Raw genomic sequence first — 1,153,433 nt, 5'->3', positions numbered from 1 at the left:
GAGGAATTCAAAAATACTTTAATAATTCACCAATAATCAGAGGAGTGTCCAATTGCCTTCGGGTTTTGTGGGTGGTAGGCACCCCTGTCTGTCTACCACCCACCCTGCTTTTGTGCCCCTAGGTGCTCCACAATAGGGGATATGGACTGGTTCGGGTCCCATTATACTCTATGAGAAAAATAATTAAAAATATTTCAAATATTCATAAAAAAATCATAGGGGTGTCTTATTGCTTTGGGGTTTGTGTGGTTGTTGGCACCCATGGGTGCTCCACAATAAGGGATAATGTGCTGGTTTGAGTCCCATTATACCCTATGAGAAAAAAATAGAAATAATTTTCAAAAATTCATAAAAAATCGTACGAGTGTCCAATTGCTTTGGGGTTTGGGTGACAGGTACCCCTGGGTACCAGCTACCATCCTACCAGTTTTTGGGTGTCTGAACCAGTTCAAATCGAACCACCCCCTGATTTGGTTCGAATTCGAACCTGCAGCTCGAACCTGATGGCTGGTTTGGTTCGAATCCGAACCTCCGAACCACCCCGGTTCGAATTTGAACCAGTTCGGATTCGAACCGGTTCGCACATCCCTATCCTTATTCCTTACCCCCAGCCAGAATAATGCCTACGTAAATATAACTATATCGTTTTTACACTTTTTAAAATGAAATCATTCTTACTTAATTAATCAAATCAAATCATCTTCATTATGGTCCAATACCAGCATAAGATAGAACAGTAGAGCATGATTCAAACTAATATGATAATAAAAACAAATTATGGAACCATAAAACTAAATCACTATAAAATTACTACTCTAATAATATAAAGTTATAAAGCTGCTATCCTTAGAGGGAATCTATGAAATTATTAAACAGCTGTACTTTTAAAATTACAGTATGAGCATATAAAATGTAATAAAAACAAATTATGGAGCCATAAAAGTATATTACTATAAAATCACTACTCTAATAGTACAGAGCTAAATAATGATACTATAAAGCTGCTATCCTTAGAGGGTATCTATGAGATTATTAAACAGCTGTATTTTAAAAATGTGAACATATAAAATGTGAAATATAAAGGATGCAAAAAGCAGTGGCTTAAGCAGGGTAGATAAAATAAGGTGTCTAAAAAAGATAAAATAGTCAGTGGGCTAAAACTATGCAGGGGTGATACAAGGGCGTGGCCTGGCAGTCACGACCCAATGGATGCTACTCGCTGCCACACAGAACGTGGCAGTGTTATTCGTGAAGGCCGAGTCTTCATCCAAAAGCAGCATCCGGGAACAGACATGTTCTGGGTGGCCAGGGTATTTGCGAAGTCGTGGAAATATAAGCTTGGCTCAAAAGTCTCTGTAAAAGGGGCTAAAGAGGAGGACATGTTCTGAGGTTTCTACCTCCCCAGTGTCACAGGGACAAAGTCTCTCTGCAATTCGGATTCTTTCTGTATTTGCCTTCCAGGCCACATAATGGTGCAGCAGGGAAATGGCTTAATTAGCAAGCCAGAGGTTGTCGGTTCGAAACCCCGCTGGTACCTATATCAGGCAGCAGTGATACAGAAAGCTTCTGAAAGGCATCATCTCATACTGCGCGGGAGGAGGCAATGGTAAACCCCTCCTTTATTATACCAAAAGAAAACCACAGGGCTCTGTGGTCGCCAGGAGTCGGTACCGACTCAACGGCACACCTTACTTTACTTTACTTTACTTTATGGAGGAGGGAAGGACATGACAACGGGACAGGGTATAGGCCCTTCTGTGGCTTGGGATTTCTAGCTGTGACAGGTACATGGCAGAGGAGGCAGAGTATCTGATCCTTTCCAAGGACAGGAAGGATGGAACCCTGCCTAGGTCAGCCTGGGTGCTTTCCAGATTAACCGCTCAACAGCAGCAAAATGCTTCCATTCAGGCAAATCGCATTCAAAACGTAAATAGCAAAGTGCCCAGCAGGGGGAGCAGTCTCTCGAAAACTAACAACATTATAGCACCAGATCACAGCAATTAAATCTGAAGCAAGGCATTGGAAATCTGAACGGCACCCTGCTGTCAGTGTAGGGACTGCAGTGTCACAACACAGGAAGTGTGGAAGCACACTTCAGAGATCCTCTGTAACCCCATTGCAGGGTCTAATCTGGAAAGCACCCTGGCGCTCAATGTCCATTATCCTCTTTGTAATGTCTGTTTTCGCCTGCTAACTTGGCAAAGAGGCACCTTTTAACATGGTGACTCTCTTTTATTTAGCAGAGGGAGAGTAACTGGCCCTATCCACCCCCAGCACAGTACCTCCAGTGACTGTTGCTAGTGTCTATCTTGTTTTTCTTTTTAGATTGTGAGCCCTTTGGGGACAGGGATCCATCTTATGTATTTATTATTTCTCTGTGTAAACCACCCTGAGCCATTTTTGAAAGGGCGGTATAGAAGTCGAATGAATGAATGAATGAATGGTCAAGGCCCATAGCAAGTGGGTGGGGGGTTAAGGCCAGTAGCAACAATTTAGTCCACAGGGCCCTTTTCCAGGAAGATTGGAAATTGTCCTGTAGGGTCAGAGGGGCCAAGTCCCAAGGGTTGAGGGATCATTTAAACCAGAGATTAAGAATGGAGAATTACATTCTGGCCTCAACCTTTATCATGCCCTTTCCCAAGCGTAATGTGGCATTTGAGGCGAGGCACTGAGAGGATCGTTCTTAGAAATGTGGACTGCACCAGCTCCAAGGGGGAACTTAGTTAATCATTTACAAGTGAAAGGAGGGGGGGAATTCCAAGGAGGGGAATACATTTGCCCTCTGTTACCCCTCGCTCCCATCTCCTCTGCATTCCCACCCTCCTTTCCTGGTTTCCCCCATTGTCAAACTGGATTGCCAGCTCCTAGTAGCAGCCTAGGAGGTGGAGCAGGGGTGGAGCAGGGGGGCGGGGTGGAGCAGAGGGGTGGGAAATGAGCCTCATTTGGACTCACCTTGCCCGCTGCTTCCACCCACCTGCCTCTTTCCCTCTCACCTCTATCTGCTGCAGCTTTAACCCCTGGTGCCCAGTCTGCACATTCACCTGGCTCAGGAACCGGGTAAATATGCAGCTCACACACCTGGGGTAAAGTTGCAATGGGCAAGGCAAGAGGGGAGGCAGCAGCTGGGCAAGGCAAGTAGCAGATGAGGTGAGCCCCCATCTCTGCCTCGGCTAGCTGCTACGGCCAGCCCCTCAGAGGAAGGGCTTGGGATGTTTGCTTAATGTTACTCTGGAAAGTGCCATGTACTGCATGGAGTGCATGGATTGCACATGGCGTTGCAATCCAGAGAGTCCCTTGCATGAACAGCAGGCACTTCTGCTTGTGCAAGGTGCCTCCACAATTTCCACCAATTCCCATGCCCACAGCTGGCCCCTGTGTCACTCCAGATGGTCCCCCAGTCAGCAGGAGTGGCTTTGCAAGGGGATGCAACAGGAGGGAGGAGGTGAGAAGGCCCCGTTGCACAAGTGGAACACTGCTTGTATTTCTCTGGATCCAGCCCAGTAACTGCAGATGGGAGCCCTCACCCAAACCGGGTCTGCATTCTCTGAGATTATACTTAGGGGATGGGGTTGAAGCTCAGCGGTAGAGCATCAGCTTTGCATGCTTTGCAAGTTCGATTCCCAGTTGCATCTCCAGGGCACTTTCCAGATTAGCCACTCAACAACAGCAAAATGCTTCCGTTCAGGCAAATTGCATTCAAAATGTAAATAGCAAAGTGCCCAGCAGGGGGAGCAGTGTCGTGAAAACTAACAACCCAGAAAAACAGAAACTTTTTTACGCTGGATATACGACATTATAGCACTATATCGCAGCGATTAAATTCGAAACAAGGCATTGGAAATATGAATAGCACCCTGCTGTCAGTGTAGGGCCTTTGGTGTCACAACACAGGGAGTGCGGAAGCACACTCCAGAAATACATCGTAACCCCATTGCTGGGTCTAATCTGGAAAGCACCCAGGTAGGGCTGGGGAAAGCACATTTCTGGAACCCTGGAGAGCCACTGCCAGTCAGGGACAGTACTGAGCTAGACAGACCAATGATCTGACTCAGTAAACAGCAGCTTCCTATGTTTCGCTGGTCTTTGGAGACAAAAGCAACCAAAATATTTGTTTATTTTTTTCCCAATGCAGATTTTAGTTAGCATTGTACGACACCTTGTTTGTCTAAAAATGCTGGGAAATGACGCCATTTCTGTTCTACAGTGACTGGATCTTCAAATCCCATTAAATATTCACTCCTAGTACATAACAGTGGAAAAGAAACCTGAAGAGATTCTACAAAACAGTGCCTGCTTTTGTATATTCAAGCTAATAACCTCCTGAGCAAAATAGAATCATTTGTTTAAATTTCAGCTCTAGTTAAACTAGGGTTAAGCTTCCACATAGAAATCACATCACATAAAACAAAACTTCCAGCATGGAAATTGCTTTCATACAGGAAATTGTCTCACTCCCCATTCTCACATGCAATGTTTGGGCCTTTTTCGTTTAGAAAGAAGACAGGGGCGGGGCAAGAGACATGATAGAAGTGTATAAAATTATGCATGGTGTGGATAAAGTTGATAGAAAGAGGATTTTCTCCCTCTCTCATAATATTAGAACTCAGGGTAGTCAATCAAAGTTGAATGCTGGGGGATTCGGGACAGACAAAAGGAAGTACTTCTTTACACAGGGTGTAGTTAAACTATGGAATTCACTGCCACCACTATTCCTTGAAGAGGATGACCTCTAAACAGTGGTGCGTCAACTGGTAACCTCCAGGCTTGACTATTGCAATGTGCTCTATTTGGGGCTGCCTTTGTACACAGTTCGGAAACTTCAGTTAGTTCAAAATGCGGCAGCCAGATTGTTTGGCCTGGCCTTCCAGGGTTTTTAAACTGTTGTAAACTGTTTTAAATTGTTTTCCATGTTTACCCTGGTTTTCCAGGGTTTTTAGATGTTTGAATGTTTAATTGGTTTTATTCTATTTTTATAGTTTTGATTTTAATTGTAAACTGGTTTTAATCATTTTTGTTCTGTTGTAAACTGCCCTGAGCCATTTTGGAAGGGCAGTATATAAATCAAATCAAATCAAATAAATACATAAATCGCCTTCAGGAGAGGACAATCTTTTTTTCTAGAATGTCGGGTGGGATACATACATAAACCACTGAATAAAATGGTATTCATCTTGAAATAACACCATTAACAATCTTCAGAAGATCCAAAGTTGTAGTTAATTCAGCGTCAGAGTAGATGTACACAGAGTTAGAGAGCTTGGAGGGGAGATTTCTTTTTCTACCCAGATGCAGCAGAAGTGCACCGTTAAAGAGAGCACTGCTAATTAATATTGTCTGGAGACCTGGAGTTAAAGTTCTAAATAAAGTAGTTTGTTCAGGAAATCCATCAGGGAGATAGATTAAGGCCTACATGCCTTGCTGCTAGCTACATACAGGAAGAAGGGAAGGGAGAAGAAGGATCTCTCTCTCTCTCTCTCTCTCTCTCTCTCTCTCTCTCTCTCTCTCTCTCCAGGGCGTTTTCTGGATTACAAGATTTGTGCTAGTTAAAGTGTTGCAAAGTGCGACGGTATTAGGCAGTGGCTGCAAACCGCAAGCACAGCATTTTTCAATTCATCATGACAGGGTTGTGGCTGTTCAAATTGCCCACCACTGCACTGATATTCCATCTGAATTGCATTCACTGCCCCCTCCTCCTCCATTTTGGGCAAATGGGGTCGCAGAGGGGGATGAAGTGACAAGCTTTGGTTTTTTGCTTGTTTGTTTTTCTCTAGGTGGTTTTGCCCAAAGCCACCACTAGGGGGAGGACCATGGTGCAAACTACAATTCCTTGAATTCCTCTTGTGCAAGAACCCAAGCCACAAAAAAATTACGGAAAGGGGCTTTAGAGATGAACAAATCCTTGAACTGCAGTATGAGCCCTCCACAGCACATGGCATTGAGAACAGTTTGCAGGCTTGTTGGTAAATGATTCAGTTCACTGGGCTTCCTTGAAGTAAATTTGGGGGGGGGGGGAGTCCATTGCTGTGCAGTAAAAAAATGAGATTGCACAGAAATAAATGATTCAGTTCAGTGGGCTTCCTTTTAAATAAGTGACCATTCTCCCTCCCTGCCCTAGACTGCTCTGTTGCCTTGTATTAAATAAATGGAATTGCACAGAATTAAATTATTTAGTTCAATGGGGAAGCACAGCTCCTTCTGTTCTGTTTGTTCTGCTTGCGGAACGGATATGGAGCGGAAATATATATATATTTAAAACATATGCCCTTACATATCAACAGATCTTTGATCTGCTGAATGATCCAGCCAATCCACAGCACACAAAAAAGGAGGAAACATGAACGTGTCCGAAAAATACATCTGAAAAAACAAAAGCAAATGTGATTGAAATCAAAAGCCAAAATCAGATGAGAATCGGGATGCACCTTTGCACAAAAACCTGGGCAGGGAAAAATTTAAAAAATTATTTCTCATGCACAGGACGGAAAGGGGCTGTAAAAATCAACAAATCGTTGCACTGTGACTTGAATTGTCCACACCACACTGCAACGCATAAACTACGGGGCATGCCTCCTACTATGGAAAAATACAGCTACTTTCCTGCAGCACATATACAACGTTATAGGGCTACAACACGTCAATAAAACCGGAAACAAAGCATCAGAAATATGAACGGCACCTTGCTGACAGCGCAGCGACCACAATGTCAAAACACAGGCAATACAGAGGGGCACTTAGCGGACGCGTTGCGAAACTGTTGCAGCGTGTAATTCAGAAAACGCCCAGCTGGGAGAATGAAACCTGAGACTATAAGTCTAACAAAGAGGAAGTAGAGCAGGGAAAGCATGATCAGAGAGGAAATGCCCTTACTGGATACACACTTCTAGTTCAACCCTTACTATGTTATTTTTATGTATTTTATATGTGCATGCATTCATATTCTGTTCTGTTTTTCCTAAATAAACATTTTTGTTTACGATCACATGTTTTGCCTTTTATTATTCTAAAGCCTCTTGCCAAGCAATGGGGCTTAGATAATTTTGTGTTAAGGGAGAGGAGGGAGTATAGACTTCATACCAGCTTGAGGGATGTTGTGGGACCTGGTTCAAACCAGCATCATCCCCAGCACACGATCATGTCGGGGCTGCAGCAAGGACACTTCCACTCGGACATCCTTAGAGGATGTGCCAGCACCTCCTTGGCATGCCCTTTACAAGCGTGTAAGGGGTGATCGTACAAAACGCCCCTCTACATGTGCTGCAAAACCCTAAGCCAGTGGTTCCCAACCAGGGTTCCTCCAGATGTTGCTGAACTACAACTCCCATCATCCCCAGCTACAATTTATTGTGGCTGAGAATGCTGGGATTAGTAGTTCAGCAACATCTGGAGGCACCCTGGTCGGGAACCACTGCCCTAAACAAACAGAAATATGGGTGTTTATGGAGGGTACAAAAATTACATTATCCCCTTTCTGAACAGAGGCGGTTTCTTTGACTGAGCCATTGGTCCATCCAGCTCAGTACTGTCTTCACTGATCGGCAGCAGCAATAAAGGGTTTTGAAGAGAGGCCCTTCCCAGCCAGACTTGGAGATGCTGCCAGGGATTTAACCTGTCACTTTTTGCATGCCAAACAGATGCTCTACCCCTGAGCCACAGCCCTAAATATGGTGGCTTACTTATGGTGTTGTGCCCCACCAGTCTAAGACTAAGGCGCTGGATATCAGTGATATGCTTCTGATTTTTTTAAACTGATTAATGTCCCGTCTACTTGATGAGCATTCATTCCACTCATTTAGAGACTCTCATTTAGAGACTTCCTAAATGAGATGGTTCGTTGCGGCAGGATCAGTTGGCTCACGCACTTTATTTAATCTGGGCTGCCTCCCCACATTTCAGGTGTGCTGCCCCTTTCCCTGGCTTGCCTCTCTTGCTCTTTCCAGTGGGGAAAGCCACCCGCATTGGTGGCCTTGGCAGAAAAAGGGGGAGGATGTCCCCTGCTAACCGAGTAAAGAAACACTTTTTAAAAGTGGTGTTTCTCTTTATTTAGCAGGGGGAGAGCAACTGGCCCTATCCATCCCCAACACAGCATCCCTTCAGTGGCTGTTGCTGGTGTCTATCTTATGTTTATTTTATTTTTTTAGATTGTGAACTCTTTGGGGACGGGGGCCATGTTATGCTATTTTATTTATGTATTTATATCTATGTAAAGCGCTTTGGAAACTTTGGTTGAAAAGTGGTTTAAAAATATTCATCGTATTGTATTCAGAAGAAAGAGAGAATACTGCAGGGCTAGAAGCGGGGGAGGAGAGGAAGCAAACCCACCCACCCCACCCAAAGAAGATCATCACCCTGTTCTCAGCAGGAGAAAGGGGAAATCGGGGTGGGGAGAAAGAGAGCACAGGCTGGAGGTATGCCATTCACATTTCCCATGCATTTTTGCCCTACAATGTTGTAAATGTGCTGCAGGAAAGTAGTTGTATTTTTCTGTTGTAGGGAGCCTTTCTCCATATTTTATGTGTTGTAGCATGTGGCAGTAGAGGTGTGCACGGAACCGCGGAGCTGCGGTCCGGCACTGGAGTGGGGGTTCCTTTAAGGGAAGGGGGAGGGTTTACTTACTCCTCCCACTGCTTCCCCCCCTCCTGTGCACGTATTTCTGCCAGTAATTCCGTCAGCAGGATACCTCCCTGCCGCCCCCTCCCATGCTTGGCTGCAAAAGGCTTCAAGAAGCCTTTTGCGCATGCGCATGTCGCGCGCTTCACCTCTCCGCGACATGTGCATGCGTGTGTGGCTGCGCGCATGCACACATCACGGAGACGTGAAGCAAGCGTGTGACGTGCACATGCACAAAAGCCTTTTGCAGCCAAGCGGGGGAAGGGGCGGCAGGGAGGTATCCTTCCGCCCCAATTACTGATTGAAATACATGCACAGGAGGGGGGAAGCAGTGGGAGGGGTAAGTAAACCCTCCCCTGCCCTTAAAGGAACCCCCACCCCAATTCACCCGAACCGCCCATGTCCGGACCGGTCCGGAGGCCTGTAGAATGGCCTCCGGAGTGGTCCAGGCACATCACTATGTGGCAGTATGGACAGTTCTTCACACACACACACACACACACACACCGCTGCCCCTGCCTGCTTCCTCTGCCCACTCGCCGTGGGGAGAGAAGCAGGCAGGGAGAAATCTCGGCTTTCCTCTCCTTTCCTCCCAAGGAAACAATATGCAATATGGAGGGGCGCTTAGCAGATAGGTTGCGAGTACGTTGCAGCGTGTGATCTGGAAAACGCCCTGGAGCCACAAGAACGATCAATGAGGGAAGAAGAGGAGTTTTAAAAAGAGAGTTTGGAGGGGTAATAATAGTACGTGCCGGGGGGGGGAGTTACCCCTCTCTTTCCCCTGGGCTTCAGCCCCCACTGCCTCCACTCAGCCCAGCAACTGAGTTGGTGCTGAGCACAAGGCCAAGGGCCCCTTGTAACAAAAGAGGCAGTCCCCAATGCAACTGCCTTTCCCTCCCCATTTGCATGCAATTGGAAAGAGCAAGCACAGGGAGTGGGGAAAGAAATGGGGAGAAGGCGCTCCACTCTGTGCCTCCCCCTTTCCATTATAAGCACATAGAGGAGGAGGATTAAATATGATGGAGGAAGCTGCCATATACTGAGTCAGACCATTGGTCCATCTAGCTCAGTACTGTCTACCCTGACTGGCAGCAGCTTCTCCAAGGTTGCAGGCAGGAGTCTCTCTCAACCCTGTCTGGAGATGCTGCCAGGGAGGGAACCTGGAACCTTCTGCTCTTCCCAGGGTGAACCCCATCCCGTTCAGGTAATATCTTACAGTGCTCACACATGTAGTCTCCCATTTGAATGGAAACTAGGGTGGACCCTGCTTAGCAAAAGGGGACAATTCATGCTTGCTTCCACAAGACCAGCTCTTCTCCCAGGTTGTGGCAGGGAGCATTTGCTGGACAGAGAATTGTAATTCCAGCCCAGATCACACCTGACGCCACTGCCCTTTGCTTCGTCCAAACAAGGTTGTTGGTGCGAAGCACAGGAGGTGGTCAGGCAGGCACACAGCCCAAGACACCCAGCCAGACATTGTGGGGAAGGGTGCCCCTGATGTCCAGTAATGCCAATGTCTGAGCTGATGTCGCATCACAGAATGTTAGGAGAGGAGAGCTGGTCTTGTGCTAGCAAGCATGACTTGCCCCCTTAGCTAAGCAGGGTCTGCCCTGGTTGCATATGAATGGGAGACTTGGTGTGTGAGCACTGTAAGATATTCCCCCTCTTAGGGGATTGAGCCGCTCTGGGAAGGGCAGAAGGTTTCAAATTCCCTCCCTAGCTGCTCCAAGACAGGGCTGAGAGAGATTCCTGCCTGCAGCCTTGGAGAAGCCGCTGCCAGTCTGTGAAGACAATACTAAGCTAGATAGACCAATGGTCTGACTCAGTATATGGCAGCTTCCCATGTTCCTAATGTTCAGTTGCTCTGGGGACTGGGAAGTCAGAGAGGCAGGCAGGGAGTGGACGTCAGGATGGCCTGAGGATTGTGAGCCAAAGGGTGAATTTCTCTTTCCTATTCGATAGATGCAAATTTCTTTTAAATCCCAAAGCCTGAGAACCAATGAGGAAGAGCACTGTTGGGTCTAGAGAGGGCTACACCACTTTGGCCCTCCTGCAGATTTTAGGACTACAACAACCATAGTCCCTTTGTATTGACCACTGTGGCGTGGGTTGATGGGTATTGTAGTCCAAAGACAGCCAGAGGGCCAACGTTGTGCAGCCCTGGTTCCAGGGCTGTACAACTTTGGCCTTCACACTGATTTTGGACTACAAACTCCCATCCACCCACCCCACACAGTGGCCCATCGTCAGGGGTGATGAGGGCTCTAATGCAACCCTCACCTAGATCCTGAAAAAGAAATTCCGTCACTTGTGGCCTCAGCTGTCCCTGCAATGTTGCAGGCTGTCAGCAAAAAGGGGAGCGAAAGCACCAAAGAGCAAGTAGCTAGGACGGATTTCCCAGCATGATAGTCAATTATTTGCTACTAGTCAGAGAAATTGTCTTTGAAGAAGGCATGCATTGCCACCTGCTGGGCATTAACAGAATTGCAAAGCCTCAAGGTTGTAGAGGGAAACTTGTGAAAGCTTGGGGTCCAAACCGTTACAATGGAGCAACACGAACAACTTCCTCCTTTCCCTTTTTACAACATTAGCACCTGCTCAGCTCTGGCAGTTTCCTCATTGTACCAGTGACATGGGAAAGAGGACTTGCTGGGAGAGCAGGTTAATCGCAGTCCTAATTCGTGGCAGCCCACCCCTGAAAGCTGATGGAGGAAAAGACATAATTTTATTACATTGCATTGCATTGGAGGGTGGGCCTGCCTGACCAATGGTTGCCTGTCATAAAAGCAATGAACAAGCGATTCAAACAAAATGATATAACCCAGGGGTCAGGGCAGTCCTTTCATGAGGCCAGTTGAAGTGGTCACCCCAGGTGTACAAGTCAGTATAAGCTGACTTATACTGAATCAGGTCATTGGTCCATCTCACCCAGCATGGTTCACATTGGCGAGCAGTCGTTCTCCGGGGTTTCAGTCAGGCGTCTTTCCCAGCCCTACCTGGAGATGCTGCCAGGGACGTCCTTGCCAGACGTTCAAGACGAGAAGATGAGGCTTCTGGCGGCCTTCTGTCCTCCCTGCCCTGCCCCACCACACTACTGTCAATGCTCGTAAACATTGGTCTTGAAGGGGGGCTGGCCGCCACCAGGGACATTGTGCAAGGTGGCATTTGCACCTCACCTGAGGCACCACAATGTCTTAGGCCACCTGAACGGGGATGACCAACATAAGAACATAAAAACATAAGAACAGCCCTGCTGGATCAGGCCCAAGGCCCACCTAGTCCAGCATCCTGTTTCGCACAGTGCCCCACCAGACACCGCTGGAAGCCACAGACAGGAGTTGAGGGCGTGCCCTCTCTCCTGCCATTTACTCCCCCGCAACTGGTACTCAGAGGCACCCTGCCTTTGAGGCTGGAGGTGGCCCACAGCTCTCTGACTAGTAGCCATTGATAGACCTCTCCTCCATGAAGTCATCCAAACCCCTCTTAAACCTGAAGGTCTCCACCAGTTTGTTGGACTACAACTCCCACCATGCCCAGCCCTAACAAGGGAAGGTGGGCTGGTGGGGGTGGGAAGGTGCCCGGTACCGACAGCTCATATACAGCAGCTGTCTTGTGGAGCGCTGGTCTTGTGGTAGCAAGCATGACTTGCCCCCTTAGTTAAGCAGGGTCTGCCCTGGCTGCATATGAATGGGAGATGATGATGATGATGATGATGATGATGATGATGATGATGATGATGATGAATTCAATTTCTATACCGCCCTTCCAAAAATGGTTCAGGGTGGTTTACAAAGAGAAATAAAACAAATAAGATGGCTCCCTGTCCCCAACAGACTCACATTCTAAAAAGAAACATAGGACACATACCAGCAACAGTCACTGGAGGTACTGTGCTGGGGGTGGATAGGGCCAGTTACTCTCCCCCTGCTAAATAGAGAGAATCACCATAGTAAAAGGTGCCTCTTTGCCCAGTTAGCAGGGGTTGGAAGTGGACTAGAAGTGTGACCACTGTAAGATAGTCCCCTCAGGGGATGGAGCCACTCTGGAAAGAGCATCTAGGTTCCAAATTCCCTCCCTGGCAGCATCTCCAAGATAGGGCTGAGATGAGAGACTCCTGCCTGCAACCTTGGAGAAGCTGCTGCCAGTCTGAGAAGACAATACTGAGTTAGATGGACCTATGGTCTGACTCAGTATATGGTGGCTTCCTATGTTCCTATGTTCCTATCTGCCCTTACTATAGCTACATGCCTGCTTAGGGGGCAGTGAAAGCGGGAGGGACAAGGAGGACCCACCAGTGTCCACCTTGGTGCAAACAGAAAAAAGCAGGCTGAGTGAGCTGCAGATGCCCAAGAATAACGCCTGCAAGCAGTTCTTGTGCAAGCCCCCTGAACCTTCTGCAAAAGACCCTCCACCTGGAAATACCCCTTTGTCCCTTCCAGGCTCAGAGGGGACAACCCGCTTGGTAATCCTTCTTTCCTCTCTGTAAGAAATTGCAATTGTCCGTTAACTGACCATAGGACCACATTTTCAGTTTGCCTCCCACAAGCTTTCGACAGATCACCGTGTCACAATCCCCAGAGCCTGATCAACGCAGAAGGTGCCTCCCCCTCCCCCTCCCCCTCACTTGCCACCACGAGATCTTGCTGTTTTCACAGCCCGGCTTCTTCGGCACCATGAAGCTCTGTTGTCTTCTCTTTTCGGCCCTTTTGATTCTCGCGGCTTTGATTCTTCCAGGTAAGGGGTGGAATGGAAGCTGGCAACAGCGAACAAGCCTGAATCCAGATTCTCAAGCTGCTTTTCTTTAGGAGAAAGACATTGCCCTCCCTTACTGGTGGGCACAGCAAGCTTGTGAAATCAGGAATGTGTCTTGTCTTCTGGAGTGCCTTCTCCCTGAGATGGAGATCTCCTGGGGAGGCTTGGCTCTGCCTTCCTTTTTTCACTCTGATATGAATTGAGAGGCTGTGCAAAGCCGGGTGGAGGGGTGTTCAGTTGTGGGTCCAGGACTTTGGAACTCCCTGCCAAAGGATGTCTAATATGAAACCCACCCAGCCCTTTAGATGGTACTTATCACCAGTTGGCAACATGTTTTGCTCTCCAAGGCCTACCTAACTGGGTTTGCTCATGCCCGGAGACCTTTGCTGGACCTATGCTGTATTGTTGTCTTCACACACTTGTTTTTAAGAGGATTCTGTTTTTACATTGCTTGGAGCAGTCCCGTTAAGTGGGAAATGTGGCTAGCATCAGAGCTGAAGGAACCTTCACAAGGCATCCTCCAGTGGGCCCCCTGCTACCTCAACTGGCCCCACCGCCTTTTTCTCAATGGTCGGTGTAGGGGCAGCCCAAGGCAAGGCACCAAATGCTGCCTCACCCCACATCCCTCGCGGGGTGGGGCGGGACCCAGCCTCCTTTCTAAAACCACCCTTGCAAGCTGTGAAAGTGGCACAGGGTACGGGGAGGCGAGGTGGCCTGCAGCCTCCTCATGTCTCCGTGTGCTTCTTGCAAGCTTGGCAGGGAACATGAGAAGAAGCACTCCTTGTAAGCTTGCAAGGGTCAGGTCGGTCCCAAAGAGTTGCTCGGATGCCAGCATCAGGGGGCATCTTCCTGCCCTGCTGGCAACCCAGGAACCCCCTGCCTGAGGCACCTGTCCCGTCTTGCCTCATGAAAACGCCGCCCGAGGGTGGCAGATGCAAGCCTCTATTTCTCTCCCAGGTCTGTCGCCACACTGGCCAACAAGGCAAGGGCATTGTTGAGTACTCAAAAGATCCGGGGCCCAAGCTTATAGCCCCCTTTTGATCATTAAAATCAATCATGCCCCCAATCATAATTATGTCTGATTCCTCCCCAAAGGAAAACTGGAGGAGAGAAGTGCTGTGTTGGAGGCTAAAGTGTCTTCTGCCCAGCACAGCACCTTTCAGGAGGAGGCAGAGATGTGGAGTGACCATTGCAGCTGGAGCAGCAGCTGAGGGGACCACCCACCCACCCTACCCCATTTGAGAAAGAGGTGGCTGATAAGATTCAGGGTTCTGAGCCATTCCTTGGTGACTTGAGCTCCTGGGGCCACCCCATAAGGACAACCCTGCATGAAGGTTGAGGGAGAGACCCATCCTGCTGGTGGCCGCCAGTTGCTGACTGGGTCCGATCCTTCCCTGGGGGCCAGGACAGGCATCAGTAGTGCCCCCCCTCAAGATACTTCTGGCAGTTGCCCACATTTGCAATATGCTGATGGCAGGACACTTTCCAGATTGTCCACGACAGCTGTGGTAAAATGAGTCAGTTTGGCAGGATCGAATTGAAAATGATCCCTAGAATCTACAACAGAAACTACAGCTACATTTTTGCAATGTACATATAACATTATAGCACTAAATCGCAGCGATAACTTTAAAAAAAAACAACATTTATATCCTGCTGTTCCTCCAAGGATGCTTATTTTTATCCTCACAACCCCATGAAACTCACTGGGTGACTCTGGGCCAGTCATGTATCTCTCAGCCTGACCTACTTCACAGGGTTGTTGTGAGGAGAAACTTAAGTATGGAGTACACCGCTCTGGGCTCCTTAGAGGAAGAGCGGGATATAAAATGTTTTTTTTAAATAAAAAAAAGTTCCCAGGGCTGTGAGGAAAGGAGGATGTCTAGAACAGCCAGGTAAGTCTTGTATATCTGTTTGTGGGGCTCAAGTGGTATCTTCTAGCATGCAAAATAGGCAAGCATAGACACAAGAGAAGCGCTCAGGAAATAGTTGTGATGTGCTTTTCTCGCGCGCAGGGTCTGCCAAGGGTCCAAATTCTGATCTCAGTTGTCAGCATCGCAAGGGGATGTGTTTCCCAAGACGTTGTCCTGATCCCTGGTTCTCCATTGGAAAATGTAATAGTCCTTTTCACCACTGCTGTAAAAGGTGAGGGAGAGTTTCATAAAAATTAACCAAAATACGTATTGTTCTTCTTTTCATATATTCACCGGTGCTTGGGAAACTTTCATAGGCAGAGCATGGGCAGTGTCCCATCAGCTCAAATTAGAATGGATGCTACATCAGGGGTTCTCAAATTTGGGTCCTCTGATGATGTTGGACCACAAAACCCATCATCTCCAGCCACAATGGCCAGATGTTGATGGACTACAATTCCCATCATCCTCAGTCAAAGGCCATTGTGGCTGGGGATGATGGGAGCTGTAGTCCAACAACAGCTGGGGACCCAGATTTGAGAACCCCTGTGCTACATAAACTTTTGGGGAGGCCAAAGAGAAATGTAAGAAAACTGGCATTTGCTAGTGAATGTCATAACCCAAGGAATGTCTCCAGTCCATTTCAGTCCTTGCTCGGCCTGATGGTTGATCTCCAATTGGCAATCGACAGAGGGAGTGTGACTCTGCTAATCCTTTTGGATCTCTTGGCGACTTTCGATACCATTGACCATGGTATCCTGCTGGGTCACTTGAGGGAGGTGGGATTGGGTGCCAGTGTTTTACAATGGTTCCGCTCCTACCTCTCTGACAGATTCCAGATGGTGTCGCTTGGAGACTATCACTCTGAAAAGCGAGAGCTGAAGTGTGGGGTTCCACAAGGCTCCATACTGTCTCCAACACTTTTTAACATCTAAATGAAACCGCTGGGAGAGATCGTCAGGAAGTTTGGTCTGGGATGCTATCAATATGCTGATGACACCCAGATCTATTTCTCCATACCAACTTCATCAGGAAATGGCATGACCCCCCTAAGTGCCTGCCTGGTGGCGAAATTGGTCTGGATGAGGGATAACAGACTGAAGTTAAATCCAAGCAAGACGGAGGTACTGTATGTAGGGGGTCGGGTTTCAAGAGATGGCTTAGATCTTCCTGTTCTGGATGGGGTTACACTCCCCCTAAAAGATCAGGTTTGTAGTCTAGGAGTGCTCCTGGATCCCAAACTCTCCCTGGTCTCTCAGGTTGAGGCTGTGGCCAGGAGTGCTTTTTATCAGCTTCGGCTGATACGCTCGATACGTCCATTCTTGGAGATTAGTGACCTTAAAATGGGGGTACATGTGCTGGTAACCTCTAGGCTTGACTACTGTAATGCACTCTACATGGGACTGCCTTTGCACATAATTCGGACACTACAATTGGTACAGAATGCGGCAGCCAGACTGGTCTCTGAGTTTACCAGAAGGGACCATATAACACCAATTCTAAAAGAACTGCACTGGCTGCCAATAGGTTTCCGAACGATATACAAAGTGCTAGTTATTACCTATAAGGCCCTTAACAGCTTAGGTCCAGGGTATTTAAGAGAGCGCCTTCTCTGTCGTGAACCCTGTCACCTATTAAGATAATCTGGAGAGGTCAGTAGGGGTGTGCACGGAACCGCAGAGCTGCGGTCCGGCACTGTGGGGTGGGTTCCTTTAAGGGCGGGGAGGGTTTACTTACCCCCCCGCCACTTGCCCCCGTCCAGTGCGCGTATTTAATGTAATAATTGGGGCAGCAGGATACTTCCCTGCTGCCCCTTGTCCCTCTGCAATGCCGCCAGCTTTGACTCACAGTTTTGAAAATAAATTACTGCTGCCCAGTGCCAATAATGAAGTTGAAGAAGAAGCCGGCCTCCAATTCGGCGCCTCTCCGCCCAGCAGCTCCCCCAGGAGCCGCCGCCGCCTCCCAGCAGCCACTGAGAGCGGCTCTGCCATGGAGGACGCGCCGCGGCAACCCTCACTTCCGGCTACCATGCGACTTTCCCCCACATACAGAGTGGCTGCATTCTGCCACTCTGTATGCGGGGGAAGTCGCATGGAAGCCGGAAGTGATGCAACCCTCACTTCCGGCTTCCATGCGACTTCCCCCACATACAGAGTGGCAGAATGCAGCCACTCTGTATGTGGGGGAAAGTCGCATGGTAGCCGGAAGTGAGGGTTGCCGCGGCGCCGCGGCGCGTCCTCCATGGCAGAGCCGCTCTCAGTGGCTGCTGGGAGGCGGTGGCGGCTCCTGGGGGAGCCGCCGGGCGGAGAGGCGCCGAAGTGGAGGCCGGCTTCTTCTTCAACTTCATTATTGGCACTGGGCAGCAGTAATTTATTTTCAAAACTGTGAGTCAAAGCTGGCGGCATTGCAGAGGGACAAGGGGCAGCAGGGAAGTATCCTGCTGCCCCAATTATTACATTAAATACGCGCGCTGGACAGGGGCAAGTGGCGGGGGGGTAAGTAAACCCTCCCCGCCCTTAAAGAAACCCCCCCACCCGGACCCAGACCAGCCAGATCCGAACCGGTCTGGAAAGTCCGGAGGCCTTTACAATGGCTTCCAGACCAGTTCGGACACACCCCTAGAGGTCAGGCTATGGGTGCCGCAAACTCATTTGGTGGCAACTTGGGACAGGGCCTTTTCTGTGGCTGCTCCAGGGCTTTGGAACACACTCCCAGCTGAAATAAGAGCATCTCCTTCTCTGTTTGCTTTTAGGAGGACCCTGAAGACGCACCTGTTTTCCCAGGCCTTCAACTGAGATTGTATTTTATAATTCTAATGTATTTTTAATGTGTTTTTATCTATAATTTTATCCTTTTTATGAATTTTAAATGTGTTGTATTGTATGTTTTAATTCTGTAAACCGCCTAGAGATTTTTATACCAGGCAATATATAAATTCAATAAATAATAATAATAATAATATAACAACAAGAACAATATTGATAACAAAATTCTGACATCCCAGGTCCTTGGGAAGGACTCAATGTCTGGATAAAACAAACCAGTCAATAACACCTACCTGACTGTGTAAACAAGAAATAATTTCCCAGCATCATTGTCTTTTCTATCTTTGGCCATGAAAAGACATTTGCTATCCCATAGCTGTAATTCTTAAAAATAAACCTAAGCATTTCTGACACTTTCTGGCAGGCTTCCTGTCATGGCTCCTAGGAGAGCCAGAGTGTGGGGCGGGGAATTCACTGGGGTGAATCCTTGACCGTAAGGCATTCACAATAGGCTGCCACCATCCACTTTATTTTGATGTGGGGAAACCCACTCTCCATAGAAGATTTCTTGGAAGGACGGGGTAAAGTAGCAAAACCCCTCCCTCCCTAGAAGGGCTGAGCAGTCCTAGGCCTCCAAAAAGCGTGTGACTAAGGCAGACCCAAAATGAAGAGTAGCACACTTCACCAACAAGGATCTATTAACACATTTAGAAGAAAAGGGTGTGCAATTAGAACAATTGTCTTTTCACAGAGCAGATTATAGGAGAAAGAAGTTTTCACTAACCAGACAACTCAAATTTCAAGCAATACAATAAAGGAAAGTAACTTCCCTTATGCGTCTAACTGAACTGGTCCCTATCTTATTGCTCACAGGCAGGGGGCCTCCTGCTGTCTCCAGCCGCCAGGCTGTGGCCTCCCAATTCCCCAACAGCTTCTCAGCCAGCTGCTTCCTCTGGGTACTCTTGAGACAGAACAAACAGTACAAAGCTTTCTCTTCTGCGGGTGGCTGTGAGTGTAGTTCCTGCCCAGTCCTCTGGATTGGTCCTTCTGTTTTGTTTTCCTGGGCTTTTTCCCTTATTGGGAAAGGCTCAGCCTCCCAGCAGTTGCTCTAAGCGACACCTAGTCCTCCTGCAAATCTTTCCCATCACTACACTTTCAAAACTGTGAAGAACTAGAAGTAGAATGTCAAAGTTCACCAAGAGTTTCTTGCCCTTACCTTTTCCACACATCACTTTCTGGAGCAGATATAAACTGCATGTGCACCCAGAAGTACATTGGCATGTGCATCTGAGCATGGATGCCATCGGTCCACAGTGCCTTGCTTGCAGTGGGACATGCATTCTCATGTGCGTTCAAAGGCATATGTCTGTCTACATCAAGTGCTCTTCACTGCACAGCTCTTGGGCCACTGGTGGCCCGCACAGACCCCCCCCCCGGCAGCCCCTGACTAGGCTCTCCTCCCTTGCCCCACTGATAGGGTGCAATCCCTCCCAGCTGAAGGGTCACACACACTTCCCCGCATCTTCTGCTGCATCTTCTGAGTGGTGGCAGGAGGTGGGAAAGACAGGGAGGTGTCTGGCGAGTACCTTCAGCGTGTGCCTTCCCCCCTCGCCACTGGGGCACACACCACTGGGGGGGGGCACTGGGGCAAGCACAGGCCTGTGGCAAAAGACACCGAGGGTGCACCAGCACCAGGAAGATGGATGTGCACTGGCGGCCGGGAAGCATGAGCCAGTAGCCCCTGCCACATAACCAGTGAGGATCACTGACTTAGCTACTTGTTCTGACTTAGCTACTCACTAACTTATTTAAGTGTGACTTGAGCTGGAGCACTGCCCAGTGTCCTGACTAATGAAGAATCAGTGCAAAAGGAGAAGCGCCAATGCTTCTGAAAAGTTCAACTCGCTCAGGTCCACTGCTGCCTCCGCCGGGCGCTTTCCAGACTAGACCCTGCAATGGGGTCAGGACACATCTCGGGAGTGTGCTTCCACACTTCCTGCGTCCTGACACCGCAGTCCCGATGCGGACAGCAGGGTGCCCTCCACATTTCCAAGGCCTCATTTCGAATTGAATGGCTGCAGAATGGAGCTACGGCGTCATACATCCGGCATGGGAACGTCGCTGTTTTTGTCGAGTGGTTAGTTGCTGCGAGACTGCTCCCCCTGCTGTTTCCGTTCCAAATGCAACTCGCCCAAATGGAACCATTTTGCTGCTAATGAGCAGCTAGTCTGGAAAGCGCCCAGTGGGGGCAAATTGCAACGGCCTCCCCTCCTCAGGAAGCCCTCTGTGCCACCCAAAAAATTGTCCCTGAGGGTCATGCAGCCCCAGTGGCTGTTGGTGAGGGCGACGCTGGTGGGGGGCGGAAGAGAAAGAACGGCAGAAGCCAGGTAGGAATTCCTTCCAGTAAGTAGCAACATACCATTGATGAGGGCGGGGGCAGCAAGAAGTACCTTTAAAAAGTGATTACTAGTAGTACCACCGGCACCTGCAAGCTGCCACAAGCAGTGGTGCCCTGCCCGGCATCCCGCACGACCGCAGTATGGCTCTGGCACAAATTTATTTATTATTTTATTTTATTTTATTTTATTTTTACATTTATATCCTGCTCTTCCTCCATGGAGCCCAGAGCGATGTACTACATACTTATGTTTCTCTTTCACAACAACCCTGTGAAGTAGGCTAGGCTGTGAGAGAAGTGACTGGCCCAGAGTCACCCAGCAAGTCTCATGGCTAAATGGGGATTTGAACTCGGGTCTCCCCGGTCCTAGTCCAGCACTCTAACCACTACACCACTCTGACTCTCCACTACACCACACTGACTCTTTGACCTCCACACTTGCACAGACACCAGGTAAGTGCTGGCCAGAGCCATGGCAGTCACCACACAGAATGCCAGGTGGGGCACCACTGCCTGAGGCAGCTTGAAGATCCCAGCGGTACGGCCGGTGATCACACCTGGCCTCTGCTCTTCTTCCTTCCTTCAGGGAAGGTAATCTTCACTACTCTTTGCATTCACCGCTGCTAGGGAAGATTGAATGAACCTAAAACAGCCAAGGCAGGAAACTAACAGTCTGGCCAACAGTTACTGCTTCTCTCTAGCAAGTAGGGATGTGCACGGAACCGCGGAGGCGCGGTCTGGCACCGGCGGGGGTCTCCCTTTAAGGGGGGTTTGCACTGACCCCTCCTGCCGCTTTCCCCCCGCTGGAGCTCCATTTTTGTGAAAAGGTTTAGGGGCGGCAGCGTTCCTCCCTGCCGCCCCTGCCCTCATTCTTGTCAGGAAATACCAGAAGTAATGAGCATGCGTACACCCACTGCCACGCAGTCACACGCTGCGTGCACACATCACGCATGCAGCGTACTCACACATCGTGTGGCGGGCGCGGTGGGCACACGTGCGCTCATTACTTCCAGTATTTCCTGAGAAGAATGCGGGCAGGGGTGGCAGCGAGGAACGCTGCCGCCCCAAAACCTTTTCACAAAAATGGAGCGCTGGCGGGGGGGGGGAAGCGGCAGGAGGGTTCAGTGCAACCCCCCCGCCCTTAAAGGGAGACACACACATCCTGCCACCACTGGACTGCCGGACCAGCCCAATTCCAAACCGGTTCAGAGGTCTCTATAATGGCCTCCGGACCAGTCTGTGCACATCCCTACTAGCAAGGAGCTGCCCCTGCTGAGGATGAGGTTGAAAAACGACGAATATTTACATACCGCTTTTCAACGAACGTCCCCAAAGCGGTTTACAAAGAGATAAATACATAAATAAAATGGCTCCCCGTCCCCAAAGGGCTCACAGCCTGGGACAAAAACATGATAGACACCAGCAACAGCCACTGGAAGGCTGTTGTGCTGGGGATGGAGAGGGCCAGTTGTTCTTTGCTCAGTTAGCAGGGGACTAGCTACAATTCATGTATTTATCATACCCAAAAATATGATAAATAAATAAATACACCGCCTAGAGATCTACATACCAGGGAGTATAGAAACATGATTGATTGATTGATTAATTAATTAATTAATTAATTAATTAATAATAGATTATGTTGCATTTTTAGGTAAGATGAAAAGGAGAATACTTGAAGGTTCTCTAGCAGCTGCTAAGAGGGAACCTATAGGATTCCAAAGAGGTAGAGCAATAATTCCATACCATAATTCTTTTGGAGTATAATGTGTGAATCAGCTTTAGAGATAGAGCCATGATTACTGTATTCTTTTTCTCTAACTTCATGTCTTCTTTCTTAATCTGTAAATGATTAGGGTGTCATAAAATGTCTTTCTTCTTCTTCTTCTTCTTCCTCTTCTTCTTCCTCTTCTTCTTCGACAGATGTTATCTGGTTGAATGAGAGCCCTGTTCACTGTCTGGAAACTCAGAAGTAGCTCCTTCACACCACCATCCACAACTCCTGGATTCTGCTTCAATGTCTGCCTCAGTACACTTTACTGGACACAATCTTGTCCCCTAAACTGAAGAGAGCCTGCTCAACAGGAACGTAGGAAGCTGCCATCTGCTGAGTCAGACCGTTGGTCCATCTAGCTCAGTACTGTCTATTCTGGATGGCAGCAGCTTCTCCAAGGTTTCAGGCAGGAGTCTCTCCCTGCATTCCAAGATGGGGCATTCCCAGACGGGGCTTTTCGCTCGCTTCTCCACCAGAATGGAGGGTGTGCATTCACACATTGGCCAAATTCATGCTGAAATCTGTGTGAGATATCAGGGAGCACTTCACACACAATTCGGGTTTTTCATTTCACTTTAGAGCCTAGCCCGACTTATGTCCACGGTTTTAAAAAAAATCACTTTTTGTATCATGATTGGGGTGCAAATTTAAACTCGTAGTAAACCCACAGTAAACCTGTTGTCTGGGAAAGCTTCTGGAGATGACAGTCTCCTTCAACTAAAATTGGGGCTCTTTAGTTGAGAAAAAAGATGACTAAGGGGAGACACAAAAGAGGTTTATAAAATTATGCATGGTGTGAACAGACCATGGGGGTGGGGGAGTTTTTCTCCCTCTCTCACAACACTAGAACCAGGGGTCATCCCATGAAACTGACTGCCAGGAAATTAAGACAAAAAATTAATAAATGTATTAAATGTATATACTGCTTTTCCAGTGGGTGCTCAAAGCAGTGTACAACACAGAAATAAACAAAAGCAGAGTAGTAAAACAATTAAAACTGCATTAAAATGAAACAAAATGCACACTAGAAGCCAAAACAAGAAGGATCACAATTGGCAAGCAAATGCCGATCTGAACAAGGAGTGAAGGACCCATTTGAACTTCCAGGGGGAGGGAGTTCCAGAGGCCCCTGGGGAGGAGAGCTGGCCTTGTGGTACACAGCATGAATTGTCCCCTTTGCTAGGCATGGTCTGCCCTGGTTTGCATTTTGATAGGAGTGTACATGTGAGTGCTGTAAGATATTCTCCTGAAGGTTTGCATGCAGAAGGTCCCAGGTTCAAATCCTAGCATCCCCAGATAGGGCTGGAAGAGTCTCCTGCCTGCAACTGGAGAGAGCCGCTGCCAGTCAGTGTACTGAGCTAGATGGGCCAATGGTCTGACTTGGTATAAGGCAGCTTCCTATGTTCCTATGACTGCCTCAGAGAGAAAAAGAGGTGAAGCGGCAAGGCCCCCTCCACTGGCTTACCTGGAGGATTTCCGCACAGTTTGCGCTGTTATCATTGTTACCATAATATTCGCGCTGTTACCGCTTTCACACACTGGCTAGACTTACCCTGAAGTCCATTTGAGATCTTTGGAAGCTCCCCACACACAAATCGGGCTCGGTCTTCCGAATTCTAGCTTGTCCTGATGTCTTTCCCGGTTTTTAAAATCCTGGTTTTAAGCGAGTTTTTCTGAAAATGCCAGAACAAATAGGGAGAGGCACTGACATAGAGGCTCTGCACATGATTAGTGTGAAGAGCCCCTAGGGGGTTTGCGGGGAGAGCGGGCTTAGCCCGCTCTCCCCACAGATGAGCAGTCTGCTCTGGGTGGTCGCAGCAGCCGCCCACATGACTGCCGGCTCCATCACGGAGCCAGCCAGGGCTGGGGAGTTTGGGAGCCGCGTGGCCCCCGGAAGCTCCAGCATGCCCTGCGCAAGCTTTTCAGCCTCCCGGTCAGGGGTCTCCTCGTGAATAGCCACAGCACGGAGCCGCACCACGGCTACTCACTGTTTTTAAAAATGGGTCTAAGGAGAGGGTTACTTTGGTGGGTTAACCACCTGGAGGCCACCGGGCTCGCCTGCGAGCCTAGTGGTTCTCACAATCAGGAGAAATCGGGCTAGGCTCCCCTTGCCTGATTTCTCCTGATTGTGGGAATAGCCTTGTAGAGTCATTAACATGCTAAGAGGGAAACACTCTTTAGGGGTGCAAATAGAGCAGCCTTGCCCAGATGTAAAGAGTGGGGAAACTAGTTTTCAGGAAGCAAACTCTTTGGACGTTCTAGTTACAAAACCTCTGGGTATGCTCAAGTTCTTGAAAATATTCGTCTGCTTGCTTAAGGTTTTTGCTGGATAAAAAAGAGGGTTCACCAACAAACTGTCATAAAGCACACCGCGCATGTGTTGGGGAAAAGGGAAGGAATCTGTCAGTGTATACAAATGCTCCCAGACTAGGACATGAGGTTTTGAAGGCAACATTGTGTTCCTCCCCATGGAGCTCCCAAACGCTCTCTCTCTCTCGGTCTCGCTCTCTCGCTCTCCATTAGAAGGAAAACACGGAGGCATGCAATGTGAACCTGCACAAAAAGAAAACCCGAGAGCAGAGGGGTGGGGCTGCTTCCCTCAATGCTGCGAGTGTAATTCCAAATGGCTTTGCTCAACATTTACCCCGAGAGCTGGAAACTATGTGTGAAGAAGTTCCTGGAGGCCTGAGCTACACTGCTATTTGGCCCCTCCCCTCTTAAGCCATCTCCATCAACAGCCAGACCACCAGATGGCTTCAGAGGGAGGGGTGAGATAGCAAGGGCCTCTCCATTGGCCTGCCTGGGCCAAATTGCCATTGGGCTCCTCCTCTCTCAGAACCATCTCCTCTTCCTCCTCCTCCTCCTCCTCCTCTTCCTCCTACTATACTGCAGTGACCCTTTCACCTGCTTAGGCTCTAACTTCATAGAATAACTGAATTTGCTAATATTCTGCTTCCCTCCCTAGTTTCTTTTTTTTTTTTTTAATCGTATGATGTAGATTGTAAGCCATTATTTTAAACAATAAACCACCTTTTGGCAGAAAGGCAGGAAACAAATGCAGTAAATAAATAATTGGGGGGGAAACTATAGGAAATTGGAGCACCCATCCCTTGATGTCCCAAAGGTATGGGGGAATGCTTTCCCCCACGGGTTTTCTTGGTTAGCCTGGTGCCCCTAGAATTACGCTGTCCTGGGCAGCAACCTGAACTCTCTATGGGGTTAGACCAGACCAACCACCATGCTCCTGAAATCTCTGTGCTTCTACTACTACTGGAATATTTATATACCACTTTTTATTATAAAAAGTTATCAAAGCAGTTTACATAGGAAAAATAAATAATAAGTAAATATGATGGTTTCCTGTCCCAAAAGGCTCACAGTCTCAAGAGAAACACAGGTGAGACACCAGCAAACAGCCCCTGGCAAAGATGCTGAGCTGGGGGGGGGATAGGGCCAATCGCTCCCCCCCCTGCTAAACAGAAGAGAGTCTTCACTTTGAAAGGTGCCTCTTTGCTCAGTTAGGAGAGGACTATTCACTGCAGTCAGTAAGGATGGGACACATGCATGCCGTCACCAGCAGCAGACCTGAGTATGCCTTTGCAATGCGCATCAAAGAAGAGGATACCCATGCATGTCTTTGGAAATCCTAATTAATTTTCATTGTTTAGGAACAGCCCAAAATGCAAGGATCAGCTGTCTAATATGCGACAATAGACCATATCCTCTGGCCAGAGTCAGTCTGCACACCTAAGTACTTACTCACACATTCCATGGCCTGGGAGAGCTTTGCTGATGACTAAGTGTGTTTAGAAACCTGCTGTCAAGCCTTGGATGGGCTTCAGAGGTTACAAGAAGCCTTGCCAGATTTGCAAATCTTCCAGATTTGCCTGTTACAGTTTCAAAGGGAAACTCCTGGAAGAAGCAAAACAATAATGGATAACGATATGTTATTTCTGAACTGGCATTCAGAATTAAACAACTTTTAGAGCCCTTCTTGATATACAAGTTCCTTGTTCTGATGGGGACCAGCATGGAGAGCTGGTCTTGACATAACAAGCATGACTTGTCTCCTTAACTAAGCAGGGTCCACCCTGGTTGCATTTGAATGGGAGACTACATATATGAACACTGTGAGAGATTTCCCTTAGGGGATGGAGCTGCTCTGGGAAAAGCAGAAGGTTTCAATTTCCCTCCCTGGCTTCTCCAAGATAGGACAAGGTTGTTGTTGTTTTTTAATAGGATAAGATTTTTTTATTGAACCAACAAACTACCAAAGCATACAGTTCGTTGCCAAAGCACAATTATATACAAAGTGGTTGTTTGTACATCAAATATCTACAAAGATTTACACACAAGGATTTGGAAACCAACAGGATTATAAAGTATATGCAGGCAGTACAGTAACCCGGGGATGGGGGATTTCAAGGCACATCAGGTAATGGGTGGGTGGGTGGGTTTACGTACAACGTCCATTTCCATAATTTGTCCCATTGCTGTTTAGAAGAGATACTCTTGTCTTTTTGCACATAACCATACAAACTTTTCCAGAAGAGATTTACTGTCTCATCTGCGTGAACCTCTTGGTCGCGTCTTCCCTCCCTATTCCTATGCAGGAGCATTGCATAAATGACATACAGGTTTACTAACCTGATTATGAGAAGGGGAACGTTCCAATTCCCTAGTATGAGGGCACCCATTCCGTCCCGTTTCCTTGAAGGTTTCTTTCTGGGACCTTGAAAGGAGGTTCTATCGCTCAAACCCGAGGTTAGTTCTTCCCAAGTCTGTTTTTCCAAATCAGGCCACTCTAACAACTTGCTTACTCCCTGCCACACTCTTTATAGGGCTGAGAGAGACTCCTGCCTGCAACCTTGGAGAAGCTGCTGCCAGTCTGTGAAGACAATACTAAACTAGATGGACCAAAGGTCTGACTCAGTATATTGCAGCTTCCTATGACAGCTCTGTTTCCTGATCTAGTGGTGTGGAAATACAGCTTTGCACATAACGCCATCAAAGATACTAGCAGTTTTTACTCATCCATCTGCAACAGACATATGACTACTATTACTAATTGGATTGTAAACCACCCTGCCGTTTTTCATACAGGGCTTTTAAAGCCCTTTAGCTCACATCTCCTCCAGAATGGAGGGTGTGTGTTCACATATCAGGCATATTTACCCAGAAGTCCCTGCAAACTATCGAGGAGCACTTCAGACACAATTCCGGTTTTTCACTGCACCTTAGAGTGTAGATCCATGGTTAAAAAAATAATAATTCACTTTTTGCATCAATTTTGGGGGACAACTTCAAGTTCGCAGTAAAGTCTTGCAGTAAACCCATAGTAAAGCCATAGTGAGAGCCAGCGTGGTGTAGTGGTTAGAGTGCTGGACTAGGACCGGGGAGACCCGAGTTCAAATCCCCATTCAGCCATGATACTAGTTGGGTGACTCTGGGCCAGTCACTTCTCTCTCAGCCTGCCCTACTTCACAGGGTTGTTGTGAGGAGAAACTCAAGTATGTAGTACACCGCTCTGGGCTCCTTGGAGGAAGAGCGGGATATAAATGTAAAAATAAAAATAAATTAAAAAATAAATAAAGCCTGCTGTGTGAAGAACGCCCCTAAGATTATATATAGGGTGGTATATAAATGCAACAAAGACAGACAGACAGACAAGACAGACAGACATACTATTGCTCCTTGGTGTAGAGTAAGTGAATACTACTGTTGTTGCTGCTGCTACTACTGCTACTTATATACCACTTTTCAAAACAAAGGTTCTCAAAAACGTTTGCACAGAAAAAGAATACAAAGATAGTTCCTTGTTCCCAGAGGGTTCACAATCTAAAAAGAAACACAAACACAAAGTAGACACCAGCAACAGCCACTGGAGGGAGGCTGTACTGGGCACTGAACAGAGCCGGTTGCTCTCCGAGTAGTAGTCATTTGTGACCTTAAAAAACAAAAAGCAAGAGGCGAAGCTGATAAGGTGCAATGATTACCTTATTTACCCAAATAGAAGATTACTTTGAATTTTAGAAGACCTCCTTTAAAAATACAGGCTATATCTCTATTTACCCAAAAGGCTCTGACTTTAAGATGCCCCCTCCCCCATTTATAACATCAAAGAATGGGGGGGGGGGTTAGCCTTAGATTCAGGTTAATCCAGTATCTACACGAGAGATTTTCAGCTGCAAATTATGGATTCTTGAGCTGAGTCAGGGCAGTAGAATAGTACACCTCTTAAAACAAGGTTTATGAAATTACACAGGGTGTAGAGTAAGTGAACAAGAAAAAAGTTTTGTCTCCTCTCCACAGTATTAGTCCTCAGGGGCATCCAGTTAAACTGATTGGCAGGAGATTTAGGATAGGGGGAAAAGATCCCTGTTTCACACAATGCACAATCAACTTTCTTCTCTCTTTTTTTCCCTACAGAAGTGTCCAAGGTCCTTGACATTTTCTTGTGCCAGGGAAAGCAGCCTGGGGCTCTCTGTGAACAGACCTCAAACAACCTGTTTTCATAGCAACACAAACTTTGCAACATTTCTTTTTCCACTTCTAGAAGTGGGGTGGAGGAATGAATCTGAAGGCTTTGTCTGTCCAGATATAATGTACAGCATACTGCTGCCATCTGCTGGGTTGAATGGGAATAACACCATCATCCCATCTATATATATAATACACTAAGGTCCTACGTAGTAAGCCCCGCCCACACAGTGCTTTACCAATCGGAGGAAACAGAACAGAAGCACCCTGGTGATTTGGCAGTGCAGATTCCATATGCAGATAGGGAGGAGGAGCAAGTGAGTGGGTGAGTGGCAGGCAGAGGCGTATCTAGGAAAAATAGCGCCTAGGGCAAGTACTGAAATTGCGCCCCCTGTCCAAACATCTGACACCCATCTTTCAGATAACTAAACTTTTAATGTTTCAAAAACTATTTAGCAGTGGACGTAGCCAGACCAAAAAATGCTGGGAAACTATGAATTTCAGTATGCTGGGGCTCATGAAATACCCAAATACTATGTCGAAGTGTACTTGGAAAACTAAACAGAAGTGCCTGTCTAATTCTCTACTATGAATTGTAGCATCACTATTACATAATTTTTTTTAAAAAAATGGAGAACTTGACTTTTCCCAGATACTCTGAAAATAATTAAAGGATATGCAGAGTAAACTGTGTCACTGCTTGGAATATATTCTAGTATTTGAGAAAAACAATTAAAATGAGAGAAAGAGAGCAAAAAACTCCCAGTGGGCCTTAATACTAAGGATTTCACACTGATTCAAAGACAAACTCACCATTAATAGCCATATTATTAAGATATCACATTTAACTCACTTATCACAAGAAGCAAAGTAAGAGCAAATGAATACAATCCTAGCTCATAAGCTTCAGCTCAGTATTCACAAGCCCTGATTCTCTGTACTTAGTGCCAAACTAAGTATGTCTACAGTTATATATATATATATATATATATATATATATATATATATATATATATATATATAAAAAACCTGTAGCCCCTTTGGGGGGGCTTCCTAAAGGCCATGTGTGGGGAGTCTGCAAAGGTTTCCCCTCCCCCCGCTGGCCTCTAGGGCCTTGCAGGGACCATTTGAGCATGTGTGGTGGCCGTTTTTAAACTTTAAAAAAAAAATGGCCGCTGAAAACAAAATGGTCACCGCACATGCTCAAATGGCCTCTGCAAGGCCTGGCATGGCCTAGGGCCTCACAGAGGCCATTTGAGCATGCAAGGTGGCCATTTTGTTTTTGGCAGCCATTTTTTTACATTTTTAAATTTTTAAGAATGGCGCCCCCTTCAAGTCGTGCCTGGGGCACGTGCCCTGCCTGCCCCACCCTAGATACGCCCCTGGTGGCAGGGAAGGGGTAAGCGAGTGAGCAAGTGAGCAGGGGGGTGAGCGAGTGAGTGGGGAGAGGGCAAGTGAGTGAGCGAGTGGCAAGGAGAGGGTGAGTGAGTGAGCAAGCAGCAGGGAGGAGGTGAATAAGTGCTCAAGCGGGGAGGGTGCAAGCGGGTGAGAGGGGAGAGAGAGCAAGCATGTGAGCGGGGAGGGGCAAGCTGAGTGGGGAGGGGGAGACCGAGTGAGCGAGCGACAGTAAGGAGGCAAGTGAGCAAGCAAGCAGCAGGGAGGGTGCGAGCAGATGGTGGGGAGATGACAAGTTGGCATCAGGGCATCAGGAATGGGTGAGTGAGTGAGCAGCGGGAAGGGGGCAAATGAGTAAGCAAGCAGTGGGGAGGGGTGAGTGAGCAAGGCGAGTGGTGGGGAGGGGGCGAGCAATTGAGCAAACGGGTGAGCGGTGGGGAGGGGGTAAGTGAACGAGTGAGTGGCGGGGAGGGGGCTGACCTGCTGGTCTGGTCTGTTTGACCGAACTAGTTCGGTGGTTCAGGTGGCTAATATTTGTAAAGAGGAATCCGATGAGGATTCTCCTTTACAAGTACTGGAGTGGAAGACCCTGGCAATGGTAAGAGGTGGCCAAGCAAGGGCTGCGAGAGAAGCAGAAAGCTTCTTACCTGGACGGTATGGCGGCCAGCACCGCTGCTCACCGCCGCTCACCCTCCCTAGTGCGGCCCCGAGAGCATGCTCTGCCTTCTTTAGGAAGCCGCCCATGCGGCAGCAGAGCACTTCCAGACTCTCTGCGGATGCCCAGAGGCCATTTGCATGGCATCCACAAATGCACGGATACTGGAATCGCTCCACCATGTGGGCGGCTTCCTAAAGAAGGCAGAGCACATACTTAGGGCTGCACCAGCGGGGAGAGCTTTGGCAAACAGCAGGACCGGCAGCTACACACACCACCCCGTTCATTGTCAAACTGGTTCACTCCAACTGGGGCTGGTTCTCTGTTGGATCACGGATCGAATCGCCCTCGGTTGGGTCTATGATCGAACCCCTGAACCAGCCCAGTTCGAGGTGAACCAGTTCAGCAATGAACCATTTGTGCACACCCCTAGCTCCCACAGTGGTGATGACACCCACAGGACTCTGCACTGTATGCCAGCCACCATCCAGTTAAAAGGATCTCTGGTATTATAACTGGGAATATCCACTGACCAAGTGCTTGGAGAACCACTTTGGGCCTGGAGGGGGCAGTATGGAGTAACATGGACAAATGGTTTCAGACAGTATAGGGCATCTACGTATCTTCCCTTTCCTCCCAGCAGCGAGGATTAGCATCGTAGTCTCTCCCCCCACCCTCACCATTGCATGGAAACCACATGGGGCAAGAAAAATAGGGAAGGTTCTGCTCCCCAGAGCTGGATGCCATGTGCTAGTGCCAATGTTGGCTTAGTATCCCAAGACACAAATCTTTCTGCACGCAGCCTTCCTGCAGCTATGAGTGAGGATTTGGCACATTTGCCTAGCAAAGCGATGGTGCCAGACAGCCTTGGGAGACAGAGCAAGTTGAGAAGACCTACTTAACAATAACCCCTGCTAACTGGGCAAAAAGGCATCTTTCAGCGTGGTGATTCTCTTTATATTAAGCAGGAGGAGAGCAGCTGACCCTATCCAACCCCAACACAGCATCCCTTTGGTGGCTGTTGTTAGGACCATAGGAAGCTTCCTTCTACCGACTCAGGTCACTGGTCCATTTAGCTCAGTATTGTCTACCCAGATTGGCAGTGGCTTCTCCAAGGTTGCAGGCAGGAGTCTCTCTCAATCCTATCTTGGAGATGCCAGGGAGGGAACTTGGAACCTTCTGTATGCAAGTATGCAGATGCTCTTCCCAGAGCAGCCCCATCCCCTAAGAGGAATATCTTACAGTGTTCACACATAGTCTCCTGTTCAAATGCAACCAGGGCTGACCCTCCTTGGCAAAGGGCACAATTCATGCTTGCTACCACAAGACCAGTCCTTTTCCTCCAAACCTCCTTGTTAATGACTGCTATGTATTTCTTTTTAGACTGTGGGCCCTGTGGGAACAGGTAACTGTCTTCTCATTATTTTTCTATGTAAACTGCTTTGAGAACTTTTTGGTTGAAAAGCAGAATAGAAATAGTCAGTGTCACAGAAAGTGGACTGAGTTCAAACACTTGAGAAACACTCTGACTTGAGCAGAAATTGACAGCCCGCCCACCCACTGATCTCCTCTCGTGCATGGCCGGGACGGCTGAGCAGGCCTGCCTGTGGCCAGCCCACAGCCACCTGCCTCTACGGTGGCTAAAGCAATGGACCTGGTCTGGGCCAGGCCAGGCCTGGAGGAGGATAGCCATCCGAGTCGCTTCCCTTCACCTGTGCAGTGCAACTCACATGTGATGTCACATGCTCACAATGCTCATGAGCCGCACTGCACAGGCACGGGGAAGCGACTCAGGAGGCCCGCCTGCTCCAGGCCCTAGGTGCACCTCTGCATAGGCATCTGTCAGGGATGCTGCAGCAGTTTTCTGCACTGAGCAAGAGGCTGGACTAGAAGACCAGGCCCCTTCCAACTCTCACCTTCAAGGATGCTGCTCAAACCATCATTCAGATCTCTGTCGCCTTCCATAGCACAAGGTAGCCCTTCTAAAAATAAAAATTACAAAAAAGGTTTCCAGCTTTCCCTGAGCAAGTTCTGGTGTTTAAAAAAAATAGTGCATTCAGCTAATTTAGGCAGGACTGTCCATGCAAAATGTGGTATCTGCAGGTCAGTGGGAAGAATCTTATTCAGAATTTATTTGAAAAAATACCGCACCGCCCCCCCCCCAAAAAAAAACATGGTTTCCAGTTTTCCCTGAGCATGTTCTGGTGCAAAAAAAAAATAGTGCATTGCAGCTTGTCTCGTGGCAGTGGGGGCAAAAAAAGTCTCTAGGTCCAGGCTCCAAAATTACCTAAGTGCACCTCTAGACACACTTCACTTTGTTTACAAAAGAGCAGCTGGGGAGAGGCATGATCTGAATCAAGAGAGCAGTGTGAAAGGTGGAAGCTTTAACCTTTTGCCCTTCAGCGTGGTCCCAATCCAGATCAGGCTGCTCTCAAATGTGCCACTGGGAGGTTCCACTGCAGCAAAATAGGGCTGGGATGCTTGCGTGCCTTATCTGTGGCTTATTAATTGATGTCATTTGGATTATTGGTCTACCTTATTATATATCTGACCTTTTCAAAGGAGTCCAGGAGTGAATTGAATCCCTAATGTGGAGTTTTTATATTTCTTTCCAATTATTATGTTGATATAACAGTTTCAATTGGTTGTAATAACATACCTCTTCTATAATCATGCCCGACATATCTTTGTTGGTTGCTGGACATGCAAATGGGTCTGAGATGAAGATGGGAATTGGTGCAGAGCCTGCTGATGTAACAGTGGTATTGATGGCTATATAAAGCAGAGGAAAACAATAATATTCCCTGTGGAGGTGCAAGGAGGAAAGGGCATTTTGCGAGGGTTTTCTCCTTGTGAAAGTATTCAGGTTCCTTAAGCAAAGTCTGTTATATTCCTCTCGGTTTTGCAGTGATAACTCTTCTACCCACACTGGCAAAGTCCTTCAGGAGGAAAATGTGTAAAGGCAGACTCGTAGATATGCTGGAGCGGGCAACCAACAAACCTCATACTAAAGGAGCAAAGACCACCGATGACTGATAAACCTGAAAGGAGAAAAGATCAAGAATGGATGTGAGTGTGCACAAATGAGCAATAACCAGCATGGCTACTCCAAGATATTTCTACAATTTGGTGGACATTTTGCTAGCATCTGCATGTTCCACATTCATTGGCACACGGCTGTCCGGCGTCTCCTTCTGAGCCACTTTGTCAACCTACAGTCCACTCCCACGTGCTTGGATCTAGGAAACAGAGCTCCAGGACAGAGTGTCATATAGCCTCCAGACAGCTGAGACCTTCTGCTGTCTCTTCAGAAGTTAATTGCTGCCACCCACTCTGATTTGCAGATCAGAACTCAACCTCAGAATACCTGCCCACATCAAAAGAAAGGATGCCGAACACACAATCTTATACCCTTTGCATGTTCAGGCTCCCAGGCTGGGTTGTTGGCATCTACAGATAAATGGTTTTACTTTTAAGGCCGGTCTGCACAACTTGTAACTCATCAGACCAGGCGTGGAGCCTGACCGCCAGTGGCCTGTGTCCAGCCGTGCTGGTGGCCCTGCCGACCCCGACCCCTGTGTCTGACGTCAGACGCGGGGGGCGTGGTCTGGCTCCCGAACGGAGCCTTGAGGCTCCATTCGGGAGTTTGTGTTCAACTCCCAAAGGGGCCGCGTGGCCCCTTCGGGAGTTAAACTAAGGCTGGTGCTGCTTCTCTTTCCTTCAAGGTCCCTTCAGAAGCTAAACTAGCACCCCTGCATCTGATGTCAGATGCGGGGGGCGTGTCAGGGCCGTGAAGTGCAGCCCCTGATTGGGCGTGGCCCAGGTTCTTTGAATCCGTTGGCCCAATGGTGGCTCCGCCCCTGCATCAGACTGAACGTCGTCCTCCAGTCACCTCTGAGGTTCAGTGAACCTCCTGATTGCCAGAGACTGCAAAAGTGAGGGACCTTCAAGCACTTAGCAGGCCACAATCCACTGGATAGTGAACAAAATTGTCCTTGGCTGATGTCACCAGTTGTTCAACAAGATAGACCCCAGCAACAGCCACTGGAGGGACAGTCGTTTTCAAATTTTCCAATGTTATAACAAATCCATACAACAAGAGGTGGAGGCTTTTATCTTTTGTTGTATGGATTTGTTATATAACATCGAAAAATTTGAAAACAACTGTCAATTTTTAAAGGTGATGAGGGTGTTTTTCAGTAGTGGTGCCACCACTACTGGGTGGCAGCAACCCCTCCAGGACAATAAGAGGCACCTTTTTAAAGTGGTGCTTTTCTTTATGTAGCGGGGGAGAGCACCTGGCCCTATCCAGCCCCAGCACAACATCCTTCCAGTGGCTCTTGCTGGTGTCTATCTTATGTTTCTTTTTTAGTCTGTGAGCCCTTTGGGGACAGGGAGCCATCTTATTTATTTATATATATATATGTCAACCGCTTTGGGAACTTTTTTTGAAAAGAGGTGAATAAATAAGGTTGTCGTCGTAGTGGTTCATCCTGACAAGCTCAGGTTGCTCCTCTCTCTCTTCCCGCTGTGCCTGAGAGACATGCTGCCTCTAGGCTGGCCACTCATCAGGTATTGCTGCACAGCTAACTTCTCGCACACTTCCTGCCCCAACCCGAAAGCCACACTGCCTGCACACTGGCTATTCATCAGGCAGTGCTGTGCAGTTAAATGCGCAGCTGTACTTGATGAATGGCCGGCCTGCAGGCAGTGTGGCCTGCCTCTTGGGTGGGATGGAAAGAAAGAGAGAGAGAGGAGCATCCCGAGCTGTCTCCTTTGGACCACCACCACCACCCCCAGCTCTTTAGGACAAGCCACTACTGGGTTTTCAAAATCAAAAATGTTGTATTTGGTGCTGTTCTCTGTTGGTTTTGTTGTGTTTTGCGTTGTTTCGACTATCTCATTTTGTGATTAAGTCTGCAAGCTAGCATAAGCTGCTTTCTGGTACAAACTGTAGGAAAAGAGAAGATTTTTTTTAAAAGGAGGAGGAGGAGGAGGAGGAGGAGGGATGGAAACTGCCCAATGCCCATTTTGCATAGTTTGTTCAATGTACCCCTAAATGTGTAAATATGTGCTTTTTAATGCATTGGTTTACGTTGTGTTATTTATAGCCTGCTTTTCAACCAAGATTGCCTCCCAAACAGGCTTAGAATTAAAAACCTACATTAAGGTACTATATTGTTGAGCATCCTCCACAATTCCTGGAGTGCTAGGAAGTTCGGGGCAGGGGCAGTGCTACCCAGATTCTGGCTTCCTTTGGAGCAGAGATCATTGTATCTCTGCAATATTTGGCTCCTTTATGAATATACTAGTTTGATCATGAAATGGAGACAAATAGCTGTGCACTCCCACAAGCAACGATAGCTTGCATCGGGGCTTTTCAAACTTGGGTCTCCAGGAAGATATTCACACATGCCTTCATGCCCTGGGGTATCTGAAGAGCAAATCTGTTTCACAGCAGATCTGCAGGATGTTTAATTTGGGGGTTTAAAGGGGCAGTTCGCATAGGCTTGGCTACTCTCTGCAATCCCTGGCAATCTTTTTTCTGTGTGTTCCCACTGGCTTAGTCCGGGTTTTTCCTCCAACCAATCAAAAATCACATCAGAGAGGAGGAGAGAGTAACTTAGTTTGACTGCTATGGAGCAGGAGCGGAAGAAGTTGCAGGTTTCACTGCTGGTGCTGCAAGATATTCCCCTTAGGGGAAGATGGAGCCACTCTGGGAAGAGCAGAAGGTTTCAAGTTCCCTCCCTGGCAGCATCTCCAAGATAGGGCTGAGAGAGACTCCTGCCTGCAACCTCGGAGAAGCTGCGGCCAGTCTGTGAAGACAATACTGAGCTAGATAGAAGAAGATCTGTGATTGTCTTGATTCTGTGACAATCACAGAAGAAGATCTGTGACATCTGAATACCAGTTGCAGGGCATGCCCTCAACTCCTGCCTGTAGGCTGCCTGTGATATATGGTGGGTCTCTGTGTGAAACAGGATGCTGGACTAGATGGGCTTGGGCCTGATCCAGCAGGGCTGTTCTTATGTTCTTATGTTAAGATAGGACAGGCTCAGTTTTCCTCCTACTTAACTTTAAACCTGGGCAGCAGATCTGGGCTACCCAAGTTCAGAGCTGCTGGACTGGGAGGCTGCCGAGTTCTCCAGACGGCCACGGATCCCTGTGTTAATCTTATGCTACCCAGCAATCTGTGGTTGTGAGAACAGCCTCAGTGTGTGAAATAGACCTGGAACCCCAAACACTTCTGCTCTTGAGAAAAAACGGCATTATTGAGCTAGATGTTCTGTGGTCCAACTCAGAACTAGGCAGTTCCTTACATCTCCATTCAGCCACCTTTGGGCAAAAGGAAACAATATTATGTCATTTTGCACCAACGTCTGAAAATACCATCCTGTGAGCCTCCAGCAAAAGCAACAGATTCAGTTACAAGAGCTGATTTTTGTCATTTATAAACCGAGGCTAAGTACAAATGGAATCCAAAATGGCAGTGCTCCAAAGATCACAGTAGGTTCTAATTATATGTATGACTAGTGGGTTTTGGAAAGAGGGAAAGAGAAGAGAAGCATATGATAATCTGAGTGTCCAGCCCACCTGCCCACCACCCTGGCTTACCGTGGATGAGGGAGAGAAAGCAGGAGCATGTGAGGGCCAGGAGGGAAGCCGGACAAGAGGTCGGGTGAGGTAGGCAGCATCCCCAAGATGAGTGGAGACAGAGCGGGTGCCCAAACTTCAGGAGAGGGATCTTGGGGTTGTGGTGGACAGCTCGTTGGAAGTGTCGACTCAATGTGTGGCAGCTGTGAAGAAGGCCAATTCCATGCCAAGGATCATTAGGAAGCAGATTGGAAATAAAACTGCTAATATTATCATGCCCTTATACAAAACTATGGTGTGGTCACACCTGGAGTACTGCACACAATTCTGGTCACCACATCTAAAAATGGACATTGTAGAACTGGAAAATGTGCAGAAGAGGGCAACCAAGATGATCAGGGGCCTAGGGCACCTTTCTTATGAGGCAAGGCTACAACAGCTGGGGCTATTTAGTTTAGAAAAAAGATGACTGCGGGGAGACATGATAGAGGTCTATAAAATCATGCATGGTGTGGAGAAATTCTTCTCCCTCTCACATAACACTAGAACCAGGGGTCTTCCCATGAAATTGATTGCCAGGAAATTTAGGGACAACGAATGGAAGTACTTTTTCACACAACACACTCCAACTTGTGGAATTCCAACTTGTGGAATTCTCTGCCACGAGATGTGGTGACAGCCAACAACCTGGATGGCTTTAATAGGAGTTTGGATAACTACCTGGAGTAGAGGTATATCAACAGCTACCAGACGGAGGGCTATAGGCCACCTCCAGCCTCAAAGGCAGGATGCCTCTGAGTACCAGTTGCAGGGGAGTAACAGCAGGAGAGAGGGCATGCCCTCAACTCCTGCCTATAGGCTTCCAGAGGCATCTGGTGGGCTACTGCGTGAAACAGGATGCTGGACTAGATGGGCTTCCTTGGGCCTAATCCAGCAGGGCTCTTCTTATGTTCTTATGACCCGGCCATGGGAGCAGGGATTGCCAGGGGAGAGGAGCCAGGAGCAATGGAGGGAAACGAGCAGGGAAAGGGATGGTGTGGGGGCATTAATAAAGGCTATGGGGGCAGAAATGGGAAGGAAGGGCCTGGAATGTGTGGCTAGTGAAGCAGTCTTAAAAGAAGCCAGCCCATGATGAGGGGCAGAAGTGGAGAAGAGTGGGCTGTAGTCTCCCAGTGAGGGGCCAGTCCCTGAATAAAAATTGCTAAAGAAAGAGGACACGGGTGCTGCTAACACCTCCCCCTTTCCTCTGAGGCTTGACTGGGCGTTGCAGCTGACCCCCGATGAAGGGTACAGAGTAGGTCCTGTCAGACACTGTGTAATCAATAAATCATGCTCTAGTTGTCACTAATCTGCACACCAAGACATTCCATGAGTCCGGTTGCAGGCTACACTACAGAATATCTGCACAGCACGCCTCTGGTGTGTATGTGTGGCCTCTGGGAAGAAGGCGATAAAGATGACTCACACATCATGCACGATATGCCGAGAGTGCCCCAGCTCTCTGAAGAAAACATATATTTAGCTTTGGGGTTTTCTCTCTCTGCTTGGCAGCTTGGTGGAAGGTTTCACGTTAACTTTTTTGTTTCACTTTGCTTTTGTTTGTTTTAAATGGCATGCCAAATTTTGGCTTGGTAAGAGCCAATGGCCACCCTGATCCTCTAATGGAAGGATGCACAACTTTGGTGGGGAAAGGAGGGAAGGAAAACCCAAAGGTGCTGAACAAGTTGGTGATAACTTTATTCTGTAAGGCCTGATGCATTTCGAGCATGGTGCAGGATGTAATTTCCAGTAAGAGAATAAGAATATATTTGCCTCTGAAGAAGAGCACATGCTCGAAACATGTCAGGTCTTACAGAATAAGGTTATCATCAACTTATTCAGCACTTTGTGTTTTTCTTCCTTCCTTCCTTTCTTCCTGGTTTTATTGTGCTGTGTCATTCCCTCCCCTCTTTTTCCCTTCTGCACAACTTTGGGCCTCCTGCAGATGTTGACCTACAACTCCCATCATCCCTGACTACTGGCCACTGTAGCTGGAGATTATGGGAGCTGCAATTCAAAAACAGCTAGAGAGCCAAAGTTGGGTAGGCCTGCTCTAAGGCATGCGTTTGCAAACTTCAGCTCCCCAAATATTATTGGGCTAAAACTTCCATCATCCCCAGTTACCATCACCAGTCTTTAGCCACAGATGCTGTGGACGATAGGAGTTGTAGTCCAACAACATCTGTGGATCCAGGGTTGAGAGCCCCTGCTTTAAGGAATGTCCATCCCCCCCCCCTTTTTTTTTTTCAGAATGTGCCTTAGAATGTTTTGCAAATAGCTGGTGCTGTAAACTCCACTTCAACCAGCACCTTGCCCTTTATACACTTCGCTTTCGGCTTTCTTTGTGTTGGCATTTCTTGAAAGAGGTACCAAGCATGGACCAGCACCTCGGGTTGGAGCTGAAAGTCCATCCTCACAAGGAAACATGTGCAAGCAAATTCCGGTGTCGTCTTCTCCCTACAAGAGCTCTTCAAGCTGCCTGAAAATCTGTTCCCAAGAGTCAGGTAGGGATGTGCCCGAATCGTTTCGGCGACTCATTGCAGAGGTGCCAAAACGATTCAAGCTGCCACAGCTGAATCATTTCAGTGAGGGGCAAGTGGTAGTTTTAAAAGGAGGCAAGCAGGTCTTACCTGGTCCTCCGCTGCTGCCCCACCACAGCGCTGGCGGTTCTAAAAAGCCACACCGCACAGCTGCAGTGCTGCTCCCAGCCGTCAGTGTGCAGTGTCAGCACACACATGGCCGCTAGGCATGTGGGGCAGCCAGGTGCATGCTGACGCCACTCGCAGGCTGCTGAGAGCAGCACCACGGCCGCGCGACTATTAATGGAACTGCTCCTGGGGAATTGGCAAGTACCCCGGCTACATTTTAGGGTTCTGGGGGAGAATTGGCGAGCTTGAATGGAGCAGCCCAACTTCCAAATAAATTTGTGCAAAGTTTCGGTCTTGGAAAGAACTGAACAGAGAGAGAGTTCAGAAATAGAATAAGGTTTATTTGAGGGGTTTTAGGGGTACAGGAAGAGAAATAATGGTTAATGAGCAATGATATTTACTAACAAACAAGCAAAACTAAGAGATTAAAAGGACTATGTTACAGCTCACAAGGAGGCAATTTGGCTTGAGTTAAGTTCACTCAAGGCTGGTTAGAGAGAAACGGTCTTGGAGAGAACAATTTTTGGATTTTAGAAGAAGCAAGGAGAAAGATGTGAACAGTTTGAGAGCAGGGTTAGCGACTAGGGATGTGCATGGAACCAGTCCTTGCACTCCCAGGAGGGCTTCCTACCACTGCCCCGCTGCTTTCCCCCCACCGACACTCTCCTAAACAGCATGGGCGCAGAGCTACAGTGTTCCTGCTTGCAGCCCCATTCAACGTCACCACATCCATGACCGACACATGTATGCATGTGCGCCGTGTGCATGAATGTTGGCCATGAGTGTGGTGATGCTGAACGGGGCTGCAAGCAGGAATGCTGCAGCCCTGTGCCCACATTGGTTAGGAGTGTGCCGGCGGGGGAAGCAGCAGGGCAAGGATGGGCATGTAGGAAGCACCTTCCCTGTCCCTTAAAGTGACCCTCCTCCACCCTCCAAACTGGCTCAAACACTGGACCTTCAAACCAGTTTGGCGCTCTAGAAAAGGAGCACCGGATCGGTTCTGTGTGCAACCCTATTAGCTACTACCTCACTTCACCTGGTGGGGTGCTGTAAACCCTTGTAGCTTGGTCATTACTGAGGGACTTTTCTCCGCCAAAGAAGGCAGGAAGGCAGAAACAGGAACCCAGGGACCAGGCAGAGGTCTGGGAGCCAGGAAAAATCCAAAATAGTCCAGAATCTCACAGCCAAGAATACTGCGCAGACTGGGTCAGGGAAAAGGGCCGGTCTGTTAAGCAACATGTGGGACAGGAGCAAGAGTCAAGGCAAGGCAAGATGGAGGTGTCAATGCCAAGATGTAGTGAAAAGCGGCTGGTGGATCCGAGGAAGAAACACCCGGTGAATCTGGGGTAGAGATACACCAATTGATTGTTTCTTGGTCACTTATAGCGAAAATCTTGCCCAAAGGAATGATGCTGATCACACCTTGAAAAGGTGGACAAAAGGGATGAAGCCCAGGACATGACATTGTTCTTTTCAAATGTGCTGAGTGTGCTTCTTTTCAGTATACAGCCATCACTTGCAAACCAGTTTTACCAACTGCGGTTTTGAGTATATGCAAATGGGAAATTGTGACAGGTCTTGCCAACTGCAACCTGAGTATCCATGGTTGGTGAGGTTTTTTAGTGATCGAGAGGGTTCAGCTATTTTGTGGGGGGGTTCAGAGGTTTGATCTGCCCATTCCTCTTGGTGACCCTTGCTGTCCCTTTCCAATTTAAAATGCCTTTGAGTGGTTTTGGGGGGTTCAAAAAATTTCCAGAGGTTTGACTGCTCATTCTTCTTGGTGGCTCTTGGCAATATTACAAGATTTTTTGTGATTCTTTTTAGCAATTTGTTTGTATTTTTTCCTTTATTTTTAGGTCTTTTTGCAGGCAGGGATTCTTCAGGCAGGGATTTTTCTCAGTCCGACCTGGAGATGCTCCAAGGAAATGAACCTGGGACCTTCCGCAAGCTAAGCCCCACCCCTGGGCTATGGCCCCACGTGGTTCAACCATGACTATACTCATTAGAAGAGGAGATGACCTGCTACCTTCTTCTCACTCCTTCCCAAGGAGACGATATCTTGACCTGATCTACTGGGCCAATATAGGAAGAATACTTGGTCAGTTCTTGAATGAATCGTGTTTGATGCAATCACATCTACTCTGGCATTCCCCACCTGAAAGCAATCAAGGAGATGAGCATAGGGAGGTCCCAAAATTATACCTGAAGTCCCGAAACTAAACTTGACATGGGAGTTACACGTCAGGTCACATGCCCTATGAGTTAGCTCATGCGAACCAAAATGGAGATCTCACATTCCTATGGGATCTGAACAGCAAGATGTGGAAACTACCCAAACTCGGTATAAGGATGCTCCTGGGAGCCCCAAACAGGCTCTCTTGGTAACATGGTGCAGCTTTTTAGAACCGTGGGGCAGAGCCTTTTAGAACCGACAGCACCATGATCAGGCAGTGGGGGTGGCGGAGGGTCAAGTAAGACCTGCATGCCTCTTTTTAAAGCTACCACTCTCCCCACCCCCACCCCGCCCACAGCGGCTGCGCAAAACGCTTTCTGTGCATCCCTAGGGTCCAGTGACCCACAGAAATGAGGTGTGTGGAGCTGCAGAGGAGGGGGAATTTCCCCAAACTAGGTCCAAGCCCCTTCCATGAGGTCCCCCTAAGACATAAACATAAGAACAGTCCTGCTGGATCAGGCCCAAGGCCCATCTAGTCCAGCAACCTGTTTCCCACAGTGGCCCATCAGATGCCTCTGGGGAGCCCACAGCAGTGTTCCCTCTAACAGGCATTCCCGGAGGTTGTTGACTACAACTCCCATAACCCCCAAGCAAAGCCATTGCAGCTGGTGATTCTGGGAGTTGCAGTCAAAAACATCTGGGAACTGGTCCACAAGCAAGATATGAGGCCATGCCCTCTCTCCTGCTGTTGTTCCCATGCAACTGGTATTGAGAGGCATCTTGTCTCCAGCCTCCCACCACCCCTTGCAGCTCCCCACACTTCATCCCACCCCATTCCTGTTGGTCTGCTGACCCTCAGGAATGGCTTTTGAAGGGAGCTCAGAGGGCCATTGTGAGGAGGAGAAGTCTGCTTGTGAAAGCTTCCTTGCACTTATCCAGGATCCAGCCCACTGCTATAAGGTGCAAGGCAGATCTTGAACTGGACCCCTTAACACTCAGTCATAGGGACACAGGAAGCTGCCCTCTACTGAGTCAGACCATCTGCTTATCTAGCACAGTATTGTCTGCACTGGCTGACAGCGGCTCTACAGGGCTTCAGGCAGGGATTTTTCTCAGTCCGACCTGGAGATGCTCCCAGGGAATGAACCTGGGACCTTCCGCAAGCTAAGCCCCACCCCTGGACTATGGCCCCACCCCCAACTTTAAGAATCTTACCCTCAACTCTTGGCTTCGACTGTAAGTCTGGCAGACTGAGCTCTGAAGCTCAAGGGCGCCATCTAGGCTGCAGTACCAGCCTGAAGCCCATCAGGCCTTAAAAAGCCCTACCTTCAGAGTCGCCTCCTCAACAACTAATCTCTGGTCTGAGGCCAGTGTCTAAGCTCCTGCTCCGTTCAGCTGTTTGCTGCCTGAGACCTGGAACTCTGCCTGACTTTGACTACACACCTGCTTCTGGCCTTCCTGATTCTCTCATGGTTATGATTTCTTCTTTTTTCCTCTTTCTTTTTCCCTGCCTCAATCAGAAGGACACCCCCGCCCCATGGGAGCATGTTCCAGAGCCCTGGGACAACCCTTGTAAGGGGGCAATTTTTATGAAGTTTTATTTTATTTTAACTTTTGTAAACTGCCTTGGGTTGTTTCATGAAAGGCAGCATAAAAATTGCACAATCGATCAATCAAATAACTTTTCCTTGTGGCACTTCATCTCTGGCTTGAGGCAATTGTGCCTGCACAGATTGATGTCACTCCTCCTGTTCAGCAGCTGTAGTGTAGGACAAAGATTCTCAACCTTGGGCTGCCATTGATGTCATTGATCCAACTCCCATCATCCTCAGCCACAATGGCCAATGGCTGTAAATGATGGGAGTTGTAGTATGAAAACATTTGGGGACCCAAGGTTGAGAATCCCTGGTGTAGCATCATAACCAATGGGAAATCCTGAACGTTTAATGATTATAGGGCACTTACCAATAAGACAAGCATTGTTACTCGTGAACATCCCACCTTCTTGATGCAGCCCCACACTCCGGCTTGAAAAACTCTACCCTATACAAAACATTTATTGACTACATCAGGGTGAGTAGAGCAGTGTCCCTCTTCACACAGAGACTTGTATTAAAGATACCTGCAGAAATAAATAGAGGCTCTAAGTCATTCTTTCAAATTGCGTGTTATGAAAGCTGATACAGGGAATAGTGATACGACCCAAACTCCCCTTGGAGATCTCAAAAGTAAATTTAGTCACAGAGAGTAACAGTTGGTGCCAACAGATCTCCAGAGCATGAGGATGTAAAAGATATTGTCAGTTGGCGACTGACCTGTATCTCCTTCGGTCATACTCAAGCTGGTCGATCAGATTTCTATGCCTATGGTAGAAAAAGGCCTCTCGATTAATGTAACTAATGGGCCTAGTTTGAGGAAATGACCAGACCCAAGGCTGGCCCCATATTGGTAGGGTAGGGGTGGAGAAAAATGGACCCATTGTGCTCAGATCAGGGGTTCCCAACATCCCCAGATGTTGTTGGACTGCAATGATCTTCTACCATTGTTGTTGGGGATGATGGAAGCTCTAGTCCAGGGGTGGGGAACCTTGGCCCTTCAGCTGTTTTTGAACTACAATTCCCACCATCCCCAGCCACAATAATGGGGATGATGGGAGTTGTAATTCAACAACAGCTGGAGGGCCAAGGTTCCCCACCCCTGCTCTAGTCCAACAACATATGAGCAACCCCTGCTCTAGATCAATGCCATTATGCAGGGGGGAAGTAGGGTATTATTACAGCATCATCAGTGAGCATTGCAATGCACCTACAGAACTGCATAAATCAAAATACAGTACCCTGTCCTAAGGAGCTTTCCATCAAATGTGAGGAGACAGCAAAGTGACAACAGATGAATGCATTTAGAGTATTGTCTATATCAAGGCTGCACAATTTCGGTCCTCCTGCTGTCTTTGGACTACATCTCCCATCACCCCAGTCACACTGCCCAACAGCCAGCTGTGATGGGAGTTGTAGTCTAACGTCTGCAGAAAAGCCAAATTGTGCAGCTCTACTCTACATGCACTGCCTATAATTATCACTAGATACAATATTTAATGCATTTATTTAGACTAGAATACACAGAATGATTTGGGTGCTGATAAGTCACACACAGAGAGACAAACACAGTCAACACATTTTGAAACTTCTTTCAGAAATCATAACAAGTAGAAACGTGTATTTACAGAATGGAACACAAGGGCCTCATTCGCATGTAATGCGGAACTGCAGTTGAATGGGCCAGAGGTTCCACAGGCATTATGTCCGAATGTGGGGGAATACAGTTTGGCACAGTGACAAAATGAGGGTTCAGATTTGGAACTCCAATCTGAACCCTCGAATTGTAGTAAGCTTCGTTGCTGCAACCTGAGGTTGGTCGCAGCCTACATGTCATCCAAATTCAGAACCGTAGGCTGTGTCCCCTGGAACCGGAGTTGAGGGAGGAAGCTCCTCCCTCAGCTCCGGCGTGATTGGCTGTGTGGGCTGTCCTCCATGGAAGCAGGAAGCCCACACAGCCAGTTCCCCCTCCTCTCTGCAGTTTTAAGGACTGCAGAGAGGATGTTCTCCCCGTCATTCAAATGTGGACAAGAGAGTAAGGGGGGAGCAGAACCACAAGTTCTGTGTTACATGTGAATGTGGCCAAAGATTCTTAGGATGGCAACTTATGAATTCAGTATATATCATAAGCTGGATGATGATAAGTCTTGCACATACAGAATCATGCAGATACAGTCAACACAATTTTAAACTCCTTTCAGAAACCATGAGGTCCAGAAACTTGCCTTATAAGAATGGGGCACCAAGATTCTTAGCAGGGCAACTTCTGCATCTTACCTCCATAAGAGAGCACATGTTTTGCATGCACATAGTCTGAGGTTCAATTCCTGGCCCCCTCCAGTTAAAAAGGATCTCAGTAGCAAGGTTGGGAAAGATCCCTGCCAAGAGCCTTGGAGAGCCACTGCCTGTCTAAGTAGACTGTAAGGGGTTAGATGGACCAATAATCTGATCCACTAGAAGGCACCTTCATAAATCTTCATATTAGATTTATAGTTTTAATATTTTTAATATTGGGTTTTTAATGTTTTCAATGTTTTCAATGATTTTAATTGTAAACCACCCAGAGACGCACGTTTTGGGCAGCCTAGAAATATTTTTTAAAATAAATAAATAAATAAATGTGTCAAATCCTAGATGTGATAACTGTGGCCAACTGAAAAACATGAAGCATCCACTCTGTCTTTCATACAACTAGAATTTTTAGATTATAGATTCCGTTTTTTAGATTGTGAGCCCTTTGGGAACAAGGAGCCATTTATATCAATCTATCTATCTATCAATCGATCTATCTCTACATAAACCACTTTGGGAACTTTTCTTGAAAAGCAATATATAAATATTAATCGTATTTGCAGATTAGTTCTAATACTGAATGATCAGGGGAAGTGTGTAAGAAAAGTGGGCTCTCCCCAAGCCATGCATCCATAATAGCTTGTGCCCAAGCAGCGGGTTTGTGATAAAATGACCAATTTACTGCAACTATGCAAAAATTATCCATGAAAAACATCTATGGGTTGATCCACATTATCATTTCCAGCTCCTGAGTCAACAGAGGCCCTGCAGTTGAGCCCCTGTCTTGGCCATCTTAATGAAGCTGAAGGTTTTTCAAACTCTACAATCCCCCAGCAACACATGCATTAAATTATGATACAATTCTGTGCATCTGAACTACATGCTTCTTTTCTGAATTAGTTCAGCCCTTAATTAAAAAGAAAAAAGGGAGGAAAATCTCAGCACTCAAGCCAATAGCAAAAGAGGCATCCCTTTCATGAGGCAAGGTGAGGCAGCTGCTTCAGGTGGCCGATTCTTGAAGCACCAGCAGTTCAAAACACCCTGCGGTTGCCATTGGAGCAGCTGCTCAAGACCAAAGTGAACCTTGGAGCACCTCTTCTTAAACTCCAAGGAGTTTCCACGGAGCACCTCTTCTCAAACTCCTTGCAAGATGTACAAGAAGAGCAGAGGAGGCTGCTGAAAACCTTCCCTCCTCCCTGCCCCGCCCCGGTACCACTAACAAAGCTGGCAAGGTCTGTTTTGAAAGGGGACTAGACTCCACCAGCATTGTTGGGCAATGCAGCGTTTCGCATCTTGCCTCAGGCACCACGGCACCTTGGGACACCCCTAAATCACAAGTCTCAAACTGGTGATCAGATCATAAGAACATAAGAACAGCCCTGCTGGATCAGGCTCAAGGCCCATCTAGTCCAGCATGCTATTTCGCACAGTGGCCCACCAGATGCCTGGTGATTCCATGATCAGACTGGTGATTCCATGATCAGATGGAATGTCGGGTGAGGACTTCGCTTGGGTGCCACCATCCAACTCTGGCTAAAGCAGGGAACTGCAGAAAGACCAGCCACACCAGCTACAGAAGCCTCTGTCCACCAAGAGGCCAAAGCAGGTCAGGTATACTATAAACATTTCAAATACTATAAACATTCCTGGGTCAGGTTTGCTTATGGATCAAAGCAGCTGGGGGACTATCACTCCCAGACTGCTCTGGCCAACTACACAGGAGCTGAGTCTTACAAGAAGGCTTGAATTCAAAAGGAGAGATCCCACTTCCATGCCCCTGTTGCTCTCCAGAATTCTCTGCCCTTTTATCGCCCCACCTTAAGAGCAATGCCAAAGATTTGCTGCTTAAGCCTTCCAAGCATATGGCCAAGGTCACGTCAAAGAGCAGTGAAATCTGAGCCAAAGATTCATTTGTTAGCTTCGCTGAGCAAGGTGTCCAGCAAAGCTTGTGGTTTCATAGCAGTGGCTTCAAGTTGCACTCTGAAATATTAGTGTCACACAATACGCACATGGCAGGCCTCCATAACCAATCTGCAAAGCCTGCATCTCTCCAGAGACATATGTTTCCTTAGAAATTAGTAACAGTTGCACTTGATATTCTGTCTCTTTCCTCCATGTATCTCCTACAGGGTGAGTGAGTGATCTTTTGGCCCACAAAGCGTTTTCATGGTTAAAATCACAAGAATTTGATTTGTAGTTTGAGGGGGAGACAGAATTAGCTAAATTTCCTTCTGGATCTTGTGGTGGCAAAGAAAACTGGGGAATATGTGATACCCCTGTGTTCCAAAGACTCAGGAAATTGTCGTGGGGAAGAGATTTCGATTATCCAGAATATAACAGAGCAAGCATGCGTGAGAAGAACCAAATCCATTGAGAGTATCTTGAGACAGACATTTAAGGTCCAAATACTTGTAAAGGCTTATTAAGGAAGTGACATGCTTGGATAGAATGTCTGTGCCCCTGGGCTTTATGTCTTCATAGTGCGGGAGCAGAACAAGGGTGGCGGGAAGAGTAAAAATGCAACAAGCAAGTAGGAAGAGGCAGGGAAGAGTATCAGTCTACCAATCAGAAACCAGAGCAGAGAGTGGGGAAACAAAGAGGAAGACCCTTGCTTACTATCTCTATTCCCAATGCCCTAGTGGCCAACAGGATAGATGGTTTAAAGAGCTGATTTTCCTGGAGCTGTCTCTCCAACAGAAATCGTAAAGCCATTTAAATTTCCCAGCCCTTGTGATTTCTAAACCTGTCTTGTAATTTTGAAGGGCCACAAATTGAGAACAAGAAATAAAAGGGTAGGTCAATTCACACAATAATAAAATGAGTGGAAAGCTGGTCTTGTGGTAGCAAGCATTACTTGTCCCCTATGTTAAGCAGGGTCCACCCTGGTTGCATATGAATGGGAGATTAGAAGTGTGAGCACTGCAAGATAGTCCCCTTAGGGGATGGAGCCGCTCTGGGAAGAGCACCTAGGTTCCAAGTTCCTTCCTTGGCTTCTCCAATATGACAAGATTTTTTATAGGACAAGATTTTTTTATTGAACCAACAAACTACCAAAGCATACAGTACGTTGTCAAAGCACAATTATATACATAGTGGTTGTTTGTACATGATATATCTACAAAGATTTACACACAAGGGTTTGGAAACCCACAAAGTTATAAAGTATATGCAGGCAGTATTGTAACTCAGGGATGGGGGATTAAAAGGCACATCAGGTAATCGGGGGGAGGGGTTACGTACAACGTCCATTTCCACAATTTGTCCCATTGCTGTTTAGAAGAGATACTCTTGTCTTTTTGCACATAACCATACAAACACTTCCAGAAGAGATTTACTGTCTCATCTGCGTGAACCTCTTGGTCGCGTCTTCCCTCCCTATTCCTCTGCAGGAGCATTGCATAAATGACATACAGGTTTACTAACCTGATTACGAGAAGGGGAACGTTCCAGTTCCCTAGTATGAGGGCACCCGTTCTGTCCCGTTTCCTTGAAGGTTTCTTTCTGGGACCTTGAAAGGAGGTTCTATCGCTCAAACCCGAGGTTAGTTCTTCCCAAGTCTGTTTTTCCAAATCAGGCCACTCTAACAGCTTGGTTACTCCCTGCCACACTCTTTTGGCTACCACACACTCTTTTAAGAAATGTGAGTGGGTTTCCCTGAATGTTTTGCCTAGCTGCCACCTTGTTTCCCATAAATGGAAAGGGACTTTTTTCTCCTTAAAGAGAGCGATAGGGTGATCGGGTTGCAACAAGTACTGTGAAGTGTGGTGTTTGTAGCGTTTACCTTCTAAATCAGGTTTTTAAAAACCCACTTCTAGAATCTCTCCATAAATTGTTTTCCTTAGCTGCTTAACTGAGGAGAATCCTTTAAATAGATCTGGTTCAACCTTCCATTTTTTAAGTGGGCTGAGAGAGATTCCTGCCTGCAATGTTGGAGAAGCTGCTGCCAGTCTGTGAAGACAATACTGAGCTAGATAGACCAATGGTCTGACTCAGTATACGGTGGCTTCCTATGTTCCTAAGGTTTGAATATGAAGATTTCACATGCACACACACAACACACACACACCACTAGGGCTGCCAACATTTCATTGCCAGAATGAGGGACACAAGTTCCAGGATGAGGGAGACAAGTTTGGGGCTGGGGGTCTGGGAGGTGTATGCAGTGGTAATCAAGACCCTGAGTATCATTTATGTATATATAATTGAATCATATGCTATTGAATAAATGAGGGACAAATGCTGTCCCTATAGGGACCAACATTTCATCCCTGAAATGAGGGACATCCTGCATAATGAGGGACAGTTGGCAACCCTACACCCCACACACAGGGGGCCCATGTTCACCCCTCTCCCCAGTGGACCCTTGGAGTGTGGGAGATAATGAAGAGAATAGGAATTTTTGAAATTCTTCAAAATGGAGCTGGAGGGGCCCTCAGGAGCTGAGAACAGTGTACATGGTTATTTTTATACTCACAACAACCCTGTGAGGTAGGTTAGGCTGAGAGATACATGACTGGCTCAGAGTCACCCAGAGAATTTCATGGTTGAATGGGGATTTGAACTTGGGTCTTCCTGGTCCTAGTCCAGCACTCTAACCACTACGCTCAGAATTCATTAATTGGGCATTGCTAAAAAGATGTTGTTATCACCAGTTACTGCTTTTATGAATTATCACGGTGCTTTCCCTAAGTTTGTCACAAGAGGGGAACCCTGCCAATTTAACTCCCTTGTTTTCAATGTTGTTTTTTTTTTAATTTATCCAGCGATGAGGGGGAGCAAAGGAAAGAAAGATGCCCTGCAATCCTACAAGGCTGATATATAAGGTTGCCAATTCTGACTAAAGGAATAAGTCAGACCACCCCCCATACACTTCCCCCATATTTTTCACAATATCAAGCCATTAAAATCTCCCAGATTGTTTTCAAGAATATTTCCATCAGGGCCTTTAGCTTGGAATGGAGGGTTTGTTCGATCGGATGCGCGCCGGTGTCCATGCGAGATATTGGGGAGCACTCCGCACATGAGCCAGGTCTTTTTAATTGCATGTTTTTGCCTAGCCCGATTTATGTCTGGAATTTTAAAAAAAAATCCACCTGGAGAATTGATGCTGATTCCTGGAGATCCCAACCCTACACACACCTGCCTACTGAGGATGGCATGCTGTGCAGCTGATAGACTGTAGCCCATAAAAGCTTGTGCTGCAATCAGTGTGCTAGTCTTTAGATTCCACAAAGCTCTTTTGTTGTTGTTGCTGCTGTGATAAACTTAGCAGATCCACCCCTCTGCAACTGATTGTTTGGGTTCGCAAATGATGGTGCTACTTCGATGCAGCTTGTTTATATCCACCTAGAGTGCCAGTCATTGCAAAGACTGGTGACGTAAAGATAATCTCCACCTGACAGTCAGAACAATTTGTTTACAGCAGCTCTCTGTCTAATAACAGGCTTGTGGGCAGCATGCCTCTTCACCCAGATCTTTTCTTAGCAATGACTAGAATGCCTCATTGAATAACAAAATATTTGAAAGCAGGGAGCCAGCCCAGAGGGGATGGTAACTCCTGTGAACAAAAAACAACAAGGAATCTTGCAGATCCTTAAAGGCAAACGGATTTAGTGTGCCATTTGTTTGCTTGGAGCATTCTTTTACTTCTTTTTAAAGGGCCACCATGCCATGGCAGTTTGCAAAGACAGGTCCCTGCCCCAAAGGGCTTGCAATTTGCGTGGCGGGATGGACATAAGAAAGACAACAGTGGAAGGACAAAGAAATGGGGGCAGGGATGAAGAATATGAGGTTATTTTGGTTATATGTTCTTAAGCTTAGTGACAGTAGGGCTGGGGTTGTCAAAGTTGGGTCCCCAGATGTTGTAGTCCAACAACATCTGGGCACCCCTGAAGTAGAGGCTGGGGGCTGTGCCAAAGGCTTAATGGAAAGCCCTGCTGGATCAGGCCCAAGGAGGCCTATCTAGTCCAGCATCCTGTTCCACACAGTGGCCCACCGGATGCCTCTGAGAAGCCCACACAGGCAAGAGGTGAGGGCATGCCCTCTCTCTTGCTGTCGTTCCCCTGCCACTGGTAATTAAGAGGCATCTTGCCTTTGAGGCATCTAGCCTTAAGGAGGAATCTGATGGAAGGAAGAGAGGGGACACCATGGAGGTCTTCTGGGAGGAAGTTCCAAATCACCTGACAAAGTGGGCTCTGGTTCATGAAAGCCACGCTGCACCTATTAACTTTTATGACTGTTGTTTTGCTGCAAAAGGTTGACACGGCTCCTTTTCTGGATTCCTGCCAACTAGGAATGGACATAAATGCCACCTTGGGTGGCAGCCTAGCAGTGCCCGTGTTGCCCTATCATAGAGCTGCTCAGCTTTAATTGCTCTAAGACCCATGTAGCATCTCTATACAAAGTGTTCCACCATCCCTATCTTTCGCTCATTAGCAACTCTGCAAAACCAGCTAGGCTAAAGGCCGCTTTGCACACGCTAGTCTATGTGGGTGAGAGAGATTATGTGACCAGCGACGGCGGAGTAATTCACTCCTTGATGATTCTTCCACTTCAAAAGCTGCTGTGTGGAACAGATGGGACGAAGCTAAAGGAAGAGAGTAGGGCTTTAAAAAAGAGGCAGGCCATGATCCAGAAAGCTAAGCACTATTCCATGCATATTAACCTGGAAGCAAAGCCCTAATCAGATGTTTGAAATGAAATTGCTGCACAGGGTTTCAGCACCAAAAGCAGGTCCAGACGTCCCACTCTGGTGTGTCACTCACCCCCTCCACTGCACCACTCACAGATACCGCAGTGTTTGCTGAAGAGGCAGATGCCATAACCATGACGGCAGGAGGTGCTTCCCTGACTGGCGGTCACAGCACTATCAGTACCATCATAAGCCACCCTGAGTCGTTTTTAAATAGAAAAGGGGGGTATAAACATTCATAATAAATAAAGTCATGCATAAATAAACTTAAGGAAGTGATGGAGTTGAAGGAAGTATTCGTTATAAGCCTATCAAGGCATCTGGACTTTAAAATAACTGTTTTTATTCAATGAATTTGTGCTTGACGTTATACACGTAATCCATTGATAACTGCCCTGATGTACAAGGAACAGTTCTAATGCATCTGTTCTCTTGACAAATCACTCTCACGGTTTTTGCCTTTGAGGGCTGCCTTGTTAGTGTGAGTTGCTGGATTTGGCATGCTTCAAGATTCTGTCGCATACCCCAGATCTACAGAAGTGGAATCTGCTGTGCTATGGGATGGGTGTGGCTTGCCTCAATTGTACAGACATGTAAACTGCCCTGAGCCATTTTTGGAAGGCGGTATTAAAATAAAATAAAATAAAATAAAATAAAATAAAATAAAATAAAATAAAATAAAATAAAATAAAATAAAAATGGCACCACAAAGAGCTCATTCCACCATTTCATATGCTGATGAGGTTTTTTTTATGAACCGGTGTCCACTGATTGCTTTTCTAGAACATACCCAAATTAACAAACACCATTCTGACTTAAATAAGTGGAGGACATTGCTATTACTGATTTATTTATGATTAACATTTATATAGCACCATTCAACTGGGGAGCACAGGATGGCACCAAATAAATGAATGCCGCAGAGAAGAAACTTCAACAACATGTAATGCGGCAGTGACCCTTGATGTAAGAGCTGATTACAACCATGTCCCTTTTTTCAGTTAGGAGGGTATATATACATCAATGCTTGGGTGCCTTAAGAAAGCTGTAGGCATGGCTAGAGGCTGTGGAAATTGCTGAATCACCATGCATTTCATCTCTTTAGAGAGGAGAGCTGGTCTTATGGTAGCAAGCAGGACTTGTCTCCTTAGCTAAGCAGGGTCCACCCTGGTTGCATATGAATGGGGGACTTGATGTGTGAGCACTAAAAGATAGGGGATGGAGCAGCTCTAGGAAGAGCAGAAGGTTCCAAGTTCCCTCTCTGGCATCTCCAAGATAGGGCTGAGAGAGATTCCTTCCTACAACCTTGGCGAAGCCGCTGCCAATCTGTGTAAGACAATACTGAGCTAGATGGACCAATGGTCTGACTCTGTTCATGGCAGCTTCTTATGTTCCTATGTAAATGTGAAAATCAATAAAATATGGAACCATTAAGGCAGTGTTCATCATTGTAAGGTCCGGGGGCCAGTGATTGCCCCCATAAACCCTAAGTGCAGCCCCCTTTGGGCCTATGGGGAACTTTGGCTGAATACTCTGCACAGTCCCCCTGGCACTAGGGATGTGCACGAACCAGTTTGCAGGCCATGTTGGAGGCCTGCGAACTGGTTCACTGGTCCGGCAGTCTGACGGACCGTCGCCAGAGTGTGTGTGTTGCTTTAAGGGTGAGGGGGTTGTACTTACCCCTCCCACTGCTTTCCCCCCTCCGGCGCTCCAGTTTTCAGCAAAATCTTCGGGGTGGAAGCAGTCTTCCCTGCCGCCCCTGCCCCCTTGTTGTTTGCCAAATGTGGAAGTAACATGTGCGCATGTGCCCGCCGCTGCTGCCGCCCCGATGATTTTGCTGAAAACTGGAGCGCCTGAAAAGGGGCGGGAGGGGTAAGTACAACCCTGCCCCCCCCCCGCCCTTAAAGCAACACACACACGCGGTGCTGGAATGCGCCTCCGTGGTCCGTGCACATCACTACGTGGCACCATGTGAGACGAACATTCTCACAATGCAGTGCTGAGCTTCGCTCGGTGTAGGAGGGCGGGGAGCCTCCTTTCGGGAAACTGAGCCCTCTTGATCCCCTGTATCGTATTGGAAGGCATGCAGTCAGTGGCGGATTAAGCTTTTTGCCACCCATAGGCAAAAAGGCTTTTGCCGCCCTTTTACCTTAAACAAAAAAAAGTTTGCCTTTTTTTTAAAAGGTAAAAGGGGAGTCTTTCTCCTTGCCCACTCCACCCTTGCTGCAGTCAACGCTGCCCACAGAGGGGGGCAAAATATGAGGAGGGGCAAAATATGCTGCTTCTCAAATTTTGCCACCATAGGCAAATGCCTACTCTGCCTCTCCATTAATCCAACACTGCATGCAGTGCTGGGAAGCGTGGCCCTTCCAGTGCTTTCCCAGAGAGCTCTTGAGAGTGGGCTCCATCTCATGTAAGGGCCCCCTCACCACTGAGGAAAGCGCAGTCCTGTGCAGCGTTTAGCATGGTGCGGGGAAACAGCTCTCACACTGAAGGTTTTTTGCCCACGTGGGCCCCACTAGTGAAGATCATTGAGTTGACATTGCCACACTCCACCATGGAAAAAGTCCTGTGCAAATCTAGAAAAATGTCAATTTCCTTGCCAGGTAGATAAATGTATAACCAGGAACGTGCCCCATGACCCGCTGGGCTGTGTGTATGTGTTTGTGTGTGTGCAGGACTGGCCTTAGAGACCCAGCCCTGGCAAGGTGTGAAATCTGGGGCAAATCAGCTGGTGTGGGCCCTCCTTCCAGTTTATTTTAATAGGGATTAAAAGAGTGGGGCCCAGGGCAGTTGCCCTGCCCTAAGAACAGCCGTGTGTCTGTGTGTGTGTCTGTGTGTAGGGGTGTGACTATAATTGAGTGAATGGGTTCAAAGAACCTGGGCCCATCAGCTCCTGAGGGCCCCCTCCAGCTCCATTCTGAAGAATTTCAAAAATTCCTATTCTCTTCATTATATAAAAAATATATTTAAAAAAAAAAAAATCTTGTCCTATCTTGGAGAAGCCAGGGAGGGAACTTGGAACCTTCTGCTCTTCCCAGAGCAGCTCCATCCCCTAAGGGGAAGATCTTACAGTGCTTACACTTCTAATCTCCCATTCATATGCAACCAGGGTGGATGCTGCTTAGCTAAGGGGACAAGTCATGCTTGCTACCACAAGACCAGCTTTCCTCTCTTGAAACCTTGTCATGCTCTGCTCACCATCTCTTTCCTTCACCACACACCAGGTTTAAGATTTCGCAGCTTCTTGAAGAGAGCAATTTTGCATACAGAAGTATGTTTCACTCTGCTCCAGTCTGTTTGGTTCCTGCTTCTCCCCTCCTCCTGTAAATTTCCACTCTTCGGCCTTCACAGCATTGTTTGCTGGCAAAACCTGCTGTGACCTTTCTGGGCAGGGCAACATTCTGTCATTGTTTAGTGTTTATTTGCATTCCACCACGGCACCCGTCCACATTCCAGGGAGGGGAGCTCTAAACTGCAAAAGAGCAGAGCACTTCAGCAGAAAGAAGTGACGTCGGCTACCACCTGCAGTTGCCCCTAGCCTTTCCCAGAGGCAAGCTGGGGGGCACTCGTGTGTACTTCTGACACCCTTACCCACACCAGCCCCATAGCCAGAGATTTTGATGGGAAGTGGGGAGTTGCTGCAGAATGGCCAAAACATAAACACAGCAGCCAAATGAGCTGCCGTTATTTTATTGCATGACATATTCATAACATACCATTGCACCGTATAAAGTTTAGAAATAAGAGCCTGGTGCTTGTCAGTTATCACAAGGCCTTTATCTTTGCAAAGCTGAGATTAATTGTAGGTGGTGTGCTAGGCACAGAGTCAACTGAAGCCAAATTGGATAGTATTATCTAGTGGTTGGGAGGCTTTTTAATTCCACCCCGCATCAGGTAGAATCCCACCTTCTTGGAGTATCAGATAGTTTTCCTCCCAATACTTCTGCTGGTGATTAAATGTGGCATTATCCAAAATACATAAAAATTGTAAGTAGTCATGTTCGTCCAATAGGGGCGGGGGGAGGGGAATCTAAAAGCCACAATCTGGCAAACTTTAGAGTTCTCCAGAACGCTTCATCAGGCTAGATGACTTCGCAAGACTGAGCACCAATCAACTGAAGTCTGCAGACTCTTCCTGCACGTCATTGTAGCCACTCACATGATATGTTCAACACTCATATAACTTGTGTACAGGTACATAGGTACAGATCTCTATGCAGGTAAAGTTATTTAATTTAATTCAATTTGTGTATTTATTTTTACATCTATATCCTGCTCTTCCTCCCAGGATCCCAGAGCAGTGTACATGTCTCCTCACAACAGCCCTGTGTCACAGTGTCTCCTCACAACAACCCTGTGAGGTAGGTTAGGATGAGAGATAAGGCACTGGGCCCAGAGTCACACAGTGAGTTTCATGGCTGAAAGGGAATTTGAATGTGGATCTCCTTGTCCAGCACTCTAACCATTACACCACACTGGCTCTCTTATTTGCAGTTATGTTGACCACAGGTATAGCTTCCTGTCTGTACCATGCATACATTCATTCATTCATTCATTTATTAAATTTATACCACGCCTAAACTTACGTCTCTAGGCAGCTAACAACAATTAAAACACATCAGAGGTTAATACAGTTAAACAGAACACATATAAAAGTTAAAACAATACAATAATTTAAAAACCATAAAATTAACAAACAGTATTTCTTAATTAAAAACCTGAGAAGGCCTGGGTTAAAAAAAAAGCGTTTTCAAATGTTTTTTAAAGGGGGGGCTTGAGGGGCTTGTACCCCAGGTCACTTTTAAAATGAACATAGGCACAAAAATTCACACAAAAAGCACATACCTATCTAGAGACATCTGAACACAGGTTAAAACATCATGTTAGAATAGGGCTCTTAAAACCTCTATAAACAGCAGACTTTTGAGCTATTGTGCCATGCCCAGCTCTTCCTTCTCCCCACTTTTTTCTTTCTTTGCTAAACATCCGGCCTGATGAAGCATTCTAGAGCAGGGATTCTCAGCGTTGGGTCCCCAGATGTAATTGGACTTCAAATCCCATAATCCCCAGACCCAGTGGCCTTTGGTTGGGGATTATGGGAGTTGAAGTCCAATAACATCTGGAGACCCCACTTTAAGAATCCCTGTTCTAGAGAACTCAAGAGCTTGCTGCCCAGTGTTGGAGATGCAATTCCATAGGCTTCAACCCTTTACACCATAATTTCTATAAAGGTCATTCTTACGACCTTTTATCCCAGGGTGGGGGGGCACAGGAGCATTCTTACCTTCCCCCACCTGACCAGCTGTTGACTCCCTCTCACTGTGCCACGCAGCCACACAATCACCGCTACAGCGAGCAGCGTGGCTAGAGAGAGGCCAGGGAAAGGATGCCTGGCCTCCAGAAAGCCCACAATGCACAGTGCTGCTCACACGGTGCATTGAAGTCATTCTAGAGGGGTGGGGCACTCCTTCCCCCTGTCTCTATGGTAGGACAGGCTGCCGGCAGCCTGAATGGGTCTGCAGGCAATCCATGCTGCCATATGATCAGGGAGTGGGCTAGGAGGCTGCCATGTCCCAGAATTATTTATTATTATTTTTATTTATTCATTCATTCATTCATTCGATTTCCATACCGCCCTTCCAAAAATGGCTCAGGGCGGTTTACACAGAGAAATAATAAATAAATAAGATGGTTCCCTGTCCCCAAAGGGCTCACATTCTTTAAAAAAAACCACAAGATAGACACCAGCAACAGTCACTGGAGGTACTGTGCGGGAGGGTGGGGGTGGATAGGGCCAGTTACTCTCCCCCTGCTGAATAAAGAGAATCACCACAGTAAAAAGTGCCTCTTTGCCCACTTAGCAGGGGTTCCTGCTAATATAACCTCTAAGCATGAACAGAGGGCATTTATTTTACAGCCAAGCAATTATAAGAGCCACATTTAGAGGATCAGCAAGAAGAGCTTCTTGGGGAGTTTAGGGATAAGACCAACAAGAAAGTGAGGCAATGCAAAGACATAACTTTCCCCCCTTGCAAAAATCCTAGCATGCTCAATTACAGTATTTCAGTCTCCTCCCCTGCCGCCTTCTAGAAACCATGCAATTCTAATTAAAGAGTGGGTACTCACACATGCAGATCCCTCGGTCACAGAAGACATCCAAATATGTCTGTCCCTGAAATGCGGAAGGGGGCAGGAACCAAAGGCTGTTAATTAACAAGTATGCTGTTCAGACTTTGCCAAGGCACTTTGCATAGCTGAAGATGCTCAGTCCCACTTTTTTTGCTCTTTGAAATTTAATACCACTCACAAACTTGGAGACAACAGCCAGCACATTTCCAAGAGCTCTATTCAAGCTTAGCCCCGAGCCAAAGAGCATCACCCAATGACTGTGTTCTTGACAGGCATCACATTTCTGTAAGGATCACAGCCATGATTAGATGAAGCTTCTGGGCTAAGGGAGAATCGAGAGTTCAGCTACGCAGCCTGAACTTCTGGTAAAAATCTGCCACTGGCCATGATTCTCTGTAGGTACTATATGTATAGGGTTAGAGTTGCCATGTCCCCTGGAATTTAGAGTAGCCCCCGGATTTTGGCTCCTCTACTCGGCTGCTAAATTCCACCCAGCTTTACAAGGATTTCAAATGCGCTGCCCAGATTGCCTGGATTGCCGGGATTTTACTCTGGATCCGATCACATGGGAGGGCAGAGCAGGAGGGGAAAGTATACAAATCTATCAAATAAAGAAATAAATAAAATGCAAATTAGCTGCCACATAATTTGCATATTTATTTATTTATTTGACATATTTTTATACCACACAAAACGTGCGTCTCTGGGCAGTTTACAACAACAGAAAGTAAAACATTAGTTAAAACAAAAACAAAAAGTTTAAAGCATTACAATTTAAAAATTTGTAAACAATATTTTAAAACAGCATTAAAAACATTAAAACAATATTAATTAAAAGCCTAGGTGAACAGATGCGTCTTTAAAGACTTTGTAAAAGCTGTCACTGATGGAGAGGCTCTTATTTCACTAGGGAGCACATTCCAAAGCCTTGGGGCAGCAGTGGAGAAGGCCCGTCCCTGAGTGGCCACCAGACCAGCCGGTGCCAAATGCAGACAGACCTCTCTAGATTATCTCAGTGGGCGGTGGGGTTCATGACGAAGAAAATTAGGCCACCTGGATTTGGGAAGCTTGAATATGGCAACCCTATATAGGGTGCACATAGTTTGTTGTGACTGCCCTCATTTAATCTTTACAACAACAACCCTGTGAAGCAGGCTAGGCTGAGAGATTGTGGAAAGAATCTAAGTCATGCTAACCCCTGCTAACTGGGCATAGAGACACTTTTTAAAATACTGGTTCTCATATTTCACAGGGGGAATGCAACTGACCCTAGCCAATCCCAGCACAGTGTCCCTCCAAGTGTGTGAGTGTGAGTGTGAGTGTGTGAGTGTGTGAGAGTGTGTGTGTGTGTGTGTGTGTGTGTGTGTGTGTGTGTGTGTCCCTAAAGGACTGTGAGCCCTTTAGGGACAGGGGACCATTTCCTCATATCTATTCTTATGTAAACCACTTTGGGAACTTTTTTGGCTGAAAAGCAGTGTATACATATTTAAGATAAGTCCTATTCCGACATCACATTGTATGTGTGCATTCAGGTGTCTGTACACATGTACGTATTTTTGTGTGAATAACTATGTTCATTTTACAAGTGAGTCTGGCTACAGGCTCCTGAACTGCAGGGCCATGATGGGAAGGTTACTGCTGTACATGCCTTGAACATTGTGTGTGAATAACTGTACGTGGGTATACATTTGTACATATGTACACTGTACACAGAATGTACATGCATGGAACAGAATGTCTGAAATGAGGCTTTAGACATGACTAACTTAGTCTGATTCCTGCCCAATAACTGGCCTGAGATCATCCAGTGAACTGTGGATGAATGGGGTCTTGAACCTGGGTCTCCTTAGCTCTGGTCCAAAACTCTAATCTTATTCCCACAATGCATCTGGTTATCCTTATTATGGAATGGTTGCAACTCAAACATGTTCACCACCACCATTTACTATCTGGATAGGCACTTATGAGACCAAGGCCAAAGCCTGGCTGGAAGTCATGACCACTGACCAAGAAGGTTTTCGGACATTATAAGCAAGTTCTACAGTAGCCCATCCCACCTTTTCCAGCTTGTGGCACTTGTTTATAATGTCAGAAGGACATCTGTGCGGGGAGATTTCTCAGGTTCTTCCTAGAGAGAAGGGGCACTTAGGAACTCTCTCCCAGGTGAAAGGTAAGGTTGCAAATTCGGCAAATCATGGGCATTCGCAGGATGTTTTCCAGGAAGGGAAGAGGAGCTGGCAAAGCCAGCAATCCAATAACCCCCGCCCAGCCATGGGAATATGCCCCATTGAATTCAACAGGAGCTGGCTCAATCGGAGGGGGGAGCTGTCCTTTCTTGCCTCCCTCCGGACACCAGTGATGTTGGCAAAAACAGTCTATAATATTTCCTCTCCCACCCACACTGACAATGCAAAGCAGTTCAGGAAGAGAAGGCGGGACAGACAGACAGACATCAGGAACATTATTATAGAAGAGAATAATTTGACCTGTCCCAGAGAACCTGGGCCATTTATCTCAGAAGAACTTCATGGAGGAGAGGTCTATCAACAGCTACTAGTCGGAGGGCTATAGGCCACCTTCAGCCCCAAAGGCAGGATGCCTCTGAGTACCTGTTGCCGGGGAGTCACAGCAGGAGAGAGGGCATGCCCTCAACTCCTGCCTGTAGGCTGCCTGTGATATATGGTGGGTCTCTGTGTGAAACAGGATGCTGGACTAGATGGGCCTTGGGCCTGATCCAGCAGGGCTGTTGTTATGTTCTTAGAAGTCGCATTAGGTCTAATGAGACTTGGCACTGAATGCAACATTCCTTCTTGAACCTTTTTGTTTATAGCAACTGTGGGGGCCCCAATCTTGACTGGGACCGCAGCATGGGGTTAACTCTTTCCGTCCTCCATACTCCACATTTCCCATGAAAATTGCCCTGCCCTAAGCTGCTGTTTGCCCCAGGAGGGGAGCTGCTATTTACGCCCAGAGCAAATTTTGGACTGGGAGAAATAATCGCTTTGTGGTGATTGTCCTTACAGATCTCCCAGTGATACAATCCCTGTCTGGAGCAGGGTCCCCATGGCTGATATTTCTTAAAAGATGGGGAAAGATGGGTCCCCCAGTTCAACAGTATTGGCCTACACCTATCATTGTCCCCAACCACAATGAACTTTGATGTAGTCCAGCAATCAAGGTTCAGAAGTTGAACCCTGGGCCATTGTTGCTTGGGATCATGGCAGTTGTAGTCCAAGAACATTTGGGGACCCAAAGTTGAGAACTGCAACATTAAGCATTTAACATCCAGGCTAACTTGAACTTCAGTGTCCCCACTGGTAAGGGCCAGTGCTTTCTGTAGAGACTTTTCTCCCTAAAGCAAGATCTCTTGGACCCTGAATGGGTAAACAAGTAAACACACACAGAGTATAGACAGCAATCATTTTTGCTAATGGCTTCATTATCATCATCATAGCAGCAGGGTTAGGCCAATGTAGGGAAGTAGCTGTGTTTTAGGAAGAACAAAGGGCCGGGGACAAATCACTCCAGGACCATAATTGCTACCATGGCAACCACATGGCTTGTAAATAATTGGGTCTGAATGAATGAAAATGGCTCTTTTCTGGGGACACAAAGCTTGATTAATATGTGTAAGCCTTTTCCTGTGATCAAAGGACATGCAGGTGCCAAAGACAGAGGAGAAAGGAGGCATTTGCTTCCAGTTTACCCTGCCCGATCTCATGGGCTCCAGGCGTGTGTACATGATTATTAAAAACAAGTAGAAAATATAATAGAAATATTAAATTTTATTTATTTATTATAAAATGTATAGGCCACCTTTTTACACAAAAAGGGCATCCAAGGCAATGTACAACAATATTAAAAAGAAAATACACCACCTACAGATGTACATATCCGGCAGTATATAAATATGACAAATAAATAAAAATCCATTATTAAAAATAAATAAAATCCATCATAGGCCTACAGCAGGGATTTCACACAGCGGCCCTCCTGCAGATTTTTTAAATATTTATTTTTACATTTTATATCCCGCTCTTCCTCCAAGGAGCCCAGAGCGGTGTACTACATACTTAGGTTTCTCCTCACAACAACCCTGTGAAGTAGGTTAGGCTGAGAGATAAGTGACTGGCCCAGAGTCACCCAACTAGTATCATGGCTGAACGGGGATTTGAACTCGGGTCTCCCCAGTCCTAGTCCAGCACTCTAACCACTACACCACGCTGGCACCCTACAATAGGTAGGATTGTTGTAGGATGGTGGCCTATAATGCCCATCATCCCTGGCTACAGTTGTTGTGACTTGGGATGATGGGAGTTGTAATCCATCAATAGCTGGAGAGTTGCAGTTTGAGACACCTGGCCTACAGCACGATCTAGTACATGTTAACTCAGAATAAGTCCCATTGTCTTTAGTGGATCTTACCCCCTAAGACATTTGTTTAGGTTAGGATTACAAGCGTTAAGTAAGATGTGTCTAAGGTCTTGCCTGGAAATGCCGGCTCCATCAGTATGACTACATGTGAGCCGTGTAAGATATTCCCCTTAAGCAGGGCTGCTCAACTTCTGCCCTCCTGCAGATGTTGGCCTACAATTCCCATAATCGCTGGCTATTGAATACTGTAGCTGGGGAGTATGGGAGTTGTAGTCCAAAAACTGCTGTGGGGGGGCTAAATTGAGCCAGCCTTCCTCTTAGGGGATGGGGTCATAGCTCATCTATGACCCCTGCATGAAGAGCATCTGCATGCAGGTCCCAGGTTCCCTCCCTGGTCTTGTGGTAGCAAGCATGACTTGTCCCCTTAGCTAAACAGAGTCCACCCTTGTTGTATATGAAAGAGAGACTAGAAGTGTGAACACTGTAAGATATTCCCTTCAGGGGATGGAGCAGCTCTGGGAAGAGTGTCTAGTTCCCAAGTTCCCTCCTTGGCTTCTCCAAGATAGGGCTGAGAGAGATTCCAATCCTGCCTGCAACCTTAGAGAAGCCACTGCCAGTCAGTGAAGACAATACTGAGCTAGATGGATCTATGGTCTGACTCACTATATTGCAGCTTCCTATGTTCCTTCCCTGGCAGCATCTCCAAGATAGGGCTGAGACAGATTCCTGCCTGCAATTTTGGAGAAGCCGCTGCCAGTCTGTGTAGACAATACTGAGCAAGATTGACCAATGGCCTGACTCAGTAGAAGGCAGCTTCCTAGGTGTGTGTGAATCCTGAAGACAGGGGTCTCTCAGCCTTGGATACCAAGATGCCATTGGAAAATAATCCCCATTATCCCCAGCCACAATGGGCTTAGAGGATGATGGGAGCTGTAGCCCTACAACATCTGGGGACCCAAGACCAAGAACCCCGGCTATTTTAATGCGCCACCAAGCTTTCCTCAAACTTATATCTCTTTTGTTAGTTGAACTATGCTTTATACCAGTTCGTCTCGTCGCTTCCGCCGAAGGAGCTAGGGAAATGTAGTTTGAGAACGGCGCTAATGATACGTCTGAGAACCCTGGCCCCTAGTAACAGAACTACAACTCCCAGGTTTCCTTGGGAAGACGGAATGACTGTGAAACCTGTTTAAGCCGGTAACATAAATTCACCCGAATGCGTTACTTGTTATAACTGAAGCTGCACGTCCTAAATTAGCCAGTAGATGGCGTAGACTCTTTAGTTCAGTCTCCCAGGCACATTCTTAGCAACCGCTATCTCCAAGATAAAAATGTTGCTACACATCCCGCCTCTGTTTCCGCTAATGAGACTCACTCCTAAAACACACAAAGGGGCTGAACAGCCGCCTCTTTCCATTGGATACGCAAATCCGAACAGAAGTTTGTGCAAATCTGTGAAACCCAACCCGGCATGCTAGGAGTTTAAACACTAAAAGCAGAACTTGGAAAATTAAAGATTCACAATATATATTTTTTCTGACGTCTTCCTTCAATTCCTTAACCCTTAAAGAAGAGATCGTCATCAAGTGCCAGCTACACCCTGTTATGTTTAGACAGCTAATTTGATGTCGTGGAAAGTGCATCAGGACTCAAGACATAGGTGGGAAATCTGGTTTTAAATCTCAAGGCTTCCTGAGGCCAAAAAGGGCTGACTAGTCCAGCGCGGTGTAGTGGTTAGAGTGCTGGACTAGGACCGGGGAGACCCGAGTTCAAATCCCCATTCAGCCATAAGGCTTGCTGGGTGACTCTGGGCCAGTCTCTTCTCTCTCAGCCTAACCTACTTCACAGGGTTGATGTGAGGAGAAACCTAAGTATGTAGTACACTGCTTTGGGCTTCTTGGAGGAAGAGTGGAATATAAAATGTAATAATAATAATAATAATAGTCCAGGGTCCTGTTTTCCAGTTGCTAGCCAGATCTCAAAAGCCTATAAGGGCAATAATGCTCTCCTGCTGTGGCTCCCCAACACTTGGTATTCAAAGGTATACTGTCTCTCAACATGGAGGTTACACATGGCCATCCTGATTAATAGCTGGCATTGACCTACCCCCACCCCCTCTGACCCACTGCAGGCATTTGTATAATCTCCTTTTAAAGACTTCTAAACTAGTGGCCATCACCACACCTTGTAGGAGTAAATACCATCAATTAACTATGAATTCTGCAGAGGAAGAGTTTCTTTGGTCCATCCTGAATCTCCTGCCAGTCAGCTGAATAACCCTGAGTTCCTAGAACCACTGATTAAGCGATTAGTCAACTAACTGATGGAACTGGGTTCAGAAAAGTGCTTCCAATCTGATCAAAGGATTGGAACTCCTGTCCTACCAGGGAATGCTAAAGGCCCCCCCTTTAAAAAGTTAGTGTTTTAAAAAGATGACTTAAAAGGGTGTTTTAAAAGATGACTTAAAAGGGTGTTTTAAAAAGATGACTTAAAGGGGAGACATGATAGAGATTCATATAATTTTAGGAATTCTGAGAGAGAGAGGAAACCCAACCCACTTTCTCCATACAATGCTCAATTTTATGAATCTCTATCATGTAGAATAGGAGTTCCAGTCCTTTGATCAGATTGGAAGCACTTTTCTGCATCCAGTTTGATCAATTAGTTGACTAGTCGCTTAGTCAGGGGTTCCCAACCAGGGTTCCTCCAGATGTTGCTGATGGGAGCTGTAGTTCAGCAATATCTGGAGGAACCCTGGTTGGGAACCCCAGGCTTAGATCAAGGGTCCCCAATCTTGGATCCCCAGATGTTGGGGAAATACAGCTCCCGCCATCCCCAACCCCAACCCCATTGTGGCTGACATGATGGAAGTTGTAGTCCATCTTCTGGGAAGGCAAGATTAGGAACCCCTGGCTCAGATTATGCACTTCAACATATTTTGATAGATTTCAAACAGCCCATGATGAATTGGGTAGAAGAGGGTTTAAAAAAAAGAAAGAAAAGAACATGAATTGTTTTGAATACAAGTACTTACAAAAACCGTAGGCTATGGGAGGAAGCCGAGGTGACAGTCTCTCTTTCACAGGGGCATCAGGCACACTGAAGAACCAAGCCCTTGTTCTGCTTTGCTTTGCCCAGCCTTTCCCGTTTTCTGCTCTTCCCCTTGGGCTCAGCATCTTTCCACGACAGCCCAGCCCAAAGAGGATCAAGGATGGTCAGCTGGGGCTGCCAGAAGATCCAGGGCATCTTTCTCTTCCTAGGCCTAAATCTATTCAAGCTACTTTGGGTACAGCAATTATCCCATTACGTGGACTAGATGAAACTGAAAACTATACAACTGCTCTGTTTCAAACAGAAAATACTTATTTCTGTTCATTTACCTGAATTCAAGACTCAGTTTTCCCCAGGTTTGTTGATATTAGAAATCAGGAAGTTGTCTTAAATTCAGAGTCCTGTTCATTTAGGGTTGCCATGTCCCCCGGAATTTAAGGTAGCCCCCGGATTGTGGCTCCTCCATCCAGCTGCTACATTCCACCCGGATTTACACGGATTTCAAATACGCTTGCCCGGATTTTACTCTAGATCCGATCACATGGGAGGGCAGAGAAGGAGGGGAAAGTGTACCAACTTGTCAAATAAATAAATAAATAACATGCAAATTAGTTGCTGCATAATTTGCATAATATTATATTATATTTAGTATGCAAATTAGGCCTCCCGGATTTGAGAAGCTTGAATATGGCAGCCCTACGTTCATTTTAAGTATATGCAGGTATATTTAACCTCAACTTTTTAAGGGGATCATCTTAAATTCAGAGTCAGGTAAATATGGGTAGTAACACAAAATGCTGTTCTGACTTGCAAGACTTTTGCTTTAATGGACAGTGTGTGTGTAGACTTCGATCAGCACTTTTGCAGCTGTGATAAGGGCTATGCTGGCCAACAGGGTAGCCATTCTGCTCTGGATACAGATCTTGTCAAGCAGCCCTGACCAATGAATATCACTGCAGTGAACGGCACTCCCTGCTCTCTTGGCTCTGTTTTCTTCATTGCAGTTGTAATTGCCATGTACTACTACTGCAAAAGGCATCAGAACAAGAAGAAAAGATTTGTCACAAGTGAGAACTACAAAGAAGTTGATACAGAAGCTGAAAAACACCACAAGCTGCTTAATGTTAAAGGGATTCCTGGAATATCATGTATAAAATACCTTATTTTATTAATAATATGTTGTAAACCAAAGAATTCTAAAATGATGGAGATCAAAGTGTCTCTACAGGTCAAAAACTGTAATCTTCTCACCACTTCTGAACTGTGAAGCAATTTATTTTGTAAACTGCCCAGAGAGAGAGAGAGAGAGAGAGAGAGCTGTCTATATATATACTGCCTATATTAAAACTGACTGACTCTCTCTCTCTCTCTCTCTCTCTCTCTCTCTCTCTCTCTCTCTCTATATATATATATATATATACTATTGTAAACTGCCCCTCGCTATAGATAGATAGATAGAGGGGGGGCAGGGTAAATATTTCTAATAAACAACTAAAATAATAGGTATCCTCTTAGAAGAGCTTCTCTCTCACTCAGGAGAGAATATCTCCTCTGAAAGGAAGCCTGCTCCTCTGAAAGGGATGCCTGCATACTTAGAAGCTGGAGCAATTTTTAAATTTGTTTTATTTGTATGGACATTTTGCAGGTTAAACCAATTACTACTGGTGCAATTAGCCTCCTGTCCTGTATTGAGCAGAGGGTTTGAGTCAATAGAAGACCTCCAAAGTGCCTTCCAACTCCAGAATTCCAGGATTTTGTTGTTCATCCCATAACAGTCATGCGTCAGAGTCCTGAGACACACCCCTCCACTTCTCACCAAGATGCTATCTTCATTCTCGCATTTGGTCTACACTCTCCTGCTCCTTTGTAGTCTGTAGATACCAGGGAGGTAGGGAGGACATCCTAAATCACTGCCTGGAAGCTGTTCTGGGTTGGAAGGGGGCAAACCCACTGAAACTCAATCCAGATAAGGCAGAAGTGCTTTGGGTTGGTAAAACCAATAACCCAAGAGATAGGAAATCTGGTCTTGGGTGTGGTCATACTGCCTCTGAAAGACAACAGTTTGCAGCTTAGGAGTACTCCTGGACCCCAAGCTTCGCCTTGGGGACACAAGTGATTTGCAGTGATTTGCAAGAGTCCCTTTTCTCAGCTATGATTGGTTCACCAGTCTTGACCCTACTTGGAAATGTCAGATCTGACTGCAGTCACCCATGCACTGGTCACATCCAGATTGGATTACTGCAGTACATTCTATGTAAGGTTGCCCTTGAAGACTATTTGGAAGCTCCAGCTGGTCCAAAACACTGATGCAAGGAACCTTGTAGGTGCTAATCACTTTAATAATATTATACGCATCCTGCATCTGCTCCACTGATTACCATTTTGCTTCTGGGCTAGAGTCAAGGTGCTAGATATGACCTTTAAAGCCCCACACCACTTGCAACCAGGATATCTGTTGGACTACATTCACTCATATGAATCTACCCTTCATTCCGCATCTTGGACCCTGTTCACACAGCATCGACACTGATTGAGATTTGGTTGGCAGGAACTAGAGACAGGGCATTTTCGGTTGTGGCCCCTCAGCTTTAGAATGCCCTCCCAGAAGAGCTTCATTGTACTATCTCTCTCAGGGTCTTCAAAAAGCATTTGAAGACACAACCTTTTAGAGAGGTGTTTTTGGTGTTTTTATCTGAAGTCCATGCCTGGTGTATTTTTAAATTCTCAGACTTTTGTTATCAGTCTTAATTGGGCCCTGTTTCTTGCTAACTTTTTAACGTATTACCTTGTTTTATCTATTTTATTATTTCATTGTTTTACTGTGTGTGTGTGTGTGTGTGTGTGTGTGTGTGTGTGTGTGTGCAGCTCCTCATTCTTTTTACTTATTTTAAATCCCTCTCTATCTCATGGACTCAAAGCAGATCACAGCAGTGCTTCTAAAATGTGAGACTCTGAAGGAACTGATATCCTCCTTTGAGAACCCCAGCTTACCGCATTCTTTCTTAATGTTAGCAGTGGCATAATGCTGCAGGGACAGGCAAGGTTGCAGTCTCAAGACTTTTTCCTCTCCAGGGTCTCAGCAGGGATGCAAAGCCCTTTGCTTTCTAAATGGAAACAATATGTTTTTTTTTCCTGTTCCAACAGAGTGTTACATAATTTAATATCAGACTACAATTGATTTTGTTACCATTCTTCCCATCTTCTGTTACAAGGAGAATCCTCCACCCTTTCTGATTGACAAGCCGGACTGCTCTTCTGGGTGAATAACTACATGAAATTTAAATGCTGTAGGATCAGGAAACTATCATTGACTTCTTGTAACAGAACTCTTCAAATTATTGCATCTATCTAAGTGGGGGGGGGGTGGCCATTGGGGTGGGGGTGGCTATGGGGTATGGCTGTCAGAGAGAGCGTAGCTATGGAGGCTATCACGGAGAGTGCCTGCACTTCTGAATTTGTGACTGCACCGCTGAATGTTAGTAGTCCTGTCCTCAAGGGGATCGCAACATTTTTTTTTTAAAAAAAAGCTCAATCCCAAGTGTAGTGGTGGTAGGGTATGGGTCTCTAGTGCTCTACCACAGGGATGGAATCCAAGGTGGGCCCAGGTAGACCCAGCCAACCTCATTATTTTTAAGGTTGGGCACAGCCTGCTGAGTTATTTTGACTGGGGGTGTGCATGGACCAGTTGCTGCGGTTTGGTCCGAATCCGAACCAAATTCTGACCGAACCGTGGGTCCCCAAACAGATTCAGTCAAACCCAACACCTGAGCCGGCTGGGTCAGTGAACCAGCTTGAACTGGTTTGAAGTGGTTTGCAATTGAACCACTCAAACTGGCCCAGTTCACAGCAGACTGGTTCACAGTTGAACCAATCCATGCACACCCCTGACTTTATTGCACTTTTTTGCTGGCTGAAGCTTAACCCCCTAAAATGAGCACCACTCTATAGCAGTGGTTCTCTACCTTGCGTCCCCAACTGTTGTATGGACTGCACACTGCTATCCCAGTTCCTGACTGAATATCCAGGATCCCTTTAGAAAATGACACAGTCTGTGAGGATGTGCAGCTCAGCTGCGTTAAATTGTTATTTGCCCATTCAGTGACACGGCTTGTAGCATGAAACTGTACAGGCAAAAAATGGAAACCTTTCCAAATATGCGCAAGGGTGTGTAATTTCTCTTCTGGTCCGACGACTTTTAATCAGAAGCCAAACAAGTCAGGAAAAAAAGATGTACATTTCCTATGAGCTGACAAATTACAACAGCTGCTAAAAATGCCCCAAGGGCCTAAGATAAGACACTCAGTAGTTACATCTCCATAACAGTCCTGCCGAGGCCAGTTCCAGTATTTGCAAGCTGCAGGCAACAGGGCCTCCCTCACTACCAGCTCTGCATAGGCAGCACCGCAGAACTTTCCTGGGTGGGGATTCCTCCTTGCATCGAAGGAGCAAGGTTGCCTTTGAAGATCCTCCTCTTCAGAGAGGCTGGTTGTAATCTGTTGTCTGCATCTGCTGGGTTTTAAACTTGGTTTTCAGTTTTTATTTATGTATTTTAATTTATTGTTAAATTTATATACTGCTTTTCATTCAAACAATCCCAAGGTGGTTTACAGCAAAATTTAAAAACAAGATTGTAAAGAAGACACAATTAAAATATTAAGCTAAAAATATAAAACAAATCTGATTAAAATTTTTAAACAAAAGCATAAAAGCAATACAGAGTACAAAGAGCAGCAGCAGAGACAATCAAATAAAAGCTTGGGCAAAAAGCCAAGATTTTACACTCTTTTCTAAAAGCTGTGATGGAGACCGAGGAGCAAATAGCCAGCAGGAGGGCATTCCAGAGTCTGGGGGCAGCAACAGAGAAGGCCCTGTCCCGTGTGCATGACAACCGAGCCTCCCTCATTGTCGGCACCCGGAGCAGAGCCCCCTCAGATGACCTCATCAAGCAGGCAGCTACCCTTAGGAGCAGGCGGTCCCTCAGGTATCCCGGGCCCAAACCGTTAAGGGCTTTAAAGGTCAAAACCAGCACCTTGAATTGGACCTGGAAGCCCGATTGTGTTTGCACCTGCTGGATTTAAAATTGGGTTTAAATTGGGTTTGAGCTCTTAGCCAGTTCTTATCCCAACTTTATATTGCTCTGGTGTTTATAAATAAAAATAATAAAGGAGAATGGGCAGTATCGTTTACGACAGGGATTCTCAAAACTTGGCCATTGTGGCTGGGAGTGATGGGAGTTATAGTCTACAACATCTGAGGACCCAAATTTGAGAACCCCTGGTTTAAAAGACCAGGAGACTCTAGAGGAGGAGCAAAGTAGAAAGAGCAAAAATAATGGCCCAGAGATATAAAGGTGAATAAGGGCAGAAAATCAGGGTGAGGAAAGAAGTCGAGAAAATCTTGACTGACAGGACCTACCCAGACTCCAACCTGGAGGAGACCCTCACTCTGTTTCTTAGACGAGGAGGAGAGGAGCACACCTCAGCCAAGACCACCACCTCCAACAAAACCAAGGAACTCAACAGACCCATAGCAAACAGAGCTTCTTGCCCCTCCTGCAATCACTCCCTCAGCTCAGGGCTCAGGAAATCCACTAGTCTACATGTGAAGAATGATGCCTGACTAGTGTAAAAAGTACTGACAAGTAATGTAACACAGCTGTGTGTTCTCCCAATTTTTGGTTGTGTGGGTGCCAACAACTTGGTAGTAGAAGGGAGAAATGATTGTGTGGAATCAAGGTAGGAGGGTAAGGCAGGCTTTGCTCCTACCTTGGTCTAATGCTGGGTATGAAATCTGGGTCGGACAGTGCTGTCCTACCTAGATTTTCCTCCTACCTTACTTCCACACATTCCCTTCTCCTACCTAGTTGTTTGCACCCACACAACCGAAAATTGGTAGCACACACAGCTCCCAAACCTGAGGCACTTGTCCTACCCAGTTGTTGGTTGTGAGAATGACCTGAACATATGTAAAGTGCTTTGAATGTAGCAGAAAGTAGTACCATTGCTAATGCAGAGCTGAGATTTGAAGTGTGTGATTGTGAGTTCATGGGGGAGGTGGGGTTGTAACTGGGGACTTCCCAGCTCATGCAGCCAGTCATGCTGGCTAAATGAAACCTCCATGTTCAGAGACAGTATGCCACTGACTCACAGTTGCTATTTCCTTTATGCTCTGCCAGCAGGCTTTCTGGAGGCATGTGGCTGCCCACTATGGGAAGCAGAATGCTGGATAAAATAGACCTTTGGCCAGATCCAGCAGGGCATATGGAGGTATTTCAAAGATTATGAGCCATGACATGGAACCTCCACATGTCAGGGCAGTCTACCACAGAATACCAAGTTGCCATGAAACAACAGTGGGGGGAAATTGTTGCCTTCAGATGGTATGTGCGGGCTTCCCAAAGACCACTGGGCTGGCCACTGTGAGAAGCAGATTGTTGGATTTTGGTCAGATTCAGCGGGGCTTTTAGTCATCACACTTCAGCACATCAGCTCTCATAAGCTAAGAATGATAGTTCATTAGAAGAGTTTCTGTCTTGCATGTAGAAGGTCCCATGTCCAATCTCTGGCATTTCCAGGTAGGACTTGGAAAAAACCCTTGTCTGAAATCCTGGAGAGCTATTGCTAGCCACTGTAGACCAGGAGTGGGCAGACAAAGCTTTTAGGGCCTCTTCCCCCCCCCCTTTTTCTTTTTTCTTTTTTGGCCAGAGCCCTGGGAGCTACCAACACAAATGGGGCCCGTTGTAAAATGACAGCTTGTATTTTGAGTCTGAGCCACCTAACAGCACAGTGGGGAAGTAACTTGCCTAGGGAGCAAGAGGTTGCCGGTTCGAATCCCCGCTGGTATGTTTCCTAGACTATGGGAAGGGCATAGTTTCCCAGACTATGGAAAACACCACATGGCTCTGTGGTCGCCCGGAGTTGATTCGAGGGCACAAGTTTACCCTTACTTTCAGTCCTAGTAGAATTTTGCTTCAGGACAGGTGAGGAGCAAGGCAGTCTGCTTTGAAGGGAGTGGGGAATGGAGAGAAATGAATGGGAGAAAACAGAAAAGCAGCCCTGAACACTGAAAGAGGGGAGAACCATGCCCTCCCTCAGCCAGCCAATCAGATTTGCCATACTGGCTGGAAGAGAAGAGAGGGAGAGGCTAAGTAGCTCCAGGAGTGCTACTTCAGATAAGCCTGGGAACTACCAGCAACTCCAAAGCTAGCTAAAGCCCACCTCTGGTGTAGATGAGACTGAGCTAGATGGACCAGTAGTCTGGCTTTGTATAAGGCAGCTGGTAATCCTAAATCATGACTATTTTCCCATTAGAATAAGGAGCAATTTTGGGCTGGAGGAGGAGAACAGGAGGACCTGGCCCAGTTGCCCACCTTAATGATGCCCTCTGGCATGTAGCACTCAAGATTTAAGCAGGCCTTATCAAAAACAAGCTCTGAGCCTGACCTTGAAGAGGAGTGAGACGGTGGAGGCCTTTTTGACTTTAAGGGGCTGTTCTTATCACAGCCAGAAGAGACACCAATTTGTTCTCCAGCTGATCAAGTTTGTGTACTGAAAAGAAAGCCACATCAGAGAATTTGGACAGAACCCTTGGGAGGTGGCAATCCAAAGAGATGAATGGCAATGCCCAGCCCTGTGTTGCTATTTGCTCAAGTCACCTCTGGGCTGTTGAACTTGGTGCTGCTGTTATGCAATTACTGTTAGGTATTGCTAATAGTATTGTTTTCATGTGCTTCATGGTGGTTGTTGTTTGTAAGCTTCATTGGACACATTTGCTGGAAAAGTGGAGTAAAAGCATATACATACATACATACATACATACATACATACATAAAAATGGACACTAGCAGTAAACTGAATGCATATGTTCAAGACCACAGGAGACAGGAGGATGTCATATTTTTGGGATCTAGCATTCAACTTCCCAGGCCTGCTCAACTTAGGCCCCCCAGCTGTTTTTGAACTACAACTCCCATAATCCCCAGCCACAGTGGCCAGTAGCCAGGGGTTATGGGAACTGTAGGCCAACATCTGCAGGAGGGCCAAAGCTGAGCAGCCACAATAAGTATTTGTTGCCCTAGTACCACAGGCCAAAGGCTCCAACCATGTTGGATCCCTAGGATTTCAACTCCATCATCCCCAGTCACAATGACCTGGCCATTGGGGTTGGGGATGCATCTGGGAACTCAAGTTTGAGATCCCCTGTCATAGATCATAGAATGGATCGTATAATTTGAGAATTGTATGGAACCTTGAAAATCTTCTATTCCAACCACCTGCTTGGAGCAGGAATCTACTACAGCCTTCCTGACAAATGTCCGTCCAGCTTCTGCTTGAAAACCTCCAGCAAAGAAGTGCTAGATGCTTTTCTCCAGGTTGGAAATATGCTGGAGCTACCTATGTGAAGACAGAAAAAGCATTGATGCTTTTGAACTTTGGTGCTGGAGAAGACTTTTGAGGATACCATGGACAGCCAGGAAAACAAACAAATGGATCATAGAACAAATAAATCTAGAATTTTCACTTGAGGCACAAATGACAAGGCTAACATACTAACATACTTCAGACCCAGCTCCCTTGAGAAGTCTATAATGCTGGGGAAAGTTGAAGGAAAGAGTAGAAGAGGATGATCAGCAGCATGGTGGATGGACTCAATTACAACAGCAATGAATGCACCACTGAGAGACCTTAAAGGCCAAGTTGAAGACAGATCATCCTGGAGAAAATCTATCTATGTGGTTGCTAAGAGTAGACACCGACTTGATGGCACTTAATCAACCAATCAACCAACCAACCAACCAACCTGTGACAATGATGAAGCAGACTTCTGTTTACACTGCCCACAAAATGAGCACATGTCACCACCAGGTCTGCTGGAATACATGGGATATATTTCATGAAGGGCATACCACATCCAAATATCTTCACAGTTTTCCTGTGCTTTCACTTATTATTCAGACATGCTCTACTGTTTGTTATCCAAAGCACACATACACATAAGATATGCTTTGTATAATGCCATTCTCTTTAATTTTATTTATTTATTTATTTATTTATTTATTTATTTATATTTGATTTCTATACCACCCTTCCAAAAATTTCTATACCACCCTTCCAAAAATGGCTCAGAAAGGTTTACAAAACAATTAAAATCAATTAAAAGTTAAAAACACAGACTATAAAACACCATAAAACAATTAACCATTAAAACAACATTAAAACAACTAAAACATGGCTAATACTATCTGGCAGGGAGGTTGTTGTAGAAGGCCTAGTAGAGGTCATAAATGCTTCTCTGAGGGAGGCTAGGATGCCTCCTTGCCTTAAGGAGGCAATTATTAGACCACTTCTGAAGCAGCCTACCTTGGATTCCACAGAGTTGAGCAACTATAGGACTGTCTCCAACCTTCTGTTGCTTGGCAAGGTAATTGAGAGGGTGGTGGCCTCCCAACTCCAGGCAGTCTTGGATGAAACTGATTATCTAGTCCAGTTTCAGACCAGCTTTCAAGTGGGCTATGGGGTGGAGACTGCCTTGGTCAGCCTGATGGATGATCTCCAACTGGGAATTGACAGAGGAAGTGTGACTCTGTTGGTCCTTTTGTACCTTTCAGCGGCTTTCAATACTATTGACCATAGTATCCTTCTGGAGGGTCTGAGGGGGTTGGGGGTGGGAGGCACTGCTTTGCAGTGGTTCCGCACTTACCTCTTGGGCAGATTCCAGATGGTGTCTCTCGGGGACTGTTCTTCAAAAACTGAACTTTGGTATGGTGTCCCACAAGGCTCCGTATTGTCTCCGATGTTGTTTAACATCTACATGAAACCGCTGGGGGAGATCATCAAGAGATTTCGTGCAGGGTGTTATCAATATGCTGATGACACCCAAATCTATTTCTCCTTGTCAACATCATCAGGAGAAGGCATAACCTCCCTAAATGCCTACCTGGAGGCAGTGATGGGCTGGATGAAAGGTAACAGGCTGAGGCTGAATCCAGATAAGACAGAGATCGGGGCAGCAACTGAGAAGGCCAGTCCCCAAGTAGCCACCAGACGGGCCAGTGGCATCTGCAGACGGACCTCTCCTGATGATCTCAATAGGCGGTGGGGTTCATGACGAAGAAGACATTGTCTTAAATACCCAGGGCCCAAGCCATTTAGGACTTTATAGGTTATAACCAGCACCTTGTATTTTGCCCAGAAACTTATCAGCAGCCAGCGTAACTCTTTCAGTACAGGAGTAATATGGTCTCTCCGAGATGACCCAGAGACCAACCTGGCTGCTGCATTCTGGACTAACTGTTGCATAAGAATACTGCACACCTAGAGCCAATGTGGGTCGCACAGAAGCAGGCATTAAGTACCTCTGGAGGTCCTGGTCTTATCTGAAGCAGCTCTCCCCGCATTTGGACTTGCTTCTTCCTCCCTCCCTTTTCAGCCAGTCTGATTGCCTGGAAGAGTAGGGGCATGGTTGTGCCATTTTTAACCTCTCTGGGTGCTCACCGTGTCTTTTATTTTCTCTCTCCTGAATTTCTTCCACATTCTTATCCCAAACAGCACCCTTTCTCGCTCCCTTCCTGACGGGCAACAAAATCCATCTGGAATTTATTAGTTTGTCTGTTGAAATCCCTTATTCTGCTGAAGTTGTTTTACAAGCTGCTTTTTTGTCACGGGATCCCCCACCCAAAGCCACTGTTTTGTGTCTGGCTCTGCCTCCCCAAGCCAATATTTCATGTTGGCTGTTCCCAAGGCTCAGGGTGTGGGGATGTAGCTCCTGTAAACCCACATAAAGCACCCTGATGTTGGAGGAGAAAGGGCCCAAGTATGATTTCTTATTTCCTCCTGTTGCTCAGTGCTTAACAAGTAACTTAAGCAAATGACAGAGCTCTCCTTCAGATACCTCACACTCTAAATCTAGATATGAGAAGGGGATCAACGGGAGGCAAGGATAATAATTTGGTCATTAATGTTGGGTTGATTGCTTGAAGACCTTTTGATCCATTGAAAACTTGAGAAACCCCAAATGGGACCATTTCCCCCTAAATTTGGTTAAAATTGTATTTGGATGGTGCCATCTTAGGAGACATTCCTCTCTCGCACAAAAGGGGATGTCTCTTCTAAGATGACATCACTTGTGACACTCTAAATAGGGATGTGCACAAACTAAAGTTCATGCATTGATTTGGCACCGAACCGGTGCGGCGCCACAGGGAGGGAAGTGGGAGAATAATAATTTTTTTTAAGAAGAGCAGGTCCTTACCTGGTCTCTGCCACTGCCTGCAGCTTCCTGCTGTGGTGGCGCTTTCCCCAAGTACTTGCACACGGCACCAGCATGCACATGGTGTCCGTGCATGGGCATCTGCCGTGTATGTGCTGGCACCATGCATGGGTATTTGCGGAAAGTGCCACTGCAGCAGGAAGCTTCATGCAGCAGCAGAGAGCAGGTAAGGACCTGTGCGCTCTCTCTCTTTTTTAGATCCCACTCCCCTCCCCACAGCGCTGAACCAGTGCCAAACCACATCCCTAACTCTAAAAATAAGGAAATAAGGTTTTCTCCCCGCCTTCAGAAATGGTTATTTTAAATATAGTTATATACAGATAATTGGTTAAACATCATACTAGTCAACTAAGATTTCTGTAATTGGGTGAAAAGCCTAGTTAGTAATGGGCAAAGAATACCAAGCAACTGCAGTTAAATAGACTTAGGCTTAGTTGGAATTGGAATTAGTTAAATAGACTTAGGCTTAGTTGGAATTAGTTGGCATCAGGACTAGGGCATTAGCCCAGGTTTCACAGAGAACGTTGATTTTAGGAGGGATCTGAAGGAAATAAGAGAGGTGGCATTGTGTAGATGTGGGGGAGGGCATTTTGGGCATTGGGGCAGCAAAGAAGAATGGTTGGCATTCTAGAGAGGAGAAGACTTTGAGCTGGTTTGGAAGGTACTTCCCCCCCTTAGCTGGCCCATGCAATTTAATGCGGGATGTGCCAAGAACACATCTGTCTGTCCTGACATCCTCCCAGCTTGGGAATGTGATTCATCCAAGTTGCTGCTCTACATGCAGGCCAAATATTAGTTTAAACTCGTATTTAAACTATTTGAGTCCTATTCAGAGCAACTGTTGAATGAGCTGCCTCCACACAATAAAGGAACATGACAAGACAGCCAGAAAAACATACGTGTGGACACCCTCTCTGTGCGCCTCCCTTCTTAACCATGTGGGCTAGTCAGAGGAGGAGTATTCATTGAATCGCCCAATGCGATGGCAGAGGGAGAAAGAGTGGAAGGAACAAAGTGCAGAGCAGGATTAATACAGGAAATAAGGCCAAAGAGACGACAGGAATCATTCTCTTTCAAGTGTCCATGGTTTTTATTTTTTGTAATTTGATTAGTGTTTTTAATTTTTTTTGTTCAGTGTTTTGCTTTATATCATTATTTTTAGTGTTGTAAGCCACCCTGAGACTATATGAAAGTGCAAGATAGAAATATTTTAAATAATACTATGGACAGAAGTCTTATGTAAGGGGTTTTGTAAGGGGATAAAGGGCCAATGGAAGAAACTGAGGAGTAATATCACATGATCCATCTTAGCAATGGGCAAGTTAATTATTCTGGAAGAACTAGGTAGAGGTGAAGGGATTGAGATGTGATAAGAGAACATGAGAAAGCAGATCACGACAGTAAACAAAATGGGAAATTGTATAAAGAGAAACCACCAGTGGGGCAAGATTAAAATGCAGATTCCTACTAATTGGTTATCAATTGCATTAAATGATCCATTTCGTGAGACACATGGGTTTGTTGCTCTGTAATTCAGGAATGCTAGTGGGTGGGGTGGGAGTCATCGTTCTGTGGTTGTCAACACATGACTTGAAAAAAACCATTTAGGGGACAATTCAGTGACATTAAACCATTACAAAGTATTAGTTTACTGCCCAACGTATGAGTTCTGAACACTAAAAGGACAGAGTTTTGTATATGGAAAAAGAGAATGCTTTCTCCAAGTAACACATTCATTGCTATTATGATGGCTGTGTGTGGAACATGGTTTTTTTGCAGGTCTTTGGTACCTATTGCTCTGTAACTTTATTAGCTACACACAACACAAATCTTCCACTGCATACCTATTGAGTAAAGTGTGTTGTGTTGACTCCTGGTAACCACAAACCATATGGTTTTCTTTGGTAAAATACAGCAGAGGTTTGCTATTGCCATCTCCCGCGCAGTATGAGATGCCACTGTTCAGCATCTTCCTTTATTGCTGCTGCCTGATATAGGTGTTTCCCATAGGCTGGAAGAATAACCACCATTTATTAGAGAATACACACCTGTCTTGGGGAACGCATCTAGCAAGTGTTCTGGTTTTTAGTTTTCAAGTACAGAGAATAATGAAAATGCAGACCAGGTATAGGGGATATGTATAAGAGAAATGAAATCAAAGACAGAGGGACAAAAGGTATTACAGGGATTATAGGAGAAAGCAATATATCAAGCTTCAAAAAAATTGTTCTAGTAAGAATTAATCTATCTACCTTCCTTTCACTATAATCTTGATAATTACCATCCTCACAAGTTAGCTCACTTCACACATCCACCATCTTGAATTGGGGTGGATGATATCATTACAAACTATGCTGTTGAGGAGTCCCTTTGTGCCACTCACTACAACTGTACGGAATTTGGTTAGAAAGTCCACAAGTTAGCCCACTTGCACCTCAAAGTTTACATGTCCACCAGCCTGAATTGGGGTGGATGACATCATCACAAATCATGCTGTTGAGGTGTCCCTATAACTATACCCAATTTGGTTCATATTGGTCAAGGTGTTGCAAAGTTGATGGGTGTGGGACACATGGACAGCCGCACACACACAAAGAATGCTGGGTGATCTCATAAGCCAGCGTGGTGTAGTGGTTAGAGTGCTGGACTAGGACCGGGGAGACCCGAGTTCAAATCCCCATTCAGCTATGAAACTAGCTGGGTGACTCTGGGCCAGTCACTTCTCTCTCAGCCTAACCTACTTCACAGGATTGTTGTGAAAGAGAAACTCAAGTATGTAGTACAGCACTCTGGGCTCCTTGGAGGAAGAGCAGGATATAAATGTAAAATAAAATAATAATAATAATAATAATCTTACTTTGCTTTTTTTTCTTTTTTGAAAGTAAGCCTTTTAGTTTACTAGGCTAAAAAGTAATCTAGGAGGAAACAGGGTTGATAAAAAATCAATTTTAAAAAAATGGATTTAAAAAAAAATTAAAATCAAAATTTTTAGTTGATGGGGTGCTTTTAGTTGTGTTTGAGGCACAAGTGGTCTAACTTGTGAACCGCCTAACCAATTTGAACCAAATCAGCTGTAGGGACACCTCAATGGAATAGTTTGTAATTATGTCATCCACCCCGATCCAAGATGGCAGACATGTGAATGTTTGAGGTACAAGAGGGCTAACTTGTAGACTACAGAACAGATCTGAACCAAGTTTAGCACAATTGTGATGACACATAGGCACATTTCAATGGCATGGCTTGCAAGGTCATAGATGGTGGATGGGTAACCATTTGAGGTACAATTGGGCTAACCTGTGAACTGCCTAAACAATTTGAAGCAAATTTACTACAGGTGTAGGGACAGCTCAAGGCGTAGTTTGTAATGACGTCATCCCCCCAATTCAAGATGGCAGACACGTGAACATTTGAGGTACGTGTGTGAACAGATTTGGACCAAATTTGGTAGAGTTGTAGGGACATATAGGGTCACCTCAAACACATAGTTTGTGATATGTCACCCATCCCAGTTCAAGACGGTGGATGCATTACCATTTGAGGCATAAGTGGACTAACTTGTGAACTGCCTAACCAATTTGGACCAAATCTAGTCCAGTTGCAGGCATGTGAAAGGAAAGTAGGCAAATTAGTTCTACTGGAACAATTTGTTTTAAATAGATTTTTTAAAAAAATCATAAAGAACCTAGTCAAAGATATCATCATGAATATTAATCATAATTATATTCTATGAACATGTTAACAGCAGTATATGGGGATGAGAGATAACAGACCTTATTAGTCCTGTTATGGAGGTTGTGTACATGCAGCACACACCCGCACAGACGAGCGTGCGCACACACAGACCGCAGTGCAAAGACAAAGGTCAATGAATGAAGGATTGCAGAGGGTGGAATATTAGATCTGAGCAAGGAGGAGAAGGATATAAATGCATGGGATGAGGAAGGGAACAAAGTGAACCCAAAAGTGAACAGGACATATTCATGCAGTGCTGAAGAAACTTCTCCCAAGTGTATCCTCCATTGTAGAAAGGAAACATCTACCATGGCAGCAGGTAGTAAAACAGACATGATTTGGGAATATTTTAATTATGTTCCTGTACCTGTGGGTAAGAAATGAAACAGCATTATGAAATATGTAATAGCAGACAAAATACCCTGCAAGGACAATTTGCCTACCATTACTAATATTCTTCTGCAATCTGCAGTCACAGGGCAATTTTTAATGGCCTTTCTCCTGTACCGTAAACAGAAGCTTCATATACATAAATTGTTTCCCTCCCTCTCCACCATTTCCCTCCCATGCCAAGAGAAACTTCAGGGTCAAAAGCATTATGCCTCAGTGGCAGGAGCATGCATACATACATGTCTGTTGATGCCCCGATTGTGGGCTTCCTAGAAGCATCTAGCTGGCTACAATTCAAATAAGAACAGCCCTGCTGGATCAGGCCCAAGGCCCATCTAGTCCAGCATCCTGTTTTGCACAATGGCCCACCACAGGCCCACCACCAATGCTGGACTAAACAGACTTTTGATGTGAACCAACAGGGCTTTTATGTTCATTAGTTAAATTTCTCCATGTGAGGCTGCTACATGTATGTATGTATATAAGTATGTATGTTTGTTTGTAGGGGTCACAGCCTTAGTCAGGTGTGTTAATAGCTGATTGGCTGATGTGGAAAGAATTTCCAAGGATAGGAAGTTTGAAAAACACCACTACTTTGTATCCAAGGAAAGTGACATTACTAAGCCATTGCAAATACTGCTTTCAGGTGTTTGGCCCTACCACTCAAGTGCTGTGAAGCAGCATTCATTTATTTTCTGGATAGGCATGGCTGGTATAGGTATAAGGACACATGGCCCACTACTGTGCTGAAGCAATGATGCACGACTGTTGGCAAGCTTCTTGGAGAATAGGGTGAGACACTGAATACTGTGAACCCTGCTATCAGAGCCCTCTCAATGGGATGTGTTAGGAATTGAACAACTAGCTTCAGCTATGCACAATATCCAGATATAGCTCTCTGGTCTCCCTTGGCAACAATCAGCACAAAGCTTGAAGCAGCAACCCATGGTCCTGCAAGAAAGCTCCGACCGCACACCAGGACAACAGACCTTCCTAGAAAGTCTAGGCACAGCAGGTTCACACCTGTGTACAAGGTGGTTTGAATGATCTGCAGTTATCCTTGTAACAGGGTGAGATGATGGCACTTATAACTACCAACATGACCATTGGTTTAATTAACAGCTCAAGAGGAAATCCCAGATAGAAGCACTAATGGAAAAAAACCAGACTATCTATATTTTTATATATATTCTAAGGGCATAACTAGATGACACACTTAGAGCCACTAGTTTAACTTGTCATAGCTTCCCCCAAGGGAATGCTAGGAACTGAAATTTGGCAAGGATGCTATGAATTTGCTAGAAGAGATCTCTAGCAAAGGGATCAAAGGACAATTCCCAGGCTTTCCTGGGGAGGGGAATCACTGTTTAACTAGTTTAAAAGTCTATAGTGTAGAGCGCAGTCATTTGCCTGGTAATATAGCATTCCTTGCAAGTCCTGCAATAACATCTATTCATTAGTTACATTTGTATCTTACACTTCCTCCAAGGAGTTCAGAGCAGTATTTTATTCTCACTACAATCCCATAAAGCAGATTAGGATTAGAGACAGTGACTTGCAACTAGTAACCAATTAAAGACTGAAGCCCTGGTTATTGTGAGCACACACAAGCTTTAGTTCTGTTCATGGGTTGGGGTTGACACACACAGGGAACACACCGCTCCAATTGCTTATCTGTTTATTGAGATTCTATTAAAAAATTTTTCCAGCATTACAAGTCAACTGCAGACAGCACACTTGATGCTCTATCACAAGATCATGGTATTACATTTACATTCCAGCTCGTACATTAGATCAACGGTATAGAAACATCAGAAGGAATATTGGGAGTTGCATTGTATTGCAAGTGACAAACTCTCCTTTCTACCCTTTAAACGGCCATAGAATGTTCAGTTTTCTGAAAAATACTCTGCATTATTACAAGAGCTCATTACCAAACAGTTGTATGTATGTATATCACACACATACTAATCAGAAATACTAGTAATGTAAAGCTACGAGAAGTGTATAATAATGAGTAGTTTTTCAATATCATTTGTTTGATTTAAACAAAAAATGAACAAGCCTTCAGATGCATATAACTGCCTTGACTACCTCAGAAAACGCTTTGCCTGTTGAATAAAATATACCTTGTTACATCTAGATTCAAGAGAATTACTATTATTAGGTCAAGTATTTCAACATGGATGGATAAGAGGTCATGACTAAACTCAGGCGTTCCCAACCTTTGGCCCTCAGATGTTGTTGAACTACAACTTCCACTGAGGCTAGGGATGATGGGAGTTGTAGTCCAACTATATCTGGGGTCCCAAGATTGGAGCCCCTGATCTATCTTATAGATTTTAATATATAAAATAATATACTACAGCTGTGCTGGCACTATGGGAGGGGTGATTTTCACTGATCTCCTCCTTCCTCTAAAATCCACAGTGCTTCCTGGAAATAGGCCACACAACCCACAGGATATATATATATATATATATGAGGCACAACAAGCTTCAGAGGGAAAGGGAGGTTGGCAAAAGTCACCCCTTCCCCATAGCACTAGAGTAGTGTTGACCTAGATGTCAGCCATTATTAACATAATTATCAAGTATTTCAACAAGAACTCACCCAAAATACAAGTCTATCTTATCATGGCCGACATGATGCACAGCAGTACCTCAGTTTAAAGGTGACTGCAGGGAGCCTATTGTGTAGGCAAGTGAGTGCAGGATGATTCTCTTCTCTCCCATCAAAAGCCCTCTCCACTTGCATAAAAATATATCCTGAGGGTGGCATGACCCTCAGGAACATATTTATGCAAGTGGAATAGGCTTCTGGAGGGAGAGGAAAAGCAAAAATCTCTCCCTCTTCCCACTCTATGCTTGCTCAGCTGCAGGCCACTGCTTCAGGGATGGCTTGAAGCTGCTGCAAACCCCAATCCTTCCTGAGCCAATGTACTGCTGCACATCCGCAGCCCACATTTCTATCTAACTCTTTCTGTGAGGAGCTTAGGATGCTGCACACAGGTTTACCCCCTGCAAAGCAGATGCTCTACAAATGAGCTACATACTGCATGACATGCATATACGAACAGGAGGTTAGGTTGCAGTAAAAAATGCAGGCCATGTTAGATATTTCTAGAGAAACTCTGATTCAGAAACCAATGTCTTAACTCATTTTAGCAGCTTTTCATACTTCCAAAGTCTACACATCCATAAATGGAGAACAGTAGTACTTCACTTTCTTAAATGAGGGCTGGAAGCTGATTATCCGTGAAATAAATCCAAAGAAGGGCTTAACTGCATATAAAATTGGCCCCTCTTTAAGGAGCAACAACTCCTTACAACAAGAAGATTTGGGACTCTTAAAAAGCCCGCTTCCATGGAGGCTATGCAGATGCACTAGCTGCCTCTTTCCTATGTCAATCTGATGTCTAACAATCTCAGGCAAGCAACACTGATTATGGTCAGTTAAAAGCTACACCTGACCCCACACAATACTTGAGGGCTTCAATGTATGTCCTTTTTGATATCTGTTTGGTGCACTACTCTTCTAGAGAATACCACTATTCCCCATTTTGCTTAAATCAAACACATAAGCAGTAAGCTTTTATTAGTTCCAGTATCTTTTATTTGTTTCTTCTTTCAAGATTCTCAAAAGCCATCCTTGCTGTGTTTTAGCAAAAATATAATTGGATTCACCATTAGTCAGACAATTAACTAGTATATATAATAATCAGTAGACAGCACTTGAAGCATGTCTGCTCCCAGTAGGATTCTGCCTACTCTTCGAGATCTGGTGGGAAGATCTTCTCTAAATAATAATAATAAACTTTGTTAGCTGCCCCATAACGAATTGTTCTCTGAGTGGCTTACGACACAACATTAAGACATAAGATAAGATAAACACACACAACACATTAGATCATAATAGTGGGGGGAGGAAGGGGGAGAAAATACAATACAAAACAATTTAAGAGACATTTTTTAAAAATCAGTTAAAATCAGTTCAAAAATTTAAAATTTAAAAAGCCCAAATAAACAAAGAGGTCTTCACCTGGCATCTAAAAACAACGTGATGAAGCCAGGTGAACCTCACTAGGGAGGCTATTCCATAAACAGGGTGCAACCTCTATGTTCTTACTTCATCAGAAGTACAGCTGGTGGTCACATGAGACAAGGTGTACTTGGCTGTGAGACCCAGTCTTTGGAATTCTCTCCATCAAAAGAGTGTGCTTTTTTACAAAGGCTTTCAGTTTGTACTCCCTGACTGGGACTACTTCTGTTGCTTATTTTATGATACTATAATTTCATACTGTTATAAGCCCTTTTGCAGCTCTGAAAAGCAGCCTTGAGTAGGCACTTTAAAAATAAGACTCTTTAAAAACAATTGTGCAGGGGTTTTAACTCTTTGCCTACACATCAACTCCATGCACATATACCTATCCACTATTAGATGTTGAGGGCAAAACATACTGGTTTAAATACCTGTAGGTCTTCCCCTTTGTGGCTAATGGCAGCTATTGGGGGCACAATTTAAGACAGGGAGTATGTCAAGCCCTGAAGAGCTAACCCCCTGCCATATGCACACAGCTGGGGAGAAAACCTGGGGAATGCCTATCTTGGAACTCCTGTATAATATTTAGTTTGGCCCTCAAACAAGATCAACCTTCAAGGCTCCATCCTAACCCCAATGCTTTTTAACATCTACATGAAACCACTGGGTGAGGTCATCAGGGGATTTGGAGCAGGGTGTTATCAATATGCTGATGACACCCAGATCTATTTCTCCATGTCATCAGGAAATGATGGCCCTATCCAACCCCAGCACAGTACCTTCAGTGACTGTTGCTGATGCCTATCTTGTGGTGTTTTTTTTAAGAATGTGAGCTCTTTGGGGACAGGGAGCCATCTTATTTATTTATTATTTCTCTGTGTAAACTGCTCTGAGCCCTTTTTGGAAGGGCGGTATAGAAATCGAATAAATAAATAAATAAATAAATAAATAAATAAATAAATAAATGGCATAGTTCCCCTAAATGCCTGGCTTCTGGCAATAATAAGATGCATGAGGGATAATAAATTGAAGCTGAATTCAAACAAGATGTAGGTACTCTTGGTGAGGGGTCATCAAGGGATGCGATAGAACTTGCTGGATGGGGTTGCACTCCCTCCAAAAGGAAGAGGTATGTAGTTTGGGAGTGTTTCTGGACCCAGACTTCACCCTGGTGTCTCAGGTGCAGGCTATGTCCAGGAGCACGGTCTATCAGCTTAGGTTGATACGACAGCCACGTCGCTTCCTTGTAGATAATGATCTCAGAACTGTGGTGCACTCACTGGTAGCCTCTTGGCTTAACTACTGCAATGTGCTGTACGTAGGGCTACCTTTGCATGCCATTCAGAAAATTCAGTTAGTTCAAAATGCAGCAGCCAGATTGGTCTCTGGGGTTTCTTGGAGATACCCTATTATGCCGGTCATGGTGGCTAGAATTGGTAAAAGAGTGAGATTTGCAGGCATGCTGATGGTAGCTGTGAGGTTTATTGATCTGTTGCAGTTATTTGTTCAAAAGCTCACCTCAAGACATTTTACTCGTGTGCATCCCTCCCCGCAGTGGCTGTGTCCTTTCAGGATGTAAACTTCTGTAATATACACAACTATGTCTGATATTAAAGTTGCACTCTTAGTATACTGATGTAGAATTGCAAAAGGTGCACTGGCTGCCAATACGTGCAGCAAAACAGCTGCACTGGCTGCCAGTATGTTCCCATGGAAAATACAAAGTGCTGTCATTACCTTTAAAGTCTTAAATGGCCTAGGACCAGGTTACCTGGTAGAGCACCATCTTCAAATGATCCCCACTGCACTTTAAGGTCATCAGAAGAGGTCTGTCTCTGGCTGCAGCCAGCTTGCTTGGCAGCGACTCTGGACTGGGCCTTCTCTGTAGCTGCTCCTGGACTCTGGAATGCACACCCTATGGATATTAGAGGCTTAAGAGTTTTAGAAGTCTTTTAAAAAGCCCTTAAAAACATATCTTTTTAGCCTGGCCTTTAGTGAGTACTGAAATGATTTTAAACTGGTTTAGTTTTGTTTTAATGACTTATGTGCTTGTTTTTAAATGTTTTTATATTTGTGACTCTCCTAGTCTCATCTGGGTGAGGCAGTATAAAAATATAATAAATAATGATGATATTACTAACTTAGTAAAACCACCATGCCATATACTCACAGTTGCTCGCACAGCACTGCAGTTAGTACAGGCCTTAGGAATCTCGGGGGGGAAATCTTGAAGTTTGCTTGTTTTTGAGAAGTCAATGTCTCAGCCTAACCTACTGCACACAAAATTGTTGTTAAGCACCATGAAGTAGCCCCATGTACTCGGCTCTGAATCTCTTGGAAGACAAACAGTATTAAACACAATACTTTTAATACGTTTCCTTCTCTGGAGTAGGGGAAACAGTGCACTCGGGATGCTACTGTAATGTGTCTTTTACTTTTAGTACCACTAATATGGTATGCCTCTCAATCACAGGATCCCACTGGGTGTGCATGTATTATACGTTTCTATAGAGATGCACTGCATGCACACAAAAACCTAATACAGAAACTCAGTCTTCCCCAACCCATCCACAGGCTAGGCATTTTAATAGTGAACAAAAAAGACAGCCAACAGCACAGCAATACAAAGGATTGCTCAAGGCAGCAATGTTTTACCCCACCCTTTTAGCAATTCTTCTAGCCACCATGACAGGTTGGCTCAAAAGTGCTAAGAGCAGCTAGTCTAGCAATAAATACAAGTATTGGCCAGCATTTCCGTCTTCCAAAGCACCCTTTATGTTCCCATTCTCTTTTTTTCACAGTAGTTTAGTCAGATTTCAACACAAGAGGCAGCTTTCTGGGTCAGATCAAAGGACCCCAGCATCCTCCTCCTCATAGGGGCCAACCAGTTGCCAGGTGTTCTGATCATAAAAAGTTCAAGACTTTGAACTTAGAGCTTCGCCATGCTCCCTCCGTGTTTTTTAAAAAAAATCTTAAAATACATCTTTTTAAGGAGGCTTTTAAAAGCTCCATTATTATTTTGTTATATCTGGTAGGTTCTTTAGCTTTTTATAATTTTCAGTTTTAATTTGAACCTAATAATTATGGTTTTTAATCTGACTTTTTTAAAAAAAAGTTAATTCTATTACTTTTCTTGTATCTGTGTCTATCTTATTGTTGTGAGCCACCCTGAGCAGTAGTGTACTGGAGGAACGGGGTATAAATGTTTTAAATAAGAATAAGACGACACATCACCACCATAATTAACAGCCACAGAACATTTGCAAATGAAATATAGGGGGCTGCCTTATACCATCAGACCACCATTGTAATTGTATTTTAATTACTTATTGGTGGCAACTTTTCCAAGTTTACAGACAGGAGTCTCTCCCAACCCTTCCTCGAGATGCCAGGGAGGGATGGAAACCTGGAACCTCCTGCATGCAAGGCAGATGCTCGACCACTGAGCTAAGGCCCCACCCCAGAAGGGGATACATTAGACCTCCTACCCAGGCACTGATCACACCAAGGCCTGCTTAGTTTCAGCAAGTGGCTGCATCATGCGCCCTTAGCCCTTAAACACTGAAATTTATCTCTTGTCATTGGGATGACAACCACCATGGCGAGATAAGCCTTTAGGACTAAAACTACATCCCAACCATTGTAGCCTTTGGCTTCTAAAGGGAAAACAGGGCTCTCTCGGCGCCCTAGAAGCATCCATTCCCAAGCCCAGAAAGCCTCCCACAACCTTTCCCCTCTTCCAAGGACACCCCGACCTCTCCCCGCCACCGCACGCCCAGCCCCACTTCACCCCAGCCGCCTCCCCGTCTACACCACCAAGCAGGCACGCCGTACTACACTCTCTCTCCGCGTCCCACAGTCATGACCTCATCCCGTCAACGCGCGCGAGGCGTGCCGTCAACGGTCCCTTTCTCCCCAGGCTGCGCGTGACGTCATTTAAAGCGACCGCCCAATCAATGAGCAGTGGTAAGTAAAGCAGCAGCCCGCGAGAATGCAATTTGAAGGCTTGAACACAAGGAGGGGAGGGAGCGGCGGCAGTAGCGGGAGGAAAAGGCGGGCGGGAGGAAAGGCGAGATTGACAGCTCATCTCGTCCACTCAGGCAGCGTCTCCTCGTCCTTTCCACCTACTCCACTCCACACTCTCTTCCCTCCACCCTCCCTTCTCCATTCCTGTCCCAATCAAACCTCTGCGGGAGATGCAAACCAAAAAGAGAGGGGCGTGGCTTCCAGGGAAAAGTGGTGGGTAACACCTTGCGCGCGCTCGGGGAAAGAAAGCGAGAGCCCAAGACGGGCGTCCGGAACAGCCAATAAGAGGCGGAGGCCTATTTCCTATGCGTGCGTGTGTGGGGTTGTGGATTTTTTTTTTTTAAACACCCTCCCTCCTCCCCGCCCTCCGTCACCGCTTCGGAGCCAATAGGGAGGCCGGGCGGCTTGGGGCGGAGGCTTTCCCCCCGCCCCTCCCGCGCGCTGCGAGGCGCCAGGGGCTGAAAACTAAACCGAGATGGAATCTCCCAGTCTGAACCGGTTTGAGCCGGTTCCGAGTCTGTGGCACTAGAGGAGGCGGCGGTGGTGGAGGAGAAGGAGAAGGAGGGGGGAGAAAAAAAGGAGCGGAAGGAGAAGCACCAGCCGCGAAAGAGAGCGGGCGAGAGAGGGATAGTGGAGGAAAAGAGGGGACGCGAGGAGAAGAAGAAGGCGCCCGGGGTCCGAGCGCGGGCAGCTGCGGGCGGGCGCGTGTGTGTCTCTGTGCGCGCCTGTGTGAGGAGGGGAAGCCGAGCGGGGCTCCTCAAGCGCAGGAGTGGAGTGAGGGCCAGGGGGGCGGGCATGGAGGCGAACTGAGCGGGGCGCAGAGGGGAGGCGGCCCAGCCCCTGGCTGTGTGACTGGAGGGGGCCCGAGTCCCTCCGGGGCGGCGGCGGCAGCAGCAGCACCACCCACCCACCCCCTCGTCAAGGTCGGGCCCTCTGTTCTGGGGCGGGTCTGTCCGACTTAATAGCAGCTCCCCCCACACTAGCCCAGCCCAGCCACCGCACTGCTCCCGGTTTGGGGTGTGCGTGTGGACGGTCGCGCGCGTGTGCGCCTAGGCCCCTCAGCCCAGACAGGTAGCGGGGCTCTCGCCTCCCTCAGCCCCGGCGGGAGGAGAGGCCGCGTGGAGACTCCTTAGGGTCGCTTCTTAATAGCTCCCTAGAGAGAGATTGAGAGCCTCGTGAGAGGTGTGGGTGGGGGTCTCCCGAGCGCCCCTGGGCACCTGAGCCTGAAGGAGAGGAAAGGGCGGGAGAGAGGGGAAGGGGAGGGGGCCTTGGTGGGAGGAGGACCAGGACCCCTTGCCAGAGCTGCCTGGGGTCGCTCGCGACTCTCGTTTTCTGGAGGGAGGATTTAGGGTGCGTGCATGTGTGTTTGAATGGGCGGCAGAGCCCTGCGCCTCTATGTGGGTGTGTGAGCAACTTCGCAGAGTTCAAGAGGCGGAAAGTGACTTCTAGCGTGTTCTCCCTCTTCCTTTCTTTTTGGAGCTCAACCCATTCCACCCAGAACCCCCCGTTCCTCCCCCCCCCTTTCTGCAATCCTGCTTTTAGTAGTAAGTGAGGTCTGTGTTTGTGGGGGGGAAGGGGCGGGTGGGGTTTGATGCAACAGACTCCTGGGTCGCGTGTGCAAATAGAAAGGAAAAGATACCTCTCTCTTTTGTTTGTGGGTTTGGGGGGAGTTGAGAAGGAAGGCTGGACAGGTCTCTGCACCCCACTGCTCCTCCTCGTGCTTCTTGGCTTTGCTTGGATATCTTTTTTTTTTTTTTTGTATTGTTGCTCTCCGCTCCCTCTCTAGAAGAAGTAGCTGTGATACTTAATTAGGTAAGTTTGCGTCTTCATTAATGGAAACTTGTGAATGGGACGGTGGTGATGGATGGAGTGGTGGGGTGGGAGGAAGTTAGGGGTTGGGGGAGACTCCCAAGGAATGACTGACGCTTGGGGTGTGGGTGGGAAGGGATATTCTTCAATGAGACAATATCTAGACAGGTGAAAAGTGTTTTGAGTTGCAAAAGTCTAAAGCCTTTGAGGTGATGCGAGATCTTATATAAGATCTATAAACGATGTTTAGACGAGCTCGTTGTTTCCTAAGGAAACTATTAATGAGGTTGGGGGCGGGGGGGGAGAGAGGGATGTGAGTACAAAGTCCGGGGCCTTTGCATAGAGATGATCCGGTTGCGCTTGGAGCCTCATAGATATGGGAGGGGGGAAAGAGAGGAAGGGAAAGGGGTGTGTATCCAAAAGGCTACAGGGCTTGGAAGGAGAGCCCTTTACTAGAAGGAGGAGACGGCTATGGAGTTGCCCGAGCTAAACGATGTGCCGCACGAGGAAGCCCGAAAGAGAGGCCTTAAACGCATCAGATGGGAAAAGAGAGCCCAGCAGGTTGTAGCAAGCAAAGGCCATCCTTGGAGCATGGCGGGGAGGATGGAGCGGAGCAGCCAGCAGAGTGGGGTTGGGAAACTGGATCTGGGTGGCCAAACGTAAACGGGCGCGGGGAGGCCTGGCGGGAGATCATAGGAAGGGCCTCCCTTCATAGGCAGAGGAAGGATAGGGCAGGAGGCTGGTGCGCAGGGAGGGAAAACGAGGAGCATAATTCGTGAATTATTAGGAGTGGAAGTTTCCAGAAATATTTTCGTGTGTGTCTCTGTGCTGTGCAGCAGTATTGAAACGTCCGCCTGGATCACGTGGGGGGCCCTGTATAGAAAGCAGGAATAGCGGAGGGAGGGGCTGCAGTGGCCCCGCTGCTCTCGGGGAGGAACGGCTGCAAAAATCCCTTCCACAGCTTCGCCTGGCCAGGGCTAGTGGCTGTGTTAGATATTTAGGGGGTAAAAGCAAGCCGCCGCCCCCCCCTTCCGCAGATCGTCGCGCACTTGTGTGTGTCAATAGTAGCGTGAATGCTGCATGTTCTGCAGTGTGTTTGCTGCTTGGCGAAGGGCGGCAGCCAAGGCCTTTCCCGTGGGTGTGTGTGTGTGTAGCTGTCTTCCTCGAATGTGCTCCATGTGCGTCTGTGTTGCATCTGTTTACGTTAATATCTCTTGCTAGTTTCAGTGGAACTTCTGTAACTCGTTCACGTTTGTCCATGATGGGAAGGTTATGCTTTTATGTCGAGGAAACGTTTTCGAAGGTCTCATAGGTGTAGTGAAGGGGGGAGGGGCTGGCTGCTGTCCTACGTTCTGTATTTCTGCAGTCTATTTGTATATATCTGACCAGTTTTTCTGAGGAGATGTTCACATAAACGACCGATTGTGGGCATGGGGCGAACTTTAGGGACCTGCTGATAATATAAATCAAATAGTCAAGTTAGGTTTGAGTTAGTGGGGGTAAAGTTACTAGGGGAGTTGAGGAACTGAGTGTGTAAAGGGATAGACACTGTAGCTCTCAACAGTTATGTTGTAAACTTGATGGCATTGGGCAAGTTTCATAGGTGCACAAGGTAAAATTTGCCACAGGAAATCTGACTTTATTGGCAGCACGTGCTCTGAGTGGCACTCCTTGTTCAGATGACTCGATGTGGTTCACATGCAGCATAACATTTTCCTCAGATTGTTTTTAATCCCATATTCGTGGAACCAAGTATATTCTATATGCTGTGTTAAGGTTGAAGCATTTCATTGTCTAGGCAGGGTCCATACTAAGCTGGAAACGGTGAAGTCCCTTTGAAATTAATGGGACTTCAGATAGTCATGGCTAATGTGTCTCATTTATTTCAGTGGTGCTTAGTCATGCCTAACTTTGTATCCTGCCCTTTTCCTTTCCCGTTTCATTAGCACTCACAAGTTAACATGTTGGCACTTAAACGTTTGAGCCATGGGGCGGGGGGGGGGGGGTGCGTGTGTGTACACAAAGTTTGATGCACACTTATATCCTTCATATTTCAGTACTTCAGATCAGGAGCAGGTAGGTAATCTTGAGGAGATCAGGAATAGCAAAGCACTCTTCCTTTCTGCATTGACGAAGCTTATAACACGCTCACATGGAGAAAAATGTGCAGCTGAGTGGCTTGATGCACTTGTGAATGTTTATAGTTAGAGGTGGATTTTCATTCAAGATTGTTAATGAAAGTTGCACAATGGTTAGATTTCAAAGATTTTGTGTGTAACTGTTTAGCTAGAAACAGATGCAGATATAAAGGGGTGTGGCCAAATAAAGAAGTGGTCTTGATACTTGGATCCCTTGGATTAAAGACTTCTTATCCATGTCCCTCAGAAAGATTTGAGGAAAGGATTGTTCTTCTAAATATCAAAGAGAAGCCTGACGGTTGTTCCAGATAATAGCATAATGGGAATGATCACTTCTGATGGTGGGAAAATCACAGCAACATGGGGAAATAATATCTACTGTGCTTAACCTACTAAACTATAGTATAGTTTTCATCTTCTTGCGGGAGGAAGGTATACTTTTTATTACAATGAAACTTACTACAGTCACAGACAAATCTTATGCACATTTACTCAGACTTGTAAGCATACTCCCAAATAAATGTTCATGAGATTGCAGCCTTGGTTTGACACTTACACTAGTTCAGTGTTCCATCTTCAGCATTTATTTAAAATATTATGGTGTGTTAAAGTTCTATTCTTTAGACTGAAAATGAGAGGAGCCTGCAATAGCACAGGAGAAACCATTGGATGGCAGTATTGACAAGGCTGTTTTGGGGGAGTGGGGTGATGTGTTCTGGTCAAGTCACTTGTTGAGTATAAAAGATTGTGTGTGTTTTTGTTAGGGTTTTTTTAGCTAGACTGTATTAACATTCATGCTTAACTACTTGTATAATTCATGTCACAGATGGTGCTAAATAATTTGTATGCATAACTTAAACGTATATCATGGAGTCAGTGATAAGTATATGGCTTATGTGAGAGAGTTCTCTTCCCGACTCGAAAAAGTAAAAATCTGCATGTTCTGCATGTGTGGACAAGGGGGTCAGTTCCTGCTATGTACTGCATTTAATTTTAAAAAAATGATTCTAGCACTTAACTTGGTTCTTCTGATCAGTACTCCTGTTGGTCACAGTACTTGGTTATATGTTAGCTGGTGGAGGAGGGAGAGCAGAGATCAGACACAGTCATAGTGAGTTTTAAATATGTACATGGCTTTGTATATATCCTTAGTTGAGCTTTTGGTATGGTGAGCACATGTTGTGACCCATTAATAATACTGGCTTAAGCATTAGCACCTTTTACTTGTTTTAGTGACAAAATTGAAGTCAACCAAGCATATGTTTATTCACTTGTAGTAATTAGAGAATTTATTAAGACAATTATTTACAGAACAGTTATATAATTTAAGAAAGTTTTAAAATCAATGTTTTATACTAAGTAAGCAATGAGAGCTCAAATGGTCCTATAGCCAGTTAGAGCAAACTCTGGACTTCTAAGATTTAAATGCTGTTGAATTATCTGACTTGATTTCTCTTTTAAACTTGCAGTAATCTATGCCAGCAATTATGACAATGTTAGCAGACCATGCAGCACGACAGCTGCTGGATTTCAACCAGAAATTGGATATAAATCTGTTGGATAACGTAGTGAACTGCCTGTATCATGGAGAAGGAGCCCAGGTAGAGTATATATTTGGAAATCAGAAACCTGCATTTTGATTTTGCACAGGCCTTATCTATAGAGGAAGAGACAGCTTGTTCTCTTGGAAGACTTCATATGCTGGTACAACTTAACTTGCAATCAAGCAGGCTGGAAAAAATACTTAAAATAGTGGTTTCTGGTCTGTTGCATATTCCAGTAGCAAGTAGGGATGTGAACGGAACCTTTATGGGCCTCTGAACCAGTTTGAAGAACCGGTGGTTCTGCCAGTTTGGTGGAGGGTGTCTAACTTTAAGAGTGGGGGAGGGTGCACTTAACCCTCCCACTGCTCCCCCCCCCACCAGCATCCATTTTTTGCCACCCTGTTGCTCCCGTTGTCTGGATATGACCGGAAGTCTCCAGCGCAAGCGAGCACGACCTGCACCAGAGACTTCTGGTCACATCCGGACAATGAGGGTGGCAGGGAGGTACGCTGCCACCCCGATGGGCTTTGCAAAAAATGGATTCCAGTGAGGGAAAAGTGGCGGGAGGGGTAAGTGCACCCTCCCCCGCTCTTAGTTAGACACCCGCTACCTTTGATCCTCTTCCGTGCACATTTATTTTATTTATTGTTGAACTTATATACCACCTTTCATTAAAAACAATCACAAGGCGGTACTACATCCCTAGTAGCAAGGTGATGGAACAATAATCTTTGATAGGACAGCTTGCCTGAATGTTCTTCTGGCCTCATCCTTTAGGAAAAAAGTGTTAGCAAATATGACTGGTTGCCATTGGAGTTTCTGTGTTTAGCACTGATTTTCCACACAGAATCTTAATTTGAAGGCAGTTGGCCTGCTCAGGTTTCTGGTGACAGATCCTTTACTTGAATATGGCTGTCTCTGAAAGTATGCATATGGTTTGGCATTTTTAATAGTGATGTTTTGTTTTAAGTTTTGATTGCTTTTGTTTAGTTGCTAGCCACTGGAATCAGCCTGGACACCTATTAGCCTGAATGTTCTAACTCTTTGCAGTAAACCTCTTAAAGTGGTGATTCTCTTATATTTAGCAGGGGGAGACCAACTCTCTGTGTCCAGCCCCAGCACAATATCCCTCTGTGGTGGTTGCTGGTGTGTCTCCCTTGGGTTTCTTTTTAGATTGTGAGCTCTTTTGTGACAAGGAATCCTCTTATTCCTCTTTCAATGAAAACCGCTTCAAGAACTTTTGTTGAAAAGCATTATATAAATGTTGTAGTAGCAGCATTCTGTCTTACCACACCTCTTGACATATAAATCAGAGTAGTTCGTGTTCTCAGCATTGTGGATTGGATATATCACCCATAGCAAGCACATCTGTGAGCTAAACTGGAAACTAGTATCAAGCTAGCCATACCTCAACCTCTCCCTTGATCGCAGTCTCTTGCTTAAGGTACCCTTACTGTCATACTTCCCATGCCTTTCTTAATTTACAGTCAGGTTAGGTAGAGAGGAGGGAGAAAGCTGAGCAGAATGGCCTGGATTCAAGAGTCCCATAGGCTACCACAAGCCTTGATGAATTTTCTTTGGCTCTAGAAGCCTACGCAAATATTTAGGAACCAGACAATGGACACTTGAACAGACTACTGAACTTAGTGATGGACATTATGGAGTGGGAGGGCAAATGGACTGCTTTATCCTCTTTACAAGCAACGTACTTAGAACAGCTACAGAGCTGCCTGGGATGAATAAAGATTTTATTAAATACCTCTACTTCTAAATATCTTGATTTAGATCCTATGGTTAAATTTCTAGGTGCCATGACTCCCTGCTGCCTAGGATTTGTCAGTCCCAAGGCTATTGGTGGGGCTGCTTACTCTGTAGAGGCCATCCATCAAGATAGTTTGACCTTTCTGTACAGTATATTGGTTGCAGCTCTAGAAAGCTGACTTTTTAAGCGAACCAGAATTTGAAAAGAACATAATTGAGGGTTCTGTTTTAAATAGGCAGATACTTAATGCTTGATGGCTTTGTAGCTGCTATCTATGCTTGTGGATGTTATGTACTATAGAAGCGTTTCCCTCAATCAAATTTGCTTTCCTTATTCAGGCTTTTGCCATGGGAAGCAAGAAGGGATGAGTCAAACCCTGGAAATGTAGACTAGACACAGTTATACCATGCAAAGTTGCCCAATAGCTTAGGATTTGGAGCAGCAAAAGTTGTTTCCATTGTATACTTGGGATGATTCCCCTTTTAAGATGATTTAGGTAGCTGGTGCTCTGCAGTACCTCACCTCCCCAACACTCTCCCATGCCTTGCATCTCATCTGACAGCAATCTGTTTCAGCGGGGTGGCGTGCATAGTTGCATTATCCCATGCAAGTTGGTGATCATATTTCTTGATTTGAACATCTGAGTCTCAGTGCAACTTTAAGGTCCTCTTCTCTCTCTGCTCTTCCTACCAGCTGCAGTCTGAAAAGTTTGTATAAATGTGTGCATTTTTTCCAAGTGTTATTACTTGTATGTTGCAGGTTTCTATGTTGAAAACTTCAGATGAGCTCAGGGTGCATTACTTTTGTGGATAGAATTGGTGTTGTGTACTTTGTTTTCTGTCAAACATAAATTTGCTTTCCCCAGATCTCTTTCCTATTTATTCATGATAAAGACATACATCTACCTAAATTTTACCCACCGTAAAATGTGTAGTCAGCTTCAGTAGAAGCCACTAAACCAGTAATTCCCAAACTGTGCAAGGACACAGTAGTTTCATATGAGAGAACTGCTGTTGTGCAGTGAGAGAAATAAATGAAATAATTAAAGTTTCTTGTAAGGCCAGACTAACCATCTGCAGAGCAAGCTACCCACTGCCTGTCATTGTCATCTGGTGCCCTGACTGTGCCACCTTCTGGTCAGCCACTGTGGTAGTTCTACTGTATATCTTATTGGATGTGACTGGATTAATCCATTCCTAAAATGGCAGAATTATCTGCTCTGAGGAGGCTGGCTGTAGAGCCACTGCTTGAGTTGCTGCTCCAGGCACACCTCCTTCCAGCTGGGAAGCACACTTAGGTCAGTGACAAGCATGTCTTCGGTTTTTTCAGTCCATAAACAAGGTATGCCTCAGCTCTTGGTAGTTTGAGAACCATGTGAACTTTATATTTGTATTTCATTTTATAGCAAAGGATGGCACAGGAGGTCTTGACTCACTTAAAGGAACACCCTGATGCATGGACAAGAGTTGATACTATTTTGGAATTCTCTCAGAATATGAACACCAAAGTAAGCACATGATGTCTAATTGATTTTTGTCTTTCTCCCACTCAGACTTTGAGGAAGGTGTCTCAATTTTTAGATTTAGCATTTGCATATTTTTGTTTGTTTCTTAAAACCTTTCTAGTCTGTCCCAATACTAGCACACAATGTTTTCATGAAGTTGTCAGTTACCTTTTTTTCTTGTAAAAGACTTGGAAAAATTCTAAGGCACGTGGGTTTTGTGTAAGATTTCTGGTTAGAATATGAACAGATTTGAGTGTTATAAAATCCTATGGCCATATCATGTCTCTAGTGTGTTGGCTTTCATTTAAATTAATGAGAGTCATATACACGCAACAAAAAGCAAAAGAAAATCCCTATTTTATTTTTTTTTAGAAAAGACTAGTATTCTGCATACCTTAAAGCAGGCTAGGCACCTCAAACACTTTCTTCAATTGGATAAACCTATGCTTTGCTTGCAGCACCATAATCCAGTCATACCACCATGGTAGTGACTGGCTAAAGGAGACACTCCTCAGCCTTCTACAGTTGTGTTTTTTGTTCTAGAGTTTTTAAAGGTTTTAATACAAATTGCCAAACATGTGAAAGTGGTAGTCATACAGTTGAAGAAACTTGTGCGTGGCCACGGTCTTCAAACACACACACATTTTGACATACTTTGTATGTAGATGGAATACAGCCATGTTCAGATGCATTCCTTCAGAATTTGGATGATGGTTATGAAAGTCTTAACTTTTTTTTTAAAAAGGCTTTGTAAATTTTAGGACAAAGTTAAGAACTTCCTCAAAGTACTAAATTTAAGTAACCATGTTTGCCTGTTTGCTTGCCTGGTAAACTTTGCTTTTTATACTCACAGACATTACTAATGTTTAAGTTGATTTATCAACAGTATTTTTTAAAACTCAAATTTGTCTTGTGAAAAATGAGATGATTAGAGGAACAGAAAGAAAGCAACAGGTAAAGAATTCTTCAATTTACATAAATTGCAAATGATTTGGTGCTAAATTTATGCACTATGACATTTGGCTTTTATGCAGTCATTTTTTTTCTTAAAGCTGTTAACACTACCTGATATTAATCATAATGTTCCATTATGTTGATTGCTTGTAATAGGAAGAAAAGGGGTGTCTTCCTGTGCAACTGACACAGCTAGGCTTTGACGGCAGGCCTCCACAAGGTCTACCCTTTTGATTCCCTTTAACTGAATTCTGTTCATCAATTGCTTTTTTTCCTTGTTTTGGTTTCTTGGGTGGTGGGAGGGTTTGGATTTTGTACATAGATTAAGTGTCCCATAAAAATTTCTGCCACAGGGATCATTGTATGCAATTTTACATTCATTTGCTGTTTCTGTCCCATTGTAACCTGGTTCTTTTTGGGAACTGGAACAATGTAAAATAGAGATTAACATACATATCTGGAGGGAGGAGATTCCACATGGAACCTTGGATCACTTGTGTTCACAGATTCGTGACCATAGGCCCAATAACTTCTTTATAAGCTTAGGAGTCTCTGATCTTTTGAAAGCTTTTATTAACAAAAACAGTATTTGTTAGAAAAATACTGATCTGTATACTAAGTTGTTACTGGCATACCAATAAGCAGAGAAAGTGAGCTTGTAACATTGTCACTTGGATTATTTTCATTTCTTCCAACATTGGGCCGCCTTTGCATTTTACAAGCATGTGTGTGGTGGGTGTGCATCAAACTCATGCAGTTCCCCCTTTGGATGCTACATGGAATCATAGAAGATAGGAGAGTCATGGGTGCATCACTTATCACTATTTCCTTGTGACTTGTAAAGTGGTCCTTAATGTTTGTATGATTAACAGCAGTGTGTTAGAGGAGCCATAGCCCAGTGTTCTACATGCATATCCATCAGCACATGTTTTGCATGTATAATATCCCAGGTTCAGTCTCTGGCATCACCAGATAAAAGGATTTTGGGTAACAGGGCTGGAAAGGACTCTTTGAGAATTCAGAGAGCCTTTGCCAGCCAGAATAGAGAGTATTGGGCTTGATGGACCAATGGTCTGACTTAGTATAAGGCAGGTTCGTGTTTTCAATGTGATTATTCTTAATCTGTTGCTTTATTAAGTCAGAATGAAATAACAAGATGCTACACCAGGAAGCTGAGCCAGGGAAAATACAACCATGCAATGTTGTCTGTGCATGTTTGCAGGCAAGCCAGAATTAACTTATTCAACATCTCCTGCCATCTCTTCTCCTATTCAGTGTCTGTCTCTATACCAGTCAGAAGGGAGGAATGGATCTCTGCCATCCAGGGTCTTGTAGGGTGGTAGTGAGGTAGCTGTAGTAACTTTTTCCAGTCCTCGGAGTACAAGAGTGTCTTGGTGGCATTTTGTCTCTGAAAAAATACTCCTTGGTCCTGAAATCCTGAGATGGTTGCTCTTAGTCTCTCCTTCAGTGACACAAATGAGAGCTTACCTAGTTTCTAGCATCAGAGTAAGGTGAAGCTTACATGGAGACAAGGGTCTTCCCTGTCCCAGACTTTTGTATCACTCATTGACCAGAGTATTACAGGTAAAATATTGTCACTACTATCAAGTTGCACAGGTGTGGCACGCACACAGTACTTTGTTGAACAACTTGGAAACCTATTCAGAGCTGCTTCACTAATGCTAGTATTGTTCAGTAGAAATATTTGTTCACTTGAGTTTTAGGCCACAAAGCAAAGAAGTTATTTGCGGAGAGAACCTTGCATGTTGCTGAAGCCTTGTTTGCAGTTTCTCTGGCACCAGTATCCACTGCTAAAGAAGCAAACTGCTGTTTAATTTTAAGCATAGCTCTTCACTTTGGCAGTGATAACTTCTGCCCCAGGAAACAAAACTCTGTCTACCCTTCACCTATAGTTTCCTTTGATTGCAGTTTCAGACTTAAATGTTGCACCATTTGCTATGTTAGGGGTTAAGTACCTAGTCTGTAAGCATTACAACTTTTCCCTGAATTTAGTCCTTTTATTCAATCTTTTGTGAAATTATTTGGGGGGGGGGAATCAATGCTAAATCTTGAGAGAAATTGGGAAGAAAGTATGAGGCAAGCACATGAAAATGAGCAGCAAAAAAAACCCCTATTGAATACAATGTAGTTTGGGACAGTCTACATTGTGCTGCTTATTCAAATGAGGTTTACATGATCCCTTTGGCTGAAATTCTAATTACTTTTGTATAGCCACTAACAGTCTTGAAGAAGAACTTTTGTTCTCAGCCAAATTTTGAGCAGCCAGAAACACGGATTTGCCTTTCAGCTATTGCCTCCTGTCTTCTTGCTACCAATCTCTTATTGAAGGGAATACTGCACCTCTGACCCATTTTCCTCCTCCTCCTACAGTGTCATTTTTAACTATGGCCATACTTGGATACAGTGTGTCATAGTGGTCATATTGACCATTTTTATGTTGAGATAAAAGGAATAAAATGGGTTGAAGAGTGTTTCCTCATTTCCTACCAATGTATCACTTTGAACCATGTCTTGGCAGGCTTACCTGGAAGGTAAAAAGTTTTCAGAGTGTATATGGAGATGGTAAACTTCTGACTGAGCACAAAAGTTAATCTTGGAAACAGTAGATATAGCTGCTATAGGGGAGAGATTTTTGTAACTGAAATTTCTGTGAGTTGTCTTGCTGTTCCTTAAGTAACACACCAGTGAAGTGTTAGGCGATACATCCTTCAGAAAGTGTCAGTGGATGTAATGTTAAGCCCCATCTTAACAACTCAAAAGAAATGGCAGGAAGCCTGTGCATATCCAAGCTGCTAAACTTGGTTGTGTACTTGAACTTAAGAGCAGTCATTTAGGCTTTGCATTTTTATTTGGCTGCTTTCCCCCTCCCCTGCAGATAACCCATTTGGCTTTCCAAAACGCCTTTTGTTTCCTCTCCTGGTGTGATCATGATCAAACAGCAGGACTTTAGATTAGCAGAGGGCAACATGAGGAAAATGCATGGGAAAAATCTCAGTAAATGGGTGAATAGCCTTGTTTTAACCAATTTAATCTTAGATGTTAAGTGTGAATGATATCAGCTCGAATGAGAATCCTGAAAGCTGCTGTTATAATCATACAGCATACTCACATATTTCACTTCTCCAATTTTCAGTATTATGGTCTGCAGATCTTGGAAAACGTGATAAAAACAAGATGGAAGATTCTTCCGAGAAACCAATGTGAAGGTAGAGATTTATTTCCGATATGGCTTTGCAGTAACGTTGTTTAAGTTCACTGATGCTAGTATGCTGTGTTCTTCAATATTGCACTGATGATGTCTTTTTAGCCACCTCCCCCCCCCAATGGACTAGGTGTTGATTTTATTAAAATGTGATACCAAACTTGTCTAAATTTAATGCCAGAGGTGTGGGTTTTCCAGACATTTTTTAATTGAAAAGTTTTCTGAGAAATTTCCCATGAAAACCTTTCCCTCATTTGCATAACATTAATTTTTCCTCAAATTTTTCCTAATGCCATAAATAGACTGTGGTCAGATTTGGCATGTTTGATGTATATAATGATACAGTTAGAAAAAACTTCTAATATATTAAAATGTTTTCCATAGAAAAATACAGTGTGGGGAAAACTTCTAACCCACATCTTTGCGTTGGGATGAAGTGCTATGAAACTTAACTTCCAAACATTGGTGTTTTGCATATTGGGCTTTAAATGATTGTGTCTCCATAGAGTTATGTAAGACTATCTGTCAACATCTAAACCACCACCACCTCACCCATGCACTGGTTGGTTGGTTGGTGTGCAGCTAGGTCAGTAGACAAGCTCCAGATCTACATAATTTGAATGAATAATTCCTTAATTTCTGTCTTCCACTTCCCACGAATTGTGAGCAAAACATTTTTATCACAGCAGCATACATTTAGACAACTTTGTAAGACCAACAAGAATTTGCATTCTTGTTGGTCTTATAAAGGGGAAACTAAGACTATGTTTTGGAAAAATAAATTGACATGTAAAAACAAACCTTAATCAAAAGGAAGTGTTTTGGCAACACTTTAGAAACCTAAGCTAGGAGTTACTTCTGAGCCATGCAAATCTGCTGCCACAAGGAGCATGTTTCCTTAGACCAGTGTGTCCCATTGTTCCCCCTTACACACAAAGGAGGATGGAAATACTGGAGAGTTGCAGGAAGCTACATAGTTTTGGGGTGGAGAAGCACTCTTCTATGAGAACACTGATAGGCATGTACAGGTGGAAAAAAGAATTTATATTTGCAGGGTGATGCTTAGCTCTTTGACACCAGGTGGATATGGATGATGGTGCTAAATGAGCCTCACTTAAGATTCATTCTAATAGATTCTTGCTCAGTACCAAACATAGCTTGTCTTGTACACTCTGTAAATATTTGGCACTTTAATTTGCTGGTTTGCTTAACTGATTTCATTGTGTGGAACCTGGGGTTTGCAGAAATGTTAGCACTGAAGTAGGATACTAGCTGATAGGATGAAACAGTCGTGTGGTGTCGCTACACATAAATGTTTGGTTTTAATGATCTACTAAGCAGAAGACATTCAGTTGCATAGAGTAGAATTTGAAAAGGCAGTTTTCAGTGTGACTGGAAATGACAGGAGCTGTAGTACATCATCATCTGGGGCCCAAGTTTAGGAACAACCAAGTAGAGGAAGGGGTAAGTGATAGAGCCATTCTTTTACTCCATAGCAGGCTGTCTTATTCTGTTTCTGTGCAAAACCTGAACATTTTCACACTCAAAGCATTACATGTCAACAATTAATAAGAAAGCATTAATAATTTTATTTGTTAGCTGCCGCCACATGACAACTTGTAAATATTTGTCTTTGCAACAGCCTTATATAAAGAGATCATAATTTTTTGCTTTTATGGGAATATAAGAAATGAGTAGCCATCACTCACTGATAGAGCACATTCTTTGCACACAAAAGATCCCAAGTTTCACCCCCAGCATCACCAGGTAGGTAAGTAGCAGGTGCTGGGAATGCCTGGGACCCTAGAATGGTGTTGCCAAGCACTTGATAGACCAGTGGTGTGTCTTGATTTAAAAAGGTCCTCAACACATTTTCTTTGACTTTAGGAACCAGACTGCCTTTTGTTCTGTGGAGGGTGTGGAATCACCGTTTGCCCCCAGTAATGCTCTCCATTGCATGGGGAAATGGGCTAGCTGATTGCCCCAGCAATGTCCTTTGCTTCACGGGAGGTGCTGATTCCCCACCTTGCTTGCTCACTCCTGGTCACATCTGTCTAGCTCAGCTAGGTGATGAACTGAGGCAACCAGAGGAGGGAGGAAACAAGCAAGGCCAGAGTGGGTTGCTCCCTTGTCCTGGTTGCATCAATCCATTACCTGCCTGAGCCAGAGCAATGTGACCAGGAGGAAGGGGAACAATTCATCCCACCACCTTGCTTGCTCATTCCTCTTCCTAGTAGCATCTGCCCATAGCCTGGCTCAGGCACCATGACAAGCTAGTGCCTAGGAATTATCAAGCCCTCGCATAAAACCATTTCAGATGTTCTCATATGAATAGTGTGTTACCTGATGAGTCCATAATTGGGAAGGTCTTTGAACCTGAGACCAGCTGCAGCATACAGTGTACTAATAAATTGACTATGCATGTGTTCATGCTGAGAGGAGTTAAACTATCCTTAACTGGTGTAAAACCAAAAGGAAGCCCTTTTTGTTACTTCTACCCAGATTGTAGTAGTTCTGCAGCCCTTTGGTTCTTTTTACCTGCATCCATTATTTACTAGCTCAAGATTCCGGGAAGCTGAGAAGATTAAAGTGGCAAAGTAGGCCTCTTTTTTGGCTTCACCAGTTAACACAGACTTACTCTGCCACTTGTTTCTTGAATAATTAAATGTTGGTCTAATTTGTCTTAATTCACCCCTTGGTTTCAAAATCAGAGGGGATTTTACAGTTCCTTATGGTCTGCTGCCAGGGGTCCCAGCTTCAGTTTTTGTGAAGTTGTGCAAGTCCCATATATGCTTATTCCTATCACTTAAAATATCTCTGTGGAGATGAAGAATACAGTACATGAAACTTGCTGCTTGTATAGAGTCTTTCTTTTTAAAGGCACAGGTGGGGACAGGTCTTGTATACTGTGGAATTTTCCCCTTTTTTTCTAGGCGTGACAAACGTGACAAATTCAGTGTGGTTTCTTACTTTCAAATACTGAAAATTGCTCATTTCATATGTTGTTTTTTACAATACCAGAACCGTTGGAGGTATGAAAAGTATTATCTTAAGAACGCTTAAGTATTGCTTTGGGGAGCAATAATCTTCAAATACTTTTCTTTACTTTTTATATCTTGTTCAACCTCTTAAACACTCAGTTTCCACTGTTAGGGAGAATTTGCTCACCAAATGTCTACTGTGATACTGGCTAGGTTGTACTTGCAAATAGTGAGGCTTTTATATTTTAGGCTTCAGCACCTCATAAAATTCACAGTTAAAACCTGCATATTAAGCTACTTAGTTCCAGTCTTATCACGTCAGGAAATGTTTTAGGCATGGATTTTAGCAGTTCCTCTTGGAGGATATGGTGTTGGGAAGCTGTGGTAGCTGTCTCCTATCTGTAGGTTCATTAACTTTACATGGCTCATGGAGCACAAGAAGAAGTTACTTGCCATATATAGAAAGATGGGTACAATAGGACCCAAGCAATTTATAATGTATAGTAGGGATGTGCACGAACCGGTCTGGAGGCCATGTAAGAGGCCTCCGGACCAGTCCGGCACCAAGGGGGGTCTCCCTTTAAGGGCGGGGGGGTAGAACTTACCCCTCCTGCCGCTCTTCCCCCTCCGGCGCTGTAGCATTAAGCAAAGCTTTTGGGGCGGCAGCGTTCCTCGCTGCCGCCCCTGCCCCTCTTGTTGTTTGTAAAGCCGTCGTAAGGCCTGTCGCCGCTGCATGCGCATATGCGTGCTGCTCTTACAACGGCTTTACAAACAACGACGGGGGCAGGAGCGGAAGCGAGGAACGCTGCCGCCCCAAAAACTTCGCTTAACGCTACAGCGCCGGAGGGGGAAGAGCGGTGGGAGGGGTAAGTTCTACCCCCCCCCCTCGGTGCCAGTCCGGACCATGCAAATCACTAATGTATAGGACTAAACCATCACCTTCTAATGGCAAGGTTGATGATGGCTGCATTAGTTTAGAACCCAGCTGCAAACAAAACTTGACATATTAAACTATTAGTGTTTTTTTCTAGTTGAGAAGGTGTACAGTGCAGATGCTTAACACCCTTTTATTCTGTAGTACACATCTTCAAGGTTCAGAGGTGCAGACCTTTGTTTATAACCAGCTTATTCCAAATGGTGAGACTGAAACGTGATTAGCAGCACATCTTTAGTGTAAATGCTTCTGAACATAGTTGACTACACAGAGCAGCAGCATGTTGTATGTAGCAGATTTGTGGTAACAGCAAATGGAGAGAAGAGCATGCTGTTGCTCTGACATAGAGCCAGCATGGTGTAGTGGTTAGAATGCTGGACTAGGACCGGGGAGACCCGAGTTCAAATCCCCATTCAGCCATGATACTAGTTGGGTGACTCTGGGCCAGTCACTTCTCTCTCAGCCTAACCTACTTCACAGGGTTGTTGTGAGGAGAAACTCAAGTATGTAGTACACCGCTCTGGGCTCCTTGGAGGAAGAGCGGGATATAAATGTAAAATAATAATATAAATGTAAATGTAATAATAATAATACTCTGCACATGCTGTGACTGAGCAGGCACAGCTGAAGTGACATTCATAGGAGATCCCCACACCTGCCTCCAGCAGCCCAAATCGGTTTTCTCAGTTGTGTTGTGCTAGTGTGGAAGTGACTTGGACTGCACTGAAGCTCTTGGATTCCTTTGGTGCAGAGTGGCTGTTTGTCTGGGAGGCAGGATCTGAAAGAGAACTTCACAAATGTAGTTATTCCTGGGGAACAAAGAGCATAGGATTGGGACAGTAGTTTTTATGAATCTGGCATTGGTTTGTGCCATTCACTGAAGCATTTGTACACAAGGGCTAAACTGAGAGGTTATAGGTAATGGAGGACAGGATCAGAAATTGAGCAGTGTGAAGTTCTTCATATCTGAAGCATTCTTTCACACTACAGCTGTTCAGCACAGGCTTAGCATTGACACTGAGGTAAGACTAGAGAGGGATTAAGTGAGAACAACATGATTAATGGTGAGTAAGAGGCAAAGAATAACCGGAAGAGCTATAGTTATCTGTCAAGAAAGTGTTAGAAAAATGAAGTTGTAGTAACCCAAGAAACACTTTGCAAAACAAGCGGGATATAGAAGAGGAAAGACGTAGCTTGATGGGATAATGAAGGAACTCCAGGAGGTTCTTCAATGGTAACACTACCGTATTAAAGGCTTGGTTTACAATAGTTCCTTAACTATGTGAATGAGTACACACCAGAAACTCATGCTAGTAAGAGTTAGTTAGTTGTTTATTTACGATCTTAGATCAAACAGCAATAGAAACAGTAAAGAGAGGGAAAACGGAAACAAAAACTAAAATGTTACCACATACATAAAATCAAGAACCTTTGGCAGTAGCTGATTGCTGTGCTCTAGCCTTTCTTAATTTGATCAAAATATAACAGAATTTGGCAACCGCCAAGGATATTGTTGGGTCCCTATCTTCTAATAAACATGTAAGAATCGTCTCCTCCAAGTGGCTTTTGAGACCTTTCAGGTACTGGGATAAAAATAAATCTCTTTCAGCGATATAAAGCGGGCAGTGTAACAGTGAATGCTTCAATGCTTCGGGAGCAGATTCGCAAGGCATAGTCTCTCCTCAGGGTTTTCTCTCAAATTTTCCTGATAACATCACTGAGGGTAGGGCATTCAGGTGAGCTCTTGTAAATGCCCAGCGAAGTTTTGGTGAATAGGTGGTGTAAAAATAAGAGGCTATGGCCCAATCTTTCTTAGCGCTTAGCAGTTGTGGAGGCCTATTTATACTAGTAAGAGTTAAATATTTGCATCAGCTTGGAAATATATCACACTGCCGCATAGGGGTCTGGGGTAGGATTCTTCAGTCTTATCTAACAGAGGATTCTTCAATGACTCCTTATCGGACTTCCTTGTGATCTAATAGTGTGTTTTAACGGTAGGTGTGATGTGGAAATGCATGAATTGGTCTGTACTTGTATGTTCAGTGGGGAGAGTTGTGAGGCTTTCTAGCTTTGAATGGGACATACATGAGAGACTGGGAGCAAAGGGTGGGAATTAGTCTTGGGGAAACTACTAGCTCTATTAGGGATATGCAAAAACACTTGTGCACTTCCTAGCGTGGCACAGGGGGTGCCTGTAAGTGAGCAGGTAAGGCACTCCTTACCTGTTCATGCCCTCCCCACCGCTTCTCTCCCCCCCCCCCCCCGTTGGTGCTCGGTTTTGAGAGAGATGGTCCTTCCTGCAGCCCTGATAGGCACTGGCGCACACTGGCCGTTTGCGTGGTCAGCATACTGTACTATGCAAATAGCCGGGGCTTGTGTGCCCCCGGCCATGTGCTTGCCCATGCCAATCTGGGCTGCAGGAAGGAATTCTGCAGCCCCATGCATCTCTTTCAAAATCGAGTGCTGGCGGCGGCTGGCGGGGGGAGCTGCAGGGAGTGGGCAAACAGGTAAGGAGCGCCTTACTTGTTAAAGGCATACCCACCGACCCCAGTCGAGCCGGCTTGGTGTTCCAGAAAGGGAGTGCCGAAGCTGTTCATGCACATCCTTAAGCAGAGTACAAACGCCTGGTCTCTTGCACTCTGACTCTCAACCCCGAAAAGATGCTTTACTAAAGAGAGAGAGAGAGCCAATGGGAAATGTTTAATTTTAAAATTTACACCTCTGGTTTAGAACATAAGAACAGCCCTGCTGGATCAGGCTCAAGGCCCATCTAGTCCAGCATCCTGTTTCGCACAGTGGCCCACCAGATGCCGCTGGAAGCCACAGACAGGAGTTGAGGGCGTGCCCTCTCTCCTGCCATTACTCCCCTGCAACTGGTACTCAGAGGCACCCTGCCCTTGAGGCTGGAGGTGGCCCACAGCCCTCTGACTAGTAGCCATTGATAGACCTCTCCTCCATGAAGTCATCCAAACCCCTCTTAAAGCCATCCAGGTTGTTGGCCGTCACCACATCCTGTGGCAGAGAGTTCCACAAGTGGATCACGCGTTATGTGAAAAAGTACTTCCGTTTGTTGGTCCTAGATTTCCCGGCAATCAATTTCATGGGATGACCCCTGGTTCTAGTGTTATAGGAGAGGGAGAAGAATTTCTCTCTCTCCACTTTCTCCACGCCATGCATGATTTTATAGACCTCTATCATGTCTCCCCACAGTTGTCTTTTTTCTAAACTAAAAAGCCCCAGGTGTTGTAGTCTTGCCTCGTAAGAAAGGTGCTCTAGGCCCCTGATCATCTTGGTTGCCCTCTTCTGTACCTTCTCCAGTTCAACAATGTCCTTTTTAAGATGTGGTGACCAGAATTGTACACAGTACTCCAAGTGTGGTCGCACCATAGTTTTGTATAAGGGCATTATAATGTTAGCCGTTTTATTTTCAATCCCCTTCTTAATGATCCCTAGCATGGAATTGGCCTTTTTCACAGCTGCCGTACATTGAGTAAACACTTTCAATGAGCTGTCCACCACAATCCCAAGATCCGTCTCCTGGTCAGTCATCAACAGCTCAGATCCCATCAGTGTTATACTTGAAGTTGGGGTTTTTCGTCCCAATGTGCATCACCTTACACTTACCAACATTGAACCGCATTTGCCACTTAGTCGCCCACTCCCCCAGGTTGTAGAGATCCTTTTGGAGCTTCTCACAATCCGTTTTGGATTTCACTACCTGAAAGAGTTTGGTATGATCAGCAAATTTGGCCACATCGCTGCTTACCCCTGCTTCTAGATAATTTATGAATAAATTAAAAAGCACTGGTCCCAGTACAGATCCCTGGGGGACCCCACTTCTTACTTCCCTCCATTGTGAAAACTCTCCATTTATACCTACCCTCTGTTTTCTGTCTTTCAACCAGTTAGCAATCCACACATGTACTTGTCCCTTTATCCCATGACAGCTAAGTTTCCTCAGGAGTCCTTGATGAGGAACTTTGTCAAAAGCTTTTTGGAAGTCCAGGTAGACTATGTCAACTGGATCACCTTTATCCACATACTTGTTGACACTCTCAAAGAAGTCCAAATGGTTGGTGAGGCAAGCTTTACCTTTTCGGAAGCCATGCTGGCTCACTCCCAGCAGGGCTTGTTCTTCTAGGTGCTTTACAATTTTATCCTTGAGGATGCTTTCCATCAATTTGCCTGGAACGGACGTTAGGCTAACCGGCCTGTAATTTCCCGGATTGCCCCTGGATCCCTTTTTGAAAATCGGTGTTACATTTGCTACTCTCCAGTCCTCTGGTACAGAGCCTGATTTCAGGGATAAGTTAAATATTTTAGCAAGGAGGTCGGCATTTTCACATTTGAGTTCTTTGAGGACTCTTGGATGGATGCCATCCGGCCCTGGTGATTTGTTAGCTTTCAGTTTTTCCAGACAGTTTAGAACATCATCCCTTGTCACTTCTATCTGACTCAGCTCTCTAGCCTCCATCCCTAAAAAGCCTGGTTCAGGAACAGGTATATGCTCAGTATCCTCTGCCATGAAGACAGACGCAAAGAACTCATTCAGTTTCTCTGCAACCTCCATATCCTCCTTAATAATCCCTTTCACTCCCTCATTGTTAATGGCCCAACCGCCTCCCTGGCAGGTTTCCTGCTTCTGATGTACTTAAAGAAGTTTTTGTTATTCCCCTTGATACTTTTGGCTAAATGTTCCTCAAACTCTCTTTTTGCCTCCCTTATTGTCACCTTGCATTTCTTTTGCCAGAGTTTGTGTTCCTTTCTTTTCTCTTCGTTTGGACAGGCCTTCCAATTTTGGAAGGAAGTCTTCTTCCCTTTTATGGCTTCCTTGACGGTACCAGTTAGCCATGCTGGCATCTTCCTGGACTTAGTGGTACCTTTCCTCCTTTTGGGTATACAATCTAACTGGACTTCTAGTATTGTGGTTTTGAGTAAACGCCATGCACTCTGGAGCGAAGTGACTCTCCTGATTTCCCCCCTCAGCTTTCTTTTCACCATACTCCTCATTTTGGAGAAGTTTCCTCGTTTGAAATTTAAAATGTCTGTGTTTGACATCCTTGGTGATTCTCTCCCCGCATGTATGCTGAATTTGATGGCACTGTGGTCACTGTTCCCTAAAGGGTCGATGACACTGACATCACGCACCAGGTCCTGGGTGTCACTCAGAATTAGATCCAAGGTCTCCTTCTCTCTGGTCGGTTCCATGACCAACTGTTCTAAGGCACAGTCAGTCTAAGGCACAGTTTCAAACTTCATATGAGACCAAAAGAAATTTAGTGCAGTAAGCATGAAGGAGCTCAAGAGTGTTAGTGGTGTCAGTTGTTTTTTAATCTTCCACATTCAGCCTTCCCATCCAGGCTTCTTGTATCTGTTGTAAACTAGTCCCTTCTGCTTTGGTAATGTTCAAGAATATCACAGCATTTGTTGCTTGAGGTATTTTAGCTGCTGCATACAAAAAGCATCTGCTCAGTTCACCTCATAGACTTTGTTCATTATACTTTTGTTCTATCTAGGAAACGTCTGCCAGACAGGGCACTATTTCATTCTTAATATGATAATCTGTCACTTTGCTGTGCAAATCAAATGGAGTGCATTGAAAAAAAGTAATTAGACTTTATTGCAAGTTTGTGATAAGAATTAGCCATATAAAATTACTAAAATTATATAGTTTTTTAAATTATTTTTATTTAACATATGAGAATCTACTTATATGTAGGCTAAAGACATACTTAGCTTCTACAGTAGTAGCTCATATCTAAATAACAGATTTTTAGTTCATAAAAATTAAGTTTTTAGTTGGTGTTGACTACTTCAGCAGGTACTGTCATGTATCTCCTTTTTAGATAGGTGAAAACAAAAATGAGATGTATTTTTAAGCAACATTAACATTTTTATAAGCTAGCTTCATCAGCCTTTATTAAACTGAACTTCTGGTGAATTTTTGAACATTAAGTTCCTGACCTCATTAGACTAGAAACATTTCACATTTTTGCCAGTTTGATAACTGTTCTCAGAAGTAGTTGTGCAAATAGTAAGAACATCAGTACAATATATATTTTACGGCACCTTAAAGCAATAATCTTATTTTCATGCATGTGTCTTATAAGAAATCAAAATAAATTATTTAAAGTGGTATCCACTTAACTTGTCAAGCAAGCCAGACCCTGATCTGCTGCTGCTGTAGGCAGTCCATCCTGACTGCCCATGTTGTTTATGATCAGGGCTTTGCACGTTTCCGATTCTCTAATTTTTTTTGTATATTGGTTGGTGGTTGATTTATCTGTCTTATATTTTTATACCACTTGATATGTACGTCTCGAGGCAGGGTACAAAATTTAAAATATTTAAAAGTCAACTTGGATTAGAATACACAACACAATAAAAACAATAGCATAAAAACAGTTATTAAAACAAATTATTAAAATTATATTCTAATTAAAAGCCAGTTAAACCATTCAAGGTCCAAATTTGGTAACAAAGCAAAACTCATCCGAAAGATCTCTACTTCAGTTTCTAACCATTAAGATTGCAAAAATGCTTGAAAGGTAGGAGAGTGCGCGTGTGTGTGTGCGTGCGCATGCGCTCACATTAAAACTGGAGACACATTTCTCTGACATGCTTTAGATATAAACGTTTTTGAGTGCAGGAACTACCAAGTCTCTATATGAAATCCTGTGTGAGCATGCCTTCTCCAAGGACAAGTCAGCACTAGGAGTGATTGACTCGATCACATCAAATGTAGATACTGACAGAATTACCCACTCCTAATAGAGGCTGATGGGAAGGAGGCATGACCAAAGCTGTGAATTATTTAGATCATCTCTGTGGGTAGGTACATTGGGCTCATGGAAGTCTTTATTTCATGCAATGCACAGGTTGGGGATTATTGCTATACAAGCTTGCAACTTGTGTGGCTACATATGACAAGTAGCAGATACCATAGTATGGGGAACTGCTGCCAGTACTTAAGGTGTGAATGCAGAGTTCACATCCCTTCTGTTTTGAGGAGTGCAAAGATTGTGCTAATAATTCCAGTGCTTGTCTCTACATCTGTTATAGTTGGGCTTGCTTCTGCCCCCAGATCTTCCTTCTCTAACAGCAATCTCCCCTTAGCTGGGTAGACAAAGATTTTTATTGGAACAAGAAAGGAAGGAAGGGGAGCAATGGAAAGCCAGGGCAGAGGAGTAACTTCAGACAGTTCTAGATTTTTAGCCTACTTTCCAGTAGGCTTATGAGATCACCTTGCATTCCATCCGTTGTGTCCATTTACCTCCCCACTTAAACTTTGCAGTGCCTGGACCAATATGAACCAAATTGGGTACAGTTGTAGGCAGTGTTATCTCTAATTATTTTCATCTGTGTGCAGAATGAATTTTGTTCTGGGTGGCAGTATCAAGGCAGTGTGTGCACACATGCATTCTCTCTCTCTCTCTCTCTCTCTCTCTCTCTCTCTCTCTCTCTCTCTCTCTCTCTCTCACACACACACACACACACACACACACACACACACACACACACACACACACACACACACACCACCCCATAGAGGGAACACTGGTTGTAGGGACACCTCAATGACATTGTTTGTGATGATGCCATCCACCCTGATTCAAAATGGTGGACACATAACCTTTTGAGGTGCAAGTGGGCTAACCTGTGAACTGCCAAGTTGGTTTGAACCAAATTTGCTACAGGTGTACATACATACATGCTACATAGGGATGACTCAAGGGTATAGTTTGTAATGATGTCATCCACCCTGATTCAAGATGGTGGACGTGTGAACATTTGAAATGCAAATGGGAACTGATTTGGATCAAACCCGGTACAGTTGTAGGGATACATAGGGATGGGTCTGGGGTTTAGTTTGCAATGTCATCCATCCCAATTCAAGATGGCAGATGTGTGAACATCTGAAGTGCAAGTGGGCTACCTTGTGAACTGCCTAACTGATATGAGCCAAATTTAGTCCGGTTGTAGGGATAATGAAAGGAAAGTAGGCAGGTTAGTTCTCACTAGAACATTATTTTTTGGTGGCAAGGTTGTATGAAATGCTCCCTTGTTTCTGCTGTCTGCTTTGGGCATTAGGTCAGTAGACTTTGGCAGGAAAGGGAACCCTGTGCAATGCTTATGATGGAGTTATGTGTAAGATTTTTTATTTTATTTTATTTTATTCTGATTTTATGGGAGGAGACCTGGTCTTGTTGTAGCAAGCATGAATTGTCCCGTTTGCTAAGGTTCTGCCCTGGTTTGTATTTGAATGGGAGATTACATGTGAGCACTGTAAGATATTCCCTTTAGGGCATGGGGATGCTCTGGGAAGAGCATGTGCATGCTGCCATGCAGAAGGTCCCATATTCCCTCCCTGGCATTTCCAAGATAGGACTGAGAGAGACTCGTGCCTGTAACCTTGGAGGAGCCGATGCCAGTCTGTGTACTGACCCAGATGAACCAATGGTTTGACTCAGTATAAGGCAGCTTCTTATGTTCCTATTTGTAGTTACTTAGGTTCCATAATATTTGAGTGGATTGATTTTCACAGAATTTTAGAGTTGGAAGGGACCTTAGGGATCTTTTAGTCCAGGCCCTATTCAGTGCAGGATGTGCGAGTTCCAGTCTTTTAAACAAGCGTCTCCCTTCCTTCGCAAACTTTCAGCTCTGGTAGCCCATAGAGATTGTGTGTTCGTGCACAAATTTAAATACTACAGTTACAAGACAAGCCATTCCAGTCACCAGCTTATATCCAAACTTTTACTCATAAGTAAGTACTCCCATTGAAATGAACTCCCATGTGAAGTAAACTTGTCCCATTAATTTCAGTAAGACTGCTTAAAAGCAGTGCAGCTGCAGCATGGGTAGGCAAGAGAGCTCTGGGTATCCTCTGGGAAACCTTCAAGTACCCCCAGCTGGGAACCTCTGTGTTGAAGCATTTATGACAGATCACCATCCTCCTGTCTGTTTAAAATCTCCAGGGAAGGAAAGGCTACCACTGCTCGAGGCAGGCTATTCTACTGTCACAGAACTCTTACACCAGCTACTTGTGATTTAAAACTCCCAGAAGAAAACAATGATATAATTAACCAATTTAAGTCAAAGTGGGAATAGTATCCCAATACCCCTTACTAGAAACTGTTAAACATAGCCAAGCAATGAACTAGATTTTAAGTTTCACAAACTGTTTTGGGGCTCAGTGGGATGGGACAGGAAAGAGGGCATGGTAAAAGCAGCAACTGCACTGTGTTAATTTTAAAGTGATTCAGAATGCTCTTTGCAAACTAATTAGATTGGTTTTTGTGTTGTGCAAAGGACCTTGGCTTTTGTACTGGGACAAAGAAGTAAAAGCCAGTTATTCAAATCTTTAGTCAGAATTCACAGGCCACTTGGAAAGTAAATGGCAGAACTAAAGAAAAATGCAATGGTTCCTTATAAATCAGCAAAGCTGGAGGTAAACCTCATATGATATTGTAACTAGTGAAACAGTCAAAGCCAAATTTAGTGTTATCCAGTGATGTGGGTTTTCTGGGAAACCTTTTAATTGAAAATTCTAAAATCAGTTGGGTTAGCACGTTTGAATAATATGTACCTTTTAGTTCCCTTCTCAAATTTTCATCCCCAGTATCTGAGAAAAATCAATGAGTTTGTTTGGAACTCTGCCAATTCATCATTTACGAAATAATACAATTTTTGAAATGGAAAATTTCCTATCGTATCACTTCATATCACAGGGCTTGACAAATCCCAAGTGCCAGGGAGCTGTGGTGCCTAGTCTAGAATAGTCAAAGGTAGATTGATTTGATCTTTGTCCCAAGCAGCCTTGGTTTCAGGAATCTTGTCAGATGTCCCATTCTCTTGATCCTAGATCCCCCCCAAAAAAACTTGTCAGGGCCTCCCATATGTTATAATGGCTATAATATAGATAATAGGGTTATGATAGGCAATTGCAATGTTACCTAGTAGTTGGCAAATATTTCTGTCCCCCTACCCCAACAGTTCTGTAAAGCTTTTGTTGTTGGTAAGTAAAATTCCCATTTTGATAGTTTAGATTTTTTTCTAATGAATCCACATGGATGCTTATATTTTGCTACTTTTTGATTGTCAAATTTCAGTTTTGGTTTTAGAAAGTAAACAGAAATGCATACTTAATTACGTGACATAATTGAAGCATTAGTTTAACAATCAAAGGATTTCTTCGTTAACTAGTACTTTAAAGTAGCTTACATAGCAAGAGGAATGAGAAAGTGATTCTCTGTTCCAAAGGGGCTTGCAATCTAAAAAGAAACTCAAGGGAGATGCTTAGCAACAGCCACTGGGAGGGATGCTGTGTTGAGGCAGTTGCTCTCCCCCTGCTAAATACAAGGAGGCCACTTTTTAAAAGATGACATTCTGCCTAGATAGCAGGGATAGTAGAAAGTTTGCTCCTAATTTGTCACCCTGCATTTAGCCTAGTAATTAGAAACTAGTTGTGTATGCCAAGCAATACAAATCATATTGCTTTCTAAAACACAAATTTTTGTTTGTGCCTCTTGCACATGCTAGGACTGAGCAAGAACCCCATCCCCTGAGCTAGATCAAATACTTGTAAAGTAGAAATGTTTAAAAAATGCCACCCTGTCCCCTACATGAGTTCCTGTCTTGTATATATGTTATGCCTTCCTGTTCGTTGGCACAAAACAAATGTTTTCATCTTACAGATTAGGATTCCAAACATTTCATAACTTAGGTGTTAGTGTCATAAATATACTATGCTCATGTAAACCCCTAGAAGCTTGCTGTACCAAGTAGACAAGCAAATGATTTGGACTTCTGCCAAAGGGGAATTTGTACAAAGGAAGTACAGAAACTCAGCCTATAGCTACACCTTATTGAACTAATCAGTTTTCCCTTCAGGTTGTAACAGCAGAAGTTAGTCAATTGAAGATTGGCTTGTCAGCTCCTGAAACATCCTAAAGAGTTAGAGTTCAAAATGTTCTCAGAAAGCATCTAATCTGTATGCCTCACCTCTTGTTTTATGGGCCAGAAGTTGTAACATAACAAGTGGCTTGCTGAGATTTTAATTTTTAAAAATTGACTTTCTCAACTGCATAAGATGTATTTTCACTACAGAATTAATCAGACAGAAATAAGGTGATAAGAATTCTGACTCGTACTACTTTAGATTGTAGGGGGGTGGGTGCCATATATTTTTAGAATGGTGTCTCATGGGAGAGGCTTCTGGCATGTACTACACACACACATTGGGGCAAGTGCCTCTTTTTAATGGGGAAAGGCAGGATATACTTCTTAAACAACTACTTTTGCATTTTGCTGCATACAGAAAACTTCTTATGTGAGGAAGCATTCAAAAGTTGCAGCCTAAAATATTACAATCCAGATGCCCCCTCCCACTTCATTGTGCATATGATGTGGATTGGCTGTGAAACTGGTTTAGCAGTTCTAGGAACTTGGGAACTATCACTTGATGAGAAGGGCAGGGATTTTAAGAATCTCTGATAAAGTGTTTCTGAATGATACTAATTATCTTCATCCATTTATATCTGGATTCAGGCCCAGTCGTGGGACTGAAATGATCTTGGTTGCTCTGGTAGATTACCCCGTGCTGGGTATGCGGGGTGAGTAGTGTAAGCCTGCTGATTCTCTAGGTCCTCCTGACTGACTTTTCTTGATACTGTGAACCATGTAGTCTTTCCATCAGTTTCTGGCAGGCTTAGGGATTGGTTGCAGTGCTTCTGCTGCTGTTTGTGGGGTAGGTAATAGGGATGTGCACGAAGATCTTTGGTGCTGACGGGGGGTGGGGTAGCACTTTAAGAGCAGGGGAGGGTGTACTCACCCCTCCCGCTGCATTTCCCCCGCAGGCACGCTGTCATTTTGAAGCCCCTCGGGGCGGCAGCGTTCCTCCCTGCCGCCCTGTTTCCCCCGTTGGCCGGAAGTCGTGAGCGCGCGTGTGCCTGTCGTGCGTGCGCGCCCTTCTGCTATGTGCGCATGTGCACTCACGACTTCTGGCCAACGGGGGGAACGGGGTGGCAGGGAGGACCACTGCCGCCCCGAGGTGCTTCAAAATGACAGTGCGCCGGCGGGGGAAATGCGGCGGGAGGGGTGAGTACACCCTCGCCTGCTCTTAAATTACTACCCCCGTCGGCGTTTCGGAGGCCTTCATAATGGCCTCTGAAACGTTTCGGGCACAAGCCTAGTAGGTAATAGAAGTTAATCTGGGAACTGCTGCTCAGTCCATGGGATTTATTGGGTACTGAAAGGTCTGATCTTGTTGCTTGTGATGCTTAATTGTGTTTAACACAAATTGTTTAAGTGTTCAATTTGTTTAATTAATTCAAATTAATTATCTATGTAAACCACTTTTGGAAACTTTGTTGATAAGCGGTATATAAATATTTATTGTGAGAGAATTTATTGAGAGACTTGCTTCTTAACAGAATCAGGTGAGGTGGTGAACGCTTTAGAATGACTTGAAGTTAGTGAGGAAATGAGAGTAGGTGAATGAACTGAAGCTGAATTTGGGCAAAGTGAGCATTGGTTTGAGAGTTGGTGGATCCCTTGCTTTGGATGGGGTTGTACCCCCCCCCCCGGCGTATGTGCACAGTTCAGGATTGCTTTGGGAACTCAGGATTGCTCCTGGAAACCAACCCAGCAACTGTCACATTGGTTTGCCAGCTGCAATAGATCCTGGGAGGTGATGGCCTAACTACCATACTCCTGGAAACTCTTCATGGAGGACATACTCCTCCATGTGTGCTATTACCATACTGGTAACCTCCAGGCTTGATTGCTAGTAACACACTTAAGCGGGGGCTGGCTTTTGTACTGTTCAGAAACAAACAGGTCAAAATGCAACAGTCTGTTTATAACAGGAGTGAGTTGGGGAGCATATAACATCTGTGCCAAGAGAGCTGCATAGGATTTTGAGCACAATTCTGAGTCCTAATGCTAAACTGAACCTTTGAAGCCTTAAGGGGGTTGTCATGATGATGACCCCGTCCTCTGTCTCCCTACACCGCCACCATCTTTCTCAGTACCTTGAGATATGAGAGGACCTTGCTCCATATTTTGAGAGGCTACAACAAAAAGCAGGGTCTTCTGTGTAGCAATACCCTCACTGTGGAGGATTGTCAATCCAGTTCCATTTCTATCAGCCAGATTATTAATTTGTTTTATTTAAAATATTTCTATACTGCCCTAAACCTGCATTTCTGGGCAGATTACAATTTGTTGTGGAGGTGAGACAAGTTGGTATTGGTGTGTGCAATGCCATGTATGTTAGCTGTCCTAAGACAGCTATGGAGCTATCTTTGCAAAGGCATTAAGAGAAAGGGATGTGCAGGAAATGGATTTTACATTCTGTTTCCAGGTCACAATGAAACACAAATGGCCGCAATATTGCGTCAAAACAACCGGTTGGACCGGTTGTCTCGACTGAACAAACTCGAAATGTTTCGCATGTTTTGGCCATAGGGAACAGTGGGGAAACTCGAAACACTCAATTGTTTCCCACAGGTAGTTCCTAGGGATACCAAAGTGGGTTGGGTGGAAGGGCACAACCCAGCCCTCAAAAACATTGGTCAAGTGGGTCACTTTAACAAACTTTTAACCTTTCCCCAAATACCCCATAGGACCCTCAATTCAAGGAGATCAGACACCCAAGTTCTGCCTGTGAAAAGAAAAACCACACAATCAAACCTTCCTTACCTCTCTTCTGATGTATCCTCTTCTTCAAGAGAGGCAGGCACAGTATAAGGGCTCTCTTTGCCTCCCAGTCACTTTAAATACATTTTGAAAAACCAATTGGCAAGGCAAACAGGCCTCGAAAATGGTGCTCAGAACATCAAAACATTTCGATTGAAATGGGGTGGTTCTGCTACGAGCTTGAAACAGGCCCTTTAATGAAAGGAAGTTCAATTTCAAGCACAAAACTCTCGAAGCAGCTTATTTAAGTTGAAACATTTTGCTGTTGAAACATTTTGCACATCCCTATTGAGAGGACATAGACAAAGCTGCAGAAATCAACTTGTGTACTCGTCTGAGATGAATGAAATATGATGCCTGCCATGTGAAAAAATTGTGTCCTCAAATGAGTGCCTCCTCTGCTGCTGCTTTCCTCCAGGGAGGAGTGCAGTGGCACCCCCTGTGAATTTGTATCAAGAGTTGACCCCCACACCCACCCAGTGTTCACCCTAAGGTGTGCATGTGCTCTCACACATTTTTTTTATGCCTGCTCAATCAATTTTAGATCCCTCTCAGGTTGAATCGGAAAAGCCCCACTCTGAACTCACATGTGTGCACACTACCTTGATACTGCTGCCCAGAACAAAACTCATTTGCACATAGATGAAAACGGAGATAACACTGCACCCACACACAGGGTGGGCATCCTGTTGCTGGCACCACCTCCTGGAATTGCTCCTCACAAGCAGTCCTGTCCGCTCTCCCTCTCAGTCCCAACTCGCAAATTCCAGCGAGAGCGATTGGCCAGTGGTGAGTCAGTGACTTGGTTCAGCCAGCACTGCATGCAGCTGCACGCTGCATTCCTCTCATTGACTCTTATCAGCGGCCAGGAGGGGAGTGAGTGTGTGTGGGGGTGGGGGGAGATATGAAGCTGTGTGCAGTACTGACTGAGCAATGTCACTGACTCACCACCAGCCACTGGCTCTCACTGCAACTTTCAATTTGGAGCTAGGAGGGAGTGTGGGGCTGCTTGTGAGGAGCAATCCCAGCTCCTGACTTTCTCGTCTCCTCTACCAGTACAACGCCCACCATGCAGCATACCCTGCATGCACACTGTACGCACATGATGCTTCCCACTGACCTGCGGCTGTGCTCTCCCTGGCTTCTTGGTTCTTCTCCCCTGAAGCTACAGGAGAAGGGTGGCAGCAGCAGAAAAGGCATGCAGTTAGCACTGCCGCCTCAGAATCAGAACACATTTTTCATCATCATCCAGGGATAGGTGGTGACTAGCTGGGGCAGATTGAAAAGGTAGTGTGTGTCATTCTCTCTCTCTCTTTCTTTCTGAAAGCAAGGAATTTCATTATAAAATGTAGCGGCTTTTTCTAGTTTGGAAATTATTCTCTTCAAATCCACATGCTAAGAGGGTGTTTTGTTTTGTTTTTAAATGGTCAGGGTCCTTGTCACTATTTAATAGCACTTTGCCAATGTTTTAACAAAACAGTAGTTATTGGAATAACAATATATTAAGGTGAAGGATTTTCAGGGTGTGCATTACTAAACGCATTGTAGGTTAGTTATAAAATATTTGTTGATACGATATTCATTTCTGCAGGCAGCCATTGTAATATTGCACTGACTGGCAAATGCATGTTATAAGAAGTTTTGAGAAACAGAATAATTATGCTTGTGTATACAAATATGGCAAAAAAACAACAATCAAATAAATACATAAAATGTCTCCCTGTCCTCAAAGGGCTCACAATCTAAAAAAGAAACATAAGATAGAGACCCATAATGACTGGAGGGATGCTGTGCGTGGTGGTAGATAGAGCTAGTTGCTTTCCCCTTCTAAATAAAGAGAATCACCACTTTGAAAAGGTGCCTCTTTGTTCATTTAGCAAGAGAACTTATGTATGATCATCATTGAGTGCATTTATACAATGTGGCTGTCTGGTGTAGCTTCTTCCCGCTAGCACGTGTACCACCATAGCTCAAGCAGTGATCTGACTAGTGTAATTTTTATCTGGCTGGTGAACTGAGCCAACCTTTCTTCACCCCTGAACATAGATTCCACTTGTCTTCCCATTTGGCAGCTCAAAGCAGCTTACATGTAAAAGGAAACAGAAATGCACTAACAATTAGGCAGTTTATTGCTGTTGACTGACCATAATAATTAGGCCACCTATCAAACAACCAGAACCGGCACCAGAAAAAAACATCCTATCCAAATGGCACCTAAAAATAAGGGCGGGGCCTTCAGTTAGAGACTTCCAAAGTATTAGAGTATCACCCAAATTTTAATTCATTGGGAGGGGTGGGGGAGGAAGCAATGCTATTTAAATTGGTTTAAAATGGTATTGGTTCTCGTACCCCTTTACTAGGAAGCTCTTTTGAATCTGAATTGTCCTTTTATAGCTATTTGGTAGACCATTCCATGTCCCAATCTCCTATGGACTCTCCCTTGCTCTGGAATGAGGAGGGAGCCTGAATGAGTCCCTGCCCAATAGGGCTGCATCGTGTTTCCATGGCCGATGTGCTCCTCACTTACATTCCTAGCAACAGGCTCTCTGGGAGGAAGAAGCAAGCCCCACTGCTGTAATGACTGAGCATGGGCAATGTGTATTTTCATCCTGTGATGGGAAATACTGGATGGCATCCAGAGAAACTTTAGCACAAGGCAGAGTTACCACAAGCTGTTTCCTCCTTCCTACCCTCTTCTCAACAGCCTCCAGAATCACTTGAAAAGCCATTCCCAAGGGTCAAGAGCCTTGACAACTGTCTGGGATATGATGCGGGGGGAAGGAAAAGCCTCAGAAACCATCCAGTCTCTACCTGGTTTCCGAAGTTACCTTCCTCTCCTGTTGCCACCTATGCTACTTCCTAGACAGTTGCCAAGGGTCCCTTGATAATTGGGAATGGCTTTTTTGGTGACTTCGTGGGCTAGTGGGAAGTAGTTTGTGCTAGCTCTACCCTGGATGCCACCCATTGCCATCCAGACTGTTGCCTAAATCTGTGGATGTCTGAAAAGTAGAGAAAGTGAGCAAGAACCATGGTAAGTAGTTTTCTTTTAATGCTCTGGAATTGTTGAAGAGCTGGAAAGAGGAAGTATCTGTGCACGAAAGAGGGGTGGGGGGAGAACAATGTCAGAAGTAGCTTGGGCAGCAGAGGCTTGTGGCATTCCACATTATGATGGGAGGTTGCCTTTGTGCCCCAGAGGGGCATCTTTACGTCATTGTGCCCCAGAGGGGCATCTTGTCTTAGTTTGGACTAGTAGTGCACATGCAAAAAAAAATAGAGAGGGAGAGACTGATCTTTGCTTTCCTAAACTGTGGCAGGTACAGCATGTCCAGTGGACTTCCAAAGATTATCAAGAAAACTAGTGAGTGAAGCCCCTCACTTACACCAGCACCCCAGTCCTGTTATGCTGCCTCATTGTGGTGGTGATGGTGGTGTGTTCCTGGGAGGGATGAATGAAGTACACTGGGAGGTATACTCCCAGTAGGGTCACCCAAAGCGCAAAGGTCATCCCAGCTGCCCAGCTAAAGCAAGCAGGCACCTAGATTGGGCAGCAGCGATATAGGAAGGTGCTGGAGGCAGATGATCACTTCAGTGATGACGAAGGCATCATTTCATACTGCGTGGGAGAAGGCAATGGTAAACTATGCCTATATTTTACCAAGAAAACTATATGGATAGACAAAATGGAATGATTGCCGATGTAGTGCCAGATGATGGACCCTTCAGGTCAGATGGTACTCAACATGCTAAATAAACATACGTATTTATTTATTGTTTCTCTTTGTAACACGCCCTGATCTATTTTTGGAAGGGCGGTGTAGAAATCAAAAATAATAATAATAATAATAATGCTACTGAGGAAGAGCTAAGGCTCTCTGAGTACTGATGGTGTTTGGCGTGGTTAGACTAAAGCCTTTTGGATGTCTAGCAGCTGATGTTGCCGTGCGGGAAAAGAAAATCCGAAACTGCAAAGACAGAATTACAGTGGGAACGTGGAATGTAAGAAGCATGAATATGGGAAAGCTTGACATAGTGAAAGATGAAATGAATCTACTACAGATTGACATCTTGGACATCAGTGAATTAAAATGGATTGGAATGGGACACTTTCAGTCAGAAAATCATACCGTTTACTACTCAGGACATTTTTTTAAAAAGAAGGAACTGTATTGCTTTCATAGTCAGGAAGGATATAGCAGTATTTGGGTACAATGTGGTCAGTGACTGATTAATATCAATTTGATTTCGTGAACAACCCTTTTAACAAGACAGTTCTTCAAGTCTATATGCCCCAACGACTGATGTAGAAGAGGAAGTTGATTAATTTTATGCTCAAGTCCAGTCTGAAATTGACAGAACATGCAAGCAAGATGTGATGCTGGTGGTTGGAGACTGGAATGCCAAAGTTGGAAAAGGTAAAGAGGAAAACACAGTTGGCTTATATGGCCTAGGAAACAGAAACAAAGCAGGAGAACGACTTATTAGTTTCTTGCAAACCAATGATCTCTTCATTGCTAACACATTCTTCAAACAACCAAAGTGGTGCCTATATACATGGACATCACCAGATGGAGTACACAGAAATCACATTGATTACATTATTGGTGCAAGGAGGTGGAAGAGCTGTTATAACAGCAAAGACATGGCCGGGGGCCGACTGTGGAACAGATAACGAACTGCTCATGTGCAAGTTCCAAGTCAAGCTAAAGCGGAAAAACAAAGCTATCCAGCTTCCACAATATCTTGAGAATGTGCCCACCATTTTCAAGGAGAACAAGTTCTGAACCTCATTGATAGGGAACCAGAGGAACTGTGGAATGAAATCAAAGAAGTTGTTAAGGACAAATGTGAAAAGAGACTGCCAAAGACCAAGAAACAGAAGAAAGCAAAATGGATGGCAGAACAGACGGTGGAAATTGCCAAGAGAAGAGAAACCAAAATCAAGAAAGATGAAGGCCCCAGGAAGGAACTTAATAGGGAATGTCAGAAAGCTGTTAAGAGACAGAGAGCAGCACTACAATGACATCTGTAAAGACCTTGAGGATGGAAACAGACACGCTAAAACAAGGCATGTTTTCCAAAAGATCTCTGAACTCAGAGGGAGGTTCCAACCTTGAATTGGTATGTTAAAGGATGCCAAAGGACAGATAGTAACTGATTTAGAGAAGATCAAACAGAGATGGAAGGAGTATACTGAAAATCTGTACAGCACGGACATCAACATCCAAGATACTCTAGAAGATATTCCCTACTTGCAAGAACCTCTAGTACAGGAAGATGAAGTTAGATCAGCACTCCAGTCATTACCAATTCGGAAGGCTACAGGAATTGATAGAATAGGTACAGAAATATGGCAGGCAACAGAAGGAGAATCAGTCAAGGCTCTAACCAAACTATGCCAGCAAATTTGGAGAAAAACATAGTGGCAAGCAGATTGGAAGAAGTCAGTCTACATACCCATACCAAAGAAAGGAGACATAGCAGACTGCACAAACACTTGCACAATATCCTTAATTTCACATGCTAGCAAAATAATGCTCAGGATCTTCCAAAGCAGATTGAAGCCCTATGTGGAAAGGGAAATCTGGATGTTCAAGCTGGTTTCAGAAAAGGCCAGGGAACAAGACATCATTGCTGATGCTTGCTGGATGATTGAGAAAGCCAAAGAATCCCCAAAGATGTCAATATGTGCTTCATTGACTACAGAAAAGCCTTCAAATTTGCCAACCATGTCAATTTGTGGAATATCCTTAGGAAAATGGGCGTCCCAGAACACCTCCTTGTTCTCATGAGAAACCTATACATAGAACAGGAAGCCACAGTCCAGATGAAACATGGTGAAACAGTCTGGTTCCAGATCGGCAAAGGAGTAAGACAAGGCTGTATACTTTCTCCTCCTTATATGCTAAACATATACTAAGAGAAGCTGGATTGGAAGAAGATGAATGTGGTATTAAAGTTGGAGGGAGAAACATCAATAACCTGCGCTATGCTGATGACACCACTCTGATGGCTGAGAATGTGGATGATCTGCAAACTCTAGTAATGAAAGTCGAGGAGCACAGTGGAAAAGTGTGACTACAACTAAATGTAAAGACTAAACTAATGATAACGGGTAAAGCAACCAGCCTCAGAATTGACAATGAAGACACTGAAGTGGTGGAGAGCTTCTGCCTTTTAGGATCAACCATCAACAGTAAAGGATCCAGCAGTCAGGAAATACGCCACTGACTAGCACTTGTTAGAATTGCAATGATGAAGGCCTTGGAAAGGATATTTAGATGCCGTGATGTGTCTACACCTACAAAGATTAGAATCGTTCGGACAATGGTTTTCCCTGTGACACTCTATGGATGTGAAAGCTGGACTTTGAAGAAGCAAGAAAGAAAAAGCATTGACACTTTTGAACTTTGGTGCTTTAGAAGACTTTTGAGGATACCATGGACAGCCTAGAAAACAAACAAATGGATCATAGAACAAATCAATCCAGAATTTTCACTCGAGACACGAATGACCAGGCTCAAGCTATCATACTTCGGAGACATTTTGTGAAAACACAGCTCCCTTGAGAAGTCCATAATGCTGGGAAACGTTGAAAGAAAGAGAAGATGACGATGACCGGCAGCAAGGTGGATGTACTCAATCACGACAGCAATGAATGTACCACTGAGAGACCTTAAAAGCCAAGCTGAAGACAGATCATCCTGGAGAGAATCTATCTATGTGGTCGCTAAGAGTTGACATCGACTTGATGGCACTTAATCAATCAATCAAGTGAGGCTCGCTGTTGACTAGGCAGTCATTCTACATAGATTACATTTATAGGAAAATTTAAGCAATTAAATATTGTAATTGAATATTTATTAATGTGTTTGCAAAAGGAAAGTAAAAGAACCTTCTAAATTGGTAAGATTTACACTGCCTAGAGATATGCATATCAGGCAGTATTAAAATATGATAAATAAATACATTTCAAATTCAAACATTCATTTTATTAAATAGTTACCATATATGGTAAATTTGAATCTGATCTGATTTGAATCTCTTAGCATGATCTCATTTTGGAATTTTTGATCGGATTGAGTGTTAAAAATCTGAGATCAATAAGTTAAAATATGGTGACTATATTCAGAATTTTTTCTAAAAAATAAAAATATTTAAGCCTTTCCACCAGTAATTCCAATTTTAAAAAGTTCATTCAGCTAACCTCAGTAGCAGGTTTGTTCATGCAAAATTTGGTATTTGTAGGTAACCAGGAAGATTGATATTTAGAACTCCTAAAAATAAAACAAAAAGTTCATCGTGCATATTCTGGTGTAAAATGTAGCGCATTCAACTAATTTCAGTAGCAGGATTGTGTATGTATCTTGGTGTCTGTTCAGGAAGTATGTCTTTATTTCACACAAACCAACAATTCATTCAAAATACATAATAAATCATAGTAATGAAGCAACGTATGCTGGGTGGGACAAGAAAAAATTAAGATGGTGAATTTGGATAAGTTCAGGAGAGATTATATGACTTGGATTACATTTTAAAAGCCAGTGCCTTGTACAAGTGGTAAGATGTTTTTTGTTTTACACACACTGTGTGTCTTCTCCATTTCAGATAGTCCGTAGTGAATGTGTATAAAACGGGGTTCTCATTATGCTTTTGCTATGATATCATTTGTATGACTGGCAATTTGGAAATGTGTTTGTAATCTGCAACACCATTTAATAAACTAGGTTTGGGTTAGGAGAGTTTGTAGAAGTGAAAGACTTCTGATTTGAGGGATGCAGGAAACAACCTTACTGAACAAGAGAGCCATATGTATCTGACCCTGATTGATCAGGTGTAAACGACTGACTGGGTGAAAATAGGAGATGTAGGGGTAATAAATGGGAGTACAGTGTAGAAAATGAAGTTTCTCCCACAGTGTAGTCCATCATTTCTATAATGCATTAAGGTCCCCTGCTTCCTACAGAAGACAGAAAGGGATGAGGTAGCTGGACTGGCCTCCTTATCCAGTGGGACGTGGGAGAAGAAGGTGATTGCAAAATGGGGAGTATAGAGGTACAGTGAAGGAAATAATGCAAATTAAAGGTTCCTGGAGGGTGGGTATGAAGAGAGAAACCATAGGGTGTGGCAAAGTACACACTTTAATTGGAGGAACAAATGGGACAGTGGGAATTGTAGTGTAAAGAGTCCTAGGGGATATAGAGAGGACATAAAGAAGGGAGATTTGGTCACACAATAACATGGATTGGAAAGAGGCACTAGTAAGCATTATATGATATATGCATTCTTTGATCACTGCGGTCATTGTATACGTGCCTGGGTTTGATTAGAGGTAGGTGTGGATATGAATGTTAGCTTGTGCCCTTTTTGTTTGGGGGGAGAACGTGAGCAACACCCACCCCTTTCCCTTTTCAGTGTTATACAATAATATTTCCGTTATCAATTACAAGCCATGTGACAAGCTAATATCACTTTTGTAGGTTTTTAAATTTTCTTATTTGCACATCTGTTAGTGTACACTTTTTCACAACTGCTATTGCACATAATAGTAAATGCAGCCATTTTCAGTTTTAATGTGGAGATCAGGATATAGCACCTTAAATAATTGAAAATCCACTTTTCCATTTGCATGCCAAGCACTTCCTAAACATAAGTGCATGTGAATTGTAGACCCTTATAATGTGTTCCACAACTGAGAGCTTTCATATTTCCTAATGAAGGTAAAGAAAACCTTTGGTCATGTAGCCATGGAGAATCCCATTTTCTGAGGTTCACTGGTTTAAGTTCTCTAGTAATGTATAAGGACTAATATTCGTCTAGTTAAGAACATAACAACCCTGCTGGATCAGGCCCAGGGCCCATCTAGTCCAGCATCTTGTTTCCCACAGTGCCCTGGAAAGATCCCTCTGGGAAGCCCACAGGCAAGAGCTAAGGGCATGCCTTCCTGCTGTTGTTCCCCTGCAACTGGTATTTAGAAGGATCTTGCCTCTGAGGCTGGAGGTGGCCTTAAGCCCTCAGACTAGTAGCCATTGATAGACTTGTCCTTAAATCATTTCTAACCTTGCCACATCCTGTTTTATCTGTGCTTTGTCTTAATAGGTAATGAATCTTTGATATTTTGTAGGTATCAAAAAGTATGTTGTTGGCTTAATTATCAAGACTTCGTCTGATCCATCATGTGTTGAAGTAAGTAAGATTTCTTCAGGAGACTTGAAAGTGGGTTCATTGCTGATGAAGTAAAAGACAGGCCTTAACACACCTGTGTCTATTTTTTTCTTTTTCAGAAAGAGAAAGTATACATTGGGAAGCTAAATATGATTCTTGTTCAGGTAAGCTACATCTCTGGCCACAAACTACTGGCATTGCAAGTGTTACAATTGTGTTAAAGCTATGTTTGTAAGACACGGGTGCTGTTGCTTTTCAGATCCTAAAGCAAGAATGGCCAAAACATTGGCCAACATTCATCAGTGACATCGTTGGGGCCAGCAGGACAAGTGAAAGCCTTTGCCAGAACAACATGGTCATCTTAAAACTGCTCAGTGAAGAGGTTTTTGACTTTTCCAGTGGGCAGATAACTCAAGTGAAAGCCAAACACTTAAAAGACAGGCAAGCATTTTCTTCATACACTATACACAACCAGGATATTCCATTTTCCAGTTTTGGTCAGTTGTCTTTTTCATGTATTTGCAGGCATCTCTATATGGCAACTGCCCTCTTAAAAAAAAAATAGTGAACAGTTTATTTTTATCACACGCTGGTGATATACAAATACTCAAAGTTCTGTGCTTTTAAAAAGTGGTGGGCGGGAGGGGGGAGACATTTGAAAAAGCAACAGACATTTGTATACTACTCCTTTTGCTTGTATTAATATATGATCTGGTGGTTGTTGGTTTAGCCCAGTTTTCAGATCACTAGAGCAGTGTCAAAGTTTTAGCATGGCATATTTCATTATTTAACACATTTCTATACCAGCTAAAATTCACAGCTCTGGGCACTTTACAATTAAAACAATTTAAAATTTAAGACATGTTAAAGGTGCTAAACTATTGAAACTATCATTCATTCATTCATTCATTCATTCATTCATTTTTCAATTTCCATGCCGCCCTACCAAAAATGGCTCAGGGCGGTTTATACAGAGAAATAACAAACAAATAAGATGGATTCCTGTCCCCAAAGGGCTCACAATCTAAAAAGAAACACCAAATAGACACCAGCATCAGTCACTGGAGGTACTGTGCCGGGGGTAAATAGGGCCGGTTACTCTCCCCTGCAAAATAAAGAGAATCACCACGTTAAAAGATGCATTACTGACTTTTATATTATGCATAATAATAAGTTTTGATTTCTCTTTGTTTTTAGCATGTGCAATGAATTCTCTCAGATATTTCAGCTGTGTCAATTTGTGATGGTAAGTCTAATTTGCAATATCACTTTCTTTTTAAAAGTGTGTTTATAAAAGCCAGGCTTCTTAATTAAAGGTTTTTAAAACCAATAGGAAAACTCGCAGAATGCTCCTCTTGTTCACGCGACTCTGGAAACCTTGCTTAGATTCCTCAACTGGATTCCACTGGGCTACATTTTTGAGACCAAGCTAATCAGCACACTAATATACAAAGTAAGTATTTGCTTTTTAAGAGGGAAAGATCATAGCTGTAGTTAATGAGTGAGGATTTTAAAATTGCAGCTAATGTTTGTGTGTGTTTTTCTTTGATAGTTTTTAAATGTCCCCATGTTCCGAAACGTCTCTCTGAAGTGCCTCACAGAAATTGCCGGTGTCAGTGTAAGCCAGTATGAGGAACAGTTTGTCACACTCTTTACCTTGACTATGATGCAGTTGAAACAGGTAACTTTGAATTGGTGTGTTATAGAATCTTGTAATTCACTCTCTAAATTGATAGCTCTTTTCAGTTCCTCTTCATCAGTTTTGCTCCCACTAAGTGTGAGGGAAGTAAGAAATGGGGTGGGTCCCCCAGGGATCTGTATTGGGATCAGTGTTCTTTCACTTATTCATAAATGACTTAGAAGTTAGGGTAAGCAGTGGAGTGACCAGATTTGCAGGTGTCACTATTTAGGGAAGTGAAATGCAACACAGATTGAGAGGAGCTCCATACTGGATCTCTTCAAACTGGGTGAGTGAGCGACAAAATGGCAAAAGAGGTTCAATGTAAGCAAGTATGAAGTGATGCATATTGGGGCAAAAAAACCCCACCCCAACTTCACATAGACTGATGGGGTCTGAGCTGTCAGTGACTGACTAGGAGAACGATCTTGGGGTCAGAGTGGACAGCTTGTTGACTTGGTGTGCAGCACCTGTGAAAGGCAAATTCTATGCTAGGGATCATTAGGTATTCAAAATAAAACTGCTAATATTATGATGCCCTTATACAAATCTATGGTGCAGCACATTTGGAGTACTGCATGCAGATCTGGTACCTTAAGGAGGACATTGTAGAACTGGAAAAGGTGCAGAAGAGGGCAAACAAGATGATCAGGAGCCTGGAGCACCTTCCTTATGAGGCAAGGCTACAGCATCTGGGGCTTTTTAGTTTTGAAAAAGAGTTAACTACGGGAAGACAGGATAGATGTCTGTAAAATTATGCATGAAGTAGAGAGAATGTACAGAGAAACGTGCCTTCCTCCCTCACAAGACTAAAACCAGGGGTCATCCTATGAAACTGAAGGCCAGGAAATTTAGGACTGAAAAGAGGAAGTACTTTTTCATAGTTTGAATGGCTTTAAAAGGGGCTTAGACAAATTCATGGAGGACAAGTCTATCAATGGCTACAAGTCAGACTGGTGGCTATAGGCTACCTCCAACCTCAGAGGCAAGATACCTCTAAATACCAGTGGCAGAGAGCAATAACAAGAGAGAGGGCATGCCCTCGTCTCTTGCCTGTGGGGTGAGCCAGACACACACAGCTGCAGAGGCGGAGTGGGGGGAATCATCTCTATGCATGTGCAGTAGCATTTTCCTTGTGTGATATAGTTTGGAAGTGGGCCATTATTTTATGAGTAAGCTTTTTTGGGAGTCCTCTGAAAAATCGGTTGAAGAGGTAGGAGCATGGAAAGCAGAGGCAACTATCATGAAATGACTTTTCCCCATGCGGTTTTGGTTCATAATGGCAAATATGCAAAACTGTCTACAAGATACTGTTGGTATTAACAAAACACTCTGTTCTGGATCTTAATTGGGTCCCATTATTTTAGATGCTTCCTTTGAACACCAATATTCGGCTTGCATACTCCAATGGAAAAGATGATGAGCAGAACTTCATTCAGAATCTCAGCTTGTTTCTCTGTACTTTTCTAAAAGAACATGGACAACTTATAGAAAAACGCTTAAATTTGAGGGAGACGTTAATGGAAGTAAGTCTCACTTGGTTTTGTTTCATCTGCATCAGATGTTGCATGTAAGGATGTGCACGGAACCGGTTCAGCGCTCCTTTTCTGGAGCGCATAACTGGTTCAAAATGTCAGCATTCATGTCCGCTATTTGCATGTCAGCACTGAATGAGGCTGCAAGGAGGAATGCTGCAGCCTCACGCCCATGCTTTTTGAGAGCGCTGGCGGGGGGGGGGGAACTGCGGGGCAGGGATGGAAAGGTAAGAGGCACCCTCCCTGTCCCTTAAAGTAAATCCCACCCAGCCTCCTGGGAGTGCACAGAACCAGCTCCATACACATCCCTAGATGCATTTCTGGGACAAGTCTCAAAATTCCCTGTTTATGCCACAAATAATAAAACTATTATCCCTGATGTTATATTGAATCATTGTTTTAAGATGATCACATTGAGTAACTTCTTAATGGCCATAATTGTTGAGTGACTTTGTGGCATTGATGAAATAGTACTACTTGGGTATGTGTTCATATAGCCCACAGATAAAAAGTTGTTTGTGGTGGTGGGCGTGCATTGAGCATAATTTGGCCATGTATGTATAAAGCAGCCCTGAGAGATCTTTCTGATAAACCCTGGGGTTTCAAATAATAGGAGTATCAGAAACTCCAGGGCTGCTCATGTGCTTGTTTTCATGGGTTTCTGGATCAGTTTCCTGCATATCAAAGGCTTTACTGAAAAGTAAGAACTTGCTGAGTCAGCCATCAGGGCAGACTAGCAGACCTGGTAAATCTACATCTTAATTACTAGCTCATCTCTCAGCTTAATGATTGGCCCAGTCTCAGTCTTTGCCTGGCAAATGCAAAGTTGCTTAATTTGCATAATAGCAAATGCTTTAAATAAGTTGAAATGTGTCACTTATCAAATAAGTACGGAGTTCTCCAACACTTTTGTACTAGAAACGTGCCTTTTTGGACTAGAAACGTGCCTGAGATAGCAAAACTTCAAAACAGTCAAATATGCCCATTCTGTGCACCTGCTCTTCTCCCTATTTGTTGATGTCATTATTTTGTGTTTACAGCATATTAGTTATGGTTAGTTCTGAGTATTCAAGTTGTGTTTGAGAGAGAATCATTTTTTTAAAGCATTGTAGAAGAACTTCAGCAAAATCTGAACAAACTATAAAGCTTTTTGGATGGATTCTGAATGGTAGCTTCAAATATTTCAGTAATTAAGCTTCTGTGTAAATTTACTCTAGGCTCTTCATTACATGCTGCTGGTGTCTGAAGTTGAAGAAACTGAAATATTTAAGATTTGTCTGGAGTACTGGAATCATCTGGCTGCTGAACTATATAGAGAGAGCCCATTTTCAACATCTGCTTCCCCTTTACTTTCGGGGACTCAGCATTTTGATGTTCCTCCCAGGAGACAACTTTATCTGCCTGTCTTATCTAAGGTAATGGAAACGTTTCCGCTTGCTCTGAATTCCTGTTAAATTTGTACTTAAATTAAAAAAAAAAACTCTGGATATCTAGTGGCTTGGTGGATTCAGCGAGGGATATCATGTTGATCCTTAATACTTGGAACCCAAAAAATTCCATAATTAATCATAGGATTGATCATCAGCATTTTGGAAAGCACCTAGATCTTCTTGGTACATAGCAGTTTTTTCTCATGTCCTTGCTTGAATTCCCCACAATTCAAAAAGGGAATTGTCAATGAATGAGGCTTGAGCTTTTTTCTGTGTTGGTATTTGTTCATGGCATGATACAAAGGTTTCTCATTGTCTTTGCTTTGAGAACATTTTGATGAAAAGCCATATATACGTATTAATGAAGATGATAAATCAATGACTTCCAAGTGTTGCATTCTTTTTGTGATAAGTCGTGATTCACGTGTATGCATATTTGTCTCATGGCAAGGGCACTTGGCCATTTAAGCAAAGATTTAAGGAGACTTAGAAATAGTCCTACCAATAAATACTCTGGGTCTGATCCAGTGGTAACTAACATAAATGGAATGGCAATCCTGTAATCCAAGGTCTCTTCCTCCCATTTGCTAGTTACACCATTCCTCCATCCTGCTACAGCCACCACTGCCCTATCACACACTGTTCTAGAGGGTCTCCCTGACCCTCAAACTAGCTTTTCAAGGAGTACAGTGGTCGACAATGAAAGGGTTAGAAAACCCTGTTGTGCAAGCACAGATCTGGATCGTGATCTGTTGCACTCATAAGAATGGGTTCTGCGCCTGCGTGGGAACATTTGGGCAGAATTGACTAGCTCCTCAAAGCACTAAGCCCCACTCATGTACATGGTGCACATGCTCAGTTTGGGCGGGCTAGCATTTTCTCCTCAGTTCCTTTCCGACTGCCATTATGTTGACACATTGGACTGTGAGTTCATCCAGTGAGGCTGGAATGTGTTTCTGTGGAAAGAAACAATATCCGCTTAGATTTTAATGTGTTACGACTCAGACTGTACCAAACTCTTCTTATTCTTAGTGTTTTGAGCTTTTTTCTGAACAGACAGATGGTTTATTCGGTTACGACCTCAGAACGGACTTTACTTCACACTACTTGAGTATTTCCCCTCATTTCTTAACCTCATCATGCATAAGAAACAGACATTTAAACACCGTCTCCGCTGTAACTCTAAACTCCCCTCAGCAGATGACCACAACCTTTGTCTTTGTTTGGGGGAAGAACACAAAGCTTCCATGTATAAAATTTGCTTAACCTTTTCTCACCAAATGAGAAAGAACAGAGCCCTTCAACTTAGAGCTGCCCTCTGTGATGCTCCTCCTTGACACTCCGATGCCGAGATCTCCAATCGACACTCCCATGTCCTCGACTTCGCGTGCGGCATTGAAGTCGACGTTAAACACAGCATCAAAGTTGGGGACTGCCACCGAGCAGTCTAAATCCTCGACTCGAACTTCCACGGCTGCCTTGGGCACATTCAAGGCACCAAAGCTGCCTTCTAGCCCTTCACATTGGAAGTGGCATAAGTCTCTGTATCAGGTCTCTGATGCCAAGGAAGCACTACCACCCAAGAAACATTCGAAGATGAGTGCATGGTCTGCCGCCAAGGACGAGACTCTTGGGCCCTGAACTACACCTTCACCGATCACGCCCCAATCAGCCCCGACAAAGCCTCTGTCTTTTCCTGCAACCCCAGAAGTTGTAAGCCTCAATCCTGCATCACCTCCAACTCAACCCCGGACTTCAATATCCATCCCAGTGTCGAGGCCCATGCCAACCATGACATCATCTGCTCTGTGTCAAACGTTCTCTCTCACTGGCTGTTACACCTCTACAATCACCATCTCCGGCCTCTTTCCCAACACCACAAGTTCTACATCCTTCACCAGTTCTTGTCCATTGATGTCGACGATGACGACATGGAAGCCAGTTTGGGACCCGGTGACACCCAGCGCCTCCTAAACTTGCTGGATTCCAGCAAGAGTACACAGTCTACCTCAACATCTTATGGCTTTTTAAGCCACGATCTCGACGCAAAGGAGGAGGGAATGGCCCTCTCGATACCAAAAACACCTTGCTCTTCTTCTCCTTCTGCTTTTCAGCCTATTCCTTCTGTGGCGGGCCAAATTTTGACACCGCAGCCCTCTAGTCCACACCCCTGGAAAGGCATGAGAAGCTATATTGCTGCACAGGGATTGGTGCGTAAAGGTGGTTGGGGAGATGCAACTCAGGTGCACCTACGGTCCCCTAGGCTTCCATCAGACTATCAAGAGTACAAGCTTTGGAAGGCTCGATGTCAACTGTTGATGTCGATTACCCCCATGTCTACTCAGCTGGTGTCCCCCCCCCCCGGACCTGCCTGCTCTGGCCACAATGTCAGTCTCGACATAGATCCATGTCACTCCAGTGCCGCTCCAGATCCTTCTATGGCTTCAGTATCAACACAGATTACTCCTCCGATTTTAGAGGAGTAAAGGATACCAAAGCATCCTATCCTACTCACTTTCATCTGCACTCAAACCATGAAAGTGCCTCGACCCACACCTCAAAAAAGTCAACCAACTCAAACTGTTGTCCATGACACAACTACATCTACCACTCGGACGGTGTCTAAAAAGAAAGTCCCTGTTCCTTCTGGACCACATACCGTGATAATTGCGGAGGGCTAGGACTCTGATAGCACTTATCCAAATGAAGAGATGTGTTCTTATCATCACCGGATCTCTGAAATGGCTTCGACGCTCAGATTAGAACTAAAAAAGCGGACTTGAGATGTGGAAGATCCTGTCTAGAAGTTTTTCAGTTCCACAGCTCTACCCAGCCAGTACACCTTTCCCATGCTGCCAGTTATATCCAAGGTGAATAAGTGCATGGCCGATACTACAAACTTCTGCTCCAACCTCCAAGCACAGGAGAATTTATATAGAATCCAGGAAGAGGAAAATGACTTTCTGTTGAAACATTCCCCCCACCCCCACCCCATTCAGTTGTGGTGAATTGCACATCCTCCAAATCTGGCAAGTGACACACCACTCCAGGGGACAAAGAAGGTCACAAGTTGGACATTTTGGGACGTAGAATCTATTCCACTTTGTTCTTGGCAGTCAAAATTGCTACTGTAGCTTGTTGAACTGTATACTGGTTCCATACAATTTTTGAATCTCAATGTCAGTCCTCCAGGAACTGAGGAGAGAATGCTAGCCCGCCCAAACTGAGTATGTGCACCACATGCACGGGGTGTAGCACTTCGAGGAGCTAGTCAATTCTGCCTGAATAGTCCCACGAAGGCAGAGAACCCACTCTTATAACTGCAACAGAGCACTTCCAGATCAAAGGTTACAGGTAAGCAACCTGTTTTTCTGTATCTAAGCTATGGTGTGTGCATTTTTAATAACTTAGGTGCGATTGTTGATGGTCAGTCGCATGGCAAAGCCAGAAGAAGTACTTGTTGTGGAAAATGACCAGGGGGAAGTTGTCCGAGAATTCATGAAAGATACAGATTCTATCAACTTGTACAAGAACATGAGGGAAACGCTAGGTAAGTAATTCTATGCTATTATCTGTGACCGTCATCTTCCATTCTATACTCTACACTTCAGTATGTGATACTGCCTCTTAATTTACTAGTGTGAATCCCCCACTTAAGGAGCAGTAACAAATTTCAGAGGGATAGCCATGTGAGCCTGAAGCAGCAGAAACAATAACGTTCTATGGCACTTAATAGACTTCTTGTTTTTAAGTAGAGTTGGCATTATGAACCGCTAAGAACATCTAATGTTCCTTTTCAACAGTGACTAATTAATTATTTGTTCCAGTTTACCTTACCCATCTGGATTATGCAGATACTGAACGAATAATGACGGAGAAACTTCACAATCAAGTGAATGGTACCGAATGGTCATGGAAAAATCTAAACACTCTCTGTTGGGCTATAGGCTCAATCAGTGGAGCGATGCACGAAGAAGACGAGAAGAGGTTTCTTGTAACAGTAATAAAGGTATGATGGCAGAGAAGAGTACGAGCTTTTCTGGAAAATGGATAAAAATTTCCAGAAGGAAGTGCAGTACAGAAGTCCTTACAGATGAGCAGCCATGTCAGATTATGAGCTTATCTGTCCAGACTTGTTTCAGAAAAGGCCAAGGATTTCATTTTAATCAAATGCAACAGTTTGCTTCTCTTCTGTGATGCTTATGATGAATTTGAATTTTTCTTCTTATAAACTACCACAGTTTGCGTTTTGGGCAGTATACAAATGTGATGAATGAATGAATAAATCTGTACATTTCAAATAGAGATACAATATTGGCACTTGGAATAGTTGTTGAAATGTTTTATGAAATCAAACTTAATGGAAATATTTAGTGAAATGAGTAATGGGGGTATTGTAGAGGTTTTAACATTTTAAATAGTCTAGAGAATGAATAGATGGCTTTTCTCAAATAACCAAACTGCCATTAATGAAACTAGTTATATTCTGAGTTCTCTGAGTTCTTATATTCTAAGTTCTCTTAAGCTACAATGCCACATACATTTGATGCTTCATTAATAGTAAGAGGTTCAGTTTAAACAAGGGTTTAAACTGAACCTCAGTTTCAGTTTCAGAGGAGGAGAGCTGGTCTTGTGGTAGCAAGCATGACTTGTCCCCTTAAGCTAAGCAGGGTCTGCCCTGGTTACATATGAAAGGGAGACTAGAAGTGTGAGCACTGTAAGATATTCCCTTCAGGGGATGGAGCCGCTCTGGGAAGAGCAGAAGGTTTCAAGTTCCCTCCCTGGCTCCTCCAAGATAGGGTTAAGAGAGATTCCTGCCTTCAACCTTGGAGAAGCTGCTGCCAGTCTGTGAAGACAATACTGAGCTACAGGTGAAACTCGAAAAATTAGAATATCATGCAAAAGTTCATTAATTTCAGTAATGCAAATTAAAAGGTGAAACTGATATATGAGATAGACGCATTACATGCAAAGCGAGATAAGTCAAGCCTTAATTTGTTATAATTGTGATGATCATGGCGTACAGCTCATGAGAACCCCAAATCCACAATCCCAGAAAATTAGAGTATTGTGAAAAGGTTCAACAGTCTAGGCTCCAGGTGTCCCATTCCAATCAGCTAATCAATCCATAACACCTGCAAAGGGTTCCTGAGCCTTTAAATGGTCTCTCAGTCTGGTTCATTAGGAATCACAATCATGGGAAAGACTGCTGACTTGACAGTTGTGCAGAAAACCATCATTGACACCCTCCATAAGGAGGGAAAGCCTCAAAAGGTAATTGCAAAAGAAGTTGGATGTTCCCAAAGTGCTGTATCAAAGCACATTAATAGAAAGTTATGTGGAAGGGAAAAGTGTGGAAGAAAAAGGTGCACAAGCAGCAGGGATGACCGCAGCCTGGAGAGGATTGTCAGGAAAAGGCCATTCAAAAGTGTTGGGGACTTTCACAAGGAGTGGACTGAGGCTGGAGTTAGTGCGTCAAGAGCCACCACACACAGACGGATCCTGGACATGGGCTTCAAATGTCGTATTCCTCTTGTCAAGCCACTCCTGAACAACAAACAATGTCAGAAGCGTCTTACCTGGGCTCAATAAAAAAAGAACTGGTCTGTTGCGCAGTGGTCCAAAGTCCTCTTTTCTGATGAGAGCAACTTTTGCATCTCATTTGGAAACCAAGGACCCAGAGTCTGGAGGAAGAATGGAGAGGCACACAATGCAAGATGCTTGAAGTCCAGTGTGAAGTTTCCACAGTCTGTGTTGATTTGGGGAGCCATGTCATCTGCTGGTGTTGGTCCACTGTGCTTCATTAAGTCCAGGGTCAATGCAGCCGTCTATCAGGAGATTTTGGAGCACTTCATGCTTCCTTCCGCAGACAAGCTGTATGGGGATGCTGACTTCATTTTCCAGCAGGACTTGGCACCTGCCCACACTGCCAAAAGTACCAAAACCTGGTTCAGTGACCACGGGATTACTGTGCTTGATTGGCTAGCAAACTCGCCTGACCTGAACCCCATAGAGAATCTATGGGGCATTGCCAAAGAGAAGGATGAGAGACATGATACCAAACAATGCAGAAGAGCTGAAGGCCGCTATTGAAGCATCCTGGTCTTCCATAATACCTCAGCAGTGCCACAGGCTGATAGCATCCATGCCACGCCGCATTGAGGCAGTAATTGCTGCAAAAGGGGCCCAAACCAAGTACTGAATACATATGCATGCTTATACTTTTCAGAGGTCCGATATTGTTCTATTTACAATCCTTGTTTTATTGGTTTCATGTAATATTCTAATTTTCTGGGATTGTGGATTTGGGGTTCTCATGAGCTGTACGCCATGATCATCACAATTATAACAAATTAAGGCTTGACTTATCTCGCTTTGCATGTAATGCATCTATCTCATATATCAGTTTCACCTTTTAATTTGCATTACTGAAATTAATGAACTTTTGCACGATATTCTAATTTTTCGAGTTTCACCTGTAGATGGACCAATGGTCTGACTCAGTATATGGCAGCTTCCTATGTTCCTAAGGGTTGTTCCATTCTGCAGTGTATATAATTCATTGCCACAGGCTCTGGCAGTGGCCACTAGCTTATATGTCATTAGAACAGGATTAGGTATCTTTTTATCTCACCCTTTAAAAAAATTTAGCTTGTAAAGCAGTGTCTTAAATGAGGATAAGTCTCAGTGACTGCTAACCCTTTTTAATTATGTGTGTGTGTGTGTGTGTGTGTGTGTATATATAAAAATACTGAATTTCCAACAATGCAACTAAATGTGTGTGTGTTCCCCCCACTCTCTTTCCTGTGTAGGACCTTTTGGGACTTTGTGAGCAAAAGCGAGGCAAAGATAACAAAGCAATTATCGCATCCAATATCATGTATATAGTAGGGCAGTATCCAAGGTTTTTGAGAGCCCACTGGAAATTTCTGAAGACTGTTGTCAACAAGCTATTTGAATTTATGCATGGTAAATTATATTGCATATAAGATATAACTGCATATAACACACATGTCTTGTTGTGCCCTAAATGTTGAAAAAATTGCTTGATACTTAAATACTTTATGTATTGGACTTTAAGAAATGTGGGTGGAGGGATGTCTGTGTGTTTATGTAAGCTAAGATTCAAAGAAGCATCTCCATTCCCAATTTAATTGCCTTATGTCAGGATCTTATCTAGGATTGGTGAGAACCCTTTTTAAAGTATTGCTTAGATTTAGAAAAGGGAAATAAGCATATCCTTTTTTTCTGCATGGTGTTAAGATTGATATGTAGAGGGAAGGGAAAATGTTGAACTACTTGGTCCTGTTCTCTCTCTCTCCCCTCCTCCCCCGCAAAAAAACCCAACCAACAACTGGGATATGGCAGTATGTGAATAGAATTTAGTTCTTTTGGTTGCAACTATGTGTTTGCTCTCTTTAGAAACCCATGATGGCGTCCAAGATATGGCTTGTGACACTTTCATAAAAATAGCGCAGAAATGCCGCCGACACTTCGTTCAGGTCCAAGTGGGAGAGGTCATGCCATTCATTGATGAGATCTTGAACAATATTAATACAATCATTTGTGATCTTCAACCACAGCAGGTGTGTGACATTCAAAAATTATCTGCTGGTGTAGGTTGTTGCCCATTGTGGAATATCCCCACCCACTTGCTCCAGAAGGCAGGACAATGTAAAAGAAGGAGATCTTCGGAAGGACCCTGATGGGGTGGTGATTATGAAGCAGTGGCACACTGCAACTCTGCTACTCTGTTGCTTTCCAGTCTCCTCTGTCTAAAATAGGCTTGCAGACTTCAAATCTGGCCAGTTAAATGGATTTCAAATAATTTACCACACATCAATGTAGGCAGTTCTTTTGAGTTTGTGAGTTCCAAAGGGGGAACTTGGCTCTTTGTCAATCCATTAAGTTGTGTAATGCCTGAGCTAAGTAGATTTTAATCTTTTAGATGTAAAATAGTTTATATTTGATAGTGCGGGAATATCAAATATCAAATTATAAAGCAAATAGCCCGAAATAATCTGAATTTTGAAATAGACTTATAGCCTAGCACATTTATTTTATTTATCATATTTTTATAGCACCTGATATGTACGTCTCTAGGTGGTGTACAAAATTTAAAATATTCAAAGTCAACACAGATTAAAATACATGACACAATCCTCTATAATAAAGAGCTAAAGTGTGCGCCCATGTCCCTGCCCGTGTCTTTCTTGGCCATTCTGGGCATGCGCAGAGCGCATGCCCAGAACGTCCAAGAAAGATACGGCCGCAGGAACACGGACAGCCATGTTGGCTCCTGGTCTGGGAGCAGGAGAAGCAGGGACCGGGAAGGGCAGATGCGGCAGCGGCGGGACCAGCCTGGCCGCCGCCGAAGCCGGGTGTGGGGGAGGAGATGGTGGGGGAAGCTGGCCGAGGAGGTGGCGGAGGAGCTGCGGCCTTGGCCAGAGCACACGCTACGCCCAAGCGGCCGCGGCAGGGAGACTGGGCCTGCTGGCGGCGGTGGCCGCCGCGGGAAGGCCGGAGGCGGCAGCCGTGGAACTGGACCGGTTGCGGGGAGGCTAGGGAGGCCTGAGGTGGGAGGCCTGCGGTGGCGGGGGGCCTGGCCCGGCCGGGGAGGCCACCGACGGCCCGGCCGAAGGAGGCGATGGGCCCAGGCGGGAGGAGGCGGCGGTTGAGGGCGGCGACTAGCGCCCGTTAATTTAACGGGCTGAAAAATACTTGTATAGCATAAAACAGTTATTAAAACAAATTATTAAAGTTAATTCTAATTAAAAGCCTGAGAGAACAGGACAGTCTTGAGGGTCTTCCTGAAAACAAACAGAGAAGGAGATGCTCTTATTTCAGTAGGGAACATATTCCAAAGCCCTAGGTACAGCCACAGAGAGAGCTGGGTCATGACCAAACAAGCTGGTGGCAACTGTAACCAGATATCTCCAGTAACAGGCAGCAGGGTTTATGGCAAAGGAGGCATTCTCTTAAATAGCCTGGACCCAAGCTTGATAGGTAATAACAAGTACTTTGTATTTCACCCAGAAACATATTGGCAGCTAGTGCAGTTGTTTTAAAATTGATGTTATGTGGTCCCTTCATGTTGTCCCAGAGATCAATCTAGCTGCCACATTTTATAACAATTGTAGTTTCCTGACTACGTACAAAGGCAGCCCCATGTGTAGAGCGCATTACAGTAGTCAAGCCTGGAGGTTACCAGCATACGTACCACTTGTTTTAAGGCCATTCACCTCTATAAATGGATGTAGCTGGCATATCAGCCAAAGCAGATGATAAAGCGCTCCTGGCCACTGCCCCAACCTGAGAAACGAGGGAGAGCTTTGGGTCCAGGAGCACTCCCAAGCTATGTACCTGATCTTTCAGGAGGAGTATAATCCCATCCAGAACAGGCAGATCTAAACCATCTCTCTGGTCTTGCCCCCCCCCCCATAGTTGGTACCTCCATCTTATTTGGATTCAACTTCAGTTTCTTATCCCTCATCCAGCCCATTACTGTCTCCAGGCAGGCATTTAGGGAAGATATGCCATTTAGTACAAATGATTCTGAATTTTTAGGTCTTTCAACTGATATATGGTATGTTTGTCATTTTAACTAGGTGCATACTTTCTACGAAGCAGTTGGATACATGATTGGGGCACAAACTGACCAGACGGTACAGGAGCATTTAATAGAGAAATACATGTTGCTCCCTAATCAAGTATGGGACAGCATAATTCAACAGGCCACAAAAGTAAGGATACACTGAGGGCATTTCTTGCAAGCATTATCACAGTGTAAAAAACAAGTTCTACTGAAGTATTGCTTTAACTATGTGGTTTGCCATGTGGCTTGCTTCTATAAAACCTTGACTAGCTGCTAGTCTTTTTGTGGCTTCTGAGTGGTCCCACATCTAACATGCATTGACTGCAGCACAGAAACATCTAAGTAGCTGTGAACAATCAAGCAGCTTTGGTCTCACTCCAGCAAATTTTGACACTGTGCAGAAGCTGAAAAGCAGGCTCAAGTGCCTGCCATCACTTAGTGAGAGAACCTACTCAAGGAGGTCTCAGAACCCTCTTTATTCTTTGTCTCTGGGATCTAACTAGTAAATTTTACTTGCATATGTTCTGTTTTACACAAGGCACATGTGTGTTCTCAAATTGCTATCTAGGCTGCCGCTATCCCTGAAATTGTGTGAGATTCTCAAGTTTTTGGATGTACTTCTGTGTGTGCAACAATTATGTAGCTTTTTTACTTGTGTTGAAATGACATTGGCAATGTTAATTACTAGTACTAGTAGCTGAAATTCTGCTCACTTGCTAGATACTCAGACTTGATTCACTTCTATTTAACAGAATGTTGATATCCTAAAGGATTCTGAAACAGTTAAGCAGTTGGGCAGCATCCTCAAAACGAATGTGAGGGCGTGTAAAGCTGTTGGGCATCCTTTTGTGATTCAGCTGGGAAGAATCTATTTAGATATGCTGAATGTGTATAAGTGCCTAAGTGAAAACATTTCTGCAGCTATTCAAGCAAATGGTAAGAATTGCTGTCTTAATATTGCAGGTATTTACTTAAATCCATCCACCCCCACCCACCCAATACATTCTTTAGTTAGGATTATTTCTCACTTCTGAGATCTTCTAATACACATGTTTAACCACTTCCTACTTTGTACTGAATTGGAGGAGCAGTAAAATAACATTTCCAGTTTGAGTAGCCTGGCTTATTGGGTGGTACAAGTTCCATGCATAGGAACACAGGAAGATGCCATATACCTAGTCAGACCATTGGTCCATCTAGCTCAGTATTGTCTATACAGACTGGCAGTGGCTTCTTCAAGGTTGCAGGCAAGGAATCTCTTTCAGCCCTATCTTGGAGAAGCCAGAGAAGGAACTTGGAACTTTCTGCTCAGAGCGGCTCCATCCCCTAAGGGGAATATTTTATGGTGCTCACATTTCTAGTCTCCCATTCAAATGTAGCCAGGACAGACCCTGCTTAGCTAAGGGGACAAGTCATGCTTGCTACTCCAAGACCAGCTCTCCTCTCCTATTATTATTAGCTTTGCTTTTAAAAACAAAGTGCAACAAGTTCTAGTGCAATATTAAAAGATGGGAAGATTGTAGCTATTACATGCTTAATCCGTGATAGGTGAGATCTGTCCTATCTTGAACATATTAAGCTGCCTTTACACTGAATTGGTCTGTGGTCTCAGGTCACAAGTATCCTGTTTAAAAAGTTAATCTGGATCAGCGAGCCCTGCAATGCTAATTGCGGGAATGTAGAATTTCAGGTCAATCATGGTCAATCTGCTCTGGTTAAACAATATTTAACCAGGATTAATTAACATGGATTCAATCCTAGTTAGTTATCTTGGTTAACCAGAGCTCACTGATCTCTTTGGTGATGTGGTATCCTTCACAATGTGGTTTATGTGCCTGTGCAGTAGCCCCTGCAGAAGGATTTTCAATATCCCTGACGCGCTCCGTAGGTCCACCCTTCGTGCACCAAGAGCGCTCAATATCTTCAGCAGAGCACCCTTTTGCTCTGTTACTTCTCTATTGCCGTTGCATGCGCTTCTTTCAGGATTCACTCCTCAGTCATGCTTGGGTTCCTGAAAATATAATATTCACAGTTTGAATTCTTGGATCTCGATAGTGAGGCCTCGACAGTCATAAAAGTGGGTTCTGTACCTGCTCAGGACTGCTTCGGGTAGTATTGACTAGCTCCTCACAACGCCTTTTAACATGCAGTACTTATCTTGGCAGTTAGGTGTCCGTTGCTCAGATTCTGAATGGCAGTTCGATAGCCTATAAACGTGAAAGTGCTTCATAGGATCAGGTGTCATATGTATAGCTTGCACTCTGTAGCGGGGTTGGACAGGCGGTTTTTATGACTGTCGAGGCATCACTACCAGATCACCTGTTACAGGTAAACAACCTGTTTATCTGGATAGTGAGGCCTCGACAGTCATAAAAATGAGTGAATCACGAGCTACCCATAAGGATGTGAGCATAGCAAGCTATTGAAGCACCCTTTTAAGAACGGCCCTGCTACAGAGCAAAGGTCTAGTACGTAATGCTTCACAAAGGTCTGATCCGAGGCCCAAGTGGCCGCCATACAAATATCCTTGAACCTGATTCACTACCAGATCACCTGTTACAGGTAAGCAACCTGTGTTTTTCCCCCTTTTTTGTTTTCAACTACTGTTCACTTTATCTCTACTGCTTGCCTTACTATTTGGATTCGTTTTCTTGGTGTTTGTACTGATGGACGCTTAAACATTCAAGAGGTGTTCTTCATGCTGCGGGATGCTTCCCTTATCTGACATACACTATCTCTGCCTGCTTTGCCTTGGAGAGGACCATATTGTCCCAACCTACTAGGTTTGCTTCTTTTTTGAGGCAAGCCAGAAGAATTATGTTTAAGGGCTGCTTTGTATGAACAAGCATTACACCCTCCAACCCCGATGCCACAGTCCCATTATCCTCTGCATCAATACTGTCCAATCATCAACAACTAAAGTGTGTCAGTATTGACAACTTCCCCAGTGAAGACCTAGAAAGAAACTTTTTTAAAGCCTCACGAGGTCTCCATGGATGAGCTGCCTAGAGAACAACTTGTTACGGGGTGGCTAACAAATTTTATTATTATCCAAGGATGGGCACCATAAACACTACAAGAAGCATAAACACTGTGATGACGACTCTCCATCCCATGCTAAAAGTTGGAAATTTCCATCAATGTCTGCCCTGACACAGTCAACTTCAGTGTCGAAGTCCCTCCATAGACCATTACTGACGGTCCCAAAAGAAGCATCCAACACTGGTTCAGCCACTTCCTTCGGTTTTGACATTGATGCTGCACAAGGCTCAAACCCCATTGCCTTCTGTGGTTCAGATTCTGCCTCCTTCCCAATCTCGGTCCTCTTTTTCCTCTCCTGAGATCATAGAGACCAGTTCTACTGGGGAACCAGTACTACTAGGGAACCCGGTGTCACATTCTCCCTCAGACGAGGATTGTATCCAAGCATCATGGGTTGTCACCACCTACTGCTCCGAGACAGGGCCAATCAGAACAGAGCTTGCTAGTAGAAGGGAGAGACAACCCCCTCGCCTCCTCAGTCGTTTGCCCTGTCTTGCTCCAAGCAGGTGCTCTTTGCTTCGCTTCTGTTCTCCTGTTCGTTCTCTTCTGTCTTCCCTCTGGGAATTGGGGTTGAGTCAGGATCCTAGTGAACAGTCCGTTCTAGCGCTCCGCCCATGATCAGCTCTGCTCTTTCGTGGCGGATATCGGGGGCTATGGAAGCCCAAGTATCGCGCCGTGAGAGGGAGGCTTCTCCCTCCCTCTCAGAGGACTCAGTGGCACCCGCGGCGTGCTGTGCTGAGTGGGATGCGGCTACCTCCCCCGCTCCCATATCTCAGCCCCCCAAGGACAAGAAGACAAAGAAGCTCTCAAAAGAGCAAAAAGGAGCGGCGCATGCAGCCAAGCACATCGCGCCGCAAGCGGCTGCGATTTCCCAGCCGGAGCTCGTTCACCATGCCGAGGGGGAAGCTGGCGGGGGAGGCCTCTCTCCGACGCCGCTGCAGGGCGCGGTGTCTTCCCACGAGGACCTGTTGGCGCTCGGTACCTCCCAGGTAGGATCGCTGGGGTCCTCCTTACAGGGCGAGCCAACTGCCAAACGCCCCTGCCCTTCTCCTGCTGCTCGGGAGCGGGCGCATTCCGGGGGGGCCGAGGAGGAGATTCCGGCCAGTTTCGCCGCTCTCCTCAGGCGCGTGGTGGCAGAAGAATTCGGGCGGTTAGTGCCCGATTCGGCGCGACAGATTCCCGCCATTGTCACTCCGGCCGCCATTTTGGACCCCCAGGGAGCAGGAAAACCCTCCGCTTCGCAACCGCGTTTTCCCGCCCTAGACACTCCGGCCGCCATTTTAAGCCCTCAGGAGGCGGGGGAACCTGCCGAGCTACTACAGCGGCCGCCCTCTTCCAGGCCCCCGAGAGCACCCTTGGGGCCACCTCATTTGTCCCCCTGTGCCCCAAGTCGCCCCCCGGTCCAAGGGTCTGGCGTTGCAGCGCCTTTCCTGCTCCCGGAGGAAGATAGGGAGCGCACGGACGACTCGGATTCTGGCAGAGAGGAGGGGGAACTCTATGGGACAAAGGGGAAACCTTGCCACCGTCCCAGGCCCACTATAGACTTTCTAATCAGGCGGATTTTCCGGTCCTTCTTCACAAAGCGCGTAAGTCGCTGCATCTGGAGGGGGTCGTGCCTACCCCCCAGGTTTCTTCAGAGGGGGATCCGGCTGTTCTGCCCTCATTGGCAACACCAGAAGTGGCGGTACCCTGCCCTCAACTGTTCATGGATGTTATTCAGGGCGAGTGGGACCGGCCTTTAGAGAGCAAGGGTCCTCCGCCCGGGGTGAAGTGCCTTTACTCTATCTCCAAGGCTGCTATGGATAAACTCCAGGTCCCGCCTGTGGACAAGGAGGTTGCTTCGCTGGTGACTGGGGCGGTCCTCCCGAGGGATGGGGACAAGGTTCTGCGCAATGTGGAGGATAAGAAGTGTGATGCTGCGTTGCGCAGGTCCCATGAGGCCTCTGCTCTCGCTGTAAGAGCCTCGGTTGCCTCCTCTATTTTTGCCCGGGCTTCTGTCCTTTGGGTGAGGGACCTTCTGCTCCTAGTCCCGCCCGAACTCGTGGCACTTAGGCAGGGGCTTAATAAGTTGGGAAAGGCTTCCGCCTTTATTGCTGATAGCACTCTGATTACAGTTCAGCTGTCTGCCCAGGCCATGGCTTCTGACGTTACTGTCAGGAGACACTTATGGTTAAAAAATGGAAGGTAGATCAGAAATCGAGAACCAACTTAGCCAACTCTTCTTTCAAGGGGGGTAAGCTATTTGGTGAGGCGCTAGAGCCGGTTCTGATAGAGACTAAGGACAGGAAGAAAGCTATGCCTTCCTCAGTACAGTGCTAGGACCGCAGATCTTTCACTAACGCCTCTTCTTCTAACAGTTTTGGGAACAGGGGTTTCGGACTAATTTTCGTCCCCGTCAGGGCAAGCAGGACAAAACATTGTGGACCAGAAGCCAGGGTTTTGCCCGAGACCGTTCCCAACAGAAGTTTCAGCAGTCAGGTCAGTACTCCAAGTCGGGATTCAAGCGTGCTGCCCCACAATGACTCGGACGCGGGGCAGCAAGTGGGAGGCCGGCTGGTTTCCTTCGCCCAGCAGTGGGCCAGGACGTGTACAGACGTCTGGGTCCTCCGCACCGTCTCTCTGGGGTACAGCCTGGAGTTTCTCTCGCATCCTCCTAATCGGTTCCTGTCCTCCCCTCAGTCCAACAATCCACGCAAGCACTCTCTTATGGTCAGCGCCATCCAACACCTGATCAACATCAAGGCTATCGAGCAGGTTCCTCCAGGGAAAGAGGGATATTCTGAGTGGAGGGCCATCCTGGACTTGAAGTTTGTAAACCAGTTTCTCAAGGGAAGACGGTTCAGGATGGAAACTCTCCGTTCGATTCTGATGGCTCTTCAGGAAGGGGATTTCCTGACCTCTATAGATCTCAAGGAGGCCTATCTCCACGTCCCCATCCATCCCCTGGACAGGAGATTCCTGCGATTCGCCTATGTGGGAGTGCACTATCAATACCGGGCCCTCCCCTTTGGTCTCTTGACTGCGCTGCGGGTGTTCACCAAGATCATGATGGCACTTGTGGCGCACTTGAGGACCAAGGGGGTACATCTTTACCCCTACCTGGACGACCTTTTGATAAGGTTGCCATCTTGGGAAAAGGTGCAGTCGGATGTCAGGGAGACCCTGGTGGTCTTGGCGGCCCATGGTTTCCTGGTAAATCTCAAAAAGAGCTCCCTGGTTCCTCAGACCAGGATTCAGCACTTGGGGGCGATCATCAATTCAGCTCAGGGGTCGGTTCACTTGACCAACGACCGCAGGCGAAAGCTTCAGTCTGCTTGTCGCGGTCTGCTGGGCCGCTCTCAATCAAGCGTCCTTTTCCTGTCTCAGCTACAGGGTCTGATGGTCTCTACGATCGGGATCGTGCCTTGGGCACGGTTTCATTCTCGCCCCTTACAATGGCTTCTTCTCCCTCTCCAGGAACTGGTCGCCAACAGGTCAAGACTCAAGGTGACCCTGTCCTTTCAGGCACGCCTATCTCTCCGGTGGTGGACATCTCGGGCTCTCTACGAGGGGGTGAGCTTCCTACCAGTGGACCGGGTCGTGGTCACCACCGACGCCTGCCTCACGGGTTGGGGAGGTCATTGCAGGCGCCATATGGTCCAGGGTCAATGGTCGGAGGCAGAGCAGCGTCAGTCCATAAATCTGCTGGAACTACGGGCCATTCATCTGGCCCTCGCGCGGTTTCTACCCGAGATTCGCGGTCGACATGTCCTGGTTCGCACCCACAACGCCACCGCCAAGGCACACCTCAACCGTCAAGGGGGGACGAAGTCTTGGGTGTTGATGCACGAGGCAGAGCTTCTCCTGAACTGGGTGGAAAGGAATAAGCGCTCTCTGGAGGCCGACCACGTCAGCGGAGTGGACAACGCTCTGGCAGACTGGTTGAGCCAGTCGCAATTGGATTGGGGAAATGGATTCTGGACGAACAGGTCTTCAGGAACATTGTTCGCAAGTTCGGGGTTCCCCTGATCGATCTCTTTGCAACTCCAGCCAACACCAGGGTACCCAGACTTTTCTCCAGGTATCCCTCCCCGGGGGCGGAGGGAGTAGATGCTCTGCTGTCTCCCTGGCCTCGGGGGCTTCTGTATGCCTTCCCTCCTTTTGCTGTGCTGTCCCGTGCGGTGAGGAGAATCAGACACCAGAAGGTGGAGGTCATCCTCGTGGCCCCTCGGTGGCCACGATGGCCGTGGTTTTCGGACCTGGTGGCTCTTTCAATAGAGCCTCCTCTTCCCTTGGGGAGTCAGCCCCATCTCCTGCACCAGGAACCTGTCCTTCATCCCGACCCAGAGTGGATCCATCTTCACGCCTGGAGATTGAGCGGGGCTCCTTAGTGCTTTGTGGCTATTCCCCGGCAGTTCAAAATACCATCATGGCTTCCAGGCGTCCTTCCACAGCCCGGGTTTATCAGTCAATGTGACAGGCGTTTTTGCAGTGGTGCCAAGGGGGTGGCTCGGATCCTATGGCAGCTTCGGTGGTACAGGTCTTGGGATTTCTGCAAAAAGGGTTAGACAAGGGTCTTCGTCCCAATACTCTACGCCGCCAAATGTTTGCTATATCGTCCGTCCTGCAGGTTCCGGGGTTTCCTTCCGTGGCTGGGCATCCCCACACACAACGTTTTCTGAAAGGGGCAGCTGTATTAAAACCTCCTCCTGTCCACCGTTTTCCCACTTGGGACCTCAACCTGGTGCTCAGGGTCATGACCAAGGCTCCTTTTGAGCCACTCCGCACTGTTTCCTTGCGTCTCCTTACCCTGAAGGTATTTTTCTTGGTAGCCATCACATCAGCCCATCGTGTCTCCGACCTGGGTGCTCTGTCAGTCCGGAAAGAATTGTGTTTGGTCTTTCCTGACCATGTTGTGCTTCGTACTGATCCGACTTACCTTCCTAAGGTGAATTCAGTATTCCATAGGGCGCAGGAACTGATGCTTCCTTCTCTTTGTCCCAGTCCTTCTTCTCCTCGGGAGCGGGACTGGCACAAATTGGATGTCCGTCGGGCTATTCGCATCTACTTGAGGCAGACTAAATCCTTTAGGGTTTCTGAGTCCTTTTTTGTTTCTTTTCGTGCCTGCTCGCTGGGTAGGAAAGTTTCCAATTTCTCCTTATCTCGCTGGATCTGTCAGTCCATTCAACTGGCGTACGCTACGGCTGGGGAAGATGCGCCTGAGGGCATTACTGCTCACTCTACTCGGAGCGCAGCTTCCTCTGCGGCACTGTCCACCTTAGCACCCTTAGCGGACATTTGTAGGGCTGCCACCTGGGCTTCCCTCTCTACCTTTGTCAAACATTACAAGATACATGATTGGGCAGCTGCAGACGCGTCTTTTGGCCGACGCGTGTTACAGATGGTGGTTCCGTCTTAGGATCAGATCTTCTGTTTTTTGCCCTCCCGCAATGGGTAAAAGCTGGGGTATGTCCCATGATGCTCGGATACAATCCTCGTCTGAGAGAGAATGAATCGTTGGCACTTACCTGAATGGCCATTCTCCTCAGACGTATGGATTGTATCCGACCCACCCGATTGTGTATCTGATCCTATTCCCCTCTTTTTATCCGTCTTCCACTGTACCCCGTATCTCTGTGGGGTGGTGTTTTCCTACTCTGTGGGGTGTTTCTTCCAAAGGGGTTATTGAGAGTTAGGTTTATTGATGCATGTGCTGTTTTTTCCCCTTTTCTTCTCGTGGGGAGGGGAATTGTTCTTGCTGTGTGTGCACTGTCTGCTGTTCTGGTTCTGCAGTGTCTCTGTTCTAGACTTTTATGGAGCATCGAAGCGCTATATTATCGACTGAGGAGGCGAGGGGGTTGTCTCTCCCTTCTACTAGCAAGCTCTGTTCTGATTGGCCCTGTCTCGGAGCAGTAGGTGGTGACAACCCATGATGCTCAGATACAATCCATACGTCTGAGGAGAATGACCATTCAGGTAAGTGCCAATGATTCATTCTCACATCTTTATCAACATAGACTCAACTTTGATGTCTACCATACCAGTTGCTCCCTAGTCTATGGAGAAAACCTAGAAACCAGCAATTTCACCACCGTTGCCAACCAAGCCTGTGACTGAATTAGGAAGGTAACAACTTGCTTCCCTCAATTGTGTCTGCGTCACCTGTTTTTGGCATCAATTTTCCTTCCACACAATTGAAGGAATTCCCTATCCTGCAGGACATTGTCTCTATCCTGGAGTCTCTACATACAACTTTTGGAATGACCTTTAAGGGTTTTTCTTTTTATGGACTCATTGTCGAGGATGGTTTGGGTTCTGGTGTGCTTCCTGTCCCGAAAACACCATTGGCCTCACCAGTGAGAGTGACACCTGCTTGTTTTCCATCATATTTTCCAAATCACCCTTGGAAAGAAAGGTACTCTCTCACTTCCTTCATACTCCTCGCATAGGACTATTGGAGCTCACCAGATCCTCTTGATCCAGGCTAAATCAGAAGGATGGGAAGACTCAAAGACCCTTTCCATATGCCTTTGCCTTTACTACCTTATGACTATGAAGAGTTCAAACTATGCAAACTCAGGAAGATGAAATCTGCTTTCCATTTACAATCCCAACTCCTGTCTAAAGAATACTATTCCCCATTCAAGAGATGATTAGACCCTCCTCCTCTTTCACAACCTCCTGCAGACCAACGGAGAGAGACTACCCATCCTTCTCCAGAGTTCTCTTCTGCCACACTTCAGGAAAAATCCCATGTGCCTGAAAGAGAAAAATAAGATGAATATATGCCCACGTGATTCAGATGATTATTCTACCCTCACAGAAAATCCATTGCCTGATTAAAATGTTCCCAACAACCCTCCTAATTGTCCCACAAATAGATAAAATCCTATATATTCATATGGCTGAAATGGCCAAAGTCCTTGCTCTGGATCTGAAATCTCCCGTTCCTGAAGTTAAAGACCCTGTCTGTAATTTCATGTTGTCTTCTATCACCTTTCATCCTGCAGCCCTCCCTAGGCTGCCAGTATTTGTGAACTCAGCAAGGTCAGCATGGGATGCACCATCTACCTCTACTTTGATCTCTATACACTTGGAAAATTTCTACAGGTTGCAAGAAGAAGATTGCACATTTCTTTTCAAACATCCTGTGCCTAATTCCTTAGTAGTAGATTGTGCTATGGGAACTAGCTCGGGGGGGTGGGGATGGGCACTCTGCCCCTGTTGAAAAGGTGGGCAAAAAAATTAGATTCTGTGGGTCAGAAGGTTTACTACTCTTTTCTGTCCATAAAAATAGCCAATTGCATGGCCAAATACCATTATTCAATTTGGGAAAATTTCAGAGAGGACATCAAGGACACTCCAGAAACAATCAAATCTAAATTTTTAAGAAAGTCCTTTCCAAACCCATGGATATTACTCACCAACACCTGTACTGCTAAATGCCTCACAGAGACTGAATCTTGCACCTTAGCAAGTGCTGTTTCTTTATGCAGGCATGCCTGGCTCCACTCTTCCTCTCTCCAGGTGGATATGAGAGACAAAATAGAAAATATCCCTTTTGACGGGGAAGGCTTATTCAGTTCACAGACAGACAAAACAATAGAGACGATAAACAAATTAAATTACAGCAAAAACCTTTACATAGACTTCCACTTCACAATCTCAGTTCCACAGGTGCAAAAATTACAATAAGCCAAAATTTCAGTTCAGCAAACCGGATTGCAGGGACTATAGAAAGCCCTTCCATTTTGCCCAGAGATGGTCCTGTATGCCAAAGCAACAGCAGAAATCTAAACATCTAGACCAATCCAAAGAAAGCCTTTGACCGCTTGGATCTTTTACCTACCTTTGGGATTTCTGCTACCATCAGACTTGTCCCTTTTACTTAAGTTCAGCATTGCATTACATCCGATGTCGGGGTCTTCACCCGATATGCAATAGAGTTTACTACCACCACCACCCCATTCACGGGGGTAAAATACACCCACACAGCTCCTACCTTACTAGCAGAAGTGCAAGATATGTTGGGAAAGGGAGCAATAGAACCTGTCTCTCTGAAAGACCAATGGAGGGGGTTCTAGTCAAGATGCATCCAAGTCTCAAAAAGAGATGGCGGTCTCCACCCTATACTGGGCTTGTGTTCCCTCAACTATATCCACCTAAGGAAATTTCAGATGATCACCTTGCAGGGGTGGTCTTCCTTTCCTGGAAGAAGAGGAGGAAGGAAAGGCTTGCTCTACTCTAGATATGAAAGATTTCTGTTTTCATATAGGAATTAATCCAAAACATAGAAAATACCTTTAATCTTGGGAGATCAAGCCTACCAATGCACAGTTCTCCCATTTTGGTCTCCCCACAGCAGCTCAAGTCTTTATGAAATGCATGAATGCTACTATTGCCCATTTAAGAACCCAAGGTATTTTGGCATTTCCATAACTGGACAACTGGTTGATGAACCAACAAGGACTTGCTAAGCAATCACAAAAAGTCTATCCTTTCACTTCTAGAAAACCTAGGCATCTAGGTAAACTGGAAAAAGTCCAACCTCAGAAGTCAGTACTCTACATAGGCACCATTCTGGACACCCAGATGAAACAGGCCTTCCTTCCAGAGGAAAGAAGAATCTCAATTGTATTCATAATATTTTTATTCAGAACCAACACAAAGCAAAAGGCACAGACAATCCAAAAATGCTTAGGTTTGATGGCATCTTGTACAGCCACCCATAAGATACTCCATACTCCTGAATGAGACTGCTCCAAATATGGTTTCTGTGGGTGTTCAAATTGAACATAGGCAATATCTGTGGCTTCTGATTTCTCAAACAGTCCTAGACTCACTCCTCTGGTGGACTCTTCCAGAGAACCTAGGAATGGGCATTCCCTTTTAACATCCTTCTCAGATACTGAAACAGACACCTCTCTCCAAGAATGGGATGCCCATTGTGCTGGACGTTACACACAGGTCCTGTGGAACCATCATTAGTCGGCTCTACATATAAACTTCTTGGAGCTCCTGGCTCTGCATATAAAGGGCACCAACACGGTCCTTATGAGCAGAAAGATTTCTCCCATCAGCACAATTGGGAAATCAATCAAGATATATCTCTTCCTTCGTTAGAACTCCCCAAATGGACCTCTTTTCATCTGCAACCAACTAAATGTCCATTTCTCCTCAAGAGAAGGTGTGGGGAAGGGATCTCTGGGGGGATGTCTTCCAGATTCCCTGGAGAAAAAACCACATTCTCCCTCTTTCCTCTCTTCCTTTTTACTGTCTTGGGTTCTCAGCAAAGTCCCTAACACAAAACACGGCGCATTATACTTAACCTATGGTGGCCGAGGCAACCTTGGTTCCCTCTCTTCCCAACTACTAGCCCCACCTCCTTCAACGCATAGACCTTCTGTACCAGAAGGATGGTGAAGTCCTCCGTTACAGTCTTCGAACCTTGAATTTGACTGCGTGGAATTTGAATTTCTAGATATAATATCCTTTTGCACAAGAGGAAGGCTTCCATTAGTCCATATGTCTCTCTGCATGCCATGCAGGCTGGGATGCTAAGTCACTATTCTCTCACCTGGACTGCAAGAGATTTCTCAAGGGAATCAACAACCTCTTCCCACCCATTAGGAAACCAGTTTAACCTTGGAGCTTCTCTCATGCTTTCTACGCTAACAGAGGCCCCTTTTGAACCTCTATCTTCAATACCCATTAAGTATGTCAATCAGAAAGGCAATCAGCCTTTCTGATTGCTATCCCCACTTATACCTAAGGTAGTTCCTGAGTACCATGACAGCCAGGACATTACTCATCCTGTCTTTTTCCTTAACCCTACGACTCCTTTGGAATGCTCTCTCCACTCCTTAGGTCTGTAGAGCACTTCTTTTCTATATGGACAGAACTAAAGACTTTAGAAAGACTCTTAGATTCTTTGTTGCCTTCAGGGGGAAAAGGAAAGGCCAACCAATCTCTAGGCAGAGACTTACTGTCTTTTTCAGCTTATTTTCACTTGTTACAAGAAACAAGGTGTACAATCTCCAAATATGGTTGAAGCTCACTCTACCAGAGCTGTGGCTACCTCTGCTGCTCATTTATCAGGAACAGATGTTACTGACATCTACTGTCCTCCAACTTGCTTTCGTTAGACATTATAGGTTTTTAAAGAAACATCCTTCAGGGCGTGCACCCCCTTTCTTTGGGGAGCTTGTTAATCACCTATGTTATGACGGATACTGGATCACCACAAAGATAAAAGGGTTACTTACCTGTAACAGGAGATCTTTTGGTGATCCAGTATCATTCACAACACTGGCCCGACCTTCTTGCTTATTGGATGATTCTGCTCACTGCATTTACCTTATCATTCAACTGAAGACATTCCATCTTCACAGCGGTCAATCAGGAACTGAGCGAAAGGGTGCTCTGCCTCTGAAGATACCAAGCATGTTTGGTATATGAGGGCGGAGCTACAGAGCGCCTTGGGGAGCTTGAAAATCCTTCTGTGGGGGCTACTTGTGCAGGCACATAACCCGTAAGCAACCTCTTTATCCTGATTAACTTTTTAACCAGGATCCTTGTGATTGTGAGACTCAGCCCCAGTGTTGTCTACCCTGACTGGCAGTAGCTCTCCAGGGTCATGGGCAGGGGGCTTTCCCATCAACTGATCTAATCGAAGCTGGAGATGCTGGGGGTTGGATTTTGTGTATGCAAAGCCCTGAACCACACAGCTGCGCCACATCGACAAACTTACTACTGGGCATAAAATTATGGCTTTTGTGTAACTTCACGCTAGGGAGTATTGTGGCTTAAAAGTGAGTGTTAATTAGGAGACCATAACTTAAAGTTCAGTACAGCTGCCTGATCCTGTAAAAATGGTTAAGGGATCAGAGGCATTGTGTCTGCAGGATTCCTAAGTGAACTAAAGGCAAAGAACTATACACTTCCCGCCCCGCCTCCGGATTTCACACTTAACTTGCCTAGTAATCCTGCATCAGTTGGACTTTCAGTAATGTATTATATAAACTGATTTTACAAAGTCTGTCTGAAACCTTAAACTTCCAGGTGAAATGGTTACAAAGCAACCACTGATTAGAAGTATGAGAACAGTAAAAAGGGAAACTTTAAAGCTAATTTCTGGATGGGTGAGCCGATCCAATGATCCTCAGATGGTAAGTGGATTCCTAAAGTGCTATAATTTCATTGAATTTCAAAGGTTCAGGTAAATATTGTGGTTGGATCTGTGTCAACACTACTGTATGTGTTCTTTTCAGGTAGCTGAAAATTTTGTTCCACCTTTGCTGGATGCTGTTCTTATTGATTACCAGAGGAATGTTCCAGCTGCCCGGGAGCCTGAAGTGCTTAGTACAATGGCTATCATAGTAAATAAGCTGGGTGGACACATTACTGCTGAAATACCTCAGATTTTTGATGCTGTCTTTGAATGCACGTTAAATATGATCAATAAGGTAATTTAACACTGAAGAAATGGCCTCTGTACTACTTGCAATAATCAAAGTTCTGTAGAGCAAACCAGAACTTCTCAAGATTGTTCCCCTCTGATCCTAACATTATCTTGTCTATTTAAAATCATAATTCCTGTGTTACAGAGGTGGATACTTCACCCAAGATTTGGATTCTCTCTGCTAATGAAGCCATTAAGCTGTATTCTTTAATATTAGCATGGCTTAATCATGATTAATTTACTTAACTGGAGGTTTTACCTAGATATTTTTAAAGGGTGGATTTAACTAAATTGGTGGTTTAGATAGAAGCTGATGTGACAGAGTTGAGTCCTGGTTTGAAGTATAAAATATGAGATGTTATGTACTGTATTGTTCAACTTTTTTTCTTCTTCTGTTTTTTAAGTCTGGTGGTGGTAGAATGTACTTGTATTCCAGAATTATATGCATAGTGTTAAAATAAATGTTGAAATCCAAAAAATTGTGTGCTTGTAGGGGGAAATATAATTGTGTGTTTCTACTCTCCCTCCTCTGTTAGGACTTTGAAGAGTATCCTGAACACAGAACAAACTTTTTCTTACTACTACAAGCAGTAAACTCTCATTGCTTCCCAGCATTCCTGGCCATTCCACCTGCACAGTTCAAACTAGTACTGGATTCTATCATTTGGGCTTTCAAGCACACGATGAGAAATGTTGCAGATACAGGTGAATGAGCTTTATAGAGTTGGTTAAAATTCCATGTGTTTGAGCAAGCCTGCTAGTAGCTGGCTTTGGCCATCTGTCTTTATCCAAAACATGTTAGTGTACAGATTCATATTTACAACTGAGTAGTCTCTGTTGTTTTTTAGTTTATCAGGATTTCATGTCTTCTGTGTATCTAACCAATTTCAGTGCTTGATTTAAGCTTCCCTCCAGAATTTCTGAGAAGTGCTTTGGGAAGCCTGAGAACTTAACAGTTAAGCCACTTTAGCCTTCTTATATGGATTCACTTGGAGTGTTCTCTCTACCAGTCACAGTCCTGTGACTGTGTTTCCTTAGACATAAAAAACAAAGACAGTAACCTGTTTTGCTATTATCAACAACAAATAATATTTATATACCACTTTTCAACAAAAGTCTCCAAAGCAGTTTAGAGAAATAATAAGTAAATAAATAAGATGACTCTCTGTCCCCAAAGGGCTCACAACCTAAAACAGACACCAGCTACAGTCACTGGAGGTAGATAGAGCCAGTTATTCTCCCCCTGCTAAATAAAGAGAATCACCACATTTAAAAGGTGCCTCTTTGCCCAGTTAGCAGGGGATGCTGCCATGCAGAATATTTTTTTTGTTTTGTTTAGCTTTTGTGCTTGTACAAGTTAAATTTGGTTTTGGCCTCACTTTTTTAATGCTCTGTTCCAGGCCTTCAGATCCTTTATACTCTCTTACAAAACGTTGCACAAGAAGAAGCTGCTGCTCAGAGTTTTTATCAGACTTATTTCTGTGATATTCTTCAGCACATTTTCTCTGTTGTAACAGACACGTCTCACACTGCTGGTAAGAATTGCAGGGTTTGGGAGGAAAGGGACAACAAAGCCTTTGCTATAATCAGTTGAGAGAAGTGCCTGTACAAGTTCTAAATATTTTCTTCTTCTTTGTATATCTTGACTAGGTTTGACAATGCATGCATCCATTCTTGCATACATGTTCAACTTGGTAGAAGAAGGAAAAATAAGTACTCCTCTGAACCCTGGAAATCCAATGAACAACCAAATGTTTATTCAGGAGTATGTTGCTAATCTCCTTAAATCTGCGTTTCCTCATCTGCAAGAGTAAGTGTGTGTTAAAACCTTGGAAGTTTAAATAAAGTTTGTGTTAAGTGCTAGTGCTACTAATTAGCTCTTGTGTTTTTATATCTTAGTGCACAGGTTAAACTGTTTGTAACAGGACTTTTCAGTTTAAATCAGGATATTCCTGCTTTCAAGGAACACCTTAGGGACTTCCTGGTACAGATAAAGGTATGTCTTGAATTTCTTCTCTAAATCTTGCTCTCAGTACTATGGGACTGGAATAGGCTAAACTGTTTTTTTGCTTTCCCCAAATTCAATTTTTATTAATTGTAACAATAGTATCCATAACAAACATAATAGACAAAAATGAACTTCCCGCGCACCTCTCTTCATGAAACATCAACTGTAAGATTTACCCTTGCTATAATAATAATACAAAACACAAATTTAAACCCTTAAAAAGACAATTAGTCTACCCAACCTGCATTTTTTCCCTAAATTTCAAATCCTGCTGTAAGATCCATAGTAGGAAAATGATTCTTTAAGTACAACAAAAATGGTTTCCAATCTTCTTTAAAGCATTCTAAGTTTTGGTCTCTTATCAGTGTTGTAAGTTTTGCCATCTCCGCATATTCCAAAATTTTTATCAACCAATCTTCTTTTGAAGCCAGTTCATTACTTTTCCATTTCTGTGCATATATTGTTCTGGCCGCCGTGGAAGCATACATGAAGAATGTTAAGTTATTTGTAGAGATTACTCCTCGTGTTATTCCCAGCAGGAAGGATTCTGGCTTCTTAGGAAATGTCATTTTAAATATTTTCTTTAACTCATTATATATCATATCCCAATAGGCCTTAGCCTTCCCACAGGTCCACCACATGTGAAAAAAGTACCTTCAGAATGCCCACACTTCCAACATTTGTTTGAAACATTTTTATACATTAATGCCAATTTTTTTGGTGTCAAATACCATCTATACATCATTTTATAATAGTTTTCTTTTAGAGCATAACAAGCAGTGAATTTTAAATAGTTTTTCCATAACTTTTCCCAGGCTGCCATTTCTATATTACGTCCCACATCTTGAGCCCACTTTATAATGGTCGTTTTAACCACTGCCTCTCTTGTCTCCTCCAGAAGTAGCAGTTTATACATTTTAGAAACTAATTTTTCATCGTCTCGACATAATTCCTTCTCAAAATTTGAAATTTGATCCTCAAATCCAACTTTAAAGTCTTTCTTATAAATCTCAGGAATAGGCTAAACTGTTTACTGTTAAAATCTATGCCATAATCATCAATCTGTCATGCTCCATTCACTGATATTGCCCAGGTAGTAGCTAAGCTTGTATTTTCCAAAAGCAAAACTGTTTACTTCCTATACTTTTATTGGTGCTGTAAAATTTGCCATACTGGCAAAAGTACCAACTTCTAGACTTCTGAACTGCATCTGGTTCCTAGTTGGAAAATGCAGGAAGACTTCCAGGGGAGCGAGGAAGTGCTTGCAATGAATTAATAAAATGCATGATCAAAAACACAAAAATGAAACCAGTATACAAATATAGAACCATTCTGAGGCTTAATCCAGACAAAACAGAGGTGCTGGTGGCTAGTAGGAGAGCGGATCAGAGAGAGGGGTTGACTTGTTCTGTAAAGGGTGCATGGTCTGGCCCTGCGTATGGATAACCATATGGCTGGCATGGCCAGGGAACACCTTTGCACAGCTTCAGTTGGTGAACCAGCTGCTAGCCTTATTCAGGAAAGATGTGGCCACTGTCACCCCTGCCTTGGTCATGTCTCAGTTGTATTACTGCAACATGCTCTATATGGGGCTGCCCTTGAAAAGCATTTGAAAGCTGCAGTTGGTGCAGAACAAGATGGCCAGGATGTTGCTGGGGCCAGCCCACAGCTGACCTTTTACTCAATTTCTGTAGGTGCTATTCAATGCCTTTTAAAAACCCTCTAGCTCCCAGATGTTCCCAATGGAAGCTGTTTGCCTTATGAGATATTGTAGGAGGGCCCTGTGTTATATGTCCTGATGCCTGCTGAAGTGCATTGTGGTGCATGCAGGACCAAATCTATTTTGTGGTTGCTCCCAGAGTGCAGAATTTTACCCAAGAGGGGAGTCCTATGGCTCATTTGCTCCAGGTTTTTTTGTAGACTTGTAAAGATGGTCATTTTTATTAATGCCTTTGAGAGGTGAGGATTGAGGTCTGTTTTCTGACTGCCAGAAAAGGTTGGCTACTATTTATTTGCACAGTGCTTTGTCTAATTTGTTTTTATGGTAGCTTGGATTATAATGCACCATCTTGGGGCCCTCAAAGTTTGTTCAGTTTTTATGCCACCTTTCATAAAGCATCCCAAAGCAGTTTACAAAAGTTAACATGCAACAAAATCCCATTAAAATCATTTAATACCTTAAAATCAGTTAAACAATTTTTTTTAAAAACCCTCTCTCACTCACACTCCATCTCTCCCCCCTACCCCACATACATACATACATACATTCTCATTCTCCCCCCCCCCCACCATAAAAAGACAACAGAAGTGGGCGAGTTGAGAGGCCTGGCAACCCCTATAGGGTAAAAGCCTGAATAAATAAAAAGGTCTTTAGTTTTTAAAATGAAAGGACGGTTTATACATTTAAAAATAAAAAACAGTATAAAACAAATTGTAGTTAAGTGGTCTGATAAAATCATACTTCAAAGACCTGATGAAAAACAAGTGTTCAACTATTACTTTAAAATGGCAAAACAAGGGAGCTTGAGATATCTCTTTGGGAAGTGAGTTCCACAGATAGGTCACTGCCACTAAGAAGGCTCTATCTCTGGTCCCTACCCCAAAGTATATCACTTAGAAGAAGAGCAGAGAGCAGGGACTGTGGCGACAATCCAAGAGTGTGGCAAGCAGTCCTGAAGGCAATCTGAACCTGACCCAAGTTAACTTGTGAAAAAAGTGTTAGCTTTATAGAGTAGCATAAGGAAACGGGCCCTTGCCTCAAGGAGCTCTTATTCCAACCTTTGGCACAGGAAGAGGAAGTCAAACACATTGAAGCAGTTATGTGAAGATTTTGGTAGGGATGAGGATTAAGGGGCTTAGTCTGAGGCTTTGTGGAAAAGCTTGGATTTTGAGGCAAGGTTTGAAGGTTGGAGAAGAGAGCTAGCACAATTGTAGGCTTCCTTTTCTGATGGATGCCCCTTTGCCCTCTGGTGCTTAAAACAAGGGAGAATGGATGTAGTCCTCTCTAAGGGAGCAGGAAACCTGAAGGTGATAGTTGGGAGAGCAAAGGTCAAGGGTAGGACTGTAAAAAAGAATGGGGCTTTCCCTGACTGAGACCATTACTTCCTAAAGTGTGAAAATGCCATTCTGTATGAAACATGCAAATGCCATATATATTCCTTAATGCAAGTTCTTAAGGAATTAATGTGGAACTAAATTTCTGATAGGGTTCTGGAATTTTATAAGCTAATACACTTCATGTGTGTGGCAGGCTTATCTTTGTGTGGATTATAATGGCTTTTTCTAAATTGCTTTATTTCTGCAGGAATTTGCTGGTGAAGACACATCTGACTTATTCTTGGAAGAAAGAGAAACAGCTCTTCGGCAGGCTCAGGAGGAGAAACACAAACTTCAGATGTCTGTCCCTGGCATCCTTAATCCACATGAAATTCCTGAGGAAATGTGTGATTAAAAGTAACCAGTTATACTGTTTTCTCTCTGTACAGCTGCTCTGTGGTAGAAGAAAACAGGACTTGGATATTTGTTGACCAAAATGATGCCAATCTGTAAATTTAAGATGTCACCTAGTGGCCCTTTTTTCTTATGTGTTTTTGTATAAGAAATTTTCTGTGAAATATCCTTCCATTGTTTAAGCTTTTTGTTTTGGTCATCTTTATTTAGATTTGCATGAAGTTGAAAATTAAGGCATTTTAAAAATAAAACACTTCATGCCCATTTTGTGGCTAAGGGTAAAAGAGGCAAAACATATAACTTGTAAAGTCTATTGCAAAATTATACATTTTTTTCCAGTTAGAACACAGATCTTCTTTTTTTTTTAAATTAGGGATCACTTTCTCTCTAGCCTGCCCTGCAGTCTAGAAGAAAAGGGTAATGAGTAAATCCATCAGATTAATTAAGGAGTGGAGGAATGAGTGCTGTGTCATCTAACATGAGCAGCTTTTGGGCTGAGTGGCAAGGCTGGGCTACTGGTATTTGCAAGTCATATGACAAGTTTGCAGCAAGATCATGTGCATATCATCCCATTGTAAAGCAACTTGGAAAAAAGAGTATGGGAACAGAAGTACAGTTAGTTATTTTTACACAGTTATTTTGTTTTTGTGTGTGTGCTGTCGCTTTGTCGACAACAGCTTTTTGTTTTCCTCAATGAGGAGTGTTGCTCATTTGTGAGCCTTCATTAACTCGAAGTGAAATGGTTAAAATATTTATCCTGTTAGAATAGGCTGCATCTTTTTAACAAAGCTCATTAAAGAAGAACTCTGGCTTTTGAGACGACTTCTACTAATTTACATTGTTTACCATGCTGTAGTGCTTTAAGAACACTACTTAAAAAGCAAAATAAACTTGGTTTACATTTATTTTCCTTTCCTTGGCTTTATTCTTTTATTGGATTAAATTGCTCTGGTTGCCTTTTTACATTCAAGTAGAATTTAGAGTAGGAGAAGAAAAATCGCATAAGGACATGCAATGCAAGATGGGCATCTGGCACATATATTTCCATAATTGCTGTGAAACTTCTGCAGCCAGCTTTGGCTGCAGTAGTTACTCCGCAAATTGATTCTTTAAATTGAGGTTTCAACATGTATCCTTAAATAGCCTGCCCTGCATTGTATGTATATTCTTTCAACAGAGTGCCTGTGACTCTTCTCAAGCAGTGTATAATATGACCCAAAACAAAACAAAAAACTTGGCAGTATCAATGTTTCTTTTGCTCTAACATCCAGAATTTTCTCTTCTGTAATACAAACGCCAGCCTGTTTGTCTTGGTTTTCCTGGGGCAGTTGGCATCTGTCTTGCCTACACTCCTAGGAGACTGTCACACTGATTTTTTTTAAAAAAACACCATTCATGTGCTGTTAAAGAAAATGAGGGTAGATGATTAGTGTTAACCTTTTTATATAAAATTTGAATATAATAATTAAATAATTGTATCGTGCATTTGTTATCCATCCAGCGTTTTAGTTGGAAGTTCTTCATGAAGTACCTGTCTTAACAGAATAACAGATTCAAATTTGAGTAATTTTAACACATCTTGCTATAAATCACTAATACTAGATTAATACAAAAGTGATCTGGATAGTAATCCAACGACATTCATAACTAGTAGGTTCTGCGCCTGCGCAGACTGCTTCGAGGATAAGCTAAATTAGTAGGGTGAAAACCAAAGAACGAATGTTGGCGTTAATGTGAGAATGTGCACACACAAACAGATATTACATATTCCCCAGTCAAATGTGTTTGGTTCCCAAGTGAGGGTGGACGTTTTGAGAATTTCAGTTCCTGACAAGTGAATGTGTAGCTAGTGATAGAAAAACATATGAAGCCCCTTGCCTTGGCTGTCGAGTTGTACACATTTCTCAGTGATGTCTGATGCATGTGTACAGCAGCTGGTGTCCCTCCACACAAAGGCATCCAGACACAAGGTACGTCCCTAAGAGAACATTTACAAAAGTGTAGCTGACTAGTAAGACTTTTTTATTATTTTGAAAATACCCTTTTTTTAAAAGGAACAAGCATTTTCAAATTACATCATATATACAGGAACAAATTGAAGATTCTCGGGCATTTCACTTTATTATCCACTGTCATCTGTATTTGCCAGTTAATATACACATAAAGGAAGCAAGGATAACAGTAACAATAATGCTCTTATCATGCATTTTACTAATTGTCTTAATTTATGACTTGTCAATCCCTAGTAGGTTATGCGAGTTATCCTACTCCCACCCCCCACCCCGCAACCTTGAGTTAGTTTGGATCAGGGTTCCTCCCTATAAGTTTTCACCATGCAAAGTCTTTGGGATTTTTTTCAAATCCCAAGGAAAAGAAAACTTTGAGCAAACATGTATCCTTTCATATATTCTTGAAGCCAGTTCTGACTGCATCCTGGTTTTTCTCTTTCTGGCAGGAAATTTATCTGAGGTTAGTGGAACCTCAAGCTATGCTTGAAGAGGTGTTTTTTTTTTCCCCTCCACCCCCACCCCCAATTTGAAGTCATTAAGACTCTACGATTGCTTTCAATAGCAACCAAGTGGTCTAATGTATTACTACTTTGTGTAGTTCAGGAGGAACAAGGATGGCTTCCTGCCTTTTAGGTTTAGCCCAGTCTTCAGCAAGGAGCATCAATCCCCAGGTTGCTATTGAAAGCAACCTTGGAGTCTTAACAACTTCATTATGGGGGAAGGGGGAGTGGAAAAAGTCTCTTCAAGCATAGCTTAGGGTTCACCTCTCCCAAGCTATTTTCAAATTAGGGAATACAGGAAGATTAAGTAGTTCCCCTTGTACATTCAGGATACTTCAGGACAGCATTTGGTGTCTACAGAACAGTGGTGGGCAGGGGTTCCCAACAGGGTACCAGTATCCACTAGGGGTACTAGTGATATTCCAGATGATGGACAACTTCCATCATCCCCAGCCACAATAGTTCAGTTGGAGTTCAGCAACTGGAGTACCACTGGTTGGGAAACCCCTCCATTAGTCTAATTTGTCTGCTTTTATGCAAACATTTTCTACACTGTCACAAAATATTTGAGAAGTGGTTTCTCTAAAAGTTTCCTCTATTATATGTAAGAGACTGCCTAGCTTGCTTAATGAAACACTACCCTATAGAGGGTTTTGTGAAAAGCCAATCCGAGTTCTCCTCTCCAATGCTAATTTAAATTAGGGGTCGCAGGAGCATCTGATGTTCACGTTTCCAGGGTTAGTGAGGCTGAGGACTGAGCAAGTCCCCTTGTGCATCCTGAATACTTAAGGATGGTTAAATGTTCATGAGTGACGATTAAGCATTCCCCATGGCTGTTCCAGGCTCTAAATCAAGGGCTGCCTTTGCCCCGATGTAATTAAAGATAGGCTTGTGTAGACTTCTGAGCCAAACAGGCTATACATTACTGAATAGGTTTGGACTGTTTGCCTCCCATGCAGACATATAGTCTAATGAACTCGGCAATATAAAAGTAGTAAACAAAGTAGGTGAATTTTTTAAAATTTATGCATACTGCAAAATCATACTAGAAACTCTTCCACATGTCTAAAAAAGCCCCAGAAATACTACATTGGAAGCAGAACACACAACAGAGACAATATTTCATAATCATAGATTGCATTTTTAGGCTGCCTTTCTCTTGACCCCAAGGTGGCATACAAAGAATTAAAAGATCAGTCCATTTTTTAAAGAAGTAAAATGAAAATAAAATTACTAAATTTAACGTTAAGCTAAAACAGATTCATATGTGTGCATATGCAGCAGAATCATCTTATTGAATCAGGCCAGCTTCTTTAGAGTACCAAAGGAACTGAATTAAATTCCAAATGAAAGTTCAGTAACTGGACTTCATTCTCCCTAGTCCTAGTCCAACACACTAACCACTGCTCCATGCTGGCTTCTCTACATTTCCTCCCATAATTCAAGTACCGGACATAATGTGGTTGTCCATAAAGAAGAGCCAATCAGGACACAAAAGAACACTAATAAACTGGAATGGGTTTAGAGAGGAGGGTGACAAGGCTAGTGAGGGGTTTGGAAGCTGAGTCCTTTGAGGAACAGTTGGAGCTAGATATGTTTATCCTGGAGAAGAGGGAGACTAAGGGAATATATAACTAAAAATAGCTTGAAGGGCCGTCTCCTGGAAAAAGGAGTGGATTTACTTTTGCTCCTGAGGGCAGGACTAGAACCAATGGGTTGAAATGGCAAGGTCTGACATGAACTTCCAAAATGTAAGAGCTCTACCACAGAAGAACCCAGTGATTCCACAGGCAGCTGTAAGCTGTCCTTCACTGGAGTATTTAAAACAGAGGCCAGACGACTATCTGTTATAGAAGCTGTAGCAGATTCCTTTACTGAGCATGAACATAAGAACAGCCCTGCTGGATCAGGCCCAAGGCTCATCTAGTCCAACATCCTGTTTTACACAGTGGCCCACCAGATGCCGCTGGAAGCCTACAGACAGGAGCTGAGGGCATGCCCTCTCCTGCAACTGGTACTCAGAGTTATCCTGCTTTTGAGACTAGAGGTGGCCTATAGTCCTCCAACTAGTAGCCGTTGATAGACCTCTACTCCATGAAGTTATCCAAACCCCTCTTAAAGCCTTCCAGGTTGTTGGCTGTCTTGGAGTTAAGTCGAGAAGACCTGCAAATTCTCTTCCAGCTCTAGCATTCTATTAAACCAGAATAGTGGCCTATCATAGAAACATAAGAAGCTGCTGTATACTGAGTCAGACCATTGGTCTCTCTAGCTCAGTATTGTCTACACAGACTGGCAGTGGCTTCTCCGAGGATGCAGGCAGGAATCTCTCTCAGCCCTATCTTGGAGATGCTGCCAGGGAGGGAACTTGTAACCTAGATGCTCTTCCCAAAGCGGCTCCATCCCCTGTGGGGAAGATCTCACAGTCCTCACACTTCTAGTCTCCCTTTCATATACAACCAGGGCGGACCCTGCTTAGCTAGGGGGATAGGTCATGCTTGCTACCACAAGACCAGCTCTCCTAAGGACAGGCAGTTCTCGTAATAATTAATCTGCCTACTTTCCATGCAGCCACCATCCTGGATTGGGGTGCATGATGTCATCACAAACCACACTGTCCAGGTGACCCTATGTGGCACAACATCTGCACCAAATTCGAGTGCAAATCAGTGCAGGCATTGTGAAGTTATTTATTATTTATTCAATTTCTATACCACCCTTCCAAAAATGGTTCAGGGCTGTTTACACATACATACAATGGATACCTGTCCTCATAAGGACACTTTTCATGCTGAAAGTAGCCTAAAAACATCATCTTTCACTACATTTCACCACTATCAGGTGCTTATTGGGAAGTGTTCAGACTAGTGTTTGCTAAATGCTGTTATGCTAAAAACTGATCACAAGGAAGTTGCACAAAGAAAGCAATCTCTGTTCCAGACTTGTTCCTACACTAATAGAAGATATTTCACTAGTCTAGACTAGCAGAACATGGGGCATTAGCTAATGGTTGCACAAAACTTTGCACAACACACTGCCAGACACTGCACATCACATTTCACTACGTTTCACACAATATATGTCCCAGAAATTGTTATCTGCTACTGGTTGTGCAACATTGTGGAGCACTTCAAAATGTTCAGGATTGTGTATATGCTCACATAATGCTAGTGAGACACTAGTCTGGATGCAGCCCAACAATCCATAGAATTCTAGAATGTAAATGAGGCACTTTCTTATGCTCCCCGTGTTTGATTGACTATTCTGACAGTGCTTTCATCCAGATTATCTGGGGGAAAAGGCTGGTCATAGGAGAGTGTTCTGGATCAAGTCCTTTTCTTAGCTTTTAATTGGTGCTAAATTGGCTCCACTCCAATCCTCCAGAAAGGAGGCTAAGTGATAAAGTACAGATTTGTGTTAATAGTTCAACCATTTAACAGCTGAGTTCTTTTAAGAACTCTCAGATGAATACCATCTGGTTCCGGTTATCTTTTAGTTTATCAATTCGTTCTAAAAGTTCATCCTTTGTCTTGTCAGTACAATTCTTTGGCTGAATTACAGGATGGAGTTGGGGTGAGAGACTGTAAATATGTTTCCTTCAACCTGAAAGCAGATCATACCACACAGCAGAAAAATTCCAAAAAGGCAAAGCTATTTGGTGCAGGAAAATTAATCATAAGAAACTTGGTTTTTAACATTTCTCAAATCCATCTATGTTTTTGCTCCGGGGGAAATATGCAAAAGTTATACACTAGATTGTCTTATAAAAAGATGGTCAGAGAGAACCAACCAGAGTATTGGAAATTTTGGAAAATTTAAAAGCCCCACCCCCTTTTTTTAAGGGCTGCGCAATCAGATTTGTCATGCTACATAGTGTTGCTTTCTTGTGCTTTTTTCCTGTAGATAGCCTTCAAAAATAGTTTGCAGTGAAAACTGATGAAATAATACATTCCATTGCTCTTGTTTCTGTTTTGCTTTGGGGTGCCTTGATTGATGCCTGCTTTTGAAATACTTGTTACTATTTATTTATTTGAAATATTTATATCCACCCCTCCAGCACACTGCTGCTTGGAGTGGCTTACAATAAAACCATATAACAGAATATCAAGGGTAAAAGACAATAAAACACCATAAACACAAGATAAAACACACTAAAAGGCAGCATGACAAAATAGTTAATAGATAAGATAAAGTAAGATAAAAACAGCAGTCAGGACTAAAATTGATTAAAACTAGAAACCTGGTTACAGCCAGTTTTTAAAAGCTTATTTAAAGAAGGGTTTTAAGTTATTTTAAAAACCAGTGAAAGAGGGAGACCGTTGAAGATTTTCTGCTACCGAAAAAGTTCCTGGTCCTGCCAAGCAAATCTCTGTCAATGATGGGGTGGGGGGCAGCGGCAAGAGAAGTGTTCAAGCTGACAATCTTGAATATTAGGAGGACCCTCACAGTGGCCGCCCCTCTTCTTTGGAACACTCTCATAAGAACAGCCCTGCTGGATCAGGCCCAAGGCCCATCTAGTCCAGCATCCTGTTTCGCACAGTGGCCCACCAGATGCCACTGGAAGCCACAGGCAGGAGTTGAGGGCATGCCCTCTCTCCTGCTGTTACTCCCCTGCAACTGGTACTAAGAGGCATCCTGCCTTTGAGGCTAGAGGTGGCCCACAGCCCTCCGATTAGTAGCCATTGATAGGCCTCTCCTCCATGAAGTCATCCAAACCCCTCTTAAAGCCATCCAGGTTGTTGGCTGTCACCACATCTTGCGGCAGAGAGTTCCACAAGTGGATCATGCATTGTGTGAAAAAGTACTTCCATTTGTTGGTCCTAGACCTCCTAGCAATCAATTTCATGGAGTGACCCCTGGTTCTAGTGTTGTGTGAGAGGGAAAAGAATTTCTCTCTCCACTTTCTCTACCCCATGCATGATTTTATAGACCTCTATCATGTCACCCTGCAGACGTCTTTTTTCTAAACTAAAAAGCCCCAGGTGTTGTAGCCTTGCCTCATAAGGAAGGTAATTATTGTACTTTAATTTCTGTAAACTGCCTTAGGTTGAGTTGTATGAAAGGTGACTCATTGAAGGGGAAAAATGTTTGCATGCTCAGAGATGCTCCTGTTTGTTGTTGCTTCACATGTTTCAGGGGCATTCAGGCATTTAAAAGAAAGACTAGGAATCCCTTTGGAAGTATTCCGCTATCTGTATATATGCTAACATTGTATTAGCTTTCTAATTGTTGACTAATGATTTGTCAATAGCCCTATGATTTCTATATTTGGATATGTAAAAGGCAGAGGCATTAGCAAGGGGTGGTGGATATAATCTGATATGAGACAAATGCAAATCAAATGTTAACATTTCTCAAAAAGCAATTCTGGGCATAACCAGTCTTATTATTAAGCCCTAGATGTTGAAAAGCACATTTGAACTAAATGCAACAGAATGAAGTGGTACAATGGACCTCACCATTTGGCTGAAGAGCAGGACCAAGAATGTCTGGGACTTTGACTTCCCATGGAGCACTCTGTAGAAGTACAGTTCCTATCCTTTGTCATGCAGTCTATGTAGCCATTCAGCTACATTCTTAATCCTTTTTTCACAATAGGTGAAGAACCAGTCCTGTCCAGACACAGCTTTAGTCAAGCAAGTCAAAGCCCATTAAGGAAAAGGAATCTTAAATTTGGGTTAAAGAAGAAAAGGGGTCCTGTCAAGCTAAGGTAAAGTAAAGATCTGGATAGTGATTCCTTGCGACATACATAATAATGAGTTCTGCGCCTGCGCAGACCTGCTCCGGGTAGTAGTCATTTGCTCCTCGAGATGCCTTTAACTGCCTCTGCATGAGCCTGCAGTTCCTATTTTGGCGGTTAGGCGTCCCACTCTTCAGTTTCTGTCTGACCGCCTAGGCGTTCAGACGCTTCGGAAAGTCTAAGCTCCTCAGCAAAATATATTCTTGATTTACATGTTTTGAACTTCGGACTGACTGACCATTCTTTTGGAACTCCTTTAAAGTAAAGCATATAACTGGGAAAAGAAAAAAAAAGGACGGATAATCGGCAACGGACAAACGGAACGGTAATCATCACGCCAAGCGTTTTCTTGCCCTGTACTCCCCTACCCCATCCCCATCAGCGAGGGGGTCAGTGCCTAGTACCACCTTGGTTGGAGGTGCAAGATCTAAGAGCGGCACCCGAGAAAAGACCACTTTTAAGAAGTGTCAGGGCTGCGGGAACAAACTCCCGTCAACTGACGGTCATCAGCTCTGTCTCCTTTGCCTTGGAGAGGGGTATTCTACCGCGATGTGCAACATCTGTGCAGGCTTCTCAAAACAAACTTTAAAAAATAGGTGGGCGCGTCTGAAGGTCGCCCTCATGGAAGGTGCGTTGTGCCCTCCCTCGGGAGTCTCTGCCTACTCCGGGAGCTGCTCAACCCTTGCAGTCTAAGCTCCCAGAAAAGAGGAAATTCAAGCAGCCGGTGAGCCGCGCTTCTAGCCCTCGACACCAAAAGGGCTCGGCGTCAGGTGACGCACCGCTAGCTAAGCGGAAGAAGCATCATCACCAGGCAAGTGCTGTAGACACAACGCCTTCCCCATCGGGATTGCAAGAGACTCACCTCCGACATCGAGCGGTTTCACTTTCTCCAGCCCTGACGCCACAAATGTCTCCAGCACTATCGAGCTCAATACCAATCAACCAGACAAAGATGAAAGTAAGCTGTTCTGGAAAGCACATTTCGAAGTCTTAGGATCAAACAGCCAAAATAAAGAAACATGCCTCGACATCAAAGAAGCACGCCTCGATATCGAGCCATCCTTCGACATCGAGAAAGCATGATACCCACTCTTCGACATCGAAAGAGCATGCCTCGGTGTCGAGTCAACGAGATGAGGATGTCATTACACTTGAAGTTGAAGTAATTCCTCAGCAAGGCAACAGTGTTTTTAACACAGACCCAGCTTTCGATACCAAGGAAGTTGGTTATGATACACAGCCAACATACAATGCTGCAGTAGATGATCCTATAGTAGTCTATCTTCTATGCTTAGAGGAAACCACCCCTTCCACTTCAACTTTCCGGGGGTTCCTCCACCCTGGTCTGGATCATGATGACCCTGATTATGAGATCGAGGACTCAGTTGCAGAGGAAGGATGTCTGCCAAATATTCCCAAGACACCAGAAACTATAGGCTTACCACCCCGCAATGGATAGGATTCAGCCTCCGTTACACTGTCACATGAGGAGTATTCCTTGTTTAAACAGTGGCAGATTCATAGACACCAGTGCAGTGATGCTGTGACTCAGGTCACTCCACTAAGAAATCAGCCAAAACAACTTTCCCGTGAGTCACAGACTCTACACCACCCTGCAAGGACAGTGGCAGTGCAGGCAGCCATGCACACTGTAGCAAGAAATGTGTCTGTCCAGGCGGGCAGCTCACCTCACCCGGCTCCACCGGGAACTAAGTCTACTCTGCAAGACTCTGCAACTTCAGGGAACTCGAGTTCTGCTGTTCATCCTTTCATTGCATCCCCAAATGCCTCAGACTCATCTGATGAGGAAAGCTATGAATCAGATTCCTCAAGAGGAGTTTCGGAACCATCCTTACAGAATTTGCCAGACTTACCGCTGGAGGTCCCTCCTCCCTTGTCAGTCTCACCGAATAAACAGTTGAAAACGTACCTTCAGCAATTAATGGAAATGGCAGAACTTCTTGGACTGGAGTTATGTCCAAAATCCACAGACATAGATGACCCTGTCTACAACTTCATGAAGAAGACCCCGGGACTACAACCAGTGTATCTCCCCATGCTGCCTGTCATCACAAATGCAGCCCAATCGGCATAGGACGTATTACAAACTTCTACCCCAACATCCAAGAAATTAGAGACTTTGTATAGAATCCAGGAAGGTGACAATGTCTATCTCCATAAACATCCGGCCCCAGTTTCCCTGGTAATAGACTGCGCCTCCACGGCAAAAATGGGGAGACGCCATACCACACCAGTAGACAAAGAGGGGTGGAATTTAGACGTTCTAGGGAGGCGCACATATCCAACAGCTTGTCTCTCTATTAAAATTACTAATTATGTGGCATGTTTGGCCAAGTATACACACTGCTTATGGGAGAAACTCTATGATGAGCATGCTGCGCTCTCGCCTGAAGAGTTCAAACAAAGATTTGAACCCACCTTCTTACAGACCACTACAACTACTCACCAGCAATTGGCCAATGCAAAACACCTGGCGGAGTCTGAATCAAGGGCACTAACTTCAGCAATTATGTTGTGTAGACATGCCTGGCTCCGCTCGATGTCCTTACAACAAGAAATGCGTGACCGTATTGAGTCCTTGGCCTTTGACGGCAAGGGCCTTTTTGCAGAATCCACTGATTATACAATGGAGCAGTGGAGGAAATCGAAGTCGACGGCAAGAACCTTCATGGCCCAGATGCAGAGGTACAATTCAAACAGGTACCAGCCTCCTCATAAGTGTCAAAACTATTTTCAACGCAATGATCGCAGAGATTACCGCAAGCCCTGGAATCGCTACAATAAGAGACCCTATATGGGAAAGAACAGGGCTGACAATCAAGTAAAGAATAAATCTGGCCAGCAGAATAAACAACACCTGTGATACGCACTTAAAAACATCACCCACTTGGGAGTAACACACAGCCTACCACCCCAGACCCTACCATCGGTCTCCACTGGGCCCAACATCGCCTTGTGTGTAGCCAGTAATTCCATCCAACTGGCAAGTCATGCCTTAGCACGGCGCAATATAACATCAGACCGTTGGGTGTTACGCATAGTGCAAACAGGTTATGCTATTGAATTCAATACTATGCCAGACTTCTCAGGTAATCAATATACCCCTGAGACTGAAACCCTCAGAGAGGAAGTCAAATCCTTGTTAGAGAAACGGGCTATATCTCCTTTGCCTTGGTCATCGTGCCTTTCTGGATTCTATTCCAGGTATTTCCAAATTCCCAAGCGGGATGGCGGAATTCGGCCAATTATGGACCTCAGGGATTTGAACCAGTATGTGGAAGTGAGGAAATTCCGTATGGTAACGTTGCAAGCGATCCTCCTTCTGCTTCATGAAGAGGGTTGGATTGCAACATTGGATTTAAAGGATGCCTATTTCCATATTGGCATACAGGCAAGTCACAGGAAATATTTGAGATTTACCCTAGGCACGCAAGTTTTTGAATACAATGTTTTGCCATTTGGGCTAGTGACAGCCCCTAGAGTATTTACTAAGTGCATGGTGGTGATCATTGCTCATCTTAGACTACAAGGAATTTCTATTTTTCCCTCTCTAGACGATTGGCTCGTGACAGCGAGGGAAAAGGAGGACCTAGAGTCGCACATTGTGACGATAATGTTGCTTCTGGAGCAACTGGGGGTAAGGGTCAACTGGAAGAAGTCGCACCTAACTCCCGCCAAGCATAGGTGCATTTTTGGGCATGTCCATTCAAAGGGCGTTCCTACCCGAGGACAGATACCTGCGAATTTGTGAATGGGTGCGACAATTTCAGCTAGCTCCACAACAGAAGGCCAGACACGTTCAAGTGCTACTAGGCCTAATGGCATCCTGCACCACAACTGTGAGATATGCGAAACTACAGATGCGAATACTACAGGAATGGTTCCTGCAATCGTTCCGCCCAAATGCAGACGCACAAGGCAAATTGCTTCAGATACTGGAACGGGTCCTGGCTTCTCTACGATGGTGGATGAAGCCCACAAACTTGTTGACTGGAATGCCTTTCCAGATGGAGGTGCCAACCTTAACGTTGACCACAGATGCCTCACAACACGGCTGGGGTGCCCACTTAGGCAGCCAAGAAAGGAGCAGGCGCTGGAATTAGCGAGAGAAGCGCTTCCATATACATTTCCTGGAACTTCTAGCTGCATTCAAGGCACTACAGACATTCCGTCAGAGGGTTTGCAACAGCATGATCCCGTTGCAGATGGACAATACTACAGCCATTGCATACATAAACAATCAGGGCGGCACAGTATCCATTTCTCTGTATCGGCTGAGCTTACAAGTGTGGAACTGGTGCATTGCCAGAGGGATACATCTACAGGCAATTCATATAAAAGGCAAGGAAAACGTACTGGCAGATGCATTGAGCAGGGCAGGGTCCCTGTATCAACACGGATGGCAACTACACCCACAATTGACGTCCGAGTTGTTCCAGACATGGACAACCCTGGCAGTGGACCTTTTTGCGACAGCCGGGGGGCGGAATGCAGAGTATTGTTCAAGGATGGGACTGGGAGAAGCCTCCAAGGGAGATGCCTTCCAGTACCGCTGGACTCACAATGTCTTCTATTTGTTCCTACCTTATCCACTTCTAAACAGGGTAGAGACCAAGTTGTTACAAGAAGGGACCAAGGCCCCGTGGTGGCCCAGGCAGCCGTGGTTCCCGAGACTACTGAGTCTAGCAGACAGCAATTACAGGAGGTTGCCACGGAGGGCGGACCAAATCTTCCAAGACGAAGGGATGCTCCTTCATCCAAACCTTGCCACCCTCAAACTGACAGCATGGAGAGTAGGCTTCTAAGACACATCCTACTGAACAACAGAAAGGAATCTACACGAAGAAATTACGTGGCTAAGTGGAAAAGATTTGCAAATTTTGCTAAAGCCAGGGGCTTCAAACCAAGGGATGCCACGTTGAGAGAGGTTCTGTTATACCTCACATTCCTGACATCCCAAGGCTTAGCCAATGTTTCTATCAAGGTACACATGGCCGCCATTTCATCCAGCCACCAGGGATGGGATGGTAAGACAGTGTTTACCCATCCGCGAGTTAAAGACTTCATGAAAGGCATAAATAATTTATACCCACCTGTTTGACCGGTAGTGGAGAAATGGAGTCTGTCCATGGTGCTTTCTGCTTTGACACAGGAGTCCTTTGAGCCCCTGTCCATTACAACGTTGAAACTACTGATGTTGAAAACCCTTTTTCTGGTTGCCATCACCTCAGCGAAGCAGGTGAGTGAACTCCTTGCTCTTTGTATAGATGCACCTTACACGAAGATTCATCCAGAGAAAGTGGTGATGCGCCTGGATCCTGAATTCTGGCCTAAGATTGTGATGGATTTTCATGTCAACTGCGACATTGTCTTACCTACATTTTTCAGAAACCCATCTACGCCTCTTGAGAGAGCAGTGCACTCCTTGGATGTCAGAAGAGCAATCTTCTATTATTTAGAGAAGACAAAACCATTTCAGAAGTCTAATCATTTGTTCCTAACGTTCAAGGGACGGAACAAGGGACAACAGCCGTCGTGCCAGCATATTTCTGCCTGGTTGGTGGAGTTGATTAAATCTGCGTATGAATACCAGGGGAAGACTGCCCCGCGGTCCGTGAAGGCGCATTCAACGAGGGCTTATTCTACTTCAGCAGCGCATCTGGCAGGCTTGAGGATGACAGATATTTGCTCTGCAGCATCATGGGCTACGGACCACACGTTTGTAAAACATTATGCTTTAGACCTGCGGTCTGCAGCGGAGAACAAATTTGGCAGAGAAGTTTTGAAACGGGTGTTACAGTAGTATGCAGCACCCACCACCAGTGGAGCTAGCTCGTTAAACACCCATGATTATGTATGTCGCAAGGAATCACTATCCAGATAAACAGGTTGCTTACCTGTAACAAATGATCTGGTAGTGATTCCGCAACATTCATAATACCCGCCCGTCCGGCCCCGCTGCAAACTGCATACTATTAGACATACAGGAGTCAGAACATTAGCTGTTACATGCTACGTTGGTCAGCCAGAAACTGAAGAGTGGGACGCCTAACCGCCAAAATAGGAACTGCAGGCTCATGCAGAGGTGATTAAAGGCGTCTCGAGGAGCTAACGACTACTACCCGGAGCAGGTCTGCGCAGGCGCAGAACCCATGATTATGAATGTAGCAGAATCACTACCAGATAATCTGTTACAGGTAAGCAACCTGTTTTTGTGCCGTCACGTCGGTGTCAACTCCGGGCAACCACAGAGCCATGTGGTTTTCTTTGGTAGAATGCAGATGGGGTTCACCATTGCCATCCCCTGCGCAGTATGAGATTATGCCTTTCAGCATCTTCCTATACTGCTGCTGCCTGACGTAGGTGTTTCCTATATCTGGTAAACAGCAGCAGGGATTCAAACCAGCAACCTCTTGCTCCCTAGGCAAATTACTTCCCCACTGCGCCATTAGATAGCTTTTGGCAAGCTAAGGCTAATCCTAAATAAATGCAAGGCTATCTAAATAAATGCAGGAGAAAGAGAGAGGAGGAGAGGAGAAGGGAAAGGGGGAAAGGTTCGTTACCAAGGAGCAGGGAACCAGTGAATGGCCAGTTCATTGTTCTCCCTATGAGCCAGATAATGGGGTTCAGAGACGATGGGATGTGCAAAGATGGGGTGCAAGGATTCTGTAGCGTTGGAGAGAGTGAAGATGCATCTTCTGGAGCTGCCCTCTGAGGATCAGGTCAGAACTCTCAGGTCTTATACTTTTCTCAGCCTTTAATGGTCTTGCGGGTAGGAGGTCAGCCCTCACATCCGTCAAGGACATAATTATGCCTACTCCAATGCCATCCTTACAGATCCTGGTCTCAAATAATTCCTTTCTCACTTTATCATCAAAATTGGTTCCTCATTATAGTCCTTATCTCTTGTGCCCCATGCCTTGGTACAGGATGTTCATAGGGGTTGTTGTCATTTTCTCCCCAGCTAGGGTCTTCTGCCTTGATTGATGAGCACTAATTGCCAAACAATCATTGCTTTCCTTCCTGGCCCTTTGGTCAGCAAGCCTTTATTGGTCCCTTCAAAGTGGGAATTAAGGAGGTAAGGGGAAAGGTCACAACTGAGCTAAATTTCCATATATAATACATATATGCTAGGTACCTAGGACATGATAACTACCTTAAGTGGCACAGTGGGGAAATGCTCAACTAACAAGCAGAAGGTTGCTGGTTTGAATCCCCCCTGGTACTATATCGGGCAGCAGCAATATAGGAAGATGCTGAAAGGTATCATCTCGTACTCTGTGTAAACCGCCCTGAGCCATTTTTGGAAGGGCGGTATAGAAACTGAATTATTATTATTATTTTACACAGTCAGACAGGTATTATTGACTGGTTTGTTTTATCCAGACATCGAGTCCTTCCCAAGGACCTGGGATGCCAGAATTTTATTGTCAGTGTTGTTGCTGTTATAGATATCGTCGCAGAATATAGGCTGTTCCCTGTAAAGCTGCTTTTTGTAATTGGCTGATGGTGATTTCTGTGGCCCCGATGGTGTTGAGGTGCTCTTCAAGGTCTTTTGGAACTGCACCCAGGGCGCCAATGACCACTGGGATTATTTGGGTCTTTTTCTGCCACAGCCTTTCCATTTCAATCTGTAGATCTTTGTATTTGGTGATTTTTTCTATTTCTTTTTCTTCTATTCTGCTATCCCCTGGTATTGCTATGTCGATTATTTTCACTTGTTTTTCTTTCTTCTCGACTGCAGTGATATCTGGTCTATTGTGTGGCAGATGTTTGTCTGTTTGTAGTCGGAAGTCCCATAATATTTTTACATCTTCATTTTCTTCAACTTTTTCAATTTTATGGTCCCACCAATTTTTGGCTACAGGTAGCTTGTATTTTTTGCAGATGTTCCAGTGTATCATCCCTGCTACCTTGTCATGCCTTTGTTTGTAGTCAGTCTGTGCGATCTTTTTACAACAGCTGATTAGGTGGTTCTCGGTTTCATCTGCTTCTTTACAAAGGCGGCACTTGCTGTTTGTGGTGGATTTTTCAACTTTTGCTCTTATTGCATTTGTTCTTAGTGCCTGTTCTTGTGCAGCCAGTATTAAACCCTCTGTTTCTTTCTTCAAGCTGCCATTCTTAAGCCATTGCCAGGTCTTGGTGATGTCTGATTTTCCACTTATATTGTGCAAATATTGGCCATGCAGGGGCTTATTTCTCCATTTTTGTGCTCAGTTCTTGACTTGTTCTTTCTTGTAGGCCTGCTTTGTTTCATTGGTGTTGAATAGTTTCTCATTATTGACCATTTTAAGTGCATCTTCTTCACTGTCCTTTATATATTCTTCAAGGCCTCTTTTCTCCTCCTCTACTGTTTGATGGACTTGCAGCATTCCTCTTCCACCAGAGTTGCGAGGGAGGTATAGCCTATCGACATCACTGCGGGGGTGCAGAGCATGATTGATGGTCATGATTTTCCTGGTCTTACGATCTAGCGTCTCTAGCTCTGCCTGGGTCCAGTCTATTATTCCTGCAGTGTATCTGATAACAGGTATAGCCCAGGTGTTTATGGCTTGTATGGTGTTCCCGCCATTGAGTTTGGACTTGAGGATTTTTCTAACTCTCCTGATGTATTCACTTCCTATTTTTCTTTTAACTTCAGTGTGTGCAATGTTATCAGCCTGGAGAATGCCCAAGTATTTGTAATATTCTTTCTCTTCCAGGTTCTTGATCTTGCTTCCATTGGGCAGCTCTATTCCCTCTGTTTTAATAATAATAATAATAATAATAATAATAATAATAATAATAATAATAATAAATAAATAAATAAATAATAAATAATACTGTGCGGGAGGTGGCAATGGTCAACCCCTTCTGTATTCTACCAAAGAAAACCACAGGGCTCTGTGAGCGTCAGGAGTCAAAATCGACTTGATGGCACACTTTACCTTACCTAGGACATGATACAGTGGTGTGTGTACACACACGTATCTAATCTAATCTAATTCTGGGACTCCACTAATCTAATGTTCATACCGCAGCTGCAATTTGCAAGGCCGCTCATGAATCTTCCAAGAAGCCCAATGTCCAGTATCCTTGGTTTGGCTTCCTCTCCCACCGCTGCTGACACAAACAATCCTGTGTTCACGCTTAAGACAAATAGATGAAGGTTACAATAACATAAATAATTGAGCCAGAGCTGAAGCAGCAATATGCCATGAGGGCTGGCACACAGTGCAACAGTAAGGACAAGGGCCATGAGGACTGGGTGTTTGTAACAGCATGATAACTGAGCTACTGGATGCTATTGGCTTTAGAGTTAACATTTACGGTTTGTCTAGAACTGGGCTATGTAGACTCTTAACTGTGCTATGCCAGATAGTCTTAAGCCAGACAGTTCTAGGATTTGTGGAAACTACGTATGTCTGTTTAGTAACTCTAGATTAGTCTTGAACTGATCCTTCGAGAAGATAGTCTACTTGAAGGAGCAGTGTGTTTCTAAAGATGGATTAGAGCATCTCTCTACTGAGGGTGGATGCCAGGGAAACACATGAGTCGTTCCCTCCAGTCCAGCACACTAGGTCTGGAGTCTGAGAGAGCTCCAGAAATTAAGCCCCTTGAGACAGAACCCATAGAGCCTGCCCCCTACCCAAAGTGACACCCTAGGAACCTGGGCACCCAGAAGAGCCAGCTCCTCTTTGATATCTGAACATCAGTGCTAGCAACAGAGGAGGCAAGATCAGTGGGGGAGGAGGAAGAGTGCCAAACCCCAAGCCGGAGGGCTGCCCGTTTAAGAATGCAACTCTCCAGGAAGGGTGGCAGAGCCCAGCAGGGGTAAACTGAGCTCAGAGATATCTAAGAGCTTAGTCCAGTGTTCCCTTGAAGTTTTTTCATTCGTGTGCAGAATTAGTTTTGCTCTAGGCGGCAGTATCAAGGCAGTGCGCACGCATGTGCATTCAACATTGAGTCTTCGTGATTCACCCTGAGCAAGATCTAAAATTAACTGAGCGAACTTAAAAAACAAACGAACAACTTGTGTGTGCATGCACATGTGCGCACCTGAAAAGAACCCACACATTAGACTGACAGCTGAGCACAGGTGTTGCCTCAGCCACGAATGGCTCTATTCTCCCCATCTCAGCCCCTCCCTGTTTCTGCAATATGGAGGTTCTAATGCTGACTTTCCTGACAGGGTTACTGAGATAAAGGGTTATTCTTAGCCATAATAGCTAAAATTGAGCCCTGTGTTCCGAATTTGTAAAGGAAATGCACCATGAAGCCAGAGAAGATATTTGGGGTCTGGCCAAGCCTCGACTGCTTGGGTGAATCTCAAAAGGAACAGAAACAAAACACTCACACCCAAACCCAACATCCCTCTTCTGACTACTTTCACCAATAAGCTAGGAAAACAACAACTGAAGCTTCACCTTACCTAGCAGCTAATTAGCAGAGATAGTTGGAAGGGGGGTCTGGGACCAGAGAGAAGTATGAAACCATTATATAGCAGCCTGTGAAAGAGTGCAAACTGTCCCCCTCAAGTAATTATTTGTGTATTCAGGCCTTTTAGAAAGAAATGCCTCACTGCTTTTGGCAGGTTCAGAAGCACAATGCAAGAGAAAGGAGTGTAAAGATCCATTTCAAAAATTAAAAATGAAGGGTGGGCGGGGAGGGGGGATACAGGAGCATTCACAGATGTCATAAATGTATTTCCCCACTGAAAGGTTTTGTACTGTTGCCCCATCATATTGCCCGAAAGAGAGCCCATTTCTTATGAAAGCAGGTTCAAGTCTAAAATATTGTTTTTGTGTGTCTCCAACACAAACGTTTCCCCACCCCACCTCCCAAGTTATATTTCTGAAGGGCCCATTCTAGGTTTTTCACCATCCTATTTTTCTTTCTTTTTTGGTCACTTGGTGCAGTTTGTTTGTTTGTGGACTGGAAAATTAAGTTACCTTATTTGGGATATAAATTTCAGTGAACAGAGGCCTTTAAAAAATAGGGGTCTTTCTGGAATGGGGGGTGTGTGTTTCCTCCTCCCCATGCCCCACTCCACTGTTGCTTGCCTTTCCTCTCTGCTCTGCCAGGATTCCCTTTCCCAGCCAAGCTGCCATGAGCAAGGAAGGGAGGCCACCCGGCTCTAGCCTCCTGCTTCCCTCCTCCTGGGGCTGGCCCGCTCTGCCCTATGTTGCCTTTGTCCAGTGCCGGGCCAAGCCAAGCCTCTCTGAGAAGGGAAGGAGACGTGAAGGCAGGAGCAGCAGCGACCCCTGCCCAGGTCAGGCTCCAGCCCCACGTCGGCGGAAGTACACAGGAGCCTGCAGAAGGCTGCAAGAGATGGAGTGAGGCAGGGCCGCACTGGGATGTGAGCAGGGAGCCTTGCTTCTGAGCATGTGCAGAGCACTTCCTTGCTCCACTCGCAGCTCACCTGTCCTCATCTGTGCCACTAAGGACATGGCTGGCCCTGCCCTGCCGCTGCGTGTGTCCCAAAACCAGGGCGAGAGGCCGAAACTGCGCGGTTGCTACAATTAACGGAGTGGAGGGCTAGACTGTTGTGTGCAGGCGGCACGCAGGTCTACACCTTAGAGGGAACAGTGGCTCAATCTATCTCTAGTTCAACATGTTCCATGGATCTGTCTGTGGTGCTATCCTGACCAATGCTACCTTGCCTTATTAGCCACCAGACCTCGTGGGCTCTGTGCCATTAGTCAGGAGCAGATGGTTAACAACCCAGTGGGCCAGTTTGGACAATCCTTCCCCTTGAACCAGACCACATCCAAGCATTGTCACCCCGTCTTTCTGCCCCTTCCAACCTGTTTCCCAAGCTACAAGGTGCATAATGTGTGCCAAGCAGCTATTCCCAGCCCTCCAGCCCTTACCATCACCTGCCTGCCCGCCTCCTTGCCTTATCTTCACTGGCAGTGGCACAAGCTTTTATTGTCCTCTTCCTCTGCTCCTGTCTCTTGTTCTCACTTTGAAAAGGAACAAAGGTGTATTGAGGCCAGTAGAGCGCTGCCCTGGAGCATCTCTGCAGAGACACTCCAGGCCAGCCATTGACTGTCTCCAATACACTTTCTTGCAGTGAGCAGGAGGGGCAGAAGTGGACAAGCATTTACAGTGTCACCTCCCTTCTGGGCCCGCTGCTGTCTCTGGGCCAAGTATGAGAGGTGGTTGTCTCTCTCTCTTGGCAGCCCTGCAAATAAGTGTCCTTGGGGAGGGAACTGCAGAACTGAGGGACTGTGACTGAGAAGCAGGGGCCGACCCATCCACTAGGCAAACCTAGGCAATCGCCTTGGGCACCAGTTCTTTGAGGGTGCATAAAGAGTGCCAGAATAGAGTCCTGCCAGTTATTCTTTCTCTCCCTCTTGAATTGCACCCCTGCAGTACTGCACAGTGGTGTAAGAATATATGTAATACTGCACCCTGCACCCCAAAATACACCATATTTTCTGCTCATTGCCTCTCAACCTCCCAATGAATAGCTAGTCTCATAAGCTGCACTCCCTCTCTTGAATATGGATTGCCTGCTTCAGCATTAATTTCCAAAAAGAAATGGCCTCAGAGTGGATTTCCAGATTAACAGCAGCATCTTTTCATTTCTGAAGTGTTCCCATAATAGACTGGGAACTCTCTCCCACTGTATCTTCAAACCAGTGCAGGCTAGTCATTTGCTGGTCATCCACATGGGCTGGCCATCCAACCTCATGCATGAGCAGCCTGCGTGGCTCAAGTTAAAGCGGGGACTCTCTGTACTTGTTGGCTGGGTGGGCGCGGAATGGAAAACACCAAAATCAAACCTCGCCACGGGTGCCAAAAAATACTGGCGCTTCTGAGAAGGCCCTCTTGCTGTCCTCCTTCCTTTGAACTTCAGACAGAGGAGGGACTTGGTCTTGTGGTAGCAAGCATGACTTGTCCCCTTAGCTATGCAGGGTCTGCCCTAGTTGCATATGAATGGGAGACGATGTGTGCGCACTGCAAGATATTCCCCTTAGGGGATGGAGCCGCTCTGGGAAGAGCAGAAGGTTCCAAGTTCCCTCCCTGGCAGCATCTCCAAGATAGGGCTGAGAGAGATTCCTGCCTGCAACCTTGGATAAGCCGCTGCCAGTCTGTGAAGATAATACTGCACAAGATGGACCAATGGTCTGACTTGATATATGGCAACTTCCTATGTTCCTATGAGCAGACCTCGCTTCTCTGCAGCAGATCGGAGTATCTGGTCAGGCTCACAGGGCAGTAGGCAGCCCTGCCAATAGCTGGATATTGTCTCTCTCTGAAGTCCTGGAGAGCCACTGTTAGGCAGTGTACTATTAAGCTAGATGGACTAATGCTCTGATTCCGTATAAAGCAGGTTTCTGTGTCCATATGTACAGGCCTTCCTGAGTCTCTAGGCCTGGGGTCAAATTGTCTTCAGAAATGGGCGTAGCTAGGGGAGAGGGGGCTGTGTTTGCTCTTCTCCCCAGGAGCTCCATGGGGGGGTGGAGCTGGGGGGCCGGGTTCTTTGAACCCATCCGCTCAATTATAATGACACCTCCGTCTTCAGACTTCTTCTTTCTCCTTGGCCCATGCTTTTCTCCATTCTATGCCTCCTCCACACATCCTTTCCTCCAAGGGTCTGTTTTTTCCAGTCTACTACCTACTCTGTTTCTCTTCCGACAGTCACATTTCCTCACTCCTCAGTCGCATTGTGCTCAGCTTCTTGGCTCTTAGCATGCTTGCTTGCCTTGCACCACAGCAAAACCAAATCTCCTTCAAGCAAGTGTTCTGTGACTAGCTGTGCCCCTAATAGGCAGGAAGCCACACAGGATCAAATAATGTAATTTATGTAAGAGGAAGGCTAGGCATGACAAGGCATGTGATCAGTTAGTTGTGATTATAGTGTTTCAATGACCACAAGTTGCTTGTATGCTTGATGGTGTAACTTTCTGATATAAGAGACATGAGTTTTAGGGGGCATAGAAGTGTGTTAAATTAAATGAATGAATAAATAAATAGATAAAGTTTAAAATTCTTTCTGGAAACCATGTGCTGGTAACAATGAACCATCTTTTTAAACTTTTAAATTGTGGGGCCTGGTTTTTAGCCTTTCGTATCTAAACCAGGACCAGTACTAGTAAAAATGGATTTGTTACTTTTAATTTATCATATGCCTGAATTTATCTTCTCTTCCTCCTAAATAAGCCTTGCTTTGTTTAAGGATGCCCTTCTTTCGCCTTGGGCTATTCTGAAGCTATTACCTCTTGTCACTTGGACACAGCGTCCTTGAACTACAAAGAAATATCATCAGTTTCACTTCTGCTTATTATAAATCACAGCTACTCATTAGTGTCTAGGTTTAAATAAAGAGATTGGCTGATGACAGCTGCCTTCAGTTGAGACTCAATAAAAGAGTCTTCTTTGTGACTGTTAACAGCCAACCAACATTGGTTCTCTTAATGCGGGGGTGCTTAACCTTTTTGCACCTATGGATCCTCCAAATCTCGTTCTCACTCCTCTCACCCCATCCTGGCTGCCTCATCTCTCTTGCTGCGTGCAGCCACCACTGCCCTTGTCTATGGGCTGGTTGTTTGCCAGGTTGGGAAACTGGGCAAATGTGTGTGTGCAGAAGCTCAACTGCTGCAGCCAGGTGCAAGAGGGAAAGTGAGGTTGCCAGGAGGGGGCAAGAGGAGTGAGGATATGCCTCACCTGAGGCTTGTTTACTACCACTCTGATCTGCTGATACTGGCTGCCTCTGTCTTCAGGTAAGATCCATGGACCTCCACGGCAACAAATATTTGTATACTGCTTTTCAGCAAAAGTTCCAAAAGTAATTTACATAGAGAAATAAAAATAAAGATGGATCCCTGTCCCCAAAGGGCTCGCAATCTTAAAAAACAACAACAACAACAAAAACCCAGCCCACCGTAAGATGTACACCAGCAACATGTTGGAGGGGTGCTGTGCTGGGGCTGGATAGGGCCAGGTGCTGTCCCCTGTTCAATAAAGAGAATTACCACTTTGAAAAGGTGCCTCTTTGCTCAGTTAGAACCTCCACCGCATTTATAACATATGTTTTCATAAGGCTTTCGTCAAAGAGAAAAAAATAAAGTATTTGGGATAGCTATTTTCAAACATTGTTTCTGACTCACTAGGAAGCAAATTATATTCAGAGCAGCCAAGAGGATGGCTCCAGCACAGACTACCTGGGCCTGCCCCTTGGACCCCTGGAGTCCATGGACCTCAGGTTAAGAACTCCTGTCTTCATGGTTTACATATACTAATCCCCCAAAGTTTTATCTAGTACTGTAACACATGAAGGCAAATATTCCAGAATAGTTCAGCTATATACTCTTCCTCGGATACAGAAGCATAAATAAGAGGATAATGGAGAAAATGTAGATGGCTTTCATGTCTGAAAACTGGCTGTCTTGACATTAATGGAAAGAAAAAATATTCTGAAAGAAAAATGACGGAAAGTTCTTTAGAGCATTTTCTTCTGTCTTCCCATTAACTGCTTGATTTGTTTGATTGCCAAAGAACGAGAAGAAGTTTACACACAACTGTGGACATCAATTTATGTTAACTCACTGAATGTAAGTTCAGGAAAATTAAGAATAAAAATGCACTTAACCACTTAAATCAACGGTCCATCTAGTGTTGAGCTCTGTCTCTAACTGAAGCTGGTTTGGGGTGCTTTCATGTGCATACAGATGGAATACAAATTGAGAGTTAAAAACAGATTCACAGCACTATGAGTCTCTTTTTACTGCAGCATATCTGCAAACATTTTAATGGCTTATCAATCAACCAATTAATGAATGAGTCTATCCACTGTTATTAGTCATTACAGCTGAATTAAATCTCCAAGGCTGAGTGGGGTCCAAAGAGCTAATTTAGGTATGCCTAATGGGATTTCCAGGTCTAATATTAGTGATTCAATTTAAAGCCCTATACGGTTTACATCTGGGATACCGGAAGGATCACCTGTTTCCCCATTTACCCACCCATATGTTAAGACCATCTTTCAAGCCCCTTTTCTGAGTGACTGCAATTGAGACAATGACAGAGATGCTTTTGGTGGCGGCACCCTAGTTACAGAATGCCTGTCCTGGAGAGATTTGCCTGTCTCCAGCTTTGTAAGCTTTTTAGTGCTTAGTGAAAACCTCTCTATTTTCCCAGGCCTTTTAGCTCTGAATTTAGCCCTTCTGAATGTTGTTGTGCTGCTTTTAATTACATTTTGAATTATTTTAGTTTACCTTATTTAGTTTACCTTATTTTATTGATTGGGTTTTTAATGTTGTATGCATTAGCTGTCCTGGAAAAAGCTCACTTTGAAAGGTAGAATATGATTTTTTTGTAGATAATGTTTTTGATTGCAAAGAAATGTAGGAAGTAAGGAAGTACTTATTCACACAATGCATAATTATCCTATAGAATTCTCTGACACAAGATGTGGTGACTGTCAACAGCCTAGATGGCTTTAAGAAGGGCTTGGAAGATAAATTCGTGGAGGACAGGTCTATCAATGGCTACTATAGGGCACCTCCAGCCTCAGAGGTATGATTCCTCTCAATACCAGTTGCAGGGGAGCAACAGCAGGAGAGAGGGCAAGCCCTCATCTCTTGTCTGTGGGCTCCCCAGAGGCATCTCGTGGGCCACTGTGTGAAACAGGATGCTGGACTAGATGGGCCCTGGGCCTGATTCAGCAGGCTGTTCTTATGCTGCTGGACAATGAACTTTTGATACAAGAAGCTGGGAAGAAACAATGAGGGGTGGCTATCTTCTTCTTGCATTGCTTGTGCGTTGTTAGAGGGATGAGGTTGACAGCGCACTGAGACTGAACCTTGCTTGACTAGACAGATCTTGAAGGGCTGCTATATGGAAAAGAGGACAGGTCTCCTGTACCTTTAAGACATGCACAGAAGAGGGAAATTCAGCAGGTGTCCAACACTTGCCATCAGGGTTGCATCCAGATCTGTGGGGCTCCTCGGCAAGCATGTGACTTCCAAGGGGCTCCTTCCATAGGGGGGCAGTCTTTATTTATTTGATTTATTTATTGTTAAATTTATATACCGCCTTTCATTAAAACAATCCCAAGGCGGTTTACAGCAAAATTTAAAAACAAGAGTTTTAAAAAGACACATTTAAAATATTAAGCTAAAAATATAAAACAAATCTGATTTAAAAATTTAAACAAAAGCATAAAAGCAATACAGAGTACAAAGAGCAGCAGCAGAGACAATCAAATAAAAGCCTGGGTAAAAAGCCACAATTTAACATGCTTTCTAAAAGCTGTGATGGCGACCGAGGAGCGAATAGCTACTGGGAGAGCATTCCAGAGTCTGGGGGCAGCAACAGAGAAGGCCCTGTCCCACATGCACGACAACTGAGCCTCTCTCATTGTCGGCACCTGCAGCAGAGCCCCCCCAGATGACCTCGTCAAGCGGGAGGGTTGTAGGCTGTGGTGACAGCTGTTCTCCCTCCCACCTTCCCCATTCAAGGTGGAGTGGTTCCTCCTCCTCTCCTCCAAGCCTGAGGGAGTGCCAAAGTCTCTTGCGCCACCTTTGCCTCCTCATCTGCAAATGGTAATGTCCCCCAGAGGAGAGGATCCCATTTGCGGGATTTGGATGATCTGGGGACAATCCAATTTGTGGATGGGGAGGCAGGTGGAAAAAGGCAGCAGTATTGCCTCCTCTTGGGGTCTCAAAGATTGGCTGTGAGCCCTTGGACTGCCCGTGCCCAGCTTGGCTAACCCAGGCTACTGGTCCTGCTTATTATGTCAATTGTGTTGTGTTAATTTACCCCACCAGAATGCTAAATGTTCAAAATAAGTACTGTACACTTCATCACTCTACACCATTTACAGTGCAGACTAACAATACCAAGACAAACAAGGAACTAGAAGATACCTTTGCACAAAGTAGCTGTTTGTACCTACTTACCAAGATGAAGTAAGACTCTTGAGTTTAACCATGCTCAGGCACAGGCTGAGGTGACACATGCACGGCAGGGATATACTGCATTTTGTTGTGGGACCATACTTGTTTCTTATATTAATGGTCAGTCTGTTCAACCATTGACTCCTTTTAGAAAGTTCATTTTTGAAAAATCTCCTTGGATACTTTCTATTTAATTTGTATAGTACATGTGGTCATGAAGCTGCTGATATTGACTAGCTGAACTGCTGAGAAAATTTCAACTCATTAACATCTCAGCTGGGTCAAAATGGGTTTGTGAACAAAAAAAGCATCATAGTGCTTTAGAAGCAGGAGGGGCTAGCTAGATGCTATAAGGGAGAAAAACTGGCCCCAGTGGGTAATGAGGGGTTGCAGGTGTTTCCCTCAAAATAATTTCTGGCATCCCACTTGCTCCCCCAGCTTTCAGCCTCAGAATATGACGGTGTTCTACAGACTCATTGCTATCCTTTTGCTCCCCCAAACCCATTTTTCTGAAGATCCCCTGGGGAAAGGAGTTCTAGGGAGTCCAGCCAAGTAGACAATGGAATGAGAGCGGTGGGGTGGGAGATGTTTCCAAGAGTGGGGGGGAATTCAGTTGGTGGAGCACATGCTTTGCATTGCATTGCATTGCATTGCACATAAAAGTCTCGGGTTCTGCCTCAGGCATTTCCAGGGAAAAGGTTATCAGGCAGTAGATCAAGGAGAGACTCCAGCCTGAGATTTTGCAAAGCTGTTACCAGCTGAAGTAGACAGTATTAGGCCAGATTGACCTAGGGCGGCCAACTCTCCCCACCCCCACCCCACCCCGCTGAAGATTGATGCCTGTTCCTTGAGACTCCAGGCCAGTCTTGGAGAGCTGGCTACCCTACATGGGTCAGTGTACAATACTTTATTTGTACTGAACCACTATAAGGCAGCTACATGTGTTCACTAACCATGACCACTGGAGTTAAAGGAGAATAGGGTTGCCATATTCAAGCTTCCCAAATCCGAGTGGCCTAAATTACATATTATGCAAATTATGCAACTAATTTGCATTTTATTTATTTATTTGACAGATTTGTATACTTCCCCTCCTTCTCTACCCTCCCATATGACATAGGGACATAGGGAGCTGCCATATACTGAGTCAGACCATTGGTCTATCAAGCTTAGTATTGTCCTGGCAGCGGCTTCTCCAAGGTTGCAGGCAGGACTCTCTCTCAGCCCTATCTTGGAGAAGCCAGAGAGGGAACTTGGAACCTGCAAATACTCTTCCCAGAGTGGCTCCATCCCCTAAGGGGAATATCTTACAGTGCTCACACTTCTAGTCTCCCATTCATATGCAGCCAGGGGAGACCCTGCTTAGCTAAGGGAACAAGTCATGCTTGCTACCACAAGAACACAATGGAGAGTTTTCACAATGGAGGGAAGTAAGAAGTGGGGTCCCCCAGGGATCTGTACTGGGACCGGTGCTTTTTAATTGATTCATAAATGATCTAGAAGCAGGGATAAGCAGCGAGGTGGCCAGATTTGCTGATCATACCAAACTCTTTCAGGTAGTGAAATCCAAAACGGATTGTGAGAAGCTCCAAAAGGATCTCTACAACCTGGGGGAGTGGGCGACTAAGTGGCAAATGCGGTTCAATGTTGGTAAGTGTAAGGTGATGCACATTGGGACGAAAAACCCCAACTTCAAGTATAACACTGATGGGATCTGAGCTGTTGATGACTGACCAGGAGACGGATCTTGGGATTGTGGTGGACAGCTCATTGAAAGTGTTTACTCAATGTATGGCAGCTGTGAAAAAGGCCAATTCCATGCTAGGGATCATTAGGAAGGGGATTGAAAATAAAATGGCTAATATTATAATGCCCTTATACAAAACTATGGTGCGACCACACTTGGAGTACTGTGTACAATTCTGGAAACCACATCTAAAAAAGGACATTGTTAGAACTGGAAAAGGTGCAGAAGAGGACAACCAAGATGATCAGGGGCCTAGAGCACCTTTCTTATGAGGCAAGACTACAATACCTGGGGATTTTTAGTTTAGAAAAAAGATGACTGCGGGGAGACATGATAGAGGTCTATAAAATCATGCATGGTGTGGAGAAAGTAGACAAAGAGAAATTCTTCTCCCTCTCCTATAACACTAGAACCAGGGGTCATCCCATTAAATTGATTGCCGGGAAATCTAGGACCAACAAACGGAAGTACTTTTTCACACAACGCATAATCCACTTGTGGAATTCTCTGCCACAAGATGTGGTGACAGCCAACAACCTGGATGGCTTTAAAAAGGGTTTGGATAACTTCATGGAGTAGAGTTCTATCTAGTCGGAGGACTGTGGGCCACCTCCAGCCTCAAAGGCAGGTTGCCTCTGAGTACCAATTGCAGGAGAGTAACAGCAGGAGAGAGGCATGCCCTCACCTCTTGCCTATGGGTTTCCCATAGGTATCTGGTGGGCCACTGTGCGAAACAGGATGCTGGACTAGATGGGCCTTGGGCCTGATCCAGCAGGACTGTTCTTATGTAAGGCCAGCTCTCCTCTCTGGAGTAAAATCGGATCCAGAGTAAAATCCAGGCAATGCATTTTAAATCCATGCAAATCCGGGTGGAATTTAGCAGCTGGGTGCAGGAGCCAAAATCTGGGGGCTACCCTAAATTCTGGGGGACATGGCAGCCCGAAAGGAGAATCAGAAAGAAAAAGTACACTTGAGGCAAAACCACATATTGGGCTTACTCAGAGGGGCCTGGTCAATATGGGCAGGAATCCCGCAGGGGCAGGTGAGTTGATCTAGGTCAGGTGTAGCAGACAGATTTTAGGCTTCCTCCCCCCACCCGCCCAGCAAGAGAGCCTTGGGAACACAAAACAGCAGTTTGGGGAGGCTCAGTCAGTCACAAAATGGCAGCTTGGGGAGGTGAAGCCAGCCACAGAAAGGCAGTTTAGACAAACACTTTCCTATGACAGAAAAAGAAACCCTCCCCAGCTACCTCAGATAAGCCCAGGAGCTCCCCAGCCACATAATACCCTCCCTTGACCTGACTGCCTGAGGTAACAGGTTTTCCATTCTTAAAATTAGAAAGCTGCGGTCCATTTAAAGGAAACAAATTGGTGCATATTTGGCATGAATATATGTGCATATATGGCATGAGTAAACACTTGTAAATAAAAACACACATATTTCAAAGCTGGTCTTGTGGTAGCAAGCATTACTTGTCTCTTTAGCTAAGCAGGATCTGCCCTGGTTGCATATGAAAGGGAGACTAGAAGTGTGAGCACTGCAAGATATTCCCCTCAGGGAATGGAGCCGCTCTGGGAAGAGCATCTAGGTTTCAAGTTCCCTCCCTGGCTTCTCCAAGATAGGACAAGATTTTATAGGACAAGATTTTTTTATTGAACCAACAAACTACCAAAGCATACAGTATGTTGCCAAAGCACAATTATATACAAAGTGGTTGTTTGTACATGATATCTCTAGAAAGATTTACACACAAGGATTTGGAAACCCACAAGGTTATGAAGTATATGCAGGTAGTACTGTAATGCGGGGGTGGGGGATTTCAAGGCACATCAGGTAATCGGGGGGGGGGGGTTACGTTCAACGTCTATTTCCATAATTTGTCCCATTGCTGTTTAGAAGAGATACTCTTGTCTTTTTGCACATAACCATACAAACTTTTCCAGAAGAGATTTACTGTCTCATCTGCGTGAACCTCTTGGTCGCGTCTTCCCTCCCTATTCCTCTGCAGGAGCATTGCATAAATGACATACAGGTTTATTAACCTGATTATGAGAAGGGGAACGTTCCAATTCCCTAGTATGAGGGCACCCGTTCCGTCCCGTTTCCTTGAAGGTTTCTTTCTGGGACCTCGAAAGGAGGTTCTATCGCTCAAACCCGAGGTTAGTTCTTCCCAAGTCTGTTTTTCCAAATCAGGCCACTCTAACAGCTTGGTTACTCCCTGCCACACTCTTTTGGCTACCACACACTCTTTTAAGAAATTTGAGTGGGTTTCCCTGAATGTTTTGCCTAGCTCACTAGCTTTCTGTTTGCAGGTGATTTTAGGACACTCTTGCTGGTTCTCTGGGAGCCATGGCTTAGCCACATTAAGTGGTAGTATTTGATGGTATAAGTGCCACCTTGTTTCCCATAAATGGAAAGGGACTTTTTTCTTTTTAAAGAGAGCGATCGGGTGATCGGATTGCAACAAGTACTGTGAAGTGCGGTGTTTGTAGCGTTTAAGTTCTAAATCAGGTTTTAAGAAACCCACTTCTAGGATCTCTCCATAAATTGTTTTCCTTAGCTGCTAGCCTGCTTAACTGAGGAGGATCCTTTAAATAGATCCGGTTCAACCTTCCATTTTTTAAAGTGTGAATAACAAATCTCTCAAGTAGTCCGCGTGTTCTCTTTTTAATAGTGTGATATTACCATTGAAAGATCCTTTCCCCCACCATGCTATGCCCCATGCTGACTTGCACCAACGCAGAGCTGAGAGAGATTCCTGCCTGCAACCTTGGAGAAGCCGCTGCCAGCCAGTCTGTGAAGACAATACTGAGCTAGATAGACCAATGGTCCGACTCAGTATATGGCAGCTTGCTAGGTTCCTAATATCCTGATTCTGCAAATAGAAAACCTGGATTCAGCAGTTAGTGTACACTATGCAAATGACACACATTTTAGGAGAGAGGAGATCTTGTGGTAGCAAGCATGACTTGTCCCCTTTATTAAGCTGGGTCTGCCCTGGTTGCATATGAATGGATGTGTGAGCACTGTCAGATATTCCCCTCAGGGGATGGAGCCCTTCTGGGAAGAGCATCTAGGTTCCAGATTCCCTCCCTGGCAGCATTTCCAAGTTAGGACAAGATATTTGTTTTTAATAGGACAAGATTTTTTAATTGAACCAACAAACTACCAAAGCATACAGGCTGAGAGAGATTCCTGCCTGCAACCTTGGAGAAGCCGCTGCCAGTCTGTGCAGACAATTCTGAGCTAGATCGACCAAGGGTCTTACTCAGTATATAGCAGCTTCCTATGCAAGCAAATATATTGCTTTATAGGACAGGGATATATAACAAATGCATCGAAGTCTTGAAGGGAGCCACAAGGTCAATTCAAATAAACAAACAAACAAAGATATTCCAAAGCTGAACTACTGAGGGGGAGGCCAAGCGGGGGGAGCGGTCGGGGCAGGCCTAGTAGTGCGGCTGCAGCAGTCGAAGGCCTGACTGGGTGGCTGCTGCTGCTGCTCCTCCTTTAAGAGGGGCAGAGAAGGGGAACTTTTGCCCGAGGTGCCCTGCCCTCTACTGCGGCATTGTGACCCGATAATCCTAAGGCACAAGGAGCGAGTGCGCGTGTGCGGGCTTGGCTGGGGGCGGCGGCACTCACCCCCGCCCCCCGATCGGCTGAATTCACGGCAGCCAGCCTTTCTTCTGGTTACGTCAGTAAACCGCATTTATTCGTGTGTGCGCTTTCTGTACCACTTTTAAAAAAATGTTTTGTTTTGGTTAAAGGCAAGGCGACAAAACGCTTGGCAACTGTACTCCTCAGGCGGAGGCGGAAGAGCACCGTCTCGCTCGCCGCCGCCCACTCCACACCCCCGGCGTCACGCTACACTGACTGAGGAGACTGGGACATCGACGTCGGCGGAGCGCTTCCCGCCTTGCGCGAGGCGGAAGCGCCGCCATTTTGTGCCCCCGACTCCCTCCCCCCACTCGCACCTTGGTCCCGCTCTGCCCGCCCCGCCCCCTCCGGGAGGGACTCCTCCTCCTGCTCCTCCTTTGCCTTCGTCTCCTTCCGCCTAGCACGGAAATACCCGAGTCAGGCCCGATTGCTGTGACTATCTCTCTCCCGCTCTGAACGGAGGGCGCGCACACACACACACACACACACACCCCTTCTCCTCCTCCCCCTCCCCCCCAGTCGCGCGCATCATCCCCCCTCCAGTTTCTTCCTCCTTCCTCTCCATCCCCTCTCGGCCTCCTTCCCTCGTGCAATCCCCTCCTCCGTCCCCCTCAGCAAAATGGCGGCGCGTGGAGGCCTTGGGAGCCAGTGAGTGAGTGACTCGCGTCCGCCGGCGCCGCCGCCTCCTCCTCCTCCACCCCCCCCTTTTCTGGGCTACTTCAGTCGCCGCCAGGCTCGTTCGCATTGGGCGGTCAGCCCCCTTCTCGTCCTCCCTCTCCACCCCCCCTCCCCACTTGCGCTCGCCTCTCTCCCCAGCGCCCCCTCCTCCCCTCCCCCATCTTCTCTCACAGGCGCTCTAACACCGCCCCTCCCCCACCCCCCTGCCCGGCCCCTCCCCCTGCCCGTCAATCCGTCAGCAGCGACCGAGAGCGGATCAATCAATGGTCGGGAGGAGGCGGAGGCGGCGGCTGCTGCTGTTGAATGAACAATGTGTGAGAGCTGCGCCGAGCTGCTGGAGGTGTTAAACGAGAGTAAGTCGGAGGCCTCGATGGTGGAGGAGTGGGGGGGGTGATGGTGGTCAGGAGCTCGTCCATTAACTCTCCTATCATCTCTCTCTATTTCTCCCCCCCACCCCGCTTGCAGGAGCTCCCCCGTACTGCGCGGGCGGGGAAGCGAAAGGCGGCGGGGCTCGGGCGAAAGGAGGGGTTGCTCGCACCGTCGTCTCCTCCTCGTCTCTCCCCACTTGGCTCGGTGTGGAGAGGGAAGTGGGATGGAGGTGGCGGTGGATAATGTCTGAAAACGTTAGGCCCGAGTCTAGATGGAGGCGGCCATCCTCGACGGCTTGCGCGGGGTGGAAGGCCCCGTGGAGATCCCCGGGACTTGCTCGTGAGCAGACGGGCGTAGGATGGATGGGGCTGCTCGGCTGCCTTTGGGGAGTCGTGGTGGAGGAGAGGAATAATATGCGTGTCTCTCTCCTTAATATGCATGTCTGCCTGCTCTTCCTACCTCCCCGCAGCCACTCATTTCTGGGGATATTGACATTAAGGGACCCCCATCCCCTCGCGCGCCTGAGGATCCAGGTGGAAATGGGCCGAAGGGCAGCTTTAGTTATGTCTCCCCCCACTCTGTGTGTCCCGTTTAATTGCATCCGCCCACTCAGCAACCGCAGACCAAGGCCTAGTTGCTCGGGCTTACTATTATTCTGATTATTACTATTACTACTACTGCTTGGGATGAGCTTGCAAGTGTGAGAGCACGGCCTAGGCTACTGCTTGGCTGTGTGTGGATATGTTCAGAGCAAGGAAAGAGTAAAGCTGTAGTTGCAACAGTCTCTGCTTTTCTCCCGCCTCTCTCGCGGCAGTAGGATCTGAAGTGGGGGATGGGACGGGATAGGAAGGTCTTGAAACTGAAGTCACTCCTGGTTTCTGGATTCTGGGCTGGGGTTATAGTGGAGAGGAGGAGAGAGAGAGAGAGAGGGCAGTAGCTTATTTCCTGTTCGGAATTCTTGCTTTTTGCTGATAAAATACAAGGATAATGTAATGTGTTGAAAAATTCCCTCTTTCTGAAATGATCTCTTCCCCTTCTCTACACAGCCACACAAATTGCTTTTATTTTAGCTTTGTTTCAGCATTCAAGCATACCTCGCCTTTTGTCCCCTTGGTTGTGATGTTATTTGAAAATAGAGAGCACTATTCCCCCCCCCCCCGTTTAGTAAATAATTATTTTAAGCAGTCATCTTGAATCAGAATGTGTTTGATGTAATCCCATGCACACTTTCTTTGGAAGAAGGTCCCATTCTGCTGAGTGAGACTTGATTCTATGCAAACATACTTAGAGTTCGTGTTTCAAGTTTTAAATATATTTTAAAGGGCTGTTAAAGTTACCTCTATCATGTATTTTGGGAGAAGAGTGTTCTGGATATCATCACAATTGTGAATTTCTGAAAGAATATTATTTTAAATGATGCCTATTAGGCCAGAACTGTAGAGAAAGGAACAACTGAAGCAAAACTTAAAGTTAGAAAGCTATTAACATTTGGGCAATCTGCTTTACTCCTGGGTTTGTTCATTTACTTGGAATGCACCTTGTTGAAGAGTTACAGTTCTGTCAGTTGTATCCTGTAGTCTTATTTTGCATATTTAATATGTCTATTTCTGATTCATGATGCAAATCACAATAGTGATTTTGCTTGCTGAAGAGTATGTCTCCTTGAGGTCATCAGATTTATTTTGCATTTCTATATTGCCTTTTGTTGCTAGACTCCAAGGCAGTGTATAAATGTTACATATATAACAAAAGTAGTGGCTAGTCAAATAGTGACTAACTACTGTTGTGCTTTTTGTGTGTTTATGTAATAAAAACACCATACAAATCACAATAGTTGTTACTCTCTTCCAGTGTTCTCTTTAATTTTTTTCATCTGTGTGCGGAATGAGTTTAGTTCTGGGTGGAAGTATCAAGGCAGTGTGTGAGCACATCCATTCAGAGTAGGACCTTCCTGATTAAACCTGAGCGGGATCTAAAATCAACTGAGCACACATCAAAAAACGTGTGAGTGTGCACACAGGTGCATGCCTTAGAAGGAGCACTGCTGTCCTCCTTTACAGTAATGTTCCTAAAATAGGAGGGAGATGGAAGAAGTCCTTTGGGGTTGCTGGTCTCTGCCACTGCTCTCCTTCAGTGACTCCTGAAAGTGTTTGTAGCATTATAGCATATGATTTCCCAGTTGAAAGCTTGGATGTAATCAGATTTATAGGCTGATTATATTTGTTTGTTTGATGGATATGACTGTAATCTTGAGGGGAGAGGAAAACCCCTAACGAAAATGCCCCTTAGAGTTGCATTTCATCTAAAACAAATGTAGATGGGTAAGAATTCCACAGATGGTAATGCCTACCATCTTAGTTTAAATGGTTATTTTGAAAAAAACACAGGCCTACATCCTCAGGGAAACATTTTCAGGAGACTGCAAGGGAAAGGGGAATGTAAAAAATCATCTGACCATGCACCTGGAAGTGTTCCCCACATGCAGTTCCTAGTTCAATATTAGTCTCCAGTAAATAGCTGAAGAGCTCATAACTTTTTGGAAATTTGATACTGAGCAGTATTAAAAATGCAGTAGGAACAGCCTAACGTAATATTTGGAGAGTTTTGTAGTCAAATGTTTTTAAGGCAGATAACTATCAGATTAACCTGTTTTAAAGAAAATTAGATGTAATTGCAGTACTTCAACTGGGGGGGGGGGAAGTTGGCTGGAATTTATATATTTTACTCCTGGCCTTATATTTTGTATGTGCATAAACTTCAACTGAACCAGTGTGGTGTAGTGGTTAGAGTGCTGGACTAGGACCGAGGAGACCCGAGTTCAAATTCCCATTCAGCCATGAGGCTTGCTGGGTGACTCTGGGCCAGTCACTTCTCTCTCAGCCTAACCTACTTCACAGGGTTGTTGTGAGGAGAAACCTAAGTATGTAGTATGTAGAAACTTAAGTATGTAGTACTCTGGGCTCCTTGGAGGAAGAGCGGGATATAAATGTTAAAAAATAAAACAAACAAAAACGCAAACAAATGCCCTGAGCCATTTAAACTGCCCTGAGCCATTTTGGAAAGGCGGTATACAAATCAAATCAAATCAAAATAAATAAAAACAAAAACTGCAGTTTATCTGAAATGATTCTATTGGTAAGAAGCATGGACAGATTCTTGATGTGAACTTCAGAACTATATGTATGTTTCTTCCTTGTGTCCTTACTCAGGAAGCCATCTTGTACCAAGTCAAATCTTTGATCCATCTAGCTCAGTATTGTCTGCACTGACTGGGTTCTCCGAGGTTTTAGACATAACAAGGGGTCTTTTTGAGGCCTACCTGGAGCTACCAGGGATTGATTCTGGGACCCTCTCTATGCCAAGCAGATGCTCTAGCATGGAGCTATGGCTCCATCCCCAAAGTCTGATGCTTTGTCTGTTGAGCTGTCTGGTTCTTTGGTGCACTCATTGCATGGTCCTGTGAGCTAATTGTTCTTGCAAATACTTATAATTAGTGGGGAATAACCATTTACCTGGTGGAGTTTTTTTTTAATTGATCCTTATGTCATAGAACCCCTAGTAACAATTTACTTTTGTTTGCGCTTCTGTGAAGACCTCCAAGCTGACCATTTTGGAATAGTCACCATTTGAAATGACAGGTTTTTCTTTTCTTTGACTTAAGTTGTGGCATATCAGGAATTCCTAGAAGTGGCACAGAGGATAAAGGCAGTCTCCTATATCTCTAAAACATGTGATTGCAAATGCAGTGAAGCACATTAAAGATAGTTTCAGGGGATGAAAAATGCCCATCTGCTCTTCCTTCACCTATGAAACTATGTGACCCAGTTGGGGAAGGGTATGCCAATTACAAGGGTTTTGTTTTTTTTAACCCCAGTTGAGTGGTATGGATTGCATGTTGCAGGGTGGTTTTTTTTAACAAGAGGATTCCCTGGCTTGAATTTTGTAACTTTGTTTTAATAAAACAAATAATTTAAAAAGATTTCATAATTTGACTCTTATAAGTGATTGTTGCTGGTGTCTATCTTATGCTGCTTTTTAGAGTGTGAGCCCCTTGGAGACAGGGGTCCATCTTATATATTTGTTGTTTCTCTTTGTAAACCAGCATGAGCCATCTTTGGAAGGGCGGTGTAGAAATTAAATAAATAAATAAAACATTTTTAAAAAATCTTAAGAGGATTTTAAGAGGATTTTTTTTTTAAAAAAAAAAACAAGAGCTTCCCTGGCTTGCATTTTGTAATTTTATTTGTTTTCAATAAACTCTTAAATGATCTAATAATTTGAATATTACTGCTGGAAATATCAAGGCCTTGTCTATTTAAAACACACACACACACAACCCCATGAAAGCTAGTAAAGAATGAGGTAATGATCAAAACTTGTGTGTCGGAGACTGCCAGCAGTCCTCTGTCCTGCCTGTTGAGCAGTTGAGATTGCCTCTTCATTATACAAAATCTACTGGAGCTGTTCCCTGAGAGAGATCCAGGAATGAAATTAAAGTTCCATTGTGTCACTGAACATTATTAAAGAGTGTTCGTGTATACAAAACAGAGCACACAAAATAGTGTGTATTATAGTTTGACACACAGCTATTTTTGTGTGTGGGATAGCAAATGAGCAACATATGTTTTGGATGCCATATTGCACGCAATGATCCAAATAAAGAATGTCATAATAATGAAAGGTATAGGGCAAAAGCTGGAGGTGAGGGGATTGCATATAAAAGGGATCTTGCATCCCAAAGAGTGGTGACTTTCTTATCTTCAAAATCTTTCCCCAAATCTTCTACTCTTGCTGCTGCATGCTAGCTGGGGAATAGTTTCTGGTCTCACTAAGGCAGGGGTTTTCAACCTTCTTTTTAACAGGTATATTCTTTCTGTCTCAAAGCTTGAGTTCAGGTAACTCAGGTACGCCAAATATGTACTCTTATATAGATACTTGTGTACTCACTCAAATGCTACAGTTATGAGTGGCTCTCAGTGGGAGTAGTAATTTGTAACTTGATCTTTATTTTGAGCCATTAGCAAGCATGCATAAATTGTGATACCCACAGGTAATTCTTGCTAATGTTAGTGACAAGAAAATACAAGCCAAATCAGTCTGCCCTGGAATTGGGCAAGCCAAAAGAAACACTAACTGTGCACTGTGACTTCCTCCTCATGCACTTTGGAGCCTTGTAACTAGGGCTCCAGACTGCCAAAATGTAGGATAATAAACTGACAACATGCAACTAGTGGGAAATAAACTGACAACATGCAAGCAGCTAAGAACTGTGACCACATACTTTAAGTAAATCTTACCAAAGTTGTTGGGAAACAAATGATGATATTCAAGAAACCAAGAATGGAGATACCCACAGGTAAATCTTGCCAGTGTTGGTGCTAAGAAAATTACAAGTGAAATTAATTTGCTCTGGAATCAGGCAAACAAAAGGAAACACTAGCTATACACTGACTTCCTTTTGCACTCTGGAGCCTTGTGGGCAGCCTTTTGCTGTGGAGTCTTCCACAGCATTCCCCTGGTGTGGGACATACCCTTGCTACCTTCTCCTTGTGCTTGGATGGCTAGGTGCTCAGGCTCAGCCCGCACCCCCTCAGCCTGACGGGCTCAGCAGCAATGGAGGAAATGTTGCCTGATGAGCATGATAGCATTTATCTTGCTGCTGAACCTGTCAGTCAGGCTGAGGTGGGCGGACCTTCTAACTAGCCAGTCTTGAGAAGAGAAGGGAGGGATGCTGCCTGACACGCCACTGCTCTCCTTCTGGAGAGGGCTTAACTTGCTTGCTAGAGAAGTCCTCTGATTGGGAGCCAGTGGTATGGCATGCTAGTGAGTCAAGGAGGCGGGAGGGCTTCACATACCTCCTATGAGGTACCACCTGGTTGAAAATGCCTGCATGAAGGGAATGGGAGAGTCTTATGAGAAGAGAAGATGGGCGAGGGTCACCAGGACAGTGTGGTCCATTTTCCTACTGTGTGGTGAAAATCTCTTCCTGTTTGCATCAAGAAATGTGTATTGTACTTCCATGACTTTCCATTACCAGTGCTTTGAGGAATCAGGGTTCAGGACAAAAATAAATCAAAGCCACGCAACAGAAAACAGTTCTAGATTCTGGTGCTTTTTTGCGGGGGGGGGGGGGAGGGGGCTGTCTTCACAGAAATTGAAGGCAAACAGTATTGGATGCGTCTGCAGAAGTTATTTTGGGGTGGTGTGCCTTGTATACCATTTACAGGTTGGGTATCCCATATCCTGACACCCAAAATCCAGAATGCTCTAAAATCCAGACACCATGCCTTTTAAAAACAACAACAACAAAAACGCCTCAGCTCACTTTAAAAATGCCTTCCTCGAGGCAAAGGCCATCCCAATGCCTCCCTTAGGCCCAGCCTGGGTGGGCCGGCCATCCCATCGCTGCCGACGTCCACTCATCCCTGCCACCTCCGTCGTCACTGGCACCTGCCACTTCCACCTCACTGACACCTCACCTCATGCCTCCTCCGCTCTCCCACCTCCTCTTCGCCACCGCCATTTTATTTTTTTTGCTGGTGGAACTCTCGCGAGAGTTCCGACTCAGTGTTATGGACTATGCTGGAAAATTCCAAAATCTGGAACCTATCTGGTCTGAAGCAGTCCGGATAAGCGATTCTCGGCCTGTACACAGTTTTAACTTAAAAGTTTTACATTCAGCCATGCATAGCAATCGGATGTATTGTGTTCAGGGGAGCAATGTGGGGGTATCTTAGTATTCTTCACAGTTCTGTCTCCTGCAGTAAGTAATGTCTGCTGTGGACAGAAGCATTTCACAAAAAAGAAGAGCAAGGCCCTTTTCCTGAAAAACGTGTAGGAGCTAGCATTATTTATATATGTTGGGTGCTGCGCCCTATTGCAGAGTAAATCACCTGTGTCCCTCACAGAATACCCACAGTCACCTCACAGTCAGTACATCCTGACAATATATTATTGTTACACTGTAAAGCACCACACAAAAAAGGACAGGTCCCTCCTCTGAGGAGTTTACAATATGACTTAGTTCAGATTTTGCTATATGAATTAACTCCTTTTCTTTAAAGAGGACATCTTGCTTGCTTTTACCTTCCTTGGGATAAACAGTGGAGCAGTTAAGGGCTTTAAGGTGCATTTATTAAATTGAAGCAGTTTATATCGACATGGGCATGAGCAGCTAGTTTGAGTGCTATTCAGGAATAATTCGTAGAATACAGATGGACTTATCTTAAGTAATCTCATGGACTACAGTCCTGCTGCGCCTGTGATGAAAGTTAAGCATGTGATAAGTACTTGTTCTTAATATTATCCTAGTCACCATCCCTCCAGTGGGTTCTGCATAACTAAGCTGCCAATGTAGAACTCTTGCAGAATCAAGTTATTCTGTAGAATTACTTTCATTTTTAGGATGTCGATTCAATGTTTCTGTGGGAGCATTCTCTTGAGACAGACCCATGTCTGAAGAGCTGAGAAAATGTGAGCACTGGATTATTATATGTTGCCTCTTTCTTGCAGAACTGTGTCTCGGTATTCCATGTACGTGTGCTTTTTTTTGAAATGGGTGTGTGTGCTGCATTTCTGACATGTCAGAAACTAGGGATTTAAGTAGTACATTGTTGGCAGGGCTGTGCAAGTTGGGAGAGGATGTCAGACAATGTGCCCCCACTATGAGAAGGCAGCAGAACACAGGGAAATTGCCCTTTGCATATGGTGGTGGTGATAAGGGATGTGCGGTGCTGGCATGTGCATGGCTGCTACGCATGTGTGCCAATGGCTTGTTCAGGCTGATGGGTGGGGGGAGCACTGCTGCTGCACGCGAACTAATGGGAGGTCGCCACCACAGCAGGAAGCTGTGTGGAGTGGTGGTGGAGCTCTCCTCACTTTGAAATGTGCTGCTCACCCCACCCTGCACTTGACCTGCAGAACTGGTTTGGCTTCGAACCAGTGCATGAACCCAGGTTTGCACACATCCCTAGTGGTGATGGCTCTTTAATTGCTGAGCCAACTCTGGGGAGAAGACTCTTGGGTTGAATAATGGGAGCCAGCGTGGTGTAGTGGTTAAGAGTGCTGGACTAGAACTGAGTAGACCTGAGTTCAAATCCCGATTCAGCTGTGATTCTTGCTGGGTGACATAAACAAACTACATTACCCAGCCATCACATTGCTTGCTCTCAACTACCCCATGTGCTTTCCCAGGCTGCCTTGTGTCGCTCTCCGCCCAACCCTGGACACTCTTGAGATACTCTTAGTCACCCAGCTGCACCCACATGAGTGCTGACTAGACAATTAAAGAGCCCCACCACCACTACACTACAAGGGGCCATTCCCCCATGTTCTGCTGCCACCTTGTCTTGGAAGCCGGGATTTCTGACACTTTCTCGCAACTTTACTGATTTGCACATTCCTAATTGTTGGGTTCAGTTAATAGCTGCTTGCACACTGTTGTAAAATACTCCACCATTGACTTGCTTAGAAAGTCTTTGGATGCTTTTTTAAAAATCTAAGAGTGTTTCTGTAGTACAGCTGTAGCCATTTCATTCATTTTGGACATATGAGTGTGTTGTCATTTATGAATGATGCCCACATGTGTTAATTCTGTATTATGCAGGCAGAAATTTTGATTTACTTACATGGCTGCATTCCATAAATAAATGGGAACACTTGGGAATCAGTGCTCAAGTACTAAATGTAACGTGTGAATCAGTTCTTTAACTTAGAAGTAATTACAGTAGGGCTTAGTAGGACAAGCTTGTAAATAGTCATTGACCTGGTTACTTGTGGTGAGTAAAGCTGTCATCTGCTGCACAACTACTTGGTATAATTCCCATTGAACTCAGTAGGACTTTTGAGGAAACATGCTTAGGAATAAACAGTACAAGTCACCTCCAGGTGATCAACTGGGAAGGACATAAGAGTCCTGCTGGATCAGAACAAAGGCCTGTTGTATTCAGTTTTCTGTTTTCCACAGTGGCCAATCAGATGCCTCTAGGAAGCCCATAAGCAGAAGATTAATATACTCCTCTCCCATTGTTGTCCTATTGCAGCTGGCCTTCAGAGGCATACTGCCTCTGAACCTAGAGGTAGCATGAACTTTATAAACGTTATGGGATTTTTGTCATATACAGTGAACATAGGGAGGCCTGTCACATTTTTATGGGTACTAACTTATTTGGACCATTGATGTTAGGCCTGCCCACTTCAGTACAAGCATAGAAAGTTATAGGATGTGTCCCAAAGAGTACATTCACAAGACTGCATATTTGCTGTGGATCATCAGGCACTATCATTGCTTCCAGAGCCATTAATGTTGTTTAATATTTCACCTGAGTAGTAAATATGGAAAAATAACTTCTTTATAATCTTGGGGCACAAAGTGTTTTAAAGAGTAAGTTACTGTTGTAACACCAGTATGTGTCTGAAAATAATGGGGAGTTTACTGACACCTTAAAGATAAATTGATTTATTGTAGCTTTTCTAGACTAAAGCCCACTTTGTCAAATGCATGAAGGTGTTATCCTCCATACATTAATTTTATTTATTAGAATCAATCTTTTAGGTCCAATTGGCTCTGTAGGGTGGCTAACCAATACAAAAAAACAGCTATTAAAACATAATACATTAATCAAAACAACCAAACCTAATTAAACAGCAGTAAACAAAGCAAAACAAGAAATATATTTAGAAGAATAAACAATCGGGAACAAAACCTTGGAAGACTCAAGAAGATCTATGAAATGATATAGAAATTGAATTAATAATAAATAATAATAAACACAGCTTCAGCCTGGTGTCAAATTGCCAGCAAAGAAGATACGTGTGCAGTGTTCGCTCTAAGGTGTGCTCATGTGTGCATGCACAAAAGTTTTTGTCTGTTCAGTTAATTTTAGATCCTGCTCAGGTTGAATCAGGAAGGCCCTATTTTGAATGCACATGTGCACACTGCCTTCATACTGCTGCTCAGAAAAAAACCCTCATTCCATGCACAGATGAGAAAAATTAGAGGAAACACAGGTATAGAGATATATGTACATGCAGATGGAGGGGAAATGTAAACAGTGAGGCCAAAATGCTGTCAAACAGAGGGTAAGAATTGGTGGGTCATATTATTGTTCACAGCCCAAACTTATAACACAGGTTTGTTAATGGCAATCTTCCAATGGCAATCTTCTTCCAATCGCTATTGGTGAAGTGTCACCTTCCAGGTGATCAGCCCTGGGCAACGGTAGGAGTTCTCAGAGGGCCAGTGGGAGCAGGGACACTATGGTGCAGGGGAGTAGTGGGATTGGGCCCCAATTTACTCTGTTATGGCCGTTCAGAGGGTCAAAGGTGAGAGGAAGTCACTGGGACTTAGTGCCTGCTCTAACAGCTATCCTGCCACACTCCATTTATTCAAGCACAGATGCTAGGAATCTTGTGGCTCCTTTCTCTTTCTAGACTTTGTGCATGAGAAATCTAAAATGGCCACCAATGAACACCCACTTTCTCTTCAGTCCTATATGGAAACTGTGGTAAGGTAACCAGACAAGCTTGGAATGCAGGCTCCATCCAGAACCCAAAAGCTGTCCCAGATGGATTCCTAATGTTACTTTCCTTGTCTTGTCTGGAAAGGCAAGCCAGTGAGCTTGTTTCCCCACAGTAAATGTAGTGGAAGTTGAGGAGAATGTCAGCAGCAGGGCACCTTCAGTGACAAGCAGTAGTAGAGAGCGGTGGTCTCACCTAGCCTTAATATATGTGAGATAATGTGTATGTCTTCAGCTTTCTGATTTTCTCAGTCTGTATTTCTCTGTGTTTGTCCCTAACTGGCTTTTGGGGTTGGTTGTGCTAAAGCGCTCTGCCATGTATTCACTTGGGCAAGTGATCTGTCCATCTCATCTGCAAAATTGATAAGTATTTTGTATGTGCTTGATTCCTTGATGCATATGTTGATTTCCAGGCTTGGCTTGCTTGCATCAGTTATTTGTTCTGTGTCTGAGTGGGGAGGTCCCTAGTTTTGCTTGGCTTTTGTCACCAAGTCAAAATGGTGGTCTCCCAAGTTAATTGGGAATGGGTGAAGTAGCGGGTGGGGGCCTCACTTGGCTGCTGCTTGGTCCCAATGTCCACAGCACTGCTTGAGCAATGGACAAACCGACCCTCCTCCCCAAATGTGCCCCCTGTTCCTGAGCAGGTGCAAGAGGAACTTGCTTTGCAAACCAAGCAACGGCCATATCATTGTTCTTCTCCGCCTCCCCTCCCCCCCCCCCACCGGGCCACCCTTACTCATGTTTCCCACTTGTGTTTTTGAGCAAGAATGGGAGGCAAAGGAAAAGTCCAGCCATTTCTTGGCAGAGATTCTCTGGAGCACTGTGGCCAAGCAGCTCTCCTTGCCTCCTTTTCCTAAAGTGGCAACTAAGGCAATCAACATTCTACAGGATAAGAGCAAGAAAGTAAGGATGAACTCACATTTAAATAAACAAAATTTAAACAAGGGTTTTTAAAATTTTTCTTATTGGCCACTTTTAACTACCAGTGGCAAATACAGTTGCTTTTAAAACCGAAGACAGATAAATAGATTTGTAAAGTACATTTCTTTCCTTCCATATTTTTGCCATGTGTGTTGTATCTAAAGTGCCACATAATAATGCACAGTGCGCACACTGTCTTGATACTGCTACCCAGAACAAAACTCATTCCGCTCACTGATGAAAAAAATTAGAGGAAACACTGATATAAAATCATGCATTGTGGGGAGAGACATAAGTTTTTCTCCCCGTCTCATCAAGCTAGAACCAGGGGGGGTCATCCAGTGAAACTGATTGCCCAGAAATTTAGGACCAACAAAAGGAAGTACTTTTCACACAATACATAATTAACTTGTGGAATTCTCTGCCACAGGATGTGGTGACTGCCAGCAGCCTGGATGGCTTTGAGAGAGGTTTAGATAAATTTATGTATATCAACAGCTACTAGTCTGAGGGTTATAGGCCACCTTCAGCCTCAGAGGCAAGATGCCTCTGAGTACCAGTTGCAGGGGAGTAACAGCAGGAGGGAGGGCATGCCCTCAGCTCTTGCCTGTGGGCTGCCCAGAGGCATCTGGTGGGCCACTGTGTGAAACAGGGTGCTGGACTAGACAGGCCTTGGGTCTGATCCAGCAGGGCTGTTCTTATGTTCTGATAGCTGTGGACCTTAGATGAACAGTGCTTTCTCTTGGCTCTGCTGCATGGTATCCTGAAATTGCTCAGGCCTCTGCAAGTTTATCTATTTACCCCTGCAGTTAGAAGGGAAGTATTATAAGTACTTAGAAGTATTACAGAAATTGGGGTTTTCTTTGGTTTTGCCCACAGATTACTAACATAGGTATATTGCAGGCTACTAAACTCTTGTAGGCTAGTGTTGTTTGCAAGGCTGGTAAAATAAAATAAAATACTGACATGTTTGCAATAGCAGCCACTGATGTAAGTACTAATTTCTTGCTATGCTAGTTTACCTAAAGAGACAATTATTCACTATAGTGGACAGTCCAGGAAAGAGAGCTCTAATCTCAGCTGAGTCTGAATTCAGTAGAATCAAATTTGCTAATCAGTTCAGGCTTAGCAAAAGCAGCATAATATGTCTCTTCTGGAATTTTAGTGGAGTGGGGTGCGTGGGGAGAGGAGAGGAAGGATGCCTGAAATAGTGTGGGGAAAATTTAATGTGTGTTTAAAACTGGCTATAAAGACGATTGTGTTAATAGTAAGAAAAACAAGGCACTGTAGATTCACTTTCATCCATGTATGGAATCATAGAAACAAAGCTGAATACAATATCACTATACAATATCACACTGAAAACAATATCACTGAATATCACATTAGTAACAGAAAAATGAATCTAAAAGAGCTAATGAATATAATTGCCTTGCTTGGTCCATAATAGATTATCTCCTGGATTTGGTGTCTATACACCAATGCCAGGAGCCTCTGAGCCAAGATGTGCAAGCTGGAGTTCTTGGTTGTTAATGAAAACATAGATATAGTGGGCATAATGGAAACCTGGTGGAATGGTGAGAACCAGTGGGACACTGTTATTCCTGGATATAAACCTACAGAAAGGATAGGGAGGGGTGGAGTAGCACTGTATACTAAAAGGGATAGAATCCAACAAGCTAAAAAACCTAGGAGGATCGGAGTCCTCCACAGAATCATTATGGGTGACATTATGAGGACTGAAAGGAAATGTGCTACAAGGAATGTGCTATTACATTCCAGATGAAAATGCTGAGAGTGACCTCACTCAGGTTGGAGAAGCAAATCAGAGAGGCGTCAGAGAGAGACAGAGCTGTAATAATGGGCAACTTCAATTATCCTCACATAGACTAATGGACAAATAATTACCCTCACATAGACTAATGGGCAAATAACGGGCAAATTAACATGTGAGTATTGACAGAGGCCAAATCTCTATACATGCTAAATGATTGTGCCTTAGAACAGTTGGTTGTGGAACCAACCAAAGAGGAGGAGACTTGGTCTTAATCCTGAGTGGTGCCTGGGACCTGGGGTGGGATGTCAGAGTTGTAAAACCATTGGAACAGTGACGATAGTGTGATCCAATTCAGCGTATATGCGAGTGGAACATTGCCAAGGAAGTCCAACACAGATGTATTGGACTTCAGAAGAGGAAACATCTAAACAATTGGACTGGTAAGCTGAAACGGAAAGTCAGGAGGATCAAATCACTCCAGAAAGCATGGAACGTATTCAAAACCACGATAATAGAAGCTCAGTGGGAATGTATACCAAGAAGGAGAGAAGGTATTACCAAGTTCAAGATGTCACCAGTGTGGATAACAAGTAGAGTCAGGGAAATGACTAGTGAAATTCAAAACAAATTGTGAGGGCTTGAAAAGGATCTCTCCAAACTGGTTGAGAGGGTAACAAAATGGCAAATGCAGTTCAGTGTTAGCAAGTGTAAAGTGATGCATATTGGGGCAACCCCCCACAACTTCACATATACACTGATGGGGTCTGAGCTGTCGGTGACTGACCAGGAAAGAGATCTTGGGGTCATGGTGGACAGTTCATTGAAAATGTTGACTCAGTGCATGACAGCTGCGAAAAAGGCAAATTTGATGCTAGTTGCTGCTGCAGGGTCACGTTGCTGCTGGACTCGGTGAGCTCCTCCTGTGCCCTTGGCAAGGTGCCAAGGAAGCCCTCCGTGAACCACTGGGTGGAATGCTGAGGAGAAACTGCCGGCTCACTTGGCCCTGCCAGGGACACCACATTGCTGAACCGGGAAGCAGCGGCGATGCTGTTGTGAGTGGTGGACTTCGCACTAGCTGTAGGCACTCCAGCACCCTCCTCCTGGTTGCGCCCCAGCCACTGCCTCCTCGGCTTGCCTAACCTCTGCAACCTAGCCACCTAGGCAGTTTGTCAGGTGTGACTGCCTTGCCCTTTGTCTTTGGTTCACATAGGCAAGACAAAACATGCCCTGCTGATGCACACAAGGGGGTCCTTAGCCAATCCACCATCTCCTCAGCTGACCTGGCAAGGCAATTGCTTCCCCAGTGGTTAAGATGGACTGGAGCTTACCCATCATCCTTTTGAGGAAAAGAGTGGTGGGCAAAGCCTGGGTCAACTTTGCTGGCTATACACACAAGCTGTTCATGGCAACAAAGAACAGGCCAAGTGCCAGACAACTTTGGAAATGAGTGCCCATTCCTGGTTGAATGGGTCGCACACTTCCAAAGCCCATCTCCTTGCCAGGCTGTGGGTGGCTGGCTCTTGCTTCTGCAGATGCCGGAGCAAGAAAAGAGTGGAGTTACACTGGTTCGGAACATCCTGAAGGATTAGGTGTTCGAGGGATCAGGTAGGCCAAGCTCAAGCTGCCTCTCCTTGAACATAAAGGTAAAGTGTGCCATGAAGTCGATTTTGACTCCTGGCACCCACAGAGCCCTGTGGTTTTCTTTGATAGAATACAGGAGGGGTTTACCATTGTCTCCTCCTGTGCAGTATGAAAGCATCTTCCTATATCACTTGAGCATACACTTACCTTTTTTGCTCTGGTGGAAGAAACCTGATACTTTGTGGCACTTCTCCACAAGAGCAGCTGTGGCAGCAGCAGGATGGTAGCCAGTGTCTTCTGCAAGGATGTCTTGCCTGATTGCAGGCCCTGAAGGGCCAAGCGTATCCTGCACAACCAGGTTCAGAGTATGTATCACACAATGGATGAACACAAACTGACCCTGATTGGCTGTCCTAGTTATGTTGGTAGCATTGTTGATGACCATGAATTTTTGGTGAAGGTTTGGCTGCCCAGACAGGCACTCCTTCACCTGGTGACTTATGGCTACCAACAGCTCAGTGTCCAGGACTTCCCTATGAAGAACAGCCCATCTGTGCTTTGGTGCACAGGAGGGTCTGGCCATGTCATCAGCAGCAGATGTCACCTTGCTCTCCTGCCCCCACCAGTCTGCCATAAGGGACAGGAAAGCAGCATACCTCACATGGGGGCTGGTCCACAGGTTAGCAGTGAAGTGCACACTGGTGTCAGGTGCTGTTGCGTGCAGCATCTCAGACACTGCCTCTCTGCGTGACCGGTACAGGGAGGGCACCACCTGCTTGCTAAAGGTGGCATGTGAGTGGATCTTGTAGTAAGGGACAACCAGTCAGAGCAGCAGGTGGAAGCTGGTGTTCTCCACCACCTAAAATGGCTGGTCATCCAAAGCAACAATCTTGGCAATAGTCCAGGTGATTAGAAGAAGCTCTGAGTGACCAGACCACTTCTCTACTGACTGTATCCACTGTGCAGGCAACTTCCCCTGCATGGGAGCAGGAGCAGCTGCCTTGCTGCTACTCAAGGGCACACCATGCTCCTGCTGGCAGCAGTAGTCCTGGATCCCCAGGTAATGCCGTTGGAGGTGCTGCAACATCCCTGTCATTATAAAGTGCTCAGGGTCCTCCCCCCCCCCAAACTGTGTCCTGTAGTGGATGCAGGCAGCATAGTGTGGGTCACCATGGCGAAGCTCAAAGTGCTCCTAACACCAGGCTGCTATCGGTCCTGGACCATTTTGGTGGTAGTGCTACTACTGTTGCTGCTGGTTTCTTCTGGGAACCAACACCACCACCCTTGGTCCGAGCCTGAGAAGGTCCAGGAAGCAGCAATCTATCCTCCTCCTCCTCCTCCTCAGTCTCAGACTGGGGGCGGGGAGCAGGGTTGCATTGCCCGTGGGGATTGGGGAGGATGGAGAGAGTTATCTGTTCAGGCTAGGAGCCAACAACACCTTCTCCGCTGGCACAGGAAGAACTTCTTCCCTGATAGGGGAGGACCTTTCCCCTAAATTTATCTCAGCTGCTGCAGGCAGCTGCACTGCAGACTAGGCCCCTCTGGATAGGTGAGCCGGCACATTACCACAGCAGTGAGGACAACTTGGGGAGTAGGCCCCTCTCACTGTCATCCACGACAACCAGCACCATAACCCCTCCCTCTGCCTGGTAATATGAGTACAACAAATATTTATATACTGCTTTTCAACAAAAGTTCCCAAAGTGGTTAACATGGATATAAACAAACAAATAAGATGGCTCCCTGTCTCTAAAGGGCTCACAATCTAAAAAAGAAACATAAGATAGACACCAGCAACAGCCACTGGAGGGATGCTGTCCTGGGGTAAGACCAGTTGCTCCCCCTCTGCTAAATAAAGAGAATCATCAATTTTAAAAAGTGCCTTTTTGCTCAGTTAGCAGGGGGCTAATCTGCTCCTGGCTCTGGCTTACACACTCAGACATTTTGAAGCCATAACTCTGATGGGTGGGGGGAGAAGCGCCTTTTAAAGCAGGTATTTAAAAGGGGTACCAGGTTGGGGGTGGTCTCTTTATGCTGTGTGTGAGACACACACTGTTATCTATAGAACTGTAGTACACATACAGAAGCTAGAAAAATTAACACACATACCCATAAAGAAGCAGGCTTTATTAGCGGGTGGCTTTTTGTGTGTATGGAGTGGAGTGACTTTGAGCAACAGTGGGGTAGGTTTAAGGGAAGGCAAAGGGTAGGGGATTACTTTGGCCTCTCTAACCCAAACTTACCCCTCCTGTCCTACAGTACTGTTAGTACCTAATCCCTCCCTTCCCCATACTAGGCCCTATCTAAAGAACTCTGAGTTCTATAACCTGACCAAAGCAGTGGGGAGGGGAGGGCGTCTTCTGATGTCTTTTTTGTCTAGGGGCTTCTGGCGTCTTCAGTTGGCGTCTCCCCAGGTGTTGCTTCTGGAGGCATTCTTAGGCTGAGCAGACAGCAGGACTCAACAGTTAGGGGTACAGCAGGTGGGCACCAGTCAGGCACTCACACACGCACCCAAAAAATCAAAACAAAACAAAAACCCCAAAAAGGGGAACTGAGAGAGCCTGGTGGGTACCAGACAACAGCACACCAGCCTACAAAGTCAACACACAAACAGGCACATGGGAGCCACAAAGGTACAACTTGGGGCAGCAAAAGAAGAAAAATTAAAAATCAGCACAGTACCCCAGTTGTTAAAGCCACTGGAGGCTGTGGCTACAAGCAAGAAGAAGAAATCCAAATAAGAAAAAAAATTCAAACCAGCAGCACCCACTTAAAGCCACTGGAGCGGCTTCCTTACTATTGTAAAGCCGCTGGCTGCTACTTACTAAATAAATAAATAAGCAAGCAAGCAATGGATTAAGGAAAGAAGAAAACAGATAAGCCACAAACCAAACAACAACAACCCAGATATGACTTCTAGATATCATCACCAAAGCTGAGCTGCTACAGTCTCTTTGCAGTCTGCAAAATGACTCTCTGTCTTCAAGCAGTCCCTTAAATACATTTTGAAAATCCCTCCTCTGGTTTTCCCTCCCTCCTGGCTCCCCCCAGTCAGTTGCCCATGACAACACTTGATTTGTTTTATTTGATTGATTGATTGATTTCTAGATTTCTATACCACCCTTCTAAAAATAGCTCAGGGCGGTTTACATAGAGAAATAACAAATAAGATGGATCCCTGTCCCCAAAGGGCTCACAATCTAAAAATAAACATAAGATAGACACCAGCAACAGTCACTGGAGGGTACTTTGCTGCAGGTGGATAGGGCCAGTTACTCTCCCCCTGCTAAATAAAGAGAATCACCACATTAAAAGGTGCCTCTTTGCCAGGTTAGCAGGGGCAAGTTAGTATGATAAGCTAACCAAGAAGCAATGGCATCTCAAGCCATTTGGAAGCCAGTGCCAGAAAACTAATCAGTAAGGGGAAATCAAAGAGATAAAATGGTGCTCGAATCACCTAAATCGATTTGCGCTCAAATCAGGGTTAGAATGACTGGATTCGGGTGACTTGAGCTCAAATTGATTAGACTCAAATTGATTTGCATATCTCTGTTAGGCAGTCTGTGGCACTGAGTGGGCTTTTCATGCCTTTTAGTTGATGTACACTGGGTGGGTGGGGGAATGACTGTGAAATTGTGGTTCTGCTGGTCTTAGACCTGCTGGTGGTATATGGTAGGGCTGTGCACAGAACTGCGGCAGGGCAGTTCGAAGGCAGCGGGGGGTCTCCCTTTAAGAGCTGGGAAGGGTGCACTTACTCCTTCTGCTGCTTTCCCCCTGCTGGCGTCCATGTTCATTAATGCCCATTGGGGTAGCAGCGTACCTTCCTGCCGTCCTATCATCCTTGTCTTCTGGATATGACCTGAAGGCCGGCACATGCGTGCATAACATATGCACACCTGTGCTGGCACATGCAGGCGCATCAGTGACTTCTGGTCATATCCATAGAAGGGTGGTTGGAAGACGGCTGTGGGGGTAAGGAGTTCTTATCTGGCTTCTACACTCCACTCTCCTCTGCGTGGGGAAGGGTCTGGCCAAGGCTTTTTCTTTGCTCTTGTCCTCCTTGCTGTAGCCTGTTTGCTACCTGGGGCTGAACTCACTCTAATTGTGTTCAGATATACTCTGCACCTGGCCAAACTGCCTGATTGGTGTGGGTATGAGACACACCCATTGGGCTTCTGAGATCTTGGCCTTTATTAGAGTGGGCTGCAGCCAGAGGCACAGCTGCTGGCGCAGGCCGCTTGCAGGCTGTTGCCGAAGCCGGCCGCCAAAGGGGGCCGCCCTTTGGAGGCGGCCTTTGGTGGTGGTACTGAGTGCTGGGGCTGACATACTAACTTGAACGGCTAGAGAAGATTCTTGCTTACTTCACTGTTGGTGAGATTGGGTTGAAGTAGTTATGTGTTTGGGTTCATCTAGAGATGGGGAGACAGGGGGCGCGTTGGTTGAATCTGGGGCAGCTATTCTGGTGGTGGTGGGGGGATAGAAGAAGAAACATTGGCAGGTCAGCAGGCTGTTCCGGGGAAGGATAGTCAGAAATTTAATAGCTGTCTTCCCTTCCGGCTGTCCTGCCAGCTCTATGACCTTAGGGAGCACTGCCAACAACCCACATAGCCTTACCTTGCTCCTCTGCAATGCCAGGTCGATCCAAAATAAACCCAAGCTCATCCATGATTTGATTATGGATGAAGGGGCTGACCTGGTGTGTATCACCGAGGCTTGGTTGGGGGAGGCTGGAGGCCCAGATGGTCCCAGTTTCTTCCTCCTGAGTATTCTGTAGTGGAGCAGGTGAGGGGATGTGGGCGGGAAGGTGGAGTGGCTGTTGTCTATAACATCTCCCTTACCAGGGTTCCTGTCAAGGTATCTGACCATATTGAATGTGTGTACCTAAGTTTGGGGACCAGGGATAGATTGGGACTTCTATTGGTGTACTGATCGCCCCGCTGCCCAACAGAATCCCTTACTGAGCTCATGGACTTGGTTGCAGAATCTGTGCTGGAGTCTCCCAGACTTTTGGTGCTGGGGGACTTCACTGTTCATTTAGGAACCAGTTTGTCCGGGGCAGCTCAGGAGTACATAGCAGCCATGACAGCTATGGGCCTATCCCAAGTGGTTTCCAGACTGACGCACATTGCAGGTCACGCACTTGATTTGGTCTTTTACTCTGATCAGGGTGGTGTTCGGTGGGTGGGGACTCCTGTGATTTCCCCATTGTCATGGACGGAGCACCATCTGGTTAAGGTTAGGCTTACAACCACTTTCCATCTCTTCAGGGGCGAGGGGCATATTAGAATGGTGCACCCGAAGAGGTTATTGGATCCAATAGGATTCCAAGAAGCCTTGGGGGGATTTAATGCTGGCTCTGCTGGTGATCCTGTTGATGCCATGGTGCAAAATTGGAATAACATGCTCACCAGGGCAGTAGACACGATTGCTCCTAAGTGTTCCCTCCAACCCGCTTCAGAACAGGCCCCTTGGTATACGGAAGATCTACGGGGCAGAAGCAGCAAGGTAGGTGACTGGAGCGCAAAGTGGAGAAAGTCTCGACTCGAATCCGACAGATTACAACATGGAGCACATTTAAAGATCTATGCTCAGGCAATACATGCGGCAAAGAAGTGGTTCTTTTCTGCCTGTATTGCCTCTGCGAGTTCACATCCAGCGGAGTTGTTCAGGGTTGTGAGGGGGCTAGTATGTGCCCCCCTTCCTTGAACCAGAATTTGGAGCCATCAGTTACCCGCTGTGATGTGTTTAAAGAGTTTTTTACAGATAAAATCTCTCGGATTCGGGCCGACCTAGATGGAGACTCCACAATTAATTCAATGTCTGAACTGGAGGTGTCCGGCAACTCCTCTTATGTGGTTCGACTGGATTGGCTTCAGTTTGTGACTCCTGAGGACGTGGATAAGCTGCTCGAAACGGTGAGGCCTACCACTTGTTCTCTTGACCTTTGTCCAACATGGCTTGTTCTGTCTAGCAGGGAAGCTATTGTAGGAGGCCTGGTAGAAATCATAAATGCTTCTCTGAGGGAGGGCAGGATGCCTCCTTGTCTTAAGGAGGCAATTATTAGACCTCTTCTAAAGCAGCCTGCATTTGATCCTTCAGAGTTGAGCAAATATAGGCCTGTTTCCAACCTTCCATGGCTGGGAAATGTAATTGAGAGGGTGGTGGCCTCTCGGCTCCAAGCAGTCTTGGAGGAAACTGATTATCTAGACTCATTTCATACTGGTTTGGGGCGGGCTTTGGGGTGGGGACTGCCTTGGTCGGCCTGATGGATAATCTACAATTGGGAATTGACAGAGGAAGTGTGACTCTGTTGGTCCTTTTGGATCTCTTGGCGGCTTTCAGTACTATTGACCATAGTATCCTTCTGGAATGTCTGAGGGGGTGGGGAGCACTGTTTTACAGTGGTTCCGCTCCTACCTCTCAGACAGATTCCAGATGGTGTCGATTGGAGACTGTTGCTCTTCAAAATCTGACCTTAAGTATGGTGTCCCTCAAGGCTCCATACTTTCTCCAGTGCTCTTTAACATCTACATGAAACGGCTGGGAGAGATCATCCGGAGATTTAGAGCAGGATGTTATCAGTATGCTGATGACACCCAGATCTACTTCTCCATGTCAACTTCTTCAGGAGATGGCATAACTTCCCTAAATGCTTGCCTGGAAGCAGTAATGGGCTGGATGAGGGAAAATAAACTGAAAGTGAATCCAGATAAGATGGAGGTACTTATTGTGTGGGGTCAGAACTCTAGAGATGATTTTGATCTACCTGTCCTAGATGGGATCACACTTCCCCAAAAGAAACAGGTTTGCAGTCTGGGAGTACTTCTGGATCCACACCTCTCCCTGGTTTCTCAGGTTGAGGCGGTGGCCGGGGTGCTTTCTACCAGCTTTGGCTGATACGCCAGCTGCGTCCGTTTCTTTAGACGAACGACCTCAAAACAGTGGTGCATATGTTGGTAACCTCCAGACTTGACTTCTGCAATGTGCTCTATGTAGGGCTGCCTTTGTACATAGTCCGGAAGCTTCAGTTGGAACAGAACGTGCCGGCCAGGTTGGTCTCTGGGTCATCTCGGAGAGACCACATCACTCCTTTATTGATAGAGTTACACTGGCTTCCAATAGGTTTCCGGGCAAAATACAAAGTGCTTGTCATAACTTATAAAGCCCTAAATGGCTTAGGCCCTGGGTATCTAAGCGAACGTCTCACCTATGTCACCACAGTGTTCTGTACACTTGACATTTGTAAGAAGCCTTTAAAGACAGCCCTGTGTAAAGCACATTACAGTAGTAAACCTATTCCAAGTGTCTTGAGGGTATTAATTTCTCATGAGGATCATTCATAAAACAATTTTCTCCCTACTCACTTGTTGATTGATCGATCATATTTATACCTCCTGATATTAGGGGTGTGCAATTCGATTTGCCATTAAATTGATTTGGGTTGAATTGGTGGTGATTTGCAAATTTGACCCCCTAATTGAATCATACTCAAAATGATTCAATTCGGGGTCAATTCAGGGTTGAGGAGAATCACCCCAAATTGGTTTGGGTGATTCGAATGCTATTTTGAGGCCCATTTTGCTGGAAAAGCATGCCTCAAAACCTCAAATCGAATCACAGATTTTGATTGGTGCACAGCACTACTTGATATGTGTGTCTCTACTGGTGTACACAATTTAACAAATATAAAACAGAGTAAAAACAATTAAAATAATTTCACAGAATAAAAAAAGCTAAAACAATATCATAGGATCAAAATGATTAAACAGTTTAAAGTTTAATTTCAGTTAAAAGTCTGAGAACAGGTGTGTCTTGAGGGCCTTCCTAAAAGCAATCAGAGATGGAGATGCTCTTACATTGACAGGGAGCATATTTTGTTGACAGGGAGCATATGACGACTCAGGATCTGGGGCAGCCACAGAGGCCTGGTCTCGAGTCGCCACTAAAAGAGCTGATGGCAACCGTAACTGGACCTCCCCAGATGATCTTAAATAGGCGGTAGGGTTCATGACAAAGAAGATGGTCTGTTAAATGCCCTGGACTTAAGCCATTGAGGGCTTTATAGGTAATAACCAGCACATTGTATTTCACTCGGAAACATAACTCACGTGCATGAATTTAACTTTCCAAGTACGAAATTTGTCCCAATTCAAAATTGCTCAATTGGTTAGATTCTTTGTTAAATGCCTTTGCTGTCAACAATATATTTGAGAGTTGTAAAAAACGATTACTCATTTTGTTAGAAAAAAGGTCAACAGGTTTTTGAAAATCTTGAAAGTTATACTTAAAAAAAATAAAATAAATCCTGACTTACAATAACCTGCACTTTGTTGATGACACCACTCTGATAGCTGAAAATGTAGATGATCTGCAAGCTCTAGTAATGAAAGTCATGGAGCACCGTGAAAAAGTGGGACTACAACTAAATGTAAAGAAGAATAAACTAATGACAGCGGGTAGAGCAACCAGCCTCACAATTGATAATGAAGACATTGAAGTGGTGGATAGGGTTGCAATGAAGGCTTTGGGAAGGATATTTAGATGCCGTGACGTGTCTATACTTACTAAGATTAGAATAGTTTGGACAGTGGTTTTTCCCATGATACTCTATGGATGTGAAAGCTGGACTTTGAAGAAGCAAGATAGAAAAAAGTATTGACGCTTTTGAACTTTGGTGCTGAAAAAGACTTTTGAGGATACCATGGACAGCCAGGAAAACAAACCAATGGATCATAGAACAAATCAATCCAGAATTTTCACTCGAGGCACAAATGGCTCAAAATATCATACTTTGGACATATGCGAAGATCCAGCTCTCTTGAGAGTCCATAATGCTGGGAAAAGTTGAAGGAAAGAGAAGAAGAGGATGACCAGCAGCAAGGTGGATGGACTCAATTACAACAGCAATGAATGCACCACTAAGAGACCTTAAAGGTCAAGTTAAAGACAGATCATTCTGGAGAGAATTTGTGGTTGCTAAGAGTTGACACTGACTTGATAGTGCTTAATTAGTAAAGCCTAAATATTTTTTATGGCTTATCCCTGAGGCTTTTAGAATGGGCAATGTTCACCTTTTTAAAAAACTTTTAGTTTCAAACATTCTTCATAACGTTGATAATTGATTTATTCTTCTTTTTTTTACAGTATCTGACATTGAAGGTGGTGATGGATTGCAGCTCAGAAAGGAACATGCGCTCAAAGTTTTTGCTTATATCAATTCTTGGACTCAAAGGTTAGTCCAAGCTCAGTTTTTGTGGTCACAATCTGATGTGTGTGGGGGTGGGTGTGTTGGTGCATACATGAACTGTATGGTGAAATATTTGTAGTAAATCTGAAAAATATGTCATAGTCTGAATATTATTATTCCTTTCCCAGTCAACTGTATTTGATATTTAAGACAATATGGTAGAACAGTCCAGAACAAAAGCAGTTCGAGCTAGAGGAGTATCTCATTATGCTTTGCCATAAAATATATCTTGTATATGACATGGAAAGCGGCAAAGTAAGTCTATCTAGGATTTTTATCTGTATTTTAAAATCTTCATTCTTGGCTCCTATTAATTTGAAAAAAAAGCTTTTGCTAGAATTGTCAAAGGGAAAACCATCTTATTGCAGCTAGGAAGGTTTCTGTTTTGAATAAAGAAACCTTGTTATTTGTGATGACTGCACACAGTGTGCAAGGTCTGAACAGAAAAGCAGCATTGTAGTGGAAAAGTCTACCAAATGTTTTGAGAAGACTGCTGCAAATTGCAACACTTTAAATTGAAGGTGTTTCTGAAAATGGACAGTGGTTGGTGAGAAAACCCTTTCGTTCTGACAAAACAGTGACCGTGAGTTTCTGCAAGACTCTACTTGTTATAGGAGAAGCAGATGTTTCTATTCACTAATGTCTAATAAATCTTCTGGAATGTCAGATTTTCTGTGTTAAGCAGGGCTCACTTTGCTAGCAAACTCTTTCATGACACATGCTGCACAGTTGGCTGGGTAAGCTCCTTTTGGTTGAGGAGCAACAGCAGCAATGTTATCACTCATGAGCATTTTAGTAGAAATAGAATATTCCTTGTAATTAATCACCATTGGTAGTAGCGCTCACGGAGATTCTGTGTAGGGCTTCAACTTCCCTTTGAATTTATTTAGATTCTTGCTATTTGATGCATTTTAAATAGAAAATCTATCCACATATGTTTTTTGGTTGGGTATAATTAGCTACAGTGGCAACTAGAAATTTAATTCTGCTGACTGACTGTCCTCTGGATACCCAACGTGAAGTGGTCCTATATGTGTGATACATAGAAAGCATGAAATGGAAGGGGTTTTGCTTAGGTGCAAGAGGTGAATTCCCACTTGCTACTTGAGTCCTCTGGCATGAGTATGCAGAGGAGGAGTAAAATCGGTCTCTCACTACATGGCATTTATTAAAATATTTATATCCCACATTTTTGTCACAGTTGGTACTCTTGGCATCCAGTAATCATAAGGCTCCAGTAAAACATTATCAATGAAACAGAAACAAACCAAATAGCAAACCATAGCTAGTCATGTGCACGGACCGGTTCGGAGGCCATTCTAAAGGCCTCCAGACCAGTCCAGACACGGGGTGGTTTTGTTTCGGGTGGGGGGGTTCCAATAAAAACGGGGGGCTTTACTCACCCCTTCCTTCAAAGTCACCGTATTTTAAAAAAATTTTTTTTTAATTAAGGTGACTTTGAAGGAAGGGGTGAGTAAAGCCCCCCCTGCTTTAATTGGAACCCCCCACCCCAGTGCCGGACCGGTTCCATGCACACCCCTAACCATAGCACCCTTAAATCAGCAACCAACATTCAGTCAAATCAAAGGACGCCACATATCTATGCAATATTGTTTAGACCTGGTGCCTAAAAGTACAAAGGGGTGAGGTTAGCAGGGCTTTACAGGCCAAAGATTTCCAGAATGCCACCAGGGAGAGGGCCTTGTCCCACTTGTGTTGCACTTCAGATGGTGGTGGCATGCAGAGCCAGGCCTCCTCTGACAATTGCAGTGTGCAGGCAAGTTCTAATGGTGGAAGTGGTATTTTAGATATTTGGATCCCAAACCATTTAGAGCTTTAAGGATCAAAAACAGCTCCTTGAATTGGGCCCAGAAACAAGCCAGGAGTTAGAGTTGGTAAAATATTAGCACTATATGGATCGAGTAAACAGGCTCCCATCTATAGTATGGTGACCTGACCTTCCAAAGTCCAATGCCAAGTGAGAGACCTCCCCAGGACCTCTCTTGAGTGTAAGGGAACTTGGCAGGAGGGATGAGGTCAGTGGTGACTGAAAAGATTGGCTGCCTACTAAGCCGAGCCAGAATTTGTTGACCTCTAGTAGTGTGTGTTAACTACTTATAAAAGCACAGATCATTGTATAGTGTTACAAATATCAAGGGCACAAGTATCACAGTATTGTATAAACTCTATATACTGCTCTGCCTGTTGCATAACCATCTGATTCCATAAGGAATCTGTATCCCTGTATAGCGAAGCTGTTCGAAGCCCCGCCAATGCCTTGTTGAGCATCAGTGTGTGGGGTGAGGGCAGGGCTATTTTTTCCAATTCCCCTTCCTATTTGTCATCCAGAAATATGTCCCTGAGGATCATGCAGCATCCCTCAGCAAAACTGCAAATCATCAATAATGGCTCCGGCCTCACCCCTGTGTATGCACCTTTATGGCAGTGGATGGCTGCACAACATGTGGGGCACTTTTCTTTCTTATGAGATCATATACAAGACTGAATCTAAAAGTGTGTAGAATTATTATGTAATCAACCCCAGATTATCTACTTGAATTAGCGTTTAATCTATTTCTCAAGTATTTCAGGAATTTTCATCTTGATTTACTATTTTAAATACCTTTTTAAAAAATACAGGCAATGTCTTTGCTGCTTCAAGGAGTATAAGCATCTGGAGATCTTCAACCAAGTTGTGTGCGCGCTTATAAATCTAGTTATTGCCCAAGTTCAAACTCTTCGAGACCAGCTGTGTAAACATTGCACTATTAACATAGACTCAGCATGGCAAGGTGAGAATAATCCATCTGATGAGCCACTGAATGTAGAAAGAGAATCTCACGGAGCAGAAGAAAATGGAGAACGGCACAAATCTTTAGAGAAGAAGTTAGACTCTGGAAGAACTTGTATCCTGACAGAAGAGGAATCTGCAAAGGGCACTGATGCCTATAGTATATGGAGCACTGAGGAGAAGGAAAAACTTCTGCTTTGCGTAGCGAAAATCTTTCAGATCCAGTTTCCTCTGTATACTGCTTACAAGCATAACACACACCCAACAATAGAGGTACATGTTATCCTACTTGACAAATAATGTGTTATTCTTTCTCATTCCCCCCCCCCCTTTTTTTTTTGGTCTTTGGAGGAACCAAAGCAAAAATAAGCTTTGAATCTTGAATTTATGAAATCTGGCAATAATTGCTCATGTTAAGTAACCTTCATACTATGTATATTTCCCTGTCTGTGATTGCCTCTTTTGTGGTATCCCCATACCAGATAATTTGCAACATGGTCCACATTGGAACATAAATGAGCTAAAAGGCTGAAATGGGCTTACATTTGTTTAGGCACAGTAACTTTTATTTTAATGTGGTAGATATCTGGATGTAGCTGAAGAATGTTCACAACCCAGTTTCATGAAGCGTGAGCAAGCAGGTGAAATTCAAGAGCTGTTATATGTGTTACTGTGGCCACAGTGACCAGTGGAGTTTTTTCTCTCTCTAGGCTGTATCATGAAGTAAAACTCACTATGTGTGGCCATCATGCAGTGAGCTTCCCTGTCTATGAAACACATCATTGACACTCACTGTTGGGGTGAGGAAACCCACTATATGATGGCTCTGATTCTTGCAGTGAGTTGTGTTTCATGATACAAACAGGATGCAGGAAACTCCAGAGGGGTGCTGATCCTCATGGTGAAACTAACATTTAGGCCAGTTCTCAACTCTCATTGTTGAAGTATAGTGGATGTGAATGTTTGTAAATGTGCATTTTTATCATAGAAATAAATTTGTGGTATTCTGTCTAAAGAGTAATATAACTTGAGCAGGAAGTCATTTAGAAATTCCAGTACTGGATTCCTTCCAGCTCCTTGAGATGGGCGTTGAAATCACTGGGCATAAGATCTAGAAACTTGGTTTTCTCTAAAGTAAAATGGAGGAATGTGTACGGCAATGGAAAGGTATCCTGTCCCTTTCTTTGCAGTTGCTCTCTCCAGTCAGGCACCTCTTAGCTGAGAGCTGCTTAATTATTTTTTTTTTAAAAATCCTTGATTGGGAATACAGTATTTGCATGGAAGTATTACATCTGTATCCCACTCTTTCTCCGAGGAGCTCAAAGCAACTTACATGGAAGCTTTCTGTCTTCACAACAGCCTTTTGAGGCAGGCTTGGCAAGAGATGCTGACTGGCCCAAGGGTGCTCAATTAATCTCATGAATGGGCAAGGATTTGAATTTGTGTCTCCTGGTTAAATGTAGACAGTCTGACTACCCTTTGTTGACAATATTGGGGCTAAATTTGAGTTACTCAGTTGGACCACCCCATTATTTTATTTTTATTTTTATTTTATCTTATCTTATTTAAACCATGTAGACTGATTAAGAACTATGCTCAAGAAACCAGTTTCTTGAAGTTTCTGTCCTTACACAGTGTTGCTACACAATTTCAAATAGGGACATTTATCCTCCTTCAGGATGGTTAAATGTTTAGTACCATGAAGCTGTGCCAAGTTATGCACCACCTGTTAACAGTACAGATTCATCTGAGCCACTGTGGGTCAAATACGCAGTGCTTTACTGCAGGTCAATGACCCACAATAGACTTTTAAGGCATACTATCTTACTTTAATGTAAGTACTTCTTGGCAGATGCTGATAGGGATCCAAACACACACAGCTTGACTTTAGTACTGTCAGGGGCCCAGGTCCAACTGCTGGCAAGGGCCAGACTTCTACAGCTTGGGAGGTGGCAAGTATCCAAAGCAGAGGAGGCAGGCATACAGCGTAGATGGGGGTGGGGGAAGAGCAAGCAAGTGCCTAGTTGTTTCTTTCAGTGATGAGTATTTCAGAGGGGATGGGTGAAGTCATTTTGGGAGTTTATAGCAGGTTGGGGGCTGGGATTGGCTATCCATGTCCATTCAACTCCCTGGACCAGGAGGTAGTGGTACTGGAAGTAGATAGTTGATTGACCTACAAGTCTTTTGGCTTTAAGCCCCATGGTGGTTGACAATTACTAGCAATGATAGAGTAGTTAAATGCCAAGTTCAGATCAGAACTGTTTGCCAGTAGTGTGGACAGATAATTTAATGAAGCCCAAATCATCATCTGGTTCATTAGACTCCCTCTAGCTTGTGACGTCTTGCTAATCTGTGGAAGAAAGCCTTCCTGAAATCTGGAATCATTTCTTCAAGGAGATACCTAGTGTCTGTTTTGCTGCCTCACTTAAAGATGTTTTATAGCCATGTCCTATGGATTGTCTTAAACCACAATACAGGCAGCAACATGTGCTGTTTGCAGCCTAAACATAATCTTGTTAGAAAACAGCAGAGCAAAATTTTTATGACTTTTTATCTTGTTTCCTCAGGGAAACTCAAGGCAATGTACATGGTTTGCCTCCCTCCTGCCCCCCACACAATAGGGATTTGAACCCTGGTCCTAGCCTAAACACTCTAACTGCTCCTCCACATTGACTCAGAAACGAGCTTTACTGTACCCCTCTTGCCAGGCAACCTCCCTTACCCCTTAACGTCTGCATGTTCTGAGTATGCATTTGGCCCAGAAAGTCATATAGGATGCTATTCAGTGAGGTCTGCAGGTGATCCCACCCACCAGAGTAATAAATTTGCTCTTGTGTAACACTGATGCCAAGGGTGGTCGCGAATCATAGTTCCAGTTTGCAATGAGATTGTTTGGTCTTCTTACACTGGCAACTATTTCGCTGAATCTAGTTCTCATTGAATTCACCTGCTACATAGGGTTACTATCAAAATATTATTTCCTTGGACATCAAAAAGAATAACTGGTTTGATGTAGAAAGTAATTGTCGGGCAGCTGAGCTGTGGGCAGTGGGCACTATTGGGCACAAGTCCAAAACCGGCTCTGGGAGATTTAGGAGCTCACCAGGAGTAAAGCCGGGCAGGTAGTTGACAGCCAGGAGGGTCAGACAGAAGCCAGATGTCAGGACACACCAAGGGTCAAAAAAGAGTAGTTTCTAGGAGTCAGCAACATGCTAAGGTTCAAAGCTAAGTGGTTACCAGTAGCCAGAGGGTCAGACAGGAGCCAGAAATCAAGAGCAAACGGAGGGTCAAGTAAGGTAAGTAGTTAGGAGCCAGAGGATCAGTCAGGTAATTGGGAGTCTAACACCAAGCCAAGGGTCATTCCAATCAGACAGGAGAGATTCTGAGGCAACTGCACCAGATCAGGAGAATCTTGATAAATCAGGCTTAATAAATAAGAGGCCCAGCCAGGAAGCCTCTTATACTTCCTGCTGCAGGGAAAGGCCAGTGAATGATCTCCCAGGGCAGGACTTGTCTAGGGCTTCAGTGGCCTAGTGATCTGCTGCAATGTAGCAGGTTGCCACAGGGCCCTTGGGGCAGACAGTGCATGATAGTAATAAATTAATATAGTATGTTTTTTATTACTAGATTAATAACTTCAACATGCAAGCCTGTGCTGTTTTCGGACTGCAAAATTCAGTAGCTTTAGAACAAACACTTACATTGTTGGAGGCTTATGAAAGTTGTCTTGAATTCCATTAGATGTGTACATTTTAAAAACAATCTTACATATTGGTTACATTCATACCCTGAAATAATGGTATTTTGTTTCATACAGGATATTTCTGCACAAGAGAGCAATATATTAGGGGCATTCTGTGATATGAATGTAAGTCTACTTTCTTTAAACTTAAGAAACATGTAGGTTTTCTAACTTCTGGCTTGTTAACTTTAAGCCTGAACCCTTCCAGTGGTTTGGGGTGGTCTAGAACAAAATTATGAATTAAAAAGCCTATTAAAACAAACATTAATGTATCAGTAATTTAATTTTTATCCTGCCTTTCCTTTGCTCTGTTCTTGGGATCTCCCTACCAATTAACACTGGCCACCAAAAATGAGCCCAGTTGGAAATCTTTTAAAGTAGTTTTGAAAGAGTTTGGAGCATTCATCTCCAGAAGATGATACATGTAGCAGACACCTCGGTACTAATTCCTGCTATTTGGATGATGTACAAATGGAATTACTTTGTTACTGTCCCTCAATTCTGGACATTTCAACAGGATTTAGTAGTATCCTTTATGGTATTATAGATGGTGGATTCTAGGGATGTGCACGGAACTGCGGATCTGTGGTCCGGCACTGGGGTAGGGGTTCCTTTAAGGGCAGGGGGAGGGTGTACTTACTCCTCCCGCTGCTTTCCCCCCTGCCGGCGCACGGTTTTTTGGTAAGCATTTGGGGCAGCAGGATACCTCCCTGCCATCCCTTCCCCCTCTCGGCAGCAAAAGGCTTCAGAAAGCATTTCTGAAAAAAATTTCAAAAAATTTCCCCAAAAATCGTGCGCCGGCGGGGGGAAAGCGGTGGGAGGAGTAAGTACACGCTCCCCCCACCCTTAAAGGAATCCCCACCCCAGCATTTGAACCGCCGAACCGCCCCGAGATCAGACTGGTCCATGCACATCACTAGTGGATTCCCATACTTTCCAATTCTGTGCTGTGGCATTAAACCAAAATTGTGTGTTCTCCCCCATTAAGCAGGCACAGTGTGGTGCAGAAAAATCTCATATTGATATTACAGACCTGCACACTTGTGACCATCAAGTCAAATGCAGCCCACCAGCCATACACTGTGACCTGCAAGGCATGCAACAACTTTGTTTTTGAGGGGTCAGGCACGTGATAAAAACAGGATGTTAACTGAGGCTCCTATGAATCCTCTACAAACCCATACTGTACAGGATTGGGAATGTGTTTGTCCATGCTATCCACATGCCCCATCTCTGTGGCCATCTGGCTTTCTCTGTGCTAATTGCTGTGTGCTAGGATGTCAGACATCCTAAGCATGGACGCCAGAGGGGCTGTGGATGGGCAAGCATAATCTATCTTTTCCATAATGCTTAGCCTCCATACACATCCATGGAGGATTGTGGAGTGCATTCAGCTTCTGTAGGCTGAAAAGCAGAGTTCTTAAACATAACTTTGAAAAAAGGAATGGGTTATATCCTAATATATGATCACTGGATGGAAGGTGCTTGTACTTTGTTTGGGGGAATTTCCCCTTTCAGTGCTCCATCCCACCTTGTTTCTAAAGATCTCCTGACTCTCAGTAGCTTTGGAGGATGGGCTTCTGTGGAGAAGATGGGGCAGAGAGCTTTGTTTGCACCATTACACAAGCATTATGTATGATGCAGCCTCATGCATTTGCACATATAGACTGCTGAACATGTGATGACCCTGTATGAGAGCCTGATAACCTAAAGGGATGTGGGTTGCAGAGAGTTAGTTGTATATTGGATCTGAAATGAAACCTGTGAGCACTCTGCACATAAAGGCACCCATGGATAAACTTTGAATTGTGCCTGAAACTCATAAGGAGGTCAAGAGAGACAGTGAAGCTTGCTGCAGTCTGAAATTTCAGCATAGTCACTATCCTAACTACATTTTGAAGTTGTGAAATTACAGCCACTTTGGGATACAAATCTGGTTGTGTCCCTCTTTCTCAAAACTGAACAGAAAGGAGGTATTGTAATATAACAAGGTCTGTATGCATAGTTATAAAAAAACCCCTGTATTCTTATTTTCCTAGGATGTAGAAGTACCATTGCACTTGCTTCGCTATGTTTGCTTATTTTGTGGGAAAAATGGTCTTTCCCTCATGAAGGACTGTTTTGAATATGGAACCCCTGAAACGTTGCCATTTCTCATAGCACATGCATTTATCACTGTGGTCTCCAATGTAAGTATAGTTCCAAATTTCTTTCACATGAATGCAATAAATGGAGCCTGAAACTTGTCTTATGGCAAGCGGCTTATTGTGTGAATTTAGTGGGTAGATTGTTAAGACAGGAAATTGCATGTCAGTCCCAATAGCCATAGATTCAAGGTGTGGCTTTTGGTAAATCTCTAATTCTCACTTCTAATAGTACTGATGTCACTTTGAAGTTATGAAATCACTGCCATTTTAATCAGTGAATCGTCTGCATGTATATTGTCTCCTCACAACTCTGAATTAAAACTCCAGATGCAAAGAAACATAACTTACTATTTGCAATATTGTCTTTGTTCCAGTTTCCATCACTTTTTAAAAAAACAACCTTCTAAATTCTTGCTTTCATTATATGTATCTTCTTAGGTGCAAAATTTGTTTGGCACAGGATCCCATTTTCTCTCAGATGTTTCCAGAATGATCAGGAGCTTTTAAAAAATGCACCCAAATTGCACTTTCCTTCCAAGATAGGCTATTAAAATTGCAGGCTGGTGACAGTTGTCCTTTATAAACTGAACTGAAAATATTTGCTCTAAGTTAACATCAAGCAATTTTGTTGCCCTTTAAAAAGTGAGCCAAATTCTTCAAGTCCCTGTGCTCCAAAGTAATGTGCAATAAACAGCACCACAGTAACTTATTTCTTTCCTACCAAGCTCTGTAATTTAAGATACATCCTTATGCAACACATGCAATGGATTTACAAGTACAAATGAGTTTCAGGTATTTGGAAATGGAAAACCACTGGGTAAAAGTGAAGTAATTTCACAATGTTGTATTTTGGCTTAACTTTAAAACAATCACCAAGTTACAAATTTCAGCACAGCATATAAAGAAAACCTAATATTTCATCATGCAATCTATTTATTATTCATTATTTATTTATTGAATTTATATGCCGCCTAGTATAAAAATGTCTAGGTGGTGTACAGAATTAAAACATACAATACAACACATTTAAAATTTCCAAAAAGATAAAAATTATAGATTAAAAACATACTAAAAACACATTAAAATTTAAAAATCAAAACTCAGTTGAAGGCCTGGGAAAACAAGTACGTCTTCAGGGTCCTCCTAAAAGCAAACAGAGAAAGACATGCTCTTATTTCAGCAAGGAGCATGTTCCAAAGCTCTGGGGCAGCCACAGAAAAGGCCTGATCCCGAGTTGCCACCAAATGAGTTTGTGGCACCCGTAGTTGGAGCTCTCCAGATGATCTTAATAGGCGACAGGGTTCGTGACAGAGAAGGCGCTCTCTTAAATACCCTGGACCTAAGCCGTTATGGGCCTTATAGGTAACAACTAGCACTTTGTATCTCAATCGGAAGCCTATCGGCAACCAGTGCAGTTCCTTTAGAATCGATGTTATTCCATCTAGTACGTCCGTCATTGATCCCACCATTCTGTTACCACTTGTCACAGCCTAGTCTCAAACAACCCCGTGATCTTAAAGTAAACTGTAGCCACCAAGTAGCATTTTAGGCTTTCTCTGGCTGAGTCTACCAAAACCAGCCTTCCAAATTTGTTTGTATTAAAAATTAAGTAGTGTGGTAAAGACTTTAGGTGTGAGGTGGAGAAAACAGACAGAAGTTGCAGATTTTTAAATACAAGAAATTCTACTTTGAAAACATTTAAAACAATTGTTCTTTTGGAAAAATTTTAGTACCAAAACAGTAACTAAATGAACATAAGGAAGAAATTAAAATGTGATTAAAATACACCCAAACTGTTCTGTCTACCACTAGGCCCTAACTTCAGAGTCCTTAAAATCACCTCAGCTTCTCCAGCAAACCCGGCTTGTCCTTTGTTTAGCCTTAGGTCCTGCTCTCACTTCATAGTTCTGGGGTTTCAGACCCAGACTGCTGGTGAATGATTCAGCTCTCCAGAGAGACTGACTCTCTCCTAGTGATTTTTCAGCCCTTAATCTTAGCAGTTCTTTTCAGTCCTTCTTCCCCACTCGAGTTCTGCAACGCTTTCCAGCTCTGATGTCCACTTTGATCTTCACTCGGACTCCTGACTACAACTTGAATTGCATTCTTAATGTTTTCTGTCTGCAGAAATACTAGTCAGAATGCTATTTTAAGGCTACTAGTTTCTCTTTATCTATCTATCTATCTATCTATCTATCTATCTATCTATCTATCTATCTATCTATCAGATTTGTACACCGCCCCAAACTTTTGTCTCTGGGCGATTAACAAATAGGATAAAATAAGCTTAAAACATATACAAAAACATACACAAAAACTTAAAACAATTTAACAGTTATTCCCCTGGAATGTATGAAAATTATTGCAGAGGCAAATGGCTACAGGGTACTGTAGAATGTTCTGACCTCTCTAAAATGTTCTAACTTTTCTGTCTCTTCTGAAGAATGCTAATTAAATCTTGAATTTTTGGCACTGATTCTGTTTCTAGTTTGTACTAGCACATATTCTCATGCTGCTGGGCACAAAGCTTATTCTTTTTACAGGTTCATTGTGTCGTGTTTTTTGTTGTTGTTGTTTAAATGCCTATTTCATTTTTGATAGTCATAGAGCAGTGTATGTGAAATGTCCCTGGAAATGGTCTTCTTACATAGTTGGGATAGAAGCCCAGACATATACAGTGGGTATAGGAAAGAATCACCCCCTTTGATAGACCTTAAATTCTGGTTCCCTTACATCCTGAAATGAAAACACAAAGAAAATTCCCTTCACCAGCTGTACTTATCCAATGCAACCTATAACATCCAACTGAAAAACATCACAATTACAGTCCAGAAAAAGTGTCAGAAATAAAAAAACAAGAATTACTGAGATTGAAAAAGGATCACCCCCCCAATGTCAATATTTTGTTGAACCACCTTTTGCTTTAATAACAGCCTTGAGTCTGTTGGGATACTTCTCTATCAACCTTGCACATCTAGACGGAGCAATATTTGCCCACTCCTCCATACAGAACTGTTCAAGTTCGGTCACATTGGATGGTAGGTGTTGGTGGACTGCTATCCTCCCTGGATCCGGTCGGCCCTCCAAACTGGATGGAAGAGCAAGGAGGAAACTGGTAAGAGAGGTTACCAAGAGGCCAATGGCCACTCTGAAGGAGTTAAAGGACTTAATGGCAAAGAGTAGTTGTTCTGTGCATGTGACAACAATTTCACGAGCGCTCCACAGATGTGGCTTGTTCGGGAGGGTTGCAAGGAGAAAGCCACTTCTCAAGAAAGGCCACATTAAAGCTCGTTTGAGCTTTGCCAGAAGGCACCTTGAAGATTCTGATGCCAAATGGAAAAAGGTCTTATGGTCAGATGAGACCAAGATTGAACTATTTGGCCTCAACACCAAACAGTACACCTGGCGTAAATCCAACGCAGCTCACCATCCACAACACACCATACCTACAGTGAAGCATGGAGGTGGCAGCATCCTGTTGTGGGGGTGTTTCTCTGCCTCAGGGACTGGGGCTCTCGTTAGGGTAGAAGGAAAAATGGATGGGGCAAAATACCGTCAGATTCTGGAAGAAAACCTGCTACCCTCTGCCAGACAGTTGAGGATGGGCAGAAGATTCACCTTTCAACATGACAACGATCCGAAGCACACAGCAAAGTTGACCACACAGTGGCTGAAGGAGAAAAAAGTGAACGTCCTCATGTGGCCCAGTCAGAGCCCAGACCTAAATCCCATAGAAAATCTGTGGAGAGATTTGAAGATAGCAGTCCACCAACACCTACCATCCAATGTGACCGAACTTGAACAGTTCTGTATGGAGGAGTGGGCAAATATTGCTCCGTCTAGATGTGCAAGGTTGATAGAGAAGTATCACAACAGACTCAAGGCTGTTATTAAAGCAAAAGGTGGTTCAACAAAATATTGACATTGGGGGGGTGATCCTTTTTCAATCTCAGTAATTCTTGTTTTTTGTTTCTGACACTTTTTCTGGACTGTAATTGTTATGTTTTTCAGTTGGATGTTATAGGTTGCATTGGATAAGTACAGCTGGTGAAGGGAATTTTCTTTGTGTTTTCATTTCAGGATGTAAGGGAACCAGAATTTAAGGTCTATCAAAGGGGGTGATTCTTTCCTATACCCACTGTATTTAAATATATAAAATCCTTTGATTTAAAAAGGGATTCAGGCAAGAGCCACTTTAATGTATACTTTAAAAAGGAAAAAGAAAGAAAGAAATGTGATGTAGGGATGAGCACTGAATTGCTTTGGTGCACATCCAAGGGCAGCTAGGGGTTCCCTTAAGGGGAGGCAGGCAGGCCGGCCCTACCTGCCCGTCCTCCAAGCCCCTACTGGCCTGTCATGGTGCTGTTGAAGCAGAAATACTGTGCAAGTGGCTGCTTGTACCGCGTGCCCCTTTCAAGTGCCGCGGCGATGGGATGCCTCCATTGTTTGAAAAATCTCTTTTACTCATTTCTTTACCCCAGAAGAAGCAGCAGAAACCAATGTAGCCTGATAGGTAGGAGACTCCTCCAACCTCCCAGGAGCCAGGTCAACCCCTTGGCCAGGAACTGGCTTGGGTGAGACCACGTGTGCAGGGGGCTGCAGGCTCATCTCCCCTGCAGATTTCGGCTGGCTTGATGCTCACCTTTCTTCCTACCCCAGTCTTTCCTGCCACACATGTACTTAGACAGGAAGAGAAAACTAGCCTGGAAAGCAGACTGGAAGGATTGGCCCAATCCCAAAATATGAATGTACATATGACCATATGAATGTGCAAAAGCTCTTGTGGAATGTACAAACGCTCTTTGAAGAAATATACTTTCTGCCTTTTTAGTGACAAGGTTCTGTGTGTCTTAACCAAATTGCTGGTGTGACATTTCTATTTATGCTGTTATTTATTTATTTGCTGTATAGATCAGAATATGGCTGCACATCCCTGCTGTTATGCAACATATTATACCATTTAGGACTTACGTTATCAGGTATGTTTTGTAGATGCTTCCCATTCTTGGGTTTTCTTTGAATATTGCTGAACAGTATTAATCTAAAGCAGAGATTTCCAACCTTTTAAAACAAATGTACCCATTCTATTGCAAATATTTAGCTCAGGTACCCGAGAGAGAGGTAGAGGGGTGTGTGTGTGTGTGTTAGTGTGTTACACACGCTCTCCCTCAGATCCAGTACTGGAGACTGACTACTTCAGTCACTGACTTACATCCAGACTAAATCACTAGTGAGTACTCCCATTGAAATGAATTGGACAAGTAAACTTTCATCATCATCACCAACATCAAATAAACTTGTCCCATTAATTTCAGTGGCAGTATTTCGTGCTAATTTTGTGAAATCTATTAGGCAGTTTGAGAGGAGGGGTATGCTGAACTTAAGCACATAGCCAGCCAATCAGGAGCAGAGGAGGAGGGTCTTCACCTTCCCTCCTGCCCTTCTGCAGTGGACATGTAGCCGAGGATGTATCAACTTCAAGCCAGTGATCCTTAGATGGGGAATAAATAATGTGTTTGCAGCATGGGGAGGCAACCAATGACATTTAGGTTAAGTTACTGGTTTGGCAGTTTATCTTTTAATCTTGTGTTTTGCTTATACTATAGTGCCGTGTGTGTGTGTGTGTGTGAGAGAGAAAAACAAATGTGTATTTTCAAATTCCCCTTTTTGCCTTCCACGCTGGCACTGTATAAATAACAACACTTCTTTGACTTGGTCTCTGTGCTTTACATGAATGGGCTTTGCGCCTGCGCAGAGACCACATCGGAGCTTCCAAGCTAGAGAACTGCTTTTTTGGCGGTAACCCCGCCCCCTCGGTATATAGGCGGCTATGCGAGCTTCCCTCTCTAGTCTTTCTTCGTCCGCGATCGAAGACACATCATTGAGCTCTTCCTTGCTAGACGCTTCGCAAGTACTGCATTCTCCTTCCCTCTTTTCTCCTTATTTTAGTTCAGTACTTCCCTTCTTTAGCGTTTTTATTTCACCCCTACCTCCCCCCCCCCGATAATTCTTAGTTTCGTTTTCCACCTCGTCGTTGCTTTTGGGCCCAGCGTCCTATGGATCCTTCGCCTCTGCTTCTCTCCGTTTACCTTCTTTGGCCTATGGCAAAGACTACAAAATTTAAGCAGTGTGGTCGCTGCAAATGCAAGATCCCTTCGACTGACAGCCACAAGCTCTGCCTTTTTTGCCTTGAAGAGTCCCATAAAGTTGGCTCTTGCCTATACTGTGCTGCCTTTATCAAACAGGCGCCCAAGAATTGGGCCTCTCGACTTCGTTCTTGTCTTTGGGTACAGTCGTTCCAACCTATGGGCTCGGACAAACTGTCCACCATGCAGGTTTTGTCCAATACCTCTCCTGTAGCCCGGGGCATATAGCCCATTTCTTCTCCTCCGGGAGTCTCGGCAACTACCCCCGAGGTGAATGTGCCTGTCGATCCCGCAGCTCGGGCTTTGATGTCGATAACGAGAAGTTCGGTGGCAGTGTCTATTTCGACGGCGGTGTTGATTGAACCACGTTCTATCCAACCGTCCAAAAAGAAAAAGAGAAAGAAGGACCATCACGCTCCTTCTGAACCTCCAACTAAAAAGCAGAAGTTGACGCACGATACCGAATGTCGATCCCAAACCCTACACACTGAAACTGTCCTAGATACCGAGGTCGCTTATGGCTCCAGCCCACACGATCCTGTGAAAGAGTCCGACCACGACTCTCAGCCTGAGGAGCTCCCTCCCGAACAACCATGCCGCTGGGCCAACTGGGATTTGGAAGCTGCTCTGGATGAGGGCTATGCCAGATAAGTTGAGGAAGAGGCTGATTACTTCTAAACTCATCAAGACGTTCGCCAATGCCATCGGACCTCAACGGCTGCAGAGCCTCCCCTTCGACGTTGTGCCTCCCCTTGCTCTTCTATACTGGCCTACTCGGCCTCAGTTTCGCTCCCAAACCCGCCTTTGGGATCGGCAACTTTGCCTCCTTCTCCCCCTCCCCAGACCACATCTCTTCTACCTGCATGGGTTCCACCCAGAAACTTGCCGGTGCAGGCAGCCACGGCTACTATGGCCCCCGACTCCAGGCCAACACCTCAGCTCCAGATTCTACCCCTTCAACCTCCAGTATCGACTGACTCGTTGGACTTGTCTTCGGACGAAGAGGGCCCGGAATCCTCCCTGTCCGATTGGATATCTTTGGGCTCTTCGCCCCCCTCTTTATTTCTGGACCCGAGGCCCAGTTCTCCATCGGAGGACTTCCATATTTATACAGACTTTGTCTCATGTATGGTAGCTTCCTGTGGAGTCCAACTTGCCCAGGGAGACAAATCTGAACCTGAACCTGTCTTTCAATTAATTGAGGAGGGCGCCCGCCCATCGGTATCGTTACCGTTGAACCCGTCCATTCTTAAAGTAGCCAAGACTTGTTGGATCAAGCCGTCCTCCCTCCCACAAACATCTAAATGGCTTGACTCCTTTTACAAAGTTCATGCATCCATGGAACAGGATGATTCCTTTTTGAAGCAACATCCTTCTACAGATTCGATTGTGCTCGAATCTTCCCTTTCTAATTTCAGGGGCTATTCCTCTTCCACCCCACCCGACAAGGAGGGAAAGAAACTGGACAGGTTTGGAAGACGTTTATACTCAATTGCTTCTTTATTGACTAGAATCACAAATTATCAGGCATACTATGCCAAGTATCAATCCTTTCTTTGGGACCTAGTTGCTCCATTCGAGAGGGGCCGCCAAAGTAATGGCAATTTCTGTTGCCCTCCGTCGCCATGCCTGGCTCAGATCTTCCGGTCTCACCCCCAATGCCAGATCCAGAGTTGAGGATTTACCCTTCGATGGCTCCTCCCTATTCGGAGAGAAAACAGATGATACTCTTCAGAAAGTACAGAAACTGCTTCTGCCTCGGGTTCTGCACTCCCTTCTGTGGTGGACGGACACGACCAACCTCACCGTTGGTTCCCCCTTCCACCCTCCCCATCCAGCCCTTCTACTCACCATGGATGCATCTTTGGACAGTTGGGGTGCTCATGCCAACAACTACAACATCCACGGCATCTGGACCCCGGCCGAAGCCTTCCATCATATCAATTATCTCAAACTCTTAGCGATATTCAAAGCTTTGAAAGCCTTCCTTCCCCTGATACAAGGCTCTCATGTCCTCGTTCAGACAGACAATACTACTGCCAAAGCTTACCTGAACAGACAGGGCAGCACCTCTTCCACCCCCCTCCTGTTCCTGTCCATGGACCTATGGCTTTGGTGCATTCACCACGATATCACGTCCTGGGCGGTCCACATACAAGGCCAAGACAATGTCACGGCGGACAGACTAAGCAGGACTCAAACATCTCACAAATGGCAACTACATCCCCCCACGCTCTGCTCCCTCTTCCACCGTTGGCTCCTCTAAGAAATAGACCCCTTCACGTCAGAGGCGGCGCAATGTCACCAGTATTGTTCTAGGTCTGGGATCGGACCCAATTCCCTGGGAGATGCATTTGCCCTACCTTGGACGAACTGCTTCTTCTATGCCTTCCCTCCAATCCCTCTGCTTCCTCGAGTCCTTCAGAAGATCTCCCAGGACCACCTATATCACATCCTCATCGCCCCGTGGTGGCCCAGGTGGCCCTGGTTTCCCCAAATTCTTCGTCTATCCAACCACCAGTACCACTGCCTCCCAAACATCCCTCACCTCCTCTCCATGCAGAACGGTCGCTTTCTCCATCCAGACCTACAGCGTCTCCACCTCACATCCTGGCACATAGTCCCGCCCTCCCGGCAGACCTGCTACGAATAGTCCAGGCCTTGCGCAAACCATCCACGGTCTCCTCTTACTCCCACAAGTGGACCCGCTTTCAAACCTATCTAAAAGACAGAGAAATTCCCCTACACTCTGTTTCTGTGGAACATATTTGTGCCTACTTACTATCCCTCAAGCAGGCCGGTAAAATCCCGTCCTTGCGGGTCCACCTGGCAGCCATAGTGGCTAACTCCCCCACCTCCACACCCTCGTGGTTCCAACACCCTACTGTCAAGCGCTTCCTTAAAGGGCTTACTCATCTTTATCCAGACCCGCCAGTCATGGCCCCAGCTTGAGACCTGACTTTGGTTCTCTCTTCGCTCATGAACGCTCCCTTCAAACCCATGGCTACGATTTCTCTCGATCTCCTTTCCTGTATGGTAGCCTTCCTCACGGCTATCACCTCGGCCAGACGGGTCAGTGAACTCAGGGGTCTTAGAGTTGACCCTCCTTATCTCACCTTCCAGAAGGAAAAGGCCGTCCTGCTACCTGACATTGCCTTTCTTCCGAAGGTAGTCACATTGTTTCACCGTTCCCAACCAATCTCCTTACCGGCATTTCTCGCCGAGCCGGCAACTGTAGCCGAATGACGCCTCCACACTCTAGACGTCCGAATGGCGCTCGCCTTCTATGTTGACTGCACCTCTACCCTTCGAACCTCCAATCTCTCTTTGTGCTCCACTCTGGCCCTAACAGGGGCAAACAGGCCTCTGCACAGACCATATCCAGATGGGTGGTCCGAACCTTCTACCTGGCATACCAGATCGCCAAGAAGCCTCTTCCACTCTCTCTTAAAGCAAATTCAACGAGAGCGGTTGCGCTGTCTACTGCCTTTGACAGATCTATTCCCCTAGATGTCATCTGCCAGGTGGCTATGTGGGCGTCAAAGCACTCCTTCATACACCATTACGTCCTGGATGTCCCAGCCAGAAAAGACACAGCGTTTGGCAGGGCTGTGCTACAATGTATCTTCACCTGATCCCGCCTCCAGGTGAGCATGGCACGGGTGCCGCTTGCTATGTGCCCATTCGTGTAAAGCACAGAGACCATGTCGAAGAACGACAGGTTGCTTACCTGTAACTTGGGTTCTTCTAGTGGTCACCTGTGCTCTTACACGCCCACCCATCCTCCCCCTTCTCATGTTTCTTCTAGTCTCTTTCAGATTGCGGACTCAGAAGACTGGAGAGGGAAGCCCACGCAGCCGCCTATATACCGAGAGGGCGGGGTTACTGCCAAAAAAGCAGTTCTCTAGCTTGGAAGCTCCGATGTGGTCTCTGCGCAGGCGCAAAGCCCATTCGTGTAAGAGCACAGATGACCACTAGAAGAACCCAAGTTACAGGTAAGCAACTTGTCGTTCCAGGCTATATGTTTTGTATTAACAGTGAGTAGCATCCACAGTTGTCAGCAGGGGGAGAAGAAGTGGCCCTATTCATCCCCAGCACAGTATCCCTTCAGTGGTTGTTGTAGGTGTCTATCTTATGGATCTGGATAGTGAGGCCTCGACAGTCATAAAAACTGGTTCTGCATCTGCGCAGGACTGCTTTGGGTAATACTGATTAGCTCCTCGTGACGCCTTTTAACTGCCTCTGCACACACCGTGTAGTACCTATACTGGCAGTTAGGTGTCCGTTGCTCAGTTTCTTCCTGACCGCCGACGCGTTCAAACCTCGGAAACTTTGTTGGTCCTCGGAAAGTAATTTGTTGTTTTGCTCAGACAATACGACCTTAGGACAGCCCACGACTGTTCTTCACTTACCCCTAAATGGAAAAGAATATATTTATTTTTTTGGACAAACGGATTGACCACGGATCGGCAACAACGAATGGCAAGTCTAACGTTTCCAACTTTGTCCCTTATTTGTCTACAAGGCTTGCCTCTGGACTGTGTTTCTGACTTCCCCTTATCACGATAGGGACAAGTGGTAATATATAAAGGAGAAAGCCAAGCAACTGCTGATTCTTTTGCCCATGAGTGCGTCTATGAAGGAGAAAACCACCTTTAAGTGGTGTATCCACTGCAGGGCTAAACTCCTGTAAATAGACGGACATCAGCTTTGTTTCCTCTGCCTTGGAGAGGAACACTGCACGACTACTTGCCCTATATGTAAGACCTTTTCTAGTCACACTCTGAAAAATAGGGCGGCGCGACTGAAAGTTTCCTTATTGGAGTGCGCGCTCTGCCCCTCTACCTCGTCTTTCCCGCTGAGGGCTTCTCACACGCAGTCTAAACCCTTGGTGTCTGGGTCCGCTCTTCTTCCTTCCTCGAGCACAGCTCGTAGTACTATGGGGACCTCCCTTAAGGCTTTGAAGTCGAGCCTGTTTAAAGAGCCCTCGCTGCTGAAGAACGGCAGCCCTGAGTACTGGTGCTCCTCGCTATCGGCATGCACAGCAGCGAAGAGGCATATGGCAGCTCTGGCTTCAGAGCATACTCCGTTTCTGTCGGGACTGCAAGCAGAGCTGATGAGGTGCAGGGCAAAGTCATTGTCACCTGCCCCAACCTCACGGCAATCGCCTTCCACCCCGAGCTTGATGCCGAGTAGAGGAGCGCCTACTCGACATTGGAAGCATGCTGGCAAAGCGGGAGACCTGGACTCATCGAAGTCAAAAGGAAAAGGCGCTACTTCATCACGGAAGCCAACGTCGACAGCCGTTGCTCAAATCAACATTGGCTCAGAAACCAACCTTGACGTCGACAGCTATTGCTCTGCCGACATCGAGAATCTCTCCAAACCTTAATAATGGTCCATCTTCAGCAAGTGTGGGGGACATAGCTTCTCATGTTGAACAGGAAATCTTGGATTTAGAAATTCAGGTTGAGGTGGCACCAACAGATGGAGAGATGGGGTGGACTCTGACCTCCTGCAACTCCTCCCACCTCTACTTTCCAGGGGTTTACTTCCCAGGGTTTGGATGATGGTGACGATGATGTTAGTCTTCCTCCACCGAAGACACCTTTCACACATGCTCAGAAGACACCAATAGGTTTATGTCCATTGGGAGGGTGGGGTGATGCTAGCATCACTCCATCTCCTGAAGAATTTCTGTTATTAAGGGAGTGGCAGTTAGAGAGGCTAAGGAGACCCCAGCTCCCAGACCGCTCTGTTGCTGTTACGACCCAGACTACACCGTGCATCCTACCTTGTACTTCAATTTTAGTTCAGACTACCACTCCTTTAACGGATGTGCTGAGAGGCATAAATACTGCAGTTCAGACCTTAGATCCTTATCCAAGCAAGCCACCTGTGAAAGATTCCTCAGTGCCGGCCACCATCCCACTGGCTTGCCCTATTAGAACTGTATCTGTTCAGACCTCTTTACCACCACTGCCAGCACCTGCCACCCAGATGTTGTGTGTCAGCCGTAAGGAGCCGTTGCCTTTGGAACCAACAGACTTACCGGATGATGTGCCTTCATCCTCTGAAGAAGAGGAGTAGCCCTCTGACTCCTCGAGGGATGACCCCAAGGACGACTCGGACAACCAGCTTCCACAAGACCCCAGTCAAGATGTTGTGACTCTTCCTTCTGATTCACCTACGGAAGAAATGAGTTCTTACAATCAGCAAATAGCAGAGATGGCAGAAGTGCTAGGTCTCGATCTCACTCAAAAGACAACGGAATTGGATGACCCTGTATATAATTTCTTAAAGAAGTCATCTGGTTCACAACCAGTTTATCTACCAATGCTCCCAGTGATTACAAAGGCAGCTAAGTCTGCATGGGCGATCTTGCAGACTTCAACGTCCTCCTCAAAGCGCCTTGAGTCTCTATACAGAATAAAGGAGCAAGACAATGAATAACTGATTAAGCACCCAGTGCCTAATTCACTGCTTATTGACTGTGCTTCTTTGGCAAAATCAGGTAGGAGGCATACTACACTGGCAGACAAGGAGGGCAGGAAGCTTGATGTTTTTGCTAGAAAGGCTTGCCTATCCATTAAAATCTCAAACTACATCGCTTGCCTTGCAAAGTATACGTTATTATTATTATTATTATTATTATTATTATTATTACATTTATATCCCACTCTTCCTCCAAGGAGCCTAGAGCGGTGTACTACATACTTGAGTTACTCTTTCACAACAACCCTGTGAAGTAGGTTAGGCTGAGAGAGAAGAAGTGACTGGCCCAGAGTCACCTAGCTAGTTTTATGGCTGAATGGGGATTTGAACTCGGGTCTCCCCGGTCCTAGTCCAGCACTCTAATCACTACACCACGCTGGCTCTCTTATGGGAAGGTCTCCATGAACAGAGAACCTCTTTAACATCAGAAGAATTTCAAAAGTGTTTTGATACTGTTTTCCTGAAGACCACAGTGACTACGCACCAGCAGTTGGCCAATGCCAAACACTTGGCAGAGTCCGAGTCATGCACTCTCACAACTGTGGTGATGTTGCAACGCCACGCATGGCTGCGATCGACTGCTTTGATGCAGGATATGCGTGATCACATAGAATCATTGCACTTTCATGGAAAAGGATTGTTTGCAGAGCAAACGGATGATACTATGGAGCACTTAAAGAAATCTAAAATGACGACCAAGACGTTCGCAGCTCAATGTTCTGGTAACAATAGGTTTCAGCCATATCAGCGGAGACTAGGCTTCTACAGGAGGAATGAGCGCAAGGAGTATAAGAGACCCTTTAATCGCTACAATCGTAGAAATTACATGCAGAGAACCAAGCCAGAACAGCAGGGATGCAATAAAGCTGCACAGCAACCAAAGCAACATCTTTGATTGTTCCCTGAACCCACAATTACAAAGAGGGCATTCCTCCTGCAAGACAGATTCATTCGCATAAGGGAGATGGTATTACACTTGTATGCCAATCCACAACAACAGGCCAGGTCAATCCAGGTTCTAATGGGCCTGATGGCCTCTTGTACTTCAACTGTTCACTACGCAAAGCTTCTCATGAGGAAACTGCAGATGTGGTACCTGAGTGTATTTTGCCCCAGGATCTGTCCCTTCAAATTCCTCACGGAATGCTGAACTCCTTGTTGTGGTGGACAAGAGACACAAACATTCAAATAGGGGTTCCATTTCAGACCCCGATACCCACTTACACGTTGACCACGGATGCTTCCATACTCAGATGGGGAGCTCATCTAGGGGACCACAGGGCACAAGGCCGGTGGAACCAGTGAGAGACGAAACATCATATTAATTTCCTAGAGCTTCTGGCAGCATACAGAGCACTGCAAACCTTTCAGGACATCATTCAGGAGGGGGTGCTACAACTACAGATGGACAATACCACCACAATCGCTTACATAAACAATCAAAGGGAATGGTGTCAAAATCATTGTGCCATCTAGGGCTCCAGGTGTGGAACTGGTGCATTGCAAGGCATGTAAACCTGGTAGCAATACACATAAGAGGACAGGACAATGTCCTAGCGGACACATTAAGCAAATCTCCCATCCTTCAGCAACACGAATGGGAGCTCAACTCCCAGTTATTGAAGGAGCTATTCCTTGCCTGGGGGACTCCGACTGTCGACCTGTTTGTGACATCAACAAACAAGAAATGCAGCCAGTACTGTTCCAGAATGGGGGAGGGCCACCTATTCAAGGGGGATGCCTTCCAATACTCTTGGACGCAAAGTATGTTTTACTTGTACCCTCCATATCCCCTATTAAACAGGGTCATAGCCAAGCTTCTGCAGGACAGCACCAGAGCGATTCATGTCACCCCTTGGTGGCCCAGACAGCCGTGGTTCCCCCAACCTTTATGTCTATCAAACCACACATACAAGAGGTTACCTCAGCGAGAGGACCTGATATCTCAACAAGAAGGCCAAATACTCCATCCCAACCTGTCTGTCTTCAATCTGACAGCGTGGAGAGTGGGTTACTGAGGAAGATATTAAGGAACAGCAGGAGGCTATCAACTAGGAGGAATTATCTCTCCAAATTTAAGAGGTTCTCATCATATGCCGCTGAGCACCAATTTGTGCCAAAGGAGGCCTCCTTGAAGGAGGTTTTGCTATATCTAACCTCCTTGAAATCCGGCGGGTTGGCCAGTGCATCAATAAGAGTCCATTTGGCAGCCATCTCCGCTCGCCGCAGTGGCTGGGATCACAAGACTGTCTTTACTCATCCAAGGTGCAAAGAATTTTTGAAAGGCCTGAATAACCTTTACACCCCCAGTGCAAAGGCCATCTGACAAATGGAGCCTCTCTTTGGTTCTCTCAACTTTGATGGAAAAGCCTTTTGAACCTATGGCCACCGCTTCATTGAATTGGCAATTATGTCTGAGAAACACGTGAGCAAATTACTTGCTTTTCGTATAGATGAGCCTTATACTTGGTTCTTCCCAGACAGAGTAGTTACGCATTTGGACCCAGAATTCCGGCCAAAGATAGTTACTGGTTTTCACAATGCAGACATTGTTTTACCTACCTTTTCCAGAAATCCACCCACGCTGCTGGAGACTTATTTACATATGCTAGACGTGCGGAGGGTAATCCTTTTCTACCTACAGAGAACAAGAGAGATGAGAAAGATAAAAAGTCTTTTCATTGCCTTGAATGGGAAGAACTGAGGCCTTCAGCCATCCTGCCAAAAGCTGTCTTTTTGGTTGGTGGAACTCATTAAGATGGCCTATGATATTCAGGGAGTCATTCCGCCATCTACTATTAGAGCCCATTCAACAAGGGCGCATGCTACCTTGGCAGCTCATCTTTCAGGAATAAAATTCAAAGATATGTATTGCGGTCACCTGGGCCTCAGACCAAACCTTTGTAAAACATGCACTAGACCTTCACTCTGTAGAGGTGGCACAATTTGACAGGGCTGTTCCTAAGAGGGTGCTTCAATAGCTTGCAACGCCCACCGCTGTTTGGGTAGCTCGTGATTCACCCATTTTTATGACTGTCGAGGCCTCACTATCCAGATAAACAGGTTGCTTACCTGTAACAGGTGATCTGGTAGTGATGCCTCAACAGTCATAAAACCCGCCCAGCTGGCCTCGCTACAGAGTGCAAGCGAATGAGATAGTACAATTACACAAGAGACCAAAACCTAATAGATCCTATGGAGGACATTAATGTTTAATGCTGTCGGCCGGCCATTCAGAAACTGAGCAACTGATGCCTAACTGCCAGTATAAGTACTGCACGGTGCGTGCAGAGGCAGTTAAAAGGTGTCATGAGGAATTAATCAGTATTACCCGAAGCAGTCCTGCGCAGGTGCAGAACCCATTTTTATGAATGCCAAGGCATCACTACCAGATCACCTGTTACAGGTAAGCAACCTGTTTTCCTTTTTAGATTGCAAGCCCTTTGGGGACAGGGAGCCATTTTATTTATTTATATCTGTGTAAACTGCTTTGGGAACTTTTGTTGAAAAGTGGCATATAAATATTCATCATATTCTTAATAATCTGGAACAGGACTCCTTGATCTGCAATAAAGGCAACTGTTGAGGCTACCCCAACAGAAGGCCTTTAAAAAGCAGTGTTAAATAATATAATGAATCAAGTTCTTCTCTGTTAGGAAATCATGCACAACCAGTGAATCCTGTATGTTACCATTTTATATTTTTTTAAGTGTTCATATTTTTCAGCAGGAGATCATTATGGCAAGTATTGATAAACTGTGCTAGGGAGTAGTATTTATAGACACACACATTGAGATAAAATGGCTGTTCATTTCTCAATCACAATAAAAACCAGAAAGTAATCTCCTGGCTCCAAAAGATTCAGATGACTTATCACCTATTGCAAAGCCATGTTGCAGGAAAAAAAGTAGTAGCAAATAAAACAGAAAGGTCCTCCATTTTGTTGTGCTGCCTGGAAGCTGTACAAACCATAGCAATCTCATCTCTTCACTTTTGATGGGTTTATAACACCCTGCCCAAAGACATAATGTAGGAGGCTTATCTGGAACATGAGATTTTACTCATACAGGGGCAAGTCTCCTGTAACTACAGTTCTGCTGTGAAGAGTATATAGCATTAGCAATGATTATGATGATCTATCAGAATTAAACTGGATTTACTTGATGTTACATGTGAAATCTCTTTGTGTGTGTGTGTGTGTGTGTGTGTGTGTATCTTTATCTATATCTTTTGTTATAGGTATTTATGTAAACTGTCGGACCAGGAGTTGAGACAGAGCGCAGCACGTAACATGGCAGACTTAATGTGGAGCACAGTTAAAGAGCCTTTGGACACTGCCTTGTGTTTCGATAAAGAAAGTCTTGATCTTGCATTTAAATATTTTATGTCACCGACTTTAACCATGAGGTTGGCTGGACTCAGTCAAATAACAGTAAGAATTTTTTTCTGAATTAAAATATTCGTGCAAAATTATTCTTTCTCTTTTCTTAAAAGTTATGAACTATAGCCAAATTATGGTATACCAGCATACCCTTATTAGCAACTGAAAACAATAGTATTGGCAGGGGCACCGTCTATGACAGAGTTGCACAACTTCAGCCCCGTGGCTGTGTTTGGATTACAACTTCCTTCTTCCCCAACCACAGTGGCCAATAGGTATGATGGCAGTTGTAGTCCCAACATCTTCAGGAGGGCCAAAGTTGTGGACCCAACTTGCTTGGTTGTGCACCACAACAAAGATCTCCTAAATACACTTTGAATAAGTCTATCTGCATATGTTCCTGAGTAACTCTTAATTATTTAAGAGGGTTTGCGCAGTAGATGTTTTGGGAAGATTTTTCTTTGTTTATAATTCATGAAGCTAAACTAAATTGTGAAGAATCTGGATATGGTTTCATGTTGCCAACATAAGAGAACTACAGGCATCCTTGTCTGTTTATATTTCAAGAGTCCCATGGTTTTTAACTTGAGTAGCAGTGTTGTGTTCAAGTTCTTTGGTAATGCTCACAGAGGGTTGCCATGTGCCAGGTGTCCCACAAGTGGTAAAGGCAGCAGTGGCTTTTGGCATACTTGGGCAGAAGCAGGAAGGCACAGCTATAGTACAGAATCAGGCCTGTAAAGCTGTGGGCCTCTTCTGCACTGCTTCATGACTCAGTAGTTCAAGAGGACAATTACTCGAAGGTGCATAGACTACCGTGCCATAGGACGACACTATCACAAAACAGTGGGCTTTACATATGGGCACACTACCAAAAAGGTTGGCCACCATTGACATAACTGTATTTACAGTTCAACAACTTCTTTTTACTTCCCTAGAACAACTTCCTGGTATTTTCTTGCTCAAAGATCCCAGCTGGTTATTCGCTTCCATCTATGCTCCTTAGCTGGTGTTGGTTTGTTTGAGGAAGCTAAATCCAAGGAGGATTTTGCTTGGTTTGCTTACTGTATTCTTGGCATGTTACTTGGAATGTTTCAGTACCATTGACAGAAAAAAGATGGTGGTATATCCCTCTGCCCCTTCATCCGTTCCCCTCAATTGGTGGTGTACGCACATCCAGAGTGTTGAAAGCAGGAGAGAAAGAATTCCTTTGGACATGCAGTAGTTGATAGTTGGAGGCGTTGGTTTTGGATATGCTCTTATTTCCAGGCTGATCATCTAGGTGCTACAAATTTGATTGACACCTAAGAATTTGAAATATTTGGATCTGGATAGTGGTTCCATCATCCATAAATAGTGGGTTCTGCGCCTGCGCAGATCAGCTTCGGGTAGAATTCGTTAGCTCCTCGCGACGCCATCAACCGTCTGTTGCACGTGACTGTAGTAGGCTCTAGTGGCGGTTGGGCGTGTCTGCAATCAGTTTCTTTCTGACCACCATTGCGATTAGTACTCGGAGATAGTTGCTCCTCAAAGAAAGTTTGTTTTTGTTTATTTGGACCTCTGAAACATTGGAAACGGACTTTGACTACTGTCTGGATATTCCTGCAGACTTGGCATTATTTGAGATTAAATCGGCTTGAAACTTGCATACGGACACGGCTTTCTTCACGGACCATATATCCTTACTTGGACAATTGGCTTCTGATGGCCAGGACAAAGGAACAATTGCTGGAGCATGTAGACATGGTGACGAACCTGCTGGAGAACCTGGGGGGTGCAGATCAATTGGGAGAAATCTTTTCTCCAAAAGCGAAGTGCCTGCAGTACATCGGTGCACAGTTAGATATGTCAGCCCAGAAGGCATTCCTCTCGGTGGATTGGTTTTCCCGTCTGCGTGCCCTGATTTACCGTTGTCAAGAGAATCCCATATAGAAGGCAAAGATGGTACAGGTACTGTTGGGGCTGATGGTGTCCTGCACCACCACAGTCTTATAAGCGAGGCTACGGATGTGCAAGCTATGGCTCTGGTTTCTAAGGGCCTACAAGCCAAGATCCGAACCTCAGTCCAAGCGTGTTACTCTTCCAAGGAAGGTCTTGGATTCGCTGTGTTGGTGGACGCAAGAGTCAAATATGCTCAATGGCATTCGGTTCCGGGAACGGGAGCTGGCGTTGACAGTGACATCCGATGCCTCCATGCACAGCTGGGGGGCCCACTTGCTGCACCACAGAGTTCAGGGAGTGTGGACTCCAAAGGAGAGACTTCTGCATATCAGCTTCCTCGAGCTGCTGGCTGCGTTCAGAGCCCTGGTCACCTTTCAGAGGAAGCTTGTAGGGAAAACTGTCTAGTTACAGATGGACAATACGACAGCCATTGGTTATGTAAACAAGCAGGACAGGACAGTGTCCAGATCTCTATGCGTCTCAGTCTGCGGTTATGGAATTGGTGCATCCCACTCGGGATTTAACCCGTTGCCATTCACATCAAAGGCAGCATGAACTGTCTGGCAGACTCACTGAGCAGAGACCTGGTGTTGGAGCAGCACGGATGGGAATTGCATCCGGAAGTGCTGGCACAGTTGTTCAGGACTTGGGGCAGACCAGGTGTGGACCTATTGGCGACTTTTGAGAACAGCAAGTGCACACAGTATTGCTCCTGGATGGGAGTCGGACCATGGAACAAGGGCAATGCCTTTCAGTATCGCTGGAGCCAGGAGCTGTTTTATGCCTATCCACCCACGCCCTTACTGCCCAGGGTGGTGGCCAAATTCCTACACAACCAGACAAAAGCGATTGAGCCATGGTGGCCAAGGCAGCTGTGGTACACACAGCTGCTCAGACTATCAAGAGGGAATAACAGGAGGCTCCCTTAGTGGACAAATCTAGTCACTCAAGATCAAGGCAGGGTGGTACACCCAAACCTGTCTGTAATGAATCTCACAGCGTGGAGGATAGGCTTCTGAGGAAGATCCTCCTTAAATACCCGTAAGCAGTCCATGAGGCGAATCTACAGGGCAAAATGGCGTAGGTTCGCTGCACATGCTGCCTCCAGAGGCTATGACCCGAGGGAGGCAAGTCTGAAAGCTGTCCTCTACCTGAGGACTACCTGAAACAGAGTGGCCTGGCAAACGTGTCTATTAAGGTTCATATGGCGGCGATATCGGCGCACCACGATGGGTGGGCTGGCAAGACAGTCTTAACCCATCCATGTTGCGAAGACTTTTTGAGAGGCATCAGTAATCTGTATTCTCCAGTGCGACAGCCGGCCGAGAAGTGGAGCCTCTCCTTAGTTCTTTCAGCATCATACTGCCATGTCGGCCATCAAGAAACTGATTGCAGAGACGCCCAACCGCTACTAGAGGCTACTACAGTCACGTGCAACAGGCGGTTGACGGCGTCGCGAGGAGCTAACGAATTCTACCTGAAGCTGATCTGCGCAGGCGCAGAACCCACTATTTATGGATGATGGAACCACTACCAGATCATCTGTTACAGGTAAGCAACCTGTTTTTCCCCAGGTTATTTGTATGAAAGGATACCAGCAATAGTATAATTTACATTAGGAACTTAGGAAACTGCCTTATACTAAGCCAGACCATTGGCCCATCTAGCTTAATATTGTCTACAGACTGGCAGTGGCTCATCAAAGGTAGTAGGCAGGTGTCTTTCTGAGCCCTGTCTTGCAGATGTCGGGGAGGGAACTTGGAAATTTCCTGCTCTTCCCAGAGCAGCCCCATCCCTTAAGGGGAGTATCTTACAGTGCTCACATGTGGTCTTCTATTCAAATGCAAACTAGGGTGGACCCTGCTTAGCAAAGGGGACAATTCTTGCTTGCTACCACAAGACTAGCTCTCCACACTGCTTCTAGTGAGGTCAGCTCTGTGTGCATGTTTATATGTCACCTCTGTCTTAAAAACACCATAGGACCTTGCAATACAATGAAATCAGTTGGTTCACAGAATGCCAGTCTTGCTCTATAGAATTATTCCATCTGAATAATCAGGTCAAACCACAACAGTTCAAAGAATGCAATTCTGACGTTAAATATGGAATATATGAAGGGTGGCGTGGTCCTTGTCAAGGGAAAGGCCAAAGGGCAACTGATATCGAGACCGATATTGAGAAAAAGACTCGCCCAATGGTTAGTGCAACTGACTGTGATAGCATATAAACAACAGGGGAAGGATCCCCTGTGTACCATTCGGGCTCATTCCACAAGGGCTTATGCGTCATCTGCAGCTCATCTATCAGGAATATCAATGTTTGATATCTGTAAAGCTGCAACATGGTAATCTCAGCAGCCATTCATAAAGCATTATGCCATTACATAGGAACATAGGAAGCTGCCATATATATACTGAGCCAGACCATTGGTCTATCTAGCTCAGTATTGTCTTCACAGACTGGCAGTGGTTTTTCCTAGGTTGCAGGCAGGACTCGCCTTCAGCCCTATCTTGGAGGTGCTAGAAAGAACTTGAAAGTTTCTACTCTTCCCAGAGCAGCTCCATCCCCTGAGGGGAATATCTTACAGTGCTCACACTTCTAGTCTCCCATTCATATGCAACTAGGGCAGACCCTGCTTAGCTAAGGGAACAGGTCATGCTTGCTACCACAAGACCAGCTCTCCTCTTTTATTGACCTGCAATTGGTAAAAGAAGCAGACTTTGGGAGGAGTGTGCTAAAGCAGGTGCTGCCATAGCTTCAGGGGCTACTGTGCCCACCACCAGATGGGAAGCTGGCTAACCATCCATTCATTATGAATGCAGTGGATCACGATCCAAATAAACAGGTTGCTCACTCATAACTGATGATATGGTAGTGATCTATTGTATTCATAAGACCCACCCAAACCTCCCTGCAGCAGTAGCTTAAAGCAAACATACTTAACTTACAAGGGCACTATAAGATCGTCAACTGATGGCAGTCTGCAAGAAACTGAGTAAGAGGATGCCCCAACTGCCAAAAATAACGGAGGCACAGAGAACATGCAGGGCAGATGGGGCGTCAAGAGGAGCTAGTCAATCTATCCGTGAGGTTCCTGCAAAGGGAAAAAACCCATTAATTAGGAATACTACGGATCACTACCAGATCATCAGTTACAGATGAGCAGCCTGTTTTTTCTTTGAAATGTTTAGCACCTAAACAGTAACCAAATGAACATAAGGAAGAAATAAAATGTGCTCAAAATGCATCCAAACTGACCTAGGCCCTAACTCAGAGTTCTCTACATTCACCTCAGCTTTTCCAGCAAACCTGGCTTGTCTCTTGTTTAGCCTCAGGTCCTACTCTCCTTCATAGTTCTCGGGTTTCAGCCCCAGACTGTTTCCTGAGTGATTTAGCTCTCCTGAGAGTTTCTGCTCTCTGTCAGTGATTTCTTCCAACACTAAACCTTTCCTACTACTCTGCTGAAAGCAGCCTCCTTATATACTCTAAACTTCCCTCCCATTTTTTTTCAAACCATCCAATCAATATAACTTAAGTTCCCTCCATTTTTCAAAATGAATAAAATTAAACCTCCACTTCCCTCCAAAATCAAACAAGTACCTTTCATCACCCTGAAAAATGAAACTATAGTGCAGGAGCTGTGAACATTTGACCCCTGCACAGCTTTCTTAATACAGTGAAAAGCAAGACAATTTACAACATAAAATCTTGTTTACAAAAGCAAGAGATTTAGACCTTGTTCCTTCACAGTCCAATAATTTTAATATTTCTGAAGCTCCTACCACAAGTAGGAGGTAGAAAGCAGTTCCAGTTAGTTATAAAGATTGCTGTTTGAAGGCAGCTGGTTCTGCTTATAGATTCCTCCTAACTGGATACATTGCGAAACCTACTAGGCCCGTTTCAAACAAATTAATTTCTAACAAACTAAGACTTAAAACAAAACATGACCACTGTGTAATTTGCAGTTTGCTGTTCGCCAATATGACTGCAACAGAAGGTTTTGTAAATAATTACATTACGATGTCGGTTTTCTATTACAATGGGCCAGTTAGTGCAGCTTCAAAACACAGTTATTAATAACCCTTTGGATACATCAGCAAATTACCTATTTGTGTTAAATTGTGTTACCTAGACCCATTTCAGACTGGCTTTATAGCTGACTATGGGTTTGAGACAGCCTTGGTCAGCCTGATGGATGACCTTTACTGGGGAATCGACAGAGGGAGTATGACTCTGCTGGTTCTTCTGGATCTCTGGGTGACGTTTGATACCATCGACCATGGTATCCTTCTGGATTGCCCGGGAGTTGTTGGGGAAATCATCTCTGTCAACCACTGCACACTAGTTAATCTTCAGGGAGGATTCAACAGTTTGTCTATGACCTAAGTAATAAATAGAACTAACTGTGACTCCCATTAAGAGAAACAGCCTTGATAGAAAGTTGCAGTTATGCAGGCTATGTGGAACTTCCAAGTTCAGAGATGGAAACTGATCCAGTCTAATACTGAAAGAGGTTAAGTTCATATGAAAATTCTCAGTGTTCTCCCTCCCTCCCTCCCTCCCTCTCTCTCTCTCTCTCTCTCTCTCTCTCTCTCTCTCCCCCCCACACACACACACCTGTTTGGACATCTTGCAGAAGTGTGGTTAAATCTTTCACATGTGATGTCCCTGAGCATGCAGTTTTGCCTCCCTCAGGAGCGTGCAGTTCTGCCTCCCCTACTTTGGAAGAATTCTCCTTCCAATTGATGTTTGGAACGAACCAAGATGGGTTGGTTTGGACATTGTGACTGATTTGGTCACAATGATAAACTGAGATCTGAACTTAAAGTTTGAGGTCATTTTCAGATCTTGGTTTATTTCAAGAAACATGATTAGAAAAAACAAAGATTAGTTGATTTAGACATTGGTGTGCTGCTAACATTGGCGGGGGTGGGGGGCACTTAAATGTTCATGTCTTGACCAGGTTGTCATGAGCATCTCAGGAGTTCATAGCAGTTATGACAACTATGGGCCTATCCCAAGTGGTCTCTGGACACACTCGATATGGTCTTTTACTCTGAAGAGGGTGGTGTGTCATGGATGGACCACAGTCTGGTTAAGGTAGGACTTGCAACTACAACCTACATCTGCAAGGGTGAAGGACCTATTAGGTTGGTCCGGCCAAGAAGGTTAATGGATCCAGTAGGATTCTAAGAAGCCTTGGAAGGGTTTAGAGTTGGCTCTGCGAGTGATTCTGCCGATTCTCTGGTGCAGACATGGAATACACTAGAGTAGAAGACCCAATAGCTCCTAAGCATCCTCTCTGACCTGCTTCAAAATTAGCCTCATGGTATTCGGAAGAACTATGGTTGCTGAAGCGGCGGAGTAGATGATTAGAGCACATGTAGAGGAAGACTATGCATGAACCCAGAGAGAACATTTGAAGATGTATGCTCTGGCAGTGTGGCTGTCAAGAAAGTGGTTGTTTTCTGCCCACATTGCTTCCTCAAATTCATGTCCAGTGGAGTTGACTGGGGTTGTGAGGGGGCTAGTATGTACTCCCTCCCCCTTGAATTTGAACTTGGAACCATCAGTAACTCGCTGTGACATTTTATGCAGGTAAAATCTCTCATATTCAGGCCGAACTGGATTCCACAGCGTCTGTAGCCGCTCATGGGCTGTGGAATGCACTCCCTGCAGAAATCCATAATTTGAGTTCATTATTGGCCTTCAGGAGAGCCCTTAAAACCTATCTGTTTGGCCTGGCCTTCCAGGGTTTTTAAACTATAAGGATTTGGCCTGGTTTTCCAGGGTTTTAAAAACACAATTTTAAATGTTTTAATTGTTTTATAGTTTCTGATTTTAACTGTTAATTGATTTTAGTTGTTTTTGTTTTAATGTAAGCCGCCCTGAGCCTCTTTTGGAAGGGCGGCATAGAAATCAATCAATCAATCAAATAAATAAATTTTAAATTAAATTAAACCATCTCTTTCACCCTATAATATGTGGTGTTGGGAATGAGATATTGATTTGATTGTCAGTTTTAAAGATGTTTGCTAAAACCAATATTTGTGTTTATAAAGCAGTGTTTTTAAAATTTTATTCGTTTTTCTCATTATAGAATCAACTTCACACCTTCAATGATGTCTGCAATAATGAATCATTGGTTTCAGACACAGAAACGTAAGTAGGTTTGTTCCTCTGAGTACTTCTGTTTAAATGCAGTGTCTTTTGATCACACATTGGACATAACACTAAAATGGGGCCAACATAGATAGGCCCAGTTGATTCCTCCATGCCATTTTGGGGTTCAAAGACGTTTTCCAGTGTTACATCCCTCTTGCGGGTGTTAGGAGGGACTAGGAAAGCAGGTGTTCTCCTGTTGCCCCAGTGTGGTTAGACTCTAATCAACACAGTAAGATGTTTGTGTGAAAAGGGCTTGTGAAATTCTCATGTTTGGCATTGCCCACAACTTAAATCTGCATTCTGGAAAAGTCAAGGGGTCATATGCTGACTAGCCAGTCATGACTAAGCACTTTTGAAATTAATGGGACAAGTTAGGAATATCTTAAATTCTTGTTGATTTCCATGGTACTTAGTCTTGACTAGCAGTCAGTATGTGTTCCAAGCTATTTCAGCTGTCAACCTTGAGTCATAATTTTGTTTTTTATTAAATAAGCACAAATGATCTTTTGGAAGCTAAGATGAGACCACTTGGCTAATGGTTACTTCTGAACAACATTCACTTCACATTATTACAGTGATATGCATTAAATCCACTGCGATTACTATCCTTTCTGCTATGTAGAATGTCAAACTACTAGATAAAAGACAATTAGAGTTTAAAATAGTAGCACTACTTCTAAGTTTAACTCATGTTGCTATTCTTGGCTCAGGGCAAGCAGACTTCTCCCATGACATTTAGTAAAATATTTTTAGTATCCCTAGAGTTTTGCCCTGAGAACAGGGATGAACAAATTTCATGCTTGTTCCATCTGCTTTGTTCTATACTAGATTGAGTTGCAAAATGGTGGCTTGGGACCAGTGTTTTCTAATTTTTTTTTCATCTGTGTGTGGAATGAGGTTTGTTCTGGGCAGTAGTATCAAGTCAGTGTGCGCGCACATGCATTCAGAGAGGGGCCTTCCTGATTCAACCTGAACGGGATCTAATAACTGAGCAGACATCAAAAATTGTGTGTGTGTGTGCATGCACACACACACCCCTTAGAGGGAACAGTGCTTGGGACAGGCTGTTACTAAATCATGGCTGAGGGGGCAGAGCCAGTTATTTATCTGCTGTACCCCATGAGCCATACATAAGAGTGCTTTGCATGTCCAAGAACAAAGGCAGAGATTCTAACAGACCTAAACATGCAGGAGAAGATGTAGTCAAAGACATCCAGTTAACAATTCCATTTTACAATTGAGCACTATTCCCTCTTGCAAGGATTCCCAGATGTTGTTCACTACAGCTCCCAGCATCACCAGCTGCAATGGACTTCGGCTGGGGATTATAGGAGTTGTAGTCAACAACAACTAGGAATCCCTGTTAGAGGGAACACTTCAGGTGAGGTAGGCTGAAGTGTGAATCTCCAGACTAACTTAATCAGTAGAAGTTCCATTGAAACTAAGTAATCCTGCAGAGTAACTCATGAGTAATACTACTGTGAAATATAGTCTGGATATTGGCCAATAACACTAACTACCTATTAGCTTCTCTCTAGGCAGCTAACACAAATTTTAAATAAAACTTTTAAATAACCAAACCATATTATTTTTTTACTTTTACTTTCATAATGCAATTTTAGGTTTTTTGTTGGGAGGGAGGCAAAGTTACTACATTGGCAGGAGGAATAGCAAAACACCAAGCAAAGGCTGACTTTTAAATATGCTATAATTACATTTGTAAAAGGTTCTAGGCATTTTAAGAACTTTTGTAGCTACTCTTGTTTCAAAATAACTAAAAATATCAGGCACTCCCGAGGAAAAATAACATGTGGCCTGAAACACAACTGTCTTGGCGCTTGTTTACCTACAGAATCACCTCTCCCATTCAGTTACATCCCATCCTGTTAGATCACTTCAGATAGCCCTTTTGTCGGTCCCTGATTTTCAAGAGGTTCGGAGTTGTAGGACCTGCAAAAGGGCTTTTTCGGTTGCTGCCCCACCTCTTTGGAATTCTCTTCCTATTATTATTATTATTATTATTATTATTATTATTATTATTATATCCCGCTTTTCCTCCAAGGAGCCCAGAGCGGTGTACTACATACTTGCGTTTTCTCCTCACAACAACCCTGTGAAGTAGGTTAGGCTGAGAGAGACATGACTGGCCCAGAGTCACCCAGCTAGTATCATGGCTGAATGGGGATTTGAACTCAGGTCTCCCCGGTCCTAGTCCCACACTCTAACCACTACACTTTAAATCCTTACTGAAGACCTTTCTTTTACACCAGGCATTTGCCCTGTAGTTAACTTTATTTCCTTTCCATTACCTATTTTAGTTTGCAATTTTTAATGTAATTTTTGATTGTAATTTTTAATGTTAACTTATTTACATGTTATTGTAACCACCCGGAGTCTTTGGAGTGGGCGGTATATTAAATGCTTCTAATAAATAAATAAATAAACTGTCCAACTGTCCTTTCTCTGTGGCTGCCCTCCGGCTTTGCAATATGCTCCCTGTCCGAATAAGAGCATCTCTATCTCTGATTGCCTTTTAAGACACGCCTGTTTTCTCAAGCTTTTCATTCAGATTTAATTAAAGTTTTAAACTGCTTAAAATTTAAAATTTTTAATGGCTTAATAGTCTTTATTCTGTTAACTTTTTATTTATTTTTTTGTTTTATAGTTGTGCTTGGATTCTGTACACCGCCTAGAGATACACATATCAAGGCAATATATAAATATGATAAATAGATGTTACGGGCAGTGTTTTCATTTGAACAGCAGAGTTGTGTTGGTTAATATGGTGCCGTTGCTCTCTCAAGTACCACTGGTAGTGCCGACTGCCCCCTTCCTTTGCCAGAATGAATGAGGGCAAAGCTTCCCCCCCACCCCCGCTGCCCCCCACACTCTTCTGCACATGCTCCAGTTATGTGCCTGTTGGCTGCAAACACTGGCTGTATGTGAGCTGCCACCACTGCTGTCAAATACACCAAGGTTGCAAGGGTGCAGGAAGTTGTTGGGCCCTATTGTTTTCCGTGCTTTAAAAAAATTGTAATAAGATTACGGGAGTGCATATAACATGATTGAGGATAGTAATAATATATGTGAGTATAACTGGAAAAGAAAGGAAAAAGAAAGATCCCTTAAACATAATAAGATACAGTACAACCAATGAAGGAGAAAAAGAAAACGGGGGTGGGGGGGGGCAACTAAACACCTTCTTCTAAGGATTGGTTTTCCCTCTAATTTTTTTTCATCATGGAGTGGAATGGGTTTTGTCCTAGGCGGTGATATGAAGGCAGTATGGAACATAGGAAGCTGCCATATACTGAGTCAGACCATTGGTCTATCTAGCTCAGTATTGTCTTCACACACTGGCAGTGGCTTCTCCAAGGTTGCAGGCAGGAATCTCTCTCAGCCCTATCTTGGAGAAGCCAGGGAGGGAACTTGAAACCTTCTGCTCTTCCTAGAGCGGCTCCATCTCCTGAGGGGAATATTTTACAGTGCTTACACTTCTAGTCTCCCATTCAAATGCAACTAGGCGGATGCTGCTTAGCTAAGGGGACAAGTCATGCTTGCTACCACAATATCAGCTCTCCTCTCCATGTGCATATGTGTATTGTTATGTGCCACTACATACACACACACCCCATAAATATGGAAGGAAGGAAAGTATATTTTACATTTCTATTCTAGTTATAAAATTTGATTTTTACTTGATTTCACTTCAGAATTAAGTATAATAAAAACATTTTAGCTGCCGTAGAACCCGACTTTGAAAGGGTTCAATTATGAGAATCACTTATTTTAAAATATTGCAATATCAGAACCATTTAATAATATTCCTAATTTGTTTTAATATTGTATTTAATAATATTTTTAAAGGATATGCAGCTTTAGACCTGGTCAGTTACTTAGTATGGGCGAGTACCACAGCAACCACCACTGCAATTGCTTTGTTAGAACAGGATATATGTTTTATATGCACACATTTACATACAGACACACACATATTGATTTCACAAAGTCAGTTGTTAATAAACATTGCTTCATTCCTTCCACAACACACAAAAATCTTTTGTATCTTTGGTATGAGGTCAGTTGCATGCAACAGTATATACTTCTTGAACTGATAAGATAATTAAGCACCAAATGTATGGTTCTTCAACTTTTTTCAATGTGTAAATTTGAAAGAAAGTTATGGAAGGGAAATAAAAATGACGTAATTTTCTCCTCTGTTCTTTTGAAGATGGAATGGTTATATACACACAAACACACACGCTCACATGCACCACCACCACCCTGCCCCCATGGACAAGAAACAGATTTTGGGCTAATTTTTCCTATTAGATGCTTTAAAGGTTAGAATGCACTAAATATATTGTCCTCTGAGACAATGTAATCTAAGCTGAAAGGATGAACAGCCCTTCAAAAACAATGTCTTATTTCACTGCTTGTTTCAATTGAGGAAATTGAAGTAGTCTTTGTCTCTTCTATAACACTTTTTATTTAAAAGGAATCTTCAAAAGCCTCTGAAAAATCAACATATATTCTGTAATGCACACATACTTTATACAGATGTGCAAATATAAAACCTTTTTGATATTTAATATTTAAAGAGGGGACCTTTCTCTCCACTGCTGCCACGTGTAGCTTATTGGAAATGGTGAGAGGCACCTTTCTCCCTGCCGCTGCCACATTAGCCTATTGGAATCATGCATCATGATCATGGTGCACACGTGCCTGTTGTCATTTCCATTAGGGGTCTTGCTGCAGCCAGAGTGGGATAATCGGTTCTCTTGCATGCACAAGAGCTGTGTTTTTCTGGTCTGGCTGCAGCAAGAGCGAACGCAGCAGGGGAAAGGCTTATTCTCGAAGCCTATCCCACTGAGCTATGAGCTCTTTCCCCTGATGTGCATGACAGTGCATGACATGGGGAGTGACTGGTAATACTCAGTGGGTGTAACTCTGTGGCCTAAACAAAGCCCTGGTGGTGGGCAGCCCCTTCTCCCACTCCAAGCCTTGCTGCCATCTGTCCATCTCCCCCCCCCCCGATTTGGCCCTTCTCCCCTGCCCTCCCGCCTCCATCTTTTTGAAATGCAAGGCTGGGTGCAGAGATGAGAGAAGCGTCAACAAGAGAGGAGCTGCTACCTGCCACCCTTGGCCCTCCCTCTTCGGTCCTGGGGCAGCTGCCAATCAGGGTGGGGAGATCTGCTGGGGGTGGGGAAGGGATGGCAGGGGAGCTAATTTCCCTCTGTCTCCGGCTGCCAGGGGAGTGAGGAGCTGGAGGAAGTGGAGGAGCGAAGTGCAGAACAGGGAGAGGAGGAGACTACGTGGTTGCTAAAAACAACTGAAGAGGGCTGCAGTTTTGTGCGTGCCCCCACACGTCTTAGAGGGAACAAAGCTACTATATATATCTTATGTTTCAAAGCATAAACAATTCATTAAAATTAAATGAAAAAACTGAAAATTCATCTTCCTCAGACCAAACTGGACATGGATTGGTCCAAGCTTGAGGCTTCAAACCAGACCAGTTTGAGTTTGTACTGTCTTGATTTTGAGCCAGCTTGCACACCCCCACAAGGAACAAATGTCAAAGTTATCCAGAGTTGTAGTTCAGGAGTAAACTTGTCCTTTCATTGTTGTATTATAATCCTTTTGGAGACCTCCCAAGCATGAGGAATCCACAATTCTTGATGTAATGTTAGATTCCATATACTTGGGATATACCCTAACAAAACATGAACATTCTTGACAGGCAATGCAATGTCATGTTAACAACCTTATGGATTTCAAACCAAAATGACGCAATAACTGGACAGGAGCAAACCATATGTGTAAGTGTACCCTCATACATATTACACCTCCACCATCTAGATGTCTGCAGCTATCCCTTGTTAAAAATTCTCTGACGTGTCCAATAAACATGGAATAAACGTTTCTGCTCTATTAGCCTTGTTTTGAGACCCCAAAGATGCATGTTTCACTGCCTTCAAAGCACCATTGATTTAATATGATAGGGTATTCAAGATCATCGTTCCAAAGATCATGGATATAACTGATATCAATCTTTTTTATATCTAAGCTTCTGATAGAGCAAGGTTACAGGCTTAGGTGCATCCAATAGATGTTCTAGATCTAATAATAGAAATGGAGTTTCAGAAACTGCAGTCGCATTAGGACCAAATAGCTGTAATAGCAAATGCTTTAGCTGAATAAACTGCCAGCTAGCATTTAAAGATAAATCAAATTCGGTTCTCAAAGTATCAAAAGATTTACAGACAGCTTCAGAAGAGATCAGTAGTGTAATGACATTGCAGGAGGCCTAATTAGCCCAATAAAAAGATTTATGAGCAATCTTCAAACAGGGCTTCTCCCACAATGTAAGCTTTTATGCTGGAAAGGATCAAAACCATATCTAGAACCCAAAATTCTCCATATGTGCCTTCTGGCTTTAATGACCTAGATTCATGAACAAATGATGAACTGAGCACTTGTCAATATTTCAATGGGGTCAGATAATATCTTTTGAGCATGATCGAAACCTTGGACTCAGTGTTCTACCCCACTGAAGATAGAATAAATGCCTAAGGATAAGCCTGAAAATGCGGAAAGTTAAATCCTCTTTCTTCAATAGGTTGTTAAAGTTTATGAAGTGTAAATCTGGGTGGGTGTCCTTGCCATAAGAAGTCATTGACTAATTTACAGACTTGCTTTAAATTTTATGAAGGTACGGGAAAGATCTATATCGGGTAGCAGTGATATATGAAGCTGCTGAAAGGCATCATCTCATACTGCGTGGGAGATGGCAATGGTAAACCCCCTCCTGTATTCTACTAAAGACAACCACAGGGCTCTGTGGTCTCCAGGAGTTGACACCAACTCGATGGCACACTTTCGTTTAAAATGATTGGAACACATTCGAAAATATATATGAGCCTTCGCATTAGATTCATCTTAACCATATGTATTTTGCCCAAGATACTCAATAGAATCGTAGCCCACGGATCTAAGTCATTTTTCATTTGAACCAAAAATTTGGAAAAATGTGAATTTATTCACTGAGAAAGCTATCTAGAAATTTCTATGCCAAAATAGTTAAGACACTCTGGACACCATGTTATACCCCAAACCCTACAATCAGGAAAATCTGTAGAACCTAAAGGCACGAAATCCGATTTAACCCAATTTATGGAGTAACTGGATACATTACCAAATTTTTGAACTAAATAAATAAGATTAGGAACTGAGACCTCTGGTTTCTCAAAACTTAATCTGCATATAAAATCAACATGTGCTCAGTCCCACTCAGTGTAATACCCTTTATATTATGAGAGTCTCTAATAGTACAAGCCAGTGGTTTTAACACCATATTGGGGTGGGAGGGGGGAAGAGAGGAGATAGAGAACACCCCTGTTGTGTGCCCTGTTCTAGCCTATTTGAAGGGGACAATAGCCCATTGGTCGTGATTTGTGAATAAGCAGCCACGTACAGCATCTATCTATCTATCTATCTATCTATCTATCTATCTATCTATCTAATTAATTTCTGTAGAGGGGATGCATGGGGATGTAGCAAGCTCCGCCCCCGCTGCAGCCGTGACCAATGGCAGGCTCAGAGGGGGTGACACGTGCAAGGGTTGGAGGGAGGAGTATGCGGCAGGAGCCAGTTGGGGCAGCAGGTGAAGCCCCGCCGCCCTGAGGAGGAGGAGGAGGAGAGGACGGTGGGTGGCGGTAGGAAGATGGTTGGTGGGCCAAGCCCTGCCGCCCTGAGGAGGACAACAGCGAGGCGGAGGGAGAAGAAGGAGGAGGGTGAGACGAGGACGGGTGGCAGGAGGAGGACAGGAGGATGGCGAAGCAATGGTGGGACAGCCTGGCCCTAGGGACCCCCCCCCCCGCCGGGTGAGATGGCGGCAGCATAGTCAGGGGACAGCTGGGCCCAATAAGAGGCGCAAATGCTCTGCGCTCGGGCTCACTAATAGTAATAAAAGCTTGTTTTATTTTCTTTTTCTTGTGTTTCCTTTTGTGAACCGCCTAGAGCCCTTGGAGTCAGGTGGTATATAAATAAAATAAATAACCCAAGTCAAAAAAAACTTGGTGGAAATCCAAAACAAAACATGTTTCAAGAACCTCAAATGGACCATGTCAAATGCCGCCTTCTCATCTAAAGAAATTATAGAGGCTGGGCCTTGTTTCTCTGAGGGAAAGGCTTGTACATCAGTCAGCAATCTAATATTATCTGATCCTTGTTGACCAGATATAAACCCGGTCTGAACTGGATGAATAATGTTAGGGAGCACAGTCTGCACCCTACTTGCCAACATAGCTGTTAATATATTAGTGTCTGCATTTAACAAAGAGAGAGGTCTCTAATTAGTACATATACCAGGATCTTAACTGGGCTTAAGGAGAACAGTGTTATAATACAATACATGCGGCAAAGAAGCGGTTCTTTTCTGCCCGTATTGCCTCTGCGAGTTCACGTCCAGCGGAGATGTTCAGGGTTGTGAGGGGACTAATATCGCCTCCCCCCCCCACCAGAATTTGGTCATCAGTTACCCGCTGCAACGTGTTTAAATAATTTTTCGCAGATAAAATATCTCGGATTCGGGCCAACTTTGATGGAGACTCCACAATTAATTTAATGTCTGAACTGGAGGTCAACAACTCCTCTTAAATGATTTGACTGGATCGGTTTCAGTTTGTGACTCCTAAGGATGTGAACAAGCTGTTTGGAGCGATGAGGCCTACCACTTGTTCTCTTGACTCTTGTCCAACAGGGCTGGTTCTATCTAGTAGGGAGGCTGTTGTAGGCGGCCTGGTGGAAATAATAAATGCCTCTCTGAGGGAGGGCAGGATGCCTCCTTGTCTTAAGGAGGCAATTATTAGACCTCTTTTAAAGAAACCTGCATTAGATCCCTCAGAGTTGAGCAATTATAGGTCTGTTTCCAAACTCCCATGGCTGGGCAAGGTAATTGAGAGGGTGGTGGCCTCTCAACTCCAGGCATTCTTGGAGGAAACTGATTATCTAGACCCATTTCAAACTGGCTTTTGTGCAGGCTATGGGGTGGGGACTGGCTTGGTCAGCCTGATGGATGATCTCCAATTGGGAATTGACAGAGGAAGTGTGACTCTGTTGGTCCTTTTGAATCTCTCGGCAGCTTTCGATACTGTCGACCGTACTTCGCAGTGTTTCTCAACCTTTTTGGAGTCAAGGACCACTACATTCTTCGTGCAGAGTTTCAAGGACTGCTACATTCTTCATACGCAGTTTCCTGAACCAGCAGTTAGTAAAGGATTTCAAGTTTAAGTTTACCTATCTGCCTGCCTATCTATCTATCTGCCTATCTATTCCCATCTGTCTAACAGACTACTATAATGCCCCAAACTTGCATCTCTGGGCAGTTTACAATTAAAATAATATAAGCATTAAAATCATTAAATTTGGAATCTTTTGCAAACATGGACTATTAGGGGTTCTCAACCTTGGGTCCCCAGATGCTGGTGGACTTCAACTCCCATAACCCCCATAACATAGTTGGACTTCAATTCCCATAACTCCATAATGGCATTTGGCCATTATGGCTGGGGATTATAGGAGCTGAAGTCCACCAACATCTGGGGACCCAAGGTTGAGAACCCCTGAATTTAAAAGCCTGGGTGAACAAATATGTCTCCAGTATGTCTTCAGTATGTGTGGGGTGGGTGTGGAAGTGCTTGTGATTACTCAATGGAGAAGGGATGTTGGGCCATTAGAAAAATTCAAAAGCTACATGGGGCCAATGAAAAAACACAAGCAAGCTTTTGAATTCCCCAAAACTCTTCATCAGGCTGGATGTCAAGCAAAGCAAAAAGGAAGTGAGGAGAGGAGAATTGGGCAAGTTGTCAGTAGAGCCCAAAGTCTACAGTTTAACCCTTTCTTGATGGAGGTTGAGTTTTAGCAGAAGTTGTGTAGTTGCAGGGCCGGATCCAGATGACGTTAGTCAGGACCACCCACTGAAATTAATTGAGTCATTTCTCATTTGTGTCAATGTTGCTTGGTCATGATCACCTGGCTTGATCTGGACCCTGCTCTTAGATGTGCACTTTGTGCGGCGGACCTAATGAAACCTGCGCAGCTTCTCCAAAACTCCTTAAAAACGGTTACGTGGCAGGTGCTGGGAATGGTTTTTTGTTTTTAATGGTGAAAGAAAATGCGAAGAAGAGCAGTGGGGACCTGGCATTAAAGGGAAGGGGGCGATTCTGAGATGGTGAGGGCATGGGGTGTTGTAGTGGTGGATGCCTCGTCTTCCTCGCTGGGGAGGCGAGGCACTCTTCAGGATGGGCAAGGCAATGGTCAACCGGACCATGCTCAGAAGTTCACCTGGGTCCAAGAGCTGCCGCCACTGTGCTTGCACACCAGAGTGTAGCAGGTGTTCCCCCATCCTCTCTCACAGCACGTGCTTCTGTGCCCCCCTCCCAACTCCCCTGCGTGCACCAATCACACCAGCCTGCCTTTGGGGCTATGCAGCTCACGTGGTCCCACATGCTGCCCACGCATTGCTGTGAGGTGAGCCAAGGCAGCCCTCCTCCCTCCACCACTTAGCCCTCACCGCGGCATGATCACGGCCAGAGATGGTTCCCCCTGCCCTGCGAGGTCATAAAGGGGACTGCCGTCTTCCACCGGTGGTGCAGACCAGGGGGCTATAGGGGGCGGAGGGACCACAACATCCCACCAGTGCAAGAGGGAAACAGCGTTCCCTCTCAAGTTGCCTTGGCTGCAACAGGCAGCTGGTTTTAAATTGATTGGAATCGGACATGAACAGCGCTGGGCATCAAATCCCCAGGATCACTTCATTCCAGTGCTATTCATCCAATGACCCTTTTGCATGAATGCACAAAATGGTATCTTGCCTCTACCCCACACCATGCCTCCTCCCTCCTCTACTTAGTCCTCCTTGGTATGCGTGCTTGTTCCCTCTCCCCCGAGGAAGGTCCACCTACACTCCCTTTCTTCAAAGTCCAAGCCAAGGCAGCCCTCCTCTCTTCCTCTGTCACTTAGCCCTCACCATGGCATGATCCCAGCCAGAGGTTCCACCCCCTGGCAACGTCACAAAGGGGACCGCTGTCTGCCACCGGCAGTGCAGACCGGGGGGTTACAGGGGGCTGAGGGACAACAATGTCCCACCGATGCAAGAGGGAAACAGTGTTTCCTCTCAAGGTGCCTCGGCCGCAACAGGCAGCTGGGTTTCAATCAGTCAACCTTTGGCTGCAAACAATGAGCATGGAGAACCAGCAGCCCTTCAAGTGGCGCCCACTGCCATCCCTTTTCCTCAATGCCCCTCTGCCACATACAGTTTGAAGCTGTAAAGATAGGGAATAAGATAGCTGTAGGAAGATCTCAGCAGCACGTGGAGGCAAAGCGCAAGCAGGGTGCTGCGCCTCCGTGATACTCCTCCACTTCCTCTTCCGTGCCATGTGCAAAATTGAGGAAGTGAGTGCCTTGATTGCAGTTGTTGGCGGGGGGGGGGGGGGTTGACTCCCAGTCACGGACCGGCACTCAACTCTTCATGGACTGGCAGCGGTTCAGGGACCGCTGATTGAGAAACTGTGGACCATAGTATCCTTCTGGAATGTCTGAGGATGTTGGGGATGAGAGGTACTGTTTTACAGTGGTTCTGCTCCTACCTCTCAGACAGATTCCAGATGGTGTCGATTGGAGATTGTTGCTCTTCAAAATCTGAGCTTAAGTATGGTGTCCCTCAAGACTCCATACTATCTCCAATGTTCTTTAACATCTACATGAAACCTCTGGGAGCGATCATCAGGGGATTTGGAGCTGGGTGTTACCAGTACACTGATGACACCCAGATGTATTTCTCCATGTCAACTTCTTCAATAGTGGGCATATTCTCCCTAAATGCCTGCCTGGAATCAGTAATGGTCTGGATGAGGGAGAATAAACTGAAGCTGAATCCAGATAAGATGGAGGTACTTATTATGCGGGGTCAGAACTCTAGAGACTATTTTGATCTCCCTGTTCTAGATGGGGTCACAATTCCCCAAAAGAAACAGGTTTGCAGTCTGGGAGTACTTCTGGGTTCATACCTCTCTCTGATGCAAAAATATTATGGGACTTTTGACTACAAACAGACAAACATCTGCCACACAATACACCAGATATAACTGTAGTCGAGAAGAAATAAAGACAAGTCAAAGTAATCGACATAGCAATACTAGGTGATAGCAGAAAAGAAGAAAAAGAAATAGGAAAAAATCACAAAATACAAAGATCTACAAGTTGAAATGGAAAGGCTGTGGCAGAAGAAGACCAAAATAATCCCAGTAGTAATTGGTGCTCTAGGTGCAATTCCAAAACACTTTGAAGAGCACCTCAACACCATAGGGGCCACAGAAATCACCACCAGCCAATTACAAAAAGCAACTTTACTGGGAACAGCCTATATTTTGCAATGATATCTATAACAATAACAACAATATTGATAATAAAATTCATCTATCCCAGGTCCTTGGGAAGGACTCAATGTCTGGATAAAACAAACCAGTCAATAAAACTTGTCTGACTGTGTAAACAAGAAGAAATAATAATATTTGATAGATGTACTACTATAGAGCTTAGAATAAAACTCACACTACTGATTTATAAATTCAGGATCTGTGTGGACATTGCCTTGAGTATCACAGATATAAGTTATAATGTAATGCTGTTTAATCTGCTTCAATCTAGAAGCCAAGAGTTTACTAGGATCTACACACACACACACACACACACACACACACACACCCCGAATACAGGAGAACCATATCATCCACGGACTCGCCATCCATGGTTTTGCTTATGTGCAGTTGGGTAATGGACACCCGACCTCGACATTCTAAAAAAAATCTAGGGAAAGGGGTTAATTCCGTGGGTTGTGGAGTGGCTGGAAATGACCTCAGAGGTCATTTCCAGCCGCCATTTTGACTGTGGGAACCATTTTCTGGCTTGTGTGTGTGGGTGTATTTTTTTTAAAAAAATAAACCCATGCTATTTTAAGCCAAATTTGAGCGGATTTTGCACTTGTGTGGGGCATCCTTGGACTCCTTATGGCCAATGGAGCATGGTAGGGCACCTTATTTGGCCCCTTTTTGTGTTTAGAGGGCAATTTTGGTTTGACAGGGAACCTAACCCCCGTGTTCCCATAGACTAAAGTATTCATTATTCATGGTTTCGTTACCTGCAGTGATCTGTGGGAACAGAATCCCCGCTGATAATGAGTTTCTTTTGTATCTTTGCTTAGTACAATTAAACAAAAAATTCAGTTTCTAACGAGTATAACTTACTGTGTTGATATTTAGCTGCAAGTAAGCTTCTGTATGACTAAAGAGAAGGGTGTAATGCAGTATAAGGTTAATAAATCCTTAACTTGCTTCTTGAGAAAAACCATCTGAGCCATTTGTTTCCTTTTTAAATATGAAGAATAAACCATGGTCCGGGTCCGCATAAATGATTTAAAAGTATCCCGAACCAGGGATAATGGTGTAACAGAACCCCTGTTAAAACGAAAAAATTCCTTCATCTCCTGTCGCATTTGTCTAGGAAATTGCAGATAATTCAACAAGGATATATTCATATGCCACCTAAATGAAGTACTGGAACAACCTTCCAAACGAACAGCCAAGTTAACTGGCATGATCTGAGATTGCTATAGCATCAATGTTGCATGCCTGAACTCGAGATACTAAAGAACAAGTTGCCAAAAAATAATCCAACCTAAAACAGTTTTTATAAACGGTAGAAAGAAAAGTATATTCTCTTTGAGGGGTATTAAGAAGATGCCATATATCTACTAAATTAAAACCTAACACCAGTGATCCCTGTAAGTCGTGCGCATGTGTGTATGCTTTCTAGTTTTTTTAATGTCCACTCAGTTAATTTTAGATCCCACTCAGGTTGAATCAGGAAGGCGCCACTCTGCATTCACATGCACACGCATTGCCTTGATATGGCCGCCCAGAACAAAACTTATTCCACACAGAGAAAAATTAGAAGAAACACTGCGTAACAAATAGGCCTTAAAGTGTAGTATGGGTTTGAGAGTGTAGCCTGGGGCGGGGAGTATTACAGTCAAGAAGGGGATCTAGAGTTTGATTCAAATCACCTCCAATAATAAAGTGATCAAATGTCAAAGTATGTAAATGTTCAAAACAGCTGTGTATTAATTCTGGGGAATTGTGAATGGACCATACAAATTCATTAACAGCAAACATGGACCACCCATACTAGTAATAAGTATAAGAAAGAACTTTCATCATCTATTATTTCTTGTTCAACAATTTATTTAGAAGATTTGTGAATTAAACTAGCCACATCCCTCACCTTCTTAGAATTCCCATTTATATAGATGTCGCCCACCCATGTCCATTGCAAAAGCAATGGCATTTATCAACTTCCAAAATATGGGTTTCTTGTTTTGTTTTTAAAAAAGCAACCCCAATAGCCATTTTCCCCAACTTAGCCAACATCTGGTGGAGCTTCAAAGGCTGATATAGACCCTTGACATTCCAAGTAACTGTTGGAACCACCATACTCAGTTAATAAAAACATCACAGCAAAAAGCCAAAACAGCAGAAAAAAGCCTGAACTGGCTCATAGAAAATGATAAATATGTGCAAGATAAAGAAGTAAATGAATATAGCTTAAATAGAGTGCTAATACTCCAGTAAATAATTATTAATAGGCAAAACATAACATAATACCAACACCAGTTAACCCAATAATTGAAAAGGAAAATATCGTAACAAAGCAGATGATGATTTAAAAAACCAATACAAAGAAAAAAACCCATCTGCACTCCCAAGTCTAGCATTTGAGAGTCTTGGCTCTCAGCGTACTCCAGTTGACCCTCTGCATGAAGCAGTTACGATCAGGATGAAAACATGCAAAACAGGACTTAATATAAAGAATTTGAAGTGTGTTACACAGAGATACCAATTACAACTAAAAATAAGAGCCCACTGGCAGAGATGTTCAAATGTGAATAGGAGAAGATAGTCAAAACAATTACTCTGCTGCTGCAGGATTCAGTGTAGCTATGTACTTCTCAACAGCAAGAGAACCGTGGAAGGATCTCAATTTATTCTCTTAATAAATGCAAAACACTGCTGGGAAGTGTTGAACCTAGAGGAAAGAGTTGTGGTATACAAGGACAAGGCAGTGGAGTAGAATCAGGAATATTAATGGTTTATTGAAATAGATATTATTTATAGAGGCAAGTTCAGTCTGCTTTCAGTGCTCTTGCTGCTGACTGGCTGTTAGCCTTGTCTCTACTCCAGGACTGGAATAAAAGTATCTAAAGCACCATTCAAAAACTGGCCTTTTAAATATATATACAATAAATGGATAAGTCTTGTTGGTGGCAGGTGAAGGAGGAATAGATAAACTCTTTGGGTTTCCAAATCATACTCTTCTGGAAGGGAAAATGTTTTGCAAAGGAACTCCTTTAATGAAGTTAATAGTCAGTCTTTCCCAAATGTTCTGGGACCTCCAAAATACACACGTTCAAACAGCGAGATTTTAATTCCAGGGTTCACACTCTTGCTTGAAGGCTCTTATTGACCGGAATCAACAGACGAACGTTTATCTCCTAATTGAGAGTTTTTGCCTTCCAACACCCCCAGTCTAGCAGTGGTAATATCAACAGAGGCTTGAAGTGAAGTAATCAAAACTGTAATGTTTTTAAAGTTGGATTTTAAATCAGCAGATATAGTTTTAAGAAATGTCTGAAATTTGCACATTTGCATTTGAAAAGTAACTTTATTTGCAAATATCTGCAGAACAGTCGTCCCTTGTTTAGGGGAATCGGCACAATATAGACCCATGAATCTACTTATATATTGCTTCCTCTCCTTTCTTTAGGTCCATTGCAAAAGAGCTTGCAGATTGGCTGATCAACAACAATGTAGTAGAGCATATTTTTGGACCAAATTTACACATTGAGGTCAGTTGAAAATCAAAGTAGGATTTTTATGTTCTTTATTGTGAAGTTGGTATGATATGTTAATTCTGTGTTAATATTTTCCAGATTATTAAACAGTGCCAAGTGATTCTTAATTTTCTTGCTGCTGAAGGCCGACTTAGTACACAGCACATAGATTGCATTTGGACTGCAGCACAGGTATGTTCACTTTTGAGATGGACCAAAATATCCAAAACCTTGTGTCTTTAATTCATTTTAAACACCTGTTTACAGTATTGGTGGTCTTCCACTTATTTAAACACTTGCATGAGTACTCCTTTGGTGATGAGAAAATGACTCTGTGCTAATTATGTATATAACATTCACAAACTTTTAAAGTCTAAATTACAATGGGTTGTACTAAGAATTGTGTGAGTGGAAGGAGGCTCGTGTAAGTGAACTTCTCTGCCCCTTCTTCCTTACAGCAACCACTTGTAGTCTCTGGAAAACCTCTTCTTATAGTTGGGGGGAGCCCTCTAGAAAGAAGGAAGGGAGGAATTGTTGAAAATGCGGTGGAGGCACCTTCCAAGAGCAGCGCTCTGCTCATAAAATGTGCTCGACTCAACTTCTGGCAATCCTGCCATCCTCTGCATCCCATTGCATTCTGTCCATGAGGGTTCCCTGACATTCAGGAACAGCTTTTTAGGAGGCTGCCATGGTGAAGAAGAGCCTGGGAAGTTCCCTTGTGTGAGCTTCCTTCCACTTACACAACTCTGAATCCTGTCCAACATAGAGAAGTGCATCCACCCCCTAAAAAACAACAACCCTTCATCACAAGTCTTGGCATTCAGAACTGCATGCCTCTGCATGCATGCTACAGTGTTTCCTTATGCACAGTGGGCCAGCAACCCCCCCCCCCCCAATTTATACCTTAGCTCTTTTTATTGTATTACAGACTGCTGCCAAAGATAAATCACCCAGAAGGGGTGATTTAAAGCTGGTCGTACACAGAAGGTTGTCGTGTTGACCTTTTCAGTGGTCAATACATACTGCCTATAGTTCTGCACCTAGGAAGCAAAATTATGCAAAGGCAGACCTGTTGTAGGCTTAATAGGTTTGCACCCATAAAAACTCCAATCATTTTAAAACTAGATTCTTTTGGGATGCCAGTCTGAAAGTGATGCCAGGCTTTTCTTGCTTCAGAAAAAAATGTGGAATACATATTAGCCTACCAGGTGCTGCAGAATGAACCACAGGAATCTGGTCTATTTTAAATTCAATTATAGAACCTAAAATAACTAGTCTTTAAAAAATAAAACTTTTTTATTTTTATATGATTTAAAAAAAACAAAACTGTGAATGTTTAAGTGCAAAAGGGCCTTACAGTGGGCCCAGAATATTCCTCAAAAATTCCCTATTTGCCCGACTTAGTTTTTTGTGCCTGTTTGCTACCCTTCTGTGCAGCTGTTTTGGCACAGTCATTTAAAAATCTACATCACCATTATCTGACTGAGATTTTTCTAGCCAATCAGTGGTTATGTTACTAGCATGCTGATGTCACAGTACTACATAGCCAATCAGAACTGGGTATGTGATAACATCTCAAAGTCAGTTCAGAGTGAAGACAGAAAATTACTTTCTGTTCAAATTGGTATTGGGTACAGAGGAAATGATGTAATACTTCTAGCCCTGTTTGTGGCTCTGCCTGTGCTCAAGTTGTCAAAGGTGGTGGTGAGTTTGTGTTGTGAAAGTGCCCCTCCAGCTCAGTTTTGATTACAGTATTTATTTCTGTAGCATGTATCTGTGTATTGCAAACGTCTTGTAAATCTTATTTTTCATAACTCTATAATATAGATTAGGTTGAGAGATGGCGACTTGTCTCATGCCACACTCAACAATTGAAACTGTTTCTCAATAAATTAAATAGTAGTACTCAGGTCTTTCCTGCCTTCCCCTGGTTTTTTCTAATATGTATGCTAGCTTGCACATCCAAAAGAGGCAAGTGCCACTCTGGTTTCAAACAAAGCAATTCTTCTTTTTTTTTTAAAATCCTTTTGCTTGATTTTCTCTTGATGCATTTTATCTCTTTGTTTTTCTTATTGTAGTTGAAGCATTGTAGTCGCTACATACACGACTTGTTTCCTTCACTGATCAAGAATTTGGATCCCGTCCCACTTAGACATCTTCTTAATTTAGTCTCTACCCTCCATCCAAGTGCACATACAGAACAGGTAAAAACAAAAGAATTTAAATCGGTCTCTTTTTAATGGTGCTATTCACTGGGCAGTTTTTCTGCACAATTCCTAGTTAAACAAAAAGGTGTTGCATGTGATTGCTACAATGGTAATATGAATCCTTAAGTGTTTAATTTCATTTAAATACCTAATTGAATTGAATTGAATTCATTGAATTGGGCTTACATTCTTTTCCCTGCCTTTTGTGACAGAAGAGTAAACTTTGATCTGTTTATGTACTTAGTTTTCCTATTTCACTGCAGAAGGCATCATTTTTATATAAAACTAATTTATCTTGTTTGAGATTTATTGTCATGTGTTGAATAACAGAAGTAACAAGTTCTGTTTTGTTTTGCAATCTGCTCTGTTCACAGACTTTATATTTGGCATCCATGCTCATTAAAGCATTGTGGAATAATGCCCTTGCTGCAAAGGCTCAGCTATCCAAACAGAGCTCATTTGCATCTTTACTCAGTACAAACCTACCAATGGGAAATAAGAAAGGTGAGTTTGTATTTCCTTTGTGGGTTTCATAAATAGTCATGAAGTAGACTTTAAGTTTAGGATTGGTTTTATAGGTTTGTTAATTGTACTGATCTTTTGGGAGTAATTGTTTAGGATATTTTTGTGAGCTGTGTTTTGATTCTTGCAGATTTCTTATGGTGTTTTCAGCTAAAAGACTCACATACAGTTTATAAATTGAGATTGCTCCTGTTTTCTCATGGATTTTTTTTAAAAATGTCTTTATGGTGATTAGGTAGAATGGCTCCACATGGGCCTTTTGGATGCAAAGAAATGCAGTTAATAAATATAAAATGATTTTGATATCTACTATTTCAAAAGTTGTTCTTAAATAATCTGAAAGTGTAACAGTAAGAACATATGTGTCTGGATTGTGATCCGTTGTAATCTTAAGGAAGTGGGTTCTGCGCCTGTGCAGGGACTTCGCAAGCTGACTAAGTAGCTCCTCGTGACGCCCCACTCCGCCGGCATGTGCTTTGCTGTGTTTGTTATTAGTGGCAGTTGGGGCATCTATTCTCCAGTTTTGTTTGACCACCTTAGCATTCATACCTCGTGGCTCCTCGGATAAACAGAAACATTGGATAGTTACAAACGACAACTACTTTATCAATTTATGGACTGTTAAATGGACTTTGGCTTGGTTTACAGATTTGACTTGTTTGCTAGATTTACGAACTTATTTTGCCAGTTTTACATTTGGAACGGTTTATTAGACTTGATCTCGGTGAACGATTTTAACTAAAGAATAAAAATGGACTTGTCTACCTCCGAAGATGGAGGTAAAAAAGACCTTCAAACGCTGCGTTAAATGTCGCACCAAGCTTCTCTCTACTGATTACCATGATGCTTGTTTGATGTGCCTTGGAGAAGAGCACAATACGGCGGCATGCAGAGTTTGCTGCTCATTTCCTAAACAGACCAGAATGAACAGGGCATTGTGTCTGAGAGCGGCGTTATACAATGAGGCACTCTGCCTGCCAACGCTGAAGCCGAGTCAAAATTTGATGGTGTTTTAGGTGGAGGAAGGGGTTCATCGTCCTCCTGTTCCACGTCCAGTCCTGCGCACAAGAAGCCTTGAAAAGTCGATCCTGATGGAGAGCTAGATGCCTTGTTGGAGCTGCTTGATTCGACATCTAGCTCTCCCATCAGGATCGACTTTTCAAGGCTTCTTGAGCGCAGGACTGGATGTGGAACAGGAGGACGGTGAACCCCTTCCTCCACCTAAAACACCATCAATTTCACCACTTAGGGTGCTGCAGGAGTATCTTACCCCGTGCACTGATCCCTATCACTGTGACGGCGCCATCTAGCCAATACCTTGTTGGCCAAGGCTTGTGCTTACCCACAGCCCAGCCTGTTCATTCCTGTGGCTTCTGTCACTCACTTCCGGAAGATTATGGAGACTATCTGTGCTGGAAAGCTCAGCAAGTGCTTGCGGCTCCACAGGTACCGTTAGCGCAACCTGCAATGGCACAACAGGAGCCCGCTTTCCAATTTGCTGTAGCCGCATGCCAATTGGAGCCTCCTTCTCAAGCTCCCAGTGCACTTGCTGGATTGCAAACCACGACATCGTGTCATACATGTCCATTGCAGTCATGGCAACTTGAGCCTACACTGCAACAAATAGCAGTGGATCAAAAAAAAAAAAAAAAAACCGGGAAGAGGAAGAAAAAGTCAAGCCCCCCAACAACTGAGCAAGTGCCATCATCTCCTGACCAAGAGACCTACTCTTCAGAGTCTGAGCAGTCTGACTCGGACATTGCTAGTCACCGGTCAGACCTGCCTTCCAATGTTCCTCCACGCCTTTCGACATCCCCAACTGAGGAATTGAAGGCATACCATGCTCACATTAAGGAATAGCTGAAGCACTGGGGATAAATTTGAACATGCCCGACACTGAGGGTGCAGGCCCAGTTTACAATATGATGGCAAAGGCCAAATCATTGCACCCAATAGCTTTGCCTATGATTCCAGCCATCACCAAGGCTGCCAGTACAGCGTGGGAAGTCTTCCAAACCTCTTCCCCCACATCTAAGTGTCTGGAAAACTTATACAGAGTTCAGGAAGAAGGAAACACCTACCTGTTACACCATCCAGTGCCTAATTTGATGGTCATAGATTACGCCTCTACAGCACACGGATCGACGCCTGCAGATGAGGAGGGCAGAAAGATGGATGTGATGGGGAGAAAAATCTGAAGCACTTCTAGTTTGGCTGTTTGGATTGCTAATTATGCAGCATGCGTGGCCCACTATAATCACCTACTTTGGGACACTTTACTGCAAGATTTGACTTCTGTGGCGCTGGAGGAATTTCAGTGTACATTTAATGAGATTTATGAGAGAACAACATCCATCACAAGGCAGTAGCTTAGTGTCTTTAAGCATTTAGCAGAAACAGAATCACGAATGATGGTTACAGCCATCAGTTTGCGTTGCCATGCTTGGCTTCAATCAACATCTCTACAGCAAGACATGGAGTGTGTGGAAAACCTTGCCTTTGACGGAAGGGGCTCTTTTATGATGAGACAGATTTAACAATGGAGACTTTAAAGAAGTCAAAATTTATGGCTAGAACCTTCATGGCGTCCTCATCTGCGTCAAGAGGTGCCTCTAGGGGATGTCCGTACTCTCGACAGAGGTCCTGTAAATATCGGGACAAGAAAGATTTCAGGAAGCAGTACAGACCCTACCAACAGTCTAAGGGATTCAACCAGAAAAATAAGGGTCAGAATGCCCGCCAGAATAAGGACCACTCAGAACAGTCTTTTTGATGGCTTAGCAAGCCCACTGCACACTCAACCAATTGCCAAGGCCTCGGACATTGGCCTTGTAACTACCAACACTGCCAGGGCCCGAACATCGGTCCTGTAGTTAGTTACCAACACGTCCATCAGATTGTCAAGCCATGCCCATGCATGGCATAATATAACATCAGATCACTGGGTTTAATGAATCATAGAGACAGGATATGTGATAGTTCAAAGCTCTACCGCCATTCTCTGGCATGAAGTTTACCAGGGCCACAGCAGTATTTCAAGAAGAAGTGAAGATGTTGTTGGAAAAACAGGCAATTGACCCGGTGCAGTGGGCAAAGAGAATATCTGGGTTCTATTCCCGCTGCTTCCAAATCCCAAAGCAGGATGGAGGAATCAGGGCAATCATGGATTTGCGGGGCCTCGATTGTTTTATCTGGGCCAGGAAATTCAGAATGACAATGTTGCAGCCCAAAACTTATGTCTCTGGGTGGTTTACAACAGAATAAAAACAAAGTAAAACATTCGTTAAGACAAAAAGGGGAGGGGGGAGGACACAGACATTACAACAATTTAAAATTTTTAAAATAATATTTTAAAACAGCATTAACACCATTAAAACAACATTAATTAAAAGCCTGGGTGAAGAGATGTGTTTTAAAAGACTTTTTAAAAGCTGTCAAAGATGGGGAGGCTCTTATTTCACTAGGGAGCGCATTCCAAAGCCTCGGGGCAGCAGCGGAGAAGGCCCGTCCCTGAGTGGCCACCAGACGAGCCGGTGGCAGCTGCAGACGGACCTCTCCAGCAGTTGTCGAGAGGCGGCTTCCAGAGATTCCTTCTTATTCTAGATCTGCTCCAAAGAGAGGGGGAAACGGTTTTATACCCTGATGTACGAACGTTGCGAATGATGGTGTAGAAAATTGGGTTTTGAAAAATATATTGCTGAACAATAGGAGTTTGTTCATTAGGCAAAATTATAGCAGCAAGTGAAAATGCTTTGCAACTTATTCTTGTAGCAATGGGTTTTGCCCACTACGCACTGCTGTGAAGCAAGTATTGCTGTATTTGACTGCCTTAAAGTTAAATGGGTCAGCTAATGTGTCTATAAAGGTTCATTTGGCAGCTGTTTTCTCCAAGCAAAAGATTCATGAAGGGACTAAACAATCTGTGTCTGCCAGTGAGAAAACCTATGGAACAGTGGAGTTTGTCCTTAGTGCTCTCAGCACTAACTGAACATCCCTTTGAACCGCTGGCCACAGTGCCCATCCGTTTGCTCACTCTCAAGGCGGTACTCCTGATTGCAATCACCACGGCTAAGCTCTCCGGATGGATAGGCCGTATGCTCAATTCTACCCGCATAAGGTGGTTTTGAGATTGGACTCACACTTCTGGCCACAAAGGTGATATCTGATTTTCATCTAAATCAAGAAATTAACTTGCCTACCTTCTTTCAAGAACCACAGTTGGCCTTGGAAAGGGCACTTCATTCTTTGGATGTCCGTAGAGCCCTCCTGTATTACCTACAAAGGACTCGGGCATTAAGGAAGATGAAGAAGCTGTTTGTAGGGTACAGAAGGAGAAATAAAGGTCACCCTAGATCACACCAACCCCTAGCACATTGGCTGGTGGAGTTGATCGTGTTGGCATACAGATATCAGAAAGTTGTTCCGCCAAAGACTGTCCATGCACATTCTACCAGAGCGTATGCAACATTGGCAGCCCATCTATCCATCATACAGATATCGGATATCTGCACAGTGACTGCATGGTCTTCCCAGCAGCCTTTCATTAAACACTATGCTATAGACTTGCGCATGGCAAAGGAAGCGAGTTTTGGAAGAAGTATACTGAAGAGAGTGTTGCCATGGGCTGTGGGTCTACTGCACACACCTCCGAGAGGACAAAGCTGGCTAATCGCCCATTTCCTTATGATTACAATGGATTACAATCCAGATAAACAGGTTGCTTGCCATGTTGGAGGCCTGTGAACTGGTTTGCTGGTCCAGTGGTCCGACGAACTGTCAATGGGTGTGTGTGTTGCTTTTAGGGCGTGGGGTTGTACTCACCCCTCCCACCGCTTTTCCCCCTCTGGCGCTGTAGTTTTGAGTAAAATCTTCAGGGCGGCAGCGGTCCTCCCTGCCGCCCCTGCCCCCTTGTTGGTGCCTAAATGCGGAAGTAACACGCATGCATGCGCCTGCCACTGCGCACGTCACGCACGTCACTGTGACGTGCACGCACGTGTGTGTTACTTCTGCATTTGGGCACCAACAAGGGGGCAGGGGTGGCAGGGAGGACTGCTGCTGCCCCAAAGATTTTGCTGAAAACTACAGCACCAGAGGGGGGAAGCGGCAGGAGGGGTGAGTACAACCCCCACCCCCACCACCCCTGTGTCAACCACGCCTCCGCGGTCCGTGCACATCACTAGCACATCACTTGACCTGGAAGTGATCTGTTGTATTCATAAGACCCTCCCGTGCCATCCCCATGGCAGTAGACTTCAATGAGGCAGAGGTTGGTACACGAGAGATACTAGACAGATTGTCGATCACAGCGGTCTGCAGGAAACTGGAGAATAGAAACCTCAACCGCCACTAATAACGAACACAGCGAAGCACGTGCCTGCAGAGTGGGGTGTTGCGTGGAGCTGCTTAGTCAGCCTGCGAGGTCCCTGCACAGGCGCAGAACCCATTTCCTTATGAATACAACGGATCACTTCCAGATCAAGAGTTACAGGTAAGCATCCTGTTTTATTGAACTGCTTCTTGACCACTGCTTTGCTGTCTTGCTATTGCTTATATATTGCCTGATATACTTAGAATATTTTTCTCTTTTTGCCCTTTCTCTTCAGAGGAAGAAGAACTTCGAAGAGCAGCTCCATCACCATGTAAGTTGTTGAGGAAAGGCACTGTGGCATGAATGGCAGCCTTGATCATGATCTTATTTATCTATTTATTGTTGCATTTATATACCGCCTTTTGTTAAAAGACAACCCCAAGGTGGTTTACAAAAGTTAAAACATACAATAAAAAGACAATAAAAATATTAAGCTAAAAAATATAAAAACAAACCAAATTTAAAATCTATAAAATACAAGCATAAAAACAATATAACAGGTAAAAACACACAGAATCAGCAGTAAAAACGATTATGTAAAAGCCTGGATAAAAAGCCAAGTTTTAACAAGCTTTCTAAAAGCTGTGATGGAGTCCAAGGAGCAAATGGCCACTGGGAGAGCATTCCAAAGTCTGGGGGCAGCAACAGAGAAGGCCCTGTCCCGAGTGCACGACAGCCGGGCCTCTCTCATCGTTGGCACCCGGAGCAGGGCCCCCTCAGATGTCCTCGTCAAGCAGGCTGCAACCCTTGGGAGCAGGCGGTCCCTCAAATACCCCGGGCCCAAACCATTAAGGGCTTTAAAGGTCAAAACCAGCACCTTGAATTGGACCCGGAAACGAACCGGCAGCCAGTACAACTCTTTCAGAATGGGGGTGATGTGCTCCCAATGGGCAGCTAAAACCCTAGCTGCTGCGTTTTGCACTAGCTGCAGTTTCTGGATATTCTTCAAGGGCAGCCCCACGTAGAGCGCGTTACAGTAATCCAACCGCGACGTGACTAAGGCATGGGTAACCTGCCTTATTACCTTAGAGGTAATAAGTCTCTAAGTCAAGAATATCGCCTTCTGCTCACAAATTTTCTTAATCAGAGGCTGAAAGAAGACTTTGTGGCAGTTTGCGAGTTTAATTACACCCACACACACTACTTTAGTCAAGCACAATATATTTCGTTCTGTCTTTCCCCATCTCAAGAGCTGAAAGTAGCTTGCAGCTGTGATGTGGAGGGGTTACTGGATTTGGAGCAAGCTCCTGCCAAGTTGGGGTTTTGGGGGAGGTATTGGGAATGGGTCAGGGTTGCATGTGAAAAGGCAAATCAGGTTTGTGGTAGGGAGCAGCAGCAGACTCCCCTTGTGCCTAAGCGCAGAAAGCAGTAGCGTATCTGGCTGTTGACAGAAGTAAAAAATCGGCTGTGGTGGAGATTGTGTGTTCAACCATGTACATTGATACTACCTTGAAAATTGGGAATGGCCACCATCCAGACTAATGACATGCTGGAGGGAAATGTTTCATCGCTGTGTGTGTGTGCTTAGAATCTTGGTGACCCCCCTCCCCCCAGCTGCCTGTGTCACACAACCCCCAGCTGCAGGGGAAAGGAGGGTAGAATCACTGGTTCCCCCCCCCCCCGCCCCCTGCGCTTATGTGATGGAAGATGCTCTTCCACTTGCTCTTTGTTCATATGGATGTCAACCGTTGATTTAATTTTGCATTTCTCTTGAGTAACATGAAAATGTCTTGAAATAGGGTCACCTGCAGCAAGTCCTCAAAGCAGTGACAACAGTGATACTCATCAGAGTGGAGGGAGTGACATTGAAATGGAAGAGCAGTTGATGAGCAGAAATAAACATGTTCAGCAGCGACTTTCAGATACAGAGGTAAAGTGGGTGTAGGTGGTTTTTTGTGATTTTAACACAGTAACTTTAAAAGGCAATTCCAAACAGGTGAACTATATGCTTCCTTCACTAGGGAACTATGGATGTGCACGGTCCGGACTGTTCCGGACCGGCACCGAGGGGGGGTGTCCCTTTAAGGGCGGGGGGGGGGGGTTTAGAACTTATCCCTCCCGCCACTCTTCCCCCTCCGGCGCTGTCGTTTTTAGTGAAGTTTTTGGGGCCGCCCCTGGCCCCGTCGTCGCCTGCAAGTCTTTATAAGAGCTGTACGCGTGCGCAGCAGCGCGCGCGCCTGTTGCCGCTGTGCGCGCGCGCGCCGCCTACGTCACACACGCGCGCCGCTGCGCACGCATGCGTACAGCTCTTATAAAGACTTGCAGGCGATGACGGGGCCAGGGGCGGCAGCGAAGAACGCTGCCGCCCCAAAAACTTCACTAAAAACGACAGCGCCAGAGGGGGAAGAGCGGCAGGAGGGGTAAGTTCTACCCCCCCACCCTTAAAGGGACACCCCCCCTCGGTGCCGGACTGCTGGACCGGTCCGGTCCAGTCCGACTCGAAACCAGTCCGGAGGCCTCCAACATGGCCTCCGGACTGGTACGGGACCCACACACTCAAAAAAAAAAATCAGCACCAGAGGGGGGAAAGCGGCGGGAGGGGTAAGTTCTACCCCCCCCGCCCTTGAAGGGAGACCCCCCCCTCGGTGCCGGTCCGGACTGTGCACATCCCTATAGGGAACAAAGGTCCTGTCGATGAGGGGTTGTATTTTCTTGTGCTTTGAACTGTGCCTTATGATGCCATTGTCTGATCTGCTCTGATGTCGCAGTTGATCTGTACAGTCATTGCTGTTACAGCCACTTAGGTGCTCTTGTTTTGCAAAAGGGAAGGTCTTCTTGCTGAACATTCCAGGTAGCCACAAAGGAGTCTAGCATTTGAATTTCATGGGCAACGCTCATAAAATATAAATGAATCAACAAGTATTGCTTGAACCACCTTATGAAAGTGGTTCAGTTGAGTGGTCTCAGAACCTTTTGCTGAAAACAGACACATAGTACTTACTGTTTACAAGGTCTGGAGTAAGAGGGCAAACCATTGTTTTTCAGTTGCGATATGCTTTGCAGAGAAAGATTAAACCAGGACTACATCCTGTATTACAATAACAACAAAATCTACCATCAGGAAAGCCCAGTTGTGTAAACGACTATTCATTTGCTTCCAAAATCAAGAATTGGTCTGCAAGGATTGAGAGAATGGAATGAACAAGAGGAAGATTGCAAATAGATGGGCTAATAGAGTTGTGTTTGAGGGATGGTTAATATAGGCAAAAGCTGTTGGTAGGCCACTGAAGTCCCCTTGCTGTTGAAGGTCTTGCTGTGAGCTTTCCTGTGGCTTTGAAAATTTCTTAAGACATTGCCAGCCTTTTGTGAAGTTTATATGGAAGAAAGTTTTGATTCTTAGAATGCCAAATTCTACACCTTCCAAATAGTGCAACAGTCCCCATTAATGCATAGGCCTCTACAGTTGTGGGGCCTTTTGCACTTGTGCACCATTAGGGTCTGCTTCAAATGTACACATTAACAGCAGTTAACACTAACCTGAATTAAAATTACTAAATCCAATTTGCGTTGCAGACGTACAGCTAGCCGCCATTAGCCTAACTGGAGTAGAGGGAGAGGGGAGCCCCTCCCTGCTGCTCAGCCTCTCAGTCCGATCCCAGCCAGCTCTGCGGCCAGACTGTGGGCAAGCCATCACCATGTCAGCTGTAATTGGCTACGATCTCTAGTGGGTTGTGCCGAGCGAGACGGTGCATTTTCGGAGTGCCCCACCCACCCTTGGTAGGGGGAGTGCATTGAAAGCCCTTCAAATGTCCCGTGATGCCAGCACCACTTCTGCCAGCCATGGCACCACCGGCCCCCTGCCAAGTGGCCCCACACCCGATGGAATCGTTCTATCTTTGCGAGGTGGGAGGGGAGAATCCACATTCGTCAGAATGTACATGTACATGTACATGGAGCAGGGCAAAGGATGCTGGGGCATCTGTCCCACCATGGCCAGGGGAGACCATGGGAGAGCACTCCAGTCAGGCCCATCACTAAGCCACTGCAAGCAGCTTGCTGCCCAGTGGGCTAACAATCTCACGAGAGGGCCAGTCTATTGGGGATATGCCTGAGCCTATTAAGGCTTTGTCCCCACCTGCGGACTGCGAGCTCATGATCTGAGCTGGCCACTTAACTAACCACCAGGGAATTCAAGGGGGCCCTGCTCTAGTGGGGCCACCAACTATCCCTATTGAAAAATAGAAGAAAAATAAAACTTCCCTCTCCCCTAATCCCCATGCTAACTTGGCAAAGAGGCACCTTTTAACGTGGTGATTCTCTTTATTTAGCAGGGGGAGAGTAACTGGCCCTATCCACCCCAGCACAGTACTTCCAGTGACTGTTGCTGGTGTCTATCTTATGTTTCTTTTAGATTGTGAGCCCTTTGGGGACAGGGACAGGGATCCATCCATCTTATTTATTTATTATTTCTCTGTATAAACCACCCTGAGCCATTTTTGGAAGGGCGGTATAGAAATCGAATTAATGAGCACCTCAACACCATAGGGGCCACAGAAATCACCATCAGCCAATTACAAAAAGCAGCTTTACTGGGAACAGCCTATATTCTGTGACGATATCTATAACAGCAACAACACTGACAATAAAACTCAGCCATCCTAGGTCCTTAGGAAGGACTCGATGTCTGGATAAAACAAACCAGTCAATAACACCTGTCTGACTGTGTAAATAAATAATAATAATATAATCCCTCTTCAGCATTGCGTGCACCCCGGAGGACATCTCCACACCCCATGTTCCATAGCCTGGCTGGGCACACGGCTGTGGGGTGGGCCAATGGGACACCATACTCACTCATGTTTAAAAGTCTCTGGGTCTGGTCCGTCAGATGAGCGGGTGTGGGGAATTGTGGGAGAGACCACTTTCCTCTTCTTCCCTGACCCCGGGGCAGCTGGGTGGACTGGGTCCGCTGGCAATGGTGTACTTGTGCACAGGTGCAGATGGCTGGGCTGATTTCCCTCACACCTCAGCTTCCATCTATCTATTTTTGTTGAACAGAAATTCCAGCCCCTGCATTCTATATCACAAACTCTTTTTTAGACTTGTTTGCACATTTGTTTGGGTATGAGTACCATTGAACTCAGACTTCCTTCTAAGTAAGCATGGCGCTAAAACAGTTGGCCATGTGCTGGTGGGAGGTTGAGAAACATAAATTTGATCCTCTTCCCTTGAGCATGCAGGACTAGTCATATAGTTCCTTGGGTCCCAGTCTAAATTAATAAATACAGGGTGACTGACGTGTACACAGTCCTAGTTCGGAGAACGCAACAAGTGCATATCTGTCTCGGTTTGTTGAGATCTCATAAATCCCATTTCCCTGCTTGGATGTCACAGGACACTGGTTTTAAAAACTAAGAAGCATTGCACTTTGCTGGGTATACATTGGGATGAACTCATTGGCTTGTTCACAGTCCAGTGAAGTATGATTTGCTGGATTGTGTGAACCCAACCAAAAATATGTCCATTTTAATGAACTAACAAATCATTAGTAAAACAACATATTAAGGTATACGTTAGTAAATATATACATTAATTTTACTGACATTTAGAAGCAACGATTAAGTCCCAAAATGCATGCCCTTTTCCAAGATACTTCCTTGAAGAAATGTTAGAACAACATATGATCTGATTTGTAAGAGACTTGATTGTGTGTCCTTAAACAAAATTGTAGGAATCTATGCAGGGAAGTTCTGATGAGACAGCAAACAGTGGTGAGGATGGCAGCAGTGGGCCAGGGAGCAGCAGTGGCCACAGCGAGGGATCCAGCAACGAGGCCAACTCCAGCCACGCAAGTCAGTCTGCAGGGAGCCCAGGTAGTGAGGTACAGTCGGAAGACATCGCGGATATTGAAGCTCTCAAGGAAGAGGAGGAAGAAGATGACGACGACAGAGGTCATAATTCCCAGAAAAATGGTCGGAACACAGAGTTACGAAGCAGAAAAATGGAATCTCAGTCGGGTATTTGCTTGGGAGATTCGCAGGGAACAGCAGAGAGGAGCGGTGTTAGCAATGGAACTGGAAAGGACCATGTTTTTAATACGGACTCTGTGCCACCAGTGGATAATAGAATTAGAATGTTAGACCCCTGTTCACACACAGAGGACACAGAACATGATATGGCGGGGGAAATGAGTACAGCTCATATATCACAAGGCTCTCAAGATTCCTGTATAACGCATACAGGGGACTTCCTTGGGGAAGCAATTGGGAACGAATTATTTAATTGTCGACAGTTCATTGGTCCACAGCATCACCACCACCATCATCACCACCATCACCACCACCACCACCACCACCATCATGAAGGGTAAGTTATTTGTGGGATCATATATTCTGCTGAAAACAAAATCTGTGCCAAGGCAACCCAAGTTCCATGCCTAGGAAGGCTAGGTTCTGCAACATGGATATTAATAATGCCAAATAATCACAGCTTATAAGGCACAGTATTGCTTATTGAATAAGTCATTCTGCTTTTCCAGGTCATTAGGGAGGTGCTAAACGATAAATGAAATCTGAGATACTTAGGATACTATTTTTTTCTGTGCCAGATACATTATACACTTGAGCACCAACATTAGAAGCTGCACAGCCAGGCCCAGCATGGAATGTGGTACCCTCAGGATACCATTGAGGTTTCAGAGCCATGGGTCAGGGGACTGCTGCTGATGCCATTCCTTCCTGGAATTCCTCTCGGTTCTAGCACATCCAGAAATGTACCTAAGTAAATTTGGCGCCATAAAGGCCTTTGCCCCATGTCCCCCGCTCCGCCCCCTCCCCCGGCTGCAAGTTAAGCATCACCTCCCTACACACACACACACACACACACACACACACACAATTTTTAATACATGGATTATTGAGGACACAAACAGCAACTGAACTCACATGAATGTAAGAGTATAAAATAGGTAAATTTATGCAAATATGCTTTAGCAGAAACATTTCAACACGCAACTCAACATATCCTCACCCCACATATTTCTTTCCCCATACCTTCCTCTGTCTCTAAAGCAGAGGTCATGCTTGGCTGCTCAGTGCTAGAGGGCTGGGGGTCAGGGGCAAGTTAAAGCTTTTTCCCAAACTTTTTTCAACCTCTACTTTGAGGCTGGGATGGTAGCACAGACTGGGGGGTGGAGGGGGATGGGCACACACACACGCATAGAGAGCCCCTAAATGGGCTGAAAACAGCCCAACCTGTCATTTTGGACAGCAGGCTGGCTCGGGAAGGAGCTCTTGCCTCCCCCTCCCCCTAACCCTAACCCCTTGAGTACCCGCACCCTGCCAGCTGCCCCTGTCTCCATTAGCATCCCCGCCACACAGTGACGGGAAAAAAATTAACCAGCCAGGCAGTGAGCGTGGGACAGCAGTGGGGCTCTGGGGAGGCCCTCCAGAACATTTGGAGCCCCCCCCCACCTGCGAGACAGGAGGCCAAAGACCAGATCCCCAAGGTCTGTGGCAAAGAGCACCTGTGACAGTGACCACACCACTGGGACAAATTAAAAAGGATTTGGGGGCCACCAGGGGATGTGGAGGTGCTGGACTTTGTCCTGGAAGTCCAGAGGTAAGATTGCCTCTGAGCACATCGTTCTCATTCCCCTACATTGCCCTGATTTAGCATTGCTCCAGGGACATTGTGAAGAAGTTCAGATGGTGTACCTTAGCCCACAGCACACTTCCATCAGGATCAGAAGTGGCATGCCCCGCAAACTATCAGGTGCTGGGGCAGTTTCCCTTTTCCCCTCTGCTTGTGGGCTTCCCAAGTACACCTGGTTGTCTCCTGCATGAGGTAGGATGCTGGAGTAGATGGGCCTTCGCGTGATTCATCATGGCTTCTGTTACGATCCGATCTGTGAGGTAGGGTGACCTTGCTGTGCATTTCACTAGCTTCTAAGGTGCATTGGCACAGGTATGGGAGAGTGCCTTTTCTGTTGCAGCACCCAGGCTGTGTTACCTGTGTTACCTGGGAGATCTGCCTGGATCCCTCTCCCTGATGATTTACCACAGGCATCTGAAGAATCTTCTGCTCCAGCATGTGTTTGATTTTATTTTATCCGGCTCCCTGTATTCATGTGGTTGGATTTTTATCTGAATTTCCTGCTCATGTTTTCGCATGTTACAATTCATTGTTGTGGTTTTTTAATGTTGATTTTTATTCTTTTGATGTTTTGTGATAACCACCTTTGAGCATTTCTGATTGAAATTGAAGTAATGTTTAAATGTATCTTAGCTTGTGTTTGCCCATATCTTGCAGACACATGGTTGATGATATGTTAAGTGCTGACGATGTCAGCTGTAGCAGTTCCCAAGTCAGTGCAAAATCAGAGAAAAATATGGCGGATTTCGATGGGGAAGAATCTGGGTGCGAAGAAGAACTGGTACAGATTAATTCACATGCTGAACTAACATCTCACCTACAGCAACACCTTCCAAATCTTGCTTCCATTTATCATGAACATCTCAGCCAAGGTGAGAGCTAGAAAACAAAACAGAACCAAGTAATAACATGTCTGCTACAGAGAGAAATGCATAAATATCAGTGACTTTACTAGTTAGCTGAATCATGATCTAATGAGTGAGGAGTGGGAGCCCCGATGGGCGATCCTAGTTCTGGTTAAGGAAGAACTTGTTCTTATTACCCTTTGCCTTCCATAGCCATTGGAGGAACCTATTTCTATGTGTTGAGTCACAATTGTGGTTCTAGGCTTGCCACCATTTTTGTTAGCCCTGCTCCTGTGCCTTTAATGGCAGCCTGATACCCATATCAGGAAGAGCTTCACTTGCTCAGTTACTGTGTGTTTAGGCTGCTATTCAAAACACAGTACTGGAGCCAGTAAAATACTTGGCAACCCAATAGGGTTTCAGAAAATTCATGCTTACAGTAAAATGGTTTCAGAGGGGAAAACATTGGCTTAAAAGAGAGAGAACACACAGGCAAGAAGTGATCTTTCCTTTATCTTTGCTCTCTCTTAAATTCTATAGGATTTGAATAATGGAAAACACATCAGAACTGCAGTTTCTGTAGGGGGCCAGACTGTCCTTTTTATAGAGGCAGACTATAAATCATTGGGCCTGCAGGAGTTGTTGGCTGATGGTTGCTCGACTACCTGTGGCATAATGCACCTAGGCGTATAATACAGTGTAGGAGCTATATTATAGCCTCCAGTCAGCAATTGCTCATGGAAGCTCCCTGCTCACATCTGAATTGACTTCAAGCTGCTTATGTAATACTACTGGCTGTCTTCTGCACCCACAATTATACCATTCTAGGCAGAAGTGCCATTTCTAGAGCCTTTTAGAAAAGGCTGACCACAGTCCATGAGTCACAGCTTAAGGGTTATACATCCTAAGAAGAAGCTTGCACTGGAAAATAAATATAGTGTGGGAGTGTTAGAAGTGAGTATAGCTGTTATCCTTGCCTGGAAAAGAATGTTGCTAGTTTGGTGGGGCAGAGACAGCAACTAAAGTCTGGATTAGATCGGGCTGTAAGCCTCCAAAAGTCAGTCAGATGTTTCACTGTGCCTGGGTTTGAAGTTCCTTTGTATGTATGCATTATGTTAGTGTTATCTTTTAGAGGGTAGTAGATCATCTCCTCTGGCTGAGGCCCACTGAAAAGGTCTTATTGACAACTTGACCTTTGGGGGCAGCACTGTGCTGCTTCTCTCCATTAACTGCAGACCCGTGCTTGGATCCCATGTAGTAGCTTCATGGAAAGAAGCTTCGTTCATGCAAGAGGGCAGGGTGATTTTTGTGCGTCCCCCGTCCTGTGCTGCCCTCTGTGTGCCCCCAAGAAATAATGTCCTTGAAGCTTGAGGAACTCTCGGAAGCAGATGTGTGGGGGCGGGGGCGGACTTGGGTGGCAAAAATCTTCCCCCCACTTGAGTGAATAGAATTTCTTCATGAAAGTACTAGTTGGGATCCAACCTGTATATGTGAATATTATCTATTTAGTTATTTAACATATTTTATACCACCCAAAACGTGTAATTCTGGGCGATTTACAGTGAATAGTTCGCAGACCTGTGTTTATGATGGAAGATTCATCTACACATGCTTATATTCCAGTGGGTATAGATCAGGCCTGCTCAACCTGCTGGGGATAATGGGGATTGTTGTCCAATAGCATCTGGGTACTCAAGGTTGAGACCCCTGCCTTCAGGATTTAACACACACCTAGGAAGCTGCCTTCTACTGATTCAGGCCATTGGTCCATCTAGCTCTGTATTGCCTACACAGACTGGCAGTGGCTCTTCAAGGTTTCCAGGCAGGAATCTCTCCCAGCCCTACCTGGAGATGCCAGGGAGGGAACCTGGGACCTGCATGCAAATGCTCTTCCACTGAGGTATGGCCCCATCCCCTAAGAGCAAGGCCTGCTCAACACCCCCCCCCCCAGTTGTTTTTGGACTATGATTCCCATAGTCCCCAGCCACAGTGGCCAATAGTCAGGGATTATGGGAATTGTAGGCCAACATCTGCAGGAGGGCCAAAGCTGAGCAGCCCTGTTATAGATGATAAACTATGGACTGAACTGTAGCCAGTGTGACCCTGCCCAGTGAACTTTTGAGTACTCAAGAGTCTCCAGAGTGCACACAGAGCTTTGCTTCTCAAATTTACGTTAATGGAAGATGCCAGCTTGAAGCATACACATGAAGGCACACATAGAACTGTCCCCTCAGTTGAATTGAAAAGAGAGGGAACACGTGCTCTCTCTTCCTCTCTGTTCTTTTGTGCTCACCACAGCAAACACAGACCTTTGGATCAGGGTAATAGTCTTTAATTATATTATACAACTTTTTCACAATGGGCATCTGCTTTGCTTCACTTCTGAACCAGTTTTATACCCTAATTGGATAACTGTTTCCTACCCACACATTTTCACACGCAAATGCAGAAATAAAGTACTTTAGCATATATTTTTATTGTTAGATTTTTTCAAATGCAAAATTGAGTTTGAATGTTTGTCTGTTAGTATACTGTCTTGTTGAACATATTTGCTTAAAAAAATAGTTGGTACATCAGAAATCAGTCAAAAACTATCGCGATGCCAAGAAAGAGGGTGGAAATGTCTTGTGTTTTCACACTGAAGTAGTTGGTTATAAATAGTGAAAAGGTTTGTTCTAAAGTGGTAAAGAAACAATTTGACCTTCTTTTAGTAAACGTATTGAGTCTGCACGTGTTTGTATTTGGGTCATTTCCTCCCATATGGTTTTCATGAGTCAGTTGTTTTCAATCTGTAGGGCTGTGTCTTTTTAACAATTATTAATAGTTGTTCATGGACAAAGTCGATTCAAATCAGGATACGCATTCTATATTTTTAATAACACCTGTCTTTTGCTCAGGGCCCGCAGTTCATAAGCACCAGTACAACAGCAACGCAGTGACAGATATTAACTTGGATAATGTTTGCAAGAAGGGAAATACACTTTTGTGGGATCTGGTCCAGGATGAAGATGCAGTAAGTTAAATATAAATATCACACAAGACTATTTGCCAGAAGAAATGCAATAATAATTGTCAATAACTTTTTCTTACTTATTCTAGATCCATCTCTCTGAAGGTTTGATAAATGAAGCAGAGAAGCTTCTGTGTTCATTAGTATGTTGGTTTACCGATAGACAGATTCGAATGAGGTTCATCGAAGGCTGTCTAGAAAATTTAGCCAATAACAGGTAAATGAACCTGCAATCCGGTTTTGATCAGATAGTTTGTATTAAATCCTTTATAAAAAGCTAGATTTTTTCTGAAATCATGTGCATTATTTCTAACAAGCCGACCCCGCACAGAGCATCTGTGCGCTCTTTGGGGCCGGCTACCTCTCTCCCCCACACCTGCCGGTGCTGTTGCTGCTCCTTGCTGGTCTCTGCGGCCGGCCTCCTCTCCCACACCCTCTTGTCCAGGCCCACTGCTAGCAGAGGCCCGCGGCTCTGCCCGGGCCCACCGCCAGCAGAAGCCCGTGGCTCCGCCCGAAATTGATGTGGTTCATTGTTGATGCGGCTCCGCCCGGGCCCACCGCCAGCAGAGGCCCGCGGCTCCACCCGGAGTTGATGTGGTTCATTGTTGATGCGGCTCTGCCCGTTCAGTTTATGCGGCTCCGCCCGGGCCCACCGGCGGCAGAGGTCCGCGGCTCTGCCCGGGCCCACTGCTGCCGCCCACGGCTCCGCCCGGGCCCGCCACCGCCGCCTCAGCTCCGCAGCCACCATGGCCGCCCACTGCCTGGCCCGTCGCCGCTGTTCTCCTGGGTGCGCCTTACCCAATCAGGTGCCCCCGCAGCCCAGCCAATCAGCTGGGCTGCCGGGACGCACGTTCGAAAGGCACACCCAGGAGAATTAAATATATAGATACAATCAATCAATCAATCATGTTTATTTGCAGTCATAGACCAAAATTTAAGGCATACATAATAATACACATATAATATAATAATAATATATTCAAAGATCCAGTATTATCTCATCCTGATCAGCAGTTTCCAGTTTCTAATACAGAGCACTTAAACTAGGGATGTGCACAAAATGGATTTTGCGTTTTGTTTCAAGCTTGAAAATAAATGCAGATGGCTGGAACCTTTTGAGTTTCTTCTGTCGAAACAGCTGGCTTTGACAGAACAAACTCAAAATGTTTTGTGTGTTCTGGCCATAGGGAACAATGGGGAAACTTGAAACACTCCATTGTTCCCCATGGGTAGCTCCTAGGGGACACCAGAGTGTGTTGAGTAGTAGCACCCGATACTACTAAAGGAATGCTATAGGAATGCAAGTAATACAATTAGAACAGTATATGTTTTTATGTCTTTCACTCTTCTAAGATAATCGACGACAGGTTATTATATTCAAAATGTATCATTTAATCCAGCATAGACCTTCATGATCCGTGTTCCCTCCAATTTTTACCATTAGTGAGCAGAAAGAGTTTTGTTCTGGGTGGCAGTATCAAGGCAGTGTGTGCACATAACACACACACACACACAGAATGAATGTGCAGTGCACAATTTTTTGTATCACCCCCAGACCGCAACCTGGGAAGCATTGCCCCGTTTCCCCCTCTGCCTGGCCGGGCCACCACTGCCACCTCTTTCCTCTCTGGCCAGGCACAGCGGGCTTTGCCCCCATTTTTACCTCTGGAAAGCCGGGAATGGGCTGCAGAGAGCAGAGCCCATAAAGTCACTTAGGAGGGGAGATGGAAGCAGCTTGCCGCCACTGTTTCCCATCCGCCACACTGCACAGTGGGCTTTTTGAGGTAAAATGGGGCGGGGGGGGGAGAGCCTGCTGAGCCTGGCCAGGGAGTGGGAGAAATGGGGTGCTGGGCAGATGCAGGGGGGTTCTGCAGTGGGCCCAGCAGAGACTTCTGCATGGGGACCTGGGGTTTAGTGTGCAGGGGCCTGGGGCAAACCATTGTTTTTTTATATTTTTCATTCTCTCTTCAGAGATATATCAAACTTGTTTAAAACCTATCATTTTACACTTGGTTCACACTATCATATTTTGTTATATTGTGTGATAAAGCATCCTATAAGAGTGAAATACATTGTAACAGTGAAAAAAACATATGCTGTTCTAATTGTATTACTTGCATTCCTTTGGCAGTATTGGGTTGTTCCAGTTTTTGCACTGTATTTCACAATACTGCCACCCTACCAGGTTGGTTCTAGTAGGTAGCACTCATCAAGCCCTACAACCCAGCCCACTTTAGTGTCCCTAGGTGCTACCCATGGGGAACAATGGCATGTTACACGTTTCCTCATTGTTCCCTATGGCCGGAACAGTTTCATATTGCAATGCATTTTGAAAGGCTGCCTTGAAAAACACTGCAGAAGCACAAAGTAAAAGGGAATCTATCACTCCCAACACAGCACACATTTTAAAAAGTCCAAAAATGGCTAAAAAAGATAACTGACCCAGAAGCCACTGCCGGCCACAGTGCCTGCACTGCAGTATCATAGGCACAAGTTGCTCTCTCACAGACAATTATGACTCCTTGCATTCCTAGCATTGCAACAGCTGCCACAGCAGCACCCTTACTTAGCAGCAAGCATGGCCATGAGCTCAACTAGAGCAACTTCAGCCACATTTTGGCTGAGTACACCTTGCAGTACAGACCACAGTAGTGAGTGAAGCACAAGTTAATCTCAAGGCCAGACGGAGCTCATCACAGCAATCACCAAGAAATATTTCACACACAGCTGCCACTGTCCATTTCTCACCTCAGCACTATCTCACAAACAAAACAAATCACAATTCAAAGGAAGGCAGGCACCCAAGTTCTACCTTTGTCAATCTAAGATCCATCAAAACCATATAGTTATAGCAGCTAGGGATGTGCACAGAACCGGGTGGGGGACATTCAAGGGTTGGGGGAGGATGTCTTTAAGGGCAGGGGAGGGTGCACTTACCCTCGCTCTGCTTCTCTCCCCCCCCCCCCCGCTAGCGCTCGGTTTTTTTGAAAGTCTGTCATGGCAGCAGTGTACTTCCCTGCCACCCCATTGTCCCCTTGACCAGAAGTACCCAGACGTGTGTGCTTGCAAGTGCCTGTGCGCTTCGGGTGCGTGCACGGCGCACTCGCACGCGTGTACGGCCAGGTACTTCTGGTCAAGGGGACAAAAGGGCGGCAGGGAGGTTTGCTGCTGCCCCAACGGACTTTCAAAAAACCGAGTGCCGGCGGGGGGAAAGCGAAGGGAGGGGTAAGTGCATCTTCCCCCGCTCTTAAAGACAACCCCCTGGCCTTGGAACCGCCGGTCGTTCGAACCAGTTTAGAGGCGCTTAAAGGGCCTTGAAACTCGTTCTGTGCAGATCCCTAATAGCAGCCATAGCGCAGCATATTATAGTTGGTGCTGAGAAAAGAGAACCACAAAATCAAACCTTCCTTGCTTCCATGCCGTCTTCCACAGAGAGACAGAAGGACAGAGCACTCGATACTCTTTCCTGGTGCAGACAGTACTGAGCTAGATGGACCAATGGTTGGTCGGTCTCTGTCTCTCTCTCTCTCTCTCTCTCTCTCTCTCTCTCTCTCTCTCACACACACACACACACACACACACACACACACACACACACACACCCTTCCCTCCCTCCAGACTCTTACCATGAGAAGAATTCTTTTTTCTCATCTTCTCTGGCAATCACTGCCAAGTCCAGCCAGACCTGGCGATGCATTGCCCAAAACTGGATTGGCACCATCTCTTGGCCTGCCACTAGGTCCTGCAGTTACTGCAGGGCACGGCTTGGTGGGCTGCTCCTGTACCCCTGGCAAAGTGTCAAGGAAGCCCTCCATGAATCACCGGGTAGATCTCGGAGGCGGAAGTGCCGGCTCCCCTGGCCCTACCAGAAACACCAAGCTGCTGGACTGGGAAGTGGTGGTGGTGCTACTGCTGGGGTGGACTACACACTAGCAGTAGGCACTCCAGCATCTGCCTCCTCGTTGTGCCGCGGGCTCCTTTCCTTGGCTCACATAACCTCTGCAACCAGGATAGCCCTCTATCTGGTTAGGGGTGACAGCTTTGCCCTTCATCCTTGGGTCACATAGGCAGGACAAAGCATGCACTGTTGATGCACCCAAGGGTGTTCTCAGCCAATCCACCACTCAAGTCCTTGGCTGACCTGCCCAAGGCGATTGCTTCTCTAATGGTCATCATGGATTTAAGCTCACCCATCCTCTTCTCGAGGAGAAGAGCGATGGGCAAAGCCTGGCTCAGTGTTGCTATCTCAGCACACAAACTGTTAGTGGCAACAAAGAATGGCTCGAGTGTCCAGACAACCTTGGAAATTAGTGCCCATTTCTGGTTGGATAGGTCGCACACTTCTAAGCCACGCCTGCTTGCCAGGCCGTGGATGACCAGCTCTTGTTCCTGTAGGTGCCAGAGCAAGAGAATGGTGGAGTTCCATCGGGTCAGAACATCCTGACGATTCAGATGTTCAAGTCGACAGCTCAAGTTGCCTCTCCTTGAGCATCCACCTACCCTTTTTGCTCTGGTGGAAATAAGCTGCAATTCTGTGGTGCCTGCCCACAAGAGCAGCCATGTTAGCAGCAGCCTGGTGCTCTAGCAGGGATGTCTTGCCTGGCTTAGCCCCAGAATGGCCAAATGTATCCCTCATAACCAAGTTCAGAGTGTGCTACACAACTGATGGATACAAAATTAAGCTGCTTGGCTGCCTTCACTAATTCACTGCATTGTCGTTCACCACGAACCCTTGGCAAAGGTTTGGTTGTCCAGACAGCTATCCCCCCCACCTGGTGATCCTCGGCCACCAGCTCCTATGCCATGTGGTTAGTGTCCAGCACCTTCACATGCATTGGAGCTCACCTTTGCTTTGCCTCATGGGAGGAGCTGGCCAGACCACCAACAGATGTCCCCTCACTCTCCTGTCCCCACCAATGCATCATGAGGGATTGGAAAACAGCATTAAGCCCACTGCTGCTAGTCCAGATATGAGCTGTGAAGTGCACGCTGGTGTTTGGCGCTGCTGCGTACAGCAGCTCCAACATGGCTTCCCTGCATGCCTGGTACAGGAAGAGCACCACCCGCCTGCTGAAGGTGGTACGTGAGGGGAAATTATAGTCGGGCAAGCAGTAGGAGCAGCTGGCAGAAGCCAGCCTTCTCCATCACCTGGAATGGCTGGATCTGGTTCGTGATCCATTGAATCCATTAGAATGGGTTTTGCGCATGCGCGGAAGCCTCTTGGTGTCGAGTTCTACAGCTCCTCTTCGGTGCCTGCGCCCCACCCCACGTGACCACGTGGCTATTTAAGGCGGGAGGAAGAGCAGGCACTTCAGTTCCTTTGCGACCGCCGTGGAAATCGGTTCCCGGTTTCTGCGGCTCCTCGTTTAGTTCCTCATTTCTTCAATGTTCTACTACTTCGTGCTTGATTGGACTGCTATACTGTGACTGACCCGGACTGCTTAACGATTCTGCTCTGAAGTAACCGCGAATTTGTAAGTAGCGGACTTTATTCTGGCTATGGATTCCCCTAAGGGGAAAAAGACCTTTAAACTGTGAGAAGTGCAAGGCAAAATTGCCCTCACAAGATGCGCACAATCTGTGTTTACTCTGTTTGGGTGAGGCGCATGTTCCCTCCTCCTGTAGTATTTGCCACTCCTTCTCCGAACAAACCCGGAGAAATCGAGAACTCCGTTTGACGGCTGCTATTTATGAAGATGTTTTGGCAGCGCCTTCTTCTACTCCAAAAAAAGTCGCCTCAGGCGCATAGCTCGGGGGCCTTGGCATCAACCCAGTCTAAAACCCCGTTGCTCATCAAAAAAACCCATAAATCCTCAAAAAGGTCGGGTTCCAAAATGGCGGTGGCTGGAGAGCCCGCCAAAAAGACGCTGAAACAGTCGACATCAGACTCAACTCCGTCGCCGAGGGCTGTCCAAGATGTGATCTTCGTGTCAGTATCGAAACCCTCAACACCGACAGCCCCATCGGCATCGACACTGGCGCCGCACGATAAGCCTACGCCGGTCATGGCATCGACATCGACACCGACTGAAACTTCGATACCGAAGCCGCTCTCGACACCGAGAGGCTCCTCGATACCGATGGCTGGGACAGCTGCATCGACTGCTGCCTCGATACCGATGGCTGGAACTGCTACATCGACGTCTGCCTCAATACCGATAGCTGGGACAGCTGCATCGACATCTGCCTCGATACCGATAGAACCGTCGATATCGAAGGTTGCGGCCTCGTTTTCTCCTCCACTCCCAGCACTGCCGCTTCCAAGTCTTCGAGACCTACAGCCAGCACTGACTCCGATAAGGTCCCCGTCGACATCGGGAGAAGGAGTCCAACCCTCGGCATTGTTCTACTCCAACAAATACCACCTCGGTAACTCCTCGATTTCGAGCGCCCATGACTTTCGTGGTTGAGGATGCTGATCTCTCCAATAATGGCGACACGGCCTTGGGCACCCAATCGCTTTTGACAATGCTGGATTCTGCAGCGAACACCCCATCTACTTTTCAAGTTCTTCCTCGGCCAGATGACGGCACTCCACACTTACTATCTGCGTCACAATTAGCCACGACAGCCCCCTGGCACACCTGTGGGTTCTCACACGCATTCTCCCCATCCAAGGAAACGGCTTTACCTGGAGCATGGTCACCTGGAATGGTGTATGATTACGAAGAGGATTGTATTTGGAGACGAGCCATGTCTGCTCCTGCGATCCCTCAATCTACCACCAATCTGCCGATACGAACACTCCATAGAGGGGATACCTCTCCTCTACAACCGAGAATGTTGTCTAGTATATCCACGCAGACTCTGCTGTCTACATCTGCAGAATCGACGCAAACCACACAACAACTTGCTACGGTGGCAGTCCAGATGGATGCCCCATCGGCACCCCTCCCTCCATCACCAAGAGGTGCTCCTTCCCAACATTCCCCCTCGGAGCTAGCATCCGATGACAGTCATCATGGCTCTTCCGATTTTGAGTCTGACACAGAGACGGTCGAAGCTGATCCCTCACCTGATGTGGCCACGCCTGCCCACATCTCACCAACAGAGGAGTTAAAGGTGTACCACTCGCATATTAAACAGATGGCTGCAACCTTGGGTTTAGACTTATCCTCACGAGTGAAAACCATTGATGACCCGGTCTACAACTTTATGGCAAGGTCGCAGCCAGCGCAACCAGTGGCCCTGACTTTGCTACCCATCATTTCTAATGCCGCGCAATGCGCCTGGCAGGTTCCACACACGTCCACACCAACTTCTAAAAGGCTGGAGGGCCTATACAGAGTGCAAGAACAAGGTAATGCCTACCTATTTAAGCACCCTGTGCCAAATTCATTAGTCATTGACTGTGCCACAACATCTAGATCTAGCCGCTGACATACCACACCTGCGGACAAGGAAGGTAGGAAGTTGGACCTCATGAGGGCCTACCATTTGATGGGAAGGGCCTATTCTCAGAAGAGACGGATTCTACTATGGAGAAGATGAAGAAATCAAAATTCACGGCGAAAACATTCACCTCTTCTGCATTGACCGCATGCCCTAATAAACAAAGAAACTACTTCCGCCCCCGCGCATCATCGAACCGGGTCTATTAGCCAAAAACAACATCAGATTGGTGAGTCATGCACAAGCATGGCGCCACATAACATCAGATCAATGGGTATTAAAGATTGTCACTTCAGGCTATGCGATAGAGTTCAAGAAACGACCTGTGTTCAGGGGACTTCACTTCACCAAGGTGTCACCTGCTTTACTTCAAGAAGTGAAGGAACTTCTACTCAAAAAGGTGATAGTTCCAGTGTGATGGGCAAGATGTCGAGAAGGATTTTACTCCCGATATTTCCAAATCCCGAAGAAAGATGACGGGATGAGACCGATCATGGACCTCAGGCATCTGAACAAATTTATCCAAGTGAAAAAGTATCGAATGACAACGCTACAGGACATCCTACCACTGCTTCATCAGGAGCGCTGGCTTGTAACGTTAGACTTAAAAGATGCCTATTTTCATATAGGGATTCGGCCAACCCACCGAAAGTTCCTGAGGTTCACAGTAGGAGCAGCGGTGTATCAATACCAAGTTCTCCCATTCAGACTGTGCACGGCCCCGCGTGTATTCACCAAATGCATGACAGTAGTAGTGGCTCACTTACGGACAAAGGGCCTCAAGCTGTTTCCATTCTTAGACAATTGGCTCCTGACATCCAGAGACAAAGAAGAATTACTTTTGCAGATTCAGTATATGATAAGCCTCTTTCACAATCTGGGGATACAAATCAACTGGAAGAAGTCTCACCTGACCCCAGTATCCACAATTTCGTATGTTGGAGCAATACTAGATGCAAATGCAGGGAGGGCGTTCTTGCCACAAGATCGCTACCAGACCATTACCTAAATGGTTCAATAATTTCAAGCCAATCCAATACAATCAGCCCATCAGATACAGCGGTTACTAGGCCTGATGGCCTCCTGCAAATCCACAGTGCAATACACTCGATTGAAAATGCGAAAACTGCAACTGTGGTTCCTGTCCTCTTTTTACCTATGCAAAGACGTACCGATGATGCAACTCCGTCTACCTCTACCAATCCTGCGGTCCCTCTCGCGGTGGATGAAGGACTTCAATTTACTCAGAGGGATGCCGTTTCAGATACAAACCCCGTCGGTGTGGGTCACAACAGATGCTTCCTTGCAAGGTTGGGGAGGACATTGCAATTCCACCATAGCACAGGGTCTGTGGACCCGACCTCAGCGCCAGTTCCACAAAAACTTCTTGGAACTGTTGGCAGCATTCCAAGCCATGAAAGCCTTCCTCCCGATGCCGAGAGGCAGAGTGGTGCAACTACAGATGGACACCACAACCACCATTGCCTACTTGAACAGGCAAGGAGGGACAATCTCCAGGTCACTATGTGCCCTGAGCATTCAAATCTGGCACTGGTGTATCAAAAACAGCATCACCCCAATTGCCATCCACATCAGGGGCAAGGACAACATACTAGCGGATGGCCTCAGTCGTTCGTTCTCAATGGAAACCCGGCACGAATGGGAGCTGAACGACGCATACCTATACAAGATATTCCTTCTCTGGGGTCACCCGGATCTCGACTTGTTTGCTACAGCGCAAAACACAAAATATAGACTGTACTGCTCTACAGCAGGCCACGACCCACGATCCATGGGAGATACCTTTCCGATGGATTGGTCTACGCACTGGATTTACATGTTCCCGCCGCTAGTCAGCAGGGTGGTGGCTCGTCTTCTAATAGGTCCAGAAAAATGCATCCTGATAACACCTTGGTGGCCGCGCCAAGCGTGGTTTCCACATCTACTCAAACTTGCTACGACTTATCAGAGACTTCCGAACCGCCCAGACCTCCTGATTCAAGAAGACGGGCGCCTTCTACATCCGGAAGTGCTCACTCTACAACTAACAGCTTGGAAGATCGACTGTTGAAGCGTATCATGCTGAATCAGCGTAAACTATCTACAAGAAAGAACTATGCTAGCAAATGGGGAAAAATTTGCCCCCTACGCTTCTCGCCATGCTTTCCGCCCTAAGGAGGCCTCAATCAGTGCAGTCCTGCTCTACTTGACTTCCTTGAAGTCAGTGAAACTGTCGAATGTGTCCATCAGAGTACACCCAGCAGCACTTTCTTCTCGACACTCAGGATGGGATGGAAAGACAGTGTTCTCCCACCCCTCCTGTAAGAGCTTCTTGAAAGGCCTCACTAATCTGTACCCTCCTGTCAAAAAGCCTCTTGAACAACGGAGCATATCATTGGTCCTCTCTGCATTAACAGAGCCACCCTTCGAACCCATGCATTCCACAAATTTAAAACTGGCATCACTTAAGACGGCTTTCTTGGTGGCCATCACCAGAAGGGTGAGCGAGCTCACAGCCCTTCGCATGGATGTTCCTTATGCCCGATTCTATCCGGATAAAGTTTTCCTCCGGCCGGATCTCACCTTTCTACCAAAGATTGTATTGAACTTCTACATCAACCAAGACATAGTGCTTCTGACCTTCTTTAGATCGCCAACCACCCCGTTCGAACAAGCTCTGCACTTCTTGGATGTTCGAAGGGCTCTTCTCTTTTATCTCTCAAAAATGAAGCCGTTCCGCTCATCAGAGAAACCCTTTGTCGCCTATAAGGGAGCGAACAAAGGACGAGCATTGTCCAGACAGAGACTGTCCCACTGAATTGTCGAAACCGTCCGTCTGGCATACTCGATACAGAAGGTTCAACCACCGGGCTCCATCAAAGCGCATTCCACTAGAGCTTATGGTGCCTCTGCTGCTCACCTGTCTGGCATATCATTTCAGGACATTTGTAGAGCAGCAACGTGGTCTTCTGAACAACCTTTTATAAAGCACTAGGCCATAGACTTGCGGTCTGCTGCGGAGGCGAATTTTGGGAGAGCTGTTCTCAAAAGGGTGCTACAATAACTCTACTGCTTCCTCCTCCTTTTGGAGCTAACTAAACACCCATTCTAATGGATTCAATGGATCACGAACCAGATAAACAGGTTGCTTACCTGTAACTGATGATCTGGTAGTGATCCATTGACATCCATTAGACCCTCCCGAACCTCCCCTCCGCAGTAGCACTTACCTGGCTGTAGTAGAACTTACCTGCTTACTTCACTGCTTTGGCGGTCTCCAAGGAACTGAGGTGCCTGCTCTTCCTCCCGCCTTAAATAGCCACGTGGTCATGTGGGGCGGGGTGCAGGCGCCGAAGAGGAGCTGTAGCTCAACACCGAGAGGCTTCCGCGCACGCGCAGAACCCATTATAATGGATGTCAACGGATCACTACCAGATCATCAGTTACAGGTAAGCAACCTGTTTTTGTCCAAAGCGATCATCTTGGCAAAGCCTTGGTGTTGAGATGAGGCCCTGGCTGACCAGACAGACCACTTGCCCACTGACTACACCCATCATGCAGGCAGTTTCCTCTACTTGTGAGCGGGAGCAGGTGCCTTGCTACTAGTCGAGGGCACGCCTATTGATACCAGCAGGAGCAGGGCCCCCGGGTGATGTTGTTTTAGATGCTTCAGCATAGCCAATGTCCCAAGATGCTCAGGGTCCTGCCCCCTGCTGACCTGTGTCCTGCAGCGGGTGCAGACAGCATGGGTTGGGGCACCATGGCAGAGCTCAAGTGGTCCCACAGCATATTGCCATCAAATGCGGTCTGGCCTCGTTTCCGTGCTGGTGGTACTACTAGGGCTGCTGGTTCCTTCTAGGGGGCCCCTGTCGCCCTCAGTCCGGGGCTGAGAAGGTCCAGGAACTGGAATTACTTCCTTCTGCTCCTCATGCTCAGACGGGTGGGTGGGTGGGTTGCACTGCTAAGAGGGTTTGGGGAGGATGGTGAGACTGTGTCAGCTGGGCTAGCAGCCAACACAATCTCATCCATTCCAACAGGAACAGCTTCTTCCCTGACGGGGAGGACTTCCTCCCTAATTCTAGTGCAGCCGGCACTGGTGGTTGTGCTGCAGGATCACCCTCCTCTCGAAAGGAGACCCTGCGAGCAATGGGGACAACTCGGTGAGTAGGCCCCTCTTGCGGTCACACACCAAAACCAACATCACCTCTTCCTCTGCCTGCCAGTCTGCTTCTGGCTCTGCCTCACACCCTTCTGGACATCTTGAATTTTTAAAAATCCATGCCCTAATTCTGATTGGGGATGGGCAAGGCGGGGGGGGGAATAACCACATTTAAGATTGGTATTTTAAAAAAAGGGGTGTGGGTTCGGATGTGGTCTATATATGCTGTGTATGCCATACACAGTGCTATTTATAGTACTGTAGTGCACAGTGTGCACACAAGCTAGAAAAATCAAATCTCCCCCAAATAAAGAAGCAGGCTTTTGGCAGGGGATGGGGGAAATTTTTTGGAGGAGAGCGAGCAGCAATGGGGAAAGTCGGAGGGGAGGGAAAGGGGATTACTGTGGCCTGTGTCCTAATCCACCCTTCCTGTCCTACAGTTCTACCAGTACCTATTTAATCCCTTCCCCAAACTCAGCCCTATTAAAAGAAGTTGAATTCTAACCTGGGCAGGAGTCTTACCTTCGTTCCTCTGTTTTCTGCTGGAGTCTGGCAGGGTACTGCCTTTGGAGGCACTTGGGCCAAGCAGACACTGGGATTCAACAGCTGGGGGAAGGGCAGGTGGGTGTCAGGCAGGCACCAACCCATCCAAAAAAACCACAAAAAGAAAAAGCTGAGGGCCGGGGCAGAGAAAGCCTGGCGGGCTGGGCACTAGACAGAAGTCACATAAGCTTCAAAGCAAAACGGCCTACAAAAACAAAAAATGAACTCCAGTCTAGGCACACAATAGAAGCAAAAGTGCAGCTTGGGACTGCAAACAGAAAAAAGAAAGGGGGGGGTCAGTAGCACAGCACCCCAGTTATTAAAGCCACTGGGGGCTGGCTACAAGAAGAAGAAAACCACAGAAGGAAGAAAATGCACAGCAGTACCCAATTCAAGCCACTGGGGATGCTGGTATAATTAAAAAAAAAATAGGGAAGGGGGAAGCAGTTGCTTGGCAATGCAAAAAGGAAAATATATATAGAGAGAGATAAGCCAACAGGCACACTTTGTCTCTCCACTCAACTGGGGCCAGGCAGGCCCCAGGCCGCCGCCACCAGTCTCAGTCTGTGCTGAAATCTCTCTGATCCTTCTTCCTCTCCTGAGAGGCACACTATAAGAGTTCTTTGGTCTCCCAATCCCATACATACATTTTGAAAATCCCGTCTTTGACTGCCTCCTCCCTCCCCCCAGCCAATGGGGGCACAGTTGCCCATGACAACACTTGATTTGTATGATAAGCCAACCAAGAAACAAGAAGATCTCAAGCCATTCCGAAGCCAGTGCAATCAGCAAGGAAAAATGGCCTTCCAAAATGGCGACCGGAACATCAGAAGGTTCTGAACGAAACAGGGTTGTTCTGTTTCGAGCTCGAAACAGCCCCTTTATTTGAAGGGTGTCCTGTTTTGAGCTCAAAATACTCAAAACAGCATGTTTCAAGTCAGAACATTCAATCCAGAAAACAGTCTATGTGTTCTTTACTTAAGAGGGCTCTGCAACTGGCAGCTTGGGCACAAAATTGGCTTCCAAAGGATGCTGTTTGGTCCACGTTTGCCTCTAGTGCTTGCCAGCAGACAGGGTGGTAGAACAGTAAAAGAGGAAGATGAGGTGCTGAGGGGAAGTGCACAAGGTTGGAGTGTGGCGCTGAGTCCTGCCTGTCATTCCCATGAATTCTAGGGGGTGCACTGATTTCATGCAGGGCATTGGCATCATCAGGGCCAAAAGCAGTGAGCAAGAAAGTCACACGTCATCTTTGTCACAACCAGCTGTCCTGTGTAAATTGAGAATATACTCCTGTGTAATAGCACAGAGGACTCTGAGGTGTGTTCTCTCTTAGTCCCTCAACAGAAACCCTGCAAGTGTATGCTGATCTACTTTTTTCACAGACAATCTGATGTATGCAAGTATGTTTAAAAAAATTATATAATATGGACTGGCACGGAGGCCAGGTTTCTGATCACAGGGCCTGCTTTTAAATTGCTGCAATTACAGAGACAGTGGCTCGTCCAACTGAGTAGTTGTGTACTTGAGTATGCAACCACATAAAAAGCAAAGGGCCACCACTTTATTCATGAATAATGTAAAACAACATACATTTTGAAACTGGTGTTAAAAAGTCATTTTCTCCAAATGTGCCTCCATGACAAACATTTTCTGTTGGTGGAGGAGGGCATCCAGAGTGGCTTATATCCATATGGAGGGCAGGCCCATGTAAGCGAGGTAGATTTTAAGAGCCCCATGGGAGGATATTTCTCCCGGTTCTTCTGTCTTGCTGCTCTAGAGCCACTCACCTTCTCCAGCATTTTTGGGTCAGATTTTTTGTCTTCTGTCGCCTCCTCCCATGTCTGTAGTTTTGAGATGTTGATTTACATCCCATCATTTCTTCTTTCTTTCCTTAGATCAGTTGTAGTTTCCCTTCGTCTTCTTCCAAAATTATTTGGTACCTTTCAACAATTTGGAAGCAGTTACGACACACATTGGATAACAATGTAAGTACAATGCACCCCATTACAGCAAAAGATGATGGATTAGTGTCCTGATATTATTTCCTCCCCATCACAGTTTGCATGTCTAAAACTGCCTTAAACTGAGTCAGATCACTGATCTATCAAGTGCAGCATTGTTTACACTGACTGGCAGTGGCTCTTTAGGGTTAGATATTTCCCAGCTTGTGCCTGTAGCTGTCAGGAATTGAAACTGGGATTAGTGCATGCAGACCATATGCTCACCCAGTGAGCTACACCAGTGTTTCTCAAACTTTTTGGAGTCAAGGACCGCTAAATTCTTCGTGCAGAGTTTCAAGGACCGCTACATTCTTCATGCGCAGTTTCCCGGACCAGCAGTTAGTAAAGGGGTTTCAAGTCTGTCTATCTATCTCTCTATCAGACTTCTATACTGCCCCAAACATGCATCTCTGGGCAGTTTAGAATGAAAATAATATAAGCATTAAAATAATTAAATTTGGAATCTTTTGCAAACATGGAATATTAGGGGTTCTTAACCTTGGGTCTCTCAGTTAAACTCCCATAACTCCCAACAACAATGGCATTTGGCCATTATGGCTGGGGATTATGGGAGTAGAAGTCCACCAATGTCTGGGTACCCAAGGTTGAGAACCCCTGAATCTAAAAGCCTGGGTGAACAAATTTGTCTCCAGTATGTCTTCAGTATGTGCGGGGTGGGGGTGGAGGTGCTTCTGATTACTCAGTGGAGAGGGTATGTTGGGCCATTAGAAAAATTCAAAAGCTACATGGGGCCAATGAAAACAACATACAAGCAAGCCCCACTGATGCAAGAGGGAAACAGCGTTCCCTCTCAAGGTGCCTTGACCACAACAGGCAGCTGGGTTTCAATCAACCAACCTTTGGCTGCAAATAATGAGCATGCAAGAACCAGCAGCCCTTCAAGTGGCACCCACTGCCATACTTTTTCCTCCATGCCCCCGCACCGCATACAGTTTGAAGCTGTAAAGATAGGGAATAAGATAGCTGTAGGAAGATCTCAGCAGCACATGGAGGCAAGGCACAAGAAGGGTCCCATGCCTCCGTGATACTCTTCCTCTTCCGTGCCATGTGCAAAATTGAGGAAGTGAGTGCCTTGATTTCAGTTTGGGGGGGGGGGTTGACTCCCAGTCAGGGACCGGCACTCAAGCCTTCGGGGACCGGCAGCGGTCCAGGGACCGGTGGTTGAGAAACACTGAGCTACACCACCTCCCTGAAGGATGTTTCTGTTTGGTCTGTTCAAATATAGAATGTAGATAATTTATGTAAACTCCATTCTATCTTGAAATTTCTGGGCACCTCATATTTTAACACTGCCTTCCCCTTAGCTAGCCTTTTTAGCCCCCTGACAGTTTAAAAAGATAAGAAGAAAAGCAAATTTTCAGTCATTTACCCCATTCCTTCTTGACCGACTTGCTGCTGCCCTTAATGACCTATACTTCCCACATTCCCCAAATTCATCCTAGCAATTGGATGACATCCAGTTGGGAATTGACAGAAGGAGTGCGACTCTGTTGGTCCTCTTGGATCTCTTGGCAGCCTTCGATACTATTCACCATAGTATTCTTTTGGAACGTCTGATCGGCTTTGCGGTGGGAGGCTCCATATTGGTGCTTGGAACCAACAATTACTCATTGTGAGGGAGTGTGACTCGGTTGGTTCTCTTGGAGGCCTTGGATACTATTGACCATAGTATCCTCCTGGAACGTCTGAGGGGGTTTTGGGGTGGGAGGCACTGCTTTGCAGTGGTTCCACTCCTACCTCGCAGGCAGATTCCAGATGGTGTCTCTTGGAGACTGTTGTTCCTCAAAATCTGAAGTTTTGTATGGTATCCCTCAGGGCTCCATACTGTCTCCAATGTTGTTTAACATTTACATGAAGCAGCTGGGAGTGATCATCAGGAGATTTGATGCGGGATGTTAGCAAAATGCTGATGACACCCAAATTTATATCTCCATGTCAACATCATCAGAAGGCATAACCTCCCTAAATGACTGCATGGAGGCAGTAATGGGCTGGATGAGGGATAACAAACTAAGACTTAATCCAAATAAGACAGAGGTACTTCTTGTGCAGGGTTTGAACTCGAGAGACGATTTTGATCTGTTGGTTCTGGATGGGGTCACACTCCCCCAGAAGGAACATGTATGCAGTCTGGGGATGCTTCTGGATTCAAACCTCTCCCTGGTGTCCCAGGTTGAGGCAGTGGCCAGAGGTGCTTTTTATCAGCTTTGGGTGATACGCCAGCTGTGTCTGTTTCTCGAGATGAACTACCTCAAAACAGTGGTACATACGCTGGTAACCTGCAATGCCTTCTATGTGGGGCTGCCTTTGTACATAGTCTGGAAACTGCAGTTGGTTCAGAATGTGGCAACCAGGTTGATCTCTGGGTCATCTAGAAGAGACCATATTACTCCTGTGTAGAAAGAACTACATTGGCTACTGATACATTTTCGGGCAAAATTCAAAGTGCTGGTTTTACCTATAAAGCCCTGAACAGTGTAGGCCCTGGGTATTTTAGAGAATGTAATCTTCACCATGAGCCCCACTGCCTGTTAAGATCATCTGGAGAGGTTCGTCTGCGGTTGCCACCAACTCGTTTGGTGGCTACCTGGGAATGGGCCTTCTCCGTTGCTGCCCCTAAACTTTGGGATGTGCTCCCTGTTGATATAGCCTCCCCATCTCTGGTAACTTTTACAAAGGCACTTAATTTATACATTTTTTTTAAAATGATTTTAAAAAATGATTTTAATAGTTTAACTGATTTAACGTTTATATGTTTTTAACTGTAAACTGCCCAGAAGCGCAGGTTGTGGGCGGTATAGAAATATGCTAAATAAATAAAATTTAACAAATAAATCTTAGCAGGTGTTACAACAAAACTGAGATCATATAATTGGTCATGTCTTGTTCCTCTTTCCACTGACGTCCTGAGCAGTAGCAAGTGGAAGAACTTCCCTGCAAGGAAGTTAGTTACAAACACTGGCTTTCTGAGCAGCCTATGAGCTGTGAAATGTTTTAAGAAGTCGTGGAATGTCCTACAGCTAATTGGAAAAAAAGTTTTGTTTGCATGGTAGTTAATACATGATGTTTTGTGAAATACATGCTGTTAATGTGAAATTATATATCTCTTTCAAATTGAAACAGGTGGGCTGAAAAAGAACTTAACATGATGAAGCTCTTCTTTGATAATTTGGTACACTACATTCAGGCTGTCAGGGAAGGACGGCATAAACATGCATTGTAAGTATGGTATTGTAGGGAGCCTTCTTATTCATGGTTTGATGCTTTTAACAGCTCTGGTAGTTAATCTCATCCTTCTTAAAATTTGCTTTTGAATGTCAAAATTGACAGAGTTGAGTTTCTGACTTATTGGTGCTCATCCACTTCCTAGTGTCTCTGTTGCACTTGTAAGTGGGAAAGGATGGCAAAAGATAAGTTGCAAAATAGACTCATTTTGAACTGAGATGGGATTTGGCCATCTGGAGTACATAAAGGTAATGTTTTAAGTTCTGTAAGATTACTTCTACCTCTTATTCCTAGCCCCATCCCCACAACAGCGCATCTGTCTTCAGCAGCAAACATGTGGCTTATTTAAATAATCCCTGCATGTTGAGCTTTCTAAAACAATGAGCACTGACTGCTGAGCTAAAATACAGGAATGCTTTTGTGGGTGTGTGTTGTAGGGGGGCAAAGCAAGGAGGTAATCTGGGAAAATACGGGCAAAAGGTGATCCCCAGTCTCATCTATGAGCTCTGTGTCCACCCCAAGGACACCCCATCCAATAAGGATGTATAAGATACTTTCAACAATGTTAAAATTAAATTAAAAGAAAATGTTTGTTTCCATCAACGTCTACAAAGTTAAGTTTGTATCATTGAGAAGAGTTCTTAATAGTAACAGACATACAGTAACAAGGGAATCAAAGAAAACATTGTATCTTATTTTGATTCATGTGATGAATAAAAAATAGTTGAAGTTAGATTTTGGTTTATTGCTTGAGGGTTTTAAACCCTGCTATGCTTGTAAAAAGCATGCAACTAATTTGAAATCAAATGGGACTCCACTGTAGGGTTTTTTTAAAAAAAAAAACAGAACATCCAATGAGAGATATCTGGCAATGACTGCAATTTATTGTAAACTCTGGAAATTGTATTAATTGTTCATAGTGTAGGGATGCTGCTATATTGGTTGAACACTTTTAGCTGTGTTACGCTGAGCAGGAGTCGGTATTGTCTACTGACTGGTAGTGGCTCCCAGGGTTTGGTGGGATCTTTTCCAGTACTACCTGAAGGTATCAGGAATTGAACTTAATAATAATAACAACAACAACAACAACAACAACAACTGCATTGGCTGTTCCATAACAATTGTTCTTTAAGTGGCTTACAAACAAAACCAATGGAATAAAGTATAAGATTAAAAGCATATTTAAAAACGAAAAAGCTACAATAAAATATTAGAACTTTTACAAAAGGATTTAAGCCTGGGTGAACAAGGAGGTCTTTAGTTGGTGTCAAAGAGACCAAAGTGATAGTGTCAAGTGAGCTTCACTGGGGAGGCTATTGCATAAATGGGGTACCACTGCCAAAAAGGCACTCTCCTTAGTAGCTAACCGACTCACCTCATTTAGCAGGGCTTAGGACTTTCTGCATGCAAAGTAGGTGCTCAACCACTACTGTGCTTTTCTTGGGTCTGTAATTGCGATCAGTGCTAATTATTGAGGTCTGGATGCACTCTTCCCTTCAACACGAAACCTTCTGGGAGTATGAACAAAAATACTGAATGGATAATACCTTCTTAATTGTTGAATCAACATAATTTCCTTTTGGGTTCAGCTATAAACCTAAATGTGCAAGAAGGTTAAGCAATGGTGAAAAATTGTTGACTTGGAATAACTGAGAATATACTGAAATAACCTATTTGTAGGTACAGCCACAGCGCAGAAGTTCAAGTGCGCCTTCAGTTTCTGACATGTGTCTTTTCAACTCTGGGATCACCAGATCACTTCAGTAAGTTTTTTGTATATCAGCTTTAAAAAAAATTTGGTTTGGTGAAGTTCTGCAATAGTCACGGTAGAAATATCAGCCATTTAAACGAACAGGAAAACAAATGTGGGAAGAATAGGGGTGAAATAAACTGTGCTCCCTATGGAATAATCTGTTTCAGTATTTTAGTATTCTTTCTCTTTGCAAAGAAATACTAAAATAATGCTGCTATATTCAGATAATTAAGGGGAGCAGAAGGTTTATTGTAACTTCTCATGTTTGGGTTGCCAAACTGTGTTAAAGAATTGTAGTTATCTAGCGTGCTGATCGTCTTAGGGCTCTTCAGAGGGCCCTGATTGAGGCTGGGCTGTGAGTCAATGTCTTTTTGTGTGGATATGTCTTAGGTGGAAGAGGTTTACTGCCTTTCACCAAGGCATTTCTTGTACTCTTAGAAGTACAATATAGTTTGAGCCAGCACAAAAAAAGAGGAAACCAATGTGTGGAGAAGCCTTATTCATGTAAAATACTCCAAAGTGGTTCAGGCATGCAGAAAGAGCACATTATTATACAGCTGGTTCTGGACAGTGTCCTTTCACATTGCAACTGGTCCATTGTGTGCTTGAATGCTTCCTTTGTAACAGAATTCCTATGTAACAGCATCCCTACAACATCTCCCCCTCTCTCTAGCAGAGGTTGTAACATGGTCTCTTTGACATGCTAGCTTTCCATATCCAAGGTGTTTTTATGGAGCTGGGATTAAAACATGGAGTGTTCAAAAAATGCAATTCACATTTGATTCCTTGTTGTAGCTAATCTTTGCCTACTTCAAGTGATGGTATTATTGTTAGAATTACTCCTAGTTATAATGGCTGCTGCTGGCAATCACAGAAAGCACGCTATATCTTCATAAAATAAGCAGAGAATTCTGTTGTCGCTAGACACTTTGTTACGATAATGCAGTAACCTTGATGAAGGTCTTCCTGGTTTGTTTGGTTGTTTTGATAGCTCTACATATTTGAGGTGATCCATGTTCCCTCACAAAATGGATTCTGTGCATGCACAGTAAGCCCTGTGGAAGAATTCCATAGCTCCTTTAGGTGCTTCCATTATAGGAGAAGATTAGAGCGCCTTCCCCTCAGTCCTTCTCAACCGCTGTGGCGTTCACTTTGTGAAGGATTTGCTCCATTTGTTCTCGGTTCCTGTGAGAAGGAAATTGGTAGATTATTCTGGCTTTTTTGACAACAGACTGTTTCAGGTATCTCTTCCAGATTTCATTTTGGTTGTTGTGCTAATGGATACTAAAAAGACTTTCAAGAAGTGTACTTCTTGTAGTGGGGTCTCTCCCTTCCCTGGACAAACATGATGAATGTCTGATTTGTTTGGGGGAATATCAAAATGTTTGGAGCAGCAAAATTTGTTTATCTTTAAACAAACGAGAAAAAGTAGAGAAGTCCATCTCAGAGCATCTTTATATGAATGCGTGCTAAGACCACCAATTCCAATGCTGAGGTCGGATGCTAAAGCCAACTTGGGCATCTTCGATTTCGGTCAATTCAACCCTCAGGATCAAGGTCTACATCAGAGTGCTCTCCAAGATCTAACTTTCAAGTGCATTGGTCTTCAAGAAGCCTGAAGCCATCAGCAAACATCTACATCACAAGAAAAGAAAGCACCAAAGAGATGATTCTCCAAGCCGCTTGAGTTTGAAGCATCACTGAACTTTGGTGACAACACACACACCGTTAAGTGCATTGATGCCATTGACATCATCCTTGAGGCAGTCTCCACAAACCGTCAACCTCGAGAAGGGCAAGAGAAGTTTTGGAAATATCTGAAAGCTATATCATTGGCATTGACACTGAGCTTGACGCTGGTTCTGACATCATCGACCACCCTTACTACATCTACTTCGTTGGCAGTACCAGTGTCGTCATTGGGTCCGCATCCAATATCAGACACCATACTGAACCTGACTTTGGAGAACAGAACTCAATAAGTGACCCTACAGAAAACTCTGTTTGGCTCCTCTAGGACTTCTCCAATACTAGTGGAACTTTCACCTGATGCCTCTCCAACTAATTCAGACCGTGACAACAGGTCTGATTGCAGTAAGGGGCATCACCCGTCAAAAGAAGCTTCCCCAAAGCTACCTTCTCCAGACAAATCCACTCCAAGGAATTTAGAATCCTTTATGGACTCTATTCTCTCCACCCCATCTGGTTTCATCTTTAGGGGATTTTCAATCCATGGGCCGGATAGAGAGAGAGAGAGAGTCAGAGACACTGCCGATCTAGAAGACTTGTTCAGTGTCCCTGGAAAGGGTGGCATCCTTGTCCTTTCCATCACATATGCCAGCATATCACTGCAGGGAAAGGTTCCATCATTCAGCTCTGCATTATTCCACCATGATGTGCCCTGTGGGCTATTGGAGCTCCCAGGGCACATTAGACCCCGAGGGGTTCCAGACATTTCAGAGATCCATACTACCTATGATTTTGATGAGTACGGGTTGTGTAAGTGAAGAAAACTAAGGGGCGATCTTAAAAAAAAAAAAAAAAAAAAAACCATTCCCAAGGTACCCAACTCCACCTGTCAATCCCTACTAGAGTCACATTTTTAAAAGACGACCAGTCCCTTTTCAATCTCCTTAGAAGGGAATTCCAAAGGGAACAGACCAAACTCACCATGCTAGTCCCGATGTAGAAATTGTTCATCACTCTCTGGCTCCTTTGAATAAATCATACTCAGAAGGGGAATTGGTCCAAACAGAAAACCCTTCTGACCCTTCCCCTGATGAAAATAGGCCTAACCAACACTCCGATTCACCAGTGGAGGAAACAGAATCTTGCAGGATTCAAGTTGCAGAGATGGCAAAGGTTTTAGGTTTGGAAATCAAGACTCCCACTCAGGATGTCAAAGACCCAAGGGTGTAGCGAGCCCCCCGGGGTCCAGGGGACATAATCTTGGCAGGGGGCCTCTTCTATGGCGTGCAAAGCACAAGCGCGCCCCAAGCCCCACCTCTGCATCTGACGTCAGATGCAAGGGGTGAGGCAACCAAAATCTCCCTGCTGCTCCTATGCTATTTGGCACCTCTGATGCCGCTACTGCCTCTGCCCCTGCCCCTGCCCCACCACCGCTTCTTATCTTACCTTGGCCTCCGTTTGGTGGGGGGTGAGTCAAGCGGGGCAGGCCACCTCCCACCGGCCCCTGTGGCAGCAGGCGCTGTGGTTGGGACTCTCCGGCCAGCCTGTGCACCTCTCCAGCTGAACTGTGCACCTGCATAGTTCGACTATGGATGCTACATGCCTGTGGCATCATGGGCATGCCACTTCCATAGTTGAACTGCGCTGGCTGGCCAGAGAGGCCCGAAAACCACAGCGCCCACCGCCACGTGCTGTGTGTGTGTGTATGTGGCCTGCCCTGCTTGGCTCACCCCCACCCCCCAGAGACCAAGATAAGATAAGATAAGCAGTGGTGGGGCGGTCTGCTTGGGGGGCCCCTGTACCTCGGGGCCCAGAGACATTTGTCCCTGCTTTTCCAATGGACTCTACGCCCATGACCCAGTCTATGATTTCATTGCCACTTCCTCTTCTGCCTAACCAGCATCTTTGCCCATGCTGCCAGTTTTAGCTAATTCAGCAAAGACAGCATGGGAAACACTATGAGCATCTACATTAACCTCTAAATGACTCGAAAACCTATACAGAATCCAGGAAGATTTGTGCCCCTTCCTTGTCAAACATCCGCCGCCAAACTCATTGGTAGTAGATTGTGCCATCAGCAGCAAAACAGGCAAGATGCACTCTGCCCCAGTAGATAAAGAGGCCAGAAAACTAGACACCATAGGCTAAAATTTTTATTCTGCATCATGCTTGTCTATTAAAATATCCAAACATATGGCTTATACAGGTGAAACTCGAAAAATTAGAATATCGTGCAAATATATATGAGATAGACGCATTACATGCAAAGCGAGATAAGTCAAGCCTTAATTTGTTATAATTGTGATGATCATGGCGTACAGCTCATGAGAACCCCAAATCCACAATCCCAGAAAATTAGAATATTGTGAAAAGGTTCAAGAGTCTAGGCTCCAGGTGTCCCACTCCAATCAGCTAATCAGTCCATAACACCTGCAAAGGGTTCCTGAGCCTTTAAATGGTCTCTCAGTCTGGTTCATTAGGAATCACAATCATGGGAAAGACTGCTGACTTGACAGTTGTGCAGAAAACCATCATTGACACCCTCCATAAGGAGGGAAAGCCTCAAAAGGTAATTGCAAAGAAGTTGGATGTTCCCAAAGTGCTGTATCAAAGCACATCAATAGAAATGTGGAAGAAAAAGGTGCACAAGCAGCAGGGATGACCGCAGCCTGGAGAGGATTGTCAGGAAAAGGCCATTCAAAAGTGTTGGGGACTTTCACAAGGAGTGGACTGAGGCTGGAGTTAGTGCATCAAGAGCCACCACACACAGACGGATCCTGGACATGGGCTTCAAATGTCGTATTCCTCTTGTCAAGCCGCTCCTGAACAATAAACAATGTCAGAAGCGTCTTACCTGGGCTCAAGAAAAAAAGAACTGGTCTGTTGCTCAATGGTCCAAAGTCCTCTTTTCTGATGAGAGCAACTTTTGCATCTCATTTGGAAACCAAGGACCCAGAGTCTGGAGGAAAAATGGAGAGGCACACAATGCAAGATGCTTGAAGTCCAGTGTGAAGTTTCCACAGTCTGTGTTGATTTGGGGAGTCATGTCATCTGCTGGTGTTGGTCCACTGTGCTTCATTAAGTCCAGGGTCAACGCAGCCGTCTATCAGGAGATTTTGGAGCACTTCATGCTTCCTTCCGCAGACGAGCTGTATGGGGATGCTGACTTCATTTTCCAGCAGGACTTGGCACCTGCCCACACTGCCAAAAGTACCAAAACCTGGTTCAATGACCATGGGATTACTGTGCTTGATTGGCCAGCAAACTCGCCTGACCTGAACCCCATAGAGAATCTATGGGGCATTGCCAAGAGAATGATGAGAGACATGAGACCAAACAATGCAGAAGAGCTGAAGGCCGCTATTGAAGCATCCTGGTCTTCCATAACACCTCAGCAGTGCCACAGGCTGATAGCATCCATGCCACGCCGCATTGAGGCAGTAATTGCTGCAAAAGGGGCCCAAACCAAGTACTGAATACATATGCATGCTTATACTTTTCAGAGGTCCGATATTGTTCTATTTACAATCCTTGTTTTATTGGTTTCATGTAATAATCTAATTTTCTGGGATTGTGGATTTGGGGTTCTCATGAGCTGTACACCATGATCATCACAATTATAACAAATTAAGGCTTGACTTATCTCGCTTTGCATGTAATGCGTCTCTCATATATCATTTTCACCTTTTAATTTGCATTACTGAAATTAATGAACTTTTGCACGATATTCTAATTTTTCGAGTTTCACCTGTATGTCTAAGTACCACTAATCTGTTTGGAACACTTTTAAAGACAACCTAAAGGATGTACCTGAAGGATTCTGGGACAAATTCAAATCTGTTCCCGCCAGATCTGTTGACATCACAAGGCAGCACTTAAGCTGCCAAATACCTGACAGAGACTGAGTCTCGTATTATAGCAGGGGCAACACCTATATCGGGCAGCAGCACTATAGGGAGATGCTGAAAGGCATCATCTCATACTATGTGGGAGATGACAATGATAAACCCCTCCTTTATTCTACCAAAGAAAACCACATGGCTCTGTGGTTGCCAGCACAACTTTACCTTTACTGTCCTTTAGAAGTCATGCATTAGGAATGTGCAAAAAAAGGATTTTGAAAAAAGGAAACATTTAATCAAAACTGGCCGAACCACAGTTGATTCAACAAAACAAACTCAAAATGTTTCAAGTGTTTAGGCCATAGGGAACAATGGGGAAACTCGAAACACACCATTGTTTTCCATGGATAGCTCCTAGGGGCACCAAAGTGGGTTGATTGTTAGGGCATGATGGGTGCTACCTACCACTCAACCCACAAAAGAAATAGACAAGTGGGTGGTTTTTAATTTTTAACCTTCCCTCAAACCCCCATAGGATCCTATGAGGGTTTTGGGGAAAGGTTTTCTCGAGTGGGTCACATCTTCCATCTCAACTTCCAAGTGCTGAACCTAACAGTTTGGAGGCTCAACTATTAGATGACATCCTCCTAAACAAAAGGAAAGAATAAACAAGACACAATATAAATGCAAATGGAAGAGATTATCATGCCATGCAACTCATAAGGGATTTGATCCCTACAAAATCTCTTTATCAGTCAAGGTCTACTATATCTGACAAATCTAAAAAGTTCAGGTCTTTCTAATGTCTCTATGAAAGTTCATATGGCTGCACTCTCAGTGAATCATCCTAGATGGGATACTCTCTATCCTCTCACCCTGACTCAGAGGTTCCTGAAGGGAATCAGTAACCTTTTCCTCCCGTAAAGGGAACCTATAGAACCTTGGAGCCTCTTTTTAGTTTTATCCACACTCACGGAGTCTCCACGTGAACCCCTAGACTCTTCTCTTAATTTGCTATAATTAAAAACTGTTCTTGGTTGCTGTAATATCAGCAAGGTGCATCAGTGAACTAACAGCTCTCAGAATTGACTCCCCTTTCACACAGTTCTTTCCAGACAGGATTGTCCTAATATCAGATCCAGCATTCAAACCCAAAGTGTTCTCGGACTTTCACTTGAACCAAGACATAGTCTTACCTTGCTTTTTCATGAATCCTTCTTCATGAATCCATCCATACCTTTACAAAAGTCTATGCACTCATTAGATGTCAGAAGATCCATGTTGTACTATATGGAAAAGACTAAAATTTTCAGACCTTCTCACAAGCTCTTTGTTTCCTTTGGGGGAAAGAATAAGGGACATTCTTTCAATTGACAATCACACAGGCTGGTAGAGCTGATTTTTATGTGCTATAATAAACAAGATGTCCAGTCTCCTTCCAGAGGCAGGGCACACTCAGTTAGAGTAGTGTCTACATCAGCAGACCATATGTCAGGCATAAGTATGATAGACATTTGCAAAGCAGCTACGTGGTCGTCAGACCTTCCATTTGTAAGACATTAAGCTATGGATATTCACTTGGGTGGAGGCCAACTTGGTCGGGCAGTTCTTTAAAAGGTGCTGTAGCTACATTCTAGCACCCGTCACCATTCAGGTGAGATTGCCAATCACCCATTTTGTGAAGGGACATGGATCACCTTAAAGATAAACAGGTTGCTTACCTGTAGCAGGTGATCTTTTTGGTGATCCATGTTCAGTCACAATACCCTCCCGACCTTCCCTGCTGCTAGGATACCTCCACAATAATAATTGTTGACCTGTCTTCATCCATCCAAGTTTCTTCATTCATTGCAGTTAGCCAATCAGGAACATTGCATTTGGCCAATCAGTGCACATTTTTGTGGAGCCGAAGAGTGCCTCAGGGAGCTATGGAATTCTTCTGTAGGGGTTACTGTGCAGGCACAGAACCCATTTTGAGTGTGCACATGGATCACTAAAAATATCACTTGTTGCAGGTAAACAACCAGTCCTTTCTATTTGAAAGTTACGTCAAATGCTGTTTTAATCTCTAGGATTGAGTCTGGAACAAGTGGACATACTATGGCACTGTCTGGTAGAAGATTCTGAATGCTATGATGATGCACTACACTGGTTTTTAAATCAAGTACGAAGCAAAGACCAGCATGCCATGGGAATGGAAACCTACAAGCATCTTTTTTTAGAGAAGGTAGAAGGAAATCTGCCAGTTATACATAATGATTAGTTTTTCTGTTTGAAAACAAGCTTGAATTTTTTCCTCTTTAAACTACATCATTTTCTTTTATATAGATGCCTCAGTTAAAGCCTGAAACGATCAGTATGACTGGATTAAATTTATTTCAGCATTTATGTAATTTGGCTCGACTGGCTACCAGTGCATATGATGGTGGTTCAAATTCTGAGGTAAGCAAGTTATAATTTCCCTTGTAAGTTTTAAATTACTCTTCAGATATTTAAGAAATAGGCTTTAGAATATTGTACAATCTTAACTCATTGATTATTGATTGATTGATTGTTGCATTTATATACCTCCTTTCATTAAAAACAATCTCAAGGTGGGTTACAAAAGTTAAAAATCATACAATAAAATGACAATAAAAATATTAAGCTAAAAATATAAAAACAAACCAAATTTAAAATCTATAAAATACAAGCATAAAATCTATACACGGATAAAAACACATAGAAGCAGCAATAAATACAATCATGTAAAAGCCTGGATAAAAAGCCAAGATTTAACAAGCTTTCTAAAAACTTTGATGGAGTCCAAGGAGTGAATGGCCACTGGGAGAGCATTCCAAAGTCTGGGGGCAACAACAGAGAAGGCCCTATCCCGAGTGCATGATAGCCGAGCCTCCCTCATTGTTGGCACCCGGAGCAGAGCCCCCTCAGATGACCTCGTCAAGCGGGCAGCAACCCTTGGGAGCAGGCGGTCCCTCGAAGTACCCTGGGCCCAAATCGTTAAGGCCTTTAAAGGTCAAAACCAGCACCTTGAATTGGACCCGGAAACGAACTGGCAGCCATTGCAACTCTTTCAAAATGGGTGTGATGTGCTCCCATTGGGCAGCTCCAGATTAAACCCTAGCTGCCGTGTTTTGCACTAGCTGCAGTTTCCGGATATTCTTCAAGGGCAGCCCCACGTAGAGCGCGTTACAGTAATCCAGCTGTGACGTGACTAAGGCATGGGTAACTGTGGCCAGATCTGCCTTTTCGAGAAAGGGACGCAGCTAGCGCACTAGCCAAAACCGTGTAAAGGCACCCCTGGCCACCGCCTCCACCTGAGCTTCCAAAAGCAGAGCTGGGTCCAGTAGTACCCCCAAGCTGCGTTAACTGAGCAATGTTAACTGAGCAACGTTGCTTAAATCGGGTTTTCAAACTTGCGTCCCCAGATGATGTTGGACTGCAACTCCAATTATCTCCAGCCACAATGACTGAAGGAGTTGTAGTTTGACAGCATCTGGGGACTCAAATATGAGCACCCCTATCTTAAGTGATACTGTGTAGCCTTAGGTCCTTACATAAAGCCTGCTATTTTACAACTACTAATGCAAATACAACCTATTGGTTAGGGAATTATGACCATCAAAGATTCTGGTGTTGTGAATTGTAGAGGGAAGCAGGGACACTGATGTTTCTCCTTTAAAGGGGAAGCCATTTGTGAACCTTTCTTTGGCATGGAGCTAGATGAAGCTATATCCAGCCTTATGCCTCTGATATTTGAGATGTGGTATGGGGTGGTAAAAAATTGCTCTTGATGATTGTACAGAATGAGGTAGAACTTAAGTTAGAGGAAACGTAAATAAATCAACTGAGCTGCTTCAGAAAACTGGATTTTCTTCTACTCAATCTCATAAATTGGAATTGGGGATTCTGAAGCAGGAGATATGGAGCAGCCTTGGGAAACTGAATTACAACAAAGCCAAGAATGAGAATAGGTTCCTGCTGTGGGGGGTGGTTAGGCTGGCACAGTGTTTGAAGAGACATAATGAGTTAATAGTCATGGCAACAGACTGGCTTTGAATCAAAGGCTTGAACCTTGCCAGAATTTTGATTTTTTTCAGCTGAGGGAATAAGTGGGATTATGGTGAGATTTGAAACATCGCACCTATAGTGCTTATGAGTGCTCGTGTGGTCTCAGCGGCTAGTGTGTGTTCTCTAGATCTGGAAAGCCTCTTTTAAATCCCACATTGGTTCTAGTTGCACAACAAAAGGTTGGCCTTCCTTTTAAGGGGTAAATTTAGTAGTGTGTTGAATTTTCCCAATTTCTGCTTTTTCTCCCTGTCATCATCCTATTTTGGTTTGTCTTTGCAAACTGATCAGGAAGGGAATAAAAAGCCTGCATTATTGAATGTAATGTTTTAGTCACTAGACCTAGTAGGTAGGTAGGTAGGGTGTATGTGTGTGTGTGTAAATCAGTGATATTAATTGATATTGTAAAAGTAGTAGTAGTAGTAGTAATAATAATAATTTTAAAATGTTGATAGCCATCCCATAACAGATAGTTCTCTGGGCGATTCACAACAGTAAAAATATCCGATTAAAATAACGTAACGCAAAACAAATTACAATAGAAAATACAAAATTGTGAAAGGCACACAAAAGTGGGGGGAGCATGAAAGGGAGAGAGCAAGGTGATTTTTTCTGGCATTTGTCTGTCTTTATTATCCCCATCCACCCACAGACACATACAATGTTACTGTCAGTAGCTGCAGTCAGTAAGATTACATAACAAACGACTAATTTCTCATTTCGTTTTGCAGTTGTGTGGTATGGACCAGTTCTGGGGCATTGCTTTAAGAGCGCAATCTGGAGATGTGAGCCGTGCAGCTATCCAGTATATCAACTCCTATTATATTAATGGTATGCATCAGTTTGACATACCAATTCTGTGCCAAGTTGAAGGGAAATATTGAATGCCTTTGTTCTTTTTCTTATGGGAACAAAATAAATTTCATTATGTTTGTGGCCATAATGAATGCACAATAGTTACAGTTCATAGTGCTGTCAGACATTTACTTCTAAATGTTCTTTCAGGTAAAACGGGTCTAGAGAAAGAACAAGAGTTTATTAGTAAGTGCATGGAGAGTCTAATGATCGCGTCAAGTAATCTTGAGCAAGATTCACACTCAAGCCTCACCATTATTGAACGAGGGCTCCTGATGCTTAAGACTCATTTAGAAGCTTTTCGGAGAAGGTAAGTTGTGTCTTAGTTCAGGGTGTGATAACGCTTGTTACCTTTTTCATACCATTTCAGTTAGTAGCAGACTTTGAATTGTTTGACATAAGCCCCATCCTTAACAGGAAATTGCTTAGAAGTGAAATATTACTTAGTTTGAAGTGTGGAAAAAGAAAAAAATGCTGCTTCATTTATTAGGATGAAAATCTGTCTTGTGAAGTTAAAAGGCAGAGTAGGTCAAGACCCAGAATAGGGGTGTGAACGGAACCGCGGAGCTGCGGTCCGGCACTGGGGTGGGGGGTTCCATTAAGGGCGGGGGGGGTTTACTTACCCCTCCCGCCGCTTTCCAGCTTTGGCGCCGTATTTTCTGTAGCAATGGGGCGGCAGGATAGCTCCCTGCCGCCCCTTTCCCCACTTGACTGCGTGCCTCCTGTAGCAATGGGGCGGCAGGATAGCTCCCTGCCACCCCTTTCCCTGCTTGACTGCAAAAGGCGTGTATGCAGAAAGATTGGTATTTGTGTGCGCGTGCGCAAAAGGCTTCTTAAAGCCTTTTGCAGTCAAGCGGGGAAAGGGGCGGCAGGGAGCTAGCCTGCCGCCCCATTGCTACAGAAAATACGGCGCCAAAGCTGGAAAGCGGTGGGAGGGGTAAGTAGACCCTCCTCCTCCCTTAATGGAACCCCCACCCCAATCCATCTGAACCCGAACCCCCCGGACCGGTCTGGGGGCCTGTAGGATGGCCTCTGGACCGGTCCGGGCACATCACTAACCCAGAAAACCCACCTCTGAAGGGTATCTTAGGCACATGCTAATTTCACCCCATGGAATTCACTTGGTTTTCTTTTGACTGAATGAAATGAATAAGTTTGATTAGTCAGCTGACTATGTGAAAGCCTTTTTAAAACCCATGAAAACAAAATGGCATAATGTATATAAAATAATAAAACCCACAAAAAAGCATAAAATATAAATTTAAGAGCAAAATGTTAAAACTGTTCTTTTAGTATTTAGTAAAATTCTCAATTATAATATCCTCAGATTTGGTTCTCTTTTGAATAGTTGACCCTATGCCACATCTCAGACTGTTTTTGAGATGTCGTTTAAATTCATAGATGGTTTGAATGTTGCTTAGCTGGATGAGAGGCCCTTCCCCCATCTGCTCTAGCATTGCTCCCAGGATAGGAGTCTTCCCTAGCACCTGATGAAGCAGCAAGAGAGCCCGGACCTGAGGAAGTAGTTTTTACTGTCATCATCCACCTGGGCTTTATTTGCCTGAAAGTATCTGAACTACCAGTTGATTTATTGCATTTAAAATGATGCTGTTATCTTTAGCTGCCTTGTACTTCTTTTAACAGGAAAAGGGTGGGATAAAAATCAGTTTTAAAAGATTCAGTAAGCTGCTTTGGGAGTGATTATGTCAGAAAGGTGCATGAAAATAAATTGGCCTTAGAACTAATTTTATGTGGTTTGGATCCTGGCCAAAATCTAGAGAAGCACAAGATAAAAACAATTTAGAAATCCAGGGAATCGCCTTCCCTCTATTCATTATCAGCTTCAGCCCAGCCTCAAAAGCCAACCTGAAAAAGAAAGTCTGAAAACACTTCTGAAAGTCACACAGGCAGTTTAGTTTATATAAGCCACAAACTGTCAGTGGTTTTTCTTTGTATATGTTAATATTGCTTCACCCTCAGGTTTGCATATCATTTGAGACAATGGCAAATTGAAGGCACCGGCATCAGCAGCCATTTGAAAGCACTGAGCGACAAACAGTCATTGCCTCTTAGGATAGTTTGTCAGCCAGCTGGACTTCCTGACAAGGTACATTCCGGTAATTTGTTTTCCAAATGAGCGTTATTTATGTCCTGTGTCCTTTGGTTATTCTCAGCTAAACTCAAGTGTTATGTTTCAGATGACAATAGAGATGTATCCTAGTGATCAGGTAGCAGATCTAAGAGCTGAGGTTACACATTGGTATGAGAATTTGCAGAAAGAACAGCTAAACCAGCAAGCTCAGCTACAAGAGTTTGGCCAAAGCAGTCGGAAAGGAGACTTCCCAGGTAGGTTTTTAAGCATGTGTCATAATTTTACATTGGACCTTTCTTATTAGCCCACCCATTTGAGGTTTTTTTTTTTGTTTTTTTTTTAAATTTTAATGTCTACTGAGAGAGAAATTCACTTCATGGCAAGGTTCTGTTCTAGCAGGCTTTCAATTTCAATTCAGACTGCTTCAATTTTAATAACTTTAAACAGTCTCAGGAATTTTCAGACTTGCATCAAGCATACAGTAAAATTCTACTGATGCCAACCATTATTGTCCTGATATATGGACTCCTTAATTCCCAAATTACTTCAAGCTGCTCATATAAGCAGTGCAGATAACCTTGGTTTTTTGTTTTTGCCAGAATGTAATCGTCGCTAACAAAAGATTATTTTTTTAGTGATCATTTTCTCCAAAAGCCTTTTCAAATCCTTTCCCTGTAATTAAGTACGTTAGTAAGGCAATCTTGGAGGAAACAGATTATCTAGACCCATTTCAGACTGGCTTTTTGAGTGGGCTGTGGTTTTGAGACTGCCTTGGTTGGCCTGATGGGGTGATCTTCAGTTGGGTATTGACAGAGGGAGTGTGACTCTGATTATCGTTTTGGATTTCTTGGTGGCTTTAGGTACTATCGGCCATAGTATCCCTCTGGGTTGCCTGAGGGAGGTGGAATTGGGTGGCACTGTTTTACAGTGGTTCCATTCCTACCTCTCTGACAGATTCCAGATGGTGCCGTTCGGAGACTTTTGCTCTGCAAAGCGGGAGTTAATGTATGAAGTTCCACAAGGCCCCATAATGTCTCCAATGGTTTTTAATATCATAAAGAAACCTCTGGGGTAGATCATCAGGAGATCTGGTGCAAGGTGTTATCAATTTGTTGATGACACCCGAATCTATTTCTCCATACCAACTTCATCAGGTAATGGCATAACTTCCCTAAATGCCTGTCTGGAATCAGTAATGGGCTGGATGAGAAACTGAAATTGAATCCATATAAGATGGAGGTACTGACTGTGGGGGTCAGAACTCGAGAAATGGTTTAGATCTGGTGGCGCAGTGGTAAAAACTGCCGCCCTGTAACCAGAAGGTTACAAGTTCGATCCTGACCAGGGGCTCAAGGTTGACTCAGCCTTCCATCCTTCCGAGGTCAGTAAAATGAGTACCCAGAATGTTGGGGGCAATATGCTAAAATCATTGTAAACCGCTTAGAGAGCTCCGGCTATAGAGCGGTACATAAATGTAAGTGCTATTGCTATTGCTATTGCTATCTTTGTGGAGATCCGGTATAATTCACAATGTGAGCTTTGCGCCTGCGCATTAGTTCCCACAGAAGGATTCACAAGCTCCTCAAAGCGCACTGAGGCTCCACCCTTCATGCGTGAAGTGTGCTCGGTATTTGTGGCGGCGGAGCACTTTCTTGCTCAGTTCCTTCTTGACCACAAGGCCCGAGTACTTTCCTCGGGATTCGCTCCTCGGCTGTGCTTGGTTCCTGAAAGAAAAAACTTTAACAGTTTGCTCTTAAAGGTTTTTTTCTGACTTTGAATAGTTTTTTACTACTCCTTGTCTCACAGATTGGACTTGTTTGTCCTATTTTCAGTCTTAATGGATTCTTAAAACAAACAAACAAACCATTTAAGCAGTGTTCCTCCTGCTGTGGGACCCTTCCCTTCTCCGACAAACAGAACCCCTGCCTGCTTTGCTTTGGAGAAGATCATAATGTTCACACCTGCAAAATTTGCTTATTGTTTTCTAAGCAAACTAGAAGAAACAGAGAATTGGATTTAAGGGCTGCCTTATATGAACAGGGTCTACATTCTCTGATCCTGATGCCATGGTCCCAGCTCCCACCGATGTTGTTGACTTTGACATTGTTGAAACCGAATTGGACTCCGATGTCTTCCCTGTTAAATACTGTGCAAGGTGCTTTTAAGAAACCTTGGGATGTCCCAAAAAATAGCTGTCATAAGCACCAGAAGAAGCACAAGCACCAGGAGGACAATTCCTCGCCCCAACATAAGCACCGCAAGGCTTTGTCAACACCTACTTCACTGTCCTCAACCTTGGCAGTCTCTCATAAGTCTACACTTCCAACAGCCTCGACATCGACCCATGCTTTGCCCTCAACATCGATTCATCCGTCAACATTGACTCATTCACTGTGTTTGACTTCAACTGATCTACATCGATGCCAGCAACACCGGTCTTAGTTTGGACAATGACTCTTTCTGTGGTTCAGGTTGTTCACTCTCACTTGTTCTTCTCCAGAAATAATCAAAACAGCTTCTTCCGGTCCTCCTTCGACCACACTAGTACCAATCTTGATGGCAGTATTGGTCCAGGCATTGGCCTCAATGCCAACCCTACTACCCAGCTTTTTTGGAATCCCACTTTCATCAACTTCAATTGTGGCACAGATGTTGAGTGAGTCTGCATCACCTAAAGACCAGCTTGCCCCTTCGTCAGTCTTCATGTCGCCCGCCTTTGGGACCCATTTTCTTTTGACACCTTCAGTATAGAAAGATTTCCCTCTGCTATAAGACATTGATTCCATCCTTGGATCCCTGATGACGACACCATCTGAATAAACTTTTAAGGGCTTTTCCTTACATACTCAATGTTGATGAAAGGGCTGCATCCAGCATTCCGCCTATTCCTAAGATGCCTTCTGCCTCGCCAGTGAGAGCAACACCAGCATGCTCTCTCTCTCTTATCTTCACTTGCTACGAGAAACAAGAAATGAATTTGCCTACCACTATTATGGCTTACTCTTCCAGAGCCATGGCCACGGCAGCTCACCTGTCCCTCATTAATTTATCTGATGTTCGTAAAGTCGCTACTTGGACCACCGACTTGCCCTTTGTGAAGCATTACGCCTTAAACATCTGTTCTGTGGCTGAGGCTAGTTTTGGACGAGCGGTACTAAAGAAAGTCCTCTAGCTTAAAATCCTTAAGCCCTCTTCCTCTTAAGGGAGCTTGTTAAAACCCCTGTTGTGAAGGATATCAGATCATCACCAAGTAAATTGGTTGCTTACCTGTAACATTTGCTCTTTTGGTGACCTGGTATCATTAACACCCGCCCAGCCTCCCCACCTTACGGATGTACTTACCATACTACCATACTTAACCTGCTTCATGTCTGGTGAACTCAAGTCTGCACAGCAGCTGTTCAGGAACTGAGCAAGAAAACACTCCTACGCCAAAAACACTGAGCACGCTCCACACTTGAAGGGGCAGAGCTTCAGAGTGCTTTGATGAGCTTGTGAATGCTTCTGCGGGGACTATTGCGCAGGCACAAAGCCTATGTCAGTTATACTGGATCACCAAAATATCAAAGGTTACAGGTAAGAAACATGTTTATCTGCCTGTTCTAGATGGGGTTATACTCCCCCAGAAAGAACAACTACACAACTTGGGAGTGCTCCTGGATCCAGAACTCTCTCTGGTCTCTCAGGTTGAGGCAACAACCAGGGTTTTTTTTTAATCAGGTTTGGCTATGGCAGCTATGTCCTGGAGGAAAATGACCTTAAAACTGTGGTACATATGCTGGTAATTTCCAGGCTTGATTACTGTAATGCACTCTATGTGGGGCTGCCTTTGTATATAGTAGTCCAGAAACTACAGTTGGTTCAGAATGTGGCAGCCAGACTGATCTCCGGGATAAAATGAAAATATAACACTAATCTTGAAAGAATTGCACTGGCTGCCAGTATATTACCAAGCAAATTACAAAGTGCTGGTTATTACCTATAAAGCCCTGAATGGCTTGGGTCCAGGGTGTTAAGAGAGTGCCTCCTTTGTCATGAACCTCCCGTACATTAAGATCATCTGGGAAAGTCTGGTTATAGTTACCACTGGTGGCTACACAGGACCTGGCCTTTTCTGAGCCTGCCTTGGGGCTCTGGAATGCCCTCCTGTTAAAATCAGTGTTTCTCCATCTCTGGCTGTTCTTTAAAATACCCTCAAATACTCTCACCTGTTTTCTCAGGCATTTAATTTACTTTAATTGGTTTTATAGCATAAAATTGTGTTAATCGTTAACCGCTTTAAAGGGTTTCGTGTCTTGGTGGTTTTTGGTGGAGAGGGAGAGTGCTCCTGGCTCCCCAGTGCAGCCAACTCTGACTCCAAGGGTAGTGTCTACGCCTTCCCCTTCTAAAGAGAACTGGCCCCTCCTCACTGGGCGCCACACCCATACCAGCCTCACAAGGCCCAGGACTCCACCTAAATCCTGCGCTTGTGTCTCACAAGACTTGTGAGGACAGTCGGGGGATGGGGTAAGGAAGCCCTGGCCAGTGATGAGGGCCAGTTCTCAGAGGAAGACCTTCCTCATGCCGGCCCTCCCTCTGGCAGTCGCTCACTCTGTGGAGATGTCACATTTGTGCCAGTCCCCGCTGCAGGGAGAGCGGCCAGCACTCAAGGAGCACACAAGTCGCAGCAGCTCCGGTCACATTCGTGCTGACCCCTGCTGCGGGGGGAGAGGTCAGTGCTCAAAGAGTGCATGAGCTGTGACAGGCCCAGCCGGCAATCAGGCTTCTTGGCTTCTGCTGGAGAGAAAGGCCGGTGTTACTTTTCTTCTCTCCCCTTCTTTGCCACTTTGGAACTTAATCCCCAGATTTCCAGTGAATTAACATCCTGTTATTCGCAGTTTCGTTATCCACTGTGGTAGGCAAGAACCAAACCTCCGCCGATAATGAGGTCCACCTGTAATAATAGTTAATCATAGAATCCAACATGAATGAAAAATGCTATGGGTTGATCTCTGTAGTGATAGCAAAAAAACTCTACTGTGTTTGAAAAACAAAGCCAGACAATGAAGCTTGTGCTCTGTTTAGGTGGTCTCATGGGGCCTGTGAGAATGATCTCTTCCGGGCATGAACTGACAACAGACTATGATGAGAAAACTCTTCATGAATTGGGCTTTAAAGATATGCAGGTATTGACAAACATACACAAGAAATAAGTTTACACTGTTTACATGATGGTGATTTGTGTACATGATATTGTATGGAGTTCCATAAGCAAAAACCAGACAGGTTTCAGTCCTTAAGGAGCTTGCAATCTAAAAGCAGACAGTGGGAAAGGCAAGAGAGGCAGCGGGTCACTAGCTCTTTCATTGACAAGTTTCATCTACAGGCAGTCCTGAGCTAGGTTCGACCAATGATCTGACTTGGTATAAGGCAGCTTCCAGGATTTCTTATATAGGGCCATGGTTCAGTAACAGAGCACCTGGTTTGCATGCAGAAGGTCCCAGGTTCTTCCTGGTATCTCCATGTAGGGCAATGAAAAAACTTCTGACTGCTAACTCTGAAGAGCTGCTGACAGTTCAGACATACTTGAGCCACATGGCCTAATGGTTGGACTCGGTTTGTGGCAGTTTCATATCTTCACATTACATTAGATACTTGCTATTAAATTTAAGACTACAGTGTTGGTGGGCCAGATTCCACTCCTCCTTTCCTGATGGCACTATTTTGCTTTTGTTTGTTTGCTTTAATAATTAATGTCTCTGGTTGTCCACTGTGCCATGTCCATATGGTCTCACAAGATCTTGTGTTGTAATATGGCCTGATCTCTACCATGACATAATTCACCCATCCCCATCAAACATTTTTTCCGGGGGACTAATTTGTGTCTTCCCTCCTCATGCACCCCTATCTTCCTTCTGGCTATTGGAGCAAGCTTGGGATGGCCTTTGCTGTGTTTGAGATTGCTTCATGTACAAGATAGAGCCAGGAACACCAAAATGGCAATACTAATATGCGCTTGCCCAGAAATGTTTGCAGAAATCTCAGTTGAAGATAGAAAATACACCACAAAAATTGATTTGAAAGACTGGCTTATAGATATGCTAAGTTATGATATTGACTTAAATCAGGTCTGCACAGCCGAAGGCCTGGGGGTCAGATCCAGCCTGTAGTAACTTGTTTGCTGACCCACAGGTAGAAATATCTTGCAGCAATAGCACCTCAGGAAGGCAGAAAGTCTCTCTTTGTCAGTTCCCTCTTCTTTAAGCAGGCCATCACCATCCTGTGTCCTCTCTGTAATTGCCTTACAGCACAATCCTATACATGTTTACTTGGTAAACAGTGAGGCTTACTACTAAGTAAACATGCCTAGGATTGCAACCTGAAAGCAAAAGAGAATTAGGGATAGGAGAGAACTTGACATTTGTTTGGGACTGGAATGAACTCCTGTGGTGCCACTGTAGCAGACCCTGTTTTCTGGCCACTACCCTTAGTTAAAATTGTGGGTCCCTTGGCAAGGGGAAAAGATCCACAGGTAACTAATAATTGCTTTCATTAATATTTTTAATCCTTAACTTTTATCTTGGCCCCTGCATACCATGTTGTGGTTGGTTCCGGCTCACTGGGGTATTTGAGTTGTGCACTCCTGACTTAAATGAACTCCAATTCTCTTTTCTTGTTTCAAGATGGTGTTTGTATCCTTGGGTGCTCCAAGGAGAGAGCGAAAGGGTGAAGGTGTTCAGCTTCCAGCATCCTGCCTGCCACCTCCTCAGAAGGACAATATTCCAATGCTCTTACTTCTGCAAGAGCCTCACCTGACCACTCTCTTTGATTTGCTAGAGATGCTTGCCTCTTTTAAACCACCTCCAGCAGAAGTGGCTATGGAAGATAGTGAGGTAACTTTTAATCTGGCTCTTAGGTAGGAAAGTGAACTGTTGAGCTATTTGTGATTATTTGTTTTTACATTTATATCCTACTTTTTCTCCCAGAGTGATGTACGTGGTTATGTTTGTTCTCACAACAACCCTCTGAGGTAGGTTAGGCTGAGAGATAAGTGACTGGCCCAGAGTCACCTAGTGAGTTTAATGGCTGAATGGGGATTTGAACTCGAGTCTCCTGTCATAAGAGAATCAGATGCATTGTAAGACATGGGTGACTCATTAATACCATCAAAGGAGTGAATCATGCTTCTGTGGGATATTTCAGTTGTCTCTTCAGCTTTGTTTCTCAAATTCCTGTGAAATTTATATTGTGCTGCACTGCTTGTTAATTTGCCATAGAATCCCTAAAATAGTTTGGTTTATTGACTTATCCTGAGATATTTTGTGTGCCTTTGTGACTTTTCAGAGTGCAAAATGTGAAGAGCTCCACCTTCATGCAGAGAATCTGTCAAGGCGAGTCTGGGAGTTGTTAATGCTTCTGCCAACATGCCCCAATATGCTTCAGGCATTTCAAAATATTTCAGATGAACAGGTGAGTGAAGAGTAATTCCTTAAATATTTGCAGCTGTAAACACAGAAGGTTAGTACTCTCTTAAGGTGTCTTCACTCATCCTGTTTGAAACCTTTTAGAGAGGTTTGAAGGAGAAGTAACTTTATTTACAATCAGTGATCCAGATACACAAAAGCCAAAACGCGGAACACCCCTCGATAGCATTATGAAATACCTTGAATAAAATAGATCAGATTAAATATAATGATACCTCTTGCCTACAAGATTGAGTTACATCTCACCAACGGTTCTTTGTCTAATTTTAATGGCTGCTTAGCAAAAATTAGCTACTGTTCAGGTAGTCTCTACACAATTATCTGAGAGGAGAAACCATGTATAGTAAGAGTCATCCCTACCCTGGCCTATTTAGAAGAAAAGGTGTAATCAAGCCGGCATGTGAGTCTTTATAAAAGGAGCAGTATAAAATCATGTGCTGTATTGTCTCACCACAAGGACAGATACTATTTGCATGAGGCATTTTATTATACCTGCCAAAAAGTACTGCTGAGGGGATTCTAGACAGGTTCACAACCTGACACTATGATTTTGGTGTTGAGTGTTCAAATGCTGGATTTCTGGGGTGAAACTTGCCCATTGTGCTTCATGTTGTAATCCAGCAAAATTGTATTTGTGTATAGGATAACATCTGGAGGAGGGACTTCAAAGAAATCTCTTCCTATGTCTATTGTTCTCTCCCATTGATCTGTTGGATTGCAGCCATAGTGGACAGGCATAGTTCACTTTGAATATCATTTGAATAGTTTAAAAAATGTTTTCATAATAAACCAAACATTTGCAAAGTCCTAAACTAAATTATTAGTCATTCTCTCTTAGCTCAGTGTGTTGATGTTGCTTATCTTCTCAGTGGTTGTATAATTTTCATTTTTAAAGGGTAATGATGGATTCAATTGGAAAGATCTTTTGAGAATAAAAAGTGCTCATAAACTTTTGTATGCTCTTGAAATAATTGAAGCTCTTGGAAAGCCCAACAGAAGAATAAGGCGGGAATCCACGGTAATAACATCCTATGTTTCAGAATTTCATTTTTATGCCTCCAATTAGGTGCCTTTTAAAATGTTTCTGTCTTTTGTCATATCTATCTATCTATCTATCTATCTATCTATCTATCTATCTATCTATATCTATCTATCTTAAATGTACCTGCCGCTAATCCCATGTTTGGCAGCTCCCGCAAGAGTTCGCAAGCAGCTGACGGATAGGGACGGGTGAGTGGGGGGATAAACTGCTGGCAAGGAGAACAGCCGAACCGTGGCCATTGGTCAGGGAGGGTGAGAAGAAAGCCGAGAAGAGAACTAGAGGTGCCGATGCTCTGCGCCCTGCTCAGCTAGTTATGCTTATTTTTTCTATGCAAACTGCTTTGAGATCTTTTTGTTGTTGTTGAAAAGTAGTATATAAACAAACAAATAAAATATTGTTTTTGTATTTTATCTTTTAGGGAAGCTACAGTGATCTTTATCCAGATTCTGATGATTCAAGTGAAGATCAAATAGAAAATAGTAAAAACACGTGGAGCTGCAAGGTTTGATATTGCTATAATAAAATACCGTCCTGGTACTATTATTCCACTGAAGGCAGTATGTCATGAGCATCAGTGAAGCTTTAAGTTTTTATGGCAGGAGAATCCAGTATATCTGGATCAATACCTTGCTTTTTGAACTCGGCTTGCACTGCTGAACTGGTGTCCACTACCACCAACCCCAAGCCATTTTGTGAGAGATCCAGCCTATGAGCTGCTACAAGTTAAAAAAAAGAAAAAAAGAATGAGACAGTTGTGAGATAGCAGAGTTCTTGGGCTGCTCTGCTTCAGCTGTAAGTAAGGGGTTGCATCTTTTTAATGTATGTTAAAGAACAAATGAAACCCACACACTCTGCATGTAGAAAAATAGTTCACCAGGGAGAACACTGTAGCATAGCGCTTTCCCTGATGTGCTAGTTAACTACATGCAAGGAAATTTGCAGGGCAGGAGGCAGTTTTCAGAAATATGGTACAGATCCCTGCACAGCTGCAGACTGATGTGGTCTGCAGTCATCTCTGGTGCATGACTCTAAAGCAGGGGTGACTAACAAAGTCTCATTAATTTCAAAAGACGTAGTCTGCAACCCACAACTTTATTTTTATATGTGTGTGTGTGTGTGTGTGTGTGTGTGTGTGTGTATGTGTATGTATATACACACACACACACACTCACTGCATTTTACTTACTGTACCATTTATCATTTGCTTATAGTTTGTTGCTTCTGGAGGGCTTCAGCAGCTTTTGGAAATCTTCGACTCTGGGATTTTAGAGCCTAAAGAGCAGGAATCTTGGACGGTGGTAAGTGACACTTCATTCCCATTGCTCTCCTTAAGTTTATAGCTTATCTAATTCTTATTCATAAGATGACTACAGTAGGCAGGATTGCGGACCGGTTGGTGGTCATGATGAAGAACCATTGAAATAAATAGACAAGTTTGTCATAACTAAGTCCCCTTAACTTGAGTGGGATTGAGTCATGACTAACTTTGCCTACATCCTGCCCTATGAAATAAGCATGCCCATGGTTAGAAACGTTTCTTTCAGTAAGCTATTTCTGCGTAGGGAGCATGATTTTGGAACACCCCCCCCATTCAGTTTTTGTAGTGTGTCCATGGAAAGGGGTGTAAGCACAGAGCTGCTTCTCTCTCTGGATCGGGATCCGTCAAGATCCATAAGTATGGGTTCTACGCCTGCGCAGGAATTGTGCAGTAACAATGCTGCAGCTTGTCAAGGCGTTCCAGCTCTGCCTCCAGGCATACAGTGTGCTATTTAAAGGTGGACTGGATGCTATGCTCCTCAGTTCTTTTCCAGCTGCTGTTGCGTTTGGACCTCAGTCTGTCGCTCCTCTTAATCTTTAATGTTTTTCTTCTCTTTTGAGTTCATCTTTTTTTTTTAAAAATGGACTGATATTTTGGTTTTGACCCATTTCTGGCTGACGGACAACGAATGGTGATCTTTGACTTATTTCTGACTTACGGACTCCAATTGGCGTTTTTGACCCCGGAACGGACTTGGCTTACATGAATGCCTACTGTTATGGCTGAGGAAAAAAGGAGCTTTAAGAGTCATGAGGGCTGCAAAGCTAAACTCCCCCCTAAAGATCTCTATGAGTTGTGTCTTATTTGCTTGAGAGAAGAGCACATGTTGACTTGCAAGATATGTCTGCCTTTTTCAAAGCAGACACGCAAGAATCGGGCTCTTCAGCTGCTGGCTGCCATTTATGATGATGTCTTAAGCCCATCAACTCCAGGTGAGTCACGCCTATCGTTCTCAAAAACTCCTCCGAAAGCTTCCTCGATGTCAAAGACTCAAAAACCATCGGCATTGACTTTGACAGAGACTCCCTTGGCGTCGAAGGCTTCAAAACTGCCAACACCGACTTCTCAATCTCTGGGCTCGACATAGAAGCCCTCAACATCAAAGCCTTTGAAGTCTGCGACCAGTCTGCTACTGATCCCTCAACACCAAAGTCAAAGAAACCTAAAATGATTGATTTGACGAGGGAATGGACACTGTCTCTGTCAGACCTGCAACGATTTTCAAAATCAATGCCTAAGTCTAAGACCCCCCTCGACGTCGACTCTTCTAAACCTTCAATGCCGAGGAAGTTACCAGCATCGATGAACATACTTGAAACCAACCACCCTTCAACACCGATGCAATCGACATAGAGCTAGCTCGCTGTCCCTGGCGCCAGCGCCTATCGCCTCGTCAGCACCATCGACACTGACTATTGCCAACATGAGGCCTCATCAACGCCTGTGGTCCCCACTCTGTGCTTTCCACTCTTGACGTTGACTCTGCACAAGACAAGACAAGTGACTTGTATTGATGACAAGGCAAGTCACACCGAGCTGTCAAATGCCAGTACCAAGGTTCAGTATCGATGAAGCGGAGAACGAAGTGGATAGGGAGGCTGGCTTGGATCTTTCAACTGCGCACACTTTGTTGTCTCTTCTGGACTTCTCTTCCAGGACCCCTTCGACTTCGAAGTTTGAAGGATTTCTCCTCTCAAGTGCTGACAGGGCTCGCCAAAGTTCTACCAGCACAGGCCTCCTTATCTGCAGTCCACCTGGAAGGCTCAACTACCTGGCGCCCTTGTGGCTTTTGCCATGCTTCAGCAGCTGGTACCGCCCTTACTATGGCATCAATGGGGACCTGCTCCCTTGGCGCTCCATATGATTTTCAGAGTGAACAGCTGTGGAGGTCCCTCACGCTGAAATCTTACCCTGGCTAGGGAGGTTCCAAATAAAACCATCACATTTCCCTCCAAATCAACACAGACCCTTCCACCAACTGGAGTATCCCAGGCATCGCAGACCAGCTCCCCAACACGCAGGGAGGTAGGCACCCAAATAAGAACACAAACGCCACTACCTTTGAAGGCTACTCCAGAAACTCAGACACATGCTCCCTCATCTCCAGTGGGGTCTCCATCAGACCACCATGGATCCTCAGATTTTGAATCTGATCCTGAGAATGCTGATAGCTTAGTAGATCCTCCAGCTGATGTACCTCCCTCAACCTATGTTTCTCTGAATGAAGAAATCAACATATGAGAGCTATGGCAGAAGCTTTAGGATTGGATTTGAAGTCTGGACTTTCTACAATAGATGATCCTGTCTATAATTTTATGATTAAGTCTCAAACCACTCAACCTGTAGCGCTTCCAGTGCTACCTGTGATGTCTATCTAATATGGATGTGCATGGACCGCGGAGGCACGTTCCAACGCCGGGTGTGTGTGTCGCTTTAAGGGCGAGTGGGTTGTACTTACCCTTCCCGCTGCTTTCCCCCCTCCAGCGTTCCATTTTAAAGTAAAATCTTCGGGACAGCAGCAGTCCTCCCTGCCGCCTTGTTCCCTGCCAAACATGGAAGTAACGTCCGCACATGCATGTGCTGCTCAAACGCACGTGCCACTGATGCCACACACACTGCGCGGCGCGTGCATGAGCAGCGCATGCATGTGCGGACGTTACTTCCATGTTTGGCAGGGAACAAGGCGGCAGGGAGGACTGCTGCTGTCCCGAAGATTTTACTTTAATATGGAGCGCCGGAGGGGGGAAAGCGGCGGGAGGGGTAAGTGCAAACACACACACCCCAGCCCGCCCTTAAAGCAACACACACACCCCGGTGTCAGAACGCCGGACCAGCTAATACGCGAACCGGTTCGCAGGCCTCCAACATGGCTTGTGGACCGGTTCGTGCACATCCCTAATGTCCGGGGCAGCTAAGTGTGCTTGGGAAGTGCTACATACATTTACTCCTACTTCTAAAAGACTGGAGAGTTTGTATTGTATCCAAGAAAAGAACAACACCTACCTTTAAAAATATCCGATGCCAAACTCCCTAGTGATCGATTGCGCCTCCTCTTCAAAGACTGGGAGATAGCACACAACCCCATCTGAAAGGGAAGGGAGGAAGTTAGACCTTTTAGGGAGGAAAATTTACTCAACTTTGTGCTTGTCCATTAAGATTGCTAATTACTCAGCATGCACAGCCAAGTACAATAATAGCTTATGGGAATCTCTGCAAGGAGATTTGGATAATTTGTCTCCTGAGGATTTCAAAAAGAAATTCCAACAAACCCTGAAAAAGTCAGCTAGATTAACCAGACATCAGCTGAGCACAGCAAAACATCTCGCTGAGTCAGAGTCTCACTCCTTAACTGCAGCTGTCACTCTACGGAGACATGCGTGGTTACGCTCCATGAAACTTCAAAGTGATACGAAGGGGAAAAATGAAGGCTTGGCCTTTGATGGCAAAGGCCTTTTCCGTGAGAGAACTGACTCCACCATGGAGCAACTTAAAAAGTCGAAATTTACTGCAAAGACTTTTACATCTATGCCATCAACATCTACTTATGGTTCAAAATATCGGCCTTACTCCAAGAAACAGAGAACAGGTTACAGACATCAAGATCTACGGGACTATAGAAAGCAATATATTCCGTATCACAGGCATCCATACCAGGGGAAGGGCAAGATTACTCATCCCAACATGCCAAGCAGGCGGATGCCCAGAAGCATCATTGAGGTACAAGATTGCCCACTGACACCCCAGAACTCCCTTTCATTCCCACCACCAGGGGCATTAACATCTTGGCAAGTGAGCACTTCCACCAGGCTCACAATTCCATCTCTCCTGTCAGCACATTTCACCATCAAAATGGCACGCCATGCCCCTGCATGGCACCGCATAACATTGGACTGCTGGGTCCTAAAGATAATATCTTCTGGATATGTCTTAAAATTCAAAATGACCCCACGCTTTATGGGAATGTTCACACCACCACCCCTGTCATTACAGATAGAGGTGAAGGAGTTATTGGAGAAGGGTGCGATCACCCCTGTGCAGTGAGCGCACAGACGGGAAGGTTTTTAATCCCACTATTTTCAGATTCTGAAACGGGACGGAGGAATATGCCCTGTCATGGACTTGCGCCAGTTAAACAAGTTTGTTCGCGTCAAGAAATTTCACGTGATAATGTTTCAGGAGTTCCTACCGCTTCTGTATCAAGAGAACTGGCTTGAAACGCTGGATTTGAAAGATGCCTATTTCCATATTGGCATAAGGGAACAACACAGGAAATACCTATGCTTTACCATAGATGAACAAGTTTACCAATACAATGTCTTACCTTTCAGACTTTCCACCACCCCAAGGGTATTTACCAAATGTATTGCCACTATGATCTCCCATTTAAGGATGCAGGGAAATGCAATCTACCTCTATGATTGGCTCCTGACGTCCAGAGACAGAAACGAGTTACTTTCTCAGATACAATATGTTTTAACTCTCCTCCAAGACTTGGGGATCTAAGTCAATTAGAAAAAGTCTCACCTAGAACCGAAGTGTGTCATCAATCACATCAGAGTCATGTTGAACACAGAAACCAGAAGGGCATACTTACCCAAAGAAAGTTATGAGTGCATCAGAGACTTGATCCTAATGTTCCAGCATTGTCCTTCACAGACTGCTCAGCAAATCCAATGACACTTGGGCCTCATGGCGCCCTGCAACACAGTGATACACCATGATAGATACTTTATTTATTTACGGCCAATGGCCAAAACAACAACACAAACAATGCACATTATTCCAGCATTCATTAACTTAATCATTAACTTTAGCATCAATCAATGAACTATGAATTCTAATTGGTGATACAGCATGCATGGTTGAAAATGAGGAAACTGTTTCTTACAGTTTTCCTCCCAAGCTGAGACAGCCAGCACAAACATCTAGAGATATCATCACAGATACTACGCTCATGGTCCTGGTGGTCAAACGACCAGAACCTCCTGGAGGAAGTCCCTTTCCAGACTGTATCACCATCAGTCTGGTTGACAACAGATGCATCCCTGCTGGGTTGGGTTGCCAACTGCGAGAGCCATCGAATACAGGGCAAGTAGACCCCTCAACAAGCTCAATTGCACACCAACTTCCTAGAGTTGCTGGCCATCTTCCAGGCAATGAAGACTTTTCTACCACTACTACAAGGCAATGTTGTACAAGTTCAATTGGACAATACCGCAACCCTGGCTTATATCAACCGCCAGTGGGTGAACAGTGTCACAAACCCTCTGTGCTCTCATTGTCCAACTGTGGCACTGGTGCATCAGGCACCAAGTGTTTCCAATAGCCATCCAGATAAAGGGGTTGGGCAATGTCCTAGTGAACTATCTAAGTCGTGTGTTTGCACAGCAACAGCAACACGAATGGGAGCTCAAGAAGACCTTTGGATGAACCCGATCATAGACTTGTTCGCAACTTCGGAGAACACGAAGTGCAACCGCTTTTGCTAGAGAGCGGGTCATGACCCTCAGTCTCTAGGGGATGCTTTCCGGTTGGACTAGACTCTAGAGATACCATACATGTTTCCATCATGTCCCTTGATAAGACGAGTGATGGCACCTCTCGTGCATCCTTGTAACTCAATGGTGGCCAAGGCAACCATAGTTTCCACAGCTACTCAAACTGTCGGGGAACCACTACCATCAACTGCCTCAAGAGCTAGATCTCCTGTCTCAGGACTCCGGTCACATCTTCCACCCAGATGTACTCACACTCCGTCTGACCGCATGGAAAATTGTCTTTTGAAAAACATCTTACTTATCCAAAGAAAACCCTCCAATAGACACAACTGGAAGTGGCTGTGTATGCCAGGGCACATGGTTTTTTACCTAAAAAAGCGACGATAAAGGGCATACTCCTCTATCTGATTACATTAAAGATACAAGATTCAGCTAATGTGTCCCTTGAGGTCCACTTGGCTGCACTTTCTTCCAGACACCTGGGGTGTGATGGCAAAACTCTTTTCTCACACCCAGAGAGTAAAGCTTTCCTGAAAGGACTTATGAATGTGTACTCTCCTATTCGTATGCCAGTAGAACCATGGAGCATTTCATTGGTGCTCTCCGCATTAACTCAGGGCCTGTTTGAACCTATGGCGTCTTCTGCCATTGAACTCGTGTCTTTAAAGACAGTTTTCCTGCTCACTATTACCACCTCAAGGCATGTGAGTCAGCTTACGGCCTTAAGAATTTATTCCCCTTACACCAGGTTCTACCCAGTTAAGGTGCTGATGCGTATGGACCCTGAGTTTTTGTCCAAAGTAGTGTCTAACTTCCACCTCAACCAGGACATTGTACTCCCTACGTTCTTCAGGGACCCATCTACACCGTTGGAACATGCTGTGCACTCTCTAGATGTACGCAGGGCACTGTTGTTCTGCCTAGCACAGACCAAAGACTTTAGGACAACTAAGCACCTTTTTGTGGCCTACAAGGGTCCTGCCAAGGGCATTTGTATATCCAGACAAAGAATGTCCAGGTGGTTCATCGAACTCATCTTGCTGACCTACAAGTTGCAGAACATAACACCACCAGAAGCAATCAAAGCCCACTCTACTTGTGCCTAAGCTTAATCGGCTGCACACCTATTGGGGATAACTTTCACGGACATCTGTAAAGTAGCAATATGGTCCACGGAGTTACCTTTTGTTAAGCATTATGCCATAGATGTGCGCTCGGCTGCTGAGGAGAGCTTCAGGAGAAAGGTTTTGAAATGGGTGTTACAATAGCTACTACTGCACACTCCTCCTTGGGAAGCTAGCTAAACACCCATACTTCTGGATCTCGACAGATCTTGATCCAGGTAATCAGGTTGCTCAACTGTAACTGTTGATCTGGTAGAGATACGTCGACATCCATAAGACCCTCTCGTTCACCCCTCTGCAGTAGTGCCCTGCTATGTGCATACCAGTGTGCAAGCCATTCCACTTCTATGTTGCTGAACTCACCTGCTTATCCAGATAATCATCCTTTACAATGGTCATCCAAGAACTGAGGAACATGGTGCCCAGCCCACCTTTGAATAGCACGCTGTAGGCGTAGAGATGGGGCTTGGACACCTCAACAAGCTGCGGCATTGCTACTGCATGGTTCCTGCACAGAACCCATACTTATGGACGTCAACGGATCTCTACCAGATCAACAGTTACAGGTGAGCAACCTGAATAAGTGAACAAGGAAGCGAATAGCGTTGTAAATACATGTGTATTGCAACAACATCATCATCATCATCATCATCATCATTATTAATTTGATTTCTATACCGCCCTTCCAAAAATGGCTCAGGGCGGTTTACACAGAGACATAACAAACAAATGAGATGGAACCCTGTCCCCAAAGGGCTCACATTCTAAAAAGAAACATAAGATAGACACCAGCAACAGTCACTGGAAGTGCACATGTATGGGGCTCGGGTATGAACATTTCTGTAGTATTGCTTTTAAAGCATTTTGTGGTTGTAGAAACTGCAAAAGTAAATGAAATTAAAACGGCTTGTTGTGAATGCTTTTTTCCTTTTTCCTTTTCTTTGCAGTGGCTACTAGACTGTCTTGCATGCTTGCTGAAGTTGATATGCCAGTTTGCAGTAGATCCATCAGATCTAGATCTGGCTTATCATGATGTCTTTGCCTGGTCTGGAGTAGCAGAGAGCCACAGGAAACGAACTTGGCCAGGGAAGTCCCGGAAGACTGCAGGAGACCATGCAAAAGGCCTTCACATACCGCGCCTGACAGAGGTGAGAAACGAATAGTAAAACTTCAGAATGGTGACTTTGAAAGCAAGTCATCTCCTTTTAACTTGACCTTTTGTCTTGTCCGACAAATGTTGTTTGACTAGTTCTCTTGGATTCTCAGCTGCCTGACTTCTGCTCAGTTGACTCGCTTTATGAAAATGCAAAGGTGCATTTGTGTACACAGCCACACAGACAAACTCAGTTTATGCAGAGGACTCTAAGTCAAAGCAGTAAGAATATTTGACAGGACTTTAGTACAGGCTTATAGTGTTATATACAAAACTCATAGAAGTCAGCTTTTCAGGATACATGTTAAAATTATACACATGAGCTAGCAGGAAGCAATCAGCTCTGGGAAAAGTGTTTACCAAATACAAATAAGAAGCATAGTCTTTGAGGAAGAACATTAAATCATGCTAGGCATATGTTCTAGTGCTGCTGATGGTTTCTTTTCTTGGAGGACTCTTACACTGCATCTTAAGGCAGTTAAGTTTAGACACATCCTTCATAAATATTTGCCAGTGCTTAATAATCATATTAATGGCAGGTTTAGGAGATTTTACAGGAACTATCTGTTTTCTCAACCATTTCAGCACATCTAGATTGCACAGTGATTTGCCTGGAAGCACTAGGATGGCCAAGTAAACTGATCCGTAAAGAAAATATTGATTTCCACTTCTTAAGTCTTTTGACAGGCTGCTGTTATTTATTTACTTGGAGGTGTTTACTTGTTTTTCTCAAAATATCTTACAATTAATAGTAGAAATTGAAACTTTTGATGTGAACTGATACTTTGAAACTTCATATTTTTCGGTTGTTGCTCCATTTATCCTTTAAGTGTTTTTTTTCTTTCTGTGACTCAACTAGTTTTGAATCATACTTAGGTCATTCATGTCAGATCCCAGGCTTTTAATATCAAGTACAATCTGAATATATGAAAGGAGGATCTAAATCCATATCAGCAGTATTTTTTGGTTGTTTATTTAAAGTATTTCTACCGAACCCTTCCAGTACACTACTGATTGGGGCAGCTCACAACATAATAATCAAGATACAATGTAAAATAAGACTAATAAAGTTAACCAAATTTAAGTTAAACAAGTTAAAAGACGAAGCTAAAACCACATTTAAAATTACATTTTTTAAAAAAAGTTTTGAATTAAAAGTTCTTTAAAAATCTAAAAGCTAAGAATGGTAAAAACTAAAGAACCTATCAGATATAAACAGAGATGAAACCTTAAAAAGCCTCTTTTAAAAGATGCATTTTAAATTGTTTTTAAAAAACACTGAGGGAGGGAGCATGGCAAAGCTCTTTAGGGTGGGTGTTCTAAAGCTGAGGGGCCATAACCAAAAAGGCCCTGTCTCTAGTCCCCAGCACAATTGGCACAATACCACACAAAGTATCCAATAAGATTGAAATCCTGTTCTTAAGGATATTTAGGCACACATTTTATTTTATTTTATTTTAACTAAATAAAAGGTTTTTATCCTGCCTTGCAATGCAGGCTTCCAAAAAAGCTAATGAGAAGTTCAAAATCATTAATGAATGCACACAGACATGCTCTCTCTCTTAACCCAGTAAGCAGTAAAGCCCCAACGGCAGGATTAAAATCTACCATTCCTTAAATGTTTGGGAGAATGTCTGCTTACCCCAGCTTTGTTAGTAAGTCGCCTTAAGCAATTTCCCTCCCACCAGATGTGCTCACCCGTTCCATGCTTTATGTGTGTGTCTTCTTATTTTTAGAAAATGTCTTTACTACTGTGTTGGCTTCAGGCAGTACTTGAAAGTGCCAAGAATGCTGCCAATTGCCATTTTTTAAGTCTAGAACAGGCCCGCTCAACTTTGCCTCCCCCCCCAGCTGTTTTTGGACTACAACTCCCATAATCACCAGCCACATTGGCCAATAGCCTGGAATTATGATTGTTGTGGGCCAACATCTGCAGGAGGGCTGAAGTTGAGCAGGCCTGGTCTAGGGTGACTAAGTCTACAATGACTTTGTTTGTTTGTTTGATTTTATTTTTATACTGCCTTTCCAAAGTGGCTCAGGGCGGTTTACATTTAAAACAAAACCATTAAAAACAATAACAGTTAAAACAAAATATAAACAATATAAAACATCAATTGACAGTTAAAACATCATAAAAAACAATTAAACAACCAGAACAATTAAAAAACTCTGGAAACCAGGTTATAGCATTAAAACAATTACAACTAATTTAAAACCCTGGAAGGCCAGGCCAAACAGATAGGCTTTAAGGGCACTCCTGAAGGTCAATAAAGAATTCAGATTGCGGATTTCTGTCGGGAGTGCATTCCACAGCCCAGGAGCAGCTACAGAGAAGGCCCGCCTCTGAGTTACCACCAAACGAACTGGTGGTAACTGGAGACGGACCTCCTCAGATGACCTTAACGTGCGGTGGTCATCATGTAGAAGACTTGATCATTATAGACTTAAAAGCAGCAGTCACCTTTTTAAATAAAGTCTAGAATGAAGCAAGCTCATTATATCCTTTAAAAAGGTGATCAGCAATACCTGCCTGCTGTGGTTGTTCTTCTCAGTGCTTCCAGATGCTGTTTGTTTGCTTCCATTGCTACAGCGAAAAAAATGTTTTAAACCGCCCGTCCCCCACAGTACCACATCTCTCACCAAAATTCTTGCTCACCTGTGACAACTGGGTGTGGTTAAAGAACAGAGCATTGGTTCACTTACCTTGAAGGCTTCTTCTGGCTGCTGGAGTCAAGGACATTTATATGGGTTATCCTCCTCACTTGCTCCTAGGCAGGACTATGGTAATTAGCTAAAAAGAACAGAATTCTACTAGAGCCTGAGGAGGATAGCCCCACCCCAGTTCTTTCAGGCCAAGATAGAGAAAGGTACTACTAAAAACATGCTCTGTTGTAACCCAAAATACATACACATAACAATAGTAAGGAATTTTGCAAACTATATGCCAACCATGCAATAACAAGGAAGAAAGGACAGGGTCCATATAATAATTTGTGTCCTACAACTTCTGTCTGAAAAGGAGAGTTCAAGATTTTTTTCTCCCAGGGGTAGCCAAGTGCGCTCAGCTGGATAGCCTGAAATGTCCTTGACTCCAGCAGCCAGAAGAAGCCTTCACGGTAAGTGAACCAGTGCTTCATTCTCAGCTGCTGCGGTCAATGACATCTCTATGGGACATACCACAGCATCGTACATCACCTTGGGAGGGAGCCCTCTTGACTACTCCTGGGGAAACATCTGCTGTAGCACCCGTCTACCAAATGCCGCCTGTGCTGAAGCATGTGTGCCCATTTTATAGTGTTTAGTGAAGGTCAAGGGATTCTTACACGTTGCTGCTTTACAAATTTCATGGACTGGAGCATTCGTTGAGAATGTAGCAGATGTAGCTGCTGCTTTTGTGGAGTATGTGACTATACGAATAGGTGGGTGAAGATGCTGTGTCTCATATGCCAGCGCGATCCAAGCTCTGCTCCATCTGGCAGTGGTAGATGAGGTTACTGCCTTACCCATAGATTCAGGGTAGGAATGAAACAAATAAGGTATCTGTGGTGCGGAAAGAGGCGGACCACTTTTTATATTTCTTGAGGTGTCTAACATCCAACTTTTGCCATGCCCTTTCCAATGAATGTTTGGGATGAGGACAAAAGGAAGGAAGAAACACATCCTGAGATTGATGAAAGGATGATGACACTTTTGGCTGGACAAAAGGATCTGGTATCAGATGAACGGCCTCATGCGAAAATATGCAGTGTGACTTGTGGATGGATAATGCCTGAAGTTCTGATATCCTTTTTTCAGATGTAATGGCTATCAGGAAGGCTAATTTGAAAGACAGAATCTTTATTGGAATAGAATGTAGTGGTTCGAAATGGGGAGACTGCAGAGCCTTTAACACTGTATTGAGGTTCCAAGAGGGAAAGTGATGCATGGTAGGTTGTGAGAGAAGTGTTGCCCCTTGGAGAAACCTTTTGAGGTGGGGATGAGAATGTACAGACTTTGCTGAGAAGCCCGAGATTAGACCTACTAGAGATGCCGCTTGTCTCTTACGTGTATTTGGTTTCAGCCCCTTCTCAAGTCCCTCCTGAAGAGACTGCAGAAGGTCAAGTCCTCCCCATGAGGTATAGAATGGTGGGCTGACGACCTTAGAAATGCCCACCATGTACATTGATAGATACTATTTGTTGATGGACTCCTGGAGGCTAGAAAGGTATGTAGTACCTTATCAGAATACCCGTTGTTTTAATTATTGCTTCTTAGTCTCCATGCGGCAAGCCGCAACCAGCCTGGGCTGGGGTGTTGGACTGGACCCTGGAGGAGTAAATACTCTTGTTACAGGTAGGAACTATGATTCTGAAGTTGACAATTCTGCGAACCATGGCCTTCTAGTCTAGAATGGTGCTACCAGCATCATTTGAGCTTTTAGAAGACGATCTCGCCTCAGAACTCTTGCAAGCAGTGGAGTAGGAGGAAAAGTGTAAATCTCACCCCTAGGCCACTGGGCTGATAGCGCATCTGTATCCTCGGTCTCCCTGCAGGGGAGCCTGGAGAGGAATCTCGCAAGTTGGGTGTTTTGAGGTGTCACAAATAGGTCCATTACTTGAACTTCCCATCTTTGAATTATTTGTTGGAACACCTTCTGATTGAGGGACCATTCACCTCGCATCAGATCCTCCCGACTGAGCCAGTCTGCCAGTTGGTTCAGGTCCCCCTTTATGTGGTGTGCTGATATGGATGCAAGATGAACTTCTTCCCAACTCATCAACAACACTACTTCCGTGTGTAGAGATTGTGACCATGTTTTCTCTTGTCTGTTGACATGTGCCTTTGCACTTTGCATGTGTTGTCGGTTTTTATCAGCACATGACAACTCTGTAGAGTTTGCTGGAAAGCTCTCAGAGCTAGGCGGATGGCCCTGAGCTCTAGCCAATTTATGCAGTGGCCTCCTTCTTGTACTGTTCCCTTACCTTGTGCAGACAACTGCTGGCAGTGAGTACCCCAGCCCCTGGTGCTGGCATCTAGCATCACTATCACTTTTGGTGGATCCAGAAACTGCTTTCTTTTCAATAGATTTTGTGGCAGTAACCACCATTGAAGAGACTGACGGACCTGGCAAGGAAGATGCAGCAGTGTGCATCTTCTTGTGGTGATAGCTCCCTGGTGATGTAGAAGAAACCACTGGAGATATCTCAGGCAGAACCTTGTCCATGGAACTGCCTCCAAGGTCGCTACCATGGCAGGGATCCCAAGATCCTTGCTAATGTGAGCAACAGAACTGTAAGAGTCGATGGGGCCGCCATGATCCGAGACCTGCCTCGAGGGAGAAATAGGCAATCCTGAACTGTATTGATCACCACTCCCAAGTGTTGTACTCTGTGAGGGGGAACCATTTGACTCTTGGTCATGTTCACCAGGAACCCGCATTCCTTTAACATCTGAAGGGTCTTCTGAAGATTGTTCTCTGCTGTTCCCCTTGAAGGGGATTGGATTAGAAGATTGTCAAAGTATGTGAAAATCCTGATCCCCCACTGATCCTGATCCACCACTGAAAATCCTGATCCACCACTGAAGGCAAAGATATGCCATCAGTGGTGCCAACACTTTGGTAAATACCTGAGGGGCTGAGGACAGTCTGAATGGCAGTGCTGCATACTGGTAATGCCTTCCCGCATACTTGAACCTGAGGAGATAACGACTGTTGTGATGGATTGGTACACATAGGTACGCCTCTTTCAGATCTATTGATGAACAGAAAGTCCAGGTGGTACAGAGCCTCTGCCACTGAACACAGTGATTTCATCCTGAATTTGTTGCGCCTGACAAACCTGTTGAAGAACTTTAAATCCAGAACTGCCCTTTTTGACCCGTCCTTTTTGGTGACGGCGAACAAGATAGAATAGATGCCCTTTCATCCCGATAGGTCAGAACTGGCTCTACTGTTCCTGTTTCCAGAAGATGTTGAATGACCTTTTGGAGCTCTATGTGATTGGAAGAAGAGGGAGAGCATGGAGTTGGGAGAAACCTGTTGGGGTTGGGCATTCAATTCTATCTTGTACCCTATCTGCACCGTGTTGAGAACCCACTTGTCCATTGTGGAGGCCTCCCACACATGGAAGTATGCTGACAGGCGGCCTTCCAACTTGGAAAGACCCGAATCAGAGCTCCGGTTTTGCTTGCTAACTGGCAAAGAGGCACCTTTTAAATGTGATGATTCTCTTTATTTAGCAGGAGGAGAGTAACTGGCCCTATCCACCCCTAGCACAGGGAGCCATCTTATTTATTAATTATTTATCCATGTAAACCGCTTTGGAAACCTTTGTTGATAAGCACTATATAAATATTTGTTGTTGTTGTTGTTCGTGGCAGTTCCAGGAACCACACTGCACTTTGAAGTCCCTGTCTCTGCCACTGAAGGGGCCCCTAAACAAAGGCTGAAAAGGCTGCTTAAAAATGGCCTATCACGTTTACGTGGTGCTGATGGGATTGTTTTTCTTTTGTCCTTAAACTCTGCTAAAATGTCCGTGAGGGCAGCATCGCCAAAAAGCTTAATGCTGTCATAAGGGACTACAGTCAGATTGGTTTTTGATATAGAGTCCACCTGCCAGTTTTTAAGCCAGATGTGTCTCCTGCCAGTGACAGCAGCTGCAGATGCTCTAGATGAAAACCTGATAGAGTCCAGGGTGGCATCTGCCACAAAGGCCTGCGCCTTCTGGATTTTTACTAACTGTTGCCTCAGCCCCAGTGGATCAGAAAGTGGGTCACTAAGCAAATTCTCCACCTACAATAAGGATGCCTTGGCAACCATAGAGGCTGCCGCAGAAGAATAGGTTGCCAAAGAAGAATTAGCATGTATCCTCCTAAATGTAAATTCTGCCTGTTTGTCTGAGGGATCTTTTGAGGAGTGGGATGTCTCACCATCCCTGGGTACTAATGAACCTGAAATGAGCTGAGCAACAGGTGCATCAGTGAGAGGTGTTTTAAATAAATCCCATGTTTCCTGTTGAAATGAATAATAACAGTTTGCTATTGCCACAGGCTTCCTATTTGTTGCTGAAGGAGCCATTCCTGTTTCACAGCTTCTATAAACAGTTCAGGCATTGGTAACAACATGTCTCTAGGCTTTGGCTTCAGAAACACTAGGTCCCCCTTTGATGCCAGTGATGATTCAGGCGTTAATTTGGGTTGTAACCCGAGACTGGCTATGGTTCTTGTCATAAGTGGGTTAAAATCCTCAGCCACAAATAGGTAGTTCCACAGTATGGCTCCTCTCCAGCAGACCATTCCCCCTCCTCTTTGTCAGGTTTATGATCTGGGTCCCAGTTTCCCCCATCTGGTGCCATATCGGGGTCAGTCTCCAGATCAATTATAGGCTCTGCAGCAATTGGGTGCCTATCAGTAAAAGTAGGCCTGGGGTTCTCAGTATGAGGATACCCAAAATCTGGACCTGAAAGATCGGGTGAATGTTCTTCTGTACGCTTGTGTTTTGAACCCGTGGCTTGTTTATCTTTATTTGAATGTGGTTCCCTGGTTTGCGTTCTCTTTTTCTTAACTTTTTTGAGAGATGGGGTACTTATTTCAGATGATGTAGAGTCCTCAGATGAAGAGGAGACTCGCCTACGCTTTTTTGGTTTTTTAATCTTTTTCCTTTTTTTACTTAAACTTTGAGGCTTGATTTGTTGAATTGTATCAATTACTGCATTTTTAAACCAAGCCTGCCACTCAGGTGGGACTGCCCTTGGGAGACTAGGACCTGGCTCTGAGGGGACCCATAGTGGGGAGGTGCTCTCGACAAGGGGTGGTCTCACTGGTAGTCCTGGGTATACTCGGTCTCGGATATGGTCTTTGTTGCCCCCTGATATTGCTGCTGGACCCGCCTTGTGTGTACTGGCCCTCTGAGAAGCCTTTCCGTTGTTGGCGCCATTTTGTTTCTCCTGCACTGTGCCCGATGTGCCAGCTGTTGCTGCTGAGTCCCTTTCTGTTTCCCATGCCTTCATCTCTGCTCCTGTCGGTGGGGGCTGGGTGAGGGAGCTTGCTGCCAACCATTTCAGCCAGGCAATGAGAAGAGACAATGATCCTGGAGCCTCTCGGCCCAGAGTTTTGCAGCCCAAAGGTGGGAAATTTGCAGCATCCTTGTCAGGTGTCTGACCAGGCAGCGACATCATGGCCAGTAATACCGCTCTCGGTGGGGACAACCCTTTGGCTCTAGTCGCCATGGGAAAAACGCTTTGCCTTTCCCCCTTCGGGACCAAAATCCCCCGAGTCCTCCCTGCATGTTCCATAGAAGAGGGAGTAAGGCTAGAGAAGAGGGGCTCAGAAAAGGGGGCTGAAAATCCGAAAGAGGGTTTATTTGTTCCTAATTAGTAAGTGATGAGATATGAGGCAGTAAAGGCTGAAAGGAGGGGGAAATTAAGGAATAAGAATTAAGAGAAATATTAATAATTAATAAAGCTTGAAATCAAGGAGAGAGGTATAAGCCTGCCTTGAGCTATGCAGGACTGAAACTACGGGGGCGGGGCTATCCTCCTCAGGCTCTAATAGGCTTCTGTTCTTTTTAGCTAATTACCATAGTCCTGCCTAGGAGCACGTGAGGAGGATAACCCCTAGAGATGTCCTTGACCCCAGCAGCTGAGAAAAGACTGGTTTCCCTGTTTGCCAGTGCCACTGGAATGAAAACTCTTCTCCACTTGTAAAAACATTTGGGCAATGCAGTGAGTTATCCTAGCAGGGTGTGAGAACCACATCCTTCGTAGATTTTAACATGGTGAGGGTGATATGTGAATAATATCCATGTATGTATAGCTGAGGTTCAGGTTGTCTTACTGTTGCTCCTTCTCTGTGATCAGTAAACTCTTTTTCTCATTTGTTTCAAAGCTTAACGAAATATATATAGCCTCGGTAGCAGTTGCATTAACTGTTTTCTTTTGACTCCAATTTTTTTAAAGGTATTTCTTGTACTTGTCCAGGGAACCAGTTTGATTCAGCGACTTATGTGTGTTGCTTATACATATGACAACTTGGCGCCTAGGTACAATAACCTTTTTTTAATATCTTTGGTAAGATTTATAGTATATATATTTGCATTAAAGCATCATACCGAACTTGATGATATTTCCAGTTTCAGAAAAGCATAAATTATCAAAAAGCGTACAGAAGCAGTTCTTTAGCATTGTAGATTTCCCTGTAAGCCATTTGAATTCTGCAGATTGCAGACTTGGGCCACAAGCCAACCCTCAATCACAGAGTGTGCAGTGGTGCAAGGTATCCCTTCTATGGACCCAGTACCCAAATGAGGAGCCAGAGAAGACCCAGCCAAGCCCAGAGAGCGCAGGCTGGCCTTTCTACTTCCCTGTGTCGCTTCAGGCACAAGCCATAGTGTGCCTGCAGCTGTAGTCTTACTAATCCTGCTTCTCCAAACAGGAATAGGTTGCACACAAGGAAATAGTGGTGTGTATTGGGCCAGGAATAAGCCAGAGATGAGGGTGACTCTGTGCATCCTCTGTGCCCAGGAGGCTACGTCAAGGCCAACCCCAGCAGCTTTGTTTGTTTGCCCCATGTTGCCATGCATAATATGATCTTTCCACCTTGCCCTCTGTATGTCCCTTTCCTCCACCCCATTTAGCTGACTGCAAGAATTGTTATGAGAGGTGTACAAATGCTCTAGATATGAACAGGATTGCTTGCTTGCTCTACACATATTTGGTTGCATAAAGTTGCTTTAAATATTGTTAGGAAATGAGCACAAAAACCTTGTTTGAATAACTTGATGATGTGTTGAGAATGAATGAATGATATTTTGAGCACTAAATAAAAACCATCAATCTTTATTGTTTGGTTTTCCAAGAGTATTTGTGAGATGTTGCACCAAAATCTAATTGGCTTGGTTTTTCCCCCCATAACAGGGTTTTGAAAGCTCAAGCTGACCATAGGTCAAGACATGAAGGTCAGTGACCATTACAATTTTCCCCCTTGATTCATATCTTATGATGTAGGGAAGCAACAGCAGGAGAGGGGACATGTCTTCATCTCATGCCTGTGGGCTTCCCAGAGGTATCTGGGAAAGGAAACAGGATGCTGGATTAGATAGGTCTTGGTCCTGATCAAGCAGGACTGTTCTTTTGATGTGTCATGTTGACATGCATAATGGAATTTAGAGCAAAAATTCACATTGAAGTGGGAGATGTACTGTAAACCTTCCTGGCAGTAGAGAGCATTTATTCTAGTTTAGTGATGACGCTGTTTTGCAGATTCTTTCATATTTCAGATAGGAGCATGTTAAAAAATTAAAGTGGCTTGTTTTGGCAGAAAGGTTTATTTGTTGCTTCTGATGAAGTCTATACTGGGATTATCCAAATGGATTGAGTAGTGCTGCCATGCTAAGACCTTTTTATTCGGCCAAATTTGACTGGATTAGTGTTTGAGAGTAATGTTGTTAGTGTTTGAGCATTCCTCAAGGCAAACTGAGTGCCACTTTCTTTATTGGGAGGAGTGAGAAAGTCTTTAACTTCACAAAGGGAGCTCACGGAATAGAGCGTTAAACACCATTCAGAAACTTTGCTTCCATACCTTGTTGCCACCATTTGAACCAAGATACAAACAAAGAGATCTTACAGTGTTCCAGTTTACCATGATGCAGAAGAGTGTACATATAGCTGAGAAAGCTGTTCCTGAATCCCTGGTGCAGATTGGCATAAACCAAATTAGGGTTTCCTGCTTGGTTTTAGTTTTGGTTTGAAACTGCATGCTTTTAAAAAGCAATTCAACTTTTCTGTTAGAGATTTGTATATGCATCTGTTCTGATTCCTTTGTGACCATGAAGCTGGTAGGAAGACCTTAAATTCTGAGAGGTTATAAGCTAAATCTTGAATAATTCAGCAGCAGTTTACTGTGATGAGGACTGTGCATCTTCCCACAAGCAGAGAAGTTGGTATCTAATGTAAAATATATCATCTTGAGATTTGGTTTTGTTTTTAATACAGAGGAATTAACTCTTCCAGAGGAAACGTTTGGTGACTCTTCACTATAGTGATAGGAAGATTAAAGAACGAGTGTATGGCAGAGATTTCCAGTGAAGGGCTTGATTTCCCTACGTAGCTTATGCTGCTATATCCCCTTGCCATTGTTAGCCATCTGACCAAAAACTCCATGTATCCTCATTTCATTTCTCTTTATTCTTCTGTTCTGTAGCATAGTTCTTTGAAATCTTGGGAGCAGAATAGCATGCATACACACCTCATAGAGGGAGCAGTAATAGAATTTTTTTCTGGAGAGTGTGCACCAAGTGAAGGAGGCTCTGTCCCATGAATGTGCTTGCCACAATAAATTAGTCTATAAAGTGCCACAAAACTCTTTGAGTTTGCTTCAAGAGTCAGTAAAGCCATTCTTCTAGACTGAACTTATTGTAGTCTGTTGAATAAAAAACAATCTAGATTTCAGATACAGGAAAACCTTGATATTCACGGGGGTTGCGTTCCCCACTGGAACGGTAGATATGGAAACTGTGAATATTGAGTCATTGGAACTATGGGATTGTGGATGTTAAGTGCCCAGAGGTTGGGAAAATAATCAAAAAACAGCCAAATTTTGGGAGTAAATGTGGGAGGAAGCTGCCTACCGTGCTTCACTGGTCCCCTTTAGTTGGGCTGTGCCCCCAAATGGCTAAAAATCTGCGGGTGTGTTTGGTGGTTTTTTTAATGGAGCCATTTTGAGGCTCGTGAACACAAAATGGCAGCTGGAAATTACTTCCGAGGTCATTTCCGGCCACCCCTGACCCGCAAATATGCAAAATTAACCCCTTGTTTGCCGATTACCCCCCCCCCCCAACGTATACCAAGGTCGGGTGTCAATTACCCAACTGTGGATATGCGAATCCACAGATCTCGTAGTTCTCCTTTATTAAACCATAAGAACTGAGTAATGAAGCACCTTTTTAAAGTGGTGATTTTCTTATATTTAGCAGACAGAAAACAACTCAGTTCAACACCAGTGGGAGTTGCTAGTTTCTTCTTTGTGTTCTCCTTTAGATGGTGTCCCCCTTTGAGGGGGACAGGGAACATTTATTTATTTATCTATATAAACTGCTTTGAACACTTTTAAGTAGTAAATAAATATTTGTAATACTAGATATTTGAAACAGGATACATTATTTTGATTTTTCCTTATATTGTGACTAGTTCCTGAAAGAAAACAAATGGTATGGTGGGTAGGTGAAATATAAAGGCTGTCTTTGTTCTTTCCCTTAGTTACACACTATTCAATGTGGCTTTTAGTGAGCTGGGCTCACTGCTGCTCTTTAGTGAAATCCAACTTAGCGGATAGTGATAATTTACAAGACTGGCTAAAGAAGCTCACCCTTCTCATTCCTGAGGTAAGTTGGTAGAGAAAATATGTTCTACTACTATTAATGTATTCTTTTACCAAATTTAAGCACTCCATTTCGTTCACAGGGCTTAGCTTTCCATGACTCAGTTTTTTATCCTTAAGCCTGTTAAATGTCCCTCTGTGTTATACAAGAGAACCTCTCTGTCTGAGGATTCACCATCTGCTGATTCATATATCCGCAGTTGGGTAATAGATACCCAACTTGGACATACGTAGGGGGGGAAGGGTGTTTGTGTTAAATTTGCATATCCGTGGGAGTGGCCGGAAATGACCTTGGACGTCATTTCTGGCCGCCATGGAGAAGATCCATTTTGTGGCTCATTTGTTAAAAAAAACACCCCACAATTTGTTTTTGTTTTTTGTTTTTTTTCCTTTCAGAATTTGGGGGGCACCACAGAACTGTAGAAGGCCTGCAGGGCATTGCAAGGTGCTTTATTTGGCCAGTTTATGCAGTTTGGGGCCATTTTAAAGTGCTATTTTCAGACTTTGGGAACCTAACCTCTGCAATCCCATAGACTGCAATGCTTCATTATCTATGGTTTCATTACCATAATCTGTGGGAACAGAACACTCGTGGATAATGAGGTCCACCTGTACACTATTATTTACTGTATTTTATATGCAAAATAGGAATTTTGTCCAGCCTTTGAGATTAAAAGTTGCGGGGGCTGAAGCGGTTGGGTAGGCAACTAGAGTGCAAGTGGAGGAAAACTCTGTTCGAATGTGACAGGATACAGCATGTGACCCATTTGAAGAGTTATGCGGTCGCAGTGCGTGCATTGCGGCTACAGGTTCACACTCAGCAGAACTATCCTGGGTTGTGAGGAGTTTGATTTCTGCTCCTTCTACTTCAGATCAGTCCCTGGGGTCGTTCTGCTGTGATGCCTTTAATGGGTTTTTTGCAAACAAGATCTCCTGTATTTGGGCCAACTTGGACTCCACTGTTTTTGCAGGATCTATGGAGGAGGTGTCCAGCAATCCCTCTTGCAGTATTAGATTGGATCAGTTTCAATCTGTGACTCCTGAGGATGTGGACAAGCTGCTTGGGGCAGTGAGGCCTACCACCTGTTCTCTGGATCCTTGCCCGACTTGGCTGCGTCTGTCTAGCAGGGAGATTGTTGGAGATGGCCTAGTTAATATCATAAATGCATCACTGAGGGAGGGTAGGGTGTCCCCTTGTTTGAAGGAGGCATTGATTAGACCACTCCTAAAGAAGCCTTCTCTGGATTCCTTAGGGATGGATAGTTATCTGTATCCAATCTCCCTTGGTTGGGCAAGGTGATTGAGAGGGTGGTGGCCAACCACCTCCAGGCAGTCTTGGAGGAAACTGATTATCTAGATCCATTTCAAACTGGCTTTAGGGCTGGCTATGGGGTTGAAACAGCTTTGGTCGGCCTGATGGATGACCTTTACCAGGGAATCGACAGAGGGAGTGTGACTCTGCTGGTTCTTCTGGATCTCTCGGCGGCGTTCGATACCGTCGACCATGGTATCCTTCTGGATCGCCTGGGGGAGTTGGGAATAGGGGGCACTGCTTTGCAGTGGTTCCACTCCTATCTCTCTGGTAGATTCCAGATGGTGGAGCTTGGTGACAATTGCTCCTCAAAACGGGAGCTGCTATATGGAGTCCCCCAGGGCTCCATTCTGTCACCAATGCTTTTTAATATCTACATGAAACTGCTGGGTGAGGTCATCAGGAGATTTGGTGCTGGGTGTTATCTGTATGCTGATGACACCCACATCTACTTCTCCTTTTCATCTTCAGGAAATGGCACTCATTCTCTAAATGCCTCTGCCTACAGGCAGTAATGGGCTGGATGTGGGAGAACAAATTGAAGCCGAATCCAAGCAAGATGGAGGTGCCATTTTGGGGGCTGAGAATATGAGGGATGAGTTAGATCTCCCTGTGCTGGATGGGGATACACTCCCCCAAAAGTAGCAGGTGCGCAGCTTGGGAGTATTCCTGGGCCCAGGCCTCACCCTGGTATCTCAGGTGGAGGCCATGGCCAGGAGTGCTTTCTGTCAGCTCCGGCTGATTCGACAGCTGCGCCCATTCCTTGGAGAGGATGACCTCAAAACGGTGGTGCATCAGCTGGTAACCTCCTGGCTTGACTACTGCAATGCGCTCTATGTGGGGCTGCCTTTGTATGTAGTCCAGAAACTTCAGTTAGTTCAGAATGCAGCAGCCAGGTTGGTCTCTGGGACAACCCGGAGAGACCATATTATGCCTGTTTTGAAACAGCTACACTGGCTGCCGATATGTTGCTTGGCAAAATACAAAGTGCTGGTTATTACCTTTAAAGCCCTGAATGACAGGTCCGGGTTATCTAAGAGAGTGCCTTCTTTTACATGATCCCCACCGCATGTTAAGATCATCTGAGGAGGTCTGTCTCCAGTTGCCACCGGTTTGTCTGGTGGCAACGCAGAGGCGGGCCTTCTCTGTAGCTGCTCCTGGGTGGTGGAATGCACTCCTGGCAGAAATTCGTAATTTGAGATCATTGCCATCCTTCAGGAGAGCCCTTAAAACCTAACTATTTGGGCTGGCCTTCCAGGGTTTTAAATGATTAAGTGTTTTAAATTGTTGCCCTGATTTTCAGGGCTTTTAGCTGTTTTATTGGTTTTATTGTGTTTTAATAGTTTGATTTTAATTGTTAATTTGTTTTAATTGTTTTTATCATGCTGTGAACCGCCCTGAGCCATTTTAGAAGGGCAGGTTGATTTCTAGTATACATTACTGTTGTTGGATTTGATTGATTGATTGATTGATTGATTGATTGATTGATTGCTTTGTTATACTGCCCCATACAAAAATGTCCCTGGGCAGTTCGCAATCTAAAAACCATTAAAACTTAGACACAAGTAAAACAATTTAAAAATACAAATAAAGTTAAGTATCTGTACCCTTTTTTTCCAACTAAAAGGTCCTCAAGGTGGCTGTAATTCTCCCCCTCAAAGCATCTTCAGAAATATTTCTCCTGAAACATGTAAAGAGAATATATTGTCCCAAAGGTTTAAGGGTGCTAGTAGCCTACTGTGCTGAAAGCAGTTCATAAATATGCTAGAGGGAACTACAGTAGGAAACTGCATTTCATTTAAATATGTTCCATTTTACTTTTCCCCTCCCTAACTTCAGACTGCTGTCCGTCATGAGTCCTGCAATGGTCTTTATAAATTATCACTGTCTGGTTTAGATGGGGGAGATTCAATAAACAGATCTTTCCTGCTGCTGGCTGCCTCAACATTGCTAAAGTTTCTTCCTGATGCCCAGGCATTAAAGCCTATCAAGGTAAACATCAAGTTTCTCATTTCATTTGTGTTAGTTATATTGCATAGGAAAATAAAAAACTGTCTCTTCCAATAAAATTGTTATAGACCCACCCTTTTCAGTTTCCCTAAAGAAGGGCAAGATCTGGATAGTGGTTCCAACATTCATAAGTAGTGGGTTCTGTGCCTGCGCAGATCAGCTTCCAGAAGAATTTGTTAGCTCCTTGCGACGCCAACTGCCCACTGCACGTGACTGCAGTACCCTTTAGTGGCAGTTAGGCGTCTCCATATTCAGTTTCTTTCTGACCACCATAGTGATCAGTACTCGGAGACTGTTTGCTCTTCGTGGAAAGTTTGTTATTAGTTTAAAGGCTTTTTGGACTTCTGCATACGGACTTTGATCTTCCTTACGGATTTCCCTTGGTTTTGGCATTGAATTTGATACGGTTTTGAACTTCTGGAACAGACTTGACTACGCTTTTTCTTCATCCGACGGCTTTGACCACGATCTCGGACCTCCCCCTACGACCTAGGAACGGAACGGCTACCAGTTTCTAAAATGAGCAGCAAAGCGAGTAAATCCGGCACAACTACTTTTAAACATTGTACCGATTGCCGTGGAAAGATCTCCTCAACAGATGGCCATACCCTCTGTTTGTTTTGCCTAGGGGAAGCACATGATACGAAATCTTGCTTGGTCTGTGTTACTTTCAATAAACAGACTCTTAAAAATCAGGCAGCACGTCTTAAAGTCTATTTGTTGGAAGATGCATTGCTGCCTAGTGCTGCTCAGAAGGCTACGACGCCGGGTCCTGCGCCAATAGCGCAGTCTAAAGATCCGGGGAAGTCAAGGAAAATCTCGGCCTCTGAAACCGCGGCATCTGCCGCTTCGGCATCGAGGGCCACGGAGTCGAGTGCTTCGGCATCGGACCCCTCATCGACGTTTAAACGGCCAGAGGATCAGCAGTCTGGCCTAAAGAGAAAGCACAAGGATGCTGCTTCTGTGCACGGTTCTACCCATAAGAAGCATAAAAATCGTGACCAAGTTGTGGAGCTTACTCCTTCGCGCCTGCAGGATTATGCGATCCCTCGACGTAGAGCGGCTTCCTTGTCTCCGGCTCTGACGCTCTATCAGTCACCGCTGACTCCTGGGCTTCGAACACAAAGCATTCGACATTGTGAACAGTCGACGTCGAAGGAGTCCAAGTTAGAGTCTGAAAACTGCACTTTGAATTCAGAGGCACGACGTCGGGACAAGTCTACGCTAACTATACCTGTGGCTCACCCATCAACGTCGATGGCTTCGACGTAGATGGCTGCGTCAGAGTCTACAGTCGCAGTGATTTTGGACACGGAGCTTGACGCCGACCCCGACATCGAACTCGAGCTTGACATCGAGGAAGAGACGACGTCGGTGGACCCTATCCTGGCGGAGGAGATTATGCCGGTGCCATCCCCAATGACCCAGGGGCGAGCAAGGAACGGGATGCTAGCTGCCTAACCTGCATGCTGCACTCTGAAGAAAGTATGCCCTCAGCTTGGACGTTTGCAGGTTTTCACGAGGCTGATTACCTCCCCGGGCAAATTCCCAAGACACCTTCTCTGTCGGCTAAAGGGATGCCGGTCACAGAACTCTTGCCCAGTAGTGGCTGGGGTGACACAGTGAGGGTACTGGGCGGAGACTACGCCTTATTTTGGGAATGCCTGCATGAACGAGAACAAACCCCTAGGGTTAGTAAGGAGATGGCCGTGCAAATGGCTTTAATGCCAGTGCAGCGCACAGAGATGGCCGTTCAGGCATCAGTGCCTTTACCACGTCAGCGTTCCGTTTTCCTACAAGCTAATGTGCCACAGGTTCTACCGCTTCCCACATCCACTCTACACTAGGTGGCAACTCAGATGACGCATACTCATGTACCAGTGTATGTGACCTCGACTGCTGTTGGTAACTTACCTGTTTCATCTGATGACTATGGTGATGATGATACAGAGGATGATTACAACTCTGATTCAACTCCTGATCCAGATGACCCGGAGGCACCTGCTCTCCCGGATCCAGATTCTTATGTTGCAACAGTTCCTTCGACATCGCCCAATGAGGAGATGAAGGGCTATCATCAGCAAGTAGCTGAGATGGCTCAGGTCTTAGGCCTATCCCTGAAAGAGAAGACCACTGACTTAGAGGACCCTGTCTATAACATGATGAGGGCGGCTTCATGATTGAAGCCAGTGTACTTACCTATGCTGCCTCATATCACCAGGGCGGCAAAATCGGCTTGGGAAGTGCTCCAGACTTCGGCACCCACCTCAAAGCGTTTAGAGGCGCTCTATCGTGTCCAAGAGGAAGAGAATGCTTATTTGGTGCATCACCCTGCTCCAAATTCATTAGTAGTTGATTGTGCAATGACATCTAAAGGCGGCAAATGTCACACCACACCTCCGGACAAGGAGGGCTGTAAATTGGATGTCCTGGGAAGGTGCACATATTCGACAGCGTGCTTGTCTATCAAAATTGTCAACTATGTGGCTTGTCAAGCAAGATATACGCATTCCCTATGGGAGGCGTTGTTCGATCAGCGTGCTAAACTGGAACCAGGAGAGCTTATGAAAAGATTTGATGCTGTGTTCGCAGAGTCTGCTGCAGCTACCCGTCAGCAATTGGCTAATGCAAAGCACTTAGCTGAGTCAGAATCCCGGACATTGACATCGTCCATTATTCTAAGGAGGCATGCCTGGCTGCGAGCTACAGGTCTACAGCAGGATATGAGAGATCGTATTGAGACTCTTCTATTTGATGGTGCGTGCTTGTTTTCAGACAAGACCAATGAAAATATGGCGCAATGGAAGAAATCGCAGAACACCGCACGATCATTCACCAACCCACGATATACTAACAGAAACAGCCCATATAATCAGTACAATCAATATCAGAGGCGGCAGGGCAATTACCGACAGTCCAATAAGCGAGACTTCAGGCGAGCTTACCAGCGCTTTGGAAACAGCAACAAATGCCCTTATCCTAAAAACAGGGCCAATCAGTCCGGCCAAAATAAGAGAACACCACAATCAAAGCAGCAGCTTTGATCCAAAGGCGAGCCCACTGCCAACATGCGACTTGCCTCTTCAAAGCAACCTGACCAACATCACAGCAATGAACACCATCTCCTTGGACTATGCCAGAATTACCATCAAACTGGCAAGCCATGCCTAAGCATGGCACCATATAAGATCAGACCTTTGGGTTTTGTGCATAGTAACGATGGGCTATGCGCTAGAGTTCAAGGATTACCCTCCATTTCTGGGCATGAAGTACACTCCGGAAACCTCTGTCTTGAGGGAGGAGGTGGGAAAGCTTTTGTTGAAGGGGGCGATATCACCAGTCCAGTGGGCTCTCAGCCAGTCGGGATTTTATTCCCGTTACTTCCAAATCCCCAAACGCGATGGGGGCATAAGACCAATCATGAATCTCTGGGGCCTAAATCAATACATCGAAGTACATAAATTCAGGATGACAACGTTGCAAGCCATCCTTCCTCTCTTCCACGGGAACAATTGGATTGCAATGCTCGACTTGAAAGATGCTTACTTTCATATAGGCATTCAGGAGAACCATCGCAAGTTTCTCCACTTCACCATGGGGAACAAAATTTATCAATACAACGTGCTACCCTTCGGCCTGGTCACCACGCCACGGGTATTTACGAAGTGTGTTGCGGTGATAATAGCATTATCTCAGAACAAAGGGACTGTCCATTTATCCGTATTTGGACGACTGGCTGTTGATGGCCAGTACATGAGAACAACTGCTGGAGTATGTACACATGGTGACAACCCTGTTGGACGATCTGGGCGTGAACATCAATTGGGGAAAATCCTTTCTACAGCCAGCAAAACGCCTTCATTATATCGGGGCGCTGTTGGACATGACGGCCCAAAGGGCTTTTCTACCAAGAGAATGGTTTTCACACCTACAGGCGCTCATCCTCTTGTGTCAGAGGAATCCGGTGCAGAAAGCAAGGACTATACAGGTGATTCTCGGTCTGATGACATTCTGCACCACCACAGTTTTGTATGCAAAACTACACGTGCGCAAGCTACAGCTCTGGTTTCTGAGAGCTTACAGGCCAAGGCTAGAGCCACAATCCGAGCAAGTGACGCTTCCGGGAAAAGTGCTAGACTCACTGACGTGGTGGACAAAGGAATCAAACATGCTCAACGGCGTACAGTTCCAGTCACTGAGGCCATCCACCACGGTGATGTCAGATGCTTCGCTGCAGGGCTGGGGTGCCCACATACTACACCACAAGGTACAGGGACAATGGACACCAAAAGAGAAGCTTCTGCATATCAACTTTCTAGAACTACTGGCTGCGTACAAGGCCTTGATTGCCTTCCAAGAGAAGCTTGTGGGGCAAACCGTCCAACTGCAGATGGACAATACAACAGCCATTGTGTATGTCAACAAGCAGGGCGGGACGGTGTCCAGGTCACTGTGCAGCCTCAGTCTACAGTTGTGGAATTGGTGCATTCCACGCGGGATTTATCCCATTGCCATTCATATCAAGGGCGCCATGAACGTTTTGGCAGACTCTTTGAGCAGGGAACTTGTGCTGGACCAGTACGAGTGGGAATTGAATCTGGTGATATTGGAATAGTTATTCCAGGCTTGGGGCAGACCAAAGGTGGATCTATTCATGACGTACAGGAACAGCAAATGCGACCACTATTGCTCCAGAATGGGAATCGGCCCAGATACAAAAGGGGATGTGTTTCAGTATCAGTGGAGCCAACAACTGTTTTATGCCTATCCTCCAACCCCACTGCTGCCCAGGGTGGTGGCCAAACTTCTACAAGACAAGATTTGGGCAATAGTGATTGCCCCATGGTGGCCAAGGCAGCCATGGTACATGCAGCTACTCAGACTGTCCCAGGGCAGGTACAGAAGGCTGCCACAATAGACAGATCTGATAACTCAAGACCAAGGGGAAGTGGTGCACTCCAGCTTGCCCGTGCTGAGCCTCACGGCGTGGAGGATCGGCTACTAAGGAGGATTCTCTTGAACACCCGTAAGCTGTCAACAAGGCACAGCTACCAAGCAAAGTGGTGCAGGTTTACGGCACATGCTGCCTCTAGGGGCTATGACCCCAAAGAAGCAAGCCTGGAGGCCGTTCTTCTATACCTAACAACTCTAAAGCAGAGCAGCCTGGCGAATGTCTCGATTAAAGTGCATATGGCAGCTATATCAGCAAACCGTGATGGGTGGGATGGAAAGATGGTCTTCACCCATCCGAGGTGTAAAGATTTCTTGAGAGGCATCAGTAATTTGTACCCACCAGTTTGCCCGCTGGCTGAAAAGTGGAGTCTCTCCTTGGTGCTCTCGTCACTGATGGAACCACCCTTTGAACCATTGGCAACTGCGTCGATGAAAATCTTAACCCTAAAGACACTCTTTTTAGTGGCCATCACCTCGGCCAGGCGAGTAAGTTCACTGCGTGCGCTCCGCATAGATGAGCCTTATACAAGGATTTATCCGGAACAGGTCATCATGCGCTTGGATCCCGAATTCCGTCCAAATATTGTTACCGGGTTTCACTTTAATACTGAAATTGTGTTGCCTACCTTTTTCAGGGTACCTTCATCCACACTCGTGCGGGCGATGCATTCATTGGATGTTCGCTGAGCCCTTCTCTTCTATTTGAAGGCTACAAAAGATATTCGTAAGACACCTCCGTTATTTGTTGGCCTGCAGGGCAAGTGTAAAGGGTATTCCCTACTCGGCAGAAATTGTCTTTCTGGTTAGTAGAACTGATTAAGATGGCGTATGACCAACAAGGGGTCAGCCCACCGACTGCAATCCAGGCACACTCCACTAGGGCTTACGCCACATCTGCAGCACATCTGTCAGGCATTCGTTTCACGGATATCTGCACTGCGGCCACATGGTCGTCTCACCAGACATTTGTTAAACACTACACCATAGATCTGCGCACTGCTAAGGCTGCAGAATTTGGACGGGCGGTCCTCAAAAGGGTGTTACAGTGACTTGCAGTGCTTACACGCCTCCAACTGGTTAGCTCATAATTCTGATGATCTTTTAGTGGTTCCATACATTCATAAAACCCGCCCATCCATCCCCGCTGAAGGAATAGCAAGCCACTGTACACATTCCACTGTGCCGTCAAGACCTGTCTGCTATGTCAGCCATCAAGAAACTGAATACGGAGATGCTTAACCGCCAGTAGAGGGTACTGCAGTCACGTGCAGTGGGCAGTTGGCGTTGCGAGGAGCTAACGAATTCTTCTCAAAGCTGATCTGCACAGGCACAGAACCCACTACTTATGAATGTATGGAACCACTACCAGATCATCTGTTACAGGTAAACAACCTGGTTTTTTTGCTTGAAGAAAGCTTTTATCTGACCGCTTCAATGAGCCCCATTTGTTTGTACATCTTGATTAGACCAGGAATTAAAGGCTATTTGACTTGTATAGCTTTCTATTTTGTATCACTGACTCACAATCTTAGGGGCCAATGATATAGACATCCAGCCCACCTAACCCACCCCCCAATTGTGTTCTGCCTCTGAAAGATCTACCCTGGTCTGCCTGCCTTCATTGTGCTGCTACCACTGTTTGTCTTGCCTACGTACCAGTAGCCAAGCTTGTAGAGTCACAGGCAGCCTTACAGCCAGTTTCCCTGTGTTATCCTGTCCTCTTCCCCATGCTTATGTGCTCCAAATGTGTTCCTATCATCCTAATGGGTTCCTGATGCTTACCTCTCCTGATGCATCATCAGGCAACTGCCTTGGGGTATATAGCAAAGTTTGTGGCATTGGAACATAAACATTGATACCTCCTTTGGATTACTTAGGACAAGATGGTTTCTCATTCATTCTTTGGCATTGAGAAGTCACATATTGATCAGTAGTTTCAATGTTGTTTTGTTTTGCCTATTCATAATATGCATGGTTTATTAGCATGTTTATGGATTGGAAGTGCAGCAAGGGGGAAACCAAAACTCAAATATTTCTTTTCTCAGATAGAGGATTATGAAGAAGAACCCATCTTACAGCCTGGCTGTAAGGAATATTTCTGGTTGCTGTGCAAACTAATAGATAACATACATGTAAAAGATGCTAGTCAGGTAAGTACAACTGATCTTGCAATAAAAGCTCCCCACTCCCCTTGGTGTAGGACATTAGTATAAGCCTTTTGATATCTGGTTAGAATGAGAATAGGCCATCTCTTTGGCACCAAGGAATATATGATGAGTCAGCTAACCATGGCTGTTTTGACACATTTGATCTTACTTAATACAAGCAGTGTGCTGCTTTTATGAACATAATGTATTCCAAACCACAAATGATGGACCATGCTTTTAGTAATGTCAGTGTTGTGAATAAACCCAAGAATGTGACTAACCTGCAAAAATGTTTACTGACTCTCTTGCCAAACATATCTTGCTAAGTTATTTGTGGTAATCATTAGTAGTAGCTTGAAACTGAAGGGACAACCAGTTCTTTATTTACAAAAGTTTCCCTATAGTTGCCTGGAGGTAACTTTTCCTCAAGCATGTGGCCATTTATAAGATTCCCATCTCTGCAAACCTGAATCCACCCTTGAAGAATCCTGTGGATTAACAAGTCACAAAAATTGTAAAATACTGTTGCAATAATACAGTTTCCTGTCTTGCAAACATCACTCATTAATTCATTTAAATGGAGACAGCATATTCCCCATGGAGGTCCCCCCAGAAGGGGCAATGAGGCAATCCCCTGGCCTAACTGGGGAAAAACCGGAGCTTCTCAGTTCCATTCATATTGGTAAAACGTAGAATCTAAACTGAATTAGATGGAAAAATCATGCTGGGAAATGGATTTCAGCACAGCCTGAAATGTTCAGCCCATTGCTATGACACTGAGTTGCTGTTTTATTTCAGCTGTGGTGGGAAGTGGGGTGAGAGAAGCAGGAGGGCAGATAAGTCTTTAAGCGTCTTTGCTAAAAGGTTCTGGAATTTAAAGGGGAGGTGAGTCCTGTCATAGATTTTGTTTCTAGACAGAGATTGGAGAGATTATGTAGGGAGTTTAAAGGGAGTAGACAGTTTAGGGGAGGTTTTGTGCCAGTACTAATAAGACATGTTTTCACCCTAGAGTGACCTTGTTTCATAGTTGGTCTGAGCTAACATCTCTTTGAGTGGTAGCCGTTTGAGCAGGAAGTCAAAGAAACAAACTATGTGCATTCAGATATAACAGAAGTATGATTTGGCTAAAACCTAGCCAACTGCTTGTAGGGCAGGGTGGTGGTGGTCTCCAGTGGCTCCTTTCCCCGCTGTCCTCCCCTGAGTCTCACTGGGCTGTTTCAGCCCTCTGTGTTCAGAGGTCAAAGAAAATGACCGCTGTGTGCATGCAGAGGGCTGAAACAGGGTGACTTGCGGGGAGGCTGGTGGGCGGATGGGGAGCCATCAGAGACCCACTTCAGCACCCCTAAGGCTACCGCAGCCCTTGGTGGCAGTAAGTGATTACTGTTTAAACTCAATTTTGTCCCCACCCTCAACATGGCCCCAACTGGCTCGGCTGGTTTGGCTTGACCTTGAACCAGGGTCGAGCCTTTGAGCCAAATCGGTTCAAGCTTGAGCCAGCTTGCACACTTCTATCTGCTTGATGTCTGAACCACTGTGTTATTGTGTTATACAGCTCTAGTGCAGCTAAGCACTGTGTAACTGTTTTGCGTTTACATTTACATTTTGTTTTTAACTTAGACAACATTGCTTGATTTAGATGCCTTAGCCAGACATTTGGCCGATTGCATTAGAAGGTAAGGCTTTATTGTGCAAATTGAGTTTAAACCATCTATTTTACATATTTTCAGCATGAGGAAATATACTTAATTGGCTGATACTCTGTTTATGTTTTATAGCAGAGAAATCCTTGACCATCAAGATGGCAACATAGAAGATGATGGCCTTACAGGCCTCTTGCGTCTGGCCACCAGTGTTGTTAAACACAAACCACCTTTTAAATTTTCCCGAGAAGGGCAGGTAAGAGCTGATCACCTGAAAAATAGCAATAGCAATAGCAATAGCACTTACATTTATATACCGCTCTATAGCCGGAGCTCTCTAAGCGGTTTACAATGATTTAGCATATTGCCCCCAACATTCTGGGTACTCATTTTACCAACCTTGGAAGGATGGAAGGCTGAGTCAACCTTGAGCCCCTGGTCAGGATCGAACTTGTAACCTTCTGGTTACAGGGCAGCAGTTTTACCACTGCGCCACCAGGGGCTTGCTCCCCACCATGCACATGTATTTCCTCATGGAATGAATACCAAAACTGACCCTGTATAAACTTCAGACATTTAGGTGCAATCCAGAAAAATTTAGACTTCCCTAATAGAAACTGTTCCCTCAGCTCCATGAATTTCCATAGAACTTTGGCATGCAGGATTCTTTCTGTGTAATACCCCATGTCATTGATGTTGGTATGAATGGTTATACTTCCTTGTTTTATAGGAGTTCCTGAGAGATATCTTCAACCTTCTGTTCTTGCTGCCAAGCCTAAAAGACCGGCAGCAACCAAAGTGCAAGTCCCATTCTTCAAGGGCGGCTGCTTATGACTTGTTGGTAGAAATGGTGAAGGGCTCTGTTGAGAACTACCGGCTGCTCCACAACTGGGTCATGGCACAACACATGCAGTGTAAGAATATATTTGTTGGTTTTTCAGCTGCTTCTCAGTTTAACTTGCCAACTTTGGAGATTAGCATTCTTGGAAGTTCACTGATGTTGCAGTGTCCTTTTGCCTAACTCCTTGGAAGGAACCCATCCTTCTTTGTGTCGTCTTAACAAGTTGTGACTGATGCTCTAAGTATTTCAAAAGAGTGTAGCATTTAGATCTGGGTCAAGATCCGTCGAGACCCATAAGAGTGGGTTACTGCGCCTGCGCAGGAACCACACCATAGCTATGCCGAAGCTTGTTGAGGTGTCCTGACCATGCCCCCATGCTCCCTGTGTGCTGTTTAAGGGCAGGCAGGATGCACATTCCTCAGTTCTTCTCCGACCGCCGTTGCATTTGAACCTCGGTTTCTGCTAGTCGGGAAGTTCCTCATATCATTATTCAGTTGTTTCGTGAATTTGTTTGTTCTTTCAGACTGTTTTTCTTGGATTTCTGACTTGGACTGGCTGATGGACATTGTTCATTCTCTGACCCGGACCGGCTGACATGTTTTTCCCCTCGTGTTTTGACCTTGGATCAGCTTACGGACTACTCTAACAGAACTCCTTTCAAGTTTTTCTGAACTCGTGCTGGTGGCTGAGGAAAAGAAATCCTTTAAGAAGTGCGAGAGCTGTAGAGCAAAACTCCCCTCTAAGGATTTGCACAACCAGTGTCTTATCTGGGCGAACAACACAACGTCACTACATGTAAAATCTGCCTGTCTTTTTCCAAGCAAACTCGGAAAAACAGAGCACTCCACCTTCGCGCGGCAATCTATGACAACAGGCTGAGCCCTTCAACACCGGACATACCCATCCCTTCGACATCGAAAGCTAAGACGCCTCCAAGGTCGTCCTTGGCTCCACCACCGACACCGTCTTCCTTTAAGCCGAAGTTGCAAACCTCATCAAAACGAGTCTCGACATCGACCACGAACTTAACTTCGACGTCAAGCACGTCACCTGCTAAGAAATCCCATTCGACATAGACGCCGAAGGGTGACTCGACCTTGACCTGTCAGTAGAAAGTTTGCTCGACAGCGACTTCTTCATCGAAACCCCCGCGACAAGACACTATGGAGACGTCGTCGGCATCGACATCTTCTAAGTGTCACAGTTGCGAACACCAAGGAGCCACAAGTGAGAAACGTCAGAAGTGCATCGATCTGACTGTAGCCCGCACTCTTTCCCCATCGGACATTTTAGTGGTCTTCCCGATCCCGAGAGCTGTGTGCACGACTTTTACAGCTCCGTCGGATATCGACCCATCGGCTCTGATGCGACTGGCATCTACTGTGCCTTCGACGTCGCTTCCATCGGTACCGAGAGCCCATTCGCTCTCGCTGGCACAGACGCCTATCTCGTCTTCTCCTCCTTCGACACCGAGAGTAACCGTCTGTTCCATCTCTACCCTACATACCCCGGTGATCTCGACCTCTCGACAGTTTTCTCCTTGATATCGGCCACCACCGCCACCTCCGTCTTTTGACATCGATGTGGGAGACGATGTCGGTGCTTCCATGGCACTCGCTGCACAGGACACTAACACTCTTCTCACACTGTTGGATTCGAGCTCAAATACTCCTTCGTCGACGTTCCTGGATTTTCTTCCATCGGAGGTGGAACCCCAGGCGTCCACATCATTATTCGCCCGCCCATCTCCAGCATTGTCGGCTGACCATCTAAGGAGTCCTCTTTCCTGGCATACATGTGGCTTCTCCCACGCTACGCCAACTCAGCCTGTAGACGTTTTTTCGCCATCTGGATCATTTGTTGCTGAACCCAGTAGGACATGGAGGCCTGTTTCTCAACTTCCTCCTCCTGCATCGTTACTTTTCCGTCCACGTCCTGCAAATGTTACTGTTGCGACCCAAACAGTTACCACCACCCTGGCTCACCAGGCATCCCAGACCAGGCCCTCATTGTCACGTACAGTGGCCACCCAAACGGAAGCCCCAGGCGGACTTGGCACTACAGCAGAAACTCTATACTACAGTTCCACCTTCACCGTCGGCCTCGCGCTCTGACCACTACGGCTCATCCGATTTTGAGTCAGACTGGGAGGATGAGGAGAGATCATTGTAGAACTGCCAACTGATATAGCTCATACCACCTACGTATCGCCCAACGAAGAGCTCAAGGCCTACCACAAACACGTGCACGCAATGGCTGTTGCTCTAGGTTTAGCTCTACGTTCAGAACTAGCAACTATAGACGATCTAGTCTATAATTTTATGCTAAAGACCCAATCAACGGCTCCTGTCGCACTACCAATGCTTCCAGTTATTACACATACTGCCAAATGTGACTGGGAAGTGCTCCACACTTCCATGCCAACATCTGGGTCCTGAAAATCATATCTATGGGTTATGCCATCAATTCAAGACAATACCACGGTTCATGGGGATGAGGATCACCCCTTCTACAGAGACCCTGCAGGAAGAGGTGAGGGAGTTATTGGAGAAAGGGGTTATAACCCCGGTGTCGTGGGCGGACAGGCGGAAGGGCTTCTACTCCCACTAATTTCAGATTCCCAAGCGGGATGGGGGCAGTCACCCCATCATGGACCTCCGCCATTTGAACAAGTTTGTAAGTGTCAAGAAATTTTGTATGATGGTGTTGCAACACATTCTTCCACTTCTACAAGGGGAGAGGTGGCTTGCGATGCTGGATCTGAAAGACACTTATTTCCACATCAGTATCAGACCTTAACACTGAAAGTATCTACGGTTCATGGTCAGAGACAAAGCATTCCAGTACAATGTACCGTATTTTATGCACGATGAGACACACTTTTCCCCTCAAAAAATATCCACCAAAATTCAGGTGCGTCTTATACTCGTAACTGCGTCTTATACTCGTAAGCCTGCCCAACAGGTTCGGGGGGGGGGGGCTATCCCCCGGCAAAGCCTGTACCGATGCTAAAGGACGGGGTTGGGGGTGACCCTCTATTAACCCCGTGCCGCCTGGGGACTGCCGCTCCAGCTCACCCTCTGCTGCTTGGGCCGTGGACTCCTCCTCCTCCCCGATCGTGCAAGTTTTACATCACCACCAGCAACACCATCGTTATCAGCTCTCCCTCCCGTTTTACTTTCTGCAAACATGTTCAGCTGCCTTTCTGCAAACATGTTCAGCTGAAGAAAGTGCAAAGAAGTAGGAGAGCCGAAGTGGTGGCCGCTCCCTCCTCTGTCTGGAAGTTCATATGACCCCTGCCTGCCCACCCCAAGTATGTGCATTCTGGTGAGGAGAAGGAAAGCTCGAAAACGAAAGAGGGGTTTTTTTTGGAATAGGGTCAGAAGTGAGGTTGAAGAGAAAACATGGAGTGGAGTAGGAGCAATTAAAAGAGGACTTATCTGAGGCAAGAAGAAAGGAGAACAAACTGAAGCAAGGCTGAGAGTCCTTTCCTGGAGCTAGCAGGACTTTTCGGTACAGTTTTGATAACAGTTTAATATGTTAAAACTCTGAAAAACTGGATTAAAATTAAGGTGCGTCTTATAGTCCATAGCGTCTTATAGTCCATAACATACTTCGGCTTGGCCATCGCCCCAAGGTTTTTTACCAAGTGCGTGGCTCTCAGGATGCTGGGGTCACTATTAAACTCTACTTGGATGACTGGCTCCTGGCCTCAAAGTGCAGAAAAGAGTTAGTTTCACACATCCACTGAGTGTTGGACCAACTGGAAAACCTGGGTGTCCAGGTCAGTTGGAAAAAATCACACTTAGACCCGGTCTCAGTGATCAATTACATAGCAGCAGTTTTAGACGCGGAACGCCAAAGGGCATTCTTACCGGAAGAACGGTTCATCCGTATTCGAGATCTGGTGAGCCTCTGCCAGCAGTCTCCAATTCAGACAGCCCTTACGATTCAACGCCTGTTAGGCCTCATGGCCTCATGCAATGCGGTCATACGCTTTGCACGGTTGAAGCCAGCGTGGTGTAGTGGCTAGAGTGCTGGACTAGGACCGGGGAGGCCCGAGTTCAAATCCCCATTCAGCCATGAAACTAGCTGGGTGACTCTGGGTTAGTCTCTCAGACTAACCTACTTCACAGGGTTGTTGTGAGGAGAAACTTAATTATGTAGCACACTGCTCTGGGCTCCTTGGAGGAAGAATGAGATATAAAATGTAAAAAATAAATAAATAATAAATAAACCCTGGAGAGTACCTACCAGTCAGCGTAGAAAATACAGAGCCTAGCCAATATTTCAATTAAAGTGCACCTAGCTGCCCTTTCCTCTCGCCACCCGGGCTCTGATTGGATGACTCTTTTCTCATTTACTTTCCCCCCGGAAAGTAAAGCTTTTCTAAAGGGGTTGTCTAATGTCTATCCCCCAATAAGACCTCCGTTGGAACCCTGGAGTCTGTCGTTAGTTCTCTCCACGCTTACTGAGGCTCCATTTGAACCCATGGCCACAGCATCATTGCAACTGGTATCCTGGAAGACTGCTTTCCTAATTGCCATCACTACTGCCCACCGTGTGAGTGAACTGTTGGCATTGAGGTTCGACTCCCCCTATACCAGATTCTTCCAAGATAAGGTCCTTATGCGCATGGACCCATTTTTTAGACCCAAGATCATGTCTGATTTCCATTTAAACCAAGACATTGTCCTCCCATCCTTCTTCAGGAAACCAACATTGGCCCTGGAAAGGGCTCCCTTGATGTTCTTCAGGGCACTCCTATTCTTCCTGACACGAACAAAGGCCTTTCACTCCACAGAGTGGTTATTCGTGGTGTATGCTGGCTCCTCAAAGGGCACCTGCGTCTCACGTCAACGCCTGTCCAGATGGTTGGTGGAACTCATAGAGCTTACATACAAGCTACAGAACAAGACTCCACTGGAAGCAATTAAGGCCCATTCCACCAGGCTCACGCTTCCTCGGCTGCACACCTTTCCGGAGTGACCTTCAAAGACATCTGCAAGGCAGCAACTTGGTCCTCCGAGACCCCTTTTGTAAATCATTATGCCATAGACATCCGCTCTGCTGCAGAGGCTACCTTTGGGCGGAGCGTACTAAAGAGGATTCTGCCCCTATTACTACTGCACCCTCCTCCATGGGGAGCTTGCCAAACACCCACTCTTATGGGTCTCAACGGATCTCGACCCAGATAAACAGGTTGCTCACCTGTAACTGATGATCTAGTAGAGATCCATCGATATCCATAAGACCCTCCCTTCCTATCCCTCTGCAGTAGTGTTGTGTTCTATATGTATACTACAGGTGTGCAGCCCTGCTCTCTTTGATGGTATACTGTTTTTCCTTTGTGGTGAAGAAGAAGAAGAAGAAGAAGAAAGGAAAACTCATGAACTTACCTGGGTGATCGTCCTCATGGCGGTCGTCCAAGAACTGAGGAACATGCGTCCTGCCCGCCCTTAAATAGGACACAGGGAGTGTGGGGGCGTGGTCAGGACACCTCGACAAGCTTCGGCATAGCTACCACATGGTCCCTGTGCAGGCGCAGTATGGATATCGACGGATGGATATTGACGGATATGGATATCTTATCTTATGGATATCGACGGATCTCTACCAGATAATCAGTTACAGGTGAGCAACCTGTTTATGGTTTACTTTGTTCTTATTTATTGCTCCATCATGAGATGTGTTTGCTGCTGCCATTTTCTTGTCATGCCATGAGGGAAATACAGAAGTTCCTTGGTGGTGGTCTTTTCATATCCAGTGACGGTATTTGTTCAACATAGACTTCTAGGAGAAGATTGGAGCTACCCGTGGAGCTGTCTTCACTCTTTCTCTTGAGCTTCAGGAAACAAGGAGGGATCATCCCTCATGTGCTACCTTCAAAGCCCAGCTCCACATTTCTTGTTTAAAGAGGGGAGCTGGGTGCAAAGGATGTTCCCTGCTTGGTACCTAGAAGGTGGGTGGAAGACTGTTCCATAGGTAGGTTTCAGAACATACCCTCAGAGAGAATGGGAACATACTTAGAATAATCTCCAGGCAACTAACTCATTAAAATAAGTGATTATTTGCAATTCTGTCTTTCTGAAATTTTTCTTTTTCATAATTTTTTTTAGCTTCCCATGCACCTTACAAATGGGATTATTGGCCACATGATGATGTCAGAGCTGAGTGCAGGTTTGTGGGTCTGACCAACCTTGGAGCAACTTGTTACTTGGCTTCAACTATTCAGCAACTTTACATGATACCAGAAGCTAGGCAAGCCATCTTTACTGCAAAGGTATGAAATCCTTGTTTTGATTTTGAGCAAGATTTTAAAAGTGTGGTGTAATTTCCTCAAAAGCGCACCACCCCACCCACCTACCCCCGCCTGCCCAAAGGCCATTTGAGTGTAGTCAGTGCTATCGTCTTGAGCTACACAGTTTGTAGTAGAGCATATGATTTGCATGCATTCTCTGGCAGATTTTTCGAAGCAGGGTTAGGAAATACCTATTCTTCGACCTGGTCTCTGTCTTTTACACCAATGGGCTATGTGCATGTGCAGAGACCTCGTTGGAACCTAACAAGCTCAACTCTCCTGATTTAGGTGGGAAACCCACTCCAGCTGCTATATGCAGCTGCACCACTCCATATCCCCTCAGTCTTTGTAGTCTGCGCTTCAATAGGCATCATGGAATCTTTGGTTCTGCAATGAATAGATTTGGATAGTGATCTCACGACAGTCAAAAATAATGGGTTCTGCGCCTGCGCAGACCAACGGGTAAAATTCGTTAGCTCCTCGAGACGCCCCCAACTGCCTCTTGCATGTGCCCTGCAGTATCTTATAGCAGTGGTTAGGCGTCCTTCTTTGTTTCTTTCTGACCACTTTAGTGATCACATCTTCGGATTACTAAAGCTCCTCAGAAATAAGCAATTAAACTAAAAAACAATTTCAACAGCTAGAAAACGGAACTGTAACATAAGGATTCCCCCCAACATTTGGAAAGTATTGAAAAATTACTCGGAACTTTGACTACGGAACGCTAAACGGGATATGAGACTCTTAATGATTTTAAAGTGTTTGGATTATACTGTAGTTTTTTCTAAAGTCTAGTAACTGATAAGCAAAGTGTCGTCTTTACTAGAATGACCCAGATGGAAAGCTCCTCTATATAAGTATATGTTAACTGTTGTGGACCTAGTGAGTCACAATGGTGTCCATGGACCTACAGATAGCATTAATTATTTCAAAACATTTTCAATTTTTCCATTAATTTATTCTTCCCCCTACTTCCTTTAAAATATTTACTTCTTTGCTATAACTTACATATATGGTATATTCAGATAAGATCGTACCTCCCTCTTCTAGCCTTTTCCAGTGTTGCGTGGGAGGTAGCTACTCCCATTTCTGATTGTGTCTTGTTCTGAGGAGCAAGGCTTCTAAGGAACTCATTGGTTGATCATTGCTATTGGGCATTCAGTGTGAAAATGTTCTCTGCCGTTGTGGGGAAAAAGAATACTGGATTTACCATGATTGCTTCTATCTCCAAAGTGAATGGAGGGCATCTTGCCTACCTGTGGGTTTTTTCTTCATCAGTGGGAATTGTAGGAGGTCATTTATAACTCCCAGGTTCTTTTGGAAGAATAAGTGAATCCTATTCAATAGGGATCCCTGCTCTCCTAGTTCCTCCCCCCGCCCTTTTGACAAGCCCTCCTTAAGGCTCACTAAATACTTTTTTTGCTGGGAATGTTACTGGTTCGGTCACTACTTGTTGGGAGTACTTTACTCTCTTTTGCAGTTGTATCAAGTTCAAAACTGAGAATGACTGCCTCCCAGAGAATACTGAGAACATTTGTAATTTGCATGGCCTTGTCCTTGTGAAGCAACTGGGAGGTACAACCAATTTGAGGATACCCTTGGGCCACTGTAGGAAAAGAAGTCATTATGATAATCACAGTGCTCTGTTTTCACATAATTCACAAGCTCTATAAAACTAAATTATTCTCCCTTTCATTTTTGTTTCTACTCCTCTATTTTTCCCCTTTAAGTATTCAGAGGATATGAAGCACAAGACCACCCTCTTAGAACTTCAGAAAATGTTTACACATTTAATGGTGAGTTTGGTAAATCTCTTGAGAAAATAAGTGGTTATAACAGCTGTTTTCTACGTGTGGATCCTTAATGGCAATATAGTAGTCAAGATGTTCTGTGGTGAAGTGTTAGTAGATCATAAGATCAGGTGTTGGGTTTTGGGTGTCTGTGCAAAGGAAAATGTTACCACTTTTGTCCAGTGCTGGGAGTTCATCACCTTGCCCACTATTTGGGGCAGAAGTACCCATTAGCATTGCTTTGTTGATGCTAGGTAAGAGCTAGTTGAGTAATTCAAAATTGGGAAAGGGAAGAAGTTTTGTTGTCCCTGTAGCCTCAGCAAGTTGGTGCTGGTGAATTCATTGTCGCAAAGTTATGGTGGGATGGGAAGTGCTATAAAAAGTCTAGTATGAATCGATAGAAAGATGTCCAGTTCTTCTGAAGCTGATGAGCAGCACAGCTTATTAATTCACATAGCTTAGAGGCAAAACCTTCTTTATCAAGGTTTTGTAAATATAGGTTGTACAAGTCTCCAAAGGATCCTTTGTAAAAAATCAGTGCTGATGAAAAGCACTGACCAAAAGAACCCCTTCTTGTTTTCCAAATATTTTGGTTTTCAACATCTATGCTTGATAAAACGAAACTATTTCTGTATCCAGTAAATACCACCAGAAATAATTCTACATGTTTGCATTAATAAATAATTAAGTATAATTATATTAAGAGTTAATTGCTTCCTTTATCTGGTTCTGTCTGTCTTGTCTGCCTCTCTGCTTACACAAAGGAAAGTGAATGCAAAGCATACAATCCAAGGCCATTCTGCAAAACCTACACAATGGATAAACAGCCGCTTAATACTGGGGAACAAAAAGACATGACTGAATTCTTTACAGATCTAATAACAAAAATTGAAGAAATGTCTCCAGAATTGGTAAGCTTTTAGGCACTGTGTTAAAAAACAAAACAAAAAAAACAGGCTTTGGATCTCCACCCCCCCCTTACATTGACTGAAATAACTTCATTCATCCACAGAAGAATACGGTGAAAAGTTTGTTTGGAGGTGTTATCACAAACAATGTTGTTTCTTTGGTGAGTTGACACTTTTTTTTCCTGTCCATTTCCCCTCCTTAAATTTAGCTTGTTGCTTGGAAGACAGTGGGATTGCAATCACTGACACTTGTTAACTTTTTTGGTTTTGCCATTGTCATTTTAGGATTGTGAGCATGTCAGCCAGACCGCTGAAGAGTTCTATACAGTGCGATGCCAGGTAGCAGACATGAAGAATATTTATGTAAGTAATACCATACCAGCAGTCCTTGTAGACATCTGCTGAGTCTATGCAGTTAGATGTGCCACCAGAGAAGAATGGAAAGCAAACTAGAAAAATGCTACAAATGTGGTGGATGTGATTTATTACTTGATAATTGGCATCTCCTCATTGCAGAAAGTCAGAACAGTCACCAGAAATGCTTGTGCTTTATATCTGTAGCCCCAAAGTTATGAAATCACCTCTTAAGCAATGTATCCGGCATTTTCCTCCTGGCTCTTAGTAAGAAATTGTGAAGTCTACTTATTCTGCAAGACTTTTGGTTGACAACTGGGTGGAGAAATTATAGCACTTTAATTTCATCAGTTACATTGTTGACAGGAGCACATGACATCTAGGCAAAACCATTGGCTCCCAATGCATTTCCGGTCTCAGTTCGAGGTTCTGGTTTTAGCCTTTAAAGCCCTCTACCCGTAGGAACCTACCAGGGTTCCTATGGGGAGCTACAAGGGAGAGATCCTTTTTGGTGGTTGTATCCCATTTATGGAATTTCTCCCCCAGTGAGGTTTTCCTGGCTTCATCACCAGGTAAAGACCTTTTTGCTCACTCAGGCCTTTTAAATTTTGATTTTTAACTTATCTTTAAAGAGTTTTTAAATTGCTTTGTATTGTATTTTCTCCCCCCACAAACACACACACCTCTTTTTGGTCTGTAATGGTTTAATGTGTTGTGTGTTTTTATTTCTTGTTTTAATGTTGTGTTGTGAGCCGTCCAGAGAACAGTTTGTTATGGGGCAGCTAACAAAAATTGTGGTTGTGGTGGTGATTATTATGATTATTATTAGTAGTATGCTAGGGTTGTGCATTGGCTGGTTTTTGCTGTTTGGTTCAAATTTGGACAGAATTTGAACCTAATCTACCATCTAGTCCAGTTCAGTTGAACCAGCATGATCTGGTCCCACAGACTATGCTTGTGAAGGGGAATCCAGTGAGAATTCCCCTTTACAAGCAAAGGGGAATCTTGCCTTTAAAAGACTGCTAAAGGTGGTGGTGGGAGGTCAAAATAGCACTTTTAAAAGTAGGTGCTTACTGATCCTCAGGCAGCGGCACAGTTCCATGCTTCCGCAGAGGCCAGAACTGTGCTACCTCTGTCACTGGAGGATTGGTCAGCACCTGCTTCTAATGGTGCCCTCTCACCAGTCACCCTTAGAAGTTTTTTTAAGTCAGGGTTCTCTTTTGCTTGTAAACGAAAATCCTCACCAGATTCCCCTTTACAAGCATAGATTGCTGAATCAGTCTGCAATGTACTGGGCTCGGGTTCACAGTCAAACCGGCTCGATTCATTGCGGACTAGATTGTCCATTCCACTACTGCACACTTTATTCTTTGGGGAAGCCCTGTTACTTTTTGTGCCACCTTCTGAAATGCACCTGACAGGTATGTGGAACAAGACTTTCTCCATGATGGTGCCCAGGCTGTGGAGTGCTTTGCTTCAAGAGAGCCAGACAGATCCCTTCTTATTACTGGTGTAACTGTGAGTGAGTGGCTGTGTTCCAAGTACACCCCTTTGAAAAGAGGGGCTGCTGAGGGCAGGGGGCATATCTAGGGTAGGGCAGGCAGGGTACTTGCCCTGGGTGCCATTTAAAAAAATTTTAAAAAACGGCCACTGAAAACAAAAGGGCCACCGCACATGCTGAAATGGCCTCTGTGAGGCCCTAGGCCATGTCAGGCCTCACAGAGGCCATTTGAGCATACAGGGTGGCCATTTTGTTTTCAGTGGCCATTTTTTTTGGAAAAAAAATATTTTTAAAAATGGCCACTGCACATGCTCAAATGGTCCCTGCGAGGCCCTAGAGGCCAGCGTGAGTAACCTTTGCAGACCCCCATGGCCTTTAGGAAGCCCCCCGAAGGGGCTGGAATCAGGGCTTCTGAATCCTGAGCTGAAGCTTATGAGCTAGGATTGTATTCATTTGCTCTTACTTTGCTTCTTGTGATAAGTGAGTTAAATGTGATGTCTTAATAATACGGCTATTAATGGTGAGTTTGACTTTGAATCAGTGTGAAATCCTTAGTATTAAGGCGTACTGGGAGTTTCTTGCTCTCTTTCTCTCATTTTAACTGTCTTTCTGAAAGACTAGAATATATTCCAAGCAGTGACTCAGTTTACTCTGCATATCCTTTAATTATTTTCATAGTATCTGGGAAAAGTCAAATTCTCCATATATTTTTAAAACGTATGTAATAGTGACGCTACAATGCATAGTAGAGAATTAGGCAGGCACTTCTGTTTAGTTTTCCAAGTACACCTCTACATAGTATTTGGGTATTTCACGAGCCCCAGCATACTGAGATTTGTAGTTTTCCAGCATTTTTTGGTCTGGCTACGTCCACTGCTAAATAGTTTTTGAAATATTAAAAGATTAACGAGCTTGACTTGTATTTTTCAGCTGATATTACGGTAAAGTTATCTGAAAGATGGGTGTCAGATGCTTGGACAGGGGGCGCAATTTCAGTGCTTGCCCTAGGCGCTATTTTCCCTAGATACGCCTCTGGCTGAAGGCCCCTCTTCTTTCCTGGTCACTGATGTCAGCCCTCATTAGCATTGGCAAAGCCAACGAGGGAGAGTAGGCAGATAGCTACCCCAGCCCCTGTGCACTGGCTCTTTACAGTGCTAGTGGTGGGTGTGTGGGGCAGCAAGCAGCTGGCTGACTGGCAGTGAGGGAGCAACATAGCCAAAATGGCAAGCTGGGTTTTTAAAAAAGAGGAGTGAGTGGTGGTGTCCAATGTTCACCCATGGAATACAAACTTCTTAAGACCTTGCTACTAGGGATGTGCAAACACGGTTTGACGTAGAATCAATTCAGTTCAACAGTCTGGGTTTGACCTGAACCACCTGTTCAGTCCGACCATGGACTGAACCCTGCCCTGGGTCATAACCCAGACTATGCAGAGGCCCATTGCACGTGCGTGGCAGCCTCCAAAATGGCCACCACGATGGGGAAAGGCCCGAAAAGGGCTGAAGAGCACCCGAACTGGGTGATATTTGGCATGAGGAAGACTGACGGGGAAGTGGGGACCTCCACGGACTCCCCCCCCCCACCTCGGAGAAGCCCCCTCAGAGGGGGTAAGTTTTAAAAAAGGACTCTTGAACCCCACTGAACCGAACTGTGGGGGTGGGGTTTGATGGGGGGTGAAACCAAACTAGCCTGGTCCTGTTTAGGTCTGGATCAGATTCAGACCGAACCGGGCCAGCTGGTTTTGTGCACACCCCTACTTGCTACGTCACTGCTTCTTATAGAGGGCTAGTGTAGCATAGTGACTGAGTTATAAATTGGGCCCTGCCATGTTCTAATCTCTTTTGCCAGGCAAGCTGCTGCCACCCAGCCCACCATCTGCAGCATGGGGATGATATTACTTTAGGGTTGTTGTAATAATTCCATCAAGGTAATACATGCAAAGAGCTTTGCACACTCAAAAAGTGCCATACAAATATTAAGTATTATATTCATTCAGAGACCAATTTAAAACTTGTTTGCTTGGAGGCACTTTCAATAATGTATTCCTGATTTTTGGTTCTTATGATGGTTGCATGTGCTTAATATCTATTTAAATATTTTTTCTTGTTTTTTTATTATTGATGTTTAAAAATTGTTTTTATCAAAATTGTTAGTCATCTTGGGATCTGAACAGCAAGACAGAAAGGTCTTTATTATTATTATTTATTGTTTACCACATTTGTATACCTCCCAAACCGCAAGTCTCTGGTCTGTTTACAACAAAACAATAAAAACAGATAAAAAGATTAAAACATTACAACAATTAAAATGTAAAAGGTTAAAATTATTAAAAACACAATTAAAACAATATCTAAATAAAAGCCTGGGTGAACAAATGCGTCTTGACTGCCCTTTTAAAAGTTGTAAGAGATGGGGAGGCTCTTATTTCAGCAGGAAGTGTGTTCCAAAGCCTTGGGGCAGCAATGGGGACGGCCTGTCCCCGAATAGACAAGCTGGTGGCAACTGTAGACAAACCTCTCCAGATGATCTCAATGTGGCGGGGGGGGGTTCATAGCGAAGAAGGCTTTCTCTTAACTACCCCGGGCCCAAGCTGTTTAGGGCTTTATAGGTTATAACTAACACCCTGTATTTTGCCTGGAAACTTATCAGCAACCGGTGTAGATCTTTTAAGATGGGAGTGATATGGTCTCTCCGAGGTGACCCAGAGACCAACCTCACTGCCACATTCTGGACCAACTGCAGTTTCTGGACTACATACAAAGGCAGCCCCACATAGAGTGCATTGCAGTAATCAATCAAGTCTTTATAAATTGACCAAAACTATAATTACCAGCTATTTTTGTGGTATGAGGTGTTTTTAATGTGTATTAAATTGCTTGCTTGTTTTTTAAATTCAGTGTGTGTTCTGTTTTGCTGTATGCAACCTTAAATGCATGGAGAAGTGGGATAAACATGTTTTAAAACAGTTAATCCTGTTGATTAAAATGTTGCGCATGAATCTCTTGCTAGGATTCCCATCTTTATTATGCCGCACTTAGGTACTGAGAGATTTGAACTGGAGATCTTGGGGCAAGGCCCAGTAATAAATATTGTAGTGATGATGCTGAAAATAATGTCTTTTCAAACATAATCATTTAACAATGTTTATCCCCCTTGTTTTAAACATGTATATATTTACTGTAATAAAATAAGACGTGTATGGTAGCTTGTTTAAGCAATCCTTTCCCCCCATGTATTGCATATAGGAATCTCTTGATGAAGTTACTATTAAAGATACCCTAGAAGGCGACAACATGTATACGTGTTCTCACTGTGGGAAGAAAGTCCGAGCAGAAAAACGGTATTGAAGGCAAATGGTTGTAGGAGTGTTTTGTTTTGTTTTTTAAAGAAAAGAGGCCTGCTAAATAGTTTAAACAGTAACAAAAACATGTTGCAGACCAAATCTACGATGGAAGGAAACGGAGTGGGGGTTGGGGAGAAAGAGAATCGATGTGTTTAACTAATGTTATGTAAGGTTAACCCAGTATTTTGTATTGCTGCCCTGTCTATTGGTTAGGAACATAGGAAGCTGTCTTATACCAAGCCTTATACAGACCATTGATTCCTATAGCTCAGTATTGTCTACACCAGTGGCAGCAGCTGCCATCTGGGGCTGGGGGGCAAGGATGATAGTTGCAAAAACTACACATTGAATCTCATGAGTAAGCCTATTGAAAAGATGCTGAGTGGTTTGATCCACTCAAATCTAGTAGAAGCCAGCACCCCTCCCAAAAGAGAAAAGCAGATAGCCCATGGCTGGTAAAAGATAACTAAGTGTCCAGCCAGCCAGGGGAGAATAGACGCAGCTGATCGGCTGGGAGGCAGGGAACTTCCTCTTTCATCCTCTGGCTGCTGCATCTTCCTCCCCCGCTCTGGTACTGGAGGGAATAACCTGTTAATTAAGGCTATTCCCTCACCTCTTTGCTTTGGGCATCCTGCATCACCGCCTCCCCAGATTAGACATAAAATGGCTAAAGAGATAGGTGCGTGTTTTGCCCTTTTGTCTCTGATCTGGGGAGGCGGTGATGCTTATGCTCCATCCTGAGCTACAGCCCCATTCAGGATTGCTAGGGATGCAGTACCCATTTGGCACCCTGGTGCATATAACACTGCAGTGTTATATGCACTAGTGTTATATGCACCAGCCTATCCAGTAATAGGGATAGGCTACTCAAAGATCTCGTTATGTGCTCCACAGATAGGATTATAGGTGTCCTCTTAGAGCTGATTTTTAAACACAATATATCAGTAGGTAGAGAGTGTGGATGGGTCCTTATTCCACTGGATGATGGAGAGGATTTTTTTCATCCTCCTTGTTCAGCAAAATGAGACACTTGATGGATAATGCTGCTCAGAGAATGAATTTTCCCTGCTCTGAAATTTATGTCCTATACAACTGGCATGTATCCCAGGAGCAGGGTCCTATCAGGCAGGCAAGGTGGAGGAGGACTCGAGTGCCAGGTTGATATACAGTAGGTGTAAAGCTGGAGCCAGAAGGCAGCAGTTGCTAATGAGGACACTGCAGTGTTATATGCACCAGGGTGCCAAATGGGTACTGCATTTCCAGCAATGTGGCATGGCCCTCATCTTTTTCTTAATTGTGGAGCTTTTTGAGAATTTAACTGTTGCTAAAAATTTCCTTCATAAATATAGCTGTGAAAATTCAATGGGTATTAGCAGTTTCAAACCAGATATAGATGCCAGGATCGAAACCATTTATGCTGTAAATAACTTTTAAACATTAGCAATCATCATTAATGAGGGGATTCTAAATGGAAATATCAAATTGTTTTGTCTGTAGAGCATGTTTTAAGAAATTGCCTCGCATCTTAAGTTTCAATACTATGAGATACACTTTTAACATGGTCACTATGATGAAGGAGAAGGTCAACACCCACTTCTCATTTCCTTTACGTCTGGACATGACACCGTACACTGAAGATTTCCTCATGGGAAAGAATGACAGGAAAGAAGGTATTCTATTGTAATTTATCTCCAGAGTTTTCTGCTAATTTAATAGTTTGAATTTTGATCCATCCTGATACATTTTAAATCTTAATGTGTGTTTTTATCTACTGTGATTTTTCTCTTTTTATGAATTTTAAATGTTTTAATATTATGTTTTAATTTGTACACGGCCTAGAGATTTCTATACTAGGTGGTATAGAAATGCAGTAAATAAATAAATAATAAAATATTTCGTAATCTTTTTGGTTAACACAATTTCTACCTTTCTGAATGTTTGAGTGTTCTATTGTAAAGTCTTGGGAAACATTGATTTGTTTGTGTTGCCAACTCTTTGTTACTGTTAATACAGCTTTAGATTTGGACATAATACACTAGAAATATACATCTTTGAGGTGATCCATGTTCTGTCACAAAATGGGTTCTGCGCCTGCACAGAAACACCCACGGAAGAATTTCATAGTTAAATTAAGTGCTCTTTAGCTCTGCCGAATTGCACGTGTGGTGCGACCGTTATTTCCAGCAGGAAAGTGCCTTCTCCTCAATTCCTTCTTGACCACTGCAGCATTCACCTTGTGAAGGATTTGCTCTGCCTGTTTCTTGGTTACTGAGAGAAAACGTTTTTTATTGTTGTTCTGACTTTGAGCAACAGGCTCTTTCTCATTTCTCCTTTGGATTTCATCTCAATTTTTTGTCTTTAATCGGTGATTTTACTGGCTTTCGGGCTACGGATTGTTTTAGGTTTCTCTTTCACGTTTCATTTTGGTTACTGTTTTAATGGACTCTAAAAAAATTTCAAAAAGAGTGCTAATTGTAGGAGGAACACTACCTTCCTCTGACAGGCATGACGAACACTTAATTTGCCTGAGTGAACATCACAATGTGAGATCCAGCAAAATTTGTTTGTCTTTTTCCTAAGCAAACTCAAAGAAGCAGGGAACTCTGTCTTAAGGGCAGCGTCATTGATGTTGGACAATCGGTGACCCTTGGGGTCGAGGTCGAGTGCTCACCAAGATCGATACCACAGGTGCCTCACTCTGGAAAAGACCAAGGGGAGCCGACATTTAAGAAGTGCAAGGCAATGCCAACATCACAAGAAGAGAAAACACCAAAAAGAAGACTCTCCAAAGCCCCTTGAAACACTGCCAGATGTCGATGTGGACAGATCAACCATCGGGATTGTCTCCTTCAGAGAAAATTTCAACATCGACCTCGAAGCAGTCCGCACATACACCATCGCCACCCACTGTCCAGGACGGGCATCAGAGTTTTCAAAAAATCTCTGGATGCTGCAAGGTCCTCTACATCGGACTCAGTACCAATGTTGACTTTGATACCAACGACATCCCTAGAACTATAATTGCTACACCGACATCTCAGTTGACTCTACGATTGACATTGATAGTCACTATGCCGACACTGACAACGTCAATGGCCATGGCAGAGGAAACCCTTAAAGGGATGAGCATTTCCAAAGTGCCTCCTGTATTGATAGACTTTTCTTCAGATGTCTCTCCAGTTCATTCGGACTGTGACGAAGGCTCTGACTTGAGTAGAGAATGACATTTCTCTATGGAGACAGCCCCGTTTGTACCTGACAAATCCACTTCAGATTTGGAATCTCTAATGGGGTTCACACTTACCACTCCATCAGGCTCTACTTTTACTGGATTATCTATGAATGGGCTGGATGGAGTCCTTAAGACTCCCTCAACTTCTCCTGTGAGGGTAATGCCTCTATGTTCTTCCTCCTACCCCCGGATGGGAAAGTACTACCCTTCCACTCTACAGTACTTATCCATGACTTGCCCTATGGACTATTGGAGCTCTCCAGAAGCTTTAGACCCAGGCTACATAAGAAGTCTTAGAAGCTACAGGGACCCTTTTTAAAATTTACCATCACCTGGGCTTTTATATGATTTTGATGATTACAGAATGTGGAAGACTAGAAAACTAAGGTGATCTAGAGAGGATTTCTACCCCTAAAGAACAAAGACATTGCACCAGACCTACTGCGGATTCTCCTTTCAAAAGATCTCCAGATTCTAATATACTGCCTGAAAAGGAAAAGCAGAAGGATGCTGGTCATATTCAGCTGACCATGCCTGATTTGGAGATTGTTCATCACTCTCTGCCAGTAGAGAAATCACCTGAAAAAGAGAGAGAACATTCTGATAATGAAAATGACTCTTCCTTTTCGTCTTTCTTCAGTTCAAACAGAAAATCCCTTGGATCCCTCTCTTGACGATAATGTTCCCAACTGAAGAAACAAAGACCCTACAGGACACAGGTGGCTGATATGGCAAAAGTGTTAGGTCTAGAATTAAAAATACCAACACAGGAGGTCAAAGATCCTGTTTATGATTTTATAGCCAGTTTCTCTTCATCACAACCAGCATCTTTGCCTATGCTGCCAGTTCAAATTCAAATTCAGCAAAATCATCCTGGAACACATCATCAGTCTCAACCTCTGCATCAAAAAGGCTAGAGAGCCTATACAGAATCTAGGAAGATTCATGCTCTTTCCTCTTTAAATTATCTGCTGCCAAATTTATTGATGGTAGATTGTGCTGTCAGCATCAAGTCAGGCAAAAACCCCTCAGCCCCCGTGGATAAAGAAAGCAGGAAGCTGGATGCCATGGGACAAAAATTATATTCCACTTCTTGTTTGTCTATAAAAATAGTTAACTACATGGCCTGCATGGCTAAGTATCACTACTCTGTTTGGGACAGTTTGAAGGGTAACCTTAAGTATTTGCCAGAAGAGTTTCGTGACAAATTCAAGGCAGCACTTGAGTACAGCCAAGCACCTGACAGGGATAGAGTCTTATACCCTCACAGGTGCTGTGTCCTTAAGAAGGCATGTATGGCTTCAGTTGGCTACCCTTCAATCCGACATGAAGGATAAGTAAGATAGAGAACCTACCATTTGAGGGAGAGGGTCTCTTCAGCATGCAAACTGATAACATGATGGAAAAACTGGTTCCACTACACAGCAAGGACTTTCACTTCCACCCCACCCCTACAGTCCTACTCATATAAGTTCAAAACATATGGTAGGAAAAGATTCCAATCTAAACAGTCTGACAGAAGCTGTTGCCAGTCTGTGTAGACAATACTGAGCAAGATAGACCAATGGTCCAACTCAGTATATGGTAGCTTCCTATGTTCCTAAGAGATTATAAGTCTTTCAGGTACAACTTGAAAAAGCCACATAACGCAAAGCAAGTACAACCAAGGTCAAAGGTGCAAGATCAGTCAAAACAGAATCTTTAACGCCTCAGACCATGAAGTGTCTCGAGTGTTCTACCTTTCTCACACTTGGCATCTCATAACATCGGATGCATGGGTGTTGAGCATTATAACAGGCTATGCCATAGAATTTTATTTATTTACGCGCCTCCGGGTGGCGGGGTGGCAGGCGGCTTCTTTAAGTGTAAACGGAGCCAGTGCTCCGTGCTGCCCAGCAGCCCCTGCGGCGGGGAATCGCCTCTGCCACTCACCTGGCTCCTACGGAGGTGAGCCCCCGCCAGCGGCCAGGTGAGTGGTGGAGGCAATTCCCCGCCGCAGGGGCTGCTGGGGGGCTTGGAGCACTGGCTCAGTTTACACTTAAAGAAGCCCCTTCCCCAGAGGCGCGTTCATGGCCCGTGCCTGACCACCTGATATATACATCTCTAGGTGGTGTACATAATACAGATTACTATATAAAAACAAAAACAAACAAAACACTTTCATAGAATAAAAAATTCATAAAGTGAAAATAATTTCACATAATAAAAACAAACAGTTTTAAATTAATTTTAATTAAAAGCCTGAGAACAAGTGTGTCAAGGGTAAGAGATGGAGAAGCTCTTATTTTGACAGGAGTGCATTCTGTACAAAATGTGTGAGCGCAATAATAGCGCACCTAAGGATACAAGGCACATTCATATTTCCTTACTGGATGACTGGTTAGTGACCTCAGAGTCCAAAGATACCCTGGTCTCCCATGTGCAATACCTCATGGACCTCCTAGTAAAACTAGGAATCAAAGTGAACTGGGAAAAGTCAGTCCTAGAACCACAAAAACGAATATAGTTCATGGGAGCGGATTTGGACTCAGAGTCTAAAAGAGCCTACCTTTCAGAGGACAGGAGGCTGCTGATTGCGCATCTGATCTCAACCTTCATAATCAACCCAAAGCAAAGAGTGTATGCCATTCAAAGGCTGTTAGGTTTGATGGCATCTTGCACAGCGACTGTAACTCACGCAAGGCTCAGAATGCATCAGCTGAATACATACACTGAAATCCTTTCTACTGCTAATTTAAAAAATCAAGTAGTACAGATTCCATCAGACAATAAAACAGTGATTGCTAATCTCAAGTGCCAAGGGGAGACAGTCTTTCAATCTCTGTAATTTAGCACTACAGCTATGGGAGTGGAGCATACACCATGGTGAGCACCCAATAGCCTTGCACATCAAGGGAGTGGACAACACCTTAGCGGACGCCCTCAGCAGAGACCTGAACTTCTCCCGACACCACAAATGGGAGATAAATCCAGGGATTCTCCACAGCATCTTTCAGACTGGGGAACTCCACAAATAGACTTGTTTGCAACACGCAACAACAAAATGCAACGTCTGCTTCTCCAGGGCAGGCTTAAGGAAGGACTCAATGAGAGATGTCTTCCAAATGCCATGGGGAAAGGACCTGTACTGCCTATTTCCTCCCTTTCCCCTGCTTGCCAAAATCATGAGCAAGATCTTACAAGAGGGAAAACAATGCATTCTACTCACCCTCTGGTGGCCGTGGTTTCCCATCCAGCCCCGCCTGTCTCAGATTCAACACCTTCATCTTCTGCACTGCCAAAACCTTCTGTTGCTGAGATCAGGCCACATCTTGCACGATGACGGCAAAGAATATTTATATACCACTTTTCAACAAAAGTTCCCAAAGTGGTTTACATATATATAAATAACACAACCTCCAAGTACTGAACCTAACTGCCTGGAGGCTGAACTTTTAGATGACATCCTCCTAAATTAGAGGAAAGACTCAACAAGAAGAAACTATAAGTGCAAATGGAAGTAGTTCACACATGTGCTGCTGCTGCTGCTACTAAAGGTTTTGATCCCTACAAGGCTTCCATACGTCAAATCCTTTAATACTTGAGTCTAAAGAACTCAGGGCTATCCAATGCCTCCATTAAGGTTCATATGACCACACTCTGCAAGACATCCTAGGTGGCATGCACATACCGTATTCTCCCACCCTGACTCAAAAAGATTCCTTAAGGGGATCAATATGTTGTTTCCATCAGTCAGAGAGCCTTTGAACCTTGGAGTCTCTGGTTAATCCTATCCACACTTATGGAAGGCTCCATACAAACCACTAGCCTTCTCCTCCCTTAAGTTTATATCTTTAAAGACTGCTTTCTTGATTGCCATTACATTGGCAATGAGAGTCAGTGAACTAACAGCTCCTAGAGCTGACTCCCCTTGTACTAAGTTATTTCCCAACAAAATCATTCTGAGGATAGATCCATCTTTCAGACCCCAAATAGTCTCTGAATTCCATTTAAACCAAGACATAATCTTAACTCCCTTCTTCATGAACCCTTCTACTCTGGTGAAGTCAATGCACTCTTTGAATGTCAGAAGGACTCTGCTTTATTATATGGACAGAACAAAGGTATTCAGAAAGTATTTATTTCCTCTAAGGGAGAGTCATTCACACTGGCTGATAGAACGGATCTTCATTTGTTACAATAAACAAGTTGTCAAGCGATCTCCAAGAGTCAGGGCACATTCAACTAGAGCTATGTCCGCTTCAGCAGCCCACATGTTGGGCATAAGCCTGATAGACATTTGTAAAGCAGCTACGTGGCCCTCCAATCTTCCCTTTGTAAAGCATTATGCTGTGGACATCCGCTCAGAGGCAGCGGCCAACTTTGGTCTGACTGTTCTAAAAAGGGTGTTCTAACTATATCCTAGCACCCCACCACCGCTCAGGTGAGCTTGCTAATCACCCATTTTGTGAGGGAACATGGATCACCTCAAAGATAAACCGATTACTTACCTGTAACGGGTGATCTTTCTGGTGATCCATGTTCACACACAACATCTGCCCGGCCTTCCCTGCTGCTAGGATACATCCACAGTAATAATGGCTTACCTGACTTTATCCATCTACATTCTTCACAGCGGCTGATCAGGAAGTGAGGAGAAGGTGCTCTCCTGCCAAAAGTAACAGTTGTACCACCCACACGATTTGGTAGAGTCGAAGCGCTATGGAATTCTTCCGCTGGGGTTACTGCGCAGGTGCAGAACCCATTTTGTGAGTTAACATGAATAATCAGAAAGATCACGTGTTACAGGTAAGCAACCCGATTTTCTCATTTATTTGTCAAGTATGGGTGTGCATGGAACTGAAATGCGTGGTTCGGTTCGGGTTCGAACTGAACTCTAGCTGAGCCACCCTGTTCGATGGCCCTGCTTGTAAAGTGAAATCTGGTAAGGATTTCTCTTTACAAGTGAAGAAGCGGGGGTGGGCGGGGGGGATCTCTATCTAAAAATGGGTGGGGAGACCGAGAGGGCACCTTATCAGCTCCCCGGCAGTGGTGGCTGCTCTCAGCTCCATCGGCGCGCCCCCCTTTCCACAGGCTGTTACGCAGCCTGATTCCGGTCTCTGCACATGTGCAATGGCATGGTTATGTAAATGGTCTCCATCACATAAATGGTCTCCGCATGTGTGCTACAGGGTGGGGAGAGCATTGGTGGGACCAAGAGGGGCTGCTGCCATCAGAGCCAATATGGTGCTCTCTTGCCAGCCTCTCAACCCATTTTTAGATAAGAAATTCCCCCTGCCCCCCTTTGCTTGTCGAACCAGTTCGATACAAACTGGGCCCAGTTCAGTTCGAACTCTGACTGGCTCCCTCTTTTTGGGTTTTCCTCTTTTGGGCGGCCAGTTCAAACTCGAACCGGTTCACACACCTGTAGTGTCAAATCCCTGGCATCTTCTCTTTATCTTCAACTGCTGCCTTCTTTCCCCACTGGAAGCCTCTGGGTGCTTTATGTCACATATAAGGGAGGGGCTGATTTGACCTGGTTGGTGTCTTTGTGCCATTCCTAAAGCTAAATGTCCTGACACTGATGCATTTCTTCTCTACCCTTTTGCCCACCAGTTTTGTTGATTAGTAGTACCTCATTTGTTTTAGAGCTTAAAGGAATGAGTTGCTAATTTCTTTTCTTTAATTTGTTCAAGGTTTCAAGGATGATGGAAACAGTTCTAAGGAAACTAAGTGTTTTGAATACGATTTGATAGGTGTCACAGTCCATACAGGAACAGCAGATGGGGGGCACTACTACAGTTTTATCAGAGATATTGTCAACCCTTATGCTTACAAAAACAACAAGTGGTGAGTAGTAACTGTTGTAATATTTCTCTAGTTTTGCACAACGGGTGCAACTTTTTATCTTAAAAACCCTAGAAATTAGTAGTGTGCTTGGTTCGGTTCGGGGGCCATAGGGAAAGCCACCGGACCAGTCCGGAATGCCGGCGGTTCAGATGGGCGGGGGGTGTCACTTTAAGGGAGGGTGGTAGTACTCCCCCCCCCCGCCGCTGCTCTTCCCCCTCCGGCGCTGGTGCATTTAAGAATCTTCTTGGGGCGGCAGAGTTCCTCCCTGCCACCCCTGCCCCTGTCGTTGTCCATCAAGGTTACAAGTTCGATCCTGACCAGGGGCTCAAGGTTGACTCAGCCTTCCATCCTTCCGAGGTCGGTAAAATGAGTACCCAGAATGTTGGGGGCAATATGCTAAATCATTGTAAACCGCTTAGAGAGCTCCGGCTATAAAGCGGTATATAAATGTAAGTGCTATTGCTATTGCTAACTTGTGAACTCCACACATGTTCTCTCATCCACTGCCTAACAAATTGAAATCTCTCCTCCTGACCCCACTGCCTCTTCCGTGTGTTGAGACCTTTCAACTCTGCTTGTCTTGCTGTCTCTGCACATGAAACAAGTAGCAGTTATGAGAGTGCTACCTTCAAGGTCCTGGACTTCAACATCCTAACTAGCAACCTAAATTTGGCTTCTAGGACAGTTCAGCCTCTCTAGATGACACATGATGTCTGCATTCTTTGCATCAGGGTGGGGAAGTCACCATGTGGTCTACATGTTCATCAAAAACTTCAGGAAAGTAATTTATAAACTGAGCAGAAGTTATGGTAACTAGCAAGGACTTTAAGAGCCTCATGAGTGGATTCTTCCCAGTTTCCTGTCCTACACTCTCTTGAGACAAGCACTTATGTGCAGCTTGCTTCACCACCTCCTCTCTCCTGGATAAGGAGATAACCCTTTAAAGAAAGTGAGGGGGTAGGCGAAGAGAGCCAATTCAAGTGGATTTGGAATACCTTCACCCTGGGCTAAAAGAGGCAACGTGCCCTGTTACCTGGAGAAAAGAAGTAATCCTCCTCCTCCTTTAGCTGCAGGATGTGAATGTGGCCACCAGAGGGCGTCAGACATCTGCTTCTCTTTGGCAGCTATGAACTCCTAGACCAGATACAGTGCCCAGGAAGGAAAGATATTTTCAGATAAACCACTTAACGCCGCAGTGGAGGCTGTCAGAAAATCGCAATGTGCGATTGTGCAGCTGTCTCTCTGGTTCCCCTTGTCTAGCCACAAAAAGAGAGGCGCAGGGGAAGGAGACAAAGAGTAAAAATGCTCACTTGCTGACATAAATGGAGCAAAGTTATCGGCAACCTGTTGGAGCGAGACAGGACAAAAAAACGAAGTCAAGTGGGGGTTGCTCCTTCCTCCTGCTCATGTTTTAACGATCTGTGATTGGCCCTTTCTGGAGCAGGAGGTTGAGACAACCCATGATGCTGGCGGATACAACCCATACTTCTGAGGAGAATGACCTTTCAGATAAGTGCCAGCGATTCATTCTCCCTTCACTCTCCTGTGGACCAAAGATGTGATGGAAACAAATGTTGCCACCCTATGAGCATGGTAGAGTTCCCAGCTGGGGAAAACACCTGGAAGAAAAATAGTTCCCTCAGAGATGCTGCCCCTATGCTTTCAGCACATTCGCAGGTCTCTGCTTCAGCACTGTTCATTCTCTGCTGCCTGGAGCTGAGGACATCTCTGATTGGGTTATCCTTCCCACGTGCTCCCAGGCAGGCCTAACTGAAACATATTAAAAGTCTTTAGGATCCCGGGACAGATAACCACACCAAGTTCTTTTAGTCCTGCTGTGCTTCTAGGCAGATCTCCATAGCTTCTCTTTGAACACTCTTCTTAATTCTTCTCTTACAATTATTGTTTTCTTGTTTGCTGTTTGTCAGGGGCGTAGCTAGGGGAGAGGGGGCCCGTGGTCATCCGCCTCTCTGGCAGCCCCCCAGAGTGAAGGAGATATTGAAGAAAATAGGGAGGGATGGAGCTGGGGGCCCGTGTTCTTTGAACCCTTTTGCTCAATTATAGCTACATCCTTGCTATTCGTTTATTGTCCGTTTTTTGTACTTCGCTTCAGCACTGTCCAGTTTTCTCCTTCCATTGGACCACATATTCAGTCTCGACTCCTGTGCTGCCCATGGTGACACACTCACCTTCTCTACCACAGAGGACTTCTGAAGGATGTTTGCTTCAAGTCACCATTGCTCTTACCCCTCTCCTACTCAGACCCCAGAGGAGCGGCCCTTGGCAGCCTTTTGCCTAACCCTTCTTTGTTTCCAGCAGTTCAGAAATGCTTTAGTTAACCTGTATAAACTTCTGCAACTCTGCAGATCACAAACTTGTTTGTTTACCAGGTTCCCAGCAGTGAAAGTAGGAGGAATTAATGCCCTGGCAGCCGCAGGCCCCTTCTTCACCTTTCTCCTGCCCTCCTTAATCCTGAGGATCCTGGAAGGGTCCCCAAGAAAGTTGCTTGATCTTTATGACCTCATACTATCCACCCCAGCTCTGACATTTCTGGCTGGTTTGCTTGGCATCCAGCCCTTCTTGGAACCTCCCACATCACCTGATCTTCTGAGGCTCTTAAAAACTTTGCTAGTGACCATAAACCTTTCCTCTAGTGCAAGGAGATCATCCATTCAGGATGCTCCACCCACCAAAAAATAACCTTCAAATTAAGTACCAGTATTCCTTTTTGTAGCATTTAGCTAGCATGTAAAAAGTACCATGCCACTTTATATAATAGGAATGTACTTGCTTTGCTCATGTAGTTTTTACCTTCTAATATCACAGCAAGGTCAAGGACTATGCCTTGTTCCATCCAAAATATATATCCAGTGAAGTGGGGGCAGTGGCACGTTTAGGTACAGACCACGGGGTGGGGGTCCATGGCCTTATGCCTCCTGGGGGACCTCCAAATGCTCAGGGAAGGGGCCTCCCCAGAGCCCCAATGCCCCACCCCTATTTCCTCTTCGCCGCTGTTGCTCACCTACTCCACTCCACTCACCCACCCAGCCCGGTGGTGGGCGCAGGCAGGACTCCTCGGGCATGCAGACCAGTCTCTTCTATTTGCACGCATGCACAGTAGGAGTTATAGAGTCTCGCATCCCGTTATGCGACACTCCATAACTCCTATTGCACACATGTGCAGACAGAGGAGGCCCGCTTGCACTGCTGCGGGGGGGTGTGAGAGGGGAATACAGCAGGCGAGTGGGGAAATAGCAGCAGGGGCTGGGCAGCAACAGCAACAGCAATTAGAGGTATGAATAAATTAATTGGGGGGGGGCGCCTCCGAAGCCCTTCAGCCTCAGGTAAGGTAAAGTGTGCCGTCAAGTTGATTTCAATTTCTGGCGCCCACAGAGCCCTGTGGTTTTCTTTGGTAGAATACAGAAGGGGTTTACCATTGCCTCCTCCTGCACAGTGTCAGATGATGCCTTTCAGCATCTTCCTATATCAGTGCTGCCCGATATAGTACCAGCGGGGATTTGAACTGGCAACCTTCTGCTTGTTAGTCAAGCATTTCCTGCTGTGCCACTTAAGGTGACATATTCAGCCTCAGGTATGGGCAGCAAAAATACCCAGGTGCACCCCTGGGTGGGGGTGGAGTGGGTGGGAATTGACCTAATGTAGGATCAGCCCTAGTAGAGGCAAGTGATCCTTGAAGGTAATTTTTTTATTCTTTCTAGGTACCTTTTCAATGATGCTGAAGTGAAACCATTTGATTCTGCTCAGTTGGCCTCGGAATGTTTTGGTGGAGAAATGATGGTGAGTTGTCCTCTATTTATAACCCTATTAGGAAGTGGCTTACTTTGTCATAGAACTTTTCTTTACTGTTTTTAAAATGATGCTAAATGGAGGTGGTGTTCGCTTTTTAAAATATACATTATTCTTCTCCATATAGCCGAATCCATCCGCTTCAGTTTATGAGTAAGGAGTAGGAAATATATGGAAGTTGGATGTGGTTGTAAGCACTAAATTACTGGTCTTGCCCCATGGTAGGTCTTGGTTTGCAAGCTGGTCAAGATTTCTGAAGCCCTTCCCCTTTTCCGTGGACAATAGAAATAGGGATGCTAGTTCACAGTTGCAAAAGACCCACCCTGGTCTAGACTGGCCAGTTTTTTGCCTTGACCTTTGGCTGTAATAAGCACATGCAATTATGCTTATCTGTCTCGTTGTTCCATTTACTTTTATTGGGGTCCATATTATTACGTGCCATGGCCCATTCAGCAAGGAGTCCACTGTCAGTCTCTGAAAGGCCTTGGTTTTGCTGCTCCTCCCCTTTTTGGCGCCACTGCATGTTCATCTGCCCTCTCTGACTGAGGAGCAGTTACAGGAGCAAGGAAAGGGAACAACTAATCTCCCCCTCTGGGATACCGTGTCAACTGGGCCTAGATCAAGCCTGCACAACATAAGGCCCGGGTGCCAGATCTCGCCCACAGGGACACTTATACTGGCCCACAGGGACAAAAATCCTGGAGCAACAGTAGAAGCCATGAAGAGCACTTGGCTTGACCTGTGACAAGCAGCAGCAGCAGCTCAATGCATTTGTCCACTTGAGACCAGATGTTCCTCACCCCCCCTGCTGGTCCTGCTCCTGTACCACAGCCCATTAACACCATCCCTCATCCCCCCTTCCCCACATGGTCATTTCTGGCCCACCTGGACATTTGAGTTGTGTGCTCCTGGCCTAGATGAAGAGGGCATGTGAATGGATAGCAGTGAGGAAGACTGTACTGAATTTTCACACCACATTGACCAAAGTGATTGTAGATGCAACTGGAAAATCAAGCACAACATTGCACAAAAGAGTTAGTTCTGTGTCAACAAGTAGGCATAAAATAGCTCCTTGCCCATCTGTTATGTTTGCAAAATGTAATAATGGTATATACTGAGTCTGTGTTTTTAAAAAATCTCTTTGACAGACAAAGACCTATGATTCTGTCACTGATAAATTCATGGATTTTTCCTTTGAAAAGGTACCTAGTTTTTTGCTTGAATTTACAAAATAAATACATTTCAATTTGTTTTTCTCTCCTCCTCTGTTTTGAAAAAAATAACATGACTTTTTTTTTTGCTCCTGTTAGACACATAGTGCATACATGCTCTTTTACAAACGGATGGAGCCAGAAGAGGAAAATGGCCGAGACTACAAATTTGATGTTTCTTCTGAGTTGCTTGAGGTATGAGTGGGTGCATGTGAGCACAGCACAGTGTTATGATGATGATTCTTGTTTATCTTCACCAAAACAAATGTCTATTTGCCAGCTTCAGAACTTAATGCAATGAGGTATTACTTCAGGTTGCTTCCCATTGCAACTGTCATGATGTGCAGAGTGAACCAGCCAGATAGTGAAGCCCACCACGTGTGTGATGAAGCACCCTTTTTCCTTTCATGTGTGGGGCTGCAAAACAGAAGCAAGTCAGATTGGTGGCCACAGCACATTGCTGACTGATAGTTTGCATGTGACCCAGGGACCTTAAGTAAGGCATACTGTGCTATAAAAATTAGCATTTCAGATAGAAAATTGTTGGATCTTTATTCAGTAGATTCCTAAAGGCAGATATTTAAAGTTTGGATGATTGGTAGAATGATGTTTGGACATAGGGTAATGCAAGTGACATTTTTGTAATAGAGAGAGATCAAAAAGGTTAGCATATGCAGAAAAAACAAGTCACTACTATTGGTTTATACAAATCTGGCAACATTAGCCAAGTAGTGGATAATTTGGGGCTGAATAAAAAGTTAGGCAGGGGACATAGCTCGTGCTTTACATATAGAAGGTCTCATGTTCCGTCTCTGTCAACTTCAGTTAAAAAGATCTCTGGTAGCAGGGCTGAGAGAGAATGTCAGTTATGTATTTATTGTTATATGAAAAGTGGTATATAAATCTATCTCAAGGTATTTATAGAAGTTAAAGAATAAAAATTAATAAAATCACTTTGAAATATTAAAACCAATTCATAAATACATATAAACATATCTGCATCAGTTTAAGACAGCTTGATATGTTCTCCCAAGCTGCTGCTATCTGGACACTGGGGTGATCTACTCTAGGAGGCAGGTCCTTTTCAGAAGAGAGAATTGTCTGTTGGCTGGACTTTCTTCCTGGGTTTAAAATTTGGTATGGCAGGGGTTCTCAAACTTGGGTCCCCCGCAGTTGCTGGACTACAACTCTCATCATTCCCAGCTAAAGGCCATTGTGGTTGTGGATGATGGGAGTTGTAGTCAAAGAAAAGCTGGGGACCCAAATTTGAGAGCCTCTGTGAGTATGGGGTTTCTGAAATAAACACTGTGGTCTGTTCAACTAGTAGTGAGACCAGCAGTGTGCAAGTTGTATTCTAGGGGGAAAGGGCAGATCAAATCAAGAGCTTAAGAAATATTTACCATTTGTTCCAAATCAAAATTCACAGCTGTTGTCCTGGTCTTTCTGTAGTGAACACAGGTTGGCATCCCTGGTTCTCCCCCCACCCGCCACTTTCAACCTTACAACAGCCCTTGGAAGTAGGTTAGGCTGAGAGTAAGTTTCTGGCCCAAGGTCACCCCTTGAGCTTCATGGCTGAGCATGAGACCCAGGAGCTGAACCTACATCTCTTAAGTGGGACTTATCCCACCATCAACTTAGCCATATAAATCAGCTGACATTGAACCAGGATGTAAAATTTAAATTGAAAGGAGATGTAGCATTCTTATTTAAGTTAGTGGCTCTACTTTGACTTTAAAATCATGTATATAACTCTGAAAGAGTAAACAGTTGAGTTGTTACTTAATGCTCGCTTTTTTTTCCCCTTTAGTGGATCTGGCACGATAACATGCAGTTTCTTCAAGACAAGAATATTTTTGAACACACCTATTTTGGGTAAGCTTTGTTTTATTTTAAGTGTGTTTGGTATTTTTAAACAGCTTTATCCAGATTTTGAAATCTATTTTAAATAACTACTGATGTACATCTGACCCTAGGTTCATGTGGCAGTTGTGTAGTAGTATCCCCAGCACATTACCGGATCCAAAAGCAGTCTCTTTGATGACAGCCAAGGTAGAATTTCTTGTCAGCACTGTTCTCCCCCACCCCCACCCCACCAAGCTTAATATCTTTAAATGTTTGTGACTATCAATTTTCTGTCTTACAGTTAAGCACATCTTTTGTTTTGGAGACATTTATCCATTCAAAAGAAAAGGTACGTTGATAGTCTGAATAAAACATATGTGGCACATTTATTGGCATCCACTACAACTATTGCTGTTTCAAATACTGCACTTCAATATTTATATACTGCTTTTCAACAAAAGTTCCCAAAGTGGTTTACATAGATATACATTAATTGATTAAATAAATGGCTGCCTGTCCCCAAAGGGCTTACAATCTAAATCTGTACCACACTTCAACAAAAGCTTTTGAAACGGTTTACATAGAATAAGTAAATAAGATGGTTCTCTGTCCCAAAAGAGCTCTCAGTCTAAAATGGAACGGAAGGAAGACACACCAGCAACTACTGTTGGAGACATGCTGTGCTGGGGTTGGCAGTTCCTGACTGCCAATAAATATAAGCGAGTCACCACTGTAAAAGGTGCCTCTTGTTCAATTAGCAGGGATTATAATATCACTTAAAGTAAATGGCTAACCCTAACGGCATAGTGTTCAATCACGATATTTCAGTTCACAGTCTGCTTTAGGATCCAAATGTATGGCTTTTTGTAGAACTCTGGGTTGGCATGGACCAGTTTGTTAAGTGCAGTTTCACTGCTCCAAGACAGAGCCACTCTGACATCAAACTTGCTACAAATTAATCTGAATACAAAATTAGGCTGTTGTCTTCCATAAGGAGAGGAGTGAACCAGATACAATGTTCAGTGCTGTGCCAGATAGTCCCAAATGACTCCAGCATGTGAAGCCAGCCAATGTAGGTAAAGCAAAAATAGTTCTCAATCCCTAACTATTTTTAGATAGAGGTAGAAGGGTACAGCTCTTTGTATACTCAGTATTTCATCATAGATTATCTCTGTTTTATTGTAACTCAGCTGTTAACAGTTACTTTAAGTAGCTGCGTAGTAGCAATCTTATGTTTCTATTTGTGCTTTCCACTCTCTCTCTCTAGCCCACAATGCTTCAGTGGATTGAACTGTTAACCAAGCAGTTTAACAACAGTCAGGCTGCTTGTGAGGTAAGGTGGAAATTGAAGCACATAAACTGTGCAGAGCCCTCCTCTGCCAACAAAGCCTCATAAAATGTGAATGTATGGGTTTAGTAGGCAGGGTAGGGGAAGAGGGAACCCTTTGTTTGAACTATTGTTCTCCATGAAGCAACAGCTCGTGGTATATTTGCACTGTGAATGTTCTGTGTTTGTGCAGCAGGGAAGTCACTGGAATAGTCAAGCCCCCACTGGATGGGGGCTAATCAGCCATGTGGGGAAAGAGAAGAGGGGCACTAGGATGCAGGGATAGGCAAAGGGAATGCTGGGAAAGCGGATGGAAGGAGAGAAGAATGGAAGAAGGAATTGTAAGGAAACTGGAAGGGACTGGAGACAAGGGGGGTGGAGAAGCAGCAGACAGAGAACCTGGAATGGTGGGGTGCCTTATCCAGGCACAAAGGAAAGAGGGAAAGAAAAGAAACTAGCATAACCCAAGAGAACAGCAGGGTGCCACACAAAACCAAAAACTGTTCCCTGTCATTCTGCCTGTCATCTTTGACAGGCCTTCATCTGGTTATTGATACTGTTGCATCGATATCCTTCTCATTTCCTTTGGTTAATTTGGTTGCACATTCAGTGCCCTGAACTAAGACAAGAATTTGTTTATATTGGGATTTCTCAGATCAAAATAATACAGGTCCAGAGAGAGCAGCAAAGGGAGGGCATCCCATGCAGCTGCCTTTTAAACACATCAATTATTCAGATTTTGTGCCTCATTCATTATTGCAAATAGCATTTCTTTAGAATACAGGGGAGACTTTTTTTTTTGTCTGAAAAAAATATATTAAGAAATGATTCATTTGTTGCAGAGTGGCAAGTTTATTCCACAGCTCAAACAAACCTGCCATTCCTGGGTCTGATGGGGACACCCCACCTGACCATCAGGGAAGACATTGCTTGACTCATCCTTTCTCTGCTATAAAACTTGAAGATAATTACTTTCCCCCCAACTCTTCCCCTGAAGGGCAAATGATTGCTAGATTACTCCTGGGCTTTCACACAATGTCTCTTAAATTATTGGTAAAATAAACCACACCTTTTCTTGATGGAGAGCAGAGCAGAAAAGACTCTTTCAGCTATCAGAGTGCAAGTCAGAGCATGAACACTGTGTATTTTTCGTAGTGGTTTCTAGATCGTATGGCTGATGATGACTGGTGGCCCATGCAGATTCTGATAAAATGCCCCAATCAGATTGTGAGACAGGTAAGAGATATTGCCACATGTACTTTTCGTACTGTTTGGTAGTTGGCATTTCAGCATGTGACAGCTGTTCCTCCATGTGTTGGTTTGAATTTTTAAATAGTTGGATTGAATTTTAGCCGTTCAAACTCATACCTAGTGGTTGTGGTACCCTATGTCTACTTGCACGAAAGAGCCACCCTTGCAACTGAGATGTTCTTCACAATCTTCCTAAATCATTGCCTTCCAGAAGCAGCTTCACAGTTTTGGGAGTGGCTGCTGAGGAAGACTAGGAGTCCAGGTGCACGTGTGGAGCCCTATATAGCAAACTGTGCCTGAAAGAGCATCCAGAGAGTTACTTTAGGTGCACCCAGTTGCTTCAGCATCCTCAGGCTGGTGTTGGGTAGTGAGAGAGGTTTCAAGGGCCAGCTCCCTAGAGATATAAAATTTCCAGAAATCTTGAAGTGGGAGGGAAAACACATTTTGGGGGAAATTGGAATATAGTATTTATTTTTGTATCCTATTTAAACATACTTTGCTATTTTAAAGATACAGAACAAACTATGTACAGCATTGCTAGCACATAAGATGCTTCCTGTGAAGGGCAAAGGCCAAAATGCACCTGGGATCTGAGAGCTATATAGACTTCTACATTGCACAGGAATGGAATTGTAAATAATATTCTTGGTTGTACATAAAACATCTTCCTATTGCATAGTTGTTAGACAGAACTTTGAAAAAGCAATGAGCTTTTTCTAATAAGTTATGATATTTTAAAACCATGCCTTGTAAGGCATTTAATGCATCATTCTAAAAGAATAAAATATTTAATGTTTTTCAATTCTCCAAATATTTCCCATTTTTCCAGCTCTGGTTTTGGGCAAAGTAGAGGGGAAACTCTCTCTTTCCCCAGATATTTCTGGGTGTTCAATCCAGACCTTCAAATATCTGCAGCTCCTCCGTGTTATTTCTCAAGCTGTTCTTAAGATTCTGTTCAGTTGCAACTGTGGCTTGCAGAGCATAGGCGGCTGCTGTTGGAGAGATCAGTCTAGCCTGCCTTGAGCACCAAGAAGCTGTTGCATATAGTTTGGATCTTGTGAGCCAGCATATTTTCCAGATGGAAAATGGAAATGTTTTTGTAATGACATCTTATCGGATCCTCCTCCACAATACAAAGTTTAATAGTAAAGCCCTTTTTATTGGTCTTAGCCCCATAGAGCTGTTTTACATATTGTTTGCTAGATTTCTACCTGCTAGATACCACATGTAGAAACAAAATATACTGACTGACATCCTGACCAACAAAGCACTGGTGTAGTGGGAGAAGTGCATTGAGGATAGGGCTATAGCTCAGTGGCAGAGCATCTGCTTCGTGTTCAGAAGGCTCAGTCTGGACTCATAAAAAATATTCTCCAATGCATTTAATAGAATGGGTAGAATAATTCTCTGAAATCTTCTCTTCCATTCTAAATACTGTAGGAGAATATTCTTTTACAAGTCTAGTTCAATCCCTGGTTTCTCCAGGTAGAACTGGAAAACACCCTTCTCTGAAACCCTGGTGAGCTGCTGCCTATTAGAGTAGACAATACTGCGCTAGGTGGACCTGAAGTCTGACTTGGGGTAAGGTATTTTTATGTGTCCCTAGCCCCAGAGTTTTTGAACCGTTCCAGACTAATGCTGCACCAGTGCTAATGGGAAGTCCAAAAATCTCCTCTTCCCCTGGAAGCCCTCTGTGTCACCCAGAAATATGTTCCTGAGGCCTGCGTGACCCTCAGAGACATATTTTCAGGTGCCACAGAGCATTTCCTGGGGCTGTGTCAAAATTTGCCCCCACCACTGAGCCAGTAGTAGAGCTGAGTTAATTCTCAGAAGCATCAGATCTGGAAGTGATCCATTGTCATGAGAAATATATTACTGCGCCTGTGCAGGGACCTTCTGGATAGATTAATTAGCTCCTCTCTGGCGCCCCTCCCTGCCATGCACATGCTCAGTGCCTTCTTTTTCCGGCAGTCAGGCACCATTTTCATTCAGTTTCAACTCAACAGACTCAAACTATGGAGACTTTAAAGAAGTCAAAGTTTACAGCAAAGAGTTTTTCATCTGCTGCGACAACAGAGCAAAACGCTTCCCGCTACCAGAACTTCAGTAGGCAACATTCTGGTATCAAGACCATAAAGAACAAAGAAAACAGTATAAACTGTACACAAGAAGGGCTTTGAGGGGGGGAAACAGAAACCAGAGACCCCATCCTGAGAAGGAAACCTCCAAGCCGTCCCTTTGATTCTCCAGATTATCCATCACACATTCCCTCATCGCCTGCCAGAATTTTGAACACCGATGTACTGGCTGTCAGTGGCATGCCTGTAATACCTCCCTTGACACTTCATGTCATCAGGCTAGCCAGTCATGCTCCAGCATGGCACCAGATAACATCAGACCACTGGGTCTTAAGAATTATCAGTTCTGGTTACACAATTGAGTTCGAAACTTTGCCAAGCTTCGAAGGCATGAAAATCACTCCCCCAACTTCTGCCTTATGGGAAGAGATACAAATGTTGTTGGAGAAGGGAGCAATAGTGCCACTGTGGTGGACGGACCGGCTGAAGGGACTCTACTCCTGTTATTTCCTCATTCCAAAACAGGATGGTGGGATCAGGGTGATCATGGATCTCCATGGCCTCAGTCAGTACATCGATACACACAAGTTCCGTATTACAATGCTGCAAGGGATCCTTCTACTCCTTGCCAGGGAGGAATGACTTGCTATGTTAGATATTAAAGACGCGTGACCACTGGAAGTACTTACGGTTCACCATAGGAAGCACAGTGTTCCAATACAGAATCCTGCCCTTCGGTTTGTCTGTGGCACCAAGGGTGTTTACCAAGTGTATGACAGCAGTTATAGCTTACCTGCGCACACAGAGAATTGTCATGTTTCCATACAACTGGCTCCTGGTACATCAGGACAGATCAGAATTGGAGTCCCAAATCCAGTATGTCCTGCGACTATTGGAAGACTTGGAAATCCAGGTCAGTTGGGACAAGTTGAAACTGCAACCAGCAAGATCAATAGATCACATTGGAGCAGTGCAAGACACGTTGTCAAAACGGGCATATCTACCACAAGAATGTTCTCCACATCTGTTCCCTAGTGGAAGTGTTTGAGATCCAGCCTCTGCAACGGGCCAAACAAATTCAAAGATTACTTGGCCTCATGGCCTCTTGCAAGATGACTGTCTTACATACACGCTTACATATGCAGCAACTACAACTGTGGTTTCTGAGGTCATTCCTCCCAAATATCAACAGTCAGCAAATGCTGCTGGAAGTTCCCCAACCTGTTCTAAAGTTCTTATGATGGTGGAAGGTGCGACAGAATTTACTTCAAGGCATGCCTTTCGAACCTCCAATTCCGACAAGGTGGGTAACAACAGATGCCTCCTTGACAGGATGGGGAGCTCAACGTGGGCTTGTGGACAGCACAGGAATGGAAGATGCATATCAGCTTCCTAGAACTGATGGCGGCATTTTTGGCTCTAAAGTCGTTTGCGCCCCGATACAAGATTCCACAGTACAGCTTCAGATAGACAATGCTACTGCGATTGCCTATGTCAATAGCCAGGGAGACACAGTTTCGAGGTCTCTATGTATGCTAAGCGCACAACTTTGGAATTGGTGCATTTCCCAAAATGTATTCCTGATAACAATCCACATCAAAGGTGTGGAGAACATCGTAGCATACAACTTGAGCAGGACATTCGAGAACCAACAGCATCACAAATAGGAGCTCAAGCAAGCATGCCTGGATCATCTGACCGCCATGTGGGACATTCCTCAGGTGGATGTTTGTGACGGAAGGGAACAGGAAATTTCTGCGAATTCTGTTCCAGACTGGGCATTGGGTGAGTGTCTCTAGGGGATGCGTTTCGGTACACTTGGAACAAGGGCCTACTGTAAGTGTTTTGCCACTGCCCCTATCAACAGGGTCATGGGCAAATTCATACAAGACGATGCAAGAGCTATCTTAGTGACGCCATGGTGGCCACACCAACAGTGGTTTGCATTGCTTCTCAGTTGGACAGGGAACAATTATTTCCATCTTCCAAACACTGCAGCTGATGGCATGGAAGTTTGGCTATTAAAGAAGATCTTTCTAAACTGTCACAGAACTTATACACAAACAAATTACTCCAGTGAATGGAAATGTTTCACCGTATGTGCATGGAACCCCGGCGGAGAGGCTTGAAGGTGGCGGGGGTCTATCTTTAAGAGCGGGGGAGAGTGCACTTATCTATCCCGCCACTTTCCCCCCGCCGGCATCCGTGTGTTTCAAAGCCCATCGGGGCAGCAGCATACTTCCCTGATGCCCTTGTCTTCCGGATATGTCGCCGATATGCGCAGGCAGGTCAGCAACTTCCAGTCATATCTGGAAGTCGAGGGCAACAGGAAGGTACGCTGTCACCCCAATGGGCTTTGAAACACATGGACGTCGGTGAGGAAAAAGCGGCAGGAGGGGTAAATGCACCTTCCCCCGCTCTTAGAGATAGACCCCTGCGGCCTTCAAGTCTCCCCGCTGCGGTTCCATGCACATCCCTATTCACTGCTTATGCCAAGGACCATGGTTTTGAGCAGCTCAGAGCTTCCACTGATCAAGTCCTGCGATGCCTTACCAGTCTAAAGGAATCAGGTCACGCAAATGTATCCTTACAAGTACATCTTGCTGCTATTTCAGCTAGGCATGAGGGCTGGAAGAACAAGACTGTCTTTTCTTACCCTCGTTGTAAAAAGATCCTGTGGGGTATCAATAGCCTATACCCTCCTATACACCACCCAGCTGAACAATGGAGCCCATCTCTAGTACTAGCTTCACTAATGGAACCTCCCTTTGAACTACTTCATGAGTCAAGCTTGCGGTTTTTGACACTGAAAACTGACTTTCTCATTGCTATAACTACTGCCCGTCAAGTTAGTGAAATGGCTGCTTTAAGAGCAGATGCACCACATATACACAGTTATTCCCCAACAAAGTGGTAATGCGTACAGACTCCTACCTAAAGTGGTAAGTGGTTTTCACTTGAATCAAAATATCATACTTACATCTTTCTTTCAAGAGCCTGAGACTCGCTTGGAACGGTCTTTACATTCATTGGACGTCAGGCACTGCCTCCTCCATTATCTGAAAAAGACAAGACTTCCAATGTACAAAGCTGGTCTTTGTACTATTCAAAGGCAAAAATAAAGGCATGCCAATATCGAGACAGAAACTATCTCACTGTTTAGTTGAGCTGATTTTCCTAACATATAAGTTACAAAACTGGTAACCTCCAAAGGTGGCAAGGACACATTCCACAAGAGCATACGCTACTTCAGCTGCTCACTTATCTGGACTCCAATTTGCAGACTTTTCTGCAGCTGCCACTTGGGCTACACATATGCCCTTTATAAAGTACTAGTGTTTTCAGGCCCGTTGTGATAACGGGCGCTAGTAGAGGAGAGTTCCCCCCCCGCCCCACTTCCTCTGGCCTTCCCCCCCCCCCCACGCCCTCCCAGCTGGCCGAGACTTCCTTACCCGAAGCAGCCCGCGACAGTCGGACGATCTAAAATCATTTTTTGCGAAGAAGAGAGGAGCTCCCGAACAGAGCTCCTCTCTGTGCTAAGCCAATGCCCAAACTGCTGCTATGGACGCAAAGGACGCAATAGGCGTCCTTTGCGTCCATAGCAGCAGTTTTGGCATTGGCTTAGCACAGAGAGGAGCTCTGTTCGGGAGCTCCTCTCTTCTTCGCAAAAAATGATTTTAGATCGCCCGACTGTCGCGGGCTGCTTCGGGTAAGGAAGTCTCGGCCAGCTGGGAGGGCGGTTGGCGGCCATGGCGGTGGCCGCGGAGGCATTCTTCTGGGCCATTTTGGCCCTTAATCATTTGGGGGGGGGAGCGGGAAAGGAGTATTTGGGCAGCTGGGAGGGCAGGAGAGCGGGCGGTGGCGGCGGCCGGGCGGACTCTGGGGGCGCCGCTGCCGGTCCGGTCCGCCCCCGCCTCACATTCCCGGCCGGTCTCCCCGGCCGGGCAAGGGCCCCAAGGACTCGCAGCCACCTGGCTGCGGCGGCGGTGCCAGGCCTTGGCGGCGGCTCCGCCGCCACATCGGCCGGCTTCCCCCGCCGTGCTGCCTCGGCCAGTCTCCCCCTTCCCTGCATTCCCGGCTTCTTCGGGGCGGCCGCTTCTGGCCGCCCAAGATGGCCACCGGGTGCCGGCCATCGTGTCTCTCTTGCCTTGTTCTGCGCATGCGCTCCGCGCATGCGCAGAACAGGCCAGGGAGGCACGGACACACGCTTGGTGTCCGTCCACGGACGGACACCAAGCGTTTTATTAGAGAGGATTATGCCATAGACTTGTGCATGGCTGCAGAAGCCAAATTTGGAAGAGAGGTACTGAAGAGAGTTCTGGAGTAGTGGGTGGAACGGCTACACCCTCTGCCATGTTGGGGAGAGGGGAAGCTGTTTAGTTACACATTTCTCATGATGACAACAGATCACTTCCAGAATAACAGGTTGCTTACCTGTAACTTATGATCTGGAGGTGATCTGCTGTCAGTGATGAGACCCACCCGTACCTCCCTACTGCAGCATTGTGAATTGGCAGATGACTTACCTGAACAGACATTTGATTAGTCACTTCAGAGAACATCTGAGCATCAGGTGCTCTGCATGAAACTGAATCAAAATGGTGCCCGACTGCCGGAAAATGAAGGCACTGAGCACATGCTTAGCAGGGAGAGGTGCCAGAGAGGAGCTAATTGATCCTTCCAGAAGGCCCCTCCCTACTCAGGCACATTAATGCATTTTTCATGACTGTCAACGGATCACCTCCAGATCATAAGTTACAGGTAAGCAACCTGTTTTTCTTCTTCTTTTAGACTGGTGCTTCACCAGTAAGGATTTCAGCTAGCAACTTTAATCATTTCTGAGCTTTTGAACCAAGTAATCCTAAATCCAATGTGCTTTGAAAATTCCATCAAAACATTCATCTGTGCAACCCAAAACAAGGTCATTCTTCATCTCATTGTTTTATAGATGTTCCAACGCTTGTGTATTCATGTGATTCAGCGATTGAGACCGGTCCATGCACATCTTTATCTGCAGCCAGGGATAGAAGACTGGTAAAATATCTGTCTCTGATATGATTTCTTAAACTTGTTTGAGCTGCTTGAGATTTGTTTCTTAATGTTAAATTATTTTTTAGACAAATCTGTTTTGAGCTTTCTGTTCCAAGCTCTTTCTTTTGTTCTTTTTAATACTCCTCTGTGGCCAGAAGACTGCTTTAAAGTGGAATAGGTTCTAAATAATGTTTCTGTGTTCTACATGTTAAATGGCACACCTATTTGTGATCAAATTGTTGTTCAACTAGGCTATATAAATATGTAAAATCCATTGTTAAACCTCATAATGTAACTTCAAGGAGGATTTACTTCCCATGCAGCCTTATTCCAGCTATGTTTACTTGGAAGGAAGTCCCATTGAGTTGAATAGGATTTGCTTCCAAGTAACTGTGCATGGGAGTGAAGCTTTAGCAGTTGCACACAGTATGTTATGAATATGCACCATGCAGAAACATGGGATCTTTGAACATCCCTTTAGATGAGTCTGATAACATTTGTCTGCAATGACCTTACTGTACACCGAATGATGCAAATTGAAATGTACTTTCAGTTCGGATGACATGGATGGCCCTGTGGAAGATATTGGTAGTCGCTCGTGTGTAACTCGCTTTGTGAAGACTCTGTTGTCAATTATGGAACATGGTGTTAAACCTCACAGTAAACATCTCACAGAGTACTTTGCCTTTCTTTATGAATTTGCCAAAATGGGAGAAGAGGAGGTGAGTACTGCTTTGATTGTTCCAAGATTTGTGGGGATTCAGCTTGTATTTGGGAGCAGTGCAGGTGGGTGGTATGACTCTCACAATCCACTCTTCATCGCTTTCCAGAGCCAGTTCTTACTTTCGCTGCAAGCCATATCAACCATGGTCCATTTCTACATGGGAACTAAAGGACCTGAAAATGTAAGTGTATTAGCCCTGTGTAGAAAAGTAGAATTTCCCCCCATTTCAGATCAAGTAATGCTTCATCTCCTCCTCCAAATAATTTCAATTGAAACATTTTCAAACTGTGTTCAGGAGAATTCTGGGTCTGCATGGAAAGATTATCAGGGTTTCCTCAACAAAATCAGTAATAGTGAGCAGACTTCCTGGAAGGACAACTCGGCTATCACTACCGATCTTTCCCTGCAGTATTCAGCCAAAGCTTCAATGTACAAAAGTGTACTTTCTGTTCACTTGGGGAGATGGATGAGGCCCAGGAGGCCTGGCCAGCACCTCAAGAGACTCTAACGTGTACACCCTAACATACTCTCCAGAATCCTCCAAAATCAGAGGTTCCTTGGCAGACAAACTGATTTGGGAAGCTAGATAAACATTCCTTTAAACATCAGTCTGGCATGTATGCAAAGTGCAGCACCATCTTCAGCTTTAGATGTTCAGGTTTCCTTTCATGATCATTGTGGTGCATTTCTGATGCACTTGATTGATTAGGAAAACACTTGATGTTTAAACTTGGTTCTTTCAGAATGTTCAAAGTGTTTTGCATAGATTGTCTCAGCCATATTTTCCCCATAGGTCAATATTATCTCCATATTGCTGATGAGAAACCATATGTGAGAGTGTGGCTGGTCTAAATGGCCACTAAGTGTGTACAGTTTAGTTCTGTGTGTCTTTATCATATTGTGTTACACTTTTACATTTATGTTGAGCTTTTTGGCCTAGCAAGGGCCTGTAGCAGCTTATAGAAGTCGTCCTGGAGACTTTGGCAGGAAGGGTCTGAATTGAGACTTATATGCATGTTTGGGTTTTTTTCCTGCCTGTCATCCAGCCACAAGTTGAAGTATTGTCAGAAGAAGAAGGGGAGGAGGAGGAGGAAGAGGAAGACATCCTTTCTTTAGCAGAAGAAAAATACAGGCCTGCTGCACTTGAAAAGATGATTGCTCTAATAGCTCTTCTGGTTGAACAGTCTCGCTCAGAGAGGTAAGTGTTGCCCACACACTGTGAAATTGCTTCTCATCTTGGTTTATGCTCAAGTTACTGGAATACATATAACAATGTAATCATACCCTGAGTGGATACTTACTTCCCTGTTCCTTGACTGGTGCTCCACATGAAATCAGGTGGGTTGGCTGATATGTGGGGTAGCTCTAGCAAGCTATGTCAGGATAGTGGAGAGGCTTCCATTTGTCAGGTGAGGTGAGGGTCTGCGCCTCCTCAGTTCCAGTAAAACTGCTGGTTGACGTTATCCTGCTAAGGATTCTCTTTGCCTGTTAGGTGAAAATAGAATGAAAACAGCCAGTTAGGTGAAAATGGCACAGGCAAAGAGAAACCTGAGAAACACATAAACCATAGGGTTGTGGCCTATGAGGTGAAATCCCTCCTGAGAGGCTTTGCCATTACAAACCTCCATTAGAAGCCTCTGGGCTCTTCTAGCTGCATGCTCACCCCTTCCCCTACTTGGAGGTGAGGAATAGGGATGTGCATGGAACCACTGACTGCCAGTTTGAAGGTGGGAATAGCTTTAAAGACTGGGGAGGGTGCTCTTACACACACACACACACCCTGCCGTGGTTCCTCCACCAGCTCTGTGCTTTAAAATGGTCCCTTGGGGTGGCAACATACCTCCTTGCCGCCCTGGTGCGTGGCGGACCGGAAGTGCCTGGTGTGCACATCATGCTGCATGCACCAGGCATTTCCAGTTACTTGTAAACTGTAAAAAGCGGCATATAAATATTTATAGTACTGGGAGAACCATGCCCTTTGTACCCATTACAGTTTTGTTGTTTTTTTCCTTTTGGCAGCTGAAAATATGTTGCTTCCCCTATGAGGTGAGCAGGTAGATGGGTTGATGTCCCATGATGCATTGCAAGGTCCACAGCAGAATACTAGGGACTTGCACCTCTGGTAACTGTGCATCTCTGACCTGGAGCAGACTGAATGGTTCTCGTGAATGGGACCAGACTTTATCTTAATTTGATAAATAAATTCACATATTCCTCTCTTGCTCTTTGGGCTTGTTGATACCTTCTAGGGGCCAGCACATGGGGCTGCTGATTAAGGGGCCATTCATCTGGCAGCACTCTGGGCTGAGGGAAAACAGAAGCCATCTGCCAGATGCCCATATGTGTGACTCTGATACCAGTCAAGAAAAGGAAACAGTTGCTTACCTGTAACTTTTTGCCATTTGAGAGTAGCCCACACACAGTTGTTTCTGCTCACCTCCCCGTTTAGAGTCAGCACATGCTTTTACACTTGTTGCCTGCTGCTCGGGTCCTGAACTGAAAAGGTATAGGTCCTCCTTGTTGCTTATGTGGCTCTATCTGCTGTCTAGTGGAAGTAGGAACATCTCCACAATGTTTGACCTGGTTTGCTAGAACCTCCTGCCATTTGTCACCTTAACTGATAACCTATGTGTATAACTTTAGCATTGCTCACTCTCTGAGAGGCAGAGTTAAAGGAAAGCCGCTTCTATTCTTCTAATCTAGTTGATTGCTGAAATGAAAAGGTCAGTTCTCTGTTGATGGAGGAGGAGAGCCCAGTGAGGATCACTGCTCCCTTTTGGTCTTAGATCAGGGCCATGCAGTGGACCGTGAACCAAAGTTAGAGGAAAGCAACTCTGTTTTTTAAGTTGTTTTGCTGAAATGAATTGGTCCATTTTTGTGTGTGTTTTAGGCACTTGACTTTATCCCAGAACGATATGGCTGCATTAACAGGAGGCAAGGTAATACATCTGTGTGGAAATATAAAGCTGACTGTTGTAAAACCATGTCTTTCTAAAATGTTTGTGTTAGTAACACCTTCGGACTTGTTTCAGGGTTTTCCTTTCTTGTTTCAACATATCCGTGATGGAATCAACATCAGGCAGACCTGCAATCTCATTTTCAGCCTCTGTCGGTACAATAACAGACTTGCTGAACATGTAAGTATCGGCAGCTGTCAATTCTGTTCATTCTAGGAGTTTAACTGGAAAAATTACACCGGAGTTGTATATGCTCACTGACTCCTCAAATTAAGTTTTTCTTTTTCTCTTTTAGATTGTATCCATGCTGTTCACATCTATTGCCAAGTTGACTCCTGAGGTGTGTGAGAGTATAGTATCTATCAAAAATGTGTGTGTTGATCTTTTTCAAAATTAAGAGGTGTTATACTTGCAGAAGGTGATGATTCCACATTGAAAAATGACCACAGCTTTTTCTCCAGTCCCATTTTGTGAGGCTCTGTGTCCTTCCCTGTAAGAACACAAGCAGAGCCTGGCTGGGTTGAGCCTAAAGGGCTATCTGATCCAGCACTTTGTTTCTCACAGTGGCCAGCCACTGTGGCTACTTTTGAGTAGCCCACAAGTAGGGCATGAAGGCAGTAGCTCTCCCTGACTCTTGCCTCTCCTGAAGCTGGCATTCAGCAGCATCCTTCCTCTGAACGTGCACGTTCCATACCACCTTTGGTATGGTAGGAGAGCTGGTCTTGTGGTAGCAAGCAGGACTTGTCCCCTTAGCTAAGCAGGGTCCGCCCTGGTTGCATATGAATGGGAGACTTGATGTGTAAGCACTGTAAGATATTCCCCTTAAGGGATGGGGCCGCTCTGGGATGAGCATCTAAGTTCCAAGTTCCCTCCCTGGCAGCACCTCCAAGATAGGGTTGAGAGAGATTCCTGCCTGCACCCTTGGAGAAGCTGCTGCCAGTCTGTGTAGACAATACTGAGCTAGATGGATCAGTGGTCTGACTCAGTATATGGCAGCTTCCTGTGTTCCTATGCCCGTTGGTAGATTTCTCCATGAATCCCTTTTAAGGCCATGTCAACTAGTGACCATCAGTACATCCTCTGGTCGTAAATTCTATAAATTGATTATGCATTGTATGAAGAAGTACTTTCCCCTAAACGTGCCTGAAACTCCTGTCTATCAGTTTCATGGGATGATTCCAATACTATGAAGTAGGGGGAGAGAGAGAGAGAGTCTTTATCCACATCATTCATAATTTGCATTGGAGGATGAAATGTGTCTAGGCCACCCACTACCAAAAGAGGCCAGCCTCCATTGATGAGGAATGAAGGGCAATTCCTCTCTTCCATCCAAATCTTTGTGGTATGCAGGTGTTCTCCCCCCCCCCCGCCCATTCCTAAAGATGGGCATTATGCTAGTTATAAATAATTAGCTGCATTGATTATCCTTCTACAGTATGCAGGGACAGAACACTGTTCTTCAACCAAAGAAGTTCAAGCTTGACAGGCTTGTGAGATCAGGATTTGGCAAAGTACCACTGCAGTTCTTGAATACTCCCGCTGCCCCTGCTTGCCAAACTCTCAAGGTGTCTTTGTACTAGCTGCAGAACATGAAGGCTGTAAATCTTTCAACTATTAAGCATACATAAATGGTTCATGGGTTAAAATCAATTATATATTTACAAGCTGGTCTTCAAGGAATGTTTGTGATTTCAATACATGATTTATAGTCACTGACTAAATATACAGTTGGGGTGGGGGTTTTTCCCCTTGCACTGCAGGCAGCCAATCCTTTTTTCAAGTTGCTGACCATGCTGATGGAATTTGCTGGTGGCCCTCCAGGAATGCCACCCTTCGCTTCTTACATCTTACAGAGGATATGGGAGGTAAAGTATGAAGGGCTTATAAATACAGATTTGAACCTCGTCTGCCATTTTATCTCTCCACTAAGTTCTGTGGAGATAATAGCCTTTAAGGATCTGTCTAATGTTGCCGACTTTAATAGGCTTACTTAAGCCTCCCTCACCCCTCAAGGTACCCTGGAAATACCCCACAGGTTTTTAGTTAGGCCAGGGAGAAGCTTGGCTGTAGCTGCTTGTCATTTTAAGGGCTGACTTCAGAGTTAAGCACTAGAGAGCTAGTAATGCACTGCTATCCATTGCTGAAGATGGAAATCTTCTGATCCCCTAACAAAGAGTGTGCTGCTCCTGCCATTTTTCCCCTCCCAGAATATTTGGGAGGCATGACAGCTTGCATCGGGGGGGGGGGTGAAATCCGCAGTTATTTCAGAAATGCAGTTGGCTTCTGTCCTGATTATAAGGGCTGTCCCTGGAGTTAGTCACTAGAGATCTTAGAATAAAGTTTGCTTCCCAGCAGAGAAGTTTTGATATGAAGAATTGCTTTCCCTTCAGGCATTATTCATCCCTCTTTGTTGACCCTCCATCTGTAGTATACTTAATGATTGGAGATGGCATCAAAGTGAGGAGGGTTAGGCCCATCTTCATAATATATAGACTGTCACCTGATGGTCTCTTTGTCTAATGCAGGGTTGCACAACTTTGGCCCTCCAGCTAGTTTTGCACTACAACTCCCATCATCCCCAGCCACCATGGCCAATAATCAAGGATGATGGTAGTTGTAGTCCAACATTTGCAGAAGGGCTGAAGTTTTGCAACACTGGTCTATTGGGTCATTGACTTGATATGTGGAAGGGCAGTATCCACCCAGTGGCTAAACTGTCCACCCCACAAAAGAGAAGAAAGAAAACCTAATCCTTTGACCCCCTTCAGTGGGAAGTGACATTTCTGTTCATTTTGCCTAGGTGATAGAGTACAACCCTTCTCAGTGCCTGGATTGGCTAGCAGTGCAGACACCTCGAAATAAGCTAGCTCACAGCTGGGTGTTGCAGAACATGGAGAACTGGGTTGAACGCTTCCTTTTGGCTCACAACTACCCTCGTGTGAGAACTTGTAAGTTAAGTGGGGAGGAATCTTCCTTTTTTATTTCTAATGTATTTATAACTAACACACACACACACCCTTGTTTTGTTCTGTAAAATGGCAGAAGTAAAAATGTAGAATTTGGTTAGCTTCTCACATTTCAAACTTGGGTGTTGGAATTGGAAAACAGATAACTGAATATTCGTGAATATCCACTTCAGCATTGCATGGAACTATTTCATCATATGGATGCAGGATCCTCAGCACCTCATTGAAAATCGTCTGCAGAATTGCTGTGTAATTTTAAACTATCTGGCTGGATTTCTTTTTTCTTCTTTCCAGTCTGAGCATGGTGATGAGTATGAGGTTATGAAAATCAATCTCATAAGTAGAATGAAAGCGGCTGTTTCTGTTTTAAAGGTGAATACAGTATATGCAACTGTGCTCATCCATGTGTTTGCCCTTTGCAGCTGCAGCCTACCTTCTGGTCTCTCTTATTCCAAGCAATTCATTCCGGCAGATGTTCCGATCCACCCGCTCGCTGCACATCCCCACCCGAGATCTCCCTCTCAGTCCGGATACTACAGTTGTCCTTCACCAGGTCTACAATGTACTCCTTGGGCTGCTTTCGCGAGCGAAGCTCTATGTTGATGCTGCAGTTCATGGGACTACAAAGCTGGTTCCCTACTTCAGTTTTATGACTTACTGTTTGATTTCCAAAACTGAAAAACTGATGTTTTCTACCTATTTTATGGACCTGTGGAACCTTTTCCAGCCTAAGCTTTCTGAACCTGCCATAGCCACCAACCACAACAAGCAGGCTCTGCTCTCTTTCTGGTACAACGTCTGTGTTGACTGCCCTGAAAATGTGCGCCTTATTGTGCAGAACCCCGTGGTGACCAAGAACATTGCCTTCAATTACATCTTAGCGGACCATGATGACCAGGATGTGGTGCTCTTTAACCGCGGGATGCTGCCTGCCTACTATGGTATTCTGCGGTTGTGCTGTGAGCAGTCCCCTGCATTCACCAGGCAGCTGGCTTCTCATCAGAACATCCAGTGGGCCTTTAAAAACCTCACACCACATGCCAGCCAGTACCCTGGGGTAAGTTCAGTCACAGAGAAGGGAGAATCTGGAAATCGGTGTTCTTGCAAAAGGCCCTTGATCTCATAACAGAGGAGACACCTAAAATCCTGGGCTGGCCAGGATTTGGTGGACCATCTTGAGGGAAAGATGGAAGATGATGGGACACGGACACACACACACCATTGACTGCAAGGAAGTCCAGTTATTTCTGCATTGACAACTGGAGATCAGTTGTTGTTCAGAAGGATGGATTTGGTTCTTAGGCTTCCAGATGTTGATCCTGAACTTAGAGAAAGGAGAAAACAACCTCATGATTGCCAGGGCAGTTTTGATTTAAAATTCAAATAGTTTAAATCACAAAGGCAAATTTAAGTCTCTGCTTTAAATCAAAAGATTCCATTTATTATTTATATACTGCTTAAATAAAAGTGCATTCTAACTGGTTTGTTGATTGGTAGAATCATATTTATAATTCAAGGACTGTCTCTGAGCCAGTTGCAAATATCAGCTGGCTACTTTGCATAAAACAGAAGTAAAAGTCACCTGGGTGATGATAAGTGACTTGCTGCCGATTCCTGGCCCCAACTTCAAGCCATAATATAAGGAAGTGAACTAACTACCCTGCTGTATGATGACTGACAGAACATTTCCCCCAGCTTTCTTGATGTTCACAAAAGTGTCATAAACACATTAATAGATTATATGTTTGCAAGATTTTAATTTTTTAAAAGAAACTTGCCATAGATGAAATTTAATACAAATCAGATTTATTTATTTTTTAAATCAGATTTTTATCTACCTTCCCATTATGGTTATTTTAAGACTAGGTTTTGATGATCTGCCCCATACCTCACCATTTTATTTGAATTCTTTTTTCTTTCTTGGTTTAAAGGTATTTGGTAATTAGCTTGTTTGCATTTACTAAAATCAATCAACTGTAATAATAAAAATGATCATTAACAGATAAAGGGCAAATTAATTACTGGTGAACACCACATATAATATCATATTGGGGTGTGTGCGTGTGTTTATCTTTTCATCCATTTTCATGATTTGTTTTGTTTTTTTAGACTTCTTAATTGCAATGCTGAGCAGGGAAGTAGAACAATGGATACTTAGTGAAAAGGGACAAAGGCATAGGACTCTCACTGGAAAGGGAGTGTGTGTGTTTGTTCAGATGCCATTATGGAGTGAATGCCTTGGGATGTGTAAGCTTCCTGGTTTCATGAAGTGCTCCCTTAAAATATTCATATGCAATAGTGAGCAGGACTTGAGAGTTTGTTCATGAAGATGTTTGCTTTAGTCTGATCTTGTTCTGTTTGTTTAGGCAGTGGAAGAGCTGTTTAACCTCATGCAACTGTTTGTAGCTCAGAGGCCAGATATGAGAGAAGAAGAACTGGAAGATATTAAGCAGTTTAAGAAAACTACCATAAACTGTTATCTCCGCTGCTTAGATGGACGGTCATGCTGGACTACTTTAATAAGGTATACTGTCAAAAATTCAGTCAGATCAGGGGTGGAGTGGATACCTCACGTCTTTCACTTCTAGGAGTAGGTGAAACTCCCCATCAAAAGGAGGCGGGAGGAGTGCTAATGAGTTCTATTGTTCACTCCAAATGTTGTCAAAATGAAATGGCCCCTTCAGTTTCATAACCTGTGAATTGGGTCATGAAATCCAAGAATGGGGAGCATTTTAGTCCTGCCTTTATATTTATATGGAAAGATTATTTTGGCTGCTAGTCATAGAACTTGAAATTTCAGGAAATGTTTCTGTTTCTTTGCTTTGCTTTCTTCTGCCTTGAAGATCAAGCTTGGGGAACAAGGCACATGTCAAGGCCAGCCTTAGGGGTGGGTGAGCTGGATGGTCACCCAGGATACCTACCTGAAGGGGGCACCAAACTGAGCTTAATGACTTCCTGTTTGAGTGTACCATTTGCAGTGAGCTAGGGACACGGTGAGGGGGAACTAGCCATGGGGAGTACTGAAGGTTCTTCTTGTCAAGAGTGGTATTTATCCTAGGGCTGGTCCTGTTCAGCATACAGTTCAGCTTCCAGTACCAGATCAACCCTCATGCCTGCTTTCAAAATGGAAGAGTGGGTAGTGAAAAATGTGTTGGAACCCAATACCTCTTTGAAGACTGAGGCCTTGGTGTGTGCATTGGAGACTCAGTTCTACTTTAAGTGTTGTTGTTTTTTACTGTGTTTTGTTGCTTTTAGTGCCTTCCGAATATTGTTAGAAACTGACGAGGACCGACTTCTTGTTGTGTTTAACAGAGGGTTAATCCTCATGACTGAGGTAAGAACAACATTGACATTTCCTTGCCAATGAATTATCACAGTTCACAGTGAATGGGGACAGAGTATTTATATAGACCCATATCCTGTATCACTTTTTTCTCTCAATATTTGGCAGTCCTTCAACACTTTGCACATGATGTACCACGAAGCCACAGCCTGCCATGTAACTGGAGACCTAGTGGAGCTTCTGTCCATATTCCTGTCGGTTCTCAAGTCCACCCGGCCATATCTGCAGAGAAAAGGTTTGGTTATGAGACAGAGCTTTTACTGGGTGTGTTTTGGGGGGCAGGGGGAGAACACACAATTAAGTAGCAGTATTTTTTTAAAAAAAAAATCTTCTTGTGCTGTGTGCCAGTGTGGTTCATCTGCTGGAGCTAAACACATGGACATTGGGTAGAGAGGACCATTGACTTGGATTCAAATTTCAAGTCCGCTGTCAAATCACTGGGCTGTCTTAGGCACTACGTTATGTCAGTATCTGATGTGGATCTGGATCTGGATCTGGATCTGGATTCATAATAGTGGATTCTCTGTCTTGGCTAAAATGCAGACTAGAAACCTATTGGTCAGTAGGGACTGTGTGACTTTCTGTTTGTTCCAAACTCGACTGAAGATTGATTTTATAGAACCTGAATTTTTCTCTGCCTTGCCTAAGGCCTGCTTAATTAAAGGGTTGGATGCAAACTGTGTTAAACTGTGATCTTCTGTACTTGCAGATGTGAAACAAGCACTGATCCAGTGGCAGGAGAGAATAGAATTTGCCCACAAGCTTTTAACTTTGCTGAATTCCTACAGTCCTCCAGAACTTAGAAACGCTTGTATAGGTAAGGTATATTCAGGTTACTGCAGTCCAAACATTAATGCCAAAAATTCAGTGTTCATGTGCAGCCTTCTACAAATATGGCTCCAATGAAGATTACACACTTGTCCCCTCCACCACAATCACTTCAAGGACCAAGGGGTGTGTGTGTCAGCAGACTCTGTCTCCCAGCACCACTAAAACAATCATGGGTAACAGGTGAAGGGGGGAGGGTGTTGGGTGAAGCTTTGAGGTTTTCCCAGCTGTAAAATCTGTGTCTGTCACTCTCAATAATCAAAAATAGCTGTAGTGGTTACTACGCTGTCAGTAGGTGCATAGTGAACTGAATAAAATCTGTGCTAAGAGCACAATCCAGAGATGTCCCCTTCCCTCCTATCTGCAGCTGTCACAGCCCCTCAAACACCAGTCCAGAGAGTCTTGGAGGGTTTGCCCCAAGTAGTCTCTGACACTGTGTCAGAAGTAGAAATCAGGCACATTTTGGCATTCACAGCCTACAGGCCAGGCTGTGTATGTGCTGCAATTCTCTGCTGCTGGATGAGGATATATCATGTGGGTTATCCTTCCCATATGCTCCAGAGGGCAGGCTTATGTTGTTTAGCCAAAGGCTTTATAAGCTGGGGAAGGGTAATCCCTTCCTAGTTCTTCCAGTCCTGTGGTCTTGCTCCAGAGCCAGACTCTAACGCTCTAGCCAAGCCTATCACTCATCTGCACTTTCTCCTCTTAATCCTTTTTACTGCATCATTTGTTGATCCTTACCTCTTGACTTCTTTAGCCATCACGTTCTTCTTTTCCTTCTTTTACTCTTCCACCCCCTCACCCCACAAAAAACCTTCCGTTCCGTTCCCGCCCCCTTCTCTCTCCTCATTTCCCCCTTTTCTCTGATGATGGAGCAATCTTCAAGACTAAGGCACATATTTGTGCCCAAAGGCATGAAGAGGAACCCACTCTTCCCTCTCTTGGTTAAGACAGCATTTACCCACTCCCAGGCTGCTAGCCTGCTGACCTTCAGGTGCTCTCCAGTGCCGCTGGAGGGTGGAGGAGGTGGAGAAGGCCCCAGCCCCCTGGAAGGCACTTCAGGGGTGAAGAAATGAAAGCACAACCTTCCTCTGACACGCAACACACCTAGTTTGCCAGCATTGTCCACCCACAATCTAGCAGAGCCTCAAGATGACACAGAGGCCCCACCCGTGCAGCCGCCCAAGTAACCACAGAAGCACCAGACCCCATCCCCAACCGGGTTGGGGCCTACAAGGACTCCATGGAAGCTTTCCCAAAGACCAAGAGAGCCACCGGAGGGGAGGGGTGGGAGCACTCCAAGCAAGTCCATCCTAATCCTGAGTGAAATGCCTGGGCCAAACATCCCCAGAAGCCATGGAGATGAGGAAGATAAGTGTGGGCCTTCTCAGGCCAGTCTTGACTGTGAAAACACCGGGGCAGCCACAGCCTAGAGCACTAGAACTGGTGAGATCAGGGCCTTCTTGCCCTCCCAGACCAACCTCCTCCCCCAGGCCCCATACCTGCCTTACCGACAGAAATGCCTGTAAGCTGGCCAGTTTGGTTTCAAAATGTGCTTGATACATCAACGCACCAAGTCTTAAAAAAAAAAAAGAGAGAGAGAGAGAGGGAGAGAGAAATAGGGACCCCTTTTTCTTCCTCTTCTGCCTCCTCATCAGAGCCTTCTCCTAAGAAATCAAAGAAAAGATATAGACACAAAAAGTCACAAAAGTCAGAGGTTCAAAAAACCTAGAAAAGCAAAGATCAGAGGGATCAGGGCTCTCCATCTCATTATTCTGCTGCCTCTGCATATGGTTTGTCAGACCACCCCACCCCACCCCAGAGGACCTGACCGTAATCCATCCAACCTGGGACCTATTGATAACTGAGAGCCCATTGAAGTCCCAGACAACCCTGACTTAAACACTGATTCAAAAGAAGAGGCTGAATATTCAGATGACCAGAATTTAGAGTCCTTCTCTAATTGCAGGAGGTTATCTATCCCTGAGGATTTTCCCCACCTTTTCCACAAGGCATTAAACACCCTAGGCCAGAGCTGCTCAGCTTTGGCCCGCCTAGAGATGTTGACTTACAACTCCCATAATCCCTGGCTATTGGTCACTGTGGCTGAGAATTATGGGGGCTTCGTCCAAAAACAGCTGGCTAGGGGGCAAAGTTGAGCAGGCCTGCCCTAGGCCTACAACAATAATCACAACAAGAGTAACCTACTCCCTCCAGGGAAACCTTGGTCTTTCCAGCACCAAGGCCACAGGACTTGCTCTTCCCATTTCAACACTTGTTTGCACATACGGTTAGACAAGAGTGGCAAGTGCCAGCAGCACACAGGGAACCCATTCAGATAGATAATAAGCTTTATGGTCTTGGGACCTACACCCCTTAAGCGTTCAACACACAGCACCTTTTGTATCCCTCCTCTTGCAAACATGAACTTCTGCATTTTCTTCAGATTCAGTGTGCCTCATACCCAATCCGTCCATCCTTCCTAAAGTTCCATTGGTCTTTCATCACCCTCAGGATGTCATATACCATCCTTTTGTCCACAACCAGTTCATGCCTTGGAAAAGCAGCAGCATAATCTAGACGTCCGCCACTGCCTGACGGTGTACCTGGATCACACTGCATCGTTCAGATCAACGGATACTGTTTTTATCTTCTCCCAGCTACCGTGGGCCAGAAGGTTTCAGCACCTACCATCTCTAGATGGATCAAAGCATGCATAGCATTAGCTTATGAAGAGCAGACTCTAAGACCTCTTTTCAAGGTCATGGCGCATTCTGCGAGGTCTGCCACTAACTTCTGCTGCTTTTTCCACTAATGCCCCTCTGGGAGAAATCTGCAAAGCAGCTACGTGGAAGTCTCAGTCAACCTTCACTAGACACTACAAATGTGATCTGCATCAGTCCTCTAGGCAGCCTTTAGCAGACAAGTGCTCCAACAAGTTCTTCCACCCCAGTAGATGCTGATGCTTCCACCCGGGGTTACTAGCTCTGGTATGTCCCATGTGAGATGTCCTCATCCAGCAGCAGAGAAAGGAGCATTGGTCACTCACCATGAAGGCTGCTTCTTGCTGCTGGATTTGGACATCTCAACCCACCTGTCCGGGCCTCTGTGTCTACTGGTTCTGCGTCCTTTTTCCCCTATACCTTTCAATTCTGTCTATCTCTGTACCTACACTTGGCTGATCAGAACTGGGGAGGTGTTACTCTTCCCAGGCTTATGAAGCCTTAGGCTGATCAACAAAAGCCCCAAGTCCTGCCCTTTGGAGTATGTGGGAAGGATAACCCACGTGAGATGTACTGTACTCAAATCCAGCAGCAAGAAGAAACCTTCATGGTGAGTGACCCATGCTCCTTTTCGTGAGAGTGCAGAACGTTGTATGGAGTGCAAAATATATCTTTGCTAGAATCTCCACATTCAGGGTTTTTTGTCCCGTCCCGCTCAAGATGTATGCCTAGCCCTTTTGACTACAAAAATACACATGAATATGGGCTAGGTACTGCTTGCTGAAATCTCAGAATCTAGCAGAGTTGCTTAATAAGACTTCCATGTCCTGCATGCCTCCTTATCCCTCCCTATGACAAGCAAAACTAGAATATGTTATACAAAATAATGGAAAAGGCACAATAAACTGTGTAAAAATGAGAGAAATCGTGCCAACTTGTGCTAAAATTATGCAAATTGAACAACTTGTTCAGAATGCATGCTTATATTCTAGCATGCAGTAATTACAGATCCTTTGTACTGAGTCAAGCCATTGGCCCATCTACCTCAAGGCTGCACAATTTCAGCCCTCCAGCTGTTTTTGGACTACAACTCTCATCATCCCCAAGCCACAGTGGCCAGCATTCAGGGATAATGGGAGTTGTGGTCCAACATCTACAGGAGGGCCAAAATTGTGCAGCCCTGATCTTGGTCCATTGTTGCCTACTTTGACTGGCAGCATCTCTCCAGGGTACCTTGCTCAGGCAGAGACAGTTGTCCAGGCTTGCTACCTGAGATCTTTGAACTGAAGATGCCAGGGATTGACCCTGGGACCTTCTTCATGCTTAGCAGGGGTTCTACCACTATGCCATGGCCCTGTCTTTACAAAAGCCAATGTTTCCTTTGCAGATGTCCTCAAGGAGCTGGTACTTTTAAGCCCTCACGATTTTCTGCACACTCTGGTTCCATTTCTGCAGCACAACCATTGCACGTACCACCACAGCAACATCCCAAGTATGTATTTGGGAATGGTTAAGAAAAATACAGCTATATATTTTGCTCTGTGTGTTTGTCTTGATTTTGTAAGCTTCCCTGGAAGTGCTGATGGGTGGGATACCAATTGTTGCAGCATGGCCACAGAAAGTGGAGGTAGTAAGATGAACAGAGCACACCTGGTTTGCTTTTGTCTGGGAAGAAATGAAAACGAGAGGCTGTCAATTTTGTGTAGACATCTTAGCCAGCAGTGCAGTGCCTGTTCTTCCCGAAGGTGAAACAAGACCTCCAGACCACTCAAGACCCCCCAAACCACTCAAAGAAACAGCCATGAAGCAGAAAAACACTTAAATTTCAAGCTTTTGGGGCACATTAATTTGCAGATTTCTCTTAATCAGAGCCATTCCCCTGCACTCCTTCCAGTGGCCCCTGGGCTGCTTTACAGGCTGCTCAGGGAGGCTAAAGCCATCATGCCTCTACGGTCTCCCTCCCTTTCTCCATGGGCCACAGAGGATGAGCCAAAAGCTGGGGGCTGCATTTTTCGGCAGTACCAGGGCTTGGGCACCAAGCTCTTTGTGTCAGCTCTTTGTGTCAGAGTTGCTTGAGCAGGCCAGGGGCACCATTTCTCCACTGCCTCCCCTGCTGTGGCTATTCCTGCCTTGTCCATCTATCATCTTGAGGGCACTCCGGGGCTTGCCACTTGTTCTCTGCAGTCCGCCATTTCCAGAGCTCGGCATGTTGGAGATCATGCCTCGGTGCGAGGACTTGGAAACATCCTTTCCCAGTTGTGAACAGCCCCCCACCCCACCTTCCAGTTGTGGCTGTTTCGGGAGATTCTTCTTGGAGGACTGCACTCCAACACTCTCCATCACCAAGTCTCAGTTCTGCCATCTGTTAGTTCTAAACTGGGTCTCAGGGTTCTGGGATCCCATCCTCATCTTTGCCATCTTGTCAGGGATTTTGCTTCTGTGTCCGCCCACAGATTCCCAGTGTGGGGCTTGCATAAAGTTCTCCATTTGAACCACTCAGGTCTGTATTTCTGTACCTCCTTTCCTTTAAGGTGACTGCCAGACTATTTCAGAGCATAGCTTTATCCATTGCAACCATCTCTGTATCTTTCCAAAGGATGCTGTCGCTCATTGTCCAGACCCTTCTTTTGCCCCAAAGTCAAATTCTTTTCCCCCCCACTGGTCTCAGGAAATTATTCTTCTGCCCTTGTATTTGCCATGCTAAAGAGCAAGAATGGCACAAGACAGGCTTGATGCTCAAAGTGCATTTACATACAGAACTGCCTCCTTCAGAAGGACTAGTAGCTTGTTTGTCTCCTTCCTTCTTGTTGCCTTTCTTGGCCACGGAGTACTGCAATATGTTCTCCCATTTTGGTATAAGTGTGTCTCAATATAACACCCTTAGTGGGCATATCAAAACACACTGTGGATACTCTCCATCATCAACAGAGAAAGTAACATGGGCATCTCCCTGTGGGCAATAACTGGGAAGACCCTGTCCCACATGTACTACACTTGAGCCTCTATCAATGTCTGCACACAGAACAGAGTTTGGATGATCTTGTCAGGCAGAAGCATTCAGGAGTAGGCAGTTCTTCTGGATTTCAGAAGAAGTTGCCCTTGGGGACAGGTAGATTGACGGGTGTGGAGGTCTTAGAGTAGAACTAGACGGTTGGCAGCAAATGTGAGATTCCCAATCCCAAGACTGCCTCTGATGCACAAAATGGCCTTGGAAAGGTCATGGCCAAGAAGGGGTTTCTTTACTGGAAATTCTGTGTTTGCCTCTGAATGTCTAGTGCCAGCTTCAGGTAGGGATGCCATAACCTAAAGATGTTAAAAGTTTGTAATGGCTGGACTTGTAGAGAGCCTTGAATGTCCTTTTCCCAGGACATGGTCTGAAGACACATGACCAAGCCACCTAGACCAACCCTGAATAGGTCTCGCTCTGGTCAGGGCCTGGATGGGAGACTGCTTGGGCACTCCATGGAAGCCACTTTGAGTTTTGAGATTAAAGAAAGCCAGAATAGAAATACATTTAAAAAATAAAATAGAGTTATGATTTACTTTAGGGATAAACCATGAAGGAATTTTCCTGGCACTGGTCTTTAGGCATGATATATTTTCTCTTTTTATTGGACCAACAAAAACAAAATATAAAACGTTAGGACTAAAACACCAATTATTTGATATTGTTACAAATTAGATCAATAGTTGTCATAGCTCTTAATGGAGAAATAGAAATACATTTCACATTTGCCTCCTTTAAATACCAAACTCCGTGCTTTCCATTGCAGTGTCTCTTGGCCCTTACTTCCCATGCCGTGAAAATCTGAAATTGATAGGAGGCAAAAGTAACATTCGCCCACCTCGCCCCGAGCTCAATATGTGCCTCTTGCCCACAATGGTCGAAGCCAGCAAGGTATGTCTCTCAGAAAACGGGGAATGCATTTTGCCTCTCGGGGGGGATTTCTGTTGATGTTGACATGTGAATCACTCAGCTGTGCTTTTTGCTGAACACTGTGCTTAGTTCACCATTGATGCTTAGGGCTTGATGCATGGAGCACAATCCTACCAGTGAGTTCTTGTTTGTAAGAGAAAAACCTCTTCAAGAGGGATCCCATTTGGGGGTGAAGGATTGACAGGGGGTACTTAAACTCTCTCCATGGCACTGCTTCTGTGCTTCAAATTGGAGTGTGTATTTACACATGTGTGCACATGTACACACATGTTCAGCCAAGGGATGCCAAATGTATGGGATCCAGAGGGGAGAAAGCAGCAGGGAATGTGGAGTAAGCGAAATAAAAAAGGAGATAAGAAAAGGGTTAAGCACACACTCTGTTTACTGCTGTGCTTCAAGTAGCTAACCTTCTAAAGCTGCATTTCTTCCTTTCTTTTGAAAAGTCATCAGGATTTTGTTACATGCATTTGCTTTTAATGTTTGTTTTGGACCTAAATAAAGATTCAGTAGCCATTTGTGTTGCCTGTGTTTGTGCTAATGGGCAGTCTTATGCATTGCAGGAGAAATAATTTCTTTGTGAGCATAATAGTGGTGTTTCCCCATTTGATTTATTGGGGTTTCTTTGTAAACAAAGTTGCCTTAAATCTTCAGGGCAAAGATGAAGTTTACGATCGTATGCTGCTAGATTACTTCTTTTCGTATCATCAGTTCATCCATCTGCTGTGTCGAGTTGCCATCAACTGCGAGAAGTTCACAGAAACTTTAGTAAAGATGAGTAAGTGTGATGTCTTTGAGCTCTACCTAAAGCATCTTGGCACCATAGAATGTCCTCAGGAGTTTATTAAAAAGAAATAACTTTAAATAAAGCTTCATGCTTTTATTTCCTTTTCAAATGAGCCTTAGCGTATTAATTTTGCTGAGTTTGTCTCTTCTCCCACAGTGGAGGAAGGTATCCTCAAATGGATTGTACCTTCTGCTCATTCTAGGGAAACAGGGCTGTGCAAATTCCAAACTTTCTCAGTGTTGAGTTCCGATCTTCAGAACCTAAACAAAGCCTGGGTGCATCAGGAGAGGGGAAGGAAGTAGCTGTCTCTTCAGACTCAAGGAGGATGACGTTTAAAGGCCCACTGAAGACAAATGTGTGCCACTTCTCAACAAATATGAGTTTGGAAGCAGGTGGACACACATGCCACTAGCAGCCGCCAGGTTTTAAAAAGTGTTTTCTGGAAAGCTAAGCTTGTTTCTAGCTGATCTCCTTTACAGTAACAAGTGAAACTTGTTCCTGAATTTCCACCTGTCCTTCCAAACAGCAACAGGCTATTTTTAAAAAACAATATTTTACATTTGTATCCCATCCTTCCTCCAAGCAGCTCAGAGGTTAGGCTGAGTGTTAAGTGACTGGCCCAGAGTCAGCCAGTGAGTTCCATGGCTGAATGGGGATTTGAACTTGAGTCTCCCTGGTCCCAATCCAACACTAACTGCTACACTACGCTACATGCAGTGGTAAATTCATGTATGTAATTATCTATGTTGCCAACTGAGTAAACTGATAACAGCACAGAAGCAAAGCTCTGGTCACACCGAGTCTGCAGTCTTATGCACACATGGGAGTATGCCCCATTGAAAGTAATAGGACTTCTGAGTAAACAAGCATAGGCTTGTGCTGCAAGTTATATATGCAATAATAATTGATGCCTCCACATGATTCCTGTGGGATGCCTGGAACAGTGTCACTTTAGATTAAGCTTTTTATGTATTTGTTGGGAGAAATTTTCATTTTTCTTTTTCTAACATTTTAGGTGTCCTTGTCGCATATGAAGGTTTGCCTCTTCATCTAGCTTTGTTTCCCAAACTTTGGACTGAGCTCTGCCAAACTCAGGTAAAATAAAGTCTATCTGGAAAAGGAAACTTTCTCGCTCAGAGAAGCAGGGCATCCTCAGATGAGTTATGCCTTCCACTCGCTCCAGCAAGAGAAGGCTGCATGCTGATCCCCACCCAGATGCCTCAGTACCACTGGTTGCTAATTATACTTCTGGCTCTCTGGAGAAACATTATGCTGGTGCAGTGGGTTGTTGAGGATTTGCTACAGCTTTTGTGGTGTAGCTGTTCCTTCTACTGGGAGAGCTTCAAAAACCCAGTTGGAAGGAATGAGGGTTTCCTAACAGCATTGATTAGTAAGTGGCAGTCATTAGCTTCAGCAGTGACACAGATCTGATACCAGTTCCCTTTATTGCCTCTCTTGTTTCAGTCTGCTATGTCAAAGAACTGCATCAAGCTTCTGTGTGAAGATCCTGTGTTTGCAGAATACATTAAATGTATTCTGATGGATGAAAGGACCTTTCTCAACAACAACAACGTGCACACCTTCTTAATGCATTTCCTTCTCAAGGTAGGGGAAGTCACTGAGAATCTTGGCTTGAGGTCCAGATCCAGAGATTGATTGGGCTCCCACCCTATCCCTTTGGGACATACCAGCAGCTGGTGACTATGTTGTGGTACAAGGAGCCTTCCTAGAGGAGGAATGTGGTGGTGGGATGTGGCGTTCTGGCTATGGAGGTCCAACTGCAAGTTCTTGGGTCGGTTCCATTTTGGTAGATATTTGCACAGTTAATCTGCTTGAAGTAGCAAGCTGAAGCTAAGGGGTTTGTTGAGTTGGGAGTGGGAAGGAGGGCAGTAGCTCTGTCCTCTCCATGTTTTTGCCTCCGGCGGGGGGAGGGGGTGAAGAAAGCAGAGGTCTGCTAATGGATAGAGGGCTTCTGTGTGTACTCTCCTGGTGTATCTGTTTGTCTAGTGGGAGACTGTGCATGCATGCATCCCTGTGTAAGAGAACATGGTTGGGGTGTGTGTGTGAGAGCGAGAGAGAGCGCACTGCTTTGAGTGCAGTTTTTAAAATAAGATGTGTAACTGACATACATCGGGTATCGGGATTCGTGGTTTTGCTTGCCTTTACTACAGAAAGACATTTCAGCTGCCTAGAAAGTTACTCTTAATCGGTTGTATCTCCAAATCTTTAAATTTAGATTCAAATGTGCACCTTTTTATTTTTTACAGGTGCAAGGGCAGGTTTTTTCTGAAGCAAATTGTGCCGGAGTAATCAATAATTTGGTAACTAATCTGATCAACCAGTATCAGAGCCTAGAATCGGATTTTGCCAACCAGCGAGTTGAAATTTTCAAAGCAAGCTCCACTTTAAATGGGGTAAGTTTTTGACCCTCCCCTGCCATTAAGTGACAAAAACAGTGTTTCTCTTTATGCTGCACTGTCAGCAGATATATCCAAGTAGTGAAAAGTGAGATATTAAAAACTGCATTTGATACTTTCTCCAGCTGTGCCATGTCCTTTTTGAGATGAACAGCCAGAATTTCACACGATATTCCCAGGAAGAGCAGAACAGATTCACACAGCATGTTTCAGTTGCTGTTTTAATTTCAGTCTTGTCAGTTGTTCCATTTCACTCCTGCATCGTTGAAATGTTCCACCGCTCCACCACCACCCTGTAGAGGCTCCCCAAAAAGCTCTCCCCCTGCCCCGGTCCTACATGTGGTGAGTGTTGCACATAAAAGCTCCCCATGCCATTTCAGTCTAAGACTGCTGGAACCTCCCTGTTGAAGGGGGTGGGCATGAGAAACCAAAACCTCCACACAATTTGGGAGCCTATGTGAAAGGGAGCTTTTAATAGGAAGTACCGTATTTTTCAGACCATAAGACGCACTTCCCCCCCCCCCAAAAAAAGTGGGGGGGAAATGAGGGTGCGTCTTATAGTCCGAATGCTGTCCAGTAGGGGTGTGCACGGAACCACAAACTGCGGTCCGGCACTGGGTGGGGGGGTACCTTTAAGAGCGGCGGGAGGGTTTACTTACCCCTCCCGCCGCTCTCTCGCTTGCCGCCGTAATTATTTGATTACGATAATTGGGGCAACAGGACACCAGCTGCCCCGCCCGCCCAGATTAGGGGCTGAATCGGCCCAAGCTACTGCCGCCACCCACCGCCCACCCGCCCTCCCAGCTGCCCGAGTCCTCACCACCTTCTTCGGCCCGCGTCAGTCGGGCCGATCAGGGACCCGCAATTGGAGAAGGAGAGAGGAGCTCACAAACAGAGCTCCTCTCTCTGCAAAGCCTCGGCCCGAACTGGCGCTTTGGGCTCAAAGGATGCCTGGGAGTTCCGACTTCGGAACTCCCAGGCGTCCTTTGCGCCCAAAGCGCCAGTTCAGGCCGAGGCTTTGCAGAGAGAGGAGCTCTGTTTGCGAGCTCCTCTCTCCTTCTCCAATTGCGGGTCCCTGATCGGCCCGACTGACGCGGGCCGAAGAAGGTGGTGAGGACTTGGGCAGCTGGGAGGGTGGGCGGGCGGCCGCAGCAGTAGCTTGGGCCGATTCGGCCCCTAATCCGGGGGGATTATTTTAGTATACCGGTACTATTTGGTTCAGAATAATTTTTTCTTGTTTTCCTGCTCTAAAAACTGGGTGCGCCTTATGGTCAGGTGCGTCTTATGGTCTGAAAAATACGGTATGTTCCACATCCCTGGGACAACTATAGAGAAGGCTTGCTTCTAAGTTGCCACCAGGCGAATGGGTGGCACCCTTAATGAACTTCCTTTCTTAATAATGCAAAAATGTTGCTAATCATAGTTAGGCTCACAGCTCTGGCTCATGTCACCAGCATTTCCAGGGCCCTTGTGTGTGTCTCATGGTTGAAGCTACTGTGCTCACTAAAGACAGTTGCCCTATGTTCTACAGCCATACGGCAATGGGAAAAGGGCTGCCCCCTTGCAAGGAAGCTGCGTAGTAGCTGTGCAGCATGCTCAACCCTCAGGGACATATTTCTGGAAGACAGAAGAACTTTTGGAGAGAGGGCAGAGAAGCATAAATGGCTTTCCTTTCCTCCTCTGCATGTGCTTGGCTGCGGAATAACCCTTCCCCACATTTACTCTGCAGCCGTCTCACAACCCTTCTTCCATCCTCCTCCTATGGCTGCAGAACACATGGCCTAGTGTCCCAGTGAGCCAGATGCCTGTCTGAAACTACAGAAACATTCTCCATAGTGTAAAATTGATTCCGGAGTCTTTTCTGCTGGGATAGGGGCATCTGAGGTCCTTTTCAGGTACAACTATGTACTCGTACGCACAAGAGCACTATGGATTATGAACTGAAGCTCCAGTCATTAGCTTTACCTGGATTTTTGTTGCAGGACCTTCGAGCCCTCACTCTGCTGCTTTCTGTGCACACTCCAAAACAGCTGAATGCTGCCCTGATTCCAACGTTGCAAGAACTGCTCAATAAATGTAGGACTTGTCAACAGCAGAAAAACTCTCTGCAGGAGCAAGAAGCCAAAGAAAGAAAAACTAAAGGTTTGTTTAGTCCATACTTGGAATCGTCCTTGATTTCTGCCTCTTACTCAAGTCCTGTCTCTCTCTAGGTGCTGACTAGTTCTTCTTAATTGAATCAGACTGAGCTCGTGCACTCTCATTTTATCTTTCTCTTGCTTATTTCCTGCCATCTTGCCCTGTTTTCTTATTGGTATTCCTCCAATCCCAATCCAGAATACTTCTAATCTTTTTTTTTTAGGTCATCCTAGTTCATCCTAGTTGCCCCTGCTAATTTGGCAAAGAGGCACCTTTTTACGTGGTGATTCTCTTTATTTAGCAGGGGGAGAGTAACTGGCCCTATCCACCCCCAGCACAGTACATCCAGTGACTGTTGTTGGTGTCTCTCTTATGTTTCTTTTTAGATTGTGAGCCCATTGGGGACAGGGAGCCATCTTATTTATTTATTACTTCTCTGTGTAAACTGCCCTGAGCCATTTTTGGAAGGGCAGTATAGAAATCAAATAAATAATAGTAATAATAATCTCTAGCATGAAATAAAAGCAAATGCTTCATTCTTGATATAGATCAGTGATTCCCAAACTGATTGCCACAAGAGGGCTGCATCTAAAGTAAGCCCCATGTTGGATGTATCCGATAGGGATGTGCACGGAACCGGCTCCCTTCAAGCTGCTGGTGGAGCAGGGGCGGCTTTAAGGACAGGGGAAGGTGCATTCCCCCCCCCACACACACACACGCTTCTCCCTCCAGCGCGCTGTGCATAAATAGTTCAGTGAGGCTGCAGCATACTTCCTTGCTGCCTCGTTGTTTCAGTGACCGGAAGTGCCGTGTGGGCGGGCAGACAGGTCCGCGTACACAGCACTTCCGGTCACTGAAACCATGGGGTGGCAAGGAGGTATGCCGCCGCTGGACTATTTATGCACAGAGTGCCTGAGGGGGAAGCGCGCAGGGGTGGGGGGAGTGCACCCTCCCCCATCCTTAACGCCACCACCATGTTCGAACGTGGGGGTTCCGAACCCGTTCAGCATTTGAAGAATAGAATGCTGAACAGATTCGTGCAGATCCTTAGTCCACCACTCTCTAGACCAGTTGAGCACTGATTTCTACCTGTTCCCACCAATTACGGACAGAGATGTAAGGACACATTGGCTTACAGGTATCACCATTGCCCACCCAGAAGCATCACCATGGCTTGGAAAACTTGGTCTTATCCTTAAGCTCTGATTGACTGGGTAAAATAGTCTGATGCTGGGACGCAGTTTTAACTGGGCTATCCTGTACTTGCAAGGGAAACCACTGCTCTTTCTTTATATGTTATGATATATATACCCTGCTTTTCACCCACTAGCCACCTAATGGTGCAGTGGGGAAGTAACTTGCCTAGGGAGCAAGAGGTTGCTGGTTCAAATCCCTGCCGGTATGTTTCCCAGACTATGGGAAACACCTATATTGGGCAGCAGTGATATAGGAAGATGCTGAAAGGCATCATCTCATACTGCGTGAGAGGAGGCAATGGGAAACCCCTCCTGTATTCTACCAAAGACAACCACATGGTTCTGTGGTCGCCAGGAGTCGACATAGACTTGACGGCACTTTACTTTTCACCCAAGATTGAGAAGGTGTATTTACAATAAAAGTGGATTACAGACTCCTCAATCGACCTACGATAATGGTGGCTTGAAAAGGTGGGTTACCATAGAAAAGCATCTTTTTACATCTACAAAAAGGTATTAGAGATCTACAGATGTGTGTGTGGCAAACTTCTTCTGGCCTCTGGCAGTTGATAAGGTCTGGGTTCCAGGCTCAGAGGGAGGCTCTGGTGGGAATAGCCTAGAACCCAGACCTTATCAACTGCCAGAGGCCAGAAGAAATTTGCCACACACACATCTGTGGCTCTCTAATGGAAGAAGATGCTGCTAAAGATGTAATCCCACAAAAGCTTCTGTTCCATTGAGGTCTGGAAGCTGCTTGAGAAAATCTGTGAATCTTGTACAAATCAATGTTGCCTCCATTTTTAATCCACACAGTAACAATTCCCCTCCCCCCCAGTTATCCAGAGTTTTGGAAAGTACTGATATAGTGCTTTCTATAGGAACCTGCCCAGACTCACAAGTTTTGCGTGGTACAGAAATATGCTAAGTAATTAAATAAATAAAATAGAGCAAATTGGATCTGTATGTTTCAAAGCGCCCTGTTTTGACTTTGCAGATGATGAAGGAGCTACTCCTGTTAAAAGAAGACGGGTTAGCAGTGATGAGGAGCATGCAGTGGACAGTTGCATCAGTGATCTGAAAGCAGAGCCCAGGGAAGCCTTGACTCCAGCAAGCACCTCCGATAATGAGACAAGAGACTCCTCCATCATTGACCCAGGCACTGAGCAGGACCTGCCCTCTCCTGAAAACAGCTCCATTAAGGAGTACCGGATGGAAGTTCCGTCTTCATTCTCTGAAGACATTATGCTAGCCACCCGGTCACAGCATGGGGAGGATCAGCCAGGCAGTGGTAGATTTGAAGAATGTAAAGAGCTGAGGGAGCCACCCGGCTCCAAGGATTCCAACATTGAGGAGGACGCAGAGTTCCCCTCCACTTCTATTTCTGCCGTTCTTTCTGACCTCACAGATTTGAAAAGCTGTGAAGGTCAAGCCTCGCAGGACCCCGAATCTGGCTTACCGCTCAGTTGTAGCCATTCCAGAGGACTCTTGAGTCACATGCAGCAGCAGCAGCAAGACATTTTAGACATCCTCTGCAGGACCATTGAGTCAGCAATTCACATGGTCACAAGGATATCTGGCAAAGGAAACCAAGCTGCTTCTTGACAATGGAGGAGCATGTCTGCTTTTAAAGTCGTTTTTTTCCCCTTCAGAAACAATGCTGTTTGTATAAGTTTTGCTTATTTCTGTTTTGTGCTTCAGTTTGTCCAGTGCTTTCTGCTTGAATGGCAAGATTAAATTTATATGCTTAATTCTTGGTCAGGCAGAACTCCAGATTTAAAAAGATCTAGCATCTACCGTACACTTTCTTAAAGGGCAATCAGATAATGAATATGTTTTATGTAATTTAAAGTTCACTGTAGTGGCTTTCATTTAATATGGCTGTCTGGGAGAACAGGGTCTCCTCGCCCTGTATGGTGTAATTTAAACTTATGGCATTTTTACTGTGTATAATATGGTGTCCTCTGTGCCAGTTTTGTACCTTACAATAGAGGCAGATTGCCTCCAATCTCTGTGGTTCTTATTATCAAAATTAAGTTTACTTGTATACTAAACAACCACAAGAAATTTGATTCTGTAAAGAATCCTCTTTAGCTGTGGCCTGACAGTATATAATATATATATATATATGGTGCTTTATTTAACAGAATACCTGTGGAGGAAATAAAGCACACTTGATGTAAAATTAATTGTTTTATTTTTATTGACATGACCGATTGCTATTCTGTGCACTTCATTAAACTGATTGTGACGACTTTTCATTCGTTTTTATGTATGTTGCCTCAGTGGTCCAGTTTCTTGCCAGAAATGCAAGCAGAAAGAGATGCATGCATATTTCATGGTCACGCTGTTATCTGACACTTCTGCTGTGGTGGGAGCTTACCCATTCTTGTGAATAATGTACAAAGTTGTTTAGCACTTTTTAAAAGCTCTACCACATATTGCAAATTCCTAGTGAAGCTGTCTTCTTGCCGAAATTCTAGTCCTTTTTAAGTCTCACTTGGGTGAACTATAAGGATTTGCTTTCAGCCAGACCGGAAAGCAGCACATGTGGAAATGAGAGTGCATGGGTGAGAGTGTGCGATAAGAACATAACATAAGAACAGCCCTACAGTGTTCCCTCTAACAGGGATTCTCAGATGTTGTTGACTACAACTTGCATAATCCCCAAGCAAAAGCCATTGCAGCTAGAGATTCTGGGAGTTGTAGTTAGTGGCTATCACCATATCCCATGGCAAAGAATTCTATAGATTAATTATGCACTGTGTGGAAAAAGTACTTCTTGTTGGTCCTAAATTTCCCGACGTTCAGTTTCATGGGATGACCCTTGGTTCTAGTGTTGTGAGAGAGGGAGAAACATTTCTCTGTCCATTCTCTTCACACCATGGATAATTGTATAGATCTCTATCATCTCTCCTCTTAGTCGCCTGCTTTCCAAAGTTAAGAGCCCCAGATACTATAGCCTAGCCTCACAAGGAAGGTGCTCCAGGCCCCTGACCATCTTGGTTGCCCTCTACTGCACGTTTCCCAGGTCTACAATATCCTGCTTAAGATTCAGTGACCAAAACTGTATGCAGTACAGTTGTGGCAACATAGATTTGTATAAGGGCTTTATAATATTAGCATTTTTGTTTTCAGTCCCTTTCCTAATGATCCCTAGCATGGGATTGGCATTTTTCACAGCTGCCATGCACTGAGTAGATACTTTAATGAGCTGTCCACCACAACTCCAAGATCCCTCTCTTGATCAGTCACCAACAGCTCAGATCCCATCAACGTATACTTGAAGTTGGGGGTTTTCATCCCAATGTGCATCACTTTACACTTGCCAACATTGAAGCGCATTTGCCATTTTGTCACCCACTCCCCCTGTTTGGAGATATCCTTTTGGAGCTCCTCACAATCTGTTTTGGATTTCACCACCTGAAAGAATTTGGTATCATCTGCAAATCTGGCCACCTCGCTGCTTACCCCTGCTTCTAGATTATTTATGAATAAATTAAAAAGCACCGGTCCCAGTACAGATCCCTGGGGGGACCCCACTTCTTTCTTCCCTCCATTGTGAAAATTCTCCATTTATCCCTACCCTCTGTTTCCTGTCCTTCAGCCAGTTAGCAATCCACATACGTACTTCTCCCCTTATCCCATGACTGCTAAGTTTTCTCAGTAGTCTTTGATGAGGAACTTTGTCAAAAGCTTTTTAGAAGTCCACGTATATTATGTCAACTGGATCACCTTTATCCACATACTTGTTGACACTCTCAAAGAACTCCAAAAGTTTTGTGAGGTAAGATTTACCTTTGCATAAGCCTTGCTGGTTCTATCCCAGTAGGGCCTGTTCTATGTGCTTTACAATTTTATCCTTGAGGATGCTTTCCATCAATTTGCCTGGAACAGACGTTAAGCTAACCGGCCTGTAATTTCCCAGATCGCTCCTGGATTCCTTTTTGAAAATTGGTGTTACATTTGCTGCTTTGCAATCCTCCGTACAGAGCCTTATTGCAGGGATACGTTATATATTTTAGCAAGGTGGTCAGCAATTTCACATTTGAGTTCTTTGAGGACTCTTGGATGGATGCCATCCGGCCCTGGCGATTTGCTAGTTTTCAGTTTTTCCAGACAGTTCAGAACATCATCTCTTGTCACTGCTATCTGACTCAGTTCTTTAGCCTCCATCCCTGAAAAGCCTGGCTCAGGAACAAGTACATTCTCAGTATCCTCTGCCGTGAAGACAGACGCAAAGAACTCATTTAGCTTCTCTGCAATCTCCATATCCTTAATAATCCCTTTCACTCCCTCATTATCCAAAGGTCCAATTGCCTACCTGGCAGGTTTCCTGCTTCTGATGTATTTAAAGAAGTTTTTGTTATTCCCCTTGATACTTTTACCTAAATGTTCCTGTTCTCATTTGGGCAGGCCTTCCAATTTTGGAAGGAAGTCTTATTCCCTTTTATGACTTCCTTGACATTACCTATTATCCATGCTGGCATCCTCCTGGATTTAGTGGTACCTTTCCTCCTTTTGGATATACAGTCTAACTGGGATTCTGGTATTGTGGTTTTGAGTAAACCATGCATTCTGGAGTGAAGTGACTCTCCTAAATTTCCTTTTCAGCTTTTTTTTCACCATACTCCTCATTTTGGAGAAGTTTCCTCTTCTGAAATTCAAAGTGTCTGTATTAGACTTCCTTGATGATTCTCTCCCCACATGTATGCTGAATTTGATCACACTATGGTCACTGTTCCCTAAAGGGTCGATGACACTGACATCACGTACCAGGTCCTGGGTGCCACTCAGGATTAAGTCCAAGGTCACCTTCTCTCTGGTTGGTTCCAAGTCCAACTGTTCTAGGGCACCGTCATTCAACCCAATCTATTTGTGGATAATTGAAGTCACCCATAATTACTGCCCTGCCTCTCTTTGATGCGTCCCTGATTTCCTGCTGCAACTCCCAGTCACTGTCAGCGTTTTGATCTGGTGGGTGATAGCACATCCCCAGTAGCACATTTCCTTTCAGGCCTTGTATTGTCACCCACAGGGTTTCTGTGGAGGACTCCAGTCCACTTACGTTTTCCACCTTGTTAGATTCTATCCCTTCTTTAACATACTGTGCTACTCCACCTCCAAGGCGTCCCTCCTTGTCCTTTCTATAGAGTTTATATCCAGGGATAACAGTGTCCCACTGGTTCTCACTGTTCCACCATGTTTCTGTTATGCCCACTATATCTATTTCTGTGTTAGCAACTAAACACTCCAGCTCACCCATCTTGGCTCGGAGGCTTCTGGCATTGACATATAAGCACCTATAGGCTGAATCTTTTTTCTGGTGTATGTCATCTGTCTTTTGACTCTTTGACCAGCCAACACAGCCTTCTGTCTGTTCTTTATGTGGTTCTGCTCTGTCCCCCTTATGCACCCTCACACTTTAAGGGATGGCATTTGCCGAACCGGATACTGTCCAGCTCTTGTTGGCTATTCCCCAGGCATCATTTTAAAAGCTGCTCTGCAACCTTTTTTATTTTAAGTGCCAGCAGTCTGGTTCCATCTTGGTTCAAGTGCAGCCCATCCCTTTTGTACAGGCCTTGCTTGCCCCAAAATGTATCCCAGTGCCTAACAAATCTAAACTCCTCCCTGCACCAACATCTCATCCATGCATTGAAACCCCTCAGCTCTGCCTGTCTCACTGTACCTGCGTGTGGAACAGGTAGCATTTTTGAGAATGCTACCTTGGGGGTCCTGGGCTTCAAAATGCTACCTATCAGCCTAAATTTGGCTTCCAGGACCTCCTGCCATTTCCCCACATTGTTGGTGCTGACGTGCACCACGACAGCTGTTTCCTCTCCAGCACTGCCTAAGAGCCTATCTAGGCACTGCGTGATGTCCGCAAACTTTGCACCAAGCAGGCAAGTCACCGTGCAGTGTCACAAACCCACCTCTCTATACCTCTAATGATTGAATTGCCCACTACAAGGAGGTCCCCACCCGCCAGAGGAGTATCCCCTGTGTGAGAAGATATGGGCTAATCATCCACAGAAGGGGTCCCTTCTAAAAGAGCATTTCTCTCTTCCTCAGACCGATGTCCTCCTTCCTTGAGACCTCCATTCTCCCTGACAGCAGCGAAGCTATCAGCCCTGGAGTGGGATGCCTCTACCACGTCCCTGAAGGTCTTGTCCGCATGCTCTCTGTTTCTCTGAGCTTTTCCAGATCCACCACCTTGGTCTCGAGGGAACAAACTTGTTCCCTGAGAGCCAGAAGCTCTTTGCACCGAGCACACACCCATGACTTCTGCCCATGGAGCAAATAGTCATACATGTGGCACTCTGTGCAATACACTGGGAAGTGCTCCCTCTCCTGCTGGCTTTCTAGCTTCATGGTGGTTTTCTTGGCTGTTTACAGTATTTAGAAATAGTTTATTTGAAGGATAGGACTCAGCTGTTATGGTCAGCTATTTAACTGTCCAAACAGCCTTTCTCAGGAATATGAGGGGGGATTTGTACTTACCTTCTCTTCTCCACCGGGCTCCTTGTGATCACAGAAGCTTGTTCCAGGCTCCCCCGCTAAACTCCTGAAAAACTCCAACATTCTGTTTGCTAGACCTGTTGGCTATGCTCTGTTCACTGTGCTCTCGGGCCTTCACCTCCTATGTAGAGAGTAGGCTTCCAACTGAGACACAGGATGTGGGTCAAAGGAATGTGGGGCCTCCCCCAGCCCTAGCTGATTCCACCCACTCGAGGCAGGGACAAACTAAAACAGAGAAATTTGCTAGCCCTGGCAAATAACACACACAGAGACTATGCTAGCCTTGGCAAATACACACACAGACTAGGACTTATCCCTTAAAGAGAAACCAGCCCCTCAAAATCTCCACTCCTCCTGTTAGTTAGTTTAAAGTGGGGGAAGGCTAGATGTTGTTGATTAGAAAAGCTTGCTCACCCCCTGAAGCTGCTCCTGGTCTTTCCAGAGTAGGCTTCCAACTGTGCATAGAGTTCCTGGGTCTCCTTTTCAATTCTCTACATGTGAGACTTTATCTACCTGATCGCAGGATTCAGGCTATCCTCTTGCTAGCCACCACAGTGGCTGCCCAATGATGCCACATAGCTCGAGTCATTCAGCAGCTTTTGGGCTACATGGCCTCCACCACTCACATACTCCCTCATGCTTTCCTCCTTTCCAGACAGCTGCAACATTGGTTCCTACACAACTGTCACCCTCAATTCGACCCACAGAGCTGCTGGTTGCATGTGCCTCGTCACGTACGCCTCTCCCTCCTCTGGTGGCAAGAGCCACACAACCTCTGCCATGAAACTCCGTTTCACACTCCACCTCCTCGGTTTGTTCTAACTACAGAGGCGTCAGAAACCGGCTGGGCAACTCACATGGATGGCCTCAACTTACAAGGCCTCTGGTCTCTATACAAAGCCACCCATTACATCAGTTACCTAGAACTCTGAGCTATCTTCAAGGCCCTTCAAGGTTTCCTTCCACTTCTCATTCACTCTACAGTCACTATTCAGACAGACAACACCACCGCAAAGTCCTACCTCAACAGACAAGGTGGTACGACTTTGACATCCCTTCTCTATCTCACCATGGATCTCTTGCACTGGTGCATTTCCCACTTGATCACACCCAAAGCGATTCATATCTGTGGCATCGCCAACACTCAAGCAGACGACCTCAGCAGAACAGGAGTCACCTCCCATGAGTGACAACTGCACCGCCAAATTCTCAAGACTCTCTTTCACCGCTGGTTCCACTCAGATATAGACCACTTTGCCACTAAATGCTCAATCCCACCGTTACTGCTCCAGGGCAGGCCTCGGCCTTTGGTCCCTAGGAGATGCATTCACAATCTCTTTGGCATGACTCTCAGCGTACATATTCCTTCCCATTCCTCTGATACCCAGAATCCTGCTAAAGACCCTGCAATACCAGCCAGAGTGCATTCTCATCACCCCATGGTGGCCCAGGAGACCATGGTTCCCTTGCCTCCTAAACCTCTCCTTTCACAAGTACCACCACTTTCCTCCACTGTTCCACCTTTTTTTATTTCAAAATTTTATTAACTTTTAACAATAACAGTCATAATAAACACAATTACAAATTGACTTCCCGCACACCTCTTTTCGTGATAACAACTATAAATTTTACCCTTATAATATTAATAAAAAGCACAAATTTAAACCTTCCACCACCATTAATCTACCCAACCTGCATTTCAGATTTCAAATCCAGCTGTAAGATCCATAGTAGGAATTCTTTAAATACAACAAAAATAATTTCCAATCTTCTTTAAAACATTCTAAGTTTTAGTCTCTTATCAGTGTTATAAATTTTGCCATCTCCACACTTTCCCTCACCTTCTTTCACAGCAGTCCGGCTAACTTCTACATCCGGATGTCCTCTGCCTCACAGAGTGGTAGATCAAACCGCCTTTCCATCAAAATTCCAACATGTCATAATGGCTTCACGTAAATCCACTACGATAAAGTCCTATCAACATAAATGGCTACACTTTCTTCCCTTCCTTACAGCTAAGGGACTATTCCCCAGAATCTTACTTGACTACACATCTGTTCCTACCTCCTCTCCCTAAAAGAAGCGGGTTTCAAGCTATTCTCCCTGAGAGTTAATCTAGCTGCCATCGTCGCCCACTCTCCTCCCACTTCTCCACTTTGGTTACGAGACCCTACCATTAAACTCTTCTTAAAGGGCCTCTTTCACCTTTACTCTGATGCCCCAATTGTAGCTCCTTCATAGGACCCTTTCCCTCATACTCACCTGCTTGATGGGGGCCCTGTTCAAACCCATGGCCTCCTCATCCAATAATCTCTCCTGCAAAGTGGCCTTAGTGGCGATCACTACTACACGAAGAGCCAGTGAACTCAGAGCTCTTCGAGTTGATTCCCCCTACTTGATTTTCCATAAAGACAAGGTAGTCCTTCGTACCAACATCTCCTTTTTACCCAAGGTGGTCTCTTCTTTTCATTGTTCCCAACCTCTGACTCTACTTGTTTTCTTCCCGAACCCTTCGGACGATGCTCAAAGCCGCCTACATACACTTGAAGTCCGGAGAGCTCTAGCATACTACATTGATAGGACGTCTGGCTGGCTCTCCTCTCCATCGTTGTTCCTCTGCCACTTGGGCCACAAACTATTTCTTGTAGGGTTACTTGGGCTATTTTGTTGTGCTACCAACTTGCAAATAAGCAACTACCTCCTTCTCTAAAAGCTCACTCCACTAGGGCCATGGCAGCCTCTGCTGCATTTGACAAAGTCATTCCACTGGATGTTACCTGCCAAGCTGCTACATGGGTGTCACCTCACTCCTTTATGTAGCACTATGACTTGGACATCCGTTCTCGCCGGGATGCCGCCTTTGGCACTGCAGTTTTGCAATCATTCTTTGCATGACGTCCCACCTCCAGGTAAGGTTTGCACAGGGTTTGCAGCTTGCTATGCGCCCAGTCGTGTTGAGCACAGAGAACACGTTGAAGAGCAGCAGGTTGCTTACCTGTAACTTTCGTTCTTCTAGTGGTCATCTGTGCTCTTACACGCCTGCCCACTCTCTCCTCTTAAATCTCTTAGGTCGATGGACTCGGTCACTGAGGAGGACTACTGGGACACATGCGTACTACATCAAAGGGGGCAGGGCTACCGCCCATTTCAGAGAGGTCTTTCAGCTTGGAGAAACTCCGATGAGGTCTCTGCGTAGGTGCAAAGCCAAATCATGTAAGAGCACAAATAACCACCAGAAGAACTGAAGTTACAGGTAAGCAACTTCTTGTTATTTCGCTTTGTCCTTTGATTGCCTCAGTGAGGGTAAAGGAATGCCATGGTGTTTGATGCCTTTTGGTCTTGGGGGGATGTGTGAAGTTGGTGCATACACTGAATATCCTTCTTACTGATGTTGTCAGAGTATTCAACAGGGCATTCTTTGGAGGATTTTCCTGTTAAGAGCACAGTCGTAAATTTCAGAGTGGCGCTAGGAACACCATTTGGATTCCTTTTAGATTTGGTAATGTGATACAGAAATCAGAAGAAGGAGACCGTAGAATCAATATAAGTTGGGCTTGTTCATTCAAATTACAAATGAGAGAAGTTAAAATGATATTCTTAGCATTGGTTGCCAAAGATGTCATTAGACAATGACTATTCTAAAATGACTTCTGCAAAAAAAAATTTCACAGCATATGCTAATATTCTGGAAGTTAGAGCACATCTTAATTAATTAATTAATTAATTAATTGAAGAGCACATTTTATAGTGGTGATATTTAGCAGGGGGAGAGCAACTGTTCCTATCCGGTCCCAGCACAGCATCCCTCCAGTGGCTGTTGATGGTATCTACATTACCTTTTTAGCTTGTGAACTCTTTTGAGACAGGGAGCCATCTCCTCCACCACCACCCCCGTGTAAATCACTGAGAACTTTTTTGTTACTTTTATTACTACAGATATTTTGTATAAATATTTGTTGTGGTAATAGTAGTAAATTAAATGTGTGGCCCATTCTTCAATACATATATTTCCTGGGCAGCCTACAAATATTACAGCACAACTATAACATCAAAATTCAAACCCCAAAACTGACAAAATATCAACACCAATATTGCTGATTATTCCTGGCCACCAAAAACCAGTTTGAATAAATCAGATATTTATGCTGTTTCTGGAAGATGCAGAGGTTCAGGTTTTGGTGAGTCTCCAGGGAATGAGAATTCCAAAGTTTCCAAAGCCACCAAAAACTCTCAGCACAGCCTTGCAATTCTGACTTGGTGGTGATGATGCACTTAAGAGTGTGTTCCTAGTTGGTCTTATGTTGTGCCCACTCTGTTTAGATCATCACCAGCACCTTGAGCTGAGCTTGGAAGGCAATAGAGAATCATAGGCTGTATTATTTCTAAAGTGAGAGATACTTTGGCTCAAGCTCGGCCGGGAAGCATCTCCCCGTTTCCCCCTCTCACTGGCTGGGCCTCCTCATCCATCCCTCCCTCCCTCCCACCTGGCCAGGCACAGCAGGCTTTGCACTCTTTTTTACCTCTGAAAGTCTGCTGTGCAGTGCAGCAGGATGGGGGGCAGCGGTGAGCACCTTCCACCTCCACCTCCTCCAGTTGACATAGTATACCTGGACTTCCAAAAAGCTTTTAACAAAGTTCTTCATCAAAGACTACTGAGGAAATTTAGCATTCATGGGATAAGGGGACAAACAGATACCAAACTCTTTTGGGTAGTGAAATCCAAAACAGATTGTGAGGAGCTCCAAAAGGATCTCTCTAAACTAGGTTAGTGGTGTTGGATATTCTCTGTGGTGAGAGAATTCCTTTCTCATTATAGCAGAGTGCACAGAGGCACGACACAGCGGTTTGGTTTAGTTAAGTATGCGTGTATCCTGAGAGTAAAGTAACTTGGAGCCAATTCATAGTTTCAAATCAATATAAAAGGCATTTATTAAGGAACTCCACTCTAGATAGGAAAGTGAGGAGTTAGGATCTCTAATCTATCTATCTATCTGGATGCAGATGGATTCTGCATCCTCTCTGCACATATGGTGCAGGGAGAGAAACTTGCCATGTTGCAAGGTAGACGGCCAGGTAAGAAGAGAGAGAGAAGGAAGGAAGTTGAATCCCCTAAGATTAGCAATCTACATTTCAAAGGGATAGCATCAGAGCAGTGGAGAAGGGATGACAAATGTCTTGACCCTCTAGCCCTCTGACTTACTAGTCTGTCCTCCACTGTCTGAGGCAAAGAGACAGCGCAAAGTCCTTTAACTTCCAACACCCCCTCTCTATGTCTCGTGACTCAGCTCACAAGATTCATTTTCTCTCTCAGCTTTTCAAAGCAGGGTCTCGGTAGTGGCTTAGTGAGTATGTCTGCAAGCATTTCATTTGTCGGGCAGTAGATCAGCTTGATTAGTCCATCTTTCTGCAGACTTCTCACTACATGGTACTTCATATCAATATGTTTGGTACTCCTCTTTACATCTTCTTGTTTGGAGAGTTGAATTCAGCTTTGGTTGTCTTCATACACTGGTATGGGCTGTGGTACCTCTGTACCTAGGTCCTTCAGTAGTTGACACAGCCATTGTATCTCGTGACAGCCCTGTGCAGCTGATACATATTCCGCTTCAGTGGTTGATGATGCTACTATGTCTTGCTTTCTGCTTGACCAGCTTATCGCTCCATCTCCATAGAAAATTATGTAACCACTGGTGGATTTCCTATCTGTTATATCTCCACCCCAGTCTGCATCTACATATGCTTCTAGTTTTGGTTGACTGTTAGCTTCCAAATTGAGCTTAAAGTGTGCAGTACCCTTTAGGTACCTAACAAGTCTTTTAATTGCATTCCAGTCCTTGACTGTTGGTGATGCAGTCTTTCTGCAAAGTAAGCCAACTGCTGTACTAATATCTGGCCTAGTGAGTGTACTAATGTATAAAAGCTTACCCAATGCTTCACGATATCTATGACTGTCAGATAGTAGCTCAGTTTGATCTTCTTGCTTTATGTAGTTCACTTCCATTGGAGTTGGTGTAGGATTTGCATTTTCCAGTCTGAGCAAGTTTATCAAGTCTTTGATTTTCTGTTCTTGGTTGATCAGGAAACTTCCATCTTTCTCTCTTTGTACTTGAATGCCCAAGTAGTGTGCAATGTTGCCAAGTTGCTTGACTTCCACTTCTCTGTTCAGATGATGCATTATTTCCTTGCTGTCATCTGGATTTTCATAGGCAAGAATCAAATCATCAACATACGCCAAAATGTAAGTCCACTTGCCATCTATGCATCTCGTGTATAGACAGGGATCCGCGTTGCTTCTTTTGAAGTTTGCTTGAAGCAGCATATCATTCAGTTTTATGTTCCATGCTCTGGCAGCATGCAAGAATGCAGTTTTCATGTCTAGGTGTTCAACATACATTCCTTTGCTAGCAGTAATACTTAACAGAGTCTTTACTGTGGTATGCTTAACCACTGGTGCAAAGGTTTCATCATAATCTTCTGATTGTGGTAGCTGCGATATTTCCTCCCATGATGAAGGTTCTGGTTGTTCCGCCGTTCTTGCGAGGTAGGACAGCCTCGGAGCTGGAACACCTCTGTTTGAGCACGTTGATCGCCTCGCCTCACCCTCTGTGGTCTCTTCCATTACCTCAGGTGCGTCTGGTGGATCGCTGGGGGTCTCTGTGTCGAGTGTGGTTGGTTCTGGATCTGCTGTCTCCTCCTCCTCAATTCCTCTGAGATCAGGAAGCATAATCCAGTCATCAGGGTGCTTGGTCTGGTTGCTTGCTTCGGTATAGGCCCCCTCTGAAGGTGTAGCTCTTTCATTCTCATCAAAACACACCGCTCTGCTTATGGTTATCCTGTTGGTGTCAGGATCCAGAATTCTGTAGCCTTTGGACTGTGCTGAGTAGCCTACAAAAATCCCTTTTGTGGCCCTAGCCCCTAACTTAGTCCTTTTTTCCTTTGGGATGTATGAGTAAGCCGTGCTTCCAAAGACACGCAGGTGCGTCATTGACGGCTTATGACCATGCCAAAGTTCATATGGTGGTGTTCCTATAGGCTTTGTGTGCATTCTGTTTTGTATGTATGTAGCAGTCATGATGCCTTCTCCCCAGAATTTCTGTGGGAGGTGTGCGTCAGCAAGCATGCATCTTACCATGTCCAGTAGAGTTCTGTTCTTTGACACTTCATTCTGTGATGCGTTGGAAGCTGCTGTGGTTTGATGCACGATTCCATGTTCTCTCAGGAACTGCTGTGTGGCGTTGGACATATACTCTCCTCCATTGTCTGTGCGTAGGATCTTTGGCTTCCAGCCAAATTTGTTGCTTGCCATCGCCACATATCCTCGTAATTTCTCCAGCATCTCTGATTTTTCCTTTAGTAGAAATACACACGTGTATCGTGAGAAATCATCTGTTATTGTTAGAAAATATTTTTGATTACCTATGGTTGCTGGTAGTGGTCCAGATATATCGCTGTGGATCAGGCCCAAGGGTTTTTCCATCTTCCTTTCACTCTGCTTTGGAAATGGCCTGTTTACTGCTTTGAACTCGAGACAAGAAACACAGTTAGTTACAATGTCACATGGTACAAAATCAATGCCATTAGCTAATCCCTTTTCCTTCATGTTCTGGATTGATTCAAAACTCCTGTGTCCTAGCCTTCTATGCCACAGTTGCAAGCAGTTTTCATGCAGGCATGACTTGGCAAGGTTCACTTCATTAGGCTTGTATGCCTCAGGTTGTGGTCTTTCTCTGTCTGTAGAGTGCTCTTCCACACAATAAAGGCCTTGGGATTCAGAGCCTACAAGGCAAACTTCTCCATTCTGGGTAACAACACATTGTCCATTTTTAATATACAGTTCACAGCCTTGCTTTTCTAGCTTGGAAATTGAAATCAAGGAGCTTGAGAAGTCAGGGATATACAAAACATCTCTAAGAAAAAATGGTTTAACAGATCCATCCAGCAATTTGCAATACAAAACTCCTTCGCCTTTCTTCTTGGCTTTAATTGTAGTATTATTGCCCAAATAAACAGTCTCTTCAGGAATATCAAACAGTTCAGTATAGAAACTTAGATTTTTAGAGATATGCACAGACGACCCAGAATCCAAAATGAACTTTTAATCACCTTGTATTAGATTAACATTATAATTTCTGTTTAAATATCTTCCTGTATTAAAATGATCCACATTTCTTTCAGTAGAATCAGTCCTTCTTGTCTGATTAGAGTCCTTTGTTTGATTCTTGGGACAGTTCGCCACCCTGTGGCCAAATTCGTTACATAGAAAACATCTAAAGGCTTTATTCCCAGTTCGCCTCATTTCAGCACTGGCAGTCATGTGACCTTTCTCTCTGGGTTGAGTTTCTTTGGCGGCAAAGTAATCAGATCTCTTTCTATGTAAATGTGAGGGGCCCATGCGGTTTCCTCTTGCAGCATTCCCTCCCCATCTCGGGTTACGTCTGGAATGATCAATTGTTGCTTTAAGAGCAAAGTTACTTGGCAATTCGCTTTCATAGCGTGAATTCAAAATTCTCCTTCTGCTTGTTTCAGAACACAATGTTTCCACAGCCTTTTCAAAGCTTAGATTGGTGTGGGTTTCCAGTTGGCCGATTATACTGCTATAGCTGGGGGGGCATGCTTAGGAACAGAGATTCCAGCTTCTGACTCTCTGTAAACTCCTCCCCTGCCTCTCTAAATTGAAAAAAGAAATCTTTCAAAAATCCTACAAAAATAGAAGAACAGTCCCCCTCTTTATATTGGAGATCTTGCATTTTCTTTCTAAAATTAAAGGTGTATGCCCACACTTTTTTCATATGCAAGGAATCTAGCTTGCTTAGCGTTTCCTTTGAGGTTCCAAGATTACATATAGCAAAAAGAAGATTTTTACTCACAGAAGCTGTAATCAAAGCTTGCGATTTTGCATCTTTGATAAGCCAATTTTGCCTGGCAGTCTTTTCATCATTTGTGGATCCTTCTGGCGGGGGGTCCTCTTCAGTAACGTTATGTAGTCCTTCTGCTTTCAGTGCAATCCTCAGTATTGTTTTCCATTCCAAATAGTTGTCTGCATCCAGGATAGTCAGCCTGAATTTTCCTTCTAGGTATGTAGCCATCCTCACCGGCTCCAAAAGGCAGTTGCTGTAGATTAGCAATTCAAAGTGTCCACGCTAGATCTCAATGGATCTCCTGGAACAAACCTAACTCTCTAGTTGCAGCACACACAGCTCAAAATACTGGGCTCCCATAACCTGTTGGATATTCTCTGTGGTGAGAGAATTCCTTTCTCATTATAGCAGAGTGCACAGAGGCACGACATAGCAGTTTAGTTTAGTTAAGTATGCGTGTATCCTGAGAGTAAAGTAACTTGGAGCCAATTCATAGTTTCAAATCAATATAAAAGGCATTTATTAAGGAACTCCACTCTAGATAGGAAAGTGAGGAGTTAGGATCTCTAATCTATCTATCTATCTGGATGCAGATGGATTCTGCATCCTCTCTGCACATATGGTGCAGGGAGAGAAACTTGCCATGTTGCAAGGTAGACGGCCAGGTAAGAAGAGAGAGAGAAGGAAGGAAGTTGAATCCCCTAAGATTAGCAATCTACATTTCAAAGGGATAGCATCAGAGCAGTGGAGAAGGGATGACAAATGTCTTGACCCTCTAGCCCTCTGACTTACTAGTCTGTCCTCCACTGTCTGAGGCAAAGAGACAGCGCAAAGTCCTTTAATTTCCAACAAGTGGATGACAAAGTGGCAAATGTGGTTCAATGTTGGCAAGTGTAAAGAGATGCACAGTAGGATGAAAAACCCCAACTTCAAGAATACGCTGATGAGATCTGAGCTGTCGGTGACTGACCAGGAGAGGGATCTTGGGATCGTGGTGGACAGCTCGTTGAAAGTGTTGACTCAATGTGCGGCAGCTGTGAAAAATGCCAATACCATGCTAGGGATCATTAGGAAGGAGATTGAAAATAAAACTGCTGATATTATAATGCCCTTATACAAAACTATGGTGCAGCTACACCTGGAGTACTTCGTACAATTCTGGTCACCACATTAAAAAAAAAAAAGGACATTGTAGAACTGGAAAAGGTGCAAAAGAGGGCAACCAAGATGATCAGGGACCTAGAGCGCTTTTCTTATGAGGCAAGGCTACAACACGTGGGGCTTTTTAGTTTAGAAAAAAGACGTCTGTGGGGAGACATGATAGAAGTCTATAAAATCATGCATGGAGTGGAGAAAGTGGATAGAGAGAAATTCTTCTCCCACTCTTATAACATAGAATGAGGGGTCATCCCATGAAATTGATTGCCGGGAAATCTAGGACCAACAAATGGAAGTACTTTTTCACACAATGCATAATCAACTTGTGGAATTCTCTGCCACAAGATGTGGTGACAGCCAACAACCTGGATGGCTTTAAGAGGGCTTTGGATAACTTTATGGAGGAGAGGTCTATCAACGGCAACTAGTGTGAGGGCTATAGGCCACCTTCAGCCTCAAAGGCAGGATGCCTCTGAGTACCAGTTGCAGGGGAGTAACAGCAGGAGAGTGGGCATGTTCTCAACTCCTGCCTGTAGGCTTCCAGCGGCATCTGGTGGGCCACTGTGCAAAACAGGATGCTGGACTAGATGGGCTTCCTTGGGCCTGATGTTCTTATGTTAAGTGACTGCACGGGCTCTGTGGTCTTCACCCCATTCCGGCTTTCCTCCACATGCAGAGCCCGTGCAATCACGTGAGAGGAGGGGAGGTGGAAGGAGCTCCCCCCTCATCCTGCTGCACTGCACAGCGGTGGGCCGCTGTGCCCAGCTGCAGGGGGAAGGGTGGAGGTGGCCTGGCCACGGAGAGGGGGAAACAGGCAGTTGGGTGGCAGGGATGGGCGCAGCAGAGACTGTGCGCCCATCAGAAACTGCTGCGTGGGGGCCTGGGTGTTTGTGTGCGCGCACGTGTGCACCTTAGAGGGAACAGTGCTCCTGACTTTCCTTTCAGCTTCCTTTTAACCAGTCCCCTAATTTTTGAGATGTTTCCTCTTCTGAAGTCCAACGTATCTGTGTTTGACTTCCTTGATGATTCTCTACTCGCATATATGCTGAATTGGATCACACTATGGTCACTGTTCCGCAATGGTTCTGCAATTCTGACATCTTGCACTAGGTCCTGGGCACCACTCAGGATTAAGTCCAAGTCATCTCTGTGGTTGGTTCTGCGACAAACTGTAAGGCACCAGTCATTTAGCATGTCTAGAAATGTGGTTTCTCTTTCATTACCTGAATGTGAATTTGCCCAGTCTTTGTGGAGGGTAGTTCAAGTCACCCATTATTTCTGCGCTGTCTCGCTTTGACACCTCTCTTATTTGCTTCTCCAACTCCAGGTTGCTCTCAGTGTTTTGATCTGGAGGGCGATAGCACGTCCCTAGTAACACATTTCTGTTTAGTCCTCGCATGGTTACCTATAATGATTCTATGGAGAATGTCCACCTAGGTTTTCTAGCTTGTTGGAATCTAGACCTTGTTTAATATACAGGGCTATTCCTGTCCCTTCTGTAGAGTTTATATCCAAGAATAACAGTGTCGCATTGGTTCTCATCATTCCCAAAGGTTTCTGTTATGCCCCCTGTACAGGCGCGGGCCGTGAACACGCCTCCGGGGGGGAGGGCGGCTTCTTTAAGTGTAAATGGAGCCGGTGCTCTGTACCGCACAGCAGCCCCCGTGGCGGGGAATCGCCTCTGCCACTCACCTGGCCGCTGGTGGGGGCTCGCTTCCATGAGAGCCAGGTAAGCAGTGGAGGTGATTCCCTGCCACGGGGGCTGCTGGGCAGCACGGAGCACCAGCTCCATTTACACTTAAAGAAGCCGCCTGCTGCCCACCGCCTGCCGGGAGGCGCGTTCATGGCCCCTACCTGCCACTATATATATGTCTTCATTAGTAACCAAGTACTCCAGCTCACCCATCTTCACTCGGAGGCTTCTGGCATTGGTATATAGACACATATATGTCGAATCTCTTACCTGGTGTTGGCGTGTGCTATCTCCCTTACTATCATTTGACCAACTGTCATGTGTTCCCTTCTGCCCAAATCCTGGCTCTACTATGTCCCCTTCCGGTTTATCTGAAAAGTGTGCACCCTTACACCTTGGGGGATTTTGCTGGCCAAACCAGATACCACCCAGTTCCTGTCAGCAATAACCCAGGCATTTTAAAAGCTGCTCTGTGACCTTTTTCATTTTACGTCCCAGCAGTCTAGTTCCATTGTGGTTCAAGTGGAGCCCATCCCTTTTGTACAGGCTTTGCTTGCCCCACAATGTATCCCAGTGCTGAACAAATCTAACCCCCCCCCTACTCCCAGCACTACCATCTCATCCACGCATTGAGACACCTCAGCTCTGCCTGTCTTGCTGGCCCTGCATGTGGAACAGGTAGCACTTCAGAGAACACTACCCTGGGGGGGTCCTGGATTTCAGTATGCTACCTTGCAGCCTAAATTTGGCTTCCAGGACTTCCCGCCTGCATTTCCCCACATTGTTGGTGCCAACGTGCACCACAACAGCTGACTCCTCCCTAGCACTGCCTACCTAGATGCAGCGTGACATCCGCAACCTTTGCATCAGGCAGGTATGTCACTATGCTGTATACCCGTGGGTCACAGATCCATCTCGCTATGCCCCTAATGACTGAGTCACCCACTACTAGGAGGCCCCCACCTCCTGGAGGAGTATCCTCTGTGAGAGAGGATATGGGCACATCATCCAAGGAAGAGGTCTCTGCTAAGGGAGTGTTTCCCTCTTCCTCAGATCAATGTCCTCCCCAACCCCCTGCCCCAGACATTTATTCTCCATAACAGCAGAAGTGCCATTATCCTGGGAAAAGGATGCCTCTATCACATCCCTGAGGGTCTCATCTGCATAACTCTTTGCCTCCCTGAGCTTCAGCCACCTTGGCTTCAAGGGAACGAACTTGTTCTCTGAGAGGCAGGCGCTCTTTTCACCAAATACACACCCAGGACTTCTGCTCCTCAGGCAGATAGTCATACATGTAACAGTCGGTGCAATACACTGGGAATCCCCCCCTCCCCCTCTGGCATTCTACATCCATGACTGGTTTGATTGGCTATTTAGAATATATAGGGCTTGTTCACTTGAAGCTACATATTGGGTACATATTGTCAGCTAATTAAAAGTTTTGAGATTTGTCCTCCAAGAAAATTACAGGAGTAGGGTATTACTCACCTTATCCTCATGTTGTATGTGTGATGAAGTGGGGCCGCTTGTGCACTTGCTTACTGATTTCCCTGCTAGATCCCTGCAAAACTCATTAGATATCTGTTTGCAAACTCCTGTTTGCAAACTTCCTCTGGTCTGAGCCTTGTCTTCAAGATCTGCTGGCAATCTGACTCACCGCAGGAATGTGACCCCTCCCACAAGCTGTGTCACTCACCTGGAATTTACCCCCCACTCAGACTAACTGCTGTTCTGTCAAACACACACACTTCCAGTTCTTGAGAGCTGTTCTTCCTTGTTTATACATGCACAAAGGAGGAAATGTTAAGAACCAAAGAAGTGAATTTCATAGCTCCTTGTTCCTGAATCTAGAAGCTGTGCCTGTATAGCCTCAAGTTGCATGCCATCTGAGCCTTCCCCATATGGTTTTACATTCAAGTATGAACAGACTGATTTTATTTAGAGCTATAAGGGCCGGCTTGTCCTCTGGGCATTCATAAATAAGGGGACAGAATGACTGAATATGGCCTTTATTTCAACTATTGAGAGCTTTCTTGTGGGGACCACAATTTGTGAGTTATGAGAACACCAAGTTAGTCATGTAAGTAAGACAGCTCAGAAGCTCCAGCCTCAATATTTAACTTTTCTTTGGCATTGTTTTTGAATTATTGAGCTGATTGTTACTGTCAAACAATAACAGTTAATATATTTCTGCTAATGCCACCCCCCAACCCCAAATCATTTAAATATGTCCCCACACTTATTTTGAAAAGTGTTGCATTCAGCTACTGTATGAGGCAGGAGTGTTCATGGTATTGGAGAAGTATGATGTTTAGAATTTCTTCAAAAAATTGTAAATTACCCTGGAATATACTTGGGGAAAGTATATTCCAGGGTAAAATGCAGTGCATTCAGCTAACTTCAGTGGCAGGATTGTGTATGCAAAATTTGGTATCTGTATGTTATTAGGAAGTATGACTTTATTTTGCACACATTCTTCAATATAATAAATTAGCAGCACTATAGGCAGGTATCCTGCCTGGATCATTGATATTTTACAGAACTGTGTTGCTTGCTCATCCACAGGCAACATGTAATGTAAGCAACTAACTACTACAAAAGGTGTGTGTGTGTGGTCGTGGGGAGCTAGAGGTCTAGAGATCTGAAGTAAGCAACAAAACAAAACAAAAACTGAAAATCATACAAAGATCCATAAATGAGTTTCACCTATCAACCAAATGCTAATCCCCCAAAGTACCTATGGACTTACAATCCATACAACTGCACCAACCCCGTGCTTGAGAGATGTATTTAGTTAGATACTTCTATCCCATTTTTTGGCCCTCAGAAGCAACCCCCACCCCCAATGTCATTCTATAAAAAAATACACATACTGTACTTGTATTATTTATACAAGCATTTATTTAGGTGAGACAAGTCAAAGTGAAGTTAATAAAGAATGAAAACAGGATGGCATGTGGAAAGACCTTGTGAATGACATTAACTAGGGGCTTCCTGCTACAGGAGATCTGTACATATATTAAATGCTACGATGGAGTTTGGCATAGATAGCACTTTCATTATTGTGATGAGTTAGTTTCATTTTTACATACAAAGACCAATCCCAGGATGCTATAAATTTGACAAAAACTTGACATGTTTTACACAGTGTGGTTTTGGATTATCTAAATGCTCACTACAAAACCTTTTTGCATGACCACAGAAAATTATTCACAGCTTCTCAATGTGATGTTACAAAAGATTTTAATGCCAGTGTTGTGGCTGATGCATCACTATACCACATTTTCTTCCACAGTTTAGGGTTGTGGGGCCTGCTTGTGTTACACCACAATGCAAGTGGATTGTGAAAAAAACCCAAACCTTTATTACTTCACAGCTCAGACACTTTTACAGGCTTGTTGCGCTCTGTCTAGGCCAACACCAGAACTATTCTGAGGGGTTCCCCTCCCTTTCCCCAGCGTTTCCTTTTCAAAGTGACAGTACCATATTAACAATTAATATCAACAAAGCCTTAACCAAACTGGATTGCATTTCTTTCTCCCCCCGCCCCTTTTTCTTACATTTATATGCCACTCTTCCTCCAGGGAGCCCAGAGCAGTGTACATGGTTATAGTTAGCCTCACAATAACCCTGTGTGGTAGGTTAGTCCAAGAGATAAATGACTGGCCCAGAGTCACCCAATGAGTTTCAAGCCTGAATGGAGATTTGAACTTGGGTCTCCTCGGTCCTGGTCCAACACTCTAACCACACCACACTGGCTCTCTTGAATTGAAAGGAATTTCAATTCCTTTCACACTCTTCCCCCCACCCACCCCCCAAAACACCAAACCCCACATTTTACATTGGTAAGTATCTTCCAGGATAAATTGCTGGAACCGGACAATAATGTGGCAAGTAACTTTGCAGATAACAAGGAACAGCAATCTGTGTTACAGTTGAAGGAAGGCGCTGTTAGGAGGGCATTTCTAACTGGTCATAGCTCAATACAATTGGGGCCTGTTCCTCTCTTACTGGACAACCTGCCACATTTGGGTGACATCCAGCAGACTCCATCTCCTCCCCACACTCAGGTGCAGGAGAGGATTCCAACCTTTCTACACCTTCTTCAGGTAAATCTCTAGGCTGCTCTATGTGTTGTAAAGGTCAGGGGTGACAGGAGTAAGCTCTAGTTCAACAGGAGAGAAAAGATTTGTGCATTTGGGTCTAGAGTGCCATCCACCATGTATCCTGTATTTGGTAGAGGAGTATAATATAGATAGTCTTCATCATCTGAAGAGTTGGAGTCAGTGTCCGACTCACTAGAGCTGGGATACACAGAATGCTTGTGGTGGTTTGATTTCTTGTGTAACTAATGTATGGGTGACTGAAACTTGCTCCTGTGGTAAAAAGTGGCAGGGATGTCATAGATTACAATGAAGGACCCTAATGTCCCTATTGCCATTTTCCTCTTGCACTGCATGTACTGGGCCATCACCTCTCCTCTGGACTGGAGCACGGCATGTATTTTGTCTTCACAATAATCTCATTTCAGCAGGGCCACCTCTTTCAGAAAGATTCCCTGGTCATTACAATGTTTCCCCCAGAGAGCAGATGTTTGGGAATATTGTGATGCCATTTTGTATGCTTCTTTCATGGATCATCACCGTGCTGCCATCACATGTCACAGCCCAGTCTTGATTAGCCCCATGATTTTTAAGTTTAACCACTGCCACCAAGTAGACTTTTAGCCTTTCTCTGATTGAGTCTACTAAAAAACAGCCTTCCAACATCTGTTGCATTAAAAATTAAGTAGTATGGTAAAGGCTTTAGGAATGGGGTGGAGAAAACAGACAAAAGCTACAGATGTTTAAAATATAAACAATAAATTTTACTTTGAAAACAGTTCAATTTAAAAAACAGTTCCTTTGGAAGATTTAGTACCAAAACAGCAACTAAATGAACACAAGGAAGAAATTGATATGTGATTAAAATGCACCCAAACTGAACTAACACTAGGCCCTAACTTCAGAGTCCTTACAATCACCTCAGCTTCACCAGCAAACCTGGCTTGTCTCTTGTTTAGCCTTAGGCCCTGCTCTCACTTTACAGTTCTGGGTTTCAATCCCAGACCTCAGGTTAGTGATTCAACTCTCCAGAGAAATAAACTCTCTCCTAGTGATTCTTCAGCTCTTGCTGTCAGCAACTGTTTTCAGTTCTTCTTTCACACTCCAGCTCTGCAACTCTTTCCAGCTCTGATTTTCACTTGATTTCACTCTAACTCTGACTCTTCAGTTCTCCAACTTGAGCTGCACTCTACAATTCTGCTGAAGGCAGCCTCCTTATATTCTCTAACTTCCCTCCAGTATTTCCAACCATCCAATCCACACAAGTTCTCTCCATTTTAAAAAACATACCCAAATAAAATCAAACTTCCACTTCCCTGAAAAATTTAATGGTCAAACTCTTCTCCCTCCCAAACCAAACTGTAAAATAGAAGCCATGAACTTTTGACTTAAACACAGTGAATAGACAATTGTAACATAGAAGTTATTCACACACACAGCAGAAACCAGGCTAAGGGACCCATGGCTACCCCACCTATGTAGGCTCCCTGTTAAACAAGATTAGGAGAGCAAGCACTCTCCTAACCCCATTTTACTGGTTGTGTGTCTGCTGCAGCCATGGCGGGCACACTCGGGGGCAGAGGGGAGCTCCCAGTAATGCACTGCACCCTCATGCGGTGCATTACTGAGGCTCTAAGGAGTGGGCCATCATACGGCAGTGCTTCCCTGCACCCGAAACTTGGAGCTGCCGGGCGAGGCATGGGAAAGCCGCAGGCAATCCACCCGCCCAAGGAAGGGTGAGAGATGGTCTGCGGGGAGGGTCGGGAAAACCTGCTCTCTCCGCAGACCGCATAGAAGCATGAGAAGAGTGCCGAAGTATTCTATTAAAAAAAGAGGTTTAGGCCTCATTCCTTCACAACTTCATCTGTTGTTTTTGTCTGTCTATATAAATTTTGTGGTCGTCTTATGCTTGGCGAAACCCCAAATTCAGTGTCGATTGGTAAGTGTGATGATCTCCCAAACAAGAAATAAAAGGGAGAGAATCCAGTGGCTTCATGCTGTGTACAATTGTAGGCAGGGACCACTTGTTAAGGGAGTTTTTCCAATTGGCCTTTTGTTTCTCTGGCAAAGTGTGTAACAGAGCCAGCAGGGTACAATTCATTCTCTCTACTTGACCATTACCTTGGGGATGATATGGTATAGTATGGGAGGAGCTGATGTTGCTATAATGCTGAAGTCTTTTGAAAACTTGGCTGCTTCAATCTGGCAGGGAGACTGTAGAAGGTGGCCTAGTTAATATCATAAATGCATTACTGAGGGAGGGTCTGGTGCCTCCTTGTTTGAAGGAGGCAATGATGAGACCACATCTTAAGAAGCCTTCCCTGGACCCCTTAACAATGGATAGTTATAAGCCAGTCTCTAATTTCTCTTAGTAGGGCAAGGTGATTGAAAGGGTGGTGGCCAACCAGCTCCAGGTGGTTTTGGAGGAAGCTGATTACCTAGACCCATTTCAAACTGGCTTTGGAGCTGGCTATGGGGCTGAGACAGTCTTGGTTGGCCAGATGGCTGACCTCTACTGGGGAATCAACAGAGGGAGTGTGACTCTGCTGTTTCTTCTGGATCTCTTGGCAGTATTCAATACCATAAACCATGGTATCCTGGCTCACCTGGAGGATTTGGGGATAGGAGGTACTGTTTTGCAGTGGTTCCACTCCTATCTCTCAGGTAGATTCCAGATGGTGGAGCTTAGTGACATCATTAGTTTTGGTGCTGGGTGTTATCAGTATGCTGATAACACCCAAATCTACTTCTCCTTTTCATCTTCATCATCAGGACATGGCCTTCATTTCCTAAATGCCTACCAACAGGCAGTAATGGGCTGAATGAGGGATAATGAAACTGAATCCAAGCAAGATGGAGGTGCTCATTGTGGGGCTCGGAATTTGAGGGATGAGTTAGAGCTTCCTGTGCTGGATGTGGTTGCACTCCCCCAGAAGGAACAGGTGCGCAGCTTGTGAGTATTCCTGGACCCAGGCCTCACCTTGATATCTCAGGTGGAGGCTATGGCCAGGAGTGCTTTCTATTAGCTTTGGCCAATTCAACAGCTGGGTCAATTCCTTGAAGAAGATGATCTCAAAACAGTGGTGCATCAGCTGGTAACTTCTAGGCTTGACTGTCGCAATGAGTTCTACATGGGGCTGCCTTTGTACGTAGTTTAGGTCTGTGTTACCTTAGAGAGCGCCTTCTTCTGCATGATCCCCACCACACGTTAAGGTCATCCGAGGAGGTCCGTCTCCAGTTACCACTGGTATATCAGGTTGCAACTCAAAGGCAGGCCTTCTCTGTAGCTGCTCCTGGGCTGTGGAATGCACTCCCTGCAGAAATCCGTGATCTGAATTCATTATTGGCCTTCAGGAGAGCCCTTAAGACCTATCTGTTTGTGCGCCAAAGCCTTATGCTGTAGGATGTAACATTTCAGGATCTGCTCTCTGGGCTGCTTGGAGTTCATCCCATGAGATGGGATGCAACATACAGTCTACGCCTTCCTCAAACTCATCCACAACTACTGGATTGCAGGTCACAGCCGTCACCCAAGATATAGTGCACTCTTCCTTCCTATCTGCGACTTGCAAAATGGCATCCACAATAGCAGTAGTTGTTTCTTGTTAACTGCCCATACCAATAGGCATCCTAGATATCATCAGCATCCACATTTGATTTTCCGGTGCAATACTTTGTGCTGAAATTAAAATCAGTCAGTTATTCTATTCATTGATGAGTTGTGGCATTGTCTTGCAAAAGGAAAAATATATGTTAATTAGTTATCACTATACACCGAGAAAGAGGGGACATAATGTAGTCTTGGAACTTGTCTGTGACTGCCCACTTCAGGGCCATACGCACTAGTTTCCCTGAGTGCATATGATATCCCCTGCTTGGCTTGGCACTCATCCAGTGAGTACCAAGCCTTCTGCCCTAGGAGAAGGTGGTCTGGAACAAAACAAAGGTAACATGAGCTCTTGTGCTCTGTCAAATAGAGAATTCACCTTGAGGGTGACAGTAGGATCAGGTCATAAGAACAGCCCTGCTGGATCAGGCCCAAGGAAGCCCATCTAGTCCTGCATCCTGTTTCACACAGTGGCCCACCAGATGCTGCTGGAAGCCTACAGGCAGGAGCTGAGCGCATGCCCTACAACTGGCAAAAGGGGGAAAAAACTGGTCGTAGAGGAACATCATCAGGATAAAGCAGGCACAGGTCCTTGCATATAGACAGTGCCCCCAGCAAAGACACCCTTCGCGTGGATGTGATTGAAATTAAAAAGGCAACCTTGTAATTTAGGAATCTAAGGGAAATTAAATGAATAGGCTCAAGAGGTTACTTGGACAGAGGCTGTAAGACCAGATTGAGGTCCCAGGTGGGAAACCTATGCACTGTGGGTGGGTTGAGATTTGAAGCTCCCCTCAATAAATCTTTAAAGTAGGTGTAAGAAGCAAGGATGGGATCATGGGGTCACCCTAACCCTTGCCATGCTAGTAGTGAGGAAATGGCAGCTACCTGGTATTTCAGAGTATTTGGACAAATGCCAATGTGGGGCTACGAGGATAACTTCCACATGAAGAGCACGGATCTTGCGAATCACCAGAGGTAAGATGGCTATTGGAGGGAAGGCGTAAATCAGACCTGCTGGCCATGGTGTTGTGAGAGCATCTGCTCCCTCATAGTGGTAATGTGACAGAAACAGAGGCAACTTGGCATTTGTTAGGGAGGCGAAGATATCCATGACTGGCTTTCTGAACTGTAGAGTTAATGGATTGAATCCCTAAGCACTGAGTGCCCACTCGTCTTGGCTGACCGGAGTTCTGCTCAACCAGTCTGCTATGGTGTGTAATTCTCCCTTTATGTGGTCTGCTCTTACTTTAAGGCCTATACTCTCTCTCTCTCTCTCTCTTTACTCTCTTCCTTGTCATCAATGTGCCAGTGGCACCTGCTGTAGCAGATATTGGCAAATACTACCTCAGAGATCCCAGTGGAGTCTCATCCCACCCCAGACTCTCCTCTAGGGGTTCCTGTTATGGACCAGGATCCTGAGGAAGATGGGGAATAGCCAGATGATCAAACCAACAATTATTTTGCCAATTCTCAGAGGCTATTTATCTCCAAGGACTTCTCTTACTTGCTGAGCAAAGCTATTTCCACCTTAGGGCTACAGCTGCTCCCCTATCAGGAGGACACCCACCACCCCAACAGGCATTAGTATTTTCAAAAGTAAAGCCAAAAGACAATAATTTCCCCTTTCCAGAGCTAATTGTCAATAGGTTAAACAGGAAACCCTGTCCAGTCACTAACAAATTTTATTTGGTATCTCCTGAGACTATGGAATTACTCAAAGTACCACCCACTGATGCCCCCATGGTGGCACTCCTGTCAGGTGCCGTGCTTTCTAAGGATAACAATAATTCTTTTAGGGATGCATCTGATTAAAAAAATAGAATCAGCGCTAAGGAATATGAATCTGCATAATTATCTATATGCTCTTCATCAGCAGCTTCAGCTATGGCTTGAGCATCCCTATTACGGGTAGATGAGTTGTTACAAAATCCACCCACTGAACCCGTTCACCTGAGACTGCTAAAATTTGGAAAGCACCAGCTTCTGTGGATAATGCTATTTTAGTTTCTCTGCCCACTTCACAGTGTCCACTGTGGTCACGAGGCACAGCTTATGGTTAAAGCACTGGCAAGTAGATTCCATTTCTAGGTCTAACCTAACTTCAGTTCCCTTACAGACTCATACCTGCTAAAGCACATATCAGCAGGCAGGGCAGAATGTGCTCTGGAACCCTCCACAGGGAAGCATGCAAGATACTATCTTGAGCAGAGCACAACCGCACCTGCAGGCCTTGTAGGTAGAACACCTGACAGGACGGGTCAGTGTAGTGAACGAATGGTTCAGCAGGACATCAGTGCAAGATGCAGAATGGTAACTGCGCCCTCAAGTCTTTCATCAGGTGATGAGATTTGGGAAGCCCCACGTGGACCTGTTTGTAACACAAAAGAATGCTCCAACAAAGAGATTCTTCGCAAGACACCCTTGTCCAACAGCAATAGGCACGGAGTGCCCATTGGCCAGAGGGCCTCCTATATGTCCGCGGCTATCCCTTCTGCACAGGTTGAAGAAGATTGTCAGAGGGTGCAGAACTAATTGTTGTTGCACCTCATTCAGTGAGGCACCCTTAGTTCCCAGAGCTTCTCAGTCCATCCAACCACAGTGGTGGCTGTCTATCAGGAAAGACATTTTGCCTCAGGGACCCATTTTTCATCCTCAGCCAGGTCTGTTGTCTATCTGTTGGCTGAGTGACAAGACCTGGAATTGATGGGGTACCCTAAGGTGGTCCTAAGTACTCTCCTGTCCTCACATAAATCTTCCACCAACAGGGCCTACAGCAGCTTGTGGAAAGCATTCCTGTCTTGGCAAGAGAGCAGGGGCTTTCCAATTCTGATTTTAATGTCAAGGAAGTTGACATTTCAAGTTGTTTTTAGTTGCCATCACATTGGCTAGAAGGGTCTTTGAGGTGAGAGCCCTTTCAGTGGACACACAGCTGGGCATTTTCCACAAGGATAAAATGCTGCTCTATCCTGATCCTTCCTTTGGCTAAAACAAACTATTCCATAGATCCCAGGAACATTCCCTTCCATCATTCTACCCAAACTCTATGCATCCTCAGGAGCACCGGTGACACACCTTCAGTGTGCAGAGGTCCCTCCATTTTTATTTGGTCAGAACCAAATTCATTTGAAAGCCAAAATATCTATGTGGAGAGTTCTTTGGGAAAGGTGTCTTCAGCCACAATCTCTAGGTGGCTTACGGGGTGCATCTTCATGGCCTATAAAGCAACCTCCAGCTAGGGTTACAGCTCACTCTCTAAGGGAGGCTAACCACCTTTATCAATTCACCTGGATAAGTTCTCAAATGGTCATGTCATCACTCTCTTCAAGTGAGCTCTTGGTATTCCTTTAGGGATCTGCACAAATCAATTGGCACATCCATTTGGCAGCCCACCAAATCATTTTGGGAGAGTGGGGAACAGTTCCTTTTAATCATGAGTAAAGCAGGTCCTTACCTGCTCCTCCACTGCCCCACCACTTCTCTGAGCATGGTGCAGCATCACTCAGAAGTATGCACATGGCCACAGGGCTTCACCAAGCAGCCTGCGTGTGGCAACCATGTAAATCCCGCCATGCATGGACTTCAGAGCAGTGCTGTGCCGTGCCTGGAAAGGCAGCAGAACAGGTGAGGATCTGCTTTATTCATGCTTAAAAGGTACCACACTCGACCCTGCTGAAACATTTGTGCACATCTCTTCATTTCTTCAAGAGAGTTTGGACAAGGGATTCCAGCCAACCTTTAACACACCAGGCTTCTTGTTTAACTTTATTGTCTACTGATGTTCCAGAGGTTCTGGTCTCCAGGCATCCTCTACGACATAGATTTCTTAAGTAAGACTCATTCCAGATCCATCATTTGTACCAAAGGTAAATTCGGTTTTCCGGAAGTGGCCAGAAACAGAGATTGAGCATGCGCGACAAATGGGTGCAAGTGCAATTGCTACTTCCGGCCACTTCTAGTTGATGAGGGCAACGGGGCAGCAGGGAGGAATGCTGCCGCCCCAAGGGGCTTGAAAATAACAGAGCGCCGGCAGGAGAAATGCGGCAGGAGTAACCCTCCCCTGCCCTTAAAGTACCACCCCCGCCAGCACCAACCCCCACCCCCCACCTGAAATGTTGTCGAGGCCTTTATAATGGCCTCCAAAACGTTTCAGGCTCAAGCCTAATAGGAAGAAAGGTAGTTTACATAAGCCCAGTCTGACTGGAGCAAGTGGGAGTAACAACCCCAAAGTGGATAGAAAGAACTCTTCGTGGTAGGTCCAGTGTTCTTACTTATGAACGTATGAAGTTGCCTTATACAGAAGTCAGACCACTAGTGCATCTACCCCAGTACTGTCTGTGCTGGCTGGCAGTTCTCAAAGACTCAGGTAGAGATCTTCTTGTAGGCCTGCAATAGAGGTCTATTTAAAATGGGGATTCCATCTGGGATCATACACATCTAGGGATGTACTCTACCATTGACGTATGGCCCATTTCCAATTTCACAGGACTCATCTTCTACCTGGTTTCAAAGGGTCCGCAGGAGGCTAGCATGACAGCGATAAAGTCAACTTTGAATATTCTTTCTCCATAGTGGATGGAAGGTATTCTGCCCCCATTGGTTTACATTGTATTCCTCTTGGATAGCAACTATAGGAGGTAGATTTTTTACTTCCAGATTCATTTATTTCTTTGCATTTCAGTTTCCTCTCCTCCTTGAGTTCTCCATACCTTTCTGTTCTGTATGGCCTTCCAGCATCACTATAAAACAGTGATATAAACATATGGAGCTTTGTTAGACCTGCAACTGTGGAGTGGCTAACACCTACAGGATTCTTGCAAGCTGGCAATGTGCATGCTTATCTCCATGGAGCAAGTGGGAGGTACAACCTGTTGAAGAAGGGGTTCACTATATAGAGAGAGTATCTCTCTTTTTGTCTAGTAACAACCCAAACGTTCCAACTGGCTCAGAGTTCATAACTCCAATTAAAAATGTGTATTATTTTACCTACAAAACACCATAGGCATTTATCTTCCATCACATGGAGAACACTTAAAGGAAGCAGGTGTCCGAATAGGAAAAGATAAAACAAAACTTCCCAGTACAATGCATGTACTGCATGTTTTAATTGGTTTTATATTGTGAACTGCCCAGAGCCTTTTTCTGTATGGGGTGGTATATAAATTTAAATAAATACATATATACATACATACCAGGAATGGTTGGGGGGAAGATGTGAGGGCAGAGCAGTTATATGACAAAAGGAGAAGAAAAACATATTCCAACTAGCACCTGTCTACAAAAACTTGTCATAAGAGAAACCCTATTGGGGAATAATTTTGAAAAAAAATTGTCAGGTAAAAAGTGATAACACAGTATGTTTTATGTTTATAACAATCAGTTGTATGCACTTTTATTTAGGAAGTAAACAATAAACTTGACACTATAAATTGGGCTTTTTTCCTTGGTGATTGCAATTGCCAGTTTAAAATCACCCTGATTTAAATCAATCCACCTGTGGTTTCTTGTACTCAAGGTTAATCAAGACAGATTCAAAAGCAGACTGATAGCCAAAGACCTCCATGCACAAAATGCCTCTGCAAAAATGATCTTTGTATTTTCTCACCAAGAACCCGTGGGTTATTCATTTTTTCCAAATATAAGTCCCCACACTCCCACTTTAAGAGGTACGGGCTTTCTAGCAAGTCATGCACAGAAACTGTTTCTGGACTGTCAAGCACTTTCTGGGCGGGAGGTGGGGGTGGTGCTGGATAATTTTTTAGAGGATCCCTGGATCACACAGTCAAGAGGAGGCAGCTGAAATGCTCTCTTGCCCTTCTTTCCTCCACAGGAAGCATCAGCCGTCTCACCAGTTTTCATCTTGGCAAACAGCAAGGGAGTAGAGTTTACAATTGCCAGCAGAGGAATGCACAGGGGAGCAGCTGTGTGAGGACTTTCTAATTGACTTGTGGCAAGGAAGCTATTGAACTGCGGGTTCTAGGCAGGTGCAGGTTCCAGCCTTGGGTGAGGACGACGCGCGAAAATACGGTTGACGACCACATGCGTGGACACACTCCAGCAAGATTCACAGTAGCAGAGGAGCCTGCTCACCCAAAATTGCAGATAATCAAAATGACCAAAAGGATTATTCTGTATAGAAACAGAATCTGATAGAAAAATGGAAACAAAAACGAAAAACATGCTCAGGATGCAACTGTATGTCCAATAAACATCACTAACACTTGGCCGGCATTCAATGTATGGCCCAGAGCTGGGGCCACAGCAGACAAGCAAAGCCTCCAGGTCCCCCCTCCCCACCCACATCCTGACAGAGGCATAGTCAAATCTATCTCTGACTTTAAATGTGCTTAAGATAAATCACAGAGTGCCTTTTCCATGATACTGTTTCAGGAACTGAAACCCATAAAACCTGCCCGCAATGGACTTACATTTGGTCCTGCACCAAAGGGTACCGTAGGAGGTGATTGTAGAGACAAGAGCAGGTCGTATCATTCATTACTTGTATGTACTAGAGGATTCTCTCATGTTAAATTGGTCCCTCAAAAAAAGCAGCAGCATCTCTTCCTTTAGCACTGATGGCAGCAAAGCATGAGCTTAGGAAGAGCTTTAATGTGTCCACGGCCCTCCCCTCCCCCACTAGCACTGACATCTTTGTACTACATCCAGCTTTCTGCCCAAAGCAGCCTGCATTACAGGCAAATACTGCAGAAGGTGGCGCAAAGTGGTGATGAAGTGGCATATTCCAACTGAAATGCTCTCTCAGGATGAGAACGAGACCAGAGTGGGTGGGGTCAGGTTGGGTATACATGAGATGCAAAGGCATCAGCCTCCACAGAGTTCCCCCTACAGCCAAATCAGCACAAGCAAGATTTGCGTGAGCTATTCTAGTACAATGCAAGACTTAATTAGAACTATGCACTCAACAGATGAGGCAGATTTTTAAAAGCCAACGGTTGGTTCAGTCCCAAAGTTCAGAAACAAATGAGTATGAAACTCACCACAGTTTGTTAGCACCACTCCTTCCACCCCTCAGCAAACTGAGGGTTTTAAAAGTTATTTTGCAGGTTTATAAATGCACCATTGCTTAGGAAAAAGTGCACTTTGTTTAATATAAGAAATGGTGTATTTACAACTTGAACATACAAGGAAATCATCCTCCACACACACTCTACATGGCATACAGTAATAAATAAGTCACTTAAAAGGTTCAGGAAGAGGCACCCCCGGGTTCTGGCATCCACTGCAGTCCCCAGAGGCAGGAAAGTGCTTTGGCTTCTGTTCAGGAGTTGTCTTGTTTCTACGTGGGACGACCAAGGGCAAAGCGACTTTTCGCCCTAGATTTAGAGAAATATATAAAAAGGACATTCACAGCTATCTTTGTCGACATGTTAATTGCCAGTAGTGGCCAATTACAGCGGTATAGCTGCAAATTCAGAAGTGCAGCTGCTCTCCATCCATGACAGCCCCATAGCCACACCCATCCCACTTGGATAGATGCAATAGGGTTTTTTTTGGGGGGGGGAATAACAAGAAGTCAAGGATATGCAATCGTATACCGACTTACCTAGAGGTAACCCCCACTGAATAATATTGATATTATTCCAATGGGTCCACTCTAAACATCCAGATCAGTGGATGGAAGATTAAGGGACTACTATTTTATGTTAATTATTGGGTTAAAAAAAATTATAGACATAGCTTTAACTACAATGGTTCAAAAGCCAACGAATCTGAGCTTTGGAAAACAGGTCCCTGCTGAGACCCGGTTGGGGGCAGGGCAGGGGGAGAGGTACAGGGACTGAGATCTTGCCCATTCCTGCAGCAATACATTACTGTTCACAGTAGTGATGTGCACGGACTGGTCCGGAGGCCATTCTACAGGCCTCCAGACCGGTCCGGACATGGGCAGTTTGGGGTTCGGGCAGACTGGGGTGGGGGTTCCTTTAAGGGCAGGGGGAGGGTGTACTTACCCCTCCCACCGCTTTCCCCCCTCCAGCGCATGTATTTTAGCCAGCAATTGGGGCGGCAGGATACCTCCCTGCCACCCCTTCCCCCGCTCGGCAGCAAAAGGATTCAGGGAGCCTTTTGTGCATGTGTGGCACGTCTCTGCAACGCACATGCAGAAGGCTTCCTGAAGCCTTTCGCAGCCAAGCGGGGGAAGGGGCGGCAGGGACTACAATACATGCGCCGGAGGGGGAAAACGGTGGGTGGGGTAAGTACACTCTCCCCCCACCCGAGTGCCGGACCGCAGCTCCACGGCTCAATGCACACCTCTAGTTCACAGAACAGTCCATTTGATTGTTTCAGTGGCTGCATGGAGCAGCTTTATATTGGTGGGACACACACACACACGTATTTGCACATAACCTGTGCAAATTTAAAGCAGCAGGTTTTGTAAGAGGAAGAGCACAAGCTACCATCGATACTCTAATGCTGACGATGGGTGACAGAAATTATAAAATTCCAGAAGGAGAGCTGCATTAGTCCATTGCAGCATATAGAACCCACAAGTTGAGCCCTAAATCAGGGCAGAACTTGGGGAAGAGATACATATAGTTTTTATTGTGCTTAATTGTTTTTAATCGTGCTGTAAACTGCCCTGAGCCATTTTGGAAGGGCAGTATACAAATCAAATCAATCAATAACATGAAAAATGCTATTCACTGTTTTGGGACATGTCAAGACATACAGTAATTATAGGGGAAACTGTTTACCCTTTCCCAGGAGGACTGGAGAGAAGTTTTGATAAGGGCACTGTTAAGACTTCTCTCCCTTGCTCTCTCTTCCCCTGCTATCTGTATATTTAGTTCTCTTAAACATACCCGTCACTAATCCCATACGTGGCAGCTCTCACGAGAGTTTGGAGAGCCACCGGATAGTGACAGGGATGGGTGGGGGGAAGAAAATGGCAGCAGCCAGCCGGTGGGTCCAGGAGTTAATGGCAGCGGAGAAGGCAGGGGCGGCCACGGGCGGGCGGAGAAGGCACGGGTGGCTGTGGCCGGAAGGAGGGCGGCCGGACGAGAAGTGGCCGGAAGGAAAGCCCAGTTGGGGGGAAGAAGCAGCGGGCTGGCTGGCTGGCCAGAAAGCCACAGGCGGTGAGGAGAAAAGACAGCGTTGGGTGGGTCGGTGGGCCGGCCGCACAGATGATCTGCATCCAGCCCAGCTAGTTCAGTAATAGTTTACCTTATACTTTTTTCTGGGATGTTCTGGCGAGTGTTGACTTGCGCAGTTGCCCTGATCTGAGCTTCAAGCCTCGCATAAATTCCAGCAGCAGACTGCAAGCCAAAAGGAGTCAAATCAGGAAACAAAACACGTAACAGAAGGCAAGTGGGAGATACAGTCTTGCTGAGCAAGGTGAGGTGCAGAACAATAATCTGGATAACGGCTGACATACAGGCAGCCACGTCTCATCTCTCAGTTTCTATGGACTTGCTTTAGCGTTTCTATTTTACATCTGCAAATCTGGGACTGAGAAGAATTTAAGATCCTCATGGACCATAAGTAACACATGCTTGGCACCAAGAGTAATGTTTGGGGAGGACTGGAAGATTGAGGGGGCAGCACAGCTATTTAGAAGGCCACACAACCACCAAGTCAACAAGCTGTTACCCAAGAAGGCAGAGGAGGTTACGCTCCTCCTCTCAATCTGCATATGGAATCCCTACTGCCCAATCACAACGGTGCTTCTGCTCTGTTACCTCCAACTGGTTACCCATTATGTGGATGGAGCTTGTCATGTACACCCTTAGCCTTTTATATATACTAGCCAACCCCGCACAGAGGATCTGTGTGCTCTTTGGGGCCGGCGGTTACGTCTCCCCCCCCTCCACTTCTGCCCCAGTCTTTGCTTCCGGACCCAGCCACCTCTCCTCCTTCTGCCCCCTCTTTCTTCCCCCTCCTGGGCCTTGCCTCCGTGGCTGGGCCCGCCACCTCTGGCCTCCATGGCTGGGCTGCCACCGCAGCAACCAATGCTCCTGGGTGCGCCCCAACCAATCAGGTGCCTCCGCTGCCCAGCCAATCAGCTGGGCACCGGGTCGCACATTCCAAGGCACACCCAGGAAAATTAATATAATAGATACTAGCTGATCAGGTGCAGAGCATCTGAGCCCCTAGTTCTCCGTCTCTCCTCCCCATCTTCATCCCCTCCCCCTTCAGCCCCAGTCCGTGCTCCCTCTTCCAGTCCACTTTCCTTCCCTGCCAGCCTAGCGAGCACTTTTCTTCCTTGCCTGCCATCGACAGTGGTTTCCTTCGCTGGCCAGCCTGGCCGATGCTTTCCCTGCCCACTTGCCGCCATTTTTTTGCCCCGTACACGTGGCTATCTGGCAGCTGCAGCTGTTTGCAAACTCTCCCGAGAGCTGTCACACATGGGATTAGCCATGAGAAATAAATATAAAGGAGGATACTAGCTGGACCTGCACAGGGAATTAGTGCACTAAGACTTTGTTGTTCTCGGGGATGGCAGCAGAGGTAGTGAAACCTCCTTCCAGGCCCCATTTGGAACCTCACCTTGAGCCACCTCATGATGGCGGAGAGGATGGGCGGTAATGGGGTGCTGGTGGCGAAGATGGCAGCAAAAGCTCTTTTCGTGGGCTCGCCTGCCACCCAAATGACAGGTCGGGCCATTTCCAGCCCATTTCGAGACTCTCGAAAATGCAGGCCTACAGAAGCAGCTTTCGAAGCTCCCTCCACCACCAGTGCCACGCCCTGTCGTCGCCATCTCTGCCACTATTCCCACTTCGGATGAAGAGTGTACATGTAAGCCCCACCCCCACATTTACATTGGTCGTGGCTGCGGCGGGGCTTGCCACATATGACCTTAATGTATTATATAGATAATGCCAACTTTACAAACTAGGCTCTAGTCTGAATCCACTTTGCCTTGGTCTTTCAGCTCAATATTAAGCTGAAGAGGAATGTGCCCAGGCAGAGGTTCAACAAGTGCAGCTTCCTCAATCACTTGCTACATATGCCTCCAATGAATTTCTGGCCGATGCATCTCTATGAAACACAGCAGTGACCCAGGCAGAGATAGTGATGCAACAGGCAACCTCCTTGGAAGGTTTGTGTCAGGAGAGATTTGAATGATTGAATCCATTCAGAAGATAGACGTGTCACAATCACCCACCTTAAGAGGAACTTATTGGAAGGGTCTCAAGGCTAGAGCAGTGAACTGGGATTCATGCAGGGATGCAGAAGGCAGCATCCTCCTGGTCTGGGCCTTACAGTATCCTATAATTTTGATAGCCATGCTCTCTCGAATGAGGTTAGTCTGCTACACTACAGTTTGGCAGTAACCGAACTAGTCTACAGCTCAGAACAGTACAAGATACCACTGAGTCATGGAAACACTGCAGGGGGCTAATTGCTTCCCTTCCCTGATCCCATCGAGTCATCAACTAGCAGGAACACAGCAACAAAGCTCACTTCTTTGCTTTCTTTTGATTTTGCCCGGTCCAGTTCTCCAAGTCTCATTTTTATTAAGTGTCCAGTTATCTCAGCCATCCTCCGCTGATCTGCAAGAAACACCAAACAGCAGCATTCAGAAGAGGCCATTCTTATAGCAAGCTGGTACCCCTCGTTGCACAACAGGCAGAGAAACAAACTGCTTCTGCCCTACACTTCTGTTAAAAAAATAAAACACTACAGATTATGGCCACATTCATTCTTATGGCATACAGACACACATAGGGCAGATCCATTGACATCCATAAGTATGGGATTATATGCCTGTGCAGGAACCAGCAATGCCGCAGTTTGTTGAGGCATCCAAGCCCCACCCTCCATGCCTACAGCGTGCTATTTAAAGGCGGGCTGGGCACCATGTTCCTCAGTTCTTGGATGACCGCAGTGACGGATGATCATCCGGATAAGCAGGTGAGTATCAATGGAGAAAAGAGGGCATGCGCACAAGTACACACATAGCAGAGCACTACTGCAGAGGGGTGGTCCGGGAGGGTCTTATGGAGGTCGATGGATCTCTTCCAGATCATAAGTTACAGGTGAGCAACCTGTTTATCTGGATTGAGAACCATAGAGATCCATAAGTATGGGTGTTTAGCAAGCTCTCCCTGGAGGAGGGTGCAGTAGTGATTACTGCAACACCCATTTACGAACGCTTCTCCCAAAGCTTACCTCAGCAGCAGAGCACACATCTATGGTGTAATGCTTTATAAAGGGCAACTCTGTGGACCATGTAGCTGCCTTGCAGATGTCCATGAAAGCAACCCCTGAAAGGTGTGAAGCCGATGAAGTATAGGTCCAAGTGGAGTGGGCCTTGATTGCCTCTGGTGGATTCTTGTTTTGCAACTTGTAGGTGAGCAAGATGAGCTCGACCACCCAGTTCGATAGTCCTTGCCTGGATATGCAGGAGCCCCTGGCAGAGCCTTTGTAGGCTATGAACGAACGATTAGAGGATCTGAAGTCCTTTGTTCGAGCTAGGTAGAATAGTAGTGCTCTACGCACATGCGGAGAGTGCATAGTACGTTCTAGAGGGGTGGAGGGATCCCTGAAGAATGTTGGCAGCATGATGTCCTGATTCAGGTGGAAGGTGGACACTATCTTTGGCAGAAAATTGGGGTCCAAACGCATCAGTACCTTGTCTGGATAAATTCTTGTATAGGGAGAATCTATCCTTAAGGCCGTTAGCTCACTTACACGCCTCATGAGTAAGAAGGCTGTCTTTAAGGCCTCAAGTCTGATGGATCAGTAGCCATTGGTTCAAATGGAGCTTGAGTTAATGAAGAGAGCACTAATGAGATGATCCAGGATTCTACTGGGGAACGAATAGGAGGAAACACGTTTGTAAGCCTCTTTAGGAAGGCTTTACTTTCCAGGTGATGGAAGAGAGTCTTACAATCACACTCGGAGTGCTTTGATGAGAGTGCGGCTCAGTGGACTTTCAGGGACACATTAGCCAAACGTCGTGTCTTCAATATAGTTAGATAGAAGAGAACATCTCAGACAGTTGCATGTTTTGGTAGAAATCCATGTTCCCTGGCATAGGTCTTGAATCGGAGCCATTTCCCCAAGTAATTATGCCTAGCAGAGGCTTTCCTATGGTTAAGCAAGATATGCTTCAGAACCAGATTCGCCATGTGGTCTGACAGAATGTAAGCACGTTCGGGTGGAGGATGTGTCCATCATCCTGGGACAGGAGATCTGCACTTGAGGCAGACAATGATAATGATTCTCCGACAGTCTGAGTAGCTGCAGAAACCATGGTTGCCTGGCCACCATGGGTTCACCAGGATGCAAGACGTTGGAGTGTTAGGAGACAAGCCACCACTCGACTTATTAGGGGTCGTGGAGGAAACATGAAAAGTGTTTCTTGAGACCAATCCAGCTGGAAAGCGTCCCTTAGTGACTGCTGGTCGTGTCCCGCCCTTGAGCAGAAGCGGGCATACTTTGTGTTTATCAAAGTCGCAAACAGGTCTATGAACGAGTCTATCCAGTGGTCAAAGAGGGGAACAATGTATTCTGTCTTGAGCTCCCATTCGTATTGTTGGTGTTGCACAAACAAGTGGCTGAGATAGTCCACTAGGACATTTCTCAGGCCCTTGATATGGATGGCCATTGGGAACATTTGATGTCAGATGCACCAGTGCCATAGTTGTACACTGAGGGCACACAAGGTTCAAGATACAGTCCCCCCTTGATGATTGATGTATGCCTGGGCCGTTGTATTGTCCAATTGTACTCTGTATTACCTTTATGCTTTTGTTTTAAATTTTTAATCAGATTTTTAAAATATTTTTCACTTAATATTTTAATTGTGTCTTTCTTACCGTCTTGTGTTTAAATTTTGCTGTAAACCGCCTTGGGATTGTTTTAATGAAAGGCGATATATAAATTTAACAATCAATCAATCAATAGTACTTGGACGACTTTGCCTTGTTTCAGTGGCAAGAAGGCCTGTAGTGCCTGGAAGACAGCTAGTAACTCCAGGAAGTTTTTTAGGCAATTGAGCTTGGTGTGGAGTTCGGGGGAGGTCTTATGGATGTTGATGGATCTCTTCCAGATAATCAGTTACAGGTGAGCAACCTGTTTATCTGGATCGAGATCCGTCGAGATCCATAAGAATGGGTGTCTAGCCAGCTCCCCCAAAGGAGGAGGGTACAGTAGTGGCTATTGTAACACCCTTTTAAGAACACTTCTCCCGAAGTTAGTCTCTGCAGCAGAGCATACATCCAGTGTGTAATGCTTCACAAAGGTTATCTCCGTGGACCATGTAGCTGCTTTGCAAATGTTCTTGAAAGATATCCCTGAAAGGTGTGCGGCCAAGGAAGCATAGGCACGGGTTGAATGGGCCTTGATAGCTTCAGGGGGCGTTTTGCCCTGTAAGTGATAGGTAAATTTGATGAGATCGACCAGCCATGAGGATAATCTCTGCCTGGTGATGTTGGTGCCTTTCTTTGAGCCCTTATAAGCCATGAAAAAGCGAGAAGATGTGCAAAAGTCTTTGGTTCTGTTCAGGTAGTATAGTAACGCCCTGCGAATGTCTAGTGAGTGCATAGATTGCTCCAATGCGGTTGAAAGGTTGCTGAAGAACGTGGGGAGGACTACAGTGGGTATAGGAAAGAATCACCCTCTTGGATAGACCTTAAATTCTGGTTCCCTTACATCCTGAAATGAAAACACAAAGAAAATTCCCTTCACCAGCTGTACTTATCCAATGCAACCTATAACATCCAACTGAAAAACATCACAAAATGCGTATGCTACTGCTCGAGGGCGGGACACGATCCTCAGTCCCTGGGGGATGGTGGACTGCTATCCTCCTTGGATCCGGTCGGCCCTCCAAACTGGATAGAAGAGCAAGGAGGAAATTGGTAAGAGAGGTTACCAAGAGGCCAATGGCCACTCTGAAGGAGTTAAAGGACTTCATGGCAAAGAGTGGTTGTTCTGTGCATGTGACAACAATTTCACGAGCGCTCCACAGATGTGGCTTGTTCGGGAGGGTCGCAAGGAGAAAGCCACTTCTCAAGAAAGGCCACATTAAAGCTCATTTGAGCTTTGCCAGAAGGCACCTTGAAGGTTCTGATGCCAAATGGAAAAAGGTCTTATGGTCAGATGAGACCAAGATTGAACTATTTGGCCTCAACACCAAACAGTACACCTGGCGTAAATCCAACGCAGCTCACCATCCACAACACACCATACCTACAGTGAAGCATGGAGGTGGCAGCATCCTGTTGTGGGGGTGTTTCTCTGCCTCAGGGACTGGGGCTCTCGTTAGGGTAGAAGGAAAAATGGATGGGGCAAAATACCGTCAGATTCTGGAAGAAAACCTGCTACCCTCTGCCAGACAGTTGAGGATGGGCAGAAGATTCACCTTTCAACATGAAAACGATCCGAAGCACACAGCAAAATTGACCACACAGTGGCTGAAGGAGAAAAAAGTGAACGTCCTCATGTGGCCCAGTCAGAGCCCAGACCTAAATCCCATAGAAAATCTGTGGGGAGATTTGAAGATAGCAGTCCACCAACACCTACCATCCAATGTGACCGAACTTGAACAGTTCTGTATGGAGGAATGGGCAAACATTGCTCCGTCTAGATGTGGAAGGTTGATAGAGAAGTATCCCAACAGACTCAAGGCTGTTATTAAAGCAAAAGGTGGTTCAAACAGAATATTGACATGGGGGGGGGGTGATCCTTTTTCAATCTCAGTAATTCTTGTTTTTTGTTTCTGACACTTTTTCTGGACTGTAATTGTGATGTTTTTCAGTTGGATGTTATAGGTTGCATTGGATAAGTACAGCTGGTGAAGGGAATTTTCTTTGTGTTTTCATTTCAGGATGTAAGGGAACCAGAATTTAAGGTCTATCAAAGGGGGTGATTCTTTACTATACCCACTTATATCCTGGTTCAGATGGAAGTCCGAAACAACTTTGTGTAAGAAGTCGTGGTCCAGATGCATCAAGACCTTTTCTGGAAAGAATCTAGTGAAGGGCAGATCCACTCTCAGCGCAGTCAGTTCACCAATCCGCTGCACTGTTGTTATGGCAACCAAGAATGCAGTCTTCAAGGAAACGAGCTTCAGGGGTGCAGAGGTCATGGGCTCGAAAGGAGCCTGAGTTAGCGATGAGAGAACCAGGGAAATGCTCCAAGGTTGGACTGGAGCTTGAATGGGTGGATCTATATTAGAGAGCTCCTTTAGGAAGGCCTTACTTTGTGGATGTGAGAACAAGGTCTTCCCTTCCAAGCCAGGATGTTCAGAGGAAAGTGCTGCCAGGTGGACTTTCAAGGAGACGTTCGCCAGGCCTTGAGACTTCAAGGTGGTCAGATAAAGAACATCCCATATAGAACTGCGCATGGGGAGGAAACCATATGATCTTGCATAAATCTTGAATCTGCACCATTTGCTAGAGTACTTGCGTCTGGTGGAAGATTTGCACTAATTGAGCAGGATACAGTCTAACATCCGATTAGCCAGGCGGTGAGACAGAGAATCTGCACGTCTGGGTTGAAGACTACTCCGCTGTCTTGGGATAGGAGGTCCAGTACTTGAGGGAGATGAAGAAAACGACTCCATGATAGTTTGAGTACTTGAGGAAACCATGGCTGGCGGGGTCACCAAGGTGTTATCAGAATCCCTGAAGTAGGTGAGGCCAGTAGCTGGGCAAACACCTGTTTGATTATCGGATGTGAAGGGAACATGTAAGGTATCTCCCGGGACCAATCCAGTTGGAAAGCATCCCCCAGGGACTGAGGATCGTGTCCCGCCCTCGAGCAGTAGCATACGCATTTCGTATTCAAGGCAGACACAAAGACGTCTCTGGTCGGCTGAGCCCAGCGGTCGAAGAGGGGAGCTATACAGTTCTCTTTGAGGGACCATTCGTGATGACGTTCCAGCAAAAATGCGTGACTGAGATCGTCGGCCAGGACGTTGTCCAATGGTTGATGTGTATTGCCATGGGTGTGACTTGATGCCAGATACACCAGTGCTACAGTTGAACACCTAGGGCACACAAGCTTCGAGACACAGTCCCCCCCTTGGCGATTGATGTATGCTAGGGCTGTTGTATTGGCGAGTTGCACTTGTACCTCTTGGTTCTGGACAAGGGGTAGAAAAGCTTGCAGTGCTTGGAAGGCTGCCAGTAATTCTAGAAAATTGATATGAAGCTGGGACTGTGTCTGAGACCACTTCCCTTGCGTTCAATGACCTCTGCAGTGAGCACCCCAACCGAGAAGGGATGCGTCGGTTGTCAGCCAAACTACAGGAGATGGAGCCTTGAAGGGAACCCCACTCAGAAGGTTTCTCAGGGTTGACCACCAGGTAAGCAATCTCAGGATTTGTAGAGGCAGCTCTAAGCATTTCCCTTGGTCATCCCGGTTGGGATGGTAGATGGAGAGGAACCACAGCTGAAGTTTTTGCATCTTCAGGCGAGTGTAAGGAACCACTGCTGCGCATGATGCCATCAGACCAAGAAGCCGTTGTATGAGTCGTGCTGGTTGCCTGGATTGTTGTTGGAAGAGATGGACTAGATTCTGGATGCAGTCGAACCTGTCCCTTGGCAAGTATGCTTTTTGCGCTATCATGTCCAAGACCGCACCAATGAAGGTGATCCTTTGGTGTGGCTCCAGGTGCGACTTCTTCCAGTTTACTTTGATTCCAAGTTCCTGGAGAAGTGATAATACACACTGAATTCGCGAAAGTAACTCTTTTTTGCTGCTGGCTGCCAGTCGTCCAAATACGAGTAAACCCCCCGGGTCCTGAGATGTGCAATCACTGGGGCCATACATTTGGTGAAGACCCGGGGGGAGGTGCACAGTCCGAATGGCAATACTGTGTATTGGTACACTTGATCTCCCACAGTGAATCAGATGTTTTCTGTGGTGTTCTCCGATGCTGATGTGAAAGCAGGCGTCTTTCAGATCCAGAGTTGCAAGCCATTGTTCACCTTGGAGCAGCGGAAGTATCTCTTGCAACTCCATCATTCAAAATTGCCTTACTTTGATCAGCTTGTTTAGGTGACAGAGATCCATGATGGGACAGACCCCCCATCCTTTTTTGGAATTTGAAAGTAGCGGAAGTAGAATCCCTCCCGCCTGCTCATCCACGGAACCTGGATGACTGCACCCTTCTCCAATAACTCACGTACCTCTTCCTGTAAGGTTTCTGAGGGTGGAGTAATCCTCAAATAACGAGGAGCGGTCTTGAACTCTATAGCGTAACCCGACGAAATGATTTTCAAGACCCAGTGGTCTGATGTTATGTGGTGCCATGCAGGGGCATGGCTTGCCAGCTTGATGTTGTTGCTTGGCGGTGGTGGTGGTAAGGCCCCTGAATCTCAAAGACGCTTTTGGGATTCAGGTTGCTTAGATCTCTGAGACTGAGAGGACTTGTTTTTGCATTGATAGGGACGCTTAATGTAAGAGGAGTATGGTCTCCTGAAGTCTCGACGGTCTTGTTGGCAGAACGAAGTCCGATATTTTCCCAAGACAGACCAATACTTTGGATTGTAGGTTGAAGTGGAAGCTTGAGCTGTAAATGTCTTGGCAGTAATTTTTGACTTTTTAAGCTGTTCCATAGTTGAGTCTGTGGATTCACAGAAAAGTCCGGTGCCATCAAATGCCAGTCCTTCGATTTTCTCTTTCATGTCCACCTGGAGGCTGATAGAACGCAACCAGGCATGCCTGCGGAGTGTAACAGCTGCAGTCAAGGAGCGAGACTCTGATTCTGCGAGGTGTTTAGCAATGCTCAGCTGTTGTCGCATTAATTCTGCCGACCTCTCAAGAGTCTGTTGGTACTTTTTCTTGAACTCTTCTGGGGATAAAGAGTCAAGCTCATTCTGCAGGGTTTCCCAAATGCTGTGGCAATATTTTGCTGTACGGGCGGCATAGTTTGCAACCTTGATGGACAGGCATGAAGTAGAATAAATCTTCCTGCCCAGTAAGTCTAGTTTGCGGCCTTCCTTCTCAGGAAGTGTTGAGTAACACTTTCCCGTCTTTGAGGAGGCTACACAATCTACCACAAGGGAATTAGGTGCAGGGTGTTTTAAAAGATAAGTGTTATCTTTTTCTTGTGTACGGTACAAGCTCTCCAACCTCTTGCTCATCGGTGTCGAGGTGTGTAGTACTTCCCATTGTGCGCATTTGGCTGCCCTAGTAATGACCGGAAGCATGGGTAAGGCCACAGGTTGGGTAGACTGTGTCTGTAACATGAAGTTGTACACCGGATCATCAATTGTAGACAAGTGTGATCGAATGCCCAGGCCAAGAGCCTCTGCCATGGCACAAATGTGCTTGTGATCAGATTTCATCTCCTTATTAGGAGATATGTATGTTGCAGGAGGTACATCCACTGGTGGGTCTACAAGGGAATCTCTATCTTCTGGATCCGACTCGAAGTCAGAGGATTCATAATGCTCCGATTTGGATGCCACCGGCAAAGAGAGCAGAACCGTTTGCATTTCTGTGGTGACGTTCCGTGGGGAGAGTGGAGAGCACGTTTGTGTGCCCATGGAGCACACTTGTGGTACTATGGTTTGGGTACATTGCTGATCCGTTTGTATCCGTGGGGTATGAGATGCTTTAGTCACGTAGGGTGGAATCCTCAAAGGTCACTGAGGCAGTGTCGAGACTGTCAGTGTTGAGGGTAGAGGGGTATATGGCCTCCATGCCCTTGTTGATTCATCAGAATATGCGACACCTGGGGAACAGGTCTCCATTCCACTAGTTCCAGGATCCGTGGCTGGAGTCTGATGCATGAAGCCACAAGTGTGCCAAGTCGAGGAGTCATGTAGGTGGAGAGCTGATAAGGTGTTCCCCGATGGAACCACTGTAGCGTGTGCCTCAACAGTTGATGGTGGAAAACCTTTAAAGGTAGATGTCGATGGGGTGCTCAAGGTAGAGTCCAGCATCGAGAGTAACGTCTGTGTGGTCGAAGGATCTAATGCAGCCGTCGCGTTGGTTTGAGTCTCATCGTCATTGACGGTTGGTAATGGGGTCGGACAACTAGGCGACACCCTTGTCGAAATTGAAACCATAGGAGTATGAAGAGTCGACACCGGCTGTGTAGTACTTCTGGGTCTCGGTGACGTTGGAGCCGAAGAAGAGACCAGCATCCTTGCAGGAGACAGGGATCTGGCTCTCGATGTCGAAGACAACGGTGCCGGAGGTGGATGTTGGGCCGTTGTAGACACCGAAGTCCTGCGCGCCGGCTCCAATATTGGGGAGCGGCATAGAGCCGAGGGCGAATGTGAGGCTGACAGTGGAGATGGGGTACGTGTTAGATCGATTGTCTTCTGGCGTTTTGATGGAGGTGGAGACACAGGTGATGAGGCACAGTGCTTAGATTGTTTCGAAGAAGGTGAAGACGCAGGAGAAACGGCACGGTGCTTGGAAAACTTTGATGTCGAGAGACTGTTTGGATGTCAAGGCTGAGTGTGTAAGCTTCGACGGTCTATGAGCGGATTTTGACGCTGAAGTTGGTGTTGCAGAAATAGTGTGCGCTGTCGATGCTGAAGCGGAGCGGTGTGATGCTGGGTGGGCCGGCGTCGACACTGGGGCCGATTTGGTGGACTTCGAACGATGGGGCGTTGATATCGAGAGAGGTGCTGATGCCGACTTCGCAGGCAATTTTGACCTCAAAGCCAACGAATGCGGCTCGGCCGGTGTCGAAGGACTTAAGACGTTGTCATAAATGGCAGCCCTCAGACGAAGCGCTCTATTCTTGTGCGTTTGCTTCGAAAATGACAAACATATCCGACAGGTTGAGACATTGTGCTCTTCTCCCAGACATAGTAAGCACAAGTCATGTAAGTCCTTTGAGGGGAGCTTGGCTTTACAGCCGTCACACCTTTTAAAGGACTTTTTTCCTCAGTCATGATGGGGCGCGCAATCGGGTGGTCAGGGGCGTTCAGAGTCAGAAAAGCCAGTCAAGTTTGTCAGCCAACAACGTGGTCAATTTACCGAATCATAGATCGTCAGCCAGTCCAAGGTCATACATGGAATAATTAAAGTTGTGTTTTTTTAATTATTATTTAAGAAACAGATGAACTCACAGAGGAACTTAACTGACAGGAGGCGGCAGACCAAAGTCTAAACGCTATGGCGGTCGGAAAGAACTGAGGAAGATGGCGCCCAGCCTGCCCTTAAATAGCATGGAATCAGTCCTGTCACAAGCAACTGAGCCTCTTGCCCATCTACACAGCCATGGAATACAGCTTTATCTCTCTCAATTACATCACACAGGTCAGGCAATCTATCTACAGCATCTTACCTTCTTCTCTTTGAGTATCTTGGTTGAACCTCAGTGATCTGGAAGCATCCCACTTATTCTGCTGCATGCTCACACTAAATAAGCAGAGAAGCCACAAGAAACATGCAGAAAAAAATGGTCATTTATTTTTGTGAAACGTCACTGCACTTATCTTGTATACAATTTAAGTAAGTTTTACATAGATTTGTCAGATTGTTTGTCTTGCAATTCAATACTATTTGTGTTGTATATTGAGTTCCAGTGCATTGACCTTTTGTACCGACTATCCTAATGACCACTAGGGGCATTGGGAATAGAGGTAGTTAGTGGGGTCTACTTACCTGTCTCTGCTTGCCTTTACTCTATGACCCCTGCCTTGACTTCTCAGGTACTTCCTGTTGTGAGTCTTCTTCCTTTCCTCCTAGAGAGAAGATGGCCTTTCCAGCCCTAGAGATTGAGCTTGAGATTTTCTACAAGCAAAACATGTGCTCCCCTACTAAGCTACAGCCCTTCCGCAAAGAACAGATATGCTTATCAGGATTTATAAAATAGTAAAGGAAAGGAAAGATTGTCCCGTCAAGTCAGTGTCGACTCCAGGTGACCACAGAGCCATGTGGTTTTCTTGGTAGAATACAGGAGTGGTTTACCATTGCCTTCTCCCGTGCAGTATGAGATGATGCCTTTCAGCACCTTCCTATATTGCTGCTGCCCGATATAGGAGTTTCCCATATTTCGGGAAACACACCAGTGGGGATTCGAACCAACAGCCTCCTGCTCTGTAGGCAGGTTGCTTCCCTGCAGCGCCATTAGGTGGCATTTATAAAATAGTACCACAGAAAGTTTTCTCCCCTATATCTGTCATTATCGCCAAAACAGACCCCGAATTGTTTCCTCTCCACATTCTATCTGTGCAGTCCAAATTCTATCCAAATTCTCCACATTCTATCCAATCCAAACAAGGACCTGTAGCCAGTTGTTCTTAAATTGTTACTTTATCGTTCTGTATCCTTTATTTCAAAAGTATCTGAAAGTATTTAAAATCGAGAGACACATTTCTGACTGAAGAAGCATTCAAAACGTTGCATAAGCACTGCAAATCAGTTATCTATTTTAGCATTCCAATAATTGTGTCATTACTCAGGTTATTTTACATTGTTCAGCTATTTGTCTGCTTCAGCATTCTGATTATTGTGTTATCACCCACTGGGTTACTTTACATTTTATGTATATATTCTCTCACAACTGATATTACAGCCAGCCCTTGCCAACCACGGTTTTACCAACTGCGGTTTTGAGTATATGTGAATGGGAAATTGTGACAGGTCTTGCCAACTGCAACTCGAATATCTGCAGCTGGCTAGGTTTTTTAGTTATTTGGGGGGGGGGGTTCTGCAATTTTGTAGGGTTCAGAGGTTCAATCTGTTCATTTTTTTTGGTGACCCTTGCTGACCCTTGCCAATTTAAAATGTCTTTGAGTGATTTTGGGGGGTTCAAAAATTTTCCAGAGGTTTGGTCTGCTCATTCTTCTTGGTGACTCTTGGAGATACTACAGGAATTTCTAGCAATTTTTCCCCTTTTTTCTCCTTTGTTTTAGGTCTTTTGGGGGTCATGATTCCCCTAACTTCATTTCCCATAGACTTTAATGCCTCGCCAATCACAAATTTGCCAACAGTGAGGTTTTGCCAGAACTGAACCCTAGTGCTCCACAACAGCCAGAATCTTCTAAGAATGTTTAAGACTTCCTTGTTTAGGGCAAGAGGGGAAAGTAGAGAAGTGATCTTAATCTGTTGGAACTGGATAGTGGTTTTCATTATGATGTACTTAAAAACTTTAAGAGTTCTTTTTATGCCATTAACTTTATAACGTTTCTCTGAAAAAAACATTTTATTGTAATAAACTTGATAAACATGCACTGTATGTATTGAATGATTTTCAGTTCAGTAGTTCTGGGAGGATAAGGGAAGAAGGGAGAATAACTACAATCAATAAATAAATGAAATCAATATGAACACACTAGCCACTAGTTATACCAGAAACAAACAAGGGAAACTAATCAACATCATGTTACATGAAAAAGTCTAGAAAAGCTTTCAAGAGGCTTTCAAATTTGTCTATTTCACATTTCTAAAAGAACATATTTTCAATGGCTGCCAAATCAAAAACTCAACACTTGTGTCTTAACCAATGTTAAAAATTGGCTCCCGAGGGATAGGACAGAATCTAAATTAATACATCTTAAGAAGCAGCCCTGAGGTTTCAGGTGTGGTGCAATTGTTTGAAAGAATGACCTATTACAGTGTGGAGTCCAACTTCTTGACCTGGGTGCTTCTCAGATTACAAAAATAGTGGTAAAATACTTCGGCTTGGCAGTATTATATTGAAAATGATCCCCAGAACCTCAAACTTCTACAATGGAAAAATACAGCTACGTTTTTGCGACATACATGCAACGTTGTAGCACTATAACACAAAGATAAAATCCGAAAATGTATCAGAAATGTGAATAGCACCTTCAGCTAAGGGACTGTGGTGTCACAACAAAGAAAGTACGGAAGCACACTTAGCAGATCTGTAGTGATAGTGTTGTAGGGTTTAATCTGGAAAGTGCCCTGGCACCCAGCCGAAACCCAATCACTTAAAAACAAGATCACACAGGAAAAAATCCAGCGCCTGGAGATTCTAGATATGAATATTAAATTTGTGCATTTCCAAAGTCAAAATCTGAAATTATCTTTAAACATTTTGTGGTTGAGATTCAGATTTTTGATTATGGCACTCAATGCATTAATGCATACATCCTTCTACTAAAATCTGAATGTTCTCTAAAATTAGACTATCCATTCTAAGTTCTGAAATAAGAATTTGCATTCCACTTATAGTTTTTGCAAGTCTGAAAACTCTGTTAACCACCGAAGAACAGCTGGATGAGGCCATGTAGTCCAGCATCCCATTTCTAACTAAGGCCAACTACATGCCTCCAGAAACCTCATGTACACAAAAGCAACAACTCTTCCCAGCATTCAGTGTTCAGAGGTGCCTTACCTCTGAACAAGGAGGTTCGACTTTATTACAGTTATATCCCATCCTTCTTCCATCACAAGGCTAAAGGAGGCTTACTTGGGATGCCCAGGTGGTCCCCCATCCAGATACTAACCAGACCTAGACCTGTTTAGCTTCAACAAGGTGGTGTATTATGTGCCCTCAAACCATACCCTAGGAATTTTGCTATCATGGTTAACTAGTAGACATGAAATCATTAAGGCCACTCAAGACGTTCTAAATTCACTTTGCTCTCATCCTCGTATTTCCACAAATATTTAGAAAGAGAAAATACTCACACAAAAGGAGATGAATCTCGAGAGTTCGACTGTGAAAAGAAATGACACAGAATGGGGCAAAAATGGTTTTGTTTTGTTTAAGTCTTCAATTAAGTCTACTTGCTCACAACTTGCAGCCTGCAAGACCACATAGGGTTCTTTGTGATGTAAGATGCTTCCAGAGCCAAATGCTCCCCCATCCCTGATGAAGGTGCATTGACTAACAGAAGCTCACTTTGCTTTCTTTAGCTTTTGCCTGGTCCAGTTCTTCCAGAGAACACAAAACAAAACAAGACTGTGCAGCAGTCACACAGCCAGATTTGGTATCTTATACAATAAAAATTAATGTTAGGGAAGATAAAGGCTATAATCCCATGCATACTTACTGAGAGTAAGTCCCCTGGCACCAGATTGGAAAAACAGGTTGCTTACCTGTAACAGATGATCTGGAGGTGATCCGTTGTATTCATAAAGAATGGGTTCTGCGCCTGCGCAGGGACCTCGCGGACCGACTGACTAGCTCCTCGCGACGCCTCCAACCGCCCTGCACGTGATCGTGTCCATACTTTAATAGGCGGTTGGGGCGTGTCTTCCTCAGTTTCTGCAGACCGCCAGACACCGTCGTGCATACTGATGATCCTTCTTGAAACTTCAATTTCACCGCCTTGATGTTGCGGGGAGGCTGGGTGGGTATTATGAATACAACGGATCACCTCCAGATCATCTGTTACAGGTAAGCAACCTGTTTATCTGGATCGTGATCCGTTGCATTAATAAAGAATGGGTGATTAGCCAGCTTCCCGCTTTGGCGGCGGGTCATCAAGGCAGCACCCTCTTCAGGATACTCCGACCAAACTCTGCATCTTTCGCTTGCCGTATGTCCAAAGCATAATGCTTCACAAAAGGATGACATGAGGCCCATGTGGCTGCCCTACAGATCTCCGGCAGTGGCACACCTGCCAAATTTGCTGCTGATGCTGCATAAGCCCTCGTCGAATGCGCTTTAATAGAACTTGGGGGTGTCACACCCTGAGCATTATATGCCAGCCGCACGGCACGTACAATCCACTGCGCGAGCCGCTGACGCGTCACTGATAAGCCTTTAGGCTTGCCACGGTAAAGTACAAACAACTTGTTCGTTCTCCTTATGGACCTAGTGGCGTGCAGATAATACAGCAAGGAACGTCTTACATCTAGCGTATGCATCTTGATTTCCAACTGCGTCTGTGGGCTTTGGAAGAACACGGGAAGCACGATATCCTCATTGATATGAAACTCCGACACTATTTTGGGCCTGAACCTAGGATCCAGGCGCATCACTACTTTCCCTGGGTAAATTTGGGTGTAGGGCCGATCAGCCCGTATCGCAGCCAATTCGCCCACCCTACGTGCTGACGTCATTGCTATTAAGAATACAGTCTTTAAAGTCAGCATGCCCAAGGGCTGCACCCATTGCTCGTTTTCTCCAAAGAAAGAAATTATTGCTCGTTTCTCCAGCAGTACCTGCACTTCGTCCTGAAGTGCCAGTGTTGACCTGGTGTATTTCACACCCTGGAAAGGTGGCAAATTCTTGAACTCTATTGCATAGCCATAAGTTATAATTTTCAGCACCCACTGATCTGATGTTATGTTGTGCCACGCATTGGCGTGGCGTGCCAATTTGATGGATACATTGGCTAACGCGAGGCTGTTCTCGGGAGCCTCGGGTACTCTGGCTAATGCGAGGCTGGTGTTGGAGGCCTTTGGTATTGTAGTTGGTGTCGATGTGCGGTGTTGCAGTGGATGGACCTTCACTTCAAAGAGACTGCTTTGATTGGTCTTTAGCAGCCCTCTGGCCTTTAGGTTTCTGATAATAGGGCCTATTCCTTTGATAAGGCTTGTTTTGTCTCCTGTAGTCTCTTCGATCCTGTTTATTAGAATACCTATTTCACGAATGCCCTCGTCGAATGCGCTTTAATAGAACTTGGGGGTGTCACACCCTGAGCATTATATGCCAGCCGCACGGCACGTACAATCCACTGCGCGAGCCGCTGACGCGTCACTGATAAGCCTTTAGGCTTGCCACGGTAAAGTACAAACAACTTGTTCGTTCTCCTTATGGACCTAGTGGCGTGCAGATAATACAGCAAGGAACGTCTTACATCTAGTGTATGCATCTTGATTTCCAACTGCGTCTGTGGGCTTTGGAAGAACACGGGAAGCACGATATCCTCATTGATATGAAACTCCGACACTATTTTGGGCCTGAACCTAGGATCCAGGCGCATCACTACTTTCCCTGGGTAAATTTGGGTGTAGGGCCGATCAGCCCGTATCGCAGCCAATTCGCCCACCCTACGTGCTGACGTCATTGCTATTAAGAATACAGTCTTTAAAGTCAGCATGCCCAAGGGCGCAGCCCCCAAAGGTTCAAACGGTGCTTCCGTCAATGCATTCAAAACTAAAGTTAAGTTCCATTGCTGAACGGGACGCCGAACAGGTGGGTACATGTTATTAACCCCTTTTAGGAATTTCTTAATCTTGGGGTGTGAAAACACAGTCTTTCCATCCCAGCCACCATGCCCGGCAGATATAGCCGCCAGGTGCACCCGAAGTGACGAGTTTGCCAAGCCGGACATTTTCAAGGTCGTCATATACAGCAACACCTGCATGATAGTCGCCCGTTTAGGGAAGAATCCTTTCCTTCCCGCATAGCTGCGAAATCTCTTCCATTTACTATTGTAATTACGCCGAGTTGAAAGCCTCCTACTATTAAGTAGGATCCTTTTCATTAACCTATCAGCCACGCTGTCAGCTTCAGCGTGTGTAGTTGTGGGTGTAAGATCATCCCCCTTTCTCGACTTAGCAAGTCCGGGTAAACGGGAAATTGGTGATACCGGCCCTTCGACAGCTTCAGCAGAAGAGCGAACCACGGTTGTCTGGGCCACCATGGAGCCACCAGAACCCCCTGCGTCTCGTCTCTGAGAATTTGCGCTAATACCCTGGGGACCAGCGGTTGTGAGGGGAACAGGTAATATAGGCCCTCCCTCCAGAGAAGCTGGAACGCATCTCCCAGTGAGTGTTTGCCATGTCCTGCACGAGAGCAATAACTCTGACATTTTTTGTTCGCAGCAGTGGCAAACAAATCTATTTGAGGCGTACCCCACTTCTTGAACAGCGGCCGAAGGTAACACTCGCTCAATTCCCATTCGTGCTGCTGGTTCAGCTGAAACGATCTGCTCAGCATGTCCGCCTGAACATTGTCCTCCCCTTTGATGTGCAACGCCATAGGGCGTATGGAGTTCGCAATACACCAGGTCCACAGACGCTGGCTCAAATGACACAGGGTTCGGGACACCGTTCCACCTTGTTTGTTGAGGTAAGCTATGGCGGTTGTGTTGTCTAGGTTCACTTGTACAACCCTTCCCTGCAACTGGGGGCGGAAAGCCTTCAACGCCAAAAACACCGCTAAAAGCTCCAGATAATTTATGTGCTTCAGTTTTTGCTGTGGAGTCCACCGACCCTGTACTTGACAATGACCACAATGTGCTCCCCAACCCCATAGGGAGGCGTCCGTTGTCACCCAAAGGGATGGTGTCCAGGGTCGGAACTCCCTTCCTGAGAGTAGATTGTCTCGTTGAATCCACCACCGTAGTGACCTCAGGACACTGACAGGGATGAGTAACATCTTTTTCTGGTTGTCCACATTCGGACGGAATTTGCGGAGGTACCACAACTGAAGGTCGCGCATATTTAGACGGGTGTAAGCTACAGTAGAGTTGCAGGATGCCATTAGCCCCAGAAGCCTCTGGACGGCCTCCGCTGGTTGACGTGGCAACTTCTCGAACAGAAGCACTAAATCCCTTATCTGTTCGTACCGTGACTCCGGCAGAAAAGCCCGCTTCTTCGCCAAATCCAGTATCAAGCCTATAAAGTTCACTTGCCTTTGGGGGTCTAATTTGGATTTCTTCCAATTCACATTGATTCCCAACTGTTGAAGCAGTTGCAAGACCAATCGTGTCTGAGAAAGTAACCCTTCTCTGTCTGCGCTCACCATAAGCCAGTCGTCGAGGTAAGGGTACAGCCTTAGGCCCTCTGTTCTTAAGAACGCTACGACTGTTGCCATCACCTTTGTGAACACACGCGGGGCTGTTGAGAGCCCGAATGGCAAAACTGTGTACTGGTACGCTGTATCGCCTACTGTGAAACGAAGGAACCTTCTGTGATTCTCGCGAATCCCTATGTGAAAATAGGCATCCTTCAAATCCAAGGTGATTGCCCATTCTTCTTTTAGTAAGAGATGCAGAATGCCCTGTAAAGTGACCATTCTGAACTTCCTCGTCTCTATATAACAGTTCAGCTCTCTTAAATCCATTATTGCCCTTATTCCCCCATCCTTCTTGGGGATCTGAAAATATCTGGAGTAAAACCCCCTCAGTCTGTCCATCCACGGCACACGCATTATTGCTCGTTTCTCCAGCAGTACCTGCACTTCGTCCTGAAGTGCCAGTGTTGACCTGGTGTATTTCACACCCTGGAAAGGTGGCAAATTCTTGAACTCTATTGCATAGCCATAAGTTATAATTTTCAGCACCCACTGATCTGATGTTATGTTGTGCCACGCATTGGCGTGGCGTGCCAATTTGATGGATACATTGGCTAACGCGAGGCTGTTCTCGGGAGCCTCGGGTACTCTGGCTAATGCGAGGCTGGTGTTGGAGGCCTTTGGTATTGTAGTTGGTGTCGATGTGCGGTGTTGCAGTGGATGGACCTTCACTTCAAAGAGACTGCTTTGATTGGTCTTTAGCAGCCCTCTTGGCCTTTAGGTTTCTGATAATAGGGCCTATTCCTTTGATAAGGCTTGTTTTGTCTCCTGTAGTCTCTTCGATCCTGTTTATTAGAATACCTATTTTGCTGTCTTCCGTAGGGGCGACTACGAGACTGCTGACTAGCTGAAGAAGTGGATGTCATGAACGTTTTTGCCGTGACCTTCATCTTTTTCCAGGATTCCATGGTGTCATCCGTAGAGTCTGCAAATAGCCCTTTCCCATCAAAGGGCAAATACTCAATTTTATCTTTCATTTCTGGCTGTAAGTTAGTAGACCTCAGCCACGCGTGACGCCGCAAAGTAATAGCTGTTGCCATTGCCTGCGATTCCGTCTCCGCTAAATGCTTGTACGTGCTCAGCAACTGCCTGGTCACCACCGTAGACTTTTCATAGGTCTGTGCTAGAGCCTTTTGTAAATCATCTGCCGACAACGTGGACGAGTCCTGGAAAAAAGTGTCCCACAGATGGTGGGCATATCGTGTCATACATGCAGCATAATTAGCTATTTTCACTGCTAAACTGGATGTAGAATAAACTCTACGTCCCAGGACATCAAGCTTTCTCCCCTCTTTATCAGCAGGGGTAGTATGGCGTTGTGCACCCTTTGACGATGCACACTCCACCACTAAAGAGTTCGGGTCTGGGTGCCTCACCAGGTAAGTGTTATCAACTTCTTGCACCCTATACAAACTCTCCAACTTTCTCGAAGTGGGCGTTGAAGTCCTCAAAACAGTCCATGCCGACTGTGCCGCCTTCGTAATTGCCGGAATCATTGGTAGCGACACAGGGTGAGTGACCTTAGCTTTTGCCATCATATTATACACAGGATCTTTCAGATCTAAGACTGGTAGCTGAATTTCCAGGCCCAAAGCTTCCGCCATCTCACGTAGTTGCGCATGGTACGCTTTCAGTTCCTCTGAGGGAGAGATCGAGGTACCCGGCGCAACCTCCTCTGGAGGGTCAGGCTCTCTGGGCTCGTGCATGGTGCTTGCCTCAGTGTCTGACAAATATGATGTGTCTGAGTCGCTGTTCCTACTGCTTCCAGTCTCATGTGATGAAACACACTGCGTAGCAGGGACAAGGTTAGAAGGTGCCCCTTGCAACGACACCTGGGGACGTATGGATTCTGAGCGGTGTGGCAAGGACGGGTTATTTTGCAGCAACCTGGCCTCCAATGGGCACTGCCGCTGTGGCAGTGGATCTTCACGAAGCGACTGCTGCGCCTTCCAAATTTTGTATTCCGCATAATCTGGTGGAAAAAACACTTCGGGGTTGTGGCGGAAACCACAAGCATGTGTGATGCGGCCCACAGGAAGAGACGTGGCCGTTGATGCATCTGCCGTTCGTGCCCGAATAGGTATCGGCTTCGGCAGATTATGATGTTCCACCAAAGGAGTCATGAGCTGTCGAATGGGACTCGTGGCTGCTGAAATGAGTCGAGTAGTCTCTGGAGTATGCACGGAGGGTCGCCCTGGAGACGCAGACGGAGTCTTAGGCACTGCTGTCCCACTCAGCTGGTCGTAGGTAAACCCGTGAAAGGTCGACCCGGAAGGCGTGCCTTCACTAGAATCCAATAAGGCCAACAATGGAGTCCGAGTTTTCTGCACAACAGTTTGTTCCTGCATGACTCCCTCACCAAAGTCCATATAGTCCTCCGAATGATAAGTCACCCTGGGGGACGCCGGAGAGTGAATTGGGGTTCTTGCAGGAGTTAAGTCCGCCACCAGCCGGTGTCGGTCTCCAGTCTGGAAAACACTCGGTGTTGAAGCAGTACATTGTTCTGGAACCTGAACTCCCGCAATCTGTGTAGACGAGGCTTGGAACTCCGACACCTTCGGTATCGAGTCGAACCCCGTCGACGCCGACAGCAGCGGGTCTATCGATGTCGATGGCGAAGTCGACGCCGGTAATGCCCGATCTCTAGATTCTCTTCGATGTCGAGCTTTCGATGCCGACGCGTGCTCGTGCCTTGACGTCGATCTCGACGCCGACCTCGATGTCGATGGCGAACCTTCCGATGACGGGGAACTTTGTTGCACCCATGGAGACGGAGTCACCTTTAAAGTAGTATCCCAATCTTCCGCCTCGGTCTGTAAACCCGTCGGCGAAGGAGTCCTACTACGGGCTCGTGTCTTTTTGGATCTCTTCCTCGGTGGCGAGGAAGCGCCCTCTTCGTCTGTGGAGGAATATCGCGCCTTTTTGTGTTTGCGCCTCTTCTTCTCCACACTCCCGGGCCTTTTAAACTCCTGTTCCATAGTGGCTTTAGACTGCGATGAGGCAGAGTCCACAACAGGAGGAATCGAAGTCGACGGTATCGTAACGCTCGTTACCGACATCGATGTCGAGGGCCCCGAGCCCGGCCTCGGCGTCGGGGGTCTAAGTGCGTCCTCGTACAGTGCCGCCCGCAAACGCAATGCCCGATTTTTCAAAGTTTGTTTAGAGAAAGAGCAACAAATCTTGCAGTTCATCGGGTTATGTTGCTCACCAAGACAAAGCAGGCAGGCATCATGTGTATCCGTTGATGGTAATTTTGCTCTGCAGTTAGTGCAGCGCTTGAAAGTTGTTTTAACCGCCGCTTTCGACGCCATAGCACTCAGCGTCTCACGGCCAATAATAATGTTCCAATTTACAAAATTCTTAAGGGATATCCAAAAAACGTAGTCCAAAACAGTCCAAAGGTCAAAGCCAAACGTAGTTCCGAATCCGTTCCAGTCGTTGTACCGTGAAAAACTATTAATATACCGAGGAGCAATCGATCTGAGGTTTAGACGCAATGGCGGTCTAAAAGAAACTGAGGAAGACACGCCCCAACTGCCTATTAAAGTATGGACACGATCACGTGCAGGGCGGTTGGAGGCGTCGCGAGGAGCTAGTCAGTCGGTCCGCGAGGTCCCTGCGCAGGCGCAGAACCCATTCTTTATGAATGCAATGGATCACGATCCAGATCATTGGTTCACTCACCGTGAAGGCTTCTTCTTGCTGCTGCATCCAAGGATGTCTCAGGGTTATGCTTCTCCATGTGGCTCGAAGGCAGGACTATGCAAATTAAGTTGAAGCCTTTAAGAGCCAGGTTAGCATACTCACCCAGTTCTTTTAGGCCAAGAGGTGAAGACTACCTCAAAGATAAATACTGATCAGTAAACATAGAACAAGCAGAACCATAAACCATGACAAAAAACAAACCCCAGAGTGTTAGGAACTGGCAGACAGTCTAAAAAAAATAACTCCCAAATATTCCCTAGATAAAAGGAGGTGTGGGTGCTGAAGGAAAGATCAAGACGTCCTTGGACGCAGCAGCAAGAAGAAAGCCTGCACAGTGAGTGAACCAATGCTCCATTCTCTGCTGCTGCAATCCGAGGACATCTCAGTGTGGGGACATGCCACAGCCTTCACCCCCAACTAGAAAGGGCCCTTGCCTACTCTGGAGGAAGCACCAGCTGGAGAACCCACCTCCCGAAAGCCGCTTGGGCGGAGGTGAAGGATTCCAATTCATACTGTCTGGTGAACATAGAAGGAGGCCTCCAGGCAGTTGCTCTACAAATATCCCAGGCAGGAGCGTTAGTAGAAAAAACAGCTGAGGTAGCTGCGGCCCTGGTAGAACAAGAACACACTTTAGTGGGAGTTCTAAGGTACAGGGATTGATACACCAGGGCTGTGCAAGCCCTTAACCACAAAGCTATGGTGGCAGAGGAAACGGCCTGACCCATATGAATATGTTTATTATGTTTTATGTATGTCTTTAGACATCTAAAGACGGCCAAACTGTGCCAGGCCTACTCCGTCAGGTGTACTGGCTTTTAGCAAAGCCAGGGCAAAAGCACATCTTGGGACATATGAAAGGGGAGGCCACCTTTGGGCGAGGGAAGAAAAAAAAAAAAAAAAGGAGGCCGAATTAGCCCAACAGAGACCTCAGAAAAAATGCACAAGTTCTTATGCACTGACAGGGCGCAGAGCTCTGACACCCTGAGGGCTGAAGTGACAGCGATGAGGAAGGCAAGCTTTAAAGAGGAGGCATAGTGGAATGGACTTCACTGGTTCGAAAGGGGAACCCTGGGGAGCCTGAAGGGCAGTATGTCACTGCCAGTTAGAGAGACAGTGCCCACTGGGGAGAGAGCAGAGTTGCCCCTCTGAGGAAACCCTAAGTGAGGGTGCTGTTGCAGAGAGCGTTTGGAAACTCCTGAGATGAGTCCCATCAAGGAGGCAGCCTGGCACTTTAACATGTTTGCAGAGGGACCCCAGTTCACCCTAGAGGAAGGTGTCTCATGGTAGCCGATCTCTTGGGGACTGCATGCTTGGTAGACCATCTTAGGAAGACCCTCCAGGTATGTTGGTAAATCCTACTTGTTGAAGGATGTCTGGAGACTAACACTGTGCTGAGCACCTTGGATGAATAGCCGCGCCATTTTAGGAGGTGCCGTTCAGTTTCCAGGCAGCTAGCTTTGACCAGCCTGGATCTGGATGACACACTGAGCCCTGCTGAATAAGATCCTCCATGACCAGTAGCATCAGGTGTTCTGCTGTGGCCAGGTTAGTGGTTCTGACAAATCATGGCCTTTTTGGCCAAAATGGAGCCACAAGGATAACTTGTGCCTTGAGTTTTACTCTCCGAAGGACCCGGGAAAGGAGCGAGGTCGGCAGGAAGACGTACAGGAGAGCCTCCGGCCAGTGAGCTGAGAATGCATCCACCGCCTCTGCCTGAGGCCAGGGGAACCTGGAGAAAAAACGCAGTACCTTCACATTGGCTGAAGTCACAAAGAGGTCCACAGACAGCCGGCCGAAGTGTGTCATGATAAGGTGTAAGGTTTTCAGGTTCATCTCTCATTCCCCTGGGAGAAGTTCCTTCCAACTGAACCAGTCTGCCACCACGTTCAAGTTTTCCCAGTACATGGTGGGCTGTAATGGATGTCACATGCAGCTAGGCCCCCTGGAATAGAAGGACTACTCCCACCTGCAGGGATCCCAACCTGCTCCCCATTGGCAATTCATGTGTGCCTTTGCTGTGGTGTTGTCTGTGCGTATCAATGCATGTTGATGGACTGGAATGCCCAGAGCTCCAGACAGCTGATATTGTGCTTTTTGTCTTGACCACTTTCCTTGAGTCGACTTGCTGAGGCAGTGGGCGCTCCACCCATACTTGCTGGCGTCTGTGGCAAAGATGATCCTGGGCAGGATGCCTCTGAGTACAAGTTGCAGGGGAGTAACAGCAGGAGAGAGAGCATGCCCTCAACTCCTGCCTGTGGCTTCCAGTGGCATCTGGCGGGCCACTGTGTGAAACAGGATGCTGGACTAGATGGGGCTTGGGCCTGATCCAGCAGGGCTGTTCTTATGTTCTTATCTTCTAAGCCTCTGAACCTTCTGGTTCTTGCCCGTCAGACCACTACCCTTCTTCTCTGTCTGGGTGTTCAGGGTCTGGCAGACCAAAGCGGTCCCCTGGGCCCTCTGGGGAATCATCCATTGGGATGGGCTCCTCATCCAAGGGGATAATAGGTCCCGGGGTAGATGGAGACTTAGCTAGAGGGTTCTGAGGGGTGGGAGTCCCAGAAGCCATGTGCTCCACAAGGCTTGGGGAAGTGGGCAGAGGTGGTGGTGCCGCTCCTGCTGCTGTGGCTCAGGCTGCCCCAGTGGCAGGGAGTGGAAGTGAGGCTGCTGCCTGGTCCACTCCCCCACCAGCTCAGAATCCTCCCTTCTGCAGGCGTTTCCCCAAACTCACGGCTGGATGGCAGGAAGTTGGGGGTTTTGCACTCTCTGAAGCCATGGGGGCTCTCTAGGCAGTGGCAGTAATGAGGCTTCCTGGGCGGGTTACTGGTTTTATTTATTTATTTAACATACAGGTGAAACTCAGAAAATTAGAATATCGTGCAAAAGTCCATTAATTTCAGTAATGCAAATTAAAAGGTGAAACTGATATATGAGACAGACGCATTACATGCAAAGCGAGATAAGTCAAGCCTTAATTTGTTATAATTGTGATGATCATGGCGTACAGTTCATGAAAACCCCAAATCCACAATCCCAGAAAATTAGAATATTACATGGAACCAAGAAGACAAGGATTGTAGAATAGAACAATATCGGACCTCTGAAAAGTATACAGTGTACTGTGCTTGATTGGCCAGCAAACTCACCTGAAATTAATGGACTTTTGCACAATATTCTAATTTTCCGAGTTTCACCTGTATTTCTATACTGCCCAAAACGCAAGTCTCTGGGCGGTTGCCTGAATGGCCCTTGGAAGGCCTTGCTTGCATTTTCCCTTTGGGACCCTAATGTGAACTTTTGTATTTAGCTTGGTCCATGCAGTGAAGGGAAAGAAAGAGGAGAAACAGCAGTGGGGAGAGATGGGGGGAGGGGATCAAAATCGAAAGTAAAACTAAACCTCTCCCCCCTTTTTTCCTTTGTTTCTTTTTTAAAAAAATAGAAGATATAGTTTTAGAAAATCTTTGAGCAAAGAAACAAAGCTAACAGTCAAGAAGAATAAATGGAAACAGATGAGAGAGAAACAAGAGAGCAATCGGAGAAAAAATGGGAGAGAACTGCCTGGGGCTAAACACAGGACTAAAAGAACTGAGTGGGGCCATGCTCCCCCCTCCCCAGCTCTTAAAGGCTTTAATTTAATTTGCATAGTCCTGCCTTTGAGCCACGTGGAGAAGCATAACTCGCATTGAGATGTCTTTGGATTGTAGCAGCAAAGGAGAACTTACTTCCATGTAAACATGCATAGGAACAGACTAAGTGCATGCTGTACTCAGCAAAGTAACAAAGACCCAAATCAACTTTCATATGTGCGCAAAGAAAAAGGACTACAAACCTCAGTAGGCTAATTTACGTAAGTTTAATTAAATATTTCGGATTTACCTTCTCCAATATCTTTTCCTTCTTTTGAATACTGGGTGAAGAAATTTGTTTCTTTGGATGTTTGACAAATTTCTTTGGCCTCTCTTTTCTTCCTGCTAATGAAAAAGGACTTGGTATATATGTAAAACCACCAATGTAAAATAGAAAGTTATCAAACTAAAAAACAACAACAGTCTCTATAAATTTCTGTCAAAGCACAAACTGGCAATCTACAATTTCTCTGGTGAACGAGAGCATCCAGAATAGGTTATTGTCTCCTATTCAGTCTAGAGGCAGTTTGACCAGGCTGATTTGACAAAGCTCTCTTATCTTTAGCTTACTTTCCAGGAGGCTTACAAGATCACCTGGCATTCCATGTGTCTGACCCTCCCAATCAACTTCACAAACGCTTGGACCAATATGAAGCAAATCAGATACAACTGTAGGGACATCTCAGTGGCGTAGTTTGTGATGATTTCATCAACCCTCATCCAAGATGGCGGATGCAGGCATTTTTGAGGCATTAAGTGGGCTAACTTGTGAGCCGCCTAACCGATTTGAACCAAATTTGCTACAGCTGTAGGGACACATAGGGATGTCCCAATGGCATAGTTTGTGATGATGTCATCTACAACAATCTAAGATAGCAGATGCGCAAATGTTTGAGGTGCACATGGGCCAGCTTGTGGACTGTCTAACCAATTTGAACCAAATTAGGTACAGTTGTGGTGAGAGATACATAGTGACACCTCAATGGTGTAGTTTGTAATGTTGTCACCCACCCCGATCCAAGATGGTCGAACGTGAACATTTGAGGTGCAAGAGGTCTAACTTGTGGACCACCTAACCAATTTGAACCAAATTTAGTCCAGTTGTAGTAACTTCAAAGGAAAGCAGGCAGATTAGATTAGTTCATACTAGAACAATTAATTTTTAAAAATCACTGCCACAGGGGACCAATTCAGATTAGAACCACAGATCTGGGATACACATTCTGCCCAACCGCTGCATGTTTGCACATGAGAAATTCCTCTCCCTACAAGCTGCCATTTGCACCCATGTTTTTCATACAAGGGAAAAATAGGGTGCAGGGACTCCCCCGCCCGTCCTTATACCCTGTTCCCAATCTGGATTGGGTCCAATTTAAAAAGAGAAATTCATTTCATTTAAGAGATTTAACCCCTCCCTTCCTCAAAAAAATGAGGATAAAATGATGGTGACTAACGAAACTATTACAATCAGTTAAAAAACATTTCACACCTTATCTAGTTTGACGGGTACACTAGTCATAAGCATGTGATGTCACGGATAAGGCAGGATATACCTGGTTTCTTGTACACTTCTTCTTCATCGCCTACTTCATCCTCTGTGACCTCAGACCCAGTAGTATACTCGTCGTCTTCTGAGAGCAATAACTGTTGTTTCTAACATTGTCAAGAAAAAGGTATTAAATAAATAATGCAAGAGAAGGAATCCACTTTTCTCTTTTTCACAATTTTCCCTAGTAAATGCTGTAAGACTTGGCAGAGAGCAGAACTAAACAATCTCCCCCTTTTCAAAGCCTTCAATTTTTGAAAGAACTGCACTGGCTGCTGATATGTTTCCAGGTGAAATAGAAAGTGCTGATTATTACCTATAAAACTCTTAAAGTCTTGGCTCCAGGGTATTTACAAGAGAGCCTCCTTTGTCATAAACACTGCCGACTGTTACAATCTTCTGGAGAGTTCCAGTTACTACCAGCTCATTTGGTGGTGACCCAGGACCGGGCTTTCTCTGTGACTGCCCCAAGGCTTTTGAATATGCTTCCTGCTGAAATAACAGCATCTCCTTCTCTGTTTGTTTTCAGGAAGATCCTCAAGACTCTCCTGTTTTTGTAAGCTTTTAATTAAAATTTCAATAATTTTAATTTGTTTTAATAACTGTTTTATACTATTGTTTTTATTGTGTCTTGTGTATTTTTTGATGTGCTGACTTTTAAATGTTTTAAATTTTGAACACCACCTAGAAATGTACATATTAGGTGGTATAAAAATATGATAAACAAATATAACCAACAAATAAATTGTTTTTACTAAAGAGCCTTTGCCCCTCCATTGGTTGCTTAAGACAGGAAGGAACAGTTGTTCCCAAACTCAGTTCTACAAAGATGTTTTTATCTCTGAACATAAACTTTGTCTAATCTCCTATTAAAGTCATGACATCTTGTGGAAGTAAATTCTTCAAGTTAAATCAGACCTTGACCAATTTTGTGTGGATTTAGGAGCAGACAATGGACACAGGACAAAAATTATCAGACTTAGTGACAGACATTGCGTGGGGGAGGGTAAATGGGTTTGCTCTTACATCACATTTCAATTTTCAAAAATGGATCCGGGGGGATCCGGGAACCTACAGGGCAGGTAGATTAACGTCTGGGCTGGATAAATTGATGGAAAGCACACTTAAGGACAAAATGGTTAAACATATAGGGGAAAAAGGCCTTGCTGAAGGAGAGCCAGCACAGCTTCTGCAAGTGCAAATCTTGCCTCACTAGCCTTTTGGAATTCCTTGAGAGAGTGTCAACAGGCATGTGGATAAAGGCAGGTGATCCGGTTGATATAGTATACTTGGATTCCCAAAAAGCTTTTTGACAAAGTTCCCCACCAAAGGCTCTTGAGTAAACATAGCTGTCATGGGATAAGGGAACAGAGTCATGTGTGGATTGGTAACTGGTTGAAGGACAGGAAATGGAGATCAGGAGTAAACGGACAATTTTCACAATGGAGAAAAGAGATTAGGTCCCCTGGGGATCTGTACTGGGACCAGTGCTCTTCAACCTGTTCATAAATGAGCTAGAAGTTGGGGTAAGCAGTGAAGTGGCCAGATTTACAGATGACACTAAACTATTTAGAATAGTGAAATCAAAAACAGACTGTGAGCTGCTCAATGGGCAACTGAGCGACAAAATGGCAAATGTGGTTCAGTGTAAGCAAGTGTAAAGTGATGCATTTGGGGGTAAAAAGCCCCCAAATTTAACATATGCACTGCTGGGGTCAGTGACTGATTATATATATATATCTTGGGGCTGTGGTAGACAGCTCGTTAGACAGCAGGCAAATTGCATGCTAGGGATCATTACAGTAGGAAGGGGGACTGAAAAATGCTAATATTATAATGCCCTTCTACAAATCTATGGGGTGGCCACATTTGGAATACTGTGTACAGTTCTGGTCACCACATCTTAACAAGGATATTGTAGAACTGGAAATGGTGCAGAAGAGGGCAACCAAGATGATCAGGGGCCTGGAGCACCTTCCTTATGAAGCAGGGTTTCTGGGGCTTTACTGTTTGGAAAAGAGGCAATTACGGTGAGACATGATAGAGGGGTATAAAATTATGTATGGAGTAGAGAGAGTAGAAAGAAATTTTTCTCCCTCTCTCACAGCACTAGAACCAGGGGTCATCCATTGAACTGAAGGCTCGGAAATTTAGGACTGACACACAGTGCATAATTAATCTATGGAATTCTCTACCACGGGACGTGGGGATGGTCACTAACTTTGATGGCTTTAAAAGGGCTTGGACAGGTCTATCAACAGCTACTAGTCTGACGGCTATAGGCCACCTCCAGCCTCAGAGCCAAGTTGCCTCTAAATTCCATTGCAGGGGAGCAACAGCAAGTGAGAGGGCACACCCTAGATGAGCAAGAGAGAGGGCATACCCTCACTTCTTGCCTGTGGGCTTCTCAGAGGCACCTGGTGGGCCACTGTGAGAAACAGGATACTGGACTAGATAGGCCTGATCTAGCAGGGCTGTTCTTATATTCACCTTGACCTAAAAGAAGTGAAAATGTATCTCTGCCTGCTTGTCCTGGCTGGTGTGTGTCATGCCAATCAAGAAGCGCTGCAGGGATTGTGGGCAGTACATGTGGGGCCATCCTACTTCTGTGCCATGATGCAGCTGAGAAGATTTGAAGACCCAGTTTGGCTTGAGCCCAGGGAGATTTGAGCTGAACCGGGTATTCCAGTTTTGTGCACACCCCTACAGCCTGGGAGTGGGATGCCTCTGTCACATCCCCAAGGGTCTCATCCTCATACCTCTCTGCCTCCCTGAGCCTCTCCAGGTCAGTCACCCTGGCTTCAAGGGAACAAACGTGTTCCCTAAGAGCCAGGAGCTCTTTGCACTCACTGCACACCCACAACTTCTGCCCCTCCAGCAGAAAGTTCTACATGCAACATTTCACGCAATGTCCTGGGAAACAAATGTATTGCATCCAGGCCAGATGCACCCCCTCTTCTGCTTGCATTCTACCTTCATAACAGGTTTTATTGGCTATTTAGAATATATAGAGCTTGTCTACTTGAAAGCTAGGTGTTAGCAGTTGTCAACTAATTAAAGGTTTTAAGCTCTGTCTTACAAGAAAATTGCAAAAGTAGGATAGTACTCACCTTCTCCTCATGCCAAGTGTCTCCTTTGTGATGAAGGGAGACTGCTTGTGTGCCTCCCTACACTATTAATGCCATGCAAAACGCCTTTGATATCTGTTAGCAAACTCCTGTTCACAAAGCTCCGGGTAGCAAAGCTCCCGTTCTGAACCTTGTCTTCTCAACAGCTGCTTCCAAACTGAGCCACCTCAGGAATGTGGCCCCTTCCACAAGCTGTGTGACTCACTTGCAGCTAATCTCCACCCACTGTCATTCTAGGCACAACTGAAACTGACCTATCAAGAACAAACCCCTAGCCAGCAAAGAAATTAAACCCTAGAAAAAAGACTAACAAACAAATCCTAACAAACTTAGCTTGTTCTTTCCCACTTCTTGATTTATTTATTTAATTTATTTGCTTGGTTGCTTTCTTCTTTAAGGGAAAAAAACAAAAACAAATTTGCGGCCTCCCATGATCTGAGCCTTGTCTTTTCAAGAGCTGCTTCCAAAAAGAGGTGCTTCCATCAGAACATAGGAAGCTGCAGTCTACTGAGTCAGACTGTAGATCCAACCTCTCTCAGATTGCAGGGGAGGGAGTTGATTCACTCACTGCCTCATCCTGCTGGACTAAGCCGCTCTTGGCCTGGCCTCTCATGGGAGGGTGCAGACCCCACCTCAGTATTGTGAAGTGGGCAACAGACTGGTTGTAGACCACCTTTGCCATTTCTGTTTGTCATGTAACCTTTTGAGGCTATTCACACGATTGCAGAAAATTGGGCTAGCCTCTTCCGGGGCTGCGCGGCCCCTGAACTCACCAGCCCCGCTGGCTCCGTCACGGAGCCGGCAATTGTGTGGGCGGCCGATCTGGCCGCCCAAGGCTCCCGCCCTGATCGTGAGGCCCGGCTCATTATCTTGGTACATTCAATGGCAGGTGAGAGAGGTTCAAGCACACTGTTCAGTGCAACACATCCCACCATCCTCTCTCCAATGGAACCAAGCACCAACAACCTCCTATTTTGGTGTGTATTTCAGAAAGGAGTACACACCAGTAGGAGAAATGGGGAAATACCAGAGATGTACTGCAGATGGTTGAACCACTGATGCCAGACTTACTGAAGATGACATGTTGTGGTTGCTGCTGTTGTGATCTTTTTGGCTTTGTTCTGAAGGCTAAAATCCCTGCTTCTGTGAAGCCAGATACTTCCAAACGCTTTACTTGTTCCAAACGCCAGGTCTGACATGGGGCGCAGGGGGAGCTGGTTTTATCTGCCCTAACTTGGGAGCTCAGAACTATGCAGTGCCTCTGACTAGTTTTGAGACGCTATCATCATCTGGGGAAACAAAACTGAAGCTTCCAAAGAGAAACTGGGTGTTTTCCCCCATCCCAAATGGCTTAGCATGGGATAGCAGTCACTCTACCACAAGAAGCCCATTCATTTTGTCGTAGTTTTCTACCCTATGTCATACGTTTTATTAACAACATAGATATCATAACTGGTGAGGGGGCCATACTTGTGGATATCTCATGTAGCAGAGTGCAGATTAGAGTTTGACAACAGAAGCATAGCTGGGAGTGCAGTAGTTTGCTTGTTTACACGCCTTTACACATCTGGGGATGGAAATCTACCCTAAAATCCAGATGAGGGTTAAATATCCAGAATGTTGGGGGCAATATGCTAAAATCATTGTAAACCGCTTAGAGAGCTCTGGCTATAGAGCGGTATATAAATGTAAGTGCTATTGCTATTGCTATAATTCCCAACACTGCAGGGCAACTTCTCACTTTAGCAACACACAATCTTGATGTTTCAATGAGCTGTCCACTATATCCCCAAGATAGCTACTTCCCTCCACTGTGAGAAATGTTTGCTTATTCCTACCCTTTGCTTCCTGTTCTTTGATCAGTTACTGATTCATAAGCGGGCCTCTTATCCCATGATTATTAATCCCAACCCCTTGTTCATGCCTGTGGCTCAAGGTACTCATCGGTCCCATAGTCAAGGAGATAGTAGAAAACAGCAGCACATGAGCCAGTACATAAGGAACTGCAGGATGTCACACAAGCCTATCATACTACTTTCTTGCTTTCTTCTGAAAAACTCAGAGTGGCTTAGATGTGGTTCCCACAGGGCTCCCTTCAAGGCAGAGTGCAGGGCCAGGTCTAGACTGGCTTCAGCAGCACATCATCGGCTTTCAGACTTTTTACAGGACCCTTTCTTAGTGCCTCTACATTGCGCTAAGCATTGGGATCCCAGTGCACCTGATCTCACAAGCTGTTGTGCCCACAAGCTGACTAAAGAACCAAGTCAGAGTTAGTGCGAACAAACCAACAATGCATACATGCAATACACACACACCCATCCCCACTACAGGAATAGAAATAATTGGTGCAAACATACCAGCTGGAGAGTCCAATTTTTCAGAGAAAGGAACTGGGGGGGAAAGCAAAGACACACACACCCCAAATGGGCAAAAGTGAGTATTAATTAATGCTAGCACATTTCCAGGCAGTATCAACTATTAGACACATTTATTTATGGAAAGGTAAACCCCCCACTCAAACCTCTGGATTTAGAACAGCCGTTTTTCAGGTTGCAAAGCAAATCCACTATCACTGCAATGACCCAGAGCAATAAAAGGTGGTGCAAAGAATTTGGGGTAAATGAAGAATGCCAACATATTCAATTACTTCTTAAAACAGAAGTTGCTTTATACAGAGTCTAATAGTACTAGTAATCATTTGTTCATCTAGCTCAGTATTGTCTACACAAGGGTTTCCCAACCTGTGGTACTCCAAACATTGCTGAATTACAAGTCCCATCATTCCCAGCCACAATAAATTGTAGCTGGGATGATGCGAGTTGTAGTTCAGCAACATCTGGAGTACCACAGGTTGGGAAACCCTGGTCTACACTGACTGGCAGTGGCTGTCCAGATATCTCCCGGCCCTATCCAGAGATGCCAGGGATTGAACCTAGGACCTCCTGCACGCAAAGCAGATGGTCTTCCATTGAGCTACAGTCCTTCCGCAAAGCTGCCAGATCATTCCACACACGATTATGTAATTGTTTCCCAAGATGTATAAGGCAATCATGTTCAAAAGTGACATCCTACCACCTTGTAACCTATTGATATGTCAAGATTCCAAGCGCGGCTGGGAAGAGACACACCAGGTTCATTCACTTATAGTATATAACTATTGTTTGGTGTTACATCAACAAGCTTTGTGCTCACACATACTGCTTTAATGAATTACTTTCACAGAAACCATAGTCTGCCATGGCATCCAAACCAGCAAGTCATGGTTTGGCATTACATGTGAACTGGCCCATTCAAGCAAGCAAATCCAAATTTCAAAAATGCTTTCTCTGTGGGAGAGAGTTTCAAAGTGATTCTTGCAGAGGAGCAAAGGGGGCAGAGGCTAACATTATGGCAGAACAGAAAACAGAAGAAAATGGGTTTAAGAATGAGCTCCATGTGGCTTTCCCATTAAGAGATTTAGTGGTAGCTGCTTCGACCTTGTTTCAGCTGGCAGCCAGTATGGAGCTTCTGGAAATGTTCTAAAGCAATAATTGTTGTGATAGGATATTCTAGCATCCATGTTTTGTTTGGAAGTTTCCACAGCTAGAATACTATATTCTTGCACTTGACAAAAAATTACTTTCAAAACAGAGGTCACCGGGTCACTGTCGTGAACTTTTATCGGATCTCACATATTCATATGTACTTGTATTTTCTTCATGTGGATTTGTTATATTTGTACTTCTATTGCCTTTAGTCATTTGTGTGTGTTACTATCATTGCATCAATTGCTTGTACCTCATTCATGGTACATGAAAAGGTGATGTGTGTTCATAGTAGGGATCTTTTTTGTTGTGGTTTGTAAATTTTTTAGCTGAGATCTCTATGTGCATTGTGTTTGTTGTTTCCCATTAAGAGGCTTCTCACTAAACACAATTCCAAAAAGTGTTTTAACTGAAGAACACATTAGATCTGATGAATTGGTTCCAAGCAATATTAATCTGCAAATCTGAAACCCAATCTAGGTCTTTAGGTCATAACTACTCAGAAAATACAAATGGAAGGGAAAAGAAATTACTCACAGCATTAAGTTCCCCTGTTTTGGGGCCCCATGGTGTATTTGGCTCCAGCAGCACATCACATTCGACACCCTCTTCGTCACAAAGCCCAATTCCAGAATCACTTGAAAGAATAAATGTTTAGGAACGTTATGAATTATAAAGTTACGAACAACAGATGCACCTAAACACCACACAACAAATTTTCTAGCTGTAATTTATTTTTAGTCAGAGAAATCTTAGCACATATTTATTTTTCTTACCTGTTTGGATCTTTAGAAAAAGGCACAACAATGATATTCCTGTGTTGAATCAAATCATTCAGTATTTTAGCAGTCTGGTATGGCACAACATCTCCACCTTCTCCTCCAGCAGGCACGCCGATCACATGATCCCTCACTTTACAGCCCTCCATTAGCAAAAGAGAGACAGACAGACAGCTTGTTTAGGGCAGACACAGTTGCTAACCATGGTTAGCACAAACAATGATACACACACCCACTACAAACCATGATTCCACATGCTAATTTTTAGTCCATCTTAGTTTGGATATATGGGGTTTAAGCCTATTTATGCTAAAGCTTCTGCAGAGGGCTAGAGTACAGTTTGTCTGCCCACTGCATCTGCATACTGTTTTAATGAATCCAGAAGATGCCAAGAAAGATACAATTGGCAGTATGTTGTACACACAGTATTCTTCTGAAATAGTTACCAGCAATGTTTGAATCTGCCTGTATGTGATGGAGGCCTCTTGGCTCCTACAGATCCCATCCCCACAAGTAAGGGGCTCACCAACTGATATAGGATAATTCCTGTCCTTTGGAGAATTAGAGAAGATCAGCTCTAGGAGCACTGGATGCCTCAACACCACTAGCATCAGTGACAGATGGTAGTGCTGAGGCTGTATCTGCTCTGCCAAGGCTGGAAAGTACAATGTTGCCATGTCCCGATACCTTAAAATGCTAGCAAAGCATAAATATGTAGCAACTCTGCATGCAAGCTGGCATAGCTGTTCCCTTCCGGGCACTGCTGACCTGCATCACAGCTGACATCTGGCTAGTTACAACTGGAAATATCTTGGACTAGGTGGTTCTTTGCACTGATCCAGCAGGGTGGTTCTTATGGACAAGGAAATCTAGAGACCCGCCACTTTCTTTGACAGGCTGCACACAAGGATATAATACCACTCCAGTGAGCAACAAAGCTCTAGAGAGAGAGAGTAACACTTTTCCTTGATTCAGCTGTGCTCTTGTGCAATGCAATGCTCAGAGCCTTCTCCCAGATACGTACTTTTGGAAGAGGAGCAGGATCAAATCTAAGAACCTTTTGGTTACAGCAGGGATATACTCCAGTGCCAGTGGAACCAAGAGCGCTTGCCACACCTGGGTAGATGACTAGCTGAGAGTGGTATTGGCAATGTGAGAATTCAGTACATAGGAAAGTCTGTAAGAGAGACAGGGCAACAAAGCACACCACCATTACTCTCAAGGTCTTGGTTAAAAGATGTACAGAATGCCTTATAGCTAGCAACTGGAAACCATGTTGTGTAAGTCAACCTCAGTAGCTCTTATGCCTTGAAAGGATCCAATACCAATGAAATTGTAATCTTTGGTGATCTCTCTTTTGTTCGCTACCCTACCAGGAATGTTCAAAAGTTTAGTTTTACCAAATTTTACAAATGCTATTTTATAATGTTTAGTACAGAGAGAAAAGAAGTTGGGAGATGATCTCAAAATACTCACTTGATTACATCTCGAACATGTCAGCCAATTGATAGTTCCCCAGAGGCGCCAGTATACATCTCGCCAAGATTTCAGCTCTTCAAATAAACTCAGTAAGTACTCATGGACATCCCAAGATTTATCTCTGTACACAAAGAAGAGCTAAGGTTGTCAAGTTAAGTTCAGGTCTTAGTTTCTCATAGTGTTGAATCTGAGATTTCTGCTAATTTCTGGTTTCCCACATCACACTCCATAGGTGTATACACCCCTCAGGGATCTCAGATCCCGTTAAACTAACATCACATGGATAATGTGATACCTGGCTGCCGATAGGTTTCCGAACAAAATACAAAGTGCTAGTTATTACCTATAAGCCCCTTAACAGCTTAGGTCCAGGGTATTTAAGAGGGTGCCTTCTCTGTCGTGAACCCTGTCACCTATTAAGATCATCTGGAGAGGTCCGACTACGGGTGACGCAAACTTGTTTGGTGGCAACTCGGGACCGGGCCTTTTCTGTGGCTGCCCCAGGGCTTTGGAAAGCACTCCCTTCTGAAATAAGAGCATCTCCTTCTCTGTTTGCTTTTAGGAGGACCCTGAAGACACACCTGTTTTCCTAGGCCTTCAACTGAGATTGTATTTTAAAAATTTAATGTGTTTTTAACGTGTTTTTATCTATAATTTTTATCTTTTTATGACTTTTAAGTGTGTTATATTGTATGTTTTTAATTCTGTAAACCGCCTAGAGATTTTTATACTAGGCGGTATATAAATTCAATAAATAAATAATAAATAAAATAGATAATGAGGACACACCAAAAACGTTAAGTTGTGACAAAGAGTTAAAACTAGGGCTGCAAGGTTTAATAACTTAACCAAGAGATTTAAAAACCATTTAGCTCTACTGGAAAGGTGCCCCCAATTAACTGGACAACAGTGTTTCTGGTTTTTTAAAAATTAAATTAAGTTTCAGACAAGAAATGCCGTCCTAGAAGAGGCATTCCCTCCTAGGCAAAAAAGGGAAACACCTTCTAGTATGACACCTGCTGTCTGGCATACATACATACATCTAAAAGCAAAGTGAGTACAGTTTTTTCCTTTTGTTTTTTCTCTCATTCACACATTTATATAGATTTAATCAATTAAATAATTGGATTTAGATTTACTGAATCAGGAGATAGTCCTGGCTAAATAGGATACATTAAGGGATATCACTAAAACACTTTGACATACATGTTGTAAGACAGGGTGAGCAATTACAAATAAAATATGATGGGCTACACTGGCATGACCTGGTTAAACTGAATCAAACTCTAAAGAAATGCTGGAATACTGCATATATGAATTGCTGATGATGCTTAGAAAGATTTATGGTGGCTGCTCTATGCCAGCGTTAAGACACTGCTTCTCTTTTTGGCTTTTAAAATAATTTTTAGTAGTACTGTATTTAGGTTGCCTTAAAGAGACCAGGATTAAAAACACTAGGGGACTGAGGGCTTTAAGATCAGTTATGTTCCAAGCTGCTTTAAAATCGACATTTTACACATGCTTTTTAATTTTTTCTACAAACCCCAAGCCCTCAGAGTCTTGTTATAGAATGAAATAAATGAAAATTCTAACCTTTTGTTGTCAGAAATCTATAACAACAGATCAGTAGTCATGTTTTATAAGTCAAGCTCTTCAGGACACTATCATCAGTTCCTTTGCAGATAGATCCTGCATTTCAATGATTTTAGAGGTGGTGTTCTTTAAAAATGAGTTTTGCTGTAAACTGCCATGAATTCATATATGATGAATGGCAGCATATAAATATTTTAAATAAATAAAGTTATATATTTTAAAAAGCCATACTCATTTAGCAAATTTAGTCTTCCAAGAATTGGAAGAACACAGAACTCAAAACATTTTATAATTAACAATTCAGCTCCAGCACGTATTAAAAAAGAATCTATAAACACATTGCATAAAAATGTTACAACATGATTTATGAGGCACCTTATGTGGACATAGATAATATTTCCATGTTGGTCTACATTGACTTTTCCTGGAATACATGGGATTCTTCTTTCAGTGTCCTTAATTAAAAGCTTCTTACATAAACAACACCTATTCAAAAATAGGAAGTTATAGCATGAGATTAGCATTATAAATCTGCAGTGAAAGGGGGGTACATATACCAAAGTAAGATAAAGGAAGGAGACAGTTCTATACCTGTACAAGGTTGCGGCATTTCCCTGAGAGTCTGGGTTTTGGTACTCTGGATCAAACAATCTTTCTATTTTCTTGCAGAAGAGTTTACTGTCAGATGCAAGCACACAGCGATTATAAAAAGGGGGCTAAAACAAGTCACCCATAATCACAATTTTATCTGCAGAAACTGAAGTACTTCTCTTTATATGCTTCAGGAAGAGATTTTGTTGGTTTTTAGAAATATTTTGTTTGTCCTGTTATAAGGTTTGCTTTTTCAGTTACATGGTTCTTACTGTTTATTAATGAAATGGGCCATACAGTCCCATTAAAGCCAGAGGCTTGCAAAGAGGCCATGGGCTCTGGTTAGGATCTGAAGAGCAATGCCGAGAGGTCATTCACACAATCAAAAACTGCGCTGAGAGGTCTGAAATTCGCACAATCAAAAACTGTGTTTTATCCAGGTTTGAGAGCTCTGTGTGCTCTCAATTTTTGGTTGTGTGGAAGCAAGGCAGGAGGAGAACCTAGGTAGAAGTGACTGAAGCTATGCGCACGTGCAGGAAAAACCAGGCTATGAAGTCCAGTCCGGTTTTGCCTGTGCACTGCTAGGATCAGGCCCAATCCTGGTGGCACCTCAGTGGCAAACCCGCCTAAGCAGCCACCCTCCAAAACAAGGTTAGGAGAGCGAGCGTCTACCTAGTCCCCTTTCTGTGATCAGACTGCAGAGATCCCAGGCAGCTTAGGGGAGAGGAAGGGGGAATCTCCATAATACACTGTGCACTCATGTGGTGCATTATTGGAGTTCTGGGGGGCAGGGCAACATACCCTGGCCCTCCGAGCTACCGGCAGCAGCTGGCAGTCGTCTGGGTGGGTGATCCGCCCACTGAAGAGGACAGTCTTGACCATCTGTGGTGAGGTAAGCTCTTTAGGGCTTCCTTCCTGCTAACCCTCTTGCCCTTTCTGACTGCTCGTGAGTTTTAGCAGTGTGTTTTAAGTATGTTTTGTGTGTTTTAAGTGTGTTTTGTTTTCATGTCATTTTAAATTTGTTGTGCACCGCCCAGAGCCTTTGGATGGGATGGTCTATAAATAAATAAAGGGCTCATTGTGTGGAAGCAAGGTAGGAGGAAAAGCTACCCAGGTTTTCCTCCTACCTTGCTTCCACACAACCAAAAATTGGGAGCACAAACAGCTTCCAAACCTGGATAGAACACAGTTTTTGATTGTGTGAATCTCAGACCTCTCAGCGTTGCTCCAGATCCTAACCAGAGCCCATGGCCTCTTTGCAAGTCTGTGGTTTTTATGGGACAGTATGCCCCATTTCATTAACAAACAATAAGAACCATGTAACTGAAAAAGCATACCTTATAACTGAGTCTGCCAAAAGGCCTGGATGCATCCGATGAAATGTTTTACCTTAAAATTAAAAAAAATTCAAACACACCCAACAGACTTCTGCACCAAATCACCAGCTCCTTTTGAGAGTCCCTTCAGTTTCAGAAGTGGCTTGCTACAGGGCCTGCTGTTCATGCAACTCAAACCAAAAAAGGCCAAGAGAAAGAGCATATACTTTGCTTGAAGAAGGGCTCAGGTTCAATCTATGGCATCTCTGGATAACAGGATCTCCGGTAGCAGGACATCTGCCCCAGACCTCAGAGAGCTGTTGCCAGTCACAGTAGATAGCACCAGGCTAGGTACACCGAGTCAGTCCAAGGCAACGCCATTATGTTCACATGATGAACCCTCCTTGGGTGCACAAGAGGGAGCTGCACGGTTGCTTGGGTATGTTATGTAGGACGGATTCACACAAACTTCCAGCAAGTAAGGAAAGCAGGGAAATGTCGGCAAAAAAAAAAAAACAGAAACCAGGAGTATGTGCTCCCAGCGGGTGTGATGTCTAAACCCACCCATGTTTGGCTCCCATGCCAAATTCCCGAGATCAGGGCTACGCAACCACAGCCCTCCAGCTGTTTTTGGACTACAGCTCCCAGCATCCCCAACTAGAGTGGCCAATAGTCAGGGATGATGGGAGTTGTAGGTCAACATCTGCAAGAGGGCCAAATTTGAGAAGCCCTATCAGAGATACATACAATATTCTCCCGAAATCCTCTGTCAAAGTTCACACAACGTATAAGTGGGCGGAGGATCTCAGGAGAATGATGGGTGAATCTGACATGCAAATCAGACTTGGGTGGATTCAGGCATTAAGCCTACTGGAAGCACACTCTCCTGGTTCCCAGTGTTTTCCCACCTTCTTTACTTTCAGAGGCTGTATGAATCCACCCAGAGACACTTTCACAAATCAGGGCAGTTTCAAGGTAATTCAAAATCCACATTTGAATTACCCCTTAATCAGGTTTAGCTCTAATCTGAAGGACCTCATGGAAAGGCAAAAGGATACATATCAGCATTGTTATACTAACAGGTGACAGAATAAAAGAAGTACCTCTTAAATTTATCTCTCTTGTCCTTCACCTCTTCCACTTCACTGTGTGTGAAGAGATCTGTTATACGCGTTAGAAGATTAGCATTGATGCAGTTCATATTGCATGGTGTGGCAACAATAGCACTCATATTCTTGTGGCAATAATGAATACACTTTTCCACCTTGGGAAATGAAAAAAATAATATGGGTGTATATCACTGAGCAGACTTTTTTACTGACATTTAGAATTTTATTTTAAAAGGTTCAGTTCAGGTTGATCTAAAGTTTACAATGCAACGGTCTAAAAAGTAAACTAGTCCCTCATACATGTGGTGTTAAGACACAGACCATACACAAATACTTATTACATAACTAATGAATAGTGGTGGCTGAATAGTTAGTTTGCCACACATTACGAGATAAAATTCCATAAAATTTCATTCACAGATCCAACATCTGTGGTTTTGTGTATCTGCGGTCAGGTAATTGACACCCAAACTTTGAATACACGGGGGGGGGGGGGAGTTCACAAAGGGTTAATTTCACGTATCCCCAGGTTCGAGGTGGCAGGAAATGGCCTCCAGAGTCATTTGCAGCTGCTGTTTTGTGAAAAGGAGCCATTTTGTGGCTTGTTTGGTAATTTGTTTTTTTTAAAAAAACATGTGATTCTCCACACAAAAACCCACCAAAAAAACCCACCACCAGATTTGGGACTTCGGGGATGGGGGCATTGCTGGACACCTGAAGAGCACGGTTGGGCACTTTTGGGGCAGTTTTTTGGGCCCTTTCCCACCATTTTTGGAGCTCTAGAACCCTATGACGCACACACTCCTGTCCCATTGACTCAATGACTCTGTATCCTTGGTTCCAGAGGAGAACAGAACCCCCACAGATACCGTGGTTTGCCTGAACCTTTGAAGTTAAATGGCCAAATTTCACGACGCTTGATAGAGAAGGTTACATCCATTGCATATTTTGCCACTTGCTTGGAAAGAGTAACAACTACTTCCTGGCAAGAATCTGCCAAACCCACTACTTCAAAAGCACGGTTGGACATAGATGATGTGATATTAATCAAACCAACTTGAATGCTGAATCAATGGATTTTATCCAAGCTGAATCTAGTTAGACAGTGTCCAAAGTAAACCACATGAAAATTACAGGCCCTATTTGAAGAATGTTTTGAGCAGAAAATTTATTTGCTACCATTCTTCAGAAGTGAATTCATGGCAGCTTCCAACAAAATTTGTTAAACAGTGTAAAGCAGTATAAAACAGAGTTTGAAGCTAGACACCACATCCAGTTATTGTGCAGGTTATTCAGTTCAAATTTGATGAGTATGTTTATACATTTGTAAACATGCACATTCTGAACACATGGCAAGACAGGGGGAGAATAGCAAGCATGACTTGTCCCCTTAGCTAAGCAGGGTCTGCCCTGGTTGCATATGAATAGGAGACTTGAGGTGTGAACACTTCCCCTCAGGGGATGGAGCCGCTCTGGGAAGAGCAGAAGGTTCCAAGTTCTCTCCCTGGCATCTCCAAGATAGGGCTGAGAGAGATTCCTGCCTGTGAGGGATGTGCATGGAACCAGCTTGCCCGGTTCAGTGTGAGGCTGGACCAGCCTCAAACACAACCGGATCAGTTTGGTCTAGCACCCCACTTAAACCCTCCCCCGGTATGGCTCGGGGGGCGGGGTTCGTGAGCTTGAAATTGTAAAAAATATTTTAAAATACCTTTACTCCCCTTGGGGGAGTTCCTGGAGGCAGCAGGGTGGTGGTCCGCAGAGGTCCTCCCTCCCCCCGCCGGCCTTCCTCATGCCCCCCTCGGCAGGTTCGGCCACTCTTCAGCCTCCACCCAGCGGCCATTATGACCTGGGCCACGCAGAGGCCAAGTGCCAGGTGCGCAGGCTCCATAATGGCTGCCGGGCGAAGGCCAAAAACCAGCCGAACCTGTTTGCACACCCCTACTGCCCGCAACCTTGGAGAAGCTGCTGCCAGTCTGTGTAGACAATAGTGAGCTAGATAGCCCAATGGTCTGACTCAGTATATGGCAGCTTCCTATGTTGCTGCACTGTGTGAGTGAGACACACAGTCTTTCCAGGGCACGTGGGCAAAGAGTACAGAACTAATTGTCTAGTTGCCTGTGCTGAGCAAAAGTCATAGCCAGGTGACCAGGAAAGGAAGACTGGCACACTTGTAACTTTTTAAAGTCCACAAATGATTAACATGGGCATGTGCAGGCAGAAGGGCTGCTAAAGGTACGTGTGAATTTGCAACTCTAGTGGACTTTTTTGCTTGTCGGGGGAAAGGCTGTATTTGAATGACCATGGGCACATCATATTGACAGCTGTGTGCTCTCATTCCAGAATGATATGTCTCTCCTATGGCTCAGAAGAACCACACATTGTTTTTATACTCACTAAGGTATCCATCTTCAAGAATTCAGAGGAAATGAGAATTGAAATGACATTGCCTGGTTCTAAAGAGAAAAGCAAGAGAACAAGGTAAAAGTAATTACTCTATTAAAATTACTCTTGCATGGTTTGTAAAAGGAAACACTACAAGAGGTTCTTTGCATCACAAAATCCCCAAAATCAGAAATGAGAGGGAAGGAGAGAAATAGATAGGCTTTGGGAATTTAGTGTGGTCCTTTTGTAGAAGAAATATTTAATGGCATATTGAGTGCATGTTATTCTGCCAGTATAAGCAGATCTTTTCATTTTGCCACATTTGGTTCTAGAAGCTATCTGATCCCTTGGTCCATTTCCACCCACTAACATGCTTAGCCAGGCAAAAGTATTAAAGATTATTTTATTAAATAATAAGAGTATTAAAAAGATTTTTTTTTAAATCAAGCCATATTAGATTAGATTAATGATTATCCTATTAGCCATAGATTAGTAGGAAAATATTTTTCTTAATGTTGAATTGAAAAATCCAAGCTTGTGAATCCACAAACTGCAAATAGATTTCATATAGGTTTAGAATTAATTGTGAGTTTTGAAAGAGCAAAAGTGCTTTCATCAGAGTTTCTTTTTTAGAAGGTTGGAAGTAGAAAGAAAAGGTTTTCAAACCAGGGCAGGGACTCATTCTGTTATACTTGGTAAACTGCCCTGAAGAATGATGCAACTGTAAATAAAAGAATAGTGGCAGCAGCCACAAGAGGGGCATGTGGGTAAACCCTCTCCATGCCCACTGCTCATCTCCCCCAAAATTTCTCCCAGCCAAGTTCCCTTCTGTTGGATCAGAACACAGCTCAGGAAAATAACATCAGATGGTATTAGATGCTGTAGGGGTGGCATTATCTGTAGAGATAGTAAGTTGCTGGCAAGAAACCAGTTTAGCACCCACCAGCACACACACCCCTTTTGTTCTAAGATTCAGACTCTGCTCCCTGCTTTATACTCAACATCTTTTCATATTGTTTCTCTTTTTAGATAGTTCTCTGTTCAAGGAGTTCACAGTCTTCTCATTTCTTATTTAAACACTCTGCTCATTTAAAATAAAGCTTTCAGAATCCATAAGAACAGCCTTGCTGGATCTTGCCCAAAACCTATCTAATTCACCACCCTATTTCTCCCAGTGGCCTACCAGTTGCTTCTGGGGAGCCCAGAGAACCAGGAGATGAAGGTGTGCCTTCTCTCCTGATGTTGCTTCCCTGCAACTGGTATTCAGAGGCATTCTGTCTCTGAGCCTGGGGGTAGTCTAATCTCAGTCCCAAGGTTTTTAGGCTATGACAAACATTTTTCCTTTAAGCATACTCATTTCCTTAAGCCTTTTTGTGTGTGCATCTTGAGTTCTTTATAACATTTGCTGCTCTCCTTTGAATTCTCTCCAGTTTGTATGTTATAGCAGATTCAAGGGGCTTCTACCTTTTTTGTAGTGGGCTGGTGCAGACATAAAAACTGCCCAATTGCCCAGCCAGACAGGAGATCAGAAGCACCTTGTGAACTCATACACTCTTTCTCCTCTCTCTACCATGCTGAACTCCCCATTTCTTTACCTTTTCCCAGCTAACCATGGTTGGCACAAACCAGAATTTGCAGCCATGGTTAGAATCCAGTTTACAAACTCTGGTCTGTAGCTCATCATGGTTCACTCTTGAAAAGCGAGAAACTATTAATATGCGAGAAGGAGTGTGCAACCCTGCAGGGAGCTCCCACTCTCCTAACCATGGTTAGGAAACCAAGCATTGTTATGCCTGCACCAAGATCAGTGGCTAAAGAAACATATTCATTACCTTTCCAACCTTAGATTCTCCAGCTATTAAGATTGGGCTTTTTATTACCTAAAGCAGAACCTAGCAGGGAAGTTACCTTTCAAAACCATTTTGCATACAGACTTTTGGTCTGAAGCAGAGGTCAGGCTTTTCAGAAAGTGAATCTGTAGCAAAAATGAATAGATTTTCTTTTACCTAAGGTAGGTATTTCATGCACCTCATACTCCTGAGTGTTCCTTTTAACATATCTTATCAACCAGTTAAAGATGTGAACGTCACAGTGAACTGAAATGTCCACCTCTTCCCAGCGCTGGGCATCCACTGACAGATATTCAGCAAAGTACTTCATTTCAGAAATCAATAGATCTCGTGGGCAAACAAAATCTTCTTTCAGATTTTTTGCTTCATCACACACATGGATCACCATGTTTGGCCTTGGTTTGAAAAGGGGAAAAAAACCACAGGGAGGAATGTTATTATAGCTTGTCATTAGAAATCAACAGGAATGTTAGAATGATTTATGAAGATATAACACCCCTAATTTTCAAGTTTAGGTGCAATTCTTATGCAAAAGTAAAAAGGACACATACCAAGTGTTACATGGATTCTTTAAAGCTGTAACTAAGATTGTAATTGCATGCAAGGTGAAAAATAGTTTAGAAGAAATTTAACACACAAGAAAACACAGGTTAAATTTAAGAGTAGAGTGGCGGAGGGGAGAGCTTGCTAGGTTATGTTACAAAGCCTGGCTCAAACTCAGCTCAGAGTATTAGTCAGGACTCTATATACAATGATCCGGCAAAAGCACAGAAAGGGTGCAGAATATGGAGCTGGGAAACAATTCACCCTCAAGAGAATCTGATGCAAATAACCATCTCCCAGCTGTTTCTTTCTTTAATGAAAAGCAGCTGTAGGGTGTCAAGAATTTGAGCAGAGGGACAGCAGGGAGCAGAGCTACACAAATCCTTCCCCTCTGGCCATTTCTCTGCTCAAAATCCCATCTTCCAGATGCCTTTCTATCCACTGTGGGTAGAAAACCAGGGATGGGGGGGGGGGGAATTGAGCATCATGGGTGTAAGAGTTGAACAGCTCTCTACTGATGGCTTACACTCAACACAGGACCTCCTGTGACTGTTTTTCATTTTTAAAAGGTTTTATGCACAACTCTGGCCCACCTGCTGATGTTAGGACTACAACTCCCATCATCTCGAACTATTGGCCATTGTGGCTGGAGATTATAGGAGTTGTAGTCCAGCAACAACTGGAGGGACAAAGCTGTGCAGTTTTGATTTACTGCAACATCTACTTTGCCCCCAAGTTTTATTTATTAATAGTAATAAAATGTCTAGTTCTTAAGGCTTGAAAATGCTTGTCTGGGGAATGCCTGCTGAAATCCCCATAGCAAGGAGGTTTGCTAAATAGTATATTTACCCAAATAGAAGACTACTATGAATTTAAGACAACCCCCTTAAAAAAAATACAGGTTATATCTGCATTTACCAAAAGGAAGAGAACTCTGAATTTAAGACGACCCCTTGATTTCTAACATTAAAATTTTTTTAACACACACAAAAAACAAAACACAACACACACAACTTTGGAAGGATGGATTCTAGAGCCTTGCCTAGCTTCTTGCCACCCCTGTTGATTAGCAAATATCAGAATAAGTTATGCTAAAGAGTGGGGGCAGGGGAAGAGAATAAATTAAACACCACAGAATTATGTAAATTATGCTTAATTTGCACATATTGGATAGGTCACAGGAATTTTTTCTTGGCTTAAGTACAGAACAATTTTTTTAGTGTTTAATGGTGTGTGTGTCTCTTAAACCAATGCACACACACACTCCATTATATGTACAATAAGTCTGAAGTATTTTAGGTACTACACAATCTCATTTTCACTGCTTTCAATCAAACCCTGAACTGTTCTCTGTAATAAATGATGAAAAGAACCTCATCCACATCAGGAGGAATAAAGTTATCTCTGTCTTCTGGATTTATATCCCATATTGGAGGAAACGGGTCTAGTGAAGAAAAGATGCCAGAGGCTCATGACCCAGGAGACGTCAATCCCTACTACCCCTCTTACTACCTGGCACAGTACAGTGCAAAGAAAAGCTACCCTGTTCTTCATTAACCTTAATGAGGGACCCACACCCATTGCTACTCATACACAGAGTTCCTGTGCAAGCATACTACTCTGGGATTTTTCCAGCCCCCCAAAACTTAAGAAACATTACTATATATCTAATATATTTAGAAGGCCTACATAAGTCACACAGGTGTAGACACACCCCAACCTCCCCTTACAGTAATCCCACCAAATGCATAGAGGTGTGCCCCTGAGTTTAGTGCAAAGTATGTACAAACAGATCTCACAGACCCAGGGTTAACTAGCTTTCCCAAAAGCAAACAACCATCTTCCTACCCTTGAGTTTCATCAGCATTTTCTCCACCTTTATGTGCAGGGCATTTCTCACTTTCTGAGGAGCAATTCCTTGAGGAAGCTACACTTGGCCTTCCTTAAATACAAGCGGGGAGAAAAAGCATTAGGACATCATGTTGAGATGGGTCTTCTCATGCGAGTCTGGTCAGTGGTGGTCTGATGCCTAGAAGTAAGGGAGATGCTTGAAACTGTCCACCTAGCTGCTAGATGGAAACTTTCCCCATTCTCCTTCGAAAGGGTCCTAAAACCAACCCAAAGGTCCTAAAATTAACCCATTAACTGACCAAGTCCTTTCAGGCACAAGTGGTTTGTCTACACACACAAACTAGGTGGAATTAGAACAGTCATAGGCAACATCTTACTAGCTTTGCATTCAAAAATATTCCCTCTCTTACACCAGCTTCTTTATTGGGGGTGGGGTGGGGTGGGGAGAACAATCCTTTACATTTTTCAAAGCTGGCAAGCCCCCTGCTTGATGGCTATGATGTCCACACAAGCAATGTATGTCAAATAACTGTGTGAAATGTGTGCCTCAAGTATTGTTTCCCAACTGCAATGGCACACTAAAGTACCAAATGGGAAGGACAGAAGGTTCCTGTGTTGTGGACATGCCCTTCCATGATTTACTGGGGGAACGGGGTGGAAACAACTAAAAAATGCTCATCTGAACAGCCTTTCCTGTTACAAATGTACTTTCCTGCTCCCAGTAAGAAATGCTAGACCGTTTTAGTAGAGTTTGGTAGAGACAAACACCAAAAAACAGAGTCTAAACAAAATAGTTGGGGAAGAAACCCTAAACAAGTTTTCAGCACTATCTCCTCCTCTGTATTGTGTGTGTTACAGATTAGGATTTTAAATGTCTAACATTTAAGACAAGCCCTAACCAGAGGCCTGCACCCAAGCTTTTCAATGGAAAATCCCCATGCACACAAGCCTCCTGCCCAGATCAGCAGACTGTCGGAGAAGCTTTCTTCTTCTCATCATTCATTCAACGCAACCCGGATGCATACCCTGAATATCATCCCACTGACCCCTTTTCCTATACTGTCTCTCTGTCCCTTACATTACCTGCATCTCTCTCGCCAGTCATTTCTGTCTCTCATTTTGTCCAGTTCAGCTCTTCTTTTCCCCACCTCCCTCCAGGCTGATGCACTTTTGATGATGAAGCCACAAACAGCACACACAATCCCATGTAACATTTCCAGCACTTAATGTGCAATGCTTGTTGGCTCAGAAGCAGCAGCATGCGCAGTGCTTAGCAACTGGAATTGTCTGCTCCAGGGGGCAGTAGCATGCCCTGCTCTCATACAGAAGTCTTTCCAAGTCCTGCTTAAGAACCTTTAATGGGGATCTTCTCCTTGCAAATCACATGCTCTTACCACTAAGCTATGGCTCCCAAAATTACTAAAGACTTCTGTGGTACCTTGGATATTAAGCTGGTTTATCAGATGGTTCCTTATCTATGCTTTATCACTGGAACTTGAGGTTTTGTAGACAGGTTTCATAAGTTATGAGAGCTTAGACTAAAACAAACCAGTTCGTGTTGCTTTGTTTTCTCCCTCTCATACATACACACACACCCCTATATCTATCCTACCTATATCAAGCAACTGCTAGGTTTGTGCACAGATATCAGTGTGCTTCTTTTAAAAGCCCAGCTCTTAAAAACAGCGGTGCCTTTAAAGTTTGGTAACTCAGTGATTCAAAGGCACTGCTGTTTTTAAGAGCTGGGCTACCAAGCTTTCAAGAGTGGCTTGTGCAGTTCTAATCAAATTTACAAGGGAACCTTAATTAATGTTACAAAAATAATTTTTTTTTTAAATGAACCCCCCATCACATAACATAGTTTTCTGATTATAAAAGGCTTTCTCTCCCCTTTTGTAATAGCCTCAGTCCATCATATATATTGAAATATAGCTTTTAGGGAGGGAAAGGGGGGCATTTTACAAGCAACGTCTGCTTCACAGAGTGGTTTCTTTCTCCACTCCTCCATGTGCTCCTGCCCTCTCCTCTCCCCAAGCCAATAGGCTCAAATCAGCTCGGAATGACAGGACAATCATCCCAGTCAGTCCTGCCTCCCCATCTCAATGTACAATGTACTGTAGGATACAAATGCAAACAGTTCCTATCCCTGCCAGCAAAAAAAGCTGTTTCCCATTTCTCAATAAGGCAAGATATAGAATTTGTACTAACTAGCAGAAGTTCTCCTTGTCCAGGCAACTCAGGAGCAAGGAAAGGGGGAAGAGAAACAAATCCAGGTTTGTTGACATACAAGTGGAAACAATGATTTTCCTCCATTTTCTTTTAAATGTTAGCGCTGTATACGATATATGAGGGTGTCTTGTAAATGGAAAATTATGGTATTGGTCTTTGAACTCTGAACTGGCCAGTGACAAACTAGAGCTATCTCAATTTACAGACCAATATTTATGGTGAATGCTTGTGTTTTAGCATTATTAGCAAAAGTTGCCGCAAATGTTTCAAATGAGAAAAAAGAGCTATATTTACTGCTCCAAATGTAGCAGAACTACCATCTGAAAGCCTACCATTTACAGAAATGGCATCTTGTTCACTGGGAGGCTCTTCTAACTCTCCCTGGGCTTCAAGGAGCGACGATTTAATATAAGTAGCTAGTGTTTCCAAACGGCTTCCACCACTGGCCATTAGCAGATTGTACTGGTTATCAACTGGAGAATTTCCACTGTTTTTCAGTTCGTCAAACCTTTTTGCACACTGCCAAAAAATAAGAAAGAGGAAGTGTTCTGAGTTACTGTTTTTGCCACTAAAAACAAGAAGGAAAGAAATCCTAGGTAAGTCTAGAACACAGATGTTAGTGCACGGGAATCTGAAATATTACTTTCGTGGTTCTGTAGTGTGTGCACAAAGTTGAAATATTTTTCCAGCTTCGCCTGAATGTTTGAAAGGTTATTTTGCTTACTTGAAACAGGGCAAAACCAGACATCACTTTACTCATGTAACTGACCTTCATTTTTGGTAAAAATATTTATATTTACCGCTTTTCCACAAAAGATTCTCAAAGCAATGTATATACTATAGCCTCCTTGCTATTTTTTCTTGTCAACAACATGCATGGAGGTGGGCATCTGGATCAGGACTGCAGCAGTGGGGCTTAACTGGTGGCAAACAGAAACTTCCCCACCTCAGGAGACAGTACTCATCGGGGGGGGGGGGGGGCAGCCCAAATCAGGACTACAGCAGGTATAGGTTTGAAATTTAGTATAAATCGCAGGTTGGTTAGATTAATTATGTTTGTAAGGGTTTGAACTTATGTTTTGAATTATTATCATAGCAAGGGTAAATTTTATAGTTGTTGATTCACGAAGAAATGTGAGCGGGAAGTCCATCTTCTATGTGTGTATTTTTAATGAATGATAATATTGCTATTGTTAAAATCAATAAAAATTGAATTTGCAAAAAAAAAAAAAAAAAAAGGACTGCAGCAGGTATGGGGGTAGCGGGGTGGAAGAGGAGGATTAAAGTCCCTGTAATCCCCACTGCAGTTCCAGTCCAGGCTGGGCTACCCATAGCTTGCTATTTCCAAGGAAAGCTTGTTTTAAAGCAAGCATATGAGGGCAAATGACCAGCTTAAAGTCATGTCTAGCCTGACCATAGCTCTGCCCATAGCACAAGCGATATAAGGAATTGCCATCAGACCACTGACCCAATTAGCCGAGTAATAAATTCTGAATAGCAGTTGGGGTGAAGCATATGAAGGCAGTCATGTCATGAACCCTGAGTCAAACACCAAGGAGTCCCAGGATAAAGGGGGTAATGAGCCCTGAGCTGGACACCAGGGGATCTCAAGTGAAGTGGTTGTGTCCCTCGAGCTTGACTGACCAAGAGGACTCACAAGACGAGGCAAGCTTCGAGGGGTCTTCATCCCACCAATGGAAATGCCAGCACCTGCTGACCCTATCAACACCCCCCCTTGCCTCTGAGTCCTCTGAGTAAGAACCTGAAGAACCCTAATCCCCACCAGCACTTAAGAAATAGGGCACAGCCCCTTTAAGACATTCCAGGCTCGGGTGGGGCTGCAGTGCTGGCTCCATATTTAAGGCCTCAGTTTGCCTCCACCATTTGCAGAAGCATCTTCATTGTGAACACATGTTACCTTGATTCTGCTCCTGCCCCTTTGCTTGTTTTGACTCCGACTTACCTGCCCCTGCCAGACTGATCTCTGGCTCCTGAACTCCTGCTTGTTTCACTTTGCCTTGCCTGCTCCCACAGTGTGTGTCCTGCCACACCTGACCTGCCCAGGTATGACAAGTTGCTTCAAGTGGCAGGTTTGAGAGGCATTTGTAGGGGCAGCAGACTACAAACCTGCCCTGCCTCCACAGCAGCACACTCAGCCGCACCATCACCTGCCCCACCAGCATCCCTTGGTGTAGGTACAGCAACTGGCCAGCCAGTAACATCCTCTACTGGAGCTGGTGGGAGTGGCAGATGCAAGGAGGCAGCAAGCAAGGCTGAGGTGGGCAGCAAGCAAGTCCCCCCCAACATACAGTACACATAAGGAGGAGGCAACTCGACCCTGACTTGCTTGGCTCCTCCTAGTCGTAACCCAATGCAGTGGTGATCACCTGCTCACTACCCCATCCATCATCGCCTGCTCCAACAGCAGCAACTGGCTCACCTGCCTGTCCATCTGTGACTGCTGCTGCCTCCCCAGCACCACACTTGTCCAGCTTAGTCTCCTACCAGAACAGGAGGCAAAGCCAGACATGTGCAGTGCTGGAGACAGTGGCAGCAATGCACAGACAGACCAGCAAGTCAGCACCTAATGGATGGGTGAGTGAGCCGGCTGCAGTTGCACTGGAAGGTTGGGGCACTTCCTCCTTGCAAGCATGTGTGTGTGTGTGGCTGTTGCAGATTGCTGCCACCTCCTCACATCCATCCATTGCCTGATTCACCCATTGTCTGGACACAAGGAGGGAGGAGGCAAAGAGGGTGGGGTTGGGAAGCAGAGCACATCCCAGGAGTGTTGGAGATGAACTTCCAGTGCATCGACCTTTTGCACCAACTGTCCTAATGACCACTAGGGGCATTGGGAGTAGAGAGAGTTGGCAAGGGTCTCCCTATCTGTCCCTACTCTATGACCCCTGAACTGACTCTGCAGCACTTCCTGTGCTGAGTCACAATCCTTCCTTTCCTCCTAGAGAGCAGATGGAAACATCTCTCTCTTTCTCCTTACCTATCCATTATGTAGTCTTTTAGATTAGATATAGGTCTTTCCTATCCAAGTCTATTTAACCAATAAATACTTAGTGTTTAGTCATACAAGGATCTCCATGTGTTTTCTCTAAATAGCGGCAATATCCAAACCATCCTCAGCTACCTACTCTGTAACTGGAGTGTGTGCTCATTCCTTAGTGCTCTGCTGTTTTACCTATTGTGGGTAAAAATCAATGACCTCTAACAGGGAGAGGAGAGGAGGCAGTGGGTTCTAGTCCAGGGGATGGGGTTGGCAAGGCAGGCAGAGTGCATCCTGTGAGGTGGTGACAGCAACAGCCTTTGGCCCAGGGAGCAGGGCTGATGACAGAGTACTCTGCATCTCACCTCAGACATATGTTCACTTCAGCCACCATTGCTGGCAGCAGTTCTCTCAGAGAGAGCATTTCCCCAACCCTATAACCAACCCCTATATAGCAAGTTATTTTAACAGGAGATGCCTGGGGCCAAACCTGGGACCTCCTGTGTGCAAAGGATGAATTCTATGTCTGGACTATTGCTCTATCCCACATCAATTTGAGATGCTGTGTTTAGGCAACACATTGCAAGTCATTTGCACTAATGCTACTGGGCTGATGGCAAGGGGTTGGAGCCTTGTAATCACCCCACTGATTACGAGGGGCAGTGTGCCTTGTAAGGCACACATGGAGCCAATGTATAACTACATCTTAGTTATGCCTTGGGATTTTCTTAATGAAAGGCGGGGTATAAACTTAAAAATAAAAAAAATAAAAATAAAAATGCTAAGTTAGAAAAATACCAAATTAGTGGTTCTGAGATCAGGATAGCACTATCCCCTGTGGGTACTTGAGCACCTGATAAAGAAAACTCCTTCGAATACTGGAAAGAATGACTGGAACTATCTGGAAACATACAGAGACACTAGCTGTGCCATCAGCCACAAAACAAGGATAAAGAAAGATTTTGCTTCAAAGATTTTACAAGGTATGAATGTCTCTCTCCTTTCTTCACATTTGTAACAAAGAGGCAGGTAGAGTAACAACAGATAAGTTAAGATCCAGATCTACAGTGCCAGCTGGTTAAACTGGGACCTCATCAGATGTGCAAGCAGATTATGACAGTGATCTCAATACATTCAGATGTCACCAAATTAGGTGTTCACCTGCAGCGAGAGAACAGCAAGAGCAGCAAAACGAATCCAACCAAAGCCTTCCTCCAGTATCGCTAGACAGACACATGAGTAGGGAAGGAGGTTTTCTCTTTTCAAAGGAGAAAAGGAGGTTTTCTCTTTTCAAAACATGGCTTGTCCAAAAATTCTAACACTAGAACACCATGACATCCCAGCATTCTATAAAAGCGTGTGTTCTAGAAAGGGCTGGGGAAACTAAGTGATGTCACAATGGGAAATTGGCTCCACCTCTTTGCCAGCCTAGCCTCCTCCCTTTAGAAATCATGACACAAATCTGGAAAGTGTGGGAAGTCCATGCTACAGAACGATCAGTACAAGATCATCTTCACACAGAAGTCTTACATTGGCTTTGTTTTAAAATTAGTGCTTAACATGAATGGAGATCCACACAAGCTTAGTTGTACATTCAGTTCTACTCATGCACCGACAGCAGTCATGGAGAACACAAGATATACCAGAAATTCAAAAGTGCTGCACATAAAAATGCCTTTTGAAAGAAGAATGTGTTGGTAACAGATGTTCTCTTAGCTGTGCAAGTTGTATTTGGCTTATGCCAGAGGTTTTGAGTTTACGTGGTCTTGATCTCATGGTACATAACATAATTAAGCCGTTCAGTACAAGTCTGGATGAGGGGAAAAGCTTTTGGGATGCATGTCTGATATCTTAACAATATCAAAGATTAATCTCTGCTAACTGAGCAATGAGGTACTTTTTGGTTCTCTTTGGGGGAGAAGCAACTGGCCCAATTTATCCCCCGAGCAAAGAATCTCACCAGTGGTTGTTGCTGGTTTCTACCTTGTGTTTCTTTTATTTTGTGAACCATTAATTTTTCTATGTAAACTGCTTTGAGAACTTTTGTCGATAAGTGTGTGTGTGTGTGTGTGTGTGTGTACATACACACATATATACACACACAAATATATAAAGCATACACATACACGTAGTAGTACAAGATCCTTTTTTCTGCTTTAAAATTATGTTGAGAGACAAACATACTATCCAATTAGAACTTATCACAAACATGTAATTCAAGCAATGGATTTTAAGGCACAATGTCAGAAATTTGAACTAACTAGTCAGCAAAATCTCCTGACTCTATACAGCTTCTCAGATGCGTTAGAGCTTATAAATAAAGGAAGCTACAATGGTTGCCATTCTGTCTTACAAGTCTCTAAAGAAGTTCGGCAATATAATAGCCAATGGAGGTAATGAGAATACCTTTCTTGAATGCTATTCCACCTCATCATCTTAATAAAGCATAATTTATTTGGATGAGGCATTATTTAGTCATCAGGTTTTTCCAAAGCCGAAGAAAAAACCCTTACCTCTTTGGATGAGTAACCTGGAACTAGCCTTGCCACACTGTCCCAGTTGATAGGCTGAGGTACCCCGATTAAAGAGCAGAGGATCATGTCCAAGACCGTTTGATTATTGTCATAAGGGAAGTTATTGTTTTCCAAATATCCACGGCTCATCTTTTGGCACTAGAAAAAGAAATAAAAAGATTAAAGCATGTGCTTTCAAAACATTGGCTTTCCTTGCAGCAACTCTCACTAATTCACATCGTTGCATGCTTCCTCAAGCAGGAGACAATTCCAAAGGCAACACTCCATTTCTTTTAAATGAGAGTACACTGTAGACTTCTGAGGTGTGTAATATTTGCTCTCTTTACAAGTATGCTAGCAGACATACTGGAGGAAAATGCACACCAAAAAGTAAAGATCACAGCAGCTAAACAACTGCATCCCAAAGATGTTCAGCCAGCTCACAGCTCTCTTGCTTCTCTGTCTAATTCTCTCTAAAGTAAATTCAAACTTTCAGGTGCCTGTTTCTCTCGCATGCAGATTATAGCTCAGACGCAACCCCTTCAAGTATATAGGAAGAAATTGTTTATTTATATATCATATTTCTATTCTACCTGATATGTACTTCTCTAGGCAGTGTACAAAATTTAACACTATATTTAAAAATCAGCACAGATTAAAATACAACACCATTAAAACAATAGCCTAAAAACAGAAATAAAAACAGTAACATAAAACAATTATTAAAACAAATTCATCTCCTGGCTTCAGGGGATGGTTAATTCCTCTCTTCAGGAGGGGTTTGTTCCATCAGCCCTTAAAGAGGTAGTGGTCTACCCTCTTCTGAAGCCGTCTCTCGATCCTGATAATCTGGATAACTATCGCCCAATCTCCAATCTTTCTTTTCTCAGTAAGATTTTGGAGAAGGTGGTTTGTGCTCAGTTGATGAGGGTCCTGGAGGAGACTGATTTCCTGGATCCTTGCCCATCAGGTTTTAGGCTGCAGCACAGCACTGAAACTGTATTGGTCACCATGTTGGATGACCTGTATCGTAATCTTGATGTGGGAAGAGTACCTTCTTGGTTCTCCTTGATCTCTCAGCAGCCTTTGATACCATTGACCATGCTATCCTTCTGGAGCGCTTAAGTCGGCTGAGCATTGGGGGCACTGTTCTTCAGTGGTTCCGGTCCTATCCCACTGGCCGATTCCAGTCGGTGTTGATTGGGGGTGAGTGTTCTGTGCTCTGGCCCCTTTCTTGTGGGGTTCCATAGGGCTTGGTCCTTGCTCCCATTCTCTTTAACATCTACATGAAGTCGCTGGGCTTGGTCATCCATCGCTTTGGGGTACGTTTTCATCAATATCCTGATGATACTCAGCTTTATTTCTCTACACCTGGCCAAACAGGAGATGCCGTTCATGCACTGGCTCAGTGCCTAGAAGCTGTTAGGACCTGGATGGGCCAAAACAAACTCAGGCTTAATTCCTCCAAGACTGAGTTGCTCTTGCTCAGTTTGCGATCTGGCCAATTGTCGTGTGTGAGTTTATCTCGATGGGATTGCATTTCCCTTGAGAGAGAAGGTTCGTGATCTGGGGGTCCTTATGGACTCGTGGCTCCTGCGTGAACAGCAGGTGGAGATCGTGGCCAAGGGTGCCTTTGCCCAGATTTGGCTGGTTCACCAGTTACGGCCTTTTCTCAACTGGCAGGCCCTGACAACAGTAACTCATGACTTTGTTCCCTCTTGTTTGGATTACTGTAATGCATTCTACCTTTGAAAACGATTCAGAAGCTTCAAATAGTCCAGAATGAAGCGGCCCGCCTCCTCATGGGTAGCTGTAGATTTGATAGTGTTACACCTCTTTTATGCTCACTGCACTGGTTGCCTGTTCACTTTCAGATCCAATTCAAAGTGCTAGTTCTCTCCTACACAACCCTTATGGGCTTAGCACCTGTATATCTCCAGGATCGCCTCTCTCGGCTAGTTATATCCTATCCTGTGAGGTCTTCTCAGCTGGCCCTCCTAGTGTCCTAGGCCCTAGTGTAGTGCGTGGTGCCTGGGCCTGTAGGAGGGCCTTCTTTGGCCACCCCTCTTCTCTGGAACACTCTTCCCCCACCCCAGGTCCGTTCAGCCCCCTCCCTAACTACTTTTAAAGCCCTTCCTAACACCTACCTGTTGCGCCAGGTACTGCCTAGAGTCTTTGGAGGAGGTGGTATATAACAAAATTTTAATAAATAAATAAAGTTAATTCTAATTAAGAGCCTGTGAGAACAGGTGAGTCTTGAGGGTCTTCCTGAAAACAAACAGAGAAAGAAGGAGATGCTCTTATTTCAGCAGGGAGAATATTCCAAAGCCCTGGGGCAGCCACAGAGAAGGCCCAGTCCTGGATTGCCACCAAATGAGCCAGTGGCAACAGTAACCAGACCTCTCCGGAAGATTGTAACAGTTGGCAGGGTTCATGATAAAGAAGGCACTCTCTTAAGTACCCTGTACCCAAGCTATTAAAGGTTTTATCGGTAACAACCAGCACTTTGTATTTCACCTGGAAACATGTCGGCAGCCAGTGCAGTTCTTTTAGAATCAGTGTTATATGGTTCCTTCAGGTTGTCCCAGAGATCAATCTGGCTGCCTCATTCTGTACCAATTGTAGTTTCCGGACTATTTACAACGGCAGCCCCATGTAGAGCGCATTACAGTAGTCAAGCCTGGAAGTTACTGGCATATGTTTTAAGGTCATTTACCTCCAGAAATGGACATAGCCGACATATCAGCCGAAGCTGATAAAAAAGGTTCCTGGCCACTGCCTCAAGCTGAGAAATCAGGGAGAGCTTTGGGTCCAGGAGCACTCCCAGCTACGTACCTGATCTTTCAGGATGTGTGTAACCCCATCCAGAATAGGCAGATCTAAACTATCTCTAAACATATAAACAACAATCTCTCCGGTCTCAAACCCCGCCCCCCCAGTCAGCACCTCCATCTAATTTGGATTCAACTTATTTATTTAGCATATTTTTATGCCACCCAAAACTTACATATCTGGGTGGTTTACAACAAAATAAGAACAGGAAAAGTAAAACATTAGTTAAAACGAAAACAAAATGCTTAAAACATTACAACAATTAAAACATTTAAAAATAATATTTTAAAAGAACATTAAAACTATTAAAACAATATTAATTAAAAGCCTAGATGAACAGATTAAAGACTTTTTAAAAGCTGTCAGAGATGGGGAGGCTCTTATTTCAGTAGGGAGCGCATTCCAAAGCAGCAGCAGCGGAGAAGGCCCGTCCCTGAGCAGCCACCAGATGAGCCGGTGGCAACTGCAGATGGACCTCTCCTGGATGATTCAATGGGTGGTGGAAGATTCTCTTAATCTTCTTAAAGTTCTCTTAAATACCCAGGGCCCAAGCCAATTAGGGCCTTATAGGTTATAACCAACACCTTGTATTTTGCCCAGAAACATATCGGCAGCCTTCAATACGGGAGTAATATGGTCTCTCTGAGATGACCCAGAGACCAACCTGGCTGCCGCATTCTGTACCAACTGTAGTTTCCGGACTACATTTCAGGTGTTTTAAAAAAACACCTGAAAACCCATCTTTTCACCCAAGCATTCCCAGCTTTTAAAAATTCTGTTTTTAATTTTATGGCTGTTTTTAAATTGTTGCGCTGTTTTAGCTTAGCCGCCACAGAAAAATCGCTCTGGCTTCACGAAAGCTCCAGACACATTGGGTGCCCCACCACACTGTTATTTTGCTTATTCCCACAACTGAGCTGGCATGGGCAAGGTGAACATTAGAAGGAAGACCCCACACAGTCAGAGCTTCTATAAGTTATTACCCAACACCACAGAAAAGGGGTTTGTGGGGTGATATTTCATACCACCCCGGTAATCTATAAACTGGGTCTAAGTTGATTAATTACCTACACACAGACAAAAATCATGGTATGAACGATGACTGAGGAGCAAGGGAACAGGTCAGATAGCTAACTACATTCAGAAAAACATTCTGAAAAAACACAAGCATAAGGAGGTTATTTTTGAAGATAGAGTTGAACCAAATTATTCAGTGAAAGTTTGATTTTATATTCAATATCCATGACAATCTAAATCAGAGGTGGAGAAAATTGCTGTTCAAGAGGAAATGCTATGGGTTGCTATTTATAGTCTTTTCTTTCTTGAATAATGAATCACAGCCGAAAGCAACTATGTGATACAATACCAGAAAGGGAGTGAGGAATCTAGACAGCTAACCTTAATCCCAGTTCCAGGATTTTATTTTATCCCACAATAAGATGACAGTATTCAGTGTCAAACCATCATTGGTCAACATGCTGTGCAGCTTAATGCAGGCAGTTCAGAACCGCTCATGGCACTGTGGGCATCTAGAACACTGCTGCACAACAGGGCTGTTCCACGACTACTTAGCCTTACGCAATTGCATGTCATGATGCTACTGCGTCGGGACTAATGAAAGTAGCATTGCAATGTAAAACTGCACCAGGATAAGTGGTAGTAGAAGAGCCCTGTTAGCAACACCACGGGTGTGTGTTTTAGATTACCACAGTGGTGTGGGCAGTTCTGAACCTCCTACATTAAGTTGTGCAGCATATTGGTCATCGACGTCATACACCTGGTAAGCTAAAGCAAGCAAACAAAGAGAACTAGATTTTATTATGTTCTGCCCAGCTAACTACAAGGAGACAGGTCATCCTGAAGGCAGCTAGCTATTTAGCTGCCACTACTTTTATGTTCTCATTCAGCACATGACCCAAGTTTGACAGCAAGCTTTATGAGAAATATCCCTCTTGGAGCATGCCCATTGCTTAGGTGCTTTTGTCACATACAGCATATATGTCAGAACTATGGAAGCCTTGGGAGCAGCACAGAGAGTCAAGTCACTTCTTGTGGGATGTACCAAGCTTCAGAATAATTTATGGAAAAATCACAAGCTGGCAATAAAAATTTGCTTTTGCTAATTTTACTTATGGAATGGATTATTTAATTTACAAAATCAACCAACATTTTACATATAATTCAGGGAACTCGTCCAAATGTTCCACCTGTATGCACTGGTCAGCACATATGTACAACATATTTCCCCTCTCTCCCCACCAAGCTAACTGATAATTGATCAGCAGATTCAGTCTCTCATTAGGAAGAAGACCAAGACCATTTGTAGATGAAAGATCAGAAGATTAATTCACAAACGAATTCCTCTGGCATAATTTAATAATAATAAGTTTATATATTTCTTTCCCTTTATGGGAGCCCTGCAAGGTGAGAGGATCCCTCTAGCCCACTCTTCATTACATGCAGCAAAACAGAAGGGGAGGAAGGCATGGTGAGCCTCATCCTTGCACAGAGTTCCCAGGAAAACAGGAAGCAGTGCAGCTTCCTCCTTTCTAAGGAACCCATGGGAAGAAAGATTATGTCTGCAGTGTGGAGCGCACCATTAACTCACCCTAGATATGTAGACAGGCAGTGAAGTGTAAGGGAATTTGCATGCACACATCCACTCTTAATAACACCAGGTGCCCCAAAAGGATTAGAGTGGCCAGTACAGTTTCTACTCTTTCAGTAGGAGAACTGGACCCTACCTTTCTGCATTCTACCCCACCAAAAAAAGAAAAATAAATTTTCATGGAGGAGAACAGGTCCAAACCTCTCAATGAGCAAGCAGAAGTTGTTCTGCTTCCTTCCTAGGCACCATGAGGAGGAGAGTGACTTCCCATCAACTTGTCCCCCACAATTGTTGCCTGAAGTTTATACTGCACTCTACCTCACAATAGGCCAGGCTACTATAGAAAATAAGAAAGGCAGCCATTCACACAATCAAGAATTGCAGAAGCCAGCATGGAAGTTGTGTGTGCTCCCAATATTTAACTGTGTGTGAGCAAACAATTAGGTAGGAGAAGGGGTGAGTAACTAATATTTTAAATTAAAATAAAATGATTTTAATTGTTAATTGATTTAATTTTTTAAATGATTTTAATTGTAAACCCAGAGACGCAAGTTTTGGGCAGTATAAAAATATTTTAAATAAATAATAAATAATAAAATAAACAAATAACTATGTGTGAGGCAGGAGCCAGGTAGGACAGCTTTTCCTCCTACCTTGGTAAAATTCTGGGTATGAAAGTTGGTTTGGACATTGCTGTCCTACCCAGCCCCAGCCTCACACACAATCACTCCCCGCCTCCTCCTACCTAGCTGTTTGCTCACACACAAGGGGAAAACTGGGAGCACACAAAGCTCCCAAACCTGGTAGGACACTTGTCTTACCTAGTTTTCAATTGTGTGAATTGTCTTAAGATACCTTACCCTGTGATTTCCCTATTATTGCACCTCATAGTTTCCTTACTATTTATTACCAAAATGTGAACAAGCCACCACAGACCAATGCTGCTTAAATACATCAGAGCAAATTATCATAGTTTTAATCCAAATCCAACACTACAGCTGTCCTCAAACCAGAAAGCATCTAGAAAGCAAACTAGAGCGTATCCCTACAGAGGTGTCAGGTGCTTCAACATACAGAGATGTTTCCAGACGAGCATCAAGCTTTTCTCTATCAGCAACATGCTTTGTAAAATGCAGCCCAGATGAAGAGAGTCCAGATTTAGCTTTTATGCATATTCACTTTTTTAGCCTACTTTCCTTAAGAAAAGTAAGCTTATGAGAGCACTCAGCTCTGTGTCTATGTCTCTGTGTGCCCCCCATCAACATATAGATCCAGACATTGCCTGGACGGACACCTACAACCAAATTTGCTACAGGTGTAGGGATACATAAGGACACGTAAATGGAGTAGTCTGTAATGAGGTCATCCACCCAAATTCAAGACAGCAGACGCGTAAACTTTTGAGGCACAAGTGGGCTAACTTGTAGACTACCTAACCAATCTGAACCAAATTTGGTACAGCTGTAGTGAGTGACACATAGGGAAGCCTCAACTGCATAGTTTGTTATGTCATCCACCCCAATTCAAGATAGTGGGTGTGTGAATGTTTAAGGCTGAAGTGGGCTAACTTGTGAAGATGATAATTATCAATTAAGATTATAGTGATATAAAAGTAGACAGATTAGTTCTTATTCATAACAAGTTGTTCTGGTAAGAAGGCAAAAAAAAAAAAAAGGCAGATGAAGACACATAGCTCTGTTCACTCAAATTCATCTTTATAACTATGATTTGAAAATGGCAATCAATGCTGATTTATATTTGTCCAAGAGATCTCAATCCTCTTTTGCAACATGTATTGCAGTTATTCAGCAACTCTGTACCATATATAGGAAGTTAGCTTATATATTTTCATCCTTTCAGAGGCACAACTTTGTTTTCTGGAGTTGTGAAGCACATCACTTTAAAGAGGCTGCCACCTCCCCGATCCCCTCCTAAACACAGATACAGAATTATCTTAATTGAGTTTCAAGATGACGCCCCCTCTCAAATGATACATATGTTGCCAAGCGTCTCTTCCTTTCTTCAGCTTGAGAGCTGAATTAATGTTTCTCATATTTCTCCAAAGAAGAGTAGATCCTGCAAGATTATTTTTCTTTTTAGAGAGCCAAAGGCAAAAGATGGACACATTTCCCATTGAGCAAAGGGACTAAAGAAACAAATTAGAATGCAGGTTATCCATTCTGAAGCTAACCCATGGTTTGCTTAACCATGGCTTATAAAGTATAGAGGCTATTTACACACGTATGCAAAATTGGGCTAAGGGAGCCCAGCCCAGTTTTGCACACACGCACAAACTGCCAGGATCTTGCCCAATCCTGGTGGTACCATGGTGGCAAGCCTTCTTAAGCAACCTCCCCTCAAAACGCTCTCCTAATCCTGTTTTGTTGTGTTTTTTTAAAAAATTGTCTGGCAACCAGCCACAGCTGCCAGACTGTGGGGAGCCCAGGGCGGGGAGGGAGGATCCCCATGATGCACTGTGCACACATGCAGTGCATGTTGGTATTTCTGGGGGCCAGGACGACCCTGACCCTGGCCCTGGCTGCTGCCTGGGCGCATGAGGAGTGCGCCCAGCACAGGAGATACTGTTGCTTGAGGCAAAGGTAAGCCACTGGGGGGTCACCCCCTTGGGGGGGATAATGAGGGCGAGAACAAGGCTGTTTGCCTCAGGAGCCCTCATGGTGTGTGAAGGTGGGTGGGTATTTTAATTTGGCTTCTGTTTGAAATCCTGGGTGAGTTGAGTTTTAATGTGTCTGGGGCTCTCTGGAGTTGGGGAAACAGGGGGTGTATCCACTGAATATGGGGCAGCTATTCCAGTGGTGGTGGGGAAAAGAAGTAGTAACGTTGACAGGCCAGCAGGCCGTTGCAGGGGAAGGGAAATCAGAAACTTAATTGCTGGTTTCTCTTCTGGCTGTCCTGCCAGCTCTTTGACCTTGGGAAGCAATGCCAACCATCCACAGAGCCTCGTCTTGCTCCTTTGTAATGCCAGGTCAGCCCAGAATAAACCTGAAATCATACACGATCTGATTCTGGGTGAAGGGGCCGATCTGGTATGTATTACAGAGACTTGGTTGGGGGAGGCTGGTGACTCAGTCTGGTCCCAGTTTCTCCCTCCAGGGTACTCTCTCTTGCCAGGATCCCTGCTGAAGTGTCTGACCATACTGAATGTGTGTACCTAAGTTTGGGGATAGACTGGGACTTCTGTTGGTGTACTGATTGCCCTGCTGCCCAACGGAGTCCTTAACTGAGCTGATGCATTTGGTCTTGGGCTTGTTGTTGGAGTCTCCCAGGCTTGTGGTGCTGGAGGACTTCAATGTTCACTTTGGGACCAATTTGTCCGGGGTGGCTCAGGAGTTCATAGCGGCCATGACAACTATGGGCCTATCCCAAGTGCTCTCGGGACCAAGGAATATTGCTGGTTACATACTTGATCTGGTCTTTCACTCTGAACAGGGTGGTGTTCAGTGGGTGGGGACTCCAGTGATTTCCCCATCTGTCATGGATGGACCACTATCTGGTTAAGGTTGGACTCATGACCACATCCCACCTCCACAGAGGCGGGGGGCCCATTAGGATGGTCGGCTGGAGAAGGTTATTGGATCCAACAGGATTCCAAGAAGCCTTGGCGGGATTTAGTGGTGGCTCTGCTGGTGACCCTGTTGACACTCTGCTGGAGAACTGGAATAATCAACTCACCAGGGCAGTGGACACGATTGCTCCTAAGTGTCCTCTCTGACCCACTTTGAAACTGGCCCCTTAGTTTACAGAAGAACTACAGGGGCTGAAGTGATGAGGTAGATGACTAGAGTGCAAGTGGAGAAAGACTCGAGTCGAAGCCGTCAGATTACTACAGAGAGCACATCTGAAGATCTAAGCTCAGGCGATATGTGTGGCAAAGAAGCGATTATTTTCCTCCCGTATCACGTCCACAAGGTCACATCCGGCGGAGTTGTGAAGGGGCTAATGTGTGCCCCTTCCACCTTGAATCAGTACTTGGAACCAACAATTACTCGCTGTGGCATTTTTAATGAGTTTTTTGTGGACAAAATCTCTTGTATTCGGGCCGACTTAGATTCAAACTCCACAACTGTTACAGAGTCTGATGCCAAGGTGTCTAGCAGCTCCTCTTATGTGATGACCCTGGATCAATTTCGGTTTGTGACTCCTGAGGATGTGGACAAGTTGCTAAGAATGGTACAGTCTACCACCTGTCCTCTTGACCCTTGCCCAACATGGTTTATACTATCTGGCAGGGAGGCTGTTGTAGAGGACCTAGTAGAGATTATAAATGCTTCTCTGGGGGAGAATGCCTCCTTGTCTTAAGGAGGCAATCATTAGACTGCTTCTGAAGAAGCCTGCCTTGGATCCCTCAGGGTTAAGCAACTACAGGCCTGTCTCCAACTTTCAATGCATGGGCAAGGGAACTGAGGTGGTGGCCTCCCAGCTCCAGAGGGTCTTGGTGGAAACTTATTATCTAGACCCATTTCAAACTGGCTTCCAGGCAGGCTATGGAGTAGAGACTGCCTTAATCAGCCTGATGGATGGTCTCCAATTGGGAACTGACAGAGGGAGTGTGACTCTGTTGGCCCTTTTAAATCTCTTGGCGGCTTTCGATACTATTGACCTGTCCTTCTGGAACGTCTGAGGGGATTGGGGATGGGAGGCACTGCTTTGCAGTGGTTCTGCTCCTCCCTCACAGGCAGATTCCAGATGGTGTCTCTTGGGAGACTGTTAAGAGATCATCAGGGGATTTGGTTCAGGGTGTTAGCAATATACTGATGACACCCGAATGTATTTCTCCATGTCAAACTCATCGGGAGAAGGCATAACTTCCTTAAATGCCTGCCTGGAGGCAGTAATGGGATGGATGAGAGATAACCAACAAGTCTGAATCCAGATAAGATGGAGGTACTTATTGTGTGGGGTCGGAACTTGGGAGATGATTTTGATCTGCTGGTTCTGGATGGGGTCACGCTCCCCCAGAAGAAACAGGTACACAGTCTGGACGTGCTTCTGGATCCAAACCTCTCCCTGGTGTTCCAGATTGAGGCGGTGGCCAGATGTGCTTTTTATCAGCTTCAGCTGATACGCCAGCTGCATCCGTTTCTTGAGATGAACGACCTCAAAACAGTGGTACATATGATTTTAATGTTTAAATGATTTTAATTGTTTAATTGATTTAGTTTGGATTTTGTTAATTGATTTTAATTGTTTTTAGTTTGATGTAAACCGCTCTGAGCTATTTTGGAAGGGCGGTAATAAACAAACAAATAAATAAATAAATAACCTGCCTTCCCCGCAGCCCACTCTGGAGCCCTTCTCACCGGTCATGAGAAAAGGCTCATAGTGTATTTAATTGTGGACACGTCCCGAAGCCACGAGCTTTCTTCTGCTCAAATCTGTCACTGAGCTGTTACTTTAACATGATTTGTTTGAATCACAGCTTTGCAGCTTATGTGAACTTGGAGCTGTACTTTGATCCATATGCTGGCTTGTGTCTTGTAAGCCACAGTTAAAGCACAGTTCTGGGTTTGGACAACATACAGAGTTATGGTCTAAAACCACAGTGTTGATGGATGCAAGCAAGCAAAGAAGGTAAAGGGATAGGGGGAGAAATGAGCATGGTGGTTCAGGTCATATTCATGACTGAATCAACCATGGTTTGTTTGGTCATCTGAACCCACCCTGTGTTTATCATTCCAAAAGCATGGAGAAAGGGGTTAAAAGTTCAGCTGAACAGTGACAAAATCAATCAATCATACTGTACACTACAGTGTGCCTGAAGCCATATTGTGGATGGCTATGCTTGTATGTGCTGCTAATTCCCAGATCCCAGAATAAAAAGCCAAATAAAATGCAGATATGGTACAATGGAAAGGCACATGAATGAGTTTGCATTTATTTTGACCTGGCTCCTCTTACATGCAGCATTAATATACGTTTACTCCTTAGCTTCTCTTGAAAACAGGTTATCCAGACCATTCATAGAAATATGATTCACCTAAGTGTCTAGTTAAGCCCCAGGACTTGTATATAAACTGCAATCCTAAGAATGAACAATTCAGATCAGAGGGGCTTACTCCCAATAAATATGTTTGATGAATTAATCTTATTGATTTCATTGAATTTTGAATACTGTGACGTAGCTGGGTTATTAATTGGGACATAATTCTAAGGCTTATTCCTTTGTTCCAAAGCCTTTAATGATCTAAAAAGCCAAAAGTAAATGAGGCATATGGGTGTGGTCTTCCAAGGTATATTTAAAAAAGGCTTTTTCAAAGTTTGACAGACACCTGTTAATGGATGCATTAACAATTCAGGCAAGGTCCTATTTCACAAAACGCCCCTATGAATAATGAATAGAATGTAAACTTCTGTTTTTTCCAAATGCCTTCCTAATAGACATTGACCTCAATTTGAAATACAAAATCATAGAAATAAACACCAACCTCAGTTCAAGGTACAGGATCTTATTATCTTCTCTTTCTATATATTTCTCTTAGGCATATCCATCGCTAATCCCATGTGTGGCAGCTCTCGTGAGAGTTTGGGCAGCTGCCAGATAGTGACAGCATGGGTGGGAGGGAAGAAAAAGGCGGTGGCAGCCAGTCGGCAGGGGGGGAAAGCAGCGGCTGTGGCTGGCCAGCTGGGAAGAAAATGGTGGCGGCGGAGGCAGGCAGGCGAAGTAGTGGCCAGAAGGGGAAGCACCTGGGGGGAAACAGCAGTGAAGGCTGGTTGGGGGGCAAGCGGAGGTGGAAGACAGTGATGGCTGGGGGTGGGGGCGGGGTCTGCAGTGGCAAACTAGAGGCACAGATGCTCTGTGCCCGAATCAGCTAGTTATTATTATTGCTGTTGCTGCTGCTGCTTTATTTGTTAGCCACCCCATAAATTGTTCTCTGGGCAGCACTTATAGAGCTCTACAATAAAACTTGTAAGGGCCCAACCTGGGCTGAAAGGCAAGCTAGATGTTTGTTTGTTTAAGATGCATTATCCTCCAAGCCAAAATCATTACATAATAATGCATTAATGGGTAGGGGAACTCCCACCCAAGCACACAGCATCATTGGGTAACACAAGAATTAAAGCAAGAAGCATCACCTTTTAAAGGTTAACTCCTACACAGTTGACTTTAGCTGAAGATGTACTTGGTTTAAGCCTATAGCTGCATAGCATTGTTGCTATGCTTCAACACCAATATGCTTTAATCTATTTTAGGAAAGTAAATTATATGTTGGCACATATTTTTTAAAAAGAAAATTATGACAAAATGCTCCACAAAGGAATACAAAGAGGACAATCAGTATCACCTACATTTAAAATAGCAAGAGGAAGTGCTACTATAACTACAGTTCAGGGACAGACTACCAAACCATACCATAGTCTGGGCATGACATCTGAACCAAAACCAGCTGACAAGTCATTATCTGAAGTGGGCACTCAACTAGGATCTGAAAATGATGGGAGCTTTGGAGGGAATGCAGGACAGCTACATGTCCAATTGTCCCAAAATGAGTGGTTTCAATAAAAGAACTAGGGACTATAAGATACTTGTTCTCAAATTATTCTTTAGAATGCCATATAACTTACTTATTGAAACTGTTTTGCCATCAAGGAGCTAGAACTGCTCTGAAAGCAATGACTGGCTACAGAAAGAGAAGCAAGAATCTCAGATCAACCCTGCACAGAAAAAAAAGAAACAGAAAAAGACAGACAGAAAAAAACCCTACCCATAAATAGTGAAAACTCCTGGACTTTCACAGGGAAAATAATATTTTGTCACTACATCACAGAAGAAGACCCTTCTGAATACTGAATTAATGAAACATTATGCAGGGATTTAAGGTCACTTGTCTCTATACAGGTCCACAGTCAGTAAGGTTTTGTTAAATGTGGGGGGGGGGAATATACACACACACGTTAACATCTATTGAAACCAAGGAAAATTACATAGCTGAACAAAAGATACTGCTCAAAACAGAAGCTGGGACTGACTATTATTCAATAAATGTTTCTACCCACCATCATTTCACTGCAGACACTGCTCTGGTCACCTGCAGCTCTTACAACTGCAATATCTCTCTGGCTGAAAGCAGTGCCTTTGATATGCACCAACGGCCCTTGAGATCTCACATCCTTTATGTATTTCTGATCTGCTCAAAACCCTTGTTGCATAAATGGATGGGAAGGTTGGAAAGCAAGAAAGCAGAAAGAAGCAGCAATCTGCACTAATTACCTGAAGTAGGACCCAACAGAATCAGGGTGCTGCCAGACGAACGGATGACTGGCCTCTGAATGCAAAACGCAGCGAAAGGGTTTCTTGACTCTCAGCAAGAATGCACAGAGGAAGGCAAGGCCCACACAGATGTATCCTGGGGGGAGACAAAGAGCCAAAGAGTGTCAATTTGATTGCACAGATTCAGTCACCAGCCACTCCACCCAGTTCTAGGTTCTGCTCCCTAGAATGCAAAAGAAGAATAGGCAGGTTTGCATCCTAGATGCAATAGGCAGGACACCCCTCCGCTTATCATAGCCCATCTGTGTCTCTTTCTTTTCCAGTGTCTCTCACAATCCATCCATTCATCCATCCCACCTCTGTCTGCTGGATGAAAAGAAAACACAATAGATTTTCAAGCTCATTCTGTGAACTGCTGCCTCACAAAGTTAGGAGCTTTCCCCCCTCTTTTGCAAGCCCCCATTCACATAAAACACATTCCTCTCCTCTGATTTCAAAGGGCTTTCCCTTATTCTATTTTAAGAGGCATCCCCAGCTGCAGGGCACCACAAACCTACATGAAGAGACCAGCAAGCTCTCTTTTATTCCAGGCTATATCCACCTCACCAAGGAGACAGATATAACAGAAGCACCACACCACTCCCTTCACTTTCAGAACTTTTGACCCTCGGGCTGCGTGCAATGAGTTCAACTCCTCAATTCTTCCTGTACTATTTGTGATAATAGTTTAAAAAAATTAGTTACAATGCACTCTTATTAATAACAATAATAATTTGTTTTACCCATAATCTTTCTACAGAAGAAGTGTAGTCAGGCCAACATACAACTATCTATCTATCTATCTATATGCACAAATCCACAATAAAACAAACAAACAAACAATTTTTTTAAAAAAAACCAACACCCTAAAAGGAGTGAAAGCGTTAAATATTGGGTGGCGTTGTGTGTTTTTTTGGTGGTGGTCTTTTTAATTTGCCCAGGCAAATTAAAACCAGAACAAGAGTAGCAATAAAAATTCAAATTAACACCATCCCTTGGGAAAGCGGGTGACCTACCCCGTGCCTCAGCCCCAGTGGGAGAGGGGGATGGGGGCTTGCCCTCCTTCCTTCCCCGCAGGTTCAGGCCCCCACCCACCTGCCCCTCTCTCTCTCTCTCTCTCTCGCGCTCACGCGCGCTCCCTCTCTTCAGCAGCCCAGCCAGCTTCTCACTACCGCCCTTTTCTCATACACAGAGGAGGACCAAAGGAGGGAGGGGAAAGCGCCCAGTCACTCACCCCCCGCAGGGCCAATGAGCGCGCGGCTCAGCGACAGGCACCGCCTCCCCTCGGTCCACACGAACCAATCGCGCGCGGGCGGGTGGTCTGGCGCGCGCACCGGGGGTACAGCGCGGCGGCCGCGCGCCCTTCTTTCGGCTTGTCGCAGTGCAGCGGCCGCCCCGGCCCGCCCCCCGCGTCTGGTCGCCTAGCAACGACCGGCGTTGGGCCTGCTTGCTGCTGCCGCTAGCGAAGGCCTCAGGCAAGGTGCCTCTCTGGGATGGAAGGAGGGAGTGGGCGGGAAAGAGAGGGAGGGGCTGGTCTGGAACGCATGACAGCGCTCCCCCCACCCGGCCCGGACCCTCACACAACCCAGTGCCTTTTGATCGTGACGTCACTCAACCCGACTACTACGTGTGTCGGTGCGTGACATCACACACCCCCAGCCTAGCCACCATTCTTGGACGTCATCATGTTTTTAAAGCTTGTAATTCTGACTGTTTCTTTACAGTCAGTATGACTGTAAACAACATAAACGTAAACAAACGGAATGAAGCTTAAGGACAAAATGTAGTAAGACCTCTGGGTGTGACGTCATCAGTCCCGCCCCACTCCATCAGGGAGCTATCATCCCTCCTCCCGCCTCCCTCAGCTATGTATTTGCCGGAGGTCCTATCAGGGCCCGACCTCCCCTATTTGCAGCTGCAGTTCTTCTAATCCAGCTTCCACAATGTCTTTCCCACTGGGACATTTGCCTAAGTTGGACCATTTTCAACAAAAGGTAGAAATCCCTTGTCTGGTCTCCAGAGGCCCATGGAGGTGCCAGGGCATCTATCCCACCGAGGAACTGTTCCTCCTAATTCATAGAGGAAAGATTTCCCAGTTCCCCTCATAGACTCCTGAAGACTGGTTGCAGCTACATGCACAAATGTCGTTTTTGTGGGGTTTTTAATGCAAAACTCTGCTAGCAAAATGCCCATCGCTATTGAGATCGGTGGGGGGGGGGTGTTGCACAGAAGAACAAAAGAAGGGTTAGACTTGATGGGTCAGACCAAAGGTGCCTCTAGTGCAGCATCTTGTTTCCCACAGTGGTGCACCTGATGCCTTCAGGAAGCCCACAAGTAGAACATGAAGGCATCAGCCCACACTTACTGTTTACGTATTGCAGGAAGCCTGGGGAGGGGGCAGCAGGGATGATGTGTGTCTTCATGCGTTCTGTGCACAGTAACACATTCCTCCACCTCCACCACCCTTGTGAGGTCCCCATCAGTGAAGGCAGGCAACCCAGTCCTGGGGTAGAGAGCAGATTTTAACCTCACAGCAGCAACCCCAAGCTAGGTGGCCAGATCTGGCTTTAAAAAAGCCAAATTCTGGCTTATGGCCCATTTGACCCACGAGTATACCCCTTAGGTTCTGGCAACTCTGAGTCCCCATGTAGTATACTTTTCCTGGAATAGATTAGATGAAGATTAATCCTATTTGCCCTTGGGGACAGAATTAGGACAGAGGCTTACCCTGCGCTCTGTTCCTAGCGACCCAGCCAGCCACTGAAAATCAAGCCTGCTCCTTTCTGCACAGCCCTTTTCTTGGTTTTGTTCCTTGATCACACTAGAGTGTAACAGAATGTTGGAAATTGACTTTTACATATATAGGGATAAATCTACTTGAATGCAAGAACAACAACAAAAATGCCCCACACAAAGTCCCATGCACTGAAAATTAATGGATGTGCCTTTAAAGTGCCTGAACCATTCAGACATTGTGGCCTGACACTCATGGTTGCCAAGCCGAAGCTTCCGTCTTGCACTGTCAGTGTGGCAACTGGAAATCAAGGAACAAATTCAACTGTAAAAGTCAGGAATGGTCCTATAATAGATGAAAAAGCATGTGTCAACAAATCTATTCAGGTAAGAGATTACCCTTCCCTGTTTAGAACATATCGGGGGTGGGTTTTTTTAGCAAAATATGGGTGGATTCAGATGTACACTAAGATGCATGTGGACAACACAACAGTACATTTTTGGAATGCTGACTGTTCATTTGAATTTTTGATGACATATCACAGAGTCAGATTTCAGTTGTACTGTATTATAATGACTGCTAAACAGAAAAGCAACTTCAGATATAATCAGCTGAACAGCAAAGCCCAAAAAGTGAAGTCTATTCTCAGTGAGGCTATTCTCACGATCAGCCTAGCCCACTTTTGGCCGATCATGTGCTGCAACGGGAGCCATGTGGCTCCCAGCAGCAAACCTCCCAAAGTACCCCACCCTTTAGACGAGGTTAATGGAGCGAGTGCTTAACCTCATCTATTTGATCGTGTGCTGATCGTGTGCTGCACACGAGACCCTTGCCAGGAGGTGAGGCTACAAGAAGCCTCCCGGGCTTGGGGGTCTCTCCAGGATGCCCCGCACACTCACGCGGAGCATCCTGGAACTTCCGGGGGCCACACGACCCCCGATCCCCACAGCCCCCACCGGCTCTGTGATGGAGCCGGCAGTCATGTGGGTGGCTGATCCGGCAGTCAGGGCTGCCTTCTGATCATCTGTGGGGAGAGCTCTTCTCACTGGTCGTGAGAAGAGCTTCTGTGTATGTGTTCATGCCATACACATGTGTTCAAGAGGAATGACTTTGCTTGCTTTTCTTAGCTGTCTTTCAGAATGGAGTTTTGCATTTATGAAATGGAAGCCAGTATGGGCTAGGGTTGCCATGACTTCCGGAATTCCAGATATCACCTGGATTTTAAGCATCTCACCCGGATTGCTTATCCCAGCCGGATTTGCCTGGATTTCAGCTTTCATTTATTTCTTGTTTACACAGTCAGACAGGTATTATTGACTGGTTTGTTTTATCCAGACATCGAGTCCTTCGCAAGGACCTGGGATGCCAGAATTTTATTGTCAAATGGTTATAGATATCGTCGCAGAATATAGTCTGTTCCCAATAAAGCTGCTTTTTGTAATTGGCTGATGGTGATTTCTGTGGCCCCTATGGTGTTGAGGTGCTCTTCAAGGTCTTTTGGAACTGCACCCAGGGCGCCAATTACCACTGGGATTATTTTGGTCTTCTTCTGCCACAGCCTTTCAATTTCAATTTGTAGATCTTTGTATTTGGTGATTTTTTTCTATTTCTTTTTCTTCTATTCTGCTATCCCCTGGTATTGCTATGTCGATTATTTTGACTTGTTTTTCTTTCTTCTCAACTGCAGTGATATCTGGTGTATTGTGAGGCAGATGTTTGTCTGTTTGTAGTCGGAAGTACCATAATATTTTTACATCTTCATTTTCTTCAACTTTTTCAATTTTATGGTCCCACCAATTCTTGGCTACAGGTAGCTTATATTTTTTGCAGATGTTCCAGTGTATCATTCCTGCTACCTTGTCATGCCTTTGTTTGTAGTCAGTCTGTGCGATCTTCTTACAACAGCTGATCAGGTGGTCCACTGTTTCATCTGCTTCTTTACAAAGGCGGCACTTGCTGTTTGTGGTGGATTTTTCGACTTTTGCTCTTATTGCATTTGTTCTTAGTGCCTGTTCTTGTGCAGCCAGTATTAAACCCTCTGTTTCTTTCTTCAAGTTGCCATTCTTAAGCCATTGCCAGGTCTTGGTGATGTCTGATTTTCCACTTATATTGTGTAAATATTGACCATGCAGGGGCTTATTTCTCAATTTTTCTGCTCAGTTCTTGACTTGTTCTTTCTTGTAGGCCTGCTTTGTTTCATTGGTGTTGAATAGTTTCGCGTTCTTGACCATTTGAAGTGCATCTTCTTCACTGTCCCTTATATATTCTTCAAGGCCTCTTTTCTCCTCCTCTACTGTTTGATGGACTTGCAGCATTCCTCTTCCACCGGAGCTGCAAGGGAGGTAGAGCCGATCTACATCACTGCGGGGGTGCAGAGCATGATTGATGGTCATGATTTTCCTGGTCTTACGATCTAGTGTCTCTAGCTCTGCCTGGGTCCAGTCTATTATTCCTGCAGTGTATCTAATAACAGGTATAGCCCAGGTGTTTATGGCTTGTATGATGTTCCCGCCATTGAGTTTGGACTTGAGGATTTTTCTGACTCTCCTGATGTATTTACTTCCAATTTTTCTTTTAACTTCAGTGTGTGCGATGTTATCAGCCTGGAGAACGCCCAAGTATTTGTAATGTTCTTTCTCTTCCAGGTTCTTGATCTTGCTTCCATTGGGCAGTTCTATTCCTTCTGTTTTTCTTATTTTCCCTCTGTTCATTATTAATGCAGCACACTTGTCTAGTCCAAACTCCATTGCTCTATCACTACTGAATATACGGACAGTGCTTAGCAGTGATTCGATTTCTGACTATTAGATCGTCAACTTCAGATCGTCAATGTACAGCAGATGGTTGATTTTTCTTGATGTTTTAGATCAGGGATTCTCAAACTTGGGTCCTCAGGTGTTATTGGACTTCAACTCCCATAATCCCCAGCCTCAGTGGCCTTCGGTTGTGGATTATGGGAGTTGAAGTCCAATAACACCTGAGGACCCAAGTTTGAGAATCACTGTTTTAGATGTTTGGTATCCGAGGACTGTTTTGTTGAGTATTTGTGAAAGTGGGGTCATGGCGATTACAAACAACAGAGGGGATAGTGAGTCCCCTTGGAAAATGCCTCTTCTAATGCTAACCTGTCCCAAGTGTCTCGCCATTGATTGTTAACTGTGTACTCCACATGCTCATTGCTTTTTTTAAATAAATATCTGAATGTTTTTGCTGACACCAGTTGTTTCTAAACATTTTAGTATCCTTGTGTGAGGCAATGAATCGAAGGCTTTCTTGTAGTCAATCCATGCAACACTTAGATTTGTTTTTCTTCTCTTGCAGTTTTCTAAAATCATTTTGTCAATCAGCAGCTGGTCTTTTGTGCCTCTGGTGTTCGGGCAATTTCCTTTCTGTTCAACTGGAAGCTGTTTGTTAGTTAATAAGTGTTGCATGACTTCATCTGCTATTATTCCAGTATTATTATTAATAATAATAATAATAATTATAATTATTATTATTATTAAGCTAAGCTCTAGCCCTTGTAGAAGCAGAGTTATGGAGCAAAATGTGTATTCTGCCCAACCACTGGACTTGAATTAAGAGAGCAAGAGCACAGGTGGCTAGCTGGGAGGGTTTCACTTTCACAAGTACAGTAATCCCCTGAGGAATGTTGCATTGTTTGTTACCCAAAACTTACATTCGTTAAGACAAAATGGGAGAGGGGGGGAAACACACACATTCCAACAGTTTAAAAATTTCAAAGTAATATTTTAAAACAGCATTAAAACCATTAAAACAACATTAATTAAAAGCCTGGGTGAAGAAATGTGTTTTTAAAGACTTTTTAAAAGCTGTCAGAGATGGGAGGCTCTTATTTCTCTAGGGAGGGTATTCCAAAGCCTCGGGGCAGCAGCGGAGAAGGCCCATCCCTGAATGGCCACCAGATGAGCCGGTGGCAGCTTCAGACAGACCTCTCCAGCAGATCTCAGTGGGCGGTGGGGTTCATGCCGAAGAAGGCATTCCCTTAAATACCCAGGGCCCAAACTGTTTAGAGAGAGTCTTCATGGTCCCGATCAGCTGCAGCAGCACCATTGTTACTGAGGCCAAAAAAAGTTCATCTGTAGTGAGCTCAATGCCTATTCAGGAAGTATCACCGTCCTTCTCTCTGAATTAGCCTCATTTGCCTTCAGTGGCATTATGCAGCCAGATATGTTTGGATATATGAGAACTTACTTGTTCATAGTGGGGGAAATGACATTATTATTTTTTTAAGGGTGCTGCAATTAGGGATGTGCATGGAACTGGTTCGGAGGTCTTTTATGGGCTTCCGAACCAGTTCGAACGGCGGGTGGTTCTGCTGGTTCAGCGGTGGAGGGGAGGCAGCTTTAAGGGCGGAGGAGGATGCACTTAACCCACCCGCTGCGTTTCCCCCGCCGGCGTTCGGTTTCTTAAACATCCATTGGGGTGGCAGCGTACCTCCCTGCTGCCCCTGCGCTACATTTTCCAGAAGTGCTCAGAAGTAGCAGATGCGCATGTGCGCACATTGCACAAGCACGCCCCTGCCGGTTCTGTGCACATCTCTAGCTGCAATAGCAGCAAAGATATTCATTCTGGAGTGTTGCCTCATTGCCACTTCTGAGCACTACAGTGCTTCCTGAATGTCAATATTTGGGATGAACACTTCTGCCCCCTTTTGAGCCCCTAATCCCTCCTATTTTGTAACCTGCTAATAGGACTGCAGAGTCAGGGATCGATTTTTGGCTTGGTTTTACTTCCAGATTGCCAAGGCACACCCCATTTTCTGGGAAGGTTATCCTAGGAATATGAAGAAAACAGCATAGTCGCTGTGTGTTTGTAAGAGCCAGTTATAAAATAATTCTATGGCATGTTCTTTTGAATGTCAAGTTAGCATATCCATATAACCACTAGGGGGCAGGATAGAGAAGCTAAATAAAAAATCTCCAGCTTCCCTGCTGGGTTAAGTACCAGGAGAGATGGAACAGATCCTTGTTCAGATTGTCTCACTGGTTGCCCAGCTACATTCCAGACTGCTAACATTCCCCTGCTAGCTGAGCAAAGAGGCACCTTTTTAAAAGAGGCATTCTCTTTACTGAGCAGGAGGAGAGCAACTGACCTTATCCATCCCCAACACAGCATCCCTCCAGTGGCTGCTGCTGGTGTCTATCTTATGTTTCTTTTTTAGATTTTGAGCCCTTTGAGGACAGGGAGCCATTTATTTATTTATTTATTTATTTATTTATATCTACGTAAACTGCTTTGGGAACTTTTGTTGAAAAGAGATATATAAATATTTGTCGTATTTGTATTCATAATGACTGGGGAAACTGAAACTTTGGCTGTAGCAGGCAAGATTGAGTTTTGCCCATAACACATGGATCAAATAGATTTCTGTATCTAATATAGTACATTTCAAGATGCATACAGAAGGCTTATAAGGAAAAGTATATTTTGGAATATTTAGTATTTCAAAATGCTTGGGCAGGGGCATTCTGCAAGACGCTCAAGGAAGTGGTTTAAGCTGCTTAATAATATATAATGGGGAGACATCTGGTTCCATTTGCCATCTGTTTTTTTCTTTCACTTTTTCCAGTGCATTGTTTTGGCTTTGGGTTTTTCATATGAGCTGCAGGCAATCCGAATGTTGAAAGAAACAAGCATAGTGGATTTTGAAGGTGGGGGTGGGGTGTCCTTGAAGTTTCTGTAGATATTATTTTTGTTTTATACAAGTCACTCACATAATCCAGCAAAAACATGTGGATTCCTACCAAGGAATGCAGAGAAACAAGAGCTTTGAGTTTGTGTAGTAATAAATTATACTATCTTGATTCCTACTACCATGTGTAGTAGATTAGTACTTGTCAAACTGTGTTGCAGGCCATCCTGTTGTTGCCGGATAGTAGCTTATTAGGAGTTCTTTGGTGGGAAGATTATCTATCTATCTATCTATCTATCTATCTATCTATCATATTTTTATACCGCCTGATATAGACATCTCTAGGCGGTGTGCAAATTTAAAAAATACAAAAAACTTATATAAATACAAATATAAAATGCAGTATTAAACAGTTAAAACAAATAAAACAAAATCACAGATAAAAACACATTAAATAATTTTAATTTTTTCAGTTAAAAGCCTGAGAGAACAGGTACATCCTGAGAGTTCTCTTGAAAGCAGACAGAGAATGGGATGCTCTTAATTCAACAGGGAACATATTCCAAAGCCCTGGGGCAGCCACAGAGAAGGCCTGGTCCCAAGTCACAATATATATATATATGTGTGTGTTTAGGTAAATCCCTGGCTAATATATTTTTTAAAGCATGTTGCTAGGGTAGCTTATGTTCTTGAGGCACTGCTATGCTAAGATCAGCTGCATCAATCAGCTTTTGTGGTTAATTTAAATGTTCTTTATCAGTTTTGCGCTCTAAAAAAATTTCACTGCAGCCATCCCATGGACAGCGCAACACAACCCTATTATTTTAAAAAGTTTCTTCCCAGGTTCCCTGACATGATCAAAATATGTCATATGCAAGGGTATTATTTCCTTTAAATATTTTAGTTACATCAATATTTGTTTTAAATAATTAATATTTAATACATATTTAAATATGTCTTTACTTTATATAAATATTTTACATGCTAGAGCACTCCCTCAGTTGGATGTGCTGCTGCAGTCTCATATTTTGTAGAGTATTAATATGCACTTTTGAAACACCCTCCTCCAACCAGATTCTGTAATTTTTTCTGAATGTGATTAATGGTATATCTATGAGACCCATGCACACACTGCAGCTTGGACAGTAGCATACACACCTCTCAGGTTTTAGGGCTGGTTGGGGGCAGGGAAGGGCTTGGGTTACAATGTTGCAGAATAGATCACATGCAATTGTAACAGGACAACAAATCTGGATGAGACACAAAAGGCAGGTGTGCAAGAGTTGTAGCCATCAGGCTAGTTAGGAGAAAGGAAGGGGCCTGTATATTTGCTTGTGTTACTTTGGAAAGTGTCGTATACATTGATAGTGCAATTGAAGTAATGATAGGGCAGTGCAAAGTAGCCCCACTTCAGTTCAGGGGCTTCCTCAGCACTTTGGGAATGAGGATTAAATTCAGGGCTTTGAGAAGCTTCCCACTGCGTTTTGTCCCAGTTCAGAGCAGCTGCTGTGATTCAGGGGTATGGCTTTACCATCCCCCCAACCCCTGATGGTACTTCCCAGACTGGGTAGAACGAAGGAGACAGGCTAGAAGAAGTTCATCTTGCTTCTACTAGCAAGCGAATGGCTTGAGATTTAAAATGATTTTCTGCAGGGTTTCCCATGGAGTCCAAGGAATGGCGCAAGCACTCCTGAAAATTGTAGGCTTTTCCAAGGCTTTGCTCTTAGCAGTAGTTCTATTTAAAACAAAAAACACTACCATTTCCAGGAGCACCTTTGCCATTCTCTGGATTACAGGAGAAATTTTGCTGTTTTACTCTGCCAAAATAACCCTGGTGCCATCTGGAAAACTATGTTGTGATTGTTTTGTAGACTGTACCACTTCAGACTGCAAGTGTGGGGGAATCAGATTTTTTAATCCCCCTTTTGCAAAAAATCTCTCTACAAGAAGAAAACTAACAGAAATGTATGAGCTGAAGTAAAACCTTCCTTGATATGCTAGGCATTGGGTGTTTTTTTAAACTAGCAGATTTCCCCCCCTGTTGAATTCTGAAATGGTGCAGTCCACTCCGCCACTTCAGGATATTACTTCTTGTAGATCAGGCCTAAGAAAAGATATAACGTGAGAGGATGGTTATAGTACAGTCACATTTATTTGGAGGTCAATATATTGGCTGAGAACAAAAAATAGAGGGGGAAATTGGTGTCTCATCACAAAGTAGTGCCAAACTGCTCTTGGGGCTCCTTTTACAACTTTACTTGCAGAATATTTGCATAGTTTTGTTCACTGTAATTAGATGGACCAAGTAAGCCTCCTGAGGCTGTTTTTATGTTCACTTCTTCCATGTTTGTACTGACCAGATCCTATTGATCACCTTTATAACCAAACAGGTATCTGAAGAGAACAATTTTCTGGAAAACATTAAAATCCTGCAAAAGGAAAATCTACAGCTCAAAGGTACACTGGAAGAAAAGGATTCAACAATATCAAGATTAATGAAAATAATTGAAGACCAGGTATTGCAAATTCAGATTTACTAATCTGTAGCGGAATTAATGATTAAACTAGCTGGCCTGGGTGCAGAGCATCTGCACCTCTAGTTCTCCCCCCTTCCTTCCCCCCTTCCCCTCGGCTCTCCCCCCTTTCTCAGCCCCCCCCGGCTGCCACCGCCACTTTCTCTCCTGCCGCTGCTGCCATTTTCAAGCCCCCTCCCGCCGCCACCATTTTCACCTCTCCCTGCCACCACCACTTCCCCCCCGCCACCATTTTCTTTCCCCCCTCTGCCTGCACGCCTGTCTGCCGCCACTTTCCTCTGTCCTTCTCAGCAGCTCGCTCACGAACTCTTGCTAGAGCTGCCACACATGGGATTAGTGACGGGTACATCTTAGAGAATTACATATATATAGATAGATGTTACACTTTAGGCCTGAGAATATACGTCAATTCACATAAGATCAAGGAGCATATCATAGATCAACAAACCCTAGTTTGTCTCCAGGTGTACAGTGAGGGAACTGAAGCCAGTCTTGTCTTTCTGATAAGGAGATAGGGCTGTAGCTCAGCGTTAGAACATCTGCTTTGCATTTAGCAGGTTCCAGGTTCAGTCCCTGGCATCACCAAGTAAGGCTGGGAAAGACTCTTGCCTGAAGCTTTGGAGAGTTGCTGCCAGTCAGTGTAGACAGTCCTGAACTAGGTGGACCAATAGTGTGACTTGGTATAAAGCAACCTCCTCAGTACCCATAAGTATACCTAGCCTTTTACTTATGTACTAGCTTAACCCGCACAGAGCATCTGATTGCTAGTCTCCAGACTCCCCATTCAACCTCTCTTCCCCTCCCTTGTTTCTTTCTGCGCAGCCCCATTGGAGCCTGCCTACCTGTCTGGCTCCCTCCCTCACAGCCACGTGCTCCTGCTGCCTCTTATATTTAGGAACATAGGAAACTGCCTTATACCCAGTCAGACCATTGATCCATCCAGCTCAGTACTGTCTACACCAGGGTTGCACAACTCAAATGCCCTGCTGGGCCGGAACCATCCACAACTTGATGTGCAGGGCCTGAGGTCAAATTTTTAGTACATTATGACATTAAAATGAAATATTATTAGTTACTTGTGGCTCTATTTCCCCTGTCAATGGACCCATAGTTTTAACCAAGGATAGTGGCCAGAAAATAGGTCCTGTCCCTGCTCAATCAGTGGGGCCCCTAGAGTGCATGCCAGCCCCAAACAAATGCCAAGTCCTCTCCACTTCCTAAATTGCTGTTGCTTTCAGGCTGCAATGTTTACATGGAAGTAAGCCTCACTGGGTACACCATGGAGCATATTACTGAGAAAGCATGCACAGGATGGTGCTATAAGGTAGTTTCCGGCTCCTGTGTTGCTCCACGATACCTGGGGGCCACTAAAATAGTCCCTGCGGGCTGAATCCAGCCCCCGGGCCTTATGTTGTGCAGGTCTGGTCTACACAGACTGGCAGCAGCTTCTCCAAGGTTGCAGGCAGGAATCTCCCTCAGCTCTATCTTGGAAATGCCAGGGAGGGAACTTGGAACTTTTTGCAGGCAAGCATGCAGATGCTCTACCCAGAGCAGCCCTATCCCCTGAGGGGAATATCTTATAGTGCTCACATGTGGTCTCCCATTCAGATCCAAAACAGGGCTGGCCCTGCTTAGCAAAGGGGACAATTCAGGCTTGCAGCCACAAGGGGCCCCAGCCCTTTACCTACACAGAGCAGGACAGGCTGCGGCCTTAGCTTGCTTGTCTGCAGGGATAGAGGGAGCCAGCACTTGGCCTTGGAGCTGAAGAAGGGAGATAAGGTGGTAGCAGGAGGAAGCGTCCCCCTTGGCTTGGGGGGGGACCCCATACCCCACCCTAGGACCCCCTCAGCTACCCCTCCACATGCACCCCCAATCCCACTCTCTCCACCCCTCAAAGTACTAACTTCCCTAACCGTTCCCTCCCCCCATAAACAAAGGGAGGTGCCTCCTTCCCCCACTGCTGCCTCTCCCTTCTCCAGTTCCAAGGCTCGCCCACTCTCAGCCACCCACTTGCCTTTCACTCATTCACTTGCCTACTCTGACACCCACTCTCAGCCACCCCCCACCTCCAGGCCCTGCCCCCAGCCCACCTCTGCTGGTTTCCATGGGCGGATGGTTTGCTTGTGAACCAGGAGATTCCCCACTCACAGCAATTTGCCTCTCTCTTTCCCAACCACTGGCCTCCGTCACCCGGACAAGTCTCCTTGTGAGAACGACGGCCAAGCTGGGGCTTCCCATTTGGCCTGCATGGACGGCCCTCAGTGCGCGCTCCAGCCCTGGCTCAGCTGTCTTCCTCATGAGGAGACTCGGCGGGGCGATGGAGGCCAGCAGTTGGAGCCAACCTAGACTGCTGCTGTGTGATGCCGCTGCTCAATATCTCTGTTCCCTCCACTGCTGCCTTCCTGCTCCTCCTTGGCAGCAGCTGCCCCTCCGTCCACTACTCAGCCCTCCACCGTGCCTTCCCTTGTCAGAACTCTCATGAGATGTGCCACGTACCACGAGATGTGCATCGTACGCCCTTAGCATTATATGTGTGTGTGTGTATATATATATGTGTGTGTGTGTGTGTATATATATATATATATATATATATATATATATATATATATATATATATATATATAATGCATATGTACCCCACCTTTAAATATACAATTTCCCCTCCTGTTGGTCCCATTCATACTTACATTTGTAGGTTTTTTATTTTACTAGCCCAGTCCTAAGCATATTTAATAGGTATTCCCATTGAGCTCAGTGGGATTTGCTTGTAGGTAAACATGCATTAGCCACCTTAAGTGGTGCAGTGGGGAAATGCTTGACTAACAAGCAGAAGGTTGCCGGTATGAATCCCCGCTGCTACTATATTGGGCAGCAGCTATATAGGAAGATGCTGAAAGGCACCATTTCGTACTGTGCGGGACATGGCAATGGTAAATCCTTCCTGTATTCTACCAAAGAAAACCACAGGGCTCTGTGGGCACCAGGAGTCGAAATTGACTTGACGGCACACTTTACCTAAACATGCATTGGCCTGGGCAGCAAATGTTTTCCTAAAATTTTTATTTATATATATTTTGGAGTCAGGGTGGATTTGATTTAAATCAAACTGATTTAATTCACGATTTAAATCACGATTTAAATCACTAGTCAGTAAGGCTTGATTTAAATCATAGTTTTCTACATAAAGACTAATTCTTGCTGGTATAACTTTAATATGCAAGTAGATGAAGATTTTTAGAATAACAACTTTTCATATTAGTTTTTTTATCCCCAGTTTAATAGGTTAATCATTCATATTTGGACAACTTTTCTGTTGTACTTAGGAAGGAGAAAAATAATCATTACCTTAATAATAACAATTTAAATAGATTTATTTAACTGAAACAATAACATTACAGCATATGTTATTTGCTTAAACAAACATCCATGTTTGTTAACTAATTTGGCTAAACAAAATATATATATTTTAAGAAACTTAGACTGTCAGCCCAGCCTACACATGAAAAACTTAAATACTGTCCTCTGTAGCTCACTCGTCATCTTCATCTTCTTCTTTGTTCATAATCTGGAAAAGAAAAACAAGCTTTCCTGCTTTATCGGGTCCCAAACGATTTCTCAATTTAGAATGAATGAGTCCAAAGGAAGATAATATTCTTTCAACGCCTGCAGAAGAAGCTACTGCTGTTAAAAGTGAAATCATTACTTGAACAGTCTCTAAATCCAAGTGCTTAAGTGACTTCCACCAGTTCACTGGTGTGACTTTCTTTAAAATATCTTCAGCAAACATATATTTCTTGAATGGTTCCCCCTCAGCTTTGAAGTTTATTATAGTTGGCATTACAGATGGATGATTGCTGGATACCCATGTCATAGCTAACTCCTCTTCCTCAGCACTTAAGTTTTGACCCTGGTACTGGATATTGACAATATTTGCCAAAAAATGAGCTGGAGACAGTACTTGTCCCATTCGTTTTTTTAATGCTTGTAATTTAATTCTGTCCATGTGTAGTTCTGTTTTTAAGTGTTCACTCAGTTCCTTCCAAATTTCAACAGCATCAGCAATAAAACAGCTATTTTTCTGTATTTTGTTTAAAGATTCAGAGATGGGTTTCAGGATGCTCAGCATATGTTCAACATTTCTCTTAAGCCCAATGTTGAGGATTTTGGCCGTGACAGTGCCATCTATTTTATCTCGATTTTGTTCACAAACTGTCATCAGAATAGGCCAGTTCTTGATATACTGCTCAAAATAGTCCACCACAGAGTTCCATCTAACATCTTGTGGGAGCGTTAGCTTGGTTCCACCCATCCTTTTCAGAGCTGCTGCAGCAAAGTGATTGTTACGGAAGTATTTAGCAATTTCAACAACATTAGTCTTTATTTCTGGAACACTTAAGTCTTTGGCTAAGAGGTGCAGCAAATGAGCACTGCAACCATATGTTATTAGCTTTGTATTCCCTTCCTGCTCTTCTAAATTTCTTCTCATCTTGGATACATTTGCAGCATTGTCTGTGACCAAACTGCGTACTAGACATTTGAATTTTTGTTCACATGTTATTATAGCTTTTACTGTCACTTCTTGTAAGTATTCTGCTGTGTGTGCATTTCCTGACGTATCAATTGTTTGTGCAAGGAAGACTTTCCCTTCTTCTGTTGTTATACAAGCACATACAATAGGATCATTGTGGACATTACTCCACCCATCAATACTTAGGTTAACAATTCTACCCTCCAGAGCTGTTGCACATTGCTCCATTTCTCTGTCATACACTTTATCCAGCAGTTTCCCTGCAACATCTGCTCTGCTGGGTGGACTGTATCCTGGTCTCAGTGACTGAACCATATTAATGAAATGTGGGTTCTCAGTCAGACGGAAAGAAGAGTTCATTGCATAAACAAACTGGGCAATTTTTTCATCAATTAACTCTTTTTCTAATCTGCTAGTTTTTATCACAAACTTATCTATGGTGGTTCCAGGAGGGAAGGATTTTTTCTTTCTTTTAGGTGATAGTGATATGTGGCTGTGGGTGTCTGATGATGATGCTAATGAAGCACTATCCTGGATGGATAACTCTGAAACTGTAGAACAGGAGGATGGTGATCTTGAAGGTGGATAGTTTCCAGAATCCATGAATTCCCCTAAACAAAAAAGTCAATGCTGTTATTTTATTGTTTATACAATTTCTGCTTATTGTACACAGCACTGCCCCAAAAGGAATATTTGCTTTTCTTCATAACTGTACCAAATGACAGTAACATGCAGTAATAATAAGAGATATAATTTTGCTGAAACATGACAGTTCAAGGCAGTCTTTAGAAATATTATATGATTCAATAAAAATGTTTACCAACCTGAAGATCCTGCCTGTTCAAATGTGTTTCTTTGGTCATCTTCATCACAGCACTTCTCATGATGTTGCCTCATTCGGGCCACCAGGCCTTGCATTTCTTTGTTGCAGTGTTTGCATTTTGCACGCATGCCTGCCTTACCGATAGGTAAAGGAACTTCATTAAAATATTGCCAAACTGGGTCTCTTTTACGGCCTGCTGCCATTATAGGTTTTTTCCTCCAAGGAAAGAATGTGATAAACCTCAGGTCATACACACAAAAAGCTCCAAAGACTTGTCTGTCTGTGGCTATGCAGTATTGTGCTCAGAAAGTTTCACTTTCATTTTGTACTGCTTGTCTGCTTGCCCCTCCCTCCTCACACTTAGTTTCACTTTCTTCTTGTGCAGATCTATTCCACTCCAAACAATCAGAAAAATATTGTTTCTATTCTATTTCACTGAACTTCTTGAAACTTAGCAATGAAGGGGTTGATTCTGTATTCATAGGTTTGTAGAACAATAGGATTAAGGTCTTTTTCTCAACTCTGTTCATGTCATAACATTTTTGCTGTGAAGAAGAGGCATGTGATCTCTGCTGAGTCAAATTCAGTTTTGAGAACTGCAAAAGTAAACCAAGCATCTGTGATAATATCTTGTAGGCAGAGAAACTGCCCAATAATCTTACAAAAACCTCTGGAAGAGCATGACATTGTGAATGGATTAATGGAATTTATTTACCAAAAAAATTAAACATATACAGCCTTATTCTACATAATTAAAAAACTAATCTTTATTTCATGATGGAATAACCTTTGGATGGTAATATATTTTCCTCAAAAAGCATTTTATTTAAAAAAAATCTGATTTAAATCAAAAAAATCCGATTTAAATCAAAAAAATTGATTTTTTTGATTTTTTTTTTTAAATCATTGATTTTTATCCACCCTGTTTGGAGTCCTTGTTTGACAAATTTAAAACTGTTGGCAATTAAACTTGGAGGAAGAGCCTAAGTGGTGTTAATTTTTGCCAGCAGGGTTCTCTTCCAGGTATATTGGTAACCATCCTCCATCATTAAGGGGGCTAAGCCCATTGGGAAGAAGGATAGCCAAAAATTGAATATAGTCAACCATACTCTGGCCTCCAGTTTCACCAGACCTGCCTCCAATTGTAAACCAGCATTGGAGACACAGCAGGGAATCTGAAATACTGCTCTTAGGAATTTGGACTGGACGAGCTCCAGAGGGGCGATGTTGGGGAAGGGGCCCAGCTGGGCTCCGTAGAAAAGTTGCACCAGCAACTTTGCTTCAAATAATTTGAGGGCTGCAGGTATGTAGTGGCCACCTTTTGTCAGAAATAATTTTAAGATAGTGACAGCGATCCTCTGGGCATTTTGGGCAACATAGTTGCCATGTGCCTTCCTGGTGTTGGATGCATAAAAGACCATTCCCTCCCAGACCTACTCGACTGTGTTCCTGTTTATATGCCAGGAGTATGTCTTTGGTCTCCTGGCAAAGACCATGCTTTTGATTTTATGGTAGTTTATTTCCAGATGGTCCTCTTTACAATATCGAGCAAGGGTCCGTAGTGCTCTTCTAAGTCATATAGGGGTCCTAGATAGGGGTCCATCTTCTTTTCTGAAGATGGGAACAATAACTGCTATCCCCCATTCTCTAGGGATATGACCGTGCTTGTCAATAAATATAAACAGTGAGGCCAGAATGGGAGCCCACCATGCTCAGTTATTTTTTATTTATCATGGGGGGATTAGACCATCTCCAGTAGCCCTCCCTGGTCTTAGTTGGGAGATGAGATCCTTGACCTCTGTGGGTGTGACTGATAGCAAGGGAGGCAGGCCCTCTCTGTTGCATTGAGGGCATCCATGGTCCCCTACTTCATCTCTGTACACTTCACTAAAGTGTCTTTCCCAGACTTCTGGTGGAATGCAGCTGTCCAAGTGTGTCAGGCTGTTGCTGAGATGATCTGCACTGATGCGGCAAAATAGGGCTGTCATTGGTTCTGACTGCTTGGATGAGATGTGACCAGGTGTCTTTCATGGCATCTCTTTTCTTGTGTTTGAGAAGTTGTTTGTATTGCCTCTTCTGCTTAAGGAGGGCCTGCGCAGATGAAGGTCCTACACTAGCTTTGTGGGCATTGTCATTGGCAATGAGCTTCTTTCTTTCTTTCTTTCTTTCTTTCTTTCTTTCTTTCTTTCTTTCTTTCTTTCTTTCTTTTGGTGCTTCAACACATTCAGAGCCAAACCATGGTTTGGAGCTGCACAGGTGCTATTTGAGGTGAGGAGTGTTTACGTGAGTTAGGTGCTTTTATAATTCCTGCTCTAGGTAGCTATATTTCTCTAGGATTGAGTTGGAATGGTTCTGCTGAGAGCAGAGAAAGGCAGATGTGTTGGAACTGTTTTGAGGTGAGTTCTGTTATTGCTTTGTCCATTTGCGGGGGGCATGGCACTTGAAGGGGCAGGCTCTTTCCGCTGGTAGAATTTGTGGTTGGTATAGAGCCTTGGCATAGGGTTTCAGAACAAAGGGTTTTAGGCATAGGGAAACTGCGGTCACTGTCAAGTTGGGGGATGACCTCAAAGCAGTCTGCAGATTGAAACAGGTTTCCAGAGACTATTATGTAATTGATGAGACTCATTTTGTTCCCAGCTCAGAAGGTAAATTCAGCAGGGTGGTCATTTTCAAGGGAGCCATTTAGGATGTAGAGGTTAAGTCTATTGACCATTTGGGCCAGGCAGAGTCCTGCATAGTTTGGCTTCCTGACCTTCAAGTGAAGGGGTCCAGGTGAGGCGAGTAGCACTGATAGCATGCATATAGAGTATCATCATCAGGGCCTAGTCTAGCATTAAGATTGCCGCCTACTACTGTATACGCATTGGGTAAGGTAGAGAGAAGGTCAGTTAGGTAGTTTTCCAGATCAGACCACAGTTTCCTGACCTAGGATTCCCACCTTGGCAGAGGTAGGTAGATGTTTATTACTAGCAAGATACAGTGTCTGGTGGTTTGTTACAGCCATGGTGTGCAGCTTAAATGAGGGGAGTCTTACTGATATTGTGTGCAGGGCAATAGAGAACAAATGAGACTTATTTGTGAGTTAGCAATAAGCATGCATAAGGCTGGACTATAAGCAATTAATATCATTGCTCTGAAATTAAGATCTGTGCTCTGGAAGTGTGGGTGGCAAAAAGGTGGTTCTTTTCTGCCTGCATTGCTTCCACAAATTCACATCCAGGGGAGCTGTTTAGGGTTGCAAGGAGACTAATATGTGCTCCCTCCCCCTTGAATTTGAACTTAGAACCATCAGTCATTCGCTGTGACATCTTCAGTGACAGATAAAATTTCTCATATTCGGGCCAAACTGGATCCTACAGTTATTGCAGAGTCTACTGTGGAGGTGCCCAGCAACTCCTCTTATAGGATTAAATTGGATCACTTTCAGTTTGTAACTCCAACTGCTTTGGACTGTGCATCCTACAACCTGTTCTCTTGACCCTTTCCCAAATTGGCTTATTTCATCTGGAAATCATATTATCAAAGATGGTCTGGTAACTATTATAAATGCTTCTCTAAGGGAGGGCCGAGGATTATTATTAGATCTTATTTGAAGACACCTGCATTGGATCACTCAGAGTTAGCTAATTACAGACCCGCTTGCAATCTTCCATGGTTGGGCAAGATGATTAAGCGGTTGGTGGCCTGTCAGCTCCAGCAGTTTGGGATTATTCAAATTATCTACAACCATTTCAAACCGGCTTTTGAGTGGGCTATGGAGTTGAGACTGCCTTGGTCAGCCTGATGGATGATCTCCACTTGGCTATCGACAGAGGGAGTGTGACTCTGCTGATTCTTTTGGATCTCTCAGTGGTTTTCGATACCATCAACCATGATATCCTTCTGGGTCACCTGAGGGAGGTGGGATTGGGTCGCACTGTTTTACAGTGGCTCTGTTCCTATCTCTGTGCTAGATTCCAGATGGTGTCACTTGGAGACTGCTCTGCAAAGCAAGAATTAAAGTATGGAGTTCCACGATGCTCCATACTATCTCCAGTGCTCTTTAACATCAACAGAAAAAGGTTGGGAGTGATCATCAGGAGATTTGATTCTGGGTGTTATCAATATTCTGACAACACCCAAATCGATTTCTCTATATCAACCTCATCAGGAAATGGCATAATGGACAGGATGACGGATAACAAACTGAGGTTGAATTTAGATAAGATGGAGATACTGACTGTGGGGGACCTGAGATAATGTTTAGATCTCCTGTTCTGGATTAGGTTACACTTCCCCAGAAAGTTCAGGTAGGTATCATGGGAATGCTCCTAGATCCAAAACTCTCTCTGGATTATCAGGTTGAGGCAGTGGCCAGGAGGGCTTTTTATTTGGCTGATATATCAGCTACACCCAACACATCAGCTATGCCCATTTCTGGAAGTAGATGACCTGAAAACAGTGGTAAATGTGCTGGTAACCTCCAGGCTTAACTACTGCAATGCACTCTATGTGGGGCTGCCTTGTACGTAGTCTGGAAATTACAATTGGTACAGAATGCGGCAGCCAGACTGGTCTCAGGGACAACCCGAAGGGACGATATTACACAGATTTTAAAAGAACTGCACTGGCTGCCAATATGTTTCCGACCAAAATAGAAAGTGCTGGTTATTTCCTATTAAGCCCTCAATGGCTTGGGTCCAGGGTACTCAAGAGAGCACCTTTATCATAAAACCTGTCACCTTTTAAGGAGCTCCGATTATGGTTGCCACCGGCTCATTTGGTTGTGACTTGGGACCAGGCCTTCTCTGTGGCTGCCCCAGGGTTTTGGAATATGCTCCCTATCAAAATAAAAGCATCTCCATCTCTGTTTGCTCTTAGGAAGACCCTCAAGACACACCTGTTTTCTCAAGATTTTAACTGAAATTAATTTTAAACGGTTAATTGTTTTTATCCCATGAAATTGTTTTAACTTTTTATTATATAAAATTGTTTTATTTTTTACTCTGTTTTATATTTGTTGTGTTTTAAATTGTGTACACTGTATCAGGCAGTATATAAATGTGATAGATACATAAATAAATAAATATCATTGCTCTGAAAACTCTATTATTGACAGGCTACTGAATATAACACAGCAGTTGAATTAGAAAAGGAACACTGGAATAAGACTGAAAGGCAGTTGGAGGAATCTAAGCATTTAGTTAGAGAGAAGATGCAGCTGCTTGATGAAACGAGAACACACTATACAAAAATTATTCAAGAACAAGCAACACAGGTTTGTCAAAAAGAAAAACAGGAACAAGTTGTTAACTCATCTCTCTTGCCATACTTATGTTTGTTATTTATTGTTCCATTTTTCATAAGGTATCTCAAGGCGGTTTACAAAAGATAAAATAAAATATTCCATAAAAGTTACATTTAAAACCTTATAATGTCTTATAATTTACATTTTAACCCATATGAGTCCTCAAGGACCCATACTTACAATGCAATCTATATATATAATTCTCCTGGGTGTGCCAGGGAAAAATGCGTCCCGGCAGCCCAGCTGATTGGCTGGGCTGCGGGGGCGCCTGATTGGCTGGCGCACCCAGGAGTGCCCACGGAACTCTGCCCGCTGGCAGCTGCGGCCAGGACACTCGGCCCGCTGGCGGCGGCGGCGGAGGCACTCGGCCCGCTGGTGGCCATGGTGGGGGCACTCGGCCCGCTGGCGGGGGCACTCGGCCCGCTGGCGGCGGCGGCCACACTTGGCCCCGCTGGAGATGGGGGGTGGAGAGAGAGAGGTAGCTGGCCACAAAGAGCGCACAGATGCTCTGTGCGGGGTCGGCTTGTTATATTTGAAATACAAATATTTTCCTAACCTACCCCTCGATAATTAGTAATTACAATACAGTTTTGCTTGTTTCCTTGTATAGCACGCAGAGCTGGTGTTTGAGATGAAAAAGCAGATTGAGGCAGAAATAAGGTGCAGAGAAGAAAAGATTGCCAAACTTAAGCAATACATTTCTTGTACCTTTCAAGAAAAGTCCAGGTATGATGTATGTAAAATGTTCAAATGTCTGTTGCAGGCACGGAGGGAGGTCAGCGGCGGCCCAGGTACAGCTTGCCATTGTGGCCCCCCCAGCCACACCCCGTACGTCATGTCAGTGTCTGACATCAGATGCATGTGGTGTGGTTTGCTCACAAATGGGGTTAGGGCATTCGCAGCGCTGGCCGGATTTTACTCACAAATGTGGGGCGCAGCCCCATTTGTGAGCAAACCACGCCTGACATCTGACGTTGGGGGTGTAGCTGGGGCACAGCTCCTGAAGTGCGGCGGCCTGTTATTTGGACCAGTTTGCACTATGGTGACTCTGCCAGTGGTCTGTTGATACCCTGAAAATATTATCTTCCCAATTGGTACAGGTGAAACTCGGAAAATTAGAATATCATGCAAAAGTCCATTAATTTCAGTAATGCAAATTAAAAGGTGAAACTGATATATGAGACAGACGCATTACATGCAAAGCGAGATAAGTCAAGCCTTACTTGGTTATAATTGTGATGATCATGGCGTACAGCTCATGAAAACCCCAAATCCGCAATCTCAGAAAATTAGAATATTACATGGAACCAATAAGACAAGGATTGTAGAATAGAACAATATCGGACCTCTGAAAAGTATACAGTGTACTGTGCTTGATTGGCCAGCAAACTCGCCTGACCTGACCCCATAGAGAATCTATGGGGCATTGCCAAGAGAAGGATGAGAGACATGAGACCAAACAATGCAGAATTGCTGAAGGCCGCTAATGAAGCATCCTGGTCTTCCATAATACCTCATCAGTGCCACAGGCTGATAGCATCCATTCCATGCCGCATTGAGGCAGTAATTGCTGCAAAAGGGGCCCAAACCAAGTACTGAATACATATGCATGCTTATACTTTTCAGAGGTCCGATATTGTTCTATTCTTCAATCCTTGTCTTCTTGGTTCCATGTAATATTCTAATTTTCTGAGATTGTGGATTTGGGGTTTTCATGAGCTGTACGCCATGATCATCACAATTATAACAAACTAGTATTTTTAAGCCCATTAAAATAACGGGCGCTAGTAGGGTTAATGGTGCTGTTGCCGCCGGCTCCGCTACCCTCCCGGTCGCCCTTCCTCTGAAGTTTGGCATCCTTAGCCCGGGCCAAATTGGCCCACGGAGCCGCCACCGCTGCCTTCCCGCCTGCCCTCCCATGAGGAGAGTCCTTCGCCCCGGCCGTGTCCGTCGGGTGAAGAACGGCTTAATTTAAGAGGGAGAGTGGAGCTCGCAAGCAGAGCTCCTCTCTCTTGCAAAGCCTCTGCCCGTACTGGTGGTTTGGGAGCAAAGGACGCCTATTACGTCCTTTTCCTCCATAGTGTCAGTCCGGGCAGAGCCGTTGCAAAGAGAGGAGCTCTGCGTGCGAGCTCCTCTTTCTCTCTTGAATTAAGTAGCTTTAGCCCGACGGACATGGCGGGGGTAAGGAGGACTCGGGAGGGAGGGAGGGAGGGCGGGCGGGCAGCCGGCCATCGGCAGTGCTTGGGTGGAAATGGCTGCCCGTGGGGCCATGAAAGGAGGACTGGGGACTCAGGAGTCGGGAAGGAGGGCGGGCGGGCGGCCAGCAGCAGTATTTGGGTTGAAATGGCCGCCCGTGGGGCCTTGAAAAGAGGACCGGGGATTGGGCCGAAATGGCCGCCGGTGGGTCCAGGACAGTGGTGGCGGGCGGGCGGGCAGCAATTGGCCCGTAATGGCCGCCCGTGGGGCCGTGGCGAGAGGTCGGGTGTTTGTTGGCTAATGGCCGCCCGTGGCTTTGGGACACTGGTGTCTGCGGTCCTGTCTCCCTTGGGCTGTTCTGGGCCTGCGCTTCGCGCAGGCCCAGAACAACCCAGAGAGGCAGGGACGCAGATCCCCAACGTTCCAAGGCCACGGCCACTCACTTAGCCTTTTATTATATAGGATTAAGGCTTGACTTATCTTGCTTTGCATGTAATGCGTCTGTCTCATATCAGTTTCACCTTTTAATTTGCATTACTGAAATTAATGGACTTTTGCATGATATTCTAATTTTCCGAGTTTCACCTGTACATCATGTGATTCTGATCTGGTATATGCCACTCCAGTGGAACTATTCCTGTAGCCAAGGCTGCAATCTCTGCTGTTGAAATCTCATTGAAGTCAGTGGGATTTAAGGAGCTTAACTCTGTGCAGGATTACAGGCTAAGTTTTCTGCCCAGTGAGATTCACTTACAGTCTAGGAAGCAAAATTCTCAACACAACTCTACCTATGGAAACTCAGAGAGAGGATTGCCTCAAGTGAAAGACCATAGGTACGGAGTTTCCTGACAAGTTCTTCCACCAGCTCGATTAGTGCCTATCCAATAATAACAAGGGAAGGAGACCTGAGAGCAGTAAGTTGATTCTTGCCCAGTTTATTAGTATTAGATGCCAGGCTCTAGCCTCTATCAAGATAACACCCAGTTCCAATCTCAGAGTGGCATTAGAATTGGTTCTCCTTTTGAAATGGGGTCTGCTTGCTGGCTTCTGCCTTCTCTCTGAAAGAGAAGGTGAGGGCATCCCATTCAGACTTCACTATTCTGATCTTGGGGCACATTGCCCACACTTTGTTCATGCTGAGCGACCAGCTGAGCTAAATAAGCTAAATTATTGCCAAGTCATATTTACTTAAAACATTAGTTAAGATTCATTGCCTTGCCTGACTGAGCTTTTGCATTCTCTACCCCAGTATACCTGCAATAAAACTGTTGTACTGTATTTCGGACTCCTTATCTTTTCCAAGACACTAAACTTGCTCAAATTTGATACTGGAACCAAGCTGCCCCATCTTAGCCAAACTAATTCCCCCACTCTAAGCCAGAAAACATAATCAAGGTGTCTAGCCAGCATCTCGGGGGCAGTTCTGGTAAGACTCTTTCATAATACTAGGACCAGGGCTTATCCCATGAAACTGATGGCCAAGATATTTAGGACCAACAAAAGGAAGTACTTTTTCACACAATGCATAATTTACCTATGGAATTCTCCACCACAAGATGTTGTGACAGCCATCAGCTTGGATGGCTTTAAGAAGGGCTTAGATAAATTCATGGAGAACAGGTCTATCAATGGCTATTAGTTTGAAAGCTATAGGCCACCTCCAGCCTAAGAGGCAAGATGCCTCTAAGTACCAGTTAAGGGGAGTAGCAGCAGGAGAGAAGGCATACCCTCAGCCCTTACCTGTGGGCTTCCCATCTGGTGGGCCACTGTGTGAAACAGGATGCTGGACTAGACGGGCCTTGAACCTGATCCAGCAGGGCTGTTCTTATATTGTAATTTGATATTACACCCAGATTCATAGATAACCACTATGTAGGGTCAATTTGCACAACTCTTGTGGGGAGGGACTCATTTTCAAACCAGGTTGACGTTTTCTGTCTGCTGCCTTTGCATTTGGACCTGGTGATTAGCTGTGCTAGTGGGCTTGCCCTTGCCCACATGGCTGGTGCACCCTCAATAGCTGGTGTAACCCTTTTTACATAGCCCGTCAGAAAAAAATATATCTTTAGACAGACTGCTAAGGGCCCTTTCAGATGATCAGGGGTATGTTGCAACAAATGTGTGTTGTTATTTATTTGTTTGGGTGGGGGAGAGAGTGAATCCAGGTGTTAATCCTGAAAATATGCCTTCTGGTGTGGAAATATCTCATTTTCCCACTTTGAGAAGCTTAGAGCAAGCATCAGTGTAATTTAGCATTTATTATTATGGTGAGCAAAACTGTGTAGAGTAATTTAACTGAATGAGGTTTGCCAAATCATGATAGAGTTCCAGTGTGGGCTGAGGATGCTGAACCAGTTACTTATCTTTGCTGTAAGGGAGCTGCCTCTTGGAATTTCTTTCTCCCTTGCAGTGAACACCGACTACAAATAGATGAACTAAGGAGAGAAATAAACAAATTATCCGAGAAAACACGCATTCTTAAAACAAAACTTGGAAAAGAAATAAAGTCAAAAACGGTGAGAGAAGTGGAAAGTGCTTAGTGGCACACTACAATACTGTTGGGCCTGTTTCTCAGCGAAGTGGTAGAGCTGTGTCAGGGCTATACCACTTCAAGCAGGGACTCACATGATTGAATATTCCTCCAAGCAACCAAGTTTCCTATACTAGCATGCAAGGGAAAGAGGATTTAAGCCTCTGTTCTTCTACACACACAAGTTTTTTGATGTCTAGTTTTCTATATGCAGGGTGGTGACGATGAGTTGGTTGGGTCTGAGGTTTGACAGTCTGCCCAATTCCAACATCAGCAAGCCAGTCACCTTAACCTCTTGGAATGTACACAGGTGGGGCTCGAAACTACTGGATTGTGACTTCTTGAATTTCATTTCTACAGCTGACATTATATTAATACAGGAGATTTGGTCGACTGCAGAGATTAAATCATCAAATTATCAAAACCGGCAATCACGAGCCAGAAAGGTGGTAGACCATTAGGGGGCCTTGGAATTTTTATCTCCTCTCATCTAAATGGACAGGTCTTAAAACTACCCTTCCATGCTAACTGGGTTATGGCTGTATTGATTTCCTTTTTTAAAACAAAGCTTCTTTGTATCAATTTATATTTACCCACTCAACGCTGTAATTCCCAAATTAAGACACAATGGAAAGAGGTAGAGATGTATATCTCCCAGTTAATTGGTACGTATCCTGAAGATTCTTTAATTGTTGCTGGAGCCTGTAATGTGAGAATGGGACACGATGACATTGCATTGTATGGAAGGTTTTCCTTGTGGCCACCTTCAGTTGATGTGGATTATGACCCCTCTAACCCTATATTCTTAGATACGACTAGTAATTTTGCAGGATTGTGCTTGGCTCAAATGGCCAACAATCTAGACTTACTAATTCTGAATGGAGTGGCCCCAGGAGATTGCCCAGGTCAATTTACATTCCACTTGGGAACTAAATCATCCACAGTTGATTTTGTACTAGTCTCGAGACCTATTTAGATTGATAAATAATTTTAACATTAGGATTAGACCAGAAAGTGATCACCATCCCCTAATAAGTTATATGCAAGGTCCCGTCCCCCCTGCCTATTTGTATGAAGGTGTTTTTTTCTTTTTTCTTTTTGTATGAAGGTGTACCACTTGCAGTGGTATAGCCCAAACACATCATTATCAATTCAGTAAAAACTTGGCCCATCGTTACATATGAAGCTCATAAAGTCAGGGTACAGGTTTATAACTATATCTCTACAGTGATCCATGTATTCTTTGGCCAGGATTCAAAGAACTTGTGTGCGCACACATATGTGCACGCTTTAGAGGGAACACTGCTGCACACACAGATTAAGTTTGAAAGAGATACTGGGTCACAAGCCAAAACTTCCTTATAGGGTTGTTATGAGAGTAAAATAGCCCTTCCTATATGCCACTGTGTCTTAGAAGCAGAACCGGATAGAGATGTGTGGGGTTTTTCTCTCCAGCTCTAAATGTATTCAAACATTCCTTTGATGTTTGTGTTATCTCCTGTACGATTTTAATTGAGGTCATTGACATGTCTGAATAAATATAGCAAGAGGAAGCCTTTGCGCGTTGCCAAGGTCAGCCCAGAACAACTGTACCAGCAAATGGAGGACTTGCCTGGGCAGGCCTTGCAGCATGCTGTAAAACACAGGACTGTTTCCTGCAGTTCCGTATTTGCTCATCTGAATGTGTGCCCCCTCCCGTTTTGGAGATAGTAAAGCAGGAAGGCTTTATATGCCTCTGCCTGGGAATCCAGAGGATGTTGGGTAGGAAAGAAATATACATGAATTACAAATGGAGTACACCAGTGAAAGTGGTGAAAGTTGTATTCCTTCAAAAATCTCTCAGAGAAAAGGTCTACAGAACCAAGTCAGGCATTTTCTTAAGTTGGAAACTATTATGTGGCAAATGCAAAATTAAACTGCAGAATGCAATTTAGTTTTACATTTGCCATGCAGCAATTTCCAGATTAAGTAAACGCCTGTCTGTAGACTGTCACAGGAGACTTAATAGCATTAGTCATGAGAGGCAAGGGCAGGCTGGCTTCTGGAAAAACTGGTGCTGTTTCATCTAGAGAGAGGGCAGTGCTATTACAGGTGAACATGGCCTACACAGAGCCTTTTGTAGATTTAAATGCTCCAGACTCTTCATGCACTCCCTTGTTTCCCCTCCATGATGGAATTTAGAAGGGAAAACTTGAAAGTTTTGCCAGAGAATGTAAACAAAACAGATGTTATGTGTTTGCCAAGGTGTGTGGGGATGGGAGCAGAGTAGGCCCAATATCCATCCACACACACACACACCCCACCCACTAGCCGTTTCAGATTTTCTTCATGCTGAATTTCCCTTAGATAGTAGAAGTTGTTATTTTTGAATTGTCTCTGTAACAAGTATCTAGAGAGAGAGAATGAAATCTCACTATATCTTCTCTCTCACACTATCCCCACAACAGGGAGCAGGCAATGAGTTAAGAGTTATGGGATGCCCTGTACTGTTTGCAGTCAAGGCCCAGCACTGCGATGTGCATGGTCCTGCAGCTGGCTCCCCTTGTGATAGACTTAGCTCCAGGTCCCAGTTTGCAAGTGGGGGATCATTACTCATGAGTACTCACACCAAATGCACATTCATCTTACAAACGTACTCTCCTTCTCTCCTCCCTGCCCTTAATTTGCTTCTTCTCTCTCTTTTTTTCAAGGAATGTGAATACTGCAAACATCGGCAGTTACAACTGGAAGATCTTTGAGGGACTGAAAATTACACTTCAGATACTTTATTTTGTACAAAAACTTTAAACATAACTTTGGCATGTGGAAGGTGAAGCCAATTGTCACATTTCAGGTTGCTCTGAAGCTTACAGAAAGTAAAACACTGAAAATTATGCTCACAAGATAGTGGTTCAGTAATCAGATGACAACTTAAACTAATCAAGGGATTTGCATCATATCATGGAAGGCTTCAACAGTACATTAAGACAGGTGTTCCCAGCCCCAAATCCTAAGAAAATACATTGCATATTGGTGTCTTAATGGAGGCGATTTCCAGCTTCATGTCCCCAGACATTGGCCTCCTACAAAACCATTGTGGCTGGGGATGATGAGAGTTGGAGTCCAACATCATCTGGGGACCCAAGGCTGGGACCTGCCTGCATTAAGACAGTTGCCACCCATACAGTTGTTCAAGGCATGTAGCTTCTTTCAGAAATAAATCGTTTCCTTGGGGGTAGCTTGGGATTTAGACTTCAGTTTCAGATTTGTTCCCTCAAGTTGCTTTAACAACTTTAAAGTGAGGAACAGCCTGAACAATAAATGGCCTTTGTACTCTTCGGCTCCAAACTCACTAAAACCTTTGTACACATAGTACCTTGCTATTTCTCAGTATAGCTACACCCCAGTGCCTTGCAAGCAAGTACACATTTCCTTATTTGCTCAAGAAGCATTCAGGTACGATTAAACACAACCCAGCGGGGAAATGCTTGACTAACAAGCAGAAGGTTGCTGGTTCGAATCCCCACTGGTACTATATCGGGAAGCAGTGATATAGGAAGATGCTGAAAGGCATCATCTCATACTGCATGGGAGGAGGCAATGGTAAACCCATCCTACCAAAGAAAACCACAGGGCTCTGTGGGCTCCAGGAGTCAAAATCAACTTGACAGCACACTTGTAGGCCAAATAAATTTTGTTCCTAACAGTATGCATAAAATTTCAGAGGACCAAAAAAAGAAAAAGAAAACACTCTTCAAGCTGCTAGCAAGAGGAAAACACCAACCCAACCAAGGTGGGAGAGTACACGTGTCCTTGTGTTAGTGTACCAAGGACAATATGTGCCTGTATGTGCAGAGTATTGCCAGAAGTTTCTCAAAGCTTCCTGGTAATTGTCAACATGCTTATTTTATTTTAAAAATGTCATTATCATGACAGACTCAACTGTCTGAGCTCTATGGGCCTTGAAAGTGTGTGGACACAACCCATTGTACAGGTTTAAATTGCCATCTCATCATCTGTCAACAGTTAGAAGCTGTTACTCAGCTAATAAAAATGCATAGAGCAATCCTTAACCTCCTCTCAGCCAAACTGCAAGTTCTTATAAAAAGGTATTGCTCCCCAAAGTGATAGCAAGGATTCTTTTAACTTTATCTTTCAACAGCTGAACACACAGATGGAGCAATTTCCATTTGCTCACACACAAATGGAGCAAACCTCACTGATTTTTTCGACACTTCACGTCCCTGGCTGTTTCAACCATTACCACACTCAAAAGGTTGCAAGTTTACTTTTATAACATCTCTCTTATTAGCTGTCTAGTCTCCCAAGCATTTTTTTGCATCGGACACACTGCAGTCAAATTAAATAGTTAAAAAAAATATGAATAGGATTTCAGTTGTAAGTGACAAAAAGTAAATCTGACCATTTTCTGCATTCTGGCTTCTGATGAATTCTCCTATGCTCTAAAAAGAAGCTGACATGTCCCATAACATAACGCAGGTGTTGCAGACTCCACCCACACTGCTGTGGGGCTTTGACACACATGGTGACTGCTGGGCAAGATGGCTATTCCAGTACAGTTTACCCTTGTATGATCACAGGTCATATGCTACTTGCATCCAACAGTGCAGGACATCAGCCATCCAGCATTTTTGGCATCCTGATCCTAAAAACAGAATATTCTAGTAGTAGGGGGGGAAATATCAATGAGACTTAATCAATGGAGAGGAGAGCTGGTCTTGTGGTAGCAAGCATGACTTGTCCCCTTAGCTAAGCAGCATCTGCCCTGGTTGCATATGAATGGGAGACTAGAAGTGTGAGCATTGTAAGATATTCCCCTCAGGGGATGGTGCTGCTCTGGGAAGAGCAGAAGGTTTCAAGTTCCCTCCCTGGCTTCTCCAGGATAGGGCTGAGAGAGACTCCTGCCTGCAACCTTGGAGAAGCCACTGCCAGTCTGTGAAGACAATATTGAGCTAGATAGACCAATGGTCTGCAATGCAATATACTACTGCAGCTTCCTATGTTCCTATGTAATGTTTTCATGATACCTTTATACTTTTACTTTGCAAGAATCCAGAGCTAGATGTTGTGTGTGTACCCCCCCCACACACACATTTAAAAATACAAATTAAGGTGGTGATTTGTACTCTTACACCACTATATTGGGTCTAGTAAAAGACATCTTCTTTGTGCCTGTAACAGATTACAGCCTTTGTCTCAGAGCATGTCACATGAGGGGGGGAAATTATCCACGGTGAGCTGCCTGGCTGGGCTTCTCATAAAACTAATGTGTTTCTGGTAGAATTAAAATGCTGCCGCCGCCACCACCCCTCTTATCGACAGAGCTTGACCCTCCCTTGGCTTGGGCTGGAATCTGAGGGAAAACTCTCTTTATTTTGCTATAGGAGTACAAAAACCTTTCATGCGTAGGCCTACATATGATAAGAAAACTGATAGCTGCCGAGCGCTTGAGGATGCTTTTGCAACAGAGAAATCCTTTCTGCCCTCCCTTTTTCTTGAGTTAAAAACCGACTCTGAGAGGCTTGTAAAAAGAAAAGAACAAAAAAGGTTTTATTCAGTTACTACGTACTGCTTCTGTCTGAGGCTCTTAGGTTTTAAATACACTGAAAAATACTTAGTAGGTTACAAAAATAGGTTGTCTTAGGCTTCAGTTTCAGTTTGCACTTAGGCACGCTTAAAAGTTTACAGAGTCTTTTGCAGTGCCTTAGGTGGGTTGAGTGTAGGCTAGTGTATCTTATTTTAATTACACTGTAGGTAAACAATAGAACAGTATCAGGAATATGCAAAGCACACACACAAAGAAATATAAGTTTCTAACACAAAATCTAACCAACTGTTCCCTATGTTGAATCCCCTTTTCCTTGAAAACTCACCCAACACCTGATGAGAATCAAGCTTCCTGCAATCCTGTCTTTCAAGGATCTGTAGTTATTTCCCAAGAGAAACCTCCATGCTGGCTTTGACCAGAGAGAGCATAAACTCCATGTCCCTCACTAAGCCATTCCGCACGCGCTTCTCCAGCACAGACCACCCTTCTTGTTCCCAGAATTCCCAGCAACCGCTCTCTAGATCCCACCCACCTGGTGTACGGATTGGCTGCCCTGGAGTTCACCAGCCTGTCAGTCGAGACAAGCGTTCATGCCCTGTTCACTCTTTAGAGTTAATAGGGAGTTAACTCTACAGTGCCCTGTATCACTACAGTGCCCTTTATTTCTGGAGATGCCAAAATGATTGTCAGCTACAGTAATTAATATCGTCTAATGCACAACTGGATAGTTGTCTGGATGATTTCTCACTTACAGTATTTTAACAGCAAGGAGAATTACATGTAAAATAATTTTAAAACCCTGTGGAAGCTAACCTTGTGCTAATTGCTCATCTCTGAAACTCAATGCTCCATACTTGTAAAATATGAACATTATTTAGTTATCTTTGACTGAGTCTTTTTGCAGCACTGCTAGCCAGTTTTGAAGTTTTGGTGTCAGAATCCCTGATCTTTAGCAATTCAGGTTTGGACTTGTATATGTGGGTTATCTCAGGGTTAAGGGGGCATTACTCCCCCACTTATCCCCTGCTCAAGGTGTACAATAGATCATTGATTTTGTTCTCTAAGGCAATGTTTTGTTCTTGGCCCGAGTGGGGATCTCAGGATATTAGGAGGAAAATAATAATTAAATCCCACACGCGTGGCATCTACCTTCCTCAGGTGTAATATAAAACCACCCAGAAAAGCAAGTTTTAGGTGGTATAGAAATATTTTAATTAATTAATTAATTAAATATAATGTAAAGAGATAGCTGAGACACAGGGCTGTTAGTATTGGATCTAGGTACTGCACGATTGCATTTCCTTTCAAGTTGACCCTCATATTGATATTATAAAACTGAATGTTTCCAAAAGAAAAGAGTGGTGTATTCTTTTCAGTGGAATTTGATTGATTTATACAGGTTAATCCAACTACATGACAAAATCTTTCGATAGTTTGTTAAATACAGCCAAGCAACAGCAAAGAAAGATTAGACTGCAAACTCAAGTGTACTTCCTAGGAAGCAAGACTCATCAAATTCATCAGGACTCACTTCAAAGTATCTATTTTGCTAGACTAGATAGATGGGCCTGATCCAGCAGGGCTGTTCTTATGTTGTTAAAGTCAGTCAACAGATTTTATTTTTTTAATAAGCAACCACTTTTTAACCCACTGATAATGATCTATAATTAAACAAAATAAACTAACATTTAGTCATATGAACTGAAAACAGTTGAAGCCCATTAAAAATCTGGGAAGTGTTTCCACCCCACACCCCCAGCCAGTTTGAATTTTCAATAGACAGACACCTGGTAAAATGAAAGATTTGTTTTATTTAAATCTCAAGCATTAATACAGAAAAAGAAGCCTACTCTAAATTCCCTAGTGTATTTCAGTCACACCCATTTCCCTTCTCTGTGTGTGGCAGAGATCACTCTATCCAAAAGTACCTAGTAAAGATCAGTACCTAGTAAAATGGTCAGTGTCTGATGTGCATGCTTGTTCAAGACCGGCCCACCTTCTCTCTAAGGCTGGCTTTCCATTCTCTTCCTTCGCAGCTGCTATCATCTCACTGAAAAAAAATTCACATTTTTCACCAGAAGCCACTGCACTGCTCCATTTTTAAACAGAGAGAGGCAAAAGGATATTCCAAACTTTTGGACCTCAGCACATTAGTCAGTTATACTACTAGTCAGCCTAGCTGGTTTTGCAAAATGCCTGCCAGCAAAGCTATTAGATTGTGCAAACTGCTACTATAAACTGTTCACTACATTGCAATATGAATGCAAATGAACCTCTTACAGTGAAAAGAATGCGAACTGGCTGTAGGGATGTGCACAGAACCAGCGGTTCCACTGGTTTGAAGGTGGCAGGGGTCTCCCTTTAAGAGCGGGGGAGGGTGCACTGACCACCCCGCCGCTTTCCCTCCACTGGCATCCGTGTTTCTTAATGCTCATCGGGGCGGCAGCGTACCTCCCTACCACCCCGTTGCCCTCATCTTCCAGATATGACTGGAAGTCGCTGATATGCCTGCGAGACCCCTGCCACCTTCGAGCCTCCTTGCTGCGGCTCCATGCACAACCCTAACTGGCTGGCGGCAACATAGGGGAAAAGGTGCTCTGCAAAAGCATTTTTATTTAGGATGAAGGAAACTCAAGTCACCCATGCATATGTCAGATTTAGTTTCCAATCTTGGAAACACGTGCATTTTATGATGGGCTATAGAGAGGATGGACATAAAAAGTTGCAATGCAAGCTCAAAATATTTTTAGTATTTTTCTTTGCTGTAACACACTGAAAAGCTCAGAGTTTGTAGATTAATTAATCTAATCTAATAAATTATACCCTATCAACTAATTAAAGTGAATTAGTTGATCACTCATCAAGTCTTCTCAGAATAAACCTGGATTTTTACTGAACCATTCGGAATAGTATGGCCTCTGCCTTAATGCACAGGTAAACAGGATGTTATAAAACAAGGGTTTCATTTTCATTTGTATACTAATCTGTCCCATTTTTAGAAGCAAATGTCAAATTTAGCATTCTAAACACAGCAAATATCACAAGATCATTATGCAGAATATTAAGTGATATAGTAGGCAGTTCATGTTTTCAATTTTAAGGGACCATCAGTAACGATTTACATATGATCTTTGTTAACCACTCAGGCTCAAATGAGATGAAAGTATGGCTTACCTAAGTTTCAAAACGCAGATCTGCTACCATCATGTCTAGTTTGAGCCTCAGTGAGATATTTTTGACAGGTCTAACTGCAGACTGAAGGACACAAATTTTATAAGCTGAGATGGAAGAATACGTGCCCTCTGTCCAGACAAAAGAACTTCATGATATAAGCCCAGCACAAAGAAGCAGTTCTCAACGCTTGTAAGAAATTTATTTTGTTCTTGGCAAAACACACCTCAAACTACATTTAAGTGAGTTTGTTGCCCCCTTAATTGTTATATGATATGTCCCTCATAAAACTACTAACTAGTTGAAGTGTTAATATTCCCCTTAAAGGTGTTCTTGTTGATAGCCTGTTTCTGTGAACCAAAGACTCTCTATCTGCCTCACAAAAAACTGGGTTTAAGGAAAAACCTCAATGAACATTGCAGACTCTCTGAAAACATTCTTCTCATTTTCTCTCTCCATATCGCCACATTGATACTATATTCAACAGACTTTTCAGTCACCAAGGAGGATTTCAAACAGAGAGCTGTCTTAGGAACCTAGAAGCACCACTCTGTCAGCTGATGAGGACAAGATGCTAACCTGATCAAACCAGAGATCATAAAATGGACACTAGCTTGCAGAACACAACCATCTAATGTTAAATGAACCAAGCACAGCACTGAGACCAATAACGTCCCCAGCTATGCCACTACCAGGTATGAATGGCAAGTTACCCAGATACAGTCAACAACTGTTCTGCTACATCACTATTGAATGCCTACCCTACAATATTACTGGTGAGCACAATCCCATTACTTTGATAAATCTTCAAACACATCAAAGGTCCTTTGAATCTCCACCGAGCACACTAGGGCTGGAGGTGACAGGAACTTTATTTGTTTCCACAAAAACTGACTCAAAAGCAGCTTCCTGCTCCTCCAGTGTGTCAGCGGCTGTGGCTCCTTGAACAGACGTTGCACTGGGAAATGTTGGCTGATGCTCTGTAACCTTCTCCAGCTCGGTGGTTCTCTTCCCTTTCCTTTTGCCCAGTATTCTGACATAATTAGCTGGTACAAGTCCTGTTGTCTGACCATCACGGCTAGCCAAAAGCCATCCACGTATTTTGGGCTGTTGTTCTGATAAAGAAAGAAAGAAAAACTTGTAGTCATAAGGAGAATTTGCACATCCTGACACTCAGTTTTGATGATATTAGGATAACTCAACAATGACTGTTTATATCAGATTTTGTGTGGACCTTTCAAGCTTTTTTGAACTGTGGGAAAAACCAATCTGAAGAATACCTGAGATGTAATGATTAAGTCAACAGTTAAAATGGCTAAAAGGTCAATATTTAAATAAAACAGTAGGTATGCCCACAGTCAAATATTAGGAATGGGAAGCGTTTAAAGAGAACTGGCAGATTTCATCAACAGAAAACAATGAAGCAATGTCCATCACACTCCCTTCAATCATAAGTATTTTGCAGAATATGTTTCTGGGCTTATTCAGATATACATAGGTTCAGATCTTACACATCACACTGACCCTGAGATTTTTATTTTTTTAAATCCTCTCCAATTTGTGTTTTGAGCAAATTCTAGAGTCACGAGTTAAAGCAACATAAGTGGACAGTTCAGTCTTGAGTACTTAGACTAAACACTTTCAGATGCTTAAAATGTCTTCTAACAAGTCTGGCCACTGGCCCAAGAAATAAAGGGTGCTTTCCCCCAGCCCTGCTACTTGAGATGCTGGGAACTGAATTTGGACTCTTCAGCATAGAAGGTATGTGCTGCAGCACTTGGATAAAATGTCCACACACACACAGCGGAACTGTATGCTGAAAATGACCTTGGATACTACAGAGAAGGTCACAAAAATGGAAAGTAGCCCAAAAGTAACAGTAAGGCAATATTTGTATTAGGTTCAGCCTAGAGCCTTTGGAGTCAGGCGGTATATAAATAAAATAAAATAACAAAACCAAAACAAAACAAAGATAGCTGATTTGGATGATACTGCCTGCCCTTCAAATACCACAATGAGGTTTGCATGTACACATGTCCTGCCCCCACCCCACAGCTGCATAACTTCATTGTGGGGTGGACCATCTGAACTGCCCCTCACACATTTAATACCACATTAAAGTTGCATTTAAATTGCACAGTGAGAGGCAGTTTGTATATGCCCAACCCCATGATCCCACAGAGCAGAATGGCATGCTGGGAGGGGGCTGACACACACATGCTTATGCCCTTCATTGCTGGGATCATCCCTAGTGAGGACCAGTGCTAATCTAGCTCCTCCCCTCCAAGAGCTATGCCCACCTGCAACCAGCCAGCCACTCTCCATCAGAGATGTTGATGGAAGTTTTAACGTATTTATTGCTTTTTATTAATACTGTTAACACTCTTTGGGAACCCAGATTGAAAAGCAGGTAACAATTTAAAAATAAATAAATAAATCACACAGTGGGCAGGGCTAGCTCTGAACGAGCCCTTAAATGATATTGTGCCAAGAGATTGTGCAATAATGCTGAAGTCTCTGGCAATGATTTTCTGAGAAGACCTAATGTCCAAGAGGGGAAGGATGAAGGATCTTTGGCTGTCATTGGCTCAACTGCTCAGATCCTAGAGAAAGGCAAAGGCCTAGTTCAGGTGCCATATTCCCAATTCAACAAATCACAGTTTGCTGAATTGAGAATTTTCCCTCCCTTGAGAATGTTCCCTCATTCCCTCCGTGTGCCTGGCTGAAGTCCTGATTTGTTAGCTCAGTTTGCTGCGATGCTTGAACCGGGAAACTAGAGTTTGAGTGGTCCCTATGAATCAGGATTGCAAACCGAGATCAAACCATTTGTAGAGAGGACTCAAGGATAGTTTCTCAGTTTGGGCATTATGCTGCAGCAAACTGGTTTAATGAACCAAGAAATGCTCTATGAAGCCAGAAACCTTCAAGCTAATTACTAATTCAATCATTCCCACCTAGTAAAGGTAGGTGGAAGGAGGAGGATCTGGAGTAATTTTAAGAAATTGAGAGGAGAAATCAGACAGGAAGGAAAACTGGGCAAAAAGGAGAACCCCATGTGGCCAAGAATGACAGGAGTGAGGAAAGCTGAGGTTCACATATCGACCTGAAATAGCTAGCCAAAATTTTGGCTCAGGCAGCTGAGAATAGTTTTGCACAAATTTTACAAAAAAGGGCAGAGATTAATGCAGATACCGCTGTAGAGCCACAAGAACAAGGGTACTTCCTTTGCTGTTAAAACAAACACAAACTGTTTGCAGGCACTTCCACTTTCTCTTCAGCCCCAGCATCACTTGCCAAGAACAACAACAAGAAGTGGCTCTGCACTCCAGAGGCCCAACTACCTGCCTCCAAAGCTCTCTCAAAGTATCCCTAATTCAGCTAAGCCACATCCATATTTATTTCAAAGGACTGCACTAACGTTTGTGGATTCTTCCTTATCAACTAAAACCTTTTTACCTTTTGGTGCTAGTTTTAGCATGTCACCAGTGCGAAAAGAAATTTCTTCTTCCGAAACAGCACTGAAGTCATATTCTGCTCTTCCAACAACGTGATCATCCTCTCCACTTGCCCAATTGCTGGAAGCTGTTCCAGAGAACAAGGGTGAAATAAGTCAACATAGTCCAGCTAGACAAGTACAATGCCAATGACCCCCTGCTAACTGAGCAAAGAGGCACCTTTTTAAAGGCGGAAAGCAACTGGCCCTATCCATCCCCAGCACAGCATCCCTCCAGTGGCTGTTGCTGGTGTCTATCTTATGTTGTTTTTTTTAGATTGTGAGCCTTCTGCAGACATGGAGCCACTTTATTTATATCTATTGTAAACCACTTTGGGAACGTTGGTTGAAAAGTGGTATATAAATATTCATAACGCCTTATATTCAGAAAACCAACATCTGAGAGGCAGCATAATGCAATGGCACGAGGATGAGTCTCAAAACACCACTCTAAACAGCTTTGCAAATAAGCCCCAAGCAACAATGCTTTACTAGCAAAATTGTGCATTCATACTGAATGCCATTTAATATGTTAGGGGTGGGGGGAAATTCCAACATTTGTAAGCATTCCTACATTTGAAAACCATTATTACTTGATAGAGGTAATTAGGCAAGTGACTGAACTCCTCAGCAGAAGGATATGATGTAAACATAACATGTTTTACTTGGTGACCAACATATATTCAGCCTGCAATAGTTTAATGCTTTACAGCCTCAAAATATTTTGATAGTATTACACGTCTAGCCCAGTGATCCCTTTAAGGCATGTGAGAAGGCCGGTGAGAGAAGGAGGCGATCAGCAGTTCATCCCAGCCTGGAGATAAGAAAACAGGGAAGGAAATGATGGTGGTGTGAAGGCTACCCAAACACTGCACACAGATAATGCTCATATCTTGATCTCTTTAGACCTTTCAGACAATCAGTCTGTGTAGTCTAGGCATGCAGGTCAAGCATCCTGTTTCTGAGCTCAGAGACAGCCTATGAGGGCGTGTAATGCTCGCCTTGAATAAAAGGTGAGCATTACATGCCCCAAATTCTTCTCTGGCTGAGATATATTTTTATGCTTGTGTTTTAACTTTTTTTTAAAAAAAAATCAGATTGATTTTATACTTTTTAGCTAAATATTTTAATATGTCTTTTTTATAATCGTGTTTTTAAATTTTATTGTGAGCCGTCTTGGGATTTTCTTAATGAAAGGCGGGGTATAAATTTAACAATAAAATAAAATAAATGTGCATGTGTGTGCACTCACAGGTTTTTTAAATGTCCGTTCAGTTAATTTTAGATCCCGCTCAGGTTGACGCACGAAGGCCCCGCTCTCAGTGCAGATGCACACACACTACCTTGACACTGCTGCCCAGAACAAAACTCATTCCACATGCAGATGGAAAAAATTGGCGGGAACACTGGTCTAGCTCATTGCACAAAGGTGCTTCAGTAAATCAGATTTTTAAAAAAACTTCTTTTTCAAATCATCCATGTACCACAAATGAATGGGTTCAGGTAGGCCATGAAAAGTGTTTGTGGGCTACTAATTTTTGTAGAGTTATTTGCTAATAGCTATTGTGGGCTTGTCTGAACAAATAGAGAGGTCATAACACATTGCTAGCACTAGAAGGTGAGTTTGAGTAAGCTTTCATCATACAACCCACTCTGCTAAGACATTAAAGTGCATCTTCCTTTCAGCAAGTGTTGGGCATTCAAGCAGTAAGTAGTTTCCTTGGGAAAGTTCTTCTGGCTGAATATTCCAGGGAGAAATTGGGATGAGAAGAAAATCCAGTCTTAAGAAGATTTCTGTGTAACTTGAAAGTGTGCGCATTGCACCGGACATTACCTGTCCCAAATAAAAATGTCTGTACTTTGTAAGGCCAACATGCTGCAAAGACCCACCTACCTCTGGAGTCTCCATTTATATGTGAACGGAATAATTAGCAGAGCAATTGATCCTGCTAACTGGAAAAAGAGGCACCTTTTAAAGAGGGATCTCTCTTATATTAGCAGGGGGAGAGCAACCGTCCTACTCAATTTCCAGCACAGCATCCCACCCACTGGCTGTTCCTGGGTCGCCCTTGTGTTTCTTTTTAGATTGTGAGCCCTTTTGGAATAGGGAACTATCTTCTAATTCCGTTTGCTATGTAAGCTGCTTTGTGAACTTCTTTTTCTGTTGAAAAGTAAAAACATTTTCAAAAACAGCAAGTACCTAAAATGTTAATAAAGCTGTGAAGTTAGACAGCAGTTAACATAGGATGAGCTGATGCTTTGCTCCTTGTTATATTTCACTACATGTTTGCAGGAAGATGAAAAAAAGATGTTTGAGTAGTAAAGATAAAATAAAATAAAAAAGTTAACTTTCCAAAGGTATTAAAACCATTGTACCAAGAAGGAATTAAATGCTTATACCAAGTTTAGGTTACCTTCATAGCCCAAAACACTACATTGATTAAAGCTCAACTTTGCACTATTTGTTCCAATTACCCCAGAGCTCAGGAGCAGAAAACAGGAAGTGTTTTTAATGCTGCTTCCATTACCTGTTTCATCCTCAGTATAGGTAGATAGCAGCTTCCATATGAGGTAGGGTCCCCCCATAACAACAGCAAAAAACAAGAAAATGGGCCAGGATTTTGCAGAGCTGGCTGCTCTGTCCTCAGGACCAACGCGAGCCACAGTTCCTTCACTTTCTGCCCACAAATCCTCGTTCTCCGAGCTCTTCCTCAGACCCAGCAACCTCTGCAGCCTCCTGTAGAGGAACCGGATAGTTCTGACTAAGGCAAAAGCAGAAAACACCTTGGTGAAGTGTATTTTAAGTCGGGAGAAGTGGTTGGCTACGTCCAAGACAGCCCGGAAACTGTTGTAGACTGCCGAAAAGGTAGCATCCATCATCATGCTGACCGAGGCAAATGCGTGCACAATGCTTTCGATGGACTGGAAAGCACCCCGGCTGCTCTCTTCAGCCTGCTGAACAAACCTGCTGGGAGGAATGTCGTCCATCCGAAACCGGTTATAGCCCAAGCCGCTGTAGCCATAACTGTAGGGGCTGTAGCTTCCATAAAAAGAATTTCCATATGTGCCGTAGCCCGGAGAAAAAGAGCTGCTGTACGAAGGTCGGAAAGTACTCAGGGCGGTGCTCCCAGTCTGCTGTGATGGCCTTGGCAAAATAGGAGGGGGCACTCGGGTGAGGGTGGGTTGCCCGGGCCTAGTCAGCTGGCTGACCCCAACTTCAGCAGATCTAAAGAGTCAGAAGTTCACTGTTAGCACACAGGATAATGTTATGCTCTACAACAGTGGTTATTACCATGGGGTCCGCCAGATGTGGCTGAACTACAACTCCCAGCATCCCCAGCCACAATAAACTGGCAGTCCCCACATTAAGAACTACCATTCTAGAATAACTCCTCATCTTAGACTTCTCCAAGACATCTCATATGCTTATGATCATGTGTGTTCCTCTGGAACTTGCTCCTGTTACCAGCTGATAGTACTAAAATGCTGGACTCCAGAAATCTATAAATAATATCTTCCTCTACAATAAATACTCTTGAGCAGCTCTTCTGTTCTGGCTTTCGATAACATAAAACGTTACATCCCAATAATATGTCCCCAATTCAGTGCTTGTCTGCAGAGGCAAGTGCTGAATGTGGGGAGAGGTCTTCCTGTGACTGAGAATCCTATGATGTCTGGGGGATGAGTAGGGGCATGAGTAGGGAGTGTACTGGTGTGGGGAGACAGCTATCTGGCACACTCCCAATCCCCCCACATTCAGTGAATGCAGAGATAACATCGGCGGAGGGCTAGACTCCCACATTAATCTCAAGCAGCAAAAATATGCATGGATTTAGAAAATAAGAATTCTGCTCCCTACAGGTGCAGTCCACCTCCCCTGCCCCAAAAGGGTGAGAGTGACTCCAGCTTACATTATTCACATCTGTATGTCTTTCAGCACTCAGTTTCCAAGAGTCTACTATTACTAGCAATGCTTTTCTGTTGGCTCCCCGGAGCCCCCTCATTTGTGTTTGAGTCTCTAGGCTTGGAGATCTCACTCTTGATATGCTCAGGAGCCTCACAGCATTGGGGAAATAAAGTACCTAGAGAGCAGGAGGCTGTTGGTCCAAATCGCCGCTGGTGTGTTTCCAATAATATGGGAAACTCCTACATCAGGCAGCAGCGCGATAGGAAGGTGCCGAAAGGCATCATCTCATACTGCGCAGGAGATGGCAATGGTAAACTTCTCCTGTATTCTGCCATAGAAAACCACATGGCTCTGTGGTCGCCAGGAGTCAACACCAACTCAATGGCACAATTTTACTTACTGTACTCAACTTTTTGAGTAGAGTTTCCTCAAAGCTGCTCCCAACATTCATAGAATACAATTTAAAAATTAGAAGAAAAATCAGAAGGCTTGGGATCGGACCTTCTCTGTTGTCGTCACTAGGTTGAGGAACACCCCCCCCCCCATGGATATAAGAGGACTGTCTTCTTTGGAGGCATTCAGGAGAGCCTTAAAGTCCCATCTTTTTAGCTTTTTAATGATATTTAGTTTTAATTGTAATTTTAATCTCCTTTTAATTGTTTTTGGTTGTGATTTTAATCTGCTTTTAATTGGGGTTTTTTGTTATATATTTTTGATTTGAGTGTAAACTGCCCTGAGCTGTTTTTGGAAGGATGGTATATAAATCGAATAAAGAAATGCCTCCCTCCCTCTCCAGGATCTCATGCAGGGCAGCTTGCCTTACACGGGGGCTGTAAAGGAGAAGTCAGCCCAGCTTCTAAGCAGGGCAAGCAAGAAACAGACCTCCCTTGAGGCTTGTTCCCAGCACCTACTATTTGGTGCCTCTGAACATGGAGGATACATCCAGCTATCACGGCTAACAGCCATTGAGGGGCCTCTTGGAGCATGGAATATTATGGCCTGTAGTACTTTAATACCACCTAAACCAGTGGCCGTCACATCATCCTCTGGCATGCCAATACAATGAAGGGTCATATAAATCAACACACGTGAAAACAGCCATAAAATGTGATACACATAAAATGTGATACTGAAGCAAGGGCTGGCCACAACTTCCTTGTGTGTACACACCAGATGTATGCACAGTGTAATAAGGATGTGCACGAACCTGTTCGCAGGCCCTTTTACGGGCCTCCAAACAGGTTTGAACACTGGCCAGCTCGAAGGTTCAACGGCAGGGGTGTGTGTGTGCCTTTAAGGGCATGAGAAGATGCACTCTCCCCCCCCCCCGTTTCCCCTGCCAGCACTCGATTTCCTAAAGGTCCGTAGGGGCAGCAGCGTACCTCCCTGCCACCCCCTTTACCTGAAGTACTCAGTGCACATGTGCGCACCTTGGGTGCATGCACGTGACATGCGCTGGCACGTTGAGTACTTCCGGTTACATCCGATAAAGGGGGCAATGGGGCAGCAGGGAGGTACGCTTCAGCCCCGACAGACTTTTAGGAAATTGAGCGCCAACAGAGGAAATGCGGCAGGGGCGGGGGAAATGCGGCGGTGGGGGAGTGCATCCACCCCCGCTCTTAAAGTTGTTATCCCCTCCCCACCAGTGGTCGAATGGCTCCTGCCAGTTCCATATACATCCCTACAGTGCAATACAGATCTGCGCAAATGTCAGCTATGATTATTTACATGCAAATTCCCTCCTATGTAGACATTCCTTCTACATAAGAATGCTGTCCAGGGCAAAGTCATCAAAGAGTCTAAAGGAACCAGAGTTCATTCAGAGCTAAAGATTAATGAATTAGTGATGTATCTTTGGACCTCAAATTGAATAAAATTGTGCATTTTCCAAATATGAAGCACTAAGCTTTTGCACGAATGTTGTTTTAATTATGGCAAGTGGATTCCAGTCGGTGGATACTTTTGTCACAATAAACCAGTTAAGCTTTAAAGTGCAGAGAGAGAGAGAGAGAGAGAGAGAGAGAGTTTTCCCCCACCCCCAAACTTGGGAGCAAGTTCCATTGGACTCTGTAGGATTTATTTGCATGTATATCTACATAGACACAGACTATTGACTGATTTTATGTAATATGGAAACCTTGAGTAAAGGCTAGAGTTGCAGATTCAGCTCAAAGGTCAATTGTGCAACAGCCTCCATTTCTGCTCATACAGTGTACATAGCATATGCCTGAAACCAAACACAAAACCAGGTTGGAACTCCTGGACAGTACCGAAGAGTTCAAAGAAAGCCTGGAGCAGCCAGCTAAACTGCACCTGGGTACAAGGCTGTGTCCATATTATAGACTCATTCAATTGCACTTTGGACAAAACATTGGGAACAGTGTAATCTTGAAAACAAATCCAAAAAAGAAACTTGGCTCACCAAAATTCTGGCCAGCCTATTTAGTTGCCAGGCAAAACCAGGGATGGGATGGCAGCCATTTACAAGTCTAGAATAATGATCTACTTCTTAGACTTGTTGTGAGGATAAAACGAGTAAAAATCATAGAGCATTCCATACCACTAATAAAGAGTCAGCAGTTCTGACAGTAAGCCTAGGGTTTGTTTCAGGTGTCTAGAAGGCTAGCAACTCAGTAGGTGTTTGGCAACCAGCTACTTGCTCCTGGGTAGCTGCATGTCTGGAGGGTAAATAGTAAAAGCTTACAGGAATCCACCTACAACTCATGTTTATGTGGTTCTTCTGACAAAGTAATGCTATTATATCAAAAAATACTTTTACAGCTTGATCCTATACACTGTTACTCTGAAGCTAACTCTGACAGAATTCAGTGATGCTTATTTCCACATTAAATGTGGATAGGAATGCAGGAATACAGATATGTTATGCAACCTTAACTATCCATGGAACACAGGTATGGAGTAAGGATAACCAGCTTCACCACACCTATTTTGATGGGAAACAGGGAGAGGAGGAGGAGGAGGAGGAAGAAAACCTAAGACTAGTGATAACTGCAACAATATGCAAGCAACAACTTGTTTCAGTGAGGAAATTCCTAGCAGAAAAACAATCCTGCAGTTTGCAATGAGCCTGAAGCCTATTACTAGTTCCCAGTTCCTTATTCCATATAGAGCTGCATAAGAACCTAACAAGGCACTGAATACAACATCTTTTAGCCAGAGCTTGTTCATACAGCTCCTTGTCAAACAAGAAACCGGGAAATAATAACTAACTTCTGTCTCTTCAAGCTGCAATGCATACAGGGCCATCAGAGCAAAATCTGAAACAAAAAGACCTCGGCCTCCCATTTAAAAATAACAGAGAGTGGGCGGGGGACATCCTATCCAGATAACTCACAAGAGGGGACGGAATATTGCACAAAACACCTTCTTTCAGCTGCTGTTCCAATTAGGAAACACACCAAATGCAATCCTATGTTTTAGATTTGGGCAAATTTTTGCGTTTCAAAAGAGTCGACATTTCCCAATACTGCATCACACACGTGCACACACATTAACAGACCGAGTAGTGTGAAGAGAGTACAAACCAGTGGGGAAACAGCAACTGAGTGGGGGGCTCCCCCACCATATTTTATTGTTAATTTGTAGTTTATAACGCTCCCCAAACCAAGCTCTCTGTGAGGACAAATCTCAAAGATGCACTGCACACCCAGTGAGTGCCAGCCAAAGGGGTGTCAGGAAAGCACTGAGGAGCCCCGAGTTTGAAAACTCCTACTCAGCCACCAAAACTGTTCCACTGGATCATACCAAAGGTCCATCTAGTCGAGCACCCCCTTTTCCCACTGCACTCAACCAGATGCTTCTGAGATGCCTAGAAGCAGGACATTTAGGCAAGTAGCTCTCTCTTGCTACTGCTTCCCAACAATTGGTATCCAGAGGCATACTGGTTCTGAATCTTGAGGTAGTCAAGAAGACGCTCATGGGGTGATCTTGGGGCAGTCATTCTCTCTTGGCCTAACCTACCTTAGAGGGCTGTGGTGAGGATAAAGAGGGGTATATGCAATGCAAACATCTGAGAGGTCTCCCTGCTGCATTTTCCTGTGATTTTGTTATAAAATTACTTTCAGATTTGTTCTTATTTAAATACAGTTTGCCTCCCCCAACTCGATGTTGGTGGCAAATATGGTCTCCCACAAGCAGAGATACTAACAGCGCCAATTTAAGAGATTGCCACCTTGTGAAAGGTTTCTGCTCCTCTCCCCAGTAACCTATGCATCCAACCTTTCAAGAGAAAAGAAATAAAAATAATCTGTCACCCCACAATCTGAACAATGGAAAGGAGACTTCCCTTAGCCTCTACCGTTAAAATAACTGAGATGTTTGAGGAAAGTTGTTGAGAGAGCTTCACCATCTCTACAGTAAAGTGCGCCGTCAAGACGATTTTGACTCCTGGCGCCCTCAGAGCCCTGAGGTTTTCTTTGGTAGAACACAGGAGGGGTTTACCATTGCCTCCTCCTACGCAGTATGAGATGATGCCTTTCAGCATCATCCTATATCACTGCTGCCCGATACAGTACCAGCGGGGATTTGAACCAGCAACCGTCTGCTTGTTAGTCAAGCATTTCCCCACTGCACCACTTAAGGTGACCATCTCTAGCAGACCTTAAAAGAGCTCTCAAGACACACTTGTTTAACCAAGCCCTTGATCAACCGTAAAGGTAAAGTTGAGCCATGGAGTTGGTGTCGACTCCTGGTTACCACAGAGCCCTGTGGTTCTCTTTGGTAGAATACTAGAGGGGTTTACCATTGCCATCTCCCGTGAAGTATGAGAGGACGCCTTTCAGCATCTTTCCTATATCGTTGCATATAGGTGTTTCTCATAGTCTACAAAACATACCAGCGGGGATTCAAACCGACAACCTCTGGCTTGCTAGACAAGTCATTTACTGTTAATGTTGTTGTTATATTGTGAGCCTTTTGGGACAGAGAGCCACTTTATTTATTTGTTTGATTGTTTCTATCTATGTAAACCACTTGGGGAACTTCTGTTGAAAAGCGGTATATAAATACTCGTTATATTTGTATATTATTATTTTTCTAACTGGTTTTAATGGTTTCTGTAAACTGCCAGGAGACATTTGTTTTTGGTGCACAGAAATGTAATACATACATACATGATTTGGGGGCCGAAGGTGTGTGTGTGTGTGGGGGGGACACAGTCTCCCTTTAGGAGGAGGAGGAGTATCCCCCATTGAGAGATGAGAAAGGAGGGCTAAGGGGCATATTCCTCTCCCTCTCCCCATACGGGGAAAGCAGCTTCTCCTTGCAAGCGTAGGGAAAGGGCCCGGGGGGCAGCGGGGCTCATCCGGGGAGTTAGTGGAGACGCAGCTCTCCCCTCCCCCCTCCCCCCCCCCGTGACAGCAGAACGTGGGGCACGAGAAGGGAAGGCCCGGGGGGCGGGGAAGCTTTTCCCGAGCTCTCCAGGGCTCAACTCCGGCCCTTCTTTCCCCACAAAGTCATTCAGCCGGGGGGGGGGGACAAGGAGAAGAGTCTCCCTGAGCATGGGCAGAGTGCCTCGCCGTGCCACTGCCCCACATCACCCTCCCCCTTTCTGGGGCGGGAGGCTTGAGCCCCCCAGCACCTGTTTCCAGCCATGCAGGTGGAATGGGCAGAGGCTTCTCCGTCCCTGCCCCTCCGCCGTCCCCGCTTTCCCCACCGAGCCCCACTCACAGGCGCCGGTTCTCCCAGGGCTTGGGGGGCGGCGGTTGGTTCGCCGCCATCATTGCGCCGCCGCCACCGGCGCTGCCTCCGCCTCCTCTCCGGGCGAGCGCCGAGCTATCGACCCTGCGCCACGAGCGCCCCTGCTGTCGCCGCCTCCTTTGCCGTCGATCGACTCTCTCGGGCTGCGACTGGTCCAGTCCACCTGCTCCCTCCAAAGAGATAGAGGCACATAAGCGGGGCACGAGCGACAACACACGCGCAGTTCTGGAGCGGCGCCCAAAGTATTGTGCGAGTGCGACTATGAAACCTAACCGATTTTTAGTGGGCTCTCGCCGTCCACAAGGGAAAACAAACAAATATACATATAGTCCCCTTGAAATTAAAGGTACACAGATTAGGCTTGACTAATTTATGTCCCGTTAATTCCCATAGTTAGTCATGACTAACTCAGGCGCTTAAGAGCGGCGGGCCGAATGGCCACGAAATGCAAGAGACTGGGGATAGAGGTCTTCTTTGGGTGCAACAAGGCCCTTTGTCTTTTCCATCCACACGTGACACAACTGTTTCCACCTGCCAAGGGTGGCTTCTACTCTCGTTCCAGAAGCCTGGTTCTCTTTAGGTTTGTTACAAGAAACTTAGTACAGAGACAGACAGTAATTCTTTACGGACCCATTAAACTGTTTAGCACGGGAGGAGTCTGTCCTTCTCCAACCCCAGCACAGCGCCCCTTCAGTGGCTGTTGCTGGTGTCTTCTGTTTCTTTTTCGATTGTGAGCACGGCGAGGCGGTGCCGGAGCCATGGCCGAGGCCTGGCGGCGCCCCCGAAGCCAGGCGGCTGGGAGACCTGGCGGCCCTTGCCCGGCCGGGGAGACCGGCCGCGTCCTGGAGACTGACGGCGGCGGGAGGGGAAATGGCGGCAGGGGGCCCGGAGCGCACAACTCCACCAGCGCCCGTTATTTAACGGGCTTAAAAACACTAGTATATATATATAAAACAAGCAGGAGGCTCGAGGCCTTTTCCCTTGGCCTGTGCTGCTTGCCAACATTCATGACCCTTCTCTTTAAAAAGATAGTTCTCTCCCTCTTTCTCCTTTGTGTGGCTATGAATGGCAATACATTGTTAAGGATCACTGGTACCCCAAAGCGCTCACAATCGAAAAAGAAACAGAAGACACCAGCAACAGCCACTGAAGCCATATATATATGGCACCCCTATCTATCTATCTATCTATCTATCTCTCTATCTCTGTTATATATGGGTTCATATATATATATATATATGAAGCCATATATAACAGATATACACACACACATATACACTTACTTACAATAGGGGTGCCCGGCAGGGCCGGACTGGGGGCACTGAGAAGGCAGTGGAATGTATGGGCACCAGGTTTTGAGCAGAATGGGTACTTGAGGGTGGGAGTATTTGCTGCTGCTGAGTGCGGTGGGGCGCGCAATATGCCTGGCCCCTGTTGGGCAAGATTGGTGGCACTGCATAGGCACAGGGCACTGCCCTGTTGCTATGCGGTGCGACCAGTCTTGCCCAACACGTGGAGGATTCTAGGGGGACTGCAAACGAGAGCCGGAAGTATAGTTTCAAATCCTTGGAAATGACTGTCCCTTAGACTCCATGGGAGACGGTGGCTGGAGACGGAACGCTTATTCTCGGGAGGCTGTTTCTTACCGGAAGGGATGGGATGGCGGAAGAGGACGTCACTGACACGGGCTCTGGGTCCTACCGCAAATTGGTTCCCCCATAGACCTGACTTCATATTGGCAAGTAAAACAAGTAGGTGGGGTGAACGATGATCAGGGGCAGGGCACTTTGTGGTGGGAATGGGTTTGTGTGGAGCACTCCATCCTGGCTTTGAGGGCTCCTCAAAAAGGGAAGGAGAGAGAGGGAGGGTTGCAGTGCAATCCAGGGTGCGCTTACTTAGAGGTAGGTCCCCCTCGCTTCCGTGGGATTGCGGCATTAATCCACCAAGCGGTTCAGTAGGTTTAGGGGAAAGTTCTGGAGCACTGTGTCAAAACGGGACACGTGGCGTTATTGGGTATTTTTCCGGGCTGCCATCCCATCCTCCCTTACTTGACAATAACTTCCCTTTAACCCAGGGGGCTTACTTTTAAGTAAACATGCATAGAAATATACTGCCAGTGCAGGATCCCTACACAATTTGCGTAGCCTTTATTTTTTGCGTTTGCTGGGCATTGTATTCTGGACAGGATCCAGACTTAGTCATGATGCTAAGTCACATCGAAAGTAATGGGACTTGCCTAATTTATGCCCCATTGATTTCAATGAAATTAGCCATGACTAGCTTAGTCTGGATTGTGCCCTCTTTGATTCAGTCTCCATTCTGTTTGACAGTGTGGTACAGGGATCTGTAATATTCATAAGTATGCCTTATAAACCTTTAAGATCAGTTAGCATCTTAGTTAGTTAGTTGGAGATAGTTAGTTACTATCCCAATATTGCCGGTGATGGGGAGCATTGAGGCTGAGAGGTCAAGGTGGACCTAAGGTCACCTAGTGAGTTCATGACAAAAGCAAGATCTGAGCCAGAGACACAACTTGCAAATCAGTTTCCTAGATTTTATTCTGTACCAACTCTGGGCTGTAGGGCAGACTGAAAATCTCTATGCTTCAGTTGTCCCTATTGAACCAAGTCAGTCCCTGGCTGTCTCCTTCTCTGAACTGGCAAAACGTTGTCCTCATTTGGCCTTCTCAAATTAAGTCCGGGAGTTCTTTCTTAAACAATGTTATTAATGTGTGTTTTGGTTCTTCAGGTGCCACCTAGAAGTTAAATCTCTTGCCTTACCATGCTTTGGTAACCTCCCTTTTAGATTACTGCAATGTGTTTTACATGGGGCTGCCTTTGAAAACTATCCAGAAACTGCAGTTGATGCAAAATAGAGCTGCAAGATTATTGATTCGGGCTGGGTGTTTTTCAGCTGCACTAACTCCCAGTCTGTTTCTGGGCCCAATTTAAAGTGCTGGTTTTAACCTTAGAAAGCCTAAATGACTTGGAACCAGGCTGCCTGAGAAGCTATTTTTCCCAGTTGTCCCGACCCAGACCTTGGTGTTTTTGACACAGGGCTTTTAGCTCACATCTCCTCCGGAATGGAGGCTGTGTGTTCACATATCGGGCAGAATTACCCCATGGGCTAGTCCCTGTGAACTCCCTGTGAGCTATTGGGAGGCACTTCACAGACGATTCAGATTTTTCATTGCGCATTAGAGTGCAGCCTGATTTATATCCAGGGTTTAAAAAGTCCACTTTTTGCATCTCTTTTTTGGAGGCAACTTCTCTGCTTATAGTAAAGCCTTTCAGTAAACTCACAGTAAAGCCTGCTGTGTGAAAAATGGCCTTGAGATCTTTTTCAGAGGCCTTGCTCCAAATGACCTAGTCAAAGGAGGTGAGGTGGATGACTACTAAGGAGAGGGCTTTTTTGGTGGTGGCACCCTGATTATGGAATAGCCTCCCCATTGAGGCTTGTTGGGCATTGTCACTTTGTTCTTTTATACACCCGGTGAAGACCTTCCTGTTCACTCAGGCTTCTTAAAATATGTCTTTTAAAAGGCTTTTGTATTATATTTTGTATGCTATCTTTTTTGTTTTGTTTTATGTGTTTTAATTGTATTTTTATTCTATTGTTGTTGTATTGTAAGTCACCCAGATAACAATTTGTTATGCGATGGCTAACAGAGTTTTTGTTATTATTATTGGCTTGCAGATGATGAGCAAATACAGCTTGACTTTAGCACTGAGGTGCCCAACTTTGCCCTCCAGCTCTTGTTGGACTACAGCTCCCAGCCACAATGGCCAATAGTCAGGGATGATGGGAGTTGTAGTCCAACATAGCTACAGGGCAAAGCTGGGCACACCTGCTCTAATGCATATGCATGCAAAAGCACACACATGGACACACAATATCAGTGTGCCGCTTCTCCCCCATCCTATGCTCCCTTGCATCTGATTGTAAATGTTGCTAAATGTGGTTAAATCACAGATATTCTCTGTTGGGTATCTAGGGGGCTGGAAAAGGCCCCTGCGTGAAACCCTGAAAAAGCTGCTGCCAGTCAGCGTAGACAATATGGAGCTAGATGGAGCACTGGGCTGACTCAGTAGTAGCTGGTTTCATGTGCTCAGATCAAGGGAGGATTTTATTGCACAGCTTTATACCCTTTGAAATACAGACTTTGCCCTGAAGGGGTATTTTGTGAGATGGGGAGAAATTGGGAAGAGCTGTTATAGCTCTTGCAGCCTCTTTGAATAATGTTGAGCAGAACATACCAGTAAGGATATGCATGAACCGGTTCGGCGCTCCTTTTCTGGAGCACCAAACTGGTTCAGAATGGAGGCGGGAGGGTCCTTTAAGGGGCAGGGAGGGTGCTTTCCTCCTGCCGGCACTCTCCCCAAAAGTGTTGGCACATGCGCAACGGCCATTTCCGGTACGATGCTGACCAGGGCTGCAGGGCGGTACACTGCAGCCCCGCACCAATGCTTTCGGGGAGAGCACCGGCGGGGGAAAGCAGCGGGGCAGGTAAGGGCACCCTCCCTGCCCCTTAAAGGACCCCCCTCCTTGGAGTGTACAAACCAGTTCATGCACATCCCTACATATCAGTGCCATGGACCCTATCTAGAGTTCTCATACTTCTCTACTAGGTAGCCTAAAGAGTGGTAGATTAGAGGCGACAGGAATTGTAGGTGTAGAATAAAGGAGAACCACATGGCAACAGAGGATGGTCCAGCAAGGCCTTTGCCAAAGAACTGGAGGAGCTGGAAGGAAGAGACAGAAATGGCTTCTGCAATGGATTCAGTGATTTATCATAGTGAATCCTTCGAAGTTTGGAACTACGGTGCCATTTAGGTCATGAAAGCCAAGGGATGATGAAAAAGATGGGAAGGCTTGTGACAGGTTTGTGTCACAAGCTTGAATGGAGCTGGATATTAGCTGGCAGATACTTAGAATGTGGAGAATATGAAGGAAACCTTCCTGGTACCAAAATAAATTCCATTCTTGAAGTGGTTCAGACTGGAAGTGGATAGTTGCCCCTGGGCCAGATGTATTTATTAAAAACCTAATATTTAGCCAGGCCTTGATCAAATCTTCTTTGGATCTAGGAACCCGTCAAGGTACAGTTGTGGAGCTACAGGACTTAGTGATGGACATTTTGTGGGGGGAGTGGGGAGGGCAAATGGGCTTCTCTTTATCTTCTTCACAAGCAACATCCGTAGGACAGAGGCAGGGTTGCCTGGGACAAATTAACTCTACCTCTGAATATCCTAGTCTGGGCACCACAGTTAAATTTCTAGATGCCACGGCACCTGGGACTTATCAAGTCCTACTGTATATTTAGCATTTGTTTAGTGCTTTTGAGTCTTCAAAACATCCCACATGCATTATCTTGTTGCAATCCTTATAACAAGCTTTTCAAGGTAAACAGTTGTTGTTATCCCCATATTGTAGCCGTGGAACTAAGGCTGAGAAAAAGCAGCTTGCCTAAGGCCAACTCATCTGTTTATAGTTACTGATGTAGCCTGATAGCCACTATGTTACACCAAGTCTTCCCACCCTTCCTCTAAGAAGCTCAAAGCAACATACATAATTCTTACAATCCCTACTTTATCCTCACAACTACCCTGTGAGGTAGGTCAGACTGAGAGACCCAGGGTCACCTAGTGAGCTCCATGGCTGAGTGGGAATTTGAACTGGGTTTCCCCAGTCTTGGTCCGATATTCTCAGCACTACTCCACAGTGGATTTGTTCCTTAGGCTTCCAGTAGTCCATCACTGTATTTACAATCTTTGAACTGAGCTTACAATCTTTCCTTGTGCTGAAATTACTCTGTGCATGCAGTGATATTTGATGTTCTTTTCTTCATGTTTTCCAGCTTTTACGGTGTCCCTTTGAATGTGCATTTTGCTTATTTTGGGAATCGCTTTGTTTTAAACTATAGGCTTCTTCAGTATGATTGCATTGGCAGAAAAAGACAGGCCTGTTGCTCAGATGCTGCTGGATTTTGGAGCATGCCCACGATGTGTTTTCCGACTCTGCCATGTAGGGTTGCAGGCGTCATACAAGCGTCCCCACAAGGTTTGATTACACTAAAGAACATGGTGGTGATGGGTTTGTTTTAATCCATTTTCAGAGCTCTCTTGTTTTCAAAACAGTGGAATATTCAGCAGGATCTTGAGGAAAGGAGACCAGAGATTGCAGGGCTGAAAAAGTTCTTAGCATTGGAGGGGAGAGATGAGGAGCCAGGCATATCACTATGGGCCAGAAATCTGAATGGGGTGGGGGTGATAAAAGTGTAGGAACATAGGGTGGTAAGAGTACATAACATCGCAGATTGCCTCTGATTAGATTACTTTCCCCATTCCACTATTTAGATCAGGGATTCTCAACGTTAAGTCCCCAGATGTTATTGGACTTCAACTCCCATAATCCCCAACCAAAGGCCACTGGGGCTGGGGATTATGGGAGTTGAAGTCCAATAACATCTGGGGACCCAACGTTGAGAATCCCTGATTTAGATTAACAGGAAGCTGTGTCCCAATGATATCCATAGTCCTATGGATGTTTACTAAGAGGCCCCTTTCAAAGTGGTGATTCTCTTATATTTAAGGGGGCTGGAGGGGAGAGCAACTGGCCGCATCCAACCCCAGCTCAGCATCCCTCCAGTGGCTGTCGCTGGTGTCTTTCTTATGTTTCTTCTTAGACTGTGAGACTTTTGGGAACAGGGAACCTTATTATTATTATTATTATTATTATTATTAGACAGCTTTGAGAATTTTTTGTTGAAAAGTTGTTTATAAACAGTAGTAGTATTTTATATACTGTAGTAATAGTAGTAGGTTTTACCTAGTTTAGGGGTTCCCAACCTGTGGTCTTCTAGATATCGCTGAACTACAACTCCCATCCTCCCTAGCCACAATAAATTGGACCACAGGTTGGGAACCCCTGACTTAGTTCAGTAAGACAGAGACGCAAGTTTTGGGCAGTATGGAATAACTAAATACATCTTGGAGGCCTTTCCTCCCTTCTAAATGTTCAGCAGACCCACTTTGCTTTCAAAAGGGGATGTATCTCCTGACATCATTCCCTTTGGATTTACAGAGGATTTGCAGGGTCTGTTGCTCTCAGTTTGGGATTCTGTAAGGCCGTTCCTGCTGGCTTGAGGCTCTCATCATAGGCTCAGGCAACTTGGAAGCAAGCCTATGCGTACAGAGTTTGACTCCGCTTACTTTATTAATTAGGAATTGCTTAATGAATTACTCGAGTTCCTGGAGAGCAATAAAGATGAGGACCAATTGTCTTGTGAAACAGCAAAACCGCCATGTAAGAGAATCAAACTGGAGAGCAACAAAGAAGAGTCTGAAGAGCAGGCCCCAAATGGAAGCCATCAGCCGACCGAAGTGGGAGATGATGGGATTCTTGCTGCAGATAACTCAAGGCCAGCCGTGTGCAGTGTTTGCCTGGGAATTCTCCAGGAGCTCTGTGAGATGGATTTTGTCAAAGCAGTAAGTGTCAGCCAGCCGGTAATCTCGCTTGCCAATGCGGTTCTGTGCTCTGTGTTCCCTTCCCTGCTTTGCATCCTTGCTCTCTTCTGGCTCCGTCAGGGAGGAGAAGGGCTCTTGGCCTCTTCCCGCTTTGGGTCTTGCCCTCCTGGCCGGACTCCCTTTCCCAAGGAGCACCACCCATCATCACACAGTCCTCTCCTGTCACCTCCTTTGCACTGCCTTGCTTGGCATTAAAGATCTCAGCTCATGTTCTTAGAGTCTAACGAGGTTTCTTGCGTTGGCATTTGCTTCTCCCGCCCCGCCCCCTCCTGCAGTCCCTCCAGCCAACCTGCCAGCACCTGGCAAGATTCAGCCATTTGCATGCCCCTCTGAGCCCAACTTGCTGCCTCTGGGTTGGGGCAGGGGGCGTGATCTGCTATATCCTGCTCATATATGTGAAGCTGCCACATACTCAGCCAGACCATTGGTTTCTCTGGCCTGGCACTATGTCTTCTGGCTGGGAGCAGCTCTCCAGGGTCTTCGGTTGTGGTCTTTCCCAGCTCTGCTTTCTGAGATCATTTCAGCTGGAGCTGTAATTGAACTTGGGAGCTTCAGCATTCAAGGCATGTGCTCCTGTCACTGAGTTGTGGGCTTCCCAATATAGCACTTTCAACTCTCCCTTGCTGAAAATCTAGGCCAGCGGTTCTCAACCTGTGGTCCTCCAGATGTTGCTGAACTACAATTCCCATAATCCCCAGCCACAATAAATTATAGTTGAGAATGATGGGAGTTGTAGTTCAGCAACACTTGGACGACCACTGGTTGGGACCCCCTAATTTAGGTTAGTGAGCTACCAGGGACTGTGCTCAGTCTCCCAAATCCTTTTCCGGTGTAGGAAGAAAGAGGGGTGTACAACATCAGGCCTTGCAATTGGCAGTCAGTTTGAAGCTCCTGGATTAGCCGGGTCAAGTCTAAATACCAGGAGCCTGTCCTTTGCCTGGTCAACAGAGCAGTACCTTCTCTATGCCTCACCCCAGCTCAAGGCACTGACCTCAGGAGATCTGGGTTGGGCAGTGTATATTCTAGGGCTGGGATGTGGTTATGGCTGCCCATGTCTGACTCTGATCCAACCACCTTAGCTGGAAATCAGCTCCGGACTTCTCCCCATCACTATGTATCTGCCTACGTATGTTCTAATCCTTTGGGGCTGAAACTATGTGGCATGCAGAAACCGGCACTTCATATATAGATCCCTGTTTTTCAGGTGTGCCACAAGATTAATTCTTCGGAATACCAGTTCTCCAGCTTTGTGTTCTCCGTGTCTTTCCCGCCACAGCTCTCTGTCAGAGAGGTGAGTGTTTGCTGGTGCTTTTATTTGTGCCTCAGGTGTGGAATATGATGAGGGACAAAGAAGAAGTCATTCTCCCATGCATACTATGCATTCACATGTTAGGATACATGCTTTGCCAGGGCAAATTTCCTGTTATGTAACATCTTGAGACAAGCAGTGGGTGGGCAGGGCGTGGGTGGCCAGTGGAGCAGAGGAGGGGGTGAGTTCTCAGCTGTGTATATATTTTTGTATTGGACATAAAGTTTGGGTTTGATTTGGGGGTGATAGGGAAAATTTGGCTGTATCAGAAGATCTGATCTAATGACCCCCACACACACACACTTTTTTTAGGCTGGGGATTCTCAAATGTTGTTCCCCAGATGTTGTTGGACTTTGACCATTGTAGCTGGAGATAACATAAGAACAGCCCTGCTGGATTAGGCCCAAGACACATCTAGTCCAGCATCCTGTTTCACACAGTGGCCCACCAGATGCCTCTGGGGAGCCCACAGGCAAGAGCTGAGGGCATGCCCTCTCTCCTCTTGTTTCTCCCCTGCAACTGGTATTGAGAGCCATTGTGCCTCTGAGGCTGGAGATGGACATCAATGCCCATCATGACCTGTGGGCCAACAACCTCTGGGGGCCCACATCTGAGAACCCCTGCCGAAACCAGTTACAGAATAGAAGGCCTTTGTTTCATTTGCCACTTTCTCTCCCCTTTCCCTCACTTTTCTTTTCTTCCTGGGACTGGCCGACTGCCTGAAGCATGCTGCATGGCTGCTGGTGAAAAAGGAACTGGGGTGAGTACTTTCCAGAGGGATTGTTTCCAGTCTGTCTGCATGCTGGATTGCAAATGAAAATGACGCTTCCTATTTCTCGTCTTTGATTCTTTGCGGAGTGAGGGAGCAAAGAGCAGCTACAGTTTGCCCTCTGCCTCCATCCGTTCCCTCCAGGAGCTCTGTTAATGCCTCTGTTAATGATTGCCTGACTCTCCTCTTTGGCGCCCTTGCTCTTTTTTACCGCCACACTTCACAGTGTTTCCAGCCTAAGGCCCTTTAGGGCTACTGAGGCAGCGCTCTTCCGCAAACAGCTGGAAGCAAAATTAACCTGGTTGCTGAACATGGCACCTAGTACATCCAGGATAAGGGGGAAGAATGATGCAGAAAGATTAAGAGTGGGGAAAACATTCCCCAAAGGTGCTGAATGAATATTAATCAGTTTATTTATTTATTATTTTATTTTATTTTTTATTTAACATATTTGTATACCACCCAAAATGCAAGTCTCTGAGTGGTTTACAGCAAAATAATAAAAACAACTTAAAAAGGTTAAAACATTACAACAATTTAAAAGGTTAAAAGGTTTTGTTGTAAACTGCCCAGAGACTTGCATGTTGGGTGGCATACAAATGTGTTAAATAAATAAATAAATAAATAAATAAATAAATAAAAGAGTGCCGGACTAGGACCGGGGAGACCCGAGTTCAAATCCTCATTCAGCCATGATACTAGCTGGGTGACTCTGGGCCAGTCACTTCTCTCTCAGCCTAACCTACTTCACAGGGTTGTTGTGAGGAGAAACTCAAGTATGCAGTACACCGCTCTGGGCTCCTTGGAGGAAGAGAGGGATATAAATGTAATAATAATAATAATAATAATTAATAAAACTATTTTAAAAAACCAGACAATCAAAACCGCATCTAATCAAAAGGCTGGGTGAACAAATGCGTCTATGACTGCCTTTATAGAAGTTGTCAGTGATGGAGAGGCTCTTGTTTCAGCAGGAAGTGTGTTCCAAAGCCTCAGGGCAGCAATGGAGAAGGCCCATCCCCGAGTAGCCACCAGACAAACCGGTGGCAACTGCAGACAAACCTCTCCTGATGTTCACAATGGGCGGTGGGGTTCATAGCGAAGAAGGTGTTCTCTTTAGTCAATCATTGCCTGATACATTTCGAGCTTAAGAGTGCTCTTTCTCAGAGGCAGTTGAATCTTGCCGTATTCTACATTCTAGGGCCCGGGAGCCAATAATGGTCCCATCAGCCCTAAGTGCGGTCCCCTGACTAGTTGTTTATTGGGCCTGTGTGAAGCATTAGCTGAAGCCAGGTCTGGATTACTGCATTCTGAGGCCCTAAGCTATGTCCAGTTTAAAAGACCCCACAGCATTAAAAATGGGTCAAAAGTCCCACCCCAGTGCATCACCCACCCCCTCACACACATCTGTGTGTGATTTCAATATAATTTACAGCTATTTCTGCCGAGATTTGTGAACTCAATATAATAAATAATTGTGTGGCTGTATAAGTATATTTTTGTCTTTTCAGAACAATAATGCCTATTTTAGAGTCTTTTTTCTTTATTTTTCAACCAATTATGTCAAACTTGAAAATTAGTCATTATTCTGGTATTCGGGAGTCCCTCATAGCGGTTGGCCGCTGTTCGCTGGACTGGAAGCTAATGGCAGCGGCGAGGAGAGGCAGGCAAGGCGGCGGCGGCTGCATCGGGGAGGCGGCAGCTGCGGGGAGGCGGCCCAGCTGTGGTGGGGCGGCGGCAGCGAGGAGGTAGTGGCGGCCCTGGCCGCCAGGGTGAGGAGGCGGCTGGGCTGCCAGGAAGAGGAGGCAGCGGAAAGAGAGGAGGGGCCAGGCTGGCTTGAAAGCCGGCCAGAACCCGAAGCGTGGTGGGGAGAAGCGGGCCAGGCGGGCGTCAGAGACGCCTGGGGGAAGAGGGCACAGATGCTCTGTGCCAGGTCTGCTAGTCTCATATTAATCCAGCAATTTTGGGATTTCCCCCCTCTTTTTTTTAATATTGCCCCTAGTACATTCCCCACAACAGTAGCACAAAGCCAGTCCTCACAGATAAGATCCAAAGATATGTTTACTCAGAAATGAGCCCTGCTCCGCAGAGGACCTACTCCTCCCAGCTACCAGTCGTTTAATTAGTCATTTCTGCCTTGCCTCTTTCTTTTAAAGTGCTACTGGCCTTTTATTTAGTTATTTCATTCATTCCAGCCGCAAATTTGATTAGTCTTTTTTTTTCCTTTGCCAATGGATCCGTAAATGACTTGATTCATTTTTTTTTTACCCAGAGCAATTGCCCATTCATTTTTAAAAATGTTTATTATTATTGCAATTGTCTCAGAATAAGACGATATAGTGGCGATGATACACACATTCTCCCTTACTCCAGACAAGATATTAAGACCGCTTTAATGCACTAGTAAAACAATTAAAAACAAAGATCTTTCCAAATTTGAGCAAACATGCTTCAGTGTTAAAACATCATTCTCAAATCTCAAACAGCTGGAAACTCTTGAGCTTAAAGCGGTCTTAATATCTTGTTTACTGCAATTGTGATAATCCAAAATAAAATAAAAGAAAGAAAGAAAGAAAGAATGAATGAGTTTACTCTGGACTCAAAACAGTAGTCAGGTGAAGTCTTTTAGCCACTCTAGACAGGCTAGTGCTGAAACTGTTTTTTGGGGGGCAGGGGGCGGATTACCACAAATCAGATATGAAAAAAGTTGAGGACAACACAGAAAACACTGAAATACAACAGTTTGGCTGTGACACATGATCTTCATTCTAGACCAGTGTTTCTCAAACTTTTTGGAGTCAAGGACTGCTAAATTCTTCGTGCAGAGTTTCAAGGACCGCTACATTCTTCATGCGCAGTTTCCCGGACCAGCAGTTAGTAAAGGGGTTTCAAGTCTGTCTATCTATCTCTCTATCAGACTTCTATACTGCCCCAAACATGCATCTCTGGGCAGTTTAGAATGAAAATAATATAAGCATTAAAATAATTAAATTTGGAATCTTTTGCAAACATGGAATATTAGGGGTTCTTAACCTTGGGTCTCTCAGTTAAACTCCCATAACCCCCAACAACAATGGCATTTGGCCATTATGGCTGGGGATTATGGGAGTAGAAGTCCACCAATGTCTGGGTACCCAAGGTTGAGAACCCCTTAATCTAAAAGCCTGGGTGAACAAATTTGTCTCCAGTATGTCTTCAGTATGTGCGGGGTGGGGGTGGAGGTGCTTCTGATTACTCAGTGGAGAGGGTATGTTGGGCCATTAGAAAAATTCAAAAGCTACATGGGGCCAATGAAAACAACATACAAGCAAGCCCCACTGATGCAAGAGGGAAACAGCGTTCCCTCTCAAGGTGCCTTGACCACAACAGGCAGCTGGGTTTCAATCAACCAACCTTTGGCTGCAAATAATGAGCATGCAAGAACCAGCAGCCCTTCAAGTGGCGCCCACTGCCATACTTTTTCCTCCATGCCCCCGCACCGCATACAGTTTGAAGCTGTAAAGATAGGGAATAAGATAGCTGTAGGAAGATCTCAGCAGCACATGGAGGCAAGGCACAAGAAGGGTCCCATGCCTCCGTGATACTCTTCCTCTTCCGTGCCATGTGCAAAATTGAGGAAGTGAGTGCCTTGATTTCAGTTTGGGGGGGGTTGACTCCCAGTCAGGGACCGGCACTCAAGCCTTCGGGGACCGGCAGCGGTCCAGGGACCGGTGGTTGAGAAACACTGTTCTAGACAAATTCCTCCTCTCTCTTTCCTACCACTAGGTGGCAGACTGTAGTAAGATCTAGGCCAGGTGCTAACACAAATGGAGAAGATGATGATTAGGGCAAATACATGAAACTAAGAAAAGACTGGAGTGAGACAGCCCCAAACTTCTGGTAGTCAACTGAACACCTCCTTTAGGATAGTAGGGTTGGGATGCAGATGGGGGAGTCACTCTATCCCAGCACACCTTATTTTCCTGCCATTTTGGTTGCCACTCACATGCACATACAGAAAGTCTGAAGCAGAAAGTGCTGATTCAACTGCATTTAGACTGGGAACGCTTGGGGCAGAAAGCCACTCCTTGGTGGAGGAGGAGGAGGAGGAGAGCTGTGTGGCTGGAATTATAGGCAAGGCTGCTATGGAGAGCAGTACTGGCTGCAGTCTTTAACCAGACTCTTCTCTTTATTCATTTAAAATACTTGTATCCTGTCTTTTCACAAACACACAAGGAGGCTTATGGCAAGAATATAGAACAAAAACCAATAAAATGTTCAAAAATGAACAAACTAAAACAGATCGGAGGAGACAGCAGTCAGCATCTAGTAAAATGGCTAAATCCACTAAGATTTGTACGAATTAAAAGCCGCCTTGAAAAGATGTGTTTTCCTTATATTGTATCCCCTGTGATGCATCCCCAACGCCCCCACTCACTCCTTTTAAATGTGCATCCAGGTACAAAACATGCAGTTCCCACCACCACCACCACCCGGCAAAGTGCAGAACATTTGTACAGTTCGAAAATTCAAGTTGTGTAAAAGCTGTATTATGTTCGACGATGTAAAATGTGACTGATAAGAATGAGAAAAGTCAAATGAGGAGTCCAAACTCCCCTAAAACCCAGCCCCCAATCAAGCGCCCCCATTTCTCTTCCCCCTGCCAAAGACGCTTCCCACAGACTCCTCCGCTGCTCCCCACAGAGTCTTCACCCATGAATCTAACGCTCTTCGGCAATTGTGCTGTCAGATTCCCAGTTCTGAGGATTTCTTCCCACTCTGTGCAGGCTTCTAAATGTCACGGAAAGTCGCTGTAGGCAGCAAGGGAGGTGCGCACAGCCAGCGAAAATGCCCAGGTGTATTTTCCAGTAGTGCAGGCTACACATGTGAATCACACTCCCCTACCATTGTGCAGCCTTTAATCCTCCCGCCTTTTTTTGAAGCCCTGCCTTCTCCCTCTGCACACCTCCCACCACTTTTCAACAGCCCCAAAGCTTCTTGTCGTCTGCGGAGGACTGCAAGGGGCAGCATCTCTTTATCAGCAACTTATGCAGAGAGGCGTCAGGGATAGTTGGGAGGGCACAAGAGGAGAAGCAACATCGCAGTGCCCGTCTGCAAGCGAGAGAGGCCCGTGACGCGTCTGAGCTCCAAGTCCTAGTTTTCTTCAGCAGAGGTTTTTAAATGGCACCATCCTGTCCCCCTCACGCCGCACCGCCTGCGCATGTCGTTGGTTTGAGAGCTGCAGAGCTGGGGCAGCATTCGTGGTGCCACAGAGGCTGGTCTGCCATGCGGCTTGCTGGGGAAACAGCAGGGGCTGTCCGGGCTGTTGTGGCAGCCGTTGCAACAGATCAAGCTGTTTTCTTTTAATGTTTAAAGCAAGGGTGGTCAATCTGAGGCTCTCCAGCTGTTGTGGGACTACAACTCCCAACAGTACATTGTGGCTGGAGGTGATGGGAGTTGTAGTCCAACAGCAGCTGGGGAGCCTCCGGTCGGCCACCCTCTCCTCGAAAAAGGCTTTTGCCAGTTCTGCCGTATCATAGCCAACCGCCTTTTGCGGGGGTGTGTGTGTGTGTTCCTTCCATTCTGGAAGAATTTGAATTTTTGTACAAATGTTCTGCACTTTGGGGTGGGTGGGAACATGTTTTGTGCCTGGGGTTTCTTCCATTCGCATTCTTCCGGACAGTAGCGGCCTCACTTTCACATTTGTTTATAAGCTGAGCAGATGTTGCTTTCCGTATTCTTGTCCTTGCTTGTCTTTTGGCTGTTAGTACAACAGTTGTTATCTTGTGATTAGTCTGGTGGCTATAGGCCACCTCCAGCCTCGGAGGCAAGATGCTGCTAAATACAGTTGCAAGAGAGCAACAGCAAGAGTAAGTGCACACCCTTACAAACTGTGCTCAGACCGTGGTTCTAACTGCGGTTTGTGCACATCTCTACTGAGCATGGTGAAAGTTTTAGTCACCTTTCCCTCTCAGAAGCAGAAGGGGTTGTGACTGTCTCTTGAGGGATTATTCTTCAGGCAGAGAACTTTCTCACTTTTTTGTTCAAGCCCTTCTCCCCTATGCCTTGCCACTGAGTTCCATTAGCTCCACCCACCTGGTTGTCTGTTAACTGCCTTCTGAGGCCATGAACATTCCATTCCATGGAGTTACATTGGGACAGTTTGAGGTTTTCTTTGCCCCTTAGGCCTTTTTTCCCCTTCAGGTGTTTGTGAAACTGACATATCTGCAGTTCACCCTGAGTCTGTTCTTTTAGAAATAGGTAGAATATTGGCTTTAGAAGGCATCTCAGGTTTTTTCCTCTCTACTTGATTTATGAGGTTGAGTCTTTTGCCTTTGTTTGTGTGTTTCTAATTTAGGAAACAGGGCCTTCTAGTGGACAAAGATGACATCGTTCAGCTGAAAGAAGCCTACAAATGGATCATCCATCCCCTGTTTCTGGAGGAGTTAGGAGTCCCTGCTGATGGGAAGGTGTTGTATAAAGAAGCACGTTAAATCATTCTTGCCGACAGAGGCCTAGTTCACTCTCAGGCATTCGGCCTTTGTTGGCTCAAACTGTGGGCAGGAGCTCATGCAACTGAAACCGCTTGCAAATTTATAATAATAACAAATCCCCGCATATAGAAAATTACCATGGGAAGGCGTTGCCAGATTTGACTTTTTAAAAGCCAAATTCTGGGTTACGGTCCCTATTTCACACAAGTATATCCCTCAGGTTCTGGCAGAGTTTTATTTGTTTTAAACTTTAGAAGAACGGCCCATTCTGTGATCAACTGCCTGTGGTCGGAAGCAATCCAGTCCAGACGGTGGTTTTCTCACCTCATGGAGAACTAGAGCGGCGCTGCTCAGCTGTGGTGGGGGGAATGAGGAAATGTTGCCCCTCATCTGGGTTGGCAGGAGGAAGTGATAAACGGCACTGGTCAGCCAAAGGCAGACACCATTGCTGCAGACATTGTGGCGCCTCAATGTTGGCTTCAACTGGGTTGCTCAAAAGGACTTTCTTTCTTTTTCTTGCTTGCTTGCTTGCTTGCTTGCTTGCTTGCTTGCTTTTTCCTCTCCCCCTGCACCCACCACCCAAGCTGTGCAAATGTTGTCTGCAGCCCAGAAGCAGCAACAGAGCCAGTGCTTAGAACTCACATCAGCATGTGATGCGAGTTACTTTTTCACACAACGCATAATCCACTTGTGGAATTCTCTGCCACGCGATGTGGTGACAGCCAACAACCCAGATGGCTTTAAGAGGGGTTTGGATCACTTCATGGAGGAGAGGTCTATCAACGGCTACTAGTCAGAGGGCTATAGGCCACCTCCAGCCTCAAAGGCAGGATGCCTCCCCTGAGTACCAGTTGCAGGGGAGTAACAGCAGGAGAGAGGGCATGTTCTCAACTCCTGTCTGTGGCTTCCAGCAGCATCTGGTGGGCCACTGCGAAACAGGATGCTGGACTAGATGGGCTTCCTTGGGCCTGATCCAGTAGGGCTGTTCTTATGTTCACGTGCAACAGTTTGGCTCCTTACCCTGGCAACAGGACAGGGCTTCTTCACCTTGGGTCCCCAGATGTTCTTGGATTACAACTCCTATCATCCACATACACCATTTCCAAAGACTGGGGATGATGGGAGTTGTAGTCCAAGGACATCTGGGGAACCCAAGGTGGAGAAGCCCTGTATTAGGACCTGGCCCCACCACCGGTGCTAATGGAGGAGCAGCCATCAGCACAGTGTTTCCATCAGTGCTCCGGCTCAGAGACACACTTCTCTCTTACTACGGCCCATATTCCAGGACTCGGGATCATTTTATACATGCAGCAGAATTGTGCTGAGGGACTTTCACTGGAGTCCTTGGACAATACCATTTTAGGCTGCAACAGGGGTGAATGATGTCTGAGTGCTTCCCCCTGAAATGACTTCCCTGCAGGCAGGAAAACAATAGCCCTCTGCAGACGTTCTCCCTGGTAGTGGCGCTCACACTCCCGCCGCCGAAAGCAGGGAGGAAGTCCCACCCCAGCGCTGTCACTCACCCCCCCTCCAGCTGGCCGCTTGTGGTTATGGCTCCATTTGTGTGAAGGGGCAGTGCCGTAACCGTGATGTCTGGTGCTTTTGTGAGCAGTTGCTCGGCCAGTCCAGGCTCCGGCTCATGGAAGCGCTGGCCCTCATGGTTACGGCACTTCCCCCTTCACACAAAGGGAGCTGGAGCCATGTGCAGCTGGGTGGAGGGGGTGAGTGACCGGGCTGGGGCAGGGATTCCTCCCTACTTTCAGCGGCGTAAGCATGAGCTCCACTGCTGGGGATACCGTCTAAAGAGGGCTGATGTATTGAGGAGAACTGTTCTGATCTAGACTTCTAAGAACAGACCTGATGGATCAGGCCCAAGAAGGCCCATCTAGTCCAGCATCTTGTTTCGCACAGTGGCCCACCAGATGCTGCTAGAAGCCTACAGCAGGAGTTGAGGGCATGCCTGCTAAACTAGCATGTTCTCCCTGACATGCTAGTTTTCGATCCACAGGGTTGTTTGTGGGGCATTTCAAGCTGAAACCCTCCCCACCTGCGCATTCAGCTTGAAGTGATATAGGCCAGGAAAAGCTTGAAAATGAATTCCAGGTCTGGGCTTGGGCCAGTCTTCCCTCTAACAGGGGTTCCCAGATGCTGTTGACTACTACTCCCATAACTCCCAAGCAAAAGCTGTTGCAGCTGGGGATTGATTGATTGATTGATTGATTGATTGATTGATTTTTGTGTAACACATGTCCATACCTCCCAAAGCTTGGTATTCTGGGAGTTGTAGCCAACCCCTGCTAACTGGGCAAAGAGGCACCTTTTAACGTGGTGATTCTCTTTACTGAGCAGCGGGGGAGTAGCTGGCCCTATCCACCCCCAGCACAGCACCCTCCAGTGACTGTTGCTGGTGTCTCTCTTATGTTTCTTCTTAGACTGTGAGCCCTTTGGGGACAGGGTTCCATCTTATTTATTTATTATTTCTCTGTGTAAACCGCCCTGAGCCGTTTTCGAAAGGACAGTATAGAAATTGAATAAATAATAACAACAACAGCAACATCTGGGAATCCCTGTTAGAGGGGACATTGGCTTGGATGTGAATCCCAGGAACAAACAATTATTTGGCTCTTGGAGGGAGTATGGCATGGCTCTGTGCCTTCTGCCTAGCCTGAGATGCCCCCTTTTTGCTGCAGTGGTGCGGACAGTGGCAGCAAAAGCAAGTCAGGGAAATGGAAGATGTTGAATTTCTCATGACTTGTTTAAAAGAGTAACGCTTTTCTCTCTCTCTGCACCTCAGAGCCTCTTTGAAGTGAGTGTGGTCTTTGCACATCCCCAAACAGATGAGGACTGCCGTTTTTTGTAAGTTGAGATCTAGTGGTTCATATTTTCAGACTCTTCCACATAGGAAGCTGCCATATACTGAGTCAGACCATAGGTCCATCTAGCTCAGTATTGTCTACCCAGACTGGCAGGGGCATCTCCAAGGTTGCAGGCAGGAATCTCTCTCAGCCCTATCTTGGAGATGCTGCCAGGGAGGGAACTTGGAACCTTCTGCATACAAGAATGCAGGTGGTCTTCCCATAGCGGCTCATCCCCTAAGGGGAATATCTTATAGTGCCCCCACACATAGTCTCCCATTCAAATTCAAACCAGGGTGGGCCCTACTTAGCAAAGGGGACTATCCATGCTTGCTACCACAAGACCAGCTCAGCTCCCCTAAGCATAAATAGAGGCGAAAGTGTGGAATATTCCTGTAGAGATGGTTCAGGGCAATGCACCTCATTTCTGCATGCTTCTTACCTGTAGGGTACATTCCTCACTTTCTTCCTACATGTCAGATCGAGATTAGCAAAGTAATGTAAGCTATGCCAGAATTTTCCTTTGCTCTTATTCCTAGGGTAAAACTATTCTCTTATATTAGCAGGAAGAGAGCAACCAACCCCAACACAATATCTCTCCAGTGATTGTTGTTGATGTTTATCTTATGTTTCTCTTTTAGACTGTGAAAACTGTGAACCCTTTGGGGACAGGGAAAATCCTATTTATTTATTCTTTTTTTTCTATGTAAACTGCTTTGGAAACGTTGTAGAAAAGCAGTATATAAGTAGTAGTAGCAGCCTTTTCCTTGCCCTTTTCATTTGAATAGCACACTTGCATAGCTTTTCAAACAAGCAGATCCGGTTTGATTAATGCCCATGTTTTGCATTTAGAGCCACTGCCTGTCCAAGTTGCTTCAAACCAGCAAAGAACAAGCAAGTAAGTAGTTTCAGTAAGTGACTTTCTCCAACTTTTCCTTCCTTTTTGAATTCACATTGACAATGGAATGTAAATGTTAAAAGCAAAAATGAAATGAAAACCAACATTTTGGCCTAGGCTTTTTACTGGCCAGGTATTTCAAAACTGGCTACTAGATTTATTTATTGGCTCATGTTCAACACAACGAAATGCAGGCAATTCAGCACCACCCATGCTGCTGCATTGTCTACAACACTGTCTGTGCTATTGCGGAACTGGGCTGTTCTGCTGTGACTTAAAATTGCGGAATCAGGTTGCATGATGCGCCTCCATTGGAAATAATGGAGGTTGCACAATTTTAACTATGCAACTTTTAATTTTAAAAGTTGTGCAACAACTTTAACTGCCATTGCACAATTTTAAGTCACAGTGGAACAGCCTTGTTTACAACAGCATGGCTGGTGGTTTAGACCCACGCAACAGTACGGACAGTTCTGAACCGCCTGTGTTTTGCTATGCTGTATGAAAGCCCCCGATTGATTGATTGATTGATTGATTGATTAAGTGCCATCAAGTCGATGATGACTCTTAGCGACCACATAGATAGATTCTCCCCAGGATGATCTGTCTTCAACTTGGCCTTTAAGGTCTCTCATGGTGCATTCATTGCTGTCGTGATCGAGTCCATCCACCTTGCTGCTGGTTGTCCTCTTCTTCTCTTCCCTTCAACTTTCTTCAGCACTATGGACTTCTCAAGGGAGCTCGGTCTTCGCATAATGTGTCCAAAGTTTGAGCCTGGTCATTTGTGCCTCGAGTGAAAATTCTGGATTGATTTGTTCTAGGTTCCATTTGTTTGTTTTCCTGGCTGTCCATGGTATCCTCAAAAGTTTTCTCCAGCACCAAAGTTCCAAAGCATCCATGCTTTTTCTATCTTGCTTCTTCATAGTCCAGCTTTTGCATCCATAGATTGTCACGGGGAAAACCATGGTCCTAACTGTTCTAATCTTTGTAGGTGTAGACACATCACGGCATCTAAATATCCTTTCCAAGGCCTTCATTGCTACCCTACCAAGTGCTAGTCTGCGTCATAGTCTGAGCCCCCAATACAGCTGTCAAATTGCCTTCCTTATAAAAAAGCCGATTAAAACAGCAATAATATAAAATAAACAAAGGCAGCCTCAGACAAAGGCACCTCTACCACCTACTCAACTGAATTAAATGTGGCGGGGGTGTGTGTGTGGGAAACCATTAATGCCCAGCAGTATGTAATGCTTTATCTTGCTTGCAGTCTGTCTTCACCAGAATGGCCGTCATTAAGGCTTTGGAGATGATCAATGAGGAAGATTTCCAGAAGTAAGTTAGCACTGAACCTATTCTAGCTTTGGAAATTTCCATAAAAAACCAAGGCGTGTAGTGAAATACCAGAAGTGGAAGCTTCATATAAGATCTGTAAAAATAAGTAGAGGAGGGGATGGAATCTTCAAATGGTGCCGCCTTTGGTTTCAGGGATGGGCCTGATGGTCGCCATGCGTTTCAGCTGTGTACATAGGTTGCTTAGGAAGTTGTCTTATATGAGTCAGACTATTAGTCCATCTATCTCAATACTACACTGTGCTCTCCTAGGATAGGGCAGGGGGTCTCAAACTTGGGTCCCAGATGTTGGACTACAGCTCCCATCAACCCTAGCCACAATGTCTTGTCCTGCAAAAAAATTGTCTAGCATCTCATTTTGCTGCATCATGTAGCATAATGAATATTGAAGCTGCATTCAAGTGTCTTTTTGTTTGTATTCAATCACTTTATTTCACTTTGTCTGTAAGGGAGCCCCTCCCATTTTTAATGAGTTTCTCGCTCTCTCTTTGTCTTCTCCGATACAGAAACTTTCTATGCCCTCCAGCTTCTCCCAAGACTCCTTGCACAGCTGTTGACATCCAGTGTACCAACGGGGCAGTCTTTGTGGCTGGTAAAAAATAATTTTAAATTTTTTTTTTCCTGTAGTCTCCCCCCTCCCCACCAGTGTTCTCTCTAACAGGGATTCCCAGATGTTGTTGACTACAACTCCCAGAATCCCCAAGCAAAAGCCATTGCAGCTGGGGATTCTGGGAGCTGTAGTCAACAACATCTAGGAATCCCTGTTAGAGGGAACACTGCTCCACCCATCTCTGCTTTAAATATACCAGTGGATTCCCCTGTCTACCTCTGTTCCATTTATGGTCCTCCTTCCCGGTTAGATAGGGTGTAGCTTTCTCTAGGTCCTTCCTCTGGCTGACATGGAAATTGTGATGAGGCAGAGGCATAATCTGTAGCGTAGCACTGCAAAGGGTATTGCATGCAGTCCTAGGAAACTAGGGTCCAAATTCTTGGTCAAGAACTTCTTGGTCAAGTGTTGGGTGGTCAGGTTCAGCCTCAGGACCTGTTTGTGTGGTCACTTCCTGCATGGAAGCTACAGGAGCTGCAGCTTGAAAATCCCACTGACATCCCAATAAACTACTGCCTGAAGCCTAAACCAAGCCTCATTAAATGGCTTTTCCCCCCAGACAGCCCTGTTTCTGTTCTAAATGTGTTACTTGGAAAGGGGATAAAGAGAAGCCCATTTACCCTCCTCACATAATATCTGACTAAGCCTGGTAATTTTATTACATGCCCATTGTCTGGCTCCTAAATCCAAAGAAAAAATTTCAAGGCCTGCCTTGACCATCTATTATCTGTCCCTCACTAGCTCATATTCATCCAAAAGTTCATATTCATCCAAAAGTTAAGATGCTTTACATTTTCACTCGTGCTCTAAAAAGTGTGGAAATGGCAAGTTAAGGTACCTGTCTTAACTTCTGTGCCAACTTTGTAAAGTCTCATACATCATGCTTATACTTCAAAGTGGCCCTGTTTAGGGAACTGGTTGTCCTCACCAAATAACAAATGTCTCCTGAGGAGGATTTTGGTATTTAACTCCTGATTAAATGTGGTGGGCAACTTTGAGGTGGATTCTGACGTATGCTTTAGAATTGTGATGATTAACCATGCCGTGCCCTTGACTGTCCCTACTTGGAGTGAAAGCATTTTTTGGTCACTTTTGCTGCTTTCTGGGTTCACTCGTACCCTTGTTTGTTTTCAGGGAGATATAACAAATACTCAAGAACGTTACCTCAGACTCCCTGGATTATAGATGGAGAGAGGAAGATGGAATCTTCAGTGGAAGAATTGATCTCGGAACACCTCGTCACTCTCTTCAAAGCAGACAGTGAGTGTTTGGGTGGACCGACATGCCTGTGTGTCTGGCTTGCCTGCATGCATGCAAATCCATGTGATCTCAGCTAGGGCTGTGCATAAATCCTTGTGCTTATATGAAAGGCCAGTGTCCACTTCTCTCTGCTCGGAAAGCCAGAAGGTTCTAGTTTGCATGCTGGAAAAGGACACCAGACTGCTGAAACTGTCAAGCCCACCAGATCTTGTAGGCTGACACCCAGGCGAACACTGCACTAGTGCAGCAAGCAAAGATGCACCCATTCCAGAAGGTCATGCACCTGAGTGGATGCTCACAGTTGAGCAGTCCCTTGTGGTCTTGTTCCATTGATGCAAGTATTGTGCCTGAGCATCTAGGGTGGTGGGTGGCTTTGCATCCTTCCTTGCTAAATATATGGACTGAGGAAGAGGTTTCACAGCAGGAGGCAGGCCATGAGCCACACCAGCACGCCCTCTTGCGCCCAATCCATGCTAGTCTGGAATGGAATCTCACAACTTAGCGGAACTTGCCAGCACAACATCCTTGCACTCATGCAACGTAACACAAGTGCAGTGTTCATTTGGATGTCTGTCAGCTGTTGTCTGTGTCATTGCAATGTACTTCAAATGAACGATACTGTTAGCTAAAAAGAAATTATTCAAGCTGTTCTTGCAGATACAGTTGTTAAAGGCTTCCTTTGAGTTTTGCACAGATCAGATTGTGCCAGGTCCAAAAGGACCTGCCCTTCAAGCTTTCGGATAGGTACCTCTTCTCCCGCATGAGGCTGTCTGAGGCTTTTCTCTGTGTCTCCCACTGTCCGAACCTTGGTGAGCAGGTCTGAGAGAGAGGAGTCCTGTTCAGGCATGATCTTGTACATTTGTCCAGGTGTCTGTACGCCTATACTTTTTTGTGAATGACTGTACGTTTGTTTGTTCACTTTAAAAGTGAACCTGGGCACAGACGTCCTCAAAGGCAGGATGCAGATAGGCCGGATGTAGATAGGCCAGGGACAGGCATTATGTAGCCGGTGAGTTAATAGTGGCTCCTGGGTTGGGCTTGCATCTCCTTTCCTTTCCTGCCAGTACTGCCAATCCGATTGGCTGGCTGAGTGAGGAGCATGGCTGCACTATGTTTAATACAGTATATCTCTCTTTGAGTGATCAAGGTTGCTTTTGCTTTCGCTCCCATTACTTTCTCTCCCCACAAAGCAACCTCTCTTGCTCCCCTTCTGTCCTGCCACAAAATTCTCCAGGAATGCAGGGGGATTGCTGTTAAAATCCCTTATTCTGACAATGGACATTTTTGTCCAGGCTGCCATTTTGTGACTGTTGCTGCCTCCCGAAGCTGCTATTTTGTGCTGATAACATCTAAGGCTCTGGTGCCCCCCGGAAAAAAAGTAGCTTTCAGAAGCTTTAAATCTGCCACCTCGGAGACAGGAAGTACCCCACTATATGTGTTAAACATAAAGTATGAATGACTGTACATGTATATGCAGACTATATTCAGCTTGTACCTGCATTGGGCATAATGTGTGAATAGGGCTAGGGCCCTTTCAGCGGTGGTGCCTGGTTTGTGCAGTAGCCTCCCACAGAAAACACGCTTTGCCCCCTCACTCACAAGGGCAGTGAAGACTATTGTTTTCATGAGCTTTTAAGCAGCAATTTCCTTAGGTCTGTCCTGCTGTGCATTTTATCTGCTGTGATCTTGTAATTGTATTGTTTGATCATGCATCAAGGCATCTTTACCATGCATCAAAATGCAGAAAGGCAAGATATAAATAACAGCAACATCCAAACTGATGACTCCTGGCCATTAAATCTCATTGAGGAAATATCAGTTGATCACCCCAATAATTAGCAATAACACAGATAATTAGCAATAACAAAGTCTTTGGGTTCCGGTGGGTGAGTATGGTTGCAAAGCTGAAACTTAAAACTCAGCGGATTATCTATCCTGTCTGTATATCATAAAAGGAAGAACAGCTGTTCTAAATCCGATTAAAACCAGAAATTGGGATGGGAAAATCACCTGCCTGCACAGGGTTCCTACCTCAAGCACAGACCTCATTGCCTGCAGCATTTCTATGCCGGTGCAGCTTCTGTCCAGACCTCTGTGAGGATGCTGCACTCACAGAGGCCAGAGTGTGACCTTAGAGAGGAGATCTGGTCTTGTGGTAGCAAGCATGACGTGTCCCCTTAGCTAAACAGGGTCTGCCTTGGTTGCTTATGAATGGGAGATTAGAAGTGTGAGCACTGTAAGATATTCCCCTCGGGATGGAGCTGCTCTGGGAAAAGCATCTAGGTTCCCAGTTCCCTCCCTCGCTTCTCCAAGATAGGACTGAGAGAGATTCCTGCCTGTAACCTCTGAGAAGCCGCTGCCAGTCTGTGAAGACAATACTGAGTGAGATGGACCAATGGTCTGACTCAGTAGATGGCAGCTTCCTGTGTTCCTATGTAAGAGGACTTTTACATGCACATGGCCAGAGATTGTGTGGAAATGTTACCGGTGTTAATAAGTTATGTCCGACAGGTAAGATGTTTCCTTCCTGTTTTTAAGGTTTTAACTTTTCATCCTCTGGAAGAGAAGACGTGGATGTGAGAACGTTAGGCAAGGGTAAGCTCGGCTCACCCTCTGTGGAATAGCTTCAGTATTAGGGCAAAGCTGCCCCTTAGAGGCACCCAAGCAAATGATGGCATCTGTGGGTGGAGCAGTGCAGGGTCAGCATCTTGCATGAAATGTAAGGGATTGTACATGAGCCCGCTGGTGTAGTCGGTACCATCTTGGGTGATGGATGCTCAGTTTGAGTTTTGCCAAGATCTGCACCCCTAGAGATGGAGAATAGGCGACAGCATTGCAAGCCTTTCAATGGGTTCTCATGCTTTTGTTGTCTGGACCATCAGGCCTGCAGCCATCAAAGGTCCCATATTGTTTTTAAAGCTTTTAAAAGTTTTGAAAACACAGAAAAACTGCTATGGAATTCAAAGGAATGGAAATGAAAATTGACAGGAATGTCCTCCAAAGATTACTCCATGCAGAGTACAACAATTGGTTCATTGTTGTCCTAACCCTGACCCTGACCCTTTCCTCTGTGCAAAAATGATTGCAATTTTACCCTAATTGTTTGGGGGCTAGGGATGAAGAAGTGAGAACACAGAGAAAGCTGTAAGTGCAACAATGCTATTACCTATTTTCCATCTCTAAGAAGGTAGATGTTGCCAAAAAATCACTAGGAGCATTCATCCCCTGAGATGGTACCAGTGGCCAAAATTTCTGGGCCTGGCTCATGGTACAAATGGGAAATTCCTCTATGAATGCTGTCATAAAAACGTGAGCAGAACTGTGTTGGATCAGATTAAAGCCCAGCATCCTGTTTCTCACAGTGGCCAACAAGATGCTTCTGGGAATCCCACAAGCAGGTCATGGCTTTGCCCTGCTGTTGCCCCTCCAGCAGCTCAAATTCAGCGGTATGCTGCCTCTGAACATGGAGGATCCACTTAGTTTTCATAACAAACAATAGCCCTCCATGACTTGGTCTAAAACCCTTTCAACATTCGATGAAACTATGGAAGCCAGCGACCATCACTGCACCTTAAGGCAGCAAATTCCATGCATTAGTTTGTGTCCTGTGAAGAAGTACTTATCCCTGGGTTTGACATGGGAAGAGTTTTAGCCCACACTGCTGGAATTATACCTTCGCTCAGGCTAGGAGGGAGCTGTTAGGAGAAGAGCTGGTCTTGTGGTAGCAAGCATGACTTGTCCCCTTAGCTAAGCAGGGTCCACCCTGGTTGCATATGAATGGGAGACTTGGTGTGTGAGCACTGGAAGATCTTCCCCTTAGGGGATGGAGCTGCTCTGGGAAGGTTTCAAGTTCCCTCCCTGGCTTCTCCAAGATAGGGAGATAGGGCTGAGAGAGATTCCTGCCTGCAACCTTGGAGAAACCGCTCACAGTCTGTGAAGACAATACTAAGCTGGATGGACCAATGGTTTGACTTGGTATATGGCAGCTTCCTAAGTTCCTATATGCCAGTGTCCAATGGGTTCTCATTCAAAGCCCCTTTGCTCCACTTGGCTGACATATTTAAAGTGTTGGCTTAGTTATATAGGTGGTGTGTTTCCCACAATTTCTCTCCCGCGCCCACCACCTAAATCTGAATCCTTCTGCCTAGTTTGCAATCATGTGACCCTTTTTCTTTCCCCCCCAATGGCTGCTCCGTCCTTGGCAGGAAGACCCTTTGCCATTGAGCTGGTGAATCCTCGGAGGGTCCATTTGACTGCAGCAGAAATGAAGGAGCTTCAGCAGGTAAATTGCTTGCAGTTTGTGAAGAACCACACCCTGGATTTTTGGCCTGTAGAGCATCTGCTTGGCATGCAGAAGGGGCCACATTCAGTCCTTGGCAGTTTCACTCCATGACAGACCTCAGACATCAAGACTGACCCCTGGCAGCGGGCTCGTCTTTGCCGAAATCCTCGGAGAGCCACTTAATGAAGGTTTAGGTAGAGTCTCCTTGGCTACCAGTGAGTCTACGGCAGGGTTTCTTAACCTTCGGCCCCCAGATGTTGTTGGACTACAATTCCCAGAATCATCAGCTGCAATGGCTTTTGCTTGGGGGGATTATGGGAGTTGTAGTCCAACAACAGCTGGGGCCCAAGGTTAAGAAACCCTGGTCTACTTCACAGAACCATTGGAAGGAAGGAGTTGGAAGGAAGCTTTGAGGTGTTCTCATCCAGCCCACAGCTCAGTGCAGGAGACACCTACAACATCCCTGCCAGTTGGCGCTCTGGCCTCTGTGTAAAAATCTCCAGGGAAGGGGAGCCCGCCACTGCCCTGCGCAGACTGTTCTACTATCTAACACTGCTCTCGCAGTCAGGAAAATCTTCCTAAAGTCTTGCCTGAATCTGCTTCCTTTTAATTTCAACCCGTTGGCTCTACTCCTGCCATCAGAAGCAACAGAGAACGTCTCCACTCGCTCTTCTGTGTGACAGCCCTTCAGATATTTGGTGGAGTTTCTCATCTCTCCCCTTAGTCTTCTCCAGGCTAAACATACTCAGTTCCTTCAGCCATTCCTCCCATGACTTGGTTTCCAGACCCTGCACCATCTTCGTTGCCCACTGAACCCGTTCCAGTTTATCAACATTTTCTTAAAATGTAGGTTCAAAAATTGGACCCAATACAGGCAAACCTCAGTATCTGCAGGGGTTCTGTTCTTTGTGTGTGTGCTGAAACCATTGCCTCAGCAGATGCTGAGGCAATGACTCTATGGGATGGGGAGGGGTTAGGTTTCTGGAAGCTGGAAAGGAGGCAAAAACATGGGGGGAAAGTCCCCTATCATACTGTGTGGGTGTCCAGCTGTCCAGGAATGCGCCCCAGGCCCAAATTCCCCATTTAATATGAAATGAGCCACAAAATGGCTCCTCATGATAAAATGGCGGGCAGAAATGACATCCTATTTGGAATACCCAGTATTCTAAGGTTTGACCAGTGCAGAAGGCAGCCTTTGTTGGTTCACAAGAATCAACATTAACACAGTTCCAAAGTGTATCATCATTGTATGAGATTGTGAGCCTTCTGTGGACATGAGCAATTTGGTGTGTATGTGTATGTGTGTGTGTGTGTGTGTGTGTGTGTGTGTGTGTACGCACCAGTGTAAACCACCACACACACACCCCTGTGTAAACTACTTTCAGAATTTTTATTGGAAAATGGTCTATAAATATTTGTCATATTCGTATTTATATGAATTACTGTTCGTTAAAAGTTTCAGTAGCTGCTTTGAAGGTCCTTCTTAAAGCCAAAGATGCGGGATATAAATCGGCTCATAAAGAAATATATAACCTTATGTAGTTGGGCTGCTCCCGACCCTTCCCTCCTTCCAGAAAAATTAAGAGAAAGATTTGGGAGCCATCGTGGTGTATTGGTTAGAGAGTTTGACTAGGAGTGGGGAGAACCAGGTTCAGTCTCCCCCCCCCCCCCGCAACCATGAAGCTCCTTAACTAACCTTGGGTCAGTCACCACTTCTAAGGCTAACCTACCTCACAGGGTTGATGTGAACCAGAGGGACCAGTGGTCTGACTCAGTAGAAGGCAGCTCCATATAAAGATAAAATAGACAGTTGGTGGTGGGAGAAATGTAGACCACCATGAGCTCCCTGGGGTGGAATAAAAATTAAAATAGTGCCTTATCGATCACTGCTCAAGGAAACTTATTAGCCTTGTTTAGTAAAATGTCACTGTGCATGCTGACAGCCTTGCAAGTGGGTCAGAAGTTCCACCTGTCACTCATCCTCCCCCCCGCTGCCACCTTTTATGCTTACCGTGGCATGCTTCTGAAGAGGCGAATGTCATAAGCATGATCATACCTGATTGGTCAGGAGGGTGGGCCTGGGATGGGCCTGAATAGGACTGTTGTCTCTTAGCCATCTGTAAAAACCTGGAATTCTATAACTCAGGCAGGATTGTTAATCTTTTTTTCTTTTCTTTTTTTCCATATTGATAGACAATCAATAGCTCATCAGACAAAGTCCAAGTTCGTGATTTACAGCTTGTCACCAGGTCAGTGCCGAGATTCTCCGGTAATGAGAATGTTTTAAAACAGGGAACGCACAACCATTCTCATTCTGTGCTTGTGTTACCAAGGTTTACTTAACTGCACTATCTCCTTTTTGGAGAAGGTTAGGATGTAGAGCTACAATCTCGTGATTCCCAGTCAGTTGAATATGACTGGCCAATGAAGGAAGCAAGGTTGTGTTCAAAATCTCCCAGTCTTTCAGCATCCTTTAAAGGAGGCAGATTCACGCTGCTTGTTCCCAGAGATGCTATTTTAGAATCCCATCATCTGGGTGACCCACCTGGCTCAAGGTTGTGAGAAGGACTAAAATACATTGGGATTGCAGGAATTATTTTGGAAATTGGCCAGCCCCAAAGCAGCTCACACCAAAAAGAAAGAAAGAAAGAAGATATGGGTCTTCGCCCTCAGGCTTACAAACTAAAAAAAAAGAAAAAGAAAAGATGCCTCTGAGTACCAGCTGCAGGGGAGCAACGGCAGGAGAGGGGGCATGGCTTCATCTCCTGGCTGTGGGCTTCCCAGAGGCATCTGGTGGGGCCACTGTGGGAAATGAGATGCTGGACTAAATAAGTCTTTGGCCTGATTCAGCAAAGCAATTCTTGTGTTGTAAAAAAAGATAAAAACCACAAGGGGAGAGGAGTAGTATCCTGTTCTGAGTGAAACTGGGCTCTCCACCAAAGAATGTTTTGTTAGAGCATCACAGCTCTAAGGTCCCAATAAATAAAAATAAAAATAAATAAATAAGTGCAGGGGAGTCAGTACCTCTGCTAAGAGTCAAGAAGGACCACAGGAGCTGGGTATTGCAACCCTAAGAGAATGTTGCTCCAGCAGCTTCCTGAAGCAGACTGCTGGGTCTTATGGCTGCTGCCCATTCCCTCTGCCTCTTCCCTAGGGGAGGCTCTGTGTCTTAAAGGGGTCTTGCTTGATTTCTTAGAGTCTGGCTCCAGCAACGTGGGGCAGAACTTCTTCTAAGACTGGTGGGTCATCAGGGGCCTTGTCCAAGTTGGAGGGGCTTGTCCAAGGGGCCTTGTCCAAGTTGGAGGGCCAAGTTGGAGGGCCTTGTCCAAGTGGGTCATCAGGGGCCTTGTCCAAGTTGGAGAACAGAGGCAGGGCTGTGCCTTGGGTTGTGGTGAATGTGCTCACTTGGGTTCTCCTTGTGTGGGGAGGAGTCATCTGGGGGCTGGGTCCTAGGTTCTTCCTATTCTCTCTTGTCCCTGGAAGTCCACCTTCTCCCCCAATGGGATGGGGATCCTTTATTGCAACTGGTGATGGCGAGAGTTGTAGTCCAACATCAACTGGAGAACCTCACATTGGCCAACCTTACTGCACACAGCGTGGACATGGCACTTTAGAACGAAAGGACAGATCCCTGCCTCGAGGGGTTCACAATTCTAGGTGTTGGCAGAAGGGAGACAAGAGAGGAAGGAGATGGAGACAGAAGTCAACAGGGGAAGAGTATGTGGTTATTTCTGTTGGACATACTTAGGCTTAGGTACAGTAAGGAATGGGGACTGAGGGGTTGTGCCAGACTCATCACAGAAAAGGTGAGTTTTCAGGAATGACTTGGTAGATGTGAGAGAGGCATCATCATAATGGATTCCTCCCCACCCACCCATTTTCTTTTCAGGGAGGCTATTAGGCACATGAAGGAGGGAGAGGAAGAGAAGACCAAGACCTACAGTGCCTTAATATGGACGGAAAAAGCGATACAGTGTGAAGACATCACCTTTCTAGACAACATGAAGGTTGTGTGCCTAGGGTGGTATTTCCCATCTGTCTACCAGGTTTAGTGTGTCCAGGGTGTGTTGCAAGTTTTGTCTTGTTCATTCTGCATCAGCTTTGAGAAGGAAGTCTTTAACATTCTCTCTCTCTCTCTCTCTCTCTCTCTTTTTAAAATGGGATCAGCTGAGGCAAGATAAATGGCCTTTACTACAATGAGTGTGTTCTCATCAGGATCCACCTGTGTCCAGAACCTGATTCTGATGAGATTTCTGAGAGGGAGGAGGACCCTACCACATTCCGTAGAACTGATTGTGGCCCTGGGAAATCAACACTCCCTGAGGGATAGCCAGAGGTTGCCTTCCACAGTTGACATATCATAGGGACAAGAAGCTGCCTCATACCAAGTCAGACCCTTGGTCCATCTAGTTCAGTATAGTCTATACTGACTGGTCGCAGGTTCTCCAAAGTTGCAGGCAGGAGTCTCTCTCAGCCCTATCTGGAGATGCCAAGGATTGAACCTGGGACCTTCTGCAAGCAAGCAGTTGCTCTACCACTGAGCTATGGTTGCATCCCTTAAGAGGAATTTCTTAGAGCTGACAGTGCTCTCATGCAGTCATCCATTCAAATGCAGACCCTGCTTATCAAAGGGGACAATTCATGCTCATTACTAGGGTATGGGCTTGGCTCCCCTTTCACTTGAGGAGACCGAGATATTAAGAGACCAAATACCCTCATTTGGATCCCACACCCAGGATCTGAACTGCACCACCCCTAGCATCATTGTCCTTGGGATTGCAGAAGCAGTGATAGACCCGCACAGAAGCCCAAAACTGGCAACGCACCCATTTGGCTGCCTGAGACCTCCACTCCACCAGGAGGCGCCGTCTTTGGTTCACGGTCCAGCTAAATGTCCTGCAAATGTTGCAGCAGCCTGCTCCTACTTTGGTCTGATCCAGCAAGGTTTTTCTTACGTTCTTACCATTCTGACCAAAAAAGGACCAGACAGTTGCTCTCTAGGAGCAAGTAAAACATATGTACTTAATGAACCAGCTCCCCAGTAGCTTCTAAGGATGTGCACAAAACCGCGGAGCTGTGGTCCAGCACGGGGGTGGGGGTTCCTTTAAGGGCGGGGGGAGGGTGTACCTACTCCTCCCTCCCCTTTCCCCCCGCCGGTGCACGTTTTTTAGGAAGCGTTTGGGGCGGCAGGATACCTCCTTGCCGCCCCTTCCCCCTCTCGGCTGCAAAAGACTTCAGAAAGCCTTTTGCACATGACACGGAGGCGAGGCGCGCACACTCACAAAAGGCATTCTGAAGCCTTTTGCAGCCGAGGGGGGAAGGGGCGGCAGGGAGCTTTCCTGCCACTCTGAATGCTTCCTAAAAAATGCACGCCGGCAGGGGAAAAGCGGCGGGAGGGTACACCCTCCCCCCGCCCTTAAAGGACCCCACACACACAACGTCGAACCACGAACCGCCCCATGTTCAGACCAGTCTGGAGGCCTATAGAATGGCCTCCGGACCGGTTCGTGCACATCACTAGTAGCTTCTGAAGCCCATAACGGAAGATGTTGTGACTTAGTTTGAGAATCTAGGGTCTAGGGTCGGAGGCCCTAGTTTTATACCTGCTGCTTCTTCTGAAAGAGGTCCATGTAGTCCTGGCTTTGGCTGCTTGCCTCAGCATATGCAGAGAGTCCCAACTGGAATACTGGCTTGTAAACACAGGCTTTTTCTTCTTTCGATTTGGCATATTTTTTTAATCTATCTATCTATCTGTCTTATTTATATACCGCCCCAAATACAAGTCTGGTCAGCACCCAAGTGTCCGGGCTTTGTGGGGGAATTATCTCTTAAGGGGGTCAGTTTCACCGGTTTTAATTTGGGCAAAATGCATATGAACTCAGAGGTGAGGGCAGGAAACTTGCTGTTCAAAAAGGGTCTTCATCTTTGAACCAAAGTCACATGTTGAGTCCAGCTCTACTGTTTGGCAGGGTGGGGCGGCCCATCTTGAGCAACTGATGTTGGGCTGCCATTTTGAAGGCAGCAAATGGACAGTTGCCAAGTTTGGTTTTCCTACTGTAGAGCTGAGCGGGGACTCGGCGAGTTGCCGTATGGATCTCCTGCCTCAAGCGCCAAGAGACCTTGGGCTCTCTCTTCACATGTGCATCTATCTTTCCTTGCATACCCTGGTATACTGAATGTTCTTTTCTTCCTTTTTGAATCCTTGGGTAGGAATTGAAGCTCAACCAGAAAACCCCTCTGCGGGTTCTTCATCGCCGACCTCTAGCGGTTAGAGTTCGCATCATCCACAGCATGCAGTCAGAGTACATAGATGAGCACCATTTTCGTCTCCACCTGAAGACTCAGGCAGGGACGTATCCTTCTTGCTGAGGTTAAATGCTCCAAGGGGGTATTGTTACTCTAGTATTACTATTGGTGACTTTGTTGTGTCTTCTCTTCTCTCCCCCCCAACCCACACACACTTTGAGGCGGGTCTCACGATCAGCGAGACCCGCTTTTGCTGGGTTTGTGGAGAGAGCTGGCTAAGTCTGCTCTCCCCACAGACGAGCAGGGCAGCAGCCCTGGGCGGCCGGATTGGCTGCCCACACAACTGCCAGCTCCGTGACGGAGCTGGCAGGGGCTGGGGATTTCGGGGGCTACTCAGCCTCTGGAAGCTCCAGTATGCCCTGCGCAAGCATGCAGGGCATATTGAAGAGACCCCCGAGCCGGGAGGCTGCTTTTGAGCCTCCCGCTCGGGGGTCTCCTCATGAGTAGCCGCGGCACAAAGCTGCACCACGGCTACTCACGATTTTTTAAACTGGGTTTGCTTCCACTAGCCCGATTTTCTCCCATCTTGTGAATAGCCTCTTTCTCTCTCTCTTGGTTTTTGTACTTCTTCCAAGGAGCTCAGAGTGAAGAACACAGGGTTATCCCATTTTTATCTTCACAACTAGCCTGTGAGGAAGAGAACTACTAGCTTGTCCAAAAACACCCAGTGGGGCTTTTAAAACTTGGGACCAACCCCAATATTATTCAGCACATGATCTCTTGTGCTCTCTGCTGCTTTACAGAAAAAGTGAGCATAGACCACGGCTGCACAATTTTGGCCCTCCAGCTGTTTTTGGACTACAACTCCCATCATACCCAGCCACAGTAGTCAGTAGTCAGGGATTATGGGAGTTGTAGTCCAGCATCTGCTGAAGGGCTGGAGTTGTGCAGCCCTGACATAGACCAATGATCTAACTCAGTATATTTAGCCTAATGCAGTGGCCAAACTCCCATCAGCCCAAAATAAATTTGGGTCAGCGGTTTCAAGCGGCACTGGAGAGCAGTGGAGGGAAAGAGTTCTGACCTGCTGTCATTACTGCACATGCGCAATTCCTTTTGGGGGTGCATGCAAATTCTCAGAATGCTGCTTGGGAGCTTTAATACAGAGATGGAGGAAAGCATTAGCATTTGTCCAATTCCCTTTCAGTGCCATCTAAGCTACTGACCATCACTACATCCTATGACAGTGAATGCCATCAATTATGTTTCATGTGAAGAATTTTCTTTATCCTGAATTTACTGCCTATCAGTTTTATTGGATGAACCCAAGTCCTAGTATTCTGGAAAAAAGAGGAAACGTCTCTCTATCCACTTTCTCTGCATTATGCTGAATCCTTGAGTCAGAACTAAGAAGTTGGGGTCTTATTGAGTATCTATTTTAAAATGGGTGAGTTGTGTAGCAGCACAGCAGCTGTCTTCAAGGATTTAGTCTGAGGACTGTTGACTGCACAAAAGTAATTTCTACACAAAATTAGTATCCCACCCTGAGTTCCTTCGAGGAAGCATGGGCTTCCTCAAGAGAGAGCCAGCGTGGTGTAGTGGTTAGAGTGCTGGACTAGGACCGGGGAGACCTGAGTTCAAATCCCCATTCAGCCATAATACTAGCTGGGTGACTCTGGGCCAGTCACTTCTCTCTCAGCCTAGCCTACTTCACAGGGTTGTTGTGAAAGAGAAACTTAAGTATGTAGTACATCGCTCTGGGCTCCATGGAGGAAGAGCGGGATATAAATGTAATAATAATAATAATAATAATGGGCTAAAAAGTCAATAGAACAGATTAGGGGATCCCAACTGGTGGTACTCCAGATGTTTGTTCATTCATTCTTTAAAAAAAAATATGTTCTGCTCTTCCTCCAAGGAGCCCAGAGCAGTGTGCTATATAATTAAGTTTCTCCTCACAACAACCCTGTGAAGTAGGTTAGGCTGAGAGAGAAGTGACTGGCCCAGAGTCACCCAGCAAGTCTCATGGCTGAATGGGGATTTGAGCTCCCCGGTCCTAGTCCAGCACTCTAGCCACTACACCACGCTGGCTCCCTACATCTGATTATGTTGTTGCTAAACTTACAACTCCCATTTTCCCCAGCTGCATTTCATTGTGGCTGGGGATGATGGGAGTTGTAGTTCATCACTGGTTGGGAACCCATGCAATAGATGGTTAAATCAATACATGCATTTGGTTGATTTTTGCAATGTATATATGTGGCAGAATTTGGGGTTTTTGGGACCAGGATTTTGCTTGCTTTGGTGCAGGAATCTTTATTTATTTTAAAGCATAGGGTACACATAACCCTGGATTGGCCCCCTCCCCACCGACCTGTGAGGAGACTGCTGCACTAACCCATGGTTAAAGAATCCACACCCATTTCTAAAGCCACCTGAACTTTTGTCACAACACTCTTTTTTGTCTCCGCCCTCCCTGCTCATGGTGCTTCCTGGGTGCCTCTCTGCATGTGCATGTTTCCACATCTTCCATCAACAGACAATCCTTCACATTTCCTTAATGAATATCTAGTTACATCAAAGAATTTGTCCATGGAGACTTTGGGAGAACCAAGCCCAATATTGGCTCCCTGTTCGGGACAACTGCCGACATCTTGGAGCTGGATGTAGAAGTGAGTACTTCCTAGGAAGCTGCCTTATAGTGAACCAGACCATGGTTCCACTTAGCTCAGTATTGTCTATACCAGGGTTTCTTAACCTTGGGCCCCCAGATGTTGTTGGACTACAACTCCCAGAAAGGCCATGTCTGGGGATTCTGGGAGTTATAGTCCAACCACATCTGGGGGCCCAAGGTTAAGAAACCCTGGTCTGCACTGACTGTCAGTGGCCTCTCCAAAGTTTCAAGCAGGAGTTTTTCCCAGCCCTACTTGGAGATGCTGCTGGAGAGTGAACCTGGGACCTTCTTCATGAAAAGCAGATGCTCTGCCACTAAGCTACATCCCCATCCCCAAAGGTGGCATATTTGGTGTCCCATCCAGGTACTGACCACATCAAGACCTAGCATCAAGACCACATCAAGACCTAGCAAGGTGGCTGAATCATGTGCCCTGAACATAAGAACAGCCCTGCTGGACCAGGCTGAAGGCCTCTCTAGTCCAGCATCCTGCTTCACACAGTGGCCCACCAGATGCCTCTAAGAAGCCCACAGGCAAGAGCTGAGGGCATGCTCTCTCTCTTGCTGTTGCTCCCCTGCAACTGGGATTTAGAGGGATCTTGCCTCTGGGACTGGAGGTGGCCTATTCCCCTCAGACTAGTAGTCATTGATAGACCTGTCCTCCGTGAATTTGTCCAAGCCTCTTCTAATGCCATCCAAGCTAGTGGCCATCACCACATCCCATGGCAGAGAATTCCATAGATTAAAGATGTGCTATGTGAAAAAGTACTTTTTGTTGGTCCTAAATTTCCTGACCTTTAGTTTCAAGGGATGACCCCCTGGTTCTAGTGTTGTGAGAAAGGGAGAAAAAATTATTTCTGTCTGCTCTCTACTCCCTGCATAATTGTATACACCTTGATCATGTCTCCCCGTAATCACCTCTTTTCAAACTAAAGTGCCCCTTCTCCCTCTCACAGAACACTAGAACCAGGGGTCATCCCATGAAAGTGATTGCCAGGAAATCTAGGACCAACAAACGGAAGTACTTTTTCACACAACGCATAATCAACTTGTGGAATTCTCTGCCACAAGATGTGGCAACATCTTGCCAACAACCTGGCCAACAGGTTGTTGGCAAGGCAACCTGGATGGCTTTAAGAGGGGTTTGTATAACTTCATGGAGGAGAGGTCTATCAACGGCTACTAGTCGGAGGGCTATAGGCCACCTCCAGCTTCAAGGCAGGATGCCTCTGAGTACTAGTTGCAGAGGAGTAACAGCAGGAGAGGGGGCATGCCCTCAACTCCTGCCTGTAGATTTCCAGTGGCATCTGGCGGGCCACTGTGTGAAACAGGATGCTGGACTAGATGGGCCTTGGGCCTGATCCAGCAGGGCTGTTCTTATGTTCTCCTGGGAAGGAGAAGCCCGCCCAGTTCTACATCTGCTGCAGAGGCAGCCTTGTTTCTTTTTTCTCCAAAAACCTTCACTTTACTCTCTACTCAGCGTGTGAATTCTTGCTTTTCCTTAATCCTCACTTACTATATATATAAAAATATAATTTCTCCAATTTACTCTATCCCTTCTAGTCTGCTATTCCGTCTTGCCCTATTCCCTGGAGCCATCCGTTAATGATGCAGCAAGGTCCCAGAGTTCAGAATGTTCTCATTCCTAAAGGAAGGAAAAAAGATCCTAATTTTCCTCCATTGAGATCCCCTCGCAGCACGCTGAGCATCATGAGGTCCTTGACGTTGCCTGCCAGTTCAGCCAATCCCACTCTGGTGGACGTAGGGGAGGGGCTATTGGAACTCCCACCATCAGGTGTGAGTCTTGCAGAGCCCAGGGAAGTATGGGGTTCAGTCCCCATCCCCAACTGCCCTGGGAGCCTAGAGAACCGAGCACAGCCTGCAGGAAGGGCCACGGCAATGGGAGGCCTTTCGCATTTGGTGCCGCCGCAGTCAGTCCCTTCCAGGCCTCCTAGGCCGTCCTCTGCATCATCAGCCCTGGCCAGCTTGCTAAATTGTGGCCACAGGCTCTGAGAAGGTGCAAGGAATGGAGCACCACCAGGAAACTAGGGCCCCAGCAGCCCGGAGAAGGGAGGTTGGGCGGGCCAAGCCACATAGGCCTTAACAGCTGGTCAAAAAAATGGCTAAAAAATGGAGCTTGATGATCCAGTGACGTGGGCTGGGGCCCCAAAGGCCTTCTGCAAACAACTCTGCACTGGACAGTAACTCCCACCAGGATTTCGCCAGAGCAGTGAGACCAGAGCCAAGTGCCCCCCCCAGATGCTGTTGATTTAACTGGGAAGAGCACGCAAATGGAGGAGGAGAGAATCTTCATCTTCTTCCTCATCTCCAACTAGCCAGCCCTCTAGAAAGTTAAAAAGAAGAAAAGCAGGGGCAATAAGCAGTCAGTCAAATCCTCCAGGAATGGGCCACACCCTCCACATCCCTCTGAAGTTACAAATTATGATTCACCTGACCCACATGCTCCTCATGGGCCAGTGCCATAGGCCCCTGATGCGGATGAATCAGTCCCTCTCCCAGAGAACCCTCACTCCCTAATCCCAGGGGATCCTGTCATTCCTGGGGACCAGGATCCCGACCAGGATTTTGCAGAGGAGAAGGAATGATCTTACTGATTCCTTTTCCGCGTCACAGCGATTGTTCATCCCTGATGACCTTGCTCCCCTCCTACATAAGGCAATTCACACCCTTGGTTTCCAACTGGCATCTTGCCAGGAGGACCAACCCAGTTCAAAATGAGCTCTTGGTTTTCCTACAAATAAGACCAAGGAAAAGAATTTTCCCTTCCCGGAATTTTTCAGTGACACCATTAAACAGGAATGGGCTTCACCTGCTTCTAACAGGAAGCCTAGTACCATGGCTTATAAATTTTACAGTTTCTCTCAAGAAAACTGCTGCCCCCACCGATGGGTCCATAGTAGCCCTTCTATCGGGTGCAATACTCCTCAAAGACGGAGAGCTTTCTCAGGAATCCTTCTGATAACAAGACTGAGGAGTCCTTCAGAAGGGCTTACAAGGTTTCTCTGCTTGCCGTTCGCATATCTACAGCCACATCTGTTATTACCAGGGCTTCCCTGTTATGGGTGGACGATCTGATCCAGAACCCACCTGATGACCCCCATACGCCTAAAACAAACGTTGCTAAAGATCCAAAAGGCTCAGGCCTTCATGACTGATGCTACCCTGGACTTTGCCCACTTTGCAGCTAGATCCACGGCTTCCGCAGTTGTGGCCAGGCTCAGTTTGTGGCTCAAGCATTAGCAGCTAGACGCCACTTCTTGTTCTAATCTAGCTTCTGTTGCATATGTAGGCTTCAAGCTGTTTGATGATGAAGCACTGAAATATATATTCATAAAGACTAAGGATAAGAGGCCCTAACTACAACCTATAGGGATTTCCATAGACAGAATAAAAGAGCTTTCCAATCCTTTCACCTTTTCAGAGCTCCCTTCAGACCAAGGGAAAAAGACAACAGAGCACAGTGGCCCTTTTGGAATAGGTTTAGGTCCAATAACAAGCCCTCTGGGTGACGATGGGCCTTCACAGCCCAGTCGAAAACAACCAGACAACAATCCTGACTCACCATCCCTCATGGTGGTGGGCTGCTTAACAGTCATTTTCATGCTTGGGAACTCTCCACCAGCAGCAGATGAGTCCTTCTGGCCATTCAGCATGGTTACAGAATAGAATATACCACCCACCCTCGAAACAGGTTCTTGCCAATCCCTCGTTCACATTCTCATGCCAAACATCTAGGCCTTCTGCAATCCATACAACATTTGGAAGAGATCGGGGTGGTAGCACCTGTTTCTCTTCATCAACAGGGCAAAGGGGTTTATTCTAGTGTATTTACTATGCCAAAGAAAGGCAGATCCCTCAGAGCAGTTGTAGATCTAGAATTCCTCAACAAATTTGTCAGGCACAGGAAACTCAAGATGGAGACTCTGAGGTCAATTGAGGAATCACTTCACCACATAGATCACCTCGCCTCCACAGATTTGATGGAGGCATATTTACATGTACCAATTCACTCAGACAGATAGCCATTCCTCCACTTGAAGTATGCGGGCAGGCACTATCGGTACAAGTCTATGCCTTTCAGCCTGGTCTCAGCACCCAGAGTCTTCACAGAGATAATGGTGCTGCTGATAGTACACCCCAGGCTACAGGGTGTCCAGATCTTTGCGTATTTAGATTATCTGCTCTTCAGATCACCAGACCTGTGACCTCAGCCAACTTGGACCTAAGCCTGACACTCCAAGTTTGATGCCTTATTTGTGTCATCTACCTATCTCCATGAGTCAAAAGGTCTCCATATCCACTACAGCTAAGTGAATCAAGGCATGCATTTCACTGGCTTAAAGTTCCAAACTCCTCTGCATATCTCTGCTCATTCCACCAGGGCAGCTGCAATGATGGCAGCATTTCAACCAATGCTCCTCTTTCAAAGATTTGTAAAGCGGCAACATGGTCATCTCCATCAACCTTTACAAGGCATAATAAGATGGATGTACATCGCTCAGTAGTAGAGGCTGCATTCAGAAGAGGTCACTGTATTTTAAGAAGGATAATGTAGAATTGGAAAAGGTGCAAAAGAGGGCAACCAAGATGATCAGGAGGCTGGAGCACCTTCTTTATGAGGCTAGGCTACAGCATCTGGGGCTCTTTACCATGGAAAAGAGGCAACTAAGGGGAGACATGATCAAGGTCTATAAAATTATGCATGGAGTGGATAGGGCATACAGAGAGAAAGTTTTCTCCCTCTCTCACAACACTAGAACCAGAGGTCACCCCATTAAACTGAAGGTTGGGAAATTTAGGACCGACAAGAGGAAGTACTTTTTCACACTGCAGATAATTAACCTATGGAATTCCTTGCCATGGGATGTGGTGATGGCCACCACCTTGGATGGCTTTAAAAGGGGCTCCCCAGAGGCATCTGGTGAGCTACTGTGTGAAACAGGATGCTGGACTAGATGGGCCTTGTGCCTGATCCAGCAGGGCTGTTCTTATGTTCTTAAGAGTTTTACAGCAGGTACTTCCAAGGTGGCCGGTTCGAATCCCTGCTGGTATGTTTCCCAGACTGTGGGAAACACGTATATTGGGAAGCAGCGATATAGGAAAAGATGATGAAAGGCATCATCTCATACTACACGAGAGATGGCAATGGTAACCTCCGCCTGCAATTTACCGAAGACAACCACAGGGCTCCGTGGTCACCAGGAGTCAACACCGACTCAACAGCACTACTTTACTTTACTCCTGCAACAGTAGGTCCGGGCGCAATCCCACCAAGGATTATCTGATGTGGTGTGTCTCACAAAATGTCCGAGCATTAGGGTGAAGGCTTCTTTTTGAGGAAACCGCAGCCTACCCGTCTGGGCTGCTTGGGTCTACTGCAGGGATAACCCTCTCGTTAAAATAAAATAAAAAAAGAGGAGGAGTTAAACAGTTAAGTTTTCTCTCCGCATTCTGTTTTCCCCCAAGTTACTGTTAGCTTCTTTGTTCTCTTGACATGGCTATTCAGAACTGGGTGGGCTTCTCCTTCCCAGGGTCTTAAAGATCTCTTAGCTATTTTGCATAGTCCTGCCTCTGGAGCAATGTGGGAGACTTCACGGTAAGTAACCAATGCTCCTTTCCCCCTTTTTATTATATTGTTTTCTTTCTTTCTTTCTTTCTTTCTTTCTTTCTTTCTTTCTTTCTTTCTTTCTTTCTTTCTTTCTTTCTTTCTACGCCATTCTGGAAACATGTGGGCTGAATGCACAGTGTAAATGTGTTCAGTAGCTGAGTTTCCCAACAACATTTAGGCACTCAGGTTTGAGAACCTCTGAAATAAGTTGTTTTCTGGATATACATGCCAGTATACTAAAAAGAAAAAACCCAGCTTATTCCTTGTGGTGGTGGCCCCTGACTGTGAGGGCATTGCAGCGGAATTGGACAAATCCAAGAAAGATAATAGCCTGTGTATGGAACCTCCATGTTCAGAGGCAGCATGGTGCTGGGAAGCAGCATGGTAGAGAGCTGTTGCCTTCATGCCCCACTTGTGAGCTTTGACCAATCACCTTGATGAGCACCAAGGTGAGCACCTTGGGCCAATCAGAATGTTGGCTATAAAGGACCTTTTGATCTTATTAGGCAGGGCTCTTCTTTATGTTCCCAATTTAATTTTTTATTCCCTCTCTTTCTGTAGTCTGTGGATGTTGATTGGCCTCCAGCTCTGGACAATTAATGTACAAGATGAAGATGGCGAAGAGTGATGGTCTCTCCAGTGACTGATTAGAGCACAGTAGTCTCTATTTTGTAAGCTGTCCAGCGTCACTTTTATTGTTAAACTTTGTAGATCATGTTGATCTGTCGAAGCTGTTTTTTGTTTTTGTTTTAAATTGGCTTTTAAAATTCAGGAAGAGTACCTGGTACTCCTGACTGACTTGCAGACATAAAGTAAATGCAGACCTGCCTGGTACAGATACCACACTGGAGACAGGATAATTCCTCAAGAGACAATTATTTTGATTTTCCATGTAGAGACTTGGAAAGGGCTAGATCTGGGTACCAGATAGCTCAGGTGCAGATTTTAATCCCTACTTTCCTGGGGATTATGCTTTCCTGAGAGATCCTTGGCTCCTTGTACCCGAAAAAGGAGAAATGGCTTCTCCTCTGTCCTAGCAAAAGCCGTTTTGTTTTGTTTTGTTAATCCAGATACCTTGGTGCTTGCACCGTTTGGATAAACAGTTGTAAACGTTTTTTTAAAAAATAATCTGCATCATCACCTTCTGTTGCTGTGCGACTAACACTGCAGGAAGTGGAAGGAAGGGCCCCAAAACACATTGTACATCAAAAGCCAGGACTAACACACACGGTGGTGTGGCACAGTTGGAGGCTCTGTGGCCGAGACCAGCAACAGCTGTGCAGTCCAGAGCCTGGTGCTTAATGCAGTTTGCATCACTGGCTTGCCTCGACATGCAGCCACCACTCAACAGACTTTCTGATGTTTACCAAATCGGGCATGGCCTTAAATAAGCACCTCTGCCATTACATTGACAGTAGAGGAAAGCTGTGTTTGCTGGAAGCAGGAGGTTCTTCGGTCAAGCTGTGCCTCTGCTTGCCTTACCTTTTGGGGGAGGAACCCGCAATGCAAAGACACCAAACCGTTTGCAGTTTTTCAGGCAGTGATGAGATTTGGTGGTGATATGTTATGGAGCAAGAAAAAGAAGAAGATGGGAATCATGTGAAATGCAAAGGACGTTGCAGTGTGAGTCTTGACTTTGCACAAAAAGCCTCCAGAATTTTGTTTTTTAATAAAGAAAATAAACTTATCCTTTTTATATATTAAATATATATATATCTTACTATTCATTCATTCATTCATTTATTCATTCATTTATTTTCTCAAATTTGTACACTGCCCCAAACTTTTGTCTCTCTTTCGTCACTATTTTAATAGTGTCTCACGTTTATACAGTGTTCCTTTGGCAGTGAACTACATAATATGGCTTTTAATCAAGACTGTATGTGTTGGGCATGGGGTGGGGTGTGGGAATTAACTAGTCAGAGGGATGGGAAAGGTGTCCTGCCCTCATTCTAGACCAGAGCTGCATAGCCTTGGCCCTCCAGCTGTTGTTGGAACAGCCAACAGGGATGATGGGAGTTGTAGTCCAGCAACGGCTGGAAGGCCAAGGCTGTGCAGTGCTGCTGTAGGCACTGCTGGAGCAAGGAAGTGGCATTCATCAGCTCCCAATGCTGCTGGGCACACCATCGCCGAAGGCCATCAACCCACTGGATGCTTCATTCCCTTCTGCACACACTCTGCCCCTGAAATGCAGGAATAGAAAAGCTGGGGGAGGCATTTCAGCTCCCTCCTGAAATAAATAATTGCCCAGAAAATGTTCCAGGTTTGATGACACCTGCAGATGCTTCCCTAACTACTGAAAACTTCTGAGTCAGAATGAAATCAAGACCTATTTTTTCCCATTCTTTTGATGGTCAGCCTTGTCTGGCATGACTCATTTTTTCTGCCTTGAAACTGCTGTTTCATAAGCATCGATGCAGTATCATTTTCTGCCCAAAATTTGAGTAATAAATCAGGAAACCAGCTGTGGATCTTAAGGTGACATCTGAAACTGCTTCTCCTTTGAATGGGAGCTGTTTCACCTCGTGAGAGTACACTGAGAACCATCTTTCCAGCACCTAAATGACACACCAGCCTACATTTGTCTTCTGCCTTAAATAGTTCTTTCCACTGAAAAGAACATTCACTTTTAAAATGAACACATGTATGGTCATTCACCCCCACTCCCCACAAACATGGACAGGTATACATTCCCCTGTATTCACATACAACATAACGTCTGAATAGGATACTTGTTGCCCATATGAAGATCGCTTACATGTTGAATATACCACGTGAATCAACATGTGGAGTGGCTGTTGTGACCACTGAAAATTTGCATAATGTACACCGTTGCAGAATTCAGCCTTTCCTGGTGCAGAGTCTGGATTTCCTTGGCATAAAATGTTGAATATGTGAAGCTGCCTTATATTGAGTCAACCACTGGATCATCTACCCCAGTATTGGTGCTGCTGATCAGCTTCCCAGGAACCATAGGAACCTAGGAAGGGACCTTATTCTGAGTCAGGCCATTGGTCCCTCTAGCTCAGCATTGTCTACACCAGGCCTGCTCAACTTAGCCTCTAACTCCCATAATCCCCAACCACAGTAGCCAATAGCCAGGGATTATGGGTTGTGTAGGCCAACATCTGCAGGAGGGCTGAAGTTGAGCAGCCCTGGTCTACACTGACAGTGGCCCTCCAAGGCTTCAGGCAGGAGCCTCTCCCAGCCCTACCTGGAGAGGCCAGGGATTGAACCTGGGACCTTTTGCATGCAAAGCAGATGCTCTACCACTGAGCTATGCCCTATCCCTAACGGTGCAGGCCTTTTCCCTTCAAGCCAAGTTGCTTGTACCTCTGTTTCCTCTAAGGAGGGACTGTAAGAAACTGTCTTATACTGAGTCGGACCATTGATCTCTCTAGCTCAGTATTGCCTGGCATTGATGGACTCTCCAAGGTTTCAGGCAGGAATCTTTTGCAGCCCTGCCTGGAGAGGCCAGGGATTGAACCTGGGACCTTCTGCATGCAAAGCAGAAGCAATACCACTGAGCTACAGGACTTGAGCAAGGGCCTACTCCCCAAGATCCATTTGGCTCGGGATGGATGCCAGGAATTGAACCTGGGAGCTTCGGCAGGCAAAGCAGGTGACTTGCCACTGAATCATAGGGCCCTCCTAAATTCAAAAATGTCTTAGCATACTGTCTGCTTCTATGCTAAATTTGCCTCTGTACACCTGCCTAACTGGCCAAAGCAGTATAACCATCAGGGTGTAGTGCAGGGGGGCTGGGGATGCACAGGGACAGAGCGCCGGTACTTCTTGGCTTCTCTGGATGTTGCGGTGGGCATGGCCGTGGGGGGCTGTCCTGGAGAGCGCCTTCTGCACTTCTGAATTGGCAACGCCATCACTGAGAACCACTTCTGTTGATGCAGAGGAATGGACTTCCACTCTGTGTGCCACATCCACACAGCTCAAAGTGTCTTGGAGGGACTGTGAGAGAGGCAAGCTTGTGGAATGCCTGCCATGAGAATTCCCTCCACGTCAGTGCAGCCTTTGGGGCAGAAACTTGGCCTGGCACAACACTAGTGGCAGCATGCTGCTCAGCTCTTCTCATGTGAATGGCATGAAGCCTTTATTTGCATTCCTGAAGACAAAACCATCTCTCGTTTGTTTTGCCTGGTTGTGTCCACCATATGCTGCTCCCAGGAGCTTGCAATTGTGGTTTTGAGTAAGAATGAAATCCTTGGAGCTAAAATGGTTAGCACTGTTGGTGGCCTTCTCATGTAAACTTCTGGGCCTCTCTCCTACAGCACGCTAGTAGCTCAGCGGCTACTAGAAGCGACATCATCCTGTAGGTTCTTCCTCATTGCCTCAGGCATGTTTGGGAGCTGGAATTGTATGGCCAGCACAATCACACAGCTTGCTTACACCTGAACTTCGCCAAGGATGGAGGGAGGGAGGGAGGGTGGGGATACTTCAGCTTGTCCAAAATGTCATAGCTAGGTTGCTATGGGGAGCCCTAGGAATTGTGACTCCTTGTTCTGGGCACAATTAAAAGTACTGATGGTTACCTTTAAAGCCCTTAATGATGTGGACTTGGGTAATATAAGACCTTCTCCTGTATGAACTTGCCCAAACCTTCACATCTCCAGCCAGATCACTTTCTTTTCTGAAATATGACTGGTAGTGACTCAGGACACACCCTTTTCAGGAATGGCCCCTAAGTTATGGAATGCCCTCCCCACTGGAGCTCCAGCATTAAATTAAATTAAATTAAATTAAATTAAATTCAAGAATTTAAAGGGGTTTCCAAAAATATTTGATTTATTTACAAATTTTTAATAAAATCAGAATAAAAATGGCATACATTTTGAACATTAAGAGCAAGTTAATAAACATGAGAACTTTTAAACTTTATCAGACTGAAAAATAATCTCTCTTGACATGAGACGAGTTGCCAGGAATTCTTCATTCTGGTGCTTTTCATTGCAAAACCAAAAAGGAATTGTCTTTCACTTGCTACATAGTTCAGATTCTCCAAGGATATGGAGGGCGTCAGCAGAAATTTGGTTTACTTATGTTGATTGTATTGCAAAAAGCACCCATCTGACCTCCAGAGACAAATGTCTCTGGATATCTGCTGGAGCCCCACAATTGGTAATGGAGGCATCCTGGTCGAGCCATATCACGCTGCTCATCATGCCTCTCAACCCATCCCCAACACCCCATTTACTGCAAGTTTTGTACATCTGCATCCAGCCACCCATGGCCTCACAGCACTCATTCTCTACTTCCAGAAATGCTGGGGTCATAAGTGCTTTTGGCCCAGGTTTGTCACAGGGCTGGAGCCTGCTCCCAGCAGCAATACAGGCACACCAGGTGTCTTCTTCCAGGACCATCCAGGGTCCTTCTGTTACCACCCCTGCATTTAATCTCAAGTACTTTGTTTTCTTAACCAACTGGCAACCCTTTTGTACTTGGGCAAGTCTATCCAAACACACACACACACACACAGAGACATACAAACCATCAAAGATCAGGAGCCTCTTTTGTTCTTAAGTTACATGGCTGGCACAAAATGCATGCCCAACTGCGTAAGGGTGCTGTTGCACAAACGCCAAAATTGCATGAACACCATTGGAAATAATGGCCATACCAACACACAATTGTGTCCACACAATTCCAGCCTTTGCACAATAGTGCTTCTGCTGTGCAACGTGGCAGCCCATGAAAGAAGGGACTCAGTACAGGCCCAATGGCCACTCACGTCTACTTTAAAGTGGAACACAGCGAAAAATACAAATGAACACTTTCAAAATACAAACACACATCTGTGTTGCGTAAGCTTACCTGAGAACAAGCTACATGAGACTCAAAGCTTATTTTTTAGCCCTATCTCAATGCCATCATGTTGGCACTGAATCCCTGCAAGCTTCAGAAGCACCACTGCAAAGCAGAGGAGAGGATGCAACGCATGGCACAGAGGAGCCATACCTACACTCCTTCATCACCACAAGGGTGGCGGGGGTGACGTTTCCCACAATGTGAGGGAAACCAGCAGAAAAGCAAGTTTTTCATAACTGCTACACTAATTTTATTTGTTATAAATACACCTCTCTATATTTGTTACAAGAGTCTTCTCCTCAATGTGAGAATTCTGCAAATTAATATTTAAAAGTTATTTCAACACTTTTAAAAGGTGTACCTTGCTTTTTAAATTTAAAAAAACCCACAATGACACAGTCATTATCAATATCTAAATGTAGATTTGCCTAAATGCAAACAAGATAATATACAAATGCAAAGTATCAGTGGTTAAGTCAAGCTTAGAGAGAAGGGGGAGAGAACCTTCACTCCCATCTGTCTTCTGCTGCCTGCCTGCCTGCTGCCCGCTTGATGCCTGCCTGCCTGCCTGCTTGCTTGCTGCCTGTCTCGGGGTGATTTGTGGGACTGTGGCTGCTGCTCCTCCTCTGCAGGGAGTTAGGAACACAGGAAGCTGCCATATACTGAGTCCGACCATTGGTCCATCTAGGTCAATATTGCCTTCAGACTGGCAGCGGCTTCTCCAAGGTTGCAGGCAGGAATCTCTCTCAGCCCTATCTTGAACAGGGGCCCAGGGTGAGCCAGCAGTTCCTGTGTACCGCCTGCCTAGACTAGGCAACTCTGGACCTATATAGGAATGCTGCCTGTGGCCTCAGCTTGCCAGAAACCCTACAGGAGAGGAAGAGAACATCTGCTTCCCAGATGGCCCAGAGTGAGGTCCTGCGTTGCCATCTGCCTGCTGCTATATAGGAGCGCCGCCTGTGGTGGTGGGATCGCCACTGACAGGATCGCCACCAAAAGGGCAATGCCAAAGCCCGAGAAGGTTATTGGATCCAATAAGATTCCAAGAAGCTTTGGAAGGATTTAGCATTGGCTCTGCCAGTGATCTTGTTGAAACTCTGGTCGAGAATTGGAACAGCACACACACCAGGGCAGCAGACATGATCACTCCTAAGTGTCCTCTCTGACCTGCTTCAAAACTGGCCCCTTGGTATATGGAAGAACTACGGGGGCTGAAGTGGCAACATACACGACTGGAGCACAAGTGGAGAAAGACTCGACTTGCGTGTGACAGATTTGAACATAAAACACGTTTGAAGATCTATGCTCAGGCAGTATGTGTGGCAAAGAAGCTATACTTTTCTGCCTGTATTGCATCTGTAAGCTTACATCCTGAGAGGGTGTAATTGTTCAGGGCTGTGAGAGGGCTAGTATGTGCCCCTCCTCCCTTGAATCAGAATCTCGAACCATCAATTACCCACTGTGACATTTTAAATGAGTTCATCATGGATAAAATATCTTGTATTCTGGCCGACTAAGACTCAGACCCGACAATGACTGCAAGTGTCTGAAGCGGAGGTGTCCAGCAACTCCTCTTATGTGGTTAGGCTGGATCAGTTTCAGTTTGTGACTCCCGAAAGATGTGGACAAGCTGCTTGGGATGGTGTGGCCAATCACCTGTTCCCTTGACTCTTGTCCAGAATGACTTATACTATCGGGCAGGGGAGTTGTTGTAGAAGGTCTGGTAGAGATTATAAATGCTTCTCTGAGGGAGGGCAGGATGCCTGGTTGTCTTAAGGAGGCAATCATTAGACCTCTTCTGAAGAAGTCTGCATTGGATCCTTCAGAGTTAAGCAACTATAGGCCTGTCTCCAACTTTCCATGGTTGAGCAAGGTGGGCTATGGGGTGGAGACTGCCTCGGTCAGCCTAATGGATGATCTCCAGTTAGGAACTGACAGTGGGAGTGTAACTCTGTTGGTCCTTTTGGATCTCTCGGCAGCTTTCGATACCATTGACCATAGTATCCTTCTAGCGTGTTGGGCGCGGGTGGGGGGGAGGGAAGCTCCACTCCTATCTCTCAGGCAGATTCTAGATGGTGTCCCTTGGAGACTATTGCTCTTCAAAATCTGAACTTTTATATGGTGTCCCTCAGGGCTCCATATTGTCTCTGATGCTTTTAAAACAGCTACATGAAACTGCTGGGAGAGATCATCAGGAGATTTGGTGCAGGGCGTTATCAGTATGCTGATGACACCCAAATCTATTTCTCCATGTCAACACCATCAGGAGAAGCCATAACCTCTCTAAATACCTGCCTAGATGCAATGATGGGCTGGACGAGGTATAACAAACTGAGACTGAATTTTAAAAAAAGACTGAAGTACTTATTGTGTGGGGGTCAGAAACTGAGATGATTTTGATCTGCTGGTTCTGGACGGTGTTACACTTCCCAAGAAGGAACAGGTACACAGTCTGGGGCTGCTTTTGGATCCAAACCTCTCCCTGGATGCCAGCAAGGCTAACAAGTAGAGTCAGGAAACAGATAAAAGGGAAGAAGACTACCTTCAGAATATATAAGTCCTGCTCAAATGAAGAGAACAGAAAGGAACATAAGCTCTGACAAAAGAAATGCAAGGAGACAATAAGGGATGCAAAAAGAGAGTTTGAGGAGAATATAATTTTAGAAGTGTCAAGGGGGATAACAAAAATGTCTTTAAATATATCAGCAGCATAAACCTGCCAGGGAGGCGGTCGGACCCTTAGATGATGAGAGAGTGACTTTTAGACTGATTAGAAACCATCGTTTCCATGTCACAATGAGTAATCGTTCCATTTGATTCTGCACTAGTCAGACCTCATCTGGAGTACTGTGGCCAGTTCAGGGGCCCTCACTTTAAAGGAAGATGCAGACATATTGGAATGGGTTCAGAGGAGGGGAATGAACACAGTAACGAGGTCTAGAAAACAAGTTCTATGAGAAAGGGTAGAAGGAACAGGGTATGTTTAACCTAAAGAAGTCTCAACTAAGGAAAGCCATGATAGCTGTCTTCAAATATCTGGAGATGGCTATCACACAGAAGAGAGCTTTCTGTGTGAGAAACAACAAGACTTGTTCTCTGCTGTTCCAGAGGGCAAGACCAGTTCTAATTGGGAAAAGAACATTAGGAGAAATTTCTAAGTGCTTGAGAGTGGTTTGACCAAGGAACCAAATACCTAGCAGGGTGGAGGTTTTCAGGCAGAGGCTGGACAGCTGTCTTTTGGGGATGCTAGAGCTCTGGATTTCCTGCATCAAGCAGGGGAGGGGACGAGACAGTCTAATAAGCCCCACTCCAATGCTATGATTCAGGATCAGAGGCAGAGGCGGAAGAATGACCAATATAGGAACTGTCCTCTCAATATTCACAACCTGGGTTTTGCTCCATGAAGCATGAACGAAAGCAGCTTCTGTTCACAGAAGGAGAGTTCCATTCACAGAAGTGGACACTCTTCCAGATCATGTGGCAAAAACTGTGGATTCCATCCTTTGGAATCCAATTAAAGATGTATTCAGCTAAGCAAATTAGATATAATCAACTAATTGATTAAGTCTACACCAGTGGCTCCCAACCTGTGGTCCTCCAGATGTCGCTGAACTACAAATCCCATCATCCCCAACACAAATTATAACTGGAGATGATGGGAGTTATAGTTCAGCAACATCTGGCCGGCAACAGATTGGAAACCCCTGATCTACACTATTTGCAAATGAACAAAACACTACCACAAGAGAAAAAAATATTTTACAAGTTTTAGATGCTGCATGCACATATCACAGGAGTCAGTGGCCTGGATCACACAATTTAGTTGAATCTAGGTTTAATGTGGGTTACCAACATTAGAATGATTGTGTGAACCTATGCCAAAGTGGTTTATGGCCTGAGATGAATCTGAAATTCCCACCTTGGTGTGAGTTCACACAATCATACTAATGCTGGTAACCAACATTAACCCAATATTCAAATAATGGTGTGAACCAAATATCACTGTTTTGGAAGAGGCATCCCCTCCTGTGTAGGAGAGGAGGAGAAATGTTTCTTCTGTCTGCAATCCACAATGTCTGTAAATTCTTGTGTTAAAAAAACCCACCTAGCAATTAAAAATAAATCTGGTGCCCAATGAATGAGGGCTTTAGTTGATTAATTTCAATTAATCTGATCAGTTAATCAAATGAAGCTGCAGTCCTATACCCATTTACCATGGAATAAGTCTCACTGAACTCAGTAGGATTTACTTCTAAGCAGGCATGCACAGGACTGCACTGTGTATACTGCAATCCTACTAAAATTATAATATTAATAGGAGTCTTTGCATGGTAAAAGCACATTACTCTGTCCTGAAAAGGGATAGGACTCCAGAGTGTTTCAGGGTATGATACCCTGCATGAGAATAATCACATGAAAGCATTTTCACAAAAACCACTTTATCCTGTAATTACAGACGGAGAAAAAGAAACCACCTTGTAGTGATTCTTCCGCCTCAACGCTGTCAATCACATGTATTGTTGTCTCAATCACATGTATTGTTTCAAGCACTGTTTTATTGGCCTGAAGTGCTTTGAAATACCAGAATGTCATTTCTCCAAGGCCTTGGGCCAGGGGTTCTCAAACTTGGGTCCCCAGATGTTGCTGGAAGGCTATTGTGGCTGTGGATGATGAGAGCTGAGATGGGGCCCCTCTGGGAAGAGCGGAAGGTTCCAAGTCCCCTCCCTGGCTTCTCCAAGATAGGGCTGAGAGAGATTCCTGCCTGCAACCTTGGAGAAGCCACTGCCAGTCTGTGTAGACAATACTGAGCTTCCTCTGTCCCAAGTTTGAGAATCCCTGCCTTAGGCCATCCTAGATGCAGGGGAAAGTTTGCAGAAAGTATTATTGCAGTCTAGGATCTAAACAGCTGCATGTTGGAAGCATCATCACTCAACAGGCATATCCGCAGTGGAAACAGAGTACTGAAAACACACCACAGGTGGCAGGTTCAATACAGAGCCAAGCCCAGTACTACCTACTCTGAGTAGCATCTATTTCTCCAATGGCTCAGGATGAAGGCTTTTCCTCAGACTGGAGACTGGGAGATATAACCTGGAATCTCCTTACTGCAAAAGACTAGTTCTATCACAGAGATATAGCCTCATAGGTCCAAGATGTATTGAATTTGTGCGCTGGCAGAGATGCAGGCCTCATTGAAGGGGAAAGAACATAAAGAGTCCATCAGTAGTTTTAGCCAGCATCTCTAGTGGTAATATGCAAGTGCTGAGAAGTTTGAAAGTGTTGCTTCGATGTGGATTCCAAGCTGTCTTTGGCCCATGAAATAGACAAAAGGATCTTCTTTTCAGTTAGACAATTGGATGATGCTGCCCGCACATCTTACAGCCTTTAGTTTCCAATGGATCAGTTATTATTGCAATGGAGATACCAAATGAATCCTTCAGGAACTTAGTCAAGGAGTTTGTGTGGCCAGCACAGTAAATCAATAAATCAATCAAGCTCAGCAGTAGCATTTGGAAGGGACATGAAAAAACAGGATAGGCAGATTATTCCCTAGCCGCAATAACCAAGCCTCACCCCAAAATGCCACAGTCCCATAAGAAACATATGCCTATGGTTTCAGGGCACATACAAGTCCATGTTGCATTTTAAAAAAACAGAAATGAGAAACCACAACTCCAGATGTTTCTTCTTAAAATATAAGAAAGAAAGAAAGAAAGAAAGAAAGAAAGAAAGAAAGAAAGAAAGAAAGAAAGAAAGAAAGAAAGAAAGAAAGAAAAGGACTAGTCATACAATCTTATGCAACAAGTTGGAGGCTGGTCGCTCTTCCAAATGTCAGTAGGTGAGGAATCTTTCAATCATTTGAGAATGTGCAGGTCAAAGGGGAGTTGCCCCAATCCAGCAAGGGAGATCTGTGCAGAGGTGATGCAGAGGCCAATGCACAGCTGCAGAAGAAGCTGTACGTCCATCCAGATCCCACTGCATTGGCTGAATAAGTCCTTTGATGTGCATGTGAAATACATGTCCCTATTTGGATCTGGGCTCTACAGTTGTGTATGACTAGAGCTGGATTGAGAGGCCCTCCTGAACCATGATCAAAGCAAGGGAGACAAGCAGAGACAGAGACTGTTCCACCAACAACAACAACCACCATCCCTGGATGGGACTCATCAAGGTCCCAAAACAGACAAGGTTGCAATACTAGCCGAGTGCAACTGAGCAAAGAGGGTGGATACGAGCACTACAAAAAGAAATTAAATAAACCCTCCCCCTTAACATCTTCCAGCAGCCTGAGAATATGAACACAAAGTGCATTTTACAAAGCATGGTTAAGAACTTATTCAAGCCTACCTGGTCCCTGCTCAATCAATCCTCCTAAAATGGTTGCATCATTTGTTAAAGTCACACTATATACTAGTACCCTGAGAACAAGTATTACTTCTCCACAGCAGTCATGTGAAAAAATAATTCTCCTATTGAAAGAAATCACAGTCTCCTTGAGCAATGACCTTATCGAGTTTCAGTTCAAATAATGTCTTCAAAATTGCCTCCAAATGAGTTAAAGAACTCTTGTTCTTGGGTACCAAATGCACTGAAGTACTGGCTATTGGACATATGCATTGGATGTTGAAGACCCGGGTTGCCTGATGGACTTGCTTCATTGAGGCTATCCAGAAAGCTGAGGGGCAGCGGTTCAAAGCCACTGGACATGGAACTCAAAGGGGTCTTTTCCAAGGTTACGCTTGAGCACCTGCCATCCTCTATCTCCATGCTGGTGCCATTGGGCATTGCAACGTTCGTGTGATGGGTTGGCTGGCTGGCGGTGGCACTGCAGGCATTCAACATATCTTGCTGAGACATGGGTGATGGCGATCCTTGGTTGTTTGGGGCACCAAGGAATCCTCTGAAGGCATTCCCATCCTTCGGACTGGCCCAGTTCAGGACGTTTTCCTGTCCTAGTGACAGTGCATTGCCGTTCTGCATGCTGGGATGCAATCCATCTGCCGCCATGTTGGTTTGCTGCAGTGAAACATTCTGGGACAAACTGTAGGAACGCCAGCATGGTGCCGGAGCAACATCCTGCTTAATGGGCCCATTCATCTGTAGAGGTGGAGCAGGGCATCCAGAGGAAATGAGGCTGCTTATGGGAGGCGGGTAGTAGGGTGGCCCTGGAGGGGTTCTCTGCAGTGGGCTGATTGCTTCAAACTGGGAATGGTACAGATTCATTTCTGTGAAGAGAATTAACAGTGCTTAGATCTGGAAAGGGATGTGTAACTACGCAACAGTAATTCTCAAAGGGTATACTAGGGCACACTCGCGTATCCCAAAGGTGGGCTGGGGGGATGCACTGTCCCTTTAAAAATCAAGACACAGTATGGGATGCATCCACCACCCTATTTTCCCCAGAGCGGGGATGCTCTGTATAGCATTAATCTGCCCCTCTCTTCCCACACTGGGACACTGACATCACCCTTAGGGAAGGATTAAGGATCCACAGGGGTATGAGTAGAAAGGGATAAATATCCCTCTGCACACACCATGGCCCCAAGTCCTGATCACCTTCCCCGGCAGCTGCTGTGTAAATTAAACAAATACACAGATGCAGGGCCAAACGATGCATTTAACAAAGCATGTATTGGGTCCTTTGTTCTGATGGCCATATGTTACCTCCAGATTCAGAGACAGGATGCCACTTGCTGGGAAGCAAGAACAAGAGAGCATGGTTGCTTTTGTGCTCTGCTTGTGGGCTTCCTAAGCGCATCTGATTGGACACTATGGTAAGCCAGATGCTGGCCTAGATGGATTTTGGGACTGATCCAGAAGGGCTCTTTATATGTTCTTATACAATATTAACCAGGAGAGCTGGTCTTGTGGTAGCAAGCATGAATTGTCCTCTTTGCTAAGCAGGGTCTTTCCTGGTTGCATTTGAATGGGAGACTACATGCGTGAACACTGTTAAGAAATTCTCCTTAGGGAATGGGGCCCTTCTGGGAAGAGCACCTGCATGCTTGCAAGCAGAAAGTTCCAAGTTCCCTCCTTGGCATCTCCAAGATAGGGCTGAGAGAGACTCCTGCCTGCAACCTTGAAGAAGCCACTGCCAGTCTGTGTAGACAATACTGAGCTAGATGGACCGATGGTCTTGCTTGGTATATGGCAGCTGCATGTGTTCCTATGTTGGGCTAGCCTTCAGTTGCAAGCAAGATGCCTACTCAGTGTTCTGGGAACTGATACATATATCTGAGTGTGTAGATATACCCATACACATATATTTTAAAATGCGTGTCAAGAGAATTGTGTTTCCAGTGTTACACTGCCATATTAGTACGCTTTCACATCGTTTCCTTCTTATACAGGAAAATAATGACTGACATCCTGACAAACCAAGGCCCAGGGCAATGGGAGAAGCAGTGGTGTTTCTGAAAATTTCAACTAAGTCATTTCCACTACTGGTGTGGCCAAATTTCAACAACCTCCCCTTCCCCAGAAAGAACCCTGTGCCCCGCAAAAGTATGTACCTGAGGGTATTGTGCAGCCTTCAGAGACATTTTCAGGTGACACAGAGGGCTTCAAGGAGAAGGGAAGGTCCCTGAAACCCCCAACTCTCTCTCTCTCTCTCTCTCTCTCTTTCTCTTGGAACTCTTAAAAGCATTAGTGCTAAACCAGTGATTCTCCCATTAAATCAGTGCTTCATTAGTCAGGATGTCAGCCATTCCCTCTAAATTATCATTATCTTCTAGAGGAGCTGGTAAAAACAAAAACATCCCACATTGGTAATCTAGCTAAAAGCAATAACAGAAACCACCATGAACTGGAACAGAATAAGGGATTCATTGAGTTGATATGCCAACTTAGTTGACATGGAAGGGGAAGGGGAAACTAATTTAAAAAAAAGATCATTTATGAAATATTTTCTCTTTCCAGCACCTACAACCAGAACACAGTCATGGGAGAGGTGGGGTGTGTGTGTGTGTGTGTGTGTATATGAGAGAGAGAGAGTGGCGGGGGAAATCTACCTTTCTTAATTGTCTTTCCTTCGCCAGCAACCTTCTGAAATATGCCAGCTCTAGACCTCTCATATGCACTTGGACCTATCAGGAAAAAAGTATTTAGTCTGTGTATTTATTTAAAAACAAGAAAATGAGTCTTACATACAGAAAGTTTCCCAACATTGCACCCTGCTTTTGCAGCAGTTCCCTAGCATTCTGCTGCTTTTGAAATGTCAATTTTTATTCCATTCAATAACCCCAATGAAAAGACACTTTCCCAACAATCTGTCTCATCTCCCCAACCTTCTGTCATACTTAGGAGCGACCAAGAGAATGACAAGCAGGGCTGTGCAAATAGAAGCAAACTTGATTCTTAACAGCTGGGTCCAGCAGAGGCAGAGGTGAGATTTAGACCCTAACTCAAGAGTCCCCAAAGGGATCCCTTCACTTTCTCCTACTGAAGCAACTAACTGCCTTTTATTTCAATGGAGTGGGGGAGAAGCAAACTGCTGCATTCAGGAACACTTTCTCATTGAGGGCAAAACCTGCCCTTCTCCAGCCCTGGATACTGCATGGCCTGGCTTTGTCTGACAGATCCCAGGGGGGGTTGCAATGCATAAAGATTTTTGTGATGCAAAAAGTCTCTCCCCAAACACTTTCCACCAGTCCTAATGACGAGAATTTTGCTAGCAGAGAAATAAAATGCAAAGTAAGTCTCAAGACACCTTAATTGTTAATCTCTGAAATAGTTCAACTCGATCTTCAGCTTGATCCAGTGCTAACACTTTTTCAATTTATAAAAGTACTCACAACAACATACCTCATAAAGATATAATAACTCTGCTGCTAGCAGCCACCAAGATAAAGGTACAGTGAGGGAAATAAGTATTTGATCCCCTGCTGATTTTGTCCGTTTGCCTTCTGACACAGAAATGACCACGCTATAATTGGAATGGTAGGTTTATTGTAGCTGTGAGAGACAGAATAACAACAAACAAACCCTCAAAAGCCCAGTGCCCAAAAGTCAGCGATGGATTTGCATTGTAGTGAGGGAAATAAGTATTCGATCCCCTATCAACCAGCAAGATTTCAGGCTCCCAGGTGTCTTTTCACTATATGCAGGTAACAAGCTGAGATGAGGAACACCCTCTGTAAGGGAATGCTCCTAATCCCAGCTTGTTACAGTACCTGTATAAAAGACACCTGTCCATAGAAGCAAGCAATCACTCAGCTTCCAAACTCACCACCATGCCCAAGACCAAAGAACTGTCGAAGGATGTCAGGGACAAGGTTGTAGACCTGCACAAGGCTGGACTGGGCTACAAGACTATCGCCAAGCAGCTTGGTAAGAAGGTGACTACAGTTGGCACGATAACTCACAAAAGGAAGGAACACAAAACAACTGTCAGTCTCCCTCGGACTGGGGCTCCATGCAAGATCTCACCTCGTGGAGTTGCAATGATCATGAGAACGGTGACAAAGCAGCCCAGAACTACACGGGGGGAACTTGTCAATGATCTCAGGGCAGCTGGAACCATAGTCACCAAGAAAACAATTGGTAACACACTACGGCGTGAAGGACTGAAATCTTGCAGTGCCCGCAAGGTCCCCTTGCTCAAGGCAGCACATGTACAGGCCCATCTGCAGTTTGCCAATGCACATCTGAATGATCCAGAGGAGAACTGGGCGAAAGTGTTGTGGTCAGATGATACCAAAATCGAGCTCTTTGGCATCAACTCAACTCGCCGTGTGTGGAGGAGGAGGAATGCTGCCTATGAGCCCAAGAACACCATCCCCACCGTCAAACATGGAGGTGGACACATTATGCTTTGGGGGTGTTTTTCTGCTAAGGGGACAGGACACCTTCACCGCATCGAAGGGACGATGGACGGGACCATGTACCGTCAGATCTTGGGTGAGCACCTCCTTCCCTCAGCCAGGGCATTGAGAATGGGTCGTGAATGGGTATTCCAGCATGACAATGACCCAAAACACACAGCCAAGGCAACAAAGGAGTGGCTCAAGAAGAAGCACATGAAGGTCCTGGAGTGGCCCAGTCAGTCTCCAGACCTTAATCCCATAGAAAATCTGTGGAGGGAGCTGAAGGTTCGGGTTGCCAAACATCAGCCTTGAAACCTTTCTGACTTGGAGAGGATCTGCAAAGAGGAGTGGGACAACATCCCTCCTGGGTTGTGTGCAAACCTGGTGGCCAACTACAAGAAACGTCTGACCTCTGTGATTGCCAACAAGGGTTTTGCCACCAAGTACTAAGACATCTTTTGTGAAGGGATCGAATACTTATTTCCCTCACTACAATGCAAATCCATCGCTGACTTTTGGGCACTGGGCTTTTAAGCTTTGTTTGTTGTTATTCTGTCTCTCACAGCTACAATAAACCTACCATTCCAATTATAGCCTGGTCATTTCTGTGTCAGAGGGCAAACGGACAAAATCAGCAGGGGATCAAATACTTATTTCCCTCACTGTAGGTAAACACTGGAAATCCTCAAAGATTTCAATGCATTTGAAATTCAAATGCATTAAAAATTAGTGCAATAGGGTCTGGAAGATCGCATTATCCGAAAAGTGAACCTATCAAATCAGGTTAGCTAGAGGAGTAACAAAACAAGACAAGTTTTTGGAAATATGGCTTCCATTTATTGAATATGTCAATAATGGATGGTCAGTTTGTAACCCTCCATCCACTCAAATCAAATTTTGGAGTGATGTTCTTTCTTGAATTTTGTTTTCAGTTGTCTCCTATCAAGTTGTACCTGCATGCTCAGCAACCAACAATCTTTTCTTAAGACTGGACTTGCATAGAACCTCAACTGGCTCTTAATTTCTGGCTTATATTCGAGTTTTTTTAAATTGTTTGTTCTTTTCCATAGCTGCACAGTTTTTACACATGTGCTGTATTTGTTGAAAATAATTTTTTAAAAAAAGACACCTTAATTGTTTTCACTTCAGAACAGTGAGATAGATGGAAGGGATCCTTACCACAATCCTGCATGAGCTTCTGAAAAGCCATGGAGTGTCTCTGTTTTTTGGCCTTATGACCATAAGGATCTAAAAGAGAGGAGTAGAAAATGACACAATAGTTAGCAATTGGGCAATTAGCACACACTATGACCAGCTCTTGGAAATGTTTCGTGAAGAGGGGTGACCATGTTTTGAGTTCTGTCCCCAGAATTCAAGGTCCAACTCATATTTGGCTCAAGAGGGTGGTCTGAGGTGCTGGGGAGGGATCTGTATAATGAGGGAGCTGTTCCATTTGTATGTTGCACCCATATGTGCCAAGCAACCCTCCTCATTTCCACCCATCTTAACCCACACAAACCCTCAGGTGACCCCTGTGACCAGTGGTATTCATTGTAAGGCCCGGGAGTCAGTAGGGGCCTCCTGGCCAGTTGTTTATTGGGGCTGTTGTTTATTTGGGCATACTCTACACATTTCCCCTGGCACCATGCAGAGACAACCATTCCCACCATAAAGTGCTGCACTTTGTCCAGCACTGGGGGGGGGGGGTCCTGTAAGGGAAATGGAGCCCTCTTCAGCCCCTGCACCATTTTGGAAGCCAAGCACAGAGTGCTGGGAAGTGTAGCTCTTCCCAGTGATTTCCTCCTGGAGCTCTGAAGAGAGGGCTCCAGGGGCATAACTATAATAGGGCAAGGGGAGACAGTTGTCTGGGGGCCCACTGCCTTGGGGGCCCCCCAGAGGCAAGTCACATGAGTGACTCCCCCAGCTGCGCACCCGCCCGGGCTTCCTTCAGTTGTATTCATCCACCTGGAGCTACCAGAACAGCATGTCTTTCTCTAGTACCATTAAATGACTTGCATCGTCCACAATTTACAAAACCTTTAAAAAAATTAGGATGATGTTCTATTGTGGCACATAGGTTGAGAGAGAGAGAGAGAGAGCGCTATAAATTGTACTATGCTTTTTGTTACGACTATTCAGCCTCATTTAAGATTTATTTACTTCATGAGCTGAGCTTCAGTGAGGGGGGGGCCATTTTAAAATCTTGTCTCTGGGTCCACTCCACCCTTACTACACCCCTGGAGGGCTCCATTTCTCATCAAGGGCCCTCCCAGCACTGAGGAAAGCGCAGCATTGTACGAAGGTCACCGCAGTGGGAAATGGTTCTCACATTGAGGGTGGTTTGGGGTTTTTTTGCCCAAGTGGCCCCTGTTTGAAAAACAGTGAAGATCACTGCCCGTGACTGTCATTTTATGTAAGCTGTTAACCAGCAGGTGGAGCAGGTACCTCCGGGACGGCTCTGCACCAGGATTACAAATGAATCAGCCAATGAGGGCAAAAAGGTTTTCTCAGTGGCCATGCTCCAGCTGCTGGAATCCATCATGAGAAAAACCTTACACCTATCTTAGTATTTTAGGAGACAGGCAAAACTCTCTCTCTCTCTCTTTTAATGTAGACAGACATTCAGGGGTTAATATTCACTGGTCCAGAAAAAGAAGTGAAACACCACTACTACTACCAATATTTATATACTGCTTTTCAACAAAAGTTCTCAAAATGGTGGGGTGGGGGATAAGTAAATAGATGGTTCCCTGTCCCAAAGTGGCTAAGGACAACATGAAAAAGCTTGAATAAACAAGCAGGCAGACAGGCTTCTACCACTGTTGCTTCTCAGCACCTGGTATTTAGAGACATTCTGCCTCACAAAAATGATAGTATTCTTCATATCATTAAAAAATTATTCACGGCAACTTCTCCTTTAGGAGAGGCAACATTTACAGCAGCTGAAGAGGGACTTGTCCAATAAAGCTCTGTTCTGAAAGTATCTTGATTATGTCAGGTATTCCAGACTGTCACTTCCTCTTTTAAGAGAGAAAATGTTTAAAACAAGAGAAGAGGAAGCTGTCTAACAGAACTTGCTTATAGGCTAAATACAGAACAATATTCCAAAGGTGTCTTCATCCACCACACATGATCAACATAGTAGTGCTTTAGCAGAACAAAAACAGGTTGAATAACGTTTTCCGTTTTTAAGAATCTATAATAGCGAACTTAAGTGGTTGAGTGTGTATCAGATCGGAAGCAAAATGGGCCAGCACAAAATAAGGTAGTGGTTTCTACACATTTGGGGGCTGCCAGGTATGCAGAAGTATGGAAGCTGATAAATTAAATGAAAACATAAAAGCAAATGCTCCAACAACAAAAAGCTTGACATGGACCAAAAATACTCAGTGGCCCCCAAGATACGAGGAACATTGGAGATTTCTCTCAAAAAAGCAACAGCAGCAGCTTGATGGGGGAGAAAGAACTGACCTGCTTGAGCCCTTAATAAATTTAATTTGAAAATCAGACTGAAATACAAACTAACAAATCAGAAGAATAAAAGGATCAAGAAGCTGGCAAGAAAACTTTGTGTATGTATTTAATCAATGAATCAGAGTCATAGCTCACTTTTTGACCAGAATCCCGTGTGAAGAATTTAAGCCATACATGTATTAAATCTCACCAAACAAGACTCCGTTTTGAGGATCAATGAATGCCTCATTTCAAACATAGTGAGGCTATTCCCACGATCCCTGAAAAGCGGGCTAAGGAAGCCCGCTTTCCAGGGGTCGTGGGAATCACCAGGCTCGCAGGCAAGCCCAGTGCTCCAAAGGCGGCTAGCCTGCCTAATTCCCCCTCCCCTTAAATGAGGTTAACTGAGCGAGTGCGCCATTAACCTCATTTGGGTGCTCATGTGTCACTGTGGCGCACAGCAACACATGAGTAGACCCCCTGCTGGGTGGCTGCAAGCAGCCTCCCAGGCTCGAGGGTATCTCCAGGATGCCCCGCGTGGCCCCCGATCCCTGCGGACGGAGCTGTGACGGAGCTGGCAGTCATGTGGGTGGCCGATCTGGCCTTTTGATCGTCTGCGGGGAGACCAGGCTAAGCTCACTCGCCCCACAGACCCAGAAGAAGCTCTTTTCACCGATCGTGAGAAGAGCTTCACTGTGCATGCGTGCGTGCGTGTCTGCCTGTTAAGTGCAACAACTGTTGTACGATATCGGCTCGAGATCTCTTTGTGCCTGAGACAGGGCACCAAATGCCATCCTCTCTGTGTGCACCCTCCTCAACTTTTTTTATTTTTATTTTTAAGGCAAGCACAGAATAGGCATCTTTCTGCCTCACTGGTGCTCCAGTAATCCGCTGCCTGAAGTGACTACCTCACCTCGCCTCACGAAAGGGCTGACTCCAAATGCCCGCTGTAGCCAGTTAGGCCTCTAATAATCACTTATGCCTCTTCTTCTGTTCATAGAGTCTGAAGTCTCTGTCACTTCACTGACTTTAAAAGTCTGTAATGCAAGACCGCCATGAAACTCATTCACTTCTGCCTATGGGCCAAATCACCAGTTTGGCTTTGCCTATCTTTTTTCCTTGTAGATAGCAGTCCACTCAGGATTGGTACTACGGCCTGAGAAGAGGGAGAGTTAATCGTTTCCCTTGCATCAGATCTCAACACAATCGCACACGCAAACACATACACACCCCTCTGAAGGTGCTGCTTCCTTTGTTGTTTGGTGCCAATTTAGCAACTTCCCTCTCAGAGGAAAGAGCAACCATAGAGTCAGGGCTATGGAGTGAGAGGAAAGGGTTAACGCCTCTCTGCAATCCCAGTCCTGATTGGGTGCTCCTGGAGTTGCCATTTACAAAGGGGAAAGGGAAATATGCAGGACCAGGTCAAATTTTGGGTTCTTTTTGCATCATCAACTTGTTTTTTGAATCCTAAAAGGTTTTAACTTGTCAACATTTAATATGTGAACTTTGGCCCTTAGAAATGGATAGTATTCTTAACATAAATATTTCTTAGACCGGACCCAGAGGAGTATCACATGAGCAGGGCAGCCCTTCTGTTTGTACGAGGTGGGGGGGGGATGTTTGACTGCCCTCTTCATCATCAGCCCTCTGTGCCACATCTCACACTGTGCCCAAGAGTCCTACAACATTCAGGATCACCTTTGGGGAGGCACCTGGGCCTACGGCATAGAAAGCCCCACTCTGCGCTGCTCATCACTGTTCTCTGGGACCGATAACTTGTCTGTAACTTCTCCTTTAGAGCAAGTTTTTACAACAGCAGGAGCTGTCTGATAAGAAATAAGCTTGTATCTAGATGCAATCGTCTATTCTGAAAGTATCTTCTCACGATAAGTATTATCAGCCATAACTTCTCCTTTAAGAGAGGAAATGTTTATACCAACAGAAGAGGAAGCTGCCCTCCATAAACCAATCTTGCAGGCCTACATACAGAATTATATCCTAAAGTAGGCCAGATCAGACAATATGTTTTCCCAGATCTACTTCTGCTAACTGAGCAAGGAGGTGCCTTTTGAAGTGGTGATTTAGCAAAGAGCTATTGTCCCTATCCAACCCCAGCACAGCATCCCTCGAATGGCTGTTCCTGGCGTGTTCCTTGTATTTTTTTTTAGATTGTGAATCCTTTTGGGAGAGGGAAACATCTTATTTATATTTAGATGTAAACTATGCAAACGTATTTATTTTTCTATGTCAAGTTTTGAGAACCTTTGTTGAAAAGCAGTCTATAAATATTTGTAGTTTATATACAGGCTCCCTACACTGGCTGGTTTTAAAACAGCTTTTAAGACCCACCTGTTTTCTCAGACTTTTAGTTAATTGATTAATTTTAAATTGCTTGTTTTAACCATTTTAACCCGCTTTATATTTGTTGTATTTTAAATTGTGTACACTGCCTAGGGGTGTGTGTGTGTGTATGTATATATCTCAGGTAGTATATAAATGTGATAAATACACACACACATAGTGGGGAGCAAGAGGCGTACCTTCTGTTCCTGCCCTCTTGGTGTGCCTGTCTCACTTCTTATACCAACTGGACACTTGCATATGGATGTGAGAAGGCCTACATGCATAAAATTTGCCATGTGCAGGCCAAGACTGTGCGGCCAATATCCCATATAATGTCCAAGAACCATCCGTACAAACTGGGTCCACATGACCTTGTGATGGGAAGACAGTTTGGGGCAAAAGACTGCCCTTCGTTTGTGCAATCTTGAGCCCTCACAACCCCATTTAAATGGAAAAAGAAACACAGAAGACCAGGATGAATTTAATTACTGATCCAGTTTGGCCCAGAAGGTCACTGAAATCAAGCTCTTCATAGGATCAGGCTGTCAGTGCAGAGGCTGCCCTTTCATGAGGCGAGGTGAGGCGGTCACCTCAGGCAGTGGGTTATGGGGGCACCAGCAAAGTGGCAACACCCACTGCTGCCACCCTTGAAGCAATTCTTCAGGGTCAATCTGACCCTTGCAAGCTTTGCAAGGAACGTCTCTCCTGACATGCTTGGAAAGCTTGCAAGATGTACAAGGAGAAAAGAGGAAGCTGCTAGTAACCTCCCTCCCTCCCTGCTCCCCATGCCACTTTCAAAGTTTGCCAGGGTCAGCTTTGAAATGGGGCTGGCCCACACAGGGTTGTGGGTCAAGACAGTTTTTGATGCCTTGCCTCAGGTGCTGCAATATCTTGCCTTGCAGGCATTGTAGAGCAGACAGAAGGAAGTAGTCCTCATGTTGTTATTTGTCTGCATAACACACTTTGGCAACTTTTGGGTTCAAAAGCATATCATCATCATCATCATCATCATCATCATCATCATCATCATCATCTCCTAACTTGAGTGACCAATCCAGTTCCTGTGTCAATTGTCATGAGACTTGATTCAGTACTACTTAGTCCTGTGTTAGCAAGGGTGTGTGAAATGCATCCTCTGACAGACATGGTACCTTTTTCCTCCGGCAGGTATCTGAAATCCATGGGGTCACTGACTTCTTGATCCGAGGGTCTCCGTAATTGCATCTTCACTGTCACCGGCTCGGTGATTTCTTCATAAAAGGGAGGGGTCCGGAAGACAATGGCCACTTGGCGATGCACGTCAGCCTGCGAGAACACGCCTTTGGCTTCCCATTCATTCATCACAAACCTGACCTCTATATCATCTGGTCACCCAGAATGGGTGGGGGAGGGGAAAACATACAAATAAAACACTGGAGTAGCATAAAAGGCAAACAAAATAAAGAGCCAGAGGCTGATATGCAGACTAAGTTACTCTTGAGCAGGTAAAGTGTGCCCTCGAGTCGGTGTCGACTCCTGGTGATCACAGAGCCCTGGGGTTGTCTTTAGTGGTTTGAGAAGTCCCTATTAAAATCAAGTAGTCCTTCGAGTAACCCCTGAGTAGTACTATTGAGTAACAGTCTGGATGTCAGCCAGTGTCTTTTCGTGTAAAACCCAGGAGGTCAAGAGTCTGTACTACTTCCTATTCCCACTGCAAATTTCACAACAACCTTACAAGGTTAATTTAGGTCATGGGAAAGTGACCTACTCAAGGCCACCCAGTACACTTTAGAGTGAGCAGTGACTGAAAGGGCAACCGAGTCAAAACCCTCAATCCACTGCACGATGCTATTGTTTAGAATGGTTGAAGGAGTGTCAGCTAACACAGGGCTTCTCAGACTTGGGTCCCTAGATGTAGTTGGAGCACAACCCCCATAATCTCCATTCACCTTGGGACTCAGCTCTGAGAACCCCTGCAGTAACCCCTTTCAGCAATTTATCTGCCGTCCCATTTTATTCTATTTTTATGTATTGCTCAATGTATATACTGCTTTTCATTAAAATTATCCCAAGCTGGTTTACAATATAGGTAAGACAATACCCAATTAAAACACAAAAAGTGGAGCTATTAATATAAATACAAAAATAATCTCTGTTTAAAATGGTTTAAAACTTCTTTAAAACAATCATACATAAACAACACAGAGCAACCGCAGTGAAAACTAATATCATTTAAAAGCCTGGGTGAAGAACCACATCTGTCTTTGTTTTCTAAAAACTGTGGTGGAAGCTGAGGAGTAGATGCCAGCTGGGAGAGCATTCCAAAGCCTGGGGGCCATGACTGAGAAGGCCCTGTCCCGCGTGCTCAATAGCCAAGCCTCTTTCATCATCAGCATGCGGAGCAGAGCCCCCTCCAGTGATCTTGTCTCATGCCTGCATCTTGATCCTAGCTTGCCTCTAGTCTCCATTCTAGTGGGGATGAGGCTATAGCTTTGTTGTAGAGCATCTGCTCTATCTGCAAGAAGTCCCAGTTTTAATCCCTGGCAGCATCTCCAGGTAGGAGAGGGAAAGACCCCTGCCTGAAACCTTAGACAATACTGAACTAGATGAACCAATGGTCTGACTAGGCAGCCTCCAATGGATCCTAGCCTGCCTCACCCTCCGTGGAACAATGAAGGAACCTTGCAGGGACAATTCACTGTGGATTTGCCCTTCTCCTCCAACATAGGAGGAAGTCTGGAGGAGGACAATTACCTTTCTGAACTTTGTCACACAGAAGGAAAATTTCATCTCCCCCTTTCACACTTCCGCAATTCTTGTTCACACGGCAGATTCTCAGTTCTGCCGAATTGGGAGCTCCTAGACAGAAACAGGAAACAATGAGCAAGGGAAAGAAGAGGAGAGTGGGGTCAGGTGGGGTGGGGTGGGGACATTACGGTAACTCAGACCTAAAAATAGCGGGGGAAAGAGGAAGTTCTGCTAGCAAGGGTGTTATCTGGAAGGACAGGTGAAGCAACTATAGCAGTAACCAACTTTAACAAATTGGTAGCAGCTCCAAAAGCAAACCCCTGCCATAAGTGTGTTGAGAAATGTATTACATCTCTCCAGAGCAGAGTAATCCACGTTGAAATTTGCAAACAAGCTAAACTCATCCATTGTTCCTGTTTGCCAGGAACACTTTTCCTTTGTGGAAGCAGCCGGGCGCCACAGCTTCTCCTCTATGAACTGGGCTCCCATTCCTTCCAACAGGGCTGTGCTGAACAGTCAGGTGGGCAAGGGTCGGGCAAGGCCCAGGGATAGTTGAGTGCATGAGCGAATGAGGAAATGTCTTCCAGACAACATTACGAAGCTCTGGTCCAAGCACATTTTAACTCAGCTTCCGCACACTTCGGTAGCCTTGTGTGGTCTTTTCCATTGCAAATTCATACTCTATCCATATGCACAACAGTGTCCTTGCGCGGTCTTAGCGGCGCTCCCTGCTGGCCAGCTCTTGCTTTCTGTGAAGGAGCATCATTCACCAGAATAACAGCAATCAAGTTCTTCACAGAAAGCAAGAGCTGGCCAGCAGGTAGCACCACTGAAATCGTGCATAGGGAAAGGGTGTGAATTCATGCTGCAGAGGAAAACACAAGCATCATAAAGTGTGTGGAAGCTGCGTAAAATTGTGCTTGGAACAGCACAGGCACAGCACTTCTTTATGAGGAGTCCATTGAGTGATGTGTGTACAAAGGTGTGTGTAGAGATCTGAAGGCCTGGGGGTGGGGGACTGGGAAAATGGGGGGGTCTTTTTTTTTTCATCCCTGCCCCCCCACCCACACATTTCCAGTTCATTTGTGGGGGAAACCAAGTGGGGATAAATTGGGGGGGGATCTTTCCCAACTATTTCTGTTTTTTTCCTGAGAAAGAACTGAGAGTGCATTATTGAGAGAGCATTACTTGGGTCAGGCAGGGAAACTGTCAGTTGCTGTCATTTCAACAGCTAGCCTTTAGTCACAACCCAGCTCCTAGATACTTACTGTTATCATAAACAGGGTTGGAGATGATCGGGCAAAGAGCACGGGTACAATGGCCATGTTCATCGGGGAGGAAAGCTTGGAAGCAGAGTCTCACCACGTTGAGATCGTATTCTTCAATAGCCAATAGCTGCTCTTCAGAGACTGTGAAAACAAAGACAGTTGCAAAAGTGAGGATTGAAATTTAGGCCCAAATATGGAGATACAGGGGCTCAGGCCTGACCTGAAAGCAACAGCCTCTTAACCTGAAATCTCCAGAGTCTGTGAGTGTGCTTTTCTTACCCCAATGATGAAGGAACATACACAATGGGAAGAAAAAAGGGGTCACTCCTGCATAATACGGAGATGGCAATTAAAGCTAGTGTAGTGAGTGCTGGACCAGCAGCAGAGTTATAGTTTGAAATGCAATGAAAGTTTGTGGCTTTATTCCTACTAAACCATGAAGTTCTCTGGGTGACTTTGGGCCTTTCACTATCTCTCAGTTCACAACCCTGTTCTGACTGACAGGCTGGTTTATATAGGAATATAGCAAGCTGCATACACTGAGTCAGACCATAGGTCTATCTAGTTCAGTACTGTCTTCACAGACTGGCAGCACCTTCTCCAAGGTTGCAGGCAGGAATCTCTCTCAGCCCTATCTTGGAGAAGCCAGGGAGGGAACTTGAAACCTTCTGCTCTTCCCAGAGCAGCTCATCCCCTGAGGGGAATATCTTGTAGTGCTCACAACATCAAGTCTCCCATTCATATGCAACCAGGGCAGACCCTGCTTAGCTATGGGGACAAGTCATGCTTGCTACCACAAGACCAGCTCTCCTCTCCACTGTTTACTTGGCTTTTCCTTTTAAAAAGAATATTTCTATTGCACTGCTGAAGAGGCAAGCTGTTCAGTCTTTCAAACTGACACTTAAAAGTGACTTGCCTCTTCATGCCATAGAAATGCCTGGCACTTTTCAATCTCTCTCTCCCCCCACCCCCCATTTTAACCATTGTTTGAGGGACCACTGAACTCCAGAGCTCAGCCAATCAGCATACCAGGTGGGTGGAACCCAGAGAGCCACTGGAAGGAAGAGAAGAGTTCTTAGAAGAAGCAGGCTGAGAGTGCAGAGGAGGACATGTTGCCTTGAAGGTTGGCTGGAGGAAAATATCTCTGCAGGTCTTGGAAAGCCAGAAGGGCAGAAAGCTTGATTCTCAATGAGGGTTTTGATGAGTTCAAGACAAAGGAAGCCAGGGCTTTGGCTTTGGGGAGTTAGTCTAGGGAAAGTTTGTTTAGTCAGATTTTGCATTAGACTTTCTGTTTCCGTGTGTGTGTGTTTTGTATATCCCTGATACTGGTCTAGTATTGTTTATCTGTAATGTAACTAAACTAAGAAACACTAGCCTTCGCCCATCCAACCAGGGCATTGTAAAAGACTCTTTAAGTTTTAATTGTGCTTTTGTATTTTCTTACATACCTGTTCCTCACAACGATTTTTAAAGCGTGTTACCTCAACTCCATCTGGGGTGCTTTTTGAAGTATTCTCATAACTTACTGAGGCACTTCACACGATCAAAGTGAAGCGCCTCAAGGTGTTGTGCACACAAGCAGAGTGCCTGCCCTAGGTGGCCAGATTGGCTGCCCACACAACTACCGGCTCCGTCACGGAGACGGTTGGGGTTGCAGGGATTGAGGGCTACCTGGCCCCCCAGAAATCCCAGGATGCCCTGCACGAGCATGCGGGGCATTCTGGGGAGACCCCCGAGGCTGGGAGGCTTGTTGGAGCCTCCTGGTTGGAGGTCTCCTTGTGAGCCGCCATGGTGCGAAGTTACGCCACGGTGTCTCACAGCCAGGGAAACCAGGACTTGCTCCGTTAACCTGGTTTAAGGGGAGGGGGAGTTAGGTGGGCTAGCCACTGTAGAACCACCGGGCTTGCCAGCGAGCCCAGTGGTTCTGACCCTCACTAGAAACTGGGCTGGTCTCCTTTAGCCCGGTTTCTAGTGATTATTAGAATAGCTTCACTGAGCATTTTTACCTGTAACTAAAAGCTGAGAAAGCCACAGACAGAAGCAATCTGTAACATTTGAATAGATTTTTTGTGTGTGTTCTTTTCTTTACAAGCCTCATCCGAGTGGATTTTTAACTCAGGGGAAGCGGGGGGCTGAAAGGGGACTTTTTCTCTGATGCAAAACACGCCTCAGAAGCTCAGCAGTTATTAGTTTTCCCACCACATGTAGGCTTGCACATGGAGGATTTTTGTATACTTTTCCAATAGCAAAATAAAGAGAGTTTTCCCTGGGATTTCTGTCCAAGCCCAGTGGGGATCAAGTTCTGTTGATAAGCGGGTGGTGGTGGCAGCCTTTAGAATCTACCAAAAATAAAGAAGAGTTTTAGGAGTAGCCTTTGCCAGAAAGCTCTGCAGGGAGGAGTCAGCATTTCTTTCCCTCACGTGAGCTTTCTTTGAGACAAAGGCTATAATCTGCTACACATGGCTTCTCCCAAAGAATCCTTGGAAGTGTATTTGGTGAGGTACTGGAAATTCCATTAGAGATCCCCAAGGTCCCTGCTCACAGATACCTTGGACCAGGTCTCACAATCAGTGAGACTTGGTTCAGCAGGGTGCACAGGGAGGGAGTCCTAGGTGGCCGGATTGGCGGCCCACACGATTTCCGGCTCCGTGACAGCAGGGGCTGGGGGGAGTGGGGGCCAATTGGCCCCCACAAGCTCCAGCATGCCCTGCCTGGCCGTTTACACGATCAACAAAAATTGGGCTAGGCTCTCGGTTTTTCTTGATCGTGAGAATAGCCCCCTTGTCTATTTAAGCAGCAGAATGAAGTGGGAGAACAAACTATACCATTTCAGACTTCTGGGGGTGGGGTCAGATTTTTGAATGCTCACTATAAACTCTCCCAGCAAAGAGAAAAGCAATACAGCAGGCTACAACATTTCCCTGATACACAGGGAGTTTTGCTTTGTTTGATTTTAACACAGGCAAATATTCAAAAGTGGTATTCCTCGCCTGCAGCAGTAAAGTACATTCTGCTACCTCATGTTGCCTTACATACAGATCCAGCTCAAACTAGAAATGTTCCCAGGATTCCCTGGGATGACAGAACGCCAAATGCTGCCACCTCTGCTCATCCGGCAGCACGCGGCATCTAGCCACCAACACTCCCCACCACCCGCCATTACCCGGCAGCATGCTAAGGTATAAAACACCACCATCCGCTCCTCCTCCTCCTCCTGCACTCCCAGATTGTTAAGAGGAAGAATGGAACCAAACAGACAAGTAAGGAGTAGCAACACTCGGCAGATGGTAGCCCCCTAATCCATCCCCAGAGGCAACTCAGTCATGAATTAGGGTTGGAGGTTTGGAGTGCGCATCATCCCAGGGGAGGTCCTTCCATGAGGCAGCGTAAGGTAGTGGCCTCAAGTGTGAGGAGGGATGGAAAATGTGGAAAGAGCCCTTTCTCATCACACTGGGGTGTGCTCTTTATTTCCTCCTCCTTGCCTTTGCCTCTTCTTTCCTCCATACCAGTGTTTCTCAACTGCCAGTCCGCGGACCAGTGCCAGTCCGCAAGGCATTGGGTACCGGTCCATGAGGCATCACTAATAAAAATCACCCCCCAAAAAAAACAAGTTTGGGCCGGCTTTTTTATTTTATTTTATTTGGCATGGGGCGGGGGAGGATAAGTTTTGCTTATTTCAAAAATCCAAAATTTGCATAGTTATTGGTGCATCAACCTCGGAACAGAAAAGTTTCAAGGAAGAACAATTTTAAGGTAGCAGTTTTCAGACTGTTCCTGGGAATTTTTTCGTTTCTCTGAAGCTTATCAGCAGTTCCTGGATGAGATGATCAGTTATGGCGGATAATCTTCCCAGAAAAACAGCAAGTGCATCGCTACAGATTTTCTTCTGCAGTGTAGAGATGCAAGGGAGTTTGGGGAGATCACACTCCGCACCCCATCCCACTCTCCCTTCCTGAGTAAAAGGTAAAGAGTTTGTTACGGGGAGCTCTCCCCTCCTCCCCGCAGCTACTGCCGCCGCTGTGCAGTGGCTTTTTAAAAAATGCCAAAGGGGGTGGGACTTTCTCCTTGCTCCCCTCCACCTTTGCTGCAGCTGCCATCGTGCCTAGGGCAGAGGGGAGGTTTTTCCTCCACCCCACTCCCCAAAGCTACTGCCGCCGCCATGCAGCAGCGTTTGTTTGTTTTTTTAAACCACCATGATGGGACTTTCTCCTTGCCCCCACCCTTGCTGAGGCTGCTGCTGACATCTCCAAAGGGGGTAGAAGAAACTGAGGAGCAGCAAGCCACTCCTCAGATTTTGCTGCCATAGGCAGATGCCTCCTCTGCCTCTCCGGTAATCTGCCATTGCCCACCCACCATACCCTCCCATGAATGGCATTCAGAGAGAGGGGGGGAAAGGGCAGCACAGTACTTTTCCTCTTCCCTTCCTAGGAAGGAAGGAAGGAAGGATTTTCAGATAAAAAGAGAAAGGGGAGGGAGGGAAGGGGGCATTGTCTGATGCTTCAACTTTGGGTAGAAGGAAAGTCATGGGCTGGCATCATGCCTGTCCCTGGTAAATCAGTATCAATTTACTGATTTACTGTCCCTGGTAAATCAGTAATAAATTTGAAGGTCTTAAAGGAGTACTTGGGAGTCACCTTAAATATGTGTATTGCATCGCCAGCTTATCAATTTATACAAAGACTAGGGTTGGAGCAACCCCGTATTAGGGCGATACATCGGTTGGTGTGGATTTGTGAACAACATGTGAAGGCAAAAAGTTCTTTTAAGTACTTATTGAAATTACTGCCAGAGTGTGTGTAATAAGCAGTTGATCCACAGAAGATGGAGGAACAACACTGAGGCTGGCGTTTGTTTGTTTTTAACATGCTTTTAACATTTTAAACATTTTTACAAGGTATATTTTTTTCACATAATAAATTTGAAGGTCTTAAAGGAGTACTTGGGAGTCACCTTAATGCATATTGAAGCACCAGCTTGTCAATTTATATGGATTTATGCATTGTCTAGGCACAGGCCATTGCAATGAAAGAATTTATATCTATATATAATTCTCTAAGGCATACCCGTGGCTAATCCTGTGCGTGGCAGCTCTCGCGAGACTTCACAAGCAGAAGCACCTGATTGGGCAGTGGGGATTCCATATGCAGATAGGAAGGAGAAACCTGTGAGAGCAGAAGCACCATGGTGATTGGGCAGTGGGGATTCCATATGCAGAAAGGGGGGAGGAGCCTGTGGCGCCATGGTGACTGGGCAATGGGGATTCCATATGCAGATAGGGAGGAAGAGCCTGTGATGGTTAAGATCAGTTGGAATGCAACTGTTACTGGTCGGAAGATGTGCTTGATTGAAGAGGAATGTGTATGTATGTATGTATGTATGTATGTAAAAGGATAATGGTCTGCGAAGAGAGGGGTCATGAGGGAAGAAAGAGCCCCTTCAGGAGAAGGAGGCTGCCGCTGTGTTAATTAGATGAGGAAACAAGATGAACAAGGTCTATTAACTTAGGAAGGGAGAGGGAGGGAGGGAGAGGAAGCAAGACAGAGGGGAAGAGCAAGTGGAGCAGAAAGAAAGAGAGAAAAAGAACGGAGGAGGAAAGCGAAAGAAGGAAAGGTGAGGGACGGGCCCAAGCCTGTCAGTAGCCTGAGGGGAACAAGCGGCAATGGTGGCAGTGCCGGCAAGGAAGGGCCCAGTCAACCACTGCTGCTATTTGGGGCTACTGAGGCCATTGGTGAAGGGAGGGAGGCAGGCAAGGGACAGGCCCGGGCCTGTCAGCGGCCTGAGGGGAACAAGTGGCCATGGCGGTGGCAGCAGCAAGGAAGGGCCCGGTCAACCACTGCTGCTGCTCCTCCTGTGGGGAGGAGCGGGGCTCAGGTGAGTGTGGGGAGGTCTCTGGGGCTAGGGGGCTTCAGCTTGGCCAACAGACACCAGCAATGCTTCAGCCTTGAGTTATAGGGGTGAGGGGTGGAGTAAAGTGATGGAGGAGTGACCAAGAGGGGTGAGAGGGATGGAAGCAATGGGATGGAGGAGGAGGAGCAGCAGCAGGAGCAGGAGTGCAGCTCAGGTGAGGGTGGAGAGATCTTTGAGGTGAGGGGGGCTGTGGCAGGGGGTGAGGGGAGCAATCAAGTACTAGTGTGCAGATGCTATGTGTGGGTTAAGCTAGTATCAACTATATGCCATAAACAACAACAAATATTTATATACTGCTTTTCAACAAAAGTTTACACAGAGAAATAACAGATAGATAGATAGATAGATAGATAGATAGATAGATAGATAGATAAGATGGCTCCCTGTCCCCAAAGTGCTCACAGTTTTAAAAGAACCATAAGATAAACACCAGCAACAGTCACTGAAGGTACTGTGCTGTGGTTGGGTATAATCTAAAATTTAGATTATAACAGCAGACATTTATAAAACGGTGACAAGGAAAAATTCATTCCAGATTACATTATATAAAACCTCCTCTTAATTTTTTTGCCGTAGTACATAAAGACACCCTGTGACACCCCCCTGTGAGACACATAAAGATGTCAATCAGCAAAGACATCTTTGCTGATGATACACTTTTTCCTTCTCCTTCCTGTGGCTGGTAATTATTGGGTGGGGGGAGCCTTCCACTGGCAGCAAAGCAAGACACACACACACCCGTCCCACGGTAAATAGCAGTTGAGGTGGCAGAGGGAGGGGGCTGGCACAATCCAGATTTGGACCATGGCGAGAGCCAATAATTAATGCCCCCCTTCCCTCAATGCCATGTTCCCAATCCACATGGACCCTGATCCAGGTGCTATTTAGTTTTTTAAACCTCCTGAGTACATTATTTAAGCATACACTTAACTTTAAGCATAGTCTGACCCTTCAAATGCACAGTGTTAAAGGTTATCAAATACATAGGGATTTCATACATAGGTACTCAAAAGAGTACCTTTGGTGAACTCTCTGATAAACCCCCATGTATTTATATACCTTTGAAGGTTAAAAAAATAATAATTGAAAATCGCTCTAGTAAGGTATCAACACAGAACAGGCACAATTGAAGAATAAAACTGCCTAGAGAAATACATCTCAGGTGGTATAGAAATATGATAGGTAGGTAGGTAGGTAGGTAGGTAGGTAGGTAGGTAGGTAGATAGATAGATAGATAGATAGATAGATAGATAGATAGATAGATAGATAGATAGATAGATCCAACATTGAATAGCTGCTTCTGAGTCCTGAGAATGAGTGAATATAAACTCATCTCCTTTTCAGAAGGGATTCCCTATCCCTCAATAGGAAACTGATTTGTGTGATATGTAATTGGATGGGAATTACAACATCCAGAAGCGATATGAACAGCTACAAAGCAGGGACAAGTTATTACTATTTATTTCCTTTAAGCTGCAAAAATGAAAGTGAGAATCAACCATGAAAACAAACCACCAAGAGGTTTTCTTGCACAAGACTAGTGACATGAAGGGGAGCTGAGCAAGAACATAACTGTGCGCTTGTGCAGATCCCATTCACTTTAATGGGGCCTATAAACTGCCAAGTGATTTTACCAAAGGTCTACAATTACATGTACGGTTGTGCTGCTCCTATTAATTTTTCAATGCATAGGAGAACTTCCAAATAGGTTATGTTCCAGAGAAATGCCAATTCTCCAGTTTAGCCACCCTTTGTGGCAGGAGTGCTTTGGTGCACATGTGGAACTCCCTGTACAAGGTCTTCCCAATTCACTTCAGTGAAGGGAGATAGCACTGCATGCACATCTGTTTGCACATGCTGCAGCTCCACCTGCATCATCACAGCACATGCAGCAAGGTGCAATCTGTTACTTGTCACATCCGGTAAAAAAATAAAATACTACAATCTACCGCTCAAAAGAGGAAGTGTATGCCTCTTGGGCTATTTTTAAATGCCACTTCCTATTACATGAAGAAAATAGAGCATGGTAAACACTCATTTTTTCCTTTACCGACACGACACCAGTACTTATAATTCCTGTAGCCTTATTTGTAAGCACTTCATAGACATGATTCCAGTTATCCTGCTAACTGGACAAAGAGGCACCTTTTATCGTGGTGATTCTCTTTATTTAGCAGGGGGAGAGTAACTGGCCCTATTCACCCCCAGCACAGTACCTCCAGTGACTGTTGCTGGTGTGTGTCTTATGTTTCTTTTTAGAATGTGAGCCCTTTGGGGACAGGGATTCATCTTATCTTATTTCTCTGTGTAAACCACCCTGAGCCGTTTTTGGAAGGGCGGTATAGAAATCAAATTATCATCATCATCATCATCCTTACACATAACCATGTAGGGTAGAGCAGCATTATTATCCCCATATGACAGATGAGGATGTGTGCGACTGGGGCATGTTATTTACACAACAGCTTAACCGAAGAGGGCAGCCCCTCTGCTTTCTTCAACCAGAAGGCAAAAACAAGATGCAGAAAGGGAGGTCCATGAACAGAATCCTGTGGTTTGTATAGTGTTCAACCCAGGGCTGCACCACTCTGGCCCTTCAGCTATTGCTGGACTACAACTTCCATCATCCGAAGCCACAGTGCCCAATAGTCAGGGATGATGGGAGTTGTAGTCCCACAAGAGCTGGAGGGCCAAAGTGGTGTCGTGCTGATCTAACCCTTTCCCCACAATGCTGTTTTCCTGATTAAAACCCTACCCTGTCCCATAAGCCGCTCTGCAGGGCAAAAGATAACAGATATCATCAGAATGTCTGTGTGTATTGCCCTAACGGGCAAATAACAGCTTCTGGGATGAGGCAATTTTGAACAAGAAGACGGCTTGTGGGGGAAGGTTTAAATCAGGGGTATCCAACCTTGGTCCTCCAGCTGCTGCTGGACTACAACTCCCATCATCCCCAGCAATGGTGGCCAATAGTTACGGATGATGGGAGTTGTAGGCCAGCATCTGCAGGAGGGCCAAGGTTGGACACCCTGAGTTACCCACCCAACCCCCGGCCGCCTTTCCCCTGCACCACGGTCCTAGTACAAACCGCTCTCCCTGCCACAGCTGCTATTAACAATTGGTGGTGTGTGGGGGGACCAGGAGATCCTATTCACAAATATTCTGTACCACATTTAGTTTGTCCCTCAGTAGTTTATTGGTTTCTTCTTCTTCTTACTACTACTACTTCTATTGAGAACAAGGATCAGGGCAAGAGAGTTCAGTCTCACTCTCCGCCAGGGGCGGATGTGTTCAAAGAACCTGGGGCCCCAGCTCCTGAGGGCCCCCCCAGCTCCTGAGGGCCCCCCCAGCTCCACCCCTCCCTATTTTCTTCATTATCTCTCTCACTCCAAGGGGCCGCTGCGGAGAGGGGCAGACACAGGCCCCTTCTCCCCGACACAGCTACGCCACTGACTCACTCCCACTCTACTCTAGGCATCTGGGATGACTGGAAGCAGCCCAAGAGGAATTCGCATTACCTGACTTTCTCAGGAGCCCAGTGTGGGGCAAGAGATAATTAAACCTTAGAAGCTGCATTCACACTTCAAGGCAGTTCATACAACTGAAAACTGTTTGGGAACTCTGCAGCACTCCCAGTTTTTGCTAGTGTGTGAGCAAACAACTAGATAGGAGGAGGGGGGCATGATCATGTGTGAGGCAGGAGCTGGGGAGGACAGCACCATCCTACTCAGCTTTCATACCTGGCATTTGACCGAGGCAGGAGAAAAAGCTGTCCTACCCTGCTCCTACCTCACACACAATCACTCCCCGCTCCTCCTACCTAGTTGTTTGCTCTCACACAACCAAAAATTGGGAGCACGCACTGCTCCCAAACCGATTGGAAATGTTGTGCCGAACATGCAGTCAACATGTGTGAAAAACTGTAGGTTGCAATGAGATCTGGACGTGCTTTCACTATATGCAGATTGTTTGTGCGTTGAATGTACAGGTGGCCCTCGTTATCTGTGGGGGTTCCATTCCCGCCAATTAGCATGAATATGGAAATCTTGCCTCTCTGGAAATCCAGGGGTTAGATTCCTTACTCTAAAAAAATGTCAAAAAAAGCAGGAAGGGAGCAGAAATACAGGTAGGAATGCATAGTATCTTGTTCTCTAGGTCTCCAGATATGCCACCAAAAAACCCCAAATCCTCTTTTTTTTGTTTTTGTTTTAATTTAATTTTATTTTTAAATAAAGAAAAGCCTCAAAATGGCAGCCGGAAATGACATCAGAAGTCATTTCCGGCCACTCAGGAACCGCGGATAGGCGAAAATTGCCTATATTTAATGCCGCAGATAAAGAAATTAGGTCTCTGATTCATCTGCAAATACACAAAACTGCGACCCATGGATAACAAGAGTCTCCTGTACCATTGAGATTGTACTAAAGTACAATGCCAAAGTCTGCCATACAACACTCAAGAGGCATCCACTCGTCCCCAGCCCATGTTCAGGGGACACATGGAAGAAAAGGAGACTGTGCGCTGCCCACACCTCCTGCTGTCCACACTTTGGACAAGAGTGGACTCTTCTATCCTTTTCTTTACTTCCTCTTCCAAAAGAAGATGGTGAGTAGAGACAGAGGAGCCAGCCATTGTAGCAGCAGTGGTGGTGGTGGTTTGGTGGCGCCCACATGGAGAGTACTCTGGTGAGGAGGAGAGAGGAGAGCCCTGGCAGAGGGATGAGACAAGAGGAAGCACTTCCTAGTATGGGGGAGGATAAAAGGGGGAAGCATGCCCTTGTTGGGGTCAGGACAGGCTTTGGCACCTCACTTCAGGAACCCAAAGACCATGAGTTTCACCTGCACAGAGCCATACGCTATGAATGACTCCATCTTGTCTGGATTAATTTTCATTTTAGTCACCCTCATCCACCCCGTAACAATTTCCAGGCAGTTATTCAAGAGTGAGATTGCAACACCTGTTTCAGATGGAAAGGAGAAGTAGAGTCGAGTGTCATCAGCAGCCTACTGATGACACCATATTCCCAAATGTTGGGTGAGCTCTATTAAGAGTTCTGTGTAGATGTTCAAGAGCATAGGAGATAAAATAGATTCCTGGGGATCCATCTTCTGGAAATGATCAGTAAGGCAGAAGCAGAACTATTACAACATAGTGCCCCATAGACCCAATCTACATCGTGAGCACAGAAGGATACTGGAAATGATGGTACCCAACTCAAAGCCACAGAGAAGCCTGAAGAAACAGGTGCTGACATATCTGTGATGCACAAGGCCCTACTTGAGGGCCATCCACTGGCCAATAGATCTATAATATATACTGAAGGGGGCCATGTAAAGAAGGGGATGCCTTTAGTGCAGTTGCCTATCCAGATTGGGTAAGGGCAAGGTGAATAGGAGTTTGCAATCTGGGATCATTGCCCCGTGGCTATGCTGATTGGTCACAACTGAATCTCACACATGTGGGACACCTTGTGTCCAGGGGAGAAAGATCCTTAACAGGAGGGGCTACGGCACTGGTTTCAACCCACCTGCAGTTACCAACCCCAAATCCCTTCAAAGCCCACCCCAAACTCATGGACAGCAGAAGAACGCACAGTAGGCAAGGGTAAGACCACCGAAAGTACACTAGCACTCCTTCCTAAAGCTGGGTTCCCCACTAAGACTTTGAGTGAGGAGCTGAGTGAAGGTGGCCTCCCAGAAGCCACCCCAGTATGCACTTCCCAGCCTAATCGGGGTCCAGAAGCTGAACCTGATGAATTAGCAAACAGCTCCCAGGTTGTAGGAGCGGAGGCCCTTCGGAAGGCACAAGACAATGACCAGAGCCTAGATAAGATCAGAGAGATGGTGGAAAGAGATCAACCAGCCCTTGGCATATACCAGAAATCCAGGTACCTTAAGAAGGATCGACTGTTGTACCAGAAATTCCTTCCAAAGGGGCAGCAGATCAGGTACGACCTCAAAAACAATTTATAGTACCCACAGAATACTGTATGAACCTACTAAGCTTAGCTCACAATCACTCCAGCGGACACATGGGGGTGGGTCAGACCAAAGAGAGACTAAGACAAAACATTTATTGGGAGGGCTATGGCCCAGATGTGTCCAACTATGTGAAATCCTGTGATATCTGTCAGTGGGTGGATACCAGCCAAGACAAGGCTAAAGCCCCATTACAACCACTTCCTGTAATGGAACTTCCCTTCCAGAGGGTGGCAGTGGACATTATGGGACCCATTCAACCTAAGACCCACCATGGCAATATATCCTTACATTGGTGGATCATGTTAGCAGGTGGCCAGAGACAGTTGCCTGGAGCTGCACTGATGCCAAGAATGTGAGTCAAGCATTAATTGACCTATTTGCCAGCATTTGGTGACCACTAAAGATCCTTTCTGATACCGGCACTAACTTTATGGCAGGAGTAATGAAGAAGAAGTAATGAATGAAGGAGTAATGAATGAATGCACCACTGAGAAAACTTAAAGGCCAAGTTGAAGACAGATCATCCTGGAGAGAATCTATGTAGTCGCTAAAAGTTGACACTGACTTGACAGCACTTAATCAATCAATCAAATGAAGAAGTTATGGGCTGTTCATGGCACTCAGCAGTTGGTGTCAGTCTCCTATCACCCCCGCAAAAAACAGCCTGGTAGATAAATTTAATGGGACTTTGGGGACCATGGTGTGGACGTTTATTAATGGACATTCTAATAATTGGGACCTAGTGCTGCCCCAGTTGTTGTTGGCATACAGCGCTGTACTGCAACCCCTAGCCTTGGTTTCTCTCCCTTCGAACTTGTATATGGGAGGGAATTTCAGGGCCCACTTGAGTTAATTCGCCACCAGTGGGAAGGAGGAGGAACCCCCATGAAGGTCAACATCCTTGACTTGGGACCAGCTCCAGAACACTCTTCAGGAGATCTTACAACTTGCTCATGAAAGTCTACGAAAGGCAAAAAAAGGAACAGAAGGCCTGATATGATGAACATGCCCAGAAACACTTGCTTGAACCAGGGGATCAAGCATTGGTTCTCAGACCAGTCCGCACTAACAAAAACGCAGGCAGAATGGCAAGGGCCTTACTGGGTTAAGGAAATACTAGGGACCGCAAACTATTTGGTTGAGTTCCCAGGGACACAGCTAAAGCCCAGAATTTACCATGTAAACACCCTCAAGCCCTATTTCAGCTGTGAGGCTATGATGCTCAATATCATTGTTGAGCTAATGGAAGGGCTGACTGTCCCTGATCATATGTGTTTGGGGACTGAAAGGGAAGAGAGGTGGAAGAAATTCCCTGGACCGTTACTTTGTCAGAGGCACAGAGAACAGAAGCCTGTAAATTGTGTACCCAGTTTGCTGCTCAGTTTTCTGCTTTACCAGGGCACACTACCTTGGTAACTCACTCCATCAAAACCAGCGAAGGACGTCCCGTGTGCAAAGGTCCTTACCATACTGGAAACGTAAGGCCATAAAGAAAAAAATTGGGGAAATGCTGGCTCTGGACTTAATTAGAACTTCTCAGAGTCCCTGGGCCTCCCCTGTTGTTCTAGCAGACGAATCTGGGGGTGAAATAAGGTTTTGTGTGAACTATTGGGAGCTGAATAAAAGACCATCCCCATCAGCTACCCAATGCCTAAGGTTGATGATCTGCTGGAGCAGCTGGGGAGGGCTAAGTTCATCAGTACATTGGACTTGACTAAAGGGTATTGGCAAATGCCACCAGATGAAGAGGATCAGGAGTACCTAACCTTTGTTACCCACCAGGGCCTCTATGAATTCCTGGTTTCGCCTTTCAGACCTAGGAATGCCCCAGCCACCTTTCAAAGGCTGATTAATCAAATTCTCAGGGGATTGGGAGACTTTGCAATGGCCTACCTTGATTATGTAGCCATCTTCGCAAATACCTGGAAGAATCACCTAAAGCATCTTGAAACAGTGCTGTAACACATCAAGGATGCTGGACATACAATCAAGGCCAAGAAATGCCAGATTGGACTCAGTCAAGAGAACTACCTGAGGCATATGTTGGGATAAGGCACCATCTCAACTCTACCTAATGCTAAAAACAATTATTGTTGCATAGTTGATTCAGTGGGCTTGACTTATCCATCATACTTTATTGTACTTAACCATTTTTTCTTTAGGTTGTAACTAGGTTGAATTATCTCCATTAAAGGCACCAGTTAAACCTGTTGAAATTTGTCACCTGATTCAATGCAGGCCGTGAAAACTTCTCACTCGCTGGGTCTTGTTTTAAGCAGAGGAGTGTAGTGATAGTAAGACTTTAGGGGAGGACTAGCTGCTGGAGAATTGGGAGGCTGGAGAAAGCAGGAAGGCCCCGTCCGTGAGTGATATGCTAGGGACCAATTCAAGTGAGTACATTTTATCATATGTGGTGGACTTGTAATAAACCCCAATCATTTTGGAAGCAAATTCATTCAAAAATGGAGCAGATTTTGGAAACCAAAATTCCCCCTTTATTAATTTTAAAATTTGACAAGGTCATCATCTATTTCCAAGATCAGGGTTTGATTTGTGGGTTGTTCTGTATACCTATGGTTGTTATCTTTGCATTCAGACCAGCAGACAATGTAAAATTACAGCTTTTCTTTTGTATTCTCCGACTTGCTTTAAGATTTCTACTTTGTTCTCTGTTTCAAGAGTAGTAACAATGTTTTACCTTGTTCTTATTATCTTAATAAAACTTACAAAATTTTTAAAAAATAGATGCGTGAGGGAAATTATTTTCCTTTATGATATTGCTTGCATCTGATTTGCCTGGTTAATTAAACTCTCTCTCTTACAATCCGCTTTATGAAGAGGCAATTGTTCATATTGCATACTCTTGTTTTCTTTTTAATGTAAATAATAAACCCTTGTTGCTGAAGTGTGCTACTCTTCATTTTGGGTCTGCCTTAGTCACACACCTTTGAAGACCTAGGACTGCTCAGCCCTTTTAGGGAGGGTTTTGCCACTTTACCCCTCCAGGAATCTTATATGGAGAATGCATTTTCCCACATCAAAATAAAGTGGAGAGTGCCAGCCTACTGTGAATCCCTTACAGACAAGGATTCACCCCAGTGAACTCCCCACTCCTCCTCTGGTTCTGGTAGGAGCTATGACAGGAGTATTACGCTCCAGTGTGAGCAGCCCAGGTCCAGTTCCTGTACTGAAGCTTACAGCAGTGGTTCTCAAACTTGGATCCCCAGATATTGCTGGATTACAATTCCCATCATCCCCAGCTACAATGGCCCAAGGAGAACATGGGAGTTGTAGTCCAAGCACGCCCCAGTAAGGGATTCTTGCTACAAGTCCGTCATGAACATCCGTATTCTTATACTGTATGTACAGGGAGAGTTGAAGTTGAGAGAGAAGAACGCCTTCTCAGACTACTCATGGCAGAGGTAAGATTTAAACTGGAGATGGTCCGGCTAATGCAGGGGTGGCCCAAGGTACTGTGGCGCCCGAGGCAAGGTGCACCACAGTACCTCTCCTCTCCTTTAGGAGAGGAGGGCTGGTCGTGTGGTAGCAAGCATGACTTGTCCCCATAGCTAAGCAGGGTCTGCCCTGGTTGCATCTGAATGGGAGACTTGATGTGTGAGCCCTGCAAGATCTTCCCCTCAGGGGATGATGGAGCCGCTCTGGGAAGAGCCTCTAGGTTCCAAGTACCCTCCCAGGTAGCATCTCCAAGATAGGACAAGATTTTTTTTTTTTTTTAATAGGACAAGATTTTTTTATTGAACCAACAAACTACCAAAGCATACAGTACGTTGCCAAAGCACAATTATATACAAAGTGGTTGTTTGTACATGATATATCTACAAACATTTACACACAAGGATTTGGAAACCCACAAGGTTATGAAGTATATGCAGGTAGTACTGTAACTCGGGGGTGGGGGATTTCAAGTCACATCAGGTAATCGGGGCGGGGGGGGGGTACGTCCGACGTCCATTTCCACAATTTGTCCCATTGCTGTTTAGAAGAGATACTCTTGTCTTTTTGCACATAACCATACAAACTTTTCCAGAAGAGATTTACTGTCTCATCTGCGTGAACCTCTTGGTCATGTCTTCCCTTCCTATTCCTATGCAGGAGCATTGCGTAAATGACATACAGGTTTACTAACCTGATTACGAGAAGGGGAACGTTCCAATTCCCTAGTATGAGGACACCCGTTCTGTCCCGTTTCCTTGAATGATTCCTGCCCGCAACCTTGGAGAAGCCGCTGCCAGTCTGTGAAGACAATACTGAGCTAGACAGACCAATGGTCTGACTCAGTATATGGCAGCTTCCTAGGTTCCTAAGGTCCAGAATGCTGTCTTGCTCCAGTTAGAGGCTAGCCCTCTTTCAAAACCGAGCCTTGAAAGCTTTGAAAGTGTAATGGGGGTGGGGGTAAGGAGAAGGGGTTGCTAGCAGCCCCTCCTCCCTTTTTTTAGTTTAACGAAATAGATCAGATTGACATTAACTACCGTATATTCAAGAGCTCTGGAATAATGAGTCTGAATACCCTGTTCTTTTAAGTCTGTGGTGAATGGCTTTGAAGGCAGTGAGGCATTCCTCGCCTGCTTTGAGAATGAGGCTGGCACAACAGAAATATTTATTTCCTATTTACTGGGCACTCCAGCTAACATTCAATAAAGGTTGGTTACAAGTCACCTGTTGGTTGAAGATAGAAACAGAAACACTGACACATATGGCTTAGTCTTCTCCTATTATTGTTTCGTTTTGGTCTGAAATTCACAAGATGGTTAATATGACTTTGCAGTTATCTTAGTTGGTTAAGGATGTCCATGTGCTTTTGGAGTATATTCCTAGTATATGGAATCTATCCTTATGTCAAGAATGATGAACCCTTCAAGCATGGGGAGTTGCTAAAAGGGTTACTAAACAACATTGGAAGGGCATATCCACACCCAACCTCCAATTCTGGATAACTGATATGTGTTCCCTGTTGGCATTTGAATGGGTTTTTTTCCTGTCAGAATGGTAAAGAGGAGGTATTGTTAGTGGTCTAACTGTAATGAACTCTCTTCATGCTTCTTACAAGCCTTGCAAAGAGTCTGGGGAATGGTGTTCCTTGCAAAGCTTGCAAGGCTCATGTTGGTCCCAAATAACAGCTCTGATAGCAATGGCCATAGGCAGCATACCTCACCTTGCCTCATGATAGGGCCGCCCTGGGCTCACACTTATAGCCACTCCTCTACACTGATTATCACCGGGCAATGGTCACTTCATTAGTCAAAGGGATATTCTAAAAGGAAAATATTTATACAGCTCAGTGCTGAAGAGGGAGGAGAATCAAAAAGTGCTCAGCTTCCTCTTCTTGGCCTTACTCACCATTTGTAAATGCCTGCACTCACTCTAGCACCAAAGAAACAAAAGTCAACAGAGAGTGTGCTACAGCGCAAGGCCACACATTCCCTGTGGTTCGACACTCTAAAAAACATCTCTGTCTGCTGTGGGCAAGACAGAGGCTCTCCTTCCCTTCTTATGGAGTAGTACTGCTGTGAACACTCAGACAAGTTCTCATGGCGGAAGTGAGTTGTAAAATGAAGGCCAACAAGCAAACACACAGTCCTAAGAGATTTAGGAGACCTTTTTAAAGAAGCACTTTAAAAAAAAAAGAAAAAAGTGGGGCTGTATGCCCCCTCTTCCACCCTCAAGGCCACCAAATTCAACCAAAAGTTATCCAGTAAGAACTTTTAGCCCAGCAATGCTCATGACGCAGAAAGTTCCATTCTTAGGTTCTGCCCCGATTGATACCAGAATTTTTGCGGCCATGTGTGGGCAAACCATCGGCTGTGCCCTGTGGTTACCCGAGCTAATTCTGCTGCGTGAGCACAATGCATATCATCCCCTTTCATCTCCACCACATTTCACATGGGATGGGATAAGCATCTCATGATCATGAAGGAAGCGGGCTTCTGTGTCACAAAGGCTGCAGTCGTGCAAATGGTACTGTGGGTTTAAGCACAAGCAGCTTAAATGCAACCTAAAGCAGAGTTGCCATGCCCTCCGGAATTCCGGGTTTCACCCAGATTTCAAGGATCTCGCCCAGATTGTTTAGCCCACCCAGATCCACCTGGATTTTAGCTTTCATTTTTTAAAAACAAAAAACAACACACAAGCTAAGCTCTAGCCCTTGTAGAAGCAGAATTATGGAGCAAAACGTGCAGTCACTCTTCTGTTCAAAAATCATTTTAAAGCCAATTTACATAATATGCAAATTAGGCACCCGGATTTGGAAAGCCAGAATATGGCAACTCTAACCTAAAGGGACCGTAGCACCCTAACTGTGCCCAAATGCCCTTCTGGATTCTTAAGAATTAGCACAGCAAAGGTAACAAAAGATATTCCATGATGTCAGAGTTTGGTGAAAATGTCCAGGTCTAAAACGAGCCTTATACACCAGACACATCCAGCTGCTGTGGCACATCCTTAGCTGAGTCCCATGACCCAATGAACACATTTGTCACCTACCTCGGACCCACCCCCCACTCCCCTCCCAGCACACCACACACACAACACCTACTAACATAACACACTGGGTGACCAAAGCACCACCTCTCATTCACCCACTCCTCCATCCCATGACTCAAACATTAAACACTCACCCACACTTAAGTTCCTTCTTGCTTGCTTGGGCTCAGACTCCCACAACTTTTCCCCTTCCCTCCCCCCCACTTCCATTCATGCAGAAGTGCCAGATCTCGAGTCCCCAGACATTGTTGCACTAAACTACCATAACCCCCAGCCATAATGTAACGGAGATTATGGGAGTTGTAGTCCAACACCACCTGGAAACCCATGGCTGGGAACCCTGAATTAATTTGTGGACGTTACAGAGGTTTATAATTGTCAGGCTGCCGTCTCTAAAATTCAGGCCAGTTGGACAAAACAGCTACCATCTGTCTGAAAGAACTCAATCATTTTTAAAGCGAAGAATATAACCACCAAATCAGATATTCACCATGTGTGAATAACCAGGGGCTGTCAAACAGCAGCAAGCATAGGACATCAGCTTGGAGAGCACATAACGTATTTCTAAAGAGTTCAATCACTGTATTAGATTCACTGCTTCCCCCTCAACCTCCTGCACATACAGTAAGCAATGTCCAGATCCATCCTGCCATCCTACAGGGATTTCTGAACCCAGAACTTAAAAAGCAGCGGATCTGTTCCTGATTTCTGAATGCAGCAGAATCCCATAGGTGTGCATAGATGAGTTATTCTGCACATTCAACACGTGTACTGCAGAAGATGACAGCTGAATCCTGGTGATAGCAAGTGTTAACAAATTCTATAAGGAAAGGTTCTATTTTTTAAAAAATATCCTTTGGAGGCTTCATTATGTTTTGGAAGGGTTAAAAACAAAATTATTAGATGCAGTATCATGTTCTGTTTGCTGTATGATTTTTCAGTTATTTATCTAAATTATGTATAATGCATATACTAATTTGATTAGTGTGGTATGTTTTGTTCCTTAAAAAAAATATCTGTATGGTTTCACCATATATTGACTTGAGCTCTGAATCATGTTTTGCCTTCTGCTCCAGTTCTAAGGTTTCCCCCTCTCTCCCAGTTCTCTTTTACTGCAGAGTCAGTGCCACCATTGAAAAGGCCCTGCAACTAGTAACTGCCTGCCATACCTCTGACAGCAAGAGAACTGGAAGAAGGCTCCAAATGATGTCCATAGCATACAGGCAGACATATATGGGAAAGGCAGTTGCAACTGGGAAGTTCACAAGAAAGCATGACAACGGTAGCCATCCCTCAGTGATTGTGCCATGGGTCTGGTAATCCAAGGTATAATGCCTCTGGAAACACAGGACTAGCTGCCAGGTCTGGTGGAACTATCTTCCCTGAATTTGACTAACTTAGAACTATGACCAGATGTATTGTGCAGTTCAACCACATGCATCTTTATTCAGAAGTAATTTCCACCATGCTCAAGAGGGCTTATTTCCAGAAAAGTTTCCATCTTTCATAATGTTGCTTTTTTCACAGATTTTTTATTTGCACAGCGGGGAAATGACTTGATTAGCAAGCCAGAGGTTGCTGGTTCGAATCTCCGCTGGTACCTATATCAGGCAGCAGCTATATAGGAAGATGCTGAAAGGCATCTCACACTGTGCAGGAGATGGCAATGGTCAACCCCTCCTGTATTCTACCCAAGACAACCACGGTGCTCTGTGGTCGCCAGGAGTTGACACTGACTCTTTGGTTCGCCTTTGGAAATAGGTAACTGCCCAATTAGTAACATACATTAAAGTTCAGAATAGGTTTCGTTTACAGGAAATTTAACCAGAATACAGGAAACTGTGGATGTAATTTAAAATAATACTCAAAATAACTGTAACATTTTTATTTTAGTAATATTGGTCTCTATTCTTAAATAATTTGATCTCTTTTCTCTCTCTCTCCTACTTATAGTCAGATTATTATTTTCCCCAAGACAAGATTATTATCTTGGTATTAGCTGACTGACAAGTCCGGTGGGAGTTGTTCAATTATTGTTTTCTCTTTTTCTTATAATTTTCTTCTTCATACCAACTAGGTGTGTTAGAAAGTTATTGATGGGCAAGATTTAGTTTATTTTTGCATTTGTTCTGTATGTAAACAATTAACTATGATAAGTATGAATGTACGTAGCACATACATGGGTATGAACGTGTGTTTTATCATATTATGTGTTATTGGACAAGTTGGTGGCTCAGAGGTGTAACCTTTTTCTTACCTCTCTATATAATTAAAAGCATTTTTTTAAAAAAGGAGTTGACACCAACTCAATGGCACACTTTACCTTTTATTTGCAGGGGTTCTCAGATTTAGATCCCCAGATGCTGTTGGATTACAGTTCCCCTCTCTCCCAGACACCATCGCCAAAGGCAAACTAGACAAGCACTATCTCCACAAACGTCAATCTTTGTTTTGTTTGATTCTGGTGATTCAAACAGAGCCATGTGGTTTTCTTTGGTAGAATACAGGAGGGGTTTACCATTGCCATCTCCCACACAATATGAGATGATGCCTTTCAGCAGCCTCCTATATCGCTGCTGCCAGATAAAGGTGCTTCCCATAGCCTGTGGTTTCCCTTAGAAACCAGTGGGGATTCCAACAGCAAGCTCTTGCTCCCTAGGCAAGTTACTTCGCCGCTGTGCTATTAGGTGGTTGTAAAAGGCCAGGCTAAAAACACATTTAAAATTACAAATTTTAAAAGTTTTGATTTAAAAGTTTTAATAGATTTCTATAAGTTAATAGTTTTTTTTATTCCTGAGGGGATAGATAATGGCAGTGAGAAGTTAAAGGGAGATTATTCTGAGTTTTTGGCGGGTTGGGAATAAGAATAGAGGAGAGCCTGTTGGACTTCCCTGACCGAGCTGACCCAACACAGGCAGCAAATTCCATATATTATGTGTTGTTCTTTTATTCACTTCATACACTTCTTCATGTAATCCTACTTATTTTGATGACTTTGCACTGCATTTCTCTTCATTTATCTTGTCTTCACTGCATTTATCTTCAAGAACAATGAGAGGATGTTGATCCTCTTTATCAGTATCCCTTGATTCTCCTATTCTAACTTTTCAATGCATGTTTTAATTTCCTACTTTTCTTTCTTGATATAAATCTACTATTGTTTCTCTGAATCTGTGGGGGGGAAACCCTTCTCTTGGCCCTCTTTCCTTCTTGAATTATCATTCCACTTCTCTTTGAAAAATTCCTGAAATTCTTCTTCCTCCTCTATGTCTCAGTGTTGCTGCTTCACTGTTGGGTCTCCTGTGGTCTGGTTTCTATTCTAGTCTTTCCACTTAATCTGCTTCTTTGCATTTCTATTGTATGTCTTGCTTTCTAAATCATTTGGTCAGTTCTCTTTCCCCCCCTTCAGCTTTACTTCAGTTTTTGTATCAGTTACTCATTCTGCTATTCTCTCTTTGTGACGCTCCATGGGTTTTCTTGAGCACGTGCTTCTTTGATGTCATTCTTACTTCTGAGTTGTCTTGTCCTAGAAATATTCATGGCAGTTTATCTTCTTTCCCTCTTTCAGCTGGTGGCAATATATCTCACCTCGCCTTGTCACTATTTTTGACTGGATGTCTCCTCACCACCTGAGGCTCAACTTATCTAAAATGGTGCTTTTGGACTGTCTTCCTTCTGAGTCTGTGCCTTCTACGTCAGTCACTCTAAGTAGTACCACAAACAACATACATAATTAAATCCTGGAGTTCTATTGCCATCGAATGATACCAGCTTAGATAGCTTCAAAAGGGGACTAGACAAATTCATGACTCAACAATGGCTATTAGTCTCTAGGTTCATAGGCAGCATGCTATTGAATACCACTAGTGTCGTGATGTGGCTGGTGGGCCGCAACGCCACCCACCCACCCACCCATCTGCCTACCTCCCTATCACCTGTGGTGGCAGAGAGCCAGTGTGCGGGCTAATGATGTCACCAGAAAGTGTGTCTTGCCGAGCGGTGATGCCATTAGCCCATGAACTAGCTTATCACCGCCTACAAGGGAGGGAGGGAGAAGGGTGATGGCAGGGGCGTAACTATAATAGGGCAAGGGGAGACAGTTGTCTGGGGGCCCACTGCCTTGACCCCCCCCCAGGCAAGTCACATGACTGACTCCCCTAGCTGTGCACCCGCCAGGGCTTCCTTCAGTTGTATTCATCCTCCAGAATTGATGTGAATGGAGCTACCAGAACAGCATGTCTTTCTCTAGTACTATTAAATGACTTGCATCGTCCACAACTTACAAAACCTTCAAAGAAATAATTTAGGATGATGTTCTATTGTGGCACATAGGGGAGAGAGAGAGAGAGAGAGAGAGATTATTCTGCTTTCTGTTACCACTATTCAGCCTCATTTAAGATTTCTTTACTTCATGAGCTGAGCTTCAGTGGGGGGGGGGAGGTAAAAATCTTGTCTCTGGGCCCACTCCAACCTTGCTACGCCCCTGGGTGATGGGCAGCTGCGGAGGCAGGAGGCATGTAATTCCTTTGACCCTGGCCCCATTGAGTGCCCTGTGTTTGCTGCACACAGTTGCCTAATGGTAGATCTGCCCCTAATTTCCTGGGAGGGGGGAAATTAGGGGAGGCTAATCCCTTCATGTCTTACTTGTGCACTTCCTGGAAACATCTGGTTGGTCAATGCAGGAAACAGAAAACTGGACTAGAAAGACATTTTGCCTGATTCTGTTCTTATGTTTTTATTCTTCCCTCTCCTCAGTCCTTGCAGTTCTCTTTTGACTTTTCTCTTTCTTTCTCTTTTTCTTAATGTAAGCTACCACAAAACCTTGCCACTTCCAACTTTATATATTACTAAACATCATCATGTTTGTTTGTTTTTTAGTAACTCCATTTGCTGCAATTATAGTGGTTTATTCTCTCATTCTTTCTCAGTTCAGTTACTGTAATCCTTTTCCTTCTGGTTAGCCTCTGAACCCACCTCCTTTCTTCTAGTTTTAATTCAGTTTGATGATGATGATGATGATGATGATGATGACGACGACGACGACTTTGGCATCACGTTTTGTCTCCATTTCTCCTTTGTTGCAATTCCTTCTCACTGCTCAGTTGAAGTGAGCGTATTTAAATATCTTCATTTTTTGGCTCCTGCTCATCTAGCTTCTCTGTTGCATGTCCTTTCCCCTTTCTTTTTAAAATGTGTAGCTGAACCCCATGAAATGTGATGTCTTTGCACTGTGCATTGCTCTGCCCCACCTCACATCACTGGTGACAGGGGACCAGGGGCAGCATTAGGGGTCAGTCAAGTTGGCACTGGCTGGGGGCCCAGGACCATCAGAATGCCCAGGGCCCAGCCCTGTGGCCCTTCCCAGTACTTGAAATAGTTAAGAACCTGAGCAGCTGCAGCAGTCCAGAATGTGGGCCACTGCCTTCCTTAAAAAACACACAAAAACCCCACACTATAATGCAATAGTGCTCATCCCATCACTGCACCACTATGTCACAGCAATGGGGTGGGAACATTGCAATGGGGTGGCCAGTGCAGTTGCCACAAGGTGCTCTGGACTGCTGCCAACCAGCCCCTGAGGAGCCAACTTGGCACCCACCCTGGGCAGGATGGTAGAGAAACACACAGCAAAACTATAGCCAAATGACATCTGGGAGCCCATGTTTGAGAGTCCATGGAGTGCTCCACACACGGCTCAATTTATGGTCAGTCTGGACCAGACCTGCTCAACCTAGCCTCCCCCCGCTGTTTTTGGACTACAACTCCCATAATCTCCAGCCACAGTGGTCAATAGCCAGGAATTATGGGAGTTATAGGCCAACATCTGCAGGAGGGCTGGAGTTGAGCAACCCTGGTCTAGACTCTAGGGATGTGCCAAAATGCAATTCGGCATCCGAATCGCAGCACAATCCCTTTGAAATAGAGGGCTTCCACAGCCCCTTTAACAAGGAGGAGAGCAGGTCCATCTCTGCTCCTCCTCCGCTCGCCACCATTGCTATCCCTGCGGCTCTCCCAACAGCTATCAGTGCGTGCCAGCGGCACCCTCCCCAGCTGCCCATGCATGGCGTCGGCATGCGCATGGCCTCCGTGCATGTGCAGAGGCCATTTGCATAGTCAGTGTGGATGCTGACTGTGCATGTGCAGAGACCATGTGCGTGCCGGCACCACATGGGGGCAGCTGGGGGAGAGCGCCGCCGGCACGCACTGCTAGTTGAGGGGAGCGCTGCAAGTATGGCAATGGTGGTGAGCAGGAGGAGCAGGGATGGACCTGCTCTCTTCCGTGTTAAAGGGGCTGTGGGAGCCCTCTGTTTCAAAGGGATTGCGCTGCGATTCAGATGCCGAATTGCATTTTGGCACATCTCTCATAGACTCTACAGCAATAAAATCCACTGAGGGAGGACTCCCACGATAACAACAAAAAGAAATAGATCAAAGCAATATACCATGAAATTTGAAGGCATCTTTTTAATGTTTCATGCAGGACTGACATGCTTGCTAAGATTTTTCTGTCCGCAAAGTAACACCCTGTTCTCGCCTGAATCGTGCTACTGATGTCATCACCGTGGCTGAGCCCACAGAGGAGAGAGTTTCTTACTCATGACCACAGTCTCCCTGTGATGCGTCGGTTCCAGTGGAACCATCATGTCGTGGTGGGAGGATTGTGTGACAGAGGGACTGCTTCCACAAAGCGTTGAGGTTGGCCTGTAAGATCCTGATATGGTTGCAAATATCAGCGATTGAAGATAGACTTTCAACATTTGATTTTTTTTTAACTTTTGTTTTAGTCCACTAGGCTTTAATTAATCGACATCCAGACTAAGTTACTCAACAGTAATACTCAGGCGTTACTCTAAAGTACTACTACATTTCAATGTAACTGCTATTGAGTAATTTAGTCAGGATGCCATCAATGAGTCCTTCATTGCCTTTTTCATTTCAGTGTTTTCCTGGATCATGGGAGGAGAGCTGGTCTTGCAGAAGCAAGTATGAATTGTCCCTTTTCCTAAGCAGGGTCTGCCCTGATTTGCAGTTGGAAGGGTGACGACATGTAAGCACTATCTGCTGTAAGATAGTCCCCTTAGAGGATGTGGCCACAGCTCAGTGGAAGAGTATCTGCTTTGTATGCAGAACATCCCAGGTATACTCCCTGGCATTATCTCCAGGTAGCCTAGGGAAAGAATCCTGCCTGAAGTGCCATTGTCAGTCTGTGCAGAGAATGCTGAGTTAGATGGACAAATGATCTAACTAAGGCAGCTTCCTAGGTTCCTAACCAGACTAAAAAAAACCAACAACACCCTCCAACCTCAACTGCCCCTCCTGACAGAAAAGGCCCCTATTTTCTCATACCTGACCATTGTAAGTCACTGAGGTCATTCACACAATCAAAAAGTGTGTTCTACCCAGGTTTAGGAGCTGTGTGTGCTCCCAATTTTTGGTTGTGTGGAAGCAAGGTAGGAGGAAAACCTCGGTCTGTTCCTCCTACCGTGCATCCCCACACTAACTTCTACCACTGTTCCCTCTAAGGCGTGCGCACGTGTGCGCGCTCACAAGTTTTCTAATGTCTGCTCAGTTAATTTTAGATCCGGCTCAGGTGGAATTAGGAAGGCTGCACTCTGAATGCATGTATGCACACAGTGATACTGCCACCCAGAACAAAACTCATTCCGCACAGAGATTTAAAATAAAAATAAAATAAAAAATCAGAGGGACCACTGACTTCTACCCAGGTTTTCCTTTTACCTTGCTTCCACACAACTGAAAATTGGGAGCACACACAACTCCCAAACCTGGGTAGAACACACTTTTCGAGGCTGTATACACGATCAAGGTATAGAGCCTCAAGGGGTCTGGTGGGGAGAGTGGGCTTAGCCACAAGCAACCACAGCTGACATACAATCAAAATAACGAGGTTAACGGAGCGCTTGTTTAGTGGGAGGGTTGCTTAGGCAGGCTAGCCGCCGTAGCCGGTGGCTTTGATGATCACTAGAAACCCGACTGGGCTCCCTTAGCCTGCTTTCTAGTGATTGTGGGAATAGCTTCTTTGACTGTGTGAATGACCTCACTGTCGGCATCTTGTCCCTTTTTGCCTTTTGGAGACACCTTGTTACACTTTTTAAAGTGCCGCTAGAGTTTTCATTTTTCAGGATTGAACTCCCTCCCCAGAGTTGCTAGTCTAGAATTTATATGTGGGAGTGGGGAATAAACGCATCTTTCTCTTGTGCCCATGCATACAAACTTTTGCACGTGAACATGAAGGTACTGTGTGCATTAGTGCTAAAGGAGCACCATGCCACACCACACAATTCAGCTGCTGACACATTCTGAATTGCTGATCATCTCTCCTGTGTACTTATTTACTGTGGCAATGACTCTACACTACAAACTTACATCTGGTTTATACAAGTTTGACTGCCATGACATTCCGCAAAGAACCCTAGGCACTGTATTCTGGTGAGGGTGCTGAGAATTCGCCATTCAAAAGCTCTGGTCCCCTTCATGGGATTACAGTTCCGCTGTGAGACAGAATGACTGTTTTACCACTGAAGCCCAAATGTCCCAACTTCCCCTATTTACCTGGGACTTTCCCTGTTTGCCAGTTCTGTAAAATCAGAGGAATGAACTGCTGTTGGAATGAGCAAATGTGAGACACTGCAAGATGTTCACTTAGTTGTGCTAAAAACAGTATTGAACTGGATCGCAGTTATACAAGAGTGCTAAAGCACTCTTGCGCCAATGTTCCCACTGAAAAAAATGATGAGTGTGCAATTCTCACAACTGCTGTGCAACCAGAGTTGCGGCTGCATGACACTAGTCTGCAACACCAGCAACAGACACGGCGCAACTAGGTAGCACAACATCCTCCCACATGTGCTACAGTGCTCTGGATGTCAACCAGCGCCCATATCTTGGCTCTTTAGGAAGCTTTGTTCACGTTTTTCGTGTGACTGGATTACTTTTTTAGACGTCTAAGCTGAGTGTTTCAAGAACCTGAATTCTGAGTCCCCATACCATTTTCTCTTTGTGTTTTCATGGAATCACTCTCCACTGAGAGGTCTGAATATAGACAGCTAGATATTATTAACATTAGTGTTAGTATGTTTATTTGTATAATTATGTACATTCTGCTCTTCCTCCAAGGAGCCCATGGATATGTTTATCCCCACAACAACCCTGTGAGGTAGATTAGGCTGAGAGAGCAGTAGTGCACTGGAGGGGTGGGGTATAAATATTTTAAATAAATAAAATAAAAATAAATAGATGACTGAACGGGGATTTGAACTCAGTTCTCCCAAGTCCTAATCCAATACTCTAACCACGACACCATGCTGGCTCCACTTTTATCTTACTCTTCTTTGTTATAACACACACAGGATGGCTAAGAACACATTCAAATTACATCAGCCAAAAGAGCAAACACAATTCAGTTCAACCAAATAAAATCAAGTGATGCAACAAACCACATACAGTCAAACCAACTAAAAATATTAAGCTACACAGGACCAGAGCACAACAAACCAATGAAAATTAACAGCAACAGAACAGACAGTTCAGCTTCCAGCAGAAGACAATCCACAATAAAAGCAGTCTCATGTCAGCCCAAAAGGCTCTTTGAACATGCCTGGTTTTGGCTATGAGCCTAAAAGTACCCAGAGTAGAACCCAAACTGGCTGCCCAGCAGGAGGCCATTCCACAAAGCTGGTGCCACTGCAAAAGAGACCTTGCTCCGAGTAAATATCTGCCGAACTTTGTTGAATGAAGGCACTCAGAACCAGGCTTCAGATGGTGAATTGAGCAGATGCGGTGTACAGTTACATGTATGTATACCATAAATAAAGGGAGAGATGCATGTGACAAATACCATTATGTGAACTTGGTTGTGGTTGGGAATAAGGGTGAAGAGAATGTGAAATGTGAAATGAAATGAATGTGAAAACCATACCAGCCTCTTACTTGTATCTCCACAACCACCTGACACTCCATTCTTATCCCCTACGTCACTGCCCATTTGCTTAGATCGGACAAGAGGCAGTTAAAAGATACAAGGCTAGACAGTTCAATAAGAATATGTGTCATTGCATCTATGAGTCAGTAGAGGACTAGTGGCATGACTAAAGCCATGCCCACTCAACACAACGCAGGGGTGGTTGTCAAGTTGTCCCACCACCTTCTGTGCCATGTGGGCATCAAAATGCCCATCACATGATGAGCTTGGCCTTTTGGTGCAGCTGTCACATGGCAGGAGAAGAAACTCCCTCCCCACAGCTATGAGCTGTGTGCACTGTGACTCACTGCAGTGATCTGAGTTCTTAGAAAGCATGCCACACATTGACACAGTACACAAGTACACAACACTACGGCATATGCCAGATCCAAAACTGTCATGAGCCTATGGTTTATGAATGGAGAGCTGGTCTTGTGGTAGCAAGCATGACTTGTCCTCTTAGCTAAGCAGGGTCCGCCCTGGTTGCATATTAATGGGAGACTACATGTGTGAGCACTGTAAGATATTCCCCTCAGGGAATGGAGCCGCTCTGGGAAGAGCATCTAGGTTTCATGTTCCCTCCCCGGCATCTCCATGATAGGGCCAAGAGAGATTCTTGCCTGCAACCTTGGAGAAGCCTCTGCCAATCTGTGTAGACAATTCTGAGCTAGATGGATCCATGGTCTGACTCAGCATATGGCAGCTTCCTATCTCATTGAGCCCAAAGGGGAAAGACCACAGCTCAGTGGGGAAGCATCTGCTTTGCATGCAGAAGGTTCCAGGTTCAATCCCTGGCATCTCTAGGTAGGGCTGGGAAAGACCCATTTGACATTCTGGGGAGCTGCTGCCAGCAGTCGGTCGAGGCAACACTGAGCTAGTGAGACCAATGGTCTGACTTGGTCTAAGACAGCTCCCTGTGTAATCCCAAACCCCTGTTTGATGCAGGCAAGCCAGGGCTGGCACATCCCCAACAGATGGCTTGGGGACCTCCAACAAGATGGAGCCCACCAGGGGTGTGGGGAGCTTGCCGGGGGCCATGGGATGAGATAACAGGTGCCCCCCTTCCCCTGTGGTTGTGTGTGCACGTGCACTAGTGCAAGTCAGCCAGCCCCCTGCGTATGACATCATATGCGGGGGGCGTGGTCACGTGGCAAAGTGGGTGGCCCATCTGCCTGCTGCACTGGGCACTTCACTGTGTGCCATTGGGGTTGGGGCAAATGAGTTCTTTCGCTGCCCAACTGAATGTTAAAACTCTTCCCTAAAGAGACGGGTCTTCAACAATTTCTAAAGGACCCTGGAGGAGGGAGCATGGCAGAGCTCCTCTAGGAGGACGTTTCAGAGTTGAGGGGCCACAACCGAAAAGGCCCCATCTCTAATCCCTGCCAATTGGATCTCTGTTATTGGCGGAGCCACGAGCAGGGCCTGAGATGCCGAACGGAGGGCCCTGGCAGGTTCTAGGTCAATGCAGTCATACTCAGTTCCCTCCACTTTTCCTCATAGGGCTTAGTTTCTAGACTTCAGACCATCTTCACTGCCCTACTCTAAACCAGGGTGGATAAAAATCAATGATTAATTAATAAATAAATTTTAAAAAATCAGATTGTTTTGATTTAAATTGGATTGTTTTAATAAAATGCTTTTTGAGGGGAAAAATCTATCTAAAGATAGTTTTCTATTTAAGATACATTATAGCCCAAAGGTTATTCATCATGAAATAAAGATTAGTTTTTAATTATGTAGTATGAGGCTGTATATATGCAATGTTTAACTTTTTGGGTAAATGAATTCCATTAATCCATTCACAATGTCATGCTCTTCCAGAGGTTTCTGTAAGATTATTTTGGGCAATTTTTTTATCTAGAAGAGGACCAAAAACGAAACTTTCATCTGGTTGTAAATATTAAGATTATACCAGCAAGAATGAGTCTTTATGTAAAAAACCATGATTTAAATCTAGTCTTAAATTTAAGTGATTTAGTGATTTAAATCATGATTTAAATCTATTTGATTTAAATCAAATCCACCCTGCTCTAAACCATTTCAGTTTGGCTACATCCTTCTTAGAGTGCACATAAGAACAAATATATGAGGGTATATAACAACAAGAAGGGGTGTCACTTCACAAGTAAAACCAGCATGCAGTTAAACATGGATTGATACATTTGAGTACATCAAAAATGCATTCAGGACATAAAATGTTTGCAAAACAAAGTATTACAGCCCTCCAGTATGTTTTTGGAGCAGCTAACTGGCAATGGCTACTTACCACCAAAGGGGTTGATTTTCTTTGTAATCCGTGAGATAATGGATTCCTTGAGCTCTCTTTTCTTCACGCACTGAATACCCAGGTTCTGAAAACTAGAATATACACCATTAACTATAAGCAGTTTAAACAACAAACATCTTCAGCACAATTAGGGTACAAAACTGAACTGTTGCAGAAATCCCAATTCTACCAAATTCCCTACATCAGGGTTCGCAAAGTTGGGTCCAATAACCAGATATTATTGGACTACAACTCCTATCATCCCTATTGTGGCTGGAGATTATGGGAACTGTAGTCCAGCATTATCTGGGGATCCAAGTTTGAGAACGCCTGCCCTACATCCATCAGAAGAGAATTTGGCAATCTGACTAATTTAGAAAGCTCACGAAGGTGCCATTGTGTAAGTTTTCACATGGCATACATCTGCAAAAACAAAACAATTTTAAAGGAAACAAAAAGGAACAAGAATCAACCATTAGTAATAGCAATCGCCTATCCTTGTCCCAAAGTGCTATGAATTATGTTTCCCTGAAGTTATAACACCACAGGTGTTTTTTATTTTATTTTTCAAGTTTCTGTCCCATCCTAGAGCCCGGCAAATTCCCAAGGCAGCTTATAGCCATTGAAAACTGTGAATGAAAGCAACATCAACAATGAAAAGACAAACAAAAAGCACAGAATGACTAAAATGAGTTAGACACTCAGACATATCTGGCATTCTGTCTTTTTAAAATAGCACTTTAACCATTGCAGCTTCTTCCAAAGGATTCTGGGGATTGTAGTTTGAAGAAGGGTGCTGAGAATTCTAGGAGAGATCCATAGCCTCCCCAGCCTCTCACAGTATTACAGTTCCTCCTGGTTCCTTGGGGAATACCATCAAACCAGTTTAAGCCTATAGGGGAGATATGTTCAAGGAGACCCCAAACTTCCCCAAACAAGAGTTTATCCAAACAGCAACACCCTCTGCTCCAGTTCTGGCATGGTAGCACAAGTCCTGAGAACTGAGAGGGGTCTTTCCCCGAGAACCCTTCCTGCGGCCAATGGCAGATTACCGCATAGGCAGTATAAGCAGCAGCCTACGGTGGCAAACCTTGGGGAGCGGCATCTTGGAGGGAAACTTAATCCCCCCCGCCCACCTTTAAAAATGCCGCTGTGTAGAGGCAGAGGCTCCGTCCACCTCCTAAACCATCACAGGGAGGTAAGGTCGAGCAGTGGGGGACAGCGGTGAAAGAGGTCCTCACTCAAGCCCGGTTTACTCACAAATGACAAGAGCGGGAGATTTTGGGCCTCTGCACATGCAACCGGGGTTGAGTGAGGACCAGTTTTGCCGCCGTCCTCCAGTGTCCAACCTCACCTCCTGTTTAGGAGATGGGCGGAGCCTCTGCCGCTACACAGCGGCATTTTAAAAGGTAAAAACCAGAATTGTTTTCCTCCCCGTCAAGCCCCCTTACGCTTGTCTCTGGGGCGGCAAAAAGATTAATCCGCCCCTGCCTGCGGCCAGGAGACTGTCATTCAGATTATCTGCATAGTTTCCAACTCTCCCTGGTAAAAAAGGAACAGTGCCCATTTTCTGGAATCTGTCCCAGGTAACTCTCTGTCCCTGTTTTTGCCTCTTGGGAATACCCATTCAGTCTTTTGCCATGTGAACGGCTGGATTGCAGTTCTTCAGGATTCAGTTCCATCCCTAGCGTCTCTAGAAATTCAAGTGGGTGGGTGGATGCATCATGTCGCTGCTGCTCCTGCATGTCAATGGGTGCACAAACACTAAGGTACGATGCAGTGCATAGCAAATAGAGGGTAAAACCCAGTGAGGAGGAGAGCTGGTCTTGTGGTGGTGAGCATGAATGGACCCCTTTGCTAAGCAGAGCATCCCCAGTTTGCATCTGGATTACATGTGAGCAGTATCTGCTTTAAGATATCCCCCTAGGGGAAGGGGCCATCGCTCAGTGGCAGAGCATCCCAGGTTCAATTCCTGGCAGGTAGGGCTGGGAAAAACCCCTGCTGCCTGAACCCCTGAAGAGCTGCTGCCAGTCTGTGCAGAGAATGCTGAGCTAGATGGACCAATAGTCTGACTCAGTATAAGGCAGTTTGCTATGTTGCTAGCCTGCAGCAATGTGTAATAGTGGGGCTGGTGGGGGGTGCTTGGGCAGCAATCACTGTTATGAGAATAGGTTGTTACCAGAATGTCCCTGGATCCAGTGCGGCATATGAATGTTGGGGTGTCAGCACTGGCCTGGGGGGACCTTTGCCCAGCTTCAGCTGGTGTACCAGCTGCATCCATTTCTGTCTCAGTCAGACCTGGCCAGAGTTATCCACGCCCTTGTTACATCCCAGTTGGATTACTGTGACATGTTTTAAGTGGGGCTGCCCTTGAGAACCCATCAGAAACCTCAATTGGTCCAGAATGCAGCAGTCTTGATATTTATGGGACCCTCAGAGCATAATATACCAGGACCTTCACTGCTCACCAGTTTCCTCCCCAAGTGTGATTGAAGCAGCTTGTTCTAATCTTTAAAGCCCTAAACAGCTTTCACCGAGGCACTTGAGAGACCACCTTCTCCTGCAGAAATCAGCCTGCCCCAAAAGAACATCTCAAGAAGCCCTCTTGTGTGTGCCTCCTCCTTCAGAGCTACACTGGGTGGCCATGTGAGAAAGGGCACTTTCAGTGACTACACCTCTCTTCCAGAAATCTCTGCCTGGAGAAGCTCAACTGGCCAGGGGTATAGCCACCATCAGGCAATCGGGTTCAAAGAACCCAGGCCGCTGCTCCTCAGGGGCCACACCTTGCCATCCCGATACCCCTACCCCCACATCTGACGTCAGACGCAGGGGGACTGGTTTAGCTCCTGAGCAGGGCTTCACGGCCCCGTTCGAGAGTCAGATGGCCAATGCTGCATTCTCAGCGCAGCCAGGATTGGCTCCCCCTGCCTTTAAGGGATGCAGAGTTAGAACACAGCGCTGGCCGGGATCTAACTCCCAAACGGGGCTGCGCAGCCCCATTCGGGAGCCAGACCACGCCCCCACATCTGATGTCAGACGTGGGGTCGTGGCTAACCCCTGCATCTGATGTCAGACATAGGGGGCGAGGCGAGAGGGGCCACCACGGGCCACTGCTGGCCTGGCTCCGCTACTACAACTGGCCCCTTCTTCAAGGTTTTTTTGATGGCTGGCCAAGACCCACCTTTTTGGGTTAGCCTTCCCTGATTTTGTTTTGTATCTGCTCTTGTTCTCCCTCTTCTTGTCCAGTACCTTTTATTGCTTTTTATTGTGTTTTATTGTTATGCTGGAATCGTTTTTCAGCATTTGTTGTTGTAAGCCACCTTTGGTTGATTTTGAAAGAAAGGTGGGGCAATTTTTTAAAAAATAAATAAAATAATAGGCATATTATTGAAGCTATTTTAGTTCTAGTGTAGAGAATGAAACAGAAAATACTATAGATGGTGTTTCCTTCTAAGAATGAGAAGGAATTTTTGTTTATTAAAATCTAGATTCTCTTACACATCCTCCAATGTCTCAAAAATCTTCATATTGAAGCTTTGGAAATATGCAAATATATTCAAATTTTATCTATTAACAGCTAGTGTAGTGGTTAGTGTTTTGGAGACCTGAATTCAAATCCCCACTCAGCCAAGAAACCCACTGGGTGATTCTAGGCTAGTCACACGTCTCTCAGTCTAACCTACCTCACAGGGTTGTTGTGAGGATAAACATAACCATGTGCACCACTCTGGGCTCCTTGGAGGAAGAGCGGGATATAAGTGTAATAAAATAAAATAAAATAAAATAAAATAAAATAAAATAAAATAAAATAAAATAAAAATAAAATAAAATTTGAGCTGATTGATACGTTAACAGATCTAATATATGTATTTATTACTATGTTTTATAGTCTTATAGTTAGAGCTGTCACTCAAAGGAAGTAGGAGTGGCCTATATACCGTTTCTTAAGAGAGGGGCACTGCAACTGTAACACGGATTTGACAGCCATAGCTTTATGTATGCTCTAGGAAGTGTAGTTTTCTGGGAAGTGTAGTTTTGCCAATAGGCTAGGGATCACTAATGGAGAATTCTTAGCATTCTTACAAAACTACTGTTTCCAAGCCATGACAGTTAAACCACTTCAGCATCAGTAGCCAGGTCAGCAACCAGGGAGGAGAGCTGGTCTTGTGGCAGCAAGCATAAATTGTCCCCTTTGCTAAGCAGGGTCCACCCTGTTTGCATATGAATTGGAGACTACACATGTGAGCACTGTAGGATATTCCCCTACAGTGGGAATGGTAGAATGGGGCTGCTATATGGTAGGATGGGGGCTGTAGGATGGGGCTGCTCTGGGAAGAGCAGAAGGCTGCAAGCTCCCTCCCTGGCAGCATATCCAAGACAGGGCTGAGAGAGATTCCTGCCTGCAACCTTGGAGAAGCCGCTGCCGGTCTGTGTAGACAATACTGAGCTAGATAGACCAAGGGTCTGACTCTATATAATTCCTATGTTCCTATTAATCTAATGGCAGAACTGGGATCCATCAGCACATCCATTTATTGATGAAACACACTCCATTAGTCACAAATGTAGTAGCAGAGGTCAAAATTGGCCTATGGGAGGGAAAGGATGAAGCAATTGATTCAAAGAGCTCATGCAGAGAGCTGTGGAGGTGGTCTGTCTTACTGGATGTGGTCATCACCACCAAAATGTTCCAGGTTACTGTAGGGTTTGATCCTATACAAAGAATTATGCACAGCTTCCAGCCCTTCAAATAACCAGGCTGGGAGGTTATTAGGCAGGCGGGGATGTCCTGCAAAATGGCGGATGTAGGTGGCCTGAGTCCTGCACCTGTTGGAACCTCCCAACAACACTCATGGGAAATCAGAGGAACTGAAGCAACCACAGAACATGAGAGAAGGAAAAGAGATCCCCCTGACTGCACTGCTCCTGCCCATAAGCAAGCCATGGCGAGTTGATGCCACTCCTCCATCCTAGGACGTAGGTGCAAAATTGCCTCTGCTCATTAAGCAACCAACCTGGATCTCCAGCAACCTGACCTATCTCACAAGGGTGTTTTGAGGATAAAAGGGGGTAACTTATGGGTGCTGCTCTGAGCTTCTCAGACAAGATATAGATCTCGTATAAGTATATCTCAACTAGATAGAGCTGTAGCTCAGTGGTAGAGCATCTGCTTTGCATGGAAAAGGTCCCAGGTTCAGTCCCTGGCAGTTCCAGGTAGGGCTGAGAAAGACTCCAGTCTGAAACCCAGGAGAGAGTTCCTACACACATGTGAATAATAATAAAAATTCCATATCCCAAGAAGACTATGTGGTCTACCTTGCTCTAGAAAGGGCCACCCCACAAACTGTGATTCTTGGACTTCAAGAGGGAAACCTAGAGAGTAATCCCATCCAAAGCAGTCCAGAGAAACAAGAACCAAATAAGGATCTGGAGACTAATCCACCCACAGTCTCAGTGACTATTTATCTACAGCCGATGGCCAACAGTCAGACCAAGTTACTCATGAATAGTCTCACTGTAATTGATGGGAGAAGTTAGTCATCACTAACTTGCCCCATTAATTTCAATGGGACTGTTCATGAATAACTTGGTCTGGACGTCCGCCTTTGTTTCCAGACTGAAAGGGCCTCAATTTCACTCCTGAGCGCAGAACAGAGAAGCCCTAAATGTGGTCTCTCTGTAACAGAATTTTCTCCCATATGGGGGGGGGGAAGTCCCCTCTTGAGCAGTACTTAGCTGACTTCACTCTTCTGCAGTCTTTTTTTAAATTGTTATTTTCTTAAACCAGAATCCCTGTGGCTCACCACTGCCTTATGAGTTGACAAAGCTGGAATGCATACTCATAGTGCCTTGATAGTTAAGGCATAATTAATCTGTGTGCTGCAATAAATCACTCTTGCTAAAGAACTTCGGTGCCTTGCAGGACCAACCCAGAATGTACCCAGCATTCACTGCAAGAATTCTAGTCACCAGCAGATACTAGGAGGAGGTCTGGTAGACCATCGCCTACCATATCCCTCCCCCAGTGGCCTACCAAAACTTGCCCTATGCAATTTTGCTCCTGCCGAGGCGGGAAGGGAAACCTCACTTCAGATCTCTACAGAGGAAGCAAAGGTTTCGGCAAGTATGGTGCTCATTTAAGACATTTTATAACACAGTGAAAGAGGAAGTCTGTTCTCCTCTCACTATGGGGGAAGCTTCCGCAGCTCTTCCTGTGAATAATGAACAGAGGGAGTTGCCCCTGCTTGAGCTTCTAAAGTACCTGGAAGTTAAGATGGAAGCTTTGTCAGCAACTCTCGTAGGGCTGGTGAGAAAGGGTGAAAGCGATACATAGGAACACATGATGCTGCTTTAGACTGAGACAGGCCATTGGTCCATCTAGCTCCGTGCTCTTCCTTGTGAGGTTCGGGAGCCGGGGTGGCCTCCATCAACCCTAAGGGCGGCCCCCTGACTAACTGCTTTGTTGGGCCTGTGTGAGGCTTCGGCAGAAGAGGAATACTCTGCACAGTCCTCCTGACACCAGGCGGCCAGTGCTGCACTTTGCCCAGAGCCAAGGGGGGTTCCTTGAAGGGAAACAGAGCCCTCCTGAGCTCTTGTGCCATTTTGGAAGGCAAGCTCTTCCCAGTGCTTTCCTCCTGGAGCTCTGAAGAGAGGACTCGGTCTCTCTGAAAGGGCCCTCCCAGCACTGAGGACAGTGCAGCGTTGTGCAGAAGTCAGCACAGTGGGAAATGGCTCTCAAATTGAAGGTTTTTTCAGCAATGGCTATAGAAAGACATGAGCGAACATGGCAGTCCACAGGGACTGCCCCCACCCACAGTCAGCAACCTGATTCTTTCCCGCATGGAAAACCCATGACATCACCCCACCCCAGGGAGGATGCAAAATAGGAAGTTGAATGCCAGATAACACTGTGCAATATCAGAAATGAGAGCACATTGCAAAAGAGCCGTCTCATGGTAATCTTCTCAGCACTGCGATTCTGGAGGATTCCTGCCTATTTTAGACAACTGCAGAACCAACTCTCACACAGAGCACAGTTTGCTATTCTCAGAATGACTCGTCTAACTGGAACCAAAACAACTTAAGTCAAGTTTTAAGCAGCACTTGCAGTTCTAAAGACACTCACCAGGGTCCATCCCATTGAACTCTGGAGGCTTTACTTCTAAATAAACTTGTTTAGGACTACTGCACCTGTAACAGATTACGGCTGCAATCCTAATATACTGAGTCAGACCACTGATCCATCTAGCTCAATATTATCTGCACAGACCAGCAGTGGTTTCTCCAAGGTTGCAGGCAAGAATCTCTCAGCCCTATCTTGGAGATGCCAGGGAGGGAACTTGGAACCTTCTGCTCTTCCCAGAGTGGCCCCATCCCCTAAAGGGAATATCCTACAGTGCTCACACATGTAGTCTCCCATTCATATGCATCCAGGGTGGACCCTGATTAGCTAAGGGGACAAGTCATGCTTACTACCACAAGATCAGCTCTCCTCCCACATATACCAGGAAGTAGCTCCCATCAAACTCCATGGGAATTATTTCTGAGTAAAACATGCTTAGGATCACAGCATTCCTGTGGCACAAACTTTCCTGGATCAGAGCCTACTTCATCAGGAGTTTTTCCAAACAGCGACTGGGTGCAGCTTCACTACACATAGGCTGGGTGGGGGCGGAGTTAATATGAGGGTACCGGTTACAATGATGTCAGGACAGCAACAGAAGGTGCTGTCCAAATGGCCAATGGCATTATTCAGCTTTGCTCCTGACAATTCCCAGTTCCTGCACATCATATGCGTCCTTAAAAAGCACTTTGTTGCAGTGCTCAAAACAGCTTAACTTTAGACATTTCCTGCCGTAGCAAAGCAGCCCATCTGGGAAAGATGCAGGTGCCTGAACATCCATTTATTGCAACTGGCCATCCTGATTGTTACTGATCTCAACCCAAGGTTTGTAACCAAGGACAGGAGTTGGCTTGACAAGGTTGGTAAGAAATTGGGTTGCCCAGTTAGTAAGTCATGTTTATTGTTGTGACGACTGGTCATAATATAAAACATGACATGAAAGAAAAACAGAAAACAGAAACTCAGCATATCATAAAGTTACTACAGCGATCAAGTTAAACTACAACCAAAGCTACGATTGAGAACAGGGCATGGCAGCTATAAATTTCTTCCTGAGTTTAGAAGAAAGCAAGGCAAAGGTAGCAACTTGACAACTGACACATAGAAACACATCCACAAGAAGATAAGTCAGACATCCCGCATACGAACCCTTAAATCTATCTATAATCTGTCCCAGCATTTCCCCCCTGGTAATAACGATAATAATAACAATAATAATAACAATGAACTTTGTTGGCTGCCCCATAATAAATTGTTCTCTGGGCGGCTCACAACGGAGGACTGAAACATGTAATAAAAACTTATAACACATTCAATTATAACAGACAAAGGGTGGGGCACAAAATACAATACAAAGCAGCTTTAAAACTCATTTTAAAATTAGTTAAAAATCAGATTAAATCTGAAAACCCAAATCACATTATAGATGGGGAAATGTAAGACGTTATTTTTTATTTTTTATATTTTACATTTTATATCCCGCTCTTCCTCCAAGGAGCCCAGAGTGGTGTACTTACTACATACTTAGGTTTCTCCTCACAACAACCCTGTGAAGTAGGTTAGGCTGAGAGAGAAGTGACTGGCCTAGAGTCACCCAGCTAGTATCATGGCTGAATGGGGATTTGAACTCGGGTCCCCCCGGTCCTAGTCTAGCACTCTAACCACTACACCATGCTGGATAATGTCCTCCACTTGGCCAGTGCCACAAGGGCCAAGGCACTATTCCACTGGAAGTTTGCAGAATCTCCCTTCAAGATATGCCACAGGCATGGTTTGGAAGCATACAACTGTAAAAGTCTTTCTCAGTGATACATGGGTAAAGTTACCCAGATACTGTGAGAAACTTCTTTGTCTCTTATAATAGTAGTACCAAAGTGAAAGCCTTGAAGACTGCGCCACAGCAACATCTCTACTGCCACCCCGTTCCAGGAGCCAACCTCTAATGTTTTCTCTGCTCCAAGATCTAAGTGCCCCACCCCCCGGAGTAAGGGAATACAACTGTAGGATATGAGAAAGAAGTCTGGTCCACTGATTCCCGCCCATAAAATGTGAATAACAAAATTTGACTAGATGATGTTGCGGGAGGCTGTCTAACTTCTTGAAATACCTTAACAATGCTAGATAGACTCTAATGGAGATTGAAGGCAGTCCTACCTCCATACTTAGATAAGTAGCAGGAATGCCCTGGGGAAGGCCCCAAATCTTCCTTAGGAAATTTTTCTGGACTATTTCCAGCTGGGCAGTACCCTTCATATCCCATTCCCATATCTCAACACCAGTGTTCCCTCTAACAGGGATTCCCAGAAGTTATTGACTACTACTCCCAGAATTCCTAGCTGTAATGGCTTTTGCTTGGGGACTATGGGAGTTGTAGTCAGTAACATCTGGGAGTCCCTGTTAGAGGGAACACTGCTCAACACCAGACAACATCTGTGATATCACCTTGCCCCTGGAATATTTTGAGTGCAGGGGCTATACCTGCACTCATGTGCAGGGGCCCTCCTTTAGAGCAGAAAAACTTCAAAATGGCGAGCTTGACAAGGTTGTTAAACAGGATGTCAGGATGGCCAGTTGCCAACTGGACTTGGGTGGGTTCAGATGACACACTGGTGCTGCCTGTGATCACGCACACTGAGGGAGCCTCTAGTTCCTTCTCCTGGTCTTCTGATTGACCTTCGGAGGGTTGTGTGAACCTGCCCATAGGAAAAATGTGGGGAGCTCTAGCAAGAGAACTCCCACGTCATATCTAGCTTGACCCAGAGAGCCCTAGAATGGCTTCCAAAAATCAAGACTATTGAGCAATGGAAATATTTGTATTTTACACATATGTTCTAACCCCGCAAGGTTATTTTGCTCTTCTGGGAAGAAGCCTTTAAGCATATACACTTGATTCCAAACCCTGACCTATGTTTTATTCCTTTTAAAAGCTGATCATAGACTTCTTGCCTCCAACCTGGACCTTACGTTTAGGACACTGTGCACAACGAAGCCTGCAGCCCTAATCAAAAGACAAGGAAACCAAATGCAAGCCCTGATGGAAAACGTGCTTAGCATATGGTTTGATAGAGTTATAATCCTTAACCATGGCCAATGCTCACTACTTACATCAAGATTCTGCGTTCTGGCCCAAATTCGGCTTCATAGTAGCCATTTTCGCAGTCTTTTCCAACCAGCCGGTGGGGATGCGGCCTGTAGGGTTCATTCTTTGTTACCAATGTTATTCTGATTTTTACTTTCCCAACGTAGTTCAGAATCTTCAAAAGAAAAACAAATGAAAAGATAATTAATTAATTAATTATTACCTTATTTAAATTTGTTGACATAGGAACACAGGAAGCTGCCTTATACCAAGTCAGACCATTGGTCCAACTAGCTCAGTATTGTCTACACCAGGGCTGCTCAACTTTGGCCCTCCTACAGATGTTGGCCTACAACTCCCATAATTCCTGGCTATTATCCACTGTGGCTGGGGATTATGGGAGCTGTAGTCCAAAAACAGCTGGGGGGGGGGCCTAAATTGAGCAGGCCTGGTCTATACTGACTGGCAGTGGCTCTCTAAGGTTTCAGGCAGGAGTCTCTCCCAGCCTTGCCTAGAGACTCTACCAGGGAGTGAACCGGTGACTTTCTGCATGCAAGCAAATGCTCCACCACTAAGCTATGGCCCCAACTACTAAGGGGAATCTCTTACTCACTCACATGTAGTCACCCATCCAAATGTAAACCAAGACAGACCCTGCTTAGCAAATAGCACAATCCTGACTACAAAAGTAAGTGCAGTTCAAGCAGTTGCGGGGATGTGGTATGAGTCCCTGTACTGCTCTGTTGAATTGTGCAAGGGTGCAAAAGCACATATATTTTGGAGGATTTCCCCCATGCTCCAGGAACAATCTATAAAAGCAGAAACACACTCTGCCTTAGAGAATGCTCCACTGTAATAGAATGCTTCTGGAACACCTGGAGCCCTCTGAAATGTGTATGTTCTAGGGCTCTAGCGGAATGCCGGTAGGGATTCCAAGCACAGTGGAGCGGTGTGAAGTGCACACTTGGTTTGTCAGAATGTTGTCGACCAATATTTATACCACACTTTTCAAGAAATCACCACCACCTTTTAGGTTAGGAGTTTCCAATCTTGGGCCCCTAGAAGTCTCAAATCCGACGAATATTTATATACCGCTTTTCAACAAAGGGTTGAAAAAGGGTTTCCCAAAGCGGTTTACATAGAGAAAGAGATAATAAATACATTAAGTAAGTAAGTAGGTAAAGATGTCTCCCTGTCCCCAAAGGGCTCACAATCTAAAAAAGAAACACAAGATAGACACCAGCAACAGCCACTGGAGGGATGCTGTGCTGGGGATGGAGAGGGCCAGTTGTTAGACTACAACTCCCATCTGGGGACCTAAGGTTGGGAATCCCTGCTTTAGTTTTAAAATAACTGACAGCTACAGCTGGCAAGGGGAAAGGTATTCCCAATTCCCCCACCCCTGCCCGGGCAGGCAGTGAGGAGGAGAAGAGCAACCACACCAGAAACAAGGATGAAAACAAAAGAGGGAAGCCTAGCTTTGTCAAAGGTGGGACTGATTGCAAAAATCCAAACACCCACACATATTTGATTTAGTTCAGGGGTGCCCAACCTGTGGCCCTCCAGATGTTGCTGAGCTACAATCCCCAGCCCTGATTTAGTTAGTTGATTTCTATACCGCCTTTCCTCCAAGAACTAGAGCTCAAGGCAGTGGAGAGTAAAAACAAGCCATTAAAAATACAATTGGCAATAACAGCCAGGAACCAAACCAACCACACAGAACAAGCACAACTAACCCTCACCCTCCAAAAGAACACAAACAGCAGATCAAACCAGAAATATTTGGCATACCCAAGTAGGGCTAAGAAATATCTGGAGAGCAGCTGTCTGCCTGCGTAGACAAAACTGACCTAGATGGAATCAGTAGGAGGCAGCTTCCTATGTTCAGCGTAACCTTGCATCAATTCAACTGGGAGATTAATCAATTAAGGTTTGAACTGAGGGTTAACATATCTGCCCCACTAGAATTAACTGGTGGAACTGTAGGGATTGCTACCATGCAGTCCAGACACAACGACTCCTGTCTTCCCTGCACCGAATTCAATGGATAAAAAAAGATATGACAACCGCCCAGCCCAGTTATGACACCATGCTAAACTTCTGTCTCAGGCAGGAATTGTTTGGAGGGAGGGAGCTTGATAATCAATCGTTATTTCCCCTCACTCAGCCTCCATTAATCCTGCACCACCAGTTCATAGCTCTAGGAATGTGCACGAGCCAGTTTGGCACCTCCTCTGTTGCCACGGAGGCTGCAGGGAACAGCACCGCAGCCGCATGCGGCCTTTTGGAGAGCGGCAGCTGCCAGCAGAAAAGCAGCAGGCAAGCAGGTAAGGAACTCCTTACCTGCTTTTAAAGGGAACTTTTAGAACTGCCCTGCCGGCAGCTGCCTGAGCTGGTCGCGCACATAGAGCAGCCAGATATGATCCAAATGGCACTACCCTGCAGAAACCGATCAACTCTAGGAAGCTGTACTGTCTTAGGAACTGTTCTCCAGCCATGAGAGGAGACAGAAGGCAGTGCCCTGGGCCATTACTCACTATGCTTCGGGGCAGGCAGACATGAAGCTCACGAAAAGAGAGACACATTTGTTATACACTGCTGAGGTGGGACAAGGCAGCCAAGAAACTGTCGGAGGTTCTATTCCATCTGCTATGTTTATTATTTATTATTATTTATTATTATTTATTATTATTTATTGGATTTCTATTCCGCCCTGCCCAAAATGGCTCAGGGTGGTTTACACAGAGAAATAATAAATTAATAAGATGGAACCCTGTCCCCAAAGGGCTCACAATCTAAAAAGAAACATAAGATAGACACCAGCAACAGTCACTGGAGGTACTATGCTGGGGGTGGATAGGGCCGTTACTCTCCCCCCACTAAATAAAGAGAATCACCATGTTAAAAAGTGCCTCTTTGCCAAGTTAGCAGGGGTTTAGTGGCCGACATGACGCACAACACAATATCAGCACTGGCCACTGGCTGGCACTGCTGTGCATAGAGCAGGCAGCCCTGGAAGTGATGTGCAAGCAGACAGTTGCACAACTACTTAAACCTAGACACCCGTAATTGTGCAGGCTATTTCCACTGCTTCCAATAGAAGCAGCCCTGCACAACAGCAGGCATGCAGTTTTAAGTCATTGTGCAACTTTAAGTCATTGCACAACTGAACTCACTGTTGCACTTGAGCAATGTTGTGGGCAGTGCTTGTCCTTTCTTCAGCAGTACTGGCCAATGGGCAACCCTGGTGTGTTGCACATCATGTCAGCCACCAAGTCTGCAAAGAAGCTTCCTGCTCCATTTCAATAGCCAAGGCATCACTGCTTTCAGGGGTTTTATTTTATTTTATAAAATAGATGCTGTTAGACTACAACTCCCATCATGTTAATGCCCTGGGCATTAATTAATTAATTAATTAATAATATTATATTAATAATATTAAGCCCCATTCACTCACTTTACTCCCACATTCAGTAAACGAATAGAGGAGGAAACAGACATTGGCTCCGCACCCGAAGTCAGCACCCATTAGCCACACCCCTTAAGATCCCACATCTTTGCCTGTTGAGAAAAAATTCCAGATTTCATTCCCTCAAAAAGCAAATAAAAAGCAAATAGGTCATTGTGACAAACAGGAATACCTGTATTGATGGGAAAGTCCTGTTGATATCAGTGCTGTGTTCTCCTGGAATGCTGCCTGCTGATCTCCCTTCGCATTTGTATCGGAAACGCATCCCTCTCTGTCTCGGCTGCTCACATATTTCAATGTATGGTTCATGACCACCTTAAAAGAAGGGGAGAACAACAAATCAAGCTAAAACAAAAATTCCAGCCAATCTGAAGATATCAGGGTACAACAGTTTTAAATGATTTAAAAAGCTATTCCATGTTCTTTAAAGGGCTTGCAGTACAATTCAAGCAGATTAGCAAAGAAAAGCCATATTTTAAAACATCTTTGAACATTAATTTTATGTGTGCATGGACTCTGCAATACAAGAGGATCTCTGCAATACATGAGCTTATCTACAGTAAAGGAAACGGTAACCAAAATATCATGATTAGTCATATTTACAGACAGAATATCCCCAGTTGCAGATTAATTGGACCCTGTGATGCGAGATCATTAATTGCTGAACAAATTCCTGCTGATAATAGTGAACACAGGAAAGACATGAAGAGCAAAGATGGGTTGGCCATGGTGGTGGATGCAGAGTTGCCTTATGAAGCTCCCTTATACCCAGTCAGACCATTGATCTCTCTCAGTATTATCTGCATTGACTGGCAGCAGCAATTTGGGCTTCAGGTGGGTAAGTATTTCCCACTCCTACATCCTGGGAGATGCCAGGGATTGAAACTGTGGCCGCCAAAGCCGGTGTTCTACCTGAGTACTGTGGCTCTTTCACAAACCAGCCCATTGAAGAAGGAGAGGCGGTTTGGTAGGTAGCTGAATTTGCATAGCACTCTTGGGCTGGTCAATCATAAAGCAATTTCAGCCTCCTTAGAGCAGGGCTGGGCACAGCACTCATTGGCTGGTCCTTCTGCCAGTCAGGAAGCTACTGTCCCTGCTCTTTGAGCCGGTTTCCAAGTGAGGAGGAGGAGGAGGAGGAAGAAGAAGAAGAAGAAGCCGCCCTACCAAAAATATTAAGTTTTAAAAATACTTTTAATTAGATAATTATACCAGACATTTAAGGGGCAAACCCCAAAATCAAACTGGACAGCATGCCCATTGCCTTCCTCCCACACTTCAGTCCACTTTTATTCTGGAGACAGACACAAGTGTAAACACAGGAGCAAAGACAGGAAGAAGCAGAGTTTACTTAAGCTGAAGGTTGCCTCAAGTAGAGGAAGTCTTGCTGTCTGCTAAAGGGAGAGTATTCTAGATCTTCTGGCAAAAGCGATGATCCTCATTAGCAGTGGTGAAAACTACCGGATGAGAAACTGGGACATTTCCTGGGAAATCACACTGAATGTAGCGCTTGAAACTGAAAGCATTAATTAGGGCTATTTGGAAATACGCTTATCTTAACTTTTGAATTGTGCTGTAATTTAAAGATGGTTCAGTCATCCAGTGATATGTATGTTGCGTGCTCAAGATGGGAATGCAAGCCAAAGAATTTGCAAATTGTTGTGTTCTCTGAGCTAATGACTGCTTCCTGCAGGGTAAAACATGTAACCTGAAAGCTGACTCGTGTACTTCAAAGCAGGGTACAAACACAGGCCCCAAACATGGAAAAGTATGTTTGCTTTCTCCTCTACAACAACATAACCCTCTGAATAAAGCTGACCAAGCATTATCAGTGCCGTCTGAAGTCTCCATCTGTGCCCATGCCTCCAAAAGGATGGAACTCTATGCTGTCAGTCAGGCAGCAGTCTAGGAGTGTAAGACAGGGTGGCCAATCTGTGGCTCTCTAGCGGTTGCTGGACTACAACTCCCATCACTCCCAGCTGCAGTGTTAAAAGGAACACAAGTTAGAGACCAGCAACAACCCCTGGGCGGATGCTGTCCAATCTGCCTCAGAGGCACGATGCCTCTAAAGACCAGTTGCAGGGGAGCAACAGCAGGAGAGAGGGCATGCCCTCACCTCTTGCCTGTTGACTTTTCAGAGGCACCTGGTGGGCTACTGTGTGAAACAGGATGCTGGACTAGATTGATCTTAAGTGATCCAGCAGGGCTGTTCTAATGCTGTGCTGGGGTTGGACAGGGCTAGTTGTTCTCCCCCTACTAAATATTAGAGAATCGTCACTTTAAAAGGTGTCTCTTTGCTGGACAGCCTCAGGTTGGCAACCCCTGCAGTAAGAGAAAGTACCCATATCCTTTTCGGACACCTTTAGCTTCTTAACACATAGTTCGGTTTTGTATGTGTGTAATCTATATGGTGATTTAGGAGTTATGTCTTATAAAACTCCCTTTTATTTGTACTTCTTTGTAGGGTGCAGTTTGATCCCCTGTATCTTAGCTCTTGTTTTGAATATTATTGGCAATTGTTTTTGTGTGTTTTACTGTATTTCTGTTCATTTGATATGTGTTTGCATGGAGGAAAAACAACACTGACAATATTAAACATAGCGGCTGACATACAGAGGACGGATGCACCAGTGCAGCAAGAGAGTAGCCTAACAGAATGCACCAGTGCAGCAAGAGAGTAGCCTAACAGAACATCCCAACTAGCTGCACCTGAAATGTGGCAAATTTTGACACCTTCTCCTTTCTCAGTAAGCCTTCTGCGACACCTGAAAATATGTCCCTGAGGGTTGGGCCCTCAGGGACATATTTTTAAGGCAGCACAGGGGGCTTAGTGGGGAAGAAGAGAGTGTTAAAAATGGCCTTTTCGCTGATGCACCATCCCCCAATTGACCATGCTCTCTTGCTGCACTAACACTTCCTTGTTCTGAATGTCAGCCAATGCCTTTCAGATGAAGAGCTCAGTGCTCAAAACTTGATGGGATTTATATACTTCAGATGTGCCAAAATGCGATTTGGAAGCCGAATCGTGGGGCACCTCCCCTTCAGACCATGCAGATGGCCGATGCGCATGTACAGAGACAATGTGCGTGCCGGCGTCAGGTGCACGGGCAGCTGAGAGATGCCCTGCCAGTGTGCAGCTAATCCTGGAGGGAGTGCTGGGAGTATGGTGATGGCAGGTGATAAGGGGAGCAGGTATGGACCCGCTCTCCTCCACTTTGAAGGGGAGAAGGATATATGAAGATGCTGAAAGGCATAACCTCATACTGTGCGGGAGGAGGCAATGGTAAACATGCCCCCAAAACTTGAACAACCTTCACTGGAAAAATGTTCAATTGAAGAGGGCAAGTTGCTCTCCCCCTGCTAATGATAGGAACATAGGAAGCTGCCATATACTGAGTAAGGACATTGGGCTATCTAGCTCAGTATTGTGTTCACAGACTGGCAGCGGTTTCTCCAAGGTTGCAGGCAGGAACCGCTCTCAGCCCTATCTTGGAGAAGCCAGGGAGAGAACTTGAAACCTTCTGCTGTTCCCAGAGCGGCTTCATCCCCTGAGGGGAATATCTTGCAGTGCTCACACTTCTAGTCTCCCTTTCATATGCAACCAGGGCAGACCCTGCTTAGCTAAGGGGACAATTCATGCTTACTTCCACAAGATCAACTCTCCTCTCCTTTCACCACTTGAAAAGGTGCTTCTTTGTCCAGGGAGGAGATGGTATAAGAAGTAGGGAATTACAAATATGCACCGTATTTACCAAAACAGAAGACGACTCTGAATTTAAGATGACTCCCTTAATAGGGCCCTTTGGCACTGCTGAGGCCTAGCTGTTCTTCAATTAGCAGGAAGGGGAATTACAGATCTAGTTCCACATGGAACTTAATATAGTGCTACTAAAGCCCACAGTGTGCAACCCCATGCCAAAGGCAAAAGCAGGGGGAATGCCTGCTTGTCGGATTAAAGAGGAAAGGAATCCTTTTTTAAAAAACTGCAAATCAAGACTGTGTGTGTCCCCCTGCAGAATAGGCTTAAATCAGGTTTGATAATGTCTTGGGTATTCTGAGCTTCAGTATTTTCCTTCAACTACTTGCTGAAGTAATGGAGAACGATCACTTGCAAAATTTATTTTATTTGTCATGAATGCAAAAGCACTCCTGGGCACCAGCAAAAACAATTTTAAAAACAAAAATTGCAAGAGTCAGGAGAATGTGTGTCTAGGTAACAGGCTTAAATCAGTTTCCCCTCGGGCACCCTATCCTTCAGAGTTGTCCTCTTTTTATCTGAGCAGGGGGATCACCAAGAGGAGGGTTGCAGGATCTCTCAGACACTGCACTGAGCTGCAGAGAATCTCATCCTCACAAGAGGAGAAGATTCCCTGCAACTTGTTCATGGCTCTGGAGAACAGTAGGGGAGGGATCCCTTGGATCCGGGCACAGGCCTTAGCCCCCTATCAACTGCCGTACCACTGGGAAATGCTTGACTAACATGCAGAAGGTTGACGGTTCGAATCCCCACTGGTACTATATCGGGCAGCAGCAATATAGGAAGATGCTGAAAGGCATAATCTGATACTGCGCGAGAGATGGCAATGGTAAACCCTTCCTGTATTCTACCAAAGACAACCACAGGGCTCTGTGGGCGCCAGGAGTCAAAATCGACTCAATGGCACACATTATATTTTACCCACTACTGCATGGCTGCTTTAAACTGAAGCAAAAAAAAAAAAAAAGGTAGAAGTTTTAATCACAAATCTTCCACATCCTATCTAGTTTGGCTCTCAGTTCTTCATGTCTTAGGAGGCTTTTATGTTGTTGTTTATTCGATTTCTATACTGCACTTCCAAAAATGGCTCAGGACGCTTTACACAGAGAAATAACAAACTAATAAGATGGAACCCTGTCCCCAAAGGGCTCACAATCAAAAGAAACGTTAGATACCAGCAACTGTCACTGGAAGTACTGTGCTGGGGATGGATAGGGCCAGTTACTCTCCCCCTGCTAAAGAAAGAGAATCACCATGTTAAAAGGTGCCTCTTTGCCAAGTTAGCAGGGGTTGATCAGGGTTTCTCCAACTTGGCTCTCCAGATATTATAATAAAGTGTGCAGTCAAGTCGATTGTGACTCCTGGTGCCCACAGAGTCCTGTGGTTCTCTTTGGTAGGCTACAGGAGGGGTTTACCATTGCCTCCTCCCGTGGCGTGTGAGATGCTTCCTATATCACTGCTGCCCAATATAGTAACAGTGGGGATTCAAACTGGCAACCTTCTGCTTGTCAGTCAAGCATTTCCCAGCTGTGCCACTTCAGCTACAGGCCATTGTGGCTGGAGATGATGGAGCTTGTCAGGGGTGTAGCTATAACTGAGCAGATGGGTTCAAAGAACCTGGGGCCCCAAGCTCCTGAGGGCCCCCAGTTCCACCCCTTCCTATCTTCATTATTTCCTTCACTCCAAGGGGCTGCCAGAGAGATCAATGAACATGGGCCCCCTCTCCCCTAGAGCTTGTAGTCCACTCCCAACAACATCTGGGGAGCCAAGGTTGGGAACTCCTGTTGCAGATGAAATGCTGACACTTTTCCTGAATATCAAAACATTAATCAATCTCCCTCCTTAAGCCCTTGACAATGAAAGCCCCAAAAGTTGTCATCGAATGAGAACTTTACAGGGAATGCTACATTCATTTGTTCAGATGCTGATTTTCTAAAATTTAAAGCAATCCTCATGACAGCATGCAGATTTCACGCTTCCCGTATCAAGAGCCCAGATTGGTTTGGGGAGCGGTGCTGCAAAAGGCTTAGCATAATGGTTAATTGCAGCCCTGCCCTTCCACATTTCCTTTTGTTCGCAAGGACCGATCGAATTCCATTTAGGACTTGCAGACATTAATTAGCTACTAGACTGCAAATGAAATAAAACAACATGTAACCTGTTTCAGGTTTGTTTACTAAACCTGTTCTGGGTGCATGCTTAACTTGCTTATTCCAGTAACGAGGTGCTAACTTCCAGATTCATCAGCTTGCAAGATATGCTGTTGGGCGTGGTACGCGCCTAGAGATATATCTCTGCTATCTCCAACTACACACTATATAGTTCCAGCTTGTTAGCAATCCCTGAAGGGACACCCCCTCCCCCCTCGCTTTTGAAACAATAGGGGAAGTTTCTAACTTCCTAATAAAGTACATTTATTCTTCTAGACTCTCTGCCTTCAGGTTGATAATAAAAAGGAAGTTTACAAAGGCCCTTCGCAATAAGTAAGATGGTTCCCTTCCCTGTCCTAAAAGGGCTCACAAGATTCTAAAAGAAACACAAGTTAGACACCAGCAACAACCCCTGGACAGATGCTGTGATGGGGCTGGACAGGGCCAGTTATTCTCCCTCTGCTAAATACAAGAGGATCACCACTTTAAAAGGTGCCTCTTTGCTCCCGTCAGCAGGGGTTACTGAGCAAATATACTGGAGGCCTTACCTTCCAACAGTAGAGGGGACTCTTCTTTTTCCTTACTTGAAAATGCTGCTGTCTTGATAAGCAGCACCAGTGGAGTTTAAACATTCAGCCTTACTCCCCAGGGGCTGGACCATAATGCTGTCAGAAGCGTTATGGTCTGGCCTTACTGGACATCCACCATAGGGGGCAACTATTCTTGTCTAGTAATGCACAGTGGGGGAAAGACGCAATATCATGACAGCAGCAGCTTTTTCAAATAAGAAGGAGAATGGCACAGTGGGGAAAGGTGCTGAAAGGCATCGTCTCACACTGCGCAGGAGAAGGCAGTGGTAAACCCTCCTGTATTCTACCAAGAGAATCTCATGGCTCTGCGGTCACCAGGAGTCAACACCGACTCAAAGGCACAAGCAACCAACCAATTAGCTCACTGTGCTGTCAACAAGCAAAGCCCTCAACCCCCAAAGATCCAATCTGATCCGATTGAGACCATATTCTCTCAACAGAGATCGGACAGAGACATTAGTTTGGGGTAGTATACAAATATGTTAAATCAATCAATAAAATAAATAATATTAGGCCTTTTGGATGAGATCCAGTTGGATAGAGCCCTAGCAGACAATTGTTTTCATTGGATCCAATCCAATGAAAAATTGTCTGACAGGGCCCACATCAAATCAAGTCTGATTACTGATTCAATTTGGTGCATGGCCTAACACACAGACCCTCCCCATCTATTTTGGAACACTGTTCTCTTTACCAAATTTTATAGAGGATGGCATTTGCCTCAATCAGATCTGGGGAAATATCTTGGATTTTCTAGAAATTGGGGATAGTTCAACTTTTAAAAAAACCAAACACACAGCCATTGACCAGTGATCTTGCCTTCGTCATGAACCCTGCCACCTGTTAAGATCTTCTGGAGAAGTCCAGTTATGGTTGCTGCCAGCTCGTTTGGTAGTAACTTGGGGCCTGGCTTTTTCTGTGGCTGTCCCGGGGCTTTGGAATATGTCCCCTGCTGAAATAAGAGCATCTCCTTCTCTATTTGTTTTCAAAAAGACCCTCAAGACACTGCTGTTACCACAGGCTTTTAATTAGAATTAATTTTAATAATTGGTTTTTAATAATTTTTATGCAATTGTTTTTATTGCTTCATGGATTTATTGTTTTTATGGTTTCGTGGATCTCAGTCTGTGACTTTTCATATTGTTTTTAGTTTTGTACACCTACCAACCAATAGGCTGCCGTTGCTACTTCCGGTGACATCTGGTAAACGGCGGCACGGGGCGCCAGAGAGGTACGCTGCTGCCCTGATGGGCTCTTACATACTCGCTTGCCAGCAGGGGAAATGTGGTGTGTGGGGGTGTGTGTGTGTGTAAGCAATAGCAATAGCACTTACATTTATATACCGCTTTATAGCCGGAGCTCTCTAAGCAGTTTACAATGATTTAGCATATTGCCCCCAACATTCTGGGTACTCATTTTACCAACCTCGGAAGGATGGAAGGCTGAGTCAACCTTGAGCCCCTGGTCAGGATCGAACTTGTAACCTTCTGGTTACAGGGCAGCAGTTTTACCACTGCGCCACCAGGGGCTCTTTAAATTTACAGTTTACAAGATCTTTGTCCCCCATAGTTATACATATAAGTTGGCTTTTAGCACATGTATTATACTACACTTTGGTAGTATATTGTCAACAGTTTCCTTAAAAACTGATTTCTTATCAGGTGGACATCGTGTTGGAATTATTGATTACTGAGGAAGCCTTGTCTAAAAGGGGGTGGGGGAGGAAGAAAAGAGAGAAAGCCTCTTCTTAGAATAGGAGGTATATGAGAAACATTGAAGAGTGGGATGGGAGCAGGAGACATGAATACTCTTTTTTATATTGGAACCAAAAGCTCTCCCAGCTTACTTCCCCTGATCTTCATTTTCCTACATGAATACTGTGTGAATAATTTGAAGTCCATCATGTCCATTCCACCACTGATGTATATAAAATTAATAGACATCCAGCCTAATGTCATGCTGGCAGAAAAGCACTTTCCATCATGCATAAGGGGGAGGAGATGGTTTTCAACAATCTTCCCTTCTCTGTGCAAGTGCCTGTGCCTTCCAAAAATATATCTTGTGGGTTGGGAACTGTAAGGGACATATTTTTGGGAGGCAGAGGCAGCAGCAAATGGAAAGAGGGATTTGCAAAAATTGCCCCTCTCTCCATGTGTGACGGAAATACTCTTCTGCCAGCATGACACCAGTTTGGATGTTGGCTAGTAAAATTTGGTTCACATCCTTAAGCACCAGAAAATACATATCCCATCACTTTCCCCCTCAAAGGGTATAAAATACATTCACTTCCCAGCATCTTGGGAGGAGGAGATCAAGGATCAAGCTGGATTTCAGGCATAGAGAAATCCATCACTGGGTTTATGTGCCGCAAATGAAAACAAGAGAAAAATTACTAAACTCTTTCCTCCTATGGAATCAACATAGTGAACTCACCCCCACCCTTAAAGCCATCCCACCCACCCCTCGCCATCAAACCGGCCCTCGCCGATTCCGTGCACATCCCTAGCTGTGATTACTCAGCGCTTCCAGGGCTGGGACCGACAACTTCAAAGCCTGCTTCAGTCTAACAACACCTTATGACACTTATGCTTTGCTGCATATCCCATGTTGCAGGGCTGACAGGAAAAGCACACCCTTTCCTTAGCTTATCAGAATGGAAAGGAGGCAGGGGGATTCAAGCGGCCCTCATTATCCATGGTTTTGGCACTCGCGGTTTCACAAAACTGCGGCGGGGCAATCTATACCCAACCCCGTTATCTGCAGGGCGTGGCTTCACATATCCATGGTTTTTGGCAGCACAGCTCTGCCCTAACATGGCCGTGCTCTTGCCACACATGCTCATAGGCTGTGAGAGGAGTTTGGAGGAGGACTGTGGAGTGATTTGGCCGGCATGTTTAGAGTTTGTTGTGCTTCTAAAAAGCATTTGGGGTAGCATTTATTTATTTATTTATTTGCATTGTTTGGCAGCGTTTATGATGTTATTTGGCAGCATTTGGTATCCTTAGGGAGCCATTAGGAGCCCTCCGGGGCCATTGTTCTGGAGCCTTTGGGAGCCCTTTCTGAGCCATGCCTGGGGAGCTTCTTGGATCCGTGTTCTTGAGCCTCTTGTAGCATTGTGCTGCCCTTGTAAGGTGTCAATCGTCACTTCTATACATTTGATTTTAATTCTGATGACATTTTCAATTAAAAATTTCAAATTAAAAATTCATTTTAATTTTGATAATTACCATACCGTATTCTTTAATTTAAAATTTAAAAAATTAATTTTAATTATCCATTGAAAATTGATTCTCCTCTCACTCCTAGATTCTCACACACTCCTCTGTGTGTGCTTACTTTTACTGGATTTAATTTTGTGCAGCCTCTTCGGCCAACCTACCAAACAATCAGGCCAAGGAGCTTGTGCTGCTAAGTGCTGGACTTCAACAGTGAGGTGAGAAAATGTCATGATTAGGCACTGCTGGAGGAGCTGGAGAGGGGGAGAGCGGAGGTGGCCTACGTACAGTGCTGTGCCCCGTCCTTATTTCTGCTTTCACCATTTTCTTTCTGTGATTTTTCAGTCATTTCCCTGGGTCCCGGAACCTAACCCCCCAATTTCCATTGACTTAAGGTTCCATTATCCGTGGCTTCCTTATCTGAGGTTGTAAGCCAGAATGGAACTCCCACGAATAACAAGGGCCACCTGTACACAAATGCATATCCAAAAAGAAACCATACATCTAGAGCAGGCCTGCTCAACTTAGGCCCCCCAGCTGTTTTTGGACCACAACTCCCACAACCCCCAGCCACAGTGGCCAATAGCCAGGGATTATGGGAGTTGTAGGCCGACAGCTGTAGGAGGGCTGAAGTTGAGCAGCCCTGATATAGAGCCAGCGTGGTATACAGGTGAAACTCGGAAAATTAGAATATCGTGCAAAAGTCCATTAATTTCAGTAATGCTAATTAAAAGGTGAAACTGATATATGAGACAGACGCATTACATGCAAAGCGAGATAAGTCAAGCCTTAATTTGTTATAATTGTGATGATCATGGCGTACAGCTCATGAAAACCCCAAATCCACAATCTCAGAAAATTAGAATATTACATGGAACCAATAAGACAAAGATTGAAAAATAGAACAATATCGGACCTCTGAAAAGTATACAGTGTACTGTGCTTGATTGGCCAGCAAACTCGCCTGACCTGACCCCATAGAGAATCTATGGGGCATTGCCAAGAGAAGGATGAGAGACATGAGACCAAACAATGCAGAATTGCTGAAGGCCGCTAATGAAGCATCCTGGTCTTCCATAATACCTCATCAGTGCCACAGGCTGATAGCATCCATGCCACGCCGCACTGAGGCAGTAATTGCTGCAAAAGGGGCCCAAACCAAGTACTGAATACATATGCATGCTTATACTTTTCAGAGGTCCGATATTGTTCTGTTCTTCAATCCTTGTCTTCTTGGTTCCATGTAATATTCTAATTTTCTGAGATTGTGGATTTGGGGTTTTCATGAGCTGTACGCCATGATCATCACAATTATAACAAATTAAGGCTTGACTTATCTCGCTTTGCATGTAATACGTCTGTCTCATATATCAGTTTCACCTTTTAATTTGCATTACTGAAATTAATGGACTTTTGCACGATATTCGAATTTTCCGAGTTTCACCTGTAGTGGTTAGAGTGCTGGACTAGGACCGGGGAGACCTGAGTTCAAATCCCCATTCAGCCATGAGACTTGCTGGGTGACTCTGTTCCAGTCACTTCTCTCTCAGTCTAACCTACTTCACAGGGTTGTTGTGAAGAGGAACTTAAGTATGGAGTACACTGCTCTGGGCTCCTTGGAGGAAGAGCAGGATACAGAATGTAATTAAATAAATAAATAAATAAATAGGACCACCCCGCTAATGTTGTTGCTCTGAGACACAGCAATTTCCCTCAGTAATTCCCCCCTCCACACTTCTTCTGCAACAGTGATGACCAAATATCCCCTTGGGAGCCGTGTCTCAGAGTCTCAGGACAGGTTCAGAGCCCGTGAACTGGAGCAGGATTGAGTGGAGACTTGTCCAAATTAGAGTCTTCCATTTGGGAAACCTGCCCAGATCTGGTTACTTATACAGCAGAACGAGGTGGCAGAGTCCTGGCAGGGTGGACTGGACTATACCACTTCAGACTGCTGGCATATACTGTTTGCATTGCTGCCCTGCGTGTAAACACACACACACACACACACACCTCTTTGCAAACAGCATACGATCTCAGAAGGGAGGGATTAGGCTGGGCTAACATATACCACCACCACCCCACACACACACATTTGTCTTTTTTTTTTAAACATTTATATCAGGCTCTTCCTCCAAGGAGCCCATAGCAGTGTACTCCATACTTAAGTTTCTCCTCACAACAACCCTGTGAAGTAGGTTATGCTGAGAGAGAAGTGACTGGCCCAGAGTCACCCAGCTAGTCTCATGGCTGAATGGGGATTTGAACTTGGGTCTTCCCGGTCCTAGTCCAGCACTCTTAAGTTTTTCATTTGTAGGGAATATTTTGCATGAGGCAACAATTTTTTTTTTTTTTAAAGACACCCTCACTCCACTCTACCTAGAGATGTGAAGGCCCGGGGGGTGGGGGGTTGACATGTCCCATCCAGAAAAAGGGGGGGACCTCCCCCACCCCTTTCCCCCAGGCCTTCACATCTCTGACTCTGCCACCTGGCAATTGCCATCTCCTTGTGCAGGCCAGGCCAGACCCCTTTGGGGCAAACCCACCACAATTTTTCTCCTCACAACAGTACCGCCAAGCCCGGCCTACATGGACAAGCAGAATCAAGTGAGAGAAGCCTGAGGAGAGGCAGCCCTTCCGTGAGGCAGGGTGAGGTGATCGCCTCAGGAGCGGGGAAGGCATGTATGTGTATTTGGGGGGGGGTGGCACCGTGGGAACCCTCCCACCATGTGCTGCTTCCACCCTTTCTCACCGACATGCTGTTCATTTTCTCCTCAGAAGAACATAGGAAGTTGCCTTATACCAAGCCAGACTCATGGGTCCATCTAGCGCAGTGTTGTCAACACCGACCGGCAGCAGCTTTCCCCTAACCCTACCTGGAGATGCCAGGGATTGGGACCTTCTGCATGCAAAGCAGATGTTCTATAGCTCCTCCTTGCCCCGATGGGACGTGCCACTTCTCCTCACTCCAAATGCTCCTGCCACCATTGTCTGGCTTGGTGGGCTGGTCTCCCAACAGCTAGTTGTATCCATCCTCCAAAACTGATGTGGGTGTTAAGACCTGGGGCTACCAGAACAGCATTTCTTTCACTAGTACCATTAAATGACTTGCATCGTCCACAATTTACAAAACCTTAAAAAAAAATAATTTAGGATGATATTCTATTGTGGCACACAGGTGTTTATATATATATATATATATATATATATATATATATATATATATATATATATATATATGCTTTTTATTACCACTATTCAGCCTCATTTAAGATTTCTTTACTTCATGAGCTGAGCTTCAGTGAGGAGGGAACCCATTTTATACCTCTGCGGCCGGGTCCGCTGCAACCACTGTGGCCGGGCCCGCCGCCACCTCGCCTCCGGGCCCGGCCGCGGTGGGGGCCCATTTCAAAATCTTGTCTCTGGGCCCACTCCAACCTTGCTATGCCCCTGAACGAGCCACTGTGGTCTATCATTGACTAGGACTAGGGAGATCTGGGTTCAAAACTCCACTCAGCTGTGAAGCTTGTTGATGATCTTGGGCTACTCACCTTCTCTTAGCCCAACTTACCTCACAGGGTTGTTGCGAGGATAAACTAGAAGGAAAAGCTATGCATGCCAACATGAGCTCCACAGAGAGGTAGAAATACATACAAAAAATAGATATATTTAAATTGGAAGGCATTCATCTATTGGGAGAAAGAGGGACACCATAATTCTCTTTCAAATGCTCTCAAGAATATCAGATGTGCACATATTGCTTTCTAAGTGAAAATGAAGATTTAGCTATCAGTCTTTGATCATAATCTCCAACACTGGCCACAGAAAACCTTTGGTTTACATGACGTTAAGCTGTGAGCAAAACCCACCCCCAAATATACGTACATCACAGAATATGTGATGCCTAATCATTTCAAAACATATGTTTCTCTACAACTCAGAGAGTGTATTTTCATTTTATTTCCCCTAGCTCATAAATGGGTCTGTCTCTATTCCCATTCCCAAAACTTCAGAGTGGGTCACAATAAGATAAACAATAAAACACCAATTAAAGTAAAGTGTGCCATTGAGTCGATTTCGGCTCCTGACGCCCACAGAGCCCTGTAGTTGTCTTTGGTAGAATACAGGAAGGGTTTACCATTGCTTCTCCCTGCGCAGTATGAGATAATGCCTTTCAGCATCTTTCTATATCGCTGCTGTCCAATACAGGTGTTTCCCATAGTCTGGTAAAAATACCATTGGGGATTCAAATCAGCAACCTTCTGCTTGTTAGTCAAGCATTTCCCCACTGCACCACTTACAGCAATTAAACTCGTCATCCAATACCTTGTTCTCTTTGATCAACAAAAGCCAACTTTAATTAAAGCTGGGGAAAGCCTTATCGCCAAGGGAATCCTACAAACTTTAGTTCTGCAAGGAAGGTCTATGAATCTCCCAGAGAATTATTTGCATCTTCCAAGCAAGTTATATGGCAATAAAACTGATATAAAGTTATAATGTACACAGGGCCGGTGCTACCATTAGGCTAACTAGGCAGCCACCTAGGGGGCAGACCTCAGAGGGGCGCAGAGTGTAGAATGTCAATGTGTTTGCCTAGGGCACAAAATAGTCTGGCACCAGCCCTTAGTGTACACACTCAATCTTGAGAATGGTGTTTGGGCTCAAGGTTAACCAGAGAGTTTCAGAAATGGATAACTGAGGGAGGATTAAGTACAGTTTTGGTGTTGATTGTCAAGTTGTGGATACACCCCAGCTAACTGAGCAAAGAGACACCTTTCAAAGTGGTGGTTCTCTTATATTTAACAAGAGGAGAGCAACTGTTCGTATTCACCCCCAGCACAGTGGCTGTTCAGTGGCTACCTTCTGTTTCTTTTTAGAGTCCTTTTAGGACCCTCTTCTTATTCTCCCCCCCCCCATTTAACTGCTTTTAAAATGTTTGTTTTGTTGAAAATCAGTATATAAACAACAACAGACAGATCCACCTGGCTTGCTAATAGCTGAGCCTGTAGGATGAAATAGAGTCATGATTTCTAGCCATGCCCTGACTATGTTTTTAAAATATTTAAAATAAGACATTAAAAAAATGCAACAGGCAAGCAATATTTAAGGATATTTGGTATGGCTGAAATCTTTCAAGCTGCTTTTATCTTCAATCACACACACACATATAATGCTACAATCGTGGGTATGCTTATCTAGAAGCCTGTTCTCTTGATATCAGCAGTGCTTAATTTTAAATTAATATGTACAGAACTTGGGTAAATCCCCTCCTACTCCCCCTAACCCAGCAAGGGAAAACACTGGCTTATCTTTGTCTCATGAGGTCTGTCAATACGTATCGAAAGAGAGAATCATACCTATTGTGCAATTAGAATACGAGGATGGTTTGGTGTTATTCAAATGTCTTGCTATGTAGAGCGACATGCTCCCTCTCTCAGTGTTTTTCAAAAACAATTAAAAACACAACTTTTAGAGAGGCTTTTTAATGTTTTGTCTGCTGCTTATATCTGGTAGGTTCTTTAGGTTTTATAGTTCTCAGTTTTTAGCTTTTGAAATAAATTTTAAATTGAAACTTTTTAAAAATATATATATATATCATTTTAATTGTCATTTTAACCTGGGCTTTTAAGTAGTTTAATTTAATTTGTTTAATTTTATTAGTCTCATATTTTATATTGTATCTGTTTTATCAATGTTATGAGCCACCCCAAGCAGTAGTGTACTGAAGGGGTGGGGTGTGAATATTTTAAACAAACAAACAAATAAATAAATTATTGCAGTTGAAATCCAGGGATCAGTCACCACTGTCAATCCCAGATCAATACCACAAATATTATTATTACTATTATTTATATACTGTTATTCTCTCTCTCTCTCTCACACACACACACATAGATATCAAAGCAGTTTACACAGAAAAAATAAAGTAATACAAATAATAAGATGGTTCCCTGTACCCAGAGGTCTCACAATAAAAAAAGACACACAAAGAAGACAGCAAGAACAGCCAGCCTGGGACTGAACATTACCAGTTGCTCTCCCTGTTACATATAAAAGAATCAACATTTTGAAAATGGCCTGTTTGTCCAGTGAGCAGGGAAAACTGGACAATTGCCTGGGGGGAGGGCATCAGTTCATCAGAGGAGGGAGCAAAAGCACATTCTCAGGTATGTTGAAAGTTAAATGGTTAAAAACAAAAACTCAGCATTTTAGATAACATTTGTTGTAAATATTGTTTTAAAAATATCGCACAATGATGACAGCAAGGTTATCTAGGCAGAATACTCTCCCCTGCACCCTTGGTTTTTCTGATTAACACTGTAATCAGAAAAGTCCCTTGTTCTGATTAAAGAGACTTTGGGGCAGGCTCACTTAACTGTTTAAAACCATTCTGTGGTTTGGATTAGAAGCTTGGCAACCCAGCAGCAAACCAATCCTGCATCTTCCATTATTTATTTATTTATTTATTTATTTAATTATTTTTGTACACTTCCCCAAACTTCCATCTCTGGGCAGTTCACAACAACATAAAACAAATTAAAGCAGGCATTAAAAAAAAACCTGCTAAGACCTTAGCTTAGCAGGAGGCCTGAGAGGCAGCCACACTCTCAGACTCAGATTGTACCCTGCAATAATACAGCTCTACCATACTGTAGGTGCCAAGTGTGATCATGAGTTGAGAAGGGGGGGGCGGATTGCGCCCTTTCTTCACGGGCCCTGGTATTTATGTATCATATTTGCACTTCTCCACTAAGGAGCTCAGAGGGGCAGCTCAACCTCACCACAATCCTGCAAGGTTGAGAGAGAGAGAGAGAGTGTGTGTGTGTGACTTGTCCAAAGCAAGCTGCTCACCGATCTTCACATTATCCCAGCATGACGGATGTGTACCTTGCATTATTACTACATTTTATATCCCGCTCTTCCTCCAAGGAGCCCAGAGCGGTGTACTACATACTTGAGTTTTTCTTTCACAACAACCCTGTGAAGTAGTTTAGGCTGAGAGAGAAGTGACTGGCCCAGAGTCACCTGGGGAATTGAACTCGGGTCTCCCCGGTCTCACGTTGTGGCTCGCGTTGTGCTTTGCATTGCCCCTTCTAAATAAATTTTTAAAAAAAACCCTTGCCTCTGCACCGGTGCCTCCCACAGCAGCCTGACACCCAGGAAAAAGGAAACAAGCAGGTGAAGCTTTGATCCCCACCCCTTCTCCTCTCCCCAACTGGGTCCTGTGGAAGGCACAGGAGCAGCGCCAGCCAGAGGAGTTGGCAAGCACAACCACTCCCAAGACGACTGTGCAGGTTGAGGAACAAATAACAGCCTCCGCTCAGGCCCGCGCGGCTACTTTCTGAGTCTTTCTCAGTCCCTGTTGCTGGAGACCCAGGCAGGCAGCAGCTGCCGCTGCACCTGCATGGTGCACCGAGACATGGCGGCGGCAGCAGCAGCAGGGGGCGGGACGTCCCGCCAGCGGAATCGCAGCCTTCGGCCGAGAGCCCGAGCACCACGGGGCCCCTCACTCCGCAGCCGCACGCTCTCCCCCTTGCAGGCAGCCCTCCTCCAGGGCTTCAGGCAGAGCCGCGAGGTCTCTACATCTGCTGCCCAAGATCTTCTTGGGCGCACCGCCAGGGCTCGAACCTGCTGCCGCCACTGAGTCACAGCCAGACAGCAACCGCCGCCCCCCACCCAATAACAACAACAACAACAACAAAATGCAAAGATCTACAAATGGAAATTGAAAGGCTGTGGCAGAAAAAGACCCCAGTAATCCCAGTGGTCATTGGCGCCCTGGATGCAGTTCCAAAAGACCTTGAAGAGCACCTCTACACCATCGGGGCCACAGAAATCACCACCAGCCAATTACAAAAAGCAGCTTTACTGGGAACAGCCTATATTCTGCGACGATATCTATAACCACTGACAATAAAATTCAGCCATCCCAGGTCCTTGGGAAGGACTCGATGTCTGGATAAAACAAACCAGTCAAGAACACCTGCCTGGCGGCGTAAACAAGACATCATAATAACTCTCTCCCTTACCAGCCATGGTGGTGATGCTTTCTCTCCCGCCGGCCGCCTCCTGCCCGACCCGGGATGGCTCGCGGGGCGCTCTCCGTCCTCTCGCGGCAGTCTACGCGGTCTCCCTCTCGCTGGCGCTCCTTGCCTGCCTGGTGTGATTCTCTTCCTGGTCTGGGCTGCTCTCCCTTGGGTCTGGCGACTACTACCTTTCTCCCCCACCGGGGTGGGAATTTCCCTCGAGTAGTGACGGCACCGGCAGGGTGACGTACTTCAGGAAGGGCTGGTTTCCCCGCCCCCTGCTTGCGACCATCATCTTCTTCACAGGGGATCGCTCGAAACCGCAAAATCTCTCTTTTGGCGCGCCATGTGAGGTCAGGGCTGGGCTCCAGCAAGACAACCCCCAGCATTTTTCTGAAGGTCAGGTGGGGGAAGCCGCTGTTTCGCTCCCACCTCTGGCCCAGCTTTTTCTGGCATGCTTAGCTCTGCAAGCATCAGTAAGTGTCTCTACAAGTGTTGCAGAGGCGTAAAGTAAATTGGGCCAGATTTCACACATGATCGTTGAATGTGTGTGTGTGTGTTTAGCCCTGGTAAGTGCTGGTTCTCTTATATTTAATACTAGTAGGTGAGGTCTGGCTGGTCTTGTGGTAGCAAGCATGACTTGTCCCCTTAGCTAAGCAGGGTCTGCCCTTGCATTTGAATGGGAGACCACATGTGAGCCCTGCAAGATCTTCCCCTCAGGGGATGGAGCTGCTCTGGGAAGAGCATCTAGGTTCCAAGTTCCCTCCCTAGCAGTATCTCCAAGATAGGGCTGGGAGATATGCCTGCCTGCCACCTTGGAGAAGCTTGCTGCCAGTCTGTGTAGACAATACTGAGCTGGATGGATCAATGGTCTGGCTCAGTATATGGCAGCTTCCTATGACCAGGCAACATCATTTTGCATGGATTTACACTGATAGAGAAATTAATTAATTTTTGTATTAATGTGCTTGCAAAAGGGAAGTCAAAGACCAGTTTGACAGTTGTAGGATTTCAGCTTGAAACATTCTTCATTTAATTGAATAGTTACCATATGTGGATGGTTCAGATTATCTAGACCCTTTTCAATCTGGCTTCTGTCCTGGATATGGGACTGAAACTGCCTTGGTTGCTCTAGTGGATTACCTATGCCGGGAGCTAGACGGGGAATGCGCCCCTGTTGGTTCTGCTGGAGCATCTCAGCTGCATTTGATACCATCAGCCATGGTATCCTTCTGGACTACCTCTCGAGTATAGGGATTTGGGGTGTTGCTTTGGAGTGTCTTCGGTTCTTTCTTGGGGGAAGGGTCCAGAAGGTGGTGCTGGGCGACTACTGCTTGGCCCCATGGCCATTGGCCTATAGGGTCCCGCAGGGTTCGGTTTTGTCCCCCATGTTGTTTAACATCTACATGAAGCTGCTGGGAGAGGTCATCTGGGGAATAGGACTGAGCTGTCAGTAATATGCAGATGACACTCAGCTCTATCTCCCCTTGTCACCTGATCCTAGGGAGGCAGTGGATGACTTAAATCGGGGCTGGAGGCAGTGGTGGGTTGGAAGTGGGTTAACAAACAGATTGAATCCGGGCAAGACAGAGGGATTGTTGGTCAGCAGGAGAACCAGTTAGGATGAGAAGATTCTACTGGTTCTGGATAGGGTTGCACTCCCCTTGAAAGAGCAAGTGCACAGCTTGGGGGTACTGATTCCAGAGTTTAAAAATATGTTGAGAACAGTTAAAATCTGCTGGTTATATTCAGAATTTATTCTAACATACAAAACAAAATAAGCCCACCCTCACCCCCAGCATATCCAGGTGTAAAAAGTAGTGCATTTAGCTAACTTTAGTGGCAGGATGTTCATGCAAAATTTGGTATTTGTAACTCATCAGGAAGTATGATTTTATGTTGCACAAACAAATTCTTCAAAATATATAATCGATAGACCTGCCCCATTAAACCCAGCATAGTGCCATCCCAGTGGCAGTTGTGTTCTATGGGTTTCTTTAGACTGTGTGAGCCCCTTTGGGACACAAAACTGTTTTCTAATTCCATTTGCTTTGTAAATGCTTTGATAACTTTTTTGATTAAAAAGCAGTATATAAATATTATTAATAATTACTTCTTAGCCCTGTCTCCTTTTCCACCACACCACCCTTCCCCTGTTGTCTCCTTTGTGTCAATATCTAAATTGTAAGCCCCTCAGGGCAGGAACCTGGCGTTTCATTTTGTGTGACTTGCCATCTCCGTGGATGATGCTTGCTAACAAGCTACAAATAAATAACTATTAAAGAAAAATGCCTCTGAGCATATTCTAAGTAAATATCTCTCACCACTGAGTAAACACAGCCCTACTCACTTGTAAGCACTGAAGGCTAAGAATGTTTACTTGAAAGTAAGTTGTACTGAAATCAAAGGGGAGTTCCTTCCAAGAAAACATAGGAGCAGACTGTTACCCCAATGATTTCAAGAGAATGCCTATATTTTTAGTCTTTATGGGATTCTTTGTATTCCCATTGTGACTTAAACACTCCTTACTTATCAGCTTTGCTCAGAATATATATCTGTTGTACTTCCACTGAGGGTTCCGTATGAATAAAAGCAAGGGTGCTCCTAGGCACATGTAGAATGCCCATCTTTTGAGTCATTATGCCTGCCCTGACCCACACATCTAGGATGAGGGGAAAGGGGTTTTACATTAAAAGGTGTTTTACACCAAAAGGTTCCTGGCAGGCTCTCTTGGATCATGGCCTTTTTCCTCTTGGAAATTGAGCACCTGGACCATAGTGTTGCCATTTTTATTTTAAGCAGGGCTCCTGTGCTTTTAACACCAACCAGACATACAGACATTCAGCAGTGATATTTCACCTGCTGAATTTCTGTCTTTCAGACAGTGTTTAAAAGGACAGGAGTCCTGCCAGGGGGAAGTAGTGTGGCAATGCTACTGCACTGGGTTGGAGCACTTAAGTGGACATGATGGCCTTCACATCCAACTGTTTTTGCACACCAAGTTTTATTATGTCTCTGAGCCTCTTGCATGCTATTACTGAGCCTGCAAATGCCCTTTTAAGAACACAGAACAGCCCTGCTGGATCAGGCCCAAGCCCTATTTCGTCCAGCATCCTGTTTCCCACAGTGGCCCACCCCATGCCTCTGAGAAGCCCACAAGCAAGAGATGAGGGCATGCCCTTTCTCCTGTTGTTTCTCCTCTGCAACTGGTGTTTAGAGGCATCTTGTTTCTGAGGCTGGAGATGGCCTATAGCCACCAGACCAGTAGCCATTCATAGTCCTGTCTTCCATGAATCTGACCAAGCCCTTTTAAAGCCATCCAAGCTAGTGGCCATCACCACATCCCTTGGTAGAATTCAGTAGATTAATGATGCACTGTGTGAACAAGTACTTCCTGTTGTTGATCCTAAATTTCATGGCCATCAGGTTCATGGGATGACCCCTGGTTCTAATGTTATAAAAAAGGGAGAAAAATTTCTCTTTGTCCACTAAATGTAAAGAAGATGAAACTAATGACAACGGGTACAGCAACCAGCCTCAGAATTGACAATGAAGACATTGAAGTTGTGGATAGCTTCTGCCTTTTAGGATCGACCATCAACAGTAAAGGATCCAGCAGTCAAGAAATATGCCGCAGACTAGCACTTGGTAGAGTTGTAACGAAGGCCTTGAAAAGGATATTCGGATGCCATGACGTGTCTACACCTACAAAGATTAGAATAGTTTGGACAATGGTTTTTCCTGTGACACTCTATGGATGCGAAAGCTGGACTTTGAAAAAACAAGATAGAAAAAGCATTAACGCTTTTGAACTTTGGTGCTGGAGAAGACTTTTGAGGATACCATGGACAGCCAGGAAAACAAACAAATGGGATTTGCCTTTTTCACTGCTATGCACTGCTATGCACTGACCACTGCTATGCACTGAGTCAACACTTTCAACAATCTGTCTTCCAGGACCCCGAGATCTCTTTCCTGGCCATTCACCGACTAATCTCATCAGTGTATATGTGAAGTTGGGGTCTGATCTTGGCATAGGGCAGAACACAGGAGAGGTTCTGGAAGAAAGCTAGAATCATATAATGCAAGTATTGTCAAACTTAGGCCCCCACAGGAGACTACTAGACTACAAATCCCAACATCCTTTGGTCATGGTGGCTAGGGTTGATGGGAGTTGTAGTCCAACATCATCTGGGGACCCAAGGTTGGGATTCCCTGATGCATTAGAATGTTGGACTTCACCATAGGTTCAAATCCCAGGTTGGCCAGAAAGTTTATTGGGTGACCATGGGACAGTTACTGTTTTTTGAGAATAACCTACTTTACAAGGTTGTTGTGAGGATGAAGGGGAACATGTATATTGCCCTGAGCTCTTTCCAGAGATAACAATCAGATATAGAAATGTATGCCTTGAAGCTTATGTAGGCTCTACATGCATATTAAAGACTGATAGGGAGGAAACAGGAAGCTACCTTATACCAAGTCAGACCCATTGGTCCATCTAGCTCAGCATTGTCTACACTGACTGGCAGCAGCTCTTCATGGTTCCAGGCAGGAGTCTTTCTCAGCCCTACCTGGAAGTTTTACAAACGGAGCTTTTAAAGCCCTTTAACTCACATCTCCACCGGACTGGAGGGGGTGTGTGTGTCCACGTATCGGCCAGATTTACCCCGAAGTCCCTGCGAGTTATCGGGGAGCAGTTCACACACAATTCGGGTTTTTCACGACACGTTAGAATGTTGTGGGTTTTTGGATTTTCACTGGGGCGTTAGCCTCCCTGAGCAGTAGTTTACTGGAGGGGCGGGTTATAAATATTGTAAACAAATAATAAATACATACATGTAGCCCAATTTATATCTGGGATAAAACTAATTTTGCGTCAGGTTTAGGGACAACTTCGAGTTCTCAGTAAAGCCTCCCAGTAAACAAGGTAAAGCCTGATCCACACCACATACCCACTCAATCACTTTTTCAGTGGAGACAGTTCAAACCTGAGATATTCACTTTCTGCATGCAGGGAAGGGGTCCCCCCTTCACAAAGGAGCATTAAAATATGCAGCCTGCCCCTCCTCACAGGTGAAGGAGCAGAGGAAGAGCTTTAGAACTGGATTCTACAGATTGTCTTTGTGTTAAAGAAATAGCATTAAATTAAAATATCAGAACAATTTGAAATGCCCCATGTAAAGGAGTCTATGTGGTCAGGCCTAAGTCAGAGCTGATTTCCCACTGATCTCAGCATGTGGCAACAGTCAATAATTAGCATCTACAAGTATGGACCCACAGCAAAATGTTGTCGGCTATCCCTGCTGAGCCTGTGTTACCAGAGTCTGTGCCCAATGATGGTAAAAGTGTTAGGCGCCTTTCCCCCTTAGAAGCAAAAGGAGTTGTGACTGTCTTGAGGGAGTATTCTTCAATCTGAGAAATTTTTCACTCTTTTTGTTCAAGCCTTACTCCCTGCCTCCTTATCACTTGCTTGTCTGTTAACTGCACTCTTGAGCTCGCAAGCATTCTGTCCCTTTGACATTCTGTCCCAATTACTTACATGGGGGCAATTTTGAAGGGTTTTGGCCCCCTTAGGCTTTTTCTTCAGATTGTTTGATTCACATCTGTGAATCATCCAGAGTCTGCCTCTACTCCCCACTCACCTGCATGTGTGCCAGTTATGCATCCATAAGGCTCATAACATTTTCAGCTCTTTTATACCGCCCTGAGCTATTTGGAAGGGCGGTATAAAAATTGAATAAATAAATACATTATTATTATTTCTGTCCTACCTTGCAAGGCTGTTGTGAGGACTACAACAGTAGCCTGCTTTGAAAGCTATGACATCACTACATTGTATATCTATTAGTGATTTCATAGCATCCAAAGCATGTCACTTTGTAATCCTTACAACAACCCTGTAAGGTAGGAAGCCTGTATCATCAGCCCTATATTGCAGATGGGTGGGGGCTCAGACAGAGTGAGAGAGGTGCTCAAAGCCACCTGCTGTGCTCATAACAAAGGTGAGTCTTGAACTGAGGGATGTAGGTATCTCAGCCACAATGCCACACCAGTATAAAGTGTGATGCACTCGACTCCCACTGATTTCAATAGCATTTACTTACAAGGAAGTACATAGGAACATAGGACGCTGCCATATACCGAGCCAGACCATTGGTCTATCTAGCTCAGTATTGTCTACACAGACTGGCAGCGGCTTCTTCAAGGTTGCAGGCAGGAATATCTCCCAGCCCTATCTTGGAGATGCTGCCAGGGAGGGAACTTGGAGCCTAGATGCTCTTCCCAGAGCGGCTCCATCCCCTTAAGGGGAATATCTTACAGGGCTCACATGTGGTCTCCCATTCAAATGCAACCAGGGTAGACCCTACTTAGCTAAGGGGACAAGTCATGCTTGCTACCACAAGACCAGCTCTCCTCTGGTACAGTTAGGGCTATAGCTATTGTGCAGTCCATATTCAGACTAGTTTTGGGCTCAGCTGTTCTTGTGTAAGTTATTTAATGTGGTTGCCAACGGTGCAGGAAGAAACCGCTCTTCTGCTTTTACCGGCACTTTTGAGTGCAGAGAGTTTCACCTGCTAACGAATGGACTGCATGGGGAGAAGCACAGTTACGTGCTAATGCCTGCAGAGCAAGCTGCCATTAAAGGCAAAAGAGCAGGGAGGGTGGAGGGGATCTGGCAACACCGAGCTCTTGACTTACCTCAAAAGCTTGGTCCTTTTGAAGCCTGAGAGAGTGACCTTTGAAAAAAGGTGCACAGGGGAGAGCGAGATGTCAATGAAGGCTGCTCCTGGGATGACATTACAGAGAGGCCAGGGGTTGGGTTTTTTTTGTTTTGTTTTAAAGGTTGCTTAGCGAATAACAAGAAATACCACATGCGGTGTGAGATTTTGCTCTGCCTCTGTGTGTGTGTGTGTGTGTGTGTGTGTGTCTGGAAGACCAGCAAAGCTAAGCTGCAGCCTGAAAGAAACTCATGCTACAGTAGTCCTGTTGGTTTACATGGGACTACTCCAGAGTAAGAGGTGTCAAGAGTGCAACTACGGTATATAGCAAAGGACCAGAATTACCCAAGTTTGTTTTCCAAAATACTGGCTTCTTGAGCTAAATGCCTCCTTTTCCTCAAAAGTCACACATTTTTTCAGTAAAGGATCCAAGGGCAAAATGTGAACGGAACTAGCTGCTGTTCTTGAAAATGCATGCAAGAATGCAGCACCTCTGAGTGTGTACAGAGTGCTTTTTCTTTGTCAAGGGACTCCGTTTATGTTTTTGAAAATATAAACTAAGTAAGGACACAGTGCCTTTGAGCTTGTGCAAAATGCTCTTCCACTCTGATGGGAAGCTGACTTTTTAATGTAAAGACCAAGTGGCTCTGAGCATATACAGAGAGCTCTCCCTCTGAAGGAGACCAACTTTTGGTTTTGGGAGGTATATACTGCAACATTTTGTTGTGGTATACTTGTATACCTCTCCACTCCTACAGGCATCTCTCCTCCTTGTGACTTCTGCTTATCCATTTTCACCACCCTCAGTCCATCCCCTCAACTGATTCTGCCCTTTCTCCCTGCCTGCAACTCTCTCCCAGGGCCAGAACGCCTGTCCAGTGCCAGTTCTCTTACTTACTTAAAATCCACCCAGCTGCAAAACTGACATCTCCTTGAAGCCTTTGGTACAACCCAATCCTAATACCTGCTGTAATTAAGCCTAACAATGCATAACTGAAATAATTGTATATCCCCCGCTTTAATTTTCTGTCTCCCTTTGTAGTGTCCCACTTGCAAGCCTCTGATACTACTACTACTACTATTTGAAGGACACAACATACAGTACATGGAAGCAGGGATGACTCCAAAGGGTAGTAAGGGGTAGCAGGTGATGCCCCTGCCCAAAATATTTCCCACTTCCCCATCCACCAGACTGGGACTTTACAGTACAGTCATAGTATATTATGGTCCTATAGCCTGAATTATTTGTTTTATATTTAATTCTCGAAGGCAGGGTTTCTTAACCTTGGGCCCCCCAGATGTTTTTGGACTACAACTCCCATTATCCCCAGACATGGCCTTTGTGGCTGAGGATGATGGGAGTTGTAGTCCAAAACCATCTGGGGGCCCAAGGTTAAGAAACCCTGCTCTAAGGCATACCCGTGGCTAATCCCATGTGTGGCAGCTCTCGCGAGAGTTCGGAGAGCTGCCGGATAACCATGGGATGGGTGGGAGGGAAGAACATGGCGACTGCGGCAGCCAGCCAGAAAGTGGGGGGGAGGAGCGGGGTGGGGGAGAAGAAGTGGGCTGGCCAGCAAGAAAGCAGGGGGTGGGGAGAAGTGGGCGAGGTGGGGGAGAAGCGGGCCAGCTGGCCGGAAAGCAGGAAAGTGGTCGGCTGGGCAGGGAGAAGAAGAAGTGGGCTGGCCAACTGGCCAGCCAGAAAGTGGTGGTGATGGTGGGGTGTGGAGAAGTGGACGGTGGGGTGGGGGGAGATGAAGCCAGCCAGAAAGCAGTGGGGGTGGGGTGGGAGAAGAAGTCAGCCGGCCAGAAAGGGGTGAGAAAAAGGCGGTGGCGGGTGTGTGGGCCCACGGTGCCTATGGTCTGCGCCCGGCCCGGCTAGTGTATTTTAAAAGGTCTCTGTTGTTTTAAAGAAGCCTCATTCACTCACCCCTCTACCCCAGAGCGAACAACAGAACAGCAGAGCAAGCCGCCAAGTAGGCAGGAGACTCCTCCGGCCTCCCAGGAACCAGGCCAATCCCTTGGCTTCCTTCCTGGCCAGGAACTGGGCTGGGTGAGACTATGTAAGTGTGTGTGTGTGTGGGGGGGGTGCTAAGGGGTCATCTCCCCTGCAGATTTCAGCTCACCTGGTACTGACCTCTCTCCTGCCACATGCTCCTGGGCAGGAAGAGCAAACTAGCCTGGAAAAGAGAGTATTCTCTAAGACAGATCTGGCCCATTTTCCAAATAGGTTTGAAAACGTCAAGCACGCTTCCTTAATAAGGCAAATAAGCTAACCACCTTGATTACCTTCCCTCTGCAAGTATGTCATGCACAGCAAAATCCTCACTCCCTGACATTCTTTGCTTCCCCAAACGAGTTATTCTAGATGTGCCCCTGCATGGAAGGTTCTGCATAAATAAAAGGTACATATCACACCATGGCCCTCTCCTCACAGCATCCTTGGAACGCTACATCAGGTGGGTTTTTTTCTGATGCGCATAGCTCAGCCCTGAACAGAGTGGCGTGTTGATCCATTCCCTCCACTGACCATGTCATGTATGGTGTGTGCAAAGATTCCCATAACATAAGGAGTACATGGCAAGCTTACTCAAGGGCAAAAAGAGAGGGGAATGATTACAGCTGAGGAGGCATAGCAAGTGATGTGGAGAGGAATACTTGTGTCAACATGCAGGTTAAAACATGAGGAGAGACCCAGTTGGCAGGAAGAGTGAAAAACCACGGCCTTGTTCCTTCTTCCTCATAGCACAAAACCAACAGAGCAGTGAATGAACCCGTGAGAGATGGATGCTTGTTCTCACACCTGGAGCTCATACCTCAGGACAGAATGAACTGTGGGAGGTCCTCATTTTCCACAGGGTGGGGGTTATGTTCCCCGCCTCCAGCCGCAAATGCCAAAACCCTTATACTGGAAATCTTGTGCCTATGGTAATTTGGGGGTTGGGTTCCTCAGCACATTTTAAAGTTCTAAAATCACCCAAAAAAAAGGAGAGGGGAGCAGAAATAAGAGGAGCCACAGTCAGTACCTTGAACCCTTCTCCGGCTTTCCAGCAATTCCAGGCAGTAATACCTCGCCCCCAAACCCTCTTAATTTTGCCAAAAACCCTACTGTAAAATCCTCTAAATAGTCAGGGAGAAGCCCCATCATGGCCCCACGCTGCCTCCAAACTGGCAATGATACCAGAAATGACACTGGAAGTGTGAAACGCACACGCAGCAACCGCAAAAAGCCGAAAATCACCCCTGCAATAGTGGAGATCTGATCCGATGTCTTTAACGGGGGGGGGGGGAGCACAAAGGAGGCACAGCAACCTCTCCCTCTCTGAGTGCTCCTCTCCTATCCTGCCCCAGCATTAATGAGAACCATTAATGAGAACCATCTCATTGCAGGCTATCCATTCATCAGGTAGAGCTGTGTGCGGGCCTGTGCAGCTCTACTTGATGAATGATCAGCCTGCAGGCAGCACAGCTTCGCATTAATGCTGGGGTGGGATAGGAGAGGAGGAGTGGCAGCTGTGTGCCTCCTTTGGTGTCCCCCCCCCCGGTTCGTTAGGATGAGCCACTCCCACATTAGATTTCTGAAACAGAAAGGGGGGGCAGATGGGAGGGTGAACTACTTGTTTGAGGGAGCTCCTGCTGCCCCCTCTGCCTAGGGTTGCCATGTCCCCCGGAATTGAGGGTAGCCCCCAGATTTTGGTTCCTCCACTCGGCTGCTAAATTGCACCTGGATTTACACGGATTTCAAGTGTGCTGCCCGGATTTTACTCTGGATCTGATCACATGGGAGGGCAGAGAAGGAGGGGAAAGTATACCAATCTGTCAAATAAATAAACAAATAAGATGGAAATTAGTTGCCGCGTGATTTGCATAATATTCAAATTAGGCCACCCGGAGTTGGGAAGCTTGAATATGGCAATCCTACCTCTGCCCACTCCCCCCCCCCCACAGCTGTCCTTGCAATCCCACCTGTAAAAGATTCATCAAATGGTGATTCAACCATTTCTCCTGTTGCTTCTCAAATACCACATTCCATTCCGCATTCCCATCCTGGTCCCTTCCCATCATTTATTTATTCTATTCACTTTCCCATAATTGGAAATAAGCAAATGATCAACCCTCCATCTTTGTTACCCCTTTGTTGTCATTAAGAGGGGTCCTGATCACCTTAAGTGGAGCAGCAGGGAAATGCTTGATTAACAAGCAGAAACAGAAGGTTGCCGATATTGCATGGGCGACTTGACGGCACAATTTACTTTTACTTTACCTGGTCCTGACAGCCTCCTTTAAAAAAAACACCCCAAAAAAACCCAGAATGCCTGAATGGTGAGTTCTGGGGCATTGTGGGGAAAAGACAGCTGTAGACATTTTCTCAATAAAAGCCCTGGAAGGACTTTGTATCTGGGCATTTAGGGTTTTTGTTTTTTTTAATTTAATGGCTGCCTGGAAGCAGACAGTGAAATAAGATCTACAGCCATCATCCAGGCATCTTACATGTGCAAGCCCCCCCGCCCCGCCCCCTTTGCACATGTAAGGTGCATGGAAAAGAACTCCAATGAAGCAAATGTGGTTTTAGTGGATAATGCAATGAATGAGGTATGCAATAATAAAATCTAACTGAACAACAGAAGAAAGAAATTCTTACACATCCTCATAACCTAACAAAGGACTTTGTGCCAGAATACTTTTGGTTTTTTGCAGACACAACGGTTTGTGCAATCCCAAATGCAAGTACAAGCCCTATGCCTGTACAGTTGCATGCACACAGAACCTATTCTCATCTCTGGTCCAATGCACAAGGGTCAGGGGCCGAGCCATCCAATGCAAATCCCATGTGGTTGCTGGCCCCAATCCCCATTTCCATTCCTAACCCACCTCACAGGGTTGTTGTGAGGATAAGATGGGAAGAGAACAGAGCCATGTACAACATTTTGAGCTTCTTGGAGGATGGGTGGAATACACACTAAATAAATTAATAACCCAAATTGAAAATCTGTATTCCTATTCATCACTTGATGCCCAGTACCTTTCCCTTTCCTTGGTTCCAGCCTCTGTCAAAATGTGGACTATAAGCTCCTTTGAGCAGAGACCTCCTCCTCTGCTTGTTTTATTTCTATTACTCCAAAGCACCTTGTCTGCTAGCGGTGCCATTTAATTATGGGTGAAAATGGCAGAATATATATTTTGTTTAAATCATGCATTAATAAATACAAGCAGCAGCAGTAACAGAAGCAGCCCTTCACACTCCCACTGGTGAGCTGGGTCTGGGTGAAATCTTTAAAACGTGACACACTTTGATAGTCTCAGATGTCTGCCTATGACGTTTCACCACCATCACTGTCGACTGTCCACACCCACACGGTGCCAAAAAGATCATCAGAGCTGCTGCTGGCTGTGAGGAGAGTGGGTGTTTGTGGGGGGGAACTGCTCAAAAGGCTGATCTGAGAATGCAGACTAAAGAAAAGCAAGAAACCAGGGCATAATTGGGCGTCACAATGAGAATGATCTCTGTCAGGGCAGGGAAGCACAAACGGGGGAGATGTAGTATGTTGCTATTCAGTCAAGCCAGGCTTCTCTGGAGCTCTTCCTCAGTCCTCAAGACAGCAGTTCATTCTGCTAAATACACCCCAGTTAAAAATGGCATCAGGCACTGTGTAAATAAAACACACTGGCTCATGTGATGTGCAAGAGAGCCAGCGTGGTGTAGTGGTTAGAGTGCCAGACTAGGACCGGGGAGACCCGAGTTCAAATCGCCATTCAGCCATGAGACTTGCTGGGTGACTCTGGGCCAGTCACTTCTCTCTCAGCTTAACCTACTTCACAGGGTTGTTGTGTGGAGAAACCTAAGTATGTAGTACACCACTCTGGGCTTTTTGGAGGACGAGTGGGATATAAAATGTAAAAATAATAATAAGGCAACACTAGCACATCTTCCCTGCTAACTGGGCAAAGAGGCACCTGTTTAACGTGGTGATTCTCTTTATTTAGCAGGGGGAGAGCAACTGGCCATACCCACCCCAAGCACAGTACCTCCAGTGACTGTTGCTGTTGTCTATCTTATGATTCTTTTTAAACTGTGAGCCCTTTGGGGACAGGGAGCCCATCTCTATATTTAATTCTCTAAGGCATACCCCTAACTTGGCAAAAAGACACCTTCTAATGTGGTGATTCTCTTTATTTAACAGGGGGAGAGTAGCTGGCCCTATCCACCCCCAGCACAATACCCTCCAGTGACTGTTGCTGGTGTCTATCTTATGTTTCTTTTTAGACTGTGAGCCCTTTGGGGACAGGGAGCCATCTTATCTTATCTATTTATTATTTCTTTGTGTAAACCGCCCTGAGCCATTTTTGGAAGGGCAGTATAGAAATTGAATTAATAATAATAATAATAATAATAATAATAATAATAATGATAAAATTCAGCCATCCCAGGTCCTTGGGAAGGACTTAATGTCTGGATAAAACAAACCAGTCAATAACACCTGTCTGACTGTGTAAACAAGAAATAATAATGTGAAGTGAATACATCAGGAGAGTCAGAAAACATCATACAAGCCATAAACACCTGGGCTATACCTGTTATTAGATACACTGCAGGAATAATAGACTGGACCCAGGCAGAGCTAGAGACGCTAGATCGTAAGACCAGGAAAATCATGACCATCAATCATGCTCTGCACCCCTGCAGTGATGTCGATAGGCTCTACCCCCCTCGCAGCTCAGGTGGAAGAGGAATGCTGCAAGTCCATCAAACAGTAGAGGAGGAGAAAAGAGGCCTTGAAGAATATATAAGGGACAGTGAAGAAGATGCACTTCAAATGGTCAAGAACGCGAAACTATTCAACACCAATGAAACAAAGCAGGCCTACAAGAAAGAACAAGTCAAGAACTGAGCAGAAAAATTGAGAAATAAGCCCCTGCATGGTCAATATTTACACAATATAAGTGGAAAATCAGACATCACCAAGACCTGGCAATGGCTTAAGAATGGCAACTTGAAGAAAGAAACAGAGGGTTTAATACTGGCTGCACAAGAACAGGCACTAAGAACAAATGCAATAAGAGCAAAAGTTGAAAAATCCACCACAAACAGCAAGTGCCGCCTTTGTAAAGAAGCAGATGAAACAGTGGACCACCTGATCATCTGTTGTAAGAAGATCGCACAGACTGACTACAAACAAAGGCATGACAAGGTAGCAGGGATGATACACTGGAACATCTGCAAAAAATACAAGCTACCTGTAGCCAAGAACTGGTGGGACCATAAAATTGAAAAAGTGGTAGAAAATGAAGATGTAAAAATATTATGGGACTTCCGACTACAAACAGACAAACATCTGCCACACAATACACCAGATATAACTGTAGTTAAGAAAGAAAAACAAGTGAAAATAATCGACATAGCAATACCAGGGGATAGCAGAATAGAAGAAAAAGAAATAGAAAAAATCACAGAATACAAAGATCTACAAATTGAAATTGAAAGGCTGTGGCAGAAAAAGACCAAAATAATCCCAGTGGTCATTGGTGCCCTGGGTGCAGTTCCAAAAGACCTTGAAGAGCACCTCAACACCATAGGGGCCACAGAAATCACCATCAGCCAATTACAAAAAGCAGCTTTACTGGGAACAGCCTATATTCTGCGACAATATCTATAACAATAACAGCAACAATATTGATAATAAAATTCAGCCATCCCAGGTCCTTGGGAAGGACTCAATGTCTGGATAAAACAAACCAGTCAATAACACCTGTCTGACTGTGTAAACAAGAAATAATAATAATAATACCTGTGGCTAATCCCATGAGTGGCAGCTCTCGCGAGAGTTTGGAGAGCTACCGGATAGGCTAGCCACGGGATGGGTGGGAGAGGGAAAAATGGCGGTGGTGGCAGCAGCCAAAGAAAACTGTGGCGGGCGGGCAGCCGGCCAGCGGCAAGCCGAGCAAGAAGACGAAATGGTGGCGGGCTGTGCGCTGCACAAGCAGGCGGGCAAAACGGCGGCTGGGGAAGGCGGCAGTGATGGTGGCTGGCTGGTGGGCGGGCAGCGGGCAGGCGAAGGAAGAAATTGGGTGGGTGGGTGAGAAAAAAACAGCAGTGGGAGAAATGGCGGTGGCGGGCAGACAGGGTGGGTGGGAAGGAGGCGGTGGCAGTGGTGCAGGTGGCTGGAGGCACAGATGCTTTGCACCCGGCCCAGCTAGTTTATTGCTTATTTCTCTATGTAAACCACTTTGGAAACGTTTGTTGAAAAGTGGTATATAAAAATTTGTTGCTCTTGAGCATAGCTGCACAAGACTGTCAGGGCTGGCTTCCACGTGCACAGCAGCGCCAGCTGATCAGGACCGCCTGCGTGCCTTCACCAGCTCTGCTGTAAAACGCCTGGCGATGCCAGGAATTGAACCTGGGGCAGTCTGCATGCAAAGCAAGTGCTCTGCTCCTGAGCTAGAGCCCTTCCCCCAAAGGGTTGCCTGCAGTGCTAGCCTCACTTCACAGGCCGCTCGAGGGCTCACCTGAGATGGTATCATGTTTAGATATGCCACTGAAGCAACAGGGGTACACCTGAAGGCCTGAAACTGTGCCCGAGGACGGAAGACCTGAAGCAAAGCAAGCCCCCTGTTGAGAGGAGAGCTGGTCCTGTGGTAGCAAGCATGACTTGTCCCCTTAGCTAAGCAGGGTCTGCCCTGGTTGCATATGAATGGGAGACTACATGTGTGAGCACTGTAAGATATTCCCCTCAGGGGATGGAGCTGTTCTGGGAAGAGCAGAAGGTTCCAAGTTCCCTCCCTGGCAGCATCTCCAAGATAGGGCTGAGAGAGATTCCTGCCTGCAACCTTGGAGAAGCCGCTGCCAGTCTGTGTAGACAATACTGAGCTAGATGGACCAATGGTCTGACTCAGTATATGGCAATTTCCTATGTTCCTAACCCCCACCCTGCCAGGGAAATACTGCAGCATTTTTTATTTTGCAGGTCCATCCTTGTTTCATATTAATCCTGGTAGAGCACTATTATTGAGGGGCATGTTGCATTTAAAGCCACAAGTGCTTGGCCGTTCACCATTTTGCTCTGACACCTGTTTCCTGTATCCTGTTTCTGGCTATGTGGTTTGTACTAATTTCTTGTTGGTTTTTGTTTATTTCTTGCAACAGGGGTTCCAAGCCAGTGGTCTGCACTGGTCTCTCAACACATTTTTGCATTGCTATTACCTGGTCAAGATTGCTGCAGGACTAGCAGCAATCATCACCCCATTGGAAGAAATGCCCCCAAAGGACAAATTTTGTCTCCAGTACAAAGGAGAAAAAAGTCATTTTCAATGCAATAATCCAGATGCTGGTTTTTCTGCTTGATTGGTAACATTATCAGGATCCCCGCCATCACTCAAACACAGAGATTCTTTTTTTGAATAAATTAGGAGCTTAAGCATGTCCTAGTTCTTAGGAAGATATAACCCTCTAATTGAAAACTGTGGGACTTAAAATGAGATCATCACTGTGGCAACGGCATGACCTTTCTCTGGTTTATTGATCTCTCAAGCCCCATGTCAAAGTTTTGAGTTGATGTTGCACAAGACAAATTGTATAACAGGGCCAATACAAGCAATAAAGAAAGCCTGGATTGACATTAATTTTTATTAATTTATTTATTTTTACATGTGTATCCCACTCTTCCTCCGAGGAGCTCAGAATTATTTTACATGGTTATTTCATCCTCACAACAACCCTGTGAGGTACGTTAGGCTTTAAATAGAAAACATCATTTGTAAAATATAAATAGCAGCAGTTATAAACTAAGCATCAAGACAGAATGAAATCAACTTATGCAAGCAGGTAAAATAAAGGATTGCTGGAAAAGAAGCAATCCAGACAGAGGTGGGATGTATAGGAACAAATTGTTTCATATGAGTTGTTTTATTTTATTTCTCTATTTGGTTTATTTATTTGTTTAAATTTATTTTGTTTATCATTTATCTACAGGAGAACCTCCGTATTTGCAGGGGTTCTGTTCTCCGCGGATACAGAAACCGTGGATATGGAGGCACTGAGGCAATGGGATTGCGGAGGTTAGGTTCCTGGAGGTAGGGAAAATGTTCCCAAAAGGGGGAGAAATGGCCCTAAAAATGGGGGGGGGCTACTGTGATCCATGGGTCCCCAGCAACACAGCAATACCCCCAATAGCCAAATAAATAAATAAATAAAAATTGGCTTTAAATGGCAGTTTTTTGCTCTTTTTTTCCTTGCAAAAGGAGCCATCTTGAAGCTCCCAATCTCAAAATGGTGGCAGGAAATGACCTCCAAGATCATTTCCAACCACCTCCAGCCCACAGATATGAAAACCGCAGGTATGGCGTCTGCGATTAATTAGATTCTCCTGTATTTCCAAAAGAGTAGAAAATGGATGCATAAACAAAGCACCCACGGGCAAAAGGGAGGTACCAGAAGACTTGGGGTAACCTGCAGAAATGTTGGTTTCACAAAAATACCCATAGGGACAAACCACCACCACCACCACCACCCCGCACACTGCCCCAATGTTATTCAATGGAGCAGTCTCTTTGCAGACTAAGAGGGCACTTAACAGACAATCCGGTGGGCAGAGCTAATGGAACTCAGTGGTGAGAAGCGAGGGGGGGGGAGGGCTTGCACAAAAACAGTGGGGAATTTCTCAGCTTGAAGAATACTTCCTCAAGACAGTCACAAACCTTTCTGCTTTTGAGGGAGAAAGGTGTTTAAAACTCTGGAGTTTTCTCACCAGTCACTGCACACCTTTGTGTTTCTAATGGGGAAAGGGTTTGGCACATTTAAGCTCTTGATGTGGAGGGTTAACTACTGCTCCCATCCCAAAATAATAGAAAAACAACTCTATGTGTCCAAACTCTTCTGAAGAGTGGAGGGGGGAAGGAATCTGGGCACTGAATCTGTTCATCTGCTGATCATTGTATGGGCACACGCTCACACACAGTCGAGCAACAAACTCACAACAACATTCAACCCCCAACCCTGGTGGGGACTTGATGTGTGAGCACTGCAAGATATTCCCCTCGGGATGAAGCCGCTCTGGGAAGAGCAGAAGGTTTCAAGTTCCCTCCCTGGCTTCTCCAAGATAGGGCTGAGAGAGATTCCTGCTTGCCTGCAACCTTGGAGAAGCCGCTGCCAGTCTGTGAAGACAATACTGAGCTAGATAGACCAATGGTCTGACTCAGTATATGGCAGTTTCCTATGTTCCTAACCCCCACCCTGCCAGGGAAATACTGCAGCATTTTTTATTTTGCAGGTCCATCCTTGTTTCATATTAATCCTGGTAGAGCACTATTACTGCCCCACCCCAATTGCCTCTGACATTTTTCATTTTAATTTACAATGAGCACTCATGAAGTACGTTGCAGGATTATTTTAACGCTCTTTCCATTGCATGTGTCCAGCATCAGGTATTGCCTCTAAACTTCAAGATTCTCTTTAGCGAACGCACCTAACAGCTCTTGATACTCCACACATTTCTCTAAAAGGTTAGAACTGACTTGTCAATGGATGAACAGAATGGGCACGTTTTTATTCTTTAATTCCGACAAAAAAAATCTACTAAGCTTGTGCTAAGCTGCAGAACACAATCTTGTGCATTTTAACAAGGCAAAGTAAGTGGCTTAAACATCCTAAAGTGCTGCTAAATGATGGAGGTAAAATTGCACATACTGCACTCAGAGTTCTGACATAATATAATGCCTTTGCAAAAAAAAAACCAACCAAACAAACAAACAAAAAACAAACCACTCCAAAACCATGAGATTCAAATATCAAGTTTAAGATGAGAGTTAAGGTGCTTAAAACTTTTGCTAATGCACTAAGAAGTGTTGAAATTGCAAGTTAAGGTGAGAGTCTGAAATTCTGTGCCATATAAGTAGCAAGGACTTTGTACAGTATAATATATTATGATGGCTTTACACACTAGGCTATATACAGCCACACTTTGCCTTGGTCTTTCAGGGAACATTTGCACACACGTATGATTTTTTAAGATTTAGAAGAAGTTCCTCTTAAAGCTTGGGAGAAATAAGAACATAAGAACAGCCCTGCTGGATCAAGCCCAAGGCCCATCTAGTCCAGCATCCTGTTTCACACAGTGGCCCACCAGATGCCGCTAGAAGCCTACAGGCAGGAGTGGAGGGCATGCCCTCTCTCCTGCTGTTACTCCCCGGCAACTGGTACTCAGTAGCATCAAGCCTCTGAGGCTGGAGGTGACCTATAGCCCTCCGAATAGTAGCCGATGATAGACCTCTCCTCCATGAAGTTATCCAAACCTCTCTTGAAGCCATCCAGCTTGTTGGCTGTCACCACATCTTGTGGCAGAGAATCCCATGTGGATTATGCGTTATGTGAAGAAGTACTTCCGTTTGTTGGTCCTAAATTTCCTGGCAGTTTCATGGGATGACCGCTGGTTCTAGTGTTATGTGAGAGGGAGAAGAATTTCTCTCTATCCACTTTCTCCACACCATGCATGATTTTATAGAGCTCTATCATGTCTCCCTGCAGTTGTCTTTTTTCTAAACTAAAAAGCCCCAGGTGTTGTAGCCTTGCCTCATAAGAAAAGTGCTCTAGGCCCCTAATCATCTTGGTTGCCCTCTTCTGCACCTTTTCCAATTCTACAATGTCCCTTTTTAAAGATGTGGTGACCAGAATTGTACGAAGTACTCCAGGTGTAGCTGCACAATAGTTTTGTATAAGGGCATTATAATATTAGCCAGTAGCTGCTGGTGAGGGTGCCGGTGGAGGGGCAGCGAGAGGCACCTTTAAGAGTAAAAGAATTGGTGCTTACCTCCACTCTCACCGCACCTGAATGCTGTTTGAAGAAGCAGCGTGTCACCCAGCACCTCCTGCAGCGGGGGATCACCTCCACCACTCACCTGGCTCTCACGGAGCTGATCCCCCACCCGCGGCGAGGTGAGTGTCAGAGGCGATCCCCCACCACAAGGGGTGCTGGGTGGCGTGCTGCTTCTCCGAGCAGCGTTCAGGTGCGGCGAGAGCGGAGGTAAGCACCAATTCTTTTACTCTTAAAGGTGCCTCCCACCGCCCCTCCACTGGCGCCCTCATCAGCTGCTACTGATATTAGCAGTTTTATTTTCAATCCCCTTCCTAATGATTCCTAGCACGGAATAGGCCTTTTTCACAGCTGCCATACATTGAGTGGACATTTTCAATGAGCTCTCCACCACGACAGCTTTCGCATCCATAGAGTATCACGGGGGAAACCATTGTCCCAACAATTCTAAACTTTGTAGGTGTAGACATGTCACGGCATCTAAATAACCTTTCCAAGGCCTTCATTGCAACCCTACCAAGTGCTAGTCTGTGGCATATTTCTTGCCTGCTGGATCCTTTACTGTTGATGGTTGATCCTAAAAGGCAGAAGCTCTCCACCACTTCAATGTCTTCATTATCACTTCTGAGGCTGGTTGCTGGTACCCACTGTCATTAGTTTAGTCTTCCTTACATTTAGTTGTAGTCCCATTTTTTTCCACTGTGCGCCTTGACTTTCAATACTAGAGCTCCAACTTTAAAACCATGCTCATCTTCTTCCAATCCAGCTTCTCTCAGTAGATGTTCAGCATACAATTTGGATAAAGAAGGAGAAAGTAGACAGCCTTGTCTTACTCCTTTGTCGATCTGGAACCAGTCTGTTTCACCATGTTCTGTGGCTTCCTGCCCTGTGTATTGGTTTCTCATGAGAACAATGAGATGTTCTGGGATGCCCATTTTCCTAAGGATATTCCACTACTTGGCATGGTCAACGCAACTGGAGGCTTTTCTGCAGTCAATAAAGCATGTTTTGACTTCTTTCTGGCATTCTTTGGTTTTCTCAATTATCCAGCATGCATCCGCAATAATGTCACTTGTTCCTTGGCCTTTTCTGAAACCAGTTTGAACATCTAGCATTTCCCTTTCCATGTAGGGCTCTAATCTGTGTTGGATTATCCTGAGCATTATTTTGCTAGCATGTTAGAATTAACTAAATCACCAATTTAGAGCTGGCTGCCCAATTATTATCTTATTATTTTATTTTACTTTATTACATATTGTCCTGTATTACTTTGTATGGTGCTTCATTAGTGTATCTAAGGCTGGTCTCTGGCCATAATAAAGATCTATCTCCAACTTGATACTACTTTTGACTGAAATGTGAATGACAGGTGTCAGTTACACTGGCTGCCTATAGGTTTCTGGGCAAAATACAAAGTGCTAGTTATAACTTATAAAGCCCTAAATGGCTTAGGCCCTGGGTATTTAAGAGAATGTCTTCTTCATTATGAGCTCCACCGTCCATTGCAGTCGTCTCTGGAGGTCCATCTCCAGTTGCCACCAGTTCGTCTGGTGGCCACACAGAGACGGGCCTTCTCGGTTGCTGCCCCGGGACTATGGAATACGCTCCCTATTGAGATACAATACTCCCCATCTCTGACAATTTTAAAAAAATATTTAAAAACCCATCTTTTTACTCAGGCCTTTTCAGCTTCTTAATTATGTATAGGTTTTAATTCTGTGATTGATTTTTAAATTGTTAGTTTTTAATTGTTTTTATGTGGTTTTATATGTGTTTTAAATGTTTTATCATTGTGAACCACCCAGAGACACGTGTGTGGGGCGGCATAAAAGTGTAATAAACAAACAAACAAACAAACTTGGCCAGTTTTCTAGGGCCGAAAGTGCCTCTAAAATACAGCACAGGCTTTCTTACAGCTGGATTCTGTGAGAATGCATGGTATTGACGGCAGATTCTCTTTGCAGTCAATTTGTGGGATGCTGGGAGTATTATCACAATGCCTCATACAGAAAACTATCAAGTACAAAGGAACACAGGAAGCTGCCATATACTGAGTTAGACCATTGGTCTCTCTAGCTCAGTATTGTCTTCACAGACTGGCAGGGGCTTCTCCAAGGTTGCAGGCAGGAACAGAAAGCTGGTGAGCTAGGCAAAACATTCAGGGAAACCCACTCACATTTCTTAAAAGAGTGTGTGGTAGCCAAAAGAGTGTGGCAGGGAGTAAGCAAGCTGTTAGAGTGGCCTGATTTGGAAAAACAGACTTGGGAAGAACTAACCTCGGGTTTGAGCGATAGAACCTCCTTTCGAGGTCCCAGAAAGAAACCTTCAAGGAAACAGGACGGAATGGGTGCCCCCATACTAGGGAATTGGAATGTTCCCCTTCTCGTAATCAGGTTAGTAAACTTGTATGTAATTTATGCAATGCTTGTGCATAGGAATAGGGAGGAAAGACACGACCAAGAGGTTCACGCAGATGAGACAGAAAATCTCTTCTGGAAAAGTCTGTATGGTTATGTGCAAAAAGACAAGAGTATCTCTTCTAAACAGCAATGGGACAAATTGTGGAAATGGACGTCGGACGTAAACCCCGCCCCCCCAATTACCTGATGTGCCTTGAAATCCCCCACCCCCGAGTTACAGTACTACCTGCATATACTTCATAACTTGTGTGTTTCCAAATCCTTGTGTGTAAATCTTTGTAGCTATATCATGTACAAACAACCACTTGGTATATAATTGTGCTTTGGCAACGTACTGTATGCTTTGGTTGTTTGTTGGTTCAATAAAAAAATCTTGTCCTATAATAAATAAATAAATAAATAAATAAATAAATAGAAAGCTTGTCCTATCTTGGAGAAACCAGGGAGGGAACGTGAAACCTTCTGATCTTCCCAGAGCGACTTCATTCCCTGAGGGGAATATCTTACAGTGCTTACACTTATAGTCTCTTATTCATATGCAACAAGGGCAGATCCTGCTTAACTAAGGGGACAAGTTATGCTTGCTACCACAAGACCAGCACTCCTCTCCTTGCATCCGCAGCAAGTGATAGAATGAGGTACCTGCTGAATTTCTGCCTGGATGTCTATTTTCTCCTTCTACTCCTCCTCCTCCCCCTCCTCTTCTTCTTCATAGACAGACAGATGTTATTGACTGATTTCTTTTATCTAGACATCGAGTCCTTCCCAAGGATCTGTGATGCCTGAATTTTATTGTCAATACTGTTGTTGTTATAAATATCATCGCAACTTGTAGGCTGTTCCCAGTAAAGGTGCTTTTTGTAATTGACTGATGGTAATTGACTGATGGTAAAGAGAAACTCAAGTATGTAGTACACCCCTATGGTATTGAGGTGCTCTTCAAGGTGTTTTAGAATTGTACATAGGGCGCCAATTACTACTGGGATTACTTTGGTCTTCTGCCATAACCTTTCAATTTCAATTTGAAGATCTTTATATTTTGTTATTTTTTCTATTTCTTTGTCTTCTATTTTGCTGTCACCTGGCATTGCTATGTCAATTATTTTGACTTGTTTTTCTTTCTTCTTGACTACAGATATATCTGGTATATTGTGTAGCAGATGTTTATCTGTTTGTAGACAGAAGACCCATAATATTTTTACATCTTCATTTTCTGCAATGTTTTCAATTTTGTGGTCCCACCAATCTTTGGCTACAGGTAGCTTGTATTTTTTGCAGATGTTCCAATGTATCATCCCTGCTACCTTGTCATGCCTTTGTTTGTAGTCAGTCTGTGCGATCTTTTTACAACAGCTAATTAAGTGGTCCACTGTTTCATCTGCTTCTTTACAAAGGCGGCACTTGCTGTTTGTTGTTGATTTTTCTACTTTTGCTCTTATTGCATTTGTTCTTAGTGCCTGTTCTTGTGCAGCCAGTATTAAACCCTCTGTTTCTTTCTTCAAGTTGCCATTCTTAAGCCACTGCCAGGGCTTTATGATGTTTGATTTTCCAGTTATATTGCGCAAATATTGACCATGCAGTGGCTTATTTTTCCATTTTTATGCTCGGTTTCTGCTCCTGCCGCTTTCCCCCCTCCGGCGCTCCATTTATTAGTGCATATTTTGAGGCGGAAGCATTCCACTCTGCCTCCTCTGCCCCCTTGTTGACTGGTAAAAGCGGAAGTAACTTCCATGCATTTGCCCGCTGCTGACATGCGTGCACCGCTGAAGTCACACGTTGTATGCGCATGCTGCATGGCGTGTGCATCAGCGGCAGGCACATGCATGGAAGTTACTTCCGCTTTTACCAGTCAACAAGGGGGCAGGGGAGGCAGGGAGGAACGCTGCCGCCTCAAAATCTGCACTAATAAATGGAGCGCCAGAGGGGGGAAAGCGGCGGGAGGGGTAAGTACAACCCACCGCCCTTAAAGAGCCACCTACTCACCCCAGCGTCGAACCAACGGACCAGGCCAGTTGCAAACTGGTTTGCAGGCCTCTAACATGGCCTGCAGACTGGTTCGTGCACATCCCTACATGACTGATGGTCATTATTTTTCTGGTCTTACGATCTAAAGTCTCTAGCTCTGCCTGAGTCCAGTCTATTATTCCTGCAGTGTATCTAATGATGGGTATAGCCCAGGTGTTTATGGCTTGTATAGTGTTCCCACCACTGAGTGTGGACTTTAACATTTTTCTAACTCTCCTGATGTATTCGCTTCCAATTTCCTTTTTAACTTCAGTATGTTTGATGTTATCAACCTGAAGAATTCCCAAGTATATGTAATGTTCTTTCTCTTCCAAATTCTTGGTGTTGTTTCCATTGGGCAGTTCTATTCCTTCCATTTTTGTTATTTTTCCTCTGTTCATTATTTATACAGCACACTTATCTAGTCCAAACTCCATTGCTATATCGCTACAAAATATGTGAACAGTATTTAGCAGTGATTCAGTTTCTGATTGGGACCTTCAATACAACTTCAAATCATCCATATAGAGCAGATGGTTTATTTTACTTGATGCTTTAGATGTTTCGTATCCAAGGCCTGTTTTGTTTAGTATTTGTGAAAGTGGATTCATGGCGATTACAAACAAAAGTGGGGATAGTGAGTCCCCTTGGAAAATACCTCTTCTAATGCTAACCTGTCCAAGTGTCTCACCATTGACTGTTAACTGTGTACTCCACATGCTCATTGCTTTTTAAAAATAAATATCTGAATGTTTTTGCTGACACATTTTAGATCTCCCTAAAGATTTTAGAATCCATGTAAGAGGCAATGAGTCAAAGGCCTTCCTGTAATCAATTCATGCAAAACTTAAATTTATTTTTCTTCTTTTACAATTTTCTAAAATCATTTTATCAATCAACAGCTGATCTTTTGTAATAATAATAATATATTATTATTATTTATTTATTTACACAGTCAGACAGGTGTTATTGACTGGCTTGTTTTATCCAGACATCGAGTCCTTCCCAAGGACCTGGGATGGCTGAATTTTATTATCAATATTGTTGCTGTTGTTATAGATATCGTCGCAGAATATAGGCTGTTCCCAGTAAAGTTGCTGTTTGTAATTGGCTATGGTGATTTCTGTGGCCCCTATGGTGTTGAGGTGCTCTTCAAGGTCTTTTGGAACTGCACCCAGGGCGCCATTTACCACTGGGATTATTTTGGTCTTTTTCTGCCACAGCCTTTCAATTTCAATTTGTAGATCTTTGTATTCTGTGATTTTTTTCTATTTCTTTTTCTTCTATTCTGCTATCCCCTGGTATTGCTATGTCGATTATTTTCACTTGTTTTTCTTTCTTCTCAACTACAGTTATATCTGGTGTATTGTGTGGCAGATGTTTGTCTGTTTGTAGTCGGAAGTCCCATAATATTTTTACATCTTCATTTTCTACCACTTTTTCAATTTTATGGTCCCACCAATGTTTGGCTACAGGTAGCTTGTATTTTTTGCAGATGTTCCAATGTATCATCCTTGCTACCTTGTCATGCCTTTGTTTGTAGTCAGTCTGTGCGATCTTTTTACAACAGCTGATTAGGTGGTCCACGGTTTCATCTGCTTCTTTACAAAGGTGGCACTTGCTGTTTGTTGTTGACGTTTCTACTTTTGCTCTTATTGCATTTGTTCTTAGTGCCTGTTCTTGCGCAGCCAGTATTAAACCCTCTGTTTCTTTCTTCAGGTTGCCATTCTTAAGCCATTGCCAGGTCTTGGTGATGTCTGATTTTCCACTTATATGGTGCAAATATTGACCATGTAGTGGCTTATTTTTCCATTTTTCTGCTCGGTTCTTGACTTGTTCTTTCTTGTAGGCCTGCTTTGTTTCATTGGTATTGAATAGTTTTGCGTTATTGACCATTTGAAGTGCATCTTCTTCACTGTCTTTTATATATTCTTCAAGGCCTCTTTTCTCCTCCTCTACTGTTTGATGGACTTGCAGCATTCCTCTTCCACCTGAGCTGCGAGGGAGGTAGAGCCTATCGACATCACTGCGGGGGTGCAGAGCATGATTGATGGTCATGATTTTCCTGGTCTTACGATCTAGCGTCTCTAGCTCTGCCTGGGTCCATTCTATTATTCCTGCAGTGTATCTGATAACAGGTATAGCCCAGGTATTTATGGCTTGTAAGGTGTTCCCGCCATTGAGTTTGGACTTGAGGATTTTTCTAACTCTCCTGATGTATTCACTTCCAATTTTTCTTTTAACTTCAGTGTGTGCAATGTTATCAGCCTGGAGAATGCTCATTGCTTTTTTTACTCCACATGCTCATTGCTTTATTTTTTATAAATATCTGAATGTTTTTGCTGACACCAGTTGTTTCTAAACATTTTAGTATCCATGTGTGAGGCAATGAATCGAAGGCCTTATTGTAGTCAATCCGTGCAACACTTAGATTGGTTTTTCTTCTCTTGCCATTTTCTAAAATCATTTTGTCAATCAGCAGCTGGTCTTTTGTGCCTCTGGTGTTCGGGCAATTTCCTTTCTGTTCAACTGGAATCTATTGTTAGTTAATAAGTGTTGCATCACTTCATCTGCTATTATTCCAGCTAATAATTTGAACATGGTTGGCAGGCAGGTTATCGGTCTATAATTATTTGGAACTGCACCTTTTGCTGGGTCTTTCATGATGAGATGAGTTTTCCCAGTTGTTAGCCATTGTTCAATATCACCTCCTTGCAAAATGTGATTGAACTGTTTTGATAGTTGTTTATGAAGGCTTAAGTTGTTAGGTGTTTAAGCCAAAAGCCATGCAGTTCATCGTCGCCTGGCGCAGTCCAGTTTTTAAATTTTCTTTGCTCTTTCACTGATTAATTCTGGTGTTATTATTAGATCTTGCATTTGTTGGTTACATTTTTTGACCTCTTTCACCCAGCCTGCTTTTTTATTATAATCTATTGGATTGTCCAATAATTTCCCCCAGAAATGCACTGTTTCTTTTTTATTTGGTGTTTCTACGTTTCTTGCAGTTTCTCCTTCTATGCTTTGGTAGAAATGTCTCTGATTCGACTGGAATTGGAGATTCTGCCTGTGTTGTGTAATTCTGGCTTCGTATCTGCTAATCTTCTTTGACACTGCTATTTGCTGCTTTATTATTTCCAGGACTTCTCTAATTTTCCTTGAATCTAGGTGGTATTTTTGGATCAGATACTGTTTGGTGTTTTCATTCTTCAGCTTCTTGTCTTTCATATCTTTCAATTTACTAGCATCTGATCTAAGCCTGGAGATTTTAATTCCTAATCTAATCTTCCATTTAGGTGATGTACTACTTTCTTTTTTTACAGGTCCATTGATCTTATATCCGAGCTCTTGTGTTGTTATTGTTGCTGCACTGTACATTAGTTGGTTTGTTTCTTGCAAATTATTGGTTGTTATTTCTGCAAGTGCAGCACTGACATCTTTTAATGCCTGAGCGAGTTGTTTTTTGGCAACTGTTTTTAGAGCTGGAAGTCGAACCCTGGTGGTTGTTTGGTTCATGTGCTCAGTTATTTTTTGCTTTAGTTCTTGTTGCTTTTCTGTTAAACGGCATTCGGGTTTTTGAGGTGAAGGCAAAATTTGGTTTTGATTTTGAAACAGTTCAGCAACAGTGGCATCCTATATTTCCAACACCTCCTCCTCCACCTGCACCTGAGCAACTTCTTCAGGTGGTGGTAATTCTTCTTCCATATCTTGAGCCTGTGTTGCTCTTTGCAGTTCTTCTAGCTCAACTTCTGTGAATACTTTATTTCTTATTATGAATCTTCTCTGGTCTGCTAGCCTTTGTTCTGTGATTTCTGTATCTGGATGCTTCTCTTTCCAAATTTGGTACATTCTTTTTAAATAACCTCTTCTAGTTGGACTAGACTTGTAATAGCAGATCATTATTTCCTTGTTGGCATTTTTTATATATTTTTTCCAGTTAAGTGACGTTTCTTCTAGTAACCTTGCAGTTTCCAGCCCTGGTTGCTCAACTGAAGATCCTGAGTCTTAACAAAGGTGTCCCCCCCCCCACTTTTTCCTAGCTTGGAGCAACTCATGATCGATGTGTCTCTATCGGCGGACAAAAAAAGACTGAAGGAGGGAAGCCATGACATCACTGGAACGGGGAGGGGCTACCACCTATTAGAAAGGAAATTAGCTTGGAATGACTCTGACGAGGTCTCTGCGCAGGCGCAAAGCCCATTCACATAAAGCACAGAGACCATGTCGAAGAACTAGCAAGTGACTAGGGGAGATACACCTGTTGAATTTCTGCCCAGATCCCTCACCAGCCCAATGTCAAGCTGAAAGACCAAAGCAATGATCTAGGCCCATTGCACAGTGCTGGTTTAAAACCCTAAATCGCCCAGACTATCTCAAAGACTGCCTCCTCCCATATGGCCCCTCTGGTCAACTTAGGGGGCCTGCTTCATGGTCCCTCACCATGCGAGGCTGAACAGGTGGGTATGGGAGACAGGGGCCATTTCAGTCACGGTACTGCTGTTGTGGAATGTTCTCCCTACTGAAGCCCACCTGGTCCTAGGATTGCTTTCAACGCATGGTGAAGATCTAGCTTTCCCAGAAGGCATTTTGAAATGGCAGATTGATTTCCCTGCTGCACTTGTGTGTGAGTACAAGAGCCAGCTGGGGGGCGTTGGGGGGGGTTGCATGCTCATGGTGACCTTTGGCAAGGTTTACACTCCTAGCAATGGATATCAGCTAATAGCATCACAGTACTTTCAGCTTTCTGTATGTTGCTAACGGAGCGCTTGCTCCGTTAACCTCACGTAAGGGGAGGCGGATTTAGGCAGGCTAGCTGCCTTGCCACGATCACTGGGAAGAGGGCTAAGCTCCCTTAGCGCGCTTTCCAGTGATCGTGGGAATAGCCTCTATGAATTTAAGACAACCCCCTTAAAAATAAAGGTTAAACTCAGGTTATTTATTTATTTAATTTACATTTATATCCCACTCTTCCTCCAAGGAGCCCAGAGCGGTGTACTACATACTTGAGTTTCTCCTTACAACAACCCTGTGAAGTAGGTTAGGCTGAGAGAGAAGTGACTGGCCCAGAGTCACCCAGCAAGTCTCATGGATGAATGGGGATTTGAACTCGGGTCTCCCCGCTCCTAGTCCAGCACTGACCACTACATCACGGGGGTTCTATTATACCGGTATTTACCCAAAAGGAAGAGGATTCTGAACTTAAGACGACCCCCTCATACACCATTTCTAACATCAAAAGACTTGGAAAAAACCCAGTCTTGAATCCAGGTAAATACAGAATGTACCTGAATCTAAGGCTAGATTTTCCCCCAAGTTCTTTGCTGTTAGAAATGGGGGGTTGGATTAAATTCAGAGAGGCTATTCTCACGATCGGCCAAAAGCGGGCTAAGGGAGCCTAGCCCGCTTTTGGGCGAGTGTGAGAACCATCGGGCTTGCAGGCAAGCCCAGTTTCCTCAAAGCAGATAACCCGCCGAAATAGTCCTCACCTGAAATGAAGTTAACAGAGCGAGTGTTCCGTTAACCGCATTATTTTGATCGTGTATTGCCACGGCGCAGCTCCGTGCCGCAGCGACACACGAGGAGACCCCTACCAGGAGGCTGCAAGCAGCCTCCCAGGCTCGGAGGTCTCTCCAGCATGCCCCGCGCACTCTGTGATGGAGCCGGCAGTTGTGTGGGCGGCCGCCCTGGCCTGCTGCCTTGATCGTCTGCGGGGAGAGCAGGCTAAGCCCGCTCTCCCCACTAGCCCCCTTACGGCGAGTCTCACTGATCGTGAGACTCGCCTCAGAGTCTTCTTCCTTTCAGGTTAATATAGGTATTGGAGTTGTCTTGTATTCAGGTAATTGAAAACAATCCTGCAATGGCAATCCTGCAAGATGGCTGTGAGTGAGAGAGCAAGGAGCAAAAGATTACTGAGCGTACTTGGTTGGGCCGGATTCAAGCCCATGCTTCCCTAACCCAAACCCTACCACAAAGCCCTCTTGCAACGGCAAAGTCCTCCTCTTTTTTGTTTCCTGATCTACCAGTAGAGGGTGGAAGCCCCACATCAGGCTTTATGGGGAACTGCTACCCTCTGGAGGCAGACTTGATTTTTAAGCGCTTCTTAGCACACAGATGGTCACACAGTTCGGGGAGGAAATCTGGAGACTAAGTCAACGTGTCTGCCCAAAGGGTAGTAGGCCAGCTCCCCATCACAGAAAATCAGTTCAAAGGCTCGCCTTCCACTCACTAGTGGCGCCTTAACGATGGAAATACCCTCCAGCTTTTGTAGAACGCAATATTTTAAATTACAGTGACGTTGCAAGTTGCTATTTAAAGGTACATGTGGCAGAGCTTTCATTTCCCCCAGCCTACATGTGTGTGCCTTTCGACCTCTCCAAGTCACAAGGCCACTGCTGGCAAGGGGAAGTTGGGCAGGCTCAACCCAAACAACACATGTGATGTTGAAACCTGTATTTAGGGCACGAACTTCCAGTAAGCAACCTGCTCTGAAGCTGCAACCTTGTGCATGCTGACCTGGGAGAGACCTCCACTGGACATAGCTTGAGTTGCTTTGAAGGAGGCTTGCGTAGGATTGGGTGGTAGTTTCTCGAAAGACCTTGCCTTCTTAAAGGTCAGTTTGGATCTATGCCTAAGTGTTGGATCTGGATTCAGATTCTGACTTGGCCCTGGATTTACAGAGTTGCCCTGGTCAAGCCACTGTCCTCCACTGGGCTCTTTTGCCTCTAGTAGTCTTCTGTTTATTTGTTCTTTCTCCATTCTTTGGGCACGCCTTGTCTGAGGAATGTGTTTTGGATGGCCCTGTATTGTGTCATTAGTAGTTCAGTGCTGTATGAAGGAAAAATAAATGACTTCTTCTTCTTCTCCCAAAGAGCTCTGACAAGAGGAGCCAGCAATTATAAAACTAGCAAATGGGGGGAAAACACTCCCATTCAGCATGCAAAGAGGAAATATTCATGGATGGAGTCTGTTGAAACTGCTCCCATAAAAAGCACGCTGAAAAACCCATGCCATGTAACCAGGGGTGGTCCAAAGTATTGCAATACCTGAGGCAGGCTGCAAATTTTTATTTTACTTTATTTTTTATTTATTTTACATTTTATATCCCGCTCTTCCTCCAAGGAGCCCAGAGCGGTGTACTACATACTTGAGTTTCTCCTTCACAACAATCCTGTGAAGTAGGTTAGGCTGAGAGAGAAGTGACTGGCCCAGAGTCACCCAGCTAGTTTCATGGCTGAATGGAGATTTGAACTCAGGTCTCCCGGTCCTAGTGCAGCACTCTAACTAGGACACCATGCTGGCTCTCAGTGGTACCTTGTCCCATGCCCTGGGAGCCAGCCCCAGTGTTTCCTCTAAGACATTTGCATGCATGCCCCTGCTCACAAGTTTTTTGATGTCTGCTCAGCTAATTTTAGATCCCACTCAATTTGAATCAGGGAAGCTACACTCTGCACGTGCGCATGCACTGCCTGATTCTGCCACCCAGAATAAAATTCATTCTGCACAGTGATGAAAAAAATCAGGAGGGACCACAGGCAGCCCCTAATTCATTGGGGAGGGGCAAGGGGGGGAAGGTTGCCAGCAGCCACCTCTTCTTGCAAGCTTTGCAAGGAGAGGGACTCCTTGAAAAGTCTAGGAGGCCTGGATTGGTCCCAAAGAATTGCACCGATAGCAATGCTCAGGGGGCACCTGGCACCCCCACCAGTCTGCTACCCGAGGCTACTGCCTCACCTTGTCTCATGAAAAAAGATCCTCTGGGGCTTCTGTATCCAAAAGGACAGCAAACACACCAGGAGAATCTATTATTTGCGGGCTGGCTTATAATTCTCTCAGCATGAGACTACTGTGGCAGAGAACCACTAGGAATTCCTTTTTGTGGATAAGCTTAACCTTTACCACGAGCCCAAAGTGTAGGGTGCAGAGTAGGTAGGGACACACTGTGAAGTGCACATTTAGCTTGTTTGGGGCTGGGCTGCTCAACGGTGACTCCCAGCCGTGCCTGTGCTTCGGCATCACACCGCCCTTTCTGTGGAATGGCTCCAGTTCCATTATAAAGCCTGACCACCCACAAAGAGGTAAATTCCATCCTAGGGATCATTGGAACATAAATGATTCCCTAAATGAAACAATAAGACTGCTAATAGTATTGTGGTGCAGCCACATCTGAAAGACTGTGCCTACTTCTGGTCATTGCATCTTTGAAAGGGTAGGGCTGGAGAGGGTACAAAAGAGAGCGGCCAAGTGATCAAGGTGCTGGAACGCCTTCCTGTCGAGGGTTAACACATTTGGGGCTTAGTCGTTAGAACTGGGCTGCACAACTTTGGCCCTTCAGCTGCTGCAGGACTACAACTACTATCACCCCCCACTAGTGGCCAATAGCTAGGTATGGTGGGAGTTGTAGTTAAAGGTTGTGCAGCCTTGTTTTAGAAAAAAGGCCACTAAGGGGGACACTATTGAGGCTCATGTGATTATGCACAGTGCGGAGAAAGTATATAGAGGCCAGTGGTTCTTGCTCTCACAACAGTAACCAGTCTGGTCTCTGGGATAACCCGATGATAACATAGAACACCGATCTTAACTGCATTGGCTACTGATATGTTTCCGAGCAAAATACAAAGTGCTGGTTATTATCTATACAGTCCTTAATGGCTTGAGTCCAGAGTATTTAAGAGAGCGCCTCCTCTATCATGAACCCTCCTGCCTATTAAGATCATCTGGGAGTTATCCACACATGGCTTCATGCTTCGGGGTAATTGGTGAACGAAGCCACTTCGAACTACACTCGCAGCATAGAGTGAAGCAGCCTCTGCTCTCTGGATTGTGTTTTGAAACAAGTTCACATGGCATGCTTCGTGTTTTCCTTCTAGCCGGCGGGGTGGGGTGGGGCACAGAGCTTCCTAAAGACAGAAATCTCCATTTCTAAAGAGAACATTCATCTTATCATGCTAATGATTCTATGTCAGGCTTTTTCAGAAAAAAAAGCTTAAAACCAGCATTTAAAAATCCAGGAATACATTGAGATAAGCTAGAATTTGCACCACAAAGCCCAGTTTGTGTGTGGAGTGGCTCCAAGGATCTCGAATGGACTTCGGGGTAAGTTTGTCTGGTGTGTGAACGCACACACTCTTTTCTGAAGCAGATTCGGGGTAGAAGCCCTGTGTGTAAAGCCATAACTGGAGAGATCCAGTTATGGTTATCACTGGCTTGTTTGGTGGCTACTCGGGACCGGGCCTTCTCTGTGGCTGCCCCAGGGCTCTGGAATGCACTCCCTGTCAAAACTAGACCTCCTCCATCTCTGGCTGTTTTTAAAGAAACCCTTAAGACACACCTGTTTTCTCAGGCTAATTAATTACTTTAAAATGGCTTCTTTTATATCATAAAATTGTTTTACCCATTCTATTCTGTTTTAAATTTTGCTGTATTGCAAAATTACTTATGTACACTGCCAAGGGATACACACATCAGAGAGCATATCAATAAAATAAACCATAGAGGCTGTGGTCATCAAATGAAACCGACTGGCAAGAGCTTTAGGATGGGGAAAGGAAGTAGTTCTTTACAGAGAGCACAAGTTTTATGGAACATGTCACAAGATGTGACGACAGCCACTAGCTTAGATGGCTTTAAAAGGGAATTAGACACATTCATGGAGAAGTCCATCAATGGCTACTAGTTTTGATGCTAAAGGCTATCTCCAGGAAGGGCAGGGGGAGAGCAACTGGCCCAATTCATCCCTGGCACAGCATCCCACCAGTGGCTGTTGCTGGTTTATACCTTGTATTTATTTTAGGTGGTGAGCCCTTTTGGGACAGGGAACCATCTTATATACTACTGAAGTATTCTTCTGTGTAAACTGCTTTAGGAACTTTTGCTGATAAGCAATATATAAATATTTGTCGCTGTAGTAGTCCAGGTTCCAGGACAGAACGTCTCTCCATAAGTTGTAAGAAAGTGACAGCGTGTGAGGGAGCATGCATTCACCTTCTACATCCCAGAGGCATCTGGTCGGCCACTGCAGGAAACAGGGCGTTCGACTAGATGGTCTAGTCGTTCGATGGTGTTCGACTAGATGGTTTTCCTGTGGTCTTATGTCGTCAGTTTGCGGCAAAACTCTCTGGGTTCAGATGATCACTGGGAATTGGATAAATAGGTTAGCAGCTTTTAAAATCAACCTAATGGCTCAGTGGGGAAATGACTTGACTAGCAAGCCAGAGGTTGCTGGTTCAAATCCCTGCTGGTATGTTTCCCAGACTATGGGAAGCACCTTTATCGGGCAGCAGCGATATAGGAAGATGCTGAAAGGCATCATCTCATACTGCGCGGGAGATGGCAATGATAAATCTCTCCTGTATTCTACCAAAGACAACCATGGGGCTCTGTGGTCGCCAGGAGTTGACACCAACTCGAGGGCACACTTTACTTTGCTCTTTGATGTGTTTAGCTGTTGAACACTCTTGGTTGTGCTGAGCCATTTCCTGTTTGTTTCTCTTTGGGTTGGGTTGCTTTAATTTTCTTTTTTCTTTCTGGTAGAGTGGCATAACTGAATCGGCTTGCTTTTTATTGGCTAGCCCAGGGGTTCCAGTTGTTGCTGAATTACAACCACCACCTCCAGGTACAATTTATTGTAGCTGGTGGTGATGGGAGTTGTAGTTCAACAGCTGGAGTACCACAGGTTGGGAACACCTGGTCCAGTCCATGCTTTCAGAGTTGTCTAAGTGGGGGCTGCTTTGTGCATGTGGGGACATGGCATGTGCTTAGAAGCATATGAAGTACGGGGATGGTGGTGAGAGAGATGGACCAGGTTAGGGGTGAAGAGACTGTGCCAAGTCCAAGCAAATATGGGCGAGAGCCCATTGTAGGGACTGGCTACAATGGTGGCAGAGAAATCGGAGGCTTTTCACAATATGAACTGCAGGGTGTACTGGAGCCTGCAGTAGGGCCAGTTGACCAAGTCCTTTACGGCCACAACCACTCATATTCACTTTGACCTGGATTATACACAGCAGAGGCTGGTCCTTGCTGCTACCTCCTTGCCCTATTTATATGAGTCTATTTAATGGACATTGTATTTGTATGATTCCCTCTGGAAATACGTACTTTTGTTATGAATGGGAATATCTTTCATGTGCAGTATTTATTGTTATGCTTATACAAGAATTTTTGAATGGCTTATGGCACACTCCTTGGTTTTAAGTACGTGGATAGATGTACCATAACTAACCATATAGACATTTAGATAAATAATCTTATATATTCGGCTGATGATTCTTTGATGTTTTATAGATATCTTTTGTATTCACATGGCTTGTTGGTTGTCTGGTTTTTCATCACATGTGTGGCCCTTTTTCATTTCTATTTATGTAGGTGGATTTTTGTTTGTGCAAGCTGAGGATGTGGACCAGATGGCGGGGTGTGTGGTCTACGACACACATGCTCAACCCATGCCCTCCTCGACTTGTAAGAACATATGGACAACCCTGCTGGATCAGGCGCAAGAAGGCTCACCTAGTCCAGCATCCTGTTTTGCACAGTGGCCCACTAGATGCCTCTGGAAGCCACAGGCAGGAGTTGAGGGCATGCCCTCTCTCCTGCTGTTACTCCCCTGCAACTGGTACTCAGAGGCATCCTGCCTTTGAGGCTGGAGGTGGCCTATAGCTCTCCAACTAGTAGCCGTTGATAGACCTCTCCTCCATGAAGTTATCCAAACCCCTCTTAAAGCCACCCAGCTTGTTGGCTGTCACCACATCTTGTGGCAGAGAATTCCACAAGCTGATTATGCATTGTGTGAAAAAATACCTCTGTTTGTTGGTCCTAAATTTCCTGGCAATCCAGATTCCCTGCCAGATTGCGAAATCTGGCAGGGAAGGGCAGGCCTGTCGGATGGTAGACACTGCCAATACCTACCTGAAGGAGGGTGTTATCCAACACTGATTGAAAAAGCCTTAAATTAGATCACTAGGAAGTGAATTAGCAGCCAGTCTTGAATATTCCATAATTGGGCAAGCTGCTCATGAAAAACCCAGCTACAGGATTCCCTGGAAAAAGCTAATTAGCCAAAGTTATTGCAATCCAGTTTCCACTCAAACCACTTTGGTCACAGCTGTTTACCTGAGCCAGGTGGAGTGCAACCCCCAAAGTTCTGAGACTGTCGTCACAACATTGTATTTTGCAGGAACACACTGTACCGGGAAGATAAATCCCAGGGGGCTAATGAAAGACTGAGGTTCCACCTCGTTACCATTGGCTTTGTTTTGCTTCCAATGCCTACATGGAATTTCCAGGGGAGACTGTTTGGTAAGTTGGGCTGAGGTGGCACCAGGATACCAGCTACCTAGCTTCCTTCCATGTCTTTTCTTTAAATAGCTGCAATATCCGAACCATCCTCTGCTACCTACTCTGTAACTGGAGTGTGTGCTCATTCCTTAGTGCTCTGCTGTTTTTACCTATTGTGGGTAAAAATCAACAACCTCTAACAGAATCAACCCCTAATATTTGTGTAAGGCTGCTGGAAAACTCCCTGCTATCAACAAAGCATGCAGGAGACTAATGTTTTTTTAAATTTCTTTTTGAAAAGATATATTTTACAATGCATACAAAAATACTTTCAATACACATCCTTTTTTTTTTTTTTTACAAAAACATGAGACAATATATAATCTAAGATCTGTAAACTGTATTTGTTCCTGGAGATTGATTTGGGAGGGAGAATTTTCTGAAGATATCAGTTTGTTGACATGAGAAGTGCAGTGTTCTTTCAAAATTTAAGTTATTCAGACTAGTGATTGTTCAAGACTTGATAAAACTCAAAGTTTCCAGCACTGCATTTCTTAGCTACAGTCCCAGAAAAAGTGGACTAGTGTGACAGGAGATTCTGTGCAGTCTGGACAAGGCGTGGGGAATTGTTCAGACATCCTTCAAAAAGACAATGTAGACGGAATTGAAAACCATGACAAACTCTTTGCAGTGCCAAAATGCAAGCAATGCTGTAAGCATCAGTCTTTGCATTTCAGTACCATGGCAGATTTAGGTTTCTGATTGGGTTTTCATTTTTGACATCCAGAATGTATCCAGTTAGATTTAAGCACATTTAATTCCCACAGATTTCTGTTCGATGGAGGAAGAGGCCACTGAGAACAGCCTTAACTCAATAGTATAAATGAGATTGTATGCTCTTAACTATGGCTCGGCTGCATCCTAGGTCATTTTCATGGGAGGCAGAACTTTGTGGGGCATTTAAAGAGTATTTACACCAGTTACTGTAATGCAGGTATAGTATTCTCAAACACAGTCCCCAGATGTTGTCAAACTACAATTCCCATCATTCTCAGCCATTATGGCTAAAGAAGCAATGATGGGAATTTTAGTTCAACTACATCTGGGGACCAATGTTTGAGAACCCCTGCTGTAAGGGGATTAGCACTCAATTTATAGGTTCTTTTGTGCATAAATTCCAGCTGAGCCATCTAATCAAGTCTACAACAATCAGCTCGACAGAACAACCTCCAGACTTCTACACCAAGACCAGATCTGGGTTTCCCACAACTGTAAGAGCAGGATTAGGTCACTTTGGCTCTCCAGCTGTTGAACTACAACTCCCATAGATTGTGTCTGGGGATGATGGGAGTTGTAGTTCAACAACAGCTGGAGAGCCAAGGTTGCCTAACCCCGGGTATGTTTAGGAGGGACATTAAGTGGGTCTTCAGTTTGTCAGGGCTAAGCAGTCTGGGTGCCACCCCCATCAGGAAAAATAGCCGCAAGACAAATTTTTTTTTTTGGTATTTTTCATAACAAAATTTTTTCCACTCAAGACAATTTGAACACAAGACTTAAAATAAAGCTATGCATCTGCACAGTGAAAACAAAGTAGACTTAGTCCAGAGGAACAACCCTCTAATCTAGAGGCACATCCAAAAGGCCATGATTTTGCGTGGAGAGCAGCTTGGAAAGTTTTGAAACCGTTAAGACAGTGTAGCACCTGCAGAATAAAGTTCACACAAACTTAAGCCACACTGAACAAGGGGGCACTTTTATTCTGTAGCAGACCATTGGAGGCCGATATTTATTGCATTTCTATACCACCCTATCCATCCAAAGGCTCTCAGCGGTATTGCTAACCAGCAACACCTACCCAGGTATCTTTATCAATGCACCTTTTAGTTGGAGATGTCAGGGATTGACCTACAAAGCATGTACTGTACAATTCAACTACAGCCCCTCTCTTCACTCCTGTAGCTAGCATGGATATACAGGAGACTCCTGAATATCGTGAGGGTAACGTTAGGAGGAAAGTTCCATGTACATTACATTTGCCATATTCAAATACTCAGCTTGGAAAATGGGGTTAGGTTCTACATGGGCTTCTCCGGGTGTGTGTGTGTTAAAGTTCAAATACCCACCGCCAGACACAACTGATAAGCAGTGAGAGATGGGGTATTTTTAACCTTGAGCCTCTTGGAGCAACATCTCAGCTGGTGCGTGGGCTGCTCCAGGTAGACCAATTAGTAGGGGGTAGTCAAAGGGTGTTCCCAAGCAGAAGACTCTGCAAACCACTAAAGCTACCGACACCATAACTGAATTGACTATAAGGAAGATGCCCATGAATGGGCAAAACTGTGTGAGAGGAACCCGTGAAGATAAAGGGTCACCTGTACAGTACCTTACTCTCAGGAGAGCATGTGAAATAAGGTTCCAGACAAGAGCCTTTAAAAGGCCTGCGGAACGTTTACTATTACCTGAAGCAGCACTGCTATCGGTTAAGGGTCAGTCTGATGGAGTTTTTAACAACACGAATACTACTTGATGGAATCGGAGAGGATGAATCTGGCAATTCCGTACTGGAAAGTCGCTACAAAAGAGAAATTGAAGTTAGAGATGTGAAGCCAGGCATCCAGGAATTTCAACAGAATGTGAGTTTAGTTATCAGCCCCTCCTATCCCCTAAAGAGTAAAGAGTATCCCCTAAAGAGTGATTCCTGTCCTGACTGACAGGCTGGTGAGCTCTAGGGATCATCCAATCAGCACACCAGGTGGATGGGATCTAGAGAGCCATGAGGAGGAAGAGAAGGTCTCTCTGTTAGTTGAAGCTGGCTGGGATGGAGTGCAGAGTGGAGAACATGTGGCCATGAGCTGCAGGAAAATCTCTCTGCAGGCCCAGGGAAAACCAGGAGGGCAGGAAAAGGAGCATTGGTTTCACTTACCGTGAAGGCTTCTTCTGGTTGCTGAAGCCAGGGGCATCTCATTAAGGTTATCCCTCTCAGGAGCTCCAAAGCAGGACAGAATTTGATTGGATAAAAAACAAGTCCCGCCTACCCGAGCCCTAGGGGGATAACTCCTCCCCAATTCTTTTGGGCTGATAGGCCAACTAGGCTTGCACCCTACAGAGAAGAATGAGAAGGAACAGGAAAAAACAGGAAGGGGAAACCAGGAGGAAACCCCAGGCCTGGGCCCTATGAACCCCGTTCCTTGATAGCGAGTAGGTCAGAGCGCCGTAGCTGGGTGGGCCGAGATGCCCCTGGCTTCAGCAACCAGAAGAAGCCTTCACGGTTAAGTGAAACCAATGCTCCTTTCTTGGTTGCTGGAAGCCAGGGGCATCTCATTGGGACATACCACAGCTGACCAATGCAGGCGGGGGCGGTCTGACCTATTATTGAGGAAGGACCTGTTGCAGCACCCATCTCCCGAAGGAGGCTCTGGCGGATGCAAATTCGTCGATTTTGTGATGCTTGGTGAATGTAGATGAAAAAAGCCCATGTGGCTGCCCTGCCAATTACTTCGACCGAAGCAGTAGTAGAGAAGGCCGCCGATGCAGCCGCTGACCTCATGAAATGGGCTACAATAGAGGCTGGTGGTCTGATGTGTTGGGACTCATACGCCATTGAGATGCAGGCTCTGATCCACCTTGCAATGGCAGTTGACGACACCCCCGACCCCTTAGGGAGTGGATGGAAAGAGACTGACATCGTGTCCGAGGTCCAGGACGAGGCAGAGCGCGTGATGTACACCTTGAGACAACGGGGCACATCTAGCCTGTGCCACTTCTTTTTAGCAGGGTGAGTCGGCCTGAGGACAGCAGGAACACATCCTGGGAGAGATGGAGTGCTGATGACACCCTTGGTAGCAGGAAAGGGTCCGTATCAAGCACACCATGTCCTTTAGAAAGATGCAGAAGGGTTTATTTACAGACAGGGCCCGAAGCTCAGATACTCTCCTTGCTGAGATAATGGCCACCAGGAAAACCAACTTAAATGTGAGAATCCGAATAGGAATGGTTCAAAGTGGCTCAGAGGGTTATGATAGAAGAGCTCACAGGACTATGCATAGGTCCCAGGAGGGGAACCCATGCACTGTAGGTGGCGACAGGAGGGAAGCGCCTCTTAGGAACCGACGAAGGTCAGCGTGAGCCTGAGAAATCTGGGAGTCCGCGCTGGGCAGCATAAGAAGCAGGGACGCTGTCACTTTAAGGTGTTATGACGGAAGCCTTTCTCTAGGCCATGCTGAAGGAATTGAAGAAGGTGTCGGATGGATTCCGAGCCTTGTGGAATGGAGTGTCTAGAGCTCCAACGCAGGAACATCCTCTACGTGTACTGATATATGCTCTCAGTTGAGGGTCAGCGAGAGGCCAGCATAGTGTTCAGGACTGCGCCAGAGAAGCCTTTCTGCCTGAGGAGGAGCCACACAGTCTCCAAGCGGCAAGGTGCAACCAGGCTGGATCGGGATGTAGAACGGGTCCCTGTGACAGCAGGTCTTGATTTTGAGGGGGTTTCCATGGAAAGTGATCGCTAGATGAAGTAGCTCCGGAACACCAGGAATGCCTGGGCCAGAATGTGACTACGAGGATGACTACCACCCGGAGCAGTCGGATTCTGCGGGACACTCTTGCTAGCAGCAGAGTTAGTGGAAATGCGTACCACAGCCCTTCTGGCCAGGGTGCTGACACGGCGTCTGTCGCAGTCGCGCCTGGGCATGGGAATCTGGACATGAAGTTGGTCAGTTTCCTGCTGGACGGGGCTGCGAAGAGGTCTAGGACTGGCGTGCCCAACCGTTCCGTGATTTGTTTGAAGATCGTGGGATGTAGACTCCACTCCCCTGGTGCGATGACAGTGTGACTGAGTCAGTCTGCTGTTACGCTGAGTTTCCCCTTCACATGATGAGCGGTTATGGACTCTAGGTGGTGCTCTGCCCTGGATAGGAGCTGCCGAGGACAGAAAGAACTGGGGAGGAGTTATCCCCCTCAGGCTTGGGTAGGCGGGACTTGTTTTTTATCCAATCAAATTCTGTCCTGCTTTGGAGCTCCTGAGAGGGATAACCCTAATGAGATGCCCCTGGCTTCCAGCAACCGAGAATTTGAATTCTCTACCATGGTTTTGGTGAGTTCAAGAAGGAAGCCAGGGCTTTTGGGCTTCCGTAAGTTAGTCTAGGGAAAGTTTGTTTAGTCAGACTGTGTGTTAGACTTTTGGTTGCTTTTGTGTGCTTTGCATATCCCTGAAACAGTTATATTGTTGTTTATTTTATTATTCATTCATTCGATTTCTATACCACCCTTCCAAAAATGGCTCAGGGCAGTTTACAGAGAGAAATAATAAATAAGATGATCCCTGTCCCCAAATGGCTCACAATCTAAAAAGAAACATAAGATATATACACCGGCAACAGTCACTGGAAATACCTGTAACGTAACTAAGCCTGCGCCTATCCAGCTAGGGCATTGCAAAAGACACTAAGCTTTTATAAAGGCACTTTTGCATTTTCTTACATCCGTGTTCTTTGCAACTGGGTAGCCACGATTTTTAAAGTGTGCCGCTCAACATCATCTGGGCTGTTTTTTGAAGAATTGTTTTTTGAAGTATTCTTGTAATGTGCTGAGTATTCCTTTTACCTGTAACTAAAAACTGAGAGAGCCTCAGACGGAATCTGTCTGTAGTATTTTGAATAAAGTTTTTTTCTTTTTGTTCTTTGCATTTTGCAAGCTTCTCGAGGTGGATTTTTAACTCAGGAAAGTGGGGCCCAGGAAAGACCGTCTCTCTGGTGCAAGACACATCCCCAGATATTCAGCAATTCTACCAGTTTTCTCACCATGTGTAGGTTAGCATGTGGAAAGTTTTTGTATACTTTTCCAGTAGGAAAAAGGAGGGTTTCCTTGGGATTTCCACCCAAGCCAATTTCTACCCACCCAATTTAAACTCTGTCGATAACTGGGTGGTGGTGTCAGCCTAGATCCTACCAAGATTTCAGGAAAATTTGGGGAGAAGCCATTCCTCAGAAAGCTGGGGGGAATGATGCAGCATTTTTCATCCCCTCACGTGGGCTCACTCTGAGACAAAGGCTGGTAATCTGCTACAGGGAATTCAGTACCCTATGACCAAGAGGTGTTATACTTCTCTACACCCAGTTTCTTTTTGTGTACCACCTTGAGGGTTTTGTGGGGAGCGGGGGCAGCAGCTTAGGGAATACAAGTAGTTATAGCCTCATTTTACCAAAAGTAACATTTGGTTTTAGAGGTTTGAGAAGAGAGAGAAAAAGAGGGAGATGGTCAAGTAAATAGAGAACTTTAAATATCATCATGATGTAATATAAAACATCTCAATGGTGAAAACACAAAAAGCAAAGGCTTGGATAGTACCTACCTGTGATCTCAGTGTGTCAGAACCTGGAACAGGCATGATGTCTCCAAGACTACTGCACTGGAAAGAGGGAGAAAAGAGATACCCTAAATAAGATGCTAGCTTGTAATTAAAAGTAAAGAGTATCTGGATTACCACCTGAAAGATTGGTCTATAAAATAAAGCTATAGGGTAATTATATTGTTCAGATCTTGCAGCACAATCTATGCATGGCTAATCTGAAATAATAGATTCAATGGATTGCAGCCATATAGCATTAACTCTTAATGAAGCATTTGGAGGCTCAGTTAGAATGAAGTCAGGCATAATATTGGAGGGTTGAAGCCCTGTGAAATATTTTATTCAAAGTAACTATATTCCACTCCCCCCAAGTGCAATACTGCTTGGGGCAGCTTGCAAGCATATCAGAATAAAGCAGAACAAACAAACTATGGAGTCAAACAGTAAAACAGATCACAACAGGATAAAAATGACAGAAGATCAACTAACAGATCCAGTCAAATAGAATTTAAAAAACCAAAGATACAGCAGATACAAGATGCAGAAAAAACACTAAAAAGCCTCTCTAACACAGATGAGTGAAGATCTTTTTTTAAAAAAAACCTAAGGGAGGGAGCATGAAGCAACTCTTCTGGGAGGGTGATCCAGAGCCAAGGTGCCACAACCAAGAAGTCCCATCTATAGTAAATAGTATTTGCCTTCTCATCTTAGTACCTTTAAGACTAATCACTACCATATTAAGTTTCTTTATGCAATCCCACATCTAATTTATTTATATATTTAATTAACATATTTTTATACCACCCAAAACTTGCGTCTCTGGGCAGTTTACAACAAGATAAAAACAAAGGTAAAACATTAGTTAAAAACAAAACAAGAAATTTAAAACAACAATTTAAAAGTTTTAAACCCAATATTCTAAACACAACATTAAAGCAATCAAAACAATATCAGTTAAAAGCCTGGGTGAACAGATGTGTATTTAAAGACTTTAAAAATTGTCAGAGATGGGGAGGCTCTTATTTCACTAGGGAGTGCATTCCAAAGCCTCGGGGCAGCAACGGAGAAGGCCCATCCCTGAGTAAGCCGCCAGACGAGCAGGTGGCAAACGCAGATGGACCTCTGAAATTTAAAATTTAATCCCACCCAGATAGCTGAACAGTGGATCAAACACCCATGGAGACCACAGACAAAAGGTCAGCCTCTTCCTACTCTATAAGTACGAGTATAAGTGCTATGAAGTTGCAGGGGAGTAACAGCAGGAGAGAGGGCATGCCCTCAACAAATGCCTGTAGGCTTCCAGAGGCATCTAGTGGGCCACTGTGTGAAACAGGATGCTGGACTAGATGGGCCTTATCCAGCAGGGCTGTCCTTATGTTCTTATGAAGTCCTCCACAATTACCAAAGGTTAAAAACCAAGCGGAGTTGTTTCATAGGTCAGGATTCTGGGGGGAGGGGTTTAACATGGCCACAGACAGCAGTCTTTTAGCTGAGCTCCCAGCGTCTTTTTTGTTTTAGTGCTTTATTTTTCTTATCTTACCTCATTTTTTACCAACTTAAACAAGGCTGAACAATTCTATTTTAAATAATTGAGTCGTGGGTTGACTTTAAGCCCCTAATTGGTTAGAACGACTGAATATACTCTTCTGTGAGCAGAGGATGGGGAAAAAACAAACAACTGAGAACAAGTCCTCCTGCAGAAGTGGACCAGCAGAGATTATCTAAACAGTCTAGAATTTACTCATTTATCAAGGGAAAAGTCAGTCATTTAACTCCTATTCTCCTTCAAAACAGATTTACTCCCCTTGAGGAGGCAAGCTCCCCACCGGTGTCTTCCTCTAAGAAAATGACTAGAATGCCAGATTGCTCACAAGAGGAACACAACCCTCCCTTGTCTTTGGGCAAAGAACTGGGTGATCTGTTCATATGGCAATGTTCTCTTATTGCCTGTTCCTTTGACCATCTCACAAAGATTTTGTATCGACTGGAAAATAAACTTGACTCTATTAAATCAATGTTTCTGGAAAAGACCTCTACATGTCCTTCTGTTTCCCATGAGGCTAACCTAACTGAAGGTGATCAAAGTGAACCCTTGCAGTCTGCTGGTTCCTTTGCTTTCCCCTCGATTGCTGAAACAGTTAAGCTCCAGTTACAGCCCTGTAAAATTCACCTCCAGATAGCAGACTCATCATTAAATTCAGGCAAATGGTCAAATAAAACCAAGATCCTGAATTCTTTGAGGCAATTAACCAGGCAGAATGTTCAGAGACATTGTTTCCTACCATTTCTTGCCCAAGGTAAACAAATTGTCGAAGATTGATGCTTATCTGTAAATCACCTTGGCTGCCAAAATTGCTTCTTCGCCTCCAGAGCTTCTTGAATCGGTTCGGTATAAGACCACTGAGAGGTTTCGAAACTTACAATGTACTGCCCTTGGCTGTGAAGAGGTTAAAAACACAGCCTGCTAAAAGGGATTTTTCAAAGCTATCTAAGCCTATAAGGAAAACACTGCAAACTAACCCGGCTAAGTGTCAAGCACATTTCTCCTGTAAAGACTCAATCTGCGTTTTAAATCCCTCACTGCAATCAGCAGCTCTAAATATCCCTTTCCATCAAGAGCCTTCAAAAGTTATGGACACAGAGCAACGCTTGACTCCCTTTACGAATTCCCTTACGAATCTCCATGACACCCTCACAACTATTGCAGATGACCATATAATTTTAAAGGAGAGCTTAGAACCTTCCTTCTTCACTATGACTCCTGAGAAAGCAAACAGCCCAGATCACTTTAATGGAGGAAGTACTCTAACGAATTCTCAGTCCTTATCCTAGGCCAGCCCCTTGTAAATGAGGAGGAATTGGTCTGGATTAGGGTGAGATGGACATCAGCTCTTCAACAACGTATTGAAAAAATACTGTGCTCCCCTGTGGTGTCTGGCCTCCAGGTAGATATAGTCAATGGCTTGCATAATGGTACGTATAATGGCTTGTATAATGGTACGGAACCATCCCCAGTTGAGTTATATAATCATCTGATCGCTTCTCTTACATCAGCTCTAACAAGCTTGACCTCCGCACCTCCCAAGAAATTTAATCGCACTTCGCATACCCGGTTTGACCAGGAATGCCTCGAGGCCAAGAGGAAATTAATTTATCACTTTAAGTTGTATGGCAAAGGCATCTCTAATGTTGCACCACAAACTTTGGTAACCCTTAAGAAGCAATATAAGAACCTTCTAAGAGATAAGAAACTCCAGGCCAAAAAAGAGGAATGGGCTGACCTCATTGTCGCTTCTAAACTTAAAAATCAGACTAGATTCTGGCGGCTAATTTCATGTCCTTTAGGGAGGGCTATTTCTAATTTGGCAATTCTAGCTGGGATATGGGAACATCATTTCTCAATATTATATCAAAAAGAGGGTTCCCATACAACTATAACTGATTATAAGCTGGACCAACTTCCAAGCTGGAGCTCAGTCACTGTCTTGGAAGTTGAAGCTTTGGTTAAAAAAATGTAAGACAGGTAAGGCTTCTGGAATTGACTGTATTACAATTGAAATTATTCGCAACAACCTTGATTGGTGGGCTCCTCTTCTTGCTTCCTTATTTACCTTCATAGATACTACTGCAAAAATGCCCGAGGATTGGGGTGTCTCGGTAATAGTCCCAATTTATAAGAAAGGATCAAGGGAGAATCCTAATAACTATTGCCCGATTAGTCTCCTCAGCATTATTAGTAAACACTATGCTAGACATCTCCTGGGGAAATTACAGGAATGGCTGGATACTTATTATATCTTATCCACCGAACACGTGGGATTTCGGGAAGGATATTCTACAACAGAGCAAGTATTTATTTTACAATACTTAGTTGAGAAATATTCCTCCTCACCTAAGTCCTCTCTGTATGCTGCGTTTATAGATTTTAAAGTAGCTTTCGATTCTATTTCCAGAGATAGACTTTGGACGAAGTTAAAGGAATCATCAACAGATCCACGTTTACTTTTATTAATCTACAATCAACATCAGAACACCCGCCTCAGAGTGCGGTGTAGTAGGAAAGGGCATCTCTTGGCTGAGATACCTACTTATAGAAGAGTACAACAAGGTTGTATTCTTGCCCTGGTTTTATTTAGTTTTTATATAAATTCAATAGTTTCTCATCTGAATGACCTTGCTCTTCATACCCCTAAACTTGCGAATAGGCATGTTTCATTATTGCTTTATGCTGACGATATTGTCCTATTATCTCAAACCAAGATAGAGTTAAGCTGTGCCTTAACTTCCCTGAGTGTCTATACTGTGAAGGAAGCCTTGGAGGCAAACTATACCAAGACTAAGGTGATGGTTTTTGCAAAACACCCCAAAACCCATAAATGGATATAATATTGAGCAGGTCAAGGTTTTCAAGTATTTAAGGGTTGTATTTCATTCCAGCGGATGCCGGAAAGCTAATCTTAGCTTTGTTTCTCACAGTGCCCAGACGGCAAATGTGATTAAATCTTTTTACTTCGAGAGGTGCTCTTTTTGTCCCAGCGGCTGTCAAATTACTAAAGGCTAAAATATACCCTCAAATTCTTTATGGCGCAAATTGGGCCTTTTGATGATTTTACAATATTAGAAGCAGTTCAAACTAAATTCTTAAGGCCCCTCCTTCAAGTCCCCAGAGGGACAGCTAACGTGGCTCTTCGTAGAGAGGTTGGGGTTACCACCTTGAAAATGAAGATCTGGTTTTGTATAATCAAATTCTGGCTGCTTTTGGTTTTCTTCCCAGTTGGTTTAGCGCCTTTAGTATTAATTGACAGCTTTACATCTAAATGGGAAATAGCTCTGAAAACCAAATTGCATCAATTGGGCATGTCCCAAGAAAACCTTATAGGGAGGGGTTTAGATCAAGCAATCTGTTTTGTTAGGCAACAACTATTGGACATAGATCTGCAGGAGGAGTGTGCTTGACTACCAAGGGGAATCTATATAGGCTCTCAAAACTTCAGCCACAAACCGGCTGAATATTTAGATCATATGTTTTTACCTAAGTTTAAGAGAGCATTGACCCTTGCTCGTTTGAATGCCCTTCCCTCTGCACTCCTAAATGAGAAATATAAACGAGTTCCATATGCATTGTGTTGTTGCCCTTGTGGCTCAGAGGATATAGAGTCAGTTCATGCTATTCTTTATTGTCAGTTTTATAGGGATGCTCGTATTAAGTTTATTGCTCCTCTTAAAGAATCATCCTGGCCATATGGATCAATTTTACTTGGATTTTTTGCTGTCAAATTTTAAATCTGTTACTTCTATAAATGTGGCCAAGTTTTGTGTTGTTGCATCCAAACTTTGTAGAGCTTGTATTAACAATTTGAATATTTTGTAAATTATAAATGTATTATTGTAAGAGTTAAGCTGGTCTAAGGACCGTAATAAGTTTACTACTACTAGGTCAGGATTCTTGGAACACATCCCTATGCATGTTTACTCACAAGGAAAACCCACTCAGTTTCAGGCAGCACTCAGACACACCTACGCCACTGGTAATTTAAACTTTGCCTCTAACACCAAACTCGCAGTATTTTGAGTCCTGTTGAAGCTTTCAACATGGAAAGGTTCTTACCTTTCCTGCATCTCTCAGTCTTTTAAAACATTCTTCTGTGGAAGGAGAGTGACCTCTCTTGTGCGCAGAAGCATTTTTAGCACTCATTGAAGCTATTGCATCCAGATGCTGCTGGGAATGGGTAGGTGCAAGAATCAGGTTTTGCCCTACAACCGCGGGGATGCTGCAGGCATTTGGAGGTAGAGGAGCCGTTTTCACTGCAACTGTGGAATCCAACACTGCAGAGAAAAGGAAGTTTACTCTAGGTCTACCAGTAGTAATTCTCACTGTTCTCGAGTTCTTTTATACATACCTGAACCAACAGCTGGAATGGACAACCCTTTAACAGCCAAAGATTGCATACTACTTGATGGCTTCTCTCTAATTGCAAAGATGCTGGCTCTTTGAAGGATAGCACTCCTGTTAAAGATAAAACTTGGCAGGATAAAGATGCGATGGGATTAGGATGTGTCAGCTTATAAACAGTAACACTGGTAGTACTTACCAGGAAGGGTTCTTTCTCCACTAATGTATGGAGGGTATCCTTTCAAATGGGTTGTGCCACCTACTTGCTCCCAACAGACAGGACCAGATGCAAATTAGAAGCAGTTCCATGGTAGCCTAGGAGAAAGCTCTTCCTAAGTTTCAGGACTGTCTTGGCAAAGTACAAAGGAAGGCAGGCTCCAGGAAGAGCCAGTAGTAAATATTTATAGAGAACAAGTAACAGCCTAGTAAGAACTCTTTGCTAGGTTCACCAGGAAACCAAGGTTGACCAAGATCGTGATAGTGTGTTGGATGTATGACTCCACCCTCTGCCACGATAGGGACCCGACTAGGAGATCGTCCAAGAATGAGTACATGTGGAAGCCCTGCATCCTCATGTGGGCTACCAGGGACACCATCACCTTGGGGGAAGTCTTGGGGTGCTGAAGACAGCCCAAATGGAAGGGCTCAATATTGGAAGGGCCTCTGAGCATATGAGAAGCAGAGAAAACAACGATGGGCTCACAGAATTGGTATGTGGAGGTATGTCAGGTTGATTGAGGCAAGGAAGTTGCTCAATTGAATTGCCTGTGTGATAGTGTCAAGTGTCTCCATGCTGAACTTGTGCTTTCATATGAATTTGTCCAAGCGCTTCAGGTTCAACAATGCTCTTCAAGAACCCTTTTTGGGGACCAAAAATAGAGTAGATACCCTGACATCCTTCGGTTGATGGTACTGGCTCTATTGCCTTGATCTGGATCAGGTGTTGAATGGCCAGATTCATGAGGTGATGTCTCTTTGGGTTCCTGGGAAGGGGTGTTGAACGGAAGTGCTCTGGCAGGATGGCTTGCAAATTCAGAAAATAGATGTCCTTGATTGTAGAAATGACCCATTGGCCTTGGGTAGACTGCCAGAAAATGGAAAGGTCTTCCCCCTACAGGTGGAATGGGATAGTCATTGTTGTGATTGCTCCTTGGTGTTCCTGGGGAATTGAGAGTTTCCGTAAGACTGGTTGGACTGTGAGGGTCTAGATTTGGAGTCCCATGTAGAGCACGCACCATGAAGATTTGGCTGATCTGTTGACCCTGAATCAAGAGGAGTTGCTGTTGGCACGAAATTGAACGGATTAGATCTATAAAGCTATTCTCCTATTCTTTTCTATATTGTTGAAATGAATATAAAAATTCAGTTCAACAATATTCTTCCTCTGAGCTGAAGGTATAACCTTATCTCTGTATCCAATGAACACTGGGACTAATGATTCACTGAAGAGTTTCAAGCCCTTAAAAGCTGGAGTTGATTTTTGATTTGGTGTCCACATTCCAGTTTTTCACCCATAGACCTCTCTTCATCACAACATCTGAAACCAAAGCCCTGGCTGAAAATGGCAAACTGTCCAAAACTTGCATTGGTCATAAAGGCTGCTTTATGGTTTATTGATCATAAAGGCTGCTTTATAAGATCCATCTTATTCATTCATTCATTCATTCTCTATATAAACCGCTTTGGAAACTTTTGTTGAAAAGCAGTATATAAATATTTGTTGTTTGTTTGCTGCCTTAGCTGGTTTGTTAATGCCCTGTTTGAGCTAACTGGTCCTTGAGAAGACCCTAATTCCGTAGCCCATAAAAAAGATGCGAAAATTGAAGTGGTTGCAGAAACCTTGATGGCTCAATGCTTCATTTGATTTTAACAGAAGATCACTCTATCCTCAGGAGACCTCAAGCATTCTTCCCTTTCTTTGGCAGATACTGCCCTGGAAACCAAAGATGCCAAGGGCACATCTACAGAAGGAACTGAGAGCTTGTTCGCCATTCTGCAGGTAAATTATAAAAACATTTAGGTAATGAGCCCAGTCCTTTAGCAGAGGCTGGGAATTTGCATTCCTCTTGGAGTACCTCTCTAAACAGGACTGGAAAAGATATAAAGAGTTTAGGCTGAGTTGATGAAGGGAAAAATTCCACAGCTACAGAATCCACAGAAGCGAACGGCGCATTCGCTGAATCAGGGTAGTTTGTAGCATTTTACATACTTTGGCCCAGATTTTTTCTCCAAAGTCTTCATATTTAAATAACTTGGGGGGAGATTCAGAGGAACCAGGCCTTCATCGGTAGACCATTCTCTTTCCTCATTAGATGGGACTTCTGGGGATCCAGATTCAGAATGACTTGCATGTGGTTTGACTGGAGAATGGCAACTCTCCAAATCTGAATGGATTGTATGAGGCTTCGCATGATCGTGGTCAGCATTAGAAAGCCCTGGGTTATGGGTGACTGGGTGATTAGAACTGGCTCTATTAGTCTTGCTTTTGACTAAGTTATTGGAGAGTGAGTGGACTGAGATTGGTTTAAGTGGAACAGAGGGGCCTGAGCTGGGATGATTAGAGCCCACAACAGGGACTCTGTTGGGCAGCGGGGTGATCGGTACACCAACAGAAGTCCCAATCTATCCCTGGTCCCCAAACGTACATACACACATTCAATATGATCAGACACTCTGATAGGGATCCTGGTAAGGGAGATATTATCCTTAAAGACCACAGGTACAAGGTAGTCTTTCCCCATGGAGGAATGGAGGACCTGGTGTCTGCTTAGGCAGGGTTAAAGGCTGCCCATGCAGTGTAAAGAGCTCATGTGGGGCCCGTGGGTGGGGTAGAAAGACTGTGGGGTGAGCACTGCTACTAACGAGTAGCTTGTGCGACAGGGAGATGGGAAGATCCACGGCAACTGCATGAGGTGTGCCCGGCTGTTCCACCGGCGATGAGGGGAGCTCAACTGGCTCATTCACTGGTGCTCCTCCTCTGCAATCCCCTTTGCGTCCAAGGAGGGAGCTTGGAGGACTCTGCTTCCTATGAAGGAGGCTTGGGAGAGGCATGCCTGGACTGACAGCGGATTCCCCTTCAGAGACTGCAGTGGGGGAGGCTCTGTTGGGAACCAAGCCGCGTTTCTACAGGTGGTGGAAGGCCCTGGCTGAGGTTGCCTAGATGGAACAGCATTACAGTGACTGGATTTGGCAGGCCTGTTCCCGAGAGGTGATTGTCCCTGCCCTATTCATGGTTTCCTCTGGAACAAACACGAGGGTCAGGAAAGCTGTAACAATTACGACTGATCCTTGAATCAGTCACCTCGACGGGTGCCTGGGCCCAAAAAAGGCCCCTTTCATTGTTTGGAATGGGGTGGCGAGCAGAGCTAGACAAAATGGATGACAGAGAGCTTTCCCATCTAAAGATCGAGTGCCCCCTAGGAAGAATAGCTTGTGCCTATGGGGCCAAAGGAAACACTGGGCCCAGATGTGCTGGGACTCTGGCATTAACTCTGTCCTGTGGGGGAAACTTGCTTCCTCAACTCAGCTGCCACCATGGCCTGTCATGGTCTGATTGCTCCTTTGAGGACTGGCCTGTGAGTGCTGCTGGGCCTTGTGGGGAGACATCGTTTTGGGGCAGGCCCAATTGTGCCTTTTGAAGAAAGTGCTTTCCGGTGAGGGCGAGGGCATTTACAGGCCGTTTGGAAAAGGCAATCCTTTTCCTCACATGCTCCCGGCCTCTGCCATAATCCACCCTTGAGGCTCCCTACTGATCCCCAGATACCCTGTTTCCCCAAAAATAAGACATACCCATAAAATAAGCCGTAGCAGGATTTCTAAGCAGTTGTGCAATATAAGCCATACCCCGAAAATAAGACATAGTGGTGATCTCTCCTGGTTCAGTAGTAGGCTGCTTGCTGAAGCTTTTCCCCTATCCCCCTGGTATGTGTGTGGGGTGAGAGAGACCCACAGACAGGGGCGTAACGATACCGGTAGGGGTGGCAGGCTGCAAGCTGAGGCATACGGTAGAGGGAAGTATGGTAAAAAATCTCCTCAGAAAATCTCCTCCTCAATCTCCCCTCCTCCTGGCGCGGTGGTGCGGGAGGCGGCAAGAGTACACCGGGAAGCGACACCGGGCCTCGGCGTCGCTCTGCGCACTGGCGGGCGGGAGTGCGCAGAGCAATGCCGAGGCCTGCCGTCTGGCCCGGCGTTGCTTCCCGGCGTACTCTCACCGCCTCCCGCCACCGCCGCGCTTACTCTCACTACTGCCCGCCACCGCCAGGAGGGGAGATTTTTGAGGAGGAGATTTTTACCGTACTTCCCTCTACCGTATGCCTCAGCTTGCAGCCTGCCACTCCTACCGGTATCGTTACACCAGTCTGTGGGTCTCTCTCACCCCACACACACACCAGTAAAGCTGCTGCTCCCCAACACTGACCAGCAACAGTCTGTGGGTCTTATATGGATCATATGAGAGTTATGCAGGGCTGGACTGGGGGCACCGAGAGGGCGCCGGAATGTATGTGGGGAGGGCGCCAGAATGTTTATGGGGAGGGCGCCAGGTTTTGAGCAGAATAGGTAATTAAGGGTGAGAGTTGGGGCACAGGGGCACCGCATGGGTAGGGCGCACCGGGAATATGCCCTGTTGACCTATGGGCCAGTCCGAGCCTGGAGTTATGACGATGTTCCAGAAGAAGATGACTTAACTATAATTGAATAAATGTAGATTGTTGTACCACACTTAATAAAAATAAGACATCCCCTGAAAATAAACCATAGTGTGTCTCCTTGAGGAAAAATAAATATAAGACAGTGTCTTATTTTCGGGGAAACACGGTAGCAAGGGATTGAGTTCTGCACGCAGTATATCTTGGGAAGGACAGGACAGAAGAAAACAAGAATCCAGTATACGAAAGAAACAGATGGGATTTGAAGAGAAAGATGAAATAATATAGGAGGAGAACTGGAGCTCTTCCAAGGCCCTTTGCACGGGAGCAAGACAGGGCCAGAACTGGGAGGGGCTTGCTCCTGGCGCACCATGGGACTGCTTCTAATTTGCATTTGGTCCCATCTGTTGGGAGCAAGTAGGTGGCACAACCCATTTGAAAGGATACCTTCCTACACTGGGAGAGAATGTCTGCACTGACACTCTTAACACTGGAGTACAGATAAAGATTTAGGATAATATATTTGAATGTTTAAAAATTTACTATTTGATTCTGTTTCAGAAGTTACTTTTCCAGGATGTTTGTAATGGCCAAATCAAGAGAAACGGCAGATGGCTATTAGTATGTGGACTTAAATGCAAAGCCTGCAGAAGATCAGAATAGCATTACATGGGAAGCTGCCTCATATCAAGTGATATGGGTCCATCTAGTTCAACACTGTCAGCAGCTCTCCAAGTTTTCAAGCCAGAGTCTACCCCAGCCCTATCTGGAAATACCAGATAGGGTATTTCATAACCTAACCTAGAACCTCCTGCATGCAAAGCAGATGCTCTACCTTCTGCTAACTGAGCAAAGAGGCTTTTAAAATCTTTTTGAAGTGGTGGTTTTCTTTATTTAGCAGGGGGAGAGCAACTGGCCCTATCCAGCCCCAGCACAGCATCCCTCCAGTGGCTGTTGCTGGTGTCTATCTTATGTTTCTTTTTTTAGACTGTGAGCCATTTGGGGGCAGGGAGCCCTTTTAATTAATTTATATCTATGTAAACTGCTTTGGGAACTTTTGTTGAAAAACGGTATATAAATATTTGTACCACTGAGCTACAACCCCTTCCCCACAGTCACAACGCTGGAGTAGTCAGTTCAGATGGAACTTAACAGGCTTCCCAAAGATGATCGGTATATCCAGCTTGTGCCAGACTGTTTCAATACGGAGAGAACTAGCTAGAGGCTTATTTTCCCCAGGCCTATGGATGTACATCTGGACTTACATCTGCTTTACAGCAAGTCAGGATACTGGTCACAAGCCCAGTATCATCTACTTAGACAGCACTTCTCCAGAGTCACAGGCAAGGGTCTTTCCCAGCACCTTCCACCAGGGGAGATGGTGGGGATTGAATCTGGGACTGTATTCTTGCAAGCATCCACTCTTAACACTAAGCTAAAGCATCTTCCCTTTCCCAGGCTATACCTCCACACAGGGCTTGCCGGGAGTTTAAACACTGGAAATTCTGCATTCTAGGCAAGAATTATACCAGGGCTGCACAACTTCAGCCTTACTGCAGATGTTGGACTACAACTCCCATCATCCTTCACTATTAGCCACTGAGGCGGGGGGTGTTGGAGTTGCAGCCTAACACCTGCAGGTGGGCCAAAGTTGTACAGTTCTGGTCTAAACCAATGTCAGGTTAATTGCGTTTTGGATTCTGTTCTCACACTTCCTTGGGAGTCACTCCAACAGGAGGTGGACAGTAAAGATCATGAGGGCGTAATCAGTGACCATTCTTTCCCATGCCAACACAAAACACACCAGGCCATCAGTTCCTTTCATGCTATTTTCTTCCCATGCCCAGTTCTAATGCTGCTGGAGCAATGCGGGCTGAAGTAAGGGCAGAGTGGCAGCCAGTGGGTCTTACTAGCGTACAAGCAGAAACAGGGGAACAGACATTGGGGGATACAGAAGCAACCAAGCTCTCAAGTCCCATTTAGTTTAACCCAGCAGTGATGCTTCTGAAATGCACAAGCTGCGAGTCACTGCAAGGCCTTTCAGAACCACCCATATTTATCTGAATACTACTCTGAATTCAAGATGAGCCCCTTAAAAGACAGAGGTTAAATACAGTTTATACCTGTATTCACTCAAGAGGAAGTGGACTCTGAATTTAAGATGACCCTGATTTTGAACATCAAAGAACTTGTGGGTGGTGTGGTGTGGTGGAACCTAGTCAAGGATTCAGATAAATACAGTATTGCAGGGCATGTTCAAAGAATGCCCACCTTTTAGTTTCTTTCAGAGCAGAACTACGGCAGATGTCGTTGAATGAGGGAATGTCTCTGCACTGGGTCCCAACATCTGCGTTCCTGTAACTGTCCAAGCAGCCATCATCCACGGAAGTCCTTTTCAACTCAAGTCTGCAAGTGTGGTGACCAATGTCGGGCATGCTCTGCTGAAAGAGTTTGGTTTGAGTTCGTCAATTTGCACCAAGACGTGCAATGGTTTCATACAACGCAGCAAGCATTTGGCCATACCTTCTTCCTCTTCTGCAAGTAGTCTGCGGGCAAGTAGTAATGGAGTTGTTTTTTCTTCAGATGAGTAGCTTCAATCCTCATATCGTCTTTCAACATGTTGATGTTGCTGGCTTGCCTATAAACTAAAGCCAAAGAACAAGGAAGTCAAACAGCTTCACTGCAGCTTGTGTGAGAGTCTCTGCTCTGAATAAAACCAAACTTGGCTCCCCAGATGTTAGACTACAACTCTCATCACAGACCATTATGACTGGAGATGGTGGGAATTGGTAGTCCAAATCTGGGGACTCAACCTTCAGGCTGGGAACCCTGGACCTAAAGCAACAGCATTCTGCATTCAGTGGCCAAAGCCATGCAGTTCTGCACTGTTCTTATTTTCCTTTCCCTATGACATCCTGTACTAGATTAGAATCATTAATATTTTTAACAAAAAAGTCAAAGCAGCTTACATAGCAAAAGGCATGAGAAAAATTGTGCTGGCTGACATCCCACTTAAAGAGCACAATTTCCTCGTTTACAGGGCACTTTTGAGTACAGGCAAAGCAGGGACATTTTCCCTGCTTGCACAACAGCATATGAATAGAGAGACTAGGGGAACTGTGTGCAGGCCCCACCTGTGCCTCCACAGTCACTCTTCACGCATGCACTTTTTAGGATGCCAGCCAGTGTCCCAAAAGGATTCACAAACACAAACACACCCTGCAAAGGAGATACCAGCAAATGACTACTGGAGAGACACTGTGTTGGGCTGAATATAAGGTTCACCAGATTCTTACAGATCTTGCAGAAAAACTGCAATCAATTTTCCAGAAGAGCCTCTAATCCAACTCTCCTGGGAAAGCTAGATCACTACCTATCCTAGCTTTAAGTCCTATTGCAAAGGGAAAGTGCCAATAGAGAAGCACTTATAACTGTGCCTCTCCCCAGCAGAGCAGCAAATTCCCCTTCCACCATCTCAACCACTGAGTGTGGTCTTATGTACTCTCCCTGGTGAATATGGTTAATGGGCAGCAACAAGTGCCCTTTGATTAGAGTTCTGCCCAGAAAGCGTGCTCCCCTCTATCCAATTAGCAGCTCTTGAAAACAGGGCTTTCAAGAGCGAGAAAGATTTACCTGTATCTGTGAATGACTGGATATCATAAGTCAGATCGATGCTCACACTTTCTGCATTCTCTGCTTTCTTAAACATTATTCCAAGGAACCATTTAGACACATAGTTGCTCCTGTTCGGTGGGGGAGAGAACACGCATATTTAAAAATACTGGTTAAATGGTGTCTGCATTCTAGTTCTAGGTAAGGGATCCAGTTTCAGGCCGTTTGTTTCAACATTTTTTATAATGTTGGTTTCCTTAGCACAGGAATAGACATTTTCTAGGGGGAAGCTGGTTTTGTGGAAGCAAGCATGAATTGCTCCCTTTGGAAAGCAGGATCCACCTTGGTTTGCACTTGGATGGGTGACTACATGCAAGCACCGTAAGATATTCCCCTTAGGGGTTGGGGCTAGCATGTAGAAGGTCTCAGGTTCACTCCCTGGCATCTCTAGGTGGGACTGAGAGAGACTCCTTGGAGAGTTGAGGCCGGTCAGTGTAGGCAATACAGAGCTAGATGGACCAAAGGTCTGTCTCCATATAGGACCACTTCTTATGTTCCTATCTTGCTAAGCTACAAGCAGAGCTTCAAGTTACAAGGGGAACAGAGCTTGCAACCTTGTGTTTCCCTTACAGCACTCATGCAGGGAGAGGGGCATTTGTAAAGGAAGAAGCAACTGCAGGAGGGAAATGCTTAACTCTCCACCCTCCATCAATGGTCCTCTTGCCAATCCACCCCCTTGGAAAACTATTTTTAAACTCGTTTTGCCCAGCTGGGCTCTGGGAACAGACCAGAAGTAGCCAGGCTATAGGGAAAATCTGTAAGCCAAGTGGGATTTACAGGGGAGAATTTGTAGGTGCAAAGGTAAACATATTCCTCTCATCTGCCCTCTGCAAATGCCCCTAAAGTCTGCTTCTGTGTTCATGTTGACTGGCAGTCATGTGTTTTGGAAATTTTTGTCCATAATCTGTGTGCTTCCCTTCTCCTGCTGCTGCTGCTACTACAACATTTTCATGCATCAAGGTTTAGGAAGAACATTGAAACATGAGCTCACTTGTACTACATTTTAAGAACATAAGAACCGCCCTGCTGGATCAGGCCCAAGGCCCATCTAGTCCAGCATCCTGTTTTACACAGTGGCTCACCAGATCCCCTGAGAGGCCCACAGGCAAGAGGCAAGGGCATTCCTTCTCTCCTGCTGTTGCTCCCCTGCAACTGGTATTTAGAGACACCTTGGCCTCCGAGGCTGGAGGTGGTGTATAGCCACCAGACTAGTAGCCATTGATAGACCTGTCCTCCATGAATTTGTCTATAAGAACATAACCCTTTCATGCACCGGGGTTACGAAGAATATTGAAACATGAACTCACTCTTTGTATTGCCCCCTGGCCCCAGGAAAGGACTGAGGATTTACATGTGCCAAGGTAATAAATTCATTCCGCTCCAGGTTTCCAACAAGCACACGAATTTTAGATTCCACTAAGCCAACCCTAACCAAAAAAAAAAGTTGAGTTACTTTTGCTCAAAGTCAGTCAGATGCTCAGCCATTCAAAATGTGACATCATGTGGTCCTGTGGTATAAAGCAACACATGCTGGAGAAGTCACAAGTCTAGGGTGGTATGTACTGCATACATTTGATTTTTAAAAAACCTACAGTTTCATAAGTTTTATGTAACAATATACTTCAAACCAACCAAGTTTTAAGGATTAGCAGCAGCCATTTAGAGTGGTTAAGCTGGAAGAATTTAACAGACTTCTTGCGACAAACATTTTTAAACAGGGTAACTGGATTCTATGGTCAACATCAGGCAGAACAGGAGTAGAGGGCAGAGAAGGCGCTAAGTGAAGGTTGCTCTGCAGCCAAGTGGAAAGCTGGATAAAGGGAATGGAGTAAGGTCCATTTTCTTTATGTTACTAATGCTAAGATTTTTGGCAGATGACTAAGATCTATCACTCACCTGAAAGGGCTATTCAATGTGAATACTTCAATGTGAACCCTTTAAGGGGGTTTAATTTGCTATTTTATTTATACTTACATTGATATTCTGCTCTTCCTAAAAAGGAGCACAAAACTGTGCACACAACTATGTTTATCCTCACAACCACCCTGTGACGTAGGTTAGGCTGAAGAAGTAGTGACTGGCTGAGAGCCACCCAGCAAGATACTATTGATCTGTCTATCTATCATATTTATATACCGCCCAAATCACAAGTCTCTGGGATATTTACTACTATGGATATTTATATACCACTTTTCAACAAAAGCTCCCAAAGTGGTTCATATAGAGAAATAATAAGTAAGTAAAGATGTCTCCCTGTCCCCAAAGAGCACAGAATCTAAAAATAAAGAAAGACACCAGCAACAGCCACTGGAGGGATGCTGTGCTGGATCTGGATAGGGCCAGTTGCTCTCCCCCTGCTCAATAAAGATAATCACTGCTTTTAAAAGGTGCCTCTTTGCTCAGTTAGCCGAGTGAGCGGAACAGCTGAAGCGGGATTTGAACTCTGGTCTCACTGGTCCTAGTCCAAAACCCTACACACTAGACCATGTTGGGCTTCACGATGATTCCTGTCTAAATACTTGCACTGACACATCTGTGATGCTACCACCACCACTGATCTAGAACCGATTGTAGATCAGAGACGGGTGTGCCTATATTCCTTCAGGTATGCAAGCCGGTTCATCGAGTCTTCGCACCAATCAATGGGACTAAAACTGGCTTAAATCCAGGCTAATTAGCATGGCTTTAGGTTTCAGATGTGGTAGAAGCACTAAATACTGCGAAATTGACAACTAGAGCTGCCATTGGCACCCAGTTACACATGGTGACTGACAGACTGTGCATTACACATGTGGTGAAATGCAACATTGTGATGCAAGAGTGCAGTTGCACAAGCACAGAAATTCCACAAACTGAGTGGTGGGACAATGCATGCATTATATATAATAGTTGCACTACTGCCCAGCTTTGCACAATTTTTGTGCTTGCACAATAGCGTGAATATTACGCAGCACAATGGCTGGTTCAGAACATTCCCAGCCCATCAAGTCATATTTTGTTAGACTGGAAGCCAGCATGAGTATTTATACTGCCCCACTCTGCTCAGCTTCAGAAAAGAACTCCTGGTTTGTAAAGCCAGTTTGCCTTTTGCTAGTGGCATGTCCTCAAATGCCTTTGGCATGGTTCAGTCTTCCATTCCTGATCCAACAAACTGGCTTGTTTGGAAATAAGTTTGAGCACTTGCTCCGCCTTCTGCATGTTCAGCTTCAGAGAAGACTTCCTGGTTTAAGACACAGTTTGTCATGCTGCCCAAATCAGGAAGCTGTGGTCTGAGTGCATGCTAGAGAGGAGAGCTGGTCTTGTGGTAGCTAGCATGACTTGTCCCCTTCACTAAGCAGGGTCCACCCTGGATGCATATGAACGTAAGAACATAACAGCCCTGTTGGATCAGGCCCAAGGCCAATCTAGTCCAGCATCCTGTTTCACAATAGTTGCCCACCAGATGGGAGACTTGATGTGTGAGCATTGTAAGATATTCACATTAGGGGATGGAGTTGCTCTGGGATGAACAGAAGCTTCCCAGTTCCCTCCCTGGCATCTCCAAGATAAGAGAGATTCCTGCCTGCAACCTTGGAGAAGCTGCTGCCAATCTGTGTAGACAATACTGAGCTAGATGGACCTATGGTCCTAACGGTCACATGTGGGGTAAAACTAAATTAGTCAACTGGGCTCAAGATCATTTCCCTGATCTTGAAGAAACAACCATTTCCAGAAAGCCATAGAATTGCCTCTCCTGGGCTCTTAAATGCTATAAGGTTTTCTTCAAGAGAAAATCCTCCCACATATGTAACAATGCCTTATCACTAAGAGCAGCACCAAAGTGCCTGCTAAACATGCTAGCGTCTCTAAATGGACTTAACCAGGGAGTAAAATACTCACCACATAAAACAATAACTTAATGGGTGGTAATGTGAGACCAGCTGGACTAATCCAATACCCTCTAGTATTAAACTCAACACAATCACAAAACACACTGACCCAAATAAATACATATGATGGGCCCATATAAGAAGAAAAATACTCTCCAACAGAGGATCCTATGTTTGTCCCTTAAAACCAGCACAGGGAGATAAGAATAGCATAGAAATCAAACCTAAGATGAGAGGAATACTGCCACAAGGAATAAAACCAACAGGGCAGCCAAACTGCTGTATTAAGACCTGGAGCCTCTGAATTACAAGGTCTTCCACACTAAATATGTACCTCAATATGCGTATAGCTAAATCAGGAACCAGTGTCGGTGATTCTCCAGACAGAACTGCTTTTCATCTGTCTTGGGGTCCTTTGCTCCTGTAAAAAGAAGGGGAACCCCTAAATTGCCTCTAGAGGCTTTATCCAAACATGGTATCTCCTCTTGAATATAATGAAAATCACTGCAAAGTGTGGAGAATTCCTCCTTATCTGTACCCTCAAAGTATGATACCCTCCAACTAGCCATAGTATTGGATGTATAATGTGGGGTATCTAAAGTAGTGAACCAATCATAAACATGGCCTGATACATAATCCTGACTGTCTCTTGTAAATTGCTGATTTTTAAAAACCTTGAGTCTCTCCTGAAACTGTAAGATATTCGCATCTAAATCCTTATACCTTTTCTCAAACAAATCTGGGGAAACTGACTCCTTCAATTTGGTTTCACAAATCACAATCTCCTTTCACACAACCTCTGACTCCCTAAGAGCCTTTTGAATGACCAGCAACATAAGATCAAATGAACACTTGTTCAAAATAAACATCCACCTATGTTTAAATTCCTCATCGTACCCGAACAGAGCTGGGGATTTTTGAATGCGTAATCCACGTGGAATTTTATATACTGAACTGTAATCTTTAAGGCTAAGTTTCAGTTTTTGTAGAGAGTATTTAACTCCTGGGTTGAGTCTGACTCATAAGGATTATAGCATGTTTTTGCAGGCACTTTTGTGCTGCTCCTATGACAAGGCTTTTCCTCAAAAAAGGTTGGTGTGGCTGTATTTATATCATATTATACATGTCTTGTTGTTCTGTGCACTGTTGATGTCATATTCTAATGTTCATTGATGTATAGATATTAGGAACTTCTGATGAAGACATATGTGAAACAGACTATTATCTAGGGAGTCTGTCAAGTTTTCCATTTTCTCATCTTCATTCAAGCTACAAGAAAGTCAAGTCTTCATTCAAAGCTTCAAGACTCCAGTGCCAAGGTTGCAGATTTTCCAAGGACTGTGCAGAGGGGATTTCCTCTCCTTTTTGGAGGGTGGATATTCAGCAAACTAGCACCAGCAGCTTTTCATCAGTTGGTTTAACATACCAGTGTCTGTACCAGTGTCCCCTTGGGAGTGTCTTTTTGTCACTGGGGAGTTTGTCACAGTTTACATTTGTTGATTTTTTGCTGCTGTTTTTTGGATGCCTTTAGTTTGAGAATATACATTGTATTTCTTTTCTATTGTGTCTCTGCATTTCTGTACCTTGTCCATCTTACACGGGTTCATTTCATTTGTTCGCTCTTGTGCCCATGTCCCCGTCTTTTCTTGTTTTCCTGACTCAGTATATGGCAGCTTCCTCTGTTCCTAAATCAGGATCACAAGCTGGGATCAAACTGCTTTGCAGAGAGCACCCAGCACAGTTTACTGGTTTGGACATCACAGCCAACTGTGGCTAGACCAGGAAGTCTTCTCCAAAGCTGAACATGCAGGAGGCAGAGCAGCAGCAAGTGCTCAAGCTTATCCCCAAGCAAACTGGTTTGATGGAACAGAAACAGCTGAACCAGGTCAATGGTATTTTAGTATGTGCCACTAGTAGAGCAGCTTTAAGCTTCGCTTGGCTCTTTATCATTTCCTTGTCTAGCAGTTGCATGACAGGCATGCAAACAGAGTAAAACCATGGCAATGAGAGGCAGTGTGGTGTAGATCAGAGTGCTGGACTAGGCCCAAGATGACCCAAGTTCAAATCCCTGTTCAGTCATGAAACTCACTGGACAACTCTAGACACTTATTTCTCAGCCTAACCTACCTCACAGGGTTGCTGTGGGGTTAAATATTGTAAACCGCTTTGGGTGCCTTTGTCAAGGCAGAAAGGTGGTATAAAGATGTAGTAAATAAATAATATAAATTAAACCAAACCATATACACCACTCTTTTAAATTCAGTTTAAAATAATGGACAATAATGTAATAGACAGTACAAGAAAAGGAGGGACAGAGAGGGAAGAGGAAAATAAGCAAATTCAGACATCATGGTCACTGCACAAGACATTTCTGGAACAAGAGGAGTCTGAGGCTGTTGACCCAAGCCGAGCAAATGGAGAGGATCTCTCCTTCAAAAGCAGGAATACAGAATATGGAAGTGTGCACAGAATTCAGCATTCTGGACATCTTAGATTTCCATCAGGGTTAATAAAAATTCATTTTTTAAAATGGATTTTTAAATTTAACAGATTTTTTTATTTAAATTGACGTAAGACAATTAAAAAAGAACCTAGGTCAAAGATATCAATATTAATCATAACCTAATTATATTCCATGGTCATGTTAACAGCAGTAAATGGGGATGAAAGAAAGCTGACCTCATCAGTCCTATTCTGCAGGTGGTGTACATGCAGCACGCACACACGCATGCACACACACGCCCTTGCTCCCCAACCCCACAAAAAACGTGCAAAGAGAAAGGTCAATGAATGGCTGAAGGACTGGGGTGGAGTGGGGTGGGGGGTGCAGTAGATCTGAGCAAGGAAGAAGAGTCTGGATAAAAATGCATAGAATGGGGAGGGGAATAGGAAGTGAATCCAAAACTGAACAGAACATATTCACGTAGTACAGAGTCTTCCAAGTGTATCCTCCACTGTGGAAAGGAAGCACCTATCATGGCAGCAAGCCATAAGAGGGACCCCATTTGGAATATTTTAATGAAGTCCCTGTACCTGTGGGCAAGAAAGGCATAATGCACACGAAATGCAAAAAGCGCAACAATTAAATGCCGGGCCCAGTTGCCCAAACGAAACAGCATTATGAGAAGTGTGTACCTACCTTTTAAAAATGAAACCTACATCTCTCTATATATATTAAGGTTATATTAAACAAGAATATACTTTTATAGAAGAAGAAGAATCTTCCTGACTATTAATTTAAATCATGATTTAAATTAAAATAATCCTTCTATGATGCAATTTAAATCAAATCAACCCCAATTTCCATTTAACAAAATGAGCACATTTCTAGTCCTTATGGCTGTGCAAATATGCTTGAAAGTATGTGTAAAATGTTCAGCAAAGTTTCAAAAAGCAGAGGGGTGACCAAGGACGATTTCTGGGATTTGAGGACAGGGCTTCAGTTGGTTGGTATAGCTCTATGGCAAACAAAACCAGAGGAAGAGTGTAAACGCTGTACAATACTACAATAAGTTATGCAAGTATGTTTATTTTGCATGGTGAACTGGATTCTACAAACTGTATTTCTAGGCCCCAAACCTGGGTTGTTAGGGTACATAATTTTAAGTGGAGTGTGCATACAAGCCTACTTAAAGATGAATGTAGCAATCAATGTTCCCTCTAACAGGGATTTCCAGATGTTGTTAACTATAACTCCCAGCAGCCCCAGCTGCAATGACCTTTGACTGGGGGTTATGGGAGTTGTAGTCATGATCGCTAAGAGTTGACACTGACTTGACGGCACTTAATCAAAGTCAAAAACATCTGGAAATCCGTTAGAGGGAACACTGGTACCAATCAGTCACTTCATTAAGCCGAGCACTCGGATTTAACATAATGGCAGTACATTCAGCGCCCACACCAAGAAGCACTGGACAAGGAGAGAGTACTCTAGCCTCCCCACTCCCAATACCAAACTCAGAGAAACAAATCCCATCCTCTAGATATCAGTACGTATACAGGCTTACCATTCCAGATGGTGCTTTTCAGTGGAGGAACTGGCAGTGAGTACAATGTAATGCCTGGAAAGGATGTAGACAAACTGATAAAGCCAATCCAACATTAACACCACAGTACAAAACCTTTCCACAGGTTAGTCAACTTTCATTGCCTCTTAAACCCTTCCTGAACCCCCTTCTGTTCTTCAAAATCTTTCTTAGTCTCAGTCTCAATTCACCTTCCCACAGCTGCTTTACGGATTGCCATTAGGGATGTGCACAAACCTGTTCGGTGGCCCTTTTACAGACCACCGAACACTGGGTGGTTCGAAGGCGGTGTGTGTGTGTCTCACTTTAAGGGTGGGGGACAGTGTACTTACCCCTCCCTCCGCTTTCCCCACGCCCTGTATTTTAAACATCCTATGGGGCAGCAGCGTCCTTCCCTGCCACCCCTTTTGTTCTTCGGCCGGAAGTAGCTGGCGCACGCCATGCGGGCGCTTGCTTGCAATGTGAGCGCCAGCTACTTCTGGCCAAAGAAAAGTTTAAGTTTAAGTTAAGTATGTTAAATCCTTTGAAAAGTTGTACCTATTACAAGTTCATTAAAAGAGTAGAGGGAATTAGATCGCTTTCCTTTTATACACAAAGTGTGAGAGGTTTTTTTTTGGAAGTCAAGGTTGTTGTTTTTTACATACTTGTACTTTTGGAAGAAGTTAGGCGCTTCAAGTAGCTTTGGCCAGTCTGATTTGCCTTCAAAGATTTCCTTTGTGACCGTAAGAGCTGCAAACATAAAGCCCACTATATAAGTGCTTTATTATAGATTTTGTAGACTCTGAGTAGATTTCCTTTTTCATTCCTTGGGCCAGGACTTGACCTTTTTCTTCTTCTTAATCTAGGACCCATACTGTGCACACTTTATTGTTCAATGTATATTCTGTTCCACTTTTCATAAAATGTCTCCCAAGGCAGTTTACAAAAGCTAATGCAATAAAATTGCATAAAATCACGTTTAAGTCAATTAAGACCATAAAAACACCGAAAAGCAACAGCCATAAAAACAAAAAAAGAATGTCAGGAAAGTAGAGACTGGCATCGCCTAAGGGGTAAAAGCCTGAACAAATAAAAGAGCTTTCAGTTGTTTTGCCAATGACTTTGTTTGGTGGGCAGAAACCCTTGGGAGCAGGCAGTCCTTCAGATATCCAGGGTGCAAACACTTGGCAAAGTTACCAGCCTTAGTGACAGACATTATGGAATGGGAAGGGGTAAATGGGCTTCTCTTTATCCCCAGAAAGTTGGAAATGTTGTAGCATCTGAACTCATGCCAATAGTGCCCAGTATTGGGCATACTGAGCCCAACACGTCTGTCGGACCACCTCTGTCTTGCAACATCCAGCTTTGCATCCTCCTTACAACTTGCTGTTCAAGGACACCCACTCCCACACTCCTGCTGCCACTTGTTACATCCTCCCCAAAGGAAGGTTCACCCCTTGAGGACTGCCCCATTAAGAGATGACTTGCATGCCCATAACAGCCATCAGAGAAACACACCAGGGGACAGCTTTGATGCCAACTTGCACCCACCACCACAGATGCCCAGGAGAGGTTATAGGATCTGCCAACAGAGGAAGTGATCACAAGGAACACGCCCTTGTAAGATCCAAAGTGATCAGAACACTTGTTTCATATTCAGCTGAAACACAATTTTTAAAAACCCTCTCGTCTCAGACATCTGCCAACACACATGCTAACAGCACATGCCCTGCCGTTGATAGTTTATTCTACTTTTCCAACCAGTATAATTAAAGAGAGGAAGCTGGGAATGTCATGAGGGCCTACCTTTTTTGAATTCTTCTACCATCACTGTTCGAGTCGAAGTAGACACATTATATGTGGAGTTCTGCTGTGGATAGGCTGGCGTGATGATGGGCATCAGATGATACCTGTCAGCTGGGTTCACCTGGGGTATGTGAAGGCTTACGTTCACTGGAGAGCCAACGCAGCACAAGCATGAACAGGAAACAGTATCCATTTTCACCTCTTGCCTCACGGAGGAACCAACCACTCGGCCGGGGAAGGCAAACTTGGCTCTCCAGCTGAACTACAACTCACATCATCCCCAACCACAGGGATGAGAGGAGTTGTAGTTCCACCATAGCTGGAGAGCCAAGGATGCCTAGGCCTTAGACAAGCCACTCCCAGCCTTAAGACCCCATCCCCATTTGCAGTGGGGGGGGGGGGATACTGGCCTGCCTTACAAGGTTGGTGTAAAGACCGCCAAGGTAATACATGCAACATGCACCAAGCACTTGGAAGAATGCTGTGAGATGACAGAGACGGGGAGCAAGCAGCTGGTTCCCCTGGAGCATGGTCATCCTAAAGGAGCCTCTACTTCCGACCCAGATTCCAATATGCCAAGACTGGTAGGTTCATGCACAGGACCAGTCTCCACATATTGGACTGAAGTAGGGACATGCATGGAGAGCTTGCACTCCTGGACAACTGGGTGTTTCCACCTTAGGTGCTGCCATACATGTGAACCTGCCCCATGGAACAGTAAGCACATTGTATGCGGAGAAGAAGGAGAGTCCTCCTCCTGCAGAGCACATAGTACCTGAACTCCGTGCTCCATAACCATCCTGCACCCTGCGCCCAGTTTAGTTGAGGCCAGGACACCCAGCATCAGAAGCAGGAGAAAGGCCCACAGCTGAGCAGAAGAGCACCTGCTCTGTATGCAGAAGAGCCCAGGTTCGATCCTTGCCATCTTCAGATAAGGCTGGGAAAGTACCCCATCTAAAAAACCCTACTGCCAGTCAGTGTAGACCAGGCCTGCTCAACTTCAGCCCTCCTGCAGATGTTGGCCTACAATTCCCATCATCCCTGGCTATTGGCTGCTGTGGCTGAGAATTATGGGAGTTGTAGTCCAAAAACAGCTGGGGGGCCTAAGTTAAGCAGGCCTGGTGTAGACAATAGTGAGCTAGATGGACCAAGGTTCTGACTCTATATAAGGCAGCTTCTTGGGTTTTGCCCCTACTGCAGCTAGTGCAACTTATGGACACCAGTGTCTTGGGCAGGTTTGGCAGGGCTGCTACCGCGCCATTTTTGGAAGGGCAGTATAGAAATTGAATAAAATAAAAAATAAATACGGTGAGGTGGTGAAGCAATGAGGCAAGAGGACTCAGAACAGAATTGCTGTGGGAAACAAGATCACTTAAGAATAATGTACACTACAAACCCTGGGGTCCCAGACTGGCAAATTGAGATTGCTTTCTTCAGGTTGCTTCAGCAAGACAGGATTTGGCCATGCCCTGCAAGAGAGAGAGACCAGCAATATCAACCTGAAGCAGAAGTGGAGATAAGAAAGCCCACAGATGGCTTTCTCTCTCCCCTTCTCTCCAGCCACATGAATGCTAGGAACTAGAAATCTGCACATATGCTACAATCTAGGAACCTGCACATCCTTTATCTTTATCTGCGCAGACACTGGTACACAATGGGCTATGCAAGTACTGCAGGGAACTTGATTAAGTCTAAGGAGACACACATGAAGATGGTAGTGTGCCATGCTACAGAAACCTGGTCAGGTATTACTAATGAAGTCACATTTGAGCAGAAAAGGACAAAGTTTTGCATATGCATGAATGGGAGGGGGACTCATCTCTTGAGGTAACAAGATCCCAAGTTCAGAGAAACACAAGCTCTCATAATTCAAGAATCTCTCTCTTCCTGTAATGAGCGTAAGGTCAGAGTATGCAAACCTTAGGCCTTCTGCAGTTCTTTCAGGAGAGCATAACAAAAATCTAGGTGAACCAAGCCAGGCTGCAGGAGGCTCCCCCCTTTTGGGGTGGAATGAGTCTAGATGTACCCATTTTTAGCCTGGGATGTGTGTTCAGTACATATTAATCCTTCTCGCAAGAGAGAAGACAGAACTGGCAAGAACTGAACAAGATCCATCGCTAACCAAGCAAGATGTTTCATAAGGAGTTTCCCAAGGTGTTTTGAACCTGTTCACACTGTTTTAGAGTAGGTGTATTACTCTGGTATCACCACTGTTTTTTGTTTTTAATTGTGCACTGCTTTGAGTGCACTTTTATTGTAGAAAAGCAGGATATAAGATGAAGGCTGCCAAATACACCCTTGGTTTAGCAGGCGCTAGAGTCAACTTGATCAATTCCCCCTTGCCCTATTAGGAATTCTAAACAGAAATGTTTATTTCAGAAAGCCCCTCAAGCAACTCTACAGGCAGCACACTTATCTGGTTTTGTTAATATTTATTTGCTTGAAGCTACATGAGGTAATGTACAATATTAAAAATCCAATACACATGCACACTAAAACCGAAAGCTTCTAGTCAAAGGATACCCTTCCAACCCTTTTCAGTTTTCTGTTGCTGCCTAAAGACCTTGCTTTTTACCCAAGCCTTTAATGTTTAGGGTAGCATAGTGTTTGGGACTACTACTTTTAAATTGATTTTCGTACTTTTGAACATTAACACTGCTTTCATTCTTGTTTTACTGCATATTTTGTTTTACTGTAAATTATGTACATCACCTTGGGATGATGTGGGAGGAGATGAAGAAATTCCATTAAGTAAAAGCCAACATGTTGCGCAACGCTCCGTTTGTGTTTTAACATGCATGTAGTTGTTACTTGTGCACAAAAGCAGTTGCACTTCATTTAAGAACATAAGAACAGCCCTGCTGGATTAGCCCATCTAGTCCAGCATCCTGTTAAATTCACACAGTGGCCCACCAGATGCCACTGGAAGCCACAGGCAGGAGTTGAGGGCAGGCCCTCTCTCCTGCTGTTACTCCCCCGCAACTGATACTCAGATGTTCTATGTTTGCAACAAGACTGCTCTTGCACAATTGCATGCACTTGTCATTAAAATGTAAACTGAACATTGTGCAATTTGTCACTCAAAGTCATCATGTCCTCAGTGGGCACTCCAGGCTTGGCAAATATCTGGGGAATCAGCCGAGAGGACAGAAGAAAGGCACATTTGCCACAGTCCACCCTCAACTTCCTGAGCTGGACTCAAGACATCACATTGTGAAATGGGTGCACAACATCATGGTTATTCCACTTGACAGGCATGGCTTAGCAGTAGGGTTTTGATGACCACAGATCTAATCCAAGTTCTGCCCAACTGGCTTGCATATTACTTAAGAACAGTGAAGATCCATCATTCAGATACTTACCAGGTGGAAAAAAATTCGAAGAATTTGTGAACTAGTGTTGAAGCCAAGGCATTTGGAAACAACTGACATGTTCTTGCCACCAACATGGCCCAAGAAACACCACCAAGAAATCCCAGCACATTGGAATAAATCCCACGTCCTAGGGTAGACATTTGACATTCAGGTTTCCACCTCTACACTTAAAGCTCTGTGTTTCAAGTTAGCTCTGTTTCTTCACCCACAATCCATTCCCCAAAGCAAGACAATTTGTGAGTTTATACCAAGTGATCAGCCTGACACTCTCCAGCTTCTGGATCACAACTCCCACCATCTTCAGCCACAAAAAAGCATGGATGGGGTGACAGGCGTTTTAGTCCAACAGCAGCTAGTGAACTTCAGGTTGGCTACTCTGGTTTATGCTATCAGCATCATGCATTCATTTCATGCAACTAATTCAGTTTTGTCTTAATGCTTAGGAAACCTTGAAGATCTACAGTATATGAAACCAAACACTCAAAGAATACTGAAACTGTATCAACTACTGCTTAGCATTAGAGCTAATATATTATTATTATTCTTTTATACAGTCAGACAGGTGTTATTGACTGGTTTGTTTTATCCAGACATCGAGTCCTTCCCAAGGACCTAGGATTATTAATTCGATTTCTATACCACCCTTCCAAAAATGGCTCAGGGCGGTTTACACAGAGAAATAATAAATAAATAATATGGATCTTATTTGTTAGCAGTTGACATCCAGGTTTAGACTAGTCAGGTGCATGCTTTTCTTTTCAAATGGCTCCCTCTTGTGGTTCCTATTTCCCTTTCATCTACAAACCAGTGAGCCACATCCACGTTGCTTTTCTCAGGCATCTTTTACACACAGAGTCGTATGCAAACCCAAGACAACAAGCACAAAGGTTCCATGGTGCTAATCTGCCAGACTTTCCTGTAAGGAAAAGCAGTTGACAGGTTTGGGACAGAGTGGAGGGGGACAACTTTGACTACCTCAGAACTCCCAAGAACTCTCATATGGCCGGGGGGCAGGGCGGGGTGGGGGGGAGAGATGTGCATTTTCAGATCATTTTGAACTAGTTCGTTGTCTGCAGTTGAACTACATACATTGTTATGCACAGTTTCATTTAAGCCATATTCCACCAGATGTGCTACTCTCTTTTTTTTTTAAGTCTGGTGATAAAGTTGCACTCAGATTTCCATGATAGTTGAGTCTTTAGCAACTGAAAGAATGCATTTGTTACTGACGACAGGCTGCTGGTCTCAGAGGCTCCTGATTTCCGTACAGGAGAACCCCGTTATCCATGGACCCGACATCCACAGTTTCGCTTACGGGAGGTCGGGTAGTTGGCACCCGGCCACGATATACATGAAAAAATGGCAAAAAAGGGTTAAGACTTGCATAGCCATGTATCGGGGTGGGTGGGTGGAAATGACCTCAGAGGTCATTTACACCTGACATTTTGAGTAAGGGAGCCATTTTCTGACTTGTTTTTGTAAAAGAGCCACTGTGATTCTTCATACAGAAAAAATGAGAATTGCAGCATTGGGGGGGGCATTGCTGGACAGCTGGGCATAAACAGAGCATGGTAGGGCACCCCCCCAATTCCTCCCACTTTCTGCTGGCTAGGGAACCTAACACCCCCCCACCCCATTCCCCTAATGTCCTGTTATCCACGGTTTTGCTATCTGCGCACGCATGCACGCACTCCCGAACAGAATCGTCATGGATAATGTGGTTCTCCTGTACCGTCTAAACCAGGGATTCTCAACGTTGGGTCCCCAGATCTTACTGGACTTCAACTCCCATAATCCCCAACCAAAGGCCACTGGGGCAGGGGATTATGGTAGATGAAGTCCAATAACATCTGGAGACCCAACGTTGAGAACCCCTGGTCTAAACTATACAGTTGCTGCTCCAAGTGAAGGATAAATCCCAACTCTAGTACAAGAACCTTATTTGTAATCATTGATATAAATGCCCCATTAGTAAAGTGAAAATGCTTCTTGTCAAGTTCAAACCTCTTTGCTCCATTTACCAAGTTGGTAAGAACATAAGAGTCTCCTGGCTGGATCAAAGGGGCCCTTGCAGTTCAGCATCCCCCCCCCCCCCAGCACTGGCCAGTCAAATGCTTCTAGGTGCTCAGACAGGGCATGAAGTTATGACCTTCCACCCCTGCTGTCCCGAGGATCCAGTATTCAGAGGCATACTGCCTCTGTCCACAATTAGCCAACGTTGACAGCCACAGTTAAGAGACCCCAAGGTAACTCACAGTGTTCTGGGAAGTTATCAAAATATGATTTTTAGGGAGCTATTATTGCAGGGGGAAACCAATGGAGCAAACTTGCTTTTTTTCAGGATTTCAAAGCTAGCAATATTTTATTGGAGCCTGATCAGGGAAGAAGCCAGATTCTTGGCCTCTGCAGAAAGCTTGGTGCCAGCTGTCAGGCCTGGTTCTAGGCACCAGCTGCTACTATGCACCTGGATCTTTAAATTCTCATCCCCACACAGAATTCAGTGCTTATAGGAACAAGGGGAAGAAGGGGGAGGCAAGAAGAGGACTTGCAACACGGTAAATTCAGATGCACTACCGGCACTAGATCTCCGTTTCATTTCAATTGTTCAGCAGCAACACTGAGTATATTTTCAGGCATTGGACTCCCAGACGTTTGAAGTCAGCTTTCCAGAGTTCGCAGGGTAGTCACTATTATGCCGATTGTGAGGAAACATGCATATGTGACAAGCTCACTTGGCTTAGCCTAAAGAGTCATTTCAAGGACTATTAAGCTCAGAGGCCAATACCGCGAAAATCTGATGTATTAACTACTTACGTTTCGCCCACAGTTTAATTGCTCTGAGAGTCAGCCTGAAGTTCTCCTTGTTTGGTACCAAATGAAGTATTTCATCAGTGACTCTGCAACCTGTCAGCAGATGTTAAGCCTTTATGTTAAGCAAGCAAGGCACCAGCCTGCTGAGAGACAGCAAGCTTGCTGCACAAAGACAGAGATAGCAGTACACTCTAGGAGCAAGGTTTAGTTTCGCAAGTAAATCATTCTGAACATCACGTCTTGGACTGGCAGTCAAGCAGAAATATTAGGCTTACATGGCCCATATGGCCACGATTCAGAAGAACCATGCAGCTAATTCCGCTTGACCAAGAAGGAAGCACTTCTGCATGGCAAGTTGCTTTTGAAAGACAACATCTGTTTAACATCTGCATGAAGCCACTGAGGTGAAGTGGGATTTGGAATAGGTGTTATCAATATGTGGGCGACACCCAAAGTCTTTTGAAAGAAGTCTTTCAAAAGCAGTTTGTTTTGTGATTAACTTGGATAAGGACCATGGAGATGCATGCTCAGATCCTTACTCAGTCATGAACCTCACTCAAGAGACCTTGGGCTTTCATCTCAACCTTGCCTACCTCACAGGGTTACAGCAAGGATAAAAGGCAGGGAAGTGGATGGGAGAGAACCATGTATGCTATCCTGAATTCCACAGAGAAAGGGCAGGATAAAATTATAATTAACATGGCAAAAATTACTCTTCAGACAGCAGATATAAAGACAAGTCAAACAAGTCACAAAGGGCTGGTGAAACTTAGCTGTTTGACAATTGCACAGAACTCGAGAGCCAAGAAACTCCACAGGGCAGGTTTTCATCTTCAAGCATTTATAACCCAGAGTTCTACTCTACCTGTGTAGTGTGATCTTATCTGAAGTGGATTAGATCTTTGAGCAGAACCACTGAAAAAGCCATGCAGCTTTTTTCAAACCAAGCAGCACAAAAAATATATATCAAAGACAGCCATTTCATAAAACAAGGTGAGGCGGTTGTCGCAGGTGGCAATTGGGTGATCAGCTGCCCCTCGGTCCTGCCACTGGAGCAGTTCTTTGAGACCCACCTGGCCCTCAGGCCTCTCCTCACACCCTTTACAAAGCTTGTAAGGAGCACAGGCAGGGAAGACGACAAATATTATATACTGCTTTTCAACAAAGGGTTCCCAAAGCAGTTTGCATAGATAGAACTAAATGACTTAAGTGGCTCCCTGTCCCCAAAGGGCTCACAATCTAAAACGAAAACATAAGATAGACACTAGCAACAGCCACTGGTGGGATGCTGTGCAGGGGCTGGATAGGGCCAGTTGCTCTCCCCACTGCTAAATAAAGAGAGTCACCACTTTAAAAGGGTGCCTCTTTGCTCAGTTAGCAGGGGCCAACTTTCTGGCAACCTCCCCTCCACCCGCTCTGTGCTACTTTCAAAACTTGCAATGGTTGGTTTTGAAAAGGATGTGGCCCCTGCCAGGGTCACGGGAGAGGGCAGCCTTTGGTGCCTCCCTTCAGGTGCTGCAGCACCTTGGGCCAACCCTGAACACCAGAGCATCATGTTTAAGGAAAACAGCTGGCAGTCACAGCAGCTTAGCCGTCAAGATGCTGAGCTGAGGGGGAGAAAATTCTTGTCTCAGCTATGAACTCAGACTTATGCCAAGGGGGCCAGATCGAAGGCCGAGAGGTTGCATCCACCTTTTAGGATAGCATCTCAAGGGGACTTGCCACACGTCACACAATCAAACCAATTTCAGGGTTAAGGAGTCAATGTGCTGGCAAAGTGAAGGGACCAACCTGGCAATGCGAGGTCCCAATGTCTCTCCACCTCTCCCCAAATCAGGAGCTTCCAGCCTTAGGTCTCCCGATTATAATGGATTACAACCCCTGCTATCCCCAGCCCCAGGGGTCAAATTCTGCTGGGGATAATAGGAACATAGGAAGCTGCCATATACTAAGTCAGACCAACATTGGTCTATCTAGCTCAGCATTGTCTTCACAGACTGGCAGCGGCTTCTCCAAGGTTGCAGGCAGGAATCTCTCTCAGCCCTATCTTAGAGAAGCCAGGGAGGGAACTTGGAACCTTCTGCTCTTCCCAGAGCGGCTCCATCCCCTGAGGGGAAGATCTTGCAGTGCTCACACATCAAGTCTCCCTTTCATATGCAACCAGGGCAGACCCTGCTTAGCTAAGGGGACAAGTCATGCTTGCTACCACAAGACTAGCTCTCCTGTATGATGTAGGACCACAGCTCTAATAATCGCAGCAGCCTTTGGCCATTGGGGTTGGGGATAGCGGGGGTTGTAATCCATTATAATCTGGAGACCTAAGGTTGGAAGCTCCTGATTTGGGGAGAGGTGAAGAGACATTGAGACCTCGCATTGCCAGGTTGGTCCCTTCACTTCACGGTAACATTATAAACCCGTGCTCTCTATTAGCAGTGCAAATATCAAAGGATGTGGCAAATATTGGAGAGGAATATGTTACGCATTTAAGAGTGGGGAATTTGCAGGATGTTTCGGTCTTGTGGGTAGAGCTAGAAACTACTGAAATTCTTCAATGCAATGTATAATTTATTCCTCCATCTGTAGTACTGGGATAATCGTGATCTCTCTTACATGGCTGCTGGTAAGGGCTAGAGAGATTATGAAGTGTTTGCGCACACTCCAAAGTGCCACATTAGTGCTAAGTGTGATTATTCACACCAATCTATCAGATCAATCCAGCCGTAGGGAGATCCTATTTCAGAAAGCAAAGGCTCACACAACCCTAGAAGGCCATGTGTTCTTAGCTTTAACAAATGTGCATTGTTTAGCACTACGTATCTATAAACGTCGTCTGCTGGAATAGCAGCTTTTGGCAGTCACACTGGGGGTTTTGGAGCAATAACTCGGTGCTTACCGTTTAAGCTCCGAATACATCTTATGTCGAGGCTCCTCAGATGGGAGTCGTCCCGAAGATCCAGGTTATCGGAAATAGTCTGTACGGCCAGCCTGGCAAATACGAGGTCGATCTGAAGAGAGACAAGTGAAGGCAGTCTATGGAGTGACCCCAACAATCTGTATTACCAGACATCTGGAGTATTGGCTAAGCCTTCAGAACCTCAGTTAGGGTGGGAGAAGTGCACACAAGGTGTTCCAATATAGCTTGAGGACTACAGTTTCCCGTTAATACATCTATGCTCCATTCAGCAGCATATCAAGCACTGGCTTGTCTGGTGGCTACTCGGGGACAGGCCTTCTCCCTTGCTGCCCCGAGGCTTTGGAACATGCTCCGTGTTGAAATAAGAGCCCCCCCCCAATTTCTTACAACCTTTAAAAAGGCAGTCAAGACACATTTCTTCACCCAGGCTTTTAATTAGATACTGTTTTAATAGTTTGATGAATAGTTTTAACATTTTAAATTTTAAATAGTTTTAATCTTTTTATTTGTTTTGTTGCAAACCGCCCAGAAACTTGCATTTTCAGCGGTATACAAATACGTTAAATAATAAAAATAAACAGAACAGTGACACAAAAGCCCTATTTCACAAGTTATGTTCAACACTTGTACAAGTGCACACAGGTACAACTATTCCACACATTATGCTGAACACATGTATAGCAGTAAACTTCCTATCTGTACCATACATTTGAGGGACCTGTATCCAGGTTCACTTGAAACATGAATGCAGGTACAGCCATTCTCACAAACATGTACAAGTAAACAGATGTTTGTACACTCATACAACATAATGTCTGAATGACACTAAAGTGGCAGGATCCAATACTTTACTTTCATGAAATATCTTTTATTTCTAAAAATTACTTATGGATGCCTACGCAATATTAGGCAAGCCTGGCAATTTTGAAGTTGTAATTAATGTTTTTCAGGTGATTATCCTTAGGAACTGTGTGCGAGTACCTATATGACTTACTGAGTATTGCATTAAAATTAATCTATTTCCATATGAAGCTTTGAATGTCAGTAAAACATTTAAACCACTTTAAATGTCTATTGACTTTTCCCACCAAGTATTTCAGATGAACTACTTGGCTACTTGAAAAATGTTGAGATATAGCATGGAAAATTAATGTGGACTAAATATACAAGTCAAACAACATGCCAAATCAGATCCATTTAGGGCATTAGGAAAACTTGCATAGTTAATTGCAGATTTTATGGAAATGAGAAAACTTACGTGGGAACTTTTTCTGGACCGCTCCCCCCCGCCCCAAGAGAAGTTTCTAATTCAAATTTTTCTGGAAAACCCAGATCTCTGCACAGTGGCCCAATTCAGATGGAATGGAAAACCATCATTTTCTGCTATGCATATGAGTCACACACTCATGCACTCCTGTTTTATCTCCTTTGCAAGTCATAGGACAAGACTGAAAGTTTCTGGTTTCCATTTAAAACTAACCCATGCATAGCTCCACTAAATTCCAAGTTTGGGCAACTACGATTAATTGTAACTATGGATTACAAACCAGGCTCTGGAGCCAGTGAGGGTCTTTGTTTACCTCCAATCATGGAAGCTCCATTAAACACATCGTGACTAATAGCCACTGAGATATGTTACCTTCATGAATTTGTCTAATCTGCTTTTTTTAAAAGGTACTCTAAGCTAGTGGCCATCCCCATGCCAGCTAACGACATAAATTAATAACAGTTATGGATCGCATTTGGTTTTTTAACAAGGAAGCAGCCATGGTTTTACCTCAATACCATCAAATTCAAACTTGATTACTGGTACATATGCATCTTCTACTGCCTGCAGGAAGGAGAGGAATGATATATAAACCCTATATTGAAAAAGGGTTTTCACAAATTCACAATCTGAGAATAGAAACAACAATCCTAGATAAGGTCACATTCTATACACCCCCTCACGAGAAATGCAGAGTTCAGATTCCTCATTTTCCCTAAGAAAGCAATCTGCATTCTCTTCAACAAAACCCAAGCCTTACCTCCTATTCACATTTAAACTTATAAGAATTAATGATGAGTGGTCGGTCACCACCTCCCTCACCCTTGCCAATCCATACCACAAAACAGGAAGGAAAAGTGGATATTTGGTGAAATAATCCACAATGAACTCAGTCCAAGACTTGATCAGAATGTTCTCCCTACTGCTTCTTTACCCAGCTTACTTGGAGCCAAGATGAGTGAGGGTCTCATGGCTGGCATCATAGTAGAGTCTCTTAAACCCTAAAAGCTACAATCAATATGTTGGGAATTCTCTGTGGTAATTCTCTTTTTCATTATAGCAGAGTGCACAGAGGCACAACACAGTGGAATTTACTTAGGCATCCGTGTATGCTGAGAGTAAAGTAACTTGGAGCCAGTTCATAGTTTCAAATCAATATATAAGACATTTATTAGAGAACTCCATTCTAGATAGGAAAGTGAGGAGTTAGGATCTCTAATCTAGCTAGCTAGCTGGATGCAGATGGATTCTGCATCTTCTCTGCACACATGGTGGAGGGAGAGGAGCTTGCCATGTTGCAAGGTAGTAGGAAACAGGAAGAGAAGAGAGGGAGGAAGTTAATCCCTAAGAGTACCAATCTACATTTCAAAGGGATAGTGTCAGAGCAGTAGAGAAGGGATGACCAAAGTCTTGACCCTCCAGCCCTCTGACTCACTAGTCTGTCCTCCACTGTTTTTGAGACAAGAGACAGCGCATAGTCCTTAACTTCCAACACAATATACATATTATCGAGAGTGACAGGAACCATGGGAAATGTAGTTCCTATGGTTCCCAACATCTATAGATACTTCTGTGAATATGTGCAGCAGCACCTGTGGAGAGCCAGTCCTGTGGTAGCAAGCATGACTTGTCCCCTTTGCTAAGTAGGGTCTGCCCTGGTTGCATTTGAATGGGAGACCACATGTGAAAGCACTGTAAGTTATTCCCCTCAGGGAATGGAGCCACTCAGGGAAGAGCAGAAGGTTTCAAGTTCCCTCCCTGGCTTCTCCAAGATAGGGCTGAGAGAGATTCCTTGCCTGCAACCTTGGAGAAGCCACTGCCAGTCTGAAGACAATACTGAGCTAGATAGACCAATGGTTTGACTCAGTATAAGGCAGCGTCCTATGAACCATATTTCCCATAGTTACCAGCAGTTCTGAACACTGCAACATGTACTTGTGGCAGCATTTGTAGATGCTGCAAGGTCAACATCAGCATGGGAAATGGAAGCTCTCATCATACCATATGTGATAGTCTCCAGCACTCAGGAGCTGGGGAAGAACTAGCCAAAGCTGTTCCCAGAGTAGACAGCATTGGACTAGAGAGACCCCAATGTTCGTACAGGAAACCAAGAAAGAGTACACTTCAAGCAATGCTTTTCTGTGGAGCTTTTCTGTGACTGAATAGGATCCCGGGTGATCCAAAGACCGACTTCCGGTGGGTTGCTGATACGTCCATTTAACAAGGGCAACACATTCAACCAATGAGCAATACAGTTACTTACGCACATGTGAACCAGACCAATGGAGACAAGAGACTTACCCTCAAGTTCCTGATACCATCTTGGAGCTTTAGTTTTTCAAAGAATGACTGGAAGAAATCTGATCTTTCCACGTATCTAGGAGCAACACAGAGAGTATCTATATCAGCGCCTACAAAAAAAGAAGAAGAGTCAAACACGTACACAACTGGCAGCTGTTAGCCACTTAAGACCAGCCAGTTCATGCATCAGAATGAGTACCATGAGCTGTACCTTTTGTGTGGACTCCAAGCCGATAGGAACCAAAGGTAAATATTTTGCCACCACAACTTGAAGATGGGAAGTTCTGTAATAAAGTTGCAAACATGTAATCTTCCAAGCCTATGCTAAGGAGCTGCATATTAAAAAGCACCTGAAGGAAGCCATTGCTTATGAATATCCATGTCACAATAAGAATCAGTACATCACCACCACGTGCAGTGTTCCCTCTAACAAGGATTCCCAGAAGTTGTTGACTACAACTCCCAGAATCCCAAGCTGCAATGGCTTTTGTTTGGGGATTATGGGAGTTATAGTCAATAACATCTTGAGATCCCTGTTAGAAGGAACACTGGCCACATGTTGCTACAACAGAGCATGACATTTTGAAGGCAACCCCATCCCCAGTCACTTTTCAGGCATGGCTGGAAGAGGAGGTCTCCACGAACACAGGGACAATGTGCACCTTTCTGCTACAGCTGAGGATACCTGCTCAATGGCTCACTCTGTATGTGTGAGCCATCCCAAGAGGCAGCTAGAAGCCAATGGCTAAGAACAAATTCTACAAAAAGCAACAAGAGGACAAACAAGGTGTGAGCTTTAACAAGTCTCTTACCTTATTTTCACCAACTTCTGCAATCCACTCCTTGACCAAGTTATTTAATTTACCAAGAACAGCAGACCTGAAAGAGGAGAAGAAGAGTTTGTCACCTTTTAGAAGAGTGTTAAACATACCAATTGTGGCTTTTAAAGCTGTTGGTGTTTTTTTAGCAAGGCCAGAGGACTTGAATTTTGTTTAAAAGCACTTTATTTTAAACACCTCTGATTTACAAAACCAGTATGTTAGCAAGCATGATTTGTCCCCTTTGCTAAGCAGAGTCTGCCCTGGTTGCATATGAATGGGAGACTACATGTGTGAGCACTGTATTCCCCATAGGGGATGGAACTGCTCTAGGAAGAGCATCTGCATGCTTGAATGCAGAAGGTTTCAAGTTCCCTCCCTGGCATCTCTAAGATAGGGCTGAGAGAGATTCCTGCTGCAACCTTGGAGAACTGCCAGTCTGTGTAGACAATACTGAGCTAGATGGACCAATGGTCTGACACAGTACATAGCAGCTTCCTATGTTCCTTGTTTCTTAAATGTATACACAGCATCAAGCTACAGACATTGCTCCCAGATTGCCTAGGGATCTAAAACATTCTGTACACATTAATAGTTTTTGCTCCCACAGACCAATGAGACTCAATGTGTGCAGAAGAAGAATTGGCAGCATCATAGGAAAATGAGTGGGGTTAGGTCTACCTGGCCATTTACACACTTCTCTTTTGAGAAGGAAAAGGAACCATTTTTCTAGGAAACATCATTGAAATTTGGATTTTAAAAGCTCTAGTCTGTGTAGGGTTTTATCCACAACCACCAGTTCCCAAGTTTTGTCAAGCTACCCTTTAATCCAGTGATCTTTACTATTTTTCAAGCGGGAGCCACTTTGGCAAAAAACCATTCAGCGTGAAAGCTACACTGTGTGGACTTCTGCACAGTACTGCATTTTTCTCAGTGCTGGTAGTGCCCTCTTGAGAGCTCTAGGAGGAAAGTACTGGTTACGGCTACACTTTCCCGCACTCCATGCATGCCTTCCAAGATGGTACAGGGGATCAAGAGGGCTCCGCTTCCTCTGGCACTAGGCAGAGTGCAGCACTGCACCGTGAGAATGGTTGTCCTTGCATGGTGCCAGGGGAACTGTATGGAGGTTCGCAGCTTGGGGGTGCTCATTGATCTAGCGCTGTCCTCTAGTGAGGCTCAAGTAGACTCTGTGGCTAGGAGCGCCTTTTATCAGCTTTGGCTGATACGCCAACCATGACCTGAACTGGACAGAGAAAGCTTGGCCACAGTTTCTCATGCTCTGGTGACCTCTCGCTTAGATTATTGCAGTGCATTGTACATGGGTCGGCCTTTGAAAATGGTCCGGAAACTGCAGCTGGTACAAAAAGGGCTACAAGATTATTAACTGGACCGGACGTTTTGAGCATATTACACCAGTGCTTCGTCAGCTGCACTGGCTCCCAGTCAGTTTCCAGACCCAATTCATAGCACTAGTGTTAACCTTTAAAGCCCTAAATGGCTTGGGACCAGGTTGCAGTCATCCCTCGCCAACTGCAAGGGTTCCGTTCCAGGAAAACCTTGCGGTTGGCAAGGCATTAAAAACAATGGGAAATGCGAAAAGACTGCAAACAACAGTTATAAATAGAAAAAAATCACCTAACCCCTGGAAGTCACCCTCTGACCCCCAGAAATCACAAAAAACACCCCCAAGTTACCAAAAAGTCTCACCAAACTGCAGCTATTCAGGTCGCAGTTGGCAAGACCTGCCACAATTTCCCAGTCACGGATACTTAAAACCACGATTGGAAAACCTGAGGTACTTGAGAAAGCGCCTTGCCCCATATGTCCCAACCAGGACCTTAAGATCTTCTTCAGAGGCCCTCCTCCAAGTGACCCTGCCAAACAAGGTGAGGTGGGTGGCTACTAGGGAGAGGGCTTTTTTGATGGTTGCACCGCGTTTATGGAATAGCCTCCCCAATGAGAGTCACCTGGCTTTATTTCTTTGTTCTTTCAGACACCAGGTGAGGATCTTTTTGTTAACTCAGGCCTTTAACTTTTAAGCTCATTTTAACAGACTGAAAAAATGTATTTTTAAAAATGTTTTTGTATTGTGTTTAGAATTGTTTTGTAGTATTGACAGCTCATTGAAAGTGTCAATTCAGCATGTGACAGCTGTGAAAAAGGCTAATTCCATGCTAGGGATCATTAGGAAGGGGATTGAAAATAAAAATGCTAATATTATAATGCCCTTATACAAGTTGATGGTGCAGCCACATCTGGAGTACTATATACAGTTTGGGTTCCTGTATCTTGAAGGAAATTGTAGAATTGGATAAGGTGCAGAAGATGGCAACCAAGATGATCAGGGGCCTGGAGCACCTTCCTTATGAGGCTAGGCTACAGCATCTGGGGTTCTTTAATTTGGAAAGGAGGGGACTAAGGGGAGACATGATAGAGGTCTATAAAATTATGCATGGAGTGGAGAGAATGGATGGAGAAATTTTTCTCCCTCTCTCATAACACTGGGACCAGGGGTCATTCCCATGAAACTGAAGGTCGGGAAATTTAGGACCAACAAGTAGTACTTTTTCACACAGAGCATAATTAATCTATGGAATTCTTTGCCATGGGATGTGGTAATGGCCACCAGCCTGGATGACTTTAAAAGGGGCTTAAACAAATTCATGGAGGACAGGTATAACAGTGGCTACTAGTCTGGTGGCTATAAGCCACCTCCAGCCTCAGAGGCAGGATGCCTCTCAATACCAGTTGCAGGGGAGCAACAGCAAGAGAGGGCATGCCCTCAACTCCTGCCTGTAGGCTTCCAGCGGCATCTGGTGGGCCACTGTGTGAAACAGGATGCTGGACTAGATGGGCCTTGGGCCTGATCCAGCTGGGCTGTTCTTATTTTGTCTTTTCTTTCTCCCCTTTTTCTAGGTCTATGAATTAATGTGTTTGTTTTTATCATGTGTTTTAGTGTTGCTTCATACAGGCCCACCACAATGAGAGAGATGCATTTAGAATTGGTGGGGGCCATCATTAGCCTCTGGGCCTTGCATTGAAGAACACTGCTTTAATCAGCAGCCTGTGGGGACATCTCCAGAAATGAAGTCAGATGGACTTTGGCTGTTTGACAGATCATCACCTGAAATCCACTACTTTGGCTCAATTAGCATTTACAGTATACATCATTACCTGCAATTCAGCTCTTCCTCACTTTCAAATACACCAAAAGGCTTCAAGGCTTCAGTCAGTTTCTGGGTGTAGAGGTAATCTCTTTCCCTTGGAGGTGCCAAGCTGATTGGAGAAGTGACCCCGTAATGCCTTTGTGGCTGGTTCTCCAACAAATTTCTGTACAAGGAAGTCACATTCAACATAAGACAATCACAAGATTCCCCGCCCAAACACCCTCACATAAGCACCAGTGCAAGCTTTCATATCAGCAGAAGTTTTGAGGCACCTCTCCCTTTCACCCATGTGCCAAGAACTGCAGGAGGCTGCAGAGAAATTCAAAATGCAGCCGAGGCAGCACCTATTGGTACATAAGCAGTTACAAGTGCAAATCTTGCTGAGCTGGAACAATCTCACACAGCACAACAGACATCCCTGTTCTGGTTCACTATCAGGACTTTTTCCACACAGCACATAATTAATCTGTGGAACTCTGCCACGGGATGTGGTGATGGCCACTAGCTTGGAGGGCTTTAAGAGGGGCTTAGAAAAATTCATGGAAGACAGGTCTATCAATGGCTACTAGTCTGAGGGCTATAGGCCACCTCCAGTCTCAGAGGCAAGACCCCTCTAAATCCCAGTTGCAGGGGAGCAAGAGCAGGAGAGAGGGCATGCCCTCCCCTCTTGCCTGTGGGCTCTCCAGAGGCATCTGGTGGGCCACTGTGTGAAGCAGGATGCTGCACTGGACAGTTCCCAAGCCTGATCCAGCAGGGCTGTTCTTATCAAGACAAACATTTGGGAACACAATTCACTCAAGAAGAATGGTAGAAGATTTAAAGAGCAAATACTGCAACCTTGTATATTCTTTGTGAAAGAAAGCATCTTTTTCAAAAGTAAAAATCAATTTGCTGGTAAAGTGAAAATGCCTGTCCTCCATTTTTCTATCCCAGTAACTTTAATGTTGCAATCTTATGCACACTTTCTTGGAAGTTAGTTTATTTTATATCCCACCACCTCATGCCAGAACATTTTGCATTCAATGAGACTCCCTTCCCAATAAGCATGCATAGAATACAGCTGCAAGAGACAGAATGGAAAAGACTTTTTATAATTAAACCTCAAACCCAGAGCAAAGGTGGAACTGATAGAGAATTACTCTTGCCTCTTTCATTTCCCCCCACTGACTAAGTTTAGGCTGCAATCTATTTGGGGCAGAGACTTTTTGCTTATATTACTATGCAACTAGATGCCATCAGGCCAAATCCATCCATCTGAAGCCTTGCCACAGGTAGAGCTCAACTTCTTGGGGGGATGGGGGGGGGCTTTGAATTCCTCCCCAAACCTTTCAGCTCCATCCACAAAGCATTCCTCCAGGAAACCTAACTGCTGAGCAGGGCCATACCACTGACAAAGCAATCACTGTAAACAGAGCCTGTGTGGTTTAATGGTTAGAAATGTCAGACTAGGAACAGGGGGGCCTGGGTCCAAATCCCTGCTTAGCCATGAAGATCACTGCACAGTGTTGGGCCAAACCCTGCCTCTCAGACTAGCTTATCTCACAGGAAAGTCGAGCGGATACATCATCATCTGTTGCAGACAAATAGTAACAGAAAACTTGCAAGAAAGTAAGAGTCCACCCCCAATTAATCACAGGGGTTAAGGCAGGATCACAATATTAGCATTAGAAGGGTCCTTTGAGGACTTCTAGTCCAACTCCTTGTTCCATGCAGTGAAACTGCAGCAGCAGGCATAGGCAACATATGAGATATGGCATAGGCAACATAAGAGAGGAGAGCTGGTCTTGTGGTAGCACACATGACCTGTCCCCTTAGCTAAGCAGGATCTGCCCTGGTTGCATATGAATGGGAGATGATGTGTGCGCACTGCAAGATATTCCCCTTAGGGGATGGAGCCGCTCCGGGAAGAGCAGAAGGTTTCAAGTTCCCTCCCTGGCTTCTCCAAGATAGGACAAGATTTTATTTTTTTTAGGACAAGATTTTTTGTTATTGAACCAACAAACTACCAAAGCATAGGGCTGAGAGAGATTCCTGCCTGCAACCTTGGAGAAGCCACTGCCAGTCTGTGTAGGCAATACTGAGCTAGATAGACCAATGGTCTGACTCAGTATATGGCAGCTTCCTATGTTCCTAACATGTGGCTCTCCAGATGTTCACAAACTACAATTCCCATCACCCTCAGCTGTAATACGTTGTTGCTGGACAACACTCATCACCTCCAGCCACATCTGGAGAGGCGCAGGCTGCCGACTGCTGTGCTACATGCTGGGCACCCATGAGAGACCAGCCTCTGTTTGAAAGTTTCTAGTCCACGCCTGCACAAAGCAGACTGTTACTGTCAAGTACATCTGGCAGTCAGGCGGATGCCTCTTAACGCACACCCCTCAATCGGCTTCCTTGCCATTTCCACCCGTGGGTTCTAGCTCTGCCCCCCGAGCAACGGAAGGGCTGACCGAGCTCTATCCCTCACTTTAAAAAGAAACTCCGGAGAAAATAAAGATTACCCCCGCTCAACTAGACAGCAATGGGAATACCCAAGTTGCATGCATCCAATCAGGAGACGCCGTAAACACCCGAGGGGACCCTTTTCATCTTGTGCAAAAGAAGAGGGAGCAATCTCCACTCCCGCGCACTCTGCAAGTGAAGGTGCTGCAGCCCTGACCCATAGCCCAGGCCCGCCCCCTTACCCGCCGCACGTCTCCTTCATCGCCCCGGCCAGCATGAGCTCTGCACACACTTCCAAGGCTTCCAACGCGCACGCAGGACCAACAACAAACCACGCCCCCTCCCCCGCCCCTATATAAGGAGCACGGGCGCAGCAGCAACGCCGGCCCCGCCCCGCCCCCTGCCCGTCAAAGCAGAGCCGCCTGGCCGCTCGCCCCGCCTCTCCTCGTTTTAAAGTGGTGCGCGCCGCCCGCCGCCTACCTCGCTGGCCTTGGATTGGTCGATTTGTTTCCTCCCCCCGCCCCCGCGCGCCCTCTCGCCCTGCCGCTTTTCCCAGCACCTTTTACGCGGGGAAGAGCGCGCGCGCTGCGCCGCCACGGCCGCTGCAGGAGGTTTTCAAAGGCGTTTCCCGCCATTTCGACTCTCAGAGACTGTCTGGGAGCGGTTTGAGGGGGACGGTTGTGTATTGTGATGGCAGCAAGTGCCGCGTGAGAAACGCTAAGAAAGGAAATAATAAAATCATGAGAAGGAAACTCTCCAGCGCACCCCTTTACAGATGTTGTGACTAGGGTTGCCAATGTTTCATTGCCAGAATGAGGGACACAAGTTTGTGGGGGGTGGGGTGTATTGCTGTGGTAATCCAGAGCCTGAATATCATTGACGTATATGAGATGCAAGTTTTGGGCGGTATAGAAATATTATTTAAAAAAACAAAAAAACGTAATTGTATTAAGAACATAAGAACAGCCCTGCTAGATCAGGCCCAAGGCAGCCCATCTAGTCCAGCATCCTGTTTCACACAGTGGCACACCAGATGCTGCTGGAAGCCACAGGCAGGAGTTGAGGGCATGCCCTCTCTCCTGCTGTTACTCCCTTGCAACTGGTACCCAGAGGCACCCCCGCCCCCGAGGCTGGAGGTGGCTTACAGACATCCGACTAGTAGCCGTCAATAGACCTCTCCTCCATGAAGCAGTTTTATTTTCAATCCCCTTCCTAATGATCCCTAGCATGGAATTGGCCTTTTTCACAGCTGCTGCACATTGAGTCGACACTTTCAACGAGCTGGCCACCACGACCCCAAGAGCCCTCTCCTGGTCAGTCACTGACAGCTCAGATCCCATCAATATATACTTGAAGTTGGGGTTTTTCGTTCCAATGTGCATCACTTTACACTTGCCAACATTGAACCGCATTTGCCACCTTGTTGCCCACTCACCCAGTTTTGGAGCTCTTCACAATCAGTTATGTATTTCACTCCTCAAAAGAGTTTGGTATCATCTGCAAATTTGGCCACCTCGCTGCTTACCCCTGCTTCTAGATCATTTATCAATAAATTAAAAAGCACTGGTCCCAGTACAGATCCCTAGGGGACCCCACTTCTTACTTCTCTCCATTGCGAAAACTCTCCATTTATACCTACCCTCTGTTTCCTGTCTTTCAACCAGTTAGCAATCCACACATGTACTTGTCCCCTTATCCCATGACCGCTAAGTTTCCTCAGGAGTCTTTGATGAGGAACTTTGTCAAAAGCTTTTTAGAAGTCCAGGTAGACTATGTCAACTGGATCACCTTGATCCACACACTTGTTGACACTCTCAAAGAAGTCCAAAAGGTTGGTGAGGCAAGATTTACCCTTGCGGAAGCCATGCTGGCTCACTCCCAGCAGGGCCTGTTCTTCTAGGTGCTTTACAATTTTATCCTTGGGGATGCTTTCCATCAATTTGCCTGGAATGGATGTTAAGCTAACCGGCCTGTAATTTCCCAGATCACCCCTGGATCCCTTCTTGAAAATCGGTGTTACATTTGCTACTCTCCAGTCCTCTGGTACAGAACCTGATTGCAGGGATAAGTTATATATTTTAGCAAGGAGGTCAACAATTTCACATTTGAGTTCTTTGAGGACTCTTGGATGGATGCCATCCGGCCCTGGTGATTTGTTAGTTTTCAGTTTTTCCAGACAGTTTAGAACATCATCTCTCGTCACTTCTATCTGACTCAGTTCTTTAGCCGCCATCCCCGAAAAGCCTGGTTCAGGGACAGGTATATGCTCAGTATCCTCTGCCATGAAGACAGACGCAAAGAACTCATTTAGCTTCTCTGCAACCTCCATATCCTCCTTAATAATCCCTTTCACTCCCTCATTGTCTAATGGTCCAACTGCCTCCCTGGCAGGTTTCCTGCTTCTGATGTATTTAAAGAGGTTTTTGTTATTCCCCTTGATGCTTTTAGCTAAATGTTCCTCAAACTCTCTTTTCGCCTCCCTTATTGTTGCCTTGCATTTCTTTTGCCAGAGTTTGTGTTCCTTTCTGTTCTCTTCATTTGGACAGGCCTTCCAATTTCGGAAGGAAGTCTTCTTTCCTTTTATTGTATGTTATTGAATAAATGAGGGATAAATGCTGTTCCTATAGGGACCAACATTTCATCCCTGAAATGAGGGACATCCTGTGTATTGAGGGACAGTTAGCAACCCTACTCATTACACAGGATGTACCTCATTTCAGGGATGAAATATTATTTATTTATTTATTTATTTATTTGATTTCTATATCACCCTTCCAAAAATGGCTCAGGGTGGTTTGCACAGAGAAATAACAAATAAGATGGATCCCTGTCCCCACAGGGCTCACTATCTAAAAGATACATAAGACAGACACCAGCAACAGTCACTGGAGGGATGCTGTGCTGGAGGTGGATAGGGCCAGTTGCTCTCCCCTTGCTAAATAAAGAGAATCACATTAAAAAGTGCCTCTTTGCCAAGTTAGCAGGGGTAATTGGTCCCTATAGGGACAGCATTTGTCCCTCATTTATTCAATAGCATAGAATTCAATTACATATACGTCAATGATACTCAGGCTCTTGATTGCCACAGCATACACCTCCCGGAGCCCCACCCCAGACAGCCCCGACAAACTTGTGTCCCTCATTCTGGCAATGAAATGTTGGCAACCCTCGTTGTGACAAGCAGTTTTATTCCACACACAACCAGACTTTGCAGTTTTATTCCACACACAACCAGACTTTCCTTTTATTAGAATGTTCTGAAAGTCACTACTTTTATTTATTTTTATTTGAATTATTTATTTATGCATCTTATTATTTATTTATTTTATTTTCTAGTCTAGAAGGTTGCCTACACTTTCTCTTCTTTGGCTTCAACTTTGTGCCGCACTTTCTTTCACACACACACACACACACACACACACACACACACACACACAGATTGAAGTCCTCAACAATACTTAGAGAGAAAGCCCCCATTGAACAGGGAGACCCGCTTTAAGTCAAGGCTGCTCAACTTTGTCTTCAGCCCTCCTGCAGATGTTGGCCTACAACTACCATAATCCCTGGCTATTGGCCACTATGGCTGGGGATTATGGGAGCTGTAGTCCAAAAACAGATGGGGGGGGCAAAGTTGAGCAGGCCTGCTTTTGAGTAAACATGCATAGAATTGTGTTACATCTGCAAAATGTGTTTATTCTTTTTTCACTCTGTGTTAAAGAGCAGCTCCCCTTCAGTGAGGAGAAAACGATACATTGCTAACTACATTTCTATGCCACCCTGACTCCAAAGAGCTCGTCATGGTGGTTCTCCCTCACCTCATTTTTACCTCACCACAATCCTGTGTGGTTGGGCTTGGATGGATAACATAAACCAACTGGCCCCAAACCACATTTTAATTCCAGAAGTGAAGGTGAAATTACACATGATGTGTACAGTTTTAATATGTATCTTTCCCCAAGTTCTGTTTTGCTGTATTTTCTGTCTTGTTCGTTTTAAACTGAAAGTATTCCCAGAAACGCCCCCAAGTCCTGCTATGCTGCCTCATCATGGCAGGTGGGGTGTTCCTGGGAGGGAGGAGTGAAGTATACTCCCAGTAGGGTCACTCGAAGCAAGAAGGTCATTCCAGCTGCCAAGCTAAAGCAAGCAGGCCACTATATTGGGCAGCAGCGATATAGGAAGGTCCTGGAGGTGGACAATCACTTCAGTGACAATGACAAAGGCATCATTTCATACTGCATGGGAGAAGGCAACGGTGAACCACTCCTGTATTTTACCAAGAAAACCACATGGATAGACAAAATAGAATGATTGTCAATATAGTGCCAGATGATGGGCCCCTCAGGTCAGATGGTACTCAACATGCTACTGAGGAAGAACTGAGGATCTCTCAGAGTAACGATCGCGTTTATGACGCGGTTAGACTAAAGCCTTTTGGACATCTAGCAGCTGATGTTGTCGTGTGGGAAAAGAAATCCAAATCTGCAAAGACAGAATTACAATGGGAACGTGGAATGTAAGAAGCATGAATATGAGAAAGCTTGACACAGTGAAAGATGAAATGAATCGACTACAGATTGACATCTTGGGCATCAGTGAATTAAAATGGACTGGAATGAATGGGACATTTTCTGTCAGAAAATCATACTGTTTACTACTCAAGACATGAAAAACAAAGAAGGAACTGCGTTGCTTTCATAGTTAGGAAGGATATAGCAATGACAGTACTTGGGTACAATGTGGTCAGTGACCGACTAATATCAATTAGATTTCATGGACAACCTTTTAACACGACAGTTCTTCAAGTCTATGCCCCAACGACTGAGGAGAAGAAGAGGAAGTTGATGAATTTTATGCTCAAGTTCAGTCTGAAATTGACAGAACATGCAAGCAAGATGGGAATGTGATGCTGGTGGTTTGAGACTGGAATGCCAAAGTTGGAAAAGGTAAGGAGGAAAACACAGTTGGCCTGTTTGGCCTAGGAAACAGAAACGAAGCAGGAGAACAACTTATTAGTTTCTGCCAAGCCAATGATCTCTTCATTGCTAACACATTCTTCAAAAAACCAAAGCAGAGCCTATACACATGGACATCACCAGATGGAGTACACAGAAATCAAATTGATTACATTATTGGTGCAAGGAGGTGGAAGAGCTCTGTTATAAGAGCAAAGACATGGCCGGGAGCTGATTGTGGAACAGATCAAATTGTGAGGAGCTTCAAAAGGATCTCTCCAAATTGAGTGAGTGAGCAACAAAATGGCAAATGAGGTTCGGTACTGGCAAGTCTAAAGTGATGTACATTGGGAAGGGGATTGAAAATCAAACTGCTAATATTATAATGCCCTTATACAAAACTATGGTGCGGTCACACCTGGAGTACTGTGTACAATTCTGGTCACCACATCTAAAAAAGGACATTGTAGAACTGAAGAAGGTGCAGAAGAGGGCAACCAAGATGATCAGGGGCCTAGAGCAGCTTTCTTATGAGGCAATCCTACAACACCTGGGGCTATTCAGTTTAGAAAAAAGATGACTGTGGGGAGACATGATAGAGGTCTATGCATGGTGTGGAGAAAGTGGATAGAGATAAATTCTTATCCCTCTCACATAACACTAGAACCAGGGGTCATCCCATTAAATTGATTGCCAGGAAATTTAGGACCAACAAATGGAGGTATTTTTTCACACAATGCATAATCAATTTGTGGAATTCTCTGCCACAAGATGTGGTGACAGCCAACAACCTGGATGGCTTTAAGAGGGCTTTGGATAACTTCATGGAGGAGAGGTCTATCAACGGCTACTAATAATCAGAGGGCTAAAGGCCACCTCCAGCCTCAAAGGCAGGATGCCTCTGAGTACCAGTTGCAGGGGAGTAAGCAGGAGAGAGGGCATGCCCTCAACTCCTGCCTGTAGGCTTCCAGTGGCATCTAGTGGGCCACTGTGCGAAACAGGTTGCTGGATTAGATGGGCCTTGGACCTGATGCAGCAGGGCTGTTCTTGTGTCCCAGCCCCCTTTAAAAACTGACCCTTGCAAGCTCTCAAAGTGGCGAAGGGGGTGAAAGAGGGAAGATTGCCAGCAGCCTCCTGATTTCTCCATGTGCTCCTTGCAAACTTTGCGTGTGAGGAGAGATGTTCCTTGCAAAGCTTGCAAAGGTCAAATTCTTCTCAAAGAGCTGCTCCGAGGACAGCTGTGGGGTGGCATCTTGCTGCCCTACTGGTGCCCCAATAATCTGCTACCTAAATTGACTGCCTTACGTTGCCTCATGAAAGGGGTGAGCTGCTCTTGATCATAATGAGTGCTCCCCATTATTATTATTATTATTATTACATTTATATCCTGCTTTTCCTCCAAGGAGCCCAGAGCGGTGTACTACATACGAGTTTCTCCTCACAACAACCCTGTGAAGTAGGTGAGGCTGAGAGAGAAGTGACTGGCCCAGAGTCACCCAGCTAGTATCATGGCTGAATGGGGATTTGAACTCGAGTCTCCCCGGTCCTAGTCCAGCACTCTAACCACTACACCACGCTGTCTCTCTATGGTTGCATAGCATTTGAGTTTCTTTACAAGCCCAGACTACATTTTTTATTCAGTGCTTTAGAGATGAAGTAAGTTGATCCCTCCAGCCAATGTAGATGGACTATAAATTCAAGTAACACACTTAAATTCAAGTAACACACTTTAGATGTGGTGACCAGAAATTGCTATTATATTACATTTGTACCCCATTCCTCTTTTAATGAACAAAGCAGCACATTTCAGCCTCACAATGATTCTGTTAGGCTCAGAAATAGTGGTAGAAACAGTGTTGTGGTGTCAAATACAGTGTTAGGCTCAGAAATTGTGGTTTGTCCAATGCCACCTTGTGAGCTTCATAGCTGAGTGAGGATTTGAAACTGGTTTTCCCCCATCCACAGTCCAAACTCAACATTTTGGAGCAGCTCCACGCCTTGCATACAACCATGTTTTCTACACACAGTTTTCCTATAAGGTATTTGTAAAGAGTGAACAACAGGCCTGTGTTCTCATTTTATTGTTTATTTGTTTGTTTATTGATTGATTGATTGATTTGATTTGATTTGATTTGTATACTGCCCTTCCAAAATGGCTCAGGGCCACCCATGTACACTCAGGGCTCCCAAGAACATATACACAAGTGTTTTAAGGATGCCCATCTGTTGTTCACTGTGGGATACACAGATGTAACATCAGTTCTTATGGCAAACAGTGACTTCGCAATGAACCACATTGCCCATTGAGATCATCAGGAGAGGTTCATTTGCAGTTGCCACTGGCTCGTCTGGTGGCTACTCAGGGACGGGCCTTCTCCGCTGCTGCCCTGAAGCTTTGGAACTCGCTCCCTGCTGAAATAAGAGCCTCTCCATTTCTTACAACTTTTTAAAAGGTAGTCAAGACACATTTGTTCACCCAGGCTTTTAATTAGATATTGAGGCTATTCTCACGATGGGGGGAAACTGGGCTAAAAAAGCCCAGCCCGATTGTCCCCCATCGTGAGAACCACCAGGCTCGTGGGTAAGCCCTGTCGTTCTCTGGCAGCTAGCCCGCCAAAGAAGTCCTACCCTTAAACTGGGTTAGCGGAGCGAGTGCTCTGTTTTCACAATTGTGAGTCGCTACGACGCGTCTGCGCATTGTGGAGACTTGCAAAGAGACCCCCGCCAGGATGCTAAAACAAGCCTCCTGGTCTCGAGGTTCTGCCCAGGATGCCCTGCGCCCTTGCGCGGGGCATCCTGGGACTTCAGGATGCGCCCCCCGATCCCTGCAGCCCCTACCAGCTCCATGACGGAGCAGCCGTCCAGCAACGAGCGAGTGTTTGTCTGCGGGGAGAGCGGGCTAAGCCTGCAGAGCCTGACAAAGCTCTCCACACTGCTTGTGTGGAGAGCCTCATTGTTTTAATAGTTTGATGGGTTTTAATAGTTTTAATGTTGTTTTACATTTTAAATTGTTGTCATGTTTTAACCTTTTTATTTGTTTTTTTAATTGTATTGTTGTAAACCACCCAGAGACTTGTGTTTTGGGCAGTATATAAATACGTTAAATAAATAAATAAATAAATAAATAAATAAACAAAATACCACTTAGAATCTGGAATCATCCTTAGCTGTGCACTAACACTGGTTTCTTGCTTCTTTGTTTTAAAAAATGCTCAGCATGCCCTATCCTTAAGGCTTAGGCTGGGAACAATGAGTTAATAATATGCAAAATATACAGTTATGCTGTTTTGTATGTATGTATCTATATAATGCAAAAGAGGAGAACATCATACCCTGAAAGCCACCCCCTCTTCAAATGATTACAGCCCCAGGGCACCCACCAACTATATTCTGACTATGATTGCTTGCATTAAGTCCCCAGAGAAATACTGTCATTAGACTGGACAGGCCACTGCGCTATTTCACTCCAAATTGAAGCCCAGATTAATTGTGGTACTGGCGAGCTCTCAAAACAGTTTAGGAACAAGAAACTAACCATTAACACAGTGAAGCCACGCTAATCACACTACCCTTGATGCGGTCTCTTTCTTTGATCAGCTCACTCTCTCTCAGCAGGCCCCAAAATAGCCCCAGGGTACAAGAGTGCTTCCATTGCAATCATGTTAATTTTGCTTTTAGTTTGTCTTTAGCTGCTGGAGATTAATGAATAAAAGTGGTGTTTAAATTTACAACCAGGCCTGTTCTGATAGCTCAGTGGTATCATCGCCCCTGGTTTTTCGACTTTGATTATCTGAGCCAGTCATCTACAAAAAAAGTAAGTAAGAAAGAAAGAGAATTCTCTCCTATCTAGAGCACGACACAACACACAAACCTGATGGGATGCAAGAAGCATAGAGGTGTGAGGGGTGGGGGAATAGATGGGGTGATCTCTTGAGATGTTTTACTGCCCTACATTTCTTCTAAGTGTATGAGAAAGTAACTGAGGAAATAACCTATTTACAACAATCTGACTTCTAAATTGTGATGTATATGGACAAATTATGGACAGTGTGTTCTTTCACTGCTTTAGTGGAGTAAAACAAGCAGGACACCAGAATGTTTTGCAACTGTATCAGTAATAATGGATAATTTTAACTAGTTTCTTTTTTAAATCTTTCATTATTAAATGTAGAGCTAGAAAACTGGCTATTAATATTGTTGTATTTTATCTAATTACCTTTTGTTGTTTGGACGTTTGCCCCAGTGGGGATCCTATTTAGAGGGGCGGGGTCAGAAAGCAAAGGGAGGGAAAGGAGAAAGAGGAAAATGGAGTTGCTTAACATAAGAACATAAGAACAGCCCTGCTGGATCAGGCCCAAGGCCCATCTAGTCCAGCATCCTGTTTCACACAGTGGCTCACCAGATGCCGCTGGAAGCCACAGACAGGAGTTGAGGGCGTGCCCTCTCTCCTGCCATTACTCCCCTGCAACTGGTACTCAGAGGCACCCTGCCCTTGATGCTGGAGGTGGCCCACAGCCCTCCGACTAGAAGCCATTGATAGACCTCTCCTCCATGAAGTCATTCAAACCCCTCTTAAAGCCATCCAGGTTGTTGGCTGTCACCACGTCCTGTGGCAGAGAGTTCCACAAGTGGATCACGCGTTGTGTGAAAAAGTACTTCCGTTTGTTTGTCCTAGACCTCCTGGCAATCAATTTCATGGAGTGACCCCTGGTTCTAGTGTTGTGTGAGAGGGAAAATAATCTCTCTCTCTCCACTTTCTCCACACCATGCATGATTTTATAGACCTCTATCATGTTTCCCCACAGTCGTCTTTTTTCTAAACTAAAAAGCCCCAGGTGTTGTAGTCTTGCCTCATAAGAAAGGTGCTCTAGGCCCCTGATCATCTTGGTTGCCCTCTTCTGTACGTTCTCCAGTTCAACAACGTCCTTTTTAAGATGTGGTGACCAGAATTGTACGCAGTACTCCAAGTGTGGTCGCACCATAGTTTTGTATAAGGGCATTAGAATGTTAGCCGTTTTATTTTCAATCCCCTTTCTAATGATCCCTAGCATGGAATTTGCCTTTTTCACAGCTGCCGCACATTGAGTCGACACTTTCAACGAGCTGTCCACCACGACCCCAAGATCCCTCTCCTGGTCAGTCACCGACAGCTCGGATCCCATCAGCATATACCTGAAGTTGGGGTTTTTCGTCCCAATTTGCATCACTTTACACTTGCTAACACTGAACCGCATTTGCCATTTTGTCGCCCACTCCCCCAGTTTGGAGAGATCCTTTTGGAGCTGCTCACAATCCGTTTGGGATTTCACTACCTGGAAGAGTTTGGTATCATCTGCAAATTTGGCCACATCGCTGCTTACCCCTGCTTCTAGATCATTTATGAATCAATTAAGAAGCACCGGTCCCAGTACAGATCCCTGGGGGACCCCACTTCTTACTTCCCTCCATTGTGAAAACTCTCCATTTATACCTACCCTCTGTTTCCTGTCTTTCAACCAGTTAGCAATCCACACATGTACTTGTCCCTTTATCCCATGACCGCTAAGTTTCCTCAGGAGTCTTTGATGAGGAACTTTGTCAAAAGCTTTTTGGAAGTCCAGGTAGACTATGTCAACTGGATCACCTTGATCCACACACTCGTTGACACTCTCAAAGAAGTCCAAAAGTTTGGTGAGGCAAGATTTACCTTTGCGGAAGCCATGCTGGCTCACACCCAGCAGGGCTTGTTCTTCTAGGTGCTTTACAATTTTATCCTTGAGGATGCTTTCCATCAATTTGCCTGGAAGGGACATTAGGCTAACCGGCCTGTAATTTCCCGGATCGCCCCTGGATCCCTTTTTGAAAATTGGTGTTACATTTGCTACTCTCCAGTCCTCTGGTACAGAGCCCGATTTCAGGGATAAGTTAAATATTTTAGCAAGGAGGTCAACAATTTCACATTTGAGTTCTTTGAGGACTCTTGGATGGATGCCATCTGGCCCTGGTGATTTGTTAGCTTTCAGTTTTTCCAGACAGTTTAGAACTTCATCCCTTGTCACTTCTATCCGACTCAGCTCTCTAGCCTCCATCCCTAAAAAGCCTGGTTCAGGAGCAGGTATATGTTCAGTATCCTCTGCCGTGAAGACAGATGCAAAGAACTCATTCAGCTTCTCTGCAACCTCCATATCCTCCTTAATAATCCCTTTCACTCCCTCATTGTCTAATGGTCCAACTGCCTCCCTGGCAGGTTTCCTGCTTCTGATGTACTTAAAGAAGTTTTTGTTATTCCCCTTGATACTTTTGGCTAAATGTTGCCTCCCTTATTGTCACCTTGCATTTCTTTTGCCAGAGTTTGTGTTCCTTTCTGTTCTCTTCATTTGGACAGGCCTTCCAATTTCGGAAGGAAGTCTTCTTCCCTTTTATGGCTTCCTTGACGGTACCCATTAGCCATGCTGGCATCCTCCTGGACTTAGTGGTATCTTTCCTCCTTTTGGGTATACAATCTAACTGGGCTTCTAGTATTGTGGTTTTGAGTAAACTCCATGCACTCCGGAGCGAAGTGACTCCTGATCTCCCCCCTCAGCTTTCTTTTCACCCTACTCCTCATTTTGGAGAAGTTTCCTCTTCTGAAATTCAAAATATCTGTGTTAGACATCCTTGGTGATTCTCTCCCTGCATGTATGCTGAAATTGATGGCACTGTGGGGACGTGCTATCGCCCTCCGGATCAAAATGCCGACAGTGACTGGGAGTTGCAGGAGGAAATCAGGGAGGCGTCAAGAAGAGGCAGGGCTGTAATTATGGGTGATTTCAACTACCCACACACAGACTGGGTAAATTCACATTCAAGTCAGGACAAAGAGGTCAGATTTCTAGATACACTAAATGACTGTGCCATGGAACAGTTGGTCATGGAACTGACCAGAGAGAAGGCGACCTTGGATCTAATTCTGAGTGACACCCAGGACCTGGTGCGTGATATCAGTGTCAGTGCTTCTGAATAAAGTTTTAGTTAAACCAGCATAAGATTTCTTTGTGTTTATAAGAGAAGCAGTTATAAAACATTTGGCGCACAGATTTTGAACCAGCTCTGTGTGTGAGCCTGCAAAGCTTGTTCCTGTATCTTCCTTTCATTGCATTACTGGATCTACATTTTTTAACTGCTGCATTCTACTATTGCTGCTCCTGATTGTTTATCCAGCTTCCTGCCTGCACAACCCCTGAAGGTACTTTTCCTTACCAAGCCTGAACTCTGTTGTTCACTGGATGCCCACTGCAGCATGGCTCAAATCCTGCCACCACCTTTTGTCTTATCCACCCCAGGAGAACCTGCTCTTCCCTGGAAACAATGGAGATTCTATTTCGTCAATTACCTCCTCACTATACAGACCCGATTTTACTCCAGCAAAGCAGAAGGCTATATTGCTTCACTGCTTGGGCCCTGAAGGCCAAAGAATATATACTAATTTGCCCTTTCCTGCCAACTTGGAAGGGGATTCCAGCCCTTATGAAGCTGCTCTTCAAGCCTTAGATGAAACCCTTCTTTGAATGTGATTGTTGAACGTTACAAGTTCTATTCTAGATCATAACTGTCTGGTGAATCTATTGATCAATATGCCACAGTACTGTGTGCCTTAAGTAAAACCTGTGAGTTTGCCAACTTTGCTGATGAAATGATCAGGGATCAGATCGTTATGAAAACAAACTTCTCCAAACTGTATGAAAAACTTCTACTGGAAGGGAAACTTACCTTGGATAAAGTTATAGAGATGGTAGATAATGCGGTTCACTGTGCCAAATTTCTCTCTTTGGTACCTCATAACCAACCTCCTAAAATCCAGGCTATTAACTTTAAATCTTTGCAAGCCCAATCTTTTCATATGGCACTGCCCCAGAAAGCACAGGAAAGGAAGAGCTATTAATGCTACTGATGTGGGACTCTGCCCAGGAAAGGAAGAGCTACCAATGTTACTGATGTTGAGACTCTGCCCACAAAGCCCATTTTGCTCATTGTCTTGCACAGTCACTTGCAACAGGTGCAAGAAAATAGCACACTTTGCTAAGGTTTGCAAGTCTGCTGTCCACTCCATTGCTGATTCACTATATGATAAGGATGAGGCAGATGAACCACTTCCCGATTGCATTTTAAGTGTGACAGACTCAAAACCTGCTTCTCCACATTGTCAAGTAAAACCTAACAGTCATGAAGTGTGGATGCTGGCTGATTCTGGTTCTCTGCACACCATCATTTCCCATCTGCTTTACAAGAAACTCCTTCCTACATCAGATATGCACCTGCAGCCTTCAGACATCCACCCATGAGGATATGGAGATTCACTCTTGCCATAAATGGATATTTTACTGCTGTCCTGGAATACAGAGGATGTACCTCTGTAGTCAATCCAGAAAGAAATCAATCCAGAATTTTCACTCGAAGCACAAATGACCAGGCTCCAACTATCATACTTCGGACACATTATGCGAAAACCCAGCTCCCTCGAGAAGTCCACAATGCTGGGGAAAGTTGAAGGAAAGAGAAAGATTAGATGTCCAGCAGCAAGGTGGATGGACTAGATTACGACAGCAATGAATGCACAACTGAGAGACCGTAAAGGCCAAGTTGAAGAGAGATCATCCTGGAGAGAATCTATCATGTGGTTGCTAAGAGTCGACACCGACTTGATGGCACTTAATCAGTCAATCAATCAAGTTTTACTCTAAATTTGTTAGACAATTTGCCTCAAAAGTTGCTCCATTGCATTTATTTTTTAAAAGAATGTAGCATTTTATTGGGATGCATCCTGCAAGGCTAGTTTTCAGACTATCAAATTGGCCATTGCTGAAAGCCCTGCTCTCACTTCTTTTGAAACCAAACCGGCACACTGTTGTAACCATTGATGCTTCTGAATATGGTGTGCATGCTGTCTTAACCCAGCAAAAAGGGGATAGGACGTTACAGTTCCCTTTGCTTCCAGAGTGCTTACTGCACCGTAGATGATATTTTCTGTCATTGAATGTTTCTGGGCATAAGACACTTCAGGACTTACTTGTAGGGCAGAAATTTCACTTTATGGTCAGACCATAAACCTTTATCTGCTTTATTTATAACTTGGGGATCAAGTTGAGCAACCCCAAGAATAGCCAAGTGGCTCACCAGACTTAGGGACTTTGATTTCCAGGTGGAATATCTTCCAACTTTGGAATACAACTGCAGATTGTTCATCCCATTTCCAGGCCAAGATGAGATCCTAGAAGAAGAGGATGAATGAATAGTAATTGCACAAAGAGCTTCATCCACTCATGGCTTTTGAAAGGAACTTAAACTTTACATAACTAATAGATGGCCATGCAAAAACAGGGTACCTGAACATCTTCAACCACACATGCACATAGTGAGTGAGCTGTTCCTTCTCAATGAACTGGTGCTGAGGACTGATCGTTTGGTGGTGCCAACCTCCTTACAAGCAAAAGTGATTAAAATTGCCCACAAAAGTCACCTGGGCTGGGCATGAGCTTGACTAAAAGCTGAATCAGGGAAAGGTTTTGGTGGCCTGGTATGGACAAACACATTGCAAATATAAGCAGGCACTGTCTGGCTTCTGCTGTAAGGGAAAAATCGCTGAAGACGTTTACCACTCCCTTGACTCCAGTAGAGTATTCCAATGGTCCCTGGGGAAAACCTGCTCTGGATATAATGGGGCCTTTTGATAACCAACCCACAAAACAAAGATTTGTTATTGTGATGGTGGATTACTATTCCAGGTGGCCAGAAGCTGTCGTTTGCTGACAATATTACTACAAACAAGGTGATCCAGTTCATGGCTGCAGGTTTTGTGAGGGAAGGTTTTCCTAAAGAACTAGTGAATGACCATAGGACTCAGCATACCTCACTTGAAATGGAGCAATACTTGCATAACCATGGGATAAAACACAAGACTATTTCCTTGTACCATCTGAATAAAGTCTTAGTTAAACCAGTATAAGATTCCTTTGTGTTTATAAGATAAGCAGTTATAAAAAATATCTAATTGTCATTCAAGACTCTTATTGTTCCCACACAGCACTTTCAGTTTTCAATGTGAACAAAGCCCTATTCAGACATTATGTTGTACAAGTGTACATATGTCTGTACACTCGTACATATTTTTGTGTGAATGACTATATCCGCATCCATTTTAAAAGTGGATACAGGCTCCTCAAATGCACAGGTACAGATAGGAAGTGTACTGATGTACTTGTGTTCAACATAACTTGTGAATAACTGTACCTGTGTTCAGATCTGTACCGGTGCACACTGTACATGTATTTTACAAGTGCTGAACATAATGTCTGAATAGGACTCATGACAAAGTAATAGTATTCTTTCTGGTAGTGTTTGCTTTTTTTAAACCTGCCCTTATTAGGTTAGAACTCGTTGTTTTAGAAAGTGTCCTTGCTTATGCACTTTCAGAAGTATTCAGAGTGTACCACTGAAGCACAAGCTTGAAAGCACAGGACACCTACCCTACCTGCTCCGCCTAATCCCTCTCAAATAATTACTGGGAGTCTGAAACCTTCCAACAGCTTGGGGAGATGCATGGGAAGGTAAGATACCTAGAAGAAGACAAAATTCTCAATATACAAAAAGCAAAACGTACAAACTATGTCCATACAGTAATAGGTTTTGGACTTATAGACATTTTTTCTTTTCACTTTTATTGACATATCATAGAAATACATACCATGAAATGAACATGAGAAGCATACAGGTATTACCAGGAGGACCATTCACATACACAACTCAACAACAAAAGTGGGATGAGTCGGCTACTGGAATCCAGATTAGGCTATGGAGACTTTTAAATAAGAATTATCCTAGTAGGTTCTTAAAACACACACACACTCACACACACACCTGTTGACACTCAGCTGGTCATGGAATATTATTTTATTTATTTATTTATTATTAAAACTTTTATACCGCCCTTCCAAAAGGCTCAGGGCAGTTTACATTAAAACACCATTAAAATCAATTAATCATTAAAACAAAAATTATAAAACATAAAACAATAATTAACAATTAAAAACATCATAAAACAACAATTAAATATTCAGAACTATTTAAAAACAAGTTTTAAAAAGCTGAAAAAGCCTGGTTGAAGAGGTGTATTTTCAGGTGTTTTCTGAAAATTGCGAGAGATGGGGAGGATCGTATCTCAGCACTGAGTGCATTCCACAATCTTGGGGCAGCAGCCGAGAAGGCCCATCTCTGTGTAGCCACCAAACGAGTTGGTGGCAACTGGAGACGGACCTCCTCAAGTGACCTCAACGGCCGGTGGGGCTCATAGCGAAGAAGACGCTCTCTTAAATACCCAGGGCCTAAGCCGTTTAGGGCTTTATAAGTTATAACTAGCACTTTGTATTTTGCCCGGAAACCTATTGGCAGCCAGTGTAACTCCATCAACAAAGGAGTAATGTGGTCTCTCCGAGATGACCCAGAGACCAACCTGGCTGCCGCATTCTGAACGAACTGAAGTTTCCGGACTGCGTACAAAGGCAGCCCCACGTAGAGCGCATTACAGAAGTCCAGTCTGGAGGTTACCAACAAATGTACCACTGTTTTGAGGTCAAATCCAAATTTTCTTTTACTTAAGAAAGAAAGAATGTCATCTTGCATAAAAAGGTATTTGGTTTAATCAATCCCCTTTTAAGGTGAATCCCAGGTTTAAGTTTTTCTGATAAGGCAATGTTCCAAACTCACCTATACTATCCATTAATGTACTATCCATTCAGACTTGACTTCCACTGAAGTACTCTTTGTGCTCTTGCTACAGTCAGTAATAAGATAATCATTTCTTCATGGGCATCACTAGGAAGGTCAACATATATGAACTAGGATAATTTAAGACTTCACCTGACAGTGTGGTTTTTTATTTTTGCAATTTCAGCATCCCAGAATCAAGCTATTTACCCACATTGCCGCCACATGTGGAAATAAGTACCTAGATTCCTGCATCCTGACACAGTGAATTAAAGTCTTCAGATGTATAATGCAGCTTCTGGGGGTAGAAATATCATCTGTAGAGGATCTTCAACGCATTTTCCCAGATCTGCGGGGATACCAGCCTCAGGGGTTTCTTTAACCACAGGCCATATGGACAGCATTTTTGACAGATGAAGAAATCATAAAAATTATGAAGAGATAGCATTCCTAGAGACATGGGGTAGGAAGGCCTAGACTCCAAGCCCAAAACTAATCAAACTTTGGGCCAGGGATAACACATATTGAGGTTGTTCACATGAGCAGCCCTACCCAGGCTTGGGCAACCCTGTGTGGGTAGGGCTGCTTGTGTGAAACACCAGGATCGAGGCCAATCCCAGTGCTTCCTCCCTGGGTAGCCCGGTCCAGGGTCATGTGTGTGCTTGGGCTGCAGGAAGCCCAAGCAGACGCAGAGCACCTAGAGCGCCCAGCTTGAGGGCAAAATGCCTCAATGCACCGTGCTCCTTGTGCAGTGCATTTAGGGATATCTGGGGGCTGGGCTTCATTTTCCCAGCCTCCAGAGCTCTGGACTACTCAGAGCAGTGTGGACCATGTGGGCGTGTGAGCTGCATGCCACACAGAAGACTGATGATCGCCTGGAGGGAAGGCAAGTTCAATCCTACCTTTCCCTCCCCACCCGAGTAATGGTCATGTGAATGACCTTAATCTGTGATCTGAATGAATTATGCATATTAAGGACTGTATATTTATTCTGCAGTCATTTATCTCGTTCCTGTCATGGTGGTAGGGACAAGAAACTGCCAGAGTGCCAAATTTCTATTCCCTCGCCACTACTCAGTTCCCACTTTTAGATGTGACATTAAAAAAAACCCCTATTCAAACATTATGTTGTGCATGTTTTTTAGGAGTCTGTACACATGTACATTTCTTTGTGTGAATCACTATTCGTGCAGTCATTTAAAAAGTGAACCTGGGTACAGGACCCCCTCAAATGCAAAATACAGATAGGAAGCATATTACTGTACATGTGTTGAACACAATGTGTGAATAACTGTACCTGTGTACAGTGTACACAGATTGTACATGGGTTGAACATAATGTGTGAATAGGGCTAAAGTCAAATTCATGGAAGACAGGTCTATCAATGGCTACTAGTCTGGTGGCTGTGGGCCACAATGCCTCTCAATACCAGTTGCAGGGAAACAACAGCAGGAGAGAGGGCATGCACATACCTCTTGCCTGTGGGCTTTCAGCAGCATATGGTGGGCCACTGTGTGGAGCAGGATAGTGGACTAGATGGGCCTTGGGCCTGATCCAGCAGGGTTCTTCTAATGTTATTCTAACTCGGCAAAGAGGCACCTTTTAATGTGGTGATTCTCTTTTATTTAGCACGGTGAGAGTAATTGGCCCTATCCACCCCCAGCACAGTACCTCCAGTAACTGTTGGTGGTGTCTATCTTATGTTTCTTTTCAGATTGTGGGGCCTTTGGGGACAGGAATCATCTTATTTATTTATTATTTGTGTAAACTGCTCTGAGCCATTTTTGGAAAGGTGGTATAGAAACCGAATAAATACAATACTATCTTTTATGTCACAGGAGTTGAAAAGGGTATGCCTTATGCCCTGCGCTTGTAATGTTCACTCCAAAATAAGCCCAGCTGAATGGAACAGGATTTATTCCCAGATAAAGGGGCCGCAGACTGTAGCCTTAATGTAGCCACTTGGATATCTTCTCTTTTTACTGATACAAAATGTAGCAAGTTATCATTTGACATTATGGATCTCTAGCCACGTTTGCCAGAGAGAAATGGCTGCAAGTGTTTAAGCTGATGCTGAATGTGGCATCAGGGAGAGGAGAGCTGGTCTTGTGGTAGTAAGCATGACTCGTCCCCATAGCTAAGCAGAGTCTGCCCTGGTTGCATATGAATGGGAGACTTGATATGTGAGCACTGCAAGATATTCCCCTCAGGGGATGAAGCTGCTCTGGGAAGAGCAGAAGGTTTCAAGTTCCCTCCCTGGCTTCTCCAAGATAGGGCTGAGAGAAATTCCTGCCTGCAACCTTGGAGGAGCCGCTGCCAGTCTGTGAAGACAATACTGAGCTAGATAGACCAATGGTCTGACTCAGTATATGGCAGTTTCCTATGTTCCTATGTTTCTATGTGGCATGTCATGCTGCATTTGGCACTGTGAGCTTTCCTGTATAAAATAAGTTGATAGTCCTCATGATGGCCAGCAAGCATAAAATAGAGCCTGATGACCACAGTCTGTCCCCCCTCTGCTATTGCCCGCAGCACTATTCCTGTCACAGCAATATAGGGTCTTTCAGCAACAAGGCCATCCGCATCATACTGCAGAAAAAGAGGCTCCACAATTTGCTAATTTGGCTGCTTAATGGCAGAAAAATTATAAAATAACATTTTCTTCCTTTAGCAATAAGGAATAGTCAAGTTTTGTTTTAATTTTAAAAAAGAGAAATGTTTAACAAGGGGAGCTTTGTGTGACACCATTACTTACCTTCCAGTGCTACCCTAGCTTGTTGGTTCCATTAGAGTTCAGGCATGGCCAAGGGCCTGGTGTTCGGCATTAAAGTTGGACAGTAATATCCTGATAAAGGATCTTGTTAACATGCCTAGTAGTAGCTTTGGTCATGAATTCATTAGCTGCATGCAGAGATTGCATGTAATTATGATTGCTTCTTGCAGAGAAACTTGGAAGACAGGAGTGGCTGGTAATTATCGGAGCACCCTAAACTCTGTGTGTGTGTGTGTGTGTGTGTGTAAAGAGAGTCAGGACTCGGGGCTCATTCCCTAGGATGGCCAACTTGGTCTGTGTTGCTGAGAGTTAGGGTGATCAGAGGTAATGGAGGATGGATCTCCTGTGACTTCTGTGTGTAGAAGAGGTAATTATCAGACAGGCAAGCTTTTCTCACCCGTGTGTGAGAAAACCACACCTGATAAAATCCCTTCCTCTTCACAAGATTAAAGGTACTGGAGCCTTATATTCCTTTGCATGTGACCCTACGAGCTGGGAGCCACCCTGGGAAGGTATAATGACTTACAACTTATCTGTAATTTTTTTAAATGCAAAAAACATATAATTAATGTAACACAGCAGTTGGTAACCATGAGTGTCTGCAGGACTTTTTCCAGGGGGAGTAAAGTCTGTAATCCTATACCCAATTACCTGGGATCAAGCCCCATTGAATGCAATGAGACTGGCAAAATCCAGCGGGCGGTGAGGAGGGGGGGACTGCCTCCTTTTGTGCCCCCTTCAGACGCCCATGTTGGTAACAAGTTTTCCTAGTGGATCTATTCAGAACCAGAGGCCAAGACTGATTTCCCACATGTCACTTTTGGAGCTTTCCTTCCATTTCGGCTACATGTGTACAAAACGTGTTTTCAGTTACAAAATGGTGCCACCCTGTTTCCCCCCAAGAATGTACGCAACAGGTCAATGTGTCCACTGACCTGCTGCATACATTCTTGTGGAAAAACTGGGTGACTACTGTCAACTGAAATATTTTCTCTTCCTTGTTTCTTTTCTTATTCTTCTTTGCTTACTGACACTGCTGTAGTCCTAGCTGGTAGAAACGAAAAGTCTGAGACCTCCATGCAACCTCTCCTAGGAAGGGGCCTGGAGGCATTACAAAGGCAGTACAGTACAATCTGTGTGTGGTTCCTTTGTAAGTGAATTTTTTATTTCTTTACTGAATCCAGGTACACATACGGTTATATTTCATGCTCAGATAAAATTATTCCCTGTAAAGAAAAATCCATCCTCCACCTGGAGCAAATATGAAATACTTCCTTTATGTAGATCAAAAAGAAAGAAAAGAAAAACAGCCCAAAACAAGAGAAGAAAAAGCAATTCCATGATCAAAGAAAGTTTCTCAGATTCTCTGCCACTGCACATAATGGCAATCTGTGCGTTTCTGACAGATTCTCCTCCCTCCTGAATATATTCGTGAAGAAGGTTGGAGCCTAAAGCCTCTTCTCAGCCACTAGAAAAGTCTAGGTAATTTGTGATAACTTGTGGAGCGGTCTTGGGCCAGCAATAGCTGCCTACCACCGACATAATTTTTGTGTGCATTTGATGACAAAATTGATGAAGATGTTAAAAAGTTGGGCATGCTCCACTAGATCTGCTGACATATTAGAACTGCTCTTATGTTGCTGAATTTATGCGGTTGCTCTTTCTCAGTGGCTCTGTCTTAGGCCATTCTGGCAACCTCTGGGTGATTGATTGATTGATTGATTGATTAAGTGCCGTCAAGTCAGTGTTGAATCTTTGCGACCACATAGATAAATTCTCTCCAGGATGATCTGTCTTCAGCTTGGCTTTTAAAGTCTCTCAGTGGTGCATTCATTGCTGTCTTGATCGAGTCCATCCACCTTGCTGCTGGTCATCCTCTTCTTCTCTTTCCTTCAACTTTTCCTAGCATTATGGACTTCTCAAGGGAATTGGGTTTTCGCATAATGTGTCCGAAGTATGATAGTCTGAGCCTGGTCATTTGTGCCTCGAGTGAAAATTCTGGATTGATTTGTTCTATGATTCATTGTTTTGTTTTCCTGTCTGTCCATGACCTCAAAAGTCTTCTCCAGCACCAAAGTTCAAAAGCATCAATGCTTTTTCTATCTTGCTTCTTCAAAGTCCAGCTTTCACATCCATAGAGTGTCACAGGGAAAACCATTGTCTGAATGATTCTAATCTTTGTAGGTATAGAGACATCACGGCATCTAAATATCCTTCCCAAGGTCTTCAAACATATAATGAGATGTTTTGATGTCATGTCTACTGCTCATGCCCCTTCCCACTATAGCTAGGTAGCACTGCAGTGGGAAATAATGGCCTTTTCCCCTAGAGTTACGAGAGTAGGGGCTGGGGCCATGAGAAGTGGCAAATTTACCATTGCTGTAACACAAGATGTACTTTCAGTGATATAAAAAAAGGGCTCACTGATATGCGATGGATTGGAAGATAAGACATTGTGATACTTGTTACCTCTAAGAAAAGGGAAGATGTAGTGTAGAACGTTCCTCTGAAAGCACTGTTTTGACCTCATTTGCAAAGGACCTCAATCATATTGGCAGTCACATTGGGTTTCAACCTGGTGTATCACTGGAGACATAACCTTGCGTGGTCAGTCTGCATCACTTACAAAGTCAATACACATTCGCTATGTAAAAAGTGCCATGATGAAACACCCTTCTAAATAAGATGACAGGTTTCAAATGTATAAAATGTATTTCCAAATGTATAAAAGCATATTTGAAGCCCTGAATGGCTTAGACCCTGGTTAGCCAAGAGAGCACCTTTCCCGGCAAGATCCCCACCGCTCATTAAGATAAGAACATAAGAACAGCGCTGCCAGATCAAGCCCAAGGCCCATCTAGTCCAGCATCCTGTTTCACACAGTGGCCCACCAAATGCCACTGGGAGCCATCAGGAGAGGTCTGACTTTGAATGCCACTAGTTAATCTGGTGGCAATTTAGGAGCGGGCCTTATCAGTAGTCGCCCCAGGTTGTGAAATGCTCTCCCCATGAGTATAAGAGGTGTATCATCTTTGGAATCCTTCAAAAGAGCCATAAAGACCCTTCTTTTCAGCCTGACTTTTAATAATAATATTTAAATAGTTTTAATGGTTTGTAATTTAGTTTTATGTTAATATTTAAACTGGTTTTATGTTTTGTGTTAATATTTTAAATGATTTATTTTTTATTGTGAATGTCCCTCAACTGTTTTTGGATGGGCACTATATAAATGAAATTAAATAAATACATTTTTAAAAAAATTAAGTCGCTTTCAAAAGAAAGTCAAAACTGTTTACCACAGTTACCATATGTAGGTCTGGTCACTCCATTGAAACAAATTGGTTCCTATGCAGGTGCAAGAGATTATGTATGGATCTTTGGACTGGTGGGGGAGCATATCTGTCTACTAGGAGCCCCGTTGAGATCTTCTGTTTGCATTGCCCAAATGTTTTTAAGATTTTCCCTGCAAACACGAATCACTAGAAACTTGACTTTGTCTGTCAAAGCCAGGGTTCCCCAGCTGCAAGAAGATTTCATACTCTTCGGCATGATTTCAACCACGTAGATTATTTGACTCCTGGATTTTAGATAACCAGCCTTTTAAAAATCCCAAAGTAGTATTCCCCTTAGTCCAATTGCTGCCTGTGATAGCACAATCAAAGGGGAAGTGTTCACTTTATAATGTGAATACTTGCACCTTGCTTTGAAGCAGACTGAATTGCTCTTGTTCTTTCACACAAACCTTTAAAAAAAATGGTTGGAATGTGTCTGTAGATAAGGTTTTCCGCTTTTGAAGCATTCTGTTTTCCTGGAGGAGCTCTTGTTTAATAGATGAGAATTAGATAGGCTTAAGTCCCTTGGGGTGTCTCAGTTCACTCTTCAAAGGCAAGTTGCTAACACCTCAGCGCTGAACTATTTTATGAAGCCATATTTCATTCTTCGCCATTTATTTAGAAAACAGCACTAATTAATTGGTGCCGGGTTGCTTTTAATTATGCCCTGCTCTTAGTAAGCTTTAGGGATCTGTTTATTGTTGGCAGTGAGGTTTGGGATAGGGAAGAGTTCAAAAAGTCTGTGTTTAGCATTTTGCTTCTCTCCATTCTTCCAGCTTCATCAAATACCCTGAGAAAATTACCAAGCTTTTAAAAAGTGAAATAAAGACAGTTGCCAAAGCAAATCCATGTGTCGTTCAGCATAGGACAAACTCTGATGAGACAGCAACATAGCCAGAGGCATGAGAATTAAGGAATATGTATAAAACAATCTTTATTCTACTTGTCTTCACAAACAGGGAATAGGGGTGTGCATGGAACCGCCAAACTGCGGTCCGGCACTGGGGTGGGGGGTGGCTTTAAGAGCGGGGGGAGGGTTTACTTACCCCTCCCGCCGCTTTCCCGCTCTGGCGCCGTAATTTCAGAAGTAATTGGGGTGGCAGGATACCTCCCTGCCGCCCCTTCCCCGCTGTCCCTATGAAAAACTCCCAGGAGTCCTTTGCGTGCGCACACATTGTGCATGCGCTTCATGTCTCTGTGACGTGTGCGCACACAAAGGACTCCTGGGAGTTTTTCATAGGGACAGCGGGGAAGGGGCGGCAGGGAGGTATACTGCCGCACCAATTACTTCTGAAATTACGGTGCCAGAGCGGGAAAGCGGTGGGAGGGGTAAGTAAACCCTCCCCCGCTCTTAAAGCCACCCCCCCACCTGAACTGGACTGCCCAGGTCCAGACCGGTCCGGTCCGGTCCGGTCTGGAGGCCTTTACAATGGCCTCCGGACCGGTCCGGGCCCATCCCTAACAGGGAATTGAGTATAAAGAAGAAAATAATAAAATAATATTGTCAGCACTGGACCGTATGTTGCCAAGCAGGTGACGAGTGAAAGATACAAGTCCTATAAGAATTGGGACTCCTATAAGGTTGGGATGGAATGTTGCACTTGAGGGCCTAGGCAGAGTCAAAGGAGCAGGGCTGTATTAAGGCAGCAGTCGATCCTGGTCCTTAGGCAGCTATGGAGTGGGAGTCAGGAACCAGGAGTCAAAAGCTGGAAGTTGTGGAATAAGAAATTCATGCCTAGAGCACCTTCCTTATGAGGCAAGACTACAACACCTGGGGCTTTTTAGTTTAGAAAAAAGACGACTGCAGGGAGACATGATAGAGGTCTATAAAATCATGCATGGTGTGGAGAAAGTGGATAGAGAGAAACTATTCTCCCGCTCACATAACACTAGAACCAGGGGTCATCCCATGAAATTGAATGTCACAAAATTTAGGACCAACAAACGGAAGTACTTTTTCACACAACACATAATCAACTTGTGGAATTCTCTGCCACAAGATGTGGTGACAGCCAATAACCTGGATGGTTTTAAGAGGGGTTTGGATCACTTCATGGAGGAGAGGTCTATCAACGGCTACTAGTCGGAGGGCTAAAGGCCACCTCCAGCCTCAAAGGCAGGATGCCTCTGAGTGCCAGTTGCAGGGGAGTCACAGCAGGAGAGAGGACATGCCCTCAGCTCCTGCCTGTGGCTTCCAGCGGCATCTGGTGGGCCACTGTGCGAAACAGGATGCTGGATTAGATGGGCCTTGGGCCTGATCCTGCAGGTCTGTTCTTATGTTAAACCAGGAGTCATGAGCCAGGAGGCAGACATCATGGGTGCCCATGAGGGTTGGAGTACACCTCCACAATTCTAAATTTACTGGGTAGCATCCACAGTTTCAGGCTCCATCTCCTAGACATGGACTACAGATTGTTCCAAAGGAGGGCATACGCCAGCAGTTCATGTTGATTGTTCTTCCCATCCTTAAAGATCCCCCCCACCTTTGAATGGACAAGTGCCAGTTCCGTGCACACCACTAGTGGCCAACAGATTGGAAGAGGTCAGTATACATACCAATACCAAGGCCGAGGAACACAAGAACACATACACATACCAATACCAAGGAACACATACCAATACCAAGGCCGAGGAACACAAGACATAATGGCTGATGCATGCTGGATAATTGAGAAAGCCAAAGAATACCAAGAAGTAGTCAATATGTGCTTTATTGGCTACAGAAAAGCCTTAGATTGCATCAAGTATGTCAAGTTGTGGAATGTCCTTAGGAAAATGGGCATCCCAGAACATCTCATTGTTGTCATGAGAAACCTATACACAGGACAGGAAGCCACAGTCCAGATGGAACATGGTGGTTTCAGATCAGCAAAGGAGTAAGACAAGGGTGTATACTTTCTCCTTCTTTATTCAATTTATATGCTGAACATCTACTGAGAGAAGCTGGATTGGAAGATGAGTGTGGTATTAAAGTTGGAGGAAGAAACATCAATAACCTGTGCTACACTGATGACACCAATCTGATAGCTGAGAATGTGGATGATCTGCAAGCTCTATTAATGAAAGTCAAAGACCACAGTGGAAAAATGAGACTACAACTAAATGTCAAGAAGACTAAACTAATGACAACAGGTACAGCAACCAGCCTCAGAATGGATAATGAAGACAATGAAGTGGTGAATACCTTCTGCCTTTTAGGATCAACCATCAACAGTAAAGAATCCAGCAGTCAAGAAATACGTTGCAGACTAGCACTTGGTAGGGTTGCAATGAAGGCCTTGGAAAGGATATTCAGATGCTGTGACGTGTCTATCCCTACAAAGATTAGAATAGTTCGGACAATGGTTTTTCCCATGACACTCTATGGATGCGAAAGCTGGACTTTGAAGAAGCAGGACAGAAAAAGTATTGACGCTTTTGAACTTTGGTGCTGGAGAAAACTTTTGAGGGTACCATGGACAGCCAGGAAAACAAACCAATGAATCATAGAACAAATCAATCCAGAATTTTCACTCGAGGCACAGATGATCTGGCTCAAACTACAGTGGTCCCTCGACTTACGAACTACTCGACATCCAAAGTTTTCGACTTACGAATGACAAAAATGACCGGAAGTCGTTGCCAGTTTAGATGCGGCTTCCTCGACTTACGAATTTTTAGATGCGGTTTCCTCGACTTACGAATGTTTCCAGACCTCCGTGGGTGCGCTTTTCGACTTACGAAAATTTCGACCTACGAACGTGCGTTCGGAACGGATTAACTTTGTAAGTCGAGGGACCACTGTATCATATTTTGGACACAATATGCAAAAACCCAACTCTGCTGAGAAGTCCATAATGCTGGAAAAAGTTGAAGGAAATAGAAGAAGAAGACAACCAGCAGATGGCTGTTCTCACTGGCATCTGCAGCCATGTCTACATGCCAGTTCAGTTACATCATTAGGCCGTGCTGGTACATAGGCACGGTAGCTGGGTGGGCAGAGACAAAGGCTGCTAGTTGGCCAGTCAATGAAGAAGAAGCAAGAGGACAAGTACGCAGGTGGGTGGTGGCAGTGGTGGCGGCAGCAGCGACAGCAGTGGCAGCAGCAGCAAAAGCTACCAGTCAGGTGGGTGGGCAGCAGCAGCGCAGAAGTCGGACAGGCAGACCCCAGGGCCACTTCCAATCTTGCTATGCCCCTGGGGTAGTATATATATAGCCATTAGGGCAAGTAGCCATTAATAGACTCATCCTCCATGTATTTGTCTAATCCCTCTTTCAAAGCGATCTAAGCTAGTGGCCTTCCATAGATCATTTATGCACACACACTCACTGACATCTAGATTAACACTGCACTAGTGCAGCAAATAAAGGTACACCCATGCAAGAAGGTCACACAGCTGAAGGGATGCTCAAAGTTGCTCTGTCCCTTCCGTTCTTGATCCACTTGTGTGGCCAGCATTGCCCTTGTGCAACTTGTGGATAGCTTTGCATAATTCCCTGCAACATATATGGACTAAGGAAGAAGCTTCACAGCAGGGCGGAAGCACTCCTTGTTGCACCAGTGCACCTCTAGTCTGGGACACAAGCTCCTGACTTAGTGGAACTAGCTAATGCAACATCCTTGCACTAGTGCAACATTAGTCTGGATGTCAACCACTAATTCATGTTAAAATTGGCCATTCTGAACACACACTCTCATTTATTTCTAAATGAGATGGAATACCCAATATTTTATTGCAAGATTTCATTCTAAAATAAGTCACATCTATTTATTTATGCACTTACTTACTTATGTTTTTATTTATTTGTACACCGCCCCAAACTTTAGTCTCTGGGTGGTTAACAATAACATAAAACAAGTTTAAAAATACACAGAAAACCTAAAACAATTTAAACAATCTAAAAGTCAAAAACAGATTAAAACTTAAAAATTTAAAAAGCTTTGAAAGCTTGGGTGAAGAGGTGGGTTTTCAAGTGCTTTTAAAAAATTGTCAGAGGTGGGGAGGATCATATTTCAGTAGGGAGCGCATTACACAGTCTAAGGGTAGCAACCAAGAAGGCCCGTCCCCTTGTGGCCACCGGCCGAGCTGATGGCAACTGGAGACAGACCTCTCCAGATGACCTCAGTGTGCAGTGGGGCTCATAATGAAGATGTTCCCTTAAATGCCCAGGGCCTAAGCCATTTAGGGCTTTATAAGTTATAACAAGCACTTTGTATTTTGCCCAGAAACATATTGGCTGCCAGTGTAGTTCCACCAACAAAGGGGTGATGTGGTCTCTCTGAGATGACCCAGAGACCAACCTGGCTGCTGTATTCTGTACCAATTGGATTTTCCAGACTATGTACGAAGGCAGCCCTGCATAGAGCACATTACAGAAGTCAAGTCTGGAGGCTACCAGCACATGTACTACTGTTTTGAGGTCGTTCATCTCAAGAAATGGGTGCAGCTGGTGTATCAGTTGCACCCTATCTGATAGAAAGCCCCTCTGGTGGCCACCACCTCAACCTTAGATACCAGGGAGAGGTGTGGAACCAGAAGTACTCCCAGACTGTGTTTCTGTTCCTTTTGGGGAAGTGTGACCCCATCTAGAACAGGTAGATCAAAATCATCTCTGGAGTTCTGACCCTGCACAACAAGTACCTCTGTCTTGTCTGGATTCAGTCTCAGTTTATTTCCCCTCATCCAGCCCATAACTGCTCCCAGGTAGGTGTTTAAGGAGGTTATGCCACCTAATGGCACAGCGGGGAAATGACTTGACTAGCAAGCCAGAGGTTGCCTGTTTGAATGCCTGCTGGTATTTTTCCCAGACTATGGGAAACACCTATATCAGGCAACAGTGATAAAAGAAGATTGCTGAAATGCATCATCTCATACTGCGTGGAAGATGGCAATGGTAAACCCCTCCTGTATTCTACCAAAGCCAACCACAGGGCTCTGTGGTCACCAGGAGTCGACACCGACTCGACAGCACACTTTAGTTTATGCCATCTACTGATGATGTTGACATGGAGAAGTAGATCTGCGTGTCATCAGCATACTGATAACACCCCACACAAAATCCCCTGATGATCATTTCCAGCAATTTCATGTAGATACTAAAGAGTATTGGAAACAGTATGGAGCCCTGAGGGACGCCATATGTAAGCTCAGATTTTGAAGAACAACAGTCTCCAATCGACAGCATCTTTAATCTGTCTGAGACGTATGAGCGGAACCACTGTAAAACAGTGTCCCCCACCCCTAACAGTCTCAGACATTCCAGAAGGATACTATGGTCGATAGTATCGAAAGCCGCTGAGAGATCCAAAAGGACCAACAGAGTCACACTTCCTCTGTCAATTCCCAATTGGAGATCATCCATCAGGCTGACCAAGCCAGTCTCCACCCCATAGCCTGCCCGGAAGCCAGTTTGAAATGAGTCTAGATAATCAGTTTCCTCCAAGACCATCTGGAGCTGAGTGGCCACCACCCTCTCAATTACCTTTCCCAGCCATGGAAGGTTGGAAACAGGCCTATATTTGCTCAACTCTGAAGGATCAAATGCAGGCTGCTTTAGAAGAGGTCTAATAATTGCCTCCTTAAGACAAGGAGGCATCCTGCCCTCCCTCAGAGAAGCATTTATGATTTCTACCAGGCCTCCTGCAACAGCCCCCCTGCTAGATAGAACAAGCCATGTTGGACAAGGATCAAGAGAACAAGTGGTAGGTTTCATCGCTCCAAGCAGCTTGTCCACATCCTCAGGAGTCACAAACTGAAACCGATCCAGTTGAACCACATAAAAGGAGTTGCTGGAAACCTCCAATTCAGACACCACAGTAATTGTGGAGTCTCCATCTAGGTTGGCCAGAATACGAGAGATTTTGAATGCAAAGAACTCATTAAAAACATCACTGCGGGTAACTGATGGCTCAAAATTCTGATTCAAGGAAGGGGAACACATACTAGACCCCTCACAACCCTGAACAACTTTGCTGGATGTGAGCTCGCAGATGCAATATGGGGAGAAAAGAACCGCTTCTTTGTCACATGTATTGCCTGAGCATAGATCTTTAAATGTGCTCTATGTCGTAATCTGTCGGATTCGGGTCGAGTCTTTCTCCACTTGCACTCCAGTCACCTACCTTGCCGCTTCTGCCCTGGTAGATCTTCCATATACCAAGGGGCCAATTTCAAAGTGGGTCAGAGGGGATGCTTAGGAGCAATTGTGTCTACTGCCTTGGTGAGCATGTTGTTCCAATTCTCTACCAGGGCATCAACAGGATCACTAGTTGAACCAACTTTAAATCCCTCCAAGGCTTTTTGGAATCCTATTGGATCCAATATCCTCTTTGAGCTGATAATTCTAATAGGCCCCTCACCCCTGTGGAGGTGGGAAGTGGTTGTGAGCCTAACCTTACCAGATGGTGGTCCGTCCATTACAATGGGGAAATCACAGGAGACCCCACCCACAGAACACCACCCTGATCAGAGTAAAAGACCAAATCAAGCATGTGACCTGCAACGTGCGTTGGTCCAGAGACCACTTGTGATAGGCCTATAGTTGTCATGGCCGCTATGAACTCTTGAGCTGCCCTGGACAAGTTGATCCCGAAGTGAGCACCAAAAGTCTGGGAGACTCCAATGCAAGTTCCGCAACCAAGTCCATGAGCTCAATAAAGGATTCTGTTGGACAGCAGGGTGCTCGGTACACCAACAGAAATTCCAATCTATCCCTGGTTCCCAAACTTAAGTACACACATTCAATATGATCATATATCCCAACAGGGACCCTGGTAAGGGAGATGTTATCCTTATAGACCACAGCCACTCTGCCTCCACATGCATGTCCCCTCACCTGCTCCTCTACAGGACACCCTGGAGGGAGAAGCTGGGACTAGGGATGTGCATGGAACCGCGGTGGGGCGGTTCAGATGTGGCGGGGGTATCCCTTTGAGAGCGCAGGGTGCATTTACCCCTCCCGCCATTTTCCCCCTGCCTGCACTAGTTTTTTTAACAGCCCATTGGGGCGACCTGTGGGAAGGCTAAAGCCTATTGGGATATGATATATAATGAGTTAAAGAAAATATTTAAAATGACATTTCCTAAGAAGCCAGAATCCTTCCTGCTGGGAATAACACAAGGTGTAATCTCTACAACTAATTTAACATTTTTTATGTATGCTTCTACGGCGGTCAGAATTATATATGCACAGAAATGGAAGAGTAATGAATTGCCTTCCAAAGAAGACTGGCTGATAAAAATTTTGGAATATGCAGAGATGGCAAAACTTACAACACTAATAAGAGACCAAAACTTGGAATGTTTTAAAGAAGATTGGAAACCATTCTTGTTGTATCTAAAGAACTACTTTCCTACTATGGACTTTACAGCAGGGTTTGAAATTTAGCAAAAAACTACAGGTTGGGTAGATTAGCTATGTTTGTAAGGGTTTAAATTTATGCTTTGATTATTATAGCAAGGGTAAATTTTATAGCTGATGATTCACGAAGAGATGTGTGCAGGAAGTCCACCCTTTTGTGTGTATTTGTAATGAATGACAATATTACTATTGTTAAAATTAATAAAAATTGAATTTGAAAACAAACAAACAAAACAACAGCCCATTGGGGCAGCAGCGAACCTCCCTGCCGCCCTGTTGCCCTCGGCTCCTGGATATAACCGGAAGTTGCTGGTGTGCCTGCGTGTGCCAGTACGGGTGCACACACGTGCGTGATGTGCATGCGCCCGTGCTCCAGTCATATCCGGAAGACGAGGGCAATGGGGTGGCAGGGAGGTACACTGCTGCCCTAATGGGCTATTAAAAAAAACTGATGCTGGCAGAGGAAAAGCAGAGGGAGGGGTAAGTACACCCTCCCCCTGCTCTTAAAGGGAGACCCCTGCCACCTTCGAACCGGCAGAACTGCCAGTTCTTCAAACCGGTTCAGAGGCCCATAAAGGGCCTCTGAACTGGTTCCGTGCACATCCCTAGCTGGGACCAGACTGGGCCACTAGCCTCCCCCAACCAAGTCTTTGTGATGCACACCAGGTCGGCCCCTTCATTCACAATCAAATCATGGATGACTACAGATTTATTCTGGACTGACCTGGCATTACAAAGGAGCAAGGAGAGGCTATGTGGGTTGTTGGCAGTGCTTCCCGAGGTGAAAGAGCTGGCAGGACAATCGGAGGGAAAGACAGCTATTAAATTTCTGAATTCCCTTCCCCTGGAATGGCCTGCTGACTTGCCAACGTTACTTCTTCTATTCCCCAACACCATGAATAGCTGCCCCACAGTCAACGAAGGCGCCCCCTGTCTCCCCAATTTCATGCAAATGAATGAAATTATTTGGAATGCACATTTATAGCTAACCCATACATGTCTAGTTTTTGTGCTTATTTTCTGTCCGTGCCTATAGATAAGATTTCGATTTTCTTGCGGGGAGGTGGGGGAGGGATAGCAGGGCATTTTTAACAAAGTTAACCTTCCTTGATAAAGGAATATTTTTTATGCTGTCTGGATGAGACTGAGAAAAATTCTCAAATAATGATAAGCCAAGTCTAATTTCAGCCAAGCAGGGTTCGTTCATGATAAAGGGATTTCTAGAAACCAATTCTTTGTGACTGTAGGGAAACATACCCCTAGAATTCCTAATCTTTGACAAAGAATGAGAGCAGACTTTTCGGAGTTCACCGTAAATCCCAGAGCTGATAGTCAATGCAGAACACACTGAATATGAAAAGAAAGGATCACTTCAGAACTTGCTGCCAATATAATATTCTTGGAGTCAAAGAGTAATCTATCCCTAAGCGTCTTAATAATGAAAATAGTGGTCAGATAAGCGGAGCAGTGTCTGCCTTAGCTAGACCAGGGAATACGCTGAAAGGATTTAAATTAATTTTTTAACAGACTTGTACTATCTTGATTTCCACTGCTGAATGAAGTCCTATTTTACTAGGCTCGGAAACAAAAGGAAGTAAATGTTAGCAATATTTGTGACAGGAAAGGTGAAGACTTCTTTAAGCAAGATTAGGAGAGTAGAAAACCATGCAAGTAGGTAGAATAGAACCTGTCCACTCAGGCATGTGCAATACACATGCAAACTCAAGCAGGCGTTTGCATGCTTATTAAGGGGCTTGGACTCCACCAATGGGCACAGCTAATATTGCAGGGCCATCATGGGTCCACCAAGTGGGGAGGAGGCCTGAGGGCCCACATTTGTGCCAGGGGGGGTGGGGGAGGATGTGCTGCCCACCTGCCACCCATTAAGCTGGGGGGCGGAGGGGACAGTGTGCAATGGAAGACAGAACCAGGGCCCAGTGCAACTCCTGTTAGCTGAGCAAAGAGGCACCTTTTAAAGTGATGGCTCTCTTCTATTTAACAGGGGACACCAGCTGTCCCTTTCTGACTCCTGCACAGCACCCCTCCAGTGGATGTTGCTGCTGTCTGCCTTATGTTTCTTTTTAGATTGTGAGCCACTTGAGGACAGGGAACCATCTTATTTCCCCCTCTGTGTAAACTGCTTTGAAACTTCTGCTTTGGAGTGGCCCATCCCAAGATCAGTGGCTTAGCTGCCGCCGCCATAGTATCCCACTCGGCTCTCAGTCCCCATCCCCCCAGCTGCACATACAAGCAACAGGGGGCGGGCACAGCAGTGGGCTTTGGGGTGGGTGCAGAGGCGTAACTAGGGAAAACGGCGCCCGGGGCAAGCACTGAAATTGCGCCCCCCCGCCGCCCCCCCAACATACATCTGACTAACACACGTGTTTTTTCCTCACAACAACCCTGTGAAGTTGGCTGGTATCTCAAACACCAGAATTATGATGCAATGAATGATGATACATCCTACATTACACTTAGGTTTTTCCTCACAACAACCCTGTGAGTGACTGTATGTATTTTAACAAAACGAAAACCAAGGACTCTAGAGTAATTCGAGGGACTAGGGTGATAGTGCTAAAGACTCCTTATTCTCCCGCTGTTAAAGAAAGACTCCCCTTTTCCAAAACCGCGCGCTATTTACACCAGAAAATGTTTCAGATGGAGGGGGAAGCAGCAAGACTGAAGTGGAGGGGCGGCCGCAAGTTTCAACAAGGGGTTGGGCTGCTCGTAGATGATGGGGAAGCAGCGCGATTGATGTGGGGGGGGGGGCAGCGGTCACAAGTTTCAACAAGAGGTTGGGCTGCTGCTGCTCGTAGATCATGTAAGGCTGAGATGCAGAAGGAAGGAAGTGGCAGTACGGGCGGGGAATCGGGGATTGATAAGAATAAGAAGACTACACGACACAACAGAAGAGAAAACACACACCTTGTTGTGACCACCCGCCCGCCGAATCCGCCCGCCCGCCGAATCCTTTCTTGTCTGTGCCGCCGGGTATCCGTGTCCTCCTGCCTGCGCCTGCAGCCCCAGCCCCAGCAACGATGCTCTCCTCTGCGACCGCGCCACGTGCAGGTGAGCCGAGCTGGGAGGACGGACGCACGCATGCGTAGCGCGACTCGGCATGCTGGCCGAGTCGCGTGTGCGTGCGTGACTAAAGACCCTCCCTCACCCTGGCTGGCAAGCCACTAGAGGGCCTCTTTCTGGCTTTATATAAGTTCCGTCTTTTGATATAAGTTCCGAGCCAAGGAAAGGCAAGAGCATGGAACTAGGCGCCTGCCACGGTGCCCACCGGAAAGCCAGGCCAGCAAAGCAATGGGGGGGCACGGGCGCGGAAGGGACTGCTCGTGGGGGAGGGGGCGCCGGAGAAATTTGTATTAATTTTTTTTGTAAATTTTTGGGATCTGGCAGCACCCCCCATGTGACCCGCAAAGATGGCGCCCGGGGCATGTGCCCCCCCGCCCCCCCATAGTTATGCCTATGGGTGGGTGCCCAGATATTTGGAGGCCCCCGGGGACAGGAGAGCGGCGGGTGCGAAGTGCAGCTCAGTGGGAAGTAGCTTCAGATTTTTTTTCTTTAAAAAAGCAACTTTCCAGCCTTCCCTAAAGCGGGCTCCAAAATTGCCTACTTGCGCCGCTGACAGCAACCACAACATGTCGTCTTCAGTAAGCCTACCATCAACGGATCAACCATCCACAGTACATCTCTGGTCTTTTCCCATTTCTCCTAGTGGGATAGAAGTGGGGAGCTGGGAGCTTGGTTCCCGGTGGAGACAGCGAGAAGATGCAGAGGTGGGATGTGTGGCACAGAGCAGTCTGCTCTGCTGAACTTCTCTCACCTGCCAGTGAAGGTACCAAGATCATGGGTTACATGACAAGCAGAAGTGGGGAAAAGTGGCTAAAGGCAGAAATGGCTAAAACCAACCCATCACTGGCCCAATGCATACATTGTACGTGAGCACATAGGGACAAAGTGTGGAATAGTCAGATACATCAGTCTCTCACACCGCATGCTGTGCCTTACTCATCCAGAAAGGGGGAAGCAACATTGGGAGACATCAGAGTGGTGTGGGGTCCTGACATGCTGCAGGTCCTGGCCAGAGTGAATGGTACTGGTCAAGTGATGGAAGGTATCTGGGCAACAGCAGTGGCAAGATGTAGGGAATTAAAGCCTTTGTCTCAGAGCTAGCTCACATGAGGGAAAGAAAATGCTGAGTCCATCCTTGCTGAGCTGCCTGAGTGGGCTTCTCATTAAACTATTCTGTATTTCCAGTAGATTCAAAATGCTGCCGCCACCACCCCCTTATAGACAGAGTTCAAACTCCCCCAAGATCTGGGGTGGAATATTTCAGGGAAAACTCTCTTAATTTTTCTATTGGACAAATACAAAAAACCCTTTCCATGTGTATACCTACACGTGGTGAGAAAACTGATAGCTGCTGAACACTTGAGCACTTTTTTGCACCAGAGAAATCCCATTTCCCCCACCCTTTTCTTAAGTTAAAAACCAACTCTGAGAGGCTTGTAAAAAGAAAAAAAACCCAGTTTTATTCAATTACTACAGACTACTTCCGTCTGAGGCTTTTAGGTTTTAAATACACTGGAAAATACTTAGTAGGTTACAACTGTAGGTTGTCTTAGGCTTCAGTTTCAGTTTGCACTTAGGCACACTTAAAAGTTTACAGAGTCTTTTACAACACATTAGGTGGGTTGAGCATAGGCTAGTGTATCTTATTTTAATTACATTGCAGGTAAACAATAATAGGGCAGTATCAGGAATATGCAAAGCATACACACAAAGAAATATAAGTTTCTAACACAAAATCGAACAAGCTGTTCCCTATACTGAATCCCCTTTTCCTTGAAAACTCACCCAACACTTGATGAGAATCAAGCTTCCTGCAATCCTGTCTCTCAAGGATCTGCAGTTATTCACTGAGAGGAACCTCCATACTGGCTTTGACCATGAGGGAGCATAAACTCCATGCCCCTCACTAAGCCTTTCTGCACTAGCTTCTCCAGCACAGACTGCCTTTCTTGTTCCCAGAATTCCCAGCAACCGCTCTCTAGGTCCCACCCACCTGGTGTACTGATTGGCTGCCCTGGAGTTCACCAGCCTGTCAGTCGAGACAAGGGTTCACTCCCTGTTAACTCTTTAGAGGAAGGGAAGGTTGTTCACTACACAAGAAGATACTGGTGTAGAAGCTGGCATGTACAATGACGATGAGGCAGGGCTCCTGAAACCTAAGATGGCCCTGGGATGTGAGGAGCAAGGCTTGGGAAACAGTGGAGGGTGGGCAAGGAGATTGATCAGGGAAGGACAGGGATGGGGACTGGAAACAGAGGAGAAAGTGGGAGGCCTTTGAACGGATGTGTGGGTGAAATAGAGTCATTTAGGAACGTGCAGATCAGTGATGAGCTGAATAGTGCTGAGTGGGGTTCTGGGTACTCCAGTAAGAGGCCAGACCAAGAGGAATTTAGTCTGGCAGGAGGAGGCAGTGAGTAAAGCAACTCCCTCCCACCGATTTGAGATCTTGAGTGTGTAAAAGGGAGAGGATGGACCATCATGAACCCTGAGGGAGGAATTAAAATGCTGCCTGAACAACTGCAGAGCCACTGCCCCTCAGAGTAGACAATGCTGCTGTAGATGGACCAACTGTCTGACTCATTAGGTAGTAGCTTCCTATGTTCCAGTGGAAGCATGTTGATCTAACTGAAAGCATATCTTGGCCTACTAGTCTTGACTGGTGTCTCGTGCCAATTATGAAGAGCTGCAGGAACCTACTTCTGTGCCATGATACAGCTTTGGTTGGGTTTGTCTTGAGGACATCACAAGTAATTTAAGGTTCGATAAACATGCCAGGAGAGAAGACTAATTACAAGCTGGCACCATTGGTATCTGGACCTTGTTTATGCAGCAGCTGCAGCAGTGCTACATTCCTGGATCTGACCTAACAGTTGATAAGCAGCTGTTAGGTTTCTGTACTGCTGCCCTTCTGGCAACACATGCCAAGCAAGCCAAAGAAGTGCAGTTTGAAAATATGGTGGTGCTGTGATGCAGAAACATCCTGCCCACTAACAGGTAATGTTGACCTTGGGGAGCAAGCTGGAGGAGGACGGCAGCAAAGGCAAGTAGGGTTGCCAGTTGTGCAGCAATGTGTACAACCATGTAACAACACTTGAGGCCACTTCAGGTAAATCGCCACTCTGCCTGCTCTCCAAAACTCTGTTGGAATGCATGTAGAGGGGTGATGTTACAAAAGTGCATAAGCACATCCACCAGTGACATCAGGGCAGATGCCTTCTTGCCGCAGCCCTGATGTTATCATGTGTGCAGGGCTGTGTTAGTCTGAACCTGCCCTCAGAGAATTGTGCAGGGTGGGGATGACTCCCCCCACCCCCAGTGTACAGCTGGCAGAGGATCTCTTGAGCAAGGGGTTAACTGATGTATCAACAAGGTACAACATTATGAGGCACAACAAGCCAGACATACCCCCAGAGATGCAACCACATTCACAAAGGTAAGCACTGTCATTTGTGTTAGGCTTGGATGGAGAGCAGATCATGGTCTTGTGTGTACCCAAGAAGTGTGTGCCCAGGTCAGCTGACAAGAAACCAAGCAAAATATGTGATGATTGTGGTTGGTTGGCCTGTAGAATGCACTTGACCAGCTCCCAGATTGCCTTTAGGTCAGTCACAGTGTGTCCTTTCAGCTGAAATGCTGAGAACTGAGCTGTTGAAGTATAGATTCTCATTAGTGTGTGGGGTTTGAAGTGTTCATTTTAATTTGCAGAAAGCTTATATTCTCAGTGAATCATGCAGTCACACAGGGTGCCATGCGTGGGATGTGGGGGTCACCGCTAGGGTTGCCAACATGGCGTTGGCTGAAATCGGGACGGGGACTCTGAGGGGGCCGGGGGCATGGCCACCTAGGGACGGGGCTTCTCTCTCTCTTTTTTTACATTTAAAGCCGGTGCTGAGCGGTGGCAGAGCAGGACGGCTGTGAGAGATCTCCTGCCTCCCCCAAACTATGGGAATGGCTGCTCTCTGGGGCAGGGCTCGCTGGGGCGGGTGTGCTGGCAACATTCTGAAATTGGCCTGTCTGCCTCATTTGGGAGGAAGGTGGGGCCGAAGAAGGGACTCTTTTGCCGTCTTCTCTCCGACTCTATCCCTCCTTCCTGCAGTCAATCAATGATCATGAGTGCTTGAGTGCCCTTCATTTAGCTGCAGCGTGCCTGTCACCAGCATACTCACCCCAGCGGGGCCGGCCCCAGAGAGCAGCCATTCCCATAGTTTGGGGGAGGCGGGATAGCTCTCGCTGCTGTCCCACTCTGCCACCCCTTAGTGGCGGCTTTAAACTTTTTTAAAAAATTAAGGCCAAAAAGCAGGAGAAATTGCATCCCGAACAGGACGAGAATTTCGCCGCAGAAATTAGGGACATCCCGCACAGTGCGGGACAGTTGGCAACCCTAGTCACCACTGCACCCCTCTGGAGTGAAATGTTAGATTATTGTGGGTTCTGTGGCCTGAAAGTGTTGGGAGGCATCCAGAGGCACACAAACCCCTGGACCTTGGGGACCCAGTCTGGTCCTCCAAGTTCCGGGGGGGCCTCCGACAGCCACCTTGCCCCACCTTACCCAAATACCTACCCTAATTTGGGAATTGTGTGCACTTCCATTTGCCAATCGTGTGTCAGTTAAAAACAAGGTTGGAGGCTGGGAGCTAAGCCCCAGCTGGGTAGGATAACCATGCCTGTTTTATAGCTGCTTCCCTCGTAAACACAAAGCCATCTTATGTTTGTTAACTAAGCTTTATTCAGAAACAGCTCCGTTTTCCTCCTTCTCCTTTCCCTCCCTTTTCTTCCTGACACCACCCCCCCCCCACTCTCTACAGGACCCCCACTGGGACAAACTTCTAATTAACAAAACATGAAAGACTGCTAGAAAGATGCCCTATTCAGATTCCATCCCCAGCTTCAGGAGGTAGGAGGGGAAACCATCCTACCCAGCTGGGGCTTTGTTCATAATTAAGCTCCCCACCTCTGGCCTTGCGGAAAATGGGAGGGCACGCAGCTCCTGATCTAGGGTAGGAGGCCCTAGTTATCGTGTGAACTGCCCTCTTATATCTGCCAGCTGCAGGTGAGTAATGGCGGGAGAGTGGGTATGCTTTTGTCTCTCGCTTTGGCATCTGGTTGGTCTAGGATGCCTGCCTAGATAAGCCTTTGGTCTGTTCCAGAAGGACTGTTCATGTATAAAATAATAAAAATTTAGAGCAAACTCCAATCTGCTAATTTAATATTGTAATATAAGCACTGCTTCCTAATACATCTCCTCCACCACCACCACTGCACCGTTTCTGCAATTGTTCTGGAGTCTGCTTTAACTGAGTAGGCGACCTTTGTTCAATGACATGAGTAACTGCTGCAGTCCATCTTTTCTTAATATTTGCCTTAACAAGGAAAAACATTCAATATTCCCCCCACACCCCGAGGAGAGACACGGACTGCTCCCTCTCCTGGTTTAATAAGGGGAAAACAGCCAACCAAAGGAACAGCTCTACCTTTTCAGGAATATAAAAGGTATTACAGGAATAAAGGAAACTACTTTGTTGATTCTTCCCCACCGTGGAGCAAGATTATGGGGGGAGGGGGGTTTCCCCCCCAACCATAGCAAATAAACATGCTATGAGAATGAGCTCCTATTCAAGAAGTAGCCAAAGACAAATCTGCAGAGCAAGCCTGTAGGTTGTTCTCACCAGTGAACAAGCCTGGTCTGGATGCTTCTATAGGGGTCGGGGAGTCTCACTTGACCTACTCTGGCCCATCCGTGCAAGGAGGTCTAATTGACTGGTGAGGCATGTTCTGTCCTTTAGCTAGAGCAGGGGTTGGCCAAGTGTGGGTTGCAGATCTCTGGGGGAGGTTGCAAGCAAGTTAAAAGGGAGTTGGGGCTCGGGAGGCAGCTTCCAACAGTCACTGGAGTGTGAGGACAGTCAGGGAGACATGGAGAAAGAGCTAACAACCACCCGGCTGTTGATGGGCCAAAGTTCCTCTCAAGAAGACTCTTCTGGCCTGTCAGCCAAAGAAGCATTACTACCGAGCCTGCCCCAGCTTTGTACGCGGTGGAGAGGAGCTGGGTGGTGGTTGGTTCCATCACTGTGTCTGCGTCTTGTCGTGCCTGCTGTTGCCTTTGAACATAGTAGAGGAACTGGGTGGTTGTTGGCTCCTGTTTCCCTGACCATTTCCTGTCGCCCTTGGCCATTCCCACACCTTAGAGACATCAGCTAAAGCCGAAGGGCAGGCACAACAGTGGTGCTTTTTGGCTGATAGGCTGGGAGAATCTCAAGAGGTGAGCGCTTTGTGTTTGGAGGATAAGGGTAATGTATCTTTGGGATGTGACTGAGATGGTAGCCCCGAGTGGTCCAGGGCCCACTCTGCTGCCTTATCGCCTGAACTCTCTGTGGGGGAAGAATGGCCGTTCAGTCCCCAACTAGTACAGCAAAACCAGTTTGATGAGAAAGCAGCAAAACAAGAGGTCTTGAGACAGTTCTTTAGTATTGAAGGTTACAAACAAATGTGAAAGAGCCTGCAGCTTAATTTCAGCTTTAGCTCATGGCTGAAGAGAGAGACCAAAACAAACAGCCATCTCTGGAGAGACAAAATGGAGACTACCACTGGAAGAACAAAGAGGGGAGAGTCCAGCACTTTTATCCATGACCCTAACCCTGCCCCCAGTGGTCACTATGAGACATTGCAGCTGAGAGCTGATGCTGCCAGGGTCCTAAGGACTTGTGGTCCCAAGTCTGAGAACCCCTGAGCTAATGGTTATGAAAAGATCACCCCTGGGGCACCTCGGAGAGGGAACTTAATAAGAGTTATTTAGTGGCATGTACCTACCTCCAATTGATGGGAGGGGTGATTGTAAGCACAAAAAGAACACAAGAAGCAGTTTGGAATAGATAGGCAGTTTCAGAGTAGCTAAGAGAGGGAGGCAGGGACAGGCCGGGCAGGCTGTGGCTCGGTTTGAGCTTCTGCACACATGCGGAGTCCATTAGACTGACTTCTGCACATGTGCAGACACCATTTGCATCACCACGCAATATGCATGATGACAGAAATGGCATCTGTGAATGTTCGGAAGTCACTCTAATAGCCTCTGAGCGTGTGCAGAGTCCCAAACTGGGCCACAGCCTGCTCTGCCTGTCATTTGGGAGACCAGGGGTGGGGTTGGAGGAGCCCCTGCCACCGCCACCTTATTTTTAAAGGTAAACACTACTTTTTCTCCCCACCTCCCGCATTTACGTTAGGGAATTCCCTTTACAATTATACCCCCTGAATGGGCTTGCAAGCCAGCTCTTCGAGCTGGCTCCAGCTCAACTCAAGCTCAGACTGACTTTGCTTTTTATGGGGCCGGCCCGCCTTGAGCATTAGTCTTTGAGTCAAGCTGGCTCAAACCCGAGCCCAGCTCAATTCGAGTCGGCTTGCACAACCCTACGAAGCACAGCACACCTCTGGAACTGCACACCAGGGAAGCAGGAAGTGCATGTCAAATACGGAAGGCCGTATTTAGAAGGTGTTGTAGCTTAGGTTGAAACAGCCATCTTTGAAAACTATCAATTAAATACTGATGGGACCATACCTTCCGGAGAACTTATCTGCGATATTCCTGATGGCTATGCTGCAACAAAATACCTTGTTGGTGGCAGGGCGGGGTGGGGAAGAAGAGCCTTCTAAGAGAGCGTCAACATGAACAAATTAAAATGTGCAGCCTCCTGCAGAATAAGCCACTTTTTAATTTCTATAATGGGCAGATCTGACGGAGGCAACTCGTTCGGCATTTGGGCTCTGTTATTTACATTTCAGAGTTTGATTAGCTGCACTGGAGAGGGCGGTTGGCATAAGAAGCTGCAGGAGTTGGGAGGTGTAACAAGAGGGCAACTAATAAAACAGTGGATTAAAGGCCAGATCATTGACGCTTTTCTTTATATTGCATCAGCCAAGGACCCAACTGTAAAATACTTGATGCTAAAGGAAATGAGAGGGCTTCTTTTCCACTGCTGAACATTTACTATCCCTGTTTGTTGAATACCGGTATGGACTACAGCAGGGCCACACAACTTCAGCTGTGAAGTTGGATTACAACTTCGGCACAAGTTGGATCACAACTGCCATAATCCTTGACTATTGGCCTCTGTGGCTGGGGATGGTGGGAGTTGTAGTCCAAAGGGACCAAAGGTGTGCAGCCCTGGTCTACTCAAGATAGTCAGACCAGTGGCTGCCCTGTTCCTGGCCTGGGAACTTTCTAGACAGGTGGCACTGTAAACATAACCCTAAGGAGGTGCTCAGCATCTGACTGCAAAACTCACAAAAGGAGAACAGGATTCTTCAGAAGGCCACATGCAGCATCGGAATCCTGCACAAGAGCCTGGAAGGACTGTGGCAGTGGATAAGAAGGTGAAATAAATGGCCATCCTGATAAGCCACAGGCCACTTTCTAGAGCAGGGATTCTCAACGTTGGGTCCCAGATGTTATTGGACTTCAACTCCCATAATCCTCAACCAAAGGCCACTGGTGCTGGGGATTATGGGAGTTGAAGTCCAATAACATCTGAGGACCCAATGTTGAGAATCCCTGTTCTAGAGATACCACTTCTCCAGTATTTCTCCAATAGTTGGAGAGCTGCTACTTCTCCAGTTTAGAAAAACCCAGGAGTACTTCAGCCTGCAGATGGTTCCAGTGAGAGATGGATGTCTGAACACTCCTCCCATGGCAGAAGAAAACCCTTACACACAGAAAACAGGCCTCTCCAAGTAATGTCAGACATTCCTTGGCTGCAACATGTTCAGCAGATGCATGGAGGCAGGGAGCAGGATTGTACCTGGTGTCCTGCTCCCGACCACCACATGTTCATTTGGCTGGCACAGAGCCCACACATGTGCAACTAGATGTATGTAAGAATCTCTCAATGAGATCAGGAGCCCCTTTTTCAGGGTTCCGGATCATGTGGAGGGAATGCCACCTGCTTATTGCTGTATGCGTTGGCTCTATGCAGAGCTTCAAATGAACACGCAAAGGTTGGGGATGGGGCCCGATGCTACCACCATCACCCGCCATGCATTCCGTAAACATTCAGGGCTGTTTCAGATGATACTTTCCCCACTAGAACCGGTCCACATAATTAAGAAGGGGAACATGCTGAGAGTACACATATCCTGTTGTCTTTTACAGATGCCCTGGCATATTTCTTTCCTGGGGCCGTGTGTGTGTGTGTGCGTGTCTGTGTGTCCAAACTGCTGCTCTACATGGAACCCAAATGCTTGTTGCTAGTAAAGCCCTTAACGGCTTGGGACCAGGCTATTTAAGAGAGCACCTCCTTTGTCATGAACCCTCCTGCCTTTTACGATCTTCTTGAGAGGTCCGGTTGCAGTTGCCACCAGCTCATCTGGAGGCAACTCAGGACTGGGCCTTCTCTGTGGCTGCCCCAGGGCTTTGGAATATGCTCCCTGCTGAAATAAGAGCATCTCCTTCTCTGTTTGTTTTCAGGGAGAGCCTCAAGACTTTCCTGTTCTTGCAAGCTTTTAATTAGAATTTTAATAATTTTAATAATTTTTTAATATTGTTTTTGTCATGTTTTATGTATTTTAACCTGTGGTTCTTAATGTTCGGGTTTGTACACCGCCTAGAGATTTATATATCTGGGGGTATAAAAATATGATAAATAAATAAATAAATAAATAACAAGATAATAATAATAGTATCTGAATTGTGTGTAGAGTGGTAGTTTGGATGAACCTCTCCCCCACCACATGCAATTTTTTAAAAAAAGTACTGGGAGGATGTTGGGATGTCTGCAAAAGGCATCAGGGTGGGCGCACTCTCAGAACATCCCCTTTTAATTGTGGGATCAGTTTTGGGGGTGGGGAAGCATTGTTTGAATGGCCATGGTGAAGGTTGGAAAAGAGTTTCTATGTCGGAGAGATGACTAAGTCAGAATCCTTTCCCCTGATATCTAGTTTTTTCCATGTGAGGACTCAGAGGGCTTCTTAAATATATATATCTGCATCTGGACATGTGAAAGTGCAACAGAAGTTGGGTAGGGTGCAATCCAGGGCAAGTTTTACTACTTTATCTACTACTCGCATAGATCAGGCCATACATAATTTGTTTTTGTTTTGTTTTGTTTTTTCATTTCTGAACCAACCAAAATTTCTACTAGGTAGATGAAGATTAGCCTCTTCATTTGGATTATGATGGTCCATGTCTGTTGGTCTTTCCTTGGCTCACTAGACATGGACCATGGACAATGACAATGACAATGAGAAGGCTAAATCTTAACACTAGGCTCATTCACAGAACCCTAAACAGGGTCAGAGGGATGGCTGACCAGAGTAGGAGAGCCATGCATCCTCCCAATCCATAGTTGTGTGAATTCAGACATCAATGTAGGAGGAGAGGAGAGTGACCGTGTGGGAGGCGGGAGCTGCGTAGGATGGGTGTGCCCTCTCCACATTCTGTCCCCAGCATTTTTCCAAGAGTGGACAAAAATTCGACCCTACCCAGTTCCCACCTCCCACATGATCGCCCTCCCCTCCTTCTACCTTGATCTTTGCATGCACATGACCGCAGATCAAGAGTGTGCATGGCACTCCAACCTTGCTTAGGATCATGTGAACGAGCCTACTGTTTACTAAGTGGTAGCTCGCTACAGTGGTCTACAGTCATGTGGAGAGCTAGACATCTGTGGCATCCACCCATGCAGCTGAGAATAATTGTATCACACATCTGTCCTCAGTAATAAATAAGGATAATACATGAGAAACAGGGCTGTTGTTAAGTTCCCCTCATCATAGAAGTAGGCACTGCAAATAACAGGTTGCCCATGTGATAATAAACCCACCAGGGTATGTTATCGTTGGGTGCACAGTGGTCTGCTCTCACTCGTTGATTCAGTGTACATGTCCAAAGAACGGTGGCCCAGTGGTTAAGCCACCTGACTCCATTCCGGCTGTCCACCACTTTCGTTCAGTTTGTATGCCCCCTCAAGGGCTGGAATAGTGGGGAGATGGGATTCCCATCTATCAGTGTCTGCAACAGTTCTTTTGTTCAGGAAAAGCACTGGGAATAACTGGTTTCCTTCTGTCACATAATTCGCAGAGAGGTGAGAAGAGTAGAAGCCATTGTTGTTACTGCTGTTACCAACTTGCCTTCCACAAAAATTATCTTGGCCATCTTTTAAAAGCAGGAGAGAGAGAGAGAGACAAAGAGAGAGAGTCATAGCAGCAAGCATTTTCTTAGAAGAGGCATTCTTTCTCATGTGTAGAACAAGGGGGACAGTGTCTCTAAGACAATGTTTGCCATCTGCAGTTTGCAAATATAAGTATTTGCATAGAAAATAATAGGGCTGTTCTCACTCCTGTTGTTAAGGTAGGAGAAGCCTCTGACCCTGGTTCAGGAGCTGTGTGCATGCCCAATATCTGATCATGGGTTAGACAAAAGCAAGGTTGGAGGCGGGAATGTGCTCATCTGTGAAGTCCCAGCTGCATTGGAGGGGTTTTCCTCCTACTCATTCTGAAGCTGGGGATGGAATCTGGGTAGGATGGAATCTCATCCTACCCAGCTGGGGCTTGACAGATGAGCAAGCTTCCTGCTTGCTTTGACCTTGCTTTTATCCAAAACACGATCAAATATTGAGAGCACACACGGCTCCCAAACCAGGGTTGGAAGCTTCTCCTACCCTAGCTCCAATCGTGAGGACAGCCCTACTATATTTTTTACAGCCATTGCTCAGTTAATCAGGGCACTTTCTCAGTCAATCAAGAGGTTTTATTTTGTTAATCTAATCCAGAGCTCTCAAACCTGGGTTCTCAGATGTTCCAGCTGTGGCTGGGGATGTTGGGAGATGTAGTCCAACAACATTTGGGGACCTAAGTTTGAGACTCCTGAGCTAATCAATTAAAGATTGCAGCCCTAGGAATAGCAAATGAATAATGTACAGGGTTTCTGTTCCTTTGCGAATAGACAAGAAAGCAAAGAGGTGGGCAGGCTGAAAATATGTTAAGTCCTTGACTGGAACCTGCCCTTTAATTCCTGGTACTTACACTGTCAAGAAGACATTTTGTCGAATTGCCTCTTTGTGAAGGAACACCATGCAATGGTTACTTCTAAATGGCTTTATAGGGGATTCTCACCCACACCTTATAATAAACCGAGCGTGCAGATAACATATCTTTTCGTGCTTTTAAAGTGCTTGGATGATAACTGTGAAAAATTATCTCACGAAGGTTACCAAGCGGTACCTGCGGCCATTTTCTCATGACCCCTGAGAGATAAAGTTTACTGCCTTAGATCATGATGCATTGTCAAATAACAGGTTTAGCTTGTCTGGCCAACAAGAAGTAATTGAGGAGTGTTATAGCTTTACAATCCATGTTTCAAGGAATTGGGAGCATCTGAGTTGTTAGACCTGAACAAAATAGGTCAACACCGAGAGAATAAAGTTTTCTCTATTTGTTCCCCTTTTCTTTTACTCTACCAAGTTATTTCTTTTTATATGTGGAACTATTTCCTGACAATCCCTGAAAATCCCTTAGAAGGACTGAGATGATTCTTTCACAAGAGTCTCTATTTAAATAATAATAATCCTATATGTATGATGATAGGACTCCAACTTGCATTATTCAAATGCATATGTTAATATGTTCCTGGTTTAGAAAAGTCATCCCATGGCATGGCATTTTGACAAAATTTTCTTGGGAAAGTCCAATTGAAATTAAGTTAGGCCTGCCTAATTTGTCCTTTTCATTTCAATGGGACTTCCTCGAGTAAATTTAGTCAGGATGTCAGCAACTGTCTCTTAGTGTGAGAAAGGTCATTCCTTCACAGAGGAGGAGGAGAACCCAGATGTTATATGTCTGAAAGGTAAAAATGGTGATCAGAGCTGGTCTTGTGGTAGCCAGCATGACTTGTCCCCATAGCTAAGCAGGGTCCGCCCTGGTTGCATATGAATGGGAGACTTGATGTGTGAGCACTGCAAGATATTCCCCTCAGGGGATGAAGCCGCTCTGGGAAGAGCAGAAGGTTTCAAGTTCCCTCTCTGGCAGCATCTCCAAGATAGGGCTGAGAGAGATTCCTGCCTGCAACCTTGGAGAAGCCGCTGCCAGTCTGTGAAGACAATCCTGAGCTAGATAGACCAATGGTCTGACTCAGTATATGGCAGCTTCCTATGTTCCTAATAATTAATAACATGCATCTTTGATGTTCTGTTCATACAACCTGTCTAGGAGTTCCATTCCCCAAAACTCTATAGTTTGAAATAATGTATTATAATTGCTCTGCTACACAACATTGATTAATTTATTATTGCTAATTCCCTATGGCTTCACTATTGCTGATTCCCTTTTTGCTTTCTGTGAGCCTATAAAAATATTCATCAATACATTACGTTGGGCCAATTCAAACAATACCGGCTCCAGCACACATGAAGAAAACGGGAGTGTGCTGAGAGCACACCTGACAGGACATTCTCCACAGACATCCCAACACTCTCCCAGTGTGTCCCTTATTCCCGTGTTTTGGCTTTTCATCCAAATGGCCCCTAAACACACACTCAAAATACTTGTTTAAACAGGTAATTTGGAGCACATGTTTATGAGTCATTCAGATGAGCAGCCCCATACGCAATCAAGGGACATGCTGGGAGGATGTCCCAATGGGCACACTCACAGCGTGCCCACTTCTTTTTCACATGGCCCCGTGGTTGGTTTGAAAGGTAAAGGTGAAGTGTGCCGTCGCGTCGGTGTTGACTCCTGGTGACCACAGAGCCCTGTGGCTGTCTTTGGTAGAATACAGGAGGGGTTTACTGTTGCCTCCTCCCGTGCAGTGTGAGATGAACCCTCTTCCCGCCCCATATTCATTCAGCCCCCTTCCTGGTTGCTTTTAAGGTCCTTCTTAAGACCCATCTGTTTTGCTGGGCGTTTGCCATATTTACTTTTTTAATTAAATTAATTAATTAATTATTGTTATTGGTTTTGTTGTTCACCACCTAGAGTCTTTGGAGGAGGCAGTATATAAGAAAATTATAATAAATAAATAAATGGTGCCTTTCAGCCTCTTCCTATATCGCTGCTGCCCGATATAGGTGTTTCCCACAGTCTGGGAAACATACCAGCAGGGATTCAAACTGACAACCTCTGGCTTACTAGTCAAGTCATTTCCCCGCTGAGCCATTAGGTGGCTGGGTTCATTTGAAACTGGCCTACTGTTGTTTATTAGAAACCTGTCTCATCTACAATTGTAGTATCACCCCATTCTGATGCATAGGTTAGTCCTTGGTCAAAAGATCCCACAGACTTATCAAGTCCCCCTCAAATACGTGTTGTAACATGCCCCACTCCCTTATCCCCCCTCAGTTCCAATCAAGCAATGTTCCCCATAGCCTTCTAATGATAACAGTACCTAAGGGGACTGTTACAATAAGGGGCTGGGCCTCTTCTGTCTCCACCCCCCCATCCCCATAATTCATCCCAGGGGCGTAACTATAGTAGGGCAAGGGGAGACAGTTGTCTGGAGGCCCACTGCCTTGGGGGAGGGACCCAGAGGCAAGTCACATGACTGACTCCCCCAGCTGCGCACCCGCCCGGGCTTCCTTCAGTTGTATTCATCCTCCGAAACTGATGTGCGTGTTAAGACCTGGAGCTACCAGAACAGCATGTCTTTCTCTAGTACCATTAAAAGACTTGCATCACTCACAATTTACAAAACCTTTAAAAAATGATTTCAGATGATGTTCATTTGTGGCATATAGGATAGATAGATAGATAGACAGATAGATAGATAGATAGATAGATAGATAGATAGATGCTTTTTGTTACCACTATTCAGCCTCATTTAAGATTTATTTACTTCATGAGCTGACCTTCAGTGAGTGGGGGGCCCATTTTAAAATCTTGTCTCTGGGCTCACTCCAACCTTGCTATGCCCCTGATCCATCCACTGTTTCAAATGCAAAAGGCGATCTTCTATTCACCCAGGATGTGCAGGTATTTTTTTAAAGCAGGGATGGGGAGGAAAGCCTTGTTCTTTCAACAATTAGGCCCACAGCAAACACCAGGCTGGAGTTTTTTTCCAGGTGAGTTGGCAGCCTGGCTTTCACCACTGACTCTCTCTTGCCCACCTCATTGCAGAATGAATGGGTGTGTTCCTAGGGTACCCCACAGAAATGAATTGTTGTTCCCGATTGTGCCAGCAATTTCCCTGGCATTCGCTGGCTGTGATTCCGGAATCTCATTCTTCCTTTCCACTGTGTTAAGAAAGGCTGGGTTATTGAAACTTACTATCCAACAGAATCAAAATCAAAGTGAGCTAATTTTTCCTGAAACACTAATCATTTTAAGGCTATTGAACTAAATATAGAGGCAGTTCATTAAATCATTAAAACTGCCTGCAGTAATCCTCACAAAGTCATTATAGTGGTATTCCCTAGCCAGAGAAGCAGGTTTGCCTTAAGCACAGTTTAATCAAATTAGACAGCAGAGTGGGTCATGGGGTTTCTCCTATTGATATTCATTAAAAATACATGGTTTATCCTTAATCTATGTAAGGTATATCCCGATTCTGCCAAATTAATTTTGCAAACGTTGGGGTGGGGAGGGGGGGAGGGGGGTAAAGAGACCAGGATGGTCTATTGTTATAATGCTGATTGAAAATGGAGGCATGATCCCATTTACATGTTGTAAACTATAATTTAGCAACATTCGAACCTACCCCTACCCGCTTCTCCTTAGTTAAAGCACAAGCACTACCATGAAAAACCCAAAGGTACAGCCACTGTATCCTCAGCAAAATGGTCTGCTACTTTCAGGGACCCCCTTCCCACGCTGACTACCCCTCCTGGAACCCTTGGGTGCACTGCAGAGGATTCTGGGACATATTCCTGAACATGCCCTAAATCTATGCAGGGTACTGGCCAGGCTCTTGGGGTCTCACCGTTGCCTCATGTGCACTGAGAGGGCACATTTAAATACACCCACCATTCTCATATGAACACATGTCAGTGCCTTCTACAGAGTCAGATCATTGGTTCATCTAGCTCATTATCTGACTGGCATCAGCTCTCCAAGGTTTCCAGGAAGGGTCTTTCCCACCTCTGCTTGGAGATGCTTGTGGAATTCTCTGCCACAAGATGTGGTGACAGCCAACAACCTGGATAACTTCATGATCTATCAACGGCTACTAGTCGGAGGGCTATAGGCCACCTCCAGCCTCAGAGGCAGGATGCCTCTGAATACCAGTTGCAGGGGAGTAACAGCAGGAGAGAGGGCATGCCCTCATCTCCTGCCTGTGGCTTCCAGTGGCATCTGGTGGGCCACTGTGTGAAACAGGATGCTAGACTAGATGGGCCTTGGGCCTGATCCAGCAGGGCTGTTCTTATGTTCTTATCTAGGACCTTCTGCATGTAAACAGGGGCTGTACCACAGAGCTATGGCCCCTCCTCTCCTAAGCCAAGCTCTGCAGAGCTTGTTAATGGTGGGCAAGCATGTCTGCTGTGACTGTCATCTTGCTGAAGAGCCCTTCCAAGGAACCATGAAGCTTCCAAGGAACCATGAATGCCCCATTCCCACTAATCCTAGAGTTGCACTGTTCAGATTTCTCATCGACCAACAAGGCAGGGGAGCTGTCCAACAAGACAAGGAGCAGACTTCAGGGCAAGCTTGTGGAAATAGCAAGGGAGCCATCAGAGAAGGACCATAGCTCAGGGGAAGAGCATCTGCTTTGCATGCAGAAGGTCTTGGGTTCAGTCCCTGGCATCTTCAGGCAGGGCTAGGAAATAACCATTTGAAACCCTGGAAGGACACTACAGGTCAGTTCACAAGTACAGCAGCACCTGAGATTCACACGGGCACCTGCAGCCCCAAGAGTGGGCACTCCCCCCATTATCCCCGCACGTACCTCTACTTCCTGTCCAGGTTCCAATACGGTGAGATTGGTCATGGCGTCTGAGCCCCTCAGTCTTGGCATATATTGTCCTTCAGTCAGGGAACCCAATATCTGTAACTTACTTCAGATCTCCTTTACAGATGTCAGGTTCCCTGATGGAAGTAGGGTAGAATATGCTGAGATTGGTGGGTCTCGACATCACAGTCAATCTCAACGTATCGGAACCTGGACAGGAAGTGGAGGCTCATGTGGGGATGGGCAGGAGGGAATGCTCTCAGGGCTGCAGGTACTTATGCAAACCCCAGATGCTGCAGTACACATGAACCCATCCTATCAGTGTACTCCAGGATGCTGTTGGACTGCAACTCCCTTTATCTCCTGCAGCTGAGGATGATGGGGTCGTAGTCCAACATCATTTACAGACCTAAGGTTGGGAACCTCAGGTGAAGACATTACTGAGCTAGGTAGAACAATGGTCTGGCTCAGTATAAGGCAATTTTCCATTTAACTGGAGCAGGATTTAGACCAAGAACAAATATCCAGGCAATGAAGGACCTGGCCCTGCTACCCCACCCATCTCTGTGGCATCAGTGGAGCCCTGGTCCCATGGGCTACTTGGTTTTGTGATTCCGCATGATTGACCATCATGCCAGCTGGTCAAAATCTCAAATGACAGTAAGAGAATTAGCGCATGCCAATGCCAGGCAAGAGACCTGGCGTACAGATGTTTATGTACCAATGCCAGCTGACTCCAAGGCAAAATGGGTCAGCTGAAGTGCTTGGCTGCTAATGAAAACATAGATAGAGTGGGCATAACAGAAATATGGTGGAACAGTGAGAACCAGTGGGACTCTGTTATTCCTGGAGATAAACTCTACAGAAAGGACAGGGAGAGGAGGATTGGGGGTGAGGTAGCACTGTATATTAAAGAAGGGATAGACTCCAACATGCTAGAAAACCTAGGAGAACTGGAGTCCTCCACAGAATGATTATATGTGACAATATGAGGACTGAAAGGAAATGTGTTACTAGGGTCGTGCTATCGCCCTCCGGATCAAAATGCTGAGAGTGATGGAGTTGGAGTAGCAAATCAGAGAGGCATCAGAGAGAGACAGAGTGGTAATAATGGGTTACTTCAATTACCCTCACATAGACTGGGGAAAATCACATGTGGTTATTGACAGAGAGGTCAAATTTCTAGACATGCTAAATGACTGTGCCTTAGAACAGTTCGTTGCGAAACCAACCAGAGAGAACACAACCTTGGATCTAATCCTGAGTGGTGCCAAGGATCTGGGCAGATGTTTGGCTATTGTGGCTGGGGATGATGGGAGTTGTAGTCCAACAAATCTCAGGACCTAAGATTGAGAACCCCTGGATGGACCTATGGTCTGACTCAGTATATGGCAGCTTCCTATGTTCCTAGGCTTCCGCTCAAACTTGTCACTATCTGTGCCAAGTCTAAACAAAAGCTTGCTTTTTTTTGCCAACATGTGGCTTAGGCCAGGATATTTAAGCGAATGTCTTCTCTATGCCCATTGAGATCATTTGGAGAGGTCCATCTGCAGTTGCCTCCAGTTTGTCTGGTGGCTACTTGGGGCGGGCCTTCTCTGTTACCGCCCCACGACTCTGGAATGCACTCCCTGCTGAAATAAGAGCCTTTCCATCTCTGACAGGTTTTAAAAATGCTTTAAAGACACATTTCTTCACCCAAGCTTTCTAACTAGAATTGTGGTTTTATACTGTTTGTTTTATGTTGTTGTGAAATGCCCAGAGACGTATGTTTGGGGTGGTGTACAAACACAATCAATCACTCATTCAGTCAATCAAATGTGTACCCAAAACATGGTGGCCCACTGCAAAGCAGTGTGGGGAGCAGGGCAATTCGGAGCAGAGAATCAGGAAGGCGGGGGACGCTTAACTATTTCCTCACCCATTGCTATTCCTCTTCACTCCCTCGCATCGTGTTGGAATTAGCTCATTATTAGTGAAATTTGCTGGTCTCTGCCCATATTAATGTCAGACAGCGGGATGGAGGGGCCGAGGGTGGGAAGCGGCTGAAATATTCAGTTCAGAGAGGGGTCTCCTGATATAAGGAGCTTTTATTAAAACGGAAAAATTTAATAAGGGGCTTTTCATACCAGGGCTTAGACCACAAGAAAGCATTGTCTCTGCAGGCTGCCATCTTGTGTGCCGGAACCGGAGGCTTCATTTTCCTTTTTTCCCTGTGAAGGGCCAAATTTGCTGCTGGTGTCACCACAGTGACCTCAGCAGACTCTGTGCAGGGGAAAAGTTCAACTGAGTTACATGAGCAAATCAGCTTTATAGCCCCGGCCCCTACGGTTGGGAAGATAATCTTCAGAAATGCAAACTGATGATATTCCGATGCCTGCTGAGAAGCAAAAAGGTGTTAGTGGCAGGTGTGCAAACTATTAAAATTCATAAGATTCTTGGCGAAACAGTTTTCAAACTTTTCTTCCTTTCCCCCCAAGCCCCCCCAAGTACAGATTAATTTTGCTTGCAGATGGGTTCTGACAACTTCATCTGAAAATGAAAAAGAAAAGGGGGAAGAAGAAAAAAGGATTGAGTCCTGCTGTGGCATTTTGGATGGCTTGAAATCCAAGATGAAAAATTCTACAAAAGTTTGCTGCATTCCACCACTGCCCCCACCAAACAGGAAAACTTTCCATTTGGACGTCAACACATCAAAATGGAATATTTAGCACTTGTATATTTTTGGAGTATGTGAAGCATTTCCCATATATTAACATAGTCCAGGGGTTCTCAATCTTAGGTCCTGAGATTGTTGAACTACAACTCCCATCATCCCCAGCCACAATGTCTAAACATCTGGGGACCCAAAAAGCATTACCCCTATTCACCTGTATAGAAGTCAACTCTGAAATTAAGACAACCCCTGCATTTAAGACAACCCCCCTGTATTTAATCTGTATTTTTAAAAAAAAAACAACAGGTTAAAGCTATATGTACCCGAAAGGAAGTGAATTTAAGATGAGCACCCCTCCTCCCAATTTCCAACATCAAAGAACTGGGGGGGAACCTAATCCTGGATTCAGATAAATATGGTATAATCCTCCTATTGCAGCTGAAGCTGAGTTGTAGCTTGCCTAAGCCCACCAGTTTGAACCAGGTTTGAACCAGGTTTGTTTGAACCAGGTTTGAGTTTGAACCAGGTTTGAACCAGGGACTTCCCCATTTATAGACCAGTCTCTAAGTTACTTAACTGTCATACTAAAGTACGAAATCAATAAATCAGTACTAGACTAGAGAACTAATGGGTGCTGCTATTAACTAATGGGTGCTAATAGGAACTTAGGAAGCTGCCATATACTGAGCCGGGTCTCACGATCCATGAGATTCAGTTCTGCAGGGTGAGCGGGGAGGGGGCCCGGGGCAGCCGGATTGGTCGCCCACATGATTGCCAGCTCCATGATGGAGCAGGCGGGGGCTGGGGAGCTCGGGGGCTAGGCGGCCCCCGCAAGCCCCAGTATGCCCTGTGCGAGTGCGCAGGGCATACTGGGGAGACCCCCGACCTGGGAGGCTGCTTTTAAGCCTCCCAGCCGGGGGTCTACTCATGAGTAGGTGCAGTGCGAAGCCACGCCGCGGCTACTCACCATTCTAAAAACCAGGTTTGCGGAGCGCTCGCTCAGCAAGCCTGTTTTTTTTAACAAGGGATTCCCGAGCGGGTTACCCGCTCTGGAACCACCAGGCTCGTAGCCGAGCCCGGTGGTTTTCACGTATAGCAAAAATCGGGCTCGGAGAGCCAAGCCCGATTTTTGCTAATCGTGTGAATGGCCCCACTGAGTCAGACCATAGGTCCAACTTGCTCAGAATTGTCTTCACAGACTGGCAGCAGCTTCTCCAAGGTTGCAGGCAGGAATCTCTCTCAGCCCTATCTTGGAGATGCTGCCAGGGAGGGAACTTGGAACCTGCAAATGCTCTTCCCAGAGCGGCTTCATCCCCTGAGGGGAATATCTTGCAGTGCTCACGCTTCTAGTCTCCCTTTCACATGCAACCAGGGTGGACCCTACTTAGCTAAGGGGACAGGTCATGCTTGCTACCACAAGACCAGCTCTCCTCTCCAATGCTTTCTAGCCCAGTGAATTTCAATTTTTCCTCCTCAATAAATCTTTTTTCTGATCAAAGCGGCAATAAAGTGCAGGATATTCAAAATGAAGGCCATTTTTGTTGGGATTTGTGGGAGCTGTAGTCCAAATACACCTGAGGTCTCGAGGTCAGGAACTCCTACTCTAACCTAAAGGAAACCGAATCTAAGAAGTGATTTTCCTGGAACTTGTCACCACTTGAAAAATGAGTTGCATGTAACTGTATGTAGGTATCCTCTACCATAAAAGCCTTGGACGTGCGGCCGTGCTGCCCGTGTCTTTTTCGCCCGTTCTGGGCATGCGCGGAGCGGAGCGCATGCCCAGATCGGGTGAAAAAGATACGGCTGCCCAGAGACGGGCGGCCATGTTGGACACGGCCGCCGGTGGAGTCCTCGGCCAGAGGTGGAGTCCTCGCCGCCACGGGAGACCGGGAGGAGCAGAAGCGGCGGGCGGAGAGTGCGGCCGAGGCGGCGGCGGAGCTGCGGCCTCGGCCAAAGGAGTGCGGGCCAAGGAGGTGGTGGCCGCGGCGGGGCGACTGGCCCCGATGGCGGCGGCCGCCGCCATGAGAAACGGCAGGCGGAGAGTGCGGCCGAGATGGCGGCAGAGCCGCCGCCTCGGCCAAAGGTGGCGGCCCAAGGAGTGCGCCCAAGGTGGGTGAGGCGGCAGCGGGAACCCCCCCCCCCACTAGAGCCCATTATTACAACGGGCTTACACATACTAGTCCTCCATAAACAGCTTAATATCTTTGGATAACTATCCAAATGCATTCATTACAATTGCTTCAGACTTATTTCTTTTTTAGAAAAAGGCAAAACCCATAATACTTCATTTTCATTTGCCTTTCACAAACAGGAAATTAATTGCATGCTCTTGCAACCAGAGTATATATAATTCGTTATGTATTGTTAAGGTTGTCTGTGATAAATGTATCATGCTCGCATGAAAACTACACTGAAATCACACTGGATCCATCTTAATTAAAGCTCTTTAAGTGACAGATACACCTGTCTTGCAATGGGGTGGGGATCACAATGCTTCCCCAAACTGAAATTATTAAAATAACACCTCCCTGAGGAGGTTTTATTTCAATAAAACCACTTTTCACAGTGGCAACCATGAAAAATATAAATTCATGTATATATAGAAGGACATCAAATGTACATGAGGCACATATATTGCAACATCTCTATGTCCTCTTCAGGTATCCTAAAACTCAGTACTATGTACCCAGGTAGAGGAGGAACAGGAGCACACTGGCTAGCCATGCACCCAGCATTTGAAGGGAACATAGGAAGTTGCCTTATACTACATCAGACCATTGATCCCTCTTCCTCAGTATTGGCTTCTCCTAGTTAGCCAGGAGGGGCATCAAAGGCGACACAGCTGCCTCTCCTTCCTGGAGCTGCATTTGCTCTCCTCTCCTCTTGGGAGAGGAGAGCTGGTCTTGTGGTAGCAAGCATGACTTGTCCCCTTAGCTAAGCAGGGTCCACCCTGGTTGCATGGGAATGGGAGACTAGAAGTGTGAGCACTGTAATATATTCCACTCAGGGGATGGAGCCGCTCTGGGAAGAGCATCTAGGTTCCAAGTTCCCTCCCTGGCAGCATCTGCAAGATAGGGCTGAGAGAGAATCCTGCCAGCAACCTTGGAGAAGCTGCTGCCAGTCTGTGTGGACAATACTGAGCTAGATGGACCAAGGGTCTGACTCAGTATATGGCAGTTTCCTATGTTCCTCCTCTCCTCTGCTCTGCATGCTGCCTGCAGGCTGGCCGTTCATCAGGTAAAGCTGTGTGGTTAATCACACAGCTCTACCTGATGAATGGCCACCCTGCAGGCAGCATGGCTTTTTGTTAATGCTGAGGTGGGGTGGGGTGGGAGAGAGAGGAGCAAAGGGAGTGCTGGGAAGCAGAGGCATCTGTGCCTCCTTTGACACCCTCCTGGCTTGTTAGGGTTAGCTGCTGCTGCAGTATTCTCTACACTGACTGGCAGCGACCCTCCAAGTTCCCAAGCCCTACCTGGGAGTGAACCTGGGAACCTCTGCCTGCAGGCACACAGATGCCGCCCCACTGAGCTAGGTCCCCATCCCCTAAGGCAGGACTGCACAAGTTCAACCCTTTGGCAGATGTTGGACTAAACTCCCATAATCCCATAATGTCTACTGTTGCTGGGGATGATGGGAGCTGTCGTCCAAAACCAGCTGGAGGGCCAAGGTTGCACAGCCCTGCCCTAAGGGGAATATCTTACAGCACTCACATGGCATCTCCCATCAAAATGCAAACCAAGGTGGACCCTGCAAAAGGGACAATTCATGCTACCAGAAGTCCGGCTCTCTTCCCCAGTGCACGCTGTGGCCATCCCCCTGGCACCCTCAGGCCCAGTACCTGTAAGCACTGCGCTCAGGAGTGTAGGGGGAATGACCATGGAATGCATCAGCACAGGGGTGTGTGGCTAGCTGGTGCCTTTAGCCACTGTGCCCCCTTTTACAATGTCCGGAGAGGGCTTATGTACTTTGGTCAGAGACTCCCACGCTGCTTACTTAAACCAAGCCATAGGGAATTCCTGGCTGACAGTGAAGAGGCTGCATTTTCCTCATCAGGTTTCCTTCTAAGGAGCGTGTACATGATACTTAATGGAGTCTTTGTAATATCTATATATTTACAAATACACAAACTGAGTGTTGTAAATTGTTTAATTGCTGTTTTAAAATGTTTTTTAATTGTTAATTGCTATACTGTTTTTAATTTGTTTTAGCTTTTTATTGTTTTAGTAGTTTGTTTTAATTGTAAACTGCCCTGAGCCATTTTGGAAGGGCGGTATATAAATCAAATAAATAAATAAATAAATAAATAAATAAATAAATATACCAAATGACTTTTTTTTGGCAGAATTGGCAGAATATATGCTGTCTGTCAATTCAGCATTAGATGGATAATTTATCTTTTCTGGCCTTATTCGGACTGACAAGTTGTGCCATTCGAATTATAAATTCAAAGAAGGTCACTCTCTGAACTTGAAAAGCAGTATATAAATGTGGTAGTAATAGTAGACAATGTACCACCAGCTTTATAGGTTAGATATCTGCACTGAAATTTGGAAAGTGTATATGGATACGTTTGCCTGACCCTCTGACCGGTTCATCAACTGGACCCCTTTCCTCCCAGTTTGGAGACTTACTGTATATTTATTTATTTATCTATCATATTTGTATACTGCCCCAAACCAAAGTCTCAGGGCGGTTGATGATTTGTGTGTCAACAAATTTCCTTATTCCCCCATCTCCCTGTTTCAGTCTCTTTAATATTATTTGTACTGAACAGAACAAAGAGAACGATTACCAAGTAGTTCTGGTAAGAACTAATCTGCCTACCTTCCTTTCACTACCCCTACAACTGAACTAAATTTTATCCAAATCAGTTAGGTGGTTCACAAGTTAGCCCACTTGCACCTCAAATGTTCATGCATCCACCATCTTGAATTGGGATGGATGACATCATCACAATCTATGCCTTTGAGGTGTCCCTATGTCCCTACAGCTTTAGCAAATTTGGTTCAAATCAGTAAGGCAGTTCACAAGTTAGCTCTCTTGTGCCTCAAATGTTTATGAGTCTGCCATCTTAAATTGAGGTGGATGACATCATCACAAATTATGCCACTGAGGTGTCCCTTTGTGTTATTCACTACAACTACACCAAATGTGGTCCAAATTTATTAGGTGGTCCACACATTAGCCCACTTGAGCCTCAAATGTTCATGTGTCCACTATCTTGAATCAGGGTGGATGACATCATTACAAACGACGCCCTTGAGCCAGCCCTATGTGTTCCTACAGCTGTAGCAAATTTGGTTCAAATCGGTTCAGCGGTTCACAAGTTAGCCCAGTTATGCCTCAAACGTTCTCGCATCTGTCATCTTAAATGGAATGGATGACATGCCTTTGTAGTGTCCCTATGTGTCGCAACAACTCTTCCAAATTTGGTTCAAGTTGGTTAGAGAGTCCACAAGTTAGCCCACTTGCTCCTCAAACATTCACATGTCCACCATCTTGAATCGAGGTGGATGACATCATTACAAACTACGCCATTGAAGTGTCTCTACCCTGTTTCCCCGAAAGTAAGACCTACCCCGAAAGTAAGACCTAGCAGTAATTTCTGATGTACCGCTAATATGCCCTAGTGCATTTTTTGGGGCTAAAATTAATATAAGACACTGTCTTATTTTCGGGGAAACACGGTATGTGTCACTTACTACAACTGTACCAAATCTGGTGCAAATCGGTTAGACGGTTCACAAGTTAGCCCACTTGCGCCTCAAACATTTACGTGTCTGCCATCTTGAACTGGGGTGGGTGACATCATCACAAACTACGCCATTGAAGTGTCCCTATGTGTCCCTACAACTGTACCCAATTTGCTTCATATTGGCCCAAGCATTGCAGAGTTGATCACACACACACACACACACACACACACACACACACACACACACACACTCTACCAGGTGATCTCATTTCCTTAAGGGAAGTAGGCTAAAAAGCAGTATTCATTCACACCCAAGAAAACAGAATGCAGCTATTGCATCTTCTCAAAGCTCCCAGCCAAATTCAAAAACCAAACCCCAGCTCTCTGTCTCATCTGCTAGTTACATCTCAACTACCCAAACTATTTATTTCACATTTTCACCTAAACAGGAGACATCAACCATCAGTGCCCTTTCAAGATGCATCTTTCAGCCCTCGCTGCCCACTGATGAATCACCTTCAGCTATCAGCTATACAAAAGCCTAGAGCTGGTTCTCTCTTTGCTCGACACAAATAATACCATTTCCTGTCACCTTCCTCCTTGTGGCTAGCATTACCACTTTTGAAATGTAAGAGAGTATGTCTAACCAGCATAACCTTTCCTGTTTCACATTTAACGACAATGATGGCATTATTATTGATAGCAGCAACAGCATGCTGTACACCAATATTTCTTGGTTAAAATGGAATCAGATTATAATGGATTCATTTTGGAATATAGGAAACTAATTTATACTGAGTCAAACTATTGGCCTGTCTAACTCTGTATGGTCTACATTGACTGGCAGCCAAAGTTGAGGCAGCAGTCTTTACCAACTATACCAGGAGAGGCCGGAAATTGAACCCAGGACTTTCTGCATGTTAACCCAATGCTCTACCATTAAGCTACAGCCTCATTTGTATGTCTGCAATAGAATCTGTTTAACTAAGTACCGTATTATCTTGTCTTGTGTTTCATCCATTTCAAAAGGAAATAACTGTTCTTAAATGGCTGATCGGACTCCTGGAGCTTAGTCACCACAAGCACTTTGCATTTTACCCAAAATCTTTTGCTTTAACAGGATTACCAGCTCTAACCAGTCACAATTACTGAGTGCCCGCGTGACCTCTCTCTCCTCCTTTCTCCCAGTCTGTCTATTCAGTTGATAAATTCCTCACCAGCATAGTTGTCAGAGCTATAATAATAAAAAACAGGTTTTATTAATATTAATAAATAATAATAATAATAATAATAGTCATGAGAACAGTTCTGGGATTAGCTGGAATGTATGGGCCTCCACGGCCTATTGCCCCCCCACAAATGATGTGGGGTATCAGGACAAGAAAGAGATGGGTGAAGCTCACACAAGACCGAGCAATAGGACAGCTTCCTTCCCTCCTATCGCTGAGCTGGAGTGCAGAATAGCCAGAGAGGACTGCATTTCACAGCCTGGTTCCACTTCACCTTCATTTATTTATTTATTACATTTATATACCACCCCATCCAAACAGCTCTGGGTGGTTCACAACAACAAACATAAAACCCACAAATCAGTCCTTTAAAAACAATCATTACAGAACAGTTTAAAAACAGCATAAAACCATTAACGATTCAAACAATTAAAACCGTTTGAAAATCTGGGAAGGCCAGGCCAAACAGATAGATTTTAAGGGCTCTCCTTAAAGTTTTGTGGTTCCAGGTCCCCCCCTCCCACCCCCCCTCCCAAACTCCTCTGCTTGACAAGGGCTTTAGACCCTTTAAAGACTTGTCAATGCATCTGAAGACTTTTCAAATGCATTTGTCCACAGAAAGACTTTTGCTCCCCTGTTTTTTGTGCCCCCCCCCGTTGTGGGCTAGACACAGCAAACGACTCTCTGTCTTAAAATAAGTCATCATCTGTCTCTCTCTGGAGCGGCTTCAATGTGCTGACCACGAGACAGCTTGGAGGGCTTCTTCTCTCTCCCTCCCTCCCTCTCTCTCTCACCCTCATTTGTCAGCCTGGTAGCAGCAGTTGTGACACTAATGCTCCCACGGGTAGACAGGAGGCATGCCCTGTTTGTCAAAAGCAGAAAGAAATCTCCAGAAGCCAAACAAGCAATAAATGTATGTTTTAAGGAGTGATGTTTTCTGGGGAGTGTTAAAGGGGGGTGGGGAGCGAATGCACTAGGCCCCAGGATTCTCTATGGTCCCAAGAGCCATACAAGGAGAGAAAGAGATCCACACATCCAATAGGATATGCAGTACCTCTGTGCAAGAGGTTCGGCCTCCCAACGGCTTCATAATAGCAGCAACAAAAAGACGATCCCCTTCCTCTTAGGCTGATGAAATAAAAAGAGCTTGTGGAGAAAACCAGGAGTGGATTTGGGTGGGAAAGAACTGGGAGCTCGGTTCTGATGATGAACACCAATTCCTAGGCTCAGTGGCAGTTCAAGTCCTCAGTGTGTGCCCAAGGCAGGGCCCCAAATGCCCCCACCACCACCCCCGCCTTGGGCACACTCTCCTCCCCCTCTTTCCCACCTTTTATTTAAAAGCAGAGGCAGTGAGGGCATCTTGCTGGTGTCCCGGTACTATGCTGCCTGAGGTGACTGCCTCACCTTGCCTCAAGGAAAGGCCACCCTTGACCAGACTGAACATTTGCACAGAAGTACCCTGCATACTTTCCGGCATTTCACGTATGAAAAAAGGGACGTTCAACATCCCTGTTCTCACCACAAAAATAACTGCTCCATTCCCACCACACCCACCACCAACACCATTAACCCTGCTCAGGCGTTCATTTGGTTCAAATCAGTACAACTGAACGCATGAAAAGGAGTGTGTTAGGGCTCTTCCAAATGGTAATTTATTTCTACTTTAGCACAAATTTCGACAGGAGAAGTAATATGTTTCGGTTCCCTTAACTTGCTCCTAACCTCCTTGATGCCTGGCTCCTGCTTGATCCCTGGCTTCTAGTTGGTCTGCTTGGCTTACTCTATGGCTTGTTCCTGACCACTAATTTGCTGATTCTGCTGGCCTTGGCTTTGAACTATAGGCACCTACAGGTGGCTACCCATAGCTCTGTCTGATTGAGGTTGTGCCTGCTGGCCCCACTCCAAACCAAGCATGCAGCCTACCTGTGGACACGAGAATGTGTATATATGTGACACTCCATTTTCTAGAGAATGCTTGAGCAGAATTTGCAGGATCTACTTTGTTCTTGACTAGAATCCCAGGGTCTCCCAACCAGAGCCAAGTTCAACATAGTGATTGGCAGGAACCTTACATGATTTTTGCACCACCACCTGCTGGCCAGTTCTTGCATTCTGAGAAAAACCCACCCCTTTTCCTTACTATTTTTGTGGTGACTGGGGGGAAAGGTGGGTTCTTCTTGAAATGCAAGAGTTGGGCAGCAGGTGGCGCTGCCAAAATTGTGCAAGGTCCCTGGTTGGTGTGTATACAGAGGGTAAGAACATGTTAGGAGATAGCACAGAAGCTTGCTTCAGCAGGGGATAAGTGTCCTGGGAATAAGATTGCACTTTGAATTTGTTCAAAAGCTTTGGCGGTGTGGGGCGGGGGGGAATGCAAGTTTGTTGCCATCTGGAAAAGCACAAGGTAATGTAAGTTGTGTTAACAAGTGCTTTCTTTGGGATGGGGCTGATTTGCAAACAGAAGGTCCCAGTGGTGTCATCTCCAGGAAGGGCTGAGAAGGACCACTGCTTGGAGAACTTCTGCCAGTCAGTGTATGCAAAACTGAGTAAATAGATTAATGGTCCAGCTCAGTATAAGGCAATGTCATAGATGAAGTCTAGCATTATGAGAAAGTGAGAAAAATGTATTCCTATCTACTCTCTCCATGACATTCATCGTTTATAAGCCTCTTTCAGGGTATCTTACTGTTTGCTTACATTTGTGTGAATGCAGCTTTCTTTATTCACGTTTCCCAAATCTGAACCGCGATTATCAAATCAGGTTCCGGCACCAAGGCCTCACACAGATGGAATCCTGACTTTCAAGTCCAAATATGCCTTATTAATGAGACATTTCTGCATCTGATGAAGCAATCTATAATCTTTCTAGCAAATCCCACCCTCCTGTCCCCCGGCGAGTCTGTAAATGGCAGAGAAAGATATTCCAAGTTTCTCTGCGTCTGCTGAAGTTTACACAAGGGGAGGCAAGGTGGGAGCGGTGTAAGATGTCTCAGGAATGCCTCATTTTCTCTCTCACTTTGTTGTCCCCTCTCCGGCTGACACGGCAGGCAGGCTGAACAGGAGTGGCATGTGAATCGATCTGCAGGCAATCAGTGACACGGCAGCCGGCCAGAGCCGAACTCTAAGGCATCGATTGCCTCCAAATCAATTTGCACACTGCATTCTCCGCTCAGGTTACCTGCCATTTCAGGCACAGGGAAGAACGGTGAAGTGAGAAGGAAATTGCACCCAAGTATGTTGGGACCTCTGTTTGTAACCTCAAAGGTCACAGACTGGTGACCTTTCCCTGTTTATATTTCTGTGCTGGTGCTCTCTAAGAAAGTCTGAGATGGATCTGTTTTGGTACGTGGAAGGGTAGTTTCTGCAGAGGAAAACAGTTTGTCTGTTTTCCTTTGGAACCCCACACCTGCAACCTGAAATGGTACAGTCTAGGAAGGGCTTACCATGCGATATTTTTTATTGTGCCTCTTCCAAACTATTTATCACAGCGCTGAGTACATTTTAGAATACCAGTGGAGAGGCATAGATTCTATGAGTACAGCAGTTTCCTGGACTGGGGTCTTTGGGTGACCTTGGACAATTAATCTAATATCAATTTCTGAAAGAGATGGGAATGTTATGATCTTTATGGATGCATAACTGGAGCACCTGCAGATGAGAAGGAGGTACTGGAAGACACGGGGCAATCCACAGGCTTCATAAAAATCTGAAAAGGGTGAGGGGATCTAAGGAGGTAAAACAACCTCAAAACTCAATAGAGTGGAATGTTCATGGACTCAGAGTGGAGTTAACAGACAAGCAGGCAGGCAGAACTAATGGTACTCAGTCGGAGGGAGGCTTGAACAAAAAGAGTGGGGCATTTCTCCGCTTGAAGATTACTCCCTCAAGACAGTCACAATCCCTTCTGCTTCTGAGGGGGAAAGGTGCCTAAAACCTTCACCATGCTCAGGCACAGGCTCAGGTAATGCATGTACACCAGGGATATACTGTGACATTTTCTTGTGGGTCCATACTTGTCTATATCTAACCCTCAATTCCCCTTCCATAACATAATACTAGTGACCTACTGCACAAGGCCACTGTGAGGATTAGCATAATAACAACCGGAAATGACTTTGCAAATTAGAAGTGCTGCTTATGAACATCCTGTTTTATAAATAGAGGGCTATATGCAATATCATGCAAACTGCATTGCTGGATCAGACCAGCATCTGCCCACTAGGCCAGTATTCTGGTTATAGATGTCTCTGGAAGCTCATAAGCAGGGCACAAACGTGGGAATCAAACTTCCTCCGGATGCAAACTATATAATGCAATCTTAGGTTCTGCACACATGCTGAGCAGGAACCTTATGCAGTTTTCACAGCACCCCCTGCTGGCCAGCTTTTGTATTCCAAGAGAAACCCACCCTTTTCCTTAGTCGCCACAAAAGTGTTAATGAAAATGATAATGGTTCTTTGTGGAATTAAAATCTGGCTGGCAGGTGGCACTGTGAAAATCACATGAGGTACCTGCTTGGCAAGAAGGTAAGATTGTGCTAGGAAGCAGCAAAGAATTCTGCAGCCGTGAATGTACAGGGAGTAAGATTGCATTTAGAACTTGCACTAAATCTTTGAATATACAGCACTTTCTTGCCATATGGAGGTGGCCATTGTGGCCACCAGATGGTGTTGGAAGTGAAGGACTATGCACTGTCCCTTGTCTCAATAACATAGGAAGACAGACTAGTGAGTCAGAGGGCTAGAGGGTCAAGACATTGGTCATCTCTTCTCTACTACTCTGACACTATTGCTTTGATATGTAGATTCATAATCTCGGGGACTTCCTTCCTTCCTGCCACTTCCTTCCCCTTCTCTTTCCTTCCTTCTATCTTGCAACATGCAAGCTCCTCTCTCCCTGCACCATGTGTGCAGAGATACAGAATCCATCTGCATCCAGCTAGATAGATAGATTAGAGATTCTATCTCCTCACTGTCCTATCTAGAATGGAGTTCTCTAATAAATACTACTTATAGTGATTTGAAACTATGAACTGGCTCCAAGTTACTTTTCTCTCAGCATACACGCATGCCTAACCAAATTCCGCTGTGCTGTGCCTCTGTGCACTCTGCTATAATGAAAAAGGGTTTCTCTTACCAGAAAGAATTCCCCAAAGATGGGAGATTGTTCTTCATTGGAAGCCTATGCTGGCCTGCCCTATAGACCTGAGGCAGTCAAGGGTTTGGAATATTATGTTGCCAAAAAAGCGTATGCACCAACTGATATGTAACAAAGGTTTAGAAGAATCTGAAAAGTGTTATTGCACCTGGTACCCGTTTACTTACATTAACTCCAACATGGACTTTCCTGGACAAGTGGTCGCAGCATCAGTCTTTTGGGAACAATTTGTAGGGCTCACCTTAAATTATCCCCTATATGTTTGTACTGTTTCTGCAAAGCTACAGTATGTTTGGTTTGCCTCTTTTGTAAGCTGAAGATTTGTGCAGTACATATTGGCTGTAAACAATAAGAATGCCATACTCTATACCAGTCAGTAAAAAGTGAATGGGGAAAATGGGGAAATGATTACCATTCCCAGTTACCTGTCTCCGGCACTTGGTAGTTAGAGGTATTGTACTTCTAAAAATGCCTAATCTGTCCAAGTCTCACCACTGATAAACTTATCCTCCATGACACTGTCCAGTCCAGGGGTTCTCAAACTTGGGTCAGCCATTGTGTCTGGGAATTGTGAGAAGAGTTGTTGTTGTTGTTAATTTATTCAATTTCTATACCACCCTTCCAAGAATGGCTCAGGGCAGTTTACACAGAGAAATCATAAATAAATAAGATGGATCCCTGTCCCCAAAGGGCTCACAATCTAAAAAGAAACATAAGTAGAAACCAGTGACAGTCACTGGCGGTGCTGTGCTGGGGGTGGACAGGGCCAGTTACTCTCCCCCTGCTAAATAAAGAGAATCACCACTTTGAAAAGGTGCCTCATTGCTCAGTTAGTCGGAGTTACGCAGTTAGCGTGGAGTTGTAGTCCAACAGCAACTCCCATAACAGAAGAGCATAGAAACTCTGCATCATTGCTAAAAAAAATCCTGGGCATTTTTTTTTTTCCTGCTGGGTTTCTCTAAGGAGGCTTTACACTGTTGGAAGTAATTGTATTCACTGTGGGTGGCGATCTCCTGAAGAAAATACATAAAGGCAGCAACCACACATCTTTACACACCTTTGGGATCACTGGGTTGCCCAAGTACATGGACACAGTGACTGGCATCAGGAGTAATGCTGCACTAAAACAATGACAAAGATGCACACAAGAAGAAGGCCACATAGCTGAGCGGATGGCCAGAGCTGCATTATCTCTTCAGCTCTCTGTGTGCTTGTACAGAGAGCCAAAAGCCACTGTGGCTGGGGACAATGGGTGTTAAGTACATAAGAACAGCCCTGCTGGATCAGGCCCAAGAGAGCCCATCTAGTCCAGCTTCCTGTTTCACACAGTGGCCCACCAGAAGCCGCTGGAAGCCACAGGCAGGAGTTGAGGGCATGCCCTCTCTCCTGCTGTTACTCCCCTGCAACTGGTACTCAGAGGCATCTTGCTGAAGTCCAGCAACATCTGGGGTGGGGTCCGAAGGCTGGGAACCCCTGTATGTCCTGTAGCACATATGGATGCTGTGAACAAGTCGGCTGATGCCTGCAGTGCAGAGCTTAGATCTCAAGATGGCGCCAATTGCCTGCTAAAATGGAGCCTTCATGCATAGGAAACAAAAGGTTTTCGTAGTTTGCTGCTGCTAGAGAGTAGAAAGACTTATGTGGCCAGTTGCGATAAGATGCCTTGTACATGCCTATAAAAGAAACAGGCCAGGAGAAGAAAGTGTGGGTGTAGAAGCAAAGTTATAGAATAGCGAGGGGGACCATGCATAAGGAAGAAAGGGTTCCACTGAGATTCCCGTGCAGCAAGTTGAGGAACCTAGGAAGCTGCCATATACTGAGTCAGACCATTGGTCTATCTAGTTCAGTATTGTCTGCGCAGACTGGCAGAGGCTTCTCCAAGGTTGCAGGCAGGAATCTCTCTCAGCCCTATCTTGGAGATGCTGCCAGGGAGAGAACTTGGAACCTTCTGCATGCAGGTGCTTTCCTATCCCCTGAGGGGAATATCTTACAGAGCTTACACATGTAGTCTCCCATTCATATGTAACCAGGGTGGACCCTGCTTAGCTAAGGGGACAAGTCATGCTTGCTACCACAAGACCAGCTCTCCTCTCTCAGTTTAACTGAAAGATGCATAAAATGTGCAAGAAGTCATCCAACTATCTCTCCCCCCTCCCCAAATTCCCCTTATGGAAAGACAGGGGGACTTGTTGTTTTAGTCTAGGTTATTTAGTTTAGTATTTTTAGTGTAGCTTATTGATTTATACTCCACTTTTCTTCCCTGGAGGTTTACATTCAAATAAAGTGACACTATATTTTAAAGAGTGACTTCATAACAAATGCACAGCAGGATTTAAAAAAACATTCCAAATAGGATGGATTAATGATGATGATAAATCTAAATAAATAAATAAGTCTGAAGACACACCTGTTCAGTCCAGCTTTTAGTTGATTTTTAAATCTGATTTTAAACTTTAATGCATTTGTTTTAATGGTTGATTTTAATGTTTATAGATTTTTAATTAGTTGTAAAGCATATTGAGACCTGGTTACAGGCAGTATAGAAATGTGTTAAGTAACTAACTAAATAAAATCACCTAAACAATTAGGAATAAAGAAGATGCACCAAAGACAAAAGCAAGGAAAATGAGACTGAAATAATCTGGTTATCTAAAGTATGGTGACAAATATTAATTAAGTAAATTTAATTCAATAAATATGTTATCTATTACATGCAATATATTCTAATTTTAATATATTTTATTATTAAATATAATAAATATATTACATATTATAATGAATATATTTCTTAAATATAGCATCATCAATGTACTTCCTGTTTTAAAAAGCAGCATAAGCAAAACTAAAGGAAAAGACAAGCCCCCAATGTAACCTCCAACATACAGCCTCCCCTTATTTGCTTGAGACAGATCCTATTCCCTGGGCCGAACTCCCTGATACCACTATGATGAACTGGGGGGTTAGGGGGCTGGGCTTGTGGGTTTCATTAAGGGCCCCCCCTCTCCCCTTCCCCCTGCACAATTTGCACACTGCCTTCTGTATGTGGCTGCCTGAGAACTTTGCTCTGCTTCCTGAGATCCTCCTCGCTCTGTTCCTCCTGCCACGGCAAGTTCAGCAGTTGCATATGAGAGGGAGAACCTTTTCAGCTGCGGCACCCAGATGTTGGGATTGCCTCCCAAAGGAGATACGCATCGCCTTATTGCTATTCATGTATAGAAGAACACCGCAAACCGAGCTCTTTCAGTGGGTAATTTTGAGGCAAGGTCTCCAGCTGAGGCCTTATAGTTGCTTTTTCTATTGCCTTAAAATTCTCCCTCCTTGCAAGGATCAGATCCGTCTCAAAGAGCCGCCACTCTTAGGTCAGCAGAAGGAGGCCTCTTGCCACCCTGCGGACACCCCAAAAACCTGTTGCCTGAAGTGACCTCCTTGCCTCGCCTCATGAAAGAGCCGCTTCTGTGTGGATTCCAGAAGAACTGCCACTCAAATGCACATTTACGGGAAGCAGTTATGTGGCAGATGGAAGGGAAGCTATCATGCAATCACATCATTAAAAAAGAAGATCTCTCTGCTAGGCAGGAATTGGGACAGATCGGGGAAAGGCACATACTATGAACAGGCACCAGGAAACAGGGCGTGTCCCTGAGAAATAGAGACAGTCAGAGTGCATGAGAAAAAGGAATACCCTATGTAGTTTGGCAGTTCTGAAGGAATCCTGTAAAGGTTTTCATGTCCAGGGGCTGATTCAATGGAAAAGTGTCAAGGAGCTAAAATTCAAGGGTACTAATCTAAGGTTGCCAGCCACTGAAAAATTTCACCCAAGGCAAAGTTTGAGGCAAACGTGGGAGAGAAATATCCAAGGAATTGTGAAAGAAAAAAGAAGACAATTTTGAGAAGATGGCTGTAATCTTTGTGTATCCCCAAGGCAGTGATCTTCCCTGTTTTTCAAGTCGGGACCACTGTGTCAAAAAAAACGTTCAGTGTGAGAGCTATTTTCCATGATGCTGATCTCTGCACAGGACTGCGCTTTCCTCAGTGCTGAGAGGACCCTTAAGAGAGATGGAGCCCTCTCTTAAGAGCTCTGTGGGGAAAGTGCTGCGATGGTCTAGCCTTCCCAGCACTCCATGCATGCCTTCCAAGATGGTGCAGGGACTCAAGCGAGCTCCATATCCTTAAGGGAGCCTGCCCGCCAGTGCTGGGCACAGCACTGCATGGAGAAAATGGTAGTCTCTGTGTGGTGCCTGGGAGACTGAGCAGAGTATTCAGCTTTGCACAGGTCCAATAAACACTTAGTCAAGGGACTGCACTTAGGGTTGATGCAGAGTGCCTCTGGCCCCCAGGCTTTACAATGAAAAATACTGCCCTAAGAGTTACCTAGAGCCAAACTGCACATAACATTAAACTCTTTAGTAGGGCTGAAGGGTTTGTTGCTGGTAGATCAATAAGAGCAACTAGATCAGGGGGCCCTGAGGATCAGAACTGCAAAATCTTTTTGAACGTCACCTTCATTTAAAAAATTTCCATTTTCCAAATGCTAAAAGAAAAATCATTTATTCCTTCTCCCCTAAAGAGTTAACCGGAAGTGAATGCTGTCCTGACTGACAGGCTGGTGAACTCCGAAGCTCAGCCAATCAGCACACCAGGTGAGTGGGACCTAGAGAGCCATGAGGAGGAGAAGGAGGCTCCTTTGTGAGAAGAAGCTGGTTGGGAGTGCAGAGGAGGAGATGTGGCCATGAGGTCTGGCTGCAGGAAACTCTCTCTGCAAGTCCTGGGAAGCCAGGAGGGCAGGAAACTTAAATCCTTTCCCAGAGGTTGGGTGAGTTCAAGGCAATGAAGCCAGGGCTTTTGGCTTAGGGAAGTTTGGTCTAGGAAAAGTTTGTTTAGTCAGACTTTGCTTCAGATTTTCAGTTTTGTGTGTGTGTGTTTTGCATATTCCTGATACTAGTCTATTATTGTTTATCTGTAATGTAACTAAACTAAGAAACATTAGCCTTTGCGAATCCAGCCAGGGCGTTGCAAAAGACGCTGGAAGCTTTTAAACAGGTGCTTTTGTATTTTCCTACATCCCTGATCCTTGCAATTCGGGTGCTTTTTGAAGTATTCTTGTAACCACTGAGTATTTTTACCTGTAACTAAAAGCTGAGGGAGCCTCAGTCTGTAGCAACTGAATAAAGCTTTTTCACAGGGTTGTTGTGAAAGAGAAACTCAGGTATGTAGTACACTGCTCTGGGCTCCTTGGAGGAAGAGCGGGATATAAATGTTGTAATAATAATAATAATAATAATGATAATAATGATAATAATGATAATAATAATAGTAGTAATAATAATAATAATAATAATAAAGCTTTTTCTTTCTTTTTGTTCTTTGCATTTTACAAGCCTCTCTGAGTGAATCCTTTTGGCTCAGGAGAAAGCAGGGGGGGCTGAAAGGGTTTTTTCCCTTTCTCTGGTGCAAACATGCCTCAGGCTGGGTCATCAGCTACCAGTTTGCTTACCACGTGTAGGCTTGCATGTGGAGGATTTTTGAGTATTTTTCCCATAGCAAAAGGAGAGTTTCCCTGGGATTTCCACCCGAGACTGAGGGAGGGTCAAACTCTGAGATACAGAGGGGTGGGGGATGGCAGCCATTTTTGAAACTACCAGAGAGACAGGAAAGTTCAGGGGAGAGCCTTGCTAGGGAAGCGCAGAGAGGATGATTCAGCATTTTTCTCCCCCTCCTGTGTGCTTGCTCTGAGACAAAGGCTCTTAATACACTAGAAAAGCTCACAAGATTTTGTGTCACTTTAGTTGGTTCTGAAAAGTCTACGACTAGAAAGGTGGCTTTAGGATGTACAGAGGGTGGGATTTTAAACAAACAAATAAAATATCTGGGCATGGAATAAAAGGATCTTTGCATTTTGGCTGACTTCTGATTTTAGATATTCCATACAGCAGGAGTTTTCAAACTTGGGTCCCCAGATGTTTCTGCACTACAACTCCTATCATCCCCAGCCACAATGGCTGAAGGTCAGGGGAGATGGGAGTTGTAGTCCATAAACTTCTGAGGACCCAAGTTTGAGAGCCCCTGCCATACAACAAAAAGCCATAAAGTTAGGGAAGGATGGCTGGTCTTGTGGTAGCAAGCATGACTTGTCCCCTTAGCTAAGCAGGGCCCACCTTGGTTGCATATGAATGGGAGACTACAAGGGTGAGGATTGTAAGATATTCCCCTTAGGGGATGGACCGCTCTGGGAAGAGTGGAAGATTCCAAGTTCCCTCCCTGTTATCTCCAAGATAGGGCTGAGAAAGATTCCTGCCTGCAACCCTGGATAAGCTGCTGCCAGTCTGTGTAGACAATACTGAGCTAGATGGACCAATTGTCTGACTCAGTATATGGCAGCTTCCTATGTTCCTAAGGGACTCCTTAATCAGGAAATTATTCGAAGCTCTGATTTGCTGGATGAGATTTGGGAACAGGGGCTGTTCCCAAAAAAGTGATCTCTAATGGCTGGCATCAATGACACTGTAGAATACGTTTTAAAAATCTGGACACAACTTTTTTCTCCCTGCAGTGATTTCAGGTTTGTTGCTGGATTTCCTCAGGGTCTTTGAAAAGTTCAGGAATAGCTTCTCCGGTTTTCTTGCTTTTACCCAGACACCTTCTTGTTGGTTGGCTGCATTGATAAAAATCCCCCTGGGATTTGGCCTGGGGTGCTCACTCATCATCATCACAACCGTTTAGGGTAAAATTAACAACTTAACTGCTACAGCTATAAACAGGGGCCTACATTACAGTGGAAGGATAAGAATTACTTGGTTACAGTCAGAAGGCAGAAAAGAAGAACAAAGGAAAAAACATCTGGTTATTACAGCTTTTTAACTTTCAAAAGTTAAAAAGCAAGTTGTGATTTATAGATAATCACAAATGTTCAAGCTTTCTCCTTGTGTGATATAGTGATTAGAATGGTGGAGCAGAACTGGCGAGACATGGGTTCAAATCCTCACTTGACCATGAAGCTCATTGGAACACCATGGGCTAGTCACTATTTCTATACTCAGTCTACCTCACAGGGTTGCTGTGAAGATACGTGGGAGAGGATAATGGTGTCTGCAATCTCCTTGCAAGACAAGTGGAGTAAAAACATTGTAACTAACTCAGGGAACCTTTTGTGCCTCAGTTCCTCTGCAGGTCTGTTGGGGACAGGCCATGGGTCAGAGGCAGAGCACATGGCTTGCCTGTAGGAGGTCCTGGGCTCCACTCTTGGCATTGTTATGCTGGCCTTGGGCCGAAATAAACAAATACATACACTCTTGGCATTGTCAGTGAAAAGGTCTCAGAGTCAAGCTACACGGGAGAATTTCCATTCTTACCAGGGTACTGCAATGCCTGAGGTGAGTATAAAATGGTGATCAGCCCCACACCGTGGGTGGGTGACAGGTCCATTTCAAAACCAATCCTTTCATGATTGAAATGGCATAAGGAGCAAAGAGGAGAGAAGGATCCAGCCTCCTCTTCTCTCCTTACGCTCCTTGCAAGCTTTAGAAGGAGTGTGAGGAGAGGCACACATTGCAAAGTTTTCAAGGGTTAGATCAGTTCCAAAAAGCTGCACCAATGGCAATAGTGCGGGGAGGAGGCCCTCTTTCCACCCTGCTGGTGCCCCAATAACCTGCCACCTGAGGCCACTGCCTTACTTTGCCTCATGAAAGGGCCGCCCCTGCATCTCTGTGTGCTTTAACACAGAGTCGCCCAAACACAGGACGAGGGGAGTGGTAGGATCTGGTTTCTAAATGCAAAAGATGAGGCATGCAGAAATCTGCCCACGGCTCACCAACCCACAGCTCTCTCCTCAGGCACCTCTTTCTAAAGCCCTACTTGATGTCATCTGTGAGTGGCAATGTGTGAGGAGGCAAACTGAAACAAAGCAGCTGGCCAAATCCTGGGCCGCTGGCACCTGTCTGAAGAGGGGAGCCTTGAATACAGGGTGAGTTCCGCCTTGCTGTGTGGAACTCTAGAGACTTGGATCGGGGGGGGGGCGTGGCTAGCAGACATTTGCATGTTCTCATGCATTGACTGTCAAGAGGCACATAGGGAGCAGAGGGAGAGCTTGAGGAGCAACTCCTCACTTAATGTTGGGAGGAGAGAGAGGAAAGTTACTTTGGGGAGGGAAGAAAGATATATTACATATGGGTTATTAGCTTTCGCCCTATTCAGGCGCAATATTATTTGTTTGTTTGTTTGTTACCTTTTTATACTGCCTTTCTGCCTTGACAAAGGCACCCAAAGCAGTTTACAATAATAAAACAAGGAAATTGCATAAGATTAATAAAATGTTGTCTCAGGCTGTTGGTCTTTTCAGGCGCTGAGGACAAGAGCTCGCTCGCCTGGGTGCCTCCTTTCTTGAATATATATATTTTTATAGCTTGCTTTCAATATTAAAAAAAAAATCTGTACTCACAGTTGTCAAAACAAGGGGCAGAAATCCTGCCCCCTCCAATGAGTTTTCCTCTCTCCCCCTTCTGTGGTGCTCATGGTTACTGCAGTCGTCTGAAGAGCCAATTGCCACAAGCAATTCTGTGATTGGCAGCCTGGATAGCCCCAGGCTGCCAATCACGGAAGTGCCCATCATCACGCTTATGGCGGCTGCCTTTTCAGATGACCACCCTGAGGGCACCCCCCTCCTTTGACAACTGTACGTGAGTCCATCTTTTTTTTATATCACATCTGAATAGGGTTCTCATGGAGCCTGAATTCAAGAGTTTTGTTTGTTTGTTTTGTTTTATTGTGAACCACCCTGAGCCCATTTTGGATGGGTGGTATCTAAATGAAACAAACAAACAAACAAACACATTTGTAAAAAGTCGACTTTCAACGGACCGCATAGAAATGAAAAAGTGCAATCAAATAAACTCGCCCCGAGCCAAATCACACGATGAATCTTGGTCTGTCATCCTCCTTTCCTCATGGAAATTCAAAGGAGACAGCAAAGGGAAGGACAACAGAAAATGCTTAAGCACACCTTGGGCTGCATCTAAACACAAATTGTGGGGGGGGGGGGAGCCTAAACAAGCCCAAGGTTTTCTGTTTTCTCCCTGAGCCAAGTAATCCCTTTGATTACATCTAATACCTGCCAAAACCCAGATGGTATGCCCACCCATCTCACAGTGTGATAATGCCACATTGCAAAATCTACCCATTAATATTAATTGTCAGCCGGAGAATCTTTCTGAACTACAATAGCTCGAGATTGCCTTGTGAAAGCGGGGCACGGTTTAGCAGGGATTTTACAATAATTCTCGTCCTTTCCTTCGGAGTCTCACATACGCGGAATGTTAAACAACACTCATCTCGTTGCTGCCGTCAGCTGCCTCTTGCAATCCTAGCCTTAAATATCCACGTACTTGGGAGCATCCACCTGCTGACCAGAAACATTATCTTCAGATTGCTGAAGGCTACACCGGTGAACCTCAAGAGGATGCCACGGAGAGCGTTCTTGGGCGCGAATTGGCAGTGGCATACAATTTGTGATTTTGCCTTGCCGCTTTCTGTCTCCCTTTCAGGGACTCACCTGGTCATTGTTGAGCCGAAGTCAAGTCCCCCAATTTGTGACATATGCCTCCAGCTCTGACAGGGGAAATGGAGGGACAAATCTTCATATATCATTATTAATTAATTACAATTAATAATAAATATTAAGCTGCCTAAGGGAGGAGAGCTGATCTTGTGGTAGCAATGTGCATTGTCCCCTTTCCTAAGCAGGGTCTGCCCTGGTTTGTATTTGAATGAGGGACTACATGTGAACCCTGTAAAGATATTCCCCTTAAAGGATAGGGCCACTTTGGGAAGAGCACCTGCATGTTTATATGCAGAAGGTTCCAAGTTGTCCCTCTGGCATCTCCAAGATATGGCTGAGAGAGACTCCTGCCTGCAACCTTGGAGAAGCCGCTGCCAGTCTGTGCAGACAATACTGAGCTAGATGGACCAATGATCTGACTCAGTATAAGGCAGCTTCCTGTGTTCCTGTTTTCTGTCTGTGCCACTGCACTTGAAACATGCATTCCACACAGGGAGCCAAGCCCTTTAAAAGTGTGGTTCAATTCTGGTTTCCGGTTCAGGCTAAAAGGTATTTCTAAACTCTCAGATTCAGTTCTGGCTCAGGTGCTCACTTTAAAAAACTAATCTAATATGATTCTTAATTGGTCAGACATTTTGAACCAGTGTAGATATCTTTCATGCCAGGGCTAGTCCAAAATGTGCAATGAAATCACCCGGCTTTCTGTGTGTATGCGTGTCCTTCTCAACTTTGCAATGCCTGGGCCCGTTTGAACCAAATTTGGTACAGTTTTAGGGACACCTCAATGGAATAGTTTGTGATGATGTCATCCACCCCAATTCAAGATGGTTGATATGTGAACATTTGAGGTATGCATTGGCTAACTTGTGAAGATAGTAATTATCGGTTCAGATTATTTTATTATTTTTATGTATTTAATGTATTTTATGTATTTATATTTTTATACCGCCCAAAACGCAAATTCTCTGGGCGGTTTACAAGAGAATAAAAACAACCAATAAAAAGATTAAAAAATTTCAACAATTAAAATTTAGAAGTTAAAACTATTAAAACACAATTAAAACAGTATCTAATTAAATGCCTGAGTAAACAAATGCATCTTGACTGCCCTATTAAAAGTTGTAAGAGATGTAGTGAAAGAAGATTACTTCTTACCAGAATTTCTTGATTCTGTTAAAATCATCCCCACATTTCTTCCTTGACCCACATTCTACTACTACTATGATGACGAATTTTTATATTCCGCTCTTCAACCAAAGTTCTCAAACCGGTTTACATCGAAAAATAAACAATACATAAATAAGATGGTCCCTAAGCAGCCTGCTTCACCCTGGCTCATGGTAGGGCTGGCCTTGTTGCATGCAGAAGAATATTAAACTTTTTTGCTTGCAGTGCAGCTCTATAAAATGAATAACATGATGCCGTAGTTACCTGAATAGAAGAGGATTCTGAATTTGATGACCCCTTTAAAAATAGAGGTTAAATATAGGCTATTCCTGTATTTACCTGAAAAGGACAGAGCTCTGAATTCAAGACAACCCCCCTACTTCTAACACTAAATAACTTGGGGCGGGGGGGGGACTAGGATTCAGGTAAATATGGTAATTATTTCACTGGAGAATACATTGTTTTTAAAACTTTGTTTCTGAGCGTTTTAGAGACTTTTACAAAGAAAAGACATACAACATGTTAAAAAGAAGAAGTAAATACCAAACAATAATCATACAAACGAAAGCTGAATGCCAGGGGTTTTTTTAAAATTACTTATTTGGAACCAGTTGTTACTGGTGTGTGTGTTTAGGCTGGGATATGGTTTAAGTTAAAGACAAGCAAAAGAATTTAGGTTTCAACTCAGTTCTGGTTCATGAAGATGCCCCAGTTTGGGAGCACCGTTTCAGATTTGATTCAGCGCCATGTTCCCACATTAGCCTTTGCATGGGGAAACCTAAAGGGACCTAATATGGAAGCACCCTCTACATGTCCAAACTACTAGGAAACAACAGGGACTAGTCACAATTTCCTATATTATGCTTATGGGAGTGGGGGTATTCCCACATTTTATTTATTTATTTTATTTATTTATTGTTAAATTTGTATACTGCCTTTCATTAAAACAATCCCAAGACAGTTCACACAAATATTAAAAACAAGACCATAAAAATGACACAATTAAAATATTAAGCTAAAATATAAAAGAAATCTGACTAAAATGATTTAAAATACAAACATAAGAATTGTACAAAATACAAAGAAGCAGCAGTAGAGACAATCATATAAAAGCCTGGGTAAAAAGCCACAATTTAACAAGCTTTCTAAAAACTGTGATGGAGACTGAGGAGCGGATACCCACCAGGAGAGCATTCCAGAGTCTAGGGGCAGCAACAGAGAAGGCCCTGTCCCACGTGCATGACAACCGAGCCTCCCTCATTGTCAGCACCCGGAGCAGAGCCCCCTCAGATGACCTCGTCAAGCGGGCAGCAACCCTTGGGAGCAGGCGGTCCCTCAGGTATCCCAAGCCCAAACCATTAAGATATACCAGTTATTGGGGTCCCTACTAATTCAATAATATTTCTGCATCTCAACGAACTCCTTCAAGGTTTTGTTGCCCAACAACTAGATTATGCAAATTAAGTAATATATGCAAATATGCTTGATTTGCATAATCTGAGTTACAGAATTTGGCTTTTCATGACATAGAATTGGATGTGGAATAAGGGTGATTTTGTAGGGCTAGGTACAAGGAAGGCAGTTCATTTATTTATTTACAAATATTTATTTCCCACCCCTCCAGTACACGGCTGCTCAGGGCAGCCTATAATAAAACCATAAAACAAATACTCAGGACTGAATCTAATATGAGGAGTTCTTCAAGCAATTGCCTGTAATGCTTCTGCATGAATAAAGACATTATAAGAAACCCAACGAATCTGTGGTACTTAAAGTGTCTTCATCCCATCATTTGTAAACTTGGCCAGAAGGAGCTCTACCACATAAAGTTTCAGAACAGACCATATGCCAATAGCTCTGCATTTCCTATCTTTCACACACTGGCTAATGTTCAGAACAGAAGAAATGAAAAGATATACGTCTGGTTTTAAAATTTAAAAATGCACTAAATACTCGTTTTCCTAAACCCAAATATCTGTTTCTTTCGGATTTTTTTTTTTGTTATCAAGCCCAAGAGCAGAAGCTGTAGGGTCTGTGCTCTGACTTTCATCAAACAACTGCTTTCCTCTTTTTTCTGCATGTATTCCATGCTATTGTTTTTACCAAAGCCTGCAGTTTCAGAGATCTGTTTCCCTGCTTTCAGAGTGCTCCTAGCAGAAGATACGGAAAGAAGGGTCAGCAATGCTAGTCTAAATAGCTTCAGCTGAACAACCGCAATTGGTGGACAAAATACGCCCGAGGTTACGAAAAGGACCTTTAAAAAAGAAGGCTGTGACATATTAAAGATGCATTATTTGAGAGTTGGGGGCAGAAGACGGGTTGGCGGGTGGGGGGAGAGCTCTATGGATATAATTTAGCCCTCACAACAAGGTCAGACTGATTTAATCCCTCCTGGAAAGGTCAAGGAAAGGCCTGGCTGACCTAACCTCTGTGCTCTCCATCTGTCTGCTCCTGAAGCCAGACACTTTCAATAGGGGATTGTGTTCTTGACTGGCTGCAGACAAATTGAAGTAATCTCCAGGTTCAAGGGGGCTTTCTCAGAGTGTTTGCCAATGTTCTCCTATTGCCTCCAGAACTTCCCACCCCCCCTCACAGAACATCGCCATATCAAAGCCAAGATCGTAAACATGCAGTCCGTTTCTTAGCATCCTGAGCTCAGAAGTGCCCTGAACGTTACACATGCAGCTGTTAAAACCACAGACTACGGTCCCAGGACCAGGCTGTTTCACTTTCTTGGAGTCCTATTTGTTTCAATGGCATACCACCAACCAGAAGAGTTATCTGAGCATCAAGGTCAACAACCACGTTTTAAAGAAAGTGGGTTCAGGGATGCCATTTCAGATAGTTATGAGACACCCCCCCCCCACACACACACACAAGCAACACTTTCTTCCTCACTTCCTTTAGAAATACAGCTTTTGTGGAAACTGTTTTTGCACATATTCTTCTGCTCTTACCCTGGCCTCCATCCCTCCCCCTTGCTCTGCGGAAATCTATATTCTAAGCACCTCAGGGCAGAAAAACTAGTCCTTTGCACTTTATGCATGCACCGATAGATAATTTCGGTAGAGAGGGGACAAAGAGGTTTAGAAAAAGGGATGAGATTTAGCAAGGTCAGAATCGCAACTCTTAGATATGTTCGGGTTTAAATGCTTTTAAAGGCCAAAGTATTTTCAGAGCAGTTGTGGTGAACTCCCCCTGCCTCCCACATCACACTAACTGCCAATGATGCTGGCAACTGAAGGGCTGTAACTCTGCAAAAAAAAAAGAGCCTCAGATTCAGTTCCTTGCACTTCTGCTTAAAGGATCTCAAGGTAGCAAGACCAGGAATTATCTCTGCCTGAATGCTTGGAGAGCTCGTTAGCACAGACAGGACTGAACTTAATGGGCGAATGGGCCATTTCAGCAGTCAGCAGGGCATGTGCATGTGTGACAACATGATCAAAACAGGACATTCACACACTTCCCCAAGTCTTTGGCGTGTCTGCCTGGCACACAGGCCCATTTCATTGATTATAAGAACATAAGAATAGCCTTTCTGGATCAGGCCCAAGGCCTCTCTAATCCAGCATCCTGTTTCACCCAGTGGCCCACCAGATGCCTCTGGGAAGATTACAACAACTGTCTCTCAGTGAGTAAAATCAGTGACACCAGTGGTGGTTTTATACTGTAGTGTACTGTGGTCTGGAGTGTGAGGAGGTTTGTGGAGGTCTGAACAGGAGGGGAGGCTGTGTGGAGCAGGGAATGCCGAGGTACGAGGGAGGGGGGAGGATTTTGGAGGGTGAAATGTTGGAGAAAAAACAGGCTTTGACAGGTGTGGAGTCAGTCAGGCTGGGGATTTGGGATAAGGGTGGAGGGTGGGCAGGATTCCTAGGTTAGAAGATTAGTTGATCAGTCAGAATGGAACCAACAACATCTCGCGTGCCAGCAAACATCTTTTAATGTGGAATGCTTGCTTGCCATCTCTTTATGGAATTGTTTTTTAATGTTTTAGCTACATTATTAACTTTGATCTGCTCTCTCTGAGACTCACACACATTTTGGGTTTGGGGTGGTCAATACTGACTGCCGAGTAAAGTAGCTGGCAAAGTCAGACTGTGGCGATACCATCCTGCTCCCATCCTTTCACTCTGCAGTTGAATAAAGCATAAGCCCTATTCATTTCAATACACATACAATCTGTGCATCGTGCCTGCATATGTAGCTCTGTATGCACATGCATAGTTATCCGCAGCGGAGTGTAGCTATAGCTGAACAAGGGGTGAGGCAAAAGTCCCTGGAAAGGGGGCAGGCCCCTCCAGATGGGAAATAGCTTGCTCTGAAGAAGAAGACGACGACGACGAAGGGCAGGGGCCCATCTTCACATTTTGTCCCGGGTCCACTCCAACCTGGCCACACCCTGATTCACAGGTTGTGTTCAATGCACACCCAGTAGTATACTTCCTCTCTATAGCCTGCATTTGAGGGGACCGGTACCTAAGTTCACTTTTAAAGTGAATGCAAGTGCAGTTATTCACACAAAAACAGGTACATCTGTACATACACACGTAGGAGAGGAGAGCTGGTCTTGTGGTAGCAAGCATGACTTGTCCCCTTAGCTAAGCAGGGTCCACCCTGGTTGCATACGAATAGGAGACTACATGTGAGCACTGTAAGATATTCCCCTCAGGGAATGGAGCCGCTCTGGGAAGAGCATCTAGGTTCCAAGTTCCCTCCCTGGCAGCATCTGCAAGACACGGCTGAGAGAGATTCCTGCCAGCAACCTTGGAGAAGCTGCTGCCAGTCTGTGTAGACAATACTGAGCTAGATGGACCAATGCTCTGACTCAGTATATGGCAGCTTCCTGTGTTCCTATGACATAATGAGGCAGTTCCCACGATCAGTGGGAGCCGCCTGGGGAGGATTAGCAGCAGGGGTGTAGCAAGGTTGTAGTGGGCCCAGAGACAAGAATTAAAAAGGCCCCCCCCTCACTGAAGCTCAGTTCATGAAGTAAAGAAATCTTAAATGAGGCTGAATAGTGGGAACAAAAAGCATAGTAAAATTTATACACACACACACACACAATTCAAAAAACCAGGTTTGTGGAGCACTCCTTCCACAAACCTGGTTTTAGGGCAGGGGTAGTTTAGATGGTTAACTGCTTGGAGGCCACTGGGCTCACCTGCGAGCCCAGTGGTTCTCATGGTCAGGCAAAATCAGGCTAGGTTCCCCTCCCTAGCCCAATTTCACCTGATCGTGGGAATAGCCTCAATGTCTGAATAAGGCTGTACTTCCTTACAGATGATCAGGCATTTCCCCACACCACATCACCATCATCGTCATCACTGTAACAAGCCGAAGCAGAAACATTCTTGCCAGAGGCATAGCAAGGTTGGAGTGGGCCCAGAGACAATTTTAAAATGGCACCCCCCTTCACTGAAGCTCAGCTCATGAAGTAAAGAAATCTTAAATGAGGCTGAATAGTGCTATCAAAAAGCATAGTTAAAGTAAGTAAGTAAACACACACACACCCCTATGTGCCACAATAGAACATTATCCTAAATTATTAGTTGTCGTGGCTGCTATGAACTCCTGAGCTACCCCAGATGGATTGGTCCCAAAATGAACATTGAAGTCCCCCAGCACCAAGAGTCTGGGTGACTCCAACACGAGTTCCATGATGAAGTCCATGAGCTCAGTAAGGGATTCTGCTGGGCAGCGGGGTGATCAGTACACCAACAGAAGTCCCAATCTATCCCTGGTCTCCAAACTCAAGTACACACATTCAGTATGGTCTGATACCCTAACAGATTTCCTGGTAAGAAAGATGTTATCCTTATAGACCACCTCCCCGCCCACGTCCCCTCCACCTGCTCCTTACAGAATATCCTGGAGGGAGAAGCTGGGACCAAACTGGACCACTAGCCAACCCCAACCAAGTCTCGGTAATACATACCAGGTCGGCCCCTTCATCCATGATCAAATCATGGATGAGTTCAGGTTTATTTTGGGCCGACCTGGCATTACAGAGGAGCAGGGTAAGGTGATATGGGTTGTTGGCAGTGCTCCCCGAGGTCAAAGAGCTGGCAGGACAGCTGGAAGGGGAGACAGCTATTAAATTTCTGACTACCCTTCCCCTGGAATGCCCTGCTGACCTGCCAATATTACTTCTTCTATTCTGCATCACCACCGGGATAGCTGCCCCATAGTCAATGAAGGCGCCCTCTGTCCCCCTATCTCCAGACAAACCCAAACACATTACAGCAACTTCAACCCAAGTCCAAAACTGCTTTAAACCGATTAAACAGAAGCCCTCTAACCCTCGCCCTCATTCTCCCCTGCAGTGGCTCTCCCAAAGGGGCGAACCCCTTTGGTGTCACCCCCTTCGGTGGCGACCCCGCCGCCACAAGGAACCTTCCTATAAAACCCAAAACTGAGCAGGTGACCCGAGGAACAGATCTCAGGGGCTGGTCCCAATCCTGCCCACACTTCCCACAGATGTTAACCTGAGGCTGCAGCCCCACAGGGGAAGCAGAAGCAGGCAGGCAACAGCAGAAGGAACCCCAGCACCCACCTGGTCTCTCATTCCAGGCAGCACCAGGTGGGAAGTGGATGGACTCTCCCTCTCCCCCTCTGCTGGGCTTCTAGCTCCCTCAAGCAGGGGGATATCCTTTTAAAAAATAAATTAAGCAAATGTTTAAATGTAAATTTAAAGACCTTATTTAATGTAAATAAACACTTTTTTGTTTTAGATGTATATCTTTAAAACTGTACTGTGTGAAGTGAGTGACCCTAAGATGTGCAGAATATTTTGTAATGAAATGTTTAATAGATTGGAATATATCAAGGAGGTTCCTGGAGGGAAGCTTTTGCACCAATTTGCTTCTTCCAAAATGAGAATAAATGATAAAACTGAAGTGCATTGAACATGTTATTCCATGGTTTGGATCTTATGGAGGTGGGTGAATGGAGGTTTTTGCTATGTAAAGCAGAGAATTCTTTAAAAATAATTGTCAGGCCAGAATAAATATACAGCTCGCTGGTGTATGAATGAGTAATTTTAGTCTTCTGAAAAAAATTCTCCAAACCTTCTTTTCATTTCAAGTGGAAAGCTGTTTTATTAAAAAATGAATAAACTTATTAAGGAAAACAGACCCAGAGTCCATTCCCTCTCTCCAAAAACTCATCTTATTGATAAAGGCCACTTCAAGAGATGCATTTCTTTTTTCTTTTTTCCCCTTAAAGAGGAAATTCTATTTTTAGTGAAAGGTATTTTTTTTTCTATTTTGCATAAAGAGAAGATAAGATTATAATTTCAGACCAACAGAGGAATGTTGAATTAATCCTTGGGTCTTATTTACCTGTGCAAAACTTTCACCAGATCCCCCCTGCCCAAAATATTCTTTCTCCTGAACTTTCAGCTTCCATTTTTGTTTTACAAAAACATAATTTTCACTTATGCTTAGAAGATATAAGGGGAAATGTACAGTCAACATTCTTCCGAACTGATCAGTAAGAAATAGCCAGAGCAGTAATGTTTAGTCGATTACTTTGATAGATTCATTGACTGAAAACCTTTTGGTCATTTAGAAACTTTTCGGTTAATTAATTGGGTAGATTTTTTAAAATAAATAAATAAGAGCTTTAACACAAATTCCTGTAAAAGCTAAGGGTGCTAGTCACCGTTTTTAGTAGAGACATGTCCTCTTCTCTCTTTCACAGCCCAGAATGTCTTTTCTTAAATATATCCCATAATAAGGGATGAAGATGAGCAAATCCAGTGCTTCAGCTTAACCCCCCACACACAAAAGGACCTTATTTCTTCAACTGTTTTTGCTCATGTGCAAATATATGGAGATTTAATTGATTGATCCAAGTTCTTAATAAACTATGATTAATCACACACTCCTAGAAATAACCCTGTTTTTCAGAGTTTTCCAAAGGACAATGAATGTGGAGGCACCGGTAAAAACTGTTAAGGGAAGTGAAGATGTCTTGCTTCCTTTCCCTCTTTTGCAGGCACTGACCAATGAAGGAGAAAAGAGGGAGATTTATGTATGTCATTCCTTTGGAAGTGGTTGTGCAGTTGGTGCTAGCTGCATTATTTTCCTGCCTGGACACCACTTTAGGAACTTTTGTTGAAAAGCGGTATAAATACTCATGGTTGGTTGGTTTTTAAAAACATCTGTATGTTTCATTGTCCTTATGCATAGGAGATATAAGGAAATACACATGGCCTTTGGCCATTGTGCATGACAAAAAGTGTCATCCAACAGTATCTGGGGACCCAAGTTTGAGAAGCCCTGCCTTAAGGTACGGTTTCGTTTGGCCCCCAGTCATTTGTTCTTTGCCTCCTCCTTAGGGCAGAAATGTTCTAAGCTTCTCTCCTGAATTTTCAGCTTTTACTCCCAACTCCAGGAAGCTTGTAGTAGCCTTCCCGTCAGGGGGCTACTCATGAGTTGCTGCAGAGCCGCACCGCGGCGACACACGGTCCGGAAAATGGGGTTAGCGGAGCGCACGCTCTGCTAACCTCATTTGGGAGGTGGCGTTTAAGCAGTCTTGCTGCTGGTTCCCGTTGCAATGGTTCCCGTTGCAGCACACAGCCAGATGAAACCGGGCTGGGCTCCCTTAGCCCAGTTTCTGCTGGTCGTGAGAATCGCCTCCCAGTTTGGCTAACCATGGTTAGATCAATATGCAGAGGAGAATCAATCTAAGTTAATTTAAACCATGTGGAAAGTGGTCAACACACATAAAGCACTCAGGGTCCTAATTACTCCTGCATTCTCCCCCGCCTCGTGTCCCTTATTTGGTCAATGGAATGTGGGTAGCCCCACAGCCGCAATCCAGATTGGCCCTGCTATGGCTTCTACTTGTCTCAGAAAGAAAGCTCCTATCTGCTCCACTAAAAGCTTCTTTTTCTTATCAAATAGCAGCCTTGGGGAGCCAAGTCAACATCAGGACCATGGTAGCGGGAAAGGGTTAAAGCTCCCCACCACCACAATCCCAAAATGGATCAGGGCCTCCAGGAGGTGAAAGAAACATTGAGCCCATCACCAGAAACCATGGGCTTAACATAATAGCCCTATTTACACATTAGATTCAACACTCTTGAGCTTTGGAATGCATCCCCACCCCATTCTCACAGAAATGCTGCCTCTGACCTCTCTACCAGCTTTTTAACGGGTCTTAAAGACACACCCTTTTAATCAGGCAATTGGTGCTGGATTGTTTTAATTTTGTTTTTAACTGTCGGTTTTAACACTTTTGTGAATCACCTAGAGATATTTTGAGTGGGCAGTATACAAACTGAATGAATGAATGAATGAATGAATGAATGAATGAATGAAACATTCATTTTAATATGGTCAGTTGACTGATCAATACATTTATTCATTCGTTCGTTCAATAAAACTAGCCGACCCCACACAGATAATCTGTGCGCTATTTGGGTCGACCCCCACCACCACCACCACGACAGCATGCCCGGCTTTCTGGCTGGCCCAGCAGCTGGGGGGGGCATTGCCCCCCCCGCCTGGTTCCCCCCCCACTTGCCTCCGGTGTCCTCCTCCGCTTCCCGCCCCCCGTGCTCTTCAGGGAGACGGGGCTTTGCTTGCTGCCACCTGCTCCCCCCCCCCGCTCTTCAGGAGCCTGCCACCTCACCACCACGGCCGGGCCCGAAACCGCCGCCACCTCGCCACCGGAGCTGAGCGTGCCGCCTCCCTGCCCGTTCCCTCCTGCCGCCGCCTTCTGACTCCTTGGCATGTCTGGGCCCACCTCCTCGCCACCGCCATTTCCCTTGGCAGCAGCCAACGGCCTTCTGTGAGCCTCTGCTGCCCAGCCAATCCAGAGAGCCTCCAATACCCAGCCAATCAACTGAGTGCCGGGACACATCTCCACGGGCACGTCTATGAGGATTAAATATATAATCTCATATATAATCTCATATATAATTTATATATAATAAATATATAATCTCATTAAATATACAAACTCATCCAATCTGTGTATAGAGGTACAGATCTGTATGTTGGTACAATGATTCACATGTTATTCTGAGCACAAATACAGCAATACACTTCCTAGCTGCACCATGCTTTTGAGGGGCCTGAACCCAGGCTCGCTTTTAAAATAAACACAGGTACAGTCATTCATCCAGGTACAACAGAATGTCTGAACAGGTCTATGGGGTCAAGTGGCTCTAATTTTCCAGAGTAGTGGAGGAGGCACTTAACGCTCCATTTCCCATCTTGTGAACAGATTGGTGGCAATGTGACATTTAATGATTAAATGTGATTATTTTAATTTCATCCAAAGTGTTCATCCAAGCATTAATTTAAACAGGCTTATGGGTGTTTTTTTTAAAATCTATCCCTATTTATGATCCCCCCCACCCGCCCGCATAGTGTACTTTTACTTATTGGAACATCTCAGCTTAGTGCAACTCAAGAGATACAAAACTTAAAAACAACCCATTTTTGAAAGATGGCCAAGTGGTGATGAATCTTGATCATATGAGGCTGCCTTATACTGAGTCAGATCATTGGTAAGTCTAGCGCAGTAGTGACTGCCCTGACTGGCAGCAGCTTTCTGGGGTCACAAGGAGTGGTCTTTTCCAGTCCTGCAACTGGACACCCTGCTACTGGAGGTGTCAGGAATTGAACCCAGGACCCTCTGCATGCAAGAAGAGTCGTTTAGACCTCTGTCGTGTGCTACTCCCTGGTCATATTTTTTGAAGCAAAAAAACCCCACATTTTAAAGACTTTCTTCATATCCTCAAATCGCCACTCACCTGTGGTAATAAAACAAGCCAGTTCAGATGAGGCGTTAGATATTAAAAAACCCTTTCCCCTGTGAGACAAGAGTCACCCTTGGAACATTTTCATAACCAAGTGGTACTGTTCTTAAATTAGAAGCGCAAGAAATGGGGAAAGGAAAGAGAAAGAGAGGGGAGAAAAAAAAACCCTGACATGCTCTTATTATAACAATGCCCATACGCCTTCCTCAGGCAGAAGAGAACGGAGACAATTTCTTAATTAGGAACAGATTGTTGCAAATAAAAAGCTTACATTCTCAGCATCCTTCTTTTTCTCCTTCAGGCCGCAAAGTTTTCAAAAACAAATTAGAAGATTTTAAATCCTAAGCGGGGGGCGGGGATATGTATTATCTTAAGAGTTTCCCCCATTTCGATCCTGTCAGGCTGGTTCCATTTTTTCAGGGGGTGTTCAGCAAACTGCCCTCAATGGGCCCCTGAGTCACTCCATCGCCACGACACAAAGTCGGTGGGCACAGAAGTGGTCTCAGGGTTCAGCAGTAGCCCTTGACAGTTACCCCATTGGAGTGCCAGGACAGACTGTTTTGGGTTACTAATATGTTCTCAAAGCGGTTTACCTAGAAAAATGAATACATAAATAAAATGGTCCCCTGTCCCCAAAGGGCTCAGAATCAAAAAAGAAACATAAGGCCGATATCAGCAACAGCCACTGGAAGGATGCTGTGCTGGGGTTGGATAGGGCCAGTTGCTCTCCCCCTGCTAAATATAAGAGAATCGCCACTTTAAAAGGTGTCTCTTTGCTCAGTTAGAGAGAGAGAGAGATGCTTCCAGGTTTAAGCACGTCTCCTCATGCTTTAAGGTACCATCTAGTCTCCCATTCAACGCATTTTTCTTAAACCAATAGGCCTTTTCACACAACCATTAAATTCAAGGTAAGAGCAGGGTTACTCTGTTTTGTTTTATTCATTCATTCGTTCGTTCGTTCATTCGTTTGTTAGCTTATTATATTTGTACATTGCCTCAAACTTCCATCTCTGGGCGCTCTATGACCCTGTAGAATAGATGGAACAGCTTCAGCTGGGCTGGGTCCACCTACTGCTCCTTCAAGGCCAATCAGGGGCAGCTGCTGATGTAATGAGGAGGTTTTCCAGTCTGCTGGCAGTGCAAAGCATGCTGGGAAGGCATGGAGGTCTTGGGCAGCTCCTGATTTCAACAATGGATGCCGGGCCTGGCTTAATCATGTGTTTCTTGGATTTCTGACCCAAATGGAGGTCCTGCTTGTGTGCTATGAATGGGATAAGGGCTGTCAAATCCTCCCCCAAATTGTCGTGTGAACAGGCCTACTACAATGGAGAATATTTATATACTGCTTATTTTTTAAAGTTCCCAAAGTAGTTTACACAGAGAATTGAAAATAAATAAAGATGTATCCCTGTCCCCAAAGGACTCACAGTCTAAAAAGAAACATAAGATAGGGACCAGCAACAGCCATTGGAGGGATGCTGTGCTGGGGCTGGATAGGGCCAGTTGCTCTCCCCCCAGCTCGATAAAGAGAGTCACGTTTAATACGTCCTCTTTGCTCATTTAGCAGGCCTAGTTACTTACAACTCAAGAAAGTAAAATCTTAATTCTGCTAGGGTGGGAAAGATAGGCAAGATGACATGGACCAGTTCTGTCAGTGCAGGAATGTGCAATCTTTTGCATTATACAACTCTTTATTGGTTAGAATCAACAGAAGCCTGTGTTGCCCACAAGTAGGCAGATTCCTGCATCAGTAAGTTGCCCCATTAAAAGATATTTTCTTATTCTGTTCTTCTCTGGAACCAATTTAGCAATAACTGCCTACTCTACTCTCGGCCGCATTGCCTGGATAAGCAGATTGCCATGGCGTTTGTTTCTTGCTGAATTTTTTCTTCTTGAAATATTTCTGTGTTTAGAGGCCTAAAATGATATAGCAGAACAACTGCAAATCTGTAGATTTGGGGGACTTTGCTGCAGCTGCTTGGGCCACTACAACAAAAGGTTTTCTGTAAGAAATAAGTATTCCTTGTATTTTTGTATTTTTTTACATTTTAAAGTGTATAATGTGCTTTGACATTTGCAGGAAGAAGAGAAATCCAACAGTTCTATTTAAGGATACGTTGTTGTCTTACGAGGAAAATTGTTAGTTCTGCAGATACTGGGAAAGCAAATCTCACATCCGGCTCAGCGATTTTCTCAAAAACCTGTTAAGTTACATGAGTGTTAAAAAAAAAAACCAAAAAAGTAAAGGAAGGCTTTATTTTATGATTAATTGACACTCATTTCTGTGCCGGCATGTGCTGGCAAGATTTCCGAACAAACCTTATGCTGTGCAAATCCTTGTTTACATCTGAAAGTTTGGGAAATATAGTGTACATTTTTCTAATACTGCAGACAGTCATTGTAATTAAGTGATGAAAAATATTATTTCTGGAGTTATTCACACTTCCTTCTTTTTTTTAAAAAGTAACAATCCTATCTGTAATTCTAAATTAAAGTAAATTCCTCCAGACCAAAATAAATATGTTTTCAGATACTTTTCCTCTGTAAAGGAGATGTCTTTTATGCATTGCACCACTGTCTGTGCAATGTAATCTTGTTTACACACCTCCTCTCTAACTAGGCCGCAAAACCTCCTGTTTGACTTTGATTGTTTGAGGTGTACGTGTAAACTAATGCAAAAGCAGAAGGCAAATATGTGGAGTATATACATAGCTGTGCTTGCATATTTGAATATAACAACAACAATGCATTTCAACGGTTCAAAGAAATTTACATTAGTCAACTAAGGGCCAAATAACAAATTATGTTAAACATCTAGATTTGGAACCTGAGGAAGCTCCACAAGGGAACTTCTGCACCCCTTCCTCCCCACTGCACCCCTCCATCCCCCCACCCCCGAAAAGCCACTTCTGAATGTCAGGGGACACTCAAATGAGGTGAGGCAGGGCACAAGAGGCTGACGATGGAGAGGTGATGTGAATTGCCCCAAATCAACTGCTACCATTAAAACTCCCCCCCCCTTCTTGCCTACCTCTCCTCCCCTTCTGTTTTTTCTTAGCCTCTGCCTTATGGTCCATCTAGCTCAGTATTTTCTACACTGGCTGGCAGTGACTGTCAGGCTTCAAGCAGGAGTCTTTCCCAGCCCTACCTGGAGATTCTGTCAGAAATTAAACCTGCCACCTTCAGTGCTCTAACATCTGAAGGTCGCATTTGCGACCTTCAGATGCTCTAACACTGAGCAACAGCCAAATCCCTGGCAACAGTCCAGGATGGTCACACTTTTCATACTCACTCTATGAAGGTCCGCACAATGTCATCATCCACTGTCAGCCTGTACTTTCCCCACACTTAAATTATCACTTTGATCATGGATTTTTTCTTACTTTTTTTTGAAAACAGCAATACAGCTGCCCAAGTACCTGTTGATTATTTTTAGCGCTCCTGTTCTGTCTTTTTACATACTGTAGGCTATTGCCCTTTTGGACAGTGCTAAAAACATGCACAAAAACACTCTGGTGTGGAAGTAGTGATGCAATTCCACTTGAAACTCAAGGCAGAAAAGCACACCTGGAAGTGTTCCAGATACACACATGCAAAGTGAGCAGTGTGATATTTATTAAACCAATCAATCTTTATTATGGTCACAGACCAGCATAAAGTACATTTTAAAACCTAAGTAGCAGTAGATTTTATACTCTAAGACTATCATAAGATGATTTGAAATATACAATAAGAAATATAAAAGATGCTAAAATACATTACTAACATAAACATGATTTAAAATATAAAAAATGGGCATGTGACTGCACTAAAAATCTAGCTATGGTTCTAATAAGAGACATAGTAGAATCTGGGGTACATTTTGATTTAACTACGACTGCAATAAGAAGCACAGGAATAAACCATGCAGCAGTACCCTAGATCGTGTTGCATGCTTATAAAGTAAGAAAAGATTTAAAACATCTAAAATCATGACAGTCATCATTTAAAATAATAAGAGTTAATATGCGTTAAAAGGATATCATATAATGTACACAAAAATATAAGCCAGTAAAATAGTAGCCAGGAAGTTGCGGGTCTATAGGTTGATGGGTTGCCATACTAAGGCAGTGGCCATGGCTATCCTCTAGTTCATAGAGGTGGGCTCTGGGCACGCGTGATCATCGTCCACCGGATATTACTCGCTGCCGCACAGAACCTGGTGACACTGTAGGTGGCAGCAAAGAGGTGTAAAACTGGTCCGTTCGCCCAGGATAGCCATGCAATAGTGGTAAGATGAGGGAGGCACGGATGTCCCTGTAGAACAGGCACTGCAGAAGAACATGTCCTGCTGCTTCTACCTGCCCTGAGCCGCAGAGGCACTGGTGCTCTGAGATTGGGATCTTCCTATAGCGACCTACAAGCACGGCTGAAGGAAGCACATGGCAGCGCACCAGTGTAACGGCCCTCCTGTGCTTTGGGACCTCCAATTGCATTAGGTATGCCAAGGGGGCGCTGACACACCTGTGATATTTATTTAAAAATTCAGGGTCAAATGGCTGCACAGGGGGTCTCAGTCTGGAATCCCCAGATGCTGTTGGATTATGACTCCCATAATGGCCTTCAGCCATCGTGGCTGGGGTGATGGAGTTGTAGTCCAACAGCTGGGGCTGAGAAGAATCCATGCATTACACTATCAATGTAGGAACATAGGAAGCTGCCTTATACAGAGTCGGACCACTGATCCATCTAGCTCAGTATTGTTTAAACTGGTGACCGCCGGAGGTTTTCCAGGGTTTCAGGTAGGGGCTTTTCCCAGCCCGACCTGGAAATAGCAAGGATTGTACTGGAGACTTTCTGCATCCAAAGCAGGTGTTCTACCACTGAGCTTTGGCCTTGGCCCTCTACTGAGACTGGGGAAGAGGCATACACACCCCAACAAAACCTGTCCTCCCCTCAGCACTGCGTTCACCACTGTCTGAGGACAGTGAGTAGATTTTAACTCTCTGGCTTTAGTAGTCTTTATTGCAGAGTCATACAATTCTCCCCCAGAAATAAATGGGAGCTGGCTTCTGTCACAGAAGAATGGCATAGTGGGGTCTGTGAGGGGACCCTGAAGCGTTCTCCACCCCCCCCCCCGGATCCTCATCCTTCTGGGCTTCAGGGGTGTGGAAGCCTTTGTGAGGGAAAAGAGGATACATCCTCTTGTTTGATTGTTTTGGAGTTTCATATTAATATTTCCATTGTATTAATTAATTTGTTTTGAAGTTTCATATTAATACTTCCATTTGTCATACTGCGCTTTCTTTCTACCTCCAACTACATCCACAACATTCAGTCAACTAACTGTAACATTTAGTCAATGAAAACCCTTTTGATCTACTAGAAAGTTTCCCCCAATTAATCAGGGAGCTCATTTTGGGTTTTTTTAAAACCAGCTAATTATCTTTAATATAAAAGTAAAGTGTAAAGTGTGCTGTCGGGTCGGTTTCGACTCCTGGTGACCACAGAGCCCTGTGGTTGTCTTTGGTAGAATACAAGAGAGGTTTACCATTGCCTCCTTCACTAATATAAGTAAAGGTAAAGTGTGCCATTGAGTCGGTTTTGACTCCTGGCACCCACAGAGCCCTGTGTTTGATTAAAAACTGGAAACAACAGGCACTGTTTAAGAAGAGGTATTCCCCTTGTCTTTCAGGCGGGAATGCCTCTCCTACAATGAACGCATCATCTAAAAACACTGGCAGACATCCAGAGCAACAAACTGCTGGCAGAGCAAGGAATTTTGCACTAGCGCAAGAAGTTAGCCTGGTTGCACTAAAAAATTGGGATTTGCAGAATTGTGCTATTACACTGTAGCGCTCTTGTGCAAATGTCCGCATTAAAACAAGTGAAGTGTGCTGTGGTTGTGCAACTGCAAGCACGCTTGCAATAGCACAACACTATTGTGCTAGTGTTTTGCACTAGCTCAATATGTCATTCCATTGTCCCATTTGTAAGCACAATTCAAGTGTTGGTGCTCGTTTACAGCCCTACACCATTGTGGCTAGGATGATGGGTGTTGTAGTCCAGCCACAGGCAAGGCTGGGAAGCCCTGCCCTACATGGCTAGGGGTCTGAAGGACTGCCTACTCAAACACATGGACTTGCCAGTGTACACTGAGATTATCTCCAGAGGCCCTCTTTGGATATCTCTGAGGTTAGGCCAGACAAGGCAAGGGCCTTCTCTTGGTAAACAGGGAGCCCTTCCCCCCCTGAGGTCATCTTGGTAGCCAGGGGGACCTTCCCCCTGAGGTGAGGAGGTCATCTCATGTGGTAGCAAATTATTGGGGCAGACTAGATACTCATCTTTTAAAGGGGGGGAGGGAAGGAGGGTATACACGAGGTAAAGGTAAAGTGTGCCATCAAGTTGGTTTCGACTCCTGGCGACCACAGAGCCCTGTGTTTGTCTTTGGTAGAATACAGGAGAGGTTTACCATTGCCTCCTCCCTCAGAGTATAAGATGATGCCTTTCAGCATCTTCCTATATTGCTGCTGCCTGATATAGGGATTTGAACCGGCAACCTCTGGCTTGATAATCAAGTCATTTCCCTTCTGCGCCTATACACACAAGGATGGGGAGGGAGGATTTGCACCATTTCTCGAGTACACAGACAGGGGCGTATCTAGGGTGGGGCAGGCAGGGCACATGCCCTGGGCGCCACTTGAAGGGGGGCGCAATTTTGTTAATTTTTTTTTAAGTCCACCAAAAACAAAATGGCCACCGTGCATGCTCAAATGGCCTCTGTGAGACCCTAGGCCATGCCAGGCCTCGCAGAGGCCATTTGAGCATGCATGGCAGCCATTTTGTTTTCAGCAGCTATTAAAAAAAAATAAGTTTAAAAAATGGCCACCGCACATGCTCAAATGGTCCCTGTGAGGCCCTAGAGGCCAGCAGGGGGAGAGGGAACCTTTGCAGACCCCCCATGGCCTTTAGGAAGCCCCCCAAAGGGGCTACAGGTAAAAAAGATTTTTTTAAAAAATTAATATATGTCACTGTACACATATTCAGATTGGGACTATGTACAGAGAATCAGGGCTTGTGAATACTGAGCTGAAGCTTATGAGCTAGGATTGTATTCATTTGCTCTTACTTTGCTTCTTGTGATAAGTGAGTTAAACGTGATGTCTTAATAATATGGCTATTAATAGTGAGTTTGTCTTTGAATCAGTGTGAAATCCTTAGTATTAAGGCCCACTGGGAGTTTCTTGCTCTCTTTCTCTCATTTTAACTGTCTTTCTGAAATTCTAGAATATATTCCAAGCAGTGACACAGTTTACTCTGTATAGCCTTTAATTATTTTCAGAGTATCTGGGAAAAGTCAAATTCTCCATTTATTTTTAAAACTTATGTAATAGTGATGCTACAATGCATAGTAGAGAATTAGACAGGCACTTCTGTTTAGTTTTCCAAGTACACCTCCACATAGTATTTGGGTATTTCATGAGCCCCAGCATACTGAAATGTGTAGTTTTCCAGCATTTTTTGGTCTGGCTATGTCCACTGCTAAATAGTTTTTGAAATATTAATAGATTGATGAGCTTGACTTGTATATTTCAGCTGATAATATGGTAAAGTTATCTGAAAGATGAGTGTCAGATGTTTGGACAGGGGGCACAATTTCAGTGCTTGCCCTAGGCGCTATTTTCCCTAGATACTCCTCTGCACCCAGAGGCCATGAGCCACCACTGATGGTAGTGCTCCATTTTGGAATTCCCTCCCAGAAGAATTATATTAAAGGGGCTTGATCTTATATTACCGTGTTTCCCCGAAAATAAGACACTGTCTTATATTTATTTTTCCTCAAGGAGACACACTACGGCTTATTTTCAGGGGATGTCTTATTTTTATTAAGTGTGGTACAACAATCTACATTTATTCAATTATAGTTAAGTCATCTTCTTCTGGAAAATCGTCATAACTCCAGGCTCGGACTGGCCCATAGGTCAACAGGGCATATTCCTGGTGCGCCCTACCCATGCGGTGCCCCTGCGCCCCAACTCTCACCCTTAATTACCTATTCTGCTCAAAACCTGGCGCCCTCCCCACATACATTCCGGCACCCTCTCGGTGCCCCCAGTCCGGCCCTGCATAACTCTCATATGATCCATATAAGACCCACAGACTGTTGCTGGTTAGTGTTGGGGAGCAGCAGCTTTACTGGTGTGTGTGTGTGGGGTAAGAGAGACCCACAGACAGGGGTGTAACGATACCGGTAGGGGTGGCAGGCTGCAAGCTGAGGCATACGGTAGAGGGAAGTACAGTAAAAATCTCCTCAGAAAATCTCCTCCTCAAAAATCTCCCCTCCTCCTGGCGGTGGCGGGCAGCGGCGAGAGTAAGCGTGGCGGTGGCGGGAGGCGGCGAGAGTACGCCGGGAAGCGACACCGGGCCAGACGGCAGGCCTCGGTGTCGCTCTGCGCACTCCCGCACTTCCCGGCGTACTCTTGCCGCCTCCCGCACCACCGCGCCAGGAGGAGGGGAGATTGAGGAGGAGATTTTCTGAGGAGATTTTTTACCGTACTTCCCTCTACCGTATGCCTCAGCTTGCAGCCTGCCACCCCTACCGGTATTGTTACACCCCTGTCTGTGGGTCTCTCTCACCCCATACACACACACCAGGGGGATAGGGGAAAAGCTTCAGCAAGCAGCCTACTACTGAGCCAGGAGAGATCACCACTATGTCTTATTTTCGGGGTATGGCTTATATTGCACAACTGCTTAGAAATCCTGCTACGGCTTATTTTATGGGTATGTCTTATTTTCGGGGAAACAGGGTACTTGTCAGTGCCAGGCAAAGACTTCTTTGTTTTCCAAGACCTTCAAACCATGGATGGGATTTTAATTTCTGCTGAGGTTTATATTCTGCTGTCATTGTATCTATTGTTTTCTGGATTTCCACTGTAAATTGTTCCCTGTAATTTTAAGGTTGTAAGGGCTTCATAGATTATTCTGTAAAGCACCCTGAGCATTTTTATTTCATTATTATTATTTATTATTTATTTGATTTCTATACTGCCCTTCCAAAAATGGCTCAGAGTGGTTTTCACAGAGGAATAATAAATAAATAAGATGGATCCCTGTCCCCAGAGGGCTCACAATCTAAAAAGAAACATAAGAGAGACACCAACAACAGTCACTGGAGGTACTGTGCTGGGGGTGGATATGGCCAGTTACTCTCCCCCTGCTATATAAAGAGAATCACCACGGTAAAAGGTGCTTCTTTGCCAAGTTAGCATTTTGACCAGAGGCTGGTACATACATTCTAAAAACAGAATAGAAAAGGCATCATGTGCAGAAGGAGGAGTTTTGGTCAGTGCTGCTTTTCTCCTCTGCCAAAACCTCCCTCTCTAACAAATTTTAAGGGCACACAAACTTTCTCCTCCTCCTTTGCATTTGGTGTATTTCTCTTACTTCTAAACATGAGAAAGAGAGAGAGAGAGAGAGAAGGTCGGCCTCCTGTTGTCAGCCTGCAAAAAGAAGTCACCATCCTATGCGTTATTTACTTGAGAGCAGGACCATGCCATGCCTAGGATCCGGCTTGTAACGGTTGTCTTACACGCCACTTGTGCCGAAGCCATTTCGAATGACGGAAGAGGCAGGGGGAAGAGCAGAAGAGCTGCGAATCGCTCCAATCGAACGCAGCCCGGGAATAATGTCAAAAGCACGTTTCCGCCGAAAGGTGGCCAAGCTCAAGGCGCCGGTTGGATGCTTTCGGAAAAGTTACCGAGCGTGCCCGCGGTGGGTTTCCCTTGCTTCTGCCTTCCATTGCCTCGTTCTGCCAATACTACTACTAACGATGATATCTACTACTAATAATAATAATAATAGACCTCCGTTGCACTCATCAGAGATTGCGAGCATGCACAAAAATTCCTGAAGGTAAAATACATCGCAAAAAGACCATGCTGTTTTGCACGTGAATGTCCGCGACCCTTGCAAAACCTGCAACTTTCCCGACCCGAGTTCTCCGACGGGGTCTCTGCTTGCGAAAAAAGCGCGCTTTCTTCCACGCTCTCCCTTGCGAGGTTGCAATTATTCTAGCCAAGAAAAAGAAAAGCTGGGGTGGGGAGCTATTCAATCTAGCAACGCAAAGCGGCCTCCATTGCCTGGGCACAAATAAATGACTCAAAAAAGCCACGCTCGCTTGCAGAGCGAATTATTATTATTAATAATAAAATCAATAACAGTAACATGCATCAATGCAAGTTCTGCCGCTCTTCACGCTTGCAACCCATAATGGAGAACAAGGAATTAAAAAGAGAGGAAGGCAAGCAGAAGAAGGGAGAGGAAAAAACAAGAAAATTGAAGGAGAAGCTGCGGCGGGGTGGGGGTGGTGGGCGATGACAAAAGTGTTGAGCGTTGATTTATTGCACAAGCCGCTGGTCATTTCCATATATTGAAATGCGGCCAAGCAGGCAATTTCCTTTGAAGAGCGCTGCAGCCGCGGCCCGGCCGGGGCCGCTCCCACGTGACACCCCCCCGGCCCCCACTCCCCCTTCTCCTTTCTTCCCGAGTCTTCACACTTCCATCCCACCCTGGGGAGGGAGCCACGTAAGTGGAGATTGCAGAAGGCGGATGGAATGAGACGGCAGAGCCTGGTCCCCCTGGCCAGGCGGACGGAGGCGGCTGCTGCGTGTCGGGGGCAGGTGGGCTCGCCTCTGCCGAGCTCAGCCCACCTTCCTCTTCCTCCCCCGCCCAGCAAGGGTTGCTGCCCCTCCCCTCTCCTCCCCCCCCCCCCCCCCACGATCCTTTGTGTCTTTCATCGTCGGCTGCAGAGAGAAATCAAGAGCAAGAAATCTCGCAGCCGCGTGGCTGGGCAGGTTTACTCGGAAGGGAGCCCCACACTGAGATGGGGGGGCGGGGCGTGTTGTTTTACCGCCAGGCAAGCGTGCATGGCTCTGAAAGCCGAGTCCTGCTGCCCTGCGCGTTTTACTCGGGAGTAAGTCCCGACGATGAAGTCAAAAGGAAAGCGCAACGCTGCGCAGTTCCGTCGGAGTAAGCTGCTGACTTCTGAGTAGACGGGCGTGGGGACTGCACGGTTAGGCTGCAATCCGATTAGACGCACTGAAGCTGGAGTGAGCCCCGTTGCATTCGATGGGACTGACTTCTGAGTAAACCGGCGTAGGCCGGCGCTGCTATTCTCACGTAGGTGCATAGGATTGCAGTCCGTTGCACGCTCAGAAGCGAGGAAGGCTGCAATCCCGGGCACCTTGACAAGAGAAGGGGCTTACTCCGGAGTAAGCGTGCATAGGCTCGGGCTGCAGGGCTGCAGTCTGATCCATAAGTAACTTGGGAGCAGTGACTGAACTGAAATTAGGGGGACTTCCTTCGGTTAAGCACGTATAGGATTGTTTGCTCCGGATTGCCAGATAGTGTCTGGGCATAAAGGGCCACGATCCTTCCTCACTTAAGAGAACTGTTTCCTTGGAAAAGAGATGCTGCTACCCTAGCCTGTGTGTTTTCTCAGAAGCAGGTCAGACTATATTGAATGGTGGTTTCTCTAAAGTAAGTGTGTGTGGTAGGATCGCTTCCTTAAAGGGTAGCCCCTCCTCATTTCATACACAGACACCCCTATCCCAATTTTTTTTTTTAAGTATTCAATCTTTTCGGGCAGCCGCTTGGTCTGTAGTTCTACCCGTGTGCCTGCGTGAACGTGGGGATGCAAGACGAGTGTATCAATTTAGTCTGCCTTGCTCTTTCCCCCCTGCATCATACAATGCTCTTTAAATACATTGTTTTAACTTCTTGCAGAGCGCGTGCATGTAGGTTCTGCATAAATGCAGTTTTTATTAATTTTTGTTTTATGCCGCATCCTTAACTTGGAAACAAATGCCATTGAGTGAACTCACGGGAACTTACTTCCGAGTAAGCATGCAGTGGCTAGCTTTTGAGCCCTGCAAGCCTCTGCCTTGCATAGCTACTCGTGAGAAAATACCGTTGCTTGCATTCGGGAAGACTTCTGAGTCAATTTACATCCGATCGGGCCGCGTAATTAACAAGTAAGCCTCACTTTAACAACAAAAGCAAAACTGATCTGCGATTTGCATAAAAGTGTTTTGTGCAATTATTAATCGCCCCCCTCCTTTAAAAAAAATTATAAGGAAAGGAGACTATGGCTAGGTAGTAGGTACTAGGTAAGTAGGTGGCGCTTTTATTTCAGGGTGGGGTAGGGAAGAAACCAAATAATCTGGCAGGTCTAGTGGGGAGAGAGGGAACCTATCAGTCCTATGCAATGCAAACTGTGGATTGCCCTGTGTGCAAACACGCTTTGGTGATTCCCCCCCCCCACGTGCTGAAGAGCGTGGATTGTGGGAATCTTGCCCTGCATCCCAAATCCCGGGGGGAAACGCTCCTTGGAGGTGAATGAAAGCGCGAGAGAGAAATCACACCACCCAAGCCCCATCTCTAGATTTATGGTTGCATAAGGGCTTGATCATTTCCATATATTGAAATGTGGTGTCCTTTGCACGCATCGCCCAAGCCCTTGGAAAAAAGGAGCGGGGGGGGGGGGGAAGGATACGGCAGTGGTTGGGGTGGCGGGGAGAGACGCTGGATTCCGGCTTGATCAATGCTGACTGTGAAGCCAGGAGGAGGGCTAGGGAGGGGGAGGAAACCTTCGGCTGGTACCATATGGAACAGGGTCTGTCAAAGGTCAAGGTTAGCGCAGGCTGCTATTGAGTCGGTGGCAGCCTCAAAGATAGCTCTCTGCCTTGGAGGCACCCACTGGGGCTTTCTCAAAATCAAATCTAATAGAAAAGGCAGTCACAGAATGAAATCGCTTCATCTGAATGCTAAAATTGTTATTTGGCTACATTAAAGATGGGGAGGGAGGGAGGGAGGGAGGGAAGGAGAGGGAGAAACCAGGTTGTGTCTGGGAAGGGGGGGGTACTATGGAAAAGACACACACACACACGCCCTGTGAATATGTTGACAGCATCAGCAAGAATAATAAATAGGGGTGTGTTGTGTGTAGGAATCAGATGTGGGATGCTCGGGGAAATACACATTTGAGAAGGGAATTTCACAATTCATCCTCTGGAGCATGGCACGGGTGATACATAGAGAAACTTAATGCTCGGGGAACCTGGCACCAAACCGTAGTAGTACTTCTTGGGGATTGGATTTGGACTGCAAGGGTTAGTCCAGGGGTTCTCCAGTGTGGGTCCCCAAATGTTGCTGGACTACCACTCCCATCATCCCACTGGGGATGATGGGAGTGGTAGTCCAGCAACGTCTGAGGACCCAAGTTGGAGAAGCCCCGGGTTAGTCGATTAATCTGCTGGATGCATCTGTTTAAAAGCCTTCTGATCAATTAAGATGATCCCCTGATTAATTAGGCGGCAAGTTTTTTTTGTTTAAATGTTAACTGTTTTTAATGCAAATATGCATAAAAATGCAGATGGTGTTTAAACATCCTTACAGAAGAGGCATTCCCAGTCTCTCTCACTTAGATCCACACACCCCCAGAGGGGAGAGAACACCTCTTCCAAGACGGTCTGGGAAGGTTCACCTGCTGAAGGCCTCCCAGAATCGCCTAAAAACAAAGGGTTTTTGTTTTTGGAGAAAGGCATTCAGGATGCCTTTCTCCACGTTAAAGTTGCCTTCTCCGCTTGGAAGGGCTGTTTCCTCATGCAACACTGCTTCCTTGTGGATGAAATATAGACATAATACTGAATCCAAAGCTGCTGTTCTCTGCACACAAGCATGAGAACTGTTATGGAACCTACCTATTACAGCACTGTGCAAACTCTTTTTTGTTCTGTACACTGAACAGCAGTTCAAGTGGTGGGTTTGTGCATCCAAGCCCTGCGCCATGCCTGTGCTTTTTCTTGTTTAAATTCATGTGCAAGTGTATGCAAATTTAATTGAGTTGTCAATTAAAACACTGTGACTAAGTAAGGTTTCTTGATTCAGGTGAGGGCCTTCGCTTGAATGGCTGTGACTGGTGTACCTTCTGTTCTTTGATGGTATATGTGCGAGACACCATGGTTCGGTTACCTTGTGCAGTGTGGGTCATCCTTGTGGGAGAATTGCATTGCTACCATCAGCATCTTGTCTTTTTCCACTTGTCGCAGTTCCCCTAAATTTTCTGTAAGCAAATGCTGTGAGAGAGTGTCAGCCTAGGAGTGGGAAGTCCTGAGTTCTAGTTCCCAGTGACCAAGAAGCCTACTGGATTGACCAGTCACTGTCTCTCAGCCTAACCTACCTCCCAGGGTCTTTGTGAGAATAAAATGGGTTGGGGAAATCATGCATGCTCCCCTGAGCACTTTGAAGAAAGAACAAGATAAAGATGTAATTGACAAATTTATTTCCCTGTTTGTGTGTGGTGTGTGTGTGTGTGTGTGTGATCACACAGAGAGGCTTGATCACACACCTGCGTATAAATAGATGCAAACACAGAGAGACACAAAAATTATACACACACATATGACGGCCATTTTTAATGATTTTAAATGGTCTCATTTGGTTGTTTCAATTTCCAGTATTTTAATGGTTTTATTTTGTAAACTGCCTAGAGAATTGTTTATTAGGTGGTATTAAAAACCCCACAATAAATAAAATAAAATATGGAACAACAGTGTTATGATAACAACCCTTTGGATATCAAAGAGAGTTGCCCTCTTTGTTATAATGAGAATGTAATTCACATTAGCAATCCTTGACCCTTGCCCTGCTCAGATACACCTGGAAAAGTCGGGACTCGAAGTTTTGTGAATTGAAATGCCAGACACCCTAGCTGACGCGTGAGGACTGCACTCCAAGGGTTAATAAATTTGGAATTAAACGTTCATCCCAGCTTGTTGGAGCCACTATAGATGATTTAATATGCAGCCTTCGCAGGTTGACAGTCAGCTCACAGACGCAGATAAGATCAAACAGTCTCTTGATTCAGTAGATTGAATGGTTGTACTGAACGTCTGGAAGGTGAGTGACAGGATGTAGATGCAGAGTTCTCGTAAAGACAGGTTCAGAATCCCAGCTGCTGTGTCCTTTTTTTCGGCAATCAACCTTTGCCAGCAATCAAATGCGAGTGAGTGTGCAGGGATGAAAGAGTGGTGGTGACATCTTCCCATTGTGTGTGTGTGTGTGTGTGTGCATGCTGTCTATATGCGACTACAGTGCTCAGTCAATTAATCAGATGAATTGGTTGGAAAACATTTCAATAAATTGAGCAGCAGATTTATTTATTTTTTTAAGTCACATTTAATGCAACTACTTAGAAAAACTCAGAGGCACCATCCCCCATGGGATGGTAGGAATACCTCTCCTAAGATATTAGGAGGGAAGACCTCTACTAAGAAAGTGAAACAACAAAGTGATTCACCTACATTTCCAAGTCAGTGTTTGATAGCCACATGTAATTTTATAAGCATTATATTGACTTTACAATATGGTATTCTGGTTTGTAAGGCTTCACTTCATCGCTGGTGTTCTAAGGTGGTGCTTCCTTGCACACATCTGGGTGTACTCTAATAGCCAGTTATTGAGGACTATTTTTTCTCCTTCAGACTCTAGTTTTATTCATATGCATGTTTATGCAAACTTCGTAGATTAAGTAGTCAATCAAAACTACAGTTTCTTTAATCGATATCGCATCAGGCAGATAATAGTTCTGGAAACTTACTTTGGAGCTTTGAAGAATATTTTTTATAGATCATGTTTTAATTGTTATTTACTTCTTTTGACGGTCTTGTTTGCAGTTCCACCTCGATGATATCGTATATCCACTCCGCTCCCTCACGCAGAAGAAAAATTGCAGACGTAACCATTGGATATCAAGAAGAATTCAGGAAATTTAGGGCCTATCATTCTGGGGTGTCATGGTCTCCCGCAGCTAGAAAGCACTAAATTCTATCATAACTTGGTAAAAACAATGAGAACGAAGTAACTCAAACCTTCTAGTCATTTCCTCTTTTGTGGCTGGAAGTTAAAGGCCGGGTTTTAAATATAATTTAGGTAGCTTCCTGTCTTTGTCTTCTAACCTCTTCTCCCCAAACCTTGCTCCTTGCTGTAGTGTTTAAACAAATATATATACCATAAAACAGTTCTCCTAGATGAGCGTGTAAGATGACATGATAGATTGGCCTATAACATTTTTTATTATTTGATAAAGGGGGAGCTCCTCCCGATCCATTAGACGCTGTCATGTGAATACATTTCCTGGAGATTTTTAAAATGCATATTATGTATTCAATAGACCGTCACGGGTTTGAATTGTATCATGTTATTCCGTTATATGCAGCAGCAACCACTGTAGTGTTCAAAGGAACACTAGTCATAAAGTTACTGCACATCTGCTTATAGCCTTTACTCTTAAATAATATTGTGGTGTGCATTTTTAAATATATATGTAGACATATTTAAATCTTTTGGACTAAGGACCTGCAAAATTCTACTTTGACAGTTGGTTGTAACGGCACGAAAGAGAAAAAGCAAGGAAGGAAAATGGCCAAGATTTTTCTCTTCCATTTATATTTTAACTTTCCGATCAGTGCATCATTAGGGGACAACAAACAGAAGCGTTATTTAAATTTCTCGCTAATACAAGAGCAAATGACCAAAATCCACCAATCGGTTGCTGGGCTATAAAGATAAAAAGATATAGCCTTTAATTTGTTTTAGCAGTAATGAGATTATGGTGCCATGGGCAAATACAGCTAGATTTTTATGAGCAGGTACATTACAAAGAGAGCGAGAGATGGGGTGGGGGGAGGATCTATTTCTTGTCTGAATGGACAGGCCTAGGACAACCTCAGAGGTGACTAGGTTAAGATGCGATTATATTGGCTGAATCTGTAATTTAAAAGCGATCATACCACCCTCTCAGCTTTTCCTAAGCACTGCAGACAGAATGACTAAAACGGAAGTGTTTTCTTTAACAAATCAAATACAGATGAGGGTTTTCTATAAATAATTGCCTTTATCATACTGTAAGCAACAAAGAAAGAATTCTTTGAAAATTAATAATACCCCCCACTACTCACACACATATCCAACCTGCAATTATTTCCCTTTTGCTTACATATCATTCACCCAGAGTTTGGCTCAGAGCACATTTTTATGCTCGGGTTCCGTAGCCTTTGAAAATAACATCTTGTAATAGAAATACTGATAGACCTTAATGTACAAGTGGGGATTTTCATAGGGTGTTTCTGTTGATCAGCGTCTCCGAGCTTTGCTGTGTCTTTCGTGGACAGCTTGTGATGCAGCAGGGGGCACCACTAACATATAAATTACTCAGAATGGAGATACCTTGGCTCTTTTCCTTCTTCTTGAAGGCGGAACTATTGAAACCAGTTATCTCTCGACGATTTGCATATTTATGGGGCCTCCTGCAGTTTTCTGTGATTGCTTTACAGTCAGGAGAGGTAACAGAAAAATATAGATCCTTTTCTTTAAAAAAAAAAAAAAACCACCCAAAAAAACAGAAAGGAAGAAAAGGAAAAGCAATCATCGCTTGGATACATCGCTAATCTTTGTCCAACAGGCATGGCATTTGTTTACCAAACATCCCCTCCCAATCTTGTCTTGCAGTGTTTCAAAAGTTGCAGCAGAAAGAGCTGAGCCTCCCAAGTGCCTGATTTCTGCCAAAAGTACAACTTGACAGAAGTGTCAGTTGTTTTGTAGGGCGATGTATAGCTGTAAAGAAGCTGCAACCCCAGAAGGGCAGAAACGGTGAGGTCGTTCACACGGGCGGAAACTGTGTTCTGCCCAGGTTTTTGGAGGAAAAGCTACTCAGGTTTTCCTCCTACCTTCCACATCATCATCACCTTCTCCTACCTAGTTTGCACCCACACAACCGAAAATTAGGAGGACACACAGCTCCCAGACCTGGGTAGAACACAGTTTCTGCTAGTGTGAATGACAAACACACTGTCTGACAGACACACTGGAAACATAGGAAGCTGCCTTTGAGTCTGGACATTGGTCCATCTATCAGTATTGTCTACACTGACCGGCAACAGCTCTCCTCGATTTCAGGTCTTATCCAGCCCTACCTGGAGGTGCCAGGGATTAAATCTGGGATCTTCTACATACAAAGCAGATGCTCTGCCAATGAACTACAGCCCCATCCCCTCTAAACCCATTGTACATTGAAAAAATAAAATTTAGTCACACCCTTTGGCAGTGTATGAAAGTGTAGTCTGCCTCCCTGAATGAATGCAGATCCTCTTGTCTTCAAATTCAGCAGAGAATCATTTCTTTTTTTATTAGCTAATAACATTAGAAGGAGCACTGCTTTATAAGACCAAAGGTTCGCCTAGTTTAGCATTCTGCTTTCCACAAAGCTTTGGGAAGCTCACAAAGAGGATGTGAAGGAAAGAGCCCTCTGGGTTTGGGCTTTTTTTGTTCGGTGTTTTTTTTTGGGGGGGGGGTTGGTGTTTTTTTTCTTTTCTCTTTTGTATTCAGTGTATAGTACCTATTCAGTGTATACTACCTCTGAACCTTGAGGTTCCATATGGCCGTTGACATCTATACTAATAATGAGCTGGTCTTGTAGCAAGCATGAATTGTCCCCTTTGCCCTGGTTTGAATGGGAGACTGCATCTGTGAGCACTGTAAGATATTCCCCTTAGGGGATGGAGCTGCCATTCTGGGAAGTACACCTGCCTGCTTGCACGTAGAAGGTTCCAAATTCCCTCCTGGCAGCATCGCCAAGATAGGGCTGAGAGAGACTCCTGCCTGCAACCTTGGAGAAGCCGCTGCCAGTCTGTGTAGATGATACTGAGCTAGATAGACCAATGGTCTGACTCCGTATAAGGCCACCTCCTATGTACGTGCCTATCAGAGTGGAAGAAACAGGACTGTCCCACAATTAGGTAGTGGTTTCTACATACTTGCACACAGAAGTATATCACTCTAAGTTAAAAGGAAGAGCTTTAAATCACAAAACAGAATGTCTTGCGAGCTTACGGGACCTGTGCTTCCAGGAACTTAACAGAATACTGAGGGCATACAGGAGAGACAGAATTCGACTTTTCAAGCCCCTGATAACTTATAGTACGCATCCTGGAAGGGAGTGATGCATTGATTGTTTGATTAGGTGCCGTCAAGTCGGTGTCGACTCCTAGCGATCACATGGATAGATTCTCTCCAGGGTGATCTGTCTTCAACTAGGCCTTTAAGGTCTCTCAGTGGTACATTAATTGCTGTCGTAATTGAGTCCATCCACCTTGCTGCTGGTCGTCCTCTTATTATTATTATTATGTATTTATTTTTTCGATTTATATACTGCCCTTCCAAAATGGGCTATAAAGATAAAGGGTGGTTTACCCCCTTGCCTCACCCTAGGCTCACTGGCTTCTTTGCCACCCCATATCTTTGCTACAGAAAGAGGAGGAAGTGGGTGAAGACCTCCGCTGCTCCTGATTGGCTGGCTATGTGCTGAAGCTCAGCACACCCCTCCCCTCAGCATGACTGACAGGCTTTAGAAAATTAGCACTGAGCACCCTCAATGAAATTAATGGGACACGTAATCTTAATTTCAATTAATTTCAAGGGGACTACTCATCTCATTCTCATTGTTCTCATGAGAAACCTATACACAGGACAGGAAGCCACAGTCCAGATGGAACATGGTGAAACAGACTGGTTCCAGATCAGCAAAGGAGTAAGACAAGGCTGTATACTTTCTCCTTATTTATTCAACTTGTATGCTGAACACATACTGAGAGAAGTTGGACTGGAAGAAGATGAGCATGGTTTTAAAGTTGGAGGAAGAAACATCAATAACCTGCGCTATGCTGATGACACCACTCTGATAGCTGAGAATGTGGATGATCTGCAAACTCTGGTAATGAACGTCAAGGAGCACAGTGAAAAACTGGAACTACGACTAAATGTAAAGAAGTCTAAACTAATGACAATGGGTACAGCAACCAGCCTCAGAATTCATCATGAAGACATTGAAGTGGTGGGTAGCTTCTGCCTTTTAGGATCGACCATCAACAGCAAAGGATCCAGCAGTCAAGAAATACGCCACAGATTAGCCCTTGGTAGGGTTACCTTGGAAAGGATATTCAGATGCTGTGATGTGTCTACACCTACAAAGATTAGAATCGTTCGGACCATGGTTTTCCTTGTGACACTCTGGATGCAAAAGCTGGACTTTGAAGAAGCAAGCTATATTGGCGCTTTTGAACTTTGGTGCTGGAGAAGACTTTTGAGGATACCATGGACAGCCAGGAAAACAAACAAATGGATCATAGAACAAATCAATCCAGCATTTTCACTCGAGGCACAAATGACCAGCCTCAAACTATCATACTTTGGACACATTATGTGAAGACCCAGCTCCCTTGAGAAGTCCATAATGCTGGGGAAAGTTGAAGGAAAGAGAAAAAGAGGACGACCAGCAGCAAAGTGGATGGACTCGATTACAACAGCAATGAATGCACCACTGAGAGACCTTAAAGGCCAAGTTGAAGACAGATAATCCTAGATAGAATCTATCCAGATAGAATCCAATGTGGTCGCTAAGGGTCGACACTGACTTAACAGCACTTAATCAATCAATCAGTCACTCATCTCATGAGTAACTTTGCTTGAATGTAAGCCAGTGACTAGAGTAGCCTGTCTCATTTACATGTGTGCATGCACCCATCACACTTACTAAAAATCTCTATGGGGTACCTGAGCTGAAGGTTTGCAATAGAAGGGGTACACTTGTTTAAAAAGCTTGGGAATCCCTACTCTAGTGCTATCATGCTATGTGGTGCTGTAAGGGAAAGTCTCAAGAGAGTGGAAAAGAAAAAGAGCACCTTTTCCTTCTCTCACCCCTTCTGAACTCCACCCCATCTCCATGAGGTCTGGCCGGTACTATAAGGTTCCTGTTCCAAACTGGCTGGACCCCTGAAGGGAGTGTTCTTCTTGGGGCCAAATCGTAAGTGATGTTTAAAGGGTCACTTACTTTTGCTCTGATGGACTTACAGGTGAAACTCGGAAAATTAGAATATCGTGCAAAAGTCCATTAATTTCAGTAATGCAAATTAAAAGGTGAAACTGATATATGAGACAGACGCATTACATGCAAAGCGAGATAAGTCAAGCCTTAATTTGTTATAATTGTGATGATCATGGCGTACAGCTCATGAAAACCCCAAATCCACAATCCCAGAAAATTAGAATATTACATGGAACCAAGAAGACAAGGATTGTAGAATAGAACAATATCGGACCTCTGAAAAGTATAAGCATGCATATGTATTCAGTACTTGGTTTGGGCCCCTTTTGCAGCAATTACTGCCTCAATGCGGCGTGGCATGGATGCTATCAGCCTGTGGCACTGATGAGGTGTTATGGAAGACCAGGATGCTTCATTAGCGGCCTTCAGCTCTTCTGCATTGTTTGGTCTCATGTCTCTCATCCTTCTCTTGGCAATGCCCCATAGATTTGGGGCATAGATGTGGGGTTCAGGTCAGGCGAGTTTGCTGGCCAATCAAGCACAGTACACTGTATGCTTTTCAGAGGTCCAATATTGTTCTATTCTACAACTAGTGTTTTCTGGCCCGTTGTAATAATGGGCACTAGTAGGGGAGAGTTTCCCCCCCCCCGCCCCACTCCCTCTGGCCTCCCCCCCCGCCCTCCCAGCTGCCCGAGACCTCCTTACCCGAAGCAGCCCGCAGCAGTCGGGCGAACTGAAAGCAGTTTTTGTGCAGAAGAGAGGAGCTCCCGAACAGAGCTCCTCTCTGTGCTTAGCCAATGCCCAAACTGCTGCTATGGACGGAAAGGACGCCCGACTGTTGCGGGCTGCTACAGGTAAGGTCTCGGGCAGCTGGGAGGGTGGGTGGCGGCCGTGGTGGCGGCCGCGGAGGCATTTTCCTGGGCCATTTTGGCCCTTAATCATTTGGGGGGGGGAGCGGGGAAGGAGAATTTGGGCAGCTGGGAGAGCGGGCGGCGGCCGTCTCCCTGTCGCGGTCTCTGTCTCTTCCGGCCGAGGCGGCGGCTCTGCCGCCGCCTTGACTAATCTCCCCCACCGCCTCTTCCCTGGCTTTTTTGGGGCGGCACCTTCTGGCCGCTCAACATGACCGCCGGGTGCTGGCAGTCGTGTTTCCCTCGGACTGTTCTGAGTATGCGCTCCGCGCATGCTCAGAACAGCCGAGGGAGGCACGGACACACGCTTGGTGTCCGTCCACGGACGGACACCAAGCGTTTTATTAGAGAGGATCCTTGTCTTCTTGGTTCCATGTAATATTCTAATTTTCTGGGGTTGTGGATTTGGGGTTTTCATGAGCTGTACGCCATGATCATCACAATTATAACAAATTAAGGCTTGACTTATCTCGCTTTGCATGTAATGCATCTGTCTCATATATCAGTTTCACCTTTTAATTTGCATTACTGAAATTAATGGACTTTTGCACGATATTCTAATTTTCCGAGTTTCACCTGTAGTTATTCTTCAGGAAATAGCAGCCAGATTGGGTCCTCCCATGGATGACTATTGAGAGTGTGTGTGTGTGTGTGTGTGTGTGTGTGTGTGTGTGTGTGTGTGTACGGTAGAAGCCCTTTATCCCAGTCCTTGGGGGACACCCAATTCGATTCTGCCCTTGAAGCTGCAGATGCATGGCAACATTTTATTTAACACTTTATTTATTTATTTAACACATTTGTCTACCGCCCAAAACGCAAGTCTCTGGGAGTTTTACAACAAAACAATAAAAACAACAGATAAAAAGATTTTAAAATTACAATTAAAATTTAAAATGTTAAAACTACGGAAAACACAATCAAAAACAATAATTAAAAGCCTGGGTGAACAAATGCATCTTGACTGCCTTTTAAAAAGTTGTTAGCAGAGCCTTCCAGGGTTTTTTTTGTTTGTTTGTTTCAGGTCCTTCTTGTCTACTAGTAGGGAACTCTGGTGGTTGAGTGCCTATCAGTCTGGAAGTAAAACAGGTAATGGTAAAATGTGTCGTCAAGTTGGTGTCGACTCCTGGCACCCACAGAGCCCTGTGATTTTCTTTGGTAGAATACAGGAGGGGTTTACCATTGCCTCCTCCTGTGCCATATGAGATGATGCCTTTCAGCATCTTCCTATAGCGCGGCTGCTCGATATAGCTGTTTCCCCATAGTCTGGGAAACATACCAGCAGGGATTCAAACCGGCATCCAAAAATATAATCTTGATTCTTAACATGGCCAAGGGACTCTAGGCATTCAAAAGTACAATGTCCATACATGAAAAGGGAATGTTTAAAACCTTCCCAATTGCTGTTTTGAGCTTCCAGGGCCTTTCAGGATTTTTTGTTGATAGAGATAAGAAAATACACCAAGGAATCACATTGTCTGGAGAAGGAAACTCCTGAATTTATGCTCCCTTTTGATTGATGGGGAAGGGGACTGCTACCCAATCACAGTTATGCAAAAATCCTGAATGTCTCCATTGTTTTCTACGGACAGCTTTCACCTCTATACCAGCAGGGGAGAAATAAATAATTGTTGGGGATGATGGGAGTTGTAGTCCCATCAGTTGGAAAGTTTCCCTCAGCAGTTGGAAAGTTCAGGCCACTCCTGCTCTAAAATAATCCAAAGCAAAGTAGTGTAAGTCTATCAGTTACATTTCTTCTTCTACATGATCCCCACCGCATGTTAAGGTCATCTGAGGAGGTCCGTCTCCAGTTACCACTGGTTCGTTTGGTGGCGACTCAGAGGTGGGCCTTCTCTGTAGCTGCTCCTGGGCTGTGGAATGCACTCCCAGCAGAAATCTGCAATCTTAACTCTTTGTTGATTTTCAGGAGAGCCCTTAAAACCAATCTGTTTGGCTTCGCCTTCCAGGGTTTTTAATTAGTTTTAATTGTTTTAATATTGTTACCTGGTTTTCAGGGTTTTAATTGTTCTGATGGTTTGTTTTTTTTATGATGTTTTAATTGTTAATTGATGTTATATTTATATTTCTGTTTTAATTGTTATTGGTTTTAACGGTTTCTGTTTTAATTGTAAACCGCCCTGAGCCATTTTGGAAGGGCGGTATAGAAATTGAATAAATAAATAATAAATAAAATAATAAATGTATGATTGAGAGCAGTTGACAGAATGCAGGATGTCTTGTGGGTGAGCGGATGGGGAGAATGGTCCAGGAAAATAGGGGGAGAGAGGGAATTGGCCTACTAGCAGCTTTTAATAAATAGGGGAAGGATAGGGGGAATTAAAATTAAAACCCCTCCCTGCATTATACAATGATGTTTCAGATGGGAACCCCCCCCACACACACACACACAACCCCCCACACACACACACACATCATTGCTTTAAATCACTTCCATTTAATGCAGATTTAGTGATGACCTATATTCTGGCACACACATCTGCTGCCGTCACATGTAGCTAGTCCTTAATGACCTCCCTCCACTTAAAGGTAAAGTTGTGCCGTCGAGTCGGTGTTGACTCCTGGTAACCACAGAGGCATGTGGTTTTCTTTGGTAGAGTACAAGAGGGGTTTATCATTGCCATCTCCTATATCACTGCTGCCCGATGTAGGTGCTTCCCATCATCTGGGAAACATACCAGCAGGGATTTGAACCAGGAACCTCTTGCTCTCTAGGCAAGTTACTTCCCCACTGCACCATTAGGTGGTTCCCTCTCCACTTAGTGCATTCCATTTTCCCAGTTTCCCTTGCTTTTGTTATATTCTTTATGATATCACCAGTGGACTGTGTATTCAGCATATGACCTTTGACTTTTCCTGGGTTTCATTCAAGCCCTGTCTCCTTGTGAAGGGATGGGGAACCAATATCTGCATTATTGTAAATAGATTTATGTGGTAATATGTTTTAAAGGCCCTTATGTTACAAAGAATGCTGGTAGGGACAAGAGTTCTTGCCTGCTATTTTTTCGCTTTGAGAACTGTTTGACAGTTTAATTTGGGGGGGAAGGAAATTTTTGAAAAATGGAGGAACATAAGAACAGCCCTGCTGGATCAGGCCCAATGCCCATCTAGTCCAGCATCCTGTTTCACACAGTGGCAGGCAGGAGTTGAGGGCATGCCCTCTCTCCTGCTTACTCCCCTGCAACTAGTACTCGGAGGCATCCTGCCTTTGAGAATAGAGGTGGCCTACAGCCCGCCGACTAGTAGCCATTGATAGACCTCTCCTCCATGAAGTTATCCAAACCCCTCTTAAAGCCATCTGGGTTGCTGGCTGTCAGCACATCTTGTGGCAGAGAATTCCACAAGTTGATTATGCATTGTGTGGAAAACATACCTCCGTTTGTTGGTCCTAAATTTTCTGGCAATCAATATAACATAGCTTTGTGTTATACGGATTGGCCTGTTTAAAAAGGGCTATTGAGACAATCTGTGTATATATAGGAGGCAGCTTTAGCAGGGAGAGTCCTGGAGAAAGTCAGAGTGCAGTTTTGGAAGAGAGAGAGCAGCAGAGTCTCTCTGAAAATACCAGTCGGAGTGGAAGTTGAAGTCTGCAGTTACAAGAGCTGAAGTTGGTGAATCAGAGTCAAAAGGACAAGAAGGACTCCCCTGCTAACAGGGCAAAGAAGCACCTTTTAAAAGTGGTGATTCTCTTTATTTAGCAGTGGGGGGAGCAACTGGCCCTATCCATCCCCAGCACAGCGTCCCTCCAGTGGCTGTTGCTGGTGTCTATCTTATATTTCCTTTTTAGATTGTGAGTCCTTTGGGGGACAGGGAGCCATCTGTATATTTGTTTCTCCCAGGCGTACGCGTTGCTAATCCCATGCGTGGCAGCTCCCGCGAGAGCAGCTGCCTGGCAGATAGCAACAGGACTGGAGACAATAGCAGTGGCAGCAGGCCGACCCGGCCCGGAGGAGGAGGTGGAGGGCCGGCCTGGCCCTGGGCTGGAGGAGCTGGCAGTGGGCTGGGCTGGCCGTGGGGAGGAGGAGGAAGGCGGCGGCAGGCCAGCTTGGTCCAGCCACCAGAGGAGGTGGTGGGCTGGCCCTCTTGCATAGGTCTCTGTTCCCAAGTTTGGGCAGATGAAACCAGCCCCTCCCAGAATGCCGGACCGAAAGGCTGTTCACATGAGCAGCCCAACCTAAGCTAGGGCAACCCAGCCTGGGTTGGGCTTCTCGTGTGAAGTCCAGGATCAGGGCTGATCTTGGTGCTGCCTTCCCTGGTAGCCCAAAGGTTTTACCCGGGCTTTTACCTGGGTTAAAGGGTACGAGCCTGCCCAGCTTGCTGGGGAATCCCTCAATGTGCTGCGCTGCTCATGTCATGCATTTTGGGATTCCTGGAGGCCATTTTCCCGGCCTCCAGAGATCTGCCCCGCTTGGAGCACCACGAATCGTGTGGGCGTGCAAGCCACACACAATGATCTGGATCATCCGAGAAGAAGGTAAGAACGATCCTGCCTTCCCCCCGCACCCTCCCCACTGGGCTGCAATGGTCGTGTGAACAACCACCTTCTAGTGTTTGGGATGAGTAAATCATTCAGAGACATCAGACCCTGCAGAAGCAGGGATTTTAGCAACCAGAACAAAGACAGAAGGATCACAGCAGCAGCAACCACCACAATATGTCAGCTTCTTTAAACCTGGCATCAGTGAATCCACTGCCTATGGTACATATCTGGTTTCCCCCCTCTTCTGCTGGTGGGATACAGCCCCACAAAGGGGGTGTGTGGGGGGGTGGAACTTGGTTCCAGAACTTCCAGGTGGAGAGAGCCAGGTGTGGAAGTGGGATGCATGGCACTCAACAGTCTTCAGAACCTCGCTCAGCTGCCAGTGAACTTAGATACTGAGGCTGTTCACACCACTGAAAATGGGGTAGGACAAATGGCCTACCCAGGTTTGGGAGCTGTGTGTGTGCCCAATTCTCAGTTGTATGGGAGCAAACAACTAGGTAGGAGGAGGAGGGAGAAGTGATTGTGTGGGAGACAGGAGCTGTAAAGTAGTTTTTAGAAAGTGTGTGAAATCTTGGCTCTTTGCCCAGGTTTTTATATGATGGTTCCTATTGCTGCTTCTTTGTAACTTGTATGGTTATATTGTGCTTGTTTTTATTCAGTTTTTAATCAGATCTGTATTTTTATATTCTAGCTGATATTTTAATTGTGTAATTCTTGTATTCTTGTTTTAACTTTTGTGTGAACCTTGAGATTGCTTTAATGAAAGGTGGTATAGAAAATTAACAATAAAATGTTGAGTATGAAAGATGGGTAGGATGGCGCTGTCCTACCCAGGTCCTGCCTCCCACACAATAAATTGGGAGTGCACACAGCTCCCAAACCTGGGTTGGACACTTGTCCTACCCAGTTTTCAATTGTGTGAACATCCTCACTGCTTGTAAGTGCATAAGAACTTATAGAAACCGCAGATGACCAATTTAAAAGAGGCATTCTGCTCTAGCAGAGAATGCCTCTTCTGAGACAATACATATACATGCACCATCTTTTTTAAAAGCTGTGCTTTTTTCTTCAGGACTATTTAGTCATATAAAGATGTATGCAGATTAATCAACTGGATCATTTGATTAGTCACCTGAGATTGTATTACTTAGCTGACAAACCTGTTCTTTTTCTTGCCTGCCAGTTCCTGGGTTGAGGGCTCTCTCTTTCTCCATGGGAGTCTATCCGGTTAAGATCCTGAGTCTGTGTTGTTGGATACAGAGGCTCTTGATGAATGCCTAGGAATGAATAGCTCATTTGGGCAGACCTTGCACAGCTCAGGTCGCTTCCTCAGCAGAGCGGTATCTGCATCTCATAATTTACCCTGACACTCAAGTTCCCAACTTCCTCCTACGGTCCCCCTTTGTGTGCTTTGAATAGCAAGAATATGCCATTAGAGGTGCAGCCCATGCAATCTGTGTTTAAGGGGTCATGCATGCCCCATTGACCAGGGTGACCCACTGCAAGAGAGGGCAGGGTGCTTCTCTTTTTAACACTTGTGTGGGAGAGGGAATTTTGGCAGGTGCAGCTCAACCTTTCAGGGGCTGGCAGCTGTGAAAAAAGCTACCCTTGCCAGAACCTACAAAATGATGAGAGAGACAGCTTTTCCTACAGCACTGTTGAGAGTGGTGAGGGGAGGAGAGGTGGTCTTATTCTATCTATCTATCTATCTATCTATCTATCTATCTATCTATCTATCTATTTAACACATGTGTATACCACCCAAGACACAAGATTCTGGGCGGTCTACAATAAAAACAACAGATAAAAAGATTAAAACTTTACAACATTTTAAAATTTAAAACATTAAAACTATTAAAAACACAATTAAAACGATATCTAATTAAAAGCCTGGGTGAACAAATGTGTCTTGACTGCCTTTTAAAAAGTTGTCAGAGATGGGGAGGCTCTTATTTCAGGAGGAAGCATGTTCCAAAGCCTCGGGGCAGCAACGGAGAAGGCCCGTCCCTGAGTAGCCACCAGAGGAGCCAGTGGCAACTACAGATGAACCTCTCCATATGATCTCAAGGGGCAGTGTGATTTATAGCGAAGAAGGCTTGTGGTAGCAAGCATGGATTGTCCCCTATGCCAAGCAGGATCCACCCTGGTTTGCATTTGAATGGGAGACTAGAAGTGTGAGCACTGTAAACCGTGTACAGTTTTTATGTTTGTATTTTACATATTTTAAATCAGATTTGTGGTCATATTTTTAGCTTAATACTTTTAACTGTCATTTTAATTATTTTTTTAATTTTTGTAAACTGCCTTGGGATTGTTTTTAATGAAAAGTGGTATATACATTTAACAATAAATAAAAGATAAATATTCCCCTTAGCCACTCTGGGAAGAGCATCTAGGTTTCAAGTTCCCTCCCTGGCAGCATCTCCAAGAAAGGGCTGAGAGAGATTCCTGCCTGCAACCTTGGAGAAGCCGCTGCCAGTCTGTGAAGACAATACTGGGCTAGATGGACCAAGGGTCTGACACAGTATACGGCAGGTTCCTGTGTCCCTAAGTCAGTATGATGTAGTGCATGGGCCCTCAGGCTCCAGTCTCCAGATGTTGTACTACAACTCCCATTATCCCCAGCCACAATGGCTTCTGGCCAGAGGGTGATGAGAGTTGTCCAGCAATATCTGGGGACCACGTTTGAGTGCATGTCATATGGTATTTGAAGAAGCACACCCTCCTTTAGGAATGGCTAGTCTTACTGAAAACCCTCTAGATTTAGGGGAAGACCCCCCTCCCAAACAAGGGAAGGAATTGGATTGCTCTCTTTCCTGACAGAGACCCCATGCCTTCAACACTTGAGAGTGTCAGGCAAGTATTCAGCTAGAGCAACGTTTCTCAAAATGGCTGTCCAGTAATGGGGAAAGTCAGTTGAATTTGTGCTTGCCAGACATAGGAAAGTTGGAGTAGGCAGGTTGCAAGAAAAAGGATGAGCCATGTGACAAAAAAAAGGGAAGATGGCCCCCTGGCTCCCACCTTCTGGGAGAGGAGAGCTGGTCTTGTGGTAGCAAGCATGACTTGTCCCCTTAGCTAAGCAGGGTCTGCCCTGGTTGTATTTGAATGGGAGACCACATGTGAGGACTGTTAAGATATTCCCTTCAGGGGATGGAGCCGCTCTGGGAAGAGCAGAAGGTTCCAAGTTCCTTCCCTGGCTTCTCCAAGATAGGACAAGATGTTTTTATTGAACCAACAACCTACCAAAGCATACAGTAAGTTGCCAAAGCACAATTATATACAAAGTGGTTGTTTGTACATCATATATCTACAAAGATTTACACACAAGGATTTGGAAACCCACAAGGTTATAAAGTATATGCAGGCAGTACTGTAACTCGGGGATGGGGTATTTCTCGAAGATAGGGCTGAGAGAGATTCCTGCCTGCAACCTTGGAGAAGCCACTGCCAGTCTGTGCAGACAATACTGAGCTAGATAGACCAAGGGTCTGACTCAGTATATGGCAGCTTCCTAGCTTCCTATGAGGCATGTGGGGCAGAGGAAAGCAAACAGAACACTGTCATCCGGACAGTGTGCCTCCGCTCCCTGCTCCCTTGGGGACCCCGAGACATTTGTCCTCCCGCCCCACCTCGTTCAGTTGTAGCTATGCCCCTGCTGCCACACAACAGCGGAAGAGGCAGATCTTCTGTCAGGAAATGAGGTTGCCAACTTTGGAATTGGCCCCTGTGGCTGTACCTTTAAAAATGGTTTGACCTGCAGCAAGTTTTTTTCACACACATGATGCATAATCAGCTAATGGAATTCTCTGCCACAAGATGTGCTGATAGCCAACAACTTGGATGGCTTTAAGAAGGGTTTGGATAACTTCATGGAGGAGAGGTCTATCTACGGCTACTAGTCGGAGGGCTATAGGCCACCTCCAGCCTCAAAGGCAGGATGCCTCTGAGTACCAGTTTCAGGGGAGTAACAGCAGGAGAGAGGGCATGCCCTCAACTCCTGCCTGTGGCTTCCAGCGGCATCTAGTGGGCCACTGTGCAAAACTGGATGCGGGACCTGATCCGCCTGATCTGATCCACCTGATCCCGTCCTGACCTGGACCTGATCCTTCTTGGGCCTGATCCAGCAAGGCTGTTCTTATGTTCTTATGTTTTTAAGTGCTAATTGCCCGGTCCAGCCATTGCCGCAGAATCTGTGTACAGTTGCTTGTACACACCCATATGTATGTTGCTTCTGAAGAATCCACACAGAGTCATAAGCTATAACTGCAATGAATATTTGCTTGAAGCTTACATAAAATAAGAAAACTTAGTAAAGCCTAAGCCTGTTGGATGGTTGGGATGCCTACCTGCTGGAATGCAGGAATCGATTAACATATCAATCACTGCTCCCTTCAGGAGCTAAAGATGACATTAACCCTTTGCCTTCTGGCTACAAAAAAAATCCAATTCCATTTTAATTCCAACACTTTATGCTGACCCGGGCAGTATGTTCAATGCACATATGGCAGTACCCTTCTTATCTGTATCCAGCATTGGAGGGGGTCAGTTAGTGCCCAAAATCATGTTTAAAGTGAACACAACGACAATTGCTCACACAAAATCATTTAAATATGAACCTTGCACACATGTACAACATAATGTCTGAAAAGGGCTAATGTGTACTTCTGTGCTGTGAAAAAGTTCCCCAGCTGATTTTTGCAAGACCAAGCTGTTGTTAAAGGCAAAAGAACAGGCCAAGTAATCTTTTTTTTCCTAGTGAGTTGGCCCTAAAAAGAAGTAAAGGTAAAGTAAAGTGTGCGCTCAAGTCAGTGTTGACTCCTGGCAACCACAGAGCCTTGTGGTTTTCTTTTAGTAGAATTCAGGAGGGGTTGACCATTGCCTCCTCCCGCACAGGATGAGAGGATGCCTTTCAGCATCTTCCTATATCACTTCTGCCCAATATAGGTGTTTACCATAGTCAGTGGGTATTCGAACCAGCAACCTCTAGCTTGCTAGTCAAGTCATTTCCCCGCTGCTCCATTAGTAGCCAAAGAAGCCACCCACTAAAAATAGGTGTATAAACACATCCAGTTATTTCACTGTAAAAGCAGCTGTTGAAGTATGTCTGCATTCCTCTCAAAATATGTATGTCTGCATTTCCTCTCAAAATACAATATTTAAGTGAATGGCTAAACAAAAGCCTTAAACTGGCCTAATAGTAAGAATACGAATACGATGAATATTTATATACTGCTTTTCAACAAAAGTTCCCAAAGTGGTTTACAGTGATATAAATAAAATAAAATGGCTCCCTGTCCCCAGAGAGCTCACAATCTAAAAAAGAAACATAAGATAGACACCAGCAACAGCCACTTGAGGGATGCTGTGCTGGGGCTGGAGAGGGCCAGTTGCTCCCCTCCCCTGTTAAATAAAGAGAATCACGTCATATAGCAATGACGTCTTTCTCAATAAATCCTGGGACCTGTCATGAAAGGTGAGGCCTGGGGATCTCTCACATAATTCTCAGTTCCCATGACAAATTCCAAGTTCTAGCATCCTTTGGGAGAAGCCAGGACAGTAAAAATGGTACAAAACTAAGGTTGTAGCCACCATTGGGCAAGTGGGGGGCATGTCTCTGGATCACTGGAGCCTGGCGAGCAGGGGCGTATCTAGGGTGGGGCAGGCAGGGCACCACTTGAAGGGGGCACCATTTTTTAAAATGGCTGCCAAAAACAAAATGGCCACCGTGCATGCTCAAATGGCCTCTGTGAGGCCCTAGGCCATGCCAGGCTTCAGAAAAAAGATATTTTTTAAAATGGCCACTGCATATGCTCAAATGGTGCCTGTGAGGCCCTAGAGACCAGTACAGAGAGAGGGAACCTTTGCAGACACCCCCCATGGCCTTTAGGAAGCCCCCCAAAGTAAAAATGGTAAAAACATCATGTTGTTGTTGTTGTTTTAAAAAAAATCAGGTAATTTTTTTTTTAAAAATTAATATAAGTTAAGTTAAGTCACCATCTCATGTGGTAGCAAATTATTGGGGCAGACAAGATACTCATCTTTTAAAGGGGGGAGGGAAGGAGGGTATACACAAGGTAAAGGTAAAGTGTGCCATCAAGTTGGTTTCGACTCCTGGCGACCACAGAGCCCTGTGTTTGTCTTTGGTAGAATACAGGAGAGGTTTACCATTGCCTCCTCCCTCAGAGTATAAGATGATGCCTTTCAGCATCTTCCTATATTGCTGCTGCCCGATATAGGGATTCGAACTGGCAACCTCTGGCTTGATAATCAAGTCATTTCCCCACTGCGCCTATACACACAAGGATGGGGAGGGAGGATTTGCACCATTTCTCAAGCACACAGACAGGGGCATATCTAGGGTGGGGCGGGCAGGGCACATGCCCTGGGCGCCACTTGAAGGGGGGCGCCATTTTGTAAAATTATTATTTTTTTAAAGTCCACCAAAAACAAAATGGCCACCGTGCATGCTCAAATGGCCTCTGTGAGACCCTAGGCCATGCCAGGCCTCGCAGAGGCCATTTGAGCATGCATGGCAGCCATTTTGTTTTCAGTGGCCATTAAAAAAAATAAGTTTAAGAAATGGCCACCGCACATGCTCCCTGTGAGGCCCTAGAGGTCCCTGTGAGGCCCTAGAGGCCAGCAGGGGGAGAGGGAACCTTTGCAGACCCCCCATGGCCTTTAGTAAGCCCCCCCAAAGGGGCTACAGGTAAAAAAGATTTTTTTAAAAAAAATTAATATATGTCACTGTACACATATTCAGATTGGCACTATGTACAGAGAATCAGGGCTTGTGAATACTGAGCTGAAGCTTATGACCTAGGATTGTATTCATTTGCTCTTACTTTGCTTCTTGTGATAAGTGAGTTAAATGTGATGTCTTAATAATACGGCTATTAATGGTGAGTTTGACTTTGAATCAGTGTGAAATCCTTAGTATTAAGGCGTACGGGGAGTTTCTTGCTCTCTTTCTCTCATTTTATGCATAGTAGAGAAATGCATAGTAGAGAAATGCATAGTAGAGAAATGCATAGTAGAGAAGTAGACAGGCACTTCTGTTTAGTTTTCCAAGTACACCTCCACATAGTATTTGGGTATTTCATGAGCCCCAGCATACTGAAATTTGTAGTTTCCCAGTGTTTTTTGGTCTGGCTACGTCCACTGCTAAATAGATTAACGAGTCAAAATACAATTTGACTTGTAGTTTTCAGCTGACATTATGGTAAAGTTATCTGAAAGATGGGTGTCAGATGTTTGGACAGGGGGCGCAATTTCAGTGCTAGTTTCCCTAGATACGCCTCTGCTGGGGAGACACCTTGGTGCCCCCTTGCCCCTCCCCCAGGGCACCTCCACAACCCCTCCCACACCCAGTTGGCAAATGAATGAAGTGCTTACCAGCTAGAAGAAGGAATTGTGATCCCTCGCCCACTCCTGGCGGTGAGCATTTAGTTCTCTGGCTTGCTCCTATTTCTCTCTCTCTCCCAGAATGAGGGTGAGAAAGAACACCCAGATGGTGAACAGAGTGCCAGCGCCAGCTGGGAAGAACCAAAGGGCCATGGGTGATGGGTCCTCCCGACCCCCCGACCCCCGTATCGGCCATGCCCTCTGCATCAGTGTGCATCTAATTCCAGCACGAGGGATCTGGCTCACAGGACTGTGCAACCGTGGGGCAGTCACAAAGGCAGGCAGCAGTGGCCGGTCCCTGGGCCACCACCAACCTCCCTGCACACCTGTACAAAACATTGCCTTGAGTTCCAAGGAAGGAAAAAATCTATCTTTTATTATTATTTCTTGCATACACAGTCAGACAGGTGTTATTGACTGGTTTGTTTTATCCAGACACAGAGTCCCTCCCAAGGACCTGGGGTGCCAGAATTTTATTGTCAGTTGTTATAGATATCATCGCAGAATATAGGCTGTTCCCAGTAAAGCTGCTTTTTGTAATTGGCTGATGGTGATTTCTGTGGCCCCGATGGTGTTGAGGTGCTCTTCAAGGTCTTTTGGAACTGCACCCAGGGCGCCAATTACCACTGGGATTATTTGGGTCTTTTTCTGCCACAGCCTTTCAATTTCAATTTGTAGATCTTTGTATTTGGTGATTTTTTTCTATTTCTTTTTCTTCTATTCTGCTATCCCCTGGTATTGCTATGTCGATTATTTTAACTTGTTTTTCTTTCTTCTCAACTACAGTTATATCTGGTGTATTGTGTGGCAGATGTTTGTCTGTTTGTAGTCGGAAGTCCCATAATATTTTTTACATCTTCATTTTCGACCACTTTTTCAATTTGATGGTCCCACCAATTTTTGGCTACAGGTAGCTTGTATTTTTTGCAGATGTTCCAGTGTATCATCCCTGCTACCTTGTCATGCCTTTGTTTGTAGTCAGTCTGTGCGATCTTTTTACAACAGCTGATTAGGTGGTCCACTGTTTTATCTGCTTCTTTACAAAGGCGGCACTTGCTGTTTGTTGTGGATTTTTCTACTTTTGCTCTTATTGCGTTTGTTCTTAGTGCCTGTTCTTGTGCAGCCAGTATTAAACCCTCTGTTTCTTTCTTCAGGTTGCCATTCTTAAGCCATTGCCAGGTCTTGGTGATGTCTGATTTTCCACTTATATTGTGCAAATATTGACCACACAGGGGCTTATTTTTCCATTTTTCTGCTCAGTTCTTGACTTGTTCTTTCTTGTAGGCCTGCTTTCTTTCATTGGTGTTGAATTGTTTCGCGTTATTGACCATTTGAAGTGCATCTTCAAATGGTCAATAAGCCCCTGGTGGCGCAGTGGTAAAACTGCTGCCCTGTAACCAGAAGGTTACAAGTTCGATCCTGACCAGGGGCTCAAGGTTGACTCAGCCTTCCATCCTTCCGAGGTCGGTAAAATGAGTACCCAGAATGTTGGGGGCAATATGCTAAATCATTGTAAACCGCTTAGAGAGCTCCGGCTATAAAGCGGTATATAAATGTAAGTGCTATTGCTATTGCTATTGCTATCTTCTTCACTGTCCTTGATATATTCTTCAAGGCTTCTTTTCTTCTCCTCTACTGTTTGATGGACTTGCAGCATTCCTCTTCCACCTGAGCTGCGAGGGAGGTATAGCCTATCGGCATCACTGCAGGGGTGCAGAGCATGATTGATGGTCATTATATTCCTGGTCTTACGATCCAGCGTCTCTAGCTCTGCCTGGGTCCAGTCGATTATCCCTGCAGTGTATCTGATAACAGGTATAGCCCAGGTGTTTATGGCATGTATGGTGTTCCCGCCATTGAGTTTGGACTTGAGGATTTTTCTAACCTCCTGATGTATTCACTTCCAATTTTTCTTTTAACTTCAGCATGTGCAATGTTATCAGCCTGGAGAATGCCCAAGTATTTGTAAGGTTCTTTCTCTTCCAGGTTCTTGATGTTGCTTCCATTGGGCAGTTCTGTTCCTTTTGTTTTTGTTATTTTCCCTCTGTTCATTATTAATGCAGCACACTTGTCTAGTCCAAACTCCATTGCTATATCGCTACTGAATATACGGACAGTGTTTAGCAGTGATTCGATTTCTGACTGGGACTTTCCATACAACTTCAGATTGTCCATGTACAGCAGATGGTTGATTTGACTTGATGTTTTAGATGTTTGGTATCCGAGGCCTGTTTTGTTTAGTATTTGTGAAAGTGGGGTCATGGCGATTACAAGCAACAGAGGGGATAGTGAGTCCCCTTGGAAAATGCCTCTTCTAATGCTAACCTGTCCAAGTGTCTCACCATTGATTGTTAACTGTGTACTCCACATGCTCATTGCATTTTTAATAAATATCTGAATGTTTTTGCTGACACCAGTTGTTTCTAAACATTTTAGTATCCATGTGTGAGGCAATAAATCAAAGGCTTTCTTGTAGTCAATCCATGCCACACTTAGATTGGTTTTTCTTCTCTTGCAGTTTTCTAAAATCATTTTGTCAATCAGCAGCTGGTCTTTTGTGCCTCTGGTGTTCGGGCAATTTCCTTACTGTTCACCTGGAAGCTGTTTGTTAGTTAATAAGTGTTGCATCACTTCATCTGCTATTATTCCAGTTAATAATTTGAACATGGTTGGCAGGCAGGTTATCGGTCTATAATTACTTGGAACTGCACCTTTTGCTGGGTCTTTCATGATGAGATGAGTTTTCCCAGTTGTTAGCCATTGTTCAATATCACCTCCTTGCAAAATGTGATTGAACTGTTTTGATAGTTGTTTATGAAGGCTTGTTAGGTGTTTAAGCCAAAAGCCATGCAGTTCATCGTCACCTGGTGCAGTCCAATTTTCAATTTTCTTTGCTCTTTCACTTATTAATTCTGGTGTTATTATTAGATCTTGCACTTGTTGGTTACATTTTTTGACCTCTTTCATCCAGCCTGCTTTTTTATTATAATCTATTGGATTGTCCCATAATTCCCCCAGAATTGCACTGTTTCTTCTTTATTTGGTGTTTCTACGTTTCTTGCAGTTTCTCCTTCTATGCTTTGGTAGAAACGTCTCTGATTCAACTGGAATTGGAGATTCTGCCTGTGTTGTGTAATTCTGGCTTCATATCTGCTACTCTTCTTTGACACTGCTGTTATTTGCTGCTTTATTATTTCCAGGACTTCTCTAATTCTCCTTGAATCTAGGTGGTATTTTTGGATCAGATACTGTTTGGTGTTTTCATTCTTCAGCTTCTTGTCTTTCATATCTTTCAATTTACTAGCATCTAATCTAAGCCTGGAGATTTTATTTTCTAATCGAATCTTCCATTTAGGTGATGTACTACTTTCTTTTTTTACAGGTCCACTGATCTTATATCCGAGTTCTTGTGTTGTTATTGTTGCTGCACTGTACATTAGTTGGTTTGTTTCTTGCAAGTTATTGGTTGTTATTTCTGCAAGTGCAGCATTGACATCTTTTAATGCCTGAGCGAGTTGTTTTTTGGCAACTGTTTTTAGAGCTGGAAGTCGAACCCTGGTGGTTGTTTGGTTCATGTGCTCAGTTATTTTTTGCTTTAGTTCTTGTTGCTTTTCTGTTAAACGGCATTTGGGTTTTTGAGGTGAAGGCAAAGGGGCGGTTGCCTGGTTTTGATTTTGAAACAGTTCAGCAACAGTGGCATCCTCGATTTCCAACACCTCCTCCTCCACCTGCGCCTAAGCAACTTCTTCAATTGGTGGTAATTCTTCTTCCATATCTTGAGCCTGTGTTGCTCTTTGCAGTTCTTCCAGCTCAACTTCTGTGAATACTTTATTTCTTATTATGAATCTTCTCTCGTCTGCTAGCCTTTGATCTGTAATTTCTGTATCTGGATGCTTCTCTTTCCAAATTTGGTACATTCTTTTTAAATAAGCTCTTCTAGTTGGACTAGACTTGTAATAGCAGATCATTATTTCCTTGTTGGCATTTTTCATATTTTTCCCCCCGTTAAGCGACGTTTCTTCCAGTAACCTTGCAGTCTTCAGCCCTGGTTGCTCAACTGAAGATCCTGAGTCCTGTTGCCCACTTGCCACCAGATGTCCAGGGACTATAGCACCTGGCGCGGTCCTTGTTGACCCGGGCGACGACCGATCCGGTATAGATTTATTAAAGTTACGTCTCACCATATTGTTGATGGGAGAGGCACTCTTTGTCTGGCTCCTCTGGTGAGACCTGTCCAGTATGGTTGGACCTCTGGCATAGCTTTCACCTTCCTCAGAGCACACAAGCCCCACAACCACGCCAAGGTAGTGCCTCACTGGGGGTTGTTGTTGTTGTTGTTGTTGTTATTTACATTTTATATCCCGTTCTTCCTCCAAGGAGCCCAGAGCGGTGTACTACATGCTTAAGTTTCTCCTCACAACAACCCTGTGAAGTAGGTTAGGCTGAGAGATATAGATATAGATATACATATAGATATAAGCTGCTATATGTTGGCAGTGTGGATATGTAGCTCTGTTTCTCACCTAAACTTGGAACCTTTTCTACGCTGCATAAGCAACTGCTGTTTTTATTTAGCTTATTTTAAATCTTGGTGTCCAATTGTCGGGACAAGTCATTGCAGGGAATTCTACATCTCCACGTGGATACGCGAGGTCAGCTTTCTAACCCTAACTGTGTTTTAACTGGATATTGAGGCAATAAAAACAACAATCTTTTACTCCAAGAGAGCTTTCATCAATGTACAAACAATCATTGTTCTATTACTGCTCATAAAAGCGTTGCGGCATTGCGGGCCTCAACAACTGGTGACCCTCTCCGTTGTGCCAAATGCAGCCCCACCAGCCGCATCTGGTGGTGTGCGGAACAACCCCCTCCCTCTTTCTGCAGCCCCAGGAAAGCAGAAACACACCCAGGAGGAGGCATATTGTGTGCTGCTGCTCGGCTCCCAGGTGCAAACTGGTGGCTGCATTTGGCTCACAACTTGCACAGTAGGACGTTGAAAAGGGAAACTCAGAAGTGCACCGTTTTTTGAGGTTTGGGGGCACCCATGGCAAAGTTTGACTTGGTGCCCCACCAGCCAAGAAGTGTGGGGGCGCAGATTTAACTTGAGACGTGCAAGCTGCTCTTTCATTGGGATGGGAGAGAGATCAGGAGGGAGAGAGGGAAACAAGGCAAGGTTGCCTTTGTTTGCTTTTTCTGCCCCACTGGAGGAAAGCAAATGGGCACTCCCCGAAAGTCAACATGTCAGTGGTTGCTTGGAGAGGAGGACTTGTAGCACCCCTCAAGAACTGGTGCCCTGGGGGTGACCTCCTGGGTCTGCCTAGTCAGAGGCAACATGTAGCTCTCCAGATGTTGCTGAACTACAACCCCCTCATCCCCAGCTGTAATACATCTGGCTGGTATGGCTGTGCAGCAGTGGGGCAACCACAAAGGCAGGTCGGGGATGATGGGAGTTGTAGTTCAGCAACATCTGGAGAGCCACACGTTGTCTACCCCTAGCTAGTGGATGGGCCAGTTCTGGGCATGAACCGGTCATTAAAAACCAACCAACCAGAGAGCTGGTCTTGTGGTAGCAAGCATGACTTGTGCCCTTAGCTAAGCAGGGTCCGCCCTGGTTGCATATGAATGGGAGACTAGAAATGTGAGCACTGTACGATATTCCCCTCCGGGGATGGAGCCGCTCTGGGAAGAGCAGAAGGTTCCAAGTTCCCTCCCTGGCAGCATTTCCAAGATAGGGCTGAGAAAGATTCCTGCCTGCAACCTTGGAGAAGCTGCTGCCAGTCTGTGTAGACAATACTAAGCTAGATGGACGTATGGTCTGACTCAGTATATGGCAGCTTCCTATGTTCCTATGTTCCTAATTTTTAAAAACAGTTTAAAACCATCATCTGTTAAAAGATTTAAAACAGTTCAAAAACCCTGGAAGTCCAGACCAAACAGATTGGTTTTAAGGCCTCTCTTGCAGGCCAACAATGAACTCAAACGATGGATTTCTGCTGGGAGTGCATCCCACAGCCCAGGGGCAGCTACAGAGAAGGCCCCACCTCAGAGTCGCAAACCAGCCATACCGGTGGTAACTGGAGATGGACCTCCTCAGATGACCTTAAGGTAGGTTGGGGAATGGGGATCACGCAGGAGAGACATAGGAGGGACAGCATTAAAATGCGCATATTGCGTCTGGTTATTAGGGCCAAATCTAGCATTGAAGTCAGCTGCCACTACTACCAAGGCATTGGGAAAGGTGCACGGCAGCTCAGAGATCTGTGGCCACCTCCAGCTTCAGGCGCACGATGCCTCTCAATGCCAACTGCAGGAGAGCATCATCTCCTGGTTGTGGGCTTTCCAGAGGCATCTGGTGGGCCACTGTGGGAAACAGGATGCTGGACTAGATGGGCCTTGGGCCTGATCCAGCAGGACTGTTCTTATGTTATATATGATCTTCTAATGCCAACCCAGGATGTGGTGGTGACCACCAGATTGGATCCGTTAAGAGGGGTTTGGATAACTTCATGGAGGAGAGGTCTATAAATGGCTACTAGTCGGAGGGCTATAGGCCACCTCTAGCCTGAAAGGCAGGATGCCTCTGAGTACCCGTTGCAGGGGAGTAACAGCAGGAGAGACGGCATGCCCTCAAGCCCTGCCTGTAGGTTTACAGCGGCATCTGGTGGGCCACTGTGCGAAACAGGATGCTGGACTAGATGGGCTTCCTTGGGCCTGATCCAGCAGGGCTGTTCTTATGTTCTTATACAAGTGGTAGTGTAAGCAGTCCTGCTGCTGCCGTTCTTGCCGTTGTCATGAACGGGGGGAGGGGGGGGCGTAGGCACTCCCTGTGGTACTGCCTCCCGTTCTTACCAGCATCAATCCTAAGGGACCTTTGATACTGGTAAGAACGGTGGGTGCAGTGTTATGGCCCTGTAACACTCTGCATTGTGAGGGCCAGCATGGACCACACTGATGGACCAAGGACCAGGATACAGCCACTTGATGTGCTAAAAAGTATGTCTGTAGTCCACCGGCTGTGAGGGTTGTGTCCATGTCCGCTTCATTTAAAAAACAGTTCACTGGCAATCACGGGCATAGTTTCTCACACGTGTGACAAGTCAAGTGACCTGAATCCTGCCCTGATGGAGGAGAGCTGGTCTTGCGGCAGTGAGCCTGACTTGCTGCCTTTGCTAAGCAGGGTCTGCCCTGGTTTGCATTGGGATGGGTGACTACATGGGAGCAGAAATCAGAAATCAGCTTTATTTCGATCAATGACCAGAACAAAACAAAACAGAGAGAGAGAGATCATAAAATGGCAATACTGACTTGCTCCCTTTGCTAAGCAGGGTCTGCCCTGGTTTGCACTGGGATGGGTGACTACATGGGAGCAGCACTGTCTGCTGTATGAGGTTGCCTTTCGGGGATGGGGGCATCCATAGCTCAGTGGCAGAACACTTGCTGCTTACATGCAGAAGGTCTCTCCCTGGTGGCATTTCGGATAGGAAGAGGCCTAAAGCAACACACAGGAAAGTGTAGCAGAAAGTTCAGGTGAGACATGATTTTAATCAGCATAACATTTTGCATGTTCCATTGTACACATGTAAACTTAAGATGTTTTAAATGTGCTCTAAAATGCACCTAGCTATCTCTCTGACATGTTTGCAGTCATGTGTCCCACAACGGGGCATTCGTCGGGGAGAGGAGATTCAATGTAGCTCTCTGCTCCGGTGCGTGCACGCTCGATAAGAAACCAGCTTTGCCTCTTTGTCATGTGTGAAATCACCGTCCAACAGGCATGGACTATTCAAACATCCTGAGCAGCTGCATGTCTTGATCCTGTTGGCTGAACTGCTCTGATGTCACAGTGAACTTGTGCAGGCAGAGGTGTCTTGCTGCCCTCCTTCTGGCTGCTGTTCGCCTGGCTGCTCTGATGTCACAGTGGGGCTATGCAGCTCTGGGCCCAGGCAGGCAAGGGCTGCCCAAGGGCAATACTGGAGTTATTTGAATTTGACTCTAGGGGTCAATGAGAAACTTTTGTTAAATTAGAATCTGCCATAATTGCTTGCATGCTTTGGGCTTTCAAATGACCTTTGATGCCACTGGGAATGTGCTCTAAAATGCATCTGCATATGGTCAGCTACTGGGAGCCATTCATAACTAAAAGACTTGCCAGAATAGCAATAGCAATAGCAGCACTTACATTTATATACCGCTCTATAGCCGAAGCTCTCTAAGCGGTTTACAATGATTTTAGCATATTGCCCCCAACAATCTGGGTACTCATTTTACCGACCTCGGAAGGATGGAAGGCTGAGTCAACCTTGAGCCCCTGGTCAGGATCGAACTTGTAACCTTCTGGTTACAGGGCGGCAGTTTTACCACTGCGCCACCAGAAGGAGATGAATTGTGTGGATGGAGGCCTTCTCAAGGTTGCCTCTCAATTCTCCGGTTCTTTCTTCTTAGAAAGAAACATCCCAAGTCTAAGGTTACAATCCTGTACATACTTATCTGAAATAAGCGCCCCATTGAGCACAGTAAGACTTAGGGGTGTAGCAAGGTTGGAGTGGGCCCAGAGACAAGATTTTAAAACCCCGCCCCCCACCCCCCCACCCGAAGCTCAGCTCATGAAGTAAATAAATCTTAAATAAGGCTGAATAGTGGTAACAAAAGGCATACACACACACACACACACACACACACACACACACACACACACATCCTATGTGCCACAATACAACATCATCCTAAATTATTTTTTTTAAGGTTTTGTAAATTGTGGACTATGCAAGTCATTTAATGGTACTAAAGAAAGACATGCTGTTCTGGTAGCTCCAGGTTTTAACATTCACATCAGTTTCGGAGGATGAATACAACTGAAGGAAGTCAAGGCGGGTGCATGACTGGGGGAGTCAGTCATGTGACTTGCCTGGGGGGGGGGCCAAGACAGTGGGCCCCCAGACAACTCTCTCCCCTTGCCCTGTTCTAGTTATGCCCCTGGTAGGATTTGCTTCTGAGTAAACATGCATGAAATTGCTCGGTAGTTTGCACAGGTGTTACATTCAGATTGGTGTTTAATGGTCAGGGGGGTAAGAGATAGGACAAGGTGGGGATTCAGTAATGGGGATAGGCTGTAGCTAAGGCCAGGCTTTGCCTAGGTTCAGTCCTTGGCATCTCCAAGACAGGGCTGAGAGAGACTCCTGCCTGCAACCTTGGAGAAGCCACTGCCGGTCAGTGTAGACAGTACTGAGCTAGATAGCCCCATGGTCTGACTGCTATAAAAGCAGTTCCCAATGTTCTATGTGCCTAGATGTTAGGAACATAGGAAGCTGCCATATACTGAGTCAGACTACTGGTCCATCTAGTTCAGTCTTGTCTACACAGTCTGGCAGCGGCTTCTCCAAGGTTGCAGGCAGGAATCTCTCTCAGCCCTATCTTGGAAAAGCCAGGAACTTGGAACCTTCTGCTCTTCCCAGAGCAGCTCCATCCCCTAAGGAGAATATCTTACAGTGCTCACACATGTAGTCTCCCATTCAGATGCAACCAGGGTGGACCCTGCTTAGCTAAGGGGACAAGTCATGCTTGCCAACACAAGACCAGCTCTCCTCCCTGTTGGGCTAGTCCACCAACATCTAGAGACCCAAAGTTGAGAATCTGGGTTAAGGAATCCTTAAGGAAGAATTCTCAGCACCCTCTGAAACTACAGTCCCCATAATTCTTTGAGGTGGGGGACACCACAGCAATGTAGCTGGTTTCAAAGGAGTTTCTTCTGTGGATAAATGACTAGGGATGTACGAAACGATTAGGGCACACATTGATTTGTACCTCAGTCTGGCTGATTAGGGTGATTTGTAGACAAAACAAATCACCCCTGTCCTCAATTGCCCATATTCGGGTACAAAACAAATCACCCCAGATTCAGACCTGAAACATTCAGAGATTCGGACCTTCAGTTTGTTACCAAAATGGGTTGGGTGGTAGTGCCCAATGGGCGGAAGCTACCACCACATTTCAAAGAAATTTGGTAAAGGAGTAATTTTTAAAGAATTTTTGAAGTTGGCACATCTTTCTTTGAAATTTGGTTGGTAACTAACACCCATTGGGCACTACCACCCACTCCACTCTTTTGGCCCTGTGACCCTTTCTAAAAAATCTGAATTGATTCGGAAAATTCGGGTACAAATTGAATCTGGGGTGATGGGGGGGGGCAGATTCAGGCCCCAAACAAATTGGGGTGATTTGATTCAGGTACAAATCTAAACGTAAAAATCGATTCGTGCACATCCCTATAAAGGACTGTCTTCACTACGGGGCCGGGGAATTATTTAAAATAAGGGTTGTTTCACCCTTCAAGAAGAAAGTTGGTTTAACCCTTTCCCTCCCGCAGCGCCTAGCGTATTTCTCTTAGGAACCCCGCTGGGAGGCCAGCCTGGTGTCTCATCCCCATCTTTGGCAAAGAAATGTTTGCTGACCACGTCCGCGTCCTGAGCCCCGGAGCTAAAAGCACTTTGCACTATATAACATAAAGGCTCGCGCGCGCTCTCTTCTTCCCTCTCCACCCCCGAAAGGTTACGTCTGGAGGCCACGTCGCGCATACTTCACACTGAAAGGGTTATAAAATCTTGTGTGATTTACGGGCTCCCCTCCCCGCCTTTAAAACTGCATTAGAAGAGAGATCTTCTGCTCCACTCTGCAAAAACTGGGGAATCGTCTACGCCAGTTGAGAAGTGCGTGATTTATAGCAAAGTCAGTGAGAAATTAATTAATTATTATTAATTATTATTATTACTATTATTAATAATAATAAATGATTGCATTAAAATTATAAATCCGCATTCTCTCATACAAGGTCACGATCCTATGGGCTGCATTCCATAGCGCTTACTCCCAACTTAAACGTACCTAGAACGGCAGCCTTACGTTTGGAGACTTCAAGCTTATATGCATTTTTTCCGGGGTAAACCCTACTGAACTCCGTGGGACTTACTTCGGAGTAAACTCCCAAGGAGGATCGAGCTTCGCGGTTTATTGATTTCCAGGAAAGGTTGTCCGGAAGTTTTTTTTTTCCCGTGGGGGCGTACAGCCCTAGCCAGCTGCATAGGGCTTACTCGCGAGTAGGCGTGCACAGGATTGCAGTCTTAAAAGTGGTAAACCAAGAGATTTTATATGGGGCGGAATATAAATGCGATAAATAGATATATAGATAGATTAGCAAGCAGTAGCTGGATCGTTAGTATTGGTAGTAGTAGCAGCAGTAAAACTAACTGACACCAGTTCTTATACCGCGATGCAGATGGCAGATCTTTCTAATTCAGAGAGATGAAAAGCACCAGCCCTAAAGCAAGAAGTCCCCAATTGAGAAGTCCCCAATTTCATCGAAGAAGAAGAAAAAAGAGAGATTTAGCTAAAACAAGCAGCGCGGAGAGAACACGTGCCCTGGAAGGCGTTCCTTAGTACGGCACAATCCTGGCCTCTTAGTCTGGCGGGCCCAGAGCCGATCTGCCGGCTTGCGTGTCACGGCTGCTCGTGTGTATGCGTGTGTCGGAGGGTTTCGCTGCAGCAGCGCCTGGTGCTGCACACAGTGCCTGGCCCCGTGCGCCCCTCCCATCCACTCTCTCCCGTGGGTTGGTCGCCGGTGTGCAAACGCGAGCAAAACACGTGTTGAGAAACTGGCACGCAACGCTTCTGCTTGGGAGGAGTACGTTCCAGTGCGTGTCAACGGGGCTTGCTCTCTAGCGTCGCGCGAGAGTACCGCCTTACAGGAACGCTCGAGGTGTTTCTTCTACGGGTACGTTAGTTCGCGCCTCCCTACAACACCCCTGGAAGGTAGGACAATTTAACGAGATCTCCGCAGTGCAGACGGAGGGGACGGAGCAGCTGCGGCCTGCAGAAGGCGCATTCATACCATGCCACAGAACTATCGTTCTGGAAGCCGGGGCAGAGCTGATCTGTAATGCAGAATCCACAGCAGCAGCGTCAATGGTGCTACAATTCCCAGGATCCTCTGGGAGGGCAAGTTAAACCAATATCAAAACGCTCTAAGTTTCCGAGGCATCTTCGTGGGTGCAAATCCTGATTCCTGGCTCTCTGAGGTGAGATCTGAGCCGTAGACATCTTCACAACCGACCAGGACACCAGGCCCTCCATATAAAATGCAAAAGAAAGAAAGAAAGAAAGAAAGAAAGCTCACCAGCCCCTCCATATCGCCAAGATGGGGTTTATAATGTGGGGAAAGTCCTGTTGCTACCGCAGGATTAGACAGAGCCTTAGCTGTATTAAGCTGAACTTTACTACTTCTTTAATACAATCCAAGAGAGGGTTTCAAGTTCCCTCCCTGGCTTCTCCAAGATAGAGCTGAGAGAGATTCCTGCTTGCCTGCAACCTTGGAGAAGCTGCTGCCAGTCTGTGTAGACAATTGTGAGCGAGATGGACCAAAGGTCTGACTCAGTGTGTGGCAGCTTCCTATTTTCCTGTGTTCGCAAAGTACTGTAGGATGGTTCTGTCCGAAACTCTATAGCAGCAGGGGTCCCCAGATCCTGGTGGACTACAACTCCCATCACCCCCAGCCTGTGGGGATGATGGGAGTTGTAGTCCAACGACATCAAGGTTGAGGACCCCTGCTCTGTAGCACACAGGGGTCGCCCATCTGAGGCTCTTCAGCTGTTGCTGGACTACAACTCTCATCATCCTCAGCATTGCAGCTTGGGATGCTGGGAGCTGTAGTCCATCAACAGCTGGAGAGCCTCAAGCTGGCCATCCTTGAGCTTGTCCCATGCCTTTTCCTCCCACCCCTTGGTTCAGTTTGCTTTTCTCACGAAGCAACATTGTGGTTGCAGTCACAGAGTGGTGGTGGGGGGGTTAAGTTTCATCCCTGCCGGGTAAATTAAAGGAAGCCATCCCACATGCTTCAAGGAGCCTGGGCCCACACGTGTAGACGGTGGATCCGGAGCAAACAAGGAGGGGATCCCGGGGCAACCCACCAGCATTGCCTTGTAATAACCATCCAGGCCATACGAGACGCGTTGCCTTGAGGAGAAGATTCTCCCTTTCATGCACGACTCTCGCGGTGTGTGTGTAAGAGGCTGGAATTCATCACATGCTCCCCCCCTCTCCGGATTCCGCAAACACTCTGTGGGGCGGCATTAGGCCTCCGCAGATTTCAGGGGCAAGGGAGGAAGGAAGACCACAGCCACCACTGCGTGTCTCTCGCAAGGGACATAACCTGGTCGAAATGCTTTTCTAGAGAAATACCCATTTTGCAGAAATCTGAAGAACAACCCAGGTTCTTGTACCAAGCATAGTGATAGTAATAACCACCCCTGTCGTTCGAGGCGGGAGACAGAGAGATGCTGCGATCCATACAACTCTTAGTCAGTGTGCGACTTCCTCCTGAGTAAACACATATATAGGAGCGGGCTGTAAGTCCCGTTGAGATCCATGGGAGAGCGAGGCACAGGCTTCGAGCGTCTCCCACTGAAGTCAATGAGCTTTAACAATGCAACTTTTGCGGGATCGTGCCCTCTCACACAGGCATTCTGTGTAGACAGACATTCGAGAGAGACACCCCTTGACATATAAATCCATCTTTTGTGTACAAGCTCTGGAAAGAAACCTCTAGAAAGACCTACAGAATTGAAGGTGGTCAAATTCTCTCTCACTCACGCCCCCCATTCAGACATTATATTGTACGAGTGTAGAGAACTCTGTACACTCCTACACCTTCTTGCGTTAATGACTGTGCTTGCTTCCATTTCAAAAGTGAACCTGGATACAGGCCCTTCAAATGCATGGTACAGACTGGAAGCCTAATATTGTACTGGCGTTCAACATAACGTGTGAATTAACGGTACCTGCATATAGGTCTGTACCTGAACACTCATGAGCACCGAGTCCTCTGCCAAAGAGAAGCCTCCACCCCCAACACCCCCACTTTGCTACAGAAGAGCTGTAAGGACGTGGGGAAATGGAAACCCAGGCCGTGTTCGGGCCACCCTCTCGACTCTCACTCCTGTGCAAATACACGCCCCCCTCCCCCCCCCCACCACACACGCATGCAGGCACTTTCCTACACGCGCTGCTGCCTGGCGCAGGCATTTCTCTGGCTCAGAAACAGTTTTTAAAACAGCGATACCTCGGCCTGATGTGGAGGGAGGCGGGAGGACAAAGCCAAGAGTGAGCTGTTGCGGGGCCGGTGGGACCCGGGCTCTCAGTTATAGCGACGCCCCTGAACCTGAACACACGATCCTAGAAATCTTTCTCTCCAGGTGAAGCCTTCAAGGTAACCTCTGGCGGGCGCTTTCCCCACTGCCCGCCCGCTACCTATTTCAGATCAGAAACTGCCCCCTGCCCACTACCCATTGCCGCAGGCGAGGCGATCAACACACAACACACTTACTTTGTTGTTAGTAATAATGCAGCCTCACCCTTTGTCTGCCTTCGAGTCGGAAAGAACATCTATTGGATTTGCTGGGAAGTAAGTATTCCCCGCTAAGAGTCCTGGAGGCGGACAGATCGCCTGCCTAGGACCCCCCGCGCAGTGTGCGCGAGGTTTGGGAGGGTCAGAGTCCTCTCCTCCTTCATAAACCACCCTAGTTGCTGAGGGGCAACTTTCTGGATGGAAAAGGGTTCCCTCCTCCCACCCCAGGGTGGAATTTACCCGGAAGTTGTTCTCCTCTGCCCGAAGACCTGCTGCGCTGCCCCTTGCAACGGGGGTGGCTTACAGAGCATTTCCCGGGCCATCCTGACAGCCCTCGTCAGAAATGGGCTCCCACCCCCTCGCCCACTTCTCTGGTCAGAAGATCCTACCAGTAAACTAACACGTGTACAGATCATGCCTCCGAAACCTGCCCTTGGGTTGTGATCATGCAAATAAAATAAAATAAAATAAAATAAAATAAAATAAAATAAAGTCTTCCTTCTCGAATAATCAGACTGTGACCAAGCAACATTTGCTTGACAATGAATTCTTGCTTCTTGTTCTGGAAGGATAAGGCTAAGATTTTGCATCGCTCCCTCTGTCTGGATAATGTTTGTTCTTGGATTTGAACAGCGACAATATGAAGTTGAGCCACTGGCCTGTCGCTCCAAAGGGAGTAGGAATACTGGGAGACCGCCTGGTCTCAGTATTCAGGGTCTCCTGATATGTGGGTTTCAGATCGTAGAGTGTTTGCACGGGATTAGGGGTGGGGTGTGTGTGTGTGTGGTGTGTTCATTCTGGGCTCTGTGTTTGCAGTGGAGCGGAGTAACATGTTTCCATCGCTGCGTTCTGCAGGGAGATTTCTGGCTGCAATCCTAGGTTTCTCTGGCTGAGGGCATGCCCCAATCAATGGACCCCGTGAGGCGTACTTCCCAGTAAGCGTAGCTAGGATCGGGCATAGAAGTCTTCTTCCCCAACAGTCTTACAAGAGTACAAGGCAAGAACCTTCTCACCTGAGTGAACAAAGAAAAGTGTCGAAGTGTGTGTGTGTCGGTGTCGTGTCTGTCTCTGTGTGTAACTACTTGTTCCCGACTACAACATCTTAAACGGGGGGGGGGGGAGACACAGTACCCCCCTCCCCATATATCTGAACATTATTCTTATTATAGGACGTTTCCCGTCCTTTCGAGAGCACGGCGTGTTTTACGTTCTTGTTTAACTGGTGCGCCTCGCATGTCTGTATCGCATCTGCAGGTCTGTTTCAAAGAATCTTCGCCCTCCCTCTTCCCCTCCCTCGCCTTCTGGTTGTCCGATCCTTGGGCTGCAATCACGGTAGGCATACTCACTAGGGACTCAACGGGATTTACTCCCGAGCAACAAAGTTTAGGATTGTGTGTGTCGTAAGACGCAATGCTATGCACAGCGGCTTAGAAGTGAGTCTCACTCCCTGTACACTGAGGAACAGTCTCTCTCTCTCTCCCGCGCACATACCAGCTATGAATATAATCCAGGCAATCTTGACAGGAATACACGCATGCCTCTTTGCCGGCGTCCTGGAAACAGAATAGGCTATCCTTGGATCCAGGAGGTCCTGCTTTCAAATGATCACGGCTAGGATTTGAGGCCAGGAGGGAGGGCGGAACCTCAGGCGTACTTTCTAAGAAGGAATCCCCCCCCCCAACCCACGGGTCTTACTTACGAGTAAACACGCTCAGGGCCATACTGTTCTACTTGTAAGTAGAAGTCATGGCAATAAACGGGGTGACCGAGAAGTACAGGCGCCCCGATTCGTTCTGCTCCCCGCTGCCCCGCAATTTCCCGGTCCTGTTCTCTCTCCTAGACTTGCGGCGTCTTTCCTGCCTCCTGAGCAGGGCTCTCTCTCTCTTTCTCTCCCTCCCCCCCTTCACCCCATCTCTCCATCCCCCCGAGCCTCTCGGTTTCGCTCCCTGAGGGTTCTGTATCTCTTCCAGGATCTTCCTCTCCCTCCTCCGGTTTGCCATCGTCTTTCCTCTCTCTGTGTCATCTTCTCTGTCCAGCCATCGAGCAATTCATCTCTCTCCACACACACACGCGCGCGCGCGCACACACAGAGTCATTAAGGTAAATCCAAGCGGGTGTCATTTTTCACCACCGACACCTCTCGGCTCAGAAGCACAAAAATTTGGAGGAGGAGGAGGAGGAGGAGGAGGAGGAGGAAGAGCGTGGAGAAGCGGGCGGGGGCCTCCGCGGAATGAGCGCTCCTGCTGCTGCTGCCGCGGGTGGCATCGCGGCGGAGGAGCGCCTTGCGCCCAAGCGCCCGCCTCCTGCTCAGCCTCTTGGCTGCTCTTTGCCAAAGGCGCTTCTTCTCCTTCGGCACTTGGGGGCCGGCGAAGCGCCGCTCCTGGGCTGGGGGAGGCTGGCGAGCGGGGCAGGAGGCGCGGAGAGGGCGAGTCCCGCCGCTCGATCTTAGGGCGAGCCTTTGCTGGGCCGCCGGAGGAGGAGGCAGCCGCGGCTGAAAGGGACCCGCCGCGGCGGCCTCTCGGTTCCCTCTCGCGGCTGAGCCCCCCGCCCAGCGCGGACTTCTCGCCGCCGCAGCTGCGGGCCTATCTGCGGCCAAGGGCCGGGCCGGTGGGAAGCCGCTCTTGCAGCAGCGCAGCCCGGGGGCCGGTTCTCTGCGGCGCCGACTAGTTGGGCGGCCCGGCGCGGCGCGCTCCTCCCTGGCAAGGCAGCGGGGCTCCCCCGAGCTCCAGTCGTCCCAGGCACGTTTAGGGCGGGCGAGCGAGGCGGCCCGCCCGTGTGTGGCTCTGCTGCTTGCAGTCCCGAGGAGGAAGCAGGCGCAGGGGGCTCGGGCAAAGGGCTGTCTGCCCGGGGGCGCGCTGATTCGCAAGCCGGTCCGGCGGCGCCACAAAGTGGGGCTGACTTCTGAGCAAACGCCGGCTGCGGCGGGGGTCGCGCCAGCTCAGACGCCCATCGCACGGCTCGCGTCCCGCGGGTTTGACGGCCAGGTCAATGTGCGTGCGGAGAGCCAAGCAGCCTCATTTGAAGAGAGTGGGGCTTACTCCCGAGTAAACATGCCTTGGGGCGCCGCGCTGTGCGATGCCAACCGCCTCTTTTTCACCCACAGACGCCAACACGCGGCCGTGCGCATTGCAACCCGTACCTCCCACCGCCAGCTTCGCCTCCCTCCCTCCGATGCCCCAAAGGTTATTCTCACAGAATTGTGGGGGAGCTGGGGAAAGAGTTCCAGACCCCCATGTTCCCCCCTCCTCGCCCCACATCGCTACGTAATGTCATTATTGGCAATTCCGCGTAAGAAGCCGTCGCTTACATCCCGGCTAAGAGACGCTCCACTTTCCCGGGGTAGATCGAGTCCTTGCCAAGTCTTCCTTTCTTGCCCCCCCCCCCCCCCACTGCGCTCCCCCCTCCCCGGCCCAGGAGCGCCTCTCTCTTTCTCGGCCTGCGCCGTCGGAGCATTACTTTTGCAGGTGCGGTGGTGGCGGGTCTCCTCCTCCCTTAGGAGCGTGGATCCGGTCCCGGGAGGTGCGAGCCGGAGGGGGCAGCCTGCGCGCCTCTGCGTGTGCGAGCGAGCGCCGACGGCAAAGTCTTTGCCAGAGGAGCGGAAGGCGGAGAGCGCAGGGTTGCGCGTGGACGCGGGCGCGCCGAGTCGGTCCCAGGGAATGCAGGGACGCTTGTGTCCCTCTGCCAACGTGCGTAAGGGCTGGACGTGGTTGGGAAGGACATTCCGCGGCAACCAGTAGGATTTATTGCTGAGCAAGAGCTGTGGACTTGAGGGCGCGCGTGTGTGTGAGAGAAAAGAGGAGGCTTCGGGTGTCCGTCCCCCCCAAGAGAGCGCTGCTGCCTGCGTGTCGGCGGGGGGGGGGTGTTCCACAAAGAACTCCGATCTTGGGGTCACTGTCTGGTTAAGGGGGCTTACTCCCAAGTAAGGCGGCAGGTAGCGGTTTCAAAGTTCTCGCTGGGCTCATACTCAGCTGTGAGGCTTACATAAGGACTTACATAAGGACGTGAGAACATAAGAGCAGCCCTGAGGGATCAGGCCCAAGGCTTATCTGAGCCAGGCGGGGAGAACAGGGAGATTTAGTTGTGCATCACCTAGTTTGTGTGAATGTGTTTTTCAGGGGACTTTGGTGAGACAGAGCAAACGTGACAGTGGTTTGCCTGTAAGGCTGCGATCCTACCCATGCTTAACGTCGGGGAATAAGCCCCGTTGGACACAATGGGACTTACTTCCGAGTAAACATACATAGGGTTGCTCCGCAAGAGAGTTTGCTTCTGTGGCTGTAGCTGGCGGGTGACAAGAGTTTTTGTGGAGCTAGTTGTCAGTGTTTGCATGGACAGTGTTTCCATGTGACAAGAGTGAAAGAAGAATCATAACGTGCAAAGGAGAGAGCTCGTGTGAATGTATGTTAAGAGAATGAGTGGTGGGTGTCAAAACAAGAGACCCTGACTGCAGTCCTATGCACTCTAGCATAACCCCCCTTGAACTCCTCGGGTCTGATATCTGAGTAGACCTATAGAGGATCGGGCTCCTTGTTCGCCTCTGTAAAAGGCAGATCCAAGGTGGGCACGATGCAGCCGGAGCCTATCCAAAGAAAGTCCCACAGGGACTTACTGAGGAGAAGAGAAGGGCACACTCCCGCTCACGCGAAGTCCCATCGATTTCAGCGTAAGAGCTAAACACGAGTTGACGTCTGCAGTCCCAACGAGCACCCTTGGGAACAGGGCCTGTTGAAGTCGGCGGGGCTTACTTCAGAGTAAAGAAGCCCAAAGTCAGGCTACATTCATATAAGTGGGACAAGCACTTAACGTTGCCTGGATCGTGTGAATGTGTGAGGGGAGGCCTCGCTAGGTTGGTCCCCTGGGTCGGGGACCCGAAGGCTTTGCTGCTGGTGGGGGCTTCCTCGGCTCCTGCGCCCAGCCTCTCTTGGCCAAGCCTGGCCTTTGTGCAGCTGCACCCAGTTCCTGCGCATCATCCAGCCCTTCAGGTCACCCCTCGCCTCGCCTCCTCCTCTGCACCTCTCCTCAGCTTTCCAACTTCCAAGGATTTGCAGGGTGTGGGGAGAAGCATCAAGCCGCAACGCCTACGTTACCGCCCCGTTTTCTGCCTTCTCCTCTCTTTCCATTAAAAAAACAACAACCAACACCACACAAAAACCTGGTACTTTTCTTTTCCCAACCTAAAATAATAATAGACGATTGTTTTTGACTCGCTGGTATCAGCTTCCAAATTCCGCTTGTTTGACCTTTTCTCTCCTTCCCCACCTTTTCTCCTTTGGCGTTCCCTTTTGCTTTATTTCCCAGTAAGAAAAAACTTGGACACCTTTCCCTAAACTTTTTCTGGCTCAGGACTTGTGGAGCGCCTTGTTATTAATAAGTCTTTATTCCCCCGCCCTCGGCCTCGCTCAGCTTCGAGGGTGCTCCTTGGTCTGACTCTTCCCTATTATGTAGTGAACATTTTTAAACTGGAGAAGGCAGGCGCGCTTTCTGTCCCCTTGTCAATTTCAACTCGCCTCTGGTCTATTTCATCCGTTCCGAGGCTTCCCTTTAAAATCGCGCGCAGGATCTCCACTTATTATGTGCTCCCCGCCCCGCCCCACTTTATTGGAGGTGGGGAATCACGAAAGAAAATCCCTTTTTCCTTGTGTGTGTGTTTTAAATATCTTGCTTCTTTCTAATTTTGTTTTTAAACTTAAAAAACCAAACAAACTTATTTCTCCTTCCTTCTATATTTCGTGCAGTGTATTGTCCGGGAGGGTGGGGTCGGGGAGGTGGTTGGGGGAGGGCTCACTCAGGGTTGCTTCCTCTTTTACAAGGTCTAACAGGAGGGATCCGCAACCCACTTGCTCCAGAACAATCCTATTGCCTACAGTGGGATTTTTGCCGCCTCTAAAGATTGCAACAGGTTATCTTCCACGCTGCGCCTTGACCAACTCGTCTGTTTTTGTAATTAAGAGAACTTTTGTAAGCATAAGTTGGCTTCTAGGGGCTCCCCAATAAGACTGCATCTCCCCCAGATTCCTGTGCCTGGAACAGGGTAGATTTGAGCGAGGAGGACCAAGACATAGAGGAGGAGGATGGATCGGGGCCGTATGCCGTCTATGCATGCTTCCTCGGAAGTAAGTCCACTGAGTTCAATGGGGTTTACTCCTGGGTAAGTGTGCCCAGAACTGCAGATTTGTTTTCTTCCCCGACCCACGCTATGCGCATGAATCTATCAATGAGGATCACAGACCCTCTTAACACCTTTCAGCCTCCCTTTTGTGAGGCAATACAGAACTGCAGAAACATGCGCGTATATTTCTTTCTCTTCACTGTAAGGTTGTGCCCATAATTGCGGAATAAGAATTGCAGCCCCGCTGCACTGATAGGGAAGAACAGAGCGAGGCAGCCGGCTGCGGCACTTTATTCGGCATTAATTCATGAGCCAAACGTGGCGATAGCCACCGACTTACAACCAACCAGATCCTAGGATGTTTACTCAGAAGCAAGTGCCCGTGCGTTAATGAGGCTCACTTTCCTAAATGTGCGTTTGTTTGCAACCTTAGGTGGCTAAAACAAAACAAAACAACTCCCTAGACCTTCCTAAAATAGCCATGGATACCCTACTCGAGACCAGCCACGTTGCGCCTCCATGATTAGAAGCAGTGTACCTCTGGCTGCTAGATGCTGGAGCACGTGTCTGCGACATCCTGCCCGTGAGCTCCTCGGGGACATCTGCCTGGCTACAGTATGCGGGGGCTGCCCCCGGGTCCCATCCAGCACCAGCACCCTCCTGACGTTCCCATTCATTTAAGTGGGCGGGATCCTGTGCACGCGGCTTGCCCGATCGCCACTTTCCCCCTTCTTTTTCTTAAAAAAAAAAAAAAAAAGTGTGAGCAGGTAGCAATTGCAGAAAAGAAACCGGGTCGCCGCCGCCGCCGTGGACTTCTCCGTCTGTTGCTTCGTTCTTCTCGGTCTCTCTCTCCTCCCCCTTTCTTTCCTTTTGAATTTCCCTCCTGGCTTGATATTGGGGAAAACGGAAAGAAAGCGGGGGTGGGGGGAGCCCCAAGCCAAGCCAAAGAGCTCCCTTTCTCGCCCAAGCCTTCGACTCCACCAATGTGGCTCCCGTTTTATTCCGGAGTGCTTTTTGCGGTCACTCCTGGGCTGTTGCGCGCCTTTACGCACGCCTCCCACTCCAGCAGCAGCAGCTTCGCCTCCTCCTCCTCTCCACGCCTCCCTTCGGCGGCAGCAGCAGCGTGCGCCTGATGTCTCGGAGGGTAACCCCCTCTCCCTCCTCCCCCCCATCACTGGCCATTGGCTTGCCCTGCGCCGGGCTCCCCCCCCCGCCCCACTCTCGCGCTTGATCATGTCCAGCCCCCGGTGACTGTCCATTGGCGTGGCGCTCCGCTTCCCTCCTCCCCCTTTTCTCCGGCTTCGCCCTGCCCCTGTTTTCTATGTCTGTGTCCATCCAGTCGCTTGACGTTCAAGTTCGTAGGGACGTCACGTCCGCACTTGAACTTGCAGCTCAGGGGGGCTTTTGCCATTTTTTTTCACCTCTCTCTCTTTCCCTCTCTCTCCTTTCTCTCTCTTCTTTTTTCCCCTCTCTCTCTCTCCCTCTCTTGCACAGAAAGGGGGGGAAAAAAAAGAAGAAGAAGAAAAAAAAAGAAAGCCATGACTGCTATCCCACAATTCATCTTCCCCGCGCCATCTTTGTATTATTTCTAATTTATTTTGGATGTCAAAAGACATTGATGAAGATATTTTCTCTGGAGTCTCTTGCCTTGCTCACCCGGCGCTTCCCGATGTGATCCGTGCAAGAGAGCTCGCTGCGCGCCCGCCCGAGCCGCCGACACCACCATGTCTCGCCGCAAGCAAGGAAAACCCCAGCACTTAAGCAAACGGGAATTTTCACGTAAGTAAACCTGCCGCCTCGCGTGCCTGCCGCCTTTCTTTCCCGACCCCCTCCCTTGCCAAAGAAATGAGAGAAATAAAAAACAAAACCGGTTTTTGCACAGTTCCACCTGGCTCCTTCGCTGCACGTCCTTTGCTGGCTGAGTTTGGGGAGGAGAAGCAACTCACAACTCAGCCCCCCAGTTTGGTACCTCTTTTTGTTGCACCGCCAGCACCTCGACCACTTCCCCCCCGCATCGCGCTCCTCTCTCCTCGGGCACGCTCGCTCTTTCTCTCCCTCTTCAAGTTCCATTTCTTTTTATTTCCCCTCTTCTGCTGCTCCCTGCAACTGATTCGGCTGTCGAGCTTTTGCCGGAAGAGAGCGGGTGTGTGCGTGCGCCTGCAGCTTGCAAATGCATTGCAACTTAAGAAAGAAGGCAGGTTTTGCAGGAGAGAGAAAGAGAGGCGAGTGGTTTGCAAAAGTGCCGAAAGAAAATGCGTGTCTTTCCTCTGGAGCGGACGCTTCTCTTTGCATTCGGACAGAAAGAGAGCGAGACAGCGAAAATAGCAGCTTTGGGGGGGGCGCCCTGTCTTGCGGAGCCCCCCCGTTCAACTCGGCTCCCCCTCTCTCGCCAGGCAACCTCCCGCTTTGTGGTGCCAAAGGGTGCAAAAAACCGGACCTTTCCCGCGGCTTCTTTTGTCTCCACGGTCGAGATCTGGGGGTGGCGGTGGGAGATCGCCCACCCCCCACCCTTCCCTGCGTGTCCCGCTCCTTTTTTCCTCCCCCCCCCGCGGGCGACCCAGCACAGCACAACGAAGGGGGCAGACACGGTGTCTGCCTTTGGCCGGCGAGCTCCGGGTGCTTTTCTCCGCTGGCACCGCCACAATGAACTCTTTCCCCCATCAGCCGTTTGCTCCCGCCAGCATATTCCGTCCGCCCCCCCCCCCCCCGCCCTCCTCCTCCTCAGACCCCCAAACTCTCCGGCTTTGCAGAAACTTGGACTAGCAGGGCAGGAGGGAGGTGGAAGCCGAGCGAGATGGGCACGCGTGGTGTGGTGTGTGCCTGCGAGAAAGCGAGCGAGCGAGCGAGCGCGAGGAATTCCCCTCCTCTCCCTCGTACTATTTTTTGGAAGATTTTCAAAAAAAAAAAAAAAAAAGTGGAAGTGGATTTTGATTGGGAAAAATCTCGTGTCTGGATGTTTACAAGCGCCGCATGTGCTGCGGACTCGCTGCCAGCAAAACAGACCAAGAGAACAACCGCTTTGCGAGAGCGCGGGGCGGGGGGGGGGGGAGCGGGCGGGCGGGCGGAATAATGCCACCGAGCGTCTCCTGCAGACTCCGCAGATATTCAAAAGAAGACTCGACGCAGCTCTGTCTCTCTGATCACAATTAAGGCAGCCTTAAAAAAAAAAAAAATTCACACGCATACACACACCTCGCCTCAATCCTGGCCGACTCAAAACCGGGAGGAAATGCGTATTACTGCTACTCCTCTTATTTTTGCATCTCACTCTTTTATTTCGCCAGTGGATAGGATTCTCGCCCCCCCCCTCCCCGCCCGCGCTCGGCCTCTCAGCCAAGCCCTGCACAAAAGCTCGAGCGGTGGTGACTGGCTTGCAATGCAAACAGAAAAGGGAAGTCTGGACTTGAGATGGTTGGTTGTTGGGCGGGGAGGGGGGGGAGGAAGAGATGAAATGAACAACTTGTGCTTGCGGGGGGGGGAGAGAATGGTTGCATTTTTGTTCCCCCCTCTCCTCCCCCCCCTTTTAATTTACAAAAGACCTTTCCTGCCCCCACCAGCTTTTGCAAAAGTTTGCATTGCAACCTCCCCTCCCCCAGCCCTCGCCTGCATTGCAATGCAGAATAATGTCGGTTTTGCAACAGACACACTTAATGGAAGGCACCCCTTAATAGCAGGTTCTCAAGCACACACCCACCCTCCCCCATGCACGGGGAAAGTTGTCTTTTCAAGGAGGCTTTCTGTACATTATTTCCTTTCTCCTCCCTTCCTTTCCGGCCGATTTTCTTTTTGGAAATGTTCGGCGTGGGGTTGGTTGTGCGTTGCATTTTGCAACATAACTGCCACACTTTCGGACCTGCTATCGCCTTCCAAACACGTTGCGAGATCCTGTCTCCCTCCCTTCCTTCAGCCAAACTGATAACCTAATTTGACTTTTATCTCAGACATGCCATGGGGGCGGGGGTTAGAGGAGAGGGCGAATTGGGTGCTAACTCGTGCGAAACCTCCTGTCTAGAATGCAAAGATGAGGTGTGCATCTCTACCCTTGAACCCTCCGTCCCCTCAACCACCCACCCCAGATTTCTGGAGAGCTAGCAATTAAAACACACACAACAATATTAGACACACACACGTGAAAGTTTTTTTTTTAAATTATTTTTTCTGCATCGTATTTGACTTTGGGGCTGCGTCATAGTGCCCTACAAGTTTTTTGTTTGTTTTGCTCCCTCTACGCCCAACTCTAGGCCTTGGGGGTCAGTGTAGTGGGAGGAGGGTCTGGGGGTCTGACTGAGAGGGAGTTGGGTTAAAACAATTTTTTTCTTGCTTTAAAAAAAATAAATGCGAGTTTTGACCGCTAGGAGGCAGAGTGAGATCAAGAAACCTCCGCGAACTTGAACCTTGCTCAAGTTCTGTTCACATCTTTTAATTTTCTACATTTTTTTGTTTGGCAAAGGAAAGAGAGGTGGGGGTGGGGGGTATGTGGATCCCCCCACCCCGATAATTCCACCCCCCTCTTTGTTCTTAATTTTTGTGTTCTTTTGATTAGCTAGAGGAAGAGGCAAAGCATCTAAGGCTTTAAAAATCACACCTTTCCCAAGGCCCCCCCCCAATTAAAGGGTTTTTTCTTGTTATGGTTCTCCCCTCCCAGTAGCCCTCCGCTGAGAAGAGGCAGCGAAAAAGATGTTGTAGTTGATCATGGAGGACTAACACCGTGGCCCTGGATTTTGCCCCTTTTCAGACAAATTAAAAACAAAAGGGGAAACCCCACCTTAAAACACTTACGTGCAAAGCAAGCATTAAAGTGCTGCCTTGCCCTGACAGGGACAACCCGCCCCCCTCCCAGATATCCGTTGAACTCTCCTCACCTGTGTATTTGTACTATAGAACATTTAATTTTTTTTAAAAAATCCCTTTGCCTCCATGCGCCTTAGGTTGCTGCCGAAGGAGAGCTCTGCAACTCTGCAAAGATCCGGGGATGTTAATTTCTTCCCTGCGACTTTCTCCTTTCTTGGGATTGACTTGCAACGCATCTGCTTTTGTTTGGATGGTTGGTGAAGATTATTTCTCTCCTCCCTTTCCCTCAACCGATCGTTGATTTTGAAAATAAATAGTTGAAAAATAAATAAATTCGAGCAGATGTAGATCCAAAAGAAAGTGGCTGGCCCCAGCAAAAAGGCGAGGAAACACCTTGGCTTGCTTTGCACGTGTTTGCAGAGGAGGGTTCCCTGCCTTCCCCATTATGTTCTCAGCCCTTTCCCTAGTTTGCTTCCAGATCTCCATTCACAAAAACACTGCACACTTCTTTCCCTTTATTTTCTCACGGTAGCTCTCTCTCTCTGTTTTAAATCCACCTCACATTTCCTCCTTCCCTCTCGACTTGGCTTGGCTTTCACGTGTTCCTTCAAACCGTTAAACTAATCCCAGGAAAAACCTTGGAGGCAAACTTGCAACTGGACTGCTGAAGGATTTTCCTTTAAAAATAAAATAGAATAGAAAAAAAATGTTTTTTGTTTTGTTTAGCTGCCCTTCATTGTTTGTCTTCGAAGCTTGATAGCTTATTCCTTGCAAATCCACATTTCAAACATGCAACACTACATTTTCTAATCTGGGGAGTGCATTTCCCTTTTCTTCTTTTCTTCTCCTCTCCCATTTGCCTTTTATCCTACTCTTTAGAAAGAGGCAACATCTGTTATACAAAAAAATACAGGTTTTGTTTTGAATTTAAAAACAACCCCCACCTCCTTTTAGGTTGACCTTATAAAGAGCAAGCACCTGTATAGATAAAAATAGCTATTTTTCTAAAAGACTCATTGGGATCAGATCATGTGAACAGAGAGATCAAATGCATACAATATGTTACGCAAGGTGGCCACTGAGTTAGAAAACATAGCATGCAAATAAGCAGCAAAAATTTGAATTCGATCTTTATATTCTGCACCTCGTTTCAAACAACAGCAATAAAAAACGTTGGCCCTGCTTCTCTACTTTAAGAAATCAAATGTCTTATAACGAGCTTGGTGCCAATTCTCTTTCATATGTTGCCCTATCATTTTTCTTAATTAGCAATCATTTACGTTGAGAGTGCTGAAAAATGGGGAGGTTATAGGTTTTATATCTGTACATTTGAATATCTTGTTATTTTCAAGAACTTTGCCTCCTATAAAATTAATTGATTGAAGTGCAGAGGTGTAATCAACAACATATTTCAGTTGCCACTTCATTTGCTGGTTTTAATAAGAATCCAGCCGGTTTTAGAGAGACTTCAAGAAATACCTCCCTCTCTGTTTTTCTTCTCTCTATTGTTTAGCATGACTTTTAACTGCCTGGAAAAGGGTTCTGTCTTGCCTCGCTAAACTGTATTACTGATTTCAGAAAATACATCGGGCCTAAGGTCTTGCAGTTTGAATAATTACTTGGAGATGTTCCCATAACAGAGAGATATTCAATGGCTCTGTCATTTTGCTCCTGGGAGTGTGCTCCAAAGTTTGCATGGAAAAAATATTTCCAGTTTAAAATACCTTTAGAGGGAGAACTTGCTGGGACAAATTGTCCTTGTGTTGTGTTCTACTTTGTCAGAGAGCAAGCTGATATTCTCTCTCCCCAAAAGAAAAATCTGCAGAGATTGCAACCCCCCCTTTTTTTTTGTACAAGAAAACTAGGATATGAGATACTGTAAATGTACTGTCTTTAGTTAAGTGAGCTTAGGTTAAGTCCCCATGTGCGGTGGACTTTTCAATATGAATAAAAATATCACCTCCATATTTTTGTAATTGACCTTACCTTAAATTAGGAGTCATTCCAGAGGCAAGAAATTATGGAATGTATCTCTGTGTTCTATTTGGAGCCAAGGAACGAGGTACAGACCTCTTTCAATATTATTTTATTCTGCACATTTGGGAATTACTCTACAACCAGGCTCCCCCCACCAAATAAATTTAACCTGAGTGTGTGTGTGTGTGTGATATACATATATGCATATATATGACTTTATCAAAATCTGTTCCAGTATGGTGCAGTCAAATTAAAATCTATTTTTTGATTCTCTGTGGCTTTAAGTTCATTAAACATGAAATTGGCCGCATGGTAAAGAAGGTCAGGCTGATTAACTATTGAGGTGGTGTGTTCTGCCACACTTTTCATGACTGACAACGTTTGATATTTTGCAAGAATGCCATTTCACGTTTGTTGGTGGTTGTGAGAACTGGGTGGTAGCTGTAGGAAATTAGACTCAGGGGCTGGTTTTCTCTCTCTCTGAAAGGTTGGATTCGTGAATTCTACATGGTCCTTTCTGCCAAGATAATTTGACAGAAAGTAACTCCCCACCCCCCATAAGCTTACTAGTATGGATGTGATAGTATATGCAGAAACAGGCTTTTAATGGAGCTTTCTGGACCTCGTTTAGGAAATTAATCAACTCTGACAACATTAGGAAAGGTACTTCAAATTTAAATAAAAGACTTGCTACTCTGGTTACGAAAGCTGGAATTTGGTTGACTCTGGACTGATTTTACTCGATGAAGGGCCACCAGTGCTAACATGTTGTGAACGATTGGGTCATTCCTTTCTAGGGGGGGACCCCCCAGATTAATTGGCTTATTTTCTTATGTCTTTTTATTTCCCAAAATAAACAAGGCATTGAAATGAAGGTGTCTGTGTTCCCCCCCCTTGGATGACACTGTTGAAAATCAGAGCAGGATTTCCCCCTTTAACTATATAATGTCTAGACCTATTGAATTACTACCAGGTAATCTTGCTTTTCAATTTGTGTGGCTGTTTTAGAGGACCACAGCTGTTCTGATATTGCAGGTTCTGCACGCGGTTACATGTATATGACACAGAACATGCAGGCATGGCTGCTTACGCTACAGAGCTCTTTTTGGTTGCTGTGTGCCAGCTGAGAGGCATGCACAAGTGACCTTTGTAATCTTGTGATGATTATATCTTTGTATGCACACACACTTGCTTTCACCACTAAAGCCATGTACGGTACTAGGCATGGAAAACCGACACACACATATGGATATGCAGACTGGTCCACGTGAACCCCAAGGAGCAGCTTTTGTAGCTTTATTTCTGGAAAGTGGTAACAACAATTAACCCCATCCCACCCCGCCACCCCCATTTGTATGTTTCTTGGATAGTTTCGTTGTTTCATCGATAGTTCAATTAAATAATCAGATTTGCCTGAGCCCTCAAACAGAGAGCATGAGCGAGAGAGTTTAACATGCCAATGGTCATAGTGATTCATATTATAGCTGCTCTTCCTCCAGACAGAACTGCTAGGCACTGCCGATAAATTCATTTTCCTGTCGAAGTGACAACATGCTATGAAGGGGAAGCTCTCTTGCTGCCTTGCGGTTGGCGTTGGGCTGGCTTAATCTTGTTTGTGTCTTTAAAAAAAAGGAAGAGGGAACTTTAAAATGGGGTATTTTGGCTTGCCTGTGAAGTCACTCCCTTATTTTAAGGAGCGTCCTTGATATTGATGAAGTGTCTCTTTCCCCAAATCTGTTAAAAGTAATGTATACTCCTTGTTCTAGCACCCCACAGGATCATGCTAGGTTAAATGATCCTTCCCTCCAACACTTGTGATTATTAGAAAGTTTAGCCTTCTATGTACTAGGGCATGCCTCCCCCAACACCCCCAGTTCCTACTTCCTCCTCTTCTTGGAGAGTACTTCTAACTATTGTCCATTTTTGTTCCTCTGATCACAGCCGAACCTATCGAAGCCATTCTCACCGATGACGAACCAGATCATGGTCCGTTGGGAGCGCCAGAAGGGGACCACGACCTCCTTACATGTGGCCAGTGTCAGATGAACTTCCCTTTGGGGGATATCCTTATTTTTATCGAGCACAAACGGAAGCAATGCAATGGCACTCTTTGCCTAGAGAAGGCTGTGGATAAGCCCCCTTCGCCCTCGCCAAGCGAGCTGAGAAAAGCATCCAATCCTGTGGAGGTTGGCATCCAGGTCACGCCCGAAGATGATGATTGTTTGTCAACGTCATCTAGAGGAATTTGCCCTAAACAGGAACATATAGCAGGTAAATCGAAGCGATGGGGGGGTGGGGTGGATATTAAAAGCATAGAGCTTGCCCATTGGAACTTTGTTATTCGTAGGAGGCCTTTTTGTCCGAAATTTTGTTCTGTCCGTTCACAAGTTCAACATGTTATGTTAAGTATGGATAACCTGGTATGGATAATCTCCAATATCAGCATGTTTATATTAAGTATGCACATGCATACAATTTTCTTGTGGCTGTCTGTAGATTCAAGAGACAAAGTACCATACTACTGTGAACATTTCTAGCGCCATCTTCTCGGCTGGCTGCATTATTTTCATGTTCCATATGTTTTGTTTGGAATCTTCTTGATGGAAGTGTGGTCGCCCAAGAAGGGGAACGTGTAACGGGAATAGGTTTCCCATAACCCATCTTGTGACTGCCTTTTCAGTTGTGTTCTTCTCCACCCCCCATATTTACTAGTGGAAGAATGCCCAATCAGCAGATTTCACACTTTTTCACACATTACTGACAGGTTTCAACTTGGCTGCCCTGGTGTTACACTTACGTTTCCTGCAACCAGCATGTAAACTATGATGGGCAGATCATCTCTATGAAGAGAGCACATGCTGGGGAGATCAGTTAGGCTGCTGTCCTGTGTCCTTATGTATTCACTATCAGGACATGTGTCTCCCCATTAGACTTTGTGAACCTGAGGTGTAACACCAGTGCAACTGTGGCAAAAACAATTCCTTTGCAGAGTGCGCAATTGACTGTAAGTCCACTGTTGCTGCTGCCTCTGGCCAAACCTTCTTGTGGTTGCTTGGATCCAGAAATCCATAGCTTGCAGCTCCCACCCAGCCTGGGAGCATAGGCCCATCGAACTAGGCCATAAACATAAGATCCTCGGGCCTTCTGCTGGGATTTTCTCCCAGACCCAGGCTTCATTAGTGTAGCTTATCAAAGCAGAAATGAAGCCCACTACAGAAGAACCTTCCCAGCCCTTAGAAGAGTTTGGATAGCCCACAGCTTAGCCTGATCACAGTGGCCCATACAGACAGTTCATCCTAGGGCACCGACAGGAAAAAGGAAAGGTTGTGCCGTCAAGATGGTGTCAACTCCTGCCGACCACACCAAATGTCCCCTGAAATGCAATGCTCTTGGCACCAGAATGTTTACTCCTCTCTATCCTGCCTGAGAGAGTCAATTGCACAGTCGTCCTCCTCTTCCTTCTCCTCCTCTTCTTCATTATAATTTCTTGCAAACTCAGGGTGAGGGGAGGAAGGGTTAACATCCCCCTGCCTCCGATCCATATTGGCTGTCACTGCGTGGGTTGTAATTAAAGGCATCCCCCTTGGCGAAGTGACACAGCCGACCTTGACTTTAAGATGCCATTTTCTACTGCCCAGGCCAGAGTAGAGAGGGCAGTTGCTGAAGCGCACAAGCTTGCTTATTTGAAAAGTTTAAGGGCATGTTGAAAATTTCAAAAGGTTGGTTTGACAGGGGAGGAGGGCTGCCTTCTGCAATCTTGCCTCCTCAGCCAAATGATAAATGTTCCCCCCGTGCTGTCTCTTGTCTCTGATGTGGTTTTGACAGATGTATCTTGATTTTCTGCTGTGGCTTTTACACTGCCACATGTCACCCATACAAATGTCCGAGGCGGACTCGCTTTTTGGGCAGCGACACAAATCTAAACGTGTAATTAAGCCAGGGTGGGGAGGGGGGGTTCAGGGGGATAAAATAAAATAAAAAGTAATGGACGCCATTCCCTTCGGTTAATAATTTTTTTTAATTACTAGCAAGATGCTTCAGCGGACTCTGTGTGTGTGTGTGCTTAAAAAAAACACACTCACAACTGAAGCTAAAAGACGTTTGAAGTTAATGCGACACAGAGAGGTCCGTTAATTCCACAGAGCTAATAAGGCTGGGTTTGAGTTGTTAGAATACAGATGGCCAACGAGGCTGCTGATTTTTGGCCCTTGATGCTGCTTTAAAAATATGCAGCGTCAAAATTGACATAGATCTGATAAAGGATAAGGATGGCCAGAACAGTTAGCATAAAGTATCACTTGTACTATTGTTTTAATAGCCTCAGGGATGTTGTGATATTAGGAGAAGCACTGTGTGCATGTCACATGTTGTCTTGTATTTGCCCTGTCCCATATTTTTATATATATATATATATATATATATATATATATATATATATATATATATATAAAATAAGGGCGCAATTCACAGGCCATAAGAAACTTAAGACAGACTGCAACAAGAGCCGAGTTCTTGACATTTTGTAGTTCAGATTTTTGTCATTTTGCATTTGGAATCCTGGCGTCGTTTGCAGCTCTGTGGGGTGGATTGTTGCCTGTGCTGGTGGTGGTGTGAGTGGGGCCTTGAGAGAGAGCACGAGGTACAGTAATTAGATTCTGATGCTGGAAAGGTACTTTTCACTGAAAAATTGGACACGAAGCAAACTCTAAAAATGAATGCCAAGCTCAGAACACCCTAGAAGCCCACACTTTAATTTTCCAGTTTGCAATTCCAATACATTTTGAATTCAGTTGAGGTTTTTGTTTAGGCACCAAGTGGCTTGCGTGTGCATAGGTGTGTGATGCATTGTACATACACACCTATGGTTTTCTTCAGTAGTAGAACTTTCTTGACCTCTCATGTATCAGAATCTTGTAATTCTGTTGGCCCCAAACAAACATGCAACACAAGCAAAGAGATATCTTTTACCGATCCAGCTGGATAGGCACTCAATTTTTTTTAAAAAAATTAAAAATCAAAATGTAAAAGATGATGCAGATCCAAGTTAAGTGCTAACCGTGTGTCTTTTGCGTTTAATTTTTGCCTGAATGCAAGATCTGTGTAACTTGACAACTCCCGCCCACCATTTTGAAAACTGGATGGCTCTGTAAAAGGTGTTATCTCTGTCCTTCCGACTGGTCTCAAGTTAGAAGACACACTTAACTATTTTAATTCAGCTTATGTTTCTGTGAAGCCTTGGGCTTTTAACTCTGTAAATAGCATTAGGCTTTCCCTAAACTTCTGATTGCAATTTTCACCAATTTGTGCTCTCTGTGCCTTTGTATAGAATACAGTGGAGCCTCTCTTATCTGAACTTCAGTTATCCAACTTTCTGTATCCGTTTTCCAGATTCCATATTCTGCATGTTTTCTGGATGTCCCCTGCATAACCCCGTGTTAGAAATACTTTGTGCAAGCAACACTCCCATTTGGCTAAACTTCTGATTAACTGGGACTTTGCTTGATCCTGCCGACCACCTGGATAAATAAGGCAGTATTTTATATGTATTAATATAAGTGGCGAGCGCACCAGTTGAGCGGGCTACATTTGAAAGTATTGCAACTGCAGCAAGATGATGTTATTTCTAGTATGTCGGGTAAAGCCCCACTGCAATATAATGTATGGCAGTGACCGTTACGTCACGTGGTGTCCACGCTCTGAAGGGGAACGAGGTGTGATTAGTGAAGCCGGCGTTTGCCGGAAGGGTCTTCTGATCTTCTGTGTACTGTAGGCATGCTAAATCGCCAAATATGGAGCAACCCTTCTGTGATGTAACGCGGTATTTACATATTGAGCGTCTCTCTGTGTAAGAGACAAAACACAGTGTCTGTCAAGCAAGAATTAAGTGGAGGAAGCCAACAAAGACTCACTCCGTAGCTTAGAGGTATTAGAGAGGTTTCTTGGTTCAAGAAGCTACAGAACTGCAAAATAAAGAGATATGTTTTTGTTCTCTCTCGCTGAACTTCATCTCATTGCTAGCAAAAGCAGGCCTGTGAGTAAGTTGCTCACAGGAGTAAGGTGTGCACTTGGCATTTAAAGTTGGTGGGCTGGGGTTTGTGTTTTCGGACACCATAGGGCTTTCCCCAAGCAAAATGCTTTGTGCTCTTTTTACTCCATCCTCGCAGAAACTTGTGAGCAGTGATTCCAGTTCCCATTTCAGAGAGGGGAAGCTGGGACTGGCAGAACAGGGGTTTGCCTAAGAACCCCAAAATTGTTCATAGCAGAGAATGGGCTTGATCTTAGGCTTCCCACCTCAAAGTCCAGCATTAGCTTGGTACTGTAGTAATAATACTATAACAGGAATACTTGGCATTTGCGTAGTGGTTTCAAGTGTTGCACAGCACTTTGCATACTATTATAAGATACTTTCAGCCATCTTCTTTTGTTCTTCTAAAACAGCTCATGGATAATTTCTAGTACCGTATGATAAGCACAGTATGCGAGAGACTGAGGTTTGGTAGAAACCCAAAGGAATGAATTCTAGACACTCTTAGATGTGGAGAGAAATCCTGGTGCTTCTAACACAGGATCGCACCCCCCTCGATTGCCAATTCAGAATTATTGTCACCCCTTCAGTCATTACTCATTGATCCTGCCACCTATTAGGAATTCCTCTCCATTCATAAGCATACTTGAAAGAGTGAGGGTAATATCCATCTCCTTAACGCTCTTTAATTTTGATTTTTTTTGTTTATTGATTTGTATGTATGCCTTGACTTTAGTTGTTTGAAAGGAAAACCTAAAATGGGTAAATACAAGGAATAAAAAATGCAGTTGGTCCCACATGCCGGCTGAAAGCCCTTTTTTGGTCTCCCTCTTGCCTCCTGCCAGCCCCAGGATAGAATTGTAGAATTTTAGGTTGGAAGGAGCCTTGGAAATCTTCAGTCCTCTTGCTCAGTGCTGGAATCTGCTACGGCTTCTGTGAAAGATGGCTGTCCATCCTCTGTTTGAAAACCACTAGAGAAGGAGAGACTGTTCCACTGTCAAGCAGTTCTTCCAGTTAGGAAATTCCTCTGAATGTCTTGTCTAAGTCGGCTTCCTTGTAATTTCAACTCATTCAGGAGCAACAGAGAACATGTCTACTCCTTCTTCTGTGTGACAGCCCTTCAAATATTTGCAGACGGCAATCCTATGTCCCCTTAGTCGTCTCTTCTCCAGGGTCAACGTAATCACCTCCTTTGTCTGTTCCTCATAGGACTTGGTTGCCCTCTTCGGAAACCATTACAGGTTATCAGAGTAGCTGGCCGCTGATATAGATGGCCGTGGGAGGGAGGCAGTGGGTCCTATCAGACAGACGGCAGGGGTAAGGGTGCACCCCTACCTGGAATGCACAGTGCTGCATGCATATACAGCGTAGTGGTTAGAGTGTTGGGCTAGGACTGGGAAGACCTGGTTTCAAATCCCCATTCAACCATGAAACACACTGGGTGGCTCTGGGTCAGTCATGTATCTCTCAGCTCATAGATAACCTACCTCATAGGGTTGTTGTGAGGGTAAAAATAAGCATGTACACGTCTCTGAGCTCCTTGGAGGAACAGCGAGATATAAATGTTAAATGAATAAATAAAAATAAATGTGAGGCGGTATATGTGGTAAGGGCCTTTTAAACACCACCCCCGTCAGATGGCACGCCAGTCCGTATCTGGTGTTTGGCACCCTGCACCAAGGCGGGAAATGGCGAGGCAGAGGCCAGAGTTTAAATACAATAAGATGGTTAATGGTATTGCCATTAGGATTGCAACTTTTAATTGGAAGATAAATCAGCGAAAGCTTTAGCTGATTAATCTGTGGGCGCCAGTGTCAAAGAGACGCAAGTTTTGGGTGGGATAGAAATGTAATAAAATAAAATGTAATAAATAAATAAATAAATAACCTGTTAATTTCAGAGACCGTTCCCTTCTATCATTGGGAGTGGGAGCGAAAATATCGAAGATGGCCTTCCGTTCTAACAACAGGCAAGAGCTTTTGCTTGTTGGATTGCAGGATACCTCTAAAATCCTTCCATTTCTCTTTAAAAAGGCCTCTCTAGGGTGGGTTTTTAATATGCAGATTTATTCAAATATAATTGATCAGCGAATTAATCAACTCAATTCAAACAATTCATCGACTACTCCGCGCCCCCCCACCTCCCGCCCATGGGTTGACACTTCTTATTATTTATATGGAACCATCCTTGTGACAAAGACAGTTCTGTGTTCCAAGCAGCTTACTCTTTAAATGTTGGTAGGTGGAGAGGAGAGCTGGTCTTGTGGCAGCAAGCATGACTTGTCCCCATAGCTAAGCAGGGTCTGCCCTGGTTGCATATGAATGGAAGACTTGATGTGTGAGCACTGCAGGATATTCCCCTCAGGGGATGGAGCCGCTCTGGGAAGAGCAGAAGGTTCCAAGTTCCCTCCCTGGCAGCATCTCCAAGATAGAGCTGAGAGAGATTCCTGCCTGCAACCTTGGAGAAGCCGCTGCCAGTCTGGGAAGACAATACTGAGCTAAATAGACCAATGGTCTGACTCAGTATATGGCAGCTTCCTATGTTCCCATCACCGGAGGGTGGGGGGAAGAGGCGGGCGGGGGGAAGGTACGGATATAAGCAGCTGCAGACAACACATTCTTTGGTGTCATTTCGGTTGGGAGTTAGGGCCCGAGAAAGAATTTCAAGTCTCGGACTCTTGCTCGTGGCCTCTCCGTTGCAAAGGAAATCATTGCTACTTGCCCTTTATGTGGCAAAGTAATCTCTGCCCCCTTTTTTGTCCTCAGACGATCCTGGTTTTGTAAGTAGTAAAAATTCTCCTTTTGCAGATAGAAGACCGAGGCGGTGTCTTGCCCAAGGCTTCCCTTTGAGTCTGTGGTGCTAGAAGGATTGCAATGCAGGCCTCCTAAACGAACCTAATATCTAGCCGGATCATGCATCATTTTATAAACTTCTCTCGTATCCCTCCTTATTCATCTTATTTCCTAAACTAAACATGCAGGCTGTCTCATTCATTTCAATAGAGCTAGCAGGTGCTGGTGCACCCCCCCCCCTGCATTTTTAGTTTAGGGGAAAAGATGACTAAGGAGTGGGCGGGCATGGGGGAAGTTTATAAAATGATGTGTGGTGTGGAAAAAGTGGATTGGGAGGTGTGTGTGTCCTCCCCTCCCCACCATTACACTAGAACCTGTGGTCATCCAGTGAAATTACATAAAAACAGCCCTGCTGGATCAGGCTCAAGGCCCATATACAGTAGTCCAGCATCCTATTTCGCACAGTGGCCCACCAGATGCTGCTGGAAGCCCACAGGCAGGAGCTGAGGGTATGCCCTCTCTCCTGCTGTTACTCCCCTGCAACTGGGACTCAGAGGCACCCTGCCTTTGAGGCTGGAGGTGGCCTATAGCCCTCCGACTAGTAGCCGTTGATAGACCTCTCCTCCATGAAGTTATCCAAACCCCTATTAAAGCCATCCAGAGTGTTGGCTGTCACCACATCTCAACATAGGAACATAGGAAGCTGCCATATACTGAGTCAGACCATTGGTCTGTCTAGCTCAGTATTGTCTTCACAGACTGGCAGCGGCTTCTCCAAGGTTGCAGGCAGGAATCTCTCTCAGCCCTATCTTGGAGATGCTGCCAGGGAGGGAACTTGAAACCTTCTGCTCTTCCCAGAGCGACTTCATCCCCTGAGGGGAATATCTTGCAGTGCTCACAACATCAAGTCTCCCATTCATATGCAACAAGGGCAGACCCTGCTTAGCTAAGGGGAAAAGTCATGCTTGCTACCACAAGACCAGCTCTCCTCTCGTGGCAGAGAATTCCACAAGTGGATTATGCGTTGTGTGAAAAAGTAAGATTCAGTCAGGCAAAGGAAAGCCTTCATACAAAGCATAATCAGTTTATGGAGTTTGTTGCCTTGCAGCTTAGATCAGGGCTTAGATCAGGGCTTTTCAGACTTGCGTCCCCAGATGCTGTTGACTACGACTCCCATCATCCCCAGCCACAATGTGCCTGGTTGCTGTGGTCAACAACATCTGGGGATCCAAGTTTGAGAAATTAGACAAATTTATGGAGAACAGGCCTGTCGGTGGCTATTAGCCTTGATGGCTAATATTATTATCTCAGAGAATCCCTGAGAATAGTGGGGTTCCTACATACCTGATTGGTAGCACCATTCTACCTTAGGCCAGAACACTATTCATCAAGGCTTGATGTTTCCCTGATGGCTTCATGGATGTGCTGCTTTCAGAAGAGGTACAAAACCACATGCCTCTGTGGTCGCCAGGAGTCGACACTGACTCAATGGCACAACAACAATACTGCTGAACACTCATGACTGTGGTACAGTAATGAGGGATGGATGTTTTCTTCTTGCTCTGGTTGAGGCATTAGGCTGGCTTTTGTGAGAATAAAAATTATTATTGGTTATTACTAATTATTATCAGTAATTACTAATTATTAGTAGTAGTCCAGGGCCACTAGAGTGGGCGGTATAAAAATGTGATCAGTCAATAAATAAGAAGGATGCTAGGCTAGATGGACTTTTGTTTTGACTTGGCAAATCTCCTCTTGCGTCCTAATGCATCTCCAAGACCTCTGGGTGCCTATTATTAATAATAATGATATTTAGATACCACTTTTGGACCAAAAAGTCCACAAAGCAGTTCACATAGTAGAAAAATGGAGAGAAAAAGGGCTCCCTGTCCCAAAGGGGCTCACAGACTTAAAAAAAAGAAAAAGACACAGCAGAGGTACCAGCAAGAGCTGCTAGAAAATCAGCTGTGCTGTGGAGGAAACTCTCCCCCTGTGAAACATCTTCTTCGTTCAGAGAGAAAAAAAAATCTTGATCGTGAACAGAAAATGTGATCTAGGTGCTATAAGGCTGCCCTCCCCAATCATTAAGAAGTTTAATATGCTTCTTTTTTGTTTTCTGTCATCTCATTTCTCCACCACCCCTGCCCTTCTGGGCAGTTTAAGTGAATCCAAGACCATTTTGTCATAGCACTGAGCGAATATTTCAGAATAGCTGGAGTGAGGATCATTCATGCCCAGTCATTCACACGCCGGGAATTCCTCATGAAATTAACTGTCTCTCTGAGGGTGAGGGTATTTGGGCAGGCTCAGTGGGTACCTGAGAAAGGGGGCCACATCTCTTGCAATAGTCTGCTTTACTATCATGGGAAAGAAAAGACTATGACATTCAGAAGTGTGGGTGGAGAGGGGAGGGGGGAATCCAGTGTTTTAGATAGCTGTCAGGGAAGAGCTGATGCTTTGTGATAAGTGTTTAGCAAAGAAACAGCATTCTCTAGCAATGTAAGAACAGGTCCAGTTAAGAATGCTGCATTATTGCCTTTATTGCCCTGTTTCATATTAAACATGCATATCCATTGAGTCATTTTCTAGTCAATAAGCTTATGTTTTGCAGTAAAAAGACTATCTTCCAAGGATAAATAATGCTCAGAGTTCACTGCCTTGAAACAGAAGAAACAGGCTCCTGAGTCACTTGGATGTACCCTGAGACGATGCTTCTGTAACTCTTTGATGTGTCTCTTGTTCTAGACAGAGGAAAACTAGAACTGTCATCGGTGTGATATTTTTACAGCTGCCGTTCCACAAATGATAAATTCTCTCCCTCTCCCCTAATATTTGCGTTCATTAACATCCAAGCATATGGACCGACTTGTCCACAGGCTCTGGGGTGACACAGAATGTTTTGTGATGTTGCTCTGTTGCAGCAGCAAAAACCTAACTGGAAATTAATAGAGTCTGTTTGGTGTGTGTGTGTGTCTGTGTCCAGGAAGGCATCTTTTATCAGTGATTGTCAGAGACTGACCATCAGATATCAACTGTTGGATGATATGGAGGGAAGGGTCCGGCAGGCAGTTTGAGGTTTTGCTACCTTGAAAGATAGGATCATCCTTTGACTACTGAATACTGACTTAAGTTCCTGTAATATTGATGGTTGGTTCTTTTCTAGACTGGAGCAGAGCTAGGTAGGTAGATGAATGATGAAATACATGGGAAAGTAGATAGATATATGGGTAATACACCTCTATTAGATGTTAAGAGTTTGTTTATGTAAATTTGTATGGCATATAGTGGTGAGGGAAGGGGATACTAAATCCTGCTATTCTTCAGTTGTATTTCATTGAAATGCAATACGTGTGCATATATATATATATATAAAACACATGCATGCATCTTGTATAAGCCATTTAAGAGACAGTGTTATTTAAATCACTATATGTATTTCTTATAAAATCCTTCTACATTCAAATCCAGCCATGCCCTTTTCTGTGTCTTTTTATGTTAGGAAACTAACTCAGCTTGATGTGAACCTTCTGCAATTAAAATGGATAGAATATGCCCCCCCCCTTCCCTGTCTGTATCTTCAATAAATGGACTAGGTGGAGTACCTGACAAATTGCTCTTGTAATTTTGTGGCACGTAAATAGTAGGCTTTTTAATTTTACAACTCTGTGGGATTGCAAATCCTAGCCTGTAGAATTCAGAAGTTGCAGTGTGGATGGAAAACAGCCTTAATGACCCTAAATCTTCACTGTTCTTTTTTAATTTGGAGTGTCTCGGGAGCTCCTCTCGGGTTGGATACGACTGCTACAAACTGGAAAATGTGGGAAGGATTATCCAAAGGCTGATCCACGTGAGCTCTGTTTGTAAATAAGACACACGAAAGGTTGTGAACTGGCAGGCTGGCTTTTTTGTCAAAGCACAATGTCAGAGCAACTCTGTCCAAGACAAATTGTAAATAGAACCGTCACAACGATTGCGCGACTGAGCTACAGAAGTGCCTTTCTTTTCTATTGCTGGACTGTTGTCAGAAGACTTTGGAAAGCTTAATTAAACCCAGAGGCCTGCTTGGCTGCGAAATTTACTCCTGACAAGCAAAGAGAAACAGCATTGCATTGCGGCGGGAATCCCGTTTTCCTGATCTTGGGCACATGGGGAGGGGAAGGCAGGTCCATGTGTGGGGTGATTGGCGTGTGCATGTTTTCTCATGTTTCTTTTCTCCAGTCGCGGTTTGGAAGAAAGGCCCATGTGACTCGCATGCTCATCTTTTGTACAAGGGGGTGGGTCAGTTTGTGCTAGTTTTTCTATTCCGCCTTCACTGTTCCAAACAGCTAATGTAAAAAGTGCATTTACTGGAAACGCAGATCGTGCAAATACATAGGTGCTTTCTCCCGCCCCCCTTGCCCAAGAAAAGAACTAGCGTGCCGGAAAGTTTCTTTTTGATCAGGCATGAACATATGAATGCAGCTTCCATATGGGCTGGAGTCCCTTGAATTAACCCAATTTCTCTCCTTCTGCTAACTAACTTTTAGCATGGGGGATTACAAATTATGTTTTGGGTCCTTTCTCCTTTTGAATGTATGGCATTTAATTGAGGCACATCCCACGAGCCAAAATAGACCTGGATGCAGGGGGAAAATTTTTTTTTTGGTTGATTGAATAGCAGGAACGAGCATTAACGTAGTGCGAGGTGGAAAATAATTTAATAAATGCCAAACCTTGTATGGCTGGAGCTACTTAGACAATAAAAAGACTGATTTATGGAGGCTCAGCAGGGACATTGGGGGAAGGGAAGTGGGGGGGATAGAATGCCAAGGAATAAACAAAATATTTTGGATCAAAACAAAGAGGAAGGAAATAGTTCTTTTGTAGAGGTTTTCCCTAATATTGTGAAACACACTGAAAATATTTCAGCTCTGTGCAATACCAAGAAACCAAATTCTCTGTGTGTGTGTGTGTGTGTGTGTGTGTTTCAAACAAAAACGAGAACCAAAGTGACATGATGATTTCAGACAGTGTATGTGAAATATGCATGCATTTGTCACTTAGAATATATGGAGTCTTTTGGACAAAATTCTCTTTCAGACCTTTTTTCAGTTTTATGTTCTGTTTTGTACAGTAAAACAAACTCACTTCCCCAAAAACTGAGATCAGGGTGAGTTAAAAGCCTGGCATCTTGTTATTAAAATATATATAACAAAAGGTCTATTTTTTAGTACCTCTTTTTAGCATCATTGCTGTAAGAAAAAGTGTTTTGATTGTTGGGCACATGTTTGTATGAAGAATCTGCCTTAGGGCCACTTCAGATGTTGCACAGCAACAAACCTGGATTTGCTACCCAAATAAAATACACACTCAACTGTAAGCTATGGCCAATCGCATTTCCCTGTTCAGGATACCTATATGATGAATGCATGTTCAAATATCAGTTTATTGTGCTAACAGTTAAAATTTTAGGTGTACAGTCAAATTCCTAGGGTTCCAGCTTAAAAATAAAATGTGTGAAGAGGCCCTGCAAGAATCCTGTTTTTGTACATCAGTTTTGAGGGTGCTTGTAGGAATTGGTAAACAGTGTCCAGATTTATAGTTGATTGCCTAGAAAATAAGCATTTGTACTTCGTATAATCTGCCTGTCAAGTTGTTTTACTCTTTGCTACTGTATTACTTTGGACAATCAGGAAGATTTGAAATATCTTGCCTAAATAATACCAGTGAACATGACAAGAGAACTTAAATATGTTTCCTTTTCTGCTTTGCAGAATTCTTTACTTTGCAGATTCTTTTTGTAAATCTTTCTCTGTTTTCCGCAAGAGCCTCTTCAAATGAATGCCTATAAACCTTCTGAACTTTCTAGTGCAGTCAGTGACTCCATCCAAGATTGTTAAGTTAGCCTTGTGCTTAGGTGTTTGCCAGATTGGAGTCTGAGACAATTGGCATTTCACAAGACTGCACAGTCTCTGATTACAGATTAATTACACGGTAATTGCAGATTAAATACACTGGCTGACATCCTGACTTACAAAGTGTGTGTGCAGCAAAAAAAGCATGTGTGCATTTGCTATGTTCCTGAATGGAGCATTGTGCGTTGCACAAGGGTGGGAAAAATCTCCTGTCTCTCAGAAGCACTCTGCAACCTCTGAAATGATGTCCTGGAGGGTCCCTTCTCTAGCCTGACCATCCATGATTCTTTATTCTCAAACGCAGCAAATGTGTGCATGCTTCCTTTGCTGTGTGTGTACTCAGGATTTTGGCCATTGAAGTAATTGCTGTGTTTCAACTATCTGGAAGCTTTTCACACATGGCTTTTGAAGCCCTTTAATTTGCATCTCCTCCAGAATAGAGGGGTGTGTGTGTGTTCACATATCAGCTAGATTTACCCCGAAGTCCCTGCGAGTTATTGGGGAGGAGGTCACACACAATTCAGGCTTTTCACTGCACATTATAGTATAGCCCGATTTATATCAGGGGTAAAAAAATCCACTATTTATGGTGGTTTTTAGGGACAACTTTGAGTTTGCAGTAAAGCCTCCCTGTAAACTCACAGTAAAACCTGCTGGGCGTAAAGGTCCCTGGAGTGTATGTCTTCTGTAGTTCCGTGAAAGCAGAAAAGTTAGTACTGGGCAGAGCATTTAGCATCCGGAAACTCTAAAGTTTCATGGTTAGTTTATTTTTTAACAACAAGTTTCTTGCCCTTAAGACTGTGAAGATAGTTGGGGAACTCTTTATGCAATTCCTGGTGAAATATTAGAAACAGAGGCTTAGGTGGTAGGTGCAGACTGAATAAACTTTCCAGTAGACCAGGCATTAGTGTGCATTAGATTTCCTTGGGTCCATAAAATAAATGCATGCATGCAAGTTTGTGTTATTTGCACAAGTTGCTGTAAACCGCCTAGAGACGTAAGTAGTGGGGCGGTATAAACATTTGTTAAATAAATACATAGTTATACAGGTTGCAGCATTCGGGTTTTCTGGGCACAAAATTTGGGTTATCTTAGCATTTCTAATTGATTTTTTTTTTTTAAGCCTGAGAATATACCCAGATCTCATCATAACTATTGTTCATTGATTATAAGTATGTATACCTAAACATGTGTTGTAAAAGTTGAGGGGTAAGGAGGTAAACAAGTTTGTATGGAAATATAAACCTAGAGTTTGGTATTCTTGGGAACACACCCTAAGAAGGCTGACAGCTTACGTTTCTGTGCCTTTAATATTTGTGTGGCTGTGTAGATTGAGCCTTAGCTATGCAAGTGTCTGAGACAGAGAACACTTCTACTCTCCTGTCCCAGGGCCTGTCTTCTTGAGCTCTTTCTCATGAGAAGGGCTACCAGGCGCGTGGGGAGGAAGGCCGTTAAAACTTCCCTGCCTCGCAGACGATCTGTTGGGTCCATGCTGGGTGGGCGGATTGTTGTTGATATTGTGGACTTTCCCTGGCAGCGCGGAAGGCTGCCCCTGAAAATATGTGGTGCATTTTGGGGGTCCCCTGGTACTGACCAGGAGGCTGCTCCTGTTTTGGTGCCGTGTTGTGATGGCACATGATCTTTTAGCCTGGGTTAAGAGTGTGCTCACGCCCTTAACTTCGGTTACCAGGTGGGCCTCTTTGGCGGGTTTGGTGCCTTAGCTCGGTCTTGGCTGTGCGTGAGAACAGCCTCCATGTCTCTGTGGCAAGAAGAAGTTAGGCGCCATTCCTTTCTCAGAGAGAGTGTGGTAGGGGCAATTTCCTATTTTTCCCACCCGTGTTCGAGACCAGTATTCTTGCTAACAGGGATTCCCAGATGTTGTTGACTGCAACTCCCATAATGCCCAAGCAAAAGCCATTGCAGTTGGGGATTCTGGGAGTTGTAGTCAACAACATCTGGGAATCCCTGTTAGAAGGAACACTGTTCAAGACCAGAGGATTCCCAACCTTGGGTCCCCAGATGTTGTTGGACTGCAGCTCCCATCATCCCCAGTCACAATGGCGGAAAGCCATGATGGGAGTTGTAATCCAAAACCATCTGGGGACCCAAAGCTGGAAACAACGAAACAGGCCTGTGTATTAGCATGTCCAAAGACTCAAATTCCTTTGCTTCAAAAACAAGGGTGGCTGTCCTGTGCTGTTGCTATAGTTCTAAAAAAATAACCACAAGAACTTGTAAAATACGCTGGCCAGCATTCACACCAATGAAGTGCTGGTGAAGTGTTACTGTGGACATGCTACAAGTGAGAGGCAATTTTCGTCAATCTCTCCTTCCGTCTCAAGCTGATTGGGACTCCTGAAAATATGTCCCTGAGGGGCAGTCCTCAGGGATATATTTTTGGGAGTCAAAATCAGCTTCAGAATGATCAATGAAAATCACCTTTCCCCTGTAGTGTGGGCACAGTGTTAGTGACACTTGTGCTTTGTTAGTCTGGAGAAGAGAGGAGAGCTGGTCTTGTGGTAGCAAGCATGACTTAGCTAAGCAGGGTCTGCCCTGGTTGCTTATGAATGGGAGACTAGAAATGTGAGTACTATAAGTTATTCCCCTTAGGGGATGGAGCCACTCTGGGAAGAGCAGAAGGTTCCAAGTTCCCTCCCTGGCAGCACCTCCAAGATAGGGCTGAGAGAGACTCCTGCCTGCAACCTTGGAGAAGCTGCTGCCAGTCTGTGAAGACAATACTGAGCTAGATGGACCAATGGTCTGACTCAGTATATGGCAGCTTCCTATGCTCCTATGATACTGGCCACTTTGTGTATGTGCGTATACTGTAATTTAAACTTGAATGTATTCCAGATTCCTTACATTCTTGCTGTAAATCTCCCCTCCCCAAAATATATACTGCTGGCGGTTGGTCTGTGTGGGGGCATATATGTTCAGCTGCTCTCCACCATGAAGTAGTTGAAAGATACCGACACTGAGGCTGTTCTCACAAGCAGCCAAGGCCAGGCTAGGGCAGCCAAGCCCGGGCTTGGATGCCCATGAGAACCAGCAGGAGCAGAGTGGCTCTTGGCAGTGCCTCAAAGGTGGCAAGCCTGCCCGGAGAGCCCGCCTCTTAAACGAGGTTAAGGGAGTAAGTACTCCCTTAACCCCGCTTACCGGGTTGTGTGCTGATGGGCACTGGACCCGGTAAACCCTGCTTGCTGGGTCGTGTGAAGCACTTGCCCATCACTGGGGGAGATCCCCACAATGCACTGGGCACTTGCCCAGTGCATTGTGGGATGTCCGGGGGCCAGAACGACAAGTTCCGGCCCCGGTTCCCTCTGCCCTGTTCTGTGCTTCACGGAGCAGTGCTGCTCATGTGGGAACCCGGAGCGCGCTCCCACCGCCACTGCTTCGATCGTCTGCAAGGAAGGTAAGCTCTTTGGAGCCTTCTCCGCCCACCTTCTCTCGGTCATCGTGAGAATCGCTCCCCTCTCTTTGGGGCTGGGGGCTGAAGGGAGCTCATACAGATGACCAAAGTACCTTGGTGTGAGGAATCCCAACCCAGGTAGCAGTGTTCCCTCTAACGGGAATTTCCAGATGTTGTTCGCTACAACTCCCAGCATCCTCAGATGCAATGCCCTTTGGCTGTGGATTATGGGAGTTGTAGACAACAACATCTGGGGATCCCTGTTAGAGGGTGCCCTGCCAGGTAGCTTGGTTATTCGAGATCACCCTGCCAAGTGATAAGGAAACTTTTGCTACACACCAGGTGCAATTGTGTGGTGAAATGTGTGTTAGTTGTATGTCTTAAATCAAGCCAGAGACTCGTGTTTCTGTAGCCAGCGCCGATCTCTGGAAATAGCCCCCTTTTTCTGTATGCCGTCCCTATTTCGATAGTCGTTTTATGTGTTGAGAGCATCTCTCTGCCGTTTCCTAGCCGTGTTAGTATGCAAACGTGTTCTTGACGAGGTGTGCCGGGGTTTGCTAGGCAGCCTTTTGCTCTGCTCCTTGTGCATTTTAAAAACTTATTTCAGGGAGGTGTGTTTTGCTGCTCTTGGTGGGGCGAGTGGCCCACTGCCAGCCCCCTCAGCACATTCCTCATTCTGCAGTGGTGTTGAGTTGGGTTGGCGAGGGCAAGGTTTGAGGTGTGCGCGCCTGTGTGTTTGTCGGTGTGTGGCGGGAAGGTTAGTCCCGATCCCTGCGGGGAATTTGTGTTCTTCATTTGCCTTTACAATTGTAGCGCGGTTACTGCACCTTGGAGTGGCTTTCGGGTATGAGCTCAGATGGGCGCATGTAAATATCCTGTCAGATGCAACCCAAGGAATATTAATGTCTCTTCGCCACCACACTATAATAAAGCTGTACACAGCAGGCTTAATATGGAGGCAGTCTGGGGAATTGTCGAAGACTTAGGTAGCCTAGAGAGAATGACAGCAGTGGAAACATGTTCAATATGCTAGATTTTCCACAGGGTTGTTTCTTTGTGATCTGAGCGGGGGGCGGGGGGGGGGGGGAGAAAAGAAAAATCCCTTTTTAATTTCACTCCTAATTTTATATAATTTGAGGCCCTTTTCTTCTTCTGTTAATCCTTTGACAAATTGTTGTATAGATTTTCAGAGATAATGCATGAATGGCATGGTAAGAAATGGTTGCTTGATGAAATCTTTCATTTTGCCTAAGAATGGTCACATGTGAATTCTTTATTATTATTTTTTAAAAGCAACAACCCTACAACTGATTGAAACAAAGGAAAATACTGTTGACATATGTTCTGTTCTGCAGAGTCTTTCTGTCCCCTACCAAAAGAAGCAACTTGGTCCTTAAATCTAGACAGTTTCCATTTTTACAGTTTTGCAAGAAAACTCCATTAAAATGTATATATATTTCTTCACTTTGGAAGTGGGGTTGTGGATCTTTTTAAACAGAGCATTCATTTAACAGAATCAACAGCTGTCATAACCAGTTGGAATAAATCTAGCAGAATGTATGAAGAGGGGATGAAAGAGAGAGTGCCCACCCCCACCCTCCAGTATATACAATTCCTAACACCGGAAACAAATGAGGCATCGATCATCAGATGTTGAATTTGAAGTTTTCAGACAGCACATACAAGTGTCCTTTCCCTGAAGAATCAGGCTAGATAATCTGATGCAATCCTATCAGAAGCTTTTTACCTGGTCAGGTTGCTGTTTAAACAAATACACTTTTCTTTATTGAATGTGTATAAACCAGATTTGGATCAGGAGTTTATATATTTTCCCTTGACTATGCAGATCAAATATCATGTTTTTTCCCAGTCGAGATAACAAAATAGCTGCCTTAGCATGAAGAAAACAATCAGATGTTAATCTTCCTGTAAAATTACTGGTGAGGAGAAGCTCCTTCAGAGTACACTGGTGCTTTTGTAGATAGATGTTGTCAGCGTATTATTTTGCTACGAATAGGCACCACTCCTTGAATTCACCCTGGAATAGTCGAATGTTGGAGATGATGACGAAGGGATACCAGGGAGAGCTGGTCAGTCATAAACAATGAGCTCTTGTTGTTTGTATACTCTCTGTTCTTTAAGGTCACTGCTGAATTGTTACACCTACAGTTTGATCCTGGAGTTAGAACAGGAGGAGTATGATTCAGAAGCTCATTTAAACCAGCCCCCCTCTTCACCTCCAAACCAGGAGTTATATATATTAAAAAAAATACAAATAAGAAAATAAAGGCCCGAAATGCATTCTGGGTTCTGTTTTAAGAAACACTGGTTCTAGAGCCTTTGTCCATCAGGGAACTTTAATTTTGTTTTTGGTAGCTTCAGTTGGGCTTAATTAGCAAGGTAAAATGTAATTAGGAATGCAAGCTTTAATTGAGGAATCAATATGATTAATCAATGAAAGCTTTAATCACAGATGAAAATTCCCACCAATTAATCGGTATGGCTAAGAAAAGGGCTCAGGCCTCTTGAAAGGGCTGGTATCTGCGGCCCACGCAGATGAACTGGCTTCTTTCTGCACTAAATTTGATGAAAAATAAACTTTCAAGTTGGCTTTTCCTTCCCTCCAGTTTATATCCATAGTTAGTCAATAGTTTCCCTTTCAGGCAGAAACTTTTACAGCTTTTCTTCTATCAATAAAAACTATAGGCAACTGAAATTGATGGTTTTCAAGGATTTTTTAAAAAATAATACTGATGGGTCTTGAACTTGTTAATTTTTGAAGCTGTTTGGCTTTTATGTGTTACTGCTAAATATATATTCTGTGTTCCATGCCCACATACCTGATGAAAAAGAAAATAGAAAATGTGTCCTTCTCTTACAGGCAGCTTAAAAAAAAAAAGAAGTTATGTCATTCTAAGGGAGAATTGTCCACTGCTCTAGAAGGCTTTTTATTCAGTTTTCCCAACGTCCGTCTTAGAAAGGTCTCCACAAAGGCTATATATATGTATATGTGTGTGTGTGTGTGTGTGTGTGTGTGTAATAGATAAAAACCAGACAAATAGAAGATTAAAAAAGCTTTTAATTGGCTGACAGTCCTAAACACATTATTGATGGCTGAATTTGGAAATACTGAATGGTGGAGATCCATCATCACTTCCACTGGTGAACTGTGATCCATATCACAATTTGCCAGTGGACTACTGAGCACTTGGGATTATTGATTTATTATTTATTTATCTATCATATTTATATACCACCTGATATTCGTATCTCTAGGCGGCGTACACAATTTAAAACGTAGAATGCATTACAGTAGTCAAGCCTGAAGTAGTCAGCATATACACCACTATATTGAGGTCATTTATCTCCAGAAATGGGGATAGCTGGATTGTGTAGACTTTGATCTGATCCTACTACTTTGGGAAGAGTTGCGTACTCAAGCTTATTTAACACAGATTAGTTATGCCTTAATTAGATAAATCCTGAGTATGTACTTTTGCTGTGCAAATTTAGCACTGGAGCTAAAGATTCTAGTAAAAAAAATAGACCACTGACTGAAGGCAGTCTGCTCCTGATGTAGAGAGAGATCCTTGAATTATTTGGAGGCTGAAAAAAGGGGTAAATGGAACAGAGCACACGTCTTAGTCCACATTGTATATGTATATTTTTGGTTGCGTGGAAGTAAGGTAGGAGGAAAACATGGGTAGAACTGTGGAAACAAGGTAGGAGGAAAACCTGAGAAGCTTTCCTTCCTACCTTGCTTCGACACAATTACTTCTACCCCAGGTTTTTCCCAAGGTATGGGGAGGGCACCCATCACATGATGGGTTGTCAAGCTCTGCATGCTCCGAGACAGGGCCAATGAAAATCAAGACCGGAACTGGGTCCGATAGGGTGGAGCAGTAGGGGTAGAAGACGTGCTGGATTTTCATTGGCCCTGTCTCGGAGCATCCATTTCATTGGCCCTGTCTCGGAGCATCCAGAGCTTGACAACCCATCTCGTGATGGGTGCCCTCCCCATACCAGAAAAAGAACCCTTCACGGTAAGTCTACCAGTGTTTCTTTCCTCCTATCTTGCTTCCACACAACCAAAAATTGGGAGCACACACAGCTCCCAAACCCGGGTAGAATACAGTTTTTGATTGTGTGAATGACCTCATCGTCTAAGTCAGGGTAGGCTCCAGCTGTTGGTGCTCCAGCTGTTGTTGAACTACAACTCCCATCATCCGCAGCCACAATTTGTGGTTGGGGATGATGGGAGTTATAGTTCAACAACAGCTGGAGCGCCAAGGTTGCCTTCCTCTGATCTAAGGCCTTCCTAGACTGCCAAGAATCTTTGCATTGTGGAGGCGTGAGTGTGTATCCTTTACCCCTCTGCATGGCCAACTTGGCATTAAATAAGTCATGAATTCTCCACATGGACACCTGAATTATTTCCCCTCAAAAAAGTGGAGGAAGACAGCACGAACTGGGCACCTGCATGATTGGGCAGCTGTGCAGTGTCCTTGTGCCATTTGGGATGTTATCTGCATGGTGAAGAAAAAGAGGGCACACCCTCTCCGCTACCAGATGAAGATGCTTTTGCTGCCCTGTGTGTATATGAACTGGGCTTCAAGTCTGACAAGAGTAATAAGGGATGGATATTTATTATTTTATTTTATTTATTTTATTTATCAAATTTGTACACCACCCCAAACTTTTGTCTCTGGGCGGTTAACAGTATCATAGATATGAGCAATTTCAGTTATTTCTGTTGGGGAAGTGGGCTAAGGAGTTAGGCCAAAGGTTTCTTGGGAGAGGTGGTTTTGAGGGAAGGATTTGAAGGAAGGTAAGGAGGTGATATGAGAGACGAGAGAAGGAGTTCCTGGCATAGAGGGCAGGAAATCCACGATGTATCTAATGCACTGGCCATTGAGTTCTGTGCTTGAAATGTCTTAAACTGCACCAATGACTTATGATCACTATTGTTCTTGTTCTAAGGAGGTTTCATAAAGCAGCTCTTAGGTCCCCTGCCCACATGATTAGTTACAAGAGCCGTTTGCATTTTAAGAATACATTACCTCCTGAAGACTTATCGAGAAGCAATATTATTTCGTAATAAACTGTAAATAGTTTATTTACTGATGTGTTTTGTCTACCGTTAGAGAGAGGGTGCGGGGAGGAGAAGGAGAAGGAGGCGGTCAATAAGGAAAACATTAAATTCCGATAAAGATACTCTTGGATCTTTTGAAAACAACGGCTGTCCTTTTTAACGGCAACATTTGAGGAGCTTCAAAGGGGATGCATTTCTTCTGATCTTGGAGCTTGTGTGACTGGTAACAGGCACACACACACACACACACACACACACACACACACACACACAAACCCGAGGAGGGAAAAAAAATCTTATTCTGCATGTAAGTGGATGGCTGAACAAGTCAGCACAGGCGCATACTTGTTTGCACAACAGAAATTTTTAAAAAATCCTGTATGAAAATAATTTGGTTGCTGATGGCAGATGCTGCATTGTGACTGACTTTTGTATTTCTTGTGATGTCCAAGGGTCAGGAAGTGTGATTTGGTCCTTTCCGTTTGGGCTGTTGTGTCAACGATGGTGGCTCACTCGTTGCTGGTGAGAAGTTAATTGCCTTATTTTTCAGAATATTCAGAGGCTTCAGCATGGGAAAGAAAGAGGGCTGCTACACACCTTATGCTCTCATAAAGTGCTGTACGTACACACCTAAAAATGTAATATGCGAGCCTGACAATGTGTGTCTTAACTGGTGCTTGGTCCAGGGAACCAGGATTTGCTGTAGCCCGGGGAGTGTGCATATTGCAGTTCTGCAGAAGTGCAGCAAAAAGTGCAGAACGTGGGCCAGGGCGTAGTATTCAACTTTTCTTAATTTCTTTGGTTTTTTAAAAAGCAAGTTTCTAGTCCTTTTGACTGCAAATACATGCTTCCAGGTCTGTGGGCCATGCCTGCTGAAATCTCAGAAGTCAGAGGTCTGGATGAATAAGATTCCTAGTGCTTGAGGTTAGGGTTTCTTTTCCCTACATAACTCCTCTGCCCCCCCCCCCGTCACAAATAAATCACAAAAAATAGTAAAAATTGCAGAACCACATGTGCAAAATAAGAAAGGTTGTGCATAACATATACAGATCATGATATCCACCTTCTCTTGGTACAGAATTTCACTTTTAAAAATATCCCTTTAGTGCACAGAGCCCTGGCAGGAACTCCCTGTCATGTGAGTATGGACAATGGAAACTGTGTGTTTGCTGCTATGCAATGTTTGAAGAGGCCCAGAGATGAGAAGAGAAGCATTCAAAGAACGGATGTGACGTGAAGACAGCTTGAGAAATGTTGCCTTCAAGAGCCATTCTCCAGGCATCTCCCCGCTAGTGTCTAAACGCTTGTTTTTAATCCGATTTCGATTTCCTCTGTCACATTCCATATCCACCCTCCTCCTGCCTGACTCATGTAAAGTAATGTTAGTGTCAAAAGGAATTGGTCAAAACTGGAGACCTGTAGCTGATATAGATGTCTGTTGATGGCGCCTTTCACGCAGCTCTGAATCCTAGTCTTTCTAATAAACATTAAGATGTGATGAGTTAGTGAAGGAGACGTCCAGAGGAAAGACAATCCAGGGAGTGGAGATGGCTGAGTTTGTTTGTTCTCGGAGGCTGTAGGTAAAGATCAGCAAAGGGATGCCCGACTGGAAAATGTTGGGGAACAGGAATTATGTGGATCTTCCATAAGCCTTTAATGACAGTTCACCTTCAAAGTAAACGACTTTCCCCTTTCTTAGAAAGTGTGGCTCTTAGAATGGCCTGAGCACTCAAACTGCTTTCAGAATGTCACATTTACTTCACGGGCGAAGCCGTGCTAAGCCACCTTGTGGTGTTCCTCTTGACATTACTTCTTTCCTTCATAAATAGATATCTATCTCTCCATCTATCCTAATCTATATATGCAGTCTTTGATAGGTTTAATTTATAGATTAATCAACTAAAACATGAGTTGATTAATTAGCGGCGAGAAATTTTTAATTGGTTAGGCACATGTTAGTTATGAGATGTGAGAATTAAAGGCTTACTTTGCCATTCCTTGAGCTTATTTTGATCCTAGTTTGGTGCTGTAGTAGGTAATTAAAAAAGAAAATGGTAAAAGTGTCTTTGTAACACTGAGCAGTAGCTTATGTTTATTATATTGTTAGTTATTTCATACTTCCTTCGATATTTTGAAATAGCACCTATCCAGAGGGCCTGGTGGTATGCACATTTATTTAAATTTGATTAATTGATTAATTGGTTAAAAGACAGATGCTTAATCAACTAAAAGCCTTTAATTGGTTGAAAGCCTATGTGGCAAAATACAGGCAATGGAAGAAACAATTGCAAAAATAATCTCCTGCTGATTCCTGGCCATCAAACACCTGCTGAAATAAAAATAGCTTGTGTTACTTCCAGAGGATGCTAAGATTTGGACTTTGTTAGGTGTGAGTCAGTTGTTGCTGATAAATTAAACAACCACCACCCTCTGCTTCTGTGTGGCAGAAACTTCATATCCACAGTTGTAATGTATAGAGTTGTTTTCCCATGTGGGCTTGCTGGATTGTGTGTATCATTGGTGAACTTCCCTGTGGTCAGTGATGTAAAGGTAAAGTGTGCCGTCGAGTCGATTTCGACTCCTGGCACCCACAGAGCCCTGTGGTTTTCTTTTGGTAGAATACAGGAGGGGTTTACCGTTGCCTCCTTCTGTGCAGATGATGCCTTTCAGCATCTCCCTATATCACTGCTGACCGATATAGTACTAGCAGGGATTCGAACCGGCAACCTTCTGCTTGTTAGTCAAGCATTTCCCAGCTGTGCCACTTAAGGTGACTGGTCAGTGATGTGGGCAGTCATTACTCTGCAGCTATGGCCTACCCAGGAGGAAAACCAATAATTACATGGCAGCCCCTACTATAGTGTTTGAATTGGACATTAGGTTTTCAGTGACCGAAATTCCAAGGGCTTACCCTTGGTCATCTACCGCTAGTCCTTCTTTTCAGGTCTCTGCTGTCTCCATTTACTATAGAGAAGATGCTATCAAGGTGCCATCTTCATAGATTTTGCCTGAGATGTGTGCTGTGAGGTCAGTGAAGCTGTGGGATAAACGTGATGGTTAAAAACAATATTAAAATGATCTTTGGTTCTTTAAAAATTCAACAGGCATTGAAGAGCAAGGATTCAGCTATTTTAATGCTTAACGCTGTTAATGGTGCTCACTCCAGCAAGTAACTGCCTGCAGGTCTATGGGTCTACTCCAAAGAATATCCACTAGGGCCGGTCATTAGAAGTTGACCGGCTCTGTTTCTTCTGATATGGGATTCCCCACGTGTAAAAGTGAGCAGGATTTCTTGACTGTTAGCCAACCAGCTCCCCGTTCATTGAAACTGACCCTCTAAAAATGGTGTGATGTTTGGATTTCCAAATATCAGGAGAAATTGTTTGATTTTATCTCCCTCCTGTGATTTGTGCCTCCATTTCCTTCCCTCCTAGCCTCTCTGACCACACCTCCCCCCCCCTTTTTTTGGCAGACGAAGAAACTTTTTCTTTTCTCTTTAAAAATTAATGCCACCACACTTTGATGAGAATAATGTTTTCATAATACATTTGATGTTTACATGGAAGATGTGGCTGGAGGGGAAAATGGCTTTTTTTTGGAAGGTGGGAGGGTGGCAGAAATCTTGTTAATCTGTTCTCAGAGAGTGGCTCACAATATCGCCCATAAGCGAGTCTGTGTTGCTTTTGATAAATTACCATGTTTAGAGATATGTTTGGCTCTGAAGGGCTTAGGTTTCTGAACAAAGTCCTCTACATTGTTTTCGGCCTCTGTTTGTCTTCAGTGCCTTTAGCTTGACTCGGAGGCCTCTGTTGAAGATGAATTGCAGTGTAGAAGATAGAACTATTTTTTTTTCCAAAAAGAGAGAGAAAAAGAGAGAGAGAGAGAGAGAGAGAAGGAAATCATAGGGAGAAAAACCCTTTTTGCTTTTTGGATGAATCTTCCTGATAATTTGCTAAAGCTCATTTGAATTTTAAGCACTTCTTTAATCTTCAAAGGCTAAATTGCTTTATGAATATGCATGGTGTGGGCAGACTTTAGTTCATTACCTAGTTGTAAATTCTAATGACCATTAGGTCCTTGCAGTAATTGCGAATTGTTTTGCATTTTTGATTGGCCTATTAACATGTGCAGTCTGCACACATCAGGCCAAACTGTCAGGCTGCTGAAGGAGAGGGGGAGAGAGAGGGGAGAGGGGGAAAAAAAGGTGAAAATTGTTTATAGCGCTAAGATTCTTAGATTTTTTTTTCAATCTCAGAAAATTGATGATGTAGAAAAAAAAATTAAAGCAGTGTGCTTGCTCCCTCCTCCCTTCCTCAAGATTGAAAGTTCACCAAGAGATTTGACATATTTAATTTACATGATGACTTTGCACTCCTTCATTAATGCAATTTGCATATGAAGCTGTTGTTAATCACTTTTGATCATGTTTTGTGTATTAGCTGCCTCAGTAGCTCTTCTCCCTCGGATGCTCTAGTCGAAAGCAGCAAAATGATGCCTCCTTTCTTGCCAAGTTTCCTTTAGTGAATTGAGGAATTAGAAGTGTAACCTGGAGTAATTAAATATGTTTTATCCGTTCTCTTTTAATGTTAAGTACAGTTTGTGGAAGTGTAGAATTAAATTGCTCCCATTTGGGGGAGACATTTCTTTTAACAAATTTTAGCTATATCTCGGTCTGTAGTATCACATCCCCCCCCTCAGTAAAACAGGCATATCAGGATGAAATGCACTAGGGTTTTCTTTTTTCTCTGAGAGATTCGATAATAGCAAAACTGAATACAGTGAATTCTCTCTCTTACTCACATGATTTACTTCAGCCTTTTGCCTAATGAGACTGCATGGAGGCATTATTTCTTCACTTATTAAAACCCTCCAAGAAACTTGGGGTACACTACCCTGATTTCCTTTCTTTCCCTTCCTCCATGTGAAATGCAATATCTGAATGTAATCGGGGAACAGCTACATTGGAAAATGTACTTACTACTTTATTGGAACTGGAGAGGAAGATAGTGTTTCTTCTCTTCCACCTATCTCCTCCTCTTGTACTAGGTCTAGCTCGGCACAAATAATTTGAAGCTCTCCCAACTATGTGCTGGGGAACCCTGGGGTTCTTTACGAGCTTATCCGGGGTTCTTCAGTGAGAAGATTAGTAATGGCAGAAAAGCTTCTCTGAAGGACAGATTTCCCATCTAGGTTCCTCAGAAATGTGCATCTGCAAGAGAGTATTCGCTGTGTTCTAAGGCATGTTCACAGTTCACTGGTGATGCCCAATAGACCTGGCTAGTTCTCTGCATGGTTCATGTATACACTCAACATCATGTCTCAGGATCCTCTGCAAAATTCTTGAAAGATATAAAGTTGGGGAAAAATGCTTTCCCACTGTATAGAAGTTGGTTGTTCAATGGTTAAAGTCAAATAAAGTTATCACCCCAGCCTGGAGATCTCTTTTGGCTCTGATGTTCATGCACAACGTCAGTGCCCACCAGCTTCTCCACTCACTTCAATGGAGGGGCAGTTCTGCACACACACTCCTTTGATGCCCCCTTCATTGAGGTGAATGTGGGCCCTGGAGTGCCATGGTTGCTTGCATCAGAGCCTCTGCCTTTGCAAGAGATTGCTGAATTAGGGTGGTTATATACTGTCACAGTGGGAAATTTCCATGTGCCCAAGAAAAATTTGCTTTTGGAGGCACATGCTTTTCAGAGGTACCTCAGCTTGCTAATTTCAATAGAAGCAGCTGAACTAATTTCATGCTGGGTGGTGGTGGTTATACCATCAGTACATAGGAACATAGGAAGCTGCCATATACTGAGTCAGACCATAGGTCCATCTCACTCAGTATTGTCTACACAGACTGGCAGCAGCTTCTCCAAGGTTGCAGGCAGGAATCTCTCTCAGCCCTATCTTGGAGATGCCAGGGAAGGAACTTGGAGCCTAGATTCCCAGAGCAGCTCCATCCCCTAAGGGGAATATCTTACAGCACTCACACTTCTAGTCTCCCTTTCATATGCAACCAGGGCAGACCCTGCTTAGCTTAAGGGGACAAGTCATGCTTGCTACCACAAGACCAGCTCTTTACAGAGTTTCATAAGCAAAAGCAACCCCCCCCTCCAAAAAAGAAATTAAAAACTCCTAAATCCCCGAGAAGCTTACATTCTTACACTCAAGCAAGGGGATAAATGTGAGACAATCCTGTTGCATATACTTGAGTTTGGCTACAGCTGGGGAAGGTGATTAAAGGGTTGTGCCAACGGCCTTCTGGAAAAAAAAAGGGTTTTGACAAGAGAGTTGAAAGGTACGATCATGTACATGTTTAGGGGGAGAGTTCAGGTACAGGAGGCAGCCAGGGAGATTGGCTTTGGTCCTGCTGCAGTGAAAGACTCCAGCCTGAAACCTTGCGAGAGCCTCTGCCAGTCAGTGTGGGCAATAGAGAGCTGGATGGACCAGATGTCTGACTCGGTATAAAGCAGCATCCTATGTTCCTATGGCTAAAGCCTGGGTTACTTCCACTTGACCTGGCTGGCACACATTTGTTTCTTTTTTAAAATGCCTGTAGTTGGGTGGAGATAACCTGGAGCCAAGCAGTAAAGCTTATGGCAGCCAGATTCCTTTATCCTCAGTGGTAGGTAGCGCCAACCACTTAGCTCAACGGAAGGTTACCACTCCTCCGCGTCTCAAGATTTCCATATGTTATGTGGAGTGGCTGCAGAAGGGTAGTAATGTTGGAGTTGACCATATGTTTTGAATGCTTAAGCAGGTTTGTAAATAGCTACTCAGTTGTTACCCATGGCATGTAAGAATTATCTGCCAGCAACTCTTTAAGTGTAGGCTGGACTTTGTTTGGCTTTTGATATAAAATCTGGTGTATTTGTGATAGTGATAAACTCTTGAAATGGAAAGCATAATTCCAAAAGAAAGACAAGAGAGCTTTAAAATGGCTGTCGCCTTTGTGAGGAATGTTTAGTTGAGAGTTGGTTACTGGTCCGGGGTCACCCTTTGTGATTTGAACTCTGATCTGCCTAGCCCAAATCTCTAACCACTGTGCATCACCGGCTCTCAATTTCGAGGTCTTCTTTTTTTGTCTTCTCAAGTTCTCCATTTCTTCTTCCTTTTTGTTTGCTTTTGTTTAGGCCATCAAAATGACTAACAGGTATCTGTGGACAGATAGGCCACAGTTCATTTTTGTGGGCTAGTAACTTTCCTGGTCTTACTTGAAATTTATTTATTACTGTATTTATTTAATATATTTTTATACTGCCCAAAATGCAAGTTCTCTGGGCAGTTTACAAGACAATAAAACCTACTAATAAAAAGATTAACATTAAAAAGCAATTAAAATTTCAAAAGTTAAAACTATTAAAACACAATTAAAACAATATCTAATTAAAAGCCTGGGTGAACAAATGCATCTTGACTGCCTTTTAAAAAGTTGTAAGAGATGGGGAGGCTCTTATTTCAGCAGGAAGTGTGTTCCAAAGCCTCGGGGCAGCAACGGAGAAGGCCCGTCCCTGAGTTGCCCATCCCTGAGAAATGCCATTGATATAGTTTCCCAATGTCTCAGTTTTTCCATAGACTCAATTAATACATTAGGGATGCTTCCAGACTGACAACTCCTATCACCATTTAACTATTATGCTTCTGCCGTAAGCTACATGAGGAATTGCAGTTGGGAGTCCTCATTTGGAAGGTATAGTGCTTTTTTGGGTATACATCTTGCTATATCCCATCCATACTAGTGGGTGTAACAACCCATGTAAGTGGGGGAAAGGACAATTCACTTGGGGCATGCCATTTTTTAAAACCATGTTTTAAAATCAAGATTTGTGCTAAACTACTTTTTAGAAATTGAGGCTCTATTGTGTGATTATTTTTTAAAGGGCGGTTAAAAAGTATGTTAATGCTAATTAAAAGATTGGGGGGGGAATCAAATATGGTGCAGACTGAAAAGGCAACGGTTTTAAAAACCAGTTTTAAAATTTGTACAGAAATCCCCCCCCCCCTTAAGCGCTGTTGCGTGGATATGGTAATAATTTTTAAAAGGCAAAAAAGTGGTTAAGCACAAATTAAATGTTTGCTTTTAAAAATGCTGATAAAATGGTACCAATGGTAAAGTAATAATGAAGAAATGCCAAAGTGTAGATGTGTGAAGATATGCTCACTTGTCTGATACATTACTAAAGGTAAAGGTAAAGTGTGCCGTCAAGTCGGTGTCGACTCCTGGCGACCACAGAGCCCTGTGGGTTTTCTTTGGTAGAATACAGGAGGGGTTTACCACTGCCTCTGCCCACACAGTATGAGATGATGCCTTTCAGCATCTTCCTATATCACAGCTGCCTGATATAGGAGTTTCCCATATCCTGGGAAACATATCAGCAGAGATTCGAACTAGGAAAGTCATTTCCCGCTGTGCCATTAGGTGGCTGATACATCACTACATATGCCTAAATCATGCTTCTTAAAGAACATGGAAGAGTAGTGCTAAGGTAAGCTACACCGGCAGAGATTGCTCTACTGTTCTGTTAAGGATTTTCTGTGGTCTGGAAATAACTGGATAAAGAAGGAGGAAAAGACAGGTGAACAGTGATTTGATGGTGGTATCCTGTAGAAGTTTGTAAAGAATGAGTGAACTAAGTGTGGCAATGCCAGAGTAAACCTTAGCGTGGAAGCATCCTGGAATTTGCAGGCAGAAATTCCTTGAAAGTAACACAGCTCGTCAGTTGTCTGAATCCATTCCTAGGCTGGCAGAATCCTTTGTGCTTACATGTTCCTGAATTTTCCTTTTGCTTAATCACAAGAAGGTCTCTCTCTCGCTCTCCCTCCCTCCGCCCAGATTCTTTTCTTACTTTCCTATGCCCCAATCATTCTCAGATTTGTCTTACAGCGTATGCAATAAGGTCTGGATTTAAAAACAAAACAAAAAAATTCCACATCAAGGAAACCCAAATTAAATGCTGAGACGAAATTATGGAAATTAAGTAGATTTGCATGTAATTGCATACTTTTTGCCTAGTTTATTCCACTACCAAGATTCAGGTGTTCCAGGAATTTATAATGTGTGTGTGGTGGTTCTTCTTTTATAATAGCAAGGATAACGGGTGAGGCTGTGCCAGTGGGAGGAAAGAGAAGACTACTCTTATGTCCATATCAGGGACTGGGAGAAAGGGTTCCAGACCAGAGCGTGCTGTTTTCAGAGAAACCTGAACTCTGGCATCTCTTTTCTTCTTCTTCTTCCAAATTAAGCATTGGAAAGGCTGGACAAATACATAAAGTCTGTTAACTGCTATTAATTATGCTAACTATAATACCAGTTACTGGGGACGGACAATAAGAGATCATTTTTATGGCCTGCTTATGAACTTCCAGAGGTATCTGGGTGGTTACTATTGGAAATCAAATTCTGGACTAGAATGCTGGACCTTTCGTCTGATCCAGCAGAACTCTTCTTATGGTCTCTCTTTTGGCTATTGGGGTGGGTGTGGGTGGGAAACTTCATGCAGTATTCATACATTTTCCGAAAATGCATTTTACTCTGTAGATTGTATGTTTGTCTGTCTATCTAACCACCCACTTGAAATGTAAAGTGTGAATGGGGTGGTGTTTGGAAACGTGTGTATCGTACGGATCTGCTCTGGCTGCTGCTCCTTGTCCAGCAGACACTCAATAGGAAATGTTGATTTGTTGCTGTTTAATGTGTGAAATGGCCCTGAAAGTCTTACCTAGCCTGGTTTCTGAGCTTCCTTCAAGCGTTTCCGACAGGTTTCCCAGCTTTTCTCCGCAGCCATGGGGAGCCAGAGATATATGAAGAAAAAGACTCCCAGGATACTGAATTCTTTGCAAGCTCCAAGACACACCGAAAGTGCACAGCCCTGATCTTTACAGCTGCCTTTACCCGGATTTTTGAGCGTTCCTGTAACATGGTGGCCAAAGCAGGATGAAATCCGCCTCTGCCATGAACTGACTCAGTCCTTTTAGTCAAGCCACAGTCATTGCAGCTTCAGCCCACCCATCTATGGTCCTGGGACAGTAATGCGGCGGCTGCCCCATCTTCTAGGGGCTTTATACATTGCATCAGTAATCTGCGTGTGAAGTGATTCCAACACTCAGAAGCACTATAAAAATGCAACATATTGTTTTGAGAGTAGCATCGTATTAGTTTTACTCCAGCGCTTAAGCAGTGGAAGCCAGTGTGCAATGGTTAGAGTGTTGGGTTATGCCTGGGGAGACCTGGATTCAAATCCTCACTAGGCCATGAAGCTCCCTGGGTGACTGTGGACTAGTCACTTTCTGTCAGCTTAACCTACCTCACAGGGTTGTTATGAGGATGCAGTGGAGGTGGAGAGCAAAAAAGCATGTATGCTGCCTGGAGCTCCTTAGAGGATGGGAAATAGATGCAATTTTTAAAAAAGTGATCACCACATGGGTTGAGTGCTGCTTAGCACCAGAAATTCCAGACAGGAGCCCACCTGGACCTGTCAGAGAGTTGGGTCATCTATTGCCATGCTGCTCCTGGTTGATGAGATACTGTAGTATGCACCTCCAAATGCTGCCTTCCTTTGCGCTTTGCACTGCTGGTATGTGTGTGTAAGTGGTTACGTACAGATCTCTATAGGCTGTGCTGGGGGAAAACAAATTTTTCACCTAGATGACACCAATTCAGTGCCAAGAAAAATGGAATATTGCAACCTGTAAGCATTATGCAAATATGACCTATTAGCTGATTTTGCAGAATTTAGCCTGCTCCTCTAATTATGGAGAAGGGCGAAGAACAGTGCAGGGCACTGATACCTGGCCTTGACCACTGGAAATTTGGTTGAGTCTCCCCTCAAACAAAGACTAAAGGCCAGGCACCTGGGGAGAAAAACATTTGAACTTCCTTCGCTCTGTTGGGGCCAGGCAGGAGCTGTAGGAAGCCACACTCAGATCCACACTGGCAGGGTCTCCAGAATACAATCCCTAAGGCAGTCAGTCACTTGAACTAAATGGGAATGCAGCATGTAGAAAGGAGTGCTTTGTTGACCAGACCAAAGGCAGAAGGTCAGTTTCCTATCATTTATACCAGGCCTGCCTTTCCAGAGGCCTCATCATGCATGCCAATATTAGGGCCCGATTTTGCACTCACCCAGAGTGGGCTCTAAGACCACTAGGTTAGCTTCTGGCCTGGTTTAAGTGCCGGTGTCTTAAACATGCTCAACTACAACTGCAAATATTTATATACTGTTTTGCAACAAAAAAAGTTCTCAAAGCAGTTGGCATTAAAAAAAAGAAACGACTCAAGATGGTTTCCCCGCTAGTTAAAAGTGGCTGTGTGACGTGGTATGAAGTGATAGAAAGGGAGGTGATGGTGCAGTTAAAACCCTTTCCCCCTCCTTCCTCAAATGGCAGATAATGTAATACTGTTGTGCTAAGGGCAACCCACAATGGGAACCCCCCCCCCTTTTGGTGGCTTATGACACATTTGTGGCCAGTTTTAACGAGACAAATCAGAGCACAGGGAAGGATAGCTTGATTAAAGAGAATGGCTAATGAAAGAAAATAAATCGTGAAGAGAGGAGTGACCATTTTGAAAGGAACAAAAGTTACCATTTCAGCCTCCGAAGGGATTTTGTGCTGCCCTTCTGTGACTTCCAGCCACACCATGCTAAAAGCATGCTTCAGTTCAAAGATGTTAATATTCAGCTGGGAAACAGTATCCAGAACACAAATAAATTATTAAGTGCATGAACTTTTTTAGGCAGTAAGATGAACTGATGGGGTCCATCTGTGAGTTCCAGGGGCTTTTGTGTGTGTGTGTGTGGAATGGTTTTGCCCTTGCCGACTTCCTAGCCTTTGGTCTGTGTCCAAGTGTATGTATAATTGATTCCATATGCACGATCGTTTTCTTGATGTAATTGCTTTGTAAGATATGATGAATCTAATGGATAGACTGGCGAATCTGAAATTTAGGAACAAGAAAGGGGTAAACATTTCATTTGCATCTTGGAACAACCCATTCAGATGCCCAAATAATTCACACATTTCTGTAACACAAATGTGTACCATTTCCCTTTTGTTACAGAACTTCTAACCCAATCTGGCAATGTAAAGGGATTTCCCCTAAATGCAAGAAGATGGGAAAGGAGTTTTACTGGTTGTAGCCCCTATAGTATATTTATTTATGAACATTGTCATATATGCTTTCCTGATGCTGAAGGATGGAAACATTACAAAGTCCCCGAAAGCTGTATAAAGGCTTGCATTCCTTCAAGTTATCTTTTTAAAAGCCAAAAACGCAGCATGGCTTCACTATACGCCACTAAAATGTTACGATATTCTCAATGAAACATACTGGTAAGTGTAAGCAGATTTTGTTCTGTTCCTGAGTATATTGTACACAGATTTAACGTCTGGTGTATGTGAAGCCGTGCAGAAACTGCTGAGATGTCAAATATATAGATAATTCCAAAGACAAAAGTCCTTTAAAATGTCGGTACGTGCTCTGCTACCACTACTATAGCATCCCACGCACCTATCAGTCTGTCCCATCCAAAGCAATTCTTTAAAAACCAGCTAAGGAAGTTTTAGGATCGGTCTAATGGTACAATTTAAAGCAAACAGTGATATGCACAGAGCAAAAACCATATTCTGGCATATTCTCCCCCCCCCCAAATATTTCTGATTTCAAAGCTCTCCACAGGGATGGGGGAGTATCTGAGACCAACCCGCATAACCAAGGCAAGCAGTTTTGAGGCAAAGCCACAATAATGAAAGACACATGATCTGAAATTCGATCAGCAAACATATGCCTATGCCAAGGAATTTTTTGCCATTCACACACCGAGATTCTGTTACTCACTAATCCGCTGCAATGGAACCTATTTAAATGAGCCATAATGGAGGGAACAGAACCAAATTGCAGCATACGTAATAGCAGACCAGAATTCTCTTGTTCCAAGAATGATTAATGGAAGAGTGAATTCTAATAACCTTCCTTTTTATTGCATGTATTATTATTATTATTATTATTATTATTATTATTATTATTATTATTATTACTGAACATAAAAGTACTTTAACATGCACCCACAACTAGCATTAAGAAATGGACTTTCTGAATGTAAAAAGCATCTTCTTTAGCTCAAAACGCAAAACAAGGTGATTTAAATGAAATTTTAAAGCTTCAATTTTTTTTTTTTGGTTTGATAATTCCACCCCACCCCCACCTCCTTGTTACATTCAACTAAAATGTAAATTATTTTCCGGTCCTAATTGGATTTAATTATTTCTTTAGGAGGGGATGGCTGGGAGGGGGTGGAGATGGCATGCAGCTGTCCTAGTGAAACAAAGGATCTAGCAAGGGGAAAGAAAAAAAACCCACCCGAATCCCCTCCCCTTACCCCGCAATGTTGGTTAATAAACATTGCAGAGGATGCAAATTCTGAAAGGCAATTCATATGCTGGGTGGGAAGGGTCTGGAAGAAACCATGCAGCTGGGGCTTACTTACAAATGTTGAGATCATTAGCTATCACCAATGTTTTTCTTAGATCCTGTATGCCCTTGTATAAATTTTCTGATCAAACCTGCCTAGGAATAATTGTTAGAGAGATCCTAAAATAACAATAACAATAACAATAACAAAAGCCCTGAAAACTTCCAAGCATATCTTTTCGTAATCAATGAGCTCCACAAATGGGAAAACCCCCACTAAATTATAGGGGGGGGAAATGTAATGTTAAGACGTGTTTCTCCCTAAGATGAATAATGGAAACAAATCTTTAAGTAACATGCAGAACAAGATTGTTATTGTAGGCCTTTGCAAATTCAGGATTTAGTAGATATTCAGGATTAGTAAATATTCTGGATGTTGATTTTGATTAAATAAGGAAAAATGTGCACTTGTGTTTCCAAGAATTCAGTAGTATAAATTGGCCTGTCCTATGCATGATAGGAGAAAGCTATTAGAGGCTGACAACCAGGGGCGTAGCTAGGGGAGAGGGCCCCCATTTTCGCCCCCCTCCCCGGCGGCCCCTCAGAGTGAGGGCGATGATGAAGAAAATAGGGAGGGATGGAGCTGGGGGGACCCTCAGGAGCTGGGGGCCCCGGGTTCTTTGAACTCATCTGCTCAAGTATAGCTACACTCCTGCTCACAACTGCTCTGGAACTCAGTTGATGGGCTGCAAGAGTCTAGTGGACAGTCATGGCTCTTCCTAACGAGCCGGGGGGCACCAGAGGAGGAGCAGCTCCTTCTGGTTCCTGGTTGCTCCTCTCTCTCCCATCCCAGCAGCCCTGGCGTTAATGAGAACCATGCTGCGTGCAGCTCCACCTGACAAATGGCCAGCCTTCAGGCAGCGTGGCTCTCGTTAATGCCAGGGTCGGGCGGGATGGGAGAGCGAGGAGCAACTGGGAACCAGAGGCAGCTCCTCCTCCTTTGGAGCCCCCCTCCCAGCTCGTTAGGAGGAGCTGCTGCTGCCAGTGGCACCATTACCACCACTGGATGCCACTGTGTGGCCAATTCCTCCCATTGGAGTAAGGGGCCGAATAACTGCTTTGTGGTGGGGCAAGAAGCCCATGAAACCCAGGATTCCATGCTCCATTGCTTCTGCAACGCAGCCCATAGTATGGGACTGTGATTCTTACAGAAATGTGCTGAGTATATCTCCATCTGTTATTTCTTAGTTAGATATTTTTAATCCTCTCTCCTTTTTGAAGTCTTGGGCTCAATCTCAATAGTTTAAAAACAAAGCCCAATGCAAAATAACATTTGTGGTGGGAAGGACTGCCATAGATTTATGCCCAGCCAATCTCGTTTGGAAAGATTTGGTGGATGATTTGGTCTCCCTGGTACAAGTCCAACATTCTTTGTCCATTATAGCACACAGGATCTTGTTTAAGACATCTGGACTTGTTTACCCTGTAGGGTACCTATTCTCTCCATAGTGTGATCTGGATGATGATGATGGTGCTGTTGGGTGCGGGTAGCAAAGGAGGATCTCGTTTCTGTGGGAGATGGAATTAGGTGATACAACACTTTAGTTTTCTCCCAGCTATGATTTTGGGGCTAAAAGGGCCACCGTCTTCCTTTGAATTGTATTCCGTATTCATCCTCTTCACTTTCACCCCTACCCTAAAACTTCAGATTCTGCTTTCAGTGCCCAAATGCAGCTCAGGGGAGGAGTGGCACATGGCATTTTGACTGGGAGAAGAAAGGTCTTTGGGTATTATTTTCAAAATGGTTTAACCGATTCTGGGCTGGAGCTGGATGAGGTCAGAATCTGGCCTTATAATGATGGAAACACAAAGACAGAATCTATCCTCTGAGCTTTGCAGCAGTATCCCTCAGCCCTCTGTCTAAGTTAGTATAACAGTATTGTCATATAGGTGATATTTAGGGGCTGTTTTAAGGCAGACAGTAGTTTCCCTTGACTAAAGTAGTACTGACAAGTCATTTATTCTTTGGAAAAATAATCTTAAACAGACTGATTGAATGAAGCAATGCCTAGAAATGATTTAACAACAGTCCCCACAACCTTGAAGACCTTTTCGCACAGAGAAGTTCCAATAGATCAGGAGCCAGCTTTAAACATCCAGCTACAAATGTTTCAATCAATTAGTTGTACAAAATATGCAATTTTGTGGCTCCGGAACACACTCCAAGACGAAATCAGAGTCTCCCCGTCTCTGGTTGTTTTTAAACGACTTTTGAAAACACGCTTGTTTTTTCAGGCTTTTAGTTTATGATGTTTTAAAGTTTTAATGTTTGTTTTATGGTAATTTTAATCTGTTTTATACGATTTTTAGGTTTTAGTTGCTGTCTGTTTAAATTGTAGACTGCCCTGAGATTCTGTATAGGGCACTATATAAATACGATAAACAAACAAACAAATTTAAATAATATTGATTGATTTTTAATGCCTTTAAATGTGTGAAGATCTTTGTTTCCCCAGCTGTTGAGAAGAGTTAATATGACTAAAAAATTATTGGGATGATTGATAGGCACTTAACACCATTTCTAGAGATATAACCTAATTTTAAAAAATCCTAGTCAATTAATGAAAAAAGTTTCAATTGATTAAGTTATTAAAACTGTACATATTTGCATATTACTAAAACAATAGTTCTGAAGAGAAATATTTTGTTTTTACTTGGTGCATGTATATTTTACAGCAGGTGTCATCCTAGGAGAGGTATCCCCTTTTCTGTGAAACAGAAGGTGGAATGCCTCTTCTATAATGGTTCCTGCTGTCTGCAGGCTTTCCTTTTCCCCTCCCTCCCTCTTTCTTTCTTTCTTTCTTTCTTTCTTTCTTTCTTTCTTTCTTTCTTTCTTTCTTTCTTTGTTGTCTCATAATTGGGGATGCCTTTTAGACTGAAAAAGGATTAACTTATCTAATCAATAACATATTGCAGTCCGGTTTTTTAAAAGTTAAAATTACTTTTTACTGCAATGTACAACACAGCTGTTTTTATGTTTGCTTGGAAGTGAGTCCGATGAGGCCTACTCATTAGAAAGTGTGCTTTGGATGGCAGCTTTACAAATATGAAACTACTTGTATTTAAATTTTTGCTGTTTTGCATTGGCTTATGCCTCCTCCTCATCACTGATGCACCTGTAGGTTGTACTATCACCAGATTTTTTTCCTATGGACTGCTTTTAATGTTGAGCAGCCCAAGTTAGCTTGCTTTTTATTGGATATATTAGTTTTCAGCTATGACTTGTCTAGACTTTAGGACCTGGAAAGACTTGAAGTTTAAAAATAATGTATAAGACACACACTCACACGCACACACACTCTCTCTGTCTCTCTCTCAACACATGCCTTAAAATGCTTTAACCCACCTTGAGCCTTTGAGAAGAGATGAGATTACAAAAGTACCAGTGAAACAAATGGAATTCCCCCTCCCCGCTCCAAAAAGGAGGATGATTTTGTGGTCAATAGTGACTGCTCCTGAGAAAGTGGCAGAGGCAAAAGGGTTAGTAGTAACAGGGCAAACACACAAAGGGAAAATTGTACATTGAGATCATTATTCTGTTGTGCCTTCGTGTGGCCAGACTGGTTTGGCAGACAGAATGATAGATGGCTTTGTGAAGGGTCCCAGGGTGTGCCCTGGACTTGAAGCGTTATGTTTATCTTGAATGGAAAGGGAAAAGCGCAGACATAATCGATGTCTAGTTTTTTAGGACTGAGAGGGTCAGGGAAAAGGGCCAGCATGGGGTGAGTGGTGGGGGTGGTGGAGAGAGAGTGGGGAAGGCAGTGGGGGGGTTAAGCCAAGGCTGCGGCTGCCTATTAGCAGATGAACTTGGCTGAAGTCCAGAGTGTGATGAGAGAGTGTCACAGCCCAAGAGCAGTCAAGCCTTTTCAATAATTTTTTTTAATGCTTACTGACTGAGCATCAAATGCTCCCAGGTCTTTTGGCTAAAGGGGAAAAAGGATGGGTGAGGGGAGAGAAGAGATGGAGACAGCTCAATGCCCCGGCCCCCCAACCAGTTGAGACCAGTCTTGGCTATGCAAACGGCTTCTATAATCTTTCTTGGCTTGCTTTTTAAAAAAGAAGAAGAAGAAGAAGAGAAGGAATTGTGTTTGTGCCAGTAACCTGATGGCCCAAGACCAAAAAAAGGAAAAAGAAAAATAAAGAAATGCAAATTATATATGTGTGTGTGTGTGTGTGAATGTAGAGAAGATGATTACATTGTGTGTTAAAAAGAAAGGTAGAGAATGAGAAACAGAGGGAAGTGCTATGAACAGCAATTGCACTTTGCCGCTGAAGACATAGGGGCTATTCTCACGATTAGCAAAAATCGGGCTAGGAGAGCCTAGCCTGATTTTTGCTAATCGTGAGAACCACCGGGCTCGGCTGCAAGCCTGGTGGTTCTAGAGCGGGTAACGCTCAAGAACCCCTGCCCTTAGCCCAGGTTTGTGGAGCGAGCGCTCCGCAAACCCGGGCTGCCTGATTGTGAGTAGCCGCGGCGTGGCTCTACGCCGCAGCTGCTCGCGAGTAGACCCCTGGAAGGGATGCGAAAAGCCACCTCCCAGCTCCGGGGGTCTCCCTAGTATGCCCTGTGCGCTCGTGCAGGGCATACTGGGGCTTCCGGGGGCTGTGTGGCTCCCAAGCTCCCCAGCCCCCGCCGGCTCCGTCATGGAGCCGACAATTGTGTGGGCGACCGATCCAGCCACCCTGGGCTCCCTCCCTCTCGTGTGCGGGGAGAACTGACTTAGCCCGCTCTCCCCGCACACTGGAAGAAACCGGGTCTCACTGATCGTGAGACCCGGTCCATATTCTTCAATATTTGACTGAGGAAAACTGGTACAGCATTTTGTGTTAACATGAACCAGAGGTTCATAGTTCGGTAGGCTGCTTCATGAGGTCTAGTGACATACCTTCTCAAATTATTTTTGTTATTATTCAGCTGGTCATCAGTTTTGATTTTGAGGTAATTACTGATGCCCCTTTGCCACTTGGTGGCAAAAGCTTGTGAAGTTGTTGTGGAGTGACTGCAGCCTGTCTGGGGCATGTACCATGCTTCTGCATGGTTTGCAGGCCCCTAGTGTAGCATAGAGGCTGAAGACTGAGATGTGAACCACAAAGTGCTGGGTTCAGATCCCAACTCTGCCCTGAACGATTTGTATTATTAATGTTAATTATCACTATTGTGTACAATATACATGATGTAACATAAGTGTATCTCTCAGCTGTAGTCTGCTCGATTTGCAACATGGCGATGATAAAACATTTGCCATGTTGTCGCCAGGTTGTTGTAACGATTACTGAAGTAATGTTTGTGAAGCACTTTCAGCACTTGAAAGGACTATATGGGGCAATTCACGTGACCTACCGGGCAGGCGGGCAGAAGGCTTCCCAAATCTTGCCTCCCCCCTGCAGACGGTCATTGATTGTTTCGACACCAAAGAGTCTAAACACTAGAAAAAATTCCTAGAACATAAACTGAGTAGTACCCCACTGCCTTGTGGGTGGGAGTGAGGTGTAGTTGGCACATGGCAGTTGACAGTTGGCAATGTCCAAAGACAGTAAAAATGAATAGAAGGAATGAAGGTGTGTAATGAATTCTCATAGGGATTCATTGAGGAAAGGTTATTATACGCCAAAGAATCCAAACACTTGAAAAATAGTGACCACACATTGTGCTCCATAACTCCACTTCCACAAGGGCTAGAGCTTTTTAAAAAAATGAAAGCTGGGAATTTGGGGAAATTGATAGGAGGAATCCGAATCTCGAAGCAATTCGAATCGAATCTGGCACAATTCAGTTTGGACCCGAATCTAGCCAATGGAACACAGGGGCGATTTGTTCTGTCTCCGGGATCAGCTAAAAACAATTTGCACATTCCTAGTTAATGGATTGTGTGTCTGTGCAGACACAGTTGGGGCGGGGGAAATCACAGAAATGCACCACGTACTCGCAAAGCGCATTACTGGGTCTCCAGGGGTCGCTTCCCTTCAGCCGTCCCCCGGAGCTGCCGGGTGAGGTGTGGGTGGACACCAGAAGAGCCGCCGCTCGTCTGCGCCGCTGCTCCGCCTACCCGGAGCCCTGGCTGTGATTGTCTGCAGGAAGGTAAGTGCTTTCGGGCATCTTCCCTGCAAAAGAGCGTAGCCTCACGCCATTGTGAGGATTGCTTCAGAGTCTCATATCAGAACTGGTGAGCTAACCTCTGTGTCATCCTGAAATATCCGTTCTTTAACAAACCCTCTTGTATTGGGTAGCGATTGGATAGCGAAAGAATAAATTTTGCTCTCTGTTTATTTGAGGAGTGAGAGAACTCTGGTCAAACAAGAAACTTCCCATAGCTAAGGAGATTTTCATGGCCTCATTGTAGCTTGGCTGAAATGAAATGTAACTTTAGAGAAATTTAGAGGTCATTCACACAATCAAAAACTGTGTTCTACCTGGGTTTGGGAGCTGTGTGTGCTCCCAGTTTTTGGTTGTGTGGAAGCAAGGTAGCAGGAAAAGCTACCCAGGTTTTCCTCCTACCTTGCTTCCACACAATCACTTCTACCCAGGTTTCCCTCCTACCTTGCTTCCACGCAACCAAAAATTGGGAGCACACACAGCTCTCACACCTGGGTAAAACACAGTGAAGCTATTCACACGAGCAGAAAACAGGGTGAGCCACTGAAAGTAGACAGAACCCTATTTTTACCTCATAGCAAACAGACGGGTACATGCTGCAGACCAGGCAGGGAGAGTGAGCGACAGATGATTAACTTTTTAAGGTTCTCCAGCCACAGCTAGCATTGTTGGTCCTCTAGCTCCGCCCATTGCAAAAGCAGCTCCATGAGTGGACAGAGCAAGCACATGACCCAAGGAGACCACTAAGAGGGCTCCAAGGTGCAGTCCTGCTTTGCTGCTCCGTGATTGGTAGCCTTAGTTAACCCTGTCCTGGCAACTGCAGCACTGTCAAAGGGACTGAACTCCGCCCCCATGCCAAAAACTCCCTGCTCACAACTAGGCAGGAGAGAGAAGAGAGCAGCTGCAGCTGCCAGCAAAGGAATAGCCGACATGAACACACACAAACCCCAACACACACCCCAGATCCAGGAGGGACACAGCAGATGCCCCCTGGAGCAGTTGCCAGATGCTGGTGAGAGCAGCTGCCAGATGCCCCACAACTAGCCCAGGCACTAAGTTGGTGGCAAGTGCGATGAGATGTGTCTTTTACCACCCCTGTCCAGTTGCCCCCCTGATCATAGTGGACGGGTAGACAAGCAGGCAATGGGGAGTGTGCACCTGCCCTCCTTGCCACATGTGCCACCCCCCTTCACTCTTGCTGTGGCAGCCCCCATAGCCCCATCTCACTGTACAACAGCATGGTTTGGGAAGGCAGAAGGGGGAACCTGCCCCGTCCCCGCCCCCTCACCCTCCCCGTAGCTGTGGCCTCCGTGCCACCCCCACCCCACTGTATAATGTGTGTAGAAGGTAAGAACCCCCCTTGCCCCCCCACTGCCGCCGTAGCCAAGTGGCGTCTCTGCCCTCCCATCAATCTGCCACTGCCACTCCCTGCCAGCCTCCCAAATAACAGGGAAGTCAATCTGCAACCCATTTTGGTCCTCTGCGCGTGCACAGAAGCCACTCACGTTACCAGGCGAGTGGGCGTAGGAGCTGCTCTGCCCGCCGCTGAGCCCCCTGCTGCCACCGCAAGCGCCTCCGCCACCGTTGCCATTGCCACCATGAGACTGAAACTCTGTGCCAGTACCCCAGTGACCGTGTGCGCACCGCTCCCCCCCCCGGCTGCCTGGGCAGAGCGGGAGCGGCTGCTGGGCTGACCCTCCACCTCTGTGACCCTTGCGTTGATAGTCTGTCAGTCCAGCGGCCACTCCTGTTCCACCCCTGCCGCCACGGGAGCCTGCTCCAGGCCCCCCCCCCGCACACATGGTGGCTAGAATACTTGCAAAGATCAGCAGTTTGGCTTCGCAGCAGGTGGGTGATGCTGATGCTGAACATCTGTCCACCCATCCCGTCCACTGGCCATATGTTACGGCCTCACATGTTCGAGGGCCCCACACGCTCCCCCTATGGAGCGCATATCCGTATCCCCTTGCAGGGTGCAAAGGACTCCCTCTCGCGCAGCTGCGAGGTGTGGGGGCAGGAGCACACCCAGGAAGGAGAGCCTCATCCTCCAGCAGGGTGCTGCAGAATGGCCCTGGTCAGCAGTGGCCAGTTCTGTTGCCACTGCCATGGCCCATGGCATGGGGGGCGGTCGAGAAGCATCTCCTCTGAGGCAGCAGATGGAAGGAGGAACCGGCAGAGCCAAGAGCGGAGAGAGTTGCGGGGGTGGAGAGAGCGAGCGAGTGAGAGTGTTGCAGGTGGTGGCAAGAGCGAGTGAGAGTGTTGCAGGGGCGGCGAGCGCAGGCGAGAGAGTTGCGGGGGGTGGTGAGAGCAAGCGAGAGCGTTGCGGGGGGTGGCGAGAACGAGAGAGAGCATTGTGGAGCTGCGATGCCACAGGATCAGTGCAAGACCGCACAGATACTCTGTGCAGGTCAGCTAGTACAATGTAAAATGAATGAATAGTCTGACATATATGTCTGTGCAACTATTCCCCGCAGAGTTTCTCAACCTGTTGGTCCCCAGATGTGATTGGACTTCAACTCCCATAATCCCCAGCCCCAGTGGCCTTTGGTTGGAAATTATGGGAGTTGAAGTCCAGTTACATCTGGGGACCCACACGTTGAGAATCCCTGCGGGCTGCTATAGGACTAGGACTATAGCACTGCTTTTATGTCTTGGTGATATTGTGAGTTAGCAATAGCAATAGCACTTACATTTATATACCGCTCTATAGCCGGAGCTCTCTAAGCGGTTTACAATGATTTAGCATATTGCCCCCCAACATTCTGGGTACTCATTTTACCGACCTCGGAAGGATGGAAGGCTGAGTCAACCTTGAGCCCCCGGTCAGGATCGAACTTGTAACCTTCTGGTTACAGTTACTGATGGATTTGGAGCAAAGACATGAGAATACTGTGGTAGAAATAGCTGTTTCAGTTATTCCTTTCAGCATCTCCCTTTGAGGCCTTGTGCATGTGTTATAGCTGCCATGTGGAAGCATTTTCAGTTGCTCCACACGTGGCGAAGTGTTTGTCTACTGTGGCTCATGCCCAACGTGGAGTGGCCGTTTTCACCACACCACCTCAGCTTTGTTTTTTTTTTTTTTAAAGCCACTTGTGGTGACATGAGAAAATGGCTGTAACATTCATTTTTCTAGGTAAGTGGAAACTTGATAATTCCAAGTCTTTTTCTGAATGGTTGGAAGTTTTTCCTATTGAATGAGCACATGTACAGTATAAGAGACGTTTCTTAAAGGGGGTTGTCAGAAGTTGTGTTTAACAACAAAGTGCATGTTATGAATGTCTGAAGGCCAGCACAGTTCTCTTAGGAACCCAAGCCCTTATGAATCTTTTTAATCCTTTATGTTCCTAGGCTTTTTTGAGAACATTGACTGGTGCTTAATTTCTGTTATGGCTCAGGATGTCCTGGCAGCTGTGTTGTTTTGCACTGGAAGCCACTATCTCCAACCCCAGATGCACTGGGCTGTTTGTGGTTCCTTGATAGTATGGGAAAGGTACTTAGCACATGCTCAGAGTTGTCGTCTTCTTGCATAGCAATACACACATTCCAGGGTTGAGTTCTAACGGTGAAAGCAATTATGAAGATTAAGCCTTGCATCACTGGATGCTGGATGTGGCAGGTGTGACTATCATAACTTTCTGCCTCCACTGAACATTGTACTCAGGGTGGGAAGTTCTTCCTGAACAACAGCGCTGTCTGTTGTCATAATTAAAAGTTGAACAGGGTGGACACTGTTGAGTTTCACTTCATGGTTATGTTTGATGACACAGGCAGGCCTGCAGTGAGAGTTTGATAAAAATAGGGTTGCCGCCTCTCTCTTTCTGCTGCATGAGATTATTTGAAAATTGGTGGTCTCTCAGATGAGTGCTGCCATTTCTCCTGACTGAGGAACGGGATATCCCAAATTGTAGTTCTCTTAATTGCACGTTCTATGCCATCTCCTAAACCTTCCATTACATTTGGCAAATGCTTCAATCAAGCCAAGGGTCCTCAAACTGGGGTTCCCAGCAGTGTTCTCTCTAACAGGAATTCCCAGATGTTGTTGACTACAACTCCCATAATCCCTAGCCAGAAGCCATTGCAGCTGGCGATGCTGGGAGTTGTAGTCAACAACATCTGGGAATCCCGGTTAGAGGGTTCCCAGAGGTTGTTAGGCTACAATTCCCATCATCCCTTTTGCCCATTTTGGCTGGGGAAGATGGGATTTGTAGTCCAACAACATCTGGGGCCTTGAGTTGAGAACCCCTGAACCAAGCCATCTTCTATAACTACTGTGTGGGATCAGTTCACTTGGTTACGTGTTACCTGTGTGACATCAGTCAAACACGAAGAAGGTAGTTAGGCTGTGGATGATAGATTGAAGGTAGTTAGACTGGATGACTGTGGATGATTACTCCCCAGTAATCTGGAGTGATCATCTCCATGTCTAGTGCCTGTTCACTGTCTCAACATGTACTTTCTATTTAGTGAGTAAATATATTCAGCGTGGCATTGGCCCTGGAGTGGCTTAGTGTGCTCAGGGGGTTCTAGTATTTGGCTGTGTGAAGGTTTCTAGGTATATGCCTATATTTCTGTTTTCTTCCAAGAACATAATGCACATTCATGCGTAACCCCTTGTAAAACTGGGGAGCTATTTCTGCTTTGCAAGCGCAGGGATGGGCCCAAAGAATGGGTTGAAGTGGCCCTCAGTAGTAGAGCCAGAAAACATTCACACCCGGACAAATGGTGTAAAACTGTTAAGAGATTTTGAGACAAATTGGAAATAAGTAGGAACTAGATGTCAACTGTGGTCTGGTGCAAACATAGCACTGACATCATGCAAATCATGGTTGCAGATTAGGAGCCAGGAATGTGCATTCCTCCCCCCCCCATCTGAATTCCCCCTCCTTTCACTTCCTTTGTTTGCCTTGATTGTGGTTTGATATTGTGGACGCACAGGTGCTATCCACGGTTAACACTAACCAGGTATAGCCTTGTAACTTGAACTCAGGGCTTCCCATTAGAGTAGCAAACCCTACTTTGCATTAACGGTGGTTAGTGTCAACAAAGAAAGGAAGGGAGGAATTTGTGCCAGAACAAGAACAGAGATAGCATGAATTTCTACGGCTAGGGGGCTATTCTCATGATCAGCAAAAATCGGGCTAGGAGTGCCTAGCCCGATTTTTGCTGATCGCGTAACCCACCGGCTAGACTGCTTTTTTAGCTCTCCCCAAAGCTCGGGTTTGTGGAGTGAGTGCTCCGCGAACCCAGGCTTTCCAATCGTGAGTAGCCACGGTCACGAGTAGACCCCCAGAAAGGAGGCGAAAAGCCACCTCGTGGCTCCGGGGGTCTCCCCAGTATGCCCTGCGCGCTCACTGCGTGCTCACGCAGGGTATACTGGGGCTTCCGGGGGCTGCATGGCCCTTGAGCTCCCCAGCCCCTGCCGGCTCCGTCACGGAGCTGGCAATTGTGTGGGCAGCCGATCCAGCCGCCCAGGGCTCTCTCCCCGCGCACACTCCAAAACCGGGTCTCACTGATCATGAGACCCGGCTCTAGTTTTTGCTCTGCTAACCATCTTTTGTTAGTAAAGGTCCATACACTGGACCTTTAAGGACTCGGTGTTGTTTGCTACAATGGAACAGCTATGGAATGCTCTGAGGACCAATTTTCAAAATTGCTCACTACCTGGAAAAGATTGGACAGATTTAGGCATTCTGGAGGTGTACCATTGCTCATTTTGAAGGCTGTTCTGTTAAATACACTTGGGGGCAAATTCAGAAAAAACAAGGTCACATGGGGCTATTAAAGAATTGTGAGGGACACTTCTCAAACTTGTGAGAGGTAATCTTCAGTCTCCAGAACAGAAGCAGCTCTGTTTTGAAAAATCTCAGCCTAGTCATGAGTTTGGACACCAGACAGAATATGGTTCCAATCTGGACAGAATATGGTTCCAATCTGGAAAGTCATACAGGAATCTCACTTGCTTGAGCAGCAACTATTGTCTGGGCCGCCTTGCTGGGAGGAGGATGTAGAGGACCCCAAGCTCTCTCTCCTGGTCAGTTACTGACAGCTGAGGCTCCAACAGTCTATATGTGAAGGTGGGGGTTTTTTGCCCCTGTATTACTGTTTATTTTAGATCAGATTAAAATGGTTAATCTGTCTTGAATTAGCTCATGGGGACTGGTCAGTATGTTCACTTTATGCCCAAGCCACAAATGTGCCGTGCAAATATTAATGTTTTACGTAAGAACAGCCATGTTGGACCAGGGTGAAGGCCTATCTAGTCCAGCATCCTGTTTCACAAAGTGGCCCACCAGATGCCTCTGAGAAGCCCACAGGCAAGAGGTGAGGGCATGCCCTCTCTCTTGCTGTTGCTCCCTTGCAACTGATATTTAGAGGCGTCTTGCCTCTGAGGCTGGAGGTGCCCTACAGTCACCAGACTAGTAGCCATTGATAAACCTGTCCTCTATGAATTTGGCTAAGCCCCTTTTAAAGCCATCCAAGCTAATGGCCACCACCACTTCTTGTGGCAGAGAATTCCATAGATTAACAATGCGCTGTATTAAAAAAATACATCCTCTTGATGGTCCTAAATTTCCCGGCCTTCAGTTCTGTGGGATGACCCCGGTTCTCGTGTTGTCAGAGTGGGAGAAAAAGTTCTCTCTGTCCACTCTCTCTACTCCATGCATAATTTTATACACCTCTATCATGTCTCTCCCGCAGTCACCTCTTTTCCAAACTAAAAAGCCCCAGATGTTGTAGTCTTGCCTCATAAGAAAGGTGTTCCAGGGCCCTGATAATCTTGCTTGCCCTCTTCTGCACCTTTTCCAGTTCTACAGTGTCCTTTTTAAGATACAGTGACCAGAACTGCACACAGTACTCCCAAGTGTGGCTGCACCATAGATTGTATAAGGGCATTATACAACCTATATGCTATTTGTATAAGGGCATTATAATATTAGCATTTTTATTTTCAATCCCTTCCTAATGATCCCTAGCATGGAATTTGCTATTTTCTCAGCTGTCACGTACTGAGTCGAGACTTTCAGTGAGTTGCCCGCCATGACCCCAAGATCTCTCTCCTGGTCAGTCACTGACAGCTGAGACCCCATCAGTATATATGTGAAGGTGGGGTTTTTTGGCCCCAATATGCATCACTTTACACTTGCTTACACTGAGCCACATTTGGCATTTTGTTGCCAACTCGCCCAGTTTGGAGAGATCCTTTTGGAGCTCCTCACAATCTGTTGTGGATTTCACTACCTTAAATAGTTTAGTGTCATTTGCAAATGACACTAAACTATTTACTGTTATATGCTAAATTATATACTGTTTTGGTTCACAGCTTTTGGCATATCTGCTAGTGAGTGAGGTTTGTGGTGCATATTAACTCTTATATTTTTAAGTAGGGACCCATGCCAGCCTAACCACGCCCATGGCTTCATGCTTGCTGCATCTGGGTGAATTTCAAGCTTAGCAAAGTTAACTTGGAATGTCCCGTGAGACGAGCCAGTGACCTTCAGGTCAAGCACCTGGGCCTGGAGATTCCACAATAAATATTGTACTGTGGAAACAGTGGGGGGATTTAAAGAGCGCTGTAAGTGAAGAAAAGGGCTCCAGAGAGGAGCAGGCAGCTTCGCTTAAGAGGCTGCCGGATGAGCGGTGTAGTATTTCTAGTTCAAACTGATTGAAATGTCGACTAAAAATCAATGCTGTTGACTCGCGATAATTTACAGTTCTCTCCGTGCTAAGTAGTTCTGCTTCTAAGAAGGAGTTTGCCGCACAGACATCAGAGCTGCAGAGTTCTGTACGCCACAATGAATCAGATGCATTATAGGTCAGCTCTTTATTTGTTTCATCATGACTTTTACACAGTTGTCATGTAATTTATGGCTGCTTTTGCGTTGTCAAACATTTTCATTGCAAGCTTCTCCTTAGCACGCTCCTGACACACACACACACACACACAACGGCAGCTTTTGAAGACAACTGTATTGCTTCCTAATCTGAGGGAGAGGAAGACTATAAAACATCAAATTACACTATCTTTAGGCGAATCTAAATGTGCTACAGATTGGAATCAGGGTTCGTATGTCCCTGATGCAAATTATTAAGTTCTAATTATAAATATGCATTTAATTACCCCATACTTTAAAAACACACACACACACACACACACACACACACACATGCTACACAGTCACTCTGAAAATACTGTGAATGCAAAGGGAGAACATTTATACCAATGAATGTGCATTTTTAAATCAAGGAAGGCCAATTTGTGGTCCTGGGCTAGAAGCAACATTGTTTGACCTCTAGTGGCCATACCAAATTTGTAATCAAGGTGTGGTGTGGGGGAAAAAAATTACCTGCTGTTTTGTTTGTGTGGGAAAGAAGCAGGTTAATTCCGTTGCCAGTCTTCTTCTTGAGGGAATCTTTCAGTAAGCACATTATTTATTCCGGCTCCCCATTCAGTGGATAAGACTTTTGCCTGAGGCCTGGACATCCACTGCCACTCAGAACAGATAGTATTGGGCTAGATGGACCAGTGGTCTGACATAGTATAAATCAATGACATCTGTTTGTTTTCTATACTGGTTTTTCACAACAGTGCCCAAAGTGGCTTACAGTCAGTAAAAGGACAATTTTGTTAAAATTTAAAGGGCAGTATGTCTCCCGATGAGGCAAGTGAATGGGGCTGAGCAAGCGGAATTCATTCAGCCCATGATGGAGTCAGCCTTGCAAGTGGCTGACACTGGTCTTATAGGCCATTGACCTCATACTCTCTGGATGCACATACCTTGTACGTGTGAAACCTTATCTGCTGGGTAATGCCAGCAATAATGTAGTGGGGGCGGGGAATCAGATTGGTCCAACCCTCTATCTGCCCTGGACTAAGTTTGGGAAAATATAGTGGCCCCAAAGAATACAGAAGTTGGTTGTCCCTGTTCTAAATCTGCAAATAGTGGGTACCATTGGCATGGCATAACCAATGGGTACCCAGAGGCATGGCATGATGGGGTAGCTAGCTCCTCTTGACTTCTTTCCTTGTCTTCTGGGAATTTGAAGTCTGCTGCTTGTAAACACGAGGAATCCATTCACAGAAATCACAGCAAATTGTTATTGGTAGATGCATTCCTCTTTAAGAGAATAAAACAGGAAATAGCGGTTTCTTTTTCTGTAGTACAGCTTAAACAACCCTCAGTAGCCACTGTTTTGTCTACATTAATTTTTGTGCGTGTGTTCACAGCCGCACCAGGATTGGTTGTGCTGCCAGCAATATACATAAGATGAATTTTTGCGGATCGGCAGCGGAAACCGAATATCTTCCAATGGACTGCTGCTGACCAAAATGTATAGGCTGGCTTGAAACAGAATTTCTGACTATTAAATGATTAAATATTTATATTGTGAAGGAAAGAAATATCACACTTTATTTTTAAAAGGAGAGTTTATTTTCTCGTGGGATGTTTTCTGGCATTTAACTACGGAGGAATGAAGTGTTTTTGAGCATTTTTGATTAATCTAAATGACTCCGCCTGATATCCTGAAATGCTATGTTTGCCATGATTCTTCTGGCAGACTTGAAACTTAGTGGCCCTCTGCATAATAATATCGACTGTGTGTGCATTCTAGAGGAGAAAAGAGTCAGTAATGGTTTCTGCCCCATAGCTATGGAACCCATTCTCCCAGAGGCACAGCAGGGTCAAAGTCAGAGAGTGGATTCATGGTGCGACCGCTCACCAGCTTTCTTGGCAAGATGCCCCTCTACCAGCAACTCTGAATGCTCTAGATCAGGGGTGGGGAACCTTGGCCCTCCAGCTGTTGTTGAACTACAACTCCCACTATCCCCAGCCGCAATAATTGTGGCTGGGGATGGTGGGAGTTGTAGTTCAACAACAGCTGGAGGGCCAAGGTTCCCCACCCCTGCTCTAGATCCTACTAATTTACAGGAGTGTCTGCTCCCAGACAATCCTCCTTGACTTCTTGGATCTCATAGGAAAGCCCTGCTTTTTATGTGCTGTCATCCTTGAAGCTAGATTGATGACCGCAGGAAGTGAGGCTTTTTCTCCCGGGTCCCTACAACTATGGAACTCCATCTCTCAGATCCAATTCTTGGTTATTTTCTGAAAGATGGTTCTCTGTTGGATAACTTTCCTCTGTTGGATGACAGTTTTGAAACTGTGCTATTTAATTTATATTTTGCTGTGGTTTTATGGTTTTCTTGATATTGGCAAGAGGTAAGATGGTAGCGCAGAGGTTGGCCGAAAGTGGGCTCATGTGCTACTGATCACCCATGGGCCAGTTCTGAGGGACCCCCTAGTGCCTGCTGGGGATCTTGCCTAGAACACTGGACTTTGGTTCGATCCAGCAAACTACCCCACATGTTTTTAAGCAGAGTCCATACTTGGAATCACTTTTCACAGATGAGTTATGCCTTGGCTGTTACACAGCTCCTGAGTTTTCACTCTTGCTTTATAAACTTTAATACACTTAGATGGTGAGGATAATTTTACCACAGATTTGCACCAAGTCAGAAGTCTGGGGAAATAGTAGAGTGGTAGAACTCTCCTCCACACGTGGGGAAACCAGTATAGACAACAAGCTCCACACTTGGTTGTATGACCACCATGATAAGATACCTGTGGATAAACTGGATTAACCCTGAGCCTGTCTTGAAAATGGTGTTCTACTTTTTTTATTGGGACTGGTTTTGATAGCTACTGACGTCACACATATGACCAACTTACCTGGGGTCGGGGAGGGCTGGTGGGGAGGCAGACTCCTCCCTGCCTCCCCACACAAATCACTCTCAAACTGATAGCTCTGCTGCTTGCCGTGGCACACGAGCAGCACCACGGTGATTGACAGAGCCAGAGGAGGAAGTCCTCTGGCATCCCACAATTCACCGCACAAGGAGCATGGTGCATTGGGGAGATGTCCTCACTGCCAGGCACTCTAGCCACCCAGCTCTGTGGACGCTTGGGCTGCTGGCAGCCTGTGAGTTCACACACCAGGAGGGTGGAATCGGAGGTGTGCTTGCATCCTTCTACCTCACTTTTAACCCTGGTTTAAAAACCAGGCTACTACCCAGTTGAGGATCACCGGGATCAAGATTGATCCTGGAGGTTCTCACAACCAGCCCTACTCAGGCTACAGATCTCCTACCCGGGTAGGGCTGGTCGTGAGAATGACATCACTGTATTCTTTGTTAGGAACGAGCTCTCATTTTATGCTTTGTTTTACTTTCATTTTTACATTTTGGTATATTATTGTGTGTGCCCCCCCCCCCCCATAGGCACGCCCTAGTATTTATATATAGCCATGTGTTCTTGCCTTTCAGGTTTTTGTACCTCCTCTCACACGTTAAGTCCCACATAGACAGAAAATCAGGAGGTTTCTTGAGCCTGTAGCACATCCCCATACCTTTTCAATGGTTAGAGCACATCTCTTGCATGCAGATGGTTCCAGGTTCTGTCCTAGGCAGCATCTCCATCCAAGCAGTACTGAGAAGAATCCTCATTTGAAACCATGGAGAATTGTTGACACTCAGTGCAGAAAATGGAGAAAAGAGCTGGTCTTGTGGTAGCAAGCATGACTTGTCCCCATAGCTAAGCAAGATCTGCCCTGGTTGCATCTGAATGGGAGACTTGATGTGTGAGCACTGCAAGATATTCCCCTCAGGGGATGAAGCTGCTCTGGGAAGAGCAGAAGGTTTCAAGTTCCCTCCCTGGCTTCTCCAAGATAGGGCTGAGAGAGATTCCTGCCTGCAACCTTGGAGAAGCCGCTGCCAGTCTATGAAGACAATACTGAGCTAGATAGACCAATGGTCTGACTCAGTATATGGCAGCTTCCTATGTTCCTAAGACTGAGCTAGATGGGCCACTGAGATTTTGACTCAGTACAAAGCAGCTTCCTATGTTTATACAGCTGTGGTTTGATTTGGAGGGTGAAGAGTTGTGCAGGCCTAGTCTAGGAGGCTCAGCGCTGGTTCTATTTCCTCAGTTGTGTCTGATAACTGTACAAGTCTTGAATATCCTGTGTTCCTACCATGCTGTTTCCTTTTGACATTAATGTCATATTTGAACTTAGTGGTGGGAAAAGAGGTGTTGAGGGATGTGAAAAAACATCTCCACACTTCACTCTTCTCCAAAGTCCTCCACCACTTAGAAGCCCTTTTTGGGCATTACATTGAGCACGTGTACAGGTATCTGCACATGCATGCGTTTTTGTGTGAATGACTGTCTGTGTGCTCAGTTTAAAAGGCAACCTGGATACAGGGCACGATACTGTACTAATGTACTTGCACTGAGCATAATGTGCGAATAACTGTACATGCCTAAAGAGATTGTACACACATGGAACACAACACGTTCTTCTAGGGTGCTTTCCAGCTTACATGCTGCGATGGGGTAAAATGCTTCGGCTTGATAGGATCGTATTGAAAACGACCCCCCGAATCTCAAACTCCTACAACGGGAAAATACAACTATTTTTCTGCAATAGACTTGCAACGTTGTAGCACTATATTGCAAAGATAAAATCTGAAAGGGGGCATTGGAAAGGTGAACGGCACCTTGCTGTCAGTAGGGATGTGCACAGAACCGGCGGGGGTGGGTGGGGGTGGAGGAATAACTTTAAGGGAGGGCGAGGCTGTACTTCCCCCCCTGCCACATCCCTCCTCCTGCCAGTGCTCTCTGTAAAACTGGTCTGGCGGGGCAGCAATGTACTTCCCTGCAGCCCTATTTTGTCCTTGGACTGGAAGTGACTGGAAGTAATCTGTGCACGTTGGCGCATGCACGTGAGCGAGCGCAACATGCGCGCACACGCAGGTTACTTCTGGTCACTTCCGGTCTGAGGAGAGGACAGGGAGGCAGGGAGGTACGCTGCCATCCCGCCGGAATGGTTTTACAGAGAGTGCCGGTGGGGGAAACATGGTGGGGGGGAGTGCACCCTCCCCCGCCCTTAAAGTTATCCCTCCTGCCTTTGAACCGGCCAAACCGCTGGGTTTTTGAACCTGTTTGGAGGCCTCAAAGGGCCTCCGAATAGGTTCGTGCACATCCCTAGCTGTCAGTGCAGGTACTGCGGTGTCACAACACAGGAAGTACGGAAGCATACTTAGGAGATCCGTAGTGACCCTGTTGTAGGGTTTAATTTGGAAAGCACCTAGTTAAGGGAAGCTAAAATCCTTTGCGCACGAAAGATTGAATTTTTATTTATTTTTAAAGTTTGTCCTCATTCAGCAAGATGTTGGCTCTTTGTTTCTCCATAGCCCAGCTGGATTGCTACCATTCCTTCACAGAGACAATCCTTTGTTGTGTGTGTCTAGCTGTCAGAATAGCATGGAGGTGTAAACTTGTGGGGAAACTTGCAATTGCTCAATTATATTTAGCCAAAGAAAAAGCCTGCTCTGATGTTTGTGGCTGAAGATGAATAGCAAGAATTGGATGGGGTCCAAATAAAACTCTTGTCTGGAAACCCACCCACCCCCAAATAAAAAATATAACTGAGACATCTGAATTCATTATGTGCCTGCCTCTCTCTGTATATATATGTGTGTGTGCCTGCGTGTGTATGTATGAATACATATATCTATACTCCCATTAGTTCTATCACAGATTTAATTGAAAACTTCTTTGGGTGACAGTCTACCAAAGAAAACTACAGGGCTCTGTGGGCGCCAGGAGTCAAAATTGACTCGACAGCACACTTTGCTTTACCTTTTACTGCCAAGTAAAGTGGTTGTAAATTTTAAAACAAATAAAATAATATTACTTAACTTTTACACAGTATGTTTCAGGTCTTCAAAATGTGTCATGTTGCCTCGGTTAATCCTCTCAAGTTGGCCAGTATTGTGCTCTGTTGCCCTTCCTCCATATTGCAGATGTCTGAGAGAGCAGTGGTTCCTCTATGGCCACCCACTGAATTTGTAACTAAGGTGTGGCTCAAATCAGGATCAACCTGGTTCATCATTCAGGCTCTTAGTTACTACACCATGACTTAAAATTTAGGAAAGCAGAGCAATGGCACAATTAATCCATCTCACCAGCAGGCCATACTCTTGGCCAGTGTGATTTGTCTGGTTAAGTCAAACTTGATTTCACTGGTCAGGTCACCTACATTCCTGCATATCTTCCTGCCTACTATCTTTTCCTGCTTTCTGTTTTCATATTTATCTACCTATTAACCCATTTGCTCAACTTCTTATCTGTTAGAGAAATAATATTTGGTGGCATCCAAAGCATATATTGAGTTTTGGAGAATTTCAGCCTTACTATGGGCAGCTTCCCACAATCCCCTGCAAGTCTGGTGTCCAGGAACCTCTGGTTCCAATAGAGTGCGTGCTTCTGGTGTGCATAGTGTCCGAGCCCACCAAAATCTGTTTCTGATATTTAGCTGACATTTGCAACCTACATTTGAAGTTGGGGGGAGAATGTCGGACAAATTTCAGCAGCCTGGCTTGGGACTTGGACTTTGGTGGGTTCGGATGACATGCCCACTGGGAGTGCATGCTGCCCAATAAAGGTGTTTGCGTCTTATCGTGTGAAGCCACCTTGTGTGTCTCCAGGTTGAAGCAGCCTCACAAAACCTAGCCTCACAAACAGAATTCCTGTTTATCCAAAGGTCTGATCTTTCTTGCTTTCTTGCTTTCTTTCTTGCTTTCTTTCTTTCTTTCTTTCTTTCTTTCTTTCTTTCTTTCTTTCTTTCTTTCTTTCTTTCTTCCCTCCCTCCCCCTTGCTTCTCCTTGTGCTATCTTTGTACTCATTCAGATTAATAGAGTTGAAAAAGCACATGTATGAAATGTTTTGTGTCAGCTCCTGCTTTCTTGAAAAGCCTCTCTGTTTTCAATTTCCCTACCTTCTTTTCTTCCTTATTCAGGAAAGTTATTAACTAAAACTCACCATAGCAAATTTAGAGCCTGTTAATAAGAATTTCTTTAATAAAAAAATCAGAAAATAATGGGTAACTTTAGAAGGTCAAACTCCTGGAAGGTTAAAAAAAAATTGAGAAGCTGTTTATATTTTTTCGATGTTCTAGCCCCAAAAAGGTAGACAGAAAACAATGAAGGCAGGCAAAGGGTGGGGAAAATTGTCTTGGAAGAAAAGGGTTTTCAAAAAGAAATTACTACTCTTATTTTCATAATATAAAAATACTTTTCAAGTTTTCAAAATGCATTTTTGAATAGTGAGTTGGTTTTATTTTCTTTTGCGCTATTTTCTTTTTCTTTAAGATAAAATATGTGTGTTTTTAAAATCATCCATACATTTGTAGTTTCAGTTGGCATATACATAATTGCCCATTTCAGATTTTGCATCTTACTATGCTTATTGTGAAACAGAGTTAAATATTCTATACAGCTCTGGCAGTCAAATAAAGGAAAAAGCTACTCCATTTGCTTTGATTTGCACGTAGCATGTTAATACATGAACAGTTGAACATAGATAAAATTCTTCTCCGTGGAGGACATTCAAAAAGGAACGTGTATAGTGCATTCAAAAACAAATAGGAGAATTTCCCCAGTGCTGCCATCTTCCTTCCTCTTTTAATAAAGAAAATATTATTATTTTATTATTACTATTATTGCTGCCATTATTGTGTAAATGTACTAGCCATTGCATTGTCCGTAGACAGTCAACCATTCTTACTAGGACAGCCTTGAGTAGCTAATGGGGTCAGTTGTGTCACCATGTGATATATGGATTATGTTTACTGTGGCATATTTGGTTTGTGAGCTAAGCTGAAAGAGCAGAGCAGATGATAAATAAAGATACACATCACTTTTCCATTCTCTTCCCCCCCCAACCCCCCTCCTGAGGTTGCTCTGTTGCTTCCTAAACAATAAAGTGTTTCTCATAATAGAGAGGTTTTTATGGCAAGTAATTGACTTAAAAGTTGGAGATCTGTGGTTGAAGTTTAGGGCACTAGGAGGTCCTTATGTTTGTTTTCTTCCCCAAAGCTTCTCGTGACCCAGATAAATTAGGGTGAAAACAGATGTAACATTTGTGCAGTAGTGGGCTGATGGAGAAGTACTCTTACTATTTCATACTTGTTCTCTCTCCAGAAATGCTCTAGGAAAAAAAAGGTTTGCAGCAAACATTGGCTATAGATAGTGCCCTTTGGCTAGTGCCTGTGTTGTTGCTAAACTACACCTCAGTTTGTGGAACAGTTTTGCAACTATGTTTAACGTTGGCTGTGGACAGTGCCCATTGGCTAGTGCCTGTGTTGTTGCTAATCTACCCCCCCCCCCGCAGTTCGTGGAACAGTTTTGCAACTATGTATGTTTAAAATTTTCCATTTTTAAAAAAAGGCTGAGGAAGGGTCAAGACTGATGGCTGGTCCAAAGTCCAACTTGGTACAAATGATTGTTATGCAAAGTATGAAGCCAGGAGGAGGCTGCACTCATATGTGTATGGACTATGCTGTGGCTTCTTTTTAAATATTACATCTTTGTTTATTCTTAGTTAGGATCCATGATGGAAAAGAATCCTCAGCTGACTGCCTTTAAGCTGAAGTCCTTTATTTTATTTTATTTTAGAAATAATTGCCCATTTCTCCACTCCTTCTCTATCCCTTTAGTTTTACATGGCGTTTGAACGTGGCTCTGTACGCTGCAAGTAGAGATGTGTTTTTGAGCACTTCTGAGGTAGGGGAGTTTTCAGCAACAGGGGTTTGCATGCGTTGAGACTTGCCCATTTCATAATGAGAAGGTTGGCCAAGGCTGAACCAGATGTGATCGTTGGACACTATTGTTCAAACAGGCCCTCTGTGTCTTTTGTGTCCAATTCTTATAAAGATACTGCTGTGCAGGGTTTCCCCCAGATTATTTAAAACTGGCTTTTTCATGAGGTATGGTATTCATGATGGCACCACCCCAGACCAGTAGCAACTTCTCTCATCCCCTTATTATGGGGAAAGGTAATAGCTCAGGGGTAGGACATGCACTTTGCCCACAGAAGGTCCTACCGTCAATCCCTGGCATCTCCAAGGATCATTTACAGGGATCAGGGAGCAAGTGATGGGAAAGAACTGTGCCTGAGCCCTTGACCGCCATCTGTACGGGTTGGCAAAGCAGGGAATTGGGCTTGAAGACCGCCAGGGTGCTTCCAACTCTGACATGCCATGAGTCTATGAAAAGCTATGGCCAGCCAGAGAGCATAACACTGGGCTAGATGGACCAGTGATCTGACTCAGCAGAAGGCAATTTCATATTCATCCTAAAGTGTGTGTGTGTGTGTGTGTGTGTGTGTGGTTGCTAAATGGAGATGGGAAAAACCTTGTTGGGGATGGAGATTGTATTTCCTGCCTTCTGTTAATCAGGGTGATGTGTGCTCCAGTGCTAGTGCTGGGAAAAGTAGAGAGGAAAGCACACTCTCTCAGATACCTAAGTAAATCAGCCAAGAAGTTTAGGACTGACAAAAGGAAGTTTGTCCCTACCCCCAACACATAATTAACCTCTGGAATTCTCTGCCACAAGATGTGGTGACAGTCACCAACATAGATGGCTTTAAGAGGGGTTCAAATAAATTCACGGGGGATGGTGGCCTATCCCTGGCTACTAGTCTCAGGACTCTAGGCCACCGCTAGTCTTAGAGGCATCCTGCCTCTCCATACCAGTTGCGGGGGAGTAACAGCAGGGGAGAGGGCATGCCCTCGCCTCTTGCCTGTGGACTTCCCGGTGGCATCTGGTGGGCCACTTTATGGAACAGGATGCTGGACTAGATGGGCCCTGGACCTGATCCAGCAGGGCTGTTCTTATGTTCTTAAAACAAGAAAAAAGAGGAAAACTCTTGATAATTACTATTTTTCTTTTTTGAAAGGGCTGCATCAGGCCTTGACAAATTTCCTTTGGATCTAGAAGCCAGCCCAAAAATATGGGAGTCAGACAATGGACATTTGGCAGAATTACCGGACTTAGTCACAGGTGTTGTGGAGAGGGAGGGTAAATGGGCTTCATTTTATCCCCTTCACAATCAAAGTGCTTAGAACAGAGACAGGGGCTGCCTGGGACAAATAAAGATTTTCTTAAATAACTCTACCTTTGAGAATCCTGGTCTAGGCACCTTGGTTAAATTTCTAGGCACTATGGCTCCCTGGCGTCTGGGATTTGTCAAACTTTGGGCTACATAAGTACTCCTGTGCTTGAGTGGTCTAGTGAGGGAATGTTTTAGCAGATTTTATTTTTTAAGTTTCCAAAACGATATATCTCAAGTGATACATAAAAGTTCTTACATATCTGGAAAGACGTTCTTATTTTTCCTTGATTAAACATTATGGTTTGAATCCTGGGAAGAAGTGCCCTCCCAGTGACAGAAGCGCTACATTACGGAAGTGCCCCTGGATCCATTGCTGTGCACGAGTTAGAGCTGTACATCGGTTGCACTATAAGTGGATGGTCTAGAAAGGCCAGCTGTTGTAGGAACTCTTGCTCTTAATACAACCTTGGTAGGTCCCTTCAGGGATGTGCAATGAAAGAGATTGATGGGGCTGCTTGCAGCCTTTTGCTCGTAAGCCGCCTTTCCTCCTCTGCCATCTGTTACTAGCCTTTTTCCAGAGACAAAATGTGGGGCTTGATGGACTTTGAGTGGCAGTTCTTACTTTCTGATTGCTTGTCGAATGACAGCGACTTAGTCCAAAGATACTGTGATGTGACAGACGGCGAGAGAGAGAGTGAGAGAGAGAGCTACCAGCCTGCTGATGAACCCATGCTCCTTTTCCAGCGCTGCTTCGAGTTCATTGGCCTTGGTGTCTGAATTACGGCTGCACTTGTTGCCGCTGAACAGCCTTTCTCCAGCACTCGGTTCAGGGTGGCTACAATATTTAATCCCTCCATCTCTTGTGTGTGTGTGTATGTTTCTGTGTCCCTATGCCAAATGCCTTCTTTCTTTTCCCACTTCTTGCATCTGGTTAAATGGGCTAAAATAATCTGTGCACAGTTCCGTGTGTGTGTGTGTGTGTGTGTCCTGAAAGATGTTAAGTCCAACAAGCTTTTACCCGCCGAGTCTGTGGAGAAACGGCCAGGCAATTTCTGTTTCAATCTACATGTCTCTCTGGAGCACTAGTTCCAGAGTCTGATCAATAGGTTTTATTGTAGACCTCACTGTCTCTAAAAGCGCCATGACCTTATCCTGTCTAAAAATAGCATGTGCTCTCGCTGCCGACAGAACCTTGACCTGTGAAAACCCATTTGGAACATAACTGACACATCCAGTCAGCTGTGTATCCAAGACACGCTTGGAGGACGGATTCCGTCCAGCTTCGCCACAGTACTGAGTTGCGAGTCCTACTTAGAAGGGAAATACTGGCTGCGGGGTGGGAAAAGGGTAATATTCCTGACAGAAGAGAGGATGCTTCAGCAAGGATTGGAGTCTCATTCTTTTAATCTCTTAACGCAGTGGTGGAGCTTTTCTCTGTAGCCCACGTGAGTGGTCCTTGGGGATACAAATTACAAACTTCGTTCGGTAAGGTTCGGCAACTGCTGTTTCAGGGAGCTTGATGTGGCCCTAAAATGTGTGTGAGTGAATAACCATTGGAAACTGCTATTTCCACTATGAGAAATAAATTAGTATCAAAACAAAGACTAATCCTAGCCCCCCATGCCTTCAGTGAACACATAAGGGTGGGTAGGAGCACACCTGGTGGCTACACCCCTGCATGCTGATGTACCCTCTTAGCCAGGTGTAGGGGTGCGCACAAAACCACTTGGCCCAGTTCGGTTCTGGTTCAAACTGGACGGGGCCAGTTTGGGTTTCCCCCCTTCGACTGCCTCACCAGTTCAGCAGGGTTCGTCAAGCCTTTTTGTGGCTAGGTGACCCGGACTTCTCCAAGGTGGTGGTGGTGAGTCCGACTTATCCAGCCACGCAGGGTCCGACTGCACAGGCGCGGTGGCCTCCAAAATGGCCACCGCACAGGGGAATAGGCCCAGAAAGGGCTAAGGACTCCTGAATAGTGTGACTTTTTTAAACGAGGAAGGCTGGCGGGGGGAGGGGGAACCCAAACCCATTCTGATGAGAGATTGCTTTGCTTGGTGTCTGAAAACACCAAGTGTGGGGACCAATCCTGATCCTGAAAAGGCTAGTTTATCCTCTGGCTCCTAGTAAACATATCCTGTGAATCACATGAAGGCAGTCACCCAGGGATTTCTCAAACGGCATGACTACACAACTTCGGACCTCTAGCTGCTTTGGGACTGCAACTCCCATAATCCCCAGCCACAATAGACAGGCATGATGGGAGTTATAGTCCAACATTGACAAGTGGGCTGATGCTGTGCATCCTTATCATATGGCCTCTAGTGATGTATGTGTCTCTGGGGGCCGCCTCCCGCAATTGCTCAGCAAGGTCTGGCAGTCTAGCAGCATTGCCTCCCGTCCATTTGAGCAGGCACCTCAGCTGCTCCTTTAAGCTGCCTCCCCTTCTGTGTGAACACCAACAGAGGCTTCAGTAGAGTGTTCCTCTTCTGCCTCTTTAGCAGCTCTTTGGCTTGGTCTAGATCTGCTACAGAATGAGCTGGCGGAACGGACCACACCACTCCTGTCTACAGGTAGCTGGCCCCATTTTTTGAGCCATGGTCTGCATGGAAGGATTCCTGCCCTTTGAAAACAAGCGTTGCAGGCAACGGGTGGGCTGGACATTTTTCTCCCCATGTGCTGGCTTTCTGTTTGCAGGGATCTCCCCTCCCCCCCATTGGGAGGACATGCCAAAATGGTGTGCCACACCTGCAGTCTAAAGTGTGTGCCCGAGAGACTGTGGGATGGCGGTGCTCCTGGAGGAAAACCCGAGAGCCACACTGATCCCTCCAGTGTGAGCCACCGGCCCTTATGCTATGCTGGTTCATGGGGCTGCGTTTGCAGAATAACCAGTCCCAGCTCTTCTCCTACCAGACCCTACCGATCCTCTCCGGCGACTCCTTTTTCCCTGTGGCCTTGGCCTTTGTGAGTGTGCAGGATGCCACGAAAGTGAGGACGACGTGAAAGGCACGCCCCACGAAGGGTTAAGCAACTGGCCCGGCAAGAAAGGAGGACAGTGGGTGTAGCTCTGAGAAAGAGGAAAAGGGACGAGCCGCGATGACCGCAGGGCCTTACAAGGTGGCATTTGTCCCCCGCCCCTTCACAAACGCTGAGCCCATTGTTGCGTCCTGGCCTGAAAGGGAGGTCACTGGTGAGTATTAGCACAGCTGATCACATCAGGCACCCGGGTGGGCTTTCCCCAGCCTGCGGCCGGAGGAACTGAGCCTGGCCACGGCGATCCGTTCCCAGGCATGGGTTACCTCTGCGGTGACACAAAATGTCCGCTTCTGCATCTCTTAATGCACGGCCTATTATTAGCAAGTGTTGCTCACTTCTCGGAGAGTGGCACTTTTAGCCGCCACCTAAGTGCTTGACGCTTGGGTTTACAGCAGATTAAATTAAAGTTTAGGCCAGTTGGGCTCCGCTGGAAGGAGATAAAAGGGGCAGCAGCTGCTCCTGCTGCTGAGCTGTGCTCCGAGGAGTACAAGGGTGTTGTGACCGGTGCCTTGTATTGGTCCGATGCCTCCCCCCTTCCCACCGCCCATGCACCTGGAAATGCAGAGCCACCTGCATTTCCAGGTGTGTAGAGGGTGGGCAGGGGGGAGCGGCTTACCTGGAGGAGATGATCCTGGTGAGCACATGCACAGTGCACATCCCACGTGGCCAGCTGGTATTGGCCTCAGTGGTGCAGGAACACCATGGCCTTCTCCAGTGTCCAGGCCGGCTTGCAGGCTGCAGGATTGGGCTACGGTCTAGGACCCACCCTGCAGACAATCTCTCACCTTTCCCTGGGCAGGCAGATTGCCCATCCAGACGGCTCTCCTGCGGGCCACCCGTGGCTTGCCCGGCAGCTCCGGGGGCCGGGAGCCACGTGGCTCCTGGTGGTTCTCACGTGCAGCGAAAACCTGTTTTCGCTGCTTGTGAGAATAGCTTCATAGTGTTGCAGGATTTCAAAGGGAGGAGCTTTCACATGCAGGTGGCAGAAGCCCCTCTGACAGGTTCCTGGTTGGCGAGGGGGCTGTATCTTGGTGGTTGAGCATCTTCCATGGACGTAGAAGGTGAGAGGCATCTCCAGCTGTGACCGGGAAAGCCCCCTGTCTGAAACCCTGCAGAGCCATTGCCAGTCAAAATGTGTCTACTATGACTGGCAGTGATTCTCTCGGGTTTCACAGGGGCCTTTCCCAGGCCTAGCTGGAGATGCCAGGGGTTGGACCAGGAACTTTCCATATGTAAGGCAGATGCTCTGCTCTGCCCCTGAGTTAGAGGGACACAGGCAGCTTCCTTGTCCCTGTGGTGTGGCCTTTTGGACTAAGCGGCTTCCTTTCTCTTCTAGGAACCTAGGAAGCTGCCATATTCTGAGTCAGACCATTGGTCTGTCTAGCTCAGTATTGTCTTCACAGACGGGCAGCAGCAGCTTCTCCAAAGTTGCAGGCAGGAATTTCTCTCAGCCCTATCTTGGAGATGCTGCCAGGGAGGGAACTTGGAACCTACTGCTCTTCCCAGAGCAGCTCCGTCCCCTGAATCTAGCCCTGATTGAGTTCATTCATGAAATCATTTTGGGAGCGGCGGGGTGCATTGCAAATCCATCAGCGGTGGTGATCACTGCGGAAAGGATCCCTCTCCCTGATCAGTATACAGCGCTCCTTAGGCTCTACAGTCCCTGGATGGTCAAGAAGTGGGTGGGGGCTGCTCCCCTCCCTGCTAACATCCTTTGCTGAGCTGGAAGTTGGCACAAAGAAAGAAGGAGATTTTTTTTCTAAAAAAAGAAGATTTAAAACCACCTCCAGGCTTTTACATTTTTAAAATTCAAACTCGGACATTAATCTACAGTGATTGACAATTAATTTACTGTGATCCGTGAAGCTATGCTGCTTTTCTTGTTAAGTGCATGGAGTAGCAGAATGGTAGAATATTTATAGAGGGTGCTCTTGCTATTCTCTGGAATCGTCACTACGCTGGAATCCGTCTTTGACGATCTAGCCACTCTACCCCACAGGTCAAGCAAACCAAAGAACCACGCAGTAGTGATCATTTAAAGTTGAAGGGCACTTCAAGAAGGTTTGAAAGTTGTTGTCGGGAAATGATTGGGTAAAAAAATCATTGGCTGAAATCACTGCCATTTCTTTTAATTGTGTCTACATAAAATATCTGAGAGAGCAATGCCGTAGGACTTCCTCTTCTGGTAGTGAGTGTTTGGAGATGGAATGGTGATTCCAAATTCCATTGATCTGAGAGCGGGGGCCAGCCCGAAGCTCTCCATTAATTTGCAGCTGGGGACAATGGGAGCTGTAGTCCAACAGCTGGAGAACCTCAAGTTGGGCAGGCTGAGAAAGGGTATGGAGCAGGGCCTTTTCATTAGTGGCCCCACTATTGGTGGAATCTCCTTACCAGAGTAGAGGCAGAGCTTGTCCCTTCCTATTAAGTAGAGAGTGAGATTGATTTAGGAGAGCTTTTAAAAAGCTGACTGGAATTCTATAGCTGGCTGCTGAATTTTGGAATTCTGTTATCTGTCTCTCATATATGTGCAGTTTTCAGAATGTAATGTGCTTTGAGCATCTTATTCAGCTAAAAAGTAGATTTAGACAGATCTCAGTAAAATCTCTCCCAAAGGCTTAAACTTAACATACTTAGGAAATTGTCTTCTTTGCAGGCGTGGCTCGTGAATGCGCCGGGGGCTTCTTTAACTGTAAATGGAGCCGGTGCTCCGTGCCGCCCAGCAGCTCCTGTGGCGGGGAATCGTCTCCGCCACTCACCTGGCTCCCACGGAGGCAAGCCCCCGGCAGCGGCCAGGTGATTGGCGGAGGTGATTCCCTGCCAGAGGCTGCTGGGCGGCATGGAGCACCTGCTCCGTTTACAGTTAAAGAAGCCGCCGGCCACCCCACCGGAGGTGAGTTCATGAGCCGCCCCTGCTTCTTTGCATCCCATTTTGGTTTCTGTGGTTGGTTGGAAGTCTAGGATGTGTAAAAATTATTGAGAAGTTGTGATCCCCAACTACCCCTACGAAATTGCATTCATTTTATCAAAACTCCTTTAGTGTTCCTTGAAATTTCTACAGGTGTCTTACCTGACCATAACCTTCCAAATTCACCTGAAATTTCACTTAAGGCAAGATTTAGTTGCATAGAGGTGAGCAAGACTCTCCTTGCCTGTTTTGGCGTACATCTTTTGGCTTTTCTTGAATTCTGTAGAGATAGTTCATCTGTGGATGACCCTCCATGTTTATGTTGAATTTCACTTTAAATGAAATTTAGTGGCAACGCTAAGAGAGAGGCATCCTACTAGTAGGATTTCATCCAAGTCCTACTTCAGATGGAGGCCCTTGGTTCCAGCCAAGAATTCCTGACAGAAATCCTCGACTCAGCAGAGACTTCTTTGGTGCTTCATGGCCACTTACACAATCCTTGCCCCACACACTTCCTTTGATCTTCTTCCCTTCAACTGGACGTGTCCAGTTCCTTCAAAAGTTGTAATCACCTCCCTAAACATTGGGGATGCGGGTGGCAAAAACAATGAGGTAACTGCCAGACGTGGCCAAGCTTTGAACATCCATAAATCAGATCCTGATTTGAAGAAGCATCCAACCACATCTGACTGTGCTGAGATTAATTCTCCGTAATGGAGCAGTGACTGCAGACATGTTGGCCGCGATGTGGCCTTCCTCTTTGCCATTACCCCACATGAAATCGTGAAATCCGTTGCCTGTAATTTAGACACAGGTAGCAGTGGGGAGAGGATGCCTTCTTTATGAACTAGGCCAACGGCAGTATGAAGAAAAGGACCGTGGGTGATGGTGGTGGGTGTGAAAGGCAGGGAAGAAAGAGGGATGTTTTCCCAACGTGATGGCCCCTTGAAGGAGACTGTCAGACATGGATAATATTACTAATAGCGTCTCCGTGTGTAAAAAAAGCTGGATCTTTTTATTTGGGGAGGGAGGGATGCCTTCCTTGCCTGATCAAGATGCAGCTGGATGTGTTCCAAGACCACTTTCTCAAAAACGCCTACTTCAGAAATGGAAAGGTTAAGGCCTAGGGCTTGCCAGCAGTTGGCAAGACTGTTAACGTCAAGATATATACATTATGGATGTTCTATTAGCTGAATGGCACTGCGTTCCAGGGCAGCTGGCATGTCGCCCTCTGGTAAGGATGCTCTGTGCACAGGAAGACTCTGCAGTGGGGGGCTCCAGTCACTGTCTTCCAGCATTTCCTCCCGCGTCTCCCCCCCACCCCGGCAGTGTGTGAGTGAGGGCTGGTTGACATGACACTTGTGCCCATGGCGAGCTTGCCTGGGGGCGGCTGGTTTTTGATCCAGGCTTCAAAATGATTTTAAGGAAGGGCTGTATGCTGTGTCGTTGGCTCCTAGAAGAAAGACAGCTTATAAATTTTCAAGTGGACATGTGAATTTTAAACTACACAGGGAAGCACAGCTCTGTAAAATGTTTGGGAAAACTTCCTAGTTTGTAAAGGCGAATGTACAGAAAAGGTTGTGGGATTGTCTTCCAGGATTTTCAGGGAAAGGTTTGGCATACACTTGGCAGAGACACTGCAGATCAGGGTCAGCGTTCCCTGTAACGGGGATTCCCAGATGTCATTGACTTCAACTCCCATAAACCCCAGCTGCATTGGCCTTTGGCCATTGCAGTTTGAGATTATGGGAGTTGTAGTCAACAACATCTGGGAATCCCTGTTACAGGGTACACTGGTCAGGAGTGTTCCACTCCAGTCACCCAGTTTGTTTTAAAATTTATTTTAAATGATTTGATGCTGATTTTCTACTAAGATATCCTAAGTGGGTGAGAAGAAAAAAGAATAGAAATTATGGGAGGAGTTGTTGTGAGCGCCATCCCCATGAACGTCCTTCCTCACTCCCTTCTGTTTTGTGAGATTTTATCTTTGCTGGACTACAAGAGCCAGCATTCCCTGGAGGATGTCTTGTGTACCTTCTGGGAGTTGCAATTTCTCATTGTGCAGTTGTTGACAAGTCATTCACAGAGAGTTTGGAATGGATCCTTTTTCAACCAAATGCTTAATTATCCACCCTGAATAAGGTAGATTAAAAATCTAAAACACATGCCCATCTAATTTCCTCCCTGCCTTTATAATCGACAGACTAGACAGACAGACATTCTCCATGAGCCCTTGTGACTTGGTAGTGGTGACCATACCTCATGGGAACTCATCCTTGTGCTTCTTCTTCACTGTGACGTGTAAGCAAGGCCTTCTGCTTTCTGTGTAAATCCTGGATGCCTGCCTGCCTGCCTTCCTAGTAGGCTATACCAGAACATCTTTCAGTGGTTCTATACCAGAACCTCTTTCACTTACCTCTGGAAAATGTAAAGAAGTGCTAATGATAAGAGTGGCTGTGATCATATGCAGATGATGCAGGATGGGAGTAGAGCAGAATCTGCCAGTGAGAACAGGATTTCTCTCTAAAGTTTTCCCTAAGGTGATCAGATCTCGGTCTTCAAGGTGGCTCTGAAGTTTTACAGAAAGTTTTTTTTTGCACCCCTGCTCTAGGGAATGTGTTGTCCATAGACTTCTGCCAGGCCCACAGCTGGTCTAGCTGGGCTGAGTAACGGACATGGTGCTGCTTTCACAGGGAGTCCTTCTGCTCTTCTACAGGACATCCTCTGGTCAGGGATGTGTTTATTTTTCACTCCATGCAAATTCTGTGAGCTGCATACATTTACGTTGTACATTCAAGCTCTGCGTAGCCAAGCTATGCACCACTGCCCAACGCCCTGGAGACCTTTCTCAGTCTCATTTCTAGCTGTCTGAGCTGCTTTCAACCTTCGCCTTAAGGTCTAGAAACCTGTCGTCTTAAAATGAAAACGGGGATTCTGAGAGTGCTGAATTCTGCACTCCGTGCCCTTTCCTGTACACGTGTTGTGCACTCACTGCGTATACCCTGCCATGCCTCTTTTGGCAGCCGTGGAGAGTGAGCGAAAGTGAGGCGCTGAGGCTTCCCGAGGCTAGGAGTGATCTTCAGCTGTCACAGTGCAAGTTGCTACTTGTGCACCTTAAACCGACCCGAAGGCCGTGGGTGCCATGCGAGGCTGACGTGGCATTGCTGAACAAGGGAGGCTTGATTGCTGCAGCCCTGCATCAGGGGCAGCTTCTGTGACTGACTGACACACTGACTTAGCACCATCCTTGGGCTGACTTCAGCCTTGTTGCAGATGTCCAGGCAGAACTTCCTGAGTGGGCCCCTCCAACCTCTCCCTCCTTGACTCCCCATGTCCTAGAACAGCAGAGGCCCCTGTGGCTTGGTGGCAGGGCCCCATGTTCAAGGGTTGTGGTCTGAAGGCACATGACGCAGCCACCTTGCTGAAGCTAAGCAGGGTTGAGTCTGGTCCGTGTCTGGAGGGGAGCCTGCCCAGGAATCTTCTGCCCACCACCTTGAATTCCACGGTGGAGAGAAAGGTGAAACATAAAGGTAATACACAAATAAAATAGGTCCGGGGTGAGTGCGGGGTGGCAATGGTAGGAAACAAGAGGGTCAGGCTGTGTCCTCACTTTGCATGGGGCCCACGCAGGTTGGAAGCAACGTCCACAGGGTGCACTGTGGCCGACCTGGCTGTCACATCTGTGCAAGAGCATGCCTAGGAGTCCCTTGCCTTGTTGCTGAGGTCTGCGTCGGACCGGCTGGTGCCCAGCCTGAAGTCAGAGAGAGCCCTTGCCCTTCCAAGATGGCGAGGCTCTTGCTTTGCTGAAGCCGTAAGCCACCAGATGTGGGTCCCAGCAAGCTCTCCAGTGCTGCTCATGCCTAATAAACAGTCTGTCTGGCAAAGTACAAAGCTGGTCATTGTGCAGATGGTTTGCAGCCTACATCACATGGCCGTGAGAACAATATAGAGAGCTTGGGGCTAACAGATCATGTGCTTATACTGTATATCTACACCTTTTCAGTCCTGGTCTTACAGTGAATGAAATAGGTTACTGCCCATGAGGGCGCAGGCTGCAGTGTAATTTTTTTTTTTTTAATGGTGCAAAGCACGCTTCAGCTTCATTTACTTGGATAGGCAATTTTGCTTCAGAAACCTTTGAAGAAGTTTTAAACCCTGTTTGCCATGGCGCCTAGAAACTTAACCGTGGTACCTAAACTAGGATATTCAGAGGCAGAATTATTTAATACCATCTTTATTTGTTCCAGGCAGCCCTGTTCCTGTTCTAAGTAAGGTTGTTCACGCAACCACTGTTGGGCTTGGGAGGGGAGGGTGAGGGGAAGGCAGGGTTAATCCTACTTTCCCCCAGCGCAGACAGTCCGGGATGGCCTGAGCAGTGTCGTGCTGCTGTGCTGCCACTCACACGATCACTGTGGCAGCAACCACATGGCATGCTGGAGGCCAGGGAAACTCCCCAGCCTCCAGGAATCCCATAATGCACTGCACACTGAGCGTGGTGCATTGTGGGGGGTTCCCCCATTAGACGGTGGCTCTAGGCGCCTGTCTCTGTGCCTCGGGCTGTGTACTGCCTGAGAAGACACATAATCCTGGCAGCCAGGTTAAGGGTGTGCTTGCACCCTTAACCTTGGCTAAGAACCGGGCTTTACAGCAGGGTTAGGCTGGATGGGAGTACCAGACAAGCAGCCTAATCTAGGCTGGGCTGTCATAGCCTGGGTTAGGCTGCTCGTGAGAACAGGCTTAGTATGTTACTTGCGAAGAGGATATTGAGAAGCCCATTTACCTTCCCCCTTCGCAGTGCCTGTCACCTAATCTGTTAACTTTTCAAATATCCATTGCCTGGTCTCTTAAATTTTGGGGCTGGCTCCTAGGTCCAAAGAAAAATGGACAGGGTTACGCCTGAGTTACGCTCAGGTGTGTGAGCTGGATTAAATAGATCTACGGTCTGGCTGACACTCCAACTAACCCTTTATGGGCGCGCATGACTCTCCCCACAACCGGTACGGCATCCCACCACTGCCTAATTGCGGTTCTTTCAAACTGCATTTCAACACCTGGATCAAACACTATGGATGGCAATTGTATTTCACCCCCATGTTGTGCAGGGGCGGCCCTTTCATGAGGCAAGGCGGGGTGATCGCCTCAGGTGGCAGGCTGTCGGGGCTCGGGCAGGGCAGCAAGACGCCTGCTTCTGCTGCCACCAGAGCAGCTCTTGGGGACCCATCATGATCTGACCCTTGCAAGCTTTTCAAGCCGCACCTCTCCTCACACGCCTTGTAGGAAGCATGAGGAGAGAAGAGGAGGCCCTTCTCCCGTGTGACCGAGAGAGGCTGCTTGAGTATCATATGAAGATGATGGATATTTATATACCACTGTTCAACAGAGGTCCCCAAAGCGGGTTACATAGATTAAAATAAAATCGCCCCCTGTCCTCAAAGGGCTCCCACTCTAAAAAAGAAACATAAGATAGACACCATCAACAGCCACTGGAAGGATGCTGTGCTGGGGATGGAGAGGGCCAGTTGCCCCCCCCCCCAGCCTCCAGCTCAATAAAGAGAATCATTGCCACTTTGAAAGGGCACATCTTGGCTCACTTAGCAGGGGTCATCATAACCGTCCCTGTGTAGCGTAACATAAAAGAAGACGAGAAACTGCCTAATATGTTGCCGTTTTTTATTTTATGAGGAAATGCAGGATCGATCTGTAGCTTGCTGTAAATGATGGGGAACTCTTTTTGAATGAAAAAAGATAAAGCCAAGTCAGGGCTGTGTGGATTTGGTGACTGCATCACACAAACTTGGAAGCCGGTTTTCAGGTACAGGTTTCTGGCATGCCGGCGATCTCAGCTTTCATTGACAAAGTACTCACAGCCCTGTGAGGGGAAACAATGGAACAGTGACTTCTTTTTTAAAGGGGCCGACATGTTGATCATATGAAGGACTTGCAAAGGAAGCCCCTCTTCATTCCTTTCCAGTGTGCCAGTGTCCACCACACCAAAACAGTGGCTGTTCCTTTTCTAGCAAGCAGAACTTATTTAATGCTTTGTTTTATTTATTGGGCTTATATCACCTTATTCCACCTATAGGCCTACAAGGGAACACAATCTCAACATTGCTTTTTAAAATTGTCATTTTGCAAGCATTGAAAGTAATAAAAAAACCCCAGACTAATCTTGTGGTAGCAAGCATGACTTGTCCCCATAGCTAAGCAGGGTCCGCCCTGGTTGCATCTGAATGGGTGACTTGATGTGTGAGCACTGCAAGATATTCCCCTCAGGGGATGAAGCTGCTCCGGGAAGAGCAGAAGCTTTCAAGTTCCCTCCCTGGCTTCTCCAAGATAGGGCTGAGAGAGATTCCTGCCTGCAACCTTAGAGAAGCTGCTGCCAGTCTGTGAAGACAATACTGAGCTAGATGGACCAACCTGGCCTCCGTGAAGCCCACAATGCACTGTGCAACATACGTACTTAATTGGGGGTTCTAGGAGCCCATCTCTATGTGTGGCCAGGCTGGAAGCAGGTAGCCGGCCATAGCTAACAGCCAGGCTTAAAAGCTGGGTCCGGCTGTGTGTGAGGGCAGCCTCATTGTATGAGTAATGTATGTGCATGCAGATCTTTATGTGCATAAACTGCACATAGATTGTATGCACATTGGATGTAACGTGTGAATAGGAATATCTCCACAGGCATCCTTCTAATATTATCCTCCTTGTGAGGGAGAAGTGTGTGTCGGGGCTGGGGGGATGCTCATAAAGTGGATGGGACTGCAGTTCAGAGTCAGAGCAACCTGCTTTGCATGAAGACAATCGTGGGTTCAATCCCTGGCATCTCTAGATGGGGCTGAAACCCTGGAGAGACGCTGCCAGTTAGAGCAGACAGAACTGAGCTAGATGGACCAATTGTCAGTAAAAGGCAGCTTCCTATGCACGCCTGTATTTATGTAAAGTGTGTAGACCTTTCAGAAGGCCTCTTCCCCCAACCACCCGCAACAAACAACCTCACCAGCAGCAACTATCTCATCCCATTTGCCATTTTTTCCCATGTGAGTGTAGCCTTTGTTGTTCTGCTTAGAACTTAAGGCGGCGTAGCTTGTGGCTTTTCAGCATTAGAGGAGTTTAATTAGTGATTCATCTTTGCTTCACCTTTCCAGGATTAGCCCCCTTAGCAGCGCAAGGCGCCATTTCCTGAATGACTTTTGAACAAAGCGGTTGGCTATTGGTATCAAAAAGCCCCAAGCACCGCTGAGCAGGGGACATGTCAGAACACACCTCTGGCAAAAACCTCGCACAAAGAGCAGCCGAAACACACCCTGGCAAGTTGTCAATGGCACTGCAGGTCAGGGAGGAGAGCCTTTTGATGCTCTTGAGTGCATTTTTTGTTTCTTTTGCCATGGGTGCGCACAAAAGCTTCTCCACCACATGCCCAAACAAGGTGACTTGAAGTCCTAAAAGCATTGGTCATCCGCAGGGTGGGATCGGCCGTCCTCTGCAGCGGAGCTGAACTTCTGGAGTTAGAAGGGATGTGAGTCAGTCGCAGCTTTGTGTCAAGAGTGGTTTCCTGGGCATTTTTTTCCACGGGGGTTTCCTCTCCCTTTCAAGGAGGCCTGGTGGTAGGAACTAAAAACCATGGCCGATTGAAGAGGCTTCTCATGAGTTCCTGGACTCTTCTGTGGGAGGAGTGCCACACCCGTGTCTGCCTACCTACGGGAGAGAGAGAGAGAAAGGAAGAGAGAGAGACAGACAGATTTTTGGCACTGAGTGGGGGAAGCGTTCCGACATGTTTTAACCTCCAGCTCCCCTGCCTTTCTCAGCCCGATGCAGTGGCGTTTCATGCGGAGTGTTTTAGGGGAAAAGGCACTTGCCTGGCTGCTGGGAAAGGAAGCCAAGCCCCCTTCCAGAGCTGCATTTGTGGCTGCGTTTGCAACAGAGCAACCATGATGGTTGTCGCTACCAGTGAATTGGACGCCAGTTGATGGGAATGTGCATAGGGCAGCTAATCACTCAGCATTTTACCGATGTGGCTCAGAAAACGGTATTCTGTCATGTGGCCAGTGGAAGGATCTGAGAAGACCTTAAGCTCCAGGCTCTGTCTTGGTTCCAGCTTGCAATCTGCCAGGTTGTTCCTCGGGTCGGCTTGGTCATGCTCTGGACTATGGCCATGCCCAGTCAACTCTTGGTTCTGCCCCAAGGAGAGCTGGTCTTGTGGTAGGAAGAAGCATGACTTGTCCCCTTTGCTAAGCAGGGTCCACCCTGGTTGCATTTGAATGGGAGACTACATGTGAGCACTGTAAGGTATTCCCCTGAGGGGATGGGGCTGCTCTGGGTAGAGCACCTAGAGCTTGCTTGCATGCAGGAGGTTCCAAGTTCCCTCCCTAGCATAGGAAACTGCCATATACTGAGTCAGACCATTGGTCTATCTAGCTCAGTATTGTCTTCACAGACTGGCAGCGGCTTCTCCAAGGTTGCAGGCCGGAATCTCTCTCAGCCCTATCTTGGAGAAGCCAGGGAGGGAACTTGGAACCTTCTGCTCTTCCCAGAGCAGCTCATCCCCTGAGGGGAATATCTTGCAGTACTCACACATCAAGTCTCCCATTCAGATGCAACCAGGGCAGACCCTGCTTAGCTATGGGGACAAGTCATGCTTGCTACCACAAGACCAGCTCTCCTCTCCTCTGCCTGTGGTCCCTCTAATTTTTTTCATCTCTGTGTAGAATCAGTTTTGTTCTGGGCGGCAGTATCAAGGCAGTGTGCGCGCACATTCATTCAGAGTGGGGCCTTCCTGATTCAACCTGGACGGGATCTAAAATGAACTGAGCGGACATCCAAAAACATGTGAGCGTGCGCACATGCGTGCGCCTTGGAGGGAACAGTGACTCCTGCCTGCAGCCTTGGAAAAGCTGCTGCCAGTCTGCGTAGACAATACTGAGCTAGATGGACCAATGGTCTGACTCAATAGAAGGCAGTTCCCTATGTTCCTTTCCACCAGGTTCTGCACTGGTGCTACCCTTTGGCTTCAGCCAGGGCCCCATTTCTGAAGTCAGCAGTTACGAACCCTAACACATGTCTGGCAATTTAGCCGGAAAGTCGGGCTTTAGCTGATAGGTGGCGGGGGCTTGCCGTCACTGTATGGCCTTATCATTGGACTAGCCTCTTTTTGTATGTCATAAAGAGTGGTTGCGACAAGTTTTTGCTTTGGTGTTGATTCGGCAGAATAAGGATTGGCCTTTATCACAAGTAAATGGCCATGTTTTGTTTAAGGCCTCACTTTAGAAAACATATTACCATGTGCTTTGCCGTTACCATGCACTTTCCCCTTCATCCCTAAGAAAGGGCATGGAAGCCAAGATGGTGTCCAAACTTGGAATATAGAATTGCACTCTGCATGTGCATACCAGCATTTAATTCTGATAACTCAGTCTTCAAATGAAGTACCATGTTACCAACAAGCCGAGTGCTGAACAGGAGAGTTCAGCCTTCATTCGGCTGGTTGAGTGATCTGAGGTAACAGTTTAGGATAGCTCTGTAAACACACACAGACACAGACAGACAGACAGACACACACACACTGATTGAATGAATGGATTACCGGTATGCTTTTCTTGTTGTTTGCACTAATTTTAAACAAACAAACATGGTGACTACAACCAACTGGTATACAGGACTGGTGATGGTCCTGACAGGTCAGAATGGATAGTATTGCTATCTTGGGACTGTACTATCTGAATTTTCATCCTTGTAAGGAACTCCTTAGTCTCATCATCTCTTAGTTTCTTAGATGTTGAAAATGGATGCATCCAGGAGAATATTGAGCTAAAATCACCAGCAGAGATTTTAGATGTGTATTTGAACAGAAGTCTCCCTCTTGCTTTGGATGTGGTATGGTCCTTGGTGGGTTTGGACATATTGACCCTAAGACTGGAGGCTGGGATAGGTGCAGGTTAAATGGAGTGACGTCACATTTGACTTCACTTAGGAGAGGAGAGCTGGTCTTGTGGTAGTAAGCATGACTTTTGTTCCCCTAGCTAAGCAGCATCCGCCCTGGTTGCATCTGAATGGGAGACCACATGTGAGCACTGTTAAGATATTCCCCTCAGGGGATGGAGCCGCTTTGGGAAGAACAGAAAGTTCCAAGTTCCCTCCCTGGCAGCATCTCCAAGAGAGGGCTGAGAGAGATTCCTGCCTGCAACCTTGGAGAAGCCGCTGCCAGTCTGTGAAGACAATACTGAGCTAGATAGACCAATGGTCTGACTCAGTATATGGCAGCTTCCTGTGTTCCCTATGACTTGTGGTGAGCTGGGACCCTGGGCCAAGGGCCCACTTGTCCTGGCTAGCAGAAACAAAGCCCAAAGGCGATGGCCATCCCCTGTCATTCCCCAGTCAGCAGCTGGTCTTGAAAAGTAGACTGTTCCTGTACATGTAGGATTTATCATGTCCAACAGCTGTTGATAGGTGAAACTTCCATGAGTGGATCTGTCTCATCCATTTAAAAGCCGTCTTAAGCTTATGGCCTTAGTTGTATTTTGTGGGTAGTGAAATTCCATTTTGAAATGCCTCGTCATCTGAAAGAAGTGCTTCCTTTTTGTCAGTCCCGGCGTGGTTAAAAGCAGTGACATCCCCCCCCCCCCCGGGCCTCAGCCTCTTGATAGCAACTGGCCTGTTTCCTATTGCATTTCGATACTGGTCCTTTTCTGGAAAAATAAGCATACCCCCATCCATCGCTACCCCTCTCCCCCTGTTTCTGTGTTGGGCAAAGACTGATGAGCCCCCTCTTGTTATGTGAAGATCTGAGAGCTCACCCTTGGCCATTCTCCCCCCACAGGCCTGCGAAAGGGGTTAGAGATTTTAGACTCTTTTCAAAGTGTCAGCGTTTAGGAGCTCCATTACAGACGCTCGAGATGGATGGCCCGAATGAAGTGAGAGAATACATTAGCCAGTTGGAATGCTGCAAACGAGAAGCGGTTTGCGAAGAGCAAGCTCCGGTTTTCCATTGGGGGCTCCTTCTCTTCTGGCGCACGCCAAGGCTCCTTATAAATCAAGAGGCATTACGGCAAAAAGAAGCCCCACAGAAACTTACACCAGGCGATATTAGTTCCAGAAGCAGCCCAAGACATTCTGGTGCCTGAGGCAATAAAATATAAAAAATAAAAATCAGAATGACATCCCACATGGTGGTAAAAATCTAACAGTAAATGAAATAATTGTAATTTTTTTCACCCTTTATACAAACCACAGAAATCTGCTCACACCTCTCCTTGATTACTGGTTCGGCTGACTCTAGTTCCCTAGTTGTCAATAAGGGGAAATCCCAAATGATGTCTTGCTCCAAAGTTGGAGAGATTATATTGTTGCTGAAGGCATAAGAGAGGCTACTCCGTTGAGGGTGGTTTGGGTTCTACCTTGGATGTATCTTCCTCCTCTGCTCTCATGTACACTCCCATCCTGGGGCCTGTTCTGATGTTACGTATTGAGGAGAAATCTCTAGTGAGGGGGCTGAGAGACTGAGCTATGAACAAAAAAGTCCCTGCTTTCCACAGTGGCCCATTGGGTGCTTTGAGGAAGTCAACAAGCAGGGCTTGGAGGCAGTAGTCTCCCCTTAGGAACCTCTATTCAGTGATATACTGCCTCTGGACATGGAAGCTCAAATTAGCTTTTTGGCTAAGAGCTGCTAAAAGAGCTCTCCACCATGAATTCATCTAATTTTCAAGCCATCAAAGCTAGTGGCCATCACCACATCTTGTGGCAGCAAATTCCACCAGTGTATTGATGTGTTTTGTGAATAGGGTCCCCCACACCCATCCTGATTCTGTAGTTGATCAGTTTCACTGATGGCTCTGAGTCCTTGGGCATTTCCAGATGGCAATAAAGTGTGGGATCTGCAAAGCTTTTGCAAGTTCCAACCGTGATCTGAATATACAGATACTATTGCAGGTTTCTGTGTTCCTTCCTAGCATGATCCTTTCTTCTGTACACATGCCAAACAGCAGTTGGACCGTGCACACTTTTTGCAGCTCCACCTGCTGGCCGGCTCTTGCAAGAAGAACCCATTCTTCCCCCCAGTCTTAACAAAGGTAATAACGAAAAGGGGTGTGAGTTCTTGGAATGCAAGAGCTGGCCGGCAAGTGGGCGCTTTGAAAATGGCATGAGTTCTTGCTTGGTGTGTCTGCGGAGGGTAACAGCACACTGGGAAGGAATGTGGTAGCCATCAAGAGTGTCTTCACGGTAAGGTTCTGCTTGGAACTTGTGAGAAAGCTTTGCAACTCCTGACATTTTTTGCTGTCTAGAAATCCTTCTGGTATTGAGCGATGCTCATGATCAATAATTGTGTAAGCAGGTACTATAGTGTATCATATATCACCCTCCCCTCCTTCTTGAAAATGGGATTCTGCTGTCCCATGCCTCCTTTGCTATCAGCCTCCAGCCTGTTCTGCTCATCAAAAACCACTCTGAAGGCCCCGAGTCACGGACGGCGCTTGCTCCCCCTCCTCCTACCTGTGTTAGAAAATTGGGTGACTCCCGCTGTTCACCCTGCCTTTGTCAGCCGGCTTGCCTTTGGGAGAAGGGACCTTGCTATCTTTTATGTCTGGAAAGTGCCTCGTGTGCTTTCTGGACTCTGCTGGAAACAAATAATAAATCTTTCATATTATTAATAATAAATATTTCACCAAAGCATGGAGAGTTCTTGAACACTACTTGCAGAGTCAAAAGTCGGCATGTCAAAGTTTGCCCCAGTTGTAAAAGCTCAGGATAGCAGGTGATATCCGGCATGGTATCTTTATTCAGTCCATTTGAGAGATATTTGTAGGGGGTGCGGCATGGAAGAGTTTTCCTACCACTGAGGAGGGGGCAGGCTCTGTTAAGATGTAGGTTAGTTGTTTAAATGGATCCTGATTCAGGGATTTTTTTTTTTAATCTTTTCTTGTGCTCAGAAGTGTTATCCTGAAATGCCTCCTTTCTTTTAGGCAGGAATAGCCCTTTGGAGATGCTCTTCAGCCCTCTGTTTTCCGACCTGAACTGTTGAATCCAACGAAGTACAGACCACTCGGATCTCAGGGAAGACTGTCCTTATGTCACAGTTCTGCATGAGTGCAGAATCCAGTAGTGGGCACCAAATCCACCTGACTGAGAATCTCAGCTTTCATTTTGTTATTCTTTTTTATTTTATTTTTAAAAGAATACAAGTTTCTAACCCTTTTAGGTGGCCAAGATTTGCTTGAAACTCAGGGGGCAATGCCTTCTGATTTCTTAGAAGCCAGAGGGGTTGCTGAATGAGGAAGCCATTGGTTTTGGGATGGGGCTTAGTTTGGCATACCTCCTTACTCTGCCCATGATTAGGAAAACGAAAATAAACTTTGCAAAATAAGGGAAATTATGCATTTCTGCATACATCAGCATAGGCCACACCAGTTACAGAATTCAGCTTTTCTTGTTGCAGAACTTGGGTGCAGAATTATAATACATTTAGCATAGACTAGAGACAATCAAGATTCCATGTACTTGCACACAAACATGGTTGTTCATATCATTGCCTCTAAGGGTGGAACTGGATGCCTTTCTGAACCACCAATAACAGCAGCCCTGTGTAGAGTTCTTGCGTTTTGTCAGACTTCGCCTGTATGATTCCCCTCATGTTTCCTTTTCTGCAGCAGTCTTGTGTCTAGCATCACATCTAAGTTCTGTCCTTCGGGCAGCTCTGCACTTTAACTGGTAGTCAAGATGGCCGCAAGTATGCTATTGCTGCACCAGCATTTCTTGCCACAAAGACGTAAAGTTGAATGCCATACATTGTACATGGGTTCATTTTGAAAACGGACCCGGGCATGGATCCCCTCAAATGTAGGGCACAGAAAAGTCCTGTTCAGGCATCACAAAAGTGGGCATACTATACATGGCTACAGCATCCATGAGAGCATGACAGCAAGACCTGTCCCTGCTGTGACGTGTGTTAAAACCCCTACTGCCCGCTCTCCATGATTACAGCTTTTGTATGAAAAGACAAATATTGTATCTGAAATATTGTATTCCCCCAGGGGGGATGTGGGGTTTTAGTGCACATCACAGCAGAGGCGGCCTGGTCTTGTGGTGAGCTGGTCTTATGGTAGCAAGCATGACTTCAAATGTGACATGCGCACGTGATGTGCAACATCTGTGGTGGGTGCGCATGCACGACGCCGGGCGCAGGCACAAACTATACTTCCGCCTCTCCGGACAACAGCGGGGGAAGGGGCGGCAGGGAGGTACGCTGCCGCCCCAAGGATTTTGGGAAATAATGGAGCGCCAGTGGGGGAAAGTGGAGGGAGGGGTAAGTGCACCCTCCCCTGCCCTTAAGGAGCCACCCCGCCCCTGGGGTCAGACCGGTGGCACCACTAGTTCTTCGAGCCGGTTCGGAGGCCCATAAAGGGCCTCCAGACCGGTTCCGTGCACATCCTTAATGACTTGTCCCCTTTGCTAAACAGCCTGGTTGCATATGGATGGGAGATTACATATGAGATATTCACTGTAAAATATTCCCCTTAGGGGATGGGGCTGCTCTGGGAAGAGCACCTGCATGCTTGTATGCAAAAGGTTCCATGTTCCCTTCAGGAAGCGTCTCCAAGATAGGGCTGAGAGGGACTCCTGCCTGCAACCTTGCAGAAGCTGCTGCCAGTCTGTGTAGTCAATACTGAGCTAGAGGGACCAGTGGTCTGACTCAGTATATGGCAGCTTCTTAGCATACTCTTGGAAATGTGGTACCCAGGTACAGCATCCCTGCTTCCATAATGCCTGAACAGGGCTTTCGGAATTGCAGTTCTGTACTTTCATTGAACAGTATGTGTGAATAACCATACGTGCATGCATAGAGATCTGTATGTCTGTACACTGTACACACAGTACATGCGTTGAACGTGATGAGTGAGTACAGCTAAAGTGTACAGAGCCTGGAGAGAGACAGTAGCAGTCTCATTTTTTCAGATGTGCAGTATCCTTTTACCTGCTGCTGAGAGCTGAACTACAGTGGACAACAGTGGAGTGCCACTGAAAACTGCCTCTCTCTCTCTCTCTCTCTCTCTCTCTCTCTCTCTCTCTCTCTCTCTCTTTCGCTCTTCCCTATGACACGTGGTACGACTAGCCCCGTGTCGTGCTATGCTCATGCGTGTGGGGTGGGGAAGTGGGCTGTGGGATGACATCGCACTTCTGCAGCCTCGCAGAGGGGGAGAAAGCAACCTGCCCAGCCCACCGCCACCAAGTTTCCTCCCCCTTTTCAGCTGTATTCAGCCACACTGCAGATGATGGTGAGAGAAAGAGTCCCTCTTCTTGGCTCATTTGACATCTGTTCCCCTTGGCTTTCCCCACCTGATTTTTTTTCCTTTCCTCCCTAGGGCATCCTGTCTTTTACTTTTTGATGGGAAGCCTGAGGGCAAGGGCTGACGGTATTCGTAATTTCCCCCCTAAAGCGGCTAGCAATTGTAGGAGATGCATAAATAAACGAATATAAAACTCATGAGGAGGGATAAGTTGTCCTACATAGTGGGGGTCCCAGGACACGGTCTGAGTCAGCATATGATGCAGCCACCTTGCTGAAGCTAAGCAGGCTTGGGCTTGCTCAATGCCTGGATGGGTGACCTCCGCAGAGCCCTGCATATGCTTCCTTGAGTTCCATGATGGAAGAAAGGTGGGAAGTAAGTAGAAGAACATAGGCTTGTTTACACCATCATTTGAATCTGGGCTTAATGTGGGTTACAGCATGCATGTGATTATGTGAACTCATGCCAAGAAGAGAATCTTGGGCCATAAACCACCTTGGCATGGGTTCATACAAACACTTCAGTGCTGGTCACCCACATTAAACCTAGATTCAAATGCCTGTGTGAGTAAGCCTACTATGGGGAGTAGGTGAGAAGTTGACCAGAGTATGCTTTTTAGGGTACTGTCTCTACATGGTGTCATTTATCGTTCCTAGGTTGCCATTGGTGCAGATTGAACTTTTGGGGGGAAATTTGGCTCAGATTTTTGGGGTGCAGGGACTTTCTAGTTTGCACAGAACTCCTCTGGAATTTTGGAATCATATATCTGTTTCCAAAAGAGCTGGAAATGTTATGATTCTTATGGACGCATAATCGGAGCACCTGAGGGCGAGAAGGAGGTATCAGCGGACTCGGAGTGACCTGCAAGATAATGTTGGTTTCATAAAGATCTGAAGAAAAAATCCTAAGGGGACAAGGCCTCTCCTGTGCCGGCCAACTGCCACAGTGTAACTCAATGGAGTGGAATGTTTGTGGACTTAGAGGGCAGTTAACAGACAACCAGATGAGTGGAGATAATAGAGCATAGTGGCAATGGCAGGGAAGGAGGGGCTGAACAAAGAGAGTGGGAAATTTCTCAGCTTGAGTAATGCTCCCTGAGGACAGTTGCAACTCCTTCTGCTTCTGAGGAGGGACGTGCCTAAAGCTTTAACCATCCTCAGGCGCAGGCGCAGGTAACGCATGCACACCAGGGATATACTGCAACATTTTGTCCTGGGTCCATACTTGCAGATTATAATTGAAAAATGCAGCATCTTATATAAGGCTTGATGTGCTTTTAAAGCTCTCTCGCTGGCTGAGGTGAAGCAGAGGTCATGTGTGCGGCCGTGTCCACGTTAGAATTCCAAGATGTCGAGAGACCGGTTCCGTCTCCGCCACGCCTTTTATCCCAGCGACTGCAAGCCTTTGAAAGGGCAGGGTTTGAAAGAGGCCGTCTGCCTTCTCTTGCTTTTCAGACTCAAGCAGTGGTTATTTAAGAGTTTAAATGGATTTCTCCCTCTCCCTCTCTTCTCTTTCTTGGTATGAGTCTTTTGAAATTTGAGCAGGGAAATCCTCCCTTATCAGCAGACACCACCTCTACCTTGCCTTGTATTCCTGGAGAAAATGCACCTTTTGTGTACGGAGCTCAGCTCTGTCCTATCTGTCCTATCGGGGTTGGTACACAGAGGTCTAAGGAGGCAAGGAAGTGACCACTTCAAAAGATAATCCTGCAGCTTAGGTGTATCAGTGGGGTTTATAATATTCCTGTAATTCAGGAGTAGAAAAAAACCCTTACAGAGAAAATAAAGTGATAATTTCCTTTTTTTTTTTTAAGTCAACTGATGTTCGGAATTCTGGAATTGGGCATTTTAAGTTGCACAGATCTCTTTAGACACTGAAAGAAACAAATTGCTGTTACTGTTACTGTTATTATGCTGTTAGTGCAGGGGGTACTCAAACTTGGGTCCCCAGATATTGAACTACAACCTTCATCATCCCCAGCCACAATGGTCAAAGACCGTTCTGGCTGGGGATGATGGGAGTTGTAGTCTCCCACCATCCTTTTTAAATGTTTGGTTTTTTTGCTTTTTAAATTTCTTTTAATTAAAAATGGTTTATTTGGAGGTATGTACTGTTCCATTATAGAAGTCCAGTGTGAGTCTGCTTGGAAATATAAATAAATATTAGAGAGAGAGAGAGAGAGAGAGAGAGAGAGAGAGAGAGAGAGAGAGAGATGAACTAGTGGCATAGCTCCTTGCTACAGCAATCCCCCAGTTTTTTGTGAAGATTTAAAAAAGGAAAATAATAATAATTGGAGGCTTCTCAAATGTGCTGTGGCACACTGTCCAATAATGGCTATTAGACATGACAGCTATATGGAACCTCCATCTTCAGAGGCAGTATATCTCTGAATACCAGCTTCTGGGAGGGTAAGAGCAGGGGTTTCCTAGAGGCATCTGGCTGACCATTGTGGGAGGCAGCATAATGGACCAGATACAGTTTGGACTGACTTGGCAGGCGTCTTGTTTTATAGCTGCTTCTCTCACAAATACAAAGTAACCTTATATAGATTTAACGAAGAGTTTATTCATAAACAACTCCATTTTCTCCTTCTCCTTCCCCTCCCTTTTCGTTTCTCACTCCTCCACCCACCCACCCCCACTCACTGGGACAAACGTCTAAACAACAACATATAAAAGATACTGAGGTTGTTCTCATGTGCAGCCTAACCCAGGCTAGGCTGCTCCCTTAACCTGGGCTATGGGCTTGTGTGTGAGCTGAGCAGAGATGGGCGCTTTGAGTGCCCGCCTCTTGGGGGAATCCTCCAATGCATCGCGTGCGTTGCGCGGTGCATTGTGAGATTCACGGAGGCTGGGACGACGAGTCTTGGCCTCTGTTTACCAGCATTGCCCGGAGCAGTGTGGAGATTCATTTGTGTTGCTCTTGGCAGTGCTGGTTGTGTGGGTGCGCGGCATGTCTGGGGGAAGATGGGTTGGACCATGCCTTCCCCCCTAACCACCCAACTGTGCATGTGCGGTTGTGTGAACAGCCCCACTGGATAGAATACTTCAGCTCTTCTTATGTTCTAACATCTAATAAGATTTTTAAAAGAAATTTTTTAAAGGGAAGAGGCTGTCTTCCCGGTCTACTGCTAGATTGTAAATGCCTTGGGTATTCTGTTGTATGTAAATAAATAAAGAAGAAAGTTCCTTGGGTCAGGGGCCTTTCTTCTTTGCTTCTGAGCAATGCGCTCAGGAAATGCAAACCAGTGAGCATGCATTTGGTGGCATGTTTGTGTGCTAAGCATGCAGAAAGGGCCTGCTACCACCACGGCTAGTATGGCTTCAGTGCAACAGTTTGCGAGGTGTTGTACGGGCCCACAGAAGTGACACCGACTTCCCACTAGTTTAGAGCCAGGCAACACATTCAGAAATGCCATATGGTGCACCCTTTGTGGGACTATACCACTTCAGAATGCATGTGAGTATCCCGGCAGATGGGAGGGATGTTAAATAGACATTTGAATGTTCTGCCATGGCAAAAACTTCCTTCCTGCAGAAACCTAGCATATCAGGGAGAAGAGTCCTTGCCTCTCATGAGTTCACATCACAGATTGGGTGAGCAGTGGGATTGTAGGAGATGGCCTAATGGGGTCAGTTTTTAGTGGTGGCTAGTGGCGATGTTTGGCATGAGACAAGTGAATCCTAATTTTCACAACTCCTGAAACTATATTTTGGGTTGTGGGCCCAGCATGTGTGAGGCAGGGAAAGAGCAGAACTGGTTTGTGTGGGATAGGAATTATCCACTGGTAGCTGAGGAAGAATGTGATTTTGGAAACGCTTGTGCCAGAATGGATGAGAATATATTTTTTAGAGAAAGTATTAAAGAGTGGCAAGGTTTGGTAGGTGCCAGACATTTCAAATCATTGACTCTAGCTGTAGGACTCAGGTGGCTGAATCCTTGCACCACTGCAGCAGGTGGCTTGCTGGAGCAGCTGGCTTGCTGTCTCCTGCTCTACAGTGCCACCACTGCAGGTGGCCAAAGGCAGTATTGCAGCTGTCAGTCAGCTGGGATCAGGTGATAATACAAGGGGCCCCATTGGGTTCCTCTTGATCCTATAAAACCTTTGAATCTGTTTTGGTCCCTAGTCTATAATCGCCTTGTCACTAAGTTATAGATTGAGCTGTTATTGAACTCTGCATGCTTGCCTCCAGATTATTAGTTCTCAGAGGGGTTTAGTTGTTGTTAACTCATGAGGGGAAAGGGGAGAACAGAAGGGGTCGGTGGGGTTGCAGAGTAGGAGGAAGAGCTACCCAGGTTTTCCTCCTGTCTTGCTTTCACACAATCACTTCTACCTAGGTTTTCCTCCTACCTTGTTTCCTCACAGCCGAAAATGGGGAGCATACACAGCTCCCAAACCCAGGTAGAACACAGTTTTTGATTGTGTGAATGACCTCTTTGCCTGTCAAATCATGTCAGATCTTATAATCCAACCAATCATATCTTTGCCATGAACGAGACTGCCCCCACCCCCAGCCCGTGCATTTGCACAATAGGGATGATAATATGGACTGATTTGTGATAAGGATGCTTGCAGTGATGTCACCTTTTTGGACCCTCTAAAGCAGGGGTCCTCCCCCCCCCCGGTCCCCAGCTGTTGTGGGACTGCAGTTCTCACCATCTCCTGCCACAATGGCCTTTAGAGTTGCAGTCCAACACCACGTGGGGGGGGGGAAGTGGGGCTGTTGCTCTGAAGTCCTGTGCCAGTACTGTGTCTTTTTTGCTCGTGTTTTGGGAGTGGGGGGGGGGAGCAGCTTGGTTTGTGCGGTGAGGGAGGGAGATTCTGTTCTTGCAATAGGTACGAGGATGTGTGGAAGTAATGGCACCATTTATGTAGACCAGAGTCCTTTTAAGCTTTCAGTTTCAAGTATACATTAAAGCTCCTGTTAAGTCGAAGGAGAACTGTCAGAATCAGAAGCAAAATATTAGCATTATGAAGCATGTTAACAAGCAAGCCATTAGCACTTTAAGCCTGCGTGGATAGTAGCTTTTAGGTGTTTTATCGGAGGCAGAGCAGATGGGCGACGTGGAAAATGGCCGAAAATGGTCTTGTGTCTATGTGTGTGTATGTCCTCCCCCCTTCCTTACTTCTTATCATCACTTAACACAGAGCATATTCTTGCTAGCTTACATACTGCTTTGTGGTAGGCTGATATCGGGGTGAGGGGAACAGGTTGGCAGCAGCCTTGGACGGAAAAATTAAACTTTGCCAAGGGGGTGGGGGTGGGGCGGCGGCCAGAGTGTATCTTGGAGATGTGCAGGATCCGTTTCATTGGATGGAAGCATCTCTTGTACAGCTCTCTCCCATTTTAGTGGGCTTTGCACAGGGCAGCTTTTGGGTGGATTGTACCCTTTCCCTTTTTCATATTTCAAACATGTGTTGGTTGCTTTCTCTGCAGTCAAGGCACCTGAAGTGACATGCATTCTGTTTCCTGAAGAGTTCTGTCCATGCTTCCAGTCCTCATTGCTCTAAAAATAACCTTGAAAAACAATAGCAAAATGAGGGGAAGGTATAGAAATAGAAGCCTAGGTTTTCTTTTTAAAAGGGGGACGTATTGATATGTCTTTGGCTTGGTGTTCTTAACTCAAAATTATTTGAATTTCGCATTTTCACAAACCATCAAGACTACATAAAAGAGACATTATGTGGATAAGCTGTAAGTGCCTCAGCACCCACCACATTTGTAAAAATAATATGGAAATTGTGGTAGGTCTGTGAAAAACAGGGACAATTGTTTGGATTCTTTGGTTCATTATTAGGGGTCCCCAGATGTTGACTGTAGTTGCTAGTCAGAGGCGTCCCAAAGTACTGCAGGACCTGAGGCAAGGCACTAAATGCTGCCTTGCCCCATGCTCTGGTGTGGGGCAGCCTCCTTGCAAGCTCTTGAAAGTGGTGTGGGGGGCGAGGAGAAGGGAAGGTTGCCAGCAACCTACTTTTCCCTTGTGTCTTGCAAAGCTTGCTAGGATCAGACAGGTCCCAAAGAGGTGATGGGGGACAGCTTGCCACCTGGCTGCCACCCCAAGTCATTTGCCACCTGAGGCGACTGCCTCACCTCGCCTCATGAAAGGACCACCCCTGTTGCTACACCCAGCCATTATTTGTGGCTGTCATAATCCCCCTTCCTCCCCCCCCCCCGAGTCCTCTCACTTGTGCAGTAGCCTATATGCATGTGATGGTCAATGCACATATCTGTACCCTGTTTTTGTGGGGCCTGAAGCCAGGTTCACTTTTTAAATGAACACACATGCAGCCGTTCACACTCCAGGTTTGCAGACAGTTGCATGCACATACAACCAGAAATAAAGTTTTAGCCTGTTCTTTTAACTGTTATTCATTTTAATCCCCCGCCCCCCGCCCATTGTTTTACGTTGTGAGGCTCTACACATGAACAACATATGGAGCCTAACTGGAATCAGCGGGGAGAGCGGGCTTCCTGAACACGAGCAGAGAGCCATCTCTGGGCAGCCAGATCGGCCACCCACACACGACTACCGGCTCCGTCACAGAGCTGGTAGGGGCGGCGGGGATTGGAGGTTGCCTGGCCCCCAGAAATCCCAGGATGCCCCGCGTGAGTGCGCAGGGCATTCTGGGGAGACCCCTGAGGCCGGGAGACTTGTTGTAGCCTCCCGGTCGGGGGATCTACTAGTGTGTTGCCACGCCACGGAGCCGTGCTGCGATGGCACACAACCAGTAAAACGGGGTTAGCGGAGCGAGCGCTCTGCTAACCTCATTTCGGGGGGGAGGTGTTCCTTAGGCAGGCTAGCCGCCGTTGAACCACCGGGCTTGCCCGCGAGCCCGGTGGTTCTCACGATGGAGGGAAACGGGGCTGGGCTCCCTTAGCCTGGTTGCTCTCCATCATGAGAATAGCCTCTGTGTCTGTTTCATTAATCTTGTGAGCCGCCCTCAGCAGTAGTGTTCTGGAGGGGCGGGGCATAAATCTTTTAAATAAATAATGAACACAGGCTAATATTTGAATAGGGCTAGTGGCTTCTCTCATTTGTGCTGGGGTATAGAGGACATTTTTTAAAAAAATAGTTGCCACAGGAGCTCCTGCTGCCTTCTTACTTTCTCTTGCCCCCAAACACAAAGTGAGAGATGGCCCCCGCCCCAATGATCGGAGGGAATTGTGTCCTTGCTTGTTTGTGTGCTAAGCTATGGGAGAGGGAGAGGTGGTTGCCAGAGAGGGAGGGGTGGGTGGTTGCCACTGGCAACCAGGTCTGGTGCTCAGAGTGGCCTTTGGTTCCCAATATTCCGTCACACTCCAGGGCAGGCCTGCTCAACTTAGGCCCCCCAGCTGTTTTTGGACTACAACTCCCATAATTCTCAGCCACAGCAGCCAATAGCCAGGAATTATGGGAATTGTAGGCCAACATCTGCAGGAGGGCCGAAGTTGAGCAGGCCTGCTCTAGGGTGACCAACAAACAGAACTCAAGGCGGGGCTATGCAGATTGGATGGGTGTGACCTAACCGTAGCAGAGAGTCCACTCCCACTGCAACTATGCCCCCAAGTTTATCTCATGTAGGTAGAGTGTTGCCATTTAGGATTATAGGGCAAAGTCCAGTCCTGCCCTTGAGGCTGCCATGGGGTGAGAGGCTAAACCTGGCGCCCAGAGATGACTCTCGGTAGTCCAGCCTCCACTGCTTAGAATCCTGGTGTCAGGGAGAGGTGCAGTGCATGCCCATTGCAAAAGATAATGCTGCCCATGCATACTATCCTTATAATGGGGATTTCTGCTAGGATTTAGTAAATTGAGGCTGAAAGGAAGTTAATGTTCAGGATCAATCTTGGAGTATGTTAAAGAGAACTGTAACATTTCAGTGTCTTGAAAGCCGGCTTCTTTTTTGAACTCTGAATACTTGTTCTGGAGTCAGCTTTTGACCGTCAGCATCTATACTTGAAGCTTCACAGCTCATCATTTGCTAAGTGGCTGGCACTATCTCCGCAGTGGGTCCAAGACTGCAGTTGGTTTCAGTGGAGTGTGGACCAGGCGTCTGGCCACAAGCTAAAGATCAAATCAACCATTCCGTTTATTGATTTGGTGTTTTGCTGCCATCCTTCCCGGGGATTCTGGAAAGCTGCAACTTTCCAAAACACGAATGAATAAACATGTATTGAAATACTGAAACACAGCGTTAAACCCCACCCACCTGCTATGCAGGTCAATATCTGGATGGAGGCACAGAAAATAAAAACAGGAACAGTTGGGGTCAAGACCCATGAAAATGAGGGAGATGGTGCTGGAATTAAACTAATGATACTTTAGCCCTTTCTACACTTTAAAGCTATTCTCATGACCAGGCAGGGGGCGGGGTGGGGAGAGGCAGGGTGGACAACCTATCCTCCCCCTAGACGATCTCTGATCCTCTTCAGCGTGCTGTTGCATGCCCACACAATCCACCCTGCATGGAGCAGCGTGGACCTCGAGGCTGGGACTCGTTGTCCTGGCCTCCAGGAATCCCACAATGCATTGCGCAAGAAGTGCAGTGTGTTGGTAGTTGGGCTCTCCAGGTACAAGCCGACCATATGCACAACCCAGTACCTGGGGTTAAGGGTGCACTCACACCCTTTAACCCAGGTAGAAGTCTGGGTACAAAACTCAGGCTTGCGCGGGAGGCAGCGTCGGGATGAGGCTCGATCCTTGCGCTACACACGAGCAGGTAGGGCTTTCCTAACCTGAGTAGGGCTGTTCATGTGCATAGCCTTAGTATGTTCCAAGCATGCAAGTCTGTGTATGCACATACAGGTCTGTATATGTGTGCAGTTATTCACACATTGGCTGACATTGCAGAAGGATGTTGCACTAGATCTCCAGATTAGTGTCGCACAACTGTAATCATGCTTCTGCTTGTTCAGCAGAGTGGAACTGCGTCATATCAACATTATGCCTGTCCTTAACAGTTGCACTGGCTGCCAATATGTTTCAGGGCAAAGTACAAAGTGCTGGTTATTACCTTTAAAGCCCTGAATAGCTTAGATCTGGCTTACCTGAGAGAGCACCTTTTTCTACAAGATCCCCACCACTCATTAAGATCATCAGGAGGGTTCCTTTTTTTGGGTGCCACCAGTTCATCTAGTGGTCTCTAGATGTTCATCTAGTGGTCATCTAGGGCCTTCTCTGTTGTTGCTGCTGGGTTGTGAAATGCACTCAATGTGTATATAAGAGGATTATCTTCCTTAGAGGCCTTCAGGGGAGCCTTAGAAAGACCCATCTTTTTTAGCCTGGCTTTTAATGATATCTAATTTTAATTTTAATCTGGTTTAAATGTTTTTTTTAATTTTAATTGCTTTATTATGTTTTTTTGATATTAATGTAAACTGCCCTGAGCCACTTTAGGAAGGGCGGTATATAAATTGAATGAATGAATGAATAAAATATCTTATTTGTATCAAATGGAACTTCCTTGCAATTGTGTGGTTGCACAATTTTTGCACAATGGTGCAGTTTCACAATTGCATAAGCATTAGGATGTCAGCCATTGAGTTCAGTGCACACACAATAGTTCACTTCCTGTCTGTACCCTGCATTTGAGGGCACCTGTACCCAGGTTCGTTTTTAAAGTGAACACATACAGCCATTCACACAAAAACACGTATGTGGGTACAGCATGCCTGTACGGGACTTATATGAGTTGACAACTGGAAGTTAGTTGGATTTACTCTCAGGGTTGTTAATTCCCGATAAATAAATAATAAAATACTCCATGGTTTTCTGATTCACCTTTCAAAATACAAAAATTGATTCTGGATTCTGAAAATGGTGGTGGGGGGGAAAGAAGTGGGAGTGCACCCTTCCCTGCCCTTAAAGCAAGACCCCTTACCCCTTCAAGCCACCCCCGCCTGGTTCCAAGCACATCCCTACAAACAACAAGCCAACAAAGGCATATATGCGCAATTAGCATAATTTGCACAGTACACAGAATGCTACTTTCTTGAAGCAGGATTTTTAATTTTAGTTAAGAAGATTTACATACATACTTTATATAATGTACTTTTTTAAAAAAAGGCAAAAGTTCTCAGGCATAAGAATCAATTTTTAGATTTTGAGGTTTGTGACTAAAAAATTATGGAATCTATCTATCTGTCTATCTATCTATCTATCTATCTATCTATCTATCTATTTAGTGTCAACAGACCTGACTGTTACTTCAGTTAACTTTATTTATTTATTTATTTATTTTTATTCATTTGATTTCTATACCGCCCTTCCAAAAATGGCTCAGGGCGGTTTACACAGATAAATAATAAATAAATAAGATGGATCCCTGTCCCCAAAGGGCTCACATTCTAAAAAGGAACATAAGATAGACACCAGCTGGAGGTGTCACTGGAGGTACTGTGCTGGGGGTGGATAGGGCCAGTTACTCTCCAGTTGTTAAATCCATATAAAGTTTCCAACAAAAGTTCAGCAGGTGATTTACATAGCAAAAAGAATGAGAAAATGGTTCCCTGTCCTAATACAGAAAGAAAGAAAGAAAGAAAGAAAGAAGCAAGCAAACAGCCAGTGGAAAAGATGCTGTGCAGGAATAAACAGGGACATTTGTTCCCCCCTGCAAAATATAAGCCACCACTTTCAAAGGTGCCTCTTTGTCCAGTTAGTGGGGTAACGTTTCAAGCCCATGAAGGCACAGGGGCGGAACTTGGGGACCTGCGACATGCAGGGAAAGTGCTTTACTTCTGAGCTACGGCTTTTCCCCGAGGGAGGGAAACTGCTGTCGGGATTAGGCCGAACGTTTCAGCCACCATTCAGATCACCCATCAGTTTTCTTCAAGCTTGTGCAGAGAATACAAAGTGGATTTTGGCATTTGTAGCTTGTTTGGTCTGAAAAAGAATACCTGCTTTTTAGTTGCTGGAGAGTGGATAACACTTTCCTCTAATCCCCTCGAATCCTTTTCTAAAATACTCTATAAATAGTTTACAAAAATCCTTTCAGATTTATGAATGGTTTGTGTGTGGGGAGGGGGGATGGAAACCTGAGGAAGCCCAACAAGATGAGATTGCCAGTGGGCGGGCGGGCGGGCGGGAGTTTGGATTGCTACCATGAATATAATACATGTGGTTTGCCATCAGTGGTCCATCTAACTTCGTATTCTGTCTGCAGACAATGGATAGCCAGATGTCCCAGAGAAATATGACTTTTAGGGAAAGGATAAAAGAAATTCATGGAGGAAAAATATGTCAGTGGGTATTACTAATTCCGAATATTATCCACTCAGATATTAATCAGAAATTGTCAGTGGATATTATAGCTAAATAGAGCATCTATGTATAGGTGCTGTTTACCCCTGAGTACCAAATGCTAGAGGTTGCTTATGTTCTTTTGCAGTTCATAAAGAGGGCAGTGATGATGATGATACCCTTCCCTTGTTAAGCCCTAGGTGCTGTTAGTGCTCCATTGTCTCTGAAAATGAATTGTGGCTAGTACTTCCCAAGAAGACTCACCCTCATGGATTCATCTAACTCTTCTCAAAACGATTATTGTATGCCGACTTAGGTTCAGTGCAGAAAGTTGGGCTTGGACATTTAAAAAGTAATAAATACTGCCATCTCAGTTTCTTGTAGCACTGAGTTCCAGAGGCTGATTTTTCGTCGGTTGAAGTGGTCCCTCCTTTTCCTTCTTTTGCAGCTGCTGCCAATCAGTGGTCAAGAGATTTATGGGACTTTCCTTTTTGTGTGTGTGTATGTGCACTTGGTCCATGCTACATTTCTTATAATATTAGAAAACCAGCATCACCAACCATGCTCTGCCTCTTTTCCCCTCTTGAGTGCTCTGATTAAAAAGCCCCCAACAAACCTGCACACTCAGATGCTCAGTGTTTTGTGGGTCCCCCAGGTGCAGCTGGGAAGGGGCTCTCTCGACTTGGCTGGACGTTACATAACCTGGCCGTTGCATTCCATTTAAATATGTGTTTGTCTCTCAGCGACGGGCATCCCTGCTCCTTGTTTGTGTAAATGTCAGATTCTGTGTAGTTATTGACTGCACTGCTGTGCCTGTGTGTCTCAGCACTGGAGAGGAGTTGGCCTCAGGCACTGCTGCGCTGGGTACTGCAGCCGTCTTCCAGCTTCTCATACCAATCAGGCCTTTCTTTTCTTTCTTTCATTTGGAGAGTCGGTGTGTGTGAACATGCGTTTCTTCCCATTCTTTATTTATCTATCCTTTTTTCCTTCTTTGCAGGTGGGGGGTAGTGGCAGCGACCTAAAAAAAAAGTTGGTCCACCAGCACGCTGCGTGATCCGTAGCTAAAACCGTTGGCTGCGCAGTGAACGGCCTTCTGCGCCATGAGCCTGGAGAATGTCACCTTCATTGATACAGCCTCGTGCACCTTTGTGTGGTCAGATGTAGGGGGAGACCCGAGAAGACGGCTCCTAGTGCACTCTTGATGTGCTTTGTAAAGGTGGAAGGGCTTGTCTTTGCCTTGCCAGCCACGGTTTTACCAGCTGCGGGGTTGAGTCTGGGCGAATGGGACATCGTGACAGGTCTTGCCAACGGCGACCTGAATATCTGCGTTTGGTGAGGGTGTTTAGAGGTTCGATTGGCTCATTCTTCTTGGTGACCCTTGCTGACTCTTGCTGAACTTGCTGTCCCTTGCCATTTAAAATGCCTTTGAGTGATTTTGGGCCGGGGGTGGTGGGGTTCAAAAAATGTCCAGAGGTTCGATCTGCTCATTCTTCTTGTTGACTCTTGACAATATTGCAGGATTTTGCGGGTGATTTTTAGCACTTTTTTGGCGGGGGGGTATTTTAAAACTTTCTTTTTAGGTCTTTTTATTGTCATGGTTCCCCTAACCCCACTCTTTCCCATAGACTTTCATGCCTCGCTAACCGTGAATTTGCCAACAGTGAGGTTTTGCCAGAACGGAATCCTAGCGGTTGGCAAGGGACGACTGTATTAACTAAAAATAAAGCAACTTCTTAAAAAGTGCAAAACTGTTTCTGGGATTTGAGGTGGGCAGATTTCATAGGGACATCATGAGATGATGTCAGCAGTAAGCACAGCCAGGTTCTGCTTCATGTCTAGCAGTGTGGAAGATCCCAGGGGCAGGCCTTGCTGTCTCCAGATAAAAGGATCTCAGGTGGCTAATGTTGGCAAAGACCCTCACCGGAGGTCCTGGATTGTCGCTGCCAGTCAGAGTAGACTGTTCTGCTCCAGATGGGCCAATGGTCTGACTCAGTTTGAGGCAGCGTCATAAGTGCATGGTTGTAGAACTGTCTTGTTCAGAGCTTGACCCTGGGGAGGAAATGTATGTTTGAAATGAACATGATGCGGGTGCTTCTACAGCAGGCTTGCTCAACTTTGGCCTTCCTGCAGATGATGGCCTACAACTCCCATAATCCCTGGCAATTGGCCACTGTGGCTGGGGATTATGGGAGTTGTAGTCCAAAAACATTGCGGGGGGGGGGGCAAAGTTCAGCAGGCCTGTTCTAGAGTGACTTCACAATTCTCAGTATATTGAATCTATTTTCACCTATAGCAAATAAGGTTTCCTTTCAATGCCTAATAGTTTTTTCTGCTGCGGAGTGTTGGAAATTCGGAGGAATTACTCTGCACGAAGGGGTCCACCATGCAGACTCCTTGCTTGCTGGCTCCTCCTTGTGCATCAAGCTCTTGGATGTGAAAACTGGCAGATGTCTGGAGCAGTCTGACAGGCAGGTGTCGGAAGGAGAGCAGGAAAGAAGTCCAGAGTTAGACAAATAGGCCAATAGGTGGCTTGGTGGTGCAGAAAAGTGGCCTCCCTCAGTGATGCCCAGGTGGAGGGAGGAAGATTCACGGATCCAGGAGCTTCATTGGATCGTCTGCCTGTGATACCTTGATGGTCAGAATCAATGTGATTCTGGGCTTTGCTGGTGGAAATTGCACCCCCCCCCCCGCCAGCCCCAATGAAGACAGGACACGCTTAGTGGGAGTAAAATAGGGCCACTTTATTAATGTTTAGCAGAATAAGAACTGCAGTGAGGTTCCTAACTAACTAGAGTGCAGGTACTGCTCCCGTGTGGGACTGCCTCCTAGGGAGTCCCTAGGAGATTCGGTCAGGCGCTGATTTGGTGCCGATTCGGTCAGGCGTCAGGTCCTGACTTCCTCTCACCGCGAGGCTTTCCCCCGATGGGGGCGGGGCAACTCGGCCCACCCCCAACTCAAGCCGCCAAAACTGAGTTGGTGAGTCAAGCCGCCCCGCCCCCCGAGCGGGGGCCATTCCCTCGGGGCCGCAAGAACCCTGAAGGGCTGTTCCTTGCCCCCCACCCCAAATGGCCCTCCAGCCAAACACCGTTCATCAGTCCACAAAAGTCACCTTCAGCTTGTCCAGCGACATCTGGGAATCCACATGTGAGAACCCCGGCCATGCTGTAACTAAGGCTGTCTCACAAAAACAATCATCTCGCCTCCTGTTTCCTTCTCTGTCTCTCTTGTCTCCGTTGTGTCTGTTTACCAGTTGTGAGCCCCTTGGGGCAGGGGCAGTCAATAGCAATGATAGTTTCCCTCTCGGGAGGCCACCGTTCCATTGGGCCTGGCCACCCTTCTGCGTGAACTGAGTGTGCATCTTAAGACTGTCTCCCCGAATCCACCACGTCCTGGGGTTTGTGTGGCAGAAGGGGTCCCCAAAGGCAGGAAGTTTTTGGAAGCCCGTCAGCGTCGCTGAATGAAACATCAACAGTGTGTTTCCACTTGGATCTTGCAAGATCACAGAACTCACAAAAGCTCGCCGCGCTCTTGATTTGTTTGGATGTTGTCTTGCGATCTCCTCCTCCTCCGCTGGCTCTGACATCAGTAGCTTTAATCAACATAAAGCCTAAACCCAGTGCTGGTTCCTGCTTTTAATAAAGAGTGAGCCTCTCTGCTTCTCCACCTCTGTCTTTCCCTGGCCCGGCTTCCTTTTCATCCCTTTATTTTGCATTCGGCTCTGCTAGCTGAGCATTTAATCCCTGGCCTCCTGTCTGTTGCGATATTATGTTTTCTTAATAGTGCTTGTTTATGACTGAGGTCAAAGACAGTATTTCAGCACAAAAATTAGAGTTAGTTCATAATTGACTACATATGTATGTGGCTGTTTATTTTTATAGTTTGCTAATTTATTTTTAAACAGCTTGGTTGAGCCAGCGTGTTTATGGCCGCGTTTTATCACGTGGCGCGCTGGTCGGCGTGGAAAAAGAAAGGCAGATGCTTTTCAGTGCCTCAGATCCAGAGTTAAATGAGATAATACCGTCAGGTAGCAGTTTAATTACATTAATTGAATGTCTAGGCTGCGATGTAAGGGTGGGTTTGGGGTTGTCTTTTTTTCTTTTCCCTTTGCAAAGGCAATCATGAAATAATTTTTATAAGCATTCCCGTGTAAATCTTTGGCTTTCTTGCTGTTATTTGAAGCTGCTGACAGCAATATGGAAAGAGTTCAATTTTTTTTAAAATGAAGTGAGAATAAGGGATATTTTTCATCTTTACTACTGCATCTTTGTAGCACATTTGCATTACAGCAGGCCTCTTTTACAATGCAATCATGAGCACCCCAAAGAACAGCAAAACCTTATGGACAGAAATAAATATGAGTGGTGTTAAGAGTGACATTTAAAGCATTATTACATCATCATCAACATCATTATCAACAACAACAATAATAATAATTTAAAGAAGGTTGGTTCTGTAGTTTAGGGCAGGGATTCCCAACCTGTGGTCCTCCCAGATGTTACTGAACTACAACTTACATCATCTCCAGACACCAAAAATTGCAGCTGGGGATGATGGGAGTTGTAGTCCAGCAACATCTGGAGGACCACCGTTTGGGGACCTTGGGTTTAGGGCTTGACAGATCAGAGCCATCAGAGAGCCAATGTGCCTAGAAATTTAATCGTGGTACCTAGGCTAGGATATTTAGAGGTAGAGTTGTTTAATAAAAACTTTATTTGTCCCAGGTAAGCCCTGTTTCTGTCCTAAGGATGCTACTTGAAAGGGGGATAAAGAGAAGCCCAATTAACCTCCCTCTGCACAGTGTCCATTGCTAAGTGCAGTAATTTGTCATGTGTCCATTGTCTGACTCCTAAATTTTTGGGCTGGCTCCTAGATCCAAAGTAAGTTTGTCAAGTCCTGTGTGTAATTTCATTTATTTATATCCTGATTGTTTTCCAAAGAGATCAGAGTGGTGTACATGTTTCTGCACACCTTCATTTTATCCTCACAACAACCCTGTGGAGTGGTTTAGGTTGAGAGATCATGATTGGCCCAAGCCCCTGAGCTTCATGGCCAAGGGGGGAGTTGAACCTGGGTCTCCTAATCCAATAATTCAAGATCATTGTACCTGCCTTAGAATCAGGTACATAGAATCAGCCCGAACAACTGGGCTGGGGCGAAGACTGTTGCTATCTCTTCCTCCTCGGCCCTTGGAGCCACTGGGGAGAAGAATAGATGGTAGCCAGGGGGGCGGATTGTGCATCTGCAGCCCAATGCAGAAAAGCACTACCCCATGCCATTTGTTGACTGCTGCCTGGTTTTTCCTGTGCCCATTGAACTAGAGGCTATTTACATTGGACTTGCCGTAGTGCTAAGAACCACCAGCAGCTACAGCCAAAAAGCTGGTCATTTTGTGGCTGAATTGTTTGTAAACCACTTTGGGAGGTCTCGTTCTACAATGTGAAGTGGCTCACTAAAAGAACCCCAGGATGTTGAGATCCAGGATAAGCATGGATTGAAGTACTAATGTCTGCTGCCCTCTTTTAAATTTTTTAAACTACAATAAAAAATAAAATAAAATAAAAACACACACTCCCTCCCTCTCCCTCTCTCTCTCCTACAACGGATTCTCATCAGCCAGCATCAACAACCACCTCTCAGTTGTGTTGCAATATTTGGAGGTCCCAGGCCATTCTCTGGGCCCTGCCGCCATCTTGTTTTGCCCACAGACAGGGCTCTTGGCGTCCTGCTTTCGCCTCATTGTCCCCACTCTCTGCTGCAGCTGCTAAAGAGAAATGCTATGAAGGGCTTGGCTCAGAATGGAAAAGCCAGTTTGATGCAGCTGGGGCAGCGAGTAGCTGCTTGATCCCAGGGTCAACAAGAGTGCCAGTCGACACCCATGGCCTGGGTGAGGAGTCTGATTGCGCAGGCAAGGTGCAGCCTGAGGTTGAAAAACAGCCACCTCTGCACTGTGTTGATGGAAAGATAGCGGGGTGGAGAGGCATGTGTTGATGGAGAGGGCCAAAAAATCTCACATTTGTTGGTTCAGGTGAAATGTTTGTCCAGCTGACACCAGCCCCTCAGGGCGTTATCCTGGGTGATTTCCCAGGCTGACAATCACTGGATCTCATTAGCAAATAAAATGCACTATTTTGGGTAGACTTCATCTCTGTGAGAAGAGCTGGAGGGCAGAGTGGCTAGCAAGTCATAATTCTGTGGAAGTCCAGGGACAGCGCAATGTTCAGCATCTTGTGGACCTTCACTTTCACGAGTTTCTAGCCCATAAGGGATTGGAAAATGTGGAGCCAACAGCTGGTGAAATCTTAAATGCAGGATAGTGTATGTGGGAAGGCAGGCAAGGGGTTCAGTGCCTTGCATGTCGTCTTGTCCTTCCCTACGACTAGCATCATCAAAACAGACTGCAGACATCACAGAAATATGCTTGGTTGGCATAAAGTATGCAGATTGCAGGACTCCTTTCCTTGGTGCAGAATTTGAGTTAACTTGGCACCACAGAATTTTGTTCAAAAGCTTTTTGCTTACTCATCATTCCTCCTGATTGCTTGCTTGATTGATTAAGTGCCGTCACGTCAGTGTCGACTCTTAGCGACCACATAGATTGATTCTCTCCAGGATGATTTGTCTTCAACTTGGCCTTGAAGGTCTCTCAGTGGTGCATTCATTGCTATTGTAATCGAGTCCATCCACCATGCTGCTGGTTGTCCTCTTCTTCTCTTTCCTTCAACTTTCTCCAGCACTATGGACTTCTCAAGGGAGCTGGTTTTTCACATAATCATTCCTCCTACAGAGACCTTAAAACACACCCTGGGTTTCTCTTTTGATCTGGTGGTGCCTGCATCAGTGACAGAATTGACTGTCATGGTCAGAAATGGCGTAGTTTCTCCTCAAGGAACAGCCACCTGCAGACAGAAGGCCAATTCATGCATTTGTTCAGAAGTGGTAAAGTTTGCACACAGGGATTTTTAACACCTCATCTTCTCACAGGGTAATCTTCTCACATACTGGCCTTTGTGTGAAAATTTCTAGAGTTGCCATGTCAGAGGAAATGTTGTTAACACATCCTCCGCCCCTTATATGTGGCAGTTTTAGACAATTATCTCCTGGTGTAATAATTGTGGTGATAGACCAAGGTTGGGAGAGTGGCATGCTGATATGAGAATAAAGAGGACTAGAATCAAGGGCGACTGTAGGTGAATGTAGTTGCCAAGACACCTAATGCACACAACCAGTCTTGTGTGGCTGAATCAGGGTTGAAATCCTCTCCAAAATTAAAAATATATATGTGAAATTGGCACTCATTTCTTCTTTACTGCTACTGCTCTCCTTCCCAGGAATATTCTAGGGGTATGATCTCTTTTTTTGGATGGGGTTCTAGGCCTTTAATAGGCAGAAATTCACCAAGCAGTTTCCCCTGCACACAAAAAATGCAGTGAGGCTATTCTCACGATGGGGCGGGGGGACAGGGCTAGGGGAGCCCAACCCAGTTTCCCCCCGTCATGAGAAACACTGGGCTCACAGGCGAGCCTGGTGGTTGAACGGCGGCTAGCCTACCAAAGGAGCCCTCCTCTAAAATGAGGTTAGCGGAGTGAGCGCCGCTAATTTTTTGATCGTGAGATGCACCGCAGCAACTCGCGAGTAGACCCCTGACCAGGAGGCTGCAGCAAGCCTCCCGGTGTCAGGGGTCCCCGCAGAATGCCCCATACACTCGCGTGGGGCATGCTGGGACTTCCGGGAACCAGACAGCCCCTGATCCCCGCCGTCCCTACTGGCTCTGTGATGGAGCCAGTAATCGTGTGGGTGGCCGATCTGGCCGCCCAGGGATGGCTTGATGCTCGTGTGTGGGGAGAGCAGGCTAAGTTCTAAGTTCAGAACTTAGACTCCCCCATCACTGCTCTTCTTTGTTCATTCATAATCTTCTTTGGTGCAAAATGATACATGAACTTAGAAAGCGGCTCCACTCTCATTTCCTACTAGAGAATCTACTCTCAGAACATCTCAGACATTGAGAATAACAAAACCTAGTGCCCCATGGGCTTGTGGTTTTGGAGGTGGTTGGCACCCTATGTGCACTACACCACAACCCACTCTGAGCCACCCTGGTGCCCCCCCCCCAAGTGGAGTTATGGGGCTGCTGAAATCCCCATTGTCCCCTATGGGGGGAAAAGCTTAAAATCACCCGTTTCACCAATTTCTTTGAAATCTGGGTGGTAGTAGGCACCCAGTGGGGCACTACCACCAGACCCACTCTTCTGCCCCCAGAACCCCCTTTCTGCCCCGAATCTGCCATAAAGACATGCCATCTTCAAAAAAATTGTTAAAAATCACCCTTTTGCCAAATTTCTTTGAAATCTGGGTGGTAGATTCCTTCCTTCCATTGGGCACTACCACCCACCACAACCCGCTCTGGGCCACCCTGGTGCCTCTCATGTGGAGTTATAACTTAGGCTGCTGAAATTCCCAATTTTTCTCCTATGGGAAAAAGCTTAAAGATGCATGAACTTCAATTTTTTTTTTAAAATCACCCTTTGCCCAATGTCTTTGAAATTTGGGTGGTAGCTTCCACCCATTGGGCACTACCACCCACCCCACTCTTTTGCCCCCAGAACCCCTTTTTTGCCCCGAATCGATTCAGATTTGGAAAATCTGGGTACAAATCAAATCTGGGGTGATTCAGGGGTGGGGTGAGAGTTGGACCCAAAGCAAATTTGGGGTGATTCAGTTCGAATACAAGTTGAATTTAAAAAATCAATTTGTGCACATCCCTAGAAAAGGCCCTTGTCTGAAACCCTGGAGAGCTGCTTCTAGTCAATGTAGACAATACTTAGCTAGATGGACGAGTGGTCTGACTCAGTACAGATAACTTTATATGTTTAAAGGTCTCTGCCCCAAGGAGTTTACAGTTAACCACCAATTCCTATGGCCATCCTATATATTGCTGGCTGAGTATTCTGAATTCCACTGAAAGAAAAACCACTCAAAGCGCACAGCTCAACACAGTAAAAGGGACCAGAGATCTCTTTCTGAGCAGGGAAGGAAAAAGCCTATAATGCATTTCCCCCGCTTTTCTTTCTGCTTGTGGAGGAGAGGTTGTGAATGGCTTGGCTTTCCTGCCCAGATATAGAGCTAATCTTCAATGTAAACATTTTACTGATAAGGCTCTGGGGATAGAGAAAGTTGCATACCTTGTGTCTCCTCTCAAAGAGCTCAAGAATTCCAACAATGGGTCTTCTTAGGATAAGGGGAGAAGGATGGGAGAAGGTGCAGGTGTATGTTGTTGTTTTTTAACCTGTTAACTGTTTTTCCTCATCATATCCTTGTTCATGAATGAACGAGAAAAAGAGGAATTATGTTCTCTGAACGGCACTTTGTCGGAATGCAGTCAGAAGGGGATTTTGTTTTTGTGATCTACCTTATTTTAGTGGCAACGTGTAGCGTCAGGAAAAATATGATGCACAAAAGAATCAGGAAGGTAGAGAACCGCCATAAAGAGAGGCCCAAAGGAGACTACCAGCAAGCCCCCTTCATGTGGCCAAGACACCCTTCATAATTAGTTGTGATGGCTAACTGGAGCTTGCATGTTTAGAGGCAGTATTCCACTGGCTTAAGCAGTTGCTGGAGGCTAGCAGCAGTAAAGGCCTTTTGTCTCCCTGCCCGGTCTGTGGGCTTCCTGGAGGCGCCATGCTGGCCACCGTGAGAAGCAGAATGTACGTCTCATACAGCCTCAGCTTGGCCAATCCAGATGTAGACTTTTGGTCGGATCCAGCACACTCCAATCCACTCCACTCCACTCCACTTCACAAGTGTACCTTTAATACAGTTGTGTCTATCGCATTCACATACTTCAGTTTCAGTTGCTCACTTAAGGTGTCTGAAATGGACACCTAAAATATATAACGTGTGAAGCCGTACCCCCCTCAGGCTTCATAATCTTGGTAAGGTTACGCCTGTTTTTTGTTTAAAGTGGCTTTGTTGTGTGTCAGCTTCAGAGGAACTGCTTGCCTGGACGTTGAATCAGGACGAGGGTAATGACGCAGAACCGCACAACCCCCTCGTTCCCCTCACTCTCTGTGTGGTGAGGGAATAGCCGGGGCGACTGTGAGTTGAGGCCTGAGGTGGCAGTGGTAGCCGTGGCGTATCTGTTTGGCCTGGAGGTACATCTCATAATGGATCTCTCCTGTGTCAAGTCTGTTTACTCAGGCACCGTGCCAGTACCAGCGTCTAAACATATGGGCCTTGTCTACCCTTGGAACGGGCCCAGCTCTCCGCCATTGTTGCCGCCGAGCAGCTGAAAATCAGAGAAGCCACACTCGGAATTGCTGGAGCGTCTCCCTTCAGGCCTGGAAAAGCAGGGCACGGTGTCTTGGGTAGCCCAGCTTGGAGTCCTTTCTACCCCCTCGCTAATCTGCCACCGTAGTGGGGAGAAGACCGGCATCTCCTGCTGCGAGTGGAGAATTCCTTCAGCTCTCTCACACGCAGCATCCTGGGAGCAGGCCTGCAAGTCCTGCACGCAAAAAGCCTCACCCACTGTGTTGTCCACATTTATGGTGTTTTTGTGAAGAGGCACACACCGTAGGAGATTGTCACAGCCTTCATCATGGTCACAGTGTTTGCCTCTTGAGTCATAGGCCATATGCATGGGCAGTGTGGGGTTGGGGTGGGTGAGGCGTCTCAGCGCGCCGGCGCTGGGGCGTGCTTTCAAGACGCTGTAAGTGAGTACAGTGTCCCTTTTGAAAAGAACCTCTGAAGGGCTGGCTCCCCACTCTTTTCCACACAGAACATGCAACTGGGTTTATACTGCTCCCCGAAACGACAGAGTTGTGTAAGCAAAGTTTCTGCCCCAAGGAGCTTACAGTGTAAAATGGGCAGGGGGAGGAAGCAGCGAGAGACAAAGAAACCGAACAAGCAGTCAATCAACCAATCAATAAAATATTGCCCTGAATTCCTTCAAAGAAGTGTGGAATATAAAAATGTACTGAATTAGTAAGAGCCACATCATAGCTGAAAAGCAAAAGTGTGTGTGTGCTCATAGCGAAAGCTTAATTAGAATTCCCCAGCATTTAAACAACAAAAACAAAAAACCAACAGTAATATTTGCCTGGCACACTTAAAAGATTTCCATGTGGCCGAACATCAGATGTGACTAAAGTTGGCTATTGAGGGCTGTTTTCAGATGAGAGTGTGAAATAAAGTTACAATGAAAGTTTTGGGCATAAATTTAAATTATAGCTGCCGCTTCCAAGTGATTGCCCTAATACAAAATGCTTATAAGGATTCCAAGTCGCTCGGGAAGGATTCCAGCTAGTTGGACCAAAGAGTATCACACACCTGCCAGTGCTAGATTCATGCATCAGTGAGACGGAATGGCCCCAGTGTGGCTTAGGAAGGTGTGGAGCATATTGTGCTTCTGAAAGATGGGCTTTAAGGGCTGAGGTTAACAGAATATTTAGTGGCGTTTTGGTGTCAGGAACTGCATACCAGCTTTCAGTGCATTTAAGCCTGAGCTGGGAGTTATTCACACATGGCTTCATGCTTCGGGGTAAATGTTGAGCGAAGCCACTTCGAACTACACTCGCGGCATTGAGGGAAGCAGCCCCTCCCCTCTGCTCTTGGATTTTGTTTTGAAACAAGTTCACATGGCATGTTCTGTGTTTTCCTTCTAGCCAGTTGGGGAGGGAGAGCTTCCTAAAGCCCAATATCTCCATTTCTAAAGAGAACATCCCTCTTCTCGTGCTAATGATTCTGTGTCAGTGCCTCTCTCTATTTGCTCCAGCGTTTTCAGAAAAAGTAGCTTAAAACTAGCATTTTAAAAATCTGTAAATGCACTGAGATAAGCTAGAATTTGCATCACAAAGCCTGATTTGTGTGTGGAGTGGGTCCAAGAATCCTGATGGGGTAAGTTTGTCTGTCTCCTCTGAAGTCAACTCAGGGTAGAAGCCCTGTGTGTAAAGCCTCCTGGGCAAATACTTTCACTGAGAGGCACCGTAGATCAAGATAATGCCTATTCCAGCTCCCTATCCAAATGTTTTCTGGCAGCCTTTCCTGCCTAATATGGCCAAGGGCATAAACTGCAGCTCTCCTTCCCAAATCCAGTTCAGATAGTGACCTTCGTGATTCTGAGCTAAGATGCAGTGGGTTCCAGCTGATAGCACTGCAGGCTTCCTGCCACACCCAGTTCAGTCTAACTGTTGACTACTATCATGACCATGCTGCCCCCTCCCTTCTCAGAGAGCTGGTCTTGTCCTAGCAAGCATGACTTGTCCTCTTAGCTAAGCAGGGTCCGCCCTGGTTGCATATGAATGGGAGACTAGATGTGTGAGCACTGCAAGATATTCCTCTCAGGGGATGGAGCCACTCTGGGAAGAGCAGAAGGTTCTAACTTCCCTCCCTGGTAGCATCTCCAAGTTAGGGCTGAGAGAGATTCCTGCCTGCAACCTTGGAGAAGCTGCTGCCAGTCTGTGAAGACATTACTAGGCTAGATGGACCAATGGTCTGACTCAGTAAATGGCAGCTTCCTATGTTCCTATGCTCCACTCTGTGCCACCAATGGCACCATCTGGTGTGAAAGCTTAGTATGTTGGCATTATTTTTTTTTTAAAAGGAGAGAGAGAGAGAGAGAGTTATGAGAAGTAAGAATGTTCATAAACGTTTTATAACACTTAGTAGCTGAAGCCTCATTTCAGTACAGGGAAGGCAAACCTCATACAGTCAGTAGCTGTGGAGGTTTCAAAGACTGCAGCCTGCTTTGATTCCTAGGTTTTGTTATTGTTGCTGTGGGTTTTATGTGACTGCATTGGTATATTGGGTGGGGTCAGATCCACGAGGTTTCTTCAAATCTATATATTTCTTTAATGTGGTACCTTGTTCATCGCTCTTTGACCATAATAAAGGCCCTACAAGATTAACTGAAGCCGCCTTTGCAAATAAATATATAAGTAGACTTATGCACATGTCCTTACAAAGTCCAATTTTTTCTATGGCTGCTGTTTGATTGGATTGTGGTGAGGATTATTAAATCCACCCACCCACCCCGGTCCGTTCCACTTCTTGTTCGGAACCTATGGATACGGTGCGATCGTTTCCTGTCGTAGATCAACAAGGCACCAGGTCCCCATGAACCGTGGGAGGGCAAGGGAGTAGCTTCATTTGCTTGGTATGTGGCCCTGCTTAATTCCCATCCCCTCTGCACCACTGATTGCAGGGGCAATCATCTTTATTTTATAAATCCTCCAAGTTAAGATGCTTCCTGCCGAAATGAGATACAAGTCAAATTAAGTATGAATTCTGATTGCAAAACTGGCTGATCGAGAGCATTTACCCAAATATGACAGTCAACAGGAGGATTGAAAACAGAACCTTTTGGTTTGATCTGCCCACCATCTCTGCTCAGCAGGGAGCAAATGAAAGCAGCGGGGCCTAGTGGTTGGATTTCCGTTAATTAGTGTTATAGCCAGTCTTGCAAAGTTCATTCATGCACACTCTAGCTCAGGCCTTGACAAATGTTCTTCGGCTCTAGGAGCCAGCTCAAAGATTCGGGAGCCAGATTGCCCTCTGCTCCATGGTGGTGGGGGTGGGGGCTCCCTGGATTAGGAACATCGAAAGCTGCCATTGGTTCCAGCTGATAGCACTGCAGGCTTCATGCCACACCCAGTTCCTTCTAACCATGGACTACTATCATGACCATGCTGCCCCCTCCCTTCTCAGAGAGCTGGTCTTGTGGTAGCAAGCATGAATTGTCCCCTTAGCTAAGCAGGGTCTGCCCTGGTTGCATATGAATGGGAGACTAGAAGTGTGAGCACTGTTAAGATATTCCCCTCAGGGGATGGAGCCGCTCTGGGAAGAGCAGAAGGTTCCCAGTTCCCTCCCTGGCAGCATCTCCAAGATAGGGCTGAGAGAGATTCCTGCCTGCAACCTTGGAGAAGCCTCTGCCAGTCTGTGAAGACACTACTGGGCTAGCTGGACCAATGGTCTGACTCAGTAGATGGCAGCTCAGTAGATGGCAGTCAGACCATTGGTCCATCTAGCTCAGTATCGTTTACTCAGACTGGCAGTGGCCTCTCCAAGCTCTCTCTCAGCCCTGTCTGTCAGGGTGGGAACTTGGAACCTTCTGCATGCAATTATGCAGGTGCTCTTCTCAGAATGGCCCCATCCCCTAAGGGGGATATTTGCAGTGCTCACACATGTAGTTTCCCATTCTAATACAAACCAGGGTGGACCCTACTTAGCAAAGGGGACAATTCATGCTTATTACCACAAGACCATTGCTTGCTTGCTCCCTCCTCCTTCTGGTCACGTCCATCGGCTTTGACAGGCGATGGACAGAAGCAACCAGGAGGAGGAAGGAGCAAGCGGGGTGGGGTGGGGGAGAGTTGCTCCCTCCTCCTCCTGGCTGCGTCAGTCCATCTCTTTTCTGAGCCAGATGGATGTGAGCAGGAAGCGGAGGAGTAACTTGCCCCTCCTTGCTTCCGCCTTCTGGTCACGTGTGCCCATCTCCTGGCTCAGGCACCGCACTTCAGTTTCCTGGCACCATGGAGAGCTGGCCCCGGGGGATTGCCGCAGCCCGCTTTAGTCCGTGCATCATTAAAACAATCTTGGGAAGTTTTAAAACCTGCTTTCTGATGTTCTACCTTCAGGGAGTCCCTTGAAGGTTGACTCGTGTGTCCAAAACTGTGGATTCTGGAACATATAGGGGTGGTCACTCAGTTCATCTAGGCCTCACGCTTGCCCTGCATGATGCCAAAAAAGAAAAGAAAAAAGAAAAGTGACCTACAACAGTTTTGTGGGAATCTACTTTTGTTTGTTTGTTTGTTTGCTTAACCTGATATCCACCTGCAAGCCCAGGGCTAAACTGAGATCTGAGCTTGGAATGACCCCCAACTCTCTAGCCAAGTGGTCCCAGTGGCTTTGAAGAACTGAAGTCACCATCCAGATGCACCTGGATGAGTCTCTCACTCCACACTCACACACACACACCGGTCTTTCTCATTCTCATCTGTAGTGGGGAAAGGTTGCTGCTTAGGTCGTGTCAGAAAGAAACCTGCTCTTCGGGTTCTTGGAACTCTGACTGATCCTGTTCTTCTGAAATCCAGTTTACATGTCCAGCTGAATCAAGTGGTAAAGCTTCCCTGGACTGAACCATGTCAGGTTGGAGGGTGATGGTGGACACTTTGCCTGTTGGAACTTGAGCAAAAATGCTCCTTGTGTGTGGAAGGTCAAGAGAAGACTGTTCCCCGTGGCATGCTAATTTTCTATGTCTAGGGTGTATTTTAGATGGGGGAGTGTTCCAATATCCAGCTTTGCTCCCCACTTCATCCCATGCTGCAATCTGAAGTGGTATGGTCCAGGAAAAGCTTTACTGCTTCATTCTTGCTGAGTGTATAAATGGTCTCTTAAGAGACTGTCTCGCTTAGTGTAGCGCGAGCCTATTAGGATGTTGTCTGTGAACAATGTGTGAATTCAGTGAAGTTTGGGCTAACTTCCTATGCCTTCCTCCCAAGAGTGGTCTTCTAGATCAGTGGTTCTCAACCTGTTTGTGTGCTGGGACCAGTAACTTAAAAGCCACACGCACCACCTCCCCGTGACCACCATGCTGTCCTCAAGATGCAGGAGGTTTTCAAAGCAGCCCGTCTTTTTTCATCAGCCTCTGCAAATAGGATTTAAACACTTGCTGGATTTGTGTTCCTTTTGAGTGCTCTCTTTCTCATCTGTCTTGGCAGGACTGCACAACTTGGGCCCTCTTGCAGCTGTTGGACTACAACTCCCACAGTTCCTGACTACTGACCACTGTGGCTGGGGATAATGGGAGTTGTAGTCCAATAACAGCTGGAGGGCCAGAGTTGTGCCACAGCAACCATAAAGACTTGGGGGCAGTTGTAGCTCCCAATCCTGCTCTGATATGTATGGACAATGCAGATGTAACCAGTTTCCACAGTCTCCTTAAGGCCTACTCAGACATTGTGTGGTGTGAGTGTACCGATGTCTGTAGACACATACCTGTTTTTGTGTGAATGATTGTATCAGAGTTCATTTTAAAAGTGAAATGCAAGATACAGCTAGGAATTGTAGTGCTGTACCTGTGTTCCTCATAATGTGTGAATCATTGTACCTGTATACAGGTCTGTACCTGTGTACACTGCACACTGTTGTACCAGTCAGTGTTCAACATAACATGTGAATAGGGTTCTTGTTAAGGAGGCAGTAGTCCACTGTCCCTGTGGGCACGTCCTTGCTTGAACAGCTTTTCCACCTATTTGTGATGTGGAAGGGGGAGTCAGAGAGTCTCCGACAATTATTCCCTACAGGTGTAAGTAGGAAGCACAGGAGGGAGCAGGCAGGACCAGAACCCTCTCCATACTTTGCTGGACTTTTATGTGGAAGGGATTTAAAAAATAAATAAATAGAAGGGGCACTCACAAATGGTATCTGTAATCTGGGTTGTGTAGTTTCCACCAGCAAGTTAAAATTCTTTTAAGAGGAAAAAGGCTTTTGTTTTGGGGGGCTTTAAGCTGTTTTTCTAGTTGAGTTTATTGAAGAAGTGGTTTTACATGTTTTTTTAAGAATGATTGTATGTGGTCTTGAGTGCCACATGGCTGGAAAGGCATCTAAGAATTTAGAAATAATAATAATTTAAAAAATGTTTTTTTTGCACCAGCAGTTAATTGTGGAAATAGTTGCTGATATTCATACAAGAAGGGGGCACTGTCTGTGCTCATTTTGGGATCTGGCTCTGTTTTAATTTCACTTTGGGGTTTTCTTGGACAAAATATCTTATTTGAAAAATACTGCATTTTGTGGGATTGGTGTGGACAGAAGTCTACTGCTGCCAAATCTCTTGGCCCTCCTTCCTTTTCTGTTTTTTTGGTGTACGTATGTGTGTGTGTGTCTTAAAAGCGTTTTACGTGTGAAATCCTTATTGAGCAACATTTCTAACCCCTTCACTGCCTTTTTACCTGAGTGCTCAAAGCAGTGGACTGAATCTAAGGGTCAAACATGATGTGACCAGAAATGCATCATTGCATTTTTGCCTTCTGACTTAAAAAAACCCAAAACCCAGAAAGCAGCTGCAGGGGGTTTTGACTGGGGTTGGAAGAGTGGTGTGTAGAGAGGCTAGTTAAACCCTTCTTCGCCCTTGCCATTTTTTTGAAGAAAATCCCCCCCACTGCAAAGCAACTGTTTCCCCCAAGGGAAAGACTGCTATGTCCCTAGGTCTTTTCCTTCTGGGGTGAATGCCAGCTTCAGAAAGGGGCAGTTGTGGACCTTCCCTAAATGCTGTGGTCTCAGTCTGGATTCAGGAGTCCTGTGGCCCCGATTTCAAAACAAACAAACATTGTTTTTACATGATGCCTTTCTTGTCATCTTATTTGATTCTGTGAACCTGTAACATGGTTCAGATGGCACACACAGTGGTCTTCTCAACCCACATGCTCCCTCCTTTCCCCATTTGCCGCATTCCCCTCCTCCACTTCTAGTTTTGCAATACAATTTCTTGAGTCATCCAAACTGAGCAAGCTATGATTCCTATAAGCCCTATTCAGACAATATGCTGCACATGCATTCAGATGTCTGTACACATGTACATGTTTATGTATGAATGACTGTACATGCATTCACTTTTAAAGTGAACTTGGGCGCAGGCCCCCTGAAATGCAGGATAGAGATAGGAAGTATACTACTGAACCTGTATTCAAGATAAAGTATGAATAACTGTACATGTCTAACGTACTGGGTACGTTCGGATGTAACATAGAACTACAGCTAGGTTAAACCTAGGTACACAAAGACGCCTTGGAAAGATTTAGTGTTGGCTCTGTTGGTGATCCTGTTGATGCCCTGGTGGAGAATTAGAACAGCAAACTCACCAGGGCAGTAGACATGATCACTCCTAAGCATCCTCTCCGACCCTCTTCAAAACTGGCCCTTTCATATACAGAACTCTGGGAGCTGAAGTGGCAAGGTAGGTGACTGGAGCGCAAGTGGAAAACGACTCGATTCTAATCCGACAGATTATTACATAGTGGACGTTTGAAGATCTATGCTCAGGTAATACGTGCAGCAAAGAAGTGATTCTTTTCTACACCTATTGCATCCACAAGCTCACGTCCAGCAGAGTTGTTCAAGGTTGTAAGAGGGCTAGTACGTGCCCCTCCTCCCTTGAATCAGAATTTGGAACCATCAGTTACCCACTGTGACATTTTTAATGAGTTCTTTGTGGATAAAATCTCTCATTTTTGGACTGCCTTAGACTCAGACCCCACAATTAATGCACTGTCTGATGCAGAGGTGTCCAGCAACTCCTTTTATGTGGTTAGGCTGGATCAGTTTCAGATTGTGACTCCTGGGGATGTGGACAAGCTGCTTGAGATGGTGTAGCCTACCACCTGTCCGCCTGACCCTTGTCCAATTTGTCTTTTACTATCTGGCGGGGGTGGGGAGCGGGGCATTGTAGAAGCCTGGTAGAGATTATAAATGCTTCTCTGAGGGAGGGCAGGATGCCTCATCTTAAGGAGACAATCATTAGACCTCTTCTGTAGAGGCCGACATTAGATCCCTCAGAGTTAAGCAAGTATAGGCCTGTCTCCAATCTTCTGTGGTTGGGCAAGGTAATTGAGAGGGTGGTGGCCTCCCAGCTCCAGGCAGTCTTGGATGACACTGATAATCTAGACCCATTTCAAACTGGCTTTCAGTTGGGCTATGTGGTTGAGACTGCCTTGGTCAGCCTGATGGATGATCTCCAGTTAGGAATTGACAGAGTGGATGTGACTGTTGGACCTTTTGGATCTCTCAGTGGCTTTCGATACTATCAACCATTGTATCCTGTAACGTCTGAAGGGGTTATGGGTGGGAGACACTGCTTTGCAGTGGTTCCACTCCTACTTCTCGGGCAGATTCCAGATGGTGTCCCCTGGAGACTGTTGCTCTTCAAAATTTTTGAAGTCGCTCCAAACTGTCTCTAGTGCTTTTTGGAGTCTGGAGGTGCTTCTGGATCCAAACCTCTCCCTGGTGTCCCAGGTTGAGGCGGTGGCCAGAGGTGCTTTCTATCAGCTTCAGCTGATAATGCCAGCTGCGTCCATTTCTTGAAATAGACAACATCAGAACAGTGGTACATATGCTGATAACCTCCAGACATGACTGTTGTGATGCACTCTATATGGGTCTGCCTTTTTACATAGACCGGAAACTGCAGTTGGTACGGAATGCCGCAACCAGTTTGGTCTCTGGGTCATATCGGAGAGACCGTATTACTCCTATACTAAAAGAGCTACACTGGTATAACTTGCCCAATAAGTTTCCAGGCAAAATACAAGGTGCTGGTTAGAACCTATAAAGTCCTAAACAGCTTAGGCCTTGAATATGTATGTATGTATGTATGTATGTATGTATGTATGTATGTATGCATTTATTTATTACATTTATAAACCGCCCCATCCAGAGGCTCTGGGCAGTGTACAACAACTTTAAGAGAACGTCTTCTTCACTTCTTCACTATAAGCCTCATTGCCCATTGAGATCATCTGGGGAGGTTCATCTGCAGTTGCCACCAGCTCGTCTGGTGGCTATGCAGGGACAGGCCTTCTTTGTTGCTGCCCTGAGACTCTGGAATGTGTGCCCTCTTGACATAAGAGTCTCCGCATCTCTGACAACTTTTTAAAAGTCTCTAAATTGTTTTAGCCATCTAATGGCACAGCGGGGAAATAACTTGCCTAGCAAGCATGAGGGTGTCGGTTCCAATCGCTGCTGGTATGTTTCCGAGACTATGGGAAACGCCTATATCGGGCAGCAGCGATACAGAAAGATGCTGAAAGGCACCGTCTCATACTGCGCTGAAAGAGGCAATGGGAAACCCCTCCCGTATTCTACCAAAGACAACCACAAGGCTCTGGTTGCCAGGAGTTGACACTGACTCGATGGCACGCTTTACCTTTAAATTGTTTTAAGGTTTTCATTTTAAATCTGTTTTATGTAGTTGTAAACCGCCCAGAGACAGAAGTAAGTAAACAAACAAACAAACAAACAAACAAATAGGTAAGTAAGTAAATAGGTTACTTGAAATAAGCTGAGGTTCCCTATGACATCTGAACTGATCCATTGTCTGAATAGGACTACAGTTTGTCCCTCTATCTGGCTCAAACCTGCCTCTTCAGACTGACATCTGAACCGAGCCAACTGCATTACAAGAAGCCAAACCCACAGTCAGAGTCATATCAGCCAGATATTGTCATGTCTGGGAAGCTGGAGGAAATGAAACTCTTTTGACTTGGCTTTCAAAACTTGGTGCCGATTTAGAGCGGCAGGTCTCGCTAGGGAGATTTGCTCCACCACATTCTGCTACCGGAAGTTGCTGTTTCTGCTCTGAGCGCCAAGAGGCTGAACATTGTGAACAGACGATACCTGGAGCAAAGGCTCACTTGCAGACACCAACGTATGGGGAGGCTCTTGTGAGAGAAGGCGCTCTCCAAGTTGCACTGAGGGACCCTCGGGAACAGGGTGGCATGTGCCATGGGGGACTTCAGCGAGAGGGGGGAATGGCCGAAATCAAGCAGAGGCTTTGCTCGCGGAAGGTGCCTCCAGCCGGTTTCCAGTCATTCCTCCCTCCCCTGCAGCACATGCCTTCTTGTTTTGGGGTTCCCTGACCCCCAGAAGATGCTTTGGTGGGCGGATGCAAGGATTTCCTGTGGGGAGGAGCCAGGTGTGTGTGTGTGTGAGAGAGAGAGAAAGAGAGAGAGAAAGAGAGAGAGAGAGTGTGTTTCTTAGTGCAGCAGTATTCCTTCCCCTCATGTGCAACTTGGGATTCAAGCCATAGAAAGCTAGCATGCCAGGGAAAAGGCTAGGCAAGCCCCCTCCTCCACCACATGTTAGTTTTCTGTGTATCGAGATTTGTTTTTTAATACAGCCGGTGTTCCCAAACTTGAGTCCCCAACCGTTGTTGGGCTACAATTCCCATCACCTCCAGGCACAATGGAGGATGACGGGAGTTGTAGTCCAACAATGTCTGAGGACCCAGTTTTGGGTTACAGTGATTCAGAATGAAATATGTCAAGATTGCGGTGCAGACAGATGTGTGGCAACTGGTGAGGGTAAAAAGAACCCTTCATGGGTTCGGAATTGCCCCGGGGGCCCCACCCAGTTGCAAATCCTTTGCTTGAAATGACTTCTGTTGTGAACTGGACCACCTCTTTCTCAAGGCAGGTAATGCATTTGCTTGTCTCCTATGTAGTGCACAGCAGAAACTTAATGTTCGCTATCTGTAACATCGGGAAGCTCAGGAATTGCACAGAACAGTTTGAAGAGGAGTCCTGTGTCATTGCAAAACTTGCTGCTGTTGAAACTTTCTGAATTAGCTTGCCCTATTTCTCTGCCCCTCTTCCCCACCTTTGACCTTCACTTCTCCAACTCTACCTTTTCAACTGCTCCCCAATCGCCTTTCCTTTTAACTCCACGTGTTCTCTCTTGCTGCCCCTTAGGCCTGAAACTGCCTCCCAGAATAACTGTGCGGGTCCACTTTCTCTTTCCCCTCAAATCCCTCCTCAAAACTCACCTGTTCTGGGGAAATGTTTGCCTTAGCCACCAATAGAGATGTGGGGTGGAGAATCTTCCGGGGGGGGGGGGGAGTCCAATTCTTTATTTATGTGTGGAAAATTTTCCATTTCTAAAAGTTCAGATTGGCTACTTGAAAAACCTTTTATATGGGGATGTGGGAGGCTAGTGGCCCAGGAGGCTAGTGGCCCAGTTTGGGCCCAGTTTCTTCCACCAGGCTACTCTGTTGTGGAGCAGGCTAGGGGATGTGGGTAGGGGGGTGGGGGGGCTGTGGTCCATAAGGATACCATTTCCCTTACCAGGGCCGCTGTGTGACAGTTGACGTACATTGAGTGTGTCTTTCTAAGCCTGGCAACTAGGGATAGATTGGAGATTCTGTTGGTGTACCATCCACCCTGCTGCCCAACCGACTCCCTAACTGAGCTGACGGAGCTGGTCTTGGAGTTGGTGTTGGAATCACCCAGACTTTTGGTTCTGGGTGACTTCAATATCCATTGTGAGGCTGACTTGTCTGGTGCGGCTCAGGAGTTCATAGCGGCCATGACAACTATGGGCCTATCCCAACTAGTTTCAGGACCAACTCATGTTGCCGGCCACACACTTGATTTGGTCTTTTGTTTGGATCAGGGGGGTGTTCCGTGGGTGCGGGATCCTGTGGTTTCCCCATTGTCATGGACAGACCACTGCCTGGTTAAGGTTGGCTTCACAGCCACAACCCAGCCCTGCAGGGGTGGAGGACCTATTAAGATGGTCCGCCCGAGAAGGCTGTTGGATCCAGTAGGATTCCAAAAGGCCTTGGAAGGTTTGGATGTTGGTCCTGCCAGCGATTCTGTCAATGCCTTGGTGGGAACCTGGAACAGGGAACTCACCAGGGCAGTAGACATCGCTCCTAAGCGTCTCTTCCGATCTGCTTTAAAAGTGGCCCCTTGGTATACAGAGGAGTTATGGGGTCTGAAGCAGCAAGGTAGGTGACTGGAGCGCAAGTGGAGGAGAACTCGGCTTGAATGTGACAGGACACGGCATAGAGCCCATTTGAAGGTTTATGTGGAGGCGGTGCGTGTGGCAAAAAACCAATTCTGGTCTATGCGCATTGCTTCTGCGGGTTTGCGTCCAGCAGAGCTATCCTGGGTTGTGAGGAGTTTGAGTCAGGCTCCTTCCGACTCAAACCAATCCCTGGGCACTTTGTTCTGCTGTGATGCTTTTAATGGGTTCTTTGCTGACAAAATCTCCTATATTCGGGCCGACTTGGACTCTACTGTTTTGCAGAGTCTGTTAAGGTGGTGTCCAGCAATCTCTCTTGCAGTATTATGTTGGATCAGTTTCAATCTGTGATGCCTGATGACGTGGACAAGCTGCTTGGGGCGGTGCGGCCTACCACTTGTTCTCTGGATCCTTGCCCAACTTGGCTGCTTTTATCTAGCAGGGAGATTGTTGGGGATGGCTTAGTTAATATCATTAACTCATCGCTGAGGGAGGGTAGGATGCCTCCTGGTTTGAAGGAGGCAATTATTATCATCAGGAAATGGCATTCACTCCCTAAATGCTTGCCTACAGGCAGTAATGGGCTGGATGAGGGACAACATATTGAAGCTGAATCCAAGCAAGACGGAGGTGCTCATTGTGGGGGGTTGGAATTTAAGGGATGAGTTAGATCTTCCTGTGCTGGATGGGGTTACACTCCCCCAGAAGGAACAGGTACGCAGCTTGGGAGTGCTCTTGGATCCAGACCTCACCATGGTATCTCAGGTGGAGGCTATGGCCAGGAGCGCTTTCTATCAGCTTCGGCTGATTCGACAGCTGCGTCCATTCCTTGAAATAAACAATCTCAAAACAGTGGTGCATCAGCTGGTAACCTCCAGGCTCAAATGCTGCAATGCGCTCTACGTGGGGCTGCCTTTGTACGTAGTTCAGAAACTTCAGTTAGTTCAAAATGCGGCAGCCAGATTGGTCTCTGGGGTAACCTGGAGAGACCATATTATGCCTGTCAGCTGCCGATATTATGCCGAACAGCTGCACTGGCTGCCGATATGTTTCCTGTGAAATCCAAAGTGCTGGTTATTGCCTTTAAAGATCTGAATGGCTTGGGTCTGGGTTACCTGAGAGATCGCCTTCTTCTGTATGATCCCCATCGCTCATTGAGGTCATCTGGAGAGGTCCATCTCCGGTTGCCACCGGTACGACTGGTGGCAACTCGGAACAGGGCCTTTTCTGTAGCTGCTCCTGGACTATGGAATGCACTCCCGGCAGATATTTGCAGGCTTAGGCTTGGTGTCAGCCTTTCAGAGAGCCCTAAAAACCTATTTATTTGGCTTGGCCTTCCAAGGCTTGTAAAGTGTTGCGTTTTTAAAATGTATTTTAATTGGTTTTAAATAGTTTTAATCATTTTGAATTGTTTTTATATTGTTTTTAGCATTGTTTTAATTGTGGGGTTTATGTCTTTTAAAAGTTGTTGTACATCACCCAGAGCCTCTGGATGGGGTGGTTTATGAATGTAATTAATACATACATACATACATACATACATACATACTATGGGGAAATTCATATGTGGAGGTGTTTTTCTTCCTTCATTCCTTTGTAAAGAGGTCAAATAATATGCCAAATCAGATCACAATCTATTTAGGGCATCAGAAAATTTTTTTGAAAGGGGAAAAAAAACATTAATGGAAATTTTATGCAAATGAGAGAGAAATTTGCCAATTCAAAAATTCCTGGGAAACCCACATCTCTGGCCACCGCACCCTAATTTCTAACTGAAACAAAGCCTAAATACTCAAGTCTGTATTGTAGTAATCTCTCATTACCTTTGTCTTCACCTTGTTAGAGTGTAACTTCCTTGGGTCGGAGACCTGTCTCTCTTGCTCCTGGATTGCTCTGTAAATCGCTGTTCACATTTATTTCAGTTACATCTACTTATTTGCAATAGGGTGTGCTGTTAACAATACCCTGACTGATTCTCCCTGAAGAAACTTTCTTTTTTTGAAAACGTCTGGCCTTCTCCTAGAAACCCTGGAAAGCATAATGCTTTGTGTGGTGTAATAATGCCAAACAAACAGCGCTCCAAATTATATAAATATTTGCACAGACACTTATCATGGCTACAATCCACAGTTAGTCGGTCCATTTAGGAAAAGCCCCTGTTTCCTTCAAGTTTCTGAAGGTCATTAAATAATATTACTTAGCGAGCTGTTAGCAAGATAAAATTAAAAAAACAAAACAAGCGGAATCAAATTTCCTCACCAACATGTGCCGGAAATGCGCCTGAGCTTGTGAATTAATTAATTATTATTAATGCCGCGAATGAGTGGTAGCTGGGAAATGTGTGTACTTTGGAGCTGTAATTAAATATTCTCACTCAGGCAGCTTCCCTGTTTTCATAAATTAGAATTATATTTTATGGTCTCTCCCCCCCCCACTTTTAATAAGGAAAAATATGCTCGCAATGAATTTTTACATTTTTGTCTGCCATGGAGTACAAGAGAGGTTTTTAATATTCATATTTCATATCCTTGTTGAACTATCTTTGTGCATGTCTGTATTCTTCCGAGGCTTTGCAAAAGGAATATGTCTGTAACGTTGCTGAGAGGAACATGGTAGGATGAGAGTATTTCCCCTGGTAGGGTTGCTTGTAGTTTTCACTGAACATTTCTGTGTGTGGACATGAGAGGAACGAGAGGTATCTTGTCTTCACAATCCTGCCTTGATAAAACATGATGAAAGATGTGTTGGTTCATGCCGTGAAAACCGTAGGAGAGGGCAAAGAAAGGAATGCAAGTTCATAGGTATAGACCAGGGTTTCTTGACTTTGGGCCCCCAGATGTTGTCGGACTACAACTCCCAGAATCCCCAGACATGGCCTTTGTGGCTGGGGATTCTGGGAGTTGTAGTCCAACATTTGGGGGCCCAAGGTTAAGAAAACCTGGGATAGACAATTGCCATGGTCCAGTGCATAAATTACCAGTGGAACTCATTGCCTCATGTTCTTAATTAGCCTGAACAGCTTTAAAGGGGGATGGCATAAATACCTTGGGGACGATCAAGTGATCCACCCGTATATCAGCATCTGCCCTTCAACCAGTGAAAAGGAAACTGTGTATTTAAACGCAAAAGAGCTGCATTTATTTCTTGTTTACATATTTAAAATATCTGTATCCCATTTTTCTGTCCATAGAATGCACAAGGTGGCTAAGAATACAATGTTAGGAAACATCGGTACTATTTATTAAAACATAGAAGTAGAAATACAAGAAGTAACAGAATAAAAGCAGAAAATGAAAAGTGGCAGCTTCCAATCCAGAGTTAAAATAACCTCCTGAACCCTGGTTGCACGGCAGTACCATTTTTGTGCCCATAAGCTGCCACCACAACTAATTGTAGCTACGGGAAGAGAGAATTTAAATTGGGGAACCAGCCTGGGGCAAGGGATTAACCCTCACTGGATGAAAATTACACACACACACACACACACACACACACACACGAGTCTCACGAACAGTGAGACTTGCCTCTAGGGGGTTTGCGGGCAGAGCGGGTTTAGTCCGCTCTCCCCGCAGACAATCGCAAGGGAAGCCCTGGTCGGCCGGATCGGCTGCCCCCACGACTGCTGGCTCCGTCACGGAGCTGGCAGGGGCTCCGGGGATTGGGGGCCATGCGCCCCCCGGAAATTCCTGGAGAGACCCTCAGGATCGGGAGGCTTGTTTCAGCCTCCCCGCGGGGGTCTCCTCTTGTGTTGCCGTGGCACGGAGTCACGCCGTGGCAATACACGATTAAAAAAAAAAGTCAGGGTTTGCGGAGCGCTTGCTCCACTAACCTCAGCTGCGGGGAGGGGGAATTTGGAGGGTTTGCTGCTGGGAACCGCACAGCTCCCTGGGCAGCAGACGATCAGCAAAAAGCGGGCTAGGCTCCTTTAGCCCGCTTTTTGCTGATCGTGAGAATCTCCTCACAGGGTTGCTTTTTGAGAAAGGGAAACAGATGTTAAGAGTTTACCCTGCTAACTGGGCAAAGAGGCACCTTTTCAACTGGTGGCCCTCTTACCTTTAGCAGGGGGAGAGCAACTGGCCCTATCCAGCTCCCTCACTGGTGTCCTTCCAGTGGCTGATGCTTCCTTCCTGTACCTTGTCTTTCTTTTTAGATTGTGGGCCTGGGACTTGTTCCTTTAATTTTCTTTTGCCATTTTAAACTTCATTTTAAATTAAGGGCGAGGGGAGAGTATGCAAGCTTTTGAATGACAAAGGACATTTTGTCAGACCTGCCAAAGAATTTTGTGTTTCTTCAAAGCCGACATGTGCTTTTGCCAGTTTTAGTGAAAGGCAACGTGTGGTTCCAAACTCTACAGCACTTTGTCAGACCCAGCAAAGGATTTTAATGTGGAGAGAAATTCTTGCATGTTGCTTCAAGTGTGCCATATATATGGTTATCACAAGTTTCAGTGCAGTTGGAGAATGCAAATGATCAGATTTAATATGGTCCACTACATCTTAAGGACATTCACATAATCAAAAACAGTGTTGGAACTTTTTTTGAAAAGTGGTATATAAATATCTGTCATATTTGTATTCATACCCGGGTTTGGGAGCTGTGTGTGTTCCTAGTTTTAAGTTGTTTGGAAGCAAGGAAGGAGGAAAACCTGGGTAGAAGTGATTGTCTGGAAGCAAGGTAGGAGGAATTCATATATACGCTGATGGGATCTGAGCTGTCGGTGACTGACCAGGAGAGGGATCTTGGGGTTGTGGTGGACAGCTCGTTGAAAGTGTCGACTCAATGTGCGGCAGCTGTGAAAATGGCCAGTTCCATGCTAGGGATCATTAGGAAGGGAATTGAAAATAAAACGGCTAACATTATAATGCCCTTATACAAAACTATGGTGCAACCACACTTGGAGTACTGCATACAATTCTGGTCACCACATCTAAAAAAGGACATTGTAGAACTGGAAAAGGTGCAGAAGAGGACAACCAAGATGATCAGGGGCCTAGAGCACCTTCCTTATGAGGCAAGGCTACAACACCTGGGGCTATTTAGTTTAGAAAAAAGATGACTGTGGGGAGACATGATAGAGGTCTATAAAATCATGCATGGTGGAGAGAAAGTGGATAGATTGAAATTTTTCTTCCTCTAGCATAACACTAGAACCAGGGGTCATCCCATGAAATTGATTGCCAGGAAATTTAGGTCCAACAAACAGAAGTACTTTTTCACACAAGGCTTAATCAACTTGTGGAATTCTCTGCCACAGGATTTGGTGACAGTCAACAACCTAGATGGCTTTAAGAGAGGTTCGGATAACTTCATGGAGGAGAGGTCTATTAGCAGCAACTAGTTGGAGGGCTATAGGCCAGGGATCCTCAACATTGGGCCCCCAGATGTTCTTGGACTTCAACTCCCATAATCCCCAGCAAAGGCCACTGGGCCTGGGGATTATGGGAGTTGAAGTCCAAGAACATCTGGGGGCCCAACGTTGAGGATCCCTGCTTATAGGCCACCTCCAGCCTCAGAGGCAGGATGCCTCTGAATATCAGTTGCAGAGGAGTAGTAGCAGGAGAGAGGGCATGCCCTCAACTCCTGCCTGTAGGCTTCCAGTGGCATCTGGTGGGCCCCTGTGTGAAACAGGATGCTGGACTTGATGGACCTTGGGCCTGATCCAGCAGGGCTGTTCTTACATTCTTATGAAAAGCTACCTAGGTTTTCCTCCTACTTTGCTTCCACACAATCACTTCTGCCCAGGTTTTCCTCCTAGCTTGCTTCTGCACAACTGAAAACTGGGAGTACACACAGCCCCCAAACCTGGCTAGAACAAAGTTTTTGATTGTGTGAATGACACCCCCCCCGGGGTGTGTGTGTGTGTGTGTGTGTGTGTGTGTGTGTGTGTGTGTGAATCAACTTATAAATCAAGATTTTACATGCACAATTGAAATTAATTTGGAGCTCAGGCTTTGAGAAAAATAAGTAGCATTTTTTTTGAAATCTGGACATGTCCCTTCCATAAAGAAAAATATTTTCTTCCCACAACTGCTTTTGTGGTAACACATTCAGAGCTTCCTGATACCAATTCAGAGAGAGAGAGAGAGAGAGAAAGAGAGAGAGAGAGAGAGAGGCACACACATAGACACTTATGCACACATCATTTCCATTGACTATTTGTGTATGCTAGATTGAGCATTGAAGTCTAGGACCTCCAAAGTAGCATTCTCACTCAATTCTACCTGTTTCACATTCAGAGCCAGCTGCTTTGTGTAATGAAGAAGCATCTTAACTAAGAGCATACAAAGGGCCCTACTGAGCAAAGGTCCATCTCATCCAGCAGCTGCTTCCACACATTGGCTACCTGGGAAGCCCAGAAGTAGAAAATACCCTCTCCCAGGGTGGCAAGATGCCCTCTGCTGCTAGTATTGGAGCTGGTATTATCCCCTGTGGCTGGCACCAGAGCAGTTCTTCAGGACCGACTTGACCCTGGCAAGCTTTGCAAGGACCATCTGTCCTCACTCTCCATGCAAAGCTAGCGAGAAGTAAAGGAGAGGCGAGATGAATGCTACCAACCTTCCCTCCTCCTTGCTCCATGCACCACTTTTAAAGCACACAAGCCCCCTTTTGAAAGGGGGTTGATCCCTGCCGGGCATGGGGCAAGGGAGCCTTTGGTGCTGCAGTATCTCGGGCCAGCCCTGCTGCCAGTGGTGTTCTCCTGCAACTGGTGTTCAGGGGCATCCTGGCCTCTCAACCTGGAAACCGCATCTAGCCATCATGAGTAGTAGCACTGATAGACCTGACAATGAACACATCTAATCCCCTTTTACAGCCACCTAAGCTAGAGGCCATCTCCGCACCGTGTGGCACGAATGCCGTCCATGAATTCTGGGCTGTGCCTGCAAAAGCAGTCTGCCACCATAAAGCGGCTAGTCCCTTTGGTGCCCCAGGACTTTTTAGGGTTTTTTGTTGTTGTTGAAAAAAAGAATCAAGAGGGGATCTTCAAAGGGCCACACTGCTGTGGGCCTCCGAGCTCTTCTGATGTTATCAGGCAACTCCCATAACCTTTGCCAGTAAGGACCAACGGTGCCTTGTCTGTTTTTTGTTTGCTTGTGTTTTGTTTTAATGCAGTCTGTTGTCGGAAGCCCTGCGAACAGTTGCTGATGGCAGCCTGCCAGCCCCACTGAACGCTTGTGTCTGTTTGGGAGCAGCCGGAGAGAGGCTGTTGGCCAGACGTCCAGCACCCGTTTGCCTGGACTGCATGACACAGAGCTTTTCCAACGTTCCTTATCGAGGGTGTGTGTCCCCAGGAGGGTGTTTTGTCTAATCAGTAACTTACCATGTGAAGTTCCCCTGTCTTCCTGGAGGCCAAAGCAACTTCTTTCTTGCCTATCAGCTCCTTCTGACAACTTCAGCCAATGCTGAAGGGAAGGGGGAAAGTTAGAATGGTTGAAGTCACCCCCTTTCGGCACATTATCAGTTTGCAACGTCTGGGGTGGGTCGTGGTCTCTTGCTCTTCCTTTAAGACGTGCCCATCTTTTATCTTTGGGGATGGGGCTGTAGCTTGGTGAACGAGCATCTCCTTTGCAGGCAGAAGGCCCCAGGTCCAGTCCCTGGTAGGGCTGGGGAAGACTCTTGTGGAAACCCCCGGAGAACTGCTGCCAGCCAGATTAGACAGTACCGAACTAGAAGGACCAATGGTCTGGCTGGGTCTCAGGCAGCTTCCTATGTTTCTCTGAGTGTATGTTTCTAAAGGGAAAAAATAACCAGGCTGGTTCACATGACGGTGTCCTGGGTAGGACAAGCATCCTACCGGTTTTGAGAGCTATGCAAGCACTGGTTTTCGGTCACATGCAAGTGAAAAGAAAGGTCGGAGGTGGGGAGTGTGATTGTCTGCTAAGCCTCACCTGGGTAGGATGGATTTTCCTCCTACCTTGTTCAGAAGCTGGGGATGGAATCTGGGTACTGGCGTTCTTGTTCGGCCCAGCTGCGGCTTAGCAGATGATCACTCTCCTCACCTCCTACCGTGTTTTTCACTCCGGAAATCTGGAGCGTGCAAAGCCCTTGAAACAGGATAGGATGCTCGTCCTACCCACTCACTGTCGTGTGAACAAGCCTCCTGGGGTCTCTTTCCTGCTGTCTGGACTGGTGGTGTACAGATGGCTGTAGCTGCCGGCTGTACATTTGTCTGGCTGACCCAAGGCTGCCTGACTAAGGGCCTCTTGATGCATCATACTTTGAAAGGTCTACTCCAAGAGTTTTAAAGGGCACATGACAAAGAGGTGCTTGAAAACATGAATGCCCTATTATTGATTCTCATTGATGAGCCAGCATTGGCTGTGGCTCCTTCACCCATTGTGGCCTGAGGGCAGACCCAGGTTTGCTGCTGTCTAATGTGCGAAAAGGCTGTAAAACCCGCAGCCGAATAATCTTTATTTGCAAGTGAATCTCCTTGAATTCAACAAAACTCTCTTCTGAGCAAAAATTACTTAGGGTTGAATTTGGGAAGTGACTCTCAAGACACTTCTCAACATCTGCTAAATGTTAGCAGGTTTTCTAAAACTCTGGGTTGCTAAATACTGCACAGGAAAATAGGAGCTTAAAAGGCAAGACTTTCCCCCGAGGAATCCGGGGCATGAGTGTTTGGTGAGGGTGCTGAGGATTCTCCTACAAGATCACTGGAATAACTGAAGTGCCGTGGTTAGAATGTTGACATTAAACTGGGGAGACTTGAGTTCAAATCCCGCTCTTTGTCACTGAGTTCCATTAGCTCCACCCACCTGATTATCTGTTAAGTGCTCTCCAAGTCTGCGATCATTCCGCTCCATTGACTTACAATGGGACAATGCTGGAGTGTATTTTCTTGCCCCCTAGGTTTTTCCCTTCAGATTTTTGTGAAACCAACATTTCTGGTACCTCCCTCTTGCCCACAGGTCCTCTGGTTCTGCATCCATAAGGATCATAACATTTCCAGCTCTTTGGAAATAGATATGATAGATAAATGTGAAGAATCCATGTCTCAGGGCTCCTTGGGGCAGGAAAATGTCTCTGAAACCAGTTTCAAATCTGTAGTGCTGATGTACCATTCCTGTGCATCAGTCTTGTTATAAGGTGTGCCAAATTTCTGAAAAGCAGCAGTCTGCCTTCTTCATCTAAGTCGTCATCCTGCCCACCGCACGAGTGCCGCTGAGATAAGTTGGTTCCTCCATTGCAGACTCATCTCTCGTGCCGTCTTGTTGAAATAAAATTTTGTTTTCATTTTTTCTGGCTTTTGGAAGGAGGACAAAGCCAGCAATACAGGGAGACTAGACAGCATTGTTTGGTGGGTTTGTCCGCTCCAGAAGAGAGAGAGAGAAAATGCAGCTCTGTTTTGGATTTGCAAAATTGTCAGAGTATCAATTTGGCCGTCTTTTCCGGCACTTCCTTCTCTAGCCGGAGCTTTGTTTTGGAACGAGTGCTGGTCAAACAAGCTTTTGTTTGCGGTCGGTCACTTGGCTGGCAACGAAACTTTTCGGCAGGCAGACAATGAGGAAGCTGTTGGCGTGGCGGCCAAGGGCAGCTGTGATATTACTAGCAAGGCATACTGATGGGAAAGAAAAAAAGGCTTGTTGAACATGGGTGCACGAGGAGTATGTTGGAGAAGAGCGCGGCGGATTGTGATGGATCTTCATGCACTATCAAAATGCGTTTGAAGTGGTATGCCTTTATTCAGATGCTCCACTGATGTGCCTCTGTAAAGGCAGGGCTCTATGGCTTATTTTTAGGGTAGGGGAACCCATTCTGGGTGCTGAATAAACATGTCGGATTAAGCAGAATAAGAGAATTGTATGTTGCATGAATGAAATGGAGAAACACTGTTTATATATATATTTTAAAGAAAGTGTTCTATTATTTATTTTTTTTGGCCCAGAGCCCTATTACGGGGTTCATCATGTCACTCCAATATTGAGATGGAGGGGGACATATGGAGTGGGAGCTTAGGTCAAACTGGCATTTAGGTCAGAGAGGTTGCAGTGTTTAACCAGTTGCGCACGTCAACAAAGGTGTTTCATGGAAAAGGTGAGAGGAGCTCCCCATTTCCATCCCTGCACTCTTTGCCCCACCTTAAGTGTGGAAATGCTTGACTAACAAGCAGAAGGTTGCTGATTCGAATCCCCGCTGGTACTATATCGGGCGGCAGCGATATAGGAAGATGCTGAAAGGCATCATCTCATACTGTGAGGGAGATGGCAATGGTAAACTCCTCCTGTATTCTACCAATATATTGGAGCTTGTGGTGTAGTGGTTAGAGTGCTGGACTAGGACCAGGGAGACCAGAGTTCAAATCTCCATTCAGCCATGATACTTGCTGGGTGACTCTGGGCCAGTCACTTCTCGCTCAGCCTAACCTACTTCACAGGGTTGTTGTGAGAAGAAACTCAAGTATGTAGTACACCGCTCTGGGCTCCTTGGAGGAAGAGCGGGATATAAAATGTGAATAATAATAATAATAATAGTAATAATAGTAATAATAATATCAAGGAAAACCAAAGGGCTCTGTGGGCGCCAGGAGTCGAAATTGACTCGACGGCACACTTTACCTTACTCTTTCCCCAGTTCGTTCTGTCCTTTTGAATTTTAGCTTAACTTGGAGATTTTTGAGAGTCTTTTTAGAACTGGCACATGGGCCCTTTGCCATAGCTTTCAGTTGCTTTGCATTAGTGAAAGTTCTCCTGCCCCCAGAGACCTCAGTAAAAGCGGGGAGGGGAGGGGGTTTGTTAGGCACCTGATACCTCCTTCTCCAGGCTGGACTGGCTTCTTTGGTTGCCTCCTCTCCTGGGAGCCCAACTGTCAGCTGTGCAATTCTCCTCCTCGGTCTCCTTCTGCCATAGCCCTAAATACCCACCCTCTACTCTCCAAGTCTCATTTGGTTTTCTAAAAATGGACTGAATGCTTTCCTATTCTTTTTAAAAACACCCCAGAACAGATCTTCCTGCAAGTAGAAAACTAGCACAGCAGGGAGCAAGCGGGGTTATCACCTTCCTTTCGGATGTGCTAGTTTTTCTACCTGAGTATCCAAAATACTCAGGGAGTATTTAAGGAGTCAGCGTGGTGTAGTGGTTAGAGCGCTGGACTAGGACTGGGAAGACCCGAGTTCAAATCCCCATTCAGTCATGATACTTGCTGGGTGACTCTCTGGGCCAGTCACTTCTCCCTCAGCCTAACTTACTTCACAGGGTTATTGCAAGGAGAAACTTAAGTATGTAATACACCGCTCTGGGCTCCTTGGAGGAAGAGCGAGATAGAAAATTTAAAAAATAAATAAAAATTAAATAACATCTTCCTCATGCCATAAAGTACTCTCCACTCCCCCGCCTTAGGACCCTCATATTGAGATGAGGCCTCAGTTGCCTTCACGGCCACTCTTGCTGCTGTTAAGTGAGCGAGAAGAGCTGAGATGCCGCCTTGTCTAAGGCACCTAGTGAGTTTATGGCCTACCTATATGGGCCCAGCATGCCTTTGGAGGTGCACGGACTCCCATAGACCTCTCCTTGTACCCAGAAGCCAACAGATGAAGCCCTGCTCCAGGGGTGGCCAAGCTGAGGTTCTCCAGCTCTTGCGGGACTACAGTTCTCAACATCCCCAGCCACAGTTTATTGCAGCTGGGGATGATGGGAGCTGTAGTCCCCAAGAGCTAGAACGCCTTAGGTTGGCTGTGGCCACCCCTGTCCTAATCTTTGAATTTGCAGCAATGACATCTATGAGGCCACAGACAGGACTTTTCAGTGGTGGCACCAACCCCTTGGAATTCCAGTTTTGTACTGTTTTTGTACCGTTTTCACCCCCAGTTTAAGACACATTTATTTTCCAAACTTTTTGTTTATCTGGCTCTTGCAGATACTCTTCTCAGTCTTCTAAGACACTCCTCCCCCCGTCCCCCCCGCAATTGATTATTTTCATTTTATTCTGCCATTTCAGCCGTCGTTAACATTTTATTCTTTTCATGGACACATCCCACTAGTTTAACATGTTGGATTTGTATGTGACTTCAGGGTCCTTACCAAAAAAAAAAAAAAAAAGACGCTCAAGAAGTCGAATAAATAAATGAAGCAGCAGAGGCAAGATCTGAATGAGGGTTTCCTGGTTCACACTGAGTTTCTTAGCTGCTCTGCTTTGCTGGGTCTTCCTAGCGCCAAACAATGTTAGGCGGTTTGACGACATCACGTATAATGAAGCGTTTTCCAATCATGTGGCAGAGGTAAACTCTTTATGGTTGTAACGCAGTTTTAAAAGAATAGTATAAGTGAAACCGACTTCTTTGTCAGCAAAAAATAAAAAAAGGAGCTCAGACTGATCACAGATGCTGTTACTGAAATGACATTATATCCGTATGCCCTTTCCTTCACATTTTCCTGTAATCCTGTTATGGCACCGTCCCATTACCTCAAGCACTGTCATCCTTAAACGCTGTCAAACCTTAACTGGATTGCCAAGGACATAAGGAAGGAGTCTAGGAGGTGAACCTGATGGAAATTCAGCCAGAGCATATCTGTGGTTGCTTTCTCACCTAGCGCTTCCTCCACATATTCCAGGGGTTCTCAGATTGTGATGTCGTTGGACTCCAACTCCCATCATCCCAGCCACAAGGGCTGAAGGTGTGGCTAGGGGTGATGAGATTTGTAGTCCAACAACATCTGGGGACCAAGTTTGAGAACGGTGGCTTAGGCCAAAAAGTTGAGTCTCATTATACGAGGAAGAGTCTGGCAGCTCTGGAGGCAATCACATTCTGGCATTTGCTCCTGCAAAACTGTATGGTTGCCTTGCTAATGATGGTTCAGATTACCATTGTGGATTACTAGTACGAACCACAACACACAATTACGATTATACAGAAGTCAGTGGCTCTCCAAAGCTGCTGTCTGAACTGTTGTTTCTTGGAGTGAGTCACAATTAATTTCACTAGATTTAGCAGGCTTGTGACACGCAGTCCTCTCCTTCTGTTACCTGGAGGTTAGAAAGTTAGTATCGTGTATCTACTAGTAGCTGAAGAAGTGTTCTTAGAAGTAGTAATGAGATGGTTATGGTAACAGTAAGACTACGGACCTGTAGCCCGCATCTCTGTCTGTGAGAAAACCCAGACCGCAAACCAGACTTGCATACCTTGTAAGCCACCAACTCAAAACACTGCCCACTTGTTTGCCAGGGCCATAATAGGTCTCCTTAGGGTTTATTCTGTTGATGCTGCTGCTCTCTGCCTGGGATTGCAAAAACAAAATGACTGCCTGGCAGTCCATTAACACTGATGGGCTACGTTCTGTTTGATGGGTTACAAGTTGCACACATCTAGCATGGACAATTTCAGCAAAAACATGGAAGCTGGTGTACTGTATGTGTGTCCGTATGTGTTTAATGGAAGCCTGTCAGAAGCTCAGGCTTTGCATGCTTCCCTCTCTATCCTCGTCAAACCCCTCCCTAATGCAGACCTGCATGACTTGTGACCCACCAAGCAGAATACAGTTCATCAGTCATTACTTGTGCCCTGCTGGATGGGTACCTGACACCCTTCTGCTGTTTTTGCAGTCTCCGGTGAGCAGCAAAAACAGGGTTGTCGAACAATGCATGCCTGGTTGGTGCTGATTGACTCGATAGGTCACAAATTGTGCAGGCCTGCTCTAAGGAAGGAGGGCTGTGTCTCAGTGGCAGGAAGTTCCAGGTTCAATCCTTGGCATCGCTAGGAAGGGCTAGATAGGCCTCTATTGGAAATCCTGGAGAGCTGCTGCCAGTCAGTGTGCATGATACTGAGCTGGATGGACCAAGAGTCTGACTCAGCAGAAGGCAGCTTCATATGTTCATCTCTAATGGGGACCTTCCAAGAATAATCAAGCAGAAATAGGTACAGTTGGCTATAGCATGCTTTATTCTGAATACTTAGGATGGAGAACAACAGTTGTATTTGAAAACAGAGACAGAGAGAGACAGCACACAGGCAGACAGAAAAAGATGCACCTGGGAGGTCTTACATCTGGTATATTCCACAGAAGAATATTAAAATCCTTACATTCAAAATATATGTTTTCCTATTGCACAAAACATGCCCTTTCCGGCCTGTCACAGTCATCGCGCTCCAAAGCAGCAGAACGTCTTACAGTTTCAAAGATCAGTCTGCAGCTTGTGAAGTGGTGAGATCCTGTCCCCAAAGCAAAACAGCTGGCATTTTTCGAAGGCCTTCAGTACAGTTGAGGTGGCTGGCTCCTGTATTGACGCATGCACTGCTGTCTGGTGCACCCAATGAGACAGTAAGTACTGCTGATATTAAATGAGCATATTTGGAAGCGGGGCGGCTCCCCCGTGAGGCGAAATGAAGTGGCAGCCTCAGGTGGTACGTGGGCCAGAGGTCATCAAATGCAGGCCCCTGCCCCTGCCTCCACTGTGGGCATCAGCTTCACCTGCCTGCTACTGATCCCTGATGGGGCCCCCCCATCTCCTTTCTGCTAGGCCTCTCTTCCGACTCCTGTGCTTTGCCAGCCCTGCTCTCTGACACATCTCCACCCCTCTTCCCCTCTCCTCCCTACTCCTGGAGACGACTCTTACTTGCCCCGCCCCGCGGCACTGTCCTTTCCCCTCGCTGGTATCGCCTCCTTGCCTGCCACCACATCCAGCACTGCCTCGCCCATCCCTCTCTTGGTGCCACCTCTGCTCCAGTCCCGTTGCTCACCCATCCATGGCTCGCTTGCCTTCTCGCTGGAGAAGGACACTCGGAAGAAAGGACACTCGGAAGTGTGGTGCTGGGCAGACAGCCAGCCAGCGAGCGAGCGAGTGGGAGCAGCACTGAGAGGAGGACAAGTGAGGTGAAGGCCGGTGTGGCAGGCATCCGGAGCCTGCCTGGAAGAGGAGGCTGGTGAGGGGGAAGATGGGTGGTGCCAGGGGGCACAGCCAGCAGATTGCGCTTGGGGGAGAGGAGGAGTGGGAAAGAAAGATGAGGGGCGGTGATGCATCTGTGAGCTGCAGCCCAGGGGATGGGGCCAGTGGGGGGCCTGGTGAGGCTTTGTGTCTTGCCTCTGACAGCAAAGGGCAATGAGGTGCTACTGTTTGGAAGAGTATATTGATATTCACTGCATTAGCAGCCAGCAAGCCCAGCTCCAGGAGAGGGAAGGAGAGTAGAACTTTAAAAAAGCAGTGGCAGCCCCTGCCTACCGCACCCAGCATCCTATATGGCCTGGTGGTGGCCAGCCCAGCATCTGACAAGGAGGGTGTCCCGCCTCCGTTGATCAGCTGGCCTCCGCTCCTGCATGGTGGCCATTTGAAGGTACAGCATGGAAACAACCTGCCGTGCTCCTCCCTCAAATGGCGGATGCATGTGTTGCAGGCTGGCTGAGTGACTGGGTGGGGAACCCTCCCCATGGGATGCTGGGTTGGCACCACCAGGCCATACAGGCTGCCTGGCGGCAGGTATGCTGGCTGCTTCTTCAAGTTATATTATCCCACCCTCACCAAAGGGCTCACCGACCGCTAGTGACTCACTGAGGTTATTCACATGACCGGGTGGGGGCATGTAAGGCCTGGCTTCATTCACCTTCCCCCCAGACGACTGGCAAAATGTTGGTGGGAGCGCCATCTGTGCTCCCACACGATCCAATGTTGGAGAGCCGGGACGATGCCTCTGGGAATCCCACAATGCACCACACACCGAGCTCAGTGCATTGGGGGATCCTCCCCAGGAGATGGCTGCTCTAGGCCTCCCTCTCTGTGTGCAGCTGGGCTGGAAGCAGCCCAAGCTCACACACAAGCAGGAAGCCTGGGTTAAGGGAGCACTCGCTCACTTAACCTCGGCTAAAAGCCAGGCTAATAAGCCAGGCTAGGCAATGCTGCCCCTCTGGGATGGGGCCTGATCCTGGTGGTTCTCACACACAGCCTAACCCAGGCTGAACTTGCCTGGGCCTCACTGTGTGGTTTGGGATCAAGGTGCACTGGGGAATGTTTTGATCCTCCAAGACAAACTGGGCCAGTGGTGGACTGACAATGGGTAGGGATCTCTGAGAACTCTTTGAGCCAAGAGTCCATTGCTGTGCATTGTGGGAGGAGTTGGACAATGAAATATCGAGGATATCTGTTTTTACAGTTTCTGGCTAGGATCACCAGAAGGCCCTGGAATGCTTCAGATGCATCAGAGGGATTTGCTTGACTGCATCTGGAGGATATTAGGCTTGGTCAAAGGGCCATTGGACACATATTAAGTGACCAGAACAAGGTCATCTACTGCCCCAAACAGCCACTGGTTCAAATTAAGAATGGATGAGTCCAGTGAAATTTTGGGGAAATGGATTATTTGGTAGGCCAGAGGTCATTGTTGAGCAGACACAGTTTGGATTAGTGTAGAAATAACAAAACAAAAGCTGATAACCAACCAATCAGAATCTCAAATGGGACTGAGTGAACTTCTTTAGGTATACATATAAGCCACGGGCAAAGATAAGGGGAGTTCAGGTCTTTGGGATTTTCAAGGACTTGCTCACTCTCTTCTTTCCTCTTTGAAAACAAATAAGCATCCTAGCACTTTTCCTTTCTTTGGACTTCTTTTTGACTTGAACTTCACTTGCTATTCGTTCTTCCCTGGGGATTCCAAGAGGCTCCAAGATTGGTAGATATGCATTTTCTATTTCTAGTTTAAGGGTTAAATGGGGAAGGTAATTTATGGGGCAAAAAGGTTTTGCAAATAACTTTTAGAATAGTATTGAGGTAGTTTAAGGGTTAAATGGGGAAGGTAATTTATGGGGCAAAAAGGTTTTGCAAATAACTTTTAGAATAGTACTTTACATGCTTGTATTCTTGATGTTATTCTTTGTAGTTCTTTCTGGCTCGTGCATTGTACCTTTTTAGTCAATTTATTAATGTGTTTCTATTCTTTCATTTCAAAGCTTGCCTTTGCCATAGTTAACCCAGGGAATCCTATAATCTCTTCAATAAAAGTCTTATCTATTTTGAACAAGCCACTGGTTACTCAGTCTTGGGTTTGGTTACATGAAGCCGGATAAGACATAACAAGATTCCAGGTTTTCACTCACCAGGTTCAGGGAAACCTCTCTTTCCTTCCAGTCTAGTAATCTAGTTGGTGTTGGTTATTTCCAAATTACCAGAGTGGCAGAAGAAGAAGATTCAAAGTGGTAGTCAAGATGTGAACTGAAAATATGCAAAATATTAGATCCAGGCTGTGAATCAGGAAAAGCCAAATTCTGGGATATGCACTTGAGATTCTTAATCTTGTGTCTAGTTACCCATTTTCTGTGCCCAAGGGGTACAGTTGTGAAGCACAGAATATGCAGATTCCCAAGACTGTTCTAACTTGAAGAGGATGTTTTCTTCCTCTCTGGCTGAGATGGTAAATTGACTGGCCATCTGACAAGTAAATATATATCCTGTGGGTTTGTTTGTATGCTGGGATTATACTGTGGGCTGCGTCTGTTGGCCTGAACAGAGAAGATTACGACAGAACATAGGGCGAGATATTTGGCCAAAGTTTCAGTTATATTGGGAGGGCAGTTATACTATCTCTGCAGCTGAAAAACTGGCTTTGTGTGCTCCATCCAGAAACGGGAAGTGCAACTTGGCCTGGGGCCGACGAGTCACGGTGATGTTGCTAGCCAGACAAGCACAACTTTCTAGAACGGGTCCCTTTAGCGCTCACTTACTTGACTGGGTCTCTCTTCACCGAGACCCTTGGGAGCATCCTGTGAAATCTCCTCCCCTCGGCAAAAAGAATCCTCTGTAGCGTTGCCATGCCCCCCAGAATTTCAGGTATCACCTGGATTTTAAGCATCTCACCCGGATTGCTTAGCCCACCCAGATTTGCCTGGATCGGGCAGTTGAGAGGATAGCTTGCTTTTGACATGAATCACTACCTGCCTACCAAGCTGTGTGTTGTAGTGTTTAAGGACTTCCTTGGCTTTACATTCAATGCATGCCTACTTAGAAGTAGGTACCGTTGGTTTCAATCAGCTCTTCTCTCAAATAAGCGTGCACAGAACTGCAGCCTTAATTTAAAAGCTGTGCATTTTTTTGGTTCTATTGCTGCTGTTAGTATGTCAAGTAAAATGGTCAGGCAAAGATATCTTCCCCAACTGTTGTCGGTAGATATCCAGAGCAAATACTAGTCAACTGGAAAGTGCAGCTGCAAATTTGCATATGCAATTTTTTTGCAAGCCAATCTACATAATATGTAAATTAGGCACCCGGATTGGGAGAGCCAGAATATGGCAACCCTAATCCTGCAACACCTCCTCCCCTCAGCAAGTGCAAGGCCTCCTTGTCCACAGGCCAAGCTGGGAGGCTCATCTGCAGCCCTTCACTTGCTCTGCTGTGGCAGATTAGGATTGCCTCCACTTGCGAGGAGGTAGGGATTGGGAGGTTTGTGTCAGCCAGATGAGAGCCTTAAATGGATGTTCTTTCAGACTGATAGTAACTTCAGCTTTCCCCCCATGCCCCCCCCCCGAAAATAGTGTGTGCACCCCTGCTGCCTCTTCACTGAAAGAGTAGCCTTTCAGCTGCTGTACCGTTGATTTGTTATCAAAACACTCGGGGAAAGTGTAGGCATACCAAAACATGACTTGGGTCTCCGCACCATTTTGACGATCTGTCTCTCCTCTTGTCTCTCCCGGTAGCATTAAAAAGAGACTCTGGGGCTTAGATGTCTTGACCATTCCTCGCCCTTGGGTGTATTGTTCCAGCCTTGAGGTCATCTCTGAGGTTGGCCTAGGCCAAGGGTTCCCTCGCAACCATAAGTCCCCAGGTGTTGTTGGTCAGCAACAATGTCCAGGAATAATGGGAGTTGTCGTCCAACAACATCCAGGGACCCACCGGTCTAGATGACCCCTAGGCTTTGTCCCCTCCCTTTTCTCCCCTCTTATTTCCTCATGCCAGCCTTATAGTTGAGGTAATTGGTTGTTCTTTTTCCTTCCCATTACTGTTTGTTTTGCCAGTTATAGGGAGCGAGGAGAGAGGATGTGCCCCCTCATGGACCCCAAATTTACCTCGTTAAGAAAAGAAACAGAAAATACCCCCGCCCCCAATCCAAATTATGGGCCGCAGCCAAAGCAGAAAGGGTATTCTCTGAAGGAGCTCCCTTGCTCCTTTTAATCAACAGGAGAGCAGGACCAAGTGCCCCTTCCTCATGCTGTCTAGCAGCTTGATCCTCAGGTGGTCTCAAGTTGAGTTCAGCAGCCCCCCTTTTGCGCAGAGCAGCTCTCTCTTCACAAGGAAGCGTTTCAGAAGCTGGCCCGTTGAATAACCAGGAAGATTACTCCATTAATTTGTGCATTAGGCTTTCACACAAAGGACTCTCACCGGTAGCTAAGTGCTGCCAATTAACACGCTGAAGTGTGTGTTCCCTCCAACGAAACGCTTATCTTGGTAAATGTAAAGGGCACTCCACGAATGGTAACAGATGCTGAAAAGGCCCTTATTTTCATTGCGAAGGCCTTCCTCCTGTTCTAGTGTGCGTCCTTCACATCTACCCAAGGCCGGTCACATTAACGTAGACGACCCAGACAAGAGCCCTGCATCCCACACCTGTCCAGTGCACTTCAGGTCAGCCCTACCGGAAGGGAGAGTAAAGCGACAACAGATCAGAGGGCATCAAATTGTCTGTTTTCATCTAATATTGTTGCTATTTTGCTTCTTCGATGTGATCGCTGTCTTTTACACAAATGGGCTTCGCACACGTTTGGAGACCACGTTGGGAACCTTCTTTTTCCTCCTTTTTGGGAGAGAGCAGAACCCCCAACTGCTCTCTGCAGCTGCACCTCTCCTTATCCCCTCTGTCTTGTGTGGTCCCTGCTTCAGTTGACATTGTTAGGCACCTCTGAGTGTGTCTCTGCAAGTTTTTTCTGAAAAGGCTATTTCTTATCCTTTATCTCCTGTTTCTCTCTCTAGTTCATACTTTACATTATTCAGGTAATTACCACTTTATCTTCACATTTTAATTGCTTTGGTCCTGTTCCTTCCCATCCCTCTGCCCAATCTCCCACTCCCGGTCAGGACAGGAGAGTGATTTTCAAAAAGTGTGCACACTGTGGGGCAAAACTACTATCCTCTGACACAGTAAATCTTGTTTTTCCTTGGCAAATCGCATGTCATCAAAGCTTGCACACACTGCCAAAAATTCACCAAGCAGGCCAGGAAGAACAGAGCCTCTCGCCTTCATTCCGCGTTGTGGGAGCAAGCTCTGAGCTTTTCACAGAATTTAGCCACCACAGGTATGGGCAATATGTCCATTGAGATCATCTCGATCATCATGCTGTCAGACATTGAAAAGGCAACTCTGCTCTCGCCTAACATCCCACTGGTACCGACAGCACAAATACAGAACGAGCCCATGGATCCTACATCTGCCATCCCATCAGTGTCCTCACTTACTCTGCCATCAACACTTACGACAGTAGGGTCAAGTCCTTAGGCTCATCAGGCAGATCAAATACAGCATTGGGACTACCCTTAAACGAAGAAGAAGAAGAAGAAGAAGAAGAAGAAGTTGTTGTTGTTGTTGTTGTTGTTGCAGCCACAACCATCTTTGCCAGCAGGTCAACACCTGCTCCATATTCCAAAAAGGAAGCAGCCGCCTGACGCTGAAGCTATCTTAACAAAGCCGAAAAAGAGAACACAAACCAGCTCCAAGCCTGCCCAAACACATCTATTGGCTCTGATGGGAAAAGACCCGGACATTAGCACACCAGATTCACTGCAGCTCATCCCAAGAGATAAATCACCACCAGCTCCGTCACATACGCTAGGTGCAGAGACCTCTCTGGGCTATAGACTAACTTGGCCATGTTCTTCAGACCAAGAGGAAGAACCAGAAAACCCGATCTCGGACATAAGCAATCACTACATTTCTGAGGATCATGATTGTAAATCACCGCTGCCGAAACCTAAACAGCCATCGAGACTGGAACCCAAGGAACCTGGGGCACATCTACAGACACGTCAAACCTGGGGCACATCTACAGACATAGGGCCCGAAAGTGGGACAGATACACCTACCCATACGACAGCCAATATTGCTTCAAGGAATGTAGGAGAGACCTATAGAATCCCTCTGTTTCAAAGGCTGTTGAGATGGATCCCAATGAGATGGATCCCATTGCCTGGATTTTTTTAAATTAACTGACAAAAAATGCTGTACATTGTTCCGAGGGGTTGGGAGCAAGACTGCCTTTGAAAATTACCTATTTTCCATCACTAGGGGGAAGATATTGCCAAAAATCACTATGAGCATTTGTCCCATTACAATTTTGATACTGGTGTGAATGAGAGAGGCCTGGTAGATGTCTGTCTATCTATCTATCTATCTATCTATCTATCTATCTATCTATCTATCTATCTATCTATCTATCCATCCCTAGTAAAAATTTCCCTGTGCATTTGAAGACTATGTTTTGCCATTGGGCAACTCAACTCAGGCTATTTCAGCCTTCCCTCCCTTGGGACAAATCCTTCTGGGTCCGGCAGGACCTTCCTGGGAGATGTAATTTATGCCTCAATGCATCATCTGGCTATGGCCAAGTTAATATATTCTTGGGCATTTTGTAAATTGTTTTTAAACCCCCTGCCATATGGCCCAATAACCAAAGATAGGAATCGGGTTGCAGGAATAATATCCTTAAAAACATGCAGATAAATCTATCATCCTGAAAGCTTTGGCCACCAGCACACACATACCAGCAAGCATGGCCCCAGTCTGATTATTTACTATTTGATTTATTGCATAGGGGACAAAAGGGAAATGATTATATATTTACACACGCATACCCTGTACCTCAGAGTAACCACAATGAAGTCAATTGGATTACGCTGGAGAAAGTTGGTTTCACATAGGTTCAAGCTGTTCTGCTCCTCTTAGAATCCTGGGTATCTCAGGTTTCATTTGCATTTCTAGCTGTCATGTACAGAAACTCATGCTAGCTTAGAAATGATAAAATATGGGACATAGCTCCAGATAGCTGTTCCCCCACCCTGCCCCACGTCCATAGACTGCAGTTTCAGGAATGTGGTGGCCATAGCACCTAAGACTAAGCATCTTCAAATGGCAAAGAGGCAACAGATGCAGAGCTACAACAGTTTCTGGTATATTCTTGGGAGAAGCCATGACAGTTAGGGCCGTACAAAAAATGTTTTAAGTTCCTAATGTATATGTGCCATCCAAGAGACTTGAGCAATTGGTGGTGGGCTACTGGCAGAATGTTTAGGACTGAAAGATGTTTAGGAACAGAATGTTTATATAAGGACTCCCAGCCAGTTAGGAAGCCTGGAAGGAGAGCCAATCAGAGTGTCAGGGATGTATATTAGGACAGTGAAATATTAGGACAGTCTTCTGTTCCTTGGGCCTTTCTAGAAGTGGCTTTTGAGCTGGCAATCTGGTCTTCAGGCACCAGTTCTAGACTGCAAGGGAATTAACTGCGGGTCAAAACCTGCCAGCAACTGTGAGCTTCAATACTTGGTTGTTGCCCTTTACAGCTGTGGTTATCAAACATTTCTGCCTTCAGGGAATTTTTTCCATACTTATTTGTAAACCTAGAGACCCCTGCATGATGCAGAGGATTCTGGGAAGGACTTAGAGGGCAGGGATGGCCAATCTGTGTCTCTTCAGCCGCTGTCGGACTACAATTCCCATCATCCCCAGTTACCATTTATTGTGGCCGGGGATGATGGGAGTTGTAGTTTCCAACTGGCCGCCTGTTCTAGGGCATGCACTCAGTTCACACAGGGCGTTGACCAAGGCCTCTTTCAGGGATGCTTGTCCGCCATTACTGAGTTTCTCATGGAAGAATCCCTGAGAAGTTCTCGAGGAACCTCAAGTTTCTCCAGTAGATGGTTTCAAAGCTAGTGCCCCTCGGGAAGATGCACAGCATTTTTGGTTTGTTTATTAAAAAGAATTCAGGCAGAGTTGCCCTTACGGGTTTCTCTCCCCCTCATACTGTGGTGAGGCAGGCCACCAGTCTCAGTGCTTGTCTGTCATACAAATATGCACGCTGAAACCTATTTATTTTTTTAAAAAACACAAAATAAAACAAAGAACCCAGCTCTTGTTGGAACAAGGAACTGAATCTGAGTGGGCCCCAAGGTGACTGCCAGATTGAATGCTAGCAGGTGTGGTTTGTGCATCCCTTTTCAGCCCCTTTTGCTGCTGCCAGAGAGCGCGGGGCGGTGGCTGGGGGCACAATGAGTACAGAATTAGACAAGACGCATTTCCTCACAGATCACCACTTCCCTAACCGTATGAGAAGATGGCCTCTTGAGAGAGTCCAGAGGCTCGAGGGCCTGCTCTTATTTGCTCAGGTATACATTATTTTGTCTGGTGCATCATGTGCCAGAACTGCATGTTCCATGTGCTGAAAACGGCGCCGATGTGTTGGGTCCTCCCTCTTTCCACGTAGCTGAGCCTCGACACAATCAACAGTGTGCTACAGGGACAGAGAAATGCTCATGTTGGGATGTGACAATGCTGTGATGTCATCGTTCATACAGTGTTGTGTCACAATCACACAGAGCATGTCCCTGTTTACATTGTTGATTGTATCAGGGCAGCTGACACGTGCGAACTTGTGCCAGGGCCTGGGCTGTTGCGGTGGAGTCAGGAAGACTCTTGTTGTTCCGACAAAATCCCAGCCTAGATACGAGAGCTTCACAACACTTCTTGTTGGGGAGGGCCAAATGGCCAGTCTACATGGGCAGAGCTAATCCAGTGTTTGAGAGCCTGTCATTGCCTCTAGCCTATTCAGGCAGGGAACAGCCAGGTTTGCAGGAAGAGGAAGGGTGGTTGCTCTCATGGCTAAGTGGAACCTCCATGCTCAGAGGCAGTATATCTTGAGAGTACCACAACTGAATGCCACATGTGAGCAGGCAAACAACAGGGGTAGGCAATGGCCTTCAAGGTGTTCTCCTGGGCTTCCTGGGAGCATCTGATTGGCCACTGTTGGAAAGTGGATACTCAACGAGAGGCTCCCTTTGCTTCATCTATCAGAGCATTGCTTAGGTTTCTGTGTGTGCTGGTCTGACTGCATGCCAAAACCAGCCACGATTCCCTGTTGGCCAGTGCTGCTGGTTGCCCACCAAATTGTGAAGATAATGTATGGCGAGCAGTCAGAGGGGGAAACACACACCCCATATAGATAGATAGATAGATAGATAGATAGATAGATAGATAGATAGATAGATAATTTTTTATATATATATATATATATATATATATATATATATATATATATATATATATAGTATTATTGTTAAGAAACGCAGGCTGGCACCATGACTTAAGTTGGATGAGATATTTTTAAAATAAAAAAATGCGCGTTTAGTGCTAAGGAAGCCCACAATCTGCACCTAGAAAAATGCAAATTCTGTGCCTTAAATAACGTATGTGAATCATGCAACTGGTAATGCCAATTTTGCATAAATCTGTTTTATTTGCACACCTGGTCTCATTTTTTTTTTAAACAGAGTGGGCTTTACTTTCTTTTAAGGCAAGCAACACAGAAGGAGAAGGAGAGGTGCAGGTGGGGAAAGGACTGGCGGCGTGTATGGGCAGAGGAAACCATGACCGGAAGCCATGAGGGAAGCCGTATAGGACACCTCATCTGGCCTCTCACACTTCCTCTTGCACATGGTGGAGACAAAACCTAGTTCCACAACGCAGAGGTGCAGAGAAATCCGAATGGCCCTATAATCCTGCTGTCCCTATCCAGAGAGAAGAGGGCACAGAGGCCCTTTGTGCGGGTGAGCAGAGAGAGAAGGGAGGCTGCTAGCCTTTTGCTCCTTGCCTCCTTCCTCCACACTGCCTCTGAGAAGTGAGGTGGCAGGCATGGGGAGGAAGTGGACGAGCCAGTTCCCACCTCCCTCACCTCACTAAGAGCCCATCACCCCAGGTTGCACCCTTCCACTGGAGCCAGTGAGTGGCAGAGGCCCTGCTGTTGAGGTCTTCATTCCAGGCCTGGGTGTATAGAACACTGAACTAGCTGGACCAGTGGTCTGACTCTGTATAAGGTAGCTTCCTTCTTGCCAAGGGCCATAGGAACGCCATTGGCCATTTGGAAAGTCTTTATTTCCTTCATTTGGAAATTCAATGCATTTCATGGCCGTTTGGAAGGAACCAGGGCTTTTCAGTTGGCATTCCCATGCCATTCATTTTAGTACATTCCCTAGAGTATCTGCTTTGTATGGGGAAGGTCCCAGGTTACCTCCCTGGCAGCATCTCCAAGATAGGGCTGAGAGAGACTCCTGCCTGCAAACCTTGGAGTAGCTGCTGCCAGTCTGGGTAGACAATACTGAGCTAGATGGACCAAGGTTCTCTGACAGCTCTAAGGCAGCTTCCGATGTTTCCCCGTAGTCTTCTCTTCTCCAGGCTAAACATACTTCGCTGCTTTAGCCATTCCTTGAGGCACTTGGTTTCCAGACCCTGACTGTCTTTGCTTCTTCAGGCGTCTGTAGCATAGTGATTAGACTAGGGCTGCCCCTTTTCAGCCTTCCTGCAGATGTTGGACTACAGCTCCCATCATTCTTGACTGTTAGTCATTGTAGCTATCGATGATGGGAGTTGAAATCTAAAAACACCGGCAGTGTCAAAAGTTGTGTAGCCCTGGCTTAGCGTGTTGGTCTAAGGAGACTCCGATTCAGATCTGCACTGCGATTCAGATTCGCCGATTCAGATTCGCAGATTCTGCGATTCAGATCTCCACTGCGATTCCGATTCAGACCTCTCACTGCGTGATGTTGGGCCAGCCATTCTGTCAGAAAGAAATGTAGGGTATCAGTGCAGTAAATAAATCCTACTCTTTCCCACCCCACCTTCTGTATACTCAGAGCACGATTGTGCCCCCCAGGAAGGGATTTGCACGCGGTGCCCTGATCACTGAAGGGAACACACTCAGCTGAGCCTTTGTCAGGCTCATCCCTTATGCAGCCTGCATCACGAGCGTGAAATCTCTTCTTCGGATCCACTTTTCATGGGTTTCATTATGCGCCCCAGGGTGCAAGGCAGCGCAGAACCAGACTCGAGGAGACGAGGCCCGAGTGCGTCCTAGCACAGCTCTCGCTATCCATGAGCAATAGATTCTTCTCAGGCTCCCCATACCTTTCCCATTTTAATTAGTTTCCAGTAGCAATTAGATCCAACCCTAGATAAATAATATCACTGCACATTTCATTATGCTAATGTGCAGGCAAGCGAATGCACGAGAACCTACACATGACGAACAAGTGCAATTTGAATGGAAGAATTGCCAGATTAGCTGGTGTGCGGGTGAGACAACGGTCAGTTTAGCAGGAGTTAGGGATGGATTAATCTTAATGCTAAGTATGCCATAGGGCCATTTCACATAGGCAAACCCCAGGTGTATTGCCTAGTGCACGTTCAGTAGGGAGCTGCCACCAACTCAACTGTGTGGTGAGTGACCCCGGCTGATCTGCAACTTTTCACTGCAGATCATTTCACAAGTTTAGGTGCAAGTTCAGTGTTAAGAATCAAAATAAACTTGCAATGTGTGAATTTGCCCTTCATCTTTGTCAAATGATGGTGACTAGTCCTTATCTTCCTGTATGCATGCCTGAGTGTAGAAATGCCACACAGATTATCACCACCAGGTTCTGTACTTGGGAGAAAAAAACACGCAAACATACATTTGTAGGTCTGCCTCAGGGATCAGTATGCATCTCGGATGGGGCAGGGAGCAACCCGAGGCTTTCCAGCAGAAGTGTAGTGGTCTTGGCAGCAACCCATGAACACACCACTGCTTGCCCATGCTAGCTGTGCCTGATGCATCAGCGCCCCATACACACTGATGCAGGGGGCATGGCCAGCCCCAGAAAGGGGGCGTGCACAACTCCTCTCTTCTTCCCGGCCATCATTTCATTTGCAGGCTGCGTGCTTTCTTTCCCTTCCTTGCAGTGAGGGAGCGAAAGAAAGAAATGGGTGAGGGTCCACGCATCATGTTCCAAACCAGCAAGTGCTTCATTCAGCTGGGGGCATGGGGGGTGGCATCCCCAGTGGCCTAGGAACTTTTGTCCTCTTTCTGCAATGGTGACTGTGCCCCTACTCTCCAGCTGTTGCTGGACTACAAGTCCCATCATCCCCAGCTGCAATAATTTCACAGGTCATGTTCAGCACTTATACAATCGATGTACAGTGTACACAGGTACCGATCAGTGTGCAGGTACAGTTATCCACATGTTCTGTTGAACTCTAGTATACACTTCCAGTCTGTTCACTTTTAAAATGAACAGAGGTGCAGCCACTCCTACAAAAACCCATACTAATACATGGGTACAGATACCTGAAGACAGGCATAGCATAATGTCTGAATAGGGCTAATGGGCAAGCAGAGAAATTAATATTGGGCAAGCACTAGCAATTTTCTTGCCCTTTGAGCCACAAAGGGTTAAACGTGCTTGAAGACCTGGTGAAAACTCCAGAGGCAGGTGTGAATCTGAAGAGCACTTCAGGGGCGGGCTGTCAGTGTCCTGTGTAGCTCTTTGTCTTTTGCAGAAACAAGTAAGTCAATTATTCCAAGTTTGCAAATAGCACAGTGGACGGCAGATTCAACTTCCCTGGTCCAGAACTTGGCTCATGCATTTCTTCTTCTTCTGTGCAGAATACACAGCCCGGTTGCTTGTGCCTAAGACTTGGACCAGTATACAGAGAACCTGTTTCTTGAAATCAAGAAATAGTGAGGAGTTTCTGTTCCACCGTCACTGCAGTTTAGAAGAAAAGAAAAAGGGAAATAATATTAATAAAACAAATTGCGCTCTGCAAAAACTTCCCTTTCTTACAGAGCTCAAATGAATGGGTACGTTCATTTGGTGCATTCAATTGATGTTTTGGATTCCATCTACCAGAGGAAGAAGTAGGGGAGATTAAAAGGTATTTATAGTCAAACATGCAAATGAACATTGCATCAACATTTGTTTAAGCTGAAGAAACAAAGTATGCAAATTCGGGAACCTTCCTTTGTTGTGTTCACCTTAAGCTGGTAGTCATGAGCCGAATCTCCGGTATCATGAAATCTGGGTGGTCAGTTCACAGCGTGGAGTTCTGATGCTGCTTCCTCGAAAACATCTTGAGCATGAGTTGACCAGGAATACCTATGGGCTTTCTGATTAATGGGCAATCTATAAACCTGAACAGACCCACTTTATATGGGTCTGAAGATTATTCACAGATTATTCTTGAACTCCGGCAGAATTCTCACGTGTTTTGGCTGGCACAAGATCCCCTTAGAATGGCAGGATTATTTTGCCTGTAGTGCAAATGGGTTTAATGTCTAGGTCTTCACTTAAAACAATAAAATAAATAAATAAATCTGAATTCTGTGCCCTGTATAATAAATAATGGAGGTTTTCATAAGTTCTCTTTCTGTCTCTGTGTCTCCCTCCCTCCCTCTCATAATTGTGTAATATGGTATGCTACTATTTTGTATAGCTAGTTCAGATTTTGCTAGTTGTAGGAAGAGGCCTGGAGCTTTGAAGGCTACTGAAGTCTCATCGTCAACCACAGGAAACCACAGAGGAAGGGCCGTAGCTCAGTAACAGAACACATGCTTTGCATGCAGAAGGTCTCAGTTTCAGTGGTCGGAGGCTGCTTCAGTTGTGCATCCCCTGGCAGCATCTTGATACGAAGCTGGGAACAACCCCTGCCTGAAATGGTTGACGGCTGCTGCCAGCCAGTGCAGGCAACGCTGAGCTAGATGGGCAGTGGTCTGACTCAGTAGGAGGCAACTTCATGTGTTCATATTTCAGCTACCTCTCTGGCTTTCTGAAGTCTCACCAGGCTCCCCCCATTTACAGTCAAAGGCACACCAGAAGCTTACTTCATGTTTGAAAGGTGAGATGGTCAGGCTCCCATTTTGCATCAGCAATAACGTAAAAGTGCCGATCATTTGGGTCTGTCTCAATGACCTCATGGATGTTATCTTGCACACACACCACACATCCATCAGGGCCACTGATGCTGGCATAAATAGTAACCACATTGTTGCGGTGACCCATGTGATTTGCATTTCACTCACGGCCAAAGGTGGCATGAGGACCTTAGCACAATTGCAGAAGTTCAGTGATGCTTTTGTTTCTGTTGCTTTCATTTAGAGGATGTCTCTGTGGACACAAATGTGTACTGGTTATTTCAGAATACAAATAAACAAATAAGGGGGTTGCTGTGGTGCATACTTCCCTTTGCTCAAACTGAAGTTGAAATAGAATAAAGGGGCAGCATATGTGCGTGTGGAGCTCACAGGATTGAGATACTTGGGATTGTCCCAAGACAGAGGCAGCCTTGTTCTCCTCCCTTGCATGTAGAGTAGGAAGTTTTCATTTCAGGGTTCCAGAAAGGGAGCTGTGATAATGCCTTGCAGCCCTTGATATAAACTCTTACATTCTGATCTCACAGATCAGTAGAGTGCATCAGATCCAGGGTAGTTGTGTTTAATTTATGGATTTATACCCTGGCTTTGTAGACCAGCATCATAGTTAAAAACATAAGGAGAGACCAAAGATTAATCACATCTAGCACTTTGCTTCCCATAGTGGCCAACCAGATGTCTGGGAAGCCCGTAAGCCGGACATGAACGCAGTTCCCCCCTCCTGCTGTTGCACCCCCCCTCAAAATAACTGTCTGGTATATTCAGAAGAATACTGCTCCTGAACCTGGAGGTTCCATTAAGCGATCATAGCTAATACCCATTTATAGAACTATTGCCCATGAATTTGTCCAGTCCCCCTTTAAATCCATTCGCCATTGTGGCAATGAGTTCTATAAATTAATTTAGCATTGTGTGAAGAAGGTCTTTTTTTTTTTTAACTGAGGGGGAGAAAAAGTTATTGTTAATCACTTTCTCCACACCATGCATATTTTTATAAACCTCTGTCACGTGCTCTTCCATCATAAAATCCTAGAATTTTAGAGCTGGAAGGGGTCTAGGAGGTCTTATAGGCGAGCCAACCCTGGTTCAGTGCAGGAAACTGCTGCAGCATCCCTGACCGACAGCTGTTCAGCCTTCCTTTGAAAACTTCTAGAGGAGGAGAACTCACCACTGCATGAGGCAGAGGGTTCCACAGTCAAACAGCTCTGATGTGATGGAATGCTATTTTCTGTTTGAGATTAACCTGTCAGAGGGCAGCAGCCTGGATGAACAACTTATTCCAGGCTTTCTTGGAGTATGTTCACGAGCGATTGCTTATCCTTGTCATTATTTGCACAAAGCAAACCATAAATCACTTTGCCTAATTTTTCTGCTCTGAAGTAAGGGAGGGAGGTGTTAGGAAAATAATCCAATCCCCAGGCACAGCTTCTCTTGCAGTGGCTTTCTCTCTCAAACCATTTTCCCTTTTTTCCCCCAGGAGGGAGGGGAGAATATCAGATTCAAGCCTCCTTCTGGTAATTTGTGGATGATACGGATTTGTTTCTTTGGGTTTGGGTGCCAATCTGTAATCTTCCAGCTTGATTCAACTATCAAGTATTGCTGCAGTTATTTGTCTCGTTGGATATTTAAAATGCCATCTGAAAAGGATGATTATATATTCCAGCAAGAGAGTCGGTATAATCAGATGAACTGAATCCAGTTTAAATGCAGTGCAGTTCTAGCCTGTCTTTCAGCAAGGAATCTGGTGGCAGCAACAGAATCAAATGCATTCAGCTCTGTTGTAAGGAAACAGAACTAAATGGGGTGCTTGAATTTGAGAGCAGGGAGTCGGGTGATAACGGCAGAGGAGGAGATCTTTGGAGGGGCGTCAGTGGCTTGGGACCAGGATGCCGTAGGGACCGTTTGCTCCCACACAAGCCTGTCCAGCTCTTAAGATCTGTCTCTGCGGCCCTTTTGCGCCTCTTACTTTCACAGGCGAGACACATAGCAAGCCGGAATAGGAGCTTCTTTGTGGTGGCACCCTGTGTCTGGAATGTTCTCTGCAGTGAGGTTTGCCTAGTGCTGCCTCTAATGTATTTCCAGAGCCAGGCAATTTTTAAAATTTGCATTTACTGAAATTTTATGAATATTAAAAAATACACGATATAATACACACATTTTGAAAAATTAACATCGATAATTAAAATGGAGCAGGGGCTGGGGGCAGCTTCTCCTCCCACCTCTTTTTCAGTCCACATAGAATTGGTTCTCTTAAGTACTAAGAGTTATTAAAACAGCTGTAGCCCCATGCTCTTCAAATGCACTGGCTGTCATACTGTTCAATGAGTGGTATGCCAGCCGAGTAACGTAACATTAGATTAAGCCCACTGGAAATCATGGACTTGCTCTTATGTAACATTTGCTCAACTTGCATGCACACAACGTTACCAGGCTGTTGCATGGTATGTCTGTCGCTGCTTTTTTGTAGCTGAATTTTGAATGTGTCTAAGAGAAGGCCTTTGAGTCCTGCCTCCCTCCCAGTTCTGACCTCAGGAAACTGCGAATTTGGAAATTGAATGACCCATAACTCTGACCTTTGCAGTGAACATGCACACTCATATGTACATAGCATGTGCACACGTGTTTGTGTGTTCACTGCAAAACTGTAAATCCAGAGTGCTGGACTAGGACCAGGGAGACCCGTGTTCAAATCCCCTTTCAGCCATGATACTTGCTAGGTGACTCTGGACCAGTCACTTCTCTCTCAGCCTAACCTACTTCAAAGGGTTGTTGTGAGGAGAAACTTAATTATGTAGCACACCGCTCTGGGCTCCTTGGAGGAAGACCGGGATATAAATGTTAAATACATACATACACACATACATACATACATACCCAAGTGTGAGTCCATTCTTCCTGGGAGAACTATTGTGTCCAGGGTGGTTCATAATATTCTCATTTTAAAAGCCTATAATTGCGACGAAGACTGGATTGGTGAGCAGTTAACTTCTCAAGCTTGGGTCCCCAGATGTTGTTGGACTACAACTCCCATCATTCCCAGCCACAATATACGAGGATAATGAGACTTGTACTCCAACAACATCTGCAGACCCAGGTTTGAGAACTTCTGATACCTAGGCTTGAGAACAAGCTTTCTGCTGAAGAAAGTGATTTCTTCATTAAGGGCCAATATGGAGATGGGCAGAACTGGAGCCCAGAATCCACAAACTTTCAAAGCAAAGCAAATCCTCTTGGGGTCATATCTAGTTCTGGTCACCATACCTCAAAACTATAGAACTGGAAAAGGTGCAGAAGAGGGCAACCAAGATGATCAGGGGCCTGAAGCACCTTCCTTACGAGGTAAGGCTACAACACCTGGGGCTTTTTAGTTTAGAAAAAAGACAGCTGCGGGGAAACATGATGTAGGTCTATACAATTATGCATGGTGTGGGGATAGAGTGGATAGAGAGAATTTTTTCTTCCTCTCTCATAACCCTAGAACCAGGGGTCATCCCATGAAACGGACCCATCCCATGAAACATGTTGCTTAGTGGAAGAGCATTATTATTGTTATTGTTAAATGTTTGTACCGCCTTTCATTAAAACAGCCTCGAGGCTGTTCACACAACAGTTAAAATAAGACTTCAACAATTTCACAATTAAAATACCAGCTAGAATATAGCTGCATGCAAAAGGTCCCCGGTTCAACCTCTGGCATCTCCAGGTAGGACTGGGAAATACCTGGGAAGGTATACCAGTCAGTGTAGATAAAATGACAGAGCAAGGTAGAGTGCCCATACTGCTTCTAGGGCTAAAGGAAGCTCAGACTTTCTCCTCTCAACACCTGCTGTGTTTTAGCTAGGAGAGCACAAGAAGGTCTGCAGCTTCCTTCTGCTCATCACTGCGGCTTCTCAGCTGGGGCGCTAAAAGGCTCTCAGATATACAGTGGTCCCTCGACCTACGAACTACTCGACTTACGATGTTTTTGAGGTACGAATGACAAAAAAGACTGGAAGTCGTTGCCGTTTTAGATGCGGCTTACTCGACCTACGAATTTTTAGATGCGGCTTCCTCGACTTACGAATGTTTTCAGACCTCCGTGTATGCGCCCTTCGACTTACGAAAATTTCGACCTCCGAACGTGCGTTCAGAACGGATTAACATCATAAGTCGAGGGACCACTGTATCAGGAAGAAGTGTGGTGTGTGTGTTTGTGTTGTATTTCCTGCTTTTCTGCTTGTGTGATAATTTGCGGAAGAACATTTTCACACCTCTTGTGAAGGAGATGCCCAGGCTTTTTTCCAGGTGCACCATTTCCCCATAGGGCAGGGATTCTTAACCTGGGTCCATGGACCCCCTGGCGGTCCATGGGGCGGACTCAGGTGCTCCATGGAAAATCATTGCTGCACTGAATTTAATTTGCTTGCTGGGGAGCTAGAAGAAAGTTATTGAAAATAGCTTTCCTGGGTACTTTTTTCCTCTGATTTTTACTGCAAATAAAATATATGAATGGGCTAGGCATTTATTTGATTCTCTGCTGCTGCTCTTTACAGTCTGTACTGCTTTTATGCCTTTGTTTTAAATTTTTAATCAGATTTGTTTAATATTTTTTTTACTTAATATTTTAATTGTGTCTTTTTTACCATCTTGTGTTTAAATTTTTTTGCTGTAAACCGCCTTGGGATTGCTTTAATGAAAGGCGGTATATAAATTTAACAATCAATCAATCAATCAATCAATCAATACCATATTTATCCAAATACAAGAGGACTCTGAAATTAAATTAAATACTGGTGCAGTGGAGAAATGACTTGACTAGCAAGCCAGAGGTTGCTGGTTCAAATCCCCGCTGGTATATTTGCCAGACTATGGGAAACACCTATATCGGGCAGCAGCGATATAGGAAGATGCCGAAAGGCATAATCTCATACTGCGCTGGAGGAGGCAATGGGAGATGGCTCCTGTATTCTACCAAAGACAACCACAAGGCTCTATGGTTGCCAGGAGTCGACACCGACTCGACGGCACACTTTACCTTTACAGGTGTGAGGGCTTGGCCGCTGCTGGCCCTCAGTCTAAGCATTCACTGCCTCTAAAATAAGGTCTTTAGCTTGCATGACAGGTTCCACTCCCAGGCACTGTCTTTCAAAAACAGTATCAAAACTCAGTAGTGTGGTAAATAAAATGGGTTGGTAGGTGTGAGGTGGGACTAAAATGACAGACAAAGACACTAGTAAAATAGTGTAAAAACAAGAACAGGCCTACTAGAATAAAAGGTTGCAAAAATGCAATAAACTAGGAACAAATGTTGAAAAGTTCAGTTGGCAAGGGTACAAAGTTCAAAATGCAAAACAAACAAATTTGCTGGCCCTCTCTTCCAAGGCCTAGCAGGTTCTAGTAGGACCAGCTCCCTCACTGCTACCTTCCCTAGTAGTTTCAGCCCAACCTGGCAGGGCTAGAAGTTTTCCACACCAGGCTTTTAGTTTGCATGTGTGTTCACATATTGGCCAAATTTACCCCGAAGACCCTGTGAGCTATCAGGGAGCACTTCACACACAATTCGGGTTTTTCATCCCGTGTTAGAGTGTATGTATACCCAATGTATACCCTGAGTAAAAAATCAGGGTTAAGTTGGTCGTGAGAAGCGGCGGGATCTTCGCAGATGCCTAAGGGGGGGTTGTCTGGCTAACCCCCTTAACCAACCCAGCTTTTAGCCAAGGTTAAGGGTGCTCTTGCTGCCTTACCCCGGTTACCTGGTATTGTGTGGGATGGGCGCATAGAGCGCCTGTCTGATGGGGGAATCCCCAATGCAACTGTGCCACGTGTTGCATTGAGGGATGCCTGCTAACTGGGCAAAGAGGCACCTTTTACCGTGGTGATTCTCTTTATTTAGCAGGGGGAGAGTAACTAGCCCTATCCACCCCCTGCACAATACCTCCAGTGACTGTTGCTGGTGTCTGTCTTATGTTTCTTTTTAGATTTTGAGCCCTTTGGGGACAGGGAGCCATCTTATTTGTTTGTTATTTCTCTGTGTAAATCGCCCTGAGCCATTTTTGGAACAGCGGTATAGAAATCAAATTATTAATTAATTATTTAATTTAAAAGGCACCTTTTTGCTCAGCATATAAATGGGGTGGCATTCCATGGGAAACACTAGAAGAGCTGAGGGGTCCTTGGGTGCAAAATGATGAAGAACCCCTGCCATAGAGATATCTGTGGTTAGGGTTGCCATATTCTGGCTTTCCAAATCCAGGTGCCTAATTTGCATATTATGTAAATTGGCTTGAAAATAATTTTTGAGCAGAATAGTGACTGCACATTTTGCTCCATAACTCCTCATCTACAAGGGCTAGAGCTTAGCTTTTTCCTATCTATCTATCTATCTATCTATCTATCTATCTATCTATGTATCTATCTATCTATCTATCTATCTATCTATCTATCTAATGAAAGCTGAAATCTGGGCAAATACAGGTGAGCTAAGCAATCTGGGTGAGATGCGTAAAATCCGGGTGAAACCCGGAATTTCAGGAGGCATAGCAGCTCAAACTGTGACACACACGGATGAAATATTTCCTTGGATGTACTCTGTATTGCGTGTACTCTATATTGGCCTCATCCTGACCAATTCAGCCACTGGTCACAGGCAGTTACAGCAAGATAACCTGGGTTGCTGTTTCTCCTGGTCTAGTCGTCCTTTGGGCACAAGACCACAAGTTCCTTGAACAAATAGCGTGAGGTTTGACCTTGTGGGATTTCAGTTTTGTCGGTCGAGTTTCTCCTGCCTTTTGTTTAGGTGCAATCCTGCCACAAATAAGGGGCAGGAGAGTAAAAGGATATAGGGGGCAGAATCATAGGGAGAAAAATAGGAAACAATTGGCAATTTTTTTTGGGGGGGGGGAATAGTGCCTGAGAACCAGCGACAGTAGTTCTGAACTTCTCCTACCACTCTGTAATTACCGGCTGCATTTATAAAGTGAATGATTAACTCAATTGTCCCTAATGGCCAGCAGGTAAATACATAATTATAGGCTGTTGAAACAAGGTTATTGTTTACCTGATTGTCGGGCACCTGCTTTGAAGGACCTTTGATCTAGCAGGTCGGGGCTCAGGTGAGACATCTGAGCTGCAAAGGTTCATTGACCGAGGTTCAGGCTGGGTGGGGCAGGGCCCCATTATGGCTTCTCCGGGAAGCTGTTAGACGCAGCCATCATTCTGGTTTCTGCTTCTGAGTGCAACTGTACTTCTCAGAATAGGGGTGACTCACCTGGAGAGACACCCATCCATTTAAAACAGTAAATCTCAAACCTTATCAGAAGGAGACTTGAAAATACACATGACCTCTTGTTACATGTATGTTTCTTCTGATGTTGTCTTTTGTAAACCAAAAGTAGGTTAGGGAGCAGAGAAGCAGCAGGTGGCTGTGTGTGTGTGTGTGTGTTTAACTCATTTCCCTCTGGCCATCTTTCTGTTCAAAATGGCTGCTTTTAGACCACTATTTTGCAAAGTTGTTACAATATTATAATGTATTTATTTATTTCCTAAATTTATAAGCCACCTAATAAATTTCTCTAGGTGGTTTACCTAAAATTCAAAAAAATCTAAAAACCAACCAACAATAAAAAATTAAAACAGTAAAAAAGAAAATCAAAACAATATATAGGAAAAAAACAACAACAATTAAAATCCTGAAGAAACAGGCATGTTTTGAGAGCTTTCTTAAAGGCTGCCAGAGACAGGGAAGCTTTTATTCCGATAGGAAGTGCATTCCAAAGTCCTGGGCTGGCCATAGAGAAATCCGGGTTGTGAGTCACCACCAGTGGCAACCACAACTGGACCTCTGCTGATGATCTCAGTAGGTGTGCTTTGTTTACTGTGCTTTATTGCACTATGTGGCAGGGCTGCACAACTTTGGCCCTCATTGTTGGACTACCGTTCCCATCATCCCTGACTCTTGGCCACTGTAGACATGATGGGAGATGTGGTCCAACAACAGCTGGAGAACCAAAGTTTTTCACCCCCGCTGTACTCTGTGGGACTGCAAGCTGCTCTGAGAATTCTCCTGAAAAGTGGATGATGACATAAATAAATAGATAAATGATACAGTCCCCAGGTGGCAAAGCAAGTGCAGGGGAGTGGGGGGAGCTTTAGTCAGAGTGATGTAATGGTTGGATTACAGCTGAGAACCAGTTTCGAATCCTCACTCAGAAATGTCACAGAGAAGCATACATGCAACTTGCATGTCATGTGTACTTTCAGCCTTGGCAGAGAGGGCCATGGCTCAGTGGAAGGATATCTGCCTTGCACACACAGAAGGTCCCAGTTTTGATCCTAGCAACTCCAGGTAGGACTGGGAAAGCCTGAAATCTTGGAGAGCGGCTGCCAGTTAGAGTAGACAATACTGAGTTAGATGGACTAAGGGTCTGACTCAGCGTATGGCACCTTCCTGTGTTCCTAACCCGAGTCTTTCCTAAGTCAAGCTGATGGCCAAGTTGGATCACAGGGTTTCTTTTTTGCTTTGTGTGGGAATAAACAGACTTTGTGCCAAGTCCATTTTGGGCATGCAGAGGAGGGCAACGTTGAAAGGGAAGGTCATGGTTTTAGGGGCTCTTGAGTGCTCTGGGTATGGTTTTGGATATGTATTGTCCACCTGCAGTATAGCGGAGCACTAGAGGCATCTGTGGATGCACTCAGAAGGCCCAGGAGCCTGACTGTGGCATATAGCACCACATCCCAAATGTGCTTTGCAGTCTTCAGAGGAGGTGTTGCTGGCAGTTTCCTTTTTAATGATGGTATGCTAGATCTCAGGCCTTCTCTGTGGTGGCACCCTTCACATTTAGACTTTGTTCGCCAGAGAAGGGTACTGCCCTGAACCTTTGCAGGCTAGCCAAGGTCTTCCTCAGATGTGTGGGTTTCCCAGAAAATTTCCAGTTTGGAAATTTCCGGGGGGAAATGTCTGGACATTTCAAAAGGAGGTTTCCCAGGCAAATATTTCTCATTTGTACAATGTTTGTAAAATTTGTATAATTTTTCCATAGAATATTTTACTATGCAGATTTCCCTGATGCTGTGAATAAATTGTGATCTGATTTAATATGTTATTTGACCTCTGTAGTTAGTTTTTAAAAAACCCTACCATTTTACCCTCCTGTTTAAAAATCCGTAAAACCTGTATGTTCTCTCTCACATACTTTCTAGGGATAATCACCTGCAAAACATTGTTCACAACTTAAAAATGGCCAAGCTTGCCCTAATATTGCACTGACATCCATTACTAGCACATTATGAAACAGTGAACTTTAGAAATGGAAAATTTCCCACAGAAAAATAAAGTGAAGGAAAATTTATTGGAAATTTTTGGAAAAAAATCAGCCTTTGGTTGTCCTTCTCAGGCAGGCATTTGTGTTCCTGTATTAAGAAACATTGCTAATCTACTTTCTGGTTTTAATTTTATTTTAAATCCTGTGTTTTGCAAATGGTATGATCTGCTGCTCTTGATATTGTTTTGAATTATTTTTATGGCCAATATTTTTTAAGCAGTGGTCTGAGCTTTGCAGGGTAGAAATAAATCGTGTATGTACATGCAGGGCTCCACAAATTCACTTTCCTTATCGATATTATACAGCCAGGTTCCTTCCCTACTCCCCAGCAAGCACGAAGCAGAGTGTGCCAGGGTGGGCTACAAAATCTGTGGACATCTTAATGTGTGTGTCAGATCTTTACTCCTGTGTAGCCCTGTGGCTTGCCACCTGATTCAAGAGACATGGGGCGAAACCATGTGTGCCGTGTACTGTGCACTAGTGACTCCATCTTGTAGGGTCAAGGGCTGGGAGTATATATCGGAGCAGATGGAGTGTGTGAGGTGGGAATCTCAACATGGAGGCGTTTATTGGGTTTAAGGTGTAGTTTTGCCCTATGTGATAATAAGAACAATTGCAGTAGTATTCTCTCTCATGTTCATAGATCCATAGAGAAACAAAGCAACCTGTGTGTGGCTGAGTGGCTCAAGTTAAGCACGAAGGTGGCTGCAAGAGCCCAGAGTTCCTTGTTTGTTCTGACAGGCACGGATTGTTATCACAGAACAATTTTGGAATATTACCTGTCAGATGTCTAAGCAAGTTTCTAGCACACTTCTTTCCTTTGTTACACTGCTAAGAATCTTTCCAATTTCCCTTCACTTTTTATCATTTTTCATGCTTTTAAAAAAATGATCTTGTTTACATTTCCCGTGATTGAGGCATTCATTGATAAATTGGTGGCTTTTGATTAATTAATGCTTTCAGCCTTCTGCTTACGCCTGTGTAATCGATTTCTCATTTGCCTGAGGAGCGTCTGTGAGGATTTTGTTCTGTGTTGAATTTCTGCCACCATATCTGAATTCTAACCCTTTTCCAGCCCCCCTCTGCCCCACACCCTGGTTTGAATGCAAAAGGGACAGCTTTCAGCCTTCCTTCCCCAACACCACGCCCTGGCTCTAAGCCTTTAAAAATTACTTCCAGACTGACAAATTAACTTGCCAACTTGGAGACAGAAGTTGGGGGGAGGGAGGGGTTGATAGCCAAACCACGTGAAGCCCAATAACAGAATGACAGTTGATTGGCAGCTGTGCTATGCTTCTGAGGGACAGCACAATCCATCTCTGTTTTGCCAAGCTCAGAACTGTTTCTTGTTAATAGAGTTTCCCCCCCAACCCCTCTTTCTTTTAAGGAGCAAGAAATAATATAAAGAAATATCCCTCGCTCTCAATCACTTTCTGCAGCTCCTAGAATTGTTGGAGCTGGCATATGCGGAAATCAATTTGAGCTGAACCAGAGGCTTTTGTGGATATTAAAGTGCCCTTCATTTTCTTACAAATGTACCTATGTGAATAAAGCGGGTGTGTCCATGCCAGGGCATGTCTACACTGCGAATTTGAACCAGTTTTGCTGGCATGATCCCCACTGTTTCCCCAGAATGTCTAGGGCATCAGTGACTCCTCAGCTTGAACCTAAAATCTCATGGCCTTGAGGCTTGAGCCTAAGTTGACGATCCATTTTGGAACACAGGAACATCGGAAGCTGCCATATACTGAGTCAGGCCGTTGGTCTATCTAGCTCAGTATTGTCTTCACAGAATGGCAGCGGCTTCTCCGAGGTCGCAGGCAGGAATCTCTCTCAGTCCTATCTTGGAGAAGCTAGAGAGGGAACTTGAAACCTTCTGCTCTTCCCAGAGCAGCTCCATTATCCCCTAAGGGGAATATCTTACAGTGCTCACACATCAAGTCTCCTATTCATATGCAACCAGGGTGGACCCTGCTTAGCTAAGGGGACAAGTCATGCTTGCTACCACAAGACCAGCTCTCCTCTCTTTGTCTAGTATACACTTTAGGCCTCTTCAGGCACAGCAGGGAACAGAGGTATGCAACATTAGCTCTTCCAATTGGCAGGCAGTATTGAGCCTGTACATTAGCCAGGCTTGGCATAAATACTAGGATTCATGGCCTGCTCCCCCCCCCACCCCCCCCCCACCCCGCCGCTGGTCAGCCAAACAATATCTTCTGCCTGCTTTACTTCAGGCTCCAGATTCCATCCCCAGTCACTGATGGAGAAAACACCACCCAGATCTAGATTGGGGGGTATCTCTGCTCAGCCCTCGTCTGGGCCTGACCCAATAAAATAACAGAACCATAGGATTTTGAGTTGGAAGGGACCTTGGGGTCTTTTAGTCTGTCAGTGCTAGAATCTGCTGCAGCATCCATAAAAGATGGCTGTCCAGCCTGTATTTGAAAACCTCCAACGAAGGAGAGCCCAGCATAGCATGAGGCAGACTGTTCCACTGTCAAACAGGAAATGCCTCCTAATGTCTACTGCAAATCTGCTTCCTTGTAATCTCAACTGAGTGGTTCAGGTCCTGCTCTCAGGAGCAATAGAGAAGCAGTCTACTCCTTCTGTGTGACAGAGCTTCAGAGATTTAAATACGGCTATCATAGCCACCCTTATTCTCCTCTTTTCCAGGCTAAACATACCTGCACTTCCAGCTGTTCCTCATAGGACTTAGTTTCCAGACCCCTCAAAATTATTATTTAGTTCAGTTAAATTAGTTTATTGATATATATCCCACCTTTCTCCCCAGAAGTGCACTCAGGGAGGCTTATATGCGAGTAAAATGGCACTATATTAACAAAGTACTGATAATGTTAACAAAACAAATCATCACAGATGGAAATTTAATTCTTGTCTTATTTCTTTATGCTTTGTGAAAAAATGTGAAACAGAGAAAATTTGGTGGGAGGATTGGTTGTTTTCAGATTGCAAGGTATCCTGAGCCTTTTGGGCAAGATAAAAATCTCAATAAATCCAGAAATAAATAAAACACCATTTGACAGTACCACAGTGCTCCTTAGTGGAAGCTGTTCCACACATTCAACTGCAAGTTATCAAGTGTGAGGGACATCAAAGAATGTATGAAATTACTTTAAAAGCAGGGGCAGGATATTTTATTCATTTAAGAATGATATCACACTATTTATCAAGGATACTGTAGCAATGTACAATTAAAACTATGAAAATGTAGATTAAGCAGGATAGAAGCAAATGAGACAGATCTACCAAGCAAGTATGCAGCAAGGAATTCAGATTACCAAAGGCCTCCTGGAAAAGCCAAGGTTTTAAATGTTTCTGGAAAAACAGCAGAGAGGTAGCCGTCTGAAATTCTCCCAAAAAGGAATTCCAAAGTTTTGGTGCTGCCTCTAAGAAGGCCCTGCTGCTGCTGAAGACCATTGTGGCCCCCATGTGAGATAGAATTGAGAGATGGACTTCATTTTCCAGTTTCAACCAGACCACAGCAAGACTTTTTGAGGGTTGGTCTGGTTGTAATTGGAGAGTATCAAATTTTTAGATATTGCTGATGGCAGATTTATTTTTATTTTGCAGTGTTTTATATTTGTTTTTATTGCTCTGATCTAATTCTATGTTTTGTGTTGTATACTGCCTTGAGGATGATGGTGCAAGGCGATTGGAACATTTTTTTTTTAAAGTAAACAAATACGTCTGAAGGTTTGAAGTGCTCGGGAGACTTGTATGGGAGGAGATGTTCCCTGAAATCAACAGGACCGAACCTGTTTAGGGCTTCATGGTGGGGTTTGTGATTATTTAGCAAAGCGCCAAGGAAGCTACCACTTTAGTTAAAGAGTGCAGAGTTTAATTGTTTCAGCTATTTAAGGAACAACCATGGAGACCACTGTAGAGTCTAAACTGAATTGGTTTATTGGTGAAGTACATTTGTCTATCATGCCAGAGGTTGCCGGTTCGAATCCCCCCTGGTATGTTTCCCAGACTATGGGAAACACCTGTATCGGGCAGCAGTGATATAGGAAGATGCTGAAAGGCATCATCTCATACTGCGCAGAGGAGGCAATGGTAAACCCCTCCTGTATTCTACCAAAGACAACCACAGGGCTCTGTGGTCACCAGGAGTTGACACTGACTCGGCAGCACACTTTACCTTTACAATTGAGATAGGAAAGACCTATCCTGTCTATTAGCTACATAATGAATAAGTAGGGAGAGAGGAAGAGATGTCCCCATCTTCTCTCTAGGAGGAAAGGAAGAGGACTGATTCACTACAGAAAGTACCTGAGGAGTCAAAGCAGGGGTAGAGGCAGACTGGGACAGGTAAGGAGACCCTCACGAACTACCAATGCCCCTAGTGGTCATTAGGAGAGTCGGCGCAAAAGGTCGATGCACTGGAACTCCGTCTCCAGCACTTCAAAGGCAAAGTCATCACAGTATAAGTGTCATAGAACTCATCCAGCCTTCCCGCAACTTTTCCTTTTTTAAATGTTCAAACGGGATGACAGGCCCACAGAGCAGTTGCCACATGGTTGCAGAATAGCGATGTGCGCGCTAATGGAAGAGCTTTAGTGGTCCAGATGCAGCCTGCAGTCTTCATGTTGCCCACCCCTGCTTTGAAGACAAATAAAGCACTGAGCTCAGTGAGATTTACTGCCTAATGTGCATTCTTAATCCCTACAGCCCCCAATAACCAGCTATAATAATACATTCTGGGGGTTAATCGGCAAGTGTCCCTTCAGTTATCGTTACTCTTACTGGTCACTGTGACTCATTGAAGAGTAAAATTCCTGGAGGACAGGTCTGTCATTAGCTATTAATCATGGTGGGTATATGTATCAGGAGCAGTATACCTCAGAATACCAGTTGCTGGGGAGCAACAGTGGCAATGGGCCTGGCTTGTAGGTTTACCTGAGGGGATGATCTGTCAGTCTACTGTGGGAAGCAGGATGCTGGACTCCTTCAGCCTTTGGTATGATCCAACAGGGCTTTTTTATTTCTTTATATCCTATTATTAGATCTGTTCAATTATCAATTATTTGTTCATGACCTTCTGTGAGCAACAGAAACATACAATGTGACGCACACCTGGCATCTGGTTCAAACCATTCTTCTTTCTCCTTGTCAGTCATGCTTTCAGGTTTTAATAGAGTGCTTTAAATAATTTAAATCAAGACGACACCAGGATTGGGATACCGGACCAGTGGGACCCTTCTTCACGTTTCAGTTAAGACACAGGTTCACTGGGCTGGATCCTTACATCTTCTCTTTCCTCTGTTTGTTTGCTTCTTTCCTTTCCTTTGTCTTTCTCTTCTTTACCTGTTTCCAGGATATTTCTTGTACTATTCTTTATCTTGTCTTTACAAATAACTTTTTTCAAGAGGGTGCAGAGGGATGGCTTGGATTGGGGGAAGGCGAGCCTACTGCTTACCCCTGCACTGTGGCTCCAATCCAAATTACTCCCCTCTCCCCTGCTGTTGTTAGACATGAAGGGGATAACACAGAGATGTGGGGTGGGAAATTTCCCCATATTTCCCATATTTATTTTCATGGAAATTTTTCCATTTTTTAAATTTTTTCCTTGGCTACCTGAAAAACATTTGAGATACTGTGAGGGGAAATTAATATAGTGCAGGCTGGGTATTTTTACTGTATAAATAGGTCAAATAACATGCCATATCAGATAACAGTCTGTCTATGACATCAGGAAAATTTGTACAGTAATTCTTTGGGGGAAAATTAATGCAAATTTTATACAAATGAGAGTGGAATTCATACGGGGAAAATTTCCAATTCAAAATTTTCCAGAAAACCCACATTACTGGTAGTACCGCCCATAAATTTCCCCTTCCATAGTTAATAGCAGCTTTAGGAGAGGCTATATAAGTTAAGAAACTGGTATAACAGCATGGGGAAACATTTAACACACACTGCCACATGTCATGATTGCAATCCAGATCTCTCCCCTACCCAGTTGCAGCTTTTTGAAAAAGGAGACAGCACTGGGAGTTTCGGTCACAAAATATATTTTTTTAAAAAAATATTTTATTTTATTTTATTTTATTTTATTTTATACCACCTGACTCCAAAGGCTCCAGGGGATTCACAAAAACAAAGTCAAACAAAACCAACTATTAAAACAGACATTCAAAAAATTAAAACTTTCAAAAATTACAGCAATTTAAAAAATCTAAATAACAATTAAAATTTAAAGTATTCAGAGAAAATTTAAAGTATTCAGAGATAACTAAAAACCTGGCTAAAAAAACGTGTCTTAAGGGCTCTTTGGAAGGCTGGTAAAGATGTTAAACCAGGAATATCTACAGGGAGTTACAGCCTAAGCAACTACAGCCTAAGAGCAACTGCTCCCAAGTCAGATGAGCTGGTGGTATTTGGAGACAGACCTCCCTCGATGATCTTAATGTGTGGTGGAGATCATGCAGAAGGAGGCGCTCTCCCAGGTAACCGAATCCTAAGCCAGGCTACCGGATATCTAGTTTGGCTCCAAGAAACTGAAAGTGTTCCTTATTTTTTAAGTGTTTTTGCTTCAATGACTCTCTTTTAAGATGAATGAATGAATGCATGCATGAACATCATGGGCACTGGCCTTTTTTTATACAGGCGCTCCCCGACCTACAAATAAATACCTGACTTACAAACCACCCATACTTACAAAGAAAGTGTCATAATATATTAAAGTAATTAACTCCCCAATTTACAAACGCCCATTCATAGATACAAACAAATCATCCCTCAAAGGAACTATATGTGTTCTGAGTTATGAACATCCAACTTACAAATGAACCTTTGGAACACAACCTGTTTGTAAGTTGGGGACTCCCCTGTACACTTGAGGCTAATTCAGATATATAGATATATAGATAGTACTGCCCTCACAATTTTCACACCCAGCTGGTTATCTGATAATTTTACCTCCTGCCTCCCATTGAAAATTGCACCTTACCATAACAGAGGGAAAGCTAGTTGTTAAGTTTCTTGCACATTTCCTTAAGCACTGCAAACAAATTCTGAATAATAGTTATTCTTACAATGATGTTTATTGTTTCTTTATTTACATGCAGCTTTTCTTATGTAGTTCAATACAGTGAGCAATACAGTAAGGAATAAAATTTCAGTTAAAATAATCTAAAATATATGTTACCAAATATTGAAAAACAATCTGTTTATAACCTTTTTTAAAATTAAAAAGCATTGCAAACTTACCAACAATGGGAAAGCCTTGACTTTCTTCCTAGACTGAAGCTGTGTTGGATGTCTGCAGGTCTTTCCAGGAAAGTAATTTTTAAAGAATTGTAAAATAGCTTTGTGAATTCATTGACTCTCTTCATTGACCTGGGTTGTTGCCAAGCTGGACTTCTTGTTGAAAGCAAAGGCTGTTTATTAAGTGTTGCACCTTACTGAAGGATCTGTATCTCTGTTCCTTGATCGTAGTGTTTAAATGAAATGGCATCTTGCCTTAAGGTGTGGTCGAACTGAGCTAAGAACTCATTCATTGCACAGTACATATGGAATATCTCTATCATCGGATATGTTGCCATTTTGCTGAAGTGAAACAATGTCATCATTGCTACTATAATTATCCATAAATATTATATTAACTGCAAGCGTTAATCATTCGATTAATTAATGAAAACTTTAGTTAGTTTGTGGGGAACAGTGTTGTTCGGCAGTGATAAGATAGAGGGATATTGAGATTATTTTGGTGCAGTGTGATATTGTGCTAAGTAATGAAAAGGACTCACTAAAGGTGACATTTTGTTCTAACAATTAATGGTAGCTTTTGCTTATTAAACTGAAAAATTGTGAGTTATCTTATACATCCTTCAGTATCTCAAAAAAGCACTTACATTGAGGTTTTGATAATATGCATATGAATTTAATTGATTGCTCAGTTAAGGTGATGAATGGATTAAAATTTATTTAATTGGTTGGCAGCCCTGATTATTATACATAAAGGTGAGCTAACAGAACACTGAGGTGATACACTTCTTTCTCTAGTCAAAAACCTTCTCTTCTAGCTAGAAAGCTCTTCCTGTAATTTAAACTTAAGTATCTTGCTTTCAATTAATACTTCAGGTTTATGTTTGTTTATTCATATGCTGCTTGATTGCATTTCTTCTAAAATGAATTCTCAAAGTAACTGACAGATTTATCAGAAATTTTTATTTTTGCTACTCTGGTCTTAAGTGTGTCCTCAAGATGGCCTAATAATAACTATTAACAATAAAGCATCCTTAAAACAATCTTAGAAATCCTCTGGCTATTCATTGCCTGGATAAAAGACCACATGGCAGCTCTGAGTCTTGCCAAGGGCAAGCAGTTTATAAGTGTAACTGAAGTAAAGTTGTGCCCTCAAGCCAGTGTTGACTCCCAGCGACCACAGAGCCATGTGGTTTTACTTCGTAGAATCCGGGGCGAGGTGTTACCATTGCCTCCTCCCATGCAGTATGAGATGATGCCCTTACAGCACCTTCCTGCCCAATATAGGTGTTTGGTCAGGGAAACATACCAGTGGGGATTCGAACCAGCAGCCTCTTGCCCCCTAGGCAAGTCATTTCCCCGCTGTGCCATTAGGTGGCTGTAAGTGTAACTACTAATAATATTAAAAAAGGATAATCTGTTTGTTTGTCCCAACAGAAAAAATGAACAGTGCCGCACACATGTACTCTGGAAATTTCTGTAATTTTACTGATGGAGCATGTGCGCGTCCATATACACAGTCACACAACATAGGAAGCTGCCTTATACTGAGTCAGACCATTGGTCCATCTAGCTCACTATTGTCTTCACAGACTGGCAGCGACTTCTCCAAGGTTGCAGGCAGGCATCTCTCTCAGCCCTATCTTGGAGATGTCTGAGAGGGAACTTGGAACCTTCTGCATGCAAGCATGCAGATTATCTTCTGAGAGTGGCCCCATCCCCTAAGGGGAATATCCTACAGTGCTCACACTTGTGGATGCTCCCATCCAAATGCAAACCAAGGTGGGCCCTGCTTAACAAAGGGGACAATTGAACGAGCAATATTGGAGCTCTGGGCAGAAATAAACATGGACAGATATAATTTTTACTCTGGTGAAGAGTGTGATTTTCTTCAGGAAAACAAAAGCAAAAGGCCTTTGGATACCATCTAGCCAATGTTAAGCACTTACACATTCTACTGATTTCAATCGAAAAAGTAAGCATGTTTAAATCTTCTCCCATTGAAATACATGGGACTTCCAAATGCTTAACTTTGGCGTGTGTGTGTGTGTGTGTGTGTGTGTGTGTGTGTGTGTGTGTGTGTGTTTTTCAGGCCAGATGGAGAAAGGAGAGAATCTGGTGCAAGTGGTAACAATTAATTATTCCCAGTCTCAATATCTCTCTCACTCTTCCTCCCCCCCCTTTCTTTTTTCCATGCCTTCAATACTGTCGCGTCTGAAGACAAGTGTTCATTTTGACATTTAAGTTGAATAAAAAGATATTCCTGGTTTAGCTTCAAACTGCTGTTCAATTTTTATTTTTTATTTTTGGTTAAGAGAGAAAAAGGAGAAGTTGTTCCCTGACATCTGAGCTTAAATCATGCACACGTCTAGAGTAACAAAAGATACACACACTCTGTATGGAAATTTACATTAACCATGAATTATCATTTAATAGAGAACCTTGTAATGAAAAAAGTTAGATGTTTCTTAATAGGAGCAGAATGAAAGATCCCAAATTTGGGGATACTGTTAGCCCTATTCACATGTTATGTTCAGTGCATGTAGAATCGATGCACAATTTATGGCTGTTGCTTTTGGTTTTTAATGGTTTTAATTGATTTTAAATAAATAAAATCTTTGAGCAGTATAGACACATTCAGTTATTCACACATTATGCTCGATGAACTTGCAGCAGTATGCAGCCTATTCATATGTTGCTTTTGAGAGGGCCAGTGCTTAAGTTCGCGTTTAAAAGTATTTCATTATTATTTATTAATATTTATTATAATTTATATACTGTCTTTCAGCAAAAAACCCCTCAACATTCTCAAAGTGGTTTACTTGCAAAGAGCATGATTATAAGAAAAGGTTCCTTGTCTCCAAAGGGCTCATAATCTTAAAAAGAAGCACAAGGGAGACGCCAGCGGCAGCCACTGGAGGGATGTTGTGCTGAGACGGGACACAAACAGTTGCTCTGCTCAGTGTAAGAGAGCCACCACTTCAGAAGGTGCCTCTGCGCTCAGCTAGCAGGGGAAATGAAAGCATGCACAATTCATGCAAAAACATGTACATGTCTACATATATGTATCTGTATACAAAGGCTGTTCACATGAGCAGCCCTCCCCAGGCTTGGGCAGCGCTACCTAGTAGGGTTGCTTGTGTGATGTGCCAGGATCATTGCCCTGCCAGGTAGCCCAGGAATTTCCCCATAGCTATTATTATCCAGGTAGAGGGGCTGCCTGCAGACACAGAGCCGGGCACCTAGAGCACCCGGCTTGAGGGGAAGTCCTTCAATGCACCGTACTCTCCATGCAGTGCATTGTGGGATTTCTGGAGGCCAAGCAGAATGCTACACCAGAATGCTGCACCGCTCACTGCAGCGGCGATCATGGGCACGGCAACGGGAGCAAGGGGATCATGTGGAAGATGATAGGTATACTCCTACTTTCCTCCCACCCCAGCCCTCCCTAGCCACCAGAGATTTTGGTTGTGTGAACAACCTTACAGCGTAATACCTGGGTAGCAACAAAAGACACGGAATTATCAAATACTCAAATTATTTTTAAAAAATCAAAAATTATCACGTTATTTAAAATTTATTTATTTATTTATTGCCATCGTGGTTGGAAGGAGAAAGCAGGGCAGTTGGGTGTTTTCTTTCAGGCACCTCCAATTGTCTCAGATTTATAACGCTGTTGTCTCAGCCATTTTGGGGTCTGAAGAATAGCCGTGCTTGACTTTGGTCAAAAAGTAAGATGGACTTCGGAGAAGATATGAGTCATGCTTAGAAGGGAACTGTGAGTCACCTTAGTCATGAGAAGCCTGACTGCCAGGGAAACCTGCTCTGACCCACTTGGCTGGTGCACCTGCTTTGATGACACTTTTAGCAACTGTGGTTAAAAGTGATGCTGACACCAGAAGAAGAGCCAGGTGTACGTGCAGATACCGGTCAAGCCCCGGATGTGATTAGGAATATCTGTCCTCACATTAATGCCAAGACCTTTTCGCCTTTCAGATATAAGTTTTTAGAGGGGCCTAGAGACAGCTGTGAGACGGACCTGAGAAACAAAACCAAAATTGGTTTCTTTCAGGCAGTTTTTGTGGTTTGACCTTTAATTTTCTGAATTTGCGGTTTTGGCCTATAGAGGGGTGAGTGTGGGGGTCTACCGTCCAGCAGTTACTTCTTTGAACTGACTTAAAGGACACAGCCGGTCTTCTAAGGACTAGTAATAATTATGCTGTGGCTTAGTTCTTGCAAACTAATACAAAATCTTTCTTAGATCTTTAATTTGTATTTAAAAAACCTCTCTCACATTCAGTCACATTTTAAAACCCTTTATCTACTGACTCTTAATATAGTTATAGTAATCTTAGAATGGCTAAGTTAAGTTCTCTCGTACTTTTAACCATTACACTTTATTTTGATATCCTCATGCTTACTTTCTCATTTAATCAGTCTTTGTGCGAAGTAACTTTCTTTTGGTAAGAAGCAATTCTGTCTCCCATTCCTATTGCTGTATTTGTGTTTGGAATTTTAGGCAAGTTATTACATTCTAAATCCATCTAATTGGTCTGGTTTTTGATGGAGGCTGGAAACTAGCAATAAAACACAGTCTGAACCTAGAAAGGGCTGCCTCTAGCCCTGAGTGGAGGTGTGTGTGCGGGGGGGCTCAGTTTGGCGGGCAGTGAGGGGGAGGATAATTAATCAATATTGTTCTGGGACTGCTGGAACTAGAAGAATCTCTGTTGCTGTGCTGTAGCATGGGGCCCTAAGCAACAACTCCCCCCACCCCACCCCCGCTTTTAGACAGGCTTGGGTAGAGGTTGTTAAAGGCCCCACTAAGCCAGATCATTCATTCCACTAGCCCAGTGTGGCCTACTCTGACTGGTGTTGGTTCCCCAGGGTCTCAGGCAGAGACCTTTCCAAGGCTTGGGACTTCCTGCTTGCAAACGACATGCTCTACCCACTGTGCTTTAGCTCCTCTACAAGTCTGAAGAAAGAACTTGGAGAAGGTTTGGAGGTATGGAGAAGCCACACCAGCAAAGTGAGAATCAGAATGGTATAGTAGGCTTATAGAAGATCCTAATGGAGGCCTTGTGCATTCTTCAGGGACATCATTAGTGGGTGGCCACGACACATGGGCCCCAAATAAATGCTCAGAGCCCCAAAATGCTCAGAGCCACCTCCTTCCTCCATGATCTCTTCCAGAAAGGAAGTGCAGCCGTTGAGGCATCTGCACAGAGCATGGGAGAGAGCTCAAATACTCACTAGACCTCACCTAGCTCGCTGCTGCTTCCACCTTCATAAAGTAAATTTGTGCCCTCAAGTTGGTGTCGACTCTTGGCGACCAAAGAACCATGTGGTTTTCTTGGGTAGAATACAGGAAGGGTTTACCATTGCCTCCTCCCACACAGTGTGAGATGATGCCTTTCATCATCTTCTTATATCGCTGCTGCCCGATATAGCTGTTTCCCATAGTCTGGGAAACATACCAGCTGGGATTTGAACTAGCAACCTCTTACTCGCTAGGCAAGTCATTTCTCCACTCCGCCATTAGGTAGCTTTCCACCTTCATAGGAGCTGTATTATAATACTAGAGACTTTTAAAAAATATACATAATTCTTGGAGTGTTTGATTGAAATTTTTTATCAAAAGTGGGGCTGTGGGCCCAGGCCCCAATCTTTTCAGTACCTAGCAACACCCCTGGCCTTCTTTATGTACATGTGCAACAAACACTGCTTAATGGCGGAGAAGCTGATTGACCATCCAGCTATCGTTGGACTACTACTCCCATGATTCCCAACCACCTAGGGATGATGGGAGTTGTAGTCCAACAACACCTTACAGCCTCTTCTTATATCACTTCATCAGCAGAGGTTCCCACATTCCCAGTAAAAGAAGATGAGAAGAGAGGCATGCTTCTGTTGGTATAAAAAGTAGGCTCCACCTCTGCTGCTTTATAGGCAGACGAGGCAGGCACCTGTTTAATAAACACACAGTTGCCCAAACCTCTCGTTTGGCCCTAGAAATACTGGAAGTTGTCTTTATTTTCACGAGCAAGGAAAGCTTTCCCAAAGCTTGTTGGCAGGCTGGCCGGCACATTATTCCATTACTGGCTTGGCAGAGCGAAGTGCTTAAATGCCTAGCTCTAGAACAATTTCCCTCCCTTGCCTTCCCCACAGCTATGGCATCTGACTGACATGGTTCCTTCCCAGCTGGCCTCCCTTCAGCTTTGCTTTTCTGCCTCTCCTGCTGTGCCTGTGCCTGGGGAGATCGTCTTTTCGGGAAACTCTCCGCCACCTCGGTGGGTTCTGTGTGTGTATGTATGTATAAGTGCATATGGAAGGTGAGGAGATAAATTTGAAAAGAATATTCATTGAGATGAGTGTTTTTTTTAAATGTGAATAACACCCAGATCAATGACCCTCATTGCAACTTAAGTGCCTGACATTCAGATTAATAGTGCAGAAGTGTAGCATACAAAATACCTCCACAACATTTAGTAACACAGAGTTGTATTGCAGAAGGGAGTGTGGGTTTTTTTGCCAGTCCTCCCTCTCCCCATAAGTGCATCCTGTAACTTGGAAGTAGGTCCCTGAGGGTCACACGGCCCTCAGGGACGTACGTCCGGGTTGCAGGGAGCACTTCTAAGAGGAGGGGCAATTGGCAAAAACGGCTTCCTTTGAGTGCAACATGACTCTGCAGTACTAAATCCTGCGGAGGTGTTTTGCGTGCTGTGGCTCTATACTGTTAATGAGGGTGTTCTCACAACTGGTCTTGTGGTAGCAAGCATGACTTGTCCCCTTAGCTAAGCAGGTTAGCTAACCATCCACCCTGGTTGCATGTGAATGGGAGACTAGAAATATGTGCTTTGTGAGATATTCCCCTCAGGGGATGGAGCGACTGCTCTAGGAAGAGCAGAAGGTTTCAAGTTCCCTCCCTGGCAGCATCTCCAGGATAGGGCTGAGAGAGATTCCTGCCTGCAGCCTTGGAGAAACCACTGCCAGTCTGTGACTACAATACTGAGCTAGATGGACCAATGATTTGACTCAGTATATGGCAGCTTCCTATGTTCCTAACCAAGAATTAAAAGGTAGGAGGCAGTAAAGCCAGCTATTGCTGATCGTAAAAACCCACAGGACTCTAGCCAGCCTGTTCAAACAGGGGCGTAACAAGGCTGGAGTGGGCCCAGAGACAAAAATTTAAAATGGGCCCCTCGCTGATTCACACACACACTTCACAACATATAATGTGACTTGCCTCATGTGACTTGCCTCTGGGGGGCCCCTCGAGGCATGGGGGGCCCCAGGCAGCCGCCTCCCCTTGCCTCATGGTAGTTACGCCCCTGCATTCAAACCTGAGCAGCCTGACTTTTTAAAATCTCACCCTTTAAAAAACCTTTACACAAGATTGCAGCCAGACCTGTTGGGCCTCACTGTTACCTCATGTGACCTGAAATGGTTCCCTGGAACACATGCAACACTCTCCATGGGAGCTTTCATAACTGACCATGCTGCAATGGTACAGCCCATTCTGCCACCTCAGGGTGCTGCCCTCCCCATTGTGTTGCATGTGGAGACCTTAGGGCTATACTCCCCAACGGAAGTAAGGTAGGAGATGTCTCCAGCCTTAGCATGGGAGCGGAGCGCCCTCCTGGTATTTGATTGTGTGTAAGCATGCAAGTGGGGAGGAGCTTGCTTGTCTGTCAAGCCCCATCCCGGTAGGAGGATTTCCCCTCCTACCTCAGTCAAAAGCTTGGGACGGAATCTGGGCAGGGCAAGCCTGTCCTACCTGACTGGGGCTTGACAGACAAGCCGACTAGGGATGTGCAAAAAATTTCGGGCACAGAACGATCTGTGCCCAAAACGAACAATTTCGGGTGATTCGGGGCCGAACCGAATCACCCCCGATGTCCCCCGAATTTTTTCGGACACGAGCCGAATCACCCGAATTTCGGGCAAAAAAAATTCGGGTGATTCGGTTCATGGTTGATTTTTGGCGATTTTTAAAAGTTTTAGTGACTTTGGGGCAGTTCGGGGGCATATCATGGGATCTGGGCAAAAGGAGTGGGGTGGGGTGGTAGTGCCTTATGGGTGCAGGCTACCACCCCAATTTCAGGGGGATTGGGCAAAGGGCTGATTTTTGGTAAATTTCTGAAAATTTCATGTCTTTGGGGCAGATTGGGGCATATTGGGGCAGAAAGTGGGGCCTGGGGCAGAATAGTGGTGTGGGTTGGTAGTGCCTAATGGGTGCAGGCTACCACCCCAATTTCAGGGGGTTTGGACAAAGGGGTGATTTTTTGAGAATTTTTGAAGTTTTGGTGACTTTGGGGCAGTTTGGGGGCAGAAAGTGGATCTGCCCCAAAAGAGTGGGGTGGGGTGGTAGTGCCTAATGGGTGGAGGCTACCACACCAATTTCAGGGGGATTGGGCAGAGGGCTGATTTTTTGAGAATTTTTGAAGTTTGGGTGTCTTTGGGGCAGATTGGGGGCAGAAAGTGGATCTGCCCCAAAGGAGTGGGGTGGGCTGCTAGATAGTGTCTAATGGGTGGAGGCTACCACCCATCCCCAATTTAAGAGTGATTGGGCAGGGGGTGAATTTTGGTGAATTTATTTTTATGAGGTTTGTCTTCATAAGGTGAAGTGTGCTAAATTGATTACTTCCTCATATTATTCATAGTAAAGGAAAGTGTGAAAAAGTGAAAGTGGGGTCATGAGAGTTGTTTAATTGAAAAAAATCTCATTTGCTATGATAGAATGAGAATTCACACCTCAGAAGTTTTTTCTGAGGTGTGAATTCTCATTCTATCATAGCAAATGAGATTTTTTTCAATTAAACAACTCTCATGACCCCACTTTCACTTTTTCACACTTTCCTTTACTATGAATAATATGAGGAAGTAATCACTTTAGCACACTTCACCTTATGAAGACAAACCTCATACAAATAAATTCACCATAATTCACCCCTCTGCCCAATCACTCTTAAATTGGGGATGGGTGGTAGCCTCCACCCATTAGGCACTATCTACCAGCCCACCCCACTCCTTTGGGGCAGATCCACTTTCTGCCCCCAATCTGCCCCAAAGACACCCAAACTTCAAAAATTCTCAAAAAATCAGCCCTCTGCCCAATCCCCCTGAAATTGGTGTGGTAGCCTCCACCCATTAGGCACTACCACCCCACCCCACTCTTTTGGGGCAGATCCACTTTCTGCCCCCAAACTGCCCCAAAGTCACCAAAACTTCAAAAATTCTCAAAAAATCACCCCTTTGTCCAAACCCCCTGAAATTGGGGTGGTAGCCTGCACCCATTAGGCACTACCACCCCACCCCACTATTCTGCCCCAGCCCCCACTTTCTGCCCCAATATGCCCCAATCTGCCCCAAAGACATGAAATTTTCAGAAATTTACCAAAAATCAGCCCTTTGCCCAATCCCCCTGAAATTGGGGTGGTAGCCTGAACTCATTAGGCGCTACCACCCCACCCCACTCCTTTTGCCCAAATCCCATGCTATGCCCCCGAACTGCCCCAAAGTCACTAAAACTTTAAAAATTCACAAAAAATCAGGACTTTGCCCAATCCCCCTGAAATTGGGGTGGTAGACTCTACCCATTCGGCACTACCACCCCACCCCAAAATTTTGCCCCTGGGCCCCTTTTTACCCCCCCGAATCGATTCGGATTCGGATTCGGATTAAATCCGAATCCGAACCGAATCAAGGGTGAGTCGGGTGACCCAGATTCGGGCACAAAACAGAACGGGGGTGATTCGGCTCGGGTCCGAGCCGAATCACCCAAAAATCCGAATTGCACACCCCTAAAGCCGACTCCCCACTCCTAGGATTGCCATTTTCTGGTGCCTGATTTCCAAATCCGGGTGCCTAATTTGCATATTATGTAAATTGGCTTGAAAATAATTTTTGAGCAGAATAGTGACTGCATGTTTTGCTCCATAACTCTGCTTCTGCAAGGGCTAGAGTAGAGCTTAGCTTTTTGGAAAAATGAAAGCTGAAATTGGTGAATCTGGTGAGATGCCTAAAATCTGGGTGAAACCTGAAATTTCTGGGGGCATGGCAGCTCTACCCACTCCAAGCTTACTCCAGGCAATCAAATACCAGGAGAGCGCTCTGCTCCCATTCTAAGGATGGCGACGTCTTCTGCCTTTTGGTTGTGAGAACAGTCCAAACATCTTTGACAACTTTTAAGAAGTCCTTAAAGACCCATTTATTCACCCACACTTTTAACTAGACTTGTGGTTTTAAATTGCTTTAAGGTTTTAATTCCTGTTTTAGTTTGTTTTATGTTGATGTAAACCACCCAGAGATGGAAGTTTGGGGCGATGTACAGATAAAACAAAACAAAACAAGTTTCTTAAAATCCATAAGGTGCCTGCGAACACTGAATCTCATCACTGAAAAGGGGTGAATTAACTCTGATTTTGGCATTTTTTCCTAGCTAGCAGGTTAATCAGAGTTCATCCTAAACCTTCAAGGTTCTGTGAGGATCTGGGTTTCAGTGTCTTTGAAAAATCAGCATTGCTTCAGCTTGGTACACCCAGCTCTTGAAAAGTGGAGTTTGATTCCAAACAATATTGGTAAGGACAATTCAGCGAATGTAAGACTGATCAGAAGAAAGGCAAAACCCTCAGTCTTCAGGGAGGGAAGGAGACTCGTCTCAAACTGTTGTTGTCTCCTGTTGAAAGTCGGAGAGTTGGCAGTCTGCATACACAGCAGGGCAGGGAAGGAGGTGGCGCAGCAGGGGCCCTTCTGTCTGGCCCACTCTCTGCTCCATGTTCTCGTTTCCCTTCCTGGCTCCTAGGAGCAAACACACTGTGTTTCTCCCCCTCCTCCTTCTGGCACTTTGGCAGGCCAGAGAAAAAACCCAGGTGGCTCTCGCCCATTGATCCAGGGCCCACATTCCATGGCTGGTCACGTGACGCGAGCCACTCACGGGGGAGCCTCCGCGAAGGGTTGCGCAGCTCCGTCAGCCTGAATTCAGACTTTTGTCTCCAAACGTGGAACCCCCAGGCACTCCCAAAGCAGGACGTGTCTTCTTATGCAGCGGGAATGCATACTAGCAATAGGCCCGCAAAGATGCAAGGAGGGAAATCTTAGCCAGGCAGTAGCTGAAGCTGAAGGAGTTAACCCTTTGCACCCTTTAACTTGTTTCTTGCAATCCTGATCCCAAGGAAGGTTTTGGTGTGGTGTGGTGTGGGTGTGCGTGTGTGCATGCACACAGATGAAAAACTTGAAATTACCAGGAAGGCAGAAGTTTGTGCCAGGAACAAACACTGGACTTGCTCACATTTACACTAGGGTTGGCTGAATTCAGGACAAGTTGAGGGGAGTGGTGGGGGACTCTTGGGGGCTGGGCTACTTGGGGCGGGGCTTGGCCCCATGTGGCAAGGTCGCAGCCAGTCTGCCAGCTGCTGGGCATGCTTACCTGGCAGCTACAAGGCTGGTGGTGGTGGGTGGCTGCTGCAGCAGGCAGTGGCAGAGATGGCAAGAGCTCCTCTGCCCACCTTCCAAACTATGACTGTCCAGTGATGTTGGGGCGGGCGCCCTGGAGGTGGCTGGCGTGTGCATGTGCAGAGGCCTGAAATGGGCCCGACTGACCTCATTTGGGAAGAAGGCGGGCACGAGGGAGGAGCTCGCCACCGTCTCTTCCACCTGCCTCCAGCATGCCCGGGGCGCCTCTGGCCAGCGCACCCACCCTGACCTCACCGGGCGGCCAGTCATAGTTTGGGAGGTGGGCAGAGCTCTCGCTGCCATGCCCACTCCACCACTGTTGCCGCTGTGCAGTGGCAGCTTTAAAAGAAAAGAAGAAAAGAAAAGACAGGCAAAAAGCAGAGACATCCCTCGCAATGCAGGACAGTTGGCAACCCTAACTCACACATACACACCTGCACTTGCAGGCTTCTTGCTTCTTCATAGATGTGAAATGCAGCTATTCACTTTTGTAGGGGAGAAAGCGAAGGGGGTGCAGCACTGGGGATGCTGTGTACTGGGGATACATCGGCTCTCTTTCCACTGGTGATCCATAGAATGCTGATCTATGTGACCCCACTCCTTCATTTGCCTATCAGCATACTGGGCTCTGTGACTTGTGGCAGAACATTGGAAACTCGTTGTCACACACATCTCAATTATTTGCTAGGTCAGTCCTCCAGTAATTAAAAATGGGCACAGGGTCACAGTCCTGCAGTGGGTTTTTATAAAGCTCCGATGGTTGTGTATTTCTGTATCTCTTGCAACTTCTCAAGGTCTGCACGGTGAATATCAAGATGGTTTCTCCAGTGTTTATGTCCAGGTTTGGGGCATTCCCATTACAAAGGTTTTAGGACTCTTTGTACTTTGTGCTTCCTTGAGTGAATATGGATTTAGGCACAAACTCCTACCTCATTAGAATATTACTGTTCTGTTCCTCACTTTAAAAAATGCAAGTTTCTAGCCCTTATGGATGCCAAGTTATACATAAAACATATGGGCAATGTATATGTTTAGCAGAAGAATCCAAATTAATTATGCAAACAAGAATATATATGGAAATGCTCGTTTTGCCTAACTTAAGCATAATATTTAACTTTTCTTGGCGCACAGTTTTGATTACCTCGATACAAAATGTGAAATATGTTCCTCAGCAAAGAAAATTCCTTGAATTATTTTTTTACTTTCCCTTGTCTTTGTTTTCTATTTTCTAAGCTTCTGACAGCTTCTGAACATGTGAATGAGCCACCACAGAGATAACATTCTGGTTGTCCCATTTCAAAATGTAGATGGTAGAGCTGGAAGAGGTTCAGAAAAAGGCAACCAGAATTATCAAGGTGGGATTGGTATTGCTTAGAAAAAAATATGACTAAGGGAAGAAATGATGGAGATTTATAAAATTGTGCATGGTGTGGAGAACGTGGATAGAGAGAGATTTCTTTCCTCTCTGACAGCCCTGGAAACAGGGGTCATCCAATTAAACTGGCAGGAAATTTAGGATAGACAAAAGGAACTTCACACAGCACAGAATTAGCTTATGAAAGGGGTTCTCAAATTTGGATCCCCAGATGTTGGACTACTGTTCAACCCAGCCCCAATGGCCAAACCATCGCTCAGTATGTAAGACAGGGTTTCTATAAAGTAAATCACATTGTGCCTTAATGGTACTGTTGAGTAACAATAGTTTTCAAGACTGCTTTGAGATCTAATGAAGTCTACCTATCCGCCTATCTATCCACCTATCTATTCTTTCAACAACAACAAAATTAAAGCTGAATATTTCAAGCTCCAAACAAAAACCTTCTGACGTCCAAAACCTCTCCCCACCACCCGCCGACCTGAAAATTGAATCCTCCAAGTTCATTTTTCTTGAAGTGCAGAACCAGCTCTTGCAGACTCCTCATAAGCCACAGATTCCTTCCCTGTGACCAATGATTTTGGGGCAGGCTAGGGAAAGTTCCATCCTTGGCCAGAGTTAAAGGCCTGCCTCAAGACTTGGCAACGCAGAGCTCCAGATTGACTGGATTAGTATGATTTGCTGCGCAGGGGCCTCCTTGGCCATACTTGGCCTGGGTTTGCTCCAGGTCTCGCTTAGCCATAATCCGTTGGCTTTATTTTCATATGGTGGGGGAATCTGTGCCACGGCATGGGTGGCTGCAAGAGGAACTCAGGGTGGGGTTTAGACAGGGCTGTATGCACTTTGCACTGAAAAATAAAATATGGATTCTGTGCCAAGATGATACAAAAGGTGAATTTTAAAAAACCCTGAATTGTTCTGCCTGTACTAGTCATGCTAAGCAAGCACATTTACTACTAGTACTACTGCGACTACTATTTATATACTGTTTTTCAACAGAAGTTCTCATTCACAGAAAAATAAAATATTTCCATATATTTCTGCATTTTGCCCAAGTTCTTTTTTGGGGGGAAGGCATTGTATGTCCAAGAGCTTCCAGTAACACTGAAGGTCCAGCAGGCAATGTGGCTCAGCCCCCTCTAATGAGATACCTCCAGACATGGACCACACACCATGGGGGCATCATTAGGGGCTCAAGCCCTGTATCTCATGAGCCACTTCCTTCTCGCATGGGAGGTGGAGGGCTGCTGCTGCTAGGAACATAGGAAGCTGCCATATACTGAGTCAGATCATTGGTCTATCTAGCTCAGTATTGTCTTCACAGACTGGCAGCGGCTTCTCCGAGGTTGCAGGCAGGAATCTCTCCCAGCCCTATTTGGAGATGCTGCCAGGGAAGGAACTTGGAACTTAGTTGCTCTTCTCAGAGCGGCTCCATCCCCTGAGGGGAATATCTTGCAGTGCTCACACTCCTAGTCTCCCATTCATATGCAACCAGGGCAGACCCTGCTTAGCTAAGGGGACAAGTCATGCTTGCTACCACAAGACCAGCTCTCCTCTACAACAACAACAATCCCATCTTCTTCCTCCCTAAAAGTTGCTGTGCTGGGGACAAAAGGGACACTTTAGCTCCCAGTATATAGCACTTCTCTCCTCCCAATATAGCACTTTTCTCCTTTAGTTTCCTTCCCTTTGTGGAAGAATCAGGCATAATTATTGTCTTTATATCATGGATCATGATTGAGTTTAATTATCAAAAGGGGGTCTGTGGACCTGTTCCCTGGATCTTTTGAGTACCTAGCAATGCCTTGTCACATACTTTCTTTCAGGTCTTAAGGACTAGAAACGTTCTTGGGGTGAATTCCGTGTCTGGTCCCAAATGCTGTGCTCCAGCAGAATACACATAGCCCTGGACTTTGATATCCAAAGTGTTCGTCTGAAACAGTCACTAGCAGCAAGTCTTGATAATAGTAGTAGTCCCATATTTAACATGCACCTGCAGCCTATTTTGGAGGCATCTCTAGAATAAATGTAAACCACCCAGAGACGAAAGTTTGGAGCGGTGTACAGATTCAACAGATAGATAAATTAATTAATTAAATAAAGTAGGGTGGGCTGGAAAATGCAGAGTGTAGCTCTCTACATGTCTGGACTTCAGGAGCAATGCCTTTAATGCAGAAGTGAGAAGGATCTTTGCAGGGCACTGAATGAAGCTCTGCCCCCCACCATTGGAAATTCTGATGTTTCATTTTAAAATACTATTATGTGCACACCTTGAGGGCTAGAAACTTATTTTTAAATGCTGAGCTTCTCAGGCTACAGAATTCTATGCCCAGGACCAAATTCCTTGTCTTTTCTGCACTTATATGAAACCATGAAATACTCTTAAGCTCTGCCTATGGTCCTTAACAGCAAAGCCCTGATGGAGCCTTCTGTTGATTAAACTAGGGCTGTTTCACTACATTTGTGGATTACTCAGAAGCAAACGAAGGGAGAGCTTGGGCGGTTGCCTTGAAACTACCCATGGACTTCCCCCAAATCCTCTCCTGGAACAGCCTTTGTGTGGGTCTGCATCTTTTCTGCCCAGATGGTTGCAAGTGAAAAAGACAGTGAAGAAAAAGAGAGAAGGAAGGTGGGGTGGGGGGTGGGGGGATATGGACATGTTTCCCCCAGCACCAGACTTGCAGCAGCAACTGCCCCACCCTGCAGTGGGGTGGGGATAGAGGGCCTGCAGTGTGTTAGAGAGCCCCAGAGTGAGTGGGCACACAGTATGCACACATCCTGATTCTGTCTCAGCTCAGGCATTCTAGTGACGATGATGCCATAGCTCAATGGCAGAGCATCTGCCTTTCATGCAGAAGGCCTCTGGTTCAATCCCTGCATCTCCAGGAAGGACTGGAAAAGACTCTGGCCTGAAATCCTGGAGAGCCGCTGCCAGTCAGTGTAGACAGTACTGAGCTCGTTGGAGCAAACGTCTGACTCTGTATAAGACAGCTTCCTCTGTTCTGGAGCATGTCTGCTTGTATGCACTTGGGCATCTCTCCTGTAAGCAGGAGTCCTTTTGCAGAGTTCCTGATCACGTAGAGAGATAGTTATGTACAAAGGCACATTGCAGAGATGTGCTGAGATACATGTATAGCTGAGGCCGGATGAGCATTGCACCGTCATATGTGCATTCAGTCAAAATTCCCAAATGTCTGTACAGGGCTGTGAGTTTTGTGTCCCCGGTGGTTTTGTAGTCTTATGCTTGGGCTCAGTATTACCTGCTCCCTCCCTCCCTCCCTGCTAGAGAATTCCACTGAAAATGAACATCTACTCCACAGAGCAGCAGCATGACATGCAGTGGTTTAGAGCATTCGAAATCTGGGGAGAGGAAGTGTGAAAGGGTGGTGCTTTTTCTTCCTATGCCTGTTTAGCATGTTGGAAGTGGAGACCACACATCTCTCCCCACTAGGAACCATTATGTAGTGATCTGGAGCCATGGGTGTAGCGTCCATTTGATGAAGGGGTGCAAATGCCACTGGGCCCGTTGCCTCACCCCCGTGGACCCGGCTGGAGAGAAGCTGGTGCACCGGCGTGCTGGCTGGGGAGAAGCCTGCCCGCCACTGCCACAGGTAACTAGAGGGGGAAGCGCCGCCGCGGCGGGGCTGGGAAGTAGGGGGCATGGCTGGGGGGCGCGGGGAGCCCCCAAAACAACTTTGTCCCCGGCCACCGGGAGTCTCCCTACACCCTTCTGGAGTACATGCATTTTCCAGATGCACATGCTCAGCCCTGGACAACCTAAACTTGTGCGGGGACAGGCAGTATATTTCCTCTTCTCACTCATCTGAGATTCATCTGAGGCTCTCAGGACAAGGCCTGCTCCAATTAAGTCACTGGCTTTTAATGGCTCCTACTCCAACTCCTCAGAGATGGTCCAAGATATCCAGATGGTCTTCTCTCAGGGAGAAATAATATAACAATAAGCAAAATAATTGACAGCTTGCTTCCCTTTCTTGCTACCCCAAAATATGCCACTTGAGGTGGGCTACCTCACCCAGCCAAGTGTCCAGTTCAAATGGCCTCTGGCCACTGGGAGCTGCGAATCAGACTGGCTGGAAAACATTGCTATGACGTTAGGGTCTCTGTAACACACCCTTGGCTTATCACAATATTGTTAGATAAGCCCAGATTCCGGGAGGACCCAGGCGTGGGGTGGGGAGAGGGTGTGTGAACCAGAAGCAGGTACAGGGTCCGAACCAGGCAGGGATCAAGTACCAAGGCAGGGGTTTTAGTTCATGAGGGCCAGGGGTATATAGTCACAAGCAAACAGTCCAGAGCAACAGTCAAGGACTGGGGCCTGGAGCTTTCTCTGATGGGCTGCTTTGCTGCGGCAGAAAGTGCCTGAAGTCCAGCCGTGTTGAGCCCTGCACCAAAGGGTGGCTTTTCCAGGAGGCACATGAAGCGCAGTAACTGCAGATCGTCAGCAAAAAAAGCGGAATAGTGCCATTGGCTGTATGGATGGCACCTTTTGTCACCGTCCTGACGTCGCTCTAAATGGTTCAGCCGTATGAATTCGCCCCCCAGTCTAAGTATTGCGGAGCTACATGTAAAATCGCTATGTAGAAAAAAAAAGCCTCCAGGTTAGGCAGCGTCCTCACACAAGAGACTGAGGAGCAAGCTTTGTAGGGCCTGTTGGCTGGGGATTGGCTCCCCGGAGTCAGCTGACTGAGTGCGCCAGCAGCTGGTACTGCAGCCAAGATGGCGCCCTTGAAGCACAGGCTCAGTCATATATATGCTGGGCTTGCCGTAGAAACAGCACTGGTGAGGTGTGTGTGTGTGAGAGAGAAAGATGAGATGGGGAGACAATGTTAAGGAGGGAGCAGATGATTGGACCTTTTTTACTTGTTTGTGTCACTCCAAGTTTGGAAAATTTCATGGTCGCGGGGAGGTCTCTTAGGAGACCTCCATGGCGTGTTCTCAATAATCTCTTCCTAGGCTCAAAAGGGATACACAGTAAAGGTGGTGATTGCAGTGTGCTGTGAGAGGAGTGTCTTGCCAAGGGTGCCCGTTATGTGGCAACCATTCTGCAGACAGGTGAAATGTTGTTATGTGGTGGAGTGCTCACCTCACACACTTGGTTGCTTAATTCTTCCTCCTTAGCTGTACCCTTCTCCTGAATCTCTCATACATTAGTAATTCTGGATCGACTGTTAAGACCTCGCTAGGAGGTAAAATGGTCAGTCAATAGCTTTCATAATTAATCAAGTGCTAATAGACAAATTAGAAATTGTGTTTCTTCAAACCGGGAGGTAAATTACTCGTGGATTTTAACCGTCTTGCTAGCCTGCCTTAACTGACTCTCTCTCTCCCCCTCCCTCCCTTCCTCTGTCTCTCCCCCTCTCCAAAAAGAAATAGCAAAAATTCAAACTTGTTTTTCATCTGAGCAAATGAAGAAAAATAATGCATTTTATAATCCAGTAAATCAATGAGGCCGTAATTTGTTTTTTGTTTTTTATTTGCTATGTAGGAAATCAATTCTAGCCTTTACAACAGTTGAAGACGTTATGAAGGAAGTCATTTGCCAAATTATAGGACGTAACACATTTATTGGTTACTGTAGGTTAGGAATTTTGGCATTGCAAATGCTGCAATATAATCTACTGCCCCAGCAAGAAGCTGTATGAAATACAGATCATATGGTGAAACTGTAATGCATCATTTGCTATTAGTGGACTGGTAATAATTACCAGTTTCAAAGCTGCTTTTTTTTCTCCCATGTAATCTTTACTCTCCGCCGTTACAGCCTTTCTCATTGACATTATGATTATACCAGCTGCCCTTCTGATCCAGAATATCTAGTTGATGGGAATGCTAAAATGCAATTACAAAAACTGTATGTTGTATCCTCATTATAAGGTGCAGTGTTATTTCCACTGACCTAATACATAAGCTAGCAAAGCAGGGGAACATTTCATTGTTAGCATACCAGAGGCGGATGGCATCATTGCTGTCAGTTGTTAAAAGAATCCTGTGTATAAAAGCAAAATAAAACAAAACAAAGCCACGTTGCCCACTGTCTGCGGTCTTCGATTCCCCTGCCCTCTCCCTGCCTCTTTACCCTGGTGGAACTCCCCTCCCTGCTCCCTCCTGGAGCCCACAAAACAAGCATTTGGGAATCTGCAAGTCCAATTGCATTTTCCCTCTTCCAGAAGATGTGCTATTTGTCTGCGGCTGCCTTCCGATGCCCCATGCTAAACATTGCAATGTGGTTCATTAAAATGCTGGCATTGGTGGAAGAATGAAACATTAAATATTATTCCAAAGGCTTTTTAAAGCGACCAAAATGTTAAATACCTGCCAGAAATGGCTGAATCGCACTCTTTCTCTGTGTTTGTGTTTTACTCACCGCATTCAGATTGTCAGACTAAATGTATAATAATAGAGAAACCTGAAGCTGCAGAAGAGCGGGGGAAAAGCCCTCGGTGTGAGTCGCAATAGACATAACTATAAGTCTGCCTGCCTGTCATTTCCCAAAGTCATTTATTCAACACATTGTATAATGAAAATCCCCTTATAAAGCTTTTCCTCTTCTTCTTTGAAGTGAGGAGGAAAACAAGAACAATGCAGATCACTTGATAGGGACTTCAGTGTTTTCTTTCAAATCCATCCACTTCATATTTTCCCCTCCTTCCTCTTCACCCGCACGTCCATTAGGCATATGTTTGGAAACCTAATTTTGGCATCTACTGTCTAATCTTGTAAAAAAAGATTTGCCCACAAGTGAGTTCTATTGAGTGAGATTATAAACACCACTGTAAAGTAAATTACAGGTCAGCCTGCAAGTACATTGCACAGTCAAATATCATTGTAAGTCTTGCTTCTTGTTTGAGGACGAGGGGTGTGTGTGTGTGTGTGTGTGTACGTGTTCAGTAGCAAACCTGGGCAGCTTTTGTGTTTCCAGAATGACTAAGTAGTTAACTTCACAATCAGCTGTCAAGATCTGCATTTCTATTCCTCTTCACTATCATTTCAATTTCCCAACTGTTCTTGGTGAAAAACAGTGCGTGAAACAGAACAATGCAGATTAACCTCTCCATTAAAAAGTAAACAACAAAAGTATTTTCTCCTCCTATGAAACTGTTGTACACCAAATTAGAACATGGTCCATCTTGTGTAGGATTGGCTACCCTCACTGGGGAGAGGCCAAAGCTTATGGGTTTGGGGTTTGTTTGAGGGGTTTTTTTGCTTATGCAAAATTCCAGATTCTATTCCTGTTGAAAGGGTCAGCAGGTGATGGGAAAGACCTCTGTCTGAGAGTCAGGTTTGATAGTACTGGGCTAGATGGACCAATGGGCTGACTCAGTAGAAGGCAACATCAAGTGTTCATATGGCAGCAACTTTCCAAGGTTTCAGGCAGAGATCTCCCTGATGCTGAGGGTTGAGCCTGGTATCTTGTGCCTGCAGAACACGTGCTTTATCAACAAGCTGCAATTCCTTCCATTTTTCTAAGCAGCTGCCTTATGCTGTGAGGACCATTGGTCCATCTAGTGGTTCCACACAACCTGGCAGTCACGTTTGTCTGATTGCACCAATGTTTCCTGCAGCAGTAATGTAACTGGTCACCCATCCTTAAACCACCATATATTTGCAATGGGGAATTGTGGCAAGTCAGGGTTCTCATGTACTTGTATTCAGTTATTTAAATAGGTTTGACTTCAGGGCTAAATAAATTGCATTCTAGGTAGATACAAAAAGGGTTTGCTGGTGTATTCTCATAACCTCTTTATATTATCTTTGAGAAAATTGTCTAATGTCTCAGTCTTTGGAAAAGGGAGAAGGGAGGATCGGGGAAACTATAGACCAGTCAGGTAAGCTCTGGTCTGTACCAGGGAAGGTTCTAGAACAGATTATGAAGCAGTCAGTCTGTAAGCATTTGATAACAGTGTAGAGATTAGTAGAAGCAAGCACGAATTCATCAAGAATAAATCCTTTTTATTATCAAAATAATAATCTTTTCTCTTGTTTTAATTAGTATACTAGCTTAGTGGATTGTGGGAATGCTGTAGATGTAATTTATCTTGATTTCAGCAGAGAATTTGACAAAGTTCCCCATGATATTTGGGGTAGCAAATTGGTTAAATGCAACCTAAAGGATAATGCCTTCAGGAAGCTTCAGAACTGATTGGAAAACCATACTGAATGCTCATCTATGGCTTCTTCAAACTGGAGAGAGAGAGTGTGTTTGTATATACCATCCTTTATCCTAAGACCCTAGAGTGGTTTTGAGTGAAATGACAGAGGGTGGGTGGAATCCTCATCCGATTTGCAGATGACACATCACTGTGAGGAATTGGAAGACTGGAATAAAATTCAAAATGGCCTGAAACTAACAAAATGAAATTCAGCAGAGACAAATGCAAAGTTCTGCATGTAGGCAAAAAGGAAATCAAATGCAGGGTATAGAGTGGGAATACCTGGCTTGGCAGTAATCAAGGTGAAAAGGATCTTGGGATTGCAGTTGATCACAAGTTGAACATGATTTAGCAATGTGATACAGTTGCAAAATACGATTTTTGGTGGAATTAAAAGAATCATTGTTTCCAAAGCACACACAAAAATAAGTGTTTTAATTTGTTCTGCGCTAGTCAGACTTCATCTGGAGTACTGTGCCCGGTTCCGGATGCCATGCTTTAAGAAGGATGTAGACAAACTGGAATGAATTGGGGAGGTGGCGGAGTGGAGGGGGATGGTCAAGGATCTCGACAATAAATCCTGTTTTCCTCTTGAAAATAATGGTTATCCATCGCACAGCTCCATTTGCACAAGAGCACTTTTGCACAACTTCGTCAGCCATTGTATTTTAACATACTGTATTTTCTAAGTTTCATTTTCCAAACTGCCAATTTAAAACAGCACCTGAAAGTTAGGGGACTTTTTAGTATAGATAGCTTTCCTTTCCTTTGCTTCTAGTGAAAGATCTGGCACTTTAGGCCCTGATTCTGCAAGATATGCAAGTAGCCTCGTTATGTATATTTAGAAGCAAGTCCCATTTATTTTATTGGTTAGGATAATGTTTTTAGGCTACAATCATTTGTACTCTTACTTGTGAGTAGGTCCTTTGATTGATTTACTTCCAAGTAAGCATCAATAGGACTTGGCTGTGCAATATTAAACATTGTTACTTGGAAGAAAGTCATACTAAAATAATTGGGAATAAGTTCTAAGCATTCTTGGCTCTTCAGATAATTTATTCGGAGTTAATCGCAATGAATCTCATTGAAAATTAGTCATGCTAGCTTAAAATTTATCTTGTTGCAGGCCTACAGGTGAACTCCTTTTAAGATTTGCAGTGTGTGGTAGGGATGTGCACAGAACTGGCGGGGGCCGGTTCGAAGGTGGGGTGGGACAACTTTAAGGGCAGGGGAGGGTGCGCTTACCCCTCCCTCTGCTTCCCCCTCTGCCGGCGCTCGCTTGATAACCTGTCCGATGGGGCAGCAGTGTACCTCCCTGCTGCCTTGTCCGCTCTTCAGACCAAAAGTAGGTGGAAGTAGCTCGTGCATGTGTGCGTGTCAGTGCACGCCCACACACATTGTGCGCACTTGACGTGTGCGAGTTACTTCTGCCTATTTCTGGTCCAAAAAAACGGACGGGGCGGCAGGGAGGTATGCTGCCACCCCATTGGACCAGTTTTCAAGCGAGCACCAGTGGGGGGAAAGTGGGGGGTGGGAGTGAGCACCCTCCCCCCAACCCATAACATTGCCCCACCCCTGCCTTTGGACCCTCCGAACTTCCCGTGCCTGTAAAACTCTGCCTGTAAAAGGGCCTCCAAACAGGTTTGTGCACATCCCTAGTGTGTGGCTATGATCCTCAAACAACTGCTTTTAGAGTAATCCCTGTAAGAGTAGATGCTCCCGAACTTAGAATAGAATCTTAAAGCTACTCCCAAACACACTTACTAGGGAGTAAGCCCCGTTGTAGATAGTGGAATTGATTTCTGAGTGAGCATGCATAGGATTATGTTGTCCATATGTGTCAGTGTACATTGGTCTGTGATTGGGGCCCTAGTTATTTTCTGAAAGCATCTGTTCATTCATTCTAATGGTTATGTATTCAAATATCACTTCCATTAACACGTTGGAAGAAAATTACCTGCAAGAAAAACTGATTAAGCCTCAGTGATTGTCAATCATTCAGGAAGACATTCAGTGACTAAACACTGATGCTACCATTGTGTTATTTTTCAGGTAAAGATGAACCCAGCAGCTACACGTGTACAACTTGTAAACAGCCATTCAACAGCGCCTGGTTTCTCTTGCAACATGCACAGAATACTCATGGATTAAGAATCTACTTAGAAAGTGAACATGGAAGCCCCCTGACACCACGGGTTGGTATCCCATCAGGACTAGGTGCAGAATGTCCTTCCCAGCCACCACTCCATGGGATTCATATTGCAGACAATAATCCCTTTAACCTACTCAGAATACCCGGATCAGTAGCAAGAGAAGCTTCGGGTCTTGGAGAAGGGCGTTTCCCCCCCACGCCGCCTTTGTTTAGTCCCCCTCCAAGACATCACTTGGATTCACATCGCATAGAACGCCTGGGTGCCGAAGAAATGGCTCTTGCAACCCATCACCCCAGTGCCTTCGACAGGGTGCTGCGACTCAATCCCATGGCCATGGAGCCTCCAGCTATGGATTTCTCTAGGCGGCTTAGAGAGTTAGCGGGAAACACCTCTAGTCCGCCATTGTCACCGAACCGGCCCAGTCCTATGCAAAGGTTACTGCAACCATTCCAGCCAGGCAGCAAGCCACCATTTCTGGCAACGCCCCCTCTTCCTCCTCTTCAGTCTGCTCCTCCCCCGTCCCAACCTTCCATCAAATCCAAGTCCTGTGAATTTTGTGGGAAAACCTTCAAGTTTCAGAGTAACTTAGTCGTTCACCGTAGGAGCCACACTGGAGAGAAACCGTACAAGTGCAACCTTTGCGACCACGCATGCACTCAAGCAAGCAAGCTTAAGCGCCACATGAAAACCCATATGCACAAATCCTCCCCCATGACGGTGAAGTCAGATGACGGCCTCTCCACAGCCAGTTCCCCAGAGCCTGGAACCAGTGACCTGGTTGGCAGTGCAAGCAGTGCCCTCAAATCTGTAGTGGCTAAATTTAAGAGTGAGAATGACTCCAATATGATTCCAGAAAATGGGGATGAAGAAGAGGAGGAGGAGGAGGAGGAAGAAGAGGAGGAAGAGGAAGAAGAGGAGGAGGATTTGACTGAAAATGAAAGGCCAGACTATGGGTTTGGCATTAATCTAGAAGCAGCTCGTCACCACGAAAACAACTCCCGGTCTGTTGAGGAGAACCGTTCCTTGCCAGATGTCATGCAGGGGATGGTCCTAAGTTCCATGCAGCACTTCAGCGAGGCCTTCCATCAGGTCCTTGGAGAGAAACATAAACGAGGGCACTTGTCCGAATCTGAGGTGCATAGAGACACTTGCGATGAAGACTCAGTAGCTGGTGAATCTGATCGCATCGATGACGGTGCTATTAACGGTCGGGGCTGTTCCCCTGGTGAATCTGCCTCTGGAGGTTTGTCAAAAAAGCTGCTCTTGGGTAGTCCCAGCTCCCTAAGCCCTTTCTCCAAACGCATCAAACTTGAAAAGGAGTTTGACCTCCCCGCAACGGCTATGCCTAACACTGAAAATGTTTACTCCCAGTGGCTAGCTGGGTACGCTGCCTCTAGACAGCTAAAAGATCCATTCCTCAGTTTCGGAGACTCCCGACAATCGCCTTTTGCTTCCTCATCAGAACACTCCTCCGAAAATGGAAGTTTACGCTTCTCAACGCCTCCTGGGGAGATGGATGGAGGGATATCAGGCCGCAGCGGTACAGGAAGTGGAGGGAGCACCCCGCATATTAGTGGCCCGGGCCCTGGAAGGCCTAGTTCAAAAGAGGGCAGACGCAGCGACACTTGTGAGTACTGTGGGAAAGTCTTCAAGAACTGTAGTAACCTCACTGTCCACAGGAGGAGCCACACTGGGGAAAGGCCTTATAAATGTGAGCTGTGTAACTACGCCTGCGCCCAGAGTAGCAAACTCACCAGGCACATGAAAACGCATGGTCAGGTGGGGAAGGACGTTTACAAATGTGAAATTTGTAAGATGCCTTTTAGCGTGTACAGTACCCTGGAAAAACACATGAAAAAATGGCACAGTGATCGAGTCTTGAATAATGACATAAAAACTGAATAGAGGTATATTAACATGTCCCCCTCTCCTCCCTTTCCCTAACTTTCACCCAGCCCCCATGTAGAGATTTTCTAGTCCCTTGTGAGTAAAATATTGGAAGCTAAGGATGATAATAAGAAAGTGCTTGTCACCAGCACACCTGTTTTCGTTTCCCTTTTTCTTTTCGTTCCTTTCTTTTTGTTTTTACCATTTGAATGCATGATCTGTATTGGGGCAATACTACGCAAACTTTGAGCCTTTCTCTTGTGCAATAATTTACATGTTGTGTATGTTTATTAATTTTTTTAAAAAATTAGACAGCATGTATGGTATGTTATGGCTGTTTTTAAAAATTGTCCCCTGATTCGTTGCTGAGCAAAGAAACAAAAATAACAAGACAGACACACACTCAAATTCAGACAGCCCCATGGCTGTTTCAACTATTGTTCTGGGGAGGAGGGGAAACTTTGAGAAAATTTAAGGAAAACAAAACGACAACAAAAATTTTTTTTTTTAACAGAACCAACCATGCTGCATACATTCTGTAACACATATCATGTACAGTTTTGTTTTGAAACGTATAGAAGAAAATTTAATTTGAATTAACACTCTATGGACAGACAGATAACACTGGAAAGGGAAAAAAGCCCTTGGTGTTACCTTGATTTCTGTCTTTAAAAGGATTTAACATATCAGTTGTTTTTTGGGAGGGAAAAGAACAAAAAAGGCCTTTAATTGAAAAATAAGGACATGAACTAAAAGGTAAATTTGTACTATCATTTGGTTTAAAACGGAAATCTGAGTGCCTTGAATCTATTTAAGCCATGTTGGTGGCAAACTCTACTTGTTCTAAACTTGTAGCTCAACTTCCGCACTGGGCAATGTAAAGGAGTCCTTAGGACCCAGCCGATAATCTATATTGTATTTCTCACAACAGTGGCTACCTAAAAAAAAAAAAAATTAAGAAAACCCAATAAGTCCTAGTTAATCATCATTCGATTCCCTTCCGCCCTTTTTGACTAAAAAGATAATGGTCAAGTAACTCAAACCGATTCCATTCCAGGAAGGAGTTGAAAGGAAAAAACAAAGAAAGCAGGACGTTCTTTGTGCCCCCCCCCCCAATCCCCTCCCCCATGCTGTGCCCCTTCCCACCATTTTGGGGAAAAAAATAATTATTAAAAAGTGTGAAGTGTGCAGACGGCCTTGAAAGGTGTTAAAATACTTTAGGAAGAAAATTTTCATTAGGAAGATTTTTAACAATATCTTTGAGTGACTATGGCACACAAAGAAAAGAAAGAGAAAAGGAATGAGAACAATTCAGTCCAGATTCACTTGGTTGTCAACTTGACAATCAGCTTAGAAACTTGCAACCTTGCATACCTTATATCTATCTATTGACCTCTCTATATAGGGAAAGACGTATAAACAGTCTGGCAATAATATTTTACCGAGTGTAACACATAGCAAAAAAAAAATAGTGACTTATTAGCACAATGTGGTACTGTTTGCCATTTAAAACTAAGAACAGGTTATAAGCTAATATTGATATGATGATGATTAACTATGAACTATTAAGATTTGCCTTGAAGTGTGACATTCTGAAAAAAGAAAGATAATTTAAAAAGAGTAGCAGTATGTGTCTGTGCTCCCTAAAAGTTGTACTTCATTTTTTTTAAAATAACATGCTATGTGCTAGTTGTGTTGACATGGAAAAAGGATTCATTGTTTTTATGATTAAGCTAGCATCTGCCCCGTTGGATGTTCACATAGCACTTGACTCTGCCTGTCGTGTCTGCATCTTTTTCCTTTAATCAGAGGTACACAGGTTGAGTATAAAAAACTTTTAAGACTGCTCAGATAGGACAATTTAAATGCACTGTACAATTTTCCCAGTTTACAGGTCTATACTTTTAAGGGAAAAATTGCAAGATTAAATGAAAAAAAAAATTAAAAAATTGAGCATGATCTCACTGATGAGCATATAAAAACTCTGCCAGCTTGCCGTTTTACTTGACTAAAGACTGGGACGCAACATTACGGCGCTGTGAAATGGGAACAGGTCCTACAATGATATTAAAAATAATGAACGATTGCTCTCACTCCTACAGTGCAAGGATGTTTGGTTTTTTCTGTTTTGTTTCTTTTTGTACAAAACTTTTTAAGATATAAATGTTATGAAATTTTTTAAAGAAAAATACTTCATTATGTTTAGGGGAGGGGAAAAAACCCTTGTATTTTAGGGTTGCTTGTCTTGGTAGTGTACAAGACCTGTTCTTCATTGAAAAACCAGTAGTGGAAAATCCTATGCCTTGGATATACACACAACTCTTCAGGTTGTAACATAAAATGCATCGGGGGAAAGGTTTAAGAATATATAGTACTTAATTATAGGAAAATGCACACTCCTGTTGGTTCCTATGCTAAGCAGAAAAAAAAAAAAGAAAAACACATTTATGGTCTCTTTTTTCTGTAATTTCTAGAATGGTATTTGAATTTAATGTTCACCTAGAGTAGGCACTATAGTATTTATAATGAAGCTTGTATTTTTAACTGTTGCTTGTTTCTCTTTTAAAAAAGGTATCAATGTACCTTTTTTTTGGTAGTGGAAAAAACACACACAAACACAAACAGGCTGCCACGGTATATTTTTTTAATTTGGCAGGATAATATAGTGCAAATTATTTGTATGTTTCAAAAAAAATGAGAAAGAAAGTGTGACCTTGTACAGATTAGAGGCCATATAATGGCTGTTTTTTGGGGGGAAACAAACAAACAATAAGACCTGTTTTGAATGTCGCACTAAATGAGCATTGCAGAGGGTTGTACATATCAAGGTTCTTTTGGGGGTCCCTTTGTTTTCTGCTGCCATATTGTATGCAGTACTGCAAGGTGATGATGTTGGTTTGTTCTGTAGTGTGCTCTTTGGTCCCTTTCTCTTCTTCTCTTATCCCTTTACATTCCAGCATCTTAAAACTTCATATGCAGTTGAAAAAAAAATGAAAAGAAAAAATAAGAAAAAAAATAGAACGAAAGGGGGGGAAAATTAAAAGGTTCTGCAGGATTTTTTTTCCATTGCCAAAAAGAAAAAATTAAAATGGTGCTTTATATATTTAGATTGGAAAGGATTTCATATGCAAAGCATATTAAAAAAATAGAGAGCCCTGCTGGAGTCGATACCTTTTTTTGTATATGGCAATGCAAAATATTTTGTTATTATCGGCCTTTTCTATTCCTGTAATGAAAGCTGTTTGTCGTAACTTGAAATTTTATCTTTTACTATGGAAGTCACTATTTATTATTGCTTACGCCCTCTGTTCAGAACAGAGGCGTTGGATTTGAGCTTTTATTTTTCTTTTATTTTTCTTTTTTAATTTTTTTATTATTTAGATGACCAAAGGTCATTTGCAACCTGGCTCTTTTATTGTATTTTTTTTCCTAGTCTTTGTTAATTTCTATTGGGAAAACCACTGTCTATGTTTTTTGGGGTATTTTTTTTTTAATTGGGCAGTTGTCTGCGTTATCCTGTTCATTCACCCATTTTGTCCCTTAATTGAAAAAAAAAAGAATAAAAATAAAAAAAATTGCTTAAAGTACATACCATAAGCTTTGCGTGTCCTCATTTGACACACTCTGTAAATTTCCCTCAGCAAGAGAGAAGCAGCTTTTAAGAGAAGGCCAGTGGGTTTTCTTCATGGGGGCATTTTGATGTATATAGCCTAAAGGCCCAGACAGCTCCCTATTTATATCACAATAAAATGCTTTGCCCCGGGAAGAGTGTCTTTGGTCTTATATTGAGGGCAAAATTTGTTTTGTTTTTTTCAACCGTGGGAACTTTTATTTTCCATCTGGATGTTTCTCCCCCCAACCCCCTCAAGAATGCATTTAGCTAAAGTCTAAAAGGTGAACTGATTGGTGAACTGATTCATATTTGTCTGTGAAAGGGATTCTTGCTCAGCCATCCCTTTTGCACCACTACGCACAATCACAGACAAGCTCCAATCTGAAACAATATATGCAACTCCCTCCCTGTGTGGCAGCCCTCCCCACAACACCCTCCCTTCCTCGCCCATCTTAATATATAGACAAAAAACCCAATGTGACAGGTGAATTGGAAAGGTCTGATCTCTGCTATGCCACCCAGTGTTGTAGCAAAAGCAGAAACTGCTCACAGGTGCACATGCACGCACATGGAGTTGTATACCGGCGTGTGCATTGCACGTCCTAGATCAGACCCAAGTTGGCCCGACCACTCTTGACCACAGTTGTCTGGTTGGAAAGAAATCAGGGGTGGGGGCTACTCTTCCTTTTATGGATAGGTTTTATCAAATGGATAGGTTTTATCAAAACGTTGTGTATACATTGTCTTTAAATATCTGGACTCTGGTTCTGATTACATATATATATATATATATATTTTTCCTCCTGAGAGGTCTGTATATGTTGTCAAGTTTTACGAATACTGCATGTTGCAGCATCTATTTGCTTTATTAAAAACACATACCTCTGTGATACCGTCTCTTGCTCTTCCTGGCGCAGTGGAATTGAGTATTTCTCGCTTTCCCTTTTTATTTGTAAACATTGCTACATTTGTATTTTGATAACTTTTTTTTGGGGGGGGGCTTATTTTAACCCTTTGTTTCCCCAAGAGACATCACTTTTTTTAGAAGAAGAAATACTCCAATATTGCCTGTATGTCCACACTCAGACTTTTGCATGGGCTAGTTCTGACACTGACTCTGCCCTGAAGGACTCTTATGCCCCATACCACATCACGGTTCAGTTGAACATTGGCTGAACACCAGTGCACAACTGATCTTTATGAGCAACATCACAGCCTGGACCAGAGCTTCTCTGACCTTGTTAAGACAACACTCAAGCAACATTCAGTTACTTTAAAAAAATATTTTTAGGAGGGCCAGAGAGGAATTGCGGAGGGGAGTACCATAGTGCCCCACTATGGGTCTGAGCCTGGTGTGGTTGCTGGCCATGCTGGGACGGCCCTCGGTTATTCGCTTTACACTGCCCCATGTTTGGGAGGTACTGAGCAACTTGCTGCCCTTCCTTTGTCTTCTTGCAGCTAAACAGCAGAGCTCAATTTAAAGCCAGGGAAAGGAGAATGTTTCCTCGTTCCTGACCCAGAACATTGCTTTAAATATAAGCAAAAAAGAGAGGTTATAAATAGAGGTCAGTTGCACGGGGACCGGTAACCACCAAATGTTGAGCTGTAGCTGCCCACCCCAGTTACTACCTTTGAGAAATACTATATGAAATTAAAGTACTATATGTGAAAGAAATGGCACCAGAAGTTAATGACTGGCTGGGATCCAAGCACCATGATGGAATGTTGCTATGCATATAGAACTCGTGTCATGTAGGAGCTCCCTGTTTTTGGGAAGCTCTGTGTGCATGCTTCCGTTGTTGGTGTGGAGCTTCTGGCTAGCGTGCTTATCCACCAGCAAGTAAGTAGGAGAGAACAGGAGCCAGTTCCCAGAGAGAACACACTCCTGATGGGTGCGTCATCCAGACTTGCCAAAGTCCAGGTCTTGAGCCCAGAGCCAGGCTGCTGACATTCGCCCAACATTGTTTGAAGTTGGAAGGAGAACGTTGAGCAAACGGCAGCCCAGCTCGGAAACTCAAGGTTGGTGGTTTCAGATGGCATGCCTGCTGGGAGTGTGTCTTCCCTGGGATCCTTCGGTTCCTTTCTACTTAATTACTGGCAGATTGTGTGATGCTGCACTCTCAGTTGTTCTAAAATAGATCATTCTCTCTCTCTCTCTCTCTCTCTCTCTCTCTCTCTCTCTCTCTCTCTCTCTCTCTCTCTCTCTCATATATATTATACCATTACCTCTGACCTGACTGGGTTCCTGGAAAGATACTTGAAGCTGCATTATACTAAATCAGACTGGTCCATCTTGCCCTTTTGATAGGCAGTGGCTCTCTAGGATTTTGAGCAGACGAAGAACTTTCTCAGGCCTGCTATATGTGACATCCTTCATCTGGAGATGGGCAATGGTGGACCCATTCTGATCAGATCCTCCCCCATGTATAACCCAAGGAAATAGTCTCAGGAGCCAGCCTTTGGAAGCAAAGCATTCCATTAGACATCTCACTGGATGTCTCAACGCCACAATTTTAAATCAGTTTCATAAGAGTTTAACTGTCATGGCTTTTCCCAAGATTTATGGGAATTGTAAATTTGGTGAGCATGCTGGAAATTCTCTGTTTGAGATCAGTTTAGGAGAACTCCAGTTCCCTGAAAAAAAGAAATAACAAACTAATCTAAGACTATAGACCCACCCTCTTGTCCATGGTGCAGTCCCTTTCTTTCTTTCTTTCTTTCTCGAAACACCTTTAATCTCCATCTTCCTCTCTTACCTTTCTGATCATGTTTTTGAACTTGTCTAATGCGTTCTCTTTGGGCTCCTTCCAAAGTTATGTTGATTATCACAATGGAAAAGGTGCGTGTGGAAAACATTACACCAGAATGTCACATTACTGAAAGGTCCGTGAGCAGAAGTGGGCAATTGTTTGTGGCTTTTCCTTTCATAATCAATTTTTGCGTTCTCATATATTTTTGTTAATCACCTCCCTCAGTGGGCTGGACCAAAAGATTGGATCAGAATTGTACCTTTCTGGAAGTTGTCCCTCCAGTATTTGCTGGTGTTTATACTTGGCCCAATTCACTTGCTGTTTCCCATCCCACGCTGTGAACTAAAGGTTTCTGGAATTTCTAGTCTGTTACTGCTTCATTCTCCTTTTTCTCTCTCTCTCTCCCTAGTTTCCAAATAATCTCTTGTCTCCTTCAAATCTCCCTCTTCATTGCTCCCTCTCCAGTTTTGGTTGATCCTCACAATCCCAAGTTTGCATCCATTGCTGACGGAAGAAGATCGAGAGCTATGGGGTGACTCAGGACATCATGCTGCTCTTGAATGACTGATCCCACAGTTCCCAGATGATGCAAAGGCTCACATCCAGGTTGGAGAACATCACCTGCTACTCTTAATTTGAGTACAGCTGCCCATGACCCTAGCCTCACCCTCACACCTAGTTTGTGCTGTCTTTCCTTATTTCTCCCCATGATCTCACAACTGTGAGCCTTGTAGCTGCCAGAGCTAGAACTTGTTTGATAGACAGTGTTGCCATATATTAAATTGGGCTGTTCAAAACAAGTTGTTATTCTATCTTCACCTTTAAAACATCTGGATATGTAAGATGTTATTGGATGTTATGAACACATGCTTCCAGTTGGCTGTCAGCATTTCTGTGTAATGTCTGAGAAGTTGGTGCAAACTTTCCTGTGTTTTTACTCTGCAAATATTCTCTTTTTCATATGTGACAAACCTGTTAACCAGTACTAGAAGAGACCTCACAGGTGACACTTGTTTGCAATGTCGGAAGCCACTGTAGGGCAGTTTAAGCAACTAACATGGGATTAACAATACAAATTTGGTTTCTCTATGCTAATTCCCCTTATCTATTGTACATAACTCTCTTTCCTTTGACTGACTTCCATGCATTTCAAAGCATGTTCAAAGCTACCCTGAGCTTAAAAGAATAACATGGATCTACTAATTCCTGCTATTGCTCCATTTCCATGCCCTTTCTAACTCAAGTGAGAACCAGTCTAGATGTTTTACTCAACATGCTGCTCTTGGCATTGGCATCCCTACTCTCAGGCTATATTATTTGGATTAGCACAACTCACCAAGTGAATTGGGGCCCACATTGATATTGTAAGTGTTCCCCATTTCTACCAGTGCCTACCTACATAGATTGCAGGCAGGGGCACTCAAAATATAATAGTCTAGGTTCATGCAATGCATTGTACTTTATTTGGAGTTCTTAAACTTGGACCCCAATTGTTGCTGGACTACAGCTCCCATCAAATCCAGCCAAAGGCCACTGTGGCGGGGAATGATGGAAGCTGTAGTACAACATCTGGGAACCCAACTTTGAGAACCTCTGTGCTAGATGAAAAGGATGCTTATTTACAGTGAGGATGCTGATCCCCATGGCAAGTCTAATCTTCTAGATGTTTGGCTCTCAGTGATGAATTGGTTGTATGACAACTCTCTTCTTGATCTCTCCAATTCCCCCCCCCCCCATTTCTACTCCCCTGAAACCACTCCTATGAAGGTTTTCAAGGATTCTTTTCTAGAGGAACCTCACATATCTCAGTTTTCACTTGCCTGGACTGCCATCTCTAACACAGTCCATCTTTTCATGATCCTCAGCTTACTTTGTTGAGCTTCTGTGACTCTGTCCTTCCCTGGCTTTCTGGGATCTTCAGCTTCTTCTTCTGTCTTTTTCTAAAAAAAACAAGTCCATTCTGTCTTTACTGCTTCCTCTACAATGTTGAACAGGTAACCGCTCTTGGTTCTTCCACTGTTCTCAGAGCACAGGAACTCAGTGGATGTTCCTCATTACATTTCTGGCTTCAGCTTCCTGTCTTTACAAGAATATCTCACAAATATACCATTCACCTCTTATTTCCTGTCTCTCTGATCTTTCTTTACAGATACCTTGCCACCATCCCAAACCAAACACAGTGAAAACAAATCCATTACACCTGTCTTTTCTCCTCGGCATGCAACCTTGGAAGCTTCTACCATGGCTTCCTTCCTTATTCCTTCTTGCTTCCAGGCCTTTGTGTAATCCTGCCACTTCTTCCTCTTTGACACTCCCAAACCTTATTCTTTCCTTTGCTGTAGATCCCCTTGTGCTTACTATATCTCTCACTGCCGCCTCTCCATCAACTTTCAATACAGAATTGGATGATCAAAACAAGTCTCTGAGGGACAGCTCCATTCACATCTGAAAGCACCCTAGATGCAGAAAACACGTCTTAAACCTGCCCCAATTCCAACTGGACTCCATGCACAATGTTTCTTTACATGCAGATGTCTTCATGGCTCTTATTGAGATGTGCCTACAGGGGTCCTTTCACAGTTTGGACATGCTGATTCATCATTTCTGACCCCTAAAAGATCCATGGTGCTTAAACCCAGCAGTGATCTCTTATAGTCGAAATGGCACACTGTGCAAACCATCAGGGCAATGCAAATGCCAAACTCCTCCAGAAGAACATTATGCGAAGCCTCCTGGGAATGACAGCAGAAGAGCTGCTTTGCACACCTTGGTTTATTATTATTCCAATGGGAGTCTGCTACAGACTGAATAGTGTCAGAACCTCTAGTGCGGAACTTCCTGGGAATGTCAGAGGGGAGAGAGACAGGTTGGATCTAGAGCTGGGGAGTCTTCTGCTAATGTTGATGCTATTAGGGAACTGGAGGAGGATACGTGTACTCTACAGGATGAAGCTGTAACAATAGCACCCTAGAAGCACTTATGCCAGCAGAATTCCTTCTACTAAACCGGGCACAGCATCAATCTTCCTTCTGGCTCACGGTTTCCAATTGCACAGAAAACCACTGGATTAGACCATTTCCTAAGCAAAACTCAGAACAATTGATCGACTGCTTTCATCTAGCTTTGCACATACGCCTTGGACTGTGTCTGGTCCACATACATTTGTATAAATGCTCCTGCTTACACATATTCTTTGTCGCACACTGAGAGTCAGAAAGGAGGGGGAAAGAGATAATTCCCATCCCAATCGCAAACATTTCCCTTCCTGGTTGCCTGCAGCTGATTCAACTCACCAGAAGTGACTAGGTGGGTGGGTGTTTGAAAGCTTCCATTAGCATAAATCCATGGTTGATCATTAGTACTCCATTATGATGAATGATATATGATAATGATGAGTTTCTTAACTTTGGGCCCCCAGATGTTGATGGACTACAACTCCCATCACCCCAGCCACAATGGATATGGCTGAGGATGATGGGAGCTGTAGTCCATCTGGGGGCCCAAGGTTAAGAAACCTTATCTATGACAATAATATCATATAGGATAACACATAAAGGAGAGTTTATGATTTCCCTTTTGAAATGTGTGTGTCAAATTTTTATGGCTATGGAGGAGCAAGAATATTCTGGCACTATTCCTTGGAAACTCCTGAGGCAACAAGTATAAATGGCCCAGTACATGTGGACTGGCTTTGGAGTGACTGGTCTGGGTTGAAATCTTACTTAATCTGATTTTTTTTAAAAAAATAAATGTTTGGAGCAGACAGTATTGACCACCTTTGAAAGATTTGTTAAATAATGACTATGGTGTTCACACGGTTGTGGGACTGAAGACTTTCAGTGGTAATCACTGAGCAGTTTCTCCTGGACAACTGAGATTTGGTTTTGTGACAAGGTTCTTGCTGTACCTTTAAATGATGAAGACCATGTGCACGTTGAGTAAGTCAGGACTTGTAGATGGAACTATATTTTAAAGTGAATGCTGGCTTTAGAAACATAGGGTCAATTTATTTATTATTTATATATTTATTAAAATTTTCTTATATACCACCTCCTCCAAAGTCTAGGCGGTGAACAACAACCATACCAATAACAACAACAACAACAACAATAATAATAAGTAAGGCAAACGCCTGGTGAAACAGGTAGGTCTTAAGAAGGGCCTTAAAAGCAGCCAGGGAGGGGGCTGAATGACTCTGTGGGGGGTGGGGGGAAGAGAGTGTTCCAAAGAAGAGGGGTGGCCACAGAGAACGCCCTCCTACGGGCCCAGGCAATTTATACACAGACATTCCTTTTTTTGCATGAAAGAGAAACAGGACCATGTTCTCAAGCAGACCCCTACTGCAATGTGTAAGGCACCCCCTCTATGTGGAAGCCTCTATTAATGGAGACCCAGTTTCAATGACTCCTTCGTTAAAGAGGAATAATCTCTTGAACTGGATCTCCAGCCATAGGGGCCTCCACATTGTATCTTCTCTTAGACCTTAAGTAGAGGGTGTGTGTGCATGTTCTCCTCCAGAGGATAGTGATCTGTGTAAATACGGGAGCCCGCTCATAGCCCCAAAACTAAATCCAGGATGGTGGCACCAAATGATCTCCATCTATATTGTAGTGTGCTTCTGGCAGCAAAGTTGAAAGATGGTCTTTTAGGGTCATTGCCATTAAGAGTTGTATTTCATTCTCTTGCACTGGTTTTATGAAAGTCATCTGTATCACAAAAGAGTTTTCAGATATGGTGAGATCCTGGTTTTTTAACTGCTCAGTTGGCTATGAAACCATTACAGCTATTGTTTAAATGTCCATAATCACTACATCGGTGTAGAAAGTGGTTTATAAATGTGTCCAGCTCTACATGTCTGTCTTTGTCCGTATAAATAATCAGAGCCTAGCTGTACTAAATGTGCTTTAATTTTTTTGGAAATTATGACATGACTTGCAAATAAGTGAAAGAAAACTTTTGTTTTAGCTAGGATCCTTATTAATGCAGTCAAATCCCAGGCACCCAAGAAAACATGGATTTACTGGGGAACCTTCAGGAAATAATCATGGCTTGCAGCTATCAGGAAAGTTACTTCAAGCAGTCACACTGAAATTAAAAAGGGGGGCTACTTTGAGTAACTTCCCTCATCATGTCAGCCAATACTCTCCCAGCCTCTTCTACCGTGGGAATTGTAATAAGAGCTATAAGGTCATCATAACAATGAGCGTTGTGCAATGTGAAGAAGTATAGATGTTATTGATGCTCAACATTAAATTGTCAAGGGAGGGCGTTTTGGGTGAGTTTATTTGGTTATGTATTTGAGGCCTTCCACTCAAACACTTCAGGGATATGTAATTTGTGGCCTGAAGGTGCAATCCAGCCCTCATGGCTTCATACCTAACCAATTGTAGCTACCAGTTCCAGCTACCTACCCCCCCCCCCCGCCCCACAACACACACACACACCTTGGCCACTTTCTCCTACATGAGCCAAAACGCTCCCTCCTTCATCACTCTCCACACACCCCAGTGCGAAGAGGCTTTGGCAGCCCTTTGCTTACCAGCAAAAAGCTCTCCCATTCCACTCTTGCTCCTTTACAAAGGTTCTGTCTGAGTGATTCCCTCATGTATCTCAGCAACCCTGTGTCTTGCCTCAATGTGAATATTAGGGGAGACCTTGACGGAGCCTCTGCTATGCACGCTGGGGAGGATGGGGTTAAAGAGCCCTCTGCTTGTCGCAGGAAATTGAATATGTGGGTGCATATTCCCACTACGACCCACATAACCCAGTGTAGCTGCACCTTCAAACCAGTTTGAGACAGCTGTAATGTATTTTGGGGGAAGGGGAGAACTACAAATAAGGAAATCTGGCAAAGACATTTAAAAATTATTATTTTTAGTTTGCCCTATGGTGTTTCTTCAAGGTGACCATCACCATTGCTTAGATTGTGAGCCCTTTGGGGAGAGGGACGGTGATAACTGGTACCGTTGTTGCAAGCAGCTCTGAGACTACAGGATAGAACAGCATCATCATCATCATCATCATCATTACATTTTATATCCCGCTCTTCCTCCAAGGAGCCCAGACCGGCGTACTACATACTTGAGTTTGTCCTCACAACAACGCTGTGAAGTAGGTTAGGCTGAGAGAGAAGAGACTGGCCCAGAGTCACCCAGCTAGTATCATAGCTGAATGGGGATTTGAACTCGGGTCTCCCTGGTCCTAGTCCAGCAGTCTAACCACTACACCACGCTGGTTGAGTGGTGCCATTACAGGTTGAGTAGCCCTTATCCGGACATCCAAAATCCGGACACTACTTACTCGCTCGCAGATTCCCAATTTTGCTGCTTTTAAACATACAGTCAAAACTTACTTAGGCGAGCGGGGGTTGCGGGTATGCCGGTCTCTCTGTTGTTGTTGGCCGGCGAGAGGTAGCTGGGGAAAGTGGAAGCGTACGTGCGCTTCCCCGCCTTCTCCACAATAGGCCTGCGGCCTTTACTGCTCCCGGATGCCGCCGAATAGCTGATTGGCAGCGTCCATGTACTCCGGAGGCCTCCCTCCGGCCAGGGAAAAAAGGGCGCCGGCAAACACGGGCTCTGCAGCAGTGTTGCGGGTGGCCCAGAGTGGGTCAGCAGGGCGGGTAGCCGAGACCCCCTCAGCACTCGTATGTGAAGCGCTCTGGTGGGGGTCTTGCCATGCAAATAAAAGGGCCATAATGGAGTCAGGTGGGAGCAAGGAAGCAGGGTGGAGAAGAGAGACTTAGAGAGAGAAAATAAAAAAATAAAATACAGTAACCTTTCGTGTTTAGACTTGGATCCCATGCCCAAGATATCTCATTATGCAAATATTCTAAAATCCAGAAAAGTCTGAAATCCGGAACCACTTCTGGTCCCAAGCAGTCCGGATAAGGGATACTCAACCTGTAATATAACAAATAACAGCTTCTGTTTAAAAACAAAAGCAGACGTTGTCAACCAAGGATCTACCCATTTGACACTCAAGGGCTGATGTACTTTAGACCATGTTTTGAAAGTCTTACACTTGTGTAAAGGTGAAGTGTGCCGTCGAGTTGGTGTCGACTCCTGGTGGCCACAGAGCCCTGAGGTTATCTTTGGTTGAATACAGGAGGGGTTTGCCCTTGCCTCCTTCCTCACAGTCTGAGGTGATACCTTTCAGCATCTTTCTATATCGTTGCTGCCCGATACAGGTGTTTCCATAGTCTGGGAAACATACCAGGGGGGATTCGAACCGGCAATCTCCGGCTTGCTAGTCAAGCCATTTCCCCGCTGCGCCATTAGCCAACATAATATGAGAGGGGTAATAGCACAATGAAAAGGCAGTCAAGTAATTGTTTGCTTATTGGACATATTTATTTGATTACCCAAATAAACACAAGGCAACTTACTTGGAGGTTTCAGGTGGTCACCTCTCCAAGCCCTGACCAGGCCTAGACCGGCTTCGCTTCAGCACGGTGGCTGCATGCCCTGAGGCCATTGCTTGATGAAAGGTTATAGGGAGGCTTGGTTGTCCATGGGCAGTATGGAGAGCAGTAACAAAGGTGGGTGGGAAGGCAACATCTAAAATTTCAAGCATGTTGGTTTAGAGAGAACTGGGGTAGTGTAAGGACTAAGAGACTGAATTGTACTTCAGGATCTCCAGATGAGTCAGACCTCCTCTAGAGAACCGTGTTCCATTCTGGGTAAAGTGTACCATCAAGTCGATTTCGACTCCTGGCGCCCACAGAGCCCTGTGGTTTTCTTTTGGTAGAATACAGGAGGGGTTGACCATTGCCTCCTCCTGCACAGTATGAGATGACGCCTTTCAGCATCTTCCTATATCGCTGCTGCCTGATATAGATGTTTCCGATAGTCTGGGAAACATACCAGCAGGGATTTGAACCGGCCACCTTCTGCTTGTTAGTCAAGCATTTCCCCGCTGCGCCACTTAAGGTACCACACCTTTAAAAGGATACAGACAAACTGGGACAGGTTCAGAGGAGGATTACAAATGTGGGGTCTGGAAACCAATCCTATGAGGAAAGGAAGAAGGGCTGAGGTATCTCTAGCCTAGAAAAGAGGTGCCGTGAACAGTAGTATACTGGAGGGGCGGGGTAGATGTATTTCAAATTTTAAAAAAATAAAAATAAAAGAGAGAGCTTGCAAGGGGAAAGGATAGCGCTGTTCAGATACCCGGAGGGCTGTCAGCTAGAAGAGGGCTCTGCTTCTCTACAGGACAGGACTAGATAACAAATAGGACGGATGCGATGAATATTTATATACCACTTTTCAACAAAAGTTTCCAAAGCAGTTTACCTAGCTATAAATAAATAAAATGGCTCCCTGTCTCCAAAGGGCTCGCAATCTAACAGAAGAAACATAAGACAGGCACTAGAAACAGCCACTGCAGGGATGCTGTGCTGGGGATGGATAGGGCCAGTTGCTCTCCCCCTGCTACATAAAGAGAACCGCCACTTTTAAAAGGTGCCTCTTTGCTCAGGTAGCAGGAGACTAGACCTCGTGGACCTTTTGCCTGGATGTTAGGAGAAGCTTCTTAACCTTAAGAGCAGTCTGACAGTTAACCAGTTACTTCTTGTGGTGGTCTTTCTCCCTTGCTAAAGGTCTTCAAGCAGGGTCTGCTGGAGATGTTCTGGCTCTGGACTTCCTGCAGCAACCAAGCAGGGAGTTTGCCTAGAGGGTCCTCAACCTGTGGTCCTCCAGATATTGTTGAACTACAACTTCCATCATCCCCAGCTACAATTTATTGTGGCTGGGGATGATGGGAGTTGTAGTTCAGCAACATCTGGAGAACCACAGGTTGGGGACCTCTGGCCTAGAAGACCCCCTCCAACGCTGTGTTTTCCTCGATTCGAATCTCATATTTGCCGTGAGACTAGACAAAGTAGCCTTGGGTAAGCGCCTCCTCTCAAACCCACCTCTCCAGCCCCAATATGGGGATAATAATACTTGCTTATCTTACAGTGGGACCTTTCAAACTTGGGTCCCCGGAGGTTATTGGACTGGGGATGGGGATTATGGGAGTTGTAGTCCAACAACTGCCAGCAATCCAAGTTTGAGAAACCCTGCCTTTCAGCAAAATGATGTGAGGCACTGAACAGTCAAAAAGCACTACGCAAATGCAAAGAATTATTAAGCACCGTTTTACGTTCTTAGCATTTGGCCGTGGCATTATTCTGTAACTTCTGTTTCCCATACGTGCCCAGTATGGGAATAACTCCTTGTAAGAGTTTGCTTAAGTTTTATTCACATGTTCAGCGCACATATGATCTGTCTACAATAGATGCATCTACAGATCCATCCACACGTACAGTTATACATACATTCTGTTCAATGCACTTACAGTAGTACTTGTCCCATCTGTACCTTCCCTTTGAGAGGTCCTGAATTCAGGTTCACCTTTTAAACGAACCCAGGTACAGTCATTACACAAAAGCATATATCTGTCCAATGTAATGTCTGAATAAGGACTAGAACTTTAGGGCATTGCTTAAATAACTGGAATGTTGCTGGCAGGGGAAGGCAGTAGGCTAGCTAACAAGGACCGAGCTGGACAGAAGGAGAATAATGACATAACTTTCAGATGACAGTGCATCATAAGCCTGAACACTAAAGGAAAAATACTAATACAGAATGTGACATTTTCTCAGCAGTGTGATAAATTAATCGTGTTATAAAGGCAAAAACCATTGAGGCCAATTCACTGTTTGTTAGATTTATGAAATGGATTTTGATGGCGGCCTTAATCTATTCTTAAGCTTCAGCAACATTCCATATGAGTCTGGCCAGTAGACCCAAGTAATTATTTGATGTTTAGTTCTGGTGAGACAAAAATACTAAACCAGGAGTTCCCAGCCTTGGGTCTTCAGATGTTGATGGACTACAATTCCCATCACCCCTGGCCACAATGGCATCTCGGATGATGGGAGTTGTAGTCCAACAATATCTGGGGGCCCAAGCTTGTGAACTCATGACCTAAATAAATGAGTGATGGGGCAGGGGTTAGAATAGGTAATACAAAGCATTGTCAACGATGACAATTTCCAAGCCAATGCATCTCAGAAGGGCATGCCATTCCAGTGAAATTCCTCTGGTGGTCACAAGCCTTCTGCAGTTTTCAAGCAGAAGGATTTTGGTAACAAAGAACCTGAGACAATATAGTCGTCAATATTAAGAACTGGTTAGAGTTCTGACTTTGTTCTGACTTTGTTCTGACTTTGGTGGTAATGTTAGCCACTTTCTCTTGTTAACAGAAGATAGGACAGCAGGATCAGGGACGTACCCCTCCTGCACTGATGCCCTCTATTGCTCTGACCCCAAATTGGCCACAAGTACAATGTTTGTCCCTGCAAATGAATGCCATACTCCTGGACAGCATGGACGTGGGCATGGTGAGCATGGTGCCAAAGAACCGGGCTATGGAGCACAGCACCATGGGAGGGGGCTACAGAGAGTTTCTGTAGAAATTCCCCCTGGAATTTCGGGTTTCACCTGGGTTTTAAGCATCTCACCCAGATTGCTTTAACCCACCCAGATTCGCCCGGATTTCAGCTTTCATTACAAAAGAAAAGAAAAGCTTGTAGAAGTGGAGTTATGGAGCAAAATGTGCAGTCACCATTCTGCTCAAAAATTATTTTCAAGCCAATTTACATAATGTGCAAATTAGGCACCCAGATTTGGAAAGCCAGCATATGGCAACTCTAGCTTGTGGGCTGGTTTGCGAAGCTATTTTATCCGTATAGTTTGAAGTGGCTTTCCCAGTGCCATTTTGGAAACAAAATGGTGGTCAAGACTCTCAAATAAAAGGATCATGGAAAGTCCTTGCTGGGTGTTTCTTTTAATGGTGTTTTATACTATATTACTATATTCAACAATATATACTGGCTGACATACTGAGCAATGATATGGCAGCCTTGTACACTTGCATGCATGCAAGTTGGACAAATGCAAAATTTGTACAGGGAAGCTGTCCATTATTTCCAGTGGGCTTACTCTCAGGTAACATCATTTGCGCAAATCTTGTACTTGCTCAGCTTGTGTGTAAGCAAAGCCACTAACCGAATGTACCATTGTGTAGTATGTCAGCCCCTTTATATTAAAAAGAGACAGAGAGAGCCCCCTGTTTCCCCCGTACCTGGGTATAGGGACAAGAGTTCTTGTGTCTGGGCTACCGCACTGCAGGTGTGAGCTAATGTGTCTTAGTTCAACCTTCTCCCTGAGATGTTAGTTTTCTATTGTAGGGTTTGGGTTTTTTTTTAAGGAGCCGTCCACCTTGTGAAGCTCCCCTTTGCAATTTGATGTGGTGCAACTCAAAGGACTACCAGCTCAAGGAGAAGGAGGCTACGGAACCCTCCTCCTATGAATAATGTCCAAAGGGGTGGGGATGCCTCAGACAGTATATTTGGAAGTAATTAGTCCAGCACCAGAGATTCTGAAGAGTTGGATGTATTTTATCAGGGCTGCTTCCTGTGCTACAAATCCATGACCCCAGAGCACTGTTGTGATTCGCTCCTGGGTTTGAAAACATAGCAAGGGAGAATGACTGGAATTAGAGGCATATCATTGCTGGGTGTGGGGTGTATCTGTCCTGCCCACCTGGTCTCCCATACAGTTCAATTATTTCTTCCCGCTGTGCCTGTGGAAACCATCCCTCACTCCCATCATAGAGCCAAGAACTGCTCAACTGTCTTTAATCCCCGGAACTCTTTGCTGATCTCAGTGGGGCTCTTTGTGAATAAGACTATGACATCACATCGGAGTCACTGGATACAAGACCTCTTCAAAACAGGAGAGCTTCTTCAACAAGAGCAAGAAACAGAATATGGACAGATTCTTCTGAGCCCAACTCAGCATTCACAGCTCCTGCCAAAGTCCACAGAGTTTGGAAGATCCCAAGGACTCCACCTATGTCACAAAAACTCAAGCGACTAAATGTCAGCATTGCTTGTTCAACTCAGAAACTGCGTTGACGTTGTGATAGTTTAATTTGAATGAGCATGCCTGGTGTTGAGCTAGACTCAGATGCCCCAATCCAGCAAGGGGGAATCCATGTGTGGAAACAGATTTCCATATGCAGCTAGTTGCAATATGCTTAGAGCTGGATCAGGACTGCCTCGTTTCTCTTCCTAGGTAACATGGGAATGTGTTATGTTGGATGATGCAAGGAATGAAGTCTTTGATTTATGTCATATTGGATTGTTACGTTGGATGGTGCCAATACTCAAGTAGAGTACCACATCACCCAGTGTGCTGCATTCTCTTAATTGTAAATAGGAATGTTTTGACTTTCGGTCCATGTTACACCTATTTTTTCTCCTCTGTCCCCATTCCTTTTTTGTAGGTTGGCGTAGCGCCCAGGCAACTCCTGATGTGTGGCAATTTCCGGATGGAAGCTCAAGGCCGCTTAAATTCTGAGAGAATATGAAGCGCAATGGGGATGCGCCCCACGTATGTGAAGTCCAAGTGGGGTTTGCTGTCTGGTTAGTGTGGGATGCTGTCTGGCAAAACAGCCTCGGGAGTCGCCGTGCAAAAGGCAGGACTGTACAGGACTCCCCCCGGCCCCCAATACTGCCTGCCCGAAGGACTCTTTATATATATTTTTAACATAGTATAAAAACATCATTGAAAGAACAATCCTTCATCAAGGGCTTTCCATTATCAATATATTTTTTCCTTTTATTTGACAATCTTGACTGCCATTTTGTTTCCAAAATGGCGCTGGGAGGCCACTTTAAAACATGCTGAGGAGCAGCCTAGCAAACAAGTCCACAAGAGTTACTAGACAACAACATCTTTCTCTTTCACATGGACTCATATTAATCATTTGTGGCACATTGGCGGTGGGAGGCAACTTCCCTGCACTTTACAGTTTTGTAAATTTAGAATTTACAAAAGGAGAAGACCTTTGTTGAAGACGGTAGAGAGCAACTATCCACCACAGTCGTGGTTATTGGGCTAGGTGGATCAATGGCTTGACTTGGTACAGGGGTTCGCAACTTTGTGTCCCCAGAGGTTTCTGGACCACAGCTCTCCTCATCCACAGCCTCAGTGGCCTTCGGTGAGCTGGAGTCCAACAACATCTGGCAACCCTTGGCTTAGTAGAAGGCAATTCAATGGACCCTTTTGAAAAATGGAATCCAACAAGGAGGCAGGACCTATGGGGAGGATACCACTTCTACTTCCTTAAACTGAAATCCGTGGAGGTCAAAATTAGGGTTAGGGGCAACCCAGCACAGCTGCCTACACGGTCAACCTGGACTTTTCTCCTCAAAGGAGAACTGCAGAAAGGGAGACAAAAATTGGGCTGCATCTCTCCTGTCCGTACCAGACTGACAGCAGCCTGTGCCCTCAGCAGCAGCAGCACCAGAGTCGATCTTACCCCTGAACTTCGGGGCCAAAGTCCAGGGCCTCCACACTCCCTGGGACCCCCCCAATTCTCTTTAGTCTGTCCTGGGTGGTGTGGTTTCTGCCCTCAAGAACTTACATGTTAAAAAATGACGCTTAACTTGCAGTGGGGGGTGGGGTGGGGGCTCCAAAGGCCTTTAGGTCCAGGTTCCAAAATTACCTAGGTGCACCTCTGAGCGGCAGTCATGTGCAATCTGATTGCACATGAAGTACTGCAGCGCTTATGTGGCCTGTACAGTCTACCTGTCCTGCCCACCACACCACGAGGGCTATGAGTGCACACATCCTGCCTGCTGCTGGTGCACCATTCCGCTTTGTATAACCGTGTGAGGGCTGAAACATCGGAACTGCCCCCATTGTGCATTTTAAACACCACTTAAAAATTGTACGAGGCAGGTTGGTTCAGAACTCCTGGCACACCACATTGTTATGTGACAGTATCGTTGAGTATTGGCGGGAGGTCTATGCTTATGTCCCCCATGGTGTGGCGGGTGAGACTGGCGGACTGTATCTTCCGTACTGGCCCAATATGCCGCCCGCCTCCAATTTAGGCCCTCGGGATATTGGGTGCAAGCACCCTGCTTTATCGGTGGAGGTATTTCACTCAGTTATTTTTTTGGCCAGTCGAATGCTGCCAACCCTATCTGGCAGGCAGACAGCACAGCCGATGCAGCAGCCTCCTACCACTGGCAGAATATGTGGACACTCAAGACATCTATAGGACTGGTTCTTGCAGCTGGCTGGAAGTGAGTGTGCACTGGACCCCTGTGCAGCTGCTTCCAGAATCACCCTGCCAATGGACCATTGTCCTGATGCGGTGGGTTCCGCAGATTCTTTTGCCCATTCATTCCCAGGATCTAGGCAGCCTTAGACTGAGCAGTGGTGGCTGCAGGCTTTTCTGCAGGGGTGGCGCCACCATTGGGCCAATGGGTTCAAAGAACCCGGGCCACGCCCGATCAGGGGCCGCATCTTAAAAGGCGGGCACTGCGTTCACAGTGCAGCCAGGAGTGGCTCTTCCCTGGAACATAGGAAGCTGCCACATGCCGAGTCAGACCACTGGTCCACTTAGCTCAGTATTGTCTACACAGACCGGCAGTGGCTTTTCCAAGGTTGCAGGCAGGAGTCTTGCTCAGCCCTATCTTGGAGATGACAGGGAGGGAACGTGGAACCTTCTACATGCTAGCATGCAAGTGCTCTTCCCAGAGCGGCCCCATCCCCTAAGGGGAATATCTTACAGTGCTCACACACGTAGCCAAATTCAAACCAGAGTGGCCCCTGCTTAGCAAAGGGGACAATCCATGCTTGCTACCACAAGACCAGCTCTCCCGTTTTAAAAGCAAGGGGCAGAAAGGGCATCTTGCCACCTCACTGTTGCCCCCCTCTGCCGCCTGAGACGACCACCTCCCTTTGCCTTATGGAAGGGCCGCCCTGATACCGAGTCAGCCCATTGGCCCATGTGGCATGGTGCAGCCTACTCCTGAGCTGTGACAGCTCCCCCGAGTTCTGGACCAGCTCTACTACCTGAGATCCTTTGACTGGAAATAAAGAATGACATATATTCACACCAGACATCTTACAGCTCTGAACATATCTGGAAGAAATACTGAAATCCTTATCACGATTCCTTGTTATAACCATTGCATTGGTATTTATTCTTGCAGAAGCCCATGTGGGTTTTCCAACTGTCTGATTTATCATTTGTGCGCAACTGAGTGATGCTGATTGTGATGTACTGCATTTCTGTTGCTTAAATATGTACTTTGGGGGCGAGGGGGAGGGCGGGCGGGCGGGCCATGCCATGCTTTACTTTGTTTGTTTGTTTGTTTGAAAAATAAGAAACAACAAAGAAACTTTGTGTCGACCTATGATTGCACAGTGGTGCCTGCTCTGTATACTCCTGAAAAAAGAATGAGCAGAGGGATGTGAGTTAAGATATCCATCTTTGAATCCGTCTTTGTTTCTACAAGGAGCCCAGATTAAGAAGCTGCTCTAGAAATCTGCCTGCTCATGGTTGTCCTCCAAGACACACAGTCTGGGTTTCTCATATAGAATGTGCTAAACCAGAAGTTCCCAACGTTAGTCCCCAGATGCTTTGGATTACAACTCCCATCATCCTCAGCTGCAATGGCAGAAAAGCTGGGGATGATGGGAGTTGTAGTCCAAAGCATCTGGCGACCCAAGCATCTGGCGACGTCGTTAGCATTTTGAGAATTGTAGGGTGCAATGCAGGAAACTCATGACTGAATCTCCCAGTGTTATTTTCTTTCATGAAAAGCAGACATTGGGAAGGTAAACTGGATCAGGCTGTGGTACTAGGGGAAATGGGTTCACTCCCCTGCGTTGTACCCCCAAATGAGGTACCTTCCCAGTGCTGTTGGTAACCA

The 1,153,433-nt window shown here is 45.2% G+C and overlaps 10 protein-coding genes and 4 long non-coding RNA genes across 49 annotated transcripts; 5 read left to right on the top strand and 9 right to left on the bottom strand.

Annotated features, from left to right (window-relative positions):
- Window positions 1–83,382: 83,382 nt before the first annotated feature.
- LOC128323784 (uncharacterized) lies at window positions 83,383–89,538 on the bottom strand. Of its 2 annotated transcripts, none has more exons than XR_008306459.1 (2): window positions 87,933–89,538; window positions 83,383–87,677 (listed from the first exon to the last, which is right to left on the bottom strand). It is a non-coding gene; the product is annotated as an uncharacterized LOC128323784 (long non-coding RNA). The 2 variants fall into 2 exon arrangements; XR_008306460.1 differs by having other exon boundaries at window positions 83,383–87,663.
- Window positions 89,539–89,811: 273 nt separating this feature from the next.
- Window positions 89,812–164,580, top strand: XPO1 (exportin 1). Of its 6 annotated transcripts, none has more exons than XM_053247493.1 (25): window positions 89,812–90,001; window positions 95,205–95,336; window positions 98,447–98,548; window positions 102,654–102,726; window positions 129,457–129,518; window positions 129,617–129,661; window positions 129,757–129,938; window positions 130,695–130,743; window positions 130,831–130,950; window positions 131,050–131,178; window positions 132,543–132,701; window positions 133,928–134,125; window positions 137,552–137,690; window positions 137,968–138,149; window positions 140,953–141,109; window positions 141,563–141,726; window positions 143,749–143,883; window positions 144,488–144,671; window positions 157,818–157,924; window positions 158,027–158,221; window positions 158,754–158,922; window positions 159,618–159,752; window positions 159,868–160,027; window positions 160,117–160,213; window positions 163,530–164,580. In XM_053247493.1, exons 2-25 carry the CDS (start codon window positions 95,211–95,213, stop codon window positions 163,674–163,676), a joined length of 3,216 nt encoding a protein of 1,071 aa, XP_053103468.1. In that variant the 5' UTR covers window positions 89,812–90,001; window positions 95,205–95,210; the 3' UTR covers window positions 163,677–164,580. The 6 variants fall into 6 exon arrangements, with proteins under 6 accessions (XP_053103468.1, XP_053103449.1, XP_053103458.1 ...); XM_053247474.1 differs by lacking the exon at window positions 89,812–90,001 and adding an exon at window positions 90,046–91,600; XM_053247483.1 differs by lacking the exon at window positions 89,812–90,001 and adding an exon at window positions 92,019–92,158.
- Window positions 164,581–195,683: 31,103 nt separating this feature from the next.
- Window positions 195,684–430,183, top strand: USP34 (ubiquitin specific peptidase 34). 5 transcript variants are annotated; one of them, XM_053247423.1, is made up of 81 exons: window positions 195,684–196,265; window positions 220,222–220,309; window positions 222,965–223,388; window positions 226,933–226,983; window positions 228,897–229,046; window positions 233,913–233,980; window positions 245,882–246,074; window positions 254,062–254,123; window positions 270,006–270,087; window positions 270,172–270,264; window positions 272,151–272,276; window positions 272,654–272,783; window positions 278,405–278,440; window positions 279,909–280,039; window positions 283,841–284,475; window positions 286,420–286,634; window positions 289,505–289,620; window positions 289,707–289,834; window positions 301,047–301,169; window positions 303,607–303,696; window positions 306,856–306,951; window positions 308,638–308,720; window positions 316,314–316,468; window positions 316,570–316,683; window positions 319,041–319,140; window positions 319,315–319,474; window positions 321,145–321,271; window positions 321,363–321,510; window positions 326,321–326,421; window positions 327,919–328,128; window positions 328,580–328,705; window positions 329,615–329,737; window positions 330,180–330,263; window positions 330,973–331,059; window positions 338,649–338,849; window positions 347,812–347,873; window positions 348,748–348,788; window positions 351,088–351,212; window positions 354,360–354,512; window positions 361,529–361,633; window positions 363,248–363,303; window positions 363,406–363,526; window positions 364,001–364,184; window positions 370,231–370,394; window positions 372,143–372,208; window positions 372,967–373,113; window positions 373,215–373,271; window positions 373,396–373,473; window positions 378,211–378,305; window positions 379,806–379,978; window positions 387,216–387,369; window positions 391,089–391,167; window positions 392,325–392,378; window positions 392,487–392,582; window positions 394,195–394,259; window positions 394,361–394,436; window positions 394,531–394,578; window positions 395,497–395,562; window positions 396,712–396,792; window positions 403,834–403,919; window positions 404,470–404,638; window positions 404,747–404,821; window positions 405,687–405,838; window positions 407,531–407,579; window positions 407,673–407,777; window positions 407,893–407,937; window positions 409,358–409,462; window positions 410,398–410,545; window positions 410,986–411,620; window positions 412,930–413,087; window positions 413,819–413,897; window positions 414,015–414,141; window positions 414,616–414,723; window positions 418,845–418,949; window positions 421,231–421,355; window positions 422,046–422,169; window positions 423,194–423,273; window positions 423,643–423,783; window positions 424,446–424,592; window positions 426,578–426,737; window positions 428,922–430,183. In XM_053247423.1, exons 1-81 carry the CDS (start codon window positions 196,223–196,225, stop codon window positions 429,527–429,529), a joined length of 10,776 nt encoding a protein of 3,591 aa, XP_053103398.1. In that variant the 5' UTR covers window positions 195,684–196,222; the 3' UTR covers window positions 429,530–430,183. The 5 variants fall into 5 exon arrangements, with proteins under 5 accessions (XP_053103398.1, XP_053103408.1, XP_053103390.1 ...); XM_053247415.1 differs by having other exon boundaries at window positions 195,685–196,265; window positions 347,791–347,873; XM_053247433.1 differs by lacking the exon at window positions 373,215–373,271 and having other exon boundaries at window positions 347,791–347,873.
- On the bottom strand, window positions 236,640–241,311 carry LOC128323757 (uncharacterized). Its single transcript, XR_008306455.1, has 3 exons — window positions 241,200–241,311; window positions 239,410–239,561; window positions 236,640–236,849 (listed from the first exon to the last, which is right to left on the bottom strand). It is a non-coding gene; the product is annotated as an uncharacterized LOC128323757 (long non-coding RNA).
- A 28,753-nt stretch (window positions 430,184–458,936) lies between the features above and the next one.
- On the bottom strand, window positions 458,937–534,427 carry SANBR (SANT and BTB domain regulator of CSR). 9 transcript variants are annotated; one of them, XM_053246934.1, is made up of 22 exons: window positions 533,953–534,123; window positions 532,898–533,033; window positions 519,228–519,386; window positions 514,049–514,235; window positions 511,485–511,578; window positions 509,250–509,488; window positions 507,256–507,314; window positions 504,856–505,016; window positions 502,437–502,523; window positions 502,221–502,331; window positions 500,250–500,373; window positions 499,798–499,950; window positions 498,771–498,916; window positions 498,532–498,631; window positions 496,828–496,860; window positions 491,350–491,449; window positions 490,047–490,138; window positions 478,406–478,434; window positions 475,089–475,162; window positions 465,287–465,375; window positions 463,046–463,137; window positions 458,937–461,196 (listed from the first exon to the last, which is right to left on the bottom strand). In XM_053246934.1, the coding sequence occupies exons 3-22, from the start codon at window positions 519,375–519,377 to the stop codon at window positions 461,160–461,162; spliced, it is 2,157 nt and encodes a 718-aa protein (XP_053102909.1). In that variant the 5' UTR covers window positions 519,378–519,386; window positions 532,898–533,033; window positions 533,953–534,123; the 3' UTR covers window positions 458,937–461,159. The 9 variants fall into 9 exon arrangements, with proteins under 9 accessions (XP_053102909.1, XP_053102928.1, XP_053102917.1 ...); XM_053246925.1 differs by lacking the exon at window positions 533,953–534,123 and adding an exon at window positions 534,171–534,427 and having other exon boundaries at window positions 460,040–461,196; window positions 490,047–490,141; XM_053246897.1 differs by having other exon boundaries at window positions 460,040–461,196; window positions 490,047–490,141.
- On the top strand, window positions 534,259–562,103 carry LOC128323620 (uncharacterized). 6 transcript variants are annotated; one of them, XM_053247063.1, is made up of 7 exons: window positions 534,262–534,416; window positions 535,802–536,056; window positions 543,714–543,839; window positions 554,307–554,465; window positions 555,106–555,221; window positions 559,102–559,207; window positions 561,912–562,103. In XM_053247063.1, the coding sequence occupies exons 2-7, from the start codon at window positions 535,838–535,840 to the stop codon at window positions 561,957–561,959; spliced, it is 774 nt and encodes a 257-aa protein (XP_053103038.1). In that variant the 5' UTR covers window positions 534,262–534,416; window positions 535,802–535,837; the 3' UTR covers window positions 561,960–562,103. The 6 variants fall into 6 exon arrangements, with proteins under 6 accessions (XP_053103067.1, XP_053103038.1, XP_053103057.1 ...); XM_053247082.1 differs by having other exon boundaries at window positions 534,264–534,411; XM_053247073.1 differs by lacking the exon at window positions 534,262–534,416 and adding an exon at window positions 534,679–534,930.
- LOC128323583 (uncharacterized) lies at window positions 547,282–549,791 on the bottom strand. The gene is made up of 2 exons (XM_053246981.1): window positions 549,210–549,791; window positions 547,282–548,996 (listed from the first exon to the last, which is right to left on the bottom strand). Exons 1-2 carry the CDS (start codon window positions 549,409–549,411, stop codon window positions 547,387–547,389), a joined length of 1,812 nt encoding a protein of 603 aa, XP_053102956.1. The 5' UTR covers window positions 549,412–549,791; the 3' UTR covers window positions 547,282–547,386.
- Window positions 562,104–566,560: 4,457 nt separating the features above from the next.
- Window positions 566,561–582,395, bottom strand: PEX13 (peroxisomal biogenesis factor 13). 3 transcript variants are annotated; one of them, XM_053247055.1, is made up of 6 exons: window positions 582,346–582,395; window positions 581,029–581,221; window positions 574,399–574,659; window positions 573,962–574,170; window positions 571,397–571,522; window positions 566,561–569,055 (listed from the first exon to the last, which is right to left on the bottom strand). In XM_053247055.1, the coding sequence occupies exons 2-6, from the start codon at window positions 581,079–581,081 to the stop codon at window positions 568,757–568,759; spliced, it is 948 nt and encodes a 315-aa protein (XP_053103030.1). In that variant the 5' UTR covers window positions 581,082–581,221; window positions 582,346–582,395; the 3' UTR covers window positions 566,561–568,756. The 3 variants fall into 3 exon arrangements, 2 of the variants coding, with proteins under 2 accessions (XP_053103030.1, XP_053103019.1); XR_008306385.1 differs by lacking the exon at window positions 582,346–582,395 and having other exon boundaries at window positions 566,561–566,819; window positions 567,944–569,055; window positions 573,962–574,659; window positions 581,029–581,212; XM_053247044.1 differs by lacking the exon at window positions 582,346–582,395 and having other exon boundaries at window positions 573,962–574,659; window positions 581,029–581,212.
- Window positions 582,396–582,678: 283 nt separating this feature from the next.
- PUS10 (pseudouridine synthase 10) lies at window positions 582,679–624,657 on the top strand. 3 transcript variants are annotated; one of them, XM_053247004.1, is made up of 18 exons: window positions 582,679–582,809; window positions 586,982–587,118; window positions 588,282–588,545; window positions 589,789–589,875; window positions 590,620–590,654; window positions 597,001–597,112; window positions 599,931–599,992; window positions 600,844–600,889; window positions 602,157–602,221; window positions 602,746–602,831; window positions 603,981–604,106; window positions 606,645–606,701; window positions 608,312–608,388; window positions 610,582–610,637; window positions 612,278–612,395; window positions 614,599–614,741; window positions 617,207–617,306; window positions 623,499–624,657. In XM_053247004.1, the coding sequence occupies exons 1-18, from the start codon at window positions 582,713–582,715 to the stop codon at window positions 623,535–623,537; spliced, it is 1,707 nt and encodes a 568-aa protein (XP_053102979.1). In that variant the 5' UTR covers window positions 582,679–582,712; the 3' UTR covers window positions 623,538–624,657. The 3 variants fall into 3 exon arrangements, with proteins under 3 accessions (XP_053102979.1, XP_053102989.1, XP_053102969.1); XM_053247014.1 differs by having other exon boundaries at window positions 582,717–582,796; XM_053246994.1 differs by lacking the exon at window positions 582,679–582,809 and adding an exon at window positions 582,830–582,959.
- Window positions 624,658–627,716: 3,059 nt separating this feature from the next.
- On the bottom strand, window positions 627,717–711,606 carry REL (REL proto-oncogene, NF-kB subunit). 2 transcript variants are annotated; one of them, XM_053247026.1, is made up of 10 exons: window positions 711,398–711,606; window positions 693,834–693,976; window positions 690,219–690,367; window positions 679,991–680,082; window positions 649,354–649,494; window positions 648,092–648,196; window positions 646,510–646,722; window positions 640,742–640,810; window positions 637,769–637,843; window positions 627,717–635,983 (listed from the first exon to the last, which is right to left on the bottom strand). In XM_053247026.1, exons 1-10 carry the CDS (start codon window positions 711,402–711,404, stop codon window positions 635,280–635,282), a joined length of 1,698 nt encoding a protein of 565 aa, XP_053103001.1. In that variant the 5' UTR covers window positions 711,405–711,606; the 3' UTR covers window positions 627,717–635,279. The 2 variants fall into 2 exon arrangements, with proteins under 2 accessions (XP_053103001.1, XP_053103008.1); XM_053247033.1 differs by lacking the exon at window positions 711,398–711,606 and adding an exon at window positions 706,120–706,256.
- A 36,283-nt stretch (window positions 711,607–747,889) lies between these two features.
- PAPOLG (poly(A) polymerase gamma) lies at window positions 747,890–797,301 on the bottom strand. Of its 2 annotated transcripts, none has more exons than XM_053246876.1 (22): window positions 797,183–797,301; window positions 794,503–794,658; window positions 791,323–791,389; window positions 790,722–790,794; window positions 790,511–790,620; window positions 788,720–788,773; window positions 786,922–787,033; window positions 784,032–784,121; window positions 781,206–781,344; window positions 779,240–779,312; window positions 777,844–777,964; window positions 776,703–776,787; window positions 776,041–776,094; window positions 769,472–769,591; window positions 768,126–768,235; window positions 767,016–767,137; window positions 766,764–766,933; window positions 759,854–759,960; window positions 759,562–759,779; window positions 753,957–754,013; window positions 750,067–750,179; window positions 747,890–749,309 (listed from the first exon to the last, which is right to left on the bottom strand). In XM_053246876.1, the coding sequence occupies exons 1-21, from the start codon at window positions 797,215–797,217 to the stop codon at window positions 750,081–750,083; spliced, it is 2,172 nt and encodes a 723-aa protein (XP_053102851.1). In that variant the 5' UTR covers window positions 797,218–797,301; the 3' UTR covers window positions 747,890–749,309; window positions 750,067–750,080. The 2 variants fall into 2 exon arrangements, with proteins under 2 accessions (XP_053102851.1, XP_053102860.1); XM_053246885.1 differs by having other exon boundaries at window positions 766,764–766,930.
- Window positions 797,302–925,468: 128,167 nt separating this feature from the next.
- Window positions 925,469–936,171, bottom strand: LOC128323543 (uncharacterized). The gene is made up of 2 exons (XR_008306340.1): window positions 935,795–936,171; window positions 925,469–925,938 (listed from the first exon to the last, which is right to left on the bottom strand). It is a non-coding gene; the product is annotated as an uncharacterized LOC128323543 (long non-coding RNA).
- Window positions 936,172–939,747: 3,576 nt separating this feature from the next.
- BCL11A (BCL11 transcription factor A) lies at window positions 939,748–1,152,815 on the top strand. 7 transcript variants are annotated; one of them, XR_008306339.1, is made up of 5 exons: window positions 943,018–943,491; window positions 947,157–947,486; window positions 1,129,302–1,131,029; window positions 1,138,118–1,138,258; window positions 1,149,986–1,152,815. XR_008306339.1 is itself a non-coding variant. In XM_053246843.1 (4 exons), exons 1-4 carry the CDS (start codon window positions 943,365–943,367, stop codon window positions 1,150,057–1,150,059), a joined length of 2,259 nt encoding a protein of 752 aa, XP_053102818.1. In that variant the 5' UTR covers window positions 943,020–943,364; the 3' UTR covers window positions 1,150,060–1,152,815. The 7 variants fall into 7 exon arrangements, 6 of the variants coding, with proteins under 6 accessions (XP_053102807.1, XP_053102818.1, XP_053102799.1 ...); XM_053246843.1 differs by lacking the exon at window positions 1,138,118–1,138,258 and having other exon boundaries at window positions 943,020–943,491; XM_053246824.1 differs by lacking the exon at window positions 1,138,118–1,138,258 and having other exon boundaries at window positions 943,020–943,491; window positions 1,129,302–1,131,181.
- LOC128323546 (uncharacterized) lies at window positions 1,085,542–1,106,502 on the bottom strand. Its single transcript, XR_008306343.1, has 3 exons — window positions 1,106,256–1,106,502; window positions 1,087,490–1,088,560; window positions 1,085,542–1,086,597 (listed from the first exon to the last, which is right to left on the bottom strand). It is a non-coding gene; the product is annotated as an uncharacterized LOC128323546 (long non-coding RNA).
- Window positions 1,152,816–1,153,433: the final 618 nt, after the last annotated feature.

Source organism: Hemicordylus capensis, chromosome 1 (genome assembly GCF_027244095.1).
Source record: "Hemicordylus capensis ecotype Gifberg chromosome 1, rHemCap1.1.pri, whole genome shotgun sequence".
Taxonomy (NCBI): domain Eukaryota; kingdom Metazoa; phylum Chordata; class Lepidosauria; order Squamata; family Cordylidae; genus Hemicordylus; species Hemicordylus capensis.
The sequence above is the reverse complement of the archived record's forward strand: the minus strand, read 5'-3'. Positions and strand labels throughout refer to the sequence as shown.

What these genes read in the sequence shown, in the direction of transcription:
- PEX13 (XM_053247044.1), bottom strand. Translation starts at nt 581,081, where the DNA reads ATGATGGCGGCGAACCAACCGCCGCCCCCCAAGCCCTGGGAGAACCGG. An exon ending in CTATACTGAGGATGAAACAG is followed by an intron (nt 571,523 to 573,961) that starts GTAATGGAAGCA and finishes TCTCTGGAACAG; the next exon opens with CTTCCAGCAATTGGGCAAGT. An exon ending in GCTAAAACTAGCACCAAAAG is followed by an intron (nt 569,056 to 571,396) that starts GTAAAAAGGTTT and finishes TTTCTTTATCAG; the next exon opens with AACAACAGCCCAAAATACGT.
- USP34 (XM_053247415.1), top strand. Translation starts at nt 196,223, where the DNA reads ATGTGTGAGAGCTGCGCCGAGCTGCTGGAGGTGTTAAACGAGA. An exon ending in GAATAAGGCGGGAATCCACG is followed by an intron (nt 329,738 to 330,179) that starts GTAATAACATCC and finishes TTTATCTTTTAG; the next exon opens with GGAAGCTACAGTGATCTTTA. An exon ending in CAAAGAAAGAAAAACTAAAG is followed by an intron (nt 426,738 to 428,921) that starts GTTTGTTTAGTC and finishes TTGACTTTGCAG; the next exon opens with ATGATGAAGGAGCTACTCCT.
- BCL11A (XM_053246809.1), top strand. Translation starts at nt 943,365, where the DNA reads ATGCGCCTTAGGTTGCTGCCGAAGGAGAGCTCTGCAACTCTGCAAAGA. An exon ending in CATCTGCTTTTGTTTGGATG is followed by an intron (nt 943,492 to 947,156) that starts GTTGGTGAAGAT and finishes CTCTGATCACAG; the next exon opens with CCGAACCTATCGAAGCCATT. An exon ending in TAAACAGGAACATATAGCAG is followed by an intron (nt 947,487 to 1,129,301) that starts GTAAATCGAAGC and finishes GTTATTTTTCAG; the next exon opens with GTAAAGATGAACCCAGCAGC.
- PAPOLG (XM_053246876.1), bottom strand. Translation starts at nt 797,217, where the DNA reads ATGCTGGCCGGGGCGATGAAGGAGACGTGCGGCGG. An exon ending in ATGAAGGAGACGTGCGGCGG is followed by an intron (nt 794,659 to 797,182) that starts GTAAGGGGGCGG and finishes TTCCTTGTACAG; the next exon opens with AAATTTGTTGGAGAACCAGC. An exon ending in TTCGAATTTTTTTCCACCTG is followed by an intron (nt 779,313 to 781,205) that starts GTAAGTATCTGA and finishes TCTCTCTTGCAG; the next exon opens with GGCATGGCCAAATCCTGTCT.
- LOC128323620 (XM_053247063.1), top strand. Translation starts at nt 535,838, where the DNA reads ATGCCCCACACAAAGTCCCATGCACTGAAAATTAATGGATGTGCCTTT. An exon ending in GTGTCAACAAATCTATTCAG is followed by an intron (nt 536,057 to 543,713) that starts GTAAGAGATTAC and finishes ATAACCAAACAG; the next exon opens with GTATCTGAAGAGAACAATTT. An exon ending in TTCAAGAACAAGCAACACAG is followed by an intron (nt 554,466 to 555,105) that starts GTTTGTCAAAAA and finishes TTCCTTGTATAG; the next exon opens with CACGCAGAGCTGGTGTTTGA.
- LOC128323583 (XM_053246981.1), bottom strand. Translation starts at nt 549,411, where the DNA reads ATGGCAGCAGGCCGTAAAAGAGACCCAGTTTGGCAATATTTTAATGAA. An exon ending in TGAACAGGCAGGATCTTCAG is followed by an intron (nt 548,997 to 549,209) that starts GTTGGTAAACAT and finishes TTTTTTGTTTAG; the next exon opens with GGGAATTCATGGATTCTGGA.
- PUS10 (XM_053246994.1), top strand. Translation starts at nt 582,857, where the DNA reads ATGGGTTTGTGTGGAGCACTCCATCCTGGCTTTGAGGGCTCCTCAAAA. An exon ending in CACTCTCTTCAAAGCAGACA is followed by an intron (nt 604,107 to 606,644) that starts GTGAGTGTTTGG and finishes CCTGTTTTTAAG; the next exon opens with GTTTTAACTTTTCATCCTCT. An exon ending in CCTTTCTAGACAACATGAAG is followed by an intron (nt 612,396 to 614,598) that starts GTTGTGTGCCTA and finishes ATCCTTGGGTAG; the next exon opens with GAATTGAAGCTCAACCAGAA.
- SANBR (XM_053246925.1), bottom strand. Translation starts at nt 519,377, where the DNA reads ATGAGCCGTGGATATTTGGAAAACAATAACTTCCCTTATGACAATAAT. An exon ending in ATCCTGCTCCTCTTCCAAAA is followed by an intron (nt 498,917 to 499,797) that starts GTACGTATCTGG and finishes TTGCTAATGGAG; the next exon opens with GGCTGTAAAGTGAGGGATCA. An exon ending in AAACAGGGGAACTTAATGCT is followed by an intron (nt 496,861 to 498,531) that starts GTGAGTAATTTC and finishes TTTCCCCCCCAG; the next exon opens with TTCCTTTCTCTGAAAAATTG.
- XPO1 (XM_053247493.1), top strand. Translation starts at nt 95,211, where the DNA reads ATGCCAGCAATTATGACAATGTTAGCAGACCATGCAGCACGACAGCTG. An exon ending in GCTATTTGAATTTATGCATG is followed by an intron (nt 141,110 to 141,562) that starts GTAAATTATATT and finishes TGCTCTCTTTAG; the next exon opens with AAACCCATGATGGCGTCCAA. An exon ending in TGCAGCTATTCAAGCAAATG is followed by an intron (nt 144,672 to 157,817) that starts GTAAGAATTGCT and finishes TTAAACTTCCAG; the next exon opens with GTGAAATGGTTACAAAGCAA.
- REL (XM_053247026.1), bottom strand. An exon ending in GGACTTTCCCATCAATACAG is followed by an intron (nt 690,368 to 693,833) that starts GTATTCCTGTTT and finishes TTTCTTTTGAAG; the next exon opens with ATTCTGAACTACGTTGGGAA. An exon ending in CCAGAACGCAGAATCTTGAT is followed by an intron (nt 680,083 to 690,218) that starts GTAAGTAGTGAG and finishes TGTATATTCTAG; the next exon opens with TTTTCAGAACCTGGGTATTC.